This window comes from Ambystoma mexicanum, chromosome 8 (assembly GCF_040938575.1).
Source record: "Ambystoma mexicanum isolate Mex_15411 chromosome 8, UKY_AmexF1_1, whole genome shotgun sequence".
Classification (NCBI taxonomy): Eukaryota; Metazoa; Chordata; class Amphibia; order Caudata; family Ambystomatidae; genus Ambystoma; species Ambystoma mexicanum.
This window is the reverse complement of record NC_090929.1, coordinates 985,871,072-987,022,720: the sequence shown is the minus strand read 5'-3', so window position 1 is coordinate 987,022,720 and position 1,151,649 is coordinate 985,871,072. Positions and strand designations below refer to the sequence as shown.

At 47.3% G+C, this 1,151,649-nt stretch overlaps 1 protein-coding gene across 3 annotated transcripts; it reads left to right on the top strand.

Annotated features, from left to right (window-relative positions):
• Positions 1 to 185,529: 185,529 nt before the first annotated feature.
• On the top strand, positions 185,530 to 959,344 carry PRDM2 (PR/SET domain 2). 3 transcript variants are annotated; one of them, XR_011268650.1, is made up of 10 exons: positions 185,530 to 185,853; positions 268,117 to 268,189; positions 363,483 to 363,600; positions 584,832 to 584,935; positions 684,784 to 684,936; positions 721,080 to 721,206; positions 783,438 to 783,548; positions 834,873 to 839,490; positions 903,985 to 904,105; positions 957,883 to 959,344. XR_011268650.1 is itself a non-coding variant. In XM_069610899.1 (9 exons), exons 2-9 carry the CDS (start codon positions 268,181 to 268,183, stop codon positions 957,893 to 957,895), a joined length of 5,253 nt encoding a protein of 1,750 aa, XP_069467000.1. In that variant the 5' UTR covers positions 185,531 to 185,853; positions 268,117 to 268,180; the 3' UTR covers positions 957,896 to 959,344. The 3 variants fall into 3 exon arrangements, 1 of the variants encoding a protein (XP_069467000.1); XR_011268651.1 differs by lacking the exon at positions 363,483 to 363,600; XM_069610899.1 differs by lacking the exon at positions 903,985 to 904,105 and having other exon boundaries at positions 185,531 to 185,853.
• Positions 959,345 to 1,151,649: the final 192,305 nt, after the last annotated feature.

Here is a 1,151,649-nt window from a genome sequence, read left to right as displayed (position 1 = left end):
GATCTTTATTAAAATTATTCATTTTATATATTAGGTCGGGAAATTATTTCATAGCTAGGACAGTGCAACTGGGTATTATACGTCATTTCCAGTAACCCACCCCCTCTCCTCCGCCTTTTTCAGAGCCGTCTGAGCGCCAGTGGACCACTTCGTCACTGATATGATATAATATGGCATTTGCAACGCGCCTATACACAAGTGTTTCAAGGCGTGGCGAGGCAGGGAGGGGGGGGACAAGGAGAAGACAGACAACGACCCTACTAGGCCAGGTGTAATTCAGATCACGCAAGTGCAGGGGTAGGGGGAAAGTAAAAGTGCAAGGGGAAGTGCAAGGGGAAGGGGAAGTGGAGTACAAGGTAAGTAGCATAAAATAATAAATACATAGGGCCAGCTGGTGGCGAGTGCAAGGTAAGTGAAGAACAAGTGCTGGGAGGGGGGGGCTGTAGGATTGTAGCAGGGGAGAGGGAGAGAGAAAGCAGAAGCAAAGAGGAAGGTTTTGAGGTGCTTCCGTAAAAGGAGATGGTTCTCCTCAAGATAGTGCGCGGTACAAAACAATATGCCACATAGAACGAACAAGTACAACTTAACCCGTCTTTAAAGCTACTGTATAGTAATTAAATTGCGGTATAAACTCATCTAAAGAGTTACTTACATTATATTTGCATTTTCCATTGTGTCTGTGCGTAGGGCAGCCCCGAAATACCACTCCTTCTAGGCCGACGTTATTTCTTCTAATGAACGAACATTAAATGGCTTTCGTTTCTGAAATTATATTCATTATCGTTTACGTTATTGCACCACACCCCCAAAAAGAAGTCTTTCGGGATGGTCCCGGCCTGTCAAGGTCAAATAACAATAGAACCTTATACTGAGTCGTGGGCCATTCCGGCACCCGAGCAAAAAATCAAAGCAGCTGACCTTCACTTTGAACGAGCACACATTCCTAGTTAGCTACATTCAGTGTAAGGCCATCTCACAGGACTTGAAATTTACACTCCATCTTTGCATTTTGTGTGCGTGTATTTGCAGCCCCAGAGAACCATAAATACGGAGACATTCTATATATTTTGAAAAATGATTTATATTACTGTTTGGTTTAATTCAATGCGCAAATGAACAAGGTTGGAGAGACACATTGCATGTACACTGAGCAATCACTTTTATTTACACAATACATAGCTACACATATTCAATGGGCCTGCGACATGAGGAGACTCGAGAGCAAAGTCACAGGTGACACCCGGGTGGTTCGCACTACTGCACGGTGAAGGGAGGGGCAACGGTGGAGAGACACATTGCATGTACACTGAGCAATCACTTTTATTTACACATTACATAGATACACATATTCAATGGGCCTGCAACATGAGGAGACTCGAGAGAACAGACAATCAAATTACAATCATTTAAACCGCGATGTGTATTTCTCAATGAGCTCTGCTTTAGGTGGACATGGAACAGAGGCAATGTTGGGTGGCAATGCAGTTGTCCCCTGCACAGGTTCGTTCACAACTCCATGTATGTGCCTATCTAGGACATCAACAATAAGTCTCTCAATAAAGTCATATTGCATATCCTCAAACACTGGTTTGATAACCCATTGTTTACTTCTTTTTGTGAAGGCCTTATTGTAGCGAAGAGTCCCTAAAGTTCCGGTCGTCCTACTTTGTTGACGGCCACATTAGGTTATGTGCCAAGACCGCTAGAAGAGTCCGATTTATCATGCCCTCTATGCCAAAATGCAATCGTTTTGGCCTGTACTTTAGGCACATATTGCGGAACACCTCCAAATCTCCTGTGTGGCAGAATTCCGTGAGTCCCCTCAAATCTCTTGTTATAGTTTTATCAAATACAATCTTTTCAATGGCTTTGTGAGTGGGTGATGAAGGAATCAACCACTTCTTCTTCCGTGCCTCCTCTGTGGACAAATGGCCATGTTCACAATTGTGGAAATGTTGGTTTGTGGTCCAGCGGTGAACGTTGCTACAGTGTAACATTACTGACCGACATTTTTCCAGTAGAATTTCCGACGACCCTCCACATGTTTTTGAGCTCCACCAAAGATGGTTGCTGATTGACTTGGACCACTGTGAAATACCTTGCATATCTTTTTTTTTACCCGCAGCCAACATTTTTTTATTGATTGTTTTTGCAAGATGCCAAACGTCAAATTGGTGATTTATATTTTTGTACTCTTCTCTCATTGTCTTGGCAATTGAAACGTGTCTGTCCGTGGCTATCAGGTCGATCACCATTCCCCGCGATTGTAGTTCTTGCAATGATGCTACAAAGCCAACTTTCTCCATGGCCACTGAGGATGTACTTTGTGACACCTGCACGACCACCGAACTCACAATTTTCTTACTTTCCATGTCCTGAAAGTGGTAGGTGCAGTACTTGGCTGAAAATCCTGGGCTGTCGCACTGTCCATCACCGGCTAGCCTGAACCGTTTGCCCGCGAATGTACTATCAATAGACATTTTTTCCATTCTCCAAGCTTCGCTAATGGCTGGAAATAGATAATCGGTTTGGTATTTGTAGAACTGAGTTTTCGCAATGAAATGGATTCCCACAAACTGAAAGAAAGACTCTAACTTTTTAAAACTTGAACCACTAAAAAGTGCAGCCGCTGCACAAAGTAGATTGCCTGCTGGCAGTTGCCCCAGCATGGGTTGTGCAGACCATGAGAAAGGATGATATTTTGTACAGGTGGCATGTATTTTAAGGTTAGTGCCTCGAATTGCACGAGTCACATTAATCAATGGCTCCCCACATACTTCCCCACCAACCGAATGCCCACATTTCATCCGAATAATAATATCAATCAAACAACTATCGAATACAATGAATTTGGCCTCTTTCCTTATACTGTCACTCTGCATCCCAGCTGGTTCGGCCTGTAACGTTGAGGACATGTCACTCACATGAAAGGTAGAATCTCTGATATCGTCTTCCGCTATGTTCAGTGATATTGATGGTGTTTCATTGTCGTCCACTTCATTCTCTTCCATTGCAACATCTGTTCCTTCTCCGGCGATGGGTGAATAAAACAATTTCTTCAACTTTCTCGCGGTCTTAGTTTTTGCGGGTGTGGATTCTGTGAATTGATCTCCGACTGCATCCGAACTACCAGGAGGACATTCACTATCAATGGCTGGATGTGGTATAGCTCCGTTGTCAATCACTTCATATTCTTCCCATTGGCACGATGCATCTCCAGTCTCAAGTCCCTGCCAAAAGGTTTGACAAGCAACATCTCTCGTTCGCTTCACTGGCCCTCATTACGACCCTGGCGGAAAGTGACTGACCGGACCGCCACAGCGTAAATAGCGTTTCCGCCATTGCACGATGGAGCAAAGTGCGGCCCATTCCGACCCATCGGGCACGAGCACCACGGCATGGCGGAAGTGCAAAGTCCGCGATGGCGGAAATGACCCCAAAACGGCCCACACCGCCGCCGTACGGCGCCCTAGGTGCAATACCGCCACCCATCACAGCGGACACCGCAGTGTGCGCCTACCGGAAAGTACGGTGACCGGAAATATACGGAAACGGAAGTTAAAACATGGGCCCGGAACGGGAAACATCCCGCCGTACACCTATAAAACCACTAAAACCACACAACCACTAAAAACACTACCCAGAGACACACCCCAACCCGTCATCCACCCTAGCGAAACCAAGAAAAATGGGAAAAGTAGCGAAGAAAGCGTGCGACCGCAAGCGGCAGGTCCACTTCTCCCATGAGGAACTCACCGTGCTAACAGAGACCCTCCAGGAGAATGCTGCCGTCGTCTTCTGCACGCAAATGACCAGGACGGCACTTGCAAACAAGAAGGCCATATGGGCTCTGGTGGCACAGCGGGTAAGTGCGGTGGGGACCGCACCCCGCACCCCACAGCAATGCCGAAAGCGATGGGACGACCTGCGGATACGCGTCCGCAGCATACTCTCTGCCAACCGCAACATTGCCACAGCCACCGGGGGAGGTCCTGAATCACCCATCAAGTTGACCCCCTGGGAAGAAATCTGTGCCTCCACCATCGGAATGGAGAGCATAGAGGGAGTCGGAGGGATGGAGAAAGGAGTGCAGACATCCGAAGATTCAGGTAGGTGGGCCAAATAAAACAATGCCAAATCCACAAAGTCCATCCATGTGAAGTACCATGTGTCCACATAGTGCAACAGAAACACATGTCCAGGAGAACGTCCACACACATCGGCCTGATAGCGCACGTTAAAACCCACAATAAATACATAAATAATTAAAAACCCCTAAAAAACGCACTACACGTGCAGCAGGCACACCCTAACTGCAGGCTGCCAAACAACTGCACCCTCACTCCACACACAAATGAAAGCACCTCCAAGGCCCCGACCCAAATCACCCTCAGGTACCACCCCAATGCATGTGATACAATGCCATTCCAATTCCCACAGACCCATCAATAACCCTCGCCCTCCTTTACTCCACCACAGGGTCCGATCCAAACGACGAGCATCAGGACACCCCTACCAGCACACCTGCAAAGAGGGCCAAAACCAACGGCCAAAGACCCTCCACCTCAGCTGCACGCATCAAGACACGGCAGCAGCACAAATCAGGTGGCAGCACAGAGGAGGGAACATCAACAGGCACCCCAGCAGCCAGCATGCCCACACCACCACCACCACAGGTCCCCCCAACGGATGCCACAGAAGGCACTGCCTCTGGTGGCAGCAGCACCATAGGTGACACCCCATTGATGGCAGCATGCTCCGACACAGAAGACGGGGATGTCGAAGTCAGATCCATCCATGACCTGTCCCAATCCCCCTGTCTGTCCCATCCCGTACAACATGAGGATACCACGCAGGGGCACCCACAAGACGACGACTGGCAATCCCCCACAAGCCCTGTGGCAAGGCAACATGAGGACAACAGCCCCTCTGTGACACCCCCGCAAATGGCCATGGCCCAGCAGAGGCAACAGTCCCTCGACCAGTTAATCGTGCAACAGCAGCAACTGGCCACGCTCCTCAAGGACCATGCCGATGAATGTGGGGGCACTAAGGCAGACATAGAAACATCAACTGAGACACTTAGGGCAGAAATGGAGAGAGGTACAGAGACACTAAGGGCACAAATGGAGAGTAGCACCGAGAGCCTGGGAGTCCAAATGGAGAGAAGCACCGAGAGCCTGAGGGGGGAACTGCATGCGACGTCCAAGGACGTATGTGCCGAACTTGCCGCAGTGCGCCGTGTGCTCACTGAGCTCTCGCAAACCCTTAGGGACATGCATGGACGTGAGCAGGCAGAGACATCATCCGTTGCAAGTTCCGTCCAGGGCAGCCCCCAACGTAGATCTGGGAGGAACCTGCGCTCCACAGGCAGGGGTGCCCCTGATACCCGCAGAGGGGGCTTGCAATAGCGACTGCCCACTGACAATGAGCATCTTTGGACACTGGTGTTCGGGGGGGAGGTAGGAGGGTGGAGGGGGTGTGTTGGGCTCACTTGGGTGGCGGGTCGATAGGGTGTTCAACATGATATCACATATGCCATAAACAGTGCACGATCAACCAATGAGATGTGTGGACATTGATCTTTGTGTACTAGGCCATCATAGGCGTACAGTCCATATTGTGCATGTCCCAGACACACACAGTGCCACGAGTCCCGTGTCCATGTATCAGCCACCAGGCGTGAGTGCTAGAAGCATACATCAATGAGATGCTGACGAATGTCACGGCCCTCCGGTGCCTCGCAGACTCCTTGAGGTGCTGCCACATCCCCACCCTCATCATGACCATCATCAGGTGCTTGCAGTTCTGCGTCAGGGGGCATGGGCACATTTCTACGTACGCACATGTTGTGGAGCATGACACATGCCATCACCATCTTTGCAACCTTCTCATGGCGGTACAGGAGTGCCCCGCCAGACCTGCTGAGGCAGCGGAAACGACCCTTCAGTAGGCCGAATGCCTGTTCAATGACTACACGGGTACGTGAGTGGGCATGGTTGTAGTCCTCCTCATGCTGGTCCCGTGGGTTCCGGACTGGTGTGAGGAGCCATCTCTTCAGTGGATATCCAGCATCGCCTGTATGTGGACGATAAACGTATGATGTGGAATGCCATTGCTACGTACGCACACCCCCCCCCCCTTCCTGCCAGGTCATTGCCGAATCACATACCCCACATTATCATGCATGTAATGTGACTCACCGAGTAGCCAGGATCTGTTCCCTGCGTGTCGCTCCATGTAGCGTGGTATTGTAGAGTTCCTCAAGACCATAGAATCATGGGTTGATCCAGGGAATCTGGCACAACAAAGTGTAATGATCCTGTTGGAGTCACACACCATTTGTACATTCAGAGAATGAAATTGTTTTCGGTTGCGGTACTGGGCCTCCATGGCATGTGGGACGACCAATTCCACATGGGTGCAGTCAATGGCACCAATGCAACCCGGTATGCCGGCAAGTGCATGGAATCCCACTTTTGTGTTGGTAATTTCCTGCTCCGAGCGTGGTAGGGAGATGTAGTCGTCTGCGTGCTGCAGGAGGGCATCGAGCACTTGCAATAGTGTCCGTGAGAACAGTAGCTGAGAAATGCCATGCAACTGTCCGACTGTGTGCTGGTAGGTGCCTGTGGCCAGGAAGTGGAGTACAGACACCACCTTCAGTAGGGGTGGGATGGCGGTTGGGCTATCTATCATGCTGACAAGGTCAGCCTGTGTCATGTCCACAATGGCGGCTATGGTGTCCCGGTCCAGACGGTAGAGGGTGTGGATCTGCTCATCAGTGAGGCTGAACGGATGTGCTCGGAGGCGTGGGATTGCGGGCTGCCTGCGTGGTGGTAGTGGCTGTGCTGGCGGCCCTTGCTGGCCCTGCCTTGCCCTCCTCCTCCTCCTGCGTCTCCTCCGTGCGGCCGGTTGTAGTTGGTGTTCGTCTTCTTCTTGGAGTTGGAGTACTTGCAGTGCTATCATGTCCCCCAGGGCCAACATCGCGAGTCCTGCCGGTAGCATTTCGGTGTGGTTGTGGGAGGAGACTGGGTGTGCAATTTATGTGTTTTCAGGCTGTATGGCCTCCACCTGTGGTGATTCATTCCACCTGTGCAAACTGCTCTCCCCTTTGGCCGAGCACGTCCCGCACACAACGCTGCAATTCGGGGAATGGCATCTTGCTATTGCAATCATGTATTTGTACCCGATGGCCGTGTAACATTGGTTGATATGTTCATTCTGCTGTGGTCCCATTGTTTCACATTCTATCTGTGCAGTCGCGAACAGACTTGTGAAGGGTCAGTGGAACGTAGTACTCGAGTAACGGTGGACCCTCATGCATCACTGTACCGAGTTGCAACGACGGGCGGGGCGTCCCATTTGTGGGTGAAGGCAGTTGCCATTTTCACACACAGCCGCACTCGATGGATTAATTAGTGATTCCAAACGGCCACAGATGCCTCTTCGACGTGATGTTGCAAATGAGGAATTCGAAGGGCGGCGCTTTCGGTTTTCAGCTAGCGGCGAGGAAATGCCCACAGGTCTGACTGCAAATATAACGTACTATTGTTCAATGTCCTTGGGACAGGGGCCATGGCGAGGATGCAATGATTGATATGAATGGTTTGGGATGCGCAATAGCGACGTGGGCGAAGAGGCCGGACGTTCCCAAATACATGTTACTTCACTACACTGGAATTACGGGCTGGGGCACTGTGGATTTTGCAGGCTGCATAACGCACAGACTCAATGGATATTTCTAATGTTATGTGAGTAAATATTCAGGCGTTTTAATCCCGGAATGAGGGAATGATGAATGGATGCATGGGCAGGTGATTTGATACAGAGTTTGCCATGTACAGGGCTTCTTGGGATCTATCCGCCTCCCCTACGCTATGTGATGCAGGGCTGCCATAGTGGGACCATCGTCTATCTGGCCTTGTTGAGCCCTCCCTGTCTCGACGCGCCCTCAGACACTTGTGTCCATGCACGTTACCAATCCCATCTGATGGATTCTGTTTTGACAGACGCATGCACAGGTACACTCGTTTGTGATGGTGTTTACACCTCGATATAGATAGTTATGAGTCGCAAGTGGTTTTTGGGTGGTGATGAACCTTTGGAGTGGGCTAGCATGCATATGGCTGTGGATTTAGTGTGATCATTGTAGTGAGTTGTTGGAATGTAGTTCTGATGGCCATTCTGTTCTTTTTCTTTTCTTTTGGTTGACAGGTATCTCCTCCCCTTTTGCCACTGCCATCTGTATGCCACTCCTGCAGATGGGTTTTACTCCCGACACCTGCTGCTTCGTGTTAATCAGTGGAGCAGCATTACGATCTTATGGGACGATCGCCAATGGGCCACATGCCCTTACGCAGTACTGGTGGCTCGGAGCAACATTTCGGCCTTTCAGCTGGACTAGTGCCTCCCCATTGGGACGGCCCTGCGGTTCTGTGCGCTTCCATGTTGCCTTTTCGTACGTGAATGTGGCTCTGTGTACCATGATGGAACAGGGCGTCACACAAGTAGTGGCTGGTCATTTCTTGCGGATGCAGCCCACAATGGTGAAATGTGTTTTGGAGTTCATGGCCTGATGGCTGTATGGGCTTGGTGATTTTGTTGTGCATTAAATTTCTATTCTGATTTGGCCCGTGTAGCGTTCTTCTTTGCAAGTGATGTGGCATATTCCTATTTGGGGAGCGATGTATTGTGAGGAGATCTGCATTGGGTTCCAGCTTCGGAGTTTAGTTGCGTGGTACTGTACTGGGCGCGTTTGCCTACGAAGCCCGTGAGGTCAGGGATGGGGGCTGCCAATATGACTGTTTGAATGTTGTCATGCTCAGGGGCGGGGGATTGGGTTTTGTGTAACAGATGCCGGTCAGCCAGGTGGACTGGTGGAATGATGTGATTTTCGGAATATTGCTGGTCACAGGTGCCTGTGTTTGCGTGCGTTTCTTGGTGGGGGACTGTGGTCATGTCCATTGGGATGGCTTCTGTATTCGTGCCATCTGTGCCCTGCAGCTCCCATTGGCCCCTCTTGTGTTTCATTTGTTCGTTGGCATGCATGGGGGACTTGTACATTTCACTGGTTGCATTGTGACTTCATTGCACCTACGGGGAGTTGTACTTTGTGGGCAGGGAGCGGTGTACAGGCACTCAGTGGGGCCGTTTACGGTTGATTCGCGATGCCGTACTTCTCACCATGGCGGAATGGTACATTCCGCCATGCTTGATGGTGTTAGGTACATGTCCGCTAGGGTCGGAATTGGCGTACCCTTGCGCCATGGTGGTGTTTACGGTTTGGCATGGCGCGCGCGCGCGTGCTTGGTGCAGTTAGCGTTGGCGTTCACTACGGTGTCGCTAATGGCTTCGTACTTTGCGGTGACGGGTCATAGTCGCACCGAGCGCTATTCGATGGCGGTATTGCATTTCCGCCATCGTTTTTCGATTTCCGCCAGGGTCGTAATGAGGGCCACTGTCTGTGTAGATCTAGTTCGTACACCCACTCGCAACTAGAGGACAGATTGGAAAAGGGATGTTCAGTTTAAACACAATTTACAGTATTGAACTATTAACAGTGAAAAACAACATAATATAGTGACCAGGACACTAACCTTCTTTTGCTTTCTTTTCTTTGAAACTTTCTTGCCTCGAACTTCAACATCGGGACGCTGTTGCTCCGACTCGTGTGTGCATGTCTCCACTTCCTCTTGCGCTGCAACGACTATATTTTCATGATAAGCACATCCATCACGCACTGACGCTCCATCGACTCCCTGAAACATAGAACTTTCATTAGTATGTATAATAATATTGAAAACACAAAATGTACTTGGGGACCAATACTCACGTACATCTCAATAGCAAAACACGAATGAACACTTTGTGTAGAACATTCAAACGACAATTATTCACGCATTGTTGATCTAGTTAGATGGAACTGTCAAGATCCATACCTCGGGCTCCTCATAGACTTCCATTGATGATATTATTGAAGATGATGCTTCAGTAACTCCCTGAAACACAGTAATTGCATTAGTATGGTTTTCTATTTTGTTAAAAAGAACATACACTTTGTGCAGGCGTCAACGGCTCATCTAAATAGACCTGCACAAATGATCAGTTGTCTAAAATAAATAATGGATATCTAAATATGATTCGATTTGCTCGATCGTTGGAAGTGTCACCACCCAGATATATGCATCAACTACTAGGGGTGATGTTCTTGTAGAACAAGCTCTGTCATCTCCCTGAAACATAGTACTTGCGTTAATAAAGAAGGAAGTATAGCGGATGTAATCACGTCATATGATTTCGCATGATCGAACTGTCAGTATCCATACCTCGAAATGCATAAGAACATCAAGGGACGATGTAACTGCGGTGCACACTTCTGCAAGCTGTTGCGCCGACCCGTAACTGCATGCTCCCCCTTCTTCTTGGACTAATGCTCCATCGACTCCCTGAAACATAGGACTTTCATTAGTAATGAACACAATATTGAAAAAAGAAGACACATAGGAGGGCGACGACAGAAGGACATATCAATGGCTAAAAACGAAAGAAACATTGTGTGTAACAATCACGCTACAAGAATGCAAGATCTGATGATCTCCATCGATGGAACTGTCCGGAAACGTACCTCGAGCATCTGAGTGACATCAACGGTTGTCGTCAATACGTTGGACTCCTCAGCATCTCCCTGAAAGGCAGTACTTGCATTATTTTGGATAACAATAATTATAACTGAAAACAAAGACTAGAGGACGAGTACAAGGGTGTACCATTAGGTAAAATAATCACACGATAAATTAAAACTATTGATTTACATGCCTAAAACAAGTCAGTGGCAGAATAGCTAAGTAAGATTACCCGATAGGCGCTTGAAGTGGCTGATGACTGCAATAACGACACGGATGGAGAATCTTCTGCCTTCATATTGAGTGGATACATAAATGGGGAAATTATTGTTAGCTAATGCTACACACTACCGCAAGGCCGAGAGATAAATACGTAAACTTGACTCACCAGTGGAGGGATGTGGACGAATAGAGTGGGAATAGCGGTTGAGAGCAATTTTCGCCTCGCTCGCGGTGTGTTCTTCTTTATTAGCAATGATGTGGAGTACATGTCTGAGCTAAAGTGCCTGCTGCAGATGCGGTATCGATCACCCCTCTTGTCCGCAAAGACTTCTAGGACTCTACTTTCAAGCTCAGACGGTGGATATCCGCAATATTGGACCCATTCTCTTATCTGATCTTTTGTCTTAGGGAAAACATGGATTATAGTACCTTCAGATTTATTATGGGTCTTCGAAGGGCAACCGCCAATGGAACAGGCAGGCATTGTGGAAAGTTCTGAAAAGTAAAGATCAACAATTCTCTATGAATACCAATGTGTTAAAAAATTAAATGACACATAAAAGGTTCAATGCAAGGTTCGTTTTGGTTCTTGGAACTATACACGTTATTCACATGCGGAGAAGTATTTGAATAACTTTAAAAAAATAGAAAGATAATTTGACTAAACTCAGAACATGTGACTAGTTCCTTGCATGTACTGTCTTGAACGAAAAGAAATTGGACGCAAAATGATTATGGTACATGGCCTTACCTTGACGAACAAACAGTTAGATGCAGGGATCAGAGTAGTTTCTTGTCGTAGAACAGGGAGCAGTTCACAGGTTGCAAACTGACGAGTTTCCTCGAAGTGGTCACGGAAGTTCACAGAGACGAAGAGCAGATAACCAGCACCTTCGCGGGTTGACTAGCAAAGCGCAAAGAAGTTCTCATTAGAATATGAAGTGGGTTATAAAGAATTCGAAACAGGGGTGTGTTTGTGAATGAATGACGTGTATATGTCGTGGCATTATGCGGTTTGCAGGGGGCCGTCCAGCGTGAGGGGGGATGCTTGGCAGGAGACACAGGGTCTGGAGGTAGACATGGGAACAACAACCCATGCTCTATAGACCACTTTGAAGTGTACATGGTCTTTGGCACCTCTTGGCCTTTATCGCTCCCTGACAGCTCCACTTGCCAGCACAAGTACCCCGGTGCGAACTGCCTTTGATAGGGCGGGGGGGGGGTGGATTGGGGCGGTGGTCGTGCAGACAAGACACAGGAAGACTCGTGAATGGAGACACACTTATGTGGATTGCAGGGGGCCGTCCAGCGTGAGGGGGGATGCTTGGCAGGAGACACGGGGTCTGGAGGTAGACATGGGAACAACAACCCATGCTCTATAGACCACTTTGAAGTGTACATGGTCTTTGGCACCTCTTGGCCTTTATCGCTCCCTGACAGCTCCACTTGCCAGCACAAGTACCCCGGTGCGAACTGCCTTTGATAGGGCGGGGGGGTGGATTGGGGCGGTGGTCGTGCAGACAAGACTCGTTTGCCGCCGGGCCTCACCAAGGAGAGGCCATCTAACTGCATGTAAGAGGCAGGCTGCAGGATCTAGTACATGGAAGGCAGGGGTGTGAGTTTATAAATACCTCACCCTCCCAGGAGAATATATGGGTGCAGTTCACCCTGGAGACCCTGGATGCCTAGGCAGTTAGTCAGCAGCAGGCTGGCCTGTGGTGGCAAGGCGGCACGGGCCAGAGGGGGTCATCTCTGTACCCGGTGCCCAAAAGGATGATTTATTATGATCAACCATATGGATTATTTACCTATAACCCATTGCAACGGTTATGTGGATTGAAGGTGGGCGGCCAGCGTGAGGGAGGATGCTGGCCGGAGACATGTGGTGTGACAAGACAAGGCACAGGAAGACTATTCAATGGAGACACACTAGATTCATTTAAAAAATCAAAACAACCATTGTTAAAATATATGTTGGGTTTTATTTTAGATCTTAATTTCAATTGAACATAAATAATAAACATTACACATTGTAAAGTTCCGGTTGCAGCACATCCAGGGAAAATCCGCCGTATTGTCCACTGTCGCTGGGGAAATGTTGTCTGATGGCAAGTACCGCACAGGCAGGTATTACTCTCCGAACGCGGTGTCCGAGCCTCCCGTGAAGCCACCAAGTGAAGCAACGATAGGCCACCAGCCTGTACCACCTGTGAAAATGAAAGATGCAAACTGTATTAAAATGACAAAACTTTCTTATCACTGTCGATTCAGGTAAAAAATGTCATTCTGCTTTGAAAAAAATTCTATCTAGAAAATGCACAATATGGAACCAATTTACATGCATTCGAATGATATGTAGATGTAATTTTATATGTGGGAGACGACCATGAAATAGTGGCATCACTGACATCACAACCAGAGTATACTTACTCGTTACTCGGATTACGCGGACGAACAGTGCCGCGAAGTTCGTGCATAAGCACCATCATCATCCTCAACACGGTCCGTGAGAGGCAGGCTTCCCTGAACTCTGGCAGCTCAGTGATGCATTGCGGACTTGGCTCGCCTTCCGAAATGTAGGCCAAGCACCCGGAATTTTCACGGCAGCAGCAGTTCTCCTCCTCAGTTGGCATTAGCTTGCACGGATTGCACGTGCACCAGGTGGAGACGCCGTCCATGCGACATGGTCCAGGCTCTTCATCCGTTGACTGGTCCTCCCAACTGCCGTCCGAATCCCCATCGTTTTCGCGTGCTTGCCTTTCCAGTAGTTCTTCCTAGGTGTACTCGGGCTCGTACATATACGGCATTATTGTAGCCATTGTGTGATAAAGAAAGTAAAATAATTTACAGAGATGGTACAGGTGTTCACAAGGCCTAGAAGCGGCGAAGGTAGCTGACCAGAGCACAGAAACGAGTCACAGAATACTCAAAGTAACACAGAGAGAGTAATGGAATCGAAAATCTGCTGCTGTGTGTTGTGAAACGGTGTGTTTATACTTATAGAGGAAAGAGGCGTCCTGCCATTTCCATGGCGACACTTCATTAGCTGAGACGCAGCGATTGTTGACACGAAACGTGCTTTGGCGTTGGGAAATGGGCGGTACGCGTCTGCTGATGTCAGGCTCAGGGGCGGGGGATTTGATTTAGTGCCGCAAAAGCAGGTGAGCCAGGGCGATGGGGGGAAATGATAGGATTATCAGAAAATGGCGGCTGATTTCGAGTGCGTTAATGGACGAAAAGTCGGGTAAGGTCCATAGGAAAGTTTTCTACGATCTACCGATTTATGCTTAAAAACACATGGCCGAACCGTAGGGACAATAAAAAAAAAGTCCCGGAACTATCCTTTAAAAGTAGCAAAAAATGTAGTGCTGCTAGGGTAATTGTTAGGGTTAAGGCGGGTTTAGTGGGCTTGTGATTGCCTGGTTTAGGGTTCGAATTGGAGTTATGGTAAGGATAGGAGTCAGGGTTAGAGTAAATATGTTGGGGTTTGGTTAGTGGTTATGGTAGAGGAAGTGTCAGCGTAAATGTTATGGTATGAGTTTGAGTAAGTTTTGAGGGGCTAGGAGGGGGAGGAGTACCCCTTGTAATTCCCCCGTTCCGAGCCTCCTCATTGGCTGGGAGGCTTGGAAAAGTTTAGAAGACTCAAGCCCGACAATGAATGTTGTCAGTGTACAAAAGGCTGGGTACCGTATACTGAGGCACCCAATGCTTTAAAATGCATTTCGCTGTGGAAATAACAGTGTTATCTCTCAGGGGGTAGGCCAGCCGGAAAACCCACACCTCATCACAAGACAATATTTCAATTTAGCAACTGGTTCCATTTGTATAAAGTCCATATACACCACCTCGAAGGGTTGCGTAGGGAGCCTACTATGACCTGCTGGCACTTTTGCAGATTTACCCATGTTATGCTGGAGGCAGATGGCACACTGTGCCGCCCACCTCCTGCAATAGGATCCAATTTTCTGGTTCTTCCATACCTTGCTCAGAATGTCCTCCATTGCGCTTGCATTAACGTGGGCATTCCCATGTGCCATGTCTACTACCATAGGTAAATAACTGTCAGGAAGCAGCCACCTCATTTCAGTTCTATCCAACCACACACCCTTAGAAGTCTGTTCATTGTAACTGTCCTTAGTCCATGCTTTAATTTCACAATCTGCTGCTTCTTTTTGAATGTCTTTTACTATTTCTTCAATTTTTCTTCCAAATTCACCATTCCCCTTACCTTCCACATCCCTCGGCATCATGTTACATTCTGGAAGGGGCAATTTACATTGTTCTGTGGCATATTTAGCCACCTGGTCTGCTAAATCATTTCCCTGCTCCACAAAATCTACTATCTTTCTGTGGGCGGAGCACTTCACTATAGCCACCTGAGCGGGTTCAGCCAATGCTGCTAATAATTTGCTTATCAAATTACCATGTTTTATTTTGGTTCCATGTGAGGTGAGAAACCCTCTTTCTTTCCATAGCAGGCCAAAATTAAAGGCCACACCATTTGCATAGGCAGAATCCGTATAGATGGACACAGCTAAGTCTTTGCTTAGTTCCAGAGCCTTTGTTAATGCCCTTAATTCTGCAGCTTTCGCTGATAAATCGGGTATGCGTTCCATATGGACGATTACATTTCAGTTGTTATCGCTGTTAAGATGGATTTCTGAACTCTGTCCTGGAGGGGCAGAGGTTCAGAAGGCCAGCCTAGTTTCTTGGAACAGGGTAACCTCTGGACAAGCCAGACCAATCAAGGTAGCGATCGCGGCGGTCAAGACTAGGTCTCAAGAGGGGTGAGGGTGACTGAAAGCCCGCAATGAGCACACAAAGCAAGGACACTTACAAATTACTCCAAGCAGGTGTTATATTAAAAATATAGACACATTTATTACAAGGCCTTTGTAATATTGACCATAGCAAAGAATCACGATAAAACTCAGGTAAACCAACACATCACAATCAAATACAATATATATACAATTACCGAAGGGCCTAAAGAGTTAGAAGCACGAAATATGCAGACCACCTATATGGGGAGGAAAACAGGCAGTGCAAGTAATCGTTAGACCCAGTTCGCCTTCAGAGGCCACCTAACTAGAAGGAAATCCAAGCCCTACGAAGAGTGGAGCCTTGTGCTCAAAAGTACCTGCACACGCTGGTGCCGATGGGCCAAGGGGAGTCTCTTCAAAGAAGTCAGGCAGTTCGGAGTGGTGAACAAAGGAGGGCGAACAGATCTCCGCTACTCAAGCACGGCCTCCACTTGCGGGCAGAAGCAGAGCGCGAGTGCGAAAAAAAGTGTGCTGTTTAACACAGCGAGGAAAAGCTACGGGCTACTGCAGGAGGGTGACCAGTTCCTAGCGTTGCTACTCACCGGTCCCCGGTGCAGGCAGACCCAGGCTTCTCCGCGTCAGTTTCAGTGCTGGCAGGTTCAGATATGAGCAGGGGACGTCTCGTCGACGTGTAGATTCCGCGGCAGCAGAAGTTAGAGTTGAGGATGTCCCAAACGCAGTGAACCCGCACAGTTTGTTACCACAGCAGGGCAACGGAGCGGCCGTGTGTATTTCAGCCCAAGGTACACTTCTCACTTCAGACCTGGGAATGCCAAGTGTATGAATCGTGTGAGAGTGTCAAGGACTCGGAATACAGCAGCAACCTGACGGCGGTTACAGAGCAAGACTCCTGGGTAAGCTGGTCAGTCCACTGGATGGCCCAGAGACGCTTCCGAAGGCTTACCTGCAGGAGATGATGAAGATGCCGAGAATAGTTGTTCCCACTATTCCAAAGGGTCAAAGTACGAGTACAGGCCTTCTCGTTCGACCAGAGGCAGAATGGTTTCACAGAGCGACAGCAGTGCAGAGGAGCAGTCCTTCAGCGGGTCACCAGCGATTCCTCGGTTCAGCCTCGTAGTTGCAGGATACTTGGCTCCTGTATCCCTTGTTCGTGAGAACTCAGGAGATCAACCTGGTAGTGGTGTTTCCAGCCTCCTCTTATCCAGAGTTCCCTTTGCGCCAAACCGGAGGGGACCCAATGGGAGATCTGCTCACAAAACACTCACACCATACGTGGACCTATCACGCACCACAGTGGTCCCACGCATTCACGACACACTAGACTCTCTGGCACCCAGGATGTGTATTGGGACCAGACATCCCAGCCCACATCCTGGAGGCGCACACAAGGCCTGTAGAAGCCCGCGAAAGCATCTGTGTTTCGCGGGAAAGTACATGCCCAAATAAGGAAGGCATTGACCTGGGGAAGGTGAAGGGGGCAAGACAGTCAGCGGGCAGGACAAAGAGCCTTGTGGTCTGGCCATTTTGGAAGCCAGGCCACCATTTTGGGCTAAGCGCGAGAAACGTGCTTAAGCAGCCAAAAGGAGCTCAAAACACAAAGAAACGATTGCTGTCACCAGTCCCGTCCGTGATTCACTTGCACCGTTCGTTAACAATCCAAAGAGAGTGTCTAGGGCCTGTAGAGTGACTAGAGACCCAAGAGAGCAGTAACTTAGCTTACAGTGCCCTCTTGTGTCATGTTGCGTGAAAGCTGCAACATGATGAAAGAACTACGGAAAACAACGTTTCCCGGTACTGACTGTCTTAAGGGCATGTCAGTTTCCCCGTAAGAATGGATCGAAAGCCCAGAGGAGTGCGGCAGAAGGCTGCACTTCTCTGGCAAAGTCTAGATCATGGTGCAAAACAACAGCAAAAAGTTTAGGGGTTGCCACATGGAAGGAAAATTACCCACAATTAAGAAATCTTTCCTAACAATCGCGTACCCAGCCACTGTCTCCCCACTTTCCAATTTGTAACATGAGCCATCACAAAATAGAACCCCATTGCCTCCCTCCAAGGGAAGGTCACTCAGGTCGACCTTACCTTGGGTCTGTTCATCTGTGCGTATTAAACAATCATGCATGTCTTGATCCCCCTCCTCACTTGGCAATGGCAAAAGGGAAGCTGGGTTCAAAGTATTGCATCTCATAATAGTCACATTTTGTGCAAACAATGTCAATTCATATTGTGTTAAACAGGCAGCCGTGAGATGCTGAGTCTGAGTTCTATTGAGCAACACATCCACGGCATGGGGGACTCTTACAATTATGGCAGTTCCCAACACCAAACCAGCGCTTTGTTTAAGAGCTACCGCTGCTGCAGCAACTGATCGCATTCATGGAGGAAGCGCTGCAGCCACACTGTCCAAAGTGCCAGAGAAATAAGCACAAGGCCTTTGCCTCCCATTTTGTTCCTGCGTTAATACAGATAGGGCACAACCTCCTCGTTCATGTACAAACGGGGTAAATGATTTGCCGTAATTGGGTGTCCCGAGCCCTGGGGCACTACACAAGGCGCTTTTTAGGGCGTCACAAGATTCTTCCATTTCTTGTGTGCAAATAAAGGGTATCTGATCTTTTTCTGTTTTCAAACATTGTAGCAGGGGCTTGGCCAGCAGGGAGAAATCAGGTACCCAATGACGGCAATATGAGGTGATACCTAACAGGCGTCTCAATTCTTTAAAGGTACTAGGATAGGCTATTTCTTGGATTACCCATACCCTTTCAGGTGACAGTGATCGACCCTCTGCAGTGAGGACGTATCCCAAATAATCAACTTTTAGCTGTACATATTGCATTTTCTTAAGTGACACTTTGTGGCCATGGTATGCCAAATGCTGTAACACAATCAAGGTACCTTCTTTACAACTCAATTCAGTATCTCTACAAATGAGGATGTCATCCACGTACTGGATGAGCATCACTCCAGGAGGAAACAGAACCTCATCCAATTGTTGTTTTAGTGCTTGACTAAAAATTGCCGGGCTTTCTGTGTAACCTTGGGGTGCTCAACAAAACCTGTACTGTCGTTGTGCTAATACAAAGGAGAAAAGGTATCTAGATTCTTCAGCAATGTGTATGGAAAATTAAGCATTTTTCAGGTCCACTACGCTAAAATAAGTGGCTGTGGGGGGGACCATAGTGAGAAAACTAGTCACACTGGGGACAACTGGATACCTGGGATCCACAACTTTGTTAATTCTTCTGAGATAAATAATAAATCTGTATGTGGTCACTTCATCTCCTTTCTTATGAACAGGGAGCAACGGAGAGTTAAATGGGCTGTCATCACACTCCTCAACAACCCCAAGCCGTATTAAGTCCTGTACAATCCTAACCAATGCTGCTTCCCCTTCTGGAGATATTCTGTACTGCGGGGTCCGGGGTAGAGGGACCACATGTTTTACCTTGATCACAACAGGGGGATGTTCAAAACACCTACATCATTACTACCAGCAGCCCAAAGCTCTGCAGGCAATACCTGTAACTCTGGTGGCAACGGTTCAGCCAAATAACAACCTCCAACTTTGGCTTTACATATGGTCATGCGAACACCTGTTGGGGAACAATAAATGGTTGCATTCAAAGCTTTCAAAAGGTCCAACCCAAGGAGATTCTGAGCACACCTGTTGGTGAGTAACCATTTGTTCATCAATTTCACTCCACATATAGATGTCTCAATTTTCTGGGACACAGGAGTACATCTGGGATCCCCACCAAACCCTACAGAGACCTTATTTTCACCCGATAGTGGAACTGAGGGATGGTCTTGGCATCAACCGAACTGTTACCTGCTCCGGTATCAATCAAGCATTTAACGGTGGGGTGCTGTCCTATTTACAATTTAACATACGGTCCTTTCTGGTCTATAGGAACAGACACTGCCTCCTCAGGTTCACTAGGGGCGTTTCAACTTATTGCCACTGTGTTATCAAAAAACATCATTCCACTCAATTCATCTTCCACAAACCCATTGCCATTCACTCCAACCATTTGTCGCTGCGCAGCAACAGTTGAGAATGCATTATTTTCAGGGTTTATACACTTTCCTCATCCTTAGGGTGGCCCCGGAGGTGGTCCAACTCGACCTCTTCCTCTCCCACCCGCCGGTTGACTGCCCCGTGCCAATAATGAGGGACAATTATTTTTCCAATGCCCCGTCTGCCTACATAATGAGCACTGATCTATTCTTGGGGATGTCCATTGCGGTGTGTTACCTGCAGGGATTCTTAACTGGGATCTTTGGTCCTTTGGTTTCTTATAAGGTGTCTGTACCAATTGTTCTGTCAACACTTTGGTTTTCAAGTTTCTGTCTGCTTGTTTCTTACCCTCCATTTCTTGCTCCTCCTGCCGCTCATAATATTTAGCCATCTCTAGGATCTGGGACGGGGTGCTTGCCTGCCAAGTACTTTCGCCCAATTTAAGTGGTTTCTTAATTCCCTTAAGTAAACCCTTCACAAAGCCCATGGTGAAATATCTCTGACCCATGGGGTCACTAACAGACTGACCACTGTGTGCCTTAAATGCACTTTCGAATATCAGGAAGAAGTCCCCAACCGTTTCTGCAGGGCTTTGTATAACAGCATCCATTTTCTCAACATTCACGTCCACCTCTGGCAATGCGCCACTTAGTGCTTTTAATATTCTCGTCCCTAGTGCTTTTAGGTCGTCCGGAATGGGGTCAGTTGGTTTCCGATCCTTATCTTGATTTTCTAATGCGGCCCAGCCAATAACATGCCCAGGGGGGTCCCGAAATCTAAAAGGTTCCCATACATCAGCCGGGAATTTCAGGAAGTAGTCGCCAACCGTTTCTGCAGGGCTTTGTATAACAGCATCCATTTTCTCAACATTCACGTCCACCTCTGGCAATGCGTCACTTAGTGCTTTTAATATTCTCGTCCCTAGTGTTTTTAGGTCGTCCGGAATGGGGTCAGTTGGTTTCCGATCCTTATCTTGATTTTCTAATGCGGCCCAGCCAATAACATGTCCAGGGGGGTCCCGAAATCTAAAAGGTTCCCATACATCAGCCGTGAATTTCAGGAAGTAGTCGCCAACCGTTTCTGCAGGACTTTGTATAACAGCATCCATTTTCTCAACATTCACGTCCACCTCTGGCAATACATCACTTAGTGCTTTTAATATTTTCGTCCGTAGAGTTTTTAGGTCGTCCGGAATGGGGTCAGTTGGTTTCCGATCCTTATCTTGATTTTCTAATGCAGCCCAGGCAATAACATGCCCAGGGGGGTCCCGAGATCTAAAAGGTTGCCATACATCAACCGGGGTTACGGCGGACATCACATGATCAATGTCCTGTAAAGTCAAGGTACACATTTTAAATAACGCTCTCAGCTCTCTGTAGAATCCTGCGCCATTAGTCCTAGGGTCCGGGGTGCTTTTTATTATACTGAACAATTCTGCTCTAGTGAGGAGTATGTAGACATATGTCTTGGTTATAGTGGGGTCCTTGCTTGGGTCTGCATTTGCTGTAACAACGGGTGCACATTCCCTCAGGGATGCCATCACTTGGATCCCTGAGAGAAACACTTTTAATAATTCTTTGAGCAATCTGAGTGTCCTAAGGGGATTTTCATTTTCCCAATTATCGTCATAAGATTTTAACTCGACCTTACACTCTCTCACTTTCGTACAAACATCGTCCCGCTCACCATTTTCCCATTCCGATCCTATCTTATCCAGAAGTCCATCTAGACACACCAGTTGGGTTGCTGCGTTATGGGTAGCAAGTATTGCCGTCCAGTAGTCTAACCTCGCTTGCTTCTTCTCATTAAGTATCCCTTTAATTAAACCGTCAGCAGTTACTTTGGTAGGGCCTGCTTTCTCCTTTCAATCTCCTGTTCCTCCCCCATTACTTGGTCATTGTAGTCTTTCATAACTTTCGTTACCTGGTCAATTATCTGAGTGTATTTATTCCATAGAGTTGTCCGGTCTTTCTCAGTGTCAAGGGCCTTATAAATGTTATGTTATGTTATGTTGCTTTGCATTTATATAGTGCCTAATATACCATTGGTATGGTCTGAAGGCGCTGGTAGGTTGAACGCCCTTGGGAACCAAAGTTCAAGTCAGTAGAGAGAGTAGAGAGAGTCAAAGGTGAGTGTGAGCACCGGCTATGTGTGCAGCTGGTGTGGTATTCGTGTAATAGCTGCTTCTTAGCAGTAGGTGTGGTGGTTGAGAATCATTCTGGCGGGATTTATCCAAACCGATTGTGGCTGCGTTAGGCCTGAGGAGAACGCCTGGCTGGGTTGTGTGTAACCAGCAGTGTTAAGTTAGAGTGATGGGGAGTATGAGGCAGATGTTGGTATGAGAACAGTTATACAGGATGGTGTCAAAGTATCTCTGTGTTCTAGTTGAATGGTGGTGTAAAGAAGAGAGTAAGCGTGGTGATGTCATATGGTGGGTCACATGCTCTTCAATCGTTCCATGCATTCCAAACCATTCCATGTAAGTGGCGCAATTCTATGCGCTCTAGTCTGCTCAATGCACTCCAGTCCGCTCCATGCACTCCGGACCACTCCATGCACTCGTCCGTTCCATGTAGTCCAGTCTGCTCCGCGCATTCCAGTCCCCTCCATGCACTCCAGTTCGCTCCACACACTCTAGTCCGCTCTACACACTCCATTCGGCCAACGCACTCCAATCCGCTCTATGCACTCCAATCCGTTCCACGTACTCCAGTCCGTTCTACGCGCTCCAATACATTCCAAGTACTCCCATCCGTTCAGTGTAATTTCAAGTTGTTTTACGCACTCGATCCACGTATTTTACCCGTACCATCCACATACTTCCCCGTACCTTTCACATATTACACCAGTATCTTCCACACACTTCATCCGTTCCATTCCACATATTTCACCCGTTCCATTCCACATATTTCATCCGTTCCATCCACATATTTCATCCGTTTTATCCACATATGTCACCCGGTCCATCCACATACGTCACCCGTTCCATCCACATATATCACCCATTCCATCAACATACGTCACCCGTTCCATCCACATACATCACTCGTTCTATCTACATACGTTATACATTCCATCCACATACTTCACCCGCTCCATCCTCTCTAGACATGCAACCTCTCTGCGTAGTCATCCGCTCTACGCACTCATCCGCACTTCGCACTCATCCGCACTTCGCACTCATCTGCTGTACGACTCATCTGCTCTGGGCACTCATCCGCTCTAGGCACTCATTCGCTCTACATGCTCTACGCACTGCTCTGCGCTCTCATTCGCTCTACGCACTCATCCGCTCTGCACACTCATCCGCTCTGCGCACTCATCCGCTCTACGCACTCATTCGCTCTACGCACTCATCCGCTCTACACACTCATCTGCTCTACGCACTCATTTGCACTACGCACTCCTCCGCTCTAGGCACTCATCTGCTCTTCGCATTCATCCGCTCTACGTACTCATCTGCTCTGGGCATTCATCCGCTCTAGGCACACATCTGGTCTAGGCACTCATCTGCTCTACATGCTCTACGCACTCATCTGCTCTACGCACCTATCCGCTCTACACACTCATCCGCTCTACGCACTCATCCGCCCTACGCACTCATCCGCCCTACGCACTCATCCACCCTACGCACTCGTCCGTTCACGGCACTCATCAGCTTTATGCCCTCTCACGCTCTACGCATTCACCCACTCTACGCACTCACGCGCTCTATGCACTTACCCGCTCTATGCACTCACCCGCTCTCAAGCATCCCTCTACACACTCCTCCGTTCTTACACATTCCTTCGTTCTACACATTCCTACACTCTATACACTCTTCCACTCTGTGCATTCTTCTCTTTGCACACTCTTCCACTCTGCGCACCTATCGCGCTCTGTGCACTCATCTGTTCGGCGCACCCATCCGCTCCACACACTCATCCGTTCCAAGCACACATTTGCTCTATGCACTCGTTCTTTTCACGCACTAATCTGCTATATGCACTCATCTGCTCTACAAAGTCGTTCGCTCATACGCACTGATCCGCTCTATACACTCATCTGCTCTATACACTCATCCACTCTATACATTCATCTGTTCTATGCACTCCTGCGTTCAACACACTCCACCGCACTTACGCACTCATCTGCCCTACACACTCGTCTGCTCTACACACTCATCCGCTCTACACTCGTCCCCTCTGCACATTCATCTGCTCTACGCACTCCTGCGTTCTACACACTCCTCCGCACTTATGCACTCATCTGCTCTACACACTCGACCGCTGTACACACTCATCCGTTCCACACCCCATCCGCTCAACACACTCATCTGCACAACATACTCATGCATCCTAAACACTCATCTGATCGACACACTCATCTGCTCAATGCATTCATCCGCTCAGCGCACTCTGTTCCACGCACTTCATTCATTCTAATGATTTCATCCGCTCCATTCACTTTGTTCATTCATTGTGCATTATCGTTTTCAGGCCATGTCACTCGTCATACGCACTGGATCCGTTCCGTGCTCTCTGTCTGTTTCATGCACTACACTCGTCTCATGTACTTGAATCTTCTATTCTGTATTTTTCCATTTATGCCATGGACTCATACAGTTGGTGTCATCTGTCTGTGTACTCATTAGTCTCTTGTATTCATATTTCCATCCTCTTCTCTTTATTCATTTCGCCCATTTTGTTCATTTTGTCCATTGCATTCATTACATTCTTTTGTATTGATCATTCCATCCTCTTCTCTTTATTCATTTCTCCCATTTAGTTCATTTTGTCCGTTGCACTTATTACATCATTTCACTAATTTAGACCTCATTACTGTTTTCATACGATTTACTCTTTTTATCCACTTCACTGCTTTGATCTACTTTACTCGTTCTATTCTGTTTGTCCTTTTAGTTTACAATAGCGGTTATTAGTTGTCGCTTTCTCGCATGGATCTTGATGTTGTATTGTTATTTGTCTTATTGTTATTCAAGATCTAGTAGTTTGTTGGGTTGGTGTCATTGAGATGATGTTATTCAGTTTGGGTTAGTTTGCGTATGGGTTGGTTTTAGGGGAAGAGACAAGTTTTCAGTAGTTTGCGGAAAGACATTAGATCTTCAGTTAGGTTGATGTGGGGTGGGAGTGTGTTCCACAGCGTGGGGGCCAAGGTTGAGAATGATGATCCACCTAACCTGACTGAGTTTGTTTTAGGTATGACTAGGAGGCCGGCTGAGCTTGATCTTAGAGTACGTGGAGGGTGATAGGGTTTTAGCTTGTCTTGAAGATATTGAGGTCCGGTTTTATGCACTGCTCGATGAGAAATGCATAAGGTTTTGAAAGTCACCCTTCGGGCCACTGGAAGCCAGTGCAGAGTTTTAAGGGTTGGGGAGATGTGGTCTCTCGGGCCGAGCGCTAGTAGCAGTTTGGCTGCAGCGTTTTGTGCTCTTTGAAGTTTATTCAGTTGGTAAGCATGGACTCCGAGGTAGAGGGGGTTAGCGTAGTCCAGTCTTGATATAACAATTGATTGGACCGCGGCGGGTCTGTTGGGAAAGGAGAGATATGGAAAGATGCGCCTAAGAGTTTTAAGGTGGTAGTGGCAGGATTTTGAGACGTTGTTGACTTGATGCGAGAGTGTTAGGTCACAGTGAAGGGTGCATCCAAGGTTTTTTACTGAGCTAGAGGGAGTCAGTGAGTTGCCCATGGCAGATGGCCAGGGTAGTGGGTGTGGAAGAAGTTTGGAGTTGCCACATACAATGATTTCGGTTTTGGAGGGGTTTAACATGAGGTGGCTTTGGGTCATCCAGAGCTCTATGTCGAGGAGGCAGGAGGTGAGGTCAAGTCGGCGGTTGGGTTTTGAGTTCAAGAGTTTTAGAATTAGTTGAGTGTCATCAGAGTAGTTGTAACACAGGATGTTCTGTGAACGAATTATTGGTGGGAGGGTGATCAAGTAGAGATTGAACAGGAGGGCAGATAGGCATGCTCCTTGTGGAACTCCTGTGTCGAAGTGGTCGAGCTTGGGAGGAATAGGTGGAGAGTATTGTTATTTGGTACCTATCTTTGAGGAATGAAGCTATCCATTTGAGAGAGGTTCCACGAATTCCTAGGGAGTGGAGGCGGTCAAGGAGGATTGAGTGATTGATTGTGTCGAAGGTGGCAGATAGGTCGAGAAGGATTAATGCGGTGCATCCCGTGGAGTCTGCCATGATTTTAAGGTCATCCCAGATTGAGGTTAGGGTGGTTTCGGTTGCGTGCCGGGCTCTGAAACCTGATTGTGCGGGGTCAAGGAGATTGTTGGCTTCGACAAAGGCATTTAGTTGGGTGTAGGCGGTTCAGTCAATGAGTTTGGCAAGGAATCTGGTGTTTGAAATGGGGCGGTAGTTTTTGGGCTCGAGAGGGTCGAGGGAAGGTTTTTTTATTAGAGGTTTGACATGAACCGTTTTTAATGCATCGGGAAAAATACCTGAGGAAAGGGAGTCATTTATGATGGATCTTGCGTGTTGTCCTGCGCAGGTAGAAGCGAACATTTCTTTGAGGGTTTTGGCCGGGCAAGGTCTAGCAGAAAGCCAGATGGTTTGCGGGCAGAGAGAAGTTTGAGAAATTGGTCAGTTGATATTGGACTAAAGGAGTCGAACGTTGGTTGTGCAGTGGGTTGGCCGGTATGGGGGGAGGGTTGCCTGGTGGATGTATGAGAGCCGGTTTGGTGGTTAGCATTTGTTCTTTCGAGAACCGTGGCGTAAAAGTGGAGAGAGAGTGAGTCGCACAATGATTGTGAGGGGGTGGTGACGGTAGTAGTGCATGCCGGTTTGGTGAATTCGTTGATGATTTTGTGAAGTTCTTTGCTGGGGTTTTTGCAGTTTAGGGTTCGGGAGTTGTAGTGGGCTTTTTTGCTCTCCGTATTTCGGTCTTGTGCTGATGAAGGTGTCGGGCCAAGGTGGCTCTGCTCTCTTGGGTTTTGTCTTTCTGCCATTTGCGTTCTAGGTATTTATATAGTTGTTTAGTGGTATTCAAGTCAGGAGTGAACCATCTAGGGAAGAGGCCACGGCGGGTTGATGGTTTGCAAGAGGGTGTGAGCCGCATTAGAGAGGCGTTGAGCCATGAGTCAAAGGTGTCGGGGGTTAGTTGTTTATTGAGTTGGCAGGTAGGTGGAGGAGACTGGAGGAGTGCGTCGGTCAGTAACGATTATTAGTTTTTTCCAGTATTTGCATAGATTCAGAGGTTCAGGTTCGAGTACGGGAAGCGGGTCAGGTGAGCGAATGACGAAAGAAACAATGAAGTGATCGGACCAGATGATAGGGGTGGAGGGGTTTAGATGTATCCAGTTGTGGGAGCTAAAGATGGCATCGAGAGTGTGTCCTTTATAGAGAGTGAGTCATAGGGTTGGTGGGGATGTCGAGCCATATGTTGAAGTCTCCAAGAAGGGTGAGGTTCAGATGGTTTAGTTGAAGGGTGGCAATAGAGTCGCAGAGGTTGTTTGAGAATTGTCTATCGTAGCCAGGGGGTCTGTAGATTATTAGGAAACTGTGTGAGAACGACAGGGAGAGGGATAGTTTAACGAGGAGTGATTCGCAGGAAGGAATGGAAGGTTGATTGTCGATGATGAGGCGTGGAAGTGAGACATACAAGTGTGTCATACAAACCGACGGGCCACTGTCGCTAGGCCTCATTTCTCAACCAGTTATGAACAAGGTCGCTATGTATTCTCATTACCTGCCGAAATTCTTTCCTTTGGCAGGTGTATAACTTTTGTTTTATCCCTGCAGCCGGGCTGTCAAACAACTCTTTTGCCATGTATTCTAATCTGGAATATTCAACCGGGGTGAAGAAGGGCGCCTTTCTAGGTAAGTGCCCTGTTTCCTCTCCCCCGGTACTATTTGGATCCATAGTGCCGGTCTGGGTACCATATGTGTATGCGGGGGGGTGCAGAAGGGATCTGAGGTGCAACGTTGGATAGGGATATGACGGGTACTGTTAGTCGCAAAAGATTCTTTGTTAATCTGATTGCATCCTGATCAGCCTCGCTGTTAAGACTAGCGATTTCCTTTTCTGTTTTAGGGAGAAGTGGGTACATACCTTTACTGTACTTTATTAGTGGTGCTCAAACTCTTTGTTATCTAATTCACAGGTGTTCTCCTGTACAGTTTGTTTTTGTCTCTTCCTATCCTTTTTATCTTGGGACATTTTCTGCTTTATTGCTTCTGTTCGCCACTAGCGAACAGCATCGGGTTGGGTGGGGCGAACCTTTTTTCATAACAATATTAATTCTAAGTGTTCAAATGTTTTCACATGAGAAGTTCCTGCTTTAGGCCACTTGAACTGAATGGACTTATATTCCTCGTAATTTTTACAAAACTGCACGGCCCCCAGGCCATAATTCGTTAACATGGTATAACACAGAGTGCCTTCAGCAGGCGCGTACATAGGTTCCTCATTCTTACTTCTATCACATACGTTTCCCATTATTAATTAACAATATATCCTTACCAAAATCAAATAATACGTACCATAAAACTGATACCAATTGTGGCTTACCATTCACCAATACAATTTCTGCAGATACAATCGATTCACCGCACCACTTGAGACCTCCTTCCTCTGTCTGATACCTCTAGTCGTCGGCAGAGCAGCCTCCTGTCCTTCTTCCTTATCCCCGTCTTAAGACGAGGACAGTGCTATTTGTGCATCAAAGGTGCGATAGTTGTTGGGTCCAGATGTCATCGTCGGAAGACGGAGTTCATTGGAAGGCACACATCAATGCGAAAGGCTGCAAACTGCGAGGCCCACAGTCAGGGATGCCAATTTGTAAATGCTAAATTACCAGGCGGAGGTCTCCATCAAATAAACGCACTAGTATATGAGTTTAACAATTGTTTATCGCAATCAAGACAAAGCTTCCGCGGAAGGGCCGACACCTGACACCATCAAAGGGATACTGCCAGTGTGAGCTACTAACATTACAGAGTCGATACATTTTATAGGAAATTGCTAAAATTCAGCTCTATGGCTGGCAGAAAAACGAGACACTTCCAGACATACAATTTCCTGCCAGAACACTTTTGGCTGTTATCCCAGACATCGCGGTGTGAAATACAAAGGCCGGACATTTCTAAAGGCTATTAATTCATATTACTTAACAGAGTAAGTCATAACATGTACAGGATGCAGATGCAGCCTTGGCCTGCATAAACCTGCAAAACAAGTATCTCATCAAAATTGATACAATGGGGAATTTTGCAAAACAACACATATCTTGCTGAGGCAACGATAATAATTTCCTTTTATGGACTCTTGAATAAAAGCAGGTCATACATTTTACAGGGTGACGCACAAGCGTTGAACAAAAACTCCCTTACACACATATTCCAAGAAATATCTTTGCCAAATAAGGACAGGTTATGCTTATGTTTGCGGGAAAAAACGCGGACATTGAACAATCATTATTCATGAAAGGGTCTCAGAGGTCGGCGGACATATGCTGACTTGCTGCATATTATGGGGAGGGGAGCGAAGAGACCTACCACATGTTGTTGTGCACACATTTACAGAAAAGGCGAGCAAAGGCACATTAAAAAATCTGTGAGTAACATGTGCTTAAGGCAAAACACCAAGGCCTGCGTGCGGACACAGAAAGAAAACGGTTTAGGATGAACATAATGCTATAATGTGAGCAATGGTTTAGTCTTGCTGGAGCAAACTTAATATGGGAGATTTCTGTATTTACATTTAGCTTGAACATGCTTGACTGCTATTAACATGGAAAAGCCATAGGGAATTATGTAGAAGCTATAGGTCTCTGAGATAGATGGAAAAGGAGAGACAGGCTTCAAGGACATGGGAAGGCTGACACGATCGACGCAGCTAGAGGTGAGCAGAAACAAGGCACTCAGCCAAGGATAAGTGGAGACGGAAAAGTTGCAGTTACCAAGACAATAACCACTTGCAGAAAGTCAGGCTAAAATGCTCATAATTACAGGTGAGAGGGCTTAATTTTGTGGTCTCAGCACACGTGACCCAGCTGAGCAGGACAATGCCCAATCAAACAAGGTAGGCGAGGGGAGCTGTTCCTATCGAACCAAGGGAGACAAAACTGCAAGTGTTGCATCTGGGTGTTCAACTGAATGCACTCTCACAGGCTTAGGTGATCAGAGACGGGCAACATTAGGGAACACTCCACACCTCAATGTTCATTCCCATTGTCTTGAAAAGGTACACTCAGCCTGGTAAATGTCCAGGGTCCCAGGGATGGGAGGACACACTCTGACCAATCCAGATTTACCTTTCACGTGGGGTTCATTGGTTGCAAGGGCCAATGGTCTCACTGTGATCCTGCAACATTGTAGACTGATCCTAGTACAAGTGGTTTTAGGAGGGGCTCCTAAACATGGCTATCCAACCGTAGGACTAACCTATATATCCTGTACATATAACCAGCTGAAACTGACAAATGTAATAGGCTGATATGTTTTTTGGGTTGGAACCTGACTTTGTGACTTCACACTGGGATAAAACTGGATGACATATGCTTAGAAGACGAGAGCTCTGGAGAATATTTGTTTTTCTGTTGTGATCCCTGTTGCTTTTGGTTTTGATAATAAAAGACAATAAATCTTTGCCCCATGGCTAAATCATGTGGCTGGGAGTCATTGATGGGCCCAAGTGTTCTCTGCCAATAATCAGGGCGACTGCTAGAGAGTACCGGCCACACTATACAAAGTGGTAGCAGAGGTGCATTATTTGAACTTAACGACTAATTATAACTAACCTTTAGATATGCTGATACCTATTGCCTTCACTCTCATGCATCTCCTTGGGTCTTTCGCTCACTGTGCTTGTGTTCACCACAGCGTGATCCCGGAAACAGGTTCCATTTCATCAGCTGCTCCCATGCATCATGGGCCCTCATTACGGGGTTGCCGGAAAACCTTCTAGTAGACATCAGGTTTCCGGCAACCCTGTTAAAGCCATACCGTGGCCTGATATCCCGTTGCCACCAGGATAACACAAGGAGCTCCATCGAAATGGGGACATGGAAACACCAGCACTGTTGCTATCGGTGCCAGTGCATCTGTGACAACCATGCCGGTAGGTGCCCGAAAACCCAGTAGGTCAGGCCTGCCTGGGGCTCCATGGCCCCTACTGGCATCGTTGTAGTATGGTGGTCCGGAAAGGGTGCCGGTGTGTTGCTACCGGCATACTTATCGCCGGACCGCCATACTCGGAATGACCTTGCATGTTTGCTCTGTGGCCGCCATGATCTCTACACGAGGGACAGGAACCCACACGCACATGCATGAGTCCCTTTTTTGCCCCACACCTACATTAGCTACTTAGACCCAGGGGCGCAGAATACACAATGCTTCGGGCCCATGACCATCCTCCCTAGGAAAGGCCAATTTTGAGAAAGTCCCTAATCGTTACAATGGAACTTTTTTTTGCAGCACGCCCCCGCAACCCCAGCTGGGAAAACCAAAAGTCTATGCCCCTGCCTAGACTGTTGTACCGGCCTGCTGCCTTCACCACCAAATTTACTCTCATTGGAATGCTCCAAAGCAAAATGGGCAGTTCATTTAATAGTTACCTTTTCAGTTTGCACCTTAGGGAATAAGAAAAGACATGCAAACATCTCCTCCTCTATCCCCGCAATAACAGTTAACATTTTAACTAACCACACAATCTCCATGATTTATCTGATAGGTTCATTACATAAGCACAAATCTATGCAATAATCAGTGTGACTTTCCTAAATAGGCCATGGCATGCTCGGGTTCTGTGAAAGTGAGTATCTGTCTTTCCTATTTTATCTTCACAGTGATGGAATAAGTCTTAAAGTAGACCAAATTATGGTCTCCGAACAGTTTTTTCACACCTTAAAATGTGACTCTTCTCTCCACTACATCCTTGCTGAAGTCTTCATAGATGTTTATTCCTATTTCTTGTCCCCAGTATAAGTTACTCTTTTCACTATTGCTATTCATAGTATATCATCCTTCAAAGTGTGCCACAATAGTTTTATACTAAAGAGGTGTGATATCTTGTTGCCCAAGGCTCTATGTGACCCTTGTATTACAAGTGGTTTTGGAGCTAGATCCATGAGTACATGCATAACAACCCTCCAGATTTAGGCAGGAGACTCACGATTTTTCGGTGGCAAATATTGCTATTTTTCACATTTTCCTGCATAACATAATTATTTTCCCAATGCATTCTTGTGGGAACATTTTTGTCTCCCGATTTCTCTGACGAAATCTCACTCCCAGGTGCGTTGGAATGTTGGCATGTATCCAAGTGTGGGGAATTGAACTCACCTTCTTGGATCTTCTTCCCTCTCTTACTGTGGTCGAGGGGGCTCCGTTCCCATGACGGTGGTGGGTCCTGATGCTGAGCTATTCAAGTCCCTCCACAGGCCGATGCCCTGGGTCCCCTGCTGAGCTCTGGGTCCCGGGCATGGAAGGCTGCATTGGACAGGCACTGGGGCCCTGCTGTGTTCTACCCTGGGGCTCCTTCATCTCTCTGGCTCTGACTGGCATGCACATGTGATTTCCAGGGTGTTTGTGTGCCCCTGTCGCACTCCTGGGTGTGGAGTCTTGGGCTGTGGTAAGGAGGATGTGGGCGGGTTTGGGTTTCTGGCTCGTTCCCCAGGTACCATGGTGACTGGACCCGGTCAGCTGTTTCCGTGGGTTGTAGCTCAGCTACTGCGTATATTTTGGAGGTCTTTTTAGCCCTCTCTGCTGCGGTCTTGGGCTGTGTTTTGTTTGTGTCTACTGAGTTTGTTCTGTCTGTGCCTGTTGCGATGGGGAAGCACACTTTTAAACGAAACCACCTGCCTTCCTCCTCCTCCTCTTCCTTGTTGCAGTCCTCCCCAGAGCGGCCGGCCAGGCATACAGCTACTTGGTCTGAGTCGCAGCTCGTCCAGGTGTTTAAGAGGGCCTTGAAGGAGGAGAAGGCTAAGCATGCTAAGAAGAAAGTTTGTGCCCGCTCTCCACCGTCTAGTCCTTCCTCAACTTTCTCTCTGTCTTCTTCTTCAGACTAGGCTTCCAGGCATGGGGGGCTGCAGGGAAAATATTAAGATAAAGAGGCTGTAGCATCAGTACTTATCCAGGTTGCCCATTACATGGGCTTTGCCTGCTGGTACCCTGCTGCGGACCAAGCGCAGGGAGCCCCTCTGGTTCCGTCGCCTCAGTTTAAGAAGGTCTTTCGGATTGCCCTCCCTCTCCTGGGTTCCATGTGTTAAAATGGCTGTGTACACAAAGAAATCGCAGCAAAAAGGCTGTGGTTTTGCCGCCGCAATCCATGTAAAGAGTGCGGGGAACAACCCCGCAAACCCCTGACCCATTATGCCATTTAATGAGAGCGGGGGACACCCCAGCAACCACCGCTCCACTTAAATGGTATAATGGAGTACACCTTTACCCTTTACCATTTCTGCCGTGATATTTTGTACAGGCGACATTTTTGCCGCTATTCTATTACTGTATACCCTCTCCTGACTGACGTCAAGGAGAAAGTCTTGGCAGCTTGGAGGGAGCTTGATTGGATTGCTGTCCCTTGTTTTTTGTGCAAACTGACGTCAAGGAGAAAGTCTTGGCAGCTTGGAGGGAGCTTGATTGGATTGCTGTCCCTTGTTTTTTGTGCAAACTGTACCTTCTTCAGGGTGAGGAGAAGTATTTGCCTCAGTCCATGGCGGTCGATGACATTCTGCCAAAACTTGAAACGGTCATTCTCACATGGCTCCAGAGGAATCCGTTAAGGATGGGACTGACAGCAAGACAGAAGGGTCTTTGCGGAAGGCCTATGCTCGAGCGCATTTGTCTTTGCGCTCCTCTGTTTATTCCTCCTACACCGCTGAGACAACACTTGCTGGTATGTTTACTGCTTCCAAGGCCTTGCAGGAGCAATCTGTTCCTCTGCCCCATTTCCAGAAGGTTCGGTCTAAGCTGGAATTTTTGTCTGACCTGGCCTATGCAGGGTCAAGGCTGCTGCAATGACCATGGGGCTTCTCGTTGCAGGGTGTCGACATCTCCATCTCCATCTTCAGGACTGGCAGACATATTCCCATCTGAAGGTAGTCGCCATGAAGATCCCCATTGAAGGTCCTGCTCTCTTCATTCCCTCCCTTGAGGATAAAGTTCACAAGGTCTTCCAAGCAACGAGTTGGTGGTAGATCTCTTCGGCTGGGGTCTCCCTCTGGGACAGCCTCCCTGCCTCCCTGAAACTTGAGGAGAATTGTCTTCGGTTCCAGAAGCACCTCAAAACCTTTCTCTTTGCTTCTGCTTTTTCTCCTCCTCTCCCTTCCTGACTTCCTGGCTGCCACTGACTTTGCACTGGTTGCCTGGCCGCCCTCTGAACTCGGACCCAGGTCCCCTGCCTCGCCAGTCGCACTCCTGCACTGCCCTCCTGGCAACCCTGCACTTGGAGACTGTTTTCTGTATCCCTACAGTCCCACCACCAGCACTTGACCCCTGTTGTGTGCACTTACCCTTGCACTTGCCACCTGATGGCCGTACTTTACCTATTGTTATTTATTTTCTTATCCCATGTACTGCACTGTCCTCTCCCCCTTCCCACCCCACACTTCTCACCCCTCCCCTTCCCATGCAGCTGCACGATCGGACTGACACCTGGCCTAGTAGGATCGTTGTCTGTCTTCCATTTGTTCCCCTCCCTTGCCTCGTTGCGCCTTGAAACACCTGTGTATAGGCGCATTATAAATGCCATATCATATCATGTCATAAGAATGCAGGGAAGTTGCGTAAGAAGCCCCAAGCCTTCTAGGCAGAAGTCAGACAAGTTCAAGCCTCAGGCTATTCATTATGCTTCTCGCTGGGCTGGTAGGGAGGCGGCCAGGTGTGCTCCCAAGGGCGGGCGTCCGTCTCCTGCTCATAATCAGCTGAAGTCCTGATATCAGGCTGGCTGGTGGACTTCTTCAGGAGTTCTGGAAGGTTTAGTCTTGGTTGTTGTGGGACCCTTGGGCCAATCGTGCAGTACAGTGGGGCTGCTGTCTGGAATTCAGCTCTCTCCCAGCGCACAAACGGGAACTGTTCAATCACTGCTGCCCAGGAACTTGGTGAAGAGGTCTGCTATGCGTCTGTATGTCCAGGAGCTCCTTTGGAAGAGGGTGGTAGTCCAGGGCCATTATTATATCATCTTTTTGGTCCCCAAACCCACTGGGAAGTTTTGTCTTATCATCGATCTGAAGAGGCTGAATTGGCACCTTGTTACTCGCCACTTCAAGATAGAATGTTTGCAACGTGTGATTCCCCGATCCGGGAGGGGGATTCCTTAGAATCGTTCAATCTCCAGGATGCCTATTTCCACATTCCCATATGGTGTCCCCATCAGTGCTTCCTCCGCCTCTTGGTGGAGGAGTGCCATTATGAGCTCTGGCCCTCCCCTTCTGCTTGAAGTCAGCACCCACACTTTTCACGAAGACTTTGGGGCCTGTGTTGGACATCCTCCACCATCAATGGATCCAGGTTTTTCCATATCTGGATGACTGGCTGGTGGCTGCGTCCTCATCTTCTCGCCTTCTGATCCACCTGCATAAGACTTGTCAGGTTCTCTAGGTCTTAGGATTTCTCATCAACTGTTACAAGTTGCACCTGTTGCCGTCCCTAGATCTCCAGTTCATTGGGGTCAACTTGTGAGGACACTTCTGTCTCTGATGGACAGGTTGGAGGCTCCTGCAAGAGAGTTTCTCAGGTCCTTGGGACATATGGCGCATTGTGCCTTCGTGGTGCCCTGGGCGTGTCTTCATCTGTGTCCTCTCCTGGGTTATCTGCACCTGTACTGGAGGAAGGCAGAGCACAACTTAGACCATTGCTTTCCTCTGCTGTCCTCTCTGTGGAGGGCTTTGCTGTGGTGGGTCAAGCCGGGGTTCTTCTCAAGGTATTTCCTCTCTCCCTACCCTGTCGGATCACTCTTACCACTGATGCCAGCCAGAAGGGTGGCGGGCTGTCCTGGGGAATCCATCCTGCCAAGAGGTTTGGAGGTCCTGGGAGGCCTCTCGCTCATCCAACAAGCAGGACATGGCAGCTGCGTTTCAGATTCTCCAGATCTTTTGGCCCTGTCTGTCCTACATCAACCGACAAGGGGGGTGTCATTTCTGGTTGTTGGGGGCCCTGGCGAAGTCCCTGGGGTTATGGGCGGAGTGGCACCTGCTGTTTGTCATGTCAGTGGACATGCGGGCGTGCACAACATGAGGGTGGACGCACCGAGTTGGGTGTTTCCATCTACTGACTGGGTGTTGAGTAGGATCTCTGCTTGAAGTGGGTGGTCCCTTGGTTGAATCTGTTTGCATCTGCCCGGTCAGCTCTGGAAGCCCAGTTCTGCACCTGGTTTCCTTGTCAGGGGCCATGGAGTGTAGATGCGATGTCCTTCTCGTGGCCTCTGGGTTTCCTTTGCACTTTTCCTCCTCTGCACCTGCTGCCCTGGGTCTTGGTCAAGATAAGGTACTCGACTGTGGTCATTAATCAGGTTGCCCCCTTATGGTTCCACCAGAGTTGGTTCCTCTTGTTGCTGGACCTGGTGGAGTGTCCGGGTCTGCTTCTGCCAAGTGTTCCATCCCCAGTCCTTCCTTCTCTGGGGATGGGGTTCATCTGGGGGGCTTGGAAGTTGAGAGGGACCGGCTGTGGGCCACGGGGCTCTCTATAGATGTGGTGGCCTCTGATCAGGGTGGCTGGTGTCCATCCATGGTGAAGCCGTACTCTAGGCACTGGGATATGTTTCTGGGCTGGTGCACTAGGCTTGGTTCCAGTGCGGCTGCCTTCTCTCTTCCTGAGGTGCTACAGTTCTTGCAGGACTGCTTTGCCCTCAGGCTTTCTGTGTCCTCCTTGCAGGCCCAGTGGGCTGCAATTTGGGCTTTTGTGGATCTTCTGGTTGGGGGGCCGAGGACTGCCTTTTGGTTTCTCGGCTGTTGTGGTCCAGTGGGGGTTTCAGGCTCGCCTCCCTGTGCTGTCCCTCTGGTTCTCAGGCCCTGCAGGCTTCCCCTTTTGAGCCTCTAGAGGACAATTCTCTCAAGATTCTCACCATCAAGACTGTCTTTTTGGTCGCTATCACTTCGGCTAGGTGGCTGGGGGAACTTTGTGCTCTTTTGTACCAGCCTCCTTTTTTGGTGGTCCAGGAAGATGCTCTCTTTCTCTGGTGTGACCCCTCTCTTCTGCCAAAGGTTTCTCTAAGTTTCACCGCTCTCAGGAAGTGGTGCTTCCTGCCTTTTATCCCACTCCGGCCTCCACTGATCAATGGGGTGGAGTTGGTTGGATGTCCAGAAGGTGGTGTTGGTTTACCTGGTTGTTTCCAGCCCCTTCAGAAGGTGGACAATTTCTTTGTCACTTGATGGCTCAAAGCCCAGGTCTGCAGGCCTCAGTGTTGACCATTAGTCATTGGGTCAGGAAGGCTATTCTTCTGGCTTACCACCCACCAGTGTGCATGGCAGGTCCACTAGGGCCATGACTGCCTCCTGGGCAGAGGCACAGGGGTCCTCGCTTGAGGAGATTTGTTGTGCGGCCACCTGGGCCTCTCCCGATACCTTTGTCGAGCACTATCTTTTGAATTTGCACTGTGTTGGTACTGGGCCTTTTGGTTCCAGTGTTCAGGGGATCGGGGCCTTCTGACTCTGGTTGTGTTGTTCTGAAGAAATGCTTCTGCTCTTTTCTATCTCATTGTTCTGCTGTGCCTGGCTCTTGCCCATTCAGCTTGCTGCTTTGGTATGCCTGACATATAAGTACTGGAACGAGGACGAGGGACGTGAAGGTAATGCGTGGATTATTTACTGGTAATCTTCATTACTTCTAGTCCTACTCTTCCTCGTTACAGCACTTACGTGTGAAGCAATCCCCACAATATTTCTCTCACAATGTTCTGGGAACATGAAAATACATTGGTTTTCACTATGACTTTTTTTTAAAATGATGTTTGATGCAAGCACCTTTACAATAAATGGATAAACAATTGATTTTATCAATTTAAGAGTATAAAACAATAATACATAATTTCCATACAATTCTTAGACATTCCACTACACTTTTAACCAAACAATAAAGACTTCATGAAACAAGTAACAATCAAAATATATTGAAACAAAAAATATAAAATGTGCCAAATAGCCCATCTCTAGTTCACTTAACCTTAGCTTAGCTATACTAGTTGTGGGAAGTGGCTTTTTAGCCCAGAGAGTTAGAAGGTGCTGCCTTTTTTACTTCACTTCGTTTTTTTATATGAAGCCGTTTTTACTATGTATTTTATTTTTATATTAGAGAATGTGTAAATGCTTAAATTCCATTGAGGGGTAATGCAGTAAGTGTTTACCTACTTGCCTGCACTTGTGACTTGGGGGAGAGCGTTCCGTGTAGTTGAAAACCGACTACGCTTCCCAGAAACCCGAGTGCAAGTCGCACGCGTTCCGTGTCATTCAGGTGAGACATAGCCCTTAAATGGCTCGCGTCAGTGCGAAGCGCTGACGCGAAGCCTGTTTAGGCCTGTTTGCGGCCGAGAGCGGCGAGCAGCGGGATACGCTGCCGGTTTTCGGTGCCACAGGGCCTTATTACTATTTTGGGGAAGTCAAAGCTACAGAGGATGGAGCTCCAAAAAATAAAGGTAACTTACACAAGTACACAGATGAAAGCCTGGAATACTGGGCAGGGCCACTTGCACTTAAGATGTCTGGATAAAATTTGCCAGCATGGACTGGAAAGGGTTCGCCAGAGGACAGGGCAAGAGGGAAATACTACATTTAAAATTGCTTCGTTGAATGCACGCTCAGCAGTGGCTCACGCTGTAGAGGTGGGAGAGCTTATTCAAGAGTTAGATTTGGAGCTGTTATGCCTGACAGAAACCTGGATTACAGAAGGTTCACAGACCATGTTCCATAAATTGGTCCCAGAAAAATATACCATTCAGTTCATTAATAGAGAAGATAGGAGAAGAGGGGGCGTTGCTATAATTTACAAGTCGGCTATGACTATTTCACACTTGGAGAAACTAGACTGGGATGATAACACCCAGTTCGGGGTTTTCTCAATTTCGGTGTCACATACCCAAACTATGAAAGTACTGCTGGGCTACAGACCACCTGGACCTCTACTGAACTTTCTAGAATTATTAGATGCCCGCCTCACATTATGGGGGAGCAAATATAAAGACATACTATGTATAGGAGATTGGAATATTTGGCTAGAAAATGATAATTTGCATCCACATCATGCTGCGCTAATGCAACTCTTAGACAATCATGATCTGGAGCGTATTACTAGGGAACCCTCCCACAAGAACGGACACTTCCTAGATCTTGTCGCAGCATGAGGGGGTGTCGTTCAATTTGGAGAGACTATTCCACTCCTATGGTCCGATCACTACTTACAATTAGCGACTATCAGAGAAATAGGACATCAGAGGGGAAAAGGACGGGAGACTGCACCAATTTGGTGCCGGAAGATGTCCGACTTAGAAAAAATTCCAGGGAAGGAAATTGAAGACCAATTGGCATGCCTAGATACCAATACGACATGTGAAGAATTTTTTAGTAAGGGGGAAGATCTGTTAAGGGTAATTTGTGATAAATACGCCCCACTTAGACTTAAGACAGTTAAAAAATCCAAATCTTGGTATACCCCAGCACTGGGCCTTATGCAGAAATAAACTCTGGAGATCCTCTAAAGTAGTTGAAGACGCAGTGAAGGCGAGAGCCCGAATAAAAGATTATAAAAATGCCCTTTTTGTGGCCAAAAAAAACTTCCTTCAAGAAGAAATTAAGCTAGCAGGTAATCAGGCAAAAGCCCTGTTCAATGTAGTGGAAAGGTTCAGGAACCCAGAATGCATGGCAGTACCGACTACCGACTCTAATGAACAGGCAAATAAGTTCAATGATTTTTTTTGAAAAAAAAATCTTTGACATTCAGAAAAGCATCACTGAATTGATAACTGCGGAAGAATGGGGACAATCTGGAGAAGAGGGAGAAGTAGTAGAAAGCCAATAAACCGAGGAGAACTTTCGCTTCCAACCTATTGAGAAGGAAGATATAGAAGCTTTAATACTCAAGTTAAAACCCACTAAGGACTTGGCTTTTCCTACACCAGTATGTACCGCTATTCATTTAGCAGCCAACCTCACTCCTTTTTTAACAATTTTTGTAAATAAATCCCTATCAGAGGGCTATGTTCCTTGCTCACTTAAGCGAGCGGTGGTAAAACCGCTATTAAAAAAGCCCAAGTTGGACCCCATGATACTAAAAAATTACCGTCCTGTGGCTAATCTATGCTGGCCTATTAAAATTCTTGAATAAATTGTTTGTAACCAATTCCAGCAGTTTGTTGACAATAGAGACATCTTGGATGATCACCAATCTGGATTTCGCCCTAATCATGGGACAGAGACTGCCTTACTGGCAGTCCAGGATGACCTACTAGAAGCTGCGGACAGAGGAAGCAACACAATACTGTTGATGCTCGATCTGTCGGCAGCATTCGACACAATCAACCACAAAATTATACTCCAATGGATTGGAAGTATAGGCAGAGCAGCTAAAGTTGTGGTGGATTGGTTTGATTCCTTTCTACAAGACAGAACTCAACAGGTGGCCCTGGGAGTCTTCCTCTCAGAGTTAATACAACTGAGATGTGGAGTCCCCGAAGGCTGAGCGCTTTCACCTCTGATTTTCAACCTATATATTCGACCACTGTTTGACATCCTGAGGAAACACGGTCTACGTTTCCACTCTTATGCCGACGATACGCAGATCTATATGGAGACAGATAATCTGCCGGAGGCATTTGAAAGGATAGACCGGTGTGTGCAAGATGTCAAAAAATGGATGGCTTGCAACCAGTTACAGCTCAATGCAGCCAAAACGGAGGTAATCCTGTTCAGATCAGACAACAAAAACAGAGAGGAAGGAACCCACATAACTCCACAGATCTTAGGTGAAAACATCCCGTTCTCTTGGAAAGTTAAAAATCTTGGTTGCATCTGGCAAGAAAACTTGGCCAGTGAAGCACAAGTTGGGGCAAAAATAAAAGCAGTATATTACGCCCTGCGCTTGCTTAGGAACGTACTTCCTTTTTTAACACCCCAAGATCAGCCAGTGGTGGTGGGAGCCTTGGTAAATGCCCATCTTGACTATTGTAACAGTCTCATGACAGGGATTCCTATGAAACAAATGTCAAGACTACAAAATGCCCAGAATGCGGCAGTGAGGTTAACTGCCCACCTGGGCAAAAGAGATCATGTTTCTACATCTCGGAAAGCATTCCACTGGCTGATGGTGGAGGACCGTATTAAATTCAAGGTGGCGTGTCTGGTTTATAAATGTTACCACAAACTCGCACCCAGATACCTGAACACGAGAATCCACCAGTATTACCCTACCAGAGACCTCCGTTCAGGAGACAAACTCCTGCTATGTGTCCCTCGGACAAAATACACCTCTAAAGGAGACAGGAGGTTCTCCGTGTTTGGCCCCAAGCTGTGGAATCAGCTGCCTTTTGGCATTCGTTCATGCACTACACTGGCAACGTTCAGAAAGGAATTAAAAACATTCCTATTCAAATGAACTTAAGTAACCATGGTGACCCTAAGCCTCCACAGCAAAACATATAACATATAGTTAACATCTGCGCCCAAATGCAATTGCTTGCTTGGTTCGGTAAGAAATGAATCAAAATCAAAATCAAAAATTAACCAAAGGACCATTTGAATCATAAACATAAACCTATGAACGATACTAAAAGGATAAAGAACAAAAGAAAAATATATAAAATATACCAAACGCCTGTCACTAATTAATTTGACAGTCACAACGGACAGTGAAAAACTGATTTTGCATATACAAGCTCCCAGTTTCCAACAGTTACTTACATTTTTGACAAGCTTTGATTAATTAATGATTGGACATATCGTCACAGGTTGTCACATATACATACATACACCAATGTTTTTTTATGTTTCAACTAGTTTCATCTGAATATGCCTGAATATACGTGTTAATGCAAGAATTAAGGATTTGTTTTCCCCCCACATACAAGAAATCCACAATAATTCTAAGGAAACCGATGACCTATTTACCAAAAACGGACCCAATGCACACATACGTTGATTTTCAAAGAACTGACTGTAGAATTAAATGTTTTAGAATTTCTATTTCATTAGAACTATCACAAAATCCCACGATTGCTCAATTGTGATTTCAGATGGATTTTTCCAATGCTTGGTTCATTCCTTGGTATGAAAAACATTCAATCTGAAACTCATAAACAATTGTCTGACTTGATTACTAGGACAAAGTTTGAGATAGGATAATCGTGGAGTTTATTTGTGTCTAAATTTAGCATATTCCACAAATTGAGAATAGTTTGCTAGCCGATCAGCAATGCATGCCCAGTCTAGTTGAAAAAAGTTTTTTCTTTACAATTCCAGGACGTGAGAGCAAATCATATTCTACCATGCCTATCATGGCGAGTGCAGACAGCATTTGCACTTTGAATCGTGCCATTGAAATTGGAGAATCCTTGGTCATCATATCAGCCAGATCTTCATAAAGAGAATTAGATGGTGCTTGTAACATTTTACCAAAGTTACTAAGTCTACGCCATTGAAGCCTCATGGCGAGAGATGAAAGACCTAGCTCATGAGTAATACATACATTAGGCAAACATTTGGGAAGATGTAATACAGTTTTCCAGATCCATCCTTGTATTTTGTTTAGGTGATCGCCTATGTCCAGTAAACAGAGATCTAGTCCATAGAGGAGAATAGACTCTACTTTAAGCAAGTAGATGTCTATCAAGGGAAGTAAAGAAAATTTGCAAAACTTGGTCAAGATGATTCTCATTTGGGCTATTAATGGGCCGATTTAATGGTTAGAAAATTATACCATTTCGTAAGGGAGTTCATAGTGGTTAGATTATAACCCAAATAGATGATACCCCTCTTACATTGAATAGATCTGCCCCTAAGGTCCAGTTATAACATACCCCTCTTTTTTTGTTCAAAAATACAAGAATATTTGATTTCTCAGCATTAGTAATCAAGTTGTGTTGCATACAAAACCCAGAAAAGTAATCCAATTTCTTTTGAAGGCCAAAAGGTGTTCGATCAAATAGGATCACATCATCCGTGAATGCGAGCCAATTTAAACGTAAGTCACCTAACTTTGCCAGAAAAGTGTCCTGATTAAGCCATAGTGCATCAATGTCCGCAAGATAAAGATTGAACAAGACAGAAGCCAAGTTACAACCTTGTTTAACTCCTATCCCCGTTGGAATTTTTCAAGGACCCGGCCTGGTCAATTCTAATTTGATAGTTTGTTTTATGATGTAATAGGGCAATAATGGCTATGAGATGTGGCGGGATGTTATAGCTTTGCATTTTGGCCCAGAGAATACTCCTAATTACGCTATTAAATGCCAACGATAGATCTAAAAATGCCATGTAGATAGGTCCATTTGTGGATTGATGGGATGAGATTAGCATGTGAGCTAAAATGGTTGCATTTAGTTGCATACCCATAGATTGCCTAAAGCCAGTTTGAAAGCGTGAAAGAATTTTGTTTGTGGTAATATAGTGATTTAGGTCTTGAAGTACTAAAAAGGCAAAAACTTTTGTGGCCACGTCTATTATTGCAATAGGTCTATAGTTAGATGGCAAATCCATTGGCCCTTTTTTGTACAATGGAATAATAATAGACGTAAGCCATGGCTCGGGGATCACGATAGTTTGAAATATGATATCAAAACGCCTCTTAAGAACAGGCGCCCAGAAGTGGGGATCATCCTTCAATACGCATGGCGGAAGGCCGTCAGGCCCTGCAGCCCTGGAGTATTTGAGCTTAGGGCACAAAGAATGTCTTTTACTTCCCATGGGCTAGAGGGTAACATAAACTTAGAGTAATCCTGAGCATTGAACTCACAACACCTGTGAGGCAGAGTGTATTTGGCTTTGTAGTATTGTGACCAGATAGCACCCGAAATTGATGCATGAAAATCAGGTTTAAATTTTCCTGAAGGATTTCTAATTAATGCCCAAATTTCTCTTGAATTTTTTTTACAAATCAAATTGATCACATTTTGGTTTACCTTCAAATGCAAATCAAGTTTAATTTTTTTAATCTCATTTTTATACCTTAACACAATTAATTTTTTGAAGTGGAATAACCCATAGCGGTACATTTGGAGTTATTCAAATGTCTTATTGCACATTTTTTTTTCGATTTTTCAATGCTTTAATGGAACTGTTAAAATGATTTACATGGATAACCGGAACATTAGATGACTCCAAACGAGCTAGCTACAAAAGATGGTTATGAATCATATGAAGATTACAAGTATCAATTTCCTTGTTGCTGGCCCCCCCTTGGATGGTTCTTTTGGTAGCCATAGGTCATGACTAACCAGGCTGTTCAACTGTCTACACGTGGCTGGATGCCATCTGACAGATAGTAAATGTCTATCGATGACTGCTAATGTAAATATGGAATCAGCCGCATATATGGAACAGGGAATGGAGATGATACAATTTAGCAAATGATGATTACTGGTCACAGACTGGACTAAAGTCAGTGGACCTGCTTTCTTGGCTATGCCAGTCGAGAGTCCAAGATAGTCAATACATGAACTATACGTGCCCCTCTGCCAAGTACATAGGGAGGTTTGTTGGTCTGAGAGCATTATCTGAATATCCCAGTCCTCCAAACAGTGAGCCCATAAAAGTCCTCTTGCATAGGATTCAGAAAACTGAAAGCTCTGAATTGAATGATTAGGAGATATATTTAGCGATGAATTAAAATCACCACCAATGATGATTTCGATTTTGGGGTTGCAAAGAAAAGCATCAGTTAAAACTGCATTAAGATTATAGATAACGGTTTCGAATGGACTGGAAACTGGATTCCAGTAGAGTGATATAATCAGAATGGTCTTTGACGGAATTGAGGAAAAGGACAGCTCTATGACTAAAAATTGTGGAGAGAAATAAATCACTTGGGAGGTGACCTGCAGTTTATTTTGAATCAGCACGGCGAGCCCATCATACGGTCTCCCCAAACACCCTTGTTCAGCGTGTTGTGAGTGAGCTGTTAATCCATCTGATACGATGCCTATCAAGGCCATCGTTTCTTGTAGAATTATGATTGATGGATGCTCTGTCGCACTTAGAGACTTAAACCAAGCAAAATTATAATTAAAACCAAGCCTCTTTATTATGTTGGAAAACTAATCAAGTTGATCCTTCAAGGCATTGTTAATCACCTGAACTTGTTGATCAGGAACAGTTGCCTGCATGGACGATGAAACTAAATGTGGTTGATACTCAATCAAGGAGACCGTTTCTTCTACAGATTTAAAAACAAATAGTTGATAGTCGAGTAACACCAAGGGCCTCATTCCGACCCAGGCGTTAAGGGGTTAACGGCGCCGTAAAAGGTGGTTGGCGCCATTAAACCCTTAACGCCTGATTACGGGGTCCCTTTGCGGGTTGCACTTTAACACCTGTTTTTAGCAGGCGTTAAAAAACCAACCCGCAATGGGACCTAGGAGCTAATTACGGCACCGTAATTTACGGTGCCGTAATTAGCGCCTTCCCCATTCCCATTGAGCCCTATGGGGCAAAAATGGGAATGGGGTGGTAATTCCCCATTCCGCCATGGAGGATTCGGTAAGTTACCGGCATGGACCATGGTGCTATTAGCACCATGGTCCAACGCCTGGGTCGTAATGAGGCCCTAAGTCTGCTTCATGATCCCATAACAATTTTGCTATGATATGTGATTGCAATTTACAAAGCATACGATTGTTCCGTGAGGCGGGAAGTTTGATCCATTCGACATCTTCCGAAATCAGAATACGCAGAGATGGGATTAGATGGAAGCGTTTCATTAGTGCTAAGCAATTAAGACTTGCTGGACCGTTTGTAACAGGATTAGAATACCAGCCCAGCAGTAGTTTGATATCGGGACAGACATCTTCAAACATATAGTGACTGGTACGTCCGCTACACCCTGAAGATCTAGGCCTGTTCCCACAACATCTTCATCAGTATTAGCGTGCTGACCTCTGGAGGTAAGAGCCACTTGACGATGTCCGTTCAAAGAGTAAAACGTGGAGAGTACCTCTTTAGATGGCAGTATACCCATGTTTACTGATTGATTGTCTTTTGAAGCGGATCCAGTTGTGACAGATGGATAATCGTTAGTTTTCGTAACTGGAATCTCCCCTTTAGCTGGAGATTTGACGATAGAAGTGGTAGCAGAACAGACCTGAAAGGAACCAAATGTCTTCTTATTTCCAGTTGTCTGAAAATAGTTGAGCATCTGCGTTTGAGTTAAAGGAGTATTTGCGTCAACTGGTTTATGCAATGTGTCCTTTCTGGGAATCAAAGATGCATTGCCGTCATTTGCGGAAATTATGGCAGAAGGCGTGTGCACACTAGCTGTGTCTGGACTCGCCTTAGGTGGCAAAGGTGTTTCATGATTCTTTAAATCGAGATGCAGTTTACTTTCAAGATCAAGTTGATTAGGTCAACAGTAGCATCATTGTGAGACAAACTTGCAAGTTTTTCAACGGCTGAATGATGACCTTTTATTTTTTAGTGGAAGGTTTTTGGATTTACACTCTGCAATTCCTTCGGTACTTGCATCGGTTTTCGCTCGAGCCAATGCTGTCCTTCTCCTTTTTACTGCTCTTAGGTATGATTTTTTGACTTTACGCGACATAAATTGCACATTTTGTTGGTTTTCTTTCTGATTGCTTGTTGCATCATTTGGCAAGCTAGTATCAGCAGACTTTAGCTCATTAGCGTCTAGAATAGCCGTTAGTTCTGATGGACTATCTGGTGAGGGGGAAACTACCTCAGAGGGTGGGTTGGTATCATGCGTCATGTAAACCTCATGGAGAGGATCACTAGGGACTAGATTTGCTTGTATGAGGATGTTTTCGATGACCACAATTCTGTCATGTTTCAATTTTGCCACCATCATATAATCCATGGGCGGCGAGGCTGCAGCATTAGAGCACATAGTGGGTGACTGTTTCAACACTTCTGTAAACAGTTTTGACTTCGTCGCTAGGTGTTCTAATTCAATGCATGTTTGTGATTCTTGTGACCTAAGTTTTTAGGAGGAACAACCTGCTCATGAGATGTACTATGGGTGTGAATGCAGGTTTGGTGTGATAGAGGTGCCTAAAAGTTTTCACGTGCCTCAATTAAACTCAATTTAATCAGTATGTCAGAGGTAGACAAGTTGAGAGAATTGATGGCTAGATGCCTGTGTTTGTGCCCCCTATCCAACAAACTTAACATGCGAGTAAGCACAGGAGCATTTTGTAACTCGTGTTCATTCAAATCGATTAGAGAGTCTTCCAATGGATAAAATGGAAGATTAGAATGAATGGGATGAGAAGGAACCCCCATGGCATTTTGTGAAGTAGAGCTAGTTGCACCAAATGGGGAATGCAAAGGAAGCAGCTCTACGATTACAGATGCAGCATCAAGGGTTGGAGAGCTTGCATTGACTTGATTATATATTTTCTCTTTGTAAGAGACACCCTCCCTACTTGGAATAGGAACTGCCTGAGTCGTTTTCGGGGTTTGGTGAAAATGAACCTGTTCACGCATGCCTTGGGATTTCGAGGCAGGTGTTGGTGGGCCATTTGACAAGCGAACTCGCTTGTGTAATTCCGCCACATTTGCTGGTGCAACTAGAGAAGTGTCTGCAACTGGTAAAACGTTTCCTTTGCATGCTGCACCCAGCAGCGAGTTATCAGTAATTGGAATATTGGAGAGATTTTGCGGGTGGGGTAACACATGTGTGTGCTGATTGAGTAACCTCACTGCCTCTGTGCCCAAATCAGCATTACTTGTGGCCCTGTGTGGGCTAAAAGCATTTTGGATGCCCAAAGCAACGGCCTCTGGACCAGATAAATCCTGTGCTAATTGTGGGGTTTCCACTGTTGTTATCATGTTTGATGGAGATTGTAACAATAAATGCGCCGTCATGGAGGGGTTTGCTTGAGTTTTTAAGGGTAGGTTAATCAGACATTTTCCATTTCTCAAAATACTCGTGCTCATGATAGGTTATGGTTGTGTCAGTTGGGACAGAAATAAGAAGCAATAGTTAGCAATCAGTGATTAAACTAACCATAGTTTGAGTTCTTTCCTTACCGTATGACAGCTATATGACAGAAGAAGAAATGTCCGTACTTGCTTTGAACTCCCTAGAGGCCACCAACCCAAGAAAGGTTATGATCCCGATGTGTAGCTTTAGAAAACCCCAAAGCTGCCTTTGCCGCACACCCGAACAGCCAAACAGCCTCGCAGTTCCGGGGCACTTCCGGGTGCACATGCGCGGTGCATGTGGGAGTTGTAGAAGTAGGCAGAGCTGTGGGAGGTGGGAGGAGCCAAAGGGTGGACTTGAGAAAGGAGTCCAGTTAGATGCAGGATGACTGTTGCGACAGCAACGTTCCTTCACCTTGCAGACGGCGAAGGTGGTCAGACGGTCTCATACAAGATCCACAGCCAAACAGCCTCGCACTTACGGGGCACTTACGGGGCACTTACGGGTTTTGTTTTTCCAAACAGGATATTTTACTCCTGTTTTGCAGTACCTGGGTCTTAAACTTCTGGTTTTCCCTCTCAGTTTTGCTCCTATTGTCCTCCAGTGTAGATAACCTATTCTGTGTTTATGTTATTCTCCCAATTACTGATTTTAGGGGACAGTCACTGTCATCTACGTCAGTGGTTAGTTTTTCAAGCATACTAATGAGCCAGTCTTGCTTTTCCTCAAGAATTTCTTCAGGTGTCATTTCACTCACCTGGCACTCCTGGTTTCAGCATCAGTTATATTGCCCTTTTTCCCATTATCTCTCTATTTCTTGGCAGATCTCTACATTTTGGTCATGGGCAAGGTTAGATGTTTATCTGGCAAATCAGGAGGAATGTGAGGAGTTTGGTGGCCAGGGAGCTATAGCTTCATGCAGCCATCTCTACCTACAGCTGGACAGACTCTCCAAGACATCACATCTCAAACACACAGGTTTCCTTACATTCGCTCCCAGTCAACGATTGGACGCTCTGTAAATGACGGTCCAACAATCTCTCTACACGCTGTCCCCTTTCTATCAAAATGGCAAAATAATACACCGGTTACCTTTCCCAATTGCTTAGATCAGCAGACTATTTACTTCTCCTCATCTTCAGGTTCAACTGCTCAACCCAGGGATGCAGAGGCATCTGGAGACCTCATCAGTGGGCCAACCCGCCCTTCATGACTGCAGAGTGTCAGTGCAACACGGCGAGATGGATATTACCAGATTTATCCACACATTCAAAAGCACTAGAGCCTATAACAGAGCCCTGACACATCCCACAAGCCCTGTGATGCTATTTCAGCATACCCCAGCAACAACTTTGACAAATCCAAGACCCTTTTATAAGTATGAACACTAATAAACCCAGAAAAAGAAACAGCATTGGGAAAACCAGCTATCCCAGCATGACAGTCCTTCGTTCCTCCCCACTTGGATTTTCCAACCATGAGCAGTGGAAGCAATCCAGCAGATTCACTGAAAGACCCATGCCTCTCAACATCTGCAGAGCAATAACATAGCAGCCAGGACTAGCACCCACCTTCCGATCCATCATCAATCCACCTATTATACAAAGGTCTCATCCCTCGCACTTTCAAAAGAGCATTTGTCAAGAATCTTCTCAAAAATCCTCAGCTTATCCTAAAGACCTGGCAAACTATCAACCAATCTCCAAAACACCATTCACCGCAACAGCAAAAAATCAAGAGGTTTATATAGCAACTGCTCTGGGAAAGCGTAGAAAGCAACAGCACCCTCCAGTAGTCACAACACAGATTCAGAACAATAAGAACAGACTGTTAACTATACTCAATGTGGGACATGATAAACAAACAAGGTGATTGCAGAATCATGGCAGTGATTACCATACTACTCGCAACAGCCTCTCTGGTGGAAAGAAATGACCACTCACGATTCTGGTAGATTGGTGAACAATGTATTAGCAAAGAGCAATAACAAGAACAAAACCAATGGCAGTAACAAGAACACAACCAATGGCAGCACGAGATTTCGGCGCAAGTGAAAACCCCTCCCTCTGCAACGTTTCCTTATACCCAAAGGAACACATACATTTCAATAGAATAGGTGGTCTGGATATGGCAAGGAATAATACTGAAATAATGGTGCTGGCAGGGAACAAAGTCCCACTATCCATAACTTTGATACAAGCTGTACTCTTTCATGTTAGTTAGTGTTATCAGGGAGGTCAGCAATACAATTAGTGAAGGTGAATACACGCCTTAAAGATTCACACACACTCCGAGGCACAAAAGTATGCTTATACTATGAGGACTTCTGTCTAATAACGCTGCTTTTCCTATGAAAGCAGGAGCCTAAAACACGCAAAATATGCCAAAACGGAAACCCGTCAGAAGCGAGAGATGTGATGGTGAGCATCAGTACACACTGTGAGAAACCTGAGGGTATTCTCCCAAGTAGATCTTGGGAATCCCTTATTCAGATGGCCAGGGAAGAACTGATCCTCTCTTATCCCAACCCTAAGCGTAGATGAACGAAGAAAGATCACCTGGGTAGAGTACCCCGTGGTTGTGCTCGGGGAAATAACCCAGGCGAGCTGTGGTATTATACCGAAGAGGAAGGTGAGGAGGACGGAATCCCTAAGGCTTTTGTAGGCCGTGCCACATCTGCCTCCATTCCTCACATCGCATCTCTCTCGCCCAAAATACAAATCCCCTAGTATCCCAAACCCACTTATATTCACAAACCACCTCTCCCAGTATCCCTGATTTCCTTAGTCCTACCCGAATACTCCCAGTTATTCTCTTTCCCGTCCCTCTGATTATTATTTCCCGCACTCCCAATCTGCTCAGACAAAACACTACCTTTCCCACAATTCCCCCTGGTCATTTTACGATAATAATCCCGATAATTCCTGTTTGCTTCACAAATCCTACTAATCACACCCTTCTGAGTTTACCAAAACCCCTAGGATGAAGGCTATAATTCCATATAACACCTCTTCCCCATCCTACCACGCAGAATACTCAAACACTCAACCCCCACCTTTTCAGACACAAACACTTCTGCACACCACGAAAGATGACAAACATCAAAGCTGTTTACCTGACATATCCCAACACAAGGGTCAGGCAAAGTCAGGCAACTGACCAGGATCACACACACCTGACGGCCTTTCCTTTCCCCACATGGATAAAAGGTGGCACACAAGAACACAATACGAGCAAGGCCCGCCACACGACGAGACAGCTATCCAGGCACGACAGTTCAAGAGGAGGACAAAGGTGTCGAGAACTGAAAGGCTGATAAGGAGAGAAGCGACCTTGCCCTTTCTAACCCAGACCTGCAAGACATCCGTGGAAGGAATTGAAAGACTGCGAACACTAGCCCAAGTGTGTTGCAGTAGATGTCAGTGGTACACGGAGCGTGCCTACGCTGATAAGCAGGACAGAGGGAGATGCCTGCTACCATGGTACCGGCCTTGACTCCAGATATTCTGAAAGGCCAAGCGGTTCATCAGAGCCGGTGAGTCGAAGGGGAACCGAAAAAAAAACTGAACTGTGTTGAATGAAAGTCGCAAAGCGGCACATTGAGGAATGTTCAAAGAACTGTAAATTGTTAAGGGAAGACCAGCTGCAGAGGGGCCCGGTACCACGTGGGTGCTTACTCGAGAGACTCTGGTTGATCCTGTATTGAATCAAACTACTAATACCAGAAGGCCCCAGGGGAGCAGCGGGGAAAAGGTCAAAGTGGTCATACAGGTGTCTAGCAAAATCCCTGTACAGTCGAAAGTCTTTGACCAACAAGCCATTGAGAAGGCAAGGGAAGTAAATCCTGCATTTCAGAAGAAAGTAAAAGGAATTGTGAAATGGCAAGAGTGCACCGGATGGAGGGATGCCAATAAAGAGGGGTGAAGTTTAAAGTCCCAAGGAACAGTGTGTTGCCAAAAGTGAACCCCGAAAGAGGGATGTCCATGGAAACTGTTTAAAAAGATGTTACGATTTGTGAGTGCCAAAAGAGAAATTGATTTGCGAAAAAGGCCGTAGTGAACCCGACGGAGGGAGGCAAACGTTTGAAAAGGGTCTGAGCCCGGAAGAGGGGGATCCAGGGGTGAGAAGCAATCACCCCAACGACATGTGAATGCAACAGAGAAATCATATTGAAAATAAGCCAGAGTGAACCCGACAGAAGGGAGGCTGATATTCAAGAGGAGTCTGAGCTCAGAAGAGGGGAACGGAGGGCTGAAATATCATCACCTCAAGTGCAATCCAAAAGGAGCTTTTTGTTTGTTATTTTCAACCTATAAGGCTATCGGAAGCAAAAAAGCTAACCTAACCTCTGAAGATCCCGATATCGATAGGAACTGTTTGTGGATCTGAGTGCGGAAGAGAGGGATCCAGGAGTGAAAAGACAGCACCCAATGTACAAGCAGAAAGGACATTTTGGTTATTGTTTTGAATCAGGTCCTCAGAGGCAAGAGACTTTTTGTAGAAAACAGACTTGACCATTGACCGTCCTGACTGCTTAGAACGGAACTGTTGTTTTGTGCTGGGAAAGTTCGACAGTGTGCTGTGCTCAGGAGGACCGCCTTGTCCCGTGCTCAAACCGAGGGGAAGGGAGAGCCCCGGCTACCACATCCTGATTTATCATTTGTGAACACGTCTTTCTTTCTTGTGAACATTATCCCACACTCTTTTTGTATTTAGCGTAAGAATTGGCAATAGTTTTTTTTAGTATAGGCCCTTTTATTTTGACAAGACACCACTAAGACTGCCTTATTATTATTTGATGGTGAAAGCTTGCTTCCATCTTAGATTTAGGTTTAGATTAGGTGTTTTTCGAATTTGCATATACAGTTTAATCAACACCGTTCAACTGTGATCACTTGTGTCTGTCTACTCTTGATACCATGCCTTCCTTACAACACTAAGCAAAGTGCCTTCATTGTAAAGACATGTGCAGTAAAGTCTACATCCTTGCATTGGGCAAGTATGAAACAATTGTTTAACCATGGCAGTTTGCTACCTGCTCAATATTATAATGCAGTATACAATTTTTGATTCCCAAACTTTCCCCCACAGTCCCTCCTATGAGACCTTCGTTCCAGTCTCATTACAAACATCTCTAGGGAAACAAACGTCACATCTCGCATATCTTAACAAATTATTTATTTTTATTTATTTATTGTGTGTTTTAGTTAAGAAGAAACATGTGAAAACCATTAAAACATTCAAAATGCACAATCCTTTCAAGCATACACATTTGATTAATTCTAAAATTACAATTGTAAAATAAAAAAGTGTTGAAACTTACAAAACCTTTCTTAGATAAAATGACAAATCATCTTCTAATACAAATTTAGTCACATACAGGGCTGCCAGGCTCACTTGCACTATTTGAGATGTGAAAAAAAATGTAATTGTCCTTTCCGAATACAACGTTTAAAAAGTTAATTGCCGCAATTGCCAGAGCAGCCATTGGTTCACAGAGTAGATGGAGCCAGAGCATTTCCCGTGCTGGATCATCTGAGAATACAAATAATGAACCCAAAATTCACATCGAACTACGTTAAAGGGTGTACATTCAACAAATATGTGATGGAGAGATTCCAAACTCAGATTACAGGATATTTTCGCCTGTGGAATTTGTTGTTTAGCACCAAACACCTCATTCGTTGGATACACATTGAGTTTTAAATGCAGCATCGCAACTCTGCATTTCATGAAGGGATGTTTTTGCATAAGGACTAAAATTATATCTTCAGTAGCATGACAGCAAAGCATATGAGCAGTTTGAGAAACTTCAGGACAGGTATTGATTAGCCGATAATAGAGGCACTTACAAACCATTGACAGACAGGACAAGCTTCAAATTATAACAAGTGCTATAAGTAAAGTCTGACCCAATTGACACACCCAGGGGTTCCAATAGACCTACAATCCAAGAACCAACGGTCCAGGAAGCCTCTTAACGACTGCACAGATGCCTCCTTCGGAGGCCAGGACAATATCTAGAGCCATACGATTCAGAAGCACCATGGTTCCTATGGCTACTTGTTCTCGGAATAATAGAGTGAAGGAGGACGCAGCAGCATTTGCAATATCCTCTACTAACTGTGACAATTGGGTCAGACGGTTTCTATTTATTTTTATCCCAAGGGCTGGTATAAGATAACCCACCCCATAACAAAGTTTTCCCATGGAGTACTTCTTTTGGGACAGGGCTTGACTGGAAAAGTGGAAGAATGACAACCTGCAGGCAGAATATACCCAATATAACTCCTTCCCCAATTCATGGTTAGCCAGGGATAAGCTTTGTCCACAAAGATGAAATAAGTTACAGAATACGTTGGGAGCATGAAAAATTACATTCAAAGGCAAATGTGACATTATTAATCACTACACTGTAATTGGTGTACAAGTAATGTCATTTGCTAGTTCTGATGAACAGAGAACCTGGGTTAGTATAACATATAAGACCAATTGGTGGGGAGGAAAGGTAGAGTGCTGCAGGCTTAGTGCATACCTGATCTGGGGTGGGAAAATTCAGAGGATCGGTGAAGCCCAACTGGGAATGTGCATCTGTACATGGTCCTGGGCCTTTGGACTGGGTAACATCCAAACAGACATCCCCCTACTGAAAGGGGATAAGTGCAATAGAAAAACTGGAGCCAAGGTCATGTGGTAAATGGGCACAAAGCCAGCAATCAGTAAGATTAAAAATGCAGGCATACTGCCAGGAAAGGTGCAAGTAAGCGTTTTCACTGTGAACCCAGGCCCATGCAGAAGGACTGTCAGCTTCATGACAGGTAGAGTGAAAGGCAAAGGTTGCAGTAAAACAATAGTATATCAATATCCTAATGATCACTACGATAACAGAAATATATCCAGACATCAGGGGTCATTCCGAGTTTGGAGGTAGCCATGGTGCTATTAGCACCATGGTTTACCTCCAAACCCGGGTCCGGGTCCAGGTCCGGTGTCTCTGAATGAGGATTTACTGGGTCATTCCAACCTTGCAGGACCCGGTAAGTCCCCATTCAGAAAACCATTCCCCATTCCCATTTGAGCCCCCATAGGGCTCAATGGGAAGGGGGAAGGAGCGAATAACAGGCCCGCAAATTGCGGGCCCATTATTTGCTCCATGGTCCCTTAACGGGTCCCGCTAAGAACGGCTGGTTAGACCAGCTGTTCCTAGTGGGGCCCGCTAAGGGACTTCGGAATATGGTGGTAGGGGGTTACGGCACCGACATCCTTACCAGTGCCATTAACTCCCTACCGCCATACTCGGAATGAGGCCCATCATGTACACTAAGTGCAATCCTTGAAAGACCACGTTCAGGAAACCAGTCATACCACCAGCACAAAAGTTTGTACTTGTAGTGTGAAAAGCCTGAAGGGGTCCCACCCAATAGTCCCCAAGGATTTGCCATCCAGGTGGCCAGGAGATGACCATCACTATTGGATCCAGTTCCTGGGGCTGGACCAGTGCAGGAGGATCACCTGGATGGGGTGCCCTCACAGAGTGGAAGTGGGACACCGAAGGGTGAGACGCGGTATCCCCTTCATCATGACACCTTTTCGCCACCCTATTAGGTAGGATATCTAGAACCTCAACCCCCCCGCCCCTTTCCGACACAAACACTTTCTCACAAGCAGTTAATCGCGGGGGACAACGGACTAACACCAGAGCTGTATAAATGTCATGTCCCATCACAAGGGTCAGGCAGAGTCAGGCAATTACTGATAACTACACACACCTGACTTCCATCACACTTCCCCACACGGATTAAAGGCGGAGCACAAACACACACTCGGAGCAAGGCCAAGCGCACAAGGAAGCAGCTATTCTGGGAAGGCAGTTTAAACCGAGGAGAAAGGCGGTGAGACCAGGAAGGACGACAAGGAGGGAGTTACCCTTGCCCTTTTCAAGAAAGGATTGTGACTTTCAAGAAGCCTCAAGGAAAAGAAACATAAGTGCAGGAATTACAGCTGACAAATGGTGTAGCGTGTGTCAAAGGTATACAGGGCCCTACCGCATTGATAGACAAGGTGGGGAGAAGTGATTGCCACCGTGGTGCTGTCCTTGACTCCGACAGCAAAGCAAAACCAATGAGTTTAGCACAGCCGGTGAGTCGGGAGAAACTGATAGCAGACTGCAGTGTGTTATGCTCAAGGTCGCAAGCAGCAAAATTGTATGAACAAAGAACGTGTGTGCAATTGAATTTTATGAAACCAAGTTAGGTACCAGACACAGAGTGGTCTGGTGCCACGTGGGTGCTCACTCGAAGGTCTCCGTTTGGTACCCCCAAAGCGTGTAAATATTGAATGGTGAAATCGAAGTGGTCCTGCAGTGGCTTAAGTTAATCCTGTGCACATTCAAAAGCCTTTGATTGCCTACGAACTGAAATTGTTCTGATCCCGGGAAGAGGGAGACTAATTGTTTAAAAAGGGATCTGAGCCTGGAAAAGAGGGGGATCCGGGTGAACACTAAAACTCACCTGCAAAGGAATTGTTGTGGCAAATGTGAACCCGAATGAGGGGTGCCTACGAACTGAAATTGGTCCGAACCCAACTGAGGGAGTCTAATTGTGAAAGAAGGATCTGAGCCCTGCTGAGGGGGATCCCAGGCGAAGAGTAAATAGTCTGACCTGAATATTTGGAAAGGAACTTTTCTTTGTTGTTTTTGGTACATCAGGCCCTCTGAAGCAAGAGACTATGAACGAAAGAGACTTGAGAACAGAAAGCCCTGATGTTGGTAAAAGAACTGTGACCTTGTGCCAGAGAAGACCAAGAGTGTGCTGTGCTCGAGTGACCCGCTTTGTCCCTTCTTAAAAACATAGGGAGGTGAGGGTAACGGCCTAAAAATCCTGACTTATCATTTTGTGAACACTTCTTTCTTTTTGTGAACATTATTCCACACTATGTTGTAGCATAGCGGGAAGGATTGGTAATCGTTCTTTTTAATATAGGCCCTTTTTTATTTGAATAGACTCCATTAGGACTGTATTATTATTATTTGATGGTCGTAGCTTGCTCCCATCTCAGATTTAGGTTTAGATATGCGTTTTTCACACCCCTGATAAAGTTCAATAAACACCATTGATCTGTGATCACTTGTGTCTGTCTTACTTTGATACATGCCTTCCTTACAGCAGGCAAAGTTCAATTTAGTTCATCGCAGCAGGTAGGATGCAGGACATGGGCAAAAGAAGTCTGCCAGACCAAACTTCTAGTTCAAAGTTTATAGGCTCTGTGAGGTTGCAGCAAGGTACATATCAATATTCAATATTTAAAAGTTCCACCAACAATCAGGCACTATGCAAAGAAATCTGAGATCCTCAGTTTATGATTGTACATTCCACCTAAACATCAAAACTACAAATATCCCAGGTACCAGAGCTATGTGCATAAGAGGGTCATTGTAACAAACAGAATGACCAAGAGTGGAAACCAGCAGGGGGCCATAGCTTGAGAAGGTGAATTAATAGTAGTGGCTTATACTCTTTGCCAACGCAATGCCACTTCAGGAGGATTCATAGTTGTTGAGGGGGAAAATCCAGGTCTGAATGACTTGGCCAATTGCCACTTAGTTCAGAGCTACTGACTTTCAGGTACTCCTCCAGAGGATTGCAAAGTGTACCTTTTGCAGGTTGTGTTGTGAGGCCCAGGGGGGTCAGACAGGGGAGATGGTATGCCAGCATTGAGGTCTGAATCAGAGTAGTTTCTTCCAGGGCTTTGACCGCCTGATGAAGGAGCTTTTGCTATAGCTCCCCAAGGACCTCACTGTGGGAAAGAGATTCAGAAGCTGGGTATCCTAAACATATACGGCCTCATTACGAGTCCGGCGGTAACCGAGGCGGTAAAACCGCCTGGTTACCGCCGGACTCGTATTACCATTCCGCCTCCATGATTCCCGGAATTACCGGGGCATTACAACCCCGATTTTCCGGGAATCACGGAGGCGGAATGGTGTTAATCCCCATTCCCATTGAGTCCTATAAGACTCAATGGGAATGGGGATCATGGAAACACCGGCAGCATCTCGTAATGCTGTCGGTGTTTCCTCGTCCGCCTGCAGGCGGGCGGTGTTTAACCCGCCAGGTCAGACCTGGCGGGAACATCACCTCCCGCCTGCAGGAGTTTTGATCGCCCGGCATGGAAACAACAGTGGCAGCGGGTTTACCGCCACCGTTGTTTCCATACCGGGCGAATTGTAATGAGGCCCATAGACTGATCGAGTGTCGTGCCCTTGCCTTCTGGTACTGGCTGCTCTGTTCCAGAAACACTGCAAGATTCTGGCATCAGCAAACAATCAGAAATGTCATTGCTCGTGTCGGTGGTTGAGGTGGAGCTGGAGCCAAGCCAAGGAAGATCAATTGACGGCAGAAGTCATCATTAGTAAAACCTGGAATGGATCACGCCACCTTGGTTGAAGTGCAGACGTCCGCTGTTGGATCTTCACCAGGACCAAGTGTCCTGTGCTAGAGGATAACAGGTTCAGTAGCCGGTACAGGCAGAGCTTCACAGACCTGGGCATGAAGGGATCAGACAGTTTTAATCAACATGCAACAATATTTAATCAAGGTATGGTCCCCTAATGACAAACTTTGAGTGTGGGCATCTGCTGGAGGTGCAGTTTCCACTATCATGGGGCGACCTGTAAAGATTTCATGGGTAGACAGTTTGTGTTTACTCTGCGGGTTGCTGCACATTGCAAGCAGAGCCAAGGCCAAAGCTTGTGCCCATTTCTAACATGTCTCTTTACACACTTTAGACAGCCTCAACTTAAGGTCCCCATTTCAGCATTCTACATGCACGCTACACCGCAGGTGATAAGCGTAAGTGAACTGTTGAGTTATTCCTAAAGCTGTACACACTTCTCTAATAACCTGACCAGTAAAATGGGCCCCTCAGTTACTGTCTATACTGAGGGTCAATCCAAACCAAGGTATACATTCTGCTAACAACTTCTTAGCCCCTGTGGCAACATCTGCTTTTCTACAGGCATATACCTCCATCCACCCAGAAAATACATTGACAAGGACAAAACAATAGACGTAAGTCATGCAGGCAGGGAGCTGTATGAAGTCTATCTGTACATCCAAAAATTGACCTTCCGGTACCGGACATGCAGACAGCCTCATGGGCATCGGTCTCCCAACATTGTAGGTTAGATGTATGAGATCATTTTCACAATACGTCTGAGCCATTGAGGCTTGACCAGGAGCCAACCAATCTCAACGCCTCAAAATTATCAAAGCGATTTTACCTGAATAAGCCAAGCCATGAGCTTCACAGACCAGGTATGGGAGAAGTACCTTGGGTGCCACCAGTCGGCCGTCTGGGGAATGCCATTTGGCAGTCTACTTCCAGTTTACACTCACGGTGAGTCCAGGTCAAGTTTTTTAGCTTCTGGGGCTTGATCTTGGAGGATTGCCAGACTGGAAAGGGAAGTTATAGGTGACTGTGGAACTGTAACACAAACAAGAAATGCATTGGAGCCAAGGGCCCTTTTAAGGCTGCTGAGAAAGCTGCACCAGCTGATAAAGCATTTCCTTGGGTCTAAATGACTGTGAGGAATCATGCCCCTTACATTTCACTATGGCTACAGCTGCAGGAAGTAACAATGCATTCAATAAAGCTGGTACATATTTGCCATTTCATATTGGGATGTCCGTGGAAGTTAGATATCCATGTTGCTTCCAGAGAATGCTGAAGTCATGTACCACCCTGTGGGTCTACCAGGAGTCTGTATAGATCGTGGATGATTTACCTCAGGCCAGAGTACATTCACTGGTGAAGGCCATGAGTCAGCAACCTGTACTGATTTTCCCATAGGCAATCAATATGCTTCTAAAACAGCACGGGGGTACATACAGAATACCCAGCCAGGACTCAACAAAGGTACATCAGACAAATCAGCATGAGGTGAAAAGAGTGTCTCTATGACACCCTAACAGTCATGTGGCTCCCCATCCTCAGAGGTTGGTAACAAAGAGGCAGAATTCCTGTACTGAACATCGATTCCATGTTAAATTAGACGTGGAGATAAGCAACTTTTCATATTCAGCAAGACGGCAATTTGACACATGCTGTGTCTTCCCTTTAAGCAATAATGACAATACAGCATGGGGAACCGCAATTGTGACTGGATGCCTTTGTACCACGGAGTCCGTTTTCTCTATCAACAAGGTAGCAACAGCGACGTCTCATAGACAAGCTGGGAGTCCTGCAGCTATTGGATCTAAAGCTAAGCTGCAATATAGTACAGCACTTTTTCAGATCCATCAGATTCAAGGCCTTCTTTTCAGACGCTGCTCAGAGACAGGAACCAGAGGACACGGGACTTAGACCCAAGTCCAACTTCTGCCCCAGTGATAACGAGACAGAACCAGGCCTGATCACCTTCGAGAAATGTGTCAGACAAGAGATTGCTAAACTCCAAAAATCACAGACATCAATTAGACACAATCTCACCAACGCTGAACGCAAGGCCCTCAAACAACTTTCCCCAAAGAACAACATTGTGATCAAACCCGCAGATAAGGGAGGCGGTATTGTGATACAAAACATCACACAATACAAGGAAATGGTCTTGACCCTACTGAATGACAGAACAAACTATAAAGTATTAAACACGGATCCCACACCTGTTATTAAACAAGAAATCATGCTCTGTACCAGATATGCCCTGGAACATGAATGGATCACTGACAAAGAGGAGTCATTCCTCAATACCTCTGAGGAGAGAACGCCAGCTTTTTATGCACTCCCTAAACTCCATAAAAATGCTACACAGCCTCCAGGGAGACCTATCGTGTCAGGTTGCGGTTCAATACTTGAACCCCTTTGTAAATTCATTGATTTTTTCTTGAAACCTTTATGCCAACTTCCTCCTACGTACCTCAAAGACACCATGTCCACTATCAACATATTTGAGAACATACCTTTTGATAACACGACAGACATTTTGGTTACACTGGATATAAAAGCCCTTTATACCAGTATTCCACAACCAGCAGCTCTCAACTGTATTCGACACCAGCTTACCCATCACATGGAACAGGAAAGAGTCCCGGTTAATTTCATTTTGGAACTTTTGGAAATAGCCCTGACCAAGAATTTCTTTCTGTTTGATGACACCTTCTATCTTCAGACCTCTGGCACAGCCATGGGGGCTGAATTTGCTCCGAGTTTGGCTATCATTTTTATGGCTGAATTTTAATCCCTCCATGTACAAAACCATCACAACCCTTTTTGGAACAATATCACCAATTGGTTTCGCTATATTGACGATATAATTTTCATCTGGAAAGGATCTGCCCCTGCACTTAGTGATTTTCATGCTTGGCTCAACACCCGTTCCACTGATTTAGAGTTCACCATCAATAGCAGTAGGTCAGCTATCAACTTCCTAGACCTAACCATCAGGGCTGAAGAGGGCAAACTTACCTGTACCCTCTACAGAAAGGAAACCGACAGAAACACGATACTCCACTACCGTAGCAACCATCCTCAAAGCCTGAAAACAAATCTTCCGTTTGGTCAGTTTCTACGGCTGCACGTAACTGCTCCGACACTTACAACTAGCGCCTCCATGCTGAAATCCTTGAATCCAAATTACTAGCTCGAGGGTACCCCAAGAAATTGCTTAAGAATACCAGAAAGAGAGTCTTGTGTATCCCCCGAGAGACTTTGCTCCAGCCCAAAAATAAAACCACAGAAACTAACAGGATAACTTGCGTGACCACTTTTGGACCTAACACCAACAGGATAAAGAGCATTATTAAACAATTCTGGCCACTTATCCACCAGATACTCCCTGACGAACCACCCCACCGCATGGCCCTTAAACGGTCGAAAAACATTAGTGAATGGCTCACACATGCCAGGCTACCGAAAGAAAATGCTCAGAACAGGCCTGTGGAACCTCAGAGAGGTCACAGGACACTACCCATGTGGTTCCTGTACAATATGTCGGTTTACCAGCAAAATCAAAACTTTTGAAATTGAAGGCAGAGACTGGACGTTACGCCAATTTACCAACTGCAAAACACCTAACGTGGTCTATGCAATAGAATGCCCGTGCGGCCTAAGATACGTGGGCCAGACTACCAGACCAATACATAAACGCATCGTTGAACACCGGTCCAGAATCAGATGCCGGACTCTAACAGCTCCACTTGTACCCCACTTTGTAGAATTCCAACACAATCAAGACCAAATTAAGTGGTGGGTCCTTGAGAAAATCCAAAACACAGTGAATATAAAAAATACTCTCAATTACAAAGAAGCATGGTGGGTCTTTAAGCTGCGATCCATTGAGAAATGACTGAATGAAGCTATGCCCCTGGACAATCGTTATTACTAAATTCTCATCTGGCCCCCTGATCTTCTGGCCTTTTATTCTGTTTTCTGATTTGTGATCTGTTTCACTCTTTTAGCCTACTAGGAGTCGCATTGCATACCATCTCAGGCTCCCCCCTTTTTATCTGAGCCCTGCCACTTTCCAGTCATAGTGTTCGTTGGCACCCATGTGAGCCATGTGCTCAGGTTAATTTTTGGTTTTTACACATTTTTTCCTCCCTGCCCCTCGTCCCGCAATCCATTGAGATCGTCCTGTCCATTCACTGAATTTCCTGCACTTCCCACAGTGCAATCCCCATTAGTTATGCCTTCTGAGCGCCTCTGCCTCTCAGCCGGTAATTTGCTCTGCCGTGTTTGGGTCTGCAGGGACGGCGGCCACGTTGCTGTGACAATGGGCCGCCGCCCTGCCTACACCCAGCATCATTTAGGCTGCTGACGCGCATGCAGTAGGGATTAGTTTCTGTTACCTTGGCAACGGGCCGCTGCCTGGACCACACTCAGGCCCTACACACGCATGCGCCAGGGAACAGCATTCGTTCCCCGAGCATGCGCGTTCATATCCCCTTGCAGGCATACATAGTTTAGTGCCGCACTGTGGAGTGAGCCGCTCCAGTCCATTCGTAGGCAGCGCACCCGTGAGGTAAGCAGCTAGTGGACGTGGCCCCCTGCTAGCATCACCTTTGTGCTCCTCTACACACAACCTAGCGCCCCCCCTATCCTTACCTTAGGGGACGTCCTCACGGGCGCTCCACTCGTGGACCTTACTAATATCCACTTGATGTGCTTTTCACCCACAGCACTGCGCCTATCCATTGGGCGCTCAGGGCTCCTGACCTCATCTATGTTTCCTCATCACATGGCGTGCCATCTTCCGTAGGCTTTATTCCATGGACACGCTGGATGCCTACCTACTGGCCGCACCTTAACTGCATCCTGTTAAGTTCTCCTATATGATCAGAACATATAGGTAAGCACTCCATCTTCTGTCATTTTTCGCTATTGGAATTATCACAGTGCTGTTCAGTATTTTGCAAACATTGACAGGGGGATCCTGTTTCCCCCTCCCCTTTCTTACTTCTGGTTACATCTACTTCCAGGAAGAGATGCCCGCCACCTGGTCTCTTTAACTCATGATGCATCTACCTCTTCACTGATGCTCGTACTAGGATTCAGCATCTGAATCAGGATCTGAGCCCTGCCACTTTCCAGTCATAGTGTTCGTTGGCACCCATGTGAGCCATGTGCTCAGGTTAATTTTTGGTTTTTACACATTTTTTCCTCCCTGCCCCTGGTTCCGCAATCCATTGAGACCGTCCTGTCCATTCACTGAATTTCCTGCACTTCCCACAGTGCAATCCCCATTAGTTATGCCTTCTGAGCGCCTCTGCCTCTCAGCCGGTAATTTGCTCCGCCGTGTTTGGGTCTGCAGGGACGGCGGCCACGTTGCTGTGACAATGGGCCGCCGCCCTGCCTACACCCAGCATCATTTAGGCTGCTGACGCGCATGCAGTAGGGATTAGTTTCTGTTACCTTGGCAACGGGCCGCTGCCTGGACCACACTCAGGCCCTACACACGCATGCGCCAGGGAACAGCATTCGTTCCCCGAGCATGCGCGTTCATATCCCCTTGCCGGCATACATAGTTTAGTGCCGCACTGTGGAGTGAGCCGCTCCAGTCCATTCGTAGGCAGCGCACACGTGAGGTAAGCAGCTAGTGGACGTGGCCCCCTGCTAGCATCACCTTTGTGCTCCTCTACACACAACCTAGCGCCCCCCCTATCCTTACCTTGGGGGACGTCCTCACGGGCGCTCCACTCGTGGACCTTACTAATATCCACTTGATGTGCTTTTCACCCACAGCACTGCGCCTATCCATTGGGCGCTCAGGGCTCCTGACCTCATCTATGTTTCCTCATAACATGGCGTGCCATCTTCCGTAGGCTTTATTCCATGGACACGCTGGATGCCTACCTACTGGCCGCACCTTAACTGCATCCTGTTAAGTTCTCCTATATGATCAGAACATATAGGTAAGCACTCCATCTTCTGTCATTTTTCGCTATTGGAATTATCACAGTGCTATTCAGTATTTTGCAAACATTGACAGGGGGATCCTGTTTCCCCCTCCCCTTTCTTACTTCTGGTTACAGCTACATCCAGGAAGAGATGCCCGCCACCTGGTCTCTTTAACTCATGATGCATCTACCTCTTCACTGATGCTCGTGCTAGGATTCAGCAGAACACATCACTACTGAGTTTCTTCCCCTCTCCCCCTGGACACAAGCTCAAGGTTGGCTTGCTTTTCTGTTTTTAATTTTACAATTTATTGCTTTTAACCACACAGGTCTGTGCATTTGACACTACCTGTGACACCCTTGCACTTTGTGCTAAGTCTAACACTCCCTCACCTTGTGTTTACCACCCATAGGGAGACACAATCCTTTGGCCCAGAAGAAGGCACCAGATCCTGGAAGCCGAAACGTCCATGGGTCCAGCTTCAATCGTGTTGGCCCCAAGTACACCTTTGGGAATTTTTTCTGTTCCCGACGTAGACCAAGGATTGGTCACCTATAGCTAATAGACTAATATCTAGATACATATAGGTTTTGCCCTGATTATATAAGGACAAGCACCTTTTCTATATGCTTGCGCTTGCACTAAAGAAAAGCGCCCATTAGACATGTTCTTGCTTTACTACAGTCTATCACCATACCTCACTGCACTTAACTTTTTGTAAATTAATATTATGTTTTCTTTTGCATTTAATTGTTTGATTTTTCTATTTTGCATTTATACTCATCAGTTTACAACTAATGTGATGTTTTTGATGGAATATATATATATGTGAACGACCTATACTTCTGAAAACTTTTCGCTGCAGAAGGCTTTTTAGGGCTTTTGTTCCTAGAAAATGTTACTTGATTGCTCTTGTAAGCGTCTAATTCTTTTTTTTTTACCTTGATTAAACCCTGGTGAATATATTTGTTGTAATAAACTTACACCATGTACAAATGTTGTGTCTACATGTACGAATGAATGTGCATTGAACCCCTTTCCCTGATGGGATCCTTTAGACTTTGACACAAGTTAAGAATAGTGGTGACCTTTGCAAACACCAACTAATCCCCTTGTGTTTTGAATAATGGTATACAGCATTAAAAATATGCATTAATTATCGTCAGGCGGCTACCCCTGTATGTGATATGCAATATAGTACGGGCCAGTGCTTATCTCTGTGTAACTGAGTCAACACACCTTGTGCAAACCCACTGCACTCATCGCAAAACAACACAAGGGGCTTACTGCAATCTGGCAGACTTAAAGCTGTAGCCATGGAGCGTGCTTGCTTAATGGGGACAAAGGCATCTTCTGCTTCCTGAGACCCTGGCAGGGACTCGGGGGTCGAATCATGCGTGATGTTCTCAAGAGGAATAACTATGGGTATATATATACCAGAATGTACTGCCTACAGAAACTTACCATCCTGAGGAACCCTCTCATCTGCTTCTTAGTCTGGGGCTTAGGGACTTGCTGGATCGCTGCAATCCGATCCCGGGACAAATGTCTTTCCCCAGCAGAAATTGCAAGGCCCAGGTATCGTACAGTGGCAAACAAAACTGCAATTTATCTTTGGATTCCTTGTGACTTCTGAGCAGGCGCTTTTAACAGAATAAGTGAGTCTTCCTCACACATTTCCAAGGAAGGGGAGGTTAGGAACAGATCATCTACATATTATCCCAGCGTAGGCCCTCCTGGAAACTGAACCGAATCGAGGTCTTTCTGTAAAATTTGGGAAGACAAAGTAGGGCTTTCTATGTATCCAATTCGAAGCCCAGTGAACGTATATTGAGTGGAGGTATGGGTGAATGCGAACATGTGCTGACTGCCGTGTATGGGATAGAGAGAAATGCTGAACACAAATCTACAAAAGTAAAGTTCTTGGCTGAGTAGGGGTTGGTACAATACCTTCTTGGCGAAGGGATTCCATTACAAGGCGGATACCTTTTTCAGCCTGTCGAGAAATATGAAACTTCTGTACTCAATGCAGGAGTTCTGCAGGATTTGGAGTAACTTTGTCTGGCTCAGCATTAACCATATAACCAGTATCATTTCCATGAGTTGACCCTTCTTTAATTGGGACTCGGTACAATGGTCCCTCCTGCTAACAGGCAATGTCAGCTCGGTCCCCTGGGTTCCAATGGGTCATATGCTGTAATACTGGCAATACTTCATGCTCTCTGTGAGCAGGAATATCAAGGTGGACACCTTCAAGGGAACAGTAAATCGAGCAGCCTAATTTGCACAACAAATCTTATCCAAACAAATTCATAGGACAACAGGGACTCAACAAGTATGCATGTTGGTCAGAAATTGGACCTATCGTGACCATAAGCAGAGTGGACACAGGACACAGGGTGAGGTATTGGAGCACCTCCTATACCTACAGCATTTACAACATCATTAGAATGCATGTTATCCAGTGATAAAATCACCTGAGTAAATGTCTTCAGGGGGTGACATTTCCCCAAATTTGCACTCCCAACGAAAATTAAGCACTTCCCACAGATGTTCTAGGACTGGAGTTAGAATAGTGAATAATACCCATCCTACAATATGTGGGGGAATGCTTGTAGGGGTGCAGAGGAAAATAATCGCTTAACTGGTTGACTTTTTCCCAGTGGACATTTTCACCTAGAACTGAATGTATTGTTTGTGAGAACTCAAAGGCTTTTACTGTGGAGCGTGATGCTCCAGTATCAACAAAACATGAAATCCTTTGACCAGTAAATAAACAATCAACATATGGGGCAGTAGGATCAATCGTTATGAGTGCTACAACAAGTTCAGAGGCCCATTGGCATTCCTAAACCGTCAGCTTGAAGAGGTGCCGGTGGAGGCGAAGACCTTCTCATTCCGCTTGGTGTGGTTGGCTGTACTCAACCGTCATATTGAGGCCAGTGTGGACACTAGACTTTCCAATGTCCAAACTCTTTACAGTAGTTACACTGCTCACTGTACTTGTTCGTGTAATCTCAGCAGTATGCCCTGGCTCAAATGAATGGGGCGTTCCGCTATCTCTTCCCTGCCCTAGCCCACCTTGCTTGGGGCGAACTCTTCCCCTGGGGAGGTTGCGCCTCTGCATCTGCACCTTCATGAGTTTGGCTTTCAGAGTTTTTTTTGTCTTTCGACTTTTTCATGGAAGTGCTATGCAGCCACTAAAGCTTCAACCAAACCCTTTCCTTTCCAGCCTATCAGTATTGCCTTCATTCCTTCATATACCTTTTTTTTAATGTTTTTTTATTTGTTTTGATTAAAGAAAAACCTTTACAAATAATATTTTCTTCAAAACATCCACAATTTAGCACGGCAAATAGTATAGTAAACAGGTACCTAAGCTCAAGAAGCATAACAAACAAACCATTAACAACAGAAAAAAACATTTTTCCCTTACAGATGTCAAAAAAAAGTAAAGAACATAGTCAATTATCACACAGTATTAAAAACGGAATCTATTTTGGTCAATTCGTAGAAGAGATGAAACTATTAGATAGAATTACATCCAACTACGCAGAAAACAAAAGTTTTATATGGAATTTCATCCAGAAATTAAAGTTCAAAGGATCACTTTGAGCGAGTCTATGACAGTTAAAATACATTGGGCCTCATTACGACCCAGGCGTTAAGGGTTAACGCCGTCGTTAACCCTTAATGCCTATTCTGATTTTAACGGCTGCTTTTAGCAATCCATGGCGCTAACCCGCCATGATGCTAATTACGCCACCGTAATTTACGGTAATTTACGGTGGCGTAATTAGCGCCTTCCCCATTCCCATTATGCCCTATGGGGCAAAAATGGGAATGGGGAAGGGAAAATGGGAAATGGGGATTTACCGCCCCACTCACCTTGGAATGGGGTGGTAAAGTTGGCGTACTTAGCGCCTGGGTCGTAATGACCCCCATTGTCTGGTTCCACGTTGAAAAGAAATGCTAAGTGAACATTTCAAACCATACAGAGAAATCACTTAAGCAACTTTAAGCATAAGAGGATAATGTCATTAAAGATTATTTCTTCATTAAATTATTTGATTAATTAATAAGACATTTGAACAATGAATCATAGGATTGAATTATTTATCTGATTCATTTTTACATAACATCAGACCCCAGCCCACATACTTCTGAAAGAAATTTCATTGTAGCAATTTTCAGTGGTATTGATTTTCCATGTAGCATGTCCCAGCACAATGTGTCAAGATTAACATATTCTGGGTTAGGGACACACTTAATAAAGGCTTTCATATGTTAGAGTTTAATAGTGTCACAATCTAGGAAAAGGTGCTTCAAGGTTTCTATTACAGAGGGACTTTTACAAAAATGACAAGGGATATGTTTTCTGTTTTCACCATCTCTAATTTATTTTATCTCTGCCGTCAATAACACGTTGAACAGAAATCTTAAATATCCAATACGCAAAATATTATCAGGAAATTTAAATAAGTATGATTCAGGAGTTCCCATACGTTTTCCCTGGGGGACAAGATGGTAGTAGATCTTAGATGCTTGTACAGAGTCGATAGTGTGGCTCCAGTCATGTTATTGAAGGAGTCGCTTAGCTCTAGTCGGATTTAACATCAGAGTATTGGGATTTAAACCAATTTCCTCTAATGCTTTAAGACAGTCTATTTGTCAAGTCAGTAGCTAGCAGGACTCAGAGCAGCCCCTTTTCAATTTTGCCCCTGATTCAACATAGAGGTTTTTATGGCCTGCCATAAACAAGTTTCTATAGAGTGCCAATCTTCTCCATTGAATCATACATTCCAGCGACAGAAGACCCAGCTCAAATCGCAGGGCATTTAGGGGCACACAATTGGGTAGATAGGAAATGACTTTACACCAGATTTTGCTTTCCAATTTCCTCAAGAGTGAAGGTGAATAGAAAGGTAAGATCTCTAGTCCATAAATAAGTTTCGGCGCAACTTTTAGTTTGTCAAATCTCAATAAAGGGGTCAGAGAGTACTTGCAATACTTGTGTGCCACCTTCTTGATCTGCGATATCAAATTGGGCGCTCTGTCTAGAATGCAATTCCAATACAGATTTTTCTTACTAGAATCAAAAGCAGGAAAACCCAGATAGCACATTGATCTAGTTCTAAGGAGAGTGTGTTTATTTAGTTTCCATCTAAATTAGACTCTTTTTTTTATTATTGGTTAGACACATTATAACTGTTTTTTTTCATTCATTATTAGGCCATTCTCTTTGGTATATAATTCAAAGGCAGTCAACTTACGTTGGAGGCCTATGGGAGTGCCATCTACTAGCAAAAAGTAATCTGCATATGCACACCAGTTGGTGTTGGTGCGCTCGATTTTGGGAGATATTAGAGAATTAACTTCCAGGATCTTCCAAGCGTCCGACACATATGAATTAAAAAGTGTCGGGGAAAAAAGGCAACCTTGATGAAGCCCATTTGCAGTTTTGAGTCGGGCTCCAGAGATCTCCCTGTGGAAATAACCTAATATCGTAAGGATGCCCCATGGCATCCCAAGATGGAGAAACGTATTCCACAGCAGGGCTCGATCTACTTTGTCAAAGGCTAAAGAGAGATCAACTGCGACCATGTAAATAGGAGGGGCTGAAGGTTTACAAGCCTTTTCCAACAGAAGGGTAAATAACAGACCTCCGATTTCTGTTCCCATTCCTTTACGGAAACCAAACTGCTTGTTAGATAGAATATTACAGGACTCCAACCATTCAACTACATGTTTAAGTACAAGTCCCACAAATATCTTCGATTCTGCATCCATAATAGCTATCAGGCGATAGTTATCGGGAAGCCTCCTATCACCTTTCTTATAGATGGGAATAATATACAAGATATTCCAAGAAGCGGGAATTGTTTGAGTTATTTTTATGTCTGAGAGTAAAAGAAATAACCCTTTCGCCCATTCCTCTGGATTGGCCTTTAATTCCACGTTTGCCAGCCCGTCTGGCCCAGGAGCCCTTGATAAGCTAGAGGATTTTATCTGATGCTCAATATCAGACATAGTGAAACTACAGTCCCAAGAATGTATTTTTACTTTCTTCAATCCCTCCGGCCTTACAGCTCTACCTTCATAGAAGGGAGTGAACTGAGTAATCCAAGTGTTTTCCATTATACAGTTTGACTGAGTTGCTACCTGAGTACATTCCAAATGGTTTATTAAAGACCCAATTGGCGCCCGAAAGTGTCTCTTAAAGCCTTCAACATTGCTTCGTTGTCTGCTTGGAGCATATTTACTTTATGATTTCTCAACCGATTTTTCATTTTCTGTTTTAGTAATGAGAGTCGTTTCTGTTTTAGTGACCATTCTGTATTGGAATTCAAGATCCTTCTAATATTTTGATTGTTCCAATTTTTCCTGGATCTAACTAATGGATCATATACATGGGTTCAAGGGGCATGAGAAGTGCGCTTTCCAGTATCTTTAATAGAGTATTCTAGCATTGATTTTAAGTATTCAGGAAATGATTCTACCAGAAAAAAACACTGTCTTTTATTCCAGGGATTAGTTTGATGTTCTTGTAAGAAAGTGGCAGTTAACTTATTCACATTATCCTGGTACCATGTAATACAATTACTTCCAGGGTTTATTTTCATCCCTTTAACCATTATCCCTGATTCGATATACCTTAAAGCCCATATCACTGTCATTTCCAGAAATTTGTGGTCACTGAAATTAGAGTCCACCACAGCAAATTGTACGCACGCATACAACATTTTCTTTGACATAAATACATGATCTATACAAGACATTTTGGATCCATTAGTCTATGTGCAAACATTGATTGATGAATTAAAGAAAGTATTTACATGACAAAGACCCCAGTTTGTAAACAGATTACTCCAGATACGGCCATGAATATTTTTTCTGTTCGAACCACATGGTGCTCCTTCAATAGTCTGGCCATTAACTGAATTTAGGGGCGTAATAGAGCCCAAGTTTTTAGTCGAGCTAATTCTGTGTTTAATTTCTGCGTTGAAGTCGCCTGCCACTATGACATGCAGGCCTTTATATTTAATCATCATAGTGGTAAAACAGACGTGCACCTGGTGTACCGAGTTTTCCATGTCTACAGCCGGATTCCAGTAAATATTAATAACCAAAATATGGGAGACCATGTACTCAATAAGGATCTCCAAAACCACCATCATAGCACCGATAATTATGTCCAAGGAATCAAGTACAATAGTTCCTGATGTGTTTCTAATTGCAATTAGAAAGTCCTCTGATGGTCTGCTTCACGCACCTTTTGCTGGCTAACAGATGTTAAGACTCAAAACCATCTAAATTCATTGGTGAGTTCAGCCATGATTCCTGTATATGTAGGATCACAAATGAGCGAAATTTAACACATAGATCTTTAGAAGCCAGGAAGTTAGAGTGACCTCGGGAATTCCACTAAAGGATATTCCAAAGTCAAGATATAGCTAGAGGGCTAAAGCTTTTGCTGTAGCGCTTTTATTTCAGTTATGGATTCTCTAAGAGAGAGAGCTAACCATCTCCAACTGTGCTCTTCATCTCCTAGGGGCTGGGAAATAACATTGTCATGTTCCTTCTACTCTTGTTCACAGATTAGTTTTTTTTATGATGGTCATCTCCCCTTTATGAGGGCCTAGAGCCGGTGCTAAAAACCAATATATCGTAACCCATGTGCTGAAATTGTTCAGCTTCTCCGAGTATTGCCTCAAAATAATGTTTGAATTTAAAACAATTCTCACTCACATGATCTAGTCTCGTGGGGCGGACAAAGTCCACTAGTTTAAGATTCGTTGACGAGATGAATCTCAATCATGGGATTTCATTGAACAGAGACGAGACACAGGCACGATGGAGAGAATGGGGCCCTCCAACATCACCAAGATTGTACAAAAGAATCCTGGGCAAATCTGGATGAGCAATTTTACACCATTTAACGTTGCACATATCACTGTCATTTATATGTTTAGGTAACAGAGCCCTCTCATCTGCTGTAAAGTCCCTTTCCCCCTGTGCATTCTCCCTTAGTCCGGGTGGAAGACTCCCCTGGGCACAATTGTTTAGTACTTCTCCCTTTACCCGATCAGAAGTGCGGTATGTGTTAGAAAATGTCTCATTCCTTATGCACAGTTGGTCCCCTCCACCTTCAAATCGTGCAGGTAAGGAAGAAGTATTTGGGGCAGTGTGTATATATTTCTCTGCATGATTTGAAGTGTGCAGACTTGGCAGAATCTCCATCATGGTCGCTTTTATCAAATTAGTGAGGGCCTTGGTACTTTGATCTTTATCCAGATCCAGAGTAATAGGTTTAGGATTGTCACTCGTGGAACCTGAAACTGAAAATGCCACTCCGGAGGGTGAGTTCAGGGAAGGACAAACATTTTGGGGTACTGCGACCTTGATGTTAGTAGGGTTTGTCACATAAGTATTACTTGCCACTTGCGGGCTCCCAGACTCCAATTTAGTTGGTTGTGTAAACATAGTAGAAATGGCAGGTCCTAGAGTAGAATTTGTAGTGGGTCCAGTCAGCGCTTGTCTTTTGGTCAATTTTTCAATGACTTTGTAAAATGTAGAGAGCTGAACTTGTTTACTTTCTTTAAGTTTGTTTGTTTTTGTTGTCTCTTGTGATAAATTGTCACGTGCAATGATATCATTTGCAGAAATATGATCATCACATGAGATATTTCAGTTCTTTTTATTTTTTGGGGGGATTTTTAGATTTAACTTCAAAATTAACATTAGAGTTAGTATCTTGGAGTTGGAGAGCCCTACGACTCACTTCGTCCAACTGATGTAAATCTGAGATAGCTACTTCTGTAGATATATTGAGTGTTTTGTACGTAAACAATTAAGTTTTAGATTTTTAGTGGCGTGTCTTTTTCTGGCCTTCAAATCCAGGCGTTTCTGGCACCAGAATAGGTATCCCCTTGCGAATGCATGGAGCCTTTACGACTGGAATCTTGAGTAAATGAGCCGTCCCTATCCCCTGTAGCCTTCTCTGAGTCTATGATATTGGTTAAGGCTGTCATGCTATCAGGGGAGTCACTCATTGAACCTTCTTTATCCGGGACTAATCCAATGTCCCTGGAATTTGAGGATAGCAAAATGGTATTTGAAAGCTTGGAGAGGCCTTGCTCAAGATGCATCACTTTATCTGATATGGACCCCATGTGTTCCAAAACTTTTCCCAGATCAGTTTGTTTAGGTGGCCGAGTTATTGCACTACTAGACATTAAGACCACTGCGTATGTGTGTTTTGGGGCAAGACCATCATTTGCCTCATTACATTTAGGCAAATACTTCAGGTTCACATTCATGTTAGTGGTTTGAGAGCTGTGGGATTGGGACAGGTTAGAATTTATTAAATGAGCGCTAGGCTCAGATTTCTCAGCACCAGTCACTCTTCCAAACAGGAAACCTTCCAATGTATTTACTTTATTCAAGGTGTCTGAAGAAATAAACTTGAGGTCTCTGATTTCGATATGTGTAAACTCATGTCCTTTATCTAGAAGGTTTAAGATTCTGGACAGAACCGGGACCGAATTTTCAAAATGTTCATTCTCATTCAATGATGCAGAATTTGTTACATAAACACTTGGTGAGGCTTTCTGTGTGGTGAAAGGGGGCTGTTCCTCCAGAGCAGAGCTCAGTAAAGGTTCCTGTGGTTGGGATGATTCGTCATCACCAATCTGGTTAGTTACAAAATCCAGTTGGGGACATTCAAAAAGAGAAGCCGATGGCAAGGGGATACTGTCCCTGCTGTCACACATTTTATGAGAAAACAGTCTATTATCTGTGTGTAGGGTATTAAAGAGATGTACATTATCCAAACCATTTCTATTAGCGTTTACCAGGGTTGAGGGACCCATGGAAAGTCTAGTGCGTTTGCAGAGCTCAGACTTTACCGCTGGAGCCATCATGGAAACATCCACGATGTTACCATGGGGTCAATCCAAGTTTGTAGAAGCAATTATTAACGGAGGGGGATCTTCACGAACACGGAGGAAACTGGTGTGAGAAGTGGGCCAGTTTTCTTGTACAATTTTATGAGGAGCAGAATTCACTTCATCGACATCAATAGAAGGAAGTGTAATTTGCACTTGAAGTTGAGAGTGCATGTAGGCAAATTCCACCACTTCCTGTAAAAGCTCCAATTTAGCTCTCTGGCTGTCTGAGAAACGTACAGGCATTTCTTCTTGAGAAGCCAGGATATGAGGTTTGGGTTGAGATGTTGCCTCCCTGTCATCCATATTTGCTATCACAAAGTTGCTCAATGAGGACTGATTAGGTGGAGTATGAGGCGGAGCGGTTACAGGTAGTTTACATAGTTTACCACTTCTAAGTAGAGTGGCCATAGTTCCCCTAAAGCGCCAAATTGAGTACAATATGCAAAGTTGTAGCAGACAGAAAATAATAAAAAAATATCCTTATATTAATTTGTGCCAATGCAATTCGTTGTATTTGTTGATAGCTCAATTTACCTAAATGGCGCAGTTCAGTGTATGCTGGGCAAAATCTGTTAGCCGCTTCCGTGTTTATACCATGTATAAATCAAGGAAGTACAAATAATTGCCAACGTTTATACAGAAACGACTACTTTTGGAAGATGTAACACACGTGCAGTCAATTGCAGCACGATCTGGTATGTGATGAAAGCTTTTCCCTTAATTAAATCTGTTAATTCTTTACCGTTTGGCCATTCAAAGAAATATTCAATCTTACAGAAGTAAACAACAATCGTATGCTTTTTTGCAGTCAAAGTAACTTATTTGCAACACTCCGAAAGAATAGGGGATGTCCCCAGGCCCCCTGCGCCTCAGGCACCGAACAGCCTGTTGGGGGTCTCTGGGCGCCCCCGCTGCGTGCCCGCGAGCCCCAGCATGCACAGATGGGACACCAACACGTCTGCACGCTTCGGGCTCCCCGGTCGCTCTCCCGCGGCCGGGAACGCCCCGTTTATTTAAGGCGCACGCGGCGACGTGCAACGTCACGCCGCCGCGTGCGTATCCCCTCACGGGGCAACGCCACACTCCTCCTTTTTCGGGGAGGAACAATAACAACAAAACACATCAAACATATTACTACCCACACTGGCATGTATAACTCACAAGCCCCAGGCCCCCATTTATTAACAGCCTCCCGGATCCCCTTCACTCCGGAGCCCAGTCAATCGGCCCCAGCACATAGTCTCCGAGGTAGGCAGGTCTCCCTCGCCCAGCCCTCTGGGGGTACCTCCCACCTACCTCAGTCGCCGGACTCCCGGCCGCCCCGGTGTCTCGTGCTGGTGACCCCACGAATTCCCCCCGGGGGGTGTCTTCATCCGGGAGGACCGTCTCATCCGGGTCAGGCGGGAGTTCAGTCCGAGAGTCCCCCAGTTTCTTGAAGAAGCTCACGTTCCGGGTGACGGCCGACTTCCCATCCGAGGCCGTCACCATCGACCCCTTCACCGCCACTACGTCCAGCGGCTCGGGCTCATATGGAAGCGAGAGTTTCCCATGGGGATGCCGGTTCCTGATCAACACTTCGTCGCCCGGTTCCAGCCGCTGCGGACGAAGGCCCCTCCGTAGATTTTCCTGACTGGTCCTTGCCAGCCGCTCCGCTTCCACCCGTTGGTCGTCTATTACCCCGGGTACCTTCTCCTGCACCTCCGGGAGGAGACCTCGGGGGCACCTGCGGAACAGAGCCTCAGCCGGGGCCACCCCAGTTGAAGCATGTGGGGTAGTGCGGTACACTCTTAGGAACTGGTATAGCGCCCGCTGGAGAGGCTGACCTTGTCCCTGAGCTATCCGGAACGTCTTGTTTAATGTCCTCATCAGCCTCTCTGCGTCCCCGTTCGCGCGGGGCCACAACGGGGACACCTTCCGGTGGGCCACTCCGCAGCTCTCGAGGAATTCCGAGAACCTCGCGCTCTGGAATGGGGACCCATTGTCCGAGCACAGGGTCACAGGGAACCCATGGGTGGCAAAGATCTTCTCCACAGCGCCCACCACGTGCTCGAATGCCACCGACTCAACGAATTCCACCTCCGGGTATCGCGAGTACTCATCGACGATGGCTAGGAAATGAGTACCCACGGCCGTGGATCCGAAGTCCGCATGCACAACTTCCCATGGGCGGGTCCCCCGTGGCATTACCTCGATCTCAGGCTCCCGTTGTACTGGGGAAGCCGCCTGGCACCATACACAGGCCGCTACGAAGTTGTCCACCTTCTTCTCCAGCTCGGGGAACCACACCTTCAGCCTCAACCTCGCCTTCGTTTTGGCGGCCCCTTGGTGTCCCTGGTGCGCCAGGTTGATGACTTCGTGGACCTTGGAGCCCGGCACCACCAGGCGATCACCCCGCAGCAACAGACCCGACTCCGTGAAGGACAGTTCATCCCTCACCTTCCAGAGTTGCTCGAGGGTCACCTTGGCCTCCTGCGTGCGCCCGGCCACCAACTCCAGCACGGTCTTCCAGGACCCCGATTGCATCGAGCTTCGCAGGATGCGGAAGCATTCGTCATTGGCTGCTGCGGTCTCCAGTTCGGGGAGCGGCATCGCATTGGGGGTAGCACTCTCGACCACCATGCTCACGTGATCATCGGCCTCCTCAGCACACGACTCTTGGGCGGGCCCGTCCCTGCCCACCGGATGCCTGGACAGGTAGTCCGCCGCATTGTTGGCCCCTGGCCTGTAGATAAGGTTAACGCCATATTCTAGGAGGGCCAGCATCCATCGCTCGATCCTGGCTGGTGGTTTGGAGGAGGATCCGGCCATGATTGGGATCAGTGGTTTATGGTCTGTTACCACTGTCACAGGTCTCCCCAGCACATATAGCCGAAAATGCCGGCAGCCCCACAGAACCGCCAGGGCCTCTCGCTCAATCTGAGAGTACCTCTGCTCGGTTTCGGAGAGGGCCTTGCTCGCATAGGCCACGGGCTTCATTCCTCCGTCTCTGCCCACCTGGGTGAGGACCGCCCCAAGGCCAAACGGGCTGGCGTCCACAACAATCTCCGACTCCAAGGCAGGGTCAAAGAAAGCCACGGTGTCCTCCGCTGTTAGTGCACCTTTGATATCCTCGAATGCCGCCTGTTCTAGCGGGCCCCACTGCCAGATAGTGTCCTTTTTCGTCAGAGCCCTCAGAGGTTCCGACCTCGAGGCGAGATTCTTGATGAATCGCCCGCAGTACGTCACCATTCCGAGGAAGCTCCGCACCTCTGATGCGGACTCAGGGGGTCGTGCTGCCTTGATGTCTTGAACCTTCTTGGGGTCAGGAGACACCCCGCCCTCCTTGAAGATGAAACCAAAAAACTCAATGGTCGGGCGGAGGAACTCACACTTGTCCTTGTGGAGGGTGAGCCCCAGCGATTGCAGCCTCTCGAGAGTCCTGGCTAGGCGTTTCAGGTGGTCTGATTCAGTCCTCGCAAAAACCAGAATGTCGTCGCTAATGTTCAGGACGCCCTCCAGGTCTGCGAGAGCGCCTCGGATTAAGTTCTGAAACACCTCAGCTGCAGACGACACTCCAAAGCTCAGACGCTTGTACCTGTAGAGTCCCCTGTGGGTGGTGAAAGTCGTTATATAACGGGACTCTGGGTGGAGAACAACCTGGTGATACCCAGCCCGTAAGTCTAACTTCGAGAAGAAACGGGCCCCTTGCACTTCCGCAATGATGTCATCAATCGTCGGGGTCAGGTGTCGTTCTCTCCTGATAGCCTTGTTGGGCAACCGCATGTCCACACAGATTCGGACAGAGTCCGGTTGTTTAGGTTTCCTCGCCACGACAATGGGGGATACCCAGGGTGTGGGGCCCTCCACCTTTTCAATTACGTCCAGGTTCACCAGGTTATCGAGTTCCTTGTCCACCTGGTCCCTTAGATGGAATGGGATCCGCCTGTGCTTCAGGGCTATGGGCTGTACCGACTCGTCGATGTGGAGCCTCACGGGGTCGCCGTTCATCCTCCCGATCCCTTTGAAGATGTCAGCATACTTGTCGAGCAGGTCGTTGATGTCCTCCAAGTATACTGAATAGGCGAAGCTGACTATACCAAGGGCCTCCGCTGCCGCACAGCTGAGCAGGGTGTTGCTGCTCACCGGAGTCACATAGAAGCGGGCCCTGATCTTCGACCCGTCGTGTTCCACCTTGGCAACGAACACCCCATCGAGTGGCAAGGGCTCCCGCCCACCAAATGCGAAGATACGGGCCCTTGGTGTCGCCAGTCTCGGGGCTGGGTCGAGCGCAGCATAATGTCCTCTCGCCATGACATTTACAGAGGCTCCCGTGTCGACTAGCACAGGGACTGGCGAGCAGTTAACCTCCACGACACACCTCGGCTGTCTTCTGCTCCTTCCCTTGAGGACCTCCATGCTGGAGACGAAGAAGATGTTCTCCTCATCCTCCTCCTCCTCCACTTCTTCTTCCGCCGGGGCCTCCTCTGGTTCCACCTGTTCCACCTGAGCTACCCTCGGCGGGCGGTACTGCCGCGGGGCCCATAGACGGGGCTGCCCTCTCGGGATAAGTACAGGCAGAGTCGCCCTGCACACCCTCGAGAAGTGGTCAGGCACCCCACAGCGTCCACAAACTTTTCCTTTGGCCATGCACTCCGATGAGTGGGGAAGATCATATCCGCATTTCTGGCACGATTCTACCGGCTTCCCCGCTCTGTCTCTGGGAGGTATACCGGGTTTTCGCACCCCTCTGCCACCCCGCCAGATGGCGCACACCTCCTCCGGTTTCGCCGGGCGGGAACCGGCCTCCATTTTGTTGGCTCGAGCCTCCGCCACCTCATGGCACCTCCCGAGCTCCAGAATCCTGGCCAGAGTGAGTCCGGGCTCTCTTAGGACTTGTCGCCTCAGCTTGCCTGACGAGCACGCCTGGATCAGCATGGTCCTTATCATGTCCTCCGCATCCCCCCACGCACACCCTTGTGACAGGCGGCGCAGGCGGCCATAGAAAGTGTCAAGCGTCTCCTCTTCCTTCTGTTTGGCCGACAGCATGACGAACCTTTCAAAGTCCACGTTGGCAAGGGGGATGAAATGCGCCAGGAGGGCTGCTTTGGCCTGATCATATGTGTTACCCGCTGGAGTCAAAGATTCAAAGATCTCCTGCACAGTCACCCCTGCGGAGTATAGCATTGTGGCCACCATGCTGTCGTCGTCCGTGACTTGGGCGGCCCGAAAGTACATGTCTAGCCTTGCGATCCATCTCCTCCATCGTGGCCCTAGACTGGATGGAGGGCCCGTAGCATCAAACTCCGGAATTGGCTGCAAGGCCGCTTGCGCCCTGGCTTGGGCCATGGCCAGGGGTGGTGGTTGGACTGGAGGGGGGGCTGCACCCACCGGTTGTACAGGCAGTCCAGACGTCGTCGAGCGTGGGATGTGCTGTGGGGGGTTCTGCTGGAACAGGTCTGTTAGATCTTCATCCTGCGACTCCTCCGAAGCCGTGGCAGTCGCACCCTCCAGGGCACCAGGATCACTCATAGGCGCAAGCGCACAGGCACCCTTGTTCCAATTCTAAGGGCCGCAACTTGCACCACTCCCCACACTGCCACCACCCACGTGATGATGAAAGGGTTGAAGGAGAGTACCTCAAGGCGCCTGGTGTCCACGTGGGCCGCAGAAGCTGGAGCGTCATCCCCCACGTGATGATGATGAAGGGGTTGAAGAGGGTCCTGAAGAGGATCCGTGAACAAAAGTCTCCAAAAATTGAGCTATAAAAGGAATGGGCTGAGAAGGCCCAGCCACCTCAGTCCATCTTCCAGCTACAACACGACGTCACCGCCTGAAAATTCACCAAAATGACAAAATCTTGGCATGGGCCTGCAGGTTGTACTGCCTGCAGTCAGTTGATCCAAAAATTAGGTTTGGATGGTCTTCCTGCTCCAAACCGGAGCCGTTAGAAGACTCTCCACCTCGTGGGCAAGATGGCCGCCAGCCGCGTGTGGTCCGCGGCCTCGGCGTGATGCGAAACATCCACGGATGTTTCACTCGAAATGAAAAATTACTCCGGGATTGCGCTCACCGCCGGGCCCGGGCATCCGACACTCGTCGCCACTGTTGGGGGTCTCTGGGCGCCCCCGCTGCGTGCCCGCGAGCCCCAGCATGCACAGATGGGACACCAACACGTCTGCACGCTTCGGGCTCCCCGGTCGCTCTCCCGCGGCCGGGAACGCCCCGTTTATTTAAGGCGCACGCGGCGACGTGCAACGTCACGCCGCCGCGTGCGTATCCCCTCACGGGGCAACGCCACACAGCCTAACAGCCCACTTGCGGGCCACTTCTGGGTGCGCACGCGGGTGCACGTACCCCGGGTTAATGTAGGAGTTCCAGGAGGGAAGAAAAGGGGGCAGCGCCACTTTGTCACAACAACACTGGGAAAAAAAGAAGAAAATGAACTGATTAGCGTGGATACGTGGCGCACAGGGACCCCAACCAAAATACCAGCCAAAATATAATCCAAAGTCCAATGTGTCCAAGTCACAGTTCCCTTATCCCAGTCACCTTCGTGTTTCCGTGCTAGGTGCTCTTCCTCTTGCCGACTCACGCAGAGGCTTATTCCTCGGACAGGCGGGCAGGAAGCAAAAGTCCACAATAGAATAAAAAGCCCACTTGCGGGCCACTTCTGGGTGCACCCCGGAAGTGATACCTTAGGTTGTAAATCCATAACAAACAGAGCCACTATGGCCCGAGGTGCTATAAGCGTTACATCAACACTCCCAGAATATTGTTCAAAGCATTGTTTCAAATGCTCGAGATATTCTGCAGGTTTTTTTCTGTTGGATTGATTAGATGCATTTATCTTAGACCAGTCTGCATTTTCGAATACCTAGCGGTAACACGTTCTTCAGCTGGCCAATTGGCGCACATTTTAAGTAAGGTAAATGTATCTGTGGGCAGCACTGCTCGTAACAACTAATTCAAATCAACACAAGTTGGGTCATAACAGTCTATGATGACCTGAAGTTCCTCCTGGAACTTAACAGGATCTTTTCGTATCTTTGGAAATCTTTGAACAATATTAAACCAATAAGTGGTGCTCCAAGCAGCTTATATTGTAACTAGGGTATTGTTTCCTCCCTGGAGTTGTCTAGGTTGGAATGCACCAGTACTGGTATTGGCTGTCATATTCGGGAACCCTGCAAACGTGCCTGAGGATGGCGAAAAAAGTTTTGAAATCTGAGCTCGTAGTTCAGGGGTAAACAGGCCGACCATAGTATTTATTGGGGTAGACTGATGATAAATTGGAGGTTGAGTCTGGGCTAGCTGGTTGTTGGTCAGTTGTAACATTTAAAATGGCAGTGCTGCAAGTGTCCAAAATATCTTTGGGACTTTCCTTTTATGAGCGCTCCCCTTGGATTACAGGATATAATTGTTTGTACTCAGCTTTATGTGCCGGTACCTTCAGCATAGAATACTCAGTTATCAGGTATTTTACTTCCTGCTGGAGCTTTTCTTCAGTGTCTTTCAGTGCCTGGGTCTTGGATTCAGTCTGTCTTTTAGTAGCTTCGGTATTCCAATCTAGATAACTGTCCCATTGGCGGTGGTGTACACATGTATCTGTCATCTCTAATGTCTTACATAAATTCATCATTCTGTCTAAGTCAAATGTGCCTTCCTGGGGGAAATGTCTAGGTGACTCACTCTGTGTATATTCATCCATTTATCCAGGTACTTACATGATTTGGGCGAATAGTGAGTAAATATGAAATGTGCTGGACTTCCTTTAGGAGGAAGTGGCATTTATTTACACTGGCCTGAACCCATTCTCACAGAGACAAGACAAGGTATGACTTATTACGGATCCAAGTCCGTTCCTAACTCTGTCTGCATCGGGACTCTTTGGAGTCCCGTGGCTAACAGTGTGGATACGGCTCATCAACTGGCTGCTCTGCCACATCTCCCCAGAGCCTCATTTCCATGCGGCAGTATTTGAGCTACTAGCCGAGGAGCACCAGCGTACACCAATGTGGCCCACACTTATTAAAACTGTCCTATTTTAAGGGTGTCCAGGTAATCATTCATAAGCACTCCAATTTCTGCAGCTGACGTTTTGGTGAGATTACAATATTTGCCCAGGATCACACACTTACGCTAAACAGCTAAGCAGGGAATTTAACCCACTCTTTCAATTTGGGCATGGCCACTTTCTGCCATGCTTACAAATATTTAAGTTTTGGGTGTCAAGACCTACAAAAGTACTGTCCTATAGAGTTTACTCGCAAAATACCCAAATTGCATAGTAAAGCATCATGGCAACATGTAAATCGTTTTGCAGTAAGTTGGGGCAAAATAATATCACTGTATGGTACCTTTATTTTCCACATCCTGAATGGAAAACGAGAAGCTGCAAAAGAAAAATATCCTGATTTACCACTTTATTTTCAGCGCTTTAAAAGCACACGGTAATGGGGGCATGGGGGCACAGAGACAGTCAAGGGGAGGCATGACACAATGGTAACAGGGGGCATGGGGGCACAGAGACAGTCACGGGGGTTGGGGAAGGGAGGGGAGGCATGACACAGTAACGGGGGCAAGTGAGCACAGAGAGTCATGGGGGGGCAGGGGGAGGGAGGGGAGGCATGACACAGTAACGGGGGCATGGGGGCAACAGGCAACAGAGACAGTCAAGGGGGATGGGAGGAGGGAGGGGAGGCATGACACAGTAACGGGGCAAGGAAGCACAGAGACAGTCACGGGGGAGGGAGTGGGGCATGACACAGTAACGGGGGCAAGGGGGCACAGAGACAGTCACGGGGCGGGGAGGGAGGGGAGGCATGACGCGTTAACGGGGGCAAGGCGGCACAGAGACAGTCAAGTGGGGCGGGGAGGCAGGGGAGGCATGACACGGAAACGGGGCAAGGGGGCACAGAGACAGTCACAGGGGTGGTGGGAGAGAGGGAAGGCATGACACGGTAATGGGGGCATGGGGGCCCAAAGACAGTCGCGGGGGGAGGGTGGGAGGCATGACACGGTAATGGGGGCAAGAGAGCACAGAGACAGTCACGGGGGTGGGGGGTGGAAGGGGAGTCATGACACAGTAACAGGGGGAATGGGGGCACAGAGACAGTCATGGGGGGCGGGGGGAGGGAGGGGAGGCATGACACAGTAAAAGGGGCATGGGGGCACGGAGACAGTCACGGGGACGGAGGGGAGGCATGCCACAATGGTAACGGGGGGCATGGGGGCACCGGGACAGTCATGGGGGAGGAAGGGGAGGCTTGACACAACGGTAACAGGGGAATGGGGACACAGAGACAGTCATGGAGAGCGGGGGGAGGGAGGGGAGGCATGACACGGTAATGGGGGGCATGGGAGCACTGAGACAGTCACGGGGGGATGGAGGGGAGGCATGACACAACGGTAACAGGGGCCAAGGGGGCACAGAGATAGTCACGGGGGTGGGGGGTGGGAGGGGAGTCATTACACGGTAATGGGGGAATGGGGGCACAGAGACAGCCACGGTGCGGGGGGAGGGAGGGGAGGCATGACACGGTAACAGGGGCATGGGGGCAAAGACAGTCACGGGGGAGGGAGGGGAGGCATGACACAACAGTAATGGGGGCAAAGGGGCACATAGACAGTCGCGGGGGAGGGTTAGGCATGGCATGGTAACGGGGGACATGGGGGCAACAGAGACAGTCACGGGGGTAGGGGGACGGGCTATGCTGCTGATGACAAAGGAAACTTGTTTCCCAGAGTCCAGCCCCCCGAGAAACACAGGCTGCGTCGACAACACTGTGTTGTGGAGTTCATTACGGACACAGCCTGTGTCTCAGGGGGACTGTGACTCTGGGAAACGGGCAGTTGGTTGATCATCCGACCCGACCAGATAGATGTGCTTCGGAAGAAACAAAATACTTGGTTTAAATTGCGGGGGGGGGGGGGTTTCTCTCTGACAGCCCGGACCATGCGAGATTATATCAGACAGCGGTCCAGGCCGTAGGAGAGAAAATAAAAATGCAATTGAAAAGCACCAGCAGCAGAAGGGCGGGATGCTTACCTGGCTGGTATCACCGCGTTTGTGGCCTCCTCTCAGCTTACTCTGCAAATGAAAAAATGCAGCAGAAGGACACGTGCGTTTCTGGAAAGGTCTTCCAGGGACGAGGGGGTGGGTTGAGTCCAGGATTAGGATACATTTCTCAGAGACTGGCAAGGAAAGGGTCTGCCTGCCTCAAGGCAGGAGCTTGCTTGCTACAGTGCCATCTAGAGGTGGAAAGTATGTTTTTATTCAATTAATAAATACAGCGTACATGGTACGCAGTAGAAACAAAAATCATCTGTATCGTATTTCCTATAATTACATGCGTAAATAGGCATAATAACCACCTTATCTAGAGGGCTGGGCTCAGGTATCAACACCCAGCCTCCGTTCCTCCTGCGTTACAGACATTTCAGAAACACCCACTTGTGTTGGTCAGATTCAGATGACTACCCACAACGCATATCGATATTCTGCTTTTTCAGAGACATGGGTAGGTATGGGTCAAAGACAAGACGCATAATCAGTAGAAACAAAGCCTGTTACAGCTCCCGTACTAGGACAGAGAAGAGTGTGAAATATAAGGCAGGGTTGCAACTAAGTTGCACATTTAGGGTTTCAAGTATCCAGGTATGGGTAAGAACAAGACAAAAAAACAATCATGGGGCTCTCATCCAAATATTTTCTTCATAGTAATACATAGCACATTCTTCCTAATCCCTAATCGATACTACACTTCCCTGACCGTCACAGCGGTCTCATGTTCTCTTGAAGCATGGATGCACTGCTTATAAACTGCGTTGGCTATCCACTTTAGCTTTTTCATATTCAGATAAACTAAAGGCAGGGCACTTTCCCTCCTGTAACCTTTAGATATTCACAACAGATTTCAGATTTCAAAGACACACATTAACCCCAACCCGTTTCAGACAAAACAATACAAGACATAACAATACACTGCCACAATTACCTCTTTCACCGACCAAAGATTTTCAGTTGGCTTTCTTCCGGCTTTCTTCCGCAACAGCTCTGCCCGCTCTCCTCGAGTTTCTGGGCGCTCAAGCTAGCTTTCCCCTATGGCGGAATTGTCTCCCCTCGGCCCACGGGGGTCACTGGGAAGTGCGCTCAGGGGCCTTTGGTTCTGCCGCAGAGCAGAGAGAATCAGATGGCTATGGCACCAAACTTGTGGTGGGAAGAAAATGACCACTTATGATTCTAGTAGATTGGTAAACAATGTATTATTAAAAAGCAATTACAAGAACAAAACGAACTGCAGCACGAGACTGCGACGCAATTGAGAACCCATTCCCTCTGTGCACCATTCTCTTAAAACCAAAGGAACACATGCATTTCAGTGGAAGAGATGGCCATACATGGCAAGGAATCATACTGAAACAATGTTGTTGGCAGGGAACAAAGCCCCACTATCCAAGCCTTTGATACCAGCTGCACTCTTTCATGTTGGTGTTATCAGGGAGGACAGCATAACATAATACAATTAGTGATGGTGAATATACTCCTGAAAGATTCACACATGCTCTGAGGCAGGAGAGAACACTTGTAATATGATGACTTCCATCTAATAACGCCACTTTTCCTAGGAAAGTGGGAGCTTAAAACACACTTACATGTTCTTTTATTTTATTAATTTATTGCATCATGGTTTACAAATAAACCTTTTGCACATATTCCAAAAGGGAAACATGTCAGAAGTGAGAGATGTCAAGGCAAGCATCTCAACACAATAATCAATCTGCCTTCATTGTAAAAACATGCAAAGCAAAGTCTAAACCCCTGCCTCGCATAAGCAAGAAACAATAATTTAACCATGGCAGTTTGCGTACCTGCTCAATATTATAGTGCAGTAATAAGCAAGAGGAGTACATAACATTTTCGATTCCTAAACTTTCCCCCACACCTCCCCGGGAGGCTCTTTCATTACCTACTCACCAATCTACAAACGTCTGAGACTTCAGAGACTCAAACACATCACCACAGCCTTCCAAACAACCTGCTGGCTCCCAATTAAACGGGATTAATTTAAAAACAATGTGCATAGCTCATGGCTCCATCCATAGCAGGGTCCTCGATTCCAACACAAGGAAATTCAACTATGTTAACTCATCTGGAATGCTTTGATTATGTGACACAGCCCAAGTTATATAGTGCCAATCTTCAAAATAGAATATCACAGAGGGTGGACATTCTCTCAAATAAACTCTGAGCTGCATTCCCGGGCGTCTGTGCACAGGGAAAACCCACTTAGTATTGAAAAATTGGATATTCAATTGACTTTCGAACAGCACTGGTGTAAAAAAAACACAAAGCACCCTGGACCAACCTCAAAGTACAGACACTTATTCTTGGAAACATTTACCAGAGGGAACCTTCCATCTCTTATGTGCCACAGACTTCCATAAAATGCATCAGCAAGTAACATTGGAGATTAGACTCACTCAAGCAGAGCTGCGTCTGCCCTTCAAAATAAATAGAATGGCAAGAACCCCATCACCAGGGATGAAGCCAAATTCTCCAATAACACAGGACAATAGTGAACCAAAAGGCCTGCACATATAACGTGTCAAGTACTACCCAAGATCGGGTCGGTAGCCCCATGCTATCTCATGAATGTGCCACTTACTTTCACACAATGCATCAGGCAAGGTACATTGGGAGATCTAACTCATTCGGGTCAGTCCCCTTTGTAATAAATTTAACTACAAAAAACCTTCATCAACAAGGAAGACAACTAAATATTCTGAGGACACTGGATCAATGATCTTTAACCAAAGGTTCTCTCTCAGCAAACCATTATCTTATCCATCCCCCACTCTTTGGGTCATATCTTCACCTCTCTCCACATTTCACTGCTCACACAATCAACACTTTGACACGGCAGCAAGCGGTCTACTAATATACAACATGAATGGAGCAATCCCACTGCTCATTTTGCTACAGGATCACACAAAAAGTACACCAGTGGGTAGAGCTCCTTGCACTGCTGACCACAGCTGGTTGATTATATTTTTTTATTGTCTTTTATTTGGGTTTATATAGTGTTAATTGAGCTAGGAAGCCACAAAGCTCTGTTCAAGTAATTTAAGGTTAACAGAGGTTGTATAAGGGAAGGTTCCAGGTTATTTTAGCTTGGCTATCCTATACTACATGGGTGGTATATAACTAGGAATGATCCCTAGGTAATCCCAGAAAAGGGGGACTTGAGTGCCTTCCTGAACTGCAGAAGCCTTGGAGCGTTCCAGATTGCGACTGGGTTGATGTTCTAGTAGGTTAGGGAGTAACAAGAAATTGTCTGTTTTCTGGTTTTCTCGTTGTGCGCCTATTTAGTCTTGAGGAGCACAATGTGCTGACCCCTGGAGGAAGGCATCCCAAATGAGCAGGCATGCTTGATGAGCTGGTAGGCTGGTGTTCGAGCAGCAGTTGCCTTGTATGTGATGCACGTCGTTTGGAGGGGGGCAGGTGTGAATGATTTTGGCACATCAATATTGCAACATATTGCCATTTGGCAGGGGTGAAGAAGCCCTGGCTTTTTATTTAATAGCATGATGTAGTGTGGGAAACCTGAGGGCATTCTCACTTGCTTCTCCCCATTTTCCTCTACTCAGGTGGCCAGTGAAAGGCCATTGCTTTTGGATCCGGCCCTGGGAGTGGATATGAGAGGAAGGATCACCTGGTTGGAGGAGATTTGGGAAATGGGAGGAGGATGTCCATAGGCGAGACACTGTATCCCCAGTTTCCATTCCAGAATGAACCCTATGGGGTATTATTAAAACCCCTCAATTTCTTCCTTTCATACCAACCCTCAGATAAATCCTAAGTGTCAAGGGACCAGGAGGAGAATAACAACAAGAACACCTCATGATATGGACGGAATAGGTCCACATTCACCTTGTCTGTTAAAATCAAGAAGTTATCAGAATGCACACTGCCCGCCATCTACCTTTGTAGGATATTATCAGGCTTCCCCATTGTCATAAACTTCAACTGTCACATATGCATATCCCTTTAGGACTGGGACAAAGAAGAAGCAACTATGAGTAATGCACACAACCCTCTGTGCACACCACTTTGGTACTGGGACAAGGAAGAGGACTGGAGAACACTACTATGAGTGTCAGGCATTTCCCATTGACAGACGTAATTATGGTCAGGCAAAGGACTTGCAGCTGCAACCAATTAATGGTTCACAGTTGCATATAGAGAGGCCAGATAGAGAGACACAGAGAGATACACCTAGGCGGGGGAGTGCTGCAACCCAAGGCAGAACCGGCAGTACAAGGGCTGATGAAAAGGGTGCTGTTTACTGAAGTTGAGCCACAAAGACACTGAGGGCAGAGCAGGCTGCAAGAGGGTCAAGAGCTCTGCAGAGCCCTGCGCCGTGTGTCCCCTGTTGGGTGTGGAGGACACAGAAGTCTGGAGGAAGCGAGTGCTGCTCGCCAGAGCTCCTGAAGGGAGAGAAAGGAGCGAGCGAGAACCAGAGATAGAAACTGAAGCACCCGGAGAAGCGGCTGCACACCGGTGAGTGAAAGGGGAAGATCACTTAGGCCTGGGCGCTCAAGGGCCATGGGGTGTGTAACGGAAGATGCCGGTCAAGCAAAAGTGTGTAACCAATGGGTCTGGAGACAAAAGGGGAAATATTGAAACACGAACAAACGGTAAAGTATTCACTGAATTATTGAATACTGAACAAATGAAATAAATGTACAATGTTTATGAAATACTGCATGAGTGAAAGGACAGTAATGTACATTTCCAAACGCATTGAAACCAAGTGAAAAGCCTTTTTGAACTGAGTGAAAGTGAAAATCAAGTGTAGGCTATTAATGAAAGCATGAGAGGTGTGTGAAAAGCATTTGAAAAGTACTATGGGATAGCGTGGAAGCAAAGTGGTGACAAGGAGAAAGACCACAAAGTGAAGTGTGTAAAAGTCACATGTTGGCAGAGTCAAAAGATGCCAACAAAAGTGTACATGGACTAATGAGTTGCAGAGAAACCTGTGTTGGCAGGAAGTCCAAGGAAAGTCACTGAACATTACGAAGTGCCAAGGGTTATCAGTTGCATGCCCTGTGATGGGTGGACCGTTTGGTCCGACAACTGCGCCTACACCGAACAACCCCAATTTGGAGGGAACCAAAGAAAGTCAAGAGGCTGAAGCTGTTATGCCTAATGAATGTTCAAGAGACCGAAAGGAAGGCAAATAAAGAAAGCTGGCAAAAAGCCTGAAAGGTTATAAAGAGGATTTGCTAATAAAGTTGAAATGAAAGTCAAGAGAACTGTGTTGTCTTTAGGGAAGAGGACCCCAAGGACATTTTGTGTTGAAAGTCAAGGAAACTGTTTGTGGAACTGTGCTGATCTTGGGGAAGGGAACCTCAAGGACATTTTGTGGAACTCTGTTGAACTTGAGAAAGGGCAAGGTGAAAGCAAGCCAGGAGCTGGAAGAAGCTACGAACATTATTTTGAACACTGTTTCTTTGGTTGCTGCCATCCCTACACATTTTAAAGCTTTATTTGTGAGGGCAAGTATAGGTTTTGGATAGAGACAGACTTTTAAGTTGAACTTACTGACTCTGACTATCCTTAGTTTCTTTAGGTAGGGAAATCCCACATTCACATCAGGCAAGCTAGGCCTTACACCATCCTGACACGTAAGAAATAAACCTTTACTTTTAGAAAAAAGTAAATCTGTTGTCCGTGTCCTTCTTCATGATGCCTTCACAGTGGGTAATTCCATCTCTGAAAGCGTGATCTGCTGATAGATTACCCTTTCATAAGCATAGTGTGTACTTGTGCCTTGCAGCATCAATATCCTGATCTGCAGTGACCAGTGGCACAGAGCAGGTTCAGGGGTCACAGGTGCCCATTCGACAGCTGCAGTGACAGGCAAGTCTCCTGGTAGTGTGGGGACGGGCAGGAGATGCTCCGTTGCATGTGGAAGTGGCTTCGGGCAGCGGTGGGCGCCACTTCCCCATTCTACTCAGGGTCTCCAGTGCTCGTTGGGCTTGGGAGAGCAGTGTGGAAGATACGATCAGTACACAATGATTTATAAATAAATAAATAAAAAACCAATACATTTTAAACTGATACAGTGGGAATAACATCACCACAATGCATACTTCTTCACTTCTTGCGGTTGACTGCATTTTGCACTCACTGCGTTTTTCTGCTTTTCTGTGTGCTTGGCCTCCTTTCTCCTGTGGCTAGGCTGGGGGGGCAGGGCCAGGTGTGTTGGCAGGGTTGGCCTGGTGGCTAATACAGCTCCCTTGCTTGGTCTGATGTGCACTGTGATTGTGGACAGGTGCTGGCTTCAATTCTGAGTGGGTGGGTGGGTGGAGCGTGCTAGGTGCATTTGCCCTGCTGTTGCACTGCTGGAGTCCTGCTGCCTCGGGTGTGCTGCTGGTCCCTTGCTCTTAGGCTGCTGTGCTGCTTGAGGAGGTACTGCAAGTTCTGCCATGCTCCTAGTAAGCGGTTTTCTAAACAGAGGTGCATCTCTTTAGGGGAGGTCAAAGCGAGTTCCCTGTGAGGGGTCAGAGATGAGAGCCAGACACAAAGTTATGATATTCGCAAAGTCAGACATTTTATTAAACAGTAGTGGGTTGGAAAAATACCTCTCTAGCCCTATTCAAAATAGGAACTTCACTACCTGAGAAAACAAAAATATAGATCTATCTGTGTCGAGTAGTCAGTAACGTAAAAGTCATTTTTGTGTCCAAAATGCCCTAAGCTGAGCCTCACACCAGAAACAAAACAACAAAGGGTGCAAGGAAATGTCTTTGACTTGATGTTAGCAAAAAGTGTTCACAACCGAAAATATAAGGATGACTTCAACAGAAGTGTTCTCCAAGGAAAGATCCTTGGTTCCAGAGGGGGGTTCCCGTCTGTGATGCTGGAAATGCATTGGAGGGACAGGGCCTCCACGTCCTTGTCCTGCACTCCCTTATGTGTGTTCTGTGTTGTTTTCTGCACATGAGTCCCCTTGGGACTCTGGCAGTGCGGCTCTTCCTCTTTTTGGTTGTAATGAACAGGCACCCTTGGAATACCCTTGGGATACCACAGTTGGAAGACCCAGTGAACCACAGACAACGACTGCCGCAGGAACCTCAGGAGTTTTTTTAGGCCTAGGAGACAAGCAAAAAGAAAAACAAGGTGAGCAAAAAAGACCCCAAAAAGGAAAGAACGAATGAGTGAAAACCTTGTTATCAATATCTCTAGTAAAAACCTCTCCAGTGGCCAATTAAATATACTCAATCGCGGACTCTCATTCGTCCCAACTTGCAATACACCACTATTAAAGGAGAAAGTCTGTCTTCATAGGTTACTTAGCACATTGAGATTGAAACTGTTCTTTGAATCTGATTCCAACATGGATTCGACCGATTCGGAAAGTGAAAATCTGGACTTACGTCCCAAGAGCCTTTTTGATCCTAATATCCAGAACTCAATCTTGTGGCAATCTTGAGCCTATTTGAAAAAAGTGTGTTGTGTGACCTTAACAGGATCAATTATCAGAGAACCACCCCCTGAACATTAAAAACAGTCAACTAGAACACATAGAAACACTAGACAAGGATGAAGAACTCACAATTAAACCTGCTGACAAAGGGGGAGCCATCATTGTAAGGGACACTATATACTACACAAATAAATGTTTGGAACTACTCAATGATGACACGACGCATACAAAGTTAGATGGCGATCCTCTTCACTGAATAAAAACCTTGATAGAGAAAGCTATTGATAATGCCTATGATAATGATTGGATAAGTGATAAGACCTACCAGTTCTTACTCAACAAACACTGTATAACACCAGTGATCTACGGCTTGCCAAAGATACACGAGGACAGTGCTAGTCCATCTCTCAGACCAATAGTAGCTGGTACAGATAGTGTTTCGACCCACTTGCCATCTACGTGGACCGTCTACTACAACCATTAATTCAGAGAATACCTACTCATCTCAAGGACACCACAGACTTCTTGATCTGCCTGAAGGACATTACAGCCCTGAGTTCTGAATGTATCTTGTTCAGTATGGATGTCTGCAGCCTATATACATATATTCCCCACATTGAAGGTATTGATGCAGTTGACTCCTGAAGCTGGCTCTTGTTAAACTCACCCGGAATTAGGGGCAACCGTGAGTTTGTCCTTGAATTGTTAAATTTGATACTATATAACAACTATTTTCGTGTTCAAGATAAATACTACATCCAAGCATCAGGAACATCGATGGGGTCAGCAATGGCCCCTGTGTATGCTAACGCTTTCATGTACAAATTCAAACAGCATAATGTACTGGACAATCCAATATGGTCATCCAAAATGCTGGTATGGAAGCGCTTTATAGATGACATTTTTGGGGTTTGGTGTGGCTCTAGGGAAGAACTAGAGCTTGCTTTATTTTGACCTACCTCAATACTCCACATCACAAAAATCAAATTTACAATGGAAATCGGAGCCCCATCGCTACATTTTTTGGATGTCAGTCTTGAAATCAGAGATGGTAGGATTGCTACAAATGTATACCACAATCCCACCGATGCCAACAATCTCCTGCACTACACCAGCTTTCATCCTAGACCTATGCTTAAAAGCTTACCCTACAGCCAGATGCTGAGACTGAAAAGGATCATCTCTGATCCAGCTGGCCTTGATTCAGAATGTTCATCATTAGTAGACAGATTTGAGACACTGGGATACCCAGGGAATGTACTAGAAGAAACCAGGACGAGAACAAACAACATCACCAAAGAACAACTGCTGACACCGAAGAAGAAGAATAGGGACACCCCACTTCTGTACATCTCGTCATTTTCACAGCAAAGTTTTCAAATTAACAAGGCTATTCGAAAAACACTGGGGGATCCTGAACAATGAGCCCACCTTGCTCAAATTATTATGAAAGACCAGCAAGAGAGAAACAACTCCTGTTGAGGACAAAGAAAAAAGGCACATTTCCCTGTTTAAATTGCACACACTGCAACAATGTGATCAAAGGAAATACTATATCTCATCCATAAACAGGGAGGAAGATCAAGATAAGAGACGTTGCCACCTGCCTGTCCTCAGGAGTCATCTACCCTGTCAAATGCCCATGCGGGAAACTCTATATAGGCCAAACTACAAGACCTGTCAAAGATCGGTGGTCTGAACATAAATCAACCATAAGGTGCAAAAACACCAAATCACCCATGGCCAGACACTTTACAGAACATCAGCATACCATTGCCCAGATCAAATTTCAAATCATTGAAGTTGTCAAATGACCACAGAGGGACAGGGACCACCAGACCCTGCTGTCTCGAAGAGAGAAGTATTGGATCCATCTTCTGGACACCCACAACCTAGGGGACTTAATAAGGAGTTCTCCTTAAACTGCTTTATACAGGGTTGTTAGTATTGGAATGACCCCACTGGACATGTCCAATTGGGGAGCCCGGTGGTCATCCATCATTCACAGAACATATGAAATGTGAAAAGCTTTACCTGGACAGGAGTTTATGAACAAAGGCTAACATCTTGGGAAGAACGTTAGCCATACGTTGAATGTGTGTCATGAAGAATCTCTCTTCAAACAGTGACAGAAATGTCACTGCACTTGGAACAAACCACAGATATGTAGAATACTTGACACTGGATGCTTATAAAAGCCATGTTACAACTCAATACTTTTTTTTGAATTTCTTTTAATTGTTTGAGCTGACATTTATCAACTTTACAATATTTAATACACAAATCTCTAAAAATGAGAAAGAAAACAAAACAAAATTTAACAGTTTGACATACAAAATAAAAATCTAAAATACACTAAAATGAAGATTAGAACAGATAAAGAATCAATATAATCACTCAGATCAATCGAACAACTTAAGATATACTGTTTCCACATATATATATAACGACAAACTAATATTACTCGCTACTATCTAAGTGATTATATTGTCACAAATTGCATCTCTTCAGTAATTAATAATAAAACATTTGATAAAGTAAAATTGCCATTCATAAACTTTCAGTTCTGATCGGTATGTTTACTAGGGTGGTCCAATAGAACATAATCAAGACTAGTTTTAAAGCATGAAGAAACATGATTGCACCAATTCTTAATCGTGTGAGGAAGCCACTATGAATCATGAGCCATAAGAGATCACAATCCACATCTCTGTAGTCCTTTATTGTATACTTTAAATATTGTATCCTTAAATCAAGTAAGGTAGCACACTCCGTCAGTAGGTGTTTCAGCATTTCTCTTTGTGTCGGAAGGTGACAAAATCTACAAGTGTTTTCTATTGGAGCAATTATTTTACGTCTGGCAAGTATAGCTTTGGTTGGCCACAAATTAAAGCGAATTTGAATGAATTTGGTTCTATGACTAACAGCAGGACTAACTAATACTAACTACTCAATACATTTGTTTGACACATCTGACCTAATGAGCCCTGAAGGACTGCCTCAGTTTGTAACCCAATCCTTGGGAGACATGTAAGCATTCCCTTATTGGAACACAGAGATATAGACAGAATGCCCCAAGCGGTGGATGCACCCTTTGTCCATCTATACCCGACATATGAGTTTGTTGTCAACGCATGAGTCTGTAGGTATTACCATTTAAGAGCCACTAAGATGACATTAGCCAATATTACGATGGCTTTAAATTTTAAATACATCTCCACATTTGGAGTTTATTACAGAGATGACCGCTCAGGGCTCACTTTGTCAACAAATGATAAAGTTTCGCATTGATTGATGTATTTTACATTTTCATCGTAGTTCACTACTATGCCGACTAATGTGTAAGTGCAGTAACAGCACGTGATGAGTGGTTAGAGGACAGATAAATGTAGATGTAAGAACCCGGTGATTAGATCCTGCTCACCCTGCAATACTGTGACTCATGACTTTATTTTCATACCTCCCCTATTGTGTGAGTTCTATTGCACACATAAACGATCTTTACAACCTCATTCCTATCTTAGCTCCAGCACTAAGCAAGATAAAACCCTGATACTATACTTCTGTCATTTTGTTCTTTTTCCTCCAATCTAGCCAGTGGAGTAGAAACATCTGGGCGGGATACTCTAGTGTTTATCTACGCTGCAGTACACTCCAAGATGGACACCACATTCTGCAGAGATGGGATTGGTCCGTTTTTTCTTTCTACACTCAAGGTATCCTCCACGACTTACACAAGATGGCGATCTACACTTAATATTGTTCCCCTGGTTACCAACGCTGCACGTGCATTAGAACCACTGCAATGAACACTTCCCCCACTCTCCAGTCATAATGCATAGCTTTCGCTGATTCTTTGTGATCAAACTTTCTATTGTTCTATTCTAACTAGATTCCCTCAATCCTGACCGGGTCCATGCCTCTAATCTAGGAGACAAGGTCTGGTCGTGTAACACTTTTTCTTGACACCGCATTGAACCGCCGGGCAGTTCACACCCAGCCGTTTGTCTGCCGCGTTTGACATCAGTGATGAGCCACACTCTTTACATATACTTCTTATCTGGTAATTAATGACCGCTGGATCTGTCTTTCAATAGACTGAACAGATCTTTGTAATTCTCTGCAGCGCTACAGACTCGCTACACGAGTATGTATTTTATGGAGCGCTCTTACCCTCTTGGTTAAAGGAATACCCTGTAGATGGAGATGTACAGAGTCGCTGTACATAGCGGTGAGTGGTCCACAGACCTGCTTTATATCTCTTGATTTCCTCATTTGTACTATCCAGGCATTTATATGGATAGACTCCTTCACACATTTTGAGAACATTGTCGCATACACAATGCCTTGCATACTATGGGGCTTCTTCCCCTGTATAGTTTGACTGAACAGGATGGAATTTGTTTGAAATAGTGTTGTATACACAATGCCTCACATTTTAGGGGGCTTCATCCCATGTATACTTTGACTGGACAGGATAGAACGAGTTTGAAATATTGGCTAAAGTCCCCCTCAAACAATTTCTATCCCCTCCAGACTAGATTTCTTTTTTAAGATGTAATGGGTAACAATGTGTATTTAGTTGCACCTATCTGCAGTTTGTATCTGATTTAACTACAAGTGCAATGCATTATGTAAACCCAGCTATACCCACATTGTTCCTGTACATTTGGTCCTCTTCATGTCATTGTGCACCCTATTCATTTTGGACCATTTGTGGACTACTATGGCTACAGCCAGTTATCTACTGATTTTGCCTGGGTTTCTGTTTCCCTACATGTAATGAAGTTCTCAATTGATTGAGGACAATTTTCTCTATATAAGAACTATTTATTAGATTCCCACATTCTGGATATGCTTGTTCTGTATATAATGATTTGACAGTATAGACGTGTGTGACAACACACTGATTGTGTTTTTTTTCTTTATGTGATATTCTCCCAACAGTCCAATTAGGCTTTTGAAGAACAGGAATACCCTTGAAACGTGTCCGCTGATTATACTGGACTATTGGACGCATTCTGCTTGCATATTCCTCACCATTAAATTGCCTGCTTTGTTGCATGACATTTGGCTGAGCTCATTATTCTTGAACTTGGCTATTGGAACCATACAGGACCGAAAATTGAAGGACCTTTTGTTCAAAGATAATTACTAACTGTCTTATAGGTGGTAGCATATAGTGTGCAGGGGATGGGAGGATTCCAATCTTGGATCTTTGTCTCTTTTCTTGTGTTCAGTGGAGGACTTGTGCCAAAACCTCAGTTCCTCCCTTGCACCTTTAACACCTTAAGCCAGCAATGCTGGTTCCTCAAAACTCCAAAAATAATGTTCTTTCCTACTAAGGAAGAGGTGTGCACCCATAATCCCCCTCTTTGCATGGGCGTACAACCCTGTGCCCCTAGTGTATTTGTTTTGTGCATCTTTGTGTTGCGCACACAGCAGGCTATGGGCTGGTGGAAGCTTCAAGCTGATGTGACAGGTGTTCGGAGTATCCTCCATTTTGGGATACACAGGCCCTGCCATTGGATTCAGTGGATTCCTGATAGAAGTCAAGATTGCCCCTGGGGCCTCTTGGTGTCTATTGCCCGTTACCTTGTTTTCCTCTGTCCCTTCCCCTGACTGGTTGTTGGTTGGAAGAACCATTTATGGTATTGAGGGTAAGCCCAGGCTAGACTGGCTGGAGTCTTCCCAGTGACTGTATGTTGTGGGTATACCCTTGGGGTGGGATCTAGGTGATTAGAGTGTGTGATCAATATGCATTCTAGGTTATGGGTGTCTGGTTTCTGTGTGTGTGACACAATGAATGAGACAGCCTTGCCTGAAACTGACATGAATGCAGTGCAGTGTGCTGAAAGGCTGGGTGCTTGCCCCAATCCACATTCCTTATTATGGGTGCCTGGGTGGAAATGAATAGCCTGAATACATGTGAGCCTGATTGGCAGCCTGCCTGCATGAATGCCCTTCTGTGTGATTGGCTGGCTGAGTCTGGCTCATCCAGAGTGAATGAGGGACAAATGTGTATATCTGGGGACCACTCACTTACCAATTTGTTCAGAAGCTGAAGTTGAAACTGAAGCTCATCCTTGAAGCCTAGCTGGAAGAAGAAGAATTGCTGCTGCATTTCCTTTGACGAAACCTAAAAGCTGTTGAGTCTGTCGAGGACTGATCCGAGAGAGGACCTGACTAGGAGACCGCTCTCCGAGATACGAGTGACAATTGTGCAAAACCTGCTGCTCTTCATTGAGGCACCCTGGAAGCCAGTTCCGAAAGGCTGTCGACCGGAGAATGGGTCCCCCGAGAATCCTGAGGAGAAGCACCGGGACATCGAGGCCATCAAAGTCCATTACCGTCGACCGCGGTTCAGAAGATTTCCGTAACTGCTAGAAGCCAGTCGAGTCGTGTCGCCCAGAAGCTGGGACACCTTGACGCTGTGCTACTCGATGACCGGAGCCGTGAAAGCTCCACCTTTGCCTAAAAATATTTGAACGAGGACTCCCTTGCCATCACCTTCAACCACTTTGTCCCGCCAGAGAAAGTCAAGGTCGTCTGCTACCGCCGATGGGTTTCCCGTTACCAGAAGCCGGCAAGGACGTCCCAAAGACACTGACAGAGTGAAGATCCGAGGTCCAGCCCATGGCTGAGTCCTGATCGCCAAAGCTATCCCGAGGTATGTGCTGCAGCGCCGACAGGCCAGAGCACAGCTGAAGCAACTACCGACACCCTGCTCCCCCCGCCAGGCCCACATCAATCACCAAGTTTTCTTTGCGGCATACCTTGCATTGAGGTGGAATGCACATCTCATCTTCCCAGGACTTCCTCGAACGATTGTCGAAGAGCACCAGGAAGGTTGAAGCTGCTGTCTCAATGCCAGTGTTCACCTTTTCTTCAAAGATCTCGACGCCCTGTGGCTCCTGATATAAAGGGAGTCCACCCTCGAGGGATCCGTCGACGAACTGTCAAAGAAACTCTTCCAAACCAGGTCCATTGGGGTGGTTGAACTTTGGGAACAGGAAACCAGACTGAGTAAACATTTATGTTCTGGGTGTGTTAATACTTTTATTACAGGTTGCCCAGGTGGGGGGATCCTCACTCAGAATTGTGTCTTAGTAGCTAAAGAAAGCATTCTGCCATTGTTTAATCTAACCTACCTTCCTTCCTATGATCTTTGTTGATACACCTTGCTGCCTGATTTATATGCTACATAATAACTGTCAGCAGTTGATGCATTTTAAAGGAATCTTAATCTAAGTGTGGTACCACATAGATATTGTATATATGTGTCAGATTAGAATTACCTGAGTAAAAAGTGTGTTATTAATTGTGTATATATCTTTGAACCTTATTTTTATATACAAAAAATGGTGTCAGCACATAACATAGTATATGGACATTCCTTTGTGGGGGTTTGGGGAGTCAAGTACAACCAGCCTGTATCACCTCCTGAGAGCTTAAGCCTTGGTTGCTCATCCATAAGCTACCATATAGAGAATCTTGGCTGGGGTGCTCTGTGTGTCTGCTCTGCCGTACAGAGGGCAAAAGCACAGATAGCTGTCATGGCCACAGAGCAAGGACCACAAGCTCCATCACATAAAGGGTCCAGTTGGACCCAGTCCTGGCGCCATTGGCACCAGGCTCATGTGAAAGTGTGCTCTGCACACTTCTATTCTGGTGCACGTGTTATTTCCTTCCCTGCAGGGCCTCCATGTGCATCCAGTTAGGCGTGGCCATAGGAATACATTGGGCTGCACATGTAGAATCTTCTGCGAGTGGCAGGGTGGGGCCACAAGGCAGAGCAAAGGGACATGGCTCGGGCCAGGCTATTTAAGCCTGCCCCGCCCCCATGCAAGGGCTTTGTGTTACTCTGCTTATGGCAGTGTAATGCCCACCGCCGCCTGGAGAGCTTCTTACCTGATTCCAGTAATACCATCGCCTGAAGCGCCTCTTACCTGATTACAGCAATACCATTGCCGGACGTGCATCTTACCTGACTCCAGCAATACCATTGCCTGAAGCGCATCTTACCTGACTCCAGCAATAATCATCGCCTGCAGTGCATCGTACCTGATTCCAGCAGCCACCGCAGTCGGAGCGCATCCTTACCTGTTCCGAGCTTCCAACACTTACTCTGGAACTCATCTCGGTCAGCATCCTCACGGATCCAGCCATCTATCACCCGCCGGCAGATCGTCGGATAGCTGCTTCCCGTCTGACTTCGCCAGGCCATCCCTGCAGGAGAAAAGGACAAATAAGGTTAGAAACAACACAAAGACATTACGCTATGGTCGCGCGCAACACAATCCTATCGCTGACCTTAGAACCAAACTTACCATCTATTTGGGACATCGTAAACTCCTTAGGTCTCAGTTTGGGGCTAGCTTCCAGCACTGCAACTCTGCTGGGCCTCTCATCACCTATTGAGGAGAAGGAAACACATTACAAGGGATACGGACAATAATCACAGAAAAAAGACATTGCAAAAGAATATGGACAATAATCATTGTTGAAGAACACTTACCTTTGAAGTGGATCAGCCACAGCTGGTCTGGGCTGCCACGCACCTGGACCAGTGAAGAAACTAGGTTATCTAAGGCGCCCCTGCAGTTGAGAAGCAGGACGGAGAGCTCACCCTCATAAATAAACAGGTGAGGCTATTTGGGTAAACGCATGCTCAACACATTCTGGGAAGAAGGGTTCGAGGGAAACAACAGCCATATCACAGCATTCTCACAGCCTCTTGTAGAGAGGGCTGCAACTGAGCCCCAACGGCCCTGCAGAGACCAGGTGAGTGTAACACCAGTCTTTACACTGGTGACAGCGGTGGGATGCTAATGGTATTAAGACTCAGTGGCCCTCATTCCAACCCAGGCGTTAAGGGTTTAACGGCGCCGTCAGTGCTGTTAACCCTTAATGCCTGATTTCCACCTTAACGCCTGCTTTTAGCAGGCGTTAAGTACCAAGGCGCTAAGCGTCCTTGGCGCTAATTACGGCACTGTAATTTACGGTGCCGTAATTAGCGCCTTCCCCACTCCCATTATGCCCTATGGGGCAAAAATGGGAATGGCGAAGGGTAAATGGGGATTGGGGATTTACCGCCCCACTCACCTTGGAATGGGGCGGTAAATCCGCCATCCACCATGGTGTAAACAGAGTTTACACCATGGTGGTAAAGTAGGGAACTTACCACCTGGGTTGGAATGAGGGCCAGTGTGTAATCATGCCAACTACAAAATATCCACACTTTGCTAATTTGAGGTTTAGTTGTGTAAACTAGGATAACTACATTGCAAGCAATAGAATCTATTGCAAATGGCAAATTGACACAGATGAGCTTAGAGGCTCTCCAGAGTCCTTATGAAGCCAGGCAGTTAGACGTTGAGGATAAGTCTAGGGCTGACCAGACTGATTGTTATGCTCTTGATGAAGGGGGGGGGGGTGGAACCTCTAAGGATCCTACCCCTAGGGTTATTACTGAATTTGTTTCTAGGATTGCCACCTCTCCTATCACTTATGTTCTGAAACCCAGCATTGTTTCTTCAGGGGATACCTTGGAACTTGAGTTATTAATGATGAAATTGCCCTTTGCATATAAAAAGTTGGAAACTGAAGTTGAATTGAAGAAAGAGGAGTTGGCACAGCAAGTGATACTCAAAGATAAGGATCTTGAACTCAAGACCAAGGACACTGAATGTCAGAGAATCGAGCTAGAGAAAGCTAGAGTGGAGACTTCAGCCAAACCAGTTGAGAGTGTCAGGTCACCTGCCACCAAGTTTATGAAATATTTGCTGTTATGTATCTGGAGGGTTCTGATATCCTCCAACTGATAGAAGCATTTGCAATGGCTTGTTGAATCCATGATGTTGATAAAAGGGATTGGGCTAAGTGTTTGTTAGGTAGAGTGCCTCAGACTGGTTATGACTGTATTCTGAAACTGAGTGTGGAAGAAAGGGGTCAGTAAGAGTGCATGAAAGCTGCTTTGATTGCCAGATTTGGCAAGACACCCACCCAATGCCTTAAATGGTTCAGGGAATATAAGAAAAGGGAGACTGGGAAGTGCTGCACATTTGAACATGATGGGATGATTGATGGATACAAGGTGAACAAGTTTCTTGAATTGTCCCACCTTTTGTTTTTGAGCATTTTTCTGAAGCCTGTTCACCAGAGCTGCATCAGTACATTGCTGACCAAAACATTTTGGATCACTTTAAGCTGGCCAGGCTGGCTGATAGGTGGATCTCCTACTGGGTGTCCCCTAAGGAAAACAGTGGGAAGGACAAAGAGAAAGGGAACTCTCAGAGGTCTGAGGCGTTCCATAAGAAATCACAGTTGAGTAAACCTATACATCCCTCTCTTAAGACCCAAACATCTCATGGGGATAAGTCTCATGGGGGTGGGAGCAAGAGTAGCATTTCTCCTGCTGTAAAGCAGGCTCCCAGTGGATCCAGTACATTGCCTCGCATTTCTGGCACTTGCGGGACTGTGGGGCTCTGGACCACATGAATGGTGACCCCAAGTGTAAAGGTAAGGCACTTCGAGTACAGGCTATCTGCCTGATCGACCTTTGCTACATGCCTGAGGGGGAGGCTACTGTTCTCCCCTCCTCTACAGGAATCACATTTGGTGCTCCGGCAGATATTTCCCTATTGTCCCTTGGTGCCTGGACCAGTACGCAGATGTACTGGCTACAATCCCACAGAATACCTGCAGAGTTATGAGAAGTGTCCTCTTGAATGACCAGACTTCCACTGGTTTGAGAGACACTGGGGCAAGTATGACAGAGGTGGGCAGGACCCTGCTCATGCGTTAGGACTATGTAGGTGCTCCTTTGAGAACTACCAGGTTAGCTGGTGGGCCTCCAAAATTATCTCCTATAGCCCTAGTCACCATCAAGATTGAGGACAAAACAGCAAAGCTTCCCGTCCCGGTTCTGGACAATGTACCTGACCGCATATTGTTGGGGAATGATCTAGTTGGGGTTGATCTCTGATGGACTACCCCTGACTGCTGCTGCAGTCACTAGGTCTTAGGTCACTCAGGGTCTGACTGCAAGTCAGTCACCCAAACCAAAGGGGAATCCAAAGGCAAAGCAGAAGAGCAAGAGGACTACCTCTGTGAAGGGGGCTCCTTCTGTTCCTGCTGTTCAGCAACACCCACTGATATCCAAGCTCAGGACGGGCTAGGTCCAGTGGTAACTTGACACTCAACTCCTGAGGGAGAAGAGCCAGAAGACCCTCCTCATGGAGAGGTGCTCAACCCAGAGGATCACCCTGACCTTCAATGACTGCTGGCTGAAGGTGGGCCCTCTGGGGGGAGACTTCTGTAAGGGTCAGAGGGAGTGCCCCTCTCTCGAGGGTCTAAATAAACAGGCCCAGGCACGAGGTGAAATGCCTAGGTCATTCATGATTTATTGGGAGGGTGAGATCCTTTGTAGTGAGCCCACTAAGCCTGAACCTGGTGCCCTCAAGAGGTTGGTCGTGCGCAATGTTTACAGGCCCTTCCTGCTGCAGTTGGCACATGAGGTGCCCTTAACTGGTCATCCTGGTACTAAGAAGACTAAGCAAGGGCTCTCTGCACATTTCTACTGGCCCAGGATGGGAGTAGAAGTGGAGTCCCACTGCTGGACCTGTCCCATTTGTCAGTTGTCTGGCAAGACTGGAGGAAGTGTCATTACAGCCTTTGCCATTGGTTGGTACACCATTTGAGAGGGTAGGCATCGGCAGTGTCGGTCCCTTGGACCCTCCCACCTCAGGTGGACACAGGTTCATCCTGGTACTAGTTGATCATGCCACCAGGTACCCTGAGGCTATACCCCTTCGGAACATAACTGCCAAGGTGGTTGCCAAGGCTCGCCTCAGCATTTTTACAAGAGTTGGTTTCCATAAAGAGCTGACAGGGGATCCAACTTTATGTCTAGTTACATGCAAGCGATGTGGAAGGAATGTGGGGTAACCTATAGGTTCTCGACCTCCTACCATTCCCTGACCAATGTTCTGGTTAAGAGGTTTAATAAGGCTCCCAAGGGCATGCTGGGTGCTTTGGAGTAAGTGAGATCTCCCACCATGCCTGCTGTTTTTGCCAATAGAGTAGTGCATCAAGAGGCTGTTGGTTTCAGCCCCTTTAAGATTCTCTTTGTACATCCCGTGAGGGGGCCCCTTGCCTTAATCAGAGAAGGTTTGGAATCCACCATTCCAGGTCCTGCCAAGCAAGTGTGGACTATATGTTAGGCCTCAGAAGAGGATGGTACAGATGATGGGCCAGGCATCAGCGAATCTTAGGGCAAGCCAAGAATTAAACAAGTACTGGCATGACCTTAAGGCCTCACAAGTGGATTAGACTCTGGGACAGGAAATCCTTGTGATGGAGCCTACCAAGCCTAGCCCTCTGGCAGATAAGTGGACTGGAACCTTCAGGATAATCTCCAAGATGGGTGAAGTCAACTATCTGGTTGACATGGGAGTCCCTGGGGTAGCCCCTCAGGTATTCCATGTGTTAAGCCTTTACACCGAAGAGAGGAAGTCTCATGCCTTCTGCTAGCTTCAGAGCAAGAGGAGGGTGAGAGTGGCCACCTTCCCGATATGCTGCATAGCAACCCTCAGGATGGCTCAGTGGAGGGAGTACATCTCTCTCCAGAGCCAACACCAGAGCAGCAGAGGGACTGCAGGGTTTTGCTCCAGCAGTATGCCCCTCTGTTTTCACTGACACCTGTCAGGGTACAGGGTGTTATAAGGGGGAATCAGGGCTCAGTGAGGAGCCCCAGGCGCAGGAGAAAGGAACCCAGAACAAGATAAACCCAAAGGAACAGCCTCCAGCCTTATAGGAGGCTTCTCTGTCCTTTTTGCAGGGAGAAAAGCCTACGGACCACGATTCCCAGCAGCCTCCAGGACGGGAACTACTTTTTCACACCCAGGCTGGGTGGGGCTCGCACACGCGCATGCGCGAAGGACAAAGGTACGGGGCTTGTGCTTAAGCTCCCGACCGGAACGGACGCATCCACCGGAGCTCCTGCCGACGGCCACACCCTAAGGAACCAGCATTCCGGCCCCTCGCTCATAGCAGATAAGTGCAGCAAACTCTCCCGGTGAACAAGCGCGCAGGGGAATTAGATGCACAGCTACAAGGGGAGACCACGGCAGCGAAAGGAAAGCGTTGGGGGTCCCAACCCTCTACGGGGCATGCGCAGGGGGCACCGCCCAGCCACATCACGTCCCCTGCGGAGGGCAAAGCTATGTCTCTAACCGCGTTCTGTTGTATTTAAGCAACGCGGTTTTGGTTCGCATGCAGCATTAAGACTAACGCGCGCAGCGTTTATTTACCCAGCTTACTTTCAGCCACGTGCGGAAAACTTTGGCAGCACGGAGAGCTTTCTGAGCACAGTCACGTGCAGCAAAACATAGGCAGCATGGAGTGCTTTTGATTTCAAGCCACATGCGGCAAAACTTTGGCAGCATGATGGATCTTATTCTTTTTAAGCCACATGCGGTGAACTTGGGCCACACGTTCTGAATCCCTTAACGTAATCGGGCGCTCAGCTCTTGTCAGTTCTTGGACACTTTTACGCTCTGTGAGCAGATAACCCTGAATGTGCATGTGCTTGCTGGCATGCCTCACTGTTATGTGTCTTATGGTTTGTATTGTGCCTATGTGAAGTAACACAGGTCGCTAATACTAAAACTCTCTTGCAGCATTTGAACTGCTCCGAGTTCCGGACCAGAGAGTGCGCAGGCAGGAGGCCAGCACTCACCCACAGAGCTAAGTACCTCTTTTGTATCAAAAGCTATTTGTAAAGCACTGTTTGAATGTGTGGGGGGAATTGTGTGAATATTATTGTTGTTGTTTTTTCCCATTTGTTCCCTTGCCTGTCCACTTTCTTTTTCCTAACCCTCTATCCGGTTACCCGCTGTTCAAGACCTATCCAACCAACAAGATCCTAACCCTCTTTCCCTGCTATGATCTCGGCGGCCTGTATGAGCATTGACTTGCAGGTGCCCAGACCATAGTGTGGGTAGTTGGTTCGCGCCACTCCTGCACCTGGACTTTGGAGCCGTGACAGAAGCACAAGCCCAAGTATAACAGGTGCCTGGGTGACACGACCCAGCTAGGCCATGGAGGAATTAACCAAGTTCCCGCAGGACTTAAAAGCCGAGCTCACTTCCACTAGACAGGACTATGCTACCCTGGCCACCCAAGTACGCTCCTTAGCAGCCCAAACTGCTCCCCTTCCGGGAGGTGCTACCGCACCCACTCCGGTCCAAGTAAGTGTTGCCCCAGAGTCCCTAGTTCCGTTAGCCCCTCCAGAAAGGTATGCAGGTGACCCACAGAAATATCAAACCTTTTTGACTCAATGTCAGCTCCATTTCCTAACTAAACCTACGGCATTTCGTGCAACCCAGGCTAGGACAGCCTTTGTAATCTCCTATCTCACAGGGGATGCAGCGGCTTGGGCTAATCCTTTAGTGCAAAGGGATGATGCTATATTGTATATTTGGGATGAATTCCAGACCAAGTTCGGTAAGATCTTTAACCGCTGAGCTGCCGCCATGTGCAGGGATAGGGAGTTACTTACTTTACGTCAGGGTGGTAGAGAGTTAGTCACATATGTGACTCAATTTAACAGCCTGGTGGCAGAGACAGAGTGGCCCCAAGATAAAAGAATGTCACTCTTTTATCAAGGACTCCGCGACGAGCTAAAGGACCTGATTGCGCAGGTCGACCTCCAACCCCTGAGATTGCCCAGCAATGATAGACCTAGCACTACGTCTAGATCATCGTCAAGCGGAAAGACGGGGGGATAAGAAACGAGGAGATTCTCGTCCAATAGCCAGGTTGGATCACACCCACATGACTCGTACCCCGGAAAAGTCAGGCGGGGACGAGCTGATGCAGATCGGGTCAGTCCGGGGTCCACTCACCAAGGACAAAAAAGAACGGCGGCGTAAGGAGGGCCTGTGTTTGTACTGTGGAACCACAGGGCACTTCATCAAGGACTGCCCTACAAAACCTAAAGCGCAGGGAAACGCCTTGGCTCGGCGGTTGTAGGGGTACTACAGCCGAGCCTAGGGAAAGAAGTTACCCCAGTCTCAGACTTTGTGAATTATGCCCCCCACGTCACTATGCCAGGATTCTTGTACTTCCTGGGACGGGAGGTCAAGGTGACTTTACTCTTAGATACCGGTGCCACGGGTAACTTCATGGACGTTTCATACGCTACTAAGTTAGGAGTGCCCTTGTGTAAGAAAGGGACACCAGAACCAGTAAGGGCAGTGGACGGAACTGCCTTGAGTTCGGGCCCCATAACTCATTGCACTCAAACCTTGACACTCTATTGTCAACAGAATCATAGAGAAGAAATCAGGTTTGATCTAATAGCAGCGCCACAGTTTGGCGTAATCTTGGGTTTACCATGGTTTTCAAAACACAATCCCCTCATGGATTGGTCCAAGGGTGCAATTTCCTCTCCACACTGTTGTTCACACTGTACAGCAGTAGTCCAGTCCATGTCCTTAGTACTGGAGCCTACTGACAACACTGTAGAGACATCAGATCTCAGTAACTTGCCATCAGAGTACCAAGAGTACAAGGATGTGTTCAGCAAAAAATCGGCTGAAACGCTACCACCCCATCGGCCATTTGATTGCCGTATAGATCTAGAACCTGGAGCGGTACTACCCTATAGTCGTGTGTATGCCCTCACTGAGGCCGAGACAGAACATCTAAAAGAATATATTGATACCAATCTGAAAAGGGGCTTCATCCGACATTCCAACTCGCCTGTCTCGTCGCCACTGAAGACGGGTGACTTGAGAACATGCATAGATTACAGAGGAATCAACCGTATTACGGTAAAAATCGGGGTTCATGCATTTTTTGTTTCTTTGTGTTTTTGTCTTTAAAAATGCTAATAAAACCAAAGTTTAAAAAAAAAGAAAAAAAAATTGATATACCTGGCCGTTGATTCCGGTTTTGCTGGATCAAGTGCGAAACGCAACTGTGTATACCAAGTTGGATCTTCGAGGGGCTTATCACCTGGTGCGAGTACGGGCTGGAGACGAATGGAAAACCGCGTTCAGAACCAAATTCGGCCTGTACGAGTACCAGGTGATGCCATTCAGGTTATGTAAAGCCCCAGCAGCGTTTCAGCACTTTCTTGATGAAGTGCTATGCGAATACCTGGATGTTTTTACTGTGGTCTATATCGATGATATATTGATATATTCCACCAGTATGCAGGAACACATTAAACAAGTCAGGGCAGTGTTACAGCGACTTCGGGAACACAATCTATTTGCTAAACTCGAAAAATGCAAGTTTCACCGTACCACGGTAGAGTTCTTAGGGTACTTCCTGACTCCATCTGGGGTGCAGATGGGCCAGAAAAAGGTGCACGCAGTGGTTGACTGGCCGGCTCCAACATCTGTAAAAGAGGTTCAGGCCTTTTTAGGTTTCGCCAATTTTTACCGGCGTTTTATTAAGCACTTCTCTGAACTGATGACACCCATTACAACGTTACTCGAGAAAGGGAAAGCGTTTGTATGGGATGAAGCTGCCGAACAAGGTTTTCAGCAGTTAAAATCAGCCTTTACGTTTGCACCTGTGCTACAACATCCTGACTTGAGCCAGCCATTCTTGGTATAAACTGACACCTCGAGCTATGCCTTGGGAGCAGTTTTATCCCAGCGAGACCCCAAAACAGTGTTAATACATCCTGTGGCGTACTACTCCCGAAAGTTGTTACCAGCAGAGATGAATTACACCATAGCCGACCGAGAGCTATTAGCGGTGAAGGCAGCGTTTGACGAGTGGCGACACTACCTGTTAGGAGCTCGTCATACGTTCACTGTCATGACCGACCATCGGAATTTACAATTCATTAAAACCGCGAAAACACTAAGCCCCCGTCAATTACGGTGGGCAATGTTCTTTTCAGGTTTTGACTTTCTAATTACTAATCGCCCAGGAACCAATAACATGAAGGCCGATATCTTATCTCGATATCCAGAACCAGAAGATAAGGGGATTAGCGAGGCTCGTCCAATAGTTCCAGCTACTTGGATAGTTGGACTAGTGGGTAGAACTAACATCTTTGATGATGTATTAAAAAACATGTCTACTCAAGAATTACAGAAATGGTGCACTAGAGGTCCGCAACACACTTTGGTAGACGGTATCCCGTACTACGCTAAAGCTTTATACTTACCAACACAAGCGCTGAGAAAGGAAGTTATGCATTGGTGCCATGACACCACTTTAGCCGGACATCCCGGTATTACCAAGACCCAGCAGAACGTGGACAGACATTTCCGGTGGCCAACATTGCTTCGTGATGTACGTGTCTATGTACTGGAATGTAGCATTTGTGGTAGGCAAAAAGCTAGTCACCAGAAACCGGTGGGTTTACTCCAGCCGCTACCGACTCCTCTGTCAGGCTGAGAGGTCCTGTGTCTGCGGAAGCTGCTGAACACCCGACAATCCCCCTGAAATGTAATTCCCAGAACTAGATATTAATTCAGCTCTGCAAACTACACCCCAAAGGGAAAGGGGGAAGTGGATAACATAACAACACCAGGCAGACTGCGTCAAGGCTAACCAAGGCTGAACCTGCAGAGGGTATAAGAAAAGCAGATACAAATCCTTTTATTACTTACTTAACCTTTAGAGTTGGAAAGACTTTAAATCCTTAACTAATACGTAAGAATCATACCTGGTTCTTCTCTTGAAATTTCTTAGAGAAGCTTTTAAAGAAGCTGAAAATCTCTCTTACTTGAGTCTCTTGAAATTCACGGCAACTTCTTATTTTAGGCAAACCTGGAAAGTTTTGCTCTTTGCCTTTTTTCCAAAATTCACTAATAGTCCAGTTAAATTGTCTTTAATATTTTCTTTCTTTTTCTTTCAAACTTTTCTTTAGTTTCCAAAACCTTTTTACAATTCAATAGAGTTTGAGAATTCTTGAAGAAACACGTGCTAAGCAAACACGCAGATGATCTCAATGCTGAAGATTTGCACGTTGAAAACTTCCCGCGCTGAAGAACATGCGCACTGTAAGAAAAGTCCACGTGCAGAAAACACACGCGCTTGTAAACACACGCGAAGCAGAATTCACGCGCAAATGGATTCTCGCGCAGATAACACACGCGCTTGTAAACACACGCACAGTTGAACTTCCGCGCCTAATTCCCACGCGCCTTATAACCCACGTGCAAAAGAGTTCACATGCACTCAGGTTCACGCGTTAAAAAGCACACGTGCTGGTAATCACACGTGCAATTGAGTTCTCGCGCAGAAGCACCCGCACTTGAAAACACACGCGCAATAGAGTTCTCACGCGGAAGCACACGTGCTTGAAAACACACGCGCAATAGAGTTCTCGTGCAATTGAGTTCTCACGCATCGAACAGATTCTCGCGCTAAGAAGCAAACGCGCTGGAAAACACACGCGCAATAGAGTTCTCACGCGGTGAACAGATTCTAGCGCTCGGAAGCACACTCGCTGGAAAACACACGCGCAATTGAGTTCTCACGCGACAAACAGATTTTCGCGCTAGGAAGCACACGTGCTGGAAAACACACGCGCAATTGAATTCTCACGCCGAAACAACGCACTTGGACACACATGCACTATTTTCACTCGCACGCGCAAGGTTCAACGGTTAGTTTCAGATTACACGTAGTACATGTTTAACAAATAGCGTTCACCCGTTAACCTCGCGCTAAATTTCAAGCGCACTCAAACAGTTCAAAAATATAAATTCAAAGAAAACATTTTACAAGTTCTCACTAAAATGTCTTTAAGAGAAACAGAGCGGCAGTCTAACAATCTCTTAACAAAGTCACTTATCTCCAGAACGAATTCCTAAAGATCTTCAGAGTTTCCTGTCTTCAAGTCGCATTCCTGACAGCTGAGAACTTCTCCTGAAACCCCCAAGAAAGTAGCCGCTCAACTGCTTGCGCCTGAAGGATAAAATCCACCAGGCCCAAGTCTTAAGCAGGAGCAGCCACTACACACGTCCTCTCAGCTGGGGCTTAGATGATGAAAGGCAAAGAGTGACAGTTTAGAATGTTCATTGTTGTTCTGCAGTGTTTTCTAACCAATCAGAGCTGTCACTGTGAAACTCCATTTTGCCTTGGGTCAGAACCAGGATTCAGAATCAGGAAGTTAAGGCCAAACCAACTACAATAGAAAACTTCCCACCCACACAAGGCTAATCTAAAAAAGGATAATAAAAGAGAAATAATGGGAAAGAAACTTGAATAAGGGAAAATAGCCTGAATAGGGGAAGGAAACCTGACAGTACCCCCCTCCTAATGCCCAGTCCCTGGGCCTACATTATGTGGATTTTTATCATGAAACTTAGCAACTAAACGGGGAGCATGTACATCAACTGAATCTTCCCAAGATCGTTCTTCAGGTCCATATCCCTCCCAATCAATTAAATACTGCAACCTTCCTCTCACTCTCCTGGAATCCAAAATTTGTTTAACCACAAATTCCTCAGATGAATCCTCCAAAATCACAGGGGAAGGTGGTGTTCTAAATCTAGTTCGTGAACAAACTGGTTTTAAAAGGCTAACATGGAAAGTAGGATGTACCTTCAAATGCTTGGGTAATTTCAATCATACTGCCACAGGGTTGATGATTCTCTCTACCTCGAATGGGCCTACAAATCGTGGACTGAATTTATTCTTCCCCCTAATTTTTAGGTACCGGGTAGAAAGCCAAACTAAGTCTCCCACCTTATATTCAGGACCAGCCTTCCTTCTCAAATCAGCACACCTTTTATATTTCAACTTGTTTTCTCCCAGCACCTTTTTTGCTCTATCCAAGTAATTCTTCATTACCAGCAAACGATCTTCCACTCTAGGATTCCCGGAGTCCTCCAACACCTCAAAACTCAGAAAGCGAGGATGAAACCCACGACCCAAAAAGAAAGCGGACATAGAAGTAGCATCTTTACCACAATTGTTGTAAGAGAATTCTGCCAACCATACCAAATCCACCCATTCCTCTCCAGCTTGTAAGTAACACCTTAAAAATTTCTCCAATTCCTGATTTACTCTCTCCACTTGTCCATTAGTCTCCGGATGGTACCCAGAAGTTAAACTAACGTCTACCCCAAGTTTCCTACAGAAGGCCCTCCAAAATTTTGAAATAAATTGAGATCCCCTATCAGAGATAACTTGACTTGGGAGTCCATGTAGTCTAACCACACCTTGCAAAAAACTATGAGCCAGTTTTTCCGCGGTAACCTCTCCCTCCATTGGTAAAAAATGTGCTTCTTTAGTAAGAAGATCCACCACAACAAGAATGGTAGTACAACCCTTATCTTGAGGGAGATCAACAATGAAATCCATAGAAATAGTGTGCCAAGGACGAGGAGGAACAGGTAACGGCTTCAATAAACCATGCGGCTTCCCAACTTGACTTTTTGCTTGTGCACAGACTACACATGATTTAACAAAGTTCAATGTGTCTTGGTGAATTTTTTCCCACCAAAAGTTCCTTCGAACCAATTCCAGAGTTTTTCTGACACCAGGATGTCCTGATAAAATGGATTCATGACAATTTCTCAAAACCTTTTCTCTTAACTCTTCAGTAGGTAAATAAAGCTTGTTATCAAAAAATGGAAGACCGTCTTTCAAACTTCTGGCTGGATCCAGTCTCACACACTCCTCCATCTTCTGCAAGGACATATTCTGGTGAACTTCGTTCAAAAAATCCATTCCTTTAATGGCTCCGGCTAACAAAAAACGTTCTGGAGGAGCAATTAGAGGTTCTGGCTCCGGAACCTCTCTCTCCTCACTACCAGGAAATTGGCGGGATAAGGCATCAACATTTTTGTTCTGACTTCCTGGTTTAAAGGTCACAACGAACTCATAATCGGCAAAAAATAAGGACCAACGAAGTTGTCGTGGAGACAAGGTTCTTGCAGATTTTAAAAACAATAAATTTCGATGATCAGTAAGAACCGTTACTGTATGTCTTGCCCCTTTCAGAAAATGCCTCCATTCTTCAAAAGCGGACTTTATTGCTAACAGCTCACGATCTGCAATTGTATAGTTCACTTCAGCAGCAGAAAACTTCCTAGAAAAGAAAGCAACGGGATGTAGTTGACCAATAGTTTCATTCCTTTGAGAAAGCACCGCCCCCAACGCTAAATTTGAAGCGTCCGCCTCCACAAAAAAAGGTTTAGAGAGATCAGGATGAATTAGAATCGGACTAGAAGTAAATTTTTCTTTTAACTCTTGAAAAGCTTTTTCTGCTTCAAGATCCCAGTCAAATTTCACTCCTTTTTTCAAAAGTCTCGTTATAGGAGCAACCATCCGAGAAAAACCTTCGATAAATCTCCTATAAAAATTGGCAAACCCTAAAAAACGTTGTATTTCCTTAACCTTAGTAGGAGTGGGCCATTCAAGAACTGCTTGAACCTTTTTAGGATTCATTTCAAAACCCTTAGGTGAAATTATAAAACCTAAAAACTCCACAGAATCTGTATGGAATTGACTTTTTTCCAATTTGGCAAACAAATGGTTTTCTCCCAACTTGTGTAAGACTAAGCGAACATGTTCCTGATGTTGATCCAGGTCAGGAGAGAAAATCAAAATGTCATCGATATACACGACAACAAAAATATCCAGGAATTCTCTAAAAACCTTGTCAATAAAAAATTGGAAAGCCACTGAAGCATTGCATAAACCGAATGGCATAACTTGGTATTCATACAGCCCAAACCTGGTCTTAAACGCTGTCTTCCATTCATCCCCTTCCTGCACACGCACAAGATGGTAAGCTCCTCTCAAATCTAATTTAGAGAAAATATTTGCTTCTTGTATTTGATTAAGCATTTCCGAGATGAGTGGAAGAGGATACCGGTTCTTAACAGTGACTCTGTTAACTGCTCGATAATCTATGCAAGTTCGAAGTGTTCCATCCGGTTTTGGTACAAAAAATAAAGGAGAGGCCGCCGGCGACATAGAGTGACGAATAAACCCTTTGGCCAAGTTTTCCGTTAAATATTCTTTTAAATAATCATTCTCTTTCTCTGTAAGAGCATATACTCTACTCCTAGGCAAAATTGTTCCTTGCTCCAGCTCAATTTTACAATCAAAGGGCCTATGGGGTGGTAATTCTCCTGCCACTTTCTCATCAAATACGTCCCAAAAATCTTTGTAACACTGGGGAAGTTGACCCACTACAGCTCCCACATCATGACATCCAATTCCAGTCTCAGCCAGAAAGCTAGACACTGAATTACTTTGTTTGACATCTTCCTCAAAGAGAAAAGCAATTCTCTTTACAGAAATCTGACTGCATGTCAATTGTCCTAGCACTCCAATCAATCAAAGGATTATGGAGAGTAAGCCAAGGCATACCCAAAATAATCTTTAACAAAGGAGCATCAATTAACTCAAACGAAATTATCTCTCTGTGACCTCCTGTTAACTCCAAAGTTAAAGAACCAGTTCTGTGAGTAATGGGACCAGAAGATAGAGACGTACCATCAACAGCCCTAACTTGTTCTACAACCTCTTTCTGAAGAATTGGAATTCCCAAAGATTTTGCCAGACCCCAATCCATATAATTCCCGGTGGCACCTGAGTCAATCATAACGGGACCATTTCCCTTACACTCCAACTCAAAGAACAAGGATAAATGTACGGTTATATGGGGAACAGCTGTCTGCACAGTATTGGCGATATGTTGTACCTTGGCCGCTGAAGTAGAAGTCTTCTTGGGAGTGTAAGGACAATTCCCTAAAAAGTGCCCACCTCTTCCACAGTATAAACACAGATTGTTATCTCTCCTCCTAGCCCTTTCTTCCATAGTTAAAGGACCTCGGACCCTTGGAGGTGGATTATTCCCTTTGGATCTACTCTCTACTTTAGATCTATCCACTCTAACTAGAGACTTTACGTCACTCTGACAATGTCGCCTCTCTGCCTTCCTTTCACTCAAACGAAAGTCTAATTGAATAACTAAATCAATCAGAGCTTCACAAGTAGAAGGGCGCTCAACCACTCTTGACACTGCATCCTTTAACTCATCTCTAAGGCCCCGATAAAAAACGAGGCCTTTTTATCCTCGGGCCACCTGCTTTCTAACACAAGGGACTTAAATTGTGTTATATAAGCGATCAAGTCTCTATTACCTTGTTTAAGTTCTAAAAGTTCACCTTCCACTTCCAGAGATAACTGTCTTCTATCAAACTTCTTTCGGAATATCTCTAAAAAACTGGTGTAATTTCCTAAAACCGTACTCTTTTGACTCACCAACAACCCAGCCCAAGCAGATGCCTCCCCAGAAAGATAGGACAACATAAAAGTTATCTTAGATGCATCCGTGGGAAAGATCTCTGGTCTACTCATAAAATGTAATTCACATTGCGTCAAAAACACCCTAAACCTCTTGGGGTCCCCATGATAACGTTCTGGAGGCGCCAAAGGAACTGGCATAATTAAACTCCTTACCCCTTCTGCCACTGGAGGGGCACGTTGTATTTGTGGTAATCGATCTCAACCTTCCCTTTCTAACTCAGGTGGAGAACCAGCACCCCCAGAAACCTCATCCTCTCTCCTTTCTCCCCTGTGTTGACATTGTGTTACTTTAACACTCAAGTCATCCACCTTTTGACTAAGTAAAGCATTTTCATCCCAAGATATTTTCAACTCCTCCCGTAACTCCCTGATCAAAGATCCTAACGCCTCCATGGATTCGTCGGGGTTCATGACAGCTCGGGCGGACTAAATTATTGGCCTTTCATTCTGTCAGGCTGAGAGGTCCTGTGTCCGCGGAAGCTGCTGAACCCCCGACAATCCCCCTGAAATGTAATTCCCAGAACTAGATATTAATTCAGCTCTGCAAACTACACCCCAAAGGGAAAGGGGGAAGTGGATAACATAACAACACCAGGCAGACTGAGTCAAGGCTAACCAAGGCTGAACCTGCAGAGGATATAAGAAAAGCAGATACAAATCCTTTTATTACTTACTTAACCTTTAGAGTTGGAAAGACTTTAAATCCTTAACTAATAAGTAAGAATCATACCTGGTTCTTCTCTTGAAATTTCTTAGAGAAGCTTTTAAAGAAGCTGAAAATCTCTCTTACATCGGCCACCAGGGGGCGTAGAGACATCCATGGACTCTGCGTGAGCTCCGCTGCAGCCGCCCCAAGAGATGGACTGAGCCCCCACTTTTTGGACCCCCCCCGGAGAAAAAGCGTGAAGCTGCTGTGCGAATATCTGCCCCAACACTGGAAAAAATCCAGACCGAAAACAGACCTGGGATCCCGACGAAATCCGACTCCCAAGCTGCGGCCATCCGAACCGGAGAGAAAGCGAAACCAACCTGGCACACGTGCGCTGCAGAGCATTCTCGGGAATAGCCCACAACAAAAACCCGCGAACGGAGCCTACGCGATTGCGGAGGATCACGGCCCTGAGCAGATACCTGACATAACCAGGTGGGTGCCCTAGCCCTGAACCCACCCGAACCCCCGCTCGAGATACCTCCCCTGCCTGGCATCCACGAAGGACCCACAACGCGAGGCCTGTTAACTGCCCGCCCCCCTTCGAGCAGCCGAACACAGAGTTCAGGGCCGCCCGACATCTGCACCCCACCGCCCCCGGACCGCATCGGATAGCGGCCGCGGACCCATCCCTCGTGAGTGGTTCGGGACTCGACGCCTCATCTTGGCCCCCTCCCCCAAAAGCCCCCCCGCGACTATCCGGTGCAGACCTGCCGGACCCTGACGCTCCAGAGGGGGACATAACGGCGCCGAAGCACTTACCAGAGAGGAGGCCTCCCCCTCAAGCGACCAACAGACTACCTAACGGATCACCCGGGAACCAAAACGAGGAGAGACTACACGACGCGCCCGGCTCCACCTCAGAAGCGAGGTGCACCCACGGACCGGCCTCCCTGCACCTTGTAGAGGGGCCCCACCGGTAAATCACACGCACTCCTGAAACCGAGACGAGAAACCCGCCGGAAGTATAGTCTGCCGTGGACCCACCAGTAGTGGAGGTGAACGGGACAACCCTCAGAACCCCGGCACAGAACGCCGTAGTGTCAAACGGGGAGAGCGACACCGGAGGGAAACCAGAGGTGAGACCCCAAATCGCGGCACGTGAACCAAACAGTGCTCAGACCTGAGGCCCCTCCGGTGTACACCTCGCTGGCGAAACCGAAATCATATCAAACGGAGGGAAAGGCCCCTGGACACAGGGCGTGTGCCGCCTCTATTCAAAGGAACCGAGTACACACTCCCCGCCAGCATCACAGCAGTGTATTTCGAATACCCAAACCTTAAGCTGCAACCAACACACCACTGCCAAGAAGGAACTACCCTATGTGCCTTCTAACGAATCAGTACAGAGGGTAAGGCCCCCAAAACAGGGGCGTGTGCCTCCTCTGCCTGTCGCTTTGAAGAAAACCCTGCATGAACTTCAAGCACAAGCTCCTGCACTTCGCCTACGCCCCCACCCTTCCCGCTCTGACTGAACCAGCAATGGTAAACAACATCACTACGGAAAATTAACTAGCAGCGGCAACGAAAGGAGACATTGCTGCCCTTCTGGGCGAAATAAAGAACTTGGGCACTAACATAGGAGGCAAAATAGACAGGATCACCCAAAGACTCGATAGCATGGAGGACCGGCTTGAAGGGGTGGAAAATAACCAGACCTCAATCGATACGTTAGAGATACAACTCGAACAGAGAATAAAGGACCTGGAACGCAAAGAAGATGAGTTCAGACTCAAATTGGATGATTTGGAAAATAGAGAAAGAAGGAACAATATACGCATCTTTGGAATTCCTGAGAAAGAGGGGGAAACGGAGGCAGACCTCAAGGAAACACTTCACAATATTATTAAACTCTTCACAGCAGATGATGAAGTGGATGAACCAATAACGGAACGAATACACAGAGCAGGTGGCCCCACAGGTGGTCCACGATCGGTTCTTGCCCGATTCCATCGCTTCAGAGACAAAGCCAGAATTCTCGAAAAAGCCAGAAGGAGCGACGAGATCACGCTAGGAGGAACACGAATCTCAATTTACCAAGACCTTTCCTCCCTGACCCTGGCTCTCAGGAAAACATGCGGTCCGCTCACAAAGATGCTCAAAGAAAAGAATGTTCGATACAGGTGGGGCTACCCCTTCTCACTTTCATTCGAATATGAGGGAACCAGGGTCAGGCTGAGGTCCGAGAAGGAAATACAAACGTGCATATCTAACCTCCTTGGCACTCAGGAAGAGGTGGCCGGCCTGGGAGAGACACATGGAGAAGGACGAGAGTGGCGAATCCAAGGCCCCAGGAGAAAGAAAGTAAAGGGGTCACGAAAATTCCGGAGAGGCAACATCTCCCCAGAAGCAGATAATTGAATCCAAGCGACACTGGTAAGACAGTTCCAATTAAATAAACGAATGATGTAATGAGGAGATACGAACACATACACGTTTCCCCAACTCTAATGACCAAAATTAGGGGGGAACCAAGGAGGGGCTCACTCCGGACAAAGATGACCTATTTGGTTAAGGGGCGTGAAGTAACGGCCCCCCAAAGTGGTCCGATGCCGACCTGGAGCAACATGCCGGGTTCGATCGGACGCCTTCAATTAGGACTGGGGAAGGGATGGAGGGAGGGTGAGGGAAAGGCCACAGGGCCAAGGCGGGTCAAAGCAGCGCACATATTAAACCAAAACAAGCACAGCAGCAAGCAATCCACGAGTACAAAGCATTACCAATCACACACGAAGAGACTGTTTCCCATGAGAAAGAGCAATGACAACAGACACTAACACAAGGAAAAATGTCTCCTTGAGAGTCGGGACACTCAATGTAAAAGGACTCAATTCACAGACGAAACGGTCCCTCGTCGCCAGAGAATTCCGTAGGGCTGAAATAGACATCCTCTTCCTGCAGGAAACGAAATATATAAAAGGAGAAGAAAGACCGATCCTTGGGAAACGAGTTGGGAATGAATACTGGGGCTCTGGCCCGCTTAGAAAAGGAGGGGTGGGAATCCTCATCAGGAAAGGCATAGCATTCACTCCTACCAGGACATGGTCTGACGTGGAAGGACGAGCTCTGCTCGTGAACGGGCAAATAGGTAAGGTGAACGTAACAATTGCGACCCTGTATTCCCCGAACACGGGTCAATTGAGATTCCTCTCCAGAACGATTCCCAAGATAATACTAGAAGCCACCGGGCACATTATCTTAGGCGGAGACTTTAACCAATGGGCGGACCCGGTCAAAGACCGTAAACCTGGGAACCCCAACACGAGTCACCAGAACAGACTTGAGCCAACTGAGCTTGCGCAAATGATGGAAATGTATAATATGATAGATGCGTGGAGGGCACATCATCCCGAAGAACACGGCTACACCTTCTATTCCGCTCCGCACAATACGTATACCCGAATTGACTACATATACTTATCCAGAGACCTCGCTGAGGCTACAGCTAAAGCAGCCATAACCCTGATCACATGGTCAGACCACGACATGGTCCTCACAGACATTCAGTGGGCGAATCTGCCGACCAGGAGTGGCAAATGGCGCTGCAATGAGAGCCTCTGGAAAGACGCTGTCTTCAGAGCTGAAATGGAGATGGAAATCTCCCAATTCTTCGAAACAAATGACAATGGGGAGACGTCCAAGCAGACCGTTTGGGAGGCAGGGAAGGCTACCTGGAGGGGGATTCTGATACGAGAGGGTTCCTCAAAAAAGAGAGAACGTAACCTTATCGAACAGAGGCTACGAACAGAAATCCACCAACTGGAGAGCAAACCTGACCCAGATGCAGAATTAGACCCCATAAAAATGAGTAGAGCCAGAGAGAAAAGAAACAAACTGAAACTATTAGAACACGAACAAGTGGTGCGCAAATTAAGGTTTCTGAAACAAAAGTTTTACGAAAAGGGGGACAAGTCAGATGCGCTTCTCGCTGCCAGGCTTCGAGAGCAGAGAGCTGAACGAAGAGTACTAGAAATCTCTGAGGATAACTCCCCAACATCATACGCTCACACCACTATCCCCGAATCCTTTGCCAACTTTTACGAGGCACTCTATTCCTCGGAAGCGAACCCTGAACAAATAGATACAGAAACGTACCTGTCCTCAATAATTGTCCCCCGTATATCACAACAAGAAGCCGAATTGTTAGAATCCCCTATCACAGAATCGGAAGTCCAAACTGCCATAAAGAGGCTAACCCTAGGTAAATCCCCGGGAGAAGATGGCTACACTGCCGGATTCTATAAAACCTTCATTGCAACACTGTCTCCCTTCCTGACAACCCTTTTCAATGAGATAATGGATACGGGGAAACCCCCGGACTCCTTTACCAGGGCACTGATCACAGTGATCCCCAAGACAGGGAGGGACCCCGCGAAATGTGCCTCGTACCGCCCCATCTCCCTGCTTAACCTGGATGCGAAAATCTACACTAGAATCTTGGCTGCAAGGCTGGAAACGCTAATCCCGCAACTCATACACCCAGACCAGGTTGGATTTATACTCGGGAGACAGGGAGCTGACACGATGCGCAAAACCCTCCATCTCATCCATACATCCCAGACCCTAGATAATGACCCGGTCCTACTCTCTATCGACGCAGAAAAGGCCTTCGACAGGGTAGAATGGGGATTCCTAAAAGCAGTATTATGTAAAGTGGGAATGGGCACGAGGTTTAGTACAGCAATACAGGCAGTATACTCAGATCCTAAAGCCTCAATATTCGTGAACGGTGAATATTCCAGATGGTTTAACTTGCAGCGTGGGACTAGACAGGGATGTCCCCTCTCGGCAATTCTCTTTGCACTCTCACTAGAGCCCCTGGCAATAACGATGAGGGACGACCCCGTCCTAGAGGGTATTCGAATGGGGTCGACGGAATACAAAATTGCCCTCTATGCAGATGACATCCTCCTCCACATTACTAACCCCCTTTCTTCCATCCCTCGGGCCCTCTGCCTGCTGGAAGAATACGGTAGACTATCCGGGTTCAAAGTAAATAAAACCAAGTCAACACTCTTTCCCCTTCAAGGCTCAGAAGATGAAAATAACACCAAATTCTCTCCCCTGGGCCTTAAAATTGAACACACAAAACTACAGTACCTGGGGATACAAATTACGAAAAAGCTGAGTGACCTATATGAGGCTAACTTCCCCACCTTACTAAACCAGTTCCGGTCCGACCTGGCAAGATGGGATAAGCTCACAATATCTTGGCTAGGTCGACTTAATGCAATAAAGATGGTATCCCTCCCTCGATTCCTATACCCCTTCCAAATGTTACCCATCAGGATCCCGATTGGTTTCTTTACTGAAACCAAAAGGGCCATGCTCCGATTCTTATGGCAAGGGAAGAAAGCGAGGATCCCGTATAAGATCTTAACACTCCCCAAAGACAAGGGAGGGGTCGGACTCCCTGACCTACACAAATACTATGAAGCATCTCAACTAAGAGTACTAATCCCACATCTGCGTAATCGAACAGTCATCCATTGGGTCAACATGGACAATCACTATTTCTCACCAGCCACGGTCTCGGAATGGCTCTGGGCTCCGAAGGAAAGAATCCGAAGAAAACTCAAAGGTCACCCCATACTGAGCACCATTTGGGACATCTGGACACAGGGAAAGAATATGCAAAACATTACCACCTGGCCAGCCCCTTTAAGCCACTTATGGTCCCCTGGAATCAACGACCACATTCCAAATGTAGGACGATACCAAGCATGGTATGAGGCAGGATTGGAAAGAGTTGGGCAACTACAAAGAAAAGACTCCTTCATCCCTCTCCCAGAATTAACGGAAGCCCTCGGAATAGGCCCACTATCCACTTTCCAATATATACAAATCAAAGGCGTCTTGACGAGACCTCTGTGGAAGCCTAAATTCATGAGAGACCTCACTCCCTTTGAAAAGATACTCGACTCAAGAACTGAAATGAAGGGTCTAATATCTGACATGTACACGGCACTGATAGAAGGGGAGGAAGCGAACACGGACGCACTGAAAGGCAGATGGGAAAAAGACTTCGCTGAAGAGATTACACCAGACCTATGGAATACCATATGCCAGGCGGCCACACAAATATCCATCTCAAACCAATACAAGCTCCACGCAATCAATTTGCTGCATAGATGGCAATACGATCCAGTCAGGTTATCCAAGATGTTCCAAACAACCAAGCCAGAATGCTGGAGGGGATGTGGGGAAAACGCAGACTATTGGCACATGTGGTGGGGGTGCCCCCGAATAAAAGTCTTCTGGTCTGAAGTGTTGGGCTGGATCAAAGAAGTCGACAGCATTATCAGAACAGCTAATCCCTACCTCATGCTCTTCGGCCTCGAGAAGGATGGGGATGACTGGATCAAAATAAAGGATGTAGCCCCACAACTGCTATTAGCGGCAAGAGCAATGCTGGTAATGAAATGGAAAGCCCCCACAACCCCTACGAAAAGCGAATGGATCAACGCTGCTTGACCACGGGAGGGAGGGGGGGTGGGCAACAGGGGTGGGGGGAAGTCATGTATACACTCGAACATTATGTATGAAGATCGTGTCTGCCGGACAAGCACGGAATACATGGAGTTTTATGGCTTAGTTCTACTGTTATAAGATATGTACTGCTTTTCTTATTGTTGTACCATGACTCACACTTGTAAAACTTAATAAAATCAAATTTACAAAAAAAAAAATCTCTCTTACTTGAGTGTCTTGAAATTCACGGCAACTTCTTATTTTAGGCAAACCTGGAAAGTTTTGCTCTTTGCCTTTTTTCCAAAATTCACTAATAGTCCAGTTAAATTGTCTTTAATATTTTCTTTCTTTTTCTTTCAAACTTTTCTTTAGTTTCCAAAACCTTTTTACAATTCAATAGAGTTTGAGAATTCTTGCAGAAACACGTGCTAAGCACACACGCAGATGATCTCAATGCTGAAGATTTGCACGTTGAAAACTTCCCGCGCTGAAGAACACGCGCACTGTAAGAAAAGTCCACGTGCAGAAAACACACGCGCTTGTAAACACACACGAAGCAGAATTCACGCGCAAACGGATTCTCGTGCAGATAACACACGCGCTTGTAAACACACGTGCAGTTGAGCTTCTGCGCCTAATTTCCACGTGCCTTATAACCCACGCGCAAAAGAGTTCACACGCGGTCGGGTTCACGCGTTAAAAAGCACACGCGCTGGTAATCACACACGCAATTGAGTTCAGCGCAGAAGCACCCACACTTGAAAACACACGTGCAATAGAGTTCTCACGCGGAAGCACACGCGCTTGAAAACACACGCGCAATAGAGTTCTCGCGCAATTGAGTTCTCATGCAGCGAACAGATTCTCGCGCTAGGAAGCACACGTGCTGGAAAACACACGCGCAATAGAGTTCTCACGCGGTGAACAGATTCTCGCGCTAGGAAGAACACGCGCTGGAAAACACATGCGCAATTGAGTTCTCACGCGACAAACAGATTCTCACGCTAGGAAGCACACGCGCTGGAAGACACACGCGCAATTGAATTCTCACGCCGAAACAACGCGCTTGGAAACACACGCGCTATTTTCACTCGCACGAGCAAGGTTCAATGGTTAGTTTCAGATTACACGTAGTACGTGTTTAACAAATAGCGTTCACCCGTTAACCTCGCGCTAAATTTCAAGCGCACTCAAACAGTTCAAAAATATAAATTCAAAGAAAACATTTTACAAGTTCTCACTAAAATGTCTTTAAGAGAAACAGAGCGGCAGTCTAACAATCTCTTAACAAAGTCACTTATCTCCAGAACGAATTCCTAAAGATCTTCAGAGTTTCCTGTCTTCAAGTCGCATTCTTGACAGCTGAGAACTTCTCCTGAAACCCCCAAGAAAGTAGCCGCTCAACTGCTAGCGCCTGAAGGATAAAATCCACCAGGCCCAAGTCTTAAGCAGGAGCAGCCACTACACACGTCCTCTCAGCTGGGGCTTAGATGATGAAAGGCAAAGAGTGACAGTTTAGAATGTTCATTGTTGTTCTGCAGTGTTTTCTAACCAATCAGAGCTGTCACTGTGAAACTCCATTTTGCCTTGGGTCAGAACCAGGATTCTGAATCAGGAAGTTAAGGCCAAACCAACTACAATAGAAAACTTCCCACCCACACAAGGCTAATCTAAAAAAGGATAATAAAAGAGAAATAATGGGAAAGAAACTTGAATAAGGGAAAATAGCCTGAATAGGGGAAGGAAACCTGACAGTCACCAACTCCATGGCATACAATCACAATGGATTTGATTGTAGACCTACCACCAATACAAAGGTACACCTCAATCCTAGTTGTTGTAGACTCCCTCACGAAAATGAGCCACTTCATCCCATGTATTGGGGTTCCCACCGCGGATGAACTGGCAGACTTGTTCCTACACCATGTAGTTCGTCTACACGGTTTGCCCACACGTGTTATCACGGACAGAGGCCCTCAATTCACCTCGCGATTCTGGCAAGCATTCTGTCAACTAATCGGAATGCAGGTTAGCTTATCATCCGGCTATCACCCAGAAACGGATGGCCGAACTGAACGGGTGAATCAGGGTTTGGAACAATACCTGTGCTGTTACGCGGCAAACACTGAGACATCATGGGTCCAGTATGTGTGGTTGGCAGAAGTGGCATACAACAATACGGTGCATAGTTCCACCAAGCATACGCCCTTCTTTGGTGCCTATGGATACCATCCTCGAGTATAACCCACAAGATATAGTGATCATCCAATAAACCTTCCCATCCTATTTGGGCGTCAGATTTATGCACGACAAGTCTAGAAGGATATCCAGGTGAATCTAAATGCCACAAAAGAATCATATAAGCATTATGCAGATAAAATAGAAGTGCAAATCCCCAGTACAAACAAGGTGACAGAGTCTGGTTGTCTACCCGAAATATGAAGCTACCTGGACCTCGCAATTTACAACCAAGGTTCTTAGGTCCTTTTACTATTTCAGACGTAATCAACCCAGTGGCAGTGAGGCTGGCATTACCCCACCAAATGAAAATCCACCCCACTTTCCATGTATCCCTATTGAAACCTGCCCGACCATCCAGTCGCACTAAAAAGACACCACCTATCATAGTGCAAGGGCATCCCGAATATGAGGTCCAAGCTATTCTGAATTCACAGCATCGCCCTGATGGGCTGTACTACTTGGTGGACTGGGTTGGATATGGCCCTGAGGAACGTTCCTGGGAGCCAGCACGTAATGTGCATGCTCCTAGATTGGTGAAAAACTTTCATGAAAATCACCCTGAAAATCCCAAGCTCAAGACCTTCCGTGCGGGGGGGAGTACTGTCAGGGTACAGGGTATTATTAGGGGGAATCAGGGCTCAGTGAGGAGCCTCAGGCGCATCAGAAAGGAACCCAGAACAAGACAAACCAAAAGGAACAGCCTCCAGCCTTATAGGAGGCTTCTCTGTCCTTTTTTTGGGCAGAAAAGCCTACGACCATGATTCCCAGCAGCCTCCAGGGCCAGAACTACTTTTTCACTCCCTGGCAGGGAGGGGCTCGGGCACGCGCACGCGCGAAGGTCAAAGGCACGGGGCTTGTGCTTAAGCTCCCGACCGGAACGGACGCATCCACCGGAGCTCCTGCCGACGGGGATCACGCGAGGAGCCACGCCCCTAGGAACCAGCATCATTCCGGCCCCTCGCTCATAGCAGATAAGTGCAGCAAACTCCCGGCAAACAAGCGCGCAGGGGAATTAGACGCGCAGCTACAGGTGGAGACCACGGAAGCGAAAGGAAAGCGTTGGGGGTCCCAACCCTCTACGGGGCACGCACAGGGGGCACCGCCCAGCCACATCACGTCCCCTGCGGAGGGCAAAGCTAAGTCTATAACCGCGTTCTGTTCTATTTAAGGAACACGGTTTTGGTTTGCATGCAGCATTAAGACTAACGCGCGCAGCGTTTATTTACCCAGCTTACTTTCAGCCACGTGCTGCAAACTTTGGCAGCACGGAGAGCTTTCTGAGCACAGCCACGTGCGGCAAAACTTGGGCAGCATGGAGTGCTTTTGATTTCAAGCCACGTGGGGCAAAACATTGGCAGCATGATGGATCTTATTCTTTTTAAGCCACGTGCGGCGAACTTGGGCCACACGTTCTGAATCCCTTAACGTAATCGGGTGCTCAGCTCTTGTCAGTGCATGGACACTGTTACGCTCTGTGAGCGGGTAACCCTGAATGTGCATGTGCTTGCTGGCATGCCTCACTGTTGTGTGTTTTATGGTTTGTATTGTGCCTATGTGAAGTAACACAGGTCGCTAATACTAAAACTCTCTTGCAGCATTTGAACTGCTCTGAGTTCCAGACCAGAGAGTGCGCAGGCAGGAGGCCAGCATTCACCCACAGAGCTAAGTGCCTCTTTTGTATCAAAAGCTATTTGTAAAGCACTGTGTGAATGTGTGGGGGGAATTGTGTGAATATTACTGTTGTTGTTTTTTCCCATATGTTCCCTTGCCTGTCCACTTTCCCTTTCCTAACCCTCTATCCGGTTACCTGCTGTTCAAGACCTATCCAACCAACGAGATCCTAACCCTCTTTCCCTGCTAGGGTCTCGGAGGCCTGTGTGAGCATTGACTTGCAGGTGCCCAGACCGTAGTGGGGGTAGTTGGTTCGCCCCACTCCTGCACCAAGACTTTGGAGCCGTGACAACACCAGGCCTCACCCTGTGGTGCAGGCACAAAATTGACACTGGTGACAGTGTACCTGTCAAAGGCCAATGCTATCGGATGTCAAATACTGTTAAGAACTGTCGCCAAGATGTTGGATCTGGGTGTAATTGAACCCTCAACCAGTCCCTGGTCCAGTCCTGTGATCTTTGTCCCCAAAGCAAGTTCCTAAGCAGGTACCAAGGATTGGAGGTTCTGTGTGGACTACAGAGGAGTCAATGCCATCACCAAGACTGACGCTCACCCATTGCCCAGGGCTGATGAGCTCGTGGACACCATAGGTGCTGCCAAATTTGTAAGCAGCTTTGACCTCACCTGAGGCTATTGTCAATTAGCTCTGATGGACCAAGCCAAGGAAAGAACTGTGTTCTTAACACCTGAGGGTCTCTAACAGTTTAGAGTCATGACTTTTGGGTTAAAGAATGCCCCTGCCACCTTACAAAGGTTGGTCAATCATGCGCTCAGTGGTCTGGATGCCTTTTGTGTGGCCTACCTAGACGACATTGCTGTCTACAGTTCCACCTGGAAGGAGCATTTAACTCATTTGGTACGGTGTTGCAGGCCTTGGAAATGGCTAACCTCACTATCAAGGCCACCAAGTGCAAGATATCTCAGGGGAAAGTCACTTACCTTGGTCATGAGGTAGTATAGGGCCGAATCCAACCTCTCACCAGTAAGGTACAGGATGTACATGACTGGCAGACTCCCACTACTCAAACCCAGGTGAGAGCTTTTTTGGGCTTCACTGGGTACTAGGAAACTTCATGGCAGACTATGGCACTGTAGCTGCCCCTCTAACAGATTGTCACTGGACTGAGCTCGTACACCCTCCTCACCGGATTCTTCTTCGGTGTAAAGCGCCTCTTCGTCGGCAGATGGAATCGTGGACCCCTTCTTCCTTGAGGTCTTTCTCTCCTTGTAGCGATATGGCCAACCCCAGGAGGTAGCCACTATGCCTGCTGAAGGCACAGCCTAGGCAAGAGGCCAGCCTCCCTGGAGCCGCCAGAGGTGAAGGGAAAAAGCCAGAGGCACAAAAAACCATTCTTGTTTAAAAACGGGCATTCCTCTGCTTCCTTAGGTCCAGCAGATAGTTGTAGAGTTCAGTGTTCCAAGAGAATCCCATGTGGCTCCATGGTCTGGCAGTAATGGGACCTTGCTCCAATAATCCGATGGGTTTGCTTGTGTTGGACTTACATTAAGTACATGTAGGGCAAGAACCGATAAATGTCTTGACGTCATTGTACAACATTGGCCACCAGTAGGAGCGTTTTATGAGTTCCAGAGTGGCATTGACTCCCTTCTGTCCCGCAGTTTTACCTTCATGGCACCAGGTGAGAATCTTGTGTTGCAAGACAGAAGTAGGGACCACTAGAAGGTCTCGGTGGAAGAGAAGGTCGTTACTCCTCCTGTAAGCCAGATCCGACAGGTCATTTGAAAAACCAGCAGTGGCCACCGGTATTTCCTGGAGGAAGTGTGAAACACCCAGAAAACAGTTCCGGCTAAAGAGAGCCTCCCAACTCTGTCCTTTGGTTTCTGGAGAGGGCCATCTGTGAGAAAGCTCCCGTGATATAGGTGATGGGTAAAATCCTATTGAGCAAAGAAAAAAGCCCATCTGGCTTGGCGTGCATTTGAACACTCCATCTGTTGGAGCACCTTGAGGTTGCGGTGATCGATCAGTCCTAATCTCGAATGGATGCACTGAGCCTTGTAGAAGATGTCTCCACTCCATACAGGCGTGCTTCATAGCCAGAAGCTCCTTTTCTATAACTGAATAGTTCAGTTCTGAAGTGTTTAGATCTTTGACAAGTAGGCAATAGGATGTTCACTGTCTCCAAAGCATTGTTTGAGGACCGCTCCAATAGCCCCTGCTGACGCGTCCATCTCTCCAATGAAGGGAATGGTTTGATCTAGCTGTTTGAGTACTGGAGCTGAGCAAAATGTTTCTTTGAGGAACTGGAAAGCGGAATCGGCTTCTTCACTCCATTAAAAAGGTACATTCCTCTTCAATAATTCTGTGATGGGTAAGACGATCTGTAAGAAGTTTGGAATAAATGTGCGATAAACTTTCACTAACCCCCAGAATCTTTGTATGTCTTTGACACTAGACGGTATGGGCCATTGTCGAACCGCTGTCACCTTGCATTGGTCCATCTCAACCCCTTTGTCAGAGAGAATGAACCCTAGGTAGGGAACTGAGGAACCCTCAAATATGCATTTCTCTGGTTTGAGAAGGAGATGATTCTTCTGTAGTCTGCCCAGAACCTCAGATACATGACCTCACTGAGCTTCCAAGGTCTTTGAAAATACCAAGATGTCATCCAGGTAGATAATAACCGTCTGGTATATCAGGTCTGAGAACATGCGGTCCATGAAATGCTGGAAGACAGCAGGGGCATTGACCAGACCGAAAGGCATGACTCTAAAATGAAAATGTCTATAAGGGGTTCTGAAGGCGGTCTTCCATTCGTCACCCTGTTTGATTCTCAATAAATGATATGCCCCTCGGAGATCCAACATGGTGAAAATCTTAGAGCACTGTACGGATTCCAGGATATCCTGTATGAGGGGCATGCGGTACCAGTCTCTTATTGTCACCCCATTGAGGCCACAATAGTCAATACAGGGGCATAGTTCATTCGAGTCGTTCCTGGGAATGAAAAACAGAGAAGCCCCTGCCTTAGATTTTGATAGTTGTACAAGTCCATTCTGCAGATTGCCGTCTACATATTCTTTAAGGGCTTGTTTTTTCAGGGATGATCAGAGAATACATGTGTCCAAAAGGCACTAACGCGTAAGGTCTAAAGTACAGTCATCAGGACAATGTGGGGATAGTAGTTTTGCTATGTGATCCAGAAAAACTTCCTTCAAGGGATCATAACAAGCTGGGATGTAATGGATATTCAAAGCAGTGCTATCTACCTTGGAGCACTCCGCCGCGGATGCTTGGGGCTGGAGATCGGGGAAGCAATGGGAGGAGCAGTAGGCAGAAGGAAAATTGTGTTCTCTCTCCAAGCAATGTATGGATTGTGCAGTCTCAGCCAAGGGATTCCCAAGATTATGGGGAAATGGGCTGCTCGAATGAGATCAAAGCTGATTATTTCCTGGTGTTCGCAAATGACAGAAGTCAAAGGGGTAGAAGTATGGGTAATAGGACCCGAAATCAACTCCTTTTACTGCCTGATTCTCCTTTTGTTGTTGTCTGGGAATCCCCTCCTTGCGAGCCCAGACCTCGTCCAGGAAATGTCCTGTCACTCCGCTGTCTATGAGTGCTAGTGCTTCTATCTTCTTGTGGGGAAGAATAAGACAGAGACGGACTGCCAACAAGCGGGAGTCTAGATCCTTCTCTCCAGTGTGCGTGACCAATAGGAAACCCTTCTTGCTTCCCCGGACATGGGTTCCTCCTAGGACCGGGGTCTTTCATTTCCCTGACACCGTGGGGGCACTTCAGGACAGTCTCTAAGTAGATGGTTGTCAGCCCCACAGTACATACAAAGACCTAGTTTGCGTCTTCTGCTCCTTTCTGAAGAAGACAAAGGTCATCAAGCTGCACCTATTTGCATGGGTTCTTCCCTTGTCATATTCCCTGAAGATGAAGGTTACAGGACTGAGATCGAGCTAGTTGGTGGTTTGTGAGAGAGTTTTCTACACTCTGCCTTCCTTTCTCTAAGATGGTAGTTGATCTGTAAGGTAAAGGCAATCAATTCAATGAAAGTAGCAGGACAAGCTATTCTTGCCAGCTCGTCTTTAAGTTCTTCTTGCAAGCCTTGTCGAAAGATGACACACTGTGTTTCCTCGGGCCAACCGGCCTGGGCTGCAGTAAGTTTGAAATCACTGATGTAAGTCATAAGGTCCGTAGATCCTTGACGGAGATCTAACAGGGATTCACAAGCTGAATACATGACCTCCGACCTCTCAAAGGTCCATCGCAAGAGGGCCAAAAATGTTTGGAAGTCCTGTAACACAGGGTCTGCTGAAGTGACCAGGGGTGTGACCCAGGCCAAGGCATTGCCTACCATGTTGGGCACCATGAAACCTACTCAGGCCTGGTCTGTAGCGTCGGTAGTGTTGCGAAAAGTAAAGTAGACTATGTAGGCCTCAATAAACTCTTTAGGTTTCTTTGGCGAGCCATCGTACTTGCCGGTAGCTAAAGCCATGGGAGGGAGGTCTGCAGATTGGTCTCTTGCAGTGACCATGTGCTTCAGCACATCATTCTCAGCCTTGCCGGTTTGGAGTTCAGCAGAGAGACCCTGTACAGCAGCGATCACTTCCTGAATCTGTTCGGCGGTAGCCATGGTGGTGGTAATCCTTTGGCGTTGCAAACTGTCACTGGACTGAGCTAGTTCCCTCTCCTCAACTGATTGTTCTTCAGTGGAAAGTGCCTTTTCGTCGTCGGATGGAATCATGCACCCCTTCTTCCTTGAGGTCTTAGCCACTATGCCCACTGAAGGCACAGCCTAGGCAAGAGGCCGGCCTCCCCGGAGTCACTAGAGGTGAAGGGAAAAAGCCAGAGGCACAGAAAACCCTTCTTGTTGGAAAACTGACATTCCTCTGCTTCCTTGGGTCCAGCAGATAGTTGTAGAGTACAATGTTCCAAGAGAATCCCAAGCGGAGGTAAGTTTGAGGAAAGTAGAAGAAGCTCAGTATGAATTAACTCAGTTTGAGAGTAGAGAGAGAAGGTCCGGAATTATGAGGCGCTGTAAGACTCTGGGAGTGGCTGTAGAGAAGGCGGGATGAAACCCCTACAGAACAGGTATATTCAGGAAGATTGACTGCAAGGTAATGTAAGCGGAGGAGCCGCGGGTTAATCTGACTGAAGTAAAGCGGTATGAGGCTGCAGGAGGGAAAGATGCAGAGGAGCCGCAAGAAGAAGAGGTGTGTCCAGTACAGCTGAGACCCGGGAGCCGGAGGGAGAGGAAAGCCGCACCCCACGCAGAGATGCGGAAAACTGAATAATCCTCACTCAGCAGGGAACACGTGGGATATGCGAAGCGTAGCTGGGAAAGCAAAGTACAGAGGAGACGTGACTATTAAATGAGAAGGGCGCAGAGCGCCCAAGGTAGGAAAAACAGAGCAGGCCGGGAAGTGGCCCAAGAGAGAGCTGAAAAAATACAGAGCCAGCAGCAAAGCTACCTAGCATGTGAACCAAGGGGGTAGCAATGCACAAAGGTTGCAACACTGCGAGAAGTGGGTGGAGCCTCCTTTTAAACCCGGCGCGGAGCAGGAAGACTAGAAAGGGCAATCACGTACACAACAAACATGATGGTAAGTTCAATGGAGGATCTTCCATCTCTTCCACACACTCCAGTTGCATAGGCCGGTGACACAGATCTGACATCGCCCAAGCAACCTAGGAAGGTTAATTGGACGGAAGATAGCCAGAGGGCCTTTGTTGGCTTGAAGGAAAGTCTGTGTAGGGCACATGTGTTGTGTGCTCCTCATTGCAGCAAGCCCTTTAGTGTTCAAACTGATGCCTGTGACACCAGAATTGGAGCTGTCTTGTCCCAGTTAGATGACAAAGGGAGGGAACATTCTATCATCTTCATCAGTAGGCAACTCAAAGGTAGAGAACTTAGGTAGGCTACTGTCGAAAAGGAATGGTTCAGTATTGTTTGGAGACTTGGGCATTTTAGGCCTTACCTTACTGGGTCTACCTTCAAGGTCCAAACCAACCATAAGCCCTTAAAGTGGCTTATGCAGATGAAGGGTGAAAACCCTAAACTGCTCAGGTGGTCATTAGCCTGCAAGGGCTAGACTTCACTATTGAATATAGACCAGGGATGAGTCATGATAATGCAGATGGCTTTCCAGAAGGTATGTTGACCGTCTGGATGAGGGTGTCAATCTTGTGGGAGATTAGACCATCCCACCCTCAGCCTGGGGGGTGACTGTGATGCTGAAAATGCATTGGAGGGACAGGACCTCCATGTCCTTGTACTGTACTCCCTGTGTTCTGTGTTGTTCTCTGCATAGGAGTCCACTTGGGACTCCTGGCAGTGCAGCTCTTGCTCTTTTTGGTTGTGGTGAACAGAGACCCTTGGGATACCCTTATGGCATCCATGGGTGGGGGTACAACCCTTTACCCCTAGTGTATGTTTTTTTGTGTTGTCCCCAGAGCAGGGTATGGGCTGGTGGTAGCTTCATGCTAGTGTGACAGGTGCTCTGAGTATCCTCAAATTTGGGATACCCAGGCCCTGCCATAGGAATCAGTGGATTCCTGATAGAAGGCAAGATGGCCTGGGGTGTCTATTGTATGTTACCTTATTTTCCTAAAGTCCTAGGATGCTCTGACTCTGTCCCTTTATCTAACTGCTTTTTTTGGGTGGAAGAACCATATATGGTATTGTGGGGATGTCCAGGTCAGATAGGCTGGAGCCTTCCCAGTGACTTTGTGTTGTGGGTACACCCTTGAGGTGGGACTTGGGTGAATAGAGTGTGTGACCAATGGGTGTCTGGTTTCTGTGTGTGTGACACAATGAATGAGACAGCCCTGCCTGAAACTGACATGAATGCAGTGTGGTATGCTGAAATGATGGGTGCTTGCCCCAATCCACATTCCTTTTTATGGTTCTCTGGGTGGAAGTGAATAGCCTGAATACATGTGAGCCTGATTGGCTGCCTGCATGAAAGCCCTTCTGTGTGATTGGCTGACTGGGCCTGGCTCAGCCAGAGTGAATGGGGGACAGATGTATTTATCTGGGGACCTCTCACTTACAAATTTCTTCAGACTCTGAAGTTGAAACTTCTAGCTCATCCTTGAAGCCCAGCTGAAAGAAGAATTGCTACTTCAATGAAATCTAAAACCTGTCAAGTCTGTCAAGCACTGATCCGAGATAGAACCTGGCAGGAGACCTCTCCCCTAGCTACAAGAGACCATTGTGCAAAACCTGCTGCTCTTCATCGAGGCACCCTGCAAGCCAGTCCCGAAATGCGGACTACCGGAGAAGGGGACAGCTGAGAATCCTGAGGAGGAGCACTGGGACACTGAGGCCATCGAAATCCATTGCCGTGAACCGGGGTTCAGAAGATTTCCGTAACCGCTGGAAGCCAGTCGAGATGTGTCACCAAGAAGCAGCGACACCTTGACGCTGTGCTTCTCGACGACCGGAGCTGCGAAAGCTCCACCTTTGCCTAAGAACATTTGAACGAGGGCTCCCTTGCCATCACCTTTGACCACTTTTTCCCGCAGGAGAAAGTCGAGGTTGTCGGCTACTGAGGAAAGTCTGCCGGTGGGTTTCCTGCCACCAGAAGCCAACAAGGACGTCCTGAGGACACTGATGGAGGAAAGATCTGAGGCCCAGCCCATGGTCGAGCCCCTATCGCCAAAGCTATCCCGATGTACGTACTGCAGCTGCAACAACGACAAGTCAGAGGACCGCTGAAGCAACTCCGGATGCCCTGCGCCTACCGCCGGGCCCACATCCATCACCGAGTCTTCTTTGTGGCACCGAACACTTTGCATCAAGGTGGACCGCATGCCTCACCTTCCTAGGATTTCCTCAATCAATCATAGAAGACCACCGAGAAGGTCGAAGCTGCTGTCTCAAAGCCAGTGTTCTACTTTTCTTCGAGGATCTTGATGCCCTGTGGCTCCTGCTTTTAAGGGAGTCCACCCTCGAGGGATCCATTGATGAACCGTCAAATAATTTCTTCCGAACCAGGTACATTGGGGTGGTTGAACTTTGTGCCCAGGAAACAAGACTGATTAAACATTTATGTTCTGGGCTTGTTAATACTTTTATTGCAGGTTGCCCAGGTAGGAGAAGAAGGTCCTCACTCAGAATTGTGTCTTAGTAGCTAAAGAAAGCATTCTGCCATTGTTTAACCTAACGTGCCTTCCTTCCTATGATCTATGTTGATACACCTTGTTGCCTGATTTGTATGCTACATAATAACTGTCAGCAGTTAATGCATTTTAAAGGAATATAAAGCTATGTGTGGTACCACATAGACATTGTATATATTTGTCATATTAGAATTACCAGAGTACAAAGTGTGTTATTAATTGTGTATACATCTCTGAACCTTGTTAGCACATACCATAGCGTGTGGACATTCCTTTGTGGGGCATGGGTGCTAACTGTACTTAAGGACCAGCCTGTATCACCTCCTGAGAGCTTAAGCCTTGGTTGCTCGTCCATAAGCAACCATATAGAGAACTTTGGCTGGGGTGCTCTGTGCCTCTGCTATGTCATATAGAGGGCAGAAGTACAGATAACTCCCTAGATTATCAGGCAGAATGGAGAGGGTGTCTCTTCATCCAACAGTTCTTTTGTGTCTTAACTGGACCTTCAAAGTTCTTATTCAAATAATACATTCCATAATAGTGTTTCTTTAGCTCCTTTGGCAGATTGCCTTGTATACTCCCCTGCCAGGAATCCTTCTTACAATGTTGGAATCTTTATACAACTTCAGGTACCTGTTATACTTGCCTGGCAGGACTTCTTTCATGGGCTTCTCAGGTCCCCTGGCATACTCCCTTTCCGGGTATCTTCCCACAATGTCAGAATCTTTATACAACTTTTGCAGACTGCCTTGTATACTTCCCTGCCAGGAAGCCTTCTATGGGTTTCTGAGTTCCCCTGGTATACTCCCCTGCGAGGTATCTTCCCGCAATGTCAGCTGGCTGGTGTATTTGCTTGGCAGGACTTCTTATTTGTTTCACTGTTCTTTTTACTATACCACAATAGCAGATATCCAGAGGTGCTCTATATATTTGCCTACGGTAACACTTGCTTCAGCTTTCCCCCACAATGGCATCTCATGAGTCTGTACTTGCTATGGGTTTGTTGCTGCACTTTGTCTTGTCTGCATTCAAACCACTTTTGAGTATGATCTATATTAGCAATCTCATACCATGCTTGTCGGTATGACCCTTGGTCCCCAACTGCTTTGTGCAGTTCACCAGTCATTCCCAGGATCTCAGACTATTGTCGTGCCTCTGTGATAAAGCTTTGTCACTGGTTCGGCTTGTTACACTGTGCCGACGTTCCCCGAGCATTTCCTGAAGCTTTGTGTTCACTCCCCAGCTTTATTCCATGACCTGGACCGGAGAGAGCCGTTTCTCTGCACGACCGTACCTCCAGGTGCTCCTTTGCGGCTCCCACTGCTGCCATGGTCCTTCAGGTGTGCCTGATGTGCCTCTCCTCCTTTCTCGCCACACCGGTATGCGAGTCTCACGTTCGCGAGCCGCCGCCTGGCTTTTCACGTCTTCTCTCACACTGCTTTCTCCTGTATTGTTCTCTCACGCACTCCCCTTTCCATTAGTGCGGATGCCATTTTTAAATGTCCCATGTAGTTTAAGTCCAGTAAAACAACTAGCCTGCATGTTAGGCTTCAGGCTTCTCTTAGTCTGCATAAACACCTTCCTCCTCTTCCTCATCTCATTACCTGAGGGGTTATGGGAGTGAAGTCCATAGATGTTACTGGATTTCTTGGATGGTGTTGTTCAAAGGTTTCACATACAGACACATTAGAAACAGAAGATGTTTGGTGTGAGTTGTGAGTGTTTGAGTCATTGATGGGGGCTTGAATAGAATGACAATAGGCCATTAGGAACTCTGGTATTAGTGGGTCTTCCTCAAGGGAAAGGGGGGAATACCACATCTTGTCCGATGGAGTCACCACTTCCCCCCTCGAGTTCAAGAGTTGCATAATTTTTCTCTCTCTGGAATAACTTTCTGCTTCTACACAGGATGAGATGCTTTATATCGCCATGTTAGGATCTGCGTGAAATGACCGAATGCAAGTCTGATTACCAAAAGTCAGACTTTTTTCCCCCATTTTTCTGCAAATATATATGTGGAGGAAACCCCCCACCTTACACCTATACATTTTTATTAACTTTACCCCCCCACATTTATATCTGCGGAAAAATGGGGGTCGGACTTTGGGGGTTGGACTTTTTGCCCTCAGTCATTTTGTCCTATTCCCCATGTTATTGTGAAAGAACTGCTCCTAGACCAAAATGTGAGGCATCAGTTTCTAGGATGAACACCTGGTTGAAATCTGCCACCTTCAACACAGGCTTGTGTCATAGAAAGTGTTTGAGTTTGTAAAAACACAATTGGTCTTCGTGCCGCCATTTAAGCTTCTGAGGCTCAACATTTTTGAGTTTATTGGTAAGACAGGATGTTATAGATGACAAGTTATCGATAAAGCGCATCTAATATCCTACCAAACAAAAAAAAGCTCTCAGATCTTTATTTGTTGTGGGATTTGGGGTTTCCTTAACATCCCTGACTTTGTCTGTCTGAGGCTGAACCAATCAGTTCCCTACGAAAAATCCACACTATTTAACTGCAGATCAAGCTAAATTGTATTTCTTTGGGTTTGTGTTGAGCCCGGCTATTCCTAGTGCCCTGGTAACTAACTACAGGTATATACATGCTCTCTTCAAGTCGTGCTGTAGATGATATCATAGCTGTATGCTCCACAGAAAGAGGCATTGGGCCGAAGAATTTGATCCATTAACCTTTGAAAGGAAGCCGGTGCCTGATGCAAACCAAAAGGCAGTACTTTAAATTAGACAAGCTGCATGTGAGTAGAAAAAGCTGTTTTTTCTCTATCTGCTGGATTAACAGGAACTTGCCTTTGTCAGATAATTCTTCGAGAAGTGAACTGAAGTGAACTGTGGACCCCAATCAATCAATAAGATCATTAATTCTGGGCATGGGGTAGGTATCAAATTGGGAGACCGTATTTACCTTCCTGAAATCAATACACAACCTCTGATCTGGCTTGGCAACTAGTACGATGGGGATGACCAGGGGCTGTTAGAGGGCTCGATAATATAAGCCATTAACATGTTTTCTAAATCCTCCTCAATGATGCCTTTTCTAGCCTCAAGTATTCTATAAGGCTTCAGGTGTACCACTATCGCTGAGGATGAGCAGTTGGAATGATATATCCCTTTCACTCTTCCAGGTTCTATTCTGAAAACATCAGGGAACTGAGGTCCACAAAGTCCTCCTTTTGATTCTGAGCTAAGTCAGTGGGAATTACAGTATTTGTGCTGGTCTCATCAGTTAACAAACTAGTCATTACCACAGTTGTATTCTCAATGGGGTTTTCTTTCCATTCCTTGAGATGATTCAAATGTCATGATTTTTCTATCTGGTTGTGAGAGCCGATAATCGTAAGGGCCTGTCTGATCCATTATCTCATAGGGCCCATGCTAAGAGAGAGCATCTTGTTTTCAGAAGAGGGAAGGAGAACTAGGACTTTTTTCCTAATGGAAAAGGATTTTAATACAGCTTTTCTATCATGATACTCTTTTTGAGGTTCCTGGGCCTTAATCATATTAGTCTGTACTATGGACCTAACTGCCGCCATGTGTTAATTCAGTCTTTGAGCAGTTTGGGATATAGGTAAAGTAGGTTTCTCTCGTTACTCCTATTTTTCACGAAATATATCTAAGACATCATACAGTTCTCTCCCATACAAAAGTTCAAATGGCGAGAAACCTGTTGAGGATTGCAGTGATTTCCTAATGGCAAAAAGGGTCCATGGTGTCATAACGTCCCAATTCTTTCCATTAATTTCAACAAGTTTCTTTAGAATATGCTTTAAGGCAGATGTATTCAAACTGAGGTGAGAACCACATTTCCATGAGTTGTGGGGGGCAAGAGGCACCAGCCTGAAATAATTAAAACAATATGTTTTTTTATTATTGTTTTTTAAAAGGGTGGAAAGAAAAAGCAGGTCGGGGGGAGCCCTGGGCCATGGCGGCTCGTCCATAATCGGCGAGGGGATCACCATCCAGTGGCCCCCTCACCCAAAATGGAGGAGCCAGCCCAGTGAAACACTAAGCGCTCCCTCAGCTGCTTTTACCCGCTGAGGGATCGCTCCTGGGCTGGATCAACGGTCAAAGGGAAACACGGTTTCCCTTTGACAGTTCAGTTACTCAGTCGCACATGCTCAATGAGCCATGCAAGGCTGGGGGCGTTTCTGTTTCAGGAGCTATGCCTGGGATTTGGGTGTCCCTAAATGCTCAACTGTCAGGTGGGTACTGAGAAATCTCCAGCACAATTTTCTTATGGCTCTTGGGCACCACAACCTGTGATCTAGGGAGAACATCAGGTCCGTTATCTCCCCTAAAACATAACCCGGTATTCATGAAAAAGAATGGTCCACCCTTTTTTCTTCCCTCCTTAGGTAAAACCTGATAAAAAGGTTCAGTAAGCAAGGAATTGTTCCTTTGGGCAAAGGCTAGGCCAGGAAAGATCTCAGGTTCTTCTTCTGCCATGGGAGCTGGCATGGCCTCAGGTGTAATATTAGGCTCTATGTCTGCCTCCCCAAATCCCTTGATTCCTCGTTCTGTTTTATCATGAGTTTTGATTTCTTGGGGATTAGGAAACAGGGCGTTCTCCAAAAATCCCATGGGCTATTCTCTCCCCTGCATTGTACTTGATAGGCCACTTGCTATTGTTTTGTATTAGCACCTTTATGTCTCCCCTATAGCCAGGGTCTATTATGCTCGCTAACAAATTTAAGTGGTGTCGCCAGGCCAAACACAACTTTGAGGCAAGTCCAATGTAGGTTCCAAGGGTTTGGGAGTGAGGACTAAATCTGTGGGTATTTAAACTCCCCTATTACTGCACAAGTCAAATACAATAGAGGGTAATGTGGCAATTGATGGATCAGAAGCTCGGTTACTAAGTTTCTCAAACATAGGGATTCCCCAGTTCCTATCAACTGAGCCCAATCCCACTCTTACACCATATGTGAGGGGTCAGAAATGAGAGCCAAACACAAAGTTATGGTATTCTCAAAGTTAGACATTTTATTAAACAGAATTTAGTTGGAAAAATGCCTATCTAGCCCTATTCTAAAGAGGAACTTCCCTATCTAGAAAGCTAGAACTAAAGATCTGTCTGAGTCAAGCAGTCAGTAACGTAAAAGCCATGCTTGTGTCCAAAAACCCCTAAGCTGACCCTCACACTAGAAAAAAACAGCAAAGGGTGCATTGAAATGTCTTTGATTTGATGTTAGCAAAATGTGTTCACAACCAAAAATATAAGGATGACTTCAAATGTGTTCCCAAGGAAAGACTCTTGGATCAGAGGGTGGTTCCCTTCCACTGGATTTTTAGGGAGAATGGCAAGAGTGTCGCTTAATCCAACAGTTCTTTTGTGTCTTTACTGGACTCACAAAGTTCTTATTCAAATAATACATTCCATAACAGTCTTTCTTTAGCTCTTCTTTTATCTAACAGTTTGTTATGGCCTGCGGGCGCAGATGGTCCTTGTGGCACCATTGGAAGCGCATACGGCTGGTCTCTGTTGGTTCTCCCGAGATGGTGTTTTGGAGGCAATGCATCATTCCAACTTCCAGCGTTGCTTCCTCCTGGCTGACTCCACCCCCATGGTCATGGAAAGCTTATCTGACAGGCGAGTCGGAGCTGCACCGCGTTGGAACGCTCCCCATGGCTTCATTCTGTGAGTCTGTCCGAAACTGCCTACTCTTAATTAACTATCCTTTCCTTGTCTGTACCCTCCGCTAACCCTGTCATTTCTCCTATTCCGTTAGAACACACCACGAGCATCCGTGATCCCGATTCCCGCGACCAGCCTGATTTTTCCACTAACATTCCAACATTAACATTAGCGCACACAAATAGCCGGTGGGTAGAAAGTCATTAGGGAAAGGGTTAAGCATTCTGCATTCTCATCTAACTCATTTGCATCATATTCCTTAGTACAGTCCAGGTCCCGCGTCCCGTGTCCGACGCCATAACGTCGCCATGGCAACCAACTTCGCATTCAGCAAACCCGGAAGTCTGCGAACGCTCGGCTCCAGACAGAACAACATTACGGTCAACAGCCGATAATGATGCTGGTAGGGAACCACGAGTAGCTTAGATGCACGCATGGAATGTAGTGGGTTTTATGTATTATTCTCTTACTCACACTACCTTTCTTCTTTGGAAGTGCTACCCTGCTCTTCCTGATTTCTTCACTGCTCAGAACAGCTGCATACTGCACTCACAGCTCCACATCTGGGAACAACTTGGGTAAGCAGGATTCCAACCGCTCTTGCTGTCCTGTTGTTTCACGCTCTAAAACCCTATCCTTGCATCTTAGCTATTGAAGAAACACATGACTTCTCAGCATAATAAAGAAATCAACAACGCTCTCTAAACTCCAAGCATCCCACAGAAGAACCTTCAGGGGGTGACATCCAACCATCAGGGTTTTCTTCCTCAGAGGATTTCCCTGCAAACCCACTTCCGACGAGCTAGCTATTCAGCAGGTAGGCAGAGGGCGCCCAGGAGGATTCTCCTAGCATCTCTCGCAACTGTCTCTACTCCAGGTAGGTGGCTTCCTTCCTTATTCGAGTCAATGAAGTATACATTGTATTGGTACAAACATAAGATAACAGATAGCAACGCCTATTTATAAAGGAAGCCACAACATGGACCAGACACAACAATTAGTGGCCGCAGTCCAATCTTTAACCGTAGAAGTTCAACTGCTTAAACAGGAAAATATGGCTTTAAGGCAACAACTTGTGAGCACGCCCCGTTGTTCCGAACTGCTTCCTGGAACTCTGCCTGGGGGCAAGTTCGATGGGAACCTGCACAAGTTAAAAGAGTTCATCAAGGGCTGTACTATTCAATTCACGTTTAAGGCAGCTTTTTCCCTACCGATAGAGATAAGGTGGGCCATATGATTTCCAATCTTTCTGGTGCTGCTCTCGCCTGGGCTACTTCTCTTGTCACAAATAACAATCCTATTCTTGATTCATGTTCTGCTTTCATGAATAGTCTGCGTGCAATGTTTGGGAGACAGGAGATAACTGTGTCGACCCAGGAACACCTGTTAGATTTTAAACAAGGGTCTCAGGACTTATTACATTTTATCACCAGATTTAAACAGATGGCTGCCGATACCGCTTGGCCTGATGACGCTCTCATCACTGTTTCCCCGAGGTTTATCTGAGGAACTCAAAGATGAGGTTTCACAGGTTCCCCGACCTGGTAACTTTGCCGAAATGGTGGCCTTGGTAATGCAGCTTGACTATCGATTGCAGGAGCAGATGAACCAATGCAGTTAGGAACAGCTCGAGGTCCCTTATAATCGGAAGAACGGCTTCGGAGACAAACCCTTGGCCTATGCATGTACTGCGGCTCCAATGAGCATCTGGTTCAACATTGTCCTATTGCTCCCCCTCGATGGCCAGGAAAAGCCAACGCCCAGTCGTAGGGGGAACCATGACTCGAGCACAGGCTAAAGATTCCCTATCTCTTACATGTACCTCACAGATTACTGATAGCGATGACACCGCCATGGCAGTATTGTCTGTATCTTTCAGATGGAACAATCACCTGTTAAGCAACATCCCAGCACTGATTAATAGCGGAGCCGCTGGACATTTTATTGACGACAAGTGGGCCAGTTGCAACGGTGTTGCCCGGTCCATTAAGCCCATCTCCATTCCTGTTGAAACAGTGGACGGATGTCCTTTGACCTCAGGACCAGTACGGGAGCAGACTCTCCCAGTACAAATGGTCATATTAACCCATGAGGAAGAAATTGTCCTAGACATCATAGAAGTGGCCCACTATCCGTTCATTCTGGGTCTTCCCTGGCTGAGGGCCCATAATCCTCACATCAATTGGACAGCCGGTACATTCTTTCTGGGTTCAGAGTATTGTATATCGCACTGTCTGGCTCATGGGGCAGTAGGTTTACACACACCCTCCACAGTACAAACCCACGAATCTGAAGCAACCATCTTGAACAGGATCCAGGAGCTTCTAGAACCCTACCAGTCAGATCGAATTGTTTTTTCCCAGACCAAAATATTCCAGGCTCACTTTTTCTCCCCTTACGACATAGTGTTTACTTTTATTCATGGAAGAGTCAATATACATGCTGATGCATTATCCCATAAGTAACCAGTCCAGTTTTCGCAATTCCAAATTTAACTGCTATTTTCAAAGGCCGTATTCATTCATGTCATTACTGATTTCCCTTCACCTGGTCAGACAGGACTCGTAATCTTGAATCTGAATGTCCTCTCCTTCTTTTCCGTCACCACCTTACTAAGATGGATGGTCATTTCTTTAAGGATCACAGACTGTTTCTTCCTACCAAGACTCTTCAGAAAGAAGTCTTATGCCTGTGCCATGATACTGTGGCGGCAGGCCATCGAGGTGTTCATAATACTACTGAACTTCTTCCGAAACATTTCTGATGGCCTACATTACTAGCCGATGTTCAGGACTACGTTGCATCATGCATGGTGTGCATTCAATCAAAACACCCGCCCTCTGCCCCACTGTGTCAGCTGGTCAGATCCTGGATAGACCTTGGCAGATAATTTCTTCCGATTTTATTGTTGACTTACCTCCTTCATGGGGTAATACAGCAGTGATGGTAACCATTGACTCTTTCATGAAGATGGCCCCTTTCGTGCCTTTACCAAGGATTCCTTCTGCGCCCTGTATGGCACGTGTGTTCATTGAGCGCATCTTTTCACTACATGGTCTTCCCGATTGCCATCATATCCGACAGGGGCTCACAATATGCCTCCCGATATTGGAGGCAGCTTTGTTCCATTGTACAGATTGACAGTGCTCTGGATTTCATCCGCAAACTAATGGCCAGACTGAGTGCCTGCACCAGACCTTGGAAGACTTTCTAAGGTGTTACATTTCTGCTGCACAAGACAATTGGTTGGATCTCATGCCTTTGGCCGAATTCGCATACAACAACTCATCTCATGCATCCCTCGGCATGAGTCCTTTTTTTTTCTTCTGGTTTCCACCCTGGTTGTTTCCCTTCAGCTGCGCCTTTGGCCACTGTGTTTCCTGACATTGATAGCTTGCTGTAGGTCATCCAGCAGGGTCATCGGAAAGGCCAGAGTCGCCTTGATGGCTGCCCAGGACCGTGCCAAACACTCCAGGTCCCAGGATCAGGGTTGGTGATATGGTTTGGCTCACTTCCTAGTTTCTTCCTCGGCACCTGGTTCCCTCTAAGCCAGTGGTATTCAAACTGTGGGGTGCGACCCCCAGGGGTCTGTGGGTGCATCCCTGGAGGGCCCTGAGAGCTCAGTATGAAATATAAAATAAAATATATTTTTTTTTAGATTGGAAGCAATGGGCAGGGGTGGCTCACATGGTCGGGCTGAAGCATGAAACTGTCTCAGGCAACAATGAAAAAGTGGCCCGCAGTTGTAAATGGATATTAATTCTGTTAGTCACAGACTGGGCCTCATTACAACTATGGCGGTATGGTAACAACGGTGCCGGTAAGCTACGGGCACCGTTGCTACCGTACCGCCATAGTAAGAGTTGTGCTCGCGGGTGCCTGACAGCCCGCGAGCACAACTTATTAATGGTGCCAGTGCATCCGAGTTCCCCATTCCCATTCAGCCCTATGGGGCTCAAATGGGAATGGGGAGCTACCGGTACCGGCACCCGCAAAAGGGCAATTATCAGGTGCGCCTAACTCGGAATGACCCGGGAATTGCCCATTTGCTGGTGCCGGACCTGGATGCAACTCTTTTACCAGCACAGCTACCGCTAGGGTTGTAATGAGGCCCACTGTTTCAATAGTACCCAAGGGGGTGCTTTGTGTTAAAATGTAAGTAAGTTGTGATATATTCAGCAACAATGGTCAAAATTACTAACTGCATAGTTAAGTAACTCATCAAACTGGTCCACATTGGCCAAAATGGTGGCCCATTTTGACTGGCCCACACTAGCATTTTACATTTTTGGTACAGGCATTGCCCTATAGCCAGTCCGAGCCTGGCGGCTCAATCATAATGGCGAGGGGGTGCCCACCCAGTGGCCCCTCACCCATTATGGGGGAGCTAAGGAGCCAGCCCAGTGAAACAGTGAGCACTCCCTCAGCTGCTTTTTCCAGCTGATGGAGTGCTCCTGGGCTGGCTGAACTGTCAAAGGGAAACACTGTTTCCCTTTGTCAGTTTAGTTTAGTTCCCCAGCCGCACATGCTCACTGAGCCATGCAAGTGCTGGGGAGTTTTGCTTCGCCAGCATTGCATAGCTCATTGGAAATGCTGGCTGGGGCACTGCATGTCTTTATGTCCGAGAGGGAGCTCCTGCGCCTCCTCGCACTTACGGACAGAGCAGCCTGGAGCACGGCGTTTCAGCACCCACACGCAGGCCAATGCAAAAGGTACTTTATGTTCATTGTTTTTATTTAAACATGATGCGTGTATGCTTATGTTTTGAGTGAGTGTATGATGATGGATGCTCGTGTGAATGATAGAGTGATTGCTGTATGAATGTGCAGCGCCTTGCATACACACATAATCATGTTGATTGTATTAGGCCCAGTGGGGCCCAGGGGACAGGGATGGTCTCTTTTTACTGGACATCTATCATAGATGTCCAGTAAAAAATGACATGCCTGGGCCCCCCCGGCACCAATTGCAAACTGTTTGGCTATTTACCAATTTTTTTTGTTAAAAGTATGCTATACAATGCAACATTTTAACCCATTATTTAAAAATATTCACAGGGGGAACCCCCCCCCCCAAACCTCCCTTTATTGGTTCAGGCTCCCTCACTATGCTCGGTTGCAATGTCATTTTTGGGGGAAATAGTCACGCCCCTCCACTTAAAAAAATCACCAGCCGCCACTGGCCCCCAGACTGTGTTAGGAACGGGATGGGGGAACCCAGGGACTATGGTGGGAGCACAATGGGCGGGAACCATGGGATAGTGGTGGGAGCAGGGTGTGTGATGGGGAGGGGTGAGACCAGGGACTGGGTAGGAGTGGGATGAGGGAGCCCATCGACTGTGATGGGAGCAGGTGACGGCGCACAATATATACTGTCCGTTTGGCATTTCTGGGGGGTCCCGACCTGCCCAAATTTTGCTCAGATCACTGCTCTAAGCTGTCCCTGCGCTATTTTGGTCCCTTTCGGGTGCTGGCTTTAAGGGGCATGGTGGCTTTCCGGTTACAACTTCCTCCTTCTTGGGCACAGATCCATCCAGTCTTCCACGTGTCTCAGCTTAAGTTGGAGGTCGCCAATTGCTTTTTCTATGGGTTTCCGGCCCCAGCCTATCCCGATGCCTACACCCTCTGGTCATGAATTTGGGGTGCCTGGGATTTGTGATTCTCTGTATTGCAGGGGCACCTTGCAGTACTTGGTGGATTGGAAGGGGTATTCTCTTGCGGGCCGCTCTTGGGAACCTGCTTCGACGTCCATGCTCCCCGCTTGGTCTGCCGTTTCCATAGTTTGCACCCTGGCAAGCCCAGCACGTCTGCCCTTCGGAGGGGGCATACTTTTATGGCCCGCGGGCGCAGGGGGCGCAGGGGGTCCTTGTGGCACCGTTGGAAGCGCATAGGGCTGGTCTCTGTTGGCTCTCCCAAGATGGCGTTGTGGAGGCAATACATCATTCCAGCTTCCAGCCTTCCTGCCTCCTGGATGACTCCACCCCGTGGCCATGCAAAGCTTATCTGACAGCCGAGTCAGAGCTGCATTGCATTGCTACGCTCCCCATGGCTTCGTTCCGTGAGTCAGTCCGAAACTGCCTACTCTTTATCAACTTTCCTTTCCTTGACTGTACCCGTTAACCCTGCCATTTCTCCCATTACGTTAGTACCCGTCACAAGCAGCCATGATCCTGGTTCCCGCGATCACCCTGATTCTTCCACTGACTTTCCAACATTTACATTAGCACATGTATGTATCCCGTGGGTAGAAAGTCATTAGGGAAAGGGTTCTGCATTCTGCATTCTCATCTAACTCATTCGCATCATATTCCTTAGTATAGTCCAGGTCCTGTGGCCAACGCCATCCCGTCACCACAGCAACCAACTTTGCATTCAGCAAACCCCGAAGTCTGCGAACGCTCGGCTCCAGACAGAACACCATTACGGTCAAGAGCCAATCCTGATGCTGGTAATGAACCACGAGTAGTAGATGCATGCATGGAATGTAGTGGGTTTTATGTATTATTCTCTTACCCACATTGTACCTTTCTTCTTTGAAAGTGCTACTCTGCATCTTCGTGACTTCTTCACTTCTCAGAAGGGCTGCATACTGCACTCACAGCTCCACATCTGGGAACAACTTAAGTAAGCAGGATTCCAGCGCTCTTGCTGTCCTTCTGTTAATCCCTGCTCTAAAACCCTATTCTTGCATCTTAGCTATTGAAGAAACACATGACTTCTCGGCATAATAAAGAAATCAACAACGCTCTCTAAACTCCAAGCATCCCACAGAAGAACCTTTAAGGGGTTATGTCCAACCATCAGGGTTTACTTCCCCAGGAGGTTTCCCTGGAAACCCACTTCTGATTTGCTAGCTATTCAGCAGATAGGCAGAGGGCGCCCAGGAGGATTCTCCTAGCATCTGTCGCAACTGTCTCTGCTCCAGGTAGGTGGATTCCTTCCTTATTTGAATCAATGAGGTACACACTGTATTGGTACAAACATAAGATAACACAGTTCCTTTGGCGGTTTGCCTGTTACACTCCCTTGCCAGAAATCCTTCTCACAATGTCAGAATCTTTATATAACTTCAGGTACCTGGTATACTTGCCTGCCAGGACTTCTTTCATGGGTTTCTGAGGTCCCCTGGTATACTCTCTTGCCAGGTATCTTCCCACAATCTCAGTGTGCCTCATTACAAGGTTGCCGGTCCGGTAACAATGGTACCGTTAAGCTTGTTGGTAGCGTTGTTACTGGACCGGCAAACTACAAGGCCTACTCATGGGTGCCTGTCAGCTGCGGAACGGCACCCGCAAGCAGACCTACACGGTAGCGCCGGAACCGTTTTTAACGGTGCCGGCGCTACCAGCCTCCCCATTTCCATTGAGTCCTATGCGGCTCAATGGGAATGGGGAGTCATTTTTACTACCGGCACCCGGTGAAGGGGAATTATTGGGTCCAGTGGGGCCGGAATGCCCCGGTACATCACCATTGCCAGGTGCCAGTAATAAATGGACTCCGGTAGCACGGCTACTACCACCCTTGTAATGAGGCCCAGAATCTTTATACAACTTTTGCCCCCCTGCGGCTCCCAGTGCTTCCATGATCCGTTGGGTGTGCCTGCTGCACCTCTCCTCCTTTCTTGCGAAACCAGTATGTGAGTCTCGCATTCGCGAGCCGCCCCCTGTCTTTGCAAGTCTTCTCCTGCATTGCTTTCTCTGGTACTGGTCTTTCCCGCACTACACTTTCCATTAGTGTGGATGACATTTTTAAATGTCCCACACACTTTAGGATGCAGTAAAACAAATAGCCTGCACATTAGGCTTCGGGCTTCTCTTAGTTTGCATAAACTCCTTCTCTGCTTCCTCGTCGCAGTACCAGAGGGTTTATGTGAGTTGAAGTCCATATATGTTACTGGATTTCTTGGCTGGTGTTGTTCAAAAGTGTCACATAAAGAAACTTTAGAAACAGAAGATGTTAGGTGTGAGTTGTGAGTGTTCTTTCATATATGGGAGTTTGACTAGACTGTCAATAGACCATTAGGAACTCCAATATTTTAGGATCTTCCTAGGGAAAGGGGCAAATACTGCGTCTCGTGCGATGGAGTCACCACCTTCCCCTCGTAGTTGCCTCTGTCACAGGTTTCCCCTTTTCTCACCTGTTTTCGCTGCTTGCTGGAATCCTTGGGAGGAGTTTTCTTCTTTACGGTTCGGGTTTTGTACAACCCCTCTCGGCCGTCTTCGGCTTCCAGCGTTCGTTCAGCTTCTATGTCCGGGATCAATAGGAAACTTCCAGGAAGTCCAGGATACAAAGAAGTGTACTCGGGGCGGGTACACAGAGTCTGGGAAGAAAGCAGGATAAGAAGGAAGGAGAATAGTAGGAGAAAGCGGAGTGTCCGGCAACCAGGAAACAACAGAGTTCTGCAAAGGCGAACTACGGAGCACATGTCTAGCCACAGCAATCAGTAGCATTGAGACGCGCGGGGCCGCGGGGGCGTGGCTACTTTATAGGACGTGCTGCATCGGACATAAAGGCTGAGAGGCAGCGTTTGGTGCTTAACAGCCATGTTGGAAGGTCCACGGAGTATAAGCCCCGATGTGTCAAGGACTAGGAGGTCCAGAAGGGGCGTGTCCGATGGTTCATGACAGCATGCCTCCTCCAAAATCCCGTCCCACCGGGTTTGCCCGGGTGAATGAGATGGAACCTTCTGAGTAATCTGGGGGTATTTAAGTTTGAGATTGGTTCCCAAGTGCGTTCACTGGGAGAGTATCCTTTCCATTCCACCAAGTACTGGAGCTGACCACGTTTATATCTAGAGTCACATATTCTGGAGACTTCTTATTCCAGTTGGTCATTGACAAGTACAGGATTGGGTCTGAGGTTAGTCCAGGAGGTCTGGATGTATGGTTTCATCAGAGATGGATGGAAAACTGGGTGAATTTTCTTCCAGGAATCTGGTAAATTTGAGTCGAAAGGCCACTGGGTTAATGATTTCTTTTATGGGAAAGGGCCCATAATACCGGGGAGCCAGTTTATTTGGTCGTAGATGTCGGGGCAGTAGTCTCGAGGATAGCCATACCTTATCTCCTACTGTGTAGGAGGGGCCTGGTCTTCTTTTGGAATCTGCATAATGCTTGGTATGAGTCCGAGCCCTTTCTAACTGCTCTTTGGCTTCTCTTTGTAAATTGATGAGTGTTTCAATCCAGGAATCAACTGTAGGAACAGGTGTAGGATGTGGGAGGACGGAAGGTAGCACTGAAAGGTGAAAACCTTGACTGCAGAAAAAAGGGCTGGTCTTGAGAGCCGAGTGATGCGAATTATTATAGGAGAATTCAGCCAGAGGTATTAGAAGTGACCAATCGTCCTGTACCTTGGTAGTGAAACAACAGAGATATTGTTCCAGGGTTTGATTCACACGTTCGGTAGCCCCGTTAGTCTGTGGATGATACCCTGAAGAGAGGGCACGTTGTATTCCCAGTATTCGGCAAAGGTGTTTCCAAAATTGAGATATGTATTGAGGTCCTCTGTCTGATATGATCTTGGAAGGGAGTCCATGGAGTCTAAATATGTGTTCCAGAAAGATTCCAGCAAGTTCTGAGGAAGAAGGTAGTTTATGTGATGGTGTAAAATGAGCCATATGAGTGAATAAATCTATGGTGACCATGATAGTTGTGTACCCCCTGGAAGGTGGTAGTTCCACAATGAAGTCCGTAGCAATAATTTCCCAGGGCCTTGTTGGTAGTGTGGGCTGAAGTAGGAGGCCCGCCGGTCTCTTGTTGTCATGTTTGTTTTGACTGCAGACTGCACAGGCTTGAATGTACAGTCGTACGTCAGTTTTCATTCTCGGCCACCAAAATTGTCTTTGTAGAAGATGGAGGGGGTTTGTGATGCCACGATGTCCGGAGTGAAGGGTATCGTGACAGAGGTTTAATATCCTTTGCTGTAGTTTCTATGTGGGGATGACTAAACTTTTATCCTTGAAAAGATATCCATCCTTAGTTTTGAGATTCCATCGGTTCTTTCCTGAAAATTCTTTCCGTAGTTCAGAGGACTGTGTTTGTATCCGAACATCGTCCAGGAGGCTGTTTGCTTGAGTGGGAACATTTTAGGGAATGACCGGTCTTCAAGGGGTTCGTATTCGGGATGTCGAGATAAGGCATCAACAATTATATTCTGTGTTCCAGGGACATGATGAATTTGGAACTGGTATTGGGCAAAGAAGAAAGCAGAACGGGCTTGTCGGCTATTCCTACATTCCAGGGCCTGTAATACTTGAAGATTTCGATGGTCTGTGCGGACCTGGACAGGATGTTTTGCTCCTAGAAGTAAATGACGCCATTCTGTGAAGGCTTGGCGGATGGCTAGCAGTTCTTTTTCTAAAACAGAGTAGTGGGTTTCACTAGGAGTTAATGTCCGTGAAAGATAAGCAATAGGATGTTCCAGGCTATCGTCGAATTCCTCTTTTAGAACTGCTCCAATGGCGTAGTTAGAGGCATCTGTCTCCACTAGGAAGGGTCGGTTGATATCAGGTTGAGCCAGGATGGGAGCTTGTGTAAACTCAGTTTTTAACCGTTGGAATGCCTCCTCTTGGGCTGTTGTCCAATGAAAGGGAGCGTCTTCTTTCAACAAGGCTATGATCGGTTGGACTTTCTCGGAAAACGAAGGTATGAATTTCCGATAGAAGTTAGCTAACCCCAGGAAGGATTGAATCTGTTTCACAGTGGTCGGAATTGGCCAAGATAGTATGGCCTTTACCTTGGATTGATCCATTCCAATACCATCTGGGCTAAGGACAAATCCTAGATAGTGAACAGTAGAGACATGAAAAAGGCACTTCTCGGGTTTTGCTGGGAGCTTGTGTTCACGTAGCCGTTGTAACACTGCCTTAACATGTTCTTCATGATTAAGATGGTCCTTAGAGAATATCAAGATATCGTCCAGATACACGATGATGAAGAGGAATAGCATGTCTGAAAACACCCGATCCATGAAGCGTTGGAAGACCGCTGGGGCATTTGAAAGTCCGAAGGGCATGACCAAGTACTCAAAATGACCAAAAGGTGTTCTAAAGGCTGTCTTCCATTCGTCTCCTTCTCTAATACGGATCAGATGGTAGGCACCTCTGAGATCCAACTTAGTGAAGATTACGGCTCCTCTTACTGCTACCAAGACATCTGAGATCAAGGGCAATGTATAGCGATCCTTAAGGGTGCATTGATTTAAACCTCGATAATCAAGACAAGGCCTGAGCTCATTGGTGTCGTTTGTTGGAACAAAAAACAGTGAGGCTCCGGCTGGGGATTTAGATGGTCTTATGGTGCCATTTTCAACGTTAGTATCTAGGTACTCACGGAGGGCCTTTTTTTCAGGTTTGGATAAGATGAACATCCTTCCAAAGTGAATCACAGCTGAAGGTTCGGTATCAATAGCACAGTCTTCTGGTCTATGAGGAGGTAAGGCTTGAACAATAGCAGAAGAGAACACATCAGAGCATTCCTGATAGATTTTAGAAACCTGGATGATATTTGAGACTGTGAGCGGGCCTTGATGATCTGCTGAAACTCCTTCCGATGGTTTTGGAGCGGGATCCAGGAGTAAGCAATGAGACATGCAATGTTCGGAACCCAGGAACAAGGATCCTACTGCCCAATTGATGTATGGGTTGTGTCTTTGTAGCCAGGGCATTCCCAAAACCATTGGGTAATGGGCAGACCTAATGATGTCAAACTTTATCTTCTCTCGATGGTGGTTTATTGCGAGCTCAATTTCCTTGGTTTGAAGGGTTATGGGTCCTGAAGAAAGGGGTCTTCCATCAATTGCTTCTACAGGCTGCATGATATTCCGGGATTTGTATGAAATATGGTGTTTAAAGACCCACTCTTGATCTATGAATATTCCCATGGCTCCACAGTCCACCAGTGCCAGAATGGGGTAGGTTTCCTTCTTGGATGGTGATAGAAATGCCTGTAAAATTACAGATTGTTTTGTCCAGGAGAGTTCAAGGATGGAATAGATGTGGAGCAAACATCTCTCTCCCGAAACTGTTCTCCATCTAGGATCGGGAGCTGGCGTTTCCCGAACGCCGAGGAGGGGCTATAGGACACTCTCTCACTAAATGTTTGTCTGAGGCGCAATACATGCATAAGCCTGTATGGATCCTTCACATCCTTTCTTGGGGGGATATGGGTCCACGGAAGGCCCCTAGTTGCCTGGGTTCGGGTTCGTTACTAGGGACAGGAACACACTCTGACTTTGAGGAGGTCTCTATGGGAAGGGTAACTTGGTCTTCTTTTTCTCTGCTTTCCTTTCCTGGATGCGGAAGTCAATCTGTACAGCGAGATCCATAAGGGCTTGGAATGAACTTGGGCAAGCCACTCTTGCTAGTTCATCCTTGATGTCTTCATTTAGCCCTCTTCGAAAGAGAGTGAAGCAGACTTCTGAGGACCAATCCGCTTCTTTAGCCAATTGCTTAAATCGTGTTACATATGTGAGCATGTCCTGGGAGCCCTGTTGGAAATCGAGTAGACGTTCCTGAGCGGTATAGACCTGTTCTGGGCGGTCAAAGATGGTTTTAAGGGCTTGAATGAACCCGTCATAATCATCCAGGAGGGCATCTCCGGCATTAACTAAAGCTGTGGCCCAGGTTAATGCATTCCCGGAAAGGTGTGAGATAATAAAGCCCACCTTAGCCCTGGGGGTAGAGAAATAATAAGGCTTAAAGGTAAAGTGGACCAAACAGGAATCAAGGAATCCACAAAGGTTTTTTGCAGACCCATCATATTTGTCTACAATGCCGCCCAATAGTACACTTTCCTTCGTGGCAGAGTCGCGAGATAAGGCTAATTGCTTTAATGCAGCATTTTCTGCCTTTAGGTTTTGTACTTCGGTTAGTTCTTGCATGCCGCACAAAAGATCTTGAATGGCCGCCTACATGTCTGTATTGACTTCAGTTAGGTGGCGTCTCAATCTTCTGTCACAGGTTTCCCCTTTTCTCACCTGTTTTCACTGCTTGCTGGAATCCTTGGGAGGAATTTTCTTCTTTACGGTTCTGGTTTTGTACAACCCCGCTCAGCCGTCTTCGGCTTCCAGCGTTTGTTCAGCTTCTATGTCCGGGATCAATAGGAAACTTCCAGGAAGTCCAGGAGACGAAGAAGTGTACTCGGAGGCAGGTACACGGAGTCTGAGAAGAAAGCAGGATAAGAAGGAAGGAGAATAGTAGGAGAAAGCAGAGGGTCCGGGAACCAGGAAACAACAGAGTTCCGCGAAGGCGATCTACGGAGCACACGTCTAGCCACAGCAATCAGTAGCGTTGAGACGCACGGGGCCACGGGGGCATGGCTACTTTATAGGACGTGCTGCATCGGACGTAAAGGCTGGGAGGCAGCGTTTGGTGCTTAACGGCCATGTTGGAAGTACCACGGAGTGTAAGCCCCGATGTGTCAAGGACCAGGAGGTCCAGAAGGGGCGTGTCTGACAGTTCATGACAGCCTCTGGCCATGTGATCCTCCCTAATATAGCTGACCCCAATATCAGGTAGCGGCTACCGTCCCCTGGCCACATGGGAGCAGGTCACTGCTAGGGAATCAGTGATGACTCTAGTGGATTCATGACATCCTTCTCTTCCTCATTGGACTAGGGTTGGAAGGCGTCTTGGAAGGCAGTTCACGTAGCTACGGGATGGTTCATCTGCATTTACGGGAAAGCTTTGTGGACGGAGGCGTCTTTACGAATGACATTCCAGAGGTCCCGGGTTACAACTGCCTTCTTCTTCCTCTTTTTTGGAGAGTGAGTTATCTACTTCCTCGGCTGCAGTGCCCGTGATAGTGTGGAGCCTAAAGGGATGTATCTGGACATGAAGGGGCTAGATGCGGTCCTCATTCAGGTGGCGGACTACATGAGGTTACACAGTCGCTGCCTGTTGCTGCGGTGGTGCCAGCATCCTCCACGGCACAGTAAGCATGTGATCGAGGTGGGGCTGCTTTTGTTTCCAGAGTTTGAGGAGGTTTTGAAAGAGTGGTTGGTGAAGGTGGCAGTGTCTCACCTCATGTCCACGCTCTATCCTTTAGAGGGGGAGGAGGTGGCACTTCCTCAGGCTCTGTAGGTGGATACTATTCTGTCGAGTCTGCGGAGTCATTCTTCCATGGCAGCTGAAAAGGCAGCAGTGTTTGATCAGGTTGAGAAGACAGCAGATTCTACATTGAAGGGGTCCTACACTGAGACACATATTGCATAATGGGCTGTGACGCATGCCTCCTACCCCTCAGAGTGTATGTTGGGTGGCTTTCAACAGTTGGCTATTCACATGGAGGAAGGGGCTGATTGCGCGCCTCTTTGGCTGGATTCAGAAGTTAGTGGCGCTGTAGATTCCCTTTGAAGGACAGATGCTGTTTGTTGGACTCACTGGAGCTCTGAGTGCATTGGGTGTTTGAGGTCTCTCTGTTGCTAAGCTCCAGTCGGGGGAAGGATGCACTGGGCACAAAGAAGTGTTAATGGAAGCCCTCTGTTGGCCATCGCCCAAAGTTCCTGCACGCGGTTGGCAAACTCTTTGCTCTTTCACCCTCTTATACGTCATGACGCCAGGTGTGTGGGGTGCAGGCTCGACTAGTTTTGCCTGTTTGGTTGGCCTTGCCTTCATATATCTGGGTGACCCAGATTGTTCAATAGGGGTACTACATCGAGTTTGCCTCTACTCCACCATGCTTGGAGGCATTGGTGTTTCCTGTTCCGAAGAGGCCGGCAGACGCTCTGGCCATGACACAAGGGTTTCTTGTCCAGCAGACAATAGGGGTTTTCTGGGAGGTTCCTCTGATGGAGTAGGGTCAGGGCTTCTACTCCATCATCTTCATTGTTCCCAAACCCAACAGCAACTTCTGGCTGGTCATGGACCTCAAGAGGCTGAGTGTGGTTGTGCTGACAGTGATCTTCATAATGGAGAGTCTTCAGTGGATTATTCCTTTGATCAGGTGATTTGACTTTCTGGTGTTTTTGGATGTCTGGGACATGTTTTTTACTTGTGCCCATTTGCAGGTCTCATCATGGTTTCTTTTCATGGGCAGGCATTTCCAGTTCAGGGCTCTGCCGTTTGAAATCCAGGCGGCACCCAGAGTCTTTATAAAGGTGTGGGGCTCTCCTGCGGACCAACGGGATACAGCTTTTTCCTTTCCTGGATGATTGGCTGCCCACAATGTCCTCCAGGGATCTGTGGGCGGAGCACTTTGGTGTCACTTTCAAGGTGTTTCAATTTCTGAGATTCTTGCTCACTCCAGTGAAGTCTCATTTGGAGCTGTCACAGGATCTTCAGTACTTTGGGGCTCGTTTTTGGGCAGAGAAGGGGCGAGTTTGTTGCCTTTGGATCAGGCACTCTGCCGAATGAGAGATGCAGGTCATTCGGTTGTTGAATAGTTTCCTGTTGACCAGGCCCATTGTGTCCAAGAGAGTGCCTCTGTAGAACCTTTGTTTGATTGTGTGGGAGTTGCAGAACTCCCTGTTCGTACAGGTGCAGTCGGTGGGCATCATGTCTCCAACATGGAGGACCACTGTTCCAGTGGCTATTGGATGGAAAGTGGTCTGTATTGGTGTACCTGGACAGGACTGCTTCCTTTCAACAGTCTGACAGTTTATCATGTCTGGAGTCCAAAGGTTGTCATCAGGGCAGATGTCCCTACTTTTAGCTGGTTGGATTCGGCAGGCGATTGCTTTGGCCTATTCTGTAGCACTAGTCGGCTTCTATTCAGGGTCGCTGTATTAGGGGCATGCTAGTGTTGTGGGCTGAGACACAGGGGGTGCCTATTTTGGACATTTGCAGGGCGGGTAATTTGGCCAAACTGATCGCCAGACAATATTGCCTCCACTTGCATGGTTTCGTCTCCTTTGGCGAGGAGATGTTGAGTGCTGGCACACGTGTTCAGGGGGTTTTGTTGTGATGCCTTGTACTGAAATGTTGTGTTGTAGCTACACTCGGTTGGTCTGTGTATTTCTTCATGGATGATTTTTCACCACTATATTTGGTATGCCTCATAAATAATCTCTGGGATGAGGAAGAGACATGTGGAGGTAATGACCCAGTAATCATCTTCCTCGTCCACTAGTGCAGCGGGAAAAACTGCCATGATGTGTTAGGAGGTATTGAACTGGCATGTAGGAGGCTAAGAGTGTTATACCCCAGGAGGATAGGGGTGAGGCATAAAAGGTATATTAAAAAAGAATATTGGAAAAGCCTGTGTACATGGGTTAATGTGCATAAAGGAAGACATTTTCAGAGTGTAAATATATTATGTGGTGTAGTTTAATGTAATTTATGTTAATATAAAAGAAATATAAGGGGCTTGATCCTTTTACATGGAGGAATAGTAACCTAAAACAAAATCTCACAGAATCCATTGAAAGTTCAACATAGTACGCACTGGCAATTGTTACCTCTGCTCCTCATTGTCTCGGATTTCACTTAGAGGTTTTGGACTCAAATATATGATGTTGAGGGATGACGGAGTAATACAATTCACATGCAGCATGATTCGAAGTAGACATGAGATCATAAAATAAAGTAAATTGAAGTCAAATATAGTTTAAAACGTAAATGAAGAATATTAATATAATACATATCAAGAAATATTACAATGACTAATTACATAAGTACATCGGAAAAAAGTAATTTATTTTGTTAGAGAAATAGTGCTTGATCAAATGAATTTCTGTTTCTATATTTTTTAATGCATATATTTTCTTAGTGTATGCAACTTGAAGTATGCTGTTACAGTGTAGTATCCCTGTCTTGGGTCTTTTCTGCAGCTAACTGTATGTTATCATTGTTGAAATACACATTTTGTTCACCTGAAAGATGAACTTGAAGACTTATTGTTGTATCCATAAGCCAACAGCTCTCTCTAGCAGTGAAATTGTTGAAATAACCATTTTGTTCACCTGAAAGATGAACTTGAAGACGTATTGTTGTATGCATAAGCCAAAAGCTCTCTCTAGCATTGATATTGTTGAAATACCCATTTTGTTCGCCTGGAAGATTAACCTGAAGTATTATTTTTGTATACGTAAGGCAGCAGCTCCCTCTAGCAGTGATAACAGGTGAAGTGGGAATGACAGCTTAGGACAAATATACATCTGCCCTTTTATTATACATGGATCCCTGAAATGGAGGTTGGGAATCTCATAAGCACTGTGACAGGGAAGGGTAGGACTATGAGTAACGAAGGTTACCGGTAAATAACAGGGTCATGCATATTGAAGACTAAGAGCTACATAAAACTCAGTCATACAACATAAAAACAGCAGCTCAACTTGACCTCTCAATTAAACCATAGCTGCTGACTGCCCATAACTCATGCATCTGACCCGCAATTGAGAGGGGATTCTTGGGAGACAAGCAGGCTCCCTTTAAGCCTGAACAGCAGGAACACATCTTGATTGATGACAGCCTACTATCACTGAACTGAAGATCTCAATAGGGCTGGGCTGTTTCTAAAACAAACATTACAAGAGCACACAGGGCAGTGGGCAATAAAAAAAAAAAGGGTTGCAGGTGAACCAGTGCAGACTTAAATGGAAAGCATTGAAGCCTGGAGGCCTGATGTGGTTGACACACTTCAGCAGTTCGGCTCACTTTCTCCTTTGGTATGACCTCGATTTACCTCCAGATTTCTTTTTGTCTCATATATTTAAAAAAACATCAAGCCCACATAGTGGTGCGATTTGAAAAACAATGTTTAACTGGATGGGAAATTCAACAGAAATTATTATGCAAGGAAGCCTGTATGTACTGTTGTGCTCTATCAATCTATCCTTACAAATTATTTTCTCAAAACATTCTGTTGCTTAAGATATTCAAATAGGCTGGCAGTGGTCTTGCCTTTGTACCCAGACACTCCCACCTCATTACAATTAAGAACAATTCTTGTACTAGTTGCTTCGTATGTGAATCTTTCACACTTTCACATTTTTTATTTCAGTCTAAGGACAAATGTTTGTGTGAGAAATTGAAACTTCATATTGAAGTGAATTAGAGTGGAAGGATATTTTGGAGGCACACATCTGGAATGTCCTGACATAATGTGCAGCGGATAAATCAATTCTCCCTCCTTTGAGAGTGAAGTATACAACAAAATTGAATATGCAAAGTTTTGTAATGGGCACAGCATTGTTGAGTGGCCTGCTGGTTTACCAGCGCTCCAGCCCGTAGTGGAGAGGGGCCTGGAGCCGGCATGTGAGAGGTGTACGCTGCGTGCACAAACAGGCATCCACTCAGTGTGATTTCTTGCCTGTGACTCCAAAGCCAGAGGCAGGCCACAGTGCTTATTGCACATCACCGCATTGGCTCTTCTTTCCCCTTGATAACACAAATGCAAACTTATATACAGCTCTAATAATCGCAACAGTTTCATGTTAGCACACACAGTCACTTAGCTTTCCAGGTGACCTTGTCGCTGCCCATAGGTGGTACCAGCCGTGCTGCCGATCTGCCGGGTCTGGGGGTGGGGGCTCGTTGGCTGTGCCCCTTTTGGCTGCCGGGCTGTCATCGTCGTCTGGCCTGGGAGTCTGGTGCCACCCTCCTTATCTGCCCGGCCTGCCTACTTTGGCTGGGCTGGTAGTCTGGTGCCACCCTCCTTCTTGGCTCTGTTCTGACCCCTTCATCTCTCCCTCCACGGTCCCTCTGTCGTTCATTTGATCCAGCTCCTCTCTCCACACTGTCTGTGGAACTTTCTTGAACCATGAAGCACTTCTGGTGACGAGTCTCCCCTCATGGCTTGCAGTGATTATAATTCCTCTCTGGTCACCGTCCAGGGGGTGGTCTCGTATAGGCCTGTCAGCTTGGTCCTCAATGGGTTCTGGAGTACCAGCACCTGATCCCAAACCTTAGTATGTGAATTCTTGGCTTGCTGTTTACTGTTCATGTGTTCGTTAGCTCTGACCCTCTTGTTGTGAGTCTTCTGTTCACAGAAGGGTCATAATACTGTGCTGAACATGAATGACGTCAGTCGGAAGGGTATCGGTTGATGTGTGGGGCATCACCCGGTATTTTTGGAGAAACTTGTATAGTTCAAACTCCTAAGGGGCTCACTGGGCATTTGTAATACTAAGGACCTTGTTAATCGCTCTCATAAACCGTTCCACATCGCTGTTTGCCTGGGGCCACTGCAGTGTGATGAGTGTTACGCTCACCTGGTATCCACAGGGACGCCACCCAGCCAGGTTACTCGCTGGTATGCTTCTCAGCTTTGCCCTGATGTGGTCTGCGGGGAAGGTTCTGCCTGAAAATACAGGAGGACTGTGTTCAAGACTGACCAAATGGGGTAAGTATCCTCCCTCCACCCCCGTATGATTTCAGTCCCTCTGGTGCCCTCTCCTCACCTTGTGGTAGAATTAGGCATGCTCTCCGTCCTGCCTTCTTTGCAGGGGCACGTTGTCTTTCATGGGCGAATGCGGTCCAGTTACTTTACTGACGCCGGCCTGTTTGATATTGTTCAGGTAGGTTTTATTGCTGTTCTTTAGTTTTGTTGCTATCCTGCATGCCTTTCTTTGTTTAAAATGTCTCTCTTTTTCTCCCTTAGGTATGTGGAGCTTCAGCGCGGCGAACTGGCTTGGTTGAGCCCCGCTGGTAAATGATGGCGCATTAAGAGTGCTATGATGCGGTAAGTAAGTGCTATGCACAGCGCTGCGAAGTCTTGCCTTTGCTAACCTGTGTTTTCCTTCCTTGTAGGTCGCAGTGTTCTTCAGCACAAGTGGAATGTCCAGAGTGGTGCCGGCCGAGAGGCAACCAGCCAGGTAAGCCTTTTGAGCAGTTTGTAATTTGTAAATGTGTCTACTGCTTTCTTTAATGTTGCCTCTATCTTCCTCTTTCAGGTCGTTCTGTCCGGGAGGCGTGCAGATTTGAGGAAGCTGTTCTCAGTAGCTGCGAGTGTTTAAAAATGAAGACTGCAGGTAAGATGGTGCTGCTAATGATGTTCCTTTTGTCTCCTTGCAGGTTTTGCTTCTCCGAGATTCGAGGGAATAGCTGGACACGGTGAGCGTCACGTTGCAAGCTGCAAAGTAACGCGAAGCGTGTTGTCTTGCTCGGGTGTGGTTTAAATAGCCCAAACAAAATAGTCCAGGTAAAGTAGTCCCTAGGCTACCACACCCAAAACACTAGACCGCATAGCTTGGCTCTTAGGAACCAAGCTATGTGGATGCATCCATGTTGGCTGACAATACAATAAAGTAGTTCCCAAGCACATTGTTTTTCATGGTGTATGAGCCTGGCGCCATAGGCGCCAGGACTGGCCCCATGAGGGCTTTTGAAGAGTTTGCCAGGCTCTAGAGGCCCGAGTCCTGACTCCACCTGGCCAATGGGTTGGCCATAGGGGGTTTTGGGCGAGGGTCGTGACAATGAGGTGGTGTGTTATCCGGAGAACATCCATGTACTTGGCGAAATTGGCCCCTTGGAATGGGGGCAAATTGTCACTTTCTAGGTACCTGGGTAGCCTGTGTCGCACACATCTTTTCCAGGGCTGGAAACATGACTCCCACTGCCATTGAGCGGACCGCTTCCACCTCTGGGTATCGTGAGTGTTCATTGACTGTGACTAGGAGGTAGGTCCCTTCTTGTACTGTGCAGAAATCGACACCCACTGATTCCCAGCGTGACGTGCCTCCTGGTGCAGATTGAATTGGTTTTGGTAGCAGTGGTGCCCCCGTGGTCAGGCACAGTCAACAATTGTATCCTCATACGGTTATATGATACCATTAGCATAATGGAGCAAGCAGTGTACTGGCTAATTTGTTTTCCCCACTAACCGCCCTTACCAGTTGCAACTGGGCTGTTTGTACTCCATCACCTCACTATTTATTTGGAGAGTGCCCTAGGGTTTTCTCCTATAACTGTGGTTCTTCCATATCTATTTCGTTCCTCTGGCTAACCTGATATCATTGTTCTATTGTCATTTCCGGTGTTATGTTAATGACCGACAGGAACAAATTTGTTGTCGTCATTTTTTTTCTCTAATTGTCTGACCGCCATTGAGGCATTGTGTGCGGCTAACAATCTGTGTCTGAATGCCATCAAGATGGAGATATTTTTTACAGTGACACCTGTGCCTTGTTTTTTCTCCTTGTCATGATTCCTACCCCCGGGCATCCGGACCAGGTCCATCTGTTCCGGGAGCAGGCATCCAGATACTTGGGAAAAACCCAGCAGCCCTGGCTAGGGGCTATCTGGGTACAGTCCTGTTGCTGTAGGCGCCAGGCTCATAGAAGGGGTCAGTCCTGGCGCCATAGGCGCCAGGCTCATTTGCGTTCACCTACCTCATGCAGACCATGCTGCTCAGCATTCAAGACAATGTGAAGTCTGAAGGGGGACTACTTTATTTCAGGGACTATTTTCTTACTCGGGTGTGGTCTTGGGAACTTCTTACCTGGGACTACTTTGAAGGCTATTTAAACCACGCCCAAAGAGCAGCTCACGCTTCGCGTTATTCTGCATCCTGCAGCGTAACGCTCACCGTGCCTGCAAGCCAGCATCCAGTCTTCTGCCATGCCCGCCTCGAGTCTGGAGCTCCTAGAAAAAAGGGAGAAAGAAGGAAAAAGGTTAGAATAAGAACAATACTTATTTCCTCACCTGATTCTGGATCCATTGCGCCTTCGAATAGGAAGAAAGACGTTATTTGATGCGCGTCGCATCGCCTGCTGCAGCGCCGCGCTATACTCACCAGTCTTCGCAGCACCTCCACAATCCACCTCTGTCTTCATCCTTTCTTCGCCAAACTCCGGCACCTAAGGGGAATAAAGAACAGCAAGGTGAGCCGAGAGACTAATAAGGCAATATTAGTCACCACAATAGACTTACCTGATTCTACCGCCGGAGGCCTTCTTCATCTCCACGTGCCGGCGCAGCCTCCATTCATCTTCGCCGAGCTCTGGCACCTAAGGGGAACAAAAGGACAGCCAGGTGAGCCGAAAGAACAAACCAAGGGAATCTCTTTCACCATAATAGACTTACCTGATTTTACGGCCGGAGGTATAATTCCTCAAAACGCCATCATTTCTCACTCTGCACCTGTAATAAGGGAGAAAGCAACAGATTACATACAGGTGTCATTTACTGGACAGTGTTGGATAATACAGACTCTTACCTGAACTTTACCAGCCGCACGAGGCAATCTTCTCCAGGGTCAAGCTGCAAGCTGCAAGGAATCGGACAAAAGTGAAAGTCAGGCATTTTGAACTCTTACAAACTATATACTTACGGTTCCTTGCCAGGAACCTCAGAGTCAATATTGTTCTGGAACTCTCCAATTCCTTCGAACCAGTGAAGTAACTGGTTATCTACGCGCCCCTGCATTCTACGCAGGATGGAGAGCTCATCCTTTAAAAACCTAAGGTGAGAATATAAAAAGAGACATCGGAGGTGATTAGAGGGGAGAACAGTGGGGGGGGATTATCACTCAAATCCACGGGTGGCTAATTTCCTTTCTCCACTTTCAGGAGAATACTTCTTCGGGTCAAGCAGATGAGATTAGGTGGGCCAGTCCAGTCTGTCATCTCTGCACTACGTGTCACGTGGGTGGAAACTGCAGCTGTCCAGTTCCGATCGACGCCCCTGTGGGAGTCAGGTGAGCGTAACAGAACGCGAAGCCTACCCACAAAATCCCACCCGGGCGTTATGGAGACCTCAGAAACTGACCAACTGGCCCAATTACTAGGGGAGCTAAGGGCTGAAGTACATTCTGCCCGCCAAGAAACTAATGCGCTCAGGAGAGAACTAATTTTGTCAAAGGAGCAAACTGATGACCTTGCTAGGCAATTGCTGTAAAGCCAAGCTGGACAAACACCCCTGCCTGGACTAGGGGGAAACCCAACTCATGTTTCATCAAGCAACCCTGTGCAAGTAATCCTACCAGGAACTATTCCTTTAGCTCCGCCCGAACGCTTTGCTGGGGACCCCAAAAGGTTTGCCGTGTTTATGAATCAATGCCGCCTGCACTTTTTATGCAGACCTGGAGCCTTTCCAAATGATCAAGCCAAAGTAGCCTTCGTACTATCATATCTCAGTGGTAGCGCAGCCGATTGGTCGATTCCTCTAGTCAACCAGGACGACCCTCTTCTTCGTGACTTTCAGGGTTTTCAATTGAGCATGGAAAGACTATTCGCCTGACATTCACAGGGACAGGCCCTGGATAACGAATTTTTGTCCCTGCAACAGGGTAACCAGGATCTACTAACCTATATCGCTACCTTCAATAGGTTGGTGGTAGAAACAGGATGGCCCGAGGTAAATCGAATTACATTATTCCATCGTGGACTGCAAGGAGAACTCAAAGATGTTTTAGCTCAAGTTGTGAACCCACCTCAGGATTGTGCTGAATATATAGACTTAGTGGTCCAGATAGATCATCGACTTCAGAATAGAAAGGCGGATCGAGCTAAGTTCGAGAATCGAGTGTTGGTTAAACCCAATATTACCCCCAAAGGAACGGATGCACCATAACCCATGCAGATCGGGGGACTTAGGGGACCTTTAACTCAGAAGGAAAGAGAAAGGAGACGACAGTTGCACATGTGTCTGTACTGTGGAACCTCTGGACATTTTCTACGGGATTGCCCGGTAAAACCACCCAAAAAGGTGGTAGGAGCTGCGGACAAGAGTCAAACAGAGTCTGATCTGGGAAACGACCACGCCCGACAAGCGTAGAGGTCCGCTTGCTGCACTTAAAGAAGGACATTCAGACCTTGCACATAATCGTGCCAATGGTCCTCATTGATCCTAGGCAGCCATCACGTATGCACGCAGTAAGAGCGTACATAGATATCGGGGCCATAGGAAAATATATGGATCAAGAACTGGCTTCAAGGATGAACCTATCTCTTTGCAAAAGAACCACTACAGATGTCATCACTACCGTCGATGGAACTGAAATTGCCTCTGGGCCAGTAACTCATTCCACTACAGAGATGACACTGTTGGGTCAAGATGGGCATCGAGAAATCATTGTGTTTGACTTAATCAAGGCTCCACAATTCCAAATAATTCTGGGAATGCCATGGTTGGAAACACATAATCCTTGTATAGAAAGGCGAGAGAAGAGAATGACCTTCCCAGATTGTACACACACCTGTTAACAAAATAAAACCTTGAACAAGGGCCTGGCCACAGTCACTAACCCACCTGTTCAGTTACCTCAGGAATATCAAGAATATCTGGATGTTTTTCAGAAAGAACAGGCAAACACTTCACCACCTCACAGATCTTACGATTGTCAGATCGATCTTGTACCCGGTGCACAACCCCCATGCAGCAGGATCTACGCCCTTACGGAGCCTGTAAACCTTCACCTACGACAATACCTGGATCAATACCTTGCTAATGGCTTCATTCGTCCATCCAAGTCTCCTGCATCCTCAGCTCTGTTCTTCGTACCTAAAAAGGAAGGTGACCTTAGAACATGTATAGATTACCGCGCATTAAACCAAATTACGGTAAAAAACCGATACCCTTTGCCTCTGATCCCCGAATTACTGGACCAAGTTAAGGATGCTTGTATCTATACTAAGTTAGATCTCCGAGGGGCATATCATCTGGTACGCGTGAAGAAAGGCGATGAATGGAAGACTGCCTTTTGCACCAAGTACGGATTATTCGAATATCAGGTGATGCCTTTCGGGTTGTGCAATGCACCGGCAGCATTCCAGTATTTTATGAATGATGTTTTTTGCGAACTCATTGACATCTGTGTTGTTGTTTACATAGACGACATTCTAGTGTACTCCTCCTCAAGATCAGACCATGTTAAGCACGTTCGAGCAGTCCTTGAAAAATTACGCCAACACAAGTTGTAGGCAAAGTTGGAAAAATGTGTCTTTCATTCCACAGAAGTTGAATTTCTAGGATTTATCCTGAGCCTAAAAGGAGTTCAAACGGACTCTCGAAAAGTGGATGCCATTCTCAAATGGCCATCACCCAGTTCAGTTAAAGGAGTTCAAAGCATGCTTGGCTTCGCTAATTTCTTTCTTTTTGAAAAAGAACAAGCGCTTCTTGTGGACTGAAAAAGCTGAAAAAGCCTTCCAAGATCTAAAACTGAAATTCACGTCTGCACCTGTTTTAAAGCATCCTCGCCCCGAGCTTCCATACGTAGTTGAAACGGATGCATCCAGTTTAGCAATGGGAGCTGTCCTGTCTCAGAAGGATCCGGAAACCGGCCAACTTCATCCAGTAGCGTTCTGGTCAAGAAAATTCTCGCCACCCGAATTAAACTATGCGGTTACCGATAAAGAGTTATTGGCCATCAAATCTGCTTTCAAGGCTTGGCGGCATTATCTTCTCGGCGCCAGGCATACCATCACTGTAATCACCGATCACAGGAATTTGCAATATTTGAAGACAGCCAAGGCCCAATCATCACGTCAATTTAGATGGGCATTATTCTTTGCAGAATTCGATTCTGGGATCACTTACCGACTAGGTTGTAAAAATGGCAAGGCCGATGCCCTCTCCTGAATAGGAATGGGAGAAGCATACTCGAACCCGGAACCTGTACCTATAATTTCAGGAGAAAGAATCCTTGGCATAACTACTCTACAAACTCTAGAAGACATTCATTCAAAAATCAAGCAATGTTTTAATCCAGCAGCCTTACAGGACTGGGTAAAGAAAGGCCAACATTATTCGGTTATCAATGAACTACCGTACTATCAAGGTCGTCTATTCATACAACACAAGGAGCTACAGGAATTAGTCATCTCCAACTATCATGATGCGCTGATTGAAGGATATCCAGGGGTCGCAAAAACTGAAGCTAAAATTAAGAGGCAATTTTGGAGGCCCACCTGGCAAAAAGACGTTAAATCATTTGTGCTATCTTGTGGAATCTGTACCCAAAACAAAAGCCAGAAGAAGAAACGAGCTGGTCTTTTACAACCTTTGGATGTTCCACCTACGCCATGGCACACTTTTACCGGACAGTGTTGGATAATACAGACTGTTACCTGAACTTTACCAGCCGCACTAGGCAATCTTCTCCAGGGTCAAGCTGCAAGCTGCAAGGAATCAGACAAGAGTGAAAGTCAGACATTTTGAACTCTTACGAACTATATACTTACGGCTCCTTGCCAGGAACCTCAGAGTCAATATTGTTCTGGAACTCTCCAATTCCTTCGAACCAGTGAAGTAACTGGTTATCTACGCGTCCCTGCATTCTACGCAGGATGGAGAGCTCATCCTTTAAAAACCTAAGGTGAGAATATAAAAAGAAACATCGGAGGTGATTAGAGGGGAGAACAGTGTGGGGGGGGGTGTTATCACTCAAATCCACGGGTGGCTAATTCCCTTTCTCCACTTTCAGGAGAATACTTCTTCGGGTCAAGCAGATGAGATTAGGTGGGCCAGTCCAGTGTGTCATCTCTGCACTACGCGTCACGTGGTTGGAAACCGCAGCTGTCCAGTTCCGATCAACGCCCCTGTGGGAGCCAGGTGAGCATAACACTCCTACCCTTTGGCCGATGTCTTTCGGCCTGCTACTCTTACCATCCTGTAAGGACTCAAACCTTGGGCCTATCTAAGTCCTCTCTCTCCTTTACTTCTTACATTTTGGAACTTTTAAACAGAGCCCATGCTTTCAGTGTGATCTGCTTACAGGCATTGTACTGTTGCTCACCTTCACGCAAAAGCTGAATGTATGTAAAGCCTGGGTACTGTGTAAGCTTGACTACTGAAACAGCCTCTTCCTTAACCTCAACCCTTTATTGTCTATGCCCCATTTGGCTAATGAAGAATAGGGCTGGAAGACTTATGCTAGGCCTTAAACCCAGGGATCGTATCGCTGCAACCCTAAAATGTGTACATTGGCTCCTGATAATTGCAAGGACTACAATATGTCCAACTTCGTTTCCCTAAATACTGCCCTGCTACAGCCCTCTGCTTCTGTAATTCAAATACTCTGCTTGTCAAACGCTTTTTGAAACAAACCAAGAGCGGGAGGTATGTGTCTGTCTTTGAGTCTTTGGAACAGCCTTCCTGCGCCTCTTATACTTGAGCTGGACTTCTTTACGTTAAGGAAACGTATGAAAACTCTACTTTTGTATTCCTGTTTTACTTAATCCCTTCCCTGATAACTCATGCCACTGAGACGTGTGGCCTGGTCCTTCATGAACCTCACAGGTTCCAGGCCCTATATCTAGTCGACACCAGTACAGACCCACCCTTTCAGCACTGCCCTTGCGGGTCTACCATCTGGCAGATGTGTACCACACCCTTGAACTCCTCTGCCCCAGCAGGGAGCTAGTGGCCTCCCAGTTTTGCATGTCTTGGCACTTTCCTTCTGGGCTGTATGAGCACTTGGTAATCCCTACTACTATTTCAATTCATGCACCTTTGCTGCAGAACGCATATACACATTCATAGCAGCAGTATGTACAATTTATTTGGAAAAGCAGGTGAAATGCATTTGCAAAATATTTGTAAAACATTTTTAAGTGGCAGTTGATGTGTGGAAGTTTAATATGTTCAAAGGGTTATACTTAGAGTTTGTTTAACCGATTAGTGGATATATGTGTGACTGTTTCAAAGCAGGTCATAAGGGAGTGCTACAAACATAACAGTAAAAAGGGTAGAAGGGCCGTCTTGGTCGATGGTGTGCACGTGGAATCTGTTTTTTTTAATCATGCATGGCCTAGAGAGGGGACTGTGGAGAATGCGGATAGTCCTGAATGGCCATGGATTATGGTCCTTATTTTTCTTTTTCTCTAGTACATATTTGTCCATTATTCCCATTAGCATATTACAATATGCCAATGGGAATGTTGGAGAATCTTATTGATTCTAACTACTTTACTGAAAGATGTGAAGTAGATGGAGTCTATAAGCTTATTTTGTTTTACTTCTATTTTTTAACTTTGAAAGGTGGTTCCTAAAGGAATGTTTTTTTTGTTGTGTTTTTTATTTAAATGTGTTTTCTTTGCAGGAGAGACCAGGAAATAAGGTGGGGATGGGAGCAAAGTAAAGCCAGGGGCAGCAAGCACAGCTATGGAGGGGCGAGTGAACAGGGAAAGATGTTGGGTGTGCATTACATGTAAGGTAGGGGGCAGTGTTTTCATGCTTGTTGATTACAGAGTCAAAGCACTTAGAAACTGCTCCTCCCTGCATAGAGGTGTGTTGCAATATATATAGAGCACTATTGTCTTCGAAAGATACGGATCAACAGCCTCTTTTATGGTTTGCAAGGTAGCTGGTGTGATTTTGTGCCCCACAGGAGTAGCCTGTGTGGCCATAGTATTAGCTGAGGAAGATGATGTAAAGGAAGACAGTTTAGTACTTCCTGTGAAAGGAACAGCCTTTCTAAGAACATCCTGGTGGTTGTATTTGGTGTGTCGACGCATGGAGAAGGTCCCATAGGAATAGTGCCCAGGTTGTACACGACTGAGTTGCACTCAGTGCATTTCACTTTGGTAGCCTTAGCCTTTGGTACATACCCAACAGTGATAAAGAACTGCCACACCCATGATTCACTTTGGGTGCTAGAGGTAGCCATTTCTTCTACCTCATCTTCCCGGTCTTCTTCATGGTTTTCTGAAATATTGCGCTTCTTCCGTTGTCTAGGTCCTCCAGCTCGTAGTGGTGGCTCCTGGGAAGGAGGGATGCGAATAACTGATGTCATTTTTGAAGATAAATAGCAGTTTTGCTAATATTCTTCCAAGCATGTGCTGTGTCCTAGATTATTAATGGATAATGAGTAAAAACAGGTATAGGGGCTGTGGAAGTGTACATGTTTAGCTACAAACTTTTTAGATCGGCTGGAAATAAGAGTTTCAACCTGTTCAGGAAGACTGGACCCTTTCGCGAAGTACGGACCCTTTCGCGAACATGTCATCAAAGCGCGCGCGGACATGTGACACTGTCCGGAAACTGCGCGATGATGTCAGACGTTTGCGAACATCGGCGAACACAAAAACTGTGGAAAAAAAATTCAAAAAGCATAGAAGTGTTAATAATGTTGGTAGGAGGTGGGGAATGGCACAGTTTTCAGCTTATACTTTCTATACCTGCCGAAAATGCTGCTATATTAGGAGTAAGTATGATATTATGAAGTTGTAAAAATTAGGCTGCACTGGTAAAAACCCATCAAATTCAGCACTCATAAAAATGTATGAAACTCATTGAAAAACTTGGTTAAACGAACGTAATGGTTACAAGTAAAACCAAAACCCCCCAGAAATTTGTCAGTTATGGTAAGCTAAGGAACCCTAACTTGCACCACCACCGTGCACTGCTAAGACTAACACCCACGACATCAAAGATGACATCACAAATGTCATTGATTACATCACTGATGACATCACATATAGAAATAATTTTCATGAAAAGTCCCTACAAGGGGTCGTGTTTATAATGTTGGTAACAAGATGTCAGGGGTGATCGGGAGACCTATCATGAACTACTAATGTATTAAAGAATGTGCTCATCTAAACAACACATTATATTGGAGTGTTGTTGTTAATACAGAAACCTAACCATACATACACATAGGCAATGGCTCTAGCATGCACTATATAACTACACTATTCTTAATGTGGTAATTTTGGGTAGTAAAATGATAAATGCTACTGTATCAGAGTTTTTAGTAATGTTAAACATAGAATAAATAGGTAACAATTCAAGACTTACTACACACTTGTGTTAGTACAAAGAATACATATGGCGACCCACAATGCATACAAAACAGAGGCACATACAGGGAAACTCAAGTAAGGACGAAACAAACAGCGCCAGAAAATATCAATAACATTAAAGTTAATCTTTATGTATACAAATACATTTGAGGCCTGCTTATTGCCCATTATATATGCACCATGAACTGAGACCAAACCATAAGGAAAGTAATTTAAGAACATACGACAAGGTCAACGTGTATATATATAGCACCTTTTGAATTTCCATATTCTGACAATTGACCTAGATATGTCAGTGAACAAAAAACTAGTGGCCTAGATATGTGATGTCATCAATGACATTTGTGATGTCATCTTTGTCCCATGTGTAAGTCTTAGCAGTGCACGGTCGTAGCGCAAGTTATGGTTGCTTAGCTTGCCATAACAGCCGAATTTCTGTTTTTTTTCTGTTTTACTTGTGACCATAACGTCCCTTTTACAATTCACTGAATTTCATAGGTTTTTATTAGTGCAACAACTATTACGTCCTTTTGACAATGTTTTTTCTCAGTGAAAACTAAATAAATATATATATATATATATATATATATATATAATTGAAAAGTAAACACAGACTGCGAGGTCGAGTTCCTTTGAAAGCTGCACTCCCTTTAATTAACGAAATCCATCAATGTCCAGCAACAAGTGCTTGCCGAAAAGTAAACCACTGTACAGCAGAAAATTCGCTTTTAAAAAGTTTCAAGTTTTAATTCAAAGATTATTTGCAGTAGAAAAACAGCTTCCCAGTAGCAAGGGGAGGCTATCTGATGGGTTATCCACACTCCTGTGGCTTGTTCACAGTAGCTCCACCCTGTTGTGGGAGCTCTTTTAACCCATGGCATACCACATGAACAAAGAAAAGGTGACTTACAGAGATGACGTTTTTACATTCGGCCATCTTACACAGTGCAAAATGCAATTCTAACACCATGTCTGCATGTAAAGAATATTGTTCAACACATAATAGATTATAGATTTTACCAGATAGAACATATATGAATATACGTTCCATCTCAATTTTAAAATAATTCGGAAAATCTTTTCAAGGTGTTGCGCACCTAGTCTAATTCGAGCAATCGACATTAAATAAGCATCATAGTGACGCTATTAGTAAAACACATATAGGTGTGATGTAGTATTTCAAGCTCTTTTACAAAAACCACATCACTAAAATATTTGTTATACAAGATGATGGTGTGGCATTATGTAGTTTCATATACATAAAAGACAATTTGTAATTAAAGTGCAAGTGCATGGCAGCTTTTAGTAAAGTGCTAGTGCATAGTGCAATATTTTAGCAGCATAATTCGATGACCAGACATTGTCTTGCAACCATCAATTAAAGTGTAAGTGCTTTGCTTAAAATCAATACTCCTACATAGCACAGCATCACTTTTGATTCATAAATGCTCGAAGGACCTTATGTGACTAGAGTCTAATCTACTTTGCAGTCATGTATAAGCAGATACTGTGTATCACAAAAAGATGCACCCCAATTTGATATTTCATTATAAGCTATGTTCATGGGTGACATGTAGAAAAAAATAAAATTAAAAAATCTACCCACACAAGACCTAAGGGGAAGAAAGGCAAAAAGACACAGGAACATAGTCAGGAAAACTGAATCATGAACACAATGTTCAAGAGAGGGACAACAATTTTGCCTTGGCCGTAAGAGATACACAAAATGAGACGGCCAACAAATGTATGGCCTATTGGAGTCAGACTGTTTGGGCAATGCTATATACGACCAAAAGGGAGATAGTGTAATGGCTAACTAGCACATTTTAAGTTCCCAAAAAAGTGTACAGCTCTTCATCCACATTGTGGCCCATCGGAGTTTTGCTCTCAAAGTCTATAATATGTCTGGTCTCCTCTTGTCGTAACAATTTCTCATTATCACCTCCTCTCAGGCCGCAGATAACTTTATGGACACCAAAAAACCTCAGAGTGCTTGGATCTCCATTATGGCACTCTGTAAAATGTTTTGCCATGGGATATGCGTGATCTTTGTTGACAATAGCTCTGATATGTTGCAAAATACGTATTTTTAATTTGCACTTAGTGCTGCCAACATACCATTTAGAGCATGAACACTTCAGAACATATACTACCAGTTCCGACTCTCAGGTGATTCTACTGGCTATTTGTATTTGAGTCTGGAGGATTGGATGAATATAGCTTCTGCAATTGAACGCATATTTACATGCTTTGCATTTGCAACACTTGAAGAAGCCTTTTTGCCCCCCTGTAAGCCAATTAGTTCCTGAGGATACATCTTCGGAGGCCATATAGCTTTGAACCACCAAATCTTTGATGGCCAGACTTTTCCGGAAAGTAATAACTGGCCGTGCATTTAGCATACTTCCTAGATCTTTATCCACCTTGAGGACTTTCCAATACTTGGTGATTATGTTTCTTATAATAGTAGAATGGCTCCCGAAGGTCAGTATTAACCTGGTAGTATCTTTGTCTGTAGAGTTCCGAAGATCAGTTTGTGATGTTGTCAAGAGAGTTTGTCGATTCATATCTCTGACCTTTAGGTAGGATCTTTCAATTACCTGTTTGGGATATCGCTGTTTAAGGAAATTATGAGCTGTAATTTTGCTTGCTCAATCAAAGTCTTTCATATCACTGCAGTTCCTTCTGATTCGAATGAACTCTCCATATGGGATGCTCCATAAAAGACTTTTAGGGTGTGCGATATTGGCATGTAATGGGATGTTGGCTCCAGTTGTCTTCCGATGCAATTCACACCCAATTTTCTGATCAGTAATTTTTACCTTCACATCCAAAAAGACGATAGATTGTTCACTATGATGTTCAGTGAATTGTAAGTTCAGTTCCTTAACATTGAGGAATTCAACAAACTCTTTCCAAGTTTGAGCTGTACCATTCCATACAATGAATAAATATATATATATATTTATTGATTGAAGCATTTGTAACGCACATTAAGCCTGGAGGTGAACAGGCGTTAAATACATGGAACAATAAGCAGGCAGACAAGACCATTTTAATACATGATGATGCACTCTAATCTAAGAGCCATTTTCTGGTCATAGTATTTATTTCCTCCATACCAGAGTTTCCCTGTTTATGCCTTAGATTTGTATGCATTGATGCTCTACATATACTTTTTATACCAACAAGTGTGTAGTAATTCTTGTATCGGTAGCTGTTGATTCCAAGTTTAACATAAGTCAAGATTCTGATAGAGTTGGACTTATCGGGCAGTGGTGCAAAGCTCCGGTAACACCAGACTTGATTGTTGGATTCCTGGAGACATCACTGGGCTTGAACTACACAGTGGGTGAGTCCCGAGGAATGGGATTAACCGGGTGGGGGCCCGGAGCCTCATGGATGTGCATCACTTGCCCACGTGGTTTGGTAGACTGCGATGCACGGGTGGGAATTGGGATGGTGGCTGAGGTCACCCCAGAAATATCCTGTTGAGGAGGGTACTGAGGCACCCCTTTGGATGATGCAATGATGTGCCAGTGCAGTCCGTAGAATCAATTGGTGATACTTGTCAGCTGGGCAGTCCACTAGTGTTCGGCTCTCTGCTGGGCCTGCTCGCACCAGGCTGGCTGGCATCTAATACCAATATGTCGAAATGTGATAAACACCAGCAGAAATTCTTTGACAGTGGTGAAGAGGACCAAGACCCCTGTGGACGTGTGTCTGGCGCCGGACACCGGCCTCTAGATCGATTCCTGGGGCCCCCCTGATGCCCATTATTGCATGGATCCTTAATTACAGGAATTTCAACACCATCCTTGAACCCCAAGCTAGATAGGTCTGTCTCTGGGCCCAAAACGAGCTCCAAAGCTGGACAAAAGAGTCAGGAAATCTGCACAATTTATAATTTGGTGGACATTGGGAGGTTTAGACACCAGACGCAGAGGGGTTACATGTTTCATTCATGGATACGTAACACTGCTTCATGAATAGATTATATATTGGTCTAATGTCTTGCAGTTTGGGGGAGTGTTTAATACTGCCACATAAAATATCTGACCATTCACCAGTGACATTGTACTGCCTTGCCCCCGACATGAGGCATGGGAGGGCTGGATAGAGGTTTATGGCAGAAGTTCTTAAGGATGTGGTCTTTCATAGGGAACCGAAGGAAGAAATTGTCTCCTTCTTCATTAATGATGACCGGGCAGACACATATGGAAATACTGTGGGAGGCATTTAAATGCTACATACGAGGGACAGGGGTGCATTGCAAAAGAGGCAGGGGTCCTTCAGATGATGAGACAAGACTTCAAAAATAACGTAGACAAATTGTGGATTATAGAGGACTGGTTCCATATGCAGAGCGGGTAGAGGCCTGGTGATCCAGGCCCCCAAACAATGGTGACAGAGGCTGGTCCGGCCCCGCGAGCTGGAGCTTGCAGGCAGCCCGTGTGTGTGGAGTAGGTGTCGGCCGCTGTGCAGGTGGCCCAGGGCCCCGTGCTGGTCATGGGCACGGGCCGCCTCGTGCCCGCAGGATGGAACGCGGCATCGGCCGCTGGTAATGAGGCGGCGGCTGCGGCAGCTGCCGCATGGCAAAGGGACAAGAGCTGCTGATGCGACCGTGATGGAAAGGGGGCGTGGTCACACCACCATGAGCCCGGCACCAAAGAGGAGCTCGCTGTGAGGAGCGGACAATGAAGGCGAGGTGCCATGGGGCCGCCGAACAGCTGAGGCGGCCCCAATCACTCCTGGCGTCGACCACCACCAAGGAAAGGGAGCGCCGGGGCCAGGTGGCTCTTCCAGGAAGGGGGGGGCTCCCACAAGCCCACTGAGAGAGAGAACAAAGTGCCCCGATATGGAGTGGGCCCATGAACACCAGGACCTGTGAATCAAAACTTGGGGGCATGACCTGTGATCGCCAACAAAAGGGCCATGGCGGTGAGAAAAAAAGGGGGGGAATGTAACAGAGGCCCGCGGCGGGCCCCACAAGAACAAAGGAGGTGAGCGTGGCCCATGCTGAACGGCCGTAGCGGTGGAAAATAAAACATTGGGCCCTTGAAGCACTGAGGCCCACTGTGAGGGGGCCACAGTTCCCAAGTCACACAGGGGAGCTGCAGGTGACCACCCCCAGGGGGGGCAATGGGAGTCATAGATCCCAGGCCATGCAGCCAAGCTGCAGATACCCACCCCCATTCCATCAAGAAAGGGGACAAGAAGAACGTTAACCCCCTCAGCGCATCCTCCAGCTGCCACCATGAGGGGGTGCTTCTATCATGAAGTGGGGACGCAAGGATAACCTGTGCCTACGGCGGTGCAGCACATCAGCACAGGTTGGCCGCGGAGCAAGGAAGTGGCCATTCAGAGGAGTTATGGTCCCTGGGCCGCTCAGAGTGTCAGCTGGGGTGGGGAGGCCTCCAAATGAACACTGGAGTAGGCAAGTCGGGGGTACAATGAAGAGGGAAGCCATAGTGCCCTGTGGCCCACACAGAAGGGAGGGGGTCATGTGACTGGCGCTGCCCATCAGCCCACGAGCCCATCAGCTCACTCCTCGCAGTTTCTCGATTTCACCAGGAGTAATCATCATGAGGGTTGCAGCTCTTACGAGCGCTTGTGCGCCCTCTCATGCCAAAGAGACTCCGGGCTGAGAAGTGGAAAACGCGTACTGGCCCAGACACCCTGTCACCAGTGCCTCCCGGTCAGCAGCCCGGAAGAGTAGGGGAAGTTAAAGGAGCGGTTTGTCATTCTGCTGCCAGTACCCTGCAGCAATGAGCCTACCCCACCTATGAACGATTCTCGGAATCTTCTTGTGCCATCCCTAGTCTCATCAAGTGTGGGGTCCCACAGGGCTCTTGCAAAGCTCCTACCCTCTATAATCTCTTTACGAGGCCCCTGTTCAAAATCCTTGACACACTGGGCATCTCATACACCAATTATGCTGATGACACCCAGGTGCTCAGCACCCTCTCTGGTGATTATCTTTCTGACCTCAACACCCTCAATTCCATCTACTCAACGATCCAATTATGGATGGCAGAAAACTGGTTATGCCTCAACAGTGAGAAGACAGAACTCCTGCTAATTGGGTCCCCATCCACCTTGGGTAAATTGGATGAACTATACCGATCCTTTACAGTTGATAACATCCCTATCACTGTCTCCAGAATCATTAAGACGCTGGGCGTTTACATTGAGCTTGACCTATTCATGAACAGACAGGTTACCGCAATAGCCTCCATTTCAGCGTACCACTCTAAACTGCTCAATGCACCCAGACACTTCCTATCCCAACTAAATTGCCTCACCATTCCTAGGGCGATAATTGGGTCAAGGCTGGATTATTGCAATGCCCTTTTTGTGGGCACCTCCCAATAAAATCTGGCCAAGCTTCAACTAGCACATAACAATGCCCTCAGGGCTGCAACTGGCATCTCAAGACGTGATCACATCTCTGAGGTTAGGAGGAAGGTACACAGGCTCCCTGTCAAGAAAAGAATTACCTTCAAGTCACTTGCCTTGACGCACAAATGCCTTCATGGTCTCGCTCCTCCATACCTAGCTCAAAGAATTGGCCTCCACACCCCATCCAGGCCAACTAGAGTGGCCTACACTGACAGAACCACTGTACCCCTTACCCGCAGAGTGCTGGCGGGCGGTACCAGCTTCCCCAACATGGCAGGCCACCTACTGGAACTCCCCCCCTCCATTAGGATGATTGACTCCCAATGCAACCTTCAGGAAAAGCCATCAAAACTAGGCTCTTTGTCTAACAATGCACTATTTCTTGTGCTGTGTAACTTGTGTATTCTGTTTGGGCCGCATTCTTGTAACCCTGAATCAAGCCTTCTTATGCCTCCTCATAGCGCCTTGATGCGCCTAGTGCACTCTAAAAATACCAAATAAATAAATAAACATGGCCAGTGTGGCCCCTGGTGCTTCCAGAGCTGTGTGCTCATCTGTCATCCGGCTACTACTAGCCAAGGACTAGGTTGATGTGGCCCCTGGTACCCCCAGGCATGGCTTTACCAGCCCTTGAACTCTTGATGGCTCTGGGGACACTTCAGTGGAGATCGGACTGGTACCCTGTGGATACAGCGATTATACACACAATGACTGGGAGTCTGCAGACCGAAACTGGTCCAGCCCAAGTATTGAGTGTAACTGTGGTCACATGTTTGTGGGTTGTTGTAGTAAGGGGTGCCAGGGGCGAATGGTGGTGGTTTGTCAGTGGAGCAAGGCCCACTCACCCAGGTTAATAAAGGGTGTGCCTGTATAGGGAATTGCAACATGTCACCAGTATCTCACCAACCCAGACCGTCGCCAGTGGACAACCTAGGCCCCTAAGGGTGTGAAAACTAGTAGGATTTATAGCATTTGTATTATTGTGTGTATTGTGCAGTGATTTTGGAGTTCGTTTTGTCGTTATGAAAACGGAGGAATGTTGCATGTCACCCCTTCTGGGGGACATGGTTGCTCCCAGAGTTTGTGTCATGGTCACATGGGGGCAACCATGTGACTAAGTAAATAAAAAGGACGAGCCGTTTCCGGCTTGTCAGTCAATCTCAAACTGACTCCTGTGCGTCTGTGCACCATGCTGGTGCGGCGCAGCATGCCAAGGGCCTGCCACGTGGCCCGTCATGAAGACTGTCTCCCTGCTGGGCAACACTGCCTACATTGAATGGTGATGCCGTGGGATCACAGCGACTGAGGTGACCCCGGCCAGGGTGCCCCCAGGGCGGGGCTGATGGGTGCTGGCTGTCCCCGGCTGTAACGCTCACCTGGTATCCACGGGGACGTCACTCAGCCTGTTCTGACCTCTTACGAACCCGAACCCTTCCCTGGAGGCTATTCGACTGGAGACTGGGCCTGAAACACAGGATTGGTAGAGTTTAACTCCCTATTGTCTCTGTGTGCTTGAACCCCTTCTTCCCCGGGGTCCAACACTTCCCTTTGATCCACAGCTCACCTTGTTTTCTTGGATAGTGTGCTCTCCGTCCTGCTTTCAGCACAGGGGCGCGTTGATTGATGCAGGCTTGTTGCTGCCTAGTTACTTCACTGGCAAGAGTCCGACAGGTAAGTATAATGAGTCTTTTGAACAGTTCTCCAACTTCGTTCCTTTCCTTCGTTAGATGATGGCCTGGGCCTGGGGATGGCGGTGTGCTGCTGAGATGAGTAGCGCTGAAGGTGAGTGAGAGCACGATGCGGGATGCACCCCTTTCGTATTTGCATTGAACTGAGTTCTTTTTCTGTGTCTTTTAGGTGCTGCAATGTTTTCAGCGTGCATGCCGGTTATGAAGAACAAATGCGGTGGGTAAGCGCGGTATGCAGCGCCTCTAGATGTTTCCACACTAACCTGGAGTCTCTTTTCCCTCTTGCAGATGGATGAGATGTTCTGGAGACAGAGTTCCCCCAGAGCAGCTTGGATTCAGGTAAGCGTTTGAAGCTCGTACAGTATTTAAAAATAAGCAAAGATTTGCAAAATGCTTACTAATGCCTTTTTTCTGTTCTTTTCCCTTAGGAAGCAGCGTGCCGGGATGGGAATGACACCACCGAAGATGCCCGCAGAACAGAAGGAGCGATGAATGATGGGCAGAAGCGCCGCAAGGTAAGGCTGTTCCTAACGGTGTTCTTGTTCTTGCAGGAACTGAGCGCAGAAGAAAGATGTAGGCCTACTGGAGACAGATCCGAACACGGTGAGTGTCACGCTGCAGATGCAGAAAACGCAAAGCATGTTTCTCAGCCTGGGTCTCTGGGTATCCCAGGTGTTTCTGGGCTGAACCACACCCAAAATACTACACCGCACATGCAGCTCTGGGAACCGAAATATGTGGGGTCATCCATCTTGTCCCCATCAATGCACTACAAGTCCAATCCCCAATGTTATCCTATGGGAGTGAGTGAGTCTGGTGCCACAAGCGCCAAGCCTGACTCCAAGTGGGTCTTTGGAGGGATGGAGAGGCCCTTGAGGGCCATGTAGGTGGTCGTGGCCTGGCTCCAGCCTGACATATTGGAGGGCTGGGGACATGAGGGGCAGGAATCATGACCGCACTCCCCCCGCAAAGCCCCTCTCAAGGTGGCTCTTCTGTCTGGTCCTGGTTTGGTTGGATGGTTTACATGAAATCGTCTAAGCAAGCGAGGTGCATGGATGTACTCACAAGGCTCCCATGTCCTGTCTTGTGGACCTTACCCCTTCCAGTCTACTAAGTAGTTTAATTTGGATCTGACGTACTTTGAATCTAGGATGTCCTTGACTTCGAATTCTGGCTCCCCGGCGACTACTACTGGCTGCGGTGGCATTGCTACCCGGGTCTCAGGTTGAACAGGTTTAAGGAGAGACATGTGGAACACGGGATGAATCTGCATGTTTGATGGCAAAGCTAGTCTGACCGCCACAGGATTTATCACGGAGGCGACGGTGAATGGACCCAGGTATCTTGGACGGAAAGTTCGGGCTCCTTTAATGGACACGTGTTTAGACGCCAGCCAGACTTTTTCTCTCACTTGGTAGTTGGGGGCCTTTGCTCGGTGTTGATCAGCAAACTTCTTTTGGTGATTCTTAGCTTGAAGTAGGTGTTCAGCTGCCCTTTTAAAGGTTTGAGAAATGGTTGTGTGCAAGGTTTTGACTGCTGGCATTTCCAGGGTTGTAGGAACGTCCAACTCAGAAGTACGTGGGTGCCTGCCATACATGGTATAAAAGGGTGTCTGTCCAGTGCTGGTGTGTAGGGAATTATTATAAGCATATTCAGCTATCAATAATAGGTCGAACCAGCTTCCTTCAGCTTGGTCTAACATGCAACGCAGATATTGCTCGAGCGTCTGATTTGTCCTCTCAGTTTGACCATCCGTTTGGGGATCGTGATGTGGATAGCCAGATGTCAATCTGGGCCATAGGGCAGCATTTTCTCCAGAAGTTAGATACGAATTGAGTACCTCGGTCTGAGACCAAAACTGAAGGAAACCCATGGAGCCGTACAATGCCTTCAAGAAATACCTTTGCCAGAGTGGAAGCATTTGGGAGCCCCTTAAGAGGAATGAAATGTGCCATTTTTGAAAATAGGTCCATGACCACAAGAATAGTGTTAAACCCTTGACTGGGTGGTAAGTCAGTAATACAATCGAGGGACAACGTGTGCCAGGGTGCTGGTGGGATTTCCAATGGTTGTAATAGCCCAGACGGTTTCTGCTTGGATGACTTATTTTGAGCACACACTCCACAAGATAGGATGAAATTGGATAATGTCTTTACGCGACGTGGGCCTCCAATAATTTCGTTTTACCTTGGCTAGGGTTTTAGCGATTCCGGGGTGGCCCTCGATCAAGGAATCATGATAACCGGACATGACTTGTTCTCTTAGTTCTTGGTTTGGGAAGAATAAACGATTCCTGGAGTAGGGCAACTGATCTTTTATCATGTAATGTTCTCCTTGTGCACTCCACGCTTGTAATTGCTCCGGACTCATCAGGTTTTGGGTTTCTGCATGTAATTCTTTCTGAGTTATGGTTGCTGTGATTACTAGGAGATTGTCACTCGGGATGATTGCTATTGGGTCAGGGGTCTGATACCCTTGCTCTTCCACCCCTATACAGGAAAGGGCATCGGCCTTCCCGTTTTTCACCCCTGGTCGAAATGTAATCACGTAGTCATATTCAGCAAAAAATAGGGCCCACGTAGTTGTCGTGAGGATTGGGCCTTTGACGTTTTTGGTACTGGAGGCTCCGTTGGTCAGTTATTACGGTGATTGTGTGTCTGGCGCCCAAGAGGTAGTGCCGCCATGCCTTAAAGGCTGACTTAATGGCCAGGAGTTCTTTGTCTGTGATAGCGTGATTGAGTTCAGGGGGTGTGAATTTAGGTGACCAGAAGGCAACAGGGTGTAACTGGCCCGTTTCGGGGTCCTTTTGTGAGAGGACGGCTCCCATAGCCATGCTTGAGGCGTCCGTTTCCACCAGGTATGGGAGATCAGGGCGAGGGTGGCGTACGATTGGGGCAGATGTGAATCTTGCTTTGAGTTCCTGGAAAGCCTCCTCGGCTTCTGTTGTCCACAGGAACTTTTTGTTGCTTTTCCTTAGTAATGACCTAATGGGATGCACGATTTGCGAAAATCCTGGGATGAACCGGCAGTAGAAGTTTGCAAAACCCAGCATACTTGGAACCCCCTTGAATGAATTTGGGGATGGCCATTCAGGATAGCATCCACCTTATGTACATCCATTCGGATTCCATTAGGGCTGAGAATAAAGCCCAAGAATTTCACCTCGAAGACGTGGAATGAGCACTTTTCGAGCTTGGTGTAGAGCTGGTGTTGACGGAGTTTCTCCAATACGGATCGGACGTGTTTAACATGGTCCTGCTTTGATGCGGAATATACTAGGATATCGTTGATGTACACTAGAGCACAGACATCAATCAATTCCCGTAGAAGATCGTTTCTTGAAGTATTGAAATGCAGCAGGTGCGTTGCAAAGGCCAAAGGGCATTACTTGACATTCGTACAAGCTGTATTTGGTGCGAAAAGCGGTTTTCCATTTGTCCCCCTGTTTTACGCAAACAAGGTGATATGCCCCCCTCAGGTCTAGTTTTGTGTAGATTTGGGCATCTTTGACTTGATCAAGCAATTCAGGGATCAGTGGCAGGGGGTAGCGATTTTTTACGGTAATCTGGTTCAGTGCGCGATAGTCGATGCAGGTTCTCAAGTCCCCCTCCTTTTTTGGTACAAAGAATAGAGGACTGGCTAATGGAGACTTCGAGGGACGGATGAACCCGTTGGCCAGGTATTGGTCAAGATAGGCCTTCAGGTCCTGGTTTTCCGGTTCCGTGAGTGCGTAAATTTGCCCACAAGGGATTTGTGCGCCGGGTATCAGGTCGATTTGGCAATCGTATGGTCTATGCGGTGGCAGGGTATTAGCCTGTTCTTTCTGAAAGACATCTTGAAAGTCCTGGTATTCACTTGGTAGGGTGCCGATTGCCACAGTCGCAAGCGTGGAGGTTCTGGTGTCTATTGGTTGTTTCTCTAGGCGATAACATGTGTGGGCGCAAGTCTTGGGAAAGGCCAATTCTTTTGCTCGCCAATCGATTTGAGGATAGTGAGCTACCAACCATGGCATTCCCAAAATCAACCGGAACTGTGGTGCCTTAATGAGGTCAACAACAAAAGATTCTTGGTGTCCATCCTGGCACAGAAGGGTTAAAGCTGCAGTGCATTGGGATACTGGACCAGAAGCTATTGACGTGCCGTCAACAGTGGTAACAGTGTCGGTGGTTGATTTAGGGCGTAACGGAAGCCCCATCTTTGCCGCAAGATCCTGGTCGATGTAATTCCCAACGGCTCCACTGTCTATGTCCGCTCTTACTGCGTGCATCCGAGATGGTTGTTGGTGATTGATGAAGACCACAGAGCAAAATGGGAGGTCTGTAGTTCACTTTCTTCGCTCGACAAGTGGACCCCTAAACTTGCCAGCCTGGGGAGTTTTCCGATTCCTTGATGGTATCTTCCTTGTCCGTGGCCCCTACCATCCTCCTCGGTGGCTTCACAGGGCACTCTTCAAGGAAATGACCTGACCTTCCACAGTACAGACATAACTGCTGCTGTCTCTTTTTTTCCCTTTCCGCTTTAGTCAAGGAGGATCTGACCCCCCGATTTGCATCGATTCTCCTGAACCTTCCGTTGTTAGGGCAGTATTGTCCTTTGAATGCACATACATAGGGCGAGGGCGAAGGTCCGGTCTGCTCTTCGGTCCTGCAACCTATGATCCAGTTGAACAACAAGGTCAATGAATTCTGAGCAGTCTTTCAGGGGATTCACTACTTGTGCCAGAACACCACTCACTGGAATGCCCTACCTCCCACTATCCGAGGGGAGGCCTCCCTCACCACCTACCGCAAAACTCTGAAAACTACCCTCTTCACATAAGACCCGACATACCAGCATGAATACTTATCATATATGTTGTAATATACGTCCCAATGCAATATCTGTAACAACAGTACGATATCTTGTAGTATTCATAATGTGTTAACAATCGCTTTCATGCCTGTACCACGTAACTAAGTTATTGCAAGTAACAGCGCCTCAATGCCCCTGGGCTTCTTGCGCGCTATACAAATCTAAATAAATAAATAAAAATAAATAAAAATCCTTGAGCTTCTCCTGCAACCCCTGATGAAGTAACGTGGTTCTCTTCTCCACTGGCCATTCTGCTTCAACTACGGGTCTATTGAACGTGGCTATGTATGTTAATAGGTCTTGATTCCCTTGGCGTAGGGACAGAAGTTCGTTGTCTAATGCCTGACCATGAGTATGACGGGCGAACAGCTTTTCCATCTCCTGCTGAAAGCCCCTGAAGTCATGCAGCAAAGGATCGTTTTGGGCCACAAAGGGTACAGACCAGTCTGCGGCGCTACCACTCAGGTAGCATAGCACAAAAGCGACCCGTGATTGGTCATTCGGAAAGGCCCCTGGCCTACAAAGGAAGTGCAGGCGGCACTGGTTCATGAACGTTGCAAACCTCTTGGGATCCCCCGTTAATCGTTCGGGCGGGGCCAAGGGATCTGCCCCAGGAAGGGTTATCTGAACGGGATTGGCTGATGGCGCTGGCATCGAGGGCACGCTTCCCGGCAATGGTGAATGCGCTGCTTGTGACTGGAGAAGTTGCCGGCTTAAATTATCAGTGCGTTCTTTGGCTACTATCAGCTCTCTCCTGCCTGGCTGCATGTACTTCGGAACGTAGCTGCCCCAACATGTGGGCTAACTGGTCGGTTTCTGACGTTTCCATGACGCCCAGGTGGATTTTGATGTGAGGCTTTGCGTTCTGTAACGCTCACCTGGTATCCACGGGGACGTCACTCAGCCTGTTCTAACCTCTTACGATCCCGAACCCTTCCCTGGAGGCTATTCGACTGGAGACTGGGCCTGAAACACAGGATTGGTAGAGTTTATCTCCCTATTGTCTCTGTGTGCTTGAACACCTTCTTCCCCAGGGTCCAACCCTTCCCTTTGATCCACAGCTCACCTTGTTTTCTTGGATAGAATGCTCTGCATACTGCTTTCAGCGCAGGGGCGCGTTGATTGATGAGGGCTCGTTGCTGCCTAGTTACTTCACTGGCAAGAGTCTGACAGGTAAGTATAATGAGTCTTTTGAACAGTTCTCTAACTTCGTTCCTTTCCTTCCTTAGATGGTGGCCGGCGTCCAGGGATGGCGGTGTGCTGCTGAGATGAGTAGCGCTGAAGGTGAGTGAGAGCGCGATGCACCCCTTTTGTATTTGCATTGAACTGAGTTATTTTTCTGTGTCTTTTAGGTGCCGCAACGCTTTCAGCGTGGATGCCAGTTATGAAGAACAAATGCGTTGGGTAAGCACGGTATGCTGCGTCTCTAGATGTTTCCACGCTAACCTGGAGTGTCTTTTCCCTCTTGCAGATGGATAAGAAGTTCCACAGACAGAGTTCCCCCAGAGCGGCTGGGATTCAGGTAAGCGTTTGAAGCTCGTACAGTATTTAAAAATAAGCAAAGATTTGCAGAATGCTTACTAATGCCTTTTTTATGTTCTTTTCCCTTAGGAAGCGGCGTGCCGGGATGGGAATGACACCACCGAAGATGCCCGCAGAACAGAAGGAGCGATGGATGGGCAGAAGCGCCGCAAGGTAAGGCTGTTTCTAACGGTGTTATTGTTCTTGCAGGAGCTGAGCGCTGAAGAAAGATGCAGGCCTATTGGAGACCGATCCGAGCACAGTGAGTGTCACGCTGCAGGTGCAGAAAACGCAAAGCATGTTTCTCATCCTGGGTGTGGCTTAAATAGTCTCTGGGTATCCCAGGTGTCTTTGGGCTGAACCACACCCAAAAGACTAGACCGCACATGCAGTTCTGGGAACCGAAATATGTTGGGGCATCCATCTTGTCCCCATCAATGCACTACAAGTCCAATCCCCATTGTTATCCTATGGGAGTGAGTGAGTCTGGTGCCACAAGCGCCAAGTCTGACTCCAAGTGGGTCTTTGGAGGGATGGAGAGGCCCTTGCGGGCCATGTAGGTGGTTGTGGCCTGGCTCCAACCTGACATCTTGGAGGGCTGGGGACATGAGGGGCAGGAATCATGACAGTGGCCAAGGTACGTGGCTCTGGTGCCCCAGTGCTCAGGAGGCTGCAAGGTGCCCCCTGCGGTCCGTCGCCAACAGAATGTCCCATCCGGTGATCCGGACACTGTAGGGTGCCCCCTACGGTCCGTCCAAATGCATGGATGAAGAGCTGGTAGAGGCCTGGTGATCCAGGCTCCCCAACAACAGGGATGTTGGTTTAAGCAGTGCACGAGAAAACCGTAATGTCGCCCTCTCCCAAAAGCTGAAATCTATGCTAAAAATGGGGGATTGAAGGCATAAGTTGAATGTTTAAAGCGAGGAAAAGTTAATTAACTAAAAAAGGAGGAGACAGGCTGGATCTCCACAAATAGACTATAGGGATAAAAGTTGTGGTCTAAAGGTATGGGAGACATATAAATAAGGAATTATTTGAGAATTGGCGTCAATATTACACATCTTCGAATTAAGGTGTCAACGGACACACCGTTAAGGGCACAATTTGAATTACAGATGCAAAACTGTGGCTTGCACTTCGCTCTAATGCTGACGGAAGAATACATGTCAATCGTACGTGCCAACATTTTCATAATATATATTCTACAGTCACCAATAGCGACACGGGCGTAAAGCCCATTTTAACTACAAAACGCATGCTGTATTTCTATTGAATAAATATAGGTTGTTCATCTCAACCGTTTCAGGAAACTGAGTTCGTTCAAGAATAACAAACTGGTTGGAAAACACAGGAGAAATAATAAACCACAGGGCACTTTTGTACTCTGGGAGGTTTAACATCACAGTCGTGTCAGTATATCCTTTGGTGACACGAGCGAAACTGCGATTATGGACCAAATCGCACTATCTTTCCAGATCTCGGGTTAAGTTCGCTTCAACGTATCCGTGGGGTATTATTTCCCTTTTGAGGCTCGTGGATAGTGCGGGAACTGGGGGTGTCTAACCCCCTCTCATTTGTTCATCCGCGCGCCTCGTGTTTTTTGAAGGCACGGGAAACACCTCCTCCCCTAAACCCCATCTGGTTAATCCCCTCCCAGTTCTTTCTTTGTTACCCAACTCCTCTTCGCTGCTCCCCATGTCCCCCCTCATCATTCCTCCCTCCCTCTTCTCCCATACTGCTTTGCGCGCCGCTGTGTCTCTTCTTCTCCTCCTTGTCCCATTCGTCATTTCCGTGCGCTTCTCCCTTACACCCCCAACGTCCCCGAATCTGCTTTCTATCCCGCCCCTTCTGTGTTTCTTTCCGTACCTCGGCCACCGAACCACCGCTGTACTCTCCTTTAGGCCCAACCCCTTTCTTCCTCTCCTTATCACCACGCCTAAAGTCTTTCCATGGCGCTCAGCTCCGCCCAGACTCAGCCGCCACGCTCTGCGTAGTCTCCTACTCCCCGCCCCCAGCGCTTCCGCCCCGCTCCCCGTTCCTATTGTAAGCCGCTCACCGTCGTCTTGGTGGGCGGCGAGAGTTATGTGTCCAGCATGTAGGCGTCGAATGACAGACGTCTAAATGCTCCTTTGTCCCCACACAGGTAAGGAGATGCTGATAGATAGCGTTCCCATTCATCCACTGGTCTCGCTATGGTCAGGTTGCTAAAACGGCAGAGACGCGCGATAGCTGCTCTCTTTTGCGCTGCCCGATGTTTTGATATTTCACAAAGCACTTTAGAGAAGCTGTAACTTCGGTGGCAGAATACACATTGCGAGTATTCCCCTTGCAGAGTGGATGGTGGTATTTTGCACGCCGTGGGAACAACACGCGATGGTTTTTAAATCAAGTGTCAACGTTTCTCCCAGCCTGTCAAGCTGCCAGGCCAACTTTCATGCTCTGGTGTTTTGGTCTTGCACAATTTAGTAGTTTGTGTTTTTGTGTGCTGGCTTTCACAGTTGGGCATCCCCGTTTCCCGCATTGTACCATTCGTGCAACAGATGAATACGAACACTCGCCCTGTGTGTTGGTCATTTTTAAAACGGTTTTTTTGTTTTTGTTTTTTTTGTTTTTTAATGATTGTGCATGCGTTGGTTTTGAAGTTTGAACACTGCCAATGCCGCACACGGTCCAGGTCGGCCAACTTCCAAACATCGTTTTACAAGACATTTAACTGATGATTCAACCATACATCGGAAGCACTAGTCAATAAAACTGTTCAATATTTTTTGTTATCCCTCTCTCGTCGACTTTTTTTCTTAACTGAACTTTTATTTACATTCTGCCACCCCATCCAAATTCAATATTACCTCACCCAAACCTCCCATTTTTTTTTTTTTTTTATTGCGGTTAAAAAAGTTCAATGATTGTTTAAAAAAATACTGGATACCCAATATGACATATGGCCAGGTTGTAATTCTATTGAACAGCAATGTCCAAAAGGTTAACCACTGTCCATCTATGGGACGGATGAACCGTCCCATTTAACTAAAGGAAAGTCCGAAGACATAGTTGCGTTTTCGGATCTGACGTGAAAGGGAGTAAAGTCTAATTTAAAAGGCGTGTTAAATAGCACATGATTAATCAACAGGCAAAAATAGTGACTACAATAAAAATATTCACATATAAAACTAAATCAGAACAAAATAGTTAAATGCAGGCTGTAATCCGTGAGTTCTTAACATTTATTAAACTGATGATGACTTTCTAAACATGGCTAATAGTGACATTTACAGGAGACGTACAGTATTGTCAACCCTCATCTTTTCTCTGACTTCAAACAAGGGAAAAGTCCAGAAGGTGACTAACCATAAGCAAAGGAGGACCGATCTGTTCACACTGACTCCTGCTCTCCCGAATCCCTCACCCTCTGAATGCTACCACTCCCCTGGTCCCTCACACCAAAACCTATTTACTTGTTTCTTCCTCCCTCTCCCAGCCTCCCATACCCCCATTCCACAAACGCCATCCCCTCCCCCCTTTAATCTTTGCCTTCAAAGGGTGGTTCTGCACCCGGATCCAACTTACCATGTGCCTCCGAACCCTTCTCCCCTGCCCCCCATGCTCACCTTAGCTGTTCCTTGGCACTGCGTTGCGATCCTCTTCTTGCCTCTGTCCAGCGAATAGTGAACATAGACATCCCTTTCGGACATTAGAAAGTGCACCATGCTTTGGACGTCCGTATGTTCGCAGAGCAGTCGACAGGCCAAGCTATAGATGAATGGTTCGGCGACAATGGATTTCCATCTTCTCTGAACATGTGGAAAATCTGCAAATAAATCTTAACTCTGCCCCTAACTGCTAGTGAATAAAAGCAGATCAAACTAAACCCAGATCTGTTTTGTACACTCCTTCCCCTGTAATGATACCATAGGGTGCAAACAAGATCTCCTCTACCTTTTTCCATTTTGTCTGTTCCTACGACTTGCTGTTGGTCACTTGCATGAAGTTCCATCTGTCCTTTTTGGTTTATTCACCTTCCTCATTGTGTAATATTTGGTTGTACATTCTAGAATTTTCTCTGCTGATATCTACTACAGGACTGTCATTTCTGAATGAAATTAAATTTTTCAGTTGTATGGCAGAGTGCAACAATTCCCCAACGAATGTTATTATTTTTTTAACATATAATGGACCCGGTCAGTATTTTGCACACCAATACATTTGTTGTCATTGGAAAAAAACGGAATGGTGAAGCCCAACATCCTTGATGTAGTCACTCACCTACTGCCTCCCAGAAGACACATGTTGCTCGACTAGTGTTGCTTTACTATTCATCTGTCATTCAGTTTTTTGTTTTTGGGTCACATAGTGTTCATCAGCTGATTTAAATTCCCTGCAGTCATAAGGGTTGGCCAAACTATTAGTCGTGTCCTTGGTTAGATAAAGTTGAGGGAACATGGCTAAGGAATCTGGAAAGTCACATTGCCAACATGATCCATGCCATATCTGTAGGTGCTTATCCAGTGTTAGGTTTTTTCTTTGTATTCTGGGACTTTATAATGGGGGTAAAAGTTTAACTACACATCCCAGAATGCAAAGGAAAAACAGTGCTGCTACCTATGGAATGGATCACGTTGGCAACTGCAATGTATAATAGGCAATATTAATACCTAATACGCACTCACTGTCTAAATGTGGTAAACTTGGTTTTTCCCCCCTCGCAGGATTCTCAAACTTAGGTGGCATTTGTACCTAATACGCACTCACTGTCTAAATGTGGTAAACCTGGGCTTGCCGCTCACTTCCTGCCTTCGTGCTCTTGCTTCGTCTGTCTCCCCCCACCCTTTCCCCCTACTCCATGGTGCTCTCTATCTCGCCTATCTTCTCTAACTGCTTCTCTATTGACTATCCTGCTCTCCTCACTAAATCTGGTAGGAAAAAGTTTAAAAAGGACATCCTGGTCTCCAACCCAGGCCTCCCTATCGCTGACACCTACACTAGTGCCTGCTCCAAGGAAACTCTTACTGACATCCTCTTTTTCGTGCCCTCGCCTGACCTATGGACCCTTCATATGGTCTCTGTGCTCTCTCCTTTCTCATCTTCTCCCATTGATGGTGGCACCCGTTGGGATGTCCTCTTGGCCTCCTTCTTCTCCTCTAAGGCCATCATTAATGTCTACGCTAATGGGACTGTCCTAGTCCAAGGCCCTCAGGCCAACCTTTACCTCTTTGATAGACGCTTCCCACGCCTCATCAACTTCCTTTCCTCTCCTGCTGTCCCCCCTCATCTGTCCTCGGCTACCTTGCCTCTACCCTCCCTCCCTGGCCCCTCTCTTGCTCCTTCTTCACCTCCCTCTTCTACACCTCCGCAGGGCGTACCTCTGATCTGTACCCCTCCCCGGAAATCCTTCAAGGATGGCAACCTTCTCCACATTGCCACACTCAACGCTCGCTCTGCCATCAGGCATTCCTCTGATATCTGTCACCTTCTTGAGGAATTGGACCTTGACGTCCTCGGTCTTACTGAGACATGGTTCACGGCCAGCTCTGTCACCAGCTTTGACACACTCCTACCTGATGGCTACAAGATCCTCTCCTTGCTCAGACCCAACCGTGCAGGGGGGGGTAGCCCTTATCTTCCCTGAGTGGATTCCTGCCACTGCCACTCCTACGCAGACCTACTCCTCTTTTGAATGTCTTGTCTGCCGACTCTCTCTCTCTCTCCTAGCCATTCCCTTACCGTGGCTACTATCTATCGGCCACCTGGTCAAATTTCCTCCTTCCTCTCTGAGTGGGCTGACCTCTCCTCCTCACTCCTGTCCTCTACCACTCAACTCCTCTTTCTTGGTGACTTCAACATCCACCTAGATGCCTCCTGTCCCCCCACTGGACTCTTTCGTGACCTCTGCGACTCTCTCTCACTCTCTATTCTGCAGGGCACACTCTTGATGCTCTGATCTCTTCTGACCTTCCCCTCTCTGTCCCTCTCTCCACTCCGCTCTCCTGGAGTGATCACTTTCTCCTATCCACCCACCTCACCCTCCCTACCCCACAGGCAAAGCCACCCTCATCATTGCCACCCACCTTCTCGGTCATCCGACCCATGAAGCGCGTGTCAGTTGCGGCTTTCGCTGCCACCTTCTCGCCCCACCTCCCCCTTCGGCTGACTCCCACCCTGACACAGCCCTCTCCTTGCTCCACTCTGCTATATCTGATACTCTTGATATCCTTGCCCCTGTCATGAAAATCCGCCTGAAGCTCAAAGCCAAATGTAACTCCTGGTATGATTCGGATCTCGTCACCCTAAAACGCAAGTGCAGGGTGGCAGAGAGGAAATGGCGTGCTTCATGTTCATCCTCTGACAAACTGGCCTGCCGCCTGCTCCAAAGGCAATACCGTCTCTCTGTTCTCACCAAGAAGAGAGCCCTTATCCAAGCCCGCATCTCTGCGGCATCTAACAACTCGGCTGAACTCCTTAAAATCTTCAAGGAGCTTGCCAACCCTGCTGCAGTCTCTACCTCTCCTGTCCCCTCCCAGGCCCTCTGCACTGCACTGGCCTCCCACTTCATCTCTAAAACTCAGGACATCCTGTCCTCACTCTCCTCCTATCACCCCCCCCTCTCTTCCCTGCTCTTCCTCTGGCCCTTCTGCAGCCACCCCTCCTCCCTCCTTCTCTGCCTTTCCCCTTTTTTCTGCTGACGAGGTTTCCAGACAAGTCCGATCTATGAAAGTCTCGTCTAAACAGATTCACCCCTGTTCCTCCAAAACTATCAACGACCACATCGACTCCCTGGCTCCTGCCCTGGCTTACTTTTGCAACCACTCCTTCGCCTCTGGAGTCTTCCCATCCCCCCTCAAGCACTCCCTTGTGCACCCTCTCCTTAAGAAACCCTCTGCCGACCCCTCCTGTCCGGCTAACTATCGCCCAATCTCCATCACTCCCTTCCTGGGCAAGCTCTTGGAGAAACTGGCCATCTCCCAGCTTAACCTCCATGCTGAAGCTGTTGATAGTCTCCATGACCATCAATCTGGTTCAGAGCGGCCAGAAGCACGGTAACTGCTCTCCTGAACATCCGTGAGGACCTGCTCTTGAACCTCGACTCCAACACTCCGTGTGTTCTCATTCTGCTCGATCTCTCGTCTGCCTTTGACACTGTCAACCATGCCATCCTGCTCAACCGTTTCCATGATAACCTGGGTATCACTGGTCAGGCTCTGGTGTGGCTGACCTCTTTCCTTTCCAATCGACCCTCTCAGGTCCAACTTGGGTCCTTCCTCTCTGACATCTTTTTCTCCACCTGTGGCGTTCCCCAGGGATCTAATCTCTCTCCCTGGCTGTTCAACCAGTATCTGGCACTCCTTGCCCACCGCATCGCAGCTCTCTGCCCCAACTTTCAGTGCTATGCGGACGATACCCAGCTCATTTTCAGGCTACCCTCGGCCTCCTCCTCTCCATCCCTCTTCTCTGACTGTCTGCTATCCAGGAATGGTGTGCTGCCAATGACCTCTGCCTTAATGCTAGTAAGACTGAGATCCTACTCATCGGCACACCCACTCCCTCCTTCCCTGCAGCTCTCTGGCTGGCCTCTCTTGGCCCTCTTCCTGCTCCTACCTGCAAGGCAAAAAACCTCGGGGTCATCTTCGACTCCACACTCTCCTCTCCTCATATATCTGACGTCTCTAAGAAGTCACATTACCAGCTGCACCTCCTCAGAGGTATTCTTCCCTTCCTCTCCTTCCCCCAGAAGCTCACTGTCTCCCGAGCCCTGGTTTTCTCGAAGCTGGACTACTGTAACAGCCTCTATCTTAATCTGCCTGCCTCCACTCTCCGCCCTCTGCAACTCATCCAGAACAGAACTGCGAGACTTGTCCTTGGCCTCAAGCCCAGGGACCGTATCTCTCCAGGACTGAAATCTCTACACTGGCTCCCAGTGGCTGCGAGGATTAAGTTCAAAACCCTCTGCATTGTCCACAAGGCCTTCTGGGGCCTGGGGCCTAAATACCTTCAACTCTCTCTTCCTAAATATCTTCCTTCCCGAGCCCTACGCTCATCCGTCTCCAACTCCCTCAGGGTCAGCCGCTTCTCAAAGCAACGAGCTGGGGGTAGATCTCTCTCCGCGGCAGGGGCCTCCCTCTGGAACAGCCTTCCTGCCTCCCTGAAACTTGAGGAGAACCATCTCCGGTTCCGGAAGCACCTCAAAACCTTCCTCTTCACTTCTGCTTTCTCTCTCTCCCTCTCCCCTGCTAAATTCTTCACCATAACTGCACTGATTCTGCAACTGGGCCACTCTCACCGACCTCGGTCCTGGACCCAGTCACTCTTCACTTACATTGCCTCCCTGGCAACCCCTGCACTGCGGGACTGTCTCTGTATCACTACAGCCCCCCCCCCCCCCCAGCACTTGTCTGCACTTACCTTGCCACCAGCTGGCCCTATTTATTTATTATTTTATTTCTATTCTACTATTTTTACTGCACTCCCACTCCCCCGCCCCCTTCCCCTTGCACTTCTTCCCTTCCCCCTACCCCTGCACTTGCGCGGTCTGAATGACACCTGGCCTAGTAGGATCGTTGTCTGTCTTCCCCTTGTTCCCCCCTCCCTGCCTCGTCGCTCCTTGAAACACTTGTGTATAGGTGCGTTACAAATGCCTTATCATATATCATAATCTGGAATCGTATTGTGAAGAAACCGTCATTAGAATAGGGGAGGAATTGTGGCACACCTCCACCTCGTCACCAGCCAGTGACAGGAACAGGACATACACCACAACAATGCATGGGCACTCCCTCTTATGGAACATGTGTGGGTTGTTTAAATACAGATAGTGGTTAATGTAACTGAGACAATGTGAATGTTAAAATTGAGCAAACGGTACTATTGTGCACATTTATAATCCAACATTACTAAAACCATAACCATGTATAGTCAAAAAGACAAGTACAAAAACGTACAAACCATTTGTGTCGATAACTACAACATGTGAAACTGAAACATGTTAAAACTATGAGTGTATTTGGATGTTAAAGAGGTCAATCGAAACAAATCAGTAGAATCACATAAGCAAGTATTTTTACATAGTTCTTTCTAGACCCAATGATTCAATTAGATACATATACAGGCGAATTAACTTAATAGAGGCACATCATTTACAGATCATCGACTCGAGCTTGTGTTTCAGCATTTGGGGGCGTCGTAAGTTCGTACAGTCACGGTGAGTAGCAGCGTTGTGGCTTGTCAATGATCAGCATGTTGTCAATATTAGTAGGGAAATAAGTACCAAAGTCAGACCCTTTGTAGTTTTAATTGTATAATGCTTAACTGTTGAAACTCATAGTCCCAAGGTTTAATGGAGGAAGGGATTTGTCTCTACTTTGGTGCACCTTTTTATAATACATTGAAAGGACAAGGCAGCTTAAATTGGCTCGTGCTGTGAAATCCATATTGATCATTAGAAATAAATGGACATTGTTGGGAAGTTTTGCCCTTCTTTGTTGCATATCCACATCAACATTAAACTAAATAAAATAAGAATATGCATGTTTTTGTGTTTCTACGTATTCACGCATGCATTGATGCTTATAAATTAATATGCAACAAAGTGAACAAAGGGCAGTGTGTTGCGTTACATAGATTTTAACCAAGCACAGAATGGGATAGATTGTAATCAAGCACAGAATAGGATGAAGTTTTACCATGAAATAATGAACACCCTTAATTGTACATTAAGTTGTGCCTCTTCACCTTTGTTTTCCCTTCTTCACTCGTTTGTTCTATGTTCTGTTGTGTCCTTCCCTCTCCCCTCTTGCTCATGTTCCTTATGCAATTCTTTTTCTTTCTATGCTCCTAACTCTGCATCCTTCATTTTGTTAGATTTTAACAATGCAAATATATATATATATATATATATATATATATATATACACACAAAACTATTCAATTGTTTGTGTGTGTATTGTGGGGGGTTTGGCTAAAATTTTGCAAACAAGCGTGTCACAGGCCCACCCACAGACTGGATATTTTGGGAAAGATCAGTTAACGAATAAAAAAGTTATTAAGAAAGTTAAAAAAACGGTTTCCACTTAGTCCCCATTTATTTTCCCATTATGGAGTAAAAGTCAAAATTTTGCTCCAGCGCACAGCCAAAACCACTTGACAGAATTGGACAGGTACAAAACAACTTGGGCATGGTGTGTTGAATTGATTTCTGGGGTGGAAGAGGGTGTCTGGGTTTATTCCGTCCAGTAGTTTTAAAACATTTGTTGGAGAAGGGGGTGCCTCCTTCTCCCCATTATAGCTATATCTCCCATGGTGCTTTGCAGCAGAGTGGATTTTCAGAAATGAAAAATCTGGCTTTTTTTTTCGATGCAAGAGAAGTTTGCGAATATTTGAAAACGAAAAGTGGAAAAAAATGCCCGTTGGAGGAGGAAAAAGGATGTGAAAGAGGACACCATGTGAAATTGATGCATGGGGTGGTGCTGGGGGCCATGTTTTGAGCTCGAATCTTCAGGGTCGTTTTTGCATATTCGTAGTTTTTCATATTTGGCGTTATTTTTTGGATATTTAGGGTAATGATAAAAAAAAGGATCATGAATGAAGTGTGTCACACGTATAAAAGCCATGAATGTTATCGAAATCTTCAGGGTTATTTGTAGTCCATTACTAATCTAACCGCAGTCAACCCTAAAAGTAAGGAGTGCATCGGGCCCTTTTGCTCCCTAAAAAATAGGCAAATAACCCTTAAAAAAATGGAGAGTAAAAAATACTCATAATGTGAAAGACACATCAGAACATGTCGCCCTGCTTTCATCCACATAGCTCCATGGATAAGTTCGGACCAGTAGTAAACTTAGTTCCACAGGAAGAATCTCTACTATTATTAATGCCTGATCGGAAGAGGTGAAAGTACCTTTTTGATGTGCATGAATAACTTGGTGTTAAGAAATATTTCTTACAAAAGATTTCTGTTTTAAGGGTAAAACATATGTTTACTTGCTTGTTATACTCCCACTGGGAATGGGACTTGCTTTTTTAACCCCCCCCCCAAAAAAAATGTTTACTCCCATCTTTAAAAAAATAGCAAGTGAAATAGTGGGTCCTAAAGAAACATATTGGAGGAACATGTACAGTGGACATTGCCGTAAAGAACAAAAGCAAGAACATACGTCCCAAGATTGCACCCTGTTGGGACCACAATAAAGAATTACCACAATGTCGTGATGTAATGGTCATAGCATTTTATTTTCCAAATTCAAATAAAATGAAGCCAGTTGCCTGAGCGATGTGTTTCACATCGCTCTGGTACTTGATCACATGACACAGCAATGCTCCAACATATATAAAATGCAATCCTATCTTCAAGTAATGCTGCATGTCGAAACAGTTCTAAGCTGACAGCGGCAGCCATATTATTGTTCCAACAATGGAAAAATATCAATAAACTTTGAACCAACTAGCGGTTGCTTTCTGTGTAATTTGCATCTTACATTTTACAACACGCTACATTGCTCAGAAATTATTAACGATGTTCCAGGAAAAACCTGAGGACTGCATATAGAGTTCAAATGATCACTCAAACATTAAAACCACATTGCATTAAACCCTAGACAGTACAGTAAAGTGCTCAGGAAAATTAACCATCTAAAACCAAAAAAATATAGCAGCACACGGGAAATGTGAACAAAGCATAAAAGTCAAACTTAAGTTGGTGATTTTTCAAAATGATGCGAAGTACAAAATGCCAGCAGCACCTATAAAGTGCAAATGCATCGTGCGAAAGGCCGGGAGGAGATGACCATCCCAGAATCCCCTGAGAATACTACTAATTAGTGGCTATAAAGTGCTAATGCATAACGAGGCATGATCAACATTTGCCTCCGTGCAAACCGCTCCAAATAAAGTTCAAATGCAAAGTACAGATGCCCCTTAAAATTCCAAATTGATAACTGTACTGCTATTAAAATAGTAACTTGGGCTTCTTATAAATTCAACAGCAACGTTCGACTACTTTTTCTTGGATCGTAAAACAATAACTTCACTAAAAATACTAGTAACAACAAAGAGCGACCACAGTATTCTCATTCTCACTTGCACTGACTCAATCAAACAAGGCTATGATGGATCAAAAAACAAAAACATCTGGACACATAATGGTCTAATTCAACTGAGATTGTCAACAAAAACAATACCAACTCTCTCAAAAACAATACCAACTCTCCCAAAAAGTATAACGAATTGGCAGGAGTCAACAGGAACAAGTGTTGAATATGATACACGCCTAACTGCTTTTAGAGACATAAAGAGGGACAATGTGAAGGCCAAAAAAATTAAGCTGCATCAATTCAACCCTGAGTTGGCAGAAAAGAAATGCCAACTGGCAAAAGATCTGAAGGCCCTAAATACACAGATGGATCAGAGTAAGATAACTAAAAGGAAAACGCTAATAAAAGTTTATCGGAACTGGGCAAACACGCACAGATCCCAACTATACCAAAAAGATTCAGAGCAAATCTGATGGCAACTTGTAACAAAAACGCCAAGTTTCTCTGGTCACTGTTAAACCAAAATCCAAGCCTTCAGGGAGCTGAGCAGATTAATAATTTTGCAGGTATTCTATTGAAAAGGCTGAAAGAATGCATAATAACAACTGGAATTTACGACCATAGGCAAGCTGGATTCGTAGAAAGAGTAGACTGTGGTCTAAACCTGCTGATACTCAACTTGCTAAAGATGAAAATCCTACACGAAAATCAAAAAACGTTCTTAGCTTGTATAGACATGGCCGCCGCCTTCGATAGAGTAGATCGTCTGATCCTGTGGGCCAAAATGGAACAAAGCGGTTGCCCGACAGATCTGGTGGCAGCAGTTAGAGCACTCCATACTGGCAGCTCCATCCAAGTATGGCTAGATCAAAAGGGCAATCTAAATCAGCCAATAACACAAATGGGACTGAAGCAAGGGTGTCTTGGCGTCTATGCTCTACAATTTCTATATTCTGTATTCACCGCCTCTAGGTGAGACTGCCATATATGGCACCTGCTCTATGCTGATGACCTTATCCTTCTGGATACGACTGCCCTGGGTCTGCAGAGAAAGTTGGATGTGCTTGAAAAATATGTTGAAGGAAAATAAACAAAAAATAAATCTGATAAATCGTAAATTCTAATAATAAAAAAAACACAAGCAAAAGTACGAAAACCTTTTAAATGGTGTGTAGGTAACCGGCCCATCCCAATAATAAAAAGCACTAAGTACCTGGGAGTGATAATTAGTGCAGAATGGGTTGCTACACCATGGATAGAATATCTGCAACGCAAAGTGGACCAGTGAACAGCACAAGCGTTAATATTAAGAGATTTTGCACATTTTCAGCACAACCTATAGTGGATTTCTACAACGCAAAGGTAATTCCAACAATAACTTATGCAGGAGATACAGCATTGAGAATGCCCTCGGAAACCTGGTACAAGCTCCTAGGTTCTGGAGGACCGTTCTCAGAATACCAAATTGCGTACCGATGAGCGCGATACGCCACAAACTGGGTCTACACTCGATGCATGCACGTATGGAAAGCCTTATTTACATATAGGAAAGTAGATTCAGCAGATTGCCCGCCGCAATATCGTATTATGAAAGCAAGAAACAAGAGACTGCCATTTTGGCCACAGATTGCACAGAGAAAAAGGCGCAGCGAGATTCTGCAAAATTTAAATGTAACGGCAAACTCTCTTCGCAATAATCCAATGCGGGTCAAAAGATCACTTTTGTCTGTAGATTGGGCGCAAACGGAAAGTGCTCGTTCCTCTTCTAAATTCCATACTCTTTCTACGAAAATTATCATTTTGCCAAAAAAACGATGCCAGGAAATTTGAGAGAGAACGCGAACCATAAACGGGGATTTGATTCTACGATTTAGGCTCAATATTCTAAGAACGTGAATTTACCTAAAAAAATACGGTCTAGTGAGTGATAACATCTGTCGGCTGTGCAAACAGGACGAAGAATCATTGCAGCACCTAATCCTGTTTTGCACAGAATTAAAAACAGAAAGAGTAAAATTGCTACATACGATGCTAACGGCATTGTGTGATTTAGACTCTGACTTGTGGTGGACGGCCGTATATGATGATCTGAATCAGAAAACAAACAGAGCACTCGGCATATTCTTGAGAATGATGTTCAAGATACTGTCAAATGGCACACAAATTACAAAGGAATTAATTTTTAAGAAAAAAGAAAACAGACGAAGGAAGCTTTTCTCTCTTCGTCTCGTTATTTTGGGGCTGCTTACATATTGCCAAACCTACAATACACTGGATAAAAATTGACTTGAGGGAGATGTCATTTGGACCATCATTTCGAACAGAGGTGGAAACGCCTGGAGTGGGGTTTGGCTATGTAATAAGGTTGCAAAATGTTAAAGCAAAAAGTTTTGTATTTATTTACACTGAATTCTTAATAATAATAAAAAAATAGTAATGTGAGGCACGCACCTGATATTGAGAAAATTGTACATTCCTGATGCTGAACATATCAAAACATGACAGCCATTGTAAAGTGCTGAAGTGCAATACAAACATTATCAGAAAAGGAGCAAGCTGAAATATGCACACTAAAAAAATAAATTGGAAAAATATCATACATCAAGAGTACGGCACTAAATTCATCGTGCCCAAGAATGTGTAGTTCCTCATCATGGTTTGTCCTTTGGGAACCTTGCTTTCCAAATCCAGAATCATCTTTGTTTTCTATGGTCGTAATTTCAAATCCCTGTGCACCGCCATGTGGATGTCTCGGGCACATGAATTATGCAAAAGAGACGGAAACCTTCAAGGTGTCTGCCATGGTGCTCGTGGACATGTTTGTCCATGGCATAAATGAAATCAGCATTTTTTAAAGCGCCAGCGTTTTTTAAAGCACGAGCATGCAGTAATATTCTAAATTTTTATTTGAAAGTTGTGCTTCCGACATACCATTTCCTAAATGGTTAAAATGGTGTATATATACACCACACATTTTTTGTCACAAGTTATGGCATATAGATGGATTCTTAAAATTGAATGAATTATAGGTTTTCAAAAACATGCCATAAATACACAGTTTAGAATTAGAACATTTAAAAAACTCCATGCTTTGTTTGTTTAGCCAAGTAAAACCTGAAGACTTAAATTTAGATTTTGGAGGTGGTAAAACACTAGACACCAATTTATCCTTCAAAGAAGGCGCTCTGTGAAAAGTAAGGCAGGGATGATTAGGCAACATCGATACTTATCAGCTTAAGTACACGCCAGCGTCTTTGTGTGATTTTTCTGTGTAGAGGAAGAAGCTGTACAGAACGTTAATATTAATCTGATCTGATTTGCTTCTCTTTAGAACCAGGTTCTTAGTTGATATTAAGTAACTGATCTTTTTTCGCGTTTTTGGCTCGCAGATGAGCATTAGTGACACCTTTTCTTTTGTTTTTTTTGTTAGCCACGTTTAAGAAAGTTGTTGGCCACAGCATAACATTCAGCACTAAAGGAAGGGAGATCTGAGCAATTTGGACAAAATCGAGCAAATTCGCCATAAGGAATGCTGAACTAACAGCTTACCGGGTGATTGCTCATTGTGTGCAAAGGTAAATGTAAATTAGAACTTGTAGGTTTCCTATATACCTGAGTGCGCACACAACATTTCCTAAGTTAATTGAACATGTACATCCAAAAATACAATGTTGGTATTACTGTGAGTCTCAGTGAACCTTAAATTCAAATCAGTATTATTTAGTACAGTTACAAAATGTAACCACTGTGACATTAGTCCAACTAATAAATCATTGGTGTAGTTTAGGCACGTGACAACCTGCGCATTGTGGATTTCGTTTTCAAGTGAGCAGACAATAGTGTTCTCCCACCAGCCCAAAGTTAAGTTGGCATAAGAAGGCGCAGAGGGGGTGGGGTGCCCATGGTGGTACCTCACACTTGTTTATAAACTGTTTCTTCAAAAAGAAAAACATTGTTATTGAGGCAAAAGGAAATCATCTCCATAATCATGGCTGTGTGCGCCAGAAAGTTTAAAGATCTTGTGTCAAGAAAATGTTTACATGCTGGCATGTCTACTTCGTGGTCTGTGGAGGTGCAAAGGGAGCCATTTTAATGTTGCCAATAATATACCCTGCTCTCAAAGAATTTCATTCACATGTTTGAGGAAATCCTTAGTGTCTCTTGAAGGTGGGAGGATAAAGTCGAAACAAAAGTGATTGTCTCACCAATGTATTTTAACATTTTTCAAATGATGAACTCGACAGGGTCACAAAGGACCCGCCTGGAGTCTTGAACATAGACTTATGAATTTGCCCGTTGTATTAAGCTATGCAGCTATAATTCGCGCCACCGCCATGCGCTGCTAAGACTAACACCCAGGACATCAAAGATGACATTCTCAATGTCATCACTGATGACATCACACATCTGGGGTCGTTGTTTTTGTTCAGTCACAGTAAGAATTTTGAGCAGAAGTCCTGATCTGGTCCTTCCGCATTGAAAACATTTTGCACGTACTCTAAAGGTGCTGTATATGTAGACCTTAACTGTGCATTATGTTCTTTAGGTTCTTTCCGTAGAGTTTGGCCTGAGCCCATGGTGCACACATACACACACACAAAATGTATTTTCACGTCCTGCGTTGGCAGCCATTTAGTTATGGTTAAGTTGCTCAACTCGTAGAGCGTTTTCTGGGCAGTTTATAACTTCGCCCCCCTGGACGAATGCTCATCAAGCTTTGCAAAAAAAGTATGGCATCTTTGGAATGAAGTTTGGTGCGATTTCATCCAGGGGGGCAATGTTATAGGGAGTCCCAACGTTTGTGGAAATCCTTATAGATGCAGTGGAAAAGAGAATTTGCTCACGCCTAGAGCCCAAACTGCTGGATGGATTTTCACCAATGTGTGGCAGGAGTAGCGGCTTTATCCCGAAAGCATGCTTTTTCTATAAATTTGGTGTAAAGCCATGCCGCTTTTTTTTTTTTAAACAGCCAAAAAGTTGGCAAAAATAATTGTGGTATCTGGGTCCAGTCTGCGGACTCATTTCCTGATCAGGAGTCGCCAATCGGGAATGGCATGATGTCCACGGACATCATACATGCCCACTGGTTGGATGCTCAACAGTGTGAGGCACGTCATATTTTTAGAAACTGTTGCCATGGTGGTTCGGCAGACAGCAGTGGGGGAAAAAAGGGCTGGGAAACACATTCTGGGTTATTTGATGGTCTTCCAGTGGAGGGAGGGTGTGGAATAAAGATGATATGGAGCCATTTGTCTAGGTGAAAAAAAAAAGTGGGTGTGGGTGCCTTTCGCTCAGCCATAATCGAGTATCTTGGAAAATAGATTTGGGTTTATTTGATGGCTGAAAGAGGGCATAGAAAGGGTACGGGACTAACATAAAGATGATGTGTAGCTGTTTTTTATAGGTGAAAAAAGGGTATGCAGATGCCACTGAGTCTGCAGCCACTTTTAGTGTCCCCAGACATCATTTGGATTGCAAGGGGTTTAGGGCGAGTTTTGTTATTTGAAGGTGTATTGTATGTACTTGTTATATGGTTTAATTCTATTGTGCTGGTTGTTGCCACACTCCCAAGAATCTGCCCACTGGCCACAACCACCACAATAGTAATGTAGTGAAAGTATAAAGTATTGGTAACATGGTGGAATTATATAATTAAAGTGTATATGGTATTTACTTTACTTTAAAACATTTTATATAGCTCGGCCATGGACCTTGAGGTGTGAGGGCGCTACAAGACAACAGAAAGACACATCAAGCAAAACAACGACCAGGAAAGACTAAAATTATTGATAAAAGGTTAAAAACGGATTAGTTAAAAAGTCTTCAGCCTCTTCTTAAAGATGTCAAGTGACTCAATACTTCTCATCTCCAAGGGAAGAGAGTTCCAGACAATAGGCCCGATGGAAAAGAAGGCTGAGTTGGCCACCTTTGCAGTTCGGCATTTCAGAACAACTAACAGATGTTGGTTATTTCATCTTAGGGCTCTACTATTAGATCTCATAGGGAGGAGCTGTTGTAGATAGTCGGGCATCTTGCCTTGTTTACATATTTGAATTATGGTTGGAGTCCTGCACAAAATTCTAGACTCCATGGGGATCCAGTGCAGAGTGCGTCTCGCAGAAGTGACATAATCTCTACGTTTGAGTTTCATAACTACTCTGACTGCTCCTTTTTGGCACACTTGCAATGTATTACGGTCAGTCTTGTCTATGCCCATTAGGAGGCTTGAGCAATAGTCCATTTATGACTCTATTATTGCTCTTGCGATGGTCGCTGCATTTTCCTGAGGTATAAGAGGTCTTAGATGATCTAGTAGTTTTATATAATAGGCACATGAAGAGACTAAGCTGCTAACCTGTTGCTTCATGGACAATCTTTGGTCAAAAGTGATCCTGAGTGTTTTAACTTTTTTTTTTTTTAAAGGAATGATCGTATCTTCACCCAGCTGAAAACTTTCATAACTTGAGCCAAGTTTATTTAGAGTATGAGAGGATCCAATAACAAGAAGCTCAGTCTTATATTTGTTGAGTCCTAACTTGTTATGTACCATCCAAGTTTCAATTATGGTGAAGACTTTTTTTTTTTTTTTTTGTGGCTAATTCATCCACGAAATGTGAGCCAGATAACGGGATGACACATTGAGTGTGGTCTGCGTAGTTTGTGAATATTATATTCTCGTGGTCTAACATAGCAAATAAGGGGGCAGTGAAAATATTATATAAACAAGGGGAGGTACAGGCTCCCTGCGGCACCCCACAGGAGATCGTAACGGGTTCGGATTCTGCCGTGCCACACAACACCCTACTGTAATTGTAGTTAGTGATTGAAGTGTACGAAAATAAGTAGTGGAACTATGTTCCCTTCTGGCCTGCACCCACTCCCCACAAACTCCATCGCCACACCCCACCGCACACAATACAAACCCCCAAACACATGGACCTGCTGTTTAAGGGTATGTTGAGTGCCGTGCACTGAAAGGGCATGTTTTAACTTCTTAAACATTTATTTTAAAACAAACATTTCAAAATGGTTTATTTTTAAAATAAAACCAAAGGAACAACCAAAAAAGTAGAGCAGCACCACTCCCGTTTACTTCAACCACTAATTGCAGTACCATTGAGGGCAGTGCTTCTTGTTGTCTCATGCACCTTTCACACGGTTATATGATACAATTGGCATAATGGAGCAAGCTGTGGATTGGCTGATTTGTTTTCCCCACCAACTGCCCATACCAGCTGGAACTGGGCTGTTTGTACTCCACTACCTCACTGTTTGGAGAGTACAATAGGGTTTTATCATATAACTGTGGTTCTTCCATATCTGTTTTGTCCCTCTGGCTGTCATTGTTCTTTTGTCATTTCCAGCGTTATGTTAATGACGGAAGGTTTTTTAAAACATTTACCTGAAATAATTTGTTGTCCTTGTTTCTTTTGTAAGGTCTTAAACCATGGGGCAATCGAAGTCCTCTCCTTTACTTCTTATGTTTTGGAACTTGTAAACAGAGCCCATGCTTTCAGTCATACCTGCTTACAGGTATTGTACTGTTGCTCGCCTTCACCCAGAAGCTGAACATATGTAAAGCCCCGGTACTGTGTAGGATGGACTACTGAAACAGCCTCTTCCTTAACCTCTCCTTTTGTTGTCTATGCCCCGTTGGGCTAATCTAGAATAGGGCTGCAAGATTTATGCTTCACCTCAAGCCCAGCCCTAAAATGTGTACATTGGCTCCTGCTAATTGCAACGACTACAATATGTCCAACTTAGTTTCCTTACATACTGCCCTCTGCTGCTGTAACTGAAATAGACTGTCAAATGTTTTTTTAAACCTAGAGTGGGAGGCATGTGTCTGTCTTTGGCTGGTACTTGTCTTTGGAACAGCCTTCCTGCTCTTCTTATACTTGAGCTGTTAGTCCATATGTTAGAAACTTATGAAAGCTCTACTTTTGTGTTCCTGTTTTACTTCATCCTTTCCCTGCTAACTCGTGCCACTGCAACAGAGACTTGTGGCCTGGTCCATCATGAACCTCACAGGTTCCAGGCCCTATATGTAGTCGACACCAGTACAACCCCACCCTTTCAGCACTGCCCTCGCGGGTCTACCATCTGGCGGATGTGTACCACACCATTGGAACTCCTCTGCCCAAACAGGTAGCTAGTGGCCTCCCAGTGTTGGCATGTCTTGGCACTTGCTTCTGGGATATTTGATAATCCCTACTATTTCCATTCATGCAACTTTACTGCCAAATCCATGTATGCATTCGTAGCAGCAGTGTGTGCAATTTATTTGGTTAAGCAAGTGAAATGCATATGCAAAAGATGGTGGCAGTTGATGTGTGGAAGTTTAATATGTTGATAGGGATATATGTAGAGTTTGTTTAACTGATTGGTGGACATATGTGTGACTGTTTCAAAGCAAGCCATAAGGGAGTTCTACAAACATAACAATAAAAAGGGTAGAATGGCTTGTTGAAGGTGCATGTGTCCTAGGTGCCTTTGAGAGCACTGGTATGTGTACATGTTGTGTAGTAAGTCTGTGTGTATTATGTCTGCGTTTTGTAGGAGCACATTATTAGTGTTTGATATTAAAACCCTACTCGTACATTTGTGATATAAACTAGCTGTTCCCGGTGTAACATACGCTGTTCTAGCATATCTTAAAGGTCAATATCGGTCGGTCAGTAATTCATAGGGTCATTTCTGTCCCCCTTCTTAAATATCGGAATTACCACTGATCGTTTCCGGAAGGGGCGTAGGTCCCTGTGACTTATTTATGGTAATTGAAAAGGCTTTACGTATCGGATAAAATGAGGGGTATGCACGGTATAAGAACAGTATCGAAGTTCCATCGATTACACAGGCCTCTATGATGTTTCTTTGTAGATGCATAATTGTCAACCTTGTTCCATTGCAGAGTCCACGTTATGGCAGAAGATTGCGTAGTAGCATAATTACAGGACCTACTTTCAGTTTAAGCTTGTGAAGAGGCATTTGTCCTGTAGCGTTTCGCTCTTGAGAGACTGAAACGTTGAGCCGGTAATTAACTGTTCCTTGACACTGGAACCGCTGTGCCCTGTGTGAAAAGAAATGGGGATGGAAAGAAGTAACTTGAAATTATTCCGAATGTTTGCGATAGTAGAAGGTGAAGGTGACTGCGTAGAACCGCGGTCCTTCTGTTTGTTGAAATGATAGCTGTTGTTGAAGTGGGTGCACTTTGCTATTTGGATAGCAGAGGACAACCTAACACTGATAAATTACATCAGCTGAGTACGGAAACCTATCTAAGCTTTTAAAATATATGTATATATGGAGGTGTAGCCTCATTCGGCTCATGCTTTATATGCCTCTTATATGAAAAGTGTAGATTTATTCAATCGCTTAAAAACTGACAGTCAGCTGTTGCTTGCCTTTGTGAGTTTTTGAAATGTTGTGTACGAACTGTAAAAATCAGACGCTCTGTGTACAGTTTATATTAAATATGTGCATTCATTATGCACATTTGTCATATATAGATACATTTAAAATGTTAATATCTCAAAATTGGGTAAATGATGGGTGTCTATATTATCCAGTTTGATGGTGCTCCGTTTTCTGAACTCGGAAGGATGAAATGCTACCTTGGACATGCCAGGATTCAAGCATGGCCTACAGGGCAAGCGCAGATCGTTAATTCTAATGGGTTATTTATAACGCCCCTTGATACCCAGAGATTTCTAAGCACAGACCCGGGGATTGAACCTGTGATGCTCAGTGTCATCTTGCTTCAAAGACAAGCGTGTTGCCCCTGAGCTATCCTCCCGAGAAGTTATCAACTCACTGATGCAAAAGACCAATGACTAGGAGGAACTTTGAGAATTTGTGTCTCTATGCAGGGTTCAAAATGTCCACTGGCTTGTGATATTTGACTGTTTACAGGTAAGAAATGGTATGTTGTGCCTATGTATAAAACGTAGGTTGAGAGTGACTTTTTTATGGCTAGCTAGTAGCTTGAAACTTGATTTTTTGCCCATTGCGGTTGTGAGGGATTATAAATAACTCACCAAGTGCCACACAAGGGGCTGTTGGGTTATTATAAATCTACGACTATTAATAGCTGGCATTTGTCTACAGTCTTTTTAAAAGTTGGGAGCCTTATTTTTGATGATAAACGAGTTTAGAGTGGACTTCCTAACTGTTTTTGTAGTCTGCATGCCTAAAGGTATTGTGCATGTACATAGATCACTTTAGAGTGCAGGAAGCAAGAGAACGGGTGAATTCAGTAGGAGGTGCTGAATAGACTAATAATTAGGTATTAATGTAACAATACTGCATTTTCTTCGCTATGAAGTTGAGTCAGTAGGTCATTCTGCAACTGTGCTACTTGGATACCAAGTCTGGAGCCTCCACATTTCAGTTTCTTGGTGGCAAGAACTTGTAGGAGTAATGAATCTGCGGACGAAAGGGGCTTAGTTCGGCTTCATGTCTTAAAGTGATTTTCCAAGTAGGGGGTTCTAAGACTGGGAACTTGTGTATTTAATTTCTAAAGCGCTTGAACAAAGGCCCTGGGGCATGAACGCGTTGGGACTAACGAACGAGAATCGGGAGAGGAATCTGAGTTCAGGAAGACGTGGTAGTACTCTAGCATATTAAAAAAGGAAAGTTTTCAGTTTCTGTTTGAATATGGAAAGCCTAGGGCACAACGCAGTGTGGAGGTGGAACCGCATCTGTCTTTTACCTCCGATAATCTTGACTTGGGGATTTGCAGCAGACTGAGTTGTTGGATCTTAGGCTGCATCTGTCTGGTAGCCATGTTAACTGCTTTCAAAGGTAAAAAGGACTGTTTCCAGAAAGGCACAAATGTGCAATCCATAAGGTGCGAAACATAACCCTTTGTACCATACGCAGTCAATGTAGTGATCTTTGCGCTTCTGATACATTATCAGTTTTATGTAGCCCCATCACAACCCTCACTGTGTTGTTTTGGACAACTTGTAAGCGGTTTAGTTCTAATTCCCTACACCTGGTAGAATACTGGCACAATAATCCAGATGGCTGACAATGATGGCCCTAGCCAAAGTGGCGCAGCCAGACACCTCAAGTGACAGCCTAATTTGTGCCGGAAGCTTAATGTAATGGGATGCGTTTGACACTAAGCTACTGATATGTGCCCTCATGGAGGGCTCTTCATCGATGATTGCTCCCAATCTCGTCACTTTTTTGAGGGTGGGTAGTAGGCAATCTGCAATTTGGACGGCACAGGTACGCCTGATCCAAATTGCGCAGTTTAAGGGCAGTGCCCATGATCATAATCTCAGTTTTGGAGTTGTTTAGGGCTAGGCCATTGTGCAACATCCAAGAATGAATTTGATTATAGGTGGCGTTGATGACCTCGTGTCAATGATGTAATTGCCAGTAAGTGGGAAAAGACACTGTTTCATCTGCATAATTAGCATAACTAGTACCTTCTGTGTCTAGCTGATCAAACAATGTGAGTATGAAGATATTAAAAAAAAGAGTCTGGGATGGACACGATCCTTGGGGCATGCCACGGGTTAATTCAAACCCCTCTGACATGGCGTCCTCATAGAAAACCTTGGCAGTACTGTCCGACAAGAATGAGAGCACCCAGCTAGCAGCTTCCTTAGTAAAGAGTGCACAATCTAATAGTCTGCTGGCAAGGATGGAATGATCTACCAGATCGAAAGCCGTAGTGAGGTTCACGAGCAACAGCAAAGCATTACCCTTATCCATGTGTTGGAATATGTTAGTGCAATGTGCCCCCCGAAAGCCTGATTGCTTAGGGCCTACATACTCAAAGTCTTGACCATGCGCCATCTTATCTAGAATCATAAGGAGAAAAGGTGAGTTTGTAATCGGTCGATAGTTACCAGCAATGCAAGGATCCAGCGATTGGTTTCTTGTGTGATCCATGAATATTTGACAACCATTGGAACGAAATTTTCTTTAAAAGATGCAATTTATAAACTTTGTGATAAGAGGGGCCAGAGACGTGGCACATGCTTTAACCACTGTAGCAGGGCAGATGTCACCTGTGCAATTGGTGGTTGTATCTTATTTAATGTATCCCAGACATCTGCTTCTGTAACTTCCACACATTCTAAAAGCATGGGAGGGTCTGGCAGGTGCCTGAAATGAAAAGAAGACGGTGTATATTCAGATGAACTAGCTTGGATTCAATGTCCTCCCTGATCATAGTAATCTTGTCAGAAATTGCATTTCCAATTTGGGTGCACCAGTCAGTCTTTCACAACTGTAGTGTTTATCGGACAGGGGTCTTCAACCTCTTTTAGGATCTTAAAGAGTTCCTTGGTGTTCCAAGCATCTCCCTTAATTCTGTCCTTGTATGTCTTTTTTCGGTACTAATAGCATGTTTGTGCCCTTTGTTGCAGGGCATAGTTTAACTTATCACCAGGGTTCAATGTTTTTTTCCATTTCCGGAATGCTTTGTGTTTCATATTTTGAATTTCTGACGAGTACGAACTTTTAGCTGGTGGTGTTCTTTTCATTCTTTGTTTTAGGGGCGCTAGGCTCTCCACAGATTTGGTCAGCATTTCATTATATATTAATGCCAGGTCGGCTGCTGAGTTATACTGCACAAGATTATTCAGGAAAGGGGCAAAGATGGGGGCTAGACCCACTGGGGTGAGTTTACGCAAATTACTACAGAGCACCCTCAAACGTGGTGGTTTAACTTTCTTTATAGATAAAGCCAATGGTATATGAAAACCTTAATCCTACCACAGACATGGGTTAACTTTGACCCTATCCAACTCTATTCCATGTGAGGCCATCCAATCCAGGATTCTACCACCAGAATGAGTTGGTTGAAAGACCTATTGGGTAAAATGCAGATCTTCTAATGTTGACTCCGTTGTTTTTGCCATTAATCATGAAAGCCTTGATTTAAAGTCGCCAACAATGATCACTTTGGACTTCTGTTTAAGAGTGGAAGAGATTGCTTTACAGAAGTTAGATACAAAGTCTGGCATAGGATTAGGCGGACGATACAATACTTATAGGTTAAAGGTTGTGGTATAGTCAAGTTCTAATTTGGCAATCTGATAATTCCACCACGATGACCTGGCGAATGGGTAGCTTATTCCAAAAAATAAGCGCCGCCCTTTGCCGTAAATTGTGTCCTTCCTAATTTTGTAGCCCCCTGGGACTGCCAGCGTTAAAGAAGGACCTCCAGCAGAGTGAAGCCATGATTCAGAGAGGGCACAAATATCAATATCCTGCTCTATAATAAAATCTGCAAATTCTATGGAGTGCTTTACCAAGGATCTAGAATTCAGAAGTGAGCATTTCAAGGATTTTGTGCAGATATTAGATCCTAACCGCATAGCAAGCTTATTGTCCACCTGCGAGTCTTTGAGTTCCCCCACTGTGGCGGAGCAAGACAACTGCCGGCTAGTATGCATTTCTGTATGTTGTTCCTTGAATGATTTTTGTCATTTCCAGCAAGGCTCTCGCTGCTTTCCCTACTTACTTCTAGAATGGGTGTCATGTTCTGTCCCTCAGTCTGGTTCATGGAATCCCTTTCCATCAGGTACTGGTGACAAGCCAATTTATAAGTGTATAAGTCCTAAGGGACGACCAGAGTTGACAGAGAGCCGGCTTACCTATAATGCAGCCGTGCAGTAGAGACCCGATCAGACCCGGAAGAGAACGGCGAAAAGCAGCCTCTGCATAGGCGTTGGCGTGCCGCTGAAGAAGCCAAATTGCTGCTAGGCCACGAGGGAAATATAGTTTGTAATGTCTACACACAAATGCAGCAAACAAATACAATCTGTAAATGCAGATTCTCGTGTTGTATTTCTGTTTCAAATCTAGGTGCATATACATGGTAATATCGATCACAGAATTTACAAAAAAGCGTAACTGCATACAATTACTTTCTCACACAGATGAAATTTCGTACATTCAGCAAAGTCCCTCAACAAAGTAATGAATTGTAATGTAATTGATTCATGGCGGGTGTAGTTTTGTTGTCTGAGAATATGTACAAGTGGATGAAATTGAATGATCACTTCCATTTTGTTTTACTTCCTAATCCATTTGATTAACAATAAGATAATATTCGCCTGTTTGGACTCCTCCAAAAATGATGTCCTACCACATTCTTTGTCCATAACACCAGAGGGTCACTAGTGTGGATTTTGTTCACATCATTCCAAGGCAGGGCATTTGGACAGAACAACGGGTCAGAGTGAGGGAAGGGTGATGGGAATTATTATGCAATACCTGTGTTCTGGCACTGCTTCGATTTGGGGACGGACTAAATGCACAAACAGAGAATAATTTCTACAGTTGGTAATGTGGCAGGGCTCAACAGTACTTTGTTTACTTACATTTGGACATTACCTATTCATCCCTTTGGAAGGCATAAGAGCCCTCCAACTTAAAGATTCCTTTGAGAGAGTTTGGCAGACATGAGGGGGTTGAGTTGAGCTAGCATGGGCATCCTCTGGATGCCTCTGCATAATAGCTGTTTTACGAATTTCATGACCAAGCAAGCTAATCTCCAGCTGAATGGAACAGGGCCATGTATCTTTTAGGAAACCTCTAGACCTTGAGAAGCCATCGTTTCTGAAGAACAGTCCCAAGATTATTTTCCAGCAAAGGGCTGTTCTAGTTGATGAGGTTTCGGTTTCCCCTTTTAGCAAGGGTCCCAAAAAGCATTTCTTAAGGTTCTCTCCCCATCCAAGTTGATCGGCCAGGCGTTCGAAGTTTAGGAAATAATTTCCAAAATATTTGCCTTTGAGATATGGTTGAAGTACGCCTGGTGGTAGTAACAGCCTTGCTTGCCATTCAGTTAAGTCTAATTAGATTTTCCTGTAGTCTATTTCGGCTTGTATGTGATGGGCTGCCAATTGGGTGATGATATTGGCTTGATCGTCAATTATTTCTCAACCCCCTTCGGATAAGGTTTCCAAATCCTCAGAGTCCTCTGATTCTGAGTTGTTCGAAGGAGTGGACTGGAATAGATTGGATGTTAACTCTGATGGTCCCGCTGCCGATGGAGACTGGGTACCATGGATGGAAAAAAAAAAAGGCTCGGAGGGAGGAGGATTTAGAGCACTGGATCTGATAAAAGAAAAGACTGTCCAGATGTTGAGATATTGTCCCACGGCTGTATGTTATGAGAAAGTGGGAGGGTATGTAGTTGTTAACTGTTTCAGAGCTCACCTGTTTTTCGGTGTCACTACCGCTGGTTGAGTCTTCTAATTCTGAGAGTTCTGTGGTGGTTTGCTCTAGGGTTCCCTTCTTTTTGAAGAGATTGGGTCTGTTCCGGGAAGTCACCACTGTCGTCAAACTGAGAAACAAATCACAAGAATGGCGATTCCCCTGTGCAGCCCAGGTGGGGGAAAAAGCCAATGGCAAAAAAAACCTTGAAGATATTCCCGAGTGATGGTAGAATCGGAGGGTGGATATCTTCTTCAAAGACGTGGTCAGGTGTAAACCAGAGCGCTCTTCAGCAAGATGAAATAGCGAGCACTTCCCAGTAAGATGAAAGGTAAAATCTTCAAGCAAGGTAAATGATGGCACTGTCCAATGAGAAGAGGACTAGACTTTTTGGCTAGGAGATCAAAGGTAAGGTGAGAACAGCGTAGGAGGGTAAGGAGAAAGCAAGAGCAGTAAAACCAATAGGAATAGAGGAAACGGTGACAAGGAAAGACCCCTATAATCCAAGAGACGGTGCACAGCGAATCAGCTGATGATACTCGTTAAGCAGATGAAAAAGATGGCGTGCTGGAACAGTCGAAATGACAGAAAAAGATGGAGCCGGTACCTGGCAATGGACGAGCAGGCAAAAGGTAGCGAGAGCTCCGGTGATAGAGTGGAAAGTCAGAAGGTAAGGACAAAAGGCGAGAAACAGAGGGATCGGGGGCCCGGCGAGGATGGGGAAGGCGAGACGGATCTCGTGGACAAGGGTAACCCACAAGGGAAGACAGTTAAAGTACAGGATGCGGAGGCGAGCAAAGGTAAAAAGGAAATAGCATGGGAAAAGAACCAGACCCAAACTGGAGAGGGTAGACCGAGAAAAGGGCATTAAGCAATAGCACGGGGAAAAAAGAGCGAGAACTGGTGGTGAAGCGTATAGCAAAAGCTAGAGTTGCAACGCGCAGGGGGGGGCGGGGCCAAAGGACAGATGAGGGATACAGAACGGAAAGACTAGACCGTGCATGGAGGTGTGTGGTGGAACATTAATGGTGGCTTCTCCATCGAGTCCAGAGCTTCCAGGAACCTCTATTCATGACACTAGTAAGACTAAAGAACAGATCCTGTTGACTAGACGGAATATGTAACTGAGAGGACAACACCTCTTTTAAGGTGGATAAACGGCCAGAATCTAGGAGATCACCTTTTTTATTTTCGCCTTCCAGTGGTACCACAATTAGCACAGGTTTCAATTTTTATCAGGTGAATCACATCCCACCCTAACACCATATATAAGGAACTCATGGTGGCAACAGTAAAGACAGACACAAGTGATCACTGTTCAAGGGTGTTTATTGAACTATAAATCCATTGTGGAAAAACACCTAACCTAAATCTAAGATGGGAGCAAGCTTCGATCATCAAATAGTAATAAGGCAGTCCTAGTGGCATCGTGTCATTGCCAATCTTTACTCTACATACATAAAGAAGTGTGGAATAATGTTCTCAAGAAAGAATGAAGTGTTCACAAATTATATGTCAGGATGTGATTGCCAGGGGTCTCTCTTCCCCATGTTTGAGCACAGGATAAGGTGGATCTCCTGAGCACAGCACACACTTGAGCTTTCCAAGCACAAGCCGACCGTTCTGTATCAGCTATCGGGGTCTTCGATGGGTAAGTCTCTTCATAAAAAAAAAGTATCTTGCCTTCGAGGCTCCGATGTTGTCAACAATAAACAAACAAAGAGTTCCTTTTGCCAATAGACTTTGTGTGATGACTTTTCACCTCTGGATCTCCCTCAGTCAGGCTCAGACACGAATGACAATGGGGAACTATTCACTTCCCCTGGTCTTTCCATACTTCTTGGTTTCACAAATCTTAATGCCTTTTATAAACAGTTTCTCAGGGTTCACCCCTGTTTGTCTGCCTCACCCTGCTGGCTTCACTTTGGCCACCTTTTGCACATCAGTTTACTGTGGACATCCCTCATTCGGGTTCACTCCTTTCAACACACTGTTCATAGGGACCCCTTTCCGTTGGCATCCCTCTGCCGGCTTCATTCTTGCCAACCTTTGAAATACACTGTTCATGTGCTCTTTTCACCAAATGAAATTCACTTCCCTTAGTTTTGCAATCGCCTGTCAAAGACTTTCGACGGTACTGAGGATTTTACAAGACCCTGTATGACCACTTCAACTTCCTTTCGCCTCTTCCCAAGGCCTCCTGGTTATGGTAGTTTCTTCCGTCCAGTAATCACTCAGAGTTTTCTGCGTGAGCACCCACGTGGTGCCAGACTCCCCTGTTGGTGGTTTTCCCCCTTTCTTATCTAGATTTGCTTTTTGCATTTCAAAGTTCAAATTAGCCGTTGGTTACGTTTCGTTTAACAGACTTCGGTCTCTTATCGACTCTCCCCTCGACTCACCTTGCTGGGATGAACCGCCTGGCTTTCTCCTGTTTGGAGTCAAGGTTGGGACCACGTAGAGAAGCGTCTCTCCCCAGTTTGCTGATCAGCGGAGGAGGGTCTCGCGTAACGTTGACATCTGCTGCAACACACGCTGGCTATAGTTTGCAGACTTATGATTACTTCTGCAGAGGTTTCACAGTCCTTGGTTGGAAAGGGCAAGGTCGAATCTCTACTTGTCACCCTCTCGGTATGCGCCGTATTTCTCCTCCTCTTGAACTGACGTGCTAAATTAGCTCTCGCGTCATGCGGCCTGCCTTGCTCGTCCTGTGCTCTTGTGCTCCATCTTTTATCCCTGTGGGTAAGGGAAAGAGCCGTCGGGTGTGCGTGATTCTGGTCAATTGCCTGAATCTGACTGGCCGTTGTACTGGGACATGTCAGGTAAACGACTCTGGTGTTAGTCCGTTGTCTTTTGTGTTGTGCAAAAGTCTTCATGTCGGAAAAGGTGGGGGCAGTTTTTTAGAATATCCTAGGATAGGGAAAAGATGTTGAGAGAAGGGGGATACTGTGTCTCACCCGTCGGTGTCCCACTCCCCAAGGATCCCACCCCATCCAGGTGATACTCCCCCACTGGTCCACCCTCAGGAACAGGATCCAATAGTGATGGCCGTGTCCTGGCCACCTGGATGACAGATCCCCTAGGACTATCCAGGAAGACACTGTCAGGTTTCTTACACAGATCACTGTACAAAATATAGTGGTGACTACATACAGAGCACATTGAGAGCCATGGGATGGGAGAACATTTAATGGGGTTGATCCCGACTATGTGCACAATCCAGGAGATCTACAGATATTTGGGGGCAACATATACGCATATATTAAATTCTGGCGGGGGATGTTCAGCCTTTCAATACTGGGTTGAAATAGTTCAATGTATTAGCACTTTTTGCTAAGAATTGGGCAAAACACCATACAATTTACAACTAATTCTCTAACATGGAAAATTCCAATATGTCTGAGAGAGCAGCATGTGCAAGTCGGGCATGGTCCATTGGTCATGCATCAGAATTTACCTGTATGATTCCTGCAGGGAGAGGTACGATCCTGATAGCTGCTCTCTGTGACACTGACTCCTTAATAAAGGGCAGACTGGTTGCATGCCACCACACATTATGAATAAGTCGCCCCTCGCTGCAGCCATACTCTTTGCTCAAAATATTAATATAATTATGCATATATTGTCTGGTTGGGTTGTTATGATTTGTGCACATTTCAAGTCATTGCTATAAAACTGAATGTTATTTTAGCCCTCTGATTTGCACTTTTGTAAACAACTTCATCACATGGTTCCACATGGTCATTTTTTTCAATCTTGTCAATTGTTTTGACATAAAAACATTTGAGGGTAGTCAACAAAATAGGCTTTGGCTTACTTTTCCTTGGCTGAATTACGTGATCTGGCATGTGAGCAGTTTGTATGAATTGCTAAAGTGGCAGTGATTTTATTTTTTGGCAAAGCAGAACGTGCTATATACTTGAATTTCTAAAAACCATATAACACATTGATTGAAATACTCCTCATGCAACCCCAAAAGTAAAAATATTATCCTTGTTGCCTTGTTGAACTCCTGGATGCATACACACCATCCAACAAAAGACAAAAGATGTACCATTTCTATCCAGTGTGGGAAAACCATTTTTGTTTTAAAGTATAAAAAAGAAAATGTTCATCTTTAATCTATGACACCCAGGTTACAGTGGGGTAAAAAACAAAACATGGATAGGCATTTTGCAATAACACACACACACATTATGAAAATAAAGTTACCAAAGGAAGCTGTCTGCTATCCTAAAAAGTTGGTAAACTAAACGCTGCAATGCAAAAGCTGTCACAGAGGCATCTTTCAAAAATGCTTATTATTAGATGAAACTTTTATTTTTAATGATGTTGCAATTATGAAGGGCGCAATTTGTATTTGTATTTTCTTTATTTGTATAGCGCGCCCGGTCCTAAGGCATCAGGGCGCATACCGTAGGAGGCAAAGTTGCGAAATACATGCATGGAAGAGAAGACCGTACCTGCTTACAGAAACGTGCAGGTAGGGCTCAAGTACAGGTGCAAAATATACAATATATCAAGTCTTGGCATAATGGAAAAGCAGACAGTTCCTCTAATCAGAGGATCAAATGAGTACAAGGGGATAAGCAAGGAAGTATACAAATGTGTTAAAAAACAAAATACAAGAACTGGATGCAAGGGGTATACACACGTGTGTGTGTGTGTGTGTGTGTGTGTGTGTGTGTATAATATCTATCTATCAAAGTTATACAGTGTGTGACAAGAAGGCGAGAGCCCTAACGTGACATCAAAGTCTCATATGTTTTGTGCTGAGAGCCATCCTTTGATTTTGTTATTGAAGTCTTGGCAGGAAGGCTCTGCTCTAATATCATTAGGAAAAGTATTCCATAGCTTGGCGGCAAGGACGGGAAGCTGGCGCCGCCCGCTTTTTGTTGTTTAAACCTAGGGATGTGTAAGCCATGTGTTTGGGTGGCTCTCCTGGGCCAAATGGACCTATGTGGTGTGAATATGTTGGCTAAGTAGATGGGTGCCTGGTGGGTAAGGCACTTGTCCGTCAAGGAAAGTGTTTTCATGGAAATTCTGTGCTTAACGGGGAGCCAGGGTAGGTCGCGTCTGTGGTTCGAGATATGGTGGTTTCTCGGTATGTTTAATGCTGCTCTAATGGCATTATTCTGAATGACTTGTAGTTTGTTGAGGGTGGACATGACAAGTGTTCTCGCCAAGGTAATGCAGTTAGGAGTTGACAGGAATGGTCTACAAGCCGCAATAAGTTTGCAGGTGTCTGCAGATACTGAGGTGACAGTATTGGTTTGTCTGCAAAGTGAGAGCGTACAATCGAGGTATAGTCCGTCCTTAGTGACTTTGATGACGTTGCTGTCAGTGATGAGACTTGAAGGCAGGGTCAAGTTTGTTTAGACGTTGGTGTGAACCCAGAATAAGCAGTTCTGTCTTATCATTGAGGCAAAGCTCATGTTGCGCCATCCAGGCCTGAACAACCAAGTAGACGTCATTCAAGGCTTTCGTGTACGCTGTATAGTCACCTGTGATGGGGATGTGTATCTGTGTGTCGTCGGCATAGTTAGTGTACGAGACACCCAGATAATCAAGAGCATCAAAGAGGTTTAGTGAACACATTATAAAGAGTAGGTGACACACAGGACCCTTGAGGCACATCGCAGTTGATGGGAGCAGGCTCTGCTGATGCCGACTGAGAAAAAACCTGCATAGATCTGTTGCTTAAGAAGGATCTGATCCATAATGTTGCAGTGTCTGAAAAGTGAGCAGCTGATATGAGATGCTGACAAAGGATGTGGCGATTAACCAAATCAAATGCCGCAAAAAGATCAAGTAATGGTAGCAAGGCTATTTTCCCTTTTGTCTTTCAGTGTCTCGATCTGAGTTTTTAAGTCGATGAGGGCAGATTCCGTCCCATGCGTGGGCCGGAAGCCCGATTGCAGTAAGCCAAGGAGATTGTTAACTTCCAAATATTCCTGAATCTGGAGGAAGGCTGCACAATCCAGTATTTTGAGCAAAAATGGGACTGTGGTAATCGGCCTGTAGTTAGTAGGTAAGCTTGGGTCAAGGGAGGGTTTTTTAAGCGGAGGGATAACCCGGGCGTCTTTAAGGTTGTTTTGGTACTATGACTGATTTGATGGATGAATTTATGAAGGCAGTAAAGAATGGGGCTAGCTCGTGAGAGGCCTCCTTAATAATGGGCTGGGCATGAGTCGCCTTGACAATTGGAAGGTTTCATTTTATTGATGATACATTCAACTTCAGCGATTGTGAGTGGGGAGAAGCTGAAGGGTTTGATGTTGGGAATGGCCTAAGGGGTTGCAGGCAAAAGAGTATTAAATTGCTTGTCTGATTGTATGCAATTTTGCTTGGCTTTAATTTTAGTTTGAAGAGTAGAAAATTTGTCCAGAAGTGCTTTCTGTATGTTCGAGCACCATTTGCTGTCTTGAATGCAGGAGTCGGGGGGGCGTGGCAGGCAATTCGATTTCCTTCAGGATCTTGAATAATTCTTTAGAGTTTGATTCAGCTTGTGTTAATGTTTGTTGAAGATTTCTTTTTTGGCCTGGAAGATGGCTTCTTTGTAATTAAAGGAAGCTGTGATGAGGCCGTCCTCGTGGGCATCCAAGGGATGACTTTTCCATCTGTTTTCAGCATTGTTTTTTTTCTTTGCAAAGCACTCTCGGGTGTGGTGTGAATCATGTGTTGCGGTGAGTATGCGGTTTAGATTTCCTAAGTTTGATTGGGGCGATAGTTCAAAGCTGTGAGCATAACACGATTGTAAGTTTCTGCTAGAATTGAGGGATCAGAGCATGAAGCAGCCGCTTTGTTAAGGGAGGGAAGAATAAGTGGGAGAAGTTTGTCTTTTGTTATGTCCCTTTTATTTCTAGTAGACACGGCAGGAGCAATGGATTGTTTAAGGCAGTGCGTGGCTTCTATGTTGAAGATAACAGTATGGTGGTCTGACCAAGCGTGTGGTGCATTAGTTTGAAGGCTAATGTTGCAGTTTGTGTCAGCTAACCAATCGAAGGTCGGACCTTTAATGTTAGTAGGTTCACAGATGTGGTGGGAGAACCCCAAGTCAGTTAAGGTATTCTCAAGATCAGCCACAATAGGGTCATTCGGGTCTTGGAAACCCAAGTTGAAGTCACCCAGTAGGATGATTTGAGATTTGGTTTTTGAATTCTCTAGTAGTAAGGATGTTATGTCTTCCCTGAAGGAAGTTGCTGGGTCTGTATAAAAGATGTAACGTGGCGGTTTGATTCGGAGAGATAGGAAGCTTGACTGAAAGTATCTCCGATGAAGGAAACTTTTGACTAGGCATTGCTCTGAAGTAAATTTTTATGTATAAAGGCGACTCCCATAGTTGAGTCTGTTGTAAGATGTTTTTTAAACTGTTCGGAATTTATATTGTTCATGTTGGGTACAAAACACTATGGCAAGGATCGGCCAATGTGGTTGCCTATATCTGCAAATCTCCCCTTTTCAGACATGTACTTCCTGAAATCAAATCTTTGATCCTGTATGACAGCATTTTAGTGCTGTTGCTGTGTCAAGCTACACGCCGGATTACTGAGCACAGGTGGATGGCATGCAGTCAGACTTCACATTGAATGTTCAGATTGGGTTCCTATATTTTGATATGCTTAACAATTTTTATAATACTGCTTCTAATGAAAGATAATTAAATTATGGATGGCATATTAAATGCATATATTCATTTTTTTATTTTTTATATAAAGAGCAAATAAACCGCCCAATAAATCTAGAGGCCAATTTTCACACCTGTGGACATCACTACCTCAGTAGCTCTCGCCTGTTGGGCATTAAATAAAAGTAGCTCTTAACGACCTCAAGGTTGGAGACCCATGCAGTTTAAACCCACCATATCTTTCTTTGTGGTTGGACTCACTGAAAATATTATGCTGGACTAATTACAAGGGACGCCCAGACCTTGCAGTACTGCGCTACTGTTAAAAAATGTGGGGCCAAATGCCTGCTACCCACACTCGAGCTAGGTCTGCACTTTAAACAATAAAATAACAAATAAAATGCAGAGATTTTAGATGCATAAGCTTTAAACGTTCTAGAGATGTCTACATTAGATCTAGGAAGAAGTGTGCAAGGAATTCAGTCTTGCATTGCCCCTTTATTTAGAGGGCCATACAATTGAATAGAAACGGACACATACAGAATCATTGGAAAGCAGTTCTCATCACCAAAATTACATTTTGTGCAGGGCCACGTTACTCGCCCAATGTTTTGCATGTAATGTCTCTAATAAGTGGTACCAAGTATGAAACAAATCAGTGATAGGACTGAGGCATTCAAAAACGTAAAGCTCAAAGGCACACAGTTCGAGAAAAAAATGGACCTGCTTTTTCACATCTACCTTGCACAGTCTAAAGTTTTTCACATACTGTAGGTTTACATTTCCATTGTTTCTGTCAGACTCCAGTTTTTCCAACTACAGTGTGTATTGGCATCTTCCTTGCAGCTGCATCCAAATAATTGCCTGCATTGATTGTAATGCCTAAGCGGATTAAGACTAGCACCCTGTATCAATGTGTTGGGACAAAAACATTGTCAGAGGTTAGTGCATGTTTTATGCTGCCTCCATGCTGTGCAATGGTCGGACAGTAGGTCAACCAGAGTTACCTAGGCCTTTGTAGATATGTATATGGTGGAGCCAATACAGAACCCCTTACTTTCCAAGGTGCAATGTCCAAATGTTCCTAGTTGTGCCTCATGTTTGACAGTGCCTTCCTGATTTGCATTCAAAGTGGCAAGTTGGCTGAGCGTGCTTCTTGCTCGATAATGGGTACCAATCATTTGTGTGGGGCATTCAAAGTTGTTATACATGCTGCCTGTCATTTTACTAATTTGAGGTTCTGAAACATTGGGTCCAGTGGTTGTATGTGATAGGTGGTAACGGCACAGCATCTTCTGGCAGTGTCTGTTTTGTAGACTTGAAGGACCCAGGTCCAAAGTAGGACATAGTTTGTCATAAGCCTTAGATCTATGTTCAAACAGGCATTTGTCAGGCTGTCAATCTTTAAGTACTTGATCTTCGATGAGGATCTTTGTATTATATTCCAGAGGTCACCTTTCATTACCGTTGCTTCATTTTGTGCTGTGGCGAACCAGAAGGAGTCTTTAAATAATAAGGAAAACTGCCTATCTAGCCCTCCCGGTATGAGGGGGATTCCCTGCCTAACAATCTAAAAAGTAAGGGTGCTCATCACAAGTCTTAAATAAATGGTCCTTAGTCCAAATCCTAATGACCATTAGGAAAAAATAACAAAAAGGAGGCCAAAGCAATAGCCTCTGACCTTGGGCTTTGCTTGGCCCATTTACCTCAGTCCCTTTTCCAACCAGGCTTGTTTTGAATTTCTCACACTGCAGTCCTCCGCCTCTCTGTGGGCTCTGCATGTCAAATCTTAAGTCTTGACATATATTCCATACGGTTCCCTCTTTCAAGGAAAAAAAGCTTTTCTTAACACCACGCTACCATTTCTTACTTGATAGTGTACTTGTTTTTTTCAAGCAGTGGAACCCTCCAGGTTCTTTGTACCCAGTACCGCACGTTATGCTTTATGTCTCCTGAAACAGGCTTTGTTTAGCGGGGCCTCTGTGGGGCTTCTGCCTGTTTGGTTTTTCATGACTTTTGTGACCCATGTAGCTTTCCCAGCCTCTGATACCCCTGCTCGCCCCTCTCAGTGGCGTTACCTCTTCGGGAGAAATTGCTTCCCTTCTGCTACCTGGCTTGGCAGCTAATTCACTCTCTCTGATGTCTGGTCCTGTCGTACGTTAACAGGGACAAGGCCCGCAACTGCTTCCGTATGGTTCTGCCACCAGGTGAGACGGTTGCTTTACCGTCTCCATCCCTCTCTCTCAACCTTGGCTACATTGCCAGTCCGGACGCCAGCTTTCTGGCATCTTGCCAGTGTTCTCTCGCTCTCCACGCTACCTGCCGGCTCTGCAGTGGCTCCACCCCTCTATGACGTCTTCCCGTCAGAGGCTCACCTCTGCGTAGCATTCTCTCGCCTACATTCCAAGTTCCTCGTTGTTATATGTACGTCATCACAGACAAAAGGTTTGTATCTTTCCAGGTTAATTCTTCACATAGTTCCTTGAAAGACTCATGAAAACGCCTTTCTTGTGGGCATTTTGTGCAGTGCGTGAAGTAAACCACATTGAATGATGTGCAATTGTATGTCCCTTTTATCTGTAATGTTTTGTTCTGTGGAGTTGTTACGGCTGATTTGGTGCAGATGTGTTGCCTGGTTTTGCATCTCCTAAAACTGCATGGGGATGTTCTTGATATGATAGAAATGTGCTTCTGGTGAGGGCCTATTCTAGCCAGTAGCTAAAGAGACTATGCAGGACAGAATTCGTTCCATACGTCTTCCTGTAGCCAATGGAGCTTAAAGTGGGAGAATCTCTTGTATTTTCTTTTCCTATATAAAAGATATTCTCCGCTCTGTGTGGAATTTCTGCGTTACGCGTTTATCTTGTAACCAAGATCTCATGAAGTCATCTCGGGGACTTTGAAAGCTTATGCATCTACCATCTCAGCATAAAATGTTAAGTTATTCCCTTAACCGGAAAAACACATTGTTTTATTCTGGAAATCGCAGGATATTGCTAGTACCTGAGCTTAAGTCATATTAGGCAATTGGTAATGTCCTCACTGATTTCGGGTCCTAACCATGGTCTGGGCTATAGCCCCAGTAGGCTGGCTGAGCCTGCTCCACTCACTATCTAGTTCCCCCTCAGAGACATATATATATAGAATCCAGTAAGTTCTGCCACCTCAATTGCACCCCTTTCTAATTAGGCCTAATAATGAAAAGGATTTGTTGGATTCTGTTTCTGTTTCCTGCAGGATCTTTGAGTTACCTCTGTCCTTCCTTAGCCTTTTTGCTTATGTGTTTTGGGTTCCCACCCTCCTATACTGCCTAATTAGCTGATTTGCTTTCAGGCCGCAGGCTGATGGCTTAAATAGGGCTTCCAAGGCATAAATTAGTTTCCAAAAAATGATTTGCTAATTAAATATTTCTTGAATAGAAAACACACACATTTGATTTGCAATTTTGTATTAATATTGTTAATGTCACCAGAAGTTATTTGTACCCAAGACATAAAATGAGCAACAATACAGCATTTGTGGGTATTGCTGAAGTGAGACATTAGTGAGACTGGTCTCTGTAAAATATAAAGGTAAGCTGCGTGAATGGACACAAATGAATAGATATGATAAAAATGCTGTGAAAACAGGTTTTCAATGGAAGACTGTGCAGTTGGGTCAAGTCGGTGATGCATAGGGCAGTGCCCCATATATTGTATGATCCGCAAGCTTGACCCATCATTTGTTCTGCAAGGTGAAGTTCAGATGTTTCAGAAATCAAAAAAGTTCACATAGTGCTAAAGGAAAGTCACAGCCTGAGATTAAGTATGTAGTATGGTGTTGCAGCAGGCAGGGTAATTGTCAACTTCAGGTGGACAAGATGGCCCTTGACGGTCATTAATATGATTTTCAATATAACATTAAATACCACTTTCGTGGGAGGGCAGAGCTGCTAATAACCTCAATCCCAAGCAAGGTAGGCCCAAGCACATCATTTCAGTCCTGTACACCCATGAAAGTGGTATTTATCACCATTAGTACTCGGAGATACTTTTTTTAATGGGCTTTGGCACTTTAAAGAGTGGAGGAGATTATTACTGTTGCACTCTCTCTCAGTTAAACCCTTTGGACTTGCAGTGAACAGGGAAAAGAAGATGGGGAGACCACTGCAGTGTGAGCTGTGCTTTCATTGAACAGGGTAATTTAAATAGCAAGCTTTGCTACAGAAGTTTCAGTTTAATTAGCAAATCAACAGAATTGCAAAGCAAATTGCTATGCGACACTGCTTATTTTATGCCTTGGGCTCCCCTCCATATTTACCACAGGTGGAGGGTTCCACGCTGCTCTGCACCTACATCACCCTCTTTGCCAATAAATTATCGATCATTTCTCTGTGTGCTGATCGCAAGCTCCCCAGTTCCTTTGCAAACCTATAATTCTAGTAAGTGATCCTTCCCCTGCGTTATTGGGCTCACAAGACGTTTGTGCGTGCTGCTGGTGCTCTTTGTATTTCCACTATGGGATCCAGGTCTGGACTCTTGGAGGGTGTACTTTTCAGGACACTGTGGTTCGGTATCATGGGTTGTCTCGCCATGCGTGACCCACTAGGTATCAGAGCGTAGGTTGATCCAGGGGGATTCTTCATCATGTACCACCTCCACTGAGTCATTGCGGAGCAGGCGGGTGGGTCCTCGGTGCCCACACGCTCTCCTATACTCTCTCTATACACTTGACCTTGGAAAATAAAGGTGTATTATAAACCGATTTGAAATGCCATCATTAACAAGCTATATCAAATCCACAACAGTCTGAAAAGAATGTGCTGCTGGCCACAGAAAGCAACAATTGAGGACCTCTAATTAAAATACACCAGTAAAGGTCTTGGGATTCGTGCTTACTCCATTGGGTGAGGTGAGGAAGCGAGTAGCCTCCCTTGGTTCGTACATATTAGGTCAAAGCTGTAGTCTCTGAACCTAGAATGCTTTTGGCTTGACCAGAGGTCAATTTTGGGAAATGGTGGCACGATTATTAAAGCTGCATTCAGTGATTGGGCTTTCAGTAACAAGATCACTGACTGCTTATCCCCAACTTCTGGTTGGCACTACCCGATGAACTAAGTATCATGGGAGTGCGAGAGCTACATGATTGTAATAAAATCACTCTTCGCACGCACATTTGTGAAACGTCGGGCAGAACTTCTTGCCACTGCCACCCTTGACGAACTTGTGATTCACAACCAAGAAAGTCTGTTGCCCCCTTTTCAGAAGATGCATATTAATCTGTTCAACATCCAGAATCTGTGCTGACCAACTTAAACAGTGCCTGAAAAACAATGGTAGCAGTATGCTAGACGGTGCCAATATCCTTTGTAGGGACTTGCATAAAGCAGATGTGGTGTTTGCAGTCTCGAACTAACCGCAAAAGGCCTGGAGAAGAAGAAGAAGCTCAACTTCAGTCTCTGGATCAATTGAGCTCTGAACGTTTCCTTTTTCCTTTTCTGAATTGATGTACGAATTCTATGTTTTTTAATATTGTTTCATGAGTCAATATGTACTGGGCTTTTAATGAATTTGTGTTTTTTGCTTTTATGGCCTTACGCCGAAATAAAGGATCTTTGATTCAAAATGAAACACACATTATATATGTAATGTGTATAATTTGCCATTACGTATCAATTTCATTTTTAAAGATATCTGCTTTGCTTTTGGAATGCATTTTATTTTTTAAGTAATCGGATAAGTTAATCATCACCTCTACTCTAACAAAAGCATTGTTTTCTTTTTAATAGTAATTAACATAGCAATCATTAAAGCATTAAGGAAACCTGGGTCCTCATTCAAACGTTCAGCGCCTCTTTCTCTTAAGCTTGGAGGATAGCTCAAGCGTAACATGCTCAACTTGGAACAGGACCATGCCGTGAATCATGGCTTCAATACCCCGATTTTGCCAACTCCGAGCCCCCCATGTGAATTGTGGATAAAAATTATGGTAATAAGTAGTATCAGTTACCAAATGCTGTGAAAGTGGATTTCTGGTGAAAATAGCGCTATATAAAACTCCAATTAGTGTCCGTCCCTGTATATATGTATACTTTAGCATAGTCATTGAAATGCATTTTCTAACTTTTTATTTCTTCTATTTCTTCAATTTGTGCGTTTAAATGCAAGTTTGTACGATACAAACATCCTGTACTTGGCACCCGTATTCGGGTCCATCCAGGGTATGCTTTCCTGCATGCATGAGCCACCTTTTGTATCGTGGTGTGCCCTTGGCGATGAGCCTGGGAGGGATGAAGACTGGTCCCGATCCAGAGGGGGATGTTCTGGCAGTAACTCATTCCAGTAGCAATACTGCGCCTCATAAGTGTTTGTCTACAGACTGTCCTTGCTTTAATAATACCACACATCCTTGCCATTTCTAGTTTGCTTGAGGCACCTTTGTTGCTCTGCTCTGCGTTATCCTCTGCTCAGTGTCCTAAGGCTCTCAAGAAACACAGCCACAAGGTGATTTTAGGGTCTAAGCATGCAGACAGTGCTGGGGAACCATCAGAGGGCAGAGGCGGTACTAGATCATCGTTGGAGAGCTCTGATGATTGGTTTATGACTAGAGGGTAGTGCCACAGGTGCTGCTGCAGGAACCAGAGGGAGACCTCTTGCTAGTCGATGAATGCAAGTGGGTTCCCAATTATAAGTTAGGCTAAGGGCCCTGCACCTAAGAAGGAGCACAAACTGCTTTCCATGTCCTCTATTGTCACCTCTGATGTGGTAAAGTTGGCGACAGCCTTCATGGTCCCACGTTCCCCAGAATAGGTTGAGGTGGAGCTGACCGAGGAGTTCCTTCAGCCTGTCTTATTTGACCCAGTGTTGAGGGAATGACTGCAGGGTGTGCACATCCTGGCACAGTTCAGTACAAAGCTGCTGCTGTTGCCCCCCCCCAGCGTTACTGGTTGCAGATGTGGAGGGCCTTCTCAAAGGAGATACCTTGTTTCACTTTCCTGCATGCAAGATCATTGCATGTGTTGTATCGGAGGGTGCTATGAGGAAGGAGGAGCATCTCTGCACCATGTACAGAACTACACACCCTCAAGGGATCATGGGAGAAAATAGCTAGGGTCTCCATCAGGCCATCCTGGTGGATGAGGAGAAATTCTTCAGGCTCTTCCAGAGGTTTATTACCTCTGTTCCTGTTAGGTTTCTTTCATGGTATGCTGGTATGTTTCAAGATCTGCCCCTGTGGATTCCTGCGGGTCCAGCACAGCCAGTGATCCCAACTCTGCCCCATTCTAGTCGGGCACTAAAGATCCAGGTTCGGAAGACCACTCCAGCTACATCCCAATTGGTGCCAATCCCTAATGCCCTTACTATACTGTTCTGCCTTCAGACATCTCCACTCACTCACGTCCCAGGATCGTGGACTCTGATCTTCAGAATTTGAGAGATCCCTTAATGAGGAAGAACTCTCAAGTACTAAGTAAACCATAATCGCACAGAGCAGATGATTGCATGTATGTGGTTAGAGCCATCTGTAAGACTGAAATGTTTGAATCAGTACTCTCTGCCAGGCAGGAAATGTTGGGCATTTCTCTCACTCTGGACGGACGTGGTTCAAGTTACAGAATTTCTGAACAAAAGCCTCTCCCTAAGGCTGTGGTAAGCAAACAACTTGAGATCATGTAACGGGCAGTGCCAGACATGCCTCTTTATCATGTGGCTTCTCAACATCTTCCACTGATAATGATATTTTATTTCTGATGTTTGTTAATCTGCTTAGAATCACATGCTGTGCATAGGTCCGACATCCAGTGGTCACTGCGGAGTATTGCATTTTGTTTTTCGTAGTCGAAAAGGGGACGTCGACAAGGCGTGTCTGAAACACTATCCCTATAGTGACGTGCGTTGTACCCACAATCCCTCACGCGTCGAGGTCCCTCAGATTGTTTTTTTCCGCCCAGCTACTGGTCGCCTTTACGCGGAGCTCCTCGAGAGACATTGCAGATTTCATCTCCTCGACCTTTGGTCGTTTTCTTATTAATATATAACACATAGATCCCTCCCTCGACGCAGTTGTGAAGCTGTTTCTCCGCCGAGCAAGATCTTCGACGGAGGGGGCGAGCGGAGGAGATCCTTCGGCGTTGCCGAATACGTGGCCGGCCTCGCAGGCCAAATACAGTAGGGAGAGTGGGGTCGTGGGACATCTGTTTCCTTTCTGAGAATGGCTTTCCCTTGGGGTCGTTATCACGATTTACTGCCTCAGCTATGGAGAGGACACCCTTTAGGTTTTGCCCGCGTTGCAAGGGCAAGTTCACTTGGAAGGACAAGCATTCACGGTGTAACCGCTACTTGCCCCTCGATCACAAGGAGGAGGGTTGCACGGCTTGTCGGCTTCTTAAGCCAAAGACTCTAAAAGACCGTAGGGTCAAGAGGTGGGCGGCCTACGTTATGTCGAAGGCCGATTCCTCACCCGCTGCTGCTACCACCGACGGTGACGAGGAACGTGATAACACGACCTCCGCTACGGAAGTCGTAGACCACTCTAAAAAGCGCTCGCGCTCTTCGTCTGTCCCCGGCCCCGACGGGCTCGGCTCGCGCCCTGCTTATGGGGATGAGCACCCCGGCGACACTGACGCACACGATACCACCCATAAGCACACAACCCACGGCTCTTCTTCGTCAAAGACGAAGAAAGCATCAGCGCCCAAGGAGACGCAGGTTCCACCGGCGGCCTCCTCGGACCGTTCAGATTCGAAGCCCCTCTCGCAACCGCAGCCGCAACCAGCGGCTGGGCTTTCGGCAAATAAGGGCGCCGCCCCCAAACCATCGGCCGGCGCGCATCAGCAGAGAGCGCACGCCGCCGTAGAACGATCGACACCCGTAACGTCGAAACCACAGCCCTCCTCTGACAAAATAGTCGCAGAGAGCTTGGCGAGGATCGTTGTAGCCGACGCCCATAAGCGTACGCCGAAAGACACGTTGAGCGCTACGCAAAGGTCGAAAGACACGCCGAAAAGGCCCGAAGAAAGACAGGGACTACCCCCTTCAGTCGGGGGGGACCCCCAGCACACCGGAAGGCTTTTCTGAAGGAGACGGGACACTTTCCCCGAAGTTATGGGAGAGGTCGAGCCGTTTTCAGGCGGAAGACACTAATTTTCCCCCGCTAGACCGCTCAGGGGTACCCCATGAGACCATGGAAAGGCTCCATCTCTGCATGGAAAGGATGGAGAGGTTTATGAAGACCCAGAACCCTCCCACTCTCAAGAGAACAAGAGAAGGGCCTCAGGAGGACCCCAGGGCTAAATATCCGAGACTATTCAACCCCTCCCAGCAGGACACAGCCTCAGATTTCCATAATGTGTATGACCTCACTGGTGAGGAGCAATACTTGGAGGAGGAGGATGAATTTGTGGACGATGAAGAGGGACAGAACCAGGAGGAAGGTCTGGAAGACAGCCCAGACATGGTAGGAGAAGGCTTCGGAGACAATCCAGAAGAAGGGCCTTCACATCCCTGGCAATCCCCATCAGTATATTCGGACACTGATGTCCTGAACCTAAATCCTCCTGACAATTCACCTGTTAGGAACACGTCTCCCATAGACGATCAGCCCACATTCAATGCCCTGTTGCGCAGAGCAGCAGCACATTTCGAACTGGACACTGGGGAGATCTCTCCTGAAATAGACTTTGTGGAAAGAGTAATTAAGGAGAAACCCCCGGTCAGCCAGACCATTCCCCTCCTCGCTTCAGTGAAGAGAAGAATCATCCCTTCGCTATCCACGCCCGCACTAATCAGAGGAGTTAATCCAAGAATTGAAAAACTTTTCACTCCTTCACCCTCAGACCCGCTGTACATCAGGGGACATTCTATTCCTGACTCCCTTGTAGTAACTAATACAAGGAAGAGGGCAGGGGTGCCGCTGTCCACCAGCGAGGCACCACCTGACAAGGAGGGCAAGAGATTATATGCCCTTGGAAAGAGAGTCACATCCTCGGCTGCCTTTTCTGCAAGAATTAATTCCTTGCTAGCTAGCTACGCGGACGCGCAGTGGGCCAAACTGCGCAAAGACGCCAAAGAAGCGCCGGAACCGCTACGGACACGCCTGCTATCAACTATTGGCGAAGGAACCCATGTAAACCGGAGCATTGTGAAGAACTCTCTGGATGCTGCAGAGACAGCGGGACGTTCCCTGGTTCAGGGACTACTCCTAAACTCCCATGTATGGCTGCGTAACTCGGGGTTCAAACCGGAGACAAAGGCGTCTTTAATAAATAAACCTATTGAAGACTCAAACCTCTTCGGGAAAGCGGTGGATGAGGCTCTGGAGATGGCTAAAAAAGAGTTCGATACTATCAAAACTCTTGACCAGATCTCTAAGCCCACTACCAGACGCGGCTATGGCAACAAACGCTTTTTTCGTGGCCAACGCCAACAACAGAATCAGCAGCAACAGTACCCTGCCACCAACTACCAGACCAATAGTGGCCAGTACAGCCAAAGAGGCCAGCGCCGTGGCAAAGGGAGGGGTCGGGGGTCCACCCCCAGAGGCTCCCAAGCCCCCAACAAAACCAAGTGACGCGAAGATTCACGTCCCCTCCCATGCAACACCGGTCGGGGGCCTGCTAACATCCTTTCTTCCAGCATGGGAGGGAATAACGTCAGACTGCTGGGTACTTTCCACCATAGCCCACGGATACTGCATCGAATTCAACGGTTCCCCAACATACAGACCCCCGAGGGGACGACGCATGACACCAGAACACCTTGCCATCCTTCTCCAAGAAGTAGAACAACTACTGCAAAAAGGAGCCATAGAGGTCGTGCCTCTATCTCAGGTAATGGAAGGTATTTATTCAGTGTACTTCCTTGTACCCAAAAAGGATCTAACCATGCGCCCTGTATTAGATCTGCGCCCAGCGAACAAGTTTGGCAAACCCCAGAAGTTTCGTATGGTGACCTTACAGGAAGTGATCAACCTGCTATCACAAGGAGATTACATGACAACACTAGACATGAAAGATGCATACTTTCATATTTTAATGTTGCCAGCGCACAGAAAATACCTCCGGTTCAAGATAGAGAACAAACACTACCAGTTCAGAGTGCTACCCTTCGGCATAGCATCTGCACCAAGGGTATTCACGAAGGTACTGGCAGTGGCAGCGGCCCACCTGCGCAGGTTGTCCATCCCAGTTTACCCTTACCTCGACGACTGGCTCATAACAGGGGATTCTTACGAAACATGCTTCTCCAATACCCAAAAGACTGTAGACCTTTTGTTCCAGCTGGGCTTCTCCATCAACGAAAAGAAGTCCAGCCTAGACCCCAGCCAGATCAAACAATTCCTAGGGGCTCTAATTCAAACAAAGGACGGCCTCGTCTTCCCCTCCAACGAGAGGGTCCAAAACATGCTGTTTCAGATCCCTCAATATGTGGCCGGTCGAGAGGTGACGGTACGCAAAGCAATGCGCTTGCTAGGAATGATGGCATCGTGTATTTATTTGGTACCTCACGCGCGCCTGCGCATGCGCCCAGTGCAAGAGTGGCTCAACAGCCAGTGGTGTCAGGCCAGCGGACTATGGGACGATCTAGTGGTGGTCTCGCAGGCCTTGGTTCTCTCGCTACGGTGGTGGACAAAGGAAAACCTGGTAAGAGGGAAACCCTTTGCCACACCCGCGGCGGAAGCCACTCTAACCACAGACGCATCCCTCACAGGATGGGGGGCTCACCTATCCCATCAGACTGCTCACGGAGTGTGGACTCCGAACGTAGCATCCAAACACATAAACCTACTGGAGCTACTAGCTGTGTTCAAGGCGCTGAAAGCCTTCCAGGAACACCTACAAGGCAAAACAGTGATGGTCCTTACAGACAGCACCACAGCCATGTACTACATCAACAAGCAGGGGGGCACCCACTCTCCAGGACTGTCCAAACTGGCCCAAAATATATGGAAGTGGGCTCTCAAACAAAACATGTTCCTACTGTTGCAACATGTACCAGGGGAACTCAATCTGCCGGCAGACAAACTCAGCAGAGATTTCCCCCTGCCCGAAGAGTACGAATGGCGACTGCACGAAGAAATCGTCTTCACGCAATGGGGATTCCCAGAAATAGACCCGTTCGCAACCCTGGAGAACTCACAATGCCAAAGTTACGCCTCCAGGTACCCCCAGAACCAATCCAAGGGGAACGGTCTGTCGATTCAATGGTCAGGGAAATTTGTTTACGCTTTTCCCCCCCGACTCCCCTTCTCAACAAGGTGGTGCACAAGATGCACCAGGAACAAGTGACCATGATACTGGTGGCCCCAATGTGGGCCCGACAGCCATGGTTCGCTCACTTGATGGAGATGTCTCTATCTCCCCCAGTGAAACTCCCCTGCCCGTACAACATGCTGTCACAAGACAAGGGCAGGACTCTGCATCCATGCCCCCAGAACATGAATTTAGCAGCCTGGCTCCTGAGATCATAGAATTTGGACATCTACAGCTCCCGCAGAGATGCATGGACATCCTCAGGGAAGCCAGAAAACCTAACACTCGCCACTGCTATTCTAGCAAGTGGAAGAGATTTGTCATCTGGTGCAGAGGAAAGAGCATCAACCCGATTGACTGCTCTCCCACACATATTGTTCTATACCTGACCCATTTATTGGATTCAGGTCTAGTGTTCAATTCCATTAAAGTCCACCTAGCGGCACTTTCTGCATACACCACTTCCCAACTCAGTGTCGTGGTGGAAGATCCTTGTTATAAAGGCCTTCATGGAGGGAGTAAAGAGAATACACCCTCCGATAGCTGACCCAGCTCCCGGATGGGACCTTAACGTGGTACTTACCAGACTCATGGGCTCACCATTTGAACCCATGCACAAAGCATCTCTTAAAGACCTCACTCTTAAGACTGCTTTTCTAATAGCTATCACCTCCATCAGGAGAGTAAGTGAACTACAGGCTCTTTCTGTTCTAGACCCCTTCGTTACAGTTCACAGAGATAAGGTGGTTCTACGCACGCACCCAAGGTTTGCACCGAAATTCATCTCAAAATTCCACGTAAACCAGTCTATAGAACTACCAACGTTCTTTCAAAATCCTTCCAACTTGGGAGAAAAAAGTCTGCACACACTAGATGTGCGCAGAGCGGTCATGTTCTACATGGAAAGAACCAGACCACTGAGGAAGACTAATCAGTTCTTCGTCTCGGTGGCAGCAGGAAGCGAAGGGGATGCAGTTTCAAAGTCCACTATTTCTAGATGGATTGTTCAATGCATCACTCTCTGCTATACACTTGCTAAGAGAGAACTGCCCTTTAAGCCAAGAGCACACTCTACTCGAGGCACGGGGGCGTCCATAGCATTCATTGCAAATGTTCCCCTTGAGTCCATCTGCAAAGCGGCTACCTGGAGTTCTGTGCACACCTTTACAAAACACTACTGTCTAGATGCACACTCGAGATCTGACTCCCAGGTGGGACAGGCAGTATTAAGACATCTTTTCTCTACTGTTCCTTCTCATAACCCACCACCAACTCCGGGTACTGCTCGCTAGTCTATGCACAGCATGTGATTCTAAGCAGATTAACAAACATCAGAAGACAATGCATTACTTACCGTAAAAGCATTTCTGATGGTTGTATCTGCTTAGATTCACATGCGCCCACCCTTCCTCCCCGCTCGGATGGAAGGAACATAGACTTCCTTTTATATCTCTCTTTTCTGTACTCACTCACGTCTAGAAGGCTCCCTCAGGGCAGAAAAATACAAACAGAGGGACCTCGACGCGTGAGGGATTGTGGGTACAACGCACGTCACTATAGGGATAGTGTTTCAGACATGCCTTGTCGACGTCCCCTTTTCGACTACAAAAAACAAAATGCAATACTCGCAGTGACCACTGGATGTCGGACCTATGCACAGCATGTGAATCTAAGCAGATACAACCAAAAGAAATGCTTTTACGGTAAGTAATGCATTGCGTTATATCGCGCTCGTACACAAGGGTTTCGGAGCGCAACAAGACGAGGGAGGGGAGCAGGGGAGAACAAACAACGATCTTACTGGGCCCAGTGACATTGAGAACGTGCAAGTGCATGGGGGGGGAAAAATGGAAAGTGCGGAGCAAAAGAGAAAACCGATAAATAATAAATAGATAAATAATAAAGGCAATAAACAGTGGTGGTGCAGCCAGCAAGTGGCAAGTACTGGGTTTAAGGCAGCAGACAGGGTATGTCTGATAAGTGCAGGAAGAGAAGAAAAAAGGTGGGGGGCTGTAAGGATACAGATCCCAGTGACGAGGGGGGCCGTAGGCAGTATGGGAGGGTGGCAAGGTGAGTAGGTACCTGGGCCTGGAAGAAAGGGTAGGTCAGGTGCACAGTGCCGAGAAGGAACAGATCAGCAGGGATAAGGGGTGCAAAGGCAGAAGCAAAGAGGAAGGTCTTGAGGTTCTTCCAGAACCGGAAATGGTTGTACTCAAATTTCAGAGAGACACGGAGACTGTTCCAGAAGGAGGCCCCAGCTGAACACTGAGATCTGCCCCCAGCTTGTTTCTTTGAAAAACCACTGACCCTGAGGGAGTTGGAGGTAGAGGAGCGAAGAGCTTGAGAGGGGAGGAATCCTATCTGTGTCCTGCTCCGATAGTGTTGGAGCACAAAAGTATCTACACTTATTTGTCAAACAGATTTGCCCCAATTCCTCTCTCCTTCTCCTTTCTCCTAGGCTAGTGCGCATGCGGTCCTACTGGGGTGTAACATTCCTCTGTGGGTGACGAGGGACATGAGCGAAGTGTGGACACAGATCTGTTTAGCTAAGGTCCTTCACCACCCAGGAAAAAGGCCTTGACCTATCCAGGAATGAGCTGGTCATGGTTCTACTGATTAGCAGTTGAGAAAAATTCAAGGAGAATACTTGGACCGCTAAGTCATCAGTGGCCATCACCAGGCTACCCCGCTTCCCCTCAGAAGCAGCCTGTTGGCGCTTTGGCTCTTAAGGCTGATGGGCCTTGCTCTCTGGCTACCTTACATCACTTTTAAGAACGGTGAGCTTCCCATGAGTGTTCTGGTAGTGGCAGAGACGCATGTTGCAGAAGTTCAGCAAGTTACCCGACTCCAGCCTTCTTCAGCAAAGAGAAGGAAAATGGATAGGTTTGTGACCAAGTCCCGGTGTGTACCACCCTAGGCGGTGGGATGGGGATTTCTAAATTTCTCCAGGCTTGTAAAGTGAACCCGAGATCTGTAGATCCTGTTTTAAAGATCTCTGGCTACAACCGTTCGTTCCCTCCCTCATTCTTCCCCACCTTCCCATTTGCACGTTGATGAGATTCATATCCTGGTGGAGATTGAGGGGGAGTTTATCAAACCAGTTTCATTTGGGGATGTGCACTCAATGTTTAGTAAAATAGAAAAGGGGAGGATTGAGACCGATCTTGAACCTGCGTAGGTTCAACAGAACAGCCTGCAGTGTTGCTACCCCAGGAGGCAGTGTATGGAAATTCCAGACAAGCTCCTGCGCTTTGAGACTGATGCAGAGGTGATTTGGAATATTATAAAGGATCTCTACCATAAAATTATATTAGCTTGGGATGTAGGAATATAGCAGCACTGCTTTTCCACCGCAGGGGACCTCTTCTCTAAGGGCAACATCCTGCAGAAGAAACCATTCCTGTGCTTCTGTTTGATGTGGCTTTCTGAACCAGGCGTTTTTTTTTCTTTTTCCCAGTGATTTGAAGCATGTTGGAGTGTCTCGACACACTAGGAAGAAAATCTAAGGTAGCATGTTAGCGTTATATAACAAATTCCATATTCTGAAAGCCACCATTTCATTCAAAGGATTAGAGATTCATCTGTTGTAAGCTTCCTTCAAACCCACAGTAGAAGGGGGCCTCCACGTGTTTTCTTATAGTAGGAATCGGGGGTTAATGTTTTCATTTGCATGCTTTTGTCTCGGCATACAAATTCACTTGCTCCCTCGCTTTTCCACATGAACACAGCACACTGTTTCTTACTCGCCAAGAGTCAATTATCACTGCCTATGGTTTGTCACAAGTGCACATTTTGCGGCGAGGCCGGGGCATTACACATCCTGAATGTCACAGATGGCATAAGAACACTCCGAGGCTTTATATGTTCAAGGGTTTTTGTTTACATTTTGAAGTTTGGTTGGTGCTCCCGACCAGTAACTCCTCCTGTCACGTTTCTACCCTCTACTAAAGATATTTCCCTAATATGCTGGTTCTCTAATCTCCTCAGATACTACCTAGCTGTCCTAACTTTAACCAGTTATTATTCCAATAGGGTTTTTCTGATTGTGCCTTGCATTTACTCTGTTGGATTCGATTAGACCAGTCACGCATGCACACCTCTCCCTCCTACCCTTAATACTTCTCCACCTTTGGGGTCCCCTTTGGTTGGCGCTGTCCGGCTGGTTGAAATTGGGTAAGCACTGTGTATCCAGGTCATCAGATGCTCTTGATCCCCTTGGATCCAGATCAGAAGGGATTTTCCTTCTCTTGCCCCCTTTTGGCTTAGCTGAAAATGATTTCCGGCCCAGTCCCTTTCCCCTTCTGCAATTATACTAGGCTAAAGTCTACCCTATTGGCATCAACCCATCTATCATCATTTGACCTCAATTGTGATTGGTTGAGTCCTGTAATTGTTCTCCTTCTCTACCTCGCATCCACGCATGCCCTCCCCCTTTTCATTTGGTACATTGAATTTGATGTGTTGTAATGGGGATGCATCCGCTGCTGACTAGCCCCCTCTCCTGAGCGAGCACTGATACTATTCTGAAATATGTTTGTATAATTCTTTACATGAATCTGTGATATTGGGAAAAATTAGATAAACATTGGGAATCCAGGGATAAAACTTGCGTTTTTCTTGATTTGTATATAACCTTTATCAATATAAACAGATTATAGACAAAGTATACATTGTAAAATTACATCCGATGCACTGTATTCAAAAGATTGTCCAATTCATATCTGTATTCTGTTAGTAAATTGGACACATTGTTAAAAAGTTAGTCATACATCTGGGAAGTTGTTTTGTGTATATATTAAGGCAATTTCTACCGTACATTGGCTGGCTCACCCCACCCGGGTCCTAATCAGGTGGCTAGGACTGCGGGCTTGAGCCGCAGGTACAAGCCTGCGTTCCAAGCCGCCTGGCAGCTGGCTCCCCCGCCTCCACCTTCAACCCCCCCACCCCTCTCCCCACTTATTTCTGCTGTGGTGGCCCTCGCAGCCGCTCCTTCCTCTCAGCGTCCCACGGCTGCCATTGAAAGGGAAGATGGGCTCCTTAGGGAGCCCATCTTCCCTTTCCGGCCATCTTTGTAAAGGATTTTCCTTCATTGAACAAAGGTGCTAATGACGTTATATACCCATTCCATGGCGAACACCAGGGGGGGGGGGTTTAACGGCTTTGCTCTGTTCGTTAACTGGGGCCACGGGCTGTTACCCCCCCCCCCCCCAGTGTTGGCTGTGGAACGGGTACATAACGCCACATTAGCGAAGTTTCATGTGTGTGGCCTGATTATTACTAATAGCACGTATAGATTGGCTTACGCGCCTATGTAACCTGACAAAAGAATCATTTAATAATCTCCAGTCTAATGGGAAAAGGTGCACATTTGTTGTATGACCTAATGCTGTCCAAGGTTATGGGTTAGTGGACCAATCTAGGCATCTTATAGGAAGGTCCTGTGACATATAATTGCACTAAGTCAGTCTGGTGTAAGGTTCTGTCTCTAAATGCTGCTGTAGGTGCTGTGGTGTATATACCAATGTTATTCCATTCTCAACTCCCAATCTATGATAGGATTCTATCTCTAATTAGTACAGCGGTTGCTGCCATATATTGTATTGTATTGTATTTGATTATTTATATAGCTTGTGTGGCCTCAATGCGCATTTTCCCTGGTTGGAACGCCCTTGGTGACCATAATGTCTGTGCTTGGAGATTCTAGGGAGATTAGCTTAGATACGTGTGTGCATGTTGTCGTTCTAAGACTTAGGTGGCTGGCAAGGCTCGACTAGGCAGCCCACTAAAGGTCGGACACGTGGGTGGGTGCTCTTGAGGGTTATAAATTGCTATTGTTGAGGAGGGTCTATGTGAAGCTAGCTATACCGGATTCCTTTCGGGTAGTGGTCGCTGTATGCTAGTGGCAGAAGTGTTGTTTCGTAAGGTGTTTCAGTCTGGACTCCAGTGTGCAAAACTAGGCCGACTGTGCTTAGCCGTAGACGTGTTCTATCGTGCATAGATGTTTGGCCGTGCCTGCAGCCTGTGTCCACGCTAGTGGTGTGAGTTATACGTACTGTAGGCTACGAGATTGCTTATTTGTCCGAGGCCAGAATTGAGAGTCCTGTAGCGATGGGCCTAGGTTTCAAACGTTAGCCGGTATCAGTATATATATATATATATATATATATCTGTTCTGCATTAAAGCATATCATTTAATATTTTTCTCCATGAAGTCAATAATTGAATCTGATAAAGATACAATCACATGTAACAGCCAACACATGTTTAAACCCACTTGGGTCAAACTTCTTCAGTCAGTTATTATTTCGAATTACTCACCAATTGTCTCGGGAGGCTAGCTCTGAAGCAAGACGACACGGAGCAACGCAGGTTTGATCCCCGGGTCAGCGCTTAGAAACCTCTGGGTATTAAGCAGGTTATAAATAACCTATCATATAATTGGTACATCAGGGTTCCCTAATTATGTTATCTAATTGAAATACGCAAAGCGCTGAATCCATATATAGTCTGTATTTGGGTGCCTCAAAACCTCAATGGTATTGGAGCTTTAAGGAGATTAATCATGCGGAACGCCATTGGAGAGCGGAACACGGCAGGGGCATTTGCACTTGAATATTTTGCAGAATTACCCTTCGCATTTGGAACAGCTTTTAACATATGATTTTCCCATTGGGGGGGGGGGGGGCGAACAATTATGCCCAAGTATGTCAAAACTATTGTACAGGCCTGTGTACACGGGCCAAAGTGCATATTTTCATTAACGCAGTAGGACCACTGTATATCCTAAGCCTACAGCTCTCGCTAGTGGTGACAACAGGCAATGCTATGTGAATGGGACCACTGTACATCCTAAGGCGGAGCATTCTGTGCATTCGGGCAGCCTTTACTGCACATGACTATATCGGACAGACATACATCTGGCCTTTTATATTCTTGTATGATTGACTGCTTTGATTTTCTCAATTTATGTAGTTATTTGTCCTGCTGATAAGGAGGGTGGAGTTCTTATATGTGACAAATCAGTATGTTTAGTGGAGGCCACCAGACAACTGATTCTCATTAACACTTGGTTCAAGAAGCATTACTCCCAAGAGTTCAAATGTGAACACCACCTACTATTGAAGGAGTGGCATGATAAAGAGCTGTTTGAATATCCAGTCCCACTGATTCTATATCTGTTGCCCAAAATTCATAAGGATTTATTAAATCCACCAGTGAGACCGATCGTGTCTTCAATGCAGAGTCTCTTGGAAGCCACCTCCTAAATGTCTTGATTCCCTCTTCCAGCCTTTTGTGCAAAGTCTCAATTCATATATACAAGACTCCTCCAACCTATTGAATAAAATGAGACATCAACTGAGAACCTACTTATATACTGTTATCCCTGGACGTTGTCTCTTTACACACCTATAGAGCACAATCTTTGACTTAAAGCTTGCAAGTATTTTTGGGACACACGCTTGATCGACTATAAACAGAATGATGCATTTAACTATGTTAAGATATTGTTAGTGTAAATTATTTTTCTTTAACCCCTCTTTATTGATTTTACAACATATAAAACTAATTTCCCAACAACCCCCTGCCCTACCGAGGCAGCTTCCACTTTGTCGTCGGTCCATTACCTCCATGGACCATTCGCCGAGGTTCACTGCAAGTCCAATAGTCTCAAGCGTTGAGGACGCCACCCGATCCGAAAGTCATCTTTGAGAAAGGCCAAAGTTTCTTCCCAGTCCCTTGCGAAGGATTGGACGTTGTTCGAGCGCTACGATTTCCCATAGCTTCTACAGCATGTCCTGCATGAGGGGTACCTCCATGCTTTTCCACCTCTGCACTATTAGCGTCATAGCTGCAAGCATGAGGATCACCTTCGCTTTCTCCCGAGTTCTGGGTTCCCCCGCTGTGGTGTTATCCCCGATTCCTTCCAAAATCTTCTCCAGTGCTTTACTATTTCCCGGCCGATAGGCCTGCTCCTGAGCCCTCTGCACCTCTTGCCAGAATGGCTCAATTTTTGGACATTTCCACCATATGTGTTCTGCCGTACCCTCCAACCCACATCACCTCTAGCAGCTCCCAGAAGTGCCAGGATAAATCTCGCCCGATCTCCCTCCCTAGGATCTGCTCCCATCTCCACATATACGGCCATTGACACCTGGTATTTGCATCATCCAAAATTCTATACAGGTTAGATATTAGCCCCTTGGATCCATCATTGGATAGGAGGAATTTTTCAAACTGCGTCTTTTCCCTGGTTGCTGCCTGTTCATTCCCGGTATTCAGGACCCAGTGTCGTATCTGTGCATACCTGAGCCTCTCCCCTTCTTTCACCCCAAATTCCCTCTTGCAGTCCTCAAATGGGAGTATTCTCTCCCCCCGAAACATATCTCCCAGCTGTTTACATCCCCCCCTCCTGCCACTGCTTAAATGCACCCTTCTCTAACACGGGAGTGAAGTTCCCGTTGTGGAACATGGGTGTAAATGGGGATGGAAAAGTTGTGATCCCCTTAGATCTCACCATTTTGTACCAATTGCCCGCCACCAATTTAGTTATGTTACTCTCGTATAAGTGCTTGGGCCTATGTTGTTTTGGGAGCCACAGTACCTCCGCCAGATTACGATGCACTACTGCTCTGTCTATTTTCACCCACTGCTTGTCTTGTGTAACCTCCCCTTCCTGGAGCCATTTTCTGATCACTTGCAACTGCGTAGCCTCATAGTACTGTTGGAAATTCGTCAAAGCTAACCCCCCTCCCATCAGCTGCCTACTGACCCGCGCTCTTTTCCCTTCCCATAAGAACTCACTGGTCAGAATTCTTAACTACCTAAAGAAGCCTGTCGGTATAGCCTGAGGAATTGCCTGAAAGAGATGCAACAAACGTGGGAGCGTGACCATTTTAACTGTTGCTACCCTACCCAGCCACAAGACCCGGAGACCCGTCCACTTGTGGTAGTCCTGCTTCATGTTCTTCAACAGTGGGGGGGTAGTTGGCTAGATAGAAGCCCGCAAGAGTTAGCGTGATTTTCACTCCTAGGTACCTAATTGACCAGGGCTCCATACGAAAGGGGTGGGTGCCCTCAATGTATCCCAGATCTCTACCTTCAGGGTCCGGTTCAGGAGTTCCGATTTGCCGATATTGATCTTTAAGCCAGAGACCTTCCCAAATTCCTCCAGCAGAATTCTGCTCGCCTGAATGGACTCTATTGGTGCTTCAGGGTGAGCAACATATCGTAAGCGAATGCTGCTACCTTTTGCTCTATCCCCCCAAATGGAATGCCCTGTATCCCCTCCGCATCTCTTATTGCCTGCAGGAAAGGTTCCAAATAAATTGCATAGAGCATTGGGGACAGTGGGCACCCTTGCTTTGTGCCCCTACTCAGCCTGAAGGGTCTAGACATGGCCCCGTTCACCGCTACTCTCATGGTTGGCGTCTGGTAGTTGGCCTGGACCATTTGCAAGAAGGCCCCCCATCCCCAGCCTCCCCGATGCCCAGCTTCTGCTTTACCCTGAACAGGAAGGACCACTCTACGCGGTCAAAAGCTTTTTCTGTGCCTAGTGATAAAAGGACAGCGGGAGTGTCCGTCCTTTGTACCTTTTCCACCAGGTGAGCCACCCTCCTAATGTTGTCCGCCGTCTGTCGGCCTCTTATAAATCCCCCGGGTGGATCAGCCCCAGGAGGTAGTTCTCTAGCCTGTTTGCCAAAATGTTTGTATAGATGTTAGCATCAATGTTTATCAATGCTATGGGCTTATAGGATGTCCTCTCTTCAGGGTCCTTGTTTGGTTTGAGAATGAGGGTTAGTCTGGCTTCCTCCATAGATGGGGTTATTTTCCCTGTTGACCTGAAGGTGTTGAAGAGGAAAGTCGGATGCGGGATCAGTTCTGGTGGAAATGTCTTGTAGAAGGCCGCACTATAGCCATCGGGGCCTGGGGCTTTGTTCCGTGGTAAGCTGCTAATCACCCTCCTTACTTCATCCTCTGTAATCTCCCTATTGAGGGATTCCAGTGACTCCTTCCCAATTTTCCCCATAATAATTTTCATAAAATTCTGCCAATGTTTCCCGTATATCCCCCGTCCGTGGACCCTTTTCCCTGTTCCAGCTTTTTTTAGGGCTGTGATCGCATTTTTAGATTTTGCTCCCCTTAGAAGGCGTGCGAGTAGTGCATCTGCCTTGTTCGCTTTAGCGTATTACTTTTGGCGGACGCTAAGCAACGCCCCTTCAGCTTTTTTAGTCCAAAGGACCTGCAGCTGCCCTAATGCTCTCCGGTACTCCCTCATGGAGGCCCTAGTCGGGGTTGTCCCTGTCTTTTGTCTTGCTGTCTCTACCTCCTCCTCTAACTGCTCTTCCAGTGCCTTCAGCTGTTTCTCCCTCTGTGCCGCTGCTGCTATCAGCTCAACATCCCCGGGGTAGCCTTGAAAGCATCCTATCTTGTCTCTTCTCTCGTGTCCCCCCCTCCTGTTTTGCACGAAGAAGTTCCTCATCTTCGCTTCCATTTCTTGTCTTATTACTGGATCTCTAAGAAGAGACTTTGGGTATTTCCATCCCCACACACCTCTTTCCCTTCGCCCTAAGTCCATCCGCATGGATACCACTTTGTGATCTGGTATTCCGATGTGGCCTGTCACAACCTCTCGGATCTGGCCCACCAGGCTGGATGTGACCCAGATATAGTAAATTCTGGATTGTGATCTGTGGACTCCGGATAAGAAAGTATATCCCTCTTCACCCCCTTTTAGGTCCCACCATATGTCCCTTAACCCTGCTCCCCCAATTCTATCTTTTTCTGCTGACATTGCTGCTCCTCCTCCTCTCATAAGGCCCCCGGACCTATCCCGCCCCCTGTCCCAGGCTATGTTGAGGTCACCCAGCAAGATGATTTGCCCCCATGCTTTATCCTCCAGTACTCCCAGAACCTGCTTCAGAAATTGCTCCTGACCGGAGTTTGGAGCATACACCACTGCCAGAGTGTATGGGCTATCCTGTTGCGTCCCCTTAACTATGATGTACCTACCCTCCTTATCCCTTATGGTTTCGGTAACTCTGAAATCCACCGTGTTTTTGATGGCTAGGGCTACTTCCGCCCCCCCCCCCCAACCCTCTGGTTTTATTCTTCCCAGATGCATGCAAGATCTGGCCAAATCCTCGCAGCCTTAGGCGCCCGCAGTCTTTTTGCCTGAGATGCGTGTCCTGTAGTCCCAAGATATCCGGGCTCTCTTTCCTCGTAAATTGTTCTAGTTTCTTCCTCTTGAGGGGGTTATTAAGTCCCCTCACATTATGCTTTAGTCACTTGAATGGGTATTAACATTTCCTTGTCCCCAGTTTTCCTTTGGCCCCCATTCGCTCTCTTGTGGGGTTCCCAGCGCTCTCTCTGCTCTATTCCTCCCCCTTACTCTCCCTCTGTGTCCCCTAGTGTTATCCTAGTCCTCTGCTTCCTGTGTCCTGACCCCTACATGGAGCCTCTGCCTGCCCCCCCCCCCACCACTGGAAGATCCTGCCTTTAACCGCCCCCTCCCCCCACCTCCCTCTAGAAGGGCTTGTCCTTCCCGCCTTCCTCACCTCTTGCTCCACGGGCATTCTCACTCCTTCCGATTCGTAGATGGTTGCCCCTCCCGCCCAATTACCCCCTTTAGTGGCCCACCACTCCTAAAGCGTGTTTTGGTTTAAGGCTCTTTTTGTACACCCCCTTCTGTCACCCCAGAAATCTTCTTATTCCTTAACTTCGGTGGCTTTCCGCTCAGCTTCGCTCCCCTCCTTTTTTCTCCCACTGTTGTCCACGCCCAGGACTTTGGCCTTGGCTTGGAGGTCGTAGGCTGCTCTCCAGTCCCGAGGGGGGCGTCATCCAGATCTATTTGTAAGATGTCCGCTCCTTCCTGTGGTGTGGTGATCCGCTTTTGGGCCCCCTCCCATTCGAACACCAGGCCGAATGGGAAGGTCCATTTGTACCTGATCCCCCTCTCATTGAGTATTTTGAGAACTGGCCCATTTGTCGCCTCTTTGTTAAGGTGCTGCTGGCTAGGTCTTGAAACAATGCTATGCAGTGGTTGTTGTACATTATCGGCTCTTGCTTTCTTGCTGCTTGGAGGACTGCTTCCTTTTGGGCGTACCTGGGGAACGCCGCCAAGACATCCCTAGGCCTTGACAGTGCTCCTTTGACCCCTCTGCCCATTCTGTGTAAATGCGATCGATTTCCACCGGGGGTGTCACTCCCAGAATTCCGGCGAAGATGGTTTGGACCACTCCTTTTAATTCCCTGTCCGGGACAGTTTCCGGCAGCATTTTAACCCTTATATTGATTCTACGAGATCTCTTTTCCATGTGCTCCTTCTGGATCTCCAGATTTTGCGTGGCTATGTCAAGTCTTTCAATTGCTTCGCTGTTAGCCGTCGTTTCTTTGTCCATTTCCTGCAAGCCTCTCTCCAGGAGCTCCGTCCGTTCACCTTGTTGTCGTAAGTCCTGCCTAATTTCCCCCTGAACAGAGTTAAGGTCAGCTCGCAAAAGCTGAAATTGATCTTGGAATGTCTTGGTTAAGCTATTTTGCAGGGGGAGCATCTCCCCCCTAAAGTCCTGCCTTGACAACATGGCCGGGGTCTCCACTTCGGCCAGTGTATCTTCATCTTCTGTGCACTCTCTTGTGTTTTTCGCCAGTTCCCTGGTGTCCTGTATCGGCCAGATATTAGGGAGCGTGCCTGGGACATCTCCTGGGGTTTGCAGGGCTATCCCACCTTTCCCTTGGTTTTTCGTGGCCATATTACCCTCACAGTTATTGGATCTGCTCACAATTTAGGCTTTGCTTGGGCAGTTTCCCTGTTGCCTCCTATGAGCTCTTCCACTGTTCAAGGTTCTTTGCACCTGCTCGGGGTTTTGTTTTGGCTCTTTTTTTGGCTTTTCTCCCCTGCTGGACCTTATCCGGCGCTTACTTGTCCTTGGGGCCAATGCTTCCCCCCCCGTGCCTTTCTCGCTAGTATGCGCTCCTTCGAGCTCGTCCCTGCTCCTCCTTGTTGGTCGTGTTCCTGGGGGCTAGGATCACCCTATGTTCCCCTTCACTCCCCCTGCCTGCTGCTCAAGTCCTCGATGGTTCAGTGGGGCCTCCCCATGTGGATCCTGCACACCACACGCCCCAAGTCGGGTTGGAGGCCTTCCACTCACCAGTTTTCTGCTCTACTCTTCTATCTGCTTTGCCTGAGGCCTCGTTCCCTCCTCCTAGCTCACAGCCCACCTCCTCACTGCCACTACTCACTGCCCCGAGGTCCCCATCCACGGGGCTAGTGGACCGCCAGCTGGTGTTGCCGCGTTGTCTCACAGCGCTCCCGTCTGTTCTCTGCGTTGCTGCTTCACAGGGCCGCATGGTGCATCCCCCGCCGGGAACCGAAGCCCGGCCGGCGCTGTTGCTGGTGACTTCAACTGGTCCTTATTGCTGGCACCTTACACTCGCCTCAGGTATCTGCCCCCCCAGGCCCTCACAACGGGCGGCGGGGGTGTCAGAGACAGTCCGTTTCGGAGTTCCGCAAGGAGGGGGCGGCTCCTCCTCTTCCTCGGGCGGCGGGTCTCTCCCAGTGCACCGCCCCCGTGCCGCGACCGCCCGCCACACTCTCCGTCCCGCGCAGGTGTTAATGTGGCCGTGGTGGCGCAATACGCTCCGTTATGCCTCGATTCGCTCCCCGGGATACTCTGGAGCTTTAATAAATGCTTTTCGCCAATCCTCTGGTCCCGATTGCTGGGTGGTGGGCACCTTATTTTGTCGGAACGCGGACAGCTCCGTCAACATGTCTATTCAGTGCGGACGGCCATCTTTGAATCCTTTTTTCATTTTTGATGAGCATTTGAAACACTTCAGGCACAGCCATGGGTTTGTGCATGGGTGGCACATATATAATATAGTGGCAGGAGCAGACTACATCTTGGGAAGACAGATTTGATGATTATGTATAACATGTGGTGATGTGTACAGACTCATTCATGACTTCTTCCTTATTTGGAATGGTACACATGCGAAATTGATGGAATATGTGGCCTGTTTGCATGACACTGAAAAACTGACAATGAATGGCAGTACCACTACGTTAACCTTTCTGGATGTTAGATTTGAGGTTGTAAACAATACATTAACCTCGTCCATGTTTAGAAAACACACAAGCTCTAATTCTGTTCTCCATGCGTTTAGTCATCAGCCTGCACCTTTAAATAAATATATCCTTTATGGGAAATTCTTGAGAGCTAGATGCAATTGTTCTACTGTGGAGAATTTTTAGATATAAGCCAGTGGTATATGTGGACTTTTACTCTAAGAATATAAATAGTTCATTTGAAAAAGCGAAAAACATAAAAATAGAACTGAGTTCCTCAGAGGTGTTGAGGAAAAATCTGGCAACAATGAGGCGAGGTTCATCACCACTTATGTCTGTCTTTGGATGATTAAGCTATGTCTAAAGTAGCACTGCCCTCTTAGACAAAGACAATTTCCTGGAGACAAAGGTTTGCATTTGAGCTAATTTGCATACCCACAATGGCTTGCTGTTGTGGCTCAAAACTGGAATTGAACTTCCAGTGATGGCTACTAGGTGGCGTTGTGGAATTATAATATATATATATATATATAGATATATATATATTCGAAAAAAAAGAAAACCAATTTCCCAGGACCAATGTGGAACCGGGAAGAGCTGGCCAGTGGAATGCACTCCCAAGAACAGCAGAGATAGTCGGTGGTGACTCTCTGCACAGAGGCAAAACACAATCCAAAGTTTTACCAGACTAACAATGCTTTATTAAATGTCAGCATGGCAAGGAAAGAATCCAGATACGACGCGTTTCACGGTACACAGACCGCTTGATCACGTTTAAAAGTGCAAACATAAACAATATATATATATATATATATATATATATATATATATCTCGTTATGGTTAAGTTGCGCTACTAAAAACCTATCCCCTTTACTGAAAAAACTATGCTAAAGGAAGGTTCTGGTTACAGTGCCCTAATAAAAACCTATCAAATTCAGTGAAAAAACGTTGGTAAAGGGACGTTACAGTTACTTTGCACTAACAACCTATCCACTCCATACTATGGTAACAAGTAAAACCAAAAAAGACCAGAAATTTGCCAGTTATGGTAAGCTAAGCAACCATAACTCTCGCCACCACTGTGCACTGCTAAGACTAATACACAGGACATCAAAGATGACATCACAAATGTCATGGATGACATCTGTAAGATGTTCTAACAATCACCACACCCATGGAACCAACAATGTATGCAATGCAGCCAAACTACACACAAAGCAACAATGTCAAACCTACTTGCAACCAGTGGACATACTTGTCGGTACAAGGGCTCCAGCCATGCATCCAATGCAACGTTTGAAGGGTCTTATAAAGGGCAAATCCCCTAGCAAATGGTCACATGTGACTCCCTAACGTGCAACACATGCAATGACCTACCCCATATGCTAATGTACGCACAGCAGCTCACTTTTGTTCTACCAAGTCTACAATGTCCTCCACAACCATTCTGTAAAGGTCCCCACCTTCGAAGACATGCAGAATTACAACTGCATTATGTTGTGGTGGGTGTGGTGAAGAACTAGGCCTAGACTGTTGGGTGAGGGGACTTCGGCCATACACCCATCAGTCTCGACCTTGCCCACCACAACATAGCAGAGCCATGCAGGCCAGATTTCACAAAGGCAACATAGTTCTACCCAACCGCTGCACCATAAAGCAGGAATGCAAGCACACATGTTCCCCTTTCCATAATGCACACACATACCACAGTGTTCGGCACTGCTACCCACTTCCATTCACAAAGCATTGTATTAATGCCAACCAAACAACATTGGTCCTGCTCCCAACACTGTAGTACGTGTATAGAACCAATACTGCATAGCGCACTACAACCCTTCCTAATATGCGCAATGCAGACTACCCAAGCACATATAAGAACCAGTTTAACCGTACCCTCTTTTATATGGACACTAGTTCAACACTGCACCCAGTAGACACACTGCAGGACTGCTCACTGGAGCATCTCCACCCATACACCGACAACTGTAGGATTTTCCAAAAATCACCACACCCATGCAAACAACAATGTGTGCAATGCAGCAAAACCACACACACACCAATCCCCCCGCCCTCCGAGCAACGTGACACTTACTTGCAACCAGTGGACATACTTTTCCGTGCAAGGGCTCCAGCCATGCATCGAAGGGGCTACGGACTTGTACACGCTATGTTTAACTGTTCATGTCATGTGGAATGCACTCCCCTTGTCCAATTCAGCCTGCCACCACTCATCACAGAACGAGATCGCCGCTGGAGCTGTCATACCATAACGAACACTGCCTGCAATCACCACACAAGGTTGTTGCTTGCTGAGGTTACCGCGAATTGGCGTAGTATGCACGGATACTGCTGGCACACCACCGTCTTCTTCTAATGAGATATATCGGATGAAGCACTTACCACTCCCCCACCCTTTCCATCCCTTCTTCCCACCACCAGATGGCGTAAAGTATGTTTTCCAGGCCCTTTTGCCGCCGCATTTTCCTCGGATACAACATACCGGCGTTATCGAAAACTTATGTTGCACATCACGTCATTGCACACTGCAGTGCAGCCAAACTTTTGGCCGTGCAGCGAACAGGGAAATGGGATGCAGGAGCGAGCCAGATAGGACTAATTTTAGTGGGCACACTGTTACATACAAGAGCCCAAGCCATGCAGACAATGCTTTAGGGGCTTGGCACACACACCACAAGACTATCCTCCAATACACCATGGTGGCATTTTGCAAAAATGTTGACGCACAGCACGCTTCCCTCCAGCCAACCACTGGCCGCATCCAGTGTTCGCCGTCACCATGGCGTACTGCAAGCCAATGACACTTCTGTCCGCGGAGCCAGATATCAAATTTTTTTAGACGTACATTTCAGTTTTTTGCAACAAAAGTACTGGTCGGATTTCCACCAACACACAAAATCATGTTTTCTGAACCAAGCCCCCTCTCCTGCCGCAAATCTGGTGAAAAACTGTCCAGCCGTTCGCCCTGTAGCCGTGTGCAAAGTTTTTCCCCATTCAGTCTATGGGAAAAAGGCCCACCCCCCGTATAACTTTGCCCCCCTCTGCAACCAAACTTGCCGAAAAAATTCAGTGTGGGCCAAATACTTATTTTGCAAAGTTTGTTGAGGATTCCTCAAGGGGGAGCAGAGCTATAAGCCGGATTCCAACAAATACTTCTTGGTTGTCTGTATCTTCTGCTGGTTTTGTCAAATGCCATAAATGTCAGGTATGTTCTCGTGCTATTGCACTAAAATATTTTATACATCCCATAACTGCTTTACCTCGGGTCATCAAACAGTTAATTACATGTGCTACCACCTTTGTTGTCTGTTCTTTGTAGCCCTTGCAATAAATGGTACGTGGCCAGCACCACATGTAAATTAAAGATTAGGATTCTCCAGCATTTGAGAGCCATCAAGACGTCAGCTCGAGACCACATTTATTTTAGATTTTGATACAAATGTGCCCCTTGGCCACAATGTTGATGAAGAATCGTACACTTTTATAGGGGTGTCATTTCTTTTATTCCCCCCCCCCCTCTCATGTTCAGATTATTCTGTGTTCATTTATGCACTTAAGTGTGTGGGATGTTTCTCAGATACTTTGATATTTTTTTTCTCTTTTTCTCTTTTTCTTTCTAATGTTTTTCTGATATCTTATTTGATATTTGTCCTGACATTTTTTCTGGTATCCTTTGTGATTCATTTGGATTCCTTTGCTGCTCTTTTAAGCTGCCAAGTACATTGAGTTTTAACTGCTTCTCATTTTATATCTTTTTGCCATTTGGGTTTGCTGTAGCGCGCTGTTATTTGTAAATGTATGCATTTGCACTAGACTTTGGCAGCTATGTGCACTTGTACTTTGATGTTTCGTGCTCTTTTAGCACCATTTTATTGCTGCAAGCAATTGCACTTTAGTTGAATTGTCCATGAGCCAGATTTAGACTCCCATTCTGACAACTGTAGCGTATGGTCATTTGGACATTCGTGCATTTGCACTTTATTCCTGTGCAGCTATGTGCACTCGCACCTTATGATGTTTAGTGTTCATTTATCACGATGTCATTGCTGCTAGCATTTGCATTTTAGTAGAATTGACCATGAGCCAGACGCAGATTGGCGTTCTAGTTCTTTTATCGATGCGTTTCTTATGGATCTTGCAGCATATTTCTCCCTATAGATTGGGCAGTTTTTCTAGCATTTTTAAGATGCACTGCCTTTGATATTACTTGTAACTCTCCATTCCAACATGTCTGCCTGCTCGCCATGTCCTACTGGTCTCATTTACTTGTGCTGCCAACATGAAAAATGTACTCTACAAGAAATGGAAACACTTTTTTTTTTTTTTCTTCTTCTTTAGAACACTTGTGTGAACAAGCGCTCAGCGAGCGTGGAAACGCGCCATACAGGATACTCTGACCCGTTGTACCCTGCTTCTGCTGTGTTTTTTACTAATACGTTTGTGTTACTTACCCACAGATTCTTGTCCATTTTGTTTCGGCATCTGCCAACCTTGGAGTGCTGTCCTGCCTGCCTTTTGGTGGTTTTCTATCAGTATTTATATATCTGATTTAAGGCAACAAATCCCTTAAAATTCAGCGGATGTAGGAAGTGATGACCATCTTAACTCTACATCGCCCCCACAGATCCCCATGATGTAATTTTGTATGGCATTCTGAATCGCTTCTGTTATATTATGTGTGTGTTCGTGGGTAGGGAGTGCCAAGTGAAACTGGTCTTCACTTCTCATGTCTGCTGAAATTCAAAGGTTTTGTTGCATTGAATCTAATCACCTTAACTCTCTCTTAACTAAAGTTCTTCACTGAATTTCAAGGGTTTATTATACTATAATTTGTTTGGGGCCCACTAGCCGTGGCCACTGGGAATGGCCTGTGCCCGTATTCACTACATGTTACACCCATACCTTTTCCCCAACAGAACCATTGCCCCCTGCCTAATGGATGTGATCTCTGCAGGTGTCAAATATTCCTGCGCTAATTTCCTGGAAATCATTTCTGATTATGCCGATTCCTGTTGTAGCATAGCAGTTTGCTGATTTCCATGATAAGTGGGGGAAAATGCCAGTAAATTTAGTCTTCCCTGTCCTCACAGGCAGGCTCCATTAGTCCCCTATTTTCTTGCTCCCCCTAACTCCCCAAAATTGCCTTTTCCCCTCCCCGACACTCCCCCTTTTCCCCCTATCACTCTTCGATTTGTGCGACCCAAAAACAAAGATTTACCCAGAATCGGCCAATAATAGCAACGCTTTGTGCCCAAGTTGTTTATTTGGTGCAATATCAGTCCTGCAGTTTTCATGCTACGGGTGTTCAATCATTGCACTTTTTCTCTGTGGGAAAATGAATGGCGCTAGGATGAAAACTATTTTTTGTTTGCTTTATTAATAACCTTTTAATCTTTTAACATATTTTCCCGAAAATGTTCTTTTTGGGAGGGGAGGTGAAAGTCTTTTTGGGTGGAAAAGTTTACCCAATTCTGTCCAGCAGTCCAGTTCTTAGCAATAGAATTCTGGGAAAAGAATTTGTACACAGGCTTCTTCTTAACTATAGGGGAGCGACTGCAATTAGTTTCCCTAATCCTTGAAAACTGTTACAAATGAGCAACCTTTTTTAAATCACTGGCTAATAGTGCACACATAGCCGTCCAGACTGAAACACCTGACGTACCCCAACACCTCTGCCATTAGTATACAGCAACCACCACCCGAAAGGAATTTGGTATACCTGGCCTCACATAGATCTCTCAACAATAGCAATCTATCTCTAACCCCCAACAGCACCCACCCATGTGTCTGACCTCTCTTGGGCTGCTTAGTCAAGCCTTGCCAGCCACCCAAGTCCTAGAACGGCAACATGCACGCGTGAATCCCCTAAGCTAAACCCCCTAGAATTTTCCAACCACGTTTACTACCGTCACCAACAGCGTTCAACCAAGGAAAAAGTGCATTGAGGCCACACAAATTGGGAAAGAGCACTATATAAATAACCCAATACAATATCGGAACGCCCCATTTGTCAATGTATCCTAATGTGCTCTGAGCTTTCATTCATTTCTTTCATTACGATTTTCATATTTATTCGTAGTTTTAAATCACACATACTCTTAAAGTGATATTTACTTTTGACATGGTGCATGATTACACAAGTCTTTGGGCTTACATAAGCGTATCTAAGCTGCTTTCATAGAACACTGTATGCAACCGTAAACTACGAGGCACTTTTGCAACGCTAACAGTATTGGGAAGTAGGTTTCTTGAGTTTAAACCATGTTCTCTTTCAATAATGTCCTTTTTCTTTTCAGAGTATGCTGCTACACTGGTCTGTTGTAGTTCTGTTATTGCAAGATCTACACATTTATTGTTTCTATTGAGCAAATGTTTAGATGAATAGACTTAATAGGTGCATTCAGTAAGTAACCTTTTGAACGTTTTGACAAAAACCTAAACCTTATTTGTTGAAATATAGTAGTTGTGTTTCTGAACAAAGTGGTTTAACCCTTTCACTGTCTGTATGAAATTGTTGAAGCACATGCAGTGAAAGTGTTAATACTTGAACTGGTTTCTAAAATTATCTTCTATGTAAAATACTTTGGCTCATCGACCAATTGCTTATCTCCTGGTTGTGTTTTTAGGTATCGTAGAAGGAGAAAAAACTGTCCATTTGGTAGGGTTGAATATTTGCCATTTAAATTCCTTTACCTATATTGGTTATCCTGTATCCCCGAGCTGACGAGCGAATAACTGCATCTAAGACATGCAAGGAACAATGCAATGTTACGGATGTGCCGCTGCCTAATGCATTTCAGTGGAAGGAGATGAAGTGAATGTCAATGGGTATTTTGCTGTGATTTTACCGACAAGTTTATGCAACCATGAATTGTACATTACTAAGACTTTTTTGTGGTTTCTTTTGGTAACGCACGTCAAGATCGTAATCTTCTCCATTCTTCCCGTTTGACTGTTGTAAAAACACGTGGTGCAGTACTTTGTTTACATTTGTGCCTTAAGCTAAAGTTATCATTATGAATTTTTACTGAGCTGGGTATCGCAAACAATGCACAATGTTTTTCAATTAACTTTTTAAAGCTAGCATCGAATATACTATATCAGTGTCTTAGCAGCATTGTGGCAAAGCACACATTAACTGCAATGTCCCGTTGTTGTGGGCTGCGGGAAAATAATCTTAACAGCATGAGCCAATCAACTTGCTCTATCAGGTATATCTTGGTTGCATTTCCAACATCACTGTGAATAACATGCAACCTCTTCAAAAGTGCAATAATAAACATTGGTCATATGGAGTTTTCAGAAGGATTTGGATATCTGGGATGGAAGGGTGCGCTGGCAGTTGTGTAGATTTTCTTGATGGTGTCTTAAGAGGGTTGTTGCGTTTATGTCAAAATTGTTCTTGATTGTTCGCAATCGCTAGTTAACACAGGTTTCAATATTGACTAAGTTGAAGGCTATTGGCCGTTACATATCTTTTGTTGAAAGCTACTAGCCTGCCTTAAAGTTCCTCGCCACCTCAATTCTACAAACACCCAAAGCACACCATCTCTTACTGCCCAAAATTCAATAATTATTGGCCAATGGCTATTGGTGAGTGCACATTTTTAAGCCCTGTCTTTGAGGAAGGATCCTGTTTTATGAATCTTATTCTGTTTCTCCAGGGCTTGGTGTATGTTTTGCCACGCGGTGTCCTATTTGGATCTAAATTGGATTATATTATTTTGGATGGCTGCTTTGTTGTAGCCTCTGCATTAATGTCCTTTTTATAATTATGACTTTTAGGTGCTCTTGGTTGCAATAATCTCTGCTTGATGAGTTTCGGAGTTGCAGGTGCTGTCTGTGCTCTTCCCTTCATTCTTATCCTTTCACAAAAGGAGGATCTCTCACAGAGACTGTCCGTCTTTTCTACAAAAACATCAGTTTCATCTTTGGAAGAAGATCCACTTACCTGTTTTCTTTCCCCTTTGTGCGTCTAAGATGGAGGAGCAGTTCCATAGACTAGATCTTAAAAGAGCTCTTAAGATTTGTTTCAAACACACAGGGCTTCAGGGTGGACAAGTAGATCTTTCTGCGCATTGCTGGTATTTAGATCATTTGGCAGGAGAGAATGCACCTTTTGGGGTAACCTGTCTTTCAGAATTCCTATTTCTAATCGATTGTGTCCTCCAACGTATTCCTCATCTCTGACATGTAATGTCCAGCTTAGGCTGCTTCGGAAAACTGCGTTGATGGCGTCAAGTCAATGTTCCTCGAAGGCTTCCGTCGAGGCTGATGTCATCGGAGGTTATATATAGCATGCACGGCGCCCATTGGCCTCAGTTCAATTTTTCTGCAAACATGTTTGCTTCGTGAGAAACTCTGCGCGCCTCGTACTTGTACAAGTATATTTGTGTGGTTTTTAAAATCGCCCGATATGTCTTTGTCTTCTACTCTGTCGACCCCCTCGATCCGGATAAAAAAAATGTAAGGACAGCGGATCGAAGATGTCCATAACCGACTCGCATTGGATCTGCCTGTGGTGCTTCGGAGAGGGCCAGGATACTGCGGCGTGTTCCAAGTGTCAACCCATGATGGGAAAAGCCATGAGGGAACGAAAGGGGAAGCGCCAGGTAGGCAAGGTTTCCAAACCCCCCTGGCCACCAAGTCCCGACCTGCTAGGCGTTCGACCAATGAGTCGGGAGACGACTTGCCTCGGAGGAAGAAGGCCATGCATTCTAGGTCTAGGAGTGGTTCCCGCCACCCGTCTTCTTTGAGGAGAAGGCACTGCCAATCACCTTCACCGACGACTTTGACGGACGGTTCCCCCGTGAGGATGGCATGCCTGTCCAAAAAATCTACACCTGAAGAATGAAAAGCTTCCCTTGTGGAAATGCTGAAAATCTTTGAGAAACAGGGTCGTCCTCCGACCAAGCCTTCTACGGAAGCTGGCCGACCAAGCCTTCTACGGAAGCTGGGGAAGAGAGGTTTTGGCCGAAAACGTGCACGCCCTCGAGCCCGGGTAAACGGCGTGATCCCCATTGGAGTCCTTGATCGGATAAGAAATCTAGGGATCACTCAAAACATGAGGAGAGATCGAGGGCGTCGACGCCTTCGATGATGCCCTCGATGATGCCCATCGAGTCATCGACCCACATTAGGCCTTCGATCCCATTGACGCCGGTGTCGACGTCGAAGCTGAAATCAGCGCCAGCTGTGCCCCTTTTGCCTGCTCAGCCATTGTAGACTATTGTTCCTCCGAAAAAGGCACTTGCTAAGACAAGGTGGACGAAGTCAAAGCCTCTGGCTTCCCAACCAGAGAAGATGTATATTCCTCTACCGAAAAAGATTTTTTCAAGTCTCCGACTTCCATCTTTGAGGAGGAAGAGCGTTTGGATGAGGATGACCCTTTTGGGCTTCAGTACGGCACACCAAACATGCCTGAGTGCCTTATTTCAGAGGAGAGAAAAATGCAGGATCTTGGTGACAATTTGCACAATGATGGTGGCATTGACACCTCTCCTGAGTTGGAGTTCGGAAGACCAGAACCAGGGGAGCATGCAACTCCTCATATCGCCAACTCATGTCTAAAGTTGTGGAATAATTAAGTTGGTCTAGGCCTCCAGTGTCTTATGATCAGGATGATATGACTGATCTTCTGGGCAAGGGTTCGCCTAATGAGCCGGTCTTGCCATTCCATGTGGCACTTCAAAAAAGAGGAGCCAGGAATTGGGAAACTCCACCGACTAATCCGGCAGTTGACAAAAATCTCACTAAGAAATACCACCCCTCCCAGTAGCGACCCAGGCTACCTGTCGAACACCCCACTCCCGGTGGTCCAGGAAGCTACGGCTACCTCCAGGCAGCGTATCTTACCAGCCCTCCGGATAGGGACGATAAACGTTTAGATGGATGGGCGAAAAAGGTATTTTCTGCAGGGAGCATGGCATTGAAATCTGCCAACTCCGCTTGTGCCCTTGCAAAATTTTTGTGCACTCTGTGGGAGTGCATTTCTATGGCGGCACAGCATATTCCCAAAGGGGAAGAACGGGGCGGCTTCCTGGCTATTAAGGACGGCAAGGAAGTCATGTGTGAGTCCATTCAATCTGGGTTGGATTGTGCAGATAGCATCAGCAGGTCCATGGCTACCAGCACGGTGATGCACAGATTTGCGTGGTCTGGTTTTGCACCCGACGTTCAGGCTAGACGTCTTAACATGCCTTTTGACGGGTCTCATCTTTTTGGCAACAAGGCTGAGGAGAGCCTTTAGAAGTTAGACCTCGAAGTCGGCTGCCAAGTCTTTAAGTGCCACTGTTGGGCAACCTCAGCCTTTTCGTGCTAGAGGACAACCATGGAGGGGTAGATCTTTTCACTACTTCTCTTCATTTGGAAGGGCGAGAGGAATGGCCAGTTGAAGGGGCCAGCGGAAATGTCTTCGTGGTGTACGAGGTAGAGGTACCAAACCAGCTCAAGCAGCAGCCTCCTGACCATTGGCCTCTGCAACAGCCACTTCAAAACCACTCTTAGGGCTTAAGTCACAACTTGCCAGTAGGGGGCAGACTGTCTCAACATCTGGAAGAATGACAAGACATTGCCTCTGATTATTGGGCTCTGGAAACAATAGCCCACGGTCACTGCCTTCCTTTTTTAAAAATACCCCAGAACAATCCACCGGGAAAACACTCTTTTGAAGATTCTGGATCCGCTCCTTTTGCAGGAAATGTTATCCCTAGAGAAAGGCGCTATAGAACCAACCAGTGCCTGTAGCAGAGAGGAATAAGGGTTGGTATTCCCCCTATTTTTTGATTCCCAAGAAAGGACGAAGGACTGAGACCCATCTTGGACAAGATACTTGAACAAGTTCCCCAGGAAGGACAAATTCAAGATGGCCACACTTTCTCAGATCCCCCAGGCCCTCCAGGATTGGTTGGTGTCAGTGCACCTTCAGGATGCTTATTTTCATGTGCCATTCCAGCTCAAGCACAGAAAATACCTGAGGTTTGCAATTGCCAGCTTGCACTTTCAGTTTTGATTCCTGCCATTCGGGTTGACCTCCACCCCAAGGGTTTTCACCAAACTGATTGCGGCGGTGGCAGCGAGTCTCAGGAGGGGGCGGGGGGCGCTTCACATCTACAGCTACCTAGATGGTTGGCTGATCAGGGCGCGTTCTCCTGGACAAGTCCTGGATCATCTCAACATTACCTGCCGCTTTGTTCACAGGCTGGGCTTCTCCCTCAATTTCAAGAAGTCCCAGGTGACACCTTCCCAAAGGCTCCAGTACATCCATCAGAGCTGTGCCAGATACATCCTTGGGAAAGAGCTCACCACCCGAGGTGAGGGCTCAAGACATTTGTCAGATGGTAACAGAATTTCCAAGTGCCCAGAGTCTTCCGGACTTAGATTTCTTGAGGTTGCTCTGCCTCATGGTATCCTGCATTTTTCTGCAATGGCTTCTAAGGACACAATGGTCACAATTCTCAGGAAGGATTTCGGACCCTGAACAGATTCCAGCCAGAGTCTTACAGCATCTTCTTTGGTGGGCCTGCGAGGAGAATATTCTGAAGGGAGAACCCTTTTGGCAACCATGGCCGGAGATGACGGTAGTGATGGATGCCTCACTCATGGGGTGGGCTGCTCACGCCAACGATCTGACCATCAGCGGTCGTTGGTCTCCATCGTAGTCCAAACTATAAATCAACCTGCTGGAGCTGAGAGCAATCAGACTAGCGCTGAAGGCTTTCCTGCCCTTTGTACGGGGGAAGATTGTGTTTGATCATGACGAACAACACAGTGGCCATGCACCACCTTAACAAGAGAGGAGGCGTATGGTCACTACCTCTGTGCAGAGAGGCGATTCAGCTCTGGTACTAGGCTATTCAAGAAGAAATCTCCCTATCGGTGGTTCACCTGGCCGCAGAGGAGAACACGGCGGCGGATGCTCTGAGCAGGCATAGCACAGTCTCCCATGAGCGGGAACTAGCTCAGGAAGTCCTTCAAGAGATCTTCGCCCTTTGGGGAACCCCTCAAGTGGATCTGGTTGGCACCGGTCACAAACAGAAGTGCGAGCAGTAATGCTCAAGGGAATGTCCTCCGAGAGGAGCTCTAGGAGATGACTTTTGTTGGGACTGGGAGTTCCAGCTTCTGGACGCATTTCCTCCAGTCCCTGTCATTCCTCATGTAATCGGGAGGTTGCGAAATTCGGGAAACACATGATCCTAAATGCCCTGGAATGGGCTAGGAGAACGTGGTATCCGGACCTTCTGGACATGTCCATCTGTCCTCCGATGCATCTTCCACAAAGGGAGGACCTTCTCTCGCAAGAGGAGGGTCGGGTTCTCCATCCCGAGGTCAATAATCTCAACCTTCACGCTTGGTTTCTGAAAGGCTGGGATATATGGATTGGGACCTCCCGGTTGACGTGATGAAGGTGCCGATTTTGGCCAGAAGGCCAGCAACTAAATCTCTGTACCGTTGCCGTTGGAACAAGTTTTGCGACTTGTGCAGAAAAAAGAATGTTGATCCTTTTCAGTGTAACCCTCCGGATGTTTTATCCTTTTTGCTTTCATTAGCACATAAAGGTCTTCAAATTGGCACCACTGGGGGCTACTTGGCGGTGCTATCAATCTTTAAGCGCTCATCAGAAGAATGCTCCTATTTCAAGATCCCACTGGTAACTCAATTTCTAAAGGGGCTCACTAATGTGTTCCCTCCATCTCCTTTTCAGGTTCCGGTTTGGGACCTCAACCTGGTTTTAAAGTTTCTAATGTGCGCTCCATTTGAACCTTTGCACACATGTCCGTTAAGGTTTTTGACCTTTAAGACAATACTGTTGGTTGTTCTAACATTAGCACGTAGAGTGAGCGAGTTGCAAGCACTCTCTTCCAAGCCACCCTTTACTATGTTCCACAAGGACAGGGTTGTGTTGAGGGTAAAACCCTCCTTCTTGCCCAAGGTAGCTTCGGACTTCCATTTAAGTCAGAAGATTGTGCTACCGGCTTTCTATCCTCCACCTCATCCTGGTAAGGAAAGGGAGAGGCTCCATAGGCTGGACCCTAGGAGAGTGTTAAGCTTTTACATCGCCATAATGTCGAAATTGAGATGGACGACCAGCCCTTTTTAGGGGATGCAAGCTAGGACAGGCTGTTTCCAAACAGACCTTGTCTAGATGGATAATTCTAGCAATCTCTGAATGCTACAGACTGGCAGGCAAAGATCCTCCTGAAGATCCTCCTCATTCCGCCAGTGGCATGGCTATGTTGACAGCCCTTCAAAGGGGTGTCCCTATTAAGAACATATGTGATGCTGCAACGTGGTCCTCCATACACACGTTTACAAGGCATTATTTGCTGGATGCTTTCCATGCTAGGATGTCGCCTTTGGTAAGGCGGTACTCTATTGTGCCCTTTAAGCTATGCATATATGACTTCTACACCCTCCTCCAAACATGGATACTGCTTTGGGAGTCTGTCAAAGATGAACGATACGTGGAACACAATCCATTCTAAGAACAAGTTACTTACCAACTCGTATGTTCTTTTCGACTGGATGTTCCGCCAATGTATTCCTCATCGCCCTACCAACCTACCCCTCTGTAGAATTTCCCATGCTATTGCAGCTTTTGTTCCAACAAGCCCGAGTACTGTTGTGCTTGTATTTATGTACACTAGTGCTGCACATGGAGGGGAAAAACAGAACTGAGGCCAACGGGCACCATGCAAGCTATATATAACCTCCAATGACGTCAGCCTCGACGGAAGCCTTTGAGGGACATTGCCTCGACGTCATCGACACAGGGCTCCCTCTGCCAAAAAGTTTTCCGAAGCTGGACATTACATTTCAAAGATGAGGAATACGTTGGAGGAACATCCAGTCGAAAGAACGTTATCAGTTGGTAAGTAACTTGTTCTTCTCGCATTCTTCGCTCCATCTGTGTGCGTCAATGCTCTGGAGACCTTTCAAAAGATTAGGAATCTGTGGGCAGAAGGTGTCTAGAAACAGGTTATTTACCTTCAGTGATGTCTCCTCTGATGGGTATTGTATTCCTGCTTCAGATTTGTCAACAACCCTTCAAGCCATCCTCTCCGACAGATTGCTTGTAATATAATGTAGCTGTCCGACCAAGCCACATCTCCTGTGTCTGCTGGGAAGAAGTGAGGTCATGGGCCTTTTACAGTTGTTTATATAATGCAGATGTCCCTTCTGATGTTGTTGATGCTATGGGTGCAGTGACTGATTTTGTGTGTAGCTACTTGATACACTTATTGATGGTTAAAACTTTGAGTCCATTCTGTATTTACAGTTGACTAATCTGAGCAGGAGGATAATGTATTAATCTGAAATAAGATTGCCGAGGATAAGTAACTTGTTCTTTGGTTTACTTTATGAGAAAGGAGTATAAGAACATTTAGAAATGAATCTCAAGAACTTTTTAAGAGGAAGTTTGTGCTCTTTAAAACTTGTCCATAATTGTAAGCCTACTATAAAAGAGAACAATCCTAGTCCCTTTTTGAACGAGATGCCCCAGTCACTTTGAACACTTAAAATGATAAAAGCTCCTCTTTTACATATGTGTTTGTCTGAAGCGGCTACAGTTCCTTTCTCCTAATGTCTATAATTGGAGTTAGTGGTGGCTGCGGTATTCCAAACTTTACCAGAGTTCAATTTTGCCATATTTGTTTGGGCTGATTTACATTTTTACATTTCTTTTTATCCACAAAAATACAGCTGCTAAGTTTGGGTTTCGTATGTAGAGGGGTATGGGGCGCGGGGAGTTGGGGATGGGAGGGGGCACTCTCCCCATAGTTTTATTTGGAAAATTGTATTCAGCCAAAATAATGCGAGGAAACCACATAGATTTGTGGCTGCTTCACAGGAAAGTGCAATTAGACATCAGTCTCTCTGGTTGGGCGATGGATGAGAGAGAGGTTCCCTGTGATGCTCTCTCTACTGAAGAGAAATGATCCAAGAATACTTCAATCTGGAGCTGCTTTTGGGTCTCCTTCAGCAAAAATGATCCGTATATACGGAAAAGGTCAGTGTTGCAGCCTTCCCAGTATGAACTATGTCAGCGATCCACAACATAAGCCATATAGGGAAGCACAATTAAAGATGTTAGTAGACGATTCCAAGATTTTGTCTAGTCTGTCCAAATAAGTTTGAATATATATATATACCAAGTCTCACCAAAGTGATGGTGGACTGAACAGTCGGTGCTTGGCAGACAGCAGTCCTTGGAGACGACACATTGTTTTTCCTCTGTGAACTATATTTTTATTGTCAATTGTCTTTGGACCTGTTTGCTTAAAAATCTCAAGTAAAATATTTTGCACTTACAGACTTTAAAAAAAAAAACATTTTTTTTTACTTTTCAACCAACAATACAAACCAAACTTACAGTGCAAGAAAGAAAAATGATCAAATGTACAATGTTGCATCTCGGTCCACTGCTTCTTCCGTTGCCACCCCATCACCAAGCCTACTCCCCTTACTTTCTGTTGCTACTTCCTGCATTAGGGGTTCCTCTCCTAGGATACTCGTTAGATCCCGATCGCTAGATTCTTCATGCGTGGGCCCAAATAGTTCAGCTTTTAATTGCCTCCAGCCTAATAAGGTACACGCCTCTTCCTCACCCCCTACCTTTAAACGCTTCTTGCCACACTGTAGTCTCTTCCTCTGCCCATTGTTGTAGATCTTTCCACCACGTCTACAGTTTGGGTTTATAACATGCCTTCCATCCCATAGCAATTCTTCTCTTTGCAAGAACATAAGCCATATCTTTCAGCTTGCTTACATGCTTAAGTTTACGTGGCCTGGGGAACCCACATATCAGGCAAGCCCATGCTGTATCCACCCCCATTTTGATTCCTTTTTCATCCATCTTTTGTGCTATTTCCCCCCAAAATTTCTCTATTATTGGACATGACCAAAACATGTGCACCATTCCCGCATTTTCTTCATTACATTTGGGGCATGATTGACGTCCTGCATTTTTGAATTTGGCTATTCTTTGGGGTGTCATATACGCCCTGTGAGTTATATATAATTGTATATGTTGTAATCTGGCTTTTCTTGACACTTTATGATATCCTTGAGCTCGCTACCACATCCCATCACTCATCGGGGCCCCCATCTCCTCTTCCCAGTCCAGCCTGAGTTGCACCACCTCTTTCCCCACTTTGGTCATTATTATCTCATATAATCTAGATGTTTCATGCCTTCCTTCTGCTATATCATATATCATGCCTATAGTGGCGTCCGGCTCCTCTGCTAGTGCTACTTCTGACCAGATCTCTTTAATTCGCCGCACCACCCCATGATACGCAATATACTGTCCCGCATGCAACCGTGTGTCCTCCACCAGCCCCTCAAAATCCTGTATATTCCCCTCCTGCAACACATCACCCATTGTAGTTATTCCTACCGGTTCCCAGTGCTTCCTAATCATTAGTCTCAGTTGTCTTTCTTTTCCGGCCACAGCGACCAATGGGATCTGCGGGGAGCATGGGGTTGGGTTCTCCATTAGCTGACGGGCTTTCCGCCATATCTCCCACCCGGGCAGCATCATCCTCGGGCGTTGACTTGGGCAACCATATCACCTCTTTCAAAAAGAATGGGGCACTATCCATTTGGAACAATCTGGATTCTGAAGTCGGCTTGTGGGAGAGCCATTTCGCTACATATTGTAGTTGGCTTGCTATATAGTAAGTTTCAAAGTTCGGTGGTTTTATGCCCCCTTTCTCATATGGATTTTGTAGCTTCCATAGGGCCACTCTGTTCATCGTCCCGTGCCATAGGAATTCCCTACATATGCTGTCTAACCTAGCAAATAATCTTCTAGGTATTAGGTATGGAATGTTTGCAAAGCAGTGCAACAGCCTGGGCATTACCACCATTTAAAGCATTGCCCCCCTCCCATCATTGCCAAGGGGAGCTTTGCCCAAAACTTCATACTATTCCCTATTCTCTTGACTGCTACCTCCGTATTATGTTTATGTTCTACTTCTACTGTATGGTATATATCTACCCCCAGATATCTGAAAGTGTTAACCTCCCATGGTATCTGCATGGTCAGTAGCTGCTCTGACGGGATTCCCTTGTACCCGCCCAGTGGAAACATACAGGACTTTCCGGGGTTCACAGCTATGCCAGAGAGCTTCGCAAATCGCTCCATCACCTCCAATACATATTGGAGGTTCTCCTCCGGATAGCGTAGGTACAGCATGTCATCAGCGTACAGGGAGATTAAATGCGGTTCCCCTCCCATGGTGATGCCTATTACGTCGTACTGCTGCCTCAGATATATTGCCAAGGGCTCTAGGGCCAGAATATACAGCATAGGGGACCCTGGGCATCCCTGCCTAGATCCTCTACTTAGTTGCCATCTCTCTGATATTATAGCTCCTGTCTTGACCCTGGCCAATGGTGCGCTGTATAATAGCTTAGCCCAATGAAGGTATCCCGGTCCTATGCCGTAATTGGCCAGGGCTGCAATCAGCCAGGGCCATCTGACCGAGTCGAATGCCTTTATCGCATCCAGCGATACTATCGCCATCTCACCCGCATCTTCTTTCGTGTATTCAATGACTCAGTGAAGACGCCTGAGGTTGTGTGATATGTTCCTATTGGGGACATTGCCTGTCTGGTCCGGATGTATTAGCTTGTTGATGACCGTCTTCAGTCTGTTTGCCAAGACCGCCGCTAATATTTTGCTGTCTTGAATTAACATTGACATGGGCCTGTCTGATCCGCAGTCACTTTCAGGCTTATTAGGTTTGGGAAGTGGTATAATAACCGCTTCTTGCAGGGACTCCGGTAGTTTCCCTACCTCGTTTGCACTTGGACTTATTTAGACTCTGTAGCATTGGCCATCTTCCTTCAAGATCCCACAAAGGACTTTGTGCTTCTATTGTGGTTTTTGTGTGTTTTCTTTTAAATCAAACCACTGATTCTTCAGAAAGGAAAGAGGCTGCTACCATTGTACTGCTATGTTTTGGCCAACGCAAACTAGCTATGGGTTCTGTGATTTGTCTTCTAGCTCCAAACTCCTAATAGAAATAAGCATTTCAAGTCTTGTTTATAAATCAAGATAAGTTGAGCAATGTTATTCTAATCCAGATCCCATTTTAGATGAGAGAGCACTTGTTTGCTTTATTTTGCTTCTATAGGTGCATTACCTTTGATGCATGTACCTTTTGATACTGTGCTTCACTCGTATTTATGGATCCTCTGTACTTGCCATGAATGCTCGTTTTCATATATTTTGTGTTGTTGATATAGCTTAATAAATCAACTTTTCAATATCACATTAGATAAAAAATAATTCTAATAAACAATTGAACAATTAATAAACATAAAAGACAAGAAGACCACTTCATTTGTCTATATAGAAAAATGATCACTCTAACCAAACAACAATGTATAAACTAAATATCATTATTAAAAGTTTTAGAAAATTGCATTTAAAATTTTGGTTAGTTGAAACATATCCATTGTCAAATTATTTTTCTCACACACTATGCATTTTATAAACCTCCTCTGAGGAGGTAATGGGCTACGATACCATAAAAATGTGGATATACATTGGAATAAAATGTGAAATAGTAACATTTATCCTCCTGTAAATTGACTTTCAGCATATTGTAGTATCCATGTGCCTTTTGGCTGCTACAATAGATTTCACCAATACAAACATATGGATATACTTTAAGGTTGAAATATGGAACAGAATAGCACTTATCTACCTGCAAATTGACTTTTAGCATATTCCTGTGTCAAGTGACCTTTAAATGGTTAAATAGGTTATTATGTAATATGCTTTCTCATCTTTATACAGTTACATTATTTGTATTTGTATTTATTTGTTTATATATATATATATATAGCGCTTTACGCCAAAGCACTGCACAATTGAAGAACTTGGTACATAAAACATACAATATAACGGTAGAAGCAAATTACAGTATGAATCAATCAACAAACCAGTAAAAAGAGCTATTAAACTGAAGAGAATAGGGAGAGAAGAGCAGTGGGAATGTGAGGGAGAAGGCGAGGAAGGGAGGAGGAGAGAGGGGAAAGGGGTGAGAGTGGGGTAGTAGTGAGTGGAGGGAGGGAATCGAGGGAAGCAGAAAGAAAGGAGGGGGAGCAAGAAGGGGAGGGAGTTTCAAGGCGGGGGTGGAGAAGGAGAGAATATATTCAGTGTCCAATTAAGTCATCTTGTTCTAGCTGTAGTGATTTGTAGAAAGTTAACCGAAGCAATCCGAATTGTGGTGTAATTGGTGCAGAAAATAAGTCGCCACATTATGTAAGGAAGAATCACTCTGAACTGCTCAGTGTTTAGTTAAGAACATCTGTTGATTCTAATTAAGTTTAGGGCACTTTATCATGAAATGCTGCAAAGTCTCCAGTTCTTTGCTATTATTACAATATTACAAAACAGACAGATTCTTTTTTTTTTTTTTTACGGATTTATTTTGTCAGTATTTCTCTGGTTGGCCATAGATTGAATCTTAAACATAAAATCTCTGTTCTATACATTGGTGATGTATGGTTTTTCAGATGCGTTTCCATGGTACGCAACTTTTTTTTTTTTTACCAAAGGTATTGTTGCTGAAATCCTTGTAAGTTAAACATTGTTAAACATTCTTGTTTTCATAACTATAGTGCTGGTTGTATAGAGTTTTAACATAAAATAGTAGCAAGTTGACCTAAATTCACAGCATTTGTAATGTTCTTCAGGACATGAATGTCCCATTTCCTAGATCTTCCAGACTTTGGGATCAAGAGAATTTGGGTTCATATCTCTCATACTTGAACAATGCAGAACATTTGGATGAGCTTTGCATTTGCTCATCTAGTTAGTGTTGCCCTCACATTTCACATATTTGCATATTTTAAGAAGGTATTGAATGTTCTGCGGAGTGTGAAAGAAAGCGAGGCAATCCCAATGTCAGTGACTTGCATAATATGCTGTGCTGCAGGTATTTTGTGATTTGTACTAAGCTGCCCCTTTTAGTGGGAACAATCAGTATTGAAAAGAAATTACCTGAAAATAACGTAATTCACGTAGGCCCATGGGCTAAATGACATGAGACCACAATGAAAATGTGTTTAGTATACTGAATATAACTTCCATGACCTAACCATGGATCCCCTAACCAGTCAGAAGCTAAGGACAACCAGGCATCTCTATTTAATGTTGCCGGTACAAAGCTCACTCCCCTCACTGTTTGAGGACTCTGCTTTCTCTCACCACTGCTTTTAACTTTTTCAAATCTACTTACAACATTGGTTTTCCATCCTCTCTTCACGCTCACTTTTTAAACTGTCCATACGTATCCCCCCTCTTTACAGTTGACTTTATCTCCCTTTCCCCATCTAAAATCACAAAAAAAGCACAAGACCCTGTGACCACTCTTCCTTCAACCCCCCTCTTTCTCTCCACCATCTCCAGCGTTCTGCTCTATCTCAATACTCTTGTACGTCCAGTGCCGTGCACATACCCATCCTCTGCTTAGCTGACCCCTGCTGATCCTCTTGCATCCCAAATTATGATTGTGTGCATCAATCACCTGATTTCACCTCTTCATCATCAGACTGTCTCTTCACTGTCCTCTTCCCAGCCTGCTACCGGTGGCCACACTCCTAACCATCTAACAAAACATAAACACTGCTGACCAGATACTGTTCTTTACACACTTTGCTCTTCTGCCACACATCTCCTAAATACTAGTGTGTTGCCATCAGTTACATTGTCAACTACCTCAAGATTGTCTGCACTCTCCAGATTCCGCACCAAGCACTCCACTGAAACTGCTCCAACTTGCATCTCTAACTTTCTTACTACTGCTCACCACTTGTAGTTCTTGTCCCTCCACATCATACCTGAGGTCTCGGCAACCTTTACCCCTGCTGATAACCCTGCCCTCGCTTTGCATTAAGAACACCATACATAAATGGGTGTCTGCCTAACTGACTGCTCCTTCTACATTGCCTGGACCTCTTAACCCCTCCTCCCCATTTCTCTTTCACATGGTGTTCTGCAAGGATTATTCCTGGGACCATTCCTTTTCACTCCACAAGCCTCTTTATAGAAATGCTGAGCTCTTCCTTCATCTCCTACCATCTCTTAGTTAAGGACACCCAGATCCTCTTCACCTTCGCCCATAACCTCTTTGAATACACCACAAACTGCCTCTTTACCAGTCGCCATTGCATGTCACTACATGTACTGATGCTAAGCTCCTCTAAGACGACGACGTCTTTCTCCTTGCCTCCATTGCCAACTCCACTCTCCCTGTCCCATTATTCCCTTCCTGACCTTCTCATTCCATCTCCCAAGGCTGGCAACTTTGGGATACTTTTTCATAGCATCTCAACCTGCATCATTTCAGCACATCCGCTGCAACCATTGTCAACAATTTCAATATCAAAAAAAATCTTCCTGCAACCCACCCCTTGGCAAAACCTTCCTCTCCGCTCTGGTCCTAGACCTGACTACTATGCACGCTTTTCTATGTGCCAGCCCCTCTATTTTGTTTAGAGTAAAACAATGGCACTCCACTTCATTACACAAATACCCTCTAAAACATACAATGCATTCAGTCATCTCTGCACACCTCCCCACCTGCGATGGCGTGCCATACAGATCTGCTCACTTCAAGTTCAAGCTTCTTTTATTTTAAGCCTATCCATGGCTTTGCCTCTTTGCCACATGGCTGAAACCATCTCCCTCTGTTCTCCAACTGGAGTATCTCTATTTCCAAACTCTTAACAACCCCTATCCCATACCCTCCACAACACTGTGTTCCGCTTCTGCTCTACTGCCCTCAACCCTGCAACACTGGAATGCTCTCCTCTAAGGCATCAAAGTAACAATTCAGAGCTCAAGCTCCAAATGTTCCCCTATCACCCATTGACCATTGTTCGCCCTGCCCCCTCCCTACCAAGGGCAAGGCCTTCTAGACCTCTGCACGCTCTAACCCTACACTAGTCAAACCGTTAACGCATACTGATGTAAATACTGGCCTAAAGCCGAAAAAAGTACAGGTATTTATGCATGTCGCTCTTGTACTTTTGGCCACTTTCTTATGTCTCCACACCCCACCACCACAGTCCACATAATCTTCCTCTCTCTGCCCATGCTCGTAATCTAGGCATTTACTTTGACTCCTCCCTCTTCACCCACCATATCTCTCACTTCCTGCGCATGTCGCTACCACCTTTTCAATATTCGCAAAGTACATTCCTCTCTAACCTTCCACGCCACTAAACTCTTAATTTCCTCCCTTCTCTTCTCTCGTCTTTTCTACTGTTCTTCTCTCCTCTTTGGACTCCCTGCTTCTCATCTTGTCCCCCCCTCAAATCCCTCTACAACTCTGCCATTCGCACCCTCTGTCTTCTCTCTCCTCACGACTCCATCTCCTCCTCGCTCTCACAGCTTGCCTGGCTTTCCTTTCATTCCCAACTCAAATTCCACTTCCTCTGTCTTGTCTTTAAATCTCTTCATAAACTTGCTACCCTATATCTCTCCTCTCTCTCATCTCATTCTACACTCCCTCCCGTTGCCTCAGTTCTGCAGATCACTTCCTTCTCCTTGTTCCCCCGTCCCCATGTGGCACCTCCTCGTTTTCGCTCCTTTCAGCTCCTTGCTCCCCTCCACTGGAACTCCCTTCCCCTCTCTATCCGTTCCATCCCCACTTATTTCTCCTTAAAATCTCTTCTTCTCCACTCCCCTCCCTGATACTCTGATCCTCCTCCGCCCTTCCCTCTCCCCCACCCCTCTTTTATCCTCATCTTGCCTCTCTCCCCCTGCCTTTTCTCCTCTTATGTCCTCTCTTCCCATCTCTCGCCTTCAGCTTATCTCACTTCCTGTTCCCCACTACATTCCCCTCTCCACCCCTTCTTAACTCATTTATCTCCACTGGCAAATTGTTCTAGTTGCTGTATTACTGGTTTGACTCATATCTTGTAATTGTTTCTACTGTTATTGCATTCTTGTTGTTATAATGTACAGTGCTTTGGCGTAAAGCGCTATATAAACACAATAAACATAAACACATAGCACTATGTAAAGGCACTCCGGTGCCTATTAGCGCTCTATAAGCACTTCTGGCAGCAGTGCCTTTCCTGTCAACCAGTAAATGCCAATACAAATGCTGTAGTTCCCTAACCCTTCATTTTCAAAGTGTACCACAGTAGTATTTTATGTCTCATGTCGAAAATTGGACATTTCCATCTGTTTTAGTTTATTCTGACTAATTGCATTTGACTGATAATTTTGTTTTCTTTTTAGGACACATGCATACACAACGATTCTTGGTTGTGTGTTACTTTAAAGAACACAGCAAGAATTCAAAATGAACCAGGTGAGTCTTAACAACAGGACTTTCACAAAGTGTTTTTACCAGGGGGCCACAATAAGTCGATGTAGAAGTCACAAAATACCCTTGAGATTTAGCTATACCATTTTCTTTGTATTGTGTCGTTTTGGAAACCTTTTGTTTTAGTTTGCAAACACATACATGTTGTCTTTTGAATGTAATTTAGCATTTTCCTATACACTAACCTATATACATATAAGTTTTTAAAAGAATACTAAGTTAAAGTGAGATGGTGGCGATTTGTTTAATAAGCGCCATCTTCCTTATGTGCTGTTCTTGATTTATTGTTATTCTGGAAGTGGTGCTATAGCTTTTTTTTTTTTTCAATATTCCTAAGTTTGTGTGGATTTAGTATAGAACATATTACAACAAAGTAATGTGAAATGGCAGTAGGAAGGCTGACGCTTGACGTTCTAATTTTCATAAGGAGTCGTCTTCCTGTAAAGCAATTTTTCTTATCATTGCATTAATCTCCATCTTCAGAGAAGTTGTTTCTTGGTTATGGCATATCCATTTCCCTTGTCCAGTACTTCACTGCTTGGCAGTGACAATATGGAGTTGGAGAGATTGACTAGCAATATTGGCTTTCCGTTGTGTGTGTCAGCTGATTGCACCCGCCCTACATCCACCTTCTTCTCATTTTCGCTACATCCTTTGCCTTCAAAACGTGTTTTGTGCTATAATTTCTCCTAATGTCGACTGACCACTTTGTACGTTTGAGGAGCTGCCTTCTCTGTCACTTGCATCTCTGGATTCAGTATATATCTTTTAATAGTAATCCTTTCCATGCATACATTTATATTCTGCTCTTCTGTCTTGTAATCATCCTGTATGTACATGAAGACTATTCCCTGTTTACTTTTTTCAATTTTCTGATATGCTCATTTGTTGTGGATTCTTTAAATTCCTTTCTCAGGGGTCAGTTGATGTTCTTCGGCTGTGCAGCTGATTTTTCTTGCTCCTGTGCCCTCCTGCTTATATTCTTGAACTGTTAATTTTCTACTTAGCAACCTGCTGTGAAAACGATGGGACTCTATTGGAGCAAATTGAAGACTTCACATACACTACAAGGGAGTCAGTGGGGGGGCTGAAAGTGATGGGACACAAAATACAGTGTGGCTGCTCTTGCCCTAGTGTTAAAGGATGTTACATCCAGCATTGACTTATCGGGAAGGTTGACGCTCCCAGCATTACGCTTGACCATATGCTGCTTCAAATGGCTGCCACGACCGGATCTCTTGAGTTTAGTGTAAGCTCACTAAGGGGTAGTGTGAGCAGTATGAAGAAAATAAGTTGGACCCTCACTGTGGATCTGACGGTGACTGTTGCTCAGTTTGAATAATTTCAGGAGCACCCTGAAAAACATTTGCTTTTTGGGGATTCTAGAAAAAAGTGAAATATGGTGGTTTCCACATTTAGTACGTGATCTTATAAAGACATTCTTCCGAGAGCGTTTCTGTAGCTCACTAAACGGCGGAGGGAACAGATTGCCCCGTAGAACTTTGCCCCTCTCAAGGGCCTTGCAGACTCACGTGATCAGTGGTGTAGCCAGGAAAGCATGACAGATGGGCTGGCACTGTATATGTCTTGGCATACTTCAAGGGGTTCTGTGGCCTGTGGGAATTGCAGGGTGGGTTTTGCCTCTCCCTTTCTACCTCACTCCTGAGAATATTTATTTCTAGAGGTTGGAACAGAATTGTGAAAGAAGCCCTAAACGTTTACAACCCACTTTTCAACCCCTCATGTGCCTTCTACAAAGTGTTTTTGTAATCTGCACTACTTCTTTATATAAGTAGAGAAGATTAAAAAAAACTGGTTGGCCAACGCTCTGCATGCTCCTCCAGCACATCTTACTCCTTGGCCGCATCCTCAAATCATTATCTTTGACCTTTTTAACCCTATTTCACCCTCTGACATCCTCAAAGCTATCAAAGATGCAGGTTTGTCTAAATTTCCTAATGACGTTTTCCTCTCTCCCACTTTTGCCATCACTGGCAAAACATCTCCAGGACTACTCTTTAACCAACAAATCCCTCCCAGGTAAGGTGGTTCTCATCGCTATTAAACCATGCCACCATTAAGTTCTCTCCCACCGGAGTGATCCAAGTATTACCGCCCCATTTCAAACTATCGTGTCATGCAAAGTCATGGAAAAACTGGTAGTTAAACAACAAAGTAATCTCTGGTAAAAACGTCTTCCATGAACTCTTTTAATATGGTCTCTGGCCAGCTCATGGAGGAGAGTCCTCATTGCTCAACATGGGCCAAAACATTTTGGTGCAATTGACTCCTCCCCGTTAGTCATCCTACACTTATTGAACCAGGATTCCAGGTGCTTGATATTTCTGGCTCTGCAATAGTTTGGATCAGCTCCTTCAGAACAAATATGGCAACATGTCAAACTGCGGTGCTTTTGACTCACCCTCTCACATCCTAGATTGTGTAATTCCTCTGGGCTTAGCCCCCTTCTTTTCAATGTGTACTTGCTCCCTTGGCAAATCTCTTCAGAGGTTTTAAACTGAACTTCTAAGTGTATCCTGATAATTAGCCTTATGCTAGAACCCTCTCCCAATCAGCCCATTCTCCTACTTGCTCACTCATTACTGAAACCATCCAAAATTATCAGGGACGTTCAGAGCTGGCTGAACAATAATAACCTTGCCTTAAATGATGGCAGGTCAGAAATCCTCATCCTATGCTCTCAAAACTCCTCAACCCTTCCCGTCAAATGGGCAAGGGATATTGGATATGCTCTCACTCCTAAAACTTCAACCAGATACAATTGAGGCCAACAAGCTCACATTGGCTAGTCAAACACAGCAGTTGGAAACTGCATGTAAAGCTTGGTAAAAGCATCACTGCTTTCCTGGCGTACATTGCTAATCAGAGCCATTGTTCTTTGTAAGCTTGATTATACCAAAAACCTCTATCTGGTTTCCATTTAACTTTTGTACAAACAGCAACGAATCCTAAAATAAGGTGCAAGTCCCATTTTCAGTCGGGACCGCCACAACCATACCACTGTAGCCCAAACGCAGCCCAACCTAGTCCCTTCGGCTCAGCAGACACTTTATTTTTCCAAGCCTCTGCCCTCAAACTCTGAGGTGGTAGCTACAGATGTGCAGTCAAAGCCCCAAACATGTATAATAAACTGCAGCACCACATTTGGAGTGAAGACAAACAAATTATTTTCAGCGAACGCCCAAAGACTCGCCTCTTTACCAACTCCTGCTGTAATAATAATCTTTGTGTTATAGCTCAATGAGCTTTACACAAATGAAACATCACAAATAAAATCAAACATAACAAATAAAATCAATACACATGGTCACCTAACACATAGTGATCAAAAGAACATTTCAGTAAAAACAAACACTTTAAACTCCTTGTTCCTTAATTACAGGGAAAGTTGGTTTGGTACAGCGAAAGTCTTAAACATTCAAAATCTTAATCAGGATATTGACCGTCAGTCCCCAAACATAGCTTAGCCAAAGCATTCTGGTGCCAACAGCTTTTTAACATGTGACCAAACTGGGTCCAGGGCCAACTGAGAAGGCATTTGTATTTAGACAGTAGTCCCAAAATGTTTGTCTTAATTGACTCCTATGTGTGAAGCAGTCCACCCAGATTACACGTGTGGTCTGGACCCAGTTTTAGACACCCCGTAAGGCCGTGTTTTGCAGTTTCAATTTTATTTGGTAGCTTACAAATATGGCATGAACGCTCCTTGGTGTCCAGACCTAGCTGGGGGCCACAAACTGCAAGTAGGGGCAGTTCATTTATATGCAATAACAGTAAGAAGCATCTTACTTCTGACTCTTTTTCTCTTCTGCAATCCTGTCACTATTCTATTCTATTAGAGCTGTAATTCTAAATTTACTATAGTGGTCCGGCAAGCGAGAAAACTGTTGGCTTAGAAAGGGGGCCTATAGAAAAGGAATCTAAAATATGCCATGCTGGAGCTCTCTAAACTGACAATTGTAATCTGTGATTAATTTAATTTTTCTACAGCCTCTGCAGATGCACTTGATGGTGCATAATGGCTAAGCTGAATCGCGAGTTTACACTGCTGGAGAGGTTTCGTATTCTGAGCACTGTTTTAGCCCTTTTGTGCGAAATATCTATGTGGCTGCCGCTTAATAGTGCTACGGCACTGCGAGATGGTTCTGCATCCCTCAATGTGAGAAACATTGCTTAATTGAGAGACTGTGATTATGCTCAAAGCGGATGCTTTCGTTTTGTGATGGTTAGCAGGTAGAGAGAAGCAACATGTGTAAATGTAGTGGGTGTTGTGCTTGAGGTTCTCCAATGTTTAGATATCTCTGTTGAAGATTACAATCCTGAGGTTGGGCTAATTTCTAGGGTGCTACTTCCAAATGAGGGGCACAGGACAGGACAACTGGAGACTGAGACAAACTGCAAACTTTTTTGAAAAGCAAGAAAAACAGTTCTCATTTAAAAGTAGAAACGCTGGTTTGGAACAGACAGATATCCATCTGCTAGACGGAGTCTCCCAGTTTTTAAAAAATCTTAGGAGCTTAGTTAATGGATTATGCCATGAAAGGCAGATCTTCTGAACATTCTTATTTTCAGACAGTCCTTTTTGTGTTTAGAAATAATGATGGAAAACGAAAAGTGCACACATCTCCCTCTGCTGGCACGGTCTACTGACAAACCCTGCAGCAGCCTTGTAGTTTAGCTACATGACAGTCCTACATAATGTGCATTGTGGTAAACAGTCTGTTGGACAACCTGTAGGCAACCCTGACATAAATTCGGTGTGGTCCCAGGGTCCGGTGGCAGATTTGACATTGTGAGCCCTAAGTCTATGCAATTGAGTACAAAAGCATGCAGTGTAATTTTGACTGCTTTGTGGGCATTTACTCATTCCTGACCAGGCTTTATGCACATTTACTTGTCTGGGCTGAGTTTCATCCAAAACAACCATTTGGTTTAGACCAGGAAACACTCCTTTTGATCCACCTCAGAAGGCTTGTTGCCTTCTTCAGGGAACAGGAAATCTCCATAGGGGTTAGCTGTGAACCAGTGCTTCAAAGGTGTCTCTGGCAGTACAATGGACAGTTCTAACAAGATTGCTGATTACTGGTGACTCCCATGTAGGAAGGGGCAGAGTTAGAGTAGCCCAGGAATGGATTTTCCAAAGGGAGATGGGCACATGTGCCCCTTTCCACTTCCTGCAGACATGACACTCTGGGTAGGATATCGGAGGGTAGAGGACTTTTGTTACAGCAGCATGGACTGGCCCTTTACATATGACTGTGTTGTCCAATTTTCTTTGGCATTTTGGCATATGGGGGATTGACAGACTCTCCCCTTATTTGATTTATCTTGGGACTAATGAATAATTCACTTTGAACCTGGTTGGGAATTCGGTATCCTCCAAGGTTCTCTGCTATAGAGGTGAAGACCCAGGTTTTCAAGAAAGAGGTAATGTAGGTAATCCCCCCCCCATTCCCCACCCACCTCCCCCAACCATCTCACGGGACAATTTGTGGCCACTAATTAGGAACAATGATGTAGCTTCCACCTGAACACAAACCACAATACTGCTCGCTGCAGGTGCTTTTTGGCAACCTTCATGACATGGAATTGCAGAACGAAGGACTCTACTTACTCAAGGAGATCCTGGACTGGGTCCCCCAGCAACTCCAAAGCCTAGAAACGTCCCAAAGCCCAGTCTCACGCATTAATGCTTTTTGATCCATCTCGACTGTGCTAGATTCATTTTGAGCTGCCACAAGATCTTCGCTGCTGCCTTTGGCACTCTAATCTGCTTTCAACAACTTTTAAACGTTCCAACGCTGACTCGACCTACAGTAAGCCATCGGCTCGCTAGCCGACTTGAGCCACTGCAAGCAATCCTCTCGACTGCTGACTTGACTCAATTGGGAAGCCCGACTTGACCCATTTTGAAAAAGGGAAAGCACCTAGATGCCTGGCTCGGCGTGCTCGAGCCCCCAAGAATGAATGAGCGGGGGTGGGGGGGTGAATATCCCATCTGACATGTGAAAGTAGAATAAGCCATTTCAGCCATCAGACTATAATGATGATCTCTTAATAGTGAATCATGTATGCAGTCAATTGAGAGATCTTTGTCTTGGGCTGAAAAAGCAATGCATAAAATACCACTGCAAAGACCAGAAGGCTTACATTTACAAGCCTAAAACAACTGAAAACAATGTTAAATAGCAATAATAGGATGGCTTCTCTTGTGCGTCCACTTAATGAGATTCTCATGATGCCTACAGGACTTCTTCTCAAACTCAGATCTGTAAGTAAGAAACTGTAAGTTTCAACAATTCTCACAAACTGTTAATTAGCGCCTCTTCCCAGAATGTGTAGTAAGTCCATCATCGCTCATGGTCCTGGAGTTTTTAAGTAGAGCCCACCAAGGAGGGGCCGTGGTCAGGTGGAATATCAGGAGAAAGGAGTACAGTGGAGGAGCCCCCTGAAATGTCTTCCTTACTCCTTGGTTTGATGGGGCCTGGTCATTTGCTTCTTGTCGTGGATACAGCAGAAGATCCTTCTCAGTATCTCCATGTCTGTCTTAAGATGCCCCAGAGCACACACCAGGGAATTGCTAGTCTAGTCTTTTCTTTATCTAGCCTAGTCTCTTCTTCTTTATCTAACACTTGGCTCTATTCCCTGGAAACCAACCTTGCCTACCTCATTGACAATTTGCAGCGGTATTGTTATTAAGGGTTCCCTTGTTTCTCATTACTTCTCCTCGCCTCTGCCTATTTTCCTTCCGTTCTTCTTTGTCTCCATCATGTTGCGCCTGTGGACTGGTCCTTGTAACCACCAGCTTGTGTTTCTCTTTAACTTTACTCTTTTGGTTCCTTGCCACCTCCTCCATTGTACTCCTTTCTCCTGATATTCCACCTTACCAAACCTCATCCTTGGTGGTATCTACTTCTTCCTCCTGTGAACTACCAACATCTATCTCTACCAGTATTTCTTTCTCCCCCACCCCTCCGCACAGCGCCTTACAATCTTCTACTTGTTGTTCCCTTCAACCTCCTTCCTCCTAGTATACTTTTCTTTTCCCCCCGGCCTCCAATCTGACTACTTCCTCCACAATCCCACCATCTGCTTCCTGGCATCAGACACAGCCTACTCTCTTGGGCTCCATGCCCATCTCGCAAGTTCTTAACACCCACAATGAACCTGCAGGGTTCAAGGCTTTTATTGTGCTCCAGTCCATTCTTCTGAGCTGCCTTAGCCTTAAGTGAGTGAACCTGCATGTGATAATGGCCTACATCAGATGTGCTGAGTCACAATGTTTAGTGCAGCCACATGGCACTACAGTGGAATGCGGGCCAAGTGCCCAAAAGGCTGTCCTTCTCGAATTGGTCATGCGCATCTGCATGGTGCTTATCGGGCGCACCCTATACATTGCTGCAATGTTCTGTTGGTTGTGGTGTCTCTGTTCCCATGTATGCTGTCTAACCACGCATAAGCATTTCTTTGGTATAGGTAAGACTAACACTGTTGTGATGTCCCGCAGGCTGATGGCAGGACACAATATCAACACACTGAATTTTAGAACAGCAAGAGGAATTATACTACCAGTGCAGCATGGGCAAGTACCCTGCAACAGTCTTCTGCCACAGAGCTGGGATTTGGTGGGGTCGCCCAAGGGATTCCCCATATATCTCTTTTGATCCTAGCTTTATGCTGCGAGTGGTGGCACCCGCCACTTGTGACAAGCCCATCCAGCACATGAGTGAAAGGCAGGGCACTTTGCCACACAATACTAGATAATGTTTTATCAATAACATTTTGCCACATTCTTAAGCGCCACATGTCGTAGAAGTGTATTTTCTGCATAATTCTTCATACAGATTTAAGAGCCTAACAAAACTAAAATTGGAGATATCGCACTGATTTAATTGCTGTAAAAGTTCCCCCACTATAGGTACAGGTAAGGCTCTGGGCTAATTGCGAGGATGACAACTGGAGGGTATTACAAGCAAATTTTGATCCAAGCTAGAAAAGCAGATGTATTATTCTTCTCTTGAGTAAAAAGCCAGTGTAAATGCTGCTCATGGGTTTTAGTAATGCATTGGTAGGCATGTGAAATCTTCAAATCGGTAGGTAGCAAAGGCTTTATGCAGACATGACCAGAATTTCAAAATGAACTTGGAGCCTCTAATGTGGATTATTGCAGGCTATGTAACGAAGATTTGTGTGGCAACAGCTTTGCTAATTGAAGTGCTTTTAGTAGGATAAAATGAATCCTCTTGGTGATCTACTTCCACCATGCTTGTAGTCTTGCCTCCCAAAGACGGCGATTCTTTGAGCCCATACTATTTGGCTGCAATGGTCCCTGAAGGACTCTCAAAGTTTGCAAATGCACCTGGATCTATGATGATCACACTTTGCACCTGTAGACATAAAACAAGATAACTCCTGTCAAATTTCTGGGTTGTACTATAGCACTACTTTCGTCATTTGCATGGCATCTTATTGCTTTTGGTCCTGGAAATAAGAAGCTATGGTGCTGGGTATTGTTATGCGGACATAGAGAACGATTGCTATAACAATTGCCTATGCACATTCAGTTTTGTGCAGAGGTATGCTGAGGCAGCAAGATTGGGTGATGATGCTGGGTTGTTTAGCGAATGCTTGATTTGTGGGATGCAGGTCGTTTGGAGACTGGTGTTGGTTACTCCTGTAGAGTTGGATGGTTGTCAGTTGAGGTAAGATGTTAAGTTAGCTGTGAGCCGCAGACTATGTTTCAAACAGGTATGCCGAAAATGGAAATCATGTTTGTGGGAAAATACAGATTGTGGGAAATGTTTCTTCTTTGCTCTTGGATTGCACAGTTCCAATGAGCACTGATCAGAAAGGAGGGAAGTTAGAGCCTTCACCTTAGGTTGTCTTGTAATTTCTTTATTTGATTAAACAAGCACCAGTTTTAATATCCACGCTCAATCTGTATGAGTCTAACTCTGCAGCTAGTTATTGAAAGAGAGAGTCTGCCTTTCTTCACCTGTCATTTAAAAATTAGAGATAATGAAAGTGAGGGCAGGTACCCCTTTAGTCTTGTCACAAAATGGTGGTGAGGATTTATGCCTTGGTGCAACAGGTTAGTAATTCAATTTTCTGTAGCTTGAGGTTTGTCATGCTGTGTTCCACTTGTTTGGGGCAATTTCATAGTCTGTTTTGTCTGTCCGATTGACCCTTGAGCCTGGCTTGAGTAGTACCATGTGGCTGGTATACAAGTTGGGGATTGGCTAAATACTTGTAGAACCAATCAAAGTTGGTATACGACTGGTCTCTGTTCTGTCAGTGAGCAAAGATGTCTTCAATTAGAATGCTGTGTTTGTTGGCTGTTGCTTTCTCTCATTCCTTAAGACTATAATCGAGTGCCCCGTCACTGGTTCCTAGTCCAATCCATTCACCACTTCAAAGTTTTGCATTGGCCACTGTGCCATCTATGCCTGGGGCCATACACCAACCACCAAGATCCAGTACACGCATGGCACAATGCTTATATCCAGCAACACAGCTCACTGAAAGAGGAAATGCCAAGTAGGAGTCTCTTTTCTAGTGCTAGCTACCATCCTTACCCAAGAAGCTTTGGGTGACCACATGAGTTTTTTTCAGGATATCACTTACAACCCAGGCTACAATAGAGGAAACTGCACTGAAACTCACTCTGGAGGCTGTATCTGGTCTAATCTGTCTTGGCCAAGTGCCCTCCACAACAGACACCTTTCCTTCATCAAAGACCCAGGTTGACCAAATTACAAGTCGACTATGCCTGAAGTATAATGCCTGCACAATCATGATGGCAATAAGTTGAGGACAGCGAAACTCCAACTCCCCAGCCCTCCCAGAATCCTTGCAGTTTTCGGTCCACCCCCAACCTCCACTAGCCACCTCACTGTTTCTTCTCACCTTACACTTAACACACGGCCTGCCACACGCAATGTAAATGAATGCCTGCTACTACACCTTACCGGCTAATGCTAATTCCAGCAGTGTTGCAAAGAGCTTACTCTGAATAACTTTGCCCCACTTCTCCCATTCTACCACGTTAATACTTCCCTCTGGATACTGTAAAGGTAGCTTCTGGGGAGACTATGTAGCACTCTGGGGGCAAGGTAAACCACTTGCTATGTGATGTAAACCATGGACTGTTTACAGGGGGCAGGGGATCTCCAAACCACCCATAGCCTCTTCTCTGCTGTTAAACAATGTAAAGTGGCTCATCATAAAATGTACTGCATGAGAAGTTGGGGATGATGTTCCAAAAAGGAAACATTCAGAAGGGAATAGTATTAGGAAGCAGAACTACAAGAGTATCCTAATTAGGAGCACTGTTTGTACAATCCTGTGCATACTCAGGGCTGGCTGCTTTTGGTTGGTGGGGGGAGGGGTTGTACAAGGGAGAAGGACTGAGGTGGAATCACAAGGTTGAACCCAAGACCATATGGCCAATGGAGAAACTAACCTCAGCTCGAATTGGGAATTATGCACAACCTGCTGTATAAAGACGAACCCACAACCCAGCTTGGTGTGAGCTGGAACAGCATTCCAGAGAATTGGATTTGCAGCATTGATAGGAGAAGTAGAAGTAGAGCACAGGAGGTTTCAAAGCCCATAAAGTGATATTCAAATCTGCTGCTAGAACGTACAAACTTGCCATTACCCAAGGCAAGGCCACCTCCTACGGCAGAATTGTAAATGTGAAAGGAGCTTTTCACTATCCTTAAGGAGCTCGAAGCCCCAACGCTGGCACCACTATCCATTATCAAGGAGAATGCCTGGTGTGCAATCATCCAGGAAGCCCTATTAAGGAAAAATCACCACCCTCCAAGTAAACCTCCATCAAAGCCTCCTCACCTTCTTTGCCACCACCCACCTTCCAAAGCCAAGTGTACCCTTCCATTTCTGCCCTGCCTCAGAAACGGAAGTAAGCCAAATACTAAAAAAAACCTTAAACCCTCCAGATTCAAAGGGGACATTTGCCCTGCGTCAGTAATCAAAGACTCCGCAGAACCCCACATCCCTTTCATCACCAGTTTTATCAATGCTTCCTTTACCTCCAGTAGGGTCCCTACCTCCCTGAAAGAAGCTTCGGTCTAACGCCTCCTAAACATTTTAAAAAAAACTCACTTCATCAGGCTTGGCCTAGCAACTACCGACCCTTCACAGCAGTCCCATTCCTGCTTGAAGTTCTAGATAGGCCTGCATATGTACAAATCCAGCACTATCTAGAATCAAATCAAATCCTAGGTCTGTGCCAATCTGATTTTAGACCTGGTCACGGAACGGAATCGGCCCTGTTAGACCTAAAAAACAACTAGACTCCTTCAGAGATGAAGGCACACCTGCTCTTCTGCTTCTGGACCTCTGAGCTGCCTTTGACTTGGTGGACCATAAGATTCTCTGCAGTCCCTAGGGTTGGGACTGAACCTAGTATAGAGGGAATCACTAGAGCAACAAAGTCCACTCCAGTGGAGTACCAAGTCCATTCCATATTTAGGGGTTCAGATCCCCGCCCAGTGTACCCTTACTTGGACAACTGGCTCATCACGGGGGAGACCCCAGTAATTTGCAGAACAAACATTCAAAGAACAATCAACCTCCTCTTCGAATTAGGTTTCTCCATAAACGAGAAAAAGTCAAGTCTGGTGCCAAGCACCTCCAAACAGTTCCTAGGAGCTGTCCTAAACACACAAGAGGGGTTGGCCTTTCCATCAGAGGAAAGAATTCGGAATATACTGCTGCAAATTCCGCAATATCAGGCCGGTCGCCAGATAACGGTACGCAAAGCAATGCGTTTGCTGGGCATGATGGCGTCATGTATTTACCTGGTCCCCTACGAGCGCCTGCGTCCCATGCAGGAATGGTTGGCGAAACAGTGGTCCCAGGCAAGTGGTCGGTGGGACGATCTAGTGGTCGTTTCGCCAACATTTGCACAAAGACTTCACTGGTGGACAAGAGAAAATCTGTCCAAGGGGAAACTCTTTTACGATCCCGAGATACAGGCGGTAGTCACAACAGACGCATGCATGTCAGGGTGGGGAGCACACCATCTCCACCACACAGCTCAGGGTCTCTGGTCTCACTCGGTGGCGAAGAATCATATCAACCTACTAGAGCTTCTGGCAGTATTCAGAGCGCTCCAAGCGTTCGAGCCCTACCTGTTGAACCTGTCAGTGCAGATCCGGATGGACACCACTACAGCCATGTTTTACCTGAACAAGCAAGGGGGGGGGGGGGACTAGTTTGCCAAATCTGTCCAAGCTTGCCCAGAAAATGTGGATATGGGCACTCGGACAGAACATCTTCCTGTCATCTCAAAATGTCCCAGGGGATCTCAATTCTCTGGCGGACGCCTTGAGCAGAGATCCCCTCCCAGAGGAACACGAATGGTGTCTACACACAGAAATCGTAGAAGATATCTTCTCTCCGTGGGGTTTCCCCACTATAGACCTATTCGCCACAAGCGAAAACAGACAGTGCCCAGGATTCGCATCCAGGTTCCCCCAGCCAGGCTCCCAGGGGAACGCCCTGTGGATGAACTGGCCAGGGATGTTTGCGTACGCTTTCCACCAACACCTCTAATCAGGAAGGTGGTCAACAAGATGAACAGAGAATCAATGACGCTCGTCCTAGTTGCTTCCATGTGGGCGAGACAACCGTGGTTCCCACACTTACGCAGACTAGCGGTGTGCAAACCCATCAAACTCCTGGGCTGGCACAACCTACTGTCCCAGCACCAAGGTCAGAAAGTGCATCCTCAACCCAACTCAATGAACCTGGCAGCATGGCTCCTGAGGTCATAGAGTTTGGACATCTCAATTTACTGCAGAGATGTATGGACATCCTAAGAGAATCTAGGAAGCCAAACACTAGACACTGCTACTTTGACAAATGGAAAAGATTCGTTATCTGGTGCCAGAATAAGAAAATCAACCCAGTTGATTGCACTCCTTCCACAATTGTCACATACATGCTCCACCTGCTGGACGCAGGGTTGGTTTTTAATTCACTGAAGGTACACCTGGTAGCTCTGTCAGCATACACCACCTCCCATAACAAGGTTTCGTGGTGGAAAGTACCAGTGGTTAAAGCCTTCAGGGAAGGAGTAAAGAGACTTCAACCTCCAATTTATAATCCACCACCAGGATGGGACCTTAATGTGGAGCTATCTAAACTCATGGGCCCCCCATTCGAGCCCGTGCATAAAAGCAGTCTCAAACACCTGACTTATAAGACGGCCTTCTTAGTAGCAATTACATTTATAAGAAGGGTCCGCGAAATTCAGGCTCTGTCAGTGCAGGACCCTTTCCTTACGGTTCATAAAGAGACACTGGTTTTACGTACACACCCTAGGTTCTCACCTAAGTTTATTTCTAAATTCCACGTGACCAGTCCATCAAGCTTCCGGCTTTCTTCCAAGACCCTCAAAGCTCGGCTGAGGTGAGACTACACACCCTAGATGTGCGTAGGGCGGTCCTATACTATGTAAACAAAACCGGACCGCTAAGGAAAACAGACCAACTGTTTGTCTCCGTAGCTACAGGCAAAGAGGGAGATCGCGTCTCTAAAGGTGCCATCTCTAAGTGGATTGTTAACTGTATCCAGCTGTGTTACTGTCATGATGCCTACCCCCGGGGACCCAGACCAAGTCCAACAACCCCGGAAGCAGGCATCAAGTTATGCTAAGCAAACCCAACAACCCCTGCTAGGGGCTATTTGGGTGCAGTCCTGGTGCCAGGCTCGTATGGAGAATCAGTCCTGGCGCCATAGGCGCCAGGCTCATAGATTAAAACTTACCTGATGCAGACCATGCTGCAAACTCACCTGATGCAGACCATGCTGCAAGAGCTCCAAGCCAAAGGAGGCTTGGAAGGGACTACTTTACCTAAGGGACTATTTTTTTACTCGGGTGGGGCTGGGGAGGAATACTTACCTGGGACTACTTTGGAGGCTATTTAAACCACACCCGAAGAGCAGCACACGCTTTGCGTTATTCTGCATCCAGCAGCGTAACGCTCACCGTGCCTGCAAGTCTGCATCCAGTCTTCTGCCATGCCCGCCTCGAGTCCAGAGCTCCTAGAAAAAGGGGAGAGAAGGAGAAAAGGTTAGAACAAGAGCAATACTTTTGATCCTTACCTGAATTCCCGATCCATCGTGCCTTCGAGCTGGAAGAAGTAAGTTATTTTATGCACGTCGCCTCGCCTGCAGCAGCGCTGCGCTGAACTCACCGGTCTTCGCAGCATCTTCACATTCCACCGCATCCTTCTGCATGCTCCCGCCTCACTGCAGCACCTAAGGGGAAGACGAGAACAGCAAGGTGAGCCAAGGGAATGCACAGATGCAATATTAGTTACCCCCCATAGACTTACCTGATTTACCACCGGGGGTACTATTCCTCTTCACGGGTCGGCGCAGCTTCCACTGCATTCTCGCCGAACCCCGGCCCCTGAGGGGAAACAAAAGGACAGCAAGGTGAAACAAAGGGGCAAACAAGGGGAAACCTCCTCACCACAATAGACTTACCTGATTTTACCGCCGGAGGCATTATTCCCCGAGACTTCATATTTTCTCTCAGCGCCTGAATAAGGGAGAAAGCAACAGGTTACATATTGACATTATTTTATCGAACTGTGTTGGATAATACAAATCCTTACCTGAATATTACCGTTGCCACGAGGAACTCTTCGCTAGGGTCAAGCTGCAACCTGCAAGGAATCGGACAAGAGTGAAAATCGGACATTTGAACTCTTACGAACTACATACTTGCAGCGTCTTGCTGGGAATCTGAGTCAATATTGTTCTGGAACTCACCAATTCCTTCGAGCCAGTGAAGCAACTGGTTATCAACGCGCCCTTGCGCTCGATGCAGGATGGAGAGCTTATCTTTCCAAACCATCAGGTGAGACTATAAAAGGGGACATCAAAGGTGATCAGTGGGGAGAACAGCGGGAGTGGGGGAGGGTTAACGCTGAACTCTACGGGTGGTTAATTCCCTTTCTCCATTTGCAGAAGAATATTCCTACAGGCCAAGCAAACAAAGCTAGGTGGGCCAGTCCAGTCCATCATCTCGGCACTGCGCGTCACATTGGTGGAGGCCGCAGCTGTCCAGTTCAGATCGACGCCCCTGTGGGAGCCAGGTGAGCGTAACAGTCACTCCTTTTCCTGAAAGAACTTTGCCTTTCACACCAAGAGCCCACTCTACAAGAGGCATCGGGGCCACTCTGGCTTTCATCGCAAATGTACCCCTTGACACCATTTGCAAGGCAGCTACTTGGAGCTCTATTCACACCTTTACTCAGCACTACTGCATTGACACCCATTCCAAGACGGATACTGAAGTGGGACAAGGGGTTCTAAGACCTTTTTTGCTCATGACCCTTCTCACATCCCACCTCCTTCTAACACTGCTCGCTAATCTATGCACGGCATGTGATCTAAGCAGATTCCACAAGCCTCAGAAGGGATACATTACTCACCGTAATCGTATTTCTGATGCTTGTATCTGCTTAGATTCACCATGCGACCCACCCTTCCTGCCCTCTGAGAGAAGGCTCATGGATGCTTGTAGTCTTATCTATGCGACCCACCCTTCCTGCCCTCTGAGAGAAGGCGCATGGATGCTTGTAGTCTTATCTATGCGACCCACCCTTCCTGCCCTCTGAGAGAAGGCGCATGGATGCTTGTAGTCTTATCTGTCTGTCTGTCTGCTTGGATTATCTGTAATTTCCTCTACTCCTCATGCTACCTCATGTCAGAAAAAATACAATCTGAGGGTCGTAGACGCGTGAGGGATCATGGGTACAGTGGACGTCACACTAGGGATAGTATTACTGGCACGCACTGTGTCGACGCCCATTTTCGAGTTTCGAAAAACAAACTGTAATACTCTGCAGCTTCCACTAGATGTCGGCCTATGCACAGCATGTAAGCAGATACAAGCATTAGAAATACGATTACGGTGAGTAATGTATCCCATATAATTTATTACAGAGATTGCATTAAAATGTGAGGAGCAGGAGCTAAATGGCGGCAACTGGATAGCCAATTTCGCCCAATAATCTGGAGCGGTGTCTGGGGAATGAGGAGCTAGTGCAGTGTGCCACAAACCTACCTTACACATGAAATATGAGCTATAATGTTCTGTCCATTATATGACCCCTTATACATTAAATGTCATCTAGCAGTGTCCTATTGCTCATTTATACACACTGCTAAACACACATTTAATTTCACTTTGTTAGGGATAATTCTCTTATAAGGCTAATTTCCCAAACCTAGTGAGTCCCCCAGCAGCTTTGCTGGATTTTTGGGGTTTGTTTTTTTTCCCCTGCTAAGAGTGAGACTCTTTTTCTCCCACTCTTAGGCATGATTTGAGTGTCTTTGACTCTTTGTGTGCTTATGGGGTTTTCTTTCTTCTCCGTAGGGTATCATCTATTTTTAATGTGTGTGTTACACAGCACCCTCAATGCAGTAACACAGGGATGTCATAGTGACCCCCAAACATAGACTCCATACCCTGGGAATGACTACTGTCTCCCAGGGAATGTAAAGTCACCATTGACTTTACTAGTCATAAATTGTGAACAGAACCAGTACAAACCATCATATTGTGGAAGTACTGGAAGGGTAATTATATTGCCCCTGGGTCTGTTTTCAAGGGGGGACTATACAGTCCCCCCTTGTCAGGTTTCTGGCTGGTGGCAGTGGTTACCACGCAAAATATTCCACCGGAATATTCTCTATGGGATTTTCCCATTGATTTTAAACGCACCACTTTTTGGTGCAATGTTAAAGATACCGCTGGTTTATTTATTTAATATTAAATCCCCCGTTGTGTCTTTTTGCCAGAACTCTTTTCTAAAATGGCGTTTGTGTCCGTCTCTGTAACTCTGACCAAGGTCGAGGCCTTTGTTCCACTATTTTGGCGGGCTTCTCCACAGAAGCCCTCCAAATGGTGCCACTCTGTCTGGGTTCCACAGGAAGGGGTGGAGGGGGGGAATTGGCACCCTGGACTGCGTTGCCTCAGCAATCCAAATCCCACTCTACTCTGATTGGCCCAGTGGTGAGCCGCCCGGCTCACCACTTAGCATGTGTGATTGACAGCTAGGCTGATGAATGGGGGTTTCTCTGCATAAAAAGCAGGGCCTCTGGGACTGGAACTTCAGAAGTCGCCACAGGACCTAAGAATCCGAAGAGGGAAGAAGCTGAGCCATCTGCAACGACGCCACCACCGGTGGAGCCCTGCTGCAACGAACTCACCACTTTGCCAACAACAAGAGAAGATCTTCTGCTAGACGAGTCTTCTTCCTCTGAGCTGGTGGGACCAACCAGTTTTCCCTTTTTCGCCTTCCAAAGACGTCTCTTGGTCGAATCGCCCGTGCCAAGCACCCCGGCGGCCGGATAGCCAAGCTTCACCACTTTGACCGCGAATAAAAGGAACGCTCCTTTTATTGACGAACTATGCGGCTGGTTTCATCCCTGTGCAGTGCAACGACTCCACATTTCCTCCTCGACGAGATCCTCTCTTCCCCTGGTCAAAACAACAAACTGCATCCACTGCCAGGAACAACTGCCACCGCTGGAGCTTCCTCTGTTTAAGGTACTGTGTCCTGCCTGGCCTCCCTTTCTTCGGTTTGCCCAAGGTGACCCTTAAATCCTTGGCTTGCCAACTGGGTTGGCCCTAGAACTTCTAACTTTACCTTCTTGAATTGCCCCAACCTCTTTTGAACATTCTGCAAAGACTTTTAGTGCATTTTAAACCATGTGATCCTTGGCACATTTCGCTTTGCTCCCTTTAAAGTGCGCCTGGCCTATGAACTTTGGCTCTACAGTGTATCCTGCCTTTATTCCCTTGCTGAGAACTCCTAAAAAGTGTTGGGACCTGTTTTATTTCTATGCTCTGCCTTTTCCTCTCCCTTTAACTGAACTATTGGAGTGCCATCAGGTTATGGGCTCACATCTGTTTTAACAAATCATGGTGTTTTAATTCTGATTTAAGGGAGGTGTGTATACTTTACCTGACTGTGTTTTAACTTGCTTTTTATTTAGAGTGCTAGTATATTGCCTAAATGTTTTTTAAATAAATAATTATATACTTTTTATACAACGCTCTGGTTCGTGTTTGTTTTCTCTACTGTGTTTTTGGCCCTATTGTGTATACTCTATATACTGCCCTACTCTTCTTGAGAGAAGTCTGACTGCTCAGCCACAGCTACCAGGTAAATCTGGGTGGTGCAGACTGCTACCAATTGGGTTTACTGCTTACTCCTGTAGTCTTAGTCCTCTTGCAGTGTTCCCTAAGGGAACTGCACAGGATTCTGCCTAACACACATAGGTATGTTTATTATGTAATTCTCCATTAAATGTTGGGGATTTCTATCTTCTTATTTATCTGTTATTTAATAGGCAGTCGTATGCTAGATAAAGAACCCTAGCTATCGCAAATGCACTTAAAGCTTTTTTGAACAATACTAAGCGAAATTATCCACGGACACCGAAAACTCCCCCCTGCCCTCCAATCATTTTCAAGAGTTTGGCTGATATGCTTTCCACATTCCTTTCACTGTGCCGTTGACATGTCTGCCATATGTGCTTGTGACTGTATCTCTTCATGGGCATTTAATTGGCTTGTGAGTTTTGGAGAGCCCTTATCTGTGGATGGTAGACCTTGGGATTAGGGGAACCAACTTAGCTTGTTAGGCTCCTTCTTGGGCACTGTGCTCCATGAGGTTCAGCCGGGTCCCACTTGGACTTGGCAGTCCTGTACATGTTCACATTGGTCCACACTGCGCTGGAACTCTGGGTTTCTTATTGCCAACGTAATGCTATTGCGCTATTCTTCTCTTCTAGTGGTTGGACTTTAACCATAATTGTTGATTTTACAGTTGCATGCAATTAATTGCTCTCTGTTTCAAAGCACTCTGAGACATTGATAAGGCCCCATAAAAATGTCATTAACATGTATTATTCAAATGGATTGTGTCCTCGCATGAATTCCTCATCTTTGATATATTCTTATTCTGCTTTGCAGTCTTGAAAAACATTTCGACAGCCAAGGGCGTTGTGATGCATCGCCATTGGTGTCCCTCGGCGGTTACCCTTTTGGCGCCTGGACATGACATCTGTGATAGCATAAATAACCAGCACTGCGCCCATTGCCTTGGTTCCTTTTTCTCTGCATGCACAGCACATCTCAGAACAGTTCGACGCGCCTCAGCGATTCTCTTAGACTAACATCATAGTACTTTCTGTGATTTAACATGATGTGTACGCCGAAAATAGGTTTTGAGATGTTCATACTGTGACTCAAAGATGTCGATCACTGATTCACATAGGATTTGTCTCTGGTGTCTCAGTGAAGAACATGAAGTTGAATGCATAGATGTCTCTGAAAGGCCCAAAAAACCACTCCAAAATTTGAAGTGATTAAGATCCAGGAGTGATTCCTGTCACTTCTTCGTCGCCACAGAAGAAGACTAAAACAATGCCATTGTTAGTTTTCTTCAGATGCCTCACCTGATACAAACGTTGGGCTCTTTTCCCAAGAAGACTACCTTGGCCGCCAAATTGTAAAATTTCTGTGCGAAAATGAGTGTTCTCGAAGGCGGCTCCTCCTGGTCCCTTGAAAGAGCCAAAAAAGGCTATTGATTCCACTGTAACTTCCAAGACAGCAAGGAATCGAGTAAAGGCTTCGACCTGCATGCCCAAACGCCACCTCAGAGGTTGTATGCAGTATTTGGGAGATTTGTTTGGCTGCATACGTCTGGGTTGGCACCCAATTTTCACACAAAACTTCTAGAGCTGCCTTGTGATGGGTCCATTCGAATTGATTGTGTCCTCTCACTTATTCCTCATCTTATATCTTCCAGCTGAAGCTGGAAGATATCATATAAGATGAGGAATACGTGGGAGGAACATCCAGTCGAAAAAACATTACATGGGGTAAGTAACTTGTTCATCTATTTGGCCCAAAGACGGACGACCGCCTATAGAAGTTAGACATTAAAGGCTGCAGCAAAATCTTTGGGGGCAGCCATTCGCCTTCCGCAACACCCACCTTCACAGCTATTGCTTCTCCTTTGGCCAAAGGGGAAGAAGTCAGATTACCCAGAAACCAGGACAAAGAAGGTTTACACATGCTCCTAGGGGCCATGGAGAGAAACCTGTTCAGGAAACAACCTCCTCATTGCTCTCTGCCATAGCCCCAAAACCTCTGAGCACTTTGCTCACAGAACCCCAGTGGACGGCAGGTTGACCCAGCATCTGCAAGTGTGGCATCTTATTACTCCAGATGCATGGGCACTACAGACAGTGGCCCAAGGGTACTATGCCATTTCTGCAAAGACTTCCATATTGTCCCAGAGGGAATAATTTCTTTGGGAACCGTATCCGATCCTCCTTCAGGAAGTTCTTCACCTGTTGGAGAAAAGTGTTGTGGCAAGGTACCAGTGGTGGAACAAAACCAGGGTTAGTACTCCACTTATTTCCTGGTTCCCAAGAAAGATGGAGGCAAATTGGAACAAACTGGAGGGTTTTCCTTGGAAAAAGGCTTTGGGTCTTCCATTGTGTACCCCAATTTGGAGCTTAAGATTTGAACTGGGTCTTGTATCCTTGGGGTGTCGTGCAGATTGGAAATTGATCACATTATGCCGGGAAATCATTAATGCAGAGAAAAACTCACTTAATGGTGATGTGGGAGCGCACCTTGAGGCTTCAAGATGGATCCAAGATACTCTTGGTCCTCGAGCAAAAAACAAGAGATATTGTCTAAGCTCGATCTGAACCTATATATCCTAATTACAAACCCGCTGAAAGTAAAGAGATCGCTAGAAACAAGAGATTGGATTGAAACAATTGCGGGTTTGCAATCTTTGAATCCCCCAAATTATTTCTCTGGGTAGAGAAAAAGTTAGACTCTCTACTGCAATAGCTATTAAAAAATCCGAATAGGGCTGTGAGAAATGATTTCCTGAGACTCGGGTTAAATATTGTGCATACACATGGGACATTTTGGCAAGAAGAAACCAAGGAGGATCAGGCCAAGAAGCTCTGTGAATACTGTGAATCTCTGTCTAAACAATCATTAAGACACTTATTAATGGAATGCGAGGGCACTTGGGAAGTGAGATTGTTACTTCTCAGGAGATTTGTGGTTTGGGAGGAGGGTCTGTTATCAGAGTTCATTTGGGGAAGAATGATCGCTTGCCAAGAAATATCACTAACGTACACAATAATGCAAGTTCTGAAATGATGTAATATTAGAATCTATAGGAAAACAAGTGGACTAGGTTGGATAGTTGTGGTGCTCCAATAGTTTGGGGGACTGTAAACGGTAAGGAAGAGTGGTAATTTTTTATGAAGGAATTAGTGACGGCAGAATCGTCATTACTCTTTTCATTTTTATTTTGGGAATTTTATGTCTTGATCTGATGGATTGTTTTATAGTTTGTTATAAACTGTATTTTGTAAAGGTTTTTTATAACCCAAAACAAATTTTTTTTTTTAAATGGAGGACTGCGACTCATCCTTGACCTGACGCCCTTGAAAAAGTTCTTCAGGAAAGATACATTCAAGATGGTCACTCTTTCGCAGATCCTCCAGTTTCTTCAACTCCAGGACTGGATGGTGTCACTCGATGTTCAGGATGCTTATTTTCATGTTTGTATACATCCCAGACACAGGAAATACCAGCGGTTCGCCATTGTCAGTTCTCACCTTCAATTTTGAGTTCTGCCTTTCGGGCTCACCTCCCCCCGGGGGTGTTCACCAAGTTGATGGTGGTGGTGGCGGCGTCGAAACGAAGGAGGGGAGGGAGTCACATCCTTCCCTACCTAGACGCTTGGCTGATCAGAACTCGTTCCCCCGAAAAGGCTCTGGAAGCACCTGCCACTCCCTCCACAAACTGGGCTTCTCCCTCAGTTTCAGGATGCCCCAGATGACTCCTTCTCAGAAGTTTAAATGTATTGGAATGGCACTGGGACTCCGTCTCTGGGAAGGCTTTGCCTCTCGAGTTGAGGGCTCAACATATCTTGCCGATGACAATGAGATTTGAGAACACCCAATATTTACTGGCATTTAACTTTCTAAGGTAGCTGGGTGTTGTGGCATCCTGCATTTTCCTGTTGCCAGGTGACCACCTAAGGATGATGTCCCTCCAGAGGGCCCTCCGATCCCAATGGTCACAGTTCTTGGGCAGGATGATGGACCTTCTTCAGGTCCCGAGCAAGGTTGCACAGTTACTCCTGTGGTGGGCCTGCAGGGAGAACTTGATGGGGGGAACTGCAGTAATACAAAGTCTGCAGGCTCATGTAGGTAGAAGTAGGTTCCTTAATCTGGTCTTGGGTATACAAGTTACAAGTACAGGGGAAGAAGACCCACCGGTCCCAACTTCCCAGGTACCCATCTCCAACTGTAGCTCCTAGAACCTATTTGACGGAACTTTCTATAATATGCATTGATTCCATCACCCACTCATGACATCAAAGCAACAAGGTTAACACACACTGGGAAGGGAAGGGATACAAGCTACTACACACCTCCCTTTCTTGCACATACATAGGAAAAAGAGAAAGCGAAGAAGGGCAGGATACCACACACCTCCCTATCAAACACACAGAAGCCAGAGTGATCATAATGAAGTCGGAGAAAGACGGAGAGCAAAAGCACAGCAGACACGCTGCGATCTAGTAAGAGGTGAGAGGCAGATGGAACTGAAAGAACAAACGCCCCAACCGGATACAGAGAACAGGGACCACTTAGACAGGTGACCCATACAGACTCAATGACAAAGAACGCTCAAAATCAGGACCACAATTCTCTGGAGGCCACAAACCACACCAACACCACACTCTCGGCATACACACAACCTGACTAACAATGCACCATATAAATGTGTGCATGCACAAACTCTTATCAATCCACTTGCATTGTCAAATGGAAGCAATAAACACTGCAGCAGCATAAACCATTTAAATGCGTGTATGCACTTACTGGTTTATTTTCCACCTCTTTTACTCCAATATTTAAGTACAAATCCCTTGAAATTGCGTGAACCACATAGCCATCACAGAATGCTTATCACACTTCCTAGTTGGATACCCCCTTGGAGAACTGGGGCAGTGTTAGAAACCTGAAGGTGTCTCTCTAGCTAGTCCCCGGGGATCTGCCATCCAGGTGACCAGGATACCAGGATCCAGTTCCTGGGGGTGGACTAGTGAGGGAGGATCACCTGGGGAGTGGGGGTGGGACACCGATGGGTGAGACGCAGTGTCCCCCCTTCTTTCAACACCTTTTCTCCATCCTACCACGTAGGACATTCCCAAACACTGCCCCCCATCACCCCGTTTCATACACGAACACTTTGGCACAACACGAAAGACAACGTACTAACACCAGAGCCGTGTACCCGACCTGCCCCAATACAAGGGTCCGGCAAAGTCAAGAAATTGACCATAATAGCACACACCTGACAGCCCTTTCCCTTCCCCACAGGGATAAAAGGTGGAGCACGTGAGCACAGGACAAGCAAGGCAAACCGCACAATGTGAGAGCTAGCTCAGAACGGCAGTTCAAGAGGAGGTGAAAGACAGTGCAGACTAAGAGGGTGACGAGAGAAGCAACCCTGCCATTTCCAACCGAGGCCCTTGAATTCTTTGCAGAAGGAATTATAAGACAGCAAACAGCCAGCGTGTGTTGCAGCAGGTGTCTACGGTACATGCGACCCTCCTCCGCTGATAACCATGCCGGGGAGAGACGCAGGTCTTTGTGGTACCAACCTAGACTCGATCCCATATTACCACATTCCCTTCCCCATTTACCCGAATCTTTGAGAACCCACAATTCACCCCAGGGTGCAAGAACATGATATTCAATGCATGGTACAGGGGTGGCTGTTGAATGATACAGGATATGTATCAGGAGGGTAAAGTTAAGGATTTCGAGAGGTGCAAGGTGGACTTTAATTTAGAGGAACGCCACAGGTATGGTTATATACAACTACGACACTGGCTTTCCCACCCTGTAATGCGTCAGGCAGGCACACAATTGCTAACTCATTTTGAAAAGTACTTATATACGCACACAGGAGATAGGGGGCTAATGGGCTCCATCTACAGATACATAAAGGAAGGGGAAAACCCCCCATCCAGGAAATACATGAAGAAATGGCAGGAGGACACTGGGATAGTAATTGGGGAACAGGAGTGGCAACAGTTGTGGCGTCCAATACCGAAATTAACCAGGTCCATGAAATCTGGGTAAAACTAGTAGTCCAGTGGCATCTAACCCCGATCAGATTGAATAAGATCTATTCGACATCGCTGTGGGGGAATTGGCACCTGGGCTCACATTTGGTGGGAATGCCCAAAATTAAATACATTCTGGGATCGAATACGGCAAGCAGTGGTCCACACTGTAGGGAACGTGGGGGGCAAGAACAGAGAGCTAGACATGATGGGATTGGGGGGAATCCTGTATGACATTCCCACCAGGTGCCGCCGAAAAGGTATATGTAATCATAATGATGTTGGTGGCCCTGGTGCTGGCACGTAGATGGAAGTCCAAAGAACCACCACAAGAGCACGAGTGGGTTACAAAAATGTGGTTGGTGCTAGCTATGGAGTGGCTCACTTACTCTATACAAGGAGAGCATGTGATATTCAGGACGGACTGGGCAGAATTGATAGGATACCTAAAGGAGGGGGCACACAGAGCTTGGTGTCCGAAGTCTATGACGTTGATGGGAATTATAGAACCTCAGGAAGAATCAGATCCATAATCTGGACAAAGGGAGGATTGTTTGTCCAGTGATCCTCGAATACAAGGATGGGGACCCTGAGACTTTTTTATGACTTTCTACGAACACTGCTGAGATAGGAACGAGATGGGCTGCTTCTCCTGGATCAAGAGGGAGGGAGGGAGGGGGGAGAAGAGGGAGGTGGGGCAGGGGGGAGTTACTCTTGTTTCCATTAGTTGAATGTTGTTGGTGGTTGTTATAAGAAATGTTAATAAAAATCAAGTTTAAAAAAAAATGAGGAATCCGTGGGAGGAACGTCCATCAGAAAGAACATTACCAGAGGTAAGTAATTTGGCTTTGTGTGCACGTATGGATGGCACCAGTTGTCTGGCCTTTGAATGTCCTATAGATCTAGTGATTCTCAAAATGACCTGACAAATGAACATGCATTGACTGTATCGCCGACATATCTGACAAATGTGCATATAATTTGCATGTCATTACATATTATTCATTAAGCATGGGTTCTACATGTATAGCATAGCAGCAGAGCCTACCCAAATCCAGACAGTTGCTGCTGGGGATGATCTACTGATGTATACCAGCTCCATTTAAACCTTTAGTGCTGTGCCCCATAGCATATGGCTCAGTCTTACAACATATGATGCAGCTGACTCAGTCTCTCAGATAGCGATACATGCTGCAGGTTAACTCTCTTCACACGGCAGCTCTTATATCGTCACTAGACTAGTCATCTCTGCCAATATGGTCTGTCGAAGAGCCGTTTAACCTCCAGAGCTTCGAAGCCATAACAAATAAGTAGGCACTAATCAAATATCAATGAACAGAACATATGTTTGATATTCCTAGAACTGTTATTGAACACATTGGAATGTTTGACCAGGCAGTCCTTTAACTTTCCTTGGTCTTGGCTGCGTCTGTTGGACACTGGACTTATGCACCCACCAGGGAGCACACATTTGAGTTGAACGCTACTAGCTAGCCATAAGAAAGTAATTTGCTACCTCAATTCTGTACATCCATGCATCACACCATTTCTTAATCTGCTAGAGTCAAATATCACTAGCCGATGGATTGCGGCGAGTGCAGATTTTGCACACTCCATCCACTAAGAGAATCGTGGTTTCACCTCAAGATCAATAGATCTCTTAAGTTATCAGTAAACTCTTTACACATTCAAAAATGAAGAAAACATCAAGGCCAGACAGGTATATCATTTTATTTTTATTTCTAAAAAGTTGTATTGCAACTTAATTTAATAAAAGTATAAAGGATACCTTGTTCGATCTTGGAACTTACCTAAGATTTCATATCCTTACAAAATTCCATAATTTTTCCAGTTACCTTGGCTGGCATACAGGATGGTATAGTCCTTTAAAGCCTAATGAAGCTTCTGAACCAGATGGTATTCAAAGTTAATTGTAGAAATCTTTTTTACTCAACAGTTGGCACCTCATATACAGTTTTTTCAGCAGGTTTCAAATATTGTGATGAGTTTTTTTTGCGAAATCTAAATTTGTGTCCTTTCTAAACAATGCCTCCTTATTAGTTATAGATTCTCTTAAATCAATATTGAATGGTCTATGCAAAAGTAGTAGCTTCTCTTGTATTCAGTTATTTATGCAATTATTCAGATCGGTCAATCGACAGTCACCAAGTTAGATATGCAGCAAACTTATTCGTATGCCCCTATGCATCTCAGCCAAATGCCCTTTTGGCTTGACATCCCTTGATGTAGAGAAAGCCTTTAACAAATGGTGGGAAATTTCTATTTTTTGTTTATAAAATCCTGGTGGTTTTAATCTTGATATGCCATGGATGGCATATCATTTATGGATGATTCCTTTTGCGATCATTTTTTTACTACATAAAGGTACAAAACAAGTGTTTCACTTCCCCCTTTTTATTATTGTTAATTAAATTCTCTGTTTATACAGATGATCTTATGTTGTACATTTCTAAACCATAACATTAAATTTTTGCCCTTTTAACCATTATTAAGACATATTGATTGGTTCCATGCTATTAAATAAAACTGAACAAAACTGATCTCTCTCTCTCGAATATTTAGTGTTATAAAGTTATGATTAAGAACACAAATTACATATGGTGTTAAGAAAACATTAAGGGGCTGATTCATGGAATTTTTGCACCGAAAAATGGGGATTTGTGCGCCATTCTGCCCGCAAATCCCCATTTGTTAAACTGGGATTTGCGGGCAGAATGACGCCCAAATCTCAGTTTTTCGGCGCAAATAATCCCATGAATCAGCCCCATAATATTTGGCATCATATTTTAAACAGTGTTTCTTCTAATGGTACCATTTTACTTGGTTGGCTTGAATTTAAACTGTTAAACTTGCAATTGCTCCCAAATATTTAGAATGCTGTTACTTTAACTTTGGAAACTATTGTTTTAGTTTCCAAATGTATGTAGAATATGGTTAGCAGAATTTCCATGTCCAAACTTAACCACCTAAAAATGTGCTGGTGTGTCACGTGGTAAGTCAGAATCATGAGACGGACAAGGTGGCATTTTGAGTGACTGGTCTCTCTTAATTTTATTTATTGGACATTTGTATGGCGTCTGTTTAGCAGAAGGTGTTTCCAGGCTCCCCCAAAATGGGGGTTGGGGGAGAGGAGAGGAGAGGAGAGGAGAGGAGGCAACGGGAGGATAAAACTTCAAGAAACGGTCCTACTAGACCTTGTGACATTCGGATCGTGCAAGTGCAGTAAATAAGTGAATGGGGTGAGAGGAGGTCCCATGTTTGATGCATAAGTGGTAGGGGAGCCAACAAACCAACAATGCAGACGCAGGCCCTCTGGGGTCTGGGTCTGCAATACCTTTATCTCTCCCTTCAGAAATCCCTTCCTCCTTGAGCTCTTCGCTTCTCCACCTCCACTCCCTCAGAGTGAGTCGCTTCTCCAAGCAGCAAGTTGGGGGTAGATCTTTCTTCGGCTGGGCCCTCGGTGGAATAGCCTTCCTGCCTCTCTGAAACTTGATTAGAACCTTCTCCGGTTCCTGAAGCACCTTAAAACCTTCCTTTTTGCTTCTGCCTTCTCTCCTCCTCTCCCCTGCTGATCTGTCTGTTTTGGCACTGGGCCCCGGCTACCCTCTAATTTCGAGTCAGAACCCTGCCCACTCAGCCACATACCCACACTGCGTCCTGGCAACCATTGCACTTGGGTCTGTATCTGCAACCCTACATTCCCATTCCTGCACTTATTAGACGTTGTTTGTCTGTGCCTTATTATTGCACTTGTGCCACCAGCTGGCTGCACTACCTAGTGTTGCTTAGATTTTGTGTTCAGCACTTTCCACTTCCCCCCGCCCCTTGCACTTTCCCCCCTTCCCTCTCCCCTGCACCTGCATGTTCTCAATGTCACTGGGCCTAGAAAGATTGTTGTTTTTGTCCTCCCTTGTACCCCTCCCTTGCCTCGTCACGCCCTGAAACACTTGTTTCTGATGCTTGTTAATCTGCTTAGAATCACATGCTGTGCATATGGTCCGACATCCAGTGGTAACCGCAGAGTATTGCATCTTGTCTTTTGGGGACCGAAAGGGGACATCGGCATAGGCGTGTCTGTAACACTACCCCTATCGTGACGTGTAGTGTACCCAGAATCCCTCACGTGCCGAGGTCCCTCAGATTGTTTTTTTCCGCCCAGATAACTGGTCGCCCTCTAGCGGAGCTCTTACATAAGAGACATTGTTTATCTTATACCGACTTGTTGGTTATTCCCCGTTAAGTCACTTCGGTCACAAGAACAACCTCGACGAAGACTGCAGGGTATTTGTCGACGGCGGTGGATTCGGCACCTAAGATCCGGCGGCTGGAGTTTCCACGTGGTCGGGCCCTCTGGCCGACCTTTACAGTAGGGAGAGTGGGGTCGGGGTGGCCATATTTTCGGTATGTCTTTCCTCTTTCCCCCTCTTCTCCCTTTTAGGTCTGGTCATCTTCCCCTTTTGCTACGGAAAGGACTCCTTTTAGGTTGTGCCCTAAGTGTAGTTTCAGATATCCTTGGAAGGACGAACACAGGACGTGCTACGCCAGTCTCCCCTTAGATCACGCCGAAAAGTGGTGTGCGGCTTGTAAACTCCTTCGGCCTAATACCCTTAAGGAGCGCCGTGTAAAGCGGTGGGCCGCGTACGGTATGTTGCAGGTGGAATTCCCCCCCCCCCACCACCACACCCGCTGAAAGTGACAGGGGCACCTCGAATGACCAAACATCCGTTGCAGATGTGATAGACCTCGAGGCGGACACTTCTAGGTCCGCCACGTCCGTCCCCGACCCTTTAAGTCCTGATTCTGGTCTTGCTTCAGGGACAACACCCGGCGACAGGGGCGAACAAGTTCATTTCACTAAGCACACAAGCCCTACACCTATTTCGACGGGTAGGTTGAAAAAGGTGAAAGCGCCAGCATGGCCGTCGGAAATTTCGGCGGATTCCTCTGATCGTACAGATCGAAAGCCTTCCCCGCATCCACAGCAGCATCTTGCGACTGGGCATTCGAAAACAAATAAGGGCGCTGCCCCTAAATCAACGGAAATCCGACGCTACGGGGGTCCCGAAGGCCGCAGTAGGCCCAAAAATCACGACTAGGCCTCAAGACGAAAAACCAACAGCTAGACCCTCTAACGCCACGGAAGGCAACAAACCTACCGATGGACCATCGGAACCACTATCTCACACTGATTCTGCGATAATCGAAGACCGCATCGAGAGAATTACTTCGGTGGTTGGGCTTATTCCTGTTCCGCTGAAAAGCATGGGGCAGCCGTGGACAAATCCTTGGATACGCCATGGCGCCCCGATTTTCACGATACCTAATGAGGACAGTCAAGAGCCCCTTTCCAACACCCCGAGAGACAATATTTGGCGCCGTAGAGCGGAAGACGACGTTTTTCCACCCATAGGCCCTTCTGGGTCCTCTAAATGGACAAGGGGTAAGGGTGTATGGACCGTCTGGAAAGAATTATCAGTTTTTCTGAACATCCTTCCCCGAAAAGGTCTTGTGGAGAGCCTAATCTTCAATCTACTTGATATTTCCAAGAATATCAGCCTTCTGTCCCCGTCCAGCCGGAAGACATCGTCCACATGGACACTTTTATAGGGACATTTACGATGAAGATGAAGAACCTTCCTTCCTACAGAATTACGAAGAGGAACAGGCAGATGCCACAGACAATTGGGAAGAAACCCAGCAAGGGGGAACGGACCCATGGACGCTTCCCCATCAAGATCAGGACACTGATGTATTGTGCCTGGATTCCCCTCTGTCCACCCCGGCTCACCAGGCCTTGCCGTTAGACGACCAGATGGCCTTCAATTCCATGTTAAAGAAGGCAGCTGAGCATTTTCAAATCTCTACTCAAGAGGCAGTGCCTGAGCAGGACTTTGTAGAGGATATTCTTAAGGAGAAACCTCCATCTAGCCAAGCCATTCCCCTCCTTAATTCCATCAAGAGAATATTGGCTCCCTCCTTGGTATCACCAGCTCAAACCTGGGCAGTGAACCCAAGAGTTGAAAAGTTATTTCGGCCAGCTCCTTCGGACCCACAATACATTAAAGAACACACCACCCCCCGAGTCTCTGGTAGTGACTACCACCCGGAAAAAGGCAGGAGTACCCCTTGCAATGGGGGAGGCACCTCCGGATAGGGAATCCAAGAGGCTGTGTGCCTTAGGCAAACAAATCGCCTCAGCTGCCGCATATACCACGCGAATAGCAACTACGCTGCTGGCGAGTTATGCTGACCCTCCGTGGAACCTACTTCAGGAAGGCTTCCCGGAGGTTCCAGAACCCATCAAGTCCAAGCAAGAACCAGAAATGTGATAAAGAACACTCTGGACATGGCTGAAACAGCAGGCAGGTCTCTGGCCCAAGGGACCCTAATCAAAAGGCACGCTTGGCTGCGCACCTCAGGTTTCAAGCTCGAAACACAGGCCTCGCTCATCAATAAACCGATAGAAGAAGCTAACCTCTTCGGAAAGGCGGTCGATGAGGCCTTAGAAACAGCCAAAAAAGAGCATGAGACTCTTAAGTCACGCAAAGACACCCCCCCCCCCCCCCAGAGAGGAAGTAACTCTCGGTGGTCCTTTCGAGGGCAGTCCCGTGCATGTCAGAACAACTATGGCATGTGAAATTTCAATACCGGACAAACATCAGGAAGCCATCAGATCCAGGTCCCCTCCCATGTCAACCCGGTCGGGGGGCGCTTAACCTCTTTCCTCACGGCATGGGAGGGGATAACTTCAGACCAGCGTGTCATAAAGACGTTTGCCCACGGGTACTGCGTGGAATTCGCCCAACCTCCACAATTCAGACCACCACGCTCACGGTGCCTGTCACCGGACCATCTGGAGATCCTGAAACAAGAGGTGGAAACGCTGCTGGGAAAGGACTCCATAGAAGCCGTCCCTATTCTTCAGGTAAACAAGGGTATTTATTAATTGTACTTCCTTTTACCCAAAAAGGACCTCACCATGCGCCCTGTTCTAGACCTGCATCCAGCGAACAAGTTCATAAAACCTCAGAAGTTTTGCATGGTAACGCTACAGGAGGTGATCCCATTGTTCAAACAGGGGGACTACATGGCAGCATTGGACATGAAAGATGCATACTTTCATATTTCAATGTTGCCAGCGCACAGAAAATATCTAAGATTCATGATAGAGGACAGGCATTACCAATTCAAGGTACTCCCCTTCGGCATCGCCTCACGCCAAGGGTGTTTACGAAGGTCCTGGCAGTAGCTGCAGCACACCTTTGCAGGTTATCCGTCCCGGTTTACCCTTACCTCGACGACTGGCTCATAACAGGGGACTCGTACAACACATGTTTTTTGAACACCCAAAAAAACGTAGACCTTCTCTTCAGTCTGGGGTTCTCTATCAACGAGAAGAAATCCAGTCTAGTCCCCAGTCAAACAAAACAATTTCTGGGAGCGCTAATCCGGATGAAAGACTGTCTCGCCTTCCCCTCCAATGAGAGGGTTCAGAACATGCTTTTCCAGATCCCTCAATATGTAGCCAGTCGGGCGGTGATGGTGTACAAAGCCATGCGCTTGCTAGAAATGATGGCGTTGTGCATATGCTTGGTTCCCCACGTGCGGCTGCGCATGCGTCCCATGCAAGAGTGGCTCAACAGCCAGTGGTGTCAGGCCAGCAGACAATGGGAAGATATGGTAATTGTCTCGCCAGCCCTCGTTCTCTTTCTGCAGTGATGGTCAAGAGAAAACCTCTTGAAGGGGAAGACCTTCACCACCCCTGCAGTGGAAGCCACTCTCACGACAGATGCATCCCTCACGGGATGGGGGGCTCACCTGCTTCAGCAGACAGCACATGGAGTGTGGTCCCCGCAAGTAGGGTCCAACCATATACATTTACTGGTGCTGTTAGCTGTGTTCAGGACATTAAAGGCCTTTCAGATGCAACTACAAGGGAAGACGGTGCTGATTCTAACAGGCAGCACTACAGCCATTACCTGAACAAACATGGGGGCACTCACTCTCTAGGGCTATCCAAGCTGTCCCAAAACATTGGGATATGGGCTCTCAGACACAAGATGTTTTTGTAGTCCCAACATGTTCCAGGGGAACTCAATCTTCTGGCAGACATGCTCAGCAGAGATTTTCCTCTGCCCGAAGAATACGAATGGCATCTGCACGTAGACATCGTGTCCAACGTCTTTGCAGAATGGGGCTTCCCAGAGATAGACCTGTTCGCTACTCAGAAGAATGCCCAATGCCAAGACTTCGCCTTCAGGTATCCCCAGAACCACTCCAAGGGGAACGGTCTCTGGATAACATGGTCAGGGAAACTTGTCTACGCTTCCTCCCCCCCACCCCCCCGACTCCCCTTCTCAACAAGATAGTGCACAAGATGCACCAGGAACCAGTTACCATGATACCGGTGGCCCCCATGTGGGCCTGCCAACCCTGGTTTGCTCATCTTATGGAAATGTCCCTCTCCCCACCAGTAAAACTACACTGCCTGTACAACAGGTTATCTCAGGACAGGGGGGAGACCCTACACCCATGCCCACAAACTCTGAATTTAGCAGCCTGGCTCCTGAGGTCATAGTTTGCACACCTATAGCTCCCTCAGAGGTGCATGGACATACTCAGGGAAGCTAGAAAACCTAACCCGTTATTGCTATGCCAGCAAATGCAAACAATTTGTCATCTGGTGTAATTCCAAGGGCGTCAATCCCATCAATTGCTCACCCGCACACATTGTGCTATACCTTACCCATCTGTTAGACACTGGGTTGGTCTTCAATTCCCTAAAGGTTCATCTGGCTGCACTCTCAGCCTACACCACTTCACAAAAAAAGGTGTCATGGTGGAAGATACCGGTGATCAAGGCCTTAATGGAAGGGGTTAAGAGGATTTATCCTCCCATTTCTCACCCAGCTCCTGGGTGGGACCTAAATGTGGTTTTGACCAGGCTCATCGGAGCTTCCTTTAAGCCAATGCATACAGCAAGTCTAAAAGACCTGACCTATAAAACGGCCTTACTAGTGGCTATCACTTCTATTACAAGGGTTAGCGAACTACAGGCTCTTTCTGTTCTAGACCCCTTTGTTACAGTCCACAGGGATAAGGTAGTTCTGCGCACTCACCCCAGATTTGCTCCTAAATTCATCTCGAAGTTCCATGTGAACCAATCGATTGAACTACCTATTTTTTTCCAGAATCCCACTAGCATGGCCGAAAAAAGCCTACACACACTAGATGTGCGCAGGGCAGTCATGTTCTATCTGGAAAGAACAAAACCACTGAGGAAAACAAACCAATTTTTCGTTTGTCTCAAGGTGGATTGTCAAATGCATCACACTATGTTACACTATTGCTAAGAGAGATCTGCCCTTCAAGCCTAGAGAACATTCTACTCGAGGCAGTGGGGCATCCATAGCATTCATTGCAAATGTTCCCCTTGAGTCCATTTGCAAAGCTGCAACCTGGAATTCTGTACACACCTTTACCAAACACTATTGCCTAGACTTTCATTCTAGGTCTGATTCTCAGTTGGGACAAGCAGTACTAAGACCTCTTTTCTCTACTGTTCCTTCTCACAACCCACCTCCAACTCCGGGTACTGCTCGCTAGTCTATGCACAGCATGTGATTCTAAGCAGATTAACAAGCATCAGAAGACCTGCATTATTTACAGTAATAGCTTTTCTGATGATTGTATCTGCTTAGATTCACATGCGCCCTCCCTATCGGGGTGGAAGGAACATAGACATCTTACTACTTCTCTCTTCTTCATGTACTCACTCACAATAGCCTTGGGCTCCCTCATGGCAGAAAAAATACAATCGCAGGGACCTCGGCGCCTGAGGGATTTTGGGTACACTACACGTCACGATACGGATAGTGTTACAGACAGGCCTATGCCGACGTCCCCTTTCGGGCCCCGTAAAACAAGATGCAATACTCCGCGGTTACCACTGGATGTCGGACCATATGCACAGCATGTGAATCTAAGCAGATCCAATCATCAGAAATGCTATTACAGTAAGTAAAGCATGTCGTATGGGCACGATATAAATAAAATACATTGTAGAACACCAACTTTAGGTGGTATTTTCATTGTTAACTCATTACGTTTGTCAATCTCCATGTAACCAACAAACCTGTGGTGTTCTGGAGACAAGGCAGGATAAAGTGTATCCCTGCTTAGGGACTGCCTCCCCTCGAAGGTGTTTAGGGGTGGGGGTGGTCTTGCCCAGTGGGATGCAGCCTACCCTTTCCCCATAGAGGAAGTTAAGCTTAGCTGGTTCACCTCTCTAGTCCCAAAGGGGTGGCTTTCCCTTCGGCAGGGGGGACAAACTCCCTGGATTCGTCAGTCAGTACCACCTTTTTATATGTATCATTTTTCTCATCGGATGAGTGCTCCTTGATTTATGGGAAATACTAATTCTATTATATCGGTGTGGCTTCAAGAAAAATAAAAAGCATGGGGGATATGAAATTGATTACTGTGAGGAACCCAAAGGGGTCCTCAGTTCTTTTCCCCATGTATCTCTGGTGCCTAGGGAAAGGCCATCATAAAAGCAGGAAGTATTGTGGAAATGAGTCGGCTGTGGAAGCAGAGCTACGGATTGCTGGGCGAAAGCAGACCACTCCTGAGAAGCGGCGTGGCAAGCGGAGCGCTCAAGACCCTTGAGAAGATGCAGAGCGTATGCAGCGGGAAGCAATGCTAAGGGACACTGGAGGCCGATGGCGGACCGCGAGAGAAAACCGGTGGGAGCCAGCGAAGCAGTCGTAGGAATCCCGGGCTGCAGGTGAAGCATCGCTGGGTGAGTGAAGCCACAAAGAGCCTCTGGGAGACTAAGCGAGGCACCACAAATGAAAAAGGGAGCTTGTGGCGGCAGGAGACCTCCCAGGCAAGCCGTAAGTACTGACCAGTGAGTCTACCAAGCGGGGGGGGGGCGGATACCGGGATGGCAGGTGAGCACACAAAGCAAGCAATGAACACTTATTTCTGTGAATACCGATTTGGCTGAAAGCAAGTTTAAGCACTTTGAATACCGATCTGGGTGAAAGAAAGTTTGGGAAACTTCCTGACATAATGAACTGTATGATGTGAGAAAGCGAGCATTGGCCGGAGCCAGAAGAAATTTTGGCGAACAAGCATTGGCAAGAGCCAAGAGACTTCAATGAACTGTATAATATGAGAAACAAGCATTGGCAAGAGCCAGGAGAAAGTAAGAAAGTGCAACAAGGGCATGGTTGCCAACTAAGCCACGATAAAATGTCAAGAGGGTGTGATATGTGAATGAATCCAGCAACACTGTCAAGCTGTAGTAGTGGCCATATGTTGATGGAAAAGAAGCAAGTAAGGATTGTTGGTTGCGTGACCTGTAATGGGTGCCCCCCTATATAGAAAAGCCATTGGAAGCACCCACAAAGAAGCTTGTGTTTGAATTGCAAAGGAACCTTTGTGATTTGCAGTCAAGGAACTGAGCTACATATCTGAACTGGTGAAGTTAAATTTGTGCTGGGAAGTGTCCCAAGGAATTGTGTTTTGGAAAGCTGAACAATTTCAAACTCCTGGGGAAGGGAACCCTCTGCCTTGTGAACTATCTTGAACTTGGGGAAGGGAACGCTGGTTACAAGCCAGGAGCGGGAAGAAACTCTGAACTCTTATTCGAACACTTCATTTTGATGCTGACATCCCTACACGTTGTATACGTTTAGATGTGAGGGCAAGTATGGGTTTTTGACATAGACATGGACTTCCTGACGCAGACTATTCTTGGTTTTCTTTAGGTAGTGTCTGGCAGACCTCCAACTCACACACTTAAAAAAGAATACAACCCATTAGGAAAAACACCCAAGACACCTTTTGCAAGGTGTCCGCTAAGAACTCTGCTAACACAAAGTGCACTGACGAAACCAGCCAAACCATCGAGTTATAAAGGCACACAACGTCACAAGTGACGTAGATTACATAGGTTACAGATCCCGGTGGATGGTTGGTGAGACCCTATACATATACCGCCTGCTCCAAAAGGGATGCCAGGTCATTGGTCCCAGCTGCTCCTGTTAGTCTATTTCCACATGGGGTTCCTCTTTGTACATCCTCAGGCGCAAAGCTCCTAATTGGCATTACCAACACAAGTCATTGCATTCTCTATATGTGGCCTAATGTGCAGCTGGTACTGCAGACATGGGTGCAGAGGATACTTTTGAGGTCACAATAACTTGCAATCCCCAGCTCGATCCCAGACACATCAGCGGTTTCACAAATCTTCCCACCCTGGTTTTGTCATTTCCCCCTCCTGGCACCTTGCAGCACAAATCACAGGGATCCAGTTTGTGGTGAACCCGCCTTTCTCCTGTGATCTTCCTGAGAAATTGGCGATCTAACAGTTTTATGGTCCGTGGTCTGGATATGGCTGGTACACTGGATTGCTGGGGTTTTGGGACGGGGCATCTAGGCACTATAACTTAGGGTTTGTAATGATGGAGGTCGGAGGTTCGTGCCCTCCTTCTCATGTGATAACTTTTCACAGGGACCTCTCGGCCCCCTCGCCTTGCAGGTCGCATTCCTTCTGGGATACAAGTGCTAATAAATAGTACGAAACAATGAGAGGTTTATGAATCTCTGCAGGTTTGGTCTTTCTCACTCCTACCTGCGCAGCAACCCGACCCTGCATGCACACACTTATTTCTATGTTCTGGGTCCGTGCCTAGTGCCCTGGCTGCAGCGCAGCGCTAGGCCTCAATTTCAAAATGGATGCGGTTTTCTAAGATGCCATTTTACTCCCAGCGTGATCTATATCCAAACGTATGATAAAATGACGACAATGCAGCTTTTATCGACCACTCCCTTCTCCCTATAACCTTCCAAGCACCTACAACACACCAATATGCCTCTGCATCTTCCAGAACCATTTGGGGGCCTGGAACGATCATTCCCGCTCCTCAACAGTAGGGGAATCCCACCTTAGCAGAGGGCAAGTAGATGTTATTCCATCCTACATTTTTAGTTAATAAAAGTTTGTTGGTCAAACTTTACTCTGTTGTCTGTGTGTCATTTGTGATGCCTTCACATTACCTAAATCTGTTAATATCTGCTGTGAGGGGAGGAGGACAGTAGTGTACTGTAGTTTGTATTTACACATGAGGAAAATGGTGGTTATGTGTAGACGCCTGCCACTACCGAAGTTGACAGGTTGCATTGGACCAATATGGAAAGGTGTGCTACAGATTGCACTGCTGCACTCATTTTTGTTAGTCTTGCATATTTCATGGTTCCTCATGTTCTCTCCTTGTGCTTACATTAACCGATTATATATGGAAAAAATGACTTACTTGCATGCAAACTACTAAAGTGAGATAATTGATCCAAAGGTGAAGCTTACACTATTTTGATCTTTAAGACTTCACTGGATATGTGAAATAAGCATTTGTTGTTCCCTTAATGGAATGTGAATGGCTTAAATAGCCCAGCCAAGGAAGGTTTGCTTCTACTTCCAGAATATGGGTACATATGTGGACATAATGCAGGAAACACTCTAAGTTGATTCTGACCATAATGGATAAAAAGTTAGGTGAAAAAACAATATAACAGACCTCATTACGAGAGTGGCGGTAATTCAGCAGTAAATCTGTGGTGGTAGGGAAGTGTAATTCCCCATTTCTGGAGTCTAGAGGACACCATGGGTATTATAGGCGGATTTACTGTGCAGTAAAAAGGTAGTTTTCTTTTTTGGGGGGAGGTAAAGTGGAGGATTTACTTCCAGCAACAAGCTAGTGGTGAATCTACCACTTTACCACCAAAAACCATCTGATTTACTGCACTGTAATTCCGCCTGTGCTAATTCCATCTAAACCTATAATTTAGCGATGCCAGGAAACAGTGGTAATTCCGCTACCACACAAAATAAATGGTGTTAATGGAATGAATGCCGCTTTTTTCCCACACCCCCAAATTGTAGTGAAGCCCAATATTTTTAGCGTATGAAATGGCTGACAGCGGTCCACTCGTAACTAAGAAGAACCTGAGACACAGGATTCTCGTGCAGTCAAGGTACTTCACCGCCACCCCCCTGTGCCCCTTCTAAAACCAAACCCCAAACACACTTTTTTATGCCCTGGCCTAATTTTTCTCTGGTCCTGTGTGTGAGATGGTAAGATTTTCTATGCTTTTCTCTGCACTTTGTAATGTGATTTTGAGTTGGTGTGGTGGAATGGGACTGTAGTGATAGGCATACCTCTACGTGGTGCCACAGAGATCAACATAAATAATATGCTGTACAAAGTTGCCTAATTTATTTGTGTGTGTATGTGTGTGTATATATATATATATATCTGATATTTGTTAATCTGCTTAGAATCACATGCTGTGCATAGTCCGACATCCAGTGGTCACTGCGGAGTATTGCATTTTGTTTTTCGTAGTCGAAAAGGGGACGTCGACAAGGCGTGTCTGTAACACTATCCCTATAGTGACGTGCAGTGTACCAACAACCCCTCGCGCGTCGAGGTCCCTCAGATTGTTTTTTTCCGCCCAGTTATTGGTCGCCTTTATGCGGAGCTCCTCGAGAGACATTGCGAAATCATTACCGCGACCCTTGGTCGTTTATTATTATCAACTATCACATAGATCCCTCACTCGACGTAGCTGCCAAGCTGTTCTCCGCTGAGCAAGATCTTCGACGGAGGGACGAGCGGAGGAGATCCTTCGGCGCTGCCGAACACGTGGCCTGGCCTCGCCCGCCTAACACAGTAGGGAGACTGGGGTTGTTGGTCATTTCTTTGTTTCACTCTGAGAATGCCTTTCTCTTTCCCCTCCCTCTCTTTCGAGGTCGTAATCACATTTCATACCCTCAGCTATGGAGAGGACGCCCTTTAGGTTTTGCCCGCCTTGCAAGGGCAAGTTTACCTGGAAGGACAAGCACAAACTGTGTAACCGTTGCTTGCCCCTCGATCACAAAGAGGACGGCTGTGCAGCCTGTAAGTTACTTAAACCCAAAACTTTAAAGGACCGCAGGGTCAAAAGGTGGGCAGCCTATGCAATGTCTAGGTCTGACTCCTCGCCAGCTGCCGCCGCCGCCTAATGTGACGGGGACAGAGATTACACAGCCTCCGCAACGGAGGTTGTAGACCTCTCGAAGGAGCGTTCCTGCTCCTCGTTGTCCGTCCCCGGCCCCGACAAGCCCGGCTCACGCCCCGCTTATGGGGATGAACACCCCGGCGACGAGGAAGAACACAGAAAAATACATAAGCACATACCCCACGGCACGCATTTGACGAAGGCAGCCATAGCGTCAACGGAGGCGTCGGTCCACCGGCGTTTTCTGCCGATTGTAAGGGTCGCAAGCCCTCCCCGCCACCGCTTCCGCGACCGGCGACTGGGCTTTCTGTAAATAAGGGCGCTAACCCCAAATCCTCAGGCGACGCGCCTCGCAAGAGTGCGTACGTTACCAGTAAAGACTCGGCACTGCCTAGCGCGACGGCGGGCGATCCCTCGACGGAGAAGCTGATCGCCGAAAGCCTCACGCGTATAGCTTCTAAAGACGGCCAGAGACGGATGGCGGGTGACACGTCGAAAACCGCTCACAAGGCCAAAGAAACGCAGAGGACGCCGGAGGGTAGGCGGGGACAGCTCCCACCGTCGACAGAAGACCCTAGCCAGCGAGAAGGTTTCTCAGAAGGCGAAGGGACTCTATCTTCGACGCTATGGGACAGAACTAAGCAACTACAGGGAGAGGAAAATCCCTTTTCACTCCCAGACCGCTCTGGCCTACCTTACTGGACTGTAGAGGTTCCAGTCATGTATGGACAAGCTAGACGGGTTCATGCTCGTCCCAGAAAATAGGACACCCAAGAGGCCAAGGGAGGTACTCCAGGAGGGGCCATGGGCTAAATCCCAAAGCTCTTCAACCCCCTACAGGAAGACATGAACTCTTGCGACCTCACTGAAGAGGACTCTCACTTCCAAGAAGAGGATGAGTTTGTGAATAATGAAGACCAACAAGAGAAAGAAGGTTTTCATGATGACACTAACATAGGTGAGGAGGGCTACGAGGAGGACCCAGGTGAAGGTGGCTCACAGCCCTGGCAGTCGCCATCAGGGTCTACAGACCCCTCCATTCTAGACATTTCTTCTCCTCAGACCACATCGGTCAGGAACCCATCTCCAGTAGACAATCAGCCCACCTCCAATGCGCTACTGAGGAAGGCAGCAGTGCATTTTGAAGTTGAAACTGGGGAGGTTACCCCAGATATTGATTTCGTCGAAAGGATTATTAAAGAAAAACCTCCCACTAGTCAAACTATTCCTATCCTCGCCTCGGTTAAGAGACTACTCACCCCATCGCTGTCCACCCCTGCGCTGGTAAGAGGGGTCAATCCAAGAATCGAGAAATTGTTCTCACCCTCTCAGTCAGACCCATTATATATCGGGGGTCATTCAGTCCCGGACTCCTTAGTGGTGACTAACACAAGGAAGAGGGCTGGGGTTCCACTGGCAACCAGCGAGGCACCCCCAGATAAAGAAGGGGAAAAAGCTTTATGCCTTGGGCAAAAGAATTTCCGCCTCGGCAACGTTTTCAATTAGGATTGCCAATAATAATACATTGTTGGCAAGCTATGCTGATGCTCAATGGGGAAAGCTTAAGCAGGGCATCGAAGAAGCCCCTGAACCTCTAAGATCTCGCTTATTGGCTACAGTTAAAGAAGGAGCTCTGGTCAACCAGAGCATCATTAAGAACACTCTTGATGCGGCAGAAACTGCTGGCCGGTCTTTGGTGCAGGGAATTCTGCTGAAGCGTCACGTCTGGCTTCGCAATTCCGGTTTCAAGGCAGAAACGCAGGCGTCACTCAATAATAAGCAAATAAGAGTCAAATCTCTTTGGAAGGGCAGTGGACGACGCACTGGAAAATGTGAAGAAAGAATTTGACACCATAAAGACCTTAGACCAAATCTCAAAGCCTCCAAACAGGCAGGGATTTGGGAACAAGCGCTTTTTTCGTGGCCAATGCCAACAGCAGCAGCAGCAACAGCATTACACTGCGGGCAACTGGCCCTCTAATCAGGGTACCGGTAAGCAGTATAAACAAAGAGGACAACGTCGTGGCAAGGGCAGAGGCCTGGGCTCCAGCCCCAGAGGCACCCCGACAAGTAACACCAAATGACCCGAAGGTTCGGGTCCCCTCCCGTGCGTCTCCGATTGGGGGCCGGATAACATCGTTCCTATCAGCATGGGAGGGAATAACATCAGACCGGTGGGTATTGTCAACCGTAGCCCACGGGTACTGTATAGAGTTCAATCGGTCCCCCACCTACAGACCTCCAAGGGGACGACGCCTATCACCAGAACACCAAGTCATCCTCCTGCAAGAAGTAGAACAGCTGCTACAAAAAGGAGAAATAGAGATCGTGCCCCTATCTCAGGTAATGGAAGGTATTTATTCAGTGTACTTCCTTGTACCCAAAAAGGACCTAACCATGCGCCCTGTACTAGATCTTCACCCAGCGAACAAATTTGTAAAACCACACACATTTCGTATGGTAACATTACAGGAGGTAATTCCCCTGCTATCTCAGGGTGACTACATAACAACACTAGACATGAAAGATGCATACTTTCATATTTTGATGTTGCCAGCGCACAGAAAATACCTCAGGCTCATGATAGAGGGCAAACACTACCAGTTCAGAGTGCTACCCTTCGGCATAGCGTCTGCACTGAGGGTATTCAGGAAGGTACTGGCAGTAGCAGCGGCCCACCTGCGCAGGTTGTCCATACCGGTATACCCTTACCTCGACGATTGGTTCATAACAGGGGAGTCATACGAGACATGCTTCTCAAACACCCAGAAGACAGTAGACCTTTTGTTCCAACTGGGCTTCTCCATCAACGAGAAGAAGTCCAGCTTAGACCCCAGCCAAATCAAACAATTCCTAGGGGCTCTAATTCGAACAAAGGACGGCCTCGTCTTCCCCTCCAATGAGAGGGTCTAAAATATGCTGTTTCAGATCCCTCAATATGTGGCCGGTCGAGAGGTGACGGTACGCAAAGCAATGCGCTTGCTAGGAATGATGGCGTCATGTATTTATTTGGTACCTCACGCGTTCCTGCGCATGCGCCCAATGCAGGTTTGGCTCAACAGCCAGTGGTGTCCGGCCAGCGGACAATGGGACGATCTAGTGGTGGTCTCGCAGGCCTTGGTTCTCTTGCTACGGTGGTGGTCGAAGGAAAACCTGGTAATAGGGAAACCTTTCGCCACCCCTGCAGTGGAAGCCACTCTAACCACAGACGCATCCCTCACAGGATGGGGGGGCTCACCTATCCCATCAGACCGCTCACGGAGTTTGGTCTCCGAGCGTAGCTTCCAAGCACATACACTTATTAGAGCTACTTGCGGTGTTCAAGGCACTAAAAGCCTTCCAGACACACCTACAAGGGAAGACAGTGATGGTCCTCACGGACAGCACAACAGCCATGTACTACCTCAACAAGCAAGGGGGGCACTCACTCTCCAGGACTGTCCAAGCTGTCCCAGAACATCTGGAAGTGGGCTCTCAGACACAACATGTTCCTATTGTCTCAACATGTACCAGGGGAACTCAATCTGACGAACTCAGCAGAGACTTACCTCTGCCCTCAGAGTACGAATGGCGGTTACACGAAGACATCGTCTTCACACAATGGTGCTTCCTAGAAATAGACCTGTTCGCAACTCTGGAGAACTCAAAATGCCTAGATTACGCCTCCAGATACCCACAGAACCGCTCCAAGGGGAACGGTCTCTGGATACCATGGTCAGGGAATTTTTTTTACGCTTTTCCCCTGACTCCTCTGCTGAACAAGATAGTGCACAAGATGCACCAGGAACCCGTCACCATGATACTGATAGCCCCGATGTGGGCCCGCCAACCATGGTTTGCGCACCTGATGGAGATGACTTGTCCCCACCAGTGAAACGGCCCTGCCCGTACAACTTTCTGTCACAGGACAAGGGCAATACACTACACCCATGCCCACAGAACATGAACTTAGCAGCCTGGCTCCTGAGGTCATAGAATTTGGCCATTTACAACTCCCTCCGAGATGCATGGACATTCTCAGAGAAGCAAGAAAACCCAACACTCGCCACTGCTATTCTAGCAAGTGGAAGAGATTTGTCATCTGGTGTAGAGGTAAGAGCATCAACCCAGTCCACTGCTCTCCCACACATTGTCCTTTACCTGACCCATTTACCAGACTCCGGTCTAGTGTTCAATTCTATTAAAGTCCATCTAGCGGCACTTTCTGCATACACCACCTCTCAACTTAAGGTGTCATGGTGGACAGTCCCAGTTATCAAAGCCTTCATGGAGGGGGTAAAGAGAATACACCCTCAGATCGCAAACCTAGCTCCCGGCTGGGACCTTAATGTGGTACTTACCAGGCTCATGGGCTCACCCTTTGAACCCATGCACAAGGCAACTCTTAAGGACCTCACTCTTAAGATAGCTTTCCTAATAGCTATCACCTCCATTAGGAGAGTAAGTGAACTACAGGCTCTTTCTATTGTAGACCCATTCGTAATAGTTCACAAAGATAAAGTGGTTCTACGCACACACCCAAGGTTTGCACCGAAATTCATATTGAAATTCCATGTCAACCAGTCAATAGAACTACCAACGTTCTTTCAAAACCCTTCCAATTTGGGAGAAAAGAGCCTGCATACACTTGATGTGTGCAGAGCTGTCATGTTTTATATGGAAAGAACTAGGCCACTGAGAAAGACTAATCAGTTCTTTGTCTCGGTGGCAGCAGGAAGAAAAGGATATGCAGTCTCAACTATATCTAGATGGATTGTTCAATGCATCACTCTCTGTTACACTCTTGCTAAGAGATAACTGCCCTTCAAGCCAAGAGTACACTCTGCTTGAGGCACTGGGGCTTCCATAGCATTCATTGCAAACGGTCCCCTTGAGTCCATTTGCAAAGCGGCAACCTGGAGTTCTGTACACACCTTTACAAAACACTACTGTCTAGATGCTCACTCTAGATCTGATTCCCAGGTGGGACAAGTAGTATTAAGACATCTTTTCTCTACTGTTCCTTTTCACAACCCACCTCCAACTCCGGGTACTGCTCGCTAGTCTATGCACAGCATGTGATTCCAAGCAGATTAACAAACATCAGAAGACCATGCATTACTTACCGTAAAAGAATTTCAGATGGTTGTATCTGCTTAGATTCACATGCGCCCACCCTTCCTACCCGCTCGGATGGAAGGAACATAGACATCTTTCTACATCTCTCTCTATTTTCTGTACTCGCTCACGTATAGAAGGCTCCCTCCGGGCAGATAAAATACAAACAGAGGGACCTCGACGCGTGAGGGGTTGTGGGTACACTGCACGTCACTAGAGGGATAGTGTTACAGACACGCCTTGTCGACGTCCCCTTTTTGACTACGAAATACAAAATGCAATACTCTGCAGTGACCACTGGATGTCGGACTATGCACAGCATGTGAATCTAAGCAGATACAACCATCAGAAATGCTTTTACAGTAAGTAATGCATTGTCATATATATATAATATATATTTCTGAGGCTTGTGGAATCTGCTTGGATCACAAATGCTGTGCATAGGCCGACATCTAGTGGAAGCTGTGGAGTATTAGTTTGTTTTTCGAAACTCGAAAAGGGGCGTCGAACCAGGGCGTACCAGTAATGCTATCCAGAGTGTGACTTCTCCTGTACCCATGATCCCTCACGTGTGTAGGACCCTCAATTGTTGTTTTCCGCCATACTAGTCTGACGCATGTTGCAGAGTTCCCTTGGCTTAAGCCATTTAGTCTTACAATTACCCTTAAAAAACATCCCCGTTTACTTCCACCTTACGCTGAAGATCGACGCTGGTGAAGATCGAGGAAACATCCGTCGAGGACTGCCACGACGGACATCGGGCCTTGGAAGGCCTCTGGCTTCAGCCCTGTACCGTAGGGTGTGTGGGGGTGGTCATACCAGGCTTCTTTCCACCTTTTTTCCTACATATACCTGCCCGCTGCCATTTTATAATATAGGGAGAGTACTCCATTTACGTTCTGCCCAAAGTGTAACAGGAAGGTTCCCTGGGTAGACGAGCACAATATGTGCAATCTGTGTCTCCCACGAGACCATCCCGAGGCTACCTGTCAAGCTTGTAAGCTCTTCAAGCCGAAAACCCTTAAAGACCGCTCGCCTAAATGCTGGGTCCACTACGCCAGGCAGCTAGAGGCCATGGAAGTGGAGGGAACGCTCAGCGATGGCAGCAACGCCGCCAAATCAGACAGGGAGGGCAGTGGGGTGACTGCGGACACCCACGCATAGGCCCCTGACCCCGTAGTACTGGCCTGTCGCCACGCTGTTGGGACAGCACCCGGCGGCAAGAGTGCAACACATACTTTCTCCAGCATGGGGTCTGGCATGGATTCACATGCTCATGAATATTCCCCCGTCGTAAGGCTGGGAATCCTCGGTAAAGAAAAAATAAGTATCAGTTTCATTTCTGAACTGTCTTTCTTAGTAGTAACCAATCACTGGTCTCTGGGTCATACTGCCCCCAGACAATGACTGCCCTCTCCCTAAGCCCCTCCCCTGGCAGCCATCCTCAGATTTTTACCACACGTTCAAGTGTTGGGAGTCCTCGTGCTATAGCTCTGCGTTTTCACACTTTTTTCAAAGAGATTTTCTCATTTTTTGGTTAAATCGAGCCTCAAGCTCCACGTTCTACTTCCGATCAACTGGGACCCGTTTCGGAATTTTCTACGCCCCTCAAGGGTGAAGTTTTCGTCGAGTTACGCTTCTTGGAGGATTCCAGAAGACCTGAGGCCTACCATGGACATGGCCCAGGACAAGGGAAGCTCGACGCCCGGATCCAAGCTGTTCAGGAACTGCCCTGGAAGCGGGTTACAGAATGTTTTCAAGGAGGACGAGCATTCGAGATGTCTCTACTGTCTTCATGAGGACAAGACGCACTTGGAGAAGTACTGTGCGTTCTGCAAGAACTTATCGGAACGGACCATGAGGGATTGTCGTACCCGCCTCGCCAGCTGGCTGGAGAAGGGCCCAGCAGGTGAGAAGAAGAAAAGGTCAGAGCAGTCTTCTAAGTCCTGTGAGGGGCCCAGCAGGAGGCTAAGCACCGCCAGACTGCGGGCACCGAGAGCGCCGAACGGTCGGGCTCTTCGGCTGCCAGGCAGGGCGCGCCTTCCTCGGCACCATCAACCACGAGCCAACGATCTGGTTCGGGGAAGAGGAAATCCGAGAACCCAGGTAAGCTTCTGGAGAGGCCCCGGTCGATCTCGAAGGATTCAGCCGAGGGGGAGTGAGGCGGTGACCCTCCCCAAGGTGAAGGCCTCAAGCGTGCCCAAGGTGGCGAAGGCCTTGATTCACCCGGCTAAGGCCTCTATCGAGGGAGTCGCGGCGACCCTGGCGAAGCCTGTGGAGGCTACACCAGTGGAGGCGACCTCGGGGCCCAGAGTTTCCCTGCCACCGCGGAGGGAATCCTCTTTCCAGCCCATTGACGAGACCCCCGTGAAGACCCCAGTGGAAAAAGAGGGTGGGGGGGCGGTGGCCATTACGGACACGGATTCAGCCTCTGAGGAGGAGCTGGTGGAAACCGTGAAGAACCTCAACGAGGGGTTCGAGAAGGTACGATCCCACAGGAGGGATCCCGAAGAGGTGTTCGAAGAAAGCGACTGTGGCGCCGATGAGGCCCCAGTGGAGGAGCAGCCTTCCCTCCCGTCGCAGCCATTGCCCGAGCCTCAGGACAACTCTGCGGCCATTTTGATGGCAATCCAAACCTTGTGCACAGAGATGAGGACGAGATTACCACGAAACCCGGCGGATGATCCAGAACCGGGCCCGTCGGGATGACCTCCAAAAAAGCGGAGGAGAATTCATCCCTCCCCGCCCTTCATGCCCCCACGACCCGTGGAGCCCTCATCCCCCTCACCGGACCCCAGGGATGACACAGCGACGGATATGACGACGGGGACGGACGACGACAGTGGTGACGACGGGACGGACCTTCCATCACCGCTCCCTCGGGCTTCCCCGCCCGACGAAATTGGCTCCTTCTGCCCCGAAGAACAGAAGGAGGGTTTCCTCTATCAACGGCAAGAGGCCAAGTGAAAGACGGTCTTCGCGGTACCGTTACCCGACGATATCTGGGACGAGGGACTTGCGATACTGAAGAACCCGTCCACGATGCCTGCCAAGAGGGACCAGTACGAGAAGAAGTACCGGGTCCCCGACGCCGCCCCTTTGTGCCTCAGGGCTCAACCTACGCCGGATTCGGTCGTCTCAGCGGCGGCCAAGAAGAAGGCGGTGGGGGGCGACAGCCTCAACCTCTACTTCCCCACCTAACGGCGAGAGTAAGAAATTGGACGCCATGGGGCGACAGGTCATCTCGTCGGCGGCGGCGACAATTATGGCAGCCAACGCCTTAGCGATTGTGGCCCGTTACGACAGGGAGCTGTGGTACAGGATAGCTCCCCTACTGGACTTCCTACCAGAGGACAAGAGGGCGGAGGCCCTGGAGATTCTGCAGGAAGGTGAGGTGGCGTAGGACCACGCCATAACGGTGGCAACGGACATTGCCGACACCGGTGTTCGCCAGTTAGGCAACAGAGTTTGCCTTCGACGATGTGGCTGGCTCAAGGCGACAGACTTCCGTCATGACTTGCAGACCAGGGTTTTGGACATGCCGTTCGACGGCAACAACCTGTTTGGGAAAACAGTGGATGAGTCGCTGCAGGCCATCAAGGCCGACGCAGACGGCCCGAGCCCTGGGAGTCCGTCAGCAACAACGGCCCTTTCGGAGCACCGGAGGCAGACAAGGGGCCTCCAAGGGATCAGGCGGTGGCTCCTCTACGTACCGCCAGGCGGCCCGCTCCTCATCCCAGGAGTCTTACAGGGGTCGCGGCAAGCAAGGAGGATCTCAGCGTCGTCGCCAAGGAGGCCAAGGCGGCAAGGCCGCCTCCAAGCAAGATTGAACCGTCCGTAGTGTCGGGCCCCCACCGAAGCACCCTGGTGGGAGGCCGGCTGGCGAAGTTTGTCAGCGTGTGTGAGTCCATCTCCACCGACCGTTGGGTGCTGGATGCCCTGGCCCACGGGCACACTCTCGAATTCCAAAAGAAGTGTCCCCGCATTCCTCCCGTGGCCAGGAAGGAAAATCACGTCCCTCAACTGCTGTTGGAGGTAAAGGCGATGCTCAAGAAAGGTGCCATCGAGCTCGTTCCCAAGAGGCTCCGGTTGGCGCCCCATCCTGGACCTACGTCGGTTGAACAAATACATCAAGGCACAGAAGCTTAGGATGGTCACTCTCCAGCACGTGCTGGGACAGCTGGAGGAGGGCGACTTCCTATCGTCGTTGGACTTGGAGGGTGCTTACTTCCACATCCCCATCCTAGAAGGACACCGAAAGTTCCTCAGATTCGTAGTCCAAGGACGCAACTACCAATTCAGAGCTCTGCCATTCAGATTGAAGTAGGCACCCAGGGTCTTCACCAAGTGCCTAGCACCAGTGGCGGCGCGGCTGTGCCTGCAGGGGATCCACGTCTAACCCTACCTGCCGACTGGCTCATCCGTGTAAGGACAAGAGAACTCGCTGTCGAGCACATGGCGGAGACCGTCCGCTTACTCACAGAGCTGGGTTTCTCCAGCTACCCGAAATCCCATTTGGTTCCGTTGCAGGTGGCACTGTTTCTGAGAGCGAAGCTTGATACAGTGGAATGATTGGCGTCTCCGTCGGAGGAAAGGACGAAGGCCATCTTAGGCAAGGTGCAGCGCCTGCTAGCCACAGACGTGGCCAAGGTGAGATCCATCAAGTCCCTCCTTGGTATGATGTCCTCATGCATCTATCTAGTGCGCCTTTGCAGGCTACGGATGTGTCCTCTACAGGAGTTGCTCGCTGCCCGCTGGATGCAAGCGGCGGGCAGCTTCAAAGACAAAATCCCTCTCAAGGTTTTCTGTCAGGCGATCCAGTGGTGGGGCACCCATGCACACCTCACGGCGGGCACAGACTTCCAGACCCCGGCACACCAGGAGACGGTGACGACGGACACCTCCATGGAGGGATGGGGTGCACACACCGGAGATCTCCACACAAGAGGCCTTTGGCTCCCGGAGGAGAGGTCTCTTCAAATCAACATCTTGGAGCTCCGTGCCGTGTTCTGGGCGCTCAAGTCGTTCCTCCCATCCCTCAAGGGCAAGGTCGTGAGGATCTTCACCAACAACATCACCACTATGTTCTACATCCGGAAGCAGGGAGGCACCAGATCCCCAGTCCTATCCAAGGAGGCCCAGGATCTGTGGCACTGGGCCGTCGTCCAGGGGATGTTTCTGGTTCCCTTCCATCTGGCAGGAATAAAAAACACCATCGCCGACTCACTCGGCAGGGAGCTGCGCTCCTGCCACGAGTGGGAACTACACCAGGATCAAGTGGATCGGCTCTTCCAACGATGGGGCGAACCCCAGATAGACCTGTTCGCGACGGCGATGAACTCCAAGTGCCAGAGGTTTGCCAGCAGGTTCCCCCAGCTGAGGAGCATGGGCGATGCTTTCTCGTTCCCCTGGGACGGCCTGTTCCGGTATGCGTTTCCTCCGTTGCCGCCGCTGCTGCTTCGACTCATCGGCCAGCTCAAGAGGTCCCAGTGCAGGATGATCTTCGTCGCACCGGCGTGGCCGAGACAGATCTGGTTCCCGGACCTTCTGGACCTCTCAGCATCCCCACCAGTCAAGCTGTCGACGGACGCAGATCTTCTCTCCAGAGAGGGAGGCGCCATTCTTCATCACGACACGGAGTCGCTGAACTTGCAGGCCTGGCTCCTGCAGCACCTGAGTTTGGAGGGTACGATATCCCGGCTGACTGCAGAGAGGTTCTTGCAAATGCCAGGGCGTCCTCAACTCTCAAGTGCTATGGACATAAGTGGAAGAGGTTCTCTGTCTGGTGCCGTGCACAGAAGATCAACCATCTACGGATTACGGCACCTCAAGTGCTACCATACCTACTGTCGCTGGCCAAAGCTGGACTAGCTCACGCTTCCATCAAGATACATCTGGCAGCGATCTCCCGATACACCAGAACTGCAGGACGGCCGTCCTTGTGGTCTCATCGACTGGTGAAGGAATTTATGAAGGGACTGTTCCGATCGTTCCCGCTGGTGAAGGCTCCAGCCCCAGCGTGGGAGCTCAACGTGGTGCTGACCAGGATCATGGGGCCACCATTCGAGCCTTTGCATTCGGCTCTGTTGAAGTTCCTGTCGTGGAAGACAGCGTTCCCTTTTGCCATCACCTGCGCACAACGCGTGGGAGAGATTCAGGCCCTATCCTGCAAGCCTCCATACTTGACTTTTCACGATACGAGGGTGGTGCTGAGGACGCACCCCTCTTTCATGCCCAAGGTGCCATCGGACTTCCATCTTAACGAGCCCTTGGTGTTGCCAGTTTTTTTTCCGTCGCCTTCGTCGCTGGCCGAGAGGACTTTGCACTCGCTGGATGTAGCTAGAGCGCTTAAGTTCTACGTGGACCGAACGAAGAAGACATCACAGCTGTTTGTGAACTTTGGACCTGTGAACCAAGGGAAGGCTCTCTCGAAGGCTTCCATTTCCAGATGGCTTTCCGGCTGCATCATGCACTGTCATCGGTTGGCCAACCGACTGTTGCCCGGCCGTCCGAGAGCCCATTCCGAGAGCCCATTCGACCAGAGCTGCTACTACGGCGTTCTTGTCTGGTGTGCCCCTGCTGGACATCTGCAGGGCTGCTACGTGGTGGTCGACGCACACCTTCACGAGATTCTACTGCGTCGACCGGGATTCCAGGGAGGAGTCCAGAGTCGGCCAAGCAGTGCTGCGCAACCTGCTTGCCTGAAGGTGGGCCTGGTGAGGAGGTAAGAGTTGCTTAATGTTGAGTTTGTAATGCTTAATGTTGAGCCTTTTGCCACCTCCCGTGGTTGTGTATGTTTGTACTGCTATGTATTATTATATTCATGAGCATGTGAATCCATGCCAGACCCCATGCTGGAGAAGGAACAAGTTACTTTTCCTGTAACTGTTGTTCTCCAGCATGGGTCTGGCATGGATTCATATGCGAACCCTCCCTCCTTCCCCTCTACGGCTCTTCACTTGGTCATACTGCAACTTTACTTGCTACCAAATCTGAGGATGGCTGCCAGGGGAAGGGCTTATGGAGAGGGCAGTCATTGGCTGGGGGATCTAGACCTAGAGACCAGTGATTGGTTACTACTAAGAAAGACAGTTAAGATACAAAACTGATACTGATTTTCTCTTTACCGAGGATTCCCAGCCTGACGACGGGGAATATTCATGAGCATGTGAATCCATGCCAGACCCATGCTGGAGAACAACAGTTACAGGTAAGTAACTTGTTCCACCTCCACTAAACACACCAGCCCCGGCTCGACATGCGTGTCGAGCGATCTGCAAGGGAAGACACCAAGAGAGCGGTCTACCGCATCTGTGTCCTCCTGGGTGTTCCCGTTCGCCTCATGACAAATACCAACCGTCTGCTGTTGATAAAGGTGTCGCATTCTCAATGGTCCCTGAGGCCTGGTCGTCAGAAGACGATTCCGACCTCTATCCTCAGTCAAGACTCGTAGTGTCTACACCTGACATTTGACTCCCTTTCTCCAATACAACCTCCGAATCTTGTACCACCTCCGAATCTCGATACCAGGTGTCGAATCCCTCGGAGGCCCCCAAAAATACTGGAAAACATTCCTCTAGTCATGGGAAGGGGGATAAACAGCATAAAGTCTTCGGAACACCATATTCATAAAGATAAACAAAAGGCCCCTAAATCTATTGGAAAGTCAAAGGTCCCTGACCCTACCACGAACAGTAAAGTAATTCCTCCCACTGCTCAGGATATGGGCATGGAGGAGGAACCAGATCACATTCTTCCTAGCTCCAGAGAATGGTATTCAGCTGATATTGACAGGGTCATGAGAAGGATGCCATTTATGGCGGACCTCTATGAGAAACGCCCTAACTACTTTCATAGCTATGCCAACACACCGGCTACCTCTACCCCTTCGGGGTCCAAAGACTCTCACCCCCTACTAAAAAACCCTGCTCTGATGCCCCGGCGCAGAGCTTGGTCACTGACCCTTTGGTGATCGAATCTTACCACCCTTATGTATATTGTGAGGAAACTGAACCACAATCGGTGGAAGACCAGACAGGGACCTCTTATTATGGGGATGACGAGGACCAGGAGGAGGAGGAAGATGAGGCTGAGGCCTGCAGTCTCGACTCCCCGATTGCCAAAGATGCCCCGGTGCATGACACGCCGGTAGAAAATCAACCTCTCCTCAATGAGGTACTAGCTAAAGCAGCAGCCCATTTTCATATTGAGACGCAGGGGGTCCAAGAAGATATGGATTTCGCTGAAGAGATCCTAGGAGACAGGAGAGCCATTACTCAGGCCATCCCTATATTAAAATCCCATAAGAGGGCAATTAAAACCAGATTCCCTGATTGTAACAACCACCAGAAAGAGGGCAGGTACACCGCTTGTTTCTTCCGAAGCACCTCCTGATAAGTAGAGCAAAAAAACTATACGCTCTGGGTAGAAAGGTTGCCTCCACCCCCGCCTGTCAGGCACGTATTGCCATTAGTGTCACTCTTTTGGCAAGCTACAATTGCCACCAGTGGGAACAAGTAGCTGCTTTAGTATCTTCCGCACCCGAACCCCTAAAGAGCCAGTTGGCTCAATTAGCAGCAGATGGAAGATTGGTATCAGGGTGCATACTAAAGACAAACTTTGATGCAGCAGACAATGCTAGAAGGTTAATAGCCAAAGGTACAGTTATAAGCGTTACGCTTGGCTAAACCTGAGACCCAAGCCACTCTTATAGACATGCCGGTATAGCCGAATGTACTATTCAGCAAGTCAGTGGAGGGAGCCTTAAAGACAGCTAAGGACGAGTACGAGACCCTAAAATCTCTCGGCCAACTCACAGATAAACCCTCAGGACAAAGGGGAAATGCTAATTTTCATCGTTTTCGGGGCCAAAGCTCCCAGAGGGGTTCTAACTATTATCAAAATCAGGGAACCTCATGGGGCAACAATCAGTTGCAATCTTCACAGGGCTTCCCTAGAGGGCAGCGCAGGGGCCGCACTAGGGGTAGTGGCAGCCCCGCCAGAGGTGGTACACCACCCAGTAAGCAGTGATGTTCCGCTTCGGGTCCTCTCACATGCAACTCCAGTAGGGGGCGCATTTCTACCTTCACCCAGGCATGGGGGTGATCACTTCGGACAGATGGGTGCTGTCCAGTGTCCGGAGTATATTATATAGAGTTACTAGGGCGCCCCCACGACCACCCTCCGCGACAGAAGGTACACTTGTTGGACCATCAGAAAATCCTCCTCGAGGAGATCACCATTCTGCTTGCAAAGGACGCCATAGAAGTCGTCCCAATCAGATAGATAAACAGGGGTATTTATTCAACCTACTTCCTTGTGCCAAAAAAAGATCTGACAATGTGCCCAGTATTAGATTTGCGCCCTGCAAACAAGTATGTCAAGCAACAAAAATTCTGCATGACTACTCTATAAGAGGTAATCCCCCTACTAAAAAAGGGGGATTCCATGGCAACATTGGATATGAAAAATGCCTATTTTCATATTTCAATGTTCCCAGTGCACAGAAAATTCTTGCATTTCAAAATGGACAACTAGCACTACCAGTTCAAGGTGCTGCCCTTCGTAATAGCCTCGGCTCCAAGGGTATTCACCAAGGTATTGGCAGTGGTGGCGACGCACCTACGCAGGGAGGCGATCCCAGGGTACCCTTACTTGGACGACTGGCTCATTACAGGGGAGTCGCCCCTAATTTGCAGACTCAACATCCAAAGAACAATCGACCTCCTCTTCCAATTGGGCTTCTCAATCAACAAGAAAAAATTAAGCCTGGTGCCAAGCACCTCAAAACAATTTCCATCAGAGGAAAGAATTTGAAATATGTTGTTGCAGATTCCTCAGTACCAGGCCGGTCGCCAAAAAAGGGTGCGCAAAGCGATGTGTTTTCTAGGCATGATGGCATCTTGCATTTACCTGGTTCCCCACGCGCACCTGTGCATGCATCCCATGCAGGAATGGTTGGTCAAACAGTGGTCTCAAGCAAGTGGTCAGTGGGACGATCTAGTGGTCGTTTCGCCAACACTAGTACAGAGTCTTTGTGGTGAACAAGAGAGAATCTTATGAAGGGGGAAAACCTTCTACGATCCAGAGATGCAGTCCTTTGTCACAATAGACGCCTCGCTGGCAGGGTGGGGAGCCCACTACCTTCACCATACACCTCAGGGTCTCTGGCATGTTAATAAGACAAAGAAACGATTCGTAATTTGGTGCCAGAATAAGCAAATCAACCCAGTTGATTGTACTCCTTCTAATATTGTCACCTATATGCTCCGCCTACTGGATGCAGGGTTAGTGTTCAACTCACTTAAAGTGCAACTGGCAGCTTTATCAGCCTACACCACTTCCCATAACAAGGTATCATGGTGGAAAGTGCCAGTCGTCAAAGCATTTATGGAAGGGGTAAAGAGACTCCACCCTCCAATTTCAAACCCACCACCAGGTTGGGACCTTAATGTGGTACTTGCTAAGCTCATGGGACCTCCCTTTGAGCCCATGCACAAATCTAGTCTCAAACACTTGACTTATAAAACTGCCTTCTTAGTAGCCATCACCTCAGTGAAATTCAAGCTCTGTCAGTGCAGGATCCTTTCTTTAATATTCATAAGGATAAACTGTTTTTACGCACTCACCCTAGGTTCTCACCTAAATTAATTTCCAAATTCCATGTTAACCAGTTTATTGAGCTACCAGCCTTCTTCCAAGAACCCAAGAGCTCTGCTGAGGTGAAACTCCACACACTAGATGTGAGGAGGGCGGTCCTCTACTATGTAGACAAGACCAAACCGCTAAGAAAAACAGATCAGCTGTTCATCAACTTAGCTCCAGGCAGAGAAGTAGATTGCGTCTCTAAGAACACCATCTCTAGGTGGATAGTCCGATGTATCCAACTGTGCTATTCCCTTTCAGATAAGACACTGCCTTTCACGCCAAGGACCCACTCTACAAGAGGTACTGGAGCCACTCTGCCTTTCATTGCAAATGTACCCCTTGACAGCATTTGCAAAGGAGCTACATGGAGCTCCATTCGCACCTTTATCCAGCACTACTGCATACATTCATTCCAAGAAAGATATACAAGTGGGACGAGCGGTTCTAAGACATTTGTTTGCTCATGAACCTTTTCACAAACCACCTCCTTCTTCTAACACTGCTCGCTAATCTTTGCACAGCATGTGATCTAAGCATATTCCACAAACCTCAGAAGGGATACATTACTCAACGTAATCTTATTTCTGACGCTTGATTCTGCTTCGATTCACATGCGGCCGCCCTTCCTCCCCTCTGAGAGAAGGCGCATGGATGCTTGCAGTCTTATCTATCTTATCTGCTTGGATACTCTGTAATCGCGCTACTCTGCATGCTACCTCATGTCAGGAAAAAATACAATCTGAGGGTGCTAAATGCGTGAGGGATCATGGGTACAGGGGAAGTCACACTAGAGATGGTATACTGGCATACCCTGGTTCAACGCCCCTTTTTGAGTTTCGAAAAACAAACTGTAATACTACGCAGCTTCCAATAGATGTCGGCCTATTAACAGCATGTGAATCTAAGCAGATGCAAGCATCAGAAATATGATTACGGTGAGTAATGTATTATATATATATATATCTGCTTAGACCGCATGCTGTGCATAGGCCGACATCTTTTCGAAACTCGAAAAGGGGTGTCGAACGAGGGCGTGCCAGTAATACTATCCCTAGTGTGACGTCCATTGTCCCCATGATCCCTCACGCGTGTAGGACCCTCAGATTGTTTTTTTGCGCCATTGTTGTCCGAAGCATATCGTGGAGTTCCCTTGGCTTTTGCCATTAATCTTATATTTAAAAAAAATTCCCCGATCTCCAACCCTACGGCGAAGATTGACGTCGGTACTCGAGACTGAGGAAGAACAGCCGTTGAGACTACACGATAGACTTTGGGCCTCGGAAGGCCTCGGCAGTGTGCAAGTAGGGAGAGTTGGGGTTGGGCACACACAGTCACATTTTTAAATTCTGCCCAAAGTGTAACCGTAAGTTTCCCTGGGTAGACTAACACAATACGTGTAATTTGTGTCTCCCACAGGACCATCCCTAGGCTAATTATAGCGCTTCTAAGCTCTTCAAGGCCAAGACTCTCGAGGACTGCTTGATGAAGCACTGGGCCCACTACGCCAGGCAGCTAGAGGCCATGGACGCAGTGGGTTCCTTCAGCGATGGCAGCGACGCCGCCTTATCGAACGGCGAGGGCACAGGGGTGTCATCAGGCACCCACACGCAAGCCCCCGACCTCGGAGGACTGACCAGCGGTTCATTTATGGGGACAACACCCGGCGGCAAGTGCGCAACACACACCTCTTCCACCAAGCACACAAACTCCAGCCGAGATTCGACATGTATGTCGAGCGATCGGCAAAAGAAGGCATCTAGAGAGCGGTCCGCCGAATTGGTGTCCTCTGGGCGTTCCAGGTCTCGGTCGCCTCACGACACACAGCAACCGTCCACGGTTGCTAAGCGTGCCACATTACCTAAAGTTATTGAGGCCCGGTCGTCAGAAGACGAATCCAACCCCTTCCCCCAAGTAGCACGTTCGATGTCTACTTCTGAGATTCCATGCCCGTCTTCCAAGACTTCCGAATCTCGCACCTCCTCCGAACCTAGTCACACTGTATCAAAACATTCCGAAAACCTTAAAGGCCCAGGAAAACATTCCTCTAGCCAGGGGAAGGGGGAGAAACAGCAAAAAAAGACCTCAGAACATTAGGTTGAAAAGCAAAAACAAAGGGACCCTAAATCTGTAGGAAAATCCAAGGTCCCTGACACCAAGACAAGAATTGTTCCTCCCTCTGCTCAGTTTATAGGCATGGAGGAAGAGGATGAGGGTCCTGTAGTCATTCCTAGTTCAAAAGATTGGAGTTCTGACGACATTGATAGGGTAATGAGAAGAATGTCATTTATGGCAGACTTCTATGAGAAAGACCCTAGTTACTTCCACAGCTATACCAGCACTCCAGCTACCTCGGCCCCTCCGGGCTCCAAGTCCTCTCAACCCTCTGCTAAGAGACTCTGTTCTGAGGATCCAGCGCACGGCTCATTTTCTGACCCCTTGCTAATTGAACCCTACCATCTACAGTCCTACGGTGAAACAAAGACTCATATGCTGGAAGAACAGACCATGGTTTCTTACTACGGGACGATGAAGACCAGGAACAGGAAGCCGAGGCGGAGGCCTATAGTCTTGACTCCCCTTTTCCCAAAGATCCCCCTGTGAATGACTCACCGGTTAGTCAATCAGCCTTTACCTAATGAGGTTTCAGCTAAGGCTACAGCCCATTTTCAAATTGACACAGAGGGTGTCCAAGAAGAGATTTTGCAGAAGAAATTCTAGGGGACAGGAAATCCATCGCCCAAACTGTCCCTATTTTAAAATCAATTTAACCAGAATCGATCCTTCTCTGGTAACCCCTAACCTTACTCAGGCGGTTAATCCACAAGTAGAAAAGTTATTTAGGGCCGCTCCCTCCGATCCACTATACATAAGGGGTCAGTTAAAACCCGACTCATTGGTGGTTACAACCACCAGAAAGAGGGCGGGGAACACCTCTAGCTTCCTCTGAAGCACCCCCAGACAAAGAGAGCAAGAGAATATATGCTCTAGGGAGGAAGGTGGCATCCACGTCAGCATACCAAGCACACATTGCCAACACCACCACTTTGCTAGCAAGCAACAACTGCCACCCATGGGAACAGGTAGCTTCCCTCATTGCCTCTGCACCCGAACCTCTAAAGAGCCAGTTGGCACAAATTGCATCAGACGAAAGATCAGTGTCTGGATGCATTCTTAAGGCAAACTTTGATGCAGCAGATAATGCAGGGAGACTGATAGCAGAAAGCACCGTTATTAAACGCCATGCTTGGCTAAGACAATCGGGGTTTAAGCCAGAGACCCAAGCCACCCTCATAGATGTGCCGGTAGAACCGAATGTCCTATTTGGGAAAGCAATGGAGGAAGCACTGAAAACGGCTAAGGACAAATATGAAACCTTGAAGTCCCTTGGCCAACTAACAAATAAGCCCTCAGGTCAAAGGGGAAATAACAATAATTTTTGTCGCTTCGCGGCCAAAACTCTGATAGGGTCTGATTACTATCAGAATCTGGGAACCTCATGGGGCGGTAATCGACAGTCTACCCAAGGCTTCACCAGAGGTCAGAAAAGGGGCCACTGTAGGGGTAGAGGCACTATGCCACCCAATACACAACCGTGACATTCCGCTCCGGGTCCCTTCCCATGCATCCACAGTAGGGGGGGGCGCATTTCCATCTTCTCCCACGCATGGGAATTGATCACTTCGGACAGATGGGTGCTGTCCAGTGTCCGCGGGGTGCTGCATAGAACTACTAGGACGCCCTGCAACCAGCCTCCAAGACAGAAGATCCACTCCTTGGAGCACCAAAGAATCCTCCTCGAGGAGATCCTCGTTCTTCTTGCAAAGGACGCAATAGAACTCGTCCCAAGCAACCGGGTAAACAAGGGTATTTATTCAACCTATTTCCTTGTGCCAAAAAAAGATGCGCCCAGTATTAGACTTGGGCGTGCAAACAAGTATGTCAAGCCACAAAGATTCTGCATGACTACACTCCAGGAAGTAATCTCCTACTAAAAAGAGATTACTTGGCAACATTGGATATGAAAGATGCCTATTTTCATATTTCCATGTTCCCAGCGTACAGAAGATTCTTGTGCTTAAAGATAGACAGCCAGCACTACCAGTTCAAGGTGTTGCCCTTCGGAATAGCCTCGGCTCCAAGGGTATTCAACAAAGTACTGGCGGCGGTGGTGGCGGCGCACCTAGGCAGGGAGGCAATCCCGGTGTACCCTTATCTGGACGACTGGCTCATCACAGGCGAAACCCCCGTAATTTGCCGATCTAACATTCAAAGAACTATCAACCTCCTCTTCCAATTGGGCTTTTCACTCAACAAGAAGAAAATCAAGCCTTGTGCCAAGCACCTCAAAACAGTTCCTAGGAGCTGTCCTAAACACCCAAGAGGGGTTGGCCTTTCCAACAAAGGAAAGGATTCGGAACCTGTTGCTGCAAACGCCTCTATCAGTCCGGTCGCCAGATAAGGGTGCGCAAAGCGATGTTTGCTAGGTATGATGGCATGGTGCATTCACCTGGTCCCCATGCGCGCCTGCGACCCATGCAGGAATGGTTGGTGAAACAGTGGTCTCAGGCAAGTGGTCAGTGGGACGATCTAGTGGTTGTTTCACCAACAGCAGTACAGTGTCTTTGCTGGTGGACAAGAGAGACTCTTACAAAGGGAAAACCCTTTTACGACCCAGAGATACAAGCTGTCGTCATGACAGACGCATACCTGTCGGGGTGGGGAGCCCACCACCTTCACCACACAGCTCAGGGTCTCTGGTCTTATACAGTTGCTCAGAATCACATCAATCTGCTCGAACTTCTGGCAGTCTTAAGAGCGCATCAGGCTTACAAACCCCTCCTATCCAACCTGTCAGTGCAGAACCTAACAGACAGCACGACAAAATTGTTTTACCTAAACAAACTAGGGGGCACTAGTTCGCCAAATCTGTCCAAGCTTTCCCAGAAAATTTGGAAATGGGCACTCAGACGGAACATTTTCCTGTCATCCCAACATGTTCCAGGGGATCTCAGTTCACTAGCGACGCTTTGAGCAGAGATCCCCTCCCAGAGGAACACGAATGGCGACTACACGAAGAAGTCGTAGATCTCTTCGCTCTGTGGGGTTTCCCCACTATAGACCTGTTCGCCACAGGCAAAAACAGACAATGCCCCGACTACGCATCCAGGTTCCCCCAGCCAGGCTCCAAGGGGAACGCTCTATGGATGAAGTGGTCAGGGATGTTTGCCTACGCTTTTCCACCAACCCTTCTGATGAGGAAGTTGGTCAACAAGATACACAGGGAATCGATGACGCTCATCCTTGTTGCTCCTATGTGGGCAAGACAACTATGGTTTCCACACCTAAGAAGACTGGCAGTGTGCGACCCCCCCCATCAAGCTCCCGTGCTGGTACAATCTACTCTCACAGCACGAAGGACAAACAGTTCATCCTCAACCCAACTCGATGAACTTTGCAGCATGGCTTCTGAAGTCCTAGAGTTCGGCCATCTCAATTTACCACACAGATGCATGGACATCTTAAAAGTCTAGAAAACCTAACACAAGACGCTGTTACTTTGGTAAGAGGAAAAGGTTTATTTGGTGCCAGAATAAACAAATCAACCCAATCGATTGTACTCCTTCCAATATTGTCACATATATGCTCCACCTACTGGATGCAGGGTTAGTATTTTATTCATTCAAGGTACACCTGGCGGCGCTATCAGCCTACACCACCTCCCATAACAAGGTGTCAGGGTGGAAAATGCCAGTAGTCAAAGCCTTTATGGAAGGAGTAAAGAGACTCCACCCTCCAATTTCTAACCCACCACCAGGTTGGGACCTTAATGAGGTGCTCGCTAAACTCTTGGGACCTCCTTTCTAACCCAGGTATAAAGCTAGTCTCAAACACCTAACTTATAAAACAGCCTTCTTAGTAGCCATTCCATCCATAAGAAGGGTCAGTGAAATTCAGGCTCTGTCAGTGCAGGATAATTTCTTTACTGTTCATACGGATAAACTGCTTTTATGCACTCACCCTAGGTTTTCACATAATGTTTATTTCAAAATTCCATGTTAACCAGTCTATTGAGCTACCAGCCTTCTTCCAAGAACCCAAAAGCTCTGCTCAGGTGAAACTCCATACACTAAATGTGAGGAGAGTGGTCCTCTACTATGCGGACAAGACCAGACTGCTAAGAAAGACAGATCAACTGTTTGTCTCCGTAGCTCTAGGCAGAGAAAGGGATCGCGCCTCTAAAGGTGCAATCTCTGAATGGATAGTCCGATGTATCCAACTGTGCTACTCCCTTTCAGATAAAACACTGCCTTTTACGCCAAGGGCCCACTCTACAAGAGGTACTGGGGCCACTCTGGCTTTCATTGCAAATGTACCCCTTGACAGCATTTGCAAAGCAGCTACATGGAGCTCTATTCACACCTTTGCTCAGCACTACTGCATTGACACTCATTCCAAGACAGATACTCAAGTGGGACAAGCGGTTCTAAGACATTTGTTCGCTCATGACCCTTCTCGTATCCCACCTCCTTCTTCTAACACTGCTCGCTAATCTAAGCACAACATGTGATCTAAGCAGATTCCACAATCCTCATAAGGGATACATTAATCACCGTAATCGTATTTCTGATGCTTGTATCTGCTTAGATTCACTTGCACCCGCCCTTCCTCCCCTCTGAGAGAAGGCGCATGGATGCTTGAAGTCTGATCTATCCTATCCGCTTGGATACTCTGTACTCATGCTACTCCTCATGCTACCTCATGTCAGAAAAAATACAATCTGAAGGTCCTACACGCGTGAGGGATCATGGGTACAGTGGAAGTCACACTAGGGATATTATTACTGGCACGCCCTAGTTCGATGCCCCTTTTCGAGTTTCGAAAAACAAACTATATAACTTTAATGCCCCTGGACGAATCCTCACCAAACTTTGCAAACAAAGTATATGGCCCCCTTGGAATGATTCTGTGAAGTTGGTGCAGTTTCGTCCGGGGGGGGGGAAGCTATACAGAGGGTCCCAACATTTCTGAAATCCTCAGACACAATGGAAAATACATTTGCTTGCTCGTACAGCCCAAACCGCTGGACGGATTTTCACCAGACTTGCGCCAGTAGCGGCGGCTTGGTCCCGAAAGCCTGCTGTTGTAAATTTGGTGTAAATTCGTCCAGTAGTTTTAAAAATAATGGCCATAGTTTTAAAAATAATAGCCAAAAGATAGGTAAAAATGTGATGTATCTGGGGCTGGTCTGCAGACTCTCTTCCTGATGTGGAGTCCGCAGACACCTATGGGCCAATCAGTGGGTGGCTTGATGTCCGTAAACACCAAAAACGCACGTTGTTTGTATGGTGAAAAATGTGAGGTGCGTCATTATTTTTGAAACTGACGCCAGATTAGAGATTCGCGGATAGCCGCTGTGGTCACTGCAGTGAGCAAAAAGTCTGGAAAATACATTTGGGGTTGTTTGGTGGCCGAAAGAGGCACTGGAAAAGGTTGGGTGAGTGCAATAAAGTAGTCATGGAGCTGTCTTTATTGGTGAAAAAACGGTGTGCAGGTGCTGCCGAATCCGCATTCAACTTTGCTATAGGCAGACAATTTGGATTGCAGGGGGATCTGGGTGGGTCGCGTTATCAGATGGTGTATTGTACATTCTTGTTATATGGTTTAATTATATCCATACTATAGTAATGTGTCTAGTAATTATATGTACTGTAGGGGGACTGTACAGTATTTGTAATATGGTGGAATGATATGATTTAAGTGTATTTGGTATTTATGATTGTAGTACAATTGAGGATAGTGCTTATGGAATATGTAGTTTCTTTGAAGATAACAAATGGGATAATACTTTGTATGGTTACTTAGTTGCATACGGTATTGAAGCTGGAATCGCATGTTCTTTTTCTGTGAAAAAACGCCAGTACAATCTGTGAAGCAGGATAGTTTAAAAGCTTGAATTGCATACAATTTTACATATAGATTTACTCTTTTGACCCTCATGAATAGTACATTCTATGTACTATGTTTGGTATGACATTGATGTGTGGTGTACTGTTGATGGATTAACATTAAATAATCACTGGCTAATTGGGAAAAATAAATCCATAGAGGATTAAAGATGAAAAACAGTTGCTCAGTTCCATTTTTCCGCACTTTGTGGGGCCTCGGAATATCGTTGCTCAGTTCTTCAGTCAAATATATCAATATATTCCTCGTGAATACCGACTCGTACTCGATGGCTTCCTCACCCGAACCGACGATTCCACGGTCCGGCTTCAAAAAATGTCGAGACTGTGGAAAGAAAATGTTGTTGACGGATCCTCACAGGATCTGTTTGTGGTGCCTGGGAATCGAGCACCATTGTTCGGAGTGCGAGGACTGCATGTCCATGACGGCGAAAGCCTTGAAGGAGCGTAAGGGGAAGATCGAGAGAGGTAAGGCAGTTAAAACTTCTTCGAAAGTTTCCTCGGCGGAGTCGAGACATTCATCTCCTCGCCATCACAAAAGGCATTCTCGTTCTAGGTCTCGAAGCAGTTCCCATCACTCTTCGAGATCTAAGCATTCAAAAAAGAGACGTTGAAGATCCCCTTCCTCGTCTTCGTCTTCCGTTTCCCCAAAAAGGGTCTCCTGCCCCACAAAACATAGCTCTCAGTCTGAGTGGGAGGAATTCTGGAAAAAGATGCTAAGCGTCTTCGAGAAAGCGGCCTCGACCCCCTCGAAGACTGCTGAGGGTGATACCCTGGGTGAAAGACCTGAAAAAACAAAAAGCTGCGAGTTGCAGTACCCGGCGAAAGAAGCCACTTGAGAGCGTCACGAACCCTCGAGTAAAGGCAAAGTTGCGCCGTTGTCGAAGATCCCTTCGACACATAGATCGGCGTCGTCAACGCCGTTATCGAAGGGTTCTTCGACGCACAGGTCAGTCGAGTCGACGCCGTCTTCGACGCTGAGAAAGGATAAACCAACGGCCACCTCACAGCCAGTGGCCATACCCAGAGCCTCGAGCACGAGAATGTCGTCGACAACCTCGAGTAGAATCCCGATACTCTCGAGTTCGAGGCCTCTACCACCTTTCTCAGCGCCTTTTTCGATGGCTTCGAAGCCTTTAACGTCTGTGTCGACGACGTCAACGTTTTCTCAGCCAATCATGACGAATTTGGCTCCTTCTGCTCTCGAAATGGGATTTATGCCATTTTCAAGACCTGATCACTCCAGAGTCCTTTCTTCCATTTATGAAGAACGGGAGGATTTGGATCAGGAAAGACGTTTTGAGTTGCAGGGATCTGCCACTTCTGCACCAGAGGAATTTACCTCTGAGGAAGGTAGGTTGAAAGACCTCTATGAATCCCTACAGGAAGAAAGTGGGTTGGACACTTGCCCAGAAGTGGAATTTGCCACACCAGACCCAGGGGAACATGCTGAAACCCCTTATAGAACCTTGATTGCAAGGATAATAGTTTATGGGATGCTCTACACCCTCGCCTGCTTTTCAGCAAGACGACCTCACAGACATCTTGGTTAAAGGTCCACAGGAGGATCCTGTGGTGCCATTTCATGCGGCATTATAAAGGAGACTATTGGCAAACTGGGAAACTCCTGAAGTAATCCCGGCGGTTAACAAAAAATTATCAGCTAAATATCGTGTGCCTTCTGCTGACCCTGAATATTTATCCAAACACCCAAATCCGGAGAGTCTGGTTGTTCAGGCAGCTACTTCAGCAGGTAGTAAATCGGCTTACCCTACTGTTCCACAGGACAGGGATGATAAGAGATATGACGCTATGGCCAAAAAAGTATTTTCCGCATGTAGCAATGCGTTGAAATCCATCAATGCTACTTGTACGCTCGCAAGGTTCAGCCACACACTTTGGGAGTGTGCTTCATCAGCGGCTGACTGCCTCCCGGAGGGAGAAGAAAGGGAAGCGTTTCTCAACATCATTAAGGATGGTAAGGACGCAATGTGCGAATCCCTTCAGACTGGCATAGATTCTGCTGACAGCATCAGCAGGGCCATGGCGGCAAGTACAACAACCAGGAGATTTGCTTGGTTGCGAAAGTCTGGTTTTGCTCCAGATGTGCAAAGCAGACTCTTGATTGAATAGGCCCTTTGACGGCTCTTCTTTGTTTGGTAAGAAGGCGGATGACAGTTTAGAAAAACTACAAACATCAAAGGCAACAGCAAAATCCCTAGGAGCTGCAATCCGTCAGACACCATATCGCCCCTCAGGAACCTCTTGGATAGGTAAGTCCTTTCGCTTCTATTCTGCATTCGGAAAGGGCAGAGGACAGCTGGTTCAAAGGGGTCAGAAAAAATTCACCCGAGGTGGACGGGGTAAAAATACAAAAGCTGCAGCAGCAGCAGGTGCCTCTTTACCCTCTGCATCTGCATCAGCCGCCTCTAAACCGCTCTGAGGACTTTCTTCACAAAACACCAGTAGGGGGCAGGTTAACTCAACATCTGACGGAATGGCAGGCTATTGCATCAGATGCTTGGGAAGTTCCTCAGGAAGGACAAGTTCAAGATGGTAACTCTCTCTCTCAGATCCTTCAGGCCCTTCAGCTCCAGGACTGGCTGGTATCTCTGGACCTCCAGGATGCTTATTTCCATGTGCCAATCCATCTCAAACACAGGAAATACCTGAGGTTCGCAATTGGAGGCTCTCATTATCAATTTCGAGTTCTGTCATTTGGGCTGACCTCTGCCCCAAGGGTCTTCACCAAGCTAATGTCGGTAGTGGCTGTAAGTCTAAGGAGGGCAGGGATCCACGTCTACCCCTACCTGGACGATTGGCTGATCAGAGCTTTATCTTCGGAACAAGCTCAGATCCAGCTAGATTATGTCTGCCACTTCCTTCACAAACTGGGCTTCTCCCTCAATTTAAAGAAGTCACAGATGATACCATCACAGAGACTCCAGTTCATTGGAGCGGTCCTGGACACTTCCCTGGGAAAAGCCTCGCCACCAGAGGTGAGGGCTCAAGATATTCTGCCGATGGTCACCAAGTTTCAAAAAGCCCAACGTCTCCCAGCCTTCGACTTTTTGAGGTTGCTAGGCCTCATGGCATCCTGCATCTTCCTTGTGCCAGAGGCTCGCCTGAGAATGTGATCTCTTCAGTGGGCACTGAGAACTCAGTGGTCACAATTCGCCTTCTTCAGATTCCGGACAAGGTGGCTCGAGACCTTCAGTGGTGGGCCTGCCAGAAAAACAACTTGAAGGGGGAACTGTTTTGGCAACCATGGCCGGAGATAACAGTAGTCACAGATGCCTCATCACGGGGTGGGGAGCCCATACCAACGACTTGACCATCAGCGGTCGTTGGTCTCCATCAGAGTCCAGACTACATATCAACCTGTTAGAGCTGAGAGCAATCAAACTAGGGCTGAAAGCTTTTCTGCCATCTGTACAGGGGAGAAATGTCCTGATAATGACGGACAACACAGTGGCCATGCACTACCTCAACAAAAGAGGAGGTGTAGGAACCCTGCCACTGTGCAGAGGCAATGCAGCTCTGGTTTTGGGCAATTCAAGAAGGAATCTCTAACAGCAGTTCACCTAGCCGGAGAGAAGAACATGACGGCGGACGCTCTGAGCAGGCAGGGCAGTCTCCCACGAGTGGGAACTAGCTCAGGAAGTCCTTCAGGAGATCTTCGCCCTTTGGGGAACTCCTCAAGTGGATCTGTTTGCCACCAGTACCAACAGAAAGTGCGATCTGTTTTGTTCAAGGAAATTTCCCCCGAGAGGAGCTCTAGGGGACGCGTTCGTAGTGGACTGGGAGTTTCCACTCCTGTACGCGTTTCCACCAGTTCCTGTCATTCCTCAAATGATCAGGAGGTGTCCATCTGCCCTCCAATTCGTCTTCCACTCGAGGAGAATCTTCTCTCACAGAAGGGAGGTCAGGTTCTCCATCCAGACATCAGAACCCTCAACCTTCACGCCTGGCTTCTGAAAAGTTGAGGTACAAGGATTGGGACCTCCCTGATGATGTCATGGAAGTGTTGCTTTTGGCCAGAAGGCCAGAAACAAAATCTTTATACCGCTGCCGTTGGAACAAATTTTGCAGCTGGTGTAGAGAAGAGAATATCGACCCCTTTTCATGTGGTACACCAACGGTGTTATCCTTTCTACTCTACTTGGCAAATTCAGGCCTTCAAGTTGGCACTATCAAGGGCTATCTCGCAGCGCTATCGATCTTCAAGCGCAATGCGGAGGAGCTTTCGTATTTCAAATTACCCTTAGTAATACAATTATTTCTAAAGAGATTAACTAATGTCTACCCTCCAAGACCTTTCCAGGTTCCTTTATGGGACTTAAATTTAGTCTTAAATTTCCTGATGGGTACTCCTTTCGAACCACGCCACTCTTGTTCGCTAAGATTTCTCACCCTTAAAACTGTCTTATTAGTGGCTTTAACATCTGCTAGAAGGGTGAGCGAATTACAAGCTCTATCTTGTAAACCCCCTCATACAATTTTACATAAAGACAAGGTTGTCCTACAGGTGAAGCCTAATTTCCTCCCAAAGGTGGTTTCTGAATTCCACATCACTCAGAAAATTACTTTACCTTCATTCTATCCGCCTCCCCATCCGGGGAATGAGGAAGAAAGGCTACATAGGCTGGACCCAAGGCGGGCTTTAATCTTTTACATCAGCAGACTTGCTAGGATTAGGCAAGCAGACCAACTGTTCGTGGGTTACTCAGGGCACAAGTTGGGACTACCGATAACAAAACAAACCATTTCCAGATGGATTATTTCGGCCATCCTAGAATGTAACAAACTGGCAGGGAAGGAACCTCCTCAAAATTTTAGGGCTCATTCAACCAGGGGTATCGCAGCCTCCTCGGCCCTCCAAAGAGGGGTTCCGGTTCGAGACATATGTGCGGCTGCCACATGGTCGTCCGCACATACCTTCACAAGATTTTACAACCTGGATTCCTCCTCTAGTCAAGAGACTAGGTTTGGCAAAGCCGTATTACATTCGGTTCATTCCTAAAAGGCAACATGGCGTTTTACTCCCACTTCCAATTGCACACCACTGCTATGGGAGTCTATCAAAGATAAGGAATACGTCGGAGGACACAATACCTACGAAGAACAAGTTACTTCTTACCTTGTAACGTTCTTTCGATGGGATGTTCCTCCGAGGAATTCCTTATCGCCCCTCCCATCCATCCCCGCCGTAATACTTCCCTTCTGGTTGCAGCTTACGCTCCTTCAAGGTCAATACCAGTTCATGTAAAACAACTGTTAACGTCAAAACGGAACTGAGCAACGGACTCTGTGCGAGTCTATTTATACACGTGGTGACGTCGGCGCCGATACGGAGGCTGTCGAGGGACATCGGCTCGAGGGACGTCGACATGCAGCGCCCTCTACTGAAAAAAGTTTTCTGAGGCCAGCAAGCTGGGAGATGATCTATCAAAGATAAGGAATACGTCGGAGGAACATCCGATCGAAAGAACGTTACAAGGTAAGAAGTAACTTGTTCTTTTGGAGTAACGAAGGTGTTACATTCAAAACAAGCACTTTTGACACATGAATTATAGTGGCCTGAAGTGGTTGTAGCACCAGGGTGGTAGATTATGCCCACTGTTGTAAAGGTTTTCCTGCCAAGAGATACTTTTTTTATTGCTTTCTTTTTCATAACACCTAGCAACCAAAAACAAAACAATTCAGCGCACACCAACCCCACAGCTCCTTACAGCACCCCAACCCATCAATCAAGGAAGGATATAATACGTTCAAGGCAAGGCTGGGCATGTTGAAGCTTGGCATTGTACAAAATGGAAAACTAATTAACAATCGGACCTTCACAACATAATTGTTGGTTGACAGTAAATATGCAACGTATGGAACCCAAATGTGTTTTGGCTTCGAGGCCGGATGCACCAGCTCACCATATTCTGTCTCCAGTTTGTGACAGAGTGCAACATCCATCTTCCTCTGGTTATACATATGTTGGACAACCACTCCCCCATACCATGGCCACCATCCGCCTAGCCAGCAATAGCAACAGTTCCAACATCTGTCTAAAATATTAAGGCAGCCCTTGCGTGTGACCCAGCAACGCTACAATGGGAGACCGGGCAACCGTAATCCCAGCAATCCTGACAATTAGTTCAGACACTTGTGCCCAGAAGGAACCTATTTGTTGCCAGGTCCAAGCCAGATGTAAAAAGTCAGCATGGGAAATCCCACACCTCCTGCACGATTCCCGGGACTCCCGGAAGAATATATGGATATCCACCGGAGTCAAGTAGAACTGGTGCAAAAATTTAAAATGTGTTAACTTAAAATTACAATTGATAGCCACCTTTCGCGTCTGCATGTAGCATTACCTCCAACCATTGTCTGGAAGATTAGCTCCCAGTGTTTCCTCTCATTTAGCCCAGGAGTCGTATGCCCAACCAATGGATTTGGCAATTTTCAGAGTATAGCTTGGAGATCATCTTAGTTCTGGTGCACATGCTGATCAGCCCATGAAGTACCGGAGTAACTCCCCCCTCGACCGGCCCTCTATACGTTACCATGCATTGCATGTTGGCTGTATCATATTGCGCGCCCTGGCAATTTGCTGTGGCGAGGTGAAGACCACTCCCCTCGAGCGATGGAACGGAAATGCCCTCTCAATTTGCTCATAAGCCCGGTCCAGCTTTAGATCAAACCAGTGAAGCAAGAAGGATGCTTGCACCGCAGTCCAGTAGGCTTCCATATCTGGAAGAGATAATCTCCCCCCACCTGAACCCCCACCCCCATAAGTGAGCGGTCCATTTATCCCACCGTATTCACTGCTTCCCCTGCCATATAAGTTTCGTTAAATCTGATTTCAGAGATTTTTTTGCAGGAACCACTACGGGCACATTAAGAAAGGTATACAGAAATCTGACCAGTATTACCATTTTAACTACTGAGATACGGACAAAGAGGGACAGAGGTAGGCTCACCCATTTCCCCAGCAGTGACTCGTTGAGTGCCAGCTTCGCTCCATAGTTCTCCTGGTAAAGCACATCAAATGACCTGGCCACTGTCACCCTGAGATATCGGGTATGCATGGGATGCCATTGAAAATCAAAGTCCTCTTGAAACCCCACTGTAAGTCAGTCAGAGGGAATAGCACCGACTTTGTGGGGTGATATTAAGCCAGGAGAAGCAACCGAAGAGTAGGACATCCCTCATGACAGGCACAAGATTCGTGGCAGGGTCTTTAATGAAGAGGATTAAATCATCCACGTAAAGCTAAATTGCCAAGTTGTTTGTGAATAGTTGGACTCCCTTGTCTAAGTGTTTAGATCCAACCATTTCCGCTAACGGCCCCACCGCAAGTTCAAAGAGCAAGGGGGACAGTGGACATCCCTGAGGTGTTGCCCTTCCCATCACAATGGAGACAGACAACCTACCGTTCACCTTAAGGCGTGCGGCAGGACCCCTATACAACCATGAGACCATACGTTTAAAATCCTCTCCCATCCCCATATGCCTCAACACAGAAAACAGTAAAGGATTCTCCGACGCCTTCTCAGCATCAAGAAGGGCAGCCACCACTGCAGTCTGATGGTCCAGGACCAAAAGAAGGCCAAAGAGTCTACGGAGTCCATAGGAAGTGGATCGCCCAGGAATAAAGCCGGTCTGGACAGCCAGGACGTATCTAGACATCAGTGGGACGAGTCTGTTGGCCAGCTCCTTGTCCAGTATTTTATTGTCTGTATTTATCAATGAAATCAGACGACAGGATGAACAATGTTACGCAGCTTTCCCTGGTTTCAAGAGGAGGGCGTCCACTGCCTCACGCATTGTGTGGGAGCTTGCCATCCTTTATTGCCTGCTGGTACACGTGGAGCATATGAATGACCAATATATCAGCGAAAGCTTTTGTAAAAGTCGGCTGGAAGCCTTCCCCGCATAGCAACTTAATTGCATCATTGATCTCCTGTTCCACTAACGGCCTACCCAACCATTCTCTCTTCTTGTGCCAACCAGTACAGACCATTCTGGTCCAAGTACACGTCGAGCATGCCCTGTGTTGTGGTGAACCTAGAGGAGTTCAAAGCCTTATAATAGTCCACAAACGTTCCCATGATCCCCCTCGTCTGCACGAGTGTCCCATTTGGTTTCTCCACCCCAGAGAAATGTGACCTAGCAGTTTCAGCCTTGATTAAACGAGCTAGTAAAGCTCCAGGTCTCTGTACCTCCCCATATCGCTTAAACGTTGCAAATCTATGAAGAAATCTTACTTCACGTTCAGCAGTCTCTCAAAACACTCCCAATTTTGCCCGAAATCTAGCCTGTAACCCTTAGTCAGTGAGAAACTCCTGATTCTAAGTCCCATAGGTGAGCCTCACTAGCAGCAAGCGCAGCTCGAATAGTTCTAAGAATTCTCGCCTCATGGCGATGCACAAGCCACGTATCGTGCATTTGAAGGCCTCCCAAAGCATGGAAGAAGACAACACTGAACCTTCATTCTCTTGAAAGAATCCAAGTACTACCTCACCTTCTCTCGGAATACAGAGTCACACAGGTTTTAAGTGCCAGCTCCTGCCGTCTTGCCACCTCCCTGGAATGAAAAGGTCCGTCATAACTGGGATGTGGTCGGACAGTGTATGTGCCAGGATGTTACATTCCAAGAACCAACACGACCCGCTGGAAGAAGCAAGTCCAGTCTAGAGGCTGAACCATGTACAGAGGACATGAATTTGTATCCCCTTTCATTACCATGTCGAGCCCTCCAAATATCCACCAAATTTTAATTAGCCCAAATCTGCCATAGTTTGCCTGCAGCCTTAGACAACCTCTCTACTATGATCTCCCAACCCATCCAAGGAGTTATACATGACAGTGTTAAAGTACCCCTATTCCCTTATCTAACATTCAATGTTCCCAGGGTGCCTCCTTAGGTGATCTTCAATTAACTCCAAGGTCTCTGTTGAATCTCTTTGGGCCGTAATAGTTCACAAAAGTGAAACCCCTACTTTTGTATTAAAATTAACCCAAGTAATATTCTCATGGCAAGAAGAGCCTCTGTGGCAAAACTGAAAAATCTGTGGAGGTGGACTACGTGATTGTTGGTGTCAACCCCGGCAATGCTGAATTAGCTGGTGACTGCCCTAGGCTCTGAAAGCTATGATGAAAATGGTCTGAGTTGGGCGAGCAAATTTGCTCCATTGTCTTATTTTTACCCACTGCATCTTGCTAAAAGGTTATCCTAGAGTCTCTCCTAACCTGGGACCTGATGGATCAAGACCCCGGAATGGACACTGGGAAGGGGTTAAAAGGCAGGTTAATGTTAGTTGCAATCCGGTATGGGTGCAAAGGGGTTGGAGGTCATGAGGGAGAGTGGGGCTGTGGTAACAGCCAATCGATTTGTGTTTCTATCAAGAATCGAAGAATTATATTGACTAAAGAATCCCCCTTAACCTCAAATTTACAGGGGTTGGCACTAAATCCTCTCTCGGCAGCACAATTGATGAGTCATTGGGTGGAGAACCTTATAACTATCCTCAGTTGGAACATAGCAGGGGCTGCAGATAAATGTAGGGATCTGGACACAGTGGCCTATATTAAACAACATGATATTGTCCTCTTGCAGGAAACATGGGCCTTGGAGAATTTGTTTTAGGGTGGATTTGTTTCCCTTTCTGCCATGGCAACCAAGAATAAGAGGATGTTGCTATGGGAGGTTTGACGATATTTATAAATTCTTCCATGAATTATTGCATTTGGGTAATGGCAACTAATATAAAGTGTATATAATATGTTACCATGGTGCCTGAGTAAGGAGACAACCTATTTTATTTTTCATTTTTATAATCGTCCTCATGCTTTGCAAGTCAAAAGGTTCAGCCTCTAAAAGGACTGATAGACGGTGCCATCCTTGATAGTCTGGACTGTGATATATTAGTGTTGGGTGGTGATTTCAATGTGAAGCTGGGCAATGGGATCCCAGCAGACTTCTGTGATGCTTAGGAGGATCATGTTTATCGTATTGTGCAACCACAGATGCTTGATGATGGGACATGCCCTGAGGGCTTGCAATTAGGCATATTGTTAATGGAATGGGGTCTGCATTCTTTAAATGGTCGTATTGAATCTCATGTACCTGTCGGGTTGACCTTTAGAAACACACAAGGGTCGTCCACAATCAACTAATTTTTTTAATGCATGCCCAACATTTGAAATTAATACAAGAATTTAAGGTAGTACAGGAAATCTGTAGTGACAATTTTCCTTTCAGGTTGACTCTTAAGTGGGAATGTCGTCAGTCGATTACATCTTTTTCTCCCGAATTGGACCGGTGTGAGATTAACCCATATTGTAAACGTAGATTGAAATGGGCAAAATGTGACCCCGAACTCTTCCTACAAGAATTTGTCATCTAACTTGCAGTCGATTCTTTCAATTCTTGACTGCAACATAAACCCAAACCAGGTTATAATATGGTTTCAGGATTTGATGTGGTCCTTGACCAATTTGCTCCAGCAAGAGTTTAAATGTAGGCAAAGTGGGGTGAAAAGCCGGTTTGAGCCCTGTAGGAGTGCAAAAAATAATCTGTTGAGGATTAGACATAGGGGAAGATTATCAAAGCAAGAGTTGATCACAAACTAGCTGTGAGGTCTAGAAACTAGTTTTTGGAGAATCGAGCATGGGAAGACCTTTTGACTGCTGTTTCTTCCAGGGACTTGAGGGGGTTCTGGGAGTATGTTGCAGGAGGCCCACCACATAGAAGAGCAAAGACACATAGGGAAAACCATGTTGAAGCTAAAACATGGGTCGACCACTTCTTTCTCTGAGGGTCCCATAATTGAGAGCATGTGTGGAGAACGGGGTTCACAGATGCGGCTGATGATCAGAGAGGTGGAGGTTGCAGTTAATAAAAAAGCACATAATTGTGCACCAGGACCACATGCCATCCCTGCTGATCTATACAAGGGTGAGGTGGACTTGTGGGCTCCCCTGTTGACAACCTGCTTTAATTCACTTTTTGAAACTGGGATATACCCGCAATTGTGGAAGAATACCATTATTTATCTACACCATTTTACCAAAAGGGATGCTGGATCCCTGTGGCCTATAGACCAATATCCCTGTTGGAAACTTATGTCGTATATTATTAGAAAACATTGCGGAATGGATCACCACCCACCAGGTTCTTTCAGATGTTCAGTATGACTTTATGCCAGGTCTGGTGACCCGAGACCAAGCTATGAATTTTTATTTGGTTGGGGTGCACTCTGTTTTTGTCAAAAGGGAGACGATTCTTTTAATTTTTTTTGGCTTTCATGGACCGAAGCATTGCGTTTGACAAGGTCAACCGAGCTAAATTGTGGCGGGTGCTTGGGTCCATGGGTTGTCCAGCTGAGCTATTGAGAATTTTGAAAATGGTTCACGCAGGCACAAAGGCTTGTGTCCGCTTTGATGAACAGGGACAATGTACCAGATACCTCGAGGTTGCAACAGGAGTTCACCAGGGCTCTGTCCTAGACCCAGTTTTATTTACTTTGTACATCAATGCTTTTTACAAAGTCCTCATGGACTCAGGCCTTCCCACTTGTAGCAAATGCCAATGATACTGTTATCATGAATGCTCTCCAGAAACTCATCACTGTTTACACTGATTGTATGACAAATTTGGATCTAAAAATAAATACGAGTAAATCGGCAGTCATGGCATGTACTACTGGGAGAGCTAAAAAACTGAAGATGCATAGTATGTTCAGCAATGGTTCTGTTATTCCTTGGGTAACAAAATTTGACTATCAGGGTGTGTGTTTTTCTGAAAACTGGAGGGGAATGGCACATATACACCATCAAATTGATTCGGGCACTGGGGGGTGTACTGCGTTTTATGAAAATGTGCCGAGGGCAACCCCTAAGAATGGTTATGGAGGTGTATTGTGCACAGATGAAGGCAGCAACTAACTACGGGTCTTCACTGTGGGGGTCAGAAAACAAGCAATTGAGGTTATAGAGAACAAAGTCCCATGAACTTGTTGACAATGGAGGGGAGCAAACCGTATACAAGGAATTTTCAGTATCTAATTAAAACTAAACGAGAATCAACAGGGCTCTCGATTGAATCAAATAGAAAACATGTCAGTTTAACGAAACTGGAAGCTCTGCGATCTTATCTGACACATGGCAATAACCCTGCAAAACGTTGGATTTTGACAAGAGCACGCTTCAACCTACTGCTGTTGCGAGCAAATACTAAGAATTAGAACGGTTGTGTTCAGAACGCAGTTTGCCTGTGATGTAGTGCTGAAGACCTTTTTGTTTTATTTTGTCCAAGCTATAAGGAAATTAGAAAACAGACAATTATGCAACAGCTGAAACCAGCAATATTCACGCACTCCTGCCTGGCACTTTTATTACAGGCTGAACCTTGTATTGTTGCTTTGTGTTTTCTTGTATATTTGAGGAGGTCCTGGAACTTAAAGCGTATTGTGGATGCCCTGGTGTGTATCTGCTACACAAGTGGTTATTTTATTTTCTTTCTACTGTCAAGTTTTTAATTTATACTGCTTTTGCGCTTATGAGATCCTCTTTACTGATTGTATTAATTGTGTTTTACTATTATACATTCAATTTTAAGCTATGTATTGGTTTATGTACATTTTACTTTGTTTTTGTATTGGTTATTAATTGTATCCAAATAAACTATGTATTGAGTGAGTGAAACCCCTTCCTTGTATTGGCCCCAAGAGAATCAAAGCCCTCCCTTCTGTATCTCTTCCTACCTCTGTACAGCGGAACCCTGCAGTGCCCTTAATGAGTATACATACCCCCGAGAGTACCTAGAAAATGAGGAGAAGAACCTGTGGCACCCCCAGGACTTGGCAAAGGCGGGAAAACCAATGGGCAAAAGATACATCTCCTGAAGGAGAGCAATATCCAGCCGATGTCTCTGCGTGTACAGCAGGACCCTCCTCACGTTCGAAGCACAATTCAACCCTCTGACATTCTGTGCCATCCCCCTTTTTGTAAAAAGCGTGAGGTAATTGTTGAATAGTGTGGATGCAAAGTTGCGTTGGATTTTCTGTTTACATATGAGGTAATGTCATTTCTGGCAGTGGGATGCGGGTTAATGGGTTAGGTTGTTGTCGGTGTCCGCCTTGTTTGGTATTATTCGGTCCTGATTGGTTTGTCGCTCATAGTCGGTTCAGCTTTGCATTGTCTCTTTAGTTCTTTTGCGTGGTCCCCTTCTCTGTCGGTTCCCGATGCTATCTGTCCCGTCATGGATTTGTTGTTAATTGGCTCGCTTAGCATTTTTGGTTATATTGTTTGTCTTCTCTGTCTGGTTCCGATGTCTTGGAAGAGCCAGGTTTTGAGCAGTTTTCTAAATTTTAGGTGGTCTTTTGTGTTTATTTCTTTCGAGAGGTTGTTCCAGGTTTTTGCCGCCAGGTGGGAGAAAGAGTAACTGCAAGTGTTTTCCTTGCGTATGGTTTTGGTTCCAGGCAGATTTCGTTGCTTGATCTAAGGAGTCTTGTCGGCTTGTAGATGGTTATTTTCTTTTGTAAGAATTCTGCTCCCTGGCTGCTGATTGCTCTGTGTGTTATGCACATTGTTTTGAATGTGATATGTTGTTTGATTGGAAGCCAGTGTAGCATTTTTAGCGCTGGTGTGATGTGTTCTTTTCTAGATAGTTTGAGGCGAAGTCTGGCCGCAGCGTTTTGGATGTGTTGCAGTTTGTTTAGCTGGTATTCAGCATTCCGAGGTAGAGGCTGTTGATATAGTCGATTCTTGACATGATGAAAGCGACGATTGTTAGTGTTTTGTGGGTGAAGGACAGTAATGTTAGGATTCTTTTTGTTGAGTGAAGGAGGAAGAAGCATTTCTTCATTATTACGTTTACTTATGGGTCTAATGTTAGTGTGTTGTCCATTAGGACTTTCAGGTTTTTGACTACTTTTGATGGTATGGGCGCCGTTACCCGATGTAGGTATTCTTAGTTTTTGGATATAATCATGATTCCTGTCTTTTCCTGGATTGATTTCTAGGTCGTTGCTGTTCATCCAGTCGTAGATTTCTTTGAGACATTCTTCTAGAGTTGTTTTCTTCATGTGCATCTTCGATTCTGTAGATTTGAGTGTCATCTTCATAGTTGTATCATGTAAGATTGTATTTTTTGAAGATCTTGAGTAGCAGAGTCTGGTAGATGTTGAAGTACAGTAGTGATAGTGAGGATCCTTGCGGTACTCTGCAGTCGATCACTCGTGGAGCTGATTTGAAGGGCTTACAGTCTGTGTTCTATTTGCTAGGGATGATTTTATCCACAGTAGTGGCAAGTCTGTAATGCTTATTTCTTCTAATCTCTTGATGAGGGTGTCATGGCTTACTTTATCGAATGTTGCGGAGAGGTCAAGTAGAATTGTTGTGTTGCAGTCAGTGTTTGTCTTCAGGTCATCCCAGATGGATAGGAGTGCCGATTCTGTTCCTCCCGTGGGTCTGAAGCCGACTTGCGCTTGGTCCAGCAACTGGTGTTTTTCTATGTGCCCTTGAGTTAGTTTGTATGCATAGGGTTCTAGGAGTTTTGCCAGGTAGTGGATGTTTGAAATAGGTCTGTAGTTGGAGAAGTCTTCCACATTGCCACTTCTGTTCATAAGGGGTGGTTTAATATACACTGATTTGAAGGCTTGTGGTACAGTCTGGTTGCGAGCAACAGGTTCAAGAGATTTATGTAGTATTCTAATGGCGTTCCATGCGTGAGGATTGATTTTTAGATCTCTGGTGAGCCTGCTTTCTTGCTATCTTTTACCAGTTTGACGAACGTCTACTGATATTTGCAGGAAGTTTTGGTGTTTGTGCTCTGGCTCCTCGTTGGATCTGGTTGGTTGTGTTAGGATTGATCGGTCTGTTTTGTATGATTTGTCGGATGTTGTTGATTTTATTTTTGAAATGGTCTACTAGCTCATTGCATAGATTCTGTGAAGGTATCACTGTGGTCGCAACCTGGTGGATTCCTCATTTCGTTGAACATTTATTTTTGTGTGATGGTGGCTTTGATGATTCTGTCATCATAGTGCCTTTTCTTTGCCTTTTGAATTTCCTTCTTGTACGATCAGATTTGCCTCCAGAACTTTTTCTTATCTTGGTCATATTCTTTTCTCCATTCTAGTTCCAGCTTCTTGTTCTTTTTCATGGTTCTTAGTAGTGGGGTGAATAATTTTGCCATTGCTCTTTTTCTTGATGGGGTGAACAGTTTTTCTGGGGAGATGCTGTTGATTGTATCAGCGGTCCATTTCTGTAGTAGGTCTGTTTTTCCGTCTGGGTCTTCCTTGTCCAGTTAGGTTGCGGATGGTTTTGTGAGCTTAAGTTGTTCTGTTAGGTTGCTCACTTTGATATGTTTCCAGTTTCTTTTTGTGGTTGTTGTGAACTTGAGGGGCTGGTTGGTTGTTTTAGTTGGTAGCGTGATCACAAATGGGATGATGAGATGGTCGCTCGAGAGTATCTGTATCAGTGGTGCAGTGATAAGAATTTTGTTGGCAAAAAATGCGTAAAGTGTGTGTCCTGCTGTGTGTGTTGCTCCTTTTCACCAGTTGTTGTAGTTTCATGGTTGTTAGTTGCCTGATTAGTGAACTTTGTGAGTTGGCGTGTTTTTATTCAAACCATATGTTGGAAGTCCCCAAGGATATTCAGATGTTCATGTCAGATGGCTATGTTGGTGATAGCTTCATTGATGTTGTCGACGAAGGTTGCATTGTATGTGGGTGGTCTGTAAATCATTATTAATTGGTAGTGCTGTCAGAGGAAAAGGCGATGCGCATCTGTCATTGTTTGTTTCGTTGGCCCATCGGACTGACAAGAGCCGGAAAGCCTGTGCGGCTGGAAGAGTGTTTCCTGGAAAATTTGTCGGACACTGTCATCGAGGATTTGGAAAATGTGTCGGACACGGTCATCGAGGATTTGATGGGACGTATGAACCAACTCCAAATCATCAGGGCATTTCTGAGCACAGAGTCGTGTTTGACGCTGATCTGCTGTTTCTTGTTGACGTCTTTCAGCCACTCTCAGCCTGTTGCGTTCATTCTGTTGAGAACACAATCGACATGCTCGCAACCGTGCATCTTGAAGTCTGGCTGCACGTCACTCTGCTGCTTCCTCGGCACATATTTGAGCCATTCTAAATCAGAAACATTGAAATGGAATCGTAAAATATTTAGTATAGCATGTGTTGCTTTTATGTCCAACAGATGGTGCTGTTTTTCAGAAAAAACATGTTTTTACCTGTCACAGGTGTGACATCTATGTATAGTAGGTATATAAAAACATGCGCCTATTCGAATGCAACATTGTGTCAAAATTTCAAAGCAATCAGTGAAGAACTTTCGGAGATTTAAGATTTTGAACAAACAAACATTTACATTTTTATTTATATAGATAAACGCTCCGAGAACATCCGGCGATTGCCATATTCATGCGAATGGGTAATTTTTTTCTTTGTTCTCGATCCACAAATGTTTATCGTGAGTCGCACAGTGTTCCTTTCGGGTATAAGAAGCGCATTGGACGCACTGTGAATCGCAAGGCTTCAGCATCAGCTTGTCGCTAGGTCACCATAAACTGTCGGTTTCCTCCTTATCGCTGGTACTGCGCACGGGCATATAGGTCTGTGGCGATCGTCCCAAAACAGTGTTATAGTGATCCAGCCAATTAAGTGTATCTGCAGCTGCCTGTTAAAGAAGCCATCAGTTGGTATCTGGAATCAATGACATTCGCAGAAAGGCAGGATGTAGCTTTTTTGGAAAACATAACAGAAATGTGTCTCTGTAGTCGTTCTTTTATAATTTATCAATTTACCCATTCATTCTGCACCTTGTGGAAACTAATGATGAACACAAATGTGAAACAGTGGAAACAGAGAAAACAGCAAGGAAAATAGTCTACAATTTGATTGAGAGGTTAGTGCTATGGAGTATGTTTAGCTCTCAATGGGATGCGGATGCTAATGCTACAATTCGAAGAACACAGAAACAGCATTTTAACAAAATATTAGCGTAGAATGACTGCATGCATTTCGATGCTGGACGTTGCAATATGCCACAAACAACAACCCAGTACAATGTAAGCCAGCAAAAATGGTCAGAAACCTTGATCGTTTTCTATAAAATCGTCAACAGTAAAACGTACATAATATTCGGCATTTACAATCTCTCGGCGTAACGCAGAGTGTCCGTTCAGATCAACCAATTTTCATAAAATGAAATTACATTTTCCTTTGTCCCGTTTTGGAATGGTGAACCTTATCATATTTGACAGTATTACACCCTTCCTTCCCTCCCTTCATTCATTCCTTTCGGAATCCTCCCTTTCTTCCAAGGTCGAAAAACAATTTAACCTTATACTGTGTACGATGCGTGGGTTTGCTCAGCTCACAAGCAAAATTCAAAGGCGCCGACCTTCACTCTGAATGGGAGCGAATAGCCCTTCAGACCATAGTGGCATTTGAAATATTTTTGAAAAACAAATTAATTTTTTGCTGCCATCCACCAATGCCGCCCAAAATTTCTAGTAATGTACTTTTTTTAATGAAAACAGTTGGTTTGTTTACTTCCAAATGCCTTATTTATAATGTCACTTTGGAGAACTCAGCCCTCTCCCAGCGACTCCCACAGCCAGCCCACACCACCTGTCAGCTCAGCCCGTCTCCTGGTCAAACGGCAAATCGCATAAACATTTTTCACAAGGAACGAGTCTTGAGCCCTGACAAAATGTGCTTGTACGAGAATGTCAGAGCAAGCCATGCAGCAACCCCCTCCTGCCAGGCCGTGGTCCCCTGAACCCATGACCACAGTTTCCTTTGAACGCATCTGGTCACCAGACCCTAATCCAGGACCACCTCAACCTCACCTCCCATATACCTATTCTGGATTGGTCAGATATTCTGGTAACGCTGACACATACCTCCACTGCGTTTGAAATTGTAAGACTCCAAGGGCTGCAAATCAAAGATTGGCCCCTGTGATAAGGCATCCTATAGCAACGACACCGAACACATGCCCCCATAAAAATATAGGTCAGAATGCACATATTTCTCACCAACAACCCCCTTTGATGCACTGTTTTGCTTACAATCTGTACTTCTTGCGTGCCAAGTATCTTGTCTAGCCTAGGTCTCATTCCTTTTTTGGAACGCATATTTATTCAGCTATTTGGACAAGTCTTTGGTAAGGCAACTGCAGAACCCCAAAGTTGCTTTCATGCTGTTATCCATCTAACCCTCCCAGATCAGTGAAGGACCCACAAGCGCTCCGAAACCGGGAAGTTTGAAAGCACAGCGTTACACTGTATGGCATTCTCCAAAAGGCACTTTCTTGCAAATAAAACATTTCAAAGGACAATTTAGACGCTTTATTTGGACACTCTATATAAACATTGTTGAACAAATAAATAGCTGCTAATCATTTGAACCAGGAAGTGAACTGTTCCCCGAGGTCTCCTTTCGGTGGACAGGGCACGTTTGCAATGTTTTGTGGCAATGTATGTGTCCTCGGAACCAAATCATGCGCGAACCCATGAGTATGTATGTCCAATACAGTCAAAATGAGATGTTTCACAAAATCGAATTCCATTTCCTGGTATATTGGCTTGACCACCCATTTTGCGCTTCTTTTCGTAAAGGCCATTGTGTAATGAAGCATCCCAACGATTCCTGCAGTCCTCGATTGTTCACGCCCTAAGTTCTCTTTATGCGCTAAGACCGCTAGTAAAGTCCTATATTGTATCCCGTCTATGCCGAAATGCAATCTCTTGGGCCTGTACTTTAGGTGGAACACCTCCAAATCTCCCGTGTGACAGAATTCTGTGAGTCCCTTCAGATCTCTTGATAGTTTTATAAAATACAATCTTCTAAAGAGCTTTGTGTGGATGTGGAGGTGAAGATGGAATCAACCACTTCTTCTTGCGTTCCTGCTCCTCGGATTAAGGTCCATGTGCACATTGATGAAAATGTAGGTTTTCTGTCCAAGAGTGAACGTTGGAAAAGTGGTGCATAAGTGAGCGCCATTTTTCAAGTAGAATTTCAACAGACCCACCACAAGTTTTGGAGCTCCAACAAAGATGGTTGCTGAAAGACTGGGGCAACTGTAAAATATTTTCAGAACCTTTTTTTTTTTTTTTTTTTTCCCAGCAGCTGATATTTTTTTGATTGATTGATTTGGCAACGTGCCATACAACAAATTGCTGGCGACTATTTGGAAACTGCTCTCTCATGGTCTTGGTTATTGAAACATGTCTGTCTGTGGCTATGAGGTCTATTTGCATTACGCTCGATTTGAGATCTTCCAGGGATTTGATAAAACCATGTTGCTCCATGGCCACTGAGGATTTACATTCGGAAACCTGCACGACCACCGAACTCACAATTTTTTTTTTTTTATTTTCCATTACCTGAAAGTGGTATGTGCAGTACTTTGCTGAAAATCCGGGTCTGTCACACTGTCCATTGCCAGCTAGCATGAACCGTTTGCCAGAGAATGTCCTTTCAATTGACATTTGTTCAATTTTCCAAGCTTCACTAATAGCAGGGAATAACTATTCGTGTTGATATTTGTAGTACTGCATTTTAGAAAGGAACTGTAGTCCCACAAATTGATAGAAACTGGACAACTTACTGAAAGTAGAACCACTGAAAAGTAAAGCTGCTGCACACAGTAGAGTTCCAGCTGGCACTTTCCCCAGCATCAGTTGAGCAGACCTTGAACATTTTGCATGGAGCAGATCACAGGTGGCTTGTATTTTCAGGTTAGTGCCTTGTGATACACAAGTCGCATTCAAAAATGGCTTGCCGCATACTTGCCCCCCCATCCTACCACCCCCTCACTGCATGGACACATTTCAGCATCACTATAATCTCTACCAGGCAGCTGTCTAATACAATGTATTTGGGCTCCTTTATTAGACTATCGTCCTGCATGAATGTGGCTTGTGACTCAACTGTAGTGGACATATCGGCCGAACAGGACAAACTATAGTCGAGATCTTTGGCTAGTTCCTCGGTCAATTGCGTTGAGGCTTCAGTCTCTGTTGAGCACGAATTGGAGAAACCATCAATGTCTATTGTTTGTTGGGTGGCCCTTTTTTGCGGTTGTAGATTGTATCAAGTGGTCAGCAAGTAATTCAAAAGCATCTTCCTTATATTCAGTTTAATCTTCATCTTGTAGCTATGGTCCAACAACACTTTGCTGGCTTTGCCGGTCACATTCAATTAATTTTCTGGCCATTGGGCATAAGCATCTCAAGTTTGATTTGAACACGCTGCGCCTCAAATAATAGTTGCTCCATGGTGAAATCAGTTTGGCAAGGAGCATCTCTGGGTTCAGTAGCTGTCTGTGTCTTCATAGTTTGTTTACTTCTGGGCCTCAAGGAGCTGGGTTGTAAAAACATGTTCATTGAAAATCCAACATACAGTATATAGCACTTTAGATTTTTTTTAAAAAAGCATGTTATGAAGACAACAGCCCAAAGCACTTTTTGTAATCGAAATTGTTTGTTAGTTACCCTTGCTTTCTTATTTTTCTGTGAAACCGTGTTCTTCACTGTAACGACTGCAGCAGCAAGCTGGCCTGCCACCTCAGATCCACGTCCCTCCTCTTCTATTTCCCGATTTTCTTGTATACATCCCTTGAATAAAATATTAATTCAAAAGTCAGTCATATTTGAAATCAAATTATTTCCTCGCACATGGCTTATATAGATACTCTCGTACACTGTGTACGTCATTTAGTCAAAATATACATTTTGAATTTCACCTGATTGAAGGCTACTGAACTTGATCAGAGATCACTGTGCAAAACCCACTGATTGTAATGTTGCACTCGAGCATTTTGCAAAAGTTGCTTGTTTATAATGTCAATGTCTAATAGTATCAGGTGTAGGATATACTTTCTTTCAAGAGAACTGTCAGTACACATACCTCCAGGCTCTGGATCAGCTCCAAAGGATGATGTAATTGTAGTCGAAGTACCAGCATCACCCTGTAACACAGTACTTGTTTTAGTATGGATGAAAACAAGTGAAATTGAACACACAGAATGGGATGCTGACAATGGTACACATCAATAAAAACCCATAAATGAAACATTATGTAAAGAAACGACAGGATACGTAAACTTTTTCATATTATCTATAATTCCATGCATAGAGCATTTCCGGAATTGAATAGCGAAATAAAACTACCTGATACGCGCTCAAAGTTGTTGTTGACTCCGGGAAAGAAATGGATGCAGAATCTTGCTCCTTCAATTTGAGTGCATTGTCATGGAGTTGTAAAGGGAAAATTAGATTTGAATTAGAAATGTGGGAAGATCCAACTCTGAACAATATGAACAAGTATGTATGGCTCACCGTTGGTATACTGGACGTGTCGGTGATGTTGTCGCTACCGATAGTCTCTGCTTCAATCAACATGCTAACCTAAAAAAATTGACATCTAAAACAACCAATTACGAAAAGATTATGCTGATTTCCAAGGGCACTATAGCATAGTTTTTTGTGTCCATAAATAGTTATCTATGATGCTCCTAAAACCAGGGACAGATGTATAGCAAAATGGAGTGTAGTTATAAAGCAATACAATCTTGTCAATATGCAAAGTATTATAAGGAACATTTAAACCAAAAACACCAATCCGTCCATGTAGTTACCTGTTGAGTACCCCAAGGCCTACAGCAAAATCATGAACCGTGACTCACCTGAGGCAGCGTGTGCATGAATAGAGTTGGAATTGCATTTGGAAGCAATTTATGAAACATTCTGAGTCGATACTACTTTGTGTACTGCGATTGGTCGTACATTTTCATGGTAAAGTGCAGGCTGCAGATGCAGAATCGATCACCCCTCAAGTCCCCCAAGACATCCTGGGGTCTACTTTCAAGCTCTTCGGGCGCAAATTCGCAATATCTGACCCATTCTCTTATTAGATCTATATTCCTCGGGAATATATGCATTATTGTACCTTTTATGTTTGGTATGGGTCTTAGACCAGCAACCGTAAACCATACAAGCAGCCATTGTTGAAAAATCTAACAAAATCTTGTTATCATTTTACATGAATGTGTGAGAAAGATGGACATATATCATACATTTTTCTATGCAATGTATGTTTTGGTCACAGAAGCAAAACCTGTGTAGTGTAGCCGACTGTATTCTAGGATAACTTTCACTAGTCATTGCACTATTATGTGACGCAAATCTTAACATGTTACTCGTCCCTTGAATGTACTATCACGCATGAAAAGGAAACATGCTTCTAGACACGGTCCGCGAAGGATGCTATTTTATCCCAATTGACACTGATGACAATTGCTATATATCGAGAACAGAAAAAATTAAACTCAAATCAATGGCAATGAGATGAATGAACATTACACTACTGGGTACATTTGTTTGAAATAGATAGAAATTTAGAGATCAAGAAGATATGATTAGGTGACCTGCCCTTACCTTGACCAACAAACAGTTAGATTCAGCAAGCAGGGTAGTTAGTAGCAGGAGAAAAGGTAGCACGATCACGAGTTGACTTGCAGTGCTCACAGATGTTCTCATGGTAAATATCAAGGGGTTTATAAAGAATTGGAAAAGGAGTTGTCTATGTGAATGAGTGACGAGTATATGGCGTGGTTTTAGGGACGGAACAGTGCTGAATGGAGACACCTTCAAGTGGATTGCAGGGGCAAGGTCTGCTTCAGGGGAGCATGCCTGGAGACACTAGGTCTGGGGAGGCCATGTGAACAATGGCCCCTGCACGGAAGATATCTTTGAAGTGTACTTGGTGTTTGGCACCTTGGCCGTTCCCACCTCTGCCAGCCCCCTTTGGCAGCGCACATCCACTGGTGTGAACTGCGTTGATAATGGAGAGGGGTTGGATGGGCATGAGGCATGCAGACGAGGCCCGGGGCAGTGCTGAAGGGAGAGACACACTTATGTGGATTTCAGGGGCAAGGTCTGCTTCAGGGGCGCATGCCTGGAGACACTAGGTCTGGGGAGGCCATGTGAACAATGGCCCCTGCGCGGAAGATATCTTTGAAGTGTACTTGGTGTTTGGCACCTTGCCCGTTCTCACCCTGCCAGCCCCCTTGGGAGGGCACCGCTACAGGTGCTAACAGTCATTGAACCTGGAGGGGGTGGGGATGGAGGGGCATGAGGCATGTAGCAAAGGGCCGGAACACTGCTGAATAGAGACACACTTGATTCACTGAAAAATTGAAACAACCTATCATAAAAGTTCAGTTCTATTTTATTTTGTTGCTGATGTTGATGGCACAAATGTACTACACATTATATACTTCGGGTTGCAGCACAGTGTGGGAAAATCTCTTGTATTGACCGATGTCACTGGGGAATGTGTCTCTAATGGCACCAACGACACAGGCGGTTATTACTCGTTGAACGCAGTGTCCAAGCCTCCCATGAAGCCATCATGTAAACGAACAATAGGCCACCATCCTGTACCTCCTGTGGAAGAGAAAGATGCAAACTGTTTTTTAAATTAACAAGATAACTGTATTAAACCTTGGTTGAAAATGCAATCTTGAATCCTATGGCATTGTTGCCAGTACAAATTTTATTTCACGGATCAATCCACTTGGGCTTTAAAGTGTAGACACGTTACAATATTGAACGACTGTGCATTCCTTTACATTTGGGACACAAAGAAATATTGTTTCATAGTTGTAGATGAAATAAACATAAGATGACCACTATGATTTCCCCAAATTGCAAGTGATGAATAGAATTGAAAGACTACATTCATTTGGTAATGCTAGATCAAAGTTACGACAATATAAGAGACAAACATGAAATGTTAGTGGCCGAAGTGACATTGCATCCAGAGTACGCTTACTCATTACTTGGATTGCAAGGGCGAACTGTTGTGCGAAGTTCGTGCATAAGCACCATCATAATCCTCAACATGGACTGTGAGGGGCAGGCTGCCCTGAAGTCATGCAGCGCGGTAATGCATTGCGGCCATGTCTCGTGTTCCGATATGTAGGAGAAGCATCCAGTTCTCCTGCTCGGTTGGCATTATCATGCACCGATTGTAGGTACACCAGGTGGAGACATCGTCCATGCAACTAGGCTCAGGCTCTTGATCTGGTGATTCGTCCTCCCAACTGTCCTCCGAAGCCCCATCGTTTCCGTATCTTTATCTTTCGAGTAATTCCGCCTCGGAATACTCCGGCTTGTAATGGTAGGACTGTATTGTTGCCATTATGCGACAAAATAAAAAGATAATAATGATAGTACTAGTATCTGTTCGCACGGAATACGAGCAACGAAGATAGCTAAACAGAAGAAACGAGGCACAGGATTCACAAAAAAAGACAGTGAAACGATTGGAAAGCAAATCGATGTTGTCTGAGAAGCGGTCTGTTTATACTTATTGAGGAAAGAGGAATCCTGCCATTTCCATGGAGACACGTCATTAGCTGAAGCGCAGACATTGTTGACACGAGACGTGCATTGGTGTTGTGAAATGGGCGGTACGTGTCTAGTGATGTCACCCTCAGGGGCAGGGGATATGATTTAGTGCCACCAGGGCAGTTCACGTTAGGGCAATGTGGCAACGGATAAGATTAGCACAAGATGCCCTGCTGCCTGATTTCGCATGTGTAAAAGTAAGGAAAACTACGGTAAGGGGCATAGGAAATGTTTGTACGATCAATAAATGTATGCTTAAAAGCGCATGCTCGATCCCTCGGGACAATAATATTTTTGAGCGCACTATTTCATTAAAATTAAGGCAGTTTAAATCAAAAACATCCAAACACGAACCCCACCAATTAACCTTTCCTTTTTTGTTTAACCGGGAGTAATTCAATGGATTAATTTCCAATGTTAGTTGCCAAGCTCGATGCCAAAGACTGATCTATGATCCAGGCATTACAATCCACTGCCACCATTACCTTACCGTCAGGATATAGATCATACTAAAGATAGTCATTTTTCTATCTTATCTTGAACAGGATTAGATGACACTGCCCTGGCGGGATCATACAAATTGATAATCAATGTTTGGAAAAGTGGGTTTAAAGGATCGTACAAAATAGCGACAGTACATTTGGAGAAAAAGGGCCAGATGTAAATGGTGCACGTGTATAGTGAAATCTAGCACCAATAGCAAGCCCACCAACGGGGGTCACCTCTGGGATTATGCTGGCCAAAATGACATAGTATATGGTATAACCATCAATAAGGAGCTTCTCAATTACCCAAGTCTGTTGTAATGAAAAGACATAATTTGCAACAAGTAAAGTCCTAAAGGATTACGTAAAGGCCCGATCTCTATCACCCCCTTCCTGGGCAAACTCCTGGAGAAGCTGGCTATCTCTCAGCTACACCTCCACACCGAATCAATCAGTTGTTTCCACGACCATCAGTCTGGCTTTAGAGCATCGGAAACTGCTCTTCTGAACACCTGTGAAGACCTGCTCTCAAACCTTGACACTAACACTCCCTCTGTCCTCATTCTCCTTGATCTCTCCTCTGCCTTTGACACAGTTAACCACAATATCCTGATCTCACGGCTTCGGGACACCTTGGGAATCACAGGTCAGGCTCTGTCTTGGTTAACATCTTTTCTCTCCGACTGCCCATCCCAGGTTGAACTTGGTGCTTTTCTCTCAGCTATCACCTTCTCATCCTGCGGCGTTCCCCAGGGTTCTAACCTGTCCCCCTGGTTCTTCAAAGTCTATATGGGTGCCCTGGCACGTGTGATTGCCACTCTCACCTCTAATTTCCAGTGTTATGCGGATGGCACGCAGCTATCCTTCAGGCTGCCCTCAGCTGCCTCCTCTTTCTCACTCATACCTGACTGTCCGCTGTTCAGTCATGCTATACTGCAAATGACCTTTGTCTCAATGCCAGTAAAACTGAGATTGTTCGCATTGGTACACCTGCCCCCGCTTTCCCCCTCTCCCTTGGCCAAGCGCCTACCCCTACGTGTGAAGCCAAAAACCTTGGGGTTATCCACCCTCTCCTTCTCTTCTCACATTTCAAAAAAGTCTAACCATTTACTACACCTCCTTAGAGGCACTTTGCTTTTTCTCACCTTCCCTCAGCAGCTCACTGTCTCCAGAGCCCTAGCTCTCTCCAGGCTTGACTATTGCTACAACCTCTTCCTCAACCTCCCAGCTTCCACCCTGCGCCCTCTGCAACTCATCCAGAACAGAACAGCAAGACTTATCCTTGGCCTTAAGCCCAGGGACCGCATCTCTCAGGCGCTGAAATCCCTTCACTGGCTCCCCGTGGCTGCAAGGATCAAATTCAAGACACTTCATTGTCCACAAGGCTTTCTGGGTCCTGGGACCTGCTTACCTTCAACATTGCCTTCCTCAATACTGTCCCTCTCAAGCCCTCCACTCACCTACCTCCAACCTTCTGCGGATGAGCCGGTTCGCCTGCGACCCTCTGTCTTGAGCCTGAAATTCTCAAGTTCGGGAAACTCCAAAACCTTTCTCTTCCCCTTTTCCTTCTCCCCACCCCTACCCTGCTAACCTAGCTCTCTTCTCCTACTTCTCTCCTTCCTTCACACATCTTATCGATTGGCCGCCTGGTGTACCTCAGAATCTCACGGGGGCCAGGCACCCTTGCCAGTCTTTCTGCACTTGCCGTAAGGCCCTTCAACCCACTGCACTTGTAGTAAAAACCTCGAGAGCTTCTCTCCCGCACTTCACCAATTTCTACTGACTGGACACACTTGTTCCCCTGCCCTTCCCGTGCCCTCCCGCACTTGCATGATCTGTATACAGCCCTGGCTGAAGATCGTTCTGTCTGTCCTCCCTTGTCTTCATCCCATAATGTGCATTGAGTCGCCGGCATGCCCTTTTGCTGTATCTAAACTTAGAAATGTATAATATTCACTTAATCTGCCTGTGCAGACCGTTATCGTCTCAGAAATTGAAGGACTCTGAGAGACTGTTATTTTTTACCACGTGTTCCTTCCCTCCTTGAGCGGTTTGAAATACTTCCTGTGTATAGGTGCTATATAAATAAACATTACATTACATTCCTGTGTATTCCCTGAAACCCATTTACACAGATGCAATACTTCAAACCGTCAGTTGTTGTGGGATTTAAACGAATCCGGTATACACTGATTACAACCCTACTACAGATGCTGTGGAATGACTGCCTATTGTCAATAGGCTTCATCTTTCTGAGGTAAGCGTGTCAATGTTGGATGAGAAAGATTTATTAACTTGGTTATCAGCAGCTTCACTAGCCGTATGCAAAGACTGTTCTTTCACATAGAGTAAGCTGATAACCCAAGTTTGTAAGTTCTTTGTGACATGAGCTAATCTGAGCTGTCACTACTGGTGATACAGGTTCCATCACTGCCCAACTAGTGGCACTTTAGATATCCGGCCGTACCAGTTCTTCACTATTGATATTATTAAGGCTAGGAATAATCTGAAACCGCCTCATAATAAAACCTCTATTTATAAACGTTTGGCACTAGTGGGTTGTATCTCTTCCAAATTACAGGTATAGCATCTCCTTCACCTGAATTTACATTGGGCATTTATTCAGACAATTTGAGCTACTCGCCCTACCTTGCACATTCATTATCTCAGTTACCAGATGACTGTCCACCAACAATTAACTCAGATTCATGCATGCTATTTGAGGTAGAAGGTAGTACTGATTATTCCCAAGTATCCGTCCATTTTGGGCAGACTGTAACCATTTATCTATGGGCTCACTAAATTGTGCCTGCCTGGTAGTAGTGAGGATGTTAATAAATGTGATTTTCCCAAATTCAACATAAGGCTCAATCACGTTACCCCCAACGCAATTGTGACTAAAATGGTCAGTGTGGACACGCTTCATATACTCAGATTCCTGAGGTTGCAATATAATAGTGTATAATTTGTGCAGGGTCTGACTTTTTTTTAATCATGGGGGCTGGCGCCTGCAATACTTTCTTTTCCTCATTCTCTAACTTCGTCTAATACTGGTAACAGGATAAATATCAGAGTCACAGGTATCCGCCTCCTTTCCTAATACATTACCTTGTGTGGTCTGCACCTCTAAATTACCACCAACAACCAATACCTGGTCCTCGCACTGATAGGCATCATGGACCAATATTTGCACATCTGGGCCATTCTGAGTCGAGACAATAACTGGTCACGCTTCCTGCTGCCCGTTAGATTGCTTAGTTTCGTGACTCCTCATAAGTGTCCATTATAGCATCGACCACTCTTGGCAAAATGTGTTTTTAGTTCTTGTTGTTCTTTGGCCATGTTTGAACATAAAACAAATAAGGCATCAACTGATGCCGCCACAGCATTCAGCATGGGACATGAAATCTCCTTTGTTTCCTGGGTATGTACGCAAAGGTTGAGATTGTGCTGAGGCATCAACATCACTGTCCCTGTCCACCTCTGACGAGCTTGAAAATGATGCCAAGTGTTACAAAGTAAAGGCCGCCGACAATTGGGTAGCAATTTCATTGTACACATTTGATGAGTTTAATACTCTATCCACCACTCTCAAGGTGTTCTTGTGCAGATCCAAGACCATATTCAATAAGTAGTTGTCGTCAATCGAATGGGACAACCCCGCTAAGTTTTCCGACCTACATATGGTAATATCTGTACATATATTGATTGGTTTTGAGGTAGTACATTCCCTTGCCATGTTAACAGGCTATTTTGGGATGGTCATCTTAACTTGTACTTCTGGACTACAGTCTTGTTTATCCTTTTTAAGGCATTGAATCCCATTTCATTGCATCTGGTCAGCTAATGGGCTTTGCATCCTTTTACCCACCTGTACAGTTGCACTACACAAGCCATATTTCTGTGGTTGTGTTCCCTTCATGGGTCAAAGCAATTTTTAAAATTATTAAAACATGGGCCCACATCAAACCACAGCTACCCAATGCAAGTGCCAACCACTCAATGATAAATACGAATTCTGTAAAATAGATATTCTCTGTATGAGTAAGCAGAAAACAGAATCTCGATGATTCTGATCTAAAGCAGAGATCAAAGGCTAGTACCCCCCAGTCTCTGTAGCGTATGCTCCCCTAAAGTGCAGTCGCAACAAGCCGCAACTTCATATAGTTTCAGAGCCTCTTTACAATAAAGTCATAGTTTCAGAGCCTCTTTTCAATAAAGTCATATTGGGCCTGATGATTTGAAAGTTCTCTGGAATATCCACAGGAGTTCAAAAAGTAAACCGCCAAACCGGCATCCAAATGCTGTGTAGTTTTCTTCTGTGCCCGGCCGATAACAGCTGGCCACTTTACAGCACAATCTAAGCATAGTTAACCGTTACTAAACGCTGGTGCTCCAAAGGAAGCGTTGTCACTGCCCTCAACGAAGGCTAAAGCACTCGGCCCCCACTTCCCGGGCCGGGATTATGCTTGTCGTTAGTACTTTAGTTATTACGATGCCACGCTGTAAATAAGGAGCAACCGTCGGGCCACATTACTTTAAAGGCACAGTATTTTTTTTTCGCTTCAGGAAATAAAATGGCACTTAATTAAATTGAGGCCATAAGAGGTGGCCATTCAATCCTTGGGTTGCTTAAAGCCCAACATTATATAATCTGGTAGGGAGGCGAGCGTAGTTCGGCGAGCTCCCTCTCGGCCCCGAAGCCACGGCACACACCGCCATGCTTTGCTCTTACAAGAGAGTATGTATAAGGACAACCTCCAGCTGCAACAGCAATAGTAGAAGAAAGATTGCAGATTCTGCAATGTTAATGGTGCTCATACAGGAACACACTCTTTCCACACTTCAACAGATACTCGCCTAGGCTTCGAATGGGTGATCAAGTGCTTGCTGTTTAGGATGCCTATGGAATAACAACTAATTGTTTCTAGGAGTACAGTTGGTCAAAATAATACTCTTGTGAATTACCAATTTACAGCTTAACCCCTGGTATTATGTGGTTCATAGACCTTCTCTCACTTCCCGTGAAAAGTAGCTTGATATCCATGTATTAATCCATTCTCTTGCATTTTTCCAAAAACAATTCACCTACATTTGACGTTTTGTATATGCCCGATGGCTGGATCTTTGATATGTGCTTTACCAGAGACAAGCTCACTCGTGGTTGCTTATACTACTGATATTAAAATACAATGTAACTGATTTGTAAAGGCAATCATATAGTCTTATGCATCAACCTTAATAGAAAGACGTACATCTCCCAACGTCCACACGCCTACAAAACTTAAGACTGAAACCATAGCATCGATGAGTAATTTCCCTCTTAGTGAAATTGGAAAGTGTGTTCGCTTTGGCAAATACTGCACTTATTTCTGACTCCATGGGGGATGCCCAAGTAGGGCAGCCATCAACAAGCTATACCTTGTAGCATTAAGCCCTGTGTTCTGTGACGTGCTTGGGCAGAAACAGCCTGCTAGTTTGAACAATGGTAGGTTCAAGTGAAGAAAGGGCCTCGGGCAGAACTTGGAGCCGTGACCTCCTAAGCCTGCCCCAGAAAGTGGGGCTTAAGGCCTTTTAGTTCCCTGCTTGTTTTACTGGCTGCTAAGTGTTTTAATAGTATTCCTGATGTTTCGTTTGATAGACGATGTGCTCGGTGGTGCACCCATTCATCAAAAGGAAAATAAGGGCAAGTGAAGATGGCTGCCATGGTGATAGGAGAGGTGCTCTGGAGCAAGTCACTTCTCGCTTCTGGGGGCATTTTGGGGCATGGCACCACTGCGCATGGTGCTAATAATTAATCTTTTGTAACACGCTTGATACTGGAGACCAGTCTCTAAGCGCAGGACCGGGTTTCAAACCTGTGTCTCTCTGAGTCTCTAAGATATCTTCCCAGCCCTTTTAAGTTCTCTATTTGAAATAAATAAATCATTAAAGGAAACTTGCCTCCAACAATAGTTCTCTATTCTCTATTACGGATATTGGTTGTAGATGAATATGCACCTGCCCAAGCACCATTTCTAGACGAGTTATAACACTAACTTTTATCTTAAAAAAATAAAGTAGAGTCAAATTGGACCATGTTTTACCCACACTTTGAAAACATTGTTTTAGAGCTTCCTCCCCAAATAACGTAGCTTCTCAGAGACTAAGATTCCATAGATGATACCTGCGCCTACCAACTGTTACAATTGGGGAGCTTTTTGTTATAGAACACGTTAAAAATGTGTGTGAATGGCAGAGAACAGCAAAGATTTGAATACCTATACAAAGCCTACAATTGATTTGAGAAGTCCAGAATTATAGAAGTCTTCTACTTTCTGAATCCAGCTTGGACCTTTGTATTATCTTGTTTATCATAGTTAGTGACTGAATTTAGAACTTCCGGTAGGGCGTGTTGGGAAAGATCTACTTGGGATCCTTCTGCAGTCGCACAACAAAATGTATTTAAATGAACACACAAGAAAGATTGGTTTATGAAAAGCACAGAGACAAATCCATATATAAAGCTTCTCCTAATTAGAAAGCCATACCTTACAATGTAGAAGTCGACTTTTGAACTAATTAGGGCTGTCAAAGCTGCCATTGTTATGGTATTTTTATTTACATTTTTATCACCAGTAGAAATTGAGGCGGGGTTGTTTAGGAGTGGGGAGATAATTGTCTCTGCGTCACAAGCAGATATTAACGTGTCATTGCCTTTGGAAAGCCGACATGGTAGGTGAGCTACTTCTGCCTTTGGACTTCAACCATCTTAACTAACATTTCTTATTCCCCCTCACACCAACCTATTGTCTTGGTCAGTTACATATCTATAGAGAGAGTTTCAAAACTTGATTTGGATTGGTTTTGGAGGTGGTTTATTTTTTACATTTTTTTAATGGTTTTGTTTGTGCGTGCATTGCGCTGTAGCTGTTTTTATTATATCTTAAACTGCTCTGTTAACATTAAAAGCTTGATAAAATATAAATTAAAATAAGTTGCAGATTTAAATGATCAGACCTCCAGTTTATTACCGACTAACTTTCATCCAAATAGCTGCTGACGAATTGCATACGCTTTTTAAAATGGAAATGTGCATTTGCCACTTCTAATTGCTTTGATGCGTTACTTATGACTGAAAGGAATGTGCGCCTACTGTTGAGGTAAGTGTTTTGACTTTCTCACACATTTTCCAGGGTAAAATTTTGTCGTTATCACTTTTAAGATATTGCATCTATTTTGTGTACATTTCCTATAAATTAGTTAAATTAGGTAAACTCAGTGTGCATGAACAAACCCCGTTTTTGACTTGCAGGATGCAAACCAAACTTTAGAAGCAGACGAGACACTGGCTGAAGTACCTGAACATGTGTTTAACACTCTTCCTGAGGAAGTGAAGCTTTACCCCTCAGCTGTTAATAAGGCCCGACTTGGTGAGTGTAACAGTTCTAAAGCTTTGGAGGAAATAACATCATCTCCATTTAAAAAATCTGTCCCTGCATTGACTGTTAAAACCCTAGAAGTACAGAATGCGCTGACAAACAGTACCTACCTGTTTGCTCTTTTTCAGTAGGCATAATGGTATTTTTATTATTATTTCAAGTGTCCTCCATTGTCTCTTAAGAGCAAAGGGGGGTCACACAGTAGTTTTTCCCTTGGATGGATCTCCCCCATGTACTACATTGGCGGGTTTGGTCTTTCTCAAGTGCCAGGAGGATGTGACTGCATGAAGTTCCAGTGGTAAAGGATACATTCATGTCTATCGAGAAACAGGTGATGGATTACTGTTGAAAGGTATATTATTCTTAGACCTACTTATAAAGAGACTAAAAAAAGCTTACTACAAAGGCCTATGTGTCAAAGAGACATAGCTCTTATGTGGCAGTAACTAGAAAGCATAGCCACTTGGTGATCATCCAGTTATTCAGAGAAACAATAAGCTCAAATCCAATGCGAGTTCATCTTGGTATTCATCAGGCATGCAAACCTTGTTCTTTAATTATTATGACTAGAGTCCAACTGTAGGCAATGTTTTAACTGAAGTTCCTAAAATGTAGCGGATCTTAATTTAAACTTTGAACGTTCTAGCCATGTTGGTTGGCTCTTAGCTAGAACAAGTTATTGCAAATGAAACTGCAGAAGCCATCTTTTGCTTTGTGCTCAATTAGCTGTATCTCTTTTTTTAAAGTATAATTGTGCACAAACATCCTTATTTCGGACTATCAAATGAGGCGTGGGGGTGGGGGGCAAGACCCTGCTTGAAACTGTTATAATGTTTAGGTTGAGAGTACATCCTCACAGTTCCTCCCCTTAAAGGTGGAGTGAACTATTTATTTAGCACTGCTTGGTCTCGCAATTTAAATGACCTACTCCATTTTCCCCTCTTTTCCATTTGTACTCTGCATTGCTATCCTTCTCAGCTCGCAATCGTCTGTCAAGAAATGTACCTGTCGGAACTGAAAGAAAGTTAATGTGAACTTTTGGTTCTGATTTCTGTTGAAGGCTAGATTACATTTTTGATTACCTTACAAACAGTTACAAATAGATTATGTGGTGGTTAAATGGTTTCACCAATGTCCTTGAAACATTATAAAAGTTTGTGGTCTGCGCTATCCATAAAAGGAATGTTGTGCATGAATGCAGTAAAAAATGCCTGCATTTACGCTAACTGGAGAGTCATGATGCTAATACTCTACAATACTGGAGCTTGACAAGGAACAAGGCCATTATTGTATGTAAATATGTGCTCTGTAAAGCGGTATGGATTAAGGTGCTATATAAAAAGTGAAGGGACATACTTCACAGAAGATTTTAACTTTTGGATTGGAAAAACAAATGTTAATTGTCTCCATAACAAAAAGTCAAACCCTTTAAAAGCTGTGGATATCAGCACTCCGAAAATAAGTTATATTTTCACAGACAAAATACAAATGTTACCGGCTCTGAAGAAGCTCTGAATGAGTGAAACATGTGTAGGCTTCAGATAGTTATGCTATTTAATGGTTTGATTGCATTCGAGTTATACTTTAAAATATTCTTGTAATAATGACTTTTTCATAATCAAATTGCATTTGTAATGGTCTTCGGTGGTGGGTCGCGCATACTTTTTCACAGTAATAGTTTTGTGCCATTATAAATAGAGCTTTACATTCATAGTTATTCGTTTTGGTATGAGTTGATATGTGAATATGACCATTAAAGAACACTTTGCCCCAAGTCGTAAATGGAATCTGTGATTTATTTATGAAGGTAAAATATTGGTTTGTTGTCACTGTACATTTATTTAATTTGCACCCACTGCAAGACACTTGTTGAATTTCATTTAGTATACTTTCTGTTGTGACAACCACACACATTCACCTAAATGGAGATCCCGTAATCCAGTAAGGAACTCCAGGAATTAACTATATACCAACTAGAAATCATCTTCCTGACCAAATCAAAAAACATAGTAAAACATTCACAGAGAAAAATGTATTTTGTATACATATATAAATATCACTGAGAGTTGGTTTGCATCAATTCATCCTCTTAATGTGACATATTTAAATTGCAGGGGTCTGACAAGTCACCACTTAGTCCTCATTCTTTATTTTAATTCACAATTTTTTTTTTACATTGCTTATTACATGAAATTCATCATTGCTATATAAATGAAAACAGGTTAGTTAATAGAATATAAATATACTGCATTTAAAAAACATACACATAAGGAAAGATGAAGGGCAACAATTATGATGAACAATTCAAATGTAGTATTTAGTTTTTAAGAATCCTTTTGTTGAACATAGTGGCTTTTAATAAGTACATAGCATTAGAAGTCCTCTTTAGATAATGCTGTTTATAGGTCGACGTGTCTCTACATTGTCGTGTTCCTATGTTTCGCCGTAATAGAATTAAAAACGCCTTCATCAGGACCACAATGTAATTCCACATACTCCTACGTCCCGTCCCCTTTTCTCCATACTTATGGGACATCTCTCCGTCCTGTGGGACGGGACCGGAGCACTTTGAAAAAGCATCAATTTTCAGAAATTGTCCTTCCTCGTTTCACGCGCGGGGCACAGCATGCGGCTGTAACCCCGCCCACCTTGGCTCTGCCCCGCGCATCGCCCATCCGTCCTTTTCTCTGCTCGTTCGGGACTGGACGCACTTCGCATCTGCGGTAGAATTCCTCCTTTTTTCCTCCTCCCTGGCTCTCGCTAGTGATCGCGTAATAGTCTGTCGTTTAAACTAGACTTTCCAGATTGTTCATCCTGTCATCGTCGCTTCGCGAGGGCAGATCCCCATCCTCTTGTGTTTCGGTCCGGGCACTTCAACGTCAGTTAGAGCGGTGGGAGGAGGTGTTTCGACGTACTCCTCCTTCGCATTTCCAATCTTTCATAGACGAAAAGAAGAAACACCCGGTAATGTCTTTACTTGTCAGAGCACCCCGGCCGGGAGACACCTTCCCGGCTCATACCTGTGCTGGGAGGAGCGTCAACCGCTGTAGCACCGGGGCCTGCCCCGAGGTGCCTTCTGGGCCTAATAAATGTACCAGAGTTTTCTCTTAGGGTCTCCGTAAGGGGCCTGTGGATACCGGAGTACGCTCCGAGGGTGCTTGTAGACCTAGCTCTACTGAATCGTGGGGTACCAGAGTTCGCTCTGAGGCCTCTGTCGGCTTCCCTCAAAAGTACCGGGGTGCGCCCCGAGGCCTTGGTGGGGCTTGGTGTTACTGAACGCATGTTCGAGGTCCGCGCTAGTAAGGCTGTTACCGGACCTGGGTCCGAGGTCCCTCGCACAGAGGGTAAGGAAACCATTTCTGAGAGGCCTGAGACGGCCTTATCGGTGAAAGCTGTTTCTCACCATTCCCGCTCTTGTGGCGACGCTAGAACTGTTGAGGGGGCAAGGAGTCGAAGTTCCTCCTTTACCACCAGTGCCGAGGTCCTTCCTGTGAAGGCTAGTTTGGCTATTGGTATGTCGCAAAAACATTCCAGGCCGCATAGTACCGGCTCAGCCGAGGTTCCTTGCGTAAAGGCTAAAATGAAGACCCCTGATCCACCGACGGGGACCCCTGCCTCACTTTCACACGTGCCGCAGTTCCCCTCCGGTGACGGCAAAATGGCGGCCGTTCCCGCCACAACCACGGCAGCCATTTTGGGTGCTTCTCCCACAACTACGCCATCAGCCTCCGGTTTGGGGAGCGGTTCTGCAGGTGAACATAAGGTTCCGTTTGCGCACCAGTTTCGTCCAGTTTACGACTGGAACGCTCGGATGCCTCTTCTGCATAACCTGTCGCTGCCTGTGGGTTTGGCGCCCTTGATTTATGTGGACACTTCAGGGGAGGAGCCGGCTTGGCAACCCTCTCCTCTGCATCCGTGGAATTATCCCCCTCATGAGCGGCCTTCTCCGGCAGCTCCAAAGCTTTCTCCGGAGGACGCCTTTTTCGGCAAATTTCAGGGGCTCATGCGTACTGACCCCATGAGGGAGTATTTCAAGTGTCTTTTTAGGGAGATAAGCCCGCCAGCACCACCGGCTCCACCCCCACCTCTGGTGGATCCACCGGCGCGGCCCTTGCCTACGGTGCCTCCCCCGACCCTTCCGCCCTTTCCTCCGTTGTCCCCTGTGGACAAGACGGTGCCTGCCACGGTTCAGCAGGACCTTGGCCTGTCAGATGATCCGCAGGGCGATCAGGACAGCGAAGACCAGCCCCGCTCTATTAGAGTTTTTCACAACCGGGTACTGGACATGATGTGCCTATTGGATGTCCCAGTGCCTGAGGCACCCGCTCCGCAGGAGGGCTTGCTTTTGGGGACGTTCACATTTTCTCCTTTGGAGCGTACCGGCCTGTTCTTGCAGAAGGACGTCTTCGCCGAGGTCCGTAGAGTAGGGGAGAAGCCACACTTTTTGTGAATAAGAAAATTGACGCGAGATACAGGCTACATTCTTCAGAAGAGGTGGCCCAATCATCTTGTCCGCCTCCCTCCTCTAAGGTGGTGGCCGCAGCCACTTTACAGTGCAGGCCTGCAGCATCCTCTTCTACGATGGCTACTCGGGTCCTGGGGAAAGAGGACAAGCTCCTCGGCTCCCTTGGGAGGAAGATTTTTGCCAACTCGGCCCTGCAGCTCCGGCAGGCCAATGCGGAACTGGTGTTAGCGGGGGTTAATATGAAGATGTGGAAATGTCTGTCAGAGTTCATTCCGGTCGAGAAGCTGGAAGACTTTAAGGCAGGATTGTCCAATGCCATGGTCTTGGCCCAAGATCTGCTGGAGGCTGCGGCTCATCACGGGGCTTGATGCTGGGAGTTGATACTTCTAGGCAGGCGTGGTTGCGTGGTTGCATGCCACCAAATTCTCAAAGGAGGTGCAGGACAAGGTGTTGGACCTGCCGTTTGACGGGAAGGAGCTTTTCCATTCCACAACGGATGTGGAGCTGACTAAAACAAAGGACAGCACCCAGGCACCTAAGTCGTTGTCCGTCCTGGTAAAAACTCCTTTTAGATCCCAGAGACCGTTGTCGCAAAGCAGGCCCTCCTCGGGTTTCAGAGGGTTTCTAGACCAGAAATCTCGCAGAGTGGACACCCCTTTGGGTAATAACCGCTGGAGGCAACAACGGACTCAGTTTTTCTCCCGCTCCTCAGCCTCCTCCTTGGGTTCATGCGGTAACACCACCGAAAAACCTGCCAAATGAGGGTTCTCCGCGCTCGCACGAGACCCCGGTGGGAGGACGCATTGCGTCTCAATTGGGAGGCGTGGCAGACCATCACCGAGGACAGGTGGGTCTTGCCAGTCGCTCAGGCGGGCTTCCGCTTACCCTTACCCCCTACCCTTCAACCCTCCTTTCCAGCAGTCGGGGTCGTCCTCCCTGAAAGCCGAGGTAAAGAAGCTTCTGGACCTCAGAGCTGTGGAACCCGTTCCCCTTGGGGAGCGAGGGGAGGGCTTCTACTCCCGGCTGTTTACAGTGCCCAAACCCAACCAGGCTGGCCTGCACACCACCTTTCCCAGTTCAATCTTTTCCTACCCCAAGAGAAATTCAAGATGATCACGCCCGGCCAGATATGGTCCTCCTTGCAGATGGGCGATTGGCTCAGCGTGGTGGACCTTCAGGATGCGTACATGCATATTCTGATCTGGAGTCCACACAGGAGATATCTTTGGTTCTCTGTGGGAGAGGAGCACTTCCAGTTTCGAGTGCTTCCTTTTGGCCTCAGCTCGGCGCTGCATGTCTTCACGAAGATGTCGGTGATTGCAGCCTATCTTCGTCTGCAGGGTATCCATGTGTATCCGTATTTGGACGACTGGCTCTTACGCAGCTCTTGCCCGTTGAAAGCCGCATGCAATCTTCAGTCTCTCCTTCAGCTCCTGTTCCATCTTGGGCTGTCGGTGAACTGGCGGAAATCTTCCATGACGGTCTTGCAGGACTTGATTTTCCTGGGTTTTCGCTCGATCACGATCGACTGCAGAGTGTACCTGACCGGGGACAGAATGGCGGATCTTTTGGCCACCTGTCAGATGTTTGCGCAGGCGGAGAGCATGTCGGCCTGGTGGTTCCAGAGGCTTCTGGGCCTCATGGCCTCGTGCCTGTTGGCTCTTCCTCTTGCTCGTCTCAGGATGAGGCAGACTCAGATGGCACTTCGGAGTTTTTGGCGTCAGGCTTTGGATCCGGACTCCAAGTTGATAACGATTCCGGATTCCAAGAGCAGACCTGGAGTGGTGGTCGTCCCTCAGCAACCTGTCGGTGGGTGGGGGGGGTTAGGACCCAGCCCCTATGGTGACGGTCACAATGGGCTCCTCCCTTCTAGGGTGGAGTGCGACATTGGATCTTCTTCAGGTCTCAGATCTTTGGTCACCTTAGGACAAGCTCCTCCACATAAATCTGGAGCTTCTGGCGATTTTCCTAGCGCTCAAGGCGTTCAGACCGATCATTGCCAACAAAGTGGTCCTTATATGCATGCACAATGTGGGGTCAATGTATTACATCAACAAGCAAGGGGGCACAAAGTCTCCCCCCTCTTGTGAACCTGTCCGTCCAGATTTGGGAGTGGGCAACTCGTCATGTTGTCTGGCTAGTTGCAGTACACATTCAGGTCCAGCTGAATGTCACGGCAGATGCCCTCAGTCGCCGGACGATGGTCAGCTATGAGTGGGAATTGAAGGCGGAGATCCTCTCAGGGATTTTCCTGCATTGGGGCACTCCAGAGGTGGACCTCTTCGCGACAGCAGCAAACGGGAAGCTTCCTCTGTATGCCTCCAGAAACGGGCCTCCTCATTGGGGGATGCTCTCGAGATTCCATGGCCCAACGTGAGGGCTTATGCTTATCCGCCTCCGCCTATGAGTCACCAGATGATTTGCATTGGGGCACTCCAGAGGTGGACCTCTTCGCGACAGCAGCAAACGGGAAGCTTCCTCTGTATGCCTCCAGAAACGGGCCTCCTCATTGGGGGATGCTCTCGAGATTCCATGGCCCAACGTGAGGGCTTATGCTTATCCGCCTCCGCCTATGAGTCACCAGATGATTTGCAAGCTGAAGAACACAGTGAACTGTTCTCTCCTGCTCATAGCCCCGTGGTGGCCGGCAAGGTTTTGGTTCTCAAAACCTGAAACACCTGTCTGTGTGTCCATCGATCTGTTTACCGTTGAGTCCTGATCTTCTTCATCAGGGGGATCAACAGCTGTGGCACCCCTCCCCACAATCGTTCAACATGGCGGCATGGTGCCTGAGTTCAAGTCTTTAGAACATCTCAACCTGTCGGCGGATAACATGCGCATTATTCTTGCGGCCAGGAAACCCTCGACTAGGTCGCATTACAGGAGCAAATGGCTCAAGTCCTGTCATTGGTGTTTACACAAACAACTGGACCCAAGGGCGGCTACAATTGACAGTGTACTGTCCTTTGTATCCCACCTAGCAGAGTCGGGAGTTCACGTTCTGTCATGCAGAACTTATCTTTCGGCGGTATCCGCCTACCTATCTACGGACCAATGTTCTTACTCTCTACCTAATCCAGTGGTTAAGGGACATTCCGGTTTGTAATCCGCACTCGTCGTGGGATCTGAATGTGGTCCTTACGGCGTTGTGCCATAAAGCTTTCGAACCAATGGCCACGTTGGACCTCAAGCACCTGTCGTGGAAGATGTCCTTTTTGGTTGCCGTTACCTCAGCGAGGCGTGCGAGTGAGCTCCAGGCTTTGTCGGTGGAGCATCCCTTCTTGGTTTTTCACAAGGATAAGGTAGCCCTACGGACAAACCCTTCTTTCCTGCCAAAGGTGGTCTCTGATTTCCCTCTGAATCGATCAATCTCCCTGCCAGTCTTCTTCCCGAACCCTGCTTCAGAGGTGGAAAGGGTTCTGCACTGCTTGGTTGTTAGAAGGGCTCTTCAGTTCTATCTAGACAGAACTTCTGAATTTAGGAACTCTTCTGAATTGTTAGTGACTTTTGGTAACCCACAGGGTAAGCAGACTTCCAAGGCGACTATCTCCAGATGGATCGCTGCCTGTATTACGGAGATTTACACTGTCCAAGGGCTGCAACCCCCTAAAGGTATTCATGCACACCTGGTGCAGGGCAAGGCAGCTGCAGGTGCTTTTCAGAAATGTCCCCTGGGAGACCATCGCCAGGGCGGCTACTTGGGCAGCCCCATCAGCTTTTTGCAAGTATTACTGCCTAGATCTGAGCTCCAGATCTGATGCTCAGTTTGGCCAGGCTGTACTGAAGAATCTTTTTCAGTAAGGGTTTTTTTCCATCCACCCTTAGTTCCTGTGAGGAGTGCTTGGGAATCTCCCATAAGTATGGAGGAAAGGGGACGGGGATGTAGGAGTATAACCAGGTTACTCACCGTAGTGACCACCTTACTCCTAGTCCATAGTCCCCTTTTCGCCATACGCCCGCCCGCCGTCCCCTCTAATAAGGTTCCTCTATTATTGCTTAAAGGTCTCTGACCTGGCGATAGAAAAGGACTAATGGGCGATGCTCGGTGCAGAGCCAAGGTGGGCGGGGTTATTGCTGTGTGCTGTGCCCCGCAGTTGGAAAGAGAGGAAGGACAAAAAAAATTGAAAATGTTTTATGCTTTTTCAAAGTGCTCCGGTCCCATCCCACAGGACGGAGAAATGTCCCATAAGTATGGAAGAAAGGGGACTATGGACTAAGAGTAAGGTGGTCACTATGGTGAGTAACCTGGTTAAAATCCTCTCTATATGGAAGATAAGGAAATGTGTTTCACTTTAGCCTGATCACTAACTCGGACAGTGAACGTTAAAAATTCAAATTGTTTGTCAAAATATAAGTTGATACAAATAAATGTTCTGATGTAAGGAACATACCTTACACATGAAGCTTCTTCTATTGGGTGAAGTTCCCTTAATGTACTCAATGTTGATGTAAACATTATTTAGTTCTGAAAAATGTCAAGTAAATAATGCTTTAGGGATGAACATTGGGCTAGCTCATTAGCCCCATTCATCACCAACCCATTCAATTCCTCTTTGTCGGCTGACCATGTCTCCCAAAACCAAGCATGCACATACTACTGTATCATTACTCCACTCCAAAAACTTAATGCAACCCTAAATCCTACATTACTTCTTCCCTCTGCCATAAAAGCTTTCAAGAATGTTTATGTCCCAACCCTTCTCCCGTCTACAGACTGACAACCTGTTGAGCAACTTCAATTCAGGGTTGATATCTAACTTTGGAACTGAAATTACTGCACTAAACACGGAGGGGAACTACCTAATTATATGTGACCGATGTTTTAAATTAAATGTTTTGCACTTCAGTGCAGGATTCAGGAATTCTGTCAATAAGGTATTGAATACCTTGCATCTTAGAATGTATAAACTAAAGAGCAGATCTAGTGTCGCTCATTTCTTTCCTAGGCAACTGTTACCAACCAGTCAAACTGCCAGGTGCATTGCCAGAGCAGTGTTCCATTCCAATTATGGAATGGCAAAGGGTAGTATAGGTCAGGATTGTGGTGCATTGACTGAGATTTGTGCAGGCGCTAGTACTATAAGAATCCCTGGTTCTGCAGGTCCTGATTGAAAATACCCATCAAGTGGCCCAAAGTGTGATGCCTTCATTGAGCTTAGCTATGCACTTTGCATGTTGTCATTTGTAACTTTCGTCTTCCCAATAGATGCACAGGCCTACTAATCCCAGCATGAATAGTGCAAAACCTAGACTGACTGAGCCACGCGTGAAATTGAGGCTACAATTACTTCTTTCTACAATATCAAGCCCTTCCTTCTACCCCACGACTGACCAATGATGTAGTCCCTGGTGGTCTTACATATTGACAAGGAAAACTCCCACCTTGCAGGGCTTCAGGCTGCTCACTTCACCCCCCCCCTTAAAGTGGCCCACCATGCTGCTCAATGCCTCATCACAGACTCTAGGAAATGTTACTTCATCACCCCCACCTTGCACAGGTTATAAACTTGCTCCCCATTTTAGTTAGGATCTGGTTTAAAACCACGTGCATCATCGCATGCCAGCCTACCTGATGGCCAAACTAAAACGGGCAGGCATCAAATGGCCACCTCTCAGTAAGACCATCACCAGACTGGAAACTAGACTGACTCGTGAAGAGACAACTATGCTCCAGTCTTCTGGAACCCCATCACAGTGGCAAATCGCACTGTTTATGGTCTTCTTCAGTCTAGGAAAGAACTGAAGACCTGGCTCTTCCAACAACACATAGGTGTAACCTAGATTCCAGCTATGTTGTACACACGCCTATCCATATATTGTACAGTGATAAATATTACTAATGTTTACTTGATGACTTGTTAAAGTCTTGCTACCAATGTTTTGCTCAATTAACTTTACAGCTCTGTTGCTCCCCAATCGGTTTGCGCCATCAAAATATGATAGTTTATTTTTATTTATATAGCGCCTATATGGAATGGGTTTCAAAGCACTTCAAGGGAAGGTAGGGAACAAATGAAAATACAATGACATTCTTGCAAGTGATGAACAGTAAGGATGTGAAATTAACTTTCGTACTCGGCCTGACGACATTTCAGATAGTGGAAGAGCTAAGACATAGATGAGGAAGGGAGGGGGAGAGAGGGAAGGAAATGGAAACGGACAGGTAATTACCGTATTAGGCCTGACAACATTTCTGGTAGAGCCGGAGAAAACAAAAGGTGAGAGAGAGGGGTGCAGAAAGGGAGGGGAGGAACAAAACAAGCGACTATCGTCCTAGGCCTGACGACATTTCCGGTAGTGCTGTTGGGCGGGGCGGGAGGGAGGGGGGGGTGATAATAATACGATTACGGTGCATTGGAACACAACAGTAAGGGATGCTGCAGCTCTGGACTGAGGTGCCTTGGCAGTGATTTGTATGGCTCCAATTACTGGTATGAGCAGGGTGATCCAAGGCCGGATTGAAGTGTATAGTGAGTGCTGGAGAAATATCCTGCCACAGTAATACCTGTGTTGTGCTAGAATTGGAGGGCCTCTGGAGTCTCAACACTGCATGTGGAGGAGGCTACATCCTGGCATTGTTAAGGGCAAATGCCTTTGACCCAAATGGTGGAAGACCTGGATGTGCTTTATGCGTCAGTGTTTCACTACACAGCAACCAAAACTATTGGAATTCTCATTATTGTTTTACTTTTAAAAATTGTCCCCACAACGTTCTTGAACGTTCAGCTCTTCCAAGTACGCCCCCTCCCCCACTCCTCTTGTCAGAAATATGTTGATGTGGTGTCTGTCTTCCCCAAATTAATCCCTAGATGCCTTCACTTCTTGAATGAATTGGCTAGTTTAGGTTACATTTTTTAGTAGGGCGGCAGGCACAGCATAGCACCGAAAGGGCATGGTAGCGTTAAATTAGGTAGTTCTTTACATGTCAGACTGTTGGTGCTGATCATTGACAGGATGAGTGGTTATGAAGTAAATGTTTTGAAACGTTTTCTACATTTTATATCATTTTCTCTTTCTGAGGTCCGGAGGAAGAGGTTTCCATAAGACAGCAGCTTGAACAGAAATGTCCTTTCAATAGAGTGGCACGTTTTGGAGCAACGTAGATTAGCTTAGTTTAGATTAGCTGCAAGGAAAGAACGGATGGGTGCATATCTTGTAATTTCTGGGGAGATGGAGATGTATCTTACTGGCCAGGAAGTCATATGCTGGTTAAGTGCAGAGGTTTGTGCAAAACGTTTTAGTTTCAGGACGTTACTGGGCACTGCATTCTGTATTTTGTGCTTTTTCAATTTGACATTTAGGTAGGCCGGGGGGTGTATATGGGGTTGCAAAAGTTAGTATGGAGCTGATAAATGCATTTACCAGCTGCACTTGATGACTAACATAAGAGTTGGAGTAATTTTCTTAGCTGCCTAAGCTGGCCAAACCAGGATCCTACAACCTTTTAAATGAAAGGGACAATTGGCTGTCAATTTTGACTCACAGGTTCCGAACCTTGGAGGCTGGCAAAGGAGGAGGGCCCAGGGCAATGAGCTTGAAGAAGGGTTCCATATGCAGCCAGAAGGTCGCACAACAGAATTTGTTATTTGAGCATTATGTTTGAGTGTATTCCTGTCCATCCAGATATTGACATACACGGGTAGGAATTAATGATGTTGCTATTGCACACTCTTATGTAGGTGCAGTAAGATTTAGGTGGTATATGCATAGGTGTAAAGTTGCATGCTAAAGAGGAAAAGTAGTTTAGAAAGTGGCTGCAGATACAAATTGAATAGGACTGGGGAAATTGGTGTTCTCTGTGAGACTCCAGAATTAAAGGGCAGATATGTGGATTCAAGGGATGTCAGAATGACTGATTATGCTCGGTCAGTAAGGAATCCTGAATCGAGGTGGGTCAGCGTGGCTCCCAAAATGGCACATGCCTAAGGCATCGGATAAGGCTAGTGATGAGTTGCTCTCGGATCGTAAGAAATTATGTGCTATGTTTATGTGCAGAATCGAGGTAGCGAGTGAGTTTTTAATGCTGACTTGTAGTGTGCAGCTGCTATTTCACACTCCTGCTTTAGGTATCAATAGTTGTGTGTAACTTGTTTTTCTGTGGCACTGATGGAAACAAGCACCATGGCCCTAAGATTTTACACCAGATTTCCTGGTGTCTTTATATAGACTACTATTTAGTCAAGATCTCCTTTCTCAGACGACTGGCGGAATCTCTCTGCACATGTGCTGGGCTTCTGAATTATAAGCATTGAAAATCTACACCTTGCTCTATCAGAAAGGCATGCCCTGTTATATCTGTAATGTTAAGACCTCTTCCTTTGTTGAATGGGAAATCAAAGATTCACTTATATTGGAGGTTGAGGTATTTCTAAAAATTGTGATGTCCTCCGTGCATGATACTGGGATAAGTGTGCAAACCCCAAAGGACACACCTACAACATGGCACTATGGACAAATGGTCCTGCCTTGTTATATAGGTTTGGCAAGAATTCGCAGTACTTGGGGGTCAGAACATTCCCCAAGCAATGCTCCTGCAGTTCTACTGTTTGGAGGGCCTTGCCTCCACAGTCCTAGACACAAACCATTGGTAAATCCTGTTCCAAACATCAGCCCTTTTTACTGCAGAGATTTCCTACTTTTCCGCTTTGGACAGAGCACAAGAGGGTATCTGAGAAGGCGGAGTAGTTGTGCATGTAAAACACAGCATGATTTATGCCAGAGAGCGGGGTCTCACTTTGTTTCAACCCAACAATCTGCTGCCAAATCCTACCAGTGCAATTATTTCAAGGTGCAGGATTCCCATTTTCAGATCTTGGAGCATGATTCAGACTTCTGAGAAGAGCGCAGACGATGTCAACTTTGATGCAGGTATAACATTTGTTTTAAAAAGTTTAAAAACAAGAAAATAATGATTTCTTCACTGTTTCAGGGATGGATATTCACACAATACAACAGTGGTTGATAATGCAGCTGTACAGAGTTGATGGCAATGAATCAAATGGTCTCAAATGATTTGCTAGGTGATATGTGGTTATATACTCATTTCAATGCACATCCTTTTTGTGAATGTGCAATGTGTGTTTAAATGGCAGAAAAGGCACCTTTCGACCCTGGATGTGCACAGTTGTCCAGATAAATTCACAAGGATGATGCCCCTGTTCATATCTGGAATAACCATCTTGACAAAAGCTTTCAGTCATTTACATCTTTTATCTACAAATGCCTTCACTAGACTAAGTGTTCTGTGAATTGGGCCTTCAGTGTGTATGGAACAATCTAGATTCCCATGGCTTATTAGTATTATGGATGCTTTAACTTTTCTTTACATGTACTCCTACGTCCCGTCCCCTTTCTTCCATACTTGTGGAACATTCCGTCCTTTGCGCTGGGACCGGAGCACTTTTTTCCAAAAAGCATAAAAAATTGAAAATTCTTGTCCTTCTCTTTTTATGCGGGGTACCGCACGCGGCCATAACCCCGCCCTCCCGAGCGTATCACCCTTCCGTCCTTTTTTCTGTGCGATAGGGACTGGACGCACTTGCATCTTTGGGAGTTTTTTTGTTCCCGTTGTCCTTCTCTCTTGCTCTGGTTCTGCTGTCGCATAGTACATCCGTCTATGCCAGAGCGTCTGGGATTTGTGTCCTGTTCTTCGTGCCAACGTCACTTCGCTAGGGTGGATCCCCATTCTCCCTGTTTGGAATGTCTCGGGCCGGACCACCGCTGCGATTATTGCGTCTACTGCGATTCCCTCTCCATCCAGGCACTCCAGTGCTGTCTTCTTCGGTAGGAGGAAGTTTTTCAGCCCGTTCCTCCACCTCATCTTCAGCTTTTCATTGACGAAAAGTGACGTCCGGTAAGTTCCTTACTTTTTAGGGTGCCCCGGCCGGGGGATTCCTTTCCGGGGTCTTCTCGGTCCGGGAGGGGCTCTAGTAGCTCTACCACCAGGATTTCTCCTGTGGTGCCTCGCAGGCCTAATGGGCGCACTGGGTTTTCTCAGAGGGTTCCCACAACGGACTTGCCAAGACCGGAACACGTTCCGAGGTTCACCTGTCGGGTGCTAAACGTTGGCCCAGATCGTCTGAGGCTTTGGACACCGGGGTTTGCTCCGAAGTCTCCGTTTCTGGAGCTTTCCACGCAGACACCGGGGTACGCCCTGATGTCTCAATTTCTGGAGCTTTTTGTACCAAGCCACGGCTTGAGGCCCCTCACAAGGAGGAGCTATAGATACTGGGTCAAAACCTGAGGTTCCTCGTCTTGAGGCCAAGGTCTGTACCGACAAAACCGAGAGACCTGTTCCTAGGGTCTTGTCTGTAAGGGTCATTCCTCAGTTTTTTCAGAGCACCCCTGCCAGGAGATACCTTTCTGGGTTTCTCTCGGGCCGGGAGGGGCGTTGATCGCTCTGTTACCGGGGTTCGCCCTGAGGTGCCTGTCGGGCCTAATAATTCTACCAGAGTTTTCTCAGAGGGTCTCCGCAAGGGGCCTGTGTTCACCAGAGTACGCTTCGAGGCCCCTCCTGTGGGGGCTGTTTGTAGACCCAGTTCTACTGAGTCGTGGGGTACCGGACCTTGCTCTGAGACCGCTCTTTCGGCTTCCCTCAAAAACGAAACCGGGGTGCGCCCCGAGGTCTTGGCTGGGCTTGAGGTTACCGAACGGATGTTCGAGGCCCGTGCCGATAAGGCTTCTACCAGGCCTAGTCAGAGGTCCCTCGTACAGAGGCTAAGGCTACCAACAGTTCTGAGGGGCCGGGCAAGGCCCTGTCGGTGAAAGCGGTTGCTCACCGTTCCCGCTCTTGTGGTGACACCAGATCTGTTGAGGGGGCAAAGAAGAAAGTTCCTTCTTTTACCGGCAGTGCCGAGGCCCTTCCTTCAAAGGCTCAGTTGGTGGTTGGTATGTCGCAGAAACATTCCATGCCTCATAGTACCAGCTCTGCCGAGGTTCCTTACGTTAAGGCTAAAATTAAGACCCCTGACCCATCGACGGGGACCCCTGCCTCACTTCCTCACGTGCCGCAGTTCCCCTCAGATGAGGACAAAATGGCGGCCGTTCCTGCCACGACCATGGCAGCCATTTTAGGTACTACCCCTAAAACTACGCCATCGGCCCCTGGTGTAGGGTTCGGTCCTTTGGGTGAACCTAAGGTCCCTTGTGCACATCCTTACCGGCCGGTTTATGATTGGAACACCCAGATGCCTCTTCCGCACAATTTTTCGTTGCCTGCGGGGGCGGCCCCCTTGATGTATGTGGATACGTTGGCGGAGGGGCTGGTGTGGCACCCTTCCCTGTTACGTCCCTGGATTTGTCCACCTCATGAGAGGCCTCCTGAGGACGCCTTTTTCGGTAAATTTCAAGCGCTTATGTGCACCGACCCCATGAGGGAATATTTCAAAGGGCTTTTCAAGGAGATATGTCCACCTGCGCCTCTGGCTCCACCCGTTTCGGCGGTGGTCCCGCCAGCGCCTCCCTTGCCCGTGGTGCCTCCCCCTGCGCTTCTGCCTTTGCCACCATTGTCCCCAGTGGACAAGGCAGTGCCTGACACGGCTCAGCAGGATCCTGACCTGTCAGATGACCCTCAAGGCGATCAGGACAACAAGGACCTTCCTCGCTCTATCAGAGCCTTTCATGACCGGGTACTGGACATGAGTTTCTTAGATGTTCTGGTGCCCGAGGCACCCGCTCCGCAGGAGGGCGTGCTTTATGGGGCGTTCACCTTGTCTACTTTGGAGCGTACAGGCCTGTTCTTGCAGAAGAACTTTCTGGCCGAGGTCCGAAGAGTTTGGGAAAAACCACACTCGGGACTTTTTGTCAAAAAGATTGACGCGAGGTACAGGCTGCATTGTTCGGAAGAAGTGGCCTTGTCGTCTTGTCCGACTCCCTCCTCCACAGTGGTGGCTGCAGCTACGTTGCAATCCAGGCCTGCAGCATCCTCCTCCGCGACGGCTACTCAGGTCTTGGGAAAGGAGGACAAGCTCCTGGACTCCCTAGGGAGAAAAATCTTTGCCAATTCGGCCTTACAGCTCAGGCAGGCCAATGTAGAATTGATTTTGGCGGGAGCTAACATGCAGATGTGGAAAGGGCTGTCGGAGTTTGTGGAGCACATTCCAGTCGAGAAGTTGGAAGATTTCAAAGGGGGCCTTTCCGATGCCAGGGTCTTGGCCCAGGATCTCCTGGAGGCTGCGCCTCATCACGTAGACACCTCAGCTCGGGGCCTTATGCTTGGGGTTGATACCTCGCGCAAGCGTGGCTGCATGCCACTAAGTTTTCGAAGGTAGTGCATGACAAGCTTCTGGACCTGCCATTCGATGGTAAGGAGCTTTTTCACTCGTCTACTGATGTAGGGCTTCCTCGACTGCAAATCTCAGAGTGGATACTCCTGCGGGGAATAACTGCCGTAGACAACGGCATACGCGGTTTTTCTCCCGCTCCTCAGTCTCCTCATCAGGTTCAGGTGGCACCGCCACCGATAAGCCTGCCAAATGAGTGTTTTCCGCTCTCGCACGAGACCCCGGTGGGAGGACGCATTGCGTCTCATTGGGAGGCGTGGCAGACCGTCGCAGAAGACAGATGGGTGTCGTCAGTCGCTCGAACGGGCTTCCGCTTACCTTTACTCCCTACCCCACCCCTCAACCCTCCTTTTCAGCTGTCGGGCTCACCCTCCCTCAAGGCCGAGGTTCAGAAACCTCTGCACCTCAGAGCTGTGGAACCCGTTCCCCTTGGGGAGCGAGGGGAGGGTTTTAATCCCGGCTGTTTACGGTGCCCAAACCCGACCAGGCTGGCCTGCGCACCATCCTAGAACTTTCCCTGTTCAATCTTTTCCTACCCCAAGAGCAATTCAAGATGATCACGCCCGGCCAGATTCGCTCCTCTTTGCAGATGGGCGATTGGCTAAGCGTGGTGGATCTTCAGGATGCATACATGCATATCCTGATTTGCAATCCACACAGGAGATACCTCCGCTTCTCTTTGGGAGAGGAGCACTTCCAGTTTCGGGTGCTTCCTTTTGGCCTCTGTTCAGCGCCGCGTTTCTTCACAAAGATGATGTCGTTGATTGCGGCCTATCTTCGTCTCCAGGGTATCCATGTGTATCCCTATTTGGACGGCTGGCTCCTACGCAGCCCTTGTCCGTTGACAGCAGCGGGCAACCTCCAGTCTCTCCTTCAGCTCCTGCTCCATCATGGGCTGTCGGTGAACTGGCGGAAATCCTCCATGACGGTCTCACAGGACCTGACTTTCCTGGGTTTTTGTTGGAACACGATCGACTGCCGAGTGTATCTGACCGGGGACAGAATGGTGGATCTGTTGGCCACGTGTCTGATGTTTGCGCAGTCAGAGAGCACGTCGGCCTGGTGGTTCCAGAGGCTTTTGGGCCTCATGGCCTCGTGTGTACTGGCTCTTTCCCTTGCTCGTCTCAAGGTGAGACGGACCCAGGTGGCTCTTCGGAGTTCCTGGCGTCAGGCTGTGGACCCGGATTCCAAGCGGATGATGATTCCGGATTCCATGAGAGTGGACCTGGACTGGTGGTCGTCTCTCAGCAACCTGTCGGTGGGCGCAGGGTTTCAGGACCTAGCCCCCATGGTGATGATCACGACAGACTCCTCCCTTTTGGGGTGGGGTGCGACGTTAGATCTTCTTCAGGTCTCGGACCTCTGGTCGCCTCAGGACAAGCTCCTGCACATAAATCATTTGGAGCTTCTGGCGCTCAAGGCGTTCAGACCGCTCATTGTCAACAATGTGGTCCGCCTAAGAACGGACAATGTGGTATCAATGTATTACATAAACAAGCAAGGGGGAACGAAGTCTCCCCCTCTCGTGGACCTGTCCATCCAGATTTGGGAGTGGGCCGTGCTTCATGCGGTCTGGCTGCTTGCAATGCACATCCAGGGCCAGCTGAATGTCACTGCGGATGCCCTCAGCCGGCGGACAGTAGTCAGCTACGAGTGGGTGTTGAAGGCGGAGATCCTCTCATGGATTTTCTCGCGTTGGGGCACACCAGAGGTGGACCTCTTCGTCACGGCGGTAAACAAGAAGCTTCCTCAGTACGCCTCCAGAGGGGGGCTGGGAGCCTCCTCTCTCGAGATTCCAGGGCACAACATGAGAGCTTACGCCTTCCCGCCTCTTCCCCTAGTTCATCGAGCAATTTTGAATTCGAAGCGCTCTGTCAACTGTTCTCTTCTACTGATGGCTCCGTGGTGGCCGGCCAGATTTTGGTTTTCAGAACTTCAACACCTGTCGGTGTGTCTGCCAATCAGGTTACCAGTAACTCCCGATCTTCTTCACCAAGGGGAACAACAGATGGGGCACCCCTCCCCACAATCGCTCTACTTGGCGGCATGGTGCCTGAGTTCAAGTCTCTAGAGCGTTTGGGCTTGTCTGCGGATAACATGCGCATTATCCAGGCAGCCAGGAAACCCTCGACCAGATCCCAATACAAGAGTAAATGGCTCAGGTGTGTCATTGGTGTTTGAAGAAAGAAATGGACCCGAGGGTGGCAACGATTGACCCGGTGCTGTCCTTCGTATCCTCCCTAGCAGAGTCAGGGGTTCATGTTCTGTCTTGCAGGACTTATCCCTCAGCGGTTTCCGCTTACCTCTCTACAGACCGCTGTTCTTATTCTTTAACCCGGTGGTGAAGAGACATTTTGCTGGCTTGACACGCATCTACCCTCCGGTTCGTAGCCCGCACCCGCCTTGGGACCTAAATGTATTCCTGACGGCGCAGTGCCATAAACCCTTTGAGCCAATGGCTACGGTTGACCTCAAGTACGTGTCCTGGAAAGTGTCCTTTGGGGTCACCGTTACGTCAGCGAGGAGAGTGAGTGAGCTCCAGGCATTGTCGGTGGAGCATCCTTTCTTGGTCTTTCACAAGGACAAGGTAGTCCTTCGGACGAACCCAGCTTTCCTACCAAAGGTAGTGACCAAGTTCCATCTGAATCAGTCGATTTCCCTTCCGGTCTCTTTTCCGAACCCTACCCTGCTTGGATGTCCGAAGAGCTCTTAAGTTCTACCTGGACAGGACTTCTGAGCTTGGGAGTTCTTCCCAGCTTTTTGTGACCTTCGGTAACCCTCAGGGCAGGCCGGCGTCTAAGGCATCTATTTCCAGATGGATTGCTGCCTGTATCACTGAGTCTTTCACCGTCTAAAAGCTGAAACCTCCTAAAGGTATCCATGCACACCTGGTGCGGGGCAAGGCAGCCGTGGTTGCTTTTCAGAAGTATGTTCCCTGGGAGTCCATCGCTAAAGCGGCTACTTGGGCCTTCCCATCTGCTTTCTGTAAGCATTACTGCCTCAATTTGAGCTCTAGAGCTGATGCTCAGTTTGGCCAGGCTGTGCTGAAGAACCTGTTTCAGGAAGGGGTATTTCCATCCACCTGTAGTTCCTGTAAGGAGTGCTTGGGAATCTCCCATAAGTATGGAGGAAAGGGGACGGGACGTACGAGTATTACCAGGTTACTCACTGTAGTGACCACCTTACTCCTAGTCCATATTCCCCATTCCTCCATACGCCCGCCGTCCCCTCTAATAAGGTTCCTCTGTTATTGCTAATGGGTCTTTGACCCTGCGATAGAAAAGGACTGATGGGCGATGCGTGGGGCGGAGCCAAGGTTGGCGGGGTTATGGCCGCGTGCCTGGCCCCGCGCAGGAAAGGGAGGAGGGACACATTTTTGAAAAACATATTTGGATGCTTTTTACAAAGTGCTCCGGTCCGTCCCACAGGACGGAGAGATGTCCCAGAAGTATGGAGGAAAGGGGACTATGGACTAGGAGTAAGGTGGTCACTACGGTGAGTAACCTGGTAATTCTATCACCAGATCCGGCTTTGAGTTGAGAATGACCCAACCTTTCTAATCTTCAATATGATATAACCACCAGTGATTGTTTTTTTTTGTGCAGACACCTAGTGACAAGGACACCCTGTTGTATGGCATTCCTCCGTGCAGATGGAAAATCTTCAACCTCTGTAGCACTTTGTAGGTTAAGAGAACATGGTCTTGAATGTAAGTGACCCACAAGCCTGGCTAACTCCCTGAGTAAAATCATTGGTTTGAGAAGGTCTGACAAATGTTTCTTGGTATCCTGGATGTTAAATTTTGGAAGGCAGAAATGCCACCTGCTGTGTTTTGAAGAAGCTCTGACTTCTCCCAATTGAACCAAACCACCACAGAGGGGGAATTTTGTCAGGGAAACGGGAGACTGGAGAAATGGTTTGGTTGGCAGACATGCCAGTAGATAATGGAATGCCCTGATTCTTGAGGACAACTGCCATGTGCTTCAAGAGTTTTGAGATGTACCAATGGGTGGTAGACAAGACAAAGGGCAGCCTCTCAATCTCTCTGAGCTAGCCGTTCCATAACAACTGTAGGAAAAGATCTGTGCAGTCAGAATATTGTCATAATTGGGTATGGCTGCCAGTCGCTCCATTTCAAAATATCGCAAAAGAGAGATGCATGCTGTCCAAATGCTGGTATAGCACCCACATGTTAAAATCCCTGAGATTTATAACTGGCTTCACTTTTCTTGCAAACAAAATCCCCGGGTGGCTAACTGTTGGCACTTTAGTTTTCTTCTAGGCCACCACCTCTGTGTGCATCAGCTCAGTATCTTTGTTTGAGAAGTGACTCAATGGAACGGTGGGTGCCTGTATGGTGATGCATACAGTTTCAGATGGGAAGACAGACAAGTATGCCAGACTCAAGCCTCACCTGATATCATTTTCAAGTTGTGCCTAAAATAAGTGGTGTTTAAATGCACCCTATCCCCCCTCCATGCCCGCCCCTTCCCCCAGACATACAGCGTATCTAGAGAGCAGTATGCTCACCAGAAGCGATTTCTAGCTGCCATTTCCTCATGCCATAGCCCCTCCCACCACATACTATGATGCAGGACAGAGGTGGCGGCTCGGATGTCCCGGGAGTGGGATTTCAGGACCCCACAGCACCTTGAAACAAGCCACTGTTGGGCCCTGTCAGAAAAGCTTCCCCTATCAAGATTGCTAAAAACATGGGAGGGGAAAACTCCCCTGATGGAGGCTTGGGTCTTGTCCAGTGCTGCATATGTATTGACAAATCTGCTCAGTTATTTAGAGAATGGTTAGTCAAACAGCAGCCATTGGCCGCTGGGCCCACTTTCGAAGAGGCCTGTTCGGCCACCTTGGTGTCAATTGTTATCAGTACACCTGTCTGCTTTTGGAAGAAATGGTACAGTCACATTGCCAAGGAAGCAAAGCACCCTGTGCGCCCCAAAACTGGAAGGTTAATTCACTCACTGCCTACAGCCCTTTCCAACAGGTCACTCACTTATCTTAGCCAATAGAACAAGCCCAATAGTGTCTTGGCATGGATGCCAGGAGCAGTCAATAACATTTCCAGGGTCCTTATGACTTAGGAAAAAAGATACAGATTTGTGGTTTCAGATCTGTCCTAATTGCCACCTTGCCATCAAGAGATGATTTTGGGCATTCAGCCTTGCGCTTCGCTCTTACCATCTTATCAATTGCTTTAGGTCCACATGGTTAGCCAATTGTGGAGAATAGGAACTCTTAGAAGATCAGGGGTGTTGAATCCATTTAGGAGGGGGGGCGTGTTGGAGGGTAGAAGAGGCAGACCACCTCAAAGTAGCCTTTTGCCCCACCAAAATAGCCCTTCTGGCTGCATGACTGCTCATCCAAGTCTTTGAGAGAGGGGAGACACCAGAGCACCTCTAATGCCAGAATGGCCATTGCCCGGTTGTCTCTAGGGGCGTTGAGCCTTTGTTGCACGTGGCTCAGTTCATCAGAAACTGCATGCCTTACTATCTCATTTAAAGATGTACGGAGAAACCTTTTAAAACGTGCAGCTAGGCACCCATTGGGATGTGGCTGGGCCTCCTTGTAGTCAGACTGCTGATTGGCATGATGTCTCTCATAGTGGCCAAAATCCTCCCTATAATCTTTCCTCTTTTAGTCCGTTCAGTGGAGCAAAACCTCTTTTTAACACTGCCCTTGCGTCTGTCAGACTAATTCAAGAGGCCTTTGGGGAAGAGGAGCATTGTGATATAGAATTGCCAGAACTTTGTAAAATAAGGCACTAGAAGGGAAATCTGAATAGAGAACAGCGTGGGTCATCGTGCTAGTAAAGATTGCAACATGGTTCCTTGGTGCAGGAGAATCAAGGGTGTGGACATGCAATGGCATTTACAACAGAGCGTTTCAAGATGCCCTGCGGCATTGCAGTCGTTCCTAAACATGAGGCGCACCCGGTACTACGAAGAGTAAATGTAGGTGAGGAGCAAAGGACATTTGCTGCATGCATTCTGCTACCCTACATTACGCACTGCAGGAGGCCGGGGAATGTGCAGCTGAGCTCAATGGAAATAGGTCTATCATGGACTGGCAGTTGTGGGAAAACTCGCAGATGGCTCTGCTCGACACATGCTAAGCATACGTTACTGGGGCATATATGAACCTGAAGTTTGCAAAAGGAAAACGCAATTCCACATGAATGAGAGCAGCGAGGGGCACTGCGAAACCGAGTGCAATCAGATTCACAGAATCCTGGGCCAGTAAGGGGCGCTATAGGGATATGTAGAAAAGCACCTAATAAATCAACATCAATCGCCAAACAATGCAAGGCATGTAGCCTATTCCCCATAAAATGAAATGTTAAGTGGGAAGACACAACAAATACACAATGCCAAAGAGAACAAATAGAAAAGGACGACCTGCAGAAGGTGAACAATGTAAGAGTTTTGTGAGTCGAATATGGTCTGTTGAGCAGTTTTTGCTAACCATCCCCAGGCCTCCACCATCCCTAAATATGGATCTTCAACCAATCTGCCTTAGGTGAGGACCTTTGTATAATCAGCCAGTGATATTAAGCCATTGGAGCTATATCTCAAACTCACCTCAACTCCTTTTCACCCCTCCCCTTCTCTCCTCCTTGATACATTCTATAAACAGTATGTTACAAAACATGTATGTGTACTACCAATACATATTTACACAGTCACTGCGACGGCACCTCACACTTCACCACAATGTATATACTGTTCATGTGTACATGATAGAAACTTGTTGCGCTGATATGCGCTGACCTTGTCACAAACACCCACAAATCACTGCACATGCACAACCTTGACAAAGACTTCAGTCGAAACACGTGTTGGCTCTTCACATTAACCTAGCACTGTACATACCGGGACAATTGTCACAAAAATCAACAAATAAAAAAATCTAAGTGTGAACCACAAACAAGGTGTACTGACGTTCTTCAACAAGTAATCCTATCCAGAATGTTACCATAATCCAGCAACATTACCAACAAGGTTTGGCCACCCACCAGCATCCATCACAGTGCTTCAACTGTTTACAGTAAAAAGTAATGCTAGTGCTTTTCAAAGGAACTGACAGCCCTCTGATCATCTATTGAAATACTGTATTGGTACATAGTTTTCAGAATGAGTCTAGATGTACTTTGTTACATGCGATTATTGTGAACCCTCTATTCAGTATTTCGTATGCAACCTCTTGGTCTGGACTTTATACTAGGCATATACTAGACTTTTAGATCTTGTGCCAAGTGCTTAAACTATGTAAAGAATGTTAGCGCAAAGGTCTTCCTTGTAGTTTATGAAGAGAAGATGCAAAAAAGCTATTCTGTTTTTTTCCCCAATTCAACGTCTGATGGTTGATTTATAGTAGGAGGAAAAAGGTTGGATCTTAATTGGGTGATCATGTTCTTTGCTTTATGGAAGATGCCCAGGGAAGCTCATTGGGGGGAGGGGGGCTGCCCAAAAAAGGCACTACACTTACATTTAACCATAGGTTAAATGTGTCCATTTACGTTCATGCTCCTACCATCCCCAGTGATCATTTATCACCTTGTTTTGCATTTTTTTGATCATAGCTGAGAAGCTATGATGGCTAGCAGGACAAACATGGAGTTCAAATATTTGTTAATGTACATTGGCCAAGGGATATTTTTAAGTTGTCACTTTCCACACCATTAGTTATAATAGCTTGTGCAAGTCTGAGGTGGTTAGTCAACCAGAGTGACATCCATAATACTGCAGGGTTGACCATTATGTCTGAAACAATGGAGACCATGTTCTATATCTAATGGCTACACAGGGACAGTGCAATAGTTGCATGCTTTGTGCATTTTGCAGGCCAGAACTATCCTTAAAGGCGTGCACAGCTGTGGAGATTCATACTGATCTGGCTAAAGATTCTGGTCATCGGGTTCATTGGTTGTCTTCTGAAACGCTCTTCAAGCTTAAAAATTGCTCAGTTGGATTGCTGTGTTAAGTCACCTGCTTTGCTACATGCAGTAAACATTAAACATTCTCAGAAAGTGAATCCCTATTCAAAATCTGGCAGGTATCAGTAATGATGGCAGTGCGTGTTAAGGGTTAAGGAACCAGCACCTGTATTATTAATATGATGGGGCAAAAGAATGAGAAGAAAAGGCTGTCGTCGGGAGGTGCTGCTCCTGGGCAAGCCTTCTCTCAAAGGGAAGATTGTGCGCAGCTGTTCACTATGATTCCAAGAGCCATGAAGAATGTTGATGAATATTGTGTAATCCAAATTGATGATTACAAATATAGTAGTTATTAGAAATTACCTTTTTTGCGGTGTTCTCTTGGGGTATGGATTTGTATTCATCAAGTATCCCGATGAGGACACTACAACTGGTGAAATGGGTAGGACCCAGAATATCTTTGTGCTAAAAAAAAATCTGTTGTTCCTGTGGATGTGAAAACATATTCACAGATTAAGAGTTGGAAGGAAACCGCAGAACTGTGAAGTGAAGAGGACTCCCCAAATCTGAGTGGGACCATGTGAGATTGAGCAGAGTTTCTCTGGATGATCAGCACAGCGGAGAAAAAAATGCTTCTTATGATTGATTTCTGGCAGGGCGCATTGCTGTGTAAATCAAACTGCCATTTTACAGGGGGCATATTCTTATTAGTAGTGTAAGCCAAGGTCATCATGATTAAATGCATAGTAACTAGAACAATGTCTGATAAAGTGCATTTATCATATTGAGAGAAAGGGACAGTCTTGCCATATACGCCCCAAGAGACCCCCCTCAACCTACTGTGCTGAAATCAAGTGCTCCCAACTCATGAGTAAGTCCACTAAATCAGAAGACATTCATGCTGTCTGACAACAAAACAACTACAGGAGGGCTGTCAGTGTTCCGGTACCCTCCATTGTTTGACTTGCCAGAATTGCATGTCATTAGCATCAAATGGATGCGAAAGATTTGGTGCATTGAGGACTCCTCACAAAAGGAAGAAACGTTGACCATGGAAGACGTAACTTTAACTCTGCATACCATCTGTCAGGAAAATCTGTGTGTCCATTTTCCACCTGTCTGTGCAAACTCGTGATATATTGTGACTTTCAAGTTCACAGATGAAGCGATAGGATGCATTATAGGTGAGTGTTGTTCCTGGTAAATTCGGTAAAGCCAATAGCAAAACAAGAGGGGATGGCTGGAATGAGAATTAATCTTCACCTCTAGCATTGCTCTGGGCAACCCTTCAAACCATCATTCTTCACCTGCTAAGCTATTACAAAAGGGGAAAAACCATATGCAAATAAGGCTTGTCTCACCACAAAAGGTACAGCCCAGCCAAAACTGCTTGATCACATCCCTTGTGCACAAGACCACATACATTCCCCTTCTTCACAAGACCACACACGTTCCCAGACATGTTTCGGCTAAGCCATCTATGTCAATGTATCAGCTGTCCTAGTCCCCCAGAGCACCTCATGATGTCCGAATTCCTAGAGAGACTATGTAAGAATGTAGCTGCTGACTTTTGTGGACCACTTAAAGATGACCAATACATATTCGTTCCAATGGATGAATGACCAATTTCCCATTGTGAAGGCTTCCACTTCCACAGTAGTAGTATTCCGGTCTTAGATGAAGTTTATTCGCGGTAGGGCATCCCTGAAACACTAAAAACAGAAATTTGTTCCCACATTCAATGGGTTTGAATTGTGGCCATGGGCCAACTGCATGGCTGAAATATTTATTGGCATCCTAAAAGGAACAATTCAACATAGTGAACTGAGCACTTTCTCTGTGCCATGTTCAATGTTCAGAGACTACAGAACAACTTTTCACAGTACTACTTGGAAAGGCCGCCCAAAACAGATGTTGGGATGAAAACCTCTGTGCTACTGATGCATAGGCATCCCGCTCATGAGGATATCAAAGCAGAAGATTATGGTTTCAAGAAAAATATCAAGGCAATAATCTGATGGTAGATGTCACGCCAGGAGATCAGATCCTGGACTGAGTGCTTGGGGACTCGGACATCATGTTTGATTTATCCCCTATGGTGGTGTCTCTCTGGTCTGTGTATAAATGGTTACTGCTGCTACCTCAAAGTTATCCAGAATAATGCTTCCCACTTCGAGTTATTTCATGATCAAGGCACACTTTAAAATGCAATTTTATTTCTTTTTTTTCAACTTTATTGGTTTTTATAAACACAAGAAAAAAGCAAACAATTAGCACTATGTGCTCACAAACCCTTCCACCCACCCCCCTCCGAACTCCAGGTACACCCCAGGTATCAGTAGAGGTTAATCACAATTTGTGCGCCTCGATTTACAAATGTGCGCATTTCGCATTCAGGTCATGGTGACAGCGCACTTCCCCTACCACATCTTCGATAACATCATTACAGTATTAACAGCCCATTACAATTAACATCCAATTTCCGATGATGACGGCATCCTTTAAGTGTTCAGTCTGTTGGATCAAGAAGTGTGTATGCGCATCCCACATGTTGCCGATATTGCCCCGATTTTGGTTCAGAGAACCCCAGCCATTCCCCATGTCAAAGCAATACATCATGTCTGATTTCCACTGTGAGTGCCTAGGGCTCCATTTTCCTCCCCATTGCATTGCCACCCGCCATTTAGCCAGTATAAGCAGTAGTCCAATCGGTTTTCTAGTGTGCTCGGGGACCTCTTTGGTTTTGCCCAATAATCTTGCAAGTGGTTCTGGGTTAATTGTTTGGCCTGTAACCCCACTAATCGTATCAAATACCTCTTCCCAATACCCTTGTATGATCGGGCAATTCCAAGATACATGTAAAAAGTAAGCTGGTTCACTGTCGCACCTGTTGCATCACCCCGTTGCACCTGGGAAGTATTTCTTTTGTTTAGTCCGGGTATAGTTATACTGGTGGATATATTTGAAGTGGATTCCTTTATATTGTGCATTAATGGCCCCTTCCTGATATCTGTGCAGCAGTATGTCCTTCTTCCTCTGGAATTTCCCTCCCCAAGGCTTTTTCCCATTTTACCCTTGGCAAAGCTTGTCCCCCGCGCCTAGTGTGCATGTACATAGTGTATATTCCGGATGTCCCCTTGCTTCCCACCATCCCCTGTTGTAATTGGTCCAGTATAGGGGGGACCCGGGGCTGTTCCGGGAGTGTGGTAAACACCTGGTTCAGACTCGCCCGTAAGTGGAAATACATGAATATATCCAGAGCTGATAGTGCCCCTTTCCCTTTCATCTCTTCCAGAGTTATACATTTCGAGGGGATTGGGTCCACCGACATATTCCATATCTATGACAGTAATCACCACAGCTATGCTGCTTTGTAAAATCTTAGGCGTCTGTGTCGATGACGTCGATATGCCGCCCTCGAGGACCTCCTCCGACGGCCGACGTCACTGGATGTTATAAGTAGGACGCACGACGCCCGTAGCCTCAGTTCCGTTTTTCCGCTAACGTGTTAACTTCGGAGATCTCGGCGCGCCTCGACTCTTTGGAGTTCCTGTTCTTTCTCGGTTCTTTGAACCTGTTCGTTTTGTGAAGTCTTTCTTTGTGAAGATGTCTACCTCGTCTTCCACACCGCGTCCGGGCTTTAAGAAGTGCGGCGACTGTGGGTCCAAGATGTCGGTAACAGACTCGCACAACGCCTGCCTCTGGTGCCTCGGGGAGGTCCATGACACGGATGACTGTGTCGACTGCCAATCGCTCACGTCCAAAGCCTTGCGGGAGCGCAAGAAGAAGTTATCGGTAGGTAAGGTGTCCAAGCCACGGAAGTCGAGGTCTGCAGGGCATTCGACGGACGATTTGAGAGGCGACTCTCCGCGTCGTCGTCGAAGTCCAGTGGGTCTCGGTCCCGGAGTCGGTCCCGCCACTCCTGTGTCTCTTTGAGGCACTCCCGGAAGCGCAGTCATCAGTCGCCTTCCCCGTCCTCATCCGAGGACTCTGCCCGTCGGCGGGTTGCTTACCCCACTAAGCATGCGACGCCGGAGGAATGGGCTTCCTTCGGGAAGAAAATGTTGGCGATTCTCGAATCGCAGGGCACTGGTCCGTCTGCGCCTCCGAGTGGGGTCGGTCGTGATCGGTCGAGAGACACGCCTCGCACGCCTTCGGGCTCGGGTGGTCGGCACGATTCGCGGGAAAAGTCCCGCTCGGACAAGGGGAATCGTTCTCGTCATGCCCGTTCCAAGTCCCGGTCTTTGACGCGCTCTAGACAGTGTGCACCTTTGGTGTCTTCGAGGAAGACGTCGACGCCGGTGGCGCCGAGGTCGTCCACTGACACTTTCGAGGCCCCGCCTCCGAAGAAGTCGTCAACGCCATCGGCGCCCAGGCTGTCGAGGGACACGCTCAGGGCTCCGGCCTCGAGGACTGTGTCGACGCCTTCGATGCTGTCGGCGCTGCGTTCAGCGTAGACGCCAATCCACTCGACTCCTTACGAGGCGGTTTTGACGGGGGTTTCCCGGGGCACGTTGGAACCACCTAGAAAGGCTCTGGCAAAGGTCAAGCATGGCTTTGTTCCACATTCTGTGCCTTCTTACCGCCAGCTTGAGTACATTTCAGAGGTGGATGAGGGCTCTGATGATGGCATGGTTCCGGATACAGTGCCGGACGAGATTCTCTCGGGGCCATAACCAAATTGAGGACCTGTGGCAGTCCCTGCACGATGCCAGTGGGCTGGACACCTCTCTGGAGGTGGAATTTTGTAGGCCTGAGCCTGGCACTCATGCCGACTCCTCGTACCAGCGCCTTATGTCCAGGGTCACCGAGTACTTGGGATGGTCTGCTCCTCCAGGGGATTTTCTTCAGGATGCGAGGGGGATTGTAGAAGCACTCACCTAATCTTATGTGATCTTCGTGTGGTATGTAAAAGTATTGTCTATTGTTTTAAGGTGCGGGGGAGGAAACGTGACCCTGGCACAAGATCACTGTTACGTTCACGTAGAGAAAAGAAAGAGGATCCACAGGTAGGAGCCCTACCGTCCCCTGCACACTATCAATATTCCATCAAATGATGAATAAATAAAATGTTCTTCTTTCTAGAGTTTACCAATTGGTACTTTTTTGGTAAAGTAAATATAAAGACCAACAATGATATAGGCAATAAAGCATAATGGTTTCATCCATACAAACATATTGTATTATCATAGGGTAAAGGTGATGCAGAAAACAAATCAAAATACAATGTCAAATGTTATCCAAATTAGTAACAACCATGTGTGTAGACAGTTCAGAAATGGAAAGGCTGATGCGTTTCGGGATTAATGTCCCTTCTTCTTGAGCCAAATAGGTATGAACTGTAAAACAGCAGAAAAAAACAAAGAATATGTCCAGCTATTGCAAAATAGTTTGGACATCAGTTTCATGTTCAAGAACAACAAATTCAAGGCCAGGCATTAATCCCAAACATTGGTGGATTGGCTTAATTTCAATAATTAAGGCCGGTCCTTATGTGGGAACATTCAAAAAGAGGTTTCAGATCTTTCAAGGAGACTTATTTTCAGATCGAAGTGTCAGTAAAAAGCCACAAAACAACCACAAAAAACATTGTAACCATCATGCAATTCAATCCTCCATATAAAAGTGATCCACTGATAAGTGTTTGGAGGTTAGTGTGTTGCCAAATAAGACTAAATTATTTATTGTGGCTGAAACAAAGTCGAAATAAGCTCACCTTATAATCGTAGAGTGAAGACACTGTAATGTATTTGTCATATGATGTCGAATATGCAGGAGATTCTGGGGTATAGGGCTATTCTGTTTACAGATACGGCGCCTAAAAAATGGGCAGGTAACATAGGTATTAAGTAAAAGATTATAGTTATGGCTGTAACAAGATTCTAAACATCATTTTGCAGGCAATAGTTGTTATTGGACACTCTCATGTTAATAATTAATTGATCTAACTCAAGTTAAAATCACTGCAATATAAACCATCGTTCAAGCCTTAAATTACATATACCTATGAAGTGCTAGATATACAATGACCATTGTACAAGCCTTCACTCAGGCCCTGAATGACATAAACCTATGCAGTGCTAGATGAACACTGATCATTGTTTTCAGAGGCATTTCTGTTATACGTTGGAGAATTAGGGTCTATGTTCCCAAAAGAGAAAAAGGGCATGAGAGACCTTTTAAGTAAACTATGTCAAATGTATGCTTACTTATTCTTGGTTGCACAATAAGGTCCACGTGGTGACTGTGCTTGCTCAGCAATTGACTGTGCTGGAAATCAGAGCAAACAGTTTCCTTTCTTCAGTTAAAAATGGAATCCTGGCCATCTTAGCCTAGAGTCTTGAAAATATAGAAAATCCAATATCAATCGCTATTCTAATCTCCAAACAACAGCAATTTGCCGTATAAATTCACTGTGTATCCCTCAAATCCTTTCACAATCTTCTTACCTTAAGATGCTGTTGCAGGATATAAACATATGTAGCTCGTAGTGGCTACCAGAGCACTGTCTCAAGCGAAAGCGGACTCGCAGTGGCCGCGTGTATCACAAAGCAGACGATGCGTTCAAGGAGTGAACTGCAGCGGGTCTTCAGGATGACCTTACGGATATCCTCGACCAAGGTCCACCAACTGACCCACTACTGCCGTTCCATATGGCTCTACAGAGGAGGGTGGCGGCGGCTTGGACTGCTCCGGAGAGTCTCCCGGCAGTGGGCAAGTCTTTGCCGCGAAAATACCGCCCAGCCACTATCGACCCCTGCTACTTGACCAAGCACCCCTCTCCGGAGAGTTTGGTGGTGCAGGCGGCTATGGCCCGGCAAAGCATGCGTCGTATCCTACCATCCCTCCTGATAGGGACGACGAGCGTTTTGACGGCTGGGTGAAGAAAGTGTTTTCTTCAGAGGGTATGGCGCTTCAGGCGGCCAACTCTGTTTGTGCCTTGTCACGTTTCACGCACACTCTGTGTAACTGTGTTTCCTTAGTGGCTGAACATATTCCTGAAGGGGATGAACGGGATGGTTTCCTTGCCATGGTTCAGTATGGCAAGGATGCCATGTGTGAGGCCGTTCAGTCGGGTTTGGACATGGCAGATTGCGTCAGCTCGTCCATGGCGGCGAGCACCGTGATACGCAGGTTTGCGTGGTTGCGGAAGTCGGTGTTTGCTCCTGATGTGCAGGCCCGGCTCCTCAACATGCCCTTTGACAGGGAACATCTTTTTTGCAGCAAGGCTGACGAGAGCCTTGAGAAGTTGCAGACCTCCAAAGCTGCAGCAAAGTCGTTGGGCGCTGCAGTTCGCCAACCTCCGCCTTTTCGTCCTAGCGGACAGCAATGGAGGGAAGGTTCTTTTTTGTTATTACTCATCCTTTGGTAAAGCGAGAGGAGCTGCCAGTTAAAGGGGCCACCGTAGGAGTGCTAGAGGTGGAAAACAAGTTACTCGAGGTGCCAAGGCCGCTCGGGCTGTTGCCTCTTTGCCCTCAGGCAACACCGCAGCTGCTTCAGCTCAGTCATGAAGCCATGTCCCATGGTTCGCCGGTGGGGGGAAGGCTGGCGCAGCATCTTGCAGAGTGGCGCACCATTACATCAGGTGTGTGGGTTCTGGAGATCATAACCCACGGCTACTGTCTTCCTTTCCGGCAGAGGCCTCAAGACGATCCACCGGGCAATCTCTCTTTGAAGAGTCCGGATCCGCTCCTTGCGCAGGAAATTCAATCCCTGCTGAAGAAAGGCGCCATAGAACTGGTGCCTGTAGCGGAGAGGAACAAGGGATGGTATTCCCCTTATTTTTTGATTTCCAAGAAAGACTGGGGATTGAGACCCATCATGGACTTGCGCGGTTTGAACAAACTCCTCAGGAAGGACAAGTTCAAGATGGTTACTCTCTCTCAAGTCCTCCCGGCCCTGCAACTTCAGGACTGGTTGGTGTCTCTCGACCTCAAGGACGCTTATTTTCATGTGCCAATACATCCAAAGCACAAGAAGTACCTGAGGTTCGCGGTTGGCGACTCGCACTTTCAGTTCCGGGTCCTGCCGTTCGGATTGACCTCCGCCCGAGGGTCTTCACCAAGCTCATGGTAGTGGTGGCAGCGCACCTCAGGAAAGGGGGGATTCACGTCTACCCCTACCTGGACGATTGGTTGATCAGGGCGCTCTCTCACGAGCAAGTCCTGGATCATCTGTCAGTCACCTGCCACTCCCTCCACAAGCTGGGCTTTTCCCTCAACTTAAAAAAGTCCCATTTGACATCAACTCAGAGGCTCCAGTACATCGGCGCAGTGCTCGACACGTCCCTGGGGCAGTGTTTTCCTCCCCAGGTGAGGGCTCGTCACATTCAGCAGATGGTGCACAAGTTTCAGCTTGCCCAGAGTCTCCCAGCGTTCAAGTTCTTGAGATTGCTCAGGCTAATGGCATCCTGCATTCTTCTGGTGCTAGAGGCCAGGTTGCGCATGAGATCTTTGCAATGGGCACTCAAGCGCCAGTGGTCTCAGTCCTCCGACAGGATGTCGGACCCTGTTCGGGTGCCGTCCTCGGTCACACAGGACCTTCTGTGGTGGGCCGTCGAAGACAATCTGATGAAGGGGGCTCCGTTTTGACTACCCTGGCCGGAGGTGACGATCATGACTGACGCATCCCTCACGGATGGGGAGCTCATGCCAACGGGTTGACGGCGGTCGTTGATCTCCGTCGGAGTCCAGACTCCATATCAATCTGTTGGAGCTGAGGGCCCTCAGGCTAGCCCTGAAGGCTTTTTTGCCGACTGTGCAAGGGAAGAATGTCCTGATCCTGACAGACAACACGGTGGCCATGCACTACCTCAACAAAAAGGGGGGGGCAGGGTCACTTCCTCTGTGCAGGGAGGCGATGCAGCTCTGGTTCTGGGCAATCCAGCAGGAGGTTTCGATCTCGGCAGTTCATCTGGCCGGAGACGAAAACGAGACGGCGGACGCTCTGAGCAGGCAGAGCGTGATCTCTCACGAGTGTGAGTTGGCTCAGGAGATTTTCCTGGAGATCTTCGCCATTTGGGGGACCCCTCAAGTGGATCTCTTCGCCTCCAGTGTCAACCGGAAATGCGAGAGGTTCTGCTTGCGGGAATTTCCTCCAAAAGGAGCCTTCGGAGACGCGTTCGTGGTGGAGTGGTCATTCCCACTGCTGTACGCGTTTCCTCCAGTCCCCGTCATCCCGCAAGTACTGCAGAGGTTACGGAGGTTCGGTTCCCGGATGATCCTTATTGCTCCCGCGTGGGCCCGGAGGACGTGGTACCCGGACCTTCTAGACTTGTCCATCTGCCCTCCACATCGTCTTCCCTACCGAGACGATATGCTCTCACGGGAGGGGGGTCAGGTTTTCCATCCAGAGGTCAGATCCCTCAACCTTCATGCTTGGTTTCTGAAAGGTTGTGGTATAAGGATTGGGACCCCCCTGAAGATGTGATGGTGGTGTTGCTCACGGCCAGCAACAAAGTCCCTGTACCGTTGCCGTTGGCGCAAGTTCTGCGACTGGTGCAGGGTTAAGAATGTGGATCCTTTTGCATGTGATATTCCCATGGTTCTGTCTTTTTTGCTTTCTTTGGCCCACAGGGGCTTGCAAGTGGGTACCGTTAAAGGTTACCTGGCGGCTCTGTCCATATTTAAGCACTCGTCTGAAGTGTGTTCCTATTTTAAAATTCCTTTAATTTCTCAGTTTCTGAAAGGGCTCACTAATGTGTACCCTCCCTAACCTTTCCAGGTGTCCGGTTGGGATTTGAACCTTGTTCTCAAGTTTCTGATGGGTGCTCCGTTTGAGCCTTTGCATTCATGCCCTTTGAGACTCTTAACTCTTAAAACTGTATTCTTGGTTGTGGTACTTCCGCTCGCAGAGTGAGTGAGTTACAGGCACTTTCAGTTAAGCCACCCTTCACTGTGTTTCATAAGGACAGGGTTGTCCTTAGTGTTCGTTCTTCCTTTCTTACAAAGGTGGTGTCAGAATTTCATTTAGGCCAGAAGGTTGTTACAGCGTTTTATCCTCCTCCACATCATGGTAAGGAAAAGGAGAGGCTCCAAAGGCTTGATCCTAGAAGAGCGTTAAGCTTTTATATTTCACGCATGTCCCGGGTCAGAGTGGACGATCAACTCTTCATTGGTTACGTTGGAAAGCGTTTGGGACAAGCTGTGATGGAACAGACTTTGTCTCGCTGGATTATTTTGGCTATCTCCGAGTGTTACCGCTTGGCGGGTAAGGACCCACCGGTCACCTTACTGGCCCATTCTACCAGGGGTATGGCTGCCTCTACTGCCCTACAGTGGGGTGTTCCTATTCGTAACATCTGTGATGCAGCCACCTGGGCTTCGGTACATACTTTTGTACGTCACTACTCCCTCGATTCCAAACGGGGGCAGGATTTGGTGAGGCGGTCCTTTACTCCGCAATTTGATTGGGCATTCTAAATTTCTGTTTTCTAAATTCTTTTCACACCTCCTTATATTGGTACTGCTTTGGGAGTCTGTCATAGATATGGAATACGTCGGAGGACCCAATCCCCTCGAAGAGCAAGTTACTCTCTTACCTGGTAATGTTCTTTCGATGGGATGGTCTGACGACATATTCCATATCGCCCCCTCCCTGCCTTCCCCACTACAGAATTTCTTATGCGATTGCAGCTTACGTTTCCGCAAGGCTGTGTGTGTCTGACTGGCAGAAGACTGGTGCCACACGTTCTGGGGAAAAAACTACAACTGAGGCTACGGGCGTCGTGCGTCCTACTTATAACATCCAGTGACGTCGGCTGTCGGAGGAGGTCCTTGAGGGCGGCGTATCGAAGTCATCGACGCAGGACGCAGACACAGAGGATTTTCCAAAGCAGCACAGCTGTGGTGATTACTGCCATAAATATGGAATACGTCGTCGGACCATCCCATCGAAAGAACGTTACCAGGTAAGAGAGTAACTTGTTCTTCCCTCCTGGAAAAAGTTCTGCAATACTGGATATCTCCAGTCTTTTCATCAAGGCTACAAAACCTGACTCTGCAGTAATGGGGATCCCCGACACGTGGACCACAGGCAGTCTTGGTGACTATAGAACCTCCCCCTTACTTATGCACAAGGCGCATACATGCCCTGCAGGTTGCCTCCACCAGATCCCTTGTCGAATGCGCCCTGTCTGGTGCTGTAAGGATGACTGATCTCAAGAGATTGGGAGCTGCCACCACCCTTTCCACTTGCACATGTCTCCTATTCTCTTGTACCTCATACCAGTTCCTAAAGTATCCCGCTTATGCCACATTATAGTATGTTTCAAAGTCCGGTAATGCCAATCCCCCTTCAGAGATGGGCGCCACCAGCTTGTCCTCTGATACTCTAGCGGTTTTCTTCACCCACAAGAACTGCAATATTGTTAACTTCACATTGCGGAGGTATTCCCCAGGTATCCCTATCGGGCTGTTTAGGAATATATAAAGGAATCTAGGGAGCAGTGTCATTTTAACAAGGGAGACCCAGCCATATAGTTTAAGAGGGAGATTCTTCCAACGCAGCATTGCTGCACGAGCCTGGTCTGGGACTCTTAGATAATTGCTGTGGTACACCACGGCTTTATCCCAGGCAATATTGATCCCCAAGTAGCGAATCTGGATCGTATGCCACTGGAATCCCCAGCCGTCCTGGTATTTTCAACCGCTCCATCAGTGGGAAAAGTACCAACTTAGATGCATTCACTTTCAGCACAGATATCTCCCCAAAACTTTGGACATCTCTCATTATCGTGTCTGGGTTGACTTTAGGGTCTCTGACAAACAGCACCATATTATCCGCGTATAATGAGATCACTATCGTATGATTGTGTAATTTTACCCCACGATGCATGTGTATCTCACATATCCGTTCAGCGAATGGCTCAATCGCCAGGGCGAAAAGCACCAGCGAGAGCGGGCATTCCTGCTACCGGGTTCCCCCTTCTATGGTCAGCAGCCGTGTCATCTGACCATTTACCCTCACCACCGGTTGTGTGTATATAGTAATTTGACCATTGCAATGTAGTTTTCGCCCAGTCCCATCCATCTCAAGACTGCAAACAGAAACGTCCATTCAACCGAATCAAATGCTTTTGTAGCATCCAATAAGCCTGCCACCAATGAGTCTTCGGGCGGCACTGCCGCAATCATCCCAAACATCCTTCGGAGACCCGTCCCGGGATGAACCTCGCCTGTTCGGCCCATTCCATGGTTGGCTTCAGAGTTGACAGCCGAGATGCTAGGCCCTTTGCCAAGATTTTGTTGTCCTTGTTAATTAGCAAAATAGGGCGATAGGAGGAGCAGTCATTGCCTGGTTTATCTGGCTTTAACAGCACCACAACCATCGCCTCCCGTAACTTGTCTGGCAAGGATCCCTCCTATAAACTCTGCTGATACATTCCCAATAGGTGGGGACCCAGTTTTTCTGTGAAGTGTTTTTAAAATTCGTCCGTGAAGCCATCGGGACCCCTGGCGATTTCCCACTCGGCAGAGCTTTAATGGCATCCATCACTTTAAATAATGCCAAAGGGCGGTTCAACCATTCTCTCTGTTCTTCAGAGCACCAATGTAGGGCTACTTGGCCCGGATACTCCTCAATGTCCACCTGAGAGGCCTTTGTCTGGGATGAGTACAAGTGACTATAAAAATTGTGAAACTGCCGTACGGATATGATCTTGGCCTGTTCTTGATCTGTGGGATTCGAGGTTTCTGCCTGTAGCTCTCGTATGCTATGTTATTTAAGCTCAAATACCCGTCTGATCTGCCTGATAATCCCTACCTCTTTGGAAATACATTCCACCCCGCAGCACACACTTAAAACGTTCCCACAGTGTCCCCGCTGATTGTACAGAACCCATATCCTCCTCCAAGATGGTGTCAATGATTGTTGTTGAGCTGTCTCGAAAGACTGTTAGTGAGTCCCTCACTCTTAAAATGCCAGGGGTTTCCATTCTGTGCCCTTCCCAACAGTCTCATCTCTAGCATCATGGGGGCGTGGTCGGAGAGCGTACAAGCGCATATCCCCACCTCCACCACGCTTTCCCTTAGTGAGTGTGAAATCGGAAATAAATCTATCTTCGATGCAGAGTTTTGGGGACTCTAGTAACCTGTGTATTGACTTTCCGCCCGATTACGAACTCTCCACACAGCTGCAATATCCCATGAGAGTGTCATACCCTCCAGACAGTTGTTCCCAGAACCCTGGCCACTCCCTCTACTATTGAGTGCCGGCTGCATCACTTTGTTAAAATCCCCAGCCCAGATGATCTTCCCAGGCGGCAGCTCCGCAAGCTGTCGATCAACCCACTCCAGCTTATCTACTGTATCCTGATTCAGATCATAATAGTTAATCGGCGTATACAGCTCCCCCTGGATGATCCCTTGGACAATGAGGCCTCTGCCCTCCCCGTCCCTTACCACTCTAGTTTGATGGAACCCCACATTGCTATGTTTTAAGGTGGCAACCCCCCCTTGCATACGAGGAGTACGATGAATAGTACCTTTGACAGTCCCAAACTCTCCCGAATTTGGATTCTGTGTCCGGTGGGTTTCCTGTAGGAATGCTATTCCCATATGCAGCAGTACTTTCCGACATTTGGTGGGCCATTTCAACCCCCTTATATTCCATGTGCAAATATTAAGCGTAGCCATGTCTAATGTTTCTAACACAAATGGCCATTTTCTGTCTGTACAACTCACCCATTGTGTGTCTGACTAGCTGTAACGCTCACCTGATTCCCGTAGAGGCGCCGGTCTTGACTGGGCGTATACCGTATCTTCAAAGGTGATGTGTAACACACGGCTGGCTCTTTGGGCTGGACCTCTGTGCACTGTATGTTTGACTCGAAGGGTAAGATGTCTTAGGTAAGTGAACGCCGTGCTCTCCATCTGCCTCGGGGCAGGGTGCTGTAACCAGTTTCTTCACTGGATAAGGGGAGCAGGCCTCTTGACTTCAGAGGACTGCTGTCCGTCGTTTACTGCACGAACAGTAAGTTTCGAGTAATTCTAATGTCTTTAAAGTCTTCAGTAATGATGTCTCTTGTTTTGCAGGGTTCCGGCGATGGTGGATGACGGGCTGAAGTGAGTTGAAGATGGAGCCCGTGTGATGAATAGAAGCGCCTGGAAGCACGTAAGTAAGCGCTTGTTGCCTGCTTCACGATGCGCTCTGTCTTTTTATTTTGCAGGTACAAGTTCGGAGCGGCTGCAGGGTGCCGGAATACCCACTGGGTTAGATGTGGAAAGGAGTAATGGCACGTGAGTATTAAAGTTCCCCAATGTCTTTAAACGCACCTTGTTTTGTCTTTCAGATGCGGGATGCAGCGCCGAAGGCCTCCGGAGCGTGCGAAGAGTTGGTAAGCTTTTGTCTTTCAGATGCCGGAATGCAGTGTGAAGACCTCCGGAGCGCATGAAGAGTAGGTAAGCCTTTGTCTTTCAGAATGCAGCGCGAGGCGTTGGTGACAGCCGATGGCCCAGGTAAGTGAAAAGCTGTCACTGAAGACCGTAATGCTAACCTGTTCTTTCTTGTCTTTATAGGTGTTGCTGAAGACTGGATTCAGGATGGTAAGCCTTTTTCCTTAAGCCCAGGATCAGATGCAGAAGACACGATGAGCGTTCTGCTGCAGAGGATGCAGAATAATGCAAAGCAAGATTCATCCATCGGGTGTGGTTTAAATAGCCTCCTGTAGTGCTTAGGTGTCTCCTTCCACAGCCACGCCTAGGTAAGAAAAGAGTTCCTGCTTTCCAGAAGCGTTCCAGTGTTCTGAACCTAGGGAGTGGCTCCTGCCCCACCCAACAGGAAAAGTAGTTCCAAACAGAAGAGGATCAGAGGCTCAACTGGCAGGCAAGTAAGCAGCATGGTCTGCTGCAGGTAAGTCCACCCAAGCATTATGAGCCCGGCGCTTCCAGCGCTGGGACTGGGCATATTTATGAGCCTGGTGCCACTGGCGCCAGGACTGGGCCCAAAAGGTCCCAATTGGGACTGGTTGGCACTCGGAACCTGGGTTATGAATCTGCTTCCAAGGGAGTTGGGAAAACCCTGACCTTTTGGAAGCAGAGATCATGACACTAGCAATATGTGATATACATCCTCATCCTGGTTCTACCCTTTGTCAGAGAAGGCGTGAAAAATGTAGCTGGTGTACCACGTGAACCCCCCCCCACCAACAACCCCAACACGTTAGTGAAATGTGAACCCCAAGCCCTCCTTCCAAGTTAACCCCGTTGCCTCCAGGTCGTCCCTCACCCCCTTCGCTGGTTGCCCCAACCTTCCAGCTGTTTCCCACCCCTAAACGCCTAAAGATATGCCCCCTGAAGCTTCCGCTTGAGGTGCTACCATGAACCCGACCTCCTAACACACCTCCATATATAAACGGACCCCCTCTTCCATGTCGAGGGTATATCTCTGTCAAAAACAATGTCCCTTCAGGTCAAAATGGATATGTTCCTACTGAGCATTATCAATTATTTTTCCCCCTTATTAGGGGGCTTCTCTGTAGTGTCTCCAAAACGCAGTGGCCTCCTACGGGGTGCCGAAGAAGAGCACCCGGCCATCGTATTCGACACGTAATTTAGCTTGGAACAACATAGCGCATTTCATCCCCTGTCCCGCAGCAGCTTCTTGACCTCCAGAAATGTCTTCCTTGATGCTTAAACTTTGTCTGAGAAATCCGGAAACAGTTTGATTGTGTTGTGTTTGTAGTGGACTGTCCCTTTTTCTCAAGCCTTTTGCAGTGCCACATCCCAGGTCCGGTAGTTCAACAGATGTGCTATCACCGGGTGTGGTGGTGCTCCCGGGATGGGCTTCCTTCCGCTCAGTATCTGGTGCGCTCTTTCCACTGTGCACAGCTCTGAGAACCCTTCCGGCCCCAGAGCCTCCTGCAGTATTTCCTCCACTATGGTCTCCATGTTCCTCCGGTCAACCTTCTCCGAAAGTCCTATGCTTCTGAGGTTATTCCTCCTTGATCTGGACTCCAGGTCCTCCTGTTTGTCGATGAGCTCCTTCAGAGCTCTTCTCACTCCGGACATTTCCCTGTTGGTGGAAGTAGACACGTCTTCCAGTTCCGAGACCCGTCTTTCTGCCTCATCAAGCCGCTCTCCATGTTTGTCTAGACTGATCCGCACGTGATCCACCTTGCAGATGAGTGAATCCAGTTTACCGTCTAAAAATTGATTGCTGGATTGTAGCTGTGTAAACCTCTTTTTTTGTGTCTTGGAACGCACTTGGCGGATCTTGGGGTAGAGTCTGAGGAAGTACATCCGGTGCAGCCTCCATTATTTTGCTGGCCTTAGCCAGAGCGGTTGATTCGAAGTGTAATATTGCCTGGTGTTTACCTCCTTTCCCCGATTTGGACATCACCAGGTTTCCGGGTGTAGGGTGGATGTGGGGGCTGCTGCCGGTCCAAATCCTCCCTGCCCCTGCCTCAGATATGGTCCGCTAGGGCACCTTGCAATGTCTTGTCTGTCGTGACAGGGCCTGCGGTGCTATTTTTCCACCAATATTGATTGTGGTTGAGGTTTAGTGCATTGACCCGACTTCTGTTATCTGGTGGCTGCCTTGTTCAGAGTCACGTGGGCCTGCATAGCTACGGCTACGCCAGTGACATCCAAGTTGGACCCTCCCTCATCTCCAGAGCCGTTGTGGTGGGCCTCAGTGGTCCTATTACAGTGTCTGTAGGTCGGATGCGGCAGTCCAGCTACTGCTTCTGTGGGCCTGGATTGTGCGGAACACTGGCTGTGCTGTGACAATCCCCGCTCCTCAGTTTCTGCCGCGGCCAGCCTTGATTGTTTGTTTGTCTCCGGGTCAATACTGATCCACCTCAGTGCCCTTCCTTTAACAGTTCGGTGTATCAATTAGTATTGGCAGACCGGGGCAGCACCTCCTGAATAGCAGGGTCCTCACTCGGCAACCAGCGGCCGAGTCTGCTGGATGTTCGACTATTCCTCACCAGCAGCACCCCCAGCGGATACAGCGCACGTTGCGCGACTCCCCTTCCCCGTTGGCTTAGTAGACCTTATGGTAAAGCTCCCAATTTGCGGCCCCAATGTACCCAGAAGTACTGACAGTCTTGTGTGCCTGTAACACTAGTGTCTTATAGAATTGGCATCCGGGGCGCCTGGGACGGTTTACCCAACCAATCGTACCTGCATCAGCCTTAGCTTTTATTTCTCATCCCACGGTTGACTGCACTCCGAGTCCCGTTTCCAGGTGGCTCTTTTTCTGAGATTCGGTCAGGCCGTCTTAGCCTCAGTTTCTACAAAATGACGTTGCAGAGTTCTCCATACTGTTTCTGGTATAATCTCAGAGTGGATTGTGTCCTCCCACGTCTTGCAGACCCAGATTTGTCTTATGTGCCCAGAATGTTTGCGTTGAGTTACCTTGCTGTGTGCCTCGCTTCGTTTTATCGTTGTCCTTGGTGTCCTCTATATTTCACAGCTGGCGGTTCTCCCCACATCCCGCAGCAATATGTGCCACTACGCATGGCTTTCGAGCCAGCCCTGTCGCCATATGCATGGCGCATTCAGCTGCGGGTTTGTGCTGAGGGAGCCGCACCAACCCAGCGGTCCTTGTCTCCGCGTGCCGTTCCGTTTATGCTCGTCAGCGCCTTTGGCGTGGGGTGGGGAGGAGAGCCCCCAATCCCCTCTCAGAGCCGCATTCAGTGGGATCTCGCCAAGCCCACCCGGCTCTTATCAGTGGTGTATGCCGGTCGTGCCATCAGCAAAGCCGTGTCCTCAATCGTCCCACCTGCCAGCTTGGGACGGTTCATAGACAAAAAGTCGAAAACTTAATGTCGAAAAGCAAAAATGTCGAAAAAAAAATGTCGAATGCAAAAAAGTCGAAAACACATACATATAATAGGAAAAGTCATAATTTCGAAAAAAAAATGTCGAAAAAAAAATCGAAAACCCAAAACACTTTTTTTTTTTTTTTTTTACACAAATACTAACATTTTTTATGGGGGGGGGCTGAAATGTTCACCTGCAGTCCTGCCCCTCTCGTGTCGGGGCAAGCCGTTCCCTGTTCGGGACTCCAGACGAGCTCTCCGGGGTATCCAGTGTCCACGTGTGCCTCTCACTGGTACCAATCTCCTTCCTCTGCAGCCGGGGCTTGAATCACTGCTCAGCAATATAATTCCTCCACCTGCGGATCACAAGTTCCGGGGCTATGTCCTGCTCCTTTGCCACTCGCTGTGGACCAAACGTTCGGCGGCACGTGCAGCCCAGGAGGGGAACCTGGCTGTGCGTCCAAGACTCGTACCTTTTTCCCTCGCTGCGTTCTCAGGCCGTGCCTAGGCCAGTGCACGGGTCAGATTCCGGGGCTCAAACTCAGATTTTCACCGGCATTTCTCTCTTGCTGCTCTGCAACTTCTCCCACTGTGTGATCTATGCTAGGGAATAAGTTCCGACGAGGGAATCCACTGGATATTGTTCTGGATTTAGATTGAGTGTGTCAGAGTTCACGGGCTAGCGGGCATCTTGGTTGGGCTGACTAGCGCAACCCAGCCAATGCAATGTTATTTCTAATCAATAAACGTTGAAACTTGCCAAAATGTTATCGCCCAGTGATTTCAAGGATATATGTGGATAACTTTTTTTTTTTTTTATGGATTGCAATGTGCTTGAGCAAACTGAATGATCAGTTAATTGTCAATATTGCAAATGTGTTGTCTACATCGTAAGCCGCAGAAAATGAAGAAAACGTGGTTGGACTAACCTTCTTTGAATGTGAAGAAAGAATTGCAAAGGCAGTGTTAAATGACAGTGCACCTTCAAAGAGGGAAATTCATCTAAATTTATGTGGTTATGAAGCAGTTATGCTAGCTAGGAAGAAGGAAATCTTAGGCCGTGCATGAGATTATTTTGAGGAAACTGCCCAATAACATGATAGTCGCAGGTTTTGGAACTATAGGATTTGGTCCCCAATATAAGCGCAACTCTGCTTTAGAAAATAACACCCCAGCAGAGAATTGTGAACATTGTATTTCATTTTATGCCCAAACAGAATGGTTGGTCAGAAATAATGGGGATAATATTTTTGTTCATCTTCTTTAATTTGTTACAAATTAGTGGCATTGATGTTAATAAAATAAAGCCCCATCCGTGATCTAGTACATTCAGATTTCTATACATTTTACGTTGATGTTTGGGCACTTCTTTTCTGTAATATCTTTATTATGATGCTTATTAATGGAAATGAGAAATTGCTGAAGTGCAACTAGCTTTACAATTTTTAAAAGGGAGATGGGATGTCACATACTTGATCATGTCATATATCTTTGCTGGATTGTTCAAGCAAAATCTTCGGGTCAAGGCATTTTGGTTAAGATAAATTATTGGTTATCTGCCAACTTCATTCTGTCACGTATCCAATTTGGTTTTGTCAAGGGTTTGGTAACGTTGAAGCAGGGATTGAATTTATATTGATTGGCTTTGAAGTACTTGTATGCTAAAAAGCCACATTCCGTGCCATTTATGGATGTCTCGACTGATTTTGACTTGTAGATTAATCAATACTGTCAGACTTTAAAGGGAATGGGGATTTGTCCAACTGTTTTAAAACCGCTGATTCTCTTGCACGAGTGTTCCCAAGCTGTTGTCGGCTATTGTTCGAATGGAATGTGAACTCATTTACCATCTCCGATGAATTTAGACAGCGTTGTGGTTTGGCTTGGGCTCTCTTTAATTTGTGAACTAACTCCATGTATGATGTCTAATATAACTGATAGAGACAAGCCAGTAGTAAGTCCATTAAAAGTCCCAGTAGTCTCCTGTGCTAGCAATAGTATGTTTTTGGCAAGAACTCAATTTTCACTACAAGCACTTCTGAATGCATGTACTAATTATGAGTGCTAGGGGTCCACAAATTTTAAAAAAATTAAATCGGCAACTATGGTTCTTTCTCGAGGCACAATCATTAAATCCCCTTATTTTTGTTTGTTTTGTCTGTGGTGTTTGTCCCAATTTTACACCCTCATGAACTGGTTTACCACGTGGTCTCATCTTTATTCTATTGTGCAGGCACCCTTCAAGGGAATTTTCAAAAGAGCAATGGCAGTCAAAACAAACCTATGCCCACAGCGATTCCACAAAGGTTATTCTGTTTCCAAATCCCAGTTGTCTAGCAAAAGGTCATGTGACTGCTTCATAGCAAAAAGTATTTTCAAAGAGGATGGGAGACATCAGGACTGGAGTGGCACATCGTGGCCCAGATTAATGAAGAGAAAAAACTGAATGACTAAAGAATAAGAAATAAATGACTAAAAGAAAAAAATATTCATAAAGGAAATCCCTCACCAATAGAAATAAGACTTTCTTGGACATCTCTCCTGATGAGCCAATGCAAAAATTGGTGAAACACGTGTTGACAGTAATCCATAGAATCTTTTCGAAACAAAGAGTGAGTGATGCATAAGGTTATTTTTTAAACAAAATAAGGATATTTGTGACACCAGTGTGATGGAAAAAGAAGATTAAAACTATCCGTTACAAAGCTTTGACAAGTTTTAAAAATCGAACTATTTACCAGTTGGCGCATTTGGACATAAACCTCCCCCCTCTTCAAGGGAAAGCCTCCACCAACTGTAAATGTGCAATTGTAAGTCATTATTGATTGAAATTGACAGCCCTGGTCTTCATATGAATACAAATTCCCAGGGTCATTTTTGCCTATCTAGATATGAGATTCTCTCTATCTTTCAGCACTAACAAACAAATGTATGAACAAACCTGCAGAAAGATTCAGGACAGTGCCCCAGATAAGATTTTAAAGTAAGAGTATTTGACTCCCTGTTTTTTAAAGTTGGCAGTAAACATGTTTTTTAGGGAGTACATTTGTAGTTCCAATTCCCAATGAGAGTACTTTATATGTGAGTTAAAATGTTTTAACTGAAAAACTGCATTTAAACAAAATTATTCCTTTGCACCTAGTTATTCATACTAAACTTTAAAAAAGATATGTTTACTTCTTTCAATCCGGCAGAAATAATAGTAGTTTCTTCCTGTGGTGCTATGTGCACTACTGGTCCAAACATTTCCGTGGAGCAGTGTGAGTGAAAGCATAAGCACAAGGTCCTACGTGTCTGCTTACAATTTTTTGTCGGGTGTATTTTTACTCAGTTTTTATTTTTTGTATTTGTCTATTTTTAGGGAGTAAAAGTGGCTGATAGGGCAGGATTCAGGAAATGGGTGCCATTTTTAAGTTTGCTATTAAGTTTGGGTTTCAACTAGTTAAACAAAGGTATTTTAAGCCATGGTCCAGTCAGTCGGCCTTTATTGAGCAGGTGTTTGGGGATTGCGTGGGGGCAATCTGGTACAGCGTACACAAAATGCTTTAGTTTGTTGTCTTTGCCTCTCTCAGCACTTGCTTGGGATTGCCATAGAATGTGGGGCTTGCCTTTTATTGTTGATTTAGTGTAATGCCTATTGTGTGATTTTAAATATTATTTGTGTCCAAAGATGAAGACCACTTGATGGTGTTTTAAAGATAATTGCTTAATTGAGAGGTCTAGAAGTGTATCCCGAATGTTGTACCTTAGGCTGACCCTAGCCACTTTCTACCTTGAAAATAATCTGGCAGATTGGTGATGGTTTGCTGCTTTCTCTTAGTCCGGTTGATGTGGTTAGTGACTAAACGGAATGAGGTTATAGAATTTGACGAGCTAAGGAATTCCATGAATTGCTCTGTGGGCAGGAAAGCATTTAAACCCCTCATACATTGACCCCATATCTCAAACATAGGAGTATACTTAATTGAGCTTGTTTTTACTGCTTAGACCTGTGTTATTCAAGTAAGCAACCTGCCCTTTTAGTGTATACTCACACGTCTTTAAAGCACACTTTCTTTTTATGCACATTTAAGAGATACCTTGTCCCTTTACGGTTTATGAATTTATTGCAAAGCCAGCTGGCTTTAATTTCCCCCATGGGTCTGAGGAATACTTTCAGTACTTCCGTTGACAGTCCTGTATGCATCAACGTGGTCAGTAACTGATTGGTTTCCCTTTAGGAGATTATGCTGCGTGATCCTTTCATGCAACTGGATGGTGAAGGTCTTCCCAATCACTTCGCTAGAGGATGGATAGATGCGTAATGGGGTGTTATTTGTCCAGGTTGAGTGTGTGTCTCTTCAGCAGGGGGAAAAGTCTGTCACGTTTTAGTGCGTCAGAGAATGTGCCTTGGGTGAGGCATATATTGACATTGAGAAGCGGTGCCAGTGTTTCATTTGTGATGACCTTCACACTGGGGTCGGAGAGGATGCAGTCTTTGTAGGTGGTGTGTTTGAGCGCTAGCCAGGCCTTCTGCAGTAATTGCCCTCCTTTCCGTCCATCTCGTTAGGTCACAAATGGGTGTGGGTGGAATGTGTGTGGTGTGTTTAGAGCTGTCATTGTGTTGAACTGTCTGTGATGAAGTTGTTGATGGTGTTGTATCCGTCAGTAGATTGAGGTATTGCAAGAGCTGATGCAGTGCATCATGCCTTGGACAATAGTGCTGCTCTTGTTGGAGACTTCCATGATGTTTGTTGTGTAGTACATTGCTTTGGATGTGGTGATTTTTTTTCTGTATGTTATGTTAAATTGATTGGACTTGTACTGGATGTCACTGCCATTTCCATGGTCTCCTGGTGCTCTTTTAGATCCAAAAGTGAAGAAGATGGAGGCGTTGGGGGGGGGGGGGGGGGGGGGGGGGTGGGGGGTTTGGGGGAAGGAAGGGTTCAAAGGGTTAGTGAGAAACAACTAGGTGGTGTTGTGCTAAACTGTTGGTGCAGAGAGAGCCAGGAACAATTGTCATCAGTGCATCAGTGCAAGTGTGTTTTCTAGATGGTTTGTGGTGTTGCCCCAGGTGTCTATTTCCCTATGGGAGATCTAAGAGGCGGGGGAATCTCCCCATTGTGTGTAGTTTTAGCAGCTGCTTTATTTGGCATTTGGTTGCCAGCTAGTTGGTGAGCATGTGTTGAGTAATATGTTTGAAGACTGAGCTTGTTAGTCAGGTGGATTTTTTGGAAAGATCTTCTGGATATAAATATGTTGTATGATGTCTTCTGAATGTTTCAATTTGTATCTTTCTTCCCAGTATGAAACTTGGTAACTCTGATAGAGGTGTGTGTGGCGCAAGATGAAGTGTGTACTGGTTTTGTATTATCCCGGTTTGTTGGAGTTGCTTTGTTATGGGTGTTTTCTGTGGTTCTTGTTTTGGTCATTGTGCTAGTTTTGATGTGCTGTATGTTGAAAAGATGTTGGTATGTGCGGTAGTGGTCTCGTTGTGGTGGTCTGCTCTTAGTTTCCTATCTTGGGGTTATGGGTACATCTCTGTCCTGGTGTGTTGAATAGCCAGATCCCTGCTTGATCACAATGTCCTCAATGTATGCTTAACAGGGGGTACTCTGGTTCATTAGCCCTCGTAGCTAGAGGGTTTTACTCCATAAGGCGTCCTTGCTGTCTGTGAGGACTTATGTTGACTTGAAGTTTCAGCTGTGCATGGATCTTGGTGGACAAATGTAGGTTTAGTGTGCTGGGTTAGGTATTAACATTCTCTAAAGGGGGGGATTTGGAGGCCAAGGAGATGCGGTTTCCTTCCAGTGTGACCGTGGGAAAGTTCTTGAAAGAGCAGTGGGGTGTCTCTGGTAGTTTGGGTTAGCCCCTTATATTGTGTTAAATGCTCTTATTGTCACTTGCAGTATGATTTAATTGAAACCTGCTCACAAATAATATTGAATGCAAGCAAAGAAAGTCTACTCACTCTATATAATAGTTGGTGCTCTATAATAACCTTTTTACCTTGGGACTAAGTTGGGAGCCCTAGGCTAACGGCAATACATTTATAGGTGCTAGAACACACAGATTGGGTGCCCAAAATAGAATTTTTAACTAATTTATATTATCACATTGTGTCCATCCCTTTATTCAGAGATACTGTTCGCTTGTGAAAACCCCAAGACTCCTGAACTATAAGAACATCAAGGTGCTGTGATTGAACATCACCATCCATGGTTTAATTGTCTATATATGAAGCAAAGCAAGAGAAATTGATCAGTTTTTTGCATCTTCCCGATTGTAGACACAAACTATATCTGTTCAAGGGTGGGCCTTCAGAACTGACCTTAATCGGATCCTTAATTGTGAAAACCTATAATGTATTTTGTTAAAACTTTATTTGTAATTCAGATTTGTGCATTAAATGTTTGTTCACAAATTGGGCTGCTGATTTGGAAAATCTAGCAAAGCTCCCACCAAGCGCAAAACATTTTTGTGCTGCATGCAAAAGGATTTTTTTTGTCAGAATGACTTTGCAGAGTCGAGCATATAATGTATGCGATAAACTGCCCTTTCACCATTTGGTTTTGTCATGGGTTTGGGAACGTTTGCTGTGAAGTCTTTATATGCTAAAAGCCATCCATGGACGTCTCAACTGATTTTGACACGTAGATAGATCAATATTGTGGCACATTTTCAGAGAATGGGAATTTGTCCAACTGTGTTAAAACCGTTAGTTCGAATGGATTGTGTCCTCCCACGTATTCCTCATCTTAGATCTATATATTCTGACCTTCAGTTTCGCCTCAGAACATTTTTCCTCTCTCCAGCAGAGTGCGCTCCACTTGAGGCGACAACATCGATTTCCCTTGGCGGGGTTATAGGTCAAATGCTCGAATGCATTTGATCGAATGAAAATATGCTCGAGTCAATTTGACCGAAAAAAAGGGCTGAATTTTTGGTGTTAAAACACCTTTTTTTTTACCTATACTAGAGCAAAAAAAAAGATATACTTTAAAAAAAAAAAATCAACCTTTTTGTTTTCGGTCAAATTGACTCGAGCATTTTGTCATTCGATCAAATGCATTTGAACATTTGACCGGACACCCCTCGGCGGCTTCCGGCGAAGACCGACGTCATCAGTTGTATAAAGGCCTTGAGCGCGCCCGTTGGCTTCAGTTCCGTTTTTCCGTTAGCTTCGCTTCAGATCGAGATAAACAGCGCTTCAGTTATAGCGAATTATGTCGTCTTCTTCGAACCGTCCACTCCGAAAACGGGTTTTAAGAAAAGGCAAAGGTGTGGAAGAAAAATGTCGCTGACCGACCCTCATCGTAACTGCCTCTGGTGCCTCGGTTCCGACCATCGAATCGATGACTGCGGTTCTTGTCAGTCAATGACCCTCAAGGCCTTGAAAGAAAGAAGAGGTAAACTGGCGGTGGGGGAAGAATCCTCAAAGTTTTCTTCGAGAGGGAAGAAAGACTCGGCTGAGTCTTCGGTGAAACGCCATAAAAAATCCTCGATCTGGAAGTCCTCTTCTTCTTCGTCCAAAAAAGCAAAGAAAAGATGGCACCGATCTTACTCTTCCGCGACTATATAAGAGGAAGTTATTACGTGTCCAACAAAGCATGACTCCCCTAAAAAGTGGGAAGCATTTAGAGCATCGATGATGAACATTTTTGAGAATGCAGCCCAGACCCCCTCAAAAATGTCTGTTGAAGATCATACCTCGACGCACAAAAAAAGTGACAGGGGAAGGTCTAAAACTAGGAAATCCGACAAGAAATTGTCGAGGGTGTCTTCTAGGGATTCTTCCCAAACACCTAAAAAGAAAAGCTTTCCAGTGCATAAACAGGAGGCAGACCTTAAGAAAAATACTTGAGACGTTGATAACGTCATCGAGAACCTCGACGAAAACATCTTCGAAGCCTCCATCGAAGGCTGTCTAGTATAAGGGGTCGACGACCCAACCGAAAAAAGTTACGTCGAGTACACTATCGACGACCTCGAAGGCTCCTTCGACGGCGTCGATTGTCTCGAAGACGCCTTTGACGACATTCATAGCGCCTTCAAAATCATCGAAGAATGCCTCGACAACATCAAAGGTAACAGCCACGACTTCCACACCATCGACGCTTGTCGACGTCGACACCAATTACAGCGGTGAAACCTATACCCGAGAAAGTATTTCACCCAGAAAGCAGGCATGATTTTTTCCAAACTATGTCATCTATAGATGGAGAAATGTCTTCAGCTTCATATCTTCTTCAGCCTCCTCATTTCCTGAAGTTTCATCAGCAGGGGTAAAATATGGTACAAGGGAAGTCCCTGAGGAATTAATTGATCCTCACTCAAAAATGCAAGACCTGTATGAATGTTTACAATCTGCAAGTGGACTAGATACGTCCCCTGAATATGAGTTTGAAAAACCAGATCCAGCAGAACATGCTGATTTGGGTTATAGAACACTTATGAACAAAGTAACAGAATGTATGGGATGGGGTAGAAACTTACCTGTATACCAGGATGATGATATGACGGATATTTTGTCAGGAGGTCCTCAACCAGACCACATACTTCCCTTTCATATTGCCATGCAAAGGAAAGTAAATGCTGCTTGGGAAAAACCTGAATCCATTCCAGCAGTGAACAAAAAATATGTGGCAACATACAGACCTTGTAACTCTGATCCAGAGTACTTGAGTAAGCATCTATCTCCTGAGAGCCTGGTAGTTCAGGAAGCCACATCAACAAAAAATGCTGCATACCCTACAATTCCCCCTGATAGGGATGACAAAAAGATAGATGCATGGTCGAAAAAGGTTTTTACATCAGGGAGCATGGCTCTAAAATCCACAAATGTATCTTGCACTCTGGCGAGATTCACATTTACTCTGTGGGAATGCATGTCAGCGGCAGCTCAACACATCCCGGAAGGAGAGGAACGTGATGGTTTCCTATCCATAATAAAGGATGGCAAGGAGACTTCGGGGGAATGCCTTCAAGCAGGTTTGGACACAGCTGACAGTATCAGTCGGTCCATGGCATCTAGCGCAGTGCTACGCAGATTTGCGTGGCTAAGGAAGTCAGGTTTCGCACCAGATGTTCAATCTAGACTTCTTAATATGCCATTTGATGGCTCGAGGTTGTTTGGCAGCAAGGCAGATGAAAGTTTAGAGAAGCTGCAGACCTCCAAGGCAGCGGCAAAATCACTCATTGCCGCTCTAAAACAACCTCAACCACACCCCTACACAGGCTCATCTTCCTGAAGGGGTCGTCCTTTTCGTTTTTACTCCTCATTTGTGAGAGGAAGGGGAAGGCCAGTCAAAGAGGACAAAGGAAATTTCCTCGGGGGCGAGGAAAAGGTGCTAGATCTGCCCCAGCAGCGGCAACTGTCCCTTCAGCCGCTGCTGGACCCGCCGCAAAACCACTGAGGTTTTGACTCACAAGACCCCAGTGGGAGGCAGGATCTCACAGCATCTGAAAGAATGGCGGGGCATTACTTCAGATGCTTGGGCACTGGAAACAGTATCCCAAGGTTACTGCCTTCCCTTTCAAAAGAAACCTCAGAATCACCCACCGGAATACAACTCTACCAAAAATCCAGACCCGCTCCTGTTGCAGGAAGTTTTAACCCTGCTACAGAAAGGTGCAATAGACCATGTACCTGTAGCGGAGAGGAACAAGGGTTGGTATTCCCCATATTTCCTCTTTCCAAAGAAGGACGGAGGACTGAGACCCATCTTGGGCTTGAGAAACTTGAACAATCAGACTAGCAGTGAAGGCCTTTCTGCCAGCTGTACAGGGAAATAATGTCCTGATAATGACGGACAAAACTGGCCATGTACTACCTCAACAAGAGAGGAGGAGTAGGGTCACTACCACTGTGCAGAGAGGCAATGCAGCTCTGGTTCTGGGCAATACAAGAAGGGATCTCTGTCTGCCATTCACCTAGCAGGAGAGCAAAACACAGCGGCGGACGCCCTGAGCAGGCAGAGCACAGTCTCCCACGAGTGGGAATTAGCTTAGGAAGTCCTTAAAGAGATCTTCACCCTTTGGGGAACCCCTCAAGTGGATCTGTTAGCGACCGGTACCAACCGGTAGTGCGAACTGTACTGTTCAAGGGAATTTCCCCGGAGAGGAGCTCTAGGAGACACAATCGCGTTTCCGCCGGTCCCTGTGATCCCTCAAGTAATCAGGAGGTTGAGGAAGTTCGGGAAAACCATGATCCTAATTGCCCCGGATTGGGCCAGGAGAATGTGGTACCCGGACCTTCTCGACATGTCCATCTGCCCTCCAATACGTCTTCCAAAAAGAGAGGATCTTCTCTCGCAAGAGGGAGGTCTCGTTCTCCATCCACAGGTCAACATACTCGGACCTTCAGGCATGGCTTCTGATAGGTTCAGATACAAGGATTGGGACCTTCCGGATGATGTTATGGAGATTTTGCTTTCGGCCAGAAGGCGAGAAACGAAATCTGTGTAACGGTGTCGTTGGAACAAGTTCTGTAACTGGTGCAGGGATAAGAATGTGGACCCTTTTCAATGTGATATTCCAATAGTATTATCTTTTCTGTTAGATTTGGCTAATCTGGGGCTCCAGGTTAGTACGATAAAGGGATACGTAGCAGCGCTATCTATCTTCAAGCGCTCATCAGAAGAAAAATCTTATTTTAAGATACCTTTTTAATAATACAATTTCTAAAAGGTTTAAACAATGTTTTTCCACCAAGTTCCTGTGTGGGATTTAAATTTAGTACTGACATTCCTGACATGTGCACCCTTTGAGCCTTTACATTCTTGCCCTATAAGGCTTCTTACTCTGAAAACTATACTTCTAGTTGCATTGACATCACCCCGCAGAGTAAGTGAGTTGCAGGTACTTTCTAGTGGCCCTCCTCACACCATCTTTTATAAAGATACAGTTGTCCTTAGTCAAGCCTTCTTTTTTGCCAAAAATAGTTTGACTTTCACCTGTCACAGAAAATAATACTACCTACTTTCTACCCTCCTCCTCACACAAGTAAGGAAGAGGAAATACTACATAGACTTGATCCTAACCGGTCTCTTAGCTTTTATATCTCCAGATTGTCAAAAATACGTCAGTGTGACCAACTGTTTGTGGGATACACTGGCCGTAAATTAGGACTACCTGTAACTAAACAAACATTATCAAGATAGATAATCTTAGCCATAACAGTGTTATAGGCTAGCTGGAAAAGATCCCCCTGTGGGTTTAAGAGCTCATTCAACTAGGAGCATGGCAACTTCAACATCACTTAAAAGGGGTGTTCCTGTACAAGATATTTGTGCAGCAGCCACATGGTCATCCATGCATACTTTCATAAAACATTATGCTTTGGACTCAACTACCTCTCAAGGAGGTCTATTTGCCAAATCTGTACTACGTGCAGTAGATGACTAAAAAGATATCTGTACTCCCGCCTCCAATAGTAAACTGCTTTGGGAGTCTATCTAAGATGAGGAATACGTGGGAGGACACAATCCATTCGAAGAGCAAGTTACTTACCAACTGTAATGTTCTTTCGATTGGATGTTCCTCCCACGTATTCCTCATCGACCCTTCCAGCCTACCCCACATTACAGTTAACGTGGTTTACACTCTGATACACGAAAAAACAGAACTGAAGCCAACGGGTGCGCTCGTGGCCTTTGTACAACTGATGACGTTGGTGTTCGACGGAAGCCGCCGAGGGACATCGACGTTGTTGAAGCGAGTGGAGCGCCCTCTGCTGGAGAGAGGAAACATTTTCCGAGGCGAAACTGATGGTAAGGATATATATATATTTCTCCAGCATGGGGTCTGGCATGGATTCACATGCTCATGAATATTCCCCGTCGTCAGGCCAGGAATCCTCGGTATAGAAAAAATCAGTATCAGTTTCGTTTCTGATCTGTCTTTCTCAGTAGTAACCAATCACTGGTCTCTGGGTCATACTGCCCCCAGCCAATGACTGCCCTCTCCCTAAGCCCCACCCCTGGCAGCCATCCTCAGATTTTTACCGCACGTTCAAGTGTTGGGAGTCCTCGTGCTTAGCTCTCGAGCTTTTGCTGCATTTCCGTGCTTTTTTCAGGAGATTTTCTCATTTTTTCGGTTAAAAGAGCCTCAAGCTCCACCGTTTCTACTTCCAATCAACGGGGATCCGTTTCAGAGTTTTCTACGCCCTCAGGGGTGAAGATTTCGTCGAGTTGCGCTTTTGGAGGATTCCAGAAGTTCCGAGGCCTACCCTGGACATGGCCCAGGAGAAAGGGAGCTCGACGCCCGGGAAGCTATTCAGGATCTGCCCTGGATGCCAGCTTCAGAACGTTTTCAAGGAGTACGAGCATTCGTTATGCCTCTACTGTCTCCATGAGGACAAGACGCACAAGGAGAAGGACTGCGCGTTTTGTGGAAACATGTCGGAGCGGACCATGAAGGATCACCACCTCCGTCTCGCCAACTGGCTGGAAGGTAAGAGCCCGCCAGGCGAGAAGAAGAAGAAGTCCGAGCGGTCTTCTAAGTCCTGTGAGGGTGCTCCGGCGACAGGTGCCGAACAAAAGGCTAAGCACCGCGAGTCCGCGGGCACCGGGAGCGCCGAACGGTCGGGCTCCTTGGCTGCCAGGCAGGGCTCACCCTCCCCGTCGCCATTGACCACGAGCCAACGCTCTGGCTCGCTTAAGAGGAAGTCTGAGATCCCGGCGAAGCTTCTGGAGAGGCCCGGTCGATCTCGAAGACTCCGGCGAGGGGGAGCGAGGCTCGGACTCTCCCCCGAAGGTGAAGTCCCAGGCGCACAGAAGGTGACATTGGCCGTGATTCACCCTGCTAGGACCTCGTTTGAGGATGTCGCTGCAGCCCTGGCTCAGCCTGTGGAGGCTACACCAGTGGAGGCGCCCTTAGGTACCAGAGTCTCCCTGCCACCGCCGAGGGAGTCGTCTTTCAGGCCCATCGAGAAGACCCCCACGAAGTCATCGTTGGAAAAGGGGGGGAGTGGGTGGTGGCCGTCGTGGATACGGACACAACATCTGAAGAGGAGCTCATCCAAGTCGTGGAGGAGACCCAGCCCATTGGGAGGGATCCCGATGAGGGCGACGACGAGGGCGACGGTGACGCAGACGAGGCTCCTCAAGAGCCCTCGCTCCCGTCGTTTCCGGCGCCGCAGGACACCTCGGTGGCCATTTTATCAGCCATCCAGTCCTTATGCTCGGAGATGAGGACTAGGTTGCCCCTTCCCCCGACGGAGGAGCCTGAGCCAGACCCGACTGAGGATCCGGAGACAGGACCTTTGGGGAGCCCACCGTTTAAGAGGAGGACGACGCATCCTAGGCCTCCGCTCCCGCCTCTGCGGCCTTCTCTGCCTTCCCCCCGGTCCACTTCCCACGGGGATGATACAGGCATGGACACGACTACGACGGGTACGGATGACGACGGAGGCGACGACGGGACGTGTCCCCAGTCCCCCCTGCCCGGGCGTCCCCACCCGACGAGATTGGATCCTTCCATGAAATGATCTCCAGGGCATCCGAGCTCTTCCAGCTCTGCCCCGAGGAAAAGAAAGAGGGGTTCCTTTACCAGCGGCGCGAGGCTAAAAGGAAGACGGTCCTTGCCGTACCGCTTCTTGATGACATCTGGGATGAGGGGCTCGCCCTCCTCAAGAACCCTGCCACGACTCCTGCGAAGAGGGACCGGTACGAGAAGAAGTACTGGGTCCCCGACGCTGCCCCCTTTTGCCTTAGGGCGCAGCCTACCCCGGACTCGGGTCGTTTCAGCGGGGGGGGGGAGCATCGGCCTCGGCCTCAACCTCCCCTCCGGATGGCGAGGGTAGGAAACTGGATGCGATGGGACGACGGGTCATCTCATCTGCAGCGACGACCATCAAGGTGGCCAATGCCCTGGCCATCGTAGCCCGCTACGACAGGGAGTTGTGGTTCAAGATCGCCCCTCTGTTGGACTTCCTTCCGGATGCCAAGAGGGCTGAGGCCCTGGAAATCTTGCAGGAAGGTGAGATTGCCTCGGACCACGCCATTACGGTGGCTACGGACATCTCCGACACCGGTTTCCGTCAGTTGGGCAACAGCGTTTGCCTGAGACGACGAGGATGGCTCAGGGCGACGGATTTCCGCCAGGACGTTCAGACCAAGATTTTGGACATGCCCTTCGATGGGAACAACCTTTTTGGCAAGGCGGTTGATGAATCCCTTCAGGCGATCAAGACGGACACGGAGACGGCCCATGCACTGGGTGTGCTCCAACAGCGACGGCCGTCCTTTCGGAGCTCCGGAGGCAGACAGGGTGCCTCCAAGGGAGCCGGCAGCAGCTCCTCTACTTATCGTCAAGCAGCAAGGTCTTTGTCGCAGGAGGCCTACAGGGGACGTGGCAAGTCGGGTGGATCCCGCCGTCGTCGCCAAGGTGGTCAAGGAGGCAAAGCGGCCTCCAAGGAAGATTGAACCGTCCGTCGGGTCGGGCCCCCGCCGAAGCACCCCGGTGGGAGGCCGGCTGACAAAGTTCGTCGGCGTGTGGGAGTCCATCTCCACCGACCGTTGGGTGCTGGACGCCCTGGCCCTGGGGCACGCCCTCGAGTTCCAGAAGAAGTGCCCCCGCATTCCTCCCGTGGCCAGGAAGGAAAATCACATCCCTCAACTGCTGTTGGAAGTAAGGGCGATGCTCAGAAAAGGTGCCATCGAGCTCGTCCCGAAGAGGCTTCGGGGCTCCGGAGTTTACTCAAGATACTTCCTCGTAAGGAAGAAGACCGGAGGATGGCGTCCCATCCTGGACCTGCGACGACTAAACAAATACATCAAGGCACAGAAGTTCTGGATGGTCACATTCCAGCACGTGCTGGGACAGCTGGAGGAGGGCGATTTCCTGTCGTCGTTGGACTTGGAGGATGCTTACTTCCACATCCCTATTCTAAAGAGGCACCGAAAGTTCCTCAGGTTCGCGGTCAAATGGCGGCACTACCAGTTCAAGGCCCTCCCGTTCGGATTAAAATCGGCGCCCAGAGTGTTCACCAAGTGCCTAGCACCAGTGGCGGCGCGGCTGCGCCTGCAGGGGATCCACGTCTACCCCTACCTGGACGACTGGCTCATACGGGCAAGGACAAGGGAGCTCGCCGTGGAACACACTGCGAAGTCTGTCCAGCTGCTCACGGAGCTGGGGTTCTCCATCAACTTTCCAAAATCCCACCTGGTCCTGTCGCAAGTCGCTCTGTTTCTGGGAGCACAGCTCGACACAGTGGCGCGGCGGGCCTCACCGTCGGAGGAAAGGATAAGGACCATCCTAGGAAAGGTGCAACGTCTACTGGCCACGGATGTGGCCAGAGTGAGGTCTATCAAAGCCCCTCGTCGGAATGATGTCCTCCTGCATTTATCTGGTGCCCCATTGCAGACTTCGGATGCGGCCCTTGGAAGAATTCCTCAACGACCACTGGATCCAGACGACAGGCAGCTTCGAGGACAAGATCTCGCTCGACGAAACGTTCCGTCAGGCGATACGATGGTGGGGTGTCCGTGCTCATCTGACAGTGGGAACAAGCTTCCTAGCCCCGGCCCACCAGGTGACGGTGACGACGGATGCCTCCCTGGAAGGTTGGGGAGCGCACACCGGGGGCCTCCACGCGAGAGGCCTTTGGTGCTCGGAGGAGAAGACTCTCCACATCAACAACTTTGAGCTCCGCGCAGTGTTGTGGGCTCTCAGGTCCTTCCTTCCGCCCCTCAAGGGCAAGGTAGTGAGGATCTTCACCAACAACACCACCACGATGTTTTACATTCGGAAGCAGGGCGGAACCAGATCCCCTGCCCTGTCCAAGGAAGCCCAGGATCTGTGGCATTGGACGAAACGTTCCGTCAGTAGTAACCAATCACTGGTCTCTGGGTCATACTGCCCCCAGCCAATGACTGCCCTCTCCCTAAGCCCCACCCCTGGCAGCCATCCTCAGATTTTTACCGCACGTTCAAGTGTTGGGAGTCCTCGTGCTTAGCTCTCGAGCTTTTGCTGCATTTCCGTGCTTTTTTCAGGAGATTTTCTCATTTTTTCGGTTAAAAGAGCCTCAAGCTCCACCGTTTCTACTTCCAATCAACGGGGATCCGTTTCAGAGTTTTCTACGCCCTCAGGGGTGAAGATTTCGTCGAGTTGCGCTTTTGGAGGATTCCAGAAGTTCCGAGGCCTACCCTGGACATGGCCCAGGAGAAAGGGAGCTCGACGCCCGGGAAGCTATTCAGGATCTGCCCTGGATGCCAGCTTCAGAACGTTTTCAAGGAGTACGAGCATTCGTTATGCCTCTACTGTCTCCATGAGGACAAGACGCACAAGGAGAAGGACTGCGCGTTTTGTGGAAACATGTCGGAGCGGACCATGAAGGATCACCACCTCCGTCTCGCCAACTGGCTGGAAGGTAAGAGCCCGCCAGGCGAGAAGAAGAAGAAGTCCGAGCGGTCTTCTAAGTCCTGTGAGGGTGCTCCGGCGACAGGTGCCGAACAAAAGGCTAAGCACCGCGAGTCCGCGGGCACCGGGAGCGCCGAACGGTCGGGCTCCTTGGCTGCCAGGCAGGGCTCACCCTCCCCGTCGCCATTGACCACGAGCCAACGCTCTGGCTCGCTTAAGAGGAAGTCTGAGATCCCGGCGAAGCTTCTGGAGAGGCCCGGTCGATCTCGAAGACTCCGGCGAGGGGGAGCGAGGCTCGGACTCTCCCCCGAAGGTGAAGTCCCAGGCGCACAGAAGGTGACATTGGCCGTGATTCACCCTGCTAGGACCTCGTTTGAGGATGTCGCTGCAGCCCTGGCTCAGCCTGTGGAGGCTACACCAGTGGAGGCGCCCTTAGGTACCAGAGTCTCCCTGCCACCGCCGAGGGAGTCGTCTTTCAGGCCCATCGAGAAGACCCCCACGAAGTCATCGTTGGAAAAGGGGGGGAGTGGGTGGTGGCCGTCGTGGATACGGACACAACATCTGAAGAGGAGCTCATCCAAGTCGTGGAGGAGACCCAGCCCATTGGGAGGGATCCCGATGAGGGCGACGACGAGGGCGACGGTGACGCAGACGAGGCTCCTCAAGAGCCCTCGCTCCCGTCGTTTCCGGCGCCGCAGGACACCTCGGTGGCCATTTTATCAGCCATCCAGTCCTTATGCTCGGAGATGAGGACTAGGTTGCCCCTTCCCCCGACGGAGGAGCCTGAGCCAGACCCGACTGAGGATCCGGAGACAGGACCTTTGGGGAGCCCACCGTTTAAGAGGAGGACGACGCATCCTAGGCCTCCGCTCCCGCCTCTGCGGCCTTCTCTGCCTTCCCCCCGGTCCACTTCCCACGGGGATGATACAGGCATGGACACGACTACGACGGGTACGGATGACGACGGAGGCGACGACGGGACGTGTCCCCAGTCCCCCCTGCCCGGGCGTCCCCACCCGACGAGATTGGATCCTTCCATGAAATGATCTCCAGGGCATCCGAGCTCTTCCAGCTCTGCCCCGAGGAAAAGAAAGAGGGGTTCATTTACCAGCGGCGCGAGGCTAAAAGGAAGACGGTCCTTGCCGGACCGCTTCTTGATGACATCCGGGATGAGGGGCTCGCCCTCCTCAAGAACCCTGCCACGACTCCTGCGAAGAGGGACCGGTACGAGAAGAAGTACTGGGTCCCCGACGCTGCCCCCTTTTGCCTTAGGGCGCAGCCTACCCCGGACTCGGGTCGTTTCAGCGGGGGGGGGGAGCATCGGCCTCGGCCTCAACCTCCCCTCCGGATGGCGAGGGTAGGAAACTGGATGCGATGGGACGACGGGTCATCTCATCTGCAGCGACGACCATCAAGGTGGCCAATGCCCTGGCCATCGTAGCCCGCTACGACAGGGAGTTGTGGTTCAAGATCGCCCCTCTGTTGGACTTCCTTCCGGATGCCAAGAGGGCTGAGGCCCTGGAAATCTTGCAGGAAGGTGAGATTGCCTCGGACCACGCCATTACGGTGGCTACGGACATCTCCGACACCGGTTTCCGTCAGTTGGGCAACAGCGTTTGCCTGAGACGACGAGGATGGCTCAGGGCGACGGATTTCCGCCAGGACGTTCAGACCAAGATTTTGGACATGCCCTTCGATGGGAACAACCTTTTTGGCAAGGCGGTTGATGAATCCCTTCAGGCGATCAAGACGGACACGGAGACGGCCCATGCACTGGGTGTGCTCCAACAGCGACGGCCGTCCTTTCGGAGCTCCGGAGGCAGACAGGGTGCCTCCAAGGGAGCCGGCAGCAGCTCCTCTACTTATCGTCAAGCAGCAAGGTCTTTGTCGCAGGAGGCCTACAGGGGACGTGGCAAGTCGGGTGGATCCCGCCGTCGTCGCCAAGGTGGTCAAGGAGGCAAAGCGGCCTCCAAGGAAGATTGAACCGTCCGTCGGGTCGGGCCCCCGCCGAAGCACCCCGGTGGGAGGCCGGCTGACAAAGTTCGTCGGCGTGTGGGAGTCCATCTCCACCGACCGTTGGGTGCTGGACGCCCTGGCCCTGGGGCACGCCCTCGAGTTCCAGAAGAAGTGCCCCCGCATTCCTCCCGTGGCCAGGAAGGAAAATCACGTCCCTCAACTGCTGTTGGAAGTAAGGGCGATGCTCAGAAAAGGTGCCATCGAGCTCGTCCCGAAGAGGCTTCGGGGCTCCGGAGTTTACTCAAGATACTTCCTCGTAAGGAAGAAGACCGGAGGATGGCGTCCCATCCTGGACCTGCGACGACTAAACAAATACATCAAGGCACAGAAGTTCTGGATGGTCACATTCCAGCACGTGCTGGGACAGCTGGAGGAGGGCGATTTCCTGTCGTCGTTGGACTTGGAGGATGCTTACTTCCACATCCCTATTCTAAAGAGGCACCGAAAGTTCCTCAGGTTCGCGGTCAAATGGCGGCACTACCAGTTCAAGGCCCTCCCGTTCGGATTAAAATCGGCGCCCAGAGTGTTCACCAAGTGCCTAGCACCAGTGGCGGCGCGGCTGCGCCTGCAGGGGATCCACGTCTACCCCTACCTGGACGACTGGCTCATACGGGCAAGGACAAGGGAGCTCGCCGTGGAACACACTGCGAAGTCTGTCCAGCTGCTCACGGAGCTGGGGTTCTCCATCAACTTTCCAAAATCCCACCTGGTCCTGTCGCAAGTCGCTCTGTTTCTGGGAGCACAGCTCGACACAGTGGCGCGGCGGGCCTCACCGTCGGAGGAAAGGATAAGGACCATCCTAGGAAAGGTGCAACGTCTACTGGCCACGGATGTGGCCAGAGTGAGGTCTATCAAAGCCCCTCGTCGGAATGATGTCCTCCTGCATTTATCTGGTGCCCCATTGCAGACTTCGGATGCGGCCCTTGGAAGAATTCCTCAACGACCACTGGATCCAGACGACAGGCAGCTTCGAGGACAAGATCTCGCTCGACGAAACGTTCCGTCAGGCGATACGATGGTGGGGTGTCCGTGCTCATCTGACAGTGGGAACAAGCTTCCTAGCCCCGGCCCACCAGGTGACGGTGACGACGGATGCCTCCCTGGAAGGTTGGGGAGCGCACACCGGGGGCCTCCACGCGAGAGGCCTTTGGTGCTCGGAGGAGAAGACTCTCCACATCAACAACTTTGAGCTCCGCGCAGTGTTGTGGGCTCTCAGGTCCTTCCTTCCGCCCCTCAAGGGCAAGGTAGTGAGGATCTTCACCAACAACACCACCACGATGTTTTACATTCGGAAGCAGGGCGGAACCAGATCCCCTGCCCTGTCCAAGGAAGCCCAGGATCTGTGGCATTGGGCCATCACACAAGGGATGTTTCTGCTACCCTTTCATCTGGCAGGGATAAAAAACACCATCGCCGACTCACTCAGCAGGGAGCTGCGCCAGGATCAAGTGGACCGACTCTTCCGACGATGGGGCGAACCCCAGATCGATCTCTTCGCGACGTTGCGGCGAACTCCAAGTGCCGGAGGTTCGCCAGCAGGTTTCCCCAACCGAGGAGCATGGGCGATGCTTTTCTCGTTCCCCTGGGATGGCCTGTTCCTTTATGCATTCCCGCCGTTGCCGTTGCTACTCCGTCTCGTCAACCAGCTCAAGAGGTCCCGGCGCAGGATGATCCTCATCGCACCGGTGTGGCCGAGGAAGATCTGGTTCCCGGACCTTCTGGACTTGTCAGCGTCCACACCAGTCAAGCTACCGACGGACGCGGATCTTCTCTCAGAGAAGGAGGCGCCATTCTTCATCACGAACCAGAGTCACTGAACTTGCAGGCCTGGCTCCTGCAGCACTAGAGTTTGGAGGGTACGACTTACCGGCCGACTGCAGAGAGGTTCTTGCAAAGGCCAGGGCATCCTCAACTCTCAAGTGCTACGGACACAAATGGAAGAGGTTCTCTGTCTGGTGCCGGGCACAGAAGATTAACCTTCTGTGGATTACGGCCCCTCAAGTATTGCCGTACCTACTGTCTTTGGCCAAGGATGGCCTATCTCACGCTTCCATCAAGGTACACCTGGCTGCCGTCTCACGTTACACCAGAACTACAGGACGGGCGTCCTTGTGGTCTCATCGTCTGGTGAAGTAATTTATGAAAGGACTGTTCCGATCATTCCCGCCGGTGAAGGCCCCTGTCCCGGCGTGGAAGCTCAACGTGGTACTAACTAGGCTCATGGGGGCCCCATTCGAGCCTATGCATTCAGTGCCGTTGAAGTTTCTGTCGTGGAAGACAGCATTCCTTGTGGCCATCACCTCTGCACGACGAGTGGGAGAGATCCAGGCCCTGTCTGGCAAGCCTCCATACTTGACTTTTCACGACACGAGGGTGGTGCTGAGGACGCACCCCTCCTTCATGCCCAAGGTGCCGTCGGACTTCCACCTCAACGAGCCCTTGGTGTTGCCAGTTTTCTTCCCGTCGCCTTCGTCGCCGGCTGAGAGGACTCTTCACTCGCTAGATGTAGCTAGAGCGCTGAAGTTCTACGTGGACCGCACGAAGAGTTTCCGGAAGACATCACAGCTGTTTGTGAACTTTGGACCTGTGAATCAAGGGAAGGCTCTCTCGAAGACTTCAATTTCCAGATGGCTCTCCGGCTCATCATGCACTGTCACCGGTTGGCGAATCGACCGCTGCCCGGCCGTCCGAGAGCCCATTCTACCAGAGCGATCGCTACTACTACGGCGTTCCTGTCTGGTGTGCCCCTGCTCGACATCTGCAGGGCTGCTACGTGGAGGTCAACGCACACCTTCACGAGATTCTACTGCGTCGACCGGGATTCAAGGGAGGAGTCCAGAGTCGGCCAGGCAGTGCTGCGCAACCTGTTCGCCTAAGGTGAGCCTGGTGAGGAGGTAAGAGTTGCTTAATGTTGAGTTGTTGTATTGCTTGATATTGAGCCTTGTGCCACCTCCCGTGGTTGTGCATGTGTATACTGCTATGTATTCTTATATTCATGAGCATGTGAATCCATGCCAGACCCCATGCTGGAGAAGGAACAAGTTACTTGCCTGTAACTGTTGTTCTCCAGCATGGGTCTGGCATGGATTCACATGCGAACCCTCCCGCCTACCCCTCTGCGGCTCTTCACTTGGTCATACTGCCACTTCACGTGCTACCAAATCTGAGGATGGCTGCCAGGGGTGGGGCTTAGGGAGAGGGCAGTCATTGGCTGGGGGCAGTATGACCCAGAGACCAGTGATTGGTTACTACTGAGAAAGACAGATCAGAAACAAAACTGATACTGATTTTTTCTATACCGAGGATTCCCGGCCTGACGACGGGGAATATTCATGAGCATGTGAATCCATGCCAGACCCATGCTGGAGAACAACAGTTACAGGTAAATAACTTGTTCCATATAACTATATATAATGCTCACCTGGTATCCACGGGGACGTCACTCAGCCTGTTCTGACTTCTTACGACCTCTAACCCTTCCCTGGAGTCCACTCGACTGGAGACTGGGCCATGTTTTCTTGGAAAGTATGCTCTCCGTCCTGCTTTCAGCACAGGGGCGCTTTGATTGATGCAGGCTCGTTGCTGCCTAGTTACTTCACTGGCAAGAGTCCGACAGGTAAGAATGAGTCTTTTGAACAGTTCTCTAACTTTGTTCCTTTCCTTCCTTAGATGATGGCCGGCGTCCGGGGATGGCGACGTGCTGCTGAGAAAAGTAGCGCTGAAGGTGAGTGAGAGCGCGATGCAACCTTTTCGTATTGGTATTGAACTGAGTTCTTTTCCTGTGTCTTTTAGGTGCCGCAACGTTTTCAGCGTGGATGCCGGTTATGAAGAAGAAATGCAATGAGGAAGCGCGGTATGCGGCGCCTCTTAATGTTTCCACGCTAACCTGGAGTGTCTTTATCCTCTTGCAGATGGATGAGAAGTTCTGGAGACAGAGTTCCCCCAGAGCGGCTGGGATTCAGGTAAGCGTTTGAAGCTTAAAAATAAGTCTTTAAAAATAAGCAAAGATTTGCTGAATGCTTACTAATGCCTTTTTTTTCTGTTCTTTTCCCTTTTCCTTAGGAAGCGGCGTGCCGGCATGGTAATGACACCGACGAAGATGTCCGCAGAACAGAAGAAGCGATGAATGATGGGCAGAAGCGCTGCAAGGTCCGGCTGTTCCTAGCGCTGTTCTTGTAGGAGCCGAGCGCAGAAGAAAGATGTAGTCCTACTGGAGACCGATCCGAACATGGTGAGTGTCACGCTGCAGGTGCAGAAAACGCAAAGCATGTTTCTCAGCCTGGGCGTGGCTTAAATAGTTTCTGGGTATCCCAGGTGTCTCTGGGCTGAACCACACCCAAAAGACTAGACTGCACATGAAGTTCTAGGAACCGAAATATGTGGGGGCATCCATCTTGTCCCCATCAAAGCACTAAAAGTCCAATCCCCAATGTTATCCTATGGTAGTAAGTGAGTCTGATGCCACAAGCGCCAAGTCTGACTCCAAGTGGGTCTTTGGAGGGATGGAGAGGCCCTTGAGGGCCATGTAGGTGATCGTGGCCTGGCTCCAGCCTGACATCTTGGTGGGCTGGGTACATGAGGGGCAGGAATCATGACAATATATCTAAGATGAGGAATACGTGGGAGGAACATCCAATCGAAGGAACGTTAGTTGGTAAGTAACTTGTTCTTCTCTTGCATGAGAGGTCCAAAGCTGCTGTTGGCTATGGCTCAAATGGAACGTTTACTCATTTACCATCTCATATGAATTTAGACCGCCTTGTGTTTTGGCTCAATACTCAAATTTGCAAACTCTGCTAACACTGCACCCATATTGGATCAGTTTTTCAATAGCCTGCAGCTACTAAAAACACACAGATTCAGTGCCATAGTCCTGTGAGATCCAAATTCCAGAGATCAAGATGACTGGTCAAACCAATGACTTTGAGTACCAATTAAAGAACAATGTTCTTCTTTAATCTTCCTGGTACCAGGTACTACAGGTAAGGTTACAAAGTACACATGATGCCCAGTGCTTACTTTTGTAGGGTGTTTGACAGGGCTCAGCACTGGCACTTATTTCTGAGCCCCAATACTTATGGACTCAGACTCCACTTGACTACATTGTGTTGGTTTGACACATCTTATTTTAATTGTCAATTCCGCCCCTAGTTTTTAAGAGGTGCAGTTATTCAACCACTAGACTAACAAGGCGGGAGGGATACTTTACTCTTTCTTATGAAATATTTTTATTTTGTGCTACCATGATAAAGACTTCTATTTTTAGATTCCGTAATTCATTTTAAGATGTTTGATAGATTTCTGATAATATTTGACGATCTGACATATTTTTGGGCCATTTACAAAATTGACTTCCCACAATTTATTTGACATAATATGATAGGTATTACTCTGTTCTATGGAGTGTTTAAATTGCAGGATCGTTAAGCAGTTCTTTTGCCCTGTTGACTGACCCCTCCCATGCTTCCCTGTTGCCTCTTAATTCACCGACCCCTAGGTATCCCGACCCCCAGTCTCCAAGTCCCTACCTGATGCCTTGTCCTGGAATTATCGAAATCTCTTGCCTCCTAACCCAACCCCCTGTTGCCTTAACCTCTTGACTCTTTTCCCCGGTCTTTTGGACTTCTACACCGTTGCACGTTGCTTTGGTAACTTACCCACTTACATGCCACTTTTCGGTTTCTGGTCCTCATTACCCGGTTACCTTTGCACCCCCTTCCCGTTTCCCCTGGTGACTTGTCCTCTTCCCCCTAGGTTGGTTGGTTGCCCCCCCACCTGTTGGGCCAGTCACCCTCTGATATGCCTTTCTTGCGTTCCCGGGTCTAAATTTCAAATCATTTGGTTGCTGCATAGCTTGCACCAATTTATTTTGGGATTACACATTCTAATTTTGGAATTTCCCATGTAAACCCACTTGTTTCTTCCACCGTGCAATTATAACTGTCTCTCTGGAGGGCAGTGACAACACATCGCCTAAATATTCCTTTTCCGTGTCACCACTATCCAAAGCAGATGATTTAAATTGATGTGCATATGCTAAATGACCTTTCACTGTCCTGATTGCCTATTATTTAGGCGTGACCACGGGTCCCTTATCTCTAACCGTGTGCGAGGCTGTGACAATTGACCCTTGGTTGTCATTCATGTCTAAAACACCATAGGCCGTGTCCCAGTGCTTAAGGACAGGCAGGCCTAGGCTCATGGGTGATCAACATAATTAAACATATAATACACTTGGAATGACTCACTCAGAGATAACATTCTGACTCGTGACACTGCAATATGCCCTGACAAGAGTAATTTTAATGCGTTTAATATGATCCCTTATTTGTGGAGGGTTCTTATCCTCATTAAACATGAGAGAGTGAAAGCAGACTTAACACATCACACCTATTAACAACATTATCATGTAAGCGAAGAGTGCGTTGAATGTTCATATGATAAAACAAGTGATGTTAAGTTTAAAAACACTGGAATTACATGTCCACGTGTAAGCTACAGAACACACCTCTAGTCTCCATGCACACGGGACACCACTTCTACTCCCATTTAGAGAGGAACTAGCCTCTAAGTTAATGGCTCCTTCTGAGGTTCACAGGATCTGCTTCGTTGAACCTGGCTGTCTCTCTTCTGCAGCTCCTCCAAGAATCCCCTCCAGCTCCAGGCAAGTCGGCAGGCCTCTCTTTTTCTGTCTTAGTACTCGGGCCATATGTAAAAATGCCCTTTACGTGTGGATTTGTCATATCTGCTTTTTCAACAGTAAGTGGGTGGTGTCAGTTTCTTTATCGGAGGTAGCATTTCTAACATAAAGAAACACATTTTTCTGCAAGTTATCGGAAGGCTTTCTCTATCAAAAACGTTTACCAAGCTCATCTCGCTGGAACCTCTGGGACACAGGTTTTTAAATTTGGAAAGTGATAATCGCAAACCTCCTAGCCAACTGTTCTTGTGTTTATCTTATCAGATAACAATTAGCCGTGTAATGCTTTGAAACTGCCAACTGAACTCTTGTGGTTAGCCTGCTGGTTGAGACAGGAAATACTGTTTCCTGGTTCTTAGCTAACGTGGAGAATGTGCAAAGGATTTGCAAGTTTGAAACCCTGTCTCTCATGTGGTTGGCTACAGTGCTGAGAAGACATAGCACACTTTGTATGCGCCCTTATCATTTGTATTAATAGTTTGTCCCATCCTAACAGTGCACAGGTTGTATGTGCTATGAAGTCTGTCTTAAATAGTTATGAGTTCCATCACCTTGACTAAAACAAGGGAAATGTCTGTTCAGTGCATCTGAATGTCATTGAACTCTTCTGTTGACCTCTCATAGCTAATGCATCTTTGACATTGATGGAGGATGAACTTGGTTACAAATTCTCTTTTGAAATTTAATTGGTGCATGCTTGAAGTGAATTTATTGTGCATACCTCATTTAAACTTCAGCCTTCTATAGAATGGACAAACATTTCGGTGTGATCTAAAAGCCATCTGGCCTGACCATTGCATGTAATTATTTTTGAACAGTTTCCAACCAGACTGCTGTGCCTATGGGTTCCTCAGCATGCCTTTCAGTGAGAAATGAAACTTAAATTCTGTTATTTTAGCCCCTCTGTTACAATTACATCTATATAACACTGATCACTGTAATTGCACAATAATAGGCCATCCATACTCTTATAAACTTGTGTTTCACTCAAATGAAGTCACTAAAAACAAAAACCTATTCCTCTGCTTAAATCTGCACCAGGTCTTATATGTATAATATCCTGTGTTGGATATTTTGGGCTCAGGAATTCCCACACGACAGAAATGTGCTTTGCCAATATTGACCTACATATATTAATATATCGCCACAAAAATACACCCCTAAAGTCAATAGATGGTTCCAGTCAAAATCCCAATACTCAATTTAAATTCACCCCAGTATCTCAAGAACAAGTATTAGACACCATTTCCAAGCTAAAACCATCAAATTGCAAAGGAGACAGTTTCCCAGCTCAAATAGTAAAGCTGTGCGCTCCTAATCTTACCCCTATCATCACTAATTTTGTAAATGCATCATTTAGTACCAACCTAGTCCCACCAAGTATAAAAAAAACATTTCAACGCTCTCTCCTCAACAACCTCCTACACGTCCAATCTCATTGCACTAAGTAGACTATATCTGACACCGTAAAAACGCTTGCTAGGGCCCTCATCTTATCAAAGTTAGTTTTTTGTAATGTGCTCCTGCTAGGTACCTCCAAGACCAACCTAGCCAAACTATAATTGTTACAAAAAAAGCACTAAGAGCAGCCATTGGTCCAAAACAAATCTGATCATATCTCTGTCAGCAGAAGGGAAGCCTACTGTCTCCCCATCAAAACCAGAATCGTCTTCAAAATACACTGTATCACGCACAAATGTCTTGCCAAAAAGGCCCCCCTATACATCAATAACACGGTCACCATGAACAAAACCACCAGATCACTAAGATCTAACAAGGCACACCTATATATTCTACGATTTAAGTATTCCAGAGATGGGGGTAGTAGTTTTTCAGTAATGGCTCCTAAACTCTGGAACATGCTCCCACAGCACGTCAGAGCTGAGCCCTCTTTCCAACGTTTTAAGAAGACACTCAAAACATGGTTATTCCACATATTCGAGCCCAATGCCCCCACCAGTCCATTAGAACAGAAACTACTAGTTATTTCCTTTGAATAACTATTGCCCTACACCCAGCTGACCGTCTAGATCACCTGGAATCTCTGTACCGTCATAAGAATTATTGGCATGCTGTTTTTGTACTACAACTGTTTTAATTATATGTCTAAGATGTCTGTAGCTACGCTGTGATAACCAAGGGTTTGGGCGTATTATAAATGCAATAAATAAAATAAATAAATGGAAATACATTTTTGGAACACTTTATTCATTTTCCAAGGAATACAATAATGTATTATTGTATTCCTTGGAAAAGGAATGCATTCTAAAAAAATAAAATAAAAAAAAAGTCAAAATGTTCTTGTTGAAATACTGGCTCCATCCTTTGAGTTTCCTACAATATGTGAATGGAAATATGACTGTTCTTTTTAAACGTGACTGTTAACAGGAGGCAGAAATCCCCAATGAATGCTTTTAATAACTTTTTCTCATTATTTAACAAATCATTACGATACTTTGAAGTTTTTGGGGGGTGCCACTGGTTTTTAATCACTTTCAAAATTTCAGCCAAAATCGTTACTCCAATTAAAGGTTCTCAACAATAGAATTTTGAGGGGTTTCCTATGGGAGTCCGATTCACCTTATCTATAGGCTGCTGACCGCTGCCTAATATATATCACTACATATACTATTTGTTTTATTTAACATTTTGATATTTACAGAGCCATAGTACAGGATGTAACCCTATGTCCCATCCCTCTTCTTTCCTCCATACCTTCGGCACATTTCCTCCTTTTGGGACAAGACTGAAGCACTTTGTAATACCACCTAAAAATCGTGTCCTTTTCATTTTTATGGGTGGGCCAGTCTTTCTGTGACTTTGTTCCAGCTTTCCCTAGCCCCACAAGAGCCTTAGCCTTCAGCTTTTTATCTATGCAGTTGGGATCTATTGGAGGGGAAGAGTTGTCATACTGGCAGAGCTGTATTGGAGGATGAGGGATATCATCTGGAGAGCGAGTTGTTGGAGAAAGGCGGTCATTTGGAGGAGCATCCTATGGAGGGCAGAGAGAGCGGGAGATGTCACTAGTTGGATAGGAGGCGATTGGAGTAGGACCATCTGATTAGAGAGGGAAATCTATTTGGCCTCAGGAGCGGGGATGAGGAAAGTCTATTACTGTAGCCGTTAAGAACAGTGAGGTACCAGCTCATCAGGTCGGCATAGGGTGCACACTAGTCGTGGGAGGATGGTGCAACCTCACAGACGAGAAGGAAGGCTATGCAGTAGTAGCATGGAGGGGAGTGTCCCGGGTATCAAGACCCTAGAGCAGGGAGGTTGTGAGCAGACAGAATCACCCTTGCATGTCCCTAGAACTCTGGGAGAGCAGACCTGTTTCGGAAAAGCTCTACCTCTGCCATGAACCATTTGAGAAGAATCTTTGCCAAACACATGATGTCTTTTGCTTGAAGAGTCCTTCCTTCAGAGTATACATACATGGGTTTGCACCTCTGGAAAACTGGCAACCAAAAGGCAGGCCATGGTATATCATTGGACAGAGGGTTGGAGCCAGCACAAGCCCATGCCAAGGAGTTTGTAAGAGACGTTCCGTTTGCTCAACACTTTGCTGTTTTCTATTTCACGTTCTAACTTCATTTCCTGCCACAATTGCGATAGTCTTTTCTTTGTTTTGAGCTTTCCCTCCTCGTGATTAAATTTGCTTTCCTGCCTGGATGTGAAGTGGAGAACACCAAAGAGAACATGGATACACCTGAATGTAAGCCTACCTTTAATTATCTTTTGTACTCTGTAAGGGTGCATGAAAAGGAGACCGACATACGGCTGGCATAAACCTTTATTATACTGGAAATCAAACAGAAAACCTACCTCTCCCTAACTCTAAGAGGGGGTTACCTAAACTAAAATGCTAAGGATTCAGTCAGTATGCCCATGTAAATCAAAAGTCCACTGTCCTGTGTCAAAAGCCTATTTCTGTCCCTTATACTTCTAGATAAACCAAAGAAGTAGAGGATCTCCTTGGTCCAGAAGAATGGCTCCCTTCTTCCGGACAGCATATCAAAGTTCCAAGTCTTTGGTGGGATCTTTACCTGAGGGAATGACTCCCTTCCCCAGGTCTCAATCCCTTTCCAAGGCATAAAAAAAGTTCCAGGTTGAAATGTTCAAATGCACTAAAGTTCAAGTTTAAACATCATCATTCCTTATTGCCCATAGTTTTTCTTCACTATTGGGATCCTGGAGATTGCCTCGTTTCTCCAGGTGTCTTGCTCTGATTATTTTCACAATGCCGGGGCAATGACTCCCTTCCTCTGGCCTTTTCTCAGGCTTACGTTGCAGTTCATGATGCCAGGGGGGGGTGGGAATATCTCCCTTCCCCTGTTTCTCAGTTCACAGCACCAGGAGGAATGACTCCCTTCCCCTACTTGTCTTCGCATATTCAGTATGGCAGACCTGGTTCACTCTCCTGCCAGGTACTGCAACGAAGATTAATTATGTTAATCTTCTTTTGTTAGTGTGGGCCCCAGACCTGTGTTTCTTTGGTTTTCTTGTGGCAAACTTGGCTCACTCCTTTGCTAAGTACTGCCATGAGGAAGATGACTGGCAATGATCTTCCCTTTTGGTATTTGTGGGTGCAGGTCCCAGACCCGTGTTTTAATGTATTGCTTTTCTCCCGCAAATTCCTCGTCTTTATAGAAGTCCATCATCCAGCTCTGCTGTTCGGAAACATTTTGACTGGTGTTGTAGTGGACCTTGACTCTGCCGTCGTGCTCTATCCTCGGCTCCGGAAGTGACGTTAGGCTTCGTATATACAACACGTCACTATGCCCCATGATTCATCACCTTTTTTCTGTGCGTTTGCACGCTGCAGCGGGAACATGACTCGAGTTTCCTCAATGTTTCTTCACAAAATTTGGTAAAACGTACCCACGACAATTCTTTCCAGCCGCTCTCGAGGTCAGGGTACCTCGATTCTATGGGGTAGATCTTTGGCATCAACCAACCCGATGACGACGATGACGTTGACTCACTTTACACGGGAACCGGCGTTATCGATTATTTTGACGATCAGGCTGATTTAATGGCACTGGCCCAAGGGCTGCAACATGCCAGTGTTCTAGACACAGCCCCAGACCTTGATATGCAGCAAAACCAAGCCTACACTCATGCTAATGTTAAGTATAGGGCATTGGTAGAGATGGTTGTAGATACCCTTCGGCTGAAGTAGTCCACCACACCCCTTCAAAGGTATGACCTGACCGACATCTTTGATGAAGGTCTGGCAGTTGACCATCATATGCCTTTCAATCAAACCATAGCGGACCCCTTAGCCTCCTTATGACAACACCCTTGCACGTCTGCTCCAGTGAATGCCAATTTCACTGGGAAGTTCAGGCTGGCAAGAGGGGAATCCTTCTTTCCTCTCTACCCACCCTTCCCTGGAAGGGCTTGTAGTGCAAGTTGCCACAATATCCACCAGACCAGCGGCATCCACGTCAAATCTTCCTCCGGATAGGAAGGGAAAGAAGTTGGATGCGTTGGCCAAGAACGTTTTTCACTTCTGGCAGCATGGCACTCAAGGCCACAAAGGTAGCTGCGGGTTCGCAAAATATTCCTACGGTTTGTGGAAAGCTGTGAAACATGCAGCAGAATGAGTCCTTGAGGGTGCTATGCAGGATGGATTTATACAGCTGGTGGAGGATGGGAAGGAGGTAGCCAAGCAGTCATTGCAGACGGGCCTGGACTTTGCGGACTGCATTGGCCGCTCAATGGGGTCGGCGGTAGTTATGAGGAGGCAATCTCGGTTTTTCCCTAATGTTCAAAATCGCCTACTGGACATGCCTTTTGAGGGAGATATGCTTTTTAGACAAAAGGTGGATGACTCTTCAGAAAAATTCAAAGAGTGCAATTGCAACTAATTCACTGGAAAAATCAAGGGCGGGTCCTGGGAAGTCTCTCTGCCAGACATTAATCCTGGTTACGAGAGCCATACCCAGATTATTTAGTTCACTATCTTTCACAGAGAAGAAATATCCCAAACATATCAGTCTTTGTCCTGTCCTGGGGCAGGCCGGCACCAAAATGTTAGGCAATTCTCCTCTAAACAAGAGTACCAACAGCAACCCCAGCCACGTGTTTGTCTGGTTGGACCTCATCAGTAGGGTGGAGCTGTGCCTCTCTAAGAATAGTGAGCAAGGGGTCCATGTCTGGATTCCCCAAGTAACTTAGGGTGAGACCTAAAGCTACTTAAATTATGCAAAACTCAAGGGGGTCCTGGGAAGTGTCTCTGCCAGACATTAGTCCTGGTTACGAGAGCCTTACCCATATTCTTTAGCTCACTATCTTTCACAGAGAACTAATTCACTGGGCCTAGCTGCTCAGCCGGCCAAACCTGCTTTCAACTGTGCCTCGAGGGTTTCTCGCCTCCCGGAAGGGGCTGAGGGGCTTCAAGAGGGTATTTTGTGTGTGTGTGTGTGTGTGTGTCTAGTGGAAGCTGCGTAGTATTACAATTGTTGTTTCCAAAACTCGAAAAGAGACGTCGACCGGACGTGCCAGTAATACTATCCCTAGTGTGACGTCCACTGTACCCATGGTCCTTCACGGGCCGAGGTCCCTCAGATAGTTTTTTTCCACCATCGTGAGCGGTCACTTCTCGCGGAGTTCAATTTCGGCTGACGCCATTTGCTTATGAAAAGTTTAAATATAGGTACTCTTTATATCCTTTTCCTTCCGACATCGTTCATCGACGCGATGGGCAAGACAAAAGACAAGGCCATGCCCGTTGGACAAAGTCAAGTTTCGACTGACCCTTTCGGCCTTAGGCCCATACAGTAGGCAGAGCGGGGGGCGGTTATTGCACAATGTATTTTACTTCCGATTATCGAACGGCTGCCTTTGCCAGACCTGGATAGGGCAGCCTTTAAATTCTACCCCACATGGAATAAAAATGTCCCTGGATTGACAAAAGCAAATTGTGCAACCTGTGTCTGAACTGCGACCATGACGACGGGCACAGTCCAGCTTGCAAGCTCTTAAGACCCTTAAAGATTGCGGAACCAAACACTGGGCCCATCATGCCATGCAGACCGAGGCCGCCATGGACGTGGAGGGAGCCTTCAGTGACAGCAGCGTCACCGTCTTTTTGGACAGCGAGGGCGACAGGGAACATCCAAGCCCCCCCAAGTGCAAGCCCCCGACCCTAGAAGACAGGCCGGCGGCTGTGTTGTGGGGATGACCGGCCCGTAAGACAAAGGCCGCCGCCCATAAAGCTCATTCGACTGAACGTCGACAGACGAGGCGGAGGTCCTTTGCAATGCTGAAAGTCGACACATTTCGTCAAAACCGGCAGGGAAGTTCAAAAATACAGGGTTATCACACCTGGTTAAAAAACATGTCCAAGGAAGCCTATTAAAGGCTACTCATTCAAGAAGTCTTCTTCCAAGAGTTCTGATCATAGAAACAAGTCTCATAAAGATAAAGACAAGTCTCATAGTGATAAGTATACCCTTTCTAGAGAAACATTAACTGTCCCACAAGAGGAGGATGAGGGTCCCTTATGTGATGCCTTGACTAATAAAGGCCTGCCCACTCCTACACCCCAAGTCCCTGCCATACCTTACCCTGGGGTCAGCCTCAGCTCTATGGACAGCAGAGGACATGGATAGGAGGTGATATCCAGAATGACTTTTTTTTCTCCAAATTTCTTTGAAAAAACCCTCATGCAATAGAACATTTTCAGATCACACCTCCTACTACTCAGCTTCAAGGTCTCAGCCCCTGTCATCCACTTCTCAGCCACTGTCTTCATTTATTTATTTATTTATTTATTTAATGTGATAGTCTATTTAATAAACTTTACACATATTAATAAACAAGCATCATATATAGATTAAACTTCCGAGAACAGAATAACAACAATATGACACTGATATAACATTATACTGATAATAAGCTATTTACATATATAAAATCAATCTCAAAGCTCAAGGCTCAGATAGCATATAAAATGACAAATAAAGAAGGTGCTGAGAAGAGGGGGAACAAAGGGCCGGGGCAGTTACAGTTATAGATTACGAGTGCTGATTTCAGATCTGAATATTCAATATTTCTTCTATCTTAGTCCAGATGTTGAAGAGAGCTATCATTTCTCGCATGCTCTCAGAGTTCATGCAGTGATGCCAGAATAATGGCGTGCCAATTGATGCTGGATTATGGGCGAACTTTCCCAGATGACAATAGATTACGTCAATCATAGTGCCGCATTCTGTCAAAACATGCCTTGCTGACTCTAATACTTTGTTTCCTTCACATAGTCGACAAGTGCGTTGTTCCAGTGGTAACTGCTGTCTTCTGCCCGTAACCAGGAGAATAGGCAGTTGGTCCATCCTTAACAAAAGGATAAATCGTCGCAGTTTTTTTGCGGGACATAGTGTGAGATACCCTTGGGGTTGCAAGAATGAGTATAGCCTATACTGAACAAATGCGTAGCTTTTCAATGCGCTAAGGTGAGCGAAGTTCTCTAGCCAATCCCACATTTCTACCCTCTTGTCGAGTGCATTTTGAACTTGCTTGGTATATGGGCCAGCTCGCCAGGTCCATCCTATGGTAGCAAGAAGTTTTATCATCGTCGCATATGGAGACTGAGGTTTTTGTTTCTTGCACAATTCTTGGAAGATGGTAAGCAGCAGAGGGTTAGCTGTTGAACTGCGCATTTTCAGAAAGTTACCCAATCTCCTTTTCATGACGATCGCCCTCATAGAGGGTAGCCCTAGTTCTAATCGAATAATTGCCATCGGGACTCCCGGGGACAGGCCAAGCATGCGACGCCAGAATTTCCCCTCGATGACTTGAAGCCAGCTAAGATCTAGGTCAAAAAGTGAATCCAGACCATAAGTCATCATAGGGATGAATACCTGTATGTATAATTGGCGCGTACCCCAGAGTGTAAATCCTCCTTGCTGATTGGTAAAGTTGGCTATTAAAGATGTTATTTGTGCTGCTCGCATTGTACGTGAGAGCTTAAGAGCCCCAAAATCCCCATTGGGCTCAAAATCAATACCTAGATAACGGTAGAGTGGGGCATATGAGATCAGGTTGTTATTCACCCTAAGGTTCACGCGGGACACTTTTTTGCTAGTAAATCTCAGTACCTTGGTTTTATCTAGGTTAATAATAAGACCATTAGATTCGGCATACTCCCATAATGCAATGGCTGATCTACGTAAGCCACTAATAGTGTGGTCAAAAATGACCAAGTCGTCAGCATATGACATGACGGTACAGGCAGAGTCCCCGATTTTAGGGGGGCAATTATGAGTAGAAGTTAGAGCAAGCGGAATATCATGCACGTACAGATTGTACACTAGGGGGGCAGTCACACAGCCCTGTTTGACCCCCCTATTTTGATATACTTTGCCGGTCAGATGTCCCTCTTGGTCCAATTTTAACCTGATTGAGGTATTCTGATGTAACAATCTGAGAAAATATAGTACGCCAGCAGGGCAGCCTAGAGCAGCCAGTTTAGACCATAGGCGTTCTCTAGGTACCAGATCAAAAGCTGCTTTAAAATCGATGTATAGTGCATATAACGGTGGCTCATCTCTTTTACGGGCTCTTGCTCTTAATAAATTCATTACCATCAAATTGTACCCGGTAGAGTAGCCTTTTCTGAAACCACATTGGAATTTGGATAATATATGAGCCTCGTCTACCCATGTCTGAAGGTCCTTGAGCAGCAAAGCGGCAAACAATTTGCCTGTCGTGTCCAGCATAGAGAGGAGTCTGTAATTATTCGGGTCTAGCCGGTTTCCCTTTTTAAACACCGGGATCAACACGGCTGTTTGCCACGATTTAGGTATCACCCCTTGGTTCAGAATTTTTTCAAACATAATTGTCAACAATCCTGCCCAAAACTCAGGTTGGGCTTTGATAACTATATTGGCTAGGCCATTGGGGCCAGGAGCTCTAGAGGATTTTAGAGTTTTTATCTTATCGAGTATCGCTGTGTATGACATGTCAAATGATATACTAGATCTTGGAGGAGGCGATGGAAAAATCTCCTCAGGCTGTGCGATGGCGTTACGATTCAACAGGAACTCCTCCCATTCCTTTGCACCGATAGGGTTAGCAAGTTGCCCCTTGTTAGTTTCTCTAGCTTCACGTAGCAGTGCCCAGATGCTACGAGTGTTTTTCGAGCAAATGGTGTGAATCAATTTCTGATATGCCAGAGTTCTTTCGATAAGCCGTAGTTTTTTGATATTGGTTCTATATTTGTTCTTGCATTTCCTAAGAGCCACCCTGATATTTTTTAAAGGTTCGCTCCTTCGTTTGATCGTTCGCAGCTCCCTTCTAAATTCCCTCTTGATGTCTCTGATCTTTTTGTTAAACGGGAGTATACCACCCTCTGGTTTAATCATACTCCGATTAGGGGTGGATGCATGAGTATTAGAAAAACGACTGATCCAAGTTTCTATAGCTTCTATAGACATATCGTTGAAGTTGGGTAATAGGGGCCAGTTCTCAGTATTTAATGTTTTTGAAGCCAAGAGTATGTTCTGGACAGTCCACCTGATACTAGAGCCCGCTTAGTTTACCTGAATTGTACCCAGATTACTCTTTTCTGTTTTAGTGTGATCAATATTTAATACACACTGAAGTGCAGCATGGTCACTCCATTCATTTAAAGATACCATTAAGTCATCAACACATAGCAGCATTTTAGGGCACAAAAATATATAGTCAATAGTACTGGTAGAAGAACCATTTGCCCATGTTGGTTTACCTGGATGGTCACTAACAGTGTAACCGTTCACCATCTCAAGATCCCAGTCATCAAATAAGAGGCGCCATTGCGGGCCTTCAGTATCTTTTTTGCTATGAGTTAGTGACCGCATGTTTCTTAGCCTAGAGTTTTGTGGGTGTAACCCTCCCTCCCTGGTATACGGCAATTGAAATCGCCGACTACCATAACCGCACCGTTTCCCTGAGTGGCTGACCAGGATGCCAACAATTCCTGAAGGGCTGCTTGAAGTGGTTCACTTATACGGGCATAAGGAGGATTATATATATTTATCATCAATACCTTTTCTCCTTTATCCTTATGTCCGTATTTTACTTCCACTGCCAACAGATTATTGTCTAGACTACTGGGTATCTGTTTCGAGATCAAACGGCTCGCCACCCCAGTAAGCAACCCGCCGAATGGTCTACCCTTCTCTCCCCTTTTCGCAAAAGACTGATAAGTCACAAAACCATCCAGTAATAGAGGGTCCATCGCCCAGATCTCTTGTAAACATATTAGCTCATGTTTGGCGACAAAGTTTGCTGATCCCTCAGAGGACAGCAGATGCGCAAAACCTCTGCAGTTCCACGAAAGTAATGACCAGGTTCAATGGTTGGCTAGAGCTTCGGGGAGTACTTCAGTCAACCATTTTAACACATGTTGTATTTCTGCCACTTCTACTTTCTTTCCCTTAGGTACAATCGGGCATACATCTAAATCAGCTGAACCACTTGTTTCGCCGTTATCGACACAGGGATCAGGTTCATCCAAGTCAGCGTCTATCTCCACGTCAACTGCCCAGAGTTCATCACGATACTTCCTGATCAGCTGTGCGGTTGAGAGAAACTTGCAATGAAGGGCAGATACACACGAATTCCGCCCCTTCAATGGTTCCACAAACTGAAAGTCGTCCGATTGTAATACTCGCAATTCCGGGACGGAGTATAATCGGGTTAAAAGTTCTGACCGAGACAGCCATCTGCGCCCGCCGTTGTTATAAAGGTTCTTGATCCGACATATCCTACTGAACGGAGAACTCAAACCCTCCTCCGTTGGTTTGATAGGAGGATGGATGATTTTAGCCTGGGGCAGCAGGGGATGGGATGGTTTCTCCGGGGACCTACATAACCTTTCCTCTGGCAGCTGAGCATCGACTTCAAGATGTTCCAACTCTTCGTCCAGTGCTTTTAGGTCATCCAAAGTCAATGTACCTTTAGCCTCAGTATCCTCGTCCTCCCTTGCAGGCATTGGCGGCTTCTTCGACTGTTCCTTGTACTGGTCTTGGTCTGTAATCAGCCAGCTAGTCAGGCAGCCACCTCCATTATTATTCCTTTTCTTCGCTCGGGCGGCTCTTTTCTTTGCTTTTTTTGAGCGGCCCCCGGTTTTCACAAGTTCTTCTACTGAGGGGCACTCTAACAGTTTTTTCCTGTTTTTTTGAGCCTTCTTAGCCAGTTTGCGCTGTTTGCGCGAGTAAAAAACCATCTCGCTCTGGTCCAAATTTACAGATGCTTCGTTGATGGGCATGGCATTTATCTCTTCAGCTAGATCAATGGCCTCCGCTAAGTTAATTTCTGCCTCATCTTCCACAGGATTTTCATAAGTCCGGGGTGTGCTCGGTGAGGTGGTATTGGCTAAGATGCGCCCGGCCATTTGGAGCAGAATTTTTAGGGCAAACTGGATAGAAGTTACAGAGGATTGTATCTCTGCTATTTCATTTGCTCCAGGGAACGGGATAGAAGGGTCCACATCCTCATTGTCCGGGACGTCCTCCATTGATACCATTACTAGGTTGGGGGAGGCTGATAATCTGCCCCCCTGCTCAGAGTAACCCGAGATAATGACAGGAGAAGCCACAGGGTGTGTTCCCTGTGTCAGATCTTTATCATCCTGTCTCTTGGGTATCAGGGGGGTCATCCCACGTTGTATGTTCAGACATAGATCAAGTAGAGAATTATTATCGATGTCGTCGAAATTAGTGCTACTCATACAGTCCCCCCCATCCCCTCCAATGTATGTTGGTTCCTCTATGATCGTTGAATTAGTTTCAGGTATGGAGTTTGTAGGGAAGAAACCAGTGATCTTCCCTTGACCTGGGAGGGTGGGCTTTTTGAGCTTCTTCATGGAATTTGGGGTCCAATGGGCCTCTTCCACTGGGGATACAGGGAGTACTTCCCACCTCTCTTACAGTTCCAGCACCTTCCCAACAAAGTCTTAGTGTGTCCCCTGCACCACCGGTTCCAGCTTGCAGTACTGTACCAGGGGTGAGGGGGGGGGAGGGAGCAGGGACGTCAATAGGCACCCACAGGCACCAGATATAACGGCCGCTGAACTTCCTTAAGTTCAGCGGTCCCGGCAAAGACACCCGCACCTTCCTCCCGCGCTTCTGTCTTTACGGGGGGGAGTAATAAAAAGCGGGAGTGGCGTAACAAAGGAAAAAATATCAGGTCCAGGAGCAAAACAGACCGCTAGCGAAAAAGGAGATTATGGCGTGTCATAGACAGGAATATCAGGAGCAAGGTAACGGTAAGGTGCCTTTGCACCAATGCTCTCTGTTGTTTCTGTTGGCAGCCTTAATGAGGCATCACTGCTTACCGCCTCGTAGCTGCCTCTTCGCAGGGGGTCCTCTCCATTGGTTGCTTTGCCAGCTGATCGCAGCAACACCCCCCCCCACACACCGCCTCAGCGGGACGCTCCTCAGTTCAGCAGCTCCACGGGCTCCACCACTCCCGTTCCGCCGGGTGCCTCAGTGAGCTTCCTGCTTCGCTTCAGGCCGCGTAATACTGCGTCGGCTCCTTCCGCACTCCTCGCAGAGAAACGTTTAGAGGAAGGGACCTCACACACTCTGACGAGTCAAGCCGAGTCAAGCCGCACTGTGAGACACTCCTCCTCAGCCACTGTCTTCATCCCAGCCACCAGCAAAATGGTCATGCACTTCTGCTGACCTTTATGACATCCATACAGACACTGAAGTGGATCAGGAGGAATATCAATACTATGATGGTGATGATGAGGCAGAGGTGTATACTACGTCGTCTTCAATTCAACAGGATTCCCCAGTGCCTGATTCTCCAGTAGATAATCAGCCCTTATTCAATGACTTACTAATCAAAGCAGCTGAGCACTTTGGTATTCAAACTCGGGAGACTCCGCAAGACAAAGATTTTGTCGAAGATATCCTGGGAGACAAAAAAGCTGCCATCCAGTTGATCCCCATCTTAGTCTGTCCAGAGAAGAATCTAACCTTCAATGGATACACCCAATCAAACAAGGGAAGTAAACTCGCGGATAGAAAAAATGTTTCTGCCCGGCGCCATCTGATCCTTTATAAATCAGGGGACAGCTTAAGCCAGATTCACTAGTTGTCACAACTACTCGAAAGAGGGCAGGTACACCACTAGCCTCTTCAGAGGCTCCCCCAGACAAGGAGAGAAAGAAGCTCTATCCCATGGGGAGGAATATTGCAACTTCGGCAGTGTTTCAAACTAGGATCGCCAACAATTCCACTCGATTGGCGAGCTATGACTGCCATAAATGGGACGAGATTACGGCTCTCATCGATTTTGCTCCAGAGCCTTTAAAGTCTAGACTTACCCTAGTAGCAGCGGAAGGCAAAGCCACTGCCAGCAGCTTGCTGAAGAACAACCTTGACGCTGCAGATAATGCGGACCGTATTATTGCGGAAGCAACCATTATCAAGTGCCACGCTTGGCTTCGCCAATCGGGCTTCAAGCTTGAGACCCAGGCAAAGTTACTCAACATGCCAGTGGAACCAACCATACTATTCAGCAAAGCGGTAGAGGACGCTCTGGAATTAGCCAAAGAGGAATATGATACCCTCAATTCCCTTAGGCAATGAACAACCTGGCCAAAGGGGAACAATTTTCGCCGTATTCGTGGCCAAAATTCCCAAAGAGGCTCCGGATATAGACCAAATGAAAATTCATCATGGAACAAGGGTCAAGCATCCCAGGGTTATCCAAGAGGCCAGCGCAGATCCTGCGGCCGGGGGAGATCCTCCACATCTAGAGGTGGAGGAACGCCTCTCAAACAATGACAGCTCACTACAGGTCACCTCCCATGCCTCCCCAGTAGGGGGATGGATTTCAAACTTCACCCACGCATGGGTGGGAATAACCACGGACAAGTGGGTGTTATCTACAGTAGCGGGAGGTTATTGTGTGGAGCTCCTAGAAAAACCATCGAACCACCCCCTGCGCCAAAGGACTACAAGGGAAGAACAATTCATCCTGGTAGAAGTCAACGCGCTCCTCCTCCAAGGACACCATCGAGATTGTGCCGTCCAACGAGGTAAACAAGGGTATTTATTCAACATAATTCCTTGTGCCAAAAAAAGATCGAACAATGCACCCAGTATTAGACTTACGCCCTGCAAACACTTATGTAAAGCCACAAAGGTTCCGCATGACAACGCTACAAGAGGTAATTCCCCTGCTAAAATAGGGGGAAAGCAATGCGTTTGCTAGGCATGATGGCATTGTGCATATATCTAGTCCCACAAGCACATCTGCGCATGCGACTAATGCAGCAGTGGTTGTGAAACAGTGGTCTCAGGCAAGTGGTCAGTGGGACGATTTAGTGGTTGTTTCGCCAACACTAGTTCAAAACCTACACTGGTGGTCGAGAGAAAATATGTTGAAGGGAAAACCCTTCCACGATCCGGAAGCGCAAGCGATTGTCACAACAGACTCATCACTCTCCGGGTGGGGGCTCATTACCTTCACCACACAGCACATGGTCTGTGGACTCGCATCATGGCACAGAACAATATCAACCTGCTGTAACTACTAGCAGTGTTCAAAGCACTTGAAGCATTCGAAGCGCAACTGACGAACCAGTCAGTTCAAATTCTAACGTACAGCACAACTGCGATGTGCTACATCATCAAACAGAGGGGCACACACTCTCCAAGTCCGTCCAGGTTGGCACAGAAAATATGGAAATGGGCACTCAGGCGGGGGATATCCCTATCCTCCCAACACTTTCCAGGGGTACTCAATACTCTAGCAGACTCTGAGCAGAGATCCCCTACCAGAGTAACCGGAGTGGCAACTAAACTCAAGCGTCGTAGACCACATCTATTCTCATTGGGGTTACCCCACACTAGACTTGTTTGCTACAGGAGAAAACGAGCAATGCCCAGACTTCGCATCCAGGTTCCCCCAGCCAGACTCCAAGGGGAGCGCACTATGGATGACCTGGTCAGGGAAATTTGCTTACACTTTTCGCCCGACTCCATTAATAAGCAGGATAGTGAACAAGATGCACAGAGAACAGATGACGCTCATCCTAGTTGCTCCCATGTGGGCGAGACAATCGTGGTCTCCACATCTGCGCAATGTGTGATCCCATCAAACTCCTGTGCCAAACCAACGTGTTAAACCAACACGGGGGAACAACAGTGCACCCACAACCACACTCAATGAACTTGGCAGCATGGTTTCTGAAGTCATAGAGTTGGGACACCTCAATCTACCACAGCGGTGTATGGATATCCTCAAGGAGGCATGAAAACCAAACACTAGACACTGTTATTTCAGCATGGTTTCTGAAGTCATAGAGTTGGGACACCTCAATCTACCACAGCGGTGTATGGATATCCTCAAGGAGGCATGAAAACCAAACACTAGACACTGTTATTTCAGCATGGTTTCTGAAGTCATAGAGTTGGGACACCTCAATCTACCACAGCGGTGTATGGATATCCTCAAGGAGGCATGAAAACCAAACACTAGACACTGTTATTTCGACAAGTGGAGGAGATTTGTAATTTGGTGCCAGTCAAAACAAATAAATCGCATAGAATGTACTCCTTCACAGATTCTAAATTATATGCTCAACTTGTTAGATTTGGGGTTAGTATTCAACTCTATAAAGGTCCACCTGGCGGCTTTATCAGCTTATACCACCTCTCAAAGTAAAGTATTGTGATAGAAAATTATAGTCATTAAGTCATTCATGGAGGGAGTAAAAAGACTCCACCCTCTAATTTCAAACCCACCGCCAGGTTGGGATCTCAATGTAGTACTAGCAAAACACATGGGGGGGGGGGCCCCATTCGAGCCTATGCAGAAGTCCAGTCTTAAACACCTGACATAGAAGAGTTAGTGAATTGTAAGCATTGTCAGTGCAGGACCCTTTCTTTATCATCTATAAAAATAAATTGGTTTTACGTACTCATGCTAGGTTCTCCCCTAAATTAACTTCCAAATTCCACGTGCACCTCTATCTATCTATTGAGCTTCCGGCTTTCTTTCAGAATCCAACTAGCTCAGCTGAGGTGAAACTCCACACACTGGATGTGAGGAGGGCGGTCCTTTACTATGTAAACAAGACCAGGCCGCTTAGGAAAACACATTGTTTGTCTCTGTTGCACCAGGCAGAGAAGGAGACCGCATTTCCAAGAATGCCATCTCCAGATAGTCGGACGTATAAAATTATGTTATTCATTATCAACCAAAACACTGACTTTTACACCAAGAGCTCACGCCACACGGAGCACAGAAACTAGTCTGGCTTTTATCGCAAATGTCCCCTTAGACAGCATTTGCAAAGCAGCTACAAGGAGCTCAGTACACAATTTAACTCAGTACTTTCACTCAGCACTACTACTGCATTGACACCCATTCCACAGCAGATGCACAGGTGGGTCAAGCGGTTCTAAAACATCTATTTGCCGCTGCTCCTTCTCACGATGCACCACCTTCCCCTAACATTGCTTGCTAATCTTTGCATAGCATGTATCTAAGCAGATTCAACAAGCCTCAGAAGGGATATATTACTCACAGTAACCGTATTTCTGATGCTTGTATCTGCTTAGATTCAAATGCGCCCACCCTTCCTCCCCTGGGAGAGAAGGTGCATAAATGTTATATGAGCTTTCTGTTCGCTATCCGCTTGAATACACCTGTACTCATACTACACTTATGCAACCTCATGACAGAACAAAACAAACTGAGGGACCTCGACGCGTGAAGGACCATGGGTACAGTGGACATCAAACTAGGGATAGTATTACTGGCACGCCCTGTCGACGTCCCTTTTCGAGTTTCACAAATAACAACTGTAATACTCTGCAGCTTCCATTAGATGTCGCCCTATGCATAGCATGTGAATCTAAGCAGATACAAGCATCAGAAATACGATTACAGTGCGTAATGTATCATATATATATATATATATATATATATATATATATATATATATATTTCTGAGGCTTGTGGAATCTGCTTAGATCACATGCTGTGCATAGGCCGACATCTAGTGGAAGCTGCGGAGTATTAGTTTTTCGAAACTCGAAAATGGGCGTCGACACAGGGTGTACCAGTAATACTATCCCTAGTGTGACGTCCCCTGTACCCATGATCCCTCACGCGTCTAGGACCCTCAGATTGTTTTTTTCCGCCATACTGGTCGGAAGCATTTCGCGGAGTTCCTGGCCTAAGCCATAATTTTGCAAAATATATTGATAATTTTACCCCTTTCTCCACCCCAACGTCGAGATACCGAATTTCTACACTCGCCGCCGGATCGGAGAGGACTTCGACTGTCGACTGCACGACTGATTTGGGCCTCGAGGCTTCCGTCTCGGCCTGGGCCACTGGCCTCGGCCCTGCAAGTAGGGAGAGTGGGGGGTGGTCATACTCTACACTCTTGTAATATATAGATACACTTAAATATTCCTACATTTACCAGCCCGCTGCCACAAGGTGCGTCTTGAGGGTACCCCTTTCCAATTCTGCCCCAAGTGCAATCGCAAATATCCTTGGGTCGACAGACATGCCACGTGCAACCTCTGCTTGCCGAGGGACTACCCCGAGGCAAATTGCAGAGCCTGTAGTAGTTTAAAGCCTAAAACACTTAAGGACCGTTCAGTCAAGAGTTGGGCCCACCACGCCAGGCGTCAAGCGGCCATGGCAGCGGAGGGCACCTTCAGCGATGGCAGCAACGCCGTACTTTTGGACGGCGAGGGCTTTATGGCGTCGAAAGACAGCTAAGCGCAAGTCCCTGACCTCGGAAGGTCGACCGGCAGGCCGGCTATCGGGAACACCCCCGGCGACACGTGCTCTTCCCATGACACTTTCACAAAGCACATAAAGTCCAACCGAGACTCGACGCGCACGTCGAGTTCTCGGAAAGAGGCACGTAGAGAACGGTCTGAATCGGCGTCCTCTGGGCGCTCTCGATCTAGATCGCCGCACGACGCCAGGCAAACATCCACTATTGCCAAGAGTGCCTCGCTCCCTAAGGTCACGGAAGCTCGATCGTCGGAAGACGAAGCCGACTTCCACCCTCAGGCCGCACTCCAAGAGTCGGCGCCCGCAGACCGAATTACTACAGATCCCGAACCCCTACCTCCACGCTCGAAGGATAGGGTCAAGACCCCCGAACCTCGACGCCAAGCGTCGGAAAACTCAGAGGGCCCTAAAACACACGGGAAACACTCCTCCAGTCACGGGGAGGGAGGGAAACAGCAAAGGAAGCAGTCTCTACCCACTTCCAAGCCCGTAGAACACTCCACTCCTCAAAAACAGAAAGACAAGTCTAGGTCTTCTGATAACCCCAAAACCCCTGCACAGGCTACCAGTCTAGTCAGGATACATTTGAAAAACTACCAGAAAGGGTCATTCCCAGTTCCAGAGAATGGACCAGTGTTGACATAGATAGGGTAATGTCAAGAATGTCATCTTTGGCAGATTTTTATGCAAAAAACCCAGAGCACTTTCTTGCTTATACTCCTGACGGGTCAGCACCCTCTGGCTCTAAGGATCCTATACCTCCAAGTACAAGGTCCCACTTTGAGACACCAACAGGGTCTTCAGACCCCTTCTACGTCCAGCCCTACTCTCACCAGGGAGAGACATCCTTTGTTGAGGATCCAGATTTGGGCATGGTGGAGGAACAAACTGGGACAGGCTACTATGGGGATGATGAGGAGGAGGAAGACCCCTACAGGGTAGACTCCCCAGTAGAAAGAGAGGCCCCGGTTACCGACTCCCCTGTCGACAACCAGCCGCTCGTGAATGAAGTGCTGTCTCGAGCAGCCGAACATTTGCACATTGACACCCGGGGTGCCCAGGAGGAAAGAGACTTCGCAGAAGAGTTGGTGGGGGAGAGGATGCCTGTTGCTCAGGCCATCCCTATCCTAAAATCTATTCAAAGAAGAATAGACCCGTCACTCCTCAATCCTAACCTCACCAGAGCAGTGAACCCTAAGATTGAAAAACTTTTCAAGGCGGCCCAATCAGACCCACTATATATAAGGGCGCATCTGAAGCCGGACTCCCTGGTTGTTACTAACACCCGTAAGATGGCTGGAACACCCTTATCGTCCGAGGCTCCTCCCGACAAGGAGAGCAAAAGACTGTATGGTTTAGGCAGGAAAGTGGCATCCGCCTACCAGGCAAGGATTGCCAACTCCACCACCCTGTTGGCCAGCTACAACTGCCATCAGTGGGAAGAGGTCGCGGCACTCATAGACTCCGCACCAGAACCCTTAAAGAGCCAATTGGCACGAGTTTCAGCGGAGGGGAAGAGCCGTGTCTGGTTGCATTTTAAAGGCAACCTTTGATGCCGCAGATAACGCCGGCAGATTAATAGCAGAAGGAACTGTTATTAAGAGACACGCTTGGCTACGGCAGTCTGGTTTCAAGGCTGAAACACAAGCGTCATTATTGGACAAACCGGTGGAGCCGGATCTGTTGTTTGGTAAGGCGGTCGAGGACACACTAAAGAATGCTAAGGACAAGTACGAAACACTCAAATCCCTAGGCCAGCTAACCACTAAACCCCCGAATCAGAGAGGGAATGGCAATTTTTGTCGCCCAAGCGGCCAAAATTCCCAGAGAGGTTCGAACTATTCCCAGGGGCAGGGTACACAGTGGAACAATAATAACCAGCAGTCTACCCAGGGTTACGGCAGGGGTAATAAGAGAGGACGTGGTAGATGTAGAGGCAGCCCCAATAAAGGAGGCGGCACGCCTCCACCGAAACAGTGACGCTCCGTTCAGGGTCCCTTCACACGCAGCCCCAGTAGGGGGGCGCATTTCCAACGTCACCCAAGCTTGGGAAGAGATCACATCAGACAGATGGGTGCTGTCAACAGTATCCGCGGGGTACTGTACAGAACTACTAGAGCGTCCCCGAGACCATCCTCCACGACAAAAAATACATTCTTTGGAACACCAGAAGATCCTCCTAGAAGAGATCGTCAATCTGCTAGCAAAGGACGCGATAGAACTCGTCCCGGGACACCAGGTAAACAAGGGTATTTATTCAACTTACTTCCTTGTGCCAAAAAAAGATTTGACAATGCGCCCAGTATTGGACTTACGGCCTGCCAACAAGTATCTCAAGCCCCAAAAGTTTTGCATGACAACTCTCCAAGAGGTAATCCCCCTCCTATAAAAGGGGGAATTACATGGCAACATTGGACATGAAAGATGCCTATTTTCATATTTCCATGTTCCCAGCGCACAGAAAATACTTGTGCTTCAAGGTGGACAGTCGGCACTACCAGTTCAAGGTACTGCCCTTCGGGATAGCTTCGGCCCCAATGGTATTCACCAAGGTACTGGCGGCCGCACACCTACGCAGGGAGGCAATCCCGGTGTACCCTTACCTGGACGACTGGCTCATCACGGGGTAAACCCCAGTAATTTGCAGAACAAACATTCAAAGGACTATCGACCTCCTCTTCGAATTGGGCTTCTCAAAAAACGAGAAAAAGTCAAGTCTAGTGCCAAGCACATCCAAACAATTCTTAGGAGCTATCCTAGACACTCAAGAGATGTTGACCTTTCCTTCAGAGGAAAGAATTCGGAATATACTGCTGCAAATTCCGCAATACCAGTCTGGTTGCCAGATAACGGTACGCAAAGCAATGCGTTTGCTGGGCATGATGGCGTCATGTATTTACCTGGTCCCACACACGCGCCTGCGCATGCGTCCCATGCAGGAATGGTTGGCGAAACAGTGGTCTCAGGCAAGTGGTCAGTGGGACGATCTAGTGGTCGTTTCGCCAACACTGGTACAAAGCCTTCACTGGTGGACAAGAGAGAATCTGTCCAAGGGGAAACCCTTTTACGATCCCGAGATACAGGCGGTAGTCACAACCGATGCATGCCTGACAGGTTGGGGAGCTCACCATCTCCACCACACAGCTCAGGGTCTCTGGTCTCACGTAGTGGCCAAGCATCACATCAACCTGCTAGAGCTTCTGGCAGTATTCAGAGCGTTTCAAGCTTTCGAACCCTACCTTTTAAACCTGTCAGTGCAAATCCGGACGGACAGCACTACAGCCATGTTTTACCTGAAGAAACAAGGAGGGACTCGCTCGCCAAATATGTCCAAGCTTGCCCAGAAAATCTGGATATGGGCACTCAGACGGAACATCTTACTGTCATCGCAACATGTTCCAGGGGATCTCAATTCCCTAGCGGATGCTCTGAGCAGAGAGCCCCTCCCAGAGGAACATGAGTGGTGTCTACAAGGAGAAGTCGTAAAAGATATCTTCTCTCAGTGGGGTTTCCCCACTATAGACCTATTCACCACAAGCGAAAACAGACCATGCCCAGGATTCGCATCCAGGTTCCCCCAACCAGACTCCCAGGGGAACGCCCTGTGGATGAACTGGTCAGGGATGTTTGCGTACGCTTTTCCACCAACTCCTCTAATCAGGAAGGTGGTCAACAAGATGAACAGAGAATCGATGACGCTCGTCCTGGTTGCTCCCATGTGGGCGAGACAACCGTGGTTCCCACACTTACGCAGACTGGCGGTGTGCGAACCCATCAGACTTCCGAGCTGGTACAACCTATTGTCCCAGCACCAAGGTCAAACAGTGCACCCTCAACCCAACTCAATGAACCTGGCAGCATGGCTCCTGAGGTCATAGAGTTTGGACATCTCAATTTACCACAGAGGTGTATGGACATCGTAAAAGAGGCTAGGAAGCCCAACACGTGGCACTGCTACTTTGACAAATGGAAGAGATTTGTAATCTGGTGCCAGAGTAAGCAAGTCAACCCAGTTGATTGCACTCCTTTCACTATTGTTACTTACATGCTCCACCTGCTGGATGCGGGACTGGTTTTTAACTCACTGAAGGTACACCTGGCAGCGCTGTCAGCATACACCACTTCCCATAACAAGGTGTCGTGGTGGAAAGTACCTTTAGTTAAGGCCTTCATGGAAGGAGTAAAGAGACTTCACCCTCCTATTTCTAACCCACCTCCAGCATGGGACCTTAATGTGGTGCTATCTAAGCTCATGGGCCCCCCATTCGAGCCCATGCATAAGAGCAGTCTCAAACACCTGACTTATAAAACTGCCTTCTTAGTAGCTATTACCTCTATAAGAAGGGTCGGTGAAATTCAGGCTCCGTCAGTGCAAGATCCCTTCTTTACTGTCCATAAAGATAAACTGGTTTTACGTACACACCCTAGGTTCTCACCTAAGTTTATTTCTAAATTCCATGTAAACCAGTCCATCGAGCTTCCGGCTTTCTTCCAAGTCCCCAAAAGCTCGGCTGAGGTGAAACTACACACACTAGATGTGCGTAGGGCGGTCCTCTACTATGTAAACAAGACCAGACCGCTAAGGAAAACAGATCGGCTGTTTGTCTCCGTAGCCACAGGCAGAGAGGGGGATTGCGTCTCTAAAGGTGCCATCTCTAAGTGGATTGTTAACTGTATCCAACTGTGTTACTCACTTTCTGGAAAGACTCTGCCTTTCACGCCTAGGGCCCACTCCACAAGAGGCATTGGGGCCACCCTGGCTTTTATTGCAAATGTACCCCTTGACTCCATTTGCAAAGCAGCTACTTTGAGCTTTATTCACACTTTTACTCAGCACTACTACATTGCCACTCATTCCAAGACAGATACACAAGTGGGACAAGTGGTTCTAAGACATTTATTTGCTCATGAGCCTTCTCACATCCCACCTCCTTCTTCAGGTACTGCTCGCTAATCTATGCACAGCATGTGATCTAAGCAGATTCCACAAGCCTCAGAAGGGATACATTACTTACCGTAATCGTATTTCTGATGCTTGTATCTGCTTTGATTCACATGCAACCCTCCCTTCCTCCCCTCTGAGAGAAGGCGCATGGATGCTTGTGGTCTTACCTTTCTACCTTCTATCTGCTTGGACTATCTGTACTCGCGCTACTCCTCATGCTACCTCATGTCAGAAAAAACACAATCTGAGGGTCCTAGACGCGTGAGGGATCATGGGTACAGGGGACGTCACACTAGGGATAGTATTACTGGCACGCCCTGTGTCGACGCCCATTTACGAGTTTCGAAAAACAAACTAATACTCCGCAGCTTCGACTACATGTCGGCCTATGCACAGCATGTGAATCTAAGCAGATACAAGCATCAGAAATACGATTACGGTGAGTAATGTATCCCATTTGGAGGAAGGGAAAAGTATGATCCAAAAAAGGGGGGCTTTGTAGTTGGTAATGGGAATAGTTTTGGGGTGGGGAAAAGTATGAATAAAAAAGGGGGGTCTTGGTAGGGGGAACCTCCCAAAAAACAAATTAGTTCTTTTTTTGAAAGATATTTTTGGTTCGTCAAATTATTTTTTTGTGATGTTTTAAAATCACATCAAACCCTTCGATAGGCCAACAAACAGTGGCAACAGTGAGTGTGTAAACACTCTCTAAGCCTCCTTGATTTCCTCTCCCACGACTTACCGGTTGGCGAACGGTTGTTCCTCCGATGCTTCGGCCCTGCAAACAATTTGGTGTGGTTATTGTCTGCCCTTCTTAAAGAGGCCACTGAACAGACCTCGCAACCGGGATAGGAGCTCCAGGAAGAACTGGGAGCCCTGTTGTCAAAGGGTGCTGTGGAAGAGGTAACTTCCAGAGTGTCAGGCTGGTATTGCCAGTATTTTTTGATTCCCAAAAGGGAGGAGGTCTCTGTCGCATGCTGGACCTCAGGGCCTTAAACAAGTTTGTGAGAAAAAGGCAAGTTCAGGATGACGACGTTGAGTGAGATTCTCCACGCTCTCCAACTTCCGGACTGGCTGGTGTCATGGCCTATTTCCATGTGCCGGTACATCAAAAGCACAGGAAGTTCCTACGGTTCTTAATAGAAGACAAGCACAATCAGTTCAAGGTGCTGCCGTTTGGTCTGACCTCCGCTCCGAGGGTCTTCACCAAGCTCATAGCGGTAGTTGCGGCTCACCTCAGTAGATCTGCGATCCATGTATTTCCTTACCTGGACAATTGGCGGATCTCTGGGGAGAAGTCAGCGGGCATGTTTTGTCTCACCTGGAGGACACCTGTCTGCTACTGCACAGGCTGGGCTTCTCCCTGAACTTGAAGTCCCACGTGACACCAGTCCAGAGTCCCCCGTTCATCAGAGCAGCCCTACACACTCGGATGTGAAAAGCTTTTACACTCTTAAGAGCCTAAAGCATAGAGCAGATGGTATATTTGTTCCGGAACCATGCCACTTTACCAGCGGTTCCTTCCTCCGCCTCTTAGGTCTCATGACCTCCTGTATTTTTCTAGTGCCAGAGGCCAGGCTGCACGTGAGATTCCTCCAGTGACTCTTACAAGATCAATGGTCTCTATCTGGGAGCCCTTGCGGATCCTCTCCATCTGTCCAGCCAAGTTGTCCTCTACCTAGGCTGGTGGGACAACCACAGCAACCTTGTGTCGGGGGAACCCTTCTGGCTCCCTTGGCCTCAGACCTGGGTGGTCACGGATGCACCATTGAAGGGTTTGGGCGCTCCCTGTGAGGACTTGCAAGTAAGTGCCTTTGGTCCACGACAGAGGCCAAGTGGCATATCAACAGACTAGAGTTGCAAGCCATCAGGCTAGCCCTGAGGGCTTTCGCCCCATCTCTGAAGACAAAGCATGTCCTCATTATGACCGACAACACGGTGGCCATGCACTACCTAAACAAACAGGGTGGTGCGCACTGCAGTCCTCTGCACAGAGGCAATGCTACTGTGGTTCTGTTTGTAAATGACAAATGTCAGCCTTTCACAACATGTGACAAACTCCGAATGTTTCTAGAACTTGATTTGCACTTGAGTTCCAAATTCTGAGGCTGTTCAGAATGTTGAGAAAACTATGAAAAAGGAATGGTTGAAGCGTTCTTTGTACGCTCTGTTTTTGATAAGGTGTTTTGCTTTGTTATAGGTAATGGTCCCTTCTTGGTTCAAAGTTAGAGAAGGCTACTTTTGTAGGTTAACAATGTCTTTATTTCCAAACTGTTTTAAAATTATATTCATATCAAAGGAACCCTCTCCACGTGTTTCACTGTCCTTATCTTGTTGACTGATCTTCAGGAAAGATAATCCGACATTGGACTTCAGTTTGTACACAGCTAAAGAAAGCAATAGAAAATAATAAATAGTCCAACATCCAGTGTGCATAGTCCGACATCCAGTGGTCACTGCAGAGTATTGCATCTTGTTTTTCGAAAGTCAAAAAGGGGACATCGACATAGGCGTGTCTGTAATACTATCCCTATAATGACGTGCAGTGTACCTAAAATCCCACACGCGTAGAGGTCCCTCAGATTGTTTTTTTTCCGCCCAGAATACTGGTCGCCTTATGCGGAGCTCGTAAGAGACATTGCCATTTACTATTTACTCGACCCTTGGTCGATTTGTCAGTTATTATTAACTTATACCACCTTCAGCCCTCTTTTGACGGCCATTCAACTTCCCCGTCGAGTCAAGATCTTCGGCGGTGGTTTCGACGGAGGTGATCCTATCAGCACTGCCGAACACATGCCCCGGCCTCGCCGGCCTACACAGTAGGTGGAGTGGGGGTTGGTGTGGACATTTGTTTCTTCTAGAATGCCTTTCCTTTACTCCCCCCTTTCCTTCCGGGTCGTCATCACTGTTTATGTCCTCCGCTATGGAGAGGACTCCTTTTAGATTTTGCCCACGTGGTAACGGCAAATTTCCGTGGAAGGACAAGCATAAGCGGTGTAACCGCTGCTTACCCCTCGACCCCAACGAGGCCGGGTGTGCGGCCTGTAAACTCCTTCGTCCAAAAACTTTGAAGGAACGCAGTGTCAAATGGTGGGCAGCCTACGGCATGTCGAAGGCTGGTTCCTCACCCTCACCCGCGGCCGCCGGCGAGTGTGACGAGGGGGATAGTGATAACGCTACCTCCGGAACAGAGGTTGTTGACCTCTCATTGGAGCGTTCCCGCTTCATCGCTTCTGTCCCCGGCCCCAAAAAGCTCAGCTCTGGCCCTACTTATGGGGATGTACACCCCGGCGACGCTGACGCACACGAAAAAGTCACTAAACACACAACCCATAGCCATTCGTCGAGTAAATCGAAGAAGGCCTCAGTGAGACGCCGAATCAACTGACTACCTCCGCCAACCGTAGGGGCCGGCAGCCCTCCCCGCAGCCGAATGCGTGCCTAGCGACTGGGCTGTCTTCAACTAATGGCACTACCACCAAAACATCCATCGAAACGCCTCGGAAGAGGGCGTCCGTCGATGGTAAGGTTCCGGCTCCGCCGAAAACTATTCACGACCAGCCCTCGACAGAGAAACTAGTTGTGGAAAGCATAGCTAGAATAGTCTCCAAAGACTCACAGAAACGGGTGGTGAAGGAGTCACCTAAGCCTGCTCAGGGGGTCAGGGAGACGCTGAAATCTACAGAGGCTACGCCGGGACCTCCCCCCCACGTCGAAGGGAAAACCCAGAGATACGTCCCCATCGCCGGGCCCAAGAGAATGTTTCTCAGAGGGCGACAGGGGCATATCCTCCTCGCTATGGGAGAGATCTCGAAGCCTAGAGGTGGAGGAGCAAGCCTTTCTGCCACTAGACCATTCAGGGTTATCCCAGTGGGCTAGGGAAAGATTTGAATCATGTATGGACAGGCTAGATAGGTTTGTGTCCACTTCTGAACACATTTCGCCTAAAGGGCCAAGGGAGGAGCTCCCTGAAGACCCTAGGGCCAAATTCCCAAGACTTTTTGACCCACTTGAGAAAGAAATGGATACATATGACCTCACTGAAGAGGATCCACACTTTCAGGAAGAGGAAGAATTCCTTAATACTGAAGATCTACAAGACCCTGTAGGGGACTTTGAGGAAGACCCAGACCTATGTGAACCACAGCCCTGGCAGTCTCCAGGGGCGTCAACAGACCCTGATGTTTTAGATCTGCCCTCTCCTCAGACCACGCCGGTCAGAGAACCCACATTCAATGCAATGCTACGCAAGGCGGCAGCACGTTTTCAAATTGATGCAGGGGAAGACTACCCCAGAAGTAGATTTTGTTGAAAGAATAATTAAGGAAAAGCCGCCTGCGAGCCAAGCCATACCTCTTCTTGCCTCAATCAAGAGACGCCTCGTCCCCTCTTTATCTACACCTGCGTTAGTTAGAGGTGGCAATCCAAGAATCGAGAAGCTTTTTAGCCCCTCACTTTCTGATCCCTTATATATCAGGGGTCGTTCCATACCAGATTCCCTGGTAGTAATCACCACAAGGAAAGGGCAGGGGTTCCGCTATCTACTAGCCAAGCACCTCCGGACAAAACGGGGAAGAAGCTTTATGTCTTAGGGAAGAGGATTACATCCTCGGCAGCTTTTGCCATCCGTATTGCCAACAATACAACTTTGTTGGCAACCTACGATGATGCCCAATGGGGACTGTTGGGCGAAGGCCTACAAGAAGTCCCTGAACCCTTGCAAACTCGCTTATTAACCACTGTGACAGAAGGTACACCTTAGATGCTACTGAAACAGCTGGCTGTTTCCTAGTCCAGGGCGTACTTCTTAAGTGACATGCTTGGCTCAGAAACTCCAGTTTCAAGCCAGAAACACAGGCGTCCCTCATCGACAAACCCCTTGAAGACTCAAACTTGTTTGGTAGGGCGGTTGTTGATGTACTGGAGACAGCTATGAAGGAACACGAAACGTTAAAAACACTGGACCAAATCACGAGACCCCCTAATAAGCGAGGTTATGGCAACAGGTGCTTTTTTCATGGCAAACTACAAAATCAACAATACACCTCAGCCAGCAACTGGTCCTCCCCTTAGAAAACCAGTGGACCGTCTGCTCAAAGAGGACAACGTCATGGCAAGGGAAGAGTTTGGGCCCCCACTCCCAGAGGCTCCCCGGCTACCACCACTAAATGACCCGAAAGTTCAGGTCCCCTCCCATCCATCTCCGTCGGAGGCCGGTTAACATCATTTCTGCAAGCATGGGAGGGAATTACCACAGACCGTTGAGTACTGTCAACAATAGTCCACGGTTACTGCATCGAATTCAGTCGGTTCCCAACATTCAGACCCCCAAGGGGAAGACGGCTTTCCCCAGAACACCTCTCCATCCTTTTTCAGGAAGTCGAACTGCTGCTGGAAAAAAGAGCCATAGAGGCCGTGCCTCTATCACAGGCAAAGGAGGGTATTTATTCAGTGTACTTCCTTGTACCCAAAAAGGATTTAACCATGCGCCCTGTATTAGATGTGCGCCCAGCGAACAAATTTGTAAAACCTCAAAAATTTCGTATGGTAACTTTGTAGGAGGTAATCCCCCTGCTCACACAGGGGGATTACATGGCAACACTGGACATGAAAGATGCATACTTTCATATTTCAATGTTGCCAGCGCACAGGAAATACCTCAGGTTCATGATAGAAGGCAAATACTATCAGTTCAGAGTGCTACCCTTCGGCATAGCTTCAGCGCCAAGGGTATTCACAAAGGTACTGGCAGTGGCACACCTGCGCAGGTTGTCCATTCCGGTCTATCATTACCTCGACGACTGGCTCATAATAGGGGATTCTTACGAAACCTGCTTCTCAAATACCCAAAAGACTGTAGACCTCTTGTTCCACCTGGGCTTCTCCATCAACGAGAAGTCCAGTCTAGACCACAGCCAAGTCAAGCAATTCCTGGGGGCTCTAATTCGAACAAAGGACGGCCTCGTCTTCCCCTCCGAGTGGGTCCAAAACATGCTGTTTCAGATCCCTCAATATGTAGCCGGTCGAGAGGTGACGGTACGCAAAGCCATGCGATTGGTAGGAATGATGGTGTCATGTATTTATTTGGTCCCTCACGCGTGCCTGCGCCCAATGCAAGAGTGGCTCAACAGCCAGTGGTGTCAGGCCAGCGGTCAATGGGATGATGTATTGGTTTTCCCGAATGCCTTGGTTCTCTTGCTGCGGTTGTAGTTGAGTGAAAACCTTGTGTTGGGGAAATCCTTCGCCACCCCCGCAGTGGGACATGCAGCTTCTAAAGATGGCATTTGGGTTGATCCAGCAGAGTGGCATTACAGTAGCCCAAAATACCCATAGCCGCACTGGCAACCACTGGGCCCTTCATCTTGGCAGGGATGAGCAGCATTAGCTTCTTGTTCTCAATCTGAAGAAACCAGAACCACATCTGCTACTTATTTGATGTTCAGGAGAAAGGGTGGCAGAAATATTCACACCAAGATTCCCAATGGCGTCAACAGGGGAGGGACGATTGCCCAGGGAGTGAGGCCAAAAATCAGCCTATAGGGGCACTCTCATGGTAGGAGGTGAAGATGGAGAAATGCCATCCTCTACACCCCCCATTTCCTACCAGAGACAGATCTGTTCCTCTTGGGGAGAGTGTGGTCATCTGGCGAGGCATTGCCCCTCGAATAGGATTAATTCCTCCTCCATACCCTCATTTAAAGAACGCAGCCAGGATGGGGTGGGGAGGGTTTAAGGAAAGGAGGGCCGCATCATCCTATGCTAATATTCTCTGTGCCCAGACCAATAAGATCATAACGCAATGGGAGGAGCGCCCTGCAACGGCCCGGTCCGGCTCCCTTGGGGTCCCTTCTCCTAATTCCCTCCTCACATTCTGTTTCCTTAGTGAGTTGATCATGTGTTTTTTTTTTTTAGCATTGGTAATCGGGCGCATCACTTCTTTAGATGTGTTGCATAGCAATTCTTCCCACTCTTAAAATCCTTATGTATTGTCTTCCTCAAAGGAGGGAAATATACATACGCGTAATCCTCTGGGTATTCTGTTGACTGTAAGATATTGCTCCATTCTCTTGACTTACCACCATCAGAACTGTGGTTCCGGTTGCTAGAGAACAAGAATTCTGTCTCAGCAGTTCATCTGGTGGGGACGGACAATGGTTTGACGCATGCTCTGAGCAGGCAGAGCACGGTCTCACACAAGTGGGTAGTGTGTCGGGAAGTCCTGGAAGAAGTCTCTCTGGGGTACCCCAGCGGTGGATCTGATTGCCACAGAGTCCAACAGGAAATGCAAACAGTTTTGCTTGAGGGAATTCCCAGTGAACGGCGCACTAGGAGATGCGTTTCTGGTGGATTGGACCTTCCTACTCTACTAACCTCCACCCACCATCTCCGGCCCCCCCCCCCCCCGATTCCCATCATTCCTTGGGTTCTCAGTAGGTTGAAGAGACTCCAAGCGGCCACAATCTTGATCGGCCTGGACTGGGCAAGGAGAATGTGCTACTCCGATCTCAGTCTACTCTATAGGGTCTACCAGACAGAAGGAGGAATATGAAAGGAGCAGCCTCTCCTACCCAAATCCCACCATGTAATAATTCTCCAACTGGCACACAATCATCCATGCGGGGGCCATATGGCCTCCCTAAAAACACAGCAGAACATCCCGAAATGTTTCTACTGGCCAGGGATCTATGAGGAGGTGGCAAAATTCTTTAAAGAGTGCAAGACCTGCCAGCTGACGAGTGGGGAGAAGCCAGCCAAGGCACCATTACAACGGATGCCGCTAATCACCATACCCTTCCAAAGGATAGGTATGGACCTAGTAGGCCCCCTAGAACCAGCCAGTCGAGGGTACCGATACCTGTTGGTTATTGTGGATTATGCCACCAGGTACCCTGAGGCCTTCCCCCTAAAGGGGACATCGGCTAACCAGTTATGCGATCAACTTATCCCTTTTTTTTCACGGGTAGGCCTACCCACCGAAATCCTTACCGATCAGGGTACGAACTTCATGTCGTCTATCATGTGACAAGTCTGTGAAAGGCTACAGATCAGACAGTTGCACACCTCAGTCTACCACCCCCAGACGGATGGTTTGGTGGAGAGGTATAATCAAACCATAAAGAAAATGATGAAAGAGTGATAGGACCAGAGGGAAAGGACTGGGATAGAGTCATACCTCTGATCCTAATGGTACTGAGGGGCACGCCCCAATCCTCGACTGGGTTCTCACCATTCGAGCTGCTATTCAGGAGACAGCCCAGAACCATTCTAGATCTGGTCAAGGAAGACTGGGAGAACACTAAGGAAACGTCCCTAACCGAATATGCCGAAGAACTTCTAGAACATCTATCCACCTTGAGAAATCTAGCAGAAACCCATCTAGGTCTAGCACAAGACCAGCAGGAAAGGGCATATAACAAGGGAAGTCGTCTAAGGAAGTTAGAGCCAGGGGAGAGAGTACTGGTATTATTACCCACCAGCACCAACAAGTTGTTAGCCCGGTGGAGGGGCCCGTATGTGGTAAAGGACGTAGTGGGGCCGGTGAACTATCGGATACACCAGCCCGACCGGACCCCCTCACATAAAATCTACTATATCAATCTCCTGAAGTAATGGACAGAGACCACCCGATCGATGTTCTGGCCACTCACAGGACTGGTGTGAATCCCACACCCAACCAGTTGGATACAGTGCAATGGGGTGAATTTCTGACGTTGCACAAGAAGTGTGAGATCCAGGAGATGCTCAAACCCCACCGCGAAGCCTTCTCCCCCTTTCCTAGAAGGACCAGCCTCATAGAGCATCGAATCGAAACCCAACCCGGACAAATAGTCCTGTTGCGACCTTACCGGATCCTGGAGGCACGGAGATTGGTCATAAAGAGGGAAATAGAAGAAATGATCAGACTGGACATCATCGAACCATCGACCAGTGCTTGGTGTTCCCCCATTGTACTCGTGCCCAAACCGGACGGGGCTGTCCGGTTTTGTATGGACTATAGACAGCTCAATACGATCTCACGGTACGAGGCCTATCCCATGGCTAGTATGGATGAATTGCTGGGAAGGCTAGGTGCTGCCCGTTACCTCAGTACATTGGACCTCACCAAGGGGTATTGGCAGATCCCGCACCGGAAATCAGCCAAGGAAAAGACGGCCTTCGCGACACCTCAGAGGCTTTTTCAGTACAAGGTTCTACCCTTTGGGTAACATGGGGCTCCGGCCACCTTCCAGAGACTAATGGATGTTCTTCTACAACCACACGATCAGTACGCAGCAGCCTACCTTGACGACATCGTAGTATACAGTGCGTCATGGAGTGAACACCTGGTTCATCTACAGGAAGTGGTCTGCACCCTTACCCGGGCCGGGCTCCGTATAAATCCAAAACAAAACAGTCCTCGTGGCCCGTGAAACCAAGAACCTGGGACATGTCATGGGTGGTGGTGCGATCAAACCCCAGGTATCTAAGATCGAAGCAATCCAGATGATTCAATTTCCAACCACCAGGAAGCAAATAAGGGCATTTTTGGGGTTTATCGGATACTATAGATGCTTTATTCCCAGTTTCTCGTCCCTGGCCGTGCCGCTAACTGAGGCTCGAAGAATGGAGGTTCCCCAGACCTTTCGAACAATCCTGCTGCCATCCTGGCTCTGGAGGAGTTGAAGCACAGCATATCCACACATCCGGTGTTGTTGTGCCCTGACTTCCAGGAACATTTCTTCCTGAACACGGATGCCTCGGGCCTGGGGTTGGATGCTGTCTTGACGCAGATCGATGGTTTCCTGCGACCTGTCTGTTTTGTGAGCCGGAAGATTCTTCCGCATGAAATGGTGTATTCCACGATAGAAAAGGAATGCCTTGCTATCAAGTAGGCGGTGGACACATTGCGTTATCTACTGGGAAGGAGGTTCACGCTGTATACTGACCACGCTCCATTGCAGTGGTTGGCGAGACACAAAGACACTAACCAGCGGGTGCTGCGTTGGTTCTTGTCCCTCCAGCCCTTTGACTTTGTCACCCTACATAAACCTGCCAGCTTTCAGTTGCTGGCGGACTACTTGTCCAGGTGCTCGATCCGGTCCGACCGGCCTGGAACTGTGGCGGGGGTATGTGAGGAGGGAAGTAGTAGAAGGGACCCCAAGAGAGCCGGTCCGGGCCTGATGCAGGGCGCTCGGGGAACGGCAGAGCAGGCAGCGCCTGCTCCGGTGAAGTCTGCGCAGTCACGGGACACAGGGGAGGTGCCGCCGCAGACGGTGCTGGCGGGGAGCGCCGGAGAGGGGCCACAGACAACGGGGATGCCTTGCCGGCGTTCCGCAACTGGGCCGCCTGCACTGCCGCAGCGCCGGCCCCCCTCACAGGGACCCGGAACACTGGCGCTGCGGCAGAGCAGCCAGGAGGCACACCGAGTGAGTGGCCTAATGGCAGTGTTGTTGCTTTTTGCAGGGAGAAGGAGAGGAGAGTGGAAGCAACTGGTGGGCCTATCCAGGTGCGAGCGAATAGGAGACACTTCACAAGGAGAGCAAGGCCTGGTTCCTTCCCACCGTGAAGTAACTGTGGGACTACCGGGAACCCTTGGTGGTTAACACAGAACATTTAACCCATGTTTAATAAAGTTCTCTCAGCATCAACCTCGACTACTGTCCTGATGCTCACACAGAACAAAGGAAGACCTAAAAAAAAGTACTCTTCCGGAAACGTTTAAAAACTACCAAATACAGGGGGCGCTGTTGCGCTCGATGAAGATGGCCGCCTTCTAATCAGCTCCGTTCCGCGAGGCGCTCCTTCTTGCTGAATTCATCCGGTCTGCCTCGGCGTCTGACCACCTAAACCACGGAGGGGAAGACTGGTGTGTCAGGGACCCTCCTGTTCTTATCCGGTCCTCCGGACTTCCTTGGCCGCTGAGCTCTTGGCCCCGGCGTGTTGAGCGGGAGCGGGTGCCTCCTCCGATCCCCCGCGGGGCTCCAGGGAATCGCGGCCGAGTCCCGCGGCTTGTGGCCCTCCGTGGGGGGAGGGGCGTTCTTCCCGCCTGGCGCTCCCGCCCACTACGATCTTCGGTGGAGCAACCGACGGAAGCTGGACCTTTATCGGAGCCGTGAGCGCTCGCTCCGCCACCCCGTCCTGGGAGGCGTGCCGACTCGGACGGGCTTCGAGCGGCGTGATGGTTCCCTACTTTGGACTTCATCATACGGGCGGGCTGCCTCCATCGGGGGGGAGCCGCCCCTGAGGTACGCGTTGCTCCCGCTGGACTCCCTCACATGCACGGCTCCTGGCCCAGCCTAGGGCGGACACCGCATCCCGACCGCGGCCTTTAGCCCTCCCCGGCTGCCCTGTTCCTCGGGTCCATTAACCCACACCAAAAGTCGGGCCGGTGGGTGGCGGGAAGTGTCCGCCCCTACCTACTGCGGGCGACTTCACGGTGCCGAGGGGCACCCCGACCCCTGACTCTCCTCTACTGACCCACCTTGCATCTGGTCGACCGGGGGACTGCCGGCCTGGCGGTCTTGCCGCGACTCGACAGTTACCAGAGGCTACTCCTGGTTTTCCTACTGGCTCCCCTGGCCCCTGCCTCCTCGGGTTCCCGGAGACACACTCGTGGATCACGGGCCACCACGTACGACGGTCGGCCTGGACGGCGCTCCTGTCCTTGACCCGGCAACACTGCATCTCCTACCGCCAGCCGGCCACAGCTTCACACATCTCTGGTGCCTTCTCCTGGTGTCCTGCACCCCCCCCTTCACCTGCGGACTTGATTTCAATACTTGCCGACATCATGTCAACGAGGACTGGAAAGAAGCAATCTTCTATCAATATGTTTACTAAGCCTTCGGGCGGATCTGGTGCGGAGACGCCATCACAGGAACCATCAACCGCACATGAACCGGAACCTTCCGAATCTCAGAAAATGATGGAGTTCATTCGTGAAGGGTTCACCACAATACATAGTAAGCTTGACGACATGAATGGCACTATATCCTCCATCAAGGCACACATGGAGAGGACGGATGGGCGTGTGACTGAGATTGAGTCACGTATGAGTACCGCCGAAGATGGTCTGGGCTCGCTCCGGGCGGAGGTCTCCACGTTATCTACACGCTTGAAAGAGGTTGAGAAGAAGAATGAGGACCTTGAGTCTCGCTCGAGGCGCAACAACCTCCGTATAATTGGGGTTCCGGAGGATGGCATACAGGAGCCCATGGAAGACTATGTGGAGAGCATGCTCCTTCGACTCCTCGATTCCCCAAAACTCTCCTCACAATTTGCAATCGAGAGAGCCCACCGTGCACTTGTGGCGAAGCCTAGGCCGGGCGCACCCCCTCGCCCGATAATAGCCAGGGTCTTAAATTTTCGTGACCGGGATGCCCTTCTCAGGGCGGCAAGAATCAAGGGGGACCTCTTGCTGGGGGCGGCCAGGATCCACTTATATCCGGACTTCTCGACGGCGGTCCAGCGCGAGCGCAAATCCTTCATGGCGGTGAAGAGACGATTGCGCGACCTCCAAGTCAAGTATGCTATGTTATACCCTGCCAAACTCCGGATTGAACATGCGAACCGAGTTTATTTTTTCACGCTACCAGAGGAGGCCTCTAAGTTTATGGATGAACGTTTTCCCGGCTAATACATACTTTCATTAATCCCTCCCCTTGCTTGGGTTTTGGATCGATGGCCCACACACTGCACCCTTGGTCAGGCACGTCATGCTCATCTTTTGGATCCGACACCGCATAGCCCTAACCCAGGACTTGGTTGGTTCCACAACGTGCCGTCAATCCTGGATGCATTACTATGGGGTCCCTTGGGCCATGGAGATACCAGCTACTTCGTCCTGTGGACACTGTGTCTGAAAATATGCTTAGTTATGTTTCTCTCTATGTAATGCAACTGCTGGTGTGGGTTGCGAATCGCCATAGTAACCCCTTGTTTCCTATATAGGGTCTAAATACACACACCATTCCACACAAGCTGTTCGGGTGTCCCCCACGTACAATCTCGTTAAATTGGTTCACTATTGTTGGTCATGCCTGCCTCCCCTCACCTGCGAAGACATTCCCACGTGTCTCCCTCCTTTGTTCCCAGGCATTATGTTTATCCTCAAATTGCCTCAAGGTGCGGAACTCCGCCGTCAGGCCGACCCACAGGCCCCCCAGGCGTTGATGCCATTGTTTTGTATTTGGTTTGTTACCTATGGGGTTTTCATCTCTCCGATTGGGGGAGGGATGTGGGAGGGGGTGGGTGGTAAGGGAGTTAATGTTAAAAAAGGCTTGGTATTTGCGGAGAGGGTAGAGTTCAGAGCACCAGGTGATCTATGTCACTGCGGCCCTGGCAACAATGGGGCCCATCTATGGGAGACACTGTTCCATCCACCTGTGTTTCTCCATGGCTACTTCTGGGGTGTCGGGTGAGGAAACCATTACATTCCTGAGCTGGAACGTTCGGGGGCTGGGGAACTTTAAGAAAATGAGGCTACTACAGCTTCAGGCTGAACGACATGGAACTAGGATCCTCTTTCTTCAGGAGACACATGCGGTAACTGAGCACTGTGAGAAGTTCGCCAAAGTATGGGGACCACAGAGGTACTATACCTCCTATTCTACACAAAGCCGGGGAGTTATGACCCTAATTCATAAGAGTATCAGCTATAACCCTATAACCACGACAATAGACCCCCTGGGCCGATTCGTTTTGCTGCATGGCATGTTACAGCATAGGGAAGTGATCCTGCTAAATATCTACGGCCCCAATGTCGATGATCCCGAATTTTTCACTCATCTCGCGTCCCTTCTGGATGGATTCCCATTGGTGCCCATTCTCTGGGGGGGCGATTTTAATACAATATTTGATGTGGATCTCGATAGATCAGGTTCTCGACCTCGTCACCTTACCAAGGCCGCGTATGCTACACTTTCTTCACTTCCCCGTCTGGCCCTGTATGATGCATGGAGGCTTCTCTACCCCGATTCTCGCACCTTCTCCTTCTATTCCTCGGTGCACGATTCCTTTTCCCGCATTGACAGATGGCTAGTCTCTGATGTGTTCATAGGAAGCATCTCAAACATGTCGATTCTCCCCAGGACTCTCTCCGACCACTCGCCAATAACTATTACCCTATCCTGGGGTGTCGATCACGACCGTACTAGACACTGGAGGATGAAGCCACTCTCCCTCCTCGATCCGGTCTTCAGTTCGGAATTGGAGTCGGCAATTGAGGAGTTCTTTGAGATCAACTCCGGGTCCGTCTCGTCACAAGCTACCCTCTGGGAGGCTTTTAAGGCCTACGTCAGGGGCATCGCCCTCTCTAAAGAAAATGGCATCCTCAAAACCATCCGTAGGGAGATCGCCGAGAGCGAGGCCACACTGTCCAGGCTGGAGGCCCAATATTCATTAAAACATACCCCTGAGACCCTTGCCCTGATCGGCACGGAGCTAGACACCTTCCGGGCTCTTGCGGATCGCGAGCAGAGATTTCTTGATAACCCTGGGTTGGCAAGGAGATACGGCGAGGGGGAACGACCGTCTCGTCTCCTGGCTAGGCTTCTCCGCCGTGAGTTCGGTTCCCCACCCATTCCTGGCATTGAGAGACCTGATGGATCCCTAGCCACTTCCCCCGGCGATGTTAACTCAGAATTCCTCTCCTTTTATCAATCCTTATATGCTAACTCAGATAAAGCCACCATAGCTGAAATTGATGCCTACCTGGACAGGCTCCCCCTCTCGGTTCTTTCCCCCGATACTATTGAGGCCCTTGAGAGCCCATTTACTCCCTCGGATCTTTCGGAGGCCATAGATTCCCTCTCATCAGGCAAATCCCCGGGTTCTGATGGAATACCGATCGAGTTCTATAAACGATTTAAGTCCTTACTACTCCCTCAACTGGTCACGCTTTGGGAGGAGTCGTTGTTGGCTGGTCAGCTCCCACCCACGCTCCGCGAAGCCACTATCACCGTCCTCTTAAAACCGGGCAAACCCCCCACTCAATGCGGCTCTTATCGGCCACTTTCATTAATCAATTGCGATGTCAAGATTTATGCTAAATTACTGGCTCTACGCCTAGCCCCCTTCATGCCATATATCATTCATCCTGACCAGGCGGGGTTTGTTCCGGGACGCTCTACCGCCCTAAATCTGAGGCGCCTTTTTAATGTTATAAGTAGGGTGAGCCCGGACGTCCATGCCGTGGCCGCCACCCTCGACATGCAAAAGGCCTTTGATTCTGTTTCATGGAGTTATCTCTGGCGAGTACTTGATAAATGCAAATTCGGTTCCACGTTTCTGTCCTGGGTCAAGCTTCTATATTCAAATCCAGTGGCCAGGGTCCGCACCGAGGGCCGCTGCTCTTCTCTTTTCCAGATAGCTAGGGGTACTAGACAGGGCTGCCCTTTTTCTCCATTAATTTTCGCTGTGGCGATGGAGCCGTTCGCGGATATGCTCCGCCATTTCCATTCCCATAGAGGTCTACGTACCGCCGGGGTCTCGGATATAGTTTCCTTATATGCTGACGACGCTTTACTCTTTATTCGCTCCCCTGAGGCCAACCTTGCCCCAATTATGGAGGATGTTGTCCTCTTTGGTAATATGTCAGGCCTGACGGTCAACTGCGCCAAATCAACTCTTTTCCCACTCACCCCTGGCACACTCCCCCCTCCCGACGCTCTTGGATTCACATGGGCCCAATCCGAGATTACATATTTGGGTGTGGTGGTGTCGCGACACTTCGATCGGGTTTTCGAGAGGAACTACCTAGTATACCTCTCAGATCTCACGCAAAGAATTCAGGGTTGGAACAATCTTCCTATTTCATTGGCTGGGAGGGTTGGAATACTGAAGATGGTGGTACTCCCTCAACTATTGTACAGATTCGCCAATATCCCACAATGGCCGGGAGGTGAGTTCTTTCAGTCATTAACACGAACCCTCAACACTTTCCTCTGGCACTCCGGGGCGGTCCGCCTTAAGTACAAGACGCTGGCCCTTCCTATGGAGTCTGGTGGCTTTGGTGCACCTGACTTTCTTGGGTACTGGCTAGCAGCCCAGCTTCAACACGTTGCACATTGGTTCAATGTGTCCGACCCCCCTCCCCATGTCAGGCTAGAGGGGTTGTCGGCTGGTGACCGTGATATTGGGTCCCTGGTGATCGCACCTATCCCAATAGAATCAGGCTCATTAGACCCGGTGAGGTGCACATCATTAGCTTTATCCAAAACTTGGCAATTACTGGGCACCGCCCATCCCTTTCATGGTAACTTCCCGATCTGGAACTTTCTCCCTGGAATCCCACGGGTTCCCCCCTCGGTAGTTCGCACATGGGCTGAGGCGGGATTTGAATTGCTCCGAGACATATTTGTAGAAGGTAACTTCATGGAATGGCCTGACCTCCCTCCACCCCTTAGACAGCGCCCTTCGGTATGGCTTCAATACTCATCCCTCCGTAGAGTCCTCAAACATAAGTACCCGTGCTTCCCATCACTGCCGCCTGATGAGCCGGCGATCACTGAATTGACCTCTCCCTGCCCAATGAGGGGAAAAACTTCCAGACTATACACCTTGCTACAATCTAGATCCCCCCCTTCTTTCTCTAAACTAAAACTAGCTTGGGAGTCTGACCTCGGGGTGGAAATTACCGAAGACCGTTGGTCCCATATGTGCTCACGTATCCAGGGGGTCTCCTTCAACTCCCGATTCAAACTAATTCAATTTAAATTACTCCACAGGTACCATTATACCCCAGCCAGACTACACCGCATTTCGAATAGCTCTTCCCCTAGATGTCCTAGATGTGGCTTTGATGGAGCTGGCTACTTTCACATGTTATGGTCGTGCCCCCGCCTCACCCAATTCTGGGAAGCTGTTTGCTCCACTGTCTCGTCGGTGCTCGAACACCCAATCTCCCCCAGCCCATTGAAATGCCTGTTTCATGACTTTCCCGAGCTCCACCGGGATTCGAGGAGATTAGCTGGCCTCTGTATGCTTCTGGCGGTTCGGGCGATACTACTCAGTTGGCTTCGACCTACTACTCCGACTCATGCAAACTGGCTTAAGGCGGTCACTTGGGCTTCCGACACGGAAGAATCTTGGGCGGTGCAGCAGCCCATCTGTTCTAGGCCCAGAGACATCTGGTTGAAGTTCCGATTATTTATGTCCCCTCCCGACACTGACTCAGGTCCCACATCCCCCGCGCCCTCCTCTTGTTGATCACTGGCCCTCCCCTGAATGGCCCCTTGCCGGGTATGTTACTGTCCTCCTATTCCCTGTTGTGGGCGAGTCGAGCCCCCTGAAATGTTTTATGAGACTGAATTGTATTGAGTTGTCTGATTCTACATGCTCTTATTGCTCACCTGTATCTGTTCTACCAAGCTGAATAAAAATAAAAGTTTAAAAAAAAAAAAAAAAAAAAAAAAACTACCAAATACTAAACGACTACATTCAATGGTTCACAAAAGAACTCAAAATCAAAAAAACAAAAAGTTTATAAGAGATGAAATGGACTATACATTTAAGAGGGTATATACATTTCAGAAAGACACCAACCAAAAGTTATGTGCCAAGTTAAAAAAGGAAACCTCCACCTGAATTACCAATACTAGCCTCACCACCGCCTTCTGAAGCCGAAGCTCCAACTAATACTGAACAAGAACCAACCATACCCACAACATCGATTGAGCCTGAAACAGACAAAAGGTATCTCCACGTCTTTTTTCAGAAGAATACAAAAAAATTAAAAAATATGCGAACCACCCAATTCTTCTACAGAATCAAAACAACTCCGGGCCCAACCAATACACAAAGACAAGGAGGGGAAAAAGTACCAATTATATGCTCAACAAGCAAAGGTGTGCAAACAAGATAAAAAAATCCAAAGAATTACAACAACAAAAAACAGTCAACCTTACGGATTTTGACCCTTCACCCAACCTTGTACGGGCTCTAAATAAGGGGCTAACTTTCTGCCCCTCTAGACCACCGAACTACTTTACACTAAATGCAGATCTCTACCGATTTCGCAGAAGGCTAAAGCTTAAGAAATACTTCACACAGAACTTAAAAACCAGAAAACAAGCAGAGACCGAAATCCCTTCCGAACTAACAGTATCCCACATTGAAAACACAGTCCAACTACTAATTATCGGAGAAGAAATTCATACTCTGGACACAGTAACAACAGAACTGGATATAAATATAGATCTAAGTGAAACAACAATCCGAAGACCCAAATCTAACTTCACACCCCACCTGACACAAGAAAATGTAATAGATGTATTCTTTAAAGCGACCACTCAAGAACTACCTAACAGGAACACCTTCAAAAATCAAACACAATTTGACCTTAAAAGAAAAAAGAAATTGAAAACCTAAGCAAGAATGGAGGAATCACTGTCAAAAAAGCTGATAATGGCAGAAACATTGTTCTGATGAAAACAAATGACTACTTAAGAGCAGCAGAAGAACATCTAAATATGGAAAACTGCGATGATAAACCAAGTACCAAACCAATTCAACAATTGGTAGAAGATTGGAACCTTATGACAATGCATTGGACAGATCTCAACCTATTAACGGATGATGAGCAGAGCTTTCTGACAAACCAGTATCCAATCTTAGGTACAATATATTTCATACCAAAGAACCACAAGCCCTATGTCTCATTTCCAACGTTTAGACCAATAATCAACAGTATTGGATCTTTAACTGAGCCAATTTCCAAATATATAGACAGTCACTTACAACCCCTTGTGTCAGGCCTTGCATCCTATATTAAAGACACTAAGCATGTTATACAGCAGCTAGAAGCAATCAATTGGGAGACTGACTTCAGGCTAGTGACTTAAGATGTCTCATCTTTATATACAAGAATACCCCATCAAAAAGGCATAGAAGCAATCAACTATTTTCTAAATATGAGGTCAGTTTCATATCACTCTCACAACATGCAGTTATGCTGAATTTCACGCTGACCAACAACATCTTTCTGTTCAATAATAACATCTATAACCAAAAACAAGGGACTGCGATGGGCGCCAAATTCGTGCCCTTGTATGCAAATCTCTATGTAGGCTTCTTCGAGTTGGAACATGCTTGGCAACATGAAGCATTTACCACAGCAAACAATATCTACTGAGGTAGATATATTGATGATGTTCTTATTATTTGGATCGGAGATAACAATGCCCTCAGACAATACTTTGACTATCTGAACAATAATGCATACAACCTGAATTTCACTATCAACCAAAGTGTTAAGTCAATACACTTTCTAGACCTCGAACTTTATGTAAAAAATGACAAAATGTATACAAAACTCTGTCAAACCAACAGCTGGTAACACAATTTTACATGCTGATAGAAACCATCCGAAGCATATCATTAGAAACATCCCTTACGCTGAAATGCTCAGCATCAAACGCAACTGCACAGAAGCAGATGAATTTGTAAAGAATGTACAAGTATCAATAGAAACATTTTAAATTCGAGGATACAATGGTGACATTTACACAAAACATATATGACAACAGCAAAACGAAAAAGAGAGTAACTTCTTACCAACAAACCCCAATTGAACCATTTGACAACATTTGATTGATTACAACGTACTCATCCAATACAAAACAAATCAAAAACATCTTAAAGCAAAACTGGCATATCCTCAAAATGGATGTGGCTATATCAGATTATCTGGATGATCAAGTAAACATCACCTTTTGAAAATACAAAAGCTTATAAGACATAATAAGCCATTCACATTTCTCTATAAACATCAGACAAGAAGATTATCCCAACTATGGGACTCTGATCATCTCAGAGGCAACTACAAGTGCAGCAAATGCATAAGCTGCCCCTACAGTGCCCAATGGCAAAACTGAAATTCTTCTACCTAATGGCAAGATGCACGAAATTCAAGACCATCAATTGTAACACTAAAGGTGTGATATATGCTATATAATGCATCTCCAACAAAAAAAAATATGTTGGCAGTACCACAAGAAAACTAAAGACAAGAATTCAAGAACATTTAAGAGCTATAACTAAAGAAGATCAAAGATACTCTTTAGGTTACCATCACCTAACTGAACATAAAGAAGCACCCGAAAGCAACATAAGTTACTTTGGAATAGAAAAAATAACCCTCCCACCAAGAGGAGGAAACATTGAGAAAATCTTGCAAGCAAGATAAGCCTACTGGATTTGCACCCTGGACTCGTGCTATTGCGGACATAGAAGGAAAGATGATTAATCTTCTTTAAAGGACCCAAGTATTTCCTGAGTCAAGCTGTATAAAAAGTTATCACTATTCTTTATCAAAGCATTAGATATTAAGAGAATGTTTGGAGTACAAGTTTAATTTTACATTGTAAGACAAAAAACACTTTTTGACTAACCCTTTGAAACTTTAATCGTAATTCAAATGGTACCCCTTAGGTGTTTAATTCTAGTAAAACCATTAGCAATCGACCTTAAGAAAATGATTATTATCATAGAAACAAATAAATGAGGAAATCCTGGGAATTGAACATTTATCGTTTAACAAAAAATCAAGTTCCAGATCATGTAACCAAGCTGTCAAGTGAACACGTAATGGTTGTCTACGTAGCCAAAAAAAATGAGAAATTTAATATGCAAGTGGGGCAAGACATAGTAGTAAAAAGTGCTTTTCCAAATAATTAGGGCATAACTCCATATTCTGAAACTAAGAATGTCACCAACCATTAGAGCATTAACACATTGTAAACAAGAAATCATCCTATTCCAAGATGGCGGCCCCGCAACCACGTGACTAGAATGTACACATGATCGCGAGCCCACTTCAAAGGGGTTAAAAATTATGAGAGGCAGATTAAATGCATGCCTATATGCCGGCATCCCTTAGTGAATAGCAGACCTAGGAAACCTCACGAACACTACAACGGGAAAGTTAGAAGAAATACATTGCAAGCCATGCAATCACCCCAATCCATCATGGCGGCATCACGACCATGTGACTAAGATATACACGTGACCGCGAGTCCGTCCACAGAGACAAACAGCCTTGAAAAGCAGAATGAACGCTTGTTATCACGCCGGATTTAGCAAGCACTTAGAAAAACATGGGAACTTCACAGTAAGGTAAGCGCTAGCAGACAAATGGAAAGTTAGAAGCTGTATATCTATTTTGCACTAAGGAAATCCTAACAGAACCTATATAAGACATGCATTACTTACCGTAAAAGCATTTCTGATGGTTGTATCTGCTTAGATTCACATGCTGTGCATAGTCCGACATCCAGTGGTCACTGCGGAGTATTGCATCTTGTTTTTCGAAAGTCAAAAAGGGGACGACGACATAGTCTGTAATACTATCCCCATAGTGACGTGCAGTGTACCCAAAATCCCTCAAGCGTCGAGGTCCCTCTGTTTGTATTTTTCTGCCACGAGGGACCCTTATGACTAACGTGAGTGAGTACAGAAAAGAGAGAAAGTAATAAGACGTCTATGTTCCTTCCATCTGAGCGGGGAGGAAGGGTGGGCGCATGTGAATGTAAGCAGATACAACCATCAGAAATGCTTTTACGGTAAGTAATGCATGTCTTCTGATGTTTGTTAATCTGCTTAGAATCACATGCTTTGCATAGACTAGCAAGCAGTACCCGGAGTTGGAGGTGGGTTTTGAGAAGGAACAGTAGAGAAAATATGTCTTAGTACTGCTTGTCCGACCTGCGAATCAAATCTAGAATGGGCATCTAGACAATAGTGTTTTGTAAAGGTGTGTACAGAACTCCAGGTTGCCGCCTTGCAAATGGACTCCAGGGGAACATTTGCAATGGATGCTATGGATGCCCCAGTGCCTCGAGTAGAATGTGCTCTAGGCTTGAAGGGCAGTTCTCTCTTAGCAAGAGTGTAACAGAAAGTGATGCACTGGACAATCCATCTAGATAGAGTGGATTTGGAAACTGCATCTCCTTCTCTTCCTGCCACCACTGAGACAAAGAACTGATTAGTCTTTCTTAGTGGTCGAGTTCTTTCCATATAAAACATGACCGCCCTGCGCACATCCAGTGTGTGCAGGCTCCTTTCTCCCACGTTTGATGGGTTTTGAAAGAACGTTGGTAGTTCTATAGACTGGTTGACATGAAACTTTGGAATGAATTTCGGTGCAAACCTAGGGTGTGTGCGTAGTACCACCTTATCTTTGTGAACTGTTAGAAAGGGTTCTAAGATAGAGAGCCCTTGTAGTTCACTCACTCTCCTAATGGAGGCGATAGCTATCAAGAAAGCAGTCTTAAGAGTGAGATCCTTAAGGTTTGCTTCAAGCATGGGCTCGAAGGGGGGGCCCATTAGCCTGGTTAAAACAACTTTCAGGTCCCATCCGGGAGCTGGGTTAGATATAGGAGGGTGAATTCTTTTCACTCTCTCCATGAAGGCTTTAATAACTGGAACTTTCCACCATGACACTATGTTGAGACGTATTGTAGGCGGAGAGTGCAGCAAGGTGAATATTAATAGAATTAAAGACTAATCCTGAGTCCAGCAAGTGAGTCCGGCATAGAACAATATGCGTGGGAGAGCAGTCAATAGAGTTGATGCTCTTTGAGTTACACCAGATGACGAACCGTTTCCACTTACTAGAGTAGCAGTAACGAGTGTTCGGTTTCCTTGCCTCTCTGAGAACGTCCATGCATCTCTGAGGGAGCTGCAAATGTCCAAATTCTATGATCTCAGGAGCCAGGCTGCCAAGTTCAGGGTCTGTGGGCATGGATGCAGCGTTTGGCCCCTGTCCTGTGACAACATGTTGTACGGGCAGGGTAGTTTCACTGGAGGAGACAGTGACATCTCCATCAGATGAGCGAACCAGGGTTGGCAGGCCCACATGGGGGCCACCAGTATCATGGTAACTGGCACAGCAGCCCTACTAGTGGCTGGCCTTTTCAAATGTCCCCACGCCTCACTCCACTGGCTTGGAGGGCAGAGTGAAGTTTATGACACTGTGCCTTATCAATTGCGCACTCTGCGGTCACGGGGCCTTGTACCTTCAAAAAAAGCTCACTCCCTACTCTCCTGGTAGGGAATAAGCTCTGCTGGTCACCAACGTCTATGCATATCTCGGTTTAGAAAAGGGGCTATTGGTGGTCAGGCCATTTCGAAGGGATTGTGGCCTCCGACATATTCCTTATCTTTGATAGATCATCTCCCAGCTTGCTGGCCTCGGAATTTTTTTTTCAGTAGAGAGCGCTGCGCGTCGACGTCCCTCGAGCAGATGTCGCTCGACGGCCTCTGCATCGGTGCCGACGTCACCACGCGTATAAATAGACTCGCGCAGCGTCCGTTGCTCAGTTCCGTTTTTTTCCGCACTTCGTGGGGCCTCAGAATATCGTTGCTCAGTTCTTCAGTCAAATATATCAATATATTCCTCGTGAATACCGACTCGTACTGGATGGCTTCGTCACCCGAACCGACGACTCCACGGTCCGGCTTCAAAAAATGTCGAGACTGTGGAAAGAAAATGTCGTTGACGGATCCTCACAGGATCTGTTTGTGGTGCCTGGGAATCGAGCACCATTGCTCGGAGTGCGAGGACTGCATGTCCATGACGGCGAAAGCCTTGAAGGAGCGTAAGGGGAAGCTCGAGAGAGGTAAGGCAGTTAAAACTTCTTCGAAAGTTTCCTCGGCAGAGTCGAGACATTCGTCTCCTCGCCATCACAAAAGACATTCTCGTTCTAGGTCTCGAAGCAGTTCCCATCACTCTTCGGGATCTAAGCATTCAAAAAAGAGATGTTGAAGATCCCTTTCCTCGTCTTCCGTTTCCCCAAAAAGGCTCTCCTGCCCCACAAAACATAGCTCTCAGGCTGAGTGGGAGGAATTCTGGAAAAAGATGCTAAGCGTCTTTGAGAAAGCGGCCTCGACCCCCTCGAAGACTGCTGAGGGTGATACCCTGGGTGACGTCCCGAAAAATCAAAAAGCCGTGAGTCGCAGTACCCGGCGAAAGAAGCCACTCGAGAGCGTCGCAAACCCTCGAGTAAAGGCAAAGTTGCGTCTTCGAGGCCGTCGTCGAAGATCCCTTCGACACATAGATCGACGTCGTCGACGCCGTTATCAAAGGGTTCTTCGACACACAGGTCAGTCGAGTCGACGCCGTCTTCGACGTCGAGAAAGGATAAACCCACGGCCACCTCACAGCCAGTGGCCATACCCACAGCCTCGAGCACGAGAATGTCGTCGACAACCTCGAGTCGAATCCCGATACTCTCGAGTTCGAGGTCTCTACCACCTTTCTCAACGCCTTTTTCGATGGCTACGATGGCTTTAACGTCCGCGTCGACGACGACGTTTTCTCAGCCAATCATGACGAATTTGGCTCCTTCTGCTCTGGAAATGGGATTTATACCATTTTCAAGACCTGATCACTCCAGAGTCTTATCTTCTATTTTTGAAGAAGGGGAGGATTCATATCAGGAAAGGCCTTTTGAGTTGCAGGGATCTGCAACTCCTGCACCAGAGGAATTTACCTCTGAGGAAGGTAGGTTGAAAGACCTCCATGATTCCCTACAGGAAGCAAGTGGGTTGGACACTTCCCCAGAAGTGGAATTTGCCACACCAGACCCAGGGGAACATGCTGAAACCCCTTATAAAACCTTGGTGGCAAGGATAATAGAGTTTATGGGATGGTCCACACCCTCACCTGCTTTTCAGCAAGACAACCTCACAGACATCTTGGTCAAAGATCCACAGGAGGATCCTGTGGTGCCATTTCATGCGGCATTACAAAGGAGAATATTGGCAAACTGGGAAACACCTGAGGTAATCCCGGCGGTTAACAAAAAATGATCAGCGAAATATCGGGTGTCTTCTGCTGACCCTGAATATTTATCCAAACACCCAACTCCGGAGAGTCTGGTTGTTCAGGCAGCTACTTCAGCAGGTAGTAAATCAGCTTACCCTACTGTTCCACAGGACAGGGATGAGGAGAGATATGACTCTATGGCCAAAAAAGTATTTTCCGTATATAGCATGGCGTTGAAATCCATCAATGCTACTTGTACGCTCGCAAGGTTCAGCCACACACTTTGGGAGTGTGCTTCATCAGCGGCTGACTGCCTCCCGGAGGGAGAAGAAAGGGAAGCGTTTCTCAATATCATTAAGGATGGTAAGGCAGCAATGTGCGAATCCCTTCAAACTGGCATCGATTCTGCTGACAGCATCAGCAGGGCCATGGCGGCAAGTACAACAACCAGGAGATTTGCTTGGTTGCAAAAGTCTGGTTTTGCTCCAGATGTGCAAAGCAGACTCTTGAATATGCCCTTTGACGGCTCTTCTTTGTTTGGTAAGAAGGCGGATAACAATTTAGAAAAACTACAAACATCAAAGACAGCAGCATAATTCCTAGGAGCTGCAATCCGTCCGACACCATATCGCCCCTCAGGAACCTCTTGGAGAGGTAAGTCTTTCGCTTCTATTCCGCATTCAGAAAGGGCAGAGGACAGCCGGTACAAAGGGGTCAGAAAAATGTTCACCCGAGGTGGAAGGGGTAAAAATACAAAAGTCGCTGCAGCAGCAGGTGCCTCTTTACCCTCGGCATCTGCATCAGCCGCCTCCAAACCGCTCTGAGGACTCTCTTCACAAAACACCAGTAGGGGGCAGGTTAACTCAACATCTGACAGAATGGCAGGCTATTACGTCAGATGCTTGGGCATTGGAAACAGTTGCCCAAGGTTACTGCCTGCCTTTTCTACGCATCCCTCAGAGTCATCCACTGGGGAACAGCTCTCTGAAAGTTCCAGATCCGCTCCTCTTGCAGGAAATTGTAGACCTGCTAGAGAAAGGTGCCATAGAACCGATACTTGTAGCGGAGAGGAACAAGGGCTGGTACTCCCTTCCACCCCCCCCCCCTCTACTTTCTCATACCGAAGAAAGACGGAGGACTGAGACCATCTTGGACTTACGAGAATTTAACAAGTTCCTCAGGAAGGACAAGTTCAAGATGGTAACTCTCTCTCTCAGATCCTTCAGGCCCTCCAGGACTGGCTGGTATCTCTGGACCTCCAGGATGCTTATTTCTATGTGCCAATCCATCTCAAACACAGGAAATACCTGAGGTTGCAATTGGCGGCTCTCATTATCAATTTCGAGTTCTGCCATTTGGGCTGACCTCCACCCGAGGGTCTTCACCAAGCTAATGTCGGTAGTGGCTGCAAGTCTAAGGAGGGAAGGGACCCACGTCTACCCCTACCTGGACGATTGGCTGATCAGAGCTGTATCTTCGGAACAAGCTCAGATCCAGCTAGATTATGTCTGCCACTTCCTTCACAAACTGGGCTTCTCCCTCAATTTAAAGAATTCACAGATGATAACATCACAGAGACTCCAGTTCATTGGAGCGCTCCTGGACACTTCCCTGGGAAAAGCCTCGCCACCAGAGGTGAGGGCTCAAGATATTCTGCATATGGTCACCAAGTTTCAAAATGCCCAACGTCTCCCAGCCTTCGACTTTTTGAGGTTTCTAGGCCTCATGGCATCCTGCATCTTCCTTGTGTCAGAGGCTCTCCTGAGAATGAGATCTCTTCAGTGGGCACTGAGAACTCAGTGGTCGCAATTCTCAGGGAGAATGACAGACCACCTTCAGATTCCGGACAAGGTGGCTCGAGACCTTCAGTGGTGGGCCAGCCAGCCAGAAAAACATCTTGAAGGGGCAACTGTTTTGCAACCATGGCCGGAGATAATAGTAGAGTAGTCACAGATGCCTCACTCACGGGGTGGGGTGCCCATACCAACGACTTGACCATCAGCGGTTGTTGGTCTCCATCGGAGTCCAGACCACATATCAACCTGTTGGAGCTGAGAGCAATCAGACTAGCTGAAAGCTTTTCTGCCATCTGTACAGGGGAAAAATGTCCATTTAATGACGGACAACACAGTGGCCATGTATTACCTCAACAAAAGAGGAGGCGTAGGATCACTGCCACTGTGCAGAGAGGCAATGCAGCTCTGGTTTTGGGCAATTCAAGAAGGAATCTCTCTATCGGTAGTTCACCTAGCCGGAATGAAGAACTTGACGGCGGACGCTCTGATCAGGCAGGGCACAGTCTCCCACTAGTGGGAACTAGCTCAGGAAGTCCTTCAGGAGATCTTCGCCCTTTGGGGAACCCCTCAAGTGGATCTGTTTGCCACCAGTACCAACAGAAAGTGCGATCTGTTTTGTTCAAGGGTATTTCCCCTGAGAGGAGCTTTAGGAGACGCTTTCGCAGTGGACTGGGAGTTTCCACTCCTGTACGCGTTTCCACCAGTCCCTGTCATTCCTCAAATGATCAGGAGGTTGAGAAGATTCCGGAGAACCATGATCCTAATTGCCCCAGACTGGGCCAGGAGAACATGGTACCCGGACCTTCTGGACATGTCCATCTGCCCTCCAATTAGTCTTCCACTCAAGGAGAATCTTCTCTCACAGAAGGGAGGTCAGGTTCTCCATCCAGACATCAGAACCCTCAACCTTCACGCCTGGCTTCTGAAAGGTTGAGATACAAGGATTGGGACTTCCCTGATGACATCATGGAAGTGTTGCTTTGGGCCAGAAGGCCAGCAACAAAGTCTTTATACCGCTGCCGTTGGAACAAATTTTGCAGCTGGTGTAGAGAGGACAATATCGACCCCCTTTTCATGTGGTACACCAACGGTGTTATCCTTTCTACTCTACTTGGCAAATTCAGGCCTTCAAGTTGGCACTATCAAGGGCTATCTCGCAGCGCTATCGATCTTCAAGCGCACTGCGGAGGAGCCTTCGGATTTCAATTTACCCTTAGTAATACAATTTCTAAAGGGATTAACTAATGTCTACCCTCCAAGACCTTTCCAGGTTCCTTTATGGGACTTAAATTTAGTCTTAAATTTCCTGATGGGTACTCCTTTCGAACCACTCCACTCTTGTCCGCTAATATTTCTCACCCTTAAAACTGTTTTATTAGTGACTTTAACATCTGCTAGAAGGGTGAGCGAATTACAAGCTCTATCTTGTAAACCCCCTCATATAATTTTTCATAAAGACAAGGTTGTCCTACAGGTGAAGCCTAATTTCCTCCCAAAGGTGGTTTCTGAATTCCACATCACTCAGAAAATTACTTTACCTTCATTCTATCCGCCTCCCCATCCGGGGAAAGAGGAAGAAAGGCTACATAGGCTGGACCCAAGGCGGGCTTTAAGCTTTTACATCAGCAGACTTGCTTGGATTAGGCAAGCAGACCAACTGTTCGTGGGTTACTCAGGACACAAGTTGGGACTACCGATAACAAAACAAACCATTTCCAGATGGATTATTTTGGCCATCCTGGAATGTTATAAACTGGCAGGGAAAGAGCCTCCTCAAAATCTTAGGGCTCATTCAGCCAGGGGTATTGCAGCCTCCTCGGCCCTCCAAAGAGGGGTTCCGGTTCGAGACATATGTGCGGCTGCCACATGGTCGTCTGCACATACCTTCACAAGATTTTACAACCTGGATTCCTCCTCTAGTCAAGAGACTAGGTTTGGCAAAGCCGTATTACATTCGGTTCATTCCTAAAAGGAAACATGGCGTTTTACTCCCACCTCCAATTGCACACCACTGCTATGGGAGTCTATCAAAGATAAGGAATACGTTGGAGGACACAATCCCTTCGAAGAACAAGTTACTTCTTACCTTGTAACATTCTTTCGATGGGATGTTCCTCCGACGTATTCCTTATCGCCCCTCCCATCCATCCCCGCAGTAATACTTCCCTTGTGGTTGCAGCTTACCCTACTTCAAGGTCAGTAACCAATTCATGTAAAACAACTGTTAACGTCAAAACGGAACTGAGCAACGGACGCTGCACAAATCTATTTATACGCGTGGTGACGTCGGCGCTGATGTGGAGGCTGGCGAGGGACATCGGCTCGAGGGACGTCGACTCGCAGCGCTCATTACTAAAAAAAAAAAAAAATTCCGAGGCCAGCAAGCTGGGAGATGATCTATCAAAGATAAGGAATACGTCGGAGGAACATCCCATCGAAAGAACGTTACAAGGTAAGAAGTAACTTGTTCTTCTGTGGCAGGGCCCCGCCTCTGGAGAGCCCTGACCCTGAGGATTATTGATGACTACATGAATTTCCGTAAGGCCCTCAAAGCCTTTCTGTATCCCCACTGATCTAGCTAGCCTTTGCCCTCTCCTCCCTCTGACCCATTATTTTGGTGTTCAGTATCAAGCGCCAAGATAACTCTGGTTAATAGCAGCGCTATATCAGGTTATGAAAACATAACAGCGCTGGTATCTTGTTTATTATCCCAGGGTCTTGTGGATGTCTCTTAACTCCTTGGAATTAAGAGGGGGTTTTAATAGGATAGGTGGTTCTGATAGGTTATCTTTCTCAAGGTGAGAAATATCCTCCTCTCCCCTGAATGTTATGGGTTTATCATCCCAGGAGAGGGACAGGGAGCTGCGTCCTTAGGTTTCACAGTTTTCTAACTTTTGAGGGAAGGACATTTCCCAGAATGTGGGGAATCGGGAAGGGTGTTATTATTCCCAGAGGTTCCCCAGAAATGTTATCCTCTATTTACTCATCAGAATCATAGTCTCCCCCTTTGTGCAGTAAAAACCATTTTCTCAGGTCTCATTCCCATAAAGTTAATTCTCTGGGTTTTTTCCTTCTCTAGGGGTCTGATTAGATGAAAACTCCCATAGGTTCTCTTATGGCAAGTGTCCCATCAACTCGCCCTTTTCAATCTTAACTGGGCTCAATGAGAAATTCAAGAGGGAACATTTAATTTCCTCGCTACAGAATAGGAAGGGTAGTAATTATTTTTAGCTCACTTTTGGTCAGTTTCCCCAGGAGGCATAATATTCATGGAAACATTTGTGGGGAGTTACTCCTAGATCCAGAGAGATGATAATCTTGTCTCTGGCAGGAACCAGATACTCTCAGGACAAAAAAGAACTGTTCACCTCTACAGCTTTCTGAACTGGAAAAATGGCCTGGGAGGTCAATGGATAAAATGACTGCCATTCTAGGGCTCTGGGTTTTGTGGACTACACTGGACACCATCTCGATGGTAATTTCCCGGCTACATGGTGAGGTCTAAGGTTGTGGGCTCCTGATTAGCTACAAGGGGCTGGTAGCTCTGTTAAATAAGTGCTGAAAACGGTGTGAGTCCCCCCAGTTTAGACCACCAAGGTGAGATTCCACTCCTGACACCAAGGGTGCAGAAGGTGGAGACTGACACACACGTGGTATGGTTGTGGCATAATCCTTTCTTATACTGGAAATAAGAGAAAACCTACATCTCACGAACTCTGAGAGGTTTCCCTACCTCAACTAAAATACTAAGGGTTAAGTCAGGGTGTCCATGTAAACCAGAGGCCACCGTCCTGTGTCAAAAACCTATTTCCGTCCCTTACACGTATACAGTGGTCTAAGTTCACGAAAATAAGTAGTGCAGCTGTGTTTCCCACAAACCCCATCGCCGGACCCCGTCAAAAGCACAATACAAACCCACAAACAAATGTGCTTGCTTCTTTAAGAGAACATTCAGTGCAGTGCACTGAAGGGCAAGTTGCAACTGCTTCCAACCTTTCTATTTTAAAACAAAACCTCTCTGGAACAGTTTCTTTTTAAAATAAAAGAATAGGTACAGTAAAACCTAATTTAAAAAAAAAAAAGTAGAGGCACACCGCTCCTGCCCACTTGAACCACTGCACTTATAACTAAACAAATGGAAGTAGAGGATCTTGTTGGTCCAGAAGAATGTCTCCCTCCTGGACAACGGATCACAGTTCTGGTGCTTTGGTGGGTCTTAACCTGAGGGAATGACTCCCTTTCCCAGGTCTCAATCCTTTTTACAAGACCGAAAACAAAGTTCCAGGTTGAAATGTTAAAACATAGTTGTTCTCAGTTCAGACTCAAAAGGTAAAGTTCCAGTTCGAACATCAACATTCCTCATTGCCCATAGTTGTTTTTTTCACTATTGGGATCCTGGAGAATGCCTCCGTTCTCCAGGTGTCTTGCTCTCAGTATTTTCACAATGCCACGGGAATGGCTCCCTCCCCTGTGCCTTTTCTTAGGTTTATATTGCAGTTCCCAACACCAGGAGGTATGGCTCCCTTCCTCTGGCTTTTCTTTGAACTAAGTCTGCCTTGCTGAATATACAGTCTCCTGCCAGGTACTGCCACAAAGATTATTAATGATCTTGATCTTCTTTTGTGGGTGTGGGTCCCAGACACGTTTTTGTCTCTTCTGGCACAGTTGGCTCACTCCTTTGCCAAGTACTGCCATGTGGTAGTTGACTTGCGACGATCTTCCTTTTTGGTTCAGACTTACTCTCTTTCCACTGTATTGAGTAACTTTTCTTTGGTTTCTCTCCTGTTGCCTCTGCAACACTTTTGTGCTCCTACCCACCGTTCCGGTAATCCCTGTACCTTCAGGGTTGGACCTGGCCTCTCCTGGTTGGTCTTGGGATAGTGTCTCTGTATTCAGGTCTTGTACGGCTTCCCAAGCTCTCTGGTCTGCTGCAGCGGCTCCGGAATGATTGGTCCCTTGCAGGTGCTGTCTTCTGACGATTGCGCTGAGACTGCTGCACTCGCCTGGACCATGCTCTGCCAGCTTCTCCCCTGGCCTGTCACTGTAGGATCGCGTGTGGACGTCTCTCTCCGTTTCCTGGTCATCAGCCTCTTGCCGCCCCAAACCGCTTTCTCGTTCTCAGTTCCTTCAGGGAGGGATTGACAATTCAGGAAGTCCTTCCTTTATCTTTTTTCGGAAGGACCACTGACAACTTGAACCCTCATTCATGTGCCTCAAAGTGTTCTTCGGTGCTCTGCACCGCCTTCTCGTCCGAGTACATCTCGAGGAAGTCCCAGTACATCTCAAGGAAGTTATTGTAAGATTATCCCTAATGTTCCTTGTCTCAGTGAATGTTGAACAATCTGTCTTACAGACATATATGGAGATGGGTGAAACAGAAGTGTGGTTCATAGGGTAGAAGGATGTAGGGGGACTATCATTGGAAGGGGCTCCCCCTCGGGGTTAAGTGACGACCTCTCTGGATTTGTCACAACTCCTGAATGTGGCAGTTATGTTTCTCCTTCCACTGCTTACCTGCTGCACACTATTCCTTTGTTATTGAATAAAACACTTGGGTTGCAACAACTGAATCTTGTATAGCGTGTTGTGCAGTGAAGTCTTATTTTCGCACTCTATATAATTCTTTGATATTAACGGGGAAATGTTGTGCCTCCCAAAGAGTGGATGAAGTGGGAGCCTGCAATTTTACCTATTACCAATCCACGTTCTCACACCTGTGAAGGTGCTATATGTTGTTACTTCAGAAAACCCATAGAGTATATGGGTAATCGTCCCTCTACCAGTAATACTGCATCCTAAGCCTCAGGCATACTGGTCCTCAGACTCCCATCCGAAAAACGTTCACCCCACTCCCCCTGTTCATTCGATCTTGGAAAAATATGAGCATGCATTCCATCCACACAGATACTTGAGGAACACTAGCACGTAGCCTGTTCTTGAAATTCAAACGCCTAAACAGTCGGGTTCAGATGTCTGCAAAGCTCAAGGTCAAAAGGAGCCGCATAAGATCGACATGGCTTGATCTTGGAGCTTGTCAGACGTCTGTGCTATTGCAAATGGGATTCCCAAATGGAGGCGACCCTCTTATCTGTGTCTTTCGATGTGAACAGCACAGTTGTGGCCAATCTCGCAATTAAGGGACCAACAGTTATCAGGGAGATTTAGAAAACGGTTGAAGCATAGACACATCCCAAGTCATCACACAGCTGGCTTCGACCAATACCAAAGGCTCGACAAGTGCCTCATCCTCTCAGTTACAGCAAAAAGAAGAGGAAATGTGGGAAAGTAGGAGAAATATGTATTTTTTTATTTTTTTATTTATTTATTTATTTATTTATTGTAAATAAAGGGGTTTATTCAAATACAAGTAGATCAAGGTAAATCTTGGCTAAATAAGTACTTTGACTTTATAGATCACCACAATTATAAAAACACAACACTATGCTTTAACGTACATTGACCAAAGCATGGAACCTTACTCGGAATAACTGTAAGGCGAACCTCATTTTCTTTTTTTTTAATATTTTTATTTTATTTTGAAGCCAAACAAACACACTACAACTGTTTCAATACATAAAAAGCATCATTAGACCAACACATTTTCATTAGAACTCCCCAACTCCCCCCCCCCCCCCTCTTGAACTAGAGCCGGTTTTCACATGTCATTTACAGGAGCATCATCGGGTAGCACAATACTTAAGCAGTCATCATCCAAGTCCTCTGTTCCGTTGTTACCCTGGTGAGGGTTTGCCATAGAGGCCACCAATTGCCGCCAGGCCAGCAAGGGCCCTACTTCCTCCTCGCCCCCCCTAGTGACCGCTTCAAACCAGACTACAGATTCAGCTTCCGCCCACCTCAAGAGGTCCGCCCACCATAGCTCCACCCTAGGTCTGTGGGCCGCCTTCCAGCCCATGGCAATCCTGTGCTTGGCCAAAACACAAGCCAAGTTCTTCATCTTGCTTATGTGTTTTTAATGTCGGGGTCTAGGAAAAAACCCAAGCATGCATGACCAGGCCGATTCCACATCCAGCACCAACCCCCCACCAGCCAGTTTCGTCTTAACCTCATCCCATAATCTGTGCACTTCCGGGCAAGCCCAAAACATGTGTAGCAGTCCCGCATTCACCTCCCCACACCTGGGGCATTGCTGCGTAGCTGGTCCCCCAAACTTTGCAATCTTCCCGGGAGTCGGATAAGCCCTGTGGGTAACGTACAATTGAAGTTGTTGGAATCTCGCGTTCCGGGACACCTTTTTATGGTACCTCTGGGCCCATTCCCATTGCCCGTCTGTCATGGGTCTTCCCACCTCCTCTTCCCAAGCTTGTCTCAATTGAAGCAACTCCTTCCCTGCCCTTACTCGCAGGAGCTCGTATATCCTCGATATTTCGTGCCCGCCCTCCGATACATCATACGTAGTTTCCAGAGAGGCAACAGGGTCTTCCGCTAGCACTGTCTCGGGCCATCTTTCTCTAGTCTTTTTCACAAGCCTAGCGTAGGTTATATATTGGCCACCATGCACCCCCGTCTCTTTCTGCAACCTCTGAAAGTCCGATGCCTCCCCTTCCTGCCATATGTCCCTGAGGGTGGCCGGCCTACCTGTTCCCAGTACCTACAGACCGATTCAAGTAGTTCAGTCGCTCCCGCACAGCGCGGCCAAATGGGCCTGCTGGGAGTATGGCTCCGAATCCCCCCCAATCTTCCATGTCCTGTGCCAGATCTCCCAGCCCAGCCTCAGTAGCCGCCCCCTGCCCACAAGTTTGTCTCTGCGCAACCACACCACTTCCATCAGAAAGTATGGGGCTGAGTCTCCACGCAGAAGCCTAGCTTCCGCCGAAAGCCACCTGGCCACATACAGCAGCTGCCCCGCCAGTAATAGAGTTCAAAATTAGGCAGGCCTATCCCCCCCTTGTCACATGGGTTCTGGAGCTTCCACAGAGCAACCCTATTCCTAGAGCTGCCCCACACGAAACCCCTACACACGCTGTGAAGTTTCGCGAATAGGCTCCTAGGTATCAAAAACGGGACATTCACGAAAAAGTGCAAGAGTCTAGGCAGGACCACCATCTTGAGCAAGGCCGCCCTCCCCATCATGGTCAGGGGCAATCTAGACCAAAATACCATGCTGTTCTTGATCCCCTCTATCGCTTTTTCCGTGTTATGCTTGTGTTCTGCCTCGACCCTGTGGTAAACATTTATTCCCAAATACCTAAATGTCACAGGCTGCCATGGTATTGGCAGGACAGGCAGCCTCTGTACCGGGACATTCCTATATCTGCCCAAAGGAAACAGACTGGACTTTCTAGGGTTCACCGATATGCCCGAAAGGGTGGCGTACCGTTCTTTTACCTACAGCACATACTGCAGATTTTCTTCTGGATAACGCAAATAAAGGAGCATATCATCCGCATATAGTGATATCAGGTGCCCTCCACTGACTGTGCTTATGCCCACCTCCCCATATTGTTGTCGCAGGCATATTGCCAGCGGCTCTAATGCCAGTATATATAGCATGGGTGACCAGGGGCATCCCTGTCTGGTCCCCCTGCAAAGTTGCCAGGTATCTGAGACTGCGGACCCCGTTTTGACTCTCGCCATCGGGGTGCTGTAAAACAACTGGACCCATCTGAGGTATCCAGGTCCCATTCCGTACCCCTTCAGGACCGCTTTCAGCCAGGGCCATCGTACCGAGTCGAAGGCCTTGACCGCGTCTAACGACACTATGGCCAACTCGCCCGTGTCCTCCTCAGTTTGGTCAATGATATGGTGACCTCCTGTGGTTATCGGTGATGTTCCTGCCTGGAACATATCCCATCTGATCTGGGTGTATCAATTTCCCAATCATCTTCTTCAGTCTATTAGCCAGCACTGCCGTAAGTATTTTGCTGTCCTGGTTAAGCATGGACAACGGTCTGTAAGACCCGCACTCCACGGCCGGCTTGCCTGGTTTCAAGAGTGGGATGATCACAGCCTCGCGGAGGGACAATGGGAGTTCCCCCTGCTCATAGGCCTCGTTGAAAGTGGCAAGCAGTGGCTGAAGGAGCTCTTGCTTGTATGTTTTGTAGAACTCACTAGGCAGCCCATCCGAACCAGGCGCCTTGCAAGTGGGCAGATTCTGAATCACCATCTCCAGCTCATCCGAGGTGACAGGTGCGTCTAACTCCGCACGTTCTAGGTCATCCAGGGTGGGCAGCTCTATGTCCTCCAATGTGTCCAGTATGTCTTGACACATATCCTCCCCTGTGTCCTCATACAAGTGTCTGTAAAACTTAAGGAACTCCTCATTTACCCCTTCCTGGGTGTTGCAAATGCAACCTCTCTCATCCTTAATCTCACTGATCACCGAGCGGGGGTCTCACTCTTATACAGCCAGGCCAGCAGTCTGCCCGGCTTGCGCCCCCTGCGTGTATCCTCTCCATATATTTCCTGTAATTGAGTCTGCATAGCCTATCCCAGAGTGCACTGCAGGACAACTGAAGCTCCTTTACTTTGGTTCTGTTATCATGAGCAGTGTTCTCCCAACGTGTGAGATCCTCTAGCTCCCTTTCTGCTTCTTGGAGTTCCCTTTCGATACCCCCCTGTAGCCCCTTAGCTTTGGAAATGACTACCCCACGCACCACCACCTTAAATGCTTCCCACAGTGTGCCCACAGAGCGTACGCTTCCCGTATTTATATCAAAGTATTCTTCGATGGCATCCCTCAGACCCTCCCGGAACCCCTCGTCTTGCAGAGCCTCGGTCCTGAGTCTCCATGTAGGGATCCGCGGTCTTGGGGGCTGGTGTCTCCAGTCTACCACCAAGGGCGAGTGGTCAGATAGTACTCGGGCCTTGTATTCCGCTCCGTCTGTCTCTCACTATCTCGACTGTTACAAACATGTAATCTAGCTTTGTGTGCAAATCATGTGGCGCTGCGAAGTTTGAATACTGCCTATCCGTGGGATGCAACCTTCTCCACACATCCTCTAGGCCTAGGTCTTCCAGTAAGGTACCCAGCACTTTGGCCGCCGGTGCCGTTTTCCCTGCCCTGTCCTTGGACCTATCCATTCTGGGATTCATGGTACAGTTAAAGTCCCCCCCGCCCACACTACCGTACCCCCTGCCAGGGGGCCAAGTTTACTGTAGAGGGTCCTAAAGTAAGTCGCTGTGTCGTTATTGGGGTCGTACAAATTTATGATATGCACTTCCCTGTTTTCCAGGAGACCCGTTACCACCACCATTCTACCCTCCGGGTCCACCGTAGAGTCAAGCACCCGAAACGGCACATGCGACGCCACCCAAGTAATAACCCCTCTAGCGTACGCCGAGTATGCCGCACCCACAACATTGCCCTTCCATTTTCTCCTGACCACCTCCAGCCTTTCCCTAGTAAGGTGTGTCTCTTGCAGCAGAGCCATGTCTGCACGCATCCTCTTTAAGTACAGCATCACTTTATTATGTTTCAGGTAGCTGTTAAGGCCCCGTACATTCCAGGTCACAATTCTGAGATTACCCGATGCCATCTGGTCGGACTATCCCCATCCCATCCTTTCCCATAATGCTCCCCGTGCTAGTTGGTTTTCTGGCTCTCTCCCTTCTATTCACAAACAGTACCCCCCTAACCCCACCCCAACTTCACACCACTACACACAACTCCCTCCCCCCCCACCCCTCCCCTGTCCCTACCAACCCCCTACAATAGCCCAGCTCCATCCCTGGATCTCAGGCCTACCCACGTCTGGACCTGTCTCGTATCCGAGGACAAAGACCCCGCGGGGCGTCACCTATCTAACAGTGACCTAACTAAGTGTACTACTATTGGGTTCTGAGGGTGCTTTCTAGGAGCTCCCAGTCATCTATTTAGGAGAAGTGCATTCAACGAGACCTGCCGGCAGATACCATGACTTCCTCCCCACAAGCACAATATCGTTCTTTATTCCAGTCCCAATGTCATAACTATGGCCTCATGGGTGCCTCAGCAACTTGCTGCTTCTCTCCCGCCGCTTCTGTCTGGGCATCCAGTTCCTGAGGTCGACCTTGCATATCCAGCCACTCCATCGCTTCATTCGGCGTCTCAAAGAAGAGGGATCTATTCTTATAAAACACCTTTAACCTAGCGGGGTAGAACAACATGTTGCGATGGCCTGCTTCTCTAAGCCTCCTTTTCACCGATCCAAAGTTCATTCGTCTACGCTGTACAAGCAGCGTAGAGTCCGGATACGCCGTTATTTTCGCTGACCCCCTTTCTATCGTACCTCCTTTCCGGAAAAATTCGAGAATCTTTTCGCAGTCACGATAGTTCAAGATCTTTGCGATCAACGGCCGCGGGGGGGCTCCTGGGGCCGGTCTCCTGGTTAGGGCCCTATGCGCCCTTTCAACCGCGAACCCCTGGGTCAGCTCCCCGCCTATAATCGCCTGCAAGAGCATGGTATCAACGTATTCCGTGGGGTTAGGTCCTTCCATTCCTTCCGGAACACCCACTATGCGAATGTTGTTGCGCCTGGCGCGCCCCTCTGCCTGCTCTGCTCTGTTCTCCAGATTGCCCACTCGTTGCACGAGGGCATGAAGCTCCTTAGCATGTGCATTGCACGCCTCCGTGGTCGGGCCAACTCTTTCTCCAGTTCCCCAGTGTGCTCCGCGATCGTTCGCACGTCCTGTCGCAACAGGTTCACCTCTTCTTGGACCGCTCCGATCTTAAGGTCTAGGCCCTCCTGCAGCTCTTTCATGGCCAGGCCCAACTTCGTTTCCCAAGCCACCTTCAAGTCGGCTATTGCTGCCAGCACCTCCTGGATAGTACCCGGTGGGTCCGTCGCCGCCGCAGGGGCCTCTTTGCTGTTGCCACCTTCCGCGCCCGGGGGCGACATGGCGTAGGCCTCCATCGTGGGCTGCTTGATCCGGGGTCGCACCACCTTGGAAGACATCCTGCTGCGTCGGTTCGGCACACGCACCCAGCTGTGTCTCCGGCGCTGCGGAGCGCCTTGCGGGGTCTGCTCGCCGGCCCCTCCTCAGCAAGGCTCCGCTGAACTCTGGTTCGCTCTGCTGGCACGCCACAATCCAGGGCCTACTCAGTGGGGGCCCGCACTTATGTTCTTGCCACCAGCCAGAGACGCCTGCGACGCGTCCCTCTAGTTGGGCTCGCCCTGCTACGGCCGGCTCTGTCTTCCTCAGCTCCACGGACCATTTATGGCCCTTTGTCCACGAGCGCCCATCTTGGGTGCTGCCCTTCCACTGCGCGACCGCCACCTTCTTCGAAGTCCAGTTCTGTGGATATGCAGTCTCGCTGGTGGGGAGGGCACTCACCATGTGCCCCCCACTTTCATGCACCCTTGGATGCACCGTGGACTCGAAAGTCTGCCGAAAACCATCACTTCTTCCCAGGATCAAAATCGGATCATTGGGAGCTCCTCCAAGGAACGTCCCCTCACGTAGCCATCAAGCCACGCCCACAAGTAGGAGAAATAGTTGAAAGCAAAACCGTGACTCCTACTGTACCTGGATACTCTAGGAGGGTGCTAGCCAGGCACAGATAGTGTTTACCTTAGCCCCCTGGGGAGTAACAGTCAGTTGGCCAAGTCAGAGTCCCTACTGGTTGTGACTGAGGGGCTGGGTGTGAAGTGGATCTAGTGCCAAGAACCAGGATATCTTGAGAGAAAGGGAATATCTAGTGACCTGCAGGAGGGAAAGTGCCTAAGGCATGGGGTCAAAAATTAAAGTTGCAATCTACCACCCAGCGTAAAAAATCCTCTCGCCACCTCAATGATATACATACACATAGCACACAATTTCTTAGTTACCAAGAGACAACTATCAATAGCCAATGGCTAGTGGTGAGTGCACATTTTGCACCCAGGCCTAAGATATCCTGCCCTGAATGATCTGGGTTGAGGAACGGATACCCATTGAAACAAAGATATAAGAGAGACCTAATGCCAGTGTAATCAGACTCTCATATCATTGTCTGTGATGGTAAAAACAAAAGGTGATGTATTAGTTTCATTGCAAGACAGAAAGCATAGTATGCTAACCTGTGCCCTCCTAACTAACTTGACCTTCCGGCTAGACCTGTAGCTTCTATAGGTATCTGGGTTATATGTGATTTTTACCAACCACAATTACAGTTGTAAATGTCATCGCGGAGTACATAACTAAAAAGATTTTTTTTTAAATAATGTATTTTATTTTGGGGAGTCCCCACAATCCCCTTGTTAGTTTACTCTTATAACGTCACCCCAACCCCATCCCGACCCATTTGAACCCATCTACCCCCACTATCGTTTATTTAATGAATGTTTGCAGTGTTTTCGGTATTATGGTCCACTCTGAAATTTACCACTCTGTAATGTTTTAGGCATATTGGCTGGATACCGCTATCCGGCCTCCTGACCATCGACGTGTTGAAGGTTTGCTTTAGGCCTTCTGGCATGTTTATTCCCCTCCCGCATTACACAAAGGGTGCGTCAGCCCTACAGATAAGGGGTCTATCGGCCACCTTTACTCCCTAAAAACTGGCATATACTCCCACAAAATAAAAGTAGGAAGTAAAAATACTCCCAACAAAAAAATAGGAAAAAGACATGTAGAATCTTGTACAGGTGCTTCCACCCTCACAGCTACATGGATATGTTTGTACCAGTAGTACCATAGGAAGAAACTAGTTTTAACTGCCTGAATGGAAGAAGTAAATGTGTATCTTTTAATGTGCATGAATAACTAGGTGCAAAGAAATAAATATTACACATTTTTTTTTTACTACATTATAAAGTACTCTCATTAGGAATTTTAGTTTAATTGTCACGCCCTAAAATTCATTTCACTCTCAACTTTAAAAAATAGGAATCTTATCTGGAGCACTGGGTGCATTCATGGGATTACTAGTCTATCTTTTTTATTGGTGGCAGAAAATTATGTATGACAGTGGCACTTCCGGCTAATCATGGTGGCTACTAGGCTCTTCCAGTCTTGGCCCCTCAGACTAGAGGTGTTGGGCATCCTCCCACCTTAAAACATCTGGTTTCCGTGGAAGGCTCATTGTCCGATCCAGCCTGCGCCAGTATGATCCACTGGCCTTAGTCCAATGGCTTCACCGTAGTCCCCTCGGACAGCGAAATGGCTCATAGTCCTCCGTCTTGACACACATGCGCAGTCTAATCCAGTTGTCTACAGCCAACAAGGAAAGGGCATGCTTACGAAAGGTCTGCTACAGAAGAAGGAAAACAAATTATAAAACATTATGGACTGGGGCGTCGACTGATATCATAAGGGAAAGGGAGCACAGTAGTCCTTTGGGGAGATCTGCCCACCCGCCTTCAGCTTCTGCATTCATTTTATTTATTCAGTTGGTCCGGGGACTGCAACCTATCAAAGTCCCCCTTTTGCGCTTCTTGCGCAACAATAAACAATTTTCTTTAAACGTTTCTCCCACCCATGTTTTAGCACATTTCAGGAACCGGAACAGTGCAAAGTGGCTTTTAATGCTCCTCTAAAATACAATTTTTCATAAAACATAACTCTTGTTGCAGCTCACAGGATCTTTATGAACATATTGAAGTAGAAAGGATGGATACAAATCCTCTTTAGGATTATGCGTAGTCGGTCTGAAGGGTACAGTGTTGACAACTATTTCCCTTCTCTATTGCAACATTTATGACTGCACATAATTATACCAGCCAGAAAAACAACTAGCAGTATTAGACATACAGTTGTGGTGATATAAAGGTGTTTCGAGATTCATTACCAATAGATCATATGACATTTTGGAGTGTACACAGGGTGGCTGCACAAAAGGCAACCGCAAATGCCACTTTCGTGGGGATTGGGTCCTCCGACGTATTCCATATCTGACAGTAATAACCACAGCTGTGCTGCTTCGGAAAATCTTTCGGCGTCTGCATCCTACGTCGATGACTTCGATACGCCGCCCTCGAGGACCTCCTCCGACGGCCGACGTCACTGGATGATATAAGTAGGACGCACGACGCCCATACCCTCAGTTCCGTTTTTTCCGCAAACGTGTTCGCTTCGGAGATCTCGGCGCGCCTCGACTCTTTGGAGTTTTCTGTCCTTTATCGGTTCTTCGAACCTGTTTGTTTGTGAAGTTATCCTTTGTGATGTCTACCTCGTCTTCCACCCCGCGTCCGGGCTTTAAGAAGTGCGGGGACTGTGGGTCCAAAATGTCGGTGACAGACTCGCACGACACCTGCCTCCGGTGCCTCGGCGAGGCCCATGACACGGATGATTGTGTCGACTGCCAGTCGCTTACGTCCAAAGCCTTCCAGGAGTGCAAGAAGAAACTGTCGGTAGGTAAATTGTCCAAGCCAAGGAAGTCGAGGTCTGCGGGGCTTTCGACGGACGATTCGAGGGGCGACTCTCTGCATCGTCGTAGGAAGTCCAGTGGGTCTCGGTCCCGGAGTAGGTCCCGCCACTCCTCTGCCTCTTAGAGGCACTCCCGGAAGCGCCATCATTGGGAGCCTTCCCCGTCCTCATCCGAGGACTCCGCCCGTCGGCAGGTCGCTTATCCCACCAAGCATGCGACGCCGGAGGAATGGGCTTCCTTCCGTAAGAAAATACTAGCGATTCTCGAATCGCAGGGCACTGGTCCGTCCGCGCCTTCAAGTGGGGTCGGTCGTGAACGGTTGAGTGACACCGCTCGTACGCCTTCGGGCTCGGGTGGTCAGCACGATTCTCGGGAAAGGTCCCGTTCGGACAAGGGGAATCGTTCTCGTCATGCCCGTTCCAGGTCCCGGTCCTCGACGCACTCAAGACTGTGTGCACCTGTGGTGTCTTCGAGGAAGACGTCGACGCCTGTGGTGCCAAGGTCGTTGACGGACTCTTTCGAGGCTCCGCCTCCGAAGAAGTTGTTGACACCATCGGTGCCCAGGCTGTCGAGGGACACGCTCGGGGCTCCGCTCTCGAGGCCTTTGTCGACGCCGTCGATGCTGTCGGCGCAGCGTTCGGCGTCAACGCCGAATCACTCGACGCCTTTCGAGGCTGTTTCGACGGGGGTACTGTCAGGATGCCTGCCTCCAAGGAACCAAACCAGGCCCGGCACCCTCAGAGACAGACACCATGCATTCAAGGGAAGTCCCAGCAGCCCCAGATGGGGGCCCTTTGGACTCAGTCCTGGCGCCGTTGGCGTCAGGCTCATAGGGGACATCAGTCCTGGCGCCATCGGCGCCAGGCTCATACAGAAGTAGGTTGGGAGTAGTGCTTGGTGTAAACTTACCTGTGCAGACCATGCTGCAACTTCCAAGACTGGAAGGAACTATTTTTCTAGGGACTACTTGATCTCTAGGGTGTGACCGGTGGAGGAATACATATTTCTGGGGGAAGAATACATACCTGGAACTACTTGAAAGGCTATTTAAGCCACACCCAAGCAGCAGACCACGCTTCGCGTTGTTCTGCACTTAGCAGCTGGACGCTCACCGTGCCTGCTCCTGCCTTGGTCCTCCATCACGCCTTCCAGCATCCTGGAAACACCTAAAGAAGAAAAGGGAAGAGAACAGGTGAAAACAAGAACTTTACCTGATACATCTGCACTCCGGATTCTGCACGCCGACGATCCTGCAAAGAAGGCAAACATTTTAAAAGCGCATCGCGTCGCGCGCAGCACGCTGCATTTCACTCACCTGCACGTGGCGTTTTCGAGTCCTGCAACGTCCATCCGGAGCTTCCACCGCCATCCAGCACCTATTGGAAGGAAGGAGAAAGAGAGGTGAGAAGGGAAACACGAATCTAAGTAGAACTTACATGTGGTTCAATTCCCTCTCCGCCTTCGGGTTTGTGCCATACCTTCGGCATCTCAGCACCCCGGCCCCTAAGGGGAAAAGAAACAGACATTGTATTAGTGAGAGCATGTGAGAACATTAGCAATACGCTCACTCAAGACTTACCCATTTGCAAGAGAGACACAGCAGCTCTTTTCGGGTCGGCGCCTTACCTCCGGCATTGCCGTACCCCGACTCCTATGGGGAAAAAGACATTGGACATTAAAGGAGATACTTAAAACTGCAAAGGAATCTCATCAGAATTCTTACCAGAATTTGGCTTCATCCAAATAGCCTGCAGCCCGGAATCTTCTCCAGCACCTGCGAAAGAAAAGAACAGATGCGTGAATATAAACCCAAACTTGCCACAAACATTTGCGGTACGACGGGAATGGACAAACTAGTTTAAACTCATCAATCCAGTGAAGTAACTGGAATCACAATGCACCCCTGCATCAGAAGCAGGATGGAGAGCTCGTCATTTTGGTCCCTAAGGTGAGTCTTCGCAGGGAATCCCAAAAGGGTTTCACGGAGGGAGAGAAGGGAAGTGGGAGGTCGGATCATCACCCGCAGACTATTTACCCTTCGTTTTCACACACAGTGGGATATACCTCGGAGCCAGAAAAGCCAGGTTGGGGAATCCAGTCCAGTCCATCTTCTGGGTCTTACGCATCTCTGCAGAAGAGGTCACAGCAGTCCCAGCCACGCCCGCGCCTCCGTGGGAGCCAGGTGAGCGTTACAGGTACCCTGGGGCACGGTGGAACCCCCGAGAAAGGCTCTGGCCAAGGTCAAGCATGGCTTTGTTCCCCATTCTGTGCCATCTTCAGTACATTTCAGAGGTGGATGAGGGCTCTCATGATGGCATAGTTCCTGATACGGTGCCAGATGAGATTCTCTCGGGCCATAGCCAAATTGAGGACCTGCGTCAGTCCCTGCATGACGCCAGTGGTCTGGACATCTCTCATGCCGACTCCTTGTACTGGTGCCTTATGTCTAGGGTCACCGAGTACTTGGGGTGGTCTGCTCCCCCAGGGGATTTTCTTCAGGATGACCTTACGGATATCCTCGACCAAGGTCCACCAACTGACCCGGTACTGCCGTTCCATATGGCTCTACACAGGAGGGTGGCAGCGGCTTGGACTGCTCCGGAGAGTCTCCCGGCAGTGGGCAAGTCTTTGCCACGAAAATACCACCCAGCCAGTAGCGACCCCTGCTACTTGACCAAGCACCCCACTCCGGAGAGTTTGGTGGTGCAGGCGGCTACGGCCCCAGCAAAGCAGGCTTCGTAACCTATCATCCCTCCTGATGGGGACGACAAGCGTTTTGATGGTTGGGCGAAGAAAGTGTTTTCTTCAGGGGGTATGGCGCTTCAGGCGGCCAACTCCGTATGTGCCTTGTCTCGTTTCACGCACACTCTGTGGAACTGTTTCCTTAGGGGCTGAACATATTCCCGAAGGGGATGAAAGGGATGGTTTCCCTGCTATGGTCCAGGATGGCAAGGATGCCATGTGTGAGGCCGTTCAGTCGGGTTTGGACATGGCAGATTGGGTCAGCCGGTCCATGGCGGTGAGCACCGTAATATGCAGGTTTGTGTGGTTGCGGAAGTCGGGGTTTGTTCCTGATGTGCAGGCCCGGCTCCTCAACATGCCCTTTGACAGTGAACATCTTTTTGGCAGCAAGGCTGACGAGAGCCTTGAGAGGTTGCAGACCTCCAAAGCTGCAGCGAAGTCGTTGGGCGCTGCAGTTCGCCAACCTCTGCCTTTTCGTCCTAGGGGATAGCAATGGAGGGGCGGTTCCTTTCGTTATTACTCATCCTTTGGTAAAGCGAGAGGAGCTGCCGTAGGAGTGCCAGAGGTGGAAAACAAGGTATTCGAGGTGCCAAGGCCACTCGGGCAGTTGCCTCTTTGCCCTCAGGCAACGCCGCAGCCGCTTCAGCTCAGTCATGAGGCCATGTCCCATGGTTCGCCGGTTGGGGGAAGGCTGGCGCAGCATCTTGTAGAGTGGCGTGCCATTACTTCAGATGTGTGGGTTCTGGAGATCATAGCCCACGGCTACTGTCTTCCTTTCCAGCAGAGGCCTCGCGACAATCCACCGGGGAATCTCTTTGAAGAGTCCGGATCCGCTCCTTGCGTAGGAAAATCAATCCCTGCTGGAGAAAGGCGCCATAGAACTGGTGCCTGTAGCGGAGAGGAACAAGGGATGGAATTCCCCTTATTTTTTGATTTCCAAGAAAGACGGGGGGATTGAGACCCACCATGGACTGGCGCGGTTTGAACAAACTCCTCAGGAAGAACAAGTTCAAGATGGTTACTCTCTCTCAAGTCCTCCAGGCCCTTCAACTTCGAGGACTGGTTGGTGTCTCTCGACCTCAAGGACGCTTATTTTCATTTGCCGATCCATCCAAAGCACAAGAAGTACCTGAGGTTCGTGGTTGGCGACTCGCACTTTCAGTTTCGGGTCCTGCCGTTCATATTGACCGCCGTCCCAAGGGTCTTCACCAAGCTCATGGAAGTGGTGGCAGCGCATCTCAATAAAGGGGGGATTCACGTCTACCCCTACCTGGATGATTGGTTGATCAGGGCGCGCTCTCCTGAGCAAGTCCTGGATCATCTGTCCATCACCTGCCACTCCCTCCACAAGCTGGGCTTCTCCCTCAACTTAAAGAAGTCCCATTTGACGCCAACTCAGAGGCTCCAGTACATCGGAGCAGTGCTCGACACGTCCCTGGGGCAGTGTTTTCCTCCCCAGGTGAGGGCTCATCACATTCAGCAGATGGTGCACAAGTTTCAACTTGCCCAGACTCTCCCAGCATTTGAGTTCTTGAGATTTCTCGCCCTCATGGCATCCTGCATTCTTCTGGTGCCAGAGGCCAGGTTGCGGATGAGATCTTTGCAATGGGCACTGAAGCTCCAGTGGTCTCAGTCCTCCGGCAGGATGTCAGACCCTGTTCAGGTGCCGTCCTCGTTCGCCTAGGACCTTCTGTGGTGGGCCGTCAAAGGCAGTCTGATGAAGGGTGCTCCCTTTTGGGTACCCTGGCTGGAGGTGACGATCATGACGGACGTATCCCTCACGGGATGGGAAGCTCATGCCAACGAGCTGACAGTCGGCGGTCGTTGGTCTCCGTCGGAGTCCAGACTCCATATCAATCTGTCGGAGTTGAGGGCCATGAGGCTTGCCCTGAAGGCTTTTCTGTCGACTGTGCGAGGAAAGTATGTCCTGATCCTGACGGACAAAACAGTGGCCATGCACTACCTCAACAAAAAGGGGGGGCAGGGTCACTTCCTCTGTGCAGGGAGGCGATGCAGCTCTGGTTCTGGGCAATCCAGCAGGAAGTTTCGATCTCGGAAGTTCATCTGGCTGGAGACGAAAACGAGACGGCGGACGCTCTGAGCAGGCAGAGCGCGATCTCTCACGAGTGGGAGTTGGCTCAGGAGATTCTCCTGGAGATCTTTGCCCTTTGGGGGACCCCTCAAGTGGATCTCTTCACCTCCAGTGTCAACCGAAAGGTTCTGCTTGCGGGAATTTCCTCCGAAAGGAGCATTGGGAGACGCGTCCCGGTGAAGTGGTAATTTCCACTGCTGTATGCGTTTCCTCCAGTCCCCGTCATCCTGCAAGTGCTGCAGAGGTTACGAAGGTTCGGTTCCCGGATGATCCTCATTGCTCCAGCGTAGGCCCGGAGGACGTGGTACCCGGACCTTCTCGACTTGTCCATCTGCCCTCCACGTCGTCTTCCCTACCGAGACGATCTGCTCTCACAGGAGGGGGGGGTCAGGTTCTCCATCCAGAGGTCAGATCCCTCAACCTTCACGCTTGGTTTCTGAAATGTTGAGGTATAAGGATTGGGACCTCCCTGAAGACGTGATGGAGGTGTTGCTTTCGGCCAGAAGGCCCGCAACAAAGTCCCTGTAACGTTACCGCTGGCGAAAATTCTGCGACTGGTGCAGGGTTAATAATGTGGATCCTTTTGCATGTGACATTCCTGTGGATCTGTCTTTTTTGCTTTCTTTAGCCCACAGGGGCTTGCAAGTGGGTACTGTTAAAGGTTACCTGGCGGCGCTGTCCATATTTAAGCGCTCGTCGTAAGAGTGTTCTAATTTTAAAATTCCTTTAATTTCTCAGTTTCTAAAAGGACTCACTAATGTGTTCCCTGGGTCACCTTTCCAGGTGCCCGTTTGGTATTTGAACCTTGTCCTCAAGTTTCTGATGGGTGCTCCGTTTGAGCCTTTGCAGTCATGCCCTTTGAGACTGTTAACTCTTAAAACTGTATTTTTGGTTGCGGTCACTTCCGCTCGCAGAGCGAGTGAGTTACAGGCACTTTCAGTTAAGCCACCCTCACTGTATTGCAGAAGGACAGGGTTGTCCTTAGAGTTCGTCCTTCCTTTCTTCCGAAGGTGGTGTCGGAATTTCATTTAGGCCAGAGGGTTGTTCTTCTGGCATTTCATCCTCCTCCACGTCCTGGTAAGGAAGAGGAGAGGCTCCATAGGCTTGATCCTAGGAGAGCTTTATGCTTTTATATTTCACGCATGTCCCGGGTCAGAGTGGACGATCAACTCTTCATTGGTTACTCTGGAAAGCGTTTGGGACAAGCTGTGACTAAGCAGACTTTGTCTCGCTGGATTATTCTGGCTATTTCTGAGTGTTACCGCTTGGCGGGTAAGGACCCACCGGTCGGCTTGCGGGCCCATTCTACCAGGGGTATGGCTGCCTCTACTGCCCTACAGAGGGGTGTTCCTATTCGTACCATCTGTGATGCAGCCACCTGGGCTTCGGTCCATACTTTTGTACGTCACTACTCCCTCAATTCCATCCGTGGGCAGGATTTGGCCTTTGGCAAGGCGATCCTTTGCTCCGTAATTTTATTGGGCATTCTAAATTTCTTTTTCTAATTTCTTTTCCACCTCCTTGCATTGGTACTGCTTTGGGAGTCTGTCATAGATATGGAATACATCGGAGGACCCAATCCCCTCGAAGAACAAGTTACTCTCTTACCTGGTAACGTTCTTTCGATGGGATGGTCCGTTGACTTATTCCATATCGCTCCCTCCCTGCCTTCCCCGCTACAGAATTTCTTATGCGATTGCAGCTTACGTTTCTGCAATGCTTTGTGTGGTCAGACTGGCAGAAGACTGGTGCCACACGTTCTGGGGAAAAAACTACAACTGAGGCTATGGGCGTCGTGCGCCCTAGTGACGTTGGCCGTTGGAGTAGGTTCTCGAGGGCGGCGTATCGACGTCATCGACGCAGGACGCAGACGGCAAAAGATTTTCCAAAGCAGCACAGCTGTGGTGATTGCTGCCATAGATATGGAATACGTCGTCGGACCATCCCATCAAAAGAACGTTAACAGGTAAGAGAGTAACTTGTTCTTCTGCTCATTAAAACTACTTGTAATACCTGCAGACTCCCATATGTGTTATTATCCTTACTTCTGGGATCAAACTTCTGTGCACCAACTTGTGCTATTCCTTGCAAAAGTTCCATATGTAAGCTGACAGACTTTCGCTCTATTACCAGCCAGAATACATCAATCTATTGTGTGCACGTATGTATCACAAAATGAATGTCATCTCTTAGTGTGGACACTAAATCCACACACATCTTTCTGAAGTAGCCTATCATTAATGTTATTCCTACTGCTTTTCTATGCCAACAAATTCTATTTCCCATCTACAACACCTGTCCCCTTTGTAGATTATTAAGGAATTGCAACTGGGGGGATCTGCAGAAGCCATAATTTCAAAGTTGAACCTATTACTAATCACAAGTTAGAGGTTTTCTCTAGGGGAAGAGGTGTGGTATCAGGCAGGACTTTCAGGAGGGTGAATCACCCATAGATCTCAGTGAATCATCCAGTCCCAGTTGCACCCTGCCCATGCAGCAGGAAAGATCTTGCTTGTGGTGGCCCATACACCTTGCACCGACCCCATTACATTGAACATACGCTCTGTTTTCATACTTCCATCAGCTGTACTGCCAGAAGTCTCTCCAGTGCCACAGGTTTTCTGGTATTCCCCAATCATTCCGCTGCACTCTCGGCCAGCTGCTATGCAGTATGTCTTCACATATACTGAAAAGCACAAAGTTCAGGTAATCTTGCATGTCTTCACAGGCAACCTCCCACTGAAGGTTTCTTCCAGAGGAAACTACTCAATTTATTAACTGTAGTAATGCATCTAGCGTAGGTGTGGTAAGTCTTACTATGATGTGAAACTCGCCAATATTTGTACCTATTTTGGTGAGATGTGCTCCACTGATGAGCCCTGTTGCTCGTTCTAACTGGCACCATCCCGAACATGATCGGCAACTTCCCTTTTGCGCTGCATAACTCCTCAGACAGTTGCAAACGAATGGCCGCCCCCCTTGGTACAATTGGGAAACTGCGATGTAACTTGAAATGCAGATAAAGAAGTTGTGAAAATCCCAGTAGCAAGGGAAGCGTTAAGGATAACATATTAGAAACCCATCCTATTGCTCTTGCTGACTGTATTATACCTTAGGGACTGACTACCAATGTGGCTCTTATTCCAAAACTCTGTCATTTCAAATACATGGGAAATCTAAATCCTGGATCAACATGCACATCTTATTTAGATGTGAATTATATTGACATACGGCATGAATCCCTTTAGAACATCCTCTTAAAACTTCTGTGGTGTTTCTGCAAGTCCAACAAGAAAACAGTACATAAAGACTGTAGAAACAAAAATAATATCCCATTGCGACACTTTGATCCGCTATGCAATACTTGCACTATACAGCCACCTTTTGGAAGCCCAATTTAGATTCTGTCGCTTTCTTTCAAACTCTGAAGCCTCACTCTCAGTACAGCCTTTGTGTCCGATTCTTCAACACCCCCACACCCCTTTTCTTGTTTTCCTAGTCTGGAATGTAAAACTGAATAACAATAGTGTATTAGATCTGAGACCTGAGGGTTCTGGATACACTTCAGTAATGACCAAGTCATTTACATAAGCAGGTATATTTTCTTTTAAAACCTTAGCGCTAGGGGTGTTGCCCAGTAACTGTTTTGCCTCCAGAGCATTGAGCATAATCCTCATTGGATTTCCAATCCGGAATGGCTTCATATGGGTATGGAACCATGTGAGGGGGAACATAGCTGGTTACAGATTGAACCGCAGTAATAAATTAACCCTACACTCCCAGCTTCCTGTAAAATCCTGCCTGTGCACCACATATCTCCTCTTGTACCATGGCCAAGACTCTACTTCTGAGGCGGTTATCATGTGTGAAAGGTTACATTCCTGCTGTCACTCACGTTTTATTAGAGGGAGCATGTTGAAATTTGAGGAGAGCAGATCAGGGCAAATTGAGGAACAAACACCAGAAAAGCCCAGACTTTAGCCATGGACAAACCTGTTGACAGCTTGGGTCAGAGCCCTCTTACAGTTGGTCACATGGACCCAGGTAGGCTGAATTTGTAAACGACAGTAGCAAAACTTTAAGGACAAAATTGCTTGGCTGGAGGCAGTGACGAGGTTTAATCGGTTCCCTGGGCAAGGTGGCCTTCACCTGATTATGATTAGAACTGACAGAAAGTAATAGGATCTTGCATATTACAATAGATTTGCGTCCATCAGATGCAAATTAGTATCAACCGGTATGGTCAAAGGGAGCCTCGTAGGACATCCGTACAAAACTTAATAAGGCTGAGCCCTGTCTTCCTGCTTGGAGTGCTTCAGATACAAGTCTTGCAGGCATCCATTCTGTAATGTTTGTTTGATTCAATGCCCTGGCTGCAATAAATGCCCGGCCCCATCAGCGTGATTGGCAATACCGGCTTGCTGTCCGCTCTAATAAGAGAGACAACATTCAAGCCCGCTTTTCTGACGCATCCAACAACACGGCCAAACTCTTTAAAATCTGCAAGGAGCTGGCCATCCCTGCTGCAGTGTCCACTCCTCATCTCTCCTCCCAGGCTCTTTGCAACTCCCTTGCCTCTCAGTTTAATTCTTAAACGCAGGACATCTTGTCCTCCCTCTCCTTCCCAGCCAGCTGACCCTCCCTCTAACACCACCACCCCTTCTTTCTCTTCCTTTCTTTTTTTCACCCCGGTTGAGGTTGCTAGACAAGTCCGATCTATGAAAGCCTCATCAAAACAGGTTCATCCCTGTTCATCTAAAACCATTAAGAAACGCATTGATACCCTCGCTCCGGCCCTTGCCGATTTCTGTAACCATTCCTTTGCCTTTGGATCTTTCCCTTCCCCTCTCAAGCACTCCCTTGTGCATCCTCTACTCAAGAAACCTACAGCTGATACCTCCTGTCCGGCTAAGTATCGCCCAATTTCCATTACTCCTTTTTTGGGGAAGCTCCTGGAAAAGCTGGCCATCTCGCAGCTTAATCTTCATTCCGACTCTGTTGGCTCTCTCCACAACCACCAATCTGGGTTCAGAGCTTCCAGAAGCACGGAAACTGCTCTCCTGAACATCCGTGAAGACCTGCTCTCCAGCCTTGACTTTAACTTTCCCTCTGTCCTCGTCCTACTTGATCTCTCCTCTGCTTTCGACACGGTCAACCATACCATCCTGCTCAATCATCTCCGTGACATCCTGGGTATCACCGATCAGGCTCTTGTCTCGCTGACCTCTTTCCTTTCTGATCGACCTTACCATGTACAACTTGGGTCCTTCCTTTCCTCCATCTCCCTCTCTACCTGCGGTGTTCCCCAGAGGTCTAACCTCTCGCCCTGGCTTTTCAACCAATACCTAGCTACTCTGGCCTACTGAATTTCCATTTTCTGCTCAAACTTCCAGTGCTATGCTGATGACAACCAGCTCAATTTCAGGCTTCCTTCAGACACCTCCTTTCCTCATCTCTGATTTGCTTAACCACCATTCATAATTCATGTGCCGCCAACAATCTTTGTTCGTTTAATCATTTGTAATATGCTCCAGACCCTGGGGTATCAGGGCGCAACAGTTACAGGATATGCATAGCTTGAGTACAGAAGTTTCAGGCTGATGCAGGTATCAATCATAGATGCAGCACCTCATGCAGTAACATACATTTCAGGGTGAGGAGGTAACAATCATAGATACAGCACATCATATCTGTAACATACATAGTGAGAATTGTATAAATTCTCTACACAAAATTACAGTGAGAATTAATATAGTTGGGTAAGAGGAGGGCAGGTGGTGTGCAGAGGTGGAGGGCAGGTCTATGTGAGTCTTACTGATCTGTGGATTTAAGCCAATTAATGTAGTTAAGCCTGAAATTCAGGTGAGGTTGATCTTCTCTGGTGGGGTGTGGCAAGGAGTTCCAAAGTTGGGCCGCTTTGACGGGGAAACTGCAACCCCCGATTTTGGATAGCTTAAATCTCAGTATGGTGAGGCAGTTGGAATGGGCTAGTCCCCTAGGTCTGGTAGATGTTCTCCTATGGAATCTCTCAGTAAGGTAACTAGGGGCAGCGTTGTTAAGTGCTTTGTAAGTGAGAGATGCTGTTTTTAATAAAAATGTTGTTGTGGGTAGAAGGCCAGTTGTTATGGCGCCTGATGTCTGATATGTGAGATCTTCTTGCCACGCGGAGTGCAGCTCTTCAGGTGTTATTTTGGAGGATTTGTATCGTCTGGATAATTGCTTTGTTGGTGCCAATATATAGGGCGTTGCAATAATCCAGCCTGGAGAGTATGAGGGCTCTAGCTAAAATCATGCAATTATCCTTAGACAAGAATGGTTTGCCTGTCCTGATGAGCTTGGAGGTGCAAGCGGTGGCGGAAGCCATGGCGTTCACTTGTTTGCCGAAGGAGAGTGTGGAATCCAGGTAGATCCGCAGAGTCTTCACCTCCTTGGCCACCTTGATCAGGTTACTGTCTATTAAGAAGGATGCATACTCCTGGCCTAGTTTGTTCAAGTTGGATTGTGTGCCCAGGATGATAAGTTTGGTTTTATCATCGTTCAGGCAAAGCCCATGAGTTGCCATCCATGCCTGAATGATGAGATACTCTATTCACCAAGGCCGAGCCCTCAACATGATACCCGGAAAGTGGGAGGAAAATCTGAGTATCATCTGCATAGTTAGTGTAGGTGATACCCAGAAGGTCCAGATCGTCGAAGAGGGGCTTGGTGAATATATTGTAGAGAGTAGGGAAGACGCAAGAGCCCTGTGGGACTCCACATGAGATGGGGGGTGGGGTCGGCCGCTGCAGAAGGGGAGAACACCCTCATAGTTCTGTCTCCCAGGAAGGATTCAATCCAACGGATAGCTCCTTCGGAGAAATGGACAGCTAAATCCAGGTGACTACATAGGACCTTGTGATCCACAAGATCAAATGCAGCCGACAAGTCAAGTAGCAGGAGGAGGGCTATTTTCCCTTTATCTCTCAATTCGTTGACCTGTGTTTTCAAATCGACAAGGGCCGTCTCAGTGCCATGTTGGGGTCGGAAGCCAGATTGTCGCGCTCCTAGTAATTTGTGTGCTTCCAGAAATTCTTGGATTTGCAGGTAAGCAACCTTGCTGAGTATTTTTAACAGGAAGGGGACTGTTGTGATAGGACGGTAGTTGGTAGGTATGAGTGGGTCAAGGGTTTGCTTTTTTAGTAAGGGGAGCACCCAGGATTGTTTAAGGTTGGTGGGGATGGTGCCGGAGGCGAAAGACGCATTGAAGTTTGGAGATAAAGGGGGCCAGATCTCTTGCTGCATCTTTTATGGGCTGGGCTGGGCCGGGATCTATTTCAAGAGTGGCGGTTTTAGAGAAATTAAAGCGGGTGAGAGAGTTTGGTGTGGCAGGTTCTTGGATGGAGGGGTGGTGGGCATCTTATTAGGCTGGGATATGAGTGAGGCTTTTTTTGGGTCCATTTTGTTTTGGAGGGTGGTAACTTTATTGGCAAGTGCTTGTTGAATGTCTGAGCACCACTTTTTATCTTTAGTGTAGATGTCCGGAGTAGGAATAGGAGACTCTAGTTCCTTAAGGATGGTAAATAATTCCTTCATACTAGTGTTGGCATTGGAAATGCGTTTGTTGTAAGAGTTGCATTTGGCAAGGCAGATTTTCTTTTTTGTATTTGGAGGATATTTCTGTCAGTTTAGTTCTGTTGGCTTCTGATGGGAGTAATTTCCAGGAAGTTTCACAGCTTCTCTTTAGTTGTCGTAGATCTTTAAGCTGCGGGGTGTACCATTTGTTTAGATGGGGTTTAGGCTTACTGGATCTGAGTTTGAGAGGAGCAATGGTGTCCGTTGACGTTAGCATGATTTGTTAAATTAATCGACAAGTGTTCCCGGGTCTAGGTTGTCGGCAAGCGAGTTGAGGGTGGGAAGGATAGCAGGAATCACTTTATCTACTGTAATGCTCTTTTTGTCTCTAGTTAAGCAAGGTGGAGCTGTAGGGCTGGCTGGCAGAAGTGGTCTAAGAGTGGGTAGTGCAAAGGACAGGAGGAAGTGGCCTGTCCACAGTGGTGGGGCAATGGAGATGATATTGGCTGTGCTATTATATTCCGCCACCCAGTATAGGGTTCTCCCTTTGTTGTGGGTAGCTTAATTGACTTTTTGGCATAGTCCAAGTTCGGTTAATATATTAGAAGTGGATGTGGCATGAGAATCTAGAGGGTCATTAAAGCCTAGGTTAAAGTCACCTAGTAGTAGTAACTGAAAAGTAGTTTTGAGGTTGTTGGAGAGTAGGGTATAAATGTCCTCCTCGAAAGTCCCAATGGGGCCAGGACTTCTATAAATTAAGTGGATGGTGAGGTCTGGGAGTTGATTAGTGGAAGTTTGACTGATAGAGATTCACAGGACTGGTAGTTTAGGGCAGGCGAGAGTCTCATAGACAGGCAGGATTTGGCAATAATATCAATGCCTCCACCACAAGCATTGTCTTTGTCATGTCTAAGTATGGTATAATTGTCAGGGACTGCTAGTGATAACATGGGGCCTGCCGACCCATGACTCTGTGATGGCGAGAAAGTCCTGGTTGTCTGCCAGTATTCAATCTGCAATTTCTTTGGCGTGAGCAATCATGGATCTGGCATTTATTAGGCTTTGTCTAAATGCCAACATGACTGAGATCCTCCTCTTCGTTACTCCTTCACCATCCTTTCCCCTCACCCTCTGGCCGGCCTCCCTTGGCCCTCCTCCTACCCCTGCCTGCGTGGCTCAGAATCTCAGGGTCATTTTGACTCCTTTTTCTTTCTCCGCAAAGATCTCTGACGTCTCAAAGTCAAACTTCCTACTGCACTTCCTTAGAGGCACTCTACCTTTCCTCTCCTTCGCCCAGAAGCTCACTCTCTTCCCAAGCTCTGGTTCTCTCTAGTTTGGACTACTGTAACAGTCTTTCTAAATCTTCCCGCCTCCACTCTCCGCCCTTTACAACTAATCCAGAACAGGACTGCAAGACTTGTCCTTGGCCTTAAACCCTGTGATTGTATCACTCCAGCTCTGAAATCCCTTCATTGGCTCCCATTGGGCGCAAGAATTACATTTAAAACCCTTGGCATTGTCCGCAAGGCTTTCTGGGGCCTGGGTCCAAAATACCTTCAACTATCCCTCTGCAAATACCTCCCCTCTCAAGCCCTTCACTCCTCTACTTCTAACTCCATCAGGGTCAGTCGTTTCTCAAAGAAACGAGCTGGGGGCAGATCTTTGTCTTTGGCGAGGGCCTCCCTTTGGAACAGCCTCCTTGAAACTTGGTGAACCATCTCCCATTCCGGAAGCACCTCAAGACCTTCCACTTTGCTTCTGCCTTTGCCCCTCTTCTCCCATGCTGATCTGTTCTATCTCACAGCATCATGCTCCTGGCCACCCTTTGTCCTTCGGGCCCAGGTACCTGCTCACCCTCCTGCACTGCCTCAAAGCCACCCCTTGCACTGGGATCTGTATCTGTACCCATACAATCCCACACTCTTCTCTTGCACTTATCAGATATACCCTATCTGACAAATCACGCACTTGTCTTTGCCTGCATTTATTATTTATTCATTGCATTTATTGATTTTTATTGCACTTATTATTTATTCCGTTTTCTCCTTTGTGGCGCACTTTGCAGTTCTCCCCCTTCCTCGCTCTTCCCACTTTTCCCTTTTCCATGTAATTGCGCGTTCTTGAGGTCACTGGGCCTAGTAAGTCCGTTTCTTTTTCTTATCCCTTGTTCCCCTCCCTATGCTTGGCCGCGCTCTGAAATACTTGTGCACGAACGCGATATAAATAAAATATCCATATCATTGCAGGCACGCTTTAGCTAGAGGGAGCTTGTGTTTGTTTACTACAGTCCGAGCAGTGATATCTGTTATAACTGTAATAAGACTGGCCCACACCAGCCTATCACGCCACTGGCAAACACACCCTGTTTAGCTGAATGTAAGTAGAAATTTAGCTATACAAAACATGTTTTCTGTGTCTGTACAGTTGAATTCTATAGAAACTTTTCAACTCTAACGACACGGCAGTTTCTAATTACATTCAGCTAAACAGGACGTGTTTGCCTGTGGTGTTAAGACCGGCATGTGTGTTTCATGCCATTCTTATGAAGGTTACAACACTTAGCTTTGGAAAGAGACTGTGTGGTCTAGTTAAATATTCTCCATCGCAGCCACATGACCTAGGTTAAAGTACCAGCAACTTTATTTCTATGGTGCAACACATTTTGTGTTACAGTAATTTGAAAAACAATTTTCTGACATATGCTGAGTCTTTGTTTTCAGTAGTAGGGAGACAAGTGAATGTGGGACAGCAACCTCCAGGAGAAATCTAAAACAATATTTCGAAGGGATTGTGTCCTCCGACGTATTTCTTATCTTGATAGATCATCTCCAGGTTGCTGGCCTGGGAATTTTTTTTTTCAGTAGAGGGCGCTGCACGTCGATGTCCCTCCAACCAATGTCCCTCGACAGCCTCCGTATCGGCGCCGACGTCATCATGCGTATAAATAGACTTGCGCAGCGTCCGTTGCTCAGTTCCGTTTTTCCGCGCTTCGTGGGCCTCAGAATCGCGTTGCTCAGTACGTCAGTCAGAATACATTCTTCATTATTCCGCGAGAATACCAACTCTTACTCGATGGCTTCCTTATCTGAACCGACGACTCCACGGTCCGGCTTCAAAAAATGTCGAGACTGTGGAAAGAAAATGTCGTTGACCGATCCTCACAGGATCGGTTTGTGGTGCCTGGGATCGGAGCACCAATGTTCGGAGTGCGAGGACTACATGTCCATGACGGCGAAAGCCTTGAAGGAGTATAAGGGGAAGCTTTAGAGAGGTAAGACAGTTAAAACTCCTTTGAAAGTTTCCTCGGCAGAGTCGAGACATTCGTCTCCTCGCCGGCAGAGGAAACATTCTCGGTCTAGGTCTCGAAGCAGTCCCCACCACTCTTCGAGATCCAAGCATTCAAGTAAGAGACGTCGAAGATCCCCTTCTTCTTCTGTTTCTCCGGAAAGAGTCACCTGCCCCACAAAACATAGCTCTCAGGCTGAGTGGGAGGAATTCCGTAAAAGGATGCTTGGCGTCTTCCAGAAAGCAGCCTCAACCCCCTCGAAGACAGCCGAGGGTGATACCCTGGGTGAAAGACCCGAAAAATCTAAACGCTGCGAGTCGTTGCATCCGGCGAAAGAAACTACTCGAGAGCGTCCCGAACCCACGAGCAAAGGCACTGTGCCATCGACGCCATCGTCGAAGGTCCCTTCGACGCATAAATCTGTGTCATCGACGCCATTGTCGAAGGGCTCATCGACGCATAGGTTGATCGAATCGATGCCATCTTCGACGTTGACGCCGAAAAAGAGCAAACCCACGGCTGTCACTACCTCACAGCCAGTGGTCATACCCAGAGCCTCTAACATGACTTCGAGGTCATCGACAACCTCGAGTAGGATCCCGATCCTCTCGAGTTCTTCGAGGCCACTTCCAATCTTCTCGACACCTTTTTCTGTGTTTTCAAAGCCTTGAACGTCTGCGTCGACGTTTTCCCAATCTATTATGACAAATTTAGCCACTTCTGCTCTGGAAATGGGATTTAAGCCATTTCCAAGGTCTGATCATTTCAGACCTTTTTCTTCAATTTATGAGGAAGGGGAGGATTTGGATCAGGAAAGACCCTTTGGGTTGCAAAGATCTGCAACACCAGAACCAGAGGAATTTACCTCTGAGGAAAATAGGTTGAGGGACCCTCGAGAATCCTTACATGAGGCAAGTGGGTTAGATACTTCCCCAGAAATAGATTTTTCCAAACCAGACCCAGTGGAACATGCTGAGACCCCTTACAGAATTTTAATGGCAATAATTATAGAATTCATGGGTTGGTCTACACCTTCACCTGCATTCCAACAGGATGACCTTACAGACATTTTAGTTAATGGCCCACAGGAGGATCCTGTGGTTCCATTTCACGCTGCATTACAAAGAAAAATATTGGCTAACTGGGAAACCCCTGAGGTTATCCCGGCGGTTAACAAAAAGCTATCGGCCAAACATAGGGTATCTACTACTGACCCGGAATTTTTGTCTAAACATCCAACTCCAGAGAGTCTGGTTGTTCAAGCAGCAACTGCATCAGGCAGTAGATCGGCATACCCTACTGTTCCACAGGACAGGGATGACAAAAGATACAACTCTATGGCTAAAAGTTTTTTCTGCATGTAGCATGGCGTTGAAATCTATTAACGCTACGCAAGGTTCAGCCATACACTTTGGGAGTGTGCTTCATCAGCGGCTGACTGCCTCCCAGAGGGAGAAGAAAGGGAAGCGTTTCTAAACATCATTAAGGATGGTAAAGATGTAATGTGCGAATCCCTTCAAACTGGCATCGATTCTGCTGACAGCATCAGGAGGGCCATGGCGGCAAGTACAACAACCTGCAGATTTGCGTGGTTGCGAAAGTCTGGGTTTGCTCCAGATGTACAAGCCAGACTTTTAAATATGCCCTTTGACGGCTCTTCTTTGTCTGGTAAGAAGGCAGATGACAGCCTAGAAAAGTTAGACTTTCAAAGCAGCAGCAAAATCCCTGGGTGCTGCAATTCGTCACACGCCATATCGCACCTCAGGAACCTCGTGGAGAGGTAAGTCCTTTCGCTTTTATTCCGCATTCGGAAAAGGCAGATTACAGTCGGTTCAAAGAGGTCAAAAAAGATTCACCCGAGGTGGATGGGGTAAAAATACAAAAGCCGCAACAGCAGCAGCAGGTACCTCTTTACCCTCGGCACCTGCAACAGCCGCCTCTAAATCACTCTGAGGACTCTCTTCACAAGACGCCAGTAGGGGGCAGGCTAACTCAACATCTGATGGAATGGCAGGCTATTAAGTCAGATGCTTGGGCATTGGAGACAGTTGCCCAAGGTTACTGCCTGCCTTTTCTACGCATTCCTCAGTCATCCACCGGGGAACAGCTCTCGGAAAGTTCCAGATCCGCTCCTCTTGCAGGAAATTGTAGACCTGCTGGAGAAAGGTGCCATAGAACCGGTACCTGTAGCGGAGAGGAACAAGGGCTGGTACTCCCCCCTACTTCCTAACACCGAAGAAGGACGGAGGACTGAGACCTTTCTTGGACTTACGAGAATTTAACAAGTTCCTCAGGAAGGACAAGTTCAAGATGGTAACTCTTTCTCAGATCCTTCAGGCCCTCCAGCTCCAGGACTGGGTGGTATCTCTGGACCTTCAGGATGCTTATTTCCATGTGCCAAACCATCTCAAACACAGGAAATACCTGAGGTTCGCAATTGGCGGCTCTCATTATCAATTTCGAGTTATGCCATTTGGGCTTACCTCTGCCCCGAGGGTCTTCACCAAGCTAATGTCGGTAGTGGCTGCAAGTCTAAGGAGGGAAGGGATTAACGTCTACCCCTACCTGGACGATTGGCTGATAAGAGCTGTATCTCCGGAACAAGCTCAGATCCAGCTAGATTATGTCTGCCACTTCCTTCACAAACTGGGCTTCTCCCTCAATTTAAAGAAGTCACAGATGATACCATCACAGAGAGTCCAGTTCATTGGAGCGGTCCTGGATATTTCCATGGGAAAAGACTTGCCACCAGAGGTGAGGGCTCAAGATATTCTGCAGATGGTCACCAAGTTTCAAAATGCCCAACGTCTCTCAGCCATCGACTTTTTGAGGTTGCTAGGCCTCATGGCATCCTGCATCTTCCTTGTGTCCGAGGCTCGCCTGAGAATGAGATCTCTTCAGTGGGCACTGAGAACTCAGTGGTTGCAATTCTCAGGGAGAATGACAGATCTCCTTCAGGTTCCGTACAAGGTGGCTCGAGACCTTCAGTGGTGGGCCTGCCAGGAGAACATCTTGAAAGGAGAACTGTTTTGGCAACCATGGCCGGAGATAACAGTAGTCACAGATGCCTCACTCACGGGGTGGGGAGCCCATACCAACGACTTTACCATCAGCGGTCGATGGTCTCCATCGGAGTCCAGACTACATATCAACCTGTTAGAGCTGAGAGCAATCAGACTAGCGCTGAAGGCTTTTCTGCCATCTGTACAAGGGGAAAATGTCCTGATAATGACGGATAACACAGTGGCCATGCACTACCTCAACAAAAGAGGAGGCGTAGGATCACTGCCTCTGTGCAGAGAGGCGATGCAGCTCTGGTTTTGGGCAATCCAAGAAGGAATCTCTCTATCGGCAGTTCACTTAGCCGGAGAGAAAAACTTGACAGCGAACGCTGTGAGCAGGCATAGTACAGTCTCCTATGAGTGGGAACTAGCTCAGGAAGTCCTTCAACAGATCTTCACCCTTTGGGGAACCCCTCAGGTGGATCTGTTTGCCACCAGCATCAACAGGATGTGCAATCAGTTTTGTTCAAGGGAATTTCCCCTAAGAGGAGCTCTAGGGGACGCGTTCCTAGTGGTCTGGGAGTTTCCACTTCTGTGCGCGTTTCCTCCATCCCTGTCATTCCTCAAATGATCAGGAGGTTGAGAAGGTTCCGGAAAGCCATGATCCTAATTGCCCCGGACTGGGCCAGGAGAACGTGGTACCCGGACCTTCTGGACATGTCCATCTGCCCTCCAATTCGTCTTCCACTCAAGGAGAATCTTCTCTCGCAGAAGGGAGGTCAGGTTCTCCATCCAGACATCAGAACCCTCAACCCTCACGCTTGGAATCTGAAAGGTTGAGATACAAGGATTGGGACCTCCCAGATGACGTCTTGTAGGTGTTGCTTTCGGCAAGAAGGCCAGCAAGAAAGACTTTATACCGCTGCCGTTGGAACAAATTTTGCAGCTGGTGTAGAGAAAAGAATATCGACCCCTTTTCATGTGAAACACCAACAGTGTTATCTTTTCTACTCTTATTTGGCAAATTCGGGCCTTCAAGTTGGCACTATCGAGGGCTATCTCGCAGCGCTATCCATCTTCAAGCGCACTGCAGAGGGACCATCATATTTCAAGTTACCCTTAGTAATACCATTTCTGAAGGGATTAACCAATGTCTATCCTCCAAGACCATTCCAAGTTCCCTTATGGGACTTAAATTTAGTCTTAAATTTCCTGATGTGTACTCCTTTTGAAACACTCCACTCTTGTTCACTAAGGTTTCTCACCCGTAAAACTGTCTTATTAGTGGCATTGACATCTGCTAGGAGGGTGAGCGAATTACAGGCTCTATCTTGTAAACCCCCTCATACAATTTTTCATAAAGACAAAGTTGTCCTACAAGTGAAGCCTAATTTTCTCCCAAAGGTGGTTTCTGAATTCCACTTCACTCAGAAGATTACCTTGCCTTCATTTTATCCCCCTCCCCATCCGGGGAAAGAGGAAGAAAGGCTGCATAGGCTGGACTCAAGGCGGGCTTTGAGCATTTACATCAGCATACTTGCTAGGATTAGGCAAGCAGACCAACTGTTTGTAGGTTACTCGGGGCACAAATTGTGATTACCGATAACAAAACAGACCATTTCCAGATGGACTATTTTTAGCCATTCTGGAATATTATAAACTGGCAGGGAAAGAGCCTCCTCAAAATCTTAGGGCTTATTCAACCAGGGGTATCGCAGCCTCTTCGGCCCTCCAAAGAGGGTTACCGATTCGAGACATATGTGCGGCTGCCACATGGTCGTCCGTACATACCTTCACAAGATTTTACAACCTGGATTCCTCCTCTAGCCAAGAGACTAGATTTGGCAAAGCTGTGTTGCACTCTGTTCACTCCTGAAGGGAAACATGGCAATTTTACTTACACCTCCAGTTACAAACCACTGCTATGGGTGTCTATCAAGATAAGGAATACGTCGGAGGACACAATCGTTTCGAATAACAAGTTACTTCTTACCTGGTAACGTTCTTTAGATGGGATGTTCCTCCGACGTATTCCTTATTGCCCCTCCCATCCATCCTCTCGGTAAAACTTCCCTTGTGGTTACAATTTACGCTCCTTCTGGGTCACTAACCAATTCATGTAAAACAACTTTTAACGTCAAAACGGAACTGAGCAACGGACGCTGCGCGAGTCTATTTATACGCATGATGACGTCGGCGCCGATACGGAGGCTGTCGAGGGACATCGGCTCGAGGGACATCGACGCCAGCGCCCTCTGCTGAAAAAACAATTCCGAGGCCACCAAGCTGGAGATGATCCATCAAGATAAGGAATACGTCGGAGGAACATCCCATCGAAAGAACGTTACCAGGTAAGAAGTAACTTGTTCTTTTGCACTGCTTGACTGCAGCTGCAGCAACTGACTGCAAGCAAGGCAGCATTTCCACAGAAACCGGGTCTTGTTCTTTACTGTAATAGGCTATACATTTATGAGGAAGGCCTTGTTTCTAGGTTAAGACAAACAAGGCAAATCCATTTCTCTTGCAACAATATAAGGTGAACCCCTTCTTATAGTCGGGCAAATCAAGGGCTGGAGGTTCTACCAAACATTTGTCTATACTTGCAAGTACCTCTTCTGCCTCCAGAGTTCATTGTAATGGCTCTACAGTGTTCGCTCTAGTGTAGTGTTGTATGTCAGGATGCCCTATGCTAAGGTGGGATTTCCATACCTGAACGTTCAACTTAAGTCTGTCTGTGTCCAAAACCTATCCTTGCCCTCACAACTAACGCTGAATAATGTGAATAATCGAAGAAATGGTGATCAGAGGAAAGCTCTGAGCTTCCTCCAGCACTTGGCTTCCTTTTCAGCGCCCCTTCAGCAAGTTCAAAACAGTTCCACAAATCCTTGGGGTTCCCTTCCCCAAGTTTCAGTCAACACAGTTCAAAGGAAAAAGGGCTTTGAGGCTCTGTGCTCAAGACCGCATTTGCAGTTCATAAAATCTCAGGGATCCCTTCCCCAAGATTTCAACGTAGCAACTGACACTTTGTTTCAGTCTTCCACAGTTTAACACAGATCTAGGTCTACTTGACCATCCTTCTCGTTCGCCTAACCAGTTCACTCACAGGGCATATTTCACAATGTTTTTAATTTTCGCAAATTAGGGCTCACTGGTCTGGACACAGTTGTCAGACCACATGGTCGAGCCATCACAGGTTATGCAACCAGGAACCCTAGGCTCTTCAGCCTACACAGATTCTTCTGTATTTGCCCTTGCGTACAGCTTCACATTCACTTAACTTCTCTTTGTCGACCTCTTGGCTCTGTGTGCAGTTTCACACTTTCTTGGTTTATTATGCTTTGCGATAATGTGTCACACACTTCTTGCCAGTCTCTGGCCTTGTCGTACAGTATCCATTCATAAAGTTTACTTTGTGGTAGTCTTTTTCATGCCCAACTTTTTTGTTGCATTCTTTCACACTTGCAATCTTTTTCATATGTTGCTTTCAAAATGGGTACTTTTCCTTTTGGCTTTTATCTGCTTTTAGCTTTGCCCATAAAGGTTTATTCAGGCCCATATTTAATAATCTCACTTTAGCTTGGTTTCTAGTTTTCATTCAGTTTGGTATTCAATATGCGTAATTCAGTCAGTTTGGTATTCAATTCGCTTTGTTTCAAGTTTTCATTCATTTCGGGATTCAATATAGCTCATACGGTATTAATTATTTGTGCATAGCCCTCTAGGTGCCCTGGTGTTGAGTGACTTTCCCCGACACTTCGCCGGTCCTTGCCGTCCCTGTCCGGTGGCTTTGCTTCTTCCTTTCTGCCTAGAAGCTCGGCAGGCTGGCCTCAGCAAGCCCCGCTTGCAATCCGGATGCTGTCCTCCACACGCCGGCGGCCCCGCTACCTCGATGTGGACGGCGTCCTTTCTTCCTTGCTTGCAGCTCCGCTGCTCGCTCTCTCTCCAACACAGAGATTCCCACACCTGTGATGGCTTAATGGCCCAGCTCGCCCTGGGCTTCACAGGTCCTCTGGGACTTTGGCCGCCGTTCATGGCTTCCACTCAGGTGCCACTATAGCTGCCTCCTCACGAGAAGGGTCCCCTGCTCGTCTCTCCCACACAGGCATCCCTATTACACTCTCTTCTGTACTTTTGAGATTGCTTTATACACCTGCAATCACTTGATAGGTTGAAGGTGTGGTCTCAGTTGGGTTTGCCTGCCTACAGTTAAAGGGACATGCCTGACCTTTACAACACTCCACAGGCATCTTTCTCGTCCCAGGACTACAGTGGTGAAATTAGGTTTTTGTGTTCATTATTCTTAGTTGCCTCTTCACATCCCAGTACTGTCCGAGGTAAAATGTGGGGAAATTGGGGGAGGTTTTACAATAGCCTATAAAGGCCGGGGAGGGTTAGATTGGTCTTCAATAGGAAAAGGGGGCTACATGTCTCGCCTGTGGGCACCCCGTTCCCAGTCCCCAAGGATCCTCCACCCAGGTGATCCTCACTCGCTTCTCCACACCCAGGGGTCACGATCCAAAAGTGATGGCTTTTCCCTGGCACCTAAGAGGATCCAGTGGGAGTAGGAGTGACAATACCCTCTGGTTTCTCGCAGCCTACAAATGTTATCATCTGAGTAACCGGTTTCAGGATTTTATACACTGCCTCTTTCCGATAGGATGCTATTATCCTGTTTCCCGTTGTAATGTCAAATCCCAAATAATGTACCCTATCTACACCATTCTGTTCAGATGTTTTATGACCCTTCTTGGCTAGTGCTGTTAGTAGTACTTCGGTGTCCTTCTTGCATGCTTCATAGAAAGGAGAGACAATTAGATCACTAGCATACTTGGCTTATTCTAACTGACTGGGGAATGTTTTATATAAGTCTTTCTTCAACAGCTGGGAAAGTAGGGTAGGGGATTCTGTGTACGCTTGGTGCTGGCTGGTCCAGGTGCACTGAATTCCCATATGCATACAGATACTGACTGTCTTCGTGTATGGGACGAGAGAAGAATGCTGAACATAATTCCACAACAGTGAAGTGTGTAGTGTTTGTGGGGACTATAAGACGGAATAGTATCAGGGTTTCGCATGCCCACGTATTACGGAACCACCACTGCATTAACAGCTCCCAGATCTTAAAATAATGCATTATGTGACGACCCCCTGGAGGTCGTCACTTCTCCCCTATGGGGAGCCCCTTCCCATGAGTCCAGGACGGTGATGCAGCCACTCGATAGTCCCCCTGGGGTTGGAACTCAGTGGGTGAATCTCATGGGACGACTATCCAGGAAGAATGCGGTATGTCTGCACTTCCCCACAACGACCCTCATCCTCCTATCCCATACAGAAGACCCTAGTTCCCCACACTTCCATGTATTTCTTGTGGGGTAGACCACCCACCCTTCATAAAAAGTACTGAGATGAGGAAGAGTTGGAACTACCTACCTGAGACATACTTAGAAGTCTGGGATGAGGAATAGTCCAACTAACCCAGTAGAGATTGCCCATACCATTATTGGGACGAACAAGTGCAGAGCAATGAGTAACGCCCCGCAGAACCAGAGTAAGCGTTCCAGTCAGTGTGGACACTGCGAGCATAAACGGTAAGGAGGGACTCGAGAGTGTTCAACCCTCCCACGAGGACCCGCTAGTCGAGAGGACATCCAGTGACAAGCAGCACCACAGCAGGAGGCTCTTGGGTGTCACAGCTGAGAAAGAGCAAGACCAGAGAGTAGGGAATGCCAGGAAGAGAGGGACAGCGGCTCTCCAGGACCTGACATCAGTCTGTCTTACTTCCCAGAGCCAAGGCCATGGTACGTCGTCCGAGCGGATGTGGACCATGCGTTCCCCTAGATGTACTGACACTGCAGGGAGCCAGAAGAGAGAACGTGTGATCAAGTGCAAGCTGCAAACATGGGAGACAAGCTGGAAGCCGGTTCCCGTCCCAAAGAGAGCCACTGCCACACGGAAAAGCCCAACAGGGTCACAGAAGGTACGTGTGGACTGGCGGGAACAAGGGGAAAGTGGTGAGGCTTGCAAAGAGTGCAGAAAAGGTCCCCAGGCCTAACGGAGTGCCAGAAAGGGTCTGGGAACCTATTGATTATTAAGAGTCACAGAGAAGGCCCAAGAAGGTTCAGGCCCTGCCTAGAACAAAACAGACACCTGAGGAATTCTTCCGCGTACCAGTACTGGGGCAAGAAAGAGATCCAAGTTGGTCGTAGCGGAAAGGAAGAGGAAATTCACGTCTGGGACCCACACCGAATATAATAAAGCCTGGGAAAGGCCAGGGAAAGGAAGCCACTCCCACATTGCATTGTGAACTGCATCCTAAAGGACTGAAGAAGTGCCTGGTGAAGGGAGTCATTGGCCAACCTTCCTGAACTGTCATAAAGAGCCTTAGAAGGGCCTACGTTAAGGGAGATATTCCTCCTACTAGTTAGAAAGCTACAAACCAAGAAAGATCAGGGGAAGGAGACGACACCCCTCTGATATTGTGTATCGTGAATCAACGCCAGGGAAGGCCTGGTGAAGGGAATCTTTCTCCTGGCACTGTGAAAGTCTTGAGAGTATGAATACCAGGAAAATTGAGGTATTGTCCAGGAACCCATAAGTGAGAAACTATGAGCAACAAGGATGATTTTTGAGTTGGAACTGTGAATTTTACCACACCTCAAACAGTAACTTTGTGTTACATCCTGGAAAGGAACTGAGACCTGGAGAAGGGAGTCATTCTCTCAGGCACAGTTCCCACCTGCCAATTGGAACTATAATCCAGTGTCCGGAAGAAGGGAGCCATTCTTCTGGAACAAGAACGCTCAGTATCGCTTTATTTAATAGTCTTGATTGAAGTAGGCATTTTGACGCACGGTTTAGGACTCTTTCATTTACTTGGTCATTCTGAAAGATTCTTTATTTCCTTATTTGAGGCATGAAACCCCTCTTGTATTTAGGGAGGGATAGATTTCTTCTTTATTTTTTTTAACACGTTTATGGCAACAAGCATACCACCGGTGTGTCAGTATCCTCCTTCTACACTTGCACAGTACCCTTGCCTCGCTTGACAGGCAATATCCGATTGTTACAAGGTCTGGTAGTATGGACGACAATGCCTTGTTTGAGGAGTTACCGAATGACCAGGGTACTCCATTGCTCAGCTTCCTGGGTTATTGAAAAATACAGGGTTGTTTCTTAAACAGGTCAACCATGATCCAAACAGGTTTGCCATTGTGAATGTTTCTCGATTCATTATCATGCATAAACCACAAAGAAGCTGGTATAGAATCAGTTGGTTCTTTGAGATCTCTTGCTCACTCTCCCTCTCCTGAAACCTCTTCCTCTGTGGCAATCTGATGGGTTGCTAGAACAGCCTCTGTTTTGAGTGCATGGAGGTTGCGCTTGGGTGGTAGCGGTGCATGGTACAAATCAACATAACATTATGGGAAAACTCAAAAACGCCACATCTGGGGTGAGATATTTAGTGCATTAGAGCTTAAGAAGTAAATCCCTGCCCAACAGGTTAATAGGAGCAGAGGAGGGAAGGCATGCATATCAGTTAAAGGACCTCACATTTGTGAACGGTCTGGTGTCGGGGTCCACTAGTGGGATGTTGGCGATTCCACCCATCCTCTCTGTATCTGTGGACAATGGTGCATCTGGAAAATGTTCCACCTTTTTTTAACTAATTAACTAGCACCTGCATTAACTAAACATTGTATAGCTGTACCCTCTTACTTTACATTGGACCTTCCTGGTCTACTGGCTGCCTGGCTGCTATGGGGACTTCGTCTCCTGATTTTAGTCAGAATGGGTCTTATTAATCTGACAAATTGATGGGGACTGTGAATTTAAGCAGGTGCTCTAGGGTTTGGAAAGGTGGGGAAGCTTTCACATTCTTATTGGGGAAAGGGACAGACCGTGCTAGAGGAGGGCTTCGATAGAGATCTGTCGTTAATTATTTGGGGGTGGGGTGAAGGCAGCTGTGGCCTGTACTTGTGCTTCCAATGACCAACCTGCGTACAGTAGTTACACGCTAAAGAATCTATCTGGCATCCTGGTGGACCCTGAAACCAAATCTATCCCTGCAGATCCTGTTGTCCCTGATGTACTCTCTCTCCTTGTTGTCCAACTTGCCCTGGATGCTGACCTAGTCTCCATATTCTCCCCTAAATCCCCACCTTTGACTGGTATTTTGCACCTGTCCCTGTTACTTCTGCAATTATCTGTTTATTCTCAATAGTTTATTTTCGTTGTTCCAGACATGCCATGCAATGATTCACAACTGCCATTAGCTCCGATAAAGGCTTATTCTGCCAACTAATTGTTGTTAACTTTTATAAGGCGCAACCCTCCCATAGGCTTCAGTGTGCAGCAAGACAGAGTTGAGTCAGAACCAGGACGACACCAGTGGAGAAAAAGAGGTATTTAATCATTAGAAATAAAAATAAACGTTTTAAGAGATCTCTTAAAGAAAAGTACTTCGAAACAAAGACTGAGGGAAGTGGGGAGGTGGTTCCACAGGCGAGGGGCAATGGAGTCAAAACTGGTACCACCAAAGCGAGTCAGCTTGTATCTAGGAAGCTCGAGTCTGTTTGAGTTGCTGGAACAAAGTGGGCGGGAAATAAAAGAATGCTTAATTCGATCCTTGAGATAGGCGGTCGCTTTATCAGTAAGGCACTTGTGGGTGAGGAGTGAGACCTTTTCGGTTTATACGATGCTTAATGGGAAGCCAGTAAAGGGATATACGTGCCTCTGTGACGTGATTCCTCTTAGGCCACACACAGCTCGAACTGCATTATTTTGGGCAACTTGGAGTACAAATTGGACTTGGAGGTACCTGCCAACACACTATTACCATAGTAGTTTCAAGTTGACCAGGGCAACAGCAAGGGAAGCACTATTAGATTCAGACAGAAAAGGCTTAATTTGCCTAATCAGTCTTATAGTATTGGCACAAAATGCCTTTACTTGGCTAGCATGTTTCATCATTTTTAGTGAGGAATCAAGATTAACGCTGAGGGTCTTAACCCAGGGACTCGTTTGGATGGTGGAACCAGCAATGTTGAACGCAGCATATCTAGGATTCAGCTTCCGAAGGTGCCGGGTGCTACCTAAGAGCAAGAGCTTTGTTTTGTTCCCATTAAGTGCCAAGCAGTTATTAATCATCCATTCTTCTATTTTAGCATAGATAAATGTGATATTTTCACGGTCCATCGCATAATCGCTGGTTAATTTAATCAATACCTGCATATCATCGGCGTAATTTGTATAGTCTATGCCGAGACTATTAAGAAGTTGGAAAAAAGGATGAGTGTACAGATTAAAAAGAGTAGAGGAGAGACGAGCTCTCTTTGGGACATCGGATGTAAGAAATTCGATGGGGGGGGGGGGGAGAGGTTTAAAACATTGGAAGCAACACAGGCAGATCTAGAGCCCAAAAACGAAGCCAGCCAGTGTGAGGCGCTACTGGAGCACAGAGTTTTCAATTGTGCTTGAACCTCGGGTAGGCGACCAGATACAAATGAATTAGCTGTGGTCTCCTGGGCAGTCTCATCAGATTTAGTAATACCAGAGCGCTGAATGAACACTACCCTAAAGCCTGTCCTAATAGTCGGTAGGTGATTTTTCCCTTGTTCTGCTTACAGTTCCAGATCTTTGCCCATTCAGTCTTTCAAGGGCAAATCACTGGTATTGGCCGAGGGTGTCTCCTGTTTCCCGCATCTGTTCTCTGCCAATTAGCATGTTCTGTGAGCCGCTGCCTCACCTCCGGCGTTATCACCACTCTTGTGCCGATTTATGTCAGCGCAAGCAGAAACAATTGCACTGTATAACAGAGAGCATTTTCACAATGAACCGTTGCAGTTCATTTCTGAAACTAGGAAACTTGGGAGTAGTCTCTATCTGCTTTTACTGCACCTTCCCATTTCTGTCCATAGTTTTAATGTACAGGTCTGAACTGCGCCACCAACAGTCATCTCTTTAACAGTGATGGTAAAAGGTGACTTGTTAGTTTGCTTGTAAGACAAAACAGATAGCCTTCTATCTGTTAACTCGTTCCCTTTTAACTAACCCGACCTGCCATTGAGACCCGTAGCTTATATAGACAACAGACCACCTGACCATTGAAGTGTCAACGTTTTGGGTCGGGCCTTCCGACACGCTATTCCCGCCTGACACACATGGTGCCTTCATATCCATTTATTACTGGATTACCAGTCCTTTATGCCTATTGATGGCAGAAAATACTGTATTACAATAGCCCTTTCAGTTCATGTCGGCTATGAGGCACTCCCGGTCTCTACCTCTGAAACGCCCCATAGAAACACCATTTCCTTTACCGCTTTACTGCACGAAATGGGGTTGCTTGACACATGGCAGTCATTTAATGGGGAGGACAGGGATTTTTTTATTCTACTCGCACATATATGGGGGTTTCTCTAGGCTTGATGTGTTGCTGCCCCCTGGTGTTTTATACCCTTGCTTGGAAGGGGTGGAAATTGGCCTCCAGTCGTTATCCAACCATTCATCGGTCTTGATCTCTTGGTGATTAAGGGTAGGATGGCACCCTTGGAAATGTTATGCCCCGATACTGAAGGACCCAATAATTTGTCAGGACCTAAGGACCTAGCAGAGGTTATATCAAACTACTTTCTTTTATTTTATTTGTTTACTTTATTTTTACGAGTGGCATTCAGTTATTCGGTAGGTATACATTACATGTACATAGTCTGGTGTGAGATTGTAGAGAGCAGTGCAGGTGAAATTGGATGTACAGTAATCAGACATGGGTAACACAGTAAAAGTTAAAGTACAGAAGTTAGACAGTGGTAATTGCCGGTGACAACCGGTCACTGGCATCATCTTCACTGTCATTGGATAAGGAGGAAATATAATTTTCTGGACTCACGTCCAAGTCGGGGAGTTCGTGGAAGAGGCATGCTAGTGGGGATGGGGTAATAGTGCAGTCTAACATTTCTGAAACGGTAGCACACACCTCCTCCCGGAACAGGGAGAGGCGTGGACAGGACCACAACATGTGAATATAGTTTGCGTCGTCCGATCCACACCTCGGGCAAATGGGGGAGGGGATGGTCTCAGGGGAGGGAAGAGCTAAAGAGCGAATAGCTCAGTCAACTACAGCCAGGTGTTCAAGCTTAACATGAAGGTGGTCGGGGGGGGGGGGGTCAGTGAGTACAAACCAATGTGATGCAAAGTGGGTTTGAGCAGCTATCCAGTTCCTCTCAAAGTTAGGGGTGCCGAATCAGCCCTTTGACATTGGGGTAGTGAATGTTCCAGTTTCAGGCGGACCGACCAGAGTGCCAAGGAAAGGAGTTAATGGTACGGGTGAGTGGGCCATTTAGAAATGTGTAAAGGAGCTGGGGTAGCACTACCATCTTAAGGATTGCAATTCTACCGGCCAATGAGATCAGCACTTTAGCCCAGTTGTGCGTTTTAGTTTAAGAGTAGACGGGTACTTCCCGATGTTGGCTTCATGCAAGCAAGTCTGATGATGTGTGACCACGACTCCAAGTAGGTAATCTCAGATTCCGACCATGCAAATCCTAGAGGGTCTGGGGGAGGGTTGGTATTTTCAGTCAGTGGGAATAATATAGATTTAGAACTGTTCACTTTGAGATCGCATAGCTCGCCAAAGAGCAGACATCATCCAGGATTGGGGCTAGGTTATATTCAGGAGAGCGAATAAGGAGAACAGCTTTGTCCGCATAGAGGGAAATTATCTCTGGGGACCCCGACAGTTTCATGCCTCTATGTACATGTTGTTGGCGCATCCCGTCAGCAAGGGTTCAATGGCTAAGGCAAAAATTAATGGAGAAAAGGGGCAACTCTGCCTTGTGCCTCTGGCAATTTGTAATTGGGAAGAACACCGGTCCTCAGTGCGGACCCTAGTGACGGTAGAGGCGTAGGAGTTTCACCCAGGATCGCAAATGGGAACCAAAATTACTTTTTTCCAGTCCATCCACAATTCTGTCCAGGACACGGGAGTCGAATGCCTTTTACATATCGAAAGTGGCTGCGACTGCTTGTGTGTTTGGATCGACCCGGGCAAGTATGCTGAACAAGTGGCGCAAGTTAAGGGAAGTGGAGCGTCCGGGGATGAAGCCCAACTGATCCGGGTGGATAATGGCGCCAGCCTCAAGGCAAGTACATTGGTGTAAATTTTAACATCACCATTGATATGGGAGAGGGGATGGCAAGAGCCACATTGTGTGGGGTGTTTGTCCGGTTTAAGAAGTACTGAAATCACTGCCTCATGGAGAGAGGGGGAGTATGCCTGCCTCGCAGGCCTCCTCTCATAAGGCTGTTAGTTGGGGGACCAGGCGGGTTTTACAGAGTTTATTAAATTTGACGGGGAGGCTATTGAGTCCGGGGGCTTTCCCTGAGGCCAGTGTGTCTATGGCCCTGGATATTTCCTCAGATGTAATCGGAACATCTAGGGCATCCCTGGTTTCTGGGGAGAGAATAGAAGGGGAAACTATCTAAGAATATCTCTGTTGACCATGGGGCACGGTCTGTATTGGAATAGAGGGTTTCATAGAAAGAGCGGAATTCGGTATTGATATTGTGTGATGAAAGAGCCAAGGTGCCATCAGCCCTCTCGATGGCCGGGATATGGGGTGCTCCATTTTCATGGAGGATCAGTCTAGCTAAGACGCGGCCAGGGCGCTCACCCTCCGACTACCTACGGGCTGAATGAGGGTCGTCAAGGAACCTCTGTTCCCGTTCGGCGTGGGCGCGGAACTAGTCTAATGCTGTGCCTATCTTGGCCAGGGTGAGGGGCGACTGGGAGGAGACATATTGAGTCTCGAGCACGGCGAGACGGGATTCGCTCTCTGCAATGGTTCTGCAGATTGTTCTAAGAATTCCTGCTTCCTTAGAAATTGCAAAGCCGCTAATATACATTTTTAAACTTCTCCCAGAAGGTGGCTGGCGATTGTACAGACCGAGTGTTAAGTAGGAAAAAGTAGTCAATGCTGGCCCCCAGTTCAGTTGCGAAAGTAATATCTAGTTGAGTGTTGTTTCAGTCTCCAGGTGCATGTCCCTGGGTCACCAGCATACCACCTCAGGGAGAATGTTACAGGGGAGTGGGCCGAGAACGTTCTAGGGAGGATAGACATTTGGGTGACTGTTCTGATGAGTATATCCAAGCCATCTGTCAATATGCAAGTGTGAATCGTGTACAGATGAGTAAAAGGAGAAGATTCGGAAATGTGGGTGGATCAGCCTCCATGCATCAGTCCGTTTTAACTGCGATTGAACCTCAATGATGGTTCTTGCAGCCTTGGTAAGCTGGCGAGATTTAGAGCCTGATCTGTCAAGGTTAATGTCCAAGATAGTGTTGAAATCTCCCCCCCAGAGAATAGGGACGGGAGGAAATCCAGACAGTAGGGAGGAGAGATGTGCATAAAATTCAGGATTGTTGATGTGAGGACCATATACATTAAGTAGTACGACTTCTCTACCCACCAGGTACCCAAACAGTAATACAAAACTCCCCAAGGGGTCTGCATGAGTTACTTTATGTTGAAATGTAAGGCTTTTATGGATCAAGATCATGACTTCTCCGTTTTGGGTAGAATAGGCAGTATAATAGCGTAGGGGGCCCCCATGATCTTGAAAACCTTTCACACCCACTGGAGAGGGCATGTTTCTCCTGCAAGAAGAGTAACTTAACTTTGTTGTTCAATGTATAGCTGCATCTTATGCATTTTGGCGTTGTTACCCAGCCCCCTGACATTCCAGCTCATACAAACAATACCATCATCCACCATTAAGACGGTAAACCAGTGTCAATGAGCAAATGTACATCACGGGTAATGTAATATAAAGTTCAGACCAGACGTGTAGTGACCTTAATCCGGCAGTGGCAATAAGGATACATTTAGGTACTCAAGCCCACTGTTGTGTGTCAAGCATTTTTTCAACTAAACAACATTCCCAACCCGCCCCTTCCCCAACCTCCCCCCCCCCCCAATCAGAGAGGTGAAATCCCAATACACCATTAACTCAAACACAGGGTGGCTGCATCGCCTGGGAGGGCGCCGTGCGCCGCCGAGTCCAGCTGTACATCCGAAGTAGGGTATTGACTAGGCATTGTGTGGTGCACAAGTAAAACCAGTAGGTAGGAAGCGAAGGGATGGAATTGATAAAACCGAGCCAGACAACAGTTGAATCAGTGAGGCTAATGATTTGTGGATGTATCAGTCGTCATGACCTTGTTTTACGCAGGGTGGTATCAAAGAAGTGTCTGCAGTCCGAGACCTGAACTATGGTTGGCCTGGGAAATGTTCATCGATGAATTTGGAGGCCAGAAGAAGACTCGCTCTGAGTGTTCAATCCTAAGTTTAGCGGGGTATAGCATGGACTATTTAACACCCAGGTCCTGCAACCTCCTCTTAGTGGCGAGGAAGGTCTTTCGTTCTTGCTAGATAGCCACCGAGAATTCTGGGTAAAGGTGAATTCTGGAGGAGCTGAGGAAAAGGTCGCCTTTGGCTCTCGCCGCACGGAGGAGGGCATCCCTGTCCCAGTAGTTCAGCACTCTCGCTATGATGGGGCGGGGAAGAGCGCCAGGTTTGGGTTTAGTTGCCAGGGATCGGTGGACCCTTTCTATTGCAAATTGTGGGGATGATTTTAGGGGAATCCAGAAGTGAGAGCAATATGCGCCCAATGTAGTCTTCCTTGGGGCCATCGATCTTCTCTTTCAGAACTCCAATGATACGTAGGTTGTTGTGCCGGGAACACGATTCCCAGGTCCTTATTCTTCTTGCTGATATCCTGAACCTTTCTGGTCATCTCAGACTGAAGGGCAGTGATATCCTCATCAGCCATCGTCGTCAGCCATACCGACCCTAGTCTCCTCCTCTGTTACCCGGGTATCAGTTTTTTCCATATGGGCTTTGATCAAGCATATTGTCCCACTCGTGGCATCTAGTTTCGAATGGGGAGTAGTGAAACCCTCTTGCATGTATTCCGTTGCTTCGGGGGGTGAAGATAAGGGTACTTCTGTCTCTGGTAAAGGTTTGCCTGATCTCGGCGTCGATTTTGCATACATATTAATTGAGCTTTGTTTCTTGTTGGCACCTTTTGGTCATGGTCGCATCAGCCGGGTTGGGAGGCCAAGTTGTAGGGCACCCAAGGGATCGGGTAAACAGATATGGGCCAGAGGGTTCAGTACAGTGACTGGTAATAAATGACAGGGCTGCTCCAGGTGCTTCCCGAAAGGAGCAATAGGACGCAAGGCCTCATATCTCAGAGTGATTGCAAGTTTGGGTAAGGCTGATGTGGAGTCCGTGCAGAGGTGGATCAGCATGCCAGGTACCGCTTAAACAAGCAGACAGACACGGGTGAGAGACTCGGGCATCATGTGTAAATATCCAGTAGGTAATTGTAGTGAGGACAAGGTTTACTTCCGGGACAGCGTTGGGTCATTAGTGCTGACCAGTGTTGACTATTGAATCCAGTAGGTCCGGTTTAGGCTGTGTCTGAGTGGGTTATGGCCTCCCACGTATGGTAGGGTGATGGGAAACAATGTGGGTGAACGTGGAAGTCAATTTGACAGATGGGCTTGCTTTTTCACTCACAGTTGCATTGGCATGAGCAGCTGTGTCTAAGCTGTATCGTGCGTCCCCAGATGGAGTACAGCAGACAGTGGAGAAGGGGGGCCTATAAGATAGATTTACCCCCAGACAGTGTTGCGGCTGAGAGAACTCCCCAGTATTCGCAAGTTGGGTAGCCAATATTCCTTGCGTCCTGTTCCGATATGAGTGAACGTGGGGTACTGGCTGTGAGGGTCACTGGGCGGATTAGGGGGGGGAGGGCACTTTAGGGCTGCCGTGGCCTGAAATATATGGGTAGGGGGACTTACGGCTCACTGCGGCACAGTCTGGACTGCCGAGGCAGTGTGAGGCTCAGTTCAATGTGGCGCAAGTGTGTGGACCGCGCACCGTGCCCTCTGTACTCTGCAGGGGTCATGGACACAGCAGGGGGGAGGGATTACGTGGTGTGCCCAGTATCATGCGGCAATGCGCACCCGGAGCCCCTATACCCTGAGTCAGGATGGAGAGGTGTCGCCCTGCCCGCTCGATCCGTTTCATCCTGTGTCAGCGGGCTGGCAGCACCAAACCTCAGGATGATGGCGAGACCGACCAAGTTAGCCCAGCTCAAGTCGATGGGTGCCCAGAGCTTAACTGAGGGCGATGGAGCCGGGAGGGTGCAGGCCCGACCCTCCCAGTCTCTGGACTCCAGTCACGGAGGGGCAGACAGCAGGCAAGGCCGTAGACGGTGGCGGCCTGCGGAAAGTCTCACAATGATAGACCCAAGCGGATGGGGTGGGGGGCGTGGGAACAAAAACGCCCACTGGCATCCGGAGTGGCCCCAGGCAAGAGCGATTGCCCCAGCAGCAGTAGGTGCTCCTCACTCAGCAGGCCCGGAGCCTCGTCACCCTCGCCCACAGAGGTCCACGCACTATGGAAGTACGACACAGGCATTGAGAAGTTTTAGGCGGCAAACCAAAAGTGGAGAATTTTTTTGTAACGGTTCCTCCCTGGGTAACGCCAGCGGGCGTCTTTCAGTGAGTTTTCATGCAAAAACGCTGCACCAGCAAGGAAAGTTGTTAAAAAAGGATTATCCCCAGCAAGGTGCAGTTCGATCAAGCGGCCATACTGCGTCCGCGCACCCATATCATTCCGCTTTCAAGAGGATAGCGAGACGGACCATTCACTGGCCATTGGATTGGATGCCATGAAGGCTGTCGTGAGGGGGGAACCAATTAGTAGGGCTGCTGCCTATACCAGAGAATGTAAATTGCTTCAAATACAAATGCAAGCAGATGTACGAGCTGCAGCGTCTGCACATAAGCCTGCGGGATCTTGTGCGGCATTTCAAAAAGATAAAACTGGCACGTAATAAATGAGAAGCACATCTATATGAGAAATGGGCGCAGGCAATACTTCGGACCAAGCAATACCATTATGTCCATGGTAACAAGGCTCTTGGTGTACAAGTTGAGAACACGCAACAATATTCAGGCAATAGTTTTTTGGAGGCGTTTTAGCCTTTGTGTGTAACACTTTGGTATTTAAAATTGGCTTTTTCTTCTCTCATGATCCGCTTGTGTTTTTGAACCTACAAGCTCCTCTGTTGGATTGTTATTTCTTCAGGGTGGGTTCTTGGAGCCTTACTAGGATTCCTCCTGCTCCTGATCCACTTGTTATGAGACCCCTTGTGCGCTTTTGTTTGCTTATTTTCCAGCGGGGGTGGGTTCTTTGAGCCTTACTAGGATTTTACCCTGCTCCCTATCCACTTGTGTTTTATGAAACCCCCTAGAGTTTTTATTGGATTATTTTCATGGGGGAGAGTGGGTGGGTTCTTAGAGCCTAACTAGAAACTTACCCTGTTCATGATCCACTTGCGTTTAGACCCCCCTGTGCGCTTTTATTCGATTGTTTATAAACAAAGGTGGGTTCTATAGCCTTACTAGGAATTTTCTCTGCTCATGATCCACTTGTGTTTTGAAAATCCCTCCACGCGCATATGTTGAATTTTTTTTTAACGGGGTGGGTTCTTGGAGCCTTACCAGTATTCTTCCCTGCTCATGATCCATTTGTGTTTTGAAACCCCCCTATGCTCTTTAGTTGGACCATTTTTCAACGGGGTGGGTTCTTAGAGCCTTGCTAGGACTATATCTTGCTCATGATACACATGCGTTTTGAAAAGCCCCCAAGCGCTTATATTGGATTGTTTTTGGGCAGGGTGGGTTCTTGGAGCATTACTGGGATTCTTCCCTGCCCAGGATCCACTTGTGTTTTGAAACCCCCCCCCCAAGTGCTTATCTTGCATTGCCTTTTAACGGGGGTGGGTTCCGTGAGCCTCACTAGGAATTTTCCCTGCTCGTGATCCACTTGTGTTTTGAAACCCCCTAATCGCTTAACTTGGTTTGTTTTTCAACGGGGGTGGGTTCTTGGAGCCTTACTAGGAATGTACCCCGCTCGTGATCCACTTGTGTTTTGAACCCCCTCCCTCCCGCCAAGTGCTTTTAGTGGATTTATTTTTGTTTTAATGAGGTTGGGTTCATAGAGCCTTACTAGGAGTATACCCTGCTCTTGTTCCAGTTGTGTTTTGAAACCCTCTATGCGCTTTTATTGGATTGTTTTATCACGGGTGTGGGTTCTTGGAGCCTTATTAGGATTTTTCCCTGCTCAAGCTCCACTTGTGTTTTGAAACCTCCAAAGCGCTTTTTGTTGGATTGTTTTCCAACAGGGGTGGGTGGGTTCTTGAGCCTTACTAGGAGTATATCCTGCTCATGGTTCGCTTGTGTTTTGAAAACCCCGAAGCGCATTTCCATCGGAGCACAGTAAGTGTTGCCCCCGTCTGTTGCTACTGATTTTGTGTATTGAGGCCCCCGCTCCCACCCGTGCCCTCTTCCTGCTTCGCATTCTCTCCTGTCCCGCCCCCTGCTCCCATTGGTCCGTGGACCGTGTTGCTCCTAGTGTAGCAACAGAACTAAAATCATTGGCTCCATTTCCATCGGAGCATGGTGAGTGTTGCCCCTGTCTGCTGCTACTGATTTTTGTGTATTGAGGCCCCTTGTAAACCCTGCTCCACCCCGTGCCTTCTTCCTGCTTCTCCTTCCCTCCTGCCTCCCGTCCTGCCTCCCCCCCACAGCCCTATTCCCATTGGTACTCTCGCCCTTCATCACCGGTCCGCCCAGGGCAGCCCTTGCGGCTAAGGACCGTAAGGCCAATGGCGGCTCCAACAGAGGCGGCTCCAAGAAGTGTCAGCAGGTGTCCTCAGGGGAAGCCAGTGGACAGCCGTCAACCATCGACTACAAGGACCAGTAAAGTAGGAGTGGCCTGGGTTAGGAGTAGAACAACCGCTCTACCCCTGAATCCTAGCCACTTAGCAAACCCACATTAAACAAGGCGATTACCCCCCACTGCATCTCTCTCTCGCTCACCCTCAACTTAGACCAAATTTAAGCATTGTTTTAAACAGTACTCACCTGACCTGCTAGGCATTGCCCTACCCCTCTATACAGATCTCCCAAATTTAGCAGGGGTTCTGTTCCCAAACTGCATTGTACGATATTCAGATTGCCTTGATAGGCCTCTCTCCCACTATACAGGTCTCTCAAATTTAGCAGGGGTTCTGTTCCCAAATTGCATTGTATGAGATTCAGATTGCATTGATAGGCCTCTCTCCCACTATACAGGTCTCTCAAATTTAGCAGGGGATCTGTTCCCAAACTACATTGTATGATATTCAGATTGCCTTGGTAGGCCTCTCTCCCACTATACAGGTCTCTCAAATTTAATGAGTTCTGTTCCCAGATTGCATTGTAAGTATTACTGTGGAGTGACACTACGATAGTTGATATCCTAAACCCACATAGTCAACTCACCGCAGAGAACCGCGTCCAGGAAGACGGGCAGTAAGGACAGCCACCGATAAGACCCAACTATATAACCCCTAACCACCTCCACTAGCCCTCTCAAGATAGCGACTGAACGAGTCTGCAACACCGGCTGAAAAGACCAACTACAGATAGAGCCCAAACTGTTCCCCCACATCCAATACTACACCACAAGACAACCAGACCAAAGCAAAAACCAACTCGGAATCAACAAACAAATAAAAATAAACTCTCAATCATAAAATGCTGCGCAAACGAACCATATTGAGGGAAAGAAAAAGAGAAGAAAGAACAAACACTTCGGAACAGCAAGAAAGAACCACAACTACAGACCGCACCTCCCACAGACAGGAAGACAAATCGAACCAACATTAGGAGAAGGGACAAATCCCTTTACTTAACTCCATACCTCGCCGATAACTGGTCATCAGAACAAACCAACCCAATGATAGAACCAGCAACATCAAACAACCAAATGCAACCACGCAGAAGGATGAACAACACTAGAAACAACAAAAACATGATTGATGCAGTAACACTATACATCACCAAAATAAGAGAAACTTCCAATCGACACCGACAATTCCTGGAAGACGAACCCAACGAAAACAAAAATTCTAGACAGAACCTAGAAGAACTCTCTGACGACAATGACACTCCGGCACCAAGACCCCAACAAGCGATCGACCAGAAAGGAAACCTCAAAACCGACCAGAAGACGATCCCAACAAGAAAGTCCAAACCAAACTCCACTGCAATCTAATAAAGGCAAGATCCATGTCAAAACACTCAACCGAGATCTTCGACCTACTCGGCGCGCACCTGTGGAGTCCCGCTTTGCTGCTCCCGTTTGCTTCGTTCTACTTGGATTGTGTGCTTATCCTCCATTTGTGCCTGCACTACGTCCCCCATAAGGTGAAGAACACTGGACCATCTAAAAAGAAATCAAAAGACTGAGTACTTTCATTATTCACCTATAATTCTTACCATACTTTCCTTTGGCTCTGTGGCGCTCCTGTGGGCGTGATTATAAAATTGAGAACGCGCGCGCACCCGCGGAGTCCCGGAGAGTCCCGCTTTGCCGCTTCACCGCAGTGTCGCGGCTGCGGGACTCCCGAGGGTTGCCAGCTCCAGTTACAATTGGAGCTGGACTATAAAAGTTGCCAAATCATCATGCGCTTATCTCTAAAATCGGGCAAGCCAGCTCGGAGCCCTCTAAAGAGCTTGAATACTGGTGCCCTAGAAAACAGGGCGAAGCTGGCCTGTCCTGCTCCACCCCGAGATGGAGAGGCTCAAAAGATCCTTGTGCCAGGAAATGCAGACATACGCAAATTTTGTAATGGTTCACGCTCTGCATTTCGGGCACAATCTGGGTGCACGCCCCTAAATCACCCGGAGAAGGGTGCTGGTGGGGGGGGGTAAACTTGCCTTAAATAAACAACAAAGTGGGTGACTGTTAATTTGCAAATAGAGGAGCAACAGGAGAGGCTGCCAGTAGAGTGTCCGCTGAAGGATTGTTCTATATCGGACACGGCCCTATTGGAATCAATACCAGCAACTGGCGCCCTGGCTCATGGCCCTGGTAAATCTATTGCCCCTGAGGTACAGAAAGTGGACATTGTTGTGATAGATTTGGATGCAAATGATTCTGTTTTTTCGAACAACCTTCTCCCCGAAAACTTATCAGCCTCTCCGGTAATGTTTTCAGAGAGTTTGATAAGTGAATCCCACTCTAGGAGTGTGGAACAAGGTCGAACAAATGTCAGTAATTTCTGTAAGTAATACCCACTCCGTTAATGATGAACAGGAAGTGGTAACAGTGTCAACCCATAACCAAAGTATGAACACCTCTGTGGTAGTTCAGGAATCTGATAATGGTTGGGGGATTGCTTTACATGCCATGAATCTTGCGTTAAACACAATGTCTAGATCGCTGTTAGCATGTGAACAGAAATTAATCCTGCAGAGTAAATGTATGGATAAAATTATGAAAGGACAAGTTCTTAATGAGGTTTCCTTAGCAAAAATATGGGGTATTTCTGTGGCAGCAAGGGAATTGAAACCACAAATGAATACTGTAGCTGCTCAGACAGACCTGCTGAGATCAGTGCAGGAGGGAGTCTTGTTAGAAATGTGAACCTAAAAACAAAGGTGGTCGAATCGGTGATCCCAGGTTTTGATATTATCTATGAAATCTCGAGAGGGTGGAAGGGGGGGGTAATATGGCCCAAAGGGAAGATAGCTTAAAAATCCTGCAACCTACCCCTGAGGAAATGCTGGGGGAACATTCTAAAGCTAAAACGGCCATCCTAGTCGCACCCCTTGATAAATGAAAAAGCAAACGAGGAAAACGGGCCCATAAAATAGCCGCAAAAAAGCTACCAAAGATTCAACAGACCCCTAAAACGATAGGAAAATCGTCGGTCAAACACTTTTTTAAGGTAATTTCAGTTCCTAATCGTGTCACCATTGCTGCATCTGAGGCCATTAAACAAAAATATTTATCTCGAGCCCTTGATCGAAGAAAAGGGACCCTAAACTTTCGTCCCTTCCAAGCTTTGGACTATCCTTCCTTGGATGATCTAGTGGGCGAGTTAACAATGTCGGAGAATGGTTTAGAGGAAAAGTTAAATCCTCAGAATACTAAATCGGCAGACCCTCCATCTAAACCGACGTTGGAGTCGGAGGTTAAGGACCCGGCAGTCGATGTACATCGTGCAGAGATTAGGAAAGCTGTAGATGAGTACATGGCGAAAGCAATTCCTACTATAATATTGCCGTTGGATAAGCTGAGTGTTTCTCGCGTATTAGAAATGGCCGATTAGGGGAAAAGTAGACTGGCCTTGGAAAGAGCTGTGGGAGCTGAGCCATTTCAACCGCATAGGCTGAGTCTCGATAAAGTAAGTCGGGCCCCCCGAGTGAGCCCGTAAGGAGTATGGAAGCAAATCCCCCTCAAGCATGTGGCCTGGCTAACTATTCCCAATTCAGCCCGGTCCAGAACAATAACATTGGGGTTCTTTCCCAATTAACGGGACCGATCATTTCCCTGATTGAGAGTGCCCTCAAGCGACTACAGGGATCCAACTCGCGTATAGCTGAGGTGACCCCTCATGTTAGGGGAAATCAGATGAAGGGTGCCCAACATAAACCCCCTATGAGAAATAATCCCGCATCATACCCCCTAATGTTATCATGTAGAACCTCCTTGCACCCAATATGATCTCAATAGGAGGGCGGTGATGGCAATTTTCTCAGAGATCCCACAATTACAGGATGTTGTTTCTTCAGACATGTCATTGGTGGAATTCCCTGTCCGAACTCATCTAAATTCTGTAATATTGTGGTTCAAATGCAGAGTAGTTCAAAATGTAACGTGGCAGGCTAAGGAGGAGTTGTTCGCTTTGGGATTTGTTCTTGAGCCGCTATCTGATACAATACATGATGCCCCCCCCCCACCCACCATGGCGAGAGGGCTAATGCTTCTGGACAGAAGTAGCGTGATTGAGGGGGGCGGGTTGAGCGGTTGTCAATGGTAAGCTGGAACACCAGAGGGTTTTCCCCACCTCATAAACAACGACTAGAATGAACTATGTAAATATTATATTGTGTTTTTACAGGAGACATGGCTCACTGATGTACCAATATGGGATGATCATGAATTGCACCTAAACCCCGCGATTAAACCTGTGGCAGGCCGCCCGATGTCAGGACTTGTGATAGCAGTAAAAATGGGTAGAGGCATAAGTTCTGAGCTCTGGGCCACACCAAATAGCTATATGCTGTTGGCTAAATTAACGGTAGGAACAGCGGTTTATGCTCTAGTGAACATATACTGGCACCCCATTGCTATGTCGGATGACTCCTTCTTTAAAGATCTAAATAATATCTTAGACCTTGTGGTTTTGGATCCAAAGATAAGAGGAATTGTAGTGGCGGGTGATTTTAATTTAAATTGTCTAAGCATGGTGGGAAGCAAAAACAAAAATACATGGAAAAGATGGGAGTCTTTTGTAAAAGACAGAGGGCTGATAATGCTCAATGGGGCCTTTCGAACCAATATCCCCCCTGCACGACATGGCAAAAAGGTGACAGTAAGTCGGTCATTGATTACATTTATGTAAGCGTGGATCTCTGGCCTGCTGTATTGAACTTCTGTGTCTTAAAAACAATGGCCAGCGATCATAATAAATTAGAAGCCCAATGGAGGTGTGAACCGCCAACTGGTTCAAAGGAGCTCAAGTACATGGAATCAACTTGCACAGTTTATGCGGTTGGTAAAAAACTATGATGGTCGGAGAACAAAGTAAGCAACCTTGATCGTTTATTAGAAAAAGGCCATCTGGCTTATACGGTGTTAAGGAATGATAACAAGGAACGGCCAGACCTTATACAAGTGCCCCGTAAACAAGGTACTAAAAGTAAGCATTCATCACAACATCTTCACGTCTTTAATAAAGAGGTAGAAGAAAAGAAAGCCAGACTTCGTGCCGATCTTAGAGCGACCTACAATGCCCCCTCCTGATCAGGAAGACTATGGCCACAAGATTGAAAACTGGGTATAGAAATTGGGTTAAAGGACAACGAGCAATCATGTACCAGGAGGATGGCGCTAGTATGCTGAAAATCCAAGCGAGTAAGAACATAGCGAAAATGTGGTCAACTATAAATCATTCAATCACAGGCTCCCAGATAAGTTTCCAGGTGAATGCAGTGTCTACTCAGAAATCAATTGACCATTTCTCTCAGCTCTATGCCTGCCCCACTCCAACGCTCCCAAGTGAAGTTGCTAGGCCCCTAGCGCCCTTTCATCTCACATTTGATGTGGAGGATATCATACATTTGATTGGTACTGCCTCTAACTCAAAAGCTTGTGGTCCTGATGGTCTGTCCAATTGTGATTTGAAAAAATGCCCTAAAGTTTGGGCGACGGTCCTGTATAAAATCTTTACAGCAGCAAATGTATCTCAGACTCTGCCTAGCTCATGGACCCAAGCAATTACCATCCCCATCTATAAAAAAGGGGACAGACTAGAACCAAACAGCTACAGGCCTCTCTCGTTGCTTGATGTTCCAGGAAAACTGTTTTGTCGTTTAATTTTGAAGGAACTACAAGCTTGGGTGAGATCAAAAAAACGGGTGGATCCTTTACAATCTGGGTTTGTAAAGGGCTCAGGAACAATCCCCAATATAATGTTACTCAATGTGATCAAGGCACAGCACCTAGAGAGATCGCAACCCCAATACATGGGATTTATCGATTTTAAAGCAGCTTTTGATTCTGTTGATCGTGAACGGCTGTTTCAGAAATTGAAAGCGTATGAGTGCCCTACCTCCCTATTGTCCCTGATCATTCTGTTTCATTCTAAAACATCGATGCGCGTTCGCATTAGCCTAGACGGGAAGCTGTCACCAGAAATTGAAACACAACGTGGCCTGAAACAGGGTTGCGCGGTGGCTGTGTTCTTATTTAATTTCTTTATATTCGATCTTGGGCATGTATTCACAGATTGTAATGGTGATCCTCCTAGGTTCAGGGCACAGCTAATCCCGTATCTGTAATACGCAAATGACCTGGTCCTACTGTCACAAACTCCGCAAGGTTTACAGCCTTTGCTAGTAAGGCTAGGGGACTGCTTGTGTGCAAACAGACTGATTATTAATGTTGGTAAATCTCAAGTAATTGCTTGTAGCAGCAAGTTGGGAAGCAGAAGGAAATCTTCTCTGCAGTCATGGTTGATACGAGACATTAAGTTGGAAAAGGTGTCTGAGTACAAATATCTGGGGATCGAAATTTCGAACAGGCAACCTAAGGGTGATCCGGGTCCAATGGCTCAGAGTAAACTATCCCAACTGATCTCAAAGTCCAGAATGATAATCGAAAAATTTGGTACATTTTCTCTGAAACATGCAGTAGATTTTTTCATAAAATGAAAGTCGCTCCGATTTTGGTGTATGGTGTTGAGCGCTTGGTGCTAGATAAAATCTCCCATTGGGAGGCCTTAGAGACCAAGTATTGGAAGGAGATTCTAGGATTACCTAAGGCGATTCCGATCGCAATGGTACGTTACGAATTTGGGTTGGTATCTCTGCATGCTCAGGCAAGGTGGAGACAATGTGCCCTGCTACGTAAGTGCCTGTTAGGTGTAAATAGTGGAACAATCTTGGAAATTCTAGCCTCTGCCTTGTTAAAATCATGAAATTCATACCCAATGAAATGGTTGAAGTGTGTACTGAACCACATGATGGATGCAAATGTAACTTTAGAGCTGTTACTCCAGAACCCAGACCGCGCTAAAGTAAAGACCTACTGCGCTGACTGGCCGAGGACACTGTCTAAGTGTACGAACTATAAAGATTTTAATGTTTGGTGTTAAGCCTTATGGAATCATGGCACCGTACCTGGTGAAATGCCCTTCTCCGGCTATCCGATCTGACTTTCAAAGGTTTAGATTTAATTTATGGGGTACGCGTGATGTATTGTCCGGACGCAAATTGATCACTCCAGAACAAAACTATTGCAGATATTGTATAGATGTACAACAACAAGAAACTCTGCAACATTTGCTAGTAGACTGTCCGGCCCTAATGTTGGTGCGAGAAAGATACTTTCAGAATACGAGTACCTTTCCGGGCGAGCGCAAATGGCAAATCTTGTTCTCAACCCCAAGAGAAAGAGCACAGATTGCAATAGTCCAATTTTTGAGAATGGTTCTTCCTAGAGCTGATGGCTAACATCAGGATACATAGGTTGACAAATAGTAGGTGAAATAAATTGCCAGTACTGTGGTGTTGCAGATCTGAAAGTTAAAACCAACATCCTGGTGAGTGCTGGATTTTCTCTTTCGTTCTCATATTGGGCTCTACTGGCCTGTGATGTGTGTTAGGTATTGTTTTAAAACTTTTCGGAAATGCATGTGGAATGTAAAGTGCTTTGTTTGTACTTTTTTTTCTCTTTAGTATCTGTTGTACCAGTAGTATTTTATTCCTTTTTTGTGTTGTACTGGTTTGTATTTCTTGTAAATATTTGAAAAGTTGTATATCAACTAAATCAAATTCATTTAAAAAAAAAAAAAAAACTCGATGACAATGGCATTGACATCCTATTCATCACAGAAACATGGCTGGACGACAACTACAAAATCACACTTCAAAACTGCCTTCCAACCAACTTAAAATGCCTTCAAATAAACAGGAAAAACAAAAAAGGAGAAGGCATCGCAATAGCAGTCAAAGAACACCTGAAAATAAAAACAGACAAACCGCTCAACATCAACTGTGAAACCATGGTCATACACTTAACAGTGAGCCCAAAAACCAACATCACATTCATCCTGGTATACCGACCTCCAACATACAATTCAACCTTTGTCGACAACTTCATAGAAGCCATTAACAACCTAGCCATCAACCACGAGCATCTAATCATCCTCGGGGACTTCAACATCTAGTTTGAAGACGGTCACACCAACTCCCAAAACTCACTAATTGGACAACTCGCTATCATGAAATTACAACAACTAGTCAAAGAGGCAACACACTCGGCAAGACACACCCTCGACACAATCTTCACCAAGGACAAACTCTATCACCACAGCGCCCCCAATACAAATACTGTGGAGCGACCATCTCATCATATCCCATTCGTGATCACTCCGCCAACTCAAGTCTACATCCAACCCCCTAAACCATGGGTGCACAACATACGGCCCGCGGGCCAGTTGCGGCCCGCCATGCTGTTTTTTTGGCCCGCGAGGCACAAAGACTTTCCTAATGGAGGGCGGCCCGCAAGCAGCATCGGCCGCCCTCCATTAGGAAAGTCTTTGTTGTCTTCCGGGCCGGACAATACACTGGCCGTCATTGGCTCAGCACACACGCACCACGTCACTCCTACGAGCCACGTAATGCGTGTGTGCTGCACCAATGGAGTGCCAGCACTACGGCTGGCGTGGCCAGTAAGGCTTGATGCCGGAAGGCATTTCAGCCTTGCTTGCCACGCCAGCCGTAGTACGATTCCACTTACCTCGCCAGCGTTCCAGCTTACCTGCCTTCCAGCACGTCTCTGGTAAGTGGTCTGTGTGTTTGTGTTTGTGTGTCGGGTCTGTTCTGCTGTATGTTTGTGTTGTGTATGTTGAGATGGGGGGGCGTGTTGGATGTGTATGAATGTTTGTTTTTGAGTGTTTGTGTTGTGTATGTGGAGGTGGGGGGTGTGTCGGATGTGTAGGAATGTTTGTTTTTGAGTGTTTGTGTTGTGTATGTTGAGATGGAGGGGTGAGGGGCGTGTTGGATGTGTATGAATGTTTGTTTTTGAATGTTCGTGTTGTGTATGTTGAGATGCATGAATGGGTGCATGCTTCAGAGTTTGTGTGCTGGTTTGGGGGGTTCGGGTCTGTATGAGTGCATGCTTGTGTGTTTGGGGCATAGTGTTTGGTTGGGGGTGAGGGGGTCATGGGGCATAGTGTTTGCTTGGGGGGGTGAGGGACAGGGGGCATAGTGTTTGCTTGGGGGGTGAGGGACAGGGGGCATAGTGTTTGGTTGGGGGCGAGGGGGCCATGGGGCATAGTGTTTGGTTGGGGGTGAGGGACAGGAGGCATAGTGTTTGCTTGGGGGGTGAGGGACAGGGGGTATAGTGTTTGGTTGGGGGTGGGAGCCATGGGGCATAGTGTTTGGGGGTGAGGGACAGGGGGCATAGTGTTTGGTTGGGGGTGGGAGCCATGCGACATAGTGTTTGGTTGGGGGTGAGGGGGCCATGGGGCATAGTGTTTGGTTGGGGGTGAGGGACAGGGGGCATAGTGTTTGCTTGAGGCGCCTGGAGGCCATGGGGCATAGTGTTGGGGGTGAGCGACAGGGGGCATAGTGTTTGCTTGAGGCGTGGGGGCCATGGGGCATAGTGTTTGGTTGGGGGTGAGGGACAGGGGGCATAGTGTTTGCTTGAGGCGTGGGGGCCATGGGGCATAGTGTTTGGTTGGGGGTGAGGGACAGGGGGGCATAGGGTTTGCTTGAGGCGTGGGGGCCATGGGGCATAGTGTTTGGTTGGGGGTGGGTGCCATGGGGCATAGTGATTGGTTGGGGTTGAGGGGGCAATGGGGCATAGTGTTTGCTTGGGGGTGGGAGCCATGGGGCATAGGGTTTGGTTGAGGGTGAGGGGGCTATGGGGCATAGTGTTTGGTTGGGGGTGAGGGACAGGGGGCATAGTGTTTGGTTGGGGGTGGGAGCCATGGGACATAGTGTTTGGTTGGGGGCGAGGGGGCCATGGGGCATAGTGTTTGGTTGGGGGTGGGAGCCATGGGGCATAGTGTTTGGGGGTGAGGGACAGGGGGCATAGTGTTTGGTTGGGGGTGGGAGCCATGCGACATAGTGTTTGGTTGGGGGTGAGGGGGCCATGGGGCATAGTGTTTGGTTGGGGGTGAGGGACAGGGGGCATAGTGTTTGCTTGAGGCGCGTGGAGGCCATGGGGCATAGTGTTGGGGGTGAGGGACAGGGGGCATAGTGTTTGCTTGAGGCGTGGGGGCCATGGGGCATAGTGTTTGGTTGGGGGTGAGGGACAGGGGGCATAGTGTTTGCTTGAGGCGTGGGGGCCATGGGGCATAGTGTTTGGTTGGGGGTGAGGGACAGGGGGCATAGGGTTTGGTTGGGGGTGAGGGGGCAATGGGGCATAGTGTTTGCTTGGGGGTGGGAGCCATGGGGCATAGTGTTTGGTTGAGGGTGAGGGGGCTATGGGGCATAGTGTTTGGTTGGCGGTGAGGGACAGGGGGCATAGTGTTTGGTTGGGGGTGAGGGGGCCATGGGGCATAGTGTTTGGTTGGGGGTGAGGGACAGGGGACATAGTGTTTGGTTGCGGGTGGGAGCCATGGGGCATAGTATTTGGTTGGGGGTGAGGGGTCCATGAGGCATGGTGTTTGGTTGGGGGTGAGGGGGCCATTGGGCATAGTGTTGCACTCCAAGAGTGAACTCAATAATAAAGCTAAAACGGGCACAGTTAGGAGATGTACATCCTTTGCTTTTTTGAGGAAACCTGACTCAACGAAGGCCATACTCCTCTTGGGTAACCCAAACAGCAAACTATAGCATTCCAAAATAACGGAAGGGTCAATAAAATATATATAATTTAATTAAACAGATAATATACAATAACTAAATCGAAATAAATGATAACAATGGAAAATGTGTAGTACAAAATGTAAGTTTGAAATACAATAAAAATCGTTATTCCTCAAAAACATATTCTTTTTCCATGTGTTTAATACAAATTGGGGGTTGAAAAAGCCTCCTGACATGTCCCGCCTACCGCCCCGCCCACTTTTACTTTTCGGCCCACTATAGCCCTCATGTAAGGTACTTTCGGCCCTCTGTCAAAATCAGTTGTGCACCCCTGCCCTAAACTCACAACCATCACAAAAATAAACTGGAAACACGTCAAAGAAAGCAACCTATTCGAACAACTGGAGATGACCAAATCCTCAACTACAGAACTAGAGCTAGCTGACGTAGACGGTAAAGTAGAGCTTCTACACAAATGGTTTGCAGATACAATTGACAAGATCGCCCCGGAAAAACCGTTCACCCCATCAAAAAAAAGAGCAATGGCAAAATGGTTCACTCCACTACTAAACTCCATGAAAAAAGAAAACAAAAAGATGGAACTGGAATGGAGGAAAGAATACAACCCAGAAAAAAACTCTTCCAGAAACAAATCCGCGCATACAAGAAGGAAATTCTAAAGGCGAAGAGAAGGCATTGTGATGACAGACTCACCAATGCCACCAACACACAAAAAGAAATCTTCAACATCATTAAAGAGATGAGAAACCCACCAGGCTGCGACAACACCCCAACTCCCTCAGAGAAACTATGCAACGACCTGGCAGACCACTTCAAGAAAAAAATCAACGACATCCGACAAACCATACAAAACAGACCAACCACAACACACAACCAAACGAACCTAACACAGAAGCACAACACAAACTCCGAAACTTTCCTGAAATATCAGCAGATGCAGTCGTACAAGGAACGCCTGCAGAATATTACAGAAACCTTCTAACTATATCTCTAGCAACAGGAACTGTGCCAAGGACCTTCAAATCAGCATATATCAAACCACTTTTAAAAAACACAAGTGGCGACGTAGAAGACCTCTCCAAATACAGACAGATCTCAAACATCAACCCAGGAAAGACAGAAATCATGATCATATCCAAAGACCAAGAGAACGAAACTGCCATCCCGTGGCCAACGGAAATAGGAACCACACCAGCACCATCTAAGGTAGTAAAAAATCTGGGAGTCCTGATGGACAACATCCTAACCTTAGAACCACAAATAAATGCAACAGTCAAGAAATGCTTTTTCCTCCTTCACACAGCAGGAACAATCCTACCATTCCTCTCCTTTACGCACAAAACACTCAGTCGTCGCCCTCATCATGTCCAGAATCGACTATGCAAACGGCCTCTACCTCGGAATACCAGAATACCTCCTGAAGAAACTACAACGGTTCCTAAATACAGCAGCCAGACTACTCCTCAAATTATCCAAAAGAGACCTGTAGAGATTTCACACGAGGCATTGGGTAAGTGCATACATTTATTATCAACAGGCCCACATGGAGATCTGACCCATCTTTTTCTTCAACCGCCTGCTATGTCTCGCGACCTCCGCTCACTCAAAGAATCACAGGTCGCGTGACAGGGAGCAGGCTGACACAGAACATTCGTACATATCTCCCCCTTAAAAAGAAAGAAAACAGTGTTGGATAAAACTGCTATATAAAACTACAATTGAACACACTTATTGTGAGACAAGGAAATGAACGTATATAATCTCCCAACCACGCTGGTTCTTTGGTGACTCTGCCGCTTGTGGTAACATTCGCATTACTCGTACCAGCTTCTTCATTTACATTTCCCCAGTCAACATCTTGGTTTGCAACATTTCCACTCACTTGTTGGTCAACACAGCTTCTCCCTTGTTGATCTTCCACACACTCTCCTTGCGCTTCAGCGGCCTTAGCCAGCCTACCCTTTGACCATACTTCACCTCCTTCAAGAACAACACCACCATTTCTAACAGCTGAAATGTTCCTAAATCCAAGAAATCTACTTTCAGAACATTTTCCCCAAATCTGGGATTCTTGAACACTTGCTCTCCCACACTCCACACTCGCACTTTCACATACTCCCTTCTGTCAAAGTGTTCTTTGTTCCTTTCTTGCCCCTCCTTGACCAATCGCATTATCGCCTCTCTATCTACTACAACAGCCTTTGCCATAACCAGCCATCCTGGGCAAAGTTTGGTACCTGGTTCTCTACCTTTCAGAGAAACAAACTGAGCAATGCCCATAATGGAATGTGGTGTTGTCACATAGCTCCAGGTCACATGTTTCAGAACTTCTCTCCATGGTTGCCCCATGCGTAAAGCCATTTGGATGCCTCCCTTTAAGTATCTGTTCACCCTCTATACTAAGCCATTTGCTCTGGGATGATATAATGCCGTTCTTGTGTGCAAAATACCATAACTCGTCAAAAATGTCTTCATTCTTTCTGACATGAACTGCACCACATTGTCAGATAACAACTCGGAAAGGACACCCTCCTTCAAAAAAACTTTTTCCAAAAATGTGATTAACACATTTGCAGTCACTTCTCTAACCGCCTCCCACTCTATCCACTTGGAGTGAAAGTCGACTAATGGCAACAGATACTTAAAACCTTTGCCTAACCCTGCAATAGGGCCCATTATGTCGACAGCCAATTTCATCCATGGTTGGTCTGGAATAGTGTTAGGAATCATTGGCGTTTCCCGTACCACCCTACATTTGTCACTGGACTGACATAACATTCAATTCTTTACTCATCTCAGCCATTTTTTCTATGCCTGGCCACGAATAGCTTTGTATTAGCTTAGCTTTCTCTTCATAGCTCCCTCACCGGGATGTCCTAGGTGCACCAGCGTAGCCCTGGCACCCTCTGGTGGTACACAAAATGTACCCCTTCTTAGCTTCTCATTTACTAGTCTCGGTTCCTCCCTGACTTCCCACCACACCAGGAATCTCTTGTCCAGTTCGCGCTCTTCCGGCCACCCTTCCACTGTCCACTGTTTTATCTGTTTCAAATCACTATCCTTCTGTTCTTCTTGCAGCCACATTTTACGTCCCACTGCACTTTCTACTTCCGCCACCACACCTTCACCCAAATCCTCCATTTCTAGCTGTCCAACTCCTTTTACAGGTAATCTGGATAGGCAGTCTGCCACCACATTTTTTTTACCAGGTAAGTTGTACATCTGTAATCCCAAACCCCACCTGCTGATTCTCGGGGACCCCAACGCCCATCTGGCGCTCTCAAATAGTTGTACCATGGGCTTATGATCAGATCTTACTACAAATTTCCTCCCCCCACAGAAAATACTTGAAATGGTGGATTGCCCAAAACAATACCAAGGGCTCCCGCTTAATGACCGAATAGTTACTCTCAGCACCTCTCAACGGGCGTGAAAAAAAAGGCTATTACTCGCTCCATTGTTTTTGTCATACTGTACCAAAGTTGCACCCAGTCCTACCATACTGGCATCTACCACCAAGACACATTTGTCACATGCCATAAACGTACCTATTGTGGGTGCACTTATAATTGCCTCTTTAATCCTCCTAAATGCTTCCTCGCATTCTGCATTCCACACATATTCTACTCCCTTCCCTAGTAAACCTCTCAAGGGCATGGATATGCTAGCAACATTTCTGACAAATTTATGGTAGTACTCCGCCAACCCGAGGAATGACCTTACTTGGTCCTTATTCCCTTCCGGGGAGCACTTTTGATAGCCTCCACTAAACTGTCCTTAGGTTTCACTCCATCCCTGTCTACCACATGCCCCAGAAATTCCACTCTGATTTTGCACTTGTTGCCCCGCACTGTTTAGCCCAGCATCATTCAGCCTGTTCAACACTTGTCTTAGAATTGAATCGTGTTTTTCTCCTGAACTGGAATGTACCAAAATGTCATCTTGGAAAATCACTACATTCTGTACTCCCTCCAATATAGTTTCCATTACTCTCTGGAAGACTGCTGCTGCTGATCCTAGCCCAAATAGCATCCTGCAGTACTTAAAGGTTCATAGCGGGGTCACAAATGCGGTTAGATGTTGACTTGCTTCTGCCAATGGCACCTGATAAGCTTGGGACAAGTCTATCACCGAAAAGAGTTTCGCCCCATTCAATGTAGTTAGCTTCTCTCCAATATTGGGTAGAGGATGTCTGTCGATTAGGATATTTCAGTTCAAGTCTCTCAAGTCTACACATAGTCTTATCTCACCATTAGGTTTAGCATCTACTACCACCGGTGACAGCCACTCCGAACTCTCTATTCTTTCAATGATTCCTCCTTGAAGCAGTTTCTGTATCTCTTATTTCACTTTTTCATTTAAGTGGTTCGGCACCGGTCTAACTTTATGTACCTTGGGAACAGCTCCACCCTTGAGAATTATTTCATGCTATAACTCCTTTAGCATTCCTAATTCTTCTGTGAACACCCTGGGGAACCCCTGTTCCTACTTATCCATTATCTCTGTTACAGTGATAGGATACTCAGCACTTGCTTGTATTCATATGCCAAGTTTTCTTTGCTCCGCCCAGCCTAAAAGGGAAGATCCTTCTTGAGTTACATACACATCCGCTTCACAGCTGCGACCCTTATACTTTATGGATTCCTTGAATTTCCCTAAGATCTTGATCTTCATATTTCCATAAGCGTATGGCTCAATCATGTGTTCTTTCAGTTGCTCTGCTTTTCTTTGCACACATCCCTCAAATGTTTTTCTTGATATGAGTGTCCATGGTGAACAACTGTCAACCTTCATGGTCACGACTCAAGGAAGACATCCGTTGGTCCATTTCCGCTAGGATACAACTCAGCAACCTTCAACACGTGCTTCCCTTGATAAGGGACTGCCTGACTTTCTTCTTACTCAGGAACACTGTCTTCTACACTGTTCACTTGCCCAGACTCTCTGCACACCCTTGCAAAGTGTCTTAATTTATTGCACTTTAAGCAATTAATATTTCTTGTTGGGCAAAACATACTTGAAGAAATGTGGCGGTTGCTACCACACTTGAAACATTTGATCTCCTTGAAAGTGCTGGACGACTTCGCATTTCTAACTGCTGCGACTTCACTGCCTGAATTGTCTCCTCTCATATTTAACATGTATTTGCTTGTCTGTTCCATGCTCCTGGCTGTTTCGACTGCCAACTCTAGAGGAAGGTCATTCGATAACAGCCTCTCCTGAACCTTGGAACTATTGACCCATCTTTTTCTTCAACTGCCTGCTCTTTCTCGCGACCACCGCTCACTCAAAGAATCACAGGTCGCGCGACAGGGAGCAGGCTGCCACAGAACATTCTTACAGCATTCCTATTATGACAAGATCTCTACAAGACCACATCTCTCCTTCCCTAAAAACATTACACTGGCTCCCAGTAAAACATTGCATCACCTTCAAAACAATGTGCATAACGCACTGGGCAATTGGTGGACAAGGAGCAGAATTCCTACAAAAAAGAAATAACAATCTACAAGCCAACGAGACTCCGCAGGTCACGCAACGAAACCCGCCTGGAACTCAAACCATACCTTAAGAAAAAATCTGAAGGCACCTCTTTCTACCACCTAGCTGCAAAAACCTGGAACAACATCCCAAAAGAAATAATAAACACCAAAGATCAACTAAAATTCAGGAAATTACTAAAAACCTGGCTCTTCAACACCACAGACTCAAACTGACAACAAACAGAAAGGAAAGAATGAATTAACTTAAGAAGACACTGACAACACCCAGAACCGACCAAGAAACTCCCACCACGACTAGACAAAATCGAATACAAGCGACACCCATTAAGACAGAATCAACAATCCCAGCCAATTCCGGCCAACATCCTCACTCGGCCCATAAGTGCTACCAGGTACCACACTGTCGGAGAATTTCTATATGTTAGCAATCGCCACATTCGAACTGAGCTGTGGACCTTAGTAGGTACACTGGCCATATGAGTGGAAAAGGAAGCCAGGTAAGGTTATGAAGATAGTTGATGGAAGTGGAGGACAGAAGGGAAAGGGACTGTGAATACCTGACAAGCCCAGATCAGGACAGAGGCGCTGAAATGTCCCCACACTACTCCTGATAAGAGTACGCTAACCCATCGCTTCACTTCAAGACAGAAATGTCAACTAACCAATTCACTAACAGCTTCCCCCTCTGCATGCACCTCTCAAACTCCAAACCAAACACAACCGCAAACCTACAGCACCACAAACCGCACAAACTTCACAACATTGCAACAACAAAACAAAAACGCACACAGGCTCGCACAACAGTACACGACAACCACCGGCCGCAAACACCCCGGGCCCAGCCAACGGACCCACCGGGCTGAGGCTGGCAAAAGCACATCACTGCTCTCTTGCAGTTGTCCAGCTTTCTCCCACTAACTCACCTTCCCTCTCCCCTCTTTGTTTCAGAGCCGCCAGAGCGCCAGGGGACCACTCCGGTGGTGATAGTGCGCGGTACAAATGTCGTTTAACATTAGCAATGCGGGACAGTGTTTTTTGTCAGAATTAATTCAGTTTTCTTTCGTTTCTACGTTCTCTGGGGAAGACCTGTCACAGGAGGAACAGCGTAATATTTGGCAGATGCACGGGTTTCACGGTTGCCCCCTCATCTTGCTGAAACCTTTGAAAGCCCCGTTCAGGCCTCAGAGTTACAATGGGCTATCAAGACTCTCAAAAACAAAGTGCTAGTGCCTCATGGCTCCTCTGAAAACATTTATAAAAAAATGTGCTCTCGCCTTGTGCCACACCTGACTGTTTTGTTGAACTAATTCCCAGTAGAATTACCCCCACTATGGAAATGTCCACAGCTATACTAATATCTAAGCCGGGTAAAACCTGAATTGTTGTGACTCATACCGTCCGATTACTTGGAGTATAGTTTGGCGTTATTTGTCAAAGATCTTGACTCATAGATAAATGGGGGTTCTTCCGGGGATCATAACTGAGGATCATACCGGCTTTATAGTAGACCGAAGCACGCACAACAATATTCACAGGGTTTAAAATTTGATTTGGATTGGTCATAAAGAGGGACTTGAGCTGGGTGTCATTGCTCTAGATGCCCATAAAGCGTTTGACAGGGTTGATTGGGCTTACATGCAGCATACTCTGGAAGCCTTTGACTTTGGTCCCAATTTCACTGGCTTAGTACTGGCTACTTTTCTGGCTCAATCGACCTAGATTAGTATCAATGCCTGCATACCCGGAGGGGGCCCGAAAGGGTTGCTTTGCTGATATTTGCCGTTTGCCTGTAGAGTCGAAATAATGAAGAGATCAAAGGGGTGGTTGTTGGGGAAGAAGAATACAACATCTCTTTGTATACAGATGATATTCTGGTGACTCTCCGAATTCCATACCACTCCTTTGCAGCATTAGTAGCAGACCTTGCTGGGCTTGGGGCTATTTCTGGATTTTAGGTCAGTTATGATAAATCCCCCCTGAGCGCATGAATGTCGAGGATACCTCTCAGATCAAATAGGATAGGAAAGCCATACCCTGTTTGGGGTAGCAGATCCCAGTTAGCATAGAAAAGGTTTTCCAGTGTAATTTCCCTCACAGAGGGAGCTCACTGAAGATCTTGGCAGGTGGCCCAAGCAGAAAATCTCTTGGTTCGGAAGGATGCCGGCTGTAAAAATGAACCTGGATACCAGATTGGTGTATTATTGTCTGGCTCTGTCTGTCAGGACCCCAGACTCCACATTGAGGACACTGCAGGGGTGGATTTTCAGTTTCATATGGTGTAATAAGAGGACCTGGATCTCTACAAAATCACTTTTTGAGATCAATGCGGAATGGTGTATTAGGGGTCCTGGTTATCTTCTGGTACAATCCAGCTTCTCAGATTTCACATGTCATAATGTGGGGAAGGAGTGAATTGAGGCCCAGGTGGAAAAAGATGGATCAGGTGCCTTTGGTGCCTTTGTCTTAAACTCCCTATATGAATTCCCCCGTGACGGATGGTGGGTCAATGGCTCAGAATACCATTTGTAAACAGGGCCACACATCTTTGGGGCATTCCGGTGGGCATGGGTCCACTGGCACTGGTCTGGAATAATCTGGTGTTCCGACCGGGCAAGATGGAAGGTCAGTTTGTCAGATGGGTTAATTGGGGTTTGGAGACACTTCAGCGGCTGTACAAGGAGGGTCAGCCATTGACCTTTAACGAGTGAATGGTGGAATTTCCTCTAGAGGAGATAGAAAGGTTCCCCTATGCACAGCTGCGAAATTGGGCATCTCACCCCCACACCAAAACTTGTGCTACTAGACCCCTGAACGTTCTGGAACTCACAATGCAGTCCCCACCCCTAATTCTAAAATCTCAACCCTTTACAAATTACTTGATCGAGGTGAATCCCATGGTGTGCCTGCCCTGTATTTATTAATGGGAGCAAGAGTTGGGGGTGGTGATTGAGGCTAATTCATGATATCTGATCCAGACCTGCATTTATAGATCATCAAGTTGTGTGATGGATAGGGAGTGCCTTTTCAAACTGTTTTATAGATGGTAGCTGACGCCACAACACATGCACAAAAGGTTTGAGGGATATGTTTCCAATTGCTGGAGGGATTGTTCTGAAGAGGGCTCTTAGTTACACATGTTGTGGACCTGTGGCAAGGTGAATCACATTTGGAAGGAGGTTCTGTCACAAATGAAGGAAATTACCAGCTTACAAATAACAATGGACCCTCCGATAGTGGTCTTCGGGTATGGGCGTGATGGTATACTGCTCTTGTTGGGACCTTTGGCCACTCTTATTGGGTATTTACTGGTGGCTGCTAAAATAACATTTGCTCATATTTGGAAGAGTTTCGTAGGTGCACTGTACTCCAAATGTGGTGGGTTAAGAGTTGGGACATTTTGGTTGTTGAGAAGATTACCGCGATATGTGAGGACAGATCAGCAAAATATGTAGCTACACGGATGACCTTTATAGAATATGCGGAAAGAGCTCTGGCACTTGTGGCTAAGCCGCCTACCCTGCAGCACTTCTCACTGCTGTAATGGGGCTGTGTGGATTGAGTTCCCAGTTATGTTGCCTACCGGGTGATGGGTTTGCGACTCATAGAAGGTTTGGGGATTGGCTGAGGGGGGGACTGATTAAGTTGGGCGGGAATGTGGACTTTCATTTCGGAACCTATATGTGATTTATGCCATTGACATATTGCTTAACATGTGCTGTTGTACTCTGTTAAATAAAACAGTTTTTAAAAGAAAAGAATGGTACAATGCATGCGCTCATTTATTGCCAAATTGGTGATGAGCAAAGAATGACTAGGTCTAAAGCAATTTATTTTAGTCATGCAGTGCATATTGTAAAGGCATAATGAAGAGTGGTGTATCAGTGGCTATGTGACAGCTGGACTGGATTTTTCGCACTGTTGACAGTTGGACACTACCTCAGACTAAGATCTCTTGTGCTGCTGGTCACCCAGAGTAGCCCAATCTGGTTCCTCTCCTCAGATTGATTTGTCATCTCTTAAAGAATATTTAATTTGCCACAATTTCTCTGTGTCCTTTGAGATTTTGGTCCGGCTTCCTTGCACATTCTTCCATTGACCATAAATGTGAAAAACGGCTTCTTGCTAATCAGTACTTGTGGAACCATGCAAGTACAGAAAGACACAGTTCGAAGCCTAAAGAGTCTGCATCTGCTGCTGGTCCTCAACTTTCTGATTATCGGCTACTGGGACAACAACTCCTTAGTTTAAGGGCTGCCTGGTAGTGATGAAGTTCTCTGCATGTCTCTGCAGATGTTGGATGCAGTGGACAGAGGACCCAGGTGATATCACCTGTGGCATGATGTATATTGGAGATCTACTGAACCACCCCACCCTACCCTGCCCCAGCTCCGTGGCAGAAGACGGTCACTGGGAACCAGTCCCTTTAAGGGTCGGTGGTTGAAGGGCATTGTGAGGAGGAGATTGTAAAGGGATGTGGGGTGTAAAAGAGAGAATGAGTAGGAGGGTCATAGGAGGATCTGGTGAATGTGGCCAGGCATACAAAGAAGCTGTTGGAAACCATGAGGAAACGCACAAGAATATTGACACGGAGGTTGGAAGTGTCAACAAATTAGAGTTTGTAGATGAAACCAACGGGGTACAGGATGAGTGACAGTACTGGAGATGAGGAGAAAGAATGGTCCCCTTGGAAACAAGAATGTTTAAGGTAGTCCAGGTGGAAGGCAAGGTCTGAATTCTGGTGTCTAGAGCTAGGACCTGGGGGACAGTAAGGTAGCTAAAAAGTAACAGAGAAAGAGGCGTTATTTATTCCCCAGAGGCAGCACTTGGGTAGTTAGTAGTCCTTACCAATACGCAGCTACAGCTTCATTGTAAGTTCGAGACAGGTGCACTTGGACCTTGACATCCTGGGAGGGGTCTCCTGCTGCAGTGATGACTAGCATCCGGTAACCATAGCCTAAGGAACCACATGATGAGAATGAAGTGTCGAACACTTGAAGCCCAGGACTGAGAGTGACTTAGAACCAATTACACACTGCAGAGGACCACAGATTGAGATTTGCAAAACCAAGAACTGTTGAACCAAAGGAGCAGCCATGCTGTTGTTGAACATGTCAAGTTGATTACCAGAATTTATTTGGCCCAACCCTGTTTCCCTGTTTTTGATCCTACCCCTCATCATGACACCGGGATAGCATTGTGGGTGACCACTCTTGTTCTAAGGAAAGCAAAGTGTTAATTGAAAGTTTCTTGGATTTCGTAGCCCACAACTGAAACTAAGAAAAAACACTGGAGCTCTTAACAGAGGATTAGATGCAATTAACTATAGCCCATTTAATCTCCCTTTTTCAGGAGCAGTCAGTAGCTGGATAAGGACTTTTGACCCTCAGGCTTGGTTTTGTTCAGCCTTTGTAACCATAGGAGCTAACCGTGTATGAAGCATATGTGGTAATCAACACAAGCAAAATACAACAACCGATGGGTGATTGAACTTTGAAGCCAAGATACGATACATTAGACAGAGTGGTCCTGCACCACGTGTGTGCTCCTTCGAAGTCTCTGTAAGGTATCCAACTGAAAGGTTGAAAAGGAATTGTGAAATCGAAGTGGTCCTGCAACGGGTCAAGCAAAACCCCATGCACATTCAAAGTCTTTCTTACTAGCGTAAATAAGGTTGATAACAAAATAGATCAAGTTGGTCCGAGTCCGGCGGAGGGAGATGAATTGAACAGTGTGTCAAAGAGGATCTGAGCCCGGCAGAGTGGGATCCGAGGTGAATTCTGAATAACCTACGAAGATGTACGTTAAAAAAGTATCCCAAAAGATCGAATTACAAAATCAGTGTCCACTTGCCCGTAGTTTGTAATTTGATGTTTTGGTATTTCCCCAGTTTGTCCCTTGCACTGAATTTAATGTATGCAGGGGACACCCCCGCAGCCCATAATACCGAACTGGGGGAGTGGCGGGGGACACCTCTGCGCCACTGTTCGGTATTATGGACAAAAGAGCTAATCTACAATGCCGAATGCACACTAAACGTGCATTCAGCATTTTAGATTCAATCTTTTCGTTCATTACCATCCCATGAGTATTAAGAGGATCTGAGCCCAACTGAGGGGGATCCGAGATGAATAGTGAATCTCCTGAGAAACTGAGTATTTGTGAAAGCATAAGAGGGAAAAAGTGTATTGTTTGTCGCATCAGGCCCTCTGTAAGAAGAGACTTTGAAAGGCAAAGACTTGGGCACGGAAGGCCCTGATACTAATGATTGAACTGTATCCTCGTGCTAGAGAAGTTGGAGACTGTGCTAAGCTTGAGTGTACTGCCTAGTCCTGTGCTGAAAACGTGCAGAAGGGAGGCCAACGGCCTGAACATTCTGACGTATAATTTTCTTGAACACTTCTTTCTTTTTGTATTTCTGGTTCCCACGCTATTTGTATTTGGAGGTAAGGATTGGCAATAGGTTTATTAGTATAGGCCCTTTTATTTTGATAAGACAGGATTCTTTGATGGTCGTAACTTGCACCCATCCATAGATTTAGGATTAGATTGGCGTTTTTTCCAACCGTTTTTAAAGTTCAATAAATACCCTTGAACTGTGGTCACTTGTCTGTCTTACTGTTGATGCCATGCCTTCCTTACAGAATCAGTATAGCCCATCAAGGCGTCCAGGATTTCCTTTTCCTCCCCTATTACCCAGTAAGGATACTGTGTCTCGCCTGGGGTATCCCCCTTTAGATAAACCCGGGTTCATCTACCGAAGTGATCCTCCCTCGTTCGTCCACCACCAAGGTTGGAATCCAAGAGCGATGGCCCTTTCCAGGCCACCTGAATAGAGGACTTTCAGGGGTTAAATGGGAGAACACCCCTAGGTTTCTCAGACCTCTGCATAGTTTAAGTGAAGACTGTGAGAAGCTTATCAGCGTAGGAAAAAGAATTGTTCATGGGCAAAGGAAAAAGAGAAAGCTGAGAAAATCCCAGACAAACCATCTATTTCAAAATCCAAAATTGCGATATAGCCTTTATCACCTGGGTCTTCCATTTCTTGTATTGAGGGCCAAACACAAAGCCTCATGGGGAAGAAATCTGAATGCATGGCAAGCCAGTCTATTGGGTGCTTCAAGAGTAGTCAGGATCTTCGTTCCAATCATATCTCTGGAGTAGGCACATAAAAGGAGCAGCTCTGAACCCAGTAAAGAAGCTCTACTGAGCCCATATAGGAGACCCTGTTTTTTCTGCTGCCATTAAGAGCTCTATGCATGGATACTGTGGCTTATGACCCCAATAGCACTGAGAACCCTCACTAGTTTGCACCCCGAAAGTGCTTTGATCCCTGTAATCTTCCTGAAAGCATTTTATGAAGAAAAAAAATCAAAGATTGGGGAACTTCTCTAATAACAAGGTTACCAAGGTTAGAGGATATCCGGAACGTCTGGTGAGTGGAATCGCTGTAGAATTTACTCTCCAGGTGAAAGGTATGAGAAAGCTTTGCGTATATTGTTAATAGAAGACTTGAATGGGAGATTGGCAAAACCTGAGACTGATACCAAGCACCTGAGACTTTTCATTCTAAGTATATTTGCAATGAATGATACCAGTCTCGCCCTTGGCAAATGTAGACGTATTGAAAGAGAAGGTACACAGTGACCACTTTTTAACTTTATTTTGGTAACATTTAGAAACTAAACTCATTCTTCATTTCGACGATTTGCGACACACCTTCATATTTCATACTTTCTATCTTCCCATGAGGGGGGACAGAGTGCGCTAGTTAGACACCACAGTAAATGTATATTGTACTGGTAGACTATTAAACTGCTTTAAACAAACAAAAAACGTATGCTTCACTCCCCTCTGCCTTTATATTTAGGCAGAGGGAATGGGCCTGAGGAGCATCCAGGGCATAAGGGAGCCTATCCTGTCCAGTTACATGCGTGTGGCTCCCTGCAAACATTTGTACTGTTCGCGCAGCGACAGACGTTCCAGTATCTGGACCTATAATCAAGATCATAAGATTAATGACGATTGTTTGTCTGCCATTAGACAACACAGTAAGGAGATAATTGGAAGTGGTTTGCTTCTAAGTACTTAATATTAAACCAATCAGAATGAACTGAATCTGTGGGCATGTGACGCAGGCAGTCAGGACTTCAAAGACTGGTAGATTAGGAAACGAGGTAGGTGTTCTGTTTCTTAAGAAAAAAGTTAAAGAATGAATTGATCTGAGGTGGGGGTCATTGGGGCAAAATAGCAGGGTGGAACGGCCAGCAAACTAAAAGCGTCTTATCAACTCTAAAAATATGACGAGAAAAAGAAACGGCCACGGAGTGTTGATGAGCGGATTGAAGGCAATAGGGCTGGATCCTATTGGGTAATGTCACGAATCTAGAGAATGTATCACTTTTTCCGCCAGGGAAGCCACCCCCTTTGAAGCTAGGGAGGTGAGTCCGCTAAGCAAAATCCTCCCGAGGGGTTTGGGAAAGCGGGCCCTCATTGGGAGTGAATTCCAACAAGGGAACAAGGACTCTCATTCCTATCAGGAACTCCTTATTTGAGTAGAAGAGACTGATCCTCTATCTGCTGATTAAAAACTGAAGGCCTACCGACATTGCTTCTGTACCTTTGGCACAAGGTAATGCTGAACTTCCCCGAAACCTAAAAGCTGATGCAAAGTAACATGCCCCCTGGAAGTGCAGCGGCAAGAATAAAGGAATGACCAATCATGAATGGAGAGAGCGAAATCATATACAGAGGTCATCCTCTGATGACGCAACGTCCTGGAGGGGCAGAGCCTTGCTGCACTGCAGAGCTAGTGGTGGTGTGGAAAGAGCCAGTCGCGGAAGAAAGACGCTGGGAGGCCGGTATCGAAAGTAGAGTATTGTGGAGGCGATAATGTGAGAAACCCTGGAGCACCTGGTTGTGTGGCCATGCTGCACCTATTGAGGGCCTGGGGCCCATGAACAAGCATTGTGACCAGAGAGCGACGGAGGAGCAAATCCTCCCTTCCTGTTGCGAGAACCAAAGAAAGCACCAAAGTGGGTGGAATAAGGAAGCCGAACGCTTATTTGACAGACACTTAGGAGAGTAAGGCTCAGCAACGTCCCCTCAGATACGCCAGGCCGCTGGAGCACACCCGGAGGCATTTGATGATACCAGGGTTGCTCAGAGATGAGGGAGGCGAGCTGAACAAAACCGGAAAGGACAACGAAAAGCCAGTGGAGTAAAACCACATAACAGTCTGTCTGATACCACCGACCGAATATTCTTGAAGGTTACGGGAGCCCTAAAAATCTGAGTATTGGACATAGGGAAGAGACGCCACCACGCTGACCCACAGAGACAGAATACGTTGGAGGGTTACAGGAGCTCTAGAAACCTGTGGATTGGACACTAGCGGAGGCTCAAGAGAAAGCCTCAACAGCTAAGAAAGCTAGAGGGGGTCTAGAGAGCCCTGACGGGACAAGTGGAATGTTGTAAGCTATATGTGAAAGTGAACCTGTAGGGTTAATTCAGCCAAGTCAAGAGAAGAAACAGGGTGACTGAAAGAGTCCCTTTGTATACCAGTAGAGCAAGAAAGCGAACAGCCCAACTGGTGGAGGCGGATTAAGGGAATTGTCCTTCTATTTAAAGAACTTGAAACCTTTTTCTTTGGTTTCTTTAAAGACTTCCATTTTTCCTTGGGGAAACCCAGTTGGCAGTGCTGGCAGCGACTGCTATGTGAGCAAACTTGGAGCAACAGGATCCCCAACTTATTTGCTGTTTTTTAAGGTGGCCACACCCCCTTTACCTTTGAACCCAGATGCTCTGTATAAAATTTGGTGGCCGAGCGCATCTGAAAGTGCGCCTTAAGTGTGCAGTTGGCAATAGCGAGGTAGCACTGTGTTTTTTTAGGAGCCAACCCTTGTACCCCGTTTTGTATCCGGTGTGAGCCAGTCTTCACGCCTGGTAAAATCTTTTTAAGACATATTTTCGCTTACGTATAGAAATATGATGGTTGTACCGTTGCAATCATTGGAAACCATGTTGTTGACTACTTTGTTCTTTTCTCCTCTTCATTCCCCTGCTGATTCCGTATGTATTCCCTGTGCGTTCACATGCGCACGCTCTGCAATTGATGTTCACTAGGGTATCGTGTCTGAAATTGACCTGTCCGCTAAGGTGAATACCTGGGACCCTCACTACGTTTCGTCCCACCTGTTCAATCCTATAGCAATATTTGAACTATATTTGAATTTAGTGTTTGGGCTGTTTGGTATACCATCATTGCTGGAAATGGAAGCGGAAATATTGTCTGGCAAGGCGATTGACGTAGAATGCATGAATGAAACATGCGACACACATACACGCACTCATTCCGTATTTGGAAAAACGATTCCTGTTCCCATACGCCGCTCTTTGCGCACCTGTCCCCCCAAAGTCCTCTCCCGTTCTAATCCAGCGATTCACACTAAGGAATTGACCTCTTTCTTTCCCAAAAAGATCACATTGAGTAAAATAGAAGAAAAGGCTACCCAAAGATTGTTTCTGAACTGAACCTATCCCTGAGTTGCCTGGGGACAAAATCTATAGACCATGTCATCTTAAAAATATAGTAGTAACGTAGTGTCAGCCAAAGTTATTTCCTTGGATGTGAAGCCAACTGGAATCTCCCCCCAAACCCCTGAGTGAGAACTCAGAGCGTACAATGTGGTAAAGAAGATTTTAAATGTCATGATGACTCTGTGTCAAATACTAATGATCCTATAAACGGAATTGGAGGAACATCTGATACTGTTGAAGTGGTAGAAAATAAATTAGACATCCCTTTGGACCACCCTGCTCTGGTCAAAGTTATGATATATCAAGAGGAAACCACTTGCCTAATAGACGTAAATGAAACTTCAACCGCCCTTCAATGAATGAAGAGGTGGAATAATTGGAGAATGAAATTGATATCACATCGACCCCGCATGTTATGCAGATTGATCTACAGATCTTTTTTGAAAAGATATTAAACGATGTTGGGGAATTGGAGAGTGCAGTGACAAATGACATGTGCAATACGGGTGCGCCCCTTCTTACATCTGATCATAGTGCCACACACGATACTGAGATAATACAATCTAATGAGGAAATATTAGCATCTGTGTTATCTGAAAGCAGTTTAAATAGCATGTCTTCCAATGAAATGTTCCTTGCCTTTGAATGTCTATTAACTCTTGTGGCTACTTGCAGCAAACTCGAGAATAAGCTCGATATTTAGTCAGTACTCCTACGCAAATGTATCTACAAAAGTTGAAAGACAATGCGTGACCAGAGTTCCAATACTGACCTCTCTGGTAACATCATGAGTACTCATTTTATATTTAAGGCCGATAAAACACACAACTAGCTGTGAATTAATCATCCAAAGGATCAGAGACATTTAAAATAGCAACAATGGCAAAAAGTGTATCTGCTAGAAAAAAAAGAATTGTTGCATGGTTTTATGTATGTGCGACAGACTAAACCTATGAAAAATGCCTGTAGTATAAAAATGGAGAACGTGCCTGGCAATATGATTGAAAACCTTGACTCTTTGTCTAATGACACAAGCACACAAATTACGGGAAATGTGCAGTGAAGGGTAGCTCATCCAACCGGTGATGAACTGGAACCTACAATACCCTCCAATGCTCCCCTTATCCCTCCTGGGACTGCTCGGAGTAGATTAGCTCTGAAGGATCCTGTGCTTGCCTTACCTCAAATTAATGGTAATATCCCTTCTGTGACTCAGTGTGATTGGTGATCCATTGGGCCAAACAAAATTGACAGACCATTGGCCTATAAAATTTAAACCTGCCTCTATATCACACACAGATAGTAAAAAAAGCCTTAGAAATAAAACTGATAATGGTGGATGCACACCTTCCTCCTGAACAGGGAGTCAGGCCTGCAAATATTCCAATATTCCACTCTATTGTTGGACTGCGAGCTATAGGATCAGATGATATCAAAATCGTAGATCAAATAGACCATACACCTACAAGTATTTCAAATATCTGGTTTAATTCCAAAGCCATGCTTGAATATATATATTAATTTCTGAGGCTTGTGGAATCTGCTTAGATCACATGCTGTGCATAGGCCGACATCTAGTGGAAGCTGCGGAGTATTACAGTTTGTTTTTCGAAAGTCGAAAATGGGCGTCGACACAGGCGTGCCAGTAATACTATCCCTAGTGTGACGTCCACTGTACCCAAGATCCCTCACGCGTGTAGGATCCTCAGATTGTTTTTTTCCGCCATACTGGTCGGAAGCATCTTGCGGAGTTCCCTGGCCTTAGCCATACTTTTGCTGTTATTATAATTTTAATTCTTATTCATTCCCTTCCCCACCCCAACGTCGACCCTCAACCTCGACGACGGCTGGAGAAGTCATCGACCGTCGACTGCTGCACGACGGATCTGGGCCTCGGTAGGCCGCTGGCCTCGGCCCGGGCCTAGTAGGCCGCTGGCCTCGGCCCTTACAAGTAGGGAGAGTGGGGGGTGGTACATACTCTTCACTCTTGATATATAGTTACATTTATATATATTCCTACACTTAGCAGCCCGCTGCCTTAAGGTGCGTATGGAGGGTACCCCTTTTCAATTCTGCCCCAAGTGCAATCGCAAATACCCTTGGGTCGACAGGCACGCCACGTGCAATCTCTGCTTGCCGAGGGATCACCCCGAAGCGAACTGCAGAGCGTGTAGTAGGTTTAAACCTAAGACACTTAAGGACCGTTCGACAAAGCGTTGGGCCCACCACGCCAGGCAGGAGGCCATGGCAGCGGAGGGCGCCTTCAGCGATGGCAGCGACGCCGTACTTTCGGACGGCGAGGGCATTACGGCGTCGAAAGACAGCCGACGAGCGCAGGTCCCCGACCTCGGAAGGTCGTCCGGCAAGGCGGCTATGGGGAAGACCCCCGGCGACGCAAGCGCTACACACCTAACACACACTAAACACACTAAGACCAACCGGACCTCGACGACGTCGACTTCCCGGAAAGAGGCACAAAAAGAACGGTCCGACTCGGTGTCCTCTGGGCGCTCTCGATCGAGATCGCCTCACGACGCAAGGCAATCATCCACTCTTGCCAAGAGTGCCTCGCTACACACACTAACGGAAGTTCGATCGTCGGGAGACGAAGACGACTTCCACCCCCAGGCCGCGCTCCAAGATACCGAGACCGCGGTTAACACCAGTGAGGCCCCACGCCCGAAGCACACAGATACCTTTCCAGACCCTCGACGCCAGGCGTCGAAAGTCTCTGGGGCCCCCAAGGGACAGGGAAAACATTTTTCCACGCACGGAGAAGGGGGGAAACAGCGGAAAGCACAGCCTTCCACCCCTGTAAAGCCTAAGCAGACAAGCAAACACAAGTCTACCCTTGAAAATAAATCACCTGCTAAAGTAATACCCTGTTCCAGGGAATGGTCCAGTGAAGACATAGACAGGGTTATGTCTAGGATGTCTTCCTTGGCTAATTTTTATGATAAGAACCCAGAACACTTTCTTTCATATAACCCTCAAGGGGCCACACCCTCAGGCTCCTCCGATCCTATCCCGCTAAGTAAAAAGCCCCGGGTCGAAAGACCTGAACCCTTCGAGGTTCAGCCTTACTCCACTCCATATTCTACTCCACTCCCCAGTTATCAGGGACAAGTTTTCCCTGAAGAGGACCAGGAGTTTGCAATTATGGAAGAACAAACCGGGACAGATTACTATGCAGAGGATGAGGACCTGGAGGAGGGAGAAGATGAGCAGGAAATTTACAGAGTAGATTCCCCAGTACAAAGCGAAGCCCCAGTTACTGACTCTCCAGTTGATAACCAGCCCCTCCTTAACGAGGTTCTCGCTCGAGCAGCGGAACACTTCCACATCGACACCCACGGTGTACAGGAGGAAAGGGACTTCGCGGAGGAGTTTGTAGGAGAGAGAAGACCGGTCGCTCAGACCATCCCTATCCTCAAATCCATCCAACGAAGAATAGATCCTTCCCTGGTGAATCCTAACCTCACCAGAGCTGTCAACCCCAGAATTGAAAAGATTTTCCGGGCAGCCCAGTCTGACCCTCTGTATATAAAGGGACATCTTAGACCAGATTCCCTAGTGGTGACCAACACTAGAAAGAGGGCTGGCACGCCCTTATCTTCATCAGAAGCTCCTCCCGACAAGGAGAGCAAAAAAATTTACGGGTTTGGCAGGAAGGTAGCCTCAACGTCCGCCTACCAAGCAAGGATTGCGAATTCCACCACCCTGTTGGCTAGTTACAATTGCCATCAATGGGAAGAGGTCGCGGCGCTCATTGCCTCTGCTCCAGAACCATTAAAGGGCCAGCTGGCTCGGATCTCGGCAGAAGGGAGAGCCGTGTCTGGTTGCATTTTAAAAGCAACTTTCGACGCCGCTGACAACGCAGGGAGATTGATAGCAGAAGGTACTGTTATCAAAAGACATGCGTGGTTACGGCAGTCGGGATTCAAGACAGAAACCCAGGCTTCTTTAATAGACAAGCCAGTGGAACCCGACCTATTGTTTGGGAAAGCGGTCGAAGACGCACTTAAAAATGCCAAAGATGAATATGAGACTCTCAAATCCCTTGGCCAGCTTACCAACAAACCCCCTAACCAGAGGGGGAACAGTAATTTTCGTCGCCCACGCGGACAAAATTCACAAAGAGGCAACTATGCCCAGGGACAGGGTACACAATGGAATAACAACCAGCAGTCTACCCAGAGTTATGGCAGGGGTAACAAGAGAGGTCGTGGAAGAGGCAGAGGCAGCCCCAACAAGGGAGGTGGCACGCCTCCACCAAAACAGTGACGCTCAGTTCAGGGTCCCTTGCCACGCAACCCCAGTAGGGGGACGCATTTCCACCTTCACCCAGGCTTGGGAAGGGATCACCTCAGACAGATGGGTGCTGTCAACAGTATCCGCAGGATATTGTATAGAACTACTGCAGCGTCCCCGGAACCATCCTCCACGACAAAGAGTGCACTCCCTAGAGCATCAAAGGATCCTTCTCGAGGAGATCGCCATTCTGCTAGAAAAGGACGCGATAGAACTCGTCCCAGGACACCAGGTAAACAAGGGTATCTATTCAACTTACTTCCTTGTGCCAAAGAAAGATTTGACAATGCGCCCAGTATTAGACTTGCGGCCTGCCAACAAGTATGTCAAGCCCCAAAAATTCCGTATGACCACGCTACAAGAGGTAATCCCCCTCCTAAAAAAGGGGGATTACATGGCAACCTTGGATATGAAAGATGCTTATTTTCATATTTCCATGCTCCCAGCGCACAGAAAGTACTTACGCTTCAAGGTAGACAGTCGCCACTACCAATTCAAGGTACTGCCCTTCGGGATAGCTTCTGCACCAAGGGTATTCACCAAGGTACTGGCGGTGGCGGCTGCACACCTACGCAGGGAAGCAATCCCGGTGTACCCTTATCTGGACGACTGGCTCATAACGGGGGAGACCCCAGGAATTTGCAGGTCAAACATTCAGAGGACTATCGACCTCCTCCACGAATTAGGCTTCTCTATCAACGAGAAAAAGTCAAGTCTGGTGCCAAGCACCTCAAAACAATTTCTAGGAGCTATCCTAGATACTCAGAAAGGATTGACCTTCCCTTCGGAAGAGAGAATTCGGAATATACTTCTGCAAATTCCGCATTATCAGTCAGGTCAACAGATAACAGTACGCAAAGCTATGCGGTTACTGGGCATGATGGCGTCATGCATTTACCTGGTCCCCCACGCGCGTCTGCGCATGCGTCCCATGCAGGAATGGTTGGCGAAACAGTGGTCTCAGGCAAGTGGTCATTGGGACGATCTAGTGGTCGTTTCGCCAACACTCTTACAGAGCCTACACTGGTGGACAAGAGAGAATCTCGCAAAGGGGAAACCCTTTTACAATCCCGAAGTACAAGCCGTGGTAACTACAGATGCATGCCTGACTGGGTGGGGAGCTCACCATCTCCACCACACAGCTCAGGGTCTCTGGTCTCACTCAGTAGCCAAGAACCACATCAATCTGCTAGAGCTTCTGGCAGTGTTCCGAGCGCTAAAGACGTTCGAGCCCCATCTACTGAACTTGTCGGTGCAGATCAGGACGGACAGCACGACAGCCATGTTCTATCTGAACAAGCAAGGGGGGACTCGTTCACCAAATCTGTCCAAGCTTGCCCAGAAAATCTGGATATGGGCACTCAGACGGAACATCTTCCTGTCATCGCAACATGTTCCAGGGGAGCTCAATTCCCTAGCGGATGCTCTAAGCAGAGACTCCCTCCCAGAAGAACACGAATGGGTCCTTCACAGAGACGTGGTAGAAGATCTCTTCTCTCAGTGGGGTTTCCCCACTATAGACCTATTCGCCACAAGCGAAAACAAACAATGCCCAGGATTTGCATCCAGGTTCCCCCAACCGGACTCCCAAGGGAATGCCCTGTGGATGAACTGGTCAGGGATGTTTGCGTACGCTTTTCCACCAACTCCTCTCATCAGGAAGGTGGTGTACAAGATGAACAAGGAATCGATGACGCTCATCCTAGTTGCTCCCATGTGGGCGAGACAACCATGGTTTCCACACCTACACAGGATGGCGGTGTGCGAACCCATCAGACTCCCAGCTTGGTACAACCTACTGTCCCAGCAACAGGGTCAAACAGTGCATCAGGAACCCAACTCTATGAACCTAGCAGCATGGCTCCTGAAGTCATAGAGTTTGGACATCTCAAATTACCACAGAGGTGTATGGACATTCTAAAGGAGTCCAGGAAACCAAATACAAGGCACTGTTACTTTGATAAGTGGAAAAGATTCGTTATCTGGTGCCAGAATAAACAAATCAACCCGGTTGATTGCACTCCTTCCAACGTTGTGACATACATGCTCCACCTGCTGGATGCAGGGTTGGTTTTTAACTCACTGAAAGTACACCTGGCAGCCCTCTCGGCTTACACCACATCCCATAACAAGGTCTCGTGGTGGAAAGTGCCAGTGGTTAAAGCCTTCATGGAAGGAGTAAAGAGACTTCACCCTCCTATTTCGAACCCACCGCCAGGATGGGACCTCAACGTGGTGCTAGCTAAGCTCATGGGACCCCCATTCGAACCCATGCATAAAAGTAGTCTCAAACACCTGACTTATAAAACGGCCTTCTTAGTAGCCATTACCTCCATAAGAAGGGTCAGTGAGATTCAGGCTCTGTCAGTGCAAGATCCTTTCTTTACTATCCACAAGGACAAACTGGTTTTACGCACACACCCTAGGTTCTCACCTAAATTCATATCCAAGTTCCATGTAAACCAGTCCATCGAGCTTCCGGCTTTCTTCCAGAACCCGCAAAGCTCGGCTGAGGTGAAACTACACACCCTAGATGTGCGTAGGGCGGTCCTATACTATGTAAATAAAACCAGACCGCTAAGGAAAACAGATCAACTGTTTGTCTCCGTAGCTACAGGCAGAGAGGGGGATCGCGTCTCTAAGGGCGCTATCTCGAAGTGGATTATCAACTGTATACAGCTGTGTTACTCTCTTTCTGACAAGACTCTGCCTTTTACGCCAAGGGCCCACTCTACTAGAGGCATTGGTGCCACTCTGGCTTTCATTGCAAATGTTCCCCTCGACACCATTTGCAAAGCGGCTACTTGGAGCTCTATTCACACTTTTACTCAGCATTACTGCATTGACACTCATTCCAAGACAGATACACAAGTGGGACAAGCGGTTCTAAGACACCTGTTTGCTCATGACCCTTCTCACATCCCACCTCCTTCTTCTGGTACTGCTCGCTAATCTATGCACAGCATGTGATCTAAGCAGATTCCACAAGCCTCAGAAGGGATACATTACTCACCGTAATCGTATTTCTGATGCTTGTATCTGCTTAGATTCACATGCGACCCACCCTTCCTCCCCTCCGAGAGAAGGCGCATGATTGCTTGTAGTCTTACCTTTTCTGTCTATCTGCTTGGATTATCTGTACTCACGCTACTCCTCATGCTTCCTCATGTCAGAAAAAATACAATCTGAGGATCCTACACGCGTGAGGGATCTTGGGTACAGTGGACGTCACACTAGGGATAGTATTACTGGCACGCCTGTGTCGACGCCCATTTTCGACTTTCGAAAAACAAACTGTAATACTCCGCAGCTTCCACTAGATGTCGGCCTATGCACAGCATGTGAATCTAAGCAGATACAAGCATCAGAAATACGATTACAGTGAGTAATGTATCCCATATGAGAATGAGATATTTCGCATGGGTTTTACATGCAGCATAGTAGATTTCTACCCAGAGGAAACTAGACTGTATGGGACATTAAGGAAGGATGGAGACAGTACTGAAGGTAATGGAAAAAATAAAGACATGACAACAGCCAAAAGGAGTGTCAAACTCCAAAGCCACAATCAAGAAACTTAGGGTAGCGCTCAGTCATATGAACAAAACACAGCGCACTATAGATATGCAATGCACAGCTGGAGCTGCTGCTGACGAATGTGCCAAATACAATGAGAATAAGGAAGAAGGATATTGGCAATGGTTGCCATTAGCCTTCAAAACACACCTCTATGTGCTGAGTCGATGACATCGACATACTGTACTCTTGGCACACCCGTGGCTTTGCGCATCTGTTCAGAGAAAATGGCCTGTGGTGTAATTTGGAATTATTCTCAATTATGGTTTTGCAAGAAACGTGGTTATTAGAAAATCTACTCTTGGATGGGAGAGTGACAGTACAAAAGTCGCAACAAAAGGTCGTCTAGGCCGGCATAAAGGTTGCTTGCTGATTTCAGTTTGCCAACCCTGGTCTGTAGATGAAATTCCCTGTGAATCTCCCCTGGTGCTGGTTGGGAGTCTGTCTAGACCAGGCTTGACCATGATTATTATCGATGTGTATGACCCTCCTAATAATGTCGCCATAAAAATTAACATGACAGCCGTAGTAAACGTAATCGCAAAATATCAGAACAAATTTCCAAAATGTTATGGGAGATTTGAATGCAGATATCAGTCTAACACATGTAGATATGCGGGTATACCCTCAATCCAGCCCAAATCAACGCAAGCCGCTAAGTGCATGGACTAGTATGCTTGCTATGTATGATCTGATCAGTCTTAACGGGCAATGTCCGGGAGATGAACAAAGAGCATTTACGCAAATAAGCGGGAAGAGTGCCTCTACTCTAGACTGTTTTTGTGAATGACACTGGATCACAACTGACACTATATATGGGAATAGTTGCACGCGAAGAGTGATCACTTAGCACTATGCGTGCTGCTTACCCAAAAAACAGATAACACGTGACATGTGTAGTGACCTATTTCTGAACAATGGAGGCAATCCAGTGGCATCCAGCAAATTTAGCCGTTACCATCATTGCTAACTATGTGTAACTATCTCTGTTCTACTCTCTTTCACCACATGGGTTTACAGTACTGTGGAATTTAATGGAAAAATCAAAGAAGCTAAAATGTTATATAGACGTTGGCTTTGACAACACAAAAAAAATTGTGAAAATGATCTTTGGCTCATTTGGCCACTACCAATAACACTGTAGGCATATTGCAATTGAAAAGAGCCGGGAAAAAAGTGATGTCCCAATTAACTGTGTCCCTGAAGAGATATGGGTTGGACATATTAAGACCACATTGGGGGCTGGCGTTGAAGATTTAAAAAGTTTTGGAAATTCCAAATGTTCCATGGGAATGTAAAGCCACTGTCTCAGACATAATACAAATAATCAAAAAGTTAAATAGTTCACGAGCATGCGGCCCTGATAGGATAAACAATGGGTCTATCAAAGATGTCCGCTGATATGTGGGCAGGTGCCCTTTGGTTGCTCTTCATGGATATTGGAAGGACTGCATCAGTCTCGGTAACTTGCAGGGAGAGTCGTATGCTCCCTGTATAAAAGAAGGGTCAGCGCAGAGATCCCAGAAACTGTCTGCTCGCAATGCTGGACGTCCCTGCAAAGGTCTGTACACGTACACTATTAGCAGAACTAGATGCATGGATACATTAGAATTATATTTTAAGTACCAACCAAACTGGCTTTAGAACGAAATACATGACATCTCACAATATATACTAGTATCAGTTGAATATGCCTGGTCATATAGGGAAACCACAGTGTATGGTGCCTTCATAGATTTCAGTGCTGCTTTTGATACAGTGAAAAGACAACCTTTGGCGGAAGCTAATGGCATGGACGATACCATTGGGATTTTTGAGGATGTTAATTTTACTCCACTGAGACTAGTGTCAAAAGTGCGACTGAATGCTGTTGGCCAATTATCTGTTTCCATTCCTACTGGCAGAGTGTTAAAGCAGGGATGCATTGTTGCTGCTACATTATTTAATTTGTACCTGGCAGACCTTGCTATGTCTTTTCAATCCAGTATGTTTTGTCTGGTCAAAGTTGGGCCGCAGCGCATCAGCTGGTTGGGATATGCAGAATATCTGCTTTTATTAGATTACATACCAAAATACCTTCAGTCTGATCATTGGCCTTGGTGACTTTGCTAAACATAATGGTTTTCAGGTCAATATTGAAAAAAGCAAGATAATGGTCTTTGCACGCAATCACACGCAATCACAACAAAAAGGGTAAATGTGAGTTGGTTCCTTGATGAAAAAAAACTGGAATTTGTAGACTCATATAATTATCTAGGTCTCCTAGTAGATGAGACTGAATTGGAAATTGCATCGGGAGAAAATTAAAATGAAAAACTGGACCCTGGTAGGAGTGGTAAGCTCCTTCATTGGAATGAATGGTGGGTTTTCAGTAAAAACAGTTGTACTCTTATACTCAATGAAAATAGTTCCTGTGCTTACTTATGGAATCGAGGTATGGGGTCATTGATTCCTGCCTGATCCTATTACATTTGAAGCAAACCTGCTACGTAGGCTATTTCGAATGCCACAATGTATACCTGTAGAATTATGTTATCTTGAATTTGAATTAACCTGTTTTTCTCAATTTTAGTAACTAGGTCTTTTATGTCCTCTGTGATTTTAATGACAGTGAATAATGGCACAATCATGGTTGATTGTGTGTGCCTTCTTGGGTCTGGACAACTATGTACGGACTGAAGTGTGGGGAAAAATCTTTATCATATTTAATCAATGAAGAGTGGATGCGACCTTGCTATGTCTGCCGCCAACACAATGCAGATAAAACACTGGTTCAAAAAGAAAATTAAATCATTTGATCAGGATAATAATGTTACAAATATCCACTAAGACTAATAGTGGTCCTTCATTAAGTATATAAATCTCTGAAACAGCCCCCGTAAATACATCAGTCTTTCCAGAGTCATGGATAGTAAGACAATATATCCTGCTTAGAGGTTGAGGGTGTGAGAAAAGGTATACCACATGCTGAGCAGTAATGTAGGATGAGTGGAGAAAAAAACAATACAATAACTGGAACATATCCTGACAAGTTATGAAAGTCACTTTTATTAGAAATCAAACACTAAAATCTTACAAAATTAGTTTCACTTGTAGGGGTGTCACGGTATTAATTTTATGACGGTACGATAACCTTCTTGCCAAATGACTGTATATCATGGTTATCACGGTATAGCAGGTGGAGTTAACTAATCTTAACAAATATTTTCTAAAAGGTCATAAATTGTCAGATTTATCACCACAACCAAAACCAGGCACCCAGGGCCAGAATTGGGCTTTTGAACATACTTTCCACTGAAATGCCACCCCTTGCTTCCACCAAACACAAACATGTGTGGAGAGGAGGAGGGTGGGGGGGGAAGCCCTGCTGCGACTGGCAAAGCAAACTGAATATCTTTTTTTAAGTGGTCATTTAGGCTTTTAGCTCCCCCACTGGCTACTGGTGAAGATGAACATGTTGCCACCTTGATAACCTGCATGCCACAGATCAATGGAGGCTGATGGTAGTATACACTTGTGCGCATACACATACACATACACACGCACACACACTCTCTTTATGTTACAGCCTTTAGTTTGCCTACGGGCCAAAGGTGTTCAGTAATCACGGACATGTTACCCCTTGGTATGGCAGCAGGGTATGCCCACAGAGATGAGTGAATTTCGTAGTGTGACTTATTATATGTAAATTCAATGATAGAACCAAGGAAATCCTCCATTGTCATGTTTAGCAAACATCCATTATAAATATATAAACCCCAAAGTAAACCCTTTTCCTTCTTGGCACTGTATGTATTCTTCCTATTGCTAACATATTGATTTTGTGTCAGGCACGTGTGGTTAATGGAATGGCATTAAAAACTGCTCCAACTGAAACTACTTTGCAGACGGCACATCCAACAGTGCAAGGCCAAGACTGTGCAGCATTTGCTTAATGCAGCCTTTCCAAATCAGATTGAAAAGCACTCTTAACGATATAAACGGTATACCGGTATAAACGATGTGACGGTTATTATTGTTCAATTAAGTGGTTCACGGTATCTTTAACGATATACCGTTATACCGTTACATCCCTATTCACTTGTAAGGAACCTTTGTTCTGGCACATGTTTATGGATGGTAATGATCTGAATTTTATTTATTTTATGGTTAAATTCTACTTGAAATGTATTGAAATACTTGAACTATATGAATTACGAACTGACTGCATTTTTTAATTAACATTATCTGATTTTTAATAAAGTCCATGGAACTGAAATTTTATGTCCACGTTTTTTGTGTGTATATTAAATGGACCGCTGTAGCGGCCGTGTAGTTATGGTGAAGTTGCTAAACCCATATGAAGACCACTTTTTCGGTGGCTTTTAACTTTGCTCCCCCTGGAGGAATCGTCACCAAACTTTGCACAAAAAGTATATGGCCTACTCTGAATTCTTTCACCAAGTTGGGTGAGGTTTCATGCAGGGGGGAAAAGTTATAGGGGGATCCTCACATTTTTTTTTCTCCATAGACTGAATGGGCAAACTTTGCGTACGGCGACAGCCCGAACGGCTGGATGGATTTGCACCAAATTTGCGGCAGGAGCGGCGTCTTGGGCCAGAAAGCGTGCTTTTGTGTGTTTGGTGGGAATCCTATCCATACTTTTGTTGCAAACAACTGAAATGTACACAGACCCATTTCCCTGTTTGCTCCACGGACAGAATTGTCATTGGCTTGCGGTACGGCATGCTGTCAGAACTTTGGACGCGGCCGGTGGTTGGTTGGAGGGGAAGCGTGCTGTGTGTCAACAATTTTTGGCTAATGCAGCCATGGAGGACAGTGCGCCAGGGGAAGGGTCTGGAAAAGCCATGTGTTGGCGGCAAGAAGGGTGCAAAAGGGTGGGGGAGTGAAAAGTGGTTCATGTGACATATGTAAATAGGTGGAAGAAGACGGAGGAGTGCCTGCAGTATTCTTGCGTATTGTGCCAATTCGCAGGTACCTAGAAAGGCGATTACTTTGGGTGGTGATTGGAGGCAGCTGTCGTAGCAGCCCGATAGCTTCTGCTGCAACCTGTTTGCGGCGACTTCTTTTCATGGTGAGTGGTGGCAGGTGAATATCAGAAGGGGAGTGAATTGCACATAACACAGATTGGGTTGGAGCGCGGGTGGCTATGCTCCGCGGATGGATTGCGGTAGTTGGGCACATGGTGGCATGCATGGGTGCATGAAGTGGCGGTGGGTCTGTTGAAGGATTAGACTATTGGGTGCATGGCCGAAGGCTGTAGGCCATAGGGCATGCCCTTAAGAGACTAGGGCTTCAGCACACCCACCGCAGCAATGCATGTCTGACTCGGCATCCAGTAGAGGGTGGTGCTTGCATAGTGTGGTGGGCAGATTGGTTGGAGTAGGGCCAATGTTGCGAACAGTATGTGGGTAGGTTGGCAGTGACACAATTCTTTGTGAAAGGAAGTGGGTACGCCCATAGTATGTGAATGAAAGTGCACAGGGGTGCAGGCGACAGTGTTTTCTTTCTACATTATGGTAATTGTTGCAATTTTTTGCTGCATAGCTCCATGGTGGCGCGCATGTTGGGTAGGAGTGCTGGTGACAGTGGTGTTTTTGTGGATTGTCGTAGTTGGTGACATGCATGGTGGCATTACATTTTGGTGGATGCTTCAAGGCCTAGACTATTGGGTGCATGGCCGAAGGCTAATGTTGCTAACAGTTTGTGGGTAGTTTGGCAGTGATACAATACTTTGAGTGGAAGTGGGTAAGACCATAAGACCATAGTATTTGAATGAAAGGGCATAGGGGTGCTGGAGACAGTGTAATGTTTGTAGATTAGGGTAACTGTTGCATTTTATGCTGTATAGCCCCATTGCTGTACAGAGGTTTGGTAGAAGTGCTGGTGCCAGTGGTGTGTATGTGCATAGTGGTAGTTGGTGACATGCTGACATGCATGGTTGCATTACGGTGTGGTGAATGTGTGCAAGGAGCGCACCCACTGCAGCAATGCAGGTTTTACAGTGCATCAGGCATATGGTGATGCTCATTGGAGAATGGGTGTGGAGCACATTGTAGACATGCTACAGCAGCACAAGTGAGTTGAAAAGCATGTATTGTACGTCCCATGGTTGTGGTGATAGTTGCAACCTGCTACAGTATTTGGTGTACGGCAGGAGATGGTGCAGTGAGAAGTTGTGTAGTGTGGCTGCAAGGTGCAGTGTTTCTATACTCCGAGTATGGAAGAGGGTATGGTTGAAGTGCAACTTATATGTGCTTTGTTACTCTGCGTGCAGATTTATTGAAGTAGGCTCAATCTTGTGAAGATGCTGTGCTTAAATTGCCAGTGACACAATACTTTGTGAATGGCAGTGGTACGGGTGGTACGGGTGGTGCAGTTTCTGGTATGTTTGTGGATTCTGCTAATTGTGACACGTTTTCGTGAATGCGTGTTTTATGCTGTGGGCGGGAGTTGGGTAGAAGTGCTGCTACGTATGTGCATAATTAGCTGCCCACATGGTCGCATGTATGGATCCATAGTGTTGTGGTGGGTGTGGGCAAGGGCTGCACTGTTGTGTGCATGGCAAAAGGTGTGCTGGGCGTGCCTGAGGATCTTTGTAGATGCTGCAATTCTTTAGCATAAGTTTCTGGTGGAGGGGCTTTGGAATCAAACGAAATGTGCACTGAGTGTTTAACGGTAAATATGGAGTGGTGTACAGAAATGATAGTGTGCAATGCAGAGGTTTTGTATGTGATTGCTGCATGCGTGTTTGAAATTTCACAGCACCCAATGAGGGGGTGCTGTAAAAATGCCAGTGCAAAGGGAAGAAGTATTGTCTGCTTTACTGGGCCGTGGCCCTCACTGTAGATAGGAAAGCGCACGTGCAACATCCTGCCATTATAAGCGTGGTGGCCATGGAAATGGAATTGTGGGAAATAGGCAATTAGGTGTTTAGGATGTGGTTGACAGGAAGGGGCGGTACCATTTATTTCTTTCCCAATACTGTGTCTTGAGGTTGGTAGAGATGGAGAGACGCACAGTGCTTATCGTTGGTGATACCTTTGTGCGCCATCTGCACAGGTATTCTGTGCAAAGAGGCGTTGCTGGTAATTTCAGGTTGGAAGGAGTGGACGCTTTCTGGGGATGTCAGTATGTCTGCAGTTTCGGCGGGATGGGTCGCCTTTGCAGATATGTGGCCTCTGTCATGAACGTTGTCTTTGTGGTGATGCAATGTGGAAGTCTACATTTGGGTGACATGTCGTGTGGACGTTTAATCCGTCACCTGAAGAGGTTGCTGAACGCAGTGGTGTGGATTTTTCCTACTGCCAAGGTCGTTTTCTCACACAACACCAAGAGGAGTATGGTCCCAGGCCGGTGTAATTTGTCCCCCGCCAGAGGTCGGAAGGTGTGTTATAAACAGAAGCATGTGTAATTTTATGCAGACTGCTGGCATGTTCTCGACCCATTACAAGATCATGAGGTCGCAAAATATGCAGTGGTTCCGTAGAAATGGCATTTGTTTAAGCGCCATTGGCAATGCCATTTTCTTTTACACTGTGCAAGAAGCATTGAGCAGAATGTGGTAAAAATGTGAGGAGAGGCAAACAAATGACTATAAAGAGAAAAAACAAAAAAAGTTGCTTGCATGCATGTAAAAAAGAAAAAAAACTTCCTTCATGTACGATGGAAGACCAATCCCCTACCCAGCTTCATATTGCTTCCCCCGGCAATTCCCCTCCCCCCCAACACTATCACAAAAAGGTAGCAGATTCTGCTGTACTTTCAGGATTACACGTGCCACATCCTGGGTGGCCATGTGGATGGAGAAATCGTGCATACTTTTACTGAACTTTGTAGTGGACGTGCTTTGGAATGGCCCGACACTTGTACTGTGAATGTGTAACGGTACATTTTAAGTGGTGTACAGGAGTGACAGTGTTGGATGATGGCGGCTTCGCTGCGATTGGTGGATGCGTGTGCGCCTATTTATGCGTAACCGAATGAGGTAGTGCTGCAGGGAAGCGCACGTGCCACAATCTGCCCTTCTCACCATGTTGCCCAAGTGACATGGCACTGTGGGGATTATCCAATCGGGTAGTGTGGGTGTGGTTCACAGGAAGGGGCGGACAAACTTTTGTACATTATACTCTGCGTACTGAGCGTGGCTGACATGGTGAAACGCAAAACCTGGCCACTTTTGCTACTGTCGATATTATTGTCATCCACTACGGTGGCATGCCATATGGGTTACGTGGCTTGCTTAGATTTGTCCGTCGACTGAGGAGATTGCTAGATGTTGTGAAGATGCTTTTTTCCCACTGCCAAGGTGCTTTTCTCATCCATAATACCACGAAGAGTATGGGCCACTGCTCATGGATGTTGTTCCAAGCCAGACGCAGGAAGGTGTCTTATCAACAGAAGCATGTATGCTTTTTTTGTCCGGTCGTGCAATGTTCTTCTGCAACAATGACCTCATTAGTTGTGGAAATGCTGAGTTTTTCCAAGAAAATTGCATTTTGTCACCTATTGGCAAAGCAGTTTTGTTTGCCCATCTACAGGATGCGGTGAAGAGTTTACTGTAATAATGTGAGCACAAGAAAACACAAAGCAAATTAAAACCGAAAAAAGGTGTTTCTCTAGAAGCATAAATAAAAAAAAAGTTATTTTAAGGGCCGCCCCTTACTACCTACTCCCCCCTACCTGTTGCGCTCACCTGGTCTCTGCAGGGGGCATTGGGGCACGGTTGGAGCCCTCCCTGGACTTGGCTCCCCTGGATCAGACTTCTTCCCCAGCTTCTGTAGTGTGGGCTGCTCTGGTTCCTGGCACTGCCCCTTGGTGAATACGAGAGGCAGTGAAAATGCTGTGATTGGACTGTGATTTCCCTCGAACCCTTCGTTCCAGAATGAGGTGAGCATGCGTTTACCCATATAGTCTCACCTGTTTTCCTGTGAGGAGGAGCTCTCCATCCTGCTTCTCATCAGTAGGGGCGCCTTTGATGGAAATAGTTGCTCCACTGGTCTGTGTGCGTGGCAGTCCAGACCGGCTGTGGTTGAACCACTTTGAAGGTAAGTGTTCTTAACAATGATTATTGTCCGTACCCTTTTGCAATGTCTCTTTCCCGTGATTGTCTGTAACCCTTATAATGTCTTTCCTCGCCCCAATAGGTGTGAAGATGGCCATGCAGATTTGTGGTGTTGGAAGTGAGTCGAAATGGGTGCCAGATGGGATTATGGGGTTCCCACATAGAAGCTAAATTGGGTTTCAAGGACGAAGGCAAGGCTTATGCGTTGCGCGACCAAGCGGAAGATAGTTATGCAGTCTCTAACCTTGTGTGTCCTTTTCTCTTGCAGGGATGGCCTGGCGACGTCGAGTGGGAGGCGGCTATCCGAAGACCTGCTAGCGATTACTGGATGGATGGATCCGAGAAGATGCTGCGCGAGAAGAAAAGCTCCTGCATAGCTGGACGCCCGGAACAGGTGAGGATGCGCCTCGACTCGTTGACAATGGAAATAAGGTGAGATGCGATGCGCTGCAGGAGATGGGATTGCAGGAGACAGGTAAGATGTGCTTCCGGTGATGGTGTGGCTGGAGTCCAGTAAGGTGCGTGCTGAAGATGATATACTGGAATCAGGTGAGATGCGCGCTGATATGATGAGCTGGAATCAGGTAAGAGCGCTTTAGGCAGCGCTAAGCGTTACGCTGCAGGAAGCAGACTAACGCAAAGTGCTTGCATGCGGGCGGGGCAGGCTTAAATAGCCTGGTCCCAGCCGTGCCCCTTGGCTCCGCCTTGTGGCCCCACCTTGCCACTCCTAGAGACTGCTGCATGTGCACCCCAATGTTTTCCAATGGCCACGCCCGGCCTAGAAGCATGTGGGGAGGCTGCTAGGGAGGAAGTAACATGAGCCCCAGACACAAAGTGTGCAGAGCACACTTTCTCATGATCCATTTGGACCCTTTAGATGGTAAAGATAGTGGCCCTTGTCCTGTGACCATGACACTACCCATGTTGCAAGTTATTCCCCCACACCTACACCCGCAAGCAGCACGAAAGCCACATCTGGGGATTTTGTGGATGGCGGCCATGGAAATGGGACTGTGGGGATTGTCGCAAACCCTAATCACCTGATTGGACAATAGGAAGGAGGACTCCTGCTTCACTGAGGCCCGGCCCTCGCAGTACATGGGGAAGTGCACATGCCACATTCTGCGCTTCCAACCATGTTGGCCTATGGAAATGGGATTGTAGGGATTGTCCTATCAGGTGCTCAGGGTGTGCGTCACAGGAAAGGGTGGCTATATATTTTCCCATTACTCCCTGTGCTGACGGTAGCAGGCAGAGATGGAGAGACGCACTGTCTTGATAGTGATGCCTTTGTGGAAAATATGTTCCAGTATGCCATCGAAAAAGGCTTTCATGGCAATTCTGATTCGGAGGGAGTGGAGGCTTTGTGGTGCTGTGGCGATGTGTGCAGCTTCGGCGCTGTGCTTGCAGTATGTCGACGAGTGGCCACTTAAGCTACTGTATATAGTGTGGGCATTCACTGTGGAGCTTTGCATTTGGGTTCCATGCCTTGTTCCTGTCAACTGAAGAAGGTGATGAAAGTAGTGCAGCGTATTATTCCCACTGCCAAGGTGCTTTTCTCATGTATACCACCGAGATTACTATGCACCTATTCCAATGATTGCTGTCGACAGCTAGAGGTCAGAAGGGGTCTCATCAACAGAAGCATGTATACTTTTTTACTTTTTTGTCCGTTCGTGGAATGTTCTTCTGCAGCAATGACCCAATCATTTGTGGAAATTCGAAGTTGTTCCAAGCAAATGACATTTTGTTGTCGTCCATTGGTAATGCAGTTTTCTTTGCGTCTACAGGATGCGCTGAAGAGTTTACTGTAATAATGTGAACACAAAATCAAATAAAAACCGAAAAAGGTTTCTCTAGAAGCATCTACAAAAAAAAGCTCTTTTCAGAGCTGCCCCTTACAACAAACTCCCCCTACTCTGGTTGCAATGTATTTCCTGACTCCTGCACACAGCACGAAAGCCACATCTGGGGATTTTCAGGATGGTGGTAATGGAAATGGGACTGTGGAGGCAGAGGGATTGCACATTAACGTTTCTGGGCGTGGTGTGTACGCAGAGTACTGTTGTACAGAACTGATACTGTTACATGGGGAACTCTTTAAGTTTATTGGTGGATGCGTGTGTAACTTTTAAACAGTACGCGATGACGGCGTGCTGGAAAGAAGACAGTAGAAAGGGAAGAAGGAATGTTTCTGCTTTATTGGGGCATGGCCCTCGCCGTCCCTGGGGAAACGCACGTGCACATACTCCCGTTTTCAGCTTGCTTCTCCTGACATTGGGACAGTGGGGCTATCACACCTGTGGGTGTGGGTCACAGGAAAGGCTGTTCTTAATTTTCTACTTAACTGCGCACTGAGCTGCACTGACATGGTTGCAATTACTTTCAAATGCAGTGTAGCACAGCCCATTTGATCCAACATCACTTACACACCAAACCTATGTGGCCTGCTTCTGTGTTCTGAAAAACTGTAAACAGATTGCGGAGCCGCTCTGAGGTGTGGCCTTTTGTAGGGCTGCTGTTGAGAACTTTTACCTGGAAAACAGGCCTACATTGTTCAAAAACCTACATGCATGTACAACGGCCCATTGTGTTGTGTTTTAAGCGTGTACTTTCTGAAAAACACTCCCTACGTTCCTCAACACTGTACTTTGCCACTGCCCATGGGTCTGGATCGTGTCACAGAAATAAGGGACCACGCGCAGCGTGGGTGCGGTCACATGGTGATGTTGCCACTGCTCTCCATAGGGGAACTGCTTTGGGGGTCAAATAGACGAAGGGACGCGTTTTGGTCGGAATACGTTGTGCGCATGTGCATATTGTTGCCACTTCTGTTCTGTATAATAGGGCGCCATATGTATGCCGAGCATTTTGGGAGACGCTGGCTGTTTATAGGGTATAGCAGGTGAGATGTTTATTTGTATAGGTATCTAGGCCGTGGGTGGGCGCTGCGCCATAATTAACATTTGTTTGCATATGCTGCACAGTGGCAGTGTTACCAGGACACAGAGGAACAGGTACACATGTGTGTACTTGCACAACAACCAAATGTCCCCTCCCACACGTAATCGTGGGTGGAGGACAACATGTGGAAATGCAGAGTGTGCTGGCGTCGTACGGATGCCTCCATTGTCATTGTGGATAGGCCGAGCAACTGCGGTGTCCGTAGGACACCTACCTTTTCCTTAATTGCGGTCATTCCTACGAGGGCTGTGTGCCGCTGAGTGAGAACGTCATTTCAACAAAAAAACAATATCACATATACACAAACATTTCCCTTATTAACGTTTACTTGTACACATTCATGCACACCATTAGGAAAGGGAAGGGGTAGCGTAAGTGGGTACTTATTGTGGGGAATTGGGGATTTTCTCAAGTTGGTTGTGAGTGGAGGAAGACATTAGATATTAACGTTTTGAGGGGATGGTGCCTTTTGACATGAGGAGGGATACACGTGCTGGTCTGCTAGTGCTATTTCATTTTGTCAATAATGCATCCTTGTACAAAACCCTTCAAGCGGCACAATTGGTCACCAATTTTTCCACTTCCAGCCTGTCCTTGTTGCTATGTACAGAGTTTCTTTGCTTTGCTATAGCCGTATGCTGTTGTGGAAGGGTTGGCGCTTGTGCTGCCTTGATTTCCTTTCCAATGTGTTCTCTCACAGAAAAGAAAATGTGTTTGCTGTACGTATAGCAATATATATTACATAATGTACGCTTCACAGTACTGTGCGTACCAATAGGGTTAGTAGTGTAAGTCATTGCGTCATGAGGGGAATTTTCTTCCAACAACCGAGGGGAGCCATCACATAAATCAATGATAGCACAGGAACCAGAGTAGCCACACAGCAACGGATCGATGATGTTTTTCAGGAATACTACAAGTCACTGTACTCGAGCGAGGGGACATATTCGGAAGAGGAGGCTTCAGACCTACTAGAAATAGCATGCATCCCCAAACTGACTGCACTTTAGAGGGAAACGATGGAGGGACTCAGAGAGGTTGAGGAAATAGAATGGCCATTGAAAACAATGCAGAAAGGAAGGGTTCCAGGTGCAGACTGCTTGCCGGTAGAGTACTATCTAAAATACACTGATATATTGCTCCCGGTGCTACAGAGAGTCTATAGGGAGGCCTTCACCCAAGGAGTCCTCTCCGAATCAATGAGAGAAGCATTGATAAGTTATCCTGAAGCACCGAAAAGAATGCACTCATTGTGGGCCATGCAGACCCAGATCACTCCTAAATGTCGACACGAAAATACTGAGGAAGATCATAGTACTGAAGCTAGAGAAGGTCGTCATTAACATCATAGACTCTGACCAATGCGGCTTTATAGGGGGAGGCCAAATACTTCAATGAATATCAGGAGACTACACTTCATAATGACACATGGCCGCCATTCAGAAGAGAAACTAGCCCTGATGGCCTTACACGCCACAAAGGTCTTCTATTCTGTGGAGTGGAAATGGCTATTTAAGATCCTAGCAGAAATAGGGATGGGCCCCAAAATGCAGCAGTGGATTCCATCACTGTACGCTAGCCCCCAGGCAAGAGTGACAACGGGTGACCGGATATCCGAGAAGTGGTTGTTAGAAAGAGGAACCCAACGAGGCTGCCCGGTATAGCCAATATTATTCGTCCTAGCGCTAGAACCTCAGGCAGGATATTTCAGACACTATATACAGGAGACTGGGATCAGAGTTTGCATCATAATGCACAATATATCATTTTAGTACCCGGCGAGGGCACAATCAGAGTGAGAGAACCATTCTGATTGGCCCTCGCTGAGGCATTACCTGGCCGGGAATCCCTCGACCGGGATTCCACAGCCATTGTTCCCGGCGGGGGCGTGGCAGCCCCTCAGCCAATGAGGAGGCTCGAAGCTGCCTTCGCTCTCTGCCGGGGAGTCTGGTACGCTTTTTTTTTTGGTTGTTTCAGGAAACTGTCAGGCTATAGCGTGAACAAGGAAACATCATTGGTGTTCCCTCTGAGGGCAATGAGCACGCAACCTGTGAACTCACTCCCGGAATGGGGGATTCGCTGGGAGACTGAATCATTTTGCTATGTGGGAATGGCAATCGTCCATGAATTGGAGGAAGCATTTGAGCATTGGCCGGCATAGGAGAATCTATACAATTCTGGAAAACCTTACCGATCTCTTTGAAGGGGAAAATAGCCCTGTGTAAAATGGTAGTGTTACCCAGGTTATTGAATTTCTTTAGCAACATCCCATATAAATTCCACAAAATTATTCTTTAAGATGCTAGACACCTTTATAGGGGAACTGCTTTGGGGGTCGAATAGAAAGAGGGTAGCATTAACCACTCTGCGAAGGCCACACACGAAAGGGGGACTGACATTGCCAGATTATGAAATGTACTACGCAACGCACAGCCCAACTGCAAACAGTCTCCAACTGTGTGGACACACCAGAAGGAGACCTGAAATGTTTATTGGGAGTTTTCCGGTGCCTAGGCAGGGAATTGAACTATTAATGGACCCAATGGCAACAAGGGAGGTCTGGAAACGGGTATTGGGGAAATCTTAGGATCCTCATCCATATAGTCCGGACCTACCATTGGGTTTTGAGCCAGGGATCAGGGTAATGCTGACCAATCTTGACTGGGCTAAACTACAAAGCAAAGTGTGTACAAAATGGGTATCTCTATGAAGAAGGGAAATTGCTACCATTCCAGGAATGGCACCAACGATATGACATGCCTGCAGGGGCTTTCTAAAGTTACTTCCGAATAGTAAAAAGAATAGCTAACCTATGGGAGGAAACTCCGGTAGAACCAGAAAATAATCCCCTGATGCATCAGATGCTACATAGTACCCATAGCAGGGGCCTGATATCACTCCTGTATCTGTTGATGAAGGAGAGAAAGAAACTTACAGAACTAGCTGTAGGCGAAATGGGAACGGGATGTTGTGAGAGAGTTACCTGAGGAACAGTGGGTCAAAATATGGGAACAAACCTGTAAGGTATCGCAAAATGCCAGGTTCAGACTAATTCAATACAACTTCACCCCAAGAGTATATATATATATGACACCATGCAGACTCCACATGATTAACCCACAACACTCCCACACCTGTTTGAGATGTAAGGAAGCCACAGCAGGCTTTTGGCACATGACATTGGCTTGCCAGGTGATCAGAGCATTTTGGGAAGAGGTAGTAAGACTAACTCCTGGGCCAATTGCAAATACATGTGCACATCTGAAATTTGCCTGTGGGGGGCTCTACCAGGGGGGAAGAGAACAAAGTCCAAAAGGAAAATAGTGTCCTTCCTACTTATACTAGCCAAACACAGAATTGCAATAGCTTGGAAAGACCCGAAGGGCCCATCAATTCAGCTATGGTTGAAAGATGTATACCGATGGGGGATGGCAGAGATGGAGCTACTTGGAGATCAAGCCCCGGTAGATACGGAGGCGGACAATAGAATGGGCAGGGGACAAATGCTGAACGAACTGATGAATACCCCGGACTTGCGTCCTCCGTAATGGGAGTGGTGAAGAAACTGATTTATTGCATATCGGAGATTAATCTTTAAAAAGAAACCAATTTAGATGCAGAGGCATTGATCTGTATTACCGCTGTTAAATAACCTGCCAACATCTATGGAATAAACAAATACAAAACCATTAATTATATACCTCAGACTGATATAAGGTACCTGTACCCGTATCATTAATCCGACTGCTGCCCGGCTCTGTGAAGCAAACGGGTGCTAAGACTTTTTATTTTACAACCTTAACGAGAACTCCGAAAATGTTTGTTGAAGGCCTTTCGCCCATAGACTACATTGGAGAATGTTTTGCACTTATGTAAAATTGATGTACTGTGATACTGTGTATACTTATACTAATGTAATGATGTTTGACCATGTCACCACTTTACCAATAAACAAATTTAAATTAAATAAAAAAAGAATTATTTTGTTTTAGAAATCGCTTGCAGTTACTGATTAAACTTAAAGTGAAAATAAAGAAATATGATGAATCAGTGATTTTCTTTTCAGGCGTTTGGACCACAAAGCGGATTTTAAAGGGAAGAAAGTTTGGACCGTTTGTCGGGGAGAAGAAGAAAAGGTCACAAGTGAAAAGCAATGTGTATATGTGGGAGGTGAGCACTATTTTACATTGGAAAATGTTTCTGCATCAGTTAATCATTCTTATTTGACTTTAAGCTTGAACAAAGAGCATGTAAAGGCAGGTTAACATTCACATCTTTAGTTTTCAAGTTTTTGAAGACTAGAAACAATATTCACCACCGATGATTGCATTCAATGGTACATGTTACTGCTAGTTTTCCTTGGAATAATTATGTTCTAATACCATGAATTGCTGTTGTACAACACTTAACAAAAGTATAATCTCTTTGATTACCTATTTTGAATTAACCTCTAGCTGTGAAATGCTTGCAGTTGGACATTTCCTTTTAACTGATTCTTTTTCTATCCCATTCTATTGGGCTGTAGAGATCATTTTGATATACAAGCTATTCCCGGCGTAACATACGCCATTCTAGCATATGTTGAAGGTTAAATTCAGTCTGTAATTCATAGGGTCACCTCTGTCCCACTTCTTAAATATCAGAATGACCACTGATCGCTTCCAGGAAGGGGGCGTAGGTCTCTGTGACTTAATGGTCATTGAAAAGGCTAAACGTATCGGATGGAATGAGAGGAATGCGGCGTATAAGAACAGTATCTACGTTCCATCGATCACACGAGCCTCTATTATGTGTGCCATCGGGCCTCTATGATGTGTCTTTGTAGAAGTGTAATCGTCAACCTTGTTCCATTGTAGAGTTCCTGTAATGTCATAGGATTGCGTAGTAGTAGCAGCATAATTACAGCACCTACTTTCAGTTTAAGTTTGTGAAGAGGCATTCATCCTACAGCGCTTCGCTCTCTAATGACAGAAATGTTGAGCCGCTAATTTGAAAGGTTGAGCCAGTAATTAACTGTTCATTGACACTGGAGCCGCCGTGCCTGTGTGTGAATAGCAGTGGGGGTGGAAGGAAGTAACTTCCAAATGTTTGCCATAGTGAAAGGTGAAAGGGACTGCTTAGAACCATGCTTGTTCTGTGGAAATGGTAGCTGTTGTTAAAGTGGGTGCACTTCTCTTGAACAGCAGACGGCAACCTAACACTCATTAATTGCATCAGCTGAGTACGGAAACCTAGCTAAGCAATATATCTATTTCTGAGGTGTGTGGAATCTGCTTCATAGTGGAAGCTGCAGTGTATTAGTTGTTTTCCAAACTCAAAAAGGGACGTCAATATGGCATGCCAGTAATAGTATCCCTAGTGTGACGTCCACTGTACCCATAGTCTTTCATGCCTTGAGGTCCCTCAGATTGTTTTTTTCCGCCATCATTGTCGGATGCTGAAAGTGGTTTTTTTTCCAGCTAACGCCATTGATTATCAAAAGAAAATTAGAGCTAGTTACTCTTTCTGTCCTATTTATAGCCGTTCTTCGACAACATATCTGACAACGGTTTCGAGGACACATTTTGTCTGTAGAAACTGCCTCGACAAACTGCCACACGGCCTCAGAAAGCTGTTCCGGGCTGCCACCCACACAGTAGGGAGAGTGGGGGGTGGTACATATCTTGGATAACTAAGAGAATGCATATTTCCCCTTCTTCCCACTCTGTTTGCCAAGCTTCCCTTCCAATTCGAAATTGAAAACACCTTTTAACTGTTGTCCTACTTGTAATACAACATTCAAATGGATTGTGTCCTCCCACGTATTCCCCATCTTAGATATATCCTTACCTTCAGCTTTGTTGCTTCGGAAATGTTTTCTCTCTCTCCACCAGAGGACGCTCCACTCGAGGCGACGGCGTTGATGTCCCTCGGCGGTATCCGTCGAACACTGATGTCATCCGTTATATAAATGCCTCGAGCGTGCCCGTTGGCTTTAGTTCTGTTTTTCCGTTGGCTTCGCTTCGAGATAAAACGGCGCTTCAGTTATAACGAATTATGTCATCATCTTTGAACCCGTCCACACTGAAAACTGGTTTTAAGAAAAGCCAAAGTTGTGGAATAAAAATATCGCTGACCGACCTTCATCGAAATTGCCTATGGTGCCTCGGTTCCGACCATCGAAATGATGACTGTCAGTCAGTCAATGACCCATAAAGCCTTAAAAGAAAGAAGAGGTAAACTGGCGGTGGGGGAGGAATCCTCAAAGTTTTCTTCGAGAGGGAAAAAAGACTCGGCTGAGTCTTCGACAAAACGCCATAAAAAATCCAGGTCGAGGAGTAGATCGAGAAAGCCTTCTTCTTTGTCCAAAAAAGCAAAGAAAAGACGACACCGGTCTCCCTCTTCCTCAACTACATCTGAGGAAGTTATTACATGTCCAACAAAGCATGACTCCCCTAAAAAGTGGGAAGTGTTTAAAGCATTGAATTTTTGAGAATGCACCCCAGACCCCCTCAAAAATGTCTGATGAAGACCACGCCCTTACGCACAAAAAAAGTGACAGGGGAAGGTCTAAGAGAAGGAAATCCGACAAGAAATTGTTGAGGGTGTCTTCCAGGGAATCTTCCCAAACACCTAAAAAGAAAAGCCTTCCAGTGCATAAACAGGAGGCAGACCTTAAGAAAAGGACGTTAGATTTCGATACGTCGAAGTCCTTGATGAAAACATGTCCGAAGCCTCCAAGGCTGTCGAGCATATGGGGTCGACGACCCAACCGAAAAAAGTTACGTCGAGTACACGATCGATGGCTTCGAAGACTCCTTCGGCGGCGTTGATGGTCTCGACAACTCCTTCGACGCCATTCATAGCTTCTTCAAAGTCATCGAAGAATACCTCCACAACATCGAGGGTAATAGCCACAACATCTATGCTTTTGTCGACGTCTACACCAGTTACAGTGGTGAAATCAACACCAATGTTAAAACCTATACCTGAAAAGGTATTTCACCCAGAAAGAAGACATGATTTTTTCCAAACTATGCATATATGGAGGAATGTCGTCAGGAAATGAGGAGGAAGATGAACAAGAAGTTTCATCTGCAGGAGTATAATATGGTACAAGACAAGTCCCTGAGGAATTAATTAATCTTCAATCTAAAATGCAAAACCTTTTTGAGTGTTTACAATATGCAAGTGGACTAGATATGTCCCCAGAATACGAGTTTGAAAAACCTGACCCAGCAGAGCATGCTGATTTAGGTTACAGAAAACCAATGAATAGAGTTAGAGTTTATGGGATGGGGTAGAAACTCACCTGTATAACAGGATGATTATATGACGGATATCCTATCAGGAGGACCTCAACCAGACCCCATACTTCCTTTTCATATTGCCTTACAAAGGAGAGTTAATACTGCTTGGGAAAGACCTGTAACCATCCCAGCAGTAAATAAGAAATATGTTGCAAAATGCAGACCCTGTAATTCTGACCCAGAATATTTAAGTACGCACCCATCTCCAGAAAGTCTATTAGTTCAAGCAGCCACATCAACTATAAATGCTGCATACCCTACAATTCCCCCTGATAGGGATAAGATAGTTACATCAGTTAGCATGGCTCTAAAATCCACAAATGTATCTTGCACACGGGCGAGATTTACATATACCCTGTGGGACTGCATGTCAGCGGCAGCTCAATGCATCCCAGAAGGAGAGGAACGTGATGTGTTCCTATCCATAGTAAAGGATGGCAAGGAGGCTTTGGGGGAATGCCTTCAAGCAGGTTTGGACAAAGCTGACGGTATCAGCAGGTCAATGGCATCTAGCGCAGTGCTATGCAGATTTGCATGGCTAAGAAAGTCAGGATTTGCACCAGATGTACAATCTAGACTTCTTAATATGCCATTTGATGGCTCGAGGTTGTTTGGCAGCAAAGCAGATGAAAGTTCAGAAAAGATGCAGACCTCTAAGGCAACTGCAAAATCACTTTGTGCCGCTATAAGGCAACCTCAACAACGCCCCTACACAGGCTCATCTTCCTGGAGGGGTCGTCCCTTTCGTTTTTACTCCTCATTTGGGAGAGAAAGGGGACAGGCCAGTCAAAGAGGACAAAAGAGATTTCCTCGGGGGCGAAGAAGAGGTGCTAGATCTGCCCCAGCAGTGGCATCTGTCCCTTCAGCCGCTGCTGCAGCTGCCGCAAAACCACTCTGAGGTTTTGATCCACAAGACCCCAGTGGGAGGCAGAATCTCACAGCATCTTCAGGAATGGCGGGGCATTACCTCAGATGCTTGGGCTCTGGAAACAGTATCCCAAGGTTACTGCCTTCCTTTTCAAAAGAAACCTCAGAATCACCCACCGGGATGCAACTCTACCAAAAATTTGGACCTGCTCCTGTTGCAGGAAGTTTTAACCCTGCTACAGAAAGGTGCAATAAAACATGTACCTGTAGCGGAGAGGAACAAGGGTTGGTATTCCCCATATTTCCTCATACCAGAGAAGACGGAGGATTGAGACCCATCTTGGACTTGAGAGACTTGAACAAGTTCCTCAGGAAGGACAAGTTCAAGATGGTTACTCTTTCTCAGATCCTTCAGGCTCTCCAACTTCAAGACTGGTTGGTATCATTGGACCTTCAGGATGCTTACTTTCATGTGCCAATCCATCTCAGGCACAGAAAGTACCTGAGGTTTGCTATTGGCAATTCTCACTATCAGTTTTGAGTTCTGCCATTCGGGTTGACCTCCGCCCCAAGAGTTTTCACCAAGTTGATGGCAGTAGTGGCAGCGAGTCTCAGAAGATTGGAGATTCACGTCTACCCCTATTTGGACGATTGGATGATCAGGGCACGTTCTCCAGAACAAGCCCAGGATCATCTATCCAAGACTTTCCACTTCCTTCACAAACTAGGGTTTTCTCTGAATTTAAAAAAGTCAAACATGATACCATCACAGAATCTCCACTTTATCATGGCAGTCTTGGATACTTGTTCGGGCAAAGCCTCGCCTCCCGAAAGAGAGCTCACCACATTCTGCAGATGGTAATAAAATTCCAGAATGCCTAGTGTCTACCGGCCTTCCATTTTCTCAGGTTGCTTGGCCTCATGGCATCCTGCATTTTTCTGTTGCCAGAAGCCAGGTGAGAATGAGATCCCTTCAGTGGGCCCTTAGGACTCAATGGTCCCAATTTTCAGGGGAAATGATAGACCTTTTACAAGTTCCAACCAGGGTAGTACAGGATCTACAAAGGTGGGCTTGCAAGGAACATATCCTCAAGGGAGAATCTTTTTGGCAACCATGGCCGGAGATGACAGTAGTAACGGACTCCTCACTCAAGGGGTGGGGAGTTCAGACCAACAAGTTGACAATCAGCGGTCGTTGGTCTCCATCGGAGTCCAGACTACACATCAACCTATTAGAGCTGAGGGCGATCAGACTAGCACTGAAGGCCTTCCTGCCCTCTGTACAGGGAATGAATGTCCTGATAATGATGGCAACACAGTGGCCATGTACTACCTCAACAAGAGAGGAGGAGTAGGGTATCTACCACTGTGCAGAGAGGCAATACAGCTCTGGTTCTGGGCAATACATCTCTGTCTGCCATTCACCTAGCAGGAGAGCAAAACATAGCGGCACATGCTCTGAGCAGGCAGAGCAGAGTCTCCCACGAGTGGGAACTAGCTCAGGAAGTCCTTCAAGAGATCTTCACCCTTTGGGGAACCCCTCAAGTGGATCTCTTCCCGACCATTGTCAACAGGAAGTGCGAACTGTACTGCTCAAGGGAATTTCCCCCCCGAGAGGAGCTCTATGAGATGCATTCGTAGTGGAGTGGGAGTTTCCTCTTATGTATGTGTTCCCTCCAGTCCCTGTGATCCCTCAGGTAATCGGGAGGTTGAGAAAGTTCAGGAAAACCATGATCCTAATTGCCCCGGATTGGGCCAGGAGAAATACGTCTTCCAAAAAGAGAAGATCTTCTCTCGCAAGAAGGAGGTCACGTTCTCCATCCGGAGATCAACATACTCAACCTTCACGCATGGCTTCTGAGAGGTTGAGATACAAGGATTGGGACCTTACGGATGACGTTATGGAGATTTTGCTTTCGGCCAGAAGGACAGCAACTAAATCTCTGTACCGCTGTTGTTAGAACAAGTTCAGTAACTGGTGCAGGGATAAGAATGTGGACCGTTTTCAATGTAATATTCCAACAGTATTATCTTTCTGTTACATTTGGCTAATATGGGGCTCCAGGTTAGTACGATAAAAGGATATTTAGCAGCGCTATCCATCTTCAAGCGCTCATCAGAAGAGGAATCTTACTTTAAGATACCTTTTTAATAAAAGGTTTAAACAATGTATTTCCACCAATACCTTTTCACGTTCCTGTGTGGGATTTAAACTTGGTACTAAAGTTTCTTACATGTGCACCTTTTGAGCCTTTACATTCCTGTCCGTTAAGGCTTCTTACTCTGAAAACAATACTTCGAATTGCATTGACATCAGCCCGCAGGGTAAGTGAGATGCAGGCACTTTCTAGTGGACCTCCTCACACCACCTTTTATAAAGATAAAGTTGTCCTTGGGGTCAAACCTTCTTTCTTGCCAAAGATCGTCTCAGACTTTAACCTGTCACAGAAAATAATACTACCTACTTTCTACCCTCCTCCTCACACAAGTAAGGAAGAGGAACAACTACATGGATTAGATCCTAGAAGGGCTCTTAGCTTTTATATTTCAAGATTGACAAAAATACGTCAATGTGATCAACTTTTTGTAGGGTACACTGGCCGTAAATTAGGACTAGCTGTAACCAAACAAACATTATCAAGATGGATAATCTTAGCCATAACTGAGTGTTATAGAGTAGCTGGAAAAGATCCCCCTGAGGGATTGAGAGCTCATTCAACTACGGGCATGGCAACTTCAACAGTGGAGCACACTCTGGTGGAGAGAGAGAAAACATTTCCGAAGCAGCAAAGCTGAAGGTAAGGATATATCTAAGATGAGGAATACGTGGGAGGAACATCCAATCGAAAGAACGTTACAGTTGGTATGTAACTTGTTCTTTCCCTGGAGGGACTCGCACTGGGTGTGCAACCTTTGTTTTCCGAGGGACCACAACGAGGGCCACTGTAAAGCCTGCAAGCTTTTTAAGCCCAAAACCTTAAAGGACCGCAAAACGAAGCGATGGGCCCAACACGCCGTGCAGGCAGAGGCCACCATAGATGTGGAGGGTGCTGCTTCTAGTGATGGCAGCATCAGCATCTTCAGTAATGACGACAGTGAAAGGGAACCATTGTGTTCCCACGTGCAAGCCCCTGACTCCACCAGACAGGCTGGCAGCGCTGTTACGGGGACAAGACCCACCACACTAAACACACAATCCAAGGCCATAAGTCAACGCTAACACTGACTACACAACCACACTTGGCGTCGAGGGGAAGGTCCACCTGTTCCCTGTCCTCTGGGCATTTGTAATTGCGTTTGCCTCATGACAGGCCCCTGAAGTCGAGAGAAAAGTCTGATTCGGATGCGGTGTCCAAGACTACCGTTGAAGGACGAGCATCGAAAGACTCAACGCCAGCACATACACCCGCCGAGAAATGACACTCGACAGATATGTTGAAATTGGCTAAAGCCCCGCATATTTCAAAAATGTCTCACCTTGTTAAAAACATGTCCCAGAAACACTTCTAAAGGGTCAGACTTCTAAACACCACACATAGACGATGCACAAGTCCCATAGGGAGAAGGAGACTGTTACCCAAGGGCAGGGAACAATATCTGAAACTATGAAGCACAAGAGGCAGCCTACACCTGAACTACCTCCCACTCCTTCAATTATCCAAAGTTCTTCACAGTGGTCAACTGAAGATATAGACAGTCATGAGACACATGTCCTTTTACGGCCAATTCTTTCAAGCAGCACTTTCAAGTTCTAGAAAACATCCAGAACACGCCGCCAGCTATTGGGGTGACACTGTCACAACCCCCCCACCCCGCCAATAAAGCCAGGCCAGACAACATTCACGCAGATACCCCTCAACAGGACCCAGACCAGTTTGAACTCTGACCCCAACCAAAACTTCAAGAGACTGGAGAATATATGGATTCTGAGGATCAGTGGGACATAGGGGAGGTGGACCATTATTTTTATGAAGACGTTTGTCATACCGTCTCCAGTCCATGTAGACCTGCCGGTGGCAGACTCACTGGTAGATAACCAAATCCAATTCAATGACATGCTCCTAAAGGCAGCTGATCACTTCCAAATTCAGCGACAAACACAGGTCGACAAAGATTTTGTCGAAGACATATTGGGTGACAAGAAAGCAGCAACCCAATTTTATTCCCTTATTACAATTGGTGCAAAGGAGAATCTAACCCTCTCAGGTAACCCCTAACCTACCGTTGGAAGTAAACCCCTGCCTTGAAAAAAAAGTTTCGTCCAGCGCCCTTAGACCCCCTCTACATCAGAAGTCAATTAAAGCCGGACTCATTGGTTGTTACCACCACAAGGAAAAGGGTAGGAACACCTCTTGCATCTTCAGAGGTTCCCCCGATAAAGCAAAAAAATATACATTTTCGATAGGAAGGTTGCCACCTCGGCAGCATATCAGGCAAGCATTGCCAACACCACTCTGTTGGCCAGCTACAACTGCCACAAGTGGGAAGAAATATAATGGCCTCAGCCCCAGAGCCATTCAAATCCCAACTCTCCCTGGCAGTAGCAGAAGGGAAGGCTGTGTCGAACTGCATTTTGTAATGCTGGAAGAATTATTGCAGAGGGCACACTTATAAAGTGCCATGCATGGCTTTGCCAGTCAGGCTTTAAATTAGAAACACAAGTGACCCTCCTCAATATGCCGATCGAGCTTAATGTTCGATTCGGCAAAGCATTAGAGGGTGCACTCAAAAATGCAAAAGAAGAGTAAGACACTCTAAAGTCACTTGGACAACTAACATGCAAACCCTCAGATCAAAGGGAAAGCCATCATTTTGGTCGCTTCAGGGGACAAAATTTGCAGAGGGTTTCTGGATACAACCAGGGTCAGGGTTCATCCTGGGGTTCAGCACAAGGCCAATCTTCACAGGGCTTTCAAAGAGTCCAAAGGAGATCCTGCAGCAGGGGCAGATACTCCTCTTCCAGAGGTGGTTCCACTCCTCCAAAGCAATGACCACCTGCTCCAGGTTCCCTCCCATGTCACTCCAGTAGTAGGACGCATAACGCACTTCATCCACGGATGGGAGGGAATTCAAAGTATTTCCTTATCCCAAAAAAGGTCAAACAATGCGCACTGTATTAGACCTGTGCACTGCAAACACCAATGTCAAGCCACAAAAATTCTGCAGGACAACGCTACAGGAAGTAATCCCACTGCTAAAGCAAGGGAACTACATGGCAACCTTGGATATGAAAGATGCCTATTTTCATATTTCAATGTTCCCAGTGCACATAAGATTCTTGTGCTTCAAAATAGCAAACCAGCCCTACCAATTCATGGTGCTACCCTTCTGCATAGCATCTGCTCCAAGGGTATTCACCAAGGTACTGGCGTTGGTGTCAGCACACCTGCGCAGAGAGGCAATCCCAGTGTACCCTTACCTGGACGACTGGCTGATCACGGGGGAGACACCCCCATATTTGCAAGCAAAATACCCAAAGAACAATCAACCTCCTCTTTCAATTGGGTTTCTTGATCAACAAGAAAAAGTTAAGCCTTGTACCAAACAAGATCAAACAGTTCTTGGGAGCTGTCATAAAGACAGAAGGAAGGCTTAGTCTTTCCATCAAATAAAAGGATACAAAACATACTTCTGCAGGTACTGCATTGTCAAGCTTGTCACCAGATAAGCGTGCGCAAAGTTATTCATTTGCTCCGTCTTGCATTTACCTGGTCCCACATGCGCGATTGCGCATACGCCCAATGCAGGAGTGGTTGTCGAAACAATGGTCTCAGGCAAGTGGTCAGTGGGACGCTGTAGTGGTAGTTTCGCTAACACTAGTACAAGGTCTACGCTGCTGGACGAAGGGGAAATCCTTCCACAACCCAGTCGTGCAAGCGATCGTTACAACAGACTCATCCCTCACCAGGTGGAGGGGGCCATCACCTTCATCTCACAGCTCACAATCTGTGGACACAAATCACAGCACAGAACAACATAAACCTGTTACAACTCGTAGCAGTACTCAAAGCGCTTCAAGCATTCGAAGCACATCTGACAAATCAGTCGGTACAGACAGCAACACTGCAATGTTCTATATCAACAAGCAGGAGAGCACACATGCTCCAAGTTTGTCCAGGCTAGCACATGAAATATGGAAATGGGAACTCAAACATGTGATGATCCTGATTTCTCAACATGTTCCAGGGGAACTCAACACCCTAGTGGACTCACTATGCAGAAATCGCCTACCAGAAGACCACGAGTGGCAACTCAACAGAAATGTCGTAGATTACATTTTCTCAGTGGGGCTACCCCACGCTGGACTTGTTCGCTACAAGAGAAACCAAGCAATGCCCAGTCTTCACGTCCAGGTTTCCCCACCCGGACTCCAAGGGGAATGCCCTATGGATGAGTTGGTCAGGGAAATTTGCCTATGCTTTTCCCCCAACTCTGCTATGAGCAGGGTGGTAAACAAGGAACAGATGACGTTGATCCTAGTTGCTTTCAGGTGGGCGAGATAACCTTGGTATCCGCATCTGCGCAAACTGGCGATGTGCAATCCAATCTAGCTCCTGTGCCTGGCCAGCTTACTTTCCCAGCAAGGGGCAACAACACTACACCCCCAGCCTCGCTCACTGAACTTGGAAGAGATTTGTCATTTGATGCCAGTCCAAACAAATAAACCCGATAGAATGTACTCCAACTCATTCTGCATTACATGCTCCACTTGTTAGACTCAGGGTTAGAACTCTATACAGGTTCACCTGGCGTGTTTATCAGCATACTCCCACAGTAAAGTATCGTAGTGGAAGGTTCATGTCATTAAGTCATTCATGGAGGGAGTAAAGACTCAACCCTCCTATATCAAACCCACTGCTAGGTTGGGACCTCAACCTAGTACTTTCAAAGCTCATGGGATCCCCCTTTGAGCCTATGCATAAGTCAAACCTTAAACATCTCGCATACAAAACGGCTTTCTTGGTGGCTATCACCTCTATAAGGAGAGTCTGTGACTTCAGGCATTGTCAGTGCAAGAGCCTTTCTTCGTTATCCACAAAGACAAATTAGTATCAAGAACGTACCCTAGGTTTTCACCGAAGTTCATTTCCAAATTCCATGTAAACCAATACATTGAGCTAATGGATAGTCGGATGCATACACCTCTGCTACTCTTCATCAAGCAAACACTGCCTTTCACACCAACAGCTCACTCCACAAGGGATACAGGAGTTGCTCTGGCCTTTATCGCAAACGTCCCGCTGGACGGCATTTGCAAAGCAGCTACAAGGAGCTCAGTACACATCTTGACTCAGCACTACTGCATTGACACACTCTAAAGCAGATACCCAGGTGGGGCAAGCGGTTCTAAATCATCGATTTGCTGCTGTGCCTTCTCACGACCCATCAGCTCCTCCAAACACTGCTTGCTCATCTATGCATAGCACGTGATCTAAGCAGATTCCATAAGCCTCATAAGGGATACATTACTGACCGTAATCGTATTTCTGATGCTTCTATCTGCTTAGATTCACATGCGCCCACGCTTCCTCCCCTTGGTGTAGAAGGTGCATAGATGGTTTTCTGGGCTTTATCTGATACATATCTGCTTTACTACACCTGTACTCACGCTGCACTTCATGCAACCTTATGTCAGAAATGAAACAATCTGAGGGTCCATGCCGCGTGAAAGACCATGGGTACACTGGATATCACACTACGGATAGTATTACTGGCAAGCCCTGTGGACGTCCCTTTTCGAGTTTCGAAAACAACTGTAATATTCTGCAGCTTCCACTAGATGTCCTATGCGTAGCATGTGAATTTAAGCAGATACAGGCATCATAAATAAGATTATGGTGAATAATGTATCCCATATATATTGATCTTTTCACCAAACGGCCATCACTAATTTAACACTCCCTGGTATACCCACCCCACACATCTGGGATAAAATGGAAGCGGTTTGATTAAAACTCAAATGTATTTTAATAAAAGAAATTGAAGGTGGTCCGCTTACGTTATGCAAAGGAAGTCCCCACAACACGTTAGATATACATTTCATGAGCTTATTTACCCAATTAAACCAGACCTCCCTGTGACAATCTTGCTAAATGTAATGCAGGCATTCCGGACACAACAGAACTATTAATATGTTCACCAATTTTAATCTTAAAACAATGCTACCACTAAGCTGTACTTAATTATACGACAATAATGCCACATATTGGCAAATAAATTAAAGCTCTTTACAGTTTGCATTTACACAAAATCAAATTCAGTTAGTAGATAACCAGTCCAACACATTTTTTTTCTCCAGCATCAAAAACAATTATTGGTACTAGGGAAATTTTGCCTAGAAAATGTGCATTTAAATACATATTTACTTCACTTTGACCCCCTGTGTGAATATGGGTTGTGAATTTCCAATCTTAAGTGCATGCAATTTAAATGCAGACTAGAACGACTTGAATAGGAATTCTGCTGGCGTTGGGTCTGAAAAATAGTGCTTTCAATTTAGAACACACATAATGTCATTCCAACATAGGAAAATGGGTTTGTGATTTTCTATTTCAAGGAAGAGTAAGAGATTAATTAAATGTACTTTCTTAGCTATGACACACTCTTTAATTCCTTTGAATTATTATTGTTTTTCACAGATCACATATTGTCCAGCAATTCCTCAAGGAAATGGTGCGGGCGCCTTCAAACTGCTACCCAATGTTGACCATGTGTCTGATAAATGTCACTTACAAAAAGTCTCTCCAGTGTTCTCAGGGAATTGCCAACCAGCTTGTCTCTCCTGGTCCCTTACTTTTTCAGGAAAGCAGGTCTCCCTCAAGTTAAGTTGGTTTAATATCCCTCATGGACAAGGCCTGATTCTTTTCCAGGTAGTTTCCAGATTCAGAACTCCTCTAGTTTGGTACAAGTGTTCGTTCCTCTTTCCCTGTAGCTTTAATTCCAGATTCAGAATCCTGAAACGCACATTCCGGCTTTAAAATGTTAATCTTTAAAAAATATATTCATACATGAGACAACAATCTTTTTAAGTGGTCCTTTTATATAGCATTTTCACTGGTCGCCTAGAGATGGATGGGAACTTGGCTTATGCATTTTGGACCATAGGTCCTTCATCAGGGCAGACTGTCTCGGACTTCAAGGAAGACACATGTAGACTTGTTACTTGGCAAAAATATGTACAGGGGACCAACCTATCAACTGGTCTACTTTGTCCGTTTCAGATGCTGTGACAAAGTATCCTGGTGCATGCATGAAAAGCAGAGGGCTTCTGTCATCAAGGATGATTTTCAATGGTCCTTAGTGACGGCAGCCCTTTTCATGCATGAAAAGGGCTGAGGGGGATGGAGAGTGATTGACTGGAGTCAGTGGGTGGAGTACCGGGGATCCTGGAGGGGGGCTGTAGTAAGAGGCATAGCGAGAACCCTGTTGAGAATTTAGGGCAGCCTATTGTCTTCCTGTGACTCCAATCCTTGCTAGCAGACTTTTCATTCAAGATCCCACCTTGAAAGTCCGTCAACAGGCTCCACTCTGGAGCTGCAACTCAGGTGGTGGTTCCCTCACGTAAAGCTAGAAGGGTATTGGAACCCCTTAAACCTGGGCCTGACAACCAAGAAGAGACCCCCGAAGACTATAGAAGACACTGGCAGCCCCTTAAAACGATACTATAATCTCACCAGGCTTTGTGTTCATTGGTCGGGGTAGACCCTTGTATGGACACCATTTCTTGAGTGAGATTTTCTTTTGTTAAAGTGTCCTGAAGCACTACCTACATATTGAAGACTAACCGTTATGACAACTTTAGTTTAGTAGTTCAGAGCCTACCAGTTTATTTTTCGCCCAATTTGGACACCTTCCATAGTAAACCTTTTTGATGAGCACACCCTTTCTATTATTATAATAATTATAATTTTTTTATAATTGGTTATTTATAATGTGTTTAATACCCAGAGGTTTTGAAGCGCAGACCCAGGGTGGAACCAGTGTTTCTCTGTATCGTCTTGCTTCCAAGTCGAGCGTGTTGCTCCCGAGCTATTTTGCTTTTGCTTTGTGTCGATCCCTGCCAACCACATTATAAGGCTTATTATTTTCAAGGCCTTTCTCTAGTTTTCAAACTTCTTGGCTATTTGCATAGGGACAATTGCACTTTGGTGCCTTTTGAAAGTCATACTCCTATCTATGTTCTTTGCAAAGCTGACTCCAGGGTTATATCTCCAGCTTTCTATAAATAAGTGGTGTTTGCGTATACAAAGTATATTGTGTTGAAGGTTCACTCCTGAATAATGTCCTGTTTGGTCAGAAAATGCAGTTGTGCTGATGCAAGGTACTTCCAGGGGTCCCTTTTTGCTCAATCTGACAACCTCCGAGTTGGTGGGAAAGAATGGAGGCATTGGCCCCCCTGATGATATATTGTAAACATAGTAGTAATAGTTGTTTATTTCAGAAAAAATATCCATAAAACTTCACAACAATAACAATACAGAGATGAGACAAAAAGATCATAGATATCCAGTATTAAAAATAAATTGGACTATGGTAATAAATAAAAACTTAGATCAAATATTTCCACTTTTTATTCCATGCTCTGACAGTGCAGACTTGGTGCTTAAACATTGATTGACCTTTGATGAAATTGGCTGATAACAAACGAGGGCACCAAAATACAAAATAATGTATGTCCTCAGTAGTGGACACATCAGGCATACTTAATCGGAATTTCACCTACAAGTTCCTCTCAGCCAAATCTGTAAGCCGGTTTAGGAAATTTCCATAGCCTATGCATATTTCTGACCTCCTGTATTGATTTTCAAATAGACTCATCAGCCCGCGGCAGTCCCAATATTCTTTCTTTACAGATAGTATATTGGAATGTTAAATTTCCTTAGGGCTGTCCCACAGGTGACCCATCTCGATCTTTCTTAAAATAATTTTTACATGGGTAAACCACAACGAGGGTTTGACGCGATTGCTTTTTAAAACCTCCAGCATTGCTCTCTTAGAAACATATAACTCGTAAAAGTCCACAATTTTAACTATAGCGGTACCGGTGTAGCTTTAAAGGGTTACATGTGATTATAACAAATTAAACTACAGAGAATGCTTTAATAGCTAAACTTTTATAAGGGAAAATAATTTTTTTTTTCTTTTTTTGGGGGGGAGGAGAGGGAAGTCCCCCTAAGCCCTGTTTCCCTAAACCCACCCCAACCTGCCCCCTTTTAACCCTTTCCCCACCCCATATACATTTTAAACACACATTCGATATTTATTTCATTATTATTGTTTCTTTATTAAGGTTGTTCTGTTTTGTATTCCATATAATGACTGCATACCCTTTAAGGGCATATTCGACACCCATCAGCCTTAGTTTTAATTTGAGAGGTATGTTTGTCATTTCCTGTCGTGAAGAAAGCAATTTCTTCAAAAGGTTGGTTTTCACTGGTTGTCAGACTATCCATGCTGGAATGACCCCACAATTCAGAGCCATAGAGGACCGATAGTTGGGCCTAAGTCCTGTATACTTCTAAGGTGGAGTCCACTAGTTTTCCATCAAACTTTTTAGAAACATTGAGTGCTGCTCCTGAGCCCTTTTTTTAAATAAGGTCAGTTTTTGAAATCCGATTACCCCAGTTTCCTTTGCAGTTAAAACGTACTCCCAAATAATCTAAGTGCCGTTAAATTGTAACCTAAAATTGGTGGGGTGTTTTACTGTGGCAGGTCATAGATTTGTTAATTGCTAGGACTTTGCAAAGGCCAACAAATACTTTAAATGCTCTTCCGCGACTGAAAGGCGTGGTTGACAAAAGAACCATTATCTAAGAAAAGAACAACACTTAAATTTTTGCTGTTTATGATTGGAGCATCCACTAAGGAATTTACTAAAGTAATGGCAATATTGATGAAAAGGGAGAATAATGTAGGGGCCACAAAACAGCCTTGACACACACCTTTAGCTACAGAAAAAGGTTTTGTTTTTTGTCCCACTTGTCCCCCATTTTACTACAGCCTTATTCTCTGTATATGATTTGATGGCAAATCATTCTAGTGGGATACCCTGATTAATCGGAGTGGCCCATAGTAGGTCTCAATTGACACTATCAAACGCGGCTCTGAGGTCCACGAATATTAAATAAAGAGCCACACGTTATTGCATAACATATGTTTGTAGAACTAGTGTAAGCCTGAAGGCTTGCTCAATGGACTCCATTACTTTTCGAAAGCCTTCCAATAATGGCCTATTTTAATATGGCATGGATAAAAAGAAAACCATTCTTTATAATAGTCTTGCTGATATTGATCAATAATCCATTTACCTTGAAATGTGTGAAATTAGTACACCAATTGTTTTTTAGGATATGCCCATTGATGGAAATAAAATGAGGACATCACCATATAAATACAGATTATATTGCTTAAAGAAATTGCAAGTTCCATATTTATAGTTCTTTACATTCTCCCCGAAACTCGATATTGTGTTTTTTGGGCTTAGTTGCAGGGACGTTAAGGTGAGAACTTAATGCAACAATACCCCTGAAATTCAGCTAATGCCATCTGCTGCACAGACTTTAACCACAATGATGACAGCACTGATATCATTGGTGACATTGCTAATAACATCAATGTTTATTTAACTAATGGCATTAAACATAAGATTACTCTAGCTGTTTGCACATTTAGCCCTCCCTTGCGTTTCTAAAAATGTGATATTCACATTTTAGAATAGGTCATAACAATGAGTACATTACTTAAAACAGTAAAAAGCTACACATGCATCTTATTGCTGCTTATATAGCTTTCCGTTGTAGTACTTTGGTCAAAGATGATATCTGAATTATAAATATGTAATATTTTACAAAAATGTTTACTTTGTTTTAATTGCAATTGGGTAAACGAAAGCACACTGCTTAGAATGGTCTTATTTGTGTCAAATATATGCAAGACATGCTCATTATGAAATATGTATACAGTTACGAAACAATTTGTAGAAATAGGCACATATTTAACCCTAATTGGCTACATTTTAAAATAAACCTACGTAAATAAATACTCAATTGTTTTATTGTAAGAAAAATGTGCATCATTTTCTAAATTACTTGAGAAGTGCTTTTAAACAATGAAAAACTATGCGTTGGGCTATATAAAGATTTCCATACATGGCTATTATATAAATTTTGATTAATCACTTTTTAGAATAAAAAGTTTTTAAATGTTTTAAAATGCAATATTTGCTTGAACATATTTGTTGCTATGTCTTTTGTATGTGATTAACATGTTAAAGTTGGAATAAAACATATTGTACAAAGTGAAAGTTTTGTGTATGTCAATAGTGATGTCCTCTGTGATGTCATTATTGTGGTGAAATTAAAAACCAATAAACCAACTGATGGGGATAAATGACTGCCATTTCACATACCTTACTTGAATATTAAGCTCCAAGTAGGCACTAACAAATTGACACAAGTTTAAACAGTTAAGGTTTGGAATCATGAATGAATATATGTATTTTTTGTTGAGGTTGGGCAGTATTGAGTTTCAATAATCAAAATACAAAGTGTACATTGAATTGTATGGAAATATTGAAAACAAAAATCACATGATTGAGAATGGATACAATACAATGTGACCGAACACTTCCTGTTCTAGACCTTACTGATTCAACCAACCACTCACAACTAATCCTTTACATGATTAGGAACATTGTCAAAATAAACCATGATTGTAAACATCATTGGAAAACCCTGAACATCATTGAAAAAGCCAACACATGCTTCAACGTCAGGAAGGTGCTCAATTAAATCGGCATTCAATGATGCTTGCAAAAGGCCAGTTCAGAAGTCGAGATGAAAAGCCGCCACAAATCGAGCCCACCCGCGTCTTCATCAGGGCGATATAATGTAAAATCAGAGTTGTGTGAAGTCACTGACTTTTAATGGGACACAAAGGTAGAAACAATGAAACATCATTGTGAATTATCGGATAATCTCTACATTTTCAAGCAACATCAAATACAAACTGATTCAACAGTATCTAAAATGCTCCGTGCGGTGTGTGTCCGCACAAGAAGGAATTGCTCCTCTAATATGGGCAGTCCTTGACTTGGAAGGAATCGCAGTCACAGCAAGCAGAACCTCCAAACGGTAGGAGCTCGCACACGTCTCAGTTGAGCAACTATGTAGTCATTGTGGTCACAGGCTGCCCACCAGGGAGTGCAAAGCTAAGGTAGCTTCAGCTGAATTTCAGGGGTTTTGTTGTGTTAAGTAGTCACCTTAACGCTGCTGCAACAGTTTTTTTTTCCCTGAACTTCAAAGGCTTTGTTATACCATAGTTTCTTTTCCGCGCCAGTGGCCATGGTCTTTGGCCAGTGGCCTTTGGCCATGCCTGCTGTATATTTTAGAACAGTAACGGACCAATAGCCATGGCCAGTGGGCATGGCCTTGTAAATTAGGGCCAAATCGAACTCTCCTGCCCAGCACATGTTCCTCAGCACGAAGGCTGCGAAACGACAGATGTGCTCACTTCTAGCCCCGTCGCCATTAACTTCAGTGCATCGCAGGTGTGAGAAACGATGTTCACTCAGACAACTGTTCAGACCATACCTAATCGGTGACTTGGACGATATGCAAATGACATCGATCGAGCAAGTAGACTGATTGCAGAGCCAGAAATCAATGACGTCATCACTGACATCACAACATACCCACATTATACATGAAGTACATATTCATCTATTCATGAAGTTACACGAACATGCACTAGTTTATTGCATATAGGCACATGCTTATGACCCATGTGGGTAATAGGACAGATAAATGTACATATTATTCATATTTTTCCACAAAGCTGAAACCGCAAGATGCAAAGTTAATTTTTCAGCTTGCACGTGCTTGTCTGTTATTAACATGGAGAAGCCATATGGAATTGATATTCATATTTTATTTCTATCACGCTCATACACAAGTGTTTCAGAGCGCGAAAAGGCAAGGGATGGGAACAGGGGAGAACAAAACTGCGATCTTACTAGGCCCAGTGACATTGAGAACGCGCAAGTGCATGGGGGAGGGGAAGGGGAAAAGTTAATGGAAAGTGTGAAGCAGAGGTCAAACGGATAAATAACAATAAATAAAGGCAACAAACAGTGGTAGTGCAGACAGCAATTTGCAAGTGCTAGGTTTAAGGCAGCAGACAGGGTAGGTCTGATAAGTGCAGGAAGAAAAGGGGGGCTTTATGGGTACAGATACAGACCCCATTGCAAGGGGTGGCCCGCAGGCAGTGCGGGAGGGTGGCAGGGTGAGCAGGTACCTGGGTCCGGAGGACAGAGGGTGGCCAGTTGCACGGTGCCAAGAGAGAACAGATCAGCAGGGGAGAGGGGGCGCGAAGGCAGAAGAAAAGAGGAAGGTCTTGAGGTGCTTCCGGAACCGGAGATGGTTCTCAAGTTTTAGAGTGGCAGGGAGGCTGTTCCAGAGGGAGGCCACAGCCGAAGACGGAGATCTACCCCCAGCTCGTTTCTTTGAAAAACTACTGACCCTGAGGGAGTTAGAGGTAGAGGAGCGAAGAGCTCGAGCAGGGAGGTGTTTGCGGAGGGATAGCTGAAGGTATTTTGGACCCAGGCCCCAGAAAGCTTTGTGGACAATGCAGATGGTTTTGAATTTAATCCTTGCATCCACTGGGAGCCAATGGAGAGATTTCAAAGCTGGAGAGATACTATCCCAGGGCTTGAGGCCAAGGACAAGTCTTGCAGTCCAGTTCTGGATTAGTTGCAGAGGGCGGAGAGTAAGGGCAGATAGATTTAGAAAGAGGCTGTTACAATAATCCAACCTAGAGAGAACCAGAGCTGGGGATACCATGAGCTTCTGGGGTAAGGAGAGGAAAGGCAGAGTACCTGTCAGGAGGTGCAGTAGGAAATTTGACTTTTTAGAGACCTTGGAGATGTGGGCGGAGAAGGAAAGGGTGGAGTCAAAGATGACCCTGAGGTTCTTAGCCTCGCAGATGGGTGTAGGAGGAGGGCCAAGGGAAGCCGGCCAGAGAGTAAGGGGAAAGGATGGTGAAGGTGTGCCAATGAGGAGGATCTCAGTCTTGCTGGCATTCAGACAAAGATCATTGGTGGCACACTGAATGGCAGTTAGGCAATCAGAGATGAAAGAGGGAGAGGAGGTGGCAGAGGGCAGCCTGAAAATGAGTTGTCGTCAGCGTAGCACTGGAAATCTTCGCAGAAAATGGCAATGCAGTGGGCGAGAGTTGCCAGGCATTGGTTGAAAAGCCAGGGCGAGAGGTTAGATCGCTGGGGAACAACACAGGTAGAGAGGAAGATAGATGATAGGAAGGACCCAAGTTGGACCTGGGAGGGTCGATAGAGGTTAGCCAGGTCAGAGCCTGATCAGTGATGCCCAGGTTTTCATGGAGACGGTTGAGCAGGATGGTATGGTTGACCGTGTCAAAGGCAGAAGAGAGATTGAGGAGGATGAGGACAGAGGGAATGTTAGTCAAGGTCGGAGAGCAGATCTTCATTGATGTTCAGGAGAGCAGTTTCCGTGCTTCTGGCAGCTCTGAAGGCAGACTGGTGGTCTTGGAGACAGCAGCCAACAGAATTGGAATGAAGGTTAAGCTGAGAGATGGGCCGGAGCGAGGGTGTCAATGTGGTCCTTGATGGTTTTAAAGGAGCAGGTATGAGCCTGTTTTGATGAGGCTTTCATATATCGGACATATGATATAGAAGCTATGGGACTCTGAAATCGATGGCAAAGGAGAGACCAGTTTCGAGCACATGGCAGACCTAACACAATCACTGCAACCAGAGGTCAGCTGAAACAAGGCACTTGGCCAAGGATAAGTGGAGAGGGAAAAGTTCCAGTTACCAAGACAATAAGCCACAGCAGAAAGTCAGGCTAAAATCCTCATAATACAGGCGAGAGGGCTTAATATTGTGGTCTCAGCATACGTGACTAAGCTGAGCAGGATAATGCCTATTCAAACAAGGTAAATGAGGAGAACCAAGGGAGAAGAAGCTACAAGTGTTGCATCTGGGTGTTCAAGTAAATGCACTCTCTCAGGCTTAGGTGATCAGAGTATGGCAACATTAGGGACCACTTTGCATCTCCATGTTATTCCAATTGCCTTGAAAAGGTGCACTCAGCCTAGTAACTGTCCAGGATCCTAGGGATGGGAGGACACACTCTGGCCAATCCAGATTCAGCTTTTACTTGGGGGGGGGGGGGGGGGGGGGGAATAATGTGTTCAAAGGTCCAATGGTCTCTCTGCGACCCTGCAATATTGTAGACTGATACTAGTAGGAGTGGTCTTGGGAGGGCCTCCTAGAAATGGCTGTCCAACCGTAGGATTAACCTATATATTCTCTATATGTAACCTGTTCAAACTGACCAATGTAATCGGCTGATAGGTTTTTTGGGTTGGAACCTGAATTTGTGATGTCACACCAGGATGGAACCGGGTGACACAAACTTATAAGACTAGAGCTCTGGAGAATATCTGTTTTTCTGGTGTGAGCCGTGTCATTTTTGGTTGGCTAATAAGACCGTAAACTTTGCCCCATGGATGAGTCTCCCGTTCTTGTGGCTGGGCTGGGCGTGGTCGATTGGCCCAAGAGCTCGTCCCACTGCATGCCTGAGGGGCTGTGTGGCGACCCTCAGTAATCGATTCATACAATCACACGTGTGTCAAGAAGAGGTTGATAGGAGCCGCCCTTAATGAGAAATTCCTGCCCGATTCTTGTGGGACGGCTATCAGACCGGACGGCAGAGTGGCAGGTTGTGGGAGAATCTGTGTCCAAAAGACCTCAGCGGATCACAAAGTAAGTGCAAGTATAGACTCCTCTATACAGCAAATGGGGGGGAAATGTCAGTTTGATGTCTTTTGTTGAAATCTTTGTTTTATTTAGAGATGTCTGATTAGCGGTTAGTTTGGGCAATCAGCTTAGACAGCCAGTTTAACTGTGAAAAAAACCCAGAATGGTTTCCCTGTGATTTAGGCAAGTTAGCTTGGTTCATGGATGATTATTTAATGGTTTACCTGGTTATATTGATTAGCGGAAGAAGCTGCCTTATATCGCGGAAGGTGGTTTCCTGGTATACAGCGCATGGGGTGTATTTCTATAAGGTGATGCTATAGAAAAGGGACCCAGGATTTATTGGATTTCCCTGTTAGGAGACGGGAAGGCGGGTGTATATATATATGGTGTTTTTTTATTGTGTTTGGGGCATCTTGTAAGCAAACACATTTTTTGAAAGCTCTTTAAGTTCCTCCTTTATAGTAGTAGTGACATCACTGGTGAGGTTATTCACTAGGAATTGAAATGTTCAGAATGCGGTGGAACTTAGTGGGTAGTTTGCTGATTGAGACTTGACAAATTGTGTTGTGCCATTTGGGCAGAGCTTGGGAAGCTCGCAAGTGCAGTGGTCTTAGTCTTTTGGGGCAGATGAAACTGCAAGAGGAGCGGTGTACGTCTAGGTTTTCTTTTTGATGGTGAGCCGGAAAGCCTAGAGGAAATGTTTGTTATATTGTATTAATTGCAATTGGATGTATCGAAAAGTAAGTATTGATAGAATTTTATATAAGGGTGATGATAACGAGGGATACACCTCTCCAGCATATTTGCAAGCCCCTCCTGTGGTATCGGGACAAAATAAGCAAGTATAGCGCAGAATGGGACTCGCGACACAGAGGGCAGATTGGCAAAGGCATGACCCAAAGACCTAAGTTTTTCCAAATGTCTGCAGCAACAAATAGTCACTTATTTGCAGGCAGCTTATAAAAGGAATAAATTGAGCAAGCGATTAGCCATAATAGAGCTGTGGAAAATGTTTCAGCATTCAGCATGAGGTACGGGATCTGGTTCGGCGGCAATGGATGCTGAGCCAACGGGACCCGGGGGACGAACAGCCCTCTGCTCCTCCGCCCCCTCCTCAAACAGCGGACATTGACACGGCCACAGAGAGCCAGTGATTTGACCCCAATAAAGGAATTTAAAGCAGCGGCAGGATACACTAATCCCACTTTCGCATCTCCGCCATATAATGGTGAAAGCACAAAGGAGTGTCATGCAGCCTCCCGCGCCTACCTCACGGCGGCAGGGCGTGGCTGGTCCGGCCCAACTGACCCAACGCCGCTGGGGGCTGCACCGGTCCTCGGAGGCCACTGTGCCGGTCAGCGAACCGCTGCCCTCGTCGACTGCTCGCTGCCGTGCTTCCCCGCCAACGCCACGGCACTCAGGGCGCCGGCATGGATGGATGCAGCCATGGCACTTGTGGTCCGTTGGACCTTTCTTCCTCGCGGCCGCTCACGTGACCACACACAGTGTGTGTACAGACTACGCTCACGCGTTGGTCACGTGATGCAGGCCCAGACCCAATCGGGGGCAAGCCAGGCTGGATCACATGACCCACATAAACAGGAAGTACGCCATAAAAGCAGCTCATTTTTTGCTCTTTACCTGGTTTTTCTTCTTGGATTCTAGAACTGTGGACCTTCTCTTGATCCTGGAACTGATTTTTGGATTACCCTTCTGGATTTGTTAACCTCGGATTGTTTGTGTACTTGGAATCGACCTTTGGATCATAGAATTTGGACTGCTTTTTCTTGCCCCTTGGTTTTGGTGACTTTGGACTTTACCTTGCCTGGTTTATTACGAATCTCAAGATCATCTCCACAGATTATTCTTTTTCTCAGCACCACAAACCCAGTTCGGTATTCCTCGGGTGGGCCCTGGTCGAGGTATTCCCATTCATCACACTCCCAGGGGGTGGGGGTGGTGGGGGGGCAACATCTAGGTCTAAAGCCACATCGGTCTTCCCACGGGTAGGTGTCTTCAACATTAACCAATTACATTGTCTATAGCTGATACAGTATTGCTTGTCTAACCTGGTACTTTTCTTGCAGCCATCCGGCATCCGGTGTTTCCTATCCCCACCACCTGTGGTCTCAATAACTGGTCAGCGAGTTGTTCCATACCTCTCTGACCGGTGCTTGGGAACGGAGGTATACTTAACTTCGTGGACCTCCGATCGTATAAATAAAGCAAACGAGTAAACCAGCATGAGATGGTAGCAGTTAATGTAGAGAGCACAGCGAGAGGCCAGCGAAGGTAAAAGAGAAGGACTTGGAGAAAACAGGGCTTAGTGGAGGACAAGAATTTGCAGTATCAAATGAGTGGATAGGTGGGCAGATATTAAACTGGATGCAAAACCAGCCAGCAAGACTGGGTACGCAGGGAAGGAATTGCCACGTAACAAAGACACTGTGGAAGAAGCTAAAGAGTGGGCAGAGATAATGGAGGAAATAGAATGAAGGGAAGCGAAAGTGAAACATCTCGGAGGCGAGGGAAAGAAAAAAGCAGAAAGACCTAGAAGTCATAGCAAGGAGAAAAGCAGAAGAAGATCAGGAAAGACAATTGCGAGTTAGGAAAGAAAAAAAAAAAGGTTGGCAGTGAGCGGCTCGTTAAAGAACGCTGACGCAGAGAAAGGGAGGAGCACAGAAGGGAGCGAAATTGATGAGAGCAGAGAAAGACGCTCTCCGAAAGTGGTAGAAGTTAAGATGGATTTGGCACGTTTATATGGCAAGGAAGGGGAAGGTATACGAAGGAGGATAGGAGAACTCTATTGGAGCAGGCGAAACTGCACAGTTGCCCCGTGGGTAGACAGAGGTGCTGAACCCTCGGTGAGTGGGGAGTGAAAAGTCACAGACCAAACAAGGTGAAAACAGTGGGAAGGCATGTTAAGGAGACTTAGCTTTGATGAAGACAGAGAAGGGGACTGTAACCGTAGCATTGGGACTATGGGGTCGGACGAGGATTCACCGGGGAGCGAAGATGAGGAAGAGAAAAGACATTCTCAACGCTCAAGGGAAGTCCGCCCAGACTGAGACACAATATGGGGGAGGCAGAGAAAATATGGGCAGAGGAGAAGAGGACATTTCAGGGCAACTACCACATTTCGAGACTGGGTAACGTAGTGCGGACAATATCACTCTGTATGCACAGAGGATCAGGGCCAGGCCAGGATGGACAAGGATGGACAAGGCAAGGGCCTTCACCACCACTAAAGGCATGGGAGGACAGGACGGAGGGCCAACACTGATGCAATTCCCATTACTGGTATAGGGTTGGGTGCGACCTCAGTACATACATGGCAGCAGATGGACTAAGGATCTAAGGTGCAAGCTACCTTCTTTAACCGCGGGGGCTGGCAAGTGGATTTATGAGATTGCAGACTGACAGCAGGAACAACATTAGCAGTAGGGGACATGAAGAGTTTATTCTCAGCCATTCTTGGAGAGCTAGCTGACTATGTATGGAAAAGGGCGGAATATACTGGGGTGACGGCACAAAACATGGCACACAATGGCGTGCCTTTCAATAATTGCTGAGCAGCCCTGTGGCGGCTCTAAGGCTGCAATACCCAGGCACATCGGACCTGCAAGAAATGTACTACAGGGCATACTTAACGTGCAGTGAGGCGAGCCCATACCCAGGCTAATTGGGCCTTGCCAACATCTCCACATAGACTGTCGATATGATCCAGGTGCGCCAGGGCTCCCGCTACATGATAGTGGTTGTGTGCCCTTTCTCCCAATGGATCGAGGCTGGTCCTTGTTCACACATGATGCCCAATTCCTGTTAATAGAGGTGTTCCCAAGATGGGGGGGGGGTGTGAGGTCCTGTGATCAGACAATGGGCCTCGTTTTGTGAGCGAGACATTTGAGCACATCTGTCCTGGGGATACAGCAGAAATTGATGTTCTGGGTAACTAAATGCATAAATATGTGGCTTCTTTAATGGCCAGTGCGTCTTTTATTTCTTGTCCACTGGAGGCACAGGGGGAGAGGTAGAAGAATAGTGAGGAACATAGGCTGGCCACATGTGAAAAACTCCTCAAGCAACCACTACTTAATCGGGGGGGGGGGGGGGACACGTTCCTACCCCGGAACTTGGTTCAAGCCCAGGTTTGAGGGCCCCTATACTGTATAGCAAGCAACGGAGCATGCAGTAAAACTGCACGGGGAAAACAAACGTAAACTACATTGGGGACATTAAGCCCTGGCGAGATGAGACCCCTTCCCGTCTAAGGGATGACGATTTGATGCAAGAAGAAGACATACACAGAATAACACCACCACCCACGCATGATGAGATCTAAAGCGATAGAGCTAGGGAGAGACGTTACGCACACTTGGAATAGGCACACTATTCCTCTTTTGCTTACAATAGCTATCCCTAGAAAGTAATGACAATTCAAGCTATATGGTGCTCAGTAGACTTAATCCGTTCCAGGAGTGTTTCAAACGCTCTGTAATATGGACGGAGCGTGAGAGAATGATACCGCCATGATTGTATTTTCAGGCCTTTGTGTTATAGGTTGCCCACATTTATCCACAACCAACTCGTGGAAACCCATCTGTCATCACTCTGCTTGGGGGTTCGAGAATCCGTATAGTGTGGGAGTGATTGTTCTTCGCAGCACTGGCCCAGTACTACAGGCGTAGGGCTTAATTTAATATAAATTAACACATTTCTTAGGCTTTTCAGGTGATTTGCACAAGCCCTCGAATCAACACAAAGAGGCACCCAAGAATAACATGGGAGTTGTAATTTGTGATGTTTTGTGTCTTCTGCTGTCTCTACCTCTTTACACTCCTTATTCACCAGAGATTGTTGTTCGCAAATGCACAAGCTTTGACCCTTACTAAGGTAATCCTGATCCATGCTGCTATGGACACATGTCTTGGCAGAAAATAAGCGCTGCTAAAAAAGGACAAAGAGCTTGGCCCAGTGCAGGAGTAGACTTTAATCGGGTAAATTCCAAAACTGATTCGACCCGTATATCAAATAACGTGGTATAGCCACATGGCCAAAGTGGGGAAGCAAATGACAAAAGAGAGCAGTTATGTGTGCTCTCTCATCCCCTATGCCATGAGTGCATCCAGAACATTTGTAGCACCTGAAATTGCAGCGGCAAGAGCACAATGCCTCATGCATTTATCACTTTGTACCACAAAAGGATGATTTCAAGGGACATGTACCACATGACACAAAGGTGGATGTCCAAGAAATTGTTCCTGTACGGAGATATTTACATAAAGATCTGGAAATGCTGGATGATTATTGGAACACAAATAAAAGCATACAGTATATAACGGAGGGTCACCGAAAAGGTGAGGTGCTGACAGTAACATAGGAGTTAGTGATTGGACACAATCTAAACCTATCCTATTTTATACAATCGCGCTGAGACGTAGCATCCAATGTGGGAGGGCAAGTTGCATGGCTAACAATCTGTGGTAAACCTGAACCATAGAGTGAGTAAAGTGCATATGTACTGTTGGCTCAACACACTATGCCCTAAACCTATCAAAGAACTGTAGTTCAACACTTGATTTAGTAAAGAATCCCAAATGACTGATGACACGTTCATGGTGTCTTTGATCGATCAATGTATTCTTTAGTTGGATAGCCAACACTTGTTTTGACTAGATAGTCTTTCTCAGGGCTGTTAGCATTATGGTACATTTTTAGTTCATATCATTGCCATACAATTGTAGTCCATATGAATAATAAAACAAAACCATCAAAATATATATAATCACAAATATCTGGCATTAACTAGCATGCTATTACAGTCAAAGTTCAAAAGTACATACCATTAGTGGGGGTTGGGAAGTGTTAGACGTAAGCAAAGTAGACATATATCTATATTAGTTAGTTGCCCCATTGTCACATATACAATTCTCGTTAACCAGTTGAACTTCTCATGCCGTTACCTATTCACAAGTGAGATGTATTCAAATCTTTGAGTGCTTTTCACAGACGTGTGATTTATTATTTCCTAACAGCATTAGTCTCATAAATATCTATCGATTGTATTGAGTAGAGTGATTGTGCCCCCACAAATGATTTGTTAGATTAATTTGGTGGTCTCCATCATATAGCGAGCTGGGAGCATGCATAAACACTTAGTTGCTCACCCCATTGTGATTGATTTAATAAAAATAGCCTTAAAAAGTTGGCTCATCTCAGCTTCTGTGTTTAGGACCTGTACATGAACAGAAATACGTTCAGTAGTTTGTAAGAGCAAAGGAATGGTCATTCATTAATGTATTCTAAAATGAGTCTGGCAACATACCGTTTTGATGAGGGAATTAGAATTTTCCTCTTGAATATGATTCTATAAGAACTGGTGCATTGCCCCAAGTATTACGTTTCGATTATTAGAGTACCTGTAGTGGTCAAGAATTCATATTAGTTGAATGGTAGATTCTAAAAAGCCTATCCATTGACTGCTTTGAATCAAGCTCATCAGACAAATTGTCCCACCAATCAAAAAAACTCACCATTGCTCTGCAAGGTGTCCTTTTAGGATTCACCAATTCGTGGTCTGCATGCTTTTGCATTGTTGTTTTATAGCGGGTGACGTGCCTACAATACGTGATGATGTCACTCGTATATAGTGCTTATTGCGTGTCAGGATTTGAAGTACATTAAGTGTGGTCATAGCTTCTCATAGTCTATCAACTTGGGTATCAGTACTCAGCGTTCTTTGTGGGTGCACAAATCCGCCCGCTAGCTTCAGACATTGGTCCTTGCAACAAGCTATTGCAGATTGGAAAACAGGAAGTCCTGTAATAACAAATCAGTATTTGACACACAAGTCAAAAATATTTGGCCTTGTCAAATAGGTCAATGTTTAACATTGTATTACAATTACTCATACAGTTGGATGCACAAAATATAGAAAGAGGTCATCATTTTTTTTCTTATGTCACAATAAAATCTGGCCAAACATGTAGTTCACGCGCCACAAGTTGGGTAATATATCCCAAATGAAACAGTATCTTAAAATACCATATTGTGGAGCCCTATTAATTTGCGGGTGATTATTTGTCAGCATAATTCATTCAGTGTAATGCTCTAACAGGCTACACCTAGTCTTTGTGACATTTTTATGAATGTCATTTCATTTTTGGTCCATGCTCATAAGAAAATGTTCATTTAGTGTTCCTTATTTAAACCTTCTGTGGTACATCTCAACGAACAAATGCCTTTAGATTCCATCTGACGTAATTTTAATGTGAGATCAACCCCGCGTTTGTTGCATTTGGCTTTCATTAAGCCTATACATTTCAGATCTTTTCTGTTATGCATCTGGTGGCATTCCTGCCAGTGTAGTGCTAATGGTAGTCTTGGTTCTTGGCTACAAATATTTGCAAGATGTTTCCTTGTGTGTGCGGAGCTGCCGAATTGTGCTCCTTCTATATAGTTTGTTGCATATACAGATGATGGCATAAACTACAAATGTAGTTTTGCAGTTTATAAAATCCCTAATCAGGATCTCTGAATCCTCTTTTGTAGATATTGTGCATGCAACATTACAAATGTCCATGATTCTAACAGTCCAAACTCTTCCTCAATACTGGTGAAATTCCCCATCCTCCTCTCCGCCTTCCCAAGCCTGGTTGTAGATCGTCGCATGTTTTGTTGTAGTCCCAGAACACTTGCACCATCTTTGTCGTGTACTGGCTTTCCCAAACTTACCCCCTCTTTGTAGCTGAACAATGTTACTGTGAGGGCTATCCATTGCAGTATATCTGTACCCTTTTTCTTTTTTTTCTGCTCACCCAATGCTTTCTCCAACCTTCGGTTTCCGCTGTTGCCCATTTCCGGAAATCTTACCACCACCTGTGGATGCTTGGAGCTTTATCCGCCTTTCATTGCATAGCAATGCTGCGCTTAGCCAGAATGTATGAGATATTTAAGCTTACCCGTCGCTTTTTGTTTGGTACCTCTTTTCAACAACCCCAGAATGCATTTACGTCCAGGGTTACTCCCCCCTGGGCTACCTTGTTCGCAATGTGCTCCCAAAATTCTCGAATAATGCTACATTCCCAAAACATGTCATAACTGCATTTTCTTTTTTACATTTGGGACACGACTGTCAGCTAGCACCTTTAAGTTTGGCAATTGCTTCTGGAGTTGGGTATGCTCTTTGTGTAATGTACAATTGAAGCAACTGTAGTCTAGCATTCCTAGAGACCTTCTTGTGGTATTAGGTTATGTTCTCTCATTCTTTTCCTTCAGAGGTTCTCCCCAGATCCCTCTCCCTCCCCACTTTGCATTTCAGTTCATCTCTCGAGGCAATGTTCTATCGACCCCATACAGTCTGGATATGGCGTGCCCCTCCCTAACAGGCATTTATTTTTGTTTCTATGTCTTCATTCTCTTTCGTTTCGTGTGCAATCGCACGCCATCTACTCTTTATTGTGTTTTAATATGGCTCCATGCAATAAGAATTGGCCTACATGTATACCCGCAGTGTCTTGTAATTCTGAGAATCCTAGCATCTTGTCTCTCCCCCGCAGGTCCCCAATTGTCTCCACTACACAGGGCTCCCAATGTAGCTTGTAGGCCCCTTTTGTCTGCCATTACAGTCGCTAGTGGAATTTGTTACGATATCGGGTCTTTGGTTCCCAAGGTTCTACAGGTTTGTTTCCATATTTGGATGCCCAGTGACCCAAATTCCGATGCTGACCTAGCTCCTTTGGGGTTACCCATACTAGGTCTCTCAAGTAGAGCTGTTCTTCCTACCATCCACGGGCACAACATGCCCCAGAATTGCATTCACTTAATCCATCTCTGGCAGTTATGGTGTTGTGTTTGTGTTCCTGCTTGGGGTCATGGTATATATTTAGCCCAAGATTTCGTAACAAGGTCTGACTCCACAGCAGTGGCAAGACTGGAAGCTCTGTGTCTCTCTTTGTCGCAAGTAGTGCCAGCGGGAATAATCATGATTTATTCTTATTAATTCCAATAGTATACTGAAATTATCCAGCACTTCCAACACATACTGTAGATTCTCTTCAGGGTTCTCTAGATATAACAGCCTATCATCTGCATACATGATACTATATGTCTAACCCCGTCTATGTCTATTCCTACATCTAAGGAATGCCGCTATTAGGTTCCACTGCAATTATGTACAACATTGGAGATAGTGGGCAACCCTGTCTGGTGCCCCTTTGTAGCTCCCAGCTTTTTGAGTAAGTAACACCTGTCCTTGCACTCGTCATGGGTTTGGTATATATTAGTCTTACCCATTTCATATAAGTGGGCCCGAATCCCACCTTGATCATTGTAGCATAGAGCTAATCCCAATGCACTGAATCAAATGCTTTGGTCGCATTTAAGGAGGCCACTGCACAGTGTTCTTGTCTGTCTCTATTTTTATCACATGGTGTAACCTTAGGTTCCATGATCTATTCCTCCCCGCCACATACCCAGTTTGGTCAGCGTGTATAATCTTGGTTATTACTTTCCGCGTCTACCAGCCAATATTGCTCTGAGAATCTTACTGTCTTGATTCAATAAATACATGGGTCTGTAAAATCTGCAGTCTGTTGCACTTTTGTTTGGTTTTAATAGTGGAATTATTAAGGCCTCTCTCATACTCTCCGGGAGAGTCCCTGTTTCGTATGCCTCATTATATACCTTGGACAGTACTGGCGCCAAAATGTCAGCGTATTCTTTACAGCATTCTGATGGAAGGCCATCAGTGCCTGGGGTTTTACCCGAGGACAGAGATCTTATCGTGGTTAGCACTTAATCTGCGGTTATAGGCTCTTTCAGCATGTCTCTCTGCTGGTCATCTAGGTACAGCAGGGATATAAGCTCTTGCTCTTCTCTCTTGTCTACATGAGTGTACCCGTAGAGCTCGCTATAATACTTCTGAAATGCTATGTTGACCCCTTCTTGTGTTTGTACTACTTTATCTTCTGCTGATTGGATGGAGTATATAGGAACTGTTTTATTAGTACCTCATGTATAATAAGGCTAACATTTTACCCGGTTTATCTACTTGTGCATGGGCTCTCTCCAGTAATTTTGCGTAACAAAACTTTCCTAGCTGGTACCATTGGTTCAGACAAGTGTGACGGAGAAGAATCTCCTCTTCCAAGTTATCCTCCCCCGCGCTATTTCTCTTCTCGAGTTCAGCGATTTTTGATTCGGTTCTTTCTAACTCTGTGGTTATGGCTTTCCTAACTCCTCTGCCCTTGGCTATCATTTCTCCCCTGATTACTACCTTATATTTTTCCCATACAGTGCCCACCTGTTTCACGCTGCCCTCATTGGTTCCCATAAACTCTGTTGTACATTTCCTGAAATGGTCTTTAAATGCTGTGTCTAGTAGGGCTTCGCTCCTTAGCCTCCAGCTGGATATGGGCGGTCTCGGAGTGGCAATCACCCATTTAATTAGGAGTTGAGCGTGGTCATAGAGAACTCTGGTAAGTACTCCGCCCCACAAATTCTATGATTTGGTCCTCTGATGTGAACAAATAGTCTAATCGGGTGTATACTTTGTGGGGCGGAATAGTGAGTAGTCCCTCAACACCTCATGTAGGATCCTTCAGATGTCTACTAATTGGAATTGAGACAGTAGAGAAGTTACGACTTTTGCTGGAGGGGTGGTCTTTTGAACTTGTGGTCAGATCTGTCAATTGTGGGGTTTAAGGTGCAATTAAAGTCTCCACCCCATATCATAACTCCACTCCTGTAAGGTCCTAGCCTTGCATATATAGTGGCTTAAAGAAAATGGTTGCGTTGTGATTGGGTGCGTAGGTGTTCACTATATGTACCTCCCTATTTTCTAGTATCCCATGTACTGTGACCATCCTTCCCCCCCCCCCCCCCCCCTCGTCAGCTTTGGTATGTAGTACCTTAAACAGATTGTCAGAGCTACCCATGTAAGCACTCCTCTTGCGTATGCTGAGTAATTACAACCAACGACGACCCCACCCCATTTTCCTGCTAGGTTCTTTAGTTTATGTTCATTCAGATGGGTCTCTTGCAACAGTGGAATTCCCACATTGTGCCACCGTAAGTACGTGATTACTGTCCATCTTTTACCATAATTGTTCAGACCCTAATATTCCAGGATATTACTTTCATGTTCTCAATCATCGGGTTATTGGTCTATAAATTCCATAGGATCCATTGCCTTGATTAGGACCTCGACTTTTGCCAGGTGTGGACTACAGTTTCTCATCTCAAGCTGCCCCCCCTTCCCGTTACGAACAACCCCCATCGTATAAACAAACACCCCCCAACTGAAACTGTCCAGCATCAAGGTGCATACTTAGACTTCCCCAGCTTATGCTCACGATTGCCCAGTCAGTCAACTAGGTTCCTGGTGCCCAACGGGTAGGTACAACATGGTACCCTGAAAAAGTTGTGTAGGGTAGCAGGAGACCTTACCGGTTGTCTCCTACTAGGCTTCCATGTCTGTTCCGTGATGCTCCTGCATTGAACAGCTACTTGGGGATGCAGAGTTGGTGCGTCCATCCTATATCGTACCAGTGTTTGTCAGTTCTTCTAATCTAGCCAGTGAGCATTGCTTGTTCTATCATTTGATCTGCCGATTAATAGCCAGAAGCCCTTCTAGTTCACGCTCTTATCCGCATACCCTTTTGTCGCCGTAATCTGCACACTGTTCATTCAGTCCTCTGCTTCAGATGGCGTATCAAAGAACAAAGTCTTCCCATTGTGCGGGATCTTCCATTTGGCTTGGGTAAATTAACATGTATTAAAGACCAGCACGTTTGAGTCTTTCCTTCTTTGTGATGAATTGTGCTCGCCTTTTCTGTGTCTGGAAAGTATAGTCTGGAAAAATCACACCCTGGCGGAGGCCCTCTGTATGTTGCCCCCATTCCTGGAGAAGGCCAGGATCCTCTCCCCGTCTTTATAATTGAGGACCTTGGCAATAATAGGACTGGGTGGAGCGCTTGGTGGTGGTGGTCGTCTAACTAGGGAGCGGTGTGCCTGGTCTATGGTGAATCCCTGCATTAGGTTCCCAGCTCCTAATTCCTGCAGTAATGGGTTCTCTACGTAATTGGTGGGGTCCGACCCCTCAATGCGCTCAGGTAGGCCGACGATCCGATGTTATTCCGTTGCGCTCTTCCCTCCACTTCCTCAGCTCTTTCCTCCAGCAGTTTGACTTTTTGCTGTAAAATATTCACTTCTTTAGATGATTTCCTTTCTTCAGTGCTCTGATCCCTGTCCCCTTCTTCGCACCGCGATGCTGTGTTAGGAGTTCCCCCTCTGTCACTGCTTGCTCCTGGATCCTGCGCTCGGTGATCTAGTGGCCTAGTTCAGACTCCTTGTCGCTCCTTGCTTAGCTCCAATTTCGGCCACTGGAGTAGAGTGACGCCTGTCGGCAGGACCGCAATGATTACCTGCTGCTGCGTTATGAGATGACCAACATCTTGCCAGCCTTATATCTGGTTTCCTGGTTTCTGTTCTGCTTATTGGGCACTGTCACCTGTGCTGGCAGTACTGCTCTACTGTATCTCTTTTGTTGCATGTTGCCAGCATTACAGGGCACGTTTGTCAGAGAGTGCATACCCATATCCTTTGTGTGGTTGCTTGTTGCAGCAAGGAAAGGTGGTGCTGCTCATAGACAATACTAACAAATGTAAGAGCGCGTCGCAGCTGTAAAGACTGGAGGGGGGGGTGTCTGTACTCCTGCTCTCTATAGGGAAGTGGAGAGGCACAGAGGACCCCAGCCAAGATTCTCTATTATTGGTAACGTAGTTGAGCAATCAAGGCCTAGCTTCTCAGGAGGTGATGCGGGCTGGTTCTTAAGTACAGTGTAGTCCCCAAGTACCCACACAGGAATGTCCACACACTGTATTAGTTAAAACACAGTCTTTATATAATTAAGGTTCAAAGTTATATACACAATCACAATAACTCACTTTGTGCTCAGTTAATCTACAATGGCAAATATATACAGTTCTAAGTGGTACTACAATTATCTCATTCATTAAAGTGCATCAACTGTACTCTTGTCAAATGTCACACAAATCAGTTAATAAAGGTAACCAACAATACACACAGGAGGAAAGCAGTTGGTTAGAACGATTGGCAGAATACTGGCCCCTACCACTAGACACAGTTCTGTGTGGCGATTCCCCCCCATCCCCCCAAAACCTGGGCAACCTGTAAAATAAAGATATACTACAAGCCCAGTCCATATATTGTTGAATGAGTCTTATTCCCTTCTAAAATGTTTCTACCACCACAGTGTACCTGGAATAGCAGAGTTCCTCGAGGAGGCGCCGAGGGATCCTTCTTGAGCGACTCCCTTTAAAGCAAAAGCCACGGATAGTCGATGGGCCTCGAAGAAAGTTGACTCGGCGTCGAGAATCCTCGATGGAAGTTCAATGGCGTTGAGGCAGCTGCTTGTGTCCTGGCGGTGCTTGTCGACGATGAGTGTAAGACGTCCTGCAAGGAAGAGGTGTGCGGGGCACCTCGATGTCGATAGTTCAGGACTGCAAAGAGTTTGGAAAGAACTTAGTCCCAGCAAGGGCTTCGAGTCGTCCAGCGTCTCTATGGTCTTTGGGTGGTGGGAAACCCACCGGCGGATGCTCCTCGGCGCGTCGACAGCCTGGCCTTCTCCGGCGGGATAAGGCGGTCGGCGGTGCGGACGAGAGCGTCCAGGAATCAAATGTCTTAATCAATGGAGCGTGCAGCTCCGGTCATCGAAGGCATGGTGTCAAGCGGTCCCCGCTTCTGGGCAACATGGCTTCGACGGGCCTCCAGCGGTTATAGCAAACCTGAAAACCCTGGTCGCCGACGGTGGACGGAGTATCCGGTGCTTATCTTCATTCTCCTCGGCGGTCCTCGTCTCCGGTCGGAAGCCTATCGAGGGTCTGACTTCCAGGGAGCTTCGGCGAAGGTTAGCGGTGCTCGATGGTCCCTCGGAGCACGGGAAGAGGGCGTCCAACCAGGTCCTCTCTTGGATCAGTCCCGGTGGCTTTCAGATTGCGGTGAAGGTAACAGCAGTCAACCACCTTTTTCGGGCTCGGCTACGAGATTCAAGCATCAGTTTCTACTTCAGCTTCTGAACGAATTCTAGCAGTGAGAGACCCCCGGATATACTGTTGATCTCCCATTCATTCTGCTGGGTCACACACATGCAACCAATCACTCAGAAGGGCATTCAGCAGTCAGTCAGCCAATCAGGCATACAGTGCATTCAGGCTATACTCCTCCCTCTCAGACACTCAGAACAAGGAATGTGTATTCGGACAAGTACCCAGCCATTCAACACTACACACTGCATTCATACCAGCTTCAGGCCAGGGCTGTCTGTCATTGTATTTCATGCTAGAAACCAGATATCCACAACAAGAAGTGCATATTGGTCACACACTTCATTCACTCAGGTCCCAACCACAGGTTGTACCCACAACATAGTCACTGGGAAGGCTCCAGCCAGTATGGCCTGGACTTCACTACAATACCATGTATGGAACTTCCACCCAACAGCCAGTCAGGGGGAAGGGAGAGAGTCAGGGCTTCCCAGATCTTTGGGAAAACAAGGTAACAGGCAATAGAAAGCAAGAGGTCACAATGGGCCATCTTGTTTCCTATCAGGAATCAACTAATTCCAGTGCAAGGGCCTGGGTATCCCAAAATGGAGGATACTCTGAGCACCTGTCAAATTCAGCATAGAGCTGCCACCAGCCCATTCCCTGCTCTGTGGGCCACACACAGGTGCCCAAAAACATACACTAGGGACACAGGGTTGCACCCCCACCCATGGGTGCCATAAGGGTATCCCATGAGTCTCTACACCAAACCAAAAATAGGAAGAGCTGCACTGCCAGGAGTCCCACATGGACTCCTGGGCAGAAACCAATGCAGAACACAAATGAAAAAGGCCTACAGGACAAGACCAGGGAGGCCCTGTCCCTCCAATGCATTTCCAGCATCAGTGGCTCACTGCACAATTCGCGGGTCTACTCCTTGGAAGACCGTATAGTTGGGTGCTGCAATCTTGAGGCACACTGGCCAGTTGCATCCAGGTGCACCGTTCACTAGCCGTGCTGCAGGGGGCTTGTTTTCCGCCCGACATTAGCCTTTCGTTTCTCTGCCGTGCCCCAGGGAATGTTGTTCCTGTGCCGGCTTTATTTATTGGAGCGGGCCTGGGGTGCCGCGTATGTCAATTAAATGTCTCCACTGCAAGACGTTGCAGTCTTGGTCCTGCCGGCCCCGCTACTTACCGCTATGAACTGGTTGTCCTCTCGCGGCCACAATGTCAGGATCCCCTTATTTGTTCCACATCTGCCGACTTCGGTTATTTCTTGTTTGAATTATTCGATGCTGTTAATTAGCCTTTTAACGCATGGCAACCTTCTTTACAGAAATTACACCGAAGTTGATAAAAATACATGTTATGTTACTTGGCATTTATATAGCACCTTATATATCATTGATATGACCTCAAAGCGCTAGTGGGTTGAACGCCTTCAGGAACCGCAGTTCGAGTCAGTAGAGAGAGAGAGAGAGTGTCAAATGGTGCGTGGGCACACCAGATGTTTGTGCAGCTGGTGTGGTTGTTGCATGATAGCTGCTTCTTGGCCATAGTTGTGGTGCTGAGGAAATCAGTTGGATGTGTTCAGTCTGGAGGGTGGACACCCAGACTGATTTCGGCACGTTTGGCATTAGATACGCCTATGCTAACCGTAATGTGCTCAGCTAGCTCTGTTTTATTAGGGTGATGAGGTGTTTGTGGCGTCATGTTAGTATGTGAACAGCTAGGCCGAATTTATCATGGTATATCTGTGTTCTAGTTGAATGATGGTATATAGGAGAGAGTAAGCATAGTAGTGTGATATGGTTATCAGTAAAGCGCCTGATATCGGGCACGAGAGCAGGAAAGTGGGGGCGTACATAGCAGCATACGTATATAAAGCGACAGGATGGATAGGGGTAAGAATGGGTTACAGATAAAAATGGGAATACAGGTACATGGCATATATAGTAGATACAGATATGTTCCATCTGCTACAGCATCTGTGCTGTCCGCGGCATCCACACTATCAGCTTTGTCCGCACTGTCTGTAGCAGCCGCACCGTCTGTAGCAGCCGCACCGTCTGTAGCAGCCGCACCGTCTGTAGCAGCCGCACCGTCTGTAGCAGCCGCACCGTCTGTAGCAGCCGCACCGTCTGTAGCAGCCGCACCGTCTGTAGCAGCCGCACCGTCTGTAGCAGCCGCACCGTCTGTAGCAGCCGCACCGTCTGTAGCAGCCGCACCGTCTGTAGCAGCCGCACCGTCTGTAGCAGCCGCACCGTCTGTAGCAGCCGCACCGTCTGTAGCAGCCGCACCGTCTGTAGCAGCCGCACCGTCTGTAGCAGCCGCACCGTCTGTAGCAGCCGCACCGCACCGTCTGTAGCAGCCGCACCGTACCGTCTGTAGCAGCCGCACCGTACCGTCTGTAGCAGCCGCACCGTACCGTCTGTAGCAGCCGCACCGTACCGTCTGTAGCAGCCGCACCGTACCGTCTGTAGCAGCCGCACCGTACCGTCTGTAGCAGCCGCACCGTACCGTCTGTAGCAGCCGCACCGTACCGTCTGTAGCAGCCGCACCGTACCGTCTGTAGCAGCCGCACCGTACCGTCTGTAGCAGCCGCACCGTACCGTCTGTAGCAGCCGCACCGTACCGTCTGTAGCAGCCGCACCGTACCGTCTGTAGCAGCCGCACCGTACCGTCTGTAGCAGCCGCACCGTCTGTAGCAGCCGCACCGTCTGTAGCAGCCGCACCGTCTGTAGCAGCCGCACCGTCTGTAGCAGCCGCACCGTCTGTAGCAGCCGCACCGTCTGTAGCAGCCGCACCGTCTGTAGCAGCCGCACCGTCTGTAGCAGCCGCACCGTCTGTAGCAGCCGCACCGTCTGTAGCAGCCGCACCGTCTGTAGCAGCCGCACCGTCTGTAGCAGCCGCACCGTCTGTAGCAGCCGCACCGTCTGTAGCAGCCGCACCGTCTGTAGCAGCCGCACCGTCTGTAGCAGCCGCACCGTCTGTAGCAGCCGCACCGTCTGTAGCAGCCGCACCGTCTGTAGCAGCCGCACCGTCTGTAGCAGCCGCACCGTCTGTAGCAGCCGCACCGTCTGTAGCAGCCGCACCGTCTGTAGCAGCCGCACCGTCTGTAGCAGCCGCACCGCACCGTCTGTAGCAGCCGCACCGCACCGTCTGTAGCAGCCGCACCGCACCGTCTGTAGCAGCCGCACCGCACCGTCTGTAGCAGCCGCACCGCACCGTCTGTAGCAGCCGCACCGCACCGTCTGTAGCAGCCGCACCGCACCGTCTGTAGCAGCCGCACCGCACCGTCTGTAGCAGCCGCACCGCACCGTCTGTAGCAGCCGCACCGTCTGTAGCAGCCGCACCGTCTGTAGCAGCCGCACCGTCTGTAGCAGCCGCACCGCACCGTCTGTAGCAGCCGCACCGCACCGTCTGTAGCAGCCGCACCGCACCGTCTGTAGCAGCCGCACCGCACCGTCTGTAGCAGCCGCACCGCACCGTCTGTAGCAGCCGCACCGCACCGTCTGTAGCAGCCGCACCGCACCGTCTGTAGCAGCCGCACCGCACCGTCTGTAGCAGCCGCACCGCACCGTCTGTAGCAGCCGCACCGCACCGTCTGTAGCAGCCGCACCGCACCGTCTGTAGCAGCCGCACCGCACCGTCTGTAGCAGCCGCACCGCACCGTCTGTAGCAGCCGCACCGCACCGTCTGTAGCAGCCGCACCGCACCGTCTGTAGCAGCCGCACCGCACCGTCTGTAGCAGCCGCACCGCACCGTCTGTAGCAGCCGCACCGCACCGTCTGTAGCAGCCGCACCGCACCGTCTGTAGCAGCCGCACCGCACCGTCTGTAGCAGCCGCACCGCACCGTCTGTAGCAGCCGCACCGCACCGTCTGTAGCAGCCGCACCGCACCGTCTGTAGCAGCCGCACCGCACCGTCTGTAGCAGCCGCACCGCACCGTCTGTAGCAGCCGCACCGCACCGTCTGTAGCAGCCGCACCGCACCGTCTGTAGCAGCCGCACCGCACCGTCTGTAGCAGCCGCACCGCACCGTCTGTAGCAGCCGCACCGCACCGTCTGTAGCAGCCGCACCGCACCGTCTGTAGCAGCCGCACCGCACCGTCTGTAGCAGCCGCACCGCACCGTCTGTAGCAGCCGCACCGCACCGTCTGTAGCAGCCGCACCGCACCGTCTGTAGCAGCCGCACCGCACCGTCTGTAGCAGCCGCACCGCACCGTCTGTAGCAGCCGCACCGCACCGTCTGTAGCAGCCGCACCGCACCGTCTGTAGCAGCCGCACCGCACCGTCTGTAGCAGCCGCACCGCACCGTCTGTAGCAGCCGCACCGCACCGTCTGTAGCAGCCGCACCGCACCGTCTGTAGCAGCCGCACCGCACCGTCTGTAGCAGCCGCACCGCACCGTCTGTAGCAGCCGCACCGCACCGTCTGTAGCAGCCGCACCGCACCGTCTGTAGCAGCCGCACCGCACCGTCTGTAGCAGCCGCACCGCACCGTCTGTAGCAGCCGCACCGCACCGTCTGTAGCAGCCGCACCGCACCGTCTGTAGCAGCCGCACCGCACCGTCTGTAGCAGCCGCACCGCACCGTCTGTAGCAGCCGCACCGCACCGTCTGTAGCAGCCGCACCGCACCGTCTGTAGCAGCCGCACCGCACCGTCTGTAGCAGCCGCACCGCACCGTCTGTAGCAGCCGCACCGCACCGTCTGTAGCAGCCGCACCGCACCGTCTGTAGCAGCCGCACCGCACCGTCTGTAGCAGCCGCACCGCACCGTCTGTAGCAGCCGCACCGCACCGTCTGTAGCAGCCGCACCGCACCGTCTGTAGCAGCCGCACCGCACCGTCTGTAGCAGCCGCACCGCACCGTCTGTAGCAGCCGCACCGCACCGTCTGTAGCAGCCGCACCGCACCGTCTGTAGCAGCCGCACCGCACCGTCCGTAGCAGCCGCACCGTTCATGGCATCCACACAGTCCGTACCATCTGTAGCATCCACACTATCCGTGGCTTCCGCACCATCCATGCCATGCCTGTAATTACCATACGCCAGATCCTTGACATCCACGCCATCTGAAGCATCTGCACCATCCATAACCTCTGTGACATCCGCGCCGTCTGTCAGCCGCACCATCTACGCCATCCAAGACGTTCGCTTGGTCCGTTCCATGCACTGCACCCATCCCCCCATCTGTTCCATCCCTTTATCCGGTCATACACTCCACTTGGTCCACCAGTCTATCCGGTCCATCCACTCCACTTGGTCCATCCAGTCTGTCCGGTCCATCCACTCCACTTGATCCGTTCCGTCCCTCTCATCCGTTCCGTCTGTTCCATCTAATCTATCTGTTTCATCCACTCTTATCTGTTCCATCTGCTCCATCCACTCGATCCATTGCATCCACTCCATCCGTTCCAGTGTCACTATCTGTTCCATCCATTTTACTCACTCATTCTGTTTCCCTCACTCTATCCGTTTTTAGTTGTTTTGTCCGTTCCATTGACTCCCTTTGCTCTTCTATTTTCTTTGTTCAAACATCCCTGGATTTCTGTTTATTGTGATTATTCATTCTATTTGCTCTATGCGTTGATTCCTTATGGGAAGAGCCACATTTTCAGTAATTTGCGGAAAGACCGGTAGTCTTCGGTGTGTTGAATGTGGGGTGGACGCGAGTTCCATAGAGCGGGGGCTAAAGCTGAGAACGAGGATCCTCCTAACCTGACTGAGTTGGTGTTTGGTATCACTAAAAGGAGGGCAGAGCTTGATCTTAGAGTGCGGGGTGGGAGGTAGGATTTAGGCTTGTCCTGTAGGTATAAAGGGCCGGTTTTGTGCACTGCTCGGTGGGTGATGCAAAGGGTTTTGTAAGTCGCCCTTCGTACAACCGGGAGCCAGTGGAGAGTTCTGAGAGATGGAGAGGTGTGGTCTCTTGGGCCAAGTGCTAGAAGCATTTTGGCTGCAACGTTTTGTGCTCTCTGTAATTTAATGAGGTGGTATGCTTGGAGCCCGAGGTAGAGGGAATTGGCATAATCCAATCACGACATTACAATAGATTGGACAGCGGCAAGTCTGTTGGGAAAGGAGAGGTACAGAAAAATGCGTCTACGAATTTTGAGGTGGTAATGGCAGGACTTGGAGACGTTGTTGATTTGGCGAGAGAGGGTTAAGTTGGAGTCGAGAGTGCAACCAAGGTTTTTTACTGTGGTCGAGGTGGTGGGTGGATTGCCCATCGATGTGGGCCATGGTAAAGGGTGGTGGAGAAGGTTGGTGTTGCCGCACACCATGATTTCGGTTTTGGTGGGGTTTAGGAGGAGGTGGTTTGTAGTCATCCAACGATCAATGTCAATGAGGCAGGCTGTGAGGTCGGGCTGACAGTTGGAATTTGAGTTTAGGAGTTTTAGGATTATTTGGGTGTCATTGGCGTAGTTATAGCACAGGATATTGTTCAGGCGGATTATTACCGGAAGGGTGGACATATAGAGGTTGAACAGGAGGGCTGATGGGCATGCTCCTTGTGGAACTCTGGTGTTGACTGGTTGGGCGGCGGAAGCAAAGGTGGAGAGGAGGGTAATTCGTTTCCTATTGTTGAGAAGGATGCTATCCATTTGAGAGCGTTTCCACGGATTCCTAAGGAGTGGAGGCGGTCAAGGAGGATTGAGTGGTTGATTGTGCCAAAGGAAGCTGAGAGATTTAGAAGGATTAGTGCAGCTCATCCCGCAGAGTTTGCTGTGATCTTAAGATCGCCCCAGATTGAGGTCAGGGTGGTTTTAGTTCTGTGTCGTGGTCTGAAGCCTGTTTGTGCAGGGTCTAGGAGGTGGTTGGATTCGACAAAGGCATTTAGTTGAGAGTATGCGGAACCTGGTGTTTGAGATGGGGCGGTAGTTTTTGGGGTTGAGGGAGTTTTTTTTAGAAGAGGCTTGACATGTGCAGTTTTGAAGGCGTCTGGGAAGATTCCTGAGGTGAGGGAGTCATTTATGATGGTTCTTAAATACCCTCCTGCGTAGGTGGATGAGAATATTTCTTTGAGGATTGAGAAGGGTCAGTGGGGGGGGGGGCCAGATGGTTTCCGAGCAGAGAGAAGGTTGAGAAATTAGTCTCGATATTGGTGTGAACGAGTCGGAGGTGGGTTTGGTTGTTGTTGTTGCATTGGCAGGTGGCTGGGGGTGACTGGTAAGGTGGAAGGATTACGTGGAGGGGACAGAAGGGCCAGTTTGTTATTAAGAGAAGTTGTTCTGTCGAGAGCAGTGGTGGATAGAGAGGGAGTCGCAGAGTGACTGAGATGAGGTGGATTGGGTGGAGGTACAGGTTGGTTTGGTGAATTCAGAAATTATTTTGCTGAGTTCTTTGCTGGGGTGTTCACATTTGAGAATTCGAGAATTGTAGTGGACTTTTTTTGCTTTCCGGATTTCGGCTTTGTAGTGGCGGTGGTGCCGGGTCAGGGTGGATCTACTCAGGTTGTTTTTATCATTCCGCCATTTGCGTTCGAGGGATTTATACAGTTGTTTTGCAGTCATCAATTCTGGTGTAAACCATCCGGGATAAGGGCCACAGCAAGCAGAGGATTGGCAAGTGGGTGTGAGCGGTATTAGTGAGATATTGAGCCAAGAGTGAAAGGAGTCGATGTTTAAGGGTTCATTACGTGGGATGGTTGAGGGAGGAGTTTGTAGCAGGGCTTCTGCTAGGTCAGGGAGGATCTTTAGTTTTTTCCAGCAGTTGTGTTGATTGGGGGGGGGTTCTGGTTCAAGTATGGGGATGGGGGCGGGCAAGCGAATGGTGATAGGCAAAATTAAGTGGTCGGACCAGATGATCGGTACAGGGGGGCTTAGATGTATCTGGTCATGGGAGCTAAAGATGGCATCAACGGTGTGTCCTTTAGAGTGAGTTGGGCCGTCAATGTGGAGGTGAAGGTTAAGCGCATCTAGGCAGTCGACCAGTGAGTGGGTCATGCGGTTGGTGGGAATGTCAAGCCAGATATTGAAATCCCCTAGAAGGGTGAGTGTGGGTTTGCGAAGGTATCCGGACGCGGGAACAAGAATACTTAGGCTTACAAGTTGCTTATAGTTACATATGTTACAAAGGCTAAAATGCAGATAGGTACGAATACAGCAGGTATTTGCATTACAAATGAATATTCAATACAATAGGTAGTCCAAATGCAGTGCTGATGCGGGTCGCGCACAAAGGTCAAAAAGTCCAATTTGTTTGCTAGGTCAACTGGGTCGTGTGGCTGGGCTATCAGTCATTTTCTTTAAGCCATTTGATCACCTTTGTTCTAAAATGTGGGTGGGATGGTTTATTTGGATGGTGGCTATTGAATCACAGAGGTTGCTTGAGAAATGTCTGTCGTAGCCAGGCGGTCTGTATATGATTAGGAAGCTGTGGGAGAACGTTGGGGGGAGGAATAGTTTGACGAGAAGCGATTTGCAGGATGGGTTGATTGTCTGGCTGTCGAAGATTGAGGTGGAGAAGTGTGACTTGAAAGCGATTCCTACGCCTCCTCCTCTAGATGGTCGGTTGAGTGGGATGAGAGAGTAGTTCGGGGGGGGAGGCTTCATGGGCAATGGGGGCAAAGTTGTTGGAGAACCAGGTTTCCGTGATAAAGACTAGGCCTGGATTGTCTTGAGGAGAGGACGTAAAAGATGCTGCCTGTTTTTTGCTACAGAGCGGGCATTAAAAAGGATGCATCTTACTTCGGAACGGGGGGATTTTGTGGAGGTTGTAGCGGTCGGGGTGGAGTGGGTGAGTGGCTGGGGGCCTTGGGCAGGTGGCAGGGGTGGGTCAGGGGTAGGGGTGGGGAGGAGTGAGCGGGTCTGCGAGGTGAAAGAAGCAGACCGGTGGATGGTGGTTGGGAAGAGTAGGCGGGCGGAAGAGGGGGTGGGTGTGGGGAGGATGGGGTTGGACGTGTGTGTGTGTGGGTGGTCAAATGGGCAGACGGATTTGGGGCTGGGGAGAGGGATGGGGGAGGGTGGTGATGGTGGTGGGTCGAGGCAGGAGGGGCGAGGCGTAGTGGGAGATTGAAGGAGACCAGGCCTGTTTTCTTTTTTCCAGGGTTTTTATTGCAGTTGGTGTGTGTGAGCGGATAAGGGGGTCGGAGGGTGATAGAGATGTGGCCACTGTTTTTGCCACGGCGAGACGTGGATGTTAGTGGAAGTTGACACAAGGAAATGGCAGGGGGTTGTGCCTGGACGGTGTCGGGCTGGCAGGGTGGGTGTCCGGTTCATTGGTGGGGCAGGGAGGGCGGGTGTGCCGGGGGTGGGTCGTTGGAAGGGATGGAGGAGGAGGGGTCTTAGGATGGTTGGCGCACCATCGGGCTCCTCTGGATTGCGGGTTGGATAGGGGGTGGGGTGAGAGTGTGGTGGAGGCTGGGGTGGTTTGGGATGGGGGCTGTTCTGGCTTGAGAGTTGGATATGGTGAGAGCGCTGTGGAGGGTGGGATGGTTTGGGAAGGGTGAAGGAATTACGGGAAGGGAGGCGCGTCAGAGTGAGGCTCTTACCCTGGACCTAGTTTGGCGGGATGGACTCATGGCGTTTACTCCTATAAATAACTGCACAATTCAGTACAATAAAACTTTAGTGCAATCACAGTGATGCTATTAGGCAGACTCAGTGTTGTTGGGAACATTTTCTAAATTCAAACTTTCAGTCACGCTATTAGGCACACTTTCTAAATTCAGCTTTAACACAGTGACGCTATTAGGCACACACAATGTTCTAGGGAACGCTTTCTAAGTTCAAACTTTAGCACAGTGACGATATTAGGCACGCTCAATTTTGTTGGGAGCACAGTCTAGCTGCACGGTTCATTATCGTGATGAATGTTAGGGTATGAGTAATCGTTTGATCTTTAATATGAGACTGTACGATACAACATAGTAAAAACTTTAAGTTTTTAAATAAGAGTGGTTGGGCTTTCTGGCGTGAAGTAATTGCTTCAGTCCCACCCTTGCCACACTTACTTTTGGTTGGTGCCGTTTGACGGCAGGCTACTGGCTTCTTGCTTCTCCTGCGGATCCCTGCACATAGGCTCTGGAGCCGCCTCTGTAGGAGCCACCCTTTGCCTTGGGGCCTTTAGCCGCAGAGGCTGCCGGGCAGAGGGCTGCCCTGGGAGGGTCAGTTATGACCAGATGGATTAGCCAATGGGCAGCGGGGGGCGGGTTGGGAGGTGGGAGGGAGACCAGGAAGTGGTTGCAGGGCTACGCAGGCACACGGGAGCTGGAGATCTTTCTTAACATAATTTGGCCCAAAATGGGGTTGCTGGGGCAGCTGCACTCACCTGCTTCCAAGATGAAAAGTGGAAGCAGGGGGCAGCAAGCGGGTCACTACCCCAGGGAACAACGGGAGAATTAGCCAATGGGCGGTGGGGGGCGGAATGGGAGACGGGAGGGCGACCAGGAAATGGTTGCAGGGCGACGCGGGCACACTGGAGCTGGAGATCTTTTTTTACACAATTTGGGCCAAAGTGGGGTCGCTGTGGCAGCTGCACTCACCTGCTTCCAAGATGAAAAGTGGATGCAGGGGGCAGCAAAAGGGTCACTAGACAGTAATACAGTCAGTCAGATTTCCAGGTGTAGTCTGCATCAAAAAAGTTCCACTTCTTCTCAGTCACCTTTGTCCCCCCCAGCCCCCAAGTTTGTTTGTTGATGTTGTTCCACTAAGGTTGATAACATCTCACTCACTGTGAAGCTGCTCCCTTGCAGTAGGCCTGTAACCACACTGATATCCTCTTCTCGAGTTGTTTTTTGGAATTGTATTCTCCAGCGCGGTTATGGCCTCTCAAACTGTCTTGTCACACCTGCAGTTTTGTATTTCTTCAAAGTTGCTTGATTCGCCCCTGGAGTTGCAGTATTTCGGTGAAACTGTTTCAACAATCTTGAGCCCCTGCTGTTCTTGCGAGGCGGCTGTTCTGTGATGTTTGTCCCAGTGGAGTAGTAATTCCCCTTGTGTTTGAATTGTTGTTCCTGCCCCACAGCTGTACTGTTAGTGGAGTTGATACTGCATCTCTGCAGTTACGGGATTTTGGCCAGCATTGTTGCCCATTCCGCGGTCAAGATGTTCCTGTCCTGTCCTGTTAATGCAGTAACTGGAGTTGTGGCAATTCCCCAGAGCTGCGACTGCATTTCTTGTGCGCTGCTGTCCCTGTGCCCTTGATGTTACTGTGAAGTTTCTGACACACTTCCAGTGTTGCTGCTCCTCCGTTCCAGTCGCTGTGACGCGGTTTGATGGTCTGCCTCAACCTTCGTCCTCACAGCACAACGATCTGCTCTTCTGGCAGTGCCCCATCACTCGCGTCCAACCTGGTCTTGCCACGGAGGATGTAGGCCTTATAAGGCTCTCCTTCTTCCAGGATCCCACTGTGACTGTACGGCCGCTTCGCTCACTGGTGACTCTGCTCCACCGGGCTCCTTCTCTCCTTCCCTCGTCGTGGGACGCAGACTTTCGTTGTCCCAGTCTTTCAGCTGGATTCTTTATTAACACATTTTATTGTTTTGGCATATAAAATTAAAACATTACAAAGTTCAAATACAAATATAACCAGATGTGACCATTTAAGTAACTATCACTCACACGAATTAAAAATTGGGTCTTAGGGATTCTTCTATCACCTGCGCAAAACGTTTATCAGAATTTCGCCCACACACTTCACATTATATCTTGCACTGTATTGGTTAAAATGATTATGGTTACTCCGCGTTTTCCCATCTATGGCATATCTTGTCTGCTTTTCTCGGGCATCCTCTAACCGTGTACACTCTGCGTTCCATATTCAGCCGGATTCTTCCCGCACGGTCCTCTGGGTAGATTCCCTTGGCTCTCACGCTTCCGATCGACTTTTTAAGCAATGGAACCCGCTGCATCTATCCCTGATTCCGTTCGAGCGCCAAGTTCTCTCAGCTCAGTGCGGACTGCTCAGCAGAGTATACTGTACACAGGCCGCCATATTTTTCTCCAGGTCGGCGTCGGAAGTGGTGCTTGTACACGGCACGGCACGGCACAGCACACAAAGAAGGCTATCCCGGGCCCAATAATCCTGCACAGCATCAGTTAAGGGACTTATTCTGGCAATCTGTTTGTGGCGACTCTGCAACTTTATAGGCAAATCTTAATTGGATCAGCAGGAACTCATCTTAGACACAACCGCTTCACATGGCAGTTGGCCACGCCCCCTCTGAATCCTCTTTAGATCTAAAACGTTTACAATCTTGATATGCGTGCTTACACATGCTACATGATCCACATTTGTGGAAACCACTTTTTAACCAGTCCGACCCTGTCCCTGTTGTGCTTGTTTGCAGAAATGAGAGTCAAAGTTTGTTCCTCCGAGTCAGAGCCCTGGGATATACAAATTGTGGTCTATTGGTGATATGGGATTGGAGGCCCTTGTCCATATGCAATAAATGCCAGCCTTGAGAAAGACTATCTAGTCGAACACGTGTTGGCTGTTCAACTAAAGAATAAATCGATTGATCAAAGACACCCTGAACTTTGTTATAAATAATTTGGGATTCGTTGAACTACAGTTCTTTGATAAGTTTAGGGCATGGCGCGTTGAGCTGACAGTACATACGCACAGGAGTTGGTGTCCCAAGACAGGACCTACGGAAATAAGAGGAATGCCAGGATGTTGGGAAAGACCGCAGATGCTAGTGTATGGACAAGTATACACAACAGATGGATGGAAAGGAGAAGTGTTGGGGAACAAAGCCCATGCTCTCCTAACGGTTCCAGTGGAAGTAGTACAGCAAGAAAATGACAAGTGCCTTAAAGAATGGGAAGCAACTGCTCACCTGGGTGGAAAACGAAGCAGGGCCCATGCCCATCATAACGCTCAAGGGAGCAGCTTTGTTTCCAGAATGATGGTGAAGTAAAAGCTGGAGAAAATGAAGGATGCAAGCAGATTTCGAGAATACCAGGCATGAAGGTCAGAACAGCAGTGCTCATGGATCACTATTGGGCCTGCGAATCGAAAGCATACCTGCAGCTGCCACCTAATTGGGAAGGAATATGTTCACTCGTACATCTGAATACATCAGCATTGGTAGTGCCCCAAAAGGACATACAAGTTGAAGGGTTCCTTAAAATGGATACCAATAAGAGGAAGAAGAGATCTGCGGGATTGCTCGGAGTGAAGAGGGGAAACTATGCTTACTCGGATATGGAAAAGGCATTAGATGCGATACCACCAGATCACGGGCTGTTCAGCAGAACTGAGATGTTATTTGCATCCATCGTTCCAGCAGTGCAAATAAACACAAATGCCAAGCGGCCCCAGATTACGAGTTGGGAACTGATGCAGACAATAAACTGAACTGTGAAGGGGTTCAACACCATCAAGGAGGACCTCAGAGCAGTTGGGCTGATGGCCCTCCAAATCAGATAAGTTGTGGACAGCCATGGAGGGAGGCGTTTGCGCCAGAATCTGGTCTTCTTGCTTTACATCTGTTCCTGCCAATGACTAAGACTATGGGATGTTTACAGAGGCCATCACCAGGCTTTTTGAACTTCACACGAAGATGGAGGCAGAAACGAAAAGCGTTGGGAAGGATGAAGGTTGGCTGTCTTGCATATTCTCATGGATACCAACATGAATGGCCAATTGACTGAAAGTACTGGCAGCAGCTTTGCTACTAGTGTTGCTGACAGTTTGCGTCATAAAGATAATTAGGTAGTGTAGAAAGACAACTGAAAATACTTTTGGGATGAAGGTGCTAATAAGCGTAGAGACTGAAGAAGATGAAGAGACAAAGTCACAGAATGCATTGAAAACACAACTAACGCAGTGTCCCATGTTCCCGACAGGAGCAATGTTCCAGTATCCGTACAATACCCATGACAATTGGGGGGGAAATGGGTTTGGTGCAACATTGATGGGGACTGCAGCTACGTGACATGGAGCTTACACGACCAGGCTAAATACTGTGGACTTCTTGGAGGGATATCAAAGGTCTGGCTCCTGAAACTACAGATGTGCCAAGAGAATGGTATAGATCTTGTAGTCGACAGGACAACCAGAGGGGGGGATTGTGGCTGGTGGACCAAATCTAACTCTCCTCCCCCCCACACGATCCTCAGAATGAAGGCAGAGAAACAACAGATGTGCCTCACTTCTAGGCCCACCGCCTTGAACTTTGACTGATCACGGGTGAGAAGCGTTATTCACTCCGACAACCGTTCAGACCACACCCAATCAATGACCTGGATGATATGGAAATGGTATTGATCAAGCAAGTCGACTGACTGCAAATCCAGAAACCAATTACGTCATCACTGACATCATGACCTAGTCGCATTATACAGGAAGTACATAGTCATCCATTCATGAAGTTACACGAACATGCACTAGTTTATTGCATATAGGCACGAAGCACATGCTTATGACCCATGTAGGTAAGGGGACAGATACATGTACATATCGTTGGGTTCATATCTTTTTTGCCAAAGCTGAAACCGCAAGATGCAAAGAGTTCATATATTTAGCTTGCACGTGCTTGACTGCTATTAACATGGAGAAGCCATAGGGAATGACATAGAAGCTGTAGGTCTCTGAAATGGATGGGAAAGTGGAGACCAGTTTCGAGCACATGGAAGAGCTGACAAAGCCTGCAGCCAGAGGCGAGCTGAAACGAGGCACTCGGCCAAGTGGAGACAGAAAGTTCCAGTTACCAATTCAATAAGCCACCTGCCTCAGCACACGTGACTCAGCTGAGCAGGACAACGCCCATTCAAACAATGTAGACTAGGAGAGCCGTTCCCACCGAACCAAGGGAGAAGAAGCTGCAAATGTTGCATCTGGGTGTTCAACTGAATGCACTCACAGGCTTAGGTGATATGGGAATGGCAACATTAGGGAAACACTTCGCACCTCCACGTTTATTCCCATTGCCTTGAAAAAATACTCAGCCTAGTAACTGTCCAGGGTTTCAGGGATAGGAGGACACACTCTGACCAATCCAGATTCACCTTTTATGTGGGGAGAGTGTGTTGCAAGGGCCAATGGTCTCGCTGCCACCCTGCAACATTGTAGACTAATACTAGTAGGATTGATCTTCGGATGGGCTCCTCGACATGACTATCCAACTGTAGGACTAACCTATTTATACTCTATATGTAACCTGCTCAAACTGAACAATGTAATCGGTTGACAGTTTTTTTTAGCTTGAAACCTGAATTTGTCACATCACAACAGGATAAAACCGGGTGACGCACGCTTGGAAGAAGAGAGCTCTGGAAAATATCTGTTTTTCTGGTGCATTCCCTGTCATTTTTGTTTGGCTAATAAGACAGTAAACTTGGCCCCATGGCCGAGTCTTTTGTTCTTGTAGCTGGGAGTCGTTGATCGGCCCGAGCGATCTCTGCTTATAATTAGGGCGACTGCTGGAGAGACCCGGCCACGCTATACAGCCTTCGTCCGTGGCCAGTGTGTGTTTTACAACAGTAAAAGAGCACTGGCCTTGGCCAATGGGCACGACCTACTACGTCCGTGACAACTGTATTTTAGAACACTACCAGACCTTTATAAACCATAGTTTTTTTTTCCATGCCACTGCCCATGGCTTTCGGCCAGGGCCAGTGTATATTTTTAGAATACTACCAGACCACTAGCTAAGGCCTTCGGCCACAGTATTTTTAAAAACAATTTTACGCTACTAATGATGGCCTTCGGCTTTGGCCGCTGTATATTTTGGAACACTAAAAGACCACTAGATGGTCAGTTGCCACAGCCTTTGGCCGTGCCCTCAGTTCTTTAAAACACTCCTGAGTCAAAAGCTGTGGCCAATGGTTTTCCACCCCTGAACTCACTATAAATGTCCCAATGACTCATTTAAAAAAAAAAAAAAAAAAAAACTTTTTCCCCCCCATGGCCGTGGATATACCCCAGGTTATACCTGTAGTTATCGAGGAAAACTCTGGAAAATAAATGCTTCCCTTCCCTCCAAGACCCTCACTGAGTGCCCCCTCACGTGTGCCTGCTTCCCCCCACTCGGCTGATGGCCTTCTCCCCTCCCCTGCCCTCTCCCATTCTCCCCACAACACTTGTTTCTGTGACGCAGTTTCAGTTGGAATGTTGGGTATGTGAAAAATGATTGAGCCTTGTGTTCCAAACTTGGTCCGTAGCCTTCCTCCATTTCACTTTGTGTCCTCTTGCCTCTCCCTGACCCCCACTTCTAGCCTGATGGCATTTGCATGTTTTGTGACCTGCAAATGGCTTTTTTATGTCTTTTATTTTCCGATACCCTGATAATAACCTGTGGTCAGCTATCACTTATTGAAAAATAAAATAAAAAACAATGGTGGATGTTTAATTTAAAAACCCACGGATACTCAATGTATCCGTGCAGATATAGCTTTTTAATTTCGAGAAGGGGAATCCTTCTGCACTGTCAAATAGATAAAAGAAAGTACTGGATGGAATAACCCCAAACCACAATAGGATTGCGAGTCAACGCTTTGTGCCCAAGTTGTTTCAAACCTGGTCCAAATTTTTTCACTGGTTTTGGCTGTGTGGGCGAGCGAAAATTGCCTATGGGAAAGTGAATGAGGACGATGCCGAAAGTGCATTTTTTTTGTTTTTTTTAAATAATCTTTCCCAGACTTTTGTGTCTGGGCGGGGGGGAGTAGAGGGGGGAAAGGGAGGGCGTTTGCAAATGTACTAAATTGACTGCAAAATGTTGGCCAAATCTGTCCCACGACTCAAAAGATATTAACGATTTTTTTTCGCTGTCCAATAGTGTATGAAGCTCAAAACAAAGTACAGAATACATTGAGAGAAAGTGGTCTAGTTGCACAGTTTAGAGAGAAAGATGCACATTGAAAAAAATGTAAGGGTTGTTACAATATATTGCCAAGAGACTGGGACCTGTTAAGCAGGGGACGGGATGCACATAGGCAGACACCAAACATTTTTTGGTGGTAATGAAAGGTTTATTAGGTATTTGGTACAATAAAATGTTGAGGATTTAAATTAAAGTTGTCAGATGGGTAATCTCCATGTGGACAGTGCTTCAGAGACAACTTATGTTTGTTTGGACTCTAACTTCCTGGTGAAATACTATTTCCTAGTTCTCAGCAGTTCTAGCTCCAGCTCTACTGGCAGATTAACACAATAAGAAGTAAGCTCATAGTCTCTGGTTTAAGGGATTCCAGCACCCTTCTTCTGGATTTCAGAGGGGAAGCCTCCTCCCATTTCTTGGCTTACGGCTGTAGCCTGTGTGCATGCTCTGTGGGTGGGGCTGCAGAGGATTTGGTCTTCAACCAATGCCCGGAGTCACATGGAAGACTAGGATGAACGAAGGTCTTGTGAGGCTACTCACTAAGCCTCTGACCACCCCTCTCTCCCACTGGGTCCTGGTTCTCCTGCCACCTACTCCACTCTTTTTATCACCCCAAGTCTTGTCCCTACAAGTCTTTCCTTAGCGCTTTCACTCGCTCACTCTTTGACATTGAAATTCTTCGGTCCATCCTCAGTGCCATGCCACCCCTCCTGTGTGCACCCTTTGATGACATGGGGGTCAGCTGCCTCCTTTTCCTCACTACTGTTTTTACTTTTTTACTTTAATATACTTCTAACACGCAAAATTGACCCCGAGACTTGAGGGCGCACACAAAATGGGGGGAAAAAACACAGCAGTAAGTTCCAGAGAAAATGAGCAACATACATTTCAGATCAGCACATGCCCAAGCTAATCTCAATGGGAATGTTAACCTTATCTAAATAACTGAATTTTAGGCCTTTTTCTTAAGATCATTGTAGAGCTCAGCTCGCTTATATCCAGCGGCAGAGCATTCCAAGCCCCATGCGCAGCCATGGCAAAAGCACAATTCATGTCCCTGCTGGATTTGGAGGCCGGTATCATAAACTGATTCTTATTAGACCTGAGGGTCCTTGTGCACGATTTCTTGAACAGAGCCTCACTCAAGTACAATGGGATCAATCCTATAAAGCATTTGTGGGTGATCACTAATAGACAGTAATGAATCCTTGCTTCAACTGGCAGTCTATGCAGACTTTGTCTTGCGTCAAAGATGTGATCTCTCTTTTTGAGTCTATAAGTTACTCTTACCTCACTATTCCGAATCACTTGCAGACGAGAACATTCTGCTTTTGAAATTACCACAAGTAGGCTGCTGCAATAATCAATCTTTGCACCAACAATAGCCCTTGCTATCGTCTCAGGAATTGCTTGTGAGATAAGCAGGTGAAGTTGTGATAACAACTTTATGTAGCGCTTGCATATTCAAATTTTTGATATAGGATGATTCCCAAAGTTTTCACTTTCTTAGTCACAAAATCACACCCTGCTATAGAAAAGTGATTATAGTCTGCAACAAGCTTTCTTATAAGCTCTGTTTTTTCTCTGAGAACCAAACCATTTGCGATCATCCATTTTTGTAGAAGATCATATACTTTGTTGATGTTGTTTATGTCCTCTATTTAGGTACCTAACAGGATGACATATTGTGTGTCATCCGCGTAATTGGTAAATGCCACACCATGCTTTTCCAGTTGACTAAAAAAGGGGACAGTGAAAATATTGTACAATGAGGGGAACAGACATGCCCCCTGCGGTACCCGATAGGCCGAAAGCACAGGTTGGGCTTCTGAATCTTTGCTACAGATCCTACACCACCTGTCGCTGAGAAAGGTGGTGATCCAGAGGGCCGCATCATCGGAAAAATTGGCAACTTCTTTTAGCCTGGTAACCAACAACGCATCGTCAACCAGGTCCAAAGCCGCTGAGAGGTCAAGCAGCATCCACGCGTCCGTTTCCCCTTTGTCCATGGTATTCAAAAGTCTTGATTTCAAGTTCATTAACACAGTTTCTGTTCCATGGCCTTGGCTAAAACCTGATTGCCATTTATTTAGAATGGTGTGTTAATTAAAATGTGCTGCCACACGGTCTAAATAGTTTAAATTAAAAGGAGCATTAGAAATCAGCCGGTAATTGGTAGCGATGCTAGGGCAAAGATCCAGCTTCTTCAGTAAAGGTGCTATACATGCACTCTCGAGCCCAAGTGGCACATCATTTTCCACAAAAGATGCGCTTAAAAATGTACACAAGTACTGATCAGGATGGGAAAACAGGCCTTTATAATCATTGCTGGGCAAGGATTTTCTTGCAGCAAGTCGGTTTAAGATGATCAATGATGTTGGCTAATTCGGGTTCAGATATAGTCTTAAAATTGAACTGCATGTCTTGGTGTCACCACCTGAACCGTATTAGCCATGGTAGCCATGCTCATCTGATTGCTCCCAATATCCTTCTTTATCCGGTCAAATTTGCTCTGCATAGCATCTTTGAGTCAGAGTACACAAAGCGGTATCTTTTATTATCATATCAGAGTTATTCACATACAGGGTTTCTAATTCTCTCAGTATTTTAATAGGTTCTTTGGCCTCCAATTGGGAATTACAAATTCTATCATTGAACCAATTCTTTTTTGCTGCTAGAGCTGCTGTTTTGAAAACCTTGACAGCTAGCTTGTATACCTCCAAGCTAGGGGTATCCTGTAAGGATATCCATTCGTCGAAACATGTATTTTTAGTTACTTTCATCCTTTGTAAATCGGGAGTAAACCATTCATTGCCTTTTTTTTTTTTCTCAAAGACACTTGTAGAGGAGCAGCTGAATGCCTCTGCAGGAAGTCCCGCCCCCTTCTGCTTGTATGTTGGAAGCCTGAAACTGCACCATGCTTAACAGAAGTTGACCATACCTCGACAGGTGTTTACAAAAAAAAGGTATGCGTTAAGAATGCCATACCAGATATAAGCCTGAAGAGATGAAAATCTCTAGTGGAATAGGTCCTCGAAGGAATATGAAAACGAGCGAGAGAGAATCTGGTTTCGTCACAGGAAGTGAATGACACATTAAGAAGATAAAAAGATCATATATGGACCTTGTAGAAACTGATGACAAAATAAGGAATCGAGTGAACAGCCCTATGCTGAAAAGAAGATTGCATATATGTGTGTGTATGTGTGACTCACTGCAGAAAATGCAAGCGTTCAATAAATGTACAGACGTAGCAACGCAAGTAGACTAAGTGATCATAGAAGCTGGCTATACGTAGTGAATAGACTGCAGGCAAAGTCGCCATTCTACATGAAGAAACTGGACATCAGTGTCACAATTTTAGTAAACCCACATCCATGGAAGGAAATGAAGAATCAAAAACTGTGTTGCAGCAAAGAATTAGCTGGGAGCATGGAGGAATCAATAATGGCTGCCTGGCCTGATGTCAAGACTGGGGGCGGCCAAGAACGGGTTATCTATTCTCAAATGCAGAAACCCAGAGAAGCTAAATCATCCCTTATTAAGGTGCAAAGAATGAACGCCATGATTGCCAAGTTAACTAATTCAAGACAATTAAATGCTATAAAATGGCCAAATTGCGGTCTCCTGTCACATGAGCCAAGGATGGAAATAGGAGTTGGGCATGCAGACCAGAACTATGATAAGCGTGTATCCATTCTCCATTATATTCCCAGAGAAGAGAAACTAGTGCAAGGCCAAGTTCAAAGACGGTTTGCATGGCAGAAAGCATGGAAGGTGAGCAATGTGGGGCTAATTGGGTGGGGAGGTGAAGGCAGGTTCACCCCCCTGGCACCTGGGGCATGAGTTTATGTGCTGCTAGTGAACAGAATGTTCCAGACATGGCACAAGTTTGCCAACTTATTGTAAAAGGCTGTATAACGAAGGGCCTTATAGTTTAAGAACCAATAGTATTCTGTGTACTTAAAAAGCTGTTGAGGATGACTTGCACTAGAGGCAGGCTTAAGGTGTCCGCCCGACAGTAGATGTCCTATCACAACGCGAATCCTGTATCGAAAGTATACTTCGATGTTCCCCTTGAGCCAACCACAATCCCTTGTAGATTTCTCTTATTTGCCACATAGTATGACAATTTTTTTGTATATAAATGTCATTTTATGTATATACATGTCATTTTTTGTATGGTGCACTGAGAGCTCGAGCAAACGTTTCTGTTGTAACTCCCTGTTTTAGACAATTGACGTTAAAACAGTCAAATTGGAATTTGCTAACTTCCTGAGTCGGTCTTATTATTTGGTGTAAGAGTTACTCTGCATCTCATCCGTTGCATGACATGTTACTGATTAATGACCTTATGTTCACATTGTAGCAATGTCTGACGGTTCTGAACCATCGACCGGTTAATCTCCGGATTTTCAGATGATCGGGCATCCTCCACCAATTATCCGGAAGATCGCAGGTTTTTCCTGTGATGAGCCGCCGAATAGAAATCTTGCAAGAAAAACGAGACAGTGGGCAGGGTCCCTCTTTGATGAAATCCCAACCTGGTTTCCACAGGCACTTTGCGGACAGAAGCCAAAAGTGGTTGGTTGGAGGAGGAGACGATACCGAGGGCTTTGAGTCAAGCGACCGAATGGGAGGGGAATGGCAAATTAAGGGGACAGGATTGTGGTAATTTTATAAGTAACAGGAAATATTGTGTGAAGTGATAGAGATAGTGCCTAACGAGTCCTGACTCAAGAGTGTTTCAGAAGTAGTCGTCTCACACTCCAGTTGGAGTCCTTAGGCTACTTGTAAACAGGTTTTACCTAAGGAGACCAGTTAAATTCTGTGACAGGATATAGATTAGAGGCAAGGAGAAAAAAAGGTGATCACAGAGTATTTGTTTTAGTAAATGTGTAAAGTCGACTTATCTGTTTGCATTTGTGTTGGGATAAAGTGCTAAAAGTTGATGTGTTGTAAAAGAATTGTAACTAAGTTAGGGAGCTAAAGGGACTGCCTAGGGAAGTGGTTGGTACCAATTCAGTGACAGGCAGAGATCATTGAAAATCTGAGCGGCGATTGTTGGAGCGCGCTCATATTTTTTTTTTTTTTTTTTTTAAGTCTTGAAAAGCAGTGAAAGCCATTTTGTAAACACTGGTAAGTATTGACAGTCAATTGAGACTTGTCACAATGCAAGATATCACTCCTCTGATGCATTTATGTAAGACATTGCCAAAGCACATGCCCAAGGTCAAACAGTATAGTGCGGAATGGGTGAAGGGCACGGCAGATAAAATGTTAATGCTGTGCCCACAAGGGGTTCACTGTCAAAAGCGGTATTGCAACACATGACCACATACTTGCATGCTGCGTATACGGGGAAGAAATTCGAGAAAAGGTTCTCTAGTTTGGAGATTTGGAAAATATGTCAGGAAGAGAGGGTAGATCATCCACTCCTCGGGTGGCAGATTAGTCAGCATAAGGAGGAAAGTGTTGAGCCTTTGACTCCCCTTGCCTCACCTGAAGTGAAAGGCGTTGATATGGAAGACGTAGAGTTGTATCCATTAAAGGAACTGAAGATGACGGCAGGGTATAGTAATCCGATATACGAACGGCCCGCATATAGCAGTGACAATAGTCCAGAGGAGAATAAGAGAAAAGAGATCTTTAGAATCATATAAGATGAGAAAGAGAAGAGTGAGTGATTGAATGTCAACAGAAATAGAGAGATTAAGAGATGGAAAGGAAGATAAAGCTGACAAATGCTTGTGCAGAATGAATGGATCGGAGGACCGATCTTAATCAAGCTAGATGGGAAAAGCATTTAGGAAGTAAGGCAAAGAGAAGACAAAGATGAACAGGATAGAAAAGACCGGGAACATGAAAAAAGATTGAAGGAAGACGAACACAAAAGAGCAGAGTGTGGCGGGAACAGATATATCAGGAGGAGCAACAAAAGAGATGAAAGAGCAGAAGTGCAAAGAAAATATGACCATAGACGGAGCGATGGAAGATGAGGATAGAAGCGAAAGGAAGATAGAAGAGGAAGAAGCGCAGATATTAAGGGACAAGATTAGAGATGAAAAGAGGAAGAAAGGAGAGCAGGAGTGAGAAGAGATAAGACAAGAGGAGTAGAGAATCAGAACAGAGGTGGAAAAAAAAACAAATGGAATTAGATGAAGCACTAGAACGAAAAAGGAGACAGCAGGATTCTGAATCTAGCCTTGCTCGAGGAGAGCCAGTAGGGCTGAGTCCAGCAATACGATGGGACAGAATAGAAGAGTGTCTTCCGATGAAGGAAACGCCAGTGGCATCTAGAGTAGCATTACAAGAGGGGGAAATTGACATAGGAAGCATTGGAGATAGGATTGATAAGGTCTATCAATCCTAGGAGGAGTGGTAGCAGCTATGAATGTTGAGGGAAAGGTGATGCGTCCCCAGCATTTAAACCACAAAACGAAGAGGAAAATCTGTCTTGTTTTGATCATAGAGCCTTGTCCTTAAGTTGACTGAACCTAGACAAGGCTGAAGGGGAAGGAAGTCTTACTTCTTGGGGACAATACATGTCAGACGAAGAAAGAGAATCTCTCCTTCCAGGGGAGGGAGGAAGTGCATGCACCACCGAAGGTAGCCTGCAGACAGACGAGGAAGTAAGAGGGTCGGATCTGGAACAACCTAAGGACAGGACGCCAGATCCCATACCATATCCAGAACATCCCAGAGGATAATCGTATAGTGAGAAGGAAGAATCGGCGCCATATGTGAGCAGGTTAAGATCGTTAGCAGCGAGGAGACGGTCGGGTATGGTTGTCCCCGCAATGGATAGACGATGGGAGCCGACTGCAGGTTAGGGTTTTCACAGTTTCCCTTATTGGAAAAAGGGGGAGCAAGACCACCGTATATTCCATGGTCGCAAATGGACAAGGATAATTTAAGGTGAAGGCTCCCGAGTTTGACATCGGCACTGGGAAATGGATATATGAGTTACAAAAGATGACCGGAGCAACCACATTGGCCATAGGGGACATTAAGGGTATCCTGGCAGCTATTATTGGAGAGAGCGCTGATGACCTATGCAGGAGAGCACGATATGCAAGTGTAGCAGCACACAATACAGTACATGATGGAGCGCTGTTTAATAATTGCAGAGCAGACGTGTGGATGGCTCTCAGGGTGCAGTATCCTGACACATCAGATATGGGTGCAATTATGACAAATAAGATGAAAGAAGAGGAAGATCCTATTGCTTACATTCAGGATTTTCAACAGTGGTGGCAACTTGAAACGAAGAAGCCCACTAATGAAGAACCTAGTGGGAATGGACGCCAAACCGGGGGCTGAGATACAGTTGCCAATAGTGGATCACAGTTCGCTATTGCAGGAGAAAATGAAGAATAAAGATAGGGCTAGGAAAACTGAGGAAGCAAAATTAGTTCAGACGATGGTGTCAAAATATGCCATAGAAGGGACGGTATTGACAAGCTTAGAAGGATTGGGGATGCAGCATACAGTGAGTGCATTGCAGGCAAATAATCAGCACCTGATGGATCGAGGAGGGGAATGGGTTCATGCCACGAGGATATAGAGGGACAGGTGGATTTCAAAACAATCAAGGTGGGGTTCAAAATGTACAGAATGAAAATCATAATGTGCATGGAGGGTTTAACCAAGAGGGACTAGTCAGGCGGTCTCCTCCCTTATGTTGGACTTGTGGGATGACATGACACATTGTGCGCTTATGTGGGAGCCAAGGGAATGTACAGAATGGACCATTCACAAGAGGAGGTGGACAGCTTATCCTCCACCATATAGCACACAACCTATGGAAAGGTTTACACAAGATCAGACGCAAGCGCTGCAAATAAAACAGATACCATAACCAGTGCAAGTACAAGTGAATCCACCGCAAGGGCATTTGCAACACGCCTGCATGCAGACACTGCAATATGCAAACACTGCACAATTATTGACATCTAGAATAGGAGGTACCACTGTGGTGGGAGGGAATCCCTTGTATGTATGTATGTATGTATGTATGTATGTATGTATGTTACCGTAATAGGACAGCTCACAGAGCGACTGGATGTGTTCAGTACTATCAGTGACACCAGACTCCCAAGAGGAACTGAGGGTTGATGTGACGATAGGAGATACATCTTTTTTAGTAGACACTGGGGCTACTTGTTCGTGTATATGAGAGGGAACGTATCCAATGTCGGGGATTGCCATGAATGCTCAAGGGTTCTCTGAAGCTACAAGTAGAGTTCCTTTTACTGATGCATTACCAGTCTCTATAGGAGAGTGTGACATGTGTGTTCCATTGTTTTATTCACGACAGACACCAGTTAACATTTTGGGAAGAGATTTGATGGCAAAACTTAACCTGACCATTTCATTTACTGACAAAGGAATACGGTGTTCACAGGGAGTGTGGCCTTCCAGTTGAGCCAGAGGTTTTCCTTTATGGGGCGAGCATTCTGTTAACATGGTAACCTGGCTTAGTAGGGAAGACTGTGAGGATACCTGACGAATTCCTGTTCAGACCACAGATATCTATGGACGAAGAGGGGGGTTCAGACTATCCCTATAGAGTTAGAAGCAGCCATAGTACGAAGGGAAATGCAATGCTTGAAGGAACGGATGACAAGGGTAGACCATGGAGGACAGTGATAGTTCTCGAAGAAGGGTACAGGTTGACTGACATTACTGACGATGACATGTTTAGAGATGACCCAACAGATGATGAAGTAGTGTTCTTTATGAGCGTCACATCGATATGAACAGAGAAAAGGGAAGTCCCACAGCGAATGGCAATAATGCAACAGCCTCCAGCCTTTCTTGAAGAAGACCTGAAAAAGATGCCAAGCATCGTTTGGTCCACAGGCCCTTATGACGTGGGTCTGTGAAAAGGGATGGGGAAGTCAAAATAATGTTGAAGCCAGGAGCGATTTTACCTCGAGCAAGACAGTACCGCATGTCTCGATAGGCTGATGAGGGTATATTTTTAAGACCATCTCCGCACTAATGAAACCAGGCATTCTGGTACCATCCGAATCGTCGTATACACTGCGGTGTATCCGATCAAGAAATCAGAGGGAGGGTCATGGAGATTCATACAAGACAGACCGATAAACCAGATTGTAGAGGCAGAGTTTCCTTTGGTTCCTAACCTGACAACGATACTATGCAGTATCCCGGTTGAAGCTCTTTTTTTTTTTTTTTTCAGGGTGGTTGATTTGAAAAATAAGTTTTTCTCAATCCCGTTGCACAACGACTTACAATACTTTACGTTTTGCCAGACTCGTCTGAAACATACTTGGCTGCCTCAAGGGTACTGTGAGTCTCCATGGATCTTTGCCTTGGTCAATCTGGAGGAACCTATTAATGTTGATTTTGAAAAGGACAGTGATACATTATGTAGATGACATTTTAATTTGAAGCCCTACAGAAGATGAGTGCAGGCATGACTCGATTCAGCTGATGACTATCCTAGCAGACAAGGGATACAAGGTAGACAAGGAAACAAGGAAAAATTGCAGTATTGCCAAGAGGAGTTGTTATACATAGGACAGTTGATTTCACATGGGGGAAGGAAGGTGACACCTGAAAGGGCTGAGGCAATTATGAAGACCGCATACAGTAATAAAGATGCAACAATTTTTGGGACTATGTAATTTTGTTAGAGCCTGGGTGTTTGACTGTAGTTCATACACAAGACCCCTTTTGCAGGCTTTAAAAAAGGCACAAGTGGACAAAGTTACAATAGAATGGACCAAGGAGATGGAGGAAGAATTTGAAGAGTTGAAAAAAGCAATTTGTACAGCTCCTGTTTTGGGGATTCCCAGTTATGCCGAGGAATTGTATTTATTCTCGCATACGAATGGGACAGTCATGACTGCAGTGCTTACACAGAGGACCACATTGGGGTATAAACCTTTAGCATATTACAGTTGGATTTTAGACCCAGTTATGAAAGTACACTTTCTTTGCGAACAGTCATTGGCAGCCGCCGCATTCGCAATTGAGAAGTCTACAAGCATTTTGATGGGCTGCTCTATAACTCTTTGTGGAGCATGCGCTGTTAGCCATATTAGAGAAATCTAAGGGCACGTTGACATCTCAGAGCTTCTGCATATGAAGTAATGATTTTTAACCCAACAATCAAAATTGTCTGATGTAAAATTGTGAATCCTGACACTTTTATAGCCGAGCCAGCAACAGAGGGTGACCATGTGCAGGATTGTGCAAATTATGTTGAATTTTATGATATATTTTGTGTGAAAGAAAATGCTTTGCCAGGAGGGGAAATTCTCTTCATTGATGTTTCTTTGAAAATTGATCAGTCATGTGGAGAAAGGCATTCAGGCGCAGCTATAATAAGGCATAGACTGAATGGGGAGTTTGAAGTGATAGCAAGTGCAAGAATACCGTCGCACTTTTGGTGCAAGCAGCAGAATTGGTAGCACTCATTGTCGCGCTTGAGAAACACAAAGGGCAGGAAGTGACGGTGTACATTGACTACGCCTATGTGACGTCAACCGTACACGCAGGGTTAGCATGTTGGAAAAGGAGGGGCAACTTCCGTGCGGACAGCACGCCAGTGCAACACACATCTTTAATGGACCGGCTTATTAGGGCACTACAACTCCCAGTAGCTATAGCGGTCATTAAATGCGCAGCTCTCACTATGCAAATAGACTTTCTTTCTTTTGGGAACAAAGCCGCAGGCATAGAAGCCACGCATGTTGCATATTCTCCAGATATTTCAAGTTTTGATACACCAAATGTCAAAGAGAAGGTAGTCACAGTTATGGTGGTGCAAGAAGGCTTTAATACATTACTGATGACGCAATTAATGGAGATTCAAGGAAGAGTACCACAGCAAGAGCAGGAATTATTATCCCCCACAGAAGCATTTTGGCGACAAGACAGCACTGGAAAGCCAGTGATGCCAGTAGTATTAAAGGTCGCGCTTGAACAGCTGCATTACCCCGTGCATCTAACTAGGGAAAGTTTCTTTTAAATTTGTTAGAACACGTTGCATTTTATGCAGTAAACTGCATCGTATGTCAAAAGTTTACCGCTGGGCAAACGCAGAACGATTAGAGGAGTAATTCCTCGACCAAATGGTCCTTTTCAGCATTTACATTTTGCCTATGTTGATAATGCTGCAGGTGTGTAGTGGATACAGGTATCTGATAGTGTTGGTGTGTCGCTTCTCCAGGTGGATTGAGGCAGGTCTGTGTACACATCTTGATGCCACTTGCGCAGCAAAGGTTCTAGTGCGTGATGTCTTTCCAAGATGGGGAGTGTGTGAAGTGCTGAGAACCGATAATGGGCCACATTTTGTAAATGAAGTATTTGAACAGATAGGGCTTTTGTTGAACATAAAGTATACGTTTTCTTCTGCTTATCACCAGCAAGCGAACAGGATATGTGAGGGACTCAACAGCCTCCTTAAAGAAAGGATTGCCAAGATAAAACTGACACTGAGAAAGGGATGGCTATATTGCCTGCTCTTAGCTTCATATGCCCTACGGAATCAGCCTGCTTCGGACCATTACATCAGACTCCCCCCCACCCCCCCGTCGCGAACTAGTAACAGGGAGGCGAATGATAACGTCTCTTACACATCCCATCGAAGGGGTAGAAATGATGCCCAGAGTACAGCAGAAATGTTGAATTAAATTAATATTTGACATGTATGACGTCCAGTATCTCTCATTGAAGATCAACTCAAGCGCCAAGGGGTTCGCTCTCAGAACACAGATGAAAACCATTCAGCAACTGGATCAACTGAACTATTATCGACAACTAAACTGTTTGTTAGTGACGTTGTGTTAATTAGAAATGTTACCCGTAAGTGGCACGAGCCACGTTTCTATGGCCTTTTTATCCTTGAACACATAACCCCATCAGCAGCAAAAGTTCAAGGCAGGCGAGCTTGTCTCCATTTATTTGACACTAAACCGTACAGAAGCGAGACCGTAACTCCCACCCTTGCTGATCCAGAAGCAAGACAAGATGTTCAGCGTGTGCAGACTCAATCGATGACGAAGGACGATAAAGCTACTAGCTGATAAATGCAGATTTGCATTTGGACTGTGACTCACCTTGTAGACTCCTCATAGATATTATAGCAGGCGTGCAGTTCTTTGCTAAGAGTCACAGGAATTCTGAAAATGAATGTTAGAAAAATATTGATGTATCACGAATATGCCTGATCTTGATTTCGAGTTTGAAGATTGGAAACGAGAGCAATACCCAGACTTGTTTCTCACTGAGTATCTATTTGGTTAGCCCTGTGGTTCTAACCGATGGGGATGTGCATTGTCTTGTGCTTGCTGTTTTTGTGTTTATCCTTCAAGCTTACCCTGCTTTTGTCAGAAGAGACGTTGATGGTTGCACTTTTTTACAGGATCCTAAAAGTGCGGCAGTGATTAGAAGATTGCTCATTGGAATTATTGAACAAGTATTACAACTGCAGGAGTAAAAGTTTCTTTTTGCTTAAATTATTACAGTAGAAATGAGAAATGATTAGGAAAATACAATTTCAGGAAATGAGCAAGCCCAACCAATTCCATGGTTAATATGTTGGTTCTTGATATACATAAGTAGAACTATGTTTCGTCTTTGTTTCTCCTGGTTCACATGCCCTATTTTATTGTTCCAAATAAGGCAGATCTCCCTTTGATCCTCCCCACTCCAGGAACTATTGTTGATTTTCCGATTACTGGTGAGCCAAAACCCTTTGTATTGTCTCGCCATAGTAGAGCAGCTTTAGAGTTCTTTCCATGGGCTGCAACCATTATGCTGGGGGGACACAAGAGAAGTATTGAGGAAGATAATGAGGGGATAAAAACATGCTTGGATAATGCAGCACATTTGGGTCAGAACATGTGGTAGCAATGCATCTCCTGCTGCCTTAATACTGACCCTCCTGGGCAGCCCCTCCGGCTAAGGGCCCCTTAGGCAAAGGGCGGCTCCAACGGTTGCGGCTCCCGTTGTGTCTGCAGGTGTCCGCAGGGGACGCCAGGCGCCAGTTTTCATCATCATTGTTATCTCCACCTGCTCTCCCGGCCCACCCCTCCTACACCTGTGTCACTTAATTACGCATTGTGCCAATACTTACAGTTCTGCATTGTGGTAAACTAGGCCTTTTCCTCCCCTCTCAGGATTCTCAAACTTAGGTGGCCTCTCCACCGGTTACCTAATACGCATATACTGTTCTGCATTGTGGTAAACTAGGCCTTTTCCTCCCCTCTCAGGATTCTCAAACTTAGGTGGCCTCTCCACCGGTTACCTAATACGCATATCCTGTTGTTCTGCATTGTGGTAAACTAGGCCTTTTCCTCCCCTGTCAGGATTCTCAAACTTAGGTGGCCTCTCCCTAGTCCCATATTGAGCACTGTGAGATCTTTAACCCTGAGAGTCCGTCCTACTGCACTACTGGCTTGCCGCTTGCTATCTTGTCCGCTTGCTCTCGTCTGTCTTCCCCCCCTTCCTCTCCCTCCTATTCTATGGTGCTCCCTATCTCGCCTATCTTCTCTAACTGCTTCTCCATTGACTATCCTGCTCTCCTCACTAAATTTGATAGGAAAAAGTTTAAAAAGGACATCCTGGTCTCCCACCCAGGCCTCCCTATCGCTGACACCTAGACTAGTGCCTCCTCCAAGGAAACTCTCACCGACATCCTCTCTTTCATGCCTTCACCTGACCTATGGACCCTTCATACGATCTCTGTGCTCTCTCCTTTCTCCTCTTCTCCCATTAATGGTGGCACCGGTTGGGATGTCCTTTTAGCCTCCTTCCACTCCTCTAAGGCCATCATTAATGTCTACTCTAATGGGACCGTCTTGGTCCTAGGCCCTCAGGCCAACCTTCATCTCTTTGATAGATGCTTCCCGCGCCTCATCAGCTTCCTTTCCTCTCCTGCTGTCCCCCCTCCTCTGTCCTCGGCTACCTTGCCTTCCCCCTCCCTCCCTGCCCCCGCTCGTGCTCCTTCTTCACCTCCGCAGGGTGTACCTCTGATCTGTACCCCTCCCCGGAAGTCCTCGCTCTACTGTCAAACATTCCTCTGATATCTTTCGCCTTCTTGAGGAAATGGACCTTGATGTCCTTGGTCTCACTGAGACATGGTTCACGGCCAGCTCTGTCACCAGCTTTGGCACACTCCTACCTGACGGCTACAAGATCCTCTCCGTGCCCAGCCCATTCGTGCTGGTGGGGGTGTTGCCCTCATCTTCCCTGAGTGCATTCCTGCCACTGTCACTCCTACGCATACCTACTCCTCTTTTGAATGCCTTGTCTGCCGACTCTGTGACTCTCTCTCACTCTCTATTCTCCCCTCTGGGCCGACTTATTCTGCAGGGCACACTCTTGATGCTCTGATCTCTTCTGACCTTCCTCTCTCCTGGAGTGATCACTTTCTCCTATCCTCCCACCTCACCCTCCCTACCCCTCAGGCAAAGCCACCTTCATCACTGCAACCCTCCTTCTCGGTCATCCGACCCATGAAGCATGTGTCAGTTAAGGCTTTCGCCGCCACCTTCTTATCCCCCACTCCCACTGACTCCCACCCTGACACAGCCCTCTCCACTCTGCTATATCCTTGCCCCTGTCATGAGAATCCGCCTGAAGCCCAAAGCCAAATGTAACTCCTAGTATGACTCGGATCTCGTCACCCTAAAACGCAAGTGCAGGGTGGCAGAGAGGAAATGGCGTGCTTCATGTTCATCCTCTGACAAACTGGCCTGCCGCCTGCTCCAAAGGCAATACCGGCTCTCCGTTCTCACCAAGAAGAGAGCCCTTATCCAAGCCCGCATCTCTGCGGCATCTAACAATTCGGCTGAACTCTTTAAAATCTGCAAGGAACTGGCCAACCCTGCTGCAGTCTCTGCCTCTCCTGTCCCCTCCCAGGCCCTCTGCACGGCACTGGCCTCTCACTTAATTTCAAAAACTCAGGACATCCTGTCCTCGCTCTCCTCCTATAACCTCCCTCCCCCTATTCCTTGCTCTTCCTCTGTCCCTTCTGCAGCCACCCCTCCTCCCTCCTTCTCTGCCTTTCCCCTTTTCTCTGCTGACGAGGTTTCCAGACAAGTCCGATCTATGAAAGTCTCATCAAAACAGGTTCACCCCTGTTCCTCCAAAACTATCAAGGACCACATCGACTCCCTGGCTCCTGCCCTGGCTAACTTCTGCAATCACTCCTTCGCCTCTGGAGTCTTCCCATCCCCCTTAGGTACTCCCTTGTGCACTCTCTTCTTACGAAACCCTCTTCCGACCCCTTCTGCCAGGCTAACTATCGCCCAATCTCCATCACTCCCTTCCTGGGCAATCTCCTGGAGAAACTGGCCATCTCCCAGCTTAATCTCCATGATGAATCTGTTGGTTGTCTTCGAGACCATCAGTCTGGCTTCAGAGTTGCCATAAGCACGGAAACTGCTCTCCTGGACATCCGTGAAGACCTGCTCTCCAAGCTCGACCTCTCTTCTGCCTTTGATACTGTCAACCATGCCAACCTGCTCAACCGTCTCCGTGATAACCTGGGTATCACTGGTCAGGCTCTGGCGTGGCTGACCTCTTTCCTCTCCAATCGACCCTCCCAGGTCCAATTGGGGTCTTTCCTCTCTGACATCTTTTTCTCTCCCTGGCTGTTCAACCAATATCTGGCACTCTTTGCCCACCGCATCGTCGCTCTCTACCCCAACTTTCAGTGCTATGCGGATGATACCCAGCTCATTTTCAGGCTACCCTCGGCCTCCTCCTCGCCTTCCCTCATCTCTGACTGTCTGTCTGCTATCCAGGAATGGTGTGCCGCCAATGACCTCTGCCTTAATGCCAGTAAGACTGAGATTCCCCTCATCGGCACACCCGCTCCCTCTTTTCCTGCAGCTCTCTGGCCGGCCTCTCTTGGCCCTCTTCCTGCTCCTACCTGCAAGGCAAAAAACCTTGGGGTCATCTTCGACTCCACACTCTCCTTCTCTCCTCACATATCTGACGTCTCTAAGAAGTCACACTACCAGCTGCTCCTCCTCAGAGGTATTCTTCCTTTCCTCTCCTTCCCCCAGAAGATCACTGTCTCTAAAGCCCTGGTTCTCTCTAAGCTGGACTACTGTAACAGCCTCTATCTAAATCTGCCTGCCTCTACTCTCCACCCTCTGCAACTCATCCAGAACAGGACTGCGAGACTTGTCCTTGGCCTCAAACCCAGAGACAGTATCTCTCCAGGACTGAAATCACTGCACTGGCTCCCAGTGGCTGCGAGGATTAAGTTCAAAACCCTCTGCATTGTCCACAAGGCCTTCGGGGGCCTAGGGCCAAAATACCTTCAACTCTCTCTTCCTAAATATCTTCTTTCTCGAGCTCTTCGCTCATCCGCCTCCAACTCCCTCCGGGTCAGCCGCTTCATCAAGCAACGAATTGGGGGTAGATCTCTCTCCGCGGCAGGGGCCTCCCTCTGGAACAGCCTTCCTGCCTCCCTGAAACTTGAGGAGAACCATCTCCGGTTCCGGAAGCACCTCAAAACCTTCCTCTTTGCTTCTGCTTTCTCCCCCCCCCCGCTAAATTCCTGACTGAAACTGACTGAATCTGCAACTGGGCCACTCTCACCGATCTCGGTCCTTGGCCCAGCCACTCTCCCCTTGCACTGCCTCCCTGGCAACCCCTGCACTGCAGGACTGTCTCTGTATCCCTACAGCCCCCCTTCTCAGCACTTCTCTGCACTTACCCTGCACTTGACACCAGCCGGCCCTTTATTATTTATCTCGTTATTCTACTACCCCTGTACTGCACTTTCCCCTCTCCCTTTCTCCCTGCACTTTCCCTTCTCCTCTGCCCTTGCACTTGTGCGATCTGAATGACACCTGGCCTAGTAAGATCGTTGTCTGTCGTCCCTTTGTCCCCCCCACTCTCTGCCTCATCGCGCCTTGAAACACTTGTGTATAGGCGGGTTATAAATGCCATATCACATATCAAGTGTAGGGGAGAGAACATCTAAGGAGAGTTGTCATGTTTGCTCTCTCATACCTTATGCCATGAATGCTGCCCGAACTTTCATCTGTAGAGAAGTTTCAGAACACAATGCCAGATGTGTTATTCACCTTGCTGCATGTATGACTCGAGGTCAGTTCCAAGGAAATTGGACCACTCTGTGATGGAGATTGAAATGGTCATTTCCATTCCAGGATGATTACAGCAAGACTGCACAGATGGAAAATGAGCCTGCATGGAAGAGCATGATGCTCACGTATCCTAGGGCAGGACAGGATGAAGTAGTTCTAAAAGAAATGAAGAGAATGGACTGTCCTGATAGAGCAGAAATAGCTTGGATGCCTAGATGCTGGGAACTATCTCGGCTACTATGGTCGAGTGAAGTCCAAGAAAGGATGGGAAGAAGGATTCATGTCCTGTGTAGCTCATCTATTGAAGCCAGAATGTGTGAGAAGTGCAAAGAGTAAATAATGGGTGTTTGAAGTCATGGGCTGCACATGCCAAGCTGCTGCCATGGGTAGAAGACGAATCGCGTCCAGTGGTTGTGATTCCACTGGCAAATGCAACACTGTGCTTTCAAAGAGATGGAAAGAAGCACGTGGAAGATAACGTAGGTTGCAAGACTACAGTTGATGTCTCCAGGATGGGAGCAGGGACAGCTGTCTTGATGGATCTATATTGGACTTGTGGGTCCAGAGCCCACATGAAGCTGCCTAAAGATTGGGGAGGAACATGTTCCTTGGTGCTCATCCATGTTCCAGTGTTACTGATTCCTGAGAGTGACCTGAACATTGGAGAATTTCCAAAACCAGATTCCATTTGAGAAGATCGCTTGAATTTCTCAATCGAGCCAAGAGAGAATTACTTCTCAGCAAAATAAATAGATGCATATGAGGCTATCCCGTGTGAGCATAGGTTGTTCAGCAAAACTGCTTCAATCTTCACAACTATCTTTATGCCTGAGATTCAGATGATGGACAATTCTAAATGGCTGCAAATTACCAGATGGGAGCTTCTGCAGACAATCAACACTACCATAAAAGATTCAATGCTATTAAGGAAGAATTGAGGACCATACCGCTAATGGCCCTCCAGAACAGATGTCCTAGTCATGATCACAGCACTGGAAGGAGGAGTTTGCGCCAAAATCGGACCATCATGTTGTACATTCATACCTTATCATGATGACGAGAATGGGACCTTGACAGAGGCCATAATGTTGCTGACAAACCTGCATAATAAGATTGAAGACAAGACACAGGATGTTGCAGACGACAGTTGGTTTGTATCCATCTTTTCATTGGCTTCACAGTGGATGGCAAACATCTTCAAGCTTATTGGAGCAATATTGGTGATGGAGATGTTTGGGTTCTGTTTGATCAGGATAATAAGTGCACAGTGCAAGACGACAGCCAAGAAAGTAGTGAGAATGAGAATCATGATTTGGACCCAAGGAATTGACGGATGAAGAAATCAGAGGATACATAATGACCAGCATCGTAGAACCTGAGCAAACAAAGTTCCTGTAGCCAAAGAGCCACAAGAAGTACGTGGAAGTATGTGGGAAGATGGGTTTATTGTACCCAAATAGATGGTGCAGTCACATGACATGGAGTGTGGATGAACATGTCAAATCAGTTCGGTCCCTGTAGGGAGTTTTGATGATCTAGACTCCAAAGAAGCACTTCTTCAAGAGGAGGCACCAAGATGTGGAGACTAATGAAGGTGTGGTCGATGACTCGACCAGAGGGAGGAGTGTAGAGAAGCAGTCGAATGCCTCAGCAGGAAGTCCCACCCCCTACTTCCCTGTATGTTGTGAGGAGAAATACAAGCACCCGTAGGACAAACGGGGGCACCCACATTTTTTTTAAACTTAATTTTTAGGTATTTAAACCACAATACAACTTCACACCCACATTAGGGTGGACTTTAAACATTGCGCCGTAACCCAGGACCCACCCTGTAGCCCCCACCCAACCCTCCACATCTTCCTCTCTCAGGTACAGTGCCTTCTTAAACTGGAAATGTGTCTCTCCTGACTCTCGCTCCAAGGATGTGGAAATACCATGGACTTGCCCTCACCGAGGAGTACCCTCCGAGTCTGAGGTGTCTGATGCGTGTTCCTCCGCTTCGCACATCAAGAACAGTGTCGGAGGGCCCCAAATGTCCGGTGGACGGGCGTGCAAAGGTAGGAGTTTAATGAAGTCTGTTTCAACATCTTGGTAGTAAAGCATGTCTCTGCGCCAGGCGGCGACTGATGGGGGGGATGCGGGGTGGCCTCGGCCCCAGGCCATGGCAACCCTCCTACGAGCCAGTGCCAACAGAACCCCTGCCAGTTTCCTTATTGGAGCTGAGAGCAGCCTGGTCATGCCCAACAGGGCTGCTGTTTGGCTCGGCTGTATCGTTTCTCCCACAATTGCAGTTGTCTCCAGGACTTGTTTCCAGAAAGGAGTTAACTCTGGGCACTCCCAAGCTAGGTGAACAAAGTTTGCTGAGACAGTCCAGCATCTGTTGCATTTCGCTTCTGCATCGGGGTGGTGTTTGTTGGCTTTCGCTGGTGTGTAATATGTTTGATGGAGGAAGTTGAAATGGATAAGTTTTAGGCGTGAGTTAAGTGCCACTTTTTGAGTCTGTTTCAGGATATAGGCCCAGTCGTCATCTGATATGGTATCGTGCAATGACTTTTCCCATCTAGCTTTTGCACCAGTGATGGCGGGCGTGGTGATGGGAATAATGGATTTCTAGATCTGCGACACCAGCCTACCTTCACCTTGTGCCTGAATGACATTATGTAGCAATTGCCAGGTTGATTGGTTGACGCGGGAAGTCTGGCAGAAGGGCCTGTATGGTATAGCGAGTCCTGAAGTAAAGGAATGCATCCAGAGCAGTGTTGCCCCCTTTAATTTTTACTTGGACTGGAGTTAGAAAGCCCTCTTCTGTGAAGAGATCTCCTAAGGTTTGTATGTTCAGTTTTTCGACCCACTGGTGGAATACTTTCTCTGAGGTCAGTGGGACTCCAGGGATAAACTTGACGGGTAGAAGGGGGGGGGGGGTACCGTGATTGAACCCCGAGCTTCTGGGCTAGAGTCTTCCAGACTTTATACGTCGTGAGCATCACATTCATCGTGGAACTGGGTACGGGCGTCTGACTAAAGACGACCGCGGTTAGAAAGTTAGGTGTTGCCAGGGCTCGCTCCACTTGTACATGAGGTCGGATTACTTGAGAGGCATACCAGTGGCTGAGGAACTGTGCTTGAGCTGCCTAAAAGTATCTCTCTAGGTCTGGCAGGGCCAGCCCCCCGCTGGTGACCGGGAGTGTCAGCGTAGTGTGCGCCACTCTGGCTGGCTTGCCCGCCCAAAGTAGCTCCAGGACCATGCTTTTCAGTTTTTTCAAAAAGGGTTGTTGCAGCAGCAGAGGAATATTGTTGAATAGGTATAACAGTTTTGGCAAGATCACCATCTTGACCAGGGAGACCCTTCCCCAGAGGGCTAGTGGAAGAGACTTCCATCGAGACACCTTGTCTTGGAGAGATTTGACCACCTCTTCGTAATTATCTCGAAACACCTCCTGATAATTCAGAGACAGTTGTATCCCAAGGTACCGGACCCTGGAAGATTTCCATGTGAGTTGGAAGTCGTCTGAAAACTGTTTGGTGGCTGGGGTCAGTGGGAATACAATGGATTTTAACTGGTTGATTTTTAATCCTAAAGCTGCTCCAAATTTGATGACTTCCCTCATGACTGGATTCAGATTGTCTTCGGGGTCTCGAATGAACAGTGCTACGTCATCGGCGTAGAGAGAGATGATGAGCTTGTGTGGACCTATGATGAGTTCCCTCTGCTGACGCTGCTCCCGAAGATTGGAGGCCAGTGGTTCCATCACCAAGGCGAAGATTAGTGCCGATAGTAGGCAGCCCTGTCTCGTGCCTCGTTGAAGTTCTATTGGAGTTGATAATACTAGCACGTGGTTTGGTGTATAGGAGCAAGACAAGGTTGATGAAGCGGGCTCCTAGGCCTATCCTGGTGAGTACCATGAACAGAAATGACCATTCCACCGAGTCGAATGCTTTTTTGGCGCCGAGAAGCACCGCAACAGCCTGCATTGAGGGGTCCAGTGCGGTGATGACACCGAACATTCTCCTGATTCCAAAAGTCGTATCGCGGCCTGGTATGAAGCCGGCTTGGTCTGCCAGTACAAGGGCGGGCATCAATGGCATTAACCTCTTAGCCAGCACCTTGGCGAGTATTTTATTGTCGAGATTGAGGAGGGATATTGGTCGATAGGATGAGCAGTCTTCCGGTGGTTTGCCCGGTTTGTGCAATAGGATAACGTTGGCTTCACAGGCAGTGGGATGAAGGTACCCTTTTTCCAGCACCTCCTCGTATACGGCCGCTAGGAGGGGAGCCAGGGTGCCTGCAAATGACTTGTAGAAATCTCCCGTTAAGCCGTCCGGGCCCGGTGCTTTGGAGCTGGGGAGGGACTTTATGGCCTCTATAATCTCTTCTTGTGTGATCATCTCATTCAAGGGTTCACAGAGAGACTGTTCGACCCAGTATAGCTCTGTGTCTTCCAAGTACTCCAGCGGGGCGGTCGAGGCCCTGCTGAGTTTAGCACTGTAGAGATCTTGATAGAAGACCCTGAACTCTTTTGCTATCTTCATCAGTGCGGACCGACCCGCCTAGAGTGGTCCGAATCCGTTCTATTTGAGCATGTTTGTTATTGGCTCTGATTAGGTTCGCTAGAAGGCCACCGGGTTTTTGGCCCTCCCCGTATTGTCGGACTTGACTATTGCGATTCAGGAATTTAACCTCACGTTCAGCCGCGGAATTGAATTTTTGCAATTCTCCTTTCAAAGCTGCTGTTATTTTTGGGTCGGCCGTATTCGTGATCTGGAGCTCAAGAAGTTTTAGCTTCTCTTCGCTGATTGTAAGCTCGCACCTGTTGAGCTAAAGGATGCCATTTTCCTTGGCGTGGCAGACTCCTCTGATACAGCATTTCAGGGACTCCCTAATTATACCTGCGGAGGGGACCGAACCAACGTTGGCTTCGAGAAACAAGTTGATCTCATCCCTCAGCTCAGAGGCAAACACCTCGTCTCTTAACGAGCCTGTCTTGAAGCGCCACCGCTGTAGTGGCGGAGCGGGATTGGAGGGTGAGAGGTTGAGGAAAAGAGGGGAGTGATCGGAGAGCGTTCTCGGATGTATACAGCACCGGCCGCTTGTGAATGGACCGCCTGCAGAGGCGAAGAAGTAATCAATTCGGGAGCTTGTGTTGTGTACCGGCGAGTGAAATGTGAATTCTCGCGACTCGCCATTCGAGACTCTCCATGTGTCTTGCAGGTTGAAAGCATCGCAGATTTCTTTTATTTGAAGTCCGGCTTTGGTAAGAGGCTGTGGAGAAGCCTTTTGATCGGTTTCTTGTAGGATCTAATACCGTGTTCATATCCCCACCCCAGATTATGGTTGCCGGGTCATGAGTGGAAAGCTGGGTAAGCACCCATCCAAAATTGTCAGGGCCATCTGCGTTTGGTGCGTAGGAGTTGACAAAGGTCACTTTCTGGCCTGCTACGATGCCGCTTACCAGGACCGCTCTCCTTTCAGTGTCCTTTGCCGTGCGGATCAGGCGGAAGCTCATCCTCCTGTGTATGAGGATAGCGGCGACTCTGGAGTAGGAGGAGAAGTATCTGTGGCAGCCCCAGTTCTTGGCCCACTGGTGGTCCTTCCCTGGGAGATGGTGTGTCTCCTGAATCATGGCCACGTCTATTTAATGACGTCTGAGATATTGAAGTATTTTCCTGGTTTTGGCTGGGATATTGCTGCCTCTTATGTTCCAGGTCAGAACGTTGAATGGGGCGAATAAAACTTTCTATTTGACCACTTTTCTTTGACCGATGTCAGCCATGGTGTGGCTTTGGAGTGTACTTTGCTAGGTTCAGTGCTTGAAGTTTGGGGCACTGATTGACATGGCGTCATTGATAGCTGTCTGGGAGATGGAGAGCAGGGGGACGGCTGTGGACTGGCCTCGCAAAACTTTTCTGGTGAACTCTGAGGGCACCGTCCTCGGGCAGGCCCCAACTGGCCCACAGGGAGATCCCTTGACGACCAATTAAAACTGAAAGCGGAACATGTGGTTACCATGTCGCTGTGTGAAGTTTACCCCGAAAAGGCTCAGCTTGTAAACCAAATAGTAGCTGAGTTAACCTTGGAAAATGAACTGGTGCTGTGCTAGGGGCGCTTGGGGCCTTCCAAACGTCCCCGCCCGCGTTGTGTTCTTCGCGAATTGTACCTGTACTTTTTGTATCTTGTTGTAAGCTTGTAAACCGACTCTGGTTTCTCCGGTTTATGGTGGATTCCTGAGATTTCTCTCTCTTTGGGGCCTGGGACGGTTGGGATTTGGGTCAGGGCAGCCTTTCTGGTCTACAAACATGCTTGCATCGGCTGGCGTTTGGAAAAAATGGACCCTCTCCCCTTGCTGTACTCTGAGCCGTGCTGGAAAGAGCATCGAGTAGGGCATTTGATTGGCTCTGAGTCTTTGTTTGATGGCGGTAAAGGATTTCCTCTGGGTTTGTACTGTGGGAGAGAAGTCTGGATAAAGGTGTACTTTGTCTCCATCGTGGAGTAGGTCTCCTTTCACTCTAGCCAGCCGAAGGATGGTATCTCGGTCCTTGTAGTTGAGTAGCCTTGCGATGATTGGCCTGGGTGGTGTGCCGGGGGCAGGTCTGGTAGATGGAATCCTGTGTGCTCTCTCGACTATGAATAATTGAGACTGTGATTCTCTGCTGAAGAGTGATATGCAAAGTGACTCCACGTATTCCTCCATTTTATCTTGTGGCTGCTGTTCTCTCCCCCCGATAATTCTCGTTATTCCTTCTTGATCGACCTTCCAAGTCCTCACATTTGGCTATTGTCGTTTTCATTTGAGCTTCTAACTGCGAGACTTTGGTTGAGAGGGACGCTGCGCCATCATCTAGATTAGACACTCTTTGCTCGACCTCGTTTAAACGTTCTGAGTGTGTATCCATGCGATGTTGTAGGAGGTCAACTTTGGAGGCGAGGCCCTCCATTTTATTGTTTAATTTTCCAATGCCGGCTTTCAATTCCAAGAGGAGTTCTTTTGATTTCGGATGGGTTGCCATCTCAATCCATCTGGTGTGAGTGGCTGGGAGGGGTTATCTGGTCCTCCCGCTGTGCGGGTGCTTTAGGTGTTGTGCCGCCCTCGAAAGTTAATTTCCTCTGGGATTTATCAGTTTTCCCCATCTCACACACGGTTCCGGTGACGTTTGTATGAGCTCGGCTGTGTCTTGCAGTGTCAAGAGCGCCCCGTGGACCCGCCCAGGGGAGCGAGGATTTACCCGGCCAGGTAAACTTGTTGGGGGTTCAGCTGTTTGGAGAAGTGGCTTTACTGAAATTAGCTGTGCCTCGAGCGATTTAATGAACACTCAGTGGAGGGTTAGAGTGCTTCTGCGGTGGCTGATGCTTCAATAATCTGACTCCCCCTAGGATGGTGATGACTCAGAGTGGGGGTATTGCTGTTCTATGGCTTCTGTCATACGATGCCTGACTTTGGTTACACTGTGCCAGGATGGAGTACGCCGGTATGTCTGAGTGTCTCCGGCCTGGCAGCGAGGTGTGTATTGGAGTCTGTGGGATGCGGGGAGAGACCCCCACGCGTGAGATGGGTGTCGCTCCTTGTTGCGGCACAACACAAAGGGAAGCGATGAAAAAGTCAGAGGCGGGGTGGCCCTCTTGTGACACTGAGTGCGCCCTTTATATAGAAATGCTGGTGTTTCCTTTATGTTGAGGAGCGCTTAGAGCCGCTCAGTCCGAGGCAGTCCACAGGGCCTCCGGGACGAGGTGTTGATCCCTCCAGAGGTAGCTGTGTTGATCGGCAGCGGGTGACTCCGGTCCCCTCTCGCTGCGCTACCGGGGCTCCGCTCGGGCTGGCTGGGCCCCGGTTCTGTGCCGTCACGAACGGCGCTGCAGTGAGGGTTTTATTGGAGCGGGGGGGGAAGGAGGTTAGCGGGCCGGCCCGGAATGGCGCAGATCCAAGCTAGGAGCGCAACCTCCCCCCACCTCCGTACCTGGTGTCCTGGCTGGTCTCTCTGCCGCCCGCCGCTGGCCGCTGTAGAACTCGGGCGCTGGGGAGCTCCGGAGGAGCCATGGTCGTCCCAGGTGCTGGGGAACTTCGCAGGAGGTGCGGACAGGCTCCGAAGATAGCGGAGCGCTAGGGGGGGCGGGAGCCGGGCCTCCGTCTCCCCCGAGCCTCCGCGGCCCCAGGCAGCGCTGATGGGCACAGGCGGGTGGCGCTCCGGGCTCGATCACACCGCCAGTCGAGGCCTGGGGAGGAGCGGCCTCCCACAGGCGCGTTGCAGGCCGACCTCTGCAGGATATCGCACGCTCTCCTCACTGCGATCCTACCCCAGGTGCCTTCCCGGGGTCCAGGTGCTCGGGTCTCAGCCTGGTGGGGGTCGGCTGTGTAGGGCTAGTCGCCTCACCGGGCCGTTTGCGAAGGACTCGGCCTCAAGGCCACACAGGTCCTGTGAAGGCAAAGAAAGGCCGATTTCCTCCAGGAATACAGTGGCAGGCAGCTGGACAGTTCAGGAGACCAGGCGTCGGGGAATTGGATCGTAATAGTACAGGGAACAGCAGTATTGTGCAGGATTGATGCGGGGCTAAACAGGAGCTCAGACCAAAGCGGCCATCTTGGTTGGCCCTCTAGTGCCCTCTCCGGGGGCACCCACATTTAACAACACAAACATTCTAATACTGGCGTGTTGATTTGACTAAACATTCATGGTACGCACGCTGATTCCTAGCCGGCGTGGAATGATCGCTACAATAGCAATCAAGATTTAAAGTAAAGTAAACATTTTGATTCTCTAGCAGCACGTAATCTGGGACCCCAGGTGCTGGTGGGTGAACTTGACCGTACCTCCCCACCCAATTAGATCATCATATGTCATCACTTATGCCGTCTGCCATTCAAATGGTCATTGAACTTGGTTTTGTAGCAACTTCTCGTCTGGGAATATAAGGGAGTGTGAGCATGTTCTTATCAAGGTTCAGGCTTGCATGCCCACATCCATTTTCATCTTGAACTCGCCTGATCAGAGACCATGAATCGACCCATTTTATAGCACTTCATTGTCCTGAATAAGGAAAGTTGGCACTCGTGGTGTTCTCTCTTTGCAACATTAACAACGGATGCCTCGGCGTCTCACGCTTACTGTTCTTTGAGTACTGATAACCAGTTTTGGCTGCTTTTCAGACTTTCAAACCAAACCAAGCCAAGCAGTCTTTCTTTGGTCCATCTTCGAGCTTTGGCGTATTCTTTGCTGCGACACACATACCCATCAATCCTTCTTTCGAAGGGATTGTGTCCTCCGACGTATTCCTTATCTTAGATAATTCGTCTCCAGCTTGCTGGCCTCGGAAATTTTTTCTCTGTAGAGGGTGCTGCGCGTCGACGTCCGCCGAGTTGGTGTCTCTCGACAGACACCGTATCGACGCCGACGTCACCATGCCCATAAATAGCCACACGCGGCGTCCGTTGCTCAGTTCAGTTTTTCCGCGCTTCGTGGGGCCTCGGAATATCGTTGCTCAGTTCAGTCAGATAAACCTCTTATATTTCCTCGATAAAACCAACTCGTACTCAATGGCTTCCTCATCCGAACCGACGACTCTGCGGTCCGGCTTCAAAAAATGTCGAGACTGCGGAAAGAAAATGTCGCTAACGGATCCTAAGAATCTGTTTGTGGTGCTTGTTCAGAGTGTGAGGACTGCATGTCCAGGACGGCGAAAGCCTTGAAGGAGAGCAAGGGGAAGCTCGAGAGAGGTAAGTCAGTTAAAACCTCCTCGAAAAGTTTCTTCGGCTGAGTCGAGGCATTCGTCTCCTCGCCGTCGAAAGCATTCCCATTCTAGGTCTCGAAGTAGCTCCCACCACTCGTTGAGATCTAGAGACTCGAAAAAGAGACGTCGAAGATCCCCTTCCTCGTCATTTTATGTTTCCCCAGAAAGGGTCTCCTGCCCCACAAAACACAGCTCTCAGACTGAGTGGGAGGAATTCGGGAAAAAGATGCTAAGCGTCATTGAGAAAGCGGCCTCAACCCCCTCGAAGACAGCTGAGGGTGATACCCTGGGTGAAAAACCCAAAAAATCAAAACGCAGCGAGTCGTTGCACCCAGGGAAAGAGTCCACCCGAGAGCGTCACAGGCCATCGGGTAGCAAGGCTCCATCTTCGACGCCATCGTCGAAAGTCCCTTCGACTCATGGATCGGCGCCATCAACGCTGTTATCGAAGGGTTCTTCGACGCATCGGTCGATCGAATCGACGCCGACATCGACGCTGATAAAAGAAAAAAAACACGGCTACTTCACAGCCAACAGTTATACCCAGGGCCTCCAGCACGACTCTGAGAACGTCGTCGACATCCTCGAGCAGGATCCCGATCCTCTCGAGTTCCTCGAGGCCTCTTCCAGTTTTCTCGAAGCCTTTCTCGGCGTCGCCGACATCGACTTTTTCTCGACCAATAATGACAAGTTTGGCTCCTTCTGCTTTAGAAATGGGTTTTACACCATTTCCGAGGTCCGAGTACCCCAGAACCTTATCTTCAATCTATGAAGAAGGGGAGGATTCTGATCAAGAAAGACCCTTTGGGCTGCAGAGGACCACACCACCTGTTTCAGAGGTTTTTACCTCTGAGGAAAGAAGGTTGAAAGACCTACAGGAATCCTTACATGAGGCAAGTGGGTTGGACACTTCCCCAGAAGTGGAATTTGCCAAACCAGACCCAGGGGAACATGCCGAAACCCCCTATATAACCCTGATGGCAAGAATTATTGAATTTGTGGGTTGGTCTGCGCCTTCACCTGTTTTTCAACAGGATGACCTTACAGACATACTAGATAAAGGTCCACAGGAGGATCCTGTGGTCCCTCTCCGGACAACTTTACAAAGGAAAATTTAATCAAATTGGGAAACTCCTGAGGTTATCCCTGCAGTCAATAAAAAATTGTTAGCCAAGTATAGGGTAGCTGCGGCTGACCCTGAATGTTTATCAAAACACCCAACTCCAGAGAGCCTGGTGGTTCAAGCAGCAACTTCATCAAGCAGCAGATCTGCTTATCCTACTGTTCCACAGGACAGGGATGACAAAAAGTACAATTCTATGGCAAAAAAAAGTATTTTTTGCTTGTAGTATAACGTTGAAATCCATCAACGCCACTTGTACGCTCGCCAGGTCACACACTGTGGGAGTGTGCTTCATCAGCGGCTGATTGCATACCGGAAGGAGATGAAAGGGAAGCCTTCCTTAACATCATTAAAGATGGCAAAGATGCCATGTGTGAATCTCTTCAAACTGGCATTGATTCCGCTGACAGTATCAGCAGGGCCATGGCGGCAAGTACTACAATCCGCAGGCATGCGTGGTTACGAAAGTCTGGCTTTGCTCCAGATGTACAGGCCAGACTTTTGAATATGCCCTTTGACGGCTCTTCTTTATTCGGTAAAAAGGCTGATGACAGTCTGGAAAGGTTGCAAACATCTCAAGCAGCAGCAAAATCTTTAGGAGCTGCAATCCGCCAAACTCGTTTTCGCCCCTCAGGAACCTCTGGGAGAGGAAAGTCCTTTTGCTATTATTCCGCATTCGGGAGAGGCAGAGGACAGCCGGCTCAGAGGCCAAAGGATATCCACCAGAGGTTTACGGGTCAAAAATACTAAGGCCGCAGCAGCAGCAGGTGCCTCTTTACCCTCGGCATCTGCATCAGCCGCCCCCAAACCACTTTGAGGTATTTCCACACAAAACACCTGTAGGGGGCAGGTTAACTCACCATCTGACGGAATGGCAGGCTATTACGTCAGATGCTTGGGCATTGGAGATAGTTGCCCAAGGTTACTGCCTACCCTTTCTACGCATCCCTCAGTCATCCACCTGGGCACAGCTCTCTAAAAGTTCCAGATCCGCTCCTCTTGCAGGAAATTGTAGACCTGCTAGAGAAAGGTGCCATAGAACCGGTACCTTTAGCAGAGAGGAACAATGGCTGGTACTCTTTCCCCCTCCCCCCCTCCTTTCTCATACCGAAGAAGGACGGAGGACTGAGACCTATCTTGGACTTACGAGAATTGAACAAGTTCCTCAGGAAGGACAAGTTCAAGATGGTAACACTCTCTCAGATCCTTCAGGCCCTCCAGCTCCAGGACTGGCTGGTATCTCTGGACCTCCAGGATGCTTATTTCCATGTGCCAATCCATCTCAAACACAGGAAATACCTGAGGTTCGCAATTGGCGGCTCTGATTATCAATTTCGAGTTCTGGCATTTGGGCTGACCTCCGCCCCGAGGGTCTTCACCAAGCTAATGTCGGTAGTGGCTGCAAGTCTAAGGAGGGAAGGGATCCACGTCTACCCCTACCTGGACGTTTGGCTGATCAGAGCTGTATCTTCGGAACAAGCTCAGATCCAGCTAGATTATGTCTGCCACTTCTTCACAAACTGGGCTTCTCTCTCAATTTAAAGAAGTCACAGATGATACCATCACAGAGACTCCAGTTCATCGGAGCGGTCCTGGACACTTCCCTGGGAAAAGCCTCGCCACCAGAGGTGAGGGCTCAAGATATTCTGCAGATGGTCAACAAGTTTCAAAATGCCCAACATCTCCCAGCCTTCGACTTTTTGAGATTGCTAGGCCTCATGGCATCCTGCATCTTCCTTGTGCCAGAGGCTCGCCTGAGAATGAGATCTCTCCAGTGGGCCCTAAGAACCCAGTGGTCAATACTCAGGAAGAATGACAGATCTCCTCCGGATTCCGGACAAGGTAGCCCACGACCTTCAATGGTGGGGCTATCCAGAGAACATCTTGAAAGGAGAACTGTTTTGGCAACCATGGCCGGAGATAACAGTAGTCACAGACGCCTCACTCACGGGGTGGGGAGCCCATGCCAACGACTTGACCATCAGCGGTCGTTGGTCTCCATCGGAGTCCAGACTACATATCAACCTATTAGAGCTGAGAGCAATCAGACTAGCGCTGAAAGCTTTCCTGCCATCAGTACAGGGGAGAAATGTCCCGATAATGACAGACAACACGGTGGCCATGCACTACCTCAACAAAAGAGGAGGCGTAGGGTCACTGCCACTGTTCAGAGAGGCAATGCAGCTCTGGTTTTGGGCAATTCAGGAAGGAATCTCTCTATCGGCAGTTCACCTAGCCGGAGAGAAGAACTTGACAGCGGACGCTCTGAGCAGGCAGAGCACAGTCTCCCACGAGTGGGAGCTAGCTCGGCAAGTCCTTCAAGAGATCTTTGCCCTTTGGGGAACCCTCAGGTGGATCCATTCGCCACCAGTACCAACAGGAAGTGTGATCTGTTCTGTTCAAGGGAATTTCCCCCGGGAGGAGCTCTAGGGGACGCGTTCGTAGTGGACTTGGAGTTTCCACTCCTTTACGCGTTTCCACCAGTCCCTGTTATTCCTCAAATGATCAGGAGGTTGAGAAGATTCCGGAAAACCATGATCCTAATTGCCCCGGACTGTGCCAGGAGAACATGGTACCCGGACCTTCTGGATATGTCCATCTGCCCTCCAATCCGTCTTCCACTCAAAGAGAATCTTCTCTCGCAGAAGGGAGGTCAGGTTCTCCATCCAGACATAAAAACCCTCAACCTTCACGCTTGGCTTCTGAAAGGTTGAGGTACAAGGATTGGAACCTCCCTGATGACGTCATGGAGGTGTTGCTTTCGGCCATTAGGCCAGCAACAAAGTCTTTATACTGCTGCCGTTGGAACAAATTTTGCAGCTGGTGTAGAGAGGACAATATCGACCCTTTTTCATGCGGTGTTATCGTTTCTACTCTACTTGGCAAACTCAGGCCTTCAAGTTGGCACTGTAAAAGGCTATATTGCGGCGCTATCAATCTTCAAGCGCACTGCGGAGGAACCATCGTATTTCAAACTACCCTTAGTAATACAATTTCTCAAGGGATTAACTAATGTCTATCCTCCAAGACCATTCCAAGTTCCCTTATGGGACATAAATTTTGTCTTACCTTTCCTAATGGGTACTCCCTTCGAACCACTCCACTCTTATTCGCTTAGATTTGTCACTCTTAAAACTGTCCTATTAGTAGCACTAACATCTGCTAGGAGGGTGAGCGAATTACAAGCTCTATCTTGTAAACCCCCCCATACAATTTTCCATAAGGACAAAGTTGTCCTACAGGTGAAGCCTAATTTCCTCCCAAAGGTGGTTTCTGAATTTCACATCACTCAGAAAATTACCTTACCTTCGTTCTACCCTCCCCCCCATCCGGGGAAAGAAGAAGAAAGGCTACATAGGCTGGACCCAGGGCGAGCTCTAAACATTTACATCAGCGACTTGCTAGGATTAGGCAAGCAGACCAACTGTTTGTAGGCTACTGAGGTCACAAGTTGGGACTACCCATAACAAAACAGACCATTTCCAGGTGGATTATTTTGGCCATTCTGGAATGTTGCAAACTGGCTGGGAAAGAGCCCCTTCAAAATCTTAGGGCTCATTCAACCAGGGGTCTCGCAGCCTCTTCGGCCCTCCAAAGAGGGGTACCGGTCCAAGACATATGTGTGGCTGCCACATGGTCATCCATACATTCACAAGATTTTACAACCTGGATTCCTCCACTAGTCAAGAGACCAGATTTGGCAAAGCCGTATTACAGTCGGTTCATTCGTAAAAGGGATACATGACATTCTTACTCCTACCTCCAATTACATGCCACTGCTATGGGAGTCTATCTAAGATGAGGAATACGTCGGAGGACACAATCCCTTCGAAGAACAAGTTACTTCTTACCTGGTAACGTTCTTTCGATGGGATGTTCCTCCGACGTATTCCTTATCGCCCCTCCCATCCATCCCCGCAGTAATACTTCCCTTGTGGTTCCAGCTCACGCTCCTTCAAGGTCAATAGCCAATTTATGCAAGACTTATCTTATGCTACAAAACGGAACTGAGCAAAGGATGCCGCGCGTGGCTATTTTTGGGCATGGTGACGTCGGCGCCGATACGCTGGCTGTCGAGGGACACCAACTCGGCGGATGTCGATGTATAGCACCCTCTACAGAGAAAACATTTCCGAGGCCAGCAAGCTGGAGACGAATTATCTAAGATAAGGAATACGTCGGAGGAACATCCCATCAAAAGAATGTTACCAGGTAAGAAGTAACTTGTTCTTCTCCATGGGTTGAGCTTACTAAAATTGTGACATCCAATATCCAGATTCTACACATATATACATTGGTGGCACCGCCTGCAGTCTATTCACTATGTATAGCCAGCCTTCATGATTACTTAGCCTACGCGTTACAGCATCTGTACAGTTATAAAATGACTTGTATTTTCTGCAGTGCTTCTCCTCATGTGCAATCTTCATTCAACACATGAAAGTCTTCTCGATTCTTCACTTCGCTATCAGACTACATCGTCTATGCATTCTTTTCCTTGGTCATTCTTCTCAGTGCGTCACTCTTTCTTGTGACGTCACCAGCTTCTCTTACCACATCTTCATATTTCTTCGGGATTCTGTCTCAGGATACAGTCATGCTTTCAGGGATACGTCACATAGGGTTTTCGCTGTCGATACTTTGTTTCAAAGGCTTCTCGTGTGATATAGGTACTCTTACTGGTTTTGCACATGTCGCAATTTCCGGTTTCCAACATATAGGCAGAATAGGGGCGGGACTTCCTGTGGAGACATTCAGCTGCTCCTCTACACAGTGACGCTGTTTTGTCCCTGGCACTAGTCCTAATGGGTTTTTCTAAAATTATGGTAAAGCGAACAAACAAGTGGTCTGATCATGGGCAGGAGGAGACAACTAGCACAGCGACCCAGTCTAGAGTATAACATTCAACATGCGTCCATGTTCTTACCAACTGCTCAAAACCCAGATTATTTAGTAAATCCTCCAAAGGTGCGGCACAAGGATAATTACTATGACCCAGCCAAAAGTTAAAATCAACAAGGACTACTGCTACCGTTTCTCCAACTCTCTACTTAGGTAGTCTACCTTCCCAATAATATTCAATCATTCTCCACACCTTATCTCTACCATCTCCTCCTCCCTCCCCTCCTTGATGCTTTACAATTTCTTCTCTTCTTTTCCTTCTGCCACATCCTCCTCCTTCTCTTTTCAGCTATTTCTCCACTCCAGCGCTTTTAAGAACTCTATCTCTTTACTCTAGCTTCTCTTTTCTTGCCCACCTCTCCTGGTCGAACTTTCTTTTGATTCGCCCCAATAATCTATTTCACCACCCTCTTTATATTTCTCCTTCTAGGCCTTCAGATCTTTCAAACAATTGAATGGATATGAAGTATATGCTGATGGACGGGAGGCTTAGATGGTTAGGAAGGTTGAGAGGACTGGTAGGATAAATGAATAGCTGGGATAGATGCACTTATCAGACCTATCCTGTCCGCTGCCTTAAACCCAGCGCTTGCCAATTGCTGGCTGCACTACCACTGTTTGTTGCCTTTATTATTTATGTTTCTCCTTTGCTCAGCACTTTACACTTCTCCCCCCTTCCATGCACTTTTCCCCTCCCCCTTTCATGTGCACTTGCGTGTTCTCAATGTCACTGGGCCTAGTAAGATCGTTGTTTTGTTCTCCCCTGTTCCCCTCCCTTGCCTTGTCGTGCTCTCAAACACTTGTGTACGAGCACGATAGAAATAAAATATCAATATCAATCGATGGAACGATTGGTACTGAGAGAGCAAGGGTAAAAATGTCAAGTTGACCGCTAGTAGCCTGTCATAAAAAGTCAATTGTCCCCTCCATGCTCCACATGAACACAGCACACCATTTCTTTCTTGCATATAGTCAATTATAACTGCTTATGGCTAGTTGGAATTGCAAGTTCTGAGCTATGGTATAGAGTAGGGGGTGCAACCTTGTGCTCTCCAGTTGTTCTGGGCTACCACTCCCAACAGCCCTAATCAATACAGTTAATGGTGAGGGGCAAGGCAATCGCATACTTGCCAACATGATCCATTCCAATGTGCAGGTGTTATCCAGTTCTGATTGTTTTTTATCTTTGCATTGTGTCATGTAGTCCTACTTATCCCATTATACAACTAGGATTATAAGTCCCAGAATGCACAGAAAAAAACAGGACTGGATAAGCACCTACACATTTAAATGGATCATGTTGGCAACTATGTAATCATAGTCCAAAACATGTGGAGAGTCACATGTGCAGACCTCTTGTATAGCGAGAGGGTTGAAGGATTGATATGGTAAGGATTCAACTGTTTAACCATGTGAGCTCGCTGGGCTGCAGCTGGATATTAATTCTCTTTTTTGGTATAAATCATCATTGTGGATTTGCCAAGAACCAAGTGGCAAACCCTGATTCGTTTGAATACAAGAACCTTTGATTAGAGCTTTCTTCAGTCACATCTTTCCCACTGTATATTTAGAAGTATAGCAAGAGGGTCATCAAACAGTGAATTGACAGATGACAGAGGCCCCCTCTCAACTGCCCACTTAGCATCTGGCACTCATTTTAAAACAGTCTTCAGTAGTTGACTTTTCAGATGCATGTAGAATATTTCCTATTTTTCTTCTAGGCGGTTATACATTTAGCATTGTAATTGAACAGCTATCAACAACTAGGTTTGTTCTGCCAAGTGTACCTAGGGATTTTATAGATAATTAAAGTTTACATAAGATCCAAATATCAAAACCCATCACATAAACAGTTTTCATCAAATGCGAATGTTAGTCCAAATTGTATAAAACATACACATCGTAACATTTCTCTCCCTAATTACCCAGGATTTCATTTTACACATTCATTGCTTTAGATAAAACATTTTGATAACATTTATTTAATCTCCTTTCAATAGTTAACTATTGTTAGATTCAAGCTAAATTGACGTCCATTCATGCAGCAGACCCACAACATTCTTGTGCTATTGAATCTTACGTCATTAGGGTGCAAAGAAAACTTTGTGCTCACAGTCTCTCTGGTCTCTTGGTCATTTTATGTGTATTACCCACCTGTTTAAGGCCCCCTCCAGACTGCCTTTTTTAGGCTGCCTTGCAGTGTCCTCAAACGTGCTGTGAATATGATTTCATCATGGAGCTTTGCACCCTTCCCCCTCCCCCCCTGAATTCCCCATACCAGCCGCCCACCGGCTCAGATAACCTCAAACACCATGCCTTCTGCTTCTCATCCCCCACCTACCCCAAAGCCTTCATGTTCTCCAGCATTGGATCTTTCATGGATTCACATGTTTAGAATATTCCCCGTCGTCAGACTGGGACCCTCGGTACACATATATAGCCTTTTTCTATAGGACAACTTCCGACACTTTTGTGTCCTATCTATGTCCTTTTCGGACCCGCCTACGCATGCTCCGTAGGCCGTCCCAGTATAAGAGGCCCGCCCCCGCGGCTCCCCTTCAGATTTCAACCGTCTCCATAGTAGTGGGATCTCCTTGCGCCGTCTTACTATTTTGTACAAGGTTGTGTACCTGGAGTTGGAGTTCGAGGAAATTTTTCCTCCATGGCAGGAAAAGCGCTGTTCCGTCCATGCGCGACGTGCGGCTTGAAAAAAGTTTACGAGGGGGACGGACATATGGATTGTATATACTGCCTCCACCCTCATCATTCGGCTGATAACTGCGACATATGCAAAGGGTTTTCTCAAAAGACCCTCAAAGACGGAAATCGTCGGCTGGTGGCATGGCTGAATGATGGAGCGGGGGCATACCCCCCCTTCGGAGGTAGGCTCCACACAATCGGCAAAAACATCACACCGCGCTGCCTCGTCGGAACCACCGGCGAAGAAATCTCGACCGACGGAAAAAGAGTCATCTCGGAGTCATTCAGCTAGAGAGTCCTCGTCGAAAAAATCATCATCTTCATCAAAAAAGTATGACAAGGAAAGGCCGAAATCCTCCTCGGGCGATCACCATAGATCGACTTCGAGTCGAGTAAAGGCAGGCCAAGTGTGTAAAAGGCGGGACCGCCTAAACCACCTGCTAAGTCACCGTCGTCGACGGCGGTCCAGTCATCGGCCACCCTGCCACTGACGCATGTGGTATCCACCGTCCCACCGTCAACGACTGCGACGGTGGCCTCGTCAACGGGGGTTCTACAGGAAGCCTGGAGGCCTGAAGTTTTTGATCCAATAACCCCGGATACTTTACTGCAAGAACAGGCTGTGTTGCTGTCCTCTGGGGAGGACGAGAGCGGGAGAATAGCTGGCCTGGCAGACCTAGGGCTTCGAGTGGTTGACAAGTCGTCAACGAGGGGATCCGGTATACCGGTATCTGCCCCTCTTCTCAATCCTCAATCTGTTTTGTCGTTGGAAATTCTGTCCACGCTTCAGTCTTTGGTACAGTCGTTGGACCAGAGACTACCTCAGGCAAACCTGCCACAGTCACCCGTCGACGAGCCGGTCCCGTCCACCGACGCACTTACACACACCAATCTCAGCACTGGCACCCCAAGAGGAAGGTGAGCTGCCAGATTCGGGGTCCGACAGGGGAGCCATGTCGGATATCTCATCATCCCCCTCCAGGGATCCAACCTGGGAGTCAGAGGTGGAGTTAGAAACCCCAAGAAGCCCAGCTCACCCGTCCCCTCCGGACGAAATTGCATCATTCCATTCTATGATGGAGAAGGCGTGTAAGGTATTCGGTTTGTCCCAGGAAGAACAGAAAAAGGACTGTTTTTTGTTCGACCACATGGCTAAGAGAAGGAGGTCTGTGTTCTCAATACCAATACTAGACCACGTGTGGAAGGAGGGGTTGCAGACAATGCGTCACCCCTTTTCGGAGCCGGCAGTGAAAGGACGCCTCGAGAAAAAGTTTAAGGCTCCAGAGTCTACTCCCAAGTGTTTACACTCCCAACCAACGCCGGAATCGGTGGTGTCGGCGGCAGCGGCGAGGAAGGCGAAGGCCCAGCACAAGCGCACGACTATGCCTGAAAACGAAGCAAGACGCCAGGATGCCTTTGGCAAAAAAGTGCTCTCCGTGGGAGCAACCACAGTAAAGGCCGCAAACTCTCTGGCTATTGTAGCCAGATACGACAGAGAGTTGTGGCACAGGCTAGCGCCGTTGCTGGATCATCTTCGGAAGAGCATAGGAAGGCAGCGATGTTACTTGTCCGAGAGGGTGAGGAAGCCTCCAATCACGCAATAAACATCGCGGTGGACCTCGCTGAGTCAGGCTTCAAGCAAGTCAATAATGGGGTCGTATTACGACGACAGTTAAGGCTTAAGTGTACCTACTTCAGACCAGAGGTACAATACAAAGTGTTAGATAGGCCTTTTGAGGGAGACCTTCTATTCGGAGAGAAGGTAGACGAGGCCCTAAAGGGAATGAAAGAGGACTCGGACACGGCACGTTCATTGGGTGCCCTCCAGAGTGGCCGAAGCTACAAGTCTTTTCGTCCCTTTAGAGGGGCTTCAGGTAATTCCAGATTCTCTGCGTCTGGAGACAGATCCTTTGGCAGGTCGGCTTACCCCTCCCAGGGATACAGGCGTGCTTCCCAAATGGCAAACCGACGCCGGAACTTCCAGACGTCCAGGAAGAGACCATCCTATCCGTCGTCGTCGAGAGACAAGCAAAATAAAGATCAGCAGTGACAGACAACACACCGTTCTGGGTGGAAGAGTGTCAGCATACGTCGACGAATGGGAACGAATAACGACGGATCAATGGGTGCTGGACACTATAAGGAACGGGCACTCTCTACAATTCAAGCACAGCCCTCCGCACATTCCACCTGCGTTCACCGCTCATTCCCATCTGAGGATACTGCAACAAGAGGTAACTCTCATGTTAGCAAAGGGTGTGATGGAATTAGTTCCAACATCACAGAGAGGTCAAGGAGTCTACTCAAGATACTTCGTCGTAAAAAAGCCGAACGGCAAATGGCGTCCCATTTTAGACTTACGCGATCTCAACAAGTCTTTAAAGAGCCTAAAATTCAAAATGCTCACGCTGCAGGAAGTGATCCGCGCCGTTCAAGAAGGGGATTTTCTAGCGTCCCTGGATTTACAGGACGCGTACTTCCATATTCCAATGTGTCGGAAACACAGGAAATTCCTGAGATTTGTAATAGGGCGGACTCACTACCAGTTCACGGTTCTTACCTTTGGGCTCAAGACCTCCCCCAGAACGTTCACAAAATGCCTGGCCCCAGTAGCGGCCTGGCTAAGGAAGCAAGGCCACCACGTATACCCATACCTCGACGACTGGCTGGTAAGGGGATCCTCCCCAGCGTCGACCAACACAAGTTTGCAAGCCACCATGCAGCTTCTACAACAGCTGGGATTCTCCATAAACTTCGAAAAATTCTCTCTGCGGCCATCGAGAAAGTTGGTGTTCCTGGGGGCACAGTTCGAGACCCAGTTAGGGCTAGTGAAGCCTTCTCTCGACAGAACCTCAAAACTCAATCAGCTGGCGAGCCGATTACGACAAACCAACAGGCTCTCAGTTAGGAAATACGTTTCGGTCCTAGGGGCCATGGCATCCTGCATCCATCTAGTGGCAAACTGTCGCCTATTCATGAGGCACGTCCAGGAATTCCTCGCGGACCGATGGACGCAGGCCGAAGGATTGTGGTCAGACAAGATAACCATCGACGACGACAAGCTGCTTCGGACCCTTCAGTGGTGGCAGAGTTTCCACAAGTACCCCTACAGGAACCGGAGTTTCAGCGAACCATAGTCACTGATGCGTCCCTAACCGGATGGGGAGCTCACATGGGTACTCTTCAAACGCAAAGTCGCTGGTCTCCAACGGAGTCACTCCTACACATAAACGTGTTAGAGCTCAGAGCAGTACGATGGGCCTTGAAGGCATTCCTACCACACATCAAGGGATTGCGAGTACGAGTACTGACCGACAATACGACGGCCATGTTTTATTTGAGAAAACAAGGAGGGACGCGATCAAGAACTCTTTCCATAGAGGCCCAGAAAACATGGCATTGGGCATTAAAGCACGAGATTTCCATCGTGGCTCACCATCTCCCGGGAGTGAGGAATTCGCAAGCCGATTCCCTCAGCAGAAGCATGGCCCAGATAAACGAATGGGAAATGGACACAGTTCAGCTGAGGAAAGTGTTCGAGAAATGGGGTCTCCCCCCTCTGGACGCTTTCACAACCAAGGACAACAAGAAATGCGAGCAATTCGCAAGCAGATGGCCTCAGGAGGGTTCCATGGGGGAGGCATTCTCCTTCCCATGGACGAACATGTTCCTTTATGCTTTTCCTCCGTTCCCTCTCATACGGAGGACAGTACAGTGGATACGCAGATACAGTTGCCGGGTAATTCTAGTGGCACCGTACTGGCCGCGGCAACCGTGGTTCTCCGACCTGCTTCACCTGTCGCTGGAACATCCAATAGCATTTCTGAGAGTCCCGAACCTACTATCTCGGGACAAAGGCACGGTGTGGCATCACGACCCGGACAGTCTCAACCTTGCAGCCTGGCTCCTGACTTTTTGGAGTTCGGTGCATTAGACGTTTCGGAGGATTGGCAAAAAATTCTGCAGGCGGCTTGAGCCCCTTCTACCAACAAATCTTCCCCCTATAAGTAGCAGAGGTTCTGTGAATGGGGTCGAGGACAGCAAGGCCTACAACCGTTGACGGTGACGCCGGAACAAGTTCTACCTTACCTGCTTCTCTTGGCGGAGAGGGGTTTATCCTTCACATCGATAAAGGTGCACCTGGCGGCCATCTCGAGGTTCACGAGGAAGAGACAGTTGTCTCCTCTATTCAGCGACAGACTTGTGAAACACTTCATGAGGGGTTTATTTCGAACTTTTCCCCCGGTAAAATGTTTCCCTCCAACTTGGAGTCTCAACACAGTGTTGGCAGGCTTAATGAAACCGCCCTTTGAGCCTATGGCCACGTCGGACACGAAATTCATATCGTGGAAGTTGGCATTCTTAATTGCTATCACATCAGCTAGGAGAATCTCGGAACTGCAAGCGCTGGTCGTAGACCCGCCATACTTAAGATTCTTTAAGGGTCCTGGCAACTAATCCTACGTTCGTCCCAAAAGTTCCGACAGTGTATCACAAACACTCGTCCATTGTTCTACCTACTTTCTTCGCGACCCCATCATCGGCAGCAGAAAAAGCTCTTCATACCTTGGACGTTAAGAGGGCTCTGAAATTTTACCTACATCGTACACAGGAACTCAGGTCTACTCGACAACTGTTCATCGCATATGGTCCGTCGACGAGGGGAAAAGCGATCTCTAAACAAGGATTGGCTCGATGGGTCTCATCGACGATTGCGTTTTGCCACTCAAGGCCGGAAGGCCGCTGCAAGGGCATCCTAGAGCCCATTCTACAAGATCAACGTCCTCCTCAGCAGCATTATGGGCAGGAATTCCGCTAACGGATATATGCCAGGCTGCGGCATGGTCAGTGCCCCACACGTTTACCCGCCACTACTGCCTTGCCAGGCAGCATGCGGACGAGGCGCAGATGGGAAGAGCTGTCCTACGTCATCTGTTTCAGTAAGGTAAGCTCCACGCTGTGGAGAGTCTGTTTTCTACCTTTTGATGACAGTATACTTTATGTGGGTAAGGTTATATGAGTAAACTTATTCCTGCTGTACATATGCATTGTGTATTATGGTGAGGGTATATTACATTACATTCTCGCCGCCGTTTCAGGTGTTACTGCTATACAATCTATTCTAAGCATGTGAATCCATGAAAGATCCAATGCTGGAGAAGGGAATAGTTTCTTACCTGTAACTCCATTTCTCCAGCATTGGTATCTTTCATGGATTCACATGCGCCCGCCAACCTCCCCGGAATGCAATGTATTTGCGTGATAGGTTTAACCCTTCCTACTTTGGAGGGGCCAAAATCTGAAGGGGAGCCGCGGGGCGGGCCTCTTATATTGGGACGGCCTACGGAGCATGCGTAGGCGGGTCCTAAAAGGACGTAGATAGGACACAAAAGTGTCGGAAGTTTTCCTATAGGAAAAGGCTATATATGTGTACCGAGGGTCCCAGTCTGACGACGGGGAATATTCTAAGCATGTGAATCCATGAAAGATCTAATGCTGGAGAAATGGAGTTACAGGTAAGAAACTATTCCCTTACCCACCATCTCCCTTCACCGCCTCCACTACACAGATCCCACCTTACCCCTCGAACCACTAACCTGCTCTGGCGCCCAGGTCGCCTATCTTCCGGGCTTGCTCTGCTCTGCTTTCTATGGCCCTCCTCTTACATTGTGTGGTTCTGTTTTCTGGGCAGCTTCTTTTTCGAGCAGAACTGATAAAGGGGAGGTTACCTCAGGACACCCTGCCACCAGCTCTTTGATTTGTCTTTCCACACTTGTGCTTCAGTCTGCTTCAAGCTCAGCCTCAGTGGTGGTTTTGGCTCCTAGAGCGCTACCTGGTTGCTTGTGGTTCTGCTGGTTCCTCCGGTCTCAAGGCCGTCTAAACTGTCATATCCACTGGGGCTGTCTGCTATGAATCCAACTGTCCAAATAGAACCACTGTCCTTGATTGGGTAGATTGGCTGACTGATGTTGAGGAAGAGCTTCCGTCTGTCCAGGTCTTTCACAAGAGGATTTTGGGGCGCCTAGATATTTCTAGAGATCCCAGTCACTGAGACCCCCTCCAAGAGAGCCTGTGCTGTTTCAGCTGCCTTGATCTCAAGTGGCTCCCAAAGGTCATGATTGCTTACCCAGACAGTCTAATAGCAAAAGTCCTAAAGCTATGGCAAAAGCCTCACTATCGTTCTCTTGTGAACAGGAGGCTTAACATGAGACGTTGGGATATTCCTTCTTTGACAAAGTACATTATTCTGTCTTTAAAGCCACACTCATTGGTGATAACTGTGCCCACCTTTCATTGTACAGCAGCAAAGGGCAGCTCTGCTTCCTCGGTTCTAAGCAAAGTTGATCCTCCCTTTCAAATCTTTCCAACATCTATATACATAAAACACTTGGGTATGTTTCTGTACTCTGTTGATGCAATTTATCACTGTTACGTTGCCCTCTGCTGTCCAAATGGCAAAGCGCACCCACTTTGACAACAGCTACCATTTCAACAAACAGAATGAGCATGGTTCTATGCGGTCACCTTCACCTTCCACTATGGCAAACATTTGGAAGTTACTTCTTTCCACCCCTACTTCTCTGCACACAGGGCATGGTGGTTCCAGTGTCAATGAACAGTTATTATGGCTCAATGTTTCAGTCTCTAAAGAGCAAAAACGCTGTAGGACGAAGGCCTCCACACAAGGTAAAACTGAAAGTAGGTGCTGTAATGATGCTACTACTCATACTTATGCCATCACAGGGACGATGCAATGGAACAGGCTTCACAATTACACGTCTAAAAAGACCCATCATAGAGGCCTGTGTGATCGATGGCACACATCAGAGAGGCCTGTGTAATCGATGGCACACATCAGAGAGGCCTGTGTAATCGATGGAACTTAGATACTGTTCTTATACCGCGCATACCTCTCATTGCATCTGATATGTTTAGCCTTTTCAATGACCATTAATAAGTCACAGGGGACCTATGCCGCCTTCCTGGAAGTGATCAGCAGAAATTCCAATATTTAAGAAGGGCGACAGAAGTGCCCCTATGAATTACCGACTGATATTTACCTTTAATATATGCTAGAATGGTGTATGTTATGCCGGGAATGGTTTGTTTTCATTGAATTACCTTGTTAATTACACTTGATAAATGCGTGTCATCTATGGCAAAAGGGAATTATGAAAATACCTTTAAGAGTTTGCAGGAGATTATTAGTGCTGGTGTGGCAGAAGCAATGTCTGGTGCTTGAGGCCTCTTTCAGTTAGCAGTGGATCACTTGGACACCTCAGCAAGGGGAATGTTCATCATTGTTGTACACAAGTAGTCATGCATGAGTCACCAAACTTAACTCTGATGTCCAGTCTGCATCTTCGATCACCTCTTTTAGGGAGTGGATCTTTTTTATTCCTCAACAGATGAAAAGCTGCTAAAGAAACAAAAACTAGCTGAGACCACCAAGTCCTTCACTGTGCTTTCTAAAACATGTGCTAAAGTCCTTTAAGCCTACTCATAGGGTCCTGCAATCTAGGTCCTGATTCTTTGAAGGGTTTTGAAGAGCATAGTGCCAAGGATACTGATCACTCCCCCTCCATCAGCGCAAGTAGCAGCAGAGGACCCCCTGCCACCACATTTTTCCTGCCCAACCATGTGACAATCTGGTGATTTCTTGGGTTGGGAGATGTTCTTATCTGTTCGCACCTTTTATGCTTCTCCTCAGGACAATGTGGAAGATCCTCATCACACGTTCCTGCCACAAGATCTTTTGGGGGGGGGGGTTGTATCTGGTTGCCATTTTTCAAGAACATCAGGGCAATGCTTCATTCTTATAAAAGAGGCTCAACATCTTGCCTCAGAAAGAGGGGGACTTTCTTAGCCCATCCCCTTAATCTCTATGCGTGTTGGCCTGGTGGGTACCTGAGCACCCGACCTTCAATCATTTAGGCAGTTGGGTGATAACTTAGTAGCCATGGCTGCAGGGAATACCTCCTACAGAGCTCAATAGAAGAGCAAATGGTGATGTTTGGGCAGAACACCACACTTGCATTTATCTCTGTCTTGGTGACTTCTGGAATAGCTCTCAATTCTTGCTGAATGTTGGAGGTCTTTGAGATTTGTGAAACTGTCAAGACTGGGTTCCAATCCAATGTTGGATCAAAATGTGGGTAACAGTGGCAGAGCATGTGGGCTTCATTCAAGGGAGAAGTGAAGGCAGGTGGATGGGTACAGTTGGTCCCAGTTGAGTAAACAAAAGAGGACACACTACACATCTATATTGAAAGATATATACTCCTTTTTTTTTTTAATAAGGTTTCACAAAAATCACACAAAGTTCAACTATGTATTTCAGTTGGATACACTAAAACAATATAAATATAAATGCAGGAAAGGGCCTAGGTAGACCCTTCCCACTCATAGAGCCCAATGTATGTAATGTACTTGGGGTTAAACACAGTACATTTCAATGCTATGAGGAGTATCCGGGCACGACAGATCCATAGGCACAATGAACACAAATTGCGTTTAAATGTTCTGAATCCAAAATTCCCATTTGTGAAGAGGCACAGGATTCCTCCAAACATCTAGTATAAGGTAAACGTGCCAATTGCAGGTAAAGCTTATCTTGAAATATAACATCTAGAGGGAGTGAAGGGGTTGAACAGTTTATAAAAATGTCCACAAGCCCACCAAAGGTCAGAACACTGCAACAGGCCAGTCCTCGCAAATTCTTAAAAATCACACTAGACCTGCAGGGCTTCTTGTGTATAGGCGTGTTATAAATGCTATATAATATCAGGGCGAGTTCCTTAGTTTAAATGCATGACCCAAGGTGACTGGTGACAAAATATTTACCAGTGCTTTCTGTAAAATGGTGCATGTCACCATAAGCGCACTTGATATTTGGTGTATTGCTTTCAAGCATGCACAGTGAAACTTGTATTTGCCATTTACTGCAAATAAAAAATAAGTTTCTAACATCCCCATACTTGCCAGCAAGGTCAAGTATTATGCAAATGGTACTCGTCCTTAATAAAAAAAGACGACTCACCAATGCTAATGGGCTAGTAGATTTTGCGAACCCTGCAAGACCTACATAGTCTTAAAAGACTTGGAGAAATGGGTGGATACAATATAACCATTTACATGCAGTGACCCAATACATTTCAATGTATAGGAGTGCAGTGATTTAATAATTTAAAGTCTTTAAATTGCAGGCACCAGCTAAACATCCTCTCTTGCTGTAAAACCTGAGGGACCCATGGGTGACTCTGGAAAATTGCCAACGTTCATGAAAGTACCCTTTTCAGTCACTTTAGGAGGAGTTTAAAGGTTTGTAAAGGGTTCACGAGGTCTATGGACAAGCAGCAGTTATGGGTTACAGTCAGGTAATACTTAATCTATCCCATAGGTACGGTCAAAGAAGCAGTCGACCCCAAGGAACATCAGAGACCTCCTTAAAGGGATCAAATTCCAGGTCCAAGACCCAGCCAGGCTGGGAATGTTTAATGCCTTGCAGGATTCGAGCCAATGGTTGTCCATAGCGATTCAAAGAACAAGAGGCCTGCAACGCCCCACTACTCCCAGACACAAGGAACAACTCGCAACTATTCCAAAGAATATATCTGGACCCAATGACAACTACTTTCAGCACTAGTCACTGAGAAATCGGCTCGGAAATGGTGGCAGAACCCTGCAAATATCCTTGACTTGAACCTTGGATCCGCGTCGACCCATACAGACAAAAAAAATATTTTTAGGGGGTCAGCCCACCACCCAGAAGCAGAAACTGTGACAGAGAAGGCACTAGGAAACTGAGGTATCAGATTATGGGGATCCGGGCAGCTCAAGGGTCTCAAGACTAGGCAGCCAACCAACAAAGAATGGTCCCATGACCAGAGCAATGGATATAGGGCCAAGACTAAGATGAAACGGAGAAGTGGCAGCTCTCCACTCTTTTAGGCCTGAAGACGGCCTACCTTTAGGGCTTGTTTCAGGAGGATTTTGCAAGGAGGCATTGCCGAAATGACAAATGCTCCCACTATGGAACAACCTGTCCAATCAGCAATGAGGACTGGGGGGAAGGATGAGAAGAAGCTCAGGAAGGGATTAAAGCAGCCAATAAATAAAATTTAGCTAGGGACTAGCCAGTATGGCCAATCGTGGTCTTCCGAAGAAGCAGCCCTTTTTTGTGGCAATCTGCCATCAGTTTCGTAAGAGTCTGAGGAATGGACAGGGAATCACTTGGATGAAAACATTGACTCTGTGGTAGTCTTAAACGGGACTTCCAATCATGCACCATGCATGCACACAAGTTTAGGTGGCCAACCGATCAAGCTCGCCCTAAAAACCGCCAAGCACTCGGGTCCACCCGTAAAAAAGGTTTTGGCAAGGTCAAAACTATAAACTTTCATGGTTTGGTTGAAGGTTGGGCATGTGTTTTAATGTGTTTTTCACTTTATTCTTTCATTGTAAAGGGTTTCCTTGCAAGGGGAGGCAGCTGCACGTAATGGATCAAGGGGAGCCAGGGGTTTCGGAGTGCTGAGGATGATTAGGTTCTATCTGGTGCAGTTGAAGACAAACTGAAAGGGTACAATACCTGCAGGTCTGTTGTACCCTTAAACATTATGTAACTTTGAACATCCAAAAAAGCCATCCATTGTAATCTGCACTTGTGCCTCGTAAGATATTTCTTTACGAATGGATTCATAGTGCGAGAGCATAGGACATTCAAAATGTACCTGCACTTACTATGGATCTCTAAGCCTTTCTTTGCATGCAGGTTACCACTCTGTCCTCTTTGCATTCGCCTGGTAATTTTGCAATACCTGTCTTTCGATGGTGGTTATGATTCGAAACTAGGAGAGCTTCTATTCAGACAGTTTTAATGGGGCATTGTTGCCCAGGAAATGGACACTAAAATTTAAAGGGGATAATGTCTTGTTGGGAGCAATCCAAATGATGCTGTCTGTATTGGGGCTTACCTACTTAAGTAACCAGTATGACGTGGTCCCGAAAAATAGTTTTACTTAATTATCACTATTGAAAGATTTAAACAACAGCATGTTACTTAATACCCAATCTGTGGTTACAAGTAAGTAACGGGTTCATGACCAATCATATAATTTTTGTATCTTTAACTGATTGTCACAAACCATTCCATCCTTCCAGATGCTTGATGGAGATGAAGGTATTTGTCAACACCAAAAGGCATATTGTTACGAACTTCTTATAAATAACCTTGGGATGTTCAATGCTCTATTTTACCCCATTTGGAGTACTTTTACTTATCACAATAAGCTGAAAATGCCCATTGATTTTTCACCCAAACATTATTGTAGATATCATGGTCACATTGTCTCTTCAAGCTGCTTCTCATGATGCCTTTGACAAAGAAAGCATAGCTGTTTTAAGGAATCGTTCCTTATTCGTCACGTGCAAGTCAGTGCACTCTGAAAGGGATAACTATCATGGCATAGCATACCCTAGTTATTTTGAATATCTTTATGTATTTTGTTGTGGGTTTGACTGTGTTTTAAATAAAACATCCAATGTTGTGAGATTCATTCCTGCTGCAAGAGAAGTTTAAAAAGGTAGCTGTGCTCAAGATGTAACATTCATGCAAAAAATATCTTCTAGAATAATTATGCTGTTTGTGGTTGGTTTTTTAAAATGTATATTTGCTGTCCTTTATTAGGTCTATTACCCAAACTTGGGATGGATGTGCATCGATGCTACTGATCCAAAGAAAGGGAGCTGGCTGCGTTATGTGAATTGGGCTCGATCAGCAAAGGAACAAAATCTGTGTCCACTGGAAATCAAGAGGGCCATATACTACAAAACATTAAAGGTAGCAACAGTACTATCTATTCTTTTTAAAGTACTCGCTTATTTCACACTACATCTTTGCTCTTGTTTTTTTATTTTTTTATTTCATTTGATCTGTGATGGGAACTCAGTATATGGCAAAAGCATGAATTGCACTGTACTTCTCAATTTCTTTAAATTTGTGTTTATTTTGATATGTAAAAAAAACCTCTTTAGTATGCTATCATTGTACTTGCACATCCAGTGCGAACTCCTCCATACTGACTTATGGTCTTTGCTGGCTACTGTGACGAATCCAGGGAATTCGGGCCTTCTGCCATAGGGAGAGCCACTTCCTTTGTGACTAGGGAGGTGAGCTTGCTACACAATACCCTTACTAGGAGACAGTGGGATGTCACTAGGCCGCTGGGGGCAAGGAATGCCAAAATAATAATTCCAGCCCACCTCCCGTTATGTGCAAGTCCTTTGTGTTTATGGGTTACATGGGGGTTGAACAAGGTAAACGCATGCTGAGACACTTTTAACGTAGATGGCTTGGTTTCTGTCCTGTACAACTTGTTACTGCCATGTTACCACCTTCTGATGATGACCCGCACCAATGGCATCTTCACTCGTTTTCAGGGGAGGAATTCAAATACCACTGAATGCCAACAACAGCAGAGAGAAGCAGCCAAAGCATGACAAATGCTGACTTGCGTGTCTGCGCAGAGGAGGATGCCCCTCCCGCACAAGAAGTACCATGCCGTTAATCTGTGGGTGGAGAGTTGAGGAGGCCTGCAGAACGATAACGCTTGGGGACTGGCAGAGAATCCGGTACCACTGCAGGCAAAGAATTCGAGGTCCTGCCAGGGGCAGCAGATTGACACCATGCCGAAGAGTTTTCCAGAGCCAGACATCCAGAAACTAGGCCACCAACGAGAAAGATGCAACTACACAGAATGCAGCCAGGCCTGAACCACAGAACCACACTGCCCAGAGATGCCAAAGCCACAGATTCACACCTTCTAGAAGAGGAATGCTATTTGGTACAGCGACCAGGCATGGGGCGGTGAGGCCACAGCCTAGCCCATGCAGGGCTGAACATAAGGATACCCAAGGATGGGTTGAGCGAGGCAAACTACCGAGCAGGGCTGAGCAGGCCCTTTGCCAACACTGGGCTGACCATACAAGTAACCCAGGAAGGGTCGAGCAAAACAAGCTACGAAACACTGCTGAGCCGGGGTTGTGAGACCAGTCAACCCACGAGGGGTGAAAGAAAAGACACCCCAAACAGGGCTGACCAAGACTGAGGCCTGAATGTGAAACATTCAGATAAGACCAGAAGTGAACTTGGTTTCTTTAGTAGCTACCAAACCTGTCCAGACCTGTGAGATTTTCCAGGATACTGGCTAAAAAGACTGTCTGGAGTATATGACAAGGACATTGTCTTGACCTAAGAGAAAGCTGAGACCGCTGCTTTGCTTCGAACTTTTTTACACTTAATCCAGAAGTGGAGGAGATAAGAACTCTTTGGTTGGGGTCAGAAAACCAGCCTTGCTAATTTGCTAATTGGGGGAAGTAGCCCTAGGTTCAAGCTTAGATTCTCTTTCCTTTCTTTCTTTTAGAAGTGTTCGGTTAATTGGTAGGTTAAAATATATTTGGATGGAGGACCAATTATTTTGTGAGACTTCCTAAATAGGCTGGTGAAAAGGGCACAGGATACTGCAGAGAAGCTGGAAAGATGCCATGGGCAGAGCGGACCCCGCGAGGGTTAGGAGTTGTGCAGAGCCCCATCCTGTGTTCTCCCCGTTGAAAGTGGGGAACACAGAGACTGCCCTGGCGCCACCGACTGCTGCAGGAAAGTCAGGAGGAAGCGAACGCTGCTTGCCAGAGCTCCCCGGGAGTGAGAGGAGCAGACGAGAACCTGAGAGCGAAACCACCCAGAGGAGCGGCTACAGACAGGTGAGTGACATGGAAGGGATCACTCAAGCCAGGGTGCTCCATGGGCATGGTGTGTGAAACGGAGGATGCCGGTAAAGTAAAGGTACATGACAGATGGGTCTGGAGACCAAACATGAACTATTGAATACCAAAAAAGGTGCCAAGCATGTAATGAGTTTTGAATGCAGAACGGAGGAAAAGATATGAGAATGTCGCCGCACAAATTAAACAGAGTAATGTGCATTTGTGAACTAGATGAATTTGAAGAGGCCACATTTGGAAATAAAGTTGGAACGATTAAAAAGCAAAACACTATTGGATAGTGTGACAGCAAGGTGGTAACCAGGAGAAATACCATGAAGAAAAGTGTGTGGGAGCCACATGTTGGTAAAGGCCAGAAGACATTAAAGTGAACCAGAAGCATATGTGGACTTATGACACAGGTACAGAAAGGAAGCCTGTGTTGTCAAGGAAGTCCTATGAGAAAGAATGAACTGTTTCAAAGTGCCAAGGGTTATCGGTTGCGTGACCTGTGATGGGTGGACCGTGTAGTCCGATAACCGCGCCTAGACCAAGTCATCCTTACTTGGAGTACACCAAGGGAAGTCAAGAGGCTGAGTCTGGTCGGCTTGAGATTGTTCAAGTGAGCCTAACATTGTTCAAGTTACAGAAAAGGTAAACTAAGCAAGTTGATTTGACACTGAATTTGAAACTAGAGGAACTGTGTTGAACTTGGAGAAGGGAGCCCTGAGGCCATTGGTTATGGAACTACATTGAAGTTGGGGAAGGAAACCTCAGAGACCATTTTGGTTGGAACTGTGTTAACTCTGGGAAGGGAGCCCTGAGGCCATTGGTTATGGAACTTCATTGAAGTTGGGGAAGGAAACCTCAGAGACCATTTTGGTTGGAACTGTGTTAACTCTGGGAAGGGAGCCCTGAGGCCATTTGGTGGAACTGTCTTGAACTTCGAAAAGGGAGCCAAGAGCAAGCCAGGATCTGGGAGAAACAAGAACTTTAGTTTGAACACTGTTTCTTTGATTGCTGACATCCCTGCACATTGTTGAGCTTTAGTTGTGAGGGCAAGTATAAGTTTTGGACACTGACAGACTTTTAATTTGAACTTACTGACTTGGGACTATCCTTATGTTTTTTTAATTAATTAATTAATTTATTTATTTTAGGTTGGGAAGTCCTACCTCTGTATAGGGCAAGTTAGGCCTTGAACCATCCTGACATTTGAGTTAATAAAGATCTTTTGTTTGAACTTTGAATCTGTTGTCTGTGTCTTGCTTCATGATGCCTTCACAATGTATACATCACATATAGCCAGGCAGAACACCTTTCTTTTACCAGGAAGTGTATGATCTGTGCAGCTCTAGTTTCTCTTGTCCCACCATTGCCTTGTAAACAACACTACATTAACCACCAACACCTTACTCATGAAACCATTTCCCAGTACAGAGCAAATGGCCACTGCTTTATAAAGTCCAGATGGCATTCATCCCTAACACAAGCAGAACTTGCTCCTTTAAATAATGAATGATCTTAAAACACCTCCACCTACCTAAGCAGCTCATGTGTAGGACACATTTAAAGCGCATGTCCAAATGGAAATAAGCCACAGACATTGGTACCTATGATTTCAAACAGTTGACACTTTGCAAATGTGTGCACACATGGCATTGCTTTCAATGCTCATAAGCGTTGAGAAAAGGTATTTAGTTAGAGATGCTTAAAGGCCAATGCTACAATGACCAATGGCCATTCCCTGCAAGTACCCATAAACACCCATCACATGTCAATATTTCATATATTGAGACTGAAATTCCACATGCTGTTGATCTTTCTTTGTAGGTCAGGCATAGACAATTGTTGTCGGAGCCCCCAAAGTCCTGTGGCTCTTTGGTCGGGTTATTGGTTCTCAGTCCAATTAACATCATATATTTGTCGGCTTTCCCAGCCTTGATAAAAGCACACGTATCCCTTTCACTCTTATTCAGAGGGTAGCGCTCATTCGCTTCTATTATATTCTTGTACTGAGTGTGGCTTCCCATACAGTGTTAGTTTCTCGTCCCCTCTGTTTTACTTGGGTTGCGTGCCAGTTCCAAAATGTCATAGTGTTGGCGGTTTCTCCAGCCGTGACATGCAGTACTCCTGTTCCTCCCACTCTGTTTTACCCGGGTCTTCTGCCCGTTCAGTTTTTCCAGCTTCTCGTACTGTGAACTGCTTTGACAGTCTGTGACCCCACAGTTTATAGCCCTCACTGGCATCCTCATGTTGGGAGCATTTGCTTCCCTTTTCATGCTTGTATCATCTGTACTGGCACTCGCTTAGTGGAGTTTGGGGACTCTGGCTTCTTTCTTTCTCCTGATCTCTTGTGTCGGTTGCTGGGTGTCCAGCACTCCACTCTTCACTAGTGGTTTTACCACCAGGGAAGACGGTTTGCTTCCAGTCTTTGTTCCATGCCTGACCGGAGCTTCTTGCTCGGTCAGTGCACCCACCTCGTATCCTCCAGCTAGAGCGTCTTGCTTCCTCTATGCCACCGCTTGCTCTGCCGCTTCGTGCCGCTCCGCCCCTGCAGGAAGTGCGCACAGCGGCTCGCCTCTGTGTATTGAGGATTCTCCTCCCGCTGTCGGAGTCGAATCCTGCGTAGGAGGTCTCTCTACATTCACAGATCTTACTGTGTTTAAATATGTCATCACAATCGAAAGAGGTGTGTCCTTCATTGACAGCGGCGTTCAGATAAAAGTTAGCATTACCTGAAGCCAACAGGGTGGAAGGAGGATCACTGGTATTTGTAGTCAAAACATGAGAACAAACATGTTTTTCAAGTTTCATGTAGGTGGACAATAGTCTGTTCAAGGAGGTCCGCATTGGACTAGGAATCCTTGTCCACGTAAGAGGAGTCACTCCCAGTAAGGTGCCACTCGCCCAGACCAGACCCATAAGGAGAATCTTGCGGAGCGGGCTCTCTGCCCTAGCCACGCAGGGGTAGCTGTTTCCCTCTGTGGAGCAGGGACAGATTGTCCAGATTCGTCACAACCCATACCAAGAGACTGGGAAGCCCAGAAGAGCCTGCAAGAGGCCTTGTTATTTGCAAACCAGAGTGTGGGTAACGGTTGGATCCCATACTTAAAATACTGGCAACGTGCATGAGGCATAAAGAATAACCGTGACCACAGTTCCATTTTCTCCTACTCCCTGTGACCTCAATGCTCCTTGTAGGGGCGGCCGCAACCCATACATCCCCCATGCGGAGCTCCTTCCTCAAGTAATCGGCAAAGTGTAAGCCCCTGTGACAACTGACATTTAACTGGTGTTGCTCAATCCCTGTGCCTCACCCTTTGCCGGCCAAGGGAGATCCATCCTTAGCCACCCCTAAGCCATGTGTACCCCGGCTATTCAGACCAGCAGAAAACTGCAGGGACGCCTAATGCTCACTCGCCAAACTTGGGGCTGCTCTCCCTTTCTGAAGTCTAAGCCAACGGGGAATGAGAGGTGGTATCAGAGCATTCTTAGACCCAGAAAGCCCAATAGCGGGTTCACTTTGGGCAAACATGAGGACAACTCAAAAGGCATCCCCAGGATTCACTGTCCTGATGGACAGAAAGCAAACCGCCCATCTGCAATGCTGCACAAGCCTGGGTACCCTTGGAGTTCAGCACATCAGAAACTCCATGGATGCCTCTTACCAGTCCTGAGGCAGCCCAACCCTCCTGCAGTCCAAGCCCAGCAGGGACGACTGGGAGAGTAACAAACCGCATTCTTAGACGCTGTTAAGACAGATTTGTGAACTCTGACCTGCTGGGCAGAGGTTCAGAAGGCCAGCCTAGATTCTTGGAACAGGGTAACCTTTTGGATAAGCCAGACCAATCAAGGTAGCTTGGCGGCGGTCAGGACTATGTCTAAGGAGGGGTGAGGGTGATTGAAAGACCTCAATGAGCACACAGAGCAAAGAACACTTACAAATCACTCCCAGTCAGGTGTATATATATATATATTAAAAATACAAATACATTTATAACAAGGCCTTTTGCGTTTCACCACACAAATCAAATCACATTAATACTTTTAAGCCAACACAAGCCTATGTAAATACATTTCTGATGTTTGTAAATCTGCTTAGAATCACATGCTGTGCATAGGTCCGACATCCAGTGGTCACTGCGGAGTATTGCATTTTGTTTTTCGTAGTCGAAAAGGGGACGTCGACAAGGCGTGTCTGTAACACTATCCCTATAGTGACGTGCGTTGTACCCATAATCCCTCACGCGTCGAGGTCCCTCAGATTGTTTTTTTCCACCCAGCTTCTGGTCGCCTTACGCGGAGCTCCTAGAGAGACATTGCAAATACTTACTACGGACCTCGGTCCTTAATTATACTTATTATATTGTTAAAGATCCCTCCCCTTGACGTTTAGCTGTGAAGCTGTTTCTCCGCCGAGCAAGTTTTCGACAGAGGGGAAGGGACGGAGGAGATCCTTCGGCGCTGCCGAACACGTGGCCTGACCTCGCCGGCCAACATACAGTAGAGAGAGTGGGGGTTTGAACTTTTATCTTCTCTTTGAGAATGTCTTTCTTTCTCCCCTATCTTTCCCTTGGGGTTGTTATCACCAGTTATTATTGCCTCAGCTATGGAGAGGACACCTTTTAAGTTTTGCCCACGCTGTAGGGGCAAATACACTTGGAAGGACAAACACAAGCTCTGTAATCGTTGCTTGCCCCTCGATCATAAGGAGGACAGCTGCGCGGCCTGTAAGCTCTTGAAACAAAGAACTCTTAAAGAACGCAAAGTTAAGAGGTGGGCGGACAATGCTATGTCGAAGTCAGTTTCTTCACCGGCCGCCGCTGTTACAGAAAGTGACGAGGAGGGTGATAACTCGACGTCCGTTACGGAAGTCATTAACCCCCAGAAGGAGCGCTCGCGCTCCTCGACGTCCGTCCCCGGCCCCGACGGGCTCGGCTCATGCCCTGCTCATGGGATGAACACCCCGGCGACAAGGACGCACACAGACCCCATAGGCCTAAGCACACAACCCACGGCTCTTCTTCGTCGAAGACGAAGGATCCATCAGCGCCGAAGGGGACGCAGGACACTCCGGCGTCTCCCTCAGACCGTAAGGGTCTCAAGCCCCACCCGCAAACGCAGTCGCGACCAGCAATTGGGCTTTCATCAAACACGGGCGCTACCCCAAAATGATCCGACGTAACGCTCCATAGAGCGGCCGTCGAGGAACAACGCGTAACGCAGGCAAAGTCGAACCCGGAGTCCTCTACTGACAACCTCGTTGTCGAGAGCCTGGCGAGAATTGTTTCCGAAGACACACGTAAGCGGACGACGAAACAAACGTCGAATACCGCACAAAAAGCTATGGAAACGCCGAAAAAGCATAAGAGTAGCCAGGAACTGCCCCTTTCATCTAAGGGCACTTCGGAACTACCGGAGGGCTTTTCAGATGGCGACGGAAACCTTTCTTCGACGTTGTGGGAGCGTGCTAAGCGTTTTGAAGGTGAAAACACTGATTTTCCCCCCTCTAGACTATTCAGGGGTCCCCCATGAGACCCTTGAAAGACTCCATTCTTGTATGGAGAAAATGGAAAGGTTTTTGGGAAACCAAAACCCACCCACACCCAAAAGACTAAGAGAATGGCCCCAGGATGACCGTAGTGTCAAAATACCTAGGCTGCTTCCCCCTTCTACAGACGTATATGACCTCAGTGAAGAGGAGCAATACCTCCAGGAAGATGATGGGTGTTTGGGTGGAGAGGAAGAACATGAGGAAGAGGGGTTTGAAGAAGATCCTTACACAAGTGCAGGAGCTTTTGAAGAAGATACAGCTACCTAGCAGCCTTGGCAATCCCCATCAGTGCAGCCTTGGCAATCCCCATCAGTGCACTCAGACCCTGATGTCTTTCACCCTTCTCCTCCCAAGGATTCACCTATTGGAAACACCTCTCCCATAGATGACCAACCTTCACTTAATGCACTATTGCGCAAGGCAGCAGCGCATTTTGAAATAGACACAGGGGAGACTCTTCCTAACATAGACTTTGTAGAGAAAGTTATTAAAGAAAAAGCCCCTGTTAGTCAGTCTATTCCGCTCCTGGCTTCTATAAAGAGAAGAATAACTCCTTCCCTTTCCAATCCTGCCTTAGTCAGAGGGGTCAACCCTCGGATAGAAAAGCTCTTCAGCCCTTCGCCCTCTGACCCGTTGTACATCAGAGGCCATTCTATTCCGGACTCCCTCGTAGTTACTAATACAAGGAAAAGAGCAGGGGTACCACTATCCACTAGTGAGGCACCACCTGACAAAGAGGGCAAAAAGCTCTACGCACTTGGGAAGAGAATCACGACGTCCGCCGCCTTTTCAACTAGGATTGCAAATAACAATTCCCTACTAGCTAGCTACGCAGATGCACAGTGGAGCAAGCTGCGCAGCGAAGCAGAGGACGCACCAGAACCCCTGCGTTCATGCCTGTTAGCTACAATCTCAGAGGGAACTCTTGTAAACCAGGGCATCGTAAAGAACTCCTTAGATGCCGCAGAGACGGCTGGCCCTTCCCTGGTTCAGGGAATACTTCTCAAACGCCATGTCTGGCTGCGCAATTCGGGATTTAAGCCGGAAACCCAGGCTTCCCTGATAAATAAGCCCATAGAAGAAACACATCTGTTTGGGAAAGCAGTTGATGAGGCCCTAGAACATGTGAAGAAAGAGTTTGATACCATCAAAACTCTTGACCTAATTTCTAGGCCCCCTAACAGACGCGGCTATGGCAATAGACGCTCCTTTCGTGGCCAACGCCAGCAGCAAAACCAACAGCAATTTTACTCTGCTGCCAACTGGCCCTCTAACCAGGGTAACAACACCCAGTTCAGTCAAAGAGGCCAACGCCGTGGCAGGGGAAGAGGTCGCGGCTCCAGCCCCAAAGGTTCCACGCCCAATACCAACAAATGACCCGAAGATTCGGGTCCCCTCCCATGCATCACCGGTCGGGGGCCGGCTAACATCGTTCCTTTCAGCATGGGAGGGAATATCGTCAGACCGCTGGGTATTATCCACCATAGCCCACAGATACTGCATCGAATTCAACGGTTCCCTGAAGTACAGACCCCCACGGAACCGACGCATGACACCGCAACACCTCACCATTCTTCTACAAGAAGTAGAAGAGCTACTGAAAAAAGAAGCTATAGAAGCTGTCCCCCTATCTCAGGTAACAGAAGGTATTTATTCAGTGTACTTCCTTGTACCCAAAAAGGACTTAACCATGCGCCCTGTATTAGATCTGCGCCCAGCGAACAAGTTTGTCAAACCCCAAAAGTTTTGTATGGTGACCTTGCAGGAAGTAATCCCACTGTTATCACAAGGGGATTACATGACAACACTGGACATGAAAGATGCATACTTTCATATTTTAATGTTGCCAGCGCACAGAAAATACCTCAGGTTCAAGATAGAGAACAAACACTACCAGTTCAGAGTACTACCCTTCGCGATAGCATCTGCACCAAGGGTATTCACGAAAGTACTGGCAGTGGCAGCGGCCCACCTGCGCAGGTTATCCATCCCGGTATACCCTTACCTCGACGACTGGCTCATAACAGGGGATTCTTACGAAACATGCTTCTCCAATACCCAAAAGACTGTAGACCTTTTGTTCCAACTGGGCTTCTCCATCAACGAAAAGAAGTCCAGCTTAGACCCCACCCAAATCAAACAATTCCTAGGGGCTCTAATTCGAACAAAGGACGGCCTCGTCTTCCCCTCCAATGAGAGGGTCCAAAACATGCTGTTTCAGATCCCCCATTATGTGGCAGGTCGAGAGGTGACGGTACGCAAAGCAATGCGCTTGCTAGGAATGATGGCGTCATGTATTTATTTGGTACCTCACGCGCGCCTGCGCATGCGCCCAATGCAAGAGTGGCTCAACAGCCAGTGGTGTCAGGCCAGCGGACAATGGGACGATCTAGTGGTGGTCTCGCAGGCCTTGGTTCTCTCGCTACGGTGGTGGACAAAAGAAAACCTGTTATTAGGGAAAACTTTTGCCACACCCGCAGTGGAAGCCACTCTAACCACAGACGCATCCCTTACAGGATGGGGGGCTCACCTATCCCATCAGACTGCTCACGGAGCGTGGACTCCGAGCTTAGCATCCAAGCATATAAACCTGCTGGAACTACTAGCGGTGTTCAAAGCACTGAAAGCCTTTCAGGAACACCTACAAGGAAAGACAGTGATGGTCCTCACAGACAGCACCACAGCCATGTACTACCTCAACAAGCAAGGGGGCACTCACTCTCCAGGACTGTCCAAGCTGTCCCAGAACATCTGGAAGTGGGCTCTCAAACACAACATGTTCCTACTATCACAACATGTACCAGGGGAACTCAATCTGCTAGCAGACAAACTCAGCAGAGACTTCCCCCTGCCCGTAGAGTACGAATGGCGGTTACACGAAGACATCGTCTTCGACGTCTTCACACAGTGGGGTTTCCCAGAAATAGACCTGTTCGCAACTCTGGAAAACTCTCAATGCCAAGATTATGCCTCCAGGTACCCCCAGAACCAGTCCAAGGGGAACGGTCTATCGATTCCATGGTCAGGGAAATTTGTTTACGCTTTTCCCCCCCGACTCCCCTTCTCAACAAGATAGTGCACAAGATGCACCAGGAACAAGTTACCATGATACTGGTGGCCCCTATGTGGGCCCGACAGCCATGGTTCGCTCACTTGTTGAAGATGTCTCTTTCTCCTCCAGTGAAACTGCCCTGCCCGTACAACATGCTGTCACAAGACAGGGGCAGGACACTGCACCCATGCCCTCAGACCATGAACTTAGCAGCCTGGCTCCTGAGGTCATAGAATTTGGACATTTACAACTTCCACAGAGGTGCATGGACATCCTCAGAGAGGCCAGAAAGCCTAACACTCGTCACTGCTATTCTAGCAAATGGAAAAGATTTGTCATCTGGTGTAGAGGGAAGAGTATCAACCCTGTTGACTGCTCTCCCACACAAATTATTCTGTACCTGACCCATTTACTGGACTCGGGTCTAGTATTCAATTCTATTAAAGTACACCTGGCAGCGCTTTCGGCTTACACCACTTCACAACTCAAAGTATCGTGGTGGAAGATCCCAGTAATCAAAGCCTTCATGGAAGGGGTAAAGAGAATACACCCTCCAATAGCAAACCCAGCTCCTGGCTGGGATCTAAATGTGGTACTCACCAGGCTCATGGGGTCACCCTTTGAACCCATGCACAAGGCAACTCTTAAAGATCTCACTCTTAAGACTGCTTTCCTAATCGCTATTACCTCCATTAGGAGAGTAAGTGAACTACAGGCCCTTTCGGTTTTAGAACCCTTTGTAACAGTTCACAAGGATAAGGTGGTTTTACGCACACACCCAAGGTTCGCACCGAAATTCATCTCCAAATTCCATGTCAACCAGTCTATAGAACTACCAACGTTCTTTCAAAATCCTTCAAATCTAGGAGAAAAAGCCTGCATACACTTGATGTGCGCAGAGCTGTCATGTTTTACATGGAAAGAACTAGTCCACTGAGAAAGACTAATCAGTTCTTTGTCTCGGTGGCAGCAGGAAGAGAAGGAGATGCAGTTTCAAAATCCACTATATCGAGATGGATTGTACAATGCATCACTCTCTGTTACACTCTTGCTAAGAGAGAACTACCCTTCAAGCCAAGAGCACACTCTACTCGAGGCACTGGGGCATCCATAGCATTCATTGCAAATGTTCCCCTTGAGTCCATCTGCAAAGCGGCAACCTGGAGTTCTGTACACACCTTTACAAAACACTACTGTCTAGATGCCCACTCTAGATCTGATTCCCAGGTGGGACAAGCAGTATTAAGACATCTTTTCTCTACTGTTCCTTCTCACAACCCACCTCCAACTCCGGGTACTGCTCGCTAGTCTATGCACAGCATGTGATTCTAAGCAGATTAACAAACATCAGAAGACAATGCATTACTTACCGTAAAAGCATTTCTGATGGTTGTATCTGCTTAGATTCACATGCGCCCACCCTTCCTCCACGCTCGGATGGAAGGAACATAGACATCCTTTTCTATATCTCTCTCTTTTCTGTACTCACTCACGTCTAGAAGGCTCCCTCAGGGCAGAAAAATACAAACAGAGGGACCTCGACGCGTGAGGGATTATGGGTACAACGCACGTCACTATAGGGATAGTGTTACAGACACGCCTTGTCGACGTCCCCTTTTTCGACTACGAAAAACAAAATGCAATACTCCGCAGTGACCACTGGATGTCGGACCTATGCACAGCATGTGAATCTAAGCAGATACAACCATCAGAAATGCTTTTACGGTAAGTAATGCATTGTCATATACAAGACCAATGGGGTTTAAAGGGTTAATGCACGAAATGCCTCCACAACCTAAAATGGGAAGGAAACGGGCACTGCAAATGGTCTTTAGTTCCTTCTGCATCCAACATACTCCTAAGAGGCAGTCCAATCCCTAAGAAGAGTAGATCCTATTGCTGTAGCAGCTCAGGAAGGTTGGTCGAGGTGATGAAGAATAGGTTCCCACTATTCGAGGAGGGCCTCCACTTGAGGGCAGAGTCGATTCAAAGAGTTGGGAATAGTTCACTAGTTCGCACTAGCAGTGGAAAGGAGAGGGGCCCTGAGGCCACTCATGCGCAAAAATGGATGGAGGCGCTAGGGGCCACCGGTTAGGTTTGCGATTACTCACCGACCCCTGGCACACTCTGGACCAAACTTTGGCAGTCGAGCCCACTAAGTTTGCAGGTTCAAATGCAGCATTTTGGCAGCTCTGCGGCCTTCAGCGATGAAGATACAGCGTTGATTCCCAAATGGGACAGTGGCGATTCCTCTGCTCCTGGTGGATGGATCAGGCCAGTTTCACTGCAGCAGGCTTCAGGGGCAAGAGGGGCACCAATTCAGTGCACCTGCAAAGTTCGTCACCACGGCTGGGCAACACGGTAACCGCATATACTCCAGGTGCGGGCGCACTCATTTTACTCCAGACCTGGGAACGCCAAGTGTATGAAATTAGGTGTGAGTGCCGTGAACACCGAGCTAGTGACGTACCAAGTTTCGAGTGAATCGGGGCAAAGAGTCTGCAAAAGCTGTTTGGCAAAAAGGGATGCTTCCGAGAAGGCTTACTTGCAGGGTTTGATGAAGGTGCCAAGAATAGTTGGTCCCACTGTTCCAATGGGTTGAAGTGTCTTTGCAGACCTTCTAGGACGACCAGATGCAGAAGGGTCCCACAGGACGACAGTGGGCTCAGGATTCCAAACCTTCCAACGGTTCACCAGCTGTTCCTCCACTCTGCTTCTTAGTTTCAGGATACTTGTATCGTTTTCTTCGTTCAGTGAGAACTCCAGAGATCGACATGGTATGGGTGTTTGGGGCCTTCTCTTATCCAGAATCTCCTTCGCGCCAAAACAAAGAGGACCCAATGGAGGATCTGCTCACATACAGGTATACCATACGTGGACCAATCATGGACCATGGTGTTCCCAGGCATTTACAGCACTCCAGACTCTCTGGCACCCAGGATGTGTATCGGAACCAGACGTTCCAGCCTACATCCTGGGGGCGCGCACACAATGCATGCAGAAGCCAGAGAAAGCGGGAAAATGCATGCCCAAATAAGGACGGATCCGGGTCGGCTTGACCTGGGGAAGGTGAAGGGGCTAGATGAGCAAAGGACAAGACAAAACACCTTGTGGTGTGGCCATTTTGGAGCCAGCCCACCTAACGTGCCAAACACGGTAATCGGGGTTTACCTAGCAAGAAAGGGTTCAAAATTTGCTAAATGATAAACTGCCACCAACCCTGTCCCAGGCACATCTGCACTTATCCTAAAAAATCCTTTGGGAGTATCTAGGGCCTTTGGAAATGACTAGACCCAATTGCACTGTACTGTAAGGTACATTGTACACTTGTTACATGTTGCAGAAAAGTTGCAACATGGACTAAGGGAAACAAAGACTCCCAGTACTGACTGTCTTAAGGGCATGTCAGTTCTACAGCATGGGCTCTGGCATAGATTCACATGCTCATGAATATTCCTTGTCGTCAGGCTGGGAATCCTCGGTAAAGAACAAATCAGTTTCACTTCTGAACTGTCTTTCTCCTAACAACCAATTGCTGGTCTCTGGGTCATACTGCCCCCAGCCAATGACTGCCTTCTACCTATGCCCCTCTTCTGGCAGCCATCTTCAGATTTATACCGCACGTTCAAGTGTGGGGAGTCCTCGTGCTTAGCTCTTGAGCTTCTACTCTAGTTTTCCAGTCAATGTTACGCTCACCTGGTATCCACGGGGACGCCCTTATGCGCTGGTTGCCGGATTCACCCTGGACCCTTCCCGATTCCGGATGGTGCCTTCTATGGAGGTCGGGCCTGAAAACACAGGAGGACTGGACTTGGGAACAGATTTCGTTTTCTTCCCCCCGCTCCCTGGATTCCATCTGATGGCCCACTCCTCACCTTGTTGTGATGTCTGGCGTGCCCTCCGTCCTGCCTTCTTTGTAGGGGCGCGTAGTTTTCTGCGGGTTTGAGCGACCAAGTTAACTTCACTGGTGCTAACCCATTCAAGTGTCTTTAAGGAGGTAAGTCTGGTTAAAGCAATCTTAAAATGTCCTTGCTTTCCTTGCTTGCTATTAATATCTTTTCCTTATTTATTCCCCCTTAGTTGCACAGAGGTTTGGTGGATGCGGAGCTTGGATCGGGCTCCTACCCGGATGATGGACGCAGGAGCGTGTGATGGATGGTAGGTTAAGCTCGAAGTGCGGTGCAGTAATGTCTTCTTTTGCTAACCTGTGTTCTTTATTCCTTTTCAGGTCGCGATGGTCTTTCTGGGTGTGTGAAGATTCCCGGAGCGGAGCTAGCCAAGAAATGCCCAGCCAGGTGAGGTTCTCGTGATTACTGCCGTAAATGCCGTGAGTAACCTGTTTTAACAGTGTCCTTCTTTCTCTCTCCCTCCAGGTGCTTCGTTCGGTTGCGTGCGTGATGTCCCGGTGATGCTGCCGACTGGATGAAAGACCGCGAGCTGCAGGAAGACGGATACTCGACGGATTTGAAGCTGCAGGTAAGCAGAGACTGCTAATGATGTTCTTTTGTCTCCTCTGCAGGTCCGCTGTTCAAGGATCGCTGGATTCTGGTCTCTGGACACGATGAGCGTCACGCTGCTGGCTGCAGAATAACGTGAAGCACGTTCTGTAACTTGGGTGTGGGTTATATAGCCCTCTAGTAAAGTAGTCCGGGCTATCACACCCAAACCACTGCACAGGAACTAGGCTGTGTGGGTGCCTCCATGTTGGCTGCAGGCCTCCAATGAAAAGTAGTCCCTTCAAGACTGTGTCCCAATCCGATCATGAGGTTGGCGCCAAAGGCGCCAGGACTGACTCCAGGAGAGTCCATGAGGATAGTGCAAGGCCCTTGGGGCCCAAAATGAACACTGCGTTTTAACCCTACCTGGCATGTGACCATGCCAGTGGGGTTTTGGGTCACGGGTCGTGACAGTCAATCGAGGCTTAAGCTCCATCGATCCATCATCCTATTAACGGGCCCTGTTTTCGGATTCTTCGGCGCCCCTCAAGGGCGGTTTTTCGTTGAGTTCTTCTTGGAGGATTCCAGAAGCTTCTTCAAGGCCTACCCTGCGTGGAGATGGCAGAGGAGATGGAAGACTCGACACCTCTGTTCAGTATTTGTCCAAGATGCTGCCTATGGAACTACTTGGATGATGGGCACTCCGTGTGCCTCTACTTCCTGCATTCAGACCAAACTCACGTGGAAGACTGCACGTTTTGCCAGGATATGCCCCTGCACCATGAAGGACCAGCGCAGGCGACTCAGAGTGGCTCCAAGCCAAGGCCCCTGCTGCAGGTGTTTCCCCGCAGCATGCCTCCCCCAGCCACAAGATGTCTGAGTGGTCTTCTAAGACCTTTGAGGGCGCACCGGCGACGGGGGCCCAACATAAGGCCAAGCGCCGTTGCGATAGGCTCCCCGGCGGCCAGGGCGGGCACAGTGTCTCTGGCACCTTCGACCACGAGCCAACGCTCTGGCGAAGAAGAGGAATTGGGATCATCCGGATAATCTTCCGGAGAAGCCCCGGACGGACCAGTCGGAGAAGGACAAGGAGGAGCCGGGTGCTGACCCTTCCCCCAAGGTGAAGGCCCCTGGCTCGACCAAGGTCTTGCAGGCCCAAATTCACCTGGCGAAACCTTCCATCAAAGGCGTGGTTGCAACCCTAGCAAAGGCTGCTGACGTGGGTTTGCAGATTACGGTCCCCAAGGCGAGAGTTGCCCTGCCTGCCAGGAGGAAATTGTCGTTTCAGGCCATAGAGAAGACGTTGGAGAAGGTGATGCCCATCATCCCCCCTGAAACAGTCTACCCTGGTCCAGAAGAAGTGGGGGGGGGCACGGTAGCCCTTCAGGGCACGGACATCTCTGAGGAGGCGCTTGCCACTCTCAAGACCACCTTGAAGATGAAATTTGTCGAGGCCAAGGCCTACGGAAGGGACCCAGATGATGGAGACGTCGAGAGTGGCGACAAGACCAATGAGGAAGAGCAGGCCGTAGAGGAGTTGAAGGTCCCTACACCGCTGCCTCCGTTGCTCCCACCTGTGCCACCTCAGGAACCATCTCAACCACCAGCAGACATTTCGGTGGACCTTCTCCAGGCACTCCACACCTTGTGTTCGGAGATTCGGGTGAGAATGCCCCTTCCGCCAACGGAGGAACCCGCGGCACTGGAACGTCCCGCAACACCGGGGCCATCAGGTGCACCCCCTACCAAGAAGAGGAGAGTTCACCCTCCACCACCTTTCTCCTGCCCCCCCTCATCCCCTCCACTGAGAGGGATACGGACCCGGACACAGCGGCAACGGGCAAGGATGATGATGACGGCGGGTTAGACCTCCCGTCTCCGCCGCCCAGAGTCACACCGCCCAACGAGATCGGCTTGTACCATGCCATTATCTCTATGGCCTCAGACCTTTTTCAGATGACCCCTGAGGAAAAGAAAAGGGTTTCCTGTACCAACGCCACGAGGCAAAGAGGAAGACTGTGCTGTTAATTCCTCTGTTGGACCACATTTGGTCTGTTGGACGACATTTGGGATGAGGGGCTGTCCCTTATGAAGTACCAGTCCTCAGCCCCTGCAAAGAGGGACCGTTACGAAAAGAAGTACCGGGTGCTGGACTCTGCACCCAAGTGTTTAAGGCCCAGCCATCCCCGGATTCAGTAGTCTCTGCGGCGGCGAGGAAGAAATCCTCTGGCTCGGTTGTGTCAGTGACCTTGTCCCCCTCCCCGGACAGCGAGGGGAAGAAGTTGGATGCCATGGGACGACGAGTCATCACATCAGCAGCGACGACCATCAAGGCGGCCAACGCCCTCGCCATCGTGGCTCGCTATGATGGGAGCTCTGGTTTAAAATCGCTCTCCTCCTGCACTTCCTTCCCGATGACAAGAGATCGGAAGTGCTGGCGATCCTGCAGGAGGGCAAGGGGGCATCGGACCATGCCATTACAGTGGCCACGGACATTGCCGACACAGGATTCCGCCAAATGGGCAACAGCGTTTGGCTTCGTCGGCGGGGGTGGTTGAAGGCCACCAACTTTTGACAGGAGGAGCAGTCGAGGGTATTGGACATGCCCTTCGACAGGGATAATTTGTTTGGATCAAGTAGATCTTCTGTTCTGTCGATGGGGCAATCCCCAGATTGATCTGTTTGCGACGGCGACGAACTCCAAGTGCCGGAGTTTCGCCAGCAGTTTTCCCCAGCCGGGGCGAATGGGGGACGCATTCTCCTTCCCCTGGGACGGCCTGTTTCTGTATGCGTTCCCTCCGTTGCCGTTGCTTCTTCGTCTAGTCAGCTCAGATGGTCCCGGTGCAGGATGATCCTCATCGCACCAGCGTGGCCGAGACAGATATGGTACCCGGACCTTCTGGACTTGTCAGTGACCCCTCCAGTCAAGCTTCCGGAGGCCGCAGATCTTCTCGCCAGAGAAGGAGGCGCAATCCTACACCACGATCCAGGGTTGCTGAACTTAAAGGCCTAGATGCTGCAGCGCTAGAGTTTGGAGGATACGATATCCCAGTGTACTGCAAAAAGGTGCTTGCAGAGAACAAGGCTTCGTCTACACTGAAATGGTACAGCCATAAGTGTAAGAGGTTTGCCGTCTGGTGCTGTGCACAGAAAATCGACCCTCTACGGATTACGGGGGCTGGCCCATGCCTCCGTCAAGGTTCATCTGGCAGCTATCTCCCGCTACACCAGAACTCCGGACGGTCGTCGTTATGGTCACAATGCCTGGTCAAGGAGTTAATCAAAGTAATTTTCCGTTTGTTGCCGCCGGTGAAGGCTCTGGCCCCGGCGTGGGAGCTCAATGTGGTGCTGACTAGGCTCATGGGTCCTCCGTTCGAGCCTATGCAATCTGCGCCACTGAAATATTTGTGGTGGAAAACAGTGTTTCTTGTGGCCATCATCTCCGCACGAGTGGGGGAGATCCAGGACCTCCCTTGTAAACCACCTTACTTGACATTCCACGAGACGAGTGCTACGAACGCACCCTTCTTTCATGCCCAAGGTGCTGTTGGACTTTCATCTCAACAAGCTTTTGCTGTTACCCGTGTTCTTCAGACGCCTTCGTCGCTGGATGAGAGGACTTTGCACTCGCTGGATCTGGCTAGAATGCTGAAGTTCTACGTGGACCGCACAAAGTTTTCAGAACACGTCGCAACTGTTCGTGAACTTTGGCCCTGTGAACCAAGGGAAGGCCCTCTTCAAAGCTTCCATTTCCAGGTGGCTCTCCGGCTGCATCACCCATTGTCACCGTTTGGCAAATGGACCATTTCCTGGCCGTCCTAGAGCCCATTCGACCAGAGCGATTGATGCATCTACGGTGTTCCTGACTGTTGTGCCCCTGCTGGACATCTGCAGGGCTGCTACGTGGAGGTCGACGCACACCTTCACAAGATTCTACTGCGTCGACCTGGATTCGAGGGAGGAGTCCAAAGTGGCCATTCAGTGCTGCACAACCTGTTCGCTTGAAGGTGAGCGTGGTGAGGAGGTAAGAGATGCTTAATGTTGAGATGTTGAAATGCTTAATGTTGAGCCTTGCCACCTCCCGTGGTTGTGCATGTGTTTACTGCTATGCATTTGTTATTCATGAGCATGTGAATCCATGCCAGACCCCATGCTGGAGAAGGAACAAGTTACTTACCTGTAACTGTTGTTCTCCAGCATAGGTCTGGCATGGATTCGCATGCAAACCCTCCCGCCTACCCCTCTGCGGCTCTTCTCTTGGTCCTACTGCCACTTTACGTGCTACCAAATCTGAAGATGGCTGCCAGAGGAGGGGCCTAGGTAGAGGGAAGTCATTGGCTGGGGGCAGTATGTCCCAGAGGCCAGTGATTGATTGTTAGGAGAAAGATGGTTCAGAAGTGCAACTGAAACTGATTTTATCTTTACAGAGGATTCCCAGCCTGACGGGAATATTCATGACCATCTGAATCCATGTCAGACCCATGCTGGAGAATAACAGTTACAGGTAAGTAACTTGTTCCTTTCCCCATAATAAGTGAGCGAAAAGCTCAGAGGAGTGCAGAAGAAGGCTGAGCTCCTCTGGTAAAGTCAGACTATGGTATTTAGACATCAGCAAAAATTTGGGGGTACACAACTGGAGAAAAAATTGCACATAAAATGGAAATCTATCCTAACATACTTTGGTAAAACAAGACTAGCCCAGCTGGCCTCACAAGGATTCACTGGCTGGAAAGAAAGCTAAGCAGGATTATTATGAGACAGGTCAGGTGCTTTATGACCCTGGTTGAGAGGTGCTACAAAAATACATTTAAGGGACAGGGTTCTTTCTGAAGGCAGATGGCCTTCATACTGTGACAAGGAAGAGGGATGTAGAGATAATGGGAGCTATTACTTCTGAGAGGTGGGAGAGGTAGGAAGGCCCTGTAGGGGAGATGAGGTGTATGCATAGGGGAAGGTAGAGGAATATACATTTAAAAATATATTTTATTTAATGATGGAGAAGATTGAATTGTAAAACTTCAAGGTGGGTGGTTTTCGATAGGTTATGCCTGTGGGGAAGGTGGGTGAAGACTGAAAGTAGAGGGTTTGGTTTGTCTGCCTCAAGTGGAGGAGATGTCTTCAGGGTTAAGTTCGGCATTAAAGTCTCAGTAACAATACGTTTGACTATAGAAAGTGCAAATGCAATTCTCTGTTAAACTAAAATATGCGCACAATTGGTTTTGTATTACATTTTAAATGATACAGTTTGACCGTGGATGATGTACATATCATACATATATAGGCGGCGATGGGTTTTGCAGTGGTTATATAACCCAGACCAGACAAAGATTAAGTACCAGAAATCTGTAGTCCATATTTAATGAATTAAAAACGTTATTATTCAGGAAAAAGTGCTTCTCCAGCTTGGGGTCTGGCTTGGATTCACATGCTCATGAATATTCCCTGTCGTCAGGCCGGGTATCCTCAGTAAAAGAAAAAAACTGTTTCACTTTCACCTGCAAACTGTATTTAGAATGGATTGTGTCCTCGCATGTTTTCCTTATCTTTGAGATTTCCAAATATCCAGCTTGCTACTTCGGGGGAAAAATAATTCCCAGTAGAGGGCACTGTGCGTCGATGCCTGTCGAGTCGATGTCCTCAGAGGCCTCTGTGCCGATATCGACGTCATCACAGGTAGAAGTAGCATGCGCAACCCTCGGTTTCGTGTATTCATCAATTTTCTTCGATTTTCCTATGAATATTTCTACTAGTCTTCGACAAGATGGCCTCCTCATCGGCTCCATCTACGCCCCGGGTTTAAAAAATGCAGCAACTGCAGGGCAAAGATGCACATGACTGATCCACACAGGGATCTGTCTGTGGTGCCTTGGGGCAGAGCTTCCGTATTCTGAATGCGATGAGTACGTGTCTGACGGCCAAGGCCTTGAGGCAGCGCAGAGGGAAGTTGGAGAGAGGTAAGCCTCAGAAATCCATTACCCCGTCCAAACGCAAGTCTTCTGACGAGTCCATGCCTTTGTCTCCCTGTCATAAAAAACACTCCTGATGATGATGTTCTCAAAGTGGATCACATCATTCTTCCTCTTTGAGGCATAGTAAGAAAAGGCGCCATAGGTCGCTGTCCACCTCATCCTCTAGTTCTGCAGAGAGGGTAATTGCCCCTTGAAACACAGTACCCCGGCACAGTGGGAGGAATTCCGTAAAAGTATGTTAAAGGTGTTCGAGAACGCTGCCTTGCCCCTCTCAAAGACTCTTAGAGGTGATACTCCAGGAGAAAAACCTGAGAAACACAGGAGCCGTGAGTCCTCGACCTCGGCTGTGGAAACTCCTCGAGAGCGTGAAAAACCATGGAGTGGAGAGAAAGCCTCTGTGACGTACAAGAAGTTGTCACTATCGACCCATATGGCAAAGCCAAAGAGGGAGTCATAATCAAAGGAGAAGCCATCGACGCCTCGCGTGTCAACCTCCTCAACGCCGTGCAAGACAATATTCACCGATTTTGTCGAAGACATCGACATTACTGCCGATTCCATCGACTACTTCGAAGCAGTTGACGATTTCATCGAAGCTGTTGACATCGACGACGATTTTGACAATTTCTGCTCCAATCATGAAATCAAGAGCTCCTACTACATTTGAGAAAAATGACACACCACAAACTCGTTCAGAATATTTCTAAACCCTCTCCTCAATCTATGAGGATGCAGAATCCTCTGAAGAGGAAAGACCTTTTGGTCTTGAATATGGGACACCTTCTGTTCCAGAAGAACTGGTGTCAGAAGAATCTCGAATGAAACATCTGCAGGACTCTTTGCATGAGGCAAGTGGAATTTGCACTTCCCCGGAAGTTGAATTCGGTAGACCTGACCCAGGGGATCATGATGAAAGCAATTCTGGAATGCTTATGACTAGAGTGATGGAGTACATGGGGTGGTCTAGACCCACACCTGTTTTCGAGCAGGATGGCCTAACCGATATACTCGACAAAGGACCACAGGAAGACCCTATTGTTCCATTTCACAAAGCTTTACATAAGAGTATCTTCCAACTGGGAAACACCTGAGGTTATCCCTGCAGTTAAAAAAAAGATTAGCAGCTAAATATAGAGCATCAACTTGGGATACTCTATCTTTCAAAGCATCCAACACCAGCAAGCCTGGTAGTACAGGCTGCAACTTCTTCTGTAAGCAAAAATGCATATCCCACAATCCCACAAGATTGTGATGACAAGAAATATGATGCCATGGCCAAGCAGGTTTTCTCAGCTGGAAGCATGGCGTTAAAGTGTGCTATTGCCACATGCACGCTGGCGAGGTTTACTCGCACCCTTTGGGATTGTATTTCGATGGCGGCTGACCATATCCCCAAAGGGGAGGAAAGGGACGGTTTCTTGAACCTTATCAAGGATGGAAAGGATGCCATGTGCGAATCCCGCCAGACCTATGTCGACTATGTTGACAGCATCAGCATGTTGACAGCTTCAGCAGAGCCATGGCGGCTGGTACAGTAATCTGCATACTCCTACGTCCCGTCCCCTTTCCTCCATACTTGTGGGACATTCCGTCCTTTGGGACAGGACGGGAGCACTTTTTTCCAAAAAGCATCAAAAATTGAAAATGTTTGTCCGCATCTTTCTACGTGGGGTACCGCACACTGCCGTACCCCGCCCTCCTTAGCTCTGCCCCGCACATCGCCCTTCAGTCCCTTTCTCTGCACGATCGGGACTGGACACACTTGCATTTTGGGGTGTTTTTTGTTCCCGTTGTCCTCTCCGGCTCTGCGGTCGCGTGGTCCTCGGTCTATGCCGGAGCATCTGTGATTTGTGTGCTGTTCTTTGTGCGAATGTCGCTTCGCTAGGGCGGATCACCCTTCTCTCTGTTTGGAATGTCTCGGACAGGACCATCGCTGGGATTCGTCGTCCTACTGCGAATCCCTCTCCGTCCGGGCACTCCAGCACAGTCTTCTTCGGTGGGAGGATGTTTTTCAGCACGTTCCTCTGCCTCATCTTCAACTTTTCATCGACAAAAAGAAGAGATGCCCGGTAAATTCTTTACTTTTTAGGGCACCCTGGCCGGGGGACTCCTTTCCTGGGTCTTCTCAGTCCGGGAGGGGCTCTAGTAGCTCTACCACCAGGATTTCTCCTGAGGTGCCTCACAGGCCTAATAGGCATACTAGAGTGCTCTCATAGGGTTCCCACGACAGGCCTGCCAAGACCGGAACACGTTCCGGGGTTCACCTGTCGGGTGCTAAATGTAGGCCCAGTTCGTCTGAGGCTTTTGACACTGGGGTTCGCTCCGAGGTCTCCGTTTCTGGAGCTTTCCACACAGACACCGCGGTACGCCCTGAGGCCTCCATTTCTGGAGCATTCTGTACTAAGCCACGGCTTTAGGCCCCTCCCGAGGGAGCTATACATACCAGGACGAAACCCGAGGTTCCTCTACTTGAGGCTAAGGTCTGTACTGACAAAACCGAGAGACCTGCTCCTAAGGCCTTGTCTGTAAGGGTCATTCCTCAGTTTCCCCGCACTCATCGCAGTGATTCTGTCGAGGGGGCAAAGAGGGCGGTCATGCACCGTAGCTCTTCTGTTACTGGCTCTGCCGAGGTTCCTCCCTTGGAGGCTAATGTTGGGGCCACCACTAAGATGTCAAGCAAACATCCGAGACCCCCCAGTACCGGGTGAGCCGAGGATCCTTGTGTCAAGGCTAAATTGTTACTTTAGTCCCCTGACCAGCCTGTGGAGACAATTGCCTCAGCTGTACATTTGACACAGTTCTCTTCAGGCATCGACAAAATGGCGGCCCACCCCTCATGGTCCACGGCGGCCATTTTGGATCCTTCCCTTACACCTATGTTCTCGACAGCAGGTGCTGGGAATCTTACTTTTGGGGCTCAGCAGCCTTTTTCGCCTTTGCTGGAATTTCAAAATCTGTTCTGCCCTTCTTATGACTGGCGTGCTCGGATGCCGCTGCTACATACAGTCTTGCTTCCCCCTACTTCTGCCCCGCTGATCTACACGGACCCGGTTGGTGGTGGGCCTTCCTGGCAACTGTCCTCATTGTGTTTGTGGGGGCACGCCCCTTACGAGAGGCCTCTGCCTACCCCAGCGCCTAAGCCTTCATCGGAGGATGTTTTTTTTTCCGGGAAATTCCATAGGCTCATGCATTCAGACCTTATGAAAGAGTACTTTAAGGGTCTTCTCAAGGAAATCTAACCTTATCCTCCGGCACCACCTTCCACTCCAGCAGCTCCGCAGGTTGTACCACTGCTCCCTGTCGTTCTGCCTCCAGCTCTTCCTCTCCTACCTCCGTTGTCTCCAGTAGAGAAGACAATGGTGGAACGGGATAGCACTTTAAAACCTGTGGCAGCCCAGCCATCTGCCACCAATCCGGTGGATGACCCTCGGGCAGATCAGGATAGCGATGAGCAGCCGCGCTCTGTCAGAGCATTCCATGACCGGGTTCTGGATATGATGGCCCTCCTCGACATTCCAGTACCTGAGGCCCCCGCTCCGCAGGAAGGGGTGCTTTAGGGAACGTTCACCTTGTCACCACAAGAGTGCACCAGCCTGTTCCTCCAGAAGGACGTTTTGCCTGAGGCCTGTAAGGTCAGGGATAAACTCCACACCGGGCTACATGTTAATAAGAGAATCGACACCCGTTACAGGCTTCACCCCTTCCGAGGGGATAGCCTTGGCATCTTGTACGCTTCCTTCCTCAACCGTGGTAGCTGCAGCCACGCTTCAATCTAAGCTGGCCTCTGCGACCTCTACAGCTGCGACTCAGATCCTCTCCACGGAAAACAAAATTCTGGACTCCTTGGGCAAGAAAGTCTTAGCTAATTCAGCACTACAATTTCGCCATGCGAATATGAAGCTGTGGAGGGAGTTCGCTGATTTCCAGGAGTGTATTCCTTTGGATAGGCTGGATGACTTCAAGGCCGGCTTGTCGGATGCCAGGGTGTTGGCACAAGATATCCTGGAGGCTGCGGCACACCAGGTGAATACTTCAGCTCGAGGCCTGATGGTGGGAATTGACACATCCTGCCAGGTGTGGCTCCATACAATGAAGTTTTCGAAGGAGGTGCAAGATAAAGTTCTGGACTTTTCCTTCAACGGAAAGGAGAGGTTTCATTCTTCTATGGATGACAAACTCCCCAGGACCAAGGTGAGTACCCAAACTGCCAAATCCTTGTTAGTCCTGGCTAAGCCCCCTTAAGCCCAGAGGTCGGGGTCTCAGTCTCAATCTTTTTGGGGCTTCAAAGGGTTTCAGGACCGCAGGATGGGAAGGGTGTGATGTGTGAATCCCTCCTGAGCAGTCTCTCCTCTGTTGACAGCATCAGCAGAGCCATGGTGGCTAGTACAGTAATCCACAGATTTGTGTGGTTGCGGAAGTCGGGATTTGCCCCAGAGGTACAGTCCAGACTACAACATGCTCTTTGATGGCACACATCTATTTGGTAGTAAAGCTGTTGAAAGTTTGGAGAAGCTGCAAACTTCCAAGGCGGCAGCCAAATACCTTGGAGTTGCAATAAGGCAAACAAACCCCCCCCCCCCCGAGAATTGAACAAGTTCCTCAGGAAGGACAAGTTCAAGATGGTAACACTTTCTCAGATCCTTCAGGCCCTCCAGCTTCAGTATTGGTTGGTATCATTGGACTTTCAGGATACTTACTTTCATGTGCCTATTCATCACAAGCACAGAAAGTACCTGAGGTTCGCCATTGGCAACTTGCACTATCAGTTTCTGGTTCTGAAATTTGGGCTAACCTCCGCCCGAGGGTTTTCACCAAGTTAATGGTGGTTGTGCAAGCGAGTCTCAGGAGAGGGGGGGGATTCACTTCTATCCCTACCTAGAAGATTGGTTGATCAGGGCCAATTCCCCAGAACAAGCCCTAGATCAACTAAGTTACACATGCCACTCCCTCCATAGACTGGGCTTCTCCCTCAACTTTAAGAAGTTCCACATACCATCACAAAGACTCCAATTTATCGGAGCAATCCTGGATGCATCCCTGGGAAAAGCCTCGCCACCAGAGGTGAGGGATCAAGATATTCTACAGATCATGACAAAATTCCAGAATGCCCCGCATCTGCCAGCCTTCGAATTTCTGAAGTTGCTCGGCCTCCTGACATCCTGCATTTTTCTGGTGCCAGAGGCTAGCCTGGGAATGAGATCTTTGCAATGGGCTCTCAGGACCCAGTGGTCACAGGTCTCGAAGGATGCCAGATCTAATACAAATCCCAAACAGAATCTCACTGGACCTTCAGTGGTAGGCCTGTTGGGAAAACATCTTGAAAGGAGAACCTTTTTGGCAACCATGGCCTGAGATAAGTGGTGACGGACGCCTCACTCACGGGGTGGGGAGCCCATACCAACAATTTGACCATCAGCGGTTGTTGTTCTCCATCGGAGTCCAAACTACATATCAACCTTTTAGAGCTGAGGGCAATCGGACTAGTGCTGAAGGCCTTTCTGCCCAGTGTACGGGGGAAAGAATGTCCTGATAATGACTGACTACACAGTGGCCTTGTACTACCTCAACAAGAAAGGAGGTATAGGGTCACTACCACTGTGCAGAGAGGCAATGCATCTCTGGTTTTGGGCGATACAAGAAGGAATCTCTGTCAGCAGTGCATCTAGCCGGAGAGAAGAATGACGGCGGACGCTCTGAGCAGGCAGAGTGCAGTCTCCCACGAGTGGGAACTAGCTCAGGAAGTCCTTCAAGAGATCTTCATCCTTTGGTGAACCCCTCCAGTGGATCTGTACGCGACCAATGCCAACAGGAAGTGTGAACTGTACTGCTCAAGGGAATTTCCCCCGAAAGGAGCTCCAGTCCCCATCATTCCTCACGTAATAGCAGGCTGAGGAGGTTCAGAAAAACCATGATCCTAATTGCCTCGGATTGGGCCAGAAGAACGTGGTACCCGGACCTCCTAGACATGTCCATCTGTCCTCTGATTCGTCTTCCACAGAGAGAGAATCTTCTCTCGCGAGAGGAAGGTCAGGTTCTCCATCCGAATATCAGGACTCTCAGCCTTCACGCATGGTTTCTGAGAGGCTGAGATACAAAGATTGGGACCTCCCGGACAACATAATCGAGGTGTTGCTTTCGGCCAGAAGGCCAGCAACCAAATCTTTATACCGCTGCTGTTCGAAATAAATTCTGCAGTTGTTGTAGAGATAAGAATGTTGACCCTTTTTCATTCAATACACTGATGGTGTTATCTTTTCTGTTGCACTTAGCAAATTTAGGACTTCAGATTGGTATGATCAACGGTTACCTAGCAGCACTTTCCATTTTCAAGCGCACTACTGAGGCAGTCTCCTACTTTAAAATACCTCAGGTAATACAACTCTTGCAGGGGTTAACAAATGTTTATTCCCCGACTCCTTTTCAAGTCCCCCTGTGGGATCTAAATTTATTCCCAAAGTTTTTAATGGGTACTCCCTTTGACCCTCTTCATTCGTGCCCATTAAGACTTCTTACTCTCAAACCCGTCTTTTTAGTGGCAATAACATCTGCGTGAGTGAGCCTAAGGCTGTCTTGCAGACCTCCTTACACTGTCTTTGACAAGGACAGAGTAGTATTAAGGTTGAAGCCTAACTTCCTTCCCATGGTGGTATCTGAATTCCACATCACTCAGAAAATAACATTGCCTTCCTTTTACCCTCCTCCACATCCGGGGAAAGAGGAAGAAAGGCTGCACAGACTCGATCTAAAGCGTGCCTTGAGATTCTACATTAGCAAACATGCTAAACTGAGACAAACTGACCAATTGCTTGTGGGTTACACAAGTCATAAATTGGGCCTAGCCATCACCAAATAAGCCATCTGTAGCTGGATTATTTTAACAATTGCAGAATGTTATAAATTGGCCAGTAAAGACCCTCCAGAACACACAAGTGCTCATTCAACCAGGGGTATCGCAGCTTTGTCAGCACTTCAAAGGGGAGTTCCAATAAAAGACATGTGTGCACCTGCCACATGGTTGTCTGCACACACCTTTACAAGATACTTAGTCTGGATTCTTCCACTAACCAAGAATCTAAATTTGGAAAGGCAATACTGCACTCTGTGCATACTTAATTACTCTAATTTTAATCCCTCCTCCTGATTATATTACTGCTTTGGGAGAGTATCAAAGATAAGGAATACGTGGGAGGCGACAATCCATTCGGAGAACAAGTTACCCATGGTGACGTTTTTTTGACTGGATGTTCCTCCCATTTCTAGAGGGAGGGAGGGAGGAAGGAAGAAAGGAAGGAGTCCTTCCTTCCTTTGAGGGCACTTCATTCGGGGTCGCCGCACAATCTGGTCCCTCGATGGGCAGGGCATGATCAACACCACCATCTGCCTCCAACACCAGCCATTGATTGAGCTCCTTAAAAAGGAAGTTGCCCAACCCGGTGAATCTGCGGAAGAAGCCTAGGGTGGAGGAAAAGGCGGCCGACCGGCCCAAGAAGGCACAGGAGAAATCGTACTTGGCGATTGAGCTGTTGGCGGCTGCTCTCTCGAAAGCCAAGGAGGCTGACCGAGTGAAGGTAGCCCCTACTGCGCCCAGGGTGTCCCTGCTCCTGAGCGGTGGAAGTCTCGGTCAGTGCGTTGGATAAGTCTGGTGGCACACCTGAGAAGTGAATGCTGTCAACCAGGCAGGCTGAGTCCCCGCAGGGTGCAAAAGGGTGGGGGGGGGGTGTCGAAGTCCCAGGCCAACCACAGGGTATACCCCAAGACATGGTTGTTTCGTCTTTGGACGAGGACCGGAAGTCCCTGCACACGGTACACAAGGTCGTGGATGCCTGTAACACAGAAGGCGACGACGGGGCGGGTCCTAGTGTGCTCATCAGGCCTGCTCAGCCAAGAGATGTTTCTCTGGGCATCCTTTGAACCCTGCACAAGCTGCTTCAGAAATCTAGAAGATGATGCAGCTAGCCTTGGCCCTGACGGCTCTGGATCAGCCTCTGGCTAACGAGGAAGCGACACGCTGACTCACCCGCATCAACCTCCACACCCGCGCCAGGTGCCCTCCACCCCAGTGGACACTGGGACGGACACGGCCATGGCGACGACGGACGAAGATGACGACAGTCACAGTGGGCGGATCGCTGCAACCGGATGAGATGGGGTCGTTTCATGCGATGGTCACAAAAGCTTCCGAGTGCTTCCAGCTGACGACTGAGGAGACCAAGATGGAGGGATTTCTGTAACAGAGGTGCGAGGCCAAGAGAAAGACTATCATGGCAGTGCCCCTCCTGGACAACGTGTGGGAGTAAGGTACTGGGTGCCGGAGTACACACCTAAGTGCCTACGGTCGCAACCGTCACCAGACTCTGTGGTCTCGGCAGCTGCGAGGAAGAGGTCGTCTAACCCCTTGTCATCGTCCTCAGTCCCTCCCGACAGCGAGGGGGAAGAAGTTGGATGCCATAGGGAGACAGGTCCTCTACTCTGCAGCGTCGACCATCAAATCCTGGCCAGGTACGACGGGGAACTGTGGTACAAGCTGACCCCGATTCCGGAGTTCCTACCTAACGACAAGCGGGTGGAGGCGATTGCACTCCTTCAGGAAGGTGAAATGGTTTTGGACAATGCCATCACGGTGGCCCTGGACATCACCGACACAGGTTTCCGGCAGATGGAGGAATGGTGTCTGCCTCCGCCGTGGAGGCTGGCTGAAGGCCACCAATTTCCACCAAGAAGTCCATACGAGGGTGCTGGATATTCCCTTAAACAGGGATAACCCCTTTGGAAAGGCGGTCGACGAGTCAAGACCGACACGGATACGGCTCTTGCCCTGGGTACTCTCCAACAGCACTGCTCTTCCTTTGCGCCCTTTCGGCAAAAAGTCAGGCAGATCGACAAAAGGTTTTGGTGGAGGCTCCTCATCGTACCGCCAGGCCACCCGGTCTACGACCCAGGAGGCCTACAGAGGCCGTTCCAAGGCTTTCAGTGGAGGTGATCAGCGCAGTTGTCGCCCCCCAAAGTGGAACGCAGGTGCCAAAGCAGGACTGAACCAGCCAGGACGTCTGGCCCCTACCCATGTACACCAGTGGGAGGCCGGCTGAAGGGATTAGTCAGCGAGTGGGAAAAGATTTCCACCGACAGATCGGTGCTGGATGCTCTCGCCCACGGACATGCCCCAGAGTTTCACCAAAAGTGTCAACTAATCCCTACGGTGACCCGGCAACAGCAGCACATCTCTCAGCTCCTGTAGGAGGTATGGGCCATGCTAAAAAAAAGGGGTGATGGAGCTAGTTCCAAGACGACTCAAGGGCTCCAGAGTCTACTCCATATACTTCTTAGACAATAGAAGACCAGGGGGCTGAAGGCCAATTCTAGACATGTGCCGTCTCAACAAGTACCTCAAGTCCCATAAATTCAGGACGGTTACGTTGCAGCACGTGCTCTGCCAACTGGAGGAAGGAGACTTCTTGATGTCACTGGATCTGGAGGACGCCCACTTCCACTTCCCCCATTCACAGGAAGCACCGAAAGTGCCTACACTTGGTGGAGCAGGGAATGCACAACCAATTCAAGGCCCTCCCTTTCGGCCTAAAGTCAGCTCCTGGGGTGTTCATGAAGTGCCTGGCACCAGTCGTGGCTCATTGACGTCTACGAGGGATACACGTGTACCCGTACCTTGATGACTGGCTCATCCGGGCCAATTCGAGGCAAGTAGCCGTCGAACACACTGAGACGACCATCTAGCTGCTGACGGATCTGGGATTCTCTGTCAATTATCCAATGTCCTGCTTGTCACCATTGCAGAACGCACTGTTCCTGGGAGCCAGGCTCAACACGGTCTCCTGCCTAGCGTCGCCCTCGGAGGAGAGGATAGCGGCCCTGCTGGGCAAGGTGCAGCGGCTGTTGTCACTGAGGACCGCCACGGTGCGGACCATCAAGTCACTGCTCGGCATGATGTTGTGGTGCATTTACCTTATCTGATTATGCAGGTCGCGGATGCAGCCTCTTCAGGAGTTCATGGACACCTGCTGGATAGCAGTGGCTGGAAGCCTTGTGGACAAGATCCCTCTCGACGAGTAGTTCTGTCGGGTGGTGGGGCGTATGCTCCTATACTGCCCGGGGCACAGGGTTTCAAGACCCCCCATACCAGAAGACGTTTACCACGGACCCTTCCCTGGAGGGCTGGTGAACCCACACCGGACATCTGCCCGCCAGAGGCCTGTGGCTGCCGGAGGAGAAGGATCCTCACATCAATATCCTGGAGCTCCAGGCAGTGTTCTGGGAACCTCAAGTCATTCCTTCCGTCCCTGAAGGGCAAGGTGGTGAGGATCTTCACAAACAACACCACCACAATGTTCTACATCAGGAAGCAGGAGGGGCACCCAATCCCCAGCGCTCTCCAAAGAGGCCCAGAACTTGTGGCACTGTGCCATCGAACAAGAGATCTTCCTCATCCCCTTTCACCTGGCGGGAGTCAAGATCACCATCGCTGACTCTCTCAGTAATTAGTTGCGCTCATGCCACGAGTGGGAACTTCAGCAGGACCAGGTGGACCTTATCTTCATCAAGTGGGGCATGCCCCAGATCGATCTGTTTGCAACAGCGGCGAACTCCAAATGCCAGAGATTTTCCAGCAGGTCCCACCAACCGAGGAGGGGCCGCATTCTCCTTTGTGTGGGAAGGCCTGTTTCTGTATGCGTTCTACCCCGTTTCCTCTCCTGCTGCGAGTTATCTAACTCAGTGCCGATGTAGGATGATACTCGTCGCCCCGGCCTGGCTGAGGCAGATTTGGTACCTGGATCTTCTCAGCCTGTCGGCATCGCCTCGGGCCAAGCTGCCAGTGGTCACGGATCTGCTCACCAGAGGAGGCGGCGCAATCCTGCATAATGACCTAGGATCGCTGATCCTGAGGTCTTGGCTCCTGCAGCCCTAGAGTTTGGAGGACACGAGTTGCCGGCAATCTGCGGGAGGTCCTCGCCAAGGCCAGAGCATCATCAACTCTTAAGTGCTACGGTCATACGTGGAAGCGCTTCGCTACGCTGTGCTGGTCGCAGAATATCACCCCTCTGAAGGTAAAGGCCCCTCAGATTCTTCCATACTTGTTGTCCTTGGCTAAGGTGGGGCTGGCACACGCCTCTATCAAAGTGCATCTGGCAGCTATCTCCGACTACCCCAGGTCTCCAGGAAGATCTTCTTTTTGGTCCCACTGTCTCGTCAAGGAGTGCCTCAAAGGATTATTCCGATCTTTCCCATCAGTGAAAGCTCCTGCCCCGGTGTGGGAACTCAACATGGTGCTGATGAGCCCCCTTCAAGCCTCAGTAGCAGGCCCCTCTCATGTTCCCCTCGTAGAATATGGCTTTCCTTGTGGCCATCACCTCTGCCAGGAATGTCGGTGAGATCCAGGCCGGATCCTGGAAACAGCCATATCTGACTTTCCCCGAATTGAGGATGTGCTGTGGACACACCTCTCCTTCATGCCAGAGGTTCCGTCGGAATTCCACCTCAACGAGCCTTTGGTGTTACCTGTGTTTCCCAAAGCCTTCATCACCGGCTGAAAGGGCCTTCCACTTGCTGGATGTTGCTTGTGCTCTGAAGTTCTATGTGGCACGCACAAAGTGTTTTTGGAAGACTTCTCAACTGTTGGTGAACTTTGGTCCTGTGAACCATGGATAGGTCTTGTCCAAGGCTTCCATCTCCAGGAGGCTTTCCGGCTGTATCACACACTGTCATCGGTTGGCCAACTGACCGCTGCCTGGCCGTCCGAGAGCCCATTCCACCTGAGGGATCACTGTGACGACGGCGTTCCGGTCTGGTGTGCCCATGCTGGACATCTGCAGGGCTGCTACATGGAGGTCTACGCACACCTTCACGAGGTTCCACTGCGTCGACGGGGATTCCAGAGAGGAGTCCAGGGTCGGCCAAGCAGTGCTACGCTACCTGTTCGCTCAAGGGGAGTCTGTTCCAGAGGTAAGCGTTTTTCCTTCTGTTGAGCCTTGCCATCTCCCGTGGTATAATGTGGTACTGCTATGTATTCTTTATTCATGAGCATGTGAATCCATGCCAGACCCCATGATGGAGAAGGAACATAACTATTGTTCTCCAGCATGGGTCTGGCATGGATTCACATGCAAACCCTCCCTCCTACCCCCTGCGGCTCTTCTTGGTCATACTGCCACTGTACGTGTTTACCAAATCTGAAGATGGCTGCCAGGGGATGGGCTTAAGGAGAGGGCCGTCGTTGTTGGCTGGGGGCAGTATGACCCAGAGTACAGTGATAGGTTTAGAGGAGAACTGCAGTTTGTAAGTGAAAGTGAAACTTTTTTCTGTTACTAAGGATTCCCGGCCTGACGACGGGGAATATTCATAAGCATGTGAATCCATGCCAGACCCATGCTGGAGAACGATAGTTACCAGTAAGTAACCTGCTCCTTATTTGGTTTCTTTGCACTGAACAATGCGTTTAAAGTGTCTTGCTTTCCATTATGCCGATATCCTGTTATCGGTTTCTTTATTTGTTTTCTTTGCGTATGTGATGATGGACCATATTCCCAAAACAAGACTTTATATGGCCCTCTGACTCTTAAGACTACCACACACTGAGAAAAGCTCTAAAGGTTTATTTATTCACATTTGTTAATCGCGCAACAGCCTGGTTCTGATGATGGTTTTTTCGATGGTGAAGTTGGAGTACAGTTTGTTGAGTTTGGCTAGAGTAGTTTTTTGACCTAGTATGATTTCGGTCTTCTCTCCATTAAGACAAAGGCTGTTGGCCGCCATCCTGGCCTGGATGGTGGTATAGATTGTGTGGAGTGCTTTGGCGTCTTTGAGATATACGCCGGAGAGTGGGATAAGAACCTGAGTATCGTCAGTGTAGTTTGTATACGCGATACCAAGCTTGTCGAAGAGGGGCTTCCTGAACAAGTTGTATAGTGTGGGTGCTGTGCAGGAGCCCTGTGGGACTCCACAGTGGATGGTGGTGGGGGCTGCATTGGCTATGTTGAAGAATACCTTCATTGCCCTACCCTCCAGGAAGGAGGTGACCCAGGGAGCTGCTTCTTTGGAGAAGTTAGCTGAGTGGGTGAGGTGTGGAGTGAGTATCTTATGGTCCACGAGATCGAAAGCAGCCGAGAGGTCTAGGAGTAATAGGAGGGCTGGCTTTCCTTTGTCCCTGATTTGGGTGATCTGGGTTTTTAGGTCCACCAAGGCTGTTTCAGTACATGTCCTTTGCGGAAGCCGGATTGTCTTGACCCAAGAACAGAGTGGGCTTCAAGTGCTGGATTTGGCAATGGGCAGCTTTATCCAAGATCTTAAGGAGGAAAGGCACAGTAGTTATTGGTCGATAGTTATTTGGTTGGGTGGGGTCTAAGGTAGACTTTTTTTAGAAGGGCGGTGTACCCATGCTTCTTTGAGGCTGGTGGGGATGATGCCTGTTCTAAAGGAGGCGTTAATGAAGGCATTCGGTATCGGAGCAAGGCTGTCTGCGCAGTCCTTAATGGGCTTAGTTGGACAGATGTCTTAGTAACCCTTTGCACATCGAAGGTTTTAAGTTTTTGAGGTTGTTGATGACTTCAGGTTCAGTGATGTCTCTGAGAGAGAAGAGGGGTTTAGTGGAATTCGTTGGAGAGGGAGTGGAGTCAGATTGGCCCCCTGAAGGTGGAGTAGGGCTTTGTGATGGTCCTGATTTTTTTTTTTGCAGGCCAATTTTGTTTAGCATGGCAGATTGAATACTGGCACATCAGGCTTTGTCTTTGATGATCTCATCTGGGGTATTGGGAGGAGAGGTGAGTTCATTGAGAATGGCGAAAATTTCCTTCGATTGTGAGTTTGCGTTTGATATTCAGACGTTGAAGGTGTTAGCTTTGGCTTTAATGATAACATGTTTGTATTGGCAGGAGATCGGGTTTCAAAATACTACTAGTAGTTGCTCCTAAAACTTGTTCCCCAGGCTGGACTTACTATATTCGTCAGTTCTTATTTATCATTTAAGATCTTTGTGGGAGTATTCCGCTAAGGCGTAGGTTTTATGCATCTGTTTTTAACGATGAGTATATTATACTTTTTCATTGATTGTGTTTAACAGAGGAACATGTTTTATGCAATGTCATGGCATTTAAGAGAAAGATGGCATAGTTTCATTTATATTTTAATTATGTATCTAATGTATGGATTTTGTGAATTGTTACAATGGCTATGCCAACAAATGAAGAAACAAGTTGGAACTTATTTTATTGTAAATTCATATTAATTTTAAAGCTATCATTTTGTATGTGCTTTGTATACTCCTATTTTGTGATATAACATTAAAGAAAGAATTGTTTATATTGAAATGTAAAACAAATATGCATTGCTTAGCCAACACTACGGGTCCTCGACTGATTTTATCAAATTGGCTCGAGCAATGACTAAAAAGTGGGCCATACACGCAAATGGCAATTTATTCAATTTTCTGTCCGACTGAGTAGTATCGAAGGGGGAGATTTTTGGTACAAATATGTTCCAAATTGTGCCTTCTAAAGAGTATTTCTTGGGTAACGCTGGTCAAAGTACTTTCTGCAAAGTGAAATAACTCTTCAAACAGGCCCACTTTAACCCAAAAAAACTAGCCGACACTAGCATGTTGGTTCTGCATTGCCCTTTAGGCCAGTCTGACCATGCCCACACGTATACGTTTTGGAATCTTAAGGAGTTTATGCATTTTCAAACCGTTGAAGATCCATGCCGTCTTTCTATACACATCTTTTATTTACGGTTAATAATCGTATCGTGCTGATTACTTCGTTTTATAGTTAATAGTGTGTATGTAGCTTCACCTCTGCATCTGTTTGCTTGAGAAGAAAAGCTTCCTTTTTTGGTCGTGCCCTTGTTAAATATAAGTAGCAAGTGTGCTATATTGCAATTCCATGTACCTATTAAAAGTTGGTTTCTCTGCCTTGTAGCTTTTGTAATTGCATTCCTCCCTCCACCAGAGGGTTCTGTGCTTCGCTTGCTGTGCTTCCGAGTACTGCACTGAGGCTGGCTCTGTCTATGCGCACAAGCCTGAAGGGTTAAACAGCCCTTCCTGTTTGGTTAGTCAGTCAGTTAGGAAATATGTTCTTAGTGCAGAGTACAGCTGTTTGTAATCCTCCAGCAGCTCCACACCCTCTGGCCCACAGCCTGCTCCCCTCTCCCTTTTGCTAACAACCTGCCCTCTGATTGGATTTGCATTTCTCTCTCCCTGCCTGTCAGCCAATTGAGCCCGGAGAGGAGCTGTTGGTGTGGTACAATGGGGAAGACAACCCAGAGATAGCAGCTGCTATTGAGGAAGAGCGAGCCAAGCACCGGATCAAGAAGCACTCGCCGAAAGCCAAGAAAGGTACACGGACGCTCTTGTTCGGGGGAGGGGATAGGGGGCGATGTTTCTGAAACGCCAGCCAGGATAATTCTTTGTCCGTTTGTAGAAACGGCTGTCGTGGTGTCTGGAGCGAAAGTTACAAACTTGTACAGGAACCTGCCCGCTAAAGACATGAAGCAATCACTGCAAAGCACCCTGTGAAGGGGGTGTTGTCTAAGTGTGTCACGGTGACCTTTTACGTCCGCACTGTCTGCTGCCGCTGCTGCCCTGCTAAGCATTTCTGATTTAAAGAGCCAGGATCTGCTGTGTTCAGTCATGTGATGCATAGCCAGTGTTCGCTGCTGCTCCAGCTTCCCTTTTAAACATTCTGCTGGCACACCTTTATCACTTAAGATTTTTGCTATAATTTACAGTACGTTTTAATTGTTTAGGGCGCATCATGTTAAAAACTCGAAGCCGACTAAGTTTATACACATTTTGTATACGCATGGTCGTAGTCCTGTGTGTGTGTTGCAAAAGCTCCTAACTAGCACTGGTAAAAAGTATTTCGTGGTTTCCTGGTTGGAATTCAACAAAGTTATTTTGTTTGGTGCGGCCAGCTCATTTCAATTTGACCAAGTTACTATTCTGCTGGTTCTTAATTCCCGCTGAAGCTGTCAGATCCTGTGCATTTATTGTTTATTTTTTAACGCTTAATTTTAATCTGTATACTTATGAAGCATATGTTGGGTGCAATTAAAAAACCTATTGTTTGATTCAGGGAATCACCCGCACCCAGAACGTTTTTTGTATACCATTTAAAAAGCATTACACCATAAATGTCGTGGCCGTTTTGTCACGAAATAAACAACTAGGATACAAGAAGTAATGCAGCAACACACTCCACGTATGTCGGCTTGTAACCTTAGTGAGGCTCATAATCAAGACCTGAGCAAATAAGCAAAATTGCACAATACTTATAGCGTTGTGTTTTTTTTTTCTTCACTAACGATTAATGATCTGCATGGACGGCATCAAGTGTCGTTGCTCTTGGTCTCAGTATTTCAAACCACCGTGCAATGCGCCCTTGACCCATTTAGTGAGAACCGCAGGGGATTAATTAAATAAAGCCCTTATATTGAATTAAGTTGTTTTCTATCTGACCACAACAATTATATATTGGATCACATTTAATGCACTCAGTGTTGTATTTGTGTTCAAAAGCACCATGCAATGTTCTTGCCCCTACTCTATTTTACCTGTATTTAGTTTGGTCTTACACAAATTGTCGTTTATTTGTTGGCTATTTATTCTCTTATTCCTTACTAAATGAGTAGAAGCAAAACAATGACTAATCCCCCACACTAACGTGAGATGGGGTTTAGATTCTATTAAAGACAAGGAGGCGATTATTATGCATTTCAATCTTTACTCTGAGCCACAGCAGCAAAGAAAAAACTACAAACAAAAAAGTTTGAAAACAGAACTAAATAGAATTCAATGTCAATGCAAGGGGGAACTCCCCAATCCATCATGGAGGACAGGTCATGCCCTGCAGGAGGCCAATGAGCTGGCACCCTTCCTTATATAAATCTATTACTCTAATCCCAATTCCTCTTTCTGTAGCTGTCTTGAACCAGACGTCCACTGCACAGATCAGATGATAAACGATGAAAGCAAATCCAGCGAAGCTCTCATACCACGCACTCCATAACTTGTAACTGCGAGCCACACTCCTGATCAGAACCTCAACTCGTAGCTGTAAGAACAACAAGCAAGAAGGGTGGGTGGATGGGAAGAACAACAAACCAAAGAATGCTCTCTCTTGAAACACCTGTGTACATGCGTGTCAGAACTGTCATATCATATCAAGGGTGGGTGGGTGGGATAATAATCGCCTCCTTGTCTTTAATAGAATCTAAACCCCCATCTCACCTTAGTGTGGGGAATTAGCCATTCTATGACAAGACAGGAGGCTCATATTATGCAAGTTCGAAGCCCTTGCATCGCATTAGTACAACATGATAAATACAATAGAGACAATATAATAAAATAGGAAAAGAACATTTTTTAAATGCTTTCATTAAATCAATGAGCTGACCACAAGATAATTGCCCAAGACTAGGCTGCCCGAATAACTGTCTTATAAGGCATAGCCACATCCACTGGAAGATGTGCCAATTCCAGCGTTCCTTACAGGCCACCAAAACCAACTGGTTAAAAAAAGAGGGGGGAAACACTGAACAAAGTTTTCCTATACTAATAGGTTAGGGGGGAAAAAAAAACCATCGGAATAATAAAATCCTCTCTTGTCCAATCAAACATTTAAACACTTAAATTCATACCATCATTGGGAACCTAGATAACAAACCAAAGAAGATAAGCACTTAGCTCTCCTGGGGACAAAGAAAAATGCCCCTTGGAGGTGAAAGCATTTTAGGTTCCATCCCATGCATTAAAGGAAGATATCGCATTAGAAACAGGCATGTCACATAACTACACTGGGGAACAAGTGGGAAAGACAAATCTTCATAAAAAAAGGTAAAACGGGAGTAAAAAGGTTGTTTTATTAATCTGTAATAGGACGACCTATCCTGAGCGGAGCTGAAAGCAATAGACTTAACAGACAATTGTCTTCAGACATATGGGTATGCTAAAGAAGGTATGACTTCTGGAGGCAGAAGAAGAATGGAAGAGAGGGGCCCGCCTGAAAAGCTAAACATGCCAAACGGAGACCTTCAGACCTCCCGAGCTCTTGAAGAAGGACTCTGCTACCATGACAGTCAGATATTTACAAAAACCTGACCCTTAAGAGACCAAACCTGGCAAGGAGAAAAAATGTATCTCACATCCAATCGCTACCATTATAGTGATATCTGAACCCCCTTGTGGATGTGCCCGCTGCTTGAACCTTGTTCCCTCCTCCATGGTTGAAGAATCCCTTAGAGGATCATAAACTAACCGAAGGAAGACCCTTAAATTCCAAAGTCTTAGCAAAAACTCTAAACTGCAAAGAACTGATCACTAAACAGTTAAAATGAAGTTGCTCACCAGAAGAGGATCCGCCTCTATCTTAGGCAGTTTGAAGAACCTTGAAGCGCCCAGCACCCTGAGCTGGCACCCTAGTGCAAAAAAACAATCTCCTGTGAAAACCCAAAAGGTCTACCTGCCATGCAGGTGACTAGGAGAATCAAGTCATTAACTAAATATATATGTCCCAGCCCTCTGTGAAACACACTGACAGACACCTTTTGATAGTTAATGTAGAGACGCTGGAACGCATTGTGAGAAGAGGGTCGTAATAACTTGGATGGGAGATTAGTAGCGCTCCAAGACCCCTCTATCCCACCAAGGGATATTGAGCCTTCCCAAAGGAGGAGAACCCTCCCCCACTTATCTAAGGAAAACCTTGCAATCCAGAAGAAGGCTACCCCGAGGACCACGATAAAGCCCCGCTTTACACCTTTAAAATAAATAAATACTCTCTTGCACTTCTAACCAACCCCCTGACCGTGGAAGGGGCTCCGATTAACTTATTGAAATACCAGGAATTAGCGCAAAGGAAAGTAAACTGACGGGAGGGAAATGCTCAGTGCGAGTCTGCACTGGTCACAAGTCAGAACTCCTGTAAAAGGAAAAACAAAAACCATTGGGTGTCACTCCAAGAGGTGTTATATCATGATGCAATCTCCCCGAAGGATGGCGGGAAGGGGAATGAGGGGGGAAAGGACTCTGGGGAATTATCATGTCCCGTAAATGAAAGGTTGTGAAGGAATACTGGGACCACTGTCCCCTCAAACCCAGAGGTCTGAGTCTCTGTATGCGTGTGAGGCTGAACTGGCCACTAAGGGAATCGGGGGAAGGAAAAATATTAAGCACATTGCCCACAGCAAAAATAGCACTTATATAGTGCTATAAACCCTCAGGTATACTAGTGTTGGTCATCACTACTACCAACAGTGTGTGGTGTGAGGTGTTTACTTATCGATTGCAGCAGGATGAAAGACTGATTTAAACCTTTCCAAGTTAGGAACGTGCATCTGTAGGCTCAGCACGACTGTGAAAGCCAGCACTCTATCTGCTGCACTGTAGAAAAAAAAATATATACATATATAACGAAAGAGGCTAAACAACTCTCTTGAGGGTACAGAAACCTGCTTGTAATCCTCGAGCAGAGGAGAAATTGTAACACGCTGCTAGAGGGTTGGCTGAACAATAGGCCAAGCTTTGGGAGGAAACCCATGGGGTAGGCACCAGAAAGTTATTATTTGGCAACTCGCCCATCTGATACCAGCAAGTGTTTCCAAACACTCCATCCAAGCAGAACATGGATGCCCAACCTGCCTTGCAACAAAACTGAACAGTTACCCTCGAGCTGACCTTGTCTCCACCAATAGTAAAATGAATGTCAAAATGGGACAAATAGAAAGGGAAATACCTCCCCACTAAAGAGAGCCTCAAGCCCTGCAGACCTCAATAGGGGCATAAAGTATCATTTTTTTCTTCCTCACGACGAGAGAACATTTCTGCAGCTTAATCAGCATGGGTATTGGGTGGAGCAATTGTTACTCGGAAAGCAAAAACCTAAGGAAAGGACTGAGTTGTCCTAAAACTAACTAAGGTAAAGGGCGCCAGAATTTTAACTAAAAGACGAAGGTGAACACCAGAGAGGTGGCTAGAGGGGAGGTACAACCCCCACATGAGTCTGTTTATAACTACCTCCTCACACTCTTTTCTTTAAAGTACTTAATAAATAAATAATACAAAATATATAAAGTACATAAAATATCCAAGGAAGAGGGGTTACATCCTCACAGGGGTCCGAACCCCTGGCCCTTATAGGAGCTGATACCTACTGAGCTATCCGGGCTACTGACAATTCTGAAAAACGCAAATATGTTCCAGTCAACACTTAAAGAAATTGTTTAGCAAAAGAGTACACTGAGCAAGTGCACACTCAACTGCCCACCCTAGCAGGGTGTGGCAACCAGCAGTACACAAGGGAGCACCTCGAAGTAGAATCCAGGCAAAGCCTGAAACCGAGCAGTTTATGGCATGCTTACAGAAAAGATAATGACATCTGCCATATGCAGCACCTAAACAAAGCTGCCGACCTTAATGGAGGAATACACTGAGCAAGTGTGCCTCCATCTGCTCGCCCGAGCAGGGCGTGATAACCAGTAGTACACGAGGGGTAACCTCACAGTAGAACTCCGGCAGAACCTGAAACCGAGCAGGTTATGGCACACGAAATGTAATCGCCAACGCCATATGCAGCACAAAAACAAAGTTGCCAACTTTAAGCGAGGAATACACTGAGCAAGTGTACCTCAAACTGCTCAACCGAACAACACAGACAAAGCCTGCACCGAGCAGGCTTCTGGCACCTACAGTGAAGGTAACCCTTTATGCCATATGCAGCGCTTAAAGAAAGCTGCAGACTGGTAGCGCATCAGGCCCTTGAGCGGGCAGGCTATTGTCAGATAAATGTTAAAAATCCTCATTGTTTAAAAAATGGAATGAAAATGTATATACTTTCAAATATATAAATATATATAAATAAAAATATGTACTGGACCTAACGGGAACCGAGCCTAGGTCCACTTGCATGAGAAACAGGCAACATCATCATTGAGCTATCCAGCTTTTGGAATGAAACGGAAGCTTTATTAAACAGGGAACACAGAGCTCGTGTGGGACCATAGCGGGCAGGCAAGCCCATTAAGCTACAGCACCTGGAATTTCCAGGCATCTTGCACTGAAGCGTTTGCAAAATAAACACAGAAGGCCGTGCGCACTGGGTCTGAAGCTTTAGCAGCTCTGTCAGACCAGTGCATGACAGAACCATAATAGGGCAGGCAAGCCCTCTCCCAGGCGTTTTCACAAAGAAACAAACAAGGAGGCCCACCGCCTCATAAATGAAGAGGAAAAGGAAAAGAAAAAAAAAATGAACACTATTTTCTGGTGTGTTTTGCGGTTACGGACCGTATTCAAGGCTTGAACCCTGGTCGTCCCGCTTGCAGGCGAAGAGTTTGCCTGCTGTGCCACTTGAGCTGCCCTCCCCCTGTGCGCGAGGAGAATCGCCTCATTAAACACGAGGCTAAATGAAAGAAAACGAAAAACCCAGTGCGCGTCGGCCTGAACATTAACAGCTTCTTTACTGCCCGGCGCGCAACAATTCCACAAGAACAACCGCCTCATAAAGCAAGAGGCTCACAATGAAAAGAAACGAAACACGTGTGCGCCACGTCTGAAGCAGCAGTTTCAGCTCGACTGGCACACACGTGTTTTAACATATTACGCTCTAAACCCCAGAGGTTTACAAGCGCGAGCGTATTTCACCTTCAATATTCATTTTCAAAACGTCATGAACGCTTGTTACATTGTGACTAATATCACTCGTAGGAGGCAGCAGCCAACATATACCCAATGTGAGAACACACACTAACAAAAGACACCTATAAATAAATAATAATAAATAAAGCAACGGCCTCTCAGATACAATGTACCCAATCAGTAAAACTTCCCTTACATAATAAAGGTACCGAAATATATTCACCAAATACATTTATATGTATATAAATTAAGGCCTTAATATACTATTAAGGACTACTACTGACTAACATGCAAGCCACAACTGAAAGGAGTGACTTAGCTGTGGTGTCAGCAGCAAAGAAAGAGGAATTTTGATTAGAGCAATGGACTTGTATAAGGAAGGGTCCCTGTTCATTGGCCTCCTGCAGGGCATGACCTGTCCTCCATGATGGATTGGGGAGTTCCCCCTTTCATTGACATTGAACTCTATTTAGTTCTGTTTTCAAACTTTTTTGTTTGTAAAAGTTTTTTCTTTGCTGCTGTGGTTTCAGAGTAAAGATTGAAATGTATAATATGAGCCTCCTGTCTTGTCATAGAATTTTCAGGCCATCAAAGGTAGGCGTTTCTCATGCATATTATGTTAAGGTTCATGGTGCTGTACAATATGCACTGTCCTGTAGGTGTGTTATGTGCAAGTATCAGATGATTTGGTGGCGCATGCTTGGTTACTTTAATTGCTCATTGCATTGCACTCATGCCATTGGTATAAAGTCATACCACTATCAGCCAGCCTGAAGAGTTGTAAGCTGGATCCTGGGTGTGTTGAGGGAAGGAAGTGGGATTACATTGTCTCACCTGGATCATGTTGCGTGGCTCTTATTTATAATGTGTGAAAGGTGTATTTGCAACAAGTGTTGGTATGTGCTCTTTAATTTAGTCGGGTAACCCCAATTCGCAATAGTTTGAGAACAATGCCTACTACCAGGGGAGTTAAACAATGTAAACAAAAAATGCAGTAGTCTTGCACTGGTGCCTATTCGAACAATATTATACATAATACTTCCAAAATACTTTGTTATACAAAAATACATCTAAAAATCTCCTAATATTGTACACATTTATACATATAATTAAAAATTTTAAGAAGTGTCCAAACTTCTAAAACTCGTATGTAAAACAGGAGATCCTACAATCTATAACATCAAAACGTTCCTCTGATGGCGAGTACTGCTGTCTAGAACTGACATCAAGATCAGAAGTACACCTGAGCTATATGTCTCAATTTTACAAACCTGATCTTAGTAGTTTTTTACCCAACACGTTTCTGTCCTTTCCAATAACTGTCGGACATTCTTCAGGGATGGTAACATATAATTATTTACCTCCTTCTACCAGGTCACTCTAATAGGAAACCAATGTTGTGAAGAGAATCAGTTTTTAACAAGTTTACTGTTCACAATTTCTCGATTGGGACTACCTCCGCCAGAACATCTTTATAAAAACAAACCCAATAACTCATTTATAAATAGGCACCACTATAAACCAACATGGTCATAGTTTCATATTTCAACAATGCTTTTCTATGGCTATGTCACACCTACATAATAAACCATACCAGTGGATCCTTCAAAATTGATGGATGGTCACATCATCATAAATATGATGACACTCCCAATGTGTCTACTACAACGTCATCTAGGGATCCTGCAGTCATACCTCTCTCTACAAATCAACCATAGCCCATGTACACTCTATTTTGCACTGTAAACACAAGTACTAACATACCAAATAGCCTTTACTAGAAATGTCCATAGTCCGCCACACACCTTGTGTATCCACAACCAAAAGACAGAAGCTTGGGCTGTCGCTACATGCACCAATTATCAAACCACCCAGTGTGTGGTGAAAAAACGACCATGTGAGAGAGCCCAAGTGAAACTAGCACCCTTTAACCGAAACATAACTGCGCTCACCTGACGGACTACGCTTTGTTTTCTGCTATCACAAGACCACAGGCCATGTCCAAAACGTCCTACTGTTAGAAAACACCTACAAGGAGTGCAAGATTAATCTAACCACCTGGGTCAACACATCATGAAATAGAAACTACTCGAGCACCCAACATCATTTCTATTATTTCTCAACGGAACCCAACCAGTTTTTTACGAGGCTGCGAGACTCCGTACGGAGACAATGACCAACACCACCACGAATATTAGGTGCAGGGGCTCAAACGCATCAGTTTATAAATGAGCTTTGCAGCATAATGGTATGGCGTGTAAACTTTGTTACTGTTGCACCGAGTGATCAGCACAGCTAGCTACCCCTCTTAAAGGCACAGTGTATATTACTTCCTTTCAGTTTCATAATCCTGGGGAATCATAATAGTCACCTATATTTATAGCTCTCCAGGACTCGTGTGGCCAAGTAGCATTCACAAAGTAGAACACAAGCAATACCAATATCACACAGGCAGTTATCTAAGAAGATGGTTGTATCCATACCCGTGATCTTGAAACATTAAATGTACTGCAATTGCGAACGCAGGGTATTCCTACAGGACAAATCATGCTAATGAGTTCAAAGCCTATTTGTATCACTTAAACGGCACCTAAACCACAACGACCATCGTACGCAATTTCAAGAAGAAAGAAAAGGGAATAGTATTTCAACTACCATTACGTAACTATGGCAACTCGTGTACATGCCATATATTGTAGACTGTCTCGTTCTCATGTACAACAGCTCAAAATAAAAATCAGGTTTCAAAGGGTGGGTGTCAACTACTGAACAGTTAAACTCTAGCAATTCTCTGAACACCTGTGCTTATGGCAATTAATGTTAATTTTTTTTCTGAGAAGAACACAGGGTGTTCATGGGACTAGGCACAACATTGTGCTCTTATTCGATGATCTGCTATAACCTCAGTCTGCTTGCACCTTGTTGCAAAATCCACCTCATATTGTTAGCTTACAAGCATAATGACAGATCACTACAGTAATTTAAGCCTTACTGCCACTCCATATTCTCATTCAGGCCTGTAACATGACTATTAGTCATGTAAATCATTTTTTGTTCTGCCTGTAACAATCTCTTGTTTATGATCAGTTGGCTGGGGCCACTCACCTTCAATAGCACAGTCCACTGAAATTCCATGAAAGAATGGCCTTTATCCATAGAGTGTTTAAGTAGGAGCGCAGTCTCAATGCGTTTTTTCATACCGCTCCTCTGTTCAATAATACAGGTTCTTAATTTTCAGTTGGTTTTACCCACGTACAACATCTCACAATCACATATGCCACATTGGCCGTATTACAATTAGTGAAGTCCTTCAACATCCATAATTTAGATAAACCAAGATCAACAAACTGTAGCAGTGGTCTGATCACATACTGAGCCATTCCCACATCTATGGTGTCCCACCACAGGTCTCATGGCACATAAATCTGTAATACTGCAGGGTTTTTTTCAGTCCAGAATTGATGTCGTCAGGAATCACCAGATTCCTACTATTTATACTTTTCTTAAATGCTACAAGAGGTGGGCCCTTGGTCTTATCAAAAGATTTCTTCCAATTCTTTTTAATTACTTGATTTGATCTTGTAAGACAAAAACGTTAATTTGTTAACACGCCTTGTTTTTGGGTCTCATCTAATAACAATTCCTGATTATTATTCTCAGGAGGATAGCTCAGGGGCAACGTGATTGCCTTGAAAGCAAGACGACACTGAGCAACACAGGTTCGATCCCCGGGTCCGCGCTTAGAAACCTCTGGGTATTAAGGACGTTATAAATATCCTATCAGATCATTATTGGATGCTAGTTTCATGGACTCGTGCACCAGTGTGTTTGGATCCCCTCTTTTTTCAATTTTGACTCAAATGCATGGCCTCATTCTTATAATGTTGTCTACTGCTACTGTTGTGTCTCAGGTGTAGGACTTGACCAAAAGGTAGGCTGTTCTTAATATGTTTAGCATGATGGTGTTGCTATAGGAGGATGGAGATCTTATCTGTCGCTTCGTGGTAAGGTCTCGCCACTAAGCAACCCTCTCTCTAGGATTAAAGAACGTAATATCCAGAACATTGACCTCAATGAAGCTCATAGAATAGCTGAACTTCAGGTATCTATCCTGCTTACTAAGCCAATTCACGATTTCTAAAGCCAATTCCTCTGTACCAGTCCAAATGATGAGGATGTCATCTATATAACACAGTCACAAATCTGTGTTTTTATAGGGGTTGGTGTCACTATATATACTCCACATCTCAAAATTGTCATAAAAATTGGCTAAGTTTGGGGCCATAGCTGCACCTTCTGTCTGTTGATAGAATTGGTCTTGGAATTTAAAGACGTTTTTGGTTAAAGCCCTTTTTAACACATCACATAATAAATTAATTGGTCACAGGATCTTCATCCACTCTACCATCCAGAACCTCACTGATCACTTCTAAGTTGACTGTTGGGGGGGATGCTGGTACACAGTGATTCAATATCAAAACCAATCAAAATCTGACTAGACGGATTCAACGGTATGCCCCCTATTTTATTAATGACACTTCTCATATCACTTACTAATGAGTCCATTTTTGATATAAGGGGACGTAGATACACGTCCGTGAACTTGGACAATGGTTCCAACAATGAAGAAACACCTGAAACTATTGGGTGACAAGGAGGGTTAACTAAACTCTTATAGATCTTGTATAAGATGTAGAATATCGGGATATGTGACCCCTTTCTCACTAGATATTCTGCTTCTTGTTTACCTATTCATTCATGTTCAACAGCCTTCTGGACTTTGGATTAAATCATAACTAGCATTTCTATAGATGGATCGCTTTGCAATTTGCAGTTACTCATAGTATCAGAAAATAACCGTTCACATTCATTGATACTTTGTCTGCTTGGCAAGTGATCATTTCCTTATTACGTCCCAACTTGCTCAATAGATCCACCTCATGTCGACTCAAATTAATATGTTTGGAAGAGAATTGTGTTTCCAATTTCTCCAGATCTCCCAAGACTTTTTTCTCAATCCTGGAGATCGGGTATGAACAAACGCACAAAAAGTAGAATGGTTTCTTTACCCAGAATGGTTGTTACAGTTGTGGGCCCACAATCTTGAAAAAATTCTCGCAAGTATATTTTCCGCAAGAGTTGGAAGAATTCAGTCCAAAATAAGTAGCCGTTGTGATATTTAGTAACCACAAAACCTAAACCTTTATTCAGTACTAGGTCTTCTATCATCAGTAAATATCAGGATAGATTAACTACCATCGACTCAGACTCCTTGTTTGCATCTGATTGTATGGCCATTCTTGTCTCGGATTCCTGTGTCCTAAAAAAGGACGACGTGAATGTGGATGACTACCTCCCCTACCACCATGGTTGTTACTAAAACCTGGGTTGGTTTAACTAGTTTCTCCAGTTCTATTACTAGATGTATTTGGTTCACCATCTTTGCTGTACCATCTCCACTGGAACTGTAAGAAGTCCCGAAATCTTACTCTACGTTTGTTTCTTGAGTCACTTGTCAAGTTATTATTAGTTCATCATGTAATCTGCTTTTACGTATGGAAAACCTTTTTCCTGCATAAATTGACTCAAATCTTTAAGTCTACGAATTCTTTCATTTGTAGTATCCACTTTAAATTAATTTCTTTCATATGATTATCTAATTTGATCTTAAAATCATCCAATGGTAACAATACTTTTGTTTCAATAATTAGTATCAGCCAATCACGACCATATTTGTTGGAGATATAACTCAATTTTATCTTAAAGTTCTCACTGTCTAAAAATTGGAGATGTGCACCTTCAATCCAGTGGCATGGATCCTTTGGGAGCTGCCTTGGTACAAGGCTCGAGGTATATGGGTATCCAGTGTGGCAGTAGGAGTGGTGAGGCTGTTCCACTATGGTTAGTCATTATAAAGCCACTCAAATGGCTTACTAGTGTTTCCTTGCACGCTGTTTTAATCTCCCAGGAGGATAGCTCAGTGGCAACGTGCTCGCCTTGGAAGCAAGACGGCAAAAAGCAACAGAGTTTCGATTCCCGGGTCCGCGCTTAGAAACCTCTGGGTATTTAAGCGCATTATAAATATGCAACTAAGACAACGACAAAAAAAAACATTCTGTAACAGCGCCTCGATGCCCCTGGGCTGTGTGAGCGCTTTAAAAATGTATATAAATATGGTTGTGATTTTAATCATACCGTGTACGCTGCTATCTAACTGCTGAAACTATATTAGCCTTTTGATTCAACACATAGATCTTACTGCCATAGAGGTCTAGTCCTCTTTTTGTGTTCTAGTGAAGGCGGTCCTTGCCTCACTTTCACCCCGACATCGGCATTAATGTGCTGTGCCGAATGCCAGCGGACCGGACGAATGCGCCGTCAGAGCTCCAAAGGTGCGCTTAAGGCAAGCCAGTCTGTGCCGGGTTTGTGTTGGCTGATTACTATCATTACAGTAAGTTCCTGCTGTTACTACTTGCTCCTAGAAGCACCATCCTCCCATATGGGTGGAATAATTCCCCACAGGACATTTTGCCTGCCATAGGGGAAATACAGACACATGTGGAAAGTACTACTCCCTTCCCCTCTCCATCTATACTGCTACTTGCTACACGTTCACCATCGGCGCATACAGAGGAAATATATCTCCTCTTGACTGATCGATGCCCATCGCTGCTATATTTGACTGAGACTTGGCTGGTGCCCAGTTCTGCACCTGCTGTACCATCTAATCCATGTAGACTGCCCCCCCCCCCACCCCCTCAACGGGGAGGCGGGATTGCAGTAATCTATAGATTTGAGCTTGATGTCATCCAGGTTAACTGCCCACATGCTCTTAACATGGAAGCACTTCTCTTTAGATGCACTCTATCTCCAACATACTCATGTCATTTTCTCCTTATATAATATATATATAATTTTGGTGAACTGTTTTTAGATTTAATAGCCAAATTGCAAATCCGCCACACCCATCTGGTGATTTTAGGTGGCCTCAATCTGAAATTCAATCTTCCTAGGTCTCCTATACATAACTCCTTTTTCGAAAGTCTTCTTGAACTCGACCTACACCAACTAGTACAGGGCCCTACACATAAACTGGGCAATACATTAGATCTGATTTTCTCTAGTAAACCCCTGCTGACTTTCCAATCTATAAAAGCAGTCCTATGGTCTGACCACCTCCTTATAACCTGTCTGCTTAGTGATATAGGCCCATCTGCCAAACCTGCGGCACCCAAGGTTTGGCTCCTCTCTTGGTTTAACGCAGATGTTCAAGGCTTAGTCTCACTAGTCACTGATAAATGCACCACCCTGTCCACATCTCTTTCGTGGCTGTCTCATATTTTGTGTGAGGCAGCCAATAAAATTGCGCCTCTGAGATTTGTACAACCATGCAGATTTCCCTCCGAAATGGGGTACTCGGACCAACTAAAAAAAAGCTAGACAAAGTAAGACAAGCCGAACGCAAATGGCACAAATCTTACAATCCCCTTTAAAGGGAACAGTACAAGGTGTGTCTTGCAGACTATCATGCAGATATAAAGGCTGCAAAAACCTAATTTCTTTCCTAGAAGATCTGAGCTGCCCTATGCAAACCAAAAGCAGTGTTCTCAGTTGGCAAGTCACTCGTCATCTGACACATTGACAGCAAGAACTATGTGACGATCTATCCCAATTATTTATAACAAAGATTGGTGATATCCGTCGCGCTATTGCAAGCGCAGCAGTTATTCCTCCTAGTAATATCAATCACCCCGACCATTCCAAGCACACAGTCAATCGGATTGAATGGTCCTCCTTTCCCATGTTCTCAGAAGATACTGTTCTAGCAGCAGTCCAAAAGATTTAATCCTGCTCCCCATCGGATGCCATTCCGATTGACATCATGAAGACAATCTCCCCGGATCTTTTGACAGTGCTCGCAGCTGCAGTGAATAATTCATGTCAATCTGGTCTGGTCCCGCCTGAACTCAAAGCGGCTGGAGTTGTCCCTCCTTCTAAAAAAGCCATAATTTGACTCCACCATTCTGGCTAACTTCCGTCCTATCTCTCTTCTTCCTTTTCTTTCTAAACTAATTGAATCTTTGGTATCACCCTTTCTCTCATCATTTCTCGAATCTTCTCATCTCCTTGACCCAGCACAAGCCGGTTTCAGGCCTGGTAGAAGAACAGAGTGTTCTGGTCGCCATCCAGGACGATATGTCCAGGCTGGTAGATTCAAGGGCGGGGGCGTTATTGGAGCCCTGGTATTGTTGGGTCTCTCTGTGGCTCTCGACACTGTCGACCACCCCACCCTGTTGTCTCGTCTGTCCCAGATAGGGATATCTGGCCAGGTACTAGACTGGTTCACCTCGTTCCTGGCGGATCGCACCCAGACACTCTCCATGCCACCTTTTCTATCTGCTCCTTGTTTTCTCACTTGTGGTGTCCCGCAAGGCTCTTCCTGTCACTGATTCCATTTAATATCTACATTTGGGCACTTGTGTGTCACATCCGCTCCTACGACGTCAGGTGTTACTCGTATGCTGACGACACTCAGATCCTGGTCCGGTTGGATCTCAATCAGGCTGAGATGTCGTTGTGCCTACGTGGATGCCTGTGGGTGAATGGATGAACCACAGCTAGCTCAAACTGAAAGAAGACAAAACGGAGGTCCTGGTGGTTGGGTGTCCCCCAGATCCTACCCTTTGGATCTCCTCCTTCTGGCCCTTCTCTCTTGGTGTCCTTCCGTCCCCAGTGAGCAAAGTAAAAAATAGGGGTGTACTTCTTTCAGCCTCTTTCTGTGGCTAATCAAGTCGCGACTGTATGTCAGGCGGGGTATTTCCAGATGAGAATTCTGAAGAGGGCCCCCCCCCCCCGCGATTCTTGCGCCCCACGCCACCCTGTGGTAGCGGCATTGATACTATCTCGGCTGGACTACTGCAACTCTTTGTATTTGGCCCAAGCCAGGGGTCTCATCCAAAGACTGCAACGCTTGCAAAATATGGCAGCTCGGATGGCAACTGGCACTCCCCGTGGAGCCCACATATCTCCGGTCTTGCGATCGCTACACTGGCTACCAGCTAGCCAGAGCATAAGATTCAAGGCTCTATGTATAGTACATCAAGCCACTCATGATCTAGGTGCGGAATTCCTACAGGCCAATTTCACGCTCTGTCACCCCAATCGTCCACTCCCTTCTGCCTCAGCTGATCTGCTCAGAGGATTGGAGGTAGAGCCTTCTCTATAGTCGATGCTAGACTATGGAACGAACTTCCAGCTTCCATAAAGAAACTTTCGAACCACAAGGCCTTTAGGAAAGCGATTAAGACACTTCTGTTTTAGTCAGCAGCTTCCTTTAGTGGTTTTCATATGGATGGTCTACCTCATTCTCCATCGCCAAGATGCCTTTGGGCGACCGTTTGCGCTTAAGAAATTTCAAAATCAGTCAGTAGTAGATGTCTTGTATGAAGGCCAGATATCTGCTCTGATTGCAGAGCTGTAATCTGATGGTGATATGCAGAACATGAAAGAAGTGCAAAAAAACAGGAGAAACGTAGTTCCCAGTAATGGCTTAGGGTAGAATCCAGAACAGCCACCAACAAACTGTAGCATTAACTAAGGCAAGATTCTCCAGAGTAGCAAGGAGTAACAGGAACCCGAAAGTGGGGAACTCCCTGGAGCCAACTTGAGGAAGAGCATCAAGACTTTGTTTGACTTTGTTGCAGAAGATTTGAATGCAAGAGAGGGAGACAAGACTTGTATAGTGTTTGAGAACACCTCAATAAAAGGGTGCCAATAGAAGTGAGGATGAGTAACAGCCCTGTGCACAGAACCATTGTTCAACTGAGTTCGAGCTAGCAAGCATGGGAGCAGTGTCTCAGTGTCTGACAATGCTCATTTGATAAACTGCCTTCTAGTTGGCATCCATGTCCAACAAATCCCCTGCACCACCATAAGTCAAGTGGATGTTATCCTTGCTGGCCACCCTGCCAGGATGGCTTGTGTAACCACTAGCAATAGATAAATCTATGACGCAACCACTGTGCCCCCTAATGCACTTCCCTGTTCGTTTAGTAGTGTTGCACTGTGGCTTTTGGCAGTGATCTTAATTGAAGTAGTAAGTGTTTCATGAATATTTGTGTGCGAGTGGATTTGTGTATGAATGTTGACGTAAGCATTTGTGAGTGGATGTGAGAACGAATACATGCCAGTGTCAGCGATAGTGGTTTGTCCATGAGAGCAAGTCTTCGAGTGGGAGTTGTGTGTGCATGAAGGCATGTCTGAAAATTGAGTGCGGTTCTGTGAGTTATCATTGTTCGAACAGATTGTTCTTGGAGAAACTAACCACATTCTCATGCTTGACCAGGATTAACGATTGAGACTGGGAAATAAATACCATTAAATGAGTGCGAGTGATGAAGTCTTTTTCAAATTTTGATGCCCCTTTGCCCAGTGTTTGTGATGAGCAGATGCTTTCATTGCAAACTGTAGGATTTCTGAACTCATTTAAAGAGTTCTTCAGAGATTGCTCCTGATTATGGGGTGATTTACCGATCACAAGTAGTTGATTTTAGCTCCTGCTCATCAAATCTTAATTTCTTATCCTGCATATCATGCATATTTCAGTCTTCGCCAAATTTACAGATCTGACATTCAAGCCCAAGGCCAAAATATTTCTCAGGGTAAACGGAGTAAAGGTGCTCCCTTGATTAGCCCTCTTTTCTCACTCAGTTAGTCGCTACTGTGTGTTTTACATATAGTTTTATTTGTTGTCTTAATTATTGTGAAACAGACAAGTCTTTTGTTAGAGCTTGGTGCATCAAATGTGTTTCAATCGTGGGTTAAAGGTTCATATCAGTCATGCACAGGATTAGTTAAGTTAGGTAACCGCCATGTTAATATGAACTCCCATCCTTCTAAAGCAGTGGTCTTCAAACTTTTCTGGCCTGGGCCACCATGCCCCCACCCCGTTCCCCCCCCACCCCCCCTGAGCAAAATTTGGGCAGGCTGGGCCCCTCCCCAAAAGTGCCAGATGGACAGTATGTAGAAATGGCTATGAACTTTTGCGTGCCGTCACCGCACCCTACTCCCAGTACAGACCCTGGGCTCTCCCCACCCTGCTCCCACCACTATCCCAGTGCTCCCTCCTATCCTGCTCCCACCACAGTGACATAACACAAGCATACACGCATCCATACACATATTTAAATAAAAAATAAATCACCATAAACCTACCTTCTCCAGGGGCCTGTGCGTGGTTGCTAAAATGCCCCGCTCCAGGTTGCTCTGCCCATATGTGCGAGGAGGCGCAGGAGCACCCCCTCGCACATGCATACATGCAGTGCCCCAGCCAGCATTTCCAATGAGCTATGCAAGGCTGGCGAAGCAAAATGCCCCCAGCGTTGCATGGCTCAGTGATCATGTTCAGCTGGGGAACTGAACTGTCAAAGGCAAAGTGTCTTTGACAGTTCAGCCAGCCCAGTAGCACTCCCTCAGCTGGAAAAAGCAGCTGAGGGAGTGCTCAGTGTTTCACTGGGCTGGCTCCTCGGCTCCTCCATAATGGGTGAGGGCGCCAGTGGGTGGACGCCCCCTCGCCCATTATGGATGAGCCTCCAGACTTGTACTGGCCTATAGGGCGATGACCGTACCGAAAATGCTAGTGTAGGCCAGTAAAAATGGGCCACTTTTTTGGCCAATGTGGGCCAGTTTGAGGAGTTACTTCACTATGCAGCTAGTAGTTTTGACTATTGTTGCTGAATAAATATTCTTTAAATATCACCACAATTTGTTTACATTTGAACAAAAAAAAAAACCTTGGATACTATTCAAACAGTCTGTGACTAAAGGACTGAATATCCAACTGCAACTGCTGGCCACTTTTTCATTGGTGCCTAAGGCCGTTTTATGGTCCAGTCTGATCATGTGAGCTGCCCCAGCCCATTTCCTCCATTCTAAAAAATTTTTTTTTAAATATATTTTTTTTACATTTCATGCTGGGCTCTCGTGCCCCTCTGGGGGGGTGCTCCCCACAGTTTGAAGACCTCTGTTCTAAAGAGAAAATTGGCTTCAAATGGATTGTGTCCTTCCACGTATTCCTCATCTTTGTTATTCGTATCATCCACTTTACTGCTTCGTTAAAAAAAAAAAAAATTACACACCAGAGGGCGCTGTGCTCGATGTCGCGTCGATGTCCCTCGAAGGCTGCCGTAGTGTCTCGACGTCATCCGCAGCACAAATAGCTTGAGCCGCGCCCGTTGGCTTCAGTTCCGTTTTTCCGAATGCTTTTGCTTCGTGTTTTTGAAACAGCGCTTCAGTTTTTCGTCAAGATAGCTTCATCTTCTAATCCTTCGACCCCAAAAAATGGTTTTAAAAAATGCAGATTGCAGGAACAACATTTCCATCACTGATCCCCATCGCGTCTGCCTGTGGTGCCTGGGTCCCGACCATCGGACTGATGACTGCGGGTCCTGTCAGGCCATGTCAAGAAAAGCTCTCAAGGAACCACAAGTTAAATTGGCAGTGCAGAGGGAAACTTTGAAGGCTTCCTCGAAGAGGAATAAAGACTCCGGGAAGTCTAGGGACTCGTCCCGACGCAAGTCGAAGATGTCACGATCAAGGAGTCGGTCGAGAAAATAATCTTCTTCGAAGAAGGCAGCGAAGAAGAGACGTCACTGAGCTCCCTCTTCTTCTTCGTCTGCTGACTCTACAAGGGTTATTGGCAGGCTTTCAGAGCCTCAATGATGCACATCATCTAGAATGCGGCCCGACCCCGTCGAAGAAGTCACACGAAGATCATGCCCCAGCTCATCTTTCGGAGGACAGAAGAAGGTCAGAGACTACTAAACGCTCTAAATCCGGCGAGAAATTGTCGAGGGTACCGTCTAGAGAACCTTCTCCGATACCTCAGAAAAAGAGCAAGTTGACATGCCTATCGGTGCATTGATCGAAGGCAACGCCGGACAAAATGGCGTCAGGTTCCAAACCTTTGACACCTGTGTCGAAGTTTTCATCAACCCCATTCTCGACTACACCTTTGTCTAAGGCACCTTTGACTTTATCGTTACTGATGCCATCAACGCCTCTGTTAAAGACAGCGTCGATTCCTGTAGCGTCATCGATTCCATTTTTGAAACCAATGCTGATGCCTTCATGGCCTCAACCCAAGGCTAAGGTTTATACCCATTTGCCAACTAAAGACTTTCTCAAGTCTATGGGTTCTATTTATGAGGAGGAGCAATCCTCTGAGGAGGATTCTTCCCCATTTGGGTTGAAATATGGAACAAAGAACGCTCCTGAGGAGCTGATTGACCCAGAATCAAAGATGTCTGATCTTTATGACTTCCTCCAATCAGCTAGTGGCATAGACACTTTGCCTGAATTTCAGTTTGAAAAACCTGGTCCATCAGCTGATTCAGCAAACGGGGATATTATTAAGAGTTGTGGAGTTCATGGGCTGGAGCAGATGACAACACAGATATTCTGAGCCAGGGGCCTCAGAAGGATCCAGTACTGCCTTTTCATACAGCCCTTCAAAGGAAGATTATGTCCAACTCGGAAACTCCAGAATCTGGACCTGCGGTGAACAAAAATGTTGCCAGAAAATATAGACCTTCATCCTCTGATCCAGACTATTTAACTAAGCACCCTACACCTGAAAGCTTAGTGGGCCAAGCAGCTAGATCCACCAGACAGTCTGCTTACCCCTATATTCCCCCTATAGGGATGACAAGAGAATTAATGCCTGGGCTGGCAAGATTTTTTCTTCGAGCAGTATGGCTTTGAAGTCAACCAATGTTACTTGTACCCTTTCGAGGTTTACCTACACCCTGTGGGACTGTGTTAGCATGGCGGCTCAGCACATTCCGGAAGGCGAGGAATGAGACGGCTTCCTGGCTATTGTGAAGGATGGAAAGGAGGCAATGGGGGAATGTCTCCAGTCAGGACTGGACACTGCTGACAGCATCAGCAGGTCTATGGCTTCTAGCACCGTGCTACACAGGTTTACGTGGCTGAGAAAGTCTGGCTTTGCACTGGATGTGCAGACTAGGCTACTCAATATGCCCTTTGACGGCTTGAGGTTGTTGGCCAGCAAGGCGGATGAGAGTCTAGAAAAGCTGCAGACCTCTAAGGCAGCAGCTAAGTCACTTAGCGCTTCCATACGACAACCTCAGCAACACTCCTACTAGGCTCATCTTCCTGGAGGGGTCGTCCTTTTCGTTTCTATTTCTCATTTGGAAGGGAAAGAGGACAGTCTAGCCAAAGAGGACAAAAAAGATTCCCTCATGGTGTGCGAGGAAAGGGTGCTAGATCAGCCCCAGCAGCTGCGACTGTCTCTCTCCTCAGCTGCTGCTGCAACCGCTTCTAAGCCACTCTGAGTTCTTGACCCACAAAACCTTGGTGGGAGGCAGAATCTCTCAGCATCTGAACGAATCGCGGGGCATTACTTCAGATGCTTGGGCACTGGAAACAGTAGGCCAGGGTTACTGCCTTCCTTTTCAGAAAAGGCCTCCGGATCATCCAATACAACTGTCAAAATTCCGGATCCGCTCCTTGTGCAGGATATTTTAACCCTGCTAAAGAAAGGTGCAATAGAACATGTACCTGCAGCGGAGAGGAACAAGGGTTGGTATTCCCCCTACTTTCTCATTCTAAGAAGGACAGAGGATTGAGACCCATCTTGGACAAATTCCTCAGGAAGGACAAGGTCAAGATGGTAACCCCTTCTCGGATCCTTCAGGCTCCCCAACTCCAAGACTGTTTGGTATCATTAGACTACAGGATGCTTACTTTCATGTTCCAATCCATCGTAAGCACAGAAAGTACCTGAGGTTCATGGTTGGCAGTTCCCATTTTCAATTTCGAGTCCTGCCATTCGGGCTGACCTCCGCCCGAGGGTTTTCACCAAACTGATGGCGGTAGTGGCAGCAAGTCTCAGGAGAGGGGGGGGGGGGGGGGATTCACGTCTACCCCTACCTGGGCGATTGGTTAATCAGGGCTTGTTAACCCAAACAGGCCCAGGAACATCTGAGGATTACCTGCCACTTCCTACACAGACTGGGCTTCTCCCTCAATGACAAGAAGTCTCATATGATACCATTCCAAAGACTACAATTCATCAGAGCAGTCCTGGATACTTCCTCAGGGAAAGCCTGGCCTCCCGAGGTGAGAGCTCAGCATATTCTGCAGATGGTAACACAGTTCCAGTATGCCCAACATCTACTGGCCATCGATTTTCTGAAGTTGCTCGGCCTCATGGCAACCTTAATTTCTCTGGTGCCAGATGGAGAATGAGGTCCCTTCTATGGGCCCTCAGGACTCAGTGGTGCCAATTTTCAGGGGAATATGTCAGATCTTCTGCAAGTTCTGGGCAGAGATGCTCAAGATCTTCTATGGTGGGTTTGCAAGGACAATATTCTCAAGGGAGAATCCTTTTGGCAACCATGACCGGAGATAACCATAGTGATGGATGCATCACTCACGGGGTGGGGAGCCCACACCAGCAATCTGACAATCTGCAGTCGTTGGTCTCCATCGGAGTCCAAACTACACATCACCCTTTTGGAGCTGAGGGCAATCAGACTAGTGCTGAAGGCTTTTTTGCCCTCTGTATGGGGAAAGAATGTCCTGATAATGACGGACAGCACAGTGGCCATGTACTACCCGAGAGGAGGCGTAGGGTCACTACCACTGTGTAGAGAGGCAATGCAGCTCTGGTTCTGTGCAATACAAGCAGGATTATCTCGATCAGCAGTTCACCTGGCCAGAGAGAAGAACACGGCAGTGATCGCTCTGAGCAGGCAGAGCAAGAGATCTTCACCATTTGGGGAACCCATCAAGTGGATCTGTTGGCGACTGAGGTCAATCGGAGGTGCGATCAGTACTTCTCACGGGAATTTCCTCCAAAAGGAGCTCTAGGGGACGTGTTCGTAGTTGACTGGGAATTTTCGCTCCGGTACGAGTTTCCTCCAGCCGCCGTGATTCCCAACTTAATTGGGAAGTTGAGAAAGTTCAGGAAAACCATGATCCTAATTGCCCCAGATTGGGTCAGGAGGACGTGGTACCCGGACCTTCTGGACATGTCCATCTGCCTTCCAATACATCTTCCCCAAGGAGAGTATCTTCTCTCGCAAGAGGAAGGTCGGGTTCTCCATCCAGAGGTCAAGACACTCAGCCTTCATACATGGTTTCTGAGAGGCTGAGATATAAGGATTGGGACCTCCTGGACGATGTGATGGAGATTTTGCTTTCGGCCAGAAGGCCAGCAGCAAAATCATTGTACCGGTGTCGTTGGAATAAGTTCAGGAACTGGTGCAAGGATAAGAATGTGGATCCATTCCTATGTGGCACACCGATGATGCTTTCTTTCCTGTTGCATTTAGCCAATCTGGGGCTACAGATTGGTACAATAAAAGGATACCTAGCGGTGCTTTCCATCTTTAAGCACTACTCTGAAGAAGTAGCTTATTTCAAGATACCGTTGATTGTACAATTGTTTGAAGAGTCTCTTTAACGTGTACCCCCCAGTCCCATTCCATGTCCCTATTTGGGATCTAAATTTAGTATTAAAATTCCATCCATCCATGCATTCGGTTCGTGCCTTTGCGTTCTTGCCCTCTAAGGCTCCTCACATTGAATACAGTCGTACTAGTGGCTATCACATCAGCCCGAAGGGTGAGTGAGTTACGGGCTCTCTTGTAAGCCTCCTCACACCATTTTCCATAAAGATAAAGTAATACTCAAAGTCAAACTTTCATTCCGGCCCAAGGTATTCTCTGACTTTCGTTTGTCTCAAAAAATTACTTTACCATCTTTCTATCCTCCCCCTCATGCAGGTAAGGAGGAAGAAAGGCTTCACAGGCTGGACCCAAAAAGGGCTCTCAGCTTTTATATTTCTAGACTTGCAAAGTTTCAACAAAGTGACCAACTTTTTATTGGATCTACCGGCCACCAATTGGGCCTGGCAGTAACAATCTTTATCCAGCTGGATAATTTTGGCAATCAGAGAATGTTACAAAATGGCAGGTAAAGAACCTCCAGATGGGCTAAGAGCTCATTCCACTAGGAGCATGGCAACTTCGACAGCTCTTCAAAGTGGTGTCCCGGTGCAGAATATCTGTGCAGCGGCCACCTGGTTGTCTATGCATAAATTTGTGAAACATTGTTTACATTCAACCTCATCCCAAGGAGGTCTTTTTGCTAAGGCCGTTCTTCATACGTTCCATGATTAGGGTTAATTGGTACTTACTCCTCCAAATTTCACTGATTGGGAGTCGATCAAAGATGAGGAATATGTGGGAGAACACAATCCATTCGAAGAGCAAGTTACTTACCAACTGGTAACGTTCTTTCAACTGGATGTTCTTCCCACGTATTCCTCATCGACCCTCCCAGCCTACCCCACCATACAATTTACGTGAATTACTCTGCCTGTTCCTTGAGCTTACGGTCCAAGGGTTTACTTTCAAAGTAAATGGAAGGAGTAGATTTATACAAAGCTGAGGAAAACATTACATCTAATTTCGGAAAGAGTTTTAAATATCACAAAATTATTTATAAACACAAATAAGATCTTCCAACTGTTTATTTGCTCTGGGAACATGGATGTATACGTTAGTATATAGCCAAATTTAAGCTCTCAGACCAATTGTGATGTTTAGTTGCTACTCAATAAAAAAAACATCAGATATTGCTATCCACTTTGTAGACATATGCGATATAAACACTTATATTTCCTTCGCCTCCTCTCATCCTCGACCCCCCCACCCCAGTCAGCATTATCTAACATGTACTATTTAAAATGGGAATATATCACTATAAAGTTCCAAGAACTGTTTGAAGTTGCAAAGTTGTTACCTCCATTCAAAAATAACTTGTCTTCGTATTTGTAGTAACATATGAAGGCTTTGTAACGTCCCGGAGATCATGTTATTAGGCAAGATTGTATGTAGTAACCCTGTGGTAGACTACACCAGCCTTGTCCTCTTGGCTATAGATACCCAACTATTGGTATAGGTCTGTACTACACAAGTTGGTAGAGTGACTGAGCAGCCAGACTTACTCAAGAGTGCTAATTGTGAGCTGTAGAGATGTAACAGAGGTTCACAAATGCAAGTAGTGAAATAACACTTATACTGAAGGTTTTCTAGTAACATAATTATTTTTTAATTTAACAATCAGTTTTAAAATAGCCTTCTTTAGAAAGGGCAATATGCAACAATAAAATACACTTTAAAAACACTTCCTCAGATTTAAGTTAAGCAAGTAGATACCCCTTTGGGATCACGCAAACACGCACACACGCTTACACACACGCTTACGCACACGCTTACGCACACGCTTACGCACACGCTTACGCACACGCTTACACACACACACACACACACACACACACACACACACACACACACTTCAATAGCTAGGACACTTCATTGATAGATCACTTTTAACACTTAATGCAGTACTGAGTTGGTGGAAAAGGTTAGGGAAGGAGGAAGGTTAGCAGGTTCTCTGAACAGGTGACTACTTTAGAATCCCCCAATGCATTGTAGGTTAACCCTTTCCCAGCAATACAAGTAACTTATGTACCACCTATGAGGGACAGTTAAACACAGTCAATGGGTCAGAAGAGTCTGCAGGGAGCCAGGAAAAGACAATGTCTAGGGGAGCTGAGGCACCTCTTGTAGATAGCACAAACGTCTTGCACAATGTTATATAGAGTTTGCAGAAAAGAATCACTCTTGGGCCACAAGCTGTAAGGCTTGTGAAAGCAAAACTTCAAGCAACTCTGCAGAAAAAGCAGTTACTGTGATTCTCCAGTGAGACAGACACGCTACAGACCAAAAAGGTAAGTACCCCATTAGGCAATCCTCCAAGGACAGCCATCCAATCACCTTTGGGTGCATTCCTGTAGCAAAGGAGACTAAGCACAGGGAGTTTCGGGAACCTCCCTCGCATCTTGCCCTGCCAGACACGCTGGAGACAGAGGCGGGTTTCAGCACGCCAAAGACAAAATGTACAAAGGAACCAAACCTGGTTTGGCGCGCAGAGTAAAACCCAAGAAAGACCTCGGAAGCAAGAAATGGCGAAAAAAGACTGGGGCTTTTTGATAAAATGGGCACCCATGGGTGCAATACTGCAGCTGTGGATTCAGACTGCGGTTAAAATGCATAGTTTAAGAAGTGAATGAAAGGTATACTTGTCATTCTTGAAAGAAATTGTAGCAACGGGGTTCCCAAAGAGTAAAGATGTTTTGGAAGCAGACTGTTGAAGCTAAGCTGTCGCTCGCGCACACACCCAAAGGAATGCTTGAAACAAGTGTTTTTTCTGGAATCGTGAGACCATGAGACCACAGACGCAGAAGAAATACAGTGAGCAAGGCTGAGTTGGGGGGTTGGGATTTGAGGAGTCGAAGGAGGGACAAGAATAGCAGTACCAATATGTATGGTGACTCAGAGATGAAACAAAGAGTAATTACGGGAAACTATCAGCTGATGGTGCCTGGAATTCTAGAAGCCTGATTGGCTGAGCTGCAATTAACATTCAGTGAAAGGTTGCTAAAGAATGTCATTAACGTTCTTGGCCGTAATAAGCTTGACCAGGTTAGATTTGTTTGTTTGTGTCACTTTAACTACGTTTTCATGTGCATTATTGCTTTCTCACTTTGCTCCAGGCAGCTTTAAATCTGCAAATACTCCAGGAAAAAAGTGAACACTTACAATGAAAAATACAAACAGACGCATAGGAGCCGGACTCTGCTTCCTCCCACACAACTCTGATATGTTGGAATCAGTGGTACAAGCTGAGCACTGCCACAGGATACTGCTGATCTAAAGAGTAATGCAGCCTAATTTAATTGAATGAATTACTGTTAGGACAATTAAGGGTTTAGTAAAACCAGTCAGCAGAGGCAGTACAAGTCTCCACTTTAAGTATAAGGCTGTACCACCTGAGTTTGTTGGTAGTGTAGCCAGAGCAGACGGGCTTATCTTAGGAGGGAGAGAGGGCTGTAGAATCAGTACACATGAAACTGTAATACAAATGGTGCACACAAACACTGTGTATTGTAAAAAATAAATATTTTATTTAAACACAAGTAGGCCCAGATAAATGTTGGGGGAAATAAGTACTATCACATTATGTATAACCACACTTATAAAAACACAACACTATGCTTGAAGGTACACAGAGAAAAGCATATAACCTTATTTGGAACACCCAGCAGTAATTCTAGGGAAGTCAATCCTTTTCATACACATTCAGTATAGGTTGCACCTATTCTTGGGGATAAAAACCAATGGTTACTTTCAAATTACATTCAGTAATTCAAGGGTAGTAGACCGTACCAGTTGTACCGTGACGCTCAGCAACAAATCACATAATCAGTCAACTGGATAATATATGTTTTGTGAATAGTGGAACACTTATACCTATAACTACTTTTGTGATAGCACAGTTGTACAAGGTGAGTAAAACCTAAGGATGTAACATTCAATTACAGGTGCTTTTGAGATCAGTGAAATACAGATTGAGATAAACAGTAACTCTTGTAACTTATTTTTTGGATGGCACACAGCTAACCCAAGGTAAGTAAAACCCATATACTTTTTCAAGGATCTCTCAGCAACTTGGGGCAGGTATACATCCAAGACTTTTTGTGTCTAACACAGACCAGGGAAAGCAAAACCCAATGTTGCACTTTATGAATGACTCAATTATTCTAGGTAGGTAAAACCTAATGCAGACTTATTCTAGACAGCCTAACAGAAAGTCAGGGCAAGCAAGACCCAGTTGAGGGACGCTCATACAATTATCCTAACTGGAATAATAAAGTGAAACCAACAGCATTACTTTTGGGAAGAGGCACAACCAAATTACAGGGGAGTAATATACCCTTACAACTACTTTGTGTTAGAATGAAGAAACAGTTTCTAAAGAAAGATGTTGCACTATTCTGAAAGGAATATGCAACACACATTCACGGTAAGTAAGAACCTTTGTAACTGTTCACTCCGAGTTAGTTACCAACCAACTCTTTTACAAGTAATTTTTAAACACTTATTCTCTTTTCTCGGACAAAGGGCCCAAACCTTTTAAATGTCTTTCCCTTATTCTTGGAGCATGAGTGTTCTCAGTGGCAGAAGGGGGATCACTAGGGTCTAGTGTCCAACAGACAGTGTCAGGATAGGTTATTAAGTAGCAAAAAAGAGTTCCTAAGGAACACTGTTCAAACAGGTGAGTATTTTACTTTAGAGTTAGTTGAGGGTTCAGGGGCTTCACAGAAGACACACTAGGAGGATTGCAGCAGTGAGCCTGGGTGAACTGGACAAGAAGCCTCCCAATCATAGAAAACACCCCAAAACTACACAGGAATCACAAGAGACTTAAGGTAAGTAAATACCGAAGCCAGCATAGTACCTCAGCACAGAAGATTATGCAGCAGGAGGACTTCGGGATCTGCACCCAAAAACCTGGTCGGTAGATTCCTTGTCGTGGTGACTGAAAACAGGACCTTGGAAGGGACTTTGCTGCAGGGATCAACTGGGAAGGCTCTAGGCGAGGCTTCCCTCATGGCTGGATGCGTCTCTGGGGATTTGGCACCTTTTACAGGAGCACAGAAGAAGACCGAATATCGCTGGTCAGATTCTCGTCATTAGAAAGGTCCAGCACTCTGCTGAGGGGATTTTTCTGACTTGATTCGTGTCTCTGGAGATCCAGCAGGATGCCTACAAAGTTTCAGCAAGATTCGGAATACGGAAGACAGTGCACCGCACAATGGCTTGATGTCCGAGGGTATTGGGGTATTGCAGCCCGCAAAGTCGCAGCACGGTGTGGGATGGCTCAAAATGCAGGTCTTCTTGAGTCTAGTGGGTCTCACCAGGCTCTGGGTCGGGGTCATAGTTTTCGCAGTCCCCAGGCCGATTGGAAGGAAGGGCTACAGCAGGCTCAGGTTACACAGCAGGCTCTCCAGTCCCTGCAAATCGTCTCAGCTGCATTTCCATCATCGTTCTCTTTGGTTTTGGTTCCAGTGGTCGACTTGTCTTCAGCTTCCAGGTTTGGAGTATTTAACAGGAACTACAGCACAACTTCTGCATTCTCTCCCTGCATTTTACAATAAGGGGCGGTCTGGTTGTCCATTCAGGACGAGCCAACCCCCCACTGGGATTTGTCCCCATTCAGGCAAGGAGGAAGACAAAGTGCTGTGGAGTTTTGGACTTCTCCCTTGCTTCCTGCCTTCACAGACAGACTGGAGCTTGGGTGGGGGAGTCCAGGGAACTCCAGCCGAAGATGGAAATCATGTTTTTTTTTTTTTTTCTAGCCCTGGATGTCCGGGGAAGGAAGGACAAGAAAAACTAAAATGGCGGGGCGGGGAAGGAAAGACAGACCATTTTGGTAAAATGAGCGCACTTGGGTGCCTTTACTGCAGCTGTGAAAACAGCCTGCCGTAAAGGTGCACCGAATTAGTAAAAGGTATCGCTGGCACCAGCCATTAAAAGTAAGTTTGTCCCTGTACCAGAATTGTTAACGTTTTAGTGTGAAAGGGGATATATTGTATCTCCCAAGCACTCCACAAGGTTGAGTGTGCTGGTTTCACCAAATAAAATGTAAAAAGGATCCAAAGAGCCTTTCTACCCTTGGGAACTGTAGGTCTCTGAAGGTTAGCAAGAGAAAGTTAAAAGGGGAGCCCCTGGGGCAACCCAGCAACAGGCACTTATTGCCAAAAAGTTGTCAAAGAGGATAATTTTAAAAATGGAGAGTCTAAAAAAGGACACCCATAAAAAGAGTCAAAGATTCTATGAGTGTGGAAAAGGATTCCCACTCACAGAGGTATAGGGAAAAACAATCCACCAGTAAAGCAGCATGTTCTGGGTTTGACATAGGTCAGGAAGATTTACCATTACTATGAAAATCTTACCTAACCCTTACTAGGTGCCAAGAAGTATCTATTAAAAACAATATCTAGTTTAGACTAACTTTATCTTTACTCTCCAAAAAATACCCAAAACAATGAACAATGTTTAAAACAAATTTTTCCCCCAACACAACCTTTAAATAAAGTTTTAATAAATAAATGGGGCATAACCTACCTTGAATTCAAAATTATTTCTGGTCCTCTGGATCCAGGTAGTTGGTTGTTAGTGTTTGTTTAACCCAATCTAAAACATCAAGGTGTAATTGACTTTTATATACTTTAATATATGTTATATATCCATGAGACCTTAGGAGTTTTTCATGGGCAAATATGTTCTGGAATTAGCCTGAAGAGTTACCCTTTTCTTGTCATATGCAGAGTTGAGCCAACCCACTGTATGTGCAGCCCTATGGTGCTCAATTAAATATTGTTGGCTAAGGGTCTCATGCAGAGCAACATTTAAAGAAGATGGTGGCAACCCCAAAAGCCTCTTGAAAAATGCATTTTTTATCTTTTCAAAAACCTCTGCTTGTTAGTTTCCCCAGATCGCTTTACCATGCAGTCCAATTTCTCCAGATTTGGTCCTCTAGATCAATAGTGTAGTCTAAGTAGGTTTGTTTTCCACATTTCGAATCCAATTTCAGATGGGCCCCTTTGTCTCGTTCCAATTGCTTGCTTATGGGTTTGGGGTCAGACCGTTCATTTCTGAAAACAGACTCTCAAATAAATAAGTTATTTGACTAGCTAAGACAGTGTTTATTCAGAAAGAAGGAACATGTTCTTTCTTTTCTTCCCAAAATGTGCAATTTACCTCTGTAAACTGTCAAATCCTTCTCTTGCATATATCAAGGCTAACATTGTGAAGTAAGTTGTCCACGAGTACATTATCTTTGGCAGAGCTAAGCAGATGGCTCATTTTTCTCTCCACCCTGCACATTTTGAGAGGTTTTGTCAAAGTTCTCGAGGAAGGAGTTTGTGGATGGAACTATCAAGGTAGATCAGGTCTTAAAATGTGCACTAGCCATTGGCTAGTGTTAATTGACTTGTGCCAAGTAAGTAAGAAATGGTGTGCTGTGGGTATGTGACAAAATAAGCAGGCAAGTGACTTTTTGTACCTGGCTAGTCACTTGTATCTTGAAACGTTAAGCCCTCCCTTAGATTTACCCCAATTGAGAGCGGCTTGGATTCTGCATACTAATCATTAGACTTGAAAATGATACTGCTACTTTTTCCAAGTTGCAATTGTCTGCATATTTTGATTGCAATGGAATTTCCAGTTCTTTCGGCTTCCCCCACAGTTTTATTTAACTTGCTCAATACCATGGGCATGTTTTGTTAGGTTACAAAGACTGCATAATGCACCAAAACATGACTGGTAGTGGTCTGAGCGGTTGGCTCGTCTGGAGGTTGGCGTATTGTTCTCCTTCCCAGACTGTCTAGATCTTATTCTGTAGAGGAAAAGGTGTAGTGAGATGATGGTAAAGCTGGTGTAATGCCTCAGCAGTGTAGAGCGGGGAAAAGTTATATTTTGTGATGAGTTGGGTGCATATGGATGGATCCTTAAAGGTGGATCATGTATCGGGATTGCAGACAGTAAGACCTATTCCAATGGTGTTTGGCATCAAATGGATTGTCTAGATGAAACAGTTTGAGGAGCAACAGGTAGTTAATAACGCATGGTATCTGGTTATGTGTTGGTCGCGACATGTGCCCCATCTACCCAGTTAATTCATGGTGGCTTATTGATCTGAGAATTACTTCTTAGATGTTTCCATTGCACATACTGCAGAAAAGTAATTTGGGACTGCCAAGTGTAGGTCAGATATGGTCTAGTCTTGAATAGACTCTATGAAAGGTGAATGTGGTTGGGAAAACAAAAGGGTAGGATGGGGCTTCTCTGGATCGGAGGGCACATTATAGGCTATGTTGCAAGCCTGGCACTCAAAGATCAGTGAAAAGTTTGATATTCCCAAAATATTTCTCTGAGAGGCAGTCGCTGCACAGCCTTGTGTTCCTGTGTAGAGGACTGCGTTTGTTACTGGACTGTTACCACATAAGGCTAAGACACGCTTGTTGCTTGTGCAGTGCTTTATGTTATGGTAAGACCTCCTCAAAGCACTGAGGATGAAGGTGAGAATCATTTGGGCTGAAAGCCAACAATGTAAGATCAAGCTTTCTACAAACATCAGCCCTGAAGAGCCCCCTCTGCGCTTAATGACCACAAACTACCCATTCCTCAGTGGAGATAGGTCCTTGACCCTCCGTGCACTTCCCGGTTTAAGAGGCTTTGGTATTGAGGTTCCCTGTGGAGGATAAACCCTTATGGCAGCTGCCTGTGCAGTCCTTTGGTCCTGCCGATTCCTGGGGCATTGCTGTGTCAGAATGGTTTTAGGCGTTTGGGAATAATCTCTATTTAAAAATGCCTCTTTTCAACCACTTCCTTGAGCTGCAGTTGCTAGTTAGGCTAATTATTACAATATAAAGAAAAGAGAGTTTACAATCTAAAACTAAAATTAAATGCTGTAAAAGCATTTAGAGATCCATGAAGATCAGAAACCTCAAATATATAAGGATTCACCGCAAAGGTTTGAACCTAGATGGTGGTATTAATACACACTTCTATTTTTTTTAGAATAATTGAGTTTGAAACGTTATTTGTCATTATTACATTTGTGTACTTTTTAGAGTGTCTGAAAATGAATTTTATATGTACCATGTCTCTTATTTTTGAGTTTTTTTTATGAAACCTTTAATAAAGTTTATATTATTTTGAATGAGATTGAATCTTTGATAAGTCAGTAGCTGTTGACATTCCACCCTCCTACTTTCTTTATATTGTAATAGTTCTCCCCATCCAAAAATCAAGGTAGGAGTCCGCCACAGAGCGGGTTTTTTGGGATCTCCTCAAAGTTCTTTTCTTGTTAGTTAGGCTAACCCAGATAATTTTGGGAAAACGGCTAAGTTTAATAAACACCCTGCCCTTTGTACAGAAATGGCTTCCGGTCCAAAGTCCCTGGATAGTCTTCAGTCCCAAAGTGAAGAGAATTGAGTTAAAGTGCAAATGAGTTTGATTCTGCACATGCAGGAGAAATGGTGATCTGGGCAGATTATATACTTCGAACCCTTTTAATAAAAAGTGGGATTTGGCTGTCTATATATGAATTGCACATTTTTACTTCTCATTGCAAAATGTGCAACATTTTTATTTTGGCAAAATGTTCTCCGAAACCCACCACCATGCCCTTTGACCATTCTCATTTTCCCTCACCCCTTTTTTTCCTCCCATCTTTACTTATTTTCTTTTCCATACGAACCATACATGTTGAAATCTGTTGGAATTGGGATCAGAAACATTGGGTTCTAACTTTTTTGAAAATGTATGACTGTGATCTGGTGGGATTGCCTTGAAACCAATCGAAACATAAATGAATTTACTCCAAAGCAGACTTCCAGACCTAGGCGCTTTGAAAGCATCCGGATAAATGGGGATTCTGGCAGTAGACCAGCTGTGAAATCCTTCAGAAACCACCTTTAAACCTGGATGTGTTACATCAAAATCTGTGGACACACATTAATTTCCATCAACATTCACTTTCAGACCTGGACTTTTTCCATTGGCAGGGAAAAGTGCATTTTACTTCATTCAAAAATATCACCAAATGCCTTTATGGCAAGAGATATTCAATATTGTACCATTTGCCTCTCCAAATGTTTCAAACTAAATGTCCCATCATGCTTTGCCGGATTAGCCAATGGTGGTTGTTGTCCAACACATTTGGAGAGCTGCAATTTGCAGACCCTTTGAACCCCCACTGAAATATATGGCGGAACAGCTCCTCAAAACATGCTTGGATATTTCGGGCTCAGCCGGACCATTCATGAGTATAACTTTTTCTTGAAAGCGAAGAACAAGTTACTTGTTACATGCCCACGGGCCCGGATGCGCTATACAAATAAAAAAAATACAAATACTTACCCGTGGTAACGTTCTTCCGACTGGATGTTCCTCCCACGTATTCCTCATTTTACGATAACTTTGTTTCCAGCTTCAGCTGCTTCGGAAAAAATGATTCTCGGCAAAGGGCGTTGTGTGTTGAGACAGTCGGCCCGATGTCCCTCGAGGGCCTCCATCTCGGCTGATGTCATCGTCGACAAAATATACCACATGCAGAGTCATTTGGCTTCAGTTCTGTTTTTTTCACCACCCTTATGCAGAATTACCGCCAACGATAAGTAACCTTAAAAGAGCGTAAAGTCCAAAGCTCGGAATTTTTACAGTGGAGTAGGTTGAGAGGGCGATAAGGAATACGTGGGATGAAAATACAGTCGAAAGAAAGTTACCAGGGGTAAGCAACTTGTTCTTCGAATTTATTGTCACCTCCCACGTGTTCCTCATCTTATGATAGACTCCCAAAGCAGTATTACGTTCTTTTGGAGGAGGGAGTAGACATTTGAGAGTTAATATTTGTCAAGAATGGATCATAGAACTGCCTTCCCAAATGTTCCCTCGTTGTTAGAGGCGTCTAAACAACAATGTTTTGTGAACGTGTGGATGGTGGACCAGGTAGCTGCTTCACAGATGTCCTTTCTCAGAACTCCCCTCTGAAAGTCAGAGGAAGTTGTCATGCCCCTAGTGGAATGAGCCCTTACGCCTTCTGGGGGATCTTTCCCAGGTAGCCTGTAGCACTCTGAAATAGCTAGTATGACCCATCTGGATAGTTTGTTTGGTAACTGACTGACCTAGTTTGTGTCCTGCATAGCCAATGAAAAATTGGACGTGCTGTCTCAACTTTGCCATTCTTGAAAAATAAAAGCTAAGAGCTCTGCTTGGATCGGGTCTATGAAATCTTTCCTCTTCCTTGCCAGGATGAGGCAGAGGGTAGAAGGCTGGAAGCACAATATTTTGTGCTAAATGGTAATCCAATATAATCTTGGGTAGAAAAGTCCTTGAGGACAACCATAGCCTTGTAAAATGTAGTAAACTGAGGTTTACAGGATAAGGCCTGCAACTCACTCACTCTGCAGGCTGATGTTATTGCTACATGTGGGGTACATTTGCCAGCCCCAATAGACACCCCACTACAAAAACCATATTTCCACATTTCACCCAAAAGCGGCTGTGCTTTCTTTCCCTGGTGCATGGGTGGCAAGCTTTCAACACTTCTACTACAAAGAATGGCTGGATTTGCTTCTTTCATCTAAATCCAGCAGAAAATGACCTCTGCTCAGAACGGCATCACCTTTTTCTTTTCTGTCATGCTGAATACTAAAACTGCGCACATGACTCCCAAGGCGGCTTTGAAATTTGCTCTTGATTCATTTTCCACAAAGATATTGTCCTTCAAGGAAACCCTTCCTGGCAGGTTTCATTTCTGTTGAGTAGCAAGAGGTGAGGCAAAAGCGTTCTCAGAGCAGCTGATGTGCTGGTAAACCATTTGAAAGGCCAAGAAATTGGATTTCTACTGCAAAATGGCCTGAATTTCTTTCTCTCTCTCTGACTCTCTCTCTCTGACTCTCTCTCTCTGACTCTCTCTCTCTCTCTCTCTCTCTCTCTCTCTCTCTCTCTCTCTCTGACTCTCTTCTCCCCCCCCCCCCAAAGAACCCATTTGCCAAGCATATCCTTGGGTACAGAAACTGACCAGAGCTATAAAAAAGCTTTCAGAAAGCAAATACGTGGGAAACCGCTTTTGAATTTAACAAGACCCAAAAAAAATGATGAACCTGTGTAAACATGCTTTTGTAAAGCAGTGACATGACATTCGAGAAACTCAATGGGAAATACTGTAAAACGCACAGAAATACAACTGTACATTTGGGAAGAGGAGCTGCAAAGATGTATGTATATTGTGCTCTGTGTCCCCCTCTGCCCCCGCAAAAATAAATAAATAAAAGTAAAAGACCTTCAACAGCCTGGCTGAAATTCAGGCATTCCTATTAGTCCAGTTTGGCTTAAAGGCCAATGTCACACTTCCCAGTGAACTGATACTGCCAGGGCAGGGCCCCTGCTCTATGGACCTGACAAATGTGATAATTACAGACTGCCTGGCAGAAATGCTTCCAATAACAAAGGAAGAGTCAAGCCTTGTGATTGCCTCTGGAGTGGGAGTTCCTTTGCATTCAAACTGGCGGACTTCAAAGGGGTAGTCATGGCAACCCCTGTGCAAACTGACCAAGGGAAGACATTTGGCTAGGGGCGGTGGTTGTTTGGAAAGACCGCCCACATTTGAGGACAAATCCAGCCCATTTGATTTAAAGGACTTTATACATTGACATTTATTTTAGTAATCTAAAGAAGCAGTAATGTGAAATTATGACAGTTTTAATGTAATTTTTGTAGAAGTAAAATAAGACCATGTGGGTCTTCCTGACATGTGGTGGACGTGAACGGCAGTAAAAAGGCATTTCTGGGGAAAGTATAAATGGCACAGATATGAAACTTGATGAAAATATGCACAACACTTTAGCCTTATGTGTAGCTATTTGTAGAAGTTTAGATAAAATGTTTTTTCTATGAGAAATTGCAAAAGTGCCAGAAGGGCGAAGCATCATCGCACAGACTGGGCGTTTTGAACCAGCATATACCTTGTGAAATATGATTTTTATAATGATTGCGTTTGTAAATATAAAGGTTTTGTTCCAGAACTTATTTTGGTTAAAGTAACTGTGGTGAAACAAAGCCAGTCATAAAACACCCACACTTAAACTAATGTCACTTCCATGGAACCAATCCACCTGCAGGCAGGAGGGGGACACCCATAGCCCGACCTATCCCCTCCAAGGGGTATGTTCAGATTACTTCCGCCCACATTGTAAAAATCCTCTGAGGTCATCCTGCCTATATAAGGAGGCATAGGGAGATTCAAGACATTCAGAATTCACCCTGCAAGACTCAAGATCCAGAGGTAGCTGATCCTGGCAGAACCACTGATCCAAAACCACCTAACCTGATCTAGATCCAGGCAGAACCATCCATCTAGGTCCAGGCAGACCCACTAATCCAGGGAGAAAAGAGAAGAGGCTGCTGATCCCCTTTGGGAGAATCCAGAGACCAGACACCTTTTGCCCACTTGTTCCCATAAAGGAGAGCCCAGCCGCTGTCCACTGATCAGACCCTGGCCTCGCTGCCCAGAGACCTGGCTAAGTGGTTGTTACGCTCACCTGGTATCCACAGGGACGCCACCCAGCCGGGTTACTCGCTAGTATGCTTCTCAGCTCTACCCAGATGTGGTCTGCGGGGAAGGTTCTGCCTGAAAATACAGGAGGACTGTGTTCAGGACTGACTGACGGGGGTAAGTATCCACCCTCCACCCCCGTATGATTTCAGCCCCTCTGGGCCCTCTCCTCACCTGGTGGTAGAATTAGGCATGCTCTCCGTCCTGCATTCTTTGCAGGGGCGCGTTGTCTTTCTTGGGGGTGTGCGGTCCAGTTACTTCACTGACTCAGGCCCGTTTGATATTGTTCAGGTAGGTATTATTGATGTTCTTTAGTTTTGTTGCTATCCTGCATGCCTTTCTTTATTTAGAATGTCTCTTTTTCCTCCCTTAGGTATGCAGAGCTTCAGCGCGGCGAACTGGCCTGGTTGAGCCCCGCTGGTAAATGATGGCGCATTAAGAGTGCTATGATGCGGTAAGAAGGTGCTATGCACAGCGCTGCAAAGTCTTGCCTTTGCTAACCTGTTGTTTTCTTCCTTGTAGGTCGCAGTGTCTTCAGCGCGAGTAGAATGTCCGGAATGGTCCCAGCCGTGAGGCGACCAGCCAGGTAAGTCTTTTGAGCAGTTAGTAATTTACAAATGTCTCTACTGCCTTCTTTAATGTTGCCTCTATCTTCCTCTTTCAGGTTGTGCTGTCCGGGAGGCATGCTGATTCAAGGAAGCTGTTCTCAGAAGCTGCGAGTGGTTAAAGATGAAGACTGCAGGTAAGATGCTGCTGCTAATGATGTTCCTTTGGTCTCCTTGCCGGTTCTGCTTCTCTGAGGTTCGAGGGAATAGCTGGACACGGTGAGCGTCACGCTGCAAAGTAACACAAAGCGTGTTGTCTTGCTCGGGTGTGGTTTAAATAGCCCCAACAAAATAGTCCAGGTAAAGTAGGCCCTAGGCTACCGCACCCAAAACACTAGACCGCATAGCTTGGTTCTTGGGAACCAAGCTATGTGGATGCCTCCATGTTGGCTGGCAACTCAATAAGTAGTTTCCATGCACATGTTTCTCATGGTGTATGAGCCTGGCGCCATAGGTGCAAGGAGTGGCCCCAAAAGGGTTTTGGAAAAGGATGCCTGGCTCTAGAGGCCCGAGTCCTGACTCCACCTGGCCAATAGGTTTGCCAGAGGGGGTTTTGGGCGAGGGTTGTAACAGCTGTCTCAATTACCCAACTCCAGTGCATTTTGTAAGTATCGCCCTCCCCAGCACCAAAAAGCTTCATACACCACCCTGTTATCTTGCATTCTGTCCAAATCCTATAGAAATCCTATAAGAAACCCTTGTAATTTCCCAGATTGTCGGCATCCTCTATTTTATCCTGTCCTTAGAAGAATCTGTGTTAGTCTTCATATGTTAGTGTAACTCTTTTCAAATCTTTTTAGCAATCTGTGTAATTCCTTTGTACCATTTTTAGATAAAGTAATTAATTCCCATATAAAGAGGAATGCGGTGCAAATTAACCTCCTTGCGTGCAGTGTCTTAAATGATCTAGTCACTAAAATACAGTCTCAGTAGAACAAATCATTTTTGTTAACAAAACTGAGTTTGCCCGTGAAATTGTTTTCTTTATAATAATCCGATTTACCATTCCTATAAAGAATCCCATACTGTCACCCCATAAAAAGTCATCCTTTTAATTTACCGGGTGTGTGCATTGGTACCCCATCAGAAAATCTGATTTTTGATTGGACTGCTTAGCTCATTTCCTTAGCTGTTTGCGTGTTTATATCTGTGAAAAAAGAAGAAATAGCAATTCTGCCACGTGATTTTTTTTTTTGCTGCATTGCTTTCCTTCCCAAAGTCGAGATTTTATTATCTGTATTCATGTTGTTGTAGTTCCCTGCCTAGTAGTTTGTAAGCTTTCTTGCCTTTTTAGTACAGCACACAAATTCTTTTCCTATCCGTTCAACCGCACGTGTAAACTGACCTCTAATTATCCAGTGATTTCCGAGTGCAATTTTCCTCATTTTCCAAGGGTTTTTCCTATCGTATTTGCCTCCCATTCTGGGGTGGTAGGTCGAATTTCCAATCTGATTTTTCCCTCTTATTTGTGACTCCTTGGCACTCCTTTCCACCCACACAAAAACTAGTCAGCAGGGGTTTCGGAGAGTGTTGCAGGGGGAGTGCCCATCAATTGTGCCATCTATAAGCATGTTCAAAAAGTAACTTTGCTTCCATATCCATTTAAACTTCGTGTCAAATGTCAAAGTTAAATTAAGTGCATCATAACATTTCGCTGTATATCACCCCACTGATGATTGCTGTTCTAAATTTGATTTGTTTGATTTTGAATTTGAATTTAAAAATAAATAAATATTGTATTACTACACACCGGCCTGGTTCATGTTCCATTGCGACACAGGGTGTTTGTCAAGGGGGGTGTAAGACGGGTTGTGTGCCTTCTCAAAGAAGAATCCGTCATCAATAAAATGAAAAGCCTTTTTATTATGCGCCACATCCCTGGCCAGTGGAAAGAGTCCTGGTATGGAGTGTGTCGTGTTTTTAAATCTGTGACATACTAACTAAACAGTTTTGAATGGAGTGGCTCGAAAGGAGCACATATCCAAAACTTTAAAACCAAATTGAGGACCCAATTTGGAAAGGTGTAGGGGGAAACACATTTGTGAGTCCTTAAGGACATTTAGTTAAGGGTATTTTAAAGTAGGATGCCTCTTCTGAGGTGTGCTTGAATATTCAAAGCGCTGCTAGATAACCCTTGATTGCTCCAATCTGGAGCTCCAGGTTTGCCAAATGTAGAAACAGTAATACTGTATGTGTATCGCATTGAACAGGGTCCACATCTTTCTCCCTACAACAGCTGCAGAACCTGTTCCAACGGCAGCAGTATAAGGATGTTTTGGCTGGCCTTCTGACCGAAAGCAAAATCTCCAATCTCCATTATGTCATACGGGAGGTCCCAATCCTTGTATCTCAGCCTCTCAGAAACCATGCGTGGAGGCAGTGTCTTGACCTCTGGAGGGTGAACCTGACCCTTCTTGCAAGAAGAGGTCCTCTCTTTGTGGAAGACGTATTTGAGGGCAGATGGTCATGTACAGAAGGTCCGGGTACCACATACTCCTGGCCCAATCTGGGGCAATTAGGGTCATATTTTTCCCAAACTTTCTCAACCTCCTGAGCAAGTGAGGAATGAAAACTTAGTTCACTACAAACGCGTCCCCTAGAGCTCCTCTTGGAGGAAATTCCCTGGAGCAAAACAGTTCTCACTTCCGGGTGACACTGGTTGCAAACAGATCCACTCGACGGGTTCCCCAAAAGGTGAAGATCATATGAAGGACTTCCTGCGCTAACTCCCACTCATGGGAGACTGTGCTCTCCCTGCTCAGATCGTCCGCTGCTGTGTTCTCCTCTCTGGCTAGATGAACTTATGATAGGGAGATTCCTTCTTGAATTGACCACAACCACAGCTGCATTGCCTCTCTGCACAGTGGTAGAGATCCTACTTCTCCTTTCTTGTTGAGGTAGTAGAAAAATGCAGGATGCCATGAGGCCGAGCAACCTCAAAAAGTCAAAGGCCGGAAGACGCTGGGCACTCTGAAACTTGGTGACTGTCTGCAAAATGTGTTCTGCCCTCACCTCGGGTGGCGAGGCTTTTTCCAAGGATGCATACAGGACCGCTCCAATGAACTGGAGTTCATCCGGGATGACTTGTAATTGAGTAAGAAGCCCAGTCTGTGGAGGGAGTGGCAGGGGATACTGAGATGTTCCTTGGCTTGTTCCGGTGAACGTGCCCAGATCAGCCAATAGTCTAGATGGGGGTAGATGTGGAGCCCCCCTCTCCTGAAACTAGCTGCCGCCACCGCCATCAGCTTGGTGAACACCCTTGTGGCGGGGGTCAGCCCGAATTGCAGAACTCGAATCTGATAATGAGAACCGCCAACGGCGACCCTCAGTTACTTCCTGTACTTGTGATGGATTGGCACATGAAAGTAAGCATCCTGAAGGTCCAATGGTACCATCCATTCCTGGAGCTGGAGGGCCTGAAGGATCTGAGAAAGTGTGACCATCTTGAACTTGTCCTTCCTGAACTTGTCCTTCCTGAGGAACTTGTTCAAGTATCTGAAGTCCAAGATGCGTCTCAGTCCTCCGTCCTTCTTGGGGATTAGGAAATAGGGACCATACCATCCTTTGTTCCTCTCCATCACAGGTACTGGTTCTATAGCTCCTTTCTCTAGCAGGGTTAACATTTCCTGCAACAGGAAGGAATCTGGAACATTTAGTGAATGGGTTTCCGTTGGATGATCCTGAGGTCTCTGTATGAGGGATAGGCAGTAACCTTGGGCTACTGTTTCCAGTGGCCATGCATCCAAAGTAATATCTTGCCATTCTTTCAGATGCTGTGACAGTCTGCCAACCACTGGGGTGTCGTGAGTTAAGACCTCAGAGAGGTTTTGAGGCGGCTGAAGCAGCAGCTGATGGTAAAGATGCCACTGCTTGGGTGGGCTTTGCAACCTCTCCCTCGTCCATCACGAGGGGATCTTCTTTGTCCAGCCTGTCCTCACACTCTTCCAACTGAGTAGTAGCGAAAGGACATATTCCACCAAGATGATCCGCTGAGGTGAAAAGGTGGAGGCAGCCTGATGGGCGCAGCCAAGTACTTGGCTTCCGCCTTTTGAGGTTGCATCTTCTCAGGACTTTTGTTAGCCTTATTACCAAATAAGTGCGAGCCGTCGAAGGGCATGTTGAAGAGTCTAGATTGTACATCAGGTGCAAACTCAGACGTCCTCAACCATGCAAATCTGCGTATGACGGTGCTTGTCGCCATGGACCTGCTGATCCTTGCCATTCCTTATCAGGTTAAAGAAGCAGTCTCTTTCCTCACCTTCAGGGATGTGATTAGCCGCCATCGCTATGCAGTCCCACAGGATGAATATGAATTTTGCAAGAGCACATGTAGAGTTAGCAGACTTGAAAGCCAAGCTTCTAGCAGAAAAGACTCTGCCCATGAGGCGACGTGTTTGTCATCCCTATCGGGGTATGGTTGGATACATAGCTTGCTTAGAGGCGGATGTTGCTGCTTGCACTACTAGACTTTCCGGAGTCGGATGTATTGGCAAGTAGCTAGGGTCGCTACTGGATGGTCTGTATTTTTTTGAGATTTTTATTTACTGCAGGGCTGGACTCTGGAGTCTCTCGAGAGTCTAGTCTTTCCATCAAACGAAAGAGTGCAAAACCTATTACTGCAACTACCTCAGTATCTAGCCGGTCGCCAATAAACATACACAAAGCAATGCGCTTGCTCGGGATGATAGCATCATGCATTTACCTGGTCCCACACGCACAACTGCGCGTGCGTCAATGCAAGAATGGTTAGCGAAACAGTGGTCTGAGGTAAGTGGTCAGTGGGACGATCTAGTGGCAGTTTCGCTAATCCTACTACAAGCTCTACGCTGATGGGCAAAGGAGAACATGTTAAAGGGAAAACCTTTTCACAATCCTTCAGTGCAGGCAGTTATCACTACAGATGAATCGCTCACTGGGTGTGGAGCTCATTACCTTCACCACACAGGGCCTGTGGACGCAGATCACGTCACAGAACCACATAAATCTTCTGGAACTACTAGCAGTGTTCAAAGCTCTACAAGCTTTCCAAGTGCACCTGTCAGGCCATGTTACTAACATTGCAAGATGTTCCAGGGGACCTTAATTCTCTAGCAGACTCACTAAGCAGAGATCCTCTACCAGAAAATCATGAGTGGCAACTCGACAAATAAAATGTAGACGAGATCTTCGCAGTATGGATGTACCTCTCCCCCTCGAGACTTAATCGCCGCAAGACAAAACACGCAATGCCCAAACTTCCAACCCCCCTCACCCACCCAACTACACTAATGAACAAAGTAGTCAACTAAATGCACAAGGAACCAAGTAACACTAATCCTAGTTGCTCCTATGTGGGCGAGACAACCTTGGTTTCCACATCTGCGCAAACTGGCAATGTGCGATCCAATCAAACTCCTGTGCCCCTACAACATGATTACACGGCACGGGGGGACAGTGTTACACCCTCAACCTCAGTCTATGAACTTGGCAGCTTGGCTTCTGAAGTCATAGAGTTTGGACATTTAAAACGACCTCAAAGATGTATGGACATTCTCAAAGAGGCACGTAAACTAAACACTAGGCAATGTTACTTTAACAAGTGGAACATATTTGTAATAAGGTGCCAGTCAAAATAAATAAATCCTATAGAATGTACACCATCACACATTCTTCATTACATGCTTCAACTACTAGACTGAGGGCTAGTTATTAAATCAAAGTTCACCTAGCGGCCCGTAGTCGGTGGCACGTTGCAGAGTTCTTCTTGGTTATCTGACTTTATTCTTAAAAGATTAATATTTCTATTTCCATCGCCTTTATCTTCCGCCTTGAAGCATTCTTCGCTGGCACTTGACAGACAGTCCCTGCATCGAAGAGAAACCCTTGTTCGATGGACATTAACTGCGGGCTACACATGTTCCAATGGGCTTCGGCCCTTCACAGCAGGGAGAGCGAGGGGAGGTTAATATCTTACCATAGAGAATGCATATTTCCCTAACTTTCCTTCCTGTTTGTCGTCATGCTGCCTTTATCTTCCGCTATGGAAAATATACCTTTTAAATTTTGCCCTTCTTGCAGTTGAAAACATCTCTGGAAAGACACGCACAAGGTGTGCAACCCTCATATTCCACAGTATCACGTCAAGAAGCATTGCAAGCCCTGCAAGCTTTTTAGACCCAAGACCCTAAAAGACAAAACAGTGGGCCGCCCACGCCAATCAGGCTGAAACCTCCAAATTCGTGGCGGGTGAATCCAACAACAGCAGCGTTGACATTAATGACACCAAAGGCGATCGAGGTTCCACAGAACCCCAGGTGCAAGCCCCCGATTGCAATAAGCAGGCCAGTGGTCCTGCGACGGAGAAGACACCTGGCAGCAATAGCACACACTGTATACTAAATGCACTAAAGAACGCTGACCACATTGTCGGCCTTTCCCGGCCACGCGGTGTCAAAGGAAAGTTAAATCTAAACCCCTTCTGGGCCCTTGCGCTCGCCCCACAACAGATGTAGAAAACAGGTGCAGAGTAGGCCCGTTTCACTGCACCCAAAAAAGGCCCTCATATTGCATGCCGAGGAAAGCACGTCGAAACCGAAATCTTCGACCTCCTCCTCAGGCATGTTGAAAATGCAGCAACTTATACATACAAATGTCCCAAAAACGCTGCTTAAGACCAGAGCGTCTAAATCCTCCAGTATTTCGACAGTAAAAACAAAGAATCCCTCAAGACACAGGAACCAGAGTGAGGGCCTACTCACTCTGCTGGGCACACTCTTGATGCTCTGATCTCTTTTGACCTTCCCCTCTCCGTCCCTCTCGCCACTCCTCTCTCCTGGAGTGATCACTTTCTCCTATCCTCCCACCTCACCCTCCCTACCCCACAGGCAAAGCCACCCTCTTCACTGCCACCCACCTTCTCAGTCATCCGACCCATGAAGCGTGTGTCAGTTGAGGCTTTCGCTGCTACCTTCTCGCCCCCCGCCCCTTCGGCTGACTCCCACCCTGACACAGCCCTCTCCATGCTCCACTCTGCTATATCTGCTACTCTTGATATCCTTGCCCCCGTCATAAGAATCCGCCTGAAGCCCAAAGCCAAATGTAACTCCTGGTATGACTCCGATCTCGCCACCCTAAAACGCAAGTGCCGGGTTGCAGAGAGGAAATGGCGTGCTTCATGTTCATCCTCTGACAAACTGGCCTGCCGCCTGCTCCAAAGGCAGTATCGGCTCTCCGTTCTCACCAAGAAGAGAGCCCTTATCCAAGCCCGCATCTCTGCGGCATCTAACAACTCCGCCGAACTCTTTAAAATCTGCAAGGAGCTGGCCAACCCTGTTGCAGTCTCTACCTCTCCTGTCCCCTCCCAGGCCCTCTGCACTGCATTGGCCTCTCACTTCATCTCTAAAACTCAGGACATCCTGTCCTCGCTCTCCTCCTTTCACCTCCCTCCCTCCCTTCCCGGCTCTTCCTCTGGCCCTTCTGCAGTCACCCCTCCTCCCTCTTTCTCTGCCTTTCCACTTTTCTCTGTTGACGAGGTTTCCAGACAAGTCCGATCTATGAAAGTCTCGTCTAAACAGGTCCAAAACTATCAAAGACCACATCGACTCCCTGGCTCCCGCCCTGGCTGACTTTTGCAACCACTCCTTCGCCTCTGGAGTCTTCCCTTCCCCCCTCAAGCACTCCCTTGTGCACCCTCTTCTCAAGAAACCCTCTTCCGACCCCTCCTGCCCGGCTAACTATCGCCCTATCTCCATCACTCCCTTCCTGGGCAAGCTCCTGGAGAAACTGGCCATCTCCCAGCTAAACCTCCATGCTGAATCTGTTGGTAGTCTTCATGACCATCAATCTGGTTTCAGAGCTGCCAGAAGCACGGAAACTGCTCTCCTGAACATCCGTGAAGACCTGCTCTTGAACCTCGATTCCAACACTCCGTGTGTTCTCATTCTGCTCGATCTCTCCTCTGCCTTTGACACTGTCAACCATGCCATCCTGCTCAACCGTCTCCGTGAAAACCTGGGTATCACTTGTCAGGCTCTGGTGTGGCTGACCTCTTTCCTTTCAAATCGACCCTCCCGGGTCCAACTGGGGTCCTTCCTCTCCGACATCTTTTTCTCCACCTGTGGTGTCCCCCAGGGATCAAATCTCTCTCCCTGGCTGTTCAACCAGTATATGGCACTCCTTGCCCACCGCATCGCCGCTCTCTGCCCTAATTTCCAGTGCTATGCGGACGATACCCAGCTCATTTTCAGGCTACCCTCAGCCTCCCCCTCTCCTTCCCTCATCTCTGTCTGTCTGTCTGCTATCCAGGAATGGTGTGCCGCAAATGACCTCTGCCTTAATGCCAGTAAGACTGAGATCCTACTCATCGGTACACCCACTCCCTCCTTCCCTGCAGCTCTCTGGCCTGCCTCCCTTGGCCCCCTCCCTGCTCCTACCTGCAATGCAAAAAACCTTGGGATCATCTTCGACTCCACACTCTCCTTCTCTCCTCATATTTCTGACGTCGCTAAGAAGTCACACTACCAGCTGCACCTCCTCAGAGGTATTCTTCCCTTCCTCTCCTTCCCCCAGAAGCTCACTGTCTCCCGAGCCCTGGTTCTCTCGAAGCTGGATTACTGTAACAGCCTCTACCTTAATCTGCCTGCCTCCACTCTCCGCCCTCTGCAACTCATACAGAACAGAACTGCGAGACTTGTCCTTGGCCTCAAGCCCAGGGACCGTATCTCTCCAGGACTGAAATCTCTACACTGGCTCCCAGTAGCTGCGAGGATAAAGTTCAAAACCCTCTGCATTGTCCACAAGGCCTTCTGGGGCCTTGGTCCTATATACCTTCAACTCTCTCTTCCCAAATATCTTCCTTCCCGAGCCCTTCGCTCATCCGCCTCCAACTCCCTCAGGGTCAGCCGCTTCTTGAAGCAACGAGCTGGGGGTAGATCTCTCTCCGCGGCAGGGGCCTCCCTCTGGAACAGCCTTCCTGCCTCCCTGAAACTTGAGGAGAACCATCTCCGGTTCCGGAAGCACCTCAAAACCTTCCTCTTTGCCTCTGCTTTCTCTCTCCCTCTCCCCTGCTGAACAGCCAATTATTCCTCACTGATACTGCACTGATCCTGCAACTGGACCACTCTTAACGGCCTCGGTCCTGGGCCCAGCCACTCTCCACTTGCACTGATGCCCTGGAACCCCCCTGCACTGCGGGACTGTCTCTGTATCCCTACAGCCCCCCCCCTTTTCCAGCACTTGTTCTGCACTTACCTTGCACTTGCCACCAGTTGGCCCTATTTATTTATTACTTTACGCCACTTACCTTTACTGCACCCCCCCCCTTCCCCTTTTCCCCCTCCCCCACCCTTGCACTTGCGCGACCTGAATGACACCTGGCCTAGTAGGATCGTTGTCTGTTTCCCCTTTGTTTCCTCCCCTCCCTGCCTCGTCGCGCCTTGAAACACCTGTGTATAGGCGCGTTACAAATGCCATATCATATCATATCATACACCCTCTGAGGATACCCTTTCAGGGGCTTTACCCCATAAGAGACAGACTCCTCTTCAGGAACCCTCTCCCTCTGCATCTTCACCTTTTCCAAAGTCCACAGAATGGACAACAAATATATTTGAAAAAGTAATGTAAAGAATTTCTTGCTTCCTTGACTTTATAGATCGCCATCCAGAGGAGTTAACTAACTCTTAAGGTACTGCACAGGATGATGAGGGAAGTAGTGGCAAACCACCTTCAAAGGTCTTGAGACTGGATAGCTCACAACCCAGCGCTTCCACCCAAACACTCTGTACTGCACAGTCAAGACCCCTCACAAGACTTGTATATTGTTGACCCTTCCCACCTAGTGGATCAAGGATCACAGGGTGACCACTATCCAAGTCGGGATCCATTTTATGACGACCCTGACATTTACATTATGCTGTCCCCTGACGAGCAGAACCTGCCTGTGGCTGACCCGCCAATCGGCAACCAGCTCCAATACAGTGAGCTGGTACTCGAATCTGCACAGAATTTCAAAATAGACACACAGGATGCTCAACATGGCACAGACTTTGTGGACCGCATTCTGGGTGATAGAAAATCAGTGACCAAGTTCATCCCCATTCTACAGTCAATGCAGAGATGCATCCAGCTGCCTCTACTTGCACCTAACCTTACACGAGGGGTTAACCCCTGCATCACAAAAATATTAAAACTGGCACGAACTGACCCTATTTACATTAGAGGGCAACTAAAACCTGACTCTTTAGTAGTTACAACAACCAGAAAGAGGGCAGACACACCCTAAGCTTCTGCAGAGGCACCTCCAGATAAGGAGAGTAAAAAAAATCTACACTCTTGACAGGAAAGTTGCATCCTCCACTGCATGTCAAAATACAAATAGAAAATAGCACCACCTTACTGGCTAGTTACAATTTCCATGTGTGGGATTCCCTCAAACAACAAACCTATGCTGTCCCTGAGCCATTAAAATCTCAGCTCTCTAAAACCATCTCCGAACGGAAACAAGTTGCAAACTGCACCCTTAAAAATAATCTACATGCAGCTGATCATACTGGATGCATTCCAGCAGAGGGCACCCATATCAAACGGCATGCCTGATTAAGAAAGTCTGGTTTCAAACTTGAAACGAAAGCCACAATTTTAAATATGCCTATAGAACCAAACGTATTATTTGGCAAAGTAGTAGAGGATGCACTAAAAAGTGCACAGACTCTAAAATCCCTGGGCCAAATAACTAACAAGCCTTTTGTCCAATGAGGAGTGTTTAATAACCAGTGTTTTTTTCCATGGGCAAGGTTTCCCATGATCCACAGGCTATATCCAAGGCCAGTCCTCATCCTGGGGTAACGCACAGGGTCAGTCAACCAGATACCCTTCTAACTTTCAAATAGAGTATAAAAGGTCTAGAAGTAGAGGTAGGGCCTCCGCCAATAGAGGCTCCTCTGCCTCTAAACAATGATGCCCCGATGCTGGCTCCCTCCCATGCAACTCTAGTTGGAGATTGCATTTCTCAATCCACCCACGCATCGGACAGGATCACATCCGACAAGTGGGTGTTGTCCACCCTGGCAGGGGGATACTGCATCGAACTTCTGAAGAGACCGCAGGATCATCAGCCAAAATGTTCCAAGATGACACCACAAGAAAGAATAATTCTGCGACAAGAAGTAAAGTCCCTACTGGAAAAAGGCACAATAGAAATGGTCCCAACAAATCAGGTAAACAAGGGTATCTATTCAACGGACTTCCTTGTGCCAACAAAAGACTTTAATATGCACCCTGCAGTAGACTTACCCCAGCGAACACATATGTCACAAAAGTTTGCCATGACAATGCTAGAGGAAGTAATCCCTCAATTAAAGCAAGGGGATTGCATGGCAACACAGGATATGAAAGATGCCTAGTTTCATATTTCAATGTTCCTAGCACACAGACAATATCTGCGCTTCAAAATAGCGGCCGAACATTACCAACTCAGGGTACTCCCCTTTGGCATCTCATCAACTCCAAGGGTGTTCACAAAAGTTTCAGCAGTAGTGGCAGCGCACTTATGCAGAGAATCAATCCCAGTGTACCCTCATCTGTAGGACTGGCTAATAACAGGAGAGTCACCCCAAGTATGCAAACTCAACACCCAAAGGACAATCAATCTTTTGTTCCAACTGGGGTTCTCCAACTCGAAAAAATCAAGTCTTGTCCCCTGTCAGGTAAAACAATTCCTGGATGCAATTATAATGAAGAGGGTACAGAACATGTTATTTCAAGTGCCTCGATACATAGCCAGTCGCCATATAATTATAATTGTTCATTTATAATGCGCTTAATACCAGCAAGTGGTTTCTAAGAGTGGGATTGGGATTCAAACCTGTGTTGCGCTGCTTTGTCTTGCTTCCAAGACAAACGCGTTGCCCCCTGAGCTATCCTTCCTACCTCGTACGAAAGGCAATGCGCCTGCTTGAGATGATGGCTTCATGCATTTACGGTTGTAAGGAACTCGTGGTGGCAACAGTAAAGACAGACACAGGTGATCACAGTTCAAGGGTGTTTATTGAACTTTATATTGGGTGAGATAAACGCCTAATCTAAATCTAAGATGTGAGCAAGTTTCCGCCATCAAATAATAAGACCGTCCTAGTGGCGTCTTGTCAAATAAAAAGGGACTATACTAAAAAATAAAAATAAAAAAAAAGATTGCCAATCCTTACTACTGGTTACAAAAATAGTGCGGGATAAAGTTCACCAGAAAAGCAAGAAGTGTTCACAAAATAAGTCAGATTGGTTTGGCTGGGTCTCCCTGCCCCACGTTTTAAGCACGGGACAAGGCAGGACTTCTGAGCACAGAATGCTCCTGGGCCTTGTTAGCACAAAGTTTACATTTCAGTTCAACGATATCAAAACCCTTTCAGAGTCCGTCTCTTTGCTTCAAAAGTCTCTTGCCTTAGAAGGTTTGCTGATTAGAAGTAACAAACAAAATAAGTTCTCTAAGTGATTTTGTACCTTGACCCCTAGGATCTCCCTCCGCCGGGCTCGGATCCTCCTTGTAAAAGCAGGCCTCCCTCCATCGGGTTCACTACAGCCTCTCAAAGATCACTTGTAATCTTTAGGAGCCTTAATGTCAGTTTGGACAAACAACGAGGTGACCGTTTTGTTGATACACTGTTCTCGAGTGCATTATTTTTCACCCCTTTTTGTAAAAATGGCAACAAACAAAAGTTATTTGGGCGATTTCTCTTCGCCCCTGGGATCTCCCTCTGCTGGGCATACAGTTCATGTATTGCTCAGTTTTATAAGAAAGCAGTGCTTCTTTCTCTTTAGCCATACCCCTCTGCACCTGGACCTCAACTGGGCTTTCTTTAAAGTTAAAACATATACACAAGTCCTTTCTTGCGTTCAAAATGTTGCTACTCGGAACCTTGGGCTTAACACAGTTCGGTTTGATATCCGCTTCCTCCGGCTGTGATGAACCTGTTGGCTTCTTTATTCTCTGGAGTCAAGGATAGTACAATGGTGGCCAGTTTGCCTCTCCACCTGCGTTATCAATGTGTGAGACCCCCGTGTACCTTTGACATCTGTTGCTCTGCACGCCAGATGTAACTCCTGCTCTTATGATTTCCCTTCTGGAGACTTTGCGGGTCGGAGTTGAAAAGAGCAAGTGCAATTCCCCCTTTCTTCATCTTTCCAGGTCTCACTGCTTTTCTTCTCCTTTTGTACGGCCGGTTTGGTGTAGCTTTCTCCCCATGCGTTGGACCTTGCTCGAAGTGTGCTTTCGTGCTCTGCCTTTTATCTCTGTGGGGAAAGTAAAGGGTTGTCAGGTGTGTGTGATTACTGTCAATTGCCTGACTCTGCCTGGCCCTTGGGTTAGGACATGTCCGGTAAATCGTTTTGATATTTGTCCATTGTTTGTCATTACATTTCAAATGGGGACATGATTGAGATAAGGTTGAGGTGAAATGACGGCGTTCTTTACAAACTGAGGAGATATAGGGAGAGTAAATTATAATAGAGGAGAGGGAATACCCTCTCTCGCCTAATGGTGGCTTTTCTGGGAATTCTTCCCCGAGCTTTCCACTCAGTTCGCAGCAGAAGACCCTTGGGTTTTTAACACCTTGTTCCACAGGCGCTGCTGTGCATGCATCCAATCCAAGAGTGGCTAGCTAAACAATGGTCTCAAGCAAGCGGTCAGTGGGATGATATAGTGGTTGTTTTGCTAAAAATATTACAAGCTCTATTCTGGTGGACAAAAGACATATTGAAAGGGAAACCTTTTTGCAATCCACTAGTAAAGCCACTCTCATAACAGATGTTTCACTTTCAGGATGGGAAGCTCATTACCTTCATACTGCACATGGCGTGTGGACACAAACAGCAGCCAAAAATCACGGAAACTTACTAGAATTGCTGGCAGTCCTCAAAGCACTACAAGCTTTTCAACAACACCTAGTGGGACAAACAGTGCAAGTCCTCCATGACAGCACCACTGCCATGTTTTATCTAAACAAACGGGGAGGAACACACTCTCTAAGTGTGCCCAGGGTGTCACAGAACATTTGAAAGTGGTTATTCAAACAAAACATGTTCCTAGTCTCTCAATGTGTTCAAGGGGAGCTCAATATCCTAGCAGACGTCTATTACTGCTCGCAGAGCACCAGTAGCAAATTTTCATAGATATTTTAAACAATTGTTTCACCCTCTGGGGCCATCCACTTCTAGACTTGTATGAAACAAAACGCACAATGCCTGGACTTTGCATCCAGGTTTCCCTAACCAGGATCCAAAGGGAATGCCCTGTGGATGAGTTGGTCAGGGAAATTTGCCTACGCTTTTTCACCAACACCACTCCTCGACAAAATGCCCCAGGAACAAGTCGCACTAATTCAAATTGCTCCAATGTGGGCACGACTACCATGGTTGCCACACCTACTCAAACGAGCAATGTGCACACCAATCGAGCATCCGTGCCCTTTTTACATGCTGTCCCAACACAAGGGGACAATATTCCATCCATACCCTCAAACTATGAACTTGACAGCTTGATTCCTGAAGTCATAAAATGTGGGCACTTAAATCTTCCACAAAGGTGTATGGATATCCTCAAGGAAACACAGAAACCGAACACTAGACACTGTTATTTGTGGAAAAGATTTGTCATTTGGTGCAGATCTCACTACATAAGTCCAATTGACTGCTCACCATCTCACATACTTCACTATATGCTTTAACTACTAGACTCGGGTTTAGTATTTAATTCCATCAAAGTACATTTGCCAGCTCTTTCTGCTTACACTAAGTCTCAAAACTAAGTGTCTTGGTGGAAAGTACCAGCAATCAAAGGTTTCATGGAAGGAGTTAAGACTATACCCTCCCATATCAAATCCTCCACCAGGTTGGGACCTTAAGGTTGTTCGCACAAAACTCATGGGTCCACATTTTGAGCCGAGGCGCAAAGCCAGCCTAAACGTCTAACTTACAAGACTGCTTTTCTCGTAGCTATCGCTTCAATAAGACGGGTCATTGAACTACAAGCACTTTCAGTACAAGACCCTTTCATTATCATCCATAAAGAGAAGGTGGCACTTAGAACGCATCCTAGGTTTTCACCAAAATGTATATCCAAGTTCCATGTTAACCAATCAATTGAACTTCCTACCTTTTTTTCAAAATCCGTCAAATTCAGCAGAAACAACCCTCCATACACTAGACGCAAGGAGGGTGGTCTTGTACTACATAAAGAAAACTAAACCGGTAAGGAAAACCGATCAACTTTGTTTCCATAGCGCCCTGCAGAGAAGGAGATCTGATTTCTAAAAACGCAATTACCAGATGGATACAACCTTGCTACTAATTATCCTTTTACACCAAGAGCTCACTAACATCTTTTGGCAATTATTGCAATTGTTCCATTGATACTTTTACTCAGCATTACTGCATATACACAAACTCTAAAGCAGATTGACAGGTGGGACAAGCAGTGTTAAAACATCTTTTTACCGCTGTAACTTCTCACAACCCACCTCAATCTCCAGGTACTACTCACTAATCTGTCCATAGCGTGTGATCTAAGCAGATCCACAAGCCTCAGAAGGCATAGATTACTCAATGTAATTGTATTTCTGATGCTTGAATCTGCTTGGATTCAAAAGCGCCAGCCCTTCCTCCCCATCTCCCCTCCTGAAGTTCGAAGGTGCATAGATGTTTCACTATCTTTACCTTTCTTCTTTTCCTGTCTTGTACTCACACTAACACTTCATGCACCGGTGTGTCACAAACAAAACAATCTGAAGGACTTCAACGTGTGTTGGACCATGGGTACAGTAGACGTCACAATAGGGAGAGTATTACTAATACGCCCAGTCAACGTTCCTTTTCGAGTTTCGAAAACAAATCGTGTGATACTCTGCAACTACCACTAGATGTCGGCTTATGCATAGCATGTGAATCTAAGCAGATGCAAGCATCCGAAATACGATTACGGTGAGTAATGTATACCATATAGCTCCTGTTACACTCAAAGGAGTCCAGCCTTCTCCCATACTCTTAACATCTAGAATTCCTCCTGAATTGTGAAATTTCTTTCACTACGCCTATTCAGAAGACAGCATTACAATTCTTCATAAGACACTTAATCTCCAGGTCACAAACTCCCCTCTCAGAAATCTCTTCTAATGCTTAATTCTTCCATTCCATTCAAGCCACCATTGATTTACCTTTTATTTTGCATCCCACCCGAATGCTGAATAACCTCAGTTCTAAATTTAGAAACTGAACTATGACCTCAAAGATCAATGACATTCTTTTTTTAAAATTATTTTGAAAAACCTTTAATGAAAAACAAAAGTAAAAAGACAAACGAACTGGGCAGCCAGTAAACGCAGCGATACAACCATGACCCATTAACTATCTCATATTTGCACATAAACCAAATCGTATACCATCAAGCAATCCTTCCATTGACTATGCATCATTATAGTGAACCAAAAACATTGGACATGGTGGACGCTGCAAGATGGGCATGTAAAGGAGTCCAAAGGTTTTTTGGCCTACACATCAAAGGCACACTAGTGATCTATCCTCCCTCTCTGATGTAAATATGACATCTCACAACCATTCAGCATGAGTCTGGCCATTTTTGGATTTCCATTAAGGAAGTATGCATTTTTTGGCAACAATACAAGCTGTATTTCGAGTCATCGAGAGATCACGGACAGCTTGCCTATGCCTCCAAGAAGGTACTTGACAGGCGCTAATACTGGGTAATGCCCAATATGTTGTGTAAAATTTCGGCCACCTCTTTCCAGAAACTAGCAACAAACGGGCAATTCCAAAATGTGTATTGTATCCACCGGAGACCAACCACACTTAATGCAACCGTCTGCAGCATCCAATGTAAATTTGGACGTTTTGCCAGAGTGTAATCCAGCCAATTCAGTAGTTTAAATTGCATCAGTCAATATCAAGCACATATTGACACTTCTTTTGTAAGTGACAACATTTTTGCCATTGAACATCTGAAAATGGAAACCCTAGATCCCGCTCCCATATACCTCTTGAGTGTGTAAGTGATGGTTGAGCACTGGGCACCAATCCATATAGTTTAGACACTAGGCATCAGTGCTCGCTCATTTTGTGGATGGTTCTCCGGTTCACGCAGACACATCGTCCACAGCCGCTTCGCTGCTGTTCTCAACCGATAATATTGCAATTTCGTGATGGACCTGCTACCCAGTTTAAGACGCTCATCTTAGGGACACATATATCCCATCCAGGAAGAGATCACCCAGGGTCAAATCAGTGTTCTCCTCAAGAGTTACATAAGTCTACATCATACGATGGTGCTAAATCTGTGAAATTCCAGAGCGGTATACATTTATGGTACTGCACGGTGTGCCTGAATCTACAAAACAGCCTACACCAAGCATTAACATGGGGGATCGTGGGTGCAGCGGATGTCACACTGGGGGTGGTGTCGCTGGCGGGCCCTAGTTCGGCACCCCTTTTCGAGTTTCGAGAAACGGACTGTAGTGCTCTGGGGCTTCCACTGGATGTCGGCCTATGCGCAGCATGCGACTCTAAGCAGTTACAATATATATATAAATATAAAAGACATTGGATATTTCTTTTCTGTTAACATTTTTATTATTTATTTGTTTAAATCACATATAACCCCTTCACCACTCTGTTCGCTGAAAGTAATTGGGGGATCATACATGAGGCCGTCCACACACTCAGTACAAGAGTAAGTGGACCATGTTTTGCCACTGGTCTCGCAGTCAGGGGCACGAACCGCTCACTTGGTTATCTTATTCCACAAACACCTGGTTCGGTCAGGGGTCCAGGTGGATCCTTGCCTCACTTGAGAGCCACCTGGGCATAAAAAAAACACACCGGATCATAACCTCAGTGGCCAGCCCGGTGGTCACAGGGCTTGTCCAGGCTGTTTCCTCTGGTTCATAGGCCCCATCCCGTCTGGGACCTGAACGTGGTGCTTGCCACCTTACAGCGCAATTGTTTCGCCCAATGGCATCGGTTGACATCAGGTGGGTTACGCTCAAGGCAGTCCTGCTGGTGGCGCTCACCTATGCGTGCAGGATCAGTGGGCTGCAGGCACTGTAGTCGTGAAAACCTTTCACAACGACAAGGTCATCTTGCACACTCATCCAAACTTCTTGCCCAAGGTGTTCTCACCATTCCACTTGAACCAGGAAATGTGCCTGCCAGTATTATTCCCGAACCCACAGTCCCAGGCAGAAAGGGCACTACATGCCCTGGATTTGAGGAGAGTGCTCAAGTTCTACCTCTCGCGGACAAGATCTGTCTGGAAGTCAGAAGCGCTGTTTGTCATGTTTGGGGGCGCGGCACCCATGCCTCCAAGGCATTCATCTCCCGTTGGATGGCCCAGGTAATTTCAGAAGCGCATATGGCCCTAGGTAGACGCTGACTGCAGGGTTTCATGTGCACACGGTCAGAGCCAAAGCTACTACGTTGCCTTTCAGAGGCATGCTTCTTGGGAGGTCATTAGCAAGGCACCTACGTGGGCCACTCTTGTCAGCTTTCTGTAAACACTATTCCCTGGACACCTGTTCCAGTTGGGATGCAGAGTTTGGTCAGGTGGTTCTGAGGAACCTTTTTGCTTCCTGGATAACACCCTAACCTTGGAGCCGCAAATAAACGCAACAGTCAAATGCTTCTTCCTCCTCCACACGGCAAGAAAAATACTACCTTTCCTCTCCTTCAAACACAAAACACTCACTATCATCGGCCTCATCATGTCAAGTATCGACTATGCAAACAGCCGCTACCTAGGAATACCAGAATACCTACTAAAGAAGCTACAACGGATCCAAAACACAGCAGCCAGACTACTCCTCAAACTATCCAGAAGAGACCACATCACCCCTGCCCTAAAAACACTACTCTGGCTCCCACTAAAACAACATATCACCTTCAAAACAATGTGCATAACGCACAGGGCAGTCTGCGGACAAGGAGCAGAATTCCTTCAAAAGAAAATAACAATCTACAAGCCAACGAGACCCCTTAGATCAACTAACGAAAGCCGCCTGGAACTAAAACCTTACATCAAGAAAAAACTCAGAGGCACCGCCTTCTACCACTTTGCCGCAGAAACCTGGAACAGCATCCCAAAAGAAATGAGGAACACCAAAGATCACCTTAAATTCAGAAAATTACTAAAAACCTGGCTCTTCGAGCCCAGAGACTAAAACCAAAGCAGCAGTAAGACAAACAACTAAACTGGAAAGGACACTGACAAGCCCCAGAACTGACTGATAAGCACTCAGGGCACCAGGAGGGGTGACGCCAGACAGAGTGGTACACATGCGAGACCCACGGAGACGGAGGCAACAACCCGCGCCAATTCTTACCATCCCCAACCGCCGTATAGCTACAACTAGGTACCACTGGGTTGTGGAACTAGCGAGATACCACCAATCACCGCACTAACTAAGATGTGGACACTGGCAGGTGCACTGGCCATGTGGTTGGGGAGCATGCAATGCTGTTGACAGAACGGGCGGAAGAGGCAGTGAGATGCTCAAGGGGCCTCGTATACAAAACGAGCACGAACCTCCAGAGGCACATGATGCCCAAGCACCCCATCGAGCGAGATTACGCAAGCACAACTGGTCAGCCAGGATATAGATGCCAACTAACCGAGACCACTAACAATTTCCTCCTCCGCATACACCTCTCAAACTCCAAACCAAATACAACCACAAACCTCCAGCACAACAAACCGCACAAACTTCACCACACTGCAACAATAAAACAATAAATGCACATAGACCCGCAAATCAGTACAGGACGACTACCGGCCGCATACACCCCAGGCCCAGCCGACGGACCCACCGGGCTGAGGCTGCCAACAGTACATCACTGCTCTCTTGCACTTTTCCAACCTCCACCCACTAACTCACCCGCCCTCCCTCCCTCTTTCAGAGCCGCCAGAGCACCAGGGGACCACTCCGGTGGTGGGAGTGCGCGGTACAAATGTCCTTTAACGTTAACATTAACAGTTGTACGGACTGGGTCAAAGGAGCAGCAATCAATATATTTAACGCTGAAAATGACAGCTTTAAGGTTAGTAGGGGCCGCACCCTATGTACCACTACAACCTCTGGCAGTACCAAACACCTGTGTATTGTGCTTGGGCAACTATATAATAAAGTTCCACACCTGGTGCCACCAGCCTGAAATGCTCGTATGTTACTTTGAGCATCTCCCAACTCTACCGTACCCGCACTCTAGCCGCATCCGGTCCTGAAAGAATTCTAGCCATCATGGATCGTACCAATGTGAAAAAGGATCTGGCCGGCCAAAAGGGGAATATTACAGAAGAAATTAAACAATTTAGGAAGGACTATCATCTTTAGTAAAGTACGTTGTCTGCATAGAGATATTGGCAGTTTAGCCAAGTCCTAAGCTTTGCTGCTAGTTGCGGTATGTATTCAGCATAATTGTCTGTACGTAAGTACCTCTGCTCCCTATAAACACTAATGTCCAAATATTTTGAATCTGGAAGCAACCCAGTCATTTCAGGAAAGGGAAGTGTGACATCCATAAGAGGGAATAGCTTTGACTTTGTCCTATTGATACTATATCCAGAGTGTCTAGAGAAAACAAGAGACTTCCCCCATCACGAGACCAAGATTATCCTACGGGTCGCAAATGTATTGCAAAGTGTTGTCTGCGTACAATGATAACAGTTTTGGAGGCCCAGCAATACGCATGCTCCGTGTCTGTGCTTAGCTCTGACGATTGCAGCCAATGGCTCTATTGTTGGTGCAAAGAGCAGCGGAGATGGCGGTCACCCTTGGCACATCCCTCTACCCAAATGTATGTTAGATGACAGTTCAGAATTTGCACCCTGGCAGTGGGTCGCAAAAAGAGAAGTGGTACACAACTAAGAAAGTAAGGCCCAAATCGTTATTGATGCAGGACTTGCCCCACAAACCTCCATGGCAGAGTCGGAGGCCTTTTTGGCATCTAAAAACGCTGCAACCGCTCTTGCACAAGAATTTGATATATAATACAGAAAAGCCTCCTTATATTGACCGCTGGAGAGAGAGTAGGAATTAATCCAGACTGATCTGGATGCACTAGTGTAGTCCTGTATGGAAGGAGTCTGGTTGTCAAAGTGTTTGAGTCCTCATTAGAGATAAACGCTGATAAGAAGCAACCTCAGTCGTTGCCTACCAGGCTTCAACAGAACTGTGATTATAGCCGCCCGGATTGAGGCTGGAAGACCACCATAGTGAAGGGGCTCCTGCCATGCCGGTTGCAAAAGTGGAGCAAGTATAGTTTTATATTCTTTATACAACTCGACCCGACCACCAGCCCTCCCGGAATCCATCGAAACTCGAAGTCTTACCAGACGATAGGGCAGTGATTGCGGAAACTAATTCTTTAGGCGTTCTAGGCGAGTCCAGAGCCATGTACTCCTCCGGTAGCCAAGGGAGCTAGCTCAATACTATCGAGATACTCTGTAAGGGCATCATCCGAGCCAGCATCCCTGTTCAGGTATAATGTCCTGTTATAATATATGCCTTGAATTCCGCATTAATATCTTGAGAGTTCAATGTGATCCCAGACGACCCAATGATTCCCATTATGTTGCGTGGTTTGGCTTCAATTCTGACCGCTCTGGCTAATGATCTTCCTGGTCTGGCCGGGCGAGTGCCGGTCTGGCCATGTAGAACACTTCATCTGCTAATTCGTGGAATTTAAGAAGGTTCCCATAATCAGTCCTAACAAGGTCTTTCGTTATGCCATACTAATTTTTAGGTGCCTAATCTGCCCTTCTATCTGAAGTTGCTCCAAACAAAGTGCCTTTAGATTCCCTGCAGTTAATGCAGTTACCCACGCATGAACACCTTAAACGCTTTCCACACTGTGGAATAGAGTGCAACCGAACCCACGTTATTGTGAAATAATCTTCTATTTCAGCATACAGGGACTCTTGAGAGATTGGAGTCCAGCAGCATTGGAATCGTACCAGTAATGCGACCACACAAGGTGGGCGACACAAAAACTGCGCGCTTGCGCATTACAAAAATGCCGACACCCCCCATTACTGCGGCTAAGCAAATTGGGGTTAATCTTGGCAATGGGGGGATCAGGGGTTGCGTTGGTGTCCCCCGCTTCTGTTAAATGGAGAGTGGGGACACAAAAGCGTACAGAAAAAAAGGACCCTGCAGCGCCAGCGCTGTCCCATGTAAGTGGGTGGGAACTGAAGCCAGAGGGATCGAGGCAAGTCGGCGGTACACTTCCATGTGCACCGCTGTTAAGTTAAGTGGGCAGGGGGGATACAGTCCACCATGGTCTATCTGAGCACTGCGCCGCAATGGTCGTCATTTTCATCAGCGGAATTTCGAGCGGTGCAGTGATCATAGATTCGCAGCATTGAGGGGGATATATTCGCCACAGTGGGCGAGGTCTATAACATAGGTCAAAGGTCAGAGATAACAAAATCGGGGAGTTATCTGAAAGTGTGCATGGAAGAATCGTGCACCTCTGTATCCTCCCCACCAGGGCAGCAGATAAAGGCCAGTAATCTATCCTCGACATTGAATTGTGAACTGAAGAGTAGTACGTGTACTCCCGAGTTTCAGGGTGATCACTACGCCAAACATCCGTCAGATGAAGCTGCAGCATAATTTGTAATGAGGTTTGTGCAGCAAGTTATGGTGAGCAGGGAGTGTCAGAAGAATGGTCCCTGTCAACATCCAAAATGTTATCCGTCACCCCTCCATTGCCCAAACCACTGGTACACCCATGTTTTCAACAAGCATATTCGTCAGATGCCAGTAGAATTCAGGGTTGTCTATATTCGGACCGTACCTGTTGACCAACATTATCCCATCCCCCTCTAGTGAGCCCCTCAGTACCACATATCTCCCCAGGGGGGTCAATATAACTTTTATCTACAGTGAATACTACAGTAGAGTGTATTAGCTTCATCACCCCACGTGGCTGTGAGGAGTATGGCATGTGAAACCTTTGCTGGCCTCATTTATGGGTGAACTGACTGTTGCAAATACATTAGTCTGCTTCAACAGGAGTACCTTAGGGGCATGGCTCTCGAGATAAGTCTGTGCACATTCAAGGCAATTCCAGGCAATGAACGTCAATGCCCCAGCCGTTCCACCCCCGTTAATTGTAGCCATCTGTCAAGCCTATTTTGATATCCAGCAGTATAGTCAGATCATTATTGAAATGCAACACACTGTTTTCCCAAACTGTAAAACCAAACCTAAACGCCCACTCCTCCCCATCCCTCACGGTCCATCCCAACATGACAGTGATTCCCCAAACCAAAATGCATTGAAAAATCATTGAGTACAGATTGAACAGCAATTCATATACATACTTTGAGTCTCGAACAGAACTTACAAGAAGTATTATGCCTCAAGTGGAATGCTAGTATCTGAGAAGAAAGCAGCCTCAGGAAGTGTAGCTAGCCATTTACACATGTCAAGGGTGATATTGACTGACTTCAAGCTTCCAGTGGGTGGCAACAGGATCAGAGTTTATATAGAAGTGCAAGACTCTCCAGGATTCTCATAGTGCGCTCTACCCCCATATTGTATATGAAGCTTTGCTGGAAAAAGGATTGAGTAGGCGACTTGTCGATCCCGTTGTAGGCGCTTGATGGGATCGTAGGATCTTCTGGTGGACTGGACAGCAGTTGAAAAGTCAGGATAAATCAAGATTCTGCTCTCTTCATATTGCAAAAAGCGATGCCATTCTTGCTTGACTGATTCCTTGGGACATGCTTCAAGCAAGGTGAATAGTATGTTTATATTGGTAACTGTCCTGTGTGAAGCGCTTTGGTTGCAAAGCATTCTGCAACCTTCTGCTTCTGCTATGATCCTTCTAATCTCCACATTCCTGACCTTGTTTTGAGTGTTAACCCCAATCTTCACAACCTGGTTTTGATCCTTTCCATCATACTGACAGTGTGGAAGGTTTAGAGTATCCTCGAGTGCTGATATGTATTTTAACAAATGCTTTCCATTCTCTGACAATCCCAGGTTTTATGAACATGAAAGAACCATAGAAGAGACTTGAATGCAAGATGGACTTGCAAGAGTCCTCCATTAAAGCAGCTATTTTTGAGACATGAGCTTTAATGTTTGAGAATTGGTCGGCTATTGCCTCCCAAACGATTTCTCAAAACTCCCAATTCTTTGTTTCATTTCTTTTTTCCATTGGCATTGGATGGTATTTTAGGTGGGGTTTTGTTTTATATAGAAGGAAAACATTTTTCTTCCATCTGGCTTTTTCTCTAAACACAAGGCCATGTTGAGTCCAATATCAAAACAGCAGCCTCACAATACAATCCAAAGCTGAATTATTGATTTCTATTGGGAAACCTTATGATATATTCTTTCCTGGATTTGCCTCATTGAATAACATAGCTTATGCAAAAATGAAATTGATATTTGCATTTGCAGTGCACGTTCTGACATAGGGACTATGACTTTCAAAGTGATCAGATCTACATTGGAAGCACATCTTAAGTCTACTGTTTGGTCAAGGAATTCAAACTGGAAAACCATATATGGCTCGAATGTCACTTTCCTTTTGTGATCCTGCCTAATAGGAGACTGTAAAAAAATAGTATCTGCTGAAAGGTTGACCTTCAAAAAATGTTTCTGATCCAAATGCCAACAAACATAAGGAGTTAAGTTTCAGGATTATGGCAAACGTTACTAGTGAGGTGAAGTTTGTTTTTTCAAACAAGTGTGGCAAGAAAAAGGTACATGGAGAAAAACGTAAGCAAGGTTGAGCTAAAGGAGGACATGTGGGAGCGCCTCCACACGCTCCAAGGCAAAGTGGGACATAGAAGTCAACATTTAAACAATATCCGTTATACAATTATGCCTACCACTGAAAGCCAATCTGTTTCCTAACAGGGAAATTCATAAATGGATGTTGACCTTTGAACATGAGCCATTAACATTGCATCTGTTGCAGCTAAAATGCTGCCTTTTGTACTCCTTTGAATATGATTTAAAAATGCTTAATATAACCAAGATCTAAAATGCATGTTTTACCAGCTTGCTTAAAATGAACATTTTATTTTTCTCGCTTGATGGCTATAAAATCATCTTTTGGTGTACACTTGAGATGCATCCTGTTGTATGATGGATGGAGCTTTCTAATTTGCTTCAATTTCTATTTTTGAAAACCTGTTCATTGGGCTTTATTGCTGTTTATTTTAGCTGTAACTGAAACTAATTGAAATGCATAATGGACATTATATTTTTCATTTAGGTAGGAGGCGATCAATTGAAGGAAAGAAAAAAGGAAACCAGAACATTGGCATAAGACCAAGAAAGCCAGATTCTGTTAATGCTTCTGTAGAGATGAGGGACTCCGAAGACGGTAAACTATTTTTTGTTCTGCTCATTGGTTTTCTATGTTGTTTCTTAAAACTAATCACAAAAATGTTTTTTACTTTTTTACTTTGCATCCTTAAACAGGAAATTTCTTTAGTTTCCGATGAAATATAGTGAAATGTCTAAATAATTATTCGTACAAAAAATGGTATCCCTAAAAAATAAAATATAAAAATAAAAAGTATATTGTATATTCACCAAAATCATCTATCATCTCGCTCGTATGGGTGCGCAAGCTAGCTTGCAGAGGCAAAACACTATGGAATGTTAAGTTTGCAATTTCAGGCTTTGTCATAAGCAGTGCAGAAGAAGTGTGGCTTACAGGCAGAGTTCCAGGAGCTGGAAAACCAAAGTGTTACAATTTTCCCTCTGCCCTTTGTGGCCATGGCTGAAGGAGGGCTTTGAAAAACAAAGAAATTCAATTTTTAAGGAGTATGCAGTGTGTGGTTGGAAAAAAAACGTTTTCCTCAGAGACCCTGACCCTGAATACATCTGTTGTCTGCATCTACACAATACAGAGGCATGTGCCTAATGGCTGATATTTTCACACTTTAGGACAGGCACAGGATGCTCCTGCTCCATCTGGAAGAAATTAAGTGCTACTTCTCAGGTGAAGAATCCATCAGGACAGCCCTCGCTTTGCTGCACAGAACCCAGCTCTAGTTAAGAGAGCTTCATCAGTAGAAAGAGCTATGGCAACCTGTCTACCCGCTTGGCCCCCAACCACCAGACCGTGGTAAGGTTGAGGAAGACCACAGGGGCACATCCAATGAAGAAAGTGGCCAAAGTCAGCAGTGGTCCCTCCACAACGATACAGCAAGTATGATAACGACAAAGACTTCTACAGAAAGCACAACCAAACCACCGTCCATGACAAGTGGGTTGGGGGGAGGGGTGTGATCATCCATGCAACATCCATTAACGGGTGGATCACCAGCAGAAGCCTATAAAAAATACTGGTTGACGGGAATCATTCTGAGCGCTGATCATCGTCAACGATCTATATGAAGAGATGGCAGAGCTACTGGATATCATCCTGCTACTGCATATCCTGCAAGAGGATTTCTCTGACCTAGAGGAGCACCCAGGGCTGCCTGCAGTGGTCCCACGGAAGATTGCTCCCCTTGGCACCCAATTCCGGAAGCCCAAAAAGGTGCTGATGACCCATTTTAGCCTGCATTCATGCAAATGCTTCAGAACATCCGCACTGAGTTCCAAAGGAGGAGTCACCTCAGTTTGGCATATGGGAACTAGGGTAACAAGGGGCCACTTCCCCCCAAAGATAGCCAGAAGCCCACACCAGCACCACCTGTTGGGAGGCTTGGGAGCCCTTCACCCCCTGCATCTTCAAGTGCACGGATCCATTGGTAGAACCTTAGAATAACTTCTCTGCTAATGGAACACCAGTGGAAGAGCCAGAACAGCGAGAGAGAGCCCACAAGTTTCACTGCAAGAGGGAGGGCAATGAATGGGAAGACTGCATCCTTGCGAAACAAAGAAAGCACGACTCACAAGGGGGATCTTAACCTCCTGATGATATCACCAAATTTGATAACATTATCGCCAAGTCAGCTTAGATGTTTGTCCTTCATGCTTTGAGCACAGGGACAAGTGAAGCTGAAAAACCACTACCATACCCATCTTGCACACCTTATGGGGAGCCGGTAAAGCCTTGCTCAAGAGCCCCCTGTACCCTGCCCGACCGGAGAAGAAATATATAAATCCCATGGCACTGCACCACTGGGTCTGAGAAGGCATCCTAAGCCGGACTCTGTGATTACAGTTGCAGCCAGGCAAACATTAACCAACCCAACGTCCCTCCTCACAGCTCCATCAGACAAGGGGGGCAGGAAACTGGAGTTCATAGGACAGAGGTTATCTGCGTCGGCATCTCTATCCTTGTACAACGATGCTTCTTGTAAGAGGCACGGTTATTCTAAGTTTAGACGCGCTATTTATATGCGCCAAAGGGACATGCGATGACGGATTGTCACTGCGTTCGTGTGTATTGACGTAATGATATCACGTGTGCGTAAATGTGTCCATGCAGTAACGCTTATGACGAGCAATAAAAAAATTGAAATGGCGAAAAATACTACTTTTGTTTGAAAAATTACATTAGAAAAGAGTATGTTAATGTTAAGACATTTGTACCGCGCACTATCGCCAGCGGAGTGGTCACCTGGCGCTCCGGCGGCTCTGAAAGAGGAAGGGAGGGTGAGTCGGTGGGAGGAAGCTGGAAAAGTGCAAGAGAGCAGTGATGTGCTGTTGGCGGCCTCAGCCCGGTGGGTCCGTTGGCTGGGCCTGGGGTGTTTGCGGCTGGTAGTCGTCGTGTACTGTTGTGCAAGTCTGTGTGTTTTTGTGTTGTTGTGTAGTGAAGTTTGTGCGGTTTGTTGTGCTGTAGGTTTGTGGTTGTGGTTGTGTTTGGTTTGGAGTTTGAGAGGTGTATGCAGAGGGGGAAATTGTTAGTGGAATTGGTTAGTTGGCATCTCTATCCTGAATTGAGGCTCTGGGCTTGCATAATCTCCCCAGATGGGGTGCGGGAGCACCCCTGCGCCTATGTCCCGATCTGGGCCCGTACAGCATTCAAGGTCCCTTTCACATCTGGCCCCCACCTCCATCAGCCTCCCTCACAGCCCCATCTGTCCTCCCTTCCTACTCATATGGCCATTGCACCTCCCGATGTCCATAACTCAGCTACGGTGGTGATTGCCAATTCCACTACACCGTGGTATCTGGTAGCAACTATGGGGAGAGTGAAGGTGTTTGGTGGGATTGGTTGGGGTTGTTGACTACGTCTCCATGGGTGTCGCCTGTGTGTCACTCTACCCGGCGTCACCCGTCCTGGTGCAGTGGGAGCTTCCCTGTCTGTTCTAGGAGCTGTCAGTGTCCTCCATTTTAGTAATCCTTTTTCCTTTCTGATGTTTTGGGTTTCAGTTTGTCTGTGGTTTTGAAGAGCCAGGTGTTTAGTCATTTCCTGAATTTTAGGTGATCTTTGGTGTTTCTTATTTCTTTTGAAATTTTGTTCACGGTTTTTGCGACTAAGTGGTAGGAGGTGCCTCCAAGTTTATTCTTAAGGTATGGTTTTAGTTCCAGGTGGATTTCGTTGTTTGACCCGAGGAATCTCATTGGCTTGTAGATGGTTATTTTCTTTTGTAGGAATTCTGCTCCTTGTCCACTGATTGCTCTGTGCGTTGAGCACATTGTTTTGAAGATGATGCAATGTTTTACTGGGAGTGAGTGTAGTGTTTTTAGGGCCGGAGTGATGTGATCTCTTGTGGATAGTTTGAGGAGTAGTCTGGCCGCTGCATTTTGGATCTGTTGTAGTTTCTTCAGGAGGTATTCTGGTATTCCGAGGTAGAGGCTGTTTGCATAGCCGATTCTTGACATGAGGGCGACGATAGTGAGTGTTTTGTGAGTGAAGGAGAGGAAAGGTAGGCTTCTTCTTGCAGTGTGGAGGAGGAAAAAACATTTCTTCACTGTTGCATTTATTTGTGGTTCTAAGGTTAGGGTGTTGTCTATTAGGACTCCCAGATTTTTTACTACCTTAGATGGTGTTGGTGCGGTTCCTATTTCCGTTGGCCACGGGATGGTGGTTTCTTTCTCTTGGTCTTTGGATATGATCATGATTTCTGTCTTTTCTGGGTTGATTTTCAGGTTATTGGCATTTATCCAGTTGAAGGCTTCTTTTAAACAGTCGATTAGGGTTGACTGATCGGCTTCAGTGTCTTTGATTTTGTAGATGATTTGATTATCATCTGCGTAGTTGTAGCATGTAATGTTGTATGTTTTGAAGATTCTGATAACTGTAGTCTGGTAGATGTTGAAGTACAGTGGTGATAGTGAGGATCCTTGAGGCACTCGAGGAGTGCATTTGAAGGGTTTAATCCGTATGGTTTCTGTTCTGTCTGCTAGGAATGATTTAGTTCAGAGTAGTGCTGTGTCTGTTATGCCTATGTCTTCTAGTCTTTTGGTTAGGGCGTCATGGCTAACTTTGTCGAAGGCTGCAGAGAGGTTGAGCAGTATAAAGGCTGTGTTTGAGTCTGCGTTATTTTTTAGGTCGTCCCAGATGGTAGTGCTGTTTCCGTTCCTCTTGCGGGTCTGAAAGCGACTTGAGCTTGGTCTAGCAGGTGGTGTTTTTCTACATGTTCTTGGGTTAGTTTATATACGTAGCTTTCCAGGATTTTTTCCGGTTAGGGAATGTTTGCGATCGCCTGTAGTTGGAGCGGTCTTCTACATCGCCACTTGTGTTTTTCAGAAGTGGTTTGATATATGCCGAATTGAAGGTCCTCGGTACAGTTCCTGTTGCTAGTGCTAGATTTAGAAGGTTTCTGTAATGTTCTGCTGGCGTTCCTTGTGCAAGGATTGATTTGTAGATGACCGGGGGACAGGGATCTATGGGTGAACCAGCTTTCTTGCTGTGTTTTACCAGCATTGCGAATGCCTCTTCTGATATTTCAGGAAAGGTTTTGGGTTTGTGCTGTGGTTCTGTTAGGTTGGTTTGGTTGTGTGTTGTGGTTGGTCACATTTGTATGGTTTGTCAGATGTCATTGATTATTTTCTTGAAGTGGTCTGCCAGGTCGTTGCATAGTTTCATAGAGGGGGTTAGGGTGTTATCGCAGCCTGGTAGGTTTCTCATCTCTTTAATGATGTTAAACATTTCTTTTTGTGTGTTGGTGGCATTGGTGATTCTGACATCATAATGCCTTCTCTTTGTCTTTGGAATTTCCTTCTTGTATGCGTGGATTTGTTTCTGGAACATTGTTTTTTTTGTCTGGGTTATATTCTTTCCTCCATTACAGTTCCATCTTTTTGTTTTCCTTTTTCATGGTGCTTAATAGTGGAGGGGAACCATTTTGCCATTGTTTTTTTTTTTTGTTGGGGTGAATGGTTTTTCTGTGGCGATCTTCTTTATTGTATTTGCAATCCATTTGTGTAGTAGCTCCGCTTTCCCATCTAGGTCAGCTAGCTCTAATTCTGTACTTGAAGGCTTGGTTAACTCCAGTTGTTCGAATAAGTTGCTTTCTTTGACGTGTTTCCAGTTTCTTTTTGTGGTGGTTGAGTTTAGGAGGTTGGATGCAGAGTGATCACGAATGATATGATGAGGTAATCGCTCCACAGTATTTGTATCGGCAGTGCCGTGGTGATGAGGTTTTCCTTGGCGAAAATTGCGTCGAGGGTGTGTCGAGTGTGTTACCCCTTTGACTAGTTGTCGTAGTTTCATGGTAGTGAGTTGTACAATCAGTGAGTTTTGGGAGTTGGCGTGACTGTCTTCAAACCAGATGTTGAAGTCCCCGAGGATGATTAGGTGTTTGTGGTTGATGGCTAAATTGGTGATGGCTTTTATGAAGTTGTTTACGAAGGTTGCATCATATGTCGGTGGTCTTTACACCAGGATGAATTTGATGTTGGTTTTCGGGGTCGCCTTTAGGTGTATTAACATGGTTTCGCAGTTGAGGATGTTGAGTGTTACGGGGGTTGGCTAGCGGCCACGTGAAGAGGACGCACCTTCTGTGAGCTCTGAACAATGTTCCCAAGATATTCTGTAAATGTATGCTAAACGACTCGAGAAATGCCTGAAAAACGGCGACATTGCTGAAGACTATGAGAGGCACCGCCTGCAGTTAAAAGGCTCTATGTGCCCGATTCCGGATGTATCACCAAGTGAAACAGCGCCGTGGCACCAGGCGAAAATGGCGGCTGCAGCCCAGCTGCACAAGTGGCACTGAAGCGACTGCTGGGAGACCACTGAGGCACGAACCGAGTGGACCGGACCTGCTGTGGTCTGGATCGTACACCAGACGAGTATTCAGACATCGGAAGGATAGTGGGCAAGCTGCTACTACCCTGAGACCTGCGGGCGGGGTTTGGCAGGAGAGTGCAGCACGGAGGACCCCGGAACAGCGCAGGGAAGCGACCGTTGGCGTGCGGCCGCATGACGTGAGTGGCAGCGGCGGAACGGTAGCTCTGCTGAAACGTTTGCAGACTACTGCCGCAAGCAAGGACTGAGGCGTGTAGACGACCAAAGGAAGGAGCGATGTGGCCGGGGCCCCAGAGGAGAGCTCCATCAAAGCTGTGCTGGGGGATCCTCAGAGGCACGACACCCGCAGAGGTATGCGGATGGTGTATCGGACTGGCAATAGGGAAGAAGACCTGGCCTAGACACATTGACAAGGTAAGGAGCTGGCAGGAGGGGGAGACCCAGCCACAACGAGTATGCAATAATCTTCCATGGTCAAAGTTGGCTCCCCCCAGCTGCTCCTAGCACAATCTTGATCAGTGGAGGCCGTAGACACCCACGATGCAACAGCCCCAGCTAAACACCACACCAGCCCATGAAAAGCAGGCTAGGAGGGCCGTGCACACAAGGGCCACACTGCCACACTACTGCTGGACCAGAGCACAGACAATAATGGAGCACATGTAAGCACCTGAGGACGCCTCAGAAAACTGGAACTGCTGCCTGTGCAGTGTCATTAACTGGGCAGCACAGCAGCAGCGGCCCATCTGGCCTAGGGCCTCACCTTACATGGATACTGCACATCTCAGCGCACATGGCACACATGGGGAGACTTCCTGACACAGGCAGCCCAACCTCATCTTAGTGAAGCAAGGAGTCCTCATACCTGCAGCAACCACCCACTACGAGAGCATATTCTAAGCTGAGAGCGACATCAGACCATTGGGAGTGCAGAGAAATAAGTTCGGAGTGATTAGCATCTGGCGCGTTAAACTGTGGGGGTATCTCTGGCCAGGGCCTCAGGAACAGAAATAATCCGCGCAAGCTGCAAGGCCTGACACTGTGCTCCAACAGCACAGCACATACAGGAGACGACCACCCTCCAAATAAAAAGCCCTGAGGAGCCCTACTGCTCAGCGAGATGTGCTCGAAGGGGGGGATGGCCAAACAAAAACAATCCATGTTAGAAACGTTCGCGTCTAGCGGGTTGACAAGACCAGATGCCAACATCATGCACCCAGTGGTCGACCTGCCCCGAGCCCCAGAGGCCATGGCTGAGCCGGGAAGGGCACCAGGAGACTAGCATAGGGTCAAATGGAGCGGGAACGGGAAAGTCCTAACGGGGGAAACCCCGCTGGACAAGTTTGGTTAAAGGGGAGTTTAAAGTTGGGGAAGGGAGGGCAAATGGGAGTTGGTAAAGGGGTTTGGGGAATGAATGAAGGGAGGGAGGTTAGAACCATGAGAACTGCTAAACTGAGGGTAGGCGCACCCAGATCCGCTACCTATATGAACATTTGGGCTTCCAAACACTATAAGATAAGGGTCATGACGTGGAACGTCAGAGGAATTAATAATTGCGTCAAGCGGTGTAGAATCCATGCGTATATCAAAAGAAACAAGGTCGGAGTGGCCCTACTGCAAGAGACCCACCTAGATGCAAGTAAGCAAGCAGCAATAGCCAAGACCTGGGGAGGGATAGTGGTGGGCTCCACATATTCCACTTACGCCAGGGGGGTGCTGATCTGGCTTGATCCAAACATACCCTTTAAAATCATCACTACGAAAATGGATGATGAAGGAAGGATGGTTTTGTTACATGGAATAATAGATAACCGAGGTTTGTTTAATAAATACTTAAGACCCCAACCATGACGCCACAGTGTTTACCCATTCACTATACAAGAGACTAAGCCCATTCAGAGACAGCACCCTGCTCTGGGGAGGAGATCGCAACTGCACCATAGACCCAAGCCAAAACAGGTCGGATAACAAACATAGACGTCCATCCACACCTGCCAAGGTTTTATCCACACTGACACAACAGTTCAAGCTGAAAGACATTTGGAGAGTGCTGCATCCCGGGAGCAGAGAATACACGTACTACTCACCCCCACACAGAGTCTGTACCAGGATAGACTACATGTTCATAAGTGAGGAGCAGTAAGCCATGATTAGTAATGCACAATACTTTGCAAGAGTTATATTGGACCATGCCCCTCTCCAGGTCACCTGGACTGTGTTTGTCATGCGACGCGCCCCTCCCCCCCCCCCAAACCCCCACCCTTCTCCCCTCCACCCCACCATACCAGCATGGCGGCTCCGGAGTGAAGCATTGCTCAATGTTGCTTTTTGTGAACAAATTCGAAAAAGCATGCAAGAATTTATGCAGCTAAACGAGAACCGCATGCATTAGTTTTGGTACAGTGTGGGAGGCATACAAAGTAGTAATAAGGGGGAAAATTATGGCCGCTGCTGGGGGAGCTCGAAGGTCTATTGAAAATACGTTACAAAACATGGAAAGAGAACTGAAGGTCCTAGAGGCGAAAGCTGATACAGATCCAGGACACTTGAAAGGAGAGGTGTAGCTCAAACAAGCTTGTTTAACACATTGGGAGAAATTGGGGAAACTTAGCTATACAAAACATTTAGAAAGGAGCCACGCTCAGGGCGACAAACCCGGAAAGCTATTAGCCTGGCTATATAAACGAGAAACCCCCCAAAACACTGATATGTCATGTTCGCACCTCAGAGTGCACGACGGCACACACTCAAGCTGACATAAACACAGTTTTCTCTGAGTATTACCAAGAACTTTATGCTGACACCCTGTCAGCAACAGAAACGGAAATAGAAGATGTCCTCGACATCATCAAGCTGCCCAAACTAGAGGCATACATGGCGGAAGCCCTAGATTGAACGCATTACCTCAGAAGAGGTACTGGACACCATTAGGTCTCTCCCCTCGTGTAAAACCCTGGGAACCGATGGGCTGCCAGGGGAATTTTATAAGAAATACGAAGACGTCCTGGCACCGCTCCTTGCCAAGGTATTTAATGCCGTGTACGGAGAGGGTATCTTCCCTGACACTATGAGAGAAGCTGTAATAATTATGCTACTGAAACCTGGAAGGGATGGGGCGGAATGTGGCTCATATAGGCCTTTGTCTATAAATCAAGACAACAAGATTTTGACAGCACTTCTGGCGGATAGGCTAAAGAAGGTGATCCCTCTATTGATCCATCAAGACCAGACGGGGTACGTGCCAGGGCGGACCATCTCTGAAAACTTGGTAGGCTGCACCATGTCATCCACTGTACTAATGACAGACAAGAGAAGTGCGCAGTGGCATCCTTGGACGCCACTAAGGCTTTTGATTCAGTCAGGTGGAATTGGCTGTATGCCACAAGGGCGAAAATGGGGATTGAACCCGTCTTTTTGAGGTGGACTAAACTTGTATACACCGGCCCGATGGCCAGAGTGCGCACAGGTAAAACGTACTCTTATAAATGGCAACTGCACAGGGGCACACGGCAGGGCTGCCCACTTTCCCCAATGTTATACATTATCGCAACAGAACCTGTGGCCTCCTACTTATGGCAGGAATATAGCGATGGGGGCATAATGCTAGATGAGTGTCCCATATAGTATCTATGTATGCAGATGAAACACTGTTATATTTGAATAACCCTGAATACATCCTACCATTCATACTAGAGACACTAGACGGGTTCAGCAGATACACAGGGATCCATATCAACAAAGACAAGTCATGTCTCTTCCCCCTGGCCGCCATGGGAACAGCAATGAGCGGGAACCTCCCCGGTATGCCCCTCCCATGGAAAGCAACCTCATTCAAATACCTGGGGATCATTATTCATCGGGAACCGTAAACTGAACACACCTTAAACACGGAGAGTGCGAGAGAGGGTCTAGAAAAATCAATGGACATTTGGAGTAAACTACCATTATCAGTGGCTGGGAGGGCCGCACTTCTCAAAATGGTAGCACTACCTCGGCTATTACACTGCCTAGCAACGTTCCATTCAATGTCCCACGGCAATTGTTCAACGACTTAGAAAAGCTCTGTATGCGATTCCTTTGGCAGGACCGGAGGCATAGAGTCGCACTGACGGTGCTCCAGAGACCCAACGAAAGGGGAGGCCTGAAAATACCTAACTTTGAATTATACTTTTTGGCAGGACAACTGCGACATCTTGTAAAGTGGATGGCGGACGAGGCCACTACAGACACTAGACTTTTGCAGCCAGCCATCCCACAAATGTACCTTAGAGATCTACTCTGGGCAAGATCATGAGGGTGGCGGACCCAACCTCCCCCCAGATCCCCATAGCAGCGACAGTGGTGGGTAGGCCCCGGGGTTACACAGCAATACGAGTCAGATGGGAGCCCTGCGGTGTGGCCACACTGGGGGATCTGACAAATGATCTGTCATTTGCGGAGCTGCAGGAGAGCTCTGGATTACCCTCGGGTCAGTTCTTGTTGCATAGAGCAGTGCTTGAGACGCTCGCTGAAAGATGGCCCGACATTAAAGACCGGGAAATAGAACATGAGGCAATAGAGAAGATGCTAAATGTCGCTGAGGGACGCCATGAGATTTTGAGGCTCTATGAGATACTCCTGGACAATACATACAAAGAAGAGCTCAGATGCAAAACAAAATGGGAAATGGAACTGGGCATAGACTTTGACGATATGGCATGGAAGACCATAACCCACTACCAGAAAAAAGTCTCCAGAAACGCCAGACTACAGCTAATGCAGTTCTACATAACTAACAGGGTGTACCGAACACCAGAAGCAATCTCCAAGTTCAAGGGAGCAAGTGCACAGGAATGCCCGAAATGCAAAGAAACCGAGGCTGGAATGACTCTCATGTTCTGGGGGTGCCGAGAGATGCAATGTTTTTGGACACAGATAACTGAAGGTGCAGCTAAGGGAGGCATAGACCTGGACACATGAACCCCAGTGGCATGCATTTTGGGCTGCTATAAGAGAAGTCGCAAAAACAAACCGTTGAATAAACTAAAAGACTTGGTGTACATACTAGCCAAAAGATGCATTGCCATGCAGTGGAAAAATGCGAGAGGCCCGAGCATAACACAATGGTGGGGGGCCTTCAAAAATGTGTGGCGGCAGAGTCTGGGGCCTGGGAATATGCACTACAGAATCAGAAGCTAGATTATAGCAAGGATCTATAGCAATGGGTGGCGCTGACTGTGCCATTATTAAACTCAAGGTATGAGAACACTGCCACGGAAGAGGCAAGAAGCATGCAATCGGAACCTTAAATCGACATGCTCAGCTGCAGACCAGTGGGCTAGGGGGTGGGGGAAGTTGGGGAATTCGAGAGTATGCTGAATGATGCATCAATGATGTACAGTTGTTTTGTTGGTATGATGAAAATGAAACAATTTTCTTTTTTTAAAAAGAAGATTTTGAGTAGTATGTCTGTTTTTATTTTCAGGTGTCCTTTGAATGCTATTGCGATGCCTCCTCCTTTTTTGTTTTTCCTGTGTATTTGAAGGCATTTGAAGTTGGTTGTAAGGCAGCTTTGGAGTGTGATTTTGTAGTTATCGTCCAGCCATGTTTCTGTGATGAAGAGGCCGTTGTCATCAAGTAGGCCGAAGATCTCTGAGCGGTTTGACATGGATCTTGCGTTTATTAGATTGCAGTGGAGTTTGGAGGTGGTGTTTGGTTTGGACTTCCTTGTTGAGGTCGTCTTCTCATCAGTGTTGAGGTTTCCTTCTTGGTCGATCTTTTTTTGAAGTGTAGGTTTCAGGGTGTCAGCGTCTTTGAAGAGTTCTTCTAGGTTCTATCTTGGGTTTTTGTTTTCATCAGGTTCATCTTCCAGGAGTTGTGGTTGTCGATTGGAAGTTCCTCTTGCTTTGGTGATGTACGGTGTTATCGCATCGTTTGTGTGTTTGTTGTTTCTAGTGTTGTTCATCCTTGTCCTGCGTGCTTGTGTCAGTTTGTTTGATGTTGCTGCTTCTGGCGTTGGGTTGGTTTGCTCTGGTGACCAGTTGTCAGCGAGGTATGGAGTTAAGTGGATGGATTTGTCTCTTCTCTCTGTGTTGGTTAGATTTTTGTTCCTGTCTGTGGGGGTGCGTTCTGTAGTTGTGATTCTTTGCTGTTCCGGAGTGCTTGTTCGTTCTTCTCTTTTTCTATCCCTCAGAATGGGTCGTTTGCACGGCATTATAAGATTGAGAATTGTTTACTCTTTATTTGTTTGCTGATGTCCTGTTGGTTCTGCTTTGTTCTGGTTGTCTTGTGGTGTAGTACTGGGTATGGAGGCCTGTCCGCTACCAGTTTGCTCTGTCTGTAGGTGGTATTTCCGGCTTATGTTGCCGACTTGTTCAGTCGCTGTCTTGGGAGGGGTAGGGGAGGTGGTTAAGGGTTATATGGTTGGGTGTTATTGGTGGCTCTTTTGTGTTCGTCTCCCTGAACAAGGTTCACTGCGATGAGCTAGCTATGTGGGTTTAAGGATATCTACTAGTTGAGTGACTTTGAGAGCGCAGCTAAGACTTACGCCTTATGAGGTGTGAAACCCTAATCGGAGTGTCGCTCTGCAACAATTCGCTGGTGGGTTCTGTCTCACTTTAGAGTGAGTTGGTCAACGAAATTTGAGAGGCCTGTGTAGTGGGAGAGAGGCCTGTCAATGCAATCTAAATATTACACAATGCAATTGGACACAGAACCCCCTCTGAAATTTGAGAGACCCGTCTTGAGGCCTATCAATGCAATCTAAATATCGTACTATGCAGCCTGGAAACAGAACCCCTACTAAGTTTCAGAGACCTGTGTAGTGGGAGAGAGGTCTATCATTGCAATCTGAATGGCATACAATGCAATTTGTACACACATCTGAGAGACCTGTATAGTGAGAGAGAGGCCTATCAATGCAATCAGAATGGCATACAGTGCAATTTGGGCACAGAACCCCTACTAAATTTCAGAGACCTGTACAGTGGGGGAGTGGTCTACGGCCAGCAGGTTTGTTGGGTACCGTATTACATAGTTTGATTGGTGTTCCTTGAGGGTGTGGGAGGGTCAATGGGGAATAATCACACTGTTTAACTTTGGTTTGCTAAGTGGCTAGGGTTCTAGGGTAGAGAACTCCTCTCCCCTGAACCAGGCCACTCCTACCTTACTGGTCCTTGTAGTTGATGGTTGGCCACTGGCGTCGCCTGCGGACACCTGCTGACACTTCCTGGAGCTGCCTCTGTTGGAGCCGCCCCTGGCCTTGGGGCCCTTAGCTGCAGGGCTGCAGGGGCAGAGGGTTGCCCTGGGAAGACCGGTGATGAAGGTCCAAGGACCAATGAGAGAGCAGGGGGGTCGGTGGGGCAAGGCTGGAGTGAAGGGAATGCAGGAAGCGTCGCGGGCTTGGAAAGGGCCTCGGGGCCTGGAAAAAAGTATGGCCAGGTGAAGCAGTCAAGGGGCAACGCTCACAGTGCTCCGATGGTAATAATATAGAATTGAAAAGTGAAAACGAAAAAACAAGTTGTCTTATCATTGTTTTTGACTGATGGCCGTATCTATTCAGTTTGATAAATGAAATCAAATTAGTTTTATTGGATATAAAGGGGGTGACGCCATTATTGGAGGTGGGAAAAGTAAATGTGTATGATGTGTCAAAGAAATTATGGGAAGCATTTGTTAGATGGATGGAAAAAAGGTGGGGGTAGGGGAAATGTAGAAAAGACTACAAGGTAAAATAAATGAGGGAGTTGAAAAGCGAGAACAATATAATGTATTGACTTTAAGGTAACCCAAAACTAATGCTTAAAGCCAATGGAACATTTCTGGGTCTGAATTTAGGCCATTTTTGACTGTGTCCATTTTGCAAATCCATTTTGCTTCACTTTTTCGGAGGAGAATCCGTGTTTCCTCCCCGAGGCTGTTCATTTTCAAGTCCAACTATTTTGAGACTGTCTTCATTGAAGTTCACATGTTCCATCTGCTTGTGTTATGATGAAGGGAAGCGAGCGTCTTTATTCCTAATTGCCCTCAGGGGTTTCAACATCCTTGTTTTTTGGGCTCTTTTCGTGCTCGGAGAACATACGCCAAAAAATGGGCACGCTTTAACGTGTGATTTGACAGGCAGACCCTAGACAATATGTGGGTGTTGTTGGATCAACCACCCTCCTTGTTGCAGCAAGCCAAAACCGGGCTTTCGCTGGTTGCCCTCAAGGACGACCCTTCTGCCATTACTGCATGTACAAGACCCCCACTCTCAAGGCCTTTCTTGGAGGTCTCCTCTGGACTTTCCCGCCAGTCCTACGACCACCACTGCGTTGGCAGCTCAACACAGTACTAGCAGCTCTAATGGACGCACCTTATGTGACTATCCACAAGTGCCATTTAAAATTCCCTTTGCACAAGGTAGCATTCTTGATTGCAGTGACTTCAGCCAGTTGCATAGGTGAGCTTCAAGCTCTGTGCATGGATGGAGCCACTGTAGACTTTCTTTCACAAAGATAGGGTAAACAAACCACATCTGAAATTCTTACCCAGTTTGTTGCTGAAACGACACTTACATAGCGCACTGTGCACCCGACCTCCTCCAGCTGTATAACACATTGCCACGAGGCATGGGGCCACCATCTCACAGGCCCACCATCTCACAGGCCCAGTTACCGCTCACTCTACCAAGGCCAATCAACCTGCTGGAGCTCCATACAGGTATCCCTGAAAGACATGTGCTATGCGTCCATATGGAGCACACTACATACCTTCGCCAAGCACTTCTGCCTAGAGGACACCAGAAGAGAATCAGCGGTCGGTCAAGCAGTGGTGTTCCATCTCTTTTGATAAGATCGGAGCATCCTTGCCCTCCTTTCCTCATCTACAAGAGGGATGCACCATATGGACAGGGGCAATAGGGGAACACTACAGTGTTCTACCATGTTCACATCTAGAGGTTTTTAATACTTGCCGCTGCTGATTAATGTGTGGGGGATCCTTGTGCATGTTCTAACTGCTTGGTATTCTGTTCAAGCATGTGAATCTATGTATGAATGATCCAATGCTGAAGAAGAATTAGTGCTAACCTGTAACTGTAGTTCTTGAGCATTGGTATCTTTCATAGATTCTCATGCTCCCACCCACCTCCCCGTGAGGCTGCTTCTATCATGCAGTTAGTCCTTTGACTAGAGCTTCGAATCTGAAGATGGCTGCCTTCGGTGGTGCTAAAGCTCTAGCTTCCTCATTTGTTGGGTGAGGGCGTGGGGGAAGAACCAAAAACCAGGTGGATAGGCTACAAAATGAAAATGTTATGGTCCAATTAGCAATTTAATGGCTGTATTTATGATTATATATAACAGTGGGGGGTCCTGGTCTGATGACTGGGAATAATTGCATGTGAATCTATGACCGATACTTATGCTGGAGAACTAGAGTTACAGGAAAGCAACCAATTAGTATTTTGATCTTTCGATTATGCTTCATCTCCTCATTCTGGGTCTTTTTTGGTGTGATGTCCTCTCCTTCAGGATTTGCCAGATTTTCTAGTTTCCTTGGCGTCCGGGTTCCTTACTTCCTCCCTTTTGGTATACTTGTTAGTATTACACTTCCGTGGATAGATTGTCTCTCCCTGCTCTGTTTCCCTCGACGTTCGGGACCCCCTTGGGTACCTTTCTACATGATTCATTCCAGTCTTTCCCTCTGGCGGATGGTGCTTTATTTATTCTGTATTTGTCATTCCCGGGTGTTCGTATGGATTCTAGTTCCTACCTGCATTCTCCTTTGGGTCTTTCTTGGCTGACAACCTTCCTTTTGGGTTTTTATATGAGATCATCTCCCCTTTGGGTTTTATCTTTACTTTGCCCACTAGTTTACCCCCTTTGCTGTGAAAAGCTCAGGGGTCTTTAATTTAGATGTTGCTACTGTTTTCACTATAGTCTCTTTTTCACCATTTTGTTGGCTAAGATGTGTTTTCCAGTCAGACTCCCTGACTTTTCTCTTTCCCTTCTCTTCTTGCCACTTTCGGCTGCTTGCCTTTTACCCCACTGTAGGTGGTAGTCTCAGGCCTGCTTGGAGCCAACTTTCCTGGTGAACATCATGGTGTTCCGCTTGCTTCCTACTGAGGCCTGTCCAGCTTTCTGATTGGTGTAGCACAGAAATTGACACAGCCTCCCATGGGATGGTATCTGCAGCTTCTGTTAGTAGCCACCGCTTCTGCACCTTGTCCCCGGCCCCTCCCTCCCTCCATTTCATGTCCCTATTGGCTCTGTGCCCCCTAAACTACTCTGCCAGTATCTGAAGTGGTGGAATACTACCTCCTGTCTGAGTCCTCTGTAACCCAGTATTCCTACTGACATTGGCAGGTATCCCCTCCGTGTGGGGTGAGAGGAAAGGGATAACTGGGCAGGTTCAAAGCAATACTTAGTTCCGTGTGGGGAGGCACAGCCTCGCCAAGCAAGACCCCTATCCTTTTCTCTGTTTACATCAGCTCTTGACCTTCTCAGTTGAGGTAAGGGTCAACAGATTCTTGGGGTCAGACTTATCTCCAGTCAGGGATGGCACAGACAAGTTATATGAATTCCTACCTGAGAGTCTTGTGTGCAATGGGGTTTTAAGTGGACTTCTTTACTTTCCAATTTAACTGAGTTGTTCATAATACAGCTGATGATGTAATCTGGGCATGCAACACAAGGTAGTCATTGGAAACTGCAGCTATCCTCTGTAGTATCAGTGCACGTGTATTGTCTTTTTTTCTGCTGCTTTGATGTTCAGTATTGTTTAACTCGCACTCCGAGATCAGAGCGGTTGGGTAAAATTTTCATATCAATGATAAACCTTCCTGACCTATGTCAACCCCAGAACCTTTTGCTTTGACTAGTTAACTATTTTACCTTGTCCGTCTTTTACTCTTTATGGGTGACCTTTTTATGTCTCTGCATAGTCCATGGTTGAAGTTGGTTTCCTACAACGTTTGAGGTTATGGTTGGGTTGCCCCTATAGGTTCTCTGTTAATTTCTCTTTCATATACTTGACTGAACTACAGTTCCCAAGTAGCAAAGAGGGCTTTTCGTCCCCCTTTACATTTTATATAGTGATCTTACAATCCCCACCTTATGTGGAGTGCTTGGGGGATACAATGTATCCCCTTCCTTACTTACATGGTGACATTTTGTTACAATTGCAAGTTTCCTTGAATGGCTGGTGGCAGTGTAACTACTTTGCTGATTTTGTAGTCTTCACTACTCGCAAGCTGTTAATTCAGCCTTGGTAATTGTTAGGGAGAATTGTCAGAAATGTGCTAATTCCCTTCTACCTTAGAGACATCCAGCGCTTTTTGCTGGACTTTAGGACTTTTAATCTCTAACCTGGAGAGAGTGAGACCGTTTTCCCACTCTCTCATGTATTTTTCTGTGTTTCTTTTGACTCTGGACTCTGACAACCCAGAGGCATCATCTTTTTATTATGACACACAGCACCTTCAGTGCAGTGGCACAGGGAAGTCTCTTAGATTTCCCAAAGGTTTAAATACCTTCTCTTAGTGAAACTACTGTTTCCAAGAGCAGTGAAGTGAAATTGACTTTACTTCCGTTTTGTAACTTTCTAGACCCAGCACACACTGTTTTTCAATAGGGTGCTGGAGCGGTTACTTAGTATCCCCTTTGTCTAGTTTCTCATGTAACATTTTTGTTACCCTTTCTACAATTAATAGCTGTTGGCAGTAGTTTACTTTTTCCTACCATTCCGCAGCCGCAATTGCAGCTGCAGTAAAGCAGCCATGGGTGCCCATTTTGTCAAAATGGACCCGGTCTTCTTTTTTCACCATTTCTTGTTGGAAAGGTCCTTCTTGAGATTTACTCTGCACGCCAAGCCAGGTTTGGTCCCTTTGTTCATTTTGTCTTTGGCAGGATTCACTGGTGCCCGCAACTCCCTGTGCTTGGTCTTCTTGGTTACAGAAATGCACCCAAGGGTGATTAGCTGGAGGGCTGTCCTGGGAGGACAGCCACCCTGCTGTGTGATTGACAGCTTGGCTGCAAATGAATGGGAGAAACCTGCATTAAAGGCATGGCTTTTTTCTTGGAAGGCAGGGTCGACCATTGGACGGAGGAATCCAAATAAGAACTTGGAAGATACTGCTGCAACTTCTGGACCATTGGTTTGCCCAGTGAAGCCCTGCTGAAGCTCTGAATTCGCCTCGACTACAGAAGAACTGCAAGGGATGACTTCTTCCCTTGAGTTGGTGGGACCTATCGACCTCAAGACGAACTCCTCTGGAAATCCTCTCGGAGCTGGCTGTACTTCCACTGCTGCTGCGGGAACCGTTTGCCAGGTAGAGTAATACCAGAATAGAGTGTCTTCAGACCTGAGCTCCAGGAAGATCCTCCAGACTCCCATGAAGCAGGACTGACCAAGCCTGTGTCATGATGCCCGCTTCCGGGGAGCCGGTTCAAGTCCTGCGTCCCCGAAAGTGGACATCCAGTCCCCAAGGAAGGACCCAGCAACCCCATATAGGGGCCCTTTGGACAGTGTCCTGGCGCCATAGCCGCCAGGCTCATTTTGGGAGTGCTTGGGTGCACTTACCTGATGCAGACCATGCTGCAGGATCCTGGCCTCCTTGAGGCCTGAAAGGAACTAGTTTACCTGTGGGACTAATTTACCATCCGGGCGTGGTCGGGGAAGGATACATACCTGGAACTTCTTCCAAGGCTATTTTAACCGCACCCGAACAGCCACACGTGCTTCGCGTTGTTCTGCATCTAGCAGCTGGACGCTCACCGTGTCTGCTCCTGCATCCTGACTTCTGCCACGCCTGCCAGCATCCTGGATCACCTGCAAAGGACGAGAAGACGAGAACAGAAGAAGGAAAAGTCCTTACCTGCTAAATCCGCATTCCAGAGACATCTCGCCGCAATCCTGAAAAGGAAGACTTTAATTTAAAAGCTCATCGCGTCGATCGCTGCAGCGCCACATTCCACTCACCTTTACAGGGCGCCTCCATGTTCAGCAGCGATCATCCGGATTCGCAGTCACGCCCCAGCGCCTAGGGAGAAAAAGACCAGAACAAAAGGTGAGAGAGCGAAGGGAATAAGGAAAGCTAAATCTCCATGTTAAGACTTACCTGTTGATTCATTCCCTCTTCATTTCGGGTCTGCGCCGCATCCTGGCATTTCCGGACCCCTGCCCCTAAGGGGAAAATGAGACATCAGCGAATGAAAAGACATTACCAAAAAACGCTCATTAAAGACTTACCTGATTTCTACAAGGATTTCACCTCTCATCTCGGGTCGGTGCCTGTTCCCCGGCATTCCGTACCCCGGCCCCTGTGGGGAAACAGACACTAGCATTAGTACATTAATGCATGGACACAAGGGGAACCTCTTATCAAAAAACGTACCTGGAAGCCAAGCAAGTTTGGTTCTCACCAATCCGAAAATCCAGTGAAGTAACTGGATACCAACGCGCCCCTGCATCAGAAGCAGGATGGAGAGCTCGTCCTTCCAGGCCCTAAGGTGAGACACTACGAGAAATCACAGAAGGGTTTCGAGGAGGGTGAGAGGGGAAAGTGGGAGGCCGATTGCATTACCCCGCAGACAGTTAATCCCCTATTTTCGCCTACAGAAGGATACTTCTGCGAGCCAGGCAAGCCAGATTTGGGGGGCCCGGTCCAGTCCCTCTTCCGAACCCTGCGCATCACCTTAGAAGAGGTCACAGCAGCGCGAATCAGGCCAGCGCCTCCGTGGGAGTCAGGTGAGCGTAACAGCCCGAGCCACCTCAACAGAGTGCTGGATCCCAGATGCGAGGAAAAACCATAGTGGTATCCGAGAACTGGAGTGGTGCTATTTGCGAGAGCCGCGAGAAGCTGAAACCGCAAAGTGCTGCTGACCTGAGGTTTGCCCTTTGCTGCCGCCGACCTTCAATTCGTAGTGCAGGAGTCCCCAGATGTCCTCCCTCTTGTCCCCAATACTGAGGCACAGGAACAGGATCTGCAGATCTACACAGGAACAGAAGCCAGCCGGAACCAATTTATTCTAACCAAAGGTACTCTAAAACTAGGATGACTTACCTCTTGTCGTGTAGCCTTGCTAGTTCTCAGTTGAGACATTGAGGCCACACAAGTGGGGAAAGAGCGCTATATAAATGACAAATACAATACAAAAACAGTTCTGCTAAATGCATATACGATTAACAACATTGCCTGCAGCCTTGAAATACAAATTGCAAGTTCTGTGCAAGTTCAGTTGTCGGAAGCAACAGCCTTAGCAGTGCGGCTTGACGGCATATAGCCCGCTACATAGATGGGTCATTTCCTCTAAACTGGAAGCGGCTGGTCTGGTGTGTGCTACTCTCTGTGCTTTCTTTGATTCCCATGATGCCGGTTCCCTACATGTTCGCATACCCGTGGTGTAACTGTGGATCGGAGTGAAGAGTAAGAAGTGCAGAGCTCTGAGGGTACATGTGGTGCGGCACAGCATGGCACGATGTACTGTTGCCGTAACCGTCAGGGGCAAAATGTAGCCACCCGGTCGGCCAGTATTTTTGGATGTAGAGCCATCTTTTCACAAGTCCATTAGGGTTGGTATGTGTTAAACCCGTCGTGGTCTGAGGTACCGTGTTGGATACAGCCTGTCAAATTAATACATCTGTAAATACCAGCTTGTTGGTTGTTAGTGGAAGAATTGTATGTTAGGGAGAATTCTCAAATGTGCTAATTCCCTCTACCTTAGAGACCCCCAGCAACTTTGCTGGATTTTGAGGACTTGATTGTTTTACCCAGAGAGAGCCTTTTTCCCACTCTCTCATGTATTTTGATCTGAGTTTATACACTGTTTCTTTTTGTTAGTGGAATCTAACCAACTCCATAGGCATCATCTTTTACCATTGTATCACAAAGCACCTTCAGTGCAGTGCCACAGGGAAGTCTTTCAGATTTCCCAAGGTTTAAATACCTTCTCTGGGATCAACTACTGTTTCCCAGAACGGTGGATAGAAATTGACTTCACTTAGTCCTGTAAATTTCTATACCCAGCACACCCCATCTTACAATAGAGTGCTGGAGGGGTTACTTAGTATCCCCTATGTCTAGTTATTTATTTATTACAGACCCTGACCCTGGGGTATCACAGCATAGTTACAACACTCTTTGGTATTAAGAGTGAAAAAATACATTTGCATGATTGGCATAGGCATACATAGGCACAAAATACAATATATATATATATTTTTTTTTATTGATATAGTTGAAATATACAACTTTTCAATATAAATGAATTAAAATGTAAAATTTTGAAAAAGGGAGGGAAAAAAGAAAAAAGAATGAATAAACAAAACCGAACATAAATTATATATGACAAGTATATATGCATATATTTTTAACAAGGGGTCAAACATTCTGGAAACACTATTTTTTGTTTAATACTATGGTGATCATATTGTTATTCTACTTGAATTTGTTCAAGCTTCAGTTCCTTTAGAAAGGCCATTGCCCCAATTGACAGAGCTGTTGATATTCCAGAGTATATAGTTCTCCATAGTACGTCAGATGTAGTGACCCCAAATGGTTCAGTTAGATGTTTAAAATATTTGACACGAGAATGTTGCGACGGGCCAGCACCTGTCTCGTTGGCCATAAATTGAGTCTTAGCCGTAGTAGCTCATTCCGATAATTGATAGATGGAGATTTAATTAGATAGCGTTCTGGATACGAGTGCTTCTTGTGTGTGAAGGTTGTCGGATCATGATCACGATACTTAGTGCATTTGTCTCTGGTGTTATTCCAATCCATTCCAAATAATCTTGTTTTGATGTGATCTGGGTTTTGAAGTAAACTAGATAGAGAAACATCAATCAAAGCCAACGTATCAATGACCAAGTTTCGCCATTTTTTTATGAAGCTGTCTTTAGAGCCAACAATATAATTAGACAGTATTCCCAAGACCGTTGTATCTTTCCATGCCAATAAGCATTTCCGGAATATATCTGAAGTGTAAGGAAATGAGTCCCAATTCATGTCTGATGATGGCTAGTGGCGTTGATGATGGCAGCTGGAGAACACTGCGCCAATACTTTGATTCTAAGGAATTCCAAAATTTGTCAGTCATAACCGGTCTTGATTCTGATGAATATAACAAAATTGGTGAGACTTTTTGATTGTAGAATGATAAGACCGGGGCCAGAGTAAACTTTCCGTATTTTCTTAGAATTATTTTGGATTGCTGAATAAAAGTGATCACCTTATCTTGTTGTTGTTGTTTGTATGTCATGGCTTGATCTTTTGAGAATATTTGGGCACCCAGATAGGTGTAGTGGCTTACTATTTTGAGAGTTTCTCCCTCGATATTCCAATTGATCATTGTTCTAGATGATTTGCGACTGCCATTAAAGATCATCACCTTTGTTTTCTCACGATTAATACTTAGATGGTTATTATTAGTGTAATTGAAGATTGCATCCAAAGACTTTTGAAGTCCCTTCGGTGTTTGACATAATCACCAAATCATCCGCATACATCAGGAAAGGAATGGCCTTGTTCTTCAATTTCGGAGGATCAATGAGGATGTTTTCAAAGGACTGGCCAACATCAGAAATAAAAAAAATTAAAAAGGGCTGATGCTAGGGTACAACCTTGTCTCACTCCACGAAATGTTTTGATCGATTGAGATAATTTTCCCTCATGTGTGAGACGAATTTGTATAGAATTATTTGTATGCAAGTCTTCTATAAGATGTATAATATAACTTGGACATCGAGTTAGTGTTTGAACTAGAAGTTCACGTGACACAGAGTCAAACGCGGCTCGTAGATCTATATAGATGAAATATAGTGGTTGTTTAATTACTTTATGATGCTCAATGATGGCTGTTAACGTGAGCAGGTTAATGGAAGTTCCCATGCCGGCTACAAATCCGGTTTGGAAGGGATCTCTAACATCTGCCTCAAGTGTCCATTTGTTAAAGTCTCTTAGGATGAATTTTGAAAATAACTTACCAGAGGCATCTAATAGTGAGATGGGCCTGTAGTTCTTTGGTAGTGAGCGGTCTCCTTTTTTGAGGATTGGTATAATGATGGCCTTTTTCCATGAGGCTGGAATAGTGACATTGTTGATGATTTGATTGAAGATTAACGTCAAGACCTTGGCCCATTGTGTCGGAGCTTGTTTGAACATGAAGTTGCTCATACCATCTGGCCCTGGTGCACGTGAATTTGAGAGCCTTTTTATGTAGAATAGTACATCCTCTTCTTCAATTTGGAGCCCACCATAGTTGGAATTCTGTCTAGCGACATTACTTGGTTGACACAGTTCTTTCATGTTGTTAAAATGATTAATCCATTGATTTTCGCTTACTCCGTTTATTTGAGCTGCCTTTTGTGTTGAGTTCAAGGCATCATTGAGCAGAGCCCACATTTGACCAGTGTTTTTGTTCATACTGTTATGCAACATGGATTCCCCATCTTTTTGGTACATGACACAGCGATGTCCTTTCAGCCAGTTGGTGTACTGACAATTGAGTGGTTTTACCTTCTGATATTTATCAACACAGTTAGAACGTAGAATTGCCTTTCTATTTTTCCTTAAAGTAGTTTTTTTTTGTTGTACTATCAAGTCGCTTTGGTGCTTAGGTTTTGCAAAGTCAAGTTTGGATTCTTGTAGACAACTTCAAATAGATGAAGGTGTGCTGTGTAATCACTATGTATGTTTGCTTCAATTGTTGTGCAGTATTCATCCAAGTTCTTCCTATTCCAAACCAATCTTGAACGGGCATTGTTGGTTGACACTATATGTTCAAATCTTTGGTTGGCATTTGGCACATTCATTTTGACATTCCATTTTAAGTTCAGGACATTATGATCACTGCTTGTTTGCGGCAGAATTTGAAAAGTAATCGCCTTATAGAAGGTAAGTGAGTCCACAAAGACACAATCAATTATGGAGGATGCAGTTCCTCTACAACAGGTAATTTTGGGGACTAAGTCACCAGATATTGAACCATTGCACATGATCAGTTTCCGAGTTTTCATTAGGGTCTTCAATCTTAAACAAGTGAGGTTGTATTTCAAGTTGTGATTAGGTAAAAGCTGCAAATTTAAATCTCCAGCTACGATAATTGAAGTGATGTCAGATGCGTCTGAGATCAAATTCAAAAGGAGTTCTAGTTCCAAAAAGAAATTGTCATCCCCAATGCCTTTCGGATTCCGATAGATGTTGAGTAATGCGATAACAGTACCTCTCATATTCAATCTGACCAATTGCAGATAGGGATTTGGGGAGGCCCAATCACTTAGACTCCAGTTCTTATGGTTCTTGGTGATTATCATCAGCCCTGAGGAAGGTCTTCCGGATTGCCTTGAGATAGCTGGATTTAATATAACAGTATGCTCCTCCCATGTAGGTCTTTTGGTTAGCCATGTTTCTTGCAGCAATATAATGTCATGAGGTATTAATACATCTGCACTGTGGCGTAATAGATGGCTGTGGCCACATGTATTCCAGCTAATTAAAGATATTGTACTTGGTTCGTTTCTTTGTTATGATTTTTCTTCTTCGTCATAGATCGAAGCTTGATAGATTTTAGCTGAGTTTGAGTTGGTGATTTTGGTAGTATGGATACAATTTTCCTGGTCATATTGTTCCATGTAGTTATTTTTGGATTCTAGGGTTATGTTCCCTCTTTCGTCTAAGCACATGGGATCTCTGGCTAACACAAATCCCAAGGCAAATAGTTCCATTCGGGCTTGCCATAACGCATTTCTTGTCAAATTTGAAGGAAGCCAAAGTCTCACCATAGAGTGATCGTGATCTTTGAGAAATTCGACTTGAGCGATATCAATTGAGGTGATGTCATGAAGAGCATCGATATCTTCACAGATTGCTAGAATGCTTGATCGATTGAGTACATAGTCCGGGTATGGAGCAGGTCGACATTTGAGGATCAGTCTATGATGATTGTTCCATTTTTGTTTATTTATTGCCTTAGATCCAATACCACCCCTGGCACTATTCTCTTTCTGAATAGCCGGTTCCTGTCTTTTCCCAGGTTCTTTCTGTAAGATCTCGATCCACTTCTGTAGTAGTTTTATTAGATGGAAATGGTTGCTTCATATTCAAGCTAAAGTAACTTTCAATTGCTTTCGCTATTTGCGTCTCTATATTAGCTGCTTTTGAATGCTGTTTCTCACATGTTTCAAGATGTTGTCTTTCACGGTTGCCTTGGAGATGATGACTATTGGACTTTTTAGTCCTCTCCTGTTGAGTAAACGACTCTTGCAAATGAGGATGGTTTCTTTCCTCATTTGATGTGTCACACTTTAAATTGGCATTTTTGGTAGAGCTTGGTAACAACTGCTGCACTGCTTGGTGATACAAGGCAAGTTGAGACTGCTGAGTTATTCGGACTTGTCGAATTTCTTGAGTGGCTTGATCTTGTTGTAAAGATTGGGAATTCACATTAATTTCTTGAGTGGCTTGATCTTGTTGTAAAGATTGGGAATTCACATCAAGAGAACTTATAATAGGTATTGGCACGGTTAGCCGATTGTTTTTTGGCTGAAATGTGCTTTTCATTGATTGTTGCAGCTCAAGGTAGTTCTTTATCGAATTCTCAATCTGAGATTTAATATCAGCCAGTATTGAAAAATTCTCTCCGTCTTGGTTGACACTGTTCAGTGCATATCGATTAGAGCAGCTACCCAAGGATGGGCCACCAGCCATCTGTGTTGTCGGCATTGGGTTGCAGGGGGTCAACGCTTGGGTGATGCTTGCTTGTTTAGTTATTAGAGATTGAGCTTGAGCATCTTGAGTTGGAAGTTGAACCGTCACTGGATCGATTCGCACATCTTTTTTCATTGTTTCATTGGACGATTCATTGCCTTCTATAGTGGCAATCAGTTGATTCAACGGTAGATAGTCTTTGCCAATATTGTCAGAGATTTCAGATGGTAACCCAATACTTTTACTTTTAGAATTTTTGGCGGGCTTGTTAGTTGGTATCCTTGAGTTGAATTTCATTTTCGGAATGAGCCGTTTAATAAGGTGTTTAATATTGACCCTTGAACGTATTGCCAGTCGCTCCTGGTTTTTGGTTTTTTTACAATTTAAACCACAGTCTTTGGTTTTATCTTTCATTGAGTTGGTATTTTGAAATAAATTATACATTGCTATGTTAGGAATCTCTGACGATTTCTTGTCTTTTATGGCAAAAGTTGACTTACCATTGTTAGATTGCGTATGCGCAAAGGAGGGTGCGTCATCCTTTTGCTGGACAGGTATGCATCCAACATCCTGAATCTGGTCTTGCGATTGTTCTACCGCATTTTCAATAATCATGACAGATTTGTATAAAGAATCTTGAGGAAGAACTTCTTTAATCACATGATTGATTTCCGGTAATTTGGAGTAAGCCTTTTCTTTGGACGCAGCAGTCAATATAGGTTTATCTGAACTCCTAGGCACAAAGGCTGGATTAGTCGTCAAATTATGCATCCATGTAACTAGTTGATCCAGTTGCTTGGCTTGTGTTACTAGTTTGGAGTCCAGAGATTCAAAGAGCTTCGTTAATGTGACTATTGTCATATGCATTGAATTAAGAGTAATTTCCAACAGATTGTATTGGGATAGCGGTTCCTGTGTTGATCTTGCACATGGAGACTTATTGGTATTGAAGTAGGGAGACACTTTCCCTTCATTTGCTAATCCAGCTAAGGACATGTGTACCGTGTTTTTTCCGATTTGTCATATAAGCTTGGCGATTTGTACAGACTGTTATTCTGGTCCGAAAACATAGATGACGAAGCTATGGCTGATAGTTCATCCAGAAGTAAACTCGACCCTTCTTCTCTCTCTTCTAGGTCGATAACAACCGACTCGGTTGAAATAACTTTTTCTTCGTTACACTGGTAATCAGGATTCAAGCTCGACCCTTGTTCACCATATTGTGACTCCTTGTTCTTTGGTACTGATAGGGTGATCTTTTGTCTCTCATCTTTTAAACCATCGGAGACTTTGTCAAGCTCTAGGTTATTAGGTGAGTTGGATGTTTTTTCGTTTACGTTGTCAGACTGAACCTGATCCTCAATTAGAATAACTGACACTTCTAGATGACTTGGATTTAAACATACATCAAGTGACCCAGTTTTGCTAACTTTATATTTCTCAAGTTTATGTTGAGAACTGTGGACACTTGATAAATTGACCGTAATGTGTTCTATGTCTGTTGTTATTTGTTCCACAGCCGTTCTGAGTTGTGTGTCCTTTATGGAAGTATCGTAAGTGTCAGGGGTGTTCTCCTTATTAAGTTTCTTCAATTTGCAGAAGTCGCGATTATCTCCTTCGCAGGATTTCTTATTGACAGTGTCTAAGGATTGATTGCGCACCTTTCTCTTCAAAATATTGACTTTCGTGATGTTTTTAGGTGTGGATTTCAAAGTCAGAGACTTACTTGATATTTTCAAGTTTGTGGACGTTTTGGATCGCAAAAAATATCCACCGGTTTGCATCCAGCAGCCACACTCTTCAAGCACTTAGTATCAAATGGTAATGACGCCAATGCCTTATTTTGAAGTTTTTTTTTTTTTTTTTTTACTCGTGTCGTCGCACGGTCATTCCAAGATACAGCCCCCACGTACACGAGTCACAGCCGTTCAAAGGGTCTTGCCCCGCAGTCACGGCTGGGTCTCGAGAGGGAGGTTTGTTGAGTCTACGTTGTGAATTGAGGCCGTTCAAAGGGCAACGCCCCGCAGTCGCGGCCGCAGTTTCACAGAAGTTAGTAAGGAGCGCTAGGGCATGCAATTAAGTTTATAGCGCCTGGGTATGCACACGAACCACGGAGAAGATTGTACTCCACACTAAGTTTCCTGCGAGCTTAGTTAGGTCTTACCTGCAATATATTGCAGACTGCGAGCTCAGTCTCCCCACGTCCCACCGCTCCCCAAGCAACACAAACAACACACTCGCCGCACTCCGCGACGCTCCGCGTGTGTCCGGTGATTTTGTAGCAAGGTCCGCCTCCAGGCACATGGACAGAGTAGAGAGACTGGTCGCTGCAGCTCCTCTGACCAACAAACACATACAACACACTCGCCGCGACGCTCCGCGTGTGTCCGGTGATTTTGTAGCAAGGTCCGCCTCCAGGCAAATGGACAGAGTAGAGAGACTGGTCGCTGCAGCTCCTCTGACCAACAAACACAAACAACACACTCGCCGCACATTCAGACAGTCGGCATACAAAATATACGTTCAATAGTAGGTTTTTGTTGTGTAGGAGAAATGTAGTACAGACTCAATTTTGTTTGCTCATTTCTGCTAAAGCCTCCCAAGAGTATTGTGAGGTAGTGGTCATAAGTGGGCCAATGAGACCTGTGGCGGGTGACTTGTTTGATAGTGTTGGTTGAATAACCAAGTTTTTAAAGATTTTTTAAAAGCAAGGAAGGATTCCTCATTTTTGATATTTAGTGGGAGGGTATTCCACTGTTTAGGAGCCAATACTTGGAAGCTACTGCCTCATGCACTAGAATCTTTGAACCGAGGGACCATAAAGAGGGAATTATTGTTAGATCGGAGTGTCCTGTTGTTTTTTTTCAAGATAGTGTTATTCAAGTAAATGGGGGCTTTATTTGCTAGGCATTTGTGTGTGACAGTGTTTTGAGTAAAATTCTAGCCTTGATGAGGAGCCAATGGTTCTCTCTCCTAATGTTGGAGACATGGTCAGATTTTTTAATTCTTAGGGCTGCGCGTAATGCTTTGTTATGCATTAATTATAGTTTAGCGCGGTTGGTATTGGATGTTCCTAATAGTAGTGCATTGCAGTAGTCCAACTTCGATAGAATTAGAGCTCTGGTCTGTGTGATGCAATTAGAGGGAGTGAGGAACTGTCAGCTTAGTGCAATGCATTTGGATGTGAATGATGTGGAGGAGAGTGCGGACTTTTGTTTGACCATGGTAAGGTTGGCATCTAAGTACACTCCTAATGTTTGAACTTGTTTAAGTACTGGGATCAATGTCCCATCGATGTTAATGGAAGAGTAACCAGTGTGAAGGGTGCCTATTTTGTACGTGGAGCCCACAATGAGAATCTGTCTTCTCATCGTTGAGGCAGAGGCTGTTCAAAGCCATCCAGTTCTGGATAATGGCATACATTTTGTTGATAGTTAAGGTGTCCTGGTCATAGTTCCCTGAGATTGGTATGAGGATTTGGGTGTCATCTGCGAAGTTTGTGTAGATGACACCCATATCGTCTAATGCAGAGAAGAGAAGCTTTGTATATGCATTATAAAGGATTGGTGACAGGCATGAGCCTTGGGGAATTCCGATGGGGACTCCTATAGGATCAGCCGCGTCTTTGCCGGTGGCGACTCTGGACGTGCGTTCGCCAAAAAATATTTGACCCAGAGAGTGGCACTATCAGAGAAACTAAATTTGTTGCGAAGGGTAGTACATAGTTTGTCGTGGTGTAAAAGGTCAAAAGCTGCAGATAGGTCTAACAATAGTATGCCGAGTTTTCCTGAGTCTCTAATAGTGTCCATCTGAATTTTCAAATCAATGAGGGCCGTTTCTGTACTGTGGTTAGGCCTAAATCCATATTGTCTCGCTCCAAGGAGCTTGTTTTGTACAAAATGGGTTTGGATTTGTGAGTAGGCTATTTTGTCTATGATTGTGAGTAAAAAAGCGACCATTGTTATTGGTCGGTAATTGGTGGGCATTGCAGAGTCAAGGGTGGTTATTTTTAGAAGGGGGGGTAACCCAAGCTGCTTTGATACTGGCAGGGACAGTGTTTGTATTGAAGGATGCATTGACAAAGTTACTAATTATGTGTGTGATGGTAACCGCACATGAATTAACTAGGTGGGTTGGGAAGTTATCGCCTTTGAAATTTGAAGCTTTCAGCTTGGCATTGGTATTATATAATATATTTTTTTTATTGTATATGGTTTACATACGAAACCTTTACATTTAATAGCAACTTCACAAATCATAACACAATACATATTAAATATTACAGCCATATCATAAAAACAGTGTGTAACAGAATTAAAAATCACATATCGCAAGTAGATCATATCATACATTCCATATATAGAAAATTCCTGTCCATAGCATACAAATCTTAGATATCATTTAAAACAGACACATATGCACCTAGTGCCTCCAAATATCCCCCATAGAGTAAATCAAAAAAAGGAGAAGCATGGAGAACACATCCACTTGGCTTAAAAGAAACTCATCTGTCACACACAGACCGCAAAAAGATCTAAGAATTTTATGAAACCTTCTACTGCCAATCCTTACACTGTATTACAGATTGATAAACATCTTGACCAAATGTAGTCTTCTTCCCACAAATGGGCCAGAATGGCAAATTTTTCCAGCTATAGGGATCTACTTCCTTTCAACTCGACACAATCCAGAAGTAATTGACGAGAAGTTTCCAAAACCCCCAACTTTGACATAATCTATATAATGTATTAGAATCCTCAACAATGTTCCTTCTCTTCAGGACCTCTTTAGTTGGTAAAATGTTCCACCTAAGTCTAAGAAGAAGGAGAACAATAGTACCGGTTTGGAAACTGTCTCATCATACATGAAAGCATCACTCTTTTCCTATGTTCATATTTAAGGTCACTGAGAGATGGATAGGAATGTAATATTTCAGTCATGTTGTTCCAGTCATATGCATATAAAAGTTTTTTTATTTTATCTGGATTAGTCATTAGTGTTTCCCTATCGGTAAACAAATCCTTTAGTGTCTTTTCACAAATGTCTCTAAAGTTATGAAGGTAACCATTCCCAACTGTGCAGAAAAGTAGTTTCACCTTTAGGACAGAGGAGAGAGCGGAATGGGACCATCATCCGCCAAAGAGATCTAGCTCTCAGAGACAAGACCCAATTCAAATCTAATTTCCACAACTGGGATATTATTGGGGAGTTTCAGAATTTTCCTCCAGACTATTCCTTCTATAGTATCCCAAAAAATATGGTGATCCAAAAAATGAAGCTCCATGCCATATATCAACTTTGGCACAACTTTCCTTCATAAAAATCCACTGCTGGTTTTAAGGAGAATCTTCCACATTTTTGGTCCAGTTTAATAGTCTGAGTTATTAGTGGTATTGCCTTTTGTTTAAGGAAAAGTCGAAGTTCAGAGAGAGATGGTTGTGCCAAAATCGAGAAGCCCAAATACAACATTTTTTGAGATCTTACAATAGATCGGCCTCCTATATTCTCGTCCAGACTTTTCCCCACTTTTCCCTTTGAGAGGACCAAAATACGGGTTTTACTAGGATTGATTTTTAATTCATCAAGTTCAGCAAATTCTTCGAATTTATGAATCAAACGTTGTAGCCGCACCCTGGTCTGATCAGGAAATCGTCGGCATATGCCACCCACAAAATCCTAAGTTCCCCCAGTTTAGCACTAACCAGGCCTGCCTCATTGAGAAATTCACCAGCTTCTGCCACATAAAGGTTGAACAGACGGAGCAACCCTGTCTCACACCTATCCTAGTTCTAATTCTTCTAGATAGGTTCCCCTCCATATTCAGACGCACATGTATCCCTGAATTCTCATACATAGCCATAATGAGCTTCAATAAGCCTTCAGGGATACCCCAATTAGAAAGTTTAACCCAAAGTCGTGACCTAATGACAGAGTCAAATGCAGTTGACAGATCGATGGAGGTGACATATAGGGAACCACCAAATTTACCCCCGGCTGTGTCTTGTAGGGCAGTCAGAATCAGGCCATTAAGATTTATTGAGTGCCCTCTGCCCTGAACCCAGTCTGATATTTATTTAATAAATGCTTCTTCGCCACCCACTTATTGACATGAGTTAGGAGCAATGAAGCAATCTGCATCAATCAGTGCAATAGGTCTATCATGTTTTGCTACATATATGGTATTGTACACTAGTTCTTGGGTCACTGGAATGAAGTGGAATAATGGAATGCCATGGGTTTTTTGCTTTATAGGCTTATTTGTAGGTGTATTTTTTTCAAATAAAATGTGTCTTTTAGTGACTATTTTCTTTTGCAGCAAAGCGATTTTAGAGGCTAATGCATCTTGAATGGTGGTACACTATTTTTTACTAGTGTTAGTTTGGGTGGTATCTGGGATAGGACTTTCCAGCTCTCTAAGGATGGAGAATAGTTCTTTTGAGTCGGAGGCGGCATTGCTGATACGAATGTTATAAGCGTTTGCTTTATGCGTAATGATTGCTGCTTTGTAGGTTTTATTGGCCATATTGAAGGCATTAGCAGAGTCTATAGTGCAAGATTTTTTGGATATGTTCCAGCGAGCGTTTAGTTCGCCTTAGAGGGACTAGTTCATCGTTGAATCAGAAGGAGGTTTTTTTGTCAGCACGTCGAGTCTTTGTTTGTTTTGAGTGGTGCTAGGGAGTCAATAGTAGAGGGAAGGCAATTATTGTATATGTCTGCCAGTAAGCAGGGGTTATCACTAGGGACCAGTTTGGTTTCTAAGGTTTTACTTAGGACAGGGTTTAGGGTTTCAGCTGTAATCTTCCGGATGGTTTCCATTTCATTAGTGTCAATTTTTACAATCTTTGGACTGCAAGTTTCATTATTTGTGAAGGTGAACCTGACACTGTGATGGTCTGTCCAATCTAGGGTTATGATTGACTAAATAGCTAAGGTCACATTGAGAGACAATATCCAGTCCAATGTTCTACCCTTAATGTGGACTGGGGCATTCACATGTTGTTTGAAATGCATATCTTTAAGGGCCATGTGTAGGGCTTCTACTTTATGGTCCTGACTAGATTGAGGCCGCCAAGAATGATAGATTTAGTATTAGGTTTCATAAATGGAGCTAATAATAATGGTATATTTATGTCTGGTTGGGAGTTAGAGTTGGCCGATCTGTAGATGGTCGTTTTATGGTTAATCGCGAATTTAGCTAGGAGGATTTCGTAGCCTTCTGGATTTTCGATGGGGCATGATTTTAAGAGTAATTCGGTCTTAGCTATGATAGCCATGCCACCACAATAGTACTGGATCTGTCAGTCCTAAGGATGGAGTAATCGGGTGGAATGGTATGGCTAAAAGGGGTCCGGAGGCTTGGTGAAGTCAGGATTCTGTTATTAATAAGTCAAGTTGTTGTTCAATAACGAGGTTGTGTATCTCAATGGCGTGGGCTCCTATTGATCTGGCATTAATAAGGATCCATTTTGAAGTTGGTTGGTAGTTGTTATGGGTGCAGAGATAGGAGTCTGGGCAGCTATGGGCTTGGCAAGTTGTTTGGTGACCCTTGGAGTCTTGTGGTGTTTGGTTTGGAGAAATATGGAAGATTTGGTCTAAATGGGGGTAGCTGTGGTAAAGTGGTGACTTTGGTGCGTGGTCTGAGGCGAAGGGATCTGGTATTGCCCCGGATAGGGGTCGAATTGGTCTGAGTACTTGGGGTGATATGGTGTGAACTCACTTTCGTGCGACATCTAAGCCTAAATAGTCTGGTGTTACCCTGAAAAGGGTAGGAAAGTGTCATTGGTAATCTTATGTTTAGAACCTTGGTCCATCTTGTGTCGGATGTAGTAAGATCTGACTTGCTAACACTGTTAATGGCATATTGAGTATTGGTGAGGTTCTGGATGGGAGAGAATGGTATGGTGGATGGTAGAAACGGGGTTGGGCAGGGGATAGGGTGGTGTCGAAGGCATCCTAGTCTAGAGAGGCCATTTTGATGATTGATGAATGGGCTCCCTGTACAAGGTAGGATATTGGGTACAACACAGTATGGGTACATAATAACGAGTAGCCAGGCTAGCATTACTAGAAGCTCTCTAGGGTGATGACTAAGATACTGTGCAAAGAGTGACGACGTAACGTTAGGTTAAATACAAAGTTGCCTGTGCATAACTGAGAACAATGTGGGCATAGCTAAATTGCTAACATATCATGTGTCTAAAAATGGTCATACAGGGAGAGGAGCATGTAGTACAGTCTATTGTGGCCAATAGGGACACGGTCGGCGTAGTAGGCTAGGTAAATGAATATTCAATCTACAATATGGCACAACAGTATTTAGATCTGAGCATTTTAAGTTTGCATAATTATTACAACATAATGCATAGTATATTGGCATGGGGGAGTAACGATGTAAGGAACGTTTTAGCAGCATTGGTGCCCTGAATGAAGGAAGCTAGTGCAAATACATTTGTGCGGGGGGGGAGAGTCCTAATGACTGGGCAAGGGCGTACAGTGGCTAACATGTATTAGGGCAGTTGTACCAATCAATGACAAGTAGCTCGTGTAATGTCGTAGGCAAAGAGTGGTTGTCAAATAATCACTATGGGCAGTATTCAAAATGAAGTAGCGGACCGCATAGGAGGAGGAGAAAACAATGGTTCATGACAGTCAGAATACTGGTAGCGGATGTCCTATGGCGTAGGTTGGTTCTCTGAATTGGGGACTAGATATTACTAGCAATGGGTGAAACACTATAGGTGGCAAAACAATGGTCTCGTGAGTGGGATTGGGCAATTACAAAGTGCATCATACAAAGTTCCAATGTGAATGCGGCAAAGTCTGTGGACCAGGAGGGCAGATGCAGCGTGATGTGCCGCACTACCGTAAACTGAAAGTCAAGGGTGTGCGGTAGCATACAGCGGTGGAGCTGAGAAGGGACTAACGCACATTAGTATGGTGCTTGTTGGGTGATTTAATGCTAAGTGGTGCTGTGAGTATTATGAAGCAGGAATCTGGAATGACCCAATTACTGGATGGTGGCGGAGATGGGCAGGGGTCCCGGCCTTGGTCTCTTGAAACGCTCGGGACAGGTACAAGCCTTTCTGCTGAGCCTTAGTGCTGTGGGCCGGCACACGCCTACCGGCATGGGATTGGTGAGGAAATATGGGCGAACAGCCAATCCGAGGCCTGAATGGAGGTCGTGGATGCAGTTAGGCTACAGAACTTACTTCGGTGAGCGGCGCAGCCATCTTGGAGTACGGTCAGCCTTGTGGACCGTAATGGAGGCGCAGGGCACTCGCCTGTGCCAAATAGAGATATTTCTTAGGTGCAAGTTATGGCTGCAATAAAATGAATTTTCATGGCCCGTTGATAATTGTAGTCGTGTTCTTCCGCGCTACAAGTGGAAATAGCAGCTGATAGCAGCTGCTGCTAGAATAAAGCCCCTCGGGCTTACCTCATGGTGGGTGTATATCCTGGCTGCTGAGGCTCTGCTCCTGCAATGCTTTGGGATCTCTGCTCCTTCGGGGGATGGCACTTCCTCTGTGGAGGCTCGGGACAGGTACAAGCCTTTAGGCTTGAGCCTTACTCATGTATCAGTCAAATGCTACCCTTTTCTCTCAGAATGGCTGGTGGCAGTGGTTTTACAATGAACTACCATGATTTACCCTGACCGCAAACTGTTCGCAACTTTGGTAACGTTAAATCGCGGGAGCCATGTATTTCAAGATGACGCTGAGCCTCCTTTGTTAAAACAGTCCCCGGTCTTCTTTTTCGCCATTTCTTTGTGGAAAGGTCCTTCTCGAGTTTTTCTCTGCGTGCCAAACCAGGTTTGGTCTCTTTGTTCATTCGCCGTTGGCGGACTTCAGGAGTGAAACCCGCCTCTGGCTCTAGAATGTCTGGGGTAGGCAGGAAGTGAGGGAGGTGCCCAAAACTCCTTGTACTTAGTCTCGTAGGAGACCCAAATGCACTCTGTGGCGATTGACTGGCTGACTGTCCGGCAAGGACAGCCACCCTGCTGGGTGAGTGGCAGCTAGGCTGGAATGAATGGGAGAGAACTGAATAAAAGGTGAGTCTCTTGGCTTAGAAGGCAATCGACCACTGGATGAAGGAACTGGAAAAGAGCTTGAAGAGGACGGCTGCTGCAACTTCTGGACCGTTGGTTTGCCCGGTGAAGCCCTGCGGCCGGTCCGAATCACCAAGTTCGCATCGACAGAGAAGCCCTGCAAAGGACGACTTCTCCCTTTTGAGTTGGTAGGACCAATCAACTCACAACTAAGCCACCTGGACACCTATCTCAGAGCTGGTTGAATTTCCTCAGAGTTTTGCTGCAGGAAACCATAGAGCCAGAGAGAGGGACACCAGATTGAGTGCGTTTTTTATAAGCTGGCCTAAAGCATTTGGAAGATCCTCCGGACTCCCTCGAAGCAGGACTGACCAAGCCTGACCCCCCTCAGTCGAGTGGGGGACCTCAGATGTGAGGAAAGTCCACCTTGACGGGAACCACGCTTATTGCTATTTGCTGTACCGCAAGGAGCTGAAACGCAAAACAGCCACTGAAAGTAAAGTTTGCTGGTTGCCAGCTTTGACCATGCCAGTGCTGTGCAGGAGTCCCCCGACATACTCCCTCTTGTCCCCACGATTGAGGCCCTGGAACAGTGAGTTCTGCAGAGCTGTTCAGGAACAGAAGTCTTCAGCTGCATCTTTTTCTTCTTTACTAAGGTACTGTAAAAACTAGCCTAGAAGAACTTAACTCTTACTGTGGAAAGCGCTTGTAACTTCTGCAACTCACAAGTCTAATCCGCTTGTGGCCCTACATTTGATTCTTCTTGTTCTCAAAGACTCCTAAGAACTTGTGCAAATACTTTTCCATTTCTCCAGCATGGGGTCTGGCATGGATTCACATGCTCATGAATATTCCCCGTCGTCAGGCTGGGAATCCTCGGTAAAGAAAAAAAAAACAGTATCAGTTTCGTTTCTGATCTGTCTTTCGTAGTAATAACCAATCACTGGTCTCTGCGTCATACTGACCACAGCCAATGACTGCCCTCTACCTAAGCACCGCCTCTGGCAGCCATCTTCAGATTTTTACCGCACGTTCATGTGTTGGGATCCTTGTGCTATTGCTCTCGAGCGTTAGTGCTATTTTTTCACGTTTTTTCTCAAAAACGTCGTTTTTTTCGGTCAAAAGAGCCTCAAGCTCCACCGACTCTCCATCCGATCAACAGGGACCCGTGTCGGATTCGTCTGCGCCCCTCAAGGGTGAAGATTTCGTCGAGCTACGCTTTTGGAGGACTCCAGAAGTTTCTCAGGCCCGGACATGGCCCAGGAGAAGGGAAGCTCGACGCCCGGAAAGCTGTTCAGGATCTGCCCTGGATGCCAGCTGCAGAACGTCTTTAAGGAGGACGAACACTCCTTTTGTCTCTACTGCTTACATGAGGACAAGACGCACGTGGAGAAGGACTGTGCGTTTTGCGGCAACATGTCGGAGCGGACCATGAAGGACCGCCATCAACGTCTCGCCAACTGGCTGGAAGGGAAGAGCCCGTCAGGCGAGAAGAAGAGGAAGAAATCCGAGCGGTCTTCTAAGACCTTTGAGGACACCCCGGCGACGGGGGTCCAACACAAGGCCAAGCACCGCGAGTCCGCTGACACCGGGAGCGCCGAACGGTCGGGCTCTATGGGTGCCAGGCAGGGCGCACCCTCCCCGGCACCTTCAGCCACGAGCCAACGCTCTGGGTCGGGTAAGAGGAAGGGCGAGCACCCGGCGAAGCTCCTGGAGAGGCCCCGGTCGAGCTCGAAGGCCCCATCGGAGGGGGAGAGAGGCAGTGTCCCCCCCCCCTCAAGGATAAGGCGGTGAGCGCACCTAAGGTGGTGAAGGCCTTAATCCATCCGGCCAAGCCCTCTATCGATACTGTCGCGGCGGCCCTGGCTCAGCCTGTGGAGGCTACACCAGTGGTGGCGACCTCGGGGCTCAGAGTCTCCCTGCCACCTCGGAGGGAGTCCTCTTTTGTGCCCATCGGTAGGACCCCCGTGAAACCCCCGGCGGGGAAGAAAAAGGGGGGGGGGCAGGGCGTCGTCGTAGATTCGGCCTCAACCTCAGAGGAAGAGCTGATTGAGGTCTTAAGCCACGGCCTTGGCGTGGAAGAAGACCGGCCCGTCGGGATGGATCCCGACGCAGGTGACGACGACATCGTCGAGGGTGCCGACGGGGCCCCTGATCGCCCGTCGGATTCCCCACTGCCAGTGCCGCAAGACAACTCGGCGGCCATTTTGTTGGCTATACAGTCCTTATGTTCAGAGATAAGGACGAGACTACCGTTGCCGACGGAGGAACCTCTCCCGTCGGGGGATCCTGAACCGGGACCTTCTGGTGCTCCCCCGCCCAAGAAAAGAAGGATTCACCCTTCACCTCCTTTTCAGCCGTCGCGCCCCGTCCAGCCCTCCTCCCCGTCCACCCGAGGGGATGATACAGGGACTGACACGGCAGCGACGGGTACGGACGACGAGGTATACGACTAGGATCTACCGTCGTCACCTCCCACCAGGGCTTCTCCGCCCGACGAGATTGGATCGTTCCACTCCATGATCGCCAGGGCATCCGAGCTTTTCCAACTCTGCCCTGAGGAGAAGAAAAAGGAAGGATTCCTTTATCAACGGCGCGAGGCCAAGAGGAAGACGGTCCTCGCGGTGCCTCTACTGGACGACATTTGGGATGAGGGCCTCGCCCTCCTCAAGAACCCTTCCACGACGCCAGCTAGAAGAGACCGGTACGAGAAGAAGTACCGGGTCCCGGACGCGGCCCCCCTGTGCCTCCGGGCGCAGCCTACCCCGGACTCCGTTGTCTCCGCGGCGGCCAGGAAGAAAGCGGGGGGGGGGGGGTGCGGCCTCCACATCGACTTCCCCACCGGACGGCGAGGGAAAGAAATTGGACGCTATGGGACGCAGGGTCATCTCGTCGGCAGCAACGACGATTAAAGCGGCCAACGCCTTGGCTATCGTGGCCCGCTACGACAGGGAGTTATGGTACAAACTGGCTCCCCTGCTGGACTTCCTACCGGACGACAAGAGGGCGGATGCCCTGGAGATCCTACAGGAAGGCGAGGTGGCGTCGGACCACGCCATCACTATTGCGACGGACATCGCCGACACTGGGTTTCGCCAGTTGGGCAACGGCGTGTGCCTTAGGCGGCGTGGATGGCTCAAGGCTACGGACTTCCGTCAAGACGTACAGACCAGAGTCCTGGACATGCCGTTCGATGGGAACAACCTGTTTGGGAAAACAGTGGACGATTCCCTCCAGGCCATTAAAGCGGACACTGAGACGGCCTTCTGTAGCAACGACGGACGCCCTTTCGGAGCAGCGGAGGCAAGGGCGCCTCCAAAGGTTCGGGCGGCGGTTTCTCCACCTACCGTCAAGCGGCCCGCTCGTCGTCTCAGGAGGCCTACAGAGGACGAGGCAAGTCTGGCGGACCCCGCCGTCGTCGCCAAGGAGGTCAAGGCGGCAAAGCCTCGTCGAAACAGGATTGAACCGGCCGTGGGGTCGGGCCCCCACTGAAGCACCCCGGTGGGAGGCCGGCTGGCGAGCTTCGTCAGCGTGTGGGAGTCCATCTCCACCGACCGTTGGGTGCTGGACGCCTTAGCCCGGGGCCACGCGCTCGAGTTTCAAAGAAGGTGCCCGCGCGTCCCCCCCGTGGCCAGGAAAGAGCTTCACGTCCCTCAGCTTCTCCTGGAGGTAAAGGCGATGCTCAGGAAGGGCGTCATCGAACTCGTCCCAAAGAGGCTTCGGGGCTCCGGAGTTTACTCAAGATACTTCCTCGTGAAGAAGAAGACGGGAGGATGGCGCCCCATCCTAGACCTGCGACGTCTGAACAAGTTCATCAAGGTGCAGAAGTTCCGGATGGTCACCCTCCAGCACGTCCTGGGGCAGCTGGAGGAAGGAGACTTCCTGTCGTCGTTGGATTTGGAGGATGCCTACTTCCATATTCCCATCCTAAAGGGGCACCGAAAATTCCTCGGGTTTGTGGTCCAAGGGCGTCACTACCAGTTCAAAGCCCTCCCCTTCGGACTACGGTCGGCACCCAGGGTATTCACCAAGTGCCTTGCACCGGTGGCGGCGCAGCTGCGCCGCGAGGGGATCCACGTCTACCCCTACCTGGACGACTGGCTCATTCGAGCCAAGACGAGGGAGCTCGCCGTGGAGCACACGCCAAGGACCGTCCAACTTCTCACGGACCTGGGATTCTCCGTGAACTACGCCAAGTCCCACCTGGTACCCACGCAAAACGCACTGTTTCTGGGAGCGAAGCTCGACACAGTGTCCCTTCTGGCCTCCCCGTCGGAGGAAAGGACCAGGTCCATCCTGGGCAAGGTACAGCGGATGTTGGTTTCCGACGCGGCCAAGGTGAGGTCCATCAAGTCCCTCCTCGGAATGATGTCTTCTTGCATCTACCTCATTCCCATGTGCAGGCTCCGGATGCGCCCGTTGCAGGAGTTCCTGGACGCGCGCTGGATCCAAACGACGGGCGGCTTCGAGGAGTGGATCACACTCGACGAGAGTTTCCGCCGAGCGGTCCGGTGGTGGGGCAACCGCGCGCATCTGACGGCGGGCATGGACTTCCAGACCCCAGACCACCAGGAGACGGTGACCACGGATGCCTCCCTGGAAGGGTGGGGAGCGCACACCGAAAATCTGCAAGCGAGAGGCCTTTGGCTCCCGACGGAGAAGTTCCTCCATATCAAAGTCCTGGAGCACCGTGCAGTGTTCTGGGCCCTCAGGTCCTTCCTTCCGTCCCTCAAGGGCAAGGTGGTGAGGATCTTCACCGACAACACCACCACCATGTTTTACATCAGGAAACAGGGCGGAACCAGGTCTCCAGCGCTGTCAAAGGAGGCGCAGGACCTGTGGCATTGGGCCGTCGCCCAAAGGATGTTTCTGGTGCCGTTTCATCTGGCAGGGATAAAAAAACACCATCGCCGACTCACTCAGCAGGGAGCTGCGCTCGTGCCACGAGTGGGAACTACGGCAGGATCTAGTGGATCGCCTCTTCCGACGGTGGGGCACACCCCAGATCGACCTGTTCGCGACGGCGACGAACTCCAAGTGCCGGAGGTTCGCCAGCAGGTTTCCCCAGGCGAGGAGCATGGGCGATGCCTTCTCGTTCCCCTGGGAGGGCCTGTTCCTCTACGCGTTCCCTCCTTTGCCACTGCTAATCCGGCTCGTCAACCAGCTCAAGAGGTCACGGTGCAGGATGATCCTCGTCGCACCTGCGTGGCCGAGGCAGATATGGTTCCCGGACCTTCTGGACTTGTCAGCGTCCCCGCCAATCAAGCTGCCGGTGGACGCGGATCTACTCTCCAGGGAAGGAGGCGCCATCCTCCACCACGACCCGAAATCGCTGAACTTGCAGGCCTGGCTCCTGCAGCGCTAGAGTTTGGAGGATACGACATACCGGCCGACTGCAGAGAGGTTCTTGCAAAGGCCAGGGCGTCCTCGACTCTTAAATGCTACGGACACAAATGGAAGAGGTTCTCTGTCTGGTGCCACGCACAGAAGATTAACCCTCTACGGATTACGGCTCCCCAGGTACTGCCGTACCTGCTGACGCTGGCCAAAGCTGGACTGGCACACGCGTCCAAGATTCATCTTGCTGCGATCTCTCGATACACCAGAACCACGGGCCGGACGTCCTTGTGGTCTCATCGTCTGGTGAAAGAGTTCATGAAGGGACTGTTCAGATCGTTCCCGCCGGTGAAGGCGCCGGCCCCGGCGTGGGAGCTCAACGTGGTGCTGACCAAGCTCATGGGACCTCCGTTCGATCCTCTGCACTCGGCCCCGTTGAAGTTTCTGTCGTGGAAAACAGCGTTTCTTGTGGCCATCACCTCTGCACGACGGGTGGGAGAGATCCAGGCCCTTTCCTGCAAGGCCCCGTACTTGACTTTTCACGACACGAGGGTAGTGCTCAGGACGCACCCCTCTTTCATGCCCAAGGTACCGTCGGACTTCCATCTCAACGAACCCTTGGTGTTGCCTGTGTTCTTCCCGTCGCCTTCGTCGCCGGCTGAGAGGACTTTGCACTCGCTGGATGTGGCTAGAGCGCTGAAGTTCTACGTGGACTGCACGAAGTGTTTTCGGAAGACGTCACAACTCTTTGTGAACTTTGGACCTGTCAATCAGGGGAAGGCTCTCTCGAAGGCTTCCATTTCCAGATGGCTCTCCGGCTGTATCATGTACTGTCATCGGTTGGCAAACCGACCGCTGCCTGGCCGTCCGAGTGCCCATTCCACCAGAGCGATCGCAGCTACCACGGCGTTCCTTTCTGGTGTGCCCCTGCTGGACATATGCAGGGCTGCTACGTGGAGGTCGACGCACACCTTCACGAAATTCTACTGCGTCGATCGGGATTCCAGGGAGGAGTCCAGGGTCGGCCAAGCAGTGCTGCGCAACCTGTTCGCCTGAGGTGAGCCTGGTGAGGAGGTAAGATTGCTTGATGTTGAGTTTGATGTAATGCTTAATGTTGAGCCTTTGCCACCTCCCGTGGTAGTGCATGTGTGTACTGCTATTTCTCCAGCATGGGGTCTGGCATGGATTCACATGCTCATGAATATTCCCCGTCGTCAGGCTGGGAATCCTCGGTAAAGAAAAAACCAGTATCAGTTTCGTTTCTGATCTGTCTTTCGTAGTAATAACCAATCACTGGTCTCTGCGTCATACTGACCACAGCCAATGACTGCCCTCTACCTAAGCACCGCCTCTGGCAGCCATCTTCAGATTTTTACCGCACGTTCATGTGTTGGGATCCTCATGCTATTGCTCTCGAGCGTTAGTGCTTTTTTTCGCGCTTTTTTCACAAAAAAACTTCGATTCTTTCGGTCAAAAGAGCCTCAAGCTCCACCGATCCTACATCCGATCAACGGGGACCCGTGTCGGATTCATCTGTGCCCCTCAAGGGTGAAGATTTCGTCGAGCTACGCTTCGGAGGACTCCAGAAGCTTCTCAGGCCCTGTCTCGGAGATGGCCCAGCGGAAGGGAAGCTCGACGCCCGGAAAGCTGTTCAGGGTCTGCCCTGGATGCCAGCTGCAGAACGTCTTCAAGGAGGACGAACACTCTTTCTGCCTTTACTGCCTTCATGAGGACAAGACGCACGTGGAGAAGGACTGTGCGTTTTGCGGCAACATGTCGGAACGGACCATGATGGACCGCCATCAACGTCTCGCCAACTGGCTGGAGGGTAAGAGCCCGTCTGGCGAGAAGAAGAAGAAATCCGAGCGGTCTTCTAAGACCTTTGAGGGCGCCCCGGCGACGGGGGCCCAACATAAGGCCAAGCACCGCGAGTCCGCTGGCACCGGGAGCGCCGAACGGTCGGGCTCTGCGGGCGCCAGGCAGGGCGCACCCTCCCCGGCACCATCAACCACGAGCCAACGCTCTGGGTCGGGTAAGAGGAAGGCCGAGCACCCGGCGAAGCTCCTGGAGAGGCCCCGGTCGAGCTCTAAGGCAGAGGAGGAGCGTGGCAGTGCCCCCTCCCTCAAGGATAAGGCGGTGAGCGCACCTAAGGTGGTGAAGGCCTTGATCCATCCGGCCAAGCCCTCTATCGAAACGGTCGCGGCGGCCCTGGCTCAGCCTGTGGTGGCTGCACCAGTGGTGGCGACCTCAGGGCCCAGAATCTCCCTGCCTCCTCGGAGGGAGTCTTCCTTTGTGCCCATCGATAGGACCCCCGTGAAACCCTCCGTGGGGAAGAAGAAGGGGGGGCAGGGCGTCGTCGTAGAGTCGGCCTCAACCTCAGAAGAGGAACTGATCGAGGTCCTAAGCCACGGCCTAGGCGTGGAAGAAGGCCAGCCCGTCGGAATGGACCCCGACGCAGGTGACGACGACGACATCGTAGAGGATACCGACGGGGCCCCTGCTCGCCCGTCGGATTCCCCTCTGCCAGCGCCGCAAGACAACTCGGCGGCCATTTTGTTGGCCATACAGTCCTTATGCTCCTAGATAAGGACGAGGCTACCGTTACCGACGGAGGAACCTCTCCCGTCGGGGGATCCAGAACCGGGACCTTCTGGTGTTCCCCCTACCAAGAAAAGAAGGATCCATCCACCACCTCCTTTTCAACCGTCGCGCCCCTTCCAGCCCTCCTCCCCGTCCACCCGAGGGGATGATACGGGGACTGACACGGCAGCGACGGGTACGGACGACGAGGCATACGACGAGGATTTTCCGTCGTCGCCTCCCACCAGGGCCTCTCCGCCCGACGAGATCGGATCTTTCCACTCCATGATCTCCAGGGCTTCCGAGCTTTTCCAACTCTGCCCTGAGGAGAAGAAAAAGGAAGGCTTCCTTTATCAGCGGCGCGAGGCCAAGAGGAAGACGGTCCTCGCAGTGCCTCTGTTGGACGACATTTGGGATGAGGGCCTTTCCCTCCTCAAGAACCCTTCCACGACGCCAGCTAGAAGAGACCGGTACGAGAAAAAGTACCGGGTCCCGGACACGGCCCCCCTATGCCTCCGGGCGCAGCCTACCCCGGACTCCGTCATCTCCGCGGCAGCCAGGAAGAAAGCGGGGGGGGGGGTGCGGCCTCCACATCGACTTCCCCGCCGGACGGCGAGGGAAAGAAATTGGATACTATGGGGCGTAGAGTCATCTCGTCGGCAGCGACGACGATTAAAGCGGCCAACGCCTTGGCTATCGTGGCCCGCTACGACAGGGAGCTCTGGTACAAGATGGCTCCCCTGCTGGATTTTCTGCCGGACGACAAGAGGGCGGAGGCCCTTGAGATCCTGCAGGAAGGTGAGGTGGCCTCGGACCACGCCATCACCGTGGCGACGGACATCGCCGACACTGGATTCCGCCAGCTGGGCAACAGTGTTTGCCTTCGACGTCGTGGATGGCTCAAAGCTACGGACTTCCGGCAGGACGTCCAGACCAGAGTCCTGGACATGCCCTTCGACGGGAACAACCTGTTTGGGAAGACAGTGGACGATTCCCTTCAGGCCATCAAGGCGGATACTGAGACGGCCCGGGCCCTTGGAGTCCTGCAACGACGGACGCCCTTTCGGAGCGGCGGAGGCAAGGGCGCCTCCAAAGGTTCCGGCGGCGGTTTCGCTTCCTACCGTCAAGCGGCCCGCTCGTCGTCGCAAGAGGCCTACAGAGGACGAGGCAAGTCTAGCGGACCCCGCCGTCGTCGCCAAGGAGGTCAAGGCGGCAAGGCCGCGTCCAAGCAGGATTGAACCGGCCTTGGGGTCGGGCCCCCACCGAAGCACCCCGGTGGGAGGCCGGCTGGCGGGCTTCGTCAGCGTGTGGGAGTCCATCTCCACCGACCGTTGGGTGCTGGACGCCCTGGCCCGGGGCCACGCGCTCGAGTTTCAAAGAAGGTGCCCGCGCGTCCCCCCCGTGGCCAGGAAAGAACTTCACGTCCCTCAACTTCTCCTGGAGGTAAAGGCGATGCTCAGAAAGGGCGCCATCGAACTCGTCCCAAAGAGGCTTCGGGGCTCCGGAGTCTACTCGAGATACTTCCTCGTGAAGAAGAAGACGGGAGGATGGCGCCCCATCCTGGACCTGCGACGTCTGAACAAGTTCATCAAGGCGCAGAAGTTCCGGATGGTCACCCTCCAGCACGTCGTGGTCCAAGGGCGTCATTACCAGTTCAAAGCCCTTCCCTTCGGACTACGGTCGGCACCCAGGGTATTCACCAAGTGCCTTGCACCGGTGGCGGCGCAGCTGCGCCGCGAGGGGATCCACGTCTACCCCTACCTGGACGACTGGCTCATCCGCGCCAAGACGAGGGAGCTCGCCGTGGTCCACACGGCAAGGACTGTCCAACTCCTCACGGACCTGGGATTCTCCGTGAACTACGCCAAATCCCACCTGGTGCCCGCGCAAGTCGCACTGTTTCTGGGAGCGAGGCTCGACACAGTGTCCCTTCTGGCCTCCCCGTCGGAGGAGAGGACCAGGACCATCTTGGGCAAGGTGCAACGGATGTTGGTGGCCGACGCGGCCAAAGTGAGGTCCATCAAGTCCCTCCTCGGGATGATGTCTTCCTGCATCTACCTCATTCCCATGTGCAGGCTCCGGATGCGCCCGTTGCAAGAATTCCTGGATGCGCGCTGGATCCAGACGACGGGCAGCTTCGAGGAAAGGATCAAGCTCGACGAGAGTTTCCGACGAGCGATACGGTGGTGGGGCACCCGCGCGCATCTGACGGCGGGCATGGACTTCCAGACCCCAGCCCACCAGGAGACTGTGACCACGGATGCCTCCCTGGAAGGGTGGGGAGCGCACACCGAAAATCTGCACGCAAGGGGACTCTGGCTCCCGACGGAGAAGTCCCTACATATCAACGTCCTGGAGCTCCGTGCAGTGTTTTGGGCCCTCAGGTCCTTCCTTCCGTCCCTCAAGGGCAAGGTGGTGAGGATCTTCACCGACAACACCACCACCATGTTTTACATCAGGAAACAGGGCGGAACCAGGTCCCCAGCGCTGTCCAAGGAGGCGCAGGACCTGTGGCATTGGGCCGTCGCCCAAGGGATTTTTCTGGTGCCGTTTCATCTGGCAGGGATAAAAAACACCATCGCCGACTCACTCAGCAGGGAGCTGCGCTCGTGCCACGAGTGGGAACTACGGCAGGATCTGGTGGATCGCCTCTTCCGACGGTGGGGCACACCCCAGATCGACCTGTTCGCGACGGCGACGAACACCAAGTGCCGGAGGTTCGCCAGCAGGTTTCCCCAGACGAGGAGCATGGGCGATGCTTTCTCGTTCCCCTGGGAGGGCCTGTTCCTCTACGCGTTCCCTCCCTTGCCTCTGCTAATCCGGCTCGTCAACCAGCTCAAGAGGTCACGGTGCAGGATGATCCTCGTCGCACCTGCGTGGCCGAGGCAGATATGGTTCCCGGACCTTCTGGACTTGTCAGCGTCCCCGCCGATCAAGCTGCCGGCGGACGCGGATCTACTCTCCAGGGAAGGAGGCGCCATCCTCCACCACGACCCAAAGTCGCTGAACTTGCAGGCCTGGCTCCTGCAGCACTAGAGTTTGGAGGATACAACATACCGGCCGATTGCAGAGAGGTTCTTGCAAAGGCCAGGGCGTCCTCGACTCTTAAATGCTACGGACACAAATGGAAGAGGTTCTCTGTCTGGTGCCACGCACAGAAGATTAACCCTCTACGGATTACGGCTCCCCAAGTACTGCCGTACCTGCTGACGCTGGCCAAAGCTGGTCTGGCACATGCGTCCATCAAGATTCATCTTGCTGCGATCTCCCGATACACCAGAACCACGGGCCGGACGTCCTTGTGGTCTCATCGTCTGGTGAAAGAGTTCATGAAGGGACTGTTCAGATCGTTCCCGCCGGTGAAGGCTCCGGCCCCGGCGTGGGAGCTCAACGTGGTGCTGACCAAGCTCATGGGACCTCCGTTCGAGCCTCTGCACTCGGCCCCGTTGAAGTTTCTATCGTGGAAAACAGCTTTTCTTGTGGCCATCACCTCCGCACGACGAGTGGGAGAGATCCAGGCCCTTTCCTGCAAGGCCCCGTACTTGACTTTCCACGACACGAGGGTAGTGCTCAGGACGCACCCCTCCTTCATGCCCAAGGTACCGTCGGACTTCCATCTCAACGAACCCTTGGTGTTACCTGTGTTCTTCCCGTCGCCTTCGTCGCCGGCTGAGAGGACTTTGCACTCGCTGGATGTAGCTAGAGCGCTGAAGTTCTACGTGGACCGCACGAAGGGTTTTCGGAAGACGTCACAACTCTTTGTGAACTTTGGACCTGTCAATCAGGGGAAGGCTCTCTCGAAGGCTTCCATCTCCAGATGGCTCTCCGGCTGTATCATGTGCTGTCACCGGTTATCAAACCGACCGCTGCCTGGCCGTCCGAGAGCCCATTCCACCAGAGCGATCGCAGCTACCACGGCGTTCCTATCTGGTGTGCCCCTGCTGGACATATGCAGGGCTGCTACGTGGAGGTCGACGCACACCTTCACGAAATTCTACTGCGTCGACCGGGATTCCAGGGAGGAGTCCAGGGTCGGCCAAGCAGTGCTGCGCAACCTGTTCGCCTGAGGTGAGCCTGGTGAGGAGGTAAGATGCTTAATGTTGAGTTGATGTGATGCTTAATGTTGAGCCTTTGCCACCTCCCGTGGTTGTGCATGTGTGTACTGCTATGTATTCTTTATTCATGAGCATGTGAATCCATGCCAGACCCCATGCTGGAGAAGGAACAAGTTACTTACCTGTAACTGTTGTTCTCCAGCATGGGTCTGGCATGGATTCACATGCGAACCCTCCCGCCTACCCCTCTGCGGCTCTTCACTTGGTCATACTGCCACTTCACGTGCTTCCAAATCTGAAGATGGCTGCCAGAGGCGGTGCTTAGGTAGAGGGCAGTCATTGGCTGTGGTCAGTATGACGCAGAGACCAGTGATTGGTTATTACTACGAAAGACAGATCAGAAACGAAACTGATACTGGTTTTTTCTTTACCGAGGATTCCCAGCCTGACGACGGGGAATATTCATGAGCATGTGAATCCATGCCAGACCCATGCTGGAGAACAACAGTTACAGGTAAGTAACTTGTTCCGTATTCTTTATTCATGAGCATGTGAATCCATGCCAGACCCCATGATGGAGAAGGAACAAGTTACTTACCTGTAACTGTTGTTCTCCAGCATGGGTCTGGCATGGATTCACATGCGAACCCTCCCGCCTACCCCTCTGTGGCTCTTCACTTGGTCATACTGCCACTTCACGTGCTTCCAAATCTGAAGATGGCTGCCAGAGGCGGTGCTTAGGTAGAGGGCAGTCATTGGCTGTGGTCAGTATGACGCAGAGACCAGTGATTGGTTATTACTACGAAAGACAGATCAGAAACGAAACTGATACTGTTTTTTTTTTTCTTTACCGAGGATTCTCAGCCTGACGACGGGGAATATTCATGAGCATGTGAATCCATGCCAGACCCATGCTGGAGAACAACAGTTACAGGTAAGTAACTTGTTCCTTACTTACCTGAAGTGCTGCATCCTATTTAAAGATTTTGGCCTATTGACCTTGGCTTAGCCTATTGAATTAAATAACTTGTTTCAGAGCTATCTGAACGTATTTGCCCTGCTTATTTGTATTTCTTGTCTTCTAATAACTTTTGCCTTTTACTTACTTTTGAAAGAGTATTGTGTATGCCAACAGTAAGGTATTAATGTCCCCAGCACCCTTGTTACTGAAGTCACCTGTGGGTGTAGGTTGTGTCTGCGGGCCATCCCAAACGGGCCTTGTCTGATCCAGAAACTCGTGGACAGTATTGAAGTATATTTGTGTTACTATTCTATTGCTCCCTTCTGAAGAAGGCTTTATAACTGATAAATAAATTGTTTATGCCAGAAACCTTGAGTGTAAGAGTTTATTTGAATACCTGTAACTGTGAATCTTTGTGTAACTCCACTACAGCTCACATTTCCCTCTTGAGATGAGCCTGGCTGCTCAACATGCTACCAAAACTGTGCAGTCCAAGCTTATACCAAAGGTTGGGTGGTTCCATGTCATTTCATCGTACGTTTTTTTTTCACTGCATTTTTTGCCGCAGATTTTTTGCTGCAAAAACTCAATTTTTGTTTTCGTTTTGGGGGGGGTTACCCCCCATAAACCTCCCTTGACACTGATTTGAAATCTAGTCCCGAAACACCCAGAAATCTTATATCCCTCTACCCACCGCCCATATTTTTCGATGGGTGGTTTTGCGATAAAAATCTTCGGCAAAAAATGCTGCGAACAAAATCTGCGATGAATGGACGTCGTACCGGTTGGGTTGCCTATACCTGTAGTCTTGTTTGTAGTGTTCCCAGAGGGTACTGCATTCACACTTTGCCTAACACTGTATAATGTAACGTTGCTGCGTTGGCATCTGTGAATCCTTTGGGGGTGACTTATCTTCTCAACTATGAACCTGGTTAATCCCACACGATTGGGTAGAATTCTCAGAAATGTGCCAATTCCCTCTACCTTAGAGACCCCCAGCAACTTTGCTGGATTTTGAGGGCTTGATTTTTTTAAACCTGGAGAGAGTGAGACACTATTTCCCACTCTCTCACGTATTTCAATGTGATTTTTGAACTCTTGTTTCTTTTGGTTGCGTGTGTGACAAACTCCATAGGCATCATCTTTTACATAGTGGCACACAGCACCTTTAGTGCAGTGAAACAGGGAAGTCTCTTAGATTTCCCCAAGGTTTACATACCTTCTCTGGGATAAACTACTTTTTCCCCAAGCAGTAAAGTGAAATTGACTTTACTTACATTTGTAACTTTCTAGACCGAGCACACACTATCTTACAATAGGGTGCTGGAGGGGTTATCTAGTATCCCCTTTAGTCTAACCCATCCCAAATGGGTATTTACTGATTCTGAACTTAAGAGTGTATAATTTTGAAGTATATTTCTGTGGTGTTTTACAGTGCTCCCTTCTGAAGAAGGCTTACATTAACTGACTGGTAAATGTATAATTATTTTATCAAGAAACCCTGTGTGTAAGTGTTTGCCTGAATACTTATCACTGTGAATCTCTGTGTAACTCCCCTACAGCTCACATTGACCCCTATTGAGATAAGCCTGGCTACGTGTCCACACTACCAACCTGTGTAGTACAGACTTATACCAAAGTTTGGGTTGCCAGGAGGTCAGGGTTGTTGCAGTGCACCCTAAAGGTACTGCATACAATCTTGCCTAACACACATATAGACTGGTCACTTCCCCTTATGGAAGCGATATTCGAATCAACAAGTCCAGTATGCCTGTGATAATGGATGTTCCCCAAAGACAGCTTGTCATGGATCGTAGGAACTTTGTGATGACCAATATTCATAATGTATGGAGTCAATTAGAAATAAGGTGCTGTCCTGGTTACACGCCAGAGTTGGTCAAGGCTGTGTTAGACTAGAGGGCTTTAGACTTCTGCGAAGGATGTATATTAAGGTCTGGTGTAGTGGGAATAACACAGTCTGCGTTATCATAGACTGAGGCCAGAGCAATCTTCCCTTATTTTTGGGTCAGTGTAAGAACTTTAGCAACACGTCATAGACCTCCAATTTAAGGATTGTGCCTAATTTCCATTATTTGCCCTACAGTATTTCTTTTTCTTTTGTTATGCGCTTAGACTGACTTTATATAGTTCTTTTTAATGTTGTCTGTATTTTTTTTTCTGTTTGTTTAGGACCCTGATGTCTACGGCCCAACTTTGGCAACAGTCTAGAGAGACCTAAATAAATCTAACCTGTTATGAACTCCAATATGAATCCCCAGAAATGAGGTGTACACTGAGCTCTGAAATAAAATTGTATAGCATACACCCATCGTTTCTGAGATGAAACATAGGCTCATCAGGGGAAGCCTGTATGTTTAGATGGGTTATGACAACTAACACCTTAATGAAAAGAGCCTTTGGTGAGCCCAGTACTCTGAGAGCGAGACTAGTCAAATGCACATCCCCCAGTGCTCTAGATATGATTTTTTTACTCCCTATTGTTTGAAGTTGGGAGAACAATGATTTTTTGGGGAGTAAAAATGTAAATCCATTTAATAATGAGTATTTTATAAGCGAGTACAAATGTTTGAACAGGAAAACGGAAATGTTTTTGTAATTTCTTTGCATGTACATTAAAAGACAAATGGTTCCTTCTTCTGATCAGGCAGTAATAGTAAGTACTTCCTATTGTACTACATGCACCGCTCAAATATCCATGGAGCGGTTTGGGTGAAAGCAGGGGCACATGGTCCTAAGTATCTGTTTCCTATTTTTTACTCCTTATTTTTATTTTTTGGGAGTATTGCCTATTTTTGGGTAGTAAAAGTGGCCGATACACCCCTTATCTGTAGAGCTGATAGTCGGATTTAATTACAGTTTAATACAATTTGTGTTTTTGTTTTTGTAGGCCTAAAAGACGATGATGAAAGGCCTTCAGTTTCCGCAGTCCTATCATTGGAGCAGACTGCCTTAATTCAAGAGATGGTAAACCAAGATGTTCTTCCTAAGTTAATGATCCCTCTCCCTCCTTCTGAGCTGCAAGTCATGCCTGACGAAAGGTCAGGATTGAGAACAATTTGTGCAAGAGAAAATTACAAAAATGATGCACACTTACAAAGTTCTGAAAATGAGCATGAATTAGCAAATGAAGGAACATTGGAAATCTTTGAGGAATCTAACGGTACTTCAGAGGAAACCCCAGAAAACTCCCCTAAAAAGAAGACTGTACTGAAGACATCCAGAATTAAAAAGGAATCAAATAGCGATTTTCTAGAATCCTTTATGTTCCCTTGCCAGCATTGTGAAAGGAAGTTCACAACAAAGCAAGGACTTGAGCGCCACATGCATATTCATGTATCAAGTCTTAATCATGCTTTTAAGTGCAGATACTGTGGGAAGGCTTTTGGTACTCAAATTAACCGTCGAAGACATGAGCGACGTCATGAAGCTGGGCCCAAAAGGAAACCAGCAACACTTCAGACAGATGATTTTTCAGATAATGGAATTCCCTTGGATGATCATTTTCTTAAAGCTACAAATGAGCAGAATGCATCTAAACTGGCGCAAGACTGCAAAGTTTCAGAGTCTGAAGCATTAGCCCAAGATGCTACATACCCTTGTTTTAAAGAAGAGAATGTGGAATTCCGAGGTCTTCATTCATGCAAATATTGTAGAAAGGTTTTTGGAACACACATAAACATGCGTAGGCACCAACGTAGGGTTCATGAACGGCATCTTATACCTAAGGGCGTCAGGCGGAAAGGACTCCTTGAAGTGAAACGGTCCCAAACAGAGCAATCACAGCCCACCCAAAGTGCATATACAACAAGTACTGAGTTTGAAGAGGATGGAGAAGCAGACGATGTATATATAATGGATATTTCTAATAACATATCAGAAAACTTAAATTATTATATTGATGGTAAAATAGAGCCCACCAGCAGCACTAGCAATTGCGAGGTGATTGAGGTTCCACCTAGCTCTGCAGAGATGTATGATCTGGAACGTTTACTTCCGCAGGTCAAAATTGAAGTTGCCCAGGAAATGCCCCCACAGACACCTACTACTGATAACCTTAAAGAATCCTCATGTACCGGTCAGAATGAGGCCAAAAAGAGGAGAACCACTAGCCCTCCCTTGTTACCTAAATTAAAAACTGAAATAAAAGCTGAGCCTATTACACAATTGTGTTCTTTAAGCCTTCCACTCAGTATTTCAGTGAGCGACAGTTTACCGTTCCACAAAGAGAAAAGTGTCTTCTTATCTTCGAAGCTTAAACAGCTTCTTCAGACACAGGACGTTTGTAAACTAAGCCCATCATTATTAGCTGAAGTTCCAAAATTGGTTCCCAATGTATCCTCTCCTTTACTGCCTGTAACATGCAATCGATTCAAACGGAGAACAAGCACACCCCCCACCTCTCCACAGCAAAGTCCTGCACTTCGTGACTTTGGAAAAACAGTTGATGGCAAGGCAATATGGAACGATGTTCTTGGTACAAAAGTTCCAAAACTTGAAAGCCATGACAGTTCCCCTGCGTGGAGTTTGTCTGGGAGAGAAGAAAGAGAATGCATGAGCCCTTTATGCAATGATGATTTCCGAATGTCTAAAGACTGGACCACAAACCTCTCATTTAACAGTGCATGCAGTCAGCAACCACTAGATCTATCGAGTGGTATAAAGCAAAGGTCTGAAAGCAAATGCTCGCCAGGTCCCTGGGAATCTGTGCTAGATCTTAGTATACATAAGAAAGCGAATGACTCCGAAGTTCAGGAACAGAAGGGAAATCACTTAACCCAAACTACTTGTGCAGTTATTAAAAAAAAGAAGCCACCTACTTGCATGCTACAAAAGGTTCTGTTGAATGAATATAATGGAGTTGGAGCAGTTGCGGAAGAGGCACAATGTTTGGGCGCCAGTCTGGCTCCATTCACGTCGGAACAACAGTTACTCCCGGATTCTATTTCTTTCTCTACTGCAACCTCTGTTCTTTCCTGCTCCCATATACTGCAAATTTATGATCTGCCTACCTGTCCCTCAATTCCTCTTCTGATTCCAGCAAATGTAACTTCCCCTCTGTCCTGTCCTCATGAATTAACTGCACCACCTTCCTCATCTACCATTCTTTCTTCACTTTCAGAACACGCACTAGTTACTACTGCTCCTTCTTGTGCATTTCCCCCTTACTCACCTACAATTCTTGCTCCACTTCCAGAACCCTCCAAAGATAATTCTCCTCTTGGCACATCACCTCCTCTGTCACCTAGCATTCTTGCTTCACTCCCACAACCCCCAAATGTTGCTTCCAACTGTTCTGACCAATTATCTCCTCCTTCCCCTAATATTCTTTCTTCACTTTCTGAGCCTGCATATGTGACTCCCAATCGTACTTGCACACCACCTCCATGCTCGCCTTTCATTAGTTCTCCTCTTCGAGAACCCGCAAACACTGCTTCTAAACGTTCTTGCCCATCACCACCTCCTTCACCTACCATTCTTTCTTCATTTCCAGAACCAGCAAAGATCACTTCCACTGATTCTTGCTCACTGCCCTCTTTTAACAGTAGTTCCCATTCACCTCCTTGCGTTCTTTCTCCTACTGCATCTGCCTCTACATCACCTGTTCCTTCTGATGATCCTTCTATTTCCCCTGGCCCTCCTACTTTATCGTCCTCGTCAAGCTCCTCCGATTCTTCAGATTCTTCCTCATGTTCTTCCTCTCCTCCACCTCTTTCAGTAGCATCGTTTGTCGCTTCTCCTTTAAGGATTGTTGCTCCACCTGTATTTATCAAGCAGGAAGTCATAGAGGAGCAAATGAAACCAAATGAGAATCCAAGGGTTGCAAATGATGAGGGTTATATCCAAGAGACCTTCAATAAAAGCTTTGTGTGCAATGTCTGTGAATCTCCCTTCCTTTCTATTAAAGAACTTAAAAAACATTTATCTGCTCACGCTGAAGATTACCCCTTCAAATGTGAATTTTGTGTGCAGCTGTTTAAAGATCCATCTACCCTGACAGAACATCGATTTTTGCTTCATGGTGTTGGAAAGATATTTATATGTTCTATTTGTAAAAAGGAGTTTGCCTTTCTGTGTAATTTGCAGCAACATCAACAAGATCTACATGGGGATAAAGAATACAGCCATCATGAGTTTGAAAGTGGTACACTCCGACCCCAAAATTTTACAGATCCAAGTCAGGCAAAATTAACTCCCATTCGTAGTATACCAGACGAGCCTGTCTCACTGTGTCACGATGAGGATGAAGATTTAGATGACTCATCTGAAGAACTTTATACAACCATAAAAATAATGGCTTCTGGAGAAAAATCTAAAGATCCAGATGTTCGGATGGGCCTTAATCAACACTACCCAAGCTTTAAACCCCCCCCATTTCAGTACCATAACAGAAATCCCCTGGGCATTGGGGTTACCGCTACAAATTTCACTACGCATAATATACCACAAACATTCACTACTGCTATTCGCTGCACTAAATGTGGAAAGAGTGTGGACAACATGCCAGAATTACACAAACACATTTTGGTATGCGCTTCTGCAAGTGACAAGAAGAGGTATACGCCTAAAAAAAATCCAGTGCCACTAAAACATACTGTTCAGCCTAAAAATGGGTTAATAGCTCTAGGCAGTTCTGAGAAAAATGCCTTTAGGCGTGCAGGGCAGCCAAAAAAAATGCAGTTCAGCATTGAAATGGGTAGAATGTCTAATAAACTAAAAACCAGCGCATTGAAGAAGAAAAATCAACTGGTACATAAAGCAATTTTGCAAAAGAAGAAATCTGCAAAGCAAAAGGCGGACATCAAAACACACATGTCTGGTTCAGAACCACATGTCTGCCCCTACTGCAACCGCGAGTTTACATACTTTGGAAGTTTGAACAAGCATGCATCTTATAGCTGTCCAAAAAAGCCAGCTTCTCCTGTTTCCAAAAAAGATTCTCCTCAGCCATCCAAGAAAGCGAAGCATGTTTCCTCGCCTACAAGTAGCGAAAAAAGCAGCAGTCAGCGGAGACGGACAGCAGATGCAGAGATTAAAATGCAGAGTACACAGACTCACTTGGGCAAAACTAGAGCTCGAAGCACAGGACCTATACAAATTAATTTTCCTTTAGTATCTGAAAAACCCAAACAAAATGTGAAATATGTATCATCTGTTAAATCTAAAAAGCAAAGTCCACCCCCTGTCATAAGGAGCTCTAGTCCTGTAAGAACTGTCAAAAACACTCAGGTGGTGGAAATTAAGAAAGCAAAAACAGGTTCCCTTGATGAACCTTTGCCATCAACCACCAAAACATCACGGAAATTGCATGTTCGAGTACAAAGAAATAAATCAACTTTTCAGGGTAAATCTTCAGTGGCATACAAAAAAAGAATGGACCAGCTTAACAGCAAATCGAAAAAGAAGAGTGGGCCTATAACCCGGAGTGCACAGATTGCGGCAAGTTCTGACACAACAGAGAGCAAAAAAGGAGATGGCATTGAAAAGCAAGAAATGAATGACTTGAGGTAACTTTGATTTTATATGTTACTCTTTTGGGATGTAACACTGACTCCAACACACACTCAGTGCTTCATATAGTACTTTGCTTTACAATATTTTATGCTAGGTTTTTTTCCATTGTGTTGCTTGTTGGAAGGCTGCACTATGGTGCTTGAAACTATTCCATTATGGTCTACAGATTCAAAGTAATCTCATTAAATAGGTATGTGGATGAAGAAAGAAGAAATAGGGTGGTTCAACGAGAAACCGAGGTAATGATTAGGCTGTTGTGATACAAAATGTTTGGCTGTAGAAATGAGTTTGAAGCTTTTCTAAAGTGCGAGTACAATATCTTAGAAATGGTTCAAGAGCATTGGAAGACAGTTTTGACTGGAAAATCTGTGATTTCTGTCAAAGTATGTTAGAATGCAGATGCTTCCTGGTCTTCAGTTTTTAAAGAATTGACCATGTTAATGGGAAAATCCCATAAAACCATTTGCACATGGGGAAGGGCCATTAGCCAGTCACGTGGCTGCAACAGTTGGCGAGAATATACATTCTCTGCCCGCTATGCCAGCCACCCATGGCCCTTTGCCAGGTGGTGCCATTAATATTTATGTGGGGAGGCAACAGGGAACCTAGCCTCTCTGGTGCGTGAAAGCCATAGTATTGACAACGCCAACAACTTTGGCCTTTGTTTTGGCATGGCAAAGGCCTTTTGAGGCTCTGACAAAATGGTACTATCTGGCCAAAAAATAGCAAGCGCCAGCAAATGGTGTTAGTACATGGGAATATTATGCGGGTTCCTGGAAAATGCCTATCCAACGCCCATCCTTGTTTTTAACAGGAATTTTGTGTAAGGAACAGTTGCTGGAGATTCGTTGTTCATAGCTCAGGTGGCTGAAGGCACACTTGATTAAGACACTTTTTTTGCACCAGAAGACTGCTAACCGCTCCATTAAATCATCACCATTCAAAAGACTGCTTGGAAATAATCTTGTTACCCCCTTAAATGTCCAGAGCTAGCTCAAGGAAATGTCAGGTATGTGTTTTGGGACGGGAGAGGCAGGTAATTGCTGTGAAGGGCCATGGGGACTAGCATGGGAAGTCAGTGGGTGGGTACACCATACGCCCATAGGCTTGTGTCCCCCACCTTACATCTCATCTTTCTCCCATCTTCCCTTCCCATGTCAATAGTTCTGGCTTATAGGCAGTGGTTAGAGTTCCACCTAATACCCACAATACAAAATTACTCTCGACTCCTTCCCAAACTGTGACACGACCATGCCTTTTTCAGGGCCTCAATAGGAGAAACCTATCCGGATTTGCAATGGGGATCTGCTGTTTCCCTGCAGTGGCGTGTCCTCCGTTCCCTACAAGTCTCCCAAGGGCATCAAATCCAGGGAATTTAAGGACCTACAATGCAAAGTTGTCTCACAGTGACAGCCCCTGGTGAATATCAGGAGACCTAGTTGGGGTTGGCTATGTAAGGAATTGTTCAGTATGGTATTCACTGTGACATTTCCAGTTGGGTGTATCCTCGCTTGAATTGAAGATAAGATAATATTTTCCCAAGAGTTTGAATGACAGTTCAGGAAGTGCAGGTCAAGAATTGTTTTTTGTTTGTCTTTTTGTATTCGCATTCTCCTTGAGGTTTTTGTCTTGTCCTAAAATTAATATTTCTGATGCTTGTTAATCTGCTTAGAATTACATGCTGTGCATATGGTCCGACATCCAGTGGTGACCGCGGAGTATTGCATCTTGTCTTTCGGGGATCGAAAGGGGACTTCAGCATAGGCGTGTCTGTAACACTATCCCTATAGTGACGTGTGGTGTACCCAAAATCCCTCACGCGCCGAGGTCCCTCAGATTGTTTTTTTCCGCCCAGATAACTGGTCGCCCTATAGCAGAGCTCTTACTAGAGACATTGTTTATCTTTACTGAATTGTCAGTTTATTCCCCGTTAAGGTGCTTGGCCCAACAAGAACATCTTCGACGAAGGCTACAGGGGATTCGTCTACGGCTGTGGGTTTCAGCGCCTAAGATCCGGCGGCCGGATTTTCCACGTGGTCGGGCCCTCTGGCCGACCTATACAGTAGGGAGAGTGGGGTCAGGGTGACCATATTGCCGGCATGTCTGTCCTCCTTTCCCCTCTTTTCCCTGTTGGTCTGGTCATCCTTCCCTTAAGCTGTGGAAAGGACTCCTTTTAGATTCTGCCCTAAGTGTAGGGTGAGATATCCTTGGAAGGACAAACACAGGACGTGTAACGCCTGTCTCCCCCTAGAGCACGACGAGAAGCGGTGTGCAGCGTGCAAACTCCTTTTGCCTAAGACCCTTAAGGAGCGCCGTATAAAGCGGTGGGCCACATACGGTATGCCACTCGTGGAACCCCCCACCGCCACACCCGCTGAAAGTGATGGGGGGGTACTTCGGATGACCAAAGATCCGTTACGGATGTTATAGACCTTGAGGTGGACGCTTCTAGGTCTGCCATGCCCGCCCCTGACCCTTTAAGGCTTCACTCTAGTCTTGCTACAGGGACAGCATCCGGCGACGGGGCGTAAAAGCGCAGCGCACTAAGCACACAACCCCTATGCTGATTTCGACGTCTTGGTCGAAAAAGGCGAAAGCGCCAACAGGGCCGCCGAAAACTTTGATGGTTCCCTCGATCATTCAGATCCAAAGCCTTCCCCGCATCCGCAGCAGTGTTTTGCGACTGGGCAACCTAAAACGGCTAAGGGCACTACTCCGAAACCTACACGTGTCGAAGCGCGGGAGCCCGACGCTTCAACGGTCTCTAAGGCCGCGGTAGGCCCGAAAACTACAGCAAGGCCTCTACCCGGAAAACCAACCGGGTGTGACCAGAAGGTATTACACCTGCCGATAAACCATAAGGTTATGGGACAAGCCGCGGAAAAAATTTCGGCAGATTGAGTTCCCGATTCTGATGACCCTTACGAGGATAGACAAGAGGATAGACAAGAGCCTCTTTCCAACACCCTGAGGGACTCCTTTCGACGCCGTAGGACGTAGAACATCATTTCTCCTCACGCAGGCCTGTTTAGGTCTTCTACATGGGCTACAGAAAAATTCAAAGGGTGTATGGATCGGCTGGAGCAGATTATCAGTTTTTCTGATCATCCTCCACCAAAAAGGGCCCTGGTAGACTCTTAACATTCAAATTCAGGAAGATCAGTCCCATGTTTTCCAACAGGAAGAGGTGGTCCAGATGAACACATAAAGAGTCATCTATAATGAAGAAGAATAATCTTCTTTTCTGCAAAACTATGAGGAAGACCAACAGGATACTACAGACAACTGGGAGGAAACCCAGCAGGGAGGTCAGGACCCATGGACACAGCAAGATCAGGACTCTGATGTTTTGTGCCTAGACTCTCCTCCGTCCACCCAAGTCAATCCATCCCCCTTCTTAACTCTGTTAAGAGAAGGGTAGCTCCCCTGGTGTCACCTGCTCAAACATGGGCAGTGAACCCAAGAGTTGAAAAATGATTTCGCCCTTCTCCTTCCGACCCTCTATACATCAAAGGGCATGCCATCCCAGATTCACTGGTAGTGACTATCACTCGAAAGAGGGCAGGAATACCCCTTGCCATGGGGGAATCGCCACTGGACAAGGAATCTAAGCGGCTGAATGCCCTTGGCAAACGTGTCACGTCAGCAGCCGCATACACTATACGGGTTGCTAATAATACTACTATTCTAGCAAGCTATGCTGATGCCTAATGGAACTTGCTCCAGGAAGGCCTCCAAGAGGTCCCTGAACCCGCCAAGTCAAAGCTTCTCTCCATTGTAACGGAGGGAAGACTAGTTAACCAGATTGTGGTGAAGAACACCCTGAAACTGCAGGCAAGTCTCTTGCTCAAGGGACCCTACTGAAAAGACATGCTTGGCTGCGTACATTAGGATTTAAACCCGAGACTCAGGCCTCCCACATTAATAAACCCATTGAGGAGACTAACCTCTTCGGGAAAGCGGTGGATGAGGCTTTGGAAGCAGCCAAGAAGGAGCATGAGACTCTAGTCTCTGCAACAAACTACACAGAAACCCTCCTCCCAGAGGGGTAATAACTCTCAGCGGTCCTTTCGAGGGTAAGCCCGTGCTGGTCAAAACAACTACGGCACGGGTAACTACAACACAAATCAAACTTCTGGAAGCCCCACTTACTACCCCTCAAGGGGTCAGAAACGCGGCAAGGGTAGAGGCAGAGGCCCCAATCCCCGAGGAGCCACGGCCTCTGGTCAGAAATGACCACCAAGTGCAGGTCCCCTCCCATGTCACCCCAGTCGGGGGGCAATGAACATCTTTCCTCAGGGCATGGGAGGGGATAACTTCAGACCAGTGGGTCTTAAAGACGATCGCCCACGGATACTGCATGGAATTCGCCCAACCTCCACCAGACCTCCGCGCTCATGGCGCCTTTCACCGGACCATCTGGAGATCCTGATCCAAGAGGTGGAAACACTGCTGGGAAAGGGCGCCATAGAAGCCGTCCCTATTCTTCTGGTAAACGAGGGTATTTATTCAGTGTACTTCCTTGTACCCAAAAAGGATCTCACCAAGCGCCCTGTTCTAGACCTGCGCCCAGCGAACAAGTTTATAAAACCCCAGAAGTTTCGCATGGTAACACTGCAGGAGGTGATCCCATTGCGGAAACAAGGGGACTTCATGGCAACATTGGACATGAAAGATGCATACTTTCATATTTCAATGTTGCCAGCGCACAGGAAATATCTAAGGTTCATGATCCAGGACAGACATTGCCAATTCAAGGTACTCCCCTTCGGCATCGCCTCGGCGCCAAGGGTGTTTACCAAAGTTCTGGCAGTGCCAGCAGCACACCTGCGCAGACTATCAGTCTGGGACTTACCCATGCCTCGACGACTGGCACATCACGGGGGACTCGTTCGACGCATGTTTTTCGAAAAGCCAAAAAACAGTAGATCTCCTCTTCAGCCTGGGTCTCTCAATCAACGAAAAGAAATCCAGGTTAGTCCCCATCCAAGTAAACAATTTCTGGGAGCTCTAATTCGGACGGAAGACGGCCTCGTCTTCCCCTCCGAGAGGGTTCAGAACATGCTTTCTCAGATCCCTCAATATGTAGCCAGTCGGGAGGTGATGGTGCGCAAAGTCATGCGCTTGCTAGGAATTATGGCATATACTTGGTTCCCCACGCGCGGCTGCGCATGTGTCCCATGTAAGAGTGGCTCAACAGCAGTGGTGTCAGGCCAGCGGACAATGGGAAGATCTGGTAGTTGTCTCGCCAGTCATCGTTCTCTCTGCAGTGGTGGTCAAGAGAAAACCTCTTGAAGGGGAAGACCTTCACCACCCCTGCAGTGGAAGCCACTCTCACGACAGACGCATCTCTCACAGGGTGGGGGAGCTCATCTGCTTCAGCAGACAGCACACAGAGTTTGGTCTCCTCAAGTAGCGTCCAACCATATAAACTTACTGGAGCTGTTAGCGGTGTTCAAGGCTTTGTTTCAGGTGCAACTGTTAGGGAAGACGGTGCTGATTCTAACGGACAGCACTACAGCTATGTATTACCTGAACAAACGGGGGCACTCACTCTCCAGGGCTATCCAAATTGTCCCAGAACGTTTGGATATGGGCCCTCAGACACAAGATGTTTCTGTTGTCCCAACATGTTCCAGGGGAACTCTATCTTCTAGCAGACGTACTCAGCAGAGCTTTCCCTCTCCCCGAAGAATACGAATGGCGACTGCACAAAGACATTGTGTCCAACGTCTTCGCAGAATGGGGTTTCCCAGAGATCGACCTGTTCGCTACTCAGGAGAATGCCCAATGCCAAGACTATGCCTCCAGGTACCCCCAGAACCGATCCTAGGAGAACGATCTCTGGATAACATGGTCGGGGAAATTTGTCTATGCTTTGTTCCCCCCCCCCCCGCCCTTCACTCCCTTTCTCAACAAGATAGTGCACAAGATGCACCAGGAGCCAGTTACCATGATACTGGTGGCCCCCATGTGGGCCCGCCAACCCTGGTTCGCTCACCTGATGGAAATATCCCTCTCCCCACCAGTCAAGCTTCCCTGCCCGTACAACATGTCTCAGGACAGGGGGGAGACCCTACACCCGTGCCCACAAACTCTGAATTTAGCAGCCTGGCTCCTGAGATCATAGCGTTTGGACACCTGCAACTCCCTCAGAGGTGCATGGACATACTCAGAGAAGCAAGAAAACCTAATGCATGTTATTGATATGCCAGCAAGTGGAAACGTTTTGTCATCTGGTGCAATCCCAGGGCATCAATCCCATCGATTGCTCACCCTCACACATTGTGCTGCATCTAACCCACCTGTTGGACACTGGATTAGTCTTCAATTCCCTAAATGGTCATCTGGCTGCTTTGTCAGCCTACCCCACATCACAACAAAAGGTATTGTGGTGGAAAATACCAGTGATTAAAGCCTTTATGGAAGGGGTTAAGAGGATTTATCCTCCCATTTCTCACCCAGCCCCTAGATGGGATCTGAATGTGGTTTTGACCAGGCTCATGTGAGCTCCCTTTGAGCCTATGCATAAAGCAAGTCTGAAAGACCTGGCTTATAGGACAGCCTTCCTAGTGGCTATCACTTCTATTAGAAGGGTTAGCGAACTACAGGCTCTTTCTGTCCTAGACCCCTTTGTTACATTCCACAAAGAAAAGGTAGTTCTGCGCACATATCCCAGGTTTGCACCTAAATTCATCTCAAAGTTCCATGTGAACCAATCAATCGAACTACCCACTTTCTTCCAGAACCCTACTTACATGGCTGAAAGAAGCCTTCACACACTAGACGTGCGCAGGTCAGTCATGTTTTACCTGGAAAGAACTAAACCACTAAGGAAGACTAAACAATTCTTTGTTTCAGTGGCAGCTGGTAGATAAGGGGGTCCTTTCTCTAAATCTGCTATCTCAAGGTAGATTGTGAAATGTATCGCACTATGTTACACTCTTGCTAAGAGAGAACTGCCCTTCAAGCCTAGAGCACATTCTACTCGAGGCACTGGGGCATCCATAGCATTAATTGCAAATGTTCCTCTGGAGTCCATTGCCAAACCGGCAACCTGGAGTTCTGTACACACCTTTACAAAACACTATTGCCTAGACACTCATTCTAGGTCTGATTCTCAGGTGGGACAAGCAGTACTAAGACATCTATTCTCTACTGTTCCTTCTCACAGCCCACCTCCAACTCCGGGTACTGCTCTCTAGTCTATGCACAGCGTGTGATTCTAAGCAGATTAACAAGCATCAGAAGACATGCATTACTTACCGTAATAGCATCTCTGATGATTGTATGTGCTTAGATTCTCCAGCATTGGATCTTTCATGGATTCACATGCTTTGAATATTCCCCGTCGTCAGGCTGGGAATCCCCGGTACATTATATAGACCCTTTCCCGTAGGAAAACTTTTTCGACGCTTATGCGTCCTATCCACCTCGTTTTGTATCATGCGTGCCCGTGCCGTCAGGACGTCATGATATAAATACAGGCCCCGCCCCCGCGCTCCCTCAGATTTCAACCGTCTTTCAAAGCAGTGGGATCTTCGTGTTACTACTAGTGATAACTAGATTGTTTTTTTGTCTGTTTCGCGTAAGCGAAGTTCAAATCTGGAGAATTATGTCTGGAAAGGCGTTATTTCGCCCATGTGCAACCTGTGGCCTCAAAAAGGTTTATGAAGGAGACGGCCACATGGACTGTATCTACTGTCTCCACCCGCACCACACGGCGGATACATGTGAGATATGCCAGGGTTTCTCCCAAAAAACCCTTAAGGACCGTAAAAGAAGGCTGGTCGACTGGCTTAATGACGGAGAGGGTGCCTACCCGGCTTCGGAAGTTGGCTCCACGGCCTCCAGGAGCAAGTCGGAGCCTCCATCGAAGAAGGTGCGGCCAGCAGAAATTCGCCCTGAGGACAAGCATAAGGGGAAACATGCTGGATCCTCCTCATCTCATAAAAAGCCCTCCTCCTCCTCATCATCTAAGACGGAGAGGCTGGCGCTGTCTAAATCCTCCTCAGGGGACCGTCCCAGGTCTTCCGTGAGTCGAGAAGCTTCAGCCGGGAAGTCGGCATCAAAATCGACAACGAAGTCTAAAGGCTCGACGACGACGACTTCCTCGTCGACCTCGGTGTCAGTGACGATGCCTATTACCGTTCAAGCAGCAGCGGTTGGGATTCCTTCGTCGACGGAAACTCAGTCTATGGCTTGGCTGCCTGAGGTCTATGACCCGATCCCCCCTGAGGCCTTACTGCAGCCAGACACGGCCTGCTCGGCGGAAGGGGAAGGTGACATGGTTCTGCAGCCATTGGATTTAGGCTTACGGCCTTCCACGTCGACGACGACGGCGACGAGTGCGAGCGGGGGTATGGTACCTATATCATCCACGTTGCTGAACCCCCAGACAGTTTTGTCTCTGGATGTGCTTAATACTCTTCAGAAGCTACTACAGCGGCTGGATACCCAGTTCCCTCAACCTGGGACGTCATCGTCACTTCTGTCTGTACCTTCCGTCGACGAGCAAACTTGTACGGCTCGCTCGTCGACGAATCACCCATCGGCTCCCCAGGCGGTAAAAGATCGTCCTCGAGCTCAGGAGGAGGGTGAGTTGTCGGAGTCCGACTCTATACATGATGACTCTGGGTCAGACATCTCCCTGTCACCGTCGAGGGACCCGACATGGAATTCGGATGTAGAATTGGAGTCTACGAGGAGCCAGACACAGCCATCTCCCCCTGATGATGTGGGAGCCTTCCATGCAATGATGGGGAAAGCGTGTTCCGAATTCGGCTTGATTCCTGAGGAGCAGAGGAAAGACTGTTTCCTTTTTGACCATATGGGTCAAAGGAGAAAATCGGTATTTGCCATCCCAATCCTTGACCACGTGTGGCAAGAAGGTCTCAAAACGATGCGCCATCCGTTCTCGGAACCAGCCATAAAGGGACGGATCGAGAAAAAGTTTAAAGCTCCGGAGTCCACTCCAAAATGTCTAACATCACAGCCTTTGTCTGACTCGGTGGTGTCGGCGGCAGCAGCTAGGAAGGCCAGGGTCCAGCAAAAATGTTCAACGCCACCGGAAAGCGAGGCTAGGAGGCAGGACGCATTTGGAAAGAAGGTGCTCTCGGTCGGAGCGACGACAGTAAGAGCAGCCAATTCCTTAGCGATCGTGTCACGATATGATAGGGAAATGTGGCACAAATTAGCCCCTATCCTAGAACACCTGCCAGACGAACACCGAAAAGCAGCTATGTTACTGGTGCGGGACGGCGAGGAGGCCTCGAACCACGCTATTAATATCGCAGTGGACCTAGCAGAGTCTGGTTTCAAACAAATCAACCATGGAGTAGTGCTTCGTCGACAAGCGTGGCTCAAATGTACTACTTTCCGTCCTGAAGTACAGTACAAAGTCCTGGACATGCCATGCGAAGGGGAGCACCTGTTTGGCGAAAAGGTTGATGAAGCGCTGAAAGGGATGAAAGAAGACACGGATACTGCTAGGTCCCTCGGCGCCCTTCAAACGGGTAGAAATTTTCGCTCTTTTCGCCCTTTCAGAGGTGCTTCTGGAAACTCCCGCTTTGGAGCCTCGAGGGACCGTGGATTTAACAGGCCCTCGTACTCTTCACAAGGGTTCAGACGAGCGTCCCAGTCGGCACGTGGAAGCAGGGACTATCAAGCCTCCAGGCGGCGAGGCTCAGGTCCGTCGTCAACGAAGAACAAGCAAACCAGCAACCAATGACGGCCTTCGGAACGTCCTGGGGGGTCGAGTCTCTCATCACTTCGACCGATGGAAATGCATCACCAAAGATCGATGGGTCCTAGACACGATTCGCATGGGTCATGCGCTGCAATTCAAAGACAAGCCTCCGCGTCTTCCTCCTTTATTCTCGACACAGCCCCACCTCCAAATCCTACGACAAGAGGCGGAGCTTATGTTGCGAAAAGGGGCGGTAGAGAGAGTTCCTGTGGCACAGGAAGGCCAAGGAGTTTATTCCAGGTTCTTTGTTGTCAAAAAGCCAAACGGCAAATGGAGGCCCATTCTCGACCTGAGGGTACTCAACAAGTGGCTAAAGAGCCAAAAATTCAAAATGCTAAAACTCCAAGAGGTTATCAGATCGGTGCAACCCATGGACTATCTCTCTTCACTAGACCTTCAGGATGCTTATTTTCACATCCCAATACGCCCACGACACAGGAGATATTTAAGATTCGTCGTCGGGAGAAAGCATTTTCAGTTCAAGGTCCTCCCGTTCGGGCTCAAGTCCTCCCCCAGGACGTTCACCAAGTGCTTGGCCCCTATAGCGGCCCATTTAAGGAAGGATGGTCATCATGTCTATCCATATCTAGACGACTGGCTAATCAGAGGGTCATCCAAGGAACAAACACGAGACAGTCTACGAGCCACAATGTCCATCTTACAGGAACTGGGCTTCGCAATAAACTTCAACAAGTCCTCAGTAGAGCCTTCGAGGACCTTGGTCTTTCTAGGAGCGGAGTTTCATACGCACACAAGCCTGGTGAAACCATCCAGCGAAAGAATTCAGAAACTTCAAAACAAGGCGTCGGAATGGAGCGGCGGTACCAGAGTCTCTGTGCGCAAGTACATGTCCCTGCTAGGGACCATGTCGTCCTGCATTCCGTTAATAAACAACTGCCGTCTGTTTATGAGGCCTTGCCAGGAATTTCTAGCGGACCGTTGGGCACAGAGCAGAGGTCGCTGGTCCGACAGACTGGTCGTCGACGAACAACTAGTTCAAGCACTCGGCTGGTGGAAAGTGTCTACTCACCTAACGAGAGGGATGCCTCTACTGGAACCAGAGTTCCAAAAGACGGTGGTGACGGATGCATCGCTGAGCGGATGGGGAGCTCATCTGGATATGTTACAGGTACAAGGCCAGTGGTCTTTGCAGGAGTCCTCCCTGCATATCAACCTGCTAGAACTGAGAGCAGTGCGATGGGCTCTGAAGTCTTTTCTTCCGCAACTGAGGGACTCGGTGGTGCGTGTCATGACGGACAACACCACTACGATGTTCTACTTGAGGAAACAAGGAGGGACACGTTCCAGGTCCCTATCGACAGAGGCACAGAAAATCTGGCATTGGGCCCTTCAACACAACATACAAATCTTAGCATTTCACCTACCAGGAGTGAAAAACGTGGAAGCCGATGCCCTCAGCAGAGAAATGAACGAAGTTCACGAATGGGTGCTGAACGACCAACAACTTCAACAAGTATTCAAGGAATGGGGACACCCTTCCATAGACCTGTTTGCAACGAAGAACAACAAGAAATGCCATCAGTACGCAAGCAGATGGCCTCAGCAGGGCTCACTGGGGGATGCGTTCTCATTCCCATGGACGAACAAATTCCTGTACGCATTTCCTCCTTTTCCCCTTGTCAGGAGGACGTTGCAATGGATCCTCAGGTACCCATGTCGGGTAATTCTGGTGGCCCCATACTGGGCCAGACAAGTGTGGTTTTCAGACCTACTACACTTAGCGGCGGCGGAACCGATGAGATTCCAGAAGACCCCCGACCTTCTGTCTCGACAGGAGGGTGTCGTTTGGCATCACGACCCGGACAGCCTCAAGTTGACGGCCTGGCTCCTGACTTCGCCGAATTTGGTCGGCTAACGATTCCGGAGGACTGTCGACGTATCCTGCAAGCGGCAAGAGCACCTTCCACAAACGCCTCATACGCGTACAAATGGAAAAGGTTCTGTCAATGGTGTGAGGATCAACCAGGTTTGGCCCCGCAATCGATTAGGCCGGAACAGCTCCTTCCATACTTGCTGTTATTAGCTCAAATGGGCCTGTCGGTGTCGTCAATAAAAGTACACCTAGCAGCCATTTCCAGGTTTACTCGTCGACGGCACTCGGCACCATTGTTCAGCGACCGCCTGATTAAGCACTTCCTTAAAGGCCTCTTTCGGAGTTTCCCTCCAGAGAAGAAATTTCCACCGGAGTGGAGCCTCAATCTGATCTTAACGTCTCTTATGAAACCTCCGTTTGAGCCAATGTCATCATCGTCTCTGAAGTTTCTGTCGTGGAAATTGGCCTTCCTGGTGGCCATCACTTCAGCCCGACGTATCTCAGAAGTTCAGGCTCTAATGGTGGACCCACCATACTTACGATTTTTCAAGACCAAGGTAGTCCTAGCCACTAACCCACAGTTCATACCAAAAGCTCCTTCGGTGTTTCATAAACACTCTTCTATCGTGTTGCCTACGTTTTTTCCGGAGCCATGCTCGGGAGCGGAGCGCATGCTACACACATTGGATGTAAAAAGGGCTCTCAAGTTTTATCTTCATCGTACGCAACCGTTCAGAGAAACGAGACAGCTGTTTGTGGCCTATGGGTTGGGTGCTAGAGGAAAAGCCATTTCAAAGCAAGGACTTTCAAGATGGGTGTCATCTACCATCTCGTACTGCCATTCCAAGGCAGGGAAGCCTCTTCTACGACGGCCAAGAGCTCATTCAACTAGAGCAGCGGCATCGTCGACGGCACTGTGGGCCGGAGTCCCTCTAGGGGACATCTGCATGGCGGCTACCTGGGCGACTACACACACCTTTACCCGCCATTACTGCCTGTCGCAGCAACATGCCGAAGACACCCGGATGGGACAGGCGGTGCTTCGACACCTATTCCAGTAAGGTAAGCCCCGGCTGCGGGGTGGCATCCTGTGGAATTTATGACTGTATGTGGTCCGTTTTTTCCCTATGTAAACTATTACTGATGTATACATAATCTTAGGGAACGGCCTTTTGCGAAGAATGTATAGGGGTTTGCATGCACACCTCCTCTTGGGGGTAGTACTGCTATGTAATCTATTCAAAGCATGTGAATCCATGAAAGATCCAATGCTGGAGAAGGGAATAGTTTCTTACCTGTAACTCCATTTCTCCAGCATTGGTATCTTTCATGGATTCACATGCGCCCACCTGCCTCCCCTGATCATGCAAACCGGTTCCCCCACTACTTTGGGGGCCGAAATCTGAGGGAGCGCGGGGGCGGGGCCTGTATTTATATCATGACGTCCTGACGGCACGGGCACGCATGATACAAAACGAGGTGGATAGGACGCATAAGCGTCGAAAAAGTTTTCCTACGGGAAAGGGTCTATATAATGTACCGGGGATTCCCAGCCTGACGACGGGGAATATTCAAAGCATGTGAATCCATGAAAGATACCAATGCTGGAGAAATGGAGTTACAGGTAAGAAACTATTCCCTTCACATGCGCCCTCCCTACCTCCCCGCTTGGGGTGGAAGGAACATAGACGTCTTACTGCTTTCTCTCTTTCTCCAGCATTGGATCTTTCATGGATTCACATGCTTGGAATATTCCCTGTCGTCAGACTGGGACCCCTCGGTACACATATAGCCTTTTCCTATAGGAAAACTTCCGACACTTTTGTGTCCTATCTACGTCCTTTTAGGACCCGCCTACGCATGCTCCGCAGGCCGTCCCAGTATAAGAGGCCCGCCCCCGCGGTTCCCCTTCAGATTTCAACCGTCTCCAAAGTAGTGGGATCTCCTCGTGTTGTCTTACTATTTTGTACTAGGTTGCCTTTTTGGATTTCGAGTACGATATGTCCTCTGTATCAGGAAAAGCGCTGTTCCGTCCATGCGCGACGTGCGGCTTGAAAAAGGTTTACGAGGGGGACGGACATATGGATTGTATATATTGCCTCCACCCTCACCATTCGGCGGATGCCTGCGATATATGCAAGGGGTTTTCTCAAAAAACCCTCAAAGACCGGAACCGACGCCTGGTGACATGGCTGAATGAGGGTGCGGGAGCATACCCCCCCCCCCTCGGAGGTAGGCTCCACACAGTCGGCGAAGACATCACGCCGCGCGGCCTCGTCGGAACCACCGACGAAGAAATCTAGACCGTCGGAAAAGGAGTCGTCGGGAACTCACTCCACTGCAGACTCCTCGTCGAAGAAATCATCCTCATCAAAGAAGCATGAGAAGGAAAAGAAATCCTCCTCTGGCGATCATCACAGATCGACCACGAGTCGAGCATCAAGTAAAAGCGGGCACAGTGTGGAGAAGGCGGGGACCGCCAAAACCACCTGCGAAGCCTGCGTCGTCGACGGCGATCCAGTCAACGGCCGCCTTCCCGCCACTAGCCCAAGGGGCATCCTCCGTCCCGTCGGCAATGGCGTCGACGAGAGCCTCGTCGACAGAGGTCCTACAGGAGGCCTGGAGGCCTGAAGTCTTCGATCCTACCCCCCCAGAGGCTTTGCTGCAAGAGCAAGCTATGTTGCTGTCCTCGGAGGACGAGTGCGAGAGAGTGGCTGGCCCAGCAGACCTAGGGCTACGAGCGGCTGACAAGTCGTCGACGAGATCACCGGTTCCACCGGTATCTGCCCCTCTCCTCAATCCTCAAGCGGTTTTGTCGTTGGATATTCTGTCCTCGCTGCAGTCCTTGCTACGGTCGTTGGACCAGCGACTTCCCCAGGCAAGCCTGCCACAGTCACCCGTCGACGAGCCGGGCCCGTCCCGTCAACCGCCGCACCCACGCACGCCAATCTCTACGCTGGCGCAGGAGGAAGGTGAGCTGCCAGATTCGGAGTCTGACAGGGGAGCCATGTCAGAGGTCTCTTTATCCCCCTCCAGGGATCCTACCTGGGAGTCAGAGGCGGAGTTAGAAAACCCCAGAAGCCCAGCTCACCCGTCTCCTCCGGACGACATTGCGTCATTCCATTCGATGATGGAGAAGGCATGCAAAGAATTTGGTCTGTCCCAGGAAGAACAGAAAAAGGACTGTTTTTTGTTCGACCACATGGGCAAGAGAAGGAGGTTGGTGTCCTCGATACCGATACTTGACCATGTATGGAAAGAGGGTTGCAGACAATGAGACACCCATTCTCAGAACCAGCAGTGAAAGGACGCCTAGAAAAGAAGTTTAAGGCTCCAGAGTCTACCCCCGAGTGTCTGTCCTCTCAACCAACACCATACTCGGTGGTGTTGGCGGCGGCAGCGAGGAAGGCAAAGGCACAGCACAAGTGCACGACTCCACCCGAGAACGAGGCGAGACGCCAAGATGCCTTTGGCAAGAAAGTGCTCTCCGTGGGAGCGACCACAGTAAAGGCCGCAAACTCTCTGGCTATTGTGGCCAGATACGATAGGGAGATGTGGCACAGGCTGGCTCCGCTGCTTGATCACCTTCCGGAAGCTCAGAGGAAGGCGGCGATGCTACTGGTCCGAGAGGGTGAGGAAGCCTCAAATCACGCAATAAACATCGCGGTGGATCTTGCTGAGTCTGGCTTCAAGCAGGTCAACAATGGGGTCGTATTACGTCGACAGTCATGGCTGAAGTGTACCTACTTCAGACCAGAAGTACAATACAAGGTCTTAGATATGCGCTTTGAGGGAGACCTTCTTTTCGGTGAGAAGGTAGACGAGGCCCTAAAAGGGATGAAAGAGGATTCGGACACGGCACGTTCTTTGGGTGCCCTCCAGAGTGGCAGAAGCTACAAGTCTTTTCGCCCCTTTAGAGGAGCTTCTGGTAATTCAAGATTCTCTTCTGGAGACAGATTCTTTGCCAGATCGGCTTACCCTTCCCAGGGATACAGACGTGCTTCACAATCGGCGACCCGTCGACGAAACTTCCAGTCTTCCAGAAAACGTCCATCATATCCATCGTCGGCGAGAGACAAGCAAACTAAAGATCAGCAGTGACGTTCCACAACCCGTTCTGGGGGGAAGAGTTTCAGCATATGTTGACGAATGGGAAGGAATAACGACGGACCAATGGGTGTTAGACACTATAAGACATGGACACTGTCTTCAATTAAAACACAGCCCTCCGCAAATTCCACCTGCATTCACCGCTCAGTCCCATATGAAGGCACTGCAACAAGAGGTTACACTCATGTTAGCGAAGGGAGTGATAGAATTAGTTCCAACATCACAGAGAGGCCAAGGAGTCTACTCCAGATACTTCGCCGTAAAAAAGCCGAACGGCAAATGGCGTCCCATTCTAGACTTACGCGATCTCAACAAGTCCCTAAAGAGCCTGAAATTCAAGATGCTCACTCTGCAGGAAGTTATCCGTGCAGTTCAAAAGGGAGATTTCCTGGCGTCCCTGGATCTACAGGACGCGTATTTCCATATTCCAATGCGTCGGAAACACAGGAAATCCCTACGTTTTGTAATAGGGCGAACCCACTACCAATTCACGGTTCTTCCTTTCGGGCTCAAAACCTCCCCCAGAACGTTCACAAAATGCCTGGCTCCAGTGGCTGCCTGGCTAAGAAAGCAAAGCCACCATGTATACCCTTACCTCGACGACTGGCTGGTAAGGGGATCCTCCCCAGCGTCGACCAACACAAGTCTGCAAGCCACCATGCAGCTTCTACAACGGCTAGGATTCGCCATAAACTTCGAGAAATCCTCTCTGCGGCCATCGAGAACGCTGGTATTCTTGGGGGCACTGTTCGAGACTCAGCTAGGGCTGGTGAAACCTTCTCTCGACAGGACCTCAAGACTCATTCAACAGGCGGCCCGGCTACGGCGAAACACCAGGATCTCAGTGAGAAAGTATGTTTCGGTCCTAGGGGCCATGGCATCCTGCATCCATCTGGTGAGAAACTGTCGACTTTTCATGAGGCCAGCCCAAGAATTCCTCGCGGACTGATGGACACAAGCTCAGGGATCGTGGTCGGACAGGATAACGGTCGACGACGACAAGCTAGTTCGGACCCTTCAGTGGTGGCAGAGTTCCCACAATCTGAACAAAGGTGTGCCCCTACAGGAGCCGGAGTTCCAGAGCACCATAGTTACGGATGCATCCCTGACCGGATGGGGAGCGCACATGGGTGCTCTCCAAACTCAAGGTCGCTGGTCTCCAACGGAGTCGCTCCTGCACATAAACGTACTGGAACTCAGAGCGGTACGATGGGCCTTGAAGGCGTTCCTACCACACATCAAGAGGTCGCGAGTGCGAATACTGACCGATAATACAACAGCCATGTTTTATCTGAGGAAACAAGGAGGGACACGATCAAGGACTCTCTCCATAGAATCCCAGAAAACATGGCATTGGGCGTCGAAGCACGAAATCTCCCTCGTGGCTCATCACCTTCCAGGAGTGAGGAACTGCCAAGCCGACTCCCTCAGCAGAAACATGGCCCAGATACACGAGTGGGAAATGGACACGGGTCACTTGGAGAAAGTGTTCGAGAAATGGGGCCACCCCCCTCTGGACGCCTTCGCGACCAAAGAAAACAAGAAATGCGAGAATTTTGCAAGCAGGTGGCCCCAAGAGGGTTCGGTGGGGGAGGCGTTCTCCTTCCCATGGATGGACATGTTCCTCTATGCTTTTCCCCCCGTTTCCCCTTATACGGAAGACAATACAGTGGATACGCAAATACAATTGCCGGGTGATTCTAGTGACACCATACTGGCCGAGGCAACCATGGTTCTCAGACCTCCTCCATCTATCGCTGGAACATCCCATAGCGTTTCCGAAAGTCCCGTACCTTCTATCCCGGGACAGAGGCACGGTGTGGCATCACGGCCCGGACAGTCTCAACCTTACGTCCTGACTTCTCGGAATTCGGGGCTTTAGACATTTCAGAGGAGTGCCAAGAAATTCTACAGGCGGCTAGAGCCCCTTCCACTAACAAATCCTACTCCTATAAATGGCGGAGATTCTGTGAATGGTGTAGAAAACAGCGGGACCTACAACAATTGTGGGTGACGCCGGAACAAGTTCTACCTTACCTGCTCCTCTTAGCAAAAAAGGGATTGTCCCCCTCATCGATAAAGGTACACCTGGCAGCCATCTCGAGGTTCACAAGGAAGAGGCAGTCTCCTCTATTCAGTGACAGAATGGTGAAACACTTCATGCGGGGTTTATTTTGAGCCTTTCCCCCGGTGAAACGTTTTCCCCCCGACGTGGAGCCTCAACACAGTGTTGGCAGGCTTGATAAAACCGCCTTTCGAGCCATTGGCCACGTCCGACATGAAATTCATTTCGTGGAAGTTGGCATTCCTGATAGCTATTACATCAGCCAGGCGTATCTCGGAACTACAAGCACTGGTCGTGGACCCGCCCTACCTAAGATTCTTTAAGGACAAGGTAGTCCTGGCAACTAACCCTACGTTCGTCCCTAAGGTTCCGACGGTATATCACAAACATTCATCTGTGGTTCTGCCTACTTTCTTCGCCACTCCATCGTCGGCAGCAGAAAAAGCTCTTCATACCCTCGACGTTAAGAGGGCTCTGAAATTCTACCTACATCACACACAAGACATCAGGGCTACTAGGCAACTGTTCATCGCATATGGTCCGTCGACGAGAGGTAAAGCAATCTCGAAACAGGGATTGGCCAGATGGGTCTCGTTGACAATTGCTTTTTGTCACTCTAAGGCCGGAAGGCCACTGCAAGGACATCCTAGAGCCTATTCTACTAGGTCGATGTCATCCTCAACAGCGTTATGGGCCGGAATTCCGCTGACGGACATATGCCAAGCTGCGGCATGGTCAGTGCCCCACACGTTTACCCGCCACTACTGCCTTGCCAGGCAGCATGCGGATGAGGTGCAGATGGGAAGAGCTGTCCTGCGCCATCTGTTTTAGTAAGGTAAGCTCCACACTGTGGAGATTCTGTTTTCTACCTTTTGATGACAGTATACTTTATGGGGAAAGGTTATATGAGTAAACTTATTCCTGCTGTACATATGTATTGTGTAGTATGGTGAGGGTACGTTACATTGCATTCTCACCACCGTCTCAAGTGTTACTGCTATACAATCTATTCTAAGCATGTGAATCCATGAAAGATCCAATGCTGGAGAAGGGAATAGTTTCTTACCTGTAACTCCATTTCTCCAGCATTGGTATCTTTCATGGATTCACATGCGCCCGCCAAGCCTCCCCAGGACTGCAATGTATGTGATGGATAAGTTTAACCCTTCCTACTTTGGAGGGGCCGAAATCTGAAGGGGAACCGCGGGGGCGGGCCTCTTATACTGGGACGGCTGGAGCATGCGTAGGCGGGTCCTAAAAGGATGTAGAAAGGACACAAAAGTGTCGGAAGTTTTCCTATAGGAAAAGGCTATATATGTGTACCGAGGGGTCCCAGTCTGACGACGGGGAATATTCTAAGCATGTGAATCCATGAAAGATACCAATGCTGGAGAAATGGACTTACAGGTAAGAAACTATTCCCTTCTCCAGCATGGGGTCTGGCATGGATTCACATGCTCATGAATTTTCCCCGTCGTCAGGCTGGGAATCCTCAGTAAAGAAAAAATCAGTATCCGTTTAGTTTCTGATCTGTCTTTCTTAGTAGTAACCAATCACTGATCTCTGGGTCATACTGCCCCCAGCCAATGACTGCCCTCTCCCTAAGCCCCGCCACTGGCAGCCATCCTCAGATTTTTACCGCACGCTCAAGTGTTGGGAGCCCTCGTGTTTAGCTCTCGAGTTTTTTACTGCGTTTTCACTTTTTTTCAGGAGAATTTCTCATTTTTTCGGTTTAATCGAGCCTCAAGCTCCACCGTTTCTACTTCTGATAATGGGGACCCGTTTCGGAATTCTTCTACGCCCCTCAAGGGTGAAGTTTTCGTCGAGTTTACACTTCTTGGAGGGTTCCGGAAGATCTGCGGCCTACCTCAACGAACATGGCCCAGGACAAAGGGAGTTTGACGCCCGGATCCAAGCTGTTCAGGAACTGCCCTGGATGCGGATTATATAACTTTTTCAAGGAGGACGAGCATTCGCAATGTCTCTTCTGCCTCCATGGGGACAAGACGCACGTGGAGAAGGACTGTGCGTTCTGCAAGAACCTTTCGGAACGGACCAAATAAGATCGTCGTTCCCGCCTCGCCACCTGGCTGGAGAAGGGCACAGCAAGTGAGAAGACAAAGAAGTCTGAGCGGGCTTCTAAGTCCTTTGAGGGCGCACCGGCGACGGGGGCCCAACAGAAGGCAACACCGCGAGTCCGCGGGCGCCGGGAGCGCCAAAAGGTCGGGCTCTTCGGTTGCCAAGCAGGGCGCTACTTCCCCGGCACGTTCGGCCACGAGCCAGCGCTCTGGTTCATGGAAGAGGAAGTCCGAGAACCCCGGTAGGCTGCTGGAGCGGACCCGGTCGATCTCGAAGGGGGAGCGAGGCGTTGACCCTCCCCCCAAGGCGAAGGCCCAGGACGCACCTAAGGTGGTGAGGGCCTTGATCCACCCGGCTAAGGCCTCTACCGAAGTGGTCTCTGCGACCCTGGCGGAGCAGGCTGAGGCTACGCCAATGGAAACTGCCTCTGGGCCCAGAGTATCCCTGCCGCCGTGGAGGGAATCCTCTTTCCAGCCCATCGCTAAGACCCCCATGAAGTCCCCGGCTGAAAAAGAGGGGGGGGCGGTGGCCGTTACAGACTCAGTATAAGCCTTTGAGGAGGAACTGGTGGAGACCGAGAGGGGCCTCAACGAAAGGTCCATAGGCCTCAACGAGAGGTTCATAAACCTCAACGAGAAGTTCGATCCCTGGGGACGGTCCCTGTGGACGTGATCGAAGATGGCGACGAGGACGATGAACTGGGCCAAGTGGAGCGGCCATCCCGTCCGTCGCAGCCATTGCCCGAGCCCCGGGATAGCTCGGCGACCATTTTGTTGGCAATCCAATCCTTATGTACCGAGATAAGGACGAGATTACCACGCACCCCGACAGAGGAGCCAGAACCAGGCCAAGCCCTCTGAACAAGCGGAGGAGAGTCCACCCCGCTCCGCCCTTCGTGCCTGCGAGACCGGTGGACCCCTCATCCCCCTCTCCGGGAGTGGATACGGCGACGGATACGGCGACTGGGACGGATGATGACGGCGGCGATGACACAGCAGACATCCTGTCGTCACTCCAACCCTCCCTCGCGGGCGTCCCCAGCCGACGAGGTTGGCTCTTTCCACGCCTTGATAACCAGGGCATCCAAGCTCTTCCAGCTCTGCCCTGAAGAACAGAAAAAGGAGGGGTTTCTGTACCAACAACGAGGGGCTAAGTGGAAGACGGTCCTCGCGGTGCCTTTACTCGAAGACATCTGGGACGAGGGGCTTGCTGTCCTCAAAAACCCTGCCACGACACCCGCCAAGAGGGACAGGTACAAGAAGAAGTACTAGGTAGCGGCTAAGAAGAAGGCAGCGGGTGCGGCGGCTTCAACTTCCACTTCCCCGCCGGACAGCGAGGGTTAGAAGTTGGACTCTATGGGACGACGAGTCATCTCGTCGGCAGCAACGATGATTAAGGCGGCCAATTCCTTAGCGATCGTGGCCCGCTACGACAGGGAGCTCTGGTTCAAGATAGCTCCCCTGCTAGATTTCCTGCCTGATGACAAAAGGGCAGAGGCCCTAGAAATTCTGCAGGAGGGCGAGGTGGCGTCGGATCACGCCATTACGGTGGCAACGGACATTGCCGATACCGGATTTCGCCAACTGGGCAACGGAGTCTGCCTCTGACGACGAGGATGGCTCAAGGCGACAGACTTTCGCCAGGACATCCAGACCAGAGTGTTGGACATGCCGTTCGACGGCAACAACTTCTTTGGTAAGGCGGTGGATGAGTCTCTACAGGCCATCAAGACCGACTCGGAGACGGCCCGGGCCCTTGGGGTGCTTCAGCAGCAACGGCCCTTTCGGAGCTCTGGAGGCAGACCGGGTGCCACCAAAGGATCCAGCGGTGGCTCCTCTACCTACCGCCAGGCGGCCCGTTCCTCTTCCCAGGAGGCCTACAGAGGGTTGCGGCGAGCAAGGGGGTTCCCGCCGTCGTCGCCAAGGAGGCCAAGGTGGCAAGGCCGCTTCCAAGCAAGACTGACCCGGCCGGGTGGTCGGGCCCCCACCGAAGCACCCCAGTGGGAGGACGACTGACGAAGTTCGTCAGGGTGTGGGAGTCCATCTCCACCGATCGTTGGGTGTTGGACACCCTGGCCAGAGGTCACTCGTTGGAATTCCTAAAGAAGTGCCCTCGCATTCCTCCTGTGGCCAGGAAGGAGAATCGCGTCCCTCAACTACTGTTGGAGGTAAAGGCAATGCTCAAGAAAAGTGCCATCGAGCTCGTCCCCAGGAGGCTCCGGGGCTCCGGAGTATACTCAAGGTACTTCCTCGTCAGAAAGAAGACAGGCGGTTGGCGCCCCATCCTAGACCTGCGTCGGTTAAACAAATACATCAAGGCGCAGAAATTCAGGATGGTCACCCTCCAGCACGTACTGGGACAGTTGGAGGAAGGCGACTTCCTATCGTTGCTGGACCTGGAGGATGCTTACTTCCACATACCCATTCTAAAAAGGCACAGGAAGTTCCTCAGGTTCGTGGTTCAAGGACGCCACTACCAATTCAGAGCCCTACCGTTCGGATTAAAGTCTGCACCCAGGGTTTTCACCAAGTGCCTGGCACCAGTGGCGGCGCGGCTGCGCCTGCAGGGGATCCACGTCTACCCCTACCTGGACGACTGGCTAATCCGGGCAAGGTCCAGGAAACTCGCCGTCGTTCATACGGCGAGGACCGTCCGGTTGTTCACGGAGCTGGGGTTCTCCATCAACTACCCCAAATCCCACCTGGTTCCGTCGCAAGTAGCACTGTTTTTACGGGGTGAAGCTCGATAAAGTGGAGCAATTGGCCTCCCCTTCAGAGGAGAGGACCAAAACCATCCTGGGCAAGGTACGGCGACTGTTAGCCACGGACGTGGCCAGGGTGAGGTCCATCAAGTCCCTTCTTGGGATGATGTCCTCATGCATCTACCTTGTACCCCTATGCAGATTTCGGATGCGTCCGCTACAGGAGTTCCTCGATGCCCGCTGGTTTCAGGCGGGGGGCTGCTTCGAGGACAGGATCCCCCTCGACGAGGAGTTCCGTCGGGCGATCCTATGGTGGGGCACCCGGGCTCAACTCACGATGGGCACGGACTTTCAAACCCCGGCGTTTCAGGAGATGGTGACTACGGACGCCTCTCTGGAGGGTTGGGGGGCCCACACCAGAGATCTCCACGCAAGAGGCCTTTGGCTCCCGGAGGAGAGGTCTCTTCACATCAACATCTTGGAGCTCCGTGCAGTGTTCTGGGCGCTCAAGTCGTTCCTCCCGTCCCTCAAGGAGAAAGTGGTGAGGATCTTCACCGACCACACCACCACAATGTTCTACATACGGAAGCAGGGCGGCACCAGATCCCCAGCCCTATCCAAGGAGGCCCAGGATCTGTGGCACTGGGCCGTCGCCCAGGGGATGTTTCTGGTTCCCTTCCACCTGGCAGGAATAAAAAACACCATCGCCGACTCACTCAGCAGGGAGCTGCGCTCATGCCACGAGTGGGAACTGCGCCAGGATCAAGTGGATCGACTCTTCCAACGATGGGGCAAACCCCAGATCGACCTGTTCGCAACGGCGACGAACTCCAAGTGCCAGAGGTTCGCTAGCAGGTTCCCACAGCCGAGGAGCATAGGCGATGCTTTCTCGTTCCCTTGGGACAGCCTGTTTCTATACGCGTTCCCTGCATTGCCTTTGCTGCTCCGCCTCATCAGCCAGCTCAAGAAGTCCAGGTGCAGGATGATCCTCGTCGCACCGGCGTGGCCGAGGCAGGTCTGGTTCCTGGACCTTCTGGACTTGTCAACGTCCCTGCCAGTGAGGCTGCCGGCAGACGCGGATCTTCTCTCCAGAGAAGGAGGCGCCATTCTACACCACAACCCACAGTCGCTGAACTTGCAGGCCTGGATCCTGCAGCGCTAGAGTTTGGAGGGTATGATATCCCGGCTGATTGCAGAGAGGTTCTTGCAAAGGCCAGGGCGTCCTCAACTCTCAAGTGTTACGGTCATAAATGGAAGTGGTTCTCTATCTGGTGCCGTGCACAGAAGATTAACCCTCTGCGGATTACGGCCCCTCAAGTGCTGCCGTACTTACTGTCGCTGGCCAAAGATGGACTGGCTCACGCCTCCATAAAAATACATCTGGCTGCCATCTCCCAATATACCAGGACTACGGGACAGGCGTCCTTGTGGTCTCATCGCCTGGTAAAGGAATTTATGAAGGGACTATTCCGATCATTCCCGCCGGTGAAGGCTCCTGCCCCGGCGTGGGAACTTAATGTGGTGCTGACCAGGCTCATGGGAGCCCCATTCGAGCCTATGCATTCGGCGCCCTTGAAGTTCCTGTCATGGAAGACAGCGTTCCTCGTGGCCATCACCTCTCTACGACGAGTGGGAGAGATTCAGGCCCTATCTTGCAAGCCTCCATACTTGACTTTTCATGACACAAGGGTAGTGCTTAGGACGCACCCCTCCTTCATGCCCAAGGTGCCGTCAGACTTCCACCTCAACGAGCCCTTGGTGTTACCCGTTTTCTTCCCGTCGGCCGAGAGGACTTTGCACTCGCTGGATGTAGCTAGAGCGCTGAAGTTCTACGTGGACAGCATGAAGAGTTTTCGGAAGACCTCACAGCTATTCGTGAACTTTGGGTCTGTGAATCAAGGGAAGGCTCTCTCGAAGACTTCCATTTCCAGATGGCTCTCCGGCTGCATCATGCATTGTCACCGGTTGGCAAACCGACCGCTGCCCGGCCGTCCGAGAGCCCATTCGACCAGAGCGATCGCTGCTACCACAGCGTTCCTGTCTGGTGTGCCCCTGCTGGACATCTGCAGGGCTGCTACGTGGAGGTCGACGCACACCTTCACAAGATTCTTCTGCGTCGATCGGGACTCCAGGGTCGGCCAAGCAGTGCTGCGCAACCTGTTCGCTTAAGGTGAGCCTGGTGAGGAGGTAAGAGATGCTTAATGTTGAGTTGTTGTATTGCTTAATGTTGAGCCTGTTGCCACCTCCCGTGGTTGTGCATGTGTATACTGCTATGTATTGTTTTATTCATGAGCATGTGAATCCATGCCAGACCCCATGCTGGAGAAGGAACAAGTTACTTACCTGTAACTGTTGTTCTCCAGCATGGGTCTGGCATGGATTCACATGCGAACCCTCCCACCTACCCCTCTACGGCTCTTCACTTGGACATACTGCCACTTGGCGTGCTTCCAAATCTGAGGATGGCTGCCAGAGGCGGGGCTTAGGGAGAGGGCAGTCATTGGCTGGGGGCAGTATGATCCAGAGATCAGTGATTGGTTACTACTAAGAAAGACAGATCCGAAACAAAACTGATACTGATTTTTTCTTTACCGAGGATTCCCAGCCTGACGACGGGGAATATTCATGAGCATGTGAATCCATGCCAGACCCATGCTGGAGAACAGTTACAGGTAAGTAACTTGTTCCTTATGTACTCACTCACTATAGCCTTGGGCTCCCTCATGGCAGAAAAAATACAATCGGGGGAACCTCGGGGCGTGAGGGATTTTGGGTACACCACACGTCACGATGGGGATAGTGTTACAGACACGCCTATGCCGACGTCCCCTTTTGGTCCCCGTAAAACAAGATGCAATACTCCGCGGTTACCAGTGGATGTCGGACCATATGCACAGCATGTGAATCTAAGCAGATATAATCATCAGAAATGCTGTTACGGTAAGTAATGCATGTCTTACAAAATGGCCTCTATCTTTTGTACTTAAATTTTCATTTAATTAATAATAGCCCATCACACCTATCAAATCAACATATCATTCCTAGCTGAATGTCCAGTATTCAAACAGTCTTTTATATTTCAACTACTTTTATTACTTCATAACTTGCATATCACAAATTAACCATTATAAAAAATGGCATTACTAGGTTAATCATTTTCAGGGAATAAAACGTATTGAAAGACATGAAAAATAAATCGCAAAATGCTCTATAGTTTCACAATATCAGTTTTGCCCCAATTCTTCTGCATTCATGTGAAGAGAATATACATGTTCTGATCCCTAAGCTGGTGTGGGATATTCTCTGGGGACAAATAATGTGATGGGTGGTAGCAGTGTGACACACAAGTTTAGTTCTACAGACAGCATATTTTATTGACGGTTACTCCCCCAAACATTTCTCATCGGGAGAGGACCAAAAGTACACCTAAGGAAATGTTATTACACCACCAACACCATGGATATTCAGAGCATATCTGATATGTTCTTGCCTTTTTATCACTTTCTTTTAAGGAAGAAAGTCACCTTTCTGTCCTGAGGGGTATCACATTATTTATTCCTTTTTTGTTTTGTTAAACCAGGCTTGGGAGCCCTTCTCCAGTTTACCAGAGTTCTCTTGAAGTTGGGAGAGGGAGGGGGTGTAAAGCTGGAGACCCAATTGGGCCACTTCTGTTAATTTCATTTTGGAATACCAACTATTTCTATCCTCAAGAAATGCACACTGGGGACACCAACTCTCGCACATCATTTCTTATGTGAGTGCACTTCTAAGGTGCGCCACTGTGGAGCCCCTAAGGCACCCAAGGATAGGGGCCAACCTTGGGTGCCCCATGCATATCGCAAGTTGACCTTCATACTCCTGTCGGTGAAAGTTAAAAAGGGCTGCTGGTAGAAGTGTTTCTTTAAACATCTTTTTGTGAGATAGCAACCGAGCCATCCGACCACGTGGGTGTTTGGGAACACCTTGAAAGGGACAAAAGGGTGTTTTGTCCCCATCCTGTTAATCTTCGAAATCTTGAGGGACTTCACCTCCCCCATGCCATGCTTGCCCTGGAGGGAGGATGTGGCCATGTATGGACATGGGCTACATGCATCCCCAGCTTGGGAGAGCACAATAGCCCATGGCAAGTATATACTGGTTTACACCGGGTATGTGTATTCATGGCTGTACACACAGCCTTGCTGTCTGGAGGGGGACGTTTACCCTGTGAATATTTGAATGTGGGATGCTTTCCACTGATTGGAAAGCAGTCCCAAAACTATGGGTGCCTGGTGTGTGATTGGACGACAGAGAGATCCCTTCCTGCTGCTGTGTGGGCCAACACGTGTATACAAATGCAGACACCATACTATTCCCTCATCGAACAGTCTGGATTTTTGTACTACTGCTGCTGAGCAGAGGACTCCCGAGAATTCCTGAAAGCTCTCCACACTCAAGGCATCTTCTGTTCCAGTCTCCTGCTTCTTCTTTGGCCAGACGGAGCCTGCAAATGTGTTCCCTTCGTTGGGTGGCAGGGAAAGCCAGGCATCCCATTGTCGTCGTCACTGCCTCTGCAAAGTACGCCTTGGGCTAATCATCCCTTGACGGAGTGGTGTGAAGACGACACTGTATCTGCTCCCTTAGTACTGCAGATTCTTCTTTCTCGTGGGTGAGACATCCTTGGAAGCTGCCTGCTCTCAGCTGCTGCCATTGTTCCTGGAGGGACGATCGCCTGGAGCCCATGACTGGACTAGCTGCTGCTGTGTGCTGGTCTCCTGCCCTGACAACATCTCGAGCCGCTGAGGAAACAGTTATCCTCCAGGCGCTCTGCTTGTTGTGCTCACCTGAGCACAACAGGGGCTGTCTGTGGTGTAGATGCCCACCTCCAGTCTGAAGACTAGGAGTATTTGGAAATCTACCAACCTTTGCCTCTCTGGTGCCATCCTTGCTGCTGTTCCTCAGGTAGGGGCTATCTTGACCTGCATAGAGATCGTCAATCTCCTCTGGACCTCTTCAGAAGGCTGTGACCTGCCTTTTTTTTGTCTGTGATTCAATATTGAACCTTTACAAAATACATTTATACAAAATTAAAACATAAACATTTCATGTATACGAATCAAATATTGTCGTCATAAGCGACAAATTGCCCCAATATTTACAACAAATTAACATAAAACAAGAGAACCAATATCACAGGCCTGCGAAACCAGACACTTACTTGCGATACAGCATACTCGGCCGCGGCTTGTCCGTGCCACTTCTCTTGTTGTTGCTAATCCTCAGATGGTCCAGTGGGCCTGGCAATCTTTGTTTTGGGTGGCTGGAGGTCCTGCTCTTCGTGTGCACGCCCATTCACTTCAGGGCCTCTTTGTGGTAAACACGACACTGAAATGGACTTGCCTGCTCTCCTGGCTGGAACTCTTCTTAATACTCCACTGTATCTAAGGGGCAAAGCATCCTCCTCTGGACTGATCCGTTAGCTCACAAACTCTAAACATCCTAACCAGGGACACCACATGTTAGCTTATAGTCCATTAAATAACATTCAGGCACTCTAAGCCTAAACTTCTGTTTTAGAGACGGTTAGGTCTACTTACCTGTATTGGTGGTAACTGTATTAGTGGTGACCTCCTGTTCTTAAATAACCTGTTTTCTCCTTCCTGGGGTGTGTTTAAATATTATAACTCATTGAAATGCTTCTTGGATCTCCTGAACCACTGGGTCTTTTTTTGTGAGAGTCTGCACTGCTGCTTCTTCCTAAGCATATAGGAGCCCTAGGATGGTGCTATATTGTAAGGGTGACAGTGGACATACCTGCTGAGTCGCTGGGAATTGTTAAAGTGCATTACTTGACTGTAACTACTGCTCCCGGGTCTGATTCGTGTAGGAAAAAAGTGAAATACTTCTCAAAGAACTTATTATGCAATGGCTGCTTTCTCCTCTTCTTTCCTTGGTAACCTATGTTTAGACTTTTATAACGGGGGTAATTACTTATGTAGGATGACCTGTGGAACACAACCACATAATTTGTAACCTTTTGCTTGCTTTCTTTTGGGGGCTTGATGCAAAGTAACGAGCAATTCAACGCTGTCTTTTTAAAGTGTCACACTTTACTTTTCTGAAATATTCACCGGCCTAGTGCCTTCCAATATTCCGTCTGGATATTACTCTTAGAAAAAAGGGTGTTCTACATGCTGCTTATTTGTATATACATGTATATAGGGTCCCCCCTCTCTTCTGGGTGAACCTTGTTTTAATGCTAGGTGCTAGGGTTGTTAAAGGAATTACTCATGATATGATGTTGATTCCAATGTTGCTCAGTCTTTATGTAAAATAGACCACTATTTGTTTTAGAACTTTCAGTGTGGCCATGCCCTGTTATCTGCTTGTGGTTCTTAACAGGCCTATGTCCACCTTACCCCCTAAGAGTAAAGCCTAGACTGCTCTGCCTCGCTACTAGTTGGAGAGTCTGACCTAGCTTGATGTGTTTAGGCTCTGCAACTTTAGGCGATTCTTCCTGAAGGGCTCACATTTTTTTTAAGTCTCAAAGGAGGAATGCTTCGATGGTGGTTAAATCTGTGGTGTCCTCAGAAGACTGCAGAATTCACAACTCTGAAGGAAATTATATCGCTGCTCGATGTTGCGCAAGGGCATTGCCAAGGTGACGAGCCACAAAGCAGATAATTTCTTGCAGAGAAATGAATACCCTTCAATGTTAACGGAAACAGTTACTGTTTTAAAAGTCAAAATATTTCTGCACACATTATTTGTCAATGAAATGTGCTTTAGTATTTCAATGTACACTTTCACTGAAAGAGCAGAGGTAGAGCTATAGGATTGAAAATAATTATGCTATAGGCTTAATATTTGAATCTATTGTTCCTGTTAAACTGCCAAATTACATCTGAAGTCTTTCCGACCAGCTCCTCATACAGAATTGTTTTTGACTGAAGCACTGATTCTGGGTGATTCAACAGGATGCATGGTTACTCATCTGCCATCCCTGCTTGGGCTGAAGGGGTATACGATTTAGGGATCCTCAGCCACCCACTCTTGTAATTCAGAGCAGAATTGCTCTTCAGATGTCATCATAGTGTCATTTTATTTGTTTTCATCAAGAGTTGACTGCTGTGTTGGAAAGATTACAGGGTTGCTTGAAACCGTCTTTACCCAGCAAGATATCCTATCAAGAATAATGAACTTTTTTAACGGTTCCTTCAGACTGTGTGCTGAATGTATTCTAAAAAAAATGCATTGAAAAGGAACATCTCTTTTTAAGTATTAAAGCAAGAAAATAGATTAAAATAAGTATGCTGGACGGCTAGATAAACTGGAGCAGGTCCTTTGAAATGTTGATACAACAGACTGGGCCTTCAGAATACTTGACTCCTAGTATTTTCCAGCCCTATATGAGCAGTCGCTGCACACTTAATCAGGAACAGACCAGGAAGATCCTTATTCTCAAAATTCTTGTTAACTAATGTAGGAGTGGGCCTTTAATAACCGAAAGTAGGCCCACCCCGTAAAGAGCAAGTGAACGTTTGCCCATAAAGCAAGTTTATTGTACAAAAAGCTGGGAGGGGCTAGATGACATCAAAGAGTCAAACTAACCAGAGTCTCCCTGAACCACACATAGAACACACATTGTATACAATTTGCAACAGTTGAACACTTCCTCAGGTTTCGTTACAAAGTAAACCCTCCACCTGATTGGTCAAACCTATACAATGTAACCATATTCCCTTTGGTTCCCACACTTCATTGGATACCTTCATCTGAGCACCATCCTCTTTAAACTTATAATTGCATGTTTCATATTTTTAATACACCCCTCTTCTGGGGCCCTTCCATATTTGGTCACAGCCCAATCTCCTAGTTACACAGTTTACACAACTTACAGTATACATTGTTACAGGTTTCATCTGGATGGAAACCTTATCCCCTATTTGTGATGCACACGGCCATTCTATAGAAATTCCATTGATGTGAAGAGAAAGGGAACAATTGTTGCTTGTTCATCGCCCAAACTTGTTGGTGCCCAAATTTCATGCTAAACTATGTGACTTGCCATTCCAGCCCACATGGTCCCAACTCACACCCTGACAACTCAATTGAAAATCCATGATCTATTGGTGTACCTTCCCTGCAAGCAACCCTTGGATCAGGTTAATTGTCCGGCCCTTAAACCCAGCTCTACCAGGTGGCCGAAATCCCTCAGTCATTCAATAACGGACTCCTATGTGCTTACTTAGATTACATCTCTCTTCCACAACAGCAGCATGCCATAAAACAGGCTTGTTCAAAAATGACTGCGGATGTTGCTCCCTCTCTGCCTTCAATTTTAAAAAAACAGTTTCCTGGCAATTTAAAGTTTCACCTCGCAGAGCCATGCTTTGCTTATTCACACAAATTCCCCCACAATGAGGGAACACACGGCACACAGAATCATCTATTCATAATATACCCCATATCTCCAAATATCCCAAAAAGCTTCCCATGTATGTATGTTCATTCATGTGTGTACTCCTACGTTCCGTCACCTTTCCTCCATCATGTATGGGCGTCCCTCGTGAGGGACGGCAACAGAACCACTTTTCCACCAGAAAAAGCCATTTGTCGTTTAAGTTTACTGGCGCGTGGCCCTGGGAGCGCAGGCTTCCTTCACCCCCGCCCCCCCTCCACCGGTGCCACACCCCAGTCCCCTTTTACGTGTCGACGGGAACAGACTGCTACCACCAGCGCTCCTGGCTGAGGCCTCAAGCCTCGTAATCTCATGCGCTTTCCCTGAAATAATCTTTTTCAGATTTGGGAACACCGTCAAACGGTGCCCTAGTTTGTCCCTGGTGCATGTCATCTTCGACAGGCTTTAGCACGTGCCTGGTATGCAACGGTTCCTTCCCCACAGCAAATCTTCATGCACTATGTCTCCGGTCCCTTGGTGAAGACCAGGGGTGGGACGGGTGCTCCTCGTGTACGCTCTCACGCCCAGGTCGCCTTTGCACCAATGGCTCAGGGAGCACCAAGGCTCAGGCAGCTACCAGACTCCCCGCCGAGGGTTCCAAGGGCCCTACCGGTTCCACAGCTGAGGTATCTGTGAGCTCTACAACTATTGGGACTATTCCCGAGGGGGCTTTGCCCTGATACCGGGTCCTTACTCCAGAGGGCGCCTATATGCACAGCCAGCACTACCGACCGGGAGGCTGAGGGTGCTCAGCCTACCGGATGTACACCTGAGGTGCAGGGTGGGGAGGAGCCGGTGCAGACAGGCATGCTGACCAAGCCCAGGAACACGCCGGCTACAGGTCCACATGCTCAAGGCATGGACAAAATGGCAGTGGTACGAAACAAGATGGCCGCCACTCACGATCATCAAAGGTGGGAACCCACGCAGGCAGGTGCGAAGGCCAGCCTGGCTATCAACAGAGAAGATTTACTCCAAGGGCAGACTGGGTACCACTGACGCCCGTCACCTGGACCACGTCATACCCCAACATCTCTGTTTCCAGATACAGTGACCCCATGTACGGACAAGGGCTGGGGAGGCAGCAGACATGTTTGTCTACGGTGCAGGATTGTGCTCAGACAGCCTGTGAGGACAGGTTTTTCAACACATTCATGTCTCTCATGCGGTCCCCACAAATGGGCTCTATCCTCAGGACCATTATCAAGGACATATTGCCTCCGGCGTCGTCCGCACAGCCCATGCTCCTGCCTCCAGCTCCGCCTCCACAGCAGCCCGTTGCTGAGACCCCAGTAGCCCTGGTGCATGTGCAAACTCCCACACCGGAAGCACCTCCAAAGGATGCTGGCGTCATACCCCCAATGTCCCCCCTCACCCCTCCCAGGCCCCAAGGGGCTGACATCCAGCAGGACACAGACGAGGAGGAGCAGCACACGCCTTCTTCAGCAAAAGCCTTTCATGGCAGGATTGCTGGCCTGTCGAAATAACTGGGCATTCCCTAGCCCCAGAAGGAGTTTCCTGAGGCAGGTCGTCTGGCAGATTTCCTGACAATCCCCCTACAGAAGGATGTGGAGGCCTTGACCAAGAATGGGTGGCTCAAGCCACACCCCACCAACCCATTAATAAAAAGCTTGCTGCTAAGTTCAGGCAGGCTGAGGTGGACCGCATGCTACTCTAGACACACCACAACCTCTCTTCGGTTATCGCTGCAGCATCCATGTATGCCAAGCCCCAGACAGCCTTGTCTAGTACTGCCACGTCAGCCCTCTTTAACAAGGAAGAAAAGACTCTGGAATCATACGGCAAGGAGGTCTACTCTTATGCTGGTCTACATCTCAGGCAGGCCAAAGCCGACACCATCCTGGCTGCGGCTAATCAACACCTGCGGAGGGAAATGGCAGACTTTCTGCTTGACATCCCTAAAGACAAGCAAGCCTCATTCAAAGCGTGCCTAGGTGAGGCGAAACTCGTGGCACAGGACATTATGGAGGCCACAGTAGGCCACTTCGACATGGCTAACAGAGCGATCTGTCTGGCAACGGACATGAGGCGCACGGCCTGGCTAAAAGCTACCAGGTTCAACCCGGAGGTCCAGGAGAGTATCCTGGACCTTACCTTCAAAGGGGTGATCTTTTCCTCGCCACAACTGATGAAGAGCAGCTCAGACAGCCCAGTCGCTGGCAATTCTTACCAAGCCAGCAGCAAAGCCTTTCTCACCGACAGTCTCGCTCAGACAAGGGGCGATCCTTTGATGGTTTCCGCAGGTTCCAGGACCACAAAGCCAGGCAGCCTTGCAGGTCTCCCATTCAGCACATGCGAAAACACCACAACGCCTCAAATAAGGGGTTCTTCCAGTCCCCCTCCCACCCATCAGCCTCTGACCAGAAGAAACAATGACAGTTCTCTTCAGGTCTACAGCACCCCAGTTGGGGGGCAGGCTGGCCCTGCACAGTCAGGCTTGGCAGGCGAAGTTCGCTGAGGCATGAGTTATCTCGGTTGTGTCCTGGGGCTTCCGGTTACCTCTCCCGAGTTCTCCCCCTCTCCCACAGATCAGAACACCATCGCTCCTAGCAGAGATTTGCTCCCTTGTAGAGAGTGAGGAGTTCAACCACCCCTCCCCCCCAAAAAACTTTTACTTCTGCAACTTTGCTATTCAAAAGAAGAGCCAGGCGGGGCTGCGAGTGGTATTGGATTGGTCTTCCACAAATCTTTACCTACCCCTGCAGAAGTTCAAGATGGTGACACCAGCGATCGTAGCCGAGACACTGTGTGGGGGAGACTGACGTGCTCCCTGAACCTGAAAGACGTGTATCTCCATGTTCCTATTGTGCACCCTGAACAGGCCTTCCTCATACTCTGGGTCATGGGCCTGCATTTCCAGTACAATGTTCTGCCCTTTCGGTTAAATTCAGCTCAGAGAGTCTTCACAGCTCATGAAGGCAGCGCTCCTCAGTTCAGAGGGGCTGCATGTCTATCTGTACCTTGATGACTGGTTAGTCAGGGCCTCGTCTCCGGAGCAGGTTCGAGCCTCAGCAGACAGGCTCATTTCCACCCTATTAGACCTGGGGTTTTCAGTCAACTATTAGAAATCTCAGCTCACCCCTACACAGACGCTAGTGTTTCTGGGCCTTTTGTGGGACACACAACATTAGGGTATCCCCCACAGGGGACAAGGTTACAGTGATTCGGACTGCCATCTCCCATTTCCGCAGCAGGTCAATCACCACGGCCTGGTGGTATCAACACCTTCTGGGCGTACTGGCAGCATGCCTCTTGGCGGTCCCGTACACCAGTACACCAGACGCAGCATAAGGAGGCTTCAGTTGCATTATTCAGATTCCTGGGATCAGGAGTCGGGCCATCAGGAGGTCCAGGTCTCCATTCCGCAACATCTGGACCACAATCTCAAATGATGGCAGCAGAAGGAGAACATCTTGGTGGGCAGACCATTCCGTCCACCCCCATAGAGTACACCATTACCACTGATTCCTCCCTCCATGGGTAGGGAGTCACTCTGGGAATGCACTCAGTGCATGGGCTCTGGACCCAGGCCGACCGGCAGAATCGCATCAACTGGCTGGAACTGATGGAAATCTTGTTGCTCCTCAAGTCCTTTCTCCCTACCATCAAGGGCTGGTCTCTTCAGACAGACAACACGACCTGCATGTACTATATCAACAAACGGTGCACCAGACCCCGCAGCTGTGCTAGTCTCTTCAGAGAGGCATGGAGGCTGTTCGAGAGGGAGGCACCAGCCGAAGAAAGAGATCTGCTCCCAGCTCATTGCTTCGAGAAGCAACTGACCCTCAGGGAGTTGGAGGTAGAGAAGTGGAGGTCCCGAGTAGAAAAATCTCGGTAGAGCCGGTTGAGCAGGATGGCTTGTTTGACGGTATCAAAAGTAGAAGAGAGATTGAGAAGGATAAGGACAGAATGATGGTTAGTGTCGAGGTTTGAGAGCACGTCTTCACAGATGTTCAGGAGAGCAGTTCCTGTTCTTCTGGCCCCTCTGAAGCTAGTCTGGTGGTCATGGAGACAAACAACAGATTCACCCATGACAGCCCTCCTCAACAAGGAAGAAAAAACCCTTAATTCATATGGCAAGAAGGTCTATTTGAGTGCTAGGCTACACCTTAGGCAGGCCAACGATGATGCTATCCTGGCTGCGGCTAATCAACTCATGTGGAGGGAGATCAGAGGTTCTACCCGATATCTCAAAGGATAAGCAAGTATGCTCCAGCATGGGGTCTGGCATGGATTCACATGCTCATGAATATTCCCCGTCGTCAGGCTGGGAATCCTCGGTAAAGAAAAAACCAGTATCAGTTTAGTTTCTGATCTGTCTTTCGTAGCAATAGTGCTATTTTTTCACGTTTTTTCTCAAAAACTTTGTTTTTTTTTCGGTCAAAAGAGCCTCAAGCTCCACCGACTCTCCATCCGATCAACGGGGACCCGTGTCGGATTCGTCTGCGCCCCTCAAGGGTGAAGATTTCGTCGAGCTACGCTTTTGGAGGAGTCCAGAAGTTTCTCAGGCCCGGACATGGCCCAGGAGAAGGGAAGCTCAACCCCCGGAAAGCTGTTCAGGATCTGCCCTGGATGCCAGCTGCAGAACGTCTTTAAGGAGGACGAACACTCCTTTTGTCTCTACTGCATACATGAGGACAAGACGCACGTGGAGAAGGACTGTGCGTTTTGCGGCAACATGTCGGAGCGGACCATGAAGGACCGCCATCAACGTCTCGCCAACTGGCTGGAAGGGAAGAGCCGTCAGGCGAGAAGAAGAGGAAGAAATCCGAGCGGTCTTCTAAGACCTTTGAGGACGCCCCGGCGACGGGGGTCCAACACAAGGCCAAGCACCGCGAGTCTGCTGGCACCGGGAGCGCCGAACGGTCGGGCTCTACGGGCGCCAGGCAGGGCGCACCCTCCCCGGCACCTTCAGCCACGAGCCAACGCTCTGGGTCGGGTAAGAGGAAGGGCGAGCACCCGGCGAAGCTCCTGGAGAGGCCCCGGTCGAGCTCGAAGGCCCCATCGGAGGGGGAGCGAGGCAGTGTCCCCCCCCTCAAGGATAAGGCGGTGAGCGCACCTAAGGTGGTGAAGGCCTTAATCCATCCGGCCAAGCCCTCTATCGATACTGTCGCGGCGGCCCTGGCTCAGCCTGTGGAGGCTACACCAGTGGTGGCGACCTCGGGGCTCAGAGTCTCCCTGCCACCTCGGAGGGAGTCCTCTCTTGTGCCCATCGATAGGACCCCCGTGAAACCCCCGGCGGGGAAAAAAAAGGGGGGGCAGGGCGTCGTCGTAGATTCGGCCTCAACCTCAGAGGAAGAGCTGATCGAGGTCTTAAGCCACGGCCTTGGCGTGGAAGAAGACCGGCCCGTCGGGATGGATCCCGACGCAGGTGACGACATCGTCGAGGGTACCGACGGGGCCCCTGATGGCCCGTCGGATTCCGGCCATTTTGTTGGCTATACAGTCCTTATGTTTAGAGATAAGGACGAGATTACCGTTGCCGACGGAGGAACCTCTCCCGTCGGGGGATCCTGAACCGGGACCTTCTGGCGCTCCCCCGCCCAAGAAAAGAAGGATTCACCCTCCACCTCCTTTTCAGCCGTCGCGCCCCGTCCAGCCCTCCTCCCCGTCCACCCGAGGGGATGATACGGGGACTGACACGGCAGCGACGGGTACTGACGACGAGGTATACGACGAGGATCTACCGTCGTCACCTCCCACCAGGGCTTCTCCGCCCGACGAGGTTGGGTCGTTCCACTCCATGATCGCCAGGGCATCCGAGCTTTTCCAACTCTGCCCTGAGGAGAAGAAAAAGGAAGGATTCCTTTATCAACTGCGCGAGGCCAAGAGGAAGACGGTCCTCGCTGTGCCTCTACTGGACGACATTTGGGATGAGGGCCTCGCCCTCCTCAAGAACCCTTCCACGACGCCAGCTAGAAGAGACCGGTACGAGAAGAAGTACTGGGTCCCGGACGCGGCCCCCCTGTGCCTCCGTGCACAGCCTACCCCGGACTCCGTCGTCTCCGCGGCGGCCAGGAAGAAAGCGGGGGGGGGGTGCGGCCTCCACATCGACTTCCCCACCGGACGGAGAGGGAAAGAAATTGGACGCTATGGGACGCAGGGTCATCTCGTCGGCAGCGACGACGATTAAAGCGGCCAACGCCTTGGCTATCGTGGCCCGCTACGACAGGGAGCTATGGTACAAACTGGCTCCCCTGCTGGACTTCCTACCGGACGACAAGAGGGCGGATGCCCTGGAGATCCTACAGGAAGGCGAGGTGGCGTCGGACCACGCCATCACTATTGCGACGGACATCGCCGACACTGGGTTTCGCCAGTTGGGCAACGGCGTGTGCCTTAGGCGGCGTGGATGACTCAAGGCTACGGACTTCCGTCAAGACGTACAGACCAGAGTCCTGGACATGCCGTTCGATGGGAACAACCTGTTTGGGAAAACAGTGGACAATTCCCTCCAGGCCATTAAAGCGGACACTGAGACGGCCCAGGCCCTTGGGGTTCTGCAGCAACGACGGACGTCCTTTCGGAGCAGCGGAGGCCAGGGTGCCTCCAAAGGTTCCGGCGGCGGTTTCTCCACCTACCGTCAAGCGGCCCGCTCGTCGTCTCAGGAGGCCTACAGAGGACGAGGCAAGTCCGGCGGACCCCGCCGTCGTCGCCAAGGAGGTCAAGGCGGCAAAGCCTCATCGAAACAGGATTGAACCAGCCGTGGGGTCGGGCCCCCACCGAAGCACCCCGGTGGGAGGCCGGCTGGCGAGCTTCGTCAGCGCGTGGGAGTCCATCTCCACCGACCGTTGGGTGCTGGACGCCTTAGCCCGGGGCCACGCGCTCGAGTTTCAAAGAAGGTGCCCGCGCGTCCCCCCCGTGGCCAGGAAAGAGCTTCACGTCCCTCAGCTTCTCCTGGAGGTAAAGGCGATGCTCAGGAAGGGCGTCATCGAACTCGTCCCAAAGAGGCTTCAGGGCTCCGGAGTTTACTCGAGATACTTCCTCGTGAAGAAGAAGACGGGAGGATGGTGCCCCATCCTAGACCTGCGACGTCTGAACAAATTCATCAAGGCGCAGAAGTTCCGGATGGTCACCCTCCAGCACGTCCTGGGTCAGCTGGAGGAAGGAGACTTCCTGTCGTCGTTGGATTTGGAGGATGCCTACTTCCATATTCCCATCCTAAAGGGGCACCGAAAATTCCTCAGGTTTGTGGTCCAAGGGCGTCACTACCAGTTCAAAGCCCTCCCCTTCGGACTACGGTCGGCACCCAGGGTATTTACCAAGTGCCTTGCACCGGTGGCGGCGCAGCTGCGCCGCGAGGGGATCCACGTCTACCCCTACCTGGACGACTGGCTCATCCGAGCCAAGACGAAGGAGCTCGCCGTGGAGGACACGGCAAGGACAGTCCAACTTCTCACGGACCTGGGATTCTCCGTGAACTACGCCAAGTCCCACCTGGTACCCGCGCAAAATGCACTGTTTCTGGGAGCGAAGCTCGACACAGTGTCCCTTCTGGCCTCCCCGTCGGAGGAAAGGACCAGGTCCATCCTGGGCAAGGTACAGCGGATGTTGGTTTCCGACGCGGCCAAGGTGAGGTCCATCAAGTCCCTCCTCGGAATGATGTCTTCTTGCATCTACCTCATTCCCATGTGCAGGCTCCGGATGCGCCCGTTGCAGGAGTTCCTGGACGCGCGCTGGATCCAAACGACGGGCGGCTTCGAGGAGAGGATCACACTCGACGAGAGTTTCCGCCGAGCGGTCCGGTGGTGGGGCACCCGCGCGCATCTGATGGCGGGCATGGTCTTCCAGACCCCAGACCACCAGGAGACAGTGACCACGGATGCCTCCCTGGAAGGGTGGGGAGCGCACACCGAAAATCTGCACGCGAGAGGCCTTTGGCTCCCGACGGAGAAGTCCCTCCATATCAACGTCCTGGAGCTCCGTGCAGTGTTCTGGGCCCTCAGGTCCTTCCTTCCGTCCCTCAAGGGCAAGGTGGTGAGGATCTTCACCGACAACACCACCACCATGTTTTACATCAGGAAACAGGGCGGAACCAGGTCCCCAGCACTGTCCAAGGAGGCGCAGGACCTGTGGCATTGGGCCGTCGCCCAAAGGATGTTTCTGGTGCCGTTTCATCTGGCAGGGATAAAAAACACCATCGCCGACTCACTCAGCAGGGAGCTGCGCTCGTGCCACGAGTGGGAACTACGGCAGGATCTAGTGGATCGCCTCTTCCGACGGTGGGGCACACCCCAGATCGACCTGTTCGCGACGGCGACGAACTCCAAGTGCCGGAGGTTCGCCAGCAGGTTTCCCCAGGCGAGGAGCATGGGCGATGCTTTCTCGTTCCCCTGGGAGGGCCTGTTCCTCTACGCGTTCCCTCCCTTGCCACTGCTAATCCGGCTCGTCAACCAGCTCAAGAGGTCACGGTGCAGGATGATCCTCGTCGCACCTGCGTGGCCGAGGCAGATATGGTTCCCGGACCTTCTGGACTTATCAGCGTCCCCGCCAATCAAGCTGCCGGTGGACGCGGATCTACTCTCCAGGGAAGGAGGCGCCATCCTCCACCACGACCCGAAATCGCTGAACTTGCAGGCCTGGCTCCTGCAGCGCTAGAGTTTGGAGGATACGACATACCGGCCGACTGCAGAGAGGTTCTTGCAAAGGCCAGGGCGTCCTCGACTCTTAAATGCTACGGACACAAATGGAAGAGGTTTTCTGTCTGGTGCCACGCACAGAAGATTAACCCTCTACGGATTACGGCTCCCCAGGTACTGCCGTACCTGCTGACGCTGGCCAAAGCTGGTCTGGCACACGCGTCCATCAAGATTCATCTTGCTGCGATCTCCCGATACACCAGAACCACGGGCCGGACGTCCTTGTGGTCTCATCGTCTGGTGAAAGAGTTCATGAAGGGACTGTTCAGATCGTTCCCGCTGGTGAAGGCTCCGGCCCCGGCGTGGGAGCTCAACGTGGTGCTGACCAAGCTCATGGGACCTCCGTTCGAGCCTCTGCTCTCGGCCCCGTTGAAGTTTCTGTCGTGGAAAACAGCGTTTCTTGTGGCCATCACCTCCGCACGACGGGTGGGAGAGATCCAGGCCCTTTCCTGCAAGGCCCCGTACTTGACTTTTCACGACACAAGGGTAGTGCTCAGGACGCACCCCTCCTTCATGCCCAAGGTACCGTCGGACTTCCATCTCAACGAACCCTTGGTGTTGCCTGTGTTCTTCCCGTCGCCTTCGTCGCCGGCTGAGAGGACTTTGCACTCGCTGGATGTGGCTAGAGCGCTGAAGTTCTACGTGGACCGCACAAAGTGTTTTCGGAAGACGTCACAACTCTTTGTGAATTTTGGACCTGTCAATCAGGGGAAGGCTCTCTCGAAGGCTTCCATTTCCAGATGGCTCTCCGGCTGTATCATGTACTGTCATCGGTTGGCAAACCGACCGCTGCCTGGCCGTCCGAGAGCCCATTCCACCAGAGCGATCGCAGCCACCACGGCGTTCCTTTCTGGTGTGCCCCTGCTGGACATATGCAGGGCTGCTACGTGGAGGTCGACGCACACCTTCACGAAATTCTACTGCGTCGATCGGGATTCCAGGGAGGAGTCCAGGGTCGGCCAAGCAGTGCTGCGCAACCTGTTCGCCTGAGGTGAGCCTGGTGAGGAGGTAAGGTGCTTAATGTTGGGTTTGATGTAATGCTTAATGTTGAGCCTTTGCCACCTCCCGTGGTTGTGCATGTGTGTACTGCTATGTATTCTTTATTCATGAGCATGTGAATCCATGCCAGACCCCATGCTGGAGAAGGAACAAGTTACTTACCTGTAACTGTTGTTCTCAAGCATGGGTCTGGCATGGATTCACATGCGAACCCTCCCGCCTACCCCTCTGCGGCTCTTCACTTGGTCATACTGCCACTTCACGTGCTTCCAAATCTGAAGATGGCTGCCAGAGGCGGTGCTTAGGTAGAGGGCAGTCATTGGCTGTGGTCAGTATGACGCAGAGACCAGTGATTGGTTATTGCTACGAAAGACAGATCAGAAACGAAACTGATACTGGTTTTTTCTTTACCGAGGATTCCCAGCCTGACGACGGGGAATATTCATGAGCATGTGAATCCATGCCAGACCCATGCTGGAGAACAACAGTTACAGGTAAGTAACTTGTTCCTCATTCAAGGCGAAGGCGAAAATCATGCCCCAAGATATTATGGAGCCACATCGACACAGCTAATAGAGCTACCTGTCTGGCTACAGACATGAGGCGCACTGCCTGATTAAAGGCCACTAGTTTCAACCATGATGTGCAGGACGGAATTCTTGATCTCCCGTTTGAGGGGGGGGATCTCTTCCATGTCTCAACTGATGAGCTTGATAAAAAAAACAGCTCCCAGGCGGCAAAGTCTCTGGACATACTTACCAAAAACAGCGACTAAACTGTAAGCTCAGTCTCAGTCCCGCTCAGACAAGGGGTGCCCATTTGGTGGCTTCCAGGACACAAAGCCAGACAGGTCTCCCAGTCAGCACAGGAGAAAGCACCACAAAGCAGCTCATAAGTGGTTCTTCGAGTCCCCCTCCTGTGCCTGGGCCTCTGACCAGAAGAAACAATGAAGTTCTGCTTCAGGTCCACAGCACCCCAGTCGGGGGCAGGCTGGCCCTGCACAGTCAGGCTTGGCGGGTGATGTCTATGTCCTCTCAGTAATGTCCTGGGGCTTCTGGGTACCTCTTCCTTCTCCCCCTCCGAGTTCCCCTCCACTTCCACAGATCGGCACACCATCACTCTTAGCAGAGATGCTCCCTTGTCGAGAGCGAAGCGGTAGAGCAGGTGCCACCCCACATAGTCCCCCTCCCCCTCCAACAGGGGCAGGGATTTTACTCCTGCATCTTTGCTATCCAGAAGAACCAGGCCGGCCTGCGAATACTGTTGGATCCATCTTCCCTTAATCTTTTCCTACCCTTCCAGAAGTTCAAGATGCTGACGCCAGCGCTTATTGCTGAGACACTGTATGGGGGAGACTGGACGTGTTCCCTGGACCTGAAGGACGTGTATCTCCACATTCCCACTGTGCAGCCTCACAGGGCCTTCCTCTGGTTTCAGTCATGGGTCTGCACTTCCAGGACAGGGTTCTGCCCTTTGGGTTAAATTCAGCATAGAGAGTCGTCACGAGGTTCAGGAATGCGGTGGTTGGCCCTTCTCAGATCAGAGGGGTTGCACATCTACCCGTACCTCGATGACTGCCTAGCCAGGGGTACCCCTTCGGAGCAGGTTTGAGACTTGGCGGACAAATTCATCTCTATCCTATTCGAACTGGGGTTTTCAATCAACTGCCTGCAGTCCCAGCTTACCCTTACTCAGATGCTGGTATTTCTGGGCCTGTTGTGGGTTACAGCAGCAGCAGAGGGTTTTCCCCACAGGGAACAAGGTGACAGTGATTCGATCAGCAGTCTCCCATTTCCGCAGCAGATCGATCACCACAGCCTGGTGGTATCAACAGCTTCTAGGAGTGCCGGCAGCATGTCTCCTGGCAATCCCGTATACCAGGATCCGCATGAGGAGGCTCCAGCTACATTTCGCTGATCCGCAGGGGTCCCCGATCTCCATTCCACAACACCTGGATCACGACCTCCATTGGTGGCAATAGGAGGTACATTTTAGGGTGGGCAGACCCTTCCGTCCACCCCCCATAGACTACATACTTACCACAGATTCCTCTACGGCTGGGGAGCCACCCTTGGAGCGCACTCTGTGCACGGCCTCTGGACCCGACCAATTGGCAGAATCACATCAACTGGCTGGAGCTTATGGCTATACAGTAGGAACTTGGGTCGTTTCAACCGACCATCAAGGGCAGGTCCAGACAGACAATACGACCTGCATGTTTTATATCAACAAACGGGGGGCCCTAGATCCCCTCAATTGTGCGTGGCCCTGGACATCTGAGAATGGGCTATCAGCTAGGAGGTGTGGCTCTCAGCAGTCCATGTTGCGGGAGAGTCCCACCTGGAAGCGAACAGGCTCAGCTGCCTTGCCACCGACAACTACGAATGGCAGCTGAACGGGAGAATCCTCTGGGAAGTGTTCAGCAGATGGGGTCACCCAACAGCAGACCTTTTTGTGACCGCTCACAATCGGGCGTGCCAGCAGTTTGCATCCTGGGAAGGAAGGGGACGCAACTCTCTTGTAGACGCACTCCAGATATCCTGGGACAGGATTTGGGCATATGCATTCCCACCCACACCGGTCGTGCACAAGGTAGTGAGCAAGATCAGGAATTCCATGAACCTCAGGATTATCCCAGTGGTGCCTCGCTGGCCAGGGCGCCCATGGTTCTCGGACCTGAAGCAGATGTCTCTCCAAACAGAAATTCTACTCGCACTCAGAAAGGGGCCTGTGCGCAGCAGGGCGGCGCAGTGCTACACCACTCTCCGGAGAGGCTAGTCCTAGCGCTAGCGGCCTGGTTCCTAAGCAGCTAACTTTCCAGCGCCTTCAGGTGTACAATCTGGAGATCATTCAAAATGCCCGGAGTTAGGCTACACTCAAGCAGTGCAACATCAAATGGACAAGATTCTGCTTTTGGACTAAGGAACACAGTGTTAACCCACTGACATGCACCCTTCACGAAGTGTCATTTTCAGCCTATCTCGCCAGGTCTGGTGTCCAGGTTGATACCTGCAAAACGTACATGGCTGCTATCGGTGCTTATAGGAACTCTGAGATTGAAATCCTATCTGGACAGAATGAAGGGCATCCGCAAGACGAATGCACTGTGGCTCCAGGCCTGGGCAGCAAGCCTCCAAGGCATCCATAGCTCAATGGATGACAGCAGCGATCCAGGAGGCATACAAGATGCAACGTAAGAATCCGATGTAGGGCATGCATGTGAATGTGGTAAGAGCGAAGGCGACCACAGTCGCGTTCCAGCGCCACATTCCCTGGCAGGTGATCAGCAGGCCGGCACCATGGACCACCCCTTTGGCCTTTTGCAAACACTACTGCTTGGATACTAGTGCCAAGGCAGATAAAGCATTCGGCCAAGCAGTGCTGCATAATCTATTTGCCTAAAGGGTAAGGCTATCCTCTCCAGGGCATTGTCAGTTGTAATCGTCCATAGAAAATGGAGGAAAAGGGGCGGGATGTAGGAGGAATTAAGTGTTGCTCACCGGAGTGACTAAGGTACTCCTAGTCCATAGTCCACTTTTCTCCATACATCCCACCATCCATCCCTCCATAATAAAACCAGTGAGGTTTTTAAAGTGTAATACAGCTGACTTGTCAAAAGGGGACTGAGGTGTGGTGTTGGCGGGGTTGAGGAAGGCCGCGCGCCAGTAAATTTAAAGGGGAAATGTCTTTTTCTGGGGGAAAAGAGGTGCCGGTCCCGCGCAAGGGACCTCCATACAGGATGGAGGAAGGGGGACTATGGACTAGGAGTACATTAATCACTCCGGTGAGCAACACTTAATGTATAGACTACTGTGTCCACTGATCACAATCTCCATTCACAACCTTTTTTCTCGCATGCACTTGGTTAACTCATTGCTTTTCATTAAAGTTGTCACTCCATGCATTTATATTGCATCTATACCAAATCAACCAAGTTGTCATTACATTGCTGCGCATGTGCAAATCGAAAAATGTATCATTTTACACAAATAACCCTAAAGGTAAAATGTATCCCATTCACATGAACTATACTATAGTTGTGCAATTTGTAACATTTAGCATAAACACAGTTGATCAAACGACCAAACCCCGCCTGTATATTTTAGTGAGTCATAAAACACATATCACTCTGCTAGTGTTTTGCAAATCAATTTTTTTTTTTAGATAGGTAGTTAGTAGCATCAATGAAATGACAAATCAATTTTGAACAGGACAAAAGGTGTAGAAACCGTACAAGTGTTACATAAAATCAACATACATTGTTAATACATTTTGTACAGGACACACATAGAATTAAAAAGGTCCCCATCAGTGTTGTGGGATCGTATAGTCTAATGAATTAACTCAGTGGGTTCAAAACAATTACTGTGTGCTATTGACCACTCTGTATTACATTGAAATATACAAGCAAAGAGGGGGGGGGGGGCGCTGTTGCGCTTACAGAAAATGGTCGTTTAGACGAGAGCTCCGTGCTGGGAGGCGTGCTCCTTTTTGAATCTTGCCGCGGTGCGCCACTGAATCTGGCACCAACTTCTGCTATCGACTCCTGGGAACACCGGCGCGGTCCTGTTCAGGCTGCGTGTGATAATTCGGCCCCATTGCGGTGCTCCATCCTGCTGAAATGAGCCCGGGAGGCTGCTCTGCCCCAACCCGCTTCTCCCTTCCAGCGAAGTCGGCCCGTGAGCACAAGGATCTGGGGCCTGCAGTGGGGGAGGGGCACTATCCTCGAGCTGTGTCGGCCTCCTCCACTCAGTCTACTTTGACCTGCTGGTGGGCGCTGGCCACCGAATCTGCACCTACGCTGGCACATACATCGGGGCTCGGCGACCCAAATAGCGAGCGGTCTACTCCGCTGCCCCTCGAGGGTGGCGTGTTGAAGTCCGGACCCCGATCCGGGACAGGACCTGTTGGAGCCTGAGTTCGTGGCTCGCCTGCGAGGCACACCCGCCCTCAACTGGCACGGTGAGTCCACGAGGCCTCTGGGGCCCTCACCTCGTTTGCTACAGTGATGCATCCTTCAGCTTTGGCTACCCCCCACTCCGGTAGTACGGCCAGCTTCTCTCGCCCTCCCCGCAGACTGCTATCCTAGGATCCTTGGGACGGGACTGGGGGGGCATGGGACCTTCGGCTGCAAGCCCATACATTGAACGCGCTGTGGGAGGAGGCGCGAACACTTCATTACAGTCCCATCATGAACACTGGGCGCCTCCGCACTCCGGTGCCACCCCGGACCGACCCTGTACCCCATATTCTGTGTGCACCCCTCCCAGGAGCACGCCATCTAGTTCCGAGGTGGCCGCGTGGAGGTCACTGTTGCGGAGCTGTTCATCCCGGCCCCACCTGCTCACATACAGCGCTCGGGGACCGGGTACCCATAGCCCAACGGGGTGGCGGGGGTGGCGCCCCGTATGCATACCTCAAACACTCGATAAACTTGTCCCTGATGTGGCTACCTCCCTGTTGATAAATCCAGGACACTCGGCCTGACCCCCAGCAGTCTACAATACCTGCACCGAGATATTCAAGCGCCTCAGAGCCCTGAAATTCTACTTGCTCCTCCCCGCTGCAGTACAAGGTCCTAGTGACCACGACCTCCACCCAGGTCTACTGAGGCCGGGCTGCGGTGGGTGCTCGGGACCTGGCGCCCTCTAGCTGGGCCTTCTGGAACCTTTGGCGCTCCTCGCAAACCACAGGATCCCGCCGAGGCACATCATCTAAACCGCTTGAAATACCCGGCTGTCCTCTGACCTGCAGGGAGGCTACTGGTATACCCTACTGGTGTCCTTGGTGGGCACCTCTCTACTGACGTACGGGGCACTGACTGCTTACTCTTTGCCCCCTACTGGGACACCTCCCGCACTGCCTCTGGATATCATAAGCCTTTCTCCCGTCCAGGTGCCCCTGGTTCAACATCACTGCAACCTGCACGCTCTTTTGGCTACTCACAACCTGCTCCTCTCATTCGTCAATCTGGTACTTTAACTGCAGCCTTTCCTAGAGCGTCGACTCGCCAAACACCTATTATATTCACTTAGCTACTGGCGTGGATCACCCACCCAACTCCTGGTAGAGGATGCTCACTTGGGGCCCCGTGGCCCCTCCGCCCACCGGCGGACCGAACTTCTGCAAAAGACACTTGCTGCGACGCTCTCTGGGCGCCGGCCCGGCTCCTCGGCTCTCCACCTTGGTCCTGATCCCTCCTGTACTGTCTCGGTCCCCCCTCTGTGAGCCCAGCCCTGTGGGGTTGTCCACTTCTGGTACCATGACCAAGGGAGCGGGGGAAAAAACTGCTCCATCAACATGTTTGCAAAAACTCTGTCGAGATCAGCCGTGGGGGCGCCGGCACAGGTACTGACCAACTCGCACCCTCTGACCCTGTCGATTCCCAGAGAATGATGGAATATATCCGTGAGGGCTTCACCACGCTCCACTCCAAGCTCGATGATATGAATGGTACCATATCCTCCATGAAGGCCCACATTGGGAGGACCGATGGCCGGGTAGCGGAGATCGAGACGAGGGTGAGTGCCACTGAAGACGACCTAGGCTCCCTTCGTGCGGAGGTCTCCTCGCTCTCCAGCCATGTCCTCGAGGTTGAGAAGAACGAGGACCTTGAATCCCGTTCGAGGCAGAATAATCTTCGCATTGTTGGAGTTCCCGAAGACGGCATCAGTGAACTGATGGAGGACTACGTTGAGTGCACACTGCTGACACTTTTGGACTCTCCAAAACTCTCCCTGCAGTTTGCGATAGAGGAGGCCCACCGTGTCCTAACAGCTAAACCTAAACTGGGTGCACCTCCACGGTCTATCATAGCCAGGGTTCTGAATTTCCGCAATCGAGATGCCCTCCTCAAGGTAGCAAGAGCCAAAGGCAAACTGTTATTAGGAAACGCCAGGATTCATCTATACCCTGATTTCTCAGTAACTGTTCAACAGGAGCGCAAGACCTTTTTGGCGGTAAAGAAGAGGCTGAGAGACCTGGATGTCATACTCCATGCTATACCCCGCCAAGCTAAGAATTGAGCACTCCAACCAGGTGTTTTTCTTCACAATCCCAGAGGAGGCCTCCAGGTTAATTGATGAGCACTTCCCTGGTTAAACCCCTCTGTACAGCACCTATTCACTACTGTTAAGTCGCTCTGCTGAAGTGGTGCTAAATCCAGTTACCTCCCTGTTCCAATAGCCTGGGAGACAACTCCTCCCAACCATGAACCAATTGTTTCACTATTGCGTGACCGTGCCCATTCATACAAGGTCCTATCCAAGTTACGCATGACGTCATCGTTCGGCACCATGCTTATCCTTCCCAGTCCGGAGCACCTCCGCCATGCCGGTTCACAGGCCCCCTGGCGTTGATGCCATTGGTTTGGATTTGGTGAATCGGGTATGGGGTTATCATTCCTCTGTTTGGCGGAGGGATGTGGGAGGGGGTGGGTGGTGTTGGGTGTTATGTTTATAAAAGGGTTGGCGTCCACAGAGGAGGTAGAGTATGAGGCAGTACTGGACCGATGTTACTGCAGTACTGGTCGACCCGTGCATTGGCCACGGGGGTCACCACTCCGATTAGTGCTGTTTTCCAACGAATACCTTTGTAATGTTGACCGAGGATAACTTAACTTTTTTGAGTTAGAATGTGCGGTGACCGGGTAACTACAAGAAAATGAGACAATTGTAATTTCAGGCTGAACTTCATGGGGTCAAAATCCTCTTCTTGCAAGAAACGCATGCTTGTACTGAACACTGTGAAAAGTTTGCCAGAATGTGAGGCCCTCAAAGGTACTTTACTAATTACTCTACCCAAAGCCGTGGGGTAATGACCCTAATTCACAGGAGCCTTAAGTTTGATTCCATTTCTTCACAGATCAACCCCCAGGGCAGATGTTAGTCCATGGTACCCTGCAGAATAAGGAGGTAGTTCTACTAAATATCTATGGCCCCAACATTGACGATCCAGAGTTTTACTTGCACCTTACGTCCCTTTTAGACAGCTTCCCTCTAATACCAATCCTCTGGTTAGGTGACTTTAATACAATATTCGACGTGGACCTGGATAGATCCAGCTCCAGACGCCGCCAACTTTCCAAAGCAGCCTACACCGCATTGTCATCTCTTCCCCGACTTGCACTCGTAGACGAATGGAGACATCTCTATCCCGATTCCCGCGCCTACTCCTTCTACTCTTCGGTGCATGATTCCTATTCCCTAATCGATAGATGGCTAGTGTCTGACATACTGATAAGGAACGTTGCTCGTCTAACGATCCTTCCTAGAACCCTCTCTGACCATTCATCAGTGACTATTACCCTTTGCTGGGACCCAGACCGCGACCGGATTAGACACTGGAGAATGAAACCTCACTCTCTCCTTGACCCTGTCTTTAGCTCCGAATTGGAGACAGCCATTGAGGAGTTCTTCGAAATAAACACTGTTTTGGTGTCTTCGCAGGCCGCCCTTTAGGAATCTTTTAAGGCCTATATCAGAGGTATTGCTTTGTCCAAGGAAAATGGTATCCTGAGAACAATTCGGAGGGATATTGCTGCGAGCGAGGCCACGCTGTCCACCCTGGAAGCTCAATGCTCGCTACACCAAACCCCTGAAACCCTAGCATCCATAGGCACGGAACTTGACACGTTTCGCTTGCTTGCGGACCGTGAGCTGAGGTTCTTGGACAGCCCTGGCCTCGCTAGGAAATACAGTGAGGGTGAAGGACCGGGCCGCTTTCTGGCCAGGCTTCTCCGTCGCGAGCTTGGCGCCCACACATCCTTGGAGTGACTCCTACCTAGATAGCCTTCCCCTCTCGATCCTCTCCCCCGAAACCATCAGCTCTCGAGAGTCCATTCACCCCCGAGGAATTTTCAGACGCCATAGACTCGCTCATCAGGGAAATCCCCAGGCTCAGATAGCATCCCAATTGAATTCTACAAACATTTCAAATCGCTCCTACTTCCCCGTCTACTGGCCCTTTGGGAGGAATCGGTGGAGGCAGGCAAATTTCCCCCCTCTCTCCGTGAAGCCACAATAACTGTCTTACTTCAACCCAGCAAACCCCCCACCCAATGTGGCTCGTACTGTCCGCTTTCGCTCATTAACTGCGACGTCAAAATCTACGCCAAACTATTAGCTCAACGTTTGGTCCCCTACATACCGCACATTATTCACCCTGTCCAAGCAGGCTTTATTTGGACGCTCCACCTCCCTGAACTTGAGGCGACTCTTCAACATATTGAGTAGGATCAACCCAAATGTTCACGCAGTAGCTGCCACACTCGATATGTAAAAAGCCTTCGACTCTGTATCGTGGAAGTACCTTTGGCGGGTTCTTGAAAAATGCAAATTCGGCCCCTGTTTCCTCTCCTGGGTCAGACTGCTATTCTCCGACCCAGTTGCCTGGGTCCGCACTGAGGACCGATGCTCTCCCCTTTTCCGAATTGCTAGAGGGACCAGTCAGGGCTGCCCCTTCTCTCCCCTGGTCTTCGCCATAGCGATGGAACCATTTGCGGACATGTTGCGCCAATCCCATGCACACACAGGCTTGCGAACTTCTGGCCAGTCGAATATATTGTGTCCCTATATGCTGATGATGCCCTTCTCTTCAACCGCTCCCCTGCCACCAATTTAGCTCCGATACTGGAAGATGTCCATTTTGGGTGCATCTCCGGACTCAAAGTGAACTGCTCTAAGTCCACCCTCTTCCCGCTGACTGACTGTAAACCCCCCCCCCCCTTCAACCTCCCCCAACACCCTGGGATTCGCATGGGCCCAGTCAAAGTTTACCAACCCGGTATAGAAGTGGCTCGCCAGTTTGAATTGGTTTTTGAAGAAAATTATCAAAAGTACCTTAGGAACCTTGCAGCAAAGACACTAGGCTGGAGTAGACTCCCGATTTCCCTTGTGGGCAGGATAGGGATACTAAAGGGGGTAGTATTACCCCAGCTCCTGTATAGATTCACCAACATCCCCCAGTGGCCAGGTGAAGGGTTCTTCCAAGCGTTAACTCATACGATTAACACTTTTTTGTGGCACTCGAGCGCGATTTGGCTCAAACTCAGGACCCTGGCCACCCCAATGGAGGGTGGTGGCTTCGGTGCTCCTGATTTCTTCAGATACTGGCTGGTAGCGCAAGTCTAATTCACTTCTCATTGGTTCAACACATCAGACCTCCCCTCCCCATGTCCGGCTCGAAAGGTTGACGGTCAGCGACCGTGATATTCGCTCCCTAGTTATCAAACCCATGCCGACAGTCCTAGACTCACTTGACCCGGTAGCTTGCACGTCCCTGGCCCTATCTAAGCCATGGAAATTACTAGGCACTGCCCACCCCTTTCATGGTAACCTCTCACTTTGGAACTTCCTCCCGGAGGTCCCGCATGTACCACCGCTCAATGTGCGCCGATGGGCTGAGGCAGGATCTGAGCTGATCCGGGACATCTTTGTACAGGGCAACTTTATAGAATGGCCAGACCTCCCATTGTCCCTGAGACGGAAACCGTATGGCTCCAGTACTCATCACTCCGGAAAATCCTTAAACGCAAATACCCCACTTTCCCGGCAATACCACCAGATTATCCTGCAGTCGCGGAGCTAGCTTCCCCCACGCCCATGAGGGTAAAGTATCCAGACTCTCTACCCTGGTCCAAGCCAGATCTACCCCTGCATTCACTAAATTGAGACGCGCATGGGAGGACAGCCTTGGGATGGAGATGACCGAACGATGGGCCCATGTGTGTGCATGCGTTCACGGGGTACCCTTCAATTCCCGCTTCCAACTGATTCAGTTTAAGGTGCTCCACAAATATCACTACACCCCGAACAGACTTCACCATATGTCCAATGACCTCTCCCCTTGATGTCCCAGGTGTGGCTATGATAACGCAGACTATATTCACATGATCTGGTCCTGCCCCGCCCAGTTCTGGAGTTTGGTATGCTCTACCATGTCAACTATTCTTGAACACCCTATCACTCCATCTCCAATGAGGTGTCTTTTCCATGACTTTCCCAAACTCCGCCAGCCCCCCAAAAAACTGGCTGGCCTCTGCATGCTACTTGCAGTATGCTCCATTTTACTCTGCTGGCTCCGGCCTACACCACCTACCCATGCGCAGTGGCTCATAGTGGTCACATGGGCTTCAGATATGGAAGAATCCTGGGCTGGGTTGCAGCCAACTCATTCAAAACCCAGAGACGTTTGGTCTAAGTTTCGGTCCTATATGTCCTCCACGGATACTGCTTCAGACACTGCATCTCCAGTTCCCTCGCCCCATCATCCCTGTTCCCCCTCCTAAACTACTGTTTCTTCAACCCCGCACCCACTCTGTACGTATCCCCCTTGTTTATAATCGAGTTGTTAATTGACTCTTTGTGCCTGTATTACCTGCACTGCATTTGATTTGTACCTGCCTTGTATGTTGCTCACCTGTTCTTGTGCTGCCAAGCTAAATAAATAAAAGTTTTTTAAAAAAAGAATTTAAAAAAAAAGAAAAACACAAGCAAAATTGTTGGTCGGCAGCGAACGCACTGCTCCCACAAACCACCCACTAAGGTTTGGAAAAGGTAAACAATAAATTGGAGATCTGGGAAGTTGACTCGCGCTCACACTATTAATAATTGTAGAACTAAGTAATGCTGGAAGTATAACTATGACAGATCAGTCCATGATAAAAAGAGATTTTATTTCCTGTAGTGTACAGCCGACACATGTTTCGACCACCTGGTCGTTCTCGAGGCAAGAATCTTGTTCACATTGCAAGACTGAGCAATCGTGAATAAGTGGAAATGGTCTCAAGCAGTAGAATTTAATACGGTTTAGCTGTCCCAAAATTCAGAAACTGTCTCATCTGTCTCGGGGGGATAGCTCAGCGGCAACGTGCTTGCCTTGGAAGCAAGACGACATGGAGCAACACTGGTTCGATACCCGGGTCCGGCTTAGAATCCTCAGGGTATTAAGCCTGTTAGAAATTACCTATCATATCATATCTGAGGTCTGGTTCCACTTGTGCAGTCCTATTAGACAAAAAACGTCCAAAACTGGTGTGTAAACTTTATTGAAGTATCCCGGTAAGTATCTGAATTGATCTATATAACCTGTTGTAGGTGAGAAACTTGCATGGGGTCAATCCCTGAATCACTATTGAGCCCATTGGTGGTACAACTGAGAAAACAAATGAATTTAGTTTCCAATTTTCTCAATTTGAGCCTAATGTTCCCACCTATTTTCCCCCTCTTAGCTTTCATCAACCTAATAAATCGTAGGTCTCCTTTGCTACCCCACTGATGATCTTGCCAATGTATGGCTAGTGGTGATTTTGGGTCAGCACTTTTCAGACTCGCAAGGTGCTCTCTAATCTGCACTCTCAGCTGTCTGATGGTGCTGCCAACCTACAATTTGCCGCATATACAACATAGCATGTTTTACAATTCATGAAATCATTAATCCTGATAGTTGTGCCATATCCATCCGTTAAAACTTAACAATTTTCATGTGCATATTTGCAAAAATTAAAATTGCCACCTTTTGAAAAAACCATTAGTTAGACTGAGCCAGTTCTTTTTAGTGCTCTGTTCCGTGTTGCAAAGAAAAGAAGGGCTCAGTTTTTGTTTGATCGTATGCGCTTTGGTAAATGTGAATTTAGGTTTGTCCAACAAGAAGGTTAACAGATCCTTATCTAGTCTGAGAATGTGCCAATTTTTCAAAGCCAGTTGGTATAGAGTGGAGGAATCCTCTGAAAACTGTGATGATAGCAATGTGTTGTTGTTGAGCACTTCGCTTGCTTTTATCAACTAGTAGTTCCAATTATTTCATCTTGGCATATTTGTTCAAGGCATTCTTAATGATGTTCGGCTGATACCCTCTATTCAAAAACCGTTGTGTAAGTATATTGCATTCGAGGGGATTGGGTCCTCTGACGTATTCCATATCTATGACAGTAATCACCACAGCTGTGCTGCTTTGGAAAATCTTTGGCGTCTGCATCCTTCCTCGATGATGTCGATACGCCGCTCCCGAGGACCTCCTCCGACGGCCGACGTCACTGGATGTTATAAGTAGGACGCCCGTAGCCTCCGTTCTGTTTCTTCCGCGAACGTGTTCGCTTCGTGAATCTCGGTACGCCTCGACTCTTTGAAGTTTCTGTTGTTCATCTCGGTTCTTCGAACCTGTTTGTTTGTGAAGTTATTCTTCGTGAAGATGTCTACCTTGTCTTCCACACGGTATCCCGGCTTTAAGAAGTGCGGGGACTGTGGGTCCAAGATGTCGGTCACAGACTTGCATGACGCCTGCCTCTGGTGCCTCTGGGAGGCCCATGACACGGATGACTGTGTCGACTGCCAGTCGTTCATGTCGAAAGCCTTGCGGGAGCGCAAGAAGAAGTTATCGGTAGGTAAGGTGTCCAAGCCCCGGAAGTCGAGGTCTGCGAGTCTTTCGACAGACGACTCGAGGGGCGACCCTCCACGTCGTCGTCAGAAGTCCAGTGGGTCTCGGTCCCGGAGTCGGTCTCACCACTCCTCTGCCTCTTCGAGGCGCTCCCGGAAGCGCCGTCATCGGTCGCCTTCCCCGTCCTCATCTGAGGACTACGCCCATCGGCGGGTCGCTTGCCCCACCAAGCATGCGACTCCAGAGGAATGGGCTTCCTTCGGGAAGAAAATGTTGGCGATTCTCGAATCGCAGGGCACTGGTCCGTCAGCGCCTCAGAGTGGGGTCGGTCGTGATCAGCCGAGAGACGCAGCTCGCAGGCCTTCGGGCTCGGGTGGTCGACACGATTTGCGGGAAAGGTCCCGCTCGGACAAGGGGAATCGTTCTCGGCATGCCCGGTCCCGGTCCTCGACGCGCTCGAGACCGAGTGAGCCTGTGAAGTCTTCGTGGACGACATCGACGCCTGTGGCGCCGAGGTCATCGACAGACTCTCTCGAGGTTCTGCCTCCGAGGAAGTCTTTGACGCCGTCGGCGCCCAGGATGTCAAGGGACACGCTCGGGACTCCTCCCTCGAGGCCTGTGTCGACGCCGTTGATGCTGTCGGCGCCAAGTCTGTCGTCGATGCCAATTTTCTCGACGTCTGTGCCGATTCACTCGATGCCTTTCGGGGCTTTGTCGACGGGGGTACCCCGTGGCTCGGGGGAACCACCTCGGAAGGCTCTGGCCAAGGTCAAGCATGGCTTTGGTTCCAGTTCTGTGCCTTCTTACCGCCATCTGGAATTCATTTCAGAGGTGGATGAGGGCTCTGATGATGGCATGGTGCCTGACACGGTGCCTGACGAGATTCTCTCAGGCCATAGCCAGTTTGAGGACCTGAGGCAGTCCCTACATGATGCTAGCCGGCTGGACACCTCTCCGGAGGTGGAGTTTTGTAGGCCTGAGCCTGGCACTCATGCCGATTCTTCGTACTGGCGACTTAAGTCACGGGTCACCGAGTACTTAGGATGGTCTGCTCCCCCAGGGGAGTTTGTTCAGGATGACCTTACGGATATCCTCGACATTGGTCCGCCAACTGACCCGGTACTGCCATTCCATATGGCTCTGCAAAGAAGGGTGGCAGCGGCTTGGACTGCTCCGGAGAGTCTCCTGGCAGTGAGCAAATCTTTGCCGTGAAAATACCGCCCAGCCAGTAATGACCCCTGTTACTTGTCCAAGCACCCTACTCTGGAGAGTTTGGTGGTGCAGGCAGCTACTTCCCCGGCAAAGCAGGCGCCGTACCCTACCATCCCTTCTGATAGGGATGACAAGCGTTTTGACGGCTGGCCGAAGAAAGTGTTTTCTGCAGGGGGTATGGTGCTTCAGGCGGCCAACTCCATTTGTGCCTTGTCTCGTTTCACGCACACTCTGTGGAACTGTGTTTCTTTGGCGGCTGAACATATTCCTGAAGGGGATGAACGGCATGGTTTCCTTGCCATGGTTCAGGATGGCAAGGTTGCTATGTGTGAGGCCGTTCAGTCGGGTTTGGACATGGCAGATTGCGTCAGCCGGTCCATGGCGGCGAGCACCGTGATACGCAGGTTTGCGTGGTTGCGGAAGTCGGGGTTTGCTCCTGATGTGCAGGCCTGGCTCCTCAACATGCCCTTTGACGGGGAACATCTTTTTGGCAGCAAGGCTGACGAGAGCCTTGAGAGGTTGCAGACCTCCAAAGCTGCAGCAAAGTCGTTGGGCGCTGCAGTTCGACAACCTTTGCCTTTTCCTCCTAGGGGACAGCAATGGAGGGGAGGTTCCTTTCGTTATTACTCATCCTTTGGTAAAGCAAGAGGATCTGCCAGTCAAAGGGACCACCGTAGGAGTGCCAGAGGTGGAAAACAAGGTACTTGAGGTGCCAAGGCCGCTCGGACTGTTGCCTCTTTGCCCTCCGGCAACTCCGCAGCCGCTTCAGCTCAGTCATGAGGCCATGTCCCATGGTTCGCAGGTTGGGAGAAGGCTGGCACAGCATCTTGCAGAGTGGGTTCTGGAGATCATAACCCACTGCTACTGTCTTCCTTTCCGGCAGAGGCCTCAAGACAATCCACTGGGGAATCTCTCTTTGGAGAGTCCGGATCCGCTCCTTGCGCAGGATATTCAATCCCTGCTGGAGAAAGGCGCCATAGAACTGGTGCCTGTAGCGGAGAGGAACCAGGGATGGTATTCTCCTTATTGTTTTGATTTCCAAGAAAAACGGGAGATTGAGACCCATCATGGACTTGCGCGGTTTGAACAAACTCCTCAGGAAAGACAATTTCAAGATGGTTACTCTCTCTCAAGTCCTCCAGGCCCTTCAACTTCAGGACTGGTTGGTGTCTCTTGACCTCAAGGACGCTTATTTTCATGTGCCGATCCATCCGAAGTACCTGAGGTTTGCGGTTGGCGACTCGCACTTTCAGTTTCGGGTCCTGCCGTTCTGATTGACCTCCGCCCCGAGAGTCTTCGCCAAGCTCATGGTTGTGGCGGCAGCGCACCTCAGTAAAGGGGGGGTTTCAAGTCTACCCCTACCTGGACGATTGGTTGATCAGGGTGCGCTCTCCCGAGCAAGTCCTGGATCATCTGTCAGTCACCTGCCACTCCCTCCACAATCTGGGCTTCTCCCTCAATTTAAAGAAGTCCCATTTGACACCAACTCCGAGGCTCCAGTACATCGGAGTAGTGCTCGACACGTCCCTGGGGCAGTGTTTTCCTCCCCAGGTGAGGGCTCATCACATTCAGCAGATGGTGCACAAGTTTCAACTTGCCCAGACTCTCCCAGCGTTCGAGTTCTTGAGACTGCTCGGCCTCATGACATCCTGCATTCTTTTGGTGCCAGAGGCCAGGTTGTGGATGAGATCTTTGCAGTGGGCACTCAAGCTCCAGTGGTCTCAGTCCTCCGGCAGGATGTCGGACCCTGTTCAGGTGCCGTCTTCGGTCGCCTGGGACCTTCTGTGGTGGGCTGACAAAGGCAATCTGATGAGGGGGGGCTCCATTTTGGCAGCTCTGGCCGGAGGTGACGATCGTGTCGGACGCATCCCTCATGGGATGGGGAGCTCATGCCAACGAGTTGACAGTCAGCGTTCGTTGGTCTCCGTCAGACTCCAAACTCCATATCAATCTGTTGGAGCTGAGGGCTGTTAGACTAGCCCTGAAGGCTTTTCTGCCGAATGTGCGAGGAAAGAATGTCCTGATCCTGACGGACAACATGGTGGCCATGCACTACCTCAACAAAAAGGGGGGGCAGGGTAGCTTCCTCTGTGCAGGGAGGCGATGCAGCTCTGGTTTTGGCCAATCCAGCAGGAACTTTTGATCTCGGCAGTTCACCTGGCAGGAGACGAAAACGGAACGGCGGACGCTCTGAGCAGGCAGAGCGCGATCTCTCACGAGTGGGAGTTGGCTCAGGAGATTCTCCTGGAGATCTTCGCCCTTTGTGGGACACCTCAAGTGGATCTCTTCGCCTCCAGTGTCAACGGGAAGTGTGAGAGGTTCTGCATGCGGGAATTTCCTCCAAACGGAGCCTTAGGAGACGCGTTCGTGGTGGAGTGGTCCTTCCCACTGCTGTAGTACGCGTTTCCTCCAGTCCCCTTCATCCCGCAAGTACTGCGGAGGTTACGGAGGTTCGGTTCCCGGATGATCCTCATTGCTCCGGCGTGGGACCGGACGACGTGGTACCCGGACCTTCTCGACTTGTCCATCTGCCCTCCATGTCGTCTACCCTACCGAAACGATCTGCTTTCACAAGAGGGGGGTCAGGTTCTCCATCCAGAGGTCAGGTCCCTCAGCCTTCACACTTGGTTTCTGAAAGGTTGAGGTATAAGGATTGGGACCTCCCTGAAGACGAGATGGAGGTGTTGCTTTCGGCCAGAAGGCCCACAACAAAGTCCCTGTACCGTTGCCGTTGGAGGAAGTTCTGCGACTGGTGCAGGGTTAAGAATGTGGATACTTTTGCATGTGAAATTCCCATGGTTCTGTCTTTTTTGCTTTCTTTGGCCCACAGGAGCCTTCAAGTGGGGACCATTAAAGGTTACCCGGCGGCGCTGTCCATATTTAAGCGCTCGTCTGAAGAGTGTTCCTATTTTAAAATTCCTTTAATTTCTCAGTTTCTGAAAGAGCTCACTAATGTGTTCCCTCCGTCACCTTTCCAGGTGCCCGGTTGGGATTTGAACCTTGTTATCAAGTTTCTGATGGGTGCTCCGTTTGAGCTTTTGTATTCATGCCCTTTGAGACTTTTAACTCTGAAAACGCTATTTTTAGTTACGGTCACTTCTGCTCGCAGAGTGAGTGAGTTACAGGCACTTTCAGTTAAGCCACCCTTCACTGTATTACATAAGGACAGGGTTGTCCCTAGTGTTCGTCCTTCCTTACTTACGAAGGTGGTGTCGGAATTTCATTTAGGCCAGAAGGTTGTTCTTCCTGCGTTTTATCCTCCTCCACATACTGGTAAGGAAGAGGAGAGGCTGCATAGGCTTGATCCTAGGAGAGCGTTAAGCTTTTATATTTCACGCATGTCCCGGGTTAGAGTGACGATCAGCTCTTTATTGGTTACGCTGGTAAGCGTTTGGGACAGGATGTGATGAAACAGACTGTCTCGCTGGATTATTTTTTAACTCTGAGTGTTACCGCTTGGCGGGTAAGGACCCACCGGTCTGCTTACGGGCCCATTCTACCAGGGGTATGGCTGCCTCTACTCCCCTGCAGAGGGGTGTTCCTATTCGCAACATCTGTGATGCATCCACCTGGGCTTCGGTACATACTTTTGTACGTCACTATTCCCTCGATTCCATCCGGGGGCAGGATCTGGCCTTTGGCAAGGCGGTCCTTTACTCCGCAATTTGATTGGGCATGCTAAATTTCTGTTTTCTAAATTCTTTTCCCACCTCCTTGCATTGGTACTGCTTTGGGAGCCTGTCATAGATATGGAATACGTTGGAGGACCAAATCCCCTTGAAGAAGTTACTCTCTTACCTGGTAACGTTCTTTCGATGGGATGGTCCGATGACGTATTCCATATCGCTCCCTCCCTACCGTCCCCGCTACAGAATTTCTTATGCGATTGCAGCTTACGTTTCCGCAAGGCTTTGCGTGTCAGACTGGCAGAAGACTGGTGGCACACTTTCTGGGGAAAAAAACTACAACTGAGGCTATGGGCGTCGTGCGTCCTACTTATAACATCCAGTGACGTCGGCCGTCGGAGGAGGTCCTCGAGGGTGGCGTATCGATGTCATCGACGCAGGACGCAGACGCCGAAGATTTTTCGAAGCAGCACAGCTGTGGTGATTACTGTCATAGATATGGAATACGTCGTCGGACCATCCCATCAAAAGAACGTTACCAGGTAAGAGTAACTTGTTCTTCTTTAGCGTAGTCAATATCACAACTACAATTCCTCCTTGTCCTGTAAAACTTTCCCCCCAGAATATTGTTTATCGTAGTCCGTTGGTGACTACTTTGAGCAAAGAGCACAGAATTCACTTCTGTAGGCTTTCGATAAGTTCTAGTCTGCACTGAGTCTTCTTCAATGAAAATATGTAAGTCCAAAAAGTCAATACATAGTGCACTAGCATGTCCTGTAAAGTTGATACCAAAATTGTTATAAGTATGTAATACAAAATTATTAAATGAGTCTTGTGATCCCTTCCAAACAATCGTAATATCATCAATGAATCATCTCCAAGCAATCCGATTATGACTAAATGCTTCCTAGTTGTAAATGTCTCTTCAAACTGTGACATGAACAAATTTGCCACAGATGGGGCAAATTTAGCACCCATGGCCACTCCTTTTGCTTCATTCTTGCCTCTATAGTTGGCCTTGAGAACGACCAGGTGGTCGAAACACGTGTCGGGTGTACACTACAGGAAATACAATCATTTTTTTATCATGGACTGATTCGTCATCGTTATACTTATTCATAGCATTACATAGTTCTACAATTATTAGTAGTCTGAGCGCGAGTCACCTTCTCAGATCTCCAATCATTGCATCGTATAGTCTGTTTCAGAGAAAACAAGTTGATTTAAACCACCAAGAATAGTGCCAGTGTTGGCATTAAACACTCGAAATATGAATGTCGACACGAGGAGTGTTTTGGCCACTGGTAGCTGGATTACTGTGCTTGGAATTAGGTGGCCTTCATCAGGACAAAAGAGAAATTGGTTGGAACAATGAATATAGAATCCTGTCGGGCTCTGCCAAAAAATTAACAGAGTATTTATATGTCAGGGTATATATGATTGCTTGGATACTTTTCTTAATATCATTGATAAAGCATTGAAAGCGCTTTTTTTTTGTGACGCCACCGCCAAAAAGGCAGATGTCTTACCGTCTTGCCTTCGACTTTGATCAGACACGGGACTCGCTTGTTCGAGTACGCCGGCAAAGTTACTGGATCTCCAGGGACATAGGTGAGACTATGATCCCATCATTAACTAATGAGTGATGTGCATAAGCGGCGTACATTGCATGCACTATTTGTGTCGGCACTGCATATTTGCGAGCAGCAGACACACAGTGCGGTGTCATGTCAAACTACAGCGTGGGCATGCCAGATTTTGTGCAATCGATCAAGCATCCACATCACGGTACCCATGCATTTGTGACATGGGCAGGGACCTCCAACTATCTAACAAATATTGCATCATTGATGCAGTCCTCACACACTTTTAATTAACTACAGCACATTTTGATACCACTGCTGTTGGCAGTTTTTAGTGGTGGCACTTCAGACTCTTGTATTCATTCCGGTATTAATAGAAGGGAACTCTGACCATGGCTGAACACTTTCTTAAAGCCCTAACACGGCACTACGACTGTCAGCAACATTCGGCAGGGGCACTCCGGACACTTGTTTATTCAGTCCGTCCCTACAACAATGGGACTCTCACCATTGCTAGATAATCTGGGAGCTCATGACTAACCATCTTTACTTATACCACCTCCATAAGGAAGCACGGCCCACACAGCGAATAGTGACTCACCAGGGTACCCGCCGAGTTAGAGATACCCATGAGCCTAACAGGTACTCACACTAGATAGAACTACTGATCCCTTTCCGTCGTCCTTGATCCAGTATTTGTCAAGATAGATCACCATCACATCTTCTCAACCATTAGGCTTTCTCTGACTATCCCAACACATGTTGCACAATGATTAAATCACTTGGGACACCAATTATTAATTCTGTGTTTAGTCCTGGTTCTCATTGAACAAGAACGGAGACCACACGTATTGATTGGAACCACCTCCAGAAATCATTACGTTTTTCTCTTGCTTTTCAGTAATCCTCCCAACGATGAGATAAAGTACCGAATTCAATTACGGTTACGCATTGATCAGAACCCACCACTAACTCCAGCGTGAATTCCAATAAGATACTTTGTCGAACAAGCTATACACGTTAAGACATCCTCCTTTTTGGAAGTGGCGTCATTAAAATAAAGAGCATTCAACGCTTTATCAATGGTACTAACACTTTTATCCAAGCGGGCATATATACCCTGGCACACTCTCCTCTGTTAAATTTTTTGGCAGAGCCCGACGGGATTCTACACTCAATTTTCCACCACCACTCTCTTTTGTCCTGATGAAGGCCACCTAATTCCAAGCACGCTAATCCAGTTACCAGTGGCCAAAACATTCCTTGTCGTCATCCATCTTTCCAGTGTTTAATGCTAACACTGGCGCTATTCTTGGTTCTTTAAATCAACTTGTTTTCTCTGAACCAGACTATACGATCCCACAACACTGACGGGGACCTTTTTATTTTATGTTTGTCCTGTACAAAATGTATTAACAATGTACGTTGATTTTATGTATCACTTGTACGGTTTCTACACCATTTTGTCCTGTTCAAAATTGATTAGTCATTTCATTGATGCAACTAACCACTTATCTAAAAAAAACGAACATTTATTTACAAAACACTAGCAGAGTGATGTATTTGTATTTTGTTTATTTGTATAGCGCGCTAGGCCAGAGGGCAACCAGGTGTTTTATGACCAATAAAATATACAGGTGGGGTTTTGTCGTTTGGTCGCCCTGATCAGCTATGTTTATACTATTTGTTTTACCTAGATGGTCAGGGAATTACCAGGAGCCCTATAGACTGTATTGCAATTTGCAACATTACCATCACCCCAGTCCCCAATATGCTGCACGCAATTCAAACGTCTGTTTACCGTGGGACCTTTATTAATTACCCCAACCCTAGCTTCTAGAAACCTGTACCCAGTAGACTCCGGACTTTGCAATACCAAATTACCTTTAGGAAAAACCTGGCATCTTACCATGCTAAAATAACCACTCAGATAGGCATCACGCAGGTACCCTCCAAAACTAACACAGAATGCCAAATACCTTTGTTCTAGCATAACTGTGTAATTACTTTGCCCCTTACGGCTGAAACTATCAGTTCGTTATCACCCACTGGAACTCTTAGCTGGTTGAATATCAGCAATCCAAGGAAAACCCCTCTGCCCCTACCTACTCAACGTTTTGAATGTCGACACATGGAGTGTTTCGGCCAATGTTAGCTGGATTGCTGTGCTTGGAATTAGGTGGCCTTCATCAGAACAAAAGAGAAATTGGTTGAAACAATGAATATAGAATCCTGTTGGGCTCTGCCAAAAAATTAACAGAAGAGTGTGTGTCAGGGTATATATGGTTGCTTGGATACGTTTGTTAATATAGTTGATAAAGCATTGAAAGCTCTTTATTTTAATGACGCCACCTCCAAAAAGGCAGATGTCTTGCCTTTGACTTTGATCAGACACGGCACTCGCTTCTTCGAGTACGCTGGCGAAAATACTGGGTCTCCAGGGACATAGGTGAGAGTATGACCCCATCATTAACTAATGAGTAATGTGCATAAGCGGCGTACATTGCATGCACTATTCGTGTTGGCACTGCATATTTGTGAGCAGCAGACACACAGTGCGGCATCATGGCAGCCTACAGCCTGGGCATGCCAGATTTTGTGCAATCGATCAATCATCCACATCACGGTACCCATGCATTTGTGACATGGGTAGGGACCTCCAACTATCTAACAAATATTGCATCATTGATGCAGTGCTCACACACTCTATTTTGATACCACAGCTGTTGGCAATTTTTAGTGGTGGCACTTCAGACTCTTGTATTCAGTCCGGTATTAATAGAAGGGGACTCTGACCAAACCTGGCAGTTTACCAGGCTAAAATAACCACTCAGATAGGCATCACGCAGGTACCCTCCAAAACTAACACAGAATGCCAAATACCTTTTTGTTCTAGCATAACTGTGTAATTACTTTTCCCCTTACGGCGGAAACTATCAGTTTGTTATCACCCACTGGAACTCTTAGCTGGTTGAATATCCGCAATCCAAGGAAAACCCCTCTGCCCCTACCTACTCAACGTTTTTCTTTCATTGCGTGTCATTTTCACGAGTGCCTTTTTAAATGAGTAAAAAATTACGAAAAATGACATCTAATTATTTTCCCTCTCCCCCACCTATTTTTAACTATTCCTGACCCCCCAACACCTTATCTGCCCTTTCCCACCCCCCCCCCCAAAAAAAATCGATTACCTTTTTCGTAATTGTATACTCGTTTAAAAGGCAGTCGTAAAAATGACTGTCGATTAAACAAAATTATACCAAAAAAGTATATGTACGGCTCAGCAGACACACTGCAACTGAATAATTAGTCCCCTCAGCTCCAGATAGTCCATGAAGAGCTTGTCAAGCACTTCAAAAGCACAAGCTCTAACTTCCCACCTCACATATTCCACACCTATTTGGGCCTCCTACACTCCCGATAGACCCTCGCTTATTACCAAGTCAACCTGATCTCCAACACTTGGATACATGCTAACCCCAAGCAGCAGCATCATTATGAACAAAAGGGAAACATACCTGCACACACAAGACTGGTACTTTCGGTCTGCATTCAACACCTCAGTAATTGCACCTGCCTCTGCCTCTCCCTCATTTACATCCTCATCACTTGCCCCTTTTTCCTTCCAGAACAACACCAACGTGTCAAAAGTTTCATTACTCAAAGCTTCTATATTTTACTAGTTCTGGTACACGTTTCTTAAATCCATCCTTTTTACATTTAGTGTTTTTTTTTTTTCCAGTTATGTTTTCTCTGAAGAAACTACTCTGGTCTTCCACTGGTGGGGAAACTGGGAAGATGTCAGATACATTAATGTATGTAAATACGGTCTATGTACAGCGCTTAGGTGTAAGTGCTATTTAAATAAATCATTATTACATTTCCATTTGTTTTTGCCACTGCCTTCTCTAATACCATTTCAGTCTTCTAGCACCCTGTTTATATTGGGGCCAAGAACACTTTTTTATGTTTGCCTGTCAATGGTGTGTTTATTCACTTTGAGATTGCAGCCTGGCATGCAGGTAGGTAAAATCTGCTTTTTTCCCTGTAATACAGGGACATCACTCCCAGGGGACAGTTTCATTGGACAACTCAGAGAACTGGAATGCACCATTTTTCCGAGTAGAGGGCAGAGCTGCACCCTGTGACATCAAGAGATTTGTGGGATGACTGAAAGGTAATATGACCTGCTACGAAGCAGCATTCTGACAGTTGGTTCAGACAGGAGGGTATTCTCTGAGGAGTAGAGCGCAGAATGCTGAGAAGGAATGTGTTCATGGGAGTTAATCCCACAGAAATGTCAGTGGATAAGGAGTTGATTTCCTAAACTCCTGGGTCTATCCCTGCATGTACCCATGATGGAGGGAACCCCAAAACCTAGAACTCTGGGGTTGTTACTTTACTTTTGTATGGCTTGCTTATTTTTTAGGAGCCTTTCAAGAGATTAAGTGTTTCAACGCTAAATGGAGCATAGCTCACTGCAGACCTTGGATGTGAAGGGAAGTAAAGTACAGGAGGAATGTAAAATGACTGCCAGTTCTAGCAAACAATGTTTCATAGATGTGGACGTTGATCAATTCTACTGGTCTAGCCTCACTGTTAAACTTAACATGCCAGTGTTTGACTCATGTTATGATGCCAGAATCTTAGCCATGCTCTCAGTACATGCCATATCTGGAGTGAAGTGCATCCCACACAGCGATTTGTCCAGGGTGCCAGAAGAATAATTTATCAGGGTTCTTAAGCATTAATTGAATCACGATAATAGTCACAGCAAGTCATGCGTCTGTGGCATTTCGAGAGTGGTGCGACTAAAACGGAGGTGGTGTCAGGATTCTGGGAGTCTCTTATAAGGGCTTCCTATAAGAGCGTAGAGTTTGTCTGTTTTCTAGGGGCTACCTTTTCTTTAAGTTTATTGTGTGCCATATATTTCTTAGAGCCGCAAGGCATCAGTGGCAATTTTGTGAACCCTTCTTAATCCCTCACTGTGCATGTTAACAGACGGGCTCACTTCAAAAGTAAATCTCTTATGATACATATGTGGCATGTCTGTGCATGAAGCCTAAAGGTTTCCCTTAGAGAATCAACCAGTGGCAACACAAGATGCATGGATTGTGGGTTCATGTAAAAAGATTGGTATACAGTTATGATAAAGAAATACATTTTCCTGTTTGTTTCAACTGACATATTAAAATGTATACTCGCCCATAATGTGTACTGGTTTCAATAGAGTTATGAAATGATTCGATTAAATTTATGAGGTACTTGCTAATAAGCTACTCTCTTAACAGGTCGAAGCCCTATAAAAAATGCAGTGCATTTTTCTCTGTGAACTGTCATCTGTCACTAGGCTCAGTGGCTTAGGCTGTCATGAACCCTGATGGCCCTGTTCCTGTTAAAGGTTAGCACCATGAAGCTCCCCAGATTTCTAAAAAGAGCTTTGACATTGGACCATCGTTTTTTCAGTCTGCAGTGCCATTAAAGGAGGGGAAAGGCCAAATGCAAATCAGACTAGTTATTGGTGCAATAGGGGCAGTCCAGCCAGACCTGCTAGGCCACTCCCTATCCACTGCTTGATGAGGTTTATTTAGGGAAACCCCAAAGATACATGAATGTAGGAATAGCTTTGGTGCAGCTCCTTGTGGAGCCGTGGGAGGGCATAGGTTGAATTCCTTCGCCAGTGTGGAGGTGGCCAAGATCTTTCCGAATACCTGACCTCTGTGGGCACTGTCTGTCGAGCAGTGCTGACATGCACCTGTAGATGATGCAAGCAGGGAATGCTGGTTTAGATTTGAGGGACCTAAAGCCATTCTATCCTAGTTCCAAAAAAAGGGAATGTGGTTTTTCTCTTTGCAACAATGCACCACAGCTTAGTTGAGATCAGTAAACCCCAAATATCATAATGCACTACAATGCAATAAAGAGTAACATGGGCAATAATGACCATTTCATGCATCCCTGCAAAAGAAAAAAGCAACATGATCATTGTCCCTTTTTCAATCTTCTGAACATTGTGGTGTGAGAAACCTGTAGGTGTCTCCCTGCGGATCTGTCATCCAGGTGTCCAGGACATAGCAGTCGCTATCGGTTCCAGTTTCTGGAGGTGGACCAGTGTTGGAGGATCACCTGGATGGGGGGGCGGGGAAGTCTTCGGAGAGTGGAAGTGGGACACTGACAGGTGAGACGTGGTATCCCCCTTCTCATAACACCTTTTCCCCATCCCCTACCCTGTAGGATATTCGAACACTCTACTCATCCTAACCCCCCCCACCACTTATTTTCTGACACAAACACCTTCACACGCCACGAAAGACGGCCAAACATCAGAGCAGTTTGTTTCCTTGATATGTCCCAACACAAGGATCAGGCATTTGACCAGTATTACACACACCTGACGGCCCTTTCCATTCCCCACAGGGATAAAAGGTGGAGCACGAGAGCACAATATGAACAAGGCAGACCGCACGACGACACAGCTATCCAGACCCGGCAGTTCAAGAGGAGAAGAAAAGCGGCGAGACCGGAAAGGCTGACAAGGAGAAAAGCGACTTTGCCCTTTCTAGCCCAGGCCTGCAAAACCTCTGCAGAAGGAATCGTAAGACCGCAAACAATAACCCAAGTGTCTTTCAGCAGATGTCAACAGTACACGGAGCGTGTTGACGTTGATAAGCAAGACAGAGGGAGATGCCTGCTACCGTGGTACCGGTCTTGACTCCTGATATGAAGAAAGCCAAGCAGTTCATCACAGCCCGTGAGTCAAGGGGAGAACCGATAAAGAAACTGAACTGTGTTGAACAAAAGTAGCAAACGCTGATTGCGGAGAGCATAAAGAACTGTTAATGTGAAAGGGGAAAGCCAGCTGCAGATGAGCCAGGCACCAAATGGGTGCTCGCTCGAGAAACTCTGGGTGATTACCCAATTTTTGAAACTACTGTTACCAGAAGGCCTTGGGACAGGCGACAAGAGGGTCAAAGCGGTCATACACGGGTCTAGTAAAATCCTCTGTACAGTCGAAAGTCTTTGACTAGCAGATGATCATAAAGCTAAGGGAAGTGAATCCACAACTTAAGAAAAGTGGAAAGAACAGTGTTTTGTGAAGAGTGAACCCGGCAGAGGGTCGTCCACAGTGAACTGTTTAAGACATTAAGATTTGTGAATATCACAAAGGAGATTGTGTGGAAAACTGTAGTGCAGTGTAGCGATGGAGAGAAGCACCCATTTGAGAAGGGTCTGAACCCGGAGGAGGGGGATCCAGGGTTTTTTGTGTTATTTTTAACATATCAGGTCCTCGACGGAAAGGGACTTTTTATAGAGAAAGAAACTTGGCCATCAACGGTCCTGATAATTTAGAACGGAACTGTTGTCTCGTGCTGGGAATGCTTGAGCGTGTGCTGTGCTCCAAAGTCCCGCTTTTTCCAGTCCTCAAAACGTGGGGAAGGGAGACAACGATTACCGCATCCTGACTTATTATTTATGAACACTTCTGTTCTTTCTTGTGAGCCCTATCCCACAGTCTTTTGTATTTAGTGTAAGGATTGGCAGTAGGTTTTTCTTAGTATAGGCCCTTTTATTTGACAAGACGCCACTAGGACTGCCTTATTTTGATTTGACGGTCGTAGTTTGCTCCCATCTTAGATTTAGGTGTAGATTAGGCGTTTTGCACCCAACCTATGCAGTTTAATAAACTCGCTTGAACTGTGATCACTTGTGTCTGTCAATTCTTGATACCATGCCTCACTTACAGCGGCCATTGACCGCTTCATCATTCTGGATTTTGCACAATTGACAATGGCATAGCATAATTAGGTTCAGAGAACGGGCATGTTTTTCATTAGTCTGGGAAAGGTACTAATAGCTCAAGCAATTGAATGGAAAATACCAAATGCCTAGGTGAACTAGAAAAGAGAGCATGCCCTGCTCCAGTCTTCCGTTGCACACTTCTGCCCATCAAAAAGTGCCACAAAAGCAAAACGTGGGCGTTGCTGCAGGTGCCATAGAAAAGAAGCCAAGAAAACAACATACACATGTGACTACTATGAGACTAGCATGCAAAATACACCTCACCACTCTTCATTCCTGTGAAGATGGCAGGTAAAGTTTTATACTCCAATGCACCTTAAGAGCTTCTCGGACATAGAATGTCCCAAATACAGGATTAGTCAGTACTTTGTAAAACCAGGGGTTTTAGAAATTCAGGTTATGCTAAAGATGTAGATGTTGTAGTGAGTACGTTGTTTATTAATATTGCATAAAACGCACCTAAAAACATTAGAAGAAAATATGCTGACATCATAAAATCATATTCTTAAAAAACATTGTAAACACCAGTAGCACATTAAAAATAGCCAGGAGCACTTTTTAGTTGTCACATAACACCATCATAAAGATGTCACATAACACCATCATAAAGATAATCCATCATGCAAGGCTCTTCTTTTCCACGCGTGGTGTAAGAAGCAAGCTAATTTAAACATGCTTGTTACATCTCTTAATGACAGTAGTAGTAAAATTCCGGTCTCCACTGCCTGAGACCAGAACCCTTTAATAAATCATACAGTTTCCGTAAGTCTTTATATAGAGGGCAAAAAATCACCAAATGAGCCAGAGTTTCAACATCGCCACAAAAACAAGTTAAGCTGGTGGAGGGCTCAATTAAATCTGGCACAGGTCAATAATGGCCTGTGGCAGGAGTTCGTAACAAAAGCAAGATATGGGGCCATCCTGTCAGACGGTGAGCGTGGAAGATAATTATGTACCATGGATCCTTGGACACATCGTTCCTCTTTATTACTAGTACAAAGAACAAAGAGCTTTGTCTTGAGTACTGGGATAGACACAGTTGCAAAACGTAATGGTTTATTGAAACAGGAGCCCATACCCACGGATCCAAGGGGATTTTTGATGTATGACGGCCATTTGATCTTCTTGTAGTTACACAAGAAAAATATATGCCTCAAATATGTTTGGTGAGACAATCATCAACTGATAGCCACAGGGAATGCTAGAAGAGAATAGTTTTAAGGTGCAAAACATCAGCTATAAAAGCCTGCCTAGTTTGCCTGTGTCCCATAATTCACAGCCAATAGCACCTACTCCCACCACTTTGTACGCGGTTAGCATGTGTGGGACTGAGGAATCGGGTTTCATCGTCGATCTTCTAGCATCAGTGTTATCTTTCCATGTAAACCAGCTATTATACAATCACCAATTATTCAAATTGCCGGCAGACAGTTAATTTATAATCCCATGAGAACATGTTTAAATCATTCTGCCTGCTGGATGAAAAACACATAAAACCTTTTGAATTGATTACTCATCTTTGACACATTCAAAAGTCTGCTTGCAGCTTCGGAAACTTTTTTCAAAGTTTTGGGTGCCATGTGTTGTAGAGTTATAGCCCTGACTGCCTCCGTCCTGTCCTTGGCCGTGATGTTGATGCTTGTATAAGTAGCTTGCTTGGCGCCAGTTTTCTTAGTTTCATTTTTCTCCTGGTCATCACGCTTCTGGCAGTTCATCACCTCAGCCATTTTCTCACTGTATTGTGTTCCGATGTTTTCTTGATGTCTACACTGTAGGCCGGTTTTAAACGATGCTCCAATTGTGGGTCTAAAATGTCCATTACGGACAGAAATCGGATCTGCCTTTGGTGCTTGGGGATGGACCATAAAGTCAACGACTGCGGTTCCTATCATTTAATGACGGTGATAGCCTTATGGGAAAGGAAGGGAAAGCTTGCAGCAGGTAGGCCCCTTTCCAAAATCCCCTTCATCTACCCCTTCCAAAAGGAGGTCGTCGGACAAATCTGTGTAAGTTTCCCCTTTGAAGAAGCACTCCAAACAATTGACGCGCCCATGATCCAGGTCTCGCCATTCGTCCTCTTCACACAAAAAGACAAAGAAACAACACCATCATTCGCGGTCGTCTTCGTCAGACTCCTCACCTGACAAATGGGTTAACTTTTCTAGCAAGTCTGGGTCTGCCGCTGTCTGGGAGAAATTTCATCTCCAGATGCTGGATGTGTTCCTGAAGGTAGCACCATTCGCCCCTTTTGAAAGAGCCCAAGAAGGCTTTAGACCCCACCGCATCTGGTAAGATTGGTATGGTGTCTTCCGAGACCATTACTTGTGCACTGATGAGCCCAGGCAGTAAGTCTCCTCGACATTCGTCGAAGGAGTCTGTCTCTACATAAGTGGAAGTCAAAGTCCTCTTCCTGGACTAATTTGCCATCAACGCCCTCGAAGCTCTCAAAGCCTTCGATGGATTCATCATAGACTTTTAAGCTCTTACGTAAGGTTGACTTTTTTAGAGCCATGGGGGGTTGTTTTTTGAGGAAGAAGAGGAGGAAGACTGATATGGCTATTTGTTTGGAGTTTGGTACTCCTAATGTGCCTGATGAGCTGAACTTGGAGGAGTCTAGGATGCAGAATCGTGTGAACACCTTGAGGGATGCTAGTGGCTTCGACTCCTCAAAAGAAACTGGTTTTGCCACTCCAAAGTCAACTATTCATACAGACTCTTCATATAGATCTGTGATGGGCGAAGTCACAGAGTAACTATGTCGGGGGGAAACCTGTGGAAATCTAAGAGAAAGATGATCTCATAGACATCTTGTACGAAGGGCCCCCGGTGGAGCCTGTGTTGCCCTTTCACACAGCATTGAAAATCAGGGTGTTGGAGAACTGGTTAAAACCAGATCCAACTCCAGCAGTCACCAAGGATCTGGCCAAAGAATACAGGCCTTCCTCTATAGATCATATGCCCTTTGAGCACTTATGGTCACAGAACCGTATACCATGTTCCATGAAGACATGGTGGTGCTTCGCACCCATTCGGCATTTCTTCAGAAGGCGGTCTCCTCATTACGCTTGAATGAAGAAGTCGTGTTGGTGTTGCCAACCTTTTTTCCTAACCCAAAGGACGAAGCAAAGAGTGTGGTGCACTGTCTGGACGTTAGAAGAGCCCTGAAACTCTATCTAGACAGGACTAAAGGGTTTTGCAAGACAGAGGCTTTATCCGTCACCTTTGGAGGCTCTAGCCAGGGGACCAAGCCTCCATTGCCAGGTGTTTAAAAAAAGGTAGCAGGCGCTCCTCTCTAGAAAGAACATGGCGTGAAAACCTGTTTTGAGATGAGTTTGCAGCACACGCCTTTGCTCCACTGATTAGGCCCAACAAGGCTGAAACACGTGTATGGGGTTGCTATTGGTACTCTTGTTCAGAAGGGAATTGCCATAGCATTTCGGTGCTGGACTGCCCGTGTGGGCGGGACAAAGACTGATATGCAAACGGATATTTCCCATCTGTGAAAGGTACAGTGAGCAAAAAGCAGATGGCTGCGAACTCTCAAAGTGGTTAAAAACCACTGAACAGGTTATCATGCTGTGTTCTTTCGAGAGAGGGGCGCCTGCTACCCTTTTGTATTTTCCATTGCCAGATGGATGGTCGCGGCCATTCAGGAGGCCTATAAGTTTGAGCAGAAGGAATTTCCACAAAACATGCATGCTCGTGCAGTTAGGGCCAAAGTGACGGCTGGCGCCTTACAGACGCATTTTGCATGGCAAACCATTGGCAGAGCAGCTACGTGGGCCACTCCATCAGCATTACTGCCTAGATAGCAGCGCAAGATCTGACGCAGCATTCGGGCAAGCGGTCCTGAGGAACCTGTTTCTATAGGATCCAAAGCATCGTACCTCCCTTGGGCATCATTCAGTTGTGATCGCCCATGCAGTATGAAGGAAAGGGGACGGGATGTAGGAGTAATTATAAGTTACTCACTGTAGTGACTAACATACTCCTAGTCCATAGTCCCCTTTCCTCTATCCCCACCCCCTCATTAATAAGATATGTAGTTTAGCGGGCTAAACCCGCCTGACTCGTCAAAGAGGACTGAGGTGTGCTGCCGGAGGGCCGAGTCATGCATCCTTCTGGAAGATGATGGAGTTGTTTATTTCGACAAAATGCAACAGCACAAGGTAGAGAAAAAGTAAATCAGTAAATCGGCAGCAACCAAGAATTATCACAAAATACAACTTTTATTAATAATTGTTAAAAAACATTATAAAAAACATACAGATGTTAAAACCTAGTAAAAATAAAGTGCAAGTGACACAATAATCACAATCAAATTGTAACAATTCGTCTGTAGTCATTCAGTGGACTAGGTACACAACTCCTATTGACACATTAATGTAGTATATACAGGAGGAAGAAATATTGGTCAATGGCGACCTAAATACATAAACCAGTATATCTAATCCCTGGTAGTATGCCTCGACGTGTTTCAGTTCCTGTGATTTCTTGAGAACTTTCTTCAGGAGGAAGTATTTTGATCCGTCACTTTCTTATTAGCATTCACTGCCGCACTTCAAAATTCTAAAAGTGCTTAACCAAAGGGAAGTTGCTGCTGGAAAACATTTAAAACACTCTGTAAATCTATAAATTAAATACAGGGCAGAAACAGAATAAATCTGCATAGGCAGGATCATCAGAGAAACAAATGCATCTAATACCTAGCCTTTGGGGTTTTGGAGTAGTACAGGGGAAGGCTGGACAATGTTCCGTCTTCAAGCACAAAGTGCACCCATAGCAGATACAAATTCTGTGGAGATACATACACATCATATCAGGACCTACTCATTAGAAACTACACAAGCTGACTGTCAGTTTTGAGTCCGCGTTCACATCTATACTCAAGTTAAAAAAAATGATGAAGAGAAACAGAACAGCAAACAAAAGCCCCCCACATATATCGCCTCGAATTACATGTAAATAGTAGGAGAAACCGACCCCTAAATACCCTGATGACTCGGGTTATAGGCGAAAAGAACAACAGGATGAGGAGACTTAAAATGTCTGTTACCTCGAGGTGAAAGCCAGGGTCGCCAGAAGAATTACAGATCTGGTATTGGCAAAAAATGCAGACAGATGGTGATCCTTTTCACTATTCTCCATACAATTTAGAGAGAATCAAAGTGGAGGATGGCTTCCACTACAGGGAAAAGGCAGTGCAGAAGGGAAAGTTTCAGAGAACACACAAGCGCACTAAATGTACACAAACGAAATAAGGACACACTCAGGCTGACTGGTTGCCAAATGGAAACAAAAGGCTAATCTTTCAACAAAAGGCTAATTCACAACCCTAGAGTAACTAATAATGAACTAAATCGAAAAACTCTATAGTGAGGTGTAACACGTGTTAGTGCTTACTTACGCTCGCGTTAGTCAAGTACGTGTCTAGCGCATCCCGCGGTCGGTCTGCAAGGATAGTGCTCCAACAGATTTAGTATTTGAAGGGAGAGAAAGGGCAGGTCCTCAAGCCCATAGCCAACAAAACGTGGCACCAAAAGGAACGCGTCTGCAATTAAAATGATTAATCCCAGTGGTGCACGGGAGGAGCAGAGCAGCATGATTCGCCCTAATGGAATACTCCCCTTCGGGGGAGGACGAGTCCTTTGTTAGTGTCTATTGGTGGATTGGGTCTGCTGTTAAAAAACCTTTAGCCATTGAGTAATGGTCCCCACAGGTGATCAACAAGTCCTTTGTTAGTATCCATGAAACTGGCCAGGTCAATTACTGATGCGCTCAGGCCCCTAGTGGTGAGGAAGCATATTACACAGTAAACAGTGGAAAACCTACTATTAACAGGATACAGATACAATCTAAGGTTATTTAATGTTGTGCCACTCAATTGCATCATTAAGCCCATAGAGATCACTACTGGTTTGGAAGATGAGCTGTTGTTCTTTTTGTAAAAGTTTAGAATTTTGAACTGATAAGGTATCGGCTCTAACCACCAACAATACTGCCCAAGTGAAACTGTCAAAATTGTGGGCTTTATCAATGAAGTGTTTTACCATGGGTGCCTGGAGAGTTTTATTCTTAATGCAACTTTTATGTTCATTAATTCGAAATTTGATTTTACGATTGGTCTTACCAATATAATGGAGACCACAAGGGCATGTAACCATGTATACTACATGGTCCGTGTTGCAATTAGAAAAAGATTTCTGGCTCCAGATTAAATCACGGCCTATGTTGACTTCATGAGATTTAGATGTAATTTTACATGCCGCACATGTCCACAAGGATAGTGACCTGTAATGGGAGGAAGGCCCCATTGACTAGTAATGCTGGTCTTAGGTACAGAAGGATTCCGAAATCTACTTTGGCTGACTCGATTGCCTATAGAGGTGGATTTGGTATATGCAAAAGGGTGTTGATTTCGACCAGAAGGCCAGCAACAATATCTCTGTACCAATGCTGTTGGAATAAATTCTGCTGTTGGTGCAGGGATAAGAGTATTGATCCTTCTGCTTCATCGGGCCCATCCGGTGCTTCAGGTTTCCACAGTAAAGGGTTATCTGGGGACGCTTTCCATTTTTAAGCATTTGCCAGATCAGCGTTTCTATTTCAAAGTTCCTATAGTAATTCAGTTCTTAAAGGGACTGGGTTAAGTCATTTGTTCTTCTCTTTGTTGACCATGAGTATCAATTAGGCAATAAAATGCGCACATCCTTCCACTAAGGTCCGCAACTTTCTCCCCCCACAATGAGGAATCTCTGCCCCAATTCCCCCCGAGGCGCTGAGGCAGGCTGTTAACATATACATTGAAAAGCAATGGGGCCAGAACCCCGCCCTGGTGAACACCCAGGAGTTGTAATCTACTGTTTACTGGATTAGACTAATAATATAATAAACATTAGTAATAAGATAGTAATATAAAAAAAAGTTATAATATGCTTGTAACATATGCAGTCTTGTGTCATGGCATGGAGTAGACTACACAGGATATATCTGCGTTTGAGTTGTTGTCTTTTCCTTTGATATTTAAGTGTAATGAAATGCATACTTACTTCATGTGCAATAGAAATAGCTGAGTGTTTTACTAAAACACCATAATAGCTCTTGGTTCTAGAATGTCCCACAACACAAGTTTAGTTTTTAATTTTATAACCTAGGCAGGATGTTGGCAACTTGGATTATATACAACTGTTTTCAGTTCTCCTTTATTATAGTAACATAAGAGTTTTACTATGTTAGAATAAAAGTTGTAGTTTCAGCCCATTAAAAACTCGAAATTTCAATATATCCAGTTGTGTGTAGTTTATCCCTTTGATATTTAGGTGACCTTGGGCCCATAAACACTTACTGTGAAATATACACTTAAAACTCATAAGGATGCCATACTAATCATATTTTAATTATTTTATTGTTTCAAGCGCTGACCTAGCTCAAGAGCAGTGAAGTGCTGTGCATAGTGAGGATTTCCAGCGTTTGGGCTGGTGTCTTTTAACAGTACCACAATACTGTGTGTTGTTGTCTGTGCGCCCATTGAGATTAGTCATTGGTCAGATGTTGAATAAAGCCAAGTTTTTGAGAGATTTGGGAAATGTGAGAATTGTTGGAGCATTCAGAACCTGTACCAGAGGGTGGGTGTGTCACAAGAGAAAGATTGTTTGTGGGACCCCTCTTTGGGGAAGAGTTGTGATTCAAGCTGTTTGGTTGATTTGCTGCGTGGGGAACATGTGCCACAGGATAAGTAGAGCTTAGCCGCCACGGCACGCTGATGTGCTGCTTGTGCCTACCTTGTAGATGATGCATGCAGTTTTGAACATTATCCAGGCCTGGAGAGGAAACCAATGTACTTTGCATAGGGATGGGGTGATTTTTTTTAATTGGCACGTACCCATAATAAACCTGTTGCAATATGGTCGACTGCTTTTAGGGGAGACAAGTGAGCGGCTGGGAGCCCCGTTAGGAGAGCAATACCCAATTGCAGGGCAAGACCACAAGGGCCTGCTCCACGGTTAGGAAGTCCTCTGGCAGGATGATGGGTACGACTTTGTGAAGAGCAGAGGTTTCGAGCCAGGACTTTTGGGACTTGCTCACTGCTCTCAAGGGTGAAGCCTAAGGAGTTTGCTGAATGCAAGAGTTACAGATCAAATCCTTCTAGGCACATATCATTGATCCATTATTGGACAACCTGTTAGTTGGCACAGGACCTATGAGGACGAGTTTGGTCTTGTGGGAGTTAAGTTTGAGGTAGGCAGTCGACATCCAGGACTAGATGATGGGTAGGTAATCGCAGAGAAAACTGATGTACTATAGGGTTTTTACTCTCATATACAAATGAGTACTATCTGCATGTTGATGGATGGTTATTTTGAGATCTTTGAGTAGTGTGCCCAGAGTCTCAATGTAAAGGTTAAAAAGGATCTATGAGAGGATGGAGCATTTGTGCACTCCACAGGAGACTTGGTGTAGGTTAGAATACATTGTGCATTCCGAACGGCCTGTTGTCTGCCCAAGAGGTAAACAAATTCAGTAATTCAGGACAGTGCAATAGAATCCCATCCTGTTGGCGAGGAGGGAGAGGAGGATGCAGTGGTCAACAGTGTCCGAGAGGTCATGCAGACGAGGGGGCATGAGTCGCACACTTACCCATGATTTGTAGGGCATCATCCACCATCATGCACACGTGATATATGATGGGTTATTTATAACGCGATTAATACCCAGAGGTTTCTAAGCACGGACCCGGGGATCGAACCTGTGTTGCTCGTGTCGTCTTGCTTCCAAGGCGAGCACGTTGCTGCTGAGATATCCTCCCGAGACAGGTGCTATTGTTCTCTGCACATCTGGCAAGAGTCAGGGGTTAGGTTGACACACATGCCGTACCTGCCTTGATGCGATGGGCACATTCAGAAATTCAAATAACGGATCATTCTCCACCTCCAACCTGGTGGTCAAGAGGCATCTGACAGAGGGCTGACAAGGTTGTACCCCCTATCACACACGTTTTGGGATGTCGACGTGGTTCTGGGCGCCATGGCGCATAAACCATTCGAGACCATGGCATCCCTCGACATCAGATTAGTCACAATCAAAACGGTGCTCCTGGTGGGCCTCACTTCAACACATAGGGTTAGTGAAGTTCAGGCCCTCATGGCCTCAGAACCCTATACCACAATCCATCGAGACAAGGTGGTGCTCAGCACCCACCCTTAGTTTCCCCCGAAGGTGGTGTCTTTGTTTCAGCTCAACAAGGAGATAGTACTAGCAACTTTCTTTCCTAACCCAAAGGATAGGGCAGAAAAGGTATTAACACTGTGTAGGTGTCATAAGAGCCCTGAAGTTCTACTTCGACAGAACAAAGAGCACCCGCAAGTCAGAAGTGTTATTCATCCCGTTTGGTGTAGTCAAGACCAGGTTGTCGGGCATCAAGGGCCTCAATAGCCAGGTGGATGTTCGGGCCATTCAGAAGGCCTACAAGGGTCATCAAAGGGAGGTGCCAGCAAATCCTCACGCAGTCAGTTCCAAGGCAACGGCACTCGCCTTCCAGAGGCTTGTGCCATGCCAAGCGATCAGCAGGGCGGCTACCTGTGCTACCCCCTAAGCATTCTGCAAACAATATTGTCTAGATGGCAGTGCACTAACGGACTGGGCCCTTGGGCAAGCGGTCCTCAGGAACCTGTTCTCTTAAGGTCTTCAACGTCTCACCTCCCTGGGGCATCCATCAGTGGTAATCGCCCATGCAGTATGGAGGAAAGGGGACGAGGCGTAGGAGTAATTATAAGTTACTCACTGTAGTGACTAACGTACTCCTAGTCCATAGTCCCCTTTCCTCCATACGTCCCACCATCCTCCCCCTTAAAATAAAAAGGAATGTAGGTAGGCAGTTTAATCTAGCCGACACGTCGAAGGAGACTGAGGTGTGGCGCCGGAGGGCAGAGTCAAGGGAGGACATGCCCCTCACGCAACTAAATTTAAAGTTGTGAAAAAAAATTATCTGGTGAAAAAGGGTCCGTTTCAGTCCTTAGTGTTGGACGCCCCGTGCAGTATGGAGGAAAAGGGACTATGAACTAGGAGTATGTTAGTCACTACAGTGAGAAACTTAGAATTATTCATCCTCCATCTCCCATTTTAGTCGCACTAATACAGACAAAGTGCTATCTCTACTGATGAAGGCTACGCCTCTTGTGTCCCATCAGACCCTCTTGCTCCTCAGCTAGTCATGCCTATTGCCCCTTTTGTGGCCCCTCATCTAGCAGAACTCTTCAACCTGTCCTTCGACTAAGCTTGCTTTCCCTCTGTTTTCAAAACAGCTACAGTCACCCCTCTCCTAAATAAGCAAGGGGATGATCGAAACCTACCATTTACCTTTCACGCTGTGCCCCTCTTTACGCACTACTTTAAAGTGCTCGACAGGGTTATGTTCGACTGTCTTACCAATTTCTTAGACATCCACAACCTTCGAAACCGCCTTACAAGCAGGTCACCCTCCCCCCCGCCGTCACTCCTCAGAAATTGCTCTCTTGCATGCGTCCAACTTCATTGCCTGTGCTAAGCACTCCAACTTATCCTCTATCCTAATTCGCTGTGACCCGTCTGCTGCCTTTGACACCGTCAATGACTCTTATCTCCTTAATACTCTTTCTTCTTGGGATTCACGCTTGAGCCTTTGCCTGGATTGAATCCTACCTTCCACCTCACCAATTATCTGTCTCCTAGAGCGACTGTCCTGTGTCAAAAACCTACTTCTGTCCCTAAAGCTTACAACTAACCTAAGGAGGTAGTGGATCTTATTGGTCCAGAAGAATGTCTACCTTCTCTGGACAGCAGATCACAGTTCCAGTTGTTAGGCAGGCTCTTTACCTGAAGGAATAACTCCCTTACCGAGGATTCAATCCCTTTCCAAGGCACAAAACAAAGTTCCAGTTTTTAATGACAAAAGGTATCAATATTCCTTATTGCGCATAGTTGCTTCTTCACTATTGTGTTCCTGGAGAATCCTTCCATCTCAAGGTATCGTGACACAACACCAGGTGGGATTACTTTATTCCCATTGACGACTTTTTTTTTTAAACTTGGTTCCACAATTTAACAATGGCAGGGAATTCCCCTGGCCTTCCTTGGCTTTGTTCTCATACTCTGTTGGCTTTTACTTTCACAGTTTACAACACCAGGGGGAATTACGCCCTTTACCTGGCTGCCTTCTCTGCCCTGCTTTGGCAGACCTGATTCACTACCCTGGTATGAAGATGATTTAAAGCTTTCTTTGTTCTTATGTGTGTGCCCCAAACCCAGCTTTTTTCTTCTACTCACTTTGGCAGACCTGGTTAACTACACTGCCAGGTACTGGCACAAAGAAGATGGCCCTATTAGCTATTGGTCCGAGACCTGCCTTTTATCACTCTTCAGCCCTTCTGGTGTCCCTCCAACCATCCCTGCAACCAAGATATCTGCAGGGCACTTGTTGGTGCTTTTTGGGTCGGTTGTGGGCTTCTCAGTGTTCCCTTTCAGGCTGCTTCTCCAGTGCGGTGGCTCCGCAGCATCTTCTCCTGGGCTGCGCTTCTCCAGCTGACTGTGCGTTCCAGCTCTCACCCGGCTGGATGCCTGTTCTTCCTTCCGTTTCGTCGGTCTGTCCACGGCAGACCTACCAGAACCGCCTCTGCCAGCAGACAAGAGTATTGACTCCAGTTCTCACTCGCCAGCTTCAAATCTCGCGGCTGTTCCAGGGAGGGCTTCTTTCGCTCTTTACAAGTCCTTCGTCTATTTCTGTTTGCTTCTCCAATGGGAGTTTGAGAACCACTAGAAGGCTCACTAGAGGTTCTAGGAATAGTCGGTATGGCTACGCACCTCCTCCTCGTCCCATTACTTGCCCATTGTATTCATTCTGGGGCAGTCTAGGCTCTTCTTCGTCCCAGTTTGAACCAAGGATGATTCTCTTGGGTAGTCTTTACTCTTCCTCGTCCTGGTGGAAGTTAAGTACTGGGTTTTGCAGAGTCACATGGATGTCTGTGGTAAGGAATTGACTGATGGGAAGGTGGATCTCATGAACTAAGGGGAGGTAAAGGAAGTGGATGGACTGTGAGGGATGTTCCGTGTTCTCCCTAGATGGTCGTTCTTGTCCGTAGAGGGGGGGAAATCTCCCGCCTGAGATCCTCCCGTTGAGTACCACCCCCAGAGGGACTGTCGGGTATCGGCATCACCTCCCTGGCCTCATGGGACAGGGCCCCACTCAAGAGAAGTGACGAGATCTACAGTTTCGGCACAAAAGCAGATGAAGAATCTGCTTTCTATCACAACGAAAGAAAGCTAGATTTCAAATGTCACTAACTTCAAGATGAAAAGATGTACCTTTTCACTCCTTGTCCGACACAAATGTCTGTGGATGCAGACGTTCTAGATTAGTTAAAAATACCAGCAGCTTCCTCCTTCTTGTCCTCCTTTGGGAAACCAGTCTGTGAAATGCTTTTTCAACCCCATAGTATATGTTAACCTTTAAATACAGTTTCAGGACCTTTTCAGGGAAAAGGGTAACTGCTCTTCATTACTAGAAGGTTCTTGCCCACATGTCCTCTTTTTCATCCTGGGAGTTCTGCTTGCAAGGATGCGGGTGCATCAAACTCAATACCACATTTTTATATGATGGGACCAAGACTATCAATCCCAGACAAAACAAGTTTAGTTCCTCCATTGGCCCTTTTAAGGCTGGTATGGTGGTTTGGAAGGACTTGCTGAGTATCTGTGTCACCTTTGAGGAACCAGAATGTAAATACTGAGATTAGAACAAAAGATTCCTCCCTCTACAGAGGTGGTACTGCTCTAGTAAATCTCAGAGTCCGCAACTTGTGGAGCACTGAGGTTAGCGAAATACACATCAGTGTACTGGAACTGATCTTTCTGGCCTGAAAGCCTTTTTACCTTGACAATGAGCTATAGAATATTGATCTAAAAGGAAAAAGTTTACGCATTCAATCATTTGCATAAACAATCAGGGCCGAATGTGGACTTCACTCTGGGCAGATAGACCCTGCAACCGAGGCAATGGCCTATTTGGTGTCACCCATGTTATTCCAATTGGTGTACACCCGCTTGGACACCTAAGCACCAGTGCATATTCTTTGGACTTGTTGCACTCATATGGCAACTTCCACCTCAGCTTTCTTGTAGATTTTTCAGGAATGGGCTTCCCTTCTACTTTGGTCGTTGCAACATAGAAAGAGTGCCCACTTTAAGTCTCCATTTACGATTGAGAATGCATTCCCTGTTCCCTAACATGCTAATTTCATGTATGCCGACTCCATTATTAGTAGTGTGCCTTTAAAATTGTTAATCTTGTGGAATGATTCTGATAGCTATCCCAAGTGCTGAAAAGTACATCAATCCAGCCTCTTCCTCCTGGCATGAGACCTACTCTTTGGCCTCCACAGCAGGGGTTGGCCTACTAGTCTTCCCTTACTCCCAACTCTCAATCTTTGACCTTATTGGGATGGTTTTCGAGGACCTAAACTTATGCTCTCTGGGGCGGTCTTCTGAAAATCTGAACTATCTAGGCAGCAAGAAAACATTTGATTTGCACACAGTTCAGAAATAAATGAATGGGTTTCTGATGGTGAGCATTGCACAAGAATGTGGGTGCATTGCACTGTCAATTAGATGATTTTGTTCTCCAGTCTAACACAATGTTGTATTGCAATACATGTGTGATGTGCTTCTTTGTCAGACATTGGAGCTTACTTGAATTCCGATTGGAGTTGCTTCTCGGTTTGGAATCTGATGGCAACAAGATATTTTGATGGTTTCATTCATCTCTACCCACCAGTCAATGTCCCCATCATGCATGGGACTTAAATATTATATTGGCAACCCATTAAACGAATGGATTCTGTCGATAATCAGTCAGGTTTGTGGAAAACAGTGTTTTAGAGGTTTTGGTTTTGACTTTGCCTGAAGCAGCGTTTTTATAGTGTTCACTAAAGTTAAACTGGATGTTGGGGGTCCATCCTTCTTACCACCTTTCATATCCCTCAGGGAATGTTTCACCAGTTTCTTCATTAATCCTTTGGATGATGCACAGTGGTCTCTCTACAAAGTACAGCTGAGCCCTAAAGTTGTATCTTGATGTCAAGCAAGCATCCAACCCTACTGTTGCCCGTTAGTGGTGTGTGCAAGCTACAGTGCTATACCCAGATGTGTCTCCTTCCTCCTGGAGGTCATAGTTTATGCGGCCTCCCATCAACATCTTCTCAGACATATTTTTAGAGCAGCAATATTGCAATTTTTCAAACTTTATTCTAGTTCTAAGGCAGATGCACAGTTTGGCAGGTCAGTTTTGAAGAATCCATTTTGTTGAAATGTCCTAATACTTTTTTGCCACAACTGAGATATATAAGTACTATTACTTCTGCATTAGGGATTTTACCGATGTATCTCCTTATTAAATATTCTTGTTCACCTCTGCAAATAATTCAAACATTTATCCCATGCTAACATCATTATGCATGAGCCACATCTTAAGTATGTTTTAGGACAAATGGTGCTTGTATTATCCAAAGTGCCACCAGTCCCGTTGACACCTTAATACCACCTCTAACTCTTCACAACTCAATTATCACGTGTGTAGTTGTAGGGAACTCTCCCTTTGGACCTCTGCTCTAGAATTATTTCTTACAGGACATTTTAGGAAAAATCATTTATTGCTAGTCTGTCAGAGAGATTGTATGATTGAGACTTTTGGGTAGCAGATACAAATGCATGAAAAGCCTCTTAAAGCCCACGCTAAAATCCTGGAACTGAAATGTCTCGGGGGGGGGGGGGGGGGGGGGCAATTTCCTGAATAGACTCCCTGAATGTGAAATTTCTATGAGCGCACAAGAAAAGATTGCTCACAGACCTTTGCCGTGAGGCCTATTAGTGCTGAGACCTCCAACGCCTGCACCATCTTCAATGACTGTCATCTGCTTTTTGGCATTGATCTCTCCAAAGTCAAAAGTCTGTAAGGTGTGGGTGAGGAAAATTGCTTGAATGTAATCTGCAACATTACAACCAAAGTGAAATACTTTACGGTAGTTATTCAAGGACCAAGTGCACTCAGGTGAGAGCAGGTAGAATAGGTTAAGGACAAAATAAGAGAAAGGGAGGAGGAGCCAGAAAAGGGAAAAGAATGGGTGAAACGGACCTTCTTGGTATTAGGACGTGGTATTAAGCAACCGGCTTTAGAGAACTAGGTTTGGGAGTGTCCCGCAGTTCCCCAGGATTAACTCTGGGAGGCCTATTTGTAGAGTTTCATGTTTTCAGTGTGCGTTTCCAATTCTGGTGGCATTTTTCCAGGACGTCGAATTGTTTCAAAATCTATTTTTATCAGTGTTCCCACATGGTTTCCCTCAAACAATTCTCAGACAACAGTGTGTTTTTCAGAGTGGACAAACACACATCTTTTATTGATGTGTGTATATTATGCATAATTCATTGAAGCAAACTAATCGCAGATTTTGCTAATGCAGTTCTTTCTATCTCTTTGCATTCTTGGACTAGTCCTGAATTTAAAATGGAAAAATAAAAATGCAAATAATTAAACAAGAACTTGATAGGATCCACCTGCCTGATATGTGGCAAGGTAAGAGCCTGCATTAATTTAGCTGTAACCCTCAGACATGCACCACACAAAGATCATATAAATCATAGTGTTCAAGAGATGAAGGGGAATGTGCTTTTAAAGCTGCATGTAAGATAAAGACCCAATCAACTATTTTCTTTTGATCACAAATATTACAATTGAGCTCTTGGCAAAAATTTAAACTTTACATGGTTAAAGATTCTGGAACCATACACATCTGGGTATTTGATGTGATGGTGATTAGGGATTCCAAATCAGACATAGCCCCACTATTCTTTATCTGAACTATACAATCAAATATTTTTGAAATCCTTGCAATAGCAGAATAGAAGGAACCTTTCTTTTTACCTTTTCCCCAAAAGAACTTGCAGGGACTGGTGTTTTATGAAGGATCTTTGGAATACAAGGCACGATTGATCAAGTAGTCAATTTGAATCTTCACTGGCAAGTCGCTGACTGAATTATTTCACCCTACTAGGTTCGGTAGTCTAATAATGAACTCAAAATTGCTATTTTTATAAAAATTCATAGCATATAAAATAAGTAATTAATGATGGCAACATATGGATTATTTCAGTTTCAATCTTATTCAGTACGGAAATTTCCACTAGATGGCAGTTCTGACCTTGCTTTGAATTTTAACCTGGATACAGGAATCCATCTGTAGTAAAATCAATGTATCTGAACTATAATATCCAAATATAAAACTATTCCACCTAGCTCTGTCTGGGTACTCAAGCTGTGAATTCCGCAATCCGATAGGTAAAATGGAGCCTTGGCACGCAAACCTTTTAAATCAATGGATTCTCTCTTGTAAGGACTCTGAGCTACATTGCTCTCATTTAGGGGGTAACAGTGTGTTTTGAATTCGGCTCCAAAAAGAAACTGAATAAGGCGGTACTTGTTTACCTTGTAAGAAGTGGAAAAGGCAGCATTTGTGTGCGATTTGTTGCCAATGTCTGACATAGATTTCTTCGGATCTTCAAGACGCCTGCCTCGGTGCTGCCTGGACACTAAATCTGGTGGAGGTGATATCTACCCCAGACAAAGCAAGGGAAATGTACAGCATGGGCTTAAATATTCCATTCAGTGTCCCCCGCCATCTGGGTATTAAATGCTGTGGTCATGCTGACCATTTATGTCTCGGATCAGTGGGAGAAGTTTGTCAAGCTGATGCTAATTCTATCTGAGGAAAGCTTAAGGCAGTAAACAACATCTTACAGGAGGGGGTAGGCTTTGCTCCGAGCATGGCAGTGGATGCATTATTCGGCAATATGAGTAATGTACAAGATCTTGGACGGCAGTTCTCCTTGAAATGCAGACAAGCTGTTTAGAAGTGGACACAGCCTTAGCAAGAGTGAAGACTAATACAGCCAAGTCTTGGGGGCTAGCTAATAAGGAGGCCGGTAATCCCCATCTGCAACTACTCAGAGGACCATACCAACCTCCGATGCCACAAAGAGGAAATCGGGTGTACAGATCGCTCATATACTAGGATGTGGTGCCCAGCAGTGAGGTTCTCCGCAGAAGTTCATGACTGACTCACCTCTACGGTACCCCAATCACCCCCTATGGGTGGGGTCAGCAGAATCAGATTGATTGGAGGAAGGAGGTTTGCAGGACAGCAGAAAAGCAGCAAGCCACCTAAATTAGTCAGAGTAAAACAAAAAGGAGGTGCCAACGTGAGTGGGGCATCAGGAAGGAAAGAAGAGTGAATGGACTGACTGTACTGGGAATCCTGAGGGTAGCATTGAGAGTAGGGCAGTAGGAACACTGTTCTACTGTCATGCAACCCTCCTTCAATTTCACACTTGTCATCACCCACCTCTCTCCTTAAACCCTGATGCTTACCCTTCGAAATGTGCCGCTCCGGTCCTTCACTTAACTGGATGAGTTAGGGGAGGCTATCTCTCCCCTCCACGTCCTTTCCTGAGACCCAGTTTTCATGCTGTTTGTGGCTCTGACATTGTCTTTATTCTCTCCTCTCCCTGATCTAGTTCATCCCCAGTCATAACGTTTCCTTCGGGACAGTATGTGCCCTCTGAGGTATCTTCTTGCAAAGAAGTTTGCATTCCTGCACTGATCATGAAGTGTTACAATATCCTCGATCATGATTTAAAAAGAACCCTTATGGACATCTCAATACCAGAATGCCATAAAATGTGCCCCAAAATAAGACTATGAATTAACAAAATGTGCCCCAAAATAAGACTATGAATTAACAAAGGTTGCAAGACGTGGGGTATATCTGAGTGTGCAGTTGCTTCAGATCAAAGTGTCTATGATGTTCAGAACTTCCTAATTCGGAAGGCTGGAAATCTGTACTGTACCAGCTCGTCTGGCTATAAACGTCATGACGCAGGAACATTCAAACACACAGGAGACCGAAATGAAAGTTCAACACCTCAATTATCCCAGGTGGTTCTACAGAAATCAAGAAATTAATTGGGATGTTCAGATGTGCCAACTTAATATCCTAGTGGTCCAACTATGGGGTTCAGTTCTATTGGGTTTAGTGTCTTTGTCTGGCCTAGATATTCTCTTTATATGTTCGCCCTGTACTCATGGGTCACCCTTCTGGGGCAGAAAGAATAAAGTACATTCAACAAACTTCTACCAGCAACTGTTTCTTCCCTCTTGCATAGGATTTGTGTGTGGCTGCAATATCACATTTCAGCCATGTCTTGGCTGTGTGTTCTCCTCACCGTCAGAATAGCTAGATATGCTTACCTTTTGGCTAGAACTCCATCCTGGGGAACCTATTGGTGCGTTTCCTTGCCTTATTGTAAACCCTTGTTGCACATACTGGCATAGATTGTATAAGGATCTGATTTGCATTCACCCAACATCAATTCTCCCACTCAGAGACATAGCTTAACTCCTCCTCTCCAATGTATACTCCTTCTCTCCAGGGTCTGTGCCAACATCATCTGATTCCAAACCTTTTCAAGGTGCTCTTAATTAGTTCGATTGGGCAATAGAACGTTTCATTGGATAGTCTCTTTTGATGCTCATCCCTCTTGGCATGATTGGTTAATCACAATTTCCCTTTGTTCCGTTTCATATGTTTTCCCTTCCTGATGGGAATTATTTTCCTGTTATCAAATGGTACAATTTATTGCGAGCATGGTGATGCCAAGGGCTTGAATATGTGGTCCACCATTATGAAGTTATGCAGAAGATGAACCGTGGCTTCGTTGGATGGCACGCCTATTTTCCCAGCAATTCTGCACTGGGGGCCATGTCTCAGAAGCAAGGTAAATGATTTCTCTGTCCAAACCTGTGTCAGTAAATGAAGCAATGCTCAGCACTCCACAGCATTACACCTGGCACCAGCAGCCATGGCTCTTCAGCTTGTTCTTTCATGTCAAGAATAGACTACACCAACAGCATCTACTTAGCAATGCCAAATTACCTGTGAGAAAGCTACAACGAATGCAGAACACAGAGGCGAGACTACTCCTTAAACTCAACAGAAGAGAACACATCACACCAGGATTAACAACGCTGCATTGGCTGCCAGTCAAAAAAACGAATCTCCTTCAAAACACTATGCATAAAACACAGCGATCCACAGCCAAGGAGCGGAATTCATAAAGGAAAAATTCACCATCTACAAACCAGCATGAATACTAAGATCCATCAACGACATCCACCTCAAACCGAAAAAATACTCAAAAGAAAAATGTTGAGGATCCGCTTTCTCCTAGATAGCAGCAAGACTCTGGAACTTGCTGCCAAAGGAAATACGAACAACAGAGGATCACCTTCACTTCAGGAAGCTTTTAAAAACGTGGCTTTTTAACAACCGAAACTGAAGAACTCGCCTAAGCGACAAACTCCATCCACTGCAAAACAAGAGAAATCCACGAGAATAAAAATGCCACTGGGCTGTGCCTTGCTTCAGACAAAACTTTGGTGGGTGGGCAATGTACTGAGCCTGGGTGCGTTTGAGGATGGCCAGTGCACTGGACCCAAATGCTTGAGGGTTTCCAATGTTGAAATCGGATATGGTCGAAGATGTGCAATGTGGTGGCCTTAGATATAATAATTAAAGGGTAACAATTTTGTGGAGTCTGAATGTTACTCATGAGGGCCAAAGTACCGAATGTGGGTGTATTGCGAGGGTAGTGAATGCTTGAACTTGACTGAGTGTGAGGGTAATGAACGAACTGTACTCCAGAGAATGTGATACAACAGTCCCCAAACCCATTAACGAACTTCCAAATATTATGCATACTCACTCTAAACTATACAAAACCTACCTCTACCGCAACAAAACATGAGGCCATAACATACCGCAACGAGCTAATCAAACCACACAACACCAAACAAGAAAACAGGCCAACCGCACAAACTACTCATGAACCCAAATACCTAGCACAGTAAAGCAACCTCCAAAATTCACAAACCAGCAGACAGTGACACTTTTCCGAACTAAAGCTACCAAGAGCACGTCAAAGTTCACATGCTTTTTCCTCTCTATCCCACTAACAAGCCCCCAGCCCTCCTTCCTTTTCAGATCGAGCCAGGGTGCCAGGAGACCACATAAGTGGCAGCAGTATGCGGCACAAGTCTGCATAGCACATAACATTAGGGGCACTGTTAATTTCACTACTCTCAGGGCACTGTTAATTTCAGTAATCCCCATGAGTGTGTGGTGACTGGGAAAGGTGTTGGATTTCTTCAGAGGGTGTCTCCTGCTTGCTTTGAAATATCCTCTTAATGGAATTGCATGGCTATTGGTGACTGGTTGCTTTTTCTGGCATCAACCTACACTCGACCACCCCCTGAACTTGCACAATGTTGAATTGTGTCCTTTGTGTGGAATCATATGCCCAGTTCTGAGCTTGTCTTGCCTCTTCACCACTCCTCCTCCCTCTGAGCTGTTTCCCTCCCTACACTGTCCCACACTATTGAGCCAAAGCTCTGTTTACTCCCTTCCCCACCCCACACAGAGCTTGCATGCCATTCTCTAAAATAAGACCAGTCTGTGCTCTGCTCCCCACACCCTCACCTCCTTAGCACTTCAGTCCTGCCTGCTTTCTTACCAATGAGAAGGGAGGCTTGGTACCTCTGAAGACTGTCTCCCCATCCTAAGCTTGTATGCTACTTAACTGGGTTTTGAAGTTGTTACTCTCTTATGAGCTAGTATGCCATTGTTATTCATTAGGCGCTTCTTTTGCCCATTGCAATCATATCTATATTCCCATCCTGTATATAGTCCCTTTCCAACACCAAAGGCATCATGGGCAAAATACTTAATAAAATTGAGTTTTTCAAAATTGTTATTAGCATTTCATAATACAACAGACGGAGGAAAGAAAATGTCCTTGAACAGAATGGCCAGCTTACACGTCTTCAAAAAACTTGACTGGACCACCTTAGCTTTGTGACAAATCATATGTTTCCGATCAGTGGAAAAGCCCTAACTTTAACTCTTTTCCGGCCCAGCTTATCATGTTTGTATGCACACACTTCATATTGGCAATCGTGGTCTAAAATGTGGCAGAGCATAAGAGGGATGTATAACACAACCTGCATAGAAATTGTGGTTACAATATGCATATGGTAAGCCCTTTGCTAAGCTAATGGAAATGCAAACCATTAGGTTTCCTAATTTCATATATGTTGGTAGTGTAAACTCCACAGAAATATTGTACTCCAAAATGGAGTTGCCATAAGTGTTTTTTTAAATATTTTACTGTTGGACCTCACATAAAAGCCTTTCCCCGTGTACTACAGGGGAGTATGCCAGAAAGGCCAAGGAGGAACCTGGGTTGATGCACAAAAAGACACAAAGAATAAATAACTGTCTCAGTAATGTGGCACTTACGTAGGTTAGGGAAGTGGAAGAGCAGGTAGAGAAAGCCTGAACAGAGCCTAAAGCTAATTGGGATTTGCGATTTTAAAAAGGGGGACCTTTGTTGTGCCAAGAAAAACCTGGAGGAACTAGTTATGCAATGTGTATGTTTGAGGGCTGGTGGAGCCTTTAAGTCATCGGAAAGGATTGAAAAATAGCTGGAGAGGATGATTTGATCATCAAGTTACTTCAAAGAGGTAGGTCAGTCAGAGAAGTGGACAGAGTTCAGCAGAGCATCAGGGGGAGTGTGGAGGCAGAGACCCTCAGAAGGACATAGGTGTGTGGGGGCACAAGCTGCATAGCCAAGGACTGATGTATCCACTGGTGATTTGAACCACTACCTCAGGGAATGGGAATGCAATGCACAGTCAATGGAGGGTCCGCAGTGGCATAGTCTTTTTTCATAGTACAGCCACAGCAGCATTGCAAACTCGGCATGCTGTTTTTCTGCATGTGAAGACCTACACTATTATGGCTGACCTGTATTGTCATGCTCCCAGAAAAGTATGCCTTCAGTATATCCAAAGCAGAGTACATTTTCTAAAGGTGCAAACAACTGAGAACTACGCTTGGGCCAGATTATAACATGCACCAGTGCCCAAAATTGTGCATGTAGCGCCACTTCGAGTGGATTGTGTCCTGCAACGTATTCCTCATCTTAGAAGTATTCCATCCAGCTTTGCTGCTCTTCGGAAACATTTTTGGCAGAGGGCGCCGTGCGTCGATGTCGAGTCGATGGTCCCTCGAAGGCCTCCGTCGAGGGTGACGCCATCGGGTGTATAAGTAGCACGCGCGGCGCCCATTGGCCTCAGTTCCGTTTTTCCGCAGTACGTTGCTTCGGACATTCGGAGCGCCTCGAGTTCTGTCAAGAAATATAACGAGAAGTAATTATGTCCTCGTCATCAGCGTCGACCACGACCCCGAGATCGGGTTTTAAGAAATGCAAGTCGTGCGGCTCAGAAATGTTGATCACTGACCTGCACCGCGAGTGTTTGTGGTGTCTCGGGGAAGGCTACAACATGGAGGCCTGTTTGAAGTGTCAGCCGATGACGGGGAAGGCCTTGCGAGAAAGGAGAGGAAAGCTACAGGTAGGTTGGAAGGATCAAAAAGCCTCTTGCGTCGAGTCGAGACCGCATGGGGAAAAATCTCCTCGACGCGAAAGGCATCGATTTAGATCCCGAAGCGATTCTCATCGCTCGTCGTCTTCGCTGAAAAAGTCGAAGAAACAACGCCATAGGTCTCCCTCCACCTCGTCGTCAGACGAGTCTCCGAAAATTAAATGCCCCACAAAACATTCATCTACTGAAGAGTGGGAAGCATTCAGGGTCAAAATGATGGAGGTGTTTGAGAAGGCGAAGCCTCGGTCCGTCTTCTTCGGAAGCCGGCCAGGAGCGTCATCGCTCCGACACTCGCGCACCCTTGAGCCCCGGTGATCGTAAAAGGAAGGATAGGGAACCTTCCAGGACGCCGAGCGATACAGTCGAGTCGACCGCTCAAGGTCACCGACGCTGTCTGAGACCTATCACACCTCGAAGGGGAAACCGTCGAAGGCTGCCTCGACGCCCTCGAAGCAGACCCTGTCGACGGCCACTATGTCATCGCCGCCGTCGACGCCCTCGGCGCCAAAGGCTCCAACCAAGCCAGGACAGCCAGAAAAAGAGAAGGAAAAAGTTTTAAAAAAATGTAATTCCTTCAGAGTCTGGTATTACACCTCTTCCTCCTCCTCTCCCAGAGGTGGTTTTCAAGCCTCTCCCTAAGAAGGAGTTTTTCAAATCCTTGACCTCCATTCTTGAGGAACAGGAGAGATCTGAGGAGGAAAATGTACCTTTTGGATTGGAGTATGGCACCCCAAATGTCCCAGAATGCTTGATCTCAGAGGAAAGCAGAATGAGGGATTTGGTGGAGTCTTTACACAATGCAAGTGGCATTGACACTTCTCCAGCATGGGATCTGGCATGGATTCACATGCTCATGAATATTCCCCGTCGTCAGGCCGGGAATCCTCGGTATAGAAAAAATCTTTCTTAGTAGTAACAAATCACTGGTTTTCGCGCTTTTTTCAGGAGATTTTCTCATTTTTTCGGTTAAAAGAGCCTCAAGCTCCACTGTTTCTACTTCCGATCAACGGGGATCCGTTTCAGAGTTTTCTACGCCCCTCAAGGGTGAAGATTTCGTCGAGTTACGCTTTTGGAGGATTCCAGAAGTTCCGAGGCCTACCCCGGACATGGCCCAGGAGAAAGGGAGCTCGACGCCCGGGAAGCTATTCAGGACCTGCCCTGGATGCCAGCTTCAGAACGTTTTCAAGGAGGACGAGCATTCGTTATGCCTCTACTGTCTCCATGAGGACAAGACGCACAAGGAGAAGGACTGCGAGTTTTGTGGAAACATGTGGGAGCGGACCATGAAGGATCGCCACCTCCGTCTCGCCAACTGGCTGGAAGGTAAGAGCCCGCCAGGCGAGAAGAAGAAGAAGTCCGAGCGGTCTTCTAAGTCCTGTGAGGGTGCTCCGCCGACGGGGGCCCAACAAAAGGCTAAGCACCGCGGGCACCAGGAGCGCCGAACGGTCGGGCTCCTTGGCTGCCAGGCAGGGCGCACCCTCCCCGGCGCCATCGACCACGAGCCAACGCTCTGGCTCGGGTAAGAGGAAGTCCGAGAACCCGGCGAAGCTTCTGGAGAGGCCCGGGTCGATCGCGAAGACTCCGGCAGAGGGGGAGCGAGCTCGGACCCTCCCCCGAAGGTGAAGGCCCCAGGCGCACAGAAGGTAACGTTGGCCGTGATTCACCCTGCTAGGACCTCGATTGAGGATGTCGCCGCGGCCCTGGCTCAGCCTGTGGAGGCTACACCAGTGGACGCGCCCTCAGGTACCAGAGTCTCCCTGCCACCGCGGACCCCCACGAAGTCCTCGTTGGAAAAGGGGGGTAGTGGTGGCCGTCGTGGATACGGACACGACCTCTGAAGAGGAGCATATCCAAGTCGTGGAGGAGACCCAGCCCATCGGGAGGGATCCCGACGAGGGCGACGGTGACGCAGACGAGGCTCCTCAAGAGCCCTCGCTCCCGTCATTTCTGGCGCCGCAGGACACCTCGGCGGCCATTTTGTCAGCCATCCAGTCCTTATGCTCGGAGATAAGGACTAGGTTGCCCCTTCCCCCGACGGAGGAGCCTGAGCCAGACCCGACGGAGGATCCGGAGCCAGGACCTTCGGGGAGCCCACCGCTTAAGAGGAGGAGGACGCATCCTTGGCCTCCTCTCCCGTCTCTGCGGCCTTCTGTGCCTTCCCCCCGGTCCACTACCCACGGGGATGATACAGGCATGGACACGACTACGACGGGTACGGATGACGACGGAGGCAACGACGGGACGTGTCCCCCGTCACCCCCCTGCCCGGGCGTCCCCGCCTGACGAGATTGGATCCTTCCATGCGATGATCTCCAGGGCATCCGAGCTCTTCCAGCTCTGCCCCGAGGAAAAGAAGGAGGGGTTCCTTTACCAGCGGCGTGAGGCTAAGAGGAAGACGGTCCTCGCCGTACCGATTCTTGATGACATCTGGGATGAGGGGCTCGCCCTCCTGAAGAACCCTGCCACGGCTCCTGCGAAGAGGGACCGGTACGAGAAGAAGTACCGGTTCCCCGACGCTCCCCCCTTGTGCCTTAGGGCGCAACCTACCCCGGACTCGGTCGTTTCAGCGGCGGCCAAGAAGAAAGCGGGGGGGGGGGCATCGGCCTCAACCTCCCCTCCAGACGCCGAGGGTAGGAAACTGGATGCGATGGGACGACGGGTCATCTCATCTGCAGCAACGACCATCAAGGCAGCCAACGCCCTGGCCATCCTAGCCCGCTACGACAGGGAGTTGTGGTTCAAGATCGCCCCTCTGTTGGACTTCCTTCCGGATGCCAAGAGGGCTGAGGCCCTGGAAATCTTGCAGGAAGGTGAGATTGCCTCGGACCACGCCATTACGGTGGCTACGGACATCGCTGACACCGGTTTCCGTCAGTTGGGCAACGGCGTTTGCCTGAGACGACGAGGATGGCTCAGGGCGACGGATTTCCGCCAGGACGTTCAGACAAAGGTTTTGGACATGCCCTTCGATGGGAACAACCTTTTGGCAAGGCGGTTGATGAATCCCTTAAGGCGATCAAGACGGACACGGAGACGGCCCGTGCACTCGGTGTGCTCCAACAGCGACGGCCGTCCTTTCGGAGCTCCGGAGGCAGACAGGGTGCCTCCAAGGGAGCCGGCAGCAGCTCCGCTACTTACCGTCAACCGCAAGGTCTTCGTCGCATGAGGCCTACAGGGGACGCGGCAAGTCAGGTGGATCCCGCCGTCGTCGCCAAGGGGGTCAAGGAGGCAAAGCGGCCTCCCAGCAAGATTGAACCGTCCGTCGGGCCCCCGCCGAAGCACCCCTGTGGGAGGCCGGCTGACGAAGTTCGTCAGCGTGTGGGAGTCCATCTCCACCGACCGTTGGGTGCTGGACACCCTGGCCCTGGGGCACGCCCTCGAGTTCCAGAAGAAGTGCCCCTGCATTCCTCCCGTGGCCAGGAAGGAAAATCACGTCCCTCAACTGCTGTTGGAAGTAAGGGCGATGCTCAGAAAAGGTGCCATCGAGCTCGTCCCGAAGAGGCTTCTGGGCTCCGGAGTTTACTCAAGATACTTCCTCGTGAGGAAGAAGACAGGAGGATGGCGTCCCATCCTGGACCTGTGACGACTAAACAAATACATCAAGGCACAGAAGTTCCGGATGGTCACCATCCAGCACATGCTGGGACAGCTGGAGGAGGGCGATTTCCTGTCGTCGTTGGACTTGGAGGATGCTTACTTCCACATCCCTATTCTAAAGAGGCACCGAAAGTTCCTCAGGTTCGTAGTCAAAGGGCAGCACTACCAGTTCAAGGCCCTCCCGTTCGGATTAAAATCGGCGCCCAGGGTGTTCACCAAGTGCCTAGCACCGGTGGCGGCGCGGCTGCGCCTGCAGGGGATCCACGTCTACCCCTACCTGGACGACTGGCTCATACGGGCAAGGACAAGGGAGCTCGCCGTGGAACACACTGCGAAGTCCGTCCAGCTGCTCCATCAAATTTCCAAAATCCCACCTGGTCCCGTCGCAAGTCGCCCTGTTTCTGGGAGCACAGCTCGACACAGTGGCGCGGCGGGCCTCACCGTCGGAGGAAAGGATAAGGACCATCCTAGGAAAGGTGGAACGTCTACTGGCCCTCCTCGGAATGATGTCCTCCTACATTTATCTGGTGCCCCATTGCAGACTTCGGATGTGGCCCTTGCAAGAATTCCTCGACGCCCACTGGATCCAGACGACGAGCAGCTTCGAGGACAGGATCTCGCTCGACGAAACGTTCCGTCAGGCGATACGATGGTGGGGGGTCCGCGCTCATCTGACAGCAGGAACAGGCTTCCTAGCCCCTGCCCACCAGGTGACGGTGATGACGGATGCCTCCCTGGAAGGTTGGGGAACGCACACCGGGGGCCTCCACGTGAGAGGCCTTTGGTGCTCGGAGGAGAAGACTGTCCGCATCAACATCTTGGAGCTCCGCGCAGTGTTCTGGGCCCTCAGGTCCTTCCTTCCGTCCCTCAAGGGCAAGGTTGTGAGGAGCTTCACCGACAACACCAAAAACGATGTTTTACATTCGGAAGCAGGGCAGAACCAGATCCCCTGCCCTGTCCAAGGAAGCCCAGGATCTGTGGCATTGGGCCATCGCACAAGGGATGTTTCTGGTACCCTTTCATCTTGCAGGGATAAAAAACACCATCGCCGACTCACTCAGCAGGGAGCTGCGCTCGTGCCACGAGTGGGAACTGCGCCAGGATCAAGTGGACCGACTCTTCTGACGATGGGGCGAACCCCAGATCGATCTCTTCACTACGGCGGTGAACTCCCAAGTGCCGGAGGTTCGCCAGCAGGTTTCCCCAACCGAGGAGCATGGGCGATGCTTTCTCGTTCCCCTGGGACGGCCTGTTTATGCATTCCCGCCGTTGCTACTCCGGCTCATCAACCAGCTCAAGAGGTCCCGGTGCAGGATGATCCTCGTCGCACCGGCGTGGCCGAGGCAGATCTGGTTCCCGGACCTTCTGGACTTGTCAGCGTCCACACCAGTCAAGCTACCGACGGACGCGGATCTTCTCTCCAGAGAAGGAGGCGCCATTCTTCATCACGAACCAGAGTCGCTGAACTTGCAGGCCTGGCTCCTGCAGCACTAGAGTTTGGAGGATACGACATCCCGGCCGACTGCAGAGAGGTTCTTGCAAAGGCCAGGGCATCCACAACTCTCAAGTGCTATGGACACAAATGGAAGAGGTTCTCTGTCTGGTGCCGGGCACAGAAGATTAACCCTCTGGGAATTACGGCCCCTCAAGTATTGCCGTACCTACTGTCTTTGGCCAAGGCTGGCCTATCTCACGCTTCCATCAAGGTACATCTGGCTGCCGTCTCACTTTACACCAGAACTACAGGACGGGTGTCCTTGTGGTCTCATCGTCTGGTGAAGGAATTTATGAAAGGACTGTTCCGATCATTCCCGCCAGTGAAGGCCCCTGCCCCGGCGTGGGAGCTCAACGTGGTACTAACTAGGCTCATGGGGGCCCCATTTGAGCCTATGCATTCAGTGCCGTTGAAGTTTCTGTCGTGGAAGACAGCATTCCTCGTGGCCATCACCTCTGCACGACGAGTGGGAGAGATCCAGGCCCTGTCTTGCAAGCCTCCATACTTGACTTTTCACAACACAAGGGTGGTGCTGAGGACGCACCCCTCCTTCATGCCCAAGGTGCCGTCGGACTTCCACCTCAACGAGCCCTTGGTGTTGCCAGTTTTCTTCCCGTCGCCTTCGTCGCCGGCTGAGAGGACTCTGCACTCGCTAGATGTAGCTAGAGCGCTGAAGTTCTACGTGGACCGCACGAAGAGTTTCCGGAAGACATCACAACTGTTTGTGAACTTTGGACCTGTGAATCAAGGGAAGGCTCTCTCGAAGACTTCCATTTCCAGATGGCTCTCCGGCTGCATCATGCACTGTCACCGGTTGGCAAACCGACCCCTGCCCTGCCGTCCAAGAGCCCATTCGACCAGAGCGATCGCTGCTATTACGGCGTTCCTGTCTGGTGTGCCACTGCTCGACATCTGCAGGGCTGCTACGTGGAGGTCGACGCACACCTTCACGAGATTCTACTGCGTCGACCGGGATTCCAGGGAGGAGTCCAGAGTCGGCCAGGCAGTGCTGCGCAACCTGTTCGCCTAAGGTGAGCCTGGTGAGGAGGTAAGAGTTGCTTAATGTTGAGTTGTCGTATTGCTTGATATTGAGCCTTGTGCCACCTCCCGTGGTTGTGCATGTGTATACTGCTATGTATTCTTATATTCATGAGCATGTGAATCCATGCCAGACCCCATGCTGGAGAAGGAACAAGTTACTTACCTGTAACTGTTGTTCTCCAGCATGGGTCTGGCATGGATTCACATGCGAACCCTCCCGCCTACCCCTCTGCGGCTCTTCACTTGGTCATACTGCCACTTCACGTGCTACCAAATCTGAGGATGGCTGCCAGGGGTGGGGATTAGGGAGAGGGCAGTCATTGGCTGGGGGCAGTATGACCCAGAGACCAGTGATTGGTTACTACTGAGAAAGACAGATCAGAAACGAAACTAATACTGATTTTTTTCTATACCGAGGATTCCCGGCCTGACGACGGGGAATATTCATGAGCATGTGAATCCATGCCAGACCCATGCTGGAGAACAACAGTTACAGGTAAGTAACTTGTTCCCTCTCCTGAGAATGACTTCGGTAGACCTGATCCAGGAGAGCATGCCATTCCATCTTACCGTCAGTTAATGACCACAGTGGTAGATTACTTGGGATGGGCTATAGACCACCAGCCCAATTCATCCAGGACGATTTAACAGACATATTGGACCATGCTCCCACTGAAGACCCAGTACTACCTTTTCATGTAGCCTTACAAAACAGGGTGGCCAAAAATTGGGAAACTCCAGATTCTATTTCTCCGGTAAATAAATCCCTCGCATCAAAATACCGCCCAGCCGGTAGCGACCCCGGCTATCTGTCAAAACATCCAACTCCAGAGAGTTTGGTCTTACAAGCAGCCACAGCTTCCAACAAACTTGTGTACCCGTCTATCCCTCCAGACAGGGACGATAAGCGTGTGGATGGTTGGGCACGGAAGGTATTTTCAGCCGGTAGCATGGCATTAAAATCTGTCGACTCCACATGTGCCTTGGCAAAATGTTCGTATACACTATGGGAGTGCATCGCAATGGCGGCGGAGCACATACCAGAAGGGGAAGAAAGGGAAGGTTTCCTAGCCATCGTTAGAGATGGAAAGGAGGCCATGCAGGAATCCCTCCAATCTGGATTGGACACTGCGGATAGTGTAAGCAGGTCCCTTGGCACTAGCACGGTAATGCGCAGGTTTGCGTGGTTACGGAAGTTGGGTTTTGCACCGGACGTACAGAACCGCCTCCTGAACATGCCTTTTGACTGGTCTCACCTTTTTGGCAACAAGGCTGACGAGATCCTTGAGAGGTTGCAGACCTCAAAAGCAGCGGCAAAATCCTTAGGAGCTGCTATTAGGCAACCTCAGCCTTTTTGTGCGCAAGGGCAATCATGGAGGGGACGATCCTATCGTTATTACACCTCATACGGGAAGACGAGAGGAATGGCCAGTCAAAGGGGCCAAAGAAAGGCTACTCGTGGTGGACGAGGAAAACGTGCTAAGCCAGCTCCAGCCTCTTTGCCATCAGCAGCTGCAACCTCTGCCGCAAAACCACTTTGAGAACTTGCACCACAAAACAACTGTTGGAGGCAGGCTGTCGCAGCATCTGCAAGAATGGCGAGCCATTACTTCAGATGTTTGGGCTCTAGAAATAATAGCCCAAGGCTATTGCCTTCCTTTTCTAAAGCAACCTCAAAGCAATCCACCAGGGAGACACCCGTTGAAACTTTCAAACCTGCTCCTACAGCAGGAAGTTCTAACCCTGCTGGAGAAAGGTGCTATAGAACCAGTACCTGCAGCGGAGAGGAACAAGGGTTGGTACTCCCCGTATTTTTTGATCCCCAAAAAGGACGGAGGACTGAGACCCATCTTGGACTTAAGAAACTTGAACAAGTTCCTCAGGAAGGACAAGTTCAAGATGGTTACCCTTTCTCAGATGCTTCAAGCCCTTCAACTACAGGACTGGTTGGTGTCATTGGACCTCCAGGATGCTTATTTTCATGTGCCGATTCATCTCAAACACAGAAAATACCTGAGGTTCGTAGTTGGCGACTTACACTATCAGTTTCGAGTCCTGCCATTCGGATTGACCTCCCCCCCGAGGGTCTTCACCAAGTTAATGGTAGTGGTGGCAGCGCACCTCAGCAGAGGGGGGATTCATGTCTACCCCTACCTGGACGATTGGTTGATCAGAGCGTACTTTGCTGAGCAAGCACTGGATCATCTGAAAGTCACCTGCCACTTCCTCCACAAACTGGGCTTCTCCCTCAATTTCAAGAAGTCACAGATGACACCTTCCCAACAGTTTCAGTACATAGGAGCTGTATTAGACACGTCCTTGGGAAAGAGCTCGCCTCCCAAGTCGAGGGCTCAAGACATTCTTCAGATGGTTTCCAAATTCCAAAATGCCCAAAATCTCCAGACTTACGACTTTTTAAGGTTGTTCGGCCTCATGGCATCCTGCATCTTTCTGGTACCAGAGGCACGCTTGAGGATGAGATCCCTCAATGGGCCCTAAAGACTCAGTGGTCCAAGTTCTCGGGTCAAAAGACGGATCTTCTTCAGATTTCGAACAAGGTCAGACAAGACCTTCTATGGTGGACCTATACAGAGAACATCCTAAAAGGAGAACCTTTTTGGCATCCATGGCCGGAGATCACAGTAGTGACGGACGCTTCACTCCTGGGGTGGGGAGCTCATGCCAACGATTTGACAATCAGCAGTCATTGGTCTCCATCGGAGTCCAAACTACATATCAATCTTTTAGAGCTGAGGGCAATCAGACTAGCGCTGAAGGCCTTCCTGCCATCTGTCAGGGGAAAGAATGTCCTGATAATGACGGACAACACAGTGGCCATGCACTACCTAAACAAAAGAGGAGGCGTGGGGGTCACTAACCCTGTCAGAGAAGCAATGCAGCTCTGGTATTGGGCGATTCAGGAGGGAATCTCTTTAACGGCAATTCATCTAGCCGGGGAAGAGAATATGACGGCAGATGCTCTGAGCAGGCAGAGCACGGTATCCCACGAATGGGAACTGGCTCAGGAAGTCATTCAAGAGACCTTCGCCCTTTGGGGAACCCCTCAAGTAGACCTGTTTGCAACCGGAATCAACCGAAAATGCGAAAGGTATTGCTCAAGGGAATTTCCCCCGAGAGGAGCCCTGGGGGACGCGTTCATGGTGGAGTGGAATTTCCCACTATTGTACGCGTTCCCTCCGATTCCCGTCATTCCTCAGGTCATCAGGAGGCTGAGAAGGTTTCGGAGCCGCATGATCCTAATTGCCCCGGATTGGGCCAGGAGAACGTGGTACCGGGACCTTCTAGACATGTCCATCTGCCCTCCAGTACGTCTTCCTCAGAGAGAGAACCTTCTCTCTCAAATGGAAGTTCAGGTTCTCCATCCAAAGGTCAAAACGCTCAACCTTCATGCTTGGTATCTGAAAGGTTGAGATACAGGGATTGGAACCTTCCAGATGACGTTATGGAGGTGTTGCTTTCGGCAAGAAGGCCAGCAACAAAGTCTCTATACTGTTGCCGTTGGAAAAAGCTTTGCAACTGGTGCAGAGAAAAGAATGTCGATCCTTTTCTATGTTCTATTACGGAAGTATTATCTTACCTTCTGACCCTAGCACATAGAGGTCTGAATATTGGAACAATAAAAGGTTACCTTGCAGCGCTTTCCATTTTCAAGCGCTCGTCGGAAGAATGCTCCTACTTCAAAATTCCTTTGATAATACAATTCTTAAAAGGACTCACTAATGTGTTTCCTCCTCACCCATTTCAAGTACCGATCTGAGATCTAAATTTAGTCTTAAAATTCTTGATGTGTGCTCCTTTTGAGCCTATGCACACGTGTCCATTAAGATTACTAACGTGGAAAACGGCCTTCTTGGTTGCTCTAAAATCAGCAAGAAGAGTGAGCGAATTGCAGGCACTGTCTTCTGGGCCACCCTATACTGTGTTCCATAAGGACAGAGTTGTGTTGAGGGTAAAACCATCATTTTTACCGAAAGTAATATCTGATTTTCACTTAAGTCAGAAAATTGTCTTACCCGCATTCTATCTTCCACCCCATCCTTCGAAGGAGGATGAAAGATTACTTAGGTTGGATCCGAAAAGAGCTTTAAGCTTTTACATCTCTAGACTTTCCAGACTTAGAGTGGACAACCAGCTGTTTATAGGTTACACAGGAAGGAAACTGGGTCAATCGGTGACAAAACAGGAGGATTGTGCTTTGCATTTCAGAATGCTACAGACTCGTTCAAAAAGACCCTCCGGAAGGGTTAAGGGCTCATTCCACCAGAGGCATCGCCTCCTCCACGGCCCTTCAAAGAGGTGTTCCAATAAGATCCATTTGCGAAGCAGCAACTTGGTCTTCGCTACACACCTTCTCAAAATTCTATAACCTGGATGCTTCCCAGTCTAGGAAGCTAACTTTTGGAAAAACAGTACTATACTCAGCCATCTAAGAGTATCGAAAAATCTACCCCCTCCTCCAGAGGACTTGTTCATACTGCTTTGGGAGTCTATCTAAGATGAGGAATACGTTGGAGGACACAATCCACTCGAAGAACAAGTTACTTACCAACTGGTAACGTTTTTTCGATTGGATGTTCCTCCAACGTATTCCTCATCGCCCTCCCAGCCTACCCCTCTGTAGATTTTTCCGGGTTATTGCCATCTCAAATCTCGCAGGGCGCATACCTGTCTGCCGGCACAATCTACACAGTACAAGATCTAAGCTAAAAAGGGGGAAAAACAGAACTGAAGCCAACGGGCGCCGCGCGTGCTACTTATTCACCCAATGTATTCCTCGTCACCCTCCCAGCCTACCCCTCTGTAGATTTTTCCGGGTTATTGCCATCTCAAATCTCGCAAGGCTCATACCTGTCTGCCGGCACAATCTACACAGTACAAGATCTAAGCTAAAAAGGGGGAAAAACAGAACTGAGGCCAACGGGCACTGCGCGTGCTACTTATACACCCGATGACGTCACCCTCGACTGAGACCTTCGAGGGACCATCGACTCGACGACATCGGCGCCCTCTGCTGAAATCTTTTCCGAAGAGCAGCAAAGCTGGATGGAATACATCTAAGATGAGGAATACGTTAGAGGAACATCCAATCGAAAGAACGTTACCAGTTGGTAAGTAACTTGTTCTTTTACTGCATAGGAGCAAACCGGTTTAGGCCGGATTTACATAATCTAAAACCATATTTTCACGAAGGCAAACATGATTTGGACTGTTTTCTTTTAGTATGTATTACAGATGGCCTCAGGACCACATCAAATTTCAAAGACCGTCTAAGGGTTTTTGTTGAAATGATGGTGAAGGGGCTCCCTGTGATGTCTCTGTCCCGCTCATTCTCTCTACTCACCCTCCTACACACACACTTGTCCCCTGGCGTTGAATAATGATGGCATGTTAGAGGTGGTCCATTCCATGGTTCGTGTGAAGACTACACGGAGCGCCTGGATTGCTGGTTTGATATGCTTTTCGCTCCACAGTCCTGCTGAAGGTACAATAAAGTTTATAGTTGGTTTCATATAGGGCTTCCGGATTGCGGGTCTGATGTGCAGATTGCTCAGCGGTTTTGCAGTTGTTCTTTTGCTCTCATTTCTCCTATGCCAGGCCTTCTGTGGGGAAAACAGAAGGACTGTGCACTGCATATCATGAAGGAAAAGGTGGCACTTGGTTTACTTACACATGCATTTATAAAAGGGGCAGAGACTGGGGCCCTCCCAACTCCCACACCCCGCCTCTGTGGCAGAATTGGCCCAGGCTAAGAGGATTCCTCATCCCCTTATGTCACATATGTTGGTTATGTAACGCATGTTACACATCAAACATAGTAAACAATGTCTGCTGCTTTTCTAGATCATATGAATTGGGGCAAACCTGTTTTGTGCCCACCTTTTTTTAACAATGTTTTGATAATGTGGCCTTAGTTGACCGAGAAGATGTCTTTCGTGCTTTCCTTTTCCTATGTGGTCTTTTCAAATTGATACATTTTTTAAGGAAGATAATGCAGGTGTTTAGTCTTCTCAGCTAGGGCAAGGTGATTGAGTTTTGGATATATATCGAAATATATTCTCAATCGATTTAGGATGAGACCATATCGTTAACATCGAGATGTATACATTTCTGATGTTTGTTAATCTGCTTAGAATCGCATACTGTGCATATAGTCTGACATCTAGTGGTAATCGCTGAGTATTGCATCTTTCTTCCGAGGATCGAAAGGGGCCGTTGACATGGGTGTGACTAACACTCTCCCTAACGTGACGTGTAGTGTACCCAAAATCCCTCGCGCGTCGAGGTCCCTCAGATTGTTTTTTTCCGCTCAACTAGTGGGTCGCCTTATGATATGATAGTTTTATTTATATTGTGCCCATACACAAGTGTTTCAGGGCGCGACGAGGCAAGGGAGGGGTTCAAGGCAGGACAAAAACTGCAATCTTACTAGGCCCAGTGACATTGAGAACGCCCAAGTGCAGGGCAGAGGGAAGGGGGAAAGTGCAAGGGGAAGAGGAGGAATGGAAAATTGCTGAACACGTGATCAAAACAACACAGGTAGTACGGCTGGCAAGTGCAAGAAATGAGCACAGACAACGGTTGTCAATAAGTGCAGGTAAGGGGACTAGGTTTGCAGATACAGACCCAAGTGCAAGGGTTGTCTGGAGGCAGTGCAGGTATGCAGCGGGATGGGCAGGGATCTGGGCCCGAAATAGTGGGTGGGCAGATACCCAATGCAGAAAACAGAAGAGATCAGCAGGGGAGAGGAAAGTAGAAGGCAGCGGATCTCGCAAGTGTTATTGCAAAGTAGTAATTTTGTTGCCCCGTGACCGATGGTCGTCTAGTCTCTGACTACTTTGACTACTTCGTGGACCCCTACGCTGAAGACCTCCGTTGCTGTTCGGCGACTGGTGCTTCCTGTCGACCACGTGGCCTCAGTCCTCTGGCCAAGCCCTTACAGTAGGGTGGAGTGGGACCCTGAGTTGATTCTTTTCTGAGAATGCATTTCCTTTTCCCCTCTCTTAGCCTTTTGGGTCTGACTTGTGCCTTTTATCCCTGCTATGGAGAAGACACCATTTAAGTTTTGGCTGTAGTGCAATGGAAAATACCCGTGGAAGGACACCCATAGCAAATGCAATAGTGCTTACCTCGTGACTACGACGAGCATTCCTGTAAATCCTGCAAACTCTTTCGTCCTAAGATTTTAAAAGATAGGCAGAGAAAGCGGTGGGTGGCCCCCACGATGCAGGCCGAAAGATGTCACCCACCCCCCGTTGGCGGCGTCGCCTCAGATGACGACTCTAGCAGCAGCCATGGTTCTGACCTGGAGGCCATAGACCTTGCGGCGGAACCCTCCAGTACCCAGGTGCCCGGCCCCGACAGACAGGCCACCGGTACTGTTATGGGGAGTTCACACTCCGGCGACAGGGGCACACAAGCACCACCCAAGGAAAAACGCACAACCCCCAGAGCCTCCTCGACGGCTCCATCGAGCAAGCACCAAACGGCAACAGGCCTGCCGACCCTGATGGGCTGACGCCCTCCCCGCTACCGTCTTCTCTGCATGCGACTGTGCATTCTACTCATAAGGGCGTTTCCACTAAAAAGCACAACTGTGCCAACACGCCGTCTAAGAGCGCGTCTGCTCCTAAGGTTTCGACGCCGTCAACAACTGTGACTGCACCTACAGCCATGTCAAAATCCATCATACAGCCGCCGAAATTACACAAAAGTCTTGCGGCTTTTGTTTCGGCAGCGGAATGGCCAAAAAGCACCCCCTCTCGCCGAGAGGAGTACTCTGAAAGCCCCCAGCCCCTTTCTAGGGCTTTAACTGGTAAATCCCTCCCACCCTTCTGAAGAGCCTTTCCCTCCTCCAGAGCCCTCTGTGGACTAGACAAAGGTTTGAAAATTACATGGATATGATGTCCCAATTCGTGGACTTCTCAGAAAGGTACATTATTCCCAATAGACCTAGGGAGGAGGACTTCTGTCCTATTCTACCTAAGCTGCAGAAGCTTCTAATTCAGACAAACTCATCAAGAAGAGATTTTTGGGTATTCTGAGCCAGAGGAGACATCTAAGGATCCTTATAATCCTGAGGACAATCCTTTTGGTCAGGACACAATTGACCAGTGCCCAGACTAGGGACAAGATCAACCAGCAGATGAAGGGCCTTGGCTCTCACCCACTCCTACCCCAGATCCAGACATTATTTGTCTGAACCCACCTTCCTCAACCGAGGCATCCATCGCCAATAGATGACCAGATGGCATTTAATGCCATCCTAAAGAATGCCACAGACCATTTTCAGATCGCCACACAGGAGGCTGTTCAGGACTCTGATTTGGTTGACACTCTAAAGGAAAAACCTCCTACAAGTCAAACTAGAACTCTGCTGAACTCCGTAAAGGAATGGCTTGCTCCTTCTTTACTGTCTCCTTCCATTACAAGGGCTGTCAACCCTCGTGTTGAGAAACTGTTTTGGCCCTCTCCATCTGACCTTATGTGCATTCAAGGCCATGCCACTCCAAACTCTCTGGTTGTTACAACCACCAGAAAGAGGGCTGGGGTGCCACTATCTACGGCAGAGGCTCCCCCCGATAAAAAAATGCTATCCCCTTGCCAAGCGCATTACCACGTCTGCAGCCTATTCTACCAGAATTGCGAATAAGACCACCCTTCTCGCTAGTTACAGCGATGTGCAATGGGGCCTGCTCCAAGAAGGCCTCCAAGAGGTCTCTGAACCCTTGCGATCACGCCTGCTGGCAGTAGTCTCTGAGGGTAGACCGGTAACCCACTACATTCTCAAAAACACAATAGACACTGCTGAAACAGCAGAATGCACTTTGGCACAGGGAACTCTCCTCAAGAGACACGCCTGGCTAAAGATTTCAGGTTTCAAACCGGAGACTGAGGCCTCCTTGATAAGCCTGTGGAAGAGTCTAACTTGTTTGGTAAGGATGTGGATGACGCCTTGGAAACGGCTAGAAAAGAGCATGAGACGCTAAAGTACCTCAATCAAATCACAGCCAGGCCCTTTGAACAGCGGGGAGTTGCGAACTCTCGCCGTTCCTTTCAGGGTCAGTCCTTCTCCCGATCTCCACACGGGCAATATGGCGCAGGAGGTACCCCATGGTCCACCGGACAAGGTTCAGCTGCCAACAGCTAATACCAGCAGAGATGACAGCGCTGAGGCACGGGTAGAGGCAGAAACTCCACCCCAAGAGGTTCCCCGGCTTAGGAATCAAAATGACTTGTCAGTCCGGGTCCCCTCGCATGCCTCCCCGGTCGTGGAATTCTTGTCATCGTTCATTGACGCATGGGAGGCGGTCACATCAGACAGTGGGTGCACAAAACCGCCACTCACGGTTATTATATCGAGTTCTACCGGCCACCTGGATACCATCCACCAAAGAGCAGACACCTATCACCAGCACACCTGCAATTCCTGCCGGAAGAGGTTGAGATCCTGCAGGAAAAGGACGCCATAGAAGTCGCCCCCATGCACCAGGTAATAAGGGTATTCATTCAGTGCACTTCCTTGTACCCAACAAGGATCTCACATGCGCCCTGTTTTAGACTTGCGCCCAGGGAACAAGTATGTCAAGCCACAATAGTTCAGAATGACATTGCAGGAAGTAATCCCACTGCCAGGGGATAACATGTCAACTTTGGATATGAAAGATGCATACTTTCATATTCAATGTTGCCAGCGCACAGAAAGTACCTAAGGTTCGTGATAGAAAACATGCACTATCAGTTGAAGGTTCTTCCCTTCAGCCTTGTCTCGGCTCCACGGGTGTTCACGAAGGTACTGACTGTAGTAGCTGCTCACCTGCGCAGGCAGTCCATCCCGGTCTACCCTCACCTCAATTACTGGCTAATAACAGGATATTCGTAAGGAACATGCCTAACAAATACCCAAAAGACAGAAGATCTCCTTCAGTCTAGGGTTCTCGATCAACGAGAGAAAGTCCAGCCTAGTCCCCAGCCAGGTGAAACAGTTTCTGGGGGCTCTAATTCAGACCAAAGACGGCCTTTTCCTCCAACAAGAGGGTTTTAAACATGCTCTTCCAGATCCCTCACTATGTAGCCCGTCGTGAGGTGACCGTACGCAAAGCCATGATAGGGATGATGGCCTCCTGAATTTACCTAGTTCCACGCCTTTGTATGCGCCCCATACAAGAGGGGCTCTCGAACCAATGGTGTCAGGCCAGCGGACAACGGGACAATCTAGTGGTTGTTTCGGCAGCCCTGGTTCAGTCACTGCAGTGGTGGTCAAGGGAAAACCTTCTGCAGGGGAAAACCTTCACCACCCATGCAGGGTTTATAGTGAAAGGGTTAAATACATTGTTTCGAAATGCAATAGTTTCAAAACAAAAGGACCGGAAAAAAAAATTTGAATACATGTGTTTTTTTTGGGGTGGGGGGGGGTGGGGCCCCGAAACCCCTGTTTTTGGGGGAAAAAACAGTATTTTTTTCCTATACGAAAGCCAAAAAAAAAAGACATAAAAAAAGGCATTCGGAATTTATTTTCCTATCCTTTTGTTTCGAAACTATTCCATTTCGAAACGATGTATTCGAAACTTTGTCTAGACACCCCCATGCAATAGAAGCCATTCTTACCACAGACACATCTGACGGGGTTGGGGGGAGCTCGCCTCCTTCATCAGAAGACGCACGGCGTGTGGTCACCAGCGGTAGCAAGCAACCACATAAACCTATTGGAACTATTAGCAGTATTCAAAGCCCTGAAGGCATTCCAAACACACCACCTAAGGGAAGACAGTCCTAGTCCTACGGCCGTGTATTACCTAAACAAACAAGGGGGCACTCACTCTCCAGGGCTATCCAAACTGTCACAGAACATATGGAAATGGGCTCTAAAACACATGATGTTCCTCCTGTCACAACACATTCCAGGGGAACTCAATCTTGTGGTGGACATACTCCGTACTCAGCAGAGACTTCCCATTACCCTTAGAGTATGAGTGGTGATTACACAAAGATATCGTTCTCAAAGTCTTTGCAGACTGGGGCTTCCCAGAGATTAACCTGTCGGCAACTCTGGAAAACGCTCAATGCCAGATTACGCCTCCAAGGGGAACGGTCTCTGGATAACATGGTCAGGGAAATGTGTCCCCTCCCCGCCACTCCTAACTCCCCTGCTCAACAGAATAGTGCACAGGAGCCAGTCATGATGATTCTGGTGGCCCTGATGTGTGCCCGCCAACCTTGGTTCTCTCCTCTCATGGCAATGTCAGTCTACACTCCCAGGAAGCTGCCATGCCCTTACAACATGCTCAAGACAAGGGGGAAACACTACATCCATGCCTTCAAACTCTCAACTTACCAGCTTGGTGCCTAAGATCATAGAGTTGGGGCACCTCCAAATCCCTCAAAGATGTATGGGCATACTCTGACAGTTCAGAAGTGAAAATGAAACAGATTTTTTCTCTACTGGGGATTCCCAGCCTGACGACGGGGAATATTCATGAGCATGTGAATCCATGCCGGACCCATGCTGGAGAACAATAGTTACAGGTAAGAAACTACTCCCTTGTTCCTTAGTCTGCGATTACCACTAGATGTCGGACTATATGCACAGCATGTGAATCTAAACAGATACAACCATCAGAAATGCTATTACTAATGTATGTCATATATACATTATTACATCTACTACAGTTTATATTTTGATATTTAACACACCTGGGTGTATTCTCAAACAGAAAGAGCAGCTCTTTATTTGCACTTGATTTTGATCAATGCCTTTATAATTAAAGATGTTTGTGACGTCTCTTGCATGTAGTTGGCGGCTTACAACTGAGCATTTAACCCACGTAAACAATATCGAGATACATATTGCATATTGCCATTCAGCCCAAAAATATCTAGATATGACTTTTGGTCCATATCGCCCAGCCTGTATAAACCTAACATGTACAAACTTTCCTACCTACTGTTCTGAGGTCTGTTATATTTTCATAATTCTTGTTTAAAGCTTTGAAATAGGGATAAGAGTGGGATGGAACTAATTGTTAGCCTAATTCCTCTTTTTTTTTTTTTACCTTTGCTCCTTTTTCCTTCAACAGGCCAAAAATGTTATTCATGTTGAAACTCAAACCCTGCTTTCATATCTCACCATGTTTGAAATCCCTAAATCCGCACTGTTATAAAACAAATCACACTCCGTCAGCTTTATTACCTCACAAATCCTCAAACGCCCTTACTTGCCTAAACTCCTAAATAAACAAGTTTGTACTTGCAAAGTTAGGATCATCACAGGGTGTCGGGGATCATTCTCATTTCTGTGCTAATTCCCTTCAACCTTAGAGACCCCTGGTTCTTTTGCTGGACTTTAGGACTTCTTTAATTTTAACCCTGGAGATAGAGAGCCCCTTTTCTCACTCCCTCATGTATTTTGATCTGATTTGGATTATGTGTTTCATTTGTTTTTGGAATCTGACAAACTCGATAGGCATCTACTTTTTGTATAGTGGCACACAGCACCTTCAGTGCATTATCACAGAGAAATCCTTTAGATTTCTCATAAGGTTTAAATACCTTTTCTTGTGAGAACTACTGTTCCTAAGAACAGTAAAGTGAAATTGACTTTATTTACCTTTTCTCTTTGTAGGTCCAGCACACACCATCTTATGTGGAGTGGTTGGAGGTTACTTAGTAGCCCCTTTTCCTACTTACTCATGTTAACAGGTTTTTTTACCCTCACTACTTAAATGGGTTTAATTTTCCTACCATTGTGATTTTCTACGGCAGGGTGAAGCCTCAGCTGCAGTATAGCACCCATGGGTGACCATTTTGTAAAAATGGCCCCGGTCCTCTTTTTTTTCGCCATTTTCTGTTTGTGAGGCCTTTCTTGGGTTTTATTCTACGCGCCAAACCAGGTTTTAGCCCTTTGTTCATTTTGCCTTTGGCTGGCTTCAGTACAGACCCCCGCCTCTGGCTCCAGTGTGTCTGCAAGGGCAGGAAGTGAGGGAGGTGCTGAAACTCCCCTGTCCGTTTTCTCCAGGTAAACATGAATGCACCCGGTCCTGATTGGCTGGCTGTCCTCTACCCTGCTGTGACAGTGACAGCTATGCTGTGCATGAATGGGAGAAACGAGCTTAAAAAGCAAGGCTTTATGGACTGAAGAAAGTCGACCACTGGGACGAACGACCCGACGAAGAAACCATGAACGAAGCTTGCTGCATCCTCCTGGACCGTTGAACTGCCCGGTGAAGCCCCGCTGCTGTACTCGACCTCGTTTTTCTAATCGACAAGAGAAGCTCCGGAAGGGATGACTTCTTCCTTCGGGTTGTTGGGACCAACTAACCCCGAGACGAACTTTGCTGGACCATCTTCTCCCACTGGCTGTATTTCTTTGCTGCTGCAGGAACAGAGTGCCAGGGGTCGAGAAATCCGTAAGTCGAGTGCAACGTCTATGATCTGGCCAGACGCTCCAGGAGTCTCCCGAGAACCCTCCAGAAGCAGGACGACCAGAGCTAGAGTCCCCTCACCAAAGTGAAGGAAGCCCAATCGGTATCCAAGATCCGCAATGGTGCAGTTTACCGAGCGCTGAAACTGCGAAGTCCTGCTGATCCAAAAACAGCCCGTAGCCATCACTGACCATCGAATTGCTGCTGCGTGTGTCCCCAGGCGTCCTCCCTCTTGTCCCCACGACTTAGGCCTAGGAACGCAGGATCTACATCACTGCAACCAGACAGCCAGCTGGACCACTTTTCTAACCAAAGGTACTGTTCTGACTTTGGGTTACTTACCTCATCGTCTGTAGCTTGCTCTTCTCAGTTGAGACTTGCACTAGCTGCTTTTCTAGAATTGATCTCAGCTGTAACTTTCACAAGTGTAACAGCTGGTGACCCTACAGTGATTTTTCTTCAACAAACTCTAACCTTCACTATCTAAGAAGTGCCTCAGCTCCATAGACTTTGCTCCAATTGACGTTGTTTGTCCTGTTTCTATTCCATTGATTTTGATTCTTACTGTCCCTCATGGGTGATGCATTGTTTTGAAGATGTAAAGTGCACACATGCTCTGAGACCCTGTTGAGCCGTTTTCCTTCCTCACACCTTTCCTTTCTGCCAACCTCAGAATCTACCAAGTGTAGTGATATATAAATGCAATTACTGTCCTAGTTGGTGAAGTCACCTCAGGGTGTAGGAAGTGTGTATGAAGCATCTCTAAAGAGTATCTACTAGCCTTGTGTTCATTCTGGAAAAGTATTTTGAAGTGTAGTTGATTGATGCATATATTGCCCTTTATAAAGAATGCATATTTAAAAATGACTGTTGAATAAATAATTATTTTAACTAAAAACCTTGAATGTAAGTGTTACTTGGATACTTGTATTGGTGGGTGCCATTGCTACAGATCTACAGCTCACATTTACCCCTCTTGAGATAATCCTGGCTGCTCAGTCACACTACTAACCTGTGTAGTACAGGCCTATACCAATAGGTGGGTTACCTAATGCCAAGAGGACAAGGGTTATGTATTCGCCCACAGGGTTACTTCATCAATTCTTGCCTAACAGAGGGTTACAACCTAACCATACTCAGGTTCCAAAGACTGAAAAACTGAGGGAGATCTACAGCAGTGTTATGTCCATAAGTCTGGAACAACCTCCCTTCACCATATTAAAAAGCAGTCCTTGAGTTTTGAAAGTAATAGGAAATGTTCACACTTTCAACAGAATAGATAATGTAGAAATCTTCACACACATGAGTAAACTAGCCTTTCTCGCTCCAGTTCTGACTCTTCCCCATTACCTGTTAACCTAGATACTCCTACGTCCCGTCCCCTTTCCTCCATACTTATGGGACATTCCTCCGTCCTTTCGGATGGGACTGGAGCACTTTGTAAATGCATCAAAATTTTGCAAAACCTCTGTCCTTTCTCTCTTTTTACGCGGACTACCGCACATGGCCGTAACACCGCCCACCTTAGCTCCGTCCAGTGCATCGCCCATCAGTCCTTTTCTCCGCTCGTTCGAGACTGAACGCACTTATATCTGCGGAAGACTTTTTCTTCAGTTTCTTCCTCTCTGGCTGTTGCTTAGCGATCGCGTGGTAGTCCGTCTAAGCTGTTTCAGCTAGACTTTCCTAATTGTTCTACCTGTCAGCGACGCTTCGCTAGGGCGGATCCCCATCCTCTTTGTTTAGAGTGTTTGGGTCCTGACCACCGTTGGGACTCGTGCTTTTATTGCGATTCCCTTTCGTCCAGGCGCTTCAACGTCGTTTAGAGCGGTGGGAGGAGGTGTTTCAGCGCACTCCCCCTACGCTTTTTCAATCCTTCATCGACGAGAAGAAGCAACGCCTGGTGAGTTTTTTACTTTTTAGGGCACCCTGGCTGGGGGACTCCTTCCCGGGGTCTTCCTGGTCTGGGAGGAGGGTCAAAAGCTCTGTTACCGGGGCTTGCCCTGAGGTGCCGTCTAGGCATAAAAAGTGACCCGGAGTTTTCTCTGAGGGTCTCCGTAAGGGGCCTATTGACACTGGATTACATTCCGAGGCACCTCCTGTGGGGGCCGTTTGTGGGCCCAGTTCTACTGCGGCGTTGGGTACCAGAGCTTGCTCTGATGCCTCCTTGATTGGAGCTTCCCGTAGAAACACCGGGGTACGCCCCAGGGCCTCGGTTGAGGTTGTTGGTACCGAACGGAAGTTCGAGGCCCGACGTGAAGAGGCTTTTACCGGACTCGGGTCCGAGGTCCCTCGTTTAGAGGCTAAGGTGACCAACAGTTCTGAGAGGCCTGTTAAGGTCTTGTCGGTGAGATGTGTTTCTCATCGTTCCCGCTCTTGTGGTGACTCCAGATCTGTTGACTGGGCAAGGAGTGAGGTTTTCAACCGTAATCCCTCCTTCACCGGCAGTGCCGATGTCCTTCCTGCGAAGGCTAGTTTGGCTATTAGCGTGTCACAGAAACATCCTAGGCCTCACAGTACCGGCTCGGCCGAGGTTCCTTGTGTTGAGGCTAAAATGAAGACCACTGACCCGCCTATGGGGACCCCTGCCTCACTTCCACATGTGTTGCAGTTCTCCTCAGGTGCTGACAAAATGGTGGCCGTTCCCGCCAAGACCACGGTGGCCATTTTGGATACATCCCTTACGACTACGCCGTCGGCCCTAGGTGTAGGGGGTGGTTCTATAGGTGAACATCGGTTTCCGTGTGCACATCTGTTTCGTCCAGATTGACTGGAACGCTTGGATGCCTCTACCGCATAATGTTACACTGCCTGCAGCATCGGCGCTCTTGATTTATGTGGACACCACTGGGGAAGGGCCCTCTTGACAACCCTCTCCCTTGTGTACCTGGAATTACTCCCCTCATGAGAGGCCTCCTTCGGTCGTGCCTAAATCGCCGGCGGAGGATGCCTTTTTCGGCAAGTTTCAAAAACGTATGCTTTCTGACCCCATGAAGGAGTACTTTCGAGACTTGTTTAGGGAGATGTGCCCGCCTGCGCTGTCGGTTCCAGCTGCAGTTCCTGTGGTTCCACCGATGCCACCTTTGCCTACCGGGCCTCCCCGACTCTTCCACCCCTGCCTCCGTTGTCCCCAGTAGACAAGGCCATTGTGGTGCCCGATGCGATTCAGCCTGATCCGGACCTGTCGGACGACGTACAAGGCGATCAGGACAGCGAAGACCAGCCCCGCTCTATCAGCCTTTCACGACTGGGTGCTGGACATGATGTGTCTGTTGGATGTTCCAGTACCCAAGGCACCCGCTCCGCAGGAGGACGTCCTTTCGGGGGCATTCACCTTGTCTCCTTTGGAGCGTACCAGCTTGTTCTTGCAGAAGTACGTTTTGGCCGAGGTCCATAGAGTCTGGGAGAAACCACACTCTGGACTGTTTCTCAACAAGAAAATTGACGCACACTACAGGCTCCATTCTTCGGATGAGGTGGCCTTAGCGTCATGTCCGCCCCCCTCCTCCACGGTAGTGGCTGCGGCCACTTTGCAATCCAGGCCTGCGTCATCCTCTTCTATGTCGACTACACAGGTTCTGGGCAAAGAGGATATGCTCCTTGACTCCCTTGGGAGGAAGATTTTCGCTACCTCAGCCCTGCAATTGCGTCAAGCCAATGCAGATCTGGTGCTAGCGGGTGCGAATCTGAAAATGTGGAAAGGTCTGTCGGAGTTTGAGGAATTTATTCCTGCTGAAAAGCTTGAGGATTTCAAGGCGGGATTGTCAGATGCCAGGGTCCTGGCACAGGATCTGCTGGAGGCTGCGGCGCATCATGATAACACTTCGGCCTGGGGTCTTATGCTTGGCATGGATACCTCTCGTCCGGCTCGGCTGCACGCCACCAAGTTCTCTAAGGAGGTGCAGGATAAGGTTTTGGACCTGCCCTTTGATGGCAAGGAGCTCTTTCATTCTACAACAGACCTGGAGCTGACCAAAACGAAGGACAGGACTCAGACCGCCAAGTCCTTGTCTGTCCTGGTAAAACACCTTTTAGGACGCAAAGATCGTTGTCGCAACCTCGGCCTTCCTCTGGTTTCAGGGGTTTTCTGGATCGAAAATCCTGCAGGGTTGACTCCCCTTTGGGAAATTCCTGTGAAGGCAGCAATGGAGTCGGTTTTTCTCCCACTCCTCAGCCTCCTCCTCAGGTTCAGGTGGCGCTGCCGCCGAGAAACCAACTAAATGAGGGTTTTCTGCACTCGCACGAGGCCCCGGTGGGAGGACGCATTGTGTCTCATTGGGAAGCGTGGCAGACCATTACCGAGGACCGGTGGGTCTTGTCATTCGCTCGCTCGGGCGGGCTTCCGCGTACCCCTTCCGTCTACCCCACCAATCAATCCTCCCTTCCAGTAGTCTGGGTCGCCCTCCCTCAGAGCCGAGATTCAGAAGTTACTGGATCTCAGAGCGGTGGAACCCGTTCCCCTTGGGGAGCGAGGGGAGGGCTTCTACTCCCGGCTGTTTACGGTGCCCAAATCCAACCAGGCTGGCCTGTGCGGCATCCTAGACCTTTCCCAGTTCAATCTTTTTCTACCCCAAGAGAAATTCAAGATGATCATGCCTGGTCCGATAAAGTCCTCTTTAAAGAAGGGCAATTGGCTCAGCGTGGTGGACCTTCAGGATGCGTATATGCATATCTTGATCTGGAATCCACACCGGAGATACCTACGGTTTTCTGTGGGGGAGGAGCACTTCCAGTTCCGAGTGCTCCCTTTTGGCCTCAGCTTGGCACTGCGTGTCTTTACGAAGGTGATGTTGGTTATCGCAGCTTATCTTTGGCTTCAGGGGATCCATGTATGTTTGTATTTGGACGATTGGCTGTTGTGCAGTCCTTGCCCGCTGAAAGCCTCCAACAATCTTCAGTCTCTCCTCCAGCTCCTGTTCCACCTTGGGCTGTCGGTGAACTGGCGGAAATCTTCCATGACGGTCTCTCAGGACTTGACTTTCCTAGGTTTCCGTTGGAACACGATCGACTGCAGAGTTTACCTGACCGGGGACAGAATGGCAGATCTGTTGGCCACATGTCAAATGTTTTTTGCACTCGGGTGAGCATGTCGGCCTGGTGGTTCCAGAGGCTTCTGGGTCTCATGGCCTCGTGCGTCTTGGCTCTTTCTCTTGCTCGGCTCAAGATGAGGCAGATGCAAATGGCTCTTTGGAATTCTTGGCGTCAGGCTGTGGATCCGGTCTACAAGATGATATTGATTCCGGCTTTCATGAGTGGACCTGGCGTGGTTGTCGTCTCTCAGCAGCCTGTTGGTGGGTGTGGGTTTTCAAGATCCGGCTCCGATGGTCACGATCACGATGGACTCCTCCCTTCTGGGGTGGGGTGCGGCGTTGGATCTTCTTCAGGTCTCTGACCTCTGGTCGCCCCAAGACAAGTTCCTTCGCATAAATCATCTAGAGCTTCTGGCGATTTTCCTGGTGCTCAAGGCGTTCAGGCCAGTCATTGCCAACAAAGTGGTTTGTGTCCGCATGGACAATGTGGTGTCAGTATTTTACATCAACAAGCAGGGGGTCACCAAGTCCCCTCCTCTTGTGGATCTGGCTATTCAGATTTGGGAATGGGCGGTTCAGCATGGCGTCTGGCTGGTAGCAGTACACATCCCGGGCCAGCTGAATGTCACGGCGGATGCCCTCAGTCGACGGTCAATGGTTAGCTACGAGTGGGAATTGAAAGCGGAGGTCCTCCCACAGATATTCCTGTGTTGGGGCACTCCGGAGGTGGATCTCTTCGCAACATCCCAAACAAGAAACTTCCTCTGTATGCCTCTAGAAATGGGCTGCGAGCCTCCTCTCTGGGGGATGCGCTTGAGATTCCTTGGCACAACATGAGGGCCTATGCTTTCCCGTCTCTGCCTCTGATTCATCGGACGATTTGCAAGCTGAGGAACACAGTGAACTGCTCTCTTCTGCTCATAGCTCTGTGGTGGCCGGCCAGGTTCTGGTTTTCAAAGCTTCAACACCTGTCGATGTGTGCACGATCAGGCTCCTGTTGGTTCCCGATCTGCTTCACCAGGAGCATCAGCAGCTGTGGCACCCTGCATGGTGCCTGAGTTCAGATCTTTGGAGCATCTCAATCTGTCGGCTGACAACATGCTCATTATCCAGGCAGCCAGGAAGCCCTTGACAAGGTCTCAGTACAGAAGCAAATGGCTTTGGTTCTGTCATTGGTGTTTAGCCAAGTAGCTGGATCCCAGGGTGGCTACGATTGACACTGTGCTTTCTTTCGTTTCTCACCTAGCAGAGTCGGGCATTAATGTTCTGTCATGCAGAACTTGTCTTTCGGCTGTTGCTGCCTATCTATCCACAGACTAATGCTCTTATTCACTGTCAAATCCAGTGAGTAAGAGACACTTTGCGGGTCTAACGCATCTCTACCCTCCGGTTCGCATGCCGCATCCGACGTGTGATCTGAATGTGATCCTTACGGCGTTGTGCCATAAGCTGTTTGAACCAATGGCCACGGTAGATCTTAAGCACCTTTCGTGGAAGGTGTCTTTTTTTGGTTGCCGTTACTTCAGCGAGGCCTGTGAGTGAGCTCCATGTTCTGTCGGTGGAGCATCCCTTTTTGGTTTTCCACAAAGATAAGGTGGTCCGAAGGACAAATCCTGCTTTCCTACCGAAGGTGGTTTCTGATTTCCATCTGAATCAGTCAATCTCCCTGCCTGTCTTCTTTCCAAACCAAGCTTCAGAAGCAGAGAGGGTTTTGCATTGTTTGGATGTTAGAAGAGCTCTTACGTTCTATCTGGACAGAACATCTGAATTTAGGAGTTCTTCTCAACTATTCGTGACTTTTGGTAATACACAAGGGAAATGGGCCTCTAAAACGACTATCTCCACATGGATTGCTGTCTGTATTACGGAGTCTTACACTGTTCAGAGTCTCCGGCCTCCTAAAGGGATTCATGCGCACCTAGTACGGGGCAAGGCAGCTGCAGTGGCCTTTCAGAAATATGTCCCCTGGGAGACCATTGTGAAAGCGGCTACTTGGGCCTCCCTATCGGCTTTTTGTAAACACTACTCTTTGGACCTGAGCTCCAGATCCGATGCTCAGTTTGGCCAGGCTGTGCTGAAGAACCTTTTTCAGTAAGGGGTTTCCATCCACCCGTAGTTCCTGTGAGGAGTGCTTGGGAATCTCCCATAAGTATGGAGGAAAGGGGGCGGGACGTAGAAGCATAACCAGGTTACTCACCGTAGTGACCACCTTACTCCTAGTCCATAGTCCCCTTTCCTCCATACGCCCGCCCGCCATCCCATCTAATAAGGTTCCTCTACTATTGCTTAAAGGTCTCTGACCTGGCGATAGAAAAGGACTGATGAGCGATGTGCAGGGTTACGGCCGCGTGCGGTACCCCGCGTAAAAAGAGAGGAAGGACAACATTTTTGAAAAGGGTTGATGCTTTTACAAAGTGCTCCGGTCCCGTCCCACAGGACGGAGGAATGCCCCAGAAGTATGCAGGAAAGTGGACTATGGACTAGGAGTAAGGTGGTCACTACGGTGAGTAACCTGGTTAATCTGTCTTCGCCCTGCAAAAGATTTCCTGACCTGTAATTAAGCCTGCCTATGAATTATCTATTATTATGCTATACCCCACAGACAGCAGACTAGAGTAACTTATGATGTGGTAGCAAAAGCATCCTCCACATGGTGACCTCCATAGGAATGCAGATTTCAGAAAACGACTGTACTTAAGCAGGAAGCTCTCATGTCCTCTAATCCTGTGTCATACATCTGTGTTGTACAATGGCTTCTAATGTTGTCCCAGGCTCTTTGAAGCAGAACCTTCTGCGAGTTTGCACTTTACAAAATTCCAAATAAATAGCACTGGGCAAATGTGATTGTATCTCAGCTGCAAACTTTGACTACTGAACAGGCCTTTGTGAATTGCCCATAAGGTTGGTTTTGTTATAGTAGTGTGTTATTTGAATTATGCTGTTTGCTCACTATTGGATGTGTTTCTTATTTTTTAGAAACTTCGTGTGAGCATAAGCCACAAGAAAGAAGATCTGTTGCATGCTTAGTTTAGTACAACGGACTTGAAATGCACTGATCTTGAAGCCAGTGGACTCTGAATTTATGCTGATATTGGGATGCTTCTAGGCTGCTTGTTGAAGACCTTCTCAGTGATGACTGACATTTCTTCACTTCTACCTGATAATCAGCGCTTCAATATGATTCTTTCAGAACGTCGCCATAAAACTGGCATAAAGGAATCACCATTTGCAGGCTGGTCAGAAGTTTTGCTCTGCTTTTACTTTAAGCAGGGAGTTGATGAATGGTGTTCAGAAAGCCATTTCCAGTTTCTCTCAAAGCAAATTCACTGTTTGTTTTATAAATATGTTGTCCATACAGGGCTTTAAAACGTGTTTTCTGCAGTCAACGAAAGTTTTCCTTTTCTATTGGTTCTGTTCAAAGAGCTTGGGAAACCCGGGATTGCTCTCTTCCTATTTGAAAGATTTAATTTTGTTACAGTAGGTTTGGGAAGCACGATGAAATGGGGTTCTGCACACTGCAGATGCTCACTATTCTTATTCTAGTGGAATCACAGAGTAAACAGATTTTTGTTCCCATTGATGATTTCCTTTTGCCTGTTTCACATTTAATAGAAAAGGGTATCCGTCTTCCCAACTATTGTAAAATCCCCTTCTAGAAATCGATATATGTATGCACATTACTTCTGATGATCCTGTTTCTAAGAAGTTATTTGTATACAAGTTGAAAGCAACTTGTTTGGTCAGCTTTTCAATAGCTTGTTTTCATAAAAAGGGTAATCTTTCTCTTGCCATGCTGTTTTACTTTCAGTTGTTTGATAAAGGCATAGTTTCACTTAGACTTACCTTTTTTTCTGGACTTCTAGTTAAAGTAATCTACCTCTGACAAATGTAGTTTAATATTGGTTTGGTGAATTTGTCACACAATGCATTCACTTTCACTACCATTCCCATGTTGTTACATTTCTCGTATGGGGACTTTTATGTTGAAATATTGTACAAAGCATTTGTAGTAAGTAAAAATATTTAAAGTTATTTAATAAATTGTTTGTGGACACTTAATTGTATTATGTAATTTACATTTTACAATGTTTTGTGGGAATGTTGATCCGAGAGTGGCTCTGTACCACTGGTTGGTGTTAGTTCTGTTAATGTTTCTTCTGCTGGGGTATGATTAAATGAAAATTCAGATGAAAATATTAAAATGTGCAGGTTGGCATAAAATATGTTTTCATTGCATTTAAAAATTATAGCATTGACAGGTATATTTTCGGTATTCAACAATGCGTATTGTTGCTGGCATGATACTAACTATTGTGCACCTGTCAAATGTATAAATCTTTTTATGCTGTTGCAAGCACTTAATGACCACACGTTTGTGGCTACCATGATGCATTTTTATATAATTGTAACCAATAAAAGAACTTTTATTTAAAAAAGAGAGATTCAAAAGCTTTACGTTTATGTAGCAAAGGAGGTGATCAGACTCTGTAATCGCATACATGTTTTTCTGCATGCTTTCATGCGATCTTCTGTAGCTGAATTTTGTACTTCATCCTAATGGAAGCATATGTTTATGAAAAGTCAGATGATGTGTATTTGGGGGCCTAGCTATCATGATTTTCATTTATTTGTATTATTTGCTATGCAGTTCCTACCACAAGGAATCCTCCCCAAATCGCACACTGGAAGGATTCACTAAAACCCCTTTTACTCATTAATTTAATTTATTTAAATGGACAATCATGCAACCTACAGCCACCTTTGTTCATTACAGGCACTCGTTTCCTTATAGACGGCAGCATATTGGCACTGAACATCCCCCGTCGAGGATTCCTATTCTGAATGCCTAAATAAGAGTGCATTTGGTGATCATCTAATTGGCAGATGAATTTCATCTTTGTCTTCTAATTCTTTGGAGCAGAAAATCTGTGCTTTGTCAAATTCATGCATAGACTTGATACCTTGTCATAGTCCCCTCTGGGGGCTATGACCTCCGGCAGAGCATTAGTCTGCAGCTATAGAATCCTCTCCTGCAAATCCGGCATCTGGAAATTCACTTACGAGACTTCCACTTTTCGAATTTCAGCAGAGGTGTTAAGATACTTCTTTTTAGTCGACTAACAGCTGAGATCATTATAGTCAACGAATCGCGAGTAAGACGGTTGTTTGGTCCATTCTTATTAATGTAAATTTCCTTTTTCTATCAAGCACTTTAAAGCGACAATTTAACAATGTTTTTTCACATGGGTGTAAAGTTCAAGCTTTAAGCTACTACCTAGCCTAAAAGTCCCTTGCCTCCTCAGTTCCCCACAAACATACAGTACACCATTTGTTATTCACTGTGAGTCAATTATCACTAGCCAGGGGCAAGTGCAAGCTGAGGCCTGTTTTTAGTATTGTTCTTGACGTAGAACATTATGTGGCTCATTAGGAATTTCGTTTTAATGGTAAAACACGCAATACTTCACAGTAAAAGTTTTTTCACACCCAGCACTTATGGGTTTGAGGTATTTATTCTATGTGGTATTCCTAGGGAATGCGAAGTACTGCATGATTAGGAGGTGAATACCATGTAAAAACACCACATTTTTACCTCCAGCAAAGAAGTGGCGGTAAACATTTTAAAAATGTCTGCATTTTTAAAAAAAAATTCTTGTAAGGAAGGGAACAGCAATTGATTTACTTACATACAGCAAAAAAAGATTTTTGATGTTCTAAACAGAGGATGATGGTGAACCATCTCTGATGCCCAATTTCTCACCGTCCTTGTCATGCAATGCACAAAATGGTCACAAGTGACCATTTTGTATGTTGAAAACAATGTTATCCAGAAGTAGTAAGGGCTGCTACGGTATACAATCAATTTACCCTTCCTTAAAATGAGTGGGAAAAATAATTTTACAAAAAATCAAATAATTAAAACTGCAGATTCACAGAAATGTAGTCTTTCTGCAAATCTTCATGAGTTACCTCCAGCACGGCTTTGTTTTCATAATTGGGTAAATGTCTAGAAATACTACTGTAGTAAAGGTCATTTGAGCACTGTCAAATCCAGGGATATGTGTACCTTGTCCCCACACCGAGCCCCCCCCCTCCCTCTCCGTGAGGCCAGGGAGACTAGCCCGCTCTGCAACACCATCACCCTCCCAGGGATCAGAGGAAGGGTCATGGCAAGTGGGACCTCACCAGGAGAGACTCCCACTTTGGGGAAGAGGACTCCCTTTCCTATGAGGAACTCCCTAAAACATCCACTGTGGTGGCATATATGGAATCATCCAATATGAAGAACTGTCTAAAACTCACTTGACTAAGGATCATACATATTGGTAAGAAAGAGAATGAGAGGAGCAGTCTCTTTAAAGAATGATCCCCATTAAACTAGGACGAAGAAACTAGAAGAGGACACTCTGAGTCATGGAGAAGCAGAGGGAGGGGTATGCACGCAGGGTAAGCCCCTGAACAGCAAAACGCCACAGAGCGGCGTAGCCAACTGGTGCTGCAGAGCATGTGGCTTTCAAAGTGTTCCAGATGTAAGAGCGAGATGCTAGAAGTCCGGCATCTAAGTTGACGGACAAGCCAAGGAGACAGGAACTCAAGTCCCGGTGGTGGCGTGGCCACAACAGTTTCTTGGTGGGCAGTGCACGCATATTAACCACGCCAAAACAACTCACCTGAGGAATCGGCAAGACAGCCAGTTACACGCAGTGATATGTGGCAGCCGAGAGGGAGGCAACAAATAAGGAGACACCAGCGGAAGCAAGAAGCCGGAGAACAGGAACGAAGGGAGAAGACCCGAGTAGACACCGGCCCCGGAGACATTGCCCTGCGAATACAAAGTTAATGGGGAGAACTGGGAGGATCGTTGCAAATCAAGAACAAATCATCCCAGTGAAACTGACGAGAACTGGAATATAAAGTTAGTCAATGAAGTGGAACTGTAATATTCTGAGAAAGAACATATTTTTAAATTTGAAAGAGAGACTATTGAAGCTGAGGCACGAGTATTCTGGGAAGAAGGAAAAACAACAAATACTTTAAAGGCTGAAGAGCGAACTGAACCAGAGGGAGAAAATATTCCAATAAGAGAATTCTGTGAAGTAAAGCCTATAAGAGCAAACGGACACAAAACAAAGTACCTCATGAAAGAGAGAGAAAACATTCACAGTCAAGGAAGAATATATCCCAAAAAGTATTTTTTAAAGAAATCCGAAAGGCAATCCTAGAGCAAAGTTTAAGACGCAGCTACAAGGGATTCCTAGAAATCAATCTCGATGGAAGAAGGGAAACCTAAAGACCTTATGGAAGAGTTGCAAGAACTTGTACAGCAGGTAATAAAAGACTATTTAAAATTAGCAAGTGGGACCGATATCTTGTGAATAAAGTTTTAGTCCAATTTGCCTGGGTAACCCAATGCCTGGGCATCCCTATTGTAATCCGCCACAGCAGTTAAATGAGCAGTGCACATTTGTTGAATGTATCATTTTGAATCCCTCTTACTGTACAAGCATGCAGATGTTTTTTTTAACTTTTAATTGGAAAAGGGTGGGCTTGATTTCGTGTTTACTTACTGCATAATTGCAAATGGGATATATTTGCTGCAGTATTTAGATGAATTGATCACTGCAAGAAATGCTATGTTATATGCAGTCCTTTCTGTGACACGTGCCTGTCTGGATTTAACTAGTGCTGTGGGAGAACACACAAAAGGGTAAAAATGGGTGGATCTCATGCCGTTGCAAGAGTTTTAATATTGTGCAAGTCTTCGTTTTCTGCGTTAAGTTATAAGAACATTATTTTTAGACGTATTTTGATCAGTCTGAAATTCACACCTCGAAGGACACATTGAAGCTTTTAATGGATCCCCTGGCTTTTACTCGATCACGCTTTATATAGGCTGCTTCTGAGGATTCCTCTTCAAAAATGTGATGCTATTAAATTATATTTCAATATTTGAGAACTTTATGGATGACTATCTGGTTTCGTTGTTTACCATTCTGGCAGAAAAGGAATTCAGGTATTTCATATAGCTGTTGTTTTATGGTTTCCAGTGATTCCATTTATCTCCTAGGTTTACACGTTATATCTCCTACATTTGTAACTATGGGGTGAACGTTTTTTAAGAAACTTTAAGACAAGTGAACTAAATGTAAACCTTACAAACATTTTGGGGGGTGTTTCTATTCAGCAAAAGACGTTCTCGGTGCGGCACAAAAAACAAACCACTCAAAATTACTTTTGACTACTTTGTTCACAATGGCATGCACAATTGTCTCTTAAAAATGGTCATTACAGTCCATGTGTTTCTTTTTTGTGTTGGGCCTCACATTCGATTCAAAGTGATCATAACCACTCTGGAATATCTTTTTGTTTTTTTTTTACATATAATTTTTTGCAGAGCCTTTTTTGTCCCTCGTCTGTGGAACTCTGGGTACATGCATGCAACTTCTGTTGGCATGTGTAGCTTCACAAGCATTGCATGGATATGGGTGTTATCAATACTTAAAGAAACTTAACTTGCACATTTTTTTAGGGCTTTGATGTTTTGCACTTCATCCATGTGGCCACTTTAATGGTTTTTCACAGAATTTCTAAGGTTTTTTTAACTTAACCACAACATCCTTTCACTCGAGAATCTTTACTATTTTATGGTATACAGTAACTTCATCATACAGCGTTCCCACAGGACATATTTCCTGGCGTATCTCCATTGTTTGGACCTCGGGTCTCCAGCATGGCTCCCCCCTCCCAAATACCCAGTGTAACAACTGGGCATCTAGAAACCCTGTGTGCTAATTGGGCAAGGACTGTGGACATGCCCAATAGACACATTATCGGGCGCTCCTCCCAGAGCACCGATATGGCCACTTGGCATGATCTGTAGCATGCTCATTGGACACTTTGCCAGTGGCATAGGCTTCAGGCATGCTCAGAAACCCAATACTCCTCCCCCCCCCTATGTGCCAGGGACATATCCTTTTGGGCATGCTCTGGACACCTGATAAACATTCGGCACTGACAATCCACTGATGTGATCAGGCCAGTAAACACGCTGACATTGCAATGGCTTCACCAAGACACCGGTCATGCTGAAGGAGCAGTGCCAGCCACTTGACCGTGGGCATGGATTGTTCCCATACCTTGGGCCTCAAATAACCTAATCTGCCAATTGAGAAAGATCTTTGGCCATGTCCCGAAAAGGGAAGCTTTCTGGACGAGACTCTAGCTTCATTAAAAAAAAATACAGCCATTTGTTTTTACTGTAGGTGAGTTTTCCCAGTGGCAAATTGAATGGGAAACATACATTTGGACCCTTCCGGCCCCCCGTTGTAACTTTGGCTCTACCCCTCCCTCTTTCAACGCCCCCACATGTGCAAGTTCATTAATCTTTCAAAGAAACGTTAGTTGTCTGTAGGTATTAGTGGACTCACGCCAAAGACCAGGGAAAGTTATTTTTCTGTGGGAACACAAACTTAATCATAACTATAGTCACTTTTGCCAAATCTTTAATTAAGTTTCTTTGCTGATATAGGTATGTACATGAAGGCGCACATCATGTTTGCAATACGAAACTCCACAGATTTTAAAGCAACCTTAATTTTGCCACTGCCATCATAACCTAACCCTTACTTTGCAAATGCCACCCACTGCTCATGTGTTGCTTGCCATTGAACATATTAGTAGACCAGTGTATTTCTGAAATACAAAACGTTCCCATAAAAACAGCACAACCCAGACCACGCATACTGAGTTTGCCCATAACAGATAAAACGGAGCAGGATCATACTGAAGGAATCCCTGACTCAGCATTGATTCTCATTACCATTAGTCCAGGCCGCCACCACTGCTCTCAGGTGAAAACAATGAATATGCGTCTTTGTAATAACAATGAGCTGTGAAGGATTCTGAGCCCATCGCAAATAAATCTGGAGACCTGGGCCCGCAATGATCATATGCTTCCTATTAGCAGGCTTCATGATCTCGGATAACTCCCTTTTGTCCAGGAAGTACTGGTGTACCCTTACTTTCACAGATGTCAAAACATTACATTAATGAGAAGCAGCTATCGCATCTGCATCAGTGTTCAGTCACCTCATTCTTGTTAGTTCAAATCCAAATGAGCATGGCCTCCCTGCACAGCATGAGCAACCCTGCATTGCCCAGCTTGTTGATGGTATGGCAATGGTGTTCTCTGTGAGGGCCTGGACATACAAAAATATCACATAATGTGAAGAATTTCAGTGCTGGACAAAAATGTCACATAATATGAAGAATCGCAGTGCTGGACAAAGTGCCCTAAATCCCAGTAAGGTTATGCGAAAGGTCTTTTCCTGGCCTTCCCACAGACTATTCACTGAAGGATGCTGCAGATGAGCACTACATCCAATCAAGGACATAACTATGATCCGGGTGGATGCCAGCCACATCTGCTGGATTGGAGACCTGCTTAGCCCCCAAAAGATGTTGGTGGTGGATGACCTGTCCTCACAGACCTATTGGTGCTGGGAAGATGTAATGTTGGTCTTTTCAATGTTTGAACTAGGTGTCCTGGCTCCTCGGGAACGGACCACTATAGCAACTATATCTGCAGTCTTGCTTCCAGAACTGTGAATGTGCAGGATGCTATGAGCCCTAGTGACGTCAAGAAACCTACCGTTGGGTGTCCCCCCTATTGCATGTTGTCATGAGATACTCTAGTGCTGACTCTTACAGCCTGGCCCGTGGAATCCGTTCGGTGAGCGAGGAAAAGCATGCACCCTTAAACTGTTCATATGGGTTGCTATCACTTCTTTGACCTTTGTGGTAGAAGCAAGATTGAATGGGGACCACTGCAAACTAGCCGTGAGTGGTTCCAACCACAAGCAAGTGCTTTCCAATGTTGTGCAGATCAAAAGACTAGCCTTTCACGCAGCTCCGAGGCCTAGACTATCTGTACTACCATGACCATGTTCATTCGATCCTTAGAGAGGAGCATGTTGTGGATCCATCCTTTTTTGCTACCAGAAAGCAATGGGAACGCCACCATTTTCCCAGATTCCACTGCTGGAACAAGCTCCACCACACCCTTAAGCAGAAGCTTCTTAAATGCGGATTGGGTGGGGTTTTTGGGAGGGATTCCATATAAAAAGCAGGCAGAAATCTTGCTCTATGTGTCCGTTATGTTGTGCCATGTCTCTGAGCAGTTTAATCCTGCACCCACAGTAGATGCTTGTTAGCTGAAATTGACCAAATTTGGATGCATTTCGGTTTCAAGTAAATTCGGTTGTTGGAGAAGCCGAAAGATTGCAAATTATTCTGTGTTTGACATAGTGCAAAGGACATGCACTTTGGTTGTGTAAAGTACGTAAGGCCCATTTCTTCTTCCAGAAGAAAATCGGATGGTGCTGGCCGGTCGATTGTCAAGAGGCTTTACATTTTTCAAGACTCTTTTTGGCTTTTGTATCAGAATGAACCCATCAATCGGCTCATCTCGCAGTGGTGCAACAGCACCACCCCAGTGGACCATTCCACGCAATCTGTGTGGTCCAGACCCATATGGATAAATCTTGCTGTGTCCTTTGCGTCCTGGACAATCTGCTGAAAAGAAGTCTGCATCTCCTTGTATACCCCTGTAAAGCGCTCTTTTATGTATCTATGGTATTTTACCTCTGTGAAGTGCTCTGTTGCTTCTCGAAGCGAAGTCTGTTCTCAATAAATACCATAATCATGTAAGGGAAATGCTGCCCAGTTAACTCGGCTACCTGGAAAATCTTAACAGGATACACAATTTTTCTCTTGCATTGGATCATACATGGATTCACATGCTCATGAATATTCCCTGCACTTGGACTGGGAATTGTCGGTAATATTAAAGCAGTTTCGCTTTAAAGCTAAAACTTTGTTGCTTCTATAGCCTATTTCTGTCACTTTGGGTCATGCTGCCCCAGCCAAAGACATTTGTCCCAGTTAGTGCCGCCCCTGGAGGCCATCTTCAGATTCATACTGCATACTTTCATTTTGGGGAGGCCTCATATTTCGCTCCTCGAAATCTCAATATTTTCTCATTCTATTTTTGTGATAATCCTTTGTTTTCTTCATCTTTAGTCAACTTTTTGACTGCTGGTGGCGGGGACCCATTACCGGTTAAGATCCAGTTTGTCTGATCTCCAGACGTGTGAGGCCGCAGTCTCGGACTCTGGCCTTCCCTAAGCACCATGACAAAGGCTTCCAAGAAAAGCCTTTTCAAGGCCTGCTCGAAGTGTGGTCTGAAGAACATTTTAGCTGAAGATGGGCAACAGAAATGAATTTACTGCCTACATCCCCAGACTATGATGTGACGGCTTGTCCTATCTGCCAGTCTTTTTTCTCTTAAGAACTGGAAAGAGCGTCATAGGAGGTTGGTGGCCTGGATTGAAGGTGAGAAGGCCTCTGACTTGGCCTCCGTGCGCAGTCATGCCTCAGCATGGGTCGGCAGATCCAAAGAGCGTACCTCTTCTAAGAGGTCGGCATCCTTTGAGCAAGGTCATAGGAACCCGCAAAAGGCAAAACACACTGCCCATGGCAATCAATAGACAAACAAATAGTGCCAATGACTACTACATGTGATTCAAATTTACTCCAGCTGTCCCCTTCCGAAGTCAACCAGGCAGGCCAGCACTCTGTCCACTGTTGTATCTCCAATAAATTGGACAAGAGGAACTTGACCACCTGACTCATCCTTTCAGGGCCTCATCACTCTCTGCAGCCTGCTCAACTGCCTAGGCCAGCCAGCCCTTCAACTCAGCCCCGGTGCTAGTGCCCGCTGCACCCAGAGATTTGTCAATGGACATTCTGTCTACTCTGCACACACTTGTCTCGGAACTGCAGAACCATCTGCCTCACGAGAGCCACTTCCTGCTTCTCTTAGGAGCCCACCTTCAGTTCCCCAACTGGTGCCCCCTCAACGGACCCCATCGGCTCTTTGCCAGCTGTGTATTCCACTGCCTCCCATAGTAGATACTGCTGCGCTCACAGACGCAGATACATCATAGGGTACTCTGGATACTGATGGACCCGACAACCTTGTGGATGATGGTCTTTCGAGAAGTTTGGTTTCTCCCCCAGTGGGAAGCCATTTCTCTTAATTTGACAGTGAGTGATGCAACGTTTTCACTAGAAAAAGGGCGAAAAATATCATCCAACAGGGTCATACCCTATAATTTCAGGAAAAATGCCCTCCCATATTCGCACCCCTCAAAAGGAGCAGCACTTTTCAATCCCTGTTAAAAAAAAAAAGAAATGGAAATGGAGCCAGTTCCTCTGCATCTCTGGCGCTCCGGAGTGTACTCCAGATACTTTCTGGGTAGGAAGAAGTTGGGCGGGTGGAGACCCACCCTAGACCTAAGGCAACTGAACAAATTCCTCAAAGTCACATAAATTCAGGATGGCATGTTGCAGCATGTATTTTGGCTACCGGAGGAAGGCACTTTCTGGCGACCTTTGACTTTCACACCCCCACTCATCACAAACACCGGAAATTTCAGCGTTTTGTCATTCAAGGAAGGCACTACCAGTTCAGGGCTCTGCCCTACGGCCTGAAGTCAGTACCATGAATTTTCACAAAGTCCTTGGCCCCTATGGCAGGACATCTCAGACACGAGGGCATCTACATCTACTGCTATCTTGACGATTGGCTGATCCACTCCCGCTCTCAAGCTCTAGTGGTGCAGCACACCACAAGGGCCATCCAGGTCTGACTTCTCTGGGATTGTCTATCAACTATCTGAAATCCTGCATGGTGCCACTCCGGAATGCCCTGTTCCTGGGTTCCCACCTCTACACGCGTGCGTGGAGGAAAGGATAAAAGCCATCTTAGGAAAGGTTCAGCAGCTTTCCACTTCTCGGATAGCAACAGTCCGGTCTGTCAAGGCACTGCTGGGAATGATGCATCCAGCTAGATCCTCATTGTAGACTTAGTATGAAACTCCTACAAGAGTTCCTGGACGCCAGATGGAAGCAGGTCTCAGGCTCCTGGACAGACATCAATCGGGCATTCTGCCAAGCCCTCCATTGGTGGGCCGTTCAGTCGCACCTCTCACAAGGTGCTCCATTTCAGCCCCCAGCTCATCAGGCATCAGTCACTACTGACGCCTCTGCAAGGTTGCAGCGCTCACTCGGGCCAGCTCTGTGGCAGGGGTCTCTGGCTGCCGGAGGAGTTGGAGCTGCACATCAATGTCCTGGAATTGTGAGCAGTGTTGTGAAGTCATTCAAGCCTCAGCTACAAGGGAACGTGGTATGCATCTTCATGGACAACACGACCACCAGCTTCTACATCAGGAATCCGGGTGGGACATTCTCTCCAATCCTCTTCATGGAGGCACTAGAACTTTGGAAATGAGCCGTAGCTCAGCAGATGTTTCTTATCCTGTTTCATCTTGCAGCCATTCACAACACCGTTGCATACTCGCTCAGCTGGGAGCTGTGGTCCTGCCATGAGTGGAAACTCCATCCGTCTCAAGTGTATCTTCGCTTCAGCAAGTGGGGTTACCCTCCTATCGATATTTGCCACGGCAGGCAACGCCAAGTGCCACAGTTTTGTCAGCAGTTGTCCTCCGGTGAGGAGTCTGAGGGACACCTTCTCATTCTCTTGGAAGGGCCTGTTCCTTTATGCTCAACTCATGTGCTTCTGCGTGTACTAAATATACTCGGACAATTCCATTGCAAGATGATCCTTATTGCAAAGGTGTGGCCCAGGCAGATCTGGTACACACTTTCTCTATCTGTCAGTGGCTCCAGCTATCAAACTGCCTCCTCTTCCAAACCTACTGTCCAGAGAAGGAGGGTCAATTCTGCACCATGACAAGCGTCTCTGAACCTAACAGCCTAGCTCCTGTAACCGTACAATTTGGACACTACACGCTGCCTTCGGAATGGAATGATATTATGGCCAAAGCCAAAGCTCCATCGATGCTTTCCTGCTACAACCACAAGTGGAAACGCTTTAGTTTGCTGCCATTCCCAGGGAATCTCCACTGGGAATTACAGCTTCACAGCTTCTGCCATACCTGCTCTCGCTTGCCAAGTCAGGACTTGCCTATGCCTCAATCAAGGTACACCTTGCTGCCATTTCCTGGTATACTCTGGCTCCAGGCAAGCTCTCCCTGTGGTCTTCCAGGCTCATGAAAGAGTTCCTGAAGGGCCTATTCAGAATGTTCCCTCCGGTCAAGGCACAAGCTCCTGCTTGGGAGCTCAACATGGTTTTCTCAAAACGAATGTGTCCTCCTTTTGAACCCTTCCATCGGGCATCGTTGAAGTTCTTGTCCTGGAAGACTGCCTTTCTAATCACGATCATCTCTGCCAGGCATGTTGGGGAGATACAAACTCTCTCATGCAAGCCACCATATTTATCCTTTCACCAATCCAAGGCGGTTCTACAGACACATCCATTGTTCATGCCAAAGGTCCCATCCGGCTTTCACCTGAATGAGCCTTTGATCTTACCAGTTTTATTCGATAATCATGCTTCACCCGCGGCAAGGTCTTTGCATTCACTGGACGTGTTGTGTGCCTTGAAGTTTTATGTGGCACGCACCAAAGCTTTTTCGAAAGACGTCTCAGCTTTTCATTACATTATGACCTGTGGGACAAGGAAAGGCCCTGTCGAAGGCTTCCATCTCCAAGTCGCTCTCTGGCTGTATCATGCATTGTTTGTTAGTTTATTTGGTAATGCGCGCCAAACCCATGGGTAGCCGGGCGCAACAGTTTTCATGAAGACTTAAGCTTGTTACAGTGTTTGGTAAGAGTATATACAACACAACGGCAAAAGGGCAAATATATGTAAGGCTATATACAAGCATATGCCTATAGAACGCAAAGAGCAAATATATACATGAATATATACAAACATATGCCCAGGAACAGGGCATGCCTTGGGGGATGGGGGGGAGGAATCCAGGCGGAAGGTAGGTAGTGGCTAAGGGAGTAAGCTAGATCAAGTTATGTGTCATTGGCGTGCAGCCAATTGATTATCTTGTGCCTGAATTTCAGGTACGGTTGTTCAGTTCTAAGGTCAAGTGGTAATTTGTTCCAGCAGTTAGCAGCTTTGACAGGAAAGCTAGTTGGCCAACCGATGGCCTTGCCATCGGTTGGCCAACAGACCATTGCAAGGGAGGCCAAGAGCCCACTCCACCAGAGCTGTGGCATCGACCACAGCATTTCTGTCTGGTGTTCCCCTGCTTGCTCTCTGCAAGGCTGCTACATGGATGTCTGCCCGCACCTTCACCAGATTCTACTGCGTTTGCAGGGATTCCAGGGAAGAGTCCTGTGTCAGCCAGGCGGTGTATCGCAACCTGTTTTCCTGAGGCGAGTGTGTTCCAGGGGTAAGTCTTATTGCTTCTGTTGAGTTTTGCCACCTTCCGTGGTTGTGTATATGTACTTCTGTTTACTCGTATTCATGAGCATGTAATTCCATGCAAGATCCAATGCTGGAGAAGGAATACGTTACTTACCTGTAACTCCAGTTCTCCAGCATAGGTATCTTAAAATGGATTCAGATGCAAAGCCTCCCTCCTTCCCCTCTGACTCTTCTTGTTTCCTACTGCCACTTTATGTGCGTGACCAAATCTGAAGGTTACCTCCAGGGGTGGAGCTAAGGGAACGAAGTTCATTGGTTGTGCCAGTATGATCCAAAGTGACAGCAATAGACTATAAAAGCAACACACAGTTTTAACTTTAAAGTGAAACTGCTTTAATATTACAGAGGATTCCCAGCCTGGCAACAGGGAATATTCATGAGCATGTGAATCTATGTAAGATACTAATGCTGGAGAACAGGAGTTACAGGTAAGTAACTTATTCTGTTGAAAATGTTAAAGGCAAAACTCCCTACAGTGCGATCTTTCAGCCCCATGCATCCATTTTGTGCCGATTCCCTATCTGGGGGCATGGTTTGGAAAGTCTTGGATCTATATCCCACAGATGTAGCCTTGACCCCCAAGCTTTCTGGTGTTGGGTGGTCCTTTTAGGAGAGGGTAAGATGGTCTGGCCATTTGAGCTGGATGAAGTTCATGTCCACACAAGTTGTAGATGGAGGTCTGCTCAACACAGGCGTTAATTTGTCATAAGCGCACCACTGAATGGCAACAGGACCTTGAGAGGGCCTTTGGCTGAAACATATCCTATTATTATGTTCATCTCACTTATTCATAGGGAGCCCCTGAGCATTAAGTCTCTACTGACCTCATTACCACTAATCTGAAAGAGCAAAATTCTTTACACAGAGCCTGTATCTGGGCTTGTACCTGGTCTGCTAGCTCCCCTCATAGACCACTATGACTGTAACAGAGTTACTTCAAACGGATGATCAGACTACAATCTCTTCCAGAAGTTCCTACTCGTGGATGAACCTGAGCCCATTTGAAAAGAGTACAATTCCCTTTATCTTCTTTGTAGGTGTAAAATGGGTCTAAACGTCTATTTCGAAGGGATTGTGTCCTCCGACATATTCCTTATCTTTGATAATACGTTTCCAGCTTGCTGGCCTCAGAATTTTTTTCTGTAGAGGGCACTGCGCGTCAACATCCACTGAGTCAATGTCCCTCGAAGGCCACGGTATCGGCGCCGACGTCACCATGCCCATAAATAGCCACGTGCGGCGTCCGTTGCTCAGTTCCGTTTTTCCGCGCTTCGTGGGGCCTCAGAACATTGTCAGATGAACTATTCTACATCTACTCGAATATACCAACTCGTTCTCGATGGCATCTTCATCGGAACCGACAACGCCGCGATCCGGCTTCAAGAAATGTTGAGACTGCGGTAAAAAAAAATGACGCGAACAGATCCACACAGGATCTGCTTGTGGTGCTTGGGAGCCAAGCACCATTGTTCGGAGTGTGAGGACTGCATGTCCATGACGGCGAAAGCCTTGAAGGAGCGCAAGGGGAAGCTCGAGAGAGGCAAGTCAGTCAAAACCTCCTCGAAAGTTTCTTCGGCTGAGTCGAGGCATTCGTCTCCTCGCCGTCGAAAACATTCCCATTCTAGATCTCGAAGTAGCTCCCACCATTTGTCGAGATCAAGACACTCAAAGAAGAGATGTCGAAGATCCCCTTCATTGTCGTCTTCTGTTTCCCCAGAAAGGGTCTCCTGCCCCACAAAACACAGCTCTCACGCTGAGTGGGAGGAATTCAGGAAGAAAATGTGAAGCGTCTTCGAGAAAGCGGCCTCGACCCCCTCGAAGACAGCTGAGGGTGATACCCCGGGTGAAAAACCCAAAAAATCAAAACGGCGCGAGTCGCAGCACCCGGCGAAACATTCCACCCGAGAGCGCCATGGGCCATCGGGTAAGAAGGCACCGTCTTCAACGCCGTGGTCAAAGATTCCTTCGACGCATGGATCGGCGCCATCGACGCCGTTGTCGAAGGGTTCTTCGACGCATCGGTCGATCGACTCGACGCCATCCGCCGACATCGATGCCGATGAAAGAGAAGACCACGGCTACTCCACAGCCAACAGTGATTCCAAGAGCCTCCGGCACGACGCTGAGACCGTCGTCGACATCCTCGAGTAGGATCCCAATCCTCTCGAGTTTTTCGAGGCCTCTTCCAGTTTTCTCGACGACGTTCTCGGCGCCTTCGAAGCCTGTCACATCGGCGTCGACGACATCGACGTTTTCTCGCCCAATAATGTCGAGTTTGGCTCCTTCTGCCTTAGAAATGGGTTTTATACCATTTCAGAGATCAGAGTACCCTGGATTATCTTCAATTTATGAAGGGGAAGATTCTGACCAGGAAACCTTCAGGTTGCAGAGGACCACACTACCTGTTTCAGAGGATTTCACCTCTGAGGAAAGAAGGTTGAAAGACCTACAGGAGTTATTACATGAGGTAAGTGGGCTGGACACGTCCCCAGAAGTGGATTTTGTTAAACCAGACCCAGGGGAACATGCCGAAACACCCTATAGAACCGTGATGGCAAGAATTATTGAATTCATGGGTTGGTCTGTGCCTTCGCCTGGTTTTCAACAGGATGACCTGACAGACATATTAGACAAAGGTCCACAGGAGGATCCTGTGGTCCCCTTCCATGCAGCCTTACAAAGAAAGATTGCATCTAATTGGGAAACTCCTGAAGTTATCCTGCTGTCAATAAAAGATGATCAGCCAAGTATAGGGTAGCTGCAGCTGACCCTGAATACTTATCGAAACACCCGACTCCAGAGAGCCTGGTGGTCCAAGCGGCAACTTCATCAAGCAGCAGGACCGCTTACCCTACTGTCCCACAGGATAGAGATGACAAGAGGTACGATTATATGGCAAAGAAAGTCGTCTCTGCTTGTAGTATGGCATTGAAGTCCATCAACGCCACCTGTACACTTGCCAGGTTCAGTCACACACTGTGGGAGTGTGCTTCATCAGCGGCTGACTGCATACCCGAAGGAGAGGAAAAGGAAGCCTTTCTTAACATTATTAAAGATGCCATGTGTGAGTCACTTCAAACTGGCATTGATTCCGCTGACAGTATCAGCAGGGCCATGGCGGCTAGTACAACAATCCGCAGGCATGCGTGGTTGCGAAAATCTGGCTTTGCTCCAGATGTACAGGCCAGACTTTTGAATATGCCCTTTGACGGCTCTTCATTATTCGGAAAAAAGGCTGATGACAGTCTCAAAGTTGCAGACATCTAAAGCAGCAGCAAAATCTTTAGGAGCTGCTATCCGCCAAACTCCTTTTCGCCCCTCAGGAACCTCTGGGAGAGGAAAGTCCTTTCGCTATTATTCCGCATTCGAGAAAGGCAGAGGACAGCCGGCTCAAAGAGGCCAAAGGAGATCCACCCGAGGTGGACGGGTCAAAAGTACTAAGACCGCAGCAGCAGCAGGTGCCTCTTTACCCTCAGCATCTGCATCAGCCGCCCCCAAACCACTCTGAGGCCTTTCCACACAAAACACCTGTAGGGGGCAGGTTAACTCACCATCTGATGGAATGGCAGGCTATTACGTCAGATGCTTGAGCATTGGAGACATTTGCCGAGGGTCACTGCCTACCCTTTCTACACATCCCTCAGAGTCATCCAGCGGGGAACAGCTCTCTAAAAGTTCCAGATCCGCTCCTCTTGCAGGAAATTATAGACCTGCTAGAGAAAGGTGCCATAGAACTGGTACCTGTAGCGGACAGGAACAAGGGCTGGTACTCATCCTACTTTCTCATACCAAAGAAGGACGGAGGACTGAGACCCATCCTGGACTTACTAGAATTGAACAAGTTCCTTAGGAAGGACAAGTTCAAGATGGTAACTCTCTTTCAGATCCTTCAGGCCCTCCAGCTCCAGGACTGGCTGGTATCTCTGGACCTTCAGGATGCTCATTTCCATGTGCCAATCCATCTCAAACACAGGAAATACCTGAGGTTTGCAATTGACGACTCTCATTATCAATTTCGAGTTATGCCATTTGGGCTGACCTCCGCCCGAGGGTCTTCACCAAGCTAATGTCGGCAGTGGCTGCGAGTCTAAGGAGGGAAGGGATCCACGTCTACCCCTACCTGGACGATTGGCTGATCAGGGCTGTATCTTCGGAACAAGCTCAGACCCAGCTAGATTACAGATGATACCATCACAGAGACTCCAGTTCATTGGAACGGTCATGGACACTTCCCTGAGAAAAGCCTCGCCACCAGAGGTGAGGGCTCAAGATATTCTGCAGATGGTCAACAAGTTTGAAGTGCCCAACCTCAAAAAGCCTTTGACTTTTTGAGGTTGCTAGGCCTCATGGCATCCTGTATCTTCCTTGTGCCAGAGGCCCGCCTGAGAATGAGATCTCTTCAGTGGGCACTGAGAACTCAGTAGTCGCAATTCTCAGGGAGAATGACAGATCTCCTCCGGATTCCGGACAAGGTAGCCCGCAACCTTCAATGGTGGGCCTACCAGAGAACATCTGGAAAGGAGAACTGTTTTGGCAACCATGGCCGGAGATAACAGTAGTCACAGACGCCTCACTCACGGGGTGGGGAGCCCATGCCAACGACTTGACCATCAGCGGTCGTTGGTCTCCATCGGAGTCCAGACTACACATCAACCTATTGGAGCTGAGAGCGATCAGACTAGCGCTGAAAGCTTTCCTGCCATCAGTACAGGGGAGAAATGTCCTGATAATGACGGACAACACGGTGGCCATGCACTACCTCAACAAAAGAGGAGGCGTAGGGTCACTGCCACTGTGCAGAGAGGCAATGCAGCTCTGGTTTTGGGCAATTCAGGAAGGAATCTCTCTATCGGCAGTCCACCTAGCCGGAGAGAAGAACTTGACAGCGGACGCTCTGAGCAGGCAGAGCACAGTCTCCCACGAGTGGGAGCTAGCTCAGGAAGTCCTTCAAGAGATCTTCGCCCTTTGGGGAACCCCTCAGGTGGATCTGTTCGCCACAAGCACCAACAGGAAGTGCGATCTGTGCTGTTCAAGGGAATTTCCCCCGAGAGGAGCTCTAGGAGACGCATTCGTAGTGGACTGGGACTTTCCACTCCTTTACGCATTTCCACCAGTCCCTGTTATTCATCAAATGATCAGGAGGTTGAGAAGATTCCGGAAAACCATGATCCTAATTGCCCCAGACTGGGCCAGGAGAACGTGGTACCCGGACCATCTAGATATGTCCATCTGCCCTCCAATCCGTCTTCCACTCAAAGAAAATCTTCTCTCGCAGAAGGGAGGTCAGGTTCTCCACCCAGACATCAGAACCCTCAACCTTCACGCTTGGCTTCTGAAAGGGTGAGGTACAAGGATTGGGATCTCCCTGATGACGTCATGGAGGTCTTGCTTTCGGCCATGAGGCCAGCAACAAAGTCTTTACACCGCTGCCGTTGGAACTAATTTTGCAGCTGGTGTAGAGAAGGGAATATCAACCCTTTTTCATGTGGTACACCAACGGTGTTATCGTTTCTACTCTACTTGGCAAACTCAGGCCTTCAAGTTGGCACTGTAAAAGGCTATCTCGCAGCGCTTTCAATCTTCAAGCGCACTGCGGAGGAACCATCGTATTTCAAACTACCTCCAGTGATACAATTTCTCAAAGGATTAACTAATGTTTATCCTCCAAAACCATTCCAAGTTCCCTTATGGGACTTAAATTTAGTCTTAAACTTCCTAATGGGCACTCCATTCGAACCACTTCACGCTTGTTCGCTGAGATTTCTCACGCTTAAAACTGTCCTAATGGTAGCACTAACATCTGCTAGGAGGGTGAGTGAGCTACAAGCTCTCTCCTGTGAACCCCCACATACAATTTTCCACAAGGATAAAGTTGTCCTACAGGTGAAGCCTAATTTCCTCCCAAAGGTGGTTTCTGAATTTCATATTACTCAGAAAATTACCTTTCCTTCGTTCTACCCTCCTCCCCATCTGGGGAAAGAGGGAGAAAGGCTACATAGGCTGGACCCCAGGCGATCTCTAAGCTTTTACATCAGCAGAATGGCTAGGATCAAGCAAGCAGACTAACTGTTTGTAGGATACTCAGGTCACAAGTTGGGATTACCCATAACAAAACAAACCATTTCCAGGTGGATTATTTTGGCCATTCTGGAATGTTACAAACTGGCAGGGAAAGAGCCACCCCAAAATCTTAGGGCTCATTCAACCAGGGGTATTGCAGCCTTTTAGGCCCCTCCAAAGAGGGGTACCGGTCAGAGACATATGTGCGGCTGCCACCTGGTCGTCCGCACATACATTCACAAAATTTTACAACCTGGATTCCTCCACTAGTCAAGAGACCAGATTTGGCAAAGCCGTATTACATTCGGTCCATCCCTAAAGGGATACATGACATTATTACTCCCACCTCCAATTACATGCCACTGCTAAGGGAGTCTATCAAAGATGAGGAATACGTCGGAGGACACAATCCCTTCGAAGAACAAGTTACTTCTTACCTTGTAACGTTCTTTCGATGGGATGTTCCTCCGACGTATTCCTTATCGCCCCTCCCATCCATCCCCGCAGTAATACTTCCCTTGTGGTTGCAGCAAGGTCAATAACCAATTCAGGCATGACTTTTCTTATGCTACAAAACGGAACTGAGCAACGGACGCCGCGCGTGGCTATTTATGGGCATGGTGACGTCGGCACCGATACGGTGGCTGTCGAGGGACATCGACTCGGCGGACGTCGACGCGCAGTGCCCTCTACAGAAAAAATTTCCCAAGCCAGCAAGCTGGAAACGTATTATCAAAGATAAGGAATACTTCGGAGGAACATCCCGTAGAAAGAATGTTACAACGTAAGAAGTAACTTGTTCATCCGTGTGCATATCATGGCCCAAATACTGGGAGCCTTCCTTCTCATGAGGGTGGTGGGAAGGAAACTGCTCTGAGGTTTCTGCAAAATTGTGCCAAGATGCCTTCTATTCCCCGTGTGTAGATCAGGGAAGCATGTCCAACACAGCAGCATCTCAGCACCAATGAGGTTGCTGGGATTCAGCCCCTGAAGTTCAGTGGCTTTAGGACCAACAAGCCACCTTCCCCTCCCAAATGTGTGGATTAGGGGTGGTTTCCGAACCAAGTTGCACAAGTTGAGTTGACTGAAGTTTTGCAGTTTGGCACGCTGGCAAGGCTGGGGTAAGACGTTGCACTATTATCCTGATTGATGGTACTTGGCCTTGTTTTAATATGGGTCTGAGGGATCTGTCACCAATAACCCCTTTGTCTGTACCAGGTCATAGTTCTTATACTCGTTTGAAGCACTTTAAGCAGTTGAGGAGCCAATCCCCTCCAGCCTAATTAGTATCAATCTGCAGCCCTTAACTGGCAGATGTCCGAAGGTACGAAGTAAAAGGATAAACTGTTTTAATCAGTGCTATTTTTTCCCCCCCATTCACTTTATTCGGACAATTAATTTCCATTAAAATACAATTTTCAAAATACTGAACATTAAAAACAATTTACATTAATATCCACATCGTTCTTGATTTCGTAAAATGATGCACATATTATATGTACAATAATAAAACCAATATCAACTTATATAGATCCAAAACTTAGTATTACACACACACATGCACACGCATCCCTGCCCAACCTACTGTGTCAAAATAGTATTCTAGCATTCTCTTATTAACTGCAGATCTTAACAATGTTCTGACTGCTAACACATATGCAGGTTTGGTACAACATTTCAAGGCTCGGATAGCTGACGGGATTGAGAGCTGGGCTAGGTGGCTCCAAACCAGGGTGAGCCAACACACCCTTGCCCAGCAATGGGCCCTACAAAAAAAAAGATGCGCCTCATCCTCACGCCCCTTGCCACAGAGGGCATAGGGACAAGGAACAGTACCCACTCTTTTTTTTTTGGCAGACCCATGGGCCAATGGGAATATGCCTAATCGAAACTTTGCAAACCAGCTTTTTAATTATGCTATCATCTGGAGGTCCAGATATACCTCTGATCGCCAGACGTCCTTAAGCTGCAAATAAGCCCTAGCTTTTTTCCCCATTAGTCAATTATCAACTATCATAGTCTACGCCCACTCTCTGAATTTATTCTTGACCACCATATTATAGGCTATACCCAACCTTGTGGGGTCACTCCATAGGTCCCCCAGCCGAATGTCAAAAAGCATGGTTCTTACATGCCTAAACCAAGAAAGTTTCCTACCACCTGGCAATGAGAGCAGCTCCACCAAACCTTCCCTCAACAGAAAGCTTTATTGTTCCAAATCCGGAGCCAGTATAGCACTGGCTGCATCATAATACCATATTGAATCTTAAGGCCAAATTCGCATACCACTGGCGTAGACGGCGCATTAGGGGGTAAACCAAGCAATGATTTCAAAAATCTATTTTTGGCTATCTGAATAGGGGTGCTCTCATTTGCACCCCGTAGATCCGCTGCATAGGTTATCCTTGGAATCTTCTGAACCTGGTAGATCTTGAGAGGTACCAAAAGACCATCACCATCAAATCTTGTCACCAGATTGCTAACAAGGCAGCACTGACGCAAGTGCGATAGTAAACACTTTGCTATCTGATCCTGCAATTTTAGTTTATTCGAAAAGATCAACCCCAGATATGTGTAAGAGTCCACAGCCTGGCCATTTAAATTGAAATTCGCCCGAACCTGGGCCCTTTTCCCCATTGCCAGCACACTGCATAGTTTTGGTTTGTGAAAAGTTGATTGTAATGCCTTTTGCGGAACATAGATTATTAAAAACATCCAATTGGTTCTGCAGGCCAACCAGAGCTTTTGACAGCAAAACTGTGTCATCCGCAAACAGTAAGATCCATTTTCTATTACCCAACATTGGGGCGACCCTTCCAGCATCTAAAAATCCAGGGTCTACACTGTTAATATATAATAAGAATAGCAAAGGTGCCGCAGTGCACCCCTGCCTAACCCCAAAATCAATAGATACTGGATCAGTTAGCTCACCAGACGACCCCCAACGTATCTGTGTCGTATTGCCATAATATAGAGATTTAATGGCATTACCCAAGGGTAATGGGATGCCTAGTTCCTCTATCACAGAACATAGAGAATCCCTTGGGACTGGGCCAAAGGCCGACTGTAGATCCACAAACGCCAAATACAAGCATTGTGAATTAAGAAGTGCATATTTCTGGCATAAGAGGTAGAGCCTCATAGCCTGGTCTACCGTGGAGATACCTGCTCTAAATCCAGCGTGCACATCGCAAAGAATACTTTCACTGGCAACCCAGTTCTCTAGGGGGTGCAAAAGCACCCTGGAATAAAATGTTGCCAATAAATCAATCAACGAGATTGGCCTATAATTGCTCGGCGAATCCTGATCACCTTTCTTGTATACTGGAATGATGGTTGCCTCCCTCCAACTACTCGGTGGGTGATTGCTAGAAAAAACACCATTAAAAATAACATAGGTTCACTTTTAAAAAGATCAATGGGAATGCAGTCCGAGCCAGGGGCCTTTCCCTTTTTCGCCTCAGACAGCGCCTGTGCTACTTCTAGGGATGTGATCACATCAACCCAACTTTCGTTGGGGGGTGGAGGGACGGATACCAATGCCTGTCAAGTCGTCTCACTACTGGCCTGCACAGACCACCATCTGCATATAAGGCAGTGAAATAATCTTGCCAAGCATCCAAGGAGATGTTGCTTACCACACCCGGCTGCCCAGGTTTAAGGTTTTTCTTCACCAGATGCCAAAACTCTAGAATTGTTTGACCTGGCAGCCCTACCAAGAGCTAACCAAATATGTTTACTCTGTTCTCTCTTCTTTTCAAAAAGCATGCATTTATAGTCCTGCCATGTTTTTTTAACCACCGCCGGGGGAATAACAAGCCCAGACTTGAGCGTGTTAACTTAGAGTCTTGGCCTCCTGACATTCACGATCATACTAACCCACAGGTTTGCCATTAGCCAACGCTTGAGGGTCTTTCCTTGGTGATTTCAATGCAGATGTTATTTTCCAGAAGGTTGATTGGTCTGACGATATGATGATTATACTCTCATCAGTCCAACAATTGGCCGTTGGAGGTCAAATCAAGCAACCCACTATTTTGAAAAGGAATGACTATTCTCTGGATGTATTGTCCCTGGCATCAGCTATGGAAGAAGTAAATATCATGAATGATGATACTTTTTCTGTGGACTTTAGTTGATTTACCTGGAACGCGCACCAAAAACCTCAGGTAACTGGTAGCAAGAACTTAAGAGTAGGTTACAGACATACAAGAGGATTGAGACACAGGCGTGCAAGTCGACTGGTGGTTACAGTGTAGTCAAGATGTGAAATAAGTACATGTGAGCATATGGGAGGGATGCTGAAGTTACAGTATTGGCGACAGTACCACGCAGGCAGTGTTACAAACGGTAATGCAGAATAAAAACAGGCGCATAAGTGTTTAGTCTGTTAGTGTTTCTTATCGAAGAGCCAGCTCTTTAAGATGTATGGTTCCGTTCTGATGGTGAGAGGAAGGGAGTTCCAAGATTTAGCAGCCAGTACAGGGAAACAAGCTCCTCCAGCTCTTTTCAGTTTGAACCTAGGGATAGTGAGGCAGTGCGAGTACAGAGTTCTGGTGGGTCTGGTTGATTGGTGCTTGGAAAATGTCTGACAAGTACTTGGGGGCCGAGTTAGACAAACATCTGTGGGTAATGACTAATGTGCGTAGAGATATGCTGTCACGCACTTGGAGCCATTGGGCACCCTGTCTAAAACTGGTGATATGGTTGGATCCAGGGATGTTCAGTGCAGATTTTAGGGCATTTTATTGTAAGACCTGAAGCCTGTTGAGGTTCCGTTCAGAGAAGCCGAGGAACAATGCGTTACAATAATTGATCTTGGATAGTTCTAGGTCCCATGTTAACGTGATGCAGCTGTTGGGTGATAGAAATTATTTGCATGCGTTAATGAGCTTCTTAGTGTAGGCAGTAGATAATGCGGTGGCACTCACTTGTTTCTTGAGCGAGAGGGTTGATTCTAAGTAGACTCCCAGCGTTTTGATTTCCTTGCCAACTTTAATCGAATTCCCATCGATGTCGAAGGATGTGTATCGGGGTCTAGTTTGTTTAGCTGTATTTGAGATCCAACGATCGGGAGCTCCGTCTTCTCGTCATTAAGGCAAAGGCTGTACTTTGCCATCCATGCCTGGATCTCCAAGTATATGTCATTGATCAGTTTGGCGTCGTCTTCATAGCAACCTGACAGCGTGATGAGAACTTGGGTATCATCAGCGCAGTTCGTGTAAGTGACACCCAAGTTGTTGAGACGGTTGAAGAGGATATTGTAAAGAGTCAGCGAGATGCAAGAGCCTTGCGGGACGCCGCACTGGATAGGGATTAGGTCGGCTAATGCTGAGAATGAGGGTGCGAAGACCCTGGTAGTTCAATTGGAAAGAAAAGACTGGATCCAGTTAGAAGCGTTGCTAGAGAAGGCAGCTTCTGTAGTCGGGTGATCTGTGAGGATCTGATGATCAACAACATCAAATGCTGCCGAGACATCTAACAGCAGGAGCATGGCCAAGTTGCCATTATCCTTACTCTCATCCATTTGGATTTTGAGATCCAAAGGGCTGTTTCTGTGCCGTGTCTCGGCCTGAAGCCGGATTGTCTCAGGCCAAGTAGGTTATTGTCTTCCAGGTGTTTCTGGATTTGTAGATAGGCCACTATCTAGAATTTTTAAGAGGAAGGTGACGGTAGTGATGGGCCTATAATTGGTAGGAATATTCGGGTCTAAGTTTTTTTTTTTTAAAGAGGCATAACCCAGGCCTCCTTAAGGTTATTGGGGACTGAGCTAGTCTTGAGAAGTTAATCAGAGTAGCAATAAATGTCAAGTCCTTGGCGCCTTCCTGAATGATTGTGGCCGGACAGGTATCTCCTTGGCATCTTGAAGGTTTGAGGTCTCTGATCATTTTTTCAACTTCATTAGGTGAGACTGGTGAGAAGGAGAAAAGTAGGCAAGAAGGGGCATAAGAGTTCGATGAGTGGGTAGGGTTAGTGCTATTGATCAAACAGTTTTACTTGATTTTAGTTTGTAGCAGTGTGATTTTATCAACGAGAGCTTTCTGTATTTTGCCGCACCCGTCTGAGTCTTTCACACAGGCTTCGGTAGGAGGGGCTGCGGACTCCATTTCCCTTAGGATGCTTAAGAGCTCCTTGGTTCTAGATTTGGTGTTTAGGATTCTGTTGTTGTAGGTCTCTTCTTTTTTTAGTGTTGTGAATGGCCGATTTACAAGTAGAGACAGCAGAGGTAAATAGTGTCTTGTGGTAGGGGTGGGCGATTTTAGCCATGTGGATTCAGCCGCTCTTTTGGCATTCCGGAGGATCTTTAATTCAGGTGTGAATCACTTGTGCAGATGGGCTATAGGTTTGGCTTTTTTTTACTTGATAGGCGCAATGATGTTTAAAGCTGAATCAAGTGTGGCGTTAAAGAGGTCGACTAGATTATTAGAATCTAGGTCTTTGTAATTAAATGGATCCATGATGTCATGGATCGAAGGTCGAAACAGAAAGGTGATGGCTGGAAGGTTTTGAAGTAATCATAACCACGGGCAAAGCTCTGGGCAACCCTCCAGACAGAGGTTTTTCAGCCTGAGAAGCCGTTACAGAAGGGGAAAAACCATATGCAAATCAGGCTTGGTCCTACCCCAAAAGGGGCAGTCCAGCCCGAACTGCTAGGTCACATCCCTTCTGCACGAGACCACAAGCATCCCCAGACATGTTTCGGCCTTGTTGGGTGTCAACAGTGAGGAGTAGCTTGGGTCTCTAGGCACGGCAGACTCGATCGAAGATCGTACATTTTGTAGCATAATGTTCTTATTGTTTCTAGAGAAGATTTGGGGTGTGATGGTAGGATTTGGAGTAGGGATTGCATTCACCTGAATGAAAAAGGAGATGCATTGATGGTCGGACCATGCGATAGGTTCATTGTGGAGGATGACAGTTATTTTCTGGCAGCCAGTCCAAAGTTCGACCTTTGTTATGCATGGGGCCTGTTATCCGATGAGTAAAACCGAGTTGGGAAATTGAATTTTCCAATGCTGTAGCAATGGGGTATTTAGGGTTGTTGAGACCTAAATTGAAATTGCCAAGCAGAATAATTTGTGAACATGGTTTCGTATTGTTAGTAGGTCTGTAATATCTTCTTCGAAGGAGGAGATGGGACCACGCGGTCGGTAGATGAGGTGCAAGAGGATTATTCGGTGGCTGAGAGGGGAAGCTTTACTGAGTAGTTCCGCTGACGGGATGCTATCATGGGAGCTCGCTCTGAAACCCAGGTGCATTTTAGCTATGAATGCTACTCCACCTCCTTTACCGGAATCTCTGTCTGATCTAATGATTGTATTGCCCTCAGGGATGGCTAGGGAAAGTGCTGGGCCTGCTGCCTCGTCTAACCAGGTTTCAGGAATGGTGAGGAAGTCCAAGCCATTAGTTGAGATGAGGTCAGCAATATCGAGTGCGTGGGCAACTAAGGACTGTGCATTAATGAGTGCTCCTTTGATAGTTAGGAGAGGTGATTTAAGCTCAGTCAAAGGTTGGGGAGTGTCTGGTGAAGGGCTGGATATTGCAGTGGCCTCCAAGGCTTGTGCTAGGCAAGTGGTAGGCTGTGAGGTATTAAGTTTAGTTGCAGGAGGCTGTATAGACGGCCTTGTGGGTGTCTTGATATTTAGGAAACGAGAACCTAGTATCAAGTTTCTGACACTCAATGGGCATGGTGTCCAGGGTGTGGGTGGTGAGGCAAAGAGTTGGATCCATTCTGCAGGGCTAATAAGGTTATTTGGTCTGCCCGTAATGTAGTTGCTAAGGGCAGTGGTGGACCCTGTGTGTGGTGGGGATGATTGTAGTGAGGGAAGAAAGCAAGTTGGGGCAATTGAGTTGAACAGTGGGAGGATGGTAGCCATGGTTAGGGTGACTCTGCGGAGGGAGCCCATGAGGGCGACGATGCTTGGTAAGGTAACTCAGAATTGTGAGGCTAGAGAGCTGCTGTTGAATGTCGGTGTATCCAATAATAAACAGTAGGCTAAAATGCAAAAGGCAGCAACAACTGGGTGCCTATGCCATAGCAATGGGCTAGTGTGCATAGGATAGCAACAACAAGATGGTCTGGACGGGTATTAAGTGATGGGCTAGTGTGCCTAGGGCAGCAATAACAACAAGGTAGTCTAGGGCAGCAATAACAAGAAGTGAGGCTAGTCCGATATTAAGCTGTGGGCATAGGACGGTGGTAGCATAAGATAGGCTGGTCCAGTAATAAATAATAGACAAACAATGGTCTGAAATGCAGAGGGCAGCAACAACGGCAGTACAGGCTTGCCCAGTATTAAGCAATAGGCAAGAATGCAAGGGCAGCACCAACAGCAGAGTAGGCTGGTCTGGTATTAATCATTGGGCTAGTGTGCCTAAGGCAGCTGCGGCAACAAGATAGGCTGGTCCAGTATTGAACAGTAGGCAAACAATAGTCTAAAATGCAGAAGACCGCAACAACAGCAGTGTAGGGTAGTCTGGTATTCAACAAATGGCAAGAATGCAGGGGCAGCAACAACAGTACGATGGGCTAGTCCACTATTAAACAATAGGCAAACAAACAATAGTCTAAAATGCAGGGGGTAGCAGCAACAGCAGAGTAGGTTGGTCTGGTATTAATCATTGGGCTAGTGTGCCTAGGGCAGCAGCGGTAACGAGCTAGACTAGGTACTGGGCTGGTACAGTATAGCGCAGTGAGCTAGAGGTGGTGATGAATGTTTTATGCATCATAGAGGGGGGCAGTATGATGGCATGTAGGTAATTACCGTTGGCTACGAGGCGGGTCCTAGAATAAGTATGGGTACCATGCGGACTAGTTACCAGTGAAGCAGGTGATGTCTATTGCGAGCAAGGAATGAAAAAGGCGCTGTGTAGATAGAATGAAGTGGGCACGTTAGTTATTGAGTTCATGTGTACAGGTGGAGTACAGTTGCTAGTTGCGCCCGAGGCGTACAGGAGCAAACAGGGCCGTTTTCCTGGCCTTTTCCGTTGTTGCCTTCCTGCCGGTGGAGCCGATTGGCCTATCAAGCGGGGAGGTTGCTTAACAACCGAATGCAGCCTTGCTATGGGGCTGCGTTGCACCTGCTATGTTGGATCAGTGGCAGCAGTAATTTTCCAAAAAAGCACGTTGGATTGGGATATTTCAGCTGCTAAGGTAGCAGATATTGTGCAATCTCACCGATTCAGAGAGGCTGGTGACCACAGGTGAAATAGGCCGGAATGGTCAAACTCCGTGAAGAAGCAGACATTAAGGAGCGGATGAGGGCATTCCGCGCAGATCGGATCAGCTGGGTTGTTGAAAGAGGGAGACGGGCTCCAGCCCTTTCGACCTCGCTAGGTGTTGGTGAGTGAGGACCTCCAGGAAAAACAGGGCCTTTTTCCAGCGCTTTTCCGTTGCCGACTTCCGCCTCCCGATGAGTGGATTGGCCTATGAAGTGGGGAGGTTGCTTAGCAACCGAATGCAGCCTCGCTATGGTGCCACGTTGCGCCGGCCATGTTGGATCAGGCGGTAGTGATTTTTCAAAAAAGCACCTCGGATTGGGATATTTCAGCTGCTAAGGTAGCAGGTATTGTGCAATCTCACCGATTCAGAGAGGCTGGTGACCACAGGTGAAATAGGCCGGAATGGTCAAACTCAGTGAAGAAGCGAACATGAATGAGCGGATGAGGACATTCCGCGCAAATCGGATCAGCTGGGTTGTTGGAGGGAGACAGACACATTACTTTAAACAACTTTAAATGACCTGAAGCTTGCTATTGATGTTATTGCGCTTCTACAGAAGAAATCTATATGTTCAAAGTCTTCGGTCCCTTGGTTTTCAGCAGCGTTTAATGGTCAACTTCAGACTCAGACTGTTGGACGTCTTGAATGTGTTGGCATACCCTTTTTTCGACCGTAAACACTGAATACTAAGTGGCCAGACACTGCTAGAATAATGATATTGTAAAAGCAAAACTTAAGTTGTATCATGTATCAATAGTATCAGCATCTAACCAACCTAAAGCTCTTTTGGCCCTCTTGGAAGCTATGAAAAATACTTTGCTTCCGACACAATTATTTGTATCGGATATTAAATGCCAAGATGTTGCCTCATTCTTTGCTAATCAGATAAGAGCTACTCGGAAAGATATCCCTTCCAAATCTATAGACAATAGACCCCTTCCTTGCAAAACAAATACTACTATTGGATTCTTTCTTACTCCCTGATGAAACTCCACTCATTAAGTTAATGCATAAGACTAAAGATACTTATTCCTCGGATGACCCTTGCTCAGCCTCTATTGTAAAAGAGCACTTCCACATTTTTCTTCCTGGATTTTTACAACTGATACATTGTTATATTCGATTTGGTTGTTTCATGGACACCCTGAAAAAATTGCATCAGTCCAAATAACCGATTGGATATTCAAACAGGCAGGGTCCGACTGGGACAAAGAAATTGCCCAACCCTTGCCTCACGCCCCTTCACCTCTGATGACATCACCGGAAGTGATGTCATTTGACCCCACCCCAAAGTGGCATCCCGGGAAGTGATGAAACACAATCTTTAACCCCTTGACAAAACAGGAATTTGCGTCAACTAGCATTGTTCCTAAGTACACTAAATTACTGTGAATCCAAGCAGACGTCCAAGGCCAAATGATAATGTTATTGTATAGCACTTAGGCTTAAGCTCTTTTTTATAGAACAAATATGCATACAATATCACCCAACCTGTGTTGGTACTCATTTATCGACCTAAGAAAGATGAAAAGGTTTTTGAGAGAGAAAAAAATGTGGATAAAAAAACATTTTTTTTCCTTCCAAATCGCCCCAGGCATGGCCCCCACTCCCTGGGGACGATTTCGGCCTGGCCACGGGACGAAAGGCAGAGGGGCCAATCTGACCCTGCAAACAGGGTCTTCCATCACCATTTCAGTCTGGTTTTAGAGAGGATGTTTGGTTGGTGCTGCTACTAGATTTGTTTTCCGCATTTGTCATGATTGACCATGAGATGTTCATTGAAATTTTATCTTGTCGAATCTTTAAGCGCTTGTGCTGGAGTGGTTTTGCTCCTTCCTGATGAACAGAAAACAACCTGTTTTGATGGGGACCTCATTTTTAGTTCCCCATGGTGTCCCTCCGGGGTCAATTCTTTCTCCCTGGTTGTAAAATGTATATATAACATTTGCCGCTATGGAATCTAATGGATATATGGAGTTGATATTCATCAATATGCTGATGGTTTATATTAGGATCTCATCTGAAAATGATTTTCAACAACTATGTAATTGCTTAATAGAGACTGAATTATGGATGTCATCGCATTTTTTAAAGCTAAATTCATCAGACTGAGTATCTTTTATTCTCCAACTCTTCCACTCAAACGTTACTTTCAGCCAAATCTTAAGTTTTTATATGAATTATGAAAATGTCTTTTACCTCTCCAATTAATGTTGGTAAAATCATCCAATGTCCAACTTTTTGCACTGAGAGCTGTGACAAATTATGTTTCTGTTGGTCATTTTAGGACCTTGGTTCAGTTATTGGTTTTGTCAAGAACTGTTTATGGAAACTATTTTAATTGTAATTCCACAAGCTCTCCTTTAAAAGATCTTTCACCTACAAAGTGGCCACTGAGCATCACCTGTGGCTTTGCCCTGGGGCTAGCGACCCCAGTTGTTCCAGTGGATCTATAGGCGTCTACCAGCCACCAGACATGTTCTCCCTTGCTGCTGGGTCAGAGCCAGGCTCTAGCCAGTCTTTCAGGACCAGGTCTGACATGTGGAACCACAGACCCATCAGCTTACCTGCAGACCACTGGATGGGTTAGCACACCTTGTGGAAAAGGGATTGTGAATGCCATTTTTCAGGCATATTATATTCTGTAGCCCACAGCCTTCAACTTTGCATAGCATCAGGGTGTGCCCCAAAAGTTTGGAATCTACTACTCTTTATAGAACGTGCTGTGCAGCATCCACAGGACCCATAAAAGTCCACAGATCCTGATGGTTCATTTGTCACATATTTTCTGGGCCACAAATCAGATTGGTGTTTTTTAACTATCCAACCTGCTCTATACTTACATTTTCTGATTTTAAAACAACTGGCCTTGTTGGTAGCAGATCCATGTTTAGATGCCCTAAACCACACAAGGATGGTGAGTACAACTAAATGTGGGCTACTTGTTGAAGGGTTGAGGTGAATCTGAAGCAAATCTGTCAACTGTCTGGGTTGTAGTGGAGTGCAACCATTGGCTGATGAGAAATGTCATGGGGAAAAAGTGTGTGTGTGTGTATTTCTGAGGCTTGTGGAATCTGCCTAGATCACATGCTGTGCATAGGCCGACATCTAGTGGAAGCTGCAGAGTATTACAGTTGTTTTCGAAATCCGAAAAGGGACGTCGAAAAGGCATGTCAGTAATACTATCCCTAGTGTGACGTCCACTGTACTCCTGGTCCTTCACATGTCGAGGACCCTCAGATTGTTTTTTTCTGCCATCTTAGACTGCCGCTATTTCCCAGAGTTTGCCTATCGGCATTCCGCCATTGATTTATACAAATTGGAGAGTTTTTTCTCTTCCTATCCTTATTATTCTACATCGACTATCAAACATTTGACAGCAGTGAAGAAACGACTGTCGAAGACTCCCATCGGCGGATCTGTCCAGCCTTGGAAGGCCGCATTCGGCCCGCACAGTAGGGAGAGAGCGTGGGGGACATTTCAGAATGTATTTATCCCCTTTGCATACATTATTCTCACATAGCTGCTGTGTTATAACATTATGGATACAACCCCTTTCAAGTTGTGCCCTAAGTGCAACAAAAAATTCCATTGGGTCGACAAGCACCTGGTGTGCAACCTTTGTCTCCCTCAGGATCATGTCGAAGGGACCTGTCGAGCCTGTAAGCTCTTTAAACCCAAGACGTTAAAGGACCGTTTAACCAAGCGCTGGGCCCACCACGCCATGCAGGTCGAAGCCACCATGGACGTGGGGAGGGGGACTTTCAGCGATATAAGCAGCGCCGCGTTATCCGAAGGTGATGGGGATACTTCGGTTTCCCAAGAGCAGGCCGCCGACCCCATCAGACAGACCGGCGGCCTTGTTATGGGGACGACACCCAGCGGCATTGGAGCTCACAGCCCCTTCCACTAAGCACATAGCCCATGTCCGAGACTCAACATGTTCGTCGAACAAAGGCCCACACACAACATTTAGGGAGAGGTCCAGAGAATCCCTGTCCTCTGGGCACTCGAGGTCCCAATCGCCACATGGCCGGCCCCCATTGTCAAAAGACAGAACAGACGACGTGACTAAATCCATTTTGGAACGTCGCACATCAGTAGACGAGACTTCGGATCATTCCATAGCCCAAGTTCTCAACGTTCTTTGTTGAAAAAGGAAAAAAAAACTATAAAGACGGGACTAGCCCATTTGATTAAAAAAACACGTTCCAGAAGGCCAAATGAAGTGGAAGGAGTCCAAGAAGAAGTCTTCTAAGACCCCTCATAGGGAAAGGTTGCTTAAGGATAGGTCCCATACAAGGGTAAGGACTCACAGGAACAGGATTCATTGTCTTCAGCTCTAAAGAAAAAGGGCCACCCTTCGCCAAAAGTCCCATTCACTCCTCAGGATCAGGGGTTTCCATTGGACCCTATGTCCTTTCCTAGCTCTGCCTAATGGACATGTGAGGATATTGATAGGGTAATGAGAAGAATGAGCGTCATGGCAGACTTTTTTGGAAAAAAACCCTGATTCTTTCCAGAGTCTTCAGTCCACCCCACCCCCCAGTGGCCTCTAGTTCCCAGGTCCCTGTATTGGCCACTGCTTCTCAACACCCTTCAAATAGGTCTCGCCCGATACCCTAACTATTCCATCACAGCAAGACCCCCCAGTCATTGACCTGTATGATACAGACACTGACACTGTGGACCTCTATGTAACTCAAGAGGCCGCAGACCCTTACTATGGTGATGATGAAGAGTCAGACATGTATAACATGGACTCTCCCGTGAACCAGGACCCTCCTGTGGCAGATTCACCTATAGATATCCAGCCACTACAAAACGACATGCTCATCAAGGCAGCTGAGCACTTCCAGATAAAAACACAGGAAACTCAACAAGACAAGGACTTTGTTGACAACATTTTGGGGGATAAGAAGGCTGTCACTCAGTTCATTCCCCTCTTGCAGTCTATTAAGCGGAAGATGCAACCCTCGATGGAAACTCCTAACCAGACACGGGCAGTTAATCCCTGCATGGAGAAGCTCTTCTGCCCTGCTCCATCAGACCCTCTCTATATCGGGACAGCTCAAACCTGACTCTCTTGTAGTTACAACAACAAGGAAGAGAGCAGGAACACCCCTAGCCTCTTCTGAGGCACCTCTGGATAAGGAGAGTAAGAAGCTGTACACGATGGGGACGTTAGTGGCCTCTTCGGCTGCCTTTCAGGCGAGGATAGCTATAACACCACTCTTCCGGCGATTTATAACTGTCCTAAATGGGATGAGGTATCGCCTTTATCAGCCCCTGGACGCCTTAAAACACAATTGGCCCTTGTGGCAGCAGAAGGCAGGGCAGTTTCAAGCTGCATTTTAAAGCGTAACCTGGACGCCTCTGACAATGCAGGCAGGATTATTGCAAAAGGAACTATTATTAAGCGTCATGCTTGGCTACGCCAGTCCGGCTTCAAGCAAGAGATGCAAGCCATGTTTCTTAAAATGCCCATTGAGCCCAATGTACTCTTTGGAAAGGCTTTTGAAGACTGCTAAAGAGGAATATGATACACTAAAGTCATTGCGCCAGCTGACTAATAAACCCACTGGTGAGAGAGACGATAGCAATTTTCGTCTCACGTGGACACAATTCACAGAGGGGTTCAGGCTACAATCAGAATCAGGGATCTTCCTTTGGTAACAATCAAGGCCAAGCCTCACAAGGTTACCAGAGGGGGTAGCGCAGATCCCGCGGCTGAGGTGGTCCTCTTCGTCGAGAGGTGGTACCACACCTCCAAAACATTGACTACCCGCTTCAGGTGCCATCCAATGCCTCTCCAGTAGGAGGGCGTATTTCAAAGTTCACCCAAGCTTGGGAGGGAATCACCTCAGACAAATGGGTGCTATCCACCGTAGTGAGCGGTTATTGTGTGGAGCTCATCGAGCGACCCCGGATCCATCCCCCTCACCAGAAAACTCACTCGAAGGAAGAACAACGCATCCTTCTCGAGGAAATCACTATGCTGCTTCAAAAGGACGCCATAGAAATCGTCCCAGCCAACAAGGTAAACAAGGGTGTTTACTTTCTTGTGCCAAAAAAAGATTCAACAATGCGCCCAGTATTAGATTTATGCCCTGCAAACAAATATGTCAAGCCAAAACAAAAGTTATGCATGACTACGCTACAAGAAGTAATCCCTCTGCTAAAGCGGGGGGATTACATTGCAACATTGGATATGAAAGATGCTTATTTTCATATTTCAATGTTCCCAGCGCACAGAACATTCTTGGGGTTCAAGATGGCAAAGCAGCACTACCAATTCAAGGCCCTACCCTTCGGTATAGAATCCGCACCAAGGGTATTCACAAAGATACTGGCGGTGGTGGCAGAACACCTGCACAGGGAAACAATCACAGTGTGCCCTTACCTGGACGACTGGCTGATTACAGGGGAGACTCCCCAAATTTACAGGCAAAACTTTCAAAGAACTATCAACCTTCTCTTTCAATTAGGCTTCTCCATAAACTGAGAAAAATCAAGCAGTTCCTAGGAGCTGTAATAAACTCAGAAGAGGGGTTAGTCTTTCCATCAGAGGAAAGAGTCCAAAACATGTTACAGCAAATACCTCATTATCAAGCCGGCTGTCAGATAAGCGTACGCAAAGCTATGCGTTTGCTAGGCATGATGGCATCTTGCATTTACCTGGTACCGTACGCGCGCCTGCGCATGCGACCCATGCAGGAGTGGCCGGCGAAACAGTGGTCTCAGGCAAGCGGGCAGTGGGACGATCTAGTGATCGTTTCGCCAACACTAGTACGAATCCTTCGCTGGTGGACAAGAGAAAATCCGTTGAAAGGGAAAACCCTTCCATGATCCGGAAGTGCAAACGAAAGTCACAACAGGCTCACCGGTTGGGGGGCTCATTACTTTCATCACACAGCGCAAGGTCTGTGGACTTATGCTACGGTGGAGAACCACATCAATCTGCTGGAACTACTGGCGGCGTTCAAGGCCCTTCAGGCATTCGCGATACACCTAGCAAACCAGTCAGTGCAAGTCCTCACTGACAGCACTAAGGCGATGTTTTAAATGAACAAACGTGGGGCATAAGTTCTCCAAATCTGTCCAAGCTAGCGCAACAAATTTGGAAATGGGCACTCAAACGGAAAATATTCCTATCACAGCACTTTCCAGGGGAACTCAACTCTCTGGCAGACTCATTCAGCAGAGATCCCCTACCAGAGGAACATAAATGGAAACTAGACACAAGGGTCGTAGAGCACCTCTTCTCTTAATGGGGTTTCCCCACAATAGACTTGTTCGCTACAAGCGAAAACAGTCCATGCCCAGACTTCACGTCCAGGTTCCCCCAGCCAGGCTCCAAGGGGAATGCCCTATGGATGAAATGGTCAGGGAATTTGCTTACGCTTTCCCCCCCCCCACTCCTCTCATGAACAGGGTGGTGAACAAAATCCACAAGGAACAAGTGACCCTCATCCTAGTTGCTCCTTTGTGGGCAAGACAGCATTGGTATCCACATCTGGCGATGTGCGATCCCATCAAGCTCCTGTGCCTGACCAACCTACTCACTCAGCATGGGGGATTAACAGTGCGCCCTCAACCTCACTCAATGAACTTGGCAGCATGGCTCCTGAAGTCCGAGTTCAGACATCTTAACCTACCACAGAGGTATATGGATATCCTGAAGGAAGCACAAAAGCCTAATACTAGACACTGTTATTTCGACAAGTGGAGGAGATTTGTAATTTGGTGCCAGTATAAACATATTAACCCCATAAAATGTACCCCATCCCACATTCTAAACTATATGCTTCACTTGCTAGACTCAGGGTTGGTATTCAACTCTTTAAAGGTCCACCTGGCGGCCTCGTCAGCCTACACCACCTCCCACAATAAACTATCATGGTGGAAGGTGCCGGTCATCAAGGCATTCATGGAGGGGGTAAAGAGACTTCACCCTCAGGTTTCAAACCTGCCGCCAGGATGGGATCTCAATGTAGTACTCGCTAAGCTCATGGGGCCCCTTTCGAGCCAATGCACAAGTGAAGTCTTAAACACCTTGTCGGGGTGACTCTCCGGGCTGGGGAGGCCCCAACTCCTCCCGGGTCCCCACCAGGAGTATGTGAGACACACAAGAAGCAAGGTGAGTACTGCTGTTTATTGTAATAACGGCAGGGATGGGTCTCGGCTCGTATGCATCCGATGAGACTCTCGTTGTTAGTGGGGCTCGCAGGTCCTTTTTACAGCACTATGACGCGCTACTCGCGTCACCTGGGAAAAATTGTCACAAAACCTATCGCCACTCTGGATTGGGTCCCCGAGTGGTAGGGTTAGTATATGTCCCCTATGGGGAGAAATGTTAGTGGGTAATGACGGATCAGGTGGTACACTTGGGCTGTCCCAAACAGTTGTTACTTTAGAATTGTTACAGGGGGACCCTTGGTGATTGGCTAAGAGTACTGGCGTCAATAGTAAGCCCCCCTGTGTTCTGATTGGTTCTCTCGCGGGCCCCCAACCCTGGGACCATCGCCGTTCCCAGCTCACGGTGTACCTGTCATTAGCAACAATTGTGCACCTATGTGTTTGTGCGAACAACGGACAGGTCTGCTCATAGGCTTGTGAGCGGGTCTTTCCCATCGCTGTAGGTGTCCATCTTGCCGCTTCGTTGTTGCAACCTGTGTCCCAAACGTGGGACCCTGGCAACTGTCTCGTGAGCTTGGCACCTTGTCAGTTCTGCCTGGTCACATGTGGAGAGACCGGAGCTGGAGCAGAATTATGAGCATTAGTTTTGTATTTCGCCTCTGAAGGCTTGGCACTCACAGGTGTAACCTTGGCGCTGGGCTCGCGGCATGCGAGTTGCAACATTGTGGCCTTGGCTGTGAGCTCTCGTTGGAGGCTTGTTCTGCATGGTCAGCACTTGTACTCTTGTCGCTGAGCGAGTTTTCATGGTGAGGCTCCTGTCTGGGACTCTTGCTTGCGGCCTACTCAGGCCTAGTTCATGGATGGTGGTACATAATCCATAGTATGTGGATCGCGGCGACAGAGTGTCACAGGCAGCACCGGATATATATGGTGGTGTCATCATAGGGATGGGTGGCGGGGAAAAGCGTCAGCAAGCATGTACACAAGCTCTTCATGCGTCTTGCATTTTTCTGCACAGCTGTAGAAGGCCTATGTAAAAATAACAACGATACACGTCAGTGGGTGTGTCAGTCCCGTACGTCATAGCACTGAGTATGTTCTTCATGTAGGTTGGTGTGTGAGTGACCAGTGTGCATGGTGGCACGTGTGTTCCTCTCTGTTGGCTATGTCGTCATGGCATCTCTAATGAATACTTATGGCTGTTGTTCTAGTCGAGCTGGTCCATGTTGCAGGCATCGGCTTGAGCCTGTCGCGCTGGTGGGCACACTCCTCTTATGTTTAGGTTTCTGAACCAGGGTATTTTGTCATCTGGTAGGTAAATGAACTCCTCTCGTGGGGGTTGTCTGGGTCGTGATCCCCTAGGCCATGGTCTGGATGAGATTGGGGGAAGGGTGTTATCCCTTTCTCCTACTTCAGTCCCCCCTCTGGTCGACTTGTCGACCACAAAATCATCCTTTCCTTTATCTCCTTTCACTCTCCATACTTTCTTTATTCCGGCCAGGTGTCCATAGTGGTTGACATGATCTTCAAATGACCAATACATATACACACAGCCGCCGCCTGGTTTGCAATAGACCCATCTTCCAACATAGCTCCTCGGGTTCCTTGGGTTCTCCACTTTCACAGATGGTGGGTCTATGTGAGTGTCCAATATTTGCTTGCGCAGTCTCTCTCGTTCCTGTATAATCATGCCTGTGTGCTTGTCATCTTCAGCTGGTAGTAGGGCGTGCATGCCAACCATCTCCACCATTTCGTTCATTGTACGTGCTTTTCTGGCTTTCCAGAACTTTATTACGATCAACACAGCTGTCACCAGTATTATGCATCCTACTATTGGCTTCAGCCCATCTGACAGCCATGAAGGCATCCATGACCATAGAAATGAAAACCAGCTGCCATCTTTCTCTACTCCTTTCTTCCACCATTTTGGAGTGCATCGGGGTGAGTTGTGATACTGCTTCAGTAATTGTACCATTGTCTGCGTCATTAGCAGGGCTGAACGTGCAACATGATTGTCCTATTTTTGCACAAACTCCTCCTTCCATCGCTGTGAGAAGGTCTAGCACATACCTGTTTTGTAGTGTTATCATTCTAACTGCTCTCAGTTCTTCTTTTATCACGTTGAATCCATTAACAGTCGAATTTATTATCATCAGCTCCCATCTTGTGATCTGTAACCATTTTGCACTTGCGTATGCCTGCAGTCCTGGGGGTATTATGGCTGAAAAGAACATTGCTGCTCTGCTAAATAGCCTGTGTTCTGGTGGGATGGAGGTGAGGGCTGTTTCCGATCTTCCCCACAGGTAGTTTCCCGTCAGTGGTTCACCTTGTCTTTTCACTCTTGGCAAAACGTTATTGTTGTTCTCGTCATCTTCTTCTGAGTGTACAGATCTTTTCCTCCTTTTGTTCCCTTCGTCCATCTGGGGGACTTTGGCCATGTTGACATGTTTCTGAGGCACAACCAGGGATGGCAGATTGATGTGTACCATAGTGCATATTCCATTCCATAATGGAGGCAAGGTGTGGTATGCCTTATCGCCACAGACCCAATAGTGGTCCATTAGAATTGCTGTGCCGGCACCCACCTCTGGTATCGCTATAATTCTCTCACAGTTGGTGTTATATTCCACATCGCCGTTGTGCTGATAGCACAGTGTGGGTGCAGTTAGCGGTAGTATACTTATTGGATCTTCGTCCTTCTCCATCCACGTCAGCATCGGTACATATTTGACCCACATCGTCCAACATCTGTTGTTGTGCTCTTTCATAAGAGTTAATATTTTCTCGTGTTATCATATTCCCGCCACTCCTATTTCCCATCCATCATTCATATATATTTTCCCAGTTATTGTTATTAGAGGTCTTTCCCAACACCCTTGTTCACCAGCAATTTCGCTGGCATACCAATCACACAGCAGGTATTGTAACGTTACTTAAGTGTCACCACTGCCCCTTGAAATCATCCTTTTGTTTGGAATAGTGCCAAATATATCAGACACTCCACTGTTTTTGCTGGTACTTCAGTAGCTACAAATGTTCTTGATGCGCTCATAGCGTATGGGATCAACGAGCACACATAGCAGTTGTCTTCAGTTGTCTGCTTACCAATTTTGGTCATGTGCGGATACCACATGTTGTTCGAGACGTGTGCTGAATCTGTGAGGTATGTGTCAATTCCCTTATCTCCATATGTGCTGCGTTTAACCCTATGTTCTTAACTTCTGGGGTTGCTTGTTCCACCTGACACCGTACCTGTTGCAGCCGTGGGAAGGGGTGAGTTAGTTTTGGGTACAACCATCATGTCGTAAGCATAGTGTTTCTGCCAGACCGAGGCAGCCAATAGACCAGTGACAACCAACACACCTATGAACTTTATCACAATAGCTTATCTCACTGGCATTTTTGCTCTTACCTTTGCTGCTGTCCTGCAGCTTATTCTTGTGATGTTAAAGATGCCTGCCTGAAAATTCTGAAAATATGCGTTATTTGTCTGTCAGTCAAGCTCTGCCTATCAGATAGTCATTCAGTGCCCAGGCGAAAAGCTGCTCCCACGCTAATCTAACTGACCTATCTCTCAGAGCTGGTAAGTGCTCGTGGAGATGTGGGAATGATTGTTCTATGGCCAAAATGAACGTGTTGTAGTACGCACGTACCCTTCTCTTTTTTAGATACTTTGGTCTCTCTATATGGTATACAAATTGGTGTGACAGGGCCTCAGGGGTGTTATCATCTGTGGGTAGCATTTACTCCTGGGCACAACACAACTTTAGTTACTTCACTTTTTATACAACACAGTAATATGCGGTACCTGCATGTGCGAGACAAAAAGAGAGCATACATGTGTTTGTGTGTGCATCATTCAAGTTAGACAATGTCCTTTATTTGGTAATGGCATGGATGGGGCTGGGCAGATGTTTGTTTGCTTTGAGATCTCGTGACCATGGCGTGGGCAATGGGCAATTGTCCAAAGTCTATGGCTGTGGCTGGATCAGGGGTAGTGTTACAATTGTCCTTTGTTGCCGTTGCTGTGCCTTTGTCTGTCGTTGGTATTGCAGGTGCTGTTGTTGTTGTGGTGGCCCTGTCGTCATCGCGAGGGCGGGTCTGGCCTTTGTAGGGCTTGACGTCATGGAGGTGGTTCCAAACTCTATTGTTGGCTAGTTTAACGGCTCTGGGAGCCGCTGCTTCCACCAAGTGGGGCCCAGTGAACCTGGGGCTGTTCCACTTTCTGTTGAAATTGCAGAGGAGAACGTTGTCTCCTTCCGCAATAGTCCACTGTTTTTGCTGCTCTTGTTCCTTGTTTGTGTCTTCTGGTTGGGTGACCTTCGACAAGCCCCGCGTGCGCTCGAGCTGTTGAGAGATAAAGGCAACACTAGTAATCAAGGAAGACACGTAGTCGTACATTTCATTACCAAAAACATTTGCATAGCTGTCATAGTCGGTGAAGGCCCTTGACGTTGGTGGTAATGGAAGGCGCATCTGACGTCCAGTCACCACCTCGTGGGGAGTGAGGTGGTGGTCAGATCCTGGCCTATTCCTCAGCTCAAACAGAGCTATGGGGAGACAGTACAACCAGCTTTTCTTAGTTGTCTGCTGTATTTTGGCAATCTCTTCTTTTAGCAGGCCGTTTAGGCCTCCACAGATACCGTTGGCCTGCGGGTGATATGCGCATGCAAACTTATGTTTTATGCCAAGCATTGCAGTTATGTGCTCGAACATTTCATTAGCAAAGTGTGGGCCATTGTCTGACCGCAACACTTCGCACACTCCCCACCTCAGGAAAACTTCCCTCACCAAGAATTTAGCTGCCCTGAATGCGTCCGCAGGAGAGCAGAGTCCAGCCTCAATCCATCTTGAAAATGGGCACACCACTACAATCGTATATCTTTGTCCTTGACATACGTAGATCATGTCAACGTAGTCAATGTGTAAGTGTAGGAAGGGTCCTTCTTGCCGGGGTATTGTACCTTTTATCACTTGCAGCGTGTGACCGCCTGTAAACTGTTGGCACGTTTGGCAATTGCTGATAAATGTTGCAACATGTGAATTTAGCTCAGGACAGAACCAGGCCTCCTTAATACGTGCTGCAATCACTTGCTTCCCTGTGTGTGCTGGATGGTGTAGCTGAGCTAGGGCTGTTTTCAATAGTGCTAGGGGCATCATTACATTTCCTCTATTACTCTGACGCCACAATGCATCAGTGGGAGACATTGTGCATCCTCTTTTACCCATAGCTCCTTTTCTGCCGTAGGTTCTGCTGCCTGTAATTCCAGTATCTGCGTTTCAGGGATGTGTGTGTACCCATCCTTCATCAACATTTGTCTCGCTTCCACCCTCCCCCTATCTTTTCCTTTTTCTGGGGGGGTACAAATTTCTCCAAAATACACAGCATGTGCGTCTGCTGTTTCGTTACCTTTTGAGATGGCGTCATCCCCGTGGTGTGTGCCTGACACTTTACCAGGGCTATCTCTTTCGGGTCATCAATTACTTCAATTAGTTCTGCAAGTAGTAGGGCGTGCTGTACTGGCGTACCATCTGCTCTTCTGAACCCTCTCCTTTGCCATTTTATTAATCCTGAGTGGACTGTTGATGTGACGTATGCACTGTCGGAATAAATTGTCACTCTTTTATCAAAGCTCTCTTTTAATGCCAAAATTAGGGCCACTAGCTCTGCGGCTTGGGCCGAGTAATGTTGTGGTAGCTGAACACACTTTACTGGCACATACATCCAGTCTTCTGTCAACTTAACCACTGCTACTCCTGTCCTTCCAACACCATTGCTTTGGTCGATCATTGATGACCCATCAATGTACATTATTTCTCCCCCTGCTAGCGCGTTTTCCTCAACTTTTCTTGTGCTGGAGTAAAGTTCAATGGCTTGTGTGCAGTCATGAGCATAGTCACCATCCTCAATTGCCTCAGCTATGAATCTTGCTGGGTTTACATTTCTGCACCTTACAATTGTCACCTCTGGCCTAGAGAGAATCATTTCATAACCTGATGCTCTCTGGGTGGTCTGTGTTGATTTAGGCTTGTTCAAGATGGCAAAGAGGGCATGTTCCACGAATAGTGTGGTAGGGCACCCCATTGTTATCGATGATGATTTTTCCACCGCAAAAGCTGCGGCGGCCAGGCTTTGTTCGCAAGGGAAGTGAACTAACATTACAGGGTCCAAGTGTCCGCTGTAGAAAGCCACGGGCTTGTGTCCCATGCTTGTTTTCTGTGTCTGCACTGCCTTCATTACTGCTGAGTCGCAATGTGAAAGAATGAAGAATTGGTGTTCATAGTTTGGAGTGGCTAGCACAGGTGCTGTAGATATGGCGTGTTTCAGTTCATCAAATGCCTCTTTCATTTCTCTTGTCCACCTCAACTTTCTGTCCCCTTTTTGTCCTTCTCTGAGGGCTTTGAGCAGGGGTCCTATGTATGAACTGTAGTCCAAAACCCATGCCCTGCAGTAGTTGCATAGGCCCAGAAATTGCAGTAGTTCTCTCACTGTCTGAGGTTGTGGTGTGTTGGTTATGGTTTGTGCTCTTTGTGATGCAATGTTCCTTCCATGCTGAGAGATAAGTTGGCCAATGTAGAGTACTTGTTCCTGACAGTACTGTAATTTTTCTTTGTCCACCTTATACCCCTTCTTAGCTAACACTGTGAGCATCTTTACTGAGTCCTTTCTACATCTTTCTTCAGTGGTGCTGCAAATGATGTCAACTTATTGCAGCACCGTGCTCTCCATCTCAATGTTTCCCAAATCCATCTGTATTACTCTGTTGAAGATGGATGGTGACTCACAGTATCCTTGAGGCAACCTTGTTTCCATTTTGTGTTCCTGTATGTGAAGCTTGTCAAGTCTTGTGAATCCGTGTGCAGAGGTATCGAGAAAAATGCATTTTTGAGGTCAATCGAGGTAAACCGTGATGCCTCTGCTGGTATTCCACATAGTATGGTGGCTTGGTTTGCTGCTATGGGGTACTCCGCCTCTACAATGTAATTCAAGGGCCTAAGGTCCTGGATGAAACACCAAGACCCTCCTTTCGCTTTGCGCACTGGGTACACAGCTGTGTTGCATGGTGATTCTGATGGCACTAATATGCCATTGTTTATCAGGGCTAGTATTGTTTCATATATGCCCTCATCTGCTTCTTTTGATAGTGGGTACTGTTTCACCCTGGGTAACATTGCTCCCTTTTTCAGTTTTATTTTCACTCCTCCATTGCTCTTTATGCAGCCAACGTCATATGGACTGGTGGTCCACAGGGTTGCTGGTACTGCTGCTATGTCTTCCTCATAAAATGGTACTGGTGTAGAGGCAGGTGCCTCTAGTGCCACTGCCATTTTTAGTGCCACTTGCTTGTATGTCACTCTCAACCAGAGGTCAACACTCATCATAAACACCATCTCTCCTTCTTCTTTATCGTCTGAGAAGAGCTCCTCATCTGATACCTGTGTGAGCCTGCACCCCTCAGCCAGTGCTATTACTGCTCTCTAGGCCCTCCCCTCCCTGTCTTGGGCATGTACTGCAATGTAATCTGCAGTTGCCATGATGCTCTCGATGCTCACTGAAATTATCTTCCCCTCTGGTTCACTTGTTGGGGTCTCTGGTCTGAACAAGTATGCTTCTGGCCTTCTCCAAATCTTGCCCTCAATTCCAGGCATCCATGCAAATGCCATGTCTGTTCCATATTGGAACATCTCTCCATCTACAGGCTCTGCCCGAGCTACAGTTTGGCCACAGTAAGCTTGCAGTATTTGTCGTGCTGTGAGCATGTTTATTCCTGGTGTGGAACAAATTATACCGTTCTCCGTGAAGGAGATTGTCATATTTAATCTACTCATTATGTCCCTCCCAAGTATGTTTACTGGTGACTGCTTCGAGTACAGAAGCGGGAGAAACTTGTCATGATCTCCTATAGATAAGGAGATGTTACCAGTGAAGGGAACCAACCCTCGAGCCCCAGAGAATCCTTGAGTGCACATGGCTTCGCCTGACAATTTAAACTTCCCTTCCCTTATGCAAGACCTAGTGGCCCCGGTGTCCACTAAGAAATATTTTTGTCACCTATCGCCACCTGTATGCGTGGTTCCTCTGCAGTGTTAGGTGTTACCGATAGGATGGGACACATCAAAGACATCTGTGGGCTGTCCTATTGTGGGTATAGTGAGTGACCGCACCCTGTGTAAGGGTTGTTGCCCAATATCGTCACCTTCCCCAGCCGTGTATGCTGTAGTTGTTCATTAGTTGTTGATACTGCATTGTCTTGTACTTGTGTGAGCTGTTGTAACGGTTGCACTTGATGGTGTAGTGTTATCGCCTGTTGCTGTTGTGGTGTGTTTGGTTGTACCAGTTGCTGTGAAGGTGTGTATGTTTGTACCTGTTGCTGTGGGTGTGGATGTTGTAGTGGCGCTTGTTGTTGTGGTGGGCATTGTTGTATACCCTGTCGTTGTCGAACCTGTTGTTCTCCAGTGTGGTCTTGTTCCCCCCCAGGCCTGTTGTCTAGGCCTCATCCTGCACGTGCGTGACATGTGCCCTACCAGCCCACAGATCCAACATGTTGGTGGTGCTCTGGCCTTCCATGTGAAACCCCCCGCGTTATCTTGGTATCCTTGCTCTCCATTTGGGTAGTAGCCCCGGAACCCTCCTTGTTGTTGTGCCTGTTGGCTATAGCCCCTCCCTTTCATCATACCACCCCTCCCCCTGTAGTTGTTAAAGTATCCATTTGCCATTTGCATGTATCCTCCTCCTGTGTATGCCGTGTATGGTGGGGGAGGGAGCATATGCTGTGTTACTTGTGCTGGCTGTTGCAGTTGTGCTACCTGTTGTGTTGTCTTGTGTACCCGTGACCTGTGTGGGGGCGGGTGTTATTAGTGCTCCTTCCATGGCATATTTGGATAACTTCTTTTGTACCAGTTTTGCCTCTTTGGCCTTCCTATAGTCTTCCTTTTGTTTAATCTTTTCCTGCCACAGCCTGCAGTGGTGTACTATAGTCAGCTGTATTTCCAGCCAAGCCTTAACTTCTATACCCACTATTTTCTTCAGCTGCCTTTGTACTTGCTCCGGGAGCCCATGTATTAGTATATGGTAGAAAATTGCTAGTGTTTTATCCCATGGTTCCTGCGTTTCCAAGTGCCACTTCTCCTGAATCTCCTGGATGTAATCAACAGGATCCTCATTCTCGCGCATCTTGCATGATGTTATTGCTCCTATGTCTGACATGTCTGGGTACTGAACCCTTAAAGCCTGCCACAGCGCATGTCTGCAATTTGCAAATGGCGCTCCATCATGTGACGTATCTGTTACTGTGACCCCTGGGAAGCCCGCCCTCTTCCAGATGTCATCTGCAGCATCCCCCAATATTGATATTAAGAGCCCCTTTACGTCCCCCACCGCTAGTTTTTTTTCCCGCTGTGTTTTTTTCCATCTCATGTATCCACTTCCCTGCTCCTCCACTTAGCGATGGGAGTCTGCATTTAATATTCTCTTTATCAGCATGCTTCCAGGGGACATATTGTGGTCTGGCCCCTCCCCTTTCTAGGAGTGGCATTAGATTGTACCCCCCATTTCTCCCTGTGCCTTGGGGTAATGTTGGTGTATTCATCCTACTCCTCTGTGTCAGGTAATTCTTCAATCATATCAATATCACTGTGATCTGTTTTTCCATCCCCTCCATCTTTCCACCCTCTCCTGTTACCCTCTTCTCTTACCATGGGCGTGCTTGCCCGTTCTTCCTGCCTGCGTCCTGGGAGGTCTCTAAGTCTGTCAACATATGGGGTGTGTGCAGGTGTGGGTGTCAGTGGGCGTGGTGCTAGATGTTGTGTTAGAGTGCGTGGCGATTGTACCGGTGTCGGTGGTACTAGTTTTGATGCTCTACTTACTACCTCCTTTACCTTCTCCTTACCTTTCGTATCTTCCTCCCTCTTTTGCATGACCATGGTGACTCGGGGTTGGTGCGTGTTATGTACAGTTTCTCCAGCATGGGGTCTGGCATGGATTCACATGCTCATGAATATTCCCCGTCAGGCCGGGAATCCTCGGTATAGAAAAAATCAGTATCAGTTTCGTTTCTGATCTGTCTTTCTCACTAGTAACGAATCACTGGTCTCTGGGTCATACTGCCCCCAGCCAATGACTGCCCTCTCCCTAAGCCCCACCCCTGGCAGCCATCCTCAGATTTTTACCACACGTTCAAGTGTTGGGAGTCCTCGTGCTTAGCTCTCGAGCTTTTGCTGCATTTTCGCGTTTTTTTCAGGAGATTTTCTCATTTTTTCGGTTAAAAGAGCCTCAAGCTCCACCGTTTCTACTTCCGATCAACGGGGATCCGTTTCAGAGTTTTCTACGCCCCTCAAGGGTGAAGATTTCGTCGAGTTAAGCTTTTGGAGGATTCCAGAAGTTCCGAGGCCTACCCCGGACATGGCCCAGGAGAACGGGAGCTCGACGCCTGGGAAGCTATTCAGGACCTGCCCTGGATGCCAGCTTCAGAACGTTTTCAAGGAGGACGAGCATTCGTTATGCCTCTACTGTCTCCATGAGGACAAGACGCACAAGGAGAAGGACTGAGCGTTTTGTGGAAACATGTCGGAGCGGACCATGAAGGATCGCCATCTCTGTCTCGCCAACTGGCTGGAAGGTAAGAGCCCGCCAGGCGAGAAGAAGAAGAAGAAGTCTGAGCGGTCTTCTAAGTCCTGTGAGGGTGCTCCGGCGACGGAGGCCCAACAAAAGGCTAAGCACCGCGAGTCTGTGGGCACCGGGAGCGCCGAACGGTCGGGCTCCTTGGCTGCCAGGCAGGGCGCACCCTCCCCAGCGCCATCGACCACGAGCCAACGCTCTGGCTCGTGTAAGAGGAAGTCCGAGAACCCGGCGAAGCTTCTGGAGAGGCCCCGGTTGATCTCGAAGACTCCGGCAGAGGGGGAGCGAGGCTCGGACCCTCCCCCGAAGGTGAAGGCCCCAGGCGCACAGAAGGTGACGTTGGGCGTGATTCACCCTGCTAGGACCTCGATTGAGGATGTTGCCGCGGCCCTGGCTCAGCCTGTGGAGGCTACACCAGTGGAGGCACCCTCAGGTACCAGAGTCTCCCTGCCACCGCGGACGGAGTCGTCTTTCAGGCCCATCGAGAAGATCCCCACGAAGTCCTAGTTGGAAAAGGGGGTGAGGGGGTGGTGGCCGTGGTGGATACGGACACGACCTCTGAAGAGGAGCTCATCCAAGTCGTGGAGGAGACCCAGCCCATCTTTTCCGGTGCCGCAGGACACCTCGGTGGCCATTTTGTCAGCCATCCAGTCCTTGTGCTCGGAGATAAGGACTAGGTTGCCCCTTCCCCCGACGGAGGAGCCTGAGCCAGACCCGACAGAGGATCCGGAGCCAGGACCTTCGGGGAGCCCACCGCTTAAGAGGAGGACGACGCATCCTAGGCCTCCTCTTCCGCCTCTGCGGCCTTCTCTGCCTTCCCCCCGGTCCACTACCCACGGGGATGATACAGGCATGGACACGACTACGACGGGTACGGATGACGACGGGGGCGATGACGGGACGTGTCCCCCGTCGCCCCCGCCCGACAAGATTGGATCCTTCCATGCAATGATCTCCAGGGCATCCAAGCTCTTCCAGCTCTGCCCCGAGGAAAAGAAGGAGGGGTTCCTTTACCAGCGGCGCAAGGCTAAAAGGAAGACGGTCCTCGCCGTACTGCTTCTTGATGACATCTGGGATGAGGGGTTCGCCCTCCTCAAGAACCCTGCCACGGCTCCTGCGAAGAGGGACCGGTACGAGAAGAAGTACCGGGTCCCTGACGCTGCCCCCTTGTGCCTTAGGGCGCAGCCTACCCCGGACTCGGTCGTTTCAGCAGCGGCCAAGAAGAAAGCGGGGGGGCATCGGCCTTGACCTCAACCTCCCCTCCGGACGGCGAGGGTAGGAAACTGGATGCGATGGGACGATGGGTCATCTCATCTGCAGCTACGACCATCAAGGCGGCCAACGCCCTGGACATCGTAGCCCGCTACGACAGGGATTTGTGGTTCAAGATCGCCCCTCTGTTGGACTTCCTTCCGGATGCCAAGAGGGCTGAGGCCCTGGAAATCTTGCAGGAAGGCGAGATTGCCTCGGACCACGCCATTACGGTGGCTACGGACATTGCCGACACCGGTTTCCGTCAGTTGGGCAACAGCGTTTGCCTGAGACGACGAGGATGGCTCAGGGCGACGGATTTCGGCCAGGACGTTCAGACCAAGGTTTTGGACATGCCCTTCGATGGGAACAACCTTTTTGGCAAGGCGGTTGATGAATCCCTTCAGGCGATCAAGACGGACACAGAGACGGCCCGTGCACTGGGTGTGCTCTAACAGCGACGGCCGTCCTTTCGGAGCTCCGGAGGCAGACAGGGTGCCTCGAAGGGAGCCGGCAGCAGCTCCTCTACTTACTGTCAAGCGGCAAGGTCTTCGTCGCAGGAGGCCTACAGGGGACGCGGCAAGTCAGGTGGATCCCGCCGTTGTCGCCAAGGTGGTCAAGGAGGCAAAGCGACCTCCAAGCAAGATTGAACCGTCCGTCGGGTCGGGCCCCCGCCGAAGCACCCCGGTGGGAGGCCGGCTGATGAAGTTCATCGGCGTGTGGGAGTCCTTCTCCACCGACCGTTGGGTGCTGGATGCCCTGCCCCTGGGCACGCCCTCGAGTTCCAGAAAAAGTGCCCCTGCATTCCTCCCGTGGCCAGGAAGGAAAATCACGTCCCTCAACTGCTGTTGGAAGTAAGGGCGATGCTCAGAAAAGGTGCCATCGAGCTCGTCCCAAAGAGGCTTCGGGGCTCCGGAGTTTACTCAAGATACTTCCTCGTGAGGAAGAAGACAGGAGGATGGCGTCCCATCCTGGACCTGCGACGACTAAACAAATACATCAAGGCACAGAAGTTCCGGATGGTCACCCTCCAGCACGTGCTGGGACAGCTGGAGGAGGGCGATTTCCTGTCGTCGTTGGACTTGGAGGATGCTTACTTCCACATCCCTATTCTAAAGAGGCACCGTAAGTTCCTCAGGTTCGTGGTCAAAGGGCGGCACTACCAGTTCAAGGCCCTACCGTTCGGATTAAAATCGGCGTCCAGGGTGTTCACCAAGTGCCTAGCACCGGTGGCGGGGCGGCTGCACCTGCAGGGGATCCACGTCTACCCATACCTGGACGACTGGCTCATACGGGCAAGGACATGGGAGCTTGCCGTGGAACACACTGCGAAGTCTGTCCAGCTGCTCACGGACCTGGGGTTCTCCATCAACTTTCCAAAATCCCACCTGGTCCCGTCGCAAGTCGCCCTGTTTCTGGGAGCACAGCTCGACACAGTGGCGCGGCGGGCCTCACCGTCGGAGGAAAGGATAAGGACCATCCTAGGAAAGGTGCAACGTCTACTGGCCACGGACGTGGCCAGAGTGAGGTCTATCAAGTCCCTCCTCGGAATGATGTCCTCCTGCATTTATCTGGTGCCCCATTGCAGACTTCGGATGCGGCCCTTGCAAGAATTCCTCGACGCCCACTGGATCCAGACGACGGGCAGCTTCGAGGACAGGATCTCGCTCGACGAAACGTTCCGTCAGGCGATACGATGGTGGGGTGTCTGCGCTCATCTGACAGCGGGAACAGGCTTCCTAGCCCCGGCCCACCAGGTGACGGTGACTACGGATGCCTCCCTGGAAGGTTGCGGAGCGCACACCGGGGGCCTCCACGCGAGAGGCCTTTGGTGCTCGGAGGAGAAGACTCTCCACATCAACATCTTGGAGCTCCGCGCAGTGTTCTGGGCCCTCAGGTCCTTCCTTCTGTCCCTCAAGGGCAAGGTGGTGAGGATCTTCACTGACAACACCACCACGATGTTTTACATTCGGAAGCAGGGCGTAACCAGATCCCCTGCCCTATCCAAGGAAGCCCAGGATCTGTGGCATTGGGCCATCGCACAAGAGATGTTTCTGGTACCCTTTCATCTGGCAGGGATAAAAAACACCATCGCCACCTCACTCAGCAGGGAGCTGCGCTCGTGCCACGAGTGGGAACTGTGCCAAGATCAAGTGGACCGACTCTTCCGACGATGAGGCGAACCCCAGATCGATCTCTTCGCGACGGCGGCGAACTCCAAGTGCCGGAGGTTCGCCAGCAGGTTTCCCCAACCGAGGAGCATAGGCGATGCTTTCTCGTTCCCCTGGGACGGCCTGTTCCTTTATGCATTCCCGCCGTTGCCGTTGCTAATCCGGCTCGTCAACCAGCTCAAGAGGTCCCGGTGCAGGATGATCCTCGTCGCACCGGCGTGGCCGAGGCAGATCTGGTTCCCGGACCTTCTGGACTTGTCAGCGTCCACACCAGTCAAGCTACTGACGGACGCAGATCTTCTCTCCAGAGAAGGAGGCGCCATTCTTCATCACGAATCAGGGTCGCTGAACTTGCAGGCCTGGCTCCTGCAGCACTAGAGTTTGGAGGGCACGACATCCCGTCCGACTGCAGAGAGGTTCTTGCAAAGGCCAGGGCATCCTCAACTCTCAAGTGCTACAGACACAAATGGAAGAGGTTCTCTGTCTGGTGCCGGGCACAGAAGATTAACCCTCTGCGCATTACGGCCCCTCAAGTATTGACGTACCTACTGTCTTTGGCCAAGGCTGGCCTATCTCACGCTTCCATCAAGGTACACCTGGCTGTCGTCTCACATTACACCAGAACTACAGGACGGGCGTCCCTGTGGTCTCATCGTCTGGTGAAGGAATTTATGAAAGGACTGTTCCGATCATTCCCGCCGGTGAAGGCCCCTGCCCCGGCGTGGGAGCTCAACGTGGTACTAACTAGGCTCATGGGGGCCCCATTCGAGCCTATGCATTCAGTGCCGTTGAAGTTTCTGTCGTGGAAGACAGCATTCCTCGTGGCCATCACCTCTGCACGACGAGTGGGAGAGATCCAGGCCCTGTCTTGCAAGCCTCCATACTTCACTTTTCACGACACAAGGGTGGTGCTGAGGACGCACCCCTCTTTCATGCCCAAGGTGCCGTCGGACTTCCACCTCAACGAGCCCTTGGTGTTGCCAGTTTTCTTCCCGTCGCCTTCGTTGCCCGCTGAGAGGACTCTACACTCGCTAGATGTAGCTAGAGCGCTGAAGTTTAACGTAAACCGCACGAAGAGTTTCCAGAAGACATCACAGCTGTTTGTGAACTTTGGACCTGTGAATCAAGGGAAGGCTCTCTCGAAGACTTCCATTTCCTGATGGCTCTCTGGCTGCATCATGCACTGTCACCGGTTGGCAAACCGACCGCTGCCCGGCCGTCCGAGAGCCCATTCGACCAGAGCGATCGCTGCTACTACGGCGTTCCTGTCTGGTGTACCCCTGCTCGACATCTGCAGGGCTGCTATGTGGAGGTCGACGCACACCTTCACGAGATTCTACTGCATCGACCGGGATTCCAGGGAGGAGTCCAGAGTCGGCCAGGCAGTGCTGCGCAACCTGTTCGCCTAAGGTGAGCCTGGTGAGGAGGTAAGAGTTGCTTAATGTTGAGTTGTTGTATTGCTTGATATTGAGCCTTGTGCCACCTCCCGTGGTTGTGCATGTGTATACTGCGACGGGGAATATTCATGAGCATGTGAATCCATGCCAGACCCATGCTGGAGAACAACAGTTACAGGTAAGTAACTTGTTCCTTCTCTAAACTTTCCCCATTGCCATCTCCTCCGCTTTTCCATGAACATTCTTCCTCCTCGCTACAAAATCAATCATGAAAAGATAATCCCCAGTTTGTGCGTTTTCCACCCACTGTCACCGTTTTTAGATCTTTTAAGTCTGTTTCCTTGTGCTCTTCTCCTTTGACAGCTGCCCCTTGTGTTGACATTGTGACCACCTCCAAATCCTGGCATGTGTAGGTTCTTACCCCGTGCTGCACCCTTTTATCTCCATTCTCCTCATCCTTTTTCCCTATTATTTCACCACCCATCTCCTCTCCATTCCTTTTCAGTTCTTCTAACACCTCTGCACTTACCTTCACTAATATCCTCTCTTCCTCTTCCCTCCTTTCCCATTTCGCCCGTTCCCTTTGTAATATGCTCTCTATCACTTTACCTTCTTCATATTTCCTGGCGCTTTCAGATAGTATTTTCTTTTTCCACAGTTCCATTTCTCTTTCTTTCTCTTCCTCCCTCCTTTTCATGTCTCGTTGCTCCGCTCGTGACACCCTTTCTGCTATTGCCTTCATCCGCTCTGCTTCCTTCTTCCTTTCTTCCATTCGTTCCTTCATCCTCTCCTGCTCATCCCTGTTCTCCTTTCTCTCCTTCTTCCTTCCTCGCGTTTCTTGCTCGAACTGTCTAATCAGTGCACTTTGTGCGTCTCTTAATTCAGCCAACCTCTCCTCCAACATTTTTTCCTCTGCCTGTGACAGTTGACCTTCTCTTGTCTTACTCACTTCTGTCCCTATCTGTGTGTCACCCATTTCATCCTTTGCCGTTCTTCTCACTATGTCCTCTTCTTCCCCTGTAAGTGTCCCTCAGAGTTTCAGGAGCACCTGTGCTGCTACCCATTTGTCTGGTCCTATGTTTGCGATGTGTTCCCCACTCTCTTTCCACCTCTTCGTTCCTGCCTGTGTGTAATTTAAGTTTGTCGTGCTGGTCACTTCCTCCCCCCTCTGATAGCTATCCGTAGGGGCATATGGTGGAGGGCTGTATGTGGGGTTGGAGTACACCTCAGCGGCCGTCAGTTGTGGTCTATCGGCTTCTCTTAATTCCGTTACTGGGTACAATCCCCCTTCTTCCTTCTTCACTACCTTTGCCAGAGGCATATCGTCTGTCCCTTCCTTCTTCACCTTCTCTTCCGACACCTTACCCGATCCTTCCTTCTCCTTCTTCCTCTCGTCTGCGCATAGTGAGTTGCTGCTCGCCATGCCCATTCTCTCTTAGTTGTCTTTCTCTTCCTTCACACCCTTCGTTTCCTCGCTCCTTTTCTCCTCTGTTGCCCCTTCCATAGTAAACATTCCCATTGCCCCTGGCCTAGCTCCTTGGAACATCTTCCATAAGTTGAACACTTCTATATGGTGAGCTAATTTCTTTCCCTTGTACATGTTGTGTATATTTGTTAATAGCGAGTTTTGTGTGTATGAGTCAAAACTACCGTTAGGCGGCCATGGTGTCAGTATTTTGTTGTCTTTTCCTTGTGTCCAGTCAATACTGTACTTTATAATTTTCTCCTTGTATGGTGATAATGACGTACAAACGTGTTGGAGAGGTGTAGTTAGAGCGTTTCCCCTCACCCCAGACCCTGACCCGTAATGTGTGGCCATGTTACAGATTTGTTTCCACAATATCAACCTTCTTTACCTGGCCCCGTAAAATTGGGGACTTCCGACCGTCCGCTGAAAGGTAATACAATCGCAAAATATACGGTTCTCTTCCTTTGTCCCCCTTGAAGCTACCAGTATGGCCCCCTACAGCCATGGCGCACAGAGCCCCCTGCGGCTACGTGCCCTGTGTGACGTGCTTTTACAGCCGCCCCACCTTTCCTTCTTCAACCCTCTCCCTCCCCTTTTCCAACCCCCTTGCTGAGCGTGACTGGCGTTCTTCGTGCACGGCCCTCTCACCTTTCTATCCCGCCCTTCACTTGTCCTATCCCCCGGTCATTCCTGGATCAACCCGAGATGGTCGCCGTGCCCTATGCAAGCCCTACGCGTGACGTCACCAACTTCTGCAAACTAATACTGGTAAGAGAATTTTCATAAGATCAGAACGCGCGCAATATAATTATGTAATGCAATGTATAAGCAACCTGTAACCAAGCTTTGAATAACCATGCTGCTCATGCGCCCTCATACCCTCGGGTCTGGTGCGCAATACAAATGAATAAACTAAACTAAACTAATATACTTAACCCCCTCTTATCATTTTTAACCCCAAAGCTGTCTTCCCACAATACCAATAGTGGAGAATGCAACAATGAAGTAACTCATTACAATCGGACTGCGCACGCTGCGTCGCCTCGCGTGTGATACGCCCCTTCTCCAGAGGAACTTAACCAGCCAATTGTCTTCCGCACTTGGGACCAAAACTAGCTACCTTCTGCGGGAAAACGTCATCTACCTAACGAGCTTCAACACTCAATCGGTAGGGATCCTCGTCTATTCATTGATCAAAAACATCAATTCATAGGAAAGCCACATACCCCCTTTACAGGTGCCTGCGACCTGGACAAATCAGTGCCTTCGAACAACCACACGTGGTACATTTTGGCTCCACCCGCCTTGCTCTGTGACGTGGTAGAAGACGGCCCTGGTGCCTGTCCCGCTACCGCACACTCGTCTGTCAACATTTATTAATCAAATCTTTAACAACACACTGTAAAACACCTCCCACCACCCTTACTACAATTCCTCCTCCGACTCGCACAATATTACATTGCTTGTTGGGTGTGCCATACTCACCAAGTCCTCTTGAGGCGGGGCCGCTCGATTGCATGCACCCCTCCAAAGCGGCTCACCACCTCCCCTGGACCACGTTTGGACACTCGCCAACCGCGGGCGCGATAGTTCTCAATCTGCTCCTGAGGGCCAATATCCAAATTGCGCTGTCCGGTCTTCTCGCAGTTCCGCGATGGTCCTGTAGTCCTCAAAAAGGGGGCAACAGCAGAGGGGGCTGCGCTGCCGGGTCGCCTCGCTGCAAGGGGCCTTGGACTTGTGCTATAAGGCCAACGGACATCAAACGATTTCAGCAGTGCCTCTAACTTGTCGGGGTGACTCTCCCGGGGCCGGCCGAGCCGTCCGCAGACCTCCAGGCTGGGGAGGCCCCATTCCTCCCGGGTCCCCAGCAGGAATATGAGACACACACAAGAAGCAAGGTGAGTACTGCCGTTTATTGTAATAACGGCAGGGATGGGTCTCGGCTCGTATGCATCCGATGAGACTCTCGTTGTTAGTGGGGTTCGCAGGCCCTTTTTACAGCAGTATGACGTGCTACTCGCGTCACCTGGGAAAAATTGTCACAAAACCTATCGCCACTCTGGATTGGGTCCCCGAGTGGTATGGTTAGTATATGTCCCCTATGGGGAGAAATGTTAGTGGTTAAGGACAGATCAGGTGGTTCACTTGGGCTGTCCCTAACAGTTGTTACTTTAGAATTGTTACAGGAGGACCATTGGTGATTGGCTAAGAGTACTGGCATCAGTAGTAAGCTCCCCTGTGTTCCGATTGGTTCTCTTGTGAGCTCCCAAGCCTGGGACCATCGTCGTTCCCAGCTCGCGGTGTACCTGTCATTAGCAACAATTGTGCAACTATGTGTTTGTGCGGACAACGGACAGGTCTGCTCATAGGCTTGTGAGCGGGTCTTTCCCATCGCTGTAGGTGTCCATCTTGCCGCTTCGTTGTTGCAACCTGTGTGTTTCATGGCGAGGCTCCTGTCTGGGACTCTTGCTTGTGGCCTACTCGGGCCTAGTTCATGGGTGGCGGTACATAATCCATAGTATGGGGGTCGCAGGGCAACAGAGTGTCACAGCCAGCACCGGATATACATGGTGGTGTCCTCATAGGGATGGGTGGTGGGGAAAAGCGTCAGCAAGCATGTACACAAGCTCTTCATGCGTCTTGTGTTTCTGCGGAGCTGTAGAAGGCCTGTGTAAAAATAACAATGATGCACGTCATTGGGTGTGTCAGTCCCCTACATCATAGCACTGAGTATGTTCTTCGTGAAGTTGGTGTGTGAGTGACCAGTGTGCATGGTGGCACATGTGTTCTTGTCTGTTGGCTATGTCGTCATGGCATCTCTAATGATGTGAATACTTATGGCTGTTGTTCTAGTCGAGCTGGTCCATGTTGTAGGCATCGGCTTGAGCCTGTCGCGCTGGTGGGCACACTCCTCTTATGTTTAGGTGTCTGAACCAGGGTATTTTGTCATCTGGTAGGTAAATGAACTCCTCTCGTGGGGGGTGTCTGGGTCGTGATCCCCTAGGCCATGGTCTGGATGAGATTGGGGGAAGGGTGTTATCCCATTCTCCTACTTCAACCTAACTTACAAGACTGCCTTCTTAGTGGCTATTACTTCCATAAGAAGAGTTAGTGAATTGCGAGCATTGTCAGTGCAGGATCCTTTCTTTGTCATACACAAAGACAAACTGGTTTTACGTACTCATCCTAGGTTCTCTCCTAAGTTCATCTCAAAATGTCATGTGAACCAGCCCATTTGAGCTTCCGGCTTTCTTCCAGAACCCAAAAACCTCATCTGAGGAGAAACTCCATACACTAGATGTAAGGAGGGTGGTCTTTTACTACGTAAACAAGACCAGACCGCTAAGGAAATCAGAGCAACTGTTTGTCTCCGTAGCCCCAGGCAGAGAAGGGGATTGCATTTCCAAGAATGCCATCTTCCGATGGATAGTCAAGTGCATACAACTGTTCGATTCCCTGTCAGACAAGACACTGCCTTTCACGCCAAGAGCTCACTCCACAAGGAGCACAGGAGCTACTCTGGCATTTATTGCAAATGTGCCCCTAGACAGCATTTGCAAAGCAGCTACATGGAGCTCAGTACACACTTTCACTCAGCACTACTGCATTGACACACATTCGTAGACGGATACACAGGTGGGACAAGCAGTTCTAAAACATCTGTTCGCTCATTAACCGTCTCACAAACCACCTTATCCTAACACTGCTCGCTAATCTATGCACAGCATGTGATCTAAGCAGATTGCACAAGCCTCAAAAAGGATACATTACTCACTGTAATCATATTTCTAATGCTTGTATCTGCTTAGATTCACATGCACCCACCCATACTCCCCTCGGATAGAAGGTGCATGGATGCTTATGAGCTTGTCTGATACATATCTGCTTGAATAGATTTGTACTCACGCTACACATCATGTCAAAAAAAAAAAAAATTGAGGGACCTAGACGCATGAAGGACCATGGGTACAATGGACGTCACACTAGGGATAGTAGTACTGGCACGCCCTGTCGACGTCCCTTTTTGAATTTCGAAAACAACTACTGTAATACTCTGCAGATTCCACTGGATATCGGCCTAAGAACAGCATGTGAAACTAAGCAGATGCAAGCATCAGAAATATGATTACGGTGAGTAATGTATCATATATATATTCACTAGCAAAAAACCTTGTTAAAGGGATGTTATGGTTAAGTTGCACTACTAAAAAACCTATGAAATTAATTGGAAAAACGTCCCTACAGGGACGTTATGGTTACAGGTAAAACTGAAAAACCCCAGAAATTCGCCAGTTATGGTAAGGTACACAACCATACCTCACGCTACCACTGTGCACTGCAAGGACTAACACCCATGACTTCAATGTTGACATCACATATCTGGTCCACTTGTTTTTGTTCAGACATATCTAGGGCAGGTGGTTTGTTATTAAAGTACTTTCCTTAGGGTTTGGTCTCAGCTCATGGTGCACATACATGGGGCAATAGGCAGCCCTCACACACAATTCATTTGTATAAACTTTCATTGCTATTGACATTTTCTGATGATGCTGTTTGTTTGTTCCTTGCTGTAGTTTCCCTTTATGTGCCTCTGATGTGTATGCATTGTGGGTCTTCATATGTAATGTTTGTACTAGCAGAAGTGTGTAGTAAGTCTTGAATGGTTAGCTAGTTATTGCATGTTTAACATTACACAATCACACCTGACATCTTGTTACCAACATTATACACACAACCCCTTGTAGGGACTTTTCATCAAAATTAATTTTACATGTGATGTAATCAGTGATGTCATTTTTCCAATGAATTTAGCGTAACTTAATCATAACGTCCCTTTAACAATGTTTTTTTTGTTAGTGAATTTCATAGGTTTTTAGTAGGGCGCTTTAACCATAACGTTATTTTATCATAGTTTTTTAGGAAAGGTGATAGGGTTTCAGCAGCGCAACCGAACCACAGCGTCCCTTTAATAATGTTTCTTTCACTATATTCCATTCCTTTTTAACAAGATACGCTTAGTTTGTAAAGATGTACTGTGCAGCATACTGAAGCCAGTGGCTCTGTACTAATAGCCACAGTGGTTGGGAACAATGTGTCTGTTTGTGGGCATCGGGTGGAGTCCAATGTGCCGAGAAAGGGAGGGGGTGGTCATAAAAAGTGGTAGCATGCAGCAAATACAAAAAAGATACACAAACAGCAGGAAGTGCATGAATGGGAAGGGAAAATGCAGTGGCTGTACAAAATCTGCACTTACGCAACAAAGAGCGCAAAGGCATAGGGTATGTAGCATAATGGAAATCACCAACAACAGAAGTGACATTTTGCCTTCATCAATATAACCGCACACCTGATTCGCAATCGAACAAAGGACGAAGAGGCAGAGGTTGAGACGTCCACTACCGAGAGCAGAACGTCAATACAACGTGGTGAGTACACAAAAGTTTGTTGTAATTGCAAAGGCCCGGTAGTGTACAATGGTAGGAAAGTATGATGTTTTCTGTTTGTGCACAGCAATGGCTCCCACCCTAGAATGGCTGGAGCAAAATTTTCCCCATGAAGAAATGAGTGAGGACGATAGCCCCATTGCTACCTGCCACACTGTGAAAAGGGAAAGAGTTACTACAAGGGCAAGCACCCTAGAATGGCTGGAGTAGAATTTCCCGCATGACGAAATGAGTGAGCATAGTAACCCCATAGGTAGGGGATGCGGCGGCAAGAGTAAGACAATTGCAATGTAGAGCTTCATGTAAATTATCCACATTTGTTGTCCTTTAACCGAACCTACGGGAATATAAAGGAGTACACCAGAAGCGGCACCTTTTGCACAGCAACATACGGCCACCGAAACTGAAGTAAATGTGGAACATATAAAAGTACACCGCCTGGACGCCAAAACTGATGAATTGATCCTCCAATTTGCCACCTTGAAAATTTTTGTAGAGAAACATATTATGGGGAAAATAAGACATCACTGCCTGACTTGCACATGCCCGTCTGCCCCATTTCCCAGCCCCTCCAGACCCGCAAAATGCGTGTCATGAAAGACGCTTCGATGAGACCTCAATCCTATCTTCCCCTCACCAGCAGCTTGTTGAAATGGCAAAATTCCCAGTATATGTATCTGTTTCTGGTCCCCCTTCCCGTTCCGGACAGTGGCTACGAATGTCTGCTAATAAACATTTATAATTTAATGTGTACTGATTGTATATGTGCTTTTTCCTTTGTGTTATGAAGGCCATTGTAAGTGTGAAGGGCACAGCACTAGTGGAAAATGGAGGAGTCGTACGACAGATGCACCTGGCAGCCCTATGCACAATCACATTGAAAGTATCTGTAGGATGCCAGTATGGCCCGCATGTTTGCATGCACAGAACCACCTGTATATAGTTGCAGGGCCATAAGTTTCTCGGTCGCACAACTGCACACATGCGTATTTCATCCTGGGATGCCTGGTAACACTGTGCCTGGTCATGATATGCAAAGAAACGTGTGATGTAGTTGTAGTGGGTGGAAGCGCGCACCCACATCCTGCAAATACCTTTGACCATAAACATTCCACCTACTGTACCGTGCTCACACCAAGCTTATGTGCAAATGTTCAATGCACGTGGGCCGTACATTTAAGTAGTCCGGGGATGGCAAGAGTATCCGTAGGAGAGCATTACACTTGGCCACAAAGTATTACGGCCAATGTACGTCCCTCACACAGGCGTCCAAATGGAGAGCAATGGCGATGTCACCATGGTAATGGAACAACTCTGCGCGTAGTCCCTTATTTGACGGACACAAGCCAGATCCATGCACATCGAAAGAGGACAATTTTCTGCAATGCATGGAGTGTTACAGTGACGGTGTACCCTTACAGAGATCCTACACTCTTGCTTCTACATGTAGGTACTGTAGGTGAACCCCTATGCCCACTTTGCGGTGGCACGTGCTCCACAACACTCCTATAAAAGGGTGCACCCCATAAGTGCTCTGCAATCCTGGTTTCACTTTCCAGAGAAGAGCAGCGATCCCCATCGGTTTCTGCAGAAATTGATTTGTCGCCAATTGTGTGCCTGCAAAGTACCTCTCCAGGTAATGGCCACCAGAGCTTCTGCTACTACCTCTGACTCAGGAGCACCCACACCCTCACCACCTACACCTCCTGTTGAAGGTCCTGAGCAAGGGAACAGGCTTCATAATGTGGAGGGCCATCAAAAAGGAAACGTAGAAGGAATCCCCATTACCTGCAGCCAGCGTGAGTCGTGGGTGTGGAAACTATTTAGGACTGTTGGAGATGTGCCAAAATCTCATGCAAAATGGGTACAATGCACTCTGTGCAACAGTCGCGGAAACCTGGCTTGTACAGCTACGGCACCACCTCCATGCGGTGGCACCTGAAAGCGAACCACCAGGCAGCTGTTCGGAGTATTGCTGCTTCCAAGCAGGCAGTAGGTTATTTTCCTCTACATCATCCTCTGCATCTGCTCCTGCCACCACTAGGGACACTCCAGTGGGCCACCGTGTCACACAAGAAGCCTTGGAGGACATACGCACTGCAACAGATATGTACCTTTCAAAGATCACTGTATTGTGTTTATACTGTGATGCGGTACTGTGTGGGGGAACATTTTCAAAGAGTTTTTGAGGCTTCGGTCTGGGAGCATGACAAAGAGTGCCCCCTAGCCAAGTGAGGTACACCCCACATCTTCTACTCTCCACATACTATTTCTTACCCCTGTGATTTGTGGGAACCATTTGACAAATCTCCCTTCCACTGCTGGCTTTTGTGGCGTGTCTTATAACAGGAAAAATGCTACAGAACCACAGAGAGGGTTGGGGGGGGGGACAAAAAAGCTCTTATCACAGCCACCTTGCACTGTTGAAAAATAGAAGGTGAAAGAAAGCATGCAGGCGATGGCGCACCCTATGAGCGCTGCGTACAGAGATGGCAACAATGGGCGGCGGAACTCCGGCAAAAGCATTGTACTCACTTGCAAAACAAAGTGGTGGCTCTGAAAAGAGCCTTTTTGTTACGCTCACCTGATTCCCACGGGGGCGTCGATCTGGACTGGCACGCTGTTGCTTCCACCAGAGTAACACGTAGAGCCGAGATGACCGACAGGACAGACCCACTTAGCTTCGTTTGTTGGATTCATACGAATATCTTTCTGCAATGGAGAAAGGGAATTAACCTCCTGTAATCTGAGCGTTAACCCGCCTTCCCACTCCCCTTGTCTGCCCACAGAACACTCCTGAAGTTCCCTCTAAATCTCACCTGAAGATTTGGAAAGATGAGCTCTCCATCCTGCGTCGAGCGCGGGGCGCGTAGATGACCAGTTTCTTCACTGGCGTGGAGGAATTGGTGAATTCCAGTATTGACTCTAAGTCCAATTGTTCATAAGGGTTCAAAAGTCTGATATTCACTCTGCCAGATTCCTTGCAGGTTGCGGATTTAAACCACCAGAAGAGTTCCAAGTGGCAATTGGTAAGATCCTGGTAAGTCTATAGTGGTTCTGCCCTTTGGGGCTGGGGTACAGCGATGATGCAGAATTAACTGCGCCGACCCGAAATGAGGTGAGTACCCCCCCTGTGGTAAATCAGTTAAGTCTTTGGGGGTAGGTTGTATTGTCCTTGTTTTTTTCCCCTTAGGGGCCGGGGTGCGGCGGTGATGCGGATTTAACTGCGCCGACCCGAGATGAGGTGAGTACCCCCCTGTGGTAAATCAGGTAAGTCTTTGGGGGTGGTTTGTATTGCCCTTGCTCACCTATCTGTTCTTGTCTCCCCCAGGTGTTGAAGAATGGCCTGGAGATGCTGGATTCGCGATGGAGTAAAGGAATGCAGCCCCGGTTGGTGAGTTCAGCGCGGCTCTGCGAGGTGCGTGGCAAAACACCCGAGAAGGCTTCTCTCTTCCAGATCGACGATGTGCTGGATCAAGGATTCAGGTAAGGGTTTTGTTCTGACCTCTTCTCCTTCTCCTTTTCTTGTTCCAGGTGTTCCAGGACTGAAGCGGGCGTGGCTGGAGCTGCTGAAGGCACGGTGAGCGTAACGCTGCAGCAAGCAGAATAACGCGAAGCACGTGTGGCTGTCCGGGTGTGGCTTAAATAGCCTTGGAAGAAGTCCCAGGTAAGTATTCTTCCACAGCCCCACCCGAGAGGAAAGGAGTCCTTGAGGTAAAGTAGTCCTTTTAAGCCTCATTTGGCTTGTGGCTTCGTGCAGCATGGTCTGCATCAGGTAGGTATGCAGCATGGTCTGCAACAGGTAAGATTTCTGTAATGAGCCTGGCGCCCATGGCGCCAGGACAGACTTTATTCTTATGAGCCTGGCGCCATAGGCGCCAGGACTGTAGCCAAAGAGCTCCTAACTGGGGTTTTTGGGCATGCTTCAAGTGACATGAAGCCTGCTTCCGGGGTTGCTGGCCCTGGTCTGTCTTTCCGGGGGCAGGCATCGTGACACTTTTTGTGCTGTTTGTGTTTGCAACGTTGGAAGGTGTGAACTACCACAGGGAAAATGCTTGCTACACCTGCAGAAAGCGCTGCACAGCATTTTGGATATTACGCAGAAACAGCTCATTGCCAGCATCAGTCAGATGAACTCCATCTGAACGAAAAATGTTGGTACTATGAAATGTAATGTTTTCATTGTGGAAGGAGAACATGCCAACGTTGCGCAAAAAAGCACAAACAGCCTTTTTCACATTGCGCTGCGGTTTCTCCATTTGTGAGCCAGATAAGGAAGAATGAAGGCACATCTGTCTCTTGGCAATGCGAGAAAAAATTTGTGAATTTGCAGTGAGATTCCGCTAACATGCCCTAAACTGCTCCCTCCACAATGAACAATAATAATGTCTGGATGACCGAGCGTCACCAAACTGGCACAAAGAGGGCCTGCATGGAGCCACTTCACCCCACGTATTCTGTACCAGTGTACGGGGACATTATGGAACCCAAGGTGTGCTGCCAGTGCAGAGTGTTCTGCGTAAACCTGTACTCCATGTATCCAGGAGTCGCCCAAAAGCCATATAGTCTGCCTACTGAACGGCACAACCATACCCTTAGCCATCTCTACTCCTATTTGCAAACGCACGTTCTGGTACAATCTGTTGGTACACACCACACCCAGCAAATCATATTGACCAATCCCAACTCCTGCACAGTCCCATTTTCATTGCAGCCACCCTGAAAATACCCGGATGTATCCTGTGCACACCGCCAAATGTCACGGCTTTCACAGGCATATTGCCCTGAGTTCGGGGCTGCATAAACACATTTTAAGCGTCATAGAAAATGGGCGTCTTGGTGGAAGTTGTGAAGTTTTTTTTTCTAATTTTGCTAAAGCAACATGTAAAGAAACACCTTTTGTGTGCTCCTTGTCAGGGATTGCTCTCTGCTTTTCCTCTTTACATTACTACATGAGTATCTGCAGCGTTCATTGTACATAGTGCAATAGATGGTTAATTTCAATAAGGGGAACAAAATATCAACGCCAGTGACAAACGTCACACTAGAAGCACTAAGGGTGTCATAGGCACAGAAGAACATCCTAGCATGGAACAGAAAAGCATACATGCACCGGAATTGATAATCCGTAGTGTCATTTCCATGACAAGCACATTAAGAAGGGCAGCATGTGCAGTCTGGCCAACTACCGGGAGGGCCGTGCCCCAGGAAAGCAGGGCCAGTCCTTCCCTTTCCAGTACTCTTTTACCAGCACTCCCTGATTAGCTACTGTTAGTGATTACATACGCATACACCAATTACATCTACTAAGAATTGTGCATGTAACGCTATCGCATCTATGGAACAGTCAATACTAACCGTTAAACATGCAGAGGTCAAATGTCCTGTAAATCAAAGCACCTGCATGGGAAAGTACAGTACTACGAGTTCAGCACCCACATACATCGGCATCGCTACCCATCACCACGCCTAGTAGGTATTACTATTTTATGTACAGTACAGTGGAAACTATGTGATAACTTCGTACCAACAGGGTACCTAGCAGTGAATCTCCATAACGTACTCAAAATTCATACTGTTGTTTCTCCCATCACCTAACATTAAATGGCTACTTCAGTGGTAGGTGGTGGCAAAGTTGCCATTTCCCCATAACAGCCATTGGTATATGGAACTGGTTACTATGTTCTTTTGTTCCGCCAATTTTACAAGGCTTTCCCCGATTAACGCACCTCCTATCAAATTTGTAAAAATCTGACCCAAAATGATCATGCAGCCTTTCCCACCAAACAAAGCCAAGGGCATACATTGCAAGCATAACGACAGTTCCCTGCCACACGTGATAGAGAACAGTAGTTAAGCAATGAAAAAATGTGCATTTACATCAGTAACATTCTTAAATATGCATAAGGAAAGTAAGGCCCAAAAGCAATGCCTGCACTCGCATAGCAAGCATACATATGCAGAGAAGTACATGCACACACAAATATTCTGCTTTGCAATACACTCCCAAATAACACACATACCCCCTTAACAAACATGCTTGTGCTCCCAAGTGCGCATTTATATAGGAATCCTTCCATTTATACACACACACTTCCTCTTAGTGCCAAGACATCCCCCTATACTTTTTCAAGAATGTATTGTAGAAATGTAAGCACTATGCCATTAGCTAACATATTTTGTTACCATCTTCTTATACAGGTGCAGTACCCACCTCTCTCCGGAAAGCCACCGGCGTGTGAACTTCAAAATACAGCCTGCAATAAACCTACTCTCAACAAGCAACAAAGTACGTACAATACCATCATACTGTAGTATGTATTACTAGAAGAGTACACTATTGTTGTATAGTAGCATATAGATTTGCGGCCATCCACCAGTATGTACTTCATTGTTACTCATGACACCTTTACAGGTGTTCAGTGTTTGTCAACACCATTAGACTAACCCCCACATAGTAAGCTACTGTCCCCAACTGAAAGCTAGACACCACTGCACAGTGACACACTTCCAGTTAAATGCCTACCCTCCTATTGACCCACTCATGCACATTGCACACATATACATTTCAAATTTTGCACACCCACACTTCCCTTTCTTCGCCAACAGCTACTACACAATGCCTACCAAACTGCAACTCCATAGAAAGCAACGCAGAAAGAGTCACGCAACCTAAAAACACAGAAATTAGCCATCCACTGCAAGCTGAACGTGAACAGAAAGTTGAAGGAGAAGAGGTTATTCAGTCATTAAGGAAAACGGATGCATCTACCAGTAAAAACAGTGTAGTTGATCTATCAAAATGTGAGAATGAAAAGAAAGCCCTAAGTACAGTGCAACGCACACTACTGCTAAGAGCACGTAGAAATGGTAATGTAAACACAAGTAAGCATTTGAAAAATGTAAAAAATGTTCCACCACAGAGTCTTTCAGAACCTTATAAATAGAGGGCAGAAATCACACTCAACCCTCAAAACCTACTGCAGAAAAGTCATCCTAGAAGCTCTTGTAGACAGTGCAATGAGCGTGAAATGGAAATTGTTTATAGTCCTTTTAAACCCAATGAAACCACAAACAAGATAAATTGGTAAATTGCAAGCACTACTTCGAAACAAACACAATGTCAGCATAGAGACCTTTGGCCACATCTGTACAGGTAAGAGGAGTCACATCACCAACACAGAGCTATACTTCAATGAAGAAGCATACAAACAAGAACAAGCAAACCAAATTGTCTTACGTTGGAGTGGATGAGGGTATAAAAAAGATACACAATATCACAATGTAAGAGGAAACGCTGTTTTCAGAAATATCCCCATCACACTTAGATGTCACTCTCCATTCCACCAAAGCAACACGCCTCACCTACAAATGGCCTTGCACATCAATGTGTAACGTTCGCCAATGCTTCATCAAATATTTGCTGCAATTCCTCAATCAGTATGTCAAAGGCAACGGCAAAAGCAAAAGAAAAATACTACAAACTATGGACTCCCATCCAGTACGTAACTACACTGGAATACGAGGACATTCCTTAGCCTGTATTTCTGGACCTGCTTGCAAAAGCACCTGCCACCTTATCAAAATGTTAGCAACCTACCATTCAAGTCAGAAATCTAGTTTACCAACTGTACTATGCAAAAAGTCCAGCTTTAGCACTCCAACATTTAAATGATATTCTCCTGCACAGTATAGCCAAACAAGTGCTCGAAGAAATAGAGCACATCCAGAAGAAATATTGTGGACCTGAAGAGCACTTACAAATGCCAGCATTTTCAGACAACAGTGCATCTATCAACTTTTTATATCACACATACAGAAAATAAATACAAATGTTCAAAGGCACATCTGCTGAAAGGCCAAACCAAGTATGTGTCTGTTGTTGTAGAACTTTCTATAGAAAGAGCACCAAAACTATAGATCTAATGCAGAAAATAGAAGGCAATGAGGAATCCCAATGGTTTCAATTAGCTCTGTACCTTATAGCTGAAAACAAATACAAAATTACGAACACCTTCATACTGTGCGCATACTGCACTGCAAAACTTGACAATAACCAAAGGCCTTCAAGGGCAATTAGTAATAATTTGGAACTATTTCCACTGCCAAACGCACTGCAGTAGCTTAATTTGTATGAGACCATTATAATCCAAACAGTGCATCCATTTCAAGCTATAATACGGCTTCAACCGAGAACTGCAAAATTGCTTCCCACCGAATTACTGCAAGGGATTTGTGGAAATGTCATTTATGTACCATTAGATCTCAAAGAAACTGTAGACACGAGTGCAAAAGCCAATACAAGAATCTTTGATTATCCTGGTAAATGGTCTACCTACAAAAGACAAAAAAAAAATTGCCAGCGACTAGTGGACCAAAGTTAGGGAAGCCTTGCAATACCTTAAAGAAAACAATGAATACTACAAGGAAATAAAAGTTCAAGAAAACCTGAGAGAAACAACCAAAATCATTCAGAACTCCTCAACAAATGGCCAATTTGAATGTCTAGTTCCTAATGCAGCCTCCAATATTTTAGACCACTAGACAATTCACCAACTGCACTCCAAGACACCATAGAAGAAGCACTAGAGACATATCAAATCCGGCAAGCCAAAGGAGCGCCAATCAGTATATGGGAAAAAAGTGTGGCAGCACAAGCCTTTCCTCTACTTTTCCTGACTGGAAAAAGTGGAATATTCAAAACATGTCTGCTACACAGCTACTTCAAAAAGTGCAAGAAAAGGACGAAGTTTTACGGTCAAGTATTACAAATCTCTTGGCAAACATGCGGGGTACGAGAGAGTACTGGTTCTGACGACACGCAGATGTACGGTGTATGCTATGCAACCTTGGGCCACGCACATGGTTTGTCACTAAGTTGTGCAGAGTATGCATGGGAAGACTTGCACACTTTCCTACACATAGCAAACAAAAACAAAACCGGTGCAGACATGAAAACTCCAGGAGAGCTTTGCTCTCTCGATCCAGTGAATGTTTCACGCTACTTTCATCATCGCTTCCTTGCCATGATGCATTTCATTTGCAATAAAGCACTTCCTCCCCTTTGGAGAAAAGAATATGAAGCCAGAGGAGCACCACATATCCATATGCTTTTGTGGATTAACAATGCTCCTAAATTTGGTGAGGAGAGTGATGAAACTGTTCTGCAGTTCTTTCCCAAATGTCACTTGCGAAATCCCTTCGGAAAGTACGCACAGTGACCTATGAACACAGAATTTGCTATTCCAAAGACTTAAGTGTAGCAAGTATTAATATAAGATCAGAGGCGGGGGGGGACGTGGCCTGTGACCGAACGATGTAGACGTGCTGTCATGTCGCTCCCAGGCCGCCAACTGAATCCTGCTCGAAATCTTGAAAAACATCGGCATATCCTGATAAAAACACAGCTACGGGTAGCGGAACCTCCGTAGCATAGAACGCTGCAAAATCCGCTGGATTCGGACGCTGATGCACATAGAAAACGCTGTTGAAATCAGTGCATGGAGAAGCCGCGTGCGAAACTAAGATGGCCGCCGGAGTAAGAAACTGAGAAGCGGGCGCACTACTATGCAGCGGGGGTGTCCCCATAAAGAACGTCCCGCGCTGCCTGAGCGGCGGGCAGAGGAGACACTGGCCCTGCACCCAACCCATCGCTACTAAAGACACGACTGGAAGCTGGAGGATTGGGGAGGACGACGACTCTCACCAACCCCTGCTACGGAAAGTCCCCGAAGCGCAGAACGAGGAGCCGGGAGCGGGTGCACCCTCGGAGACCGAGAGGCACGAACAGATGGTGCGAGCTGGTTGCTGCAGGGCCTGAACGGACCAGCACGGGATCACAGACCCGTAATGGTGATCCATGAGGTACCATTGCTGTGCCCTCCTCCCCCGCTCCATTGCGGCCATACTGTAACCGCCATCATAGCTGCAAGCAGTAGGGCGGCAAGCTACACTGCTGGCGTGAGACGGATGCCTCCGAGCCGAGAAGACCCGTTGCGCTACTCTGCCACTCTGTTCTAAAAGTAGTGGGCGTACGGAAACAGGTGCGGAATATGTGGAAGTCGCGGGCGCTCCGGGTAATGTAGAGCACCTGCTGCACCACACCTGCTGTTTGTCCGGAGATCTTCACAGCGGTAAGGAGAGGGGGAGGTGAGAGACAACGGGCATAACCACGGCGAACCATAGGGTGTGGGGGCCGCTGTGGTGGACAGAACTTTTGCAGACCAGGCCCTGTTAATCTGAGACCCCTCCTGCAAGACAGAGCCTACATCCATCTCCGGCTCTCTCTGAGCCGCGGTGCGCCCTGCAAACCACAATGCACGGGCACTGCGTCGGGCACGGTGCCCCCGACAAGCTGAGATAACACGGAAAAGACAGAGGGTGAACATAGTGAGAAATCAGCTTCCCATAAACCAAACATGGGCCGATACCAATGAACTAATATGAGGTTAATATTGCAGTTATGCCATATATGTCAGCGAAGATAGACAGTCCTTGCCTCAGGACCACCATATGATAGAAGCTGCACAGCATAGATACACTGAGGAGGTGGTACTGAGCCCGCAAGATATAGACATAAAAGATGTCCATCGGATACACGGCATGAATAAGTGATAGTACCACCCGAATCACTAACGCCAGACGAGTGGACCATTGCACAGCGGTCACCCACACCATAAATCACCCGGACGGTCTGCAACGTGGGGTGTGATTCAGTAGAGAAGTTGAAACGTGCCTGGCAATTACCAAAAACAAGGGCAATACAGGAAGGGGGGAAAGATCAACTCCAAGATAGGCAAGGAGAAAATAAAGAAACCAGGGACCCAGAGCACCATGGAGCAGTACACAACTCCGGCCCCACCACCCTAAGCTGATCAAATCGGACCAGATAACACGCAAGAATCCTCAGAAAACATATCACTTAAAGATGTGATGAATGCTATCTCTAGCTCATGAACATCCATGGAGGTAAAAATGGACAGCATTAGCATCGATGTGTCCCTGCTACGTCATGATCTTCAGAAACTGGCGGCCTGGACGGGTGAAACTGAGACTCGCATTTCAGTGGCAGAAGATGACCTACGAGGCATGAGTCAACAAATGAGCAGTGCAATAGCGCGCATCAAAGCACTATAGGAGAGAGTGGAGGAAGGAGAGGGCCGCTCGAGAAGAAACAACATCCGGATCCTCGGCCTGCCGGAAAAAGCAGAAGGGGCGAGCATGGAGCTCTTCCTGGAACAGCTGCTTGCTGACCTGTTTGCCCCAAAATCCCTGTCCAAATTCTTTTCCATTGAGCGCGCCCACAGAGTACCAACAGGCAGACCAATCCCTGGGGCGCCACCAAGAACTGTGATCGCTAGGCTTCTTAATTATAGAGACCGGAATGCGGTGCTCCAGATGGCCAGGGCGAACGGCGCAATCACATATAACGGTTCCAAACTAGCATTGTTCCCTGATTTCACGAAGGAAGTTCAGAAAGCAAGACAAACGTTTGACCCACTGAAAAAACACCTCCAAGCACTGAATGTGAAGTACGGCCTGTTATTCCCAGCTCAACTAAAGATATATCACAACGGCACAACAGTGCACTTCACACACCCAAGGGAGGCATGGAACTGGGCAGAACATAATTTAGGAGGGGACTGGAACCAGCGTAGGAGACAAGAAAGTAGAAGGAATAGACCTCGACCGGATAGACCACCAGACGACCCACCACAGCAGCAACCCGAAGAAGAAATGCCCCCAGACAACGACGATTAACAGCGGAGATAGATCATACAGACATCAGGATCCGTACCCCACCCGCTTAACTAGGAAGTAAGCTGAATAAGGAAGCTGGCGGCTCTGCGATGACTCACTTCGGGCACCCCCCCTAAACACGACCCCCGGTCGGCATATCCCGCACTGGTCATAGACTTGGGGAGTGCCGCAGATGTGAATCATTGTATGAGTATCACAAGTGTATAACTTTTGTTTGTTTAGTGTTTGAGTGACAATGGGGCGAAAGATGCTTCAGTTGAGGGCGAAGTATGGGGAGGGGGGAGTTGGTTATATGTTCAGAAGATGGAATAGCTCAAGGAAATACCGAACTCTACATAAACCAGGGCTTAGTCGAACACTGCACGTTGTTCTCTGCAACAAGACTTGTATAAGCATTGCCCCCAGGGCAGGTGGCTCTATTGTAACCCATAACCATGAACGCTAACGCATCTGTGCGGGATGATAAGACCCGAGCCTTAAAACTTCTCACATGGAACGTCAATGGCCTAGGAAACAGCCTGAAAAGGAGATTGGTGAGACAGTTCCGGAATAGACATCGCCCGGACATAGTTTTTCTAACAGAAACTCACTTAGCGGGCACAACCAACTCGTCGTTCAATCGCTCCAATTATTGCACAATATCACAGGCAGGCTTCACAATGGGAGCCAGAGGAGTGATGATACTAATACACAAAAGACTGCCATTTATCCTCTCCAATACAACACTAGATACTGGAGGCAGATTCACGTACGCTACAGGAACACTCTGGAACAAATCAATATCTCTATTGGCGATCTATGCCCCGCCCGCACTACAAACCACGTTGTTGGAGGATATAACGTCTCTCCTAACTAATGATACATCTGATGTCCTAGGAGGGAACTTCAATGACGTCATGAGTAACATACAGGACCGCACTCAACTACGTAATAGAGACGCCAAACCAAGGACCAACTTGGCTACATTTGTGGAAGCATTTGGTATCAAAGACGCTTGGCGAGACCTACATCCTGAAGAAAAAGAATACTCTTATCACTCCGGAGTACATGCATCACTGTCACGCTTAGAGTACTTCTTTGTCCTGGCCGCAATAATACACACAGTAACTCAAGCACAATACCACCCAAGAGGCATTTCGGATCACTCCCCCCTGCTTATGTCAATCACAACATGCAAACCGACCCCCCACCAGTGTGGAGATTGAATAACTACCACTTGGGCTCCCTCGAGCTGATAGAACGCCTACAAAATGCCAGCAAGACATATTTTGAATTAAATGAGGGATCGGTAAGCTGCCCTATTATTCTGTGGGAGGCCTACAAACCAGTGATACGTGGTGAAATTATCTCCTGGACTACAGCACAAAAGAAAGCGCACCTAGTAGAACTGGAGGAGGCCAAAGCAAAAGTGAAACGAGCAGAAGAGACACACTTAACCCAGGACTGCCCTGACACGAACAGAGCTCTAGTGGTGGCCCAGAAAAACTTACAAAACATTGCATTAGATAATGCTAAACAAGCTCATAGAGCAATGAAAGCCAGGGTCTATGAAACGGGTGACAAAGCAGGGAAGCTGTTGGCCATGCTCGAGCGGAGAGATGAGGGGCATAATCACGTGAGCGCAATTATGCCTCAGAATGCAGAACCGAGACTGGCGGATGCAGACATAGCTGAGGAATTTGCAAGATACTACGAGGACCTCTACAGAGCACCGGCAACCCCCCCTGGGACCTCCATACTGGAAGGCATCAACCTCCCCTCGCTAAGCTCTGAACAAATGGCTTACCTGGAAGAAGAAATCACGGAAGACGAAATCACGGCAGCTATGATGCAGCTCCAGTCCGGAAAGACTCCTGGACCAAATGGCTTTCCCATAGAAACCTGGAAAAAGATAGGAGGTAAGGAATTGGCCCCCCACTTACTTAAAATGTACCAACAGGCTCGAAGCACAGGACAATTGCCTACAGATTTACGGAAGGCCACAATTATTGTCATACCCAAAGCAGACAAACCCCCCGATTTCTGCAGCTCATATAGGCCGATCTCCCTCATCAACACTGAGACGAAAATATTGGCTAAACTGCTGTCGATACGCTTACAGCGTGTTATAACGTCTCTGATTCACCCAGACCAATGTGGATTTATGCCTGGCAGATCCACGAGAATGAACATACGGAGAATACATCTAATCATTGAACGAGCCCAGGCCTTGAGTATTCCCCTAGGAGTGCTCGCAGTGGACGTCGAAAAGGCGTTCGATTCCATCTACTGGGAAGCACTCTGGGGAATTATGCGGAAAATGTGTTTTCAAGAGCGATTCATGTCCTGGGTCCAACTACTGTACAACGCACCAACGGCCGAAGTTAGAGTGAATGGCTGGACATCACGGTCCTTTGCTCTGGAAAAAGGAACGCGCCAAGGCTGCCCCCTATCAGCCCTCCTCTTTGCATTGGCCATGGAGCCGTTGGCTCAACTATTGAGAGACACAACCACATGGAGAGGCATCCCGGGAGGGCCAGAATGGGAGGACAAAGTCTCGCTGTACGCGGATGTCATGATGCCTGCCTCCAAGGAGCCAAACCAGGCCCGGCACCCTCAGAGACAGACACCATGCATTCAAGGGAAGTCCCAGCAGCCCCACATGGGGGCCCTTTGGACTCAGTCCTGGCGCCGTTGGCGTCAGGCTCATAGGGGACATCAGTCCTGGCGCCATCGGCGCCAGGCTCATACAGAAGTAGGTTGGGAGTAGTGCTTGGTGTAAACTTACCTGTGCAGACCATGCTGCAACTTCCAAGACTGGAAGGAACTATTTTCCTAGGGACTACTTGATCTCTAGGGTGTGACCGGTGGAGGAATACATATTTCTGGGGGAAGAATACATACCTGGAACTACTTGAAAGGCTATTTAAGCCACACCCAAGCAGCAGACCACGCTTCGCGTTGTTCTGCACTTAGCAGCTGGACGCTCACCGTGCCTGCTCCTGCCTTGGTCCTCCATCACGCCTGCCAGCATCCTGGAAACACCTAAAGAAGAAAAGGGAAGAGAACAGGTGAAAACAAGAACCTTACCTGATACATCTGCACTCCGGATTCTGCATGCCGATGATCCTGCAGAGAAGGCAAACATTTTAAATGCGCATCGCGTCGCGCGCAGCACGCTGCATTTCACTCACCTGCACGTGGCGTTTTCGAGTCCTGCGACGTCCATCCGAAGCTTCCACCGCCATCCAGCACCTATTGGAAGGAAGGAGAAAGACAGGTGAGAAGGGAAACACGAATCTAAGTAGAACTTACCTGTGGTTCAATTCCCTCTCCGCCTTCGGGTTTGTGCCATACCTTCGGCATCCCAGCACCCCGGCCCCTAAGGGGAAAAGAAACAGACATTGTATTAGTAAGAGCATGTGAGAACATTAGCAATACGCTCACTCAAGACTTACCCATTTGCAAGAGAGACACAGCAGCTCTTTTCGGGTCGGCGCCTTACCTCCGGCATTGCCGTACCCCGGCCCCTAAGGGGAAAAAGACATTGGACATTAAAGGAGATACTTAAAACTGCAAAGGAATCTCATCGGAATTCTTACCAGAATTTGGCTTCATCCAAATCGCCTGCAGCCCGGAATCTTCTCCAGCACCTGCGAAAGAAAAGAACAGATGAGTGAATATAAACCCAAACTTGCCATAAACATTTGCGGTACGACGGGAATGGACAAACTAGTTTAAACTCATCAATCCAGTGAAGTAACTGGAATCACAACGCGCCCCTGCATCAGAAGCAGGATGGAGAGCTCGTCATTTTGGTCCCTAAGGTGAGTCTTCGCAGGGAATCCCAAAAGGGTTTCACGGAGGGAGAGAAGGGAAGTGGGAGGTCGGAACATCACCCGCAGACTATTAACCCTTCCTTTTCACACACAGTGGGATATTCCTCCGAGCCAGAAAAGCCAGGTTGGGGAATCCAGTCCAGTCCATCTTACGCATCTCTGCAGAAGAGGTCACAGCAGTTCCAGCCACTCCCGTGCCTCCGTGGGAGCCAGATGAGCGTTACAGCGGATGACTTACTGATATATCTGCGAGATCCCAAGACGACGTGTCCAGTGGTGACGCAGCTGTTGCAAACATACAGAACCTTTAGTGGCCTAAAAGTGAATTGGTCCAAATCCACATTATTTGCATTGAATCATTTGGGAATGGAGACCCCAGAACCCTGCCCATATAAGCTAGCGCCTGACCACTTTCAATACTTGGGCATTAAGATCACGAGAAACCTCAATGACTATGCCTCCAATAATTTACAGCCCATCACAGAACGATTTGCGGGAGATGTGCAGCACTGGATGTCTCTACCCTTGACCCTTCTAGGTCGAGCTGCACTGTTTAAAATGCTAACGCTCCCCCGCTACTTATACGTACTCCAGAATGCCCCATTGCATATACATGCGAAGACATTCCAAAAGATAGATGGCATACTTAGAAAACTCCTGTGGGCTGGCGGACGCCCGAGAATAGCACTTCAAACGTTGCAAAGGTCAATATGGGAAGGTGGCATTGGCCTGCCGAGGCTACAGACATACTATTGGGCAAGCCAAATGTCTGTGATAAATTACTCAATACACAGACGCCACAATTCCACATGTACGAGCATCGCCCCCACTGGAGATATATGCTGCAACACCTAGAATAACCCCCAGAAATATGGCATCACAGACGTCTCGCATCTGGATGGAGTCACACTGCCTTCATAGGATGGGGGGACAAGGTCACGCCGATACAACCACTGTGGAACAACAGAAATCTCCATGAGGTAGCTAAATTGCCAAAGTGGCCAATATGGACCAGATGCGGGATAGAAACGGTGAGGGACATCATAGTAGACGGTGCCATCAGACCCTATGATGAGCTGATTGTCTTTCGACTTCCCAGAAGTGGAGAGGTACCATTACACACAGCTGAGACATGCCTTACAACAACATCTTCCTGTTCTCTCCGATATGTTGGAAAGCACCCCACTGGAGCGAAATGTAATTACAGGTCACATCCAAGCAAAGGTCACCACAGTGATGTACAGTGTTATTACCTCCTTTGCCACACCAGAACTGGAATGGCTGAAAACAAAATGGGAAACTAAGGTTGGGGAAATCATGCCAGAAGATTGGGTTCAGATACTAATGTACCCACGTGAGGTCGCCATATCAACCAGACTACGTCTAGTCCAACTAAAGATATTATACAGAATCTATTATCCAAGGATAGCCCTATATAGATGGGGAAAAATAACGGAACCTAATTGCCTACGCTGCCGTGGAGAGGAAGGGACTTTCTTCCACATACTATGGGCATGTCCGAACATCAGCTATTACTGGCAACAATGCTGCGATGTCCTTACAAGAGTCCTGCATCAGTCGATCCCCAGGGACCCCAAACTACTCCTATTAGGAGCAGACAGTGAAATAGACCTATCAGGGTATGAAAAGCTCTGCTTCATGACGGCAACAGCAATAATCAAAAGAAATATAGCGCAGCTATGGGGGGCTGCGGAAACGCCGCAAGTAGACCAATGGATCACTGACGTACAAATCTGCATTGCCATAGAAAGAAGGGTGTGTAAGGCCAGGGGATGTCCCGAGAAAGCGGACAAAATTTGGAAAAGATGGGAAGACGTGATGTGAACTCTCGAATACTTAACGACTAAACGCCATAGAAAGTAAAGATATGTACTTTAGAGTAAAGAATCTTGTTATAAAATACGTTTTGTATGTGAACCATATGAGCATTTATTCCATCGAAAGTTGTTGTTGTTATTACGATCTGGCCCGATAAGGACCAGTGGTTGTATGTTATAAAACCAATAAAATATGATATTAAAAAAAATATAAGATCATTGGCAAATACTACACCAAATGCCGCTTTGGTTTCCCTAGACCAGTTTCCACAACAGGACAAGTAAACGGCTTCATGTCTTCGGTTCGACACAGTGTGAAAGGAAAATCTCCTAAGAACACATACTGCATAAAAAGGAGCAAAGCATCAAGGTACATTAATGATTACAATGCAATTATTGCCCTCCTATGGAAAGCCAATGTTGATGTACAGTACATTGCAGACAATTCCACTGCAGTTGCATGATATGTCACAGCCTGCTTAACCAAAGCAGAGAAAACGGAGCTCAAAGACCTCTGGGGTGACATATCCCCTGACAAAACACTGGCACAGAAATTGTACAGCTTTGCCATTAAAATGCTGTCCCATAAAGAATGTGGCAGCTATGAAGCCGCTGACCGTTTAACCGGCACCGCCTTATAAGGGAAATCTAACAACATATTGTGGCTAAGCCTTGGCCTTGCTGCATCCAGAAAAAGAGTACTTAAATTGTACGAAGACATACAAACAATAGCCAAAAGCGATCCCAACAGCCAGGATGTTTTGAAGAACAATTTATTGGACACATACTACCCAAACAGGAGTATTACTTTAGAATCCTTGTGCCTGTACAAGATAGCCCAAAACTTTGCATACAAAAACATTAAACCAAATGAGGAAAAAGGTAGATACAGAGTGGAAACTTGTGAAGGCAGCCTGGTGAAACTTTCCAAACGCAGCCTAATTAATCATATGAAGTTGTCAACACGAACTGTACTACATGGCTCTACTGCAACTTTTCAAACCATGGAGAAAATAAGATGCATTAGCCACCTTACACCTGCTATGAAGATGCTTGCAATGCCAGTGAAAGTACAATTACAGATGAAAACTTTAGACGGTATAAAACCATATTGGACAATGAACGCCAACAGGAAGAACTTCAAGCACTACTAAATGTTGACACTTCTGAGAGCAGTGAACCTCCTCAAACAGGCAGCCAAGAACCACCTGAACAGCCACTCATAGCAAATGAGGCAGAATTAGCCATGATGGAAGTAACCACCACTATGCTTCAGTATGAGCACTGTGCAGAAGAGTTGGCAGTACTGAAATCCCAACTAAACAATGAACAGCATACCATTTTTGTTAAAGTAAGTGAAACCATTGAACATGGTATATAGCACGAAAGCACAACTTGCACCTATGCCAACTGCAAACCTATACTGCTGTATGTAAGTGGTGAAGCTGGGTGGGGGAAAACATTCTTAATAAAAATGATCAGTCAATACCTCCAACAATGAACAAACAACCTTTCTGCTGTTGTAACCGCCCCTACAGGTTTGGCTGCCTACAACATAGTTGGAGTCACTCTTCACCGATTGCTACTCCTTCCAGTAGAACACCAAAACAAATTAGAGTACTATAAACTTTCAGCAGAATCTGCTATGGAGCTACGCAGAGTTTTGAAACAAATGAAAATGCTCCTAATAGATGATGTGAGCATGGTCTCCAACCTAATGTTGGCTTTGATTCACCTCAGATAGCAAGAGATCCTCAAAACAGACTACGAAGAACTCTTTGGAGGAAAACTTGTGATTGTTTTCGGAGATCTCCTTCAATTAACACCAGTCAAAGGTGAACCTATCCTCAAAACCTTAGGGCACAAACAGTGCCGTAAAAGTCTTGGAAGCATCGGGAATGTAAATCTCTGGCAACATTTCCAATACAGAGAACTAACTCAAAACATGCGTCAATCTACAGACCTCACCTACGCCAACGTTTAAAAAACATACGGTTTGGTGTAGGCGCAGTCTACCCTCAATACTAGATGCATCCAGGAGCTGTACGGTCGTAACACATGTGCTACTGATGTCATTGAACAATTAGCTCAGAAAAATATCAGCTATATGTCCTTAATGCCAACTATAGCAAGCTGTGCACAATTTAATGTAACAATGCTGCAAAAACAAAAACAACCAGTAGTGGAAATTCATGCCACAGCCAAACTGGACGTACACGGTATGACAATACCTATGTTTCAACAAGGCATAGAATGACTACAAACCTTAGAGAACTCTATCTCCAACACAACTGGTTTGGAGAACATTTTAAAATTTGTCAACTGTAGAGTTATATTAAAACGTTACCTTGACGTAGAGCAAGGTTTAGTTAATGGAGCACTGGGTACAGTTGTGGGCTACCAGACATACCCACGAGACAACCGCATTCAGTTTGTAAACATCAAGTTTGACAAACTTGCAGAAGTCAAAAATATAGGATGTACAACAGCCGATTCCTTCTTTTCAAAGACATGTATGTACGCAGAGAACAGTTTTCTCTGTTGCTAGCTTATGCAGTAACTATTCATAAATCACAATGTGTAGCCTTAGATCAAGCATTGATTGATATTGGCAGCACAGTCTTTAAAGAAGGCTTGAGTTACGTAGCACTGTCACGGCTACGTACACTGGAAGGACTGTATCTAGTGAATTTTGATGCAACTGCAGTCAGTGCAGACATTCCTGAGAGTACAATAGACTATGTGCACTGTACACTTCCCATCTGAACATGTACCCAATTCCTCAGAAACCAAAAGGTTTCAAAAGAAGGCTTATTCAATCAGACGTTGTAAATGATTTGGCAACAGTACCATCAAAGACATTGAAAGCCACTCATACTACATCAACTACCAAAAGCACAAACAAAAGTAGTCAAAAAGAGAAACCATACCCAACTCCACCCACAAAAAAGAAATGCCTATGCAAAGAAACCACGTACCCTTCCATCAAAGTGCTCGCACATAGAAATGCCTGGCCCATTCAAATTTTCCAATACAACAGGTGTTAATTGCTATGCAAATGTAACAATTAATGTTCTATTCCAAATGCCAGCAGGTGTGGAGAACATTTATTTAAATGGCGCAGACCAATTGTGTTTGCAAATGCTCGTCCTTCACAGAAATGCAGTAAGTAATCCTGACACCATTTACAGTGTCTCAGGAATAAGGAAAGAATTGGACTACTGTGCTGAAATGGTGAAATTCACATTACAAATATTTGAAAGGAAAAACATAGTCATTAATCAAATCTTTCAGATTTCCTACATGTGGAAACATACATGCACTCTGTGCAACCATGTCACTCAGGAACAAGTTCCTAACGAATGCTTTGTGTATGTAACAATACCTAACTGTGACTCCATTCCATTTCCAACAACTTGTGCAAAATGCAAACCATAGCATGTTGTGTATGTCGTTCAATTCTGATATTCGTTCAACGCTACATATACACTCACATAGTCATTATGTAATATTAATGCTCCTAACATACAATGCCGATGGAACCAAAAACAACTGCAAACTTTTTGCCTTCACACACGGACAGGTATCACTTGGCAAGAAAACCTTCACAACAGTAGCCATAATCTACCACACAGGCGACTCAACCAATGGAGGCCACTGGGGAATTGGAATTCGAAGTTAAAGACATACTGCATACATTCGAAAGCAATGGTCATGGTGGGAATGCAACGATACCTTCATCACTCCAAAGCAGACATTACCTGCAAACCTTGCAAATGCCTGCTTAATATTCTTGAAGCCAAAATGTCCTCATTGATGTACAAACCTACTATACCTTACTCCCCAGCACCAACCAGTACCTTTGTAAGTGGACAAAATATTTTTCCTTCCACACTGTCGACCTAAAGCAACTTGGCATACTGCAAGCATTGACAAAATGCACTAAAGTGTGTGTTGGACATTTATATCCCCAATGAACCCAAGAATACACTCACACAAACAATACATGTACACAAATCACAGTAGCAGTATTTTCCACAGGATACGTGGAAACGCACGTACTAAGTATGAGGGTTCATAACTATCCTCGGTAACCTCTTAAACCACCACATACGCAAATCAGCCACCCGCTCTCCAAGAATAGTCCTACAACTCCAAGACATATGGACCTATCATCACGTAACTCCATAATGGTACACTACCACTTCAGAATGTACACAGAAGGCCAACTAGCAACAAGAATGCACAACCTTCTAAATGTACCCTTCATGAATGGGACACTGTAAACCGTTAGGATACACCGCCTGGTGTCTAACTGCAGCCAGAATACTACAATCTTATTTGCAGCATTCCAAACAACCAAACTCAACCTTCAACACCTACTGTGCTACAAACATATTGTAAAACACTTCCAAAGTATGAGCAGTTATAGTACGCCAAAAGGTACGTAACTACCGTCAGAATTCTGCACTACCACAGTACATTGCCACAATGCTTGCAAACCTCCGACAGCAACCAAATGTATACAAAAACAGTGGTACAAAAGGAAGCAGGTAAACATTTACAAAATACCACCTGCTATAAAACACCACCCATCCTACCAACATGAATAGGCCACAAATCGTAAACCCTTACATGTCCTCCTCCTTCAAGAGTACACTTTACAAAGTGCTGTAACCACTCCAAATGTGACTATCATTGATTGTGCACCATAGTCGTAAAGAAATCTGGACTTTTTTGTTTTAATCCAGCATGGATTTATTTTCCACACAGACCCAACGATTATGCAAAGGAACACAGGCACTGTGCTCATTGCACAGTACACTGGTTCAAAGCATAGTACTTAGAGCAGGTATTTTGTTAGTTTGCAGTCTACTAAATAGCATATTTTTTTTTACTTTGTGGACTCTCATAACTAGTACTTCCTAACATGTTCTGTTCTCTTTTCCCACAGATAATTCAGCAACCAGGACCACAACATTTCACTCGATAGAAAAAACGCACAGTACAGTCCCTCCTAATCCAAACAGTAAGTCTGCAACGATTGTTATTATTCTTCTCTACAGTGCAATGTGTGCACTTATTTCTGCTATACACATACCAATGCCACCATTTGCAATGCACACCTATATTACATTACGCAGCTTGCGCCTATGCCCTACACACTTCACTACACCCTGTACAGTGTAGGGCCTCCAGCCATGCACTCAACAATCTACACCCTGCCCACAATTGCCGCTGCACTGTACAACTATGCATACAAAAATCTATCCACGTACCACTAACCCCACACATAACACACCCACCTAGCCACTGCAGTTGACATTGGCTACCATTTCTTACACACAATACATAAACTTTTTCCCAGGTACACAGGTCACCTAAGCCTATAATAAGTGGACACACTGAATGCACAACAGTACCGTAACCTACCCAACAATCTGCACAATCACAACCATACAACTTGATGAATGCATCCATACATCTTACCCAACTGTTGTAACTGCTGTAACATTTGACTCCTTGCTTTGCACTGGCACAGTGTAGGCCATTAGGTCATTTTCATTGTTATGTACACCATTTTAAAAAAAAGGTATTCAAAACATATTTCAGTGCAGCACATGGGTCATAGCTCGACATCCATATTGCAACCACTGCGTAGGTTTTCAAACTTATGTTTCCCTTTCTTATTGTGTGAAGAAAACACCATTTGAACACCATAGCCCCCTTATACTGTTTCACGACTGTACACACTAACTCCTTTTCTTTGCTGAACAACAGCCCCAAACAGGTTCATGCTGCACTACACCAAACTGCGTATGATGGGCCACCCACCCATTGTGAGGCAGTGAACACACAGTCTGCCATCGTCCACCGTTGCCTCGTAACACACTGCACATATAACTGGTCCTTAGGCACTGCAAAAGCACATTTAATGTATGTTGCCATCTGTGCATTCACAGCACCATATGTACTGCACCATCATCTCTACTTGTACGTCGCACTACCTTCACCGTAATGACAGTGCCAACATTCGTAAATGCATGCTGCAATCGAGAAACGTTGCCTGCTGATTCCTTTTTTTCCCCCCCAACATCTCCAGAAAGCGAAACCTAAGGTACCGCTCCTTGAACACGACACACGCTCATTGTTAAACCGCCTTGAGGGGAAAGCATGTTTAGCTCCAAGGTCAGACATTGTATGGAAGTATAGCAAAAAAGGATACATAACTTACACTGCAGCTCCTCTGCCCGTGTGCCCCAAAGGTAGTCTGCAACGATCCCATATGCCGTACACTGCCATTTCTTGGCCACCCAATACAAGCATGGAATATGACGAAGTTATGTAATTACAACTTTACATCACATGTGTATTCCGAATAACAAGTGTTAAGCTGCTCTTCTGTATGCATATTTATAAATTTAGGAAGAGAGAAGGGGGTGGGTTCTAGAATACGAACACTCCTGTGCTGAGCTCTGAGAATGGTTTTCTTGAATTTTGTTTTGGCTTTTGCAGGGTCACAGGTTGGAAGAGGTAAACCCAATACCTCTTATGAAAAGGGTTTGAAGAGAAGTCCTGGTTACCTTGCAATAAGAGTATGTGAGTATGACCCTTATTATAAAAGGATCTCACGCATTTTGCTGTGGTTTTTAAAGTGTGTTTTTATTTGATCACATTGTCTGTAGGCATGACGAAAAGGAACGCAAGTTGTGCAATAAAACAACACACCTTCTGCTCACTCGTGCAGTGCTACATTCCCTATTTTGCCCTTTCTATGCCCTTTAACACAATTACTAGGTCCACGCATCCTCAGTGTATTGAACGTTATAACGGCTACAGCTGCATGCAGCGGTCAACCGGCACACAAACATCGACAGCTCACATTTCATTGACACACTTCTTAGCAAAGTTGCTCCTCCATTCTCCGGCAATCCGAGGTCACCCATGAGAGTTCTTGTTTTCTTACTTTCTTTGCAGACATACAGACACATTGTGCCGTGGGTCGAACACTACCACTGTCATGTTTTCTAAAAAGGAAATGCAGCACAAGAGCGTCTGGTGGCAACGTTTCCAAGATAGTTTGCTTGTGTGGAGCCGTACAGTCACAGTATAACCTACAAAATAGACAGCAAGACAGTGGAGTAACATATGACGCTACTCACTAACACACAGTACATGGTCCATGAGGCAGCCAGCTATCATGAAATCCTTCCCGCAAAGTATTGACCTGTACGCTGCCACTAATATTGGCTACTTAACATCTACTGTTATTCCTCTTTCTTCTCAGATATCTTGCACCTTACTGCGCGTGCCACGCCTTCCACATTCCAATAGATGGGTGGTGGACCAAGCACTGGAAGATTACCATAAGCGATTTGTTTTCCATAGTTATCTGTGCCGACCAATATGGTCTGGTATGTCCATTTGCGGTTCCTGCATACGAACCAACATGCACACTTTTATGCTGTAATGCATCCCAGAGGCACCAGCTGCTACCTTCTCTACCTTTCAAAGAAAATCTGTTGTTCCACACAGCCCACCAAGCACCACTAGGTACTCCTTTTCCCACTTTGCTAAACGAGAACAGAAGTACAGAAATGCACGAACGGCATTCATCACTGAATTTTGTTTGCGAAATAAAAGAGGGTTCAATGCAGCCAATTTACACGTTGTCGTTAACATTCTGCAGCAAAATAAGCACTTCCAACAATTCACTGTGGTGTTACTAAAGCATGGGAATTTTCTGGAACCGTGTGCGCATGTCTGCTTTTGCTTTTCTTTGTTCTTCCTTGGAGCTAGGTGCTCACATGACAGAGTGCGCTACACTTGGCACACACATAAAGACAATACCTGGAGTGCACGCCGTGAGGAACTACTGTCCACAAGTAAAGTCAGTGACGCCAGTGACTGCTGCAATGGTGTATGCAGCACACACGTATAGGTAATGGAAGCGATGCACACATTACAATTTCACACAGTAGAAGCGCCAACCACGTTCATTGGCCATCTCCACATGTACGCAAAACTAAGCGAACAGTCAGATGGCCTGCTGTCCTGTATTTGGCTGTACGTAACAGCGTTGATAATGTTGTCAGCTGCAAATGTATGTGGGTTGGTCTGCACATTTTCCATACTTTACATGTGTAATGCTTATTAACTTGTCATGTTGCAGTATCTTCCTTCACTCTCAAAGCACAGCGTATTATGAGAGGCACACCATACGAAACATAAATGGTGGCATCTCAGTCCCTGAATGGCAATAAGGCCAATGACGCACACCATATGCAAGTGCAGGCCCTTCACGCTACCTCTACTGGTTTACCAACTGCAAAATGTCCTCAAAAACCATTCTGTAATAGTGACCACCCACAGGAGACATTCATATTTCCAACAGTGTACGCTGGAGTTACATATCAGTATAAGAACGGACCCAAAGAAGGCAACATTCTCAAACCTACTTCCAACCACTCGCCAGCCTCTAAGGTCCAAAGGCCCCAGCCATGTACACAATCCACTAGGGTTTTTGGAGGCACAACACAACATAGCGTACCGAGTGGAAATATCCTCATATTGTCTGCAATGCACTCCCCATCCCCAATGGAGTTTGCCTGCACTCACCAAAAAAATAGTCGCCTCTACAGCTGCCCGCCAATGAAGTGTATGTGAGTACCTTCTTAAAGTCCATATCGCAAAAATGTGATGGAAAAAAATTCCTTCCATGTGCAATGTCTGCATGGCCTCCCTGAAGCAAAACAATATAGTCGCCTCTACAGCTGCCCGCCAATGAAGTGTATGTGAGTACCTTCTTAAAAAAGTCCACATCGCAAAAATGTGATGGAAAAAAATTCCTTCCATGTGCAATGTCTGCATGCCCTCCCTGAAGCAAAGCTGTGGCCAAGTCCTAGGCTCCTGGGTACAGGCGAGGCCGACGGCCTACTCCTTCAACACAGCCACTAGAAGGCGTGCATGCTACCATGTGGCCACATAGCTATGCCTATTAACTTTTCATGTCGCAATATCTTCCTTCACTCCCAAAGCACAGGGTATTATGATATGCACACCATACGAAGCATAAATGGTGATATCTCAGTCGCTGATTGGCAACAAGGCCAATGACGCACACCATTTGCAAGTGCAGGCACTTCACACCACCTCTACTGGTGTACCAACTGCAAAATGTTCTCGACAACCATTCTGTAATATGAGCACCCACAGGACACATACATATTTCCAAGAGTGTACGTTGGAGTTATATATCCGTATAAGAACGGACCCAAAAAATGCAACATTCTGAAACCTACTTCCAACCAGTGGCCAGACTGTTGGGTCCAAGGGCCCCGGCCATGCACACAAGCCAGTCGAGGTTTTGCAGGCACAACACATCATAGTGCACCGACTGGAAATATCCTCATATTGTCTGCAATGCACTCCCCATCGCCAATGGTTTCTGCCTGCACTCACCGAAAAAGCATAGTCGCCTCTGCAGCTGCCCACCAATGAGCTATATGTGAGTACCTGCGTAAAAAGTCCATATCGCAAAACTATGATGGTACAAAATTCCTTCCATGTGCCAATGTCGTCTTGGTCTCCCTGAAGCGAGGCATGCAAGTACCTGCGTAAAAAATCCATATTGCAAAACTGTGATGGAAAATGTCCATCCAATTCCTTCCATGTGCCAATGTCTGTCTCTCCCCTCCGTGAAACAAGGCTGTGGCCAAACCCTAGGCTCCTGGGTACAATCGCCTCTGCCCATGCACCCCAGAGCCTACTCCATCAACACACCCACTTGAATGAAGGCAATAGAGGCGTGCATGCTACCATGTGGCCACGTATCTTTCCTGACCACCGGTACTTGTGGGTACACGAACGGACTCAAGCAAGGCTGCATTCTCCTACCTACTTCCAAACAGTGACCACACTGTTGGGTGCAAGGGCCCTTGCCATGCACACAAGCCAGGACGCTGTTCGTCCCCTGTGCACCTAACCACCAATACAGTATATTTCAGCAGCTGCGTGAATGGTCCATATGGCAAAAGGGGGCTGACAAAACATTCTTCCATGTCTCAATGTCATAATGGCCTTCCTAAAAGCAAGGGTGTGAGCAAGCCCTCGCCTCTGCTGATGTACCCAAAAGCCTAGTCCTTCCACATCAACTAGAAGGCAATAATACGTACACTAACAGACCCACACGTGACAACTTCCTCATACCTACTTCCATATGAGTACACTAATGGACCCACACATTACAACTTCCTCTCAGCTACTTCCAACCACTGCCCGCACTGTTAGGTGCAAGGGCCCTAACCATGCACACAAACCAGTGGGGACTTTGCAGGCACAACACAACATAGTACACCGACTGGAAATATCCTCATAGTATATCCAATACACTCGCCATCTCCACTGCAGCCTGCCTGCACTGACCAAAATATGATAGTCGCCTGTGCAGCTACCCGCCACTAACGTATGTGTGAGTAGCTGCGTGCATGGAAGCATTGCATTGCGGGGTTGGTGCCCAAGCCCTAGGCTGGGCTCTAGACAAACCATTGAGAATGCAGGCGAAGTGAATCCCGCAACAAAGGAAAGTAAAAGGAATTGTGAGATGGCAGGAGTGAACCCGACGGAGGGATGTCAGTAAAGAGGGGCGAAGTCTAAAGTCCCAAGACACAGTGTGTTGACAAGTGAACCCGACAGAGGGATGTCCACCATGAACTGTTTAAAAAGACATTAAGATTTGGGAATGCCAAGAAGAAAATATCTTTGTAAAAAGCCGGAGTGAGCCCAACGACAGAAGGCAAACAGTTAAGAAAGGTCTTACCCTGCAAGTGAGGGACCCAGGGGTGAAAGGCATCACCCAACTTACATTTGAAAGGAACTTTTTGTTTATTTTTGGAGGCTATCAGCTCCTCTGAGGCGAGAGACTTTTTGTAGAAAAGAGACTTAACCACTGACAGTCCCGATATCTAGTTGTCTTGTGCTGGGCAAGCTCGAACGTTGCTGTGCTCAGGAGTTCCACCTTGTCCTGTGCTCAAAATGTGGGGAAGGGAGGCCCCCGGCTACCACATCCTGACTTATCATTTGTGAACACTTCTTTCTTGTGAACCTTATCCCACACTTTTTGTATTTAGCGTAAGGACTGGCAATAGTTTTCTTTTAGTATAGGCCCTTTTATTTGACAAGACGCCACTAGGACTGCCTTATTTTTCAGCCCCCCCTCCCAACAGGCTGAGACATACACATGCGTGCAATCCCTGCTGGCAGCCCATGTGGGGGGCCCTTACGATACTGCGGGGTGACTTCAACGATACTATCTCACCCGAGTGGGACAAGTCGTCATTCACAGGGGGTATGGAGTAGCCCCCACACGAGGCGTCATACCTTCACAGAAATACTGGGACTACAGGACGCCTAGCGAGAGTTACATATGGCAACAAAGGGGTTCTCTTTTTACTCTAATGCACTTAACTCTTTCTCAAGAATCGATTACCTCTTACTACCATCCACTAATTTAAGCAGGGTTATAAAGGCCACCTTTCTGCCACTGGGCATCTCGGACCTTTCCCCTCTGGTGGTCATGGTGGAGGGAAGGGGGAACTGACCCCAGAGGGGTTGGAGACTAAATGCACATCACATGTAACCCTGAAATAGTGTAACGAATTGCTCAGGCGTCTGAGGAATAATATAAACACAAGGGATCGGTGGATAGCCCCTTGGCACTCTGGGAGCCCTATAAGGTGGTGATGCGAGTGGAGATCTCTTCAGTGGTGGGGCACAATAAGTGGCTCAGGAGGCACGAGATGGCGGAGCAGGAGGAAGAGTCTGCCGAGGCAGCCCATGTGGAACACCCCACGGAAGAGAGTAGGAGGGCCATGCTCAGGAGCACCCTTCAACTCTGCATTTTGGCAAGGGATGAAGCTAGGGTGGCCTTTTGGGACAGCTAAGACAATGTATGAGATGGGGGGATAAATGCTGAAAGATGCTAGCCTAGTTGGAAGGGACGGATGAAGGGAACCAATGGGTCAGAGAAATCCAGGACAACGCAGGGAACACTCCAACACAAGTGGCTGTCATATGTGAGAAACCTGAAGGTGTTTCACCCGCTAGTTCCCAGGGATTTGGCATCCAGGTGGCCAGGACACAACCTGCTTTTGGATCCAGTTCCTGGGGGTGGACCATTGCGGTTGGATCACATGGATGAGGGGTCTTCGGGGAGCGGAAGTTGGACAGCGGATGGCGAGACGCAGTATCCCCTTCCCTGTAACACATGTTTCCGAATCCTACCCAGTAAGATACCTAGGAACTTAAACCCCACACCTTTCCCGACACAAACACTATCTCATGGACAGTTGACCATGAATGACAACGGACTAACACCAAAGTCGTATACCCGACATGTCCCAACACCCCGGTCAGGCAAGGTCAGGCAATTACGGACTATTACACACACCTGACTTCCATCACACTTCCCCACACGGTTAAAAGGCAGAGCACAAAAGCACACTCTGAGCGAGGCAAAACACACGAGGAAACAGCAGTTCCAAGATGGCAGTGTAATACAAGGAGGAAGATGTCGAGACTGGAGAGGGTTGCAAAAAGGAAAGCACCCTTGACATACAAAGACTGTTACTTCCACGAGCCTTGGATATTAAGAAACGGAAAACAGGAACTAAGGTTGATGAAACCTACACAGTATGTTGGAGGTACCCGGGGCTCTCCTGCGTCGATAACCAAGGTGGGGATGAGTGATTGCTGCCGTGGTACTGTCCTTGGCTCGTACAACAAAGCAGTGTCCGAAAAGGCAACACAGCCAGTGAGTTGGAGAGATTGTTACAAAACCAGCTTGTGTTTTGAACCAAGGTTGCAAGCGGCAATATTGTATAAAGGGAACATTGTATGAAGCGTTTGGCATGAGTGACATGGCAGTAATTGAAAGCCAGAAAGAATTACTTGAACTGCAAAATTGAACTCTGGGGAAATCAAGAGGAGAGATCATGCACAGAGTGGTCCAGCACCAGACACACAGGTGCTCATTTGAAAGTCTCTGTTAAGTATCCAACTGATGAGTGTGAAAAAAATATGAAGATCAAAGTGGTCATGTAACGGGTCTTGCTAAACCCTGTGCACATTCGAAAGTCTTCAACAGTATAAAGTAAATCCAATTGGTCCGAATCCAGCTGAGGGAGACTAATTGAACCTTGTTTTGGTAAAGGGATCTGGGCCCAGAAGAGAGGGATGCAACATTGAACTTTTTGTTTGTGAAAAGGATCTGAGTCCGACTGCAGGGGATCCAGGGTGAATACCCAAAGGGAATACTGTGAATGCTGAAGAGAACACTTGGGTGTTGATTCATTTATATCAGACCCTCTGCATCAAGACTCTGGTGAGAAGTAAAGAGGCTTGAACACAGAAGGTCTTAAATTTTGTGAGCTGTGAAACTGTAACTATATCCTCGTGCTGCTGAAGCCAGAGTGTGCACTTCGCTCGAGTGAACCGCCTTGTCCTGTGCTGAAAACATGGGGAAGGGAGGCCAACAGTCCAAGTATCCTGACTTATCATTTTGTGAACACTTCTTTCTTTTTCATGATCTGCACCCCACACTATTTGTAACTAGTAGTAAGGATTGGCAATATTTATTTTTAGTGTCAGCCGTTTTTACGTTGACAAGACTCCACTAGGACTGCCTTCTTTATTATTTGATGGTCGAAGCTTGCTCCCAGCTTTACATTTAGGTTTAGATAGGTGTTTATCACACCCCTGCAAAAGTTCAATAAACACCCATGAACTGTGGTCACTTGTGTCTGTCTTATTATTGCTACCATGCGTTCCTTAAACATAGCAGAGACCTTTGCAAGGTACTATCAGACCATGTATGGGGAACGGGATGGGAAAGAGGAGGAAGAGACAGTGGCTTACCTAGAGGATGTTAATTTGCCCTCGGTGGGGGACACAGAGAGGGCGGCCCTGGAGGTAGAACCGATTGATGAGAAGATACAGCGTCAAATTGGGGAGCTTCAAATGGGCAAGACCCCAGGACCAAATTGCTTTCCCATGGAATTTCGAAAAGCAGCGAGTCAACAAGTCAGGAGGGCCATGTTAGGGATGTTCTGGGGTAGCCGGAAGGCTGTACCGCTGCAGAGGATCTGCACCAGGCCACTATAGTGGTAATTTATAAGAGAGGGAAACCCCCAGAGAGCTGTGGATCCTAGAGGCCCATCTCCCTTCTCAATGGAGAATCTAAAATTCTGGCTAAAGTGCTGGCCAATAGACTCCTGGTAGTTTTGAGTAAAATGATCCATAGCGACCAATGTGGCTTTTTACCGGGAAGGGCCACGAGGATGAACCTCTGCAGAGCGCAGAACACTTAGGGAATGGTGAATATGCTATGGGGGCCCCATGCCCTGATGCTTTAGATTCAGAAAAGGCCTTTGACTCCTGTGGGCAGTACTGCATAAGATGCCCTTCGTCCCAAACTTTCAGAGCTGGGTGAATCTATTGTATACAGGGCCCACGACTAGAGTTAGGGTGAACAGGGTGTTGTCTGAGGAATTCTCGCTGCAAAGGGGTACTAGCCAGGGGAGCCCGCTTTCCCCCTAATGCTCTTCATTGCAGTGGAGCCCCTAGCGGCAAGATCCGGGAGACCCCAGGATTAGGGGATTCCTATGGTCGGCAGAGAGGGAGGACCGGATTTCCCTCTACGTCGATGATATTCTCATCTACTTGGAGGAGCCCAGGGTATCGGGCCCAGTGGTGATGGAACTAATATGAGAATTCAGGGACTTCAGTGGCCTATGGGTGAACTGGGATGAATCTAAATTGCTGCCAGTGATGGGGGAGGGGCTGGAGGTGGTGCCACACGACTATCCACTAACAGTGGCTCAGGGGACTATCAAATACCTGGGGATCCATATGGGCCTAGATGAACTCACCTTCCTCGGCACAGTGTGGACCCGGTACTGGCTATAGCCAAGACAGACGTCCTTCGTTGAAACAGTCTCCCAGTAACAATTCTGGGGCGCGCACATTTATTCAAGTTGCTGACTCTCCTGAGAATGCTATACGTCCTCCAGAATACACCAGTGAAGATCCTGGCCAAAACTTTCCTAAACATTGAGGGGATTCAGAGAGAGGCAGTATGGGGCAATAAGATGCCTAGAGTGGCACTATCCACTCTGGTCAGGCCGGTCCAGGAGTGGGGGGTAGGGCTACTGGACATCAGAAAATACTACTGGACTTCACAGCTAGTGGCTGTGAACAAATGGATATACGATGACCAGGGGGCTTCACATATCCAGGTGGAGAACCATACCATGGGCGACTGCCCACTGGCACTTCTGCTCTATGGGCACCTGCGGAGGGCTGTACTGCTGCCGCCTGGCATGTGCATAACAAAGGCATGTACTGCAGTCCTAGAAGCGATGGGATAGCATGGGTGGTGACAAGGGGAAACCTAAATCCGGGGGAACAAAGACCTCCCCGAAGTGAGGAAATGTGGCTATCTACGCAAGTGGGCCACAGAAGGTGTACAACAAATTAAACGCATTGTAGAACACAAACGATTGGTCCCCTTCTGCTGCTTGCAGGCTTCCCACGGGCTACGCGTTAATGAGCAATTCAGCTACATGCCGCTACACCATGCCTTGAGTCACGAGGGTTGGGAGGAGTCGGACATCCCCTAACGATCCCCAATGGCGGCTAACTTGTTAGTTGGTAAACTGCCAGGGAAAGTGGTCACCACATAGTATCAGGCGATCAACAACTTTGCCGCCATTCCCATGAGCAAGCTGAAGGAACATTGGTAAAGGGACTTGGTGGCAGTTGAGGAGGAGGACTGGATAGGGGTGTTGGGTTCAGCAAGGGAAGCCGGGGTCTCTAGTAAATTAAGACTGGTTCAGTTTAAGTTCATGCACGGGGTATACTTCACCAGGGTCAGGCTCCACAGGATGGGGAGGGATACCGATCCCAATTGTCTTATGTGCGGGGAGGATGCAGGCAGCTTTCTCCATAATACATGGACTTGCGCTAGACTATATCGGTTTTGGGGGATCGTGGGGGAAGCAGTGGGGAAACCAATACGAAACTGTCCAAGGTTTTGTCTGCTGCACATATTGGGGGAAACTGACTTCTCTAGCAAGGAGCTATGCCTGATAAGGACTGCATTGAGGGTGGCTAAGAGAGGCATTACGGTGAACTAGGGAAACGGGACAGCCCCAAAGTTTTCCACCTGGCTGGAGGGACCAAACCATTGTTGTGAGATGGAGCAACGGGTGTACAGAGACAGAGGTTGCCCCGCAAACACGAGCCAATTTGGGGGCAATGGCTGGAGATTAATGGATGAGGGGTGGGGTGGGTGACACTTCACATGGGAGGTGGGGCGGAGGGGATTGCTCTGGATGTTGTTCTGTACCTACTTTTTTTGATAACTCAATAAAAAAGTTTATACAAAAAAAACTGTTTTCCTTGTCAGCTGTGCCTTAGCCTTCGATGAGAGTTTTAAGGAGATGTTAATTTTGTAATGTACCAGCTGTAAAATGAATACCCTCTGTGTACGTGACTTCAGCTCATGTTGTAGGTGCCTGTTTTATACAAGTATGTGTTTTAAAAGTGTGTGTTGTAGGACCATGTGTTCTAGGAGTGCATGTCATAAGATTGCGTGTGTTGTGGGTGCATGTGAGCATGTGCCTTACGTCCACGTTACATGCAATAGGCATATGTGCTGTAGGTGGCCCTGTAATATGAAAATGTATGATAGGAATGTGTGTTGTAGGAGAATAGCATGTGTTATAGGAGTGTGTGTCATTAGAGTGTGCTGTAAAGGTTTGTGTCTGAAGGGTGTGTCATAGGTGCATGTTCTGTGTACAGTTCGCATGACAAGTGTACATTTATTCCTTCACCTTAAAACTCACATTAAAGTCAGCTGATACTTGCCTTTAATGTGCGTTTGTAGGAGATGTTAATTGTGTAATCTAGGCATTGTTAAACTCTTACGCTATGTGGACAGCTTGTATTGAAAGTGTACATTTATTCCATGCCTCCTGTGGACAGCTTGTATGAAACAGGCGCATTCATTCCATGTATGCAGCATATATAGTCCCATTTCAAATGTTAATATCTCAAAATAGGCTGAGTTGATTTTCAAACTGTTACTTCAGTGCACACATTGAGGATAAAATCCAGGTACCTGTAAAATATTACGAAATTCATAGTGGACAACTTTGAGAGATTTGGAGTGAAAAATGTTTTTCCTATGGTTTTTCCTATGGAAAGCCCTATGTTAAAAGCTGTTCAAAATTCGATGAAAGTACATGTTTCAAACCATGAAGCTGTTAATGTCGAAGTGTGAAGTTCTTGCACTTACAGGCAGCTGCCTCGAAATTGTACTCTGTAATATTTTCTGATTTTATTTTTTCATGCAAGCGTTCGAAAGTTATTGAAGTCATTTTCTGAAATGCCATAGAGACTTCATTATAACCTTAAGTATGCCTTGCGCTATATATATATATATTTGTGTGTCATAGAGCAGCTATAGAAGCCCTCTAGTTAAGATAATAGCCTTGAGTCAAAGGAAATCTGAAAATTATATTGCCTATAAATTTTGACTTGCAGGATGGATATGGCTGATATTTTCCAATCCAAATGTTTGTCACGGGCCCTCATCCCCCCAGACTGCAAATTTTGGGAAAGATGTGTCAAACGTGCTAAATTATTAAGTAAGCAACATAACGCTGTTTTCTGCCTACTCCCATTCATTTTCCCATAGTGGAAAACGTCCAAATTTGATCAAGCCGAAGTGCAAAAACTGTTGGGTGGTTTTGGACCAAATAAGAAACAATTTGGGCACAGAGTGTTGACTAGATTTCCGGGACAGATCTGTGGTTATTCCATTCCAGAGTTTGAAAAATATTTGACAGGGAAGGGGGGCGGTGCCCTTGTTCCCACAAATATAGCTATATCTCCCATGGTGGTTTAAAGCAGAAAGGCTTTCCATTTATTTATTTTTTTCTCTCTTTTCTTCAAAATGTTTATTACATTTCGCGAATATGTACATATCACCAATACATATGGATTTGAAACACATTTCTGGGCATGCAGAGAAGAAAACATATAATACTATAAAATCAATACAACCTCTGACAGTATCCTATAACCATATACAATGAACTCACAACCCCATAACATTAGTTTTATGTCTAATCCAATGCAAAAATGAGTACAAAAATGTAATACATATACACAACCACAACAAATACAAAGGACGAAGAGGGGGCTGGGTGTGGGGGTAACAACAAGGGAGAAATTGTAATCATATAAGCTATTAAAATGAATCCATAATGAAAGGTAAACATCTACACAGTCTTTGCTTTCCAACGACACTTCCTCATATTTAGATATTTGCATCTCCACCAACTAATCCTCAACAACAGGCTTTTTCCTACTTTTCCAGACTCTAAGAATTAACTTAACCGTCACCATCAAAGCCTTGTCGATACAAGCATCAAATCCCCTTGCAACTGGACATCTCCCTCTCCGCATTAGTAAAATCACATTTGCAGCTGATCTAGGAATGGTTATGCTTAGAATCATATCTATTTTGTCCAAAACTTTGCGCCAAAAAGTTTGCACCCTTGGGCAATACCAGAGTAAATGCAATAAGGTCCCTCGATCCCTTTCACAACTCCAACACACATCCTCATCCAACAATTTGAGCCTATGCATCTTCTCCAGGATCCAATATATTCTCCCAATATTTTTTTGTTTTATGAACCGCAAGCTTGTATCCATTCTTGTTTTAAATCTCACTCTAAGTAGATCTTCCCATTTCTTATCTGTTATTTCTAGATTAATATCGTTAGACCATATTTCTATCAGTCTCAACCATGAACTTTAGATATCCAGTCCCATAGCCATAAAAGGCATATAAGTGGACACTCCATGCTCTTGCCCATCAAACAGCTTACAAATCTCCGGTCTCCTCTCCATATCTCTAACAAGCATATTCATCCTTTGACTTAAAAGACTTAACTCTATGTAATGATTTAATTCTCTCTTATTTAAGTTAACTTACTCTCTATCGCCTCGACACATAGTAGCCTATTACCCTCCAAAATATCCCCTATCCTAAGGATACCTCTCTTAATCCAGCTGCAGCAGCGTAGGCATTTGTTTTGCAGGTGTAATGCTTGATTATGCCATATGGACGCCTCATGACTAATCTCAAAATGTTTGCCATTTTCTTTAAACCATGCCACCAAAGCATTCCTTGTCACTAATATTGGTTGAACTCCTACATTCTTCCCTGACACCCTCTCCATTGTATAAAGGGTATCCAGAGCATAAGGTTTACAAGCATCTCTTTCAGTCTTCAACCAGATCCGCCCTTTCCCAACTTCATTACTAAAGTAGTGGGATCCTTTCTTTATAAGGAACCCCTTATAATATTTAAAAAGATCTGGGTACCCAAACCCTCCATCTTGTACTTTACGCAACAGGATATATTTGAGAAGACGTGGTTTCTTAAGAATTCCCATAGAAAGTTTTTCTGGCAATTAACGAAGGAATACTATATAATACCTGGGGTAATAATACCATTTTAATTGCATTTATTTTGGCCCACAAATTCAAAGTCAATCGTTCCCATTTCATTATATTCATTGAGATTTTTCCTATTACCATATCAACATTCAATTTCACAATTTGTTTTAAATCTCTAATTATATAGATCCCTAGATATTTCACTCCGTTCGGGGACCACTTGCAATTCCAGGACTCCAACACATTTTTATCATACGCAGTCGAAAGGGGAAAAACATCTGTCTTATTCCAGTTAATCTTATGTCCTGACAGTTTTCCCACCTCCTCCATCATTGCTTTCAGAATCAGGCCACATAATGAAGGATTAGAGATAAGCATAGTCAGATCATCTGCATAAGATAATAATTTCAGTTCAGTACCTCCTATTTGAATCCCCTTTATTTCCTTCCATTGCCTAATGTACGCTGCTAATGGTTCCAGCGCTAGATTAAATAAGAATGGAGACAGCGTGCACCCTTGCCTGGTGCCTTTTAATAAACAAATGTCTCAATACGAATCCATTAATTTGCACCTTTGCCGATATGTTATTATGTATGCAATTAACCGCCTGAATAACATTAGGGCCACGTACCATTTCTCTCAGTATGTATTCTAAAAACTTCTAGTTGACTCTATCAAAAGCCTTTTCAGCATAAAAAAAAACAATTGGCCATCTGAGTCATTGTTAAGAGCCTATGACATTCAAAACTGTTCTAATATGATCATACCCAAATCTCCCTGGGATGAAACCCACCTGAGACTCATCAATTAGTTCTCCCATATATCTATATAATCTATTTGACCATATTTTAGTGAATATTTTTAAATCTACATTCAAAAGTAATATTGGTCTATAATACTCACATTTTTGATGATCTTTAGCTTGTTTTGGAATTACAATTATTAAGGCTTCCTTCTTTGAATCACGTAAACTCCCTGACAGCAGGAAATTATTGAACACTTTACATAGCATCAGTGCTAACTGGTCTGCAAAAAAATATATACAATTCCGTAAATAACCCATCTGGTCCTGGTGATTTCCCCCGATTAAGTTGTTTTATTGCCTCAATCACTTCATTTATTTCAATATATGCCTCTGCCTTGCTATTCCTTTATGAGGATAATTTTGGGAGCTCAACTTTATTAAAAAAGACATTCAACTCATCATCATTTGGAAAATTGTCTTCCATATATTGCCGTGAATAAAACTCTTTAAAATAATCACACATCTCTATATTTTTAATTGAGGTTTTCCTTTCATCAGTTATTATAGATGTAACACACGTTTCGTCTGTCATTCCCTTTAGTTTATTAGCCAATATCCTACCATTTCTTTTCCCCAAATTCCCAGAATGTCTGCTTAGTATAAAAGATTCCCTTTTCAGCCATCGTGTCTACCTGATTCCTGATCTCTTCTTCCGGCTTCCTTAATTCAAATCTGTTTTTCTCTGTGTCAGAATTTGCACATTTTCTCTATAAGTCAGTAACCTCTTCTTCCATTTTCTTAAATTTTCTCCAAACTCTTCTTTCTCATATTTGCAGATGTACTTATTAGTTCTCCCCTTATTACTGCTTTAAAACAATCCCAAATCACTTGTATAACCGCCGATTCAATGTTCTCTTTAAAATAGTTACTAATAAGGGTCTCGAGTCCCGTAGTAACCGTTGGATCTTTTAACATTCCTGCTCAGTCTCCGGTTCCTTGTTTTGGCCTTTAAACCCTTAATCGCTATTTGCATTTTAATCAGTGCATGATCAGCGATCACTCTTTCCCTAATTTCCGAGCATGACACGTCGCTGGCCAATCTATCAGTCATACGTATATAGTCTATTCTCGAATACGAGTTATGAACTGGTGAAAAGAAGGTGTACATTTCATCCATATGATACATTTCCCACCATATATCTATCAAGTTGAATTTTTAGGTGAGATTATGAAATTCTCCACTAATCCCCTCAGCCCTGTATCTGCAGTTTGACTTCCTATACAGTTTACTAGTTAGCACAGCATTAAAGTCTCCTCCTAAAATTGTTTTCTCCTTCCATTTGCTCTAACAATTTGCTCCGTTTGTCAAAAAAATGTACAGTTGGGGAGAATGGGGAGTAGATAGATCCCACTGTCAGCTTTGCTCCATTATGTAGTATATCCACTAATATGCGGGCATCATCATCTTTTAGTATCTTCTCAATTTTCACAGCTAGCCCCCTTCTAAATAAAATACTGACTCCCCTTGATTTTGAATCATAAAAAATTAGATATTGTCTGTGTAGATCTAGAGTTAGTTAGAAAGTTCTCTTTTCAATTATATGAGTTTCTTTAACAAATACTATATCTCCCCTACTTCTCCAGACTATCGCCATAACTTTTCGTCATTTCAATGTACAATTTGTACCTTTCACATTCTATGAGATAATATTCAATGGCATCCTGTCCTAATATTTTATATATTTCTGCTGACAATTCAAGAATTGACTATGCTCCTTTCCAAGTCCAACAAAAATATAATTCCTGCCATAAAAAAACAGAAAAGTCATGAATGCCACTAGACAATAAACAACACAAATAGACAGACAAACATTTAACAGTTTTTCGAAGTTGATTCTTGATAGAAGTACCTGATATTCATCAGACCCTTTATGTACTTTTATGTACAAGGTTTACATTGTCCTGAACTATACTTACCAGTAGACCCATGCCCAATATGCTAAGCTTTTCCTCATCAATTCTCTCTTCCCTCCTATTCCACTCCACAATTACACGTCCCCAATCCATCACTATATATTACTTTTTAACCATAAGGCCATTGCTTAACATCATAACGTAGATAAAACATAGGTTCTGACCAATCTAGTTCCTAAAGGTATAGCTAATACCCCCAAAAGAACAAAACGTCTTAGACATTTTAAGCAGTCCCGCTAGAAAGAAGAAGAAAAAAAAGAAAAAAGGGGGCCGCACCTTACTAAAAGTGAGATAAACAACAGAAGTATACACTAGCAATAATTGGTTCATTGCATTCAATTCCCTACAATAGTCACATAGCATAGAAGACTCTACTCAGCCTTTATATATTATGCAAGTTCTCTCCTAGAACACATATCATACCTTAACTGTCATGATCTCTGCTTCCAAAAGGTCAGGGTTTTCCCAACTCCCTTGGAAGCAGATCCATAACCCAGGTTCCGAGTGCCAACCAGTCCCAATTGGGACCTTTTGGACCCAGTCCTGGCGCCAGTGGCACCAGGCTCATAAATATGCCCCGTCCCAGCGCTGGAAGCGCCGGGCTCATAATGCTTGGGTGGACTTACCTGCAGCAGACCATGCTGCTTACTTGCCTGCCAGTTGAGCCTCTGATCCTCTTCTGTTTGGAACTACTTTTCCTGTTGGGCGGGGCAGGAGCCACTCCCTAGATTCAGAACACTGGAACTCTTCTGGAAAGCAGGAACTCTTTTCTTACCTAGGCGTGGCTGTGGAAGGAGACACCTAAGCACTACAGGAGGCTATTTAAACCACACCCGATGGATGAATCTTGCTTTGCGTTATTCTGCATCCTCTGCAGCAGAACGCTCATCGTGTCTTCTGCATCTGATCCTGGGCCTAAGGAAAAAGGCTTACCATCCTGAATCCAGTCTTCAGCAACACCTATAAAGACAAGAAAGAACAGGTTAGCATTACGGTCTTCAGTGACAGCTCTTCACTTACCTGGTCCATCGGCTGTCACCAACGCCTCGCGCTGCATTCCGGCATCTGAAAGACAAAGGCTTACCTACTCTTCGTGCGCTCCGGAGGTCTTCACACTGCATTCCGGCATCTGAAAGACAAAAGCTTACCAACTCTTCGCACGCTCCGGAGGCCTTCGGCGCTGCATCCCGCATCTGAAAGACAAAACAAGGTGCGTTTAAAGACATTGGGGAACTTTAATACTCACGTGCCATTACTCTTTTCCACATCTAACCCAGTGGGTATTCCGGCACCCTGCAGCCGCTCCGAACTTGTACCTGCAAAATAAAAAGACAGTTAGAGCGCATCGTGAAGCAGGCAACAAGCGCTTACTTACGTGCTTCCAGGCGCTTCTATTCATCACACGGGCTCCATCTTCAACTCACTTCAGCCCGTCATCCGCCATCGCCGGAACCCTGCAAAACAAGAGACATCATTACTAAAGACTTTAAAGACATTAGAATTACTCGAAACTTACCGTTCGTGCAGTAAACGACGGACAGCAGTCCTCTGAAGTCAAGAGGCCTGCTCCCCTTATCCAGTGAAGAAACTGGTTACAGCACCCTGCCCCGAGGCAGATGGAGAGCACGGCGTTCACTTACCTAAGGTGAGAGCGTTAACCTTTGGGGTTCTACAGGAGAAGAGAAAGGGAAGAAGAGAGAGACATTCAATAACCCAGTTCCTTAATCCCATATTTTCTATCTGCAGACATCTTACCCTTCGAGTCAGACATACAGTGCACAGAGGTCCAGCCCAAAGAGCCAGCCGTGTGTTACACATCACCTTTGAAGATACGGTATACGCCCAGTCAAGACCGGCGCCTCTACGGGAATCAGGTGAGCGTTACATTAACCTCTGTCTACAAGTCATATAATCCTTTTACACACTAAGCACTATACTTACAATATTAACAGATAAGCATGTTCTCTTTTCCCCCTTCGTTTTCACTATGACAACCTCTTAAACTCCTCTTATAGGCACCTACATCTAATGTTATCTGGTTATACCATCAATAAGAATTTTACATTGCAATATACAGATACTTGTACCCAAATGTCTTCAACTCTCAACCATAAATAACTCCAGGCTTTCAGGGTAGCTTAATCTAGATCAGAGGATAGGAACTAAACTGACATAGCAGTACATATGCGTTCTGCCCTCATCCTGAACAGCACCTGGCGGCACATCTGCAGCTCTATCGTCTTCTTTACCTATCGTTACCATTGATCCATTCCCTTCTGCACCAGTGTCTTTCCTTGCTTCGCTGCAGTACACATTAAAATGATTAATGTTCGTTTTTTTTTGTTTTGTTTTGCAACGTTCAAAAACTGTTTGCCTTCTCCAGCACATTTGCTTTTCATTTCTGAAGCTGTTTGGAGGAGGAAAATGGATGAATTTGCATCAGGCTAGAGGTGGGATGGGAAGAGAGGATACCATTTGAAATTGGAGAGTTGGGGGTGGTGTGGGGAGCCAGTTAGAGTTTGAATGTTTTCTGATTATCGGGGGAATCTCGTGAGATTCCTGTGGCTACATCGGAAGACATGCTCGGAAAAGAAAATGTGTCACACGAACAAAAGAGTAAAAGGGGTAATGGGAGAGGGGCCAGAGTGGGGAAAAAGCAGCTGAGTGGGGGAACCATGGAAAGAGGAGAGGGGGGTAGTTCATATCAGGTGTATGTGTAGTTCATTGCCATTATCAGAGGGTCCCACAGCAATCAGGAGACAGTGATCACATTTGCTAGGTAGGGGGTAATGCGTCTTTGGCCCACTGGCAACATGTATAGTGGCTCCGGCTGAAGGTCATGGCTAGCGGACCCCAAAGAAACGTATTGGTGCAACATTTAAAGTGGCCATGGCCAAGGCCCTTGGCTTGTGGTCCCCAAGGAAACTATAGTATAACAAATCCTTTGAAATGTTGTGATGCCATCATTGTGGTCATAGGCTGCGCAACAGGGGGGCACAAAGTTAAGGTGGACTTGCTTCAAATGCAAGTGTTGAATTTCAAAGGTTTTGTTGTATTAAATCTGATCCCCTAAACTCTCAGAACAAAGGTTTTTTTCACTGAATATATATTCATTGGGTAGCTGATTATGTGTACAACATAACAATGAACTATTAAGGTAGTCCGCACAGTTCGTTGAAAGTGTGATGCGTATTGTAATTTGGTTTTTGACTTTATTTAAATTTGGTAGGAAGTTAGCGGTTTGAGTAAACATGTGACCGCATAGGAGATATACAGGGTACTGTTGCATTTTGTGGCACAGAAGGTTTTGGGGGTGCATGCGCTATGCACTTGTGTCCTGATGCTTTTTATATGCACCAATTTTGATGCACATAACTTCTTTGTACAATATCTAAATCTGCAATTTGCAATACTAATACCCAACACTTCCACTTGGATGTGTTAGTGATTGCTTTTGTATTTTGTAATAGCCGTTATATGATTAGCTACTTATACATATTGCACTTTGTTATATTAATGGCATCTATGCACTATGCGCTTTATCCATCAGCTTTCATTCCGAATACCTATTGACTTATTTTATTTGTATCTATATATGTATTCCTGACTTTGGATCGTTCTTCCGTATGCCACCACATTGTTGCTTTAGTAAGTCCCTCTGTATTTTGTGGTTTTTGGGGCATGGCATAATATTTATTAGCTGCTATGCAATTTAGTGTTCGAATGGCAGCTATGCACTTAACTAAACATTTGTTCAGCATTTGTATTGCTGCATTTTCAGATTTACACATGAATTTAAGGTATTTCGATCTTTTATTCATTTCATTTGTATTCATAACACTTTGTGTGGTGTATATATGGCTCAAGATGGCCGCCGCAATTGTAAACTCATGTGATTCATGTGAGGCTGCTCATGCGCTTTATTTTCTAATGTTCATTTATAATACCATTCAAGTATTGCTATTTTTATTTTTCGTTGCGCTTTACTTGATCAAATTTTGGTAATTTGCTTCCATTGAATTTGGGTGCGTTTGTAATGTTTTGAACAGAGTAATATCACATTTTAAGATGATCAACGCTTTATTTTCATCAGTGTGTGAGCAATTGTAAAGGAACGTGGAAATGAATGAGGAACAACTTTTATTTATGTGGACATTTTTCAAAAACGTTATGTTATTTATTTTTATTTATTTGAATTTATAAAGCGCAGTGGCAGCCCAAGGGCATTGAGGCACTGTTACAAGAGATTGACTTAGTTGCAAGTTACAGGTACTGACATTGCTGCTAGTTAAAGGAAGCGTAGCAATGTTGGCAGAAAGAACAACAGTTGGCATACGTTAATCATGACTTTGTTATTTAGATGGTACATTAAAAAAAGATCTGCGCCTAGAGTGCCATTGAGCGGTCAAGAGGGAGTTCAGATGAATAGGGGTATTTTGATTTCTTTGCAGAACGCTAAGTGGGAAGATATTCCACTGAGGTGTGGTGGAAGTGAGTTCCATTGTGTTGCCGCGAGGAAAGAAAAGCTAGCACCTCCAGCTTGCGCTCTGGTGACTTTGGGCATCCAACAGTAGGTTTGTGTATAGGCTTCTAGTTGGTTTGACTGTAAGGGGTGTGATGAATCTCTGAGAAAGGCATGGTGGTGCTTGGCAGTGGATGCTTTTATGGGTGAGAGTCAGGGTTTTGAAAATGACATGTTCTTTGACGGGTAGCCGGTGTTTTCTGGCAGCTGAGGTGTGTTCTCTTCTTGGGATACCCGTGGCCGCCCGAAGAGCATTATTTTGGCCAATTTGTAATTTTTCAATGTTTTTCAGGGAGGTCCCTGCCAGAAGAGCATTACAGTAACCTAGTCTGGTGCCAACGATGGCTCTAGCCATCGTTAGGCAAAGTAAGGAATGGTCTGGCTGCGGTGCAGAGTTTGGCGTGGTAGGTCGCTGAGGATGCAATGGCATTTACTTTCCTGGTCATAGACAGGTTGAAGTCTAAGTAGACATCCAGGGTTTTGACAGCTTGGGAGACTTTAATTGGAATGCTATCTATGGTGAAGGCATTCTATTGGATGTCCGGTTTCTTTAGCGTTTCCGGAAACCCGATTAGAAGGAGTTCCGTTTTATCTCTGTTTAGAGAGAGTCAGTTACGTGCCATCCAAGTTTGGATCATGGAATAGATGTCATTCAGAGTTTTGGAGTCAGCCACGTAGTCACCAGAGAGGTTTAGGAGGATCTGTGTATCATCAGCGTAGTTTGTATACGTGATGCCTAGAGCGTCAAGGATGTTGGAGAGGCCTTGTAAAAATGATATATAAGGTTGGCAAGATGCAGGACCCTTGGGAGACTCCACAGTGGATCATGCTGGGATGCGTGCGTGCTAAGTCTGAAGACTTTCATGGCTCTGCCTTGGAGGAAGGATGTGATCCATGCTGTTGCTTTGGGTGAGAAGTGTGTGGTGGCTGAGAGGTGTTTGTGGTTGAGATCAAAGGCCACCGAGAGGTCGAAGAGGAGTAGTAGGGCTGGCTTGCCGGAGTCTCTGATGTCGTCCATTTGGTTCTTGAGGTCTAAGAGGGCAGTTTCAGTTTCATGACCAGGGCGAAAGCCAGACTGGCATAGACCGAGGAGGTTGTTGGCTTCAAGGAATTGTTGGACTTGCAGATAGGCTTCTTTGTCGAGTATTTTTAAAAGAAATGGTACAGTGGTAATGGGCCTATAGTTGCCTGGTCGGTTGGGTCTAGCATGGGTTTCTTTAAGAGTGGGCGGACCCTTGCTTCTTTCAGGCTTGCTGGCACAAGCCCAGTTGAAAAGGATGCGCTGATAAATGCTGTGAGGAAGTGGGTGGTAGTGCATTCTTTGATTAGCGGGCTGTGCAAGTGTCACCTTTGCAATTGGATGGTTTGATCATTTTTAGTAGTGCTAGGACTTCTGGTTTGGTGACTTTTTTAAATGCGAAAGAGGGTACATTTTCATCAACGCTCATAGGGGTGTGAGGCGTTTGGTGATTTAGTGATTGTTGGTGGCCTTGAATTTTGCTGTGCAGTGTGTCAAGTTTGCTAAGCATAGCCTCCTGGATGCCGTTGCACCAGGCTTCATCCTTTGTGATAATTTGGGGGAGTGTAACGCTCACCTGGTTCCCACGGGGGCGCTGGTCTAGTCTGGATTGCTGTGGCCTCTTCTAGCGTGATGCGCAGGACCCGGGACACCGATTGGACAGGACCTCCAAATCGTGCTTGCCTGGCTCGTAGGAATATCCTTCTGCAGATGAGAAAGGGGATTAACAGTCTGCAGAATAGTGTGCTAGCTCCCCACTTTCCCCCTTCGTTCCTCTCTAACTTCCTCCAAACCCCGGTTTAAGCTCACCTTATGGTTTGGAAGGATGAACTCTCCATCCTGCTTCTGGTGCAGGGGCGCGCGTTCGTCCAGTTACTTCACTGGTTTTCAGAATGGCGCTGGCAAAATCCACTTGACTTTCCTGAGCGATGCGCCGTAAGTATGAAAGTTCAAAGTTCAAGTGAGGCCCCCTTTATGTTGTCTTTCTAACCTGTGATCTGTCCTTTATTTCAGGTTCAGAATGAAGGCGATGCGTCGAGGGGTTAAACTGCCGAGGTGAGTAGTGATGAGGGCGATCCCTCTAAATGTCCTTATCATTCCCCAGAAATGTCTCTTGTCCTTTCCCCATAGGGGCCGGGGTACGGTACCTGCCAACGGGGCGGCGCCGACCCGAAATGTGGAAGAAAAGCCTGTAAGTATTATGGCTGTTAATCAGGCTTTCCTTCTGTGTTCCGTCTGCTCACCTTTTGTTTCTTCCTCTCTCCCCTAGGTGCAGAGATGTGGCGTCCGATGCTGACAGCCGCGATGGAGCCGGGAGATGTCTCGAGGACAGGTGAGTGAAGCGTGGCGCTGCAGCGAGCAACGCAATGCTTTTAAATGGAAGTCTTTCTTCAGGGATGCTGGCGAGAAGATTCCGGATGCAGGTAAGAAGTTTGAAATAGTCCTTGGTTTTCACCTTTCTCTTCTCTTCCTTCCTTGCAGGTCTTCCAGGTTCGAGGCGGGCATGGCTGGAGTCCAGGAGCAGACACGGTGAGCGTTAAGCTGCAGGAAGCAGAACAACGCGAAGCATGAGCTGCTGTCTGGGCGTGGCTTAAATAGCCTCCAAAGAAGTCCCAGGTATGTATCCTTCCCCAACTAGGTATGTATCCTTCCCTGGCCACGCCCGAGTGAAAAAATAGTCCCTATGAAAAAATAGTCCCTTTCAGGTCTCAGGGAGGCCTGAAGCGTGCAGCATGGTCTGCATCAGGTAAGTGCACAAAACACCTCCCTTTATGAGCCTGGCGCCTAAGGCGCCAGGACTGATGTCCAACATGAGCCTGGCGCCAAAGGCGCCAGGACTGAGTCCAAAGAGCCCCTATAAGGGGCCGCTGGGCTTTTACCCGAGGGCATGATGCCTGCTTCCGGGGATGCTGGGCCTGGCCTGGTGCTCCGGGGGTAGGCATCATGACAGCACTCCCCCCCCCCCCCCCCAAGGCCCCTCACAAGGTCGTTCCTTCTGGAGGTTTCGGTTTGTTTGGGAAATTCCGATGGAACCGTTTTACCAGCCGAGGTGCATCTACGTGATCACTGGGTTCCCAAGACCTTTCCTGAGGCCCGTACCCTTTCCAATCAATTAGATAGAAAAGTTTTGATTTTGAGATCTTAGAATCCAAAATGTTCTTCACCTCGAATTCAGGCTCCTCATCTATCTGAATCGGTTCTGGTGGCTTTGTTAATCTGGTTCCTGGGTGCACTGGTTTCAAAAGTGACACATGAAAAACGGGGTGAATCCGCATGTTAGCTGGTAGATCGAGCTTGACTGCCACTGGGTTGATTATAGATTTGATCGAGTAAGGGCCTAAATACCTTGGATTAAAAGTTCGAGGCCCCTTGAGTGATAGGTGTTTGGTAGCCAACCATACTTGATCCCTTATTTGGTATGGAGGCGCCTCTCTTCAATGCAGATCCGCATTCTTTTTGTATTTCCCTTTCGCATTTTGCAAATGTGCAGTTCCATCCTTGAAGGCTTGAGTAATCGTAGAATGCAAATGGTCCACTGCGGGCATTTCAAGGCTCAGAGGTGAGTCCAAGTCTGAAGTACGAGGGTGATGTTCATATAGGGTATAAAAGGGGCTCTGACCAGTTCCAGAGTGTATCGAGTTATTGTATGCATATTCAGCAACCCATAAAATGTCCTTCCAATTACCCTCCGATTGGTGCAACATACATCGTAGATATTGTTCAAGGGTCTGGTTCGTTCTCTCCGTCTGACCATCGGTCTGTGGGTGGTGGCTGGTCGAGAGTCTTACGTCGATTTGTGCGAGTTGACAACACTTTTTCCAAAAATGAGAAATAAACTGGCTTCCCCGATCGGAGACTAGTATGGACGGGAATCCATGCAAACGGATGATATTTTCGAGGAATTCCTTGGCAAGAACAAAGGCTGAAGGTAATCCTTTCAACGGAATAAAGTGGGCCATTTTGGAAAATAAATCCACCACGACCAGAATAGTATTGTAACCATTACAATAGGGCAGGTCCGTGATAAAATCTAGTGACGGGGTGTGCCAAGGTGCTGGTGGAATGTCTAAGGGCTGAAGAAGACCGGCGGGTCTTGTCTTTTGACCTTTGTTTTGGGCACACACTCAACAGGACATCACGAAAGATTTAATATCCTTTCGCCAGGAAGGCCACCAGAATTGTCGTTTAACCTTTTCCTCTGTTTTGGCAATGCCAGGATGTCCTTCCATCAGGGTATCATTATGACGGGAAATAACCAGTTCTTGCAATTCCTTTTCTGGCAAAAATAAGCGTCCTTGGAAGTAAGGTAAGCCATCCTTGACTGAAAAGTTAGACCCCCTTTTGATCCAATCCTGCAAGGCTGAAGAGTCCAGGAATTGTTTCACTCGTGCTTGAATGTCTTCAAGGGTTTGTAAAGTGGTTATCCCCAAAATTCTTTGTTCGAGAATTATCGGCACAGGTTCTGAGTTTGTGTCTATTTCTTCCATTCCAATTCGGGATAGAGCGTCCGCCTTACCATTCTTATAGCCGGGGCAGTAGGTGATTACAAAATCGAACTCCGCAAAGAACAAAGCCCATCGGAGCTGTCGAGACGATTGAGCCTTGGCAGTTTTTAAATATTGTAAATTTCGGTGATCAGTGATCACGGTGATGGTATGCCGGGCGCCGAGGAGATAATGCCGCCAAGCCTTAAAGGCGGACTTAATGGCTAATAGTTCCTTATCGGTGATCGCATAATTTATCTCCGGCGGCGACAACTTTCTGGACCAAAATGCTACGGGGTGCAGTTGGTTGGTTTCAGGGTCTCTCTGAGACAGGACAGCTCCCATGGCTAAGCTGGACGCATCGGTTTCGACTATATATGGGAGATCGGGACGCGGGTGCTTCAAAATAGGTGCGGACGTGAACTTAGCTTTCAACTCCTGAAAGGCCTGTTCGGCTTCCTCGGTCCATTCAAAACGTTTATTTTTTCGCAAGAATGCAGTGATGGGTTGCACCACACGTGAAAACTCCGGGATAAACCTGCGATAAAAGTTGGCAAAACCAAGCATGCTTTGGACACCTTTCACCGAACTAGGTGATGGCCATTTGAGGATGGCATCCACTTTCCGTGAATCCATTCGGACCCCTTTAGGTGTCAGGGTGAATCCGAGAAACTCAACCTCGGTGGTATGGAAAACACATTTTTCCAGCTTGGCAAACAGTTTGTGCTGGCACAGTTTCTCTAGGACGGCCCTGACATGCTTTCTGTGATCAGATTCCGAAGAGGAGTACACAAGAATGTCATCGATATACACGACAACACAGACATCGATGAGTTCCCGAAGGACATTGTTCATGAAGAATTGGAAGGCTGCAGGCGCGTTGCACAACCCGAAAGACATCACCTGGTATTCGAATAGTCCATATTTTGTACGGAAGGCCGTTTTCCATTCGTCGCCTTCTTTTACTCGTACCAGATGATAAGCCCCCCGGAAATCTAACTTGGTGTATACGCAAGCGTCCTTCACCTGGTCAAGGAGTTCAGGGATCAGAGGCAGAGGGTAACGATTTTTAACAGTTATCTGGTTCAATGCGCGGTAATTGATACAAGTTCTAAGGTCGCCTTCTTTTTTAGGCACGAAGAACAAAGCTGAGGATGCCGGGGACTTTGACGGGCGAATGAAACCATTGGCGAGGTATTGATCTAAATATTGTCTCAAATGCAGATTCTCTGGTTCAGTAAGGGCGTAAATCCTGCTACAAGGGGGTTGTGCACCGGGCACCAGATCAATTTGGCAATCGTACGATCTGTGGGGAGGTAACGTGTTGGCCTGTTCCTTTTGGAAGACGTCCTGAAAGTCTTGGTACTCTGGAGGTAGTTGCACGGGGACAGAGGTTACTGATGCTAGATTAATCTTTGGATTTTCTGGGTAGCAGGTTTGTGCACAATCCGGGAAGGTTATTCTCTTCGCTCGCCAATCAATTCGAGGATTATGTGTCTCTAACCAAGGGATTCCGAGAATAAGCTGAAACTGTGGTGCCTTGATTACATCAAACACAACTGCCTCCCGATGGCCATCCGGACCTACAAGTGTCACCTCAGTTGTGGAATGTGTTACCGGTCCAGAGGCAATTTCGGTTCCATCTACTGTGGTGATGACATCTTTGTTGGTTTTAGGACGCAGAGGGAGGTTTATCCTAGAGACCAATTCTCGATCCACATAGTTTCCTATAGCCCCGCTATCGATGTATGCCTTTATAGCATGCAACCTTTTAGGCTGTTCCGGATCTACGAGGACCATTGGCACAATGAAATGCGAGGTCTGAGAGTTAGTTTTCAAGCTCGGCAAGCGGACCCCTACGCTTGCCGGGCGTGGTCGTTTCCCGATAGAGTTTCCATGGATTTTATCAGCGGCTCCTACCACCTTCTTGGGCGGCTTAACCGGGCAATCTCGTAGAAAGTGTCCAGAGGACCCACAATAAAGGCATAATTGCATCTGTCGTCTTCTTTCCCGTTCTTTTTGAGTTAGGGGTCCTTTAACCCCTCCGATTTGCATAGGCTCCGAGCCATCAGCCCCCTTGGGGTTAGCGTGGGTCTTGGCCAACACCCAGGTTTCAAACTTGGACCAATCTGCTTTTCTGTTTTGCAGCCTGTGATCCAATTGGACCACTAAGTCTATATATTCAGTGCATTCTTGGGGCGAATTTACAACTTGTGCCAGGACATCTTTAAGTTCTCCGCTTAGACCTCGATAGAATAACGTGATTCTTTTATCCTCTGGCCAACCAGTTTCCACAATTAGTCTATTGAAGGTTGCAATGTAGGCTAGAAGGTCTTGATTGCCCTGTCGCAGAGATAGAAGTTCGTCATCCAGAGCCTGTCCCTGGGAGTGTGGAGCAAATAACCTTTCCATGCTTGTTTGAAATCCTTGAAAATCACAAAGAATCGGGTCATCTTGAGTTACCAGTGGGACTGACCAATCGGCAGCACAGCCGCTGAGATATGACAACACAAAGGCTACCTTGGTCTGATCATTAGGGAAGGCCCCAGATCTGCATAGGAAGTGCAAACGACACTGATTCATGAATACGGCGAATCGTTTGGGGTCCCCAGCAAAGCGTTCAGGTGGGGCCAGCGGCATGTTTCCAGGTAGATTAATCTGCACCGGGTTACTGGAAACCACAGGAGCAGGGTTCCCCCCGGAACCGTGTAAAGGAGTTTGTCCAGCTTGACCTTGCAAAAGCTGTCTAGCCAGGTCATCAGCTCTATCCTTTATTACAATCACTTCCCTCCTAAGGGCACTAGTCTCTTGACGAGCGGCGTGTACTTCGGCCCGTAATTCCCCCAGTAATTGGGCCAACTGGTCAGTTTCGGAAGTTTCCATAGCGCCTGGGTGGGAATTTGTAGGAAGGCTTCGCGTTCTGTAATGCTCACCTGGTTCCCACGGGGGCGCTGGTCTAGTCTGGATTGCTGTGGCCTCTTCTAGCGTGATGCGCAGGACCCGGGACACCGATTGGACAGGACCTCCAAATCGTGCTTGCCTGGCCCGTAGGAATATCCTTCTGCAGATGAGAAAGGGGATTAACAGTCTGCAGAATAGTGTGCTAGCTCCCCTCTTTCCCCCTTCGTTCCTCTCTAACTTCCTCCAAACCCCGGTTTAAGCTCACCTTATGGTTTGGAAGGATGAACTCTCCATCCTGCTTCTGGTGCAGGGGCGCGCGTTCGTCCAGTTACTTCACTGGTTTTCAGAATGGCGCTTGCAAAATCCACTTGACTTTCCTGAGCGATGCGCCGTAAGTATGAAAGTTCAAAGTTCAAGTGAGGCCCCCTTTATGTTGTCTTTCTAACCTGTGATCTGTCCTTTATTTCAGGTGCAGAATGAAGGCGATGCGTCGAGGGGTTAAACTGCCGAGGTGAGTAGTGATGAGAGCGATCCCTCTAAATGTCCTTATCATTCCCCAGAAATGTCTCTTGTCCTTTCCCCATAGGGGCCGGGGTACGGTACCTGCCAACGGGGCGGCGCCGACCCGAAATGTGGAAGAAAAGCCGGTAAGTATTATGGCTGTTAATCAGGCTTTCCTTCTGTGTTCCTTCTGCTCACCTTTTGTTTCTTCCTCTCTCCCCTAGGTGCAGAGATGTGGCGTCCGATGCTGACAGCCGCGATGGAGCCGGGAGATGTCTCGAGGACAGGTGAGTGAAGCGTGGCGCTGCAGCGAGCAACGCGATGCTTTTAAATGGAAGTCTTTCTTCAGGGATGCTGGCGAGAAGATTCCGGATGCAGGTAAGAAGTTTGAAATAGTCCTTGGTTTTCACCTTTCTCTTCTCTTCCTTCCTTGCAGGTCTTCCAGGTTCGAGGCGGGCGTGGCTGGAGTCCAGGAGCAGACACGGTGAGCGTTAAGCTGCAGGAAGCAGAACAACGCGAAGCATGAGCTGCTGTCTGGGCGTGGCTTAAATAGCCTCCAAAGAAGTCCCAGGTATGTATCCTTCCCCAACTAGGTATGTATCCTTCCCTGGCCACGCCCGAGTGAAAAAATAGTCCCTATGAAAAAATAGTCCCTTTCAGGTCTCAGGGAGGCCTGAAGCATGCAGCATGGTCTGCATCAGGTAAGTGCACAAAACACCTCCCTTTATGAGCCTGGCGCCTATGGCGCCAGGACTGATGTCCAACATGAGCCTGGCGCCAAAGGCGCCAGGACTGAGTCCAAAGAGCCCCTATAAGGGGCCGCTGGGCTTTTACCCGAGGGCATGATGCCTGCTTCCGGGGGTGCTGGGCCTGGCCTGGCGCTCCGGGGGTAGGCATCATGACAGGGAGGGAGGATAGTGTTTTCTAAAGATTTGGAAGATCTCCTTGATGTTGGAGTTGGCTGAGTCAATCCTGGTGTTAAAGGAGGTGGCTTTGGCTTGGACGATGGCTAGGTTATATTGTTTGGCTATCTTGTTGAACTCAGTTTTAGTAGAGTCGCAAGGGTTGGCTTTCCAGGTGGAAAGTGCCTCCCTCTTTTTGGGGCGAACTAGGAGGCGCTCTGGGGTGTGTGACTTTTCTGAGGGTGAGTGGGGCGATAGTTTATGGCTTGGGAGATGATAGAGTTGAATGTTTGAACTAGTGATTCCGGGCCTTTGGGGAAGGGTGTCCTGAGGGCCGGGACGTGAGATGCGGCAAGAGTCTTTCCTTGGTGAGTTGACGGGCACTCCTGGTGAGGGCAGGTGGGAGGGGTGTCGTCGGTTTGTGAACAAGTTTGGCCGTAGAGATATCGAAGATGGATCAGTTCAGTGATCAAGCACCTGGCGGTGTGAAACACATTGCTGTTCACCTTCTTGAAAATTAGGCATTGAATAAAATTATTTTATTGCTCTGACTAACTTAAGTCATTTAGATCTGGAGGGGTCCTTGGAGTGCGGTCCTCCCGCCTTGTGTGGGATTGTTTGGTAGAATATATATATATCGTTGAGACATGGAGGAGAAAAAACGCACTCCAAGCATGAGGTCTGAAAGTCCCAGTAAAAAAAGTGACAAACTCGAATCAAATGTGCGAAAACGAGTTTAATAAATGGTAAAAAAGGTAGGCAAAACATACAGCAAAACAAACAGGATGCCAGGGCAGTGTCCTGAACGACGCGTTTCGCGGCATTCCCCGAGCGCTTGTTCACGTTAGGGAGACGTGAAAACAATCACAGTAAATATTACAAATTAGTCCTTTTCCCATGTTGCCTAACTCCACAAGCTAACAGCTTTGTCACAAAATCATGGTGGCCATTTTGGAATGTAGCAGAATCCTGCATTAGCTATTGAAGAAACAGGTTAAAATTAACAGTATTATGCATAGCACATTGGAATCTGTCAAGAAACATGTAAAGTAATAATACCAATGAATAAAAGGGACGCATAATGAGGTAGGTGTCAACAAATGTCACTTGGAGAAAAAATCAGCAATCCACAGCTGTAGCATAAAGTGCAAGTGCATTCCTATTGTAAACATATGAACATGCTACATGAAAATGCAGAAAATGGCGATAAGATAAAGTGCAAGTGCATATCTAGCTCAACATGGCAACATAGTAACAATATACAGTAGGAAAACAGCAGGGCCAAATTAATGCTGTCTAATGTGGAATCTCTATTGACAGTTACAGGCAGTAAATATATGCAACCCTTAAAATAAAAGCATGTTTCAGGCAAGAACCATGAAGTGCAAATGGTAGATCTTCATAAAGACATAAGCCCAAGGCTACAGAGTAAGGTGCAAGTGCATTAGACTGTAAACATATCGACCTAGCAGCAATGGACAGGCAGACAAATTAATAATCATAAAGTGAAAGTGCAAGAAATACCAATGTCCTCCTAATATGTGTGTCCATATTCAGATATACGCGGCTACTGGCTCGGGTGCATACGCATCCTAGAATCTAACAAACCAGTATTAGTTGTTACTTCAAATGCCCACGTAGAGGGGAACCACAATAGGAAAACACACCTGCACAGTATTGTGACTTGTGGAAAGACAAGGGGAGAGAAGTAATAAGGAAGACAATATCAAAAACAAAAATTTAAAATACAGAAGTCATCGTATACTCACAAAATCACATTCCCTTAATATATCAGGAAGGTAAGACAGCCAAATTAGACCAACAAGAAAGTAAATCAGGTTGGATAATAAAGATGATAAAATAAAAAATAGAGCAATTTCAGGCCAGGGCAAAAAAATCTAAATGATAATCAAGAGAAGCAGAATTGAGTAGCAGGAGACCAGGATCAAACAAAGCAACAAGGAAAGAGAAAGAGAGGGGTAGGAACACTGAGAAACAGAAGAGTCAAATTCCCACAAAGGTATGCATCTCTTCATCCACATTGTGACCATTGGGGTATTTAGTATCAAAATCCAAAATGAGCCTGGTTTCCAATTGTCTTAGTCTCAAAGTGTGATCCCCTCCTCTCGGGTCGATCAGCACATGAGCCACAGCAAAAAATGTAAGCAGATGGACATCGCTGTCATGTTCCTGCCTGAAATGTTTAGCCATAGGGTACATAGGGTCAAAGTTCTTGATTGCTCTGAGATGCTGCAAAATACGGAGCTTAAGTATACATGTGGTGGATCCCACGTACCATTTACGGCAGGGACATGCAAGGACGTACACTACAAAGGGAGTGTCACAGTTGCTAAAATGTTTTAACCTGAATTCACTACCCGTAATCGGATGTATAAAAGATTTGCAGGTAGTGGCATGAGGACAGGCTTTACATTTTTGGCACTTGGTAAAGCCTTTAGGTAAGCCAGGTAGCCAATTGGTCATGGTGGAATTTTTTTGGAGAGGAGATACGTAACTAGAAACCAGTCTATACTTTAATGAAGGTGCCTGTTTAAAAGTTAAAGTAGAGCATTTATATATATATATATATATATTGACTGACAAAAAACCTTGTTAAAGGGACGTTACAGTTCTTTCCAGTACATGAACCAACTCATGTAGAAACGTAGGCATTGTCTGCAGCATGCATCATAGAGGTGCGATATTCAAAATCTTCCCATGTTGGACAGTAACATGATGAATGCTTTCATTTCAGAGTTTTGTGTATTGTGAAACATGTAATAAGTAGCTAAGAATGCCTCACTTACTACATAACTGTACTACTATACACAAAGCATAAAGAGACCACAAAGCATACAAATATACGCATATACAGGGAAAGTAAAGTAAGCAAAAAAGTACCAGTACTACCAGAAAGTGTCCATAAGCTAACTGATTATATTTATGCACAGAAATGATTACTGTGTTTCAGGCTTGGTTTTTTGCCTATGTATCACATGTTGTCACTGAACCCCAAGGAAAGTAGTGTAAGAACATTTGAGAAGGGTAAGGTCTACAAATGTATTCCTTTTTGAATTTTTAGTTCCTGACTGTCAGTGAAGAAAAGCACCTGGTGTGGATATGTCACTGAACAAAAAAGAGGGAGCCAGACATCTGATGTCATCAGTGATGTCATCAATGACATGTGTGACGTCTTCTTTGATGTCATGGGTGTTAGTCCTTGCAGTGCACAGTGGTAGTGCGAGTCATGGTTGCTTAGCTTACCTTAACTGGCAGATTTCTGGGGGTTTTTGGTTTTACCTGTAATTATAACGTCCCTGTAACAACGTTTGTCCATTGAATTGCATAGGTTTTTACTAGTGCAACTTAACCATATCGTCCCTTTAACAACATTTTTTGTCCGTGAATTACATAGGTTTTTAGTAGGACACTTTGAGCATAACGTTCCTTTAGCATAGTTTTTCCAGTAAAGGTGATGGGGTTTTAGTAGCGCAACTTAACCATAATGTCCCTTTAACAACATTTTTTTCACTGAATTCCATAGCTTTTTATCAGGATACTGTTAGTTTGTATAGATGTACTGTACAGCATACCGAAACCAGTGGCTCCATACTAATAGCCACAGTGGTTGTGAACAGTGCATTTGTTTGCGGACATCGGGTAGCTTCCAACCTAACGAGAAAGGTAGGGGTGGTCGTACATAGTGGTACCATGCAGCAAAGACAAGAAAGATATACACACAGCAGCAAGTACGTGGGAAAAAGGGAAAATGCAGTAGGTGTACAAACTCTGTACATTTGAAACAAACAACGCAAAGGCATAGGGTATGCAGCATAATGGAATGCACCAACAAGAGAAGTAACGTCTGCCTTCAACTATCTTACCGCACAGCTGCTTCACATATGAACAAAGAATAAAGAGGCAGAGTTAGGGCTGTAAAATGTGAGAGCAGAACATCACTGCAACATGGTAAGTACACCAAACTTTACCTTATTATTGCACAGGTCCTGCAGCGTACAATGGTAGGAAAGCATGATGCTTTCTTTCTGTGCACAGCAATGGCAACCACCCTAGAATGGCTGCAAGAGAATTTTCTGCATGACGAAATGAGTGACCATAGTAACCCCATAGGTAGGGAATGCAGTGTGAAAAGTAACACAATTACAATATATTGCTTCATGTATACCAAACACATTTGTTTTTCTTTAACAGAACATATGGGAATAGAAAGGAGTACATCACAAGCAGCACCTCTTCCACAATAACATGCGGCCACAGGAACAGAAGGAAACCCTGTAAATACCAAACTAGATCTCCTGGACACCAAAATGGATGAATTGCTGAACAATTTTGGCACCTTGAAAGATTTCATACATCGACATATTATGGACAACATAAAATACCACTGCCCTACCTGCACATGCCCCCCTTCCCCATTTTCCAGCCCCCTATCCCCGCAAATTCCGTGTCATGAGAGATGCTTCGATGAGACCTCAATCCCTTCCTCCCCTCACGACCAACTTGTAGAAATGCTGAACTCCCTGGTATATGTATCAGTTTGTGGTCCCCCTTCCCTTTCCTAAAAGTGTTGCTGAATTTATATGTGCTTTTTGCTTTGTTTTAACAAGCCCATTATAACTCTGAGGGGCACAGTACAGGTGGGGATGATCGCAAGTGAGGGAAATGGAGGAGTCATACGACCGCTGCACCTGGCTGGCCTATGCGCAATCACAATGGAAGCATGCGTTAGGACGCCACTACGGGCCACAAGTCTGCATCCACACAACCGCCTGTAAGCAGTTGTGGGAGTGTAAGTTTGTCGGTCGCACAACTTCGCACATGCGTATCTCTTCCTCTGCCACTTGGTAACAACGCCCCTGGCCAAGATATGCAAAGAAACGTGTGATGTACTTTTAATAGGTGGAAGCGCTCACCCACGTCCTGCAGATACCTTTGCATGTGAACACCCCACCTACTGTACCGTTTACACACCCAGTTCATTTTGAAATGTTCAAGGCACGTGTGCCATACTTTTAAGTAGTCCGGGGATCCCAAGGGTATCCGTAGAACACCTATGCACATGGGCACAAAGCATTCCAGCCAATATGCGTCACGCGGACAGCAGTCCCAATGGAGAACAATTGCAACGCCACCATGGGAACAGAACCATGCTGCGCATGGGCCCTTATTGGGCAGACATGATCTGGGCCCGTGCACATTTAAAAAAATACAATTTTCTACAATGTATGGAGTGTTACAATGAAAGGGCATCCTTACAGAGGTCCTACACTCTCCCTTCTGCAGCTACTTGTTTTTGGGAAAGATTTAGGGCCACTTTCCGGTTGCATGTGCTCCACAACAGACCTATAAAAAGCCACAGCCCCAGCTGCGCTGCAATCCCTGTTTGACTTTCCATAACAGAGCAGCAATGCACATTGCTTCATGCAGAAATTGCTTTGTGACCAATTCTGTGCCTCGAAAGTATATTTCCAAGTAATGGTGACAAGGGCTTCTGCTACTACCTCTGACTCAGCAGCACCCACACCCTTGCCACCATCACCTCCTTCTCAGGGGCCTGAACAAGGGGCCAGGCGTGCTAATGTAGATGGAGAACAAGAAGGAAACGAGGATAGAGTAGAGGGATACTCCATTGCCTGCCACCAGTGTGAGTCATGGGTGTGGAAACTATTTACCACTGTAGGAGATGTGCCCAAATCTCATGCTAACCAGGTGAAATCCACGGAGTGCAACATAGTACTCAGTCGCGGAAAACCTGGCTTGTACAGCTACTGCACCACCTCCATGCGGGGGCACCTGAAACCTGAAATCGCACCACAAAGCAGCTTTTCGGAGGGTTGTCCCCTTCTAACAAGGCAGTAGATTACTGTCCTCTGCAGCATCCTCCGCATCTGCTCCTGCCACCACTAGGGACACTCCATTGGGCCAGCACATCTCGCAACCAGCCCTGCAAGCCATATGCACTGCAGCTGAGCCATACCTTCCAAAGGTCACTGTATTGGTCATGTACTAAAATGCGGTACTGTGCAGGGGTGAACAACTCTGAAGTGATTTCGAGGCTTTGGTCCTGGAGCAGAACAAAGAGTGCCCCCTACCCAAGTAAGGTACACCCAACATCTTCTGGGGAAATGCTTTCTAAACTTACAGGAAGCGCTGCACTGCATTTTGGATATTATGCAGAAACAGCTCATTGCTAGCATCAGTCAGATGAACTCCATCTGAATGAAAAATGTTGCTACTATGAAACCGAATGTTATTGTGGAAGGAGAACATGCCAACATCTCACAAAAAGGTGCAAACAGCCTTGTTCACATTGCACTGCGCTTTCTCCATTTGTGGGCCACACAAGGAAGAACCCAGCCACATCAGTCTCTGGGCAATAAAAAAAATAATAATGTGCAACTTTGGAAACATTGCCATCAGTTGCCGAAATGTCTCCTTCATCGCAAACTGCAGTGAGATGCTGCTAACATGTCCTAAACTGTTCCCTCCAGAATGAACAATAATAATGTCTGGATGATCGAGCGTCACCAAACTGGCACAAAGAGGACCCACATGCAGCCACTTCATCCCACGTATTCCATACCAGTGGACATCGACATTATGGAACCCAAGGTGTGGAGCCGGTGCACAGCGTTCGGTGTAAACCTATAACCAATGTTTCCAGGAGTCACCCAAAAGCCATATAGTCCACCTATGAAATGGCACACCCATACCCATAGCCATGTGCACTCCTACTTGCAAACACACCTTCTGGCACAATCTATTGTTACACACCACGCCCAGGAAATCTAATTGACCAATCCCAACTCCTACACAGTCCCATTTCCATGCCAGCCACCCTGAAAAGACCCGGCTGTAGCACGTGCGCACCTCCAAATGCCGCAGCTTCGCTAACATTTTGTCCTGTTTGTGGGGGGGAGGGTGTGCAAGCACATTTGAAGCAGGATAGATAATCACCTCTTTGTTGGAAGTTGTAAAAAGTGTTTTTTTTTTGTAAAACGACTTATAAAGAAACACTTTGTTGTTTGGTATTTGTTGGGGATTCCTCTCTGCTTTTCCACCTTACATTATTACCCAAGCTTCTGCAAACTACATTTTACATTGTGGAACACAAGACTATTTTCAATACGGTGGAAAAAAAATGATCACCTCCACTGACAAACGTCACATTAGAAGCACTAAGGTTCTCATGGGCACAGAAGAACATCCCAGCATGGAACAGAAAAGCAGACATACACCTGATCGGATAATCATAGTTCCATTTCCATGGCAAGCATATTAAGAAGCACAGCATATGGCAAGAGCGCTTTTCCAACTACCGCGAGGGCCGCGCCCCAGTAAAGCAGGGCCAGTCATTCTTCCCTTTCCAGTACTGTGTTTACAGTACACCCTCACTGGCTACTGTTAAACGGTCACAGACACATCCACCAAATACATCCAAGAATTCTGCATCTAATGCTATCATCTCTGATGAACAGTCCATACTAACCGTTAAACATGCAGAGTTTAAGTGTCGGGTGAAAAAAAAGCACCTGCACTGGAAAGTATTGTAAAACGACCTACGAGTTGTGCATCCACATTCATCAACATCACCACCCAGCAGCACGCCCTGCAGGTATCACTACTTTTTGTTCAGTACATTTGCAACTGTGTTAAACATCCATTGCAACATGGTACCTGGCACTGAATCTCCATAACGTACTGAAAATGCATACTGTTATTTCGCCATCACCTACCATGAAATGGCCCCTACAGTGGTAGGTGCTGGCAAAGCTGGCATTTGCCCATAGCAGCCATTGTTATATGGAAATGGTTACTCTGATCTTTTGTTCCTTCAATTTTACGATGCTTTTCCCCCATTAACGCACCTCCTATGAAATTTGTAAAAATCGCACAGAAAAGGATCTGTCAACGTATCCCACCAAACTAAGCCAAGTCGATACACTGCATGCATGTTTCCTGCCACTTACCTTTCACACTTTATAGTTTGCAACATTTCTTGAAAAAGACAATTTTTTATGTGTGCATTGACAAGAGTAACATTCATAAATGCAAATAATGAAATTAAAGAACGGAAACAATGACTCAATTCATGTAGCAAACATATATATGTACAAAAGTACATGCAAATGCACACAAAAAAATATTCTGCTTTGCAGTCTGTACATCTTTCCGAACCTTTTTGTCATCCTTCCAAAATGAGAAGTACTCCATTCTCAAAGTGATTAGTCTTACACTAATACACACACTTGCTAAATAGGACGTCATACAATATACTTGCAAATAACCCACCTACCCCTTCAACAAACATGCGTATGCTCCCAAGTCCCCATTCATATAGTAAGCCATCCATTTATACACACACATGTTCTCTTCCTGCCAAGACATCCGCCTACACTTTTAAAGAATGTATTGTACAAATGCAATGACTATGCCATTAGCCAACATATTTTCTTACAATCTTCTTATACAGGTGCAGTACCCGCCTCTCTCCTAAAAGCCACTGGCGTGTGCACTTCAAAAGACAACCCAAGCAACAAAGTAAGTACAATACCATCATAGTGTTTTACGTCTTACTGGGAGAGTGCACTATTCTTGCTTTGTAGAATATAGATTTGCGGCAACCCACCAGTATGTACTTCATTGTTACTCATGCCACAACAGGTGCTCAGTGTTTATTATGTTGCCACCATTAGACTAATCCCCACATAGTAAGATACTGTCCCCAACTGACAGTTAGAGGCCAAAACACAGTGACACACTGCCATTTATATGCCTACCCTCATATTGAACCACTCATGCACATTCCGCACATATACATGTGAAAATCTGCTCACCCACCCTTCCATTTCTTCTCCAATAGCTACTACACAATGCATACCAAACTGCAACTCTGTAGAAAGCAACACAGAAATAGAGCCACGCAACCGAAACGCATTGAAAGTAGCCATCCACTGCAAGCAGTTCTACAGAAAGTAGAAAGACAGATGCTAATAGTCTTTAACAAAAATAGATGCACCTACCAGTAAAGAAAGTGTAATTCATCTGTCAAAATGTGACAATGAAAAGAAAAACTAAAAATAGTGCCACTCCCACTACTACTAACAGACCACGTACAAATGCTAATGTAACCGCAAGTAAGCATTCCAAAAAATGATTTAAAAAAAAAAAAAAAATGTTCCACCACACAGTCCTTCAGAACCTTATAAATAGAGGGGAAAAATCACACTCAACCCTAAAAACGTACTGCAAAAAAGTAATCATGGAAGCTCTTGTAGACAGTGAAATTATCGTGAAACAGAAATTGTTTATAGTAATTTTAAACAGAATGAAACCGCTAACAGCATTAATTGTTAAACTACAACCAGCACTTCAAAACAAACACAATATCAGCATAGATACCCTTGGCCACATCTGCACAGGTGAGTGGAGTACACCACTAACACAGAGCCATACTTCAATGCAGAATCATACAAACAAGAGCAAACAAAACAAATTGCCTTACATCGGAGTGGACGAGGGTAGGAAAAGATACGCAATACCATAATGGAAGAAGAAACACTGCTTTCAGAAATATCCCCATCAAACTTAGATGTCAGTCTCCATTCCACCAAACCAACATGCCTCACCTACAAATGGCCTTGCACATCAATGTGTAACGTTCGCAATGCTTAATTAAATCTTTGCAGTAGTTCCTCAGTCACTATATGAAAGGCAACAAGAAAAGAAAAATGAAAATACTGCAAACTATGGACTCCTGTCCAGAGCGCAACTACACAGGAATACGAGGACATTCCTTAGCCTGAATTTCTGGACCTGCTTGCAAAAGCACCTTCCACCATATCAAAATGTTACCAAGCCACCATTCAATAGTCAGACATGTAGTTTACAAACTGTACTATGCAAAAAGTCCATCGTTAGCACTGCAACATTTAAATTATATTCTCCTACACCGTACAGCCAAACAAGTGCTAGAAGAAATAGAGCACAGCCAAAGGAAATATTGTGGAACTGAAGAGCACTTACAAACACCAGCATTTTCAGACAACAGCACTGACAACATTGCAGATGCCAACTTTTTATGTCACAAATACAAAAAAGAAATGCATAAATTCAAAAGCACATCTGCTGAAATGCCAAACCAAGTATGTATGTATTGTTATAGAACTTTCTATAGAAAGAGCACCAAAGCTACAGATATAATGCAGAAAATAGAAGACAATGAGGAATCCCAATGGTTTCAATTAGCTCTGTACCTCATAGCTGAAAACACATACGAAATTACTAACACCTCCATACTGTGCACCTTCTGCACTGCAAAACCTGACAATAACCAAATGCCTTCACGGGCGATCAGTAATAATTTGGAAGTATTTCCACTGCCAAATGCACTGCAGCAGCTTAATTTGTATGAGAGTATTATAATCCAAACAGTGCACCCATTTCAAGCAATAATACGAATTCAACCAAAAACTGCAAAATTGCCCCCCACCGAATTACTGAGAGGCATTTGTGGGAAAGTAGTCTATTTACCATTAGATCTGAAAGAAAATGTAGACACTTTGAGTGCAAAGGCCAATACAAAAATCTTTGATTATCCTGGTAAATGGTGTACCTAAAAAAGACCAAACAATTTGGCAGCAACTAGTGGACTTAACCAAAGTTAGCGAAGCCTTGCAATACCTTAAAAAAAAGAATGAATACTACAAGGAAATAAACGTTAAAGAAAACCTGAGAAAAACCACCAAAATAATTCAGGACTCCTCAGCAAGTGGCCAATTTGAACATCTAGATCCTACTATAGCCTCCAATATGTTAGATCACTATACAATTCACCCACTTCACTCCAAAGACACTATAGACAATGCACTAGAAACATATCAAATGTGGCAAGCCAAAGGAGCGCCAATCAGTATATGGGAAAAAAAGTGTGGAAGCATGAGCCTTTCCTCTACTCTTCCCGACTGGGAAAGGTGGAAGATATGATGAAAGATGCACACGAACAACAGCATCAGAATACCGCTGTTTACGAATGTATTCTGAAGACCATAGATTTAGACAGAACGTGGAGTACATATTCCACCTCCTCTTTCAAAGTGAACTGGCAACCCTATGTTATTGAGTTGCACACACATTGAAAACAGGTTCCCATTTTCAAAACATGTCTGCTACACAGCTACTTCAAAAGGTACAAGACAAAGACAAAGTTTTACAGTCAAGTATTAAAAATCTCTTGGCAAACATGCATGGTACAAAAGAGTACTTCCGACAGCACGTAGATGTACAGTGTATGCTACGCAACCTTGGTCCACCCACATAGTTTGTCACTTTAAGCTGTGCAGAGTATGCATGGGAAGACTTGCACACTTTCCTACACATAGCAAACAAAAACAAAACCGGTGTAGACATGAAAACACCTGGAGAACTTTGCTATTGTGATCCTGTCAATGCTTCACATCATTGCTTCCTTGTTATGCTGCACTTCATTTGCAATAAAGCACTTCCTCCCCTCTGAGAAGTGGAACACTTCTTTTGGCAAAAAGAATATGAAGCCAGAGGAGCACCACACACCCACATGCATTTGTGGATTAAAAATGCTCCGAAATTTGGTGAGGAGAGTGATGAAACTGTTTTGCAGTTCATTCACAAATATGTCACTTGGGAAATCCCTTTCAGAAAGTACACATACTGACCTACACGCACACATTTTGCAATTCCAAACACACAAGTGTGGCAAGTATCGGTGCAAATTTAAGAACAGAGGCAAATACTACACCAAATGCTGCTTTGGTTTCCCTAGACCAGTTTCAGCAACAGGGCAAGTAAACCGCTTCATGTCTGCGGTTCGACACAGTGTGAAAGGGAAATCTCCTAAGAACACATATTGCATAAAAGGGTGCGAAGCATCAGAGTACATCAATGATTACAATGCAATAATTGCCCTCCTATGGAATGCTAATGTTGATGTACAGTACATTGCAGACATTTCCACTGCAGTTGCACAATATGTCCGAGCCTACTTACCCAAGGCAGAGAAAACAGAGCTTAAAGACCTCTGGCATAACCTATTATCTGACAAAACACTGGCACAAAAATTGTACAGCTTTGGCATTAAAATGCGGTCACATAGAGAATGTGGCTGCTAGGAATCCGCAGTCCGCTTGACCGGCACCACCTTATACGGGAAATCTGACAACATAATGTGGCTAAGCTTTGGTCCTGCTGCATCCAGAAAAAGAGTAGTGAAATCGTACAAAGACATAACAAACAATAGCCAAAAACGATCCCAACAGCCAGGACATTTTGAAGAACAACTTATTGGACACATACTATCCGAGCAGGAGTATTACTTTAGAAGACATGTACCTGTACCAGATAGCCCAAAATTTCTCATACAAAAATAACATTAAACCAGATGAGAAAAAAGGTAGTTACAAAGTGTAAAGTTGTGAAGGCAGCCTGGTGAAACTTACCAAACACAGCCTAATTAATCATATGAAATTGTCATTAAAAGCCCCTCAACACAAAGAATTGTACTACATTGCCCTACTGCAACTTTTCAAACCACTGAGAAAAGATGATTTATTAGGCACCCATGCATCGTATGAAAATGCTTTCAATGCAAGTGAAAGTACATTTACAGAGGAATCTTTACACAGTACAAAACCATATTGGACAATGAACGCCAACAAGAAGTAGAACTTCAAACTTCAAGCACAACTAAATGTAGACACTTCTGAGAGCAGTGAACCTTCTCTATCAGGCAGCCAAAAACCACTTGGACAGCCACTACTAGCAAATGAGACAGAATTAGCCATGACGGAAGTAACCAACACTATGTTTCAGTATGAGCACTGTGTAGAAAAGTTGGTAGTACTGAAATCCCAACCAAACAATGAGCAGCATACCATTTTCTAGAATTAAGTGAAAAAACTGAACATGGTATACAGCACAAAAGTAAAACTTGTACCTGTGACAACTACAAACCTATACTGCTGTATGTAAGTGGTGAAGCTGGATCAGGGAAAACAGTCTTAATAAAAATGATCAGTAAATACCTCCAACAATTAACAAACAACCTTTCAGCTGTTGTAACCGCCCCCACAGGTTTAGCTGCCTACAACATAGGTGGAGTCACTCTACAATGATTGCTACTCCTTCCAGTAGAACACCAAAACAAACTAGAGTACTATAAACTTTCAGCAGAAGCTGCTATGGAGCTACGCAGAGTTTTGAAGCAAATGAAAATGCTCCTAATAGATGAGGTGAGCATGATTTCTAAACTAATGTTAGCTTTGATCCACCTCAGATTGCAAGAAGTCCTCAAAACAGACTACGAAGAACTCTTTGGAGGAAAACATGTCATTGTTTTCGGTGATCTCCTTCAATTAACACCAGTGGAAGGTGAACCTATCTTCAAAACTTTAGGACATAAAGTGTGCCGTAAAAGTCTTGGAAGCATCGGGAATGTAAATTTCTGGCAACATTTCCAATACAGAGAACTAACTCAAAACATGCGTCAGTCTGTAGACCTCAACTACACCAACATTTAAAAAAATATATGGATTGGTGGACTATCAAAGGAGGCGCAATCTACCGTCAAAACTAGACGCATCCATGAGCTGTACGGGCATAACACATTTTCTGCTGATGTCATGGAACAATTGGCTCACAAAAATGTCACCTGTATGTCCTTAATGCCAACTCTAGCAAGCTGTTCACAATTCAATGCAACAATGCTGAAAAAAGAAAAACAACCACTAGTGGAAATTCACACCACAGACAAACTGGACGTACACGGTTTGACAATACCTATGTGTCAACAAGCCATAGCATGACTAAATTCCCTAGAAAACTCTATCTACAACATAGCTGGTTTGGAGAAAATGTTAACATTATGTGTGAACTGTAGAGTAATACTAAAGTGTAACCTTGACGTAGAGCAAGGTTTAGTTAATGGAGCACTTGGTACAGTTGTTGGCTTCCAGACATACCCACAGGACAACCGCATTCAGTTTGTCAACATCCACTTTGGCAAACTTTTAGAAGTTAAAAAAATAGGATGCACAATGGCACGATACCTTCTTTTCGAAGACATGTATGTACGCAGAGAACAGTTTTCACTGTTGCTAGCTTATGCAGTAACTATTCATAAATCGCAAGGTCTAACCTTAGATCAAGCATTGATTGATATTGGCAGCACAGTCTTTAAAGAAGGCATGAGTTACGTAAGACTGTCACAGCTACGTACACTGGAAGGGCTATATCTAGTGAATTTTGATGCAACTGCAGGCAGCGCAGACATTCCGTGCATCATAGAGTACAATAGACTACGTGCACTCTACACACCCTATCTGAACTTGTACCCTGTTCCTCAGAAACCCAAAGGTTTCAAAAGAAAGCTAATTCAATTAGAAGTTCTAAATGATATGCCAACAGTACCACCAAAGAAATTGAAATCAGCTCATACTCCATCAACTACCAAAGGCACAGACAAAAGGACTAAAAAAGACAAGACATACCCAACTCCACACACATAAGTGCCTCCTCTTCAAACAAACCACGTGCCCTTCCATCAAAATACTCAGACACAGAAGTACTTGGTCCATTCAAATTTTCTAATACAACAGGTATTAATTGCTATGCAAATGTAACAATGAATGTTCCGGTCCAAATGCCAGCAATTTTTGAAAACATTTATTTAAATGGGGCAGACAAGTTTTGTTTACAAATCTCATCCTTCACAGAAATGCAGTAAGTAATCATGACAACATATACAGTGTCTCAGGTGTAAAGCAAGAATTGGACTACTTTGCTGGAATGGTGAAATTCACATTAAACAGACAAGAAGATCCGCAGAAATTTCTAATGTACTTACTACAAATACTCGAAAGGTAAAACATACTCCTAAATGAAATCTTTCATATTTTCTACATGTGGAAACATACATGCAGTCTCTGCAACCATGCCATTCAGGAACAAGCCCCTAACAAATGATTTGTGTATGTATCAATACCTAATTGTGACTCCATTCCATTTCAGCAATTGGTGCAAAATGACAACCATAGCATATTGTGTACGTCGTGCAATTCTGATAATAGTTTGATGCTACATATTGTGATGTGCCGGTTTGATCGGCATCTATGGGATCGTTGGCGCCTTGGCAGCCATTAGCAGTGCCATCACAGTCTTCCGTTTAACTGGGTGTCGCTCTAGTTGTTGTTGCGAATGGCCGCTGCCCGGAGGTACTTGTTTCCCTTCCTCCTGGCGGCCGGCACGCTGCAACCCGTTTCTGTGGTTCGCTTCCTCGGGTTAACACGCTGTGAGTTTTCTGCTTGCGTGCTGTTGCTCGTCTGTCTCTTTCTTCCACTTTCCTTGACGTTGCCGGGTCTCGTCCTGCTCTACCTTACTTTTCACCATACGCTTCTCTCATGGAGCTTCCTTGTCCTCCATATTTCCCTGCAGCTCCTCTCTTCTCTCTCCTCTTTGCCTCCTCTGTATGCCTTCTCCTCTTATTTTCTCGTTACCCCCTCTCTGGTTTTCTTCCTCTCGCCTGCCTCTCAGCGCTTGCTTTGCCCTGTACTCTCCCGCTGCCGGTTTGCGCAGTCTTCTTGTGTTTCTGGTCGAGTACCTCTCTCCGCTGTTACCAGCCCTGTTCACTCCCACTGGACACAAGGGCCTTTCCCTATTGGGATCTAGCCACTGTAGAGGTCCTTGGATCTCAGGACCCGGAACCCATATTCCACCAGATAAGCGATCTTGACCTCTAACGTCAGTTCTGTCTACCATTGGATATGGAGACTAACACTAGAAGAGCAGCCAGATACCGGAAACTTACCACCTTAAGATTCTGTTTTCCAGCTTTTTCCCCATTCCTGGTTATCCCTGGAGAGGTCAGCTGACTTTCCTGATACTGGGAGGTCACGGTGGCGTCCTCCCGTGGCAGGCCATACCTACACAAAAAAAGGAGGACGTTTATGTAGAAAGAAAAAAGTCTACTGGTGAAGACAGCAGTGCAGGTGAGGAGGAGGTGGACTTGTGGAATTCTGAGGAAGAAAACAGCCAGTTGACACACATACACTCACATAGTCGATAAGTAATTGTAATGCTCTTAAGATACAATGCAGATGGAACCAAAAACAACTGCAAACTGACTGCCTTCACACATGGGCAGGTATCACTTGGCAAGAAAACCTTCACAACAGTAGCCATAATCTACCACACAGGCGACACAACCAGTGCAGGCCACTATACTGCATACATTACAAAGCAATGGTCATGGTGGGAATGCAATGATACTTCCATCATTCCAAAGCAGAGATTACCTGCAAATCTTGTAAATGCCTACTTAATCTTCTTGAAGCCAAAATGTAGTCATTGATGTACAAACCTGCTTTACCCTACTCCCCAGCACCCACCAGTACCTTCGTAATTGCACAAAAAAGAATTACATTCCACACTGTGGACCTAAAGCAATTTTAATTACAGCAAGTATTCAAGAAATGCATTACAGTGTGTGTTGGACAATTTGATCCCCAATGAACCCAATGAATACACTCAGACAACCAATATGTGTACACAAATGGTAGTATCAGTGTTTTCCTCATAATACTTAAAAGGGAATGTACTAAGAATGAGGGTTCAAAACTATCCTCAGAAACCTTTGAAACCACTGAGTACGCAAATGAGTCACAGCCTGTCTAAGAATATGCATACAAATGCTATACATATAGAACTATTACTGTGTAAACCCATAGTGGTACACCACCACTTCAGAATGTACAGATGTGAAAGTAGCAACAGGAATGCACACGCATGCAAACGTATCCTATAGGAATGGGACACTGTAAACAGTTCACTACAATGTTATTTGTAGCATTACAACAACCCAACTCAACCTTTAACAAACACTGTACTACAAACATATCCTCAAACACTTCCAAAGTATGAGCAGTTACAGTTCGCCAACAGCTACGTAACTACCATCACAATTCTGCAGTAGCACAGTACAATACCACAATACTTGGAAAACACTAGCAGAAACCAAACACATAAAGAAACAGTGCTACAAAAAGGAAGCAGGAAAACATTTGCAAATCACCAACTACTATACAACGTCACCCATCCTACCAACATGTATAGGCCAGAAATCGTAAACCATTACATTTCCTCCTACTTCAAGAGCACACCTTACAAATTGCTATAACCAATGCAACCATTACTGTAATTCATTGTGCACCATAGCAACAAAGAAATATGGACTTTTTTTTTTAATCCAGCATGGATTTTTTTTCCCCCACAGACCCAATGATTATGCAAAGAAACACAGGAACTGCGCACATTGCACAGTACACTGGTTCAAAGAATAGTACTTATGAACTACTAGTTATGAGGGTCCACAAAGTAAATAAATATATGCAATGTTGTAGACCACAAAGTAACAAAATATCTGCTCTAACATGTTCTGTTCTCTTTTCCCACAGATAATGCAGCAACGATTACTACAACATTTCACATTCCATATGCAAACAACAACACAGGCCCTCCCCAATCCAATATAGTATGAAATTATTGGTATCATATTTCTCTACAATGTCCACAGTGCAATGTATGCACTTATTTCTGTAATGCACATAGCAATGCCACCATTTGCAATGTACACCTATATTAAACTACGCAGCTTGTGCTTACGCCCTACACGCTTCACTACACCCAGTACACTGTACAGGCTCCAGCCATGCACTCAGAATTGTAGACCCTGCCCACAACTACCGTTGCACTGTACAACTATGCATACAAAAATCTATCCACATACCAGGAAACCCCACACATAACACAGCCACCTACCCCTTATCCACTGCAGTTGACATTGCCTGGCATTTCTTCCACACAATAGATAACCTGTTTCCTACATACACAGTTCACCTAAGCCTATTATAAGTATACACGCTGAATACACAACAGTACAGTAACCTACCCGATAATCTGCACAATCACAACAGTGCAAACTGGACAATGCATCCATATATCTTACTTTACTGTCCTAACTGCTGAAACATTTTCCTCCTCACATTCCACTAGCAACGTTTGGGGCATTGGGTCATCTTCATTGTTATATACACCATTTCAAAAGAAGGTATACAACACAGATTTCACTGGAGCACATGGTACATAGCTCAGCAGCCATATTGTAAACACTGCGTTACTCCTTAAACTTTCAAACTTCTGATTCCTTTTCTTATTGTGTAATGGAAACACCATTTGAACACCATACCCCCTTAAAATGTTTGAAGGATTTCTTGCCATTCTTCCCCAGCCCCTGCCAATCCAGACAAAAAGGACAAGATGAAAAGGGAACGCAATTTGTGCATTGAAACAGCACACATTATACTCATTAATGCAGTGCTACATTTCCTGTTTTGTTTACTTTAATTTCCTTGTACATGCTCATATTGGTATGCATTGTGGTGTCTTTATGTTTTATGTACAGTAGTGCAATTATGTAGTTATTAGGAGAATGGTAGCTACTTCTTACATGTTTCACAGTACCCAAAACTGTAAAACGAAAGCATTCATGATGTTACTATGTGACATGAGAACATTTTCAATAGTACACCTCAATGGGACATGGTGCAGAGAATGGCTTCGTTTCCACATGAGTTGGTTAATGTACTGCAAAGAAGTGTGTAATACAATGGTGTGTATAGCTACGCATTGCTCAATGACCTACTTCTCACTTGGTAGTTGGCGTATGGCCTTCAAGAGATCACAGGAGCGGAGTGCCTGGTGGGTTCCCTCCCATATCCTCTGACCCATCATGATAAAGAGAAGTGCCAAATGAGTGACTGGTACATAGTGTCACCAGTGTCTTCCTTAGCACAACACAATTTCCTCTTGAAACATATCAATAACAATATAATTCACCATTCACTTTGGATTTTTAGAATTCGATGAAACCTAGTGAACAATGTATGAGATCAAGACACATGTACTAATTCTGTGCAAATGAACCATTTTAATAGGTCTTGGTAAACCAAACGACATGTCAGTAAGTAAACATGAGCAAGTAAAGAAAGTGATAATAGTGTACTCAGTAGGTAAATGCAGTAACTTTTTAAATAACAAAGAGTGGCTTGACATCAAACAGATTTTGTTTTGTAGAGGCCTAACAAAAAGTACACTTTTTAACAAAAAGCAAGTGTACTTGGTGTTACAAACTGTAATGTCACATTGAAATAAGTAAGCATCACAGAAATGGAGCCAAAATATGAGCAAACATACAAGACAGTGTTCCAAACTCAGGGCATCTGGGAGCAATGTACATGCTACTTGTAGCAGAGAAGGGCCTGCCTAGCTTAACACTCAACAGTTAGCAGGAGCTACATTTGACTCCCACACCAACTACTGCCAAACAAGCACAAGTATGTCTTGGGACAATCTGTAATTAAACATTATGACACATCTACATCAAAATCATTCCAGAAAACAGTCCTTAGTTATTCAAGAATAAGTCCTCTACACGTTTCACCACAAAGTGTGGATCTTCAGGAGGTGCAAGGTACTCTTATGTTGAGTTATCCTACATATGATTTCCCAGATTCTTTTATAATTTCAACAGACAGTTTATCATTGCTGTTTAGACTAGTTGAATTTGCTTTTCTTTTGCACATTTATTATATTCTTCTGTGTTCGGATTGGCTAAAGGATTGCATTGTGTATAGGGTCTTTATAAAATTATATCACTGTAACCAAGAGCCAAGTATCCCTATGTAACAAATACAAATCCTTGTAACTAAGACCATATCATGCAACAGCGCCTCGATGCCCTTGGGCTGCTAGTGCGCTTTGCAAATCGTAATGATTAAATAAAAAAATAAATAGAAAATAATATATCACTCAGTTTCCTACACATGCAATGTGATCTCACAAAGAACAGATACGGTACTGGGGGTTTGTGAAAGGTGCATAAAGGCTCAAATAAGACATCACTGACTTTCCTACACAGTCACTCAGACCTCATAAAATACACATACAATGGTGGGGGTCTGTGCCAAGTGCATTAGCAACTTTCATAACATATCACTCAGTTTTCTATACAATCAGTCATACCACACACGGTACACAAACACTGCGGGGGGCCTCTGAATATTCTTGAGCATTATGTCACAAATGCATGTGACATGCCTGGGTAGGCTGGGGTAAAAGAGTGTCTCTTGAAACCATTTCTAGAACAAATTGGGTGTATTTCATTTTTCGTAATGGTGGAATGGCTAAAAGCGGTGTCCTACATTGCATCTGCAACTACCAACAACAATTTCACTCTGGCTGAATATGCACAGTAGTGGAGAAATTATGAATGTGCCTTCCTGTCACCACACCCGCAACAGCAACAGTCCCCATTGTTACAATGTCATAGATAGCTTGCAGAAAAATGGAATATATGCACGTGTGTTTACCCAAGGGTGGTGACAGCCTTGGCCGGATGAAGCTGAAACATTAATTCTTCCCTTGTCAGTGTCTTCTTTGCAGCAGAGCGACATTTCGTACTCTATGTGTCTCCCCTTTACACAATTCCAGTATGATTATTGACTTAGATTTAAATGACGCTTATTGACTCTGTTTTACTCAGTTTTGACACGTTCTTTGAATATTTGATGTACTTTTCTCAGTTCACTGATTTGTTGTACATCATTGTGTTCTTATTTAAAATGAATAAAACATTTTTAAACTGGAAAAACATGTGCACGCTTCCACCATTAATATTGAAGAGGGCTCCATGTCACAGTATTAGTTGTTTACAACAGCCCTCTGCGTACACACCGCGACCACAAACGCAGTTTCACAATCCCAGTGCCTGTACAGTCCCATTTCCATAGGTGCCATCTGCAAAGTTGCCGGATGGCCTTTTGGGCTGCGTAACAACACCATTGCCAACTTGACCAGGAGACCACAGCGACAGTGCACGTGTGCACTCAGTTTGGGGACAGGTGCCGGACTCTCCAACAGGGGCAAATCATAGGGTTGAGCAATGTACGCAGTATTTTTTGGAAAGGGCAAGCTTACAAACACATCACTATGTCCCATTGCACATACATACATACATACATACATACATACATACATGCATGTTTCCAAACAATGTACGCTGCTTTCCGCATGGAAAATTTCCACAACAATCCGCCCAAAAGGCACACAGAATAAGTGCTGTGTAATGTGTTTGAGCCTTTTCTGAGCAGCTGAGTGTGGCACATAGGTTTGGCCTGCAAGTTATGGTGCACCACATCTGCTCACCTATAGTGTGTCTGCAACTAGTACCAGCCATGTGGCTATGTCTAGGTACGCACAGTAGTTGCATACATTATGCACGGGCCTTGGTGGCACCCACACCCGCGATAATTCCCATTTTCGCAATGTCATTGGTAAGTTCCAGAAAAAGGTATTACAAACATTTCTTCTAGCATTTCCAGTTTCTTCTTAGCAGCCGTCATTGCGTATTGTTAAAATGTTCCACATGCTTCCACCAATTACATTGAAGAGGTCTGTATGTAACAGTATCAGTTCTGTACAATAGTCCTCTGCGTACACAGCCCGCCTAGATATGTTATTGTGCAATCCCTATGGCTCCATAGTCCCATTTCCATTGCGCCATCCTGAAAATGTCTGGATGTAGCTTTCGTGCTGTGTGCAAGCGTGGGGGCATAATGTGCAACCAGGGTAGGGGAAGTTTTTTTATAAGGGGCGGCTCTTAGGAGAGCTTTGTTCGTTTTTGTATATTAAAGGCTTCTAGAGGAAGACCTTATTTTCCTTTTTTTTATTTTCTGTTTTCTTGTGTGGACATTGTTAAAGTAAACTCTTCACCGCATCTTGTAGACGGGCAAACAAAACAGCATTACCTTGTTGCTACTCACTGTCACAGAACATTCAAGGGAGTGTGAGCACACTACTATTTTAGCTTAAGACTCTAATAAAGTCCCTTTTGTTTTCGATCACAAATGTATCCATTTCAGCCTTTGATTTACTCCTCTTTGATTTAATTATATAGGGTGCTGTTGCTCCTCTTGACCTCGAGAGACTTGCTCACTCTATCTCATATGAACTTTATATATTTTTAATTGACCAGCGGCTCTCACAGATGTTTTCATCTTCTTCCATCTAAGAAGAATGTCCCACCTTCAGGGTTTATCCATGACTCCCTTTGTGCTCTGTGCTTATCCTTTTAAAAATAGCATCTTTGCTTTGGGCCAACCTTTACTCATTATCTGCTCTGTGCACAAAACTGTTCTCTTGTGTCTTCCGATTCTTGGAGCCTCAGCCTGTCTCTGAGGTAGCTTGGTTAATTTCAGTATGAGCCAGCGTCTATTTTCCCAATACTGTTGTACTAGGCCTGATGACATTTCTAATAGTGCAGGGGAAAGACGGTAGGGAAGGGAAAGGGAGGGAGGGAGGGAGTGAGGAAGGGAGTGAGGAAGGGAGAGAGGGAGAGATGGAGGGGAGGAACAGACAAACAACTGTTGTACTAGGCCTGATGACATTTCTAATAGTGCAGGGGAACGACAGTAGGGTAGAGTAGGGAAGGGAAGGGGAAGGGAAAGGGAGGGAGGGAGGGAGGGAGGGAAGGATAGAGGGAGAGATGGAGGGGAAGAACAGACAAAGGGCTATTGTACTAGGCATGATGACATTTCTAATGGTGCAAGAGGAAGGAAGGAAGAAAGGAGGGGAGGGGAGGAAGGAAGGAAAGAAAGAAAAAGACATTTCTAATAGTGCAAGGCAAGTGGCAAAAGGTGACGGGTGGGAGGGGGAACAGAACAACAACTATCATACTAGGCCTGACAACAATTCTGATCGATCAATTGCATAAATTATGGGGGAAGGGAGGTGGGAGAGAAGAGTAGGTAGACAAGGGAGAGGAAGAGGGAATGTGGAAGAGTGAATGAGGTGAAAAAGAAGCAAAGCAGGTGTAATACAGTGTTGTAGAGAAACAAACCGATGGAATGAGTACTGCCAAGAAGCATAGGTCAAAACTGAACACCATATGTTGCAGAGTCAAGCAAGTGCAAGTCAAGATTCAAAGTCAATTGAAAGGCACAAGAAGGATCAGGCCAGCAAGATTGTGAGATGTTTCAAGGAAGTCCAGAAGAGAACGACAAGAATCAAGATGGTTGAAACCAAACATGAGTAAAAGGTCAATTCGAGCATCAGCAACAAGGCGGTGATGGTACCAACATAATATTGGAATTAGACTCCGACTGTGGGCAGGGCGAAATTGTGGAAGCAGAGGCAGAAAAGAAGTGAGGGATGCCATGGCAAGGGGGATAGTTAAATAGAAGAATCAGGCAAACAGGCACATACATACACAAGGGAGGGGGCAGCAAAAGTATAAGAGTCAGGCATACAGGCGCAAACATACACAGGGGGGAAAGCTAAATACATGAGTCAGGGATACAGGCACATACACACTGGGGGACTGCAAAGTACAAGAGTCAGGCATACAGGAACAAACATATACGGGGTCCAAAAAGTACAAGAGTCAGGCATACAGGAACATGCATACACAAGGGGGATAGCTAAATGCAAGAGTCGGGCATACAGGCACATACATACACAGTGGGGATAGCTAAATACAAGAGTCAGGCATACAGGCACATACATACACGGGGGATAGCTAAATGCAAGAGTCAGGTATACAGGCACATACATACAGAGGGGGGATAGCTAAATACAAGAGTCAGGTATAAAGGCACAAACATACACAGGGGGCAGCTAGAGGGGAAGGGGAGGAAAGGGGCAGGACGTGTGAAAGACCCTGTGACTCGTTCTGGAAGCAGATAGGGGCATTCATTGTTGGCCTTTCATGCCTGGCCCGGCTCCCGCCAAATTACTCATGTTCTTTTGGAATAATTATTTTTTATGCAGTTGACGGGCTGGGCCAAGGCAACCAGTGGTGGAGGGAACAGGGGCTGGCAAAAGGCAGGACACAAGTTTAGTGGAAAGTGGTTGAACATCATGCAGGGCTTTGAGAACAATGAGATACCAGTTTAATGCCGGCAGCAGATGGAGACCCATAAGTGGGTTGTGCGTGGAGTGCAGTGAAGAGGGAAAATCTGAGAGTCCCTTTCCTCTCGATGGAACCGCCAACCGGAAGAAGCACCCCTGGCAAAATAATCATCAACCATACGAGATTGTCCCCGGTTCCACCACACCCAGCATACGCACGCCTCACGAATGGTACCCAGCCACTCGACCATACAACCCCGCTGTTGTACGAACTCTATCCAGCCCAAGCAACAACAACAAAGACCGAGCTGGAGATGATTATATGGATCAAATCGACTGACGCTCCCAAAAAGCCATGCTGCAGGTCGTTAGAGACTCCATGATGACATAGCTGCATTAGACAGGAAGAACACATGCAACCTGCACAGTCGAGACACCCACACACAAATCCTCACGAAGAACATAAGCATACAGTTCTATGAGCTAGAGGACAGTGACATGTACATACTGTCTGCATGTTTGTTATTTTGTCACGTATGTTCGCTACTGCGCTGGAGAAACGCAAGAAGCCAGAAGAGCTTGTGTATATGCTTGTAGATGCTACATGCCACTAACCCTATGACTGGACAGGAGCACTGAGGAGACCTGACCAACCATGACAAGCCCTAACCTATGGACAAATATGTCAAATGAATAACTTGAGCTGAAGTAGGCCTCAGAAAAATCCAGCACATGAGATTCATCTCGCAGATATCCTGAAGCTGCAAGCTGCTGAGCAAGCAAAATAGCCCTGGCAGGGACTGCCACTGCCAAGGCCACGATGTTGCCACTGACATTCCTCACTCACTGTGCCACGATGAGCCCAGCTACAGGAGAGAGTACCCCAAGCTAAAATACAAATCAAATCGAAGTAATTCAGCCTCACCAGTGGTTTGCTCACACGTGATCCAGCCGACCTGACATGATGCCGAGGCCTGGAAGCTGGGAAGCTGCGGCCGTCTCACGCCGGGGACTGAGCTTGCAACAAAATTGCAACAACCCATCTACAATATGCACTGGGACTGGACCGCTCTCATGGTATTAGTAAAACCCCCATTGTTACACACTGTTACATAGTCACACCTTGTTGATACACATTGTATGAAAGCAGGTGTCTCACGGGCTGGGAACTACGGTAGTCCCAGGCTTGGGGGCCCGCAGCCTGAGCAATGAGGACACTGGTGCTAGGGGCTGGCAGCCGGAATCTCCAGCCAATCATCAGGGTTTATAATGTAACATTTCCTAGGTAGCAATTTTGAGGGACGATCCAAGTACACCACCTGACACAGTGGCCACCAATAATCTTGAACTCTATTCGTCCCTATGCTGGACCTACCACTCTGGGAGCCAACCCGGAGTGGCATTAGGTCCGGGGACAGATTTTCAGTAAGTGACGCAGAGTGTGATGTTACAACTGCACAAAAGTGGCCTGCAAGCCCAAAATCAATGAGATGTGCCTGGACTGGATTTTGCTCCATGCGTGTTATCCCTTCTTGTTTCTATAATAAACAGCAGTAACCCTTTGCTCCTTGTGTGGACTTTGACTTCTTTGGGACATTGGAAGGAGTTGGGGCCTTCCGAGAGCTGGAGGTCCACAGACCCTAGGTACGGCTGCGCAGACCCCAGAAATTAACCTAACAGCAGCAATGCGGGCATCAAAGTTTGAAATTCAGGTGGCATCCATTTAGAAGATATTACAGCATCAAATGATTGTCACATACCCAAATGTAAGAGTGCTCCAAAAATTCTTCAGCCTTAGCCCAGTACAATGGCAGGCAACAGGTAGATCATGGTGCGAGGAAGGCTATGGGGCATGATGTTGAGAGTGGGTGGGAGCAAGTAAGTGAGCCATAGGATCGTAGATGGCTGCCAGGGACAAAGAGGATGCAGGGGGCCCCAGGCCCAGACGGGGCCAGACAAGGGAGTCCCTGGCTAGTTGATGATGCCCTTTGAGGAGCCGGCTCTGACACTGGTGAGCATGATGTTGACATGGCCAGCCAATCACAGTAGGCCGCCGCCTCCACCTTGATGGGCCCAGGAAGACAACAGAAGAACAGCTGGTCTTCTGGAGCCGCACACAGCAGCCATGATGGAAGGTCTTCACTCCCAGACATCGGCAATGGGATGGTGGGTGTCCAGGGGGGGGAGGAGGGAAGGGAGCAGGTGAGGACAAAAAGGAACATCCACAAGCAGGCTCACTTAAGTACTCGGCTCGCACGCCAACTCTGACGCCGGCGGGTGTGATGTTGACACAGCCAGCCAACCACGGCAGGCCTCCTCCTCCTCAATGGGCCTGGGGAGAAAACAGAAGAACAGCTGATCTTCCGGATCCACGCCCAGCGGCCATTATGGTAGGTCTTCACTCGGGACATTGGCAAAGAATTGGTGGGTGTCCAGAGGGGGAGAAGAGGGAAGGGAGCAATTGATGTTAAAAAAAAAAGGAAACAACCTAGAAGGGTCTTGCGTTCATCTCCTTCCTTGCTCCCACCCTTCATTCTTCATTTAGTCCATAGATCCCATAAGTCTCCCTGTTGGGCGTTTGGTAGGAGAGATTATCTTGCAGGAGCCATTGGCTTTTCTTAAAGATGAGTGCCTCCAGCAGGACAGCGTAAATACGGTGGTACACAGATAACTATATCACTATTGATAGTCATAATCTCCACTCTTTGTTCCGTGGGAGACCCATAGTCACCTAGACCAGTAGTCCGATATACACTATGGTACATATAGGGCAACTCTACAGGTGTAAAAGTGCTGAATAAAAAGAATAAAGGTGGGATTGGTGGGGATGCTCTTTTGCTGCCATGTCACACTGTAACTGAGAACGAAACATATTCCCCTTAGTCAAGTCACAAGCTAAGGAGACCTGAAAAACCCAGATACCACCAACAGCTCTCACTGGCACTTATCTATGCACTTGCTTAACCTTGCTTATACAGGAGAGCATAACTCCTCCGCAACTGACCTTCCTATGGACTACAGTCACTGTAGTCCTAACAAACTCTGTCTGCTTAGTTGGATCTGCACTCACAGCTTATGTCAGCACAAGCCTCTCGCGCCGCCATAGAAACAGGCGTGGAAAGAACCCTATGGCATCATGAATTATGCTGCATTGCTTCATAAAATGGGGCAGCTGCTTCTGACACCAACTCCACTTAGCATCTCCTATTCTTCTGTGTGGGGTTTGAGGCTTTTCAGACCTGACAATTTCAGTAACCAAACACACGTTTCTGCGCTTATTATTCATTGTTTTCTCTGGAACAGAGACAGAGCTTTTATATTATGAAAGTGGTATATCACTGTTAATTGACCAGTTAAGACTAGGACCACTGTCTCTTTGGCTTTCAATCTTTATGAATGATATGCATCAATGGTGGGGGTGGAGGAAGGCATAGGAGAGTAGTCCAGGAAGGGTACCAGAGGGCAAGTGCTGGTAGGAAGGGCTGAGAGGGGAAGACTGGACGAAGGAGGGCCTGACCCTGATAAGATTCATAAGGGACACAGGCATCCAGTCGTAGTGGCAGGACAAGACTAGCAGGGGAGGGGTGAGGCAAGGAGGGGGAGAAAAGTGAAGCCTTGAGAAGCTTCCAGAATTTAAGGAGATCCGGTTCAAGTCAGAGAGGGGCAGGGAGGCCATTCCAGAAAGAGGCTCCTGCCAAAGAGAGAGATCAACCCCCAGCCAAGGAGGGAGCGAGAGAGGCAATGCTGTCCTTGATATTTCAAGAGGAGCAGGGAAGCACCTGTTTGGAGGAGACTTTCATAAAGCGGTCTTGGTGATCTCATCTGGTGCTATGGGTAAGAAGGAGGAGGCGGGGGGGCCTGCATGCAGGTGGGTGATGGAGGGGCATAGAGGAGAGAGAGGACAGAGTTTTGGTTGTGAAATGGGTAGCGATTCCCGTGCAGAGGGCCGAAGAGGGAAGAGGATAGGTGGAGACTGCAGTGGAATTCGCAAGTTCCTTGCAGATTTTGAAAAGATCAGTTGCAGCTTTTCGAAAATCATGCATTTAAGATAAAGAAACTAAATATTACTGAACCTTATATGAGAAGATTTCCAGACCCTAAACTGAGAACTTTATATATGAGGTTAAGAATGAACTTGTGGCACACCAATGAGATCTTACATAAGCGGAAAATTGCTCAGAATAATGAATGTAGATTTTGTCTAAACACTGTGCAGGTGGAAACAATCAAACATTTAATTACTGACTGTCCGGCCTTAACTGAACAAAGATATAAACATTTTCATCATATTTTTAAAGAATATTGTATAATAACTGCTGCTACACTATGGAGATATATGTTTGACTCTCATAAATCAATTTTGAATATAGCAATGGTTAAGTTTATGCAATCTTTGAATTTGAATGTAGAAAAAAAAAATCTAGATGGAGTATGATGACAATACTATATCACTGAATCCAGAACGATGAGGAGCTAATATTGTTAAATTGTTGGAAATATGGCTGTAATAGATAAGTGATTTTTAAAATTTAGATAACTTCCTCTTTTATGACAACACTTTCCTGTAGGAAAACTGCAAGAAGAGTGTTAAATTCATATATGATCATGGCTTATTATTATTTGATTTATGACTATGTATAGAGAGATTTCTTTTTCTTCTTTTGTAAATTGTGCTATTAATATGGTTTTATTATAAATGGTAAAATTGTAAACATTTTGCAAATTTTGTATGGAAAATGTGAAAGGCTGTTTTACTCGGGTATATAAAAAAAAAATGTTTTGAATCAGCTGTGTTGTTTGTGGCCCCAGAGATGCAGGATTGGATATGGGCCTGTGTCTTGGAGCGGATAGAGAGTCTGTATTGCCTTTGGAGCAGGCGACAGGACAGTTTGTCAGAGGATGTGTTAGAAGCCAGCCACTTCCATTCCGCAACTTTGCATTTGCGTTTCAACAAGGCTAAGTCAGAATCATACCAACTATTGGGTTTGGAGGCAGGCTTCATAAGGATCCTCATGGCAGCGGCAAGGATGTCAAGAGTGTGGGAGAGCTGAAGGTCATCCAGGGCTGAGTCAGTGTGGGAGTAAATGCTAAGGTACAGGGCAGCGAAGGAGGCAGCAAAAGCAGTTACTGACACTCAATTCATCAGTCGAATGACTGAGAAGGAAACTGGCAGTGTGGGAAGAGGCTTAGCCAGGGAGCCTGGGAGCTCACGATGGAAGGAGAGGAGAGAATGATCAGACCAGGAGAGGGGAGTAGAAAGAGGGTTAAAGAGGGAGATATCAGCAGTGATGAGCACATCCAAGGTGAGTCCTGTTGAGTGGGTTGGGCTACAGGGAAGAATAGTGAGAGAGAGAGAGTGTTGCAGAGATTGCGGAAATGGAGAGTGGCCACATTGGGAGAATCCAGATGGATATTGAAGTCTCCAAGGAGGAGAAGCTTGGAAGGAAGTCAGCAAAGAGAAGGCGAAGTGTGCCCACTCTGAAAGGAAGGAGGTGATCAGCCCAGGAGGCCTGTAAATGGTAGCGAGAGTGAGAGTGAGGGAGAGGGAAGGAGAGATGCAAAGCTTGCTGACAAGGCATTCAAAGGAGGAGTAGGATTGAGTGGGTAGGATGGAAGCAGGGACCCACTCAGGGTAGCCAAGGGCCACTCCACCTCCAGACCAGTTGGACCTGGGTTTGGAAAGGATCTTTTAGCCCTCAGGAAGGAGAGTGCCAAAAGCAGTGACAGAGCTGGCATTGAACCACATCAAGGTGAGAACGCGGACTTTGAGGTCAAAGTCTTCAAGGAAGTGACAGATGTCGGGTAGAGTGAGAATTGAGGGTAGCTAGGTGAAGCTAGTTGCCACCTTTAATGGTTTTCCACGATAGTGCCATTCTGGTAGATATTAAATATGCACCTAGAGGATAGGAAGTGTGCCAAGAGAACTTTCCACCGTTGACGGGCGAGGAGGAAAACGGGAGAGGATAGAGACCATATGGGGAGTCCATAGGTCAGGTGAGGTGACAGTAAAGAGGATATCAGTAATATTTTGCCTGGAGGAAGCATTGACTTTTGACTGGTTTTCAGCAATGGGAAATTCAGGATGGGAGACCAGGAGAGATTTCTTAAATGTTTTCCTTCAAGGCTTCAAGAGAGGGGTAGGAAAGGTGATAGAGTAGCAGTTATAGTATATAGGAGAGACAGACAACACCATAGTTGCAGAGTGGGGTAGTCGAGAGCAGAGAGGGACTGCACAAAGCAGGAGAAACTCACCAGGCAGCCTAGCCGCCGGTAAAGTGATGCAAAGAGAATGCAATAGCAGGAACAGTAAGAAAAACGATAAACAGGAATGGGCCTAGTTCATAAAAAGGCAGGGGGAAGCAAGAGCAATTACACAATCAACTAAGGAGGAACAGTCAGAAAAGTGAGCATCGCAAGATGGCAATCAAGGTACCGGTGAGAGGAACAGCGATAGATACAGCTGTATTACAATGGTATCTAGATTAGGAATTCACATTCAGTGAGGAGGCACAGCAATTAGCACAATTTAAGGGTTTAGAGGAAGAGGATTTGAATTCCAAGAATACAGTCAAAATGTCAGCAATTAGTGTAAAAGCAGAATCAAACATGCTCAGATTTTACTTTCAAAGAACACGTTGAAAAGGCACATTAGTGAAAGAAGCAGAAACAAAGATGCCCATATTTGCGTTTCAAAAAGCACAGTAAAATGTAACCAGTTATTGTTAGGAGCAATAAAAAAGCCGAGATTTGAGATAAAAAACACAGTAAAATGTCAGTCAATGAATATTAACTGTATTCATCCATAGGACCATCAAAGTACAACATACACATAACACATAACTCAAATTCAATTATAATAACTCGGATTACCGACCAAACTTCCAGCGATTAACAAAGCAGTTTCTTTGATAATTACAAACCCAGAGCCCTTTCCTGATGTCAGCAGCCCACTAGTTAATTGGGGTACAACCACCCCACTTCCATTGATGTTCCCCCTGATCTTTTCCCCAATGGGACTATGTTGGCTCCAGCGAGCAGTGAGTAATGAGACCCAATTCCTATCCGCGAAGCCTTATTATGGAGGGGGAAAGCACTGATTTTGATCACGCTACGTGGCGATAAACACCGTCTTGGAGTCTTAAACCGCCATAGTTATTATCATCAGGGGCCACTTTAGGTTCTGCATAGCCTTCCCCTCTCTCTGACTTACCACCCCAGGGCTTAATTCTGGACCCCCGAGCAGTCACCCCAAACACAACCCGCTACGGTGATTTAACAGTTTTATGCTGCTGGTTTGGGGGTATCAACGCTCTTGCCATGGTCAACTTTCTCCCGGGGCCCCTTCTCAGGCTGAGAGTTGGGATGGCCAAACCTATTGCCAATACTGTCACTCGGATTTAGGTTAATCACCTGAGTGCTATGGGGTTTCTCCACTGCTTGATTCAGAGCCCTTGTAATATCTTCCATGCTTCTCCACCATGGCACCTCCTCCTCTGCAAACCGCAGTGATAAGCTTTAGCAACTTTTATATGGCCGCTAATTTGATTTGGACGAGGGCGAATTTCCATCCCATTGTCGGTCCCTCGTCGCCTTGGTCTGATATGAGGGGGGACAGTGTTTCAAGGGAGACTTGTGTGCAGGGGGAATTAGCACACAACTGGTGTTCTTTATCCACACACATGGCCCACCGCTTGTCTTTTTGGTCTCTGATAACTCTTGAGATTGTTGGAGAGCTAGTCCTGGGTGATGAGCACCCTCACCCCAGAGGCGTTTTCAGCAAGGTACAGCGCGGGTTCTGTGCTCTGCGTTTTGAGGTGTAATGTTTTCTGGCCCATCATAACTAAATGGGGGGAGATTTAGTGTTGTAGAGTAATCAGGGACTTCAATGCTTTTTGCTGGAGTCATGTTTGCGGTGGAATTCTTTGGAACTACACCTGCAGGGGTGAAAACAATTGGGTCTTGACCGTCTGGATTGCCCGTGCCCTGAGCTAACCTGGCCCAGCTAGAGCCCTCCCCAGCTGCCGCACTGCAGGTAAAAAAGATGGCTGTTAGATGATCTAGCCCACTGCTCCCCACACTGTGTGTAATCACACTACTATCCTTTCTGGTGCTGTCACTGGTGGCTGAATTGTCCTCTACGTTGTGGGCTGTGGCTTTACTCCCTGTACTTTGATGAGCTGGTAGGCGTCACCAGTAAGCATGATAGCGCTAAGGAGCTGCTCTTTAGTGGTGGCAAGGACAGGACCTGATACAGGGGACTGCACCTGCATTTTACATTTAACCAATATAATTTTACTCTTTGGCTGCAAAAGCACATGGAAGCTTTGTGGCAATGAGAGGAGGGATATGGTCCCCGCTGTGATGAGGGGCCGTGGGGCTGCATGGCTGTGCCGGGTCTGGAAGGCGGGACGTGCGTTAGGGTAGCACGCAAATAAGGTGGCTTACAAGTTGGCTCTGGTGTCAGAGTGGAGACTGCCTTTTGCAGGCTTGATCCCTCTTGTTTATTAACTCACCCACATCACATGGACATCACATCCCTCCCCAACTTGGACAAAGAAATAAACAAACGCAATGAACAAACACATGAACTTTTCAAACATTGTAGTAGTATTTCATGGTGCTCGCCAAGGCATCAGTCCTGTGCGTTCCGGCTTACGCACATCTGTAGATGCTGTCGAGTGGAGGGTACCAGCCGTCTCCAGAGTGAGTATCGTTCTCCTCACTCCCTGTGTGGAGTGGCTGATCTGGGCGGACTCCATTCCTTGTCAATGGGTTCAGGGGTCTCCTGAGTTGGTGTTTCTTTCTGTTCTCTCACTGGTGGTGTTGGCTCAGTCGACGGAGAGCGGGCCCTCTTCTTGAGATTCCTCCCACAGGGTGTGTGGCGTCCGTTTTGAAGTGGGCCATGTTCCTGGTGACTATTTTTGGCCCTTGTGTCACCATGGCTTGCTTGTGCTCTCAATGGGTGATGATCCAGGGGAGAGACTCATATGGGAGGGCCCTCTTTTCCCTTGGCACTCGGTTCTTCCCCAATGCTGTGCCTCCTACTTGGAGGTCATTGGGTGTGGCTCTTCTTGACCCGTCTTCCCTTGCATTGTGCTCTTTTCTTCTGCATTCCATGTGTTCCAGGTTCACTTGAGGGAGTTGCCACGAGTGGTGGAGGGGCAGTTCTGCCTGGATGGATAGCCCGAACATCAAGGCTCCAGGGCTGTACTGGGTGGCTGAGTGAGGGGTTTGTCGATAATATCGAAGAAACGGGTATAGTTCGGGTAGCCACGGACAAATTTTGTCCTTAGCGATCCTCACTGACTGGTTGATGGATGCCATAAATCTTTCTGTATCACCGTTGCCCTTGGGCCAGCACAGTATGATGTGGTGGTGACGGATTCCCATGTCATCGATGAAGCGTTTGAACTCTTTGCTTGTGAACGGTGGGCCATTGTCACTCTTTATCGATGATGGTATGCCGTGGACAGCAAACATTTTCTCCAGCGCTGTTGTAACCGAGGCTGTATCTGTTGAATTGACCGGCTTGACTTCCGGGTACCTGGTGTACTCGTTTATGGTGACCCTGAGATAGGTCTCATTGGTGATTGTGAAGAAGCTGATGCTCACTGCGCACTAGCGGCGCACGCTTCTTGGGGGGCAGGCCACAGACTCTGGGGGTCCGGGCCGGCAGGTTGCTAGGCATGCTGTGCAGGCCAATAACCTTTTGCTGTATCTGCAGAATCCATACTCTCGGTTTGAGGAAGGGTTGTGTCTTTACGATTCCCTGGTGGCCCTTGTGCGTGAGTTGGAGTGCTCTCTCTTGGAGGTTGGTGGTCATTACTATGCGGATCAGGCCTTCGAGAGACACGGACAGGTCATGGCGTATCCCAATTAGGGCTGTATCATCTGCTGCGCTTGGGGCGTCCTATGAGTGATAGCATTGAGGAACGTTTTCCACTCACCGGTCAGTATCGCCTTCTTGGCCATTTCGAGGCATGGGTCTCTGTCTGTTTTGTAAAGTTTCATTGCTTTGTATTTGGCACAGGCTATGATCTGGCATATATGCTCCTCTGTTTCCTTGGCTGCTTTGCGTTCTGTTGCTGTGGCTGGTCCGGGGTGTTGCGATAAAAAGTCTGCAGGGTTGTCGGCTCCGCCTCAGTATTGTACCTCGAGGTCGAATTGCTGTAACTGGAGCATAGAGCGTTTGATCCGGGCTGGGGGTGCAGTGCTGACCCTTTGCATATTGGGACTAGGGGTTTATGGTCAGTCAGTACCTTCACGGGGTGTCTCAGGATGTAAACGTGAAAGTGCTTGCACCCCCATATGATGGCAAGGGACTCTTTTTCTATATGTGCATAGTTTCTTTCCAAAGGGGTGAGAGCTCTGCTGGCGAACGCGATGGGGACAACAGTTCCATCTCAATCAGTCTGGGTGAGAATGACTCCAAGACCAATGGGACTGGCATCCACCAGTAGCTCTGTCTTGCACGACGTGTCGAAGATTGCCGTGGTGGCATCGCTGGATACTGAGTCTTTGATTTTCTGGAAAGCTTCTTCCTGGGTCGCTCCCCATTCCCATGTCGTCTTTGCTTTCATGAGCTCTCGCAGGGGAGTGGGAATAGTGGCCAGGTCGGGGATGAATCGTCCGCAGTATGTTGCCATACCTAGTGTTGTAAATAGCGTCACGGGAACGCTGCATACCTGTTCGTCCGGTTGGGTTCCTTGGTGATGAGGCCAGGCTGTCAGATGATCCGAGGAGACGTGACTGATGGCGCGGGGAACCAGCCCAACACCAGCCCGAATGGAACCGGATTGGAGGTGAACCGGCTCCCAACGCCACGGGTTGGCTCACCCCTGATTTGCGTGGCGTTAGGACAGTGCAAGCACTGGCAGGGGGAGCCTCTGAGTAGAAGATTCAAGGTCCACAGGAGGCAGTGTGATCCCGACGGAAGCTGATGAAGATCAGGAGACCAGAAGCAGAACAGTACCTCCAGGAGCGAAGACTAGGCAGCAGGAGGAGCAGGCTGGTAAACGAGATGAGCACGGGAACCAGAAGGAGCAGAGGGAATTCAGAGCCAGATGGAATCAGGAAGGACTGAGCCGGGCAGGCAGGAAAGGAATGACAGGGACCAGAACCAAGGCGGGCCAGCGGGAACTCAGAATCAGGAAGGAAGCAGGATGGAGGGAGCGAGGCAGAACAGGTAGGTAGACAGGGAATACCCCAGGCAGGACAAGGGCAGGAGGAAGGCAACAGGAAAACAGGAAGGCAACACAAGGCAGCGAAGACACGATCCGAACAAACCGCGTTGAGACGCGGATTGGAAAAGGATCAGGGCTCCTTAAATAGGCCCACCAGCACCTGGGAGGCTTGCAACACAAGCCGTGCCGTCTCCCAGGCATTGGATACCCCACAACGAGGCTTGAGCCGCATATCTCCCCGAATCGAGCATCCTGCGCGGAGAGCGTAGAGGGGGCGCCCGCGCATGCGCAAAGCAGTGCGCACAGGAGACCCGGAAGCGCCCGAGACCCAGGACAACCCCGGACCCTGAAGCCAAAAGCGGGGATACAACCTCCGAGACGGGGAGCGCCGTAGCGGGTAAGGAGACCCCAGGACAGGCAGCGTGACACTATGCCCCCTCCCAGAAAGACCCGGGGCCCCAGGTTTCCAGGGAAAACGAAGAAAGAATTCACGGACAAGCCGCGGAGCGTGCACATTACAGTGCGGCTCCCAAGTGCGATCACAAGCAGGATAATCCTTCCAATCGATTAAGAACTGAAGTACACCCCGACGAATCCGTGAATCACAGATCTCCTGAACCTCAAACTCAGGAACCCCCTGTACCAGAACAGAGGAGGGTCGTGGACCAGAGCGCCTAAAGACATCCTTCACATAGGGTTTCAAAAGGGAGACATGAAATACAGGGTGTATTCTCCAAGTGAGGGGCAGCACTAATCGAAAAGCCACTGAAGACAAACGTTTGGCAATCCTGAAAGGCCCATAGAACCGGGGTGCCAACTAAGTGGGTAAATTACGAACAGGTAGGTTCTTGGAAGACAACCAAACCAGATCGCCCACCTGGAAATCGGGCTCCGTGGTTCGGCCCCTATCAGCCTGCTCCTTCATGCGTTCTCGTGTCTCCGTAAGGGTTCTCCGGGCCAGGTCATGTTGTTTCTGAATATTGAAGACCAATTGATCCACAGACGGAACAGAGCTGGGCACCACAGGTGAGAAGGGAACCAGCTTGGGATGTTGCCCGGCAGAACAAAAAAAAGGACTGATGCCGGTGGCACCATGGGCCGCATTATTATAGGAAACTTCCGCCAGATCCAGGTACCTTAGCCAGTTTTACTGAGTGGCATTGGCATAGCAACGTAAGTATTGCTCCAGGGTTTGATTTGTCCTTTCGGTCTGACCATTGGTATGCGGGTGATAGCCTGAGCTCAAGGCTCTGTGAATATCTAGATGATTACACAACTGATGCCAGAAAGAAGAAAGAAATTGTGAACCACGATCAGAGATGATTTTTTCTGGGAGTCCATGTAACCGATAAATGTTGTGTAGAAATGCCAAAGCCATCTGGGAGGAAGTTGCAATCTTCATGAAAGGAATGAAGTGTGCGTATTTAGTGAAACAATCCACGACCACCATGACACAAGTGTGACCCTCAGAGGGCGGCAGCTCAAAAATGAAGTCAGTGGCGATAGTATGCCAAGGGTAGGGTGGTGTTTCAGTAGGCTTAAGTAGCCCCATAGGCTTTCTTCTCGGCGTCTTCGTCTGATCACAGATTGGACAACTTTCCACATACAATTTTACTTCTTTGGCCCATCCAGGCCACCAGAATTGTCTGGAGATCAACTCCTGGGTAGCCTTGATACCACGATGACCAGCTACCTGAGAATCGTGAAAACCATGTAGAATGTCCAAGCGAAGGGCAGTCGATGGTATGTATAACCGGTTCAGAAAGAACAAAAAACCGTCGCGTTCGCAGATCTGGGGTTTCTTCAGTAGATTAACACGTTCCGGATCCCTCAAGGTTTCTTGAATGATCTTCTGGAGATGTGGAGCTAAGGTCAGTAGAAAGTGTTTGGGAGATATCATAAGCGTGTTCAAACCGACTCCCACTTCTTCCTTTTCCAAGGATCGAGATAAGGCATCAGCCTTCTGGTTCTGGGAGCTAGGAATGTATGTGATATTAAAATCATAGTGAGAGAAGAAGAAGGCCCACCGGGCTTGGCGAGCAGTGCGACACTGCAATGATCGTAGGAACTGCAAGTTGCGATGGTCAGTATGAACTTCTACAGGGAAGCGACCACCAAGTAAGTGATGCCTCCACTCTTCGAACGCCGGCTTGATGGCCAAAAGTTCTTTTTCAATGACTGCGTAGTTCAGCTCACTGGAGGTGAGTTTCCGTGAGTAATAGGCCACAGGGTGTTTGTCGCCAGACGTAGGATGCTTTTGTAGGAGGACCGCTCCAACAGCAAAGTTGGAGGCATCTGCTTCGATGACATATGGCATCTCATCGTTAGGGTGACACAAAACAGGAGCTGTACTAAACGCTGTCTTTAAGCACTCAAAAGCTGTTGATGCCTCTTGATCCCAAAGGAAAGGTATCTTAACACTGGTCAGACGTGTCAATGGGGCCATGACCTGCGAAAACTGTGGGATAAAACGCTGATAAAAGTTGGCGAACCCCAAAAACCGCTGAAGGGACTTCAAATCATGTGGTTGTTTCCAGTTCTGAATAGCCTTCACTTTGCCCGAATCCATGTGTATACCTGCATTGCTGATTACGTATCCCAGGAACTCCATGCTTTTCCGGTGAAACGAACACTTTTTGGCTTTGGCGTACAGGTGATTACGTGCCAATCGCAGAAGTACTTCACGGACATGCGAGACATGTTCATTCAGATTGTCAGAGAAGATCAGGATGTCGTCCAGGTAAACCCACACCGGGATGCCAACCAAGTCGCCAAAGACGTTGTCCATAAACCGTTGGAAGACGGCTGGGGCATTACACAACCCGAAGGGCATTACCTTGTATTCGTAGTGCCCAAAGGGTGTCTTAAATGCCGTCTTCCACTCGTCGCCCTCTTTGATTCTAACCAGGTGGTAGGCTCCCCGGAGATCCAACTTAGTGAGGATATTGGCAGAAAGTAAGGACTCCATGATGTTCCGAATCAAAGGTAATGGGTACCTGTCCTTGAGTGTTATGTCATTCGATTGGCGGTAATCGATACAGGGCCGCAGGGTCCCCTCCTTTTTTTTGACAAAGAACAGCGGGAAACCGGCGGAGGATTTGGAAGGTACGATGTAACCCTTCTTAGAACAATCATCCAGATAATCCCGGAGTACCTGTTTTTCAGACTGAGTTAGAGAGTATAACTTCCCATGAGGAATCACAGCACCAGGAATCAGGTCTATGGGACAGTCAAATGTCCTGTGAGGAGGAAGAGGTATTTCTCCGGGCTCAGAAAACACCGTACAAAGGTCGGCATAAACATTCGGAATCTGGGACAGGGAACATAAAGCAGATGAGTCCCCTCCCGGGACTAGAGGGATCGAGGTCGTAGACTTCAAGGATGTCCTGTGGCAGCAACATTCACGGAGGCAAAAGGCAGAAACAAACTTCAAAGTGCAGGACTCCCAATTGATCGTAGGATTGTGTCGCAAAAGCCAAGGTAGTCCCAAAACCACTGGATACGAAGGTGACTTGATGACGTCGAGGGCTATCCTTTCTTCATGCCCCTTGATCTGTAATAGCATGCCGACTGTATGCAACCGGATGGGACCGGAAGCCAAAGGTGTACCATCGATGACCTCTACCGGTATAGCAGTTCTTCTGGTAAGTAAAGGCATACCAATGTTGATGGCGAATGCCTCATCTATATAGTTTCCGGAGGCCCCGCAATCTAATAGACCATGGACATCAACCGTTTTATCAAGCCACTTCAAAGTGATCTCTAGAATCATCAAGACGGCAGGCTGCATTGGGGGCAGTTGTAACCCAGGGCTGGAAAGGTCTGAAAGCAAGAAAGGGCCTGTCGTAGCCTTTCCCTTAGACGACAGGTCTTCTAGTTTCCCCCTTTCTTGATAGGACGCAGAGGGCAGGTTCCCAGAAAATGACCAGCACCTCCGCAGTACAAACACAGTCGCTGACTTCTCCTGCGCTTCTTCTCCTCTTCTGATAAAGGGCCCCTTACAGCTCCCAGTTGCATTGGTTCCTGGGTAGAATCCGAAGGTGCTGACATCCCGGTAGGTAGAGTCAGTGGTCTGGGGTTTCCCTTCTCAAACCGTCGTCTCTCTCCCTTTCTCTCGGCCAACCTCTGGTCGATCCTCAAAACTTGATCAATAAGTTTCTGTAGATCGTCAGGTTCAGGAATGTGTAACAATTGATCCTTGTATTCCTCTCTTAATCCCCGGCGAAACAAGGTCTTTTGCGTTACCTCTGGCCATAAAGAGTCAGTAGCTAATTGACGGAAACGGCTGATGTAAGAGTTGATGTCAGTATTGGCTTGTTGCAGGTCCATCAATTGGTTCTGTGCTGCTGAAGCCAGATTGGGGGATTGAAATACATCCAAAAATGCCTTCTCGAAGGCTACAAAATCATTCAGGATTGGGTTATTGGTAACGACCAAAGGAGTTGCCCAGGCAAGCGCGTTTCCAGACAAGTTGCCCAATATGTATCCGATCTTGGCCTTGTCACTGGTAAAGTGAGTTGAACGGAAGAGAAAGTGTATGCGGCAATGATTACAGAATTCACCCACACGGCGGGGATCTCCATCGAACTTGATGGGAGCATTGTGAGCCATGGGACCTTCAGGCTGTGGAATGGCACCAACGTTCCGTGTCACCATTTGGCGTAAGGTTACATTCTCCTGACGGAGTGCCGCCATCTCAGCATGAAGCGCTTGAAGCTTAATACGAAGACCTGGATCCTCTTCCATCGCAGAGTCCGAGGTGTCAGAAGACAGGCGTCTCAATCTGTTGTAAATAGCGTCACGGGAACGCTGCGTACCTGTTCGTCCGGTTGGGTTCCTTGGTGATGAGGCCAGGCTGTCAGATGATCCAAGGAGACGTGACTGATGGCGCGGGGAACCAGCCCAACACCAGCCCGAATGGAACCGGATTGGAGGTGAACCGGCTCCCAACGCCACGGGTTGGCTCACCCCTGATTTGCGTGGCGTTAGGACAGTGCAAGCACTGGCAGGGGGAGCCTCTCAGTAGAAGATTCAAGGTCCACAGGAGGGAGTGTGATCCCGACGGAAGCTGATGAAGATCAGGAGACCAGAAGCAGAACAGTACCTCCAGGAGCGAAGACTAGGCAGCAGGAGGAGCAGGCTGGTAAACGAGATGAGCACGGGAACCAGAAGGAGCAGAGGGAATTCAGAGCCAGATGGAATCAGGAAGGACTGAGCCGGGCAGGCAGGAAAGGAATGACAGGGACCAGAACCAAGGAGGGCCAGCGGTAACTCAGAATCAGGAAGGAAGCAGGATGGAGGGAGCGAGGCAGAACAGGTAGGTAGACAGGGAATACCCCAGGCAGGACAAGGGCAGGAGGAAGGCAACAGGAAAACAGGAAGGCAACACAAGGCAGCGAAGACACGATCCGAACAAACCGCGTTGAGACACGGATTGGAAAAGGATCAGGGCTCCTTAAATAGGCCCACCAGCACCTGGGAGGCTTGCAACGCAAGCCGTGCGGTCTCCCAGGCATTGGATACCCCACAACGAGGCTTGAGCCGCATATCTCCCCGAATCGAGCATCCTGCGCCCGCGCATGCGCAAAGCAGTGCGCACAGGAGACCCGGAAGCGCCCGAGACCCAGGACAACCCCGGACCCCGAAGCCGAAAGCGGGGATACAACCTCCAAGAAGGGGAGCGCCGTAGCGGGTAAGGAGACCCCAGGACAGGTGGCGTGACACCTAGGGAGCCATGGACTTCGGTTGCCGTGGTGGGGGCTTGAGTATTTTTAATGTCTTTTACCTTTCCAGGGTCCGGGGATAACCCTTTTTCATTAAAGTCATATCCAAAAAACCTCAGTGTGGATTTGCCAAATTCACATTTTTCTTCATGTAGTGTTCGCCCTGACTCTTCTAGTCGCTGTAGTGTGGCCGCTAGCCGGTTGCTGTGTTCTTTTTCTGTTTTTCCATAGGCCAGGATGTCATCGCTGACATTAGTGACTCCTGGGAGGTCCTGAAGTAGTTTGCGTATTTCGTGTTGGAATACTTCAGCTGCCGTCGAGATTCCAAAATTGAGCCAGCGATATCTTCTCAGACCAAGATGTGACGAGAACGTTGTGATGTACTGTGAGACCTTTGCTAGACGCATTTGGTGGTGCCCTGATCTTACGTCCAGTTTGCTGAAGACAGTGGCGCCTGTCAGGTCTACGATTAGTTTGTCCACTGTTGGTGTTATGGGTAATTCTCGCCCTATTGCGACGTTGGGCAGGCGCATGTTGATGCATGTCTGCACCGCTTGGGGCTGTTTGGGTTTTGCTGTCACCACCATGGGGAAAAACCAGGGTGTGGGGCCAGTGGTCTTCTCGATTATTCGGAGGTCCTCGAGTTTGTTCAGCTCCGCTTCCACTGCTGCCCTCATGTGGAACAGGACTCTTTGGTGTCGAACCGCCTTTGGTTCTACCGTGGGGTCGATGTGGAGCTTTACTGGCCTCCCTTTTAGGCATCCGATGCCTTGGAATAGCTTCCTGTGCTTAGCTAGTAGGTGGTCAGTTTCCTTGGACTGGATTGCAAAGGTGAACAGTATTAGTTCTATTAGAGAACATACTCAGACATGAGACAATGCGCCAGATGGTTTCTGGATAGCTTAAATTTTAATTGGTCATGTTATTAGCCCTCGTTGATGACACGTGTTTCAGGTTGCAAAGCCTTTCTCAAATCAGGGCTCATACTTTCTTTTATCGATACATAAATTATAAGTTGAAATAAACAGAAATCAAATCATAACATATATGTGAGCATATGTTGTAGAACACAGCAATGTTACATCACAATGTTGGTTTTAACATGAATCATTAATATCAGAAATACAAAGAGCGAGGGTTGGCATAGGGGAGGATTGATAGGGTTAAATGAAGACAAGTATAAGGTAAAGAATCAAAAATAATAAATGGGAGAGAAATAAAAAGCATACATGAACTACAATTCACATTTCTTAAATTCCGTTATACCAACTTAATGATCCAAATTGAATTATTACCTTAGAATTGGTCTTGGGCATAGTCCATTTGGACAGTTGCGTCAAACAAGGGTTAGATCCCTGTTGGGGAATTCAATGCAAAACCATTTTAAATATGTTTCTTTTTTTTAATCAACTTTATTCATTTCGGTTACAGCGTTATCTATGCATTACATGAGATATTTTGACTTCCTTTATAGTTAATGTGGATGCAGATTGTCCTTTACCCCCTCCCTGAGGTCCCCCTCTACCCCCTCGTGGTGCTCTGATGGGTTGGAGACCCGTCAGGGCTTTGGGGGTCCAGAAAATTTGATACCAGGTGGGATTGGAATGTTAACGCCGGGAATCGGGAATAGTAGTCCAACACTGGGGCCCAGCAGTCGGTGAAGCGGTGGAGAGACCCCTCCTTCGCCACTGTAACTTTCTCCACCACCAGGATCTCCCAGACTTTTATCCACCAGAGGGCCATAAGAGGACCCTCCTGAGCTTTCCACCACCGAGCCACTGTAATCTTAGCTGCTAGCAGTAGGTGTGTGACCAGTTTGGCAGACCAGCCCGCTCTGGGATAGGAGTCCGGGTCTGCCACCCCGAGAAGGACCACCTCCGGGTCCAGCGGCAATTTGCGTCTGGTGATGTCCTCCGCGATCTGCAGGACCTCCTTCCAGAAGGTTTGTACTGTTGGGCATCCTCACCACAGGTGGAAAAAGGATCCCCACTTGCCGCAGTGTCTCCAGCACCTCGGGTCAATGTCAGCATTGCAATGATGCTGGCGGACTGGGGAGTAGTACCAGCGGTGAAGGAGCTTCAGGGCGCATTCCTCAAATATGTTTCTTGAATACTTAATCTCATTACCCCTAAATTATTGCAATCTCCATTCCTTATAGTGTTGTAGCAAATATTGATGCGTCATTTTAATACAAACATTAGTCGGATATATTGCTTCCGTGTAGGTGCGTAAGCATATATGTGTTCATCCTTACTTGTGCGTATAAAGTATATACCCATCGGCTCAGGAAAGTAAATCGTGAAAAAGACCCTATTCTAAAAAGCAGCGTCTGCATCTACTTAAGTATAATCTCATTTACATTAGTTTGTTCGTACGTGTTCAAGTTAGAAAACACGGCATTGTTCAAAATATTGTGTTAACCTTTCTGTATCTATGCCAGGACGCCTGACTGTCTGTCAGGAGGACCCATCGCTGGTGCATGTGTGTGCATATGGCTCTGCATCTGACAAATACAGATGGTCTCTTACCTGTGTTGCATCAGTAAGGGGTCTCCTGCGTCGGCTACAGATCGGGCGCGAAATGCGTCCTCTTTGTGTTTGCTGTTGGGCGTTGCCAATGGCAACGCTTGCATTGAAGTCCCTTCTCAATGTCTAATCTCGTATCCTCCCTCGAACATAGAAGGAGTAATGCACCGAAATGGCTTGATCAATATTGTACATTTGTTCCGCTGTCTCTTTGGTCATAGTGTCATAGTGTCATGAATACATACGTGGAAGTTACTATAAAAAGGACACCATCTCTAATCAGAATTTAGGCCCATGACTGTGGCATTTAATTTGCAAATTATTCTGGCTTCTGCTTGGCGAAGCGCCCTTTCTCTGTTGCCACCTCTTTGGCCAATGTTGACCTGTTGAAGTCCAATAAATCTAATGTCTGATTTATTCTCCATCCGGTGTGTCGTTTGCCAGTGAACGTCTAATTGGAGTTTTGGGTCTTGGCTTGCTATTTTTGCCAAATGTTCCCTAATTCAAATTCTCAGTTTCTTAATGGTACTACCTATGTAAACTTTGTTACATACACATAGGATACCATAAACCACATATTTGGTTCGACAGTTTATTGCTTGATTGATAATGTTTGAGCATATCCTTGATCATTTGTATCACAAACTTTCAGAAAAGAAATAGAAGTTAATTCCACATTTCATGCCACAAGTTGTCACCTTAAATCGACAATTCTCAACATCCCCACGGGGGAATTTGTGCAAGCACGGAGAAACTGTTTGGCACAAAAATCCTTTGACCAAGAATGTACACTCCTTAAATCCCGATTTCTAGAAAGAGGCTATACGGAGGACTGTATCAAACATGCATTGAATAAAAGTAAAAATTTGATGCAAGAACAAACACTAGCACCTAGCAGAAAGAAACAAGATACAGAGCAACAACTGAGAGTGGGATTTGTAACAAAATATAGCAGCGATCATAAGGAGATCAAGCGGAACAACTGTACGCTATTGATCAAGCCATTTCGGTGCATTACTCCTTCTATGTTCGAGGGAGGATCAATTCTGTCTGTAGCCGTATCAGTGTAACTAGTTTTTGTTAATGAAATATAAAATCACAATTAAATAATTTTATATCCAATTCAATTGTCAACACAATACGAAACAAGTAGCAATGGAATCTGCATATATGTATGAATAGGGATGTGATACCCAAACCTATCTGATCTTATTGAACAACATGGACCAAGCAATTTCTGCATTCTACTATTTCTCACATGCTTAATAATTGAACTGTTATAATTGTAGTAACAACTAAAGAGTATTGTTCTTGTTTTTTTTTGATTGAATAATATCGCAGTTTGCGTGTCACCAAGTACGATAAGATTAGCAATGTATTTGTCATATTTGGAAACAGGAATGCTATATTTTCTTCAAGTACCTCGTTAATTACATATTTATACTGCTGATTTTATTGTTCAATTGTACATATCAGGCCAATTCGTGCACTATTGGGAGTGTTTACATAGGGTTGCAAGGCAATGCGCACATTACCTTACCAAAAGATGGCAGCCGGAACAAAGTTACGAGATTAGACATTGAGAAGGGACTTCAATGCAAGCGTTGCCACTGGCAATGCCCAGCAGCAAACGCAAGGAGGACGCATTTCTCGCCCGAGCTCTAGCCGGTGCAGGAGACCCCTTACTGATGCAACACAGGTAAGAGACCATCTGTATTTGTCAGATGTGGAGCAATATGCACACACACGCACCAGCGATGTGTCATCCTGACAGTCAGTCAGGCCCCCAGGCATGGATACAGAAAGGTTAACACAATATTTTGAACTATGCCATGTTTTCTAACTTGAACACGTACGAACAAACTAATGTAAATAAGATTATACTTAAGTTGATGCAGACGCTGCTTTTTAGAATAGGGTCTTTTTCACGATTTACTTTCCTGACCTGCTGGGTATGTACTTTATACGCACAAGTAAGAATGCACACATATATGCTTACGCACCTACACAGAAGCAATATATCCCACTAATGTTTGTATTAAAATGACACATTCATATTTGCTAAAACACTGTAAGGAATGGAGATTGCAATAATTTAGGTGTAATGAGATTAAGTATTGAAGAAACATGTTTTAAATGGTTTTGCATATTGAATTTACCAACAGGGATATAACCCTTTTATGACGCAACTGTCCAAATGGACTATGCCCAAGACCAATTCTAAGGTAATAATTCAATTTGGATCATTAAGTTGGTATAACGGAATTTAAGAAATGTGAATTGTAGTTGATTTATACTTTTTATTTCTCTCCCATTTATTATTTTTGATTCTTTACCTTATACTTGTCTTCATTTAACCCTATCAATCCTCCCTTACGCCAACCATTTCTTTCTGTGTATTTCTGATATTAATGATTCATGTTAAAACCAACATTGTGATGTAGCATTGTTGTGTTCTCCAACATATGCTCACATATATGTTATGATTTGATTTCTGTTTATTTCAATTTATAATCTACGTATCGATAAAAGAAAGTATGAGCCCTGATTTGAGAAAGGCTTTGCAAGCCAAAACACACGTCATCAACGAGGGTTAACAACAAACCAATTAAAATTTAAGCTATCCAGAAACCAACTGGCGCATTGTCTCATGTCTGAGTATGTTATCTAATTGTTAATTCTTTGGTGGATTACCAGGCTTTTTTTACCACCCAACTCAGAGGAGACGCAACAGCAATAGAGATGTTGTTTTAGCACAAGAAATACTTTGAATTAATAGTTAACTAAGATTGGTGTCGCCTAACGGACCAGCCCAATAAAAGCCTTCAGTTGATTATACAGTGTTAGTTCTAGTCTTTCTGCGGTTGGGCAGCTGAGTAATGTCTCAATTCCTACATCGACTACATAGATGTGAGTCCTGCAGCTCTTCCCGCTGTGTGTGAGAGTGGTTTTGATGTACCCCACGACTGGGAGGGGTTTCTTGCATCCATACGCGAATAGCTGAACAGGCTTTCGCCACAGGGGTGGTCTGGGGTTGAGCTTGTCGAACCTTGTGGTCGGCATCACATTCCTTGTGGCACCTGTCTCAATCATCATCGTCACTGGGATCTCTTCAACGGTGACTGTGCAACTGCGGTGTGACAATCTGTTGGTGGTTTGTCTGCCGTGCTCCAGCTTGACCGCTGATAACATGTGGGCCTGTTCCCGTCTGCAGTTGCGGTATCAGTTGGTGTGATTTGGGGATTGTTCCCTGGCCGACTGGTCATTGTCGCTGCTGCTGCTGTCTGTGTCTTCTCCTTCAATTGCTCGGGCCCGTCCTTTTCGGGTGTTTCAGGTCAGGTCGGGCTGTCTCTGCTGGCGGCGGTCGGGTTCCCTTGGGGGGAATGTCTGTGCATTCCTTGACCTCATGTCGCTCCTCCAGTCTTGAGCTCTCTTCTGGGGTGAGTGGTCTTTGGTTGTCTGGGAGTTTAGGCATACCGACGCATAGTGGTTGATCTTCCCACACTTGTAGCAAGTGGTGCCATATGATGGGCAGGGTTGCCCTTTGTGTTGCTGTCTGCCACACCGTAGTCATTCTCTGGGCTTGCTTGCTGTCTGCCCTTGTTGGGGTTTGTTCTGTCATAGGGCATTGATGGTGGTCATGATGTTGCGTGGCGTTTCTGTCTCTAGTGGCAGGCGACTAAACATTTGTTCCATTTCTGCCACATGTTCGTCTGCTGTTGTCGCCCCATGGTCAGGATGATGTCTAACGGGAGATTTGTTTCCGACAGGATGGATCTTCGGAGCTATTTGGAGGAGAGGCCATGTATGGCCTGTTGCCGCACTGCAAATTTGTCATCCGGGAAGTCGCAGCCGATGGCCATCTCACACAGCCGGCCATGGAAGTCGTTGATGCTTTCCTGTGGGCGTTGTCTGGCCTTGCTTATTTTAAAGTGCTTGAAATCTGGGCTGACCTGGGGCTTGAATTTCCTCGCGAGGACAGCCTTCGCTGTCTCGCAGTTGTCTTCTGTGCCCCGATCGGGAGTGTTTTAAATAGTCTAAGCGACATGGTGCCAAGGTTAAGCATAAGGAATGTCCTTTTCTTTTCTTCAATGATGATGTTGCATGCTTTGAGGCTTAGTTCAAATTGCTGGAGCCAGAGCTCCCAGTGGAGCCCTGCGCAGGGACCAAAACGCTAGAAAGGCTGCATGAAATGTCCTTGCGTGGTGTCTAAAAAAGCAAGGAGTAGGGTGGGCACCACTTATTCTTTAAATAATTCACAATTTCCCTTGTTGTTCACAATCGTTATGGGAGCTCACCATGTAGCCTTGGCACAAGGTAATAGCAATATCCAGAAAGGAGGAACGGGTAGCTTCCATCCCTGGATGAGCTCACTCATAAAACCCTATCCAGGGTTTCAAAATAATGTTCAAATCAATTAGTCACTTTCATGCGGTTAAATCAAGATTCTGTCAGGCTAATTCATAGAATCCAGCGCACAAGTAGCGCACGCGGCTGGCGCACAGCGTGCGCCTGCGATAGTCTGCGCCAGGCACGTGCGCTAAAACAGATTTTCGCGCACAGCGTATTCATGGATTTCAAGCTCCCAAACCAGCCGTGGCGCAGAGAATCGCAGCGAGCCTGCAGCAGCGCCAGTAACGCCCCCAAGAACGCCCTCGCGCAAGGAAAAGCCATCAAAATCGCTAAATCATCGCTAAGGGCTGCGCTAACCCTGGACCACTTCACAGGGCAGGCAAACAAGGAAAGAAAAGCGGGCAATCTTCAAATCAGGAGTACGCGGGAAGTACTACACGCGACTAGGCAGGGAACGTGAATTACAGGGGTACGCGGGAACCATCACACGCGAACAGCCAGGGTGCGTGTATTACAGGGGTAGCGGGAAGTTCAACACGCGATTGGCCAGGGTACGTGTATTACAGGGGTACGCGTGAAGTAGAACACGCGATAGGCCAGGGAACGTGTATTACAGGGGTACGCGGGAATTATCACACGCGAACAGCCAGGGTGCGTGTATTACAGGGGTAGCGGGAAGTTCAACACGCGATTGGCCAGGGAACGTGTATTACAGGGGGACGCGTGAAGTAGAACACGCGATAGGCCAGGGAACGTGTATTACAGGGGTACGCGGGAATTATCACACGCGAACAGCCAGGGTGCGTGTATTACAGGGGTAGCGGGAAGTTCAACACGCGATTGGCCAGGGAACGTGTATTACAGGGGGACGCGTGAAGTAGAACACGCGATAGGCCAGGGAACGTGTATTACAGGGGTACGCGGGAATTATCACACGCGAACAGCCAGGGTGCGTGTATTACAGGGGTAGCGGGAAGTTCAACACGCGATTGGCCAGGGTACGTGTATCACAGGGGTGCGTGGGAATTATCACATGCGAATAGGCTGGGTGGGCCCTCACAGGTGTACCCTGTACACCCTCCACGGCCCCTGCAGGCAGCCCACAAAACAGTGGACTACCCTGCACACCTGATCATGTCCCCCTGCACCCCCATCCACCAGGGGCACCCTCCACCAGGCCCCCACCCATGTCTCCCACCACCCCCACCCCCCAGCAGTGCAGGGGCACCTGCCATCAGGCCCCCATCCATGTCTCCCACCACCCCCACCCCCCATCCAACAGGGGCACCCTCCACCAGGCCCCCACCCATGTCTCCCACCACCCCCACCCACCAGCACTGTGGGGCACGTGGCCAGCAGGCAGTCAGGCAGCAGCCGATGGCAGGTGGGAGCGTGCTCAGGGCTCTGGGGGACTTAAATTTGGCCTCCTGGCCAGGAGCGTGGTCTTTCGTGTTTGAACGCGTGGACAGCCTGATAGGGAGTGATTTTGCACGTGAAAACCCCACACTCAGCGAATCGCGCGAAAACCCGTCACCAGCATATGTGCGTCAATAGTTACCTGCACGTGCAGTGTCAAAGCGTGTGATTGGTGAACATGGATCTACACGCAGGAGTGACAAAGCGTGTGATTGGTGAAAAGTGAGCTACACGCAGGAGTGTCAAAGCGTGTGATTGGTGAAAAAGGATCCACACGCAGGAGTGACAAAGCGTGTGATTGGTGAAAAGTGAGCTACACGCAGGAGTGTCAAAGCGTGTGATTGGTGAACATGGGCCAAGCACGTACACGCCGTAAGTGACGCTGTACGTGTGGGCCTGTATAAAAGGTAGTGTTGAACACCATTTCCTTGTACGTGCTTTTCGTGGAGAGCGAGTGGGTGAATTCTGTACTTCTTGTCGTTTCACACGCGATTTACTTCACGGCGTTTCCAGTTCGTACTCCCTGTTACCTCTGACAGCTTTTTCTCTTTTTCCTCTTGTACTGGTTTACCTGGGCCTGTTCCCTCAAACAGTGTCCCCTTCTACTGTTGTCCTGTCTCCTCAGACAGCGTACACATCTTCTTTTGGCGGGGGTGTTGCCAACCAAAAGCGCTCATTTTTCACGCTCTTTTACCTGGCAGACGGTGAGTCACGCACGTATCTAACATCTGTGCTTGCCCCGTGTGTAGCCTACCCCTTCAGAGGTCAATCTAGGCTGCGTGTGACACGCATACGTTCATTGTGTTACTGGATGCCACAGCGTAGTGCAGGGTTTTCCATCAGCACACGTGGTCTAGGAGGGGTATTGTGCACGTTCCTTAACTTTTTTGGGGTGCCTGTGCGTTGCGTGACCCGTCATCTTTCCCCAGGGGTGTCATATAGCCTTGCCACTGCACTAGGGTACGAATACCATCTGGTACCCAACCCCTTTGACACCCAATTGCCCAGGACAATTGTGCACACCGACTCCCATACGCACAATACCATCAGTGCCATGGTTGGGAGGCGTGCAAGCCGTAAGGGTGGCAAAGGTGGCCGAGCCACACGTGGTGGCCGTGGAGGATCCACTAGGGGACGTGGTTGTGACTTGCAGGATGCCCCTGTCCCCCCCAGTCTGGAGGAACAGTCAGGGACACCCATGCCCCCCCCCCCCCAGTTGAGAGTCATGTGGCTGATACCAACCCTGATCAGCCCTTGTCGGACCAGGCCATTGTGGCACCAGACCTGTCCGAGGGTGATCCCATCGCTGACATCCAGGTCAGCAGGTCCACTGCACGTGCACCGGTGCACATTGGTGTCATCAGGGCACGCGCATCTATGCCAGATAGGTCATCTGCTGGCCCCCGTAGCCAGGGTGTGGCTCCATCCACCCCACCTCTCATACACCCTGCCAAGACTGTGTCGGTCCTAGTTCATGCACCTCAGATCAGGCCTGACCCCATCCCACTACCCCCAATGCCTGCACCTACTCCCATGCTGAGTGGGCAATCCCACACACCCAGTACTGAGTCCACCACGACTCCTGCCCCTAGTGTCCACAGCGGCGTAGGAGACTCTGGATCCCCACCCCCTTCCAAGCGCAAGAGGAAGAGTGCACGTCCGGCACAGGCTGATGCCCCAGGCACGGCTGCACAGTCCGGCCCATCAAGGAAGCCAAGCTTCACAGACGCCGAACTGAATGCACTTGTTCAGTATGTGTCAGATCATGATAGGGAAATGGTCATCGTTGCAGGGTCCAAGACCACACATGCCAGACGCCAGGCACACTGGCAGACCATTGCTGACAGAATAAGTGCCCTTGGAGTAGTGAGGCGCACAGCTAGTGATTGCCAGAAGCGCTGGAATGACCTTAAGCGCAGGGCAAAGGATAAGCTGGCCTCAAGTCATGCCGCAACCTTGGTGACTGGAGGTGGGTCCCCAGCACAGGAAATAGAACTCACACCACACGAGTCCGTAGCTGGATCCTACGTCACCGAGGGACAACTCCAAGGTGTGGGAGACCTCCCTGATTACGAGGCATCATCCGGTGAGTGCACATGCATGTGTGTATTATCCATGTGCATGGTGTATGTGTGAAGCATTCATGTTGGGTGCCTGTCAAGGGGGTGTGTGGCAGAGTTGATAGTGGCACCCATGTGCCTCATCCAGTATGTTCAGTGCAACACCATCTGGCCACAGCACTATCCCTACTGGCAACAGTGCACATATGGGCCGACACCATGGAAGTTGCCCTTGAATTGTCATTTTGTCACTACATTGTTGCTCATACTCCCCTGTCTATTCATCTGATGTCTTACATACCATTCCTATCCTTTCCCCCAGCCATTCAAGTTTCATCTTCACATGCCTGACATGCAATGATACCACATGCTAATGCGTCCTCTGTATATAAATGCCAACCAACATGCTGTCATACTGTGGATGTTGCCTTGACATCCACCTCCTACCTGTGGGCTTTGGTACCGTCTGGTTTCGAGCCCCATTCCCTCACACTCCATGCTGCTCTTCATGGTCTATCTTCCATGACTTCTACAGTTCAGACCATCGTGCCCTACTCACGACACCTGCTTGCCAAAAGTCAAATGAGGGCACCCTGCCCTCCAATGCGACCCACCCTATTGCTGACCAGTGCATCTGAGCCTACTCTAAGCTAACTCTCACTGACATCTGCTCATACATGCCTTTGCCTGTCCCATAGACCCTTCACATGGTCCCTGTCCTCTCTCCTTGCTCCTCTTCCACCATCATTGGTGGGACCCGTTGGGGTGTACTCCTGGCCTCCTTCCAATCCTCAGAGGCCACTATTGATGTGCATGGTAATGGGAGCGTCTCAGTCCAAGGCCCTTAGGCCAACCTCAATCTCCTTGAGAAATGCTACCCACATCTCATCAACTTCCTTACCTCTCCTGCTGTCCCCCCTCCTCTCTCCTCATCAATCCTGCACTGCCTCCCTGCACCCTCCCATGAACCTTCTCCGCCTCCCACTCCAACTCCTACACATGCTGCACCTCTGATCTCTAGCACTCCCCGTAAGTCCTACAAGGCTGTCAACCTCCTCCACAATTACACTCCTTTCACTGCGGCTGCATCAGGCATTCCTCCGATATCTGTCACTTACATGAGGTTATGCACCTTGACATCCTTGGTCTCATGGAAACATGTCTGACGGCCAGCTCTGTCTGCATCCTTGACCCTCTCCTTGGCCCGCCACTACTGTGCAGGGGGGGTGTGCCCTTGGCTTCCCTGAGGGTATTCCTGCCACTGTCACTCCTACTTAGACCTACTCCACTCTGGAATGGCTTGTGTGAGGTCTCTCTCCACCACACCTTGACATTCTCAAACAGTGCGTACTGTGTCTGGGAAAACTGGTCAAATGTACTACTTCCTTTCTGAGTGTCCTCACCTCTCCTCCTCACTCATGTCCCCAGACACAGAAATCCTCATCCTTGGTGCTGTACGCATCCACCTGCATGCTTGTTGACGCCCCCACGTGACCTTTCTGTGACCTCAGCAACTCCCTCTCACCCTCTAGACTCCCGTCTGTCCCTACTCATTCTGCAGGGCACACTCTTGATGCTCTGATCTCATCTGACTTTCCCCTCTCCGTCCATCTCTGCACTCCTCTCTCCTGGAGTGATCACATTCTCCTCTCCTCCCAGCTCACCCTCACCACCCCACAGGCAAAGCCACCCTCACCACTGTCACACACCTTCTTGGTATTCCGACCCATGAAGTGTGTGTCAGTCGAGGCTCATGCTGCCAAAATCTCCCCCCCATCCAGCTCCCCCTTAGGCTCACTCCCATCCTGACAGGGCCCACTCCATGCTCCACTCCATGTCAGGTACACTGGATGTCTTTGCCACGGTCATGACCACCTGTCTGAAGCCCCATGCCAATGCAGAGTCCTGGCATGACTCGGATCTTGTGAACCCAAACCACAGGTGCCGGGTGGCAGAGAGGGAATGTCCTGCATCATGGCCATCCTCTGGCAAACTGGCCTGCCACATGCTCCAAAGGCAATAGCGCCTCACCCTTTTCACCAAGATGAGATCCCCAATCCAAGGGCACATATCTGCGGCATGTGACAACTCTGCAGGACACATAGAAATCTGAAAGGACCTTGCCGAGCCAGAAGCAGTGTGTACCTCCCCTGTCCCCTCCGAGCCCACAGCACTGCATGAATGTCTCTGTACCCCTATAGGCCACCCCCCCAGCACTTGTCTGCGCCTAACACCATCTGCCCTTGACGTCAAGTCCTACTTACCTTGTACAGCACTTCCAGCCGCCACTTCCCCTTGCACTTCATTGTGCCACCCACCCCTGCACTTGCGTGACATGAATGACACCAGCACCAGTAGGATTGTTGACTGGCATCCCCTTCTGCCCCACCACCCCTCAGTGCTCCGCTGTACCTTCATACATTACTTGACCGGTGCTTCACGAATGCAATATGAATCCTTTACAGGTGATGGGGAGGTGGAATCACATTGTTTACTGCATTTTGTTGATGTAGACAAGGCACTGTGCATCGTTGCCAATTTGGACTAGCAGATCCATGTACAACATGTATACTTATTGATGTGACGATGCAATGTCAGGACCAGAGTGGTTGAAATCCAAAAAAGTAGCCCTCCTCTCCCTCTTCACTTGGTGGCTATGTCACATGCCATGTGTGTGATGGCATGTGCCTTTGACATGGCAATCAACGGCCAATGTGTGATGGCAGTGCTAGGCAGCAAGGTGAGCAGGCGTTGCTCTCCAATCTGTACATTGTATGCCCTGAGCCTCCCCTACAGACCCAGTGATGGTGAATGCATAGGAGGTCTCCCAGTCATGTTGGACATGTGTCGTAGAACTACTGCCTCTGTTGTTCATCAGCCCTTGTTGCATGCCATGGTGCTAATGCCTGTTTCCATTTTTCTCTTTCATGTCTTTGCAGGGGACGAAGCACTTGTTGATGCTGGGGATGTGGTGGTGGAGCCGTCCCAGGAGGGCAACCCGGGCCGACCTACCACAAGTGAGGGACGTGGTGTGTTTGTGGGTGAAAACCCACAAGTGCTGCAGGCCGTGCTGTCGAGGGGTGTCTCTGGGGGTTCCTCCCCCGAGCAGTATTCAGGTGTAGACTCGGAGGATGACACCTATGTGCAGTCGCAGGTGAGTGTTCTTGGGAGAGAATCTCCTCTGTCCGACCCAGCTGCAGCCGGGCCATTGCCCTCAATGGGGATGTCAGTGTCGGCAGATCAGCCTCCGGTGGTTACGGATGCAGGGCCACACCACCCAATCTCTGATCCTGTTCCTGGGGCTGCAGATCAGAGAGGGAATGCAGTCCTGCAGCCTGAGGCCTTGCCGGCACAGCAAGGCGCAGTCCGCCTTGCCCCAGGCAGGTGTGGTGCCCGTCAACGTGGTGGCCGTATGCCACCTGGCAATACCGTTTGGGAGCAATCCATCTACGGTATGGCCACCCAACAGGCAGCATCATCCGAGATGATTGCACAGGCCATGGATAGGGTGGCCACTTCCATTGTCCCCCCAGAAAGGCTGATGGAGCGACTGGAGCAGGCTACAGAGTCCATCTGCCAGGCACACAGGGAGGATATGTTGGCGTCCAACATGGACAGGCGGGCGGCACTGGCGACTCTGCGGGAATCACTTTCCATGGAGTCCCAGCGCCACAGGGAAGGCCTGAGGGAAGAACTCCGTCACCTCAGGTCGACCCTGTTAGAGCTTGAGGCTTCATCCCATAGAAGGACAGAGGAGCAGCTGGAGCGTCTGACACGGACGCTCTCGGCCGAGATGCAGGCAACTCGTGCGGAGGTCAGGTCATCCCGGGAGTTACTGCATGGGGACCTCCGCATGATTATAACCCAGAACCAGAACTACCAGACCCGCCTGCTTGCAGCCATGGAGGAGCAAACTCGTGCTTTGCGTGGGCTGCCTCCCATTGTCACACCATCTTCTGAGGCAGCTCCCCCACCTCCAGAGTCAGCTGCAGGGTCTGGCCAGAGCCATAGCGACTCATCTCCCACAACAGAGTAGCCGTGTGGGCCACGAGCCTATGGGGTGTTTTCCTTTCCCATGATCCACACAGGTGGATTGTGGCGTGCATCCTGTCCTCGGACCTCATAGGTGGCCCCCCCCCCCCCGCCGGCCCTTTCATGGCCATTTTTCTCATTTTTATTTTTATTTTGCAAGAGTGTTGCCTTGTGTGGGTACCTGGGCATACACTGTATTGTGGCTGGGCACATGCAGGCTTGTCCTGAGTTTGGTTTCGATGCTTGGGTAGCAGACATCCACACCCCTCCTGCTTCCGTTTCCATGGGCTTGCAAAGGGTGTGCCCAAGTGACAGCAAATTACACGGTGACATTGGACTCCCATGAGCTGTTGGCCAGTCCATAGTCAATACTGTGTAGACATTCATAGTGTTCATTGTTGTTGCACCTAACTTTGCATGATGGTTTGATATGTGCCTCTACTTACATATGTTGCTCATGTTTTGCAGGTATTTCACACAGATCTTCACAAGGGCATACTCTCTGGAGTCAGACTACATGTCGGTAGATGTGCACTGACACTTTTGCATGGCGCCATCACTGTACATCTGGACGGTGAGGACATACCAGCAGAATCAGGTAATGACACTACCATTGATTACATGCAATGTGTCTTGTTTGGGTGGGCTTCAGGGTGGGTTGGTGTGTAATTTGATTGAAAATACTCTTACACAGGTGTGTAGTAGTGGCTCCAGGGCGGTTAGCTGCTCAAGTGCGGCTATGTTCCATTTGGGGCACTGCTATTTGTGACACTGGTGTCATGTTGTGATGGCCAGTTTGTTTGCTGTCACATACCATGACATGGTGTCCTCAGTGGCGGGACTGTGAAGGGAATGGGTGACATGGCAATGTTGTCATGTAGTGAATCGCCTGTGGCAATGCATATTAGATTGATGGAGTTGTGTCTTTGCGTTGTGATGCATTGCTGGTGTATGTGTAGCTAGGGGTGCACACATATTGACACTTCCATGTTAACAATCTCAGGCTGATGTGTATCTGACTGTTTATTGTCAAGTAATTTTCAGACATTGTCAGGTAGTGTCATCATTGATTGTCAGATGGTATGTGCCAGAGCAGTGTGCACTAGCCAGCACTGTGATTCCTAGGTGAAGAAGTTGGCCACCAGTTGCGTACGGGCTGCCTCCCCCCGTGCCCTTTCCCCTCCCATGCGCAGCGGGCGTGCATGTGGTTGTGGATGTGGGGGCACCACCATGTCCACGGGCAGGCCCCGGCGTGTTGCAACGTTGTGCAGGACACATGCTGCCACTATGATCCTGCACACTATTCGGGGAGCATATAACAGCTGCCCGCCAGAACGGTCAAGGGAGCGAAAGCGTGACTTCAGCACTCCGAATGTGCGCTCCACTATGCCCCGTGTTGCAATGTGGGCTGTGTTGCACCTTACCTGGGGTGGCGTGGTGGGGTTCCGGATTGGGGTCATCATGTGGGGGCTGATAGGGTAGGCACTGTCCCCTGCGGAGGTGGTGATGGGTATCATTAGTGGTGTTGTGTCATGACCCAGTATCTGACATGCATGCATGTGCAGTGGCATTCATGCTCACCAAGCAGCCATGTATCTCCATGCTGGCCAGCCTCTAGGTCCCGGCATAGGGTAGACATTCTGTAGATGAAGCTGTCGTGGGTGGACCCTGGATAGTTGGCATATACTGATGTGATTATTCCCTTGGCATTGCATACAACTTGCACGTTGATGGAATGCCAGTGCTTGCGGTTTCTATAGATGTGCTCTGTTGCCCTGGGTGGACGTAGAGCCACATGTGTGCAGTCAATTGCACCAAGCACTTTGGGGAATTGAGCCACACCATAGAATTCCTGGATGCACGTCCGCCTTTCTGCATGAGTCCTGGGGAGATATATGTGCCTGCGGACTGATGGCCGTGCAGTGATGATGTTCAAGACCTGGTGTAGGCAGCGTGACTGCGTGGCCTGTGACACACCACCCACTATGGCACTTGTCCGCTGAAAGGATCCAGTGGCCAAGAAGTGCAGTACATTCAGGACCTTCTGCAGGGGGCTGAGTGCTTGGGAGCACAGGGTGGGTGATGTGAGGTCATCCTCCCACTCACTGACCAGGTCCAGTATGATGTGTGCTGGAAACCTGTACCTCCCATACACCTGGTCATCAGGCATCCCGAATAGGCTGGTTCTGGGTGTGAATATTCTGGCCCTGACTCTCCTCCTCCTCCTCCTCCTTTGGTAGCCCACTGCCACTGCTGCTAGGAACGGTATGTTCATCCTGGCATCTGGCTTGTTTATTGAAAAGTGCGCAAATTAATGCCTTGCGCGTGTTGTAGGCGAGCGTGTGAGCCTCGCACCCCTGGAATCGAGTTCCCACTCCAATCGCGTGTGGAAATTCCCACGCAGCAGGCATACAGGTGCGCTGACGTACTTGCTTGTGTAAGTGGCCGCGCGCCCCTTAAATACACGTACATAGGCCAATGGCGTGTACGCGCACTTTTGGCCAATTACACGCGATGACACTCTGACGTGCAGTATTTCCACGTGTGCTCCGTCTTCACGTGCTGAGTGGGGAACGCCCGTGCGGATCACGTCAGACGCGCTTACGCGATGAGGGACTCTGGTCCAATAGAATCGCGTATGCGTGCTGACGCACTTACGCGCTAAGGGCCTTTCCTCGGATTTCACGCTGACGTGCAGGAATTTCACGTGCCAAATCACTCCGTATCAAGCTGGCCACCCGAAAACACACGGAACACCACGCTCCTGCCCCGAAGGCCGAGTTACTGCCCCCCCAGTGCCCTGAGCAGCCTCCCACGTGCTATCTGCTGCTGCCTGCCTGCCTGCCTGCTGCCACCGTGCCCTGCCATTTGGTGCCTGCACATCAGCCATCTGCAGGGGTCCACTTGCTGTGTCCACCCCTGCTGGAACTGAAGACTCCCAACTGGGATTACATCGCTCCACAGCCCAGCCCCAGGACCCAGTTGCCCACCCACACCTGCCTCTGGGGTTGCCATGTCGGGCACTTCTACATCTGGCACCAGTGGCAACCCCAGGCCAGAGGGGCAGAGGGGCACCAGCTTCACTGCCACCGAAGTTGGTGTCCTGGTGGAGCATGTCCTGGGGCAGTATGATGCCCTCTTTGGATCGTCCCGCGCCAGCAAGGAAGGACGGGAGAGGATCTGGGCCGACTGTGTGGTTGCCATCAACGCGGAGGGGGTGGCAACCCGCAACGTCTTGAAGATCAAGAAGCGCTGGGAGGACTTGAGGTCCAGGACCCTTGTGAAGGCCCGGCGCCTCGTGGAGGGGGGCCGGGGCCACATGAGTTCCATCCAGAAGAGGGTCCTGGAACGCGTACGCCCAGCGCTCCACGCCCAGATCCTTGAGAGGGAGACCCGTCTGGAGTTGAGCGGTAAGTGTCCAAGCATCACTGTGTGAGACAGGGCATGTTGCGGTGTGCTGGTTTTATGATACTTGCCTGTATGTGTGCCATGGGCCATGTATGCATGTATGTGTGCTGGGACATCATGGTAATGCATGTGCGACCAGTGATGTGTGACCCACATGGTTGTTGCATGTGTTGAAATGCGGCATGGGGAGCACTATGCAGATTTGGGACATGAGAGCATGCCAGTCTCTGTACCTGGACATGGATGGGGGTGAAGGATGGGTGCTGATGCCAGGTACATATATGGTAGCCATGTCTGTGTGCCTGACCTGCATGTCTGTGACTTGTGCATGCCATGGATGCATGACTCATGTGTGTGACAATGCACGGATTCAGTGACGCACCCAACTTACCCTTGTTTTGCCTGTGTTCGGTGTGATTGGGGCCAGATGGATGTGACTGAGGTGAAGTGTGTGCATGTGATATGCATGAGCCATGATGCATGTGAGTTACATATCATTGAATGTTTCAAGAGTCAATTGGACATGCATGGAAATGTGCATGGCATGCACCATGCCTGTTACTGTGTGTGTTTTGCCTGGACTGACCCATGTGTTGTGGAGGGACATGATGGAAGTGTACTTTGACAGGGGTGCTCATCTGCTATTGCTTCCTGTCTAGGGGACCATTGTACAGTAGCCTGATGCTTGTGTCCTTTGTCTCCCTCTACGCAGCGGCTAGTGAAGAAGAGGGCGGAGACGGCGCTGTGGAGCAAGGCGGCGGGGATGCCCCCACGGCTGCAGCGGAAGGGGTGGGTGAGCCCCCACAGGGGCCTGCTACGGCGGGAGACGGTGAGGAGCCATCCAGGTTGGTGGTTTGCACAGAGGAGGAGGCCGACACTGGTGCACACATGGGGCCTGGTGGGAGCATCCCTGCTGGTGCAAGTGGTGCAGTCCAGGGCCAGGGGCAGGAGGCAGCACAGGTCACCGTGGAGGTGCCTGTGCATGTCGCTGTCCCTGACCCTGTGAGTGCACCACCATGCACCAGCAGGGATGCCCCGTCCCAGGCCCGTCCGCAGGTAGAGGGGATGTCCATGTCAACTGACTCCCCTCCACCTGCGGCCGTGGGAACCCCTGGCCGCGTGGAGCAGGTCCTGATTGGGGTCGCGATGCGCACGGCTGTGATTCGTGATGCCGTGCGTGCTTCCCGGGAGGAGCACGCACGTCATCACGAAGTGCACCGTGCCGACGTGGCCCAATTGGGATCGGCCATGTTCGGGGGGTTCCTGCATGTGTTGGCCAATCTGACGGCCCTCTCCTCCTCTGTGCAGGCTATCCACCGGTCGTTCTCCTTGCCGTCTTCCGGCCCAGATGCCACCATGGCCCCCTGTGGACCTGCCCCGACCAATGCAGCGAGCTCGGTGGGGATCCCATCCCTGCCGCAGTTGGGAGTCGGAGGTCCAGCAGGGGTGGACGACACAGCAAGTGGACCCCAGCAGATGGAAGATGTGCCGGCATCATCGGGCAGGGCACGTGCACGACGGCGTCGGTGGTTACCATCAGCCTGGATGCCGTCGTGCTGGCAGAGGCAGTGGCGTCGGAGGCAGCAGCGGGCTCGACGTGGGAGGCATCATGGCTCAGGGCCATCAAGATCGGAGGGGCAGGCATCGGCCGGAGGGCAGGGCAACCCTGGCATGGCAGTGTGTTCCGTGTGGGAGGAGTTTGGCCAGCGGATAGGTGCGGAGCGGCAGCGGGCGGAAGAGGAGCGGCTCGCCATGGCCAGGGCGGAGATCTCCATGCATCAGGCATTGAGGCGGGCTGAGTGCCTCGAGGAGGCTCGCAGGGAATTTGGTGAGCACATGGGGTTGTCCCTGCGAGACCTCGGGGCCAGGACTGAGTCCCGCCTCCAGGACATTGACATGGAGTTCGAGGATGCCCTGGCCAGCATCACCAAGTGAGCCGCAGGACTAGCCCGCTGCCTTTGTATATAGTTTTTTAGTTAGTTAGTGCTAGGTTTCCTTTATTTCTTTTTATTATTTTGGACCGCTTGGACAATGGCCACTTCTTTGTACATATTTTTTTAATTAGTTAGTATTAGGTTTCATTAGTGGTGTTGGGCTCATGGACCCTTGAACAATCCTGTATATATAGTTATTTTTTGGGAGGTACATTTTTTTACTTTCATATTGTTTACACCATGTCGTAATGGTTTTTCTTTCATTTCATACTACATGTGTTTACTTTGGACAAAATCTGTTGATTTTTCTATCCTTTGTTTTTTGGTTTCTCATTTTTGTTCCCGGACATGGACCTTTTATTTGCTTTGCCAGATAGTTGTATTAGTTTACTTGATTTTTTTTTTAATACATTTTTATATTATCTTACACTTGTGTCATTTTTACTTTGGTTTCTTACATGTCATGATATGGGTTTTGACATTCACTTGCACCCATTGTGTATGTGTGTGTGGCGGACATGTGTTCTTTTGCATACTTGCCTTTGGGGTTGTGTCATGTGATTGCATTCACTATGTGGGTGCATGCAATCCTTGCCTGGGTGTTTGTGCTGGGTATGCTGGCCATTACTGCCATTATTGTGTATCGTCAGGACCAGGGGCCAGGGGGACATGGGTGGGGGCCTGGTGGAGGGTGCCCCTGGTGGATGGGGGGTTGGGGGTGGTGGGAGACATGGGTTGGACATGGGTGGGGGCCTGCTGGCAGGTTCCCCACAGTGCTGGGGGTGGGGGTGGTGGGAGACATGGGTTGGACATGGGTGGGGGCCTGGTGGAGGGTGTCCCTGGTGGATGGGGGGTTGGGGGTGGTGGGAGACATGGGTTGGACATGGGTGGGGGCCTGCTGGCAGGTTCCCCACAGTGCTGGGGGTGGGGGTGGTGGGAGACATGGGTGGGGGCCTGGTGGAGGGTGCCCCTGGTGGATGGGGGGTTGGGGGTGGTGGGAGACATGGGTTGGAGATGGGTGGGGGCCTGCTGGCAGGTTCCCCACAGTGCTGGGGGTGGGGGTGGTGGGAGACATGGGTTGGACATGGGTGGGGGCCTGGTGGAGGGTGCCCCTGGTGGATGGGGGGGTTGGGGGTGGTGGGAGACATGGGTTGGACATGGGTGGGGGCCTGCTGGCAGGTTCCCCACAGTGCTGGGGGTGGGGGTGGTGGGAGACATGGGTGGGGGCCTGGTGGAGGGTGTCCCTGGTGGATGGGGGGTTGGGGGTGGTGGGAGACATGGGTGGGGGCCTGGTGGAGGGTGTCCCTGGTGGATGGGGGGTGGGGGTGGTGGGAGACATGGGTTGGACATGGGTGGGGGCCTGCTGGCAGGTTCCCCACAGTGCTGGGGGTGGGGGTGGTGGGAGACATGGGTGAGGGCCTGGTGGAGGGTGTCCCTGGTGGATGGGGGTTGGGGGTGGTGGGAGACATGGGTTGGACATGGGTGGGGGCCTGCTGGCAGGTTCCCCACAGTGCTGGGGGTGGGGGTGGTGGGAGACATGGGTGGGGGCCTGGTGGAGGGTGTCCCTGGTGGATGGGGGGTGGGGGTGGTGGGAGACATGGGTTGGACATGGGTGGGGGCCTGGTGGAGGGTGTCCCTGGTGGATGGGGGGTGGGGGGTGGTGGGAGACATGGGTGGGGGCCTGGTGGAGGGTGTCCCTGGTGGATGGGGGTTGGGGGTGGTGGGAGACATGGGTTGGACATGGGTGGGGGCCTGCTGGCAGGTTCCCCACAGTGCTGGGGGTGGGGGTGGTGGGAGACATGGGTGGGGGCCTGGTGGAGGGTGCCCCTGGTGGATGGGGGGTTGGGGGTGGTGGGAGACATGGGTTGGACATGGGTGGGGGCCTGCTGGCAGGTTCCCCACAGTGCTGGGGGTGGGGGTGGTGGGAGACATGGGTGGGGGCCTGGTGGAGGGTGCCCCTGGTGGATGGGGGGTTGGGGGTGGTGGGAGACATGGGTTGGACATGGGTGGGGGCCTGCTGGCAGGTTCCCCACAGTGCTGGGGGTGGGGGTGGTGGGAGACATGGGTGGGGGCCTGGTGGAGGGTGTCCCTGGTGGATGGGGGGTTGGGGGTGGTGGGAGACATGGGTTGGACATGGGTGGGGGCCTGCTGGCAGGTTCCCCACAGTGCTGGGGGTGGGGGTGGTGGGAGACATGGGTGGGGGCCTGGTGGAGGGTGCCCCTGGTGGATGGGGGGTTGGGGGTGGTGGGAGACATGGGTTGGACATGGGTGGGGGCCTGCTGGCAGGTTCCCCACAGTGCTGGGGGTGGGGGTGGTGGGAGACATGGGTGGGGGCCTGGTGGAGGGTGCCCCTGGTGGATGGGGGGTTGGGGGTGGTGGGAGACATGGGTTGGACATGGGTGGGGGCCTGCTGGCAGGTTCCCCACAGTGCTGGGGGTGGGGGTGGTGGGAGACATGGGTGGGGGCCTGGTGGAGGGTGCCCCTGGTGGATGGGGGGTTGGGGGTGGTGGGAGACATGGGTTGGACATGGGTGGGGGCCTGCTGGCAGGTTCCCCACAGTGCTGGGGGTGGGGGTGGTGGGAGACATGGGTGGGGGCCTGGTGGAGGGTGCCCCTGGTGGATGGGGGGTTGGGGGTGGTGGGAGACATGGGTTGGACATGGGTGGGGGCCTGCTGGCAGGTTCCCCACAGTGCTGGGGGTGGGGGTGGTGGGAGACATGGGTGGGGGCCTGGTGGAGGGTGTCCCTGGTGGATGGGGGGTTGGGGGTGGTGGGAGACATGGGTGGGGGCCTGGTGGAGGGTGTCCCTGGTGGATGGGGGGTGGGGGTGGTGGGAGACATGGGTTGGACATGGGTGGGGGCCTGCTGGCAGGTTCCCCACAGTGCTGGGGGTGGGGGTGGTGGGAGACATGGGTGGGGGCCTGGTGGAGGGTGTCCCTGGTGGATGGGGGTTGGGGGTGGTGGGAGACATGGGTTGGACATGGGTGGGGGCCTGCTGGCAGGTTCCCCACAGTGCTGGGGGTGGGGGTGGTGGGAGACATGGGTGGGGGCCTGGTGGAGGGTGTCCCTGGTGGATGGGGGGTGGGGGTGGTGGGAGACATGGGTTGGACATGGGTGGGGGCCTGGTGGAGGGTGTCCCTGGTGGATGGGGGGTGGGGGGTGGTGGGAGACATGGGTGGGGGCCTGGTGGAGGGTGTCCCTGGTGGATGGGGGTTGGGGGTGGTGGGAGACATGGGTTGGACATGGGTGGGGGCCTGCTGGCAGGTTCCCCACAGTGCTGGGGGTGGGGGTGGTGGGAGACATGGGTGGGGGCCTGGTGGAGGGTGTCCCTGGTGGATGGGGGGTTGGGGGTGGTGGGAGACATGGGTGGGGGCCTGGTGGAGGGTGTCCCTGGTGGATGGGGGGTGGGGGTGGTGGGAGACATGGGTTGGACACGGGTGGGGGCCTGCTGGCAGGTTCCCCACAGTGCTGGGGGTGGGGGTGGTGGGAGACATGGGTGGGGGCCTGGTGGAGGGTGTCCCTGGTGGATGGGGGTTGGGGGTGGTGGGAGACATGGGTTGGACATGGGTGGGGGCCTGCTGGCAGGTTCCCCACAGTGCTGGGGGTGGGGGTGGTGGGAGACATGGGTGGGGGCCTGGTGGAGGGTGTCCCTGGTGGATGGGGGGTTGGGGGTGGTGGGAGACATGGGTTGGACATGGGTGGGGGCCTGCTGGCAGGTTCCCCACAGTGCTGGGGGTGGGGGTGGTGGGAGACATGGGTGGGGGCCTGGTGGAGGGTGCCCCTGGTGGATGGGGGGTTGGGGGTGGTGGGAGACATGGGTTGGACATGGGTGGGGGCCTGCTGGCAGGTTCCCCACAGTGCTGGGGGTGGGGGTGGTGGGAGACATGGGTGGGGGCCTGGTGGAGGGTGCCCCTGGTGGATGGGGGGTTGGGGGTGGTGGGAGACATGGGTTGGACATGGGTGGGGGCCTGCTGGCAGGTTCCCCACAGTGCTGGGGGTGGGGGTGGTGGGAGACATGGGTGGGGGCCTGGTGGAGGGTGCCCCTGGTGGATGGGGGGTTGGGGGTGGTGGGAGACATGGGTTGGACATGGGTGGGGGCCTGCTGGCAGGTTCCCCACAGTGCTGGGGGTGGGGGTGGTGGGAGACATGGGTGGGGGCCTGGTGGAGGGTGCCCCTGGTGGATGGGGGGTTGGGGGTGGTGGGAGACATGGGTTGGACATGGGTGGGGGCCTGCTGGCAGGTTCCCCACAGTGCTGGGGGTGGGGGTGGTGGGAGACATGGGTGGGGGCCTGGTGGAGGGTGTCCCTGGTGGATGGGGGGTTGGGGGTGGTGGGAGACATGGGTGGGGGCCTGGTGGAGGGTGTCCCTGGTGGATGGGGGGTGGGGGTGGTGGGAGACATGGGTTGGACATGGGTGGGGGCCTGCTGGCAGGTTCCCCACAGTGCTGGGGGTGGGGGTGGTGGGAGACATGGGTGGGGGCCTGGTGGAGGGTGTCCCTGGTGGATGGGGGTTGGGGGTGGTGGGAGACATGGGTTGGACATGGGTGGGGGCCTGCTGGCAGGTTCCCCACAGTGCTGGGGGTGGGGGTGGTGGGAGACATGGGTGGGGGCCTGGTGGAGGGTGTCCCTGGTGGATGGGGGGTGGGGGTGGTGGGAGACATGGGTTGGACATGGGTGGGGGCCTGGTGGAGGGTGTCCCTGGTGGATGGGGGGTGGGGGGTGGTGGGAGACATGGGTGGGGGCCTGGTGGAGGGTGTCCCTGGTGGATGGGGGATGGGGGTGGTGGGAGACATGGGTTGGACATGGGTGGGGGCCTGCTGGCAGGTTCCCCACAGTGCTGGGGGTGGGGGTGGTGGGAGACATGGGTGGGGGCCTGGTGGAGGGTGTCCCTGGTGGATGGGGGGTTGGGGGTGGTGGGAGACATGGGTGGGGGCCTGGTGGAGGGTGTCCCTGGTGGATGGGGGGTGGGGGTGGTGGGAGACATGGGTTGGACACGGGTGGGGGCCTGCTGGCAGGTTCCCCACAGTGCTGGGGGTGGGGGTGGTGGGAGACATGGGTGGGGGCCTGGTGGAGGGTGTCCCTGGTGGATGGGGGGTGGGGGTGGTGGGAGACATGGGTTGGACATGGGTGGGGGCCTGGTGGAGGGTGTCCCTGGTGGATGGGGGGTGGGGGGTGGTGGGAGACATGGGTGGGGGCCTGGTGGAGGGTGTCCCTGGTGGATGGGGGTTGGGGGTGGTGGGAGACATGGGTTGGACATGGGTGGGGGCCTGCTGGCAGGTTCCCCACAGTGCTGGGGGTGGGGGTGGTGGGAGACATGGGTGGGGGCCTGGTGGAGGGTGTCCCTGGTGGATGGGGGGTGGGGGTGGTGGGAGACATGGGTTGGACATGGGTGGGGGCCTGGTGGAGGGTGTCCCTGGTGGATGGGGGGTGGGGGGTGGTGGGAGACATGGGTGGGGGCCTGGTGGAGGGTGTCCCTGGTGGATGGGGGTTGGGGGTGGTGGGAGACATGGGTTGGACATGGGTGGGGGCCTGCTGGCAGGTTCCCCACAGTGCTGGGGGTGGTGGGAGACATGGGTGGGGGCCTGGTGGAGGGTGCCCCTGGTGGATGGGGGGTTGGGGGTGGTGGGAGACATGGGTTGGACATGGGTGGGGGCCTGCTGGCAGGTTCCCCACAGTGCTGGGGGTGGGGGTGGTGGGAGACATGGGTGGGGGCCTGGTGGAGGGTGCCCCTGGTGGATGGGGGGTTGGGGGTGGTGGGAGACATGGGTTGGACATGGGTGGGGGCCTGCTGGCAGGTTCCCCACAGTGCTGGGGGTGGGGGTGGTGGGAGACATGGGTGGGGGCCTGGTGGAGGGTGTCCCTGGTGGATGGGGGGTTGGGGGTGGTGGGAGACATGGGTGGGGGCCTGGTGGAGGGTGTCCCTGGTGGATGGGGGGTGGGGGTGGTGGGAGACATGGGTTGGACATGGGTGGGGGCCTGCTGGCAGGTTCCCCACAGTGCTGGGGGTGGGGGTGGTGGGAGACATGGGTGGGGGCCTGGTGGAGGGTGTCCCTGGTGGATGGGGGGTTGGGGGTGGTGGGAGACATGGGTGGGGGCCTGGTGGAGGGTGTCCCTGGTGGATGGGGGGTGGGGGTGGTGGGAGACATGGGTTGGACATGGGTGGGGGCCTGGTGGAGGGTGTCCCTGGTGGATGGGGGGTGGGGGGTGGTGGGAGACATGGGTGGGGGCCTGGTGGAGGGTGTCCCTGGTGGATGGGGGTTGGGGGTGGTGGGAGTCATGGGTTGGACATGGGTGGGGGCCTGCTGGCAGGTTCCCCACAGTGCTGGGGGTGGGGGTGGTGGGAGACATGGGTGGGGGCCTGGTGGAGGGTGCCCCTGGTGGATGGGGGGTTGGGGGTGGTGGGAGACATGGGTTGGACATGGGTGGGGGCCTGCTGGCAGGTTCCCCACAGTGCTGGGGGTGGGGGTGGTGGGAGACATGGGTGGGGGCCTGGTGGAGGGTGCCCCTGGTGGATGGGGGGTTGGGGGTGGTGGGAGACATGGGTTGGACATGGGTGGGGGCCTGCTGGCAGGTTCCCCACAGTGCTGGGGGTGGGGGTGGTGGGAGACATGGGTGGGGGCCTGGTGGAGGGTGTCCCTGGTGGATGGGGGGTTGGGGGTGGTGGGAGACATGGGTGGGGGCCTGGTGGAGGGTGTCCCTGGTGGATGGGGGGTGGGGGTGGTGGGAGACATGGGTTGGACATGGGTGGGGGCCTGCTGGCAGGTTCCCCACAGTGCTGGGGGTGGGGGTGGTGGGAGACATGGGTGGGGGCCTGGTGGAGGGTGCCCCTGGTGGATGGGGGGTTGGGGGTGGTGGGAGACATGGGTTGGACATGGGTGGGGGCCTGCTGGCAGGTTCCCCACAGTGCTGGGGGTGGGGGTGGTGGGAGACATGGGTGGGGGCCTGGTGGAGGGTGTCCCTGGTGGATGGGGGGTGGGGGTGGTGGGAGACATGAGCAGGTGTGCAGGGTAGTTACCTGTGGTGTGTGCTGCCTGCAGGGGCCGTGGAGGGTGTACAGGTAATGCCTGGGAGCACACAGCCAATTCGCGTGTGGAACTTCCCGCGCACTCCTGCAATCCACGTACCCGGCCATATCGCGTGTGGAACTTCCCGCGCACCCCTGGAATCCACGTAGCCGGCCATATCGCGTGTGGAACTTCCCGCGCACCCCTGCAATCCACGTACCCGGCCATATCGCGTGTGGAACTTCCCGCGCACCCCTGGAATCCACGTACCCGGCCATATCGCGTGTGGAACTTCACGCGCACCCCTGGAATCCACGTAGCCGGCCATATCGCGTGTGGAACTTCCCGCGCACCCCTGGAATCCACGTACCCGGCCATATCGCGTGTGGAACTTCCCGCGCACCCCTGCAATCCACGTACCCGGCCATATCGCGTGTGGAACTTCCCGCGCACCCCTGCAATCCACGTACCCGGCCATATCGCGTGTGGAACTTCCCGCGCACCCCTGGAATCCACGTAGCCGGCCATATCGCGTGTGGAACTTCCCGCGCACCCCTGGAATCCACGTAGCCGGCCATATCGCGTGTGCAACTTCCCGCGCACCCCTGGAATCCACGTAGCCGGCCATATCGCGTGTGCAACTTCCTGCGCACCCCTGAAATCCACGTACCCGGCCATTTCGCGTGTGCAACTTCCCGCGCACCCCTGCAATCCACGTACCCGGCCATATCGCGTGTGGAACTTCCCGCGCACCCCTGCAATCCACGTACCCGGCCATATCGCGTGTGGAACTTCCCGCGCACCCCTGGAATCCACGTAGCCGGCCATATCGCGTGTGGAACTTCCCGCGCACCCCTGGAATCCACGTAGCCGGCCATATCGCGTGTGCAACTTCCCGCGCACCCCTGGAATCCACGTAGCCGGCCATTTCGCGTGTGCAACTTCCCGCGCACCCCTGAAATCCACGTAGCCGGCCTTTTCGCGTGTGCAACTTCCCGCGCACCCCTGAAATCCACGTACCCTGCCATATCGCGTGTGGAACTTCCCGCGCACCCCTGGAATCCACGTAGCCGGCCATATCGCGTGTGCAACTTCCCGCGCACCCCTGAAATCCACGTAGCCGGCCTTTTCGCATGTGCAACTTCCCGCGCACCCCTGAAATCCACGTACCCTGCCATATCGCGTGTGGAACTTCCCGCGCACCCCTGCAATCCACGTAGCCGGCCATTTCGCGTGTGGAACTTCCCGCGCACCCCTGTAATCCACGTACCCTGCCATATCGCGTGTGGAACTTCCCGCGCACCCCTGAAATCCACGTACCCGGCCATATCGCGTGTGCAACTTACCGCGCACCCCGGTATGCACGCACACGTTTATTTTTTCTCTCTGCGCGTGTCTGTGTTTGTGGGTACCCCTTTGTACGTCTTTTGTCCTGGAGGGCCACAGTATTGGACATTGATCATGTCTGTATATAGGTGCTATTTGTTGGCGCACCTTTTAGCGCACATTTCTTGCAGGCGCAGAGACGCTACCGCCTGCTTTCTTGTGGCGGTCGTGTTTGTGCCTGTTTGTGCCTGTGCGCTGCTTTGAGCGTGCGCTTTTTTGCCCTATTCTATTCCATGAATACGTGTTGTATGCGAGCGTGTGGGCGTTCCGCGCACTTGCCTCCTAAACTTTCCCCGTGCCGCCCACATTCTTCCCCATTCCGAGTGTTGTGCCCCATTTTATTCCCCATTCCGAGTGTCCCGCCCTGTGTCCCGCCTACTTTAGAGCTGTGCGCTGCGCTCGGAGTGATGGCGCAGTGGCCGTGGCGCACGACGTTGGTTGACCTGTGCGCCGGCCTGCGCCGCGCGTTTTTTCCGCGCACGTCCTCTGCTTTTCTTGCGCAGGGACTTCCATGAATCGACGTGCGCTGGTTTCCCTGCGCTTTGCGCTGATTTTCGGCGCAGCGCACGTATTGGCCCCTCTGCGCCGGGATTTTCGGCGCACATTTATTCCATGAATCGGCCTGTGTATTTCTTTGTGTAGTTTTTCTCAAATATCATTATTTATTCCTGACTCGTCAGTGTTATATAGTTTTAGCCAATGCATTTCGGACATCCGTCCATCGTCAGGGCTATTAACACTACTATTCATCAACCAGTAAATATCCCATCAGCATATTGTTATACATTAATACAATTCATATCAGTTATCCATCATAAAGAAAAGCACAAAATGAGCAGAATATGAAATATAAATTTCACATTTCACAATTCATTGTAGTACATTGTTCAGCTGTCTACTTTACATGTGTATTTAAAATATCAACTCACTACCTGTGTGCCTTCTATCAGCTAGAGCGCTGTTCCACTCCGCTATATTTTCTGAGCAGCCTGCATTCTCTGTAAGGTCAAATACTCATGTTAGGTCCCCATATGGTTCTATTATAATCTGTCTACTCATCCCCTCCTACGCTTTCTTACCTTGCACTCTCCATGCTGCAATGATGAGCTGGCTACTCGAAAAGAGCTGCCGCCATCACTGCAAGCGTTTATAAACACTAGTCTTCTTCGCGCATGCGCGCAACCTACTGTCTCTTTCTTTCGTGCACTGTATTAACATTCTCCATACATCACAGCTATGAGATGTACACCTCATACGTACTCGCAGCCCTTTACTGATTACTTACTGTTATTGACGAAGAAAATCAATAACATTGTAGTTATTGTAATTTCATAAGGAAAGGAGACATCATAGAGCACCCACGCACGAGCGAAAAGATCAAATTAAAATGTTACGCTACATGTGATACACCAAACATAATTTATGGAATCAAATGCCCATGTGGCATCTATTATTTAGGTCAATCAAAAAGACCAGGAAAGTTACGGTGGAATGAGCACAGATCTTGTATCCGGAATAACAATGTAAATTCAGCAGTGGCAAGACATTGGAATTTAAAGAAACACAACATCAGCCAAATGAGGATACAGGTTTTAGAAGTTATCCAAAAACTCAATGCACATGAAGATTTGGTGAAAAGACTTAATCAACGAGAGTCATTTTGGATTGATCGCCTTGACTCCCTGAGACCAGGGGGTATAAATGAAGAGTTGAACTTCATGTGTTTCCTGTAACCTGAAGTTGCAAATGAAGATAATTTGTAATATGTCTTTTAGGATTTTGATATGCCAAAAGTGCTACCAGCATAGAGTCCACGACACATCCCACAGGGAATGAGCGCCCTGTGGGACGTAATGCAGTGACACACTGCCAAAGAGTGGATTTGAGCTGATGGACAACTTTAAAAGTCTGTGAATGTATAAAAGTGTGAAGATAAGATTTCATGAGATATGCAGGGAGACAGTACTAATGTCATTGAAATACATGTATGCAAACATGGTATGTACCATAGGTGTGAAAGGTGAAATTGTAAAGAAAAAGAATGAATTGGTGACATTGTAAATAACACCCATTTCTGCTGAAACATTGAGCAGGAGTATGTAGATGTGCTCCCGTGAACGTATCTGATCACATAGGTCCTATAACTCACTCGTTTCTTTGAATAAAACGTAGCTATCTGCAGATCTGTACTTTGAGTACCCTTCAGAATGCTTTTTGAAATCCACACAGTGAAACACTACCTTTGGGGCTCGCGCGCATGCGCAGTACCAGAGAGTGTAGTGTACGCTAGTTGCGCAAGCGCATTAAGACAGTTAATCGATTTTAAAACAGTTTCTTCAGATTTTCTTCATCAATAACAGTAAGTAATCAGTAAAGGGCTGCAAGTACGAATGAGGTGTATATCTCATAGCTGTGATGTATGGAGAACGTTAATACAGTGCACGCGAAGAAGACTAATGTTTATAAACGCTTGCTGTGATGGCGGCAGCTCTTTTTGAGTAGCCAGCTCATCATTGCAGCACGGAGAGTGCAAGGTAAGAAAGCGTATGAGGGGGATGAGTAGACAGATTATAATAGAACCATATGGGGACCTAACATGAGTATTTGACTTTACAGGAAATGCAGGCTGCTCAGAAAATATAGCGGAGTGGAACAGCGCTCTAGTTGATAGAAGGCACACAGTTAGTGAGTCGATATTTTAAATAGACATGTAAAGTAGACAGCTGAACAATGTACTACAATGAATTTTCTTTTGTTTTTTGTTTGTTTTTTGAATTTCACCTTGGATTGCAACTATCACCCGGTATGTGAAATTTATATTTCATATTCTGCTCATTTTGGGCTTTTCTTTATGATGGATAACTTATATGAATTGTATTAATGTATAACAATATGCTGATGGGATATTTACTCGTTGATGAATAGTAGTGTTAATAGCCCTGACGATGGACGGATTTCCGAAATGCATTGGCTTAAACTATATAACACTGACGAGTCAGGAATAAATAATGATATTTGAGAAAAACTACACAAAGAAATACAGAATCTTGATTTAACCGCATGAAAGTGACTAATTGATTCCAACATTATTTTGAAACCCTGAATAGGGTTTTATGAGTGAGCTCATCCAGGGACGGAAGCTACCCGTTCCTTCTTGAGTGGTGTCTAACCACATGTGGGTATCTGTGTTCTGGCCCTGTTGCCTCAGTGGTGTTGCTGCAGGGTCATCCGCCATGATGTGTGGTGCACGGGAGGGCACGTGCACTTGTTAAGTGTCTTTATACCCTTGGGTGTGCCTTGGCTGGGCTCAGCAGCTTAGCTGGGTGGGTGCTCTGCCAGCAGCCTTGGCTCTGGCCTAGTCATTGATGGGTGTAGCAGTGGCTGCCGTGCTGTTGGGTGATTGCCTGCTGGTGGGCCACTGGCTTAGGCTTGAGGGGCCAGTGCTGTGGTGTGGCGAAGTGGCTGTGAGGGCCTGGAGCCAGATATGCTGTTCTGTGCCTTGGGTTGCTTATAGCTGGAGGCCTGAGGTTTCTGGCATGTGGTCTGCTAGTGCCGGTGGGGGCGCAGGTGTTATGTTGTGTTAGGCCCTGGGTTGAAGACTGGGAGTTTCAGCGTGCTGTTAGCATGATGTTGCTGGTGGATGCAGCTCCTACGGGAGTGTGGCGCATGCAGCACTTACTTTGTAGTCCTCCTGTGTTCTTCTGACGCCCAGGCACCGTGTGGGAGATGGGGCGACTCCAAGATGAGTCCGCGGGCACTGGGGTGCCTGGGGCATCATATTGAGCCAGTGCGACCTGCCGTTATGGTTGGGTGCTGCAGCGGGTGGGTTTCTTTTCCCCCACCTCACCGCCAGTGTGATGAGGGGCCTTAGGGCTGTGCCTGGCCAGGAAGGCGGGATGCACGTTAGGCTAGCACGCAAATAAGGAAGCTGACACGTTGGCTCTGGTGTCAGAGTGAAGACTGCCTTTCGCAGGCTTTCTCCCTCTCTTCTATTAACTCGCCCATGTGGTCCACATCACATGGACATCACACCCACCATGTTAGCTATTCCATTTATGGCTTCCATGCAATGTTAAGCACAAAGTCGAGATGGATGCCCCTTCAAAAATCGGGACGACTTGCAGTTTAACAGATTGACAATTCACAATTTGAATTTAGCTCCACCCTGTCACAGCTCTTCACCTTTTTGATGAGGTTTTCTCCGTTCTTATACTTGAATGAGCAGTACTCTGGAAGGCACGATCGGGCCCTTTCACCTGTGGGAGCACAACACCCCTCGACGAGTAGTCCTGGGTCCTTTATTTTGCAGGAGAGAAACAAAAGCCAATGCCACCTCTGGGGGTTAGAACCGATGCTGGATACAGCTTCATACAGACAGGCCTGCGCCAGGCTACATCAGTCTTCTCTCCCGCCGCGCGCTGCTAATAGGGAAGAGTAGAGTAAAGATGAGAAGTCGAGGAAGCCTTCAGCACCCCCGCAAACGCACTGCGGGACACCAACTCCTGTGTCCTTTCACCCAGACAGGCTTTGCCCTCGCAGGGGGACTGAATGGATATGTCATCCTGCACAAGGGGGCGTGAACACAGCAACAGGTCCTCATAAGCTACTCCAGGCGTCCGGGGATGCCAACACCCACACCCTCACCCCCCGACCCCAGTGGGCTTCCAGTAAAACACAGTAAAATGTAGCCAATTAGTGTCAGGAGCAGATTCAGAAAAGCCCACATTTGAGATAAAAAAAAAACACAATGAAAAAGCACATTAGTGTAAGGAGCAGAATCAAACATGCCCAGATCTGAATTTGCAAACATACAGTGCAAAACCAACACTTGAATAGACAACCGGATCAAGAGCAAGGCAGTCAGACTACCAGGGGTAAAAGCGAAGTGCATAATAAGGATCATGGGTTCACAGCGCAAGCAGTAGTCAAGTATACTATTAGGAGTCAGCTTGCTTGACTTGGTACTCAGAGAATAATTCAAAGTTGGAACTCAGGCTGGGAAGACTTGTAGGTAGATTTGAGGATTAGTCAGTGTGCCTAGGTGGAGAGCCGTGCAGTGGTTGCAGTGAGGAAAGTTATAGGCCAACTACCGGCATTCTGCGGCTCTCAGAGCACTTCCTGTGAATTGGACACAGCGGCAGGGAGGGAGAGCTTACTGTCCAATCCAGGGACCTGGAATTCAGAGAAGAAGTGAAGGCAGAACTAAGCAGCGATGAGGGATGCAGCCGGAACAGGTCCAAACAGAAGGCATGGGCCTTGCTTGGGCCTTGAGGTTGGGGCCGGCTCCCCAATGGCCTTAAAGATAAATCCAGCAACCAATCAGGAATTTGCGGCTGGCACTGCCTCACGAGTGCACAGTTGGCGAGGGGCCGGCAAAAGCTGCGGCCATCTTAGCGTGCAGAAAAATGTAGTTCAGCATAAGCCCAAGTCGGCCTACTGTTGTGTGTGGCCCGATTGCTCTTCTGGCCCACTTGACCCCCCGCAGCCACAGAGCACACTCAGAGACGTGCTTGCTGTCGGGGCTCCATGGTCGCTTTGAAGCAGCTGTGGAAACGCCCTATTTATCCCAAGCACACGTAGCAGAGTTGCGTCACTCCTCCTTTTTCACAATAAACAACTAAAGAAGGTAACTACAAACATTTCAAACATTATGCTGCACCCAAAATGAAACATCCCTTTAATTGCTTCCCTCCCAGTCCCACAAGTCACTACTCAGCCCGTGGTCTGGGCTCACCAGTACAGGGGTCCAACACATAGGGCCTCATTACGACCCAGGCGGTAAGTTACCGCTTGGGTCGTACCTTTACCACCATGGCGTAAACTACGTTTACGCCATGGTGGTTGGCGGACTTACCGCCCCATTCCGAGGTGAGTGGGGCGGTAAGTCCCCATTAACCCATTTACCCTTCCCCATTCCCATTTTTGCCCCATAGGGCATAATGGGAGTGGGGAAGGCGTTAATTACGCCACCGTAAATTACGGTGGCGTAATTAACAACAAGGTCCCTTAGCGCCATGGATTTTAACACCTGCTAAAAGCAGGTGTTAAATCCTCCATGGCGCTAAGGGACCTCGGAATCAGGCGGTAAGGGTCAGCGTTGTTTACGCCGCCGTAAACCCCTTACCGCCTGTGTCCTAATGAGGCCCATAGTCTTTCAGATGGGCAGGCTTCACCCTCCTGGCCCTTTGGGGATATCTCCTGCCTGCCTCCCGGATGGGGCCCTCTTTGCCTGCATACTCTCGACCTAGGGGACTCTGCGAATGGGCCAGGCAACTGCCCCCATCAGGTACCTCACCACAGACTTTTCTCAGGATCGCCTCCGGCCTGGTCTCCCCCACCTTCTTGAAAAAGCTGGCATTGCAGGTAACAGTGCAGTCCCATCCGATGCAGTCACCATCGAGCCATGCACCGCCACCACGTCCATCCGACCAGGCTCATAGGTTAGTGAAAGCTTGCCTTGAGGATGACAGTTCTTCACAAGTACTTCATCCCCAGGAATCCGTTTCTGAGGCCAGAGCCCCCTCATGATGTTCTCTCTCTCCGTCCTGAGTCTCCTTTCACACTCCACCTGAGCATCATCAATGAGAGCAATGAGAGCCGGTTCCCGCTCCCGCACCTCAGGGATCAGACCCCTCAGAGACTGCCGGAGCGATGCGAAACACTTTGCTTAGAGTCCTCATGAAACTTTCAGCTTCGTCATTCACCCGGCCAGACTGGTGTAACTTTCCAAATTTGTATCCTGCAGGCCCCTATCAACTGGGCGAAGCTGTCCCCTTGGAATGGTGGTCCATTGTCTGAACACAGGGTCTGAGACAGGCAGTGAGTGGCAAAGATCTTCTCTATGGCCACAGCCACCTTGTCGAAAGAGACAGAGTCAATGAACTCGACCTCAGGGTACCGCAACCACTCATCCACCACCACCACGAAAAGAGTGTCCCAGTCCGTGAGCCCAAAGTCAGCATGGATGTTTTCCCAGGGCCTCGTTCCTCTGGGCATCGTCTCAATCAGGGGCTCCTTCTGTGCTAGGGCTGCCGCCTGGCACCACACACAGGCCGACACAAATTCCTCTACCTGGCTTTCAAGGTCTGGGAACCATACTTTCTGTCATACCCGGACCTTAGTCTTGGCAATTCCTTCATGGTCCTGGTGCACTAACTCAATGTCTTGGGGAACCTTGCACATTGGTATCTCTATGCGGTCAACTGGAGCAATAGCCCTGACTCAACAAATGCCATTTCATCTTTGACTCTCCACAGTTGTTCAAGCGCTGACTGTGCCTCCTGGGTCCTTTGTGACAGCGTGTCCACCACTGGCCTCCATGATCCTTGCTGAAGGGCCGCCTTTAGAATTATAAAGCACTCCCTCGGCCGCCGCTTTTTCCAGCTTCTGCATAGGCACCGAGTTTGGGGTTGCTGCCTCCACAATCCGCCGCACATGTTCATCCGCCTCCTCCCCACTGATGCTTCCATGTCCTTCTGTAACGCTCACCTGGTTCCCTCGGAGGCGCAGGCCTTGATCTGGTGGGGATACCGTCTTCAGTGTTAGGCGCAGGGTTTGTTTTGCTCCCGGACAGGGCCCACTTCTCACCGAAAGTTTAAGCTGAAGAGTGAGGTGTCTGCAAGGGTAAACCAAGGTATTAGTGATTGGAAGGTTGGGAAAGTTCCTAGCCCCTCTCGCCCTTTCTTTCCCCGTGGAACTGGGTTGATAATTGCGCTTACCTTAGATAGGTAAATGCCGGGCTCTCCATCCTGCGTCTTGTGCAGGAGTGCTGGGTCCAGTTGCTTCACTGGATGCGAGCTCTGCCTCTTGATAGCAGAGGGTTAGCTGAGAGCGAAGACGCCGTTATTGCACAAGCGTGCCTTGTAAGTATTTAAGTTCCTTTTAGATTGTTCTCTTCTCTTTCAAAAGTCTTAAGTCTTTAAAGTCTATGTCTTTTCCTTTTCAGATGCTGTGGTGGTGAAGATTATTCTTCTAATGGCACGTAAGTAGAAAGACTGCACTAGCGCTGTAGAATGCACCGTAATGTCTCTTTTGTCTTTGCAGGTGCCGAGGTGCAGCGCAAACAGATTGGAAGCGAACGTAACACAGGTAAGCAGTCTTGTAACTAAGCGTTACTAACCGATGTATCTTGTCTTGCAGGTGCCGGAATGCAGCGCGAGCTGAGTTGGAACGGGCGTAACACAGGTAAGCAGACTTTGTAGTTAAATATTACTGACCGATGTTCTTTCTCTTTGCAGATGTCGGATGCCGGAAGAGAAAGGCTGAAAAAGGCGCCTTGGATGCTGCCGTTGGATTAGGTAAGTAGATGCGCTGCCTTTGCTTTAGCCTAACCTGTGCCTTTGTTTTGCAGGAGCTGCTGAAGACTGAAGGTTGGATCCCAGCAGGTGATTTTGTGTTCACAGGATCTGGAGCTGGAGGTTTCCTGGAGCTGACACGGTGAGCGTCCTGCTGCAGATGCAGAATAACGCGAAGCACGTGAAACCAATCGGGTGTGGTTTAAATAGCCTTCTGTAGTGCTTAGGCGTCTTCTTCCACGGCCTCACCCAGGTAAGAAAAAGAGTTCCAGATTTCTAGAAGAGTTCCTGTGTTCTGCTTCCAGGGAGTGGCTCCTGCTCCACCCAGACAGAAAAAGTAGTCCCAGGCAGAGAAGGATCAGGAGACCAGCTAGCTGGTAAGTAAGCAGCATGGTCTGCTACAGGTAGGTCCACCAAGCACTCTTATCTAATATGAGCCCGGCGCTTCCTGTGCCGGGACCAGTCACCTTGATGAGCCTGGCGCCACTGGCGCCAGGACAAGGTCCAAAAGGTCCCAATAGGGACTGGCTGGTTCCTGGGATCAGAGTTATGGGCCTGCTTCCAAGGTCGTGGGGCAAGTCCTGACCCCTTGGAAGCAGGGATCATGACAGCACCCCCCCCTTAAGGCCCCTCCCAAGGTTGACTTCTCCAGAGGTCTTGGTTTGTTAGGAAATGTCCGATGAAATTCCTTGATTAGTCGAGGTGCATGTACATGTTCTGCAGGTTCCCAAGATCTTTCTTGGGGGCCGTAGCCTTTCCAGTCAATCAGGTAGTGTAGTTTTGATTTGGAGATCTTGGAATCCAGGATATTTTTGATTTCAAACTCGAGTTCTCCGTCAACTAGGATAGGTTCAGGAGATTTAGTCAATCGGGTTTCTGGTTGAACAGGTTTTAGTAGTGAAACATGAAAGACTGGGTGCATTTTCATACGAGGGGGTAAATCCAACTTGACCGCTACTGGATTTATTATGGCAGTGATAGAGTAGGGTCCCAGGTATCTTGGGTTAAAGGTGCGTGGTTCCTTTAGGGGTAAATGTTTGGTGGATAACCAGACTTGATCTCCTATTTGGTATTGAGGGGCTTCCTTCCGATGTTGATCTGCTCCTTTCTTGTATTGTTCCTTGGCCCTTTGAAGGTGGGTAGTAGCTTCCTTGAAGGCTTGGGTGATGGTTGAATGTAGGTGGTGAACTGCTGGTGTTCCAAGATCCTGAGGTGGATCCAGGTTAGAGGTTCGAGGATGGTTACCATACAAAAGAAAAAACGGGGTCTTTCCGGTTCCAGAGTGGACTGAGTTATTGTAAGCGTACTCGGCTATCCAAAGGATGTCCTTCCAAGTTCCTTCTGTCTGTTACAGCATGCAGCGTAGGTACTGTTCCAAAGTCTGATTGGTCCTTTCGGTCTGACCGTCGGTTTGTGGGTGGTGACTGGTTGAAAGTCTCACATCAATTTGAGCCAACCGACAGCAACTCCGCCAGAAGGGGAGATGAATTGACTTCCTCTGTCCGAGATTAAAATTGAAGGAAAGCCGTGCAACCGAACAATGTTTTCAAGAAATTCTCGAGCCAGGATTGCTGCTTTAAACCCTTTAGTGGGATGAAATGTGCCATTTTTGAGAATAAGTCTACGATTACCAGGATTGTATTGTATCCGGAACAGGGAGGTAAGTCGGTGATAAAGTCCATGGAGAGGGTATGCCAGGGACGAGGTGGGATGTCAATTGGTTGTAAGAGGCCTGCTGGTTTCTCCTTAGGACTCTTGTTTTGGGCGCACACTCCACAGGACATGACAAAGTTTCTGATGTCCTTTCTCCAAGATGGCCACCAGAAGTGCCGCTTGACCTTTTCCGAGGTCTTGGCCATACCCGGGTGTCCTTCCATTAAGGAGTTGTGATAACAAGAGATGACTTGATTTTGTAAGCTAGTACAGGGTAGATAAAGTCGTTCCTTGAAGTACAATAAGTCGTTCTTTACTGTGAAGTCTCCCCCCTGAAGATGCCATTTTTGTATATCTGCTGGAGTTACAAGTTGTTTAACCTGGGCTTCAATTTCTTCAATGGATTGCATGCCGATCAGACCCAGGATTCTTTGTTCAGGAATAATAGGTACGGGCTCAGGGTTAACCATGTGTTCATCTACTCCAATTCGAGAGAGGGCATCCGCTTTACCATTCTTATTGCCTGGTCGGTAGGTGATTATAAAATCAAATTCGGCAAAAAATAATGCCCAGCGAAGTTGTCTGGAGGATTGGGCTTTGGCTGATTTAAGATACTGTAGGTTACGATGGTCAGTAATGACGGTGACAGTGTGTCGGGCTCCTAGGAGATAATGCCGCCAGGCCTTAAAGGCGGACTTAATAGCCAAATGTTCCTTATCAGTAATGGTGTAGTTGATTTCTGGGGCCGAGAATTTGCGAGACCAAAACGCCACGGGGTGTAACTGGTTGGTTTCTGGATCTCTTTGTGAAAGCACTGCTCCCATAGCGAGGCTGGAGGCATCTGTCTCGACGATGTAAGGTAGTTCCGGGCGGGGATGTTTTAAAATCGGGGCTGAGGTAAATTTAGTCTTTAGCTCTTGAAAGGCTTGTTCTGCCTCGGTAGACCATTCAAAACGTTTGTTTTTTCTGAGGAGAGCTGTAATGGGTTGGACTACCCGAGAGAAGTCTGGAATAAACCTACGATAGAAGTTGGCGAAGCCCAACATACTTTGAACCCCTTTTACAGATGTTGGTGAGGGCCACTTGATGATTGCGTCTACTTTCCTCGAGTCCATGTGAACTCCGTCAGGCGACAAAATAAATCCCAAAAATTCGACCTCAGTGACATGAAAGACGCACTTCTCTAATTTTGCAAAAAGTTTGTGTTTTCGGAGCCTCTCCCGTACCGCGGTGACGTGTTTTCGGTGTTCTGCCTCAGAGGATGAATAAACCAGAATATCGTCAATGTAAACAACTACACACACATCAATGAGTTCACGGAGCACGTCATTCATAAAGAACTGGAACGCGGCCGGTGCGTTACACAACCCGAAGGGCATCACTTGATACTCGAACAGTCCATACTTGGTACGAAAGGCCGTCTTCCATTCATCGCCCTCCTTTATTCGCACCAAATGGTAGGCTCCTCTGAGGTCCAACTTAGTGTATATACAGGCGTTTTTGACTTGGTCAAGTAGTTCTGGGATCAATGGCAATGGATACCTGTTCTTAATTGTAATCTGGTTCAGGGCACGGTAGTCTATACACGTTCTTAAGTCTCCCTCCTTTTTTGGCACGAAGAACAGAGCTGAGGAGGCCGGGGACTTCGAAGGACGGATGAATCCATTAGCCAGGTACTGGTCCAAATATTGCCTTAGGTGGAGATTTTCAGGTTCAGTGAGGGCATAAATCCGACTGCACGGAGGAGTGGATCCGGGAATCAGGTCTATCTGACAGTCGTATGATCTGTGGGGAGGCAAAGAATTAGCTTGGTCTTTCCGAAAGACATCTTGGAATTCCTGGTATTCAGGAGGCAGTTGTGGACTCTCAGAAACAGTTGCAGCTAGTTTGGTGGAGGGCTGAGGGTAACAGGTAGAAGCGCATTCTGGAAACCGGATTGTCTTTGCTCGCCAATCAATTTGAGGATTGTGTTTCTCCAACCAAGGGACTCCCAAGATGACTTGAAACTGCGGGGCCTTGATCACATCAAACACGATCTTCTCTTGATTCCCATCTTGGCTTACTAACGTTACTTCCATGGTGGTGTGAGCTACGGGTCCGGAAGCTATTTCCGTCCCATCCACGGTGGTGATGACGTCTTTCACCGTCTTTGGACAAAGAGATAGATTCATCCTGGCTGCCAGTTCACAGTCCAAGTAATTCCCGATTGCGCCACTATCAATGTATGCTTTAATGGCATGCATACAATTAGGTTGCTCTGGACTCACGAGGACCATGGGCATGATGAAATGCGAGGTCAAAGAACTGGTTTTAACGCTCGGCAAGCGGACCTCTACACTTGCCGAGCGAGGTCGTTTCCCGGCTCAGAATTCTCGGTACCTTTATCAGACGCCCCTACTATCTTCTTCTTGGGCTTCACTGGACAATCTCGAAGAAAGTGCCCTGAGTTTCCGCAATAGAGGCATAATTGCAGTTGTCTCCTCCTTTCCCTCTCCTTTTGGGTTAAAGGTCCTTTAACAACCCCTATTTGCATGGGTTCCACAGAATCAGTTCCTTTCGTGGAACTTTGTGGCCTTGGAAAAAGTCGGGTTTCAAATCTGGATCTATCGGCTTTCCGAACCTGTAG

Excerpts from the sequence above, each read along its gene's own strand:
- PRDM2 (XM_069610899.1), top strand. Across the intron at positions 684,937-721,079 it reads TATACTACAAAACATTAAAG|CCAATTGAGCCCGGAGAGGA; the intron begins GTAGCAACAGTA and ends CCTGCCTGTCAG. Across the intron at positions 783,549-834,872 it reads GATGAGGGACTCCGAAGACG|GCCTAAAAGACGATGATGAA; the intron begins GTAAACTATTTT and ends TTGTTTTTGTAG.